General features: G+C 47.1%; 2 protein-coding genes and 1 long non-coding RNA gene across 9 annotated transcripts; 1 reads left to right on the top strand and 2 right to left on the bottom strand.

The window, feature by feature from the left end:
* Positions 1-8,108: 8,108 nt before the first annotated feature.
* On the top strand, positions 8,109-476,533 carry STS (steroid sulfatase). Of its 3 annotated transcripts, XM_080795178.1 has the most exons (11): positions 8,109-8,378; positions 76,851-76,991; positions 79,722-79,843; positions 79,932-80,054; positions 81,939-82,362; positions 92,353-92,489; positions 116,913-117,050; positions 133,646-133,805; positions 139,342-139,463; positions 232,756-232,865; positions 404,581-404,649. In XM_080795178.1, the coding sequence occupies exons 2-10, from the start codon at positions 76,855-76,857 to the stop codon at positions 232,827-232,829; spliced, it is 1,437 nt and encodes a 478-aa protein (XP_080651304.1). In that variant the 5' UTR covers positions 8,109-8,378; positions 76,851-76,854; the 3' UTR covers positions 232,830-232,865; positions 404,581-404,649. The 3 variants fall into 3 exon arrangements, with proteins under 3 accessions (XP_080651304.1, XP_080651303.1, XP_080651302.1); XM_080795177.1 differs by lacking the exons at positions 232,756-232,865; positions 404,581-404,649 and adding an exon at positions 476,255-476,533; XM_080795176.1 differs by lacking the exons at positions 232,756-232,865; positions 404,581-404,649 and adding an exon at positions 150,004-153,409.
* Positions 476,534-571,533: 95,000 nt separating this feature from the next.
* On the bottom strand, positions 571,534-599,005 carry PNPLA4 (patatin like domain 4, phospholipase and triacylglycerol lipase). Of its 5 annotated transcripts, none has more exons than XM_080831156.1 (10): positions 598,897-598,941; positions 597,546-597,730; positions 596,596-596,764; positions 595,918-596,035; positions 593,826-593,920; positions 593,523-593,658; positions 582,402-582,467; positions 573,453-573,605; positions 572,313-572,732; positions 571,853-572,018 (listed from the first exon to the last, which is right to left on the bottom strand). In XM_080831156.1, exons 4-9 carry the CDS (start codon positions 595,951-595,953, stop codon positions 572,601-572,603), a joined length of 618 nt encoding a protein of 205 aa, XP_080687282.1. In that variant the 5' UTR covers positions 595,954-596,035; positions 596,596-596,764; positions 597,546-597,730; positions 598,897-598,941; the 3' UTR covers positions 571,853-572,018; positions 572,313-572,600. The 5 variants fall into 5 exon arrangements, with proteins under 5 accessions (XP_080687279.1, XP_080687282.1, XP_080687283.1 ...); XM_080831157.1 differs by having other exon boundaries at positions 598,847-598,928; XM_080831153.1 differs by lacking the exons at positions 595,918-596,035; positions 596,596-596,764 and having other exon boundaries at positions 571,534-572,018; positions 598,897-598,935.
* On the bottom strand, positions 589,801-592,846 carry LOC308359884. The gene is made up of 3 exons (XR_013968481.1): positions 592,037-592,846; positions 591,353-591,919; positions 589,801-590,756 (listed from the first exon to the last, which is right to left on the bottom strand). It is a non-coding gene; the product is annotated as an uncharacterized lncRNA (long non-coding RNA).
* Positions 599,006-1,036,678: the final 437,673 nt, after the last annotated feature.

Here is a 1,036,678-nt window from a genome sequence, read left to right on the forward strand (position 1 = left end):
TTCCTGGACCCCTGCAGCAGCTGGTGGCCAGGGCTGGGTCTCTAAGGGATGTGTGCAGGCAAGCCCTGAGGGACGCTCAAGGTCGCTGGTGGCAGAAGTAGTTAGGCTTTGTGGGTAGTTTGGAGAGCCTACTGGGCTCTGCCAACGGCAAGGGCTGCTTGCTTGCACGGGTCAACATTCCCTTAGCAGGAGAACCTGCAGGGGGGCGGCTTCAGACATAATGGTGGCGAGGCAGAGGGCGCGCATAAAGAATGTGTATCTTTTCATATATGCGCGACATGTATATAGATACATTATTACATCTCATACTGGGGCTTTAGATTCATATTCTTTATGGACATGCAAGTACACCTCAAGTAAAAAGATGGTGGCTCATTGCCAACCTGAAAACAACGGGGGTTCAGAGATCCTATAGGCTGGTGAGCACTGAAAGGTGCTTGGAGAATGTTGCCCGAAAGCGTCACACTTTTCCCCCGTCGCTTGCCCTCTGCATCTGTTTCACGTGGACGTTGCTCTCTGTCCTTTGTCATGTCCAGTTAACAGGAAGTCAGCTGTTCTGAGCTCTGCGAGCCATTCCAGCAAAGTAATGGAACCCTAGAGGGGGTGGTGGGAACCTCCCATCTGTAGTAGCTCGGTCGGGAGCACAGGTGACAAGGTGAACTTGCGGTTGGCATCTGGTGGTGGGAGGAGCTGACTTGTAGACCGAGCCTGGCACCTGGGGACTTTGACACAGCTTCAGGTACAAGGGTCAGGACTGACTGGAATTGCAGGACACTCGGGCCGGTGTAGGAACGTTGCTTCGTGCTGTGGGAAAATCCGCACCTACGAACTGGTGTCAGAGTCATGCTCCCGAATGCTTTACCTCCACATCCCATCCCACTGGGGATGAGAGCTCTGCCCTGTGAGTTTTTGCAGGGAGAGGGGCATTCAGTCCATTATACAGGGTAACTTTGTCTTTCGCCATGGAGTTATTTTCAGGTTCCATAACACACACCCTTAGTTCCTTCCCTCCTGCGTGCAGTGACCAGGTCATCCTAGCATGCCTGGGACCGAACCAGTTTCACTCTGAAAGCCTTCCGTCCCCAGGAACCCTTCAGCCACAGACTCAAGAGGACACTCGGCCGGCCTTCCCTTGGCTGCCCCAGTGTGAGGTACAGGAAGGTTATGGGTTAGGATTGAGCCCACAGTCTCAGCAAGGGAGCAAAGTGGTGATAGGGTTCATCTGTCCTGGACTTTAAAGCAAGGGGAGGGTGTGGTTGCGGACTGATGAGTGATGTGCATGTCACTGTCAGTGATCATGCAGACATGCCTTTGTGGACTGGAAGGGCAGGTTATGCTACAGACCTCCATACCTCAGTGTCCACATGGGTCAGCCTTCCCTCCGACGTGGGCATACACATGACGCCTCGCCGTGGAACAGCATACCGTTCACGGAGACTGTAGACGACGCTATGGGCCTCGGCATGTGGGTCGAGATAGAAAAAGCAAGTGCAGAAATCACCCACCCGCACACCTCTAGTCCAGGGTCTTCCCTCCACGCTGTTGATCATTTGGGCAGGAAAATGGACGTGGATTGAATTTGTTTCCCAAAATTCATATATTGGAAGCTCCAACCCCCAGAACCTGAGAACGTGGCTGCATTTGGAGATGGGATCTTTAAAGAGGTAACGAAATGAATAATGAGGAGTGGGCCCCGATCCAGTCCAATGGGTGTCCTTGTAAAAACAGATTAGGACACAGACTCACACAGGGGACAACCATGTGATGACATAGGGAAGAGATGGTCTTTGTATGCCCAAGAGAGAGGAGGCCTTAGGAGAAACCAGTTCTACCCACACCTGGATCTTGAACTTCTAGCCGGTGGTAATTTGTTATGGCGGCCGTAGCAGACTAACACAATAATGCTGTGTGGTGGGGGCCATCCGGGGCACTGTGGGATGTTTAACAGTATCCCTAGTCTCTACCTGGTAGAGGCCAGTAGCACTTCCTATGATGGGAGTATGTATGTATGTGTCTATCTAGCCATCCACTCACCCATCCATCCATCTATCCACCCACCCGTCCACCCATCTATCCATCCACACATCCATCCACCCGTCCACACATCCATCCACCCGCCCACCCATCTATCCATCCACACATCCATCCGTCCGTCCATCCATCCACCCATCTACTGGTCCATCCGTCCACCCGTGCATCCACACATCCGTCCATCTGTCCATCCATCCATCTCTCCATCTGTCCATCCACACATCCATCCATCCATCCACCCATGCATCCATGCATCCATGCATCCACCACTGCTCGGGACCGTGTGGCCATCCATGGTTGTAGAACAGTGTCCTGCCCCTGAGTATTCTCCTGAGTGACCCCAGGTGAGCAAGATCACTGGAACTTGCTGAGGCCATGCAGCTCCACGGCGAACTGGAGTCTGTTTCTCTAGCTGCAAGTGTGCTGTGCCATGTTGCATGGCCTGCCTTTCCCCGTCTTTGCCTTCGCGTCTGGACCTACAGGTCCCAGGTGGTATGCATGCGTGCTGAGGGGGCAGGGGGGACCTATGCTCTCTGTGACTGGGTACTCCACCGGGACTGGGTCTGCTCCAGCCCTGGGTGCTTTTGAGGCCTTGACCCCTCACTCCACCCTAAGGAGATGGTGTCTGCACTGTGTTCAGGCTCATGATGGGTCTGCACCTGGGACTTCCCCTGAGGACACTGGGCATCTGAACGGACCCTGAAGTTATCACTAAGCGCAGATTCATGTTGCTTCCGTTTCTTCCCACCTGTAGCTGGTCTGGGAGGAAGGAACTTGATGGCCCTTGGCTTGGGAGGCCTTGGAAGTATTCCCCGCTCGCTCGTCATTTCCCCGCAAGCTCAGACAGCCCTGGAAAGGAGGCTGGAGGTACATAAACTGCTGAACTTGCTGCTCACGGCGTTTTCCCTCTGGGACGTGGTTGGTGTTTTGTGGAGAGGGTCGTTATTCTTGATCTTTGCTATCAGAGTACAGTCTCGAGGACCGGCCTCTGGAGAAGCCACGTTCAGTGCTCACCGTGATAGACAACACGAGTCCACGGGGCAACATCATGGGAGCTCTTGCCAGACACACAGAACGTCAGACCCCACGCGGACCCACCGAAGCAACCGGGTGCCTAGGTGGCCTGGGCCCGTGATCCCCGCCTGGGCCGTGCTGGGTACTCGTTCCGTTGGGATATGGGAGCGTATGAAAACCTCTGCTGGTGATCCTTGTTATGCAAAAGGGTGGGAAAGAACTTTGGCCTTACCCGTATGTATGATTTGCATAGACACTGGTGGGTGATCTCCACGGGGGGTGGTCATGTGTCCCGATCTGCTTTCCCCATAACTTGGGGGAGATACACAGGGGCGGGGGTGGCGTCCATGCCCTCGACTGTTTCGTTTGATTTCAGGTTAATGCAACGTGCATTTTAGGATTAAGTGTATTCACCAGTTATTTATTTTATTTTTAAACCAACCCTCACAAGATGGATAAAGGGCTGAAGGAAACGTCAGTGATAAAAGCGTGATCCAGATTCAAGGGAACGACACGGAAAGGTTACTTCTGGCTTGCGCTTTATAGCACGCCCCAGTGAGGAAGAACGCACACAGCGTTGACATCTGAGTAGATAGCGGCCGTCTGTAATTGCACGAATGGAGGGAGGAGGGACACTCGAAAACTGGGGGATTGAGGTGCACTGTGTAGACTTGTCTCTCTCCCCTTCGGATCCTTTGGTGACCGGACGTGACCACGGACGCCTGACGGAGGTCCCTGAGGTTCACGGTGCCCCTGCTGGTAGAGGCCTGTTTACCACCGGGATACGTGGCACGCAGCTAGGTCTCCTGCCCTCCGTCTCCCCGTCCCAGCCTCCCTCTCATTTTCATTCTTTCCCTCATGATATTGGGGGTCTGGCTAAGTCCTCTGGCGGAGTGCCCTCCCTGTGGGACCTGTTAGGGGTAGCTGTGTCTGCGGTGGACGTCTCGAATCTCCTCCCCGTGGGCACAGTCGGAGCCCAGCCTCAGCCCACGGAGCACACACCTTGCCCAGCTCTGCTCTGATGGGACCGCGGGCTTGTCGGAAGGGCTCAATGCCACGTGGCAGTTTAGGCACGACGCGGGGAGCCACGCTCGGTTCTTGGAAATGTTGATGCAGGACACGTGTGGAGAGTCCGCAGGCAAGAGTGATGTGGTGTTTGTGGTTCAGGTTGCCTTTCCGCTGCATCAGGACTCCAGGAAAAGCCGCCAGCGCTCCAATGAGTAGGACACGCTCCCTGCTTTATCAACCATGTCAACAACCTCGCTGGGGAGGCAGCGTAATTATTCTTACGTATAAATGAGCTAATGGAGCTTGAGAGAGGTTAACTGCCTCGCCTCGGGCCACACACCTCACAAGCAGCATGCCCAGTTTGGTCTTGATTCCTCGAAAGGAACCGACAAGCAAAACTGTCTGTTTTTATAGTTTTCTATATACTTTTTTAATTTTTTTAACGATTTTATTTATTTGTTAAAGAGACAGAGAGCATGAGCAGGGGGAGTGAGAGAGGGGGAAGCAGGATCCCCACTGAGCAATCGAAACTATAAGCCTAATACATAACTAATGTGAAAATCAGATACATTTATTTGTACAAAAAAATAGAGAAAAAAATATTGTGGAGACCACCAGCAAAAAAAAAAAAAAAACAAGAATGGGGCACTTGGGTGGCTCAGTGGGTTAAGCCTCTGCCTTCGGCTCAGGTCATGATCTCAGGGTCCTGGGATCGAACCCTGCATCGGGCTCTTTGCTCACAGGGAGCCTGCTTCCCCCTCTCTCTCTGCCTGCCTCTCTGCCTGCTTGTGATCTCTCTCTCTGTCCAATAAATAAATAACATATTTTTTAAAATTAAAAAAAGAAACTTGAGAAAATACATGTAAAATTTAAATATATTTATCTTCCGTATACACACACTTATGTCATTTATTCTGTGTGAATGATGTCTGTGTCTTTGGTTTTCAAAAACCCGTGAATAGGTGTCACTACTCATTTCGGCAGTGATTACCATGTACACATGTACACGTGCCTCATGTGTGTAAATAGATGTGTTGGTGCCCTTAAGAACGCTCAGAGGGAAGTTTTCCCTGTATATTGCGTGTGGGTGTGTGTATGTGTAATTACACAGATCCGAGAATTGTGTCATAGTTTGCATGATTGGGTGGACCAAAGACGTGCCATAAATGTGTCTGGTTCTTCTGTGGACAGATGTCCATTGGATATGTCCGTCGGCAGCCACTGTATTTAATGTGCAAGGGATAACATCCGAGAAGCCTGTATTTCTAGTCCGTTCCCCAGGGCCCTTTCAACTACTGGCCGGGAGTCTTAGATGCAGTCAGTTCCTGTGAGACCTTCCTCCCGGGGTGGACCACAGGGCCATTTAAGGGAAGGTGATACACCCGGAGTTCGCTATGGGTTTGATGATACAGCTTCACACCCCAGAATGCGTTATATTAAAAATCGGATCGTCGTTCACGCACAGTGCTCGTGAGCCGTGAAAAGGGCATGGTGATCAAAAACCATACGTGACTGAAAGCCCCTACCTGGAAACCACTTGGAAATTTCCATCTTTTTTTCTTTCTTTGTTTGGTGCCTGTCCGTGTTAACGTACTAATTGCGGGGTGGGGGGCTTTCCCCACGTGGGTTTCTTTGCTGCCCAAGAAGATTCGTTGTGATCACCAGGAAAGGTCTTGAGATGAGATGGTTGAGCATTTCTAGGGTTTATGAGCATGGTGGGTGGTTTGCTGGAGAAGAGCCAGGCACCTCCTGGATGTACAAGGAGGCACACGGCAGCTAGAGTGCTGGGTTGCTGTGGATCATGGAGCCCGGCCCCACGCCCTCTCCTCCCCACACGGCAAAGACGAGAACCTTCTGTGAGCGCCACGTAGCTGGTCCGGTTGCCTGATTTGCATGGAGATGTTTCTTCCTTGATTCAAGGCCCTAATGACCAAGCCTGGGTCTTCACGTTCGGTCTTGGAGAATGAGTCTTTGCTTGCTGATCCCTGAATGACTGCCTCGCACCCTAGTTCTGGGGGAGTCGAGGATTTTCCGGCAGCATTCTCACCGTCGGGCTCTTCCTCTGTAGAGTCCGGAGTGAGAAGGCGTACCCAGTTTTGGCTTGAGGGTTCCCTTGTGATGCCGCTGATGGTCAGTCCCATTCGAGGGCTGTCAGACACCAGCTAGGTTCAGCACTGAACAACTTCCTTAAGTACCTACGTGAATTAATAAAACAAACCCTCTTTTCATGACCCCAAAGGAGAGTGGTTTACATAGTTCCATCGAGTGAAATATTTTCGCTTCCATACACTAAAATCTTCCAACAATGAGGACCTACTGAAATGCAAGGCATCATGCCCTGGCCTGTGGTCCCTAATCCATACGTTTCCCTGGAACACAGTGTCCTCCCTTCCCCGCAGAGGAGCGGGCTGCTGCTCGCAGAGCGTGAGTGCTTTTCCGAGGTCCCACAGCGAGCCAGTACCAGACTCAGAGCTGGATTCCTATCTGTCTGCCTCCAAGTCCTCCTTCCTCTTTCTAAGATTAATCATTTTGGGGGGATATTTATCATCCTAAGATGCTAAGTTGAAAGCATTGGGAGAGGGGCAAAGAAATAAAGGGGGAGGGGGATCTTTGATGTAGGTAGCCTGGATCCCTGTGGGTTCGGCGGCCCTGTAGCAGGATGCAGGAGACGGGAGGGGTTTGTGAAGGGTTTCTTTGCACTGCGTCCTGCCCACACCTCGAGAGTGCTGAGCTCCTGTCTGTACCCTGGCCCAGAGAGGAGGGTGCGGTGAGACTCCTTACAAAGATCTGATTGTGCATCTCTGGGCACCAGGGGCTGGCGCCTGATGAGACTGGGCTGGGCCATGAAGGAGAAAACCAGAAGCTCCTCTCCCCATGCAACCCTCCCGGGACTACCAAAACGATGCTTTTGCTGGTGGGGGACACACCCGGGAATTCAAGCGGTTTGAGAATAACCCTAGACGTTGCATTCCGACTTAATAGTGATCAGAGGCTGGAAGCATCCTGGGACATGCTAGAATTTGGACCACGAACTTATAAACCTTCTCTCCAACAGATAGGTTTTATAGCGATCCCAGAAGACCACGGGTCACCTTGTGATGATGCCTCCGTCCTCCTCCTTGAGGATAAAATATTTCTTTAGGTTTTGATGCACAAGCATCTGGGGTTAAAGTGAAAAATATGAAATACGTTGGCCCCACTATGTTATATATTAATTATCTGAGTGCCTACCAGCCGCCAGAGGCACACAAAATCATTAAAAATGAGAAATGTTTTATTTATAGATGTAGACTAAAGAAAAGGAAGACGCAGTGTGGTTTTACCTTTGTTTCTTTTTTCCTAAATGAAACACAATGGACCACATAAGGGGAAATAGGAAAAGAGAAAAATCTGGGAAGTTCGCGTTTTCCCCCCCAGGGCTGTGATTCCCAGCCCGGGCGGGCGTAGGAGCAGAGACTCCCTGCGCGTGTCCTCACAGTGGATGGCGGGCGTGCCTGCCTGCGGGCCGCCCACGGAGCTGCGCCGTGTCCTTGCTCACCGCCTAACCCCCGGTGTTGACAAGAAAGAATTCCTCGGGGCCCTGGGTGCTGTGTAGGTAGGCGTTAAGTCACCTAACAGACAGGCTGGGAGGGCTCGCGGGCCACAGGCTAGCCCCAGGGCATTCAAAAACCGTCCCTGCGCTGTGGGCCTCGTCCCCAGGCCTCAGGGCTAGAATACAGCACGTCAGCACACGTCCGCCCCTCAACCCCCTTCCCACTGGGAGAGTCCCGCCCTCCATCTGCACCAACACCTGCTCTGCTTTCTGTGCACACTGACGTGGACATTTCAGCATGCACAGCGAATGCTCAGTGCATGTCCAGTGTTTGTAGTTTTTTTGTGTGTTTTGTTTTTTTTTTTTTAATTTTTCCCCACCCCACTGAGCACACTGACAGGTGAGCAAAGGTCGCAGTGAAGCCCTGGAATCTGACACCCGTCTCGCGAGGACGGATAGCGACCTTGTGATTACCGTGCTCAGTTCAGGAAGTGCATGTTCCCTCTGATTTAGAAGTCAACCATGCAGGGCGTGAGGAAGGACCAAGGGGACGCATCCAATCACTTAAATAACTTTTTTATGATGGATTCGTCAATCAGCCCGTGATGACTCCGTGGCCGAGGAGGGACTGTGGGAGCTTGCTGGGCCGTCTCATCATTATTCACGCCCCGGGAGCTTTGGGCTGGGTGCTGTCCAGCATGCTTCCTTGAAAAGCTGTGTGAGATCCCTGGAGGGAGGGTATCCTGTCTGAGTCTCCTGGCGAACACCCTGGCGGAAAGCCCCGTAGGAACTGGTGAGTTGGGTTAAGTTTTTGTCGTTGCTACTCTGATGTTGAGATAAGTGTTCAGCCGCCGGCGACCGGGGAATAGTCAGTCTGGTGTTCCTGGTTCAAACGAAATCCCAGAGTTTCTTTTGCTGCCTCGTTCTGCAACACTGGAACAGCTTGCGGGGAGAGAGTTAATTCAAGAAGTTTTATCGAGCTACGTCTTAGCTGCGGGAGACAGCATTTTCAGGCATCTTCTGGGGGAATAATGAAACTGTGGACCTTGCTACCTGTTGCGTGACATTTAAAAACAAACAAGCAAACAAACGAAACCCTGTAGAACCACCTAGAAGAAATTACTCTGTTTTCATTGGTTCCTTTGCCCTGAAACAGGGAGGTCTTTTTCGGGGGAAGAAAGCGATTGCCAGTCTTTCTTTCATTCTGGATTAAAGTGGTAGTTGGAAAACACACGCTGCATGCAAAGAACAAGGGAGAGCCCAGAGGCAAGAAACCCAAGAGGAAATGAGCAAATACAGAGATGCGTTTTGTGCTATAGTTTACTTAGAAGGGAAATTGAATTAACTTTGTGTATCGAAATACGAGGAGCAGTGCTTCCCAGTTAGACAGAATGAACACACAAGTTTCTGCATCAAGCGTACGCCAGGAAATGGTGCTATTATCCTAAGCTACCGACTCATGCTTTTCCTAAGGAGTAAATTTGAGACAGAATTTCTGGCAGTTCTCTTTTCTTAACTTTTTGAAATTTTCTTGAGATATCTGGGGATGCCTGGGTGGCTCGGTCGGTTAAGCGTCTGCCTTCAGTTTAGGCCCTGATCCCAGGATCCTGGGATCGGGTCTCTCCTCGGGCTCCCTGCCACGGGGTGGGGAGGGGGGGCATGAAGTCTGCTTCTCCCTCTCCCTCTGCTGCACTCGCTCGCTCTCCACCAAATGAAGAAATAAAACCTTGAACAAAATAACTTTTTTGGAAATATTTATTTTTCACTTTAAGCGTACAGATCCAAGATCTGTCAGGAACCCCTGAACCAGAACACGCGTGATCCTCCCAGTTGGCAGATATGTGGCTCGGCCGGCCACGCTGGGGTTGCTCCCTGTAGTGTTGGACACTGGGTTGGGCTGTGGAGGCTGTCTTCCCAAAGGGGCAGGGTTAAGCCAGGACTGTTCCCCGGCTCAGAAATGGACCACTCTTTGTTCTGAAAATGTGTATCGCTTCCAGGAGATAAGCATCCGGGAGACTGTGACCTTTGTCATGCGTGGCATACATAATGTAGCAATCATGAGCCTGCCAAATGGGTGGTTGGCTGGTTGGTTGGTTTTGCAAAGAGAGATGCTAAGGCATGTGAATAATCCCTCCCACACGAACCCTCGGTGCTATCTATCGTGCTATCTCGCTATCCTTCAAGTGAACGATCCTAGTTAATTAAGATGTCAAGTGCTTGCTTGCTTCTTATCTGGGTATCCACATTTTTTCTTTTAAGATTTATTTATTTGAGAGGGAGAGAGGGAGAAGGTGGGGAGGAACAGAAGGCTAGAGTCTCCAGCAGACTCCCTGGTGTGCACGGAGCCCGACCCCGGACTCCATCCCATGACCTGAGCCGAAACCGAGAGTGGGATGTTCAGCCGACGGTGCCCCTGGACGTCCATCTTTCACCTGTGCATGGATTCCCTCCTCTGAGCTGACCCTTGAGGACCGAGTTGGAGGGATGATAAAAAGAATTGTGTTTGGGGATGATGTCGCTAAAAACGGTGAAACTCCAGCGGAGCGATGATCCTGTTTTATGGTCGTTTACGATAGGCGCTCTGTGTCTCAGCCGATACGTGAGGGTACCTGACAGGTCGTCCCCATGAATTGGGGTCTGCCGTGCCATTAATATTGGCCAACTGCGAAACTGCCCCGTTTTCATTTATAACGAGATTATAACCTAACAGCTGATGATGTCGCGATCCAGGAATGTAAGGGCTTTCCGTGCATGCCGAAAACAAAACAAAACGAAGATACAAGGGCTCCTTCCATTTGCACTTAAAACCGAGCAGTGAATGTCAGGCGTTCCTTAAAGGGCTGATTAAAGTAAACATTCAAAGTTTGCAGGTACACGTGCAAAGACTGTGTTCTCCAGACCACTCTCCAGGTTGACTATTTTGTTTGTATCTTGTCCTCTCATTTAAATTCCTGCCTTCTTTGGAAATGAACCCTGTAAAACTTGGTCGCTGAGTCAACAAGCCCTTACCTAGCACCCTTGGGAGTCAGGTAATGAACGATTCTGCGGTGACGAAACACAAGACCCGTCTTCCCTCCAGGCAGACACTCCGTGAAAATAGTGCAGGTGCCAATGTCAATAATAATTAAGTGTTTACGATGAGGAGGAGGAGGAGGTACAGGGCAGAGGCTCACACCAGGCAAATTCACTGTAGCGCCTTTGACTTTCCACTCATAGGAAGCACGGAAGTGAGACGGAGGGGGTCGGGGGTTCCTCGGAGCGGTTCCAGGACCGGGGGAGGTCTCACCCGGAGACGGACGCAGCCTTGGGATGTCCTCGGTGACAAGTGATTTGTCTGCCCCAGCACTGGAAGCTTCGTTGCTGTAGGGACCGACCTGAGTTTGCGGGATGTGGACACTTTACCCAGTAGATGCCCCAGCACACAGCCGCCTGCACAACTGTCTGCAGACGTTCCAAGTGTTGCCTGGGGAGGAGAAGCCGCTCCCCCGGGTAGAGTCGCCGAGTTGGCGTGGAGATCAGCCTCGTCACCTCTTCTCAGCTGTTTGCCAGGCTTCCAGGAAGCTCGTTGGTGGTGCTGGAGGTTGTCGCAGCTGGTCTGACCTGGGTCACTCTTGGGCACGGGTTTCCTGTGTCCCTGATTGCCCCCCCATCGCAAGGGAAGTACAAGCTTACACAAGGTCAGGTGGCTTAGCCCGCATCCTTTGCAGCATGGACAGGCTTCCTCGCTGTCTGGCGTCTTGACTCTTTTCCTTTTTTTTTAATTCCTTTTTTTTTTTTAAAGATTTTATTTATTGATTTGAGAGAGACACAGCATACGAGTTGGGGAGGGGCAGAGGGAGGAGCAGACTCCACGCTGAACCGGGAGGCCGATGCGGGGCTTGATCCCAGGACCCCAGGACCATGACCTGTACTAAAGTCAGACGCTTAACCCACTGAGCCACCCAGGCACCCCAAGACTCCTTTCCAAGTGCTCCCTTCTGCATTAGAGATCTGCAGCTCTTTGTTCATAACCAACAGGAACAAAGGAAAAAAAAGGATTGGAAAACACAATTTTTGGGGTGGCTTATTTTGGGCAGTTCTGCATCAGCAGTATATAAAGCGATAAAGCTGAACACTGTTTATTCATCCCACGGAATGCAAACAGTCATTCTGTTTTGCTGCAGAACTATTCCTCTGAGTGATGACAGGCTGCAGTGCATAACTTTGTCCTGGGGTGTTTACAGGGCGCATGACTGACCCGCCGTGGTGTTCTTCCGTTCATGTGTGTCTGTGTGGTACGTACCGAGACAGTCCTTCGGCGATGTGTACGTCATTACATTGTGTGCCTCACACTTAATGTGTCATTTTATCAATTATAGGTCAGTAAAACCGGCATAGATATCTGACAGTCAATAAAACTGGAATAGAGTTGTACAGATGTGTCCAAGTTTTACTGACTTATAATTGACCTCCAATATCTCATCAGCTTAGAAAATATGTGTATATCTGTATATATATATGTCTCATCAGTTTAGAAATATGTATATTTATATATAATGATTTGATATAAATATATGTGTGTATGTATGCATATACATATACGTATATGTATATGTATATATATGTATATATACATGTGCATGTATATATACATATATACACATATACATATATGTATACATATACATATATGTATATACATATATGTATATGTGTATATATGTATATATACATGCACATGTATATGTATACATATATACACACACACACATATATACACTTGATTTGATACATATCATGAGGACTTGATACATATTGCAAAGTGATCACCACGGGAAGTATCCTTAACATCTGCCACCTCAAGAAGTTGTAAGTATCTGTTTCTTGGAATGGTTAAGAGATATATAATACAATGAGTACAGTTGTATAGAAAACAGCCGTGCTCCTTAGGAGTGTCAAAGACTGTCCTGGGGGCAGCTCAGTTTTGCAGCCGTCTCTGCATGGTTTTCATAAATTGATTTAAAAAATTTTTTAAATTACCTCCTAAAAGAACAACAAAAAAATTTTTTTTGAATTCTGAAACACAGTTGGCCCCCAAAGTTTGCATTTCGAGACTGTGGGGCTGGGTTTGTCATCGTAAGCAGGGAACGGTTCGTTTTGAGCTTGCGCTGACTTTGAACCGTCTAACGATGGTCGTACCAGGTGGTTTTTTCTTTTTTTCCCCATTTAGAGCATCCCTTCAGGCGTGCTGTCTACTACTTCAAACCTCATGATTTTTTGTAAACTCTGCAGGCTTTCTGATAAGGTGGGAATAGTCAGAAACCTATATTCAGCTGGAAAAGTGGGGCCGACCTTCTGTGTCCTTTGGTCGGCATGCCCAATGAGAAGCAGCTTCTGACCCTTCTCCCCAAGCCGCATACCTAGGAGCAAAGACTGCTTACTCAGACCTAGCGAGGATCCTCATGGCCCCACCTGGGATCCCAAGGCTGGCAGACTCCCTCAGCAGTGTGTCTTGACTTTTGAAAGGCCAGACGTTTGATTCTGTTAAGCACAAATCCCAAGTCCGTTTTCAGTTAGTGAGGAAGTCGGTGCAGTTTGGTGAGCCCGTGGACGTCTAGATCAGGCTTTCTCAGGCTGGGCACCGTCCATATTTGGGCTGGACAATTCTGTGTTATGGGTGGGTTTTGCACGTTGTGGGATGTTCAGCTGCAACCTTGGACTCTGTCCAGGAGATGCCAATAGCACCCTCTCAATTGGGTGAGGGTGTCTCTAGACATGTCTGTACTGGCTGATGAGCCCTCTTTTACAGGTGTGAAAAACAGACCCATTTATTTATTTGAAAGAGAAAGAGAAAGAGAGTGAGCGTGAAAGAGAGAGCAGAAGACGGGGGGAGAGGCCAAGGGAGAAGGAGAAGCAGGCTCCTCGCTGAGCAGGAAGCCCGATGTGTGACCTGATCCCAGGACCCTGGGATCATGACCTGAGCTGAAGGGAGACACTTCACCCACTGAGAACCCAGGAGTCCCCATGTTCTATAGATGCGTCAGGGTCGTCAAGAGACTTTCTGCCCCCACCGTTTTGTCACACACCACACGCAGGACTCATCCATGGGGTGTCAGAAGCCATCTGCTTCCTGGACGTCCTGGGCCGTATCAAATAATTCCCATGTCACGAGGCCGACTCACGACAGACAGCACCATGCAGTGGATTGCTGGGCCTTCGGGTTGCAAATTAGTCCAAGTGACAAGTTCAGTCATCCAGGAGGTTATAATAGCAGGTGTCTAGAGCTGGGTGCGTGACTCAGGAGGCCTTAGGTTGCAAGTTACAAACTCATGGCCGCCCCACTCATAAATAAACTTCAGCTTTGGTATCTCTTTTTAATGTTTTGTTTTTTAATTGGGGTGAAATTCACATAGCATACAAATAGCCGTTGTAAGGACGTAGTTCAGAGGCATTTACTTCATTCCAGTTCTAGAACTTTCTACGACATTCCCCCAAACCCCCATTCCCTCTGCCCGCAGGGCTTGCTAACCACAGACGTCTGTATATTTGCTTATCAAGGACATTTCCTGTAAACGAAGTCCTACACTGTGTGGTCTTTTGTGACTGCCTTTTCCCCCACCGCATCGCATTTTTGGGGTTCATCCATACGGTGACAGGTCTCAGGACTTCATTCAACTTTATGGCAGAATTCTCTTCTATTTTATGGATAGAAAGGGATTTTCTAGTTCCATGTGCGGGAAGGTCACAGAATCAGAGGAAAAGCTGCGAGATTCCGGGCTGGATTTTGTAAGACTGATTGACGTGAGCCGTAGCTGCCGTTTCTGGCTGCCGATGGAGGCTGACCACTGGATCTGAGCACAGTTGGTATTGCACCCTGGTTAAATTCTGTCGTGTTATCACTATTTTGTGTATGTTTGGACATGAATTACTGTCGTGGTTAATTTCCATTGCTGCCCAGCAAATTCCCACAAATGTCATGGCTCGCAATACTGCCCCCCGATTATGTCACAGTATCCGCTGTAGGTGAGGTGTGTGGACGTGGCTTACTTCGGTCCTCTGCTCAGGGTCTTACAAGGCTGCATCAAAGCTTTGCCTGGGATTGCGTTGGCTGGACCTTGGGATCGTCCTCCAAGCCCCTCACTCAGGGCGTTGGCCAATCTAGTTCCTTGTGATTATAGGACTGAAGCCCTTAGCTCCCAGGGACGGTTGGTCCCTGTGGGCATTTCATACCATGAGAGTTTCATTAAGGCCTGCCGGAAAAGGTCTCTTTTTTTTTGGAATCTGCTTTCAGCAACTCGTCTGATTAGGCCAGCCCCACCCACGATAAAGTCCCTTTTGGTTAGCATAGAGTCAGCCAGTCAGGGGCCTCCATCACACAGGCAACATCCCCTTGCTTTTGTCATATCCTGTGTTAGGAGGACATCACGGGTCCCCTCACTGTCAAGAGGAGAAGGTCTCACAAAGGTGTGGGTACCAGGGGCCGAAAGCAGAGGCTATCTTAGAATTCTGTCCTCAACGGGGAAGGGGGGTGGCGTGGAGCTGGAGGCCTAAATAACATGTAGAAAAACGTGTGTTCCAGGAACCAAATGAGCTAGTTACCAGCACACATTTGGAGTCGTCTGTGCCAAGGTTGTCAGTACTGGTGGTCATTAGCTCATGTTAACACCATTTATTTTCATTTGCTGATAATGAAAGGATGGGGGGCCTGATACATGGTGGGTTCTTCCACGGTGTAAGGCCAGCATCTGTTCTTGCCCATCCCAGAGCTGTCCCCATCCTGCTCAGGAGACATGCCTGGGGACTGGCGGGCCCTCTGGAAAGGTGCAGTGATCAGGTAGCACCCTTCTGTGGGGCAGGCTTGATGAGGTTTCCGGGGACTCCCCCTGGCTCTCCCTTCGTGCAGGGGACCCCCCCCCCCCAGCATCCGGCCTGCACCGCCCTGGTTAGCCCGGGAGCTTATGTACCATCTCACGGGGCCATGTACTAGGACGGACTTTCTCACTGATTAGGAATTCTTATGTGAACACCCCCTACCCCGGTGTCACCCCTCCATCGGTCCTTGTCCTGAATGTCCACTGCAACATAGGCTCATGTCCCTCAGCCAGGGAGGGGGAGGGGGTCTCCCAACCCCACCTGCTGTAGCCTAGAACCCTACCTCCACTCACACTAGGGGTTCAGCCCTTGTGCACGTCTCAATTTGAGGATGTAAATTCATGAGATCAGTATTGGTAGCAGAAGGCAGGGTGGGTATGGTTTTTCTTTCTTCTTTTTTTTTTTAATTTTTTAAAAAATTTATTTGACAGACAGAGATCACAAGCAGGCAGAGAGAGAGGAAGGGAATCAGGCTCATCACTGAGCAGAGAGCCCCACGCGGGGCTCGATCCCAGAACCCTGGGATCATGACCTGAGCCGAAGGCAGAGGCTTTAACCCACTGAGCCACCCAGGCGCCCCTGGTTTTACTTTTAAATAAGCTTCAGCTTCAATACATCTTCAAGGGTTTTTTTTATTGGGGTGAAATTCACATAACGTACAATTAACCATGGTAAATAGTGGAACTCAGGGACATTTCGTGTATTCAGTCGCTGCCTATCTGGTTCTGGTACTTTGTAAGTCATTCCCCCAAACCCCATCCCCGCTCCCCTCGGCCCTTGGTGACCACAGGTGTCGCTTCCGTCTCTGTGCGTTTGGAAATTCTGGACATTCGGCAGAAACCGAGTCACCTGCTATGTGAGCTTTTGTGACTGGCTTCTCCGGGAGCATGCACCTTGTGTTCGAGGTGCATCTGTGCTGGAGCGTATGATATTTTGTTGCACTTGATGGCTGAATCATAGTCTTGTCTGGATACATTGTATTAAGTCTCTGCACTGATCTGTGCACAGACCGTTGGATGGTTTGCAGCTTTTGGCTGCTGTGCATAGTGCTGTTTGCACGTGGGTGTGCAGATGCCCTTTTCTGATCCCACTTTCAGTGGCCAGAGGTGTCCACTCGGAAGCAGAATCGGCGGGTCCCATGGTGGGTCTGCGTGCCTCTGAGCTATCCCCGTGCCGGTGGCCACCGCAGCTTTTCGTAGCTGTTCCGTGTCAGGTCCTCCTCTCAGAGAACCTCATCTGTTGTGCTGAGCAGCCCCAGGAGGCAGAATTACAGTGTCTCCTGTCTGAACTTGTGTTGAGGAGGCTTGTGTTCCGCTGTGAACGGGCCACTGGCAAACCCTCAGCATTTATTACGAGCACTGCTAGGACTTGTTTCTGTCTGCCCTGCGGCTTATTAGAGGGCAGGAGCCAAGGCGTCATGAATGGGACTGGGAGTTCCAGGAAACGGGCACGGATGGGCAGGACCGCACGCTTCCTAGCTCGTGAAGGGACGCAGCAGCCTCGCGCAGGCCCGGGGGTCCAGGTGGGCCATCCAGACCCATGCCACGGCGGCCACCGTTGGGACCACCTTCGGGTAGCTCCCTTCCCAGGCTTAAAAATCCATGAGGGCCGTGCCCAGTCCCGCGGCGGGCTGGCCTTCCGGGACGGTGCTGCGTTTCCATGATGGTGAGTAGGAAAGTCGAATCAGCCATGGGACCAGGAGCCAACAGGGTCCAGCCGCGACCCACTGCCCTCCTGCCAGTTCTCCAAGCTGGGTCACCTTTCTTCGGATGTCACACCCCTCCCCCCGCGGTGTGTCACCCCCGCCTTTGGGGACAGAACCAGTGCACCGTCGCCGTAAGAATATTCAAGCTCCCCGTTCCTCGGGGCCGTTAGGTTTCGGCTCACTGTCCTCATTGACATCCCACTCTGACGCCCGTCTCCTCGCCTTGATACAGCTGCATCCAGCTGACAAATGAGGATATGAGGGATTTTATTAGACATAATAGCCGAGAAGTGGCTGAGTGACTAATTACAAATTATCCTCAGCAAATAGTGCTCCTGGCCACTGCCCAGCCAGTAATTAGGCCATGAAACAGCTCCCGGTACAGTGCGGTATGCGGCACGTCCACGGGAACCTAATTATAAATCTGATGGGATCCACTGTGGGCATCAATACTGGTGACTCCTGGGGCCTTCTGTAAAGAAGTACACAAAGTCCCCACGGTCCCAGCTGCCCTCGACCGTACCTGCCATGCAGGGTTTTCCAGCGGAGACGCTAGTCCTGCGATACTCATTTAAGTCGTGCGTTTCACATTTGCATCTTTTAGACCGAGTGAACCTTGTGTGTAAAATAACACGTGCAGTGTAATTATTTCGACTTGGTTCAAGGGCTGACGGAAGGTGGGGGGTGAACGTAATTTTGATCTGTGATCACTGAATGTTAAGGATACTTGGAATCACATTGTGATCCCTTGCGGTGTGGCCAACCGTTATTAGCTATATTCGTAGAATTAGGATCCCCCCCCCTTTTTTTTAAACAGGCCTGTAGCGTCCTCGTGCAGGGATCCTCCCCCGAGAGGGTTTTCCCTACGGCACACGCTTTGTCATGTGCTCACAGGCACCATCATCTCACACGGGCAGCACATCTCGTTTCTGGCAGGGATCCGTACCGCTGCCTGTTCCCGGCGTGTTACAAGAACAGAGGTCCTGGACTGGGATTTCTCTCGGGGTGGTTGGAAGCCGAAGCTGACGGGTCATTGCAGCACTCGTAAAAAGCGTGTTCAGAAACAGAGCTCTCTGTCCCTTTTCCGTGCATGATATAGGAAGAATCAAACTTAAGTAAATTCAACCGGGAAGAATGGACACTTCCGACAGCCTTTTGATAATAAAAATGCGCGTTGATTAAAAAACTTCTACCATGACCAGGTTATCATCTGGAAGATGTTCTTCTTTCTTTGGCCATCTCCCTAAAACCCGTGACTTTGGGGTGGCTGGGGTATGGACATTGGGGAAGGTATGTGCCATGGTGAGTGCTGTAAAGTGTGTGAGCCTGACGATTCACGGACCTGTACCCCTGGGGCTAATCATACATTATATGTTAATAAAAATAATTAAAAATTTAAAAAAACATGACTTTGGGCTTTCCACAAACTGTGAGAGCATTGGGTGCCCGTCTTTGGAAGAGGGGTGATGAACAGCACCCGCCTGCCCCCAGATGTCTGTACTCCCTTTCTTTTTTTCTTTTTTTTTCTTTTTAATTTTTTTATTTTAATAAACATATAATGTATTTTTATCCCCAGGGGTACAGGTCTGTGAATCGCCAGGTTTACACATTTCACAACACTCATCATAGCACATACCCTCCCCAATGTCCATTTCCCCACCACCCTCTCCCGTCCCCCCTCCCCCCGGCAACCCTCAGTCTGTTTTTTGAGATTGACTCTTTTATGGTTTGTCTCCCTCCCAATGCCATCTTTTCATTTTTTCTTTTCCTACCTCCCCCCAACCCCCCCACATTGCATCTCCACTTCCTCATATCAAAGAGATCATATGACAGTTGTCTTTCTCCAATTGACTTATTTCGCTAAGCATGATACCCTCTAGTTCCATCCACATCGTCGCAAATGGCAAGATGTCATGTCTTTTGATGGCTGCATAGTATTCCATTGTGTATATATACCACTTCTTCTTTATCCATTCATCTGTTGATGGACATCTAGGCTCTTTCCACAGTTTGGCTATTGTGGACATTGCTGCTATAAACATTCGGGTGCACATGCCCCTTCGAAGCACCACGTTTGTATCTTTAGGATATATACCCAGGAGTGCAATTGCTGGGTCATAGGGTAGCTCTAGTTTCAGTTTTTTGAGGAACCTCCACACTGTTTTCCAGAGTGGTTGCACCAGCTTGCATTCCCACCAGCAGTGTAGGAGGGTTCCCCTCTCTCCGCATCCTCGCCAGCATCTGTCATTTCTTGACTTGTTAATTTTAGCCATTCTGGCTGGTGTGAGGTGGTATCTCATGGTGGTTTTGATTTGTATTTCCCTGATGCTGAGTGATGTGGAGCACTTTTTCATGTGTCTTTTGCCCATCTGGATGTCTTCTTTGCAGAAATGTCTGTTCATGTCCTCTGCCCATTTCTTGACTGGATTATTTGTTCTTTGGGTATTGAGTTTGCTAAGCTCTTTATAGATTTTGGATACTAGCCCTTTATCTGATATGTCGTTTGCAAATATCTTCTCCCATTCTGTCAGTTGTCTTTTGGTTTTGTTAACTGTTTCCTTTGCTGTGCAAAAGCTTTTGACCTTGATGAAATCCCAATAGTTCATTTTTGCCCTTGCTTCTGTTGCCTTTGGCGATGTTCCTAGGAAGAAGTTGCTGCGGTTGAGGTCAAAGAGGTTGCTGCCTGCGTTCTCCTCAAGGATTTTGATAGATTCCTGTCTCACATTGAGGTCCTTCATCCATTTTGAGTCTATTTTCGTATGTGGTGTAAGGAAATAGTCCAATTTCATTTTTCTGCATGTGGCTGTCCAATTTTCCCAGCACCATTTGTTGAAGAGACTGTCTTTTTTCCATTGGACATTCCTTCCCGCTTTGTCGAAGAGTAGTTGACCATAGAGTTGAGGGTCTATTTCTGGGCTCTCTATTCTGTTCCATTGGTCTATATGTCTGTTTTTGTGCTAGTACCATACTGTCTTGATGATGACAGCTTTGTAATAGAGCTTGAAGTCTGGAATTGTGATGCCACCGACTTTGGCTTTCTTTTTTAATATTCCTTTCCCTATTCGAGGTCTTTTCTGGTTCCATATAAATTTTAGGATTATTTGTTCTATTTCTTTGAAAAAAATGGATGGGATTTTGATAGGGATTGCATTAAAAGCGTAGATGGCTTTAGGTAGAATAGACATTTTCACAATATTTGTTCTTCCAATCCATGAGCATGGAACATTTTTCCATTTCTTTGTGTCTTCCTCAGTTTCTTTCATGAGTACTTTATAGTTTTCTGAGTATAGATTCTTTGCCTCTTTGGTTAGATTTATTCCTAGGTATCCTACGGTTTTGGGTGCGATTGTAAATGGGACTGACTCCTCAATTTCTCTTTCTTCTGTCTTGTTGTTAGTGTAAAGAAATGCGACTGATTTCTGTGCATTGACTTTATATCCTGACACTTTACTGAATTCCTGTATAAGTTCTAGCAGTTTTGGAGTGGAGCCTTTTGGGTTTTCCACATATAGTATCATATCATCTGCAAAGAGTGATAGTTTGACTTCTTCTATGCCATTTTGGATGCCTTTAATTTCTTTTTGTTGTCTGATTGCTGAAGCTAGGTCTTCTAGTACTGTGTTGAACAGCAGTGGTGATAACGACATCCCTGCCGTGTTCCTGACCTTAGGGGAAAAGCTTTCAGTTTTTCTCCATTGAGAATCATATTTGCGGTGTGTTTTTCATAGATGGCTTTGATAATATTGAGGTATGTGCCTTCTGTCCCTACACTTTGAAGAGTTTTAATCAGGAAGGGATGCTGCACTTTGTCAAACGCTTTTTCAGCATCTATTGAGAGTATCATATGGTTCTTACTCTTTCTTTTATTAATGTATTGTATCACATTGATGGATTTGCAGATGTTGAACCAACCTTGCAGCCCGGGAATAAATCCCACTTGGTCGTGGTGAATAATCCTTTTAATGTACTGTTGGATCCTATTGGCCAGTATTTTGGTGAGAATTTTCGCATCTGTGTTCATCAAGGATATTGGTCTGTAATTCTCTTTTTTGGTGGGATCCTTGTCTGGTTTTGGGATCAAGGTGATGCTGGCCTCATAGAATGAGTTTGGAAGTTTTCCTTCCATTTCTATTTTTTGGAACAGTTTCAGGAGAATAGGAATTAATTCTTCTTTAAATGTTTGGTAGAATTCCCCTAGGAAGCCATCTGGTCCTGGGCTTTTGTTTGTTTGGAGATTTTTGATGACTGTTTCAATCTCCTTACTGGTTATGGGTCTGTTCAGGTTTTCTATTTCTTCCTGGTTCAGTTGTGGTAGTTTATATGTCTCTAGAAATGTATCCATTTCTTCCAGGTTGTCAAATTTGTTGGCGTAGAGTTGCTCATAGTATGTTCTTATAATTGTTTGTATTTCTTTGGTGTTGGTTGTGATCTCTCCTCTTTCATTCATGATTTTATTTATTTGCATCCTTTCTCTTTTCTTTTTGATAAGTCTGGCCAGGGGCTTATCAATCTTATTAATTCTTTCAAAGAACCAGCTCCTAGTTTTGTTGATTTGTTCTATTGTTTTTTTAGTTTCTATTTCATTGATTTCTGCTCTGATCTTTATGATTTCTCTTCTCCTGCTGGGTTTAGGCTTTCTTTGTTGTTCTCTCTCCAGCTCCTTTAGGTGTAGGGTTAGGTTGTGTATTTGAGACCTTTCTTGTTTCTTGAGAAAGGCTTGCACCGCTATATATTTTCCTCTCAGGACTGCCTTTGTTGTGTCCCACAGATTTTGAACTGTTGTGTTTTCATTATCATTTGTTTCCATGAATTTTTTCAATTCTTCTTTAATTTCCTGGTTGACCCATTCATTTTTTAGAAGGATGCTGTTTAGTCTCCATGTATTTGCGTTCTTTCCAAATTTCCTCTTGTGATTGAGTTCGAGCTTCAGAGCATTGTGGTCTGAAAATATGCAGGGAATGATCTCAATCTTTTGGTACCGATTGAGACCTGATTTATGACCCAGGATGTGGTCTATTCTGGAGAATGTTCCATGTGCACTAGAGAAGAATGTATATTCTGTTGCTTTGGGATGGAATGTTCTGAATAGATCTGTGATGTCCATCTGGTCCAGTGTGTCATTTAAGGCCTTTATTTCCTTGTTGATCTTTTGCTTAGATGATCTGTCCGTTTCAGTGAGGGGAGTGTTAAAGTCCCCTGCTATTATTGTATTACTGTCGATGTATTTCTTTGATTTTGTTATTAGTTGGTTTATATAGTTGGCTGCTCCCATGTTAGGGGCATAGATATTTAAGATTGTTAGATGTTCTTGTTGGACAGACCCTTTGAGTATGATATAGTGTCCTTCCTCATCTCTTATTAGAGTCTTTGGCTTAAAATCTAATTGATCTGATATAAGGATTGCCACCCCAGCTTTCTTCTGATGTCCATTAGCATGGTACATTGTTTCCCACCCCCTCACTTTAAATCTGGAGGTGTCTTTGGGTCTAAAATGAGTTTCTTTTAGGCAGCATATTGATGGGTTTTGTTTTTTTATCCATTCTGATACCCTGTGTCTTTTGGTTGGGGCATTTAGCCCATTAACATTCAGAGTAACTATTGAGAGTTATTTATTGAGAGTTATTTATTGAGAGGAATTTAGTGCCATTGTATTGCCCGTAAGGTGACGGTTACTGTATATTGTCTCTGTTCCTTTCCGATCTACTACTTTTAGGGTCTCTCTTTGCTTAGAGGACCCCTTTCAATATTTCCTGTAGAGCTGGTTTGGTGTTTGCAAATTCTTTCAGCTTTTGTTTGTCCCGGAAGCTCTTTATCTCTCCTTCTATTTTCAATGATAGCCTAGCCGGATATAGTATTCTTGGCTGCATGTTTTTCTCGTTTAGTGCTCTGAATATATCATGCCAGTTCTTTCTGGCCTGCCAGGTCTCTGTGGATAGGTCCACTGCCAATCTAATGTTTTTACCCTTGTATGTTACAGACTTCTTTTCCCGGGCTGCTTTCATGATTTTCTCTTTGTCGCTAAGACTTGTAAATATTACTATCAGGTGACGAGGTGTGGACCTATTTTTATTGATTTTGAGGGGCGTTCTTAGCATCTCCTGGATTTTGATGTTTGTTCCCTTTGCCATATTAGGGAAATTCTCTCCAATAATTGTCTCCAATATACCTTCTGCTCCCCTCTCTCTTTCTTCTTCTTCTGGAATCCCAATTATTCTAATGTTGTGTCGTCTTATGGTGTCACTTATCTCTCGAATTCTCCCCTCGTGGTCCAGTATTTGTTTGTCTCTCTTTTGCTCAGCTTCTTTATTCTCTGTCATTTGGTCTTCTATGTCACTAATTCTTTCTTCTGCCTCATTTATCCTGGCAGTGAGAGCTTCCATTTTTGATTGCACCTCATTAATAGCTTTTTTGATTTCAACTTGGTTAGATTTTAGTTCTTTTATTTCTCCAGAAAGGGCTTTTATCTCTCCGGAGAGGGTTTCTCTAATATCTTCTATGCCTTTTTCGAGCCTGGCTAGAACCTTGAGAATCGTCATTCTGAACTCTAGATCTGTCATGTTACCAATGTCCGTATTGATTAGGTCTCCAGCCTTCGGTACGGCCTCTTGTTCTTTTTTTTGAGGTGAGTTTTTCCACCTTGTCATTTTGTCCAGATAAGATTTCCTTTCTCCTCCTCTGGAATTCCGCTGTTCTTGGTGACTGAAGTTGGTCTTGGCTGGGTTTCTTGTTGATCTTCTGGGGGAGGGGCCTGTTGTAGTGATTCTCAAGTGTCTTTGCCGCAGGCGGAATTGCACTGCCCTTGCCAGGGGCCGGGCTAAGTCATCCGCTCGGGTTCGCTTTTGGGAGCTTTTGTTCCCTGAGCGCTTTCCGTAGAGTCCGGAGGACGGGAATGAAGATGGCGGCCGCCCAGTCTCGGGAGGAGCCGAGAGTTTGGGGTTCCGCTCCTCAGTGTGCCCTTAGAGAAAAGAGCCCAACCTCCCCGCCTCCCTGGCTTGCGGTCACGCCTTAAGGAAAGCAGTCAGTTGCTGGAGCCTGGAGAAAAGCGCCCGGTCGCTTTCGTCTCCGTGGCCTCTGGCCGCACTCCGAGCCCACCCAGCCTGCGACCGGCACAAGGTAACCCCGGGCTGAGCGCTCAGTCCTCGGCTCTGTCGCTGTAGCCGGCTTCCCCGCTCCAATACCTGCGAGCTCCGCGGCCCTCAGACACCCCCGGTCCTTCCGTGACCCCGCGGGACCTGGGGTTATGCTGACCCCGCCTGGGTTTCCCCCCGGTTTAGCTCCTGGAGCGATGTCTCCCAGTGGAGCCGACTTTTAAAGGTCCCGATTTTGTTCTCCGCCGCTTGCCGGGTGCCGGCCCCTCCCCCCGGGGTCTATCTTCCCGTCGCTTTGGATTCACTTCTCCGCAGGTCCTACCTTTCCCAAAGTGATTAATTTTCTGTTTCTAGAATTGTTGCTCTTCTTCTCTTCGATTTCCCGTTGGATTTGTAGGTGTTCACAATGGTTAGATAAGCTGTCTAGCTGATCTCCTGCTACCCGATGTCGTCTCAGCTGCTACTTCTCCGCCATCTTGACTCCTCCCTCTGTAGTCCCTTTAAACAGCCATGCCCTCGCCGTCCATGGATGCTCAGAGTTAGAATGCCTCCCAGAAGCCGCACACTTTGCTGAACGTGGGCCTGAGCCACTTGCCTGGAGCATTGCCTCCTTTCTCGGTCCTGTCATTTACTCTGTGCGTCATACACTTTGCTTTTCTGTTTCTGTCCTCACCTTGATGACTCCTCTGCTGAGGCCTTGGCCTCTCCCAGCCATGTTGGTTCTCTGGCCGAGCTGTGGTGCCTGCAGGAGACCCTGGTGGAGCTCTTTCCAAACGGATGCGTCTCCCAGCTTCTTCCTCTCCTCCTGGTGTCCTAGGAAGCTGCCCGCTCAGCTTGTAGGTCCACTGGGCAGAGCCTTTGCACCTTCACCTCCTCACCGTGAAGAGCAAATTAGACTGTGTGTGTGGGAGCATCCGTTGTAAGAGGTAGGCGAAGCTAGTAGGGCAACAATGTCCAAATTCTCATTGCAAGAGTAGGTCTCCTAAAGCAGGTGAGACGCAGGGCTGTAGACCTCCAGAGACATCGAGACAATGTGCACTCGTGTCTGCACATTCACACGTCGCAGAAAGAGAGTAAGAATCGGACAAAATCCAACTCTTATGCCGTTCACCGGGCCCATGAGGACGACCGCTCGTCTAAATGGATGTATTTGTTTCAACAAATGCACTCTGTCTTCTTACTTTTCTTTTAGTTGGTGAAATGGGTGCCTACAGGGTGGTGGCACGTTTTCCATAGCATTTTAATTCACCCACTCGTACGATTCAGTGGTTTTTACCAGATTACCAAGTCACGTGAGCTCCCGTGGTCGGTTTAAGAACATGGTCACCACCCCAGAGAGACGCTCAGTGCCCTCTTCCCCAGCCCATTACCATCCCCTGCCTGAGCAGCTGTTCTCGGAGGCACATTTTTCTAGCTTTCCTCCGATTCCTTGGAACCCACGGCACAGGAATGTTGCCCTCGGGATGTTGAAACTCACCCACTTACATCGCTCTATGGCATGACCCTATGATCATTGTCCGAGAAAGACCCAGAACTCAGTCACTCAGGCGTGAGCACGTGAAAGGTCTGCGTGCCGCGTGTCCCTGTGCCCCTGCTCGGAATGTGTGCCTCTCGTCAGCCTGCACGTGAAATCGCATAACCTCTCTTTTGCCGCTCTTCCGGGTTTCTCCTTCTCTCCCTGGTTATTTCCCAAGGAAATGCGTCTGGCTTTCTTTCCTGCGCTCGGGCCCTTTAGACTGATTATCCCTCAAGCTAGCCAACGCACCCATCAATGAGACCTCTGTGACTTGTACAACTCCGACTGTTGTCGTCTTAACAGATGCACGATTTTTTCAAAATGCACAGTTAATAATAAGGGTGGGGGAAAGGCACTGGCTGTAGGCAAACAGCACCGTTGTAAATAAAACCCGAGACTTTCAATCTTGACATGGGATCATGCTGGAGGATTTTCAAGAACAAAAATGCAGGATGATGTGATTGGGGACAGTAGACCAGCAGGTCTGATCTAGACAATGAGTAATGGGTTCTTGCCGACGCATCACAAAATCGGCAGAGAAGCCTGATCTGTTGGTGACCTGGGACTTCAGCGAGTGGACGTCCGCTGGGAGTCCTGCCCAGTGAAAAGCTGAATATGTGGTAAACTCTTTTCTTTCTGGAAACTTCATGCTGCAGATAAAATATTGCTCTGAAATTGGCCGTGGTAAACAAGGAGGAATCGGTCAGCGAGGGGCAAGCGATGCTATCCTCGGCAAGACCATTCTCTTTTAAAATCTGTAATCGTCAATGACCCACGTACTTTGTCCGGCCGGTGCCCTGGGGCTTAGAGTCCTTTAGAGAAAAATACAGATGTTTTCTCCTGGCCGGGGACTCTGAAACACAATGACTCAAGTGTTAGGAAGTACTCAAACAGGATTGTCTGCCATTAAAATCACAAAACCATAAAGGGTCCAGCATGAGGAGTTAAAGAAAGCAGGATGCAGGATGGCCACAAACCCAGACTTTGAAAGGCAATGCAAGTGAGGTCAGGGAAGACGGAGACAATCATGAAATGAATGGCTTCCCTTCCCCATAGAGGGTCAGGAAGATCAAAACCCTGAACACACTGGTCGAAATACTCCCTTGGTGGTCTGCGGTCTACCTTGATTGAATTTCCACGCCCTTGGACAGAACAGCACTCCCACTGCATCAGTCCTATGGGAAGCCTGGGTGTTTGCCATGTTTAGGTCAGAAATCCTAAAATCAAGGTGTTGGCCCCTTCTCTGGGGGAGATGCTGTTTCCTGGTCTTTTCCAGCTTCTAGAAGCCACCTGCATTCGTAGCTCGAAACCCCTTCCTCATTTCCTCTAGCCTGTTATTTCCTTCCTCATGTCCCCTTCTCTGACTCTGCTCCAACTACCTCTCTTTTCATAAAGACTCCAGTGATGACGCTGGCCTGAGATCATCCAGGACCATCTCCCCATCTCGAACTCCTTACCTTTATCACACCTGCAAAGTCCCTCTTGCTATGTAAGATGACATTCACCTATTCATAGGGAAGAAGGTGTGGCCATCATTGGGTTTCACTGATGGAGGTTGTAAAAATAGACCTTGGGGCACCAGGGTGGCTCGATCAGTTAAACGTCTGACTCTTGATTTCGGCTCCGGTCATAATCTCAGAGGCATGAGATCGAGCCCTGAGTCAGGCTCTGTGCTCAGTGGGGAGTCTGCTTGAGGTTCTCTCTCTCCCCATGCCCCCTAGCGGGTGTGCATGCACACACACTCTCTCGCAAATAAATAAATAAAAATTAGACTAGACCTTGATTAGTTTTCCGTGGGTCTATCACTTAGCTATTTACGCGTTCAGGAGTCCATTAACAACCAACTCTCGTTGCTTGCTAAAAGGAAATTATTGTGTAAGAAATACCTGTGTGTCCACGGACAGGTAGTGCAAAAGTTCACTTTTCCTGCCGTCTCTTCCTGCATTGATCTTAGACAAAAGAGACATTTTTCTCGGGTCAGTGTTCTTGACCCCATTCAGGGACATCTAGGGGTGCAAAGAGAGATAAAGGTTTACTGTAAATGGATTCATTCTAACAATGCAAAAACCTTTCAAATGAGAATGTTCATCATCATGGGACGTTATCAAAAAAAATTTTTTTTTAGCTACTAGAGCATCAGTGCTAAAAAGAACTAACTCTATTCAGTGACCTTGTCTTTGGGTGTTTGTTTTATGATTTTTAATGGAGCTGAATTTGGGGGAGGGAGAGATACTTTGTTGGAGGTCCAATGAGGGGAGTTTCAGTGCGGGCCACTTTTCCTAAACTGCATGGTCCCGGCAGGTGCAGCTGGGGCATCACATGGCTGGGACACCACCTGGCTGGGGCATCACCTGGCTGGGGCGTCTGGGTCTATTGGTTTTCCCCTCACCGCTATTGCCTCTGATCACATTCCTTTCTGTCAAAACTTTGTCCCTTCTTTTCCTTTCCTGACAAACTTCTCACGAGTTAGCTCCTCCTAGCCATTGACCTCTGCTTTCCTCCCTATATGCTGGATCTCCGTGGATGGCACGGGCATCCCAACCTGGAGTCTCTGGTTTCTAAACCCAACAGGGGATGAAGCAGGAGAAGTCAGTGCTCCTACTGGATAAAATCAGTTCTTCATGAACATAAGGTAGCAGAGGAGTCACCCTCTGCTGTCATGAATGGCCAGGGCACCGTGGGGGAAGCAGGTGGTGTAGGGTGGGTAATAGAGCCGTGGGGTCGTGCTGGACTTTGAGCTTCTCTACCTGCAACATTGAGCAGGACCCACCCTGCGTGGGTCTCCAGACTCAGTGCCCTGAGTTTGGATCTGGTCGTAAATGCAGCTGTTAATCTAATGAATGGTGCTGCGCTTTTACGGGGTGGGGGTGCGAATCAGGTATTAGGTCATTTATAAAAGTCTCCACCTGAGAGAGCTGGCATGTGCCATAAATTCACCCCCAGCCACCCAAGATTGATAATTTTACACTGAAAGCGAGTAATTACGAATCTGCCTCTAAATCACTTTTTAAAACCCACACTCGAAAGTTGACAAACTGTCCTCATAAGTCAGACACCACTCACCGGCCCAGTACCCGTGAGCAAAGCCCAAAGCTGCTGTTTTCCATGGGTGGCGTGACTGTCAATGTCCTGATTTCCCCATGCCCGTAGAGAGGGGGTTGTATAACGTCCACCGACGAAACCCTTCCTGTTTGAGTCCTCAGGGCGAGCATGTCTACCCAAGAAAAAGGGACTGTATTCCATGGTAAAAGGCACCAACGTGCTGTGTAGCATGTATGTGTTCAGGGTCCTACCCATAGTAATTCAGTAGAGTATCATGTTTGACATAGAATGTTAACACTATGGACACCAGTCTGCCAACTGTTGGTTCCCTGGGGTGAAACGGAACCCTGTTTGTTGACACTGTCCTCATGAAAATGCCCGTGAATAGGGTGAGGTCAGGCCAAGAAAGGGTCAGGGTGAGAGTGTCAGACACTGTTTCAGGAAGCCATCTGGGAAGGTAACTGTCCCCGAGGGGTCAGCCTGAGCAGTTGTACAGTGCAGCCTGATGAAGGACAGGCATCTGCAAAGACCTGCTGCTGTGCTCCCATGCGGGTCCCTAACCGGTGGCCCATCGGCCACGGCCACACAGCTGACCACGGTCAGCAGACTCCCAGCAGAACATGACCTCACACCAACATCGTGACGTTTCGGCTGTCACGGCTGAGATGAAGTTTGTCCTAGGAGTTGATGCCAGAGAGGTGGCCTCCTAAGAGACAATTGTATTTAATTTTGTTACTGTTTTTTAAGGATCTACTCAACTGTGGATCACATTTCCTCCATTTATATGTCACAGGAAAGAATGAGTGTTGTTACATCCTTCTTTTCAGTTACGAATCGTCCTTTCTAACAGAAGGGAAGGGTATACAGAGGATCATAGGTTCAGTCTTTGTGAATGCTGTGCCATATTGGCTTTCTCTCTCTGGCCGTAAAGTCGATGACTGTCTGACCCTGCCCTCCATGAGGCAGGTACTCAACCGTGCATCCCACCGTCGGCACCAGACACCTTCTGGAGCTAACCATGAGGAAGCCAGGGGAACTAGCACACCTGTGCATACAGTCGGTGTCGCTCAGTATTCATCATGTGCCCCCCAGTGCCTAGGACCAGGCGTCCCCTCCCTGGCCCCACCATGGGGTGGCTCTTCCTCACCGTGGGCTAACTCCATCCAGGCGTCTGGGATAGCTTTTGGGCCAGTGCACCTGACTGGACTCCGAAATGGATTCTGGGGTGAGTTCTGACCTTTGACGTCTCAGGTCCTGTTACCAGGCAGCAGGGGAGATGGTCTTTCCATAAACACCACATGTACTCGGAGGGATGGGTGCGCTGTTGGGTAGGAAAGTGGTTTGAACCAACATGAATGCCTGCGGACTATGTGGGCTCGCTGGGGTGGGCTGGGGGGAGCTGGTTTGAGAAACAGTGCAAATGAGGCCAGGAGACATGGGACACTCTATAGGCACGAGAAAAACAGGTATGTGCCGGGTCTGCTACAGCTTCCCTTCCCATCTGCTGACTCCTTGGTCTAGGAGGGGGAACTAGGGACACCCATGTATCTTTTTCTTCTGTTTTTTTTTTTTTTTCCTTTCTTTTTTTCGTTATTCCAGTACAGTTAAGCTACAGTGTTCTGTTAGTTTCAGGTGTCCAGTCTAGAGAGTCAGTGATACTCTGTACTACTCAGGGCTCTTCCCAACAAGGGCATCTTGTCATCCCCTTCACCAGTTTCCCCCATGCCCCCAACCACCTGCCCTCTGGTGACCATCGGTGTGTTTTCTAGAGCTCACGGTCTGTTTCTCAGTCCACCATAGGTGTGCATGCCCATACGCTTGCACACACACACACCACATCTTCTTTATCTGTTCATCTCCCAGTGGATAGTTGGGTTACTTCTAGGATTTGGCTGTTGAAAGCAATGCTACAGTAAACATTGGGCTGCATGTATCTTTTCAAATTAGTGCTCTGGTGTTCTTTGGGTGAATACCCAGTAGTAGAATTCCTGGATCCTATGGCAGTTCTACTTTTAATTTTTTGAGGAACTTCATACTGTTTTCCACAGTGGCTGTGTCAGTTTGCATTCCCAACAACAGTGCAGGAGGCTTCCTTTCTCCCCACATCCTCACCAACACTTTTTGTTGCTTGTGTTGTGGATCTTAGCCATTCTGACAGGTGTGGGGTGGAAACTCATTGTGGTTTTGATGTGCATTTCCCTGATGATGAGTGATGTGGAGCCTCTTTCCATGTGTCTGTTGGCCATCCCTTTGGAGAAATGTCTGTTCATGTCTTCCGCCCATTTTTTTAAGTTGGATTATTTGTTTCTTTGTATTGAGTTGGATAGGTTCTTTATATATTTTGGATACTGACCATTTATTGGATATGTCATTTGTAAATATGTTCTCACTTTCAGGAGGTTGTCTCTTTATTTTGTGGATGGTTTCCTTTGCTGAAAAGAAGCGTTTTATTTTGATTTCACACATTTTATTTTGATGAATTTGTTGAGACTTGTCTTGTGGCCTGAGAAGCGATCTCTTCTGGAGAAAAGTTCTGTATGCGCATCAAAAGAATGTGTGTTCTGCTATTTTAGGATGAAATGTTCTGAATATATCTGTTAGATGTGTGGGGTCCAATGTGTCATTCAAAGCCACCATTTCCTTCTTGATTTTCAATTTGGATGATCTATCCATTGATGTAAGTGGGGCCTTAAAGCTCCCTATTCTTTTTTTAAGTAGTTTATTTGAGAGAGAGAGAGAGAGAGAGATCAACAGAGAGAGAACATAAGCAGGGGGAGCGGCAGGCAGAGGGAAAGGGAGGAAGCAGGCTCCCCATTAAGCAGGGAGCCAGATGCGGGGCTCGATCCCAGAATCCTGGCACCATGACCTGAGCCGAAGGCAGATGCTTAACCAGTGGAGCCCCCCAGGGACCCCAAAGTTCCATATTCTTACTGTATTATTATTACTTTTTTCCTTTATATTTGTTATTGGCCGGTTTAATATATTTGGGTTCTCCCATGTTGGACACGTAAATATTTAGAATTAGTATATCCTTTTTCTGGATTATTCCCTTTACGCTTATACACGGTCTTTCTTTGCCCCTTGAGGCAGCCTTTGTTTTACACTGTCTTTTGTCTGATGTACATACTGCCACCCCAGCTGTCTTTGCACCGCCATTTGCGTGATAAATGCTTTTCCATCCCGTCCTGCTCAGTCTGCAGCTGTCTGTGGCTTAGCTCTGAAATGAGTCTCTTGTAGGCAGCGTACAGATGGGTCTTGCTTCTTTATCCATCCCGTCCCCCTGGGCCTTTTGATCGGAGCATTTAGCGCATTCACATTCAAAGTAATTCTTGGTAGGTGTGTACCGATTGCCGTCTTGTTGCTTGTGTTATAGTGGTCCTGGTTCTTCTTTGTTTCCATCCTTCTCTTGTTTTCTCTTAGGGCTTGCTAGCTTTCTTGAGTCATGTGCGTACGTCCCTCGCTCTTTATTCTTTTTGCCGATCCTTTTCTGGTTTTCGATTTGTGGTTACTGTTAGGTTTACATACACTGTGTTATACATATGGCAGTCTACATGGCATTTATGGCCCCTTGAGTTTATACCCATTCTTTTTTTTTTTTTTAAGATTTTATTTATTCATTTGACAGAGAGAGATCACAAGTAGGCAGAGAGAGAGAGAGAGGAGGAAGCAAGCCCCCCGCTGAGCAGAGAGCCCGATGTGGGGTTCGATCCCAGGACCCTGGGATCATGACCTGAGCCGAAGGCAGTGGCTTTAACCCACCGATCCACCCAGGTGCCCCCTGTGTGTGGATTATTAAGATGTTCTCCTTTTCAGCACTTGGAATGTATCATGCCAGTCTCTTCTGGCCTGCAGAGTTCCTGCTGAGAAATCCACTGCTAGCTTTATGGGTTTCTCCGTGTAGGTATCTGTTGTCTCTTGCAGCTTTTAGAATGCTCTGTTTATCACTATTTTTGCCCTTTTAATGACTGTGTATGTTTGCGTGGACATCCTTGGGTTGATTTTGTTGGGTGATCTCTGTGCCTCCTGGACCTGGATTTATAGTTGTTTAAAAGTTTACAGCTATTGCATCTTCAAATACATTCTCTGTCCCCTTCTCTCTGTCTTCTCCTTCGGGGGTCCCTATAATGCCAATGTTGGAGTCACTGAGTTCCCCTAGTTTGTTTTCATTTTTTATTATTATTTTTCTCCCACTCGCTCAGCTTGATTGCTTTCCATCACTCCAGCGAGCAGCTTACTGATTCATCCCTTTGCTTCCTCTAGTCCACTATTTATTTCCTCTAGTGTATTTCTAACTTCGGTTCTTGAGTTCTTCATCTCTGATTGGTTCCTGTTTTCTGTCTCATTGTTGAGGGTCCTACCAAGATCCTCTACTCTTGTCTCAAGCCCAGGGGGTATGTTTATGACCATTACTTTAAATTCTCTAGCACGCATATTGCTTATCTCCGTTTTGTTTAGCTTTCTTGCTCAGATTTTTCTCCTCTTTCTTTTCTCCTCTTTCTTCAATGGGGACATATTCCTCTGTCTCCTCAGTTTGTCTAGCTCTCTGTCTTTTTCTGGGTGTTAGGAAACTCAGCTATCTTTCCTGCCTTGGAAGGAGTGGCCTTATGTAGAAGAGGTCCTGTAGTGCCCTGCGGTGGAGTGTCCCCTGTTCCCCGGAACCCGGTGCTTCAGGGTTGTCTCCTGCGTGTGTTGTGTGCACCCTCCTGTGGGGGCTGAGCTGTTTGCCATGAGTAGGTCAGACCAGGCATTTTCCAGAGATGCAGTAGCACCACACTTGGGGGCACTTGCCCCGTGTTGTCTGCTGAGAAGCTTTGGTGGTGTGTGGGGCCTGCATTCAGACCACATGTGTGCTCCTTGCCCACTGCCGACACCCCTCCATTCCTAAAGAAGAAAGCTGCTTCTCGTGGGTTGAGGAGTGATCCCTCCAAACTCCGTTATTCCTGGAACTTCAGCATATGACATTCTTTGGAAATAGAGTCATTGCAGATGTAAAGAGATAATAGTAAAGTTAAGATGAGGTCATAGTGCAGTGAGAAAGGCTCCGAGCCAGCAGGGCTGGTGTCCTTATAATGAGACTACTGGACAGACACGTAGGGAGGAGGGTGATATGCAGACACATAGAGGGAAGTCCTCGTGACAGTGGAGACAGAGGTTAGAGTTCTGCATCTCCAGGGCAAGGCATACCAGGGATTGCTGACAATTGTACGTATGCTTTGTATCTTAGTCCTTTTTTTTTTTCATAGTCTTTATACAAGTTGATACTTAAAAGAAATCCTGTCTCACAGCTCCTCATATCCAAATCTGTGTTAAACGTATGGTTACCCTAAGACTATTCATAGGTCCCCAGGAGGAATCTCCAGATCTCATTGTACAACTAATTTAAGACATAAATCCAGCAGACATTTTGTGAAACCCACTCTGTGGCTGTGCACAACCTTCAGAACATTGTAAGTACACAGATGTGGCCTCCACCGGGAAAATCGTTTACTCAGTTTACGGAGAGGAAGTGTGACTCGCACCCAGTGCTGAGACTCAGAGGTCCAAAATCACTCACCCAAGACCATCCAAATCATTACTCGGTTAGTAAGTCATAGGACTGGGATTACAGATGACAGAACATGCTAATTGCGAGAGTAGTAGACTTTTGCTAAGGGAGATAGTCCTTCATGTAGCACATGGATAAGAATCGTTGATTCCAGTACTTTTTTTTTTTTTTTTTTTAAGAAATAACAAATTACCAACTGGCCCTATCAAGATTATAATTAAATAAATAAAGACAGTAACAACTGTCCCATCCAGAGCATGCCCAAAGGTGGCCTGAGTAAAGCTAAGGCAACACAAGTCAGTGTGTCTGGCTAATTTGAAACCATCCCCACAGCACAAGAGACAATTGTGTGGTTAAATTCTCTTCCCCCATTGGGTCACCATTATTATGTTCAGCTGAGTTTGTTTTGTGTCATCAATCTGTAAAACTCAGCTCTATTTTGGGCATAAAAGCTACTTTATAGTTTGACTCGAGTACTAAAAATCCTAGAATTTTGGATTATGGATCCAAAATCAACCCAGCCTGGGATGCCTGGGTGGCTCAGTCAAGAAGCATCTGCCTTTGGCTCAGGTTGTGATGTCGGGGTCCTGGGACTGAGCCCCACATCGAGCTCTCTACTCACAGGGGGAGTCTCCTTCTACTTCTCATGCTCCCTTTGTGCTCTCCGCCTCCTCTCTCTCAAATAAATAAACTCTTAAAAAAAAAAGAGATAAACCCAGCCTGCCAGCAACATGACTCAGTGTCTGCTACGTGAAGTGGGAAATACAGCATAACTTTCCTTGTGTTCTCATTGTACGCTGCCATTGAAAAATTCGCTTGTGCAGGAGAGGGGCTTCTGTGAATTAGGGATGCGTCTGTCTCACTCGGTTGTGTACGTCCAGATGTTTCTCATGTATAGACTGACAGCTTGATAACTCGCTCTGATTAAACTCCCAGCCTTCCCACAGTCCCGGGTAACACAAGCTCTCAGCGGATGCTGAATATCAATGTGCTTTAAAGTTCCTTATCTGGAAACCTGAGAGCCAGATGTATGTGGGGAATTCAGAGTCATGCTTATGTTAGAAGGATGATGCATGCCTTGGGCATGTCTCACAGAACATCGTCAGCAAGTGAGGGCAGCCCCCCCCCGTAAGCAAACACATGAATAGTCCCGCAGAAGAACGGATGACTGTCCCTCCAGGCGGGGTGTTTGAAGACAACAAGTGGTGTAATTGTTCACTGAAAGTATATTTATATAGTCCTCTAGTAATAATAAATGAAATTGAATGCTGATAAACCCTCAATACCCTAGAAACTCATGTTTCTAGGAAAAACATCGGATACAGCCAAGTCGAGATAGATACAATTCCAGGATGTATCCCTGTAATATATGTTCATGATCTCTGGATGCTTGATTAGTTTTCGAAAAGTGGGTACTTCAGGGCTCCCATAGGGCTGTCATTATGTCGTAGTTGGCCATGTGATCATGACTTGGGGACAGGGTTCTCCAGAGACAAATGACCATTTGTGGAAAAGGCAAGCCTCTAAAAGACATCTTTCATTGTCATCTGTCTTGTCCGACCACCATCATCTCTGGTTCCTGAGACCAACAATCAACAGGTCCCATTTTTACCATGTCTCAGTTAGGGGTTGGCAGCGTGTTCCGTATAGGGCCACATGGTCAATGTCGTTGGCTGTGAGGGTCGGATGTGATAGCAGTGGAGAAGTGGTCATTGGCGGTACATAAAGGCGTAGATGTGATTGTGTTCCCGTAACACCTTATCTGCAGAAATAGACGGTGGGCTGTTTGGCCCACAGATCCTACGTTGCCAAACCATGTTCTATGGGATTTTTTTTTTTTAAGATTTTATTTAATGGGATTTTTTTTTCCATTCTTACTCAGAACACATGATCATTAACACCACTGTTATCCTTGTGCTTATTAGTGTACCAAACATACAGTTGAAGAACATGTTTATTGCCTCTTCCTAGAATGCAAAATTCCTCAGTCCAAAGGCCATATCATAGATTTCACACTAAAGAGTAGGTAAGTACCTAGAGCACTACATTTCACAAGAAATATATGAGCGGGAACACGGGAATCTCTACTATTTCATGGCTTACTCCTAGCCCAGCTTGTTTGTTATTGATGTGCTGGCTCTTGGATTACTCAGAAAATATTCTCGGGGAAGCCTTGCTCTGAATGATGTTGAATCAGTAAATTGAGTTCACACTACAGTCATCTGGACTGTTGGTTTTTCTAATCAATGACTGCTCTGTCTTGCCTTTCCCTGAGGCATTGACACACCGGGGGGCCATGAAGCTGGGCTTGAAGACCTGTCTCCCTAGGGTTTGCCTAGGATTATAGCTCAGTGGGACGATGGGGCTGTTTCACCCATGTGTACCGTGTACATGTATTCAAGATTAAAGCTCTTATCAGGTCCTGCCTTATGTCCGGTCCCAGGAAATGGATTCTGGGACAAGGGGGTTTTGGTGGTGCTGGTGGGTGTTCTTAGGATCCACACTCATAAGGAAGATGAGGCAGAGGGAGAAGTTGGGTGGTCATGCCCTTGCAACAAAGATGTCAGGCTGCGTCAGAGGGAGCTCGTGTGACCCTCAGAGTTGTCTTACTTTGAAGCAAGGAGGGACACCTTTGGGACCCAGCCGTGGTTACCTTGAGAGTGGGAGGTGGCATCACCTTGGGAAAGGCAACTGTCTCTGGCTGAGAGCAGTTTCCAAAGACACACTTAGCTGAGAGCTGTCGGTTACTGACACAAGCAGCAGCTGACGGGAAGGTGACCTCTGTCCTCACTTGACGTCAGGACACGTGCTGTGGCATCCACGTAAGCTTTGCACGTAAGTGGGGCGGTCAGCTCACCCACATTTGCCCGGGGCTGTCTCAGTTTGAACACTGGGACCCCTCCGTCCCGGACAAACTGGGAGGGTTGGTCATCCTGCGGCAAACCAGTCAGCCAGATTTCAACTACCTGCCTTTCCTTCTCTTTACCGTCGTCTCATACCACCTCCGTCCGAGGCACAGCCCAAGCAGACTTCCCTGATGACCACACTTCTCGGCTACTGCCAGGGACGGGTGCTTCCTCTCTGTCCTCTCACCGCCACTCACGGGGTGTCTTGAGCGCTTCTTGACATTTTCCCAGTAAAGTCGGATGTCGTGACAAAGCACCGTGGTGCCAGCCACTAGCCGAGGCTGGCACGTTAACCGCCTGATACATCCACGCACTTTACGTTGGGTTTTGCTGCCAAGTACAACTAGGGCTTACAAACATTTTCTGATTTCCAGGACGGGGTAACGAAGCATGCTTGTGGTTGGCGAGTTCACCACCTCATCGGTGTATGGGTTCCTGATAATAAAGCAGACGTAACCTGTTGGTCTCCAGTGTTCTTGTTCTGTGACTGTAACTTGGACTATAAATCGGGCCTGAAGGGACTTATTTTCACGTCACTCACCATAATAATAGTGGAGCCATCATGGATGTGTACACTGCTGCTGTGTGTGGTTGTTGGAACAAACCGATCACGACCCCTAGCTACCCTTCCTGCTTCTTTTTCCACCTTAGGGGTTATGGGACCTGTACTCTAGGGCATCGCTTCTACACCGCGGTGCTGATGACATGTGACACCAACTCCTTTCTGGCGGAAGGCTGGGCGGATGGTTGTCTGTGCTGGGGTCTGTGTTGTGCAGGCCAGGCGATGGTTCTCTCTGCTGGGGGCTGTCTCCTCCAGGCCAGGTGGATGGTTGTTTGTGCGGGGTGGGGGGGGGGGCTGTCTTGCCCGGGCTGCACAGATGGTTCTCTGTGCTGGGGGGCTGTATTGCATGGGCCGGGTGGATGGTTGTCTGTGCTGGGGGGCTGTCTCCTGCAGGACAGGCGGGTGGTTCTCTGTGCTGGGGGGCTGTCCCGTGTAGGCCGGGTGGGTGGTTGTCTGTGCTGGGGGACTGTCTTGCATGGGCCAGGTGGATGGTTCTGTGCTGGAGGCCGTCTCATGCAGACTGGGTGGATGGTTTGTCTGTGCTGAGGGTCTGTCCCGTGTAGGCCAGGTGGATGGTTGTCTCTGCTGTGGGGCTGTCTTGCCCAGGCTGGGCAGATGGTTCTCTGTGCTGGGGGGCTGTATTGCATGGGCCAGGCGGACGGTTGTCTGTGCTGGGGGACTATCTCATGCAGACTGGGTGGATGGTTCTCTGTGCTCAGGGACTGCCCCGTGTAGGCCGAGTGGCTGGTTCTCTGTGCTGGGGGGCTGTCTTGGGCTGTGTATGATATTTTAGAGCACGTTTCATTTCTGTCCACCAGAAGCCAGTACGCATGCAGCCATGAGAACTAAAAATGTCTCTAGACATTGCCTGATGACCCCTGTTGGGAGGCATCACCACGGGGTGAGAACAACGCCTCTACTGTTTTGAAAAACGTCCTTTGAGCCTGGACCTTTGGGTTTTCCCGTGCTGATGTCCTCCCGCAAGTAGGGCTCCTGCAGAAATACCGTGGAGGTAGGCATTGTGACAGTCTCCTTCGACCTGTTTCTTCGTCTTCCTCAGTCACCAGAGGTCGTGAGCACAAAGCATCCGATACGGGTCAAAGCGTTTCCATGCTGATGCCTTGAAATCTATTTTCTGTAAATAAGAGAAAGCAGAATGATGGTTTGGATCTCAGCTGCCTCCCGAGGGGGAGTCATGCCATTGTTCCAAGCCACGTCCGTGTGATCGTCGTCTCGCCCGGTAACGTCATGGCGAGCGGTCGGAAGACACGACCGTGCCTGGTGGTTCTGTCGTCCGGGCAGTGGGGGGTCAAGGCATCCCATTTCCAGCAGAGTCCAACGTGAAATGCCACGCCGGAAGATTGATGACAGTTCCAAATGCCATCTCTGGGGGGTGGGGGGTGGGAAATAACGTTTCCGGGACACTGACTGAACCTAAGAAATTGTTGCTGGAAGCTTAACTTCCATAAAGCAAGCTCCGTACTGAGGAAAACCTACAGAAGAGTCATTTAGCCCCAGTGTGGTATTTGCGTGTGAATGTGGCTTCGCACGTGGGAGAACACTTTGTATCTTAATGCGAGAACGATAAATCTGTAGGCTAATTGTTTCAAGACATATGCTAGCTTTGTGTAAATGTCAACAACTAAAAATATGTGTACATTCTTTTTTTTTTTTTTTAAAGATTTTATTTGTCAGAGAGAGAGAAACCGAGAGAGCGTGTGGCGGGGGGAACGGCAGACAGAGATGCGGGCTTCCCGCTGCGCAAGGAGCCTGAACTGGGGATCCATCCGGGGATAATGGGATCATAACGTAGGACCTGGGATCCTGACCTGAGCCGAAGGCAGACGCTTCACCACATGAGCCCCCCCAGGCGTCCCTATCTATATTCATGGGAAGATTCAAGGCCGTCCTCATGTGTAGGACTCTGTAGGGGAGGTTGAAAGACTTGGCGGGGACAGTATGTTCAGTTTTGCAGCCCCACGGTCTCTAGGGCAGCTACGGAACTCTGACCGTGTCGCACGGACGGCGCCACAGATGATACGGGGGCCGACGGATATGGCTGTGTTCTCGCACACTTTCTTTGGGGACCCCGGACTCCCCGTCTCATATACCCTTCACGCACCACAAAATAGTCGTTTCCCAACCGTTTGAACATGGGAGAAACGTTCTTCCTAGGCTCCAGAAACACAGAGGGGACAATCCTACAAGTCAGCGTTTGCAAGCCCAGTTGTACTCAGAAGATATTGATTAGAGCTTGCTGTGGCCGACACATGGCGCCTTCCCTCTTGATCCTTTGAGCCCGTGGGGAGAACAGATCCCACGTGAGAAACCGCCCGAAGAGATGACCGCACAGAGTGATAAGTCCGTCCAGGGGAAACGACGTGTGAGGATGGCTAGTCATGGAGGGGTGGATCTGCTTGGTGCTGGTACCCAGGCGGGCTTCTCTGAGGCGGCGGCTGGTCTGCAGAGACCTGTAGGGAAGCAGGGGTTAGGCAGCGAGCGGAAAGCAGAGACATGCGGGAGGAGAGATCCTGGAGGCGAGAACGAGCTTGCGGCGTTGGATTTCAGCCTGGGCCCGTGCAGCGTCTCTCTCCGTCCTTCGAACAAATTGTCATTGTTGACACGGTGCGCACTTCCCGTGACCGCTGTCTGAGTACTTGGGGAGCGTTCACATGGTGTTGTGCAGGATCGGACATTATAGGGACAAGATGTGTGGGGGTCCACCCGTCCCCCGAAAGGTCGTGTTTGCCAAGGGGGAGCATCCTGTAGGAAGGTCACCTCCCCCTGATGTAGGTGAGCGACGGGGGACAGGGCAGCTCCTTCCGACATTAAGATGTCAAGGTCGGCACTGTCAGAGACTCAGACCACGTTCCTGTCCCCGGTGCCAACAGGCTCAGAGGAAGAAGCCCGGAGATGCTTTCTGAGAACATATGGGTTCCCACTGGCAGGGGAGGCTCCCAAAGATGGAACCATGTCGTGGGGTCAGAGATACACTGCCTGGGACGTGGATCCCAGCTCTCCCCCGGCTGGCACTTGTCCTCAGGAGGAGGATGAAGTTCCCAGTGTCCACACCGCCTCTTGCAAAATGGGGCACAGAGGACAGGTTCTAGGGTGACTGAAACGTGAAGAGTGACATTGTTGGGGGGACGGAGAGGCTGATGAGCGGGACGCTCCTGGCACCCCCGGTGATAGGCACTGCAGGGAGGTGACGAGCAGGGCGATTTCAGGGTCTCCAGACCCCAATCTTGGTCCTTGCCTAACCCTTGCTGGCGGCAGGGGGGCAGTTCTCCATCACGGTGCTCTTGCCCTCGGGGATGCGACTCGGGCATGTCTGCAGGCATTTTTGGGCTCATGATTTTGAAGGAGCTTTGCTGCTGGTGGGCAGAGGTTCGGGGAGCTGCTGGGGACCCCACAGAGCCCAGCCCCACCACAGAGACCCTCTCAGCCCCGACCCTCCGCCGTGGCAGCTGCAGAAACCCTACTTGCTAACTTAATCTTTTCTTTCTTCCCGCAATATATTCAGTGTTTTTTTCCGTTCAGCGATCGGCGTTAGAATGAGAATTAAAGAGAACAAAAAGAGAAAGACCTTTTAGGATTTTTTTTTTTTTCCTATTAAATGGAAACCCCACAGCAGAGGCTTTTCCTACCACAGGAAACAGCCACGGAGTCTTAAAGCCTTGGGTTGTGTTCATTCTTAATGGTGAGCCGCTGAACTGATTCATTTTTCTATTGTGATTTCTGTAATTTGTTCCTTAAAAGGCTCATTGGTTCCTTTTCTCTGTTTCAGAAACAAACTTTTCGGGGGTTTTAAAGGATAATTTATTTTCTAAACGTATCGTTCACGCAGGAGCTCGCCCTGCGTTCTGACACAGCTTTTGCAGCCGTAAGCACCTGCTAAGTAGACTTTTATTTTTATTCCCCTAGAAAACAACTGGACCTTTTGCAGCAAAATACTTTGAATCTTTGTGTGTGTGTGTGTGTTTGTGTGTGTGTGTGAGATTTTAGTCTAGAGGGGACAGTGACGTTCTCCGGACCGAGCTAGAGGAGCTCGGGAAAAAATGGACAGACTCAGTAGCTAATTAAAAGTATGCAGCTGAAAAGGCTCATGATTAATTCATGATAAACTAATACACACTCATTATTCTTCCTTAATGTTCTGATGGGAAGTGGGAATGTTTCGGTGGGGACTACGGTATGTGTGCCTAAATGCGTCATAACAATATCCATTATATCTCACCGACCTAAAGCTATCCTCGAGGGGCATGTTAATGTACTTCACAGTTTAAAATTCAGGGTTCGGAATGCAGCGTCTTAAACTTTTCCCCTCTCCTTGAGTGGACTGGCGATCACCAAGAAAATATTTGGATCTTATCTCTGGTATTTCTCTCTTTTTTCTCCTCCCGAGAAAGGCTTCGTGAAATTAAAGTTTTCTTATGAACTCCCCCGAAAAATTTCCTTTTTATGAGACATCATGTTGTTTGACGAGACCTTGCCAGCAGTGTCTTGATGTGCTCTGCTTACCTATATACTAGGAGAGTAATTTTTTAATCCTTTGGTGACAGTGAAAAGGTGTTTCAAGGGGACTGTCAGTCCTTCGTAAGGATATTTTTGGGGTAGCAAGTACCCATGGCAATACACACATTCGGGGGTCAAGATCATGCCAACCAGGGAAATTATGGTCAGCGTGTTGTGTGTCTCTGAGAAAGCAAGGTTCGTGATCAGATACGGCGCGAGAGAAAATGAATCAGTCTATCTAAATATCGATCTAAATAATAATAATCAGAAGCAACCAATCAATGTAACAAATCAATCAATCAAATGGAAATTGTTCCGGTGACCGACTGATCGTCAACCGTAGGGCCCTGTGGTGTCATGTGCATCCCGATCACAGACAGCAAAAACAGAAAATCCGCTGCAGAATGTCCCGCCGGGAACCTTGCCCTGGGCTCTGATCACAAGGAAAGGAGCTGACGGACCCAAAATGTAGCCCGTTGTCACAGATAGTTGACCTGGATTCTTCCAAAATAGTCAGTGTCGTGGGACGCCAAGGCAGGTCAGGGACTGTTCTGGATTTGGAAACAGGAGGGAACAGAGCAGCGGTGCCTGAATGTGGAAAGGGTCCCAGATGGGGACGGGGTGGAGGGGGGGACCAGGAGACACAGTTACGTGGAGGCTGTGTCGAAGCCGAGTGCGCTGATTCGGCGTTTGCGTGCACGGCCGGTGTGACGGCCTCGTGCTTATGGACGAAACATCCTCATCCGGGGAGAGTCACACCCGGCTCTTCAGAGGGTGACGGTGATGGTTTCTGCAGAAACATCTCTGATGAAACGTCATGACGCACAAGCAGAAGTCCATTTTCCATGCTTTCTTCCGATGCAGAGAAAAGGTGTGCGTGGACGTGCGTGTGTGCGTATGGGCGTGTGTACCTGGGGAGAGACAGCCAGCGAGCACGCAGTGCAAAGTGCAAGCAGTGAGTAAGCCTGCAGGAAGGAGTCAAAGAACAAGCCATCCGTCAGCCTAAGTGAAGGAGGATATGGGAGTTCATTGTTCTTTTCAGCTATTTGGTGAGTTTGGAAGTTTTGCAAAGATAAGTGTTGGGGAAAATACTTATGGAGCGTCCCTGTCCTTCTGCTGTCTGAGGAGCTGTTTGGGTCCCATCGGTGGTGGTGGTCGGAATTTTGCATAGGACCCGCGTGCAAGAGGCGTGTGTCGCGCGCCTTCCTCCATCTGCCTCGGGGATGCCCGAGTCTGCCACGACGCTCAGCATATCCTGGTCCCGTCTGTGATGGGCGGGTCCTCATGCCGTGTGGTTGTGGGCTGTGCTTGGCAAAAGCTCCTCCCGGGGACTCTGAAGATGGGGAACCCTGTGTCTTTGTTAGGTGATGCTCACGGAAAACCGTGGGGGCCATCATCCCTTCCGTGTGGCCTCTCTGTGTGGTACCCAGTGCTTCGTGGGTCCTCGTCCAGCGGCGCAGGCACGACGAGTCTTTGTTAACTGTTGGGCCACTTGCAGACGTGCGCGACGCCTTCTGCCTTCTCCCCGACAGGGTGCGCGGCAGAACTCAGTCCCGGCAGGGTACCATCGCGCGAACAGAGTCGGGCCACGGAGGAACGGCGGTGTGGCCTGAACCGGCCATTCCGCCATTGCCTGTGCGTGGTTTGCCGAGGCAGGCTGGGCTCCGGGGCCCTGGGCCTGTGGGTGTTTGCTTCGGAGCAGAAATACCAGAGCCCGTCTTGCTTCTTCCGGACCAGCAGCATCTGGCTTCAGAATTTGGAGCAGCAATTTTGTTGTCCATTTCTGTAAATGCGTGTCACACCACCTAAGGAATAAAGCATTCCACTGAAGAAGGCATCTGCACACACACTCGCGTCAAACACTTAGTTTGACCTTGACATCCATTCGAGGGGACACGTGGAGGATGCTGGGCCCCATAGGTCGTGCTCGGCACACTGTTCCCATTGGAAGCGTGAGGGAGCTCCACGGGGCGCCTCCTCACGCCTGGGGACGGGGGTTCACGTTGGTCCCGCCGTCTTCTAGCGCAGCAGCTCTGAGTTTTGTGTCCGTTGGACTTTGTTCTGAGCGAAAGATGCTGCGAGTGAGCTCAGTGGCAGCTCCCGGTTTGCCTGCCTGCCCTGTTCTGTGACTGAGGACCACCGGGGGTGACAGAGGTTTGATGAGTGAGATCAAGACGTGGGTCTGTCTCTGGTCCAAGCTCGGTGAGCAGCATGGCCGTCCAGCCATGGGGACCGAGAGCAAGAGCAGAGACACATGCCTTATGCTGGAAGACGGTGCGTTCAGAACGTAGAGATCTCTCGTGCACAAAGATCTGCCACCGCCGGCATTGCTTTCCAGGTGTCCATCCACACATCTCCCACCAGCCAGGCGCTGGGACCCCGGGGTGTCCCCCACCAGCCAACTTCTCCTGGTTTGAGACCTCCACCTGGCTGAGGCGCCCTCCCCCCTCTGCAGACACTCCTGCCCCGTGTGGGGTGTTATTCAGTCTCACACGGGATCGTGGGTCCCGTCCTGATGCTTGGAATCACCTCTGTCTGCAGACCCGTTGCACGCTATGGGGGCAGGAAACACAGTGTTCCCTGCACGGTTCCACCAATCCAGAGAACCTTGTAGCGGTGGAGTCTGTGAGTGTTGAACACATGAATGGGAAAGGATGCTTCCGATGGTCATAGTAACGGTAAATTTTGTTCCTTCGATTTTTAGTCAAGTAAGGTTACTTGCCAAAAAGGGGAGGGGGGGATAAGGTTTCTGATAGAATTTGGCCTGTCACGTACACCCGTGTAGAGAATGGTCTTTAACTGTAGGTGCCTTGAGCCGTGCCTTTGTCCAGTAGGATGGGGCGGGCACTTGTCAGGGGTGATCTCCCCTTAACCTGTGGGGGCTCGTCCCAGGAGCCAACGCGTCTGGGTCCCAGAGGAAGCAACACGTTAAAGTCGGGTCCCTGGATTTCCTGCCAAGGTCCCCCGCACGGGCTTTCGTCCTGTAGCTGACGACACCGGAGAAGAAAGGCAGTCCCTCTGTAGACAGTGTGGGGTATGGGGTGCTCTGTGGATTAGGATTATTTTTCCCTTCCAAAATCTTCTTTTAAGCATCTCATTTTAAGAGTGAGCTCTGTCCAAAGACCGTCAACTAGCCTGTGGTTCCGGGTATGAAATATGAGATGGTTTGGGCTCAGGAAGAAATCCGTACCACACCTTCACGTTCGTCGTCATCTCTCCGGAGAAAATGTCAGAAGACGCTCGTGAGATGCCTGTAGTCAGATTGTTTTTATAACGTGGGCACAGCCTTCTAATTTTAAAACAATAATTGCTTGATGAGCACTGGTTAGCATAATGCTATTGCAACTGTACTGCAGAGACATTTTACGTCTCTTTATTAAATCTGGGCTCTGCCCCTGTGTGTGCCCCGTCTGTATTTTATGAAAATCAACTCTGAATTTGACGACAGGATGGACATTTACCATCGACTATCATGTTTTCCTAATATCCTTCTGTAACTTAAGACGTGCGTTCTGTCTCTGAATTCTACATTGTTTTAAATTTTTAAAAACATTTTTACTTATTTATTTGAGTGACAGAGAGAGCAGGAGCCGGGGCGGGGGGGTGGGTTAGAGGAAGAGGAGGAAGCAGGCTTCCTGCTGAGCAGGGAGCCCGACATGGGGACTCGATCCCAGGACCCTGGGATCCTGACCTGAGCCAAAGCCACACCCTCGACCCACTGATGGATGGGGAATCAGGGAACGTTAGTTATCTGTGTGGTGTGTGTATTTTAAGATCTTACACTCGGGGTGGGGGTTGATCAAGTGCTCGGCTCATGTGTATTTGCAATAGTGGCTCAGAGGTCGTTTCCTCGATTACTTGACGGTGTTCTCTGCTTTGAAAAATAAACGTGAGACTCATCCTTCTGAGGGACATGGACTCCAGAATGCCTTTGCCTCCAAAGAACATTTCTCTTTGCGAAAACTGGGAAATGGCCTCACCACATCCGTAGCTATTGAAGATGTTACCAGGGCAGTGCAGAGAGGAGTGTGTTAAGTGCATTTAATAATGCTGAACAGCGGGGCGCCTGGGTGGTTCAGTGGGTTAAGCCTCTGCCTTCAGCTCAGGTCATGATCTCAGGGTCCTGGGATCGAGCCACATGTTGGGCTCTTTGCTCGGTGGGGAGCCTGCTTCCTCCTCTCTCTGTGCCTGCCTCTCTGCCTGCTTGTGATCTCTGTCTGTCAAATAAATAAATAAATAATATTTTTTAAAAATGCTGAACATCATACCAATAGCTACAGGTACTTGTGATTTTCTATTCAGATTTAGTTCATGTTTCAAATATCAGAGAACTTTGTGAACTTCTATTCCCCCCCCCCATAATACTAGTCTTTACTTGATTTGAAATATTATTGTAGGTCATCTTCATGAGGAATGTCAAAAACTGAATTAATCCCCACAGTCTTGTTTTCTTGTGAATCACGTGACCGTAGTATTTAAGGGACATTTTTTGTGGTCCGTGTTCTTTCATGGCGTTGAAAACCGTGCAGGAGGTATGAGGTCATTCCCTTGGGAGAACTCTTTGTCAGACTTGCAGGAAATGTTGAGGTTGTGTATGGGAACTCTAGACTCTTTTTTTTTTTTTTTTAAAGATTCAGTTTATTTATTTGACAGACAGAGATCACAAGTAGGCAGAGAGGCAGGCAGAGAGAGAGGGGGAAGCAGGCTCCCCGCTGAGCAGAGAGCCGGATGTGGGACTCGATCCCAGGACCCTGAGATCATGACCTGAGTCGAAGGCAGAGGCTTAACCCACTGAGCCACCCAGGCGCCCTGGAACTCTAGACTCTTGTATCTCGAATCGTCTTGTGATGTATGTGACGGGGACGAAGGCACGTTTCAGCTTTCCCTGCTTCGTCGATGGGATGGACACCGTCACACTGTCATTTCTAGTGACAGGCCGTAGCCTAGAAAGGCAGTGACATGAGCTCCGTTCTTTCTCTTCCTCTGTTTGGATGGTTGTTGGGCTCAATGTGGAACATGATGGGATAAGACGGGAAAAAAAAGATGGGGAGAGGCAGGAGAGAGGGACAGTCTGGTTGTTTTTTATCTGGGGACGGGAACGAGTCTCCTGCAGTGAAGGTACATGCGTAGTGCCATGGTCGGTGTGTTTTCCGTGTGCCGCGTCTGGCGGTGGGAGCTACCATGGGTCTGCCCCAAGCACATAAGTCCTCGCGGGCTTTGCAGCCCATCACATGCACCCGTCCACAGCTCAGCACCTCTTGGACGGTGAAACGTTCAGAGTGAGCAGCACAGATGCTCTTTTAAGAATGTTTCCAATGTGAGAACCCAAACCGATTTTGTGTTTTCCTTACCCTCTCTCTCTCTCTCTCTCTCTCTCACACATGTCCAGGGATGTTTCGGGGCAGAGCGAAGGTGCAGGGAAGTTACTGCTCTAACCACAGTCGGTAGGCGTCAGCCCTTTCTCGTACCGGTGAGGGTGCCGCTTTGCCCCCCGGCCTGCGTTCCACCTGTGCTGCGGGACGACGTTCTTCCGTCCCCTCCATCCGTGCCACTCTTCAATGCGTTCTTCTCGGTGGCCGTCTCCCCGCAAGTTGCTGGTCTTTCATGGCTTCTCTGTGTGTTTGGGGAGATCCCGCTGCTGGAGGGGCCACCCTGGAGGCTTGTCACCCTGATCTTGGGACACACTGATTTAGATGTTTCCCTTCCCGCTGTTGGGGCTGCTGAGCCTGGACCCACCCACGATATAATACGAGAACAGAGTTTTCAGGCATGAACAGGAGCCATCCCCAGACTCAGGGCTAGTGGTGCTGCGGGCAAGGACGGACCCCCACCGTCATGACCACCGGTGTCGCCTTCGTAACGCCCCCCGTTCACGTCCGCGGTGCCCCCACCCCAGTCTGAAACACTGTCTGTGCCTTTGAGCTCTTTCCCTCTTGTCTTCACACGCTTTGGTGGTGGTTTTCTTTTTTTCCAGCTAAACATACTGAAAGAATTGCGGCAAAGGAAGCGTGTTAACATCTGGGGAAGGCTGCAGAGATCCCAAGTCAAGGCTTTAGTCGGATGGTCTGAGATCTGTAGCTGCTTGGGACGTTGCGCTGTTGTAATCAGCTTTCTTCCACGAGGGAAGAACTCCGGAGATGAGAAATCGGCGTTAATTCAATTCTCTCACGATGAGATTTATTAAGCATTTACCATGTGCTTGTGCTAAGAGAATAAGCACTTAAAAAGATTTCTCTGAAAAGAAAATGCTTTTTTTTTTTTTTATGATTACATGACAGGGAGCAGCTGCATAGCATTTGACGGGCTATCATGATTTAAAAATCAGTGCTCATCACGCTGAAGTCGTCTCAATTAGGATCTCTTCAGGCCAACGGGAAGCCTGGGTTCATTGTCTTTTTAGTCCCATGAGTGCAAATCATCATATTGGAGGAGTTTTGTAAATTTAATTGTGACATTGTATCCCTTGGCACAAAGGAAGTATGATTAAGTTGTACTCTGCAGGCCTTTTTCTGCCTATAAAAATAAGTAGAGTATTTGATAAAAGCAAGAATTTATTTGAAAACCATGTTGAAAAAAACCTCTGGTCGACTCACGCCTTCAAAAGTGGTTTTAAATGAAGTTCTGTATTCCTTCTTTCCAATTACATGCACGTATCTCTACACACAGGTACAGCTCTAACATACACATCCATGTAGGAATGTGAATGCCGTCTTAATATCAGGTTCTGTCTTTTCGACCCCAAAATTACACCATGAACCTCTTCCGCATGACAAAAATATTCTTCAAAACTCAGGAACTTATAGGCTGAGGTGCCTGGGTGGCTCAATAGGTTAAAGCCTCTGCCTTCGGCTCAGGTCATGATCTCAGGGTCCTGGGATCGAGCCCCGCATCGGGCTCTCTGCTCAGCGGGGAGCCTGCTTCCTACTCTCTCTCGGCCCGCCTCTCTGCCTACTTGCGATCTCTGTCAAATAAATAAATAAAATCTTTTTAAAAAAAAATAAGAATTTACAGGCTGCATAATATTTTATGATGTAATTGACTTACGTTCCGCGATGTCTGTAGCTTTGCGGATTTCTACTGTTGGTAAGAATGTGTTGGTAAGTGACATGTGTGCATCCCTCCATATTTTCCTGACATGAATTCCTGGAAACTTAAACGCCGGTTCAAAGACTGTGAAAGTCTTCACATGCCAGATTGTCAGTTGTGCTCCCAAAAGTCTGTCTGACTTTGATTTGCACAGTCGATTAGAATGAGTCCGCATGACCTCCCCCCCTTTGCAAGAGACGGTGTTAGCACAACGTAGTATTAACCACATCGGTAGGTCACAAGCAGCATTTTCCTTGTGTGTTCATTTTAATTTCCGATTCCTAACAGCACTGGGTATTTTTCACATTTCTGTTTGTTTATCATTGGAGGACGTTGCTGGTTCCTGTCTTCCCTCCCACCCTCCCTCCCTCCTGCTTTTTTCTTGGCCACGTGCTTATCATAATGACCTGTTTCCTTTGAACCACTCTGTGGCTGCCGGCGGTGTTTTCCGCTCTGGGTTCTTCTCGAGGGCAGTTTCTGGGGCCTCTTGTTGCAGATAACAGGATTGGGCTCGGACGTGTCGGGTGCTCAGACCTCACGGGAAGAGAAAACAGAAAGACCGTATCTGGGGTCACATTCCCATAAAACCTAGCCTTGATCAAGTTTGGGATTCTGCAGGCTCGCCCAGTGAAGACGGGGGAATTCTGTGTGCTCTGGGACGTGGCTTCCGTCCGGGGGAATCAACGTTGACACTAAAGCGTGATCGCTGCCTCAGCACCAGCCTCCCAAGTTCACGGTCAGAGAGAGAAGGAACGGGGATTTAATTATGGCAATTCTTATTAATCATGTTTTGCTGTTCCCCCCAAGACAAAGGTGACATTTCTCTACACTTCGTGTTTGGGGATGTCAGTGAAGACTGGGTGACACCCAGAAAGGCAGGCAACGGGGCGTGAACGCTCTGTCCCCACGCCAAGGGGCAGGCTCTTTGGAAGCAGAGGCAAGAGGACAGTGCTGGGTGTGTGCACGGGCTCTGTTCCTGGGTCCCCGTGGTTGGCTGGTGTACGACGCCAGCTTGGAAATCATTTTCTCTTTGAATTTGGGGACTGTTGTCATCTGACACGATTCAGCATGGCTGTTGAAACGCCAAAGCCCCCGGGAGTCTCTGTGTGGCTGTCCCGCATCTCCCGTTTGCGTGCACGTGCGACCTTTCCTTTGCCCACCATGGCCTAAGGCTTGATAACGGGCTTTTCCTCCGGGTCTGTTTTTAGTCGTGGTTTTGGACACGTGCTCGTCCGTGCAACATGGACCTTCACTTCCTTTAACATCTGTCACTCTGTCTTCTGTGACTGCTTTGGGAATTTATCCCCGCACGTGCTCTCTCTTTTCTCCGCTGGTTGGACCTCTCTTTAGGATATCCAGGTTTCATGTCTTCTCCCCTGTTATCAATCACCTTGATGTTTTGTTCCATCTTCCTTTGAGAGACCCTCAATTTCCTCTTCCCAGCTGACTTATTGCATCTGTCGTGCGCTGCATTTCCAAAACTTGTGTTATGTTCTCTAAATGTGCTTTTTTGCAAGGCATCTTTTATGTATCTACTTACTGATTGATGGATTGGACTGGTTGATGATTTTAAGATTTTGTTTTTTCTTCTTTTTTTTTCTTCCTTTTGCCTCTGACCCTCATGTTGGAGACTCCTTGCAACGGTCTTCTGGTCCTTTGCCTGTGTTTATAGAGAACAGGGAGGTTCTGCATTCTGCAAAGCCAGGGGTAAGCTCTGTGCAAACGGGGATGTTTACGTAGTTCTTGCTTGCCCGAGAGCTGCCTTGGCATCCGGGACCTGCAGCTCTCCAAAGCTGTTGTCCGGGAAAGCCCAGTATCCCGGAACCAGGATTGGCAGGAGGAGGTCCCTGGCCCTGTGGGACAGGGTGCCCCACCCCATTCCGGTATCACGGGCGCCTCCCAGGGCCCTTGGCTTTGCAGGCCTCCTGATTCCTTACTCAGAGACCCTCCAGGGTCTGCTTGCCAAGCTCCAAGAACGGTGCCCGAGTCTTCTTTCCACCTGCCTTTGTCCGACTGACTTGGGAGATGCTAACATTTCCTTAGTGCAGTTTTAAGTGGTGTGTAGAGGATACTGTTGGTGATGCATGTGCCGTTTTACCCTTAAAACTCTCCGCTGCTGGTGCCCCATCTATAGAGTAGCAGTTTTTGTCGCGGCCTCGACAGTAAGGGACTGGACCTCAGGATGGCTGGGAAGTTTCCTGAGAGCCACACAGGTGACACATTGAGGCTGACGTTGGCTCCCAACTTCACACGTCGCTCATTTTCACGTGCGGTGTCTGTCAGAGCCGTACGACACGGCTGATATGCATTTCTGACCTACACGATGGGCACTTCAAAGGTTTCGTCCTCGTACTTTGATAAAACGATCTTGTCCCCTTTATTAAGAATAGAGCCGGGGAGACCCAGTCGGTGAAGCTTCCAACGATTGAATTCGCTTTAGGTCATGATCTCAGGGGTGTGGGATTGAGCCCCACGGCCGGCACATGTCTCCCTCTGCCCCTTCCACACGCCCACGCTCTCTCCCTCTCTTAAAAAAAGATCTTGTCCCAGCTATCAGTCATTGAAGCTTTTCCATAGTAATAATACTAATAAGCGTCAAAGAAAAGGCACGGGTGCCTCCGTGTTGGGTAAAATATTCTATATTCTAAGTGGAAGAAAGTGCTAACCCCAGTTATGCTGAAAAATTGTGTTGGGACCTGACTTCTTATTTGACAGATCACCGAGACCCCGTGGCTATCAGAGAAAATAATGTATGCATTTACGTTTGGCAAGCAAATGGATATCTTTTTCCTGTAATCCATTTTGAGAGCTTACAGATTTTATTAAAAATCACACCTGTCCCCTCCCGTAAAGTAAACACATTTTTAAGAGGCTGATTGATTTTCCTGCATTGCTCAGGACTTAACGTTAACATTGAGGAAACGACTAGCGTCCTGGTCTCAACTAGCGTCCTGGTCTCGTCTCCCCCGTGGCACTCCACTCGCGAGCTGCGCTGGCGTCGTCTTGGAGCATTTCCACGATGTGTGGAAACCACAGGGATTAGGGCTGTTCTCAGAAGGGGAGGGATGCACAATGTTGGTCATCTTTCCGATTTTATCAGCAAAGTCTCTCCTTGTATTTTCAGGCAGGGGAAGGACGGAGTTTTTACCACGTCCCCTATTGCTTGAATTCATAAATACTAATTTCGAAATGTTAATTTCTCTAAACGATGTGTGAAAAAGAGCGTGTGGCTGGTGGTGAAAACCCAAACCCTAATTTAAGGGTTCCCCACGTAGCTCCGATGTAGCGCTTGGCAGAAAAACTTAGAGCGGGATCTCTTTCAACGTTCCCAGTTGGAGCTTTTGCCGAAGCAGGACCCGGATGTACAAGGGAACTTGCCCGTAACAGAAGAATTATTCTCTTAACTGGGCACGGGTCCGGGCTTACACGTACCTGTCAAAAACCTTGACCTTGGCCCAAATCAGTACATGACAGCTATTCCCAGAGTCCTGTCCTGGGAGCTGAGCTGATTGGGGGAGCATGACGGGGATGGTGTCGTGGCCTCTTGAAGTTGGTAGGACAACGGGAAACACAGCCGTGAGGTTGGATGGTGTTGCAGGTGGCACAGAGCTGGAGGTCCCCCCTCGTGTGTGAAGTGGCTGGTGGCTTTAGAAGCCGTTGTGCAGGGAGCGCGTGTGCCGCTGTGCTGACAGGAGAGTGTAAGTGTGCGAAACAGGACGTGGTCCCTGAGTGATTTCTTTCCAGGACGTGAGCAGTTCACTGTGTCTCTCCGTGATGTCCTGGGTTTTCCGGATTTTTTTTTTCCCATGCCTTTGTATTTTATTTTTTAAGGGTTTTTGTTTGTTTCCATGTCGTGATAAAAGGAGGGCATGTTTGGGACACCCAGGTGGTGTACTGGGTGACTCACCTTCCTGCTGGTTTTAGCTCAGGTCTTGGTCTCAAGGTCCTGGGATCGACCTCTGGGCTCAGGACAGAGGCTGCTTGAGATATTCCCCCTCCCGCCTTCTGCTAGTGCATGCTCGCTCTCTCTCTCAAATAAGTAAGTCTTTGTTCTTTCTAAAGGACATGTTTACTGTTAAAAAAAAAATAAAGTCAGAAAAGCCTTAAAAACACACACACACACACACACACACACACACACCATAACCCATCACCCACAGGAAACACTGTAATTGGGTGTGTATGTGTGTCCTTCCCGAATTTTTTTGGGATCCTATGTAGAAATGACAATGACTATGTGTTCCATTGTATAGTTTCCATCTTTAAAATTGTATTTGAAAACAATTAGAGATTCAGAGATTGATACAAAACAGGAGCGCAGGGACGTGTCTTGGGTAAGGGACGGTCGTTTTCGACAGACCTACTTCCTATACTTCTAGACCTAGAAATTCCTGAATGATGAGAATACTCGCTGTCGCCCGCCGTGTCCTCCCTCACGTCCTTTCTTTCTTTCCTCGTGTCCTCCCTCCCCTCCCTGCTTCCGCGGACTCTTCCCTTGTCTTCCGTGTTAACTTTCTAGGGCCAGTCTCAGAAATAGCGGCAAAGGTGCTCAGACAGCAGACGGCAGAGGTTAATTATGACCCAACCCCTCGGTGGTCAGAAGTCCACAGTGGGGTTCAGCAGGCTGGAGTCAGGGTGTCCACACGGCCAGTCCCTCCGGGAGCTTCTAGGGCAGGATCCGTTTCTGTGCTGTGTGCGGCATCGAGAGACACCGGCACGGCTTGGCTCCTGGCCCCTCTCTGTCCTCACGGCCGGTGCAACGACCGTCGCCCGGCGTCTCCCCACCTGCTTTTAGAAGGACCTCTGTGATGATGTTGGGTCCACCTGCATAAGCCCGGATTCTTTGCTCATCTCAGGGTCTTTAACTTAAACACCACGGCAGAGTCCCTTTTGCTCTGAGGGTTAGGACGTGGCCATCTCTGGGGGGCTGGTGCTCGTGCCCGCCCCACTTCCCTGTGTTCCTTCCGCTCTGAGGCTGGTCCACGCGGCCGTGTATCCTGGGCCTTGATGGCATGCCCGGGGCCGGGCTCAGCCCGGCGGGTGTGTTTGTAGCATGGTGGCTCCGTGCAGATGACCCCTACTTGTGGCGGCTCGACTTGGGTCCTTTCCACTTTTCGTGTTACGAGGCTGCGAAAGCAGCCAGTGGAAACTCTCCTCGGGAGTGCGCCTTTGGATCTTTTCCCGGACGAGAGGCAGGCAGCCCTGGGCGGGTGGCGATGCCGGGCAGAGGCCGCTCCCAGCCAGTCCCACCGTCGCGGGGGGCCGAGCACCCGCACACTGACAGCCATTCCGGCCCCAGACGGCCATCTGTTTGTCACTTTCCGCATTCAGGAGATGACATAGTCAACCCTGTATTTTAGAAAAAGGCTATGTTAGATGATCCTGCCCAGCCGCAGGCTTACGGAAGCATCAGAACACGCTGACGGCAGGCTCGGCTGCGCGGGGAGGCTCAGTACAGTACGTGCCTGCAGTGGGTTTTTGACTTTCCGGTATTTTCCACCTACGGTGGGTTTTTGGGGACGAGTACACCACCAGAGCTGCACGATGGCCTGTCCGTATTTGGAGACAGTCTGCAGAAAAAGAATTGGATGCAAAGACAAAGGGCACAGATTTTTTTTTTCATAAGTGGGTTACGTCTATGCATTTATAACCGAAATACCCCTAGTCCGAGATCTGCGTAATTTGCATAGGAGCGCGTGTGTGTTAACGTTGATACTGTATTTGTGGCTCTGTTTGGTGATAACGAGTCGCTGCAAACACCACTCTTGTATTATCTCCCGGTCTCCGTGGGTCACAAGTCCGTGCGTGGGATACATTGAGCCTCTGCTCAGGCTGCCACATCCAGGTGTCAGCCAGACCCTCTTCTCCCCTGAGGCTCAGGATCCTTGTCTACGTTCAGGGGCAGGTGGCAGGATTCAGCTCCTTGCTGTTGGGGTGTGAGGTCCCTATTTCCTTGCTGCCTGTAGGTCCTGGGCCACCTTCGCCTCCTAGAGGTGACCCGTGATTCCTAGGCAGGGCTGGCCTCCAGAGGCACCTCGTGTCCGAGCTCTTGATTGCTTCTTCAAGGCTTCCCAGAGGGCTCCGGACCTTTCAAGGGATCCCCTGATTGGGTCAGGCCCACCCAAGGCCACATCCCTTTTGAATGAACTGATAGTCAAAAGATGAGTCATCTCGTTACAGGAATGACCTCCATTGTATTCAGAGGTCCTGTCCTCCCCTCAGGGGCATGGGATTAGACAGAGCGTGCACACCAGGGTAGCGGGAATATTGCTGGCCATCGTGAGGTCCTGCCTGACACTCCCCAGTTTTTCTGGGCTCTATCGTTTGAACCTCATCCCTCTACAGAACGCGGTGCTCCATGCACACGGCCCTCTGTCTCTTTTTTACATCCGTAGTGTAGTCTTATGTCCTGAGCTGCCCTCATTTGCTGAGATTGCCAGTACGCCCCGAGGTGGCTGCTGGCGGGGTGCAGGGAGAAGGCTGGGCTGCTCGTGGACTCTGCGAATGCCGCCTTCCTTGCTTTGCTTCCTTTCCTCCCCTTCCCCTTCCCTCCCTCCTTCCTCTGTCCCCTGCTTCCTTCCTTCTTTCTTCCTTTCAGGGCTGCAGCAGCCCCTCCCTGCCCGACATGGGTGGGAGGCACGTCTCCAGCTGTTAAAGCCAGGTGGGGTTGGAATCCAAACCCTCGCCCTGTCCTTTTATGACTCCTTTCCTCTGGGGCCTCCCCGACGCCGATGCATGCAGCAAACACTCACCTGTGCGTTCCTGTCTCTGTCCGCCCATCCTGGGACCCGACGGAACCTGTCAGGACCGCGCAAGCAAAGAAACGCCGCGTGGGCTGTGGTCAAGGGGAGCCCACAGGATCGCTGACTTCCTGGAAGATTTCGGTGGAGAAGGGCATGGAGAGCAGGAGGTCTCAAGCTAGACTTTATCTCACGGAGACTTTGCTGTTCATGGCGGGGAGTTAATGTCCCGCGTCCATTGGACTCTGTGCCTTCCTGCGCTCAAAGTGAGTTGTTTTAAATAGGTAATTCTTCCAGGGAAGGTAACCCCTCTGAGATCAGCAGAATGCGTCCTTACGTCCGCACACGTGAACCACAGCTCTGCCCTTCTGATGCAGGTGATCAGGACGGCACTAAACGGGTTTCTTGCTAACAAGTGCAGTGTTTTAATGAATGTGCATGATATAGTTGTCATCAGCATTAAATGTAATGCTTGCGATTTAAGTATCCACACTCCTCCTTGCTGTTGGAAGTGCCGCAGCCTAAAGCGGTTTGTAATCCACACACAGGTTTGCTACTGTTTCTATTTTCCTTCTAAAAATTGCCTCCATCACTGACTGTGGAAAAGGAACCATATACCCAGCCATCCTCCCAGGCCAGGGCCTTCCTTACTTTATTAAATCCCACTGGAATTTTTGCTTCTCCCAACCCATGCCTGACTATCTGCTGCAAAGATTGTTGCCTGCTTTGTTTGGAGGACTGCGTGGGCTCTTTGGGAACTTACCGTTCCGAGGATTTATCTGTAATCCTGTATCACAGAAGATCCCATGGGGGAGGACTGAGAGAGCTGCTGACCCAACAGTCTGGGCTCACGTACCGTTCCACAGGATCACGACGAGATGGGACCTGAATTCTGGAATATTCCATATCTTTTAGCAGACAATTATTTTTTTTTCTTTTTTAAAAATTTTTATTAAGTTTTTAATTTAATTCCAAATAGGTACTTGTTTTTGTGCATTTCCGATGGGGGGTGTAGGAGCAGAAATATTTCCCCTTCTTCCCTTCCTAGGAAGTGTCATTATCGCTGTAAGACCGATAAACAGAGAAAAATTTAATTTCATACGTACAGAGACGTGCGGGGCTCCAACATAGGCCGTTTAAGCGTATGTCCCATCCTGAGCTCGGGAGAAAGGGGTTAGCTCACCGAGCCCCCCAAGACTCCCCCCAGTCAGCCCAGACTCCGTGCTTCTCTCTGATGATAGCTGTGTTCCTGGACCAGCCCCTCTGTCTAAGTTCTCCCAGGCAGGCAAGAGGGACGTAATGGCTCTTCCTGAATCTTTTGGGCTTTGAATGTCTTCAGCTCACAACAATACACGTGCCAAAGTGGCCCATTTGGGGAAGGCTCGTGCTGAACCCCTTCAGGGGAAATGGTGAGAATAAAAATAATTATTTTGCATCCAAGTGCTGAGTTGCTTAAGAGTGATTTTATTTTTATCAAAAACATCCTTTCAACATTTTGCATCCCTGAAAAGCCCAAAGAAATGTATATACACATATATACATATGCATACATATACATACAGACACATACATATATACATACCTATACACATATATTCACATACATATGTATGCACATATATACATATATACACACATACATACACATACATATATATACGTATACATACACATGCACAGATATGCATATGCAAATGCATGCACACATACACAATACACACGTGTGTGCACGTGCACACATATGCATACATGAATGCACACATATAACATGCACATGTGCCCATATATACACGCATGCGTATCTACATGAGTGTGCATATGCACATGCACACATGTGCATGCACACACCAGCACACATATATATGCATGCATGTATACATGGATGCACATGCATGCATACACTCATGTGCTTACACGCATGCATGCACATGCACACACATGTGTACATATACATGCATGCACACACATTTGCAGATATATGTGCACACATGCACATATATACGTGTGCGTGCACATACACACATACATGTGTACACATACATGTATGTACATACGTGTGTGTGTGTGTGTGTGTATTAGGCAGCCTCACTTTGGAACTTGGTAGGGTCATTTCCTGCAGCCTAGGGATTTTCTCTGTACTTTACTGCAAATTCTCCTTTGCATTCTTTGCGGAGGGGACCCATGCCAGACCTTCAGCCAAACAGATCACCTTCTGCAGAGGTCTTACATCACAAGTGGGTGTGTTTGGAGGTGGGTGACCAAGAATGTACAGAGCCCCCACCCACTCCCCTGTGGTCATTTGCCCTCCAAATAAGACTTTGTCACATGTTATTGTCTGCAGACCAGGGAGCTGGGAGGAGTCATTTTTGGTGGCTGAATGCAGACCGTCGCCTGGACCGACCTTGTCTTGCAGTCCTGGCTTCTGTCCTGATTGGTGGTGTGACCCCCGCCTATCCCCTAGCCTTGTCTTTCTGCTTTAAGGAAGGCGAGTGGTGACTGGGCGTCCATGGTGAGGACTGGGTGTGGGCCCACCCTGTCACTCATTTGCACTGGGGGCATTTTTGAGAGTGGAAAGGAGGTGTTAATAATGAGGATAGTGAGCACGGCACTTAGCCTGAGGTGGTGTCTGAAACACGCCCACGCTCCTGCAGGGTGCTGGCCCTACTCTCAGCTCCTCCTTGTCTGTACCACCGTCCTTGATGTACCTGGTATACAGCTGGCGCAATGTAAACGCTATTGACATCCTTTCCACCTGAGCACGGTAACATGTTCAAGTCACATTGTTTCTGATGGTTTGCAGAGGATGCCCAGGGCAACACTGAAAACTCAAGCAGATTTAACTCCGTCTTTCCTTTCTTCTCAGCCCCCCAAGTGTTGCATGAACTCACATGGCCTTATGCTCTCCAGATGCTCACTAGGGTTGAGGTTTTCATCCAAGCCCTTCTTCCTCCCGTAAAGGTCTGCAAAGGAAGGGCTGCGTTCTGGACTGGGGTCTCTGCCCCCATCGAGGGCCCTTGTAGGCTCTGGTGACCACTCTGTCCGCTTTGGGCATCAGGATGGTACCAGCCTTTGGGGCCAGCACTGTCCCGCTTGGCTTCCCTTGTCCTACCCACACCCCTGCCAACCTTTTAGTGAATTCTTCCGTAGTTTTCTTATTTTGCATGAGTCTTTCCTTTCCTGCTGGGATGTCTGACTGCTTCTGGGTTCCTCCTGGTGCCCCCAGGAAGACGGCAGCTCATCCGTAGACCTCAAAGGCCATCCTTGGTAGCTCCAGACAGAGCAAATGCTGCTCCTTGGAAAGGGTACCAGCTCTGCCCGGGCAAGACCCCCACCCCCGCCCCCCAAGACAACCTGGTCTCCGTGGCGACAGATTGACACACACATGGAGAGCCGGGAAGGAGAGACTTTTATCCAGAGGCGTTCTTTCAAGGGGGAAAACTTATTTGTCATGAGGTCTGCACAGTTTCAAAGCTTAGGCAAAAAGGATTTTACTAGTGTAAGGGGAAGTAGACAAAGCAGGGGGAAGCAGGGCCAGCAGGGGGGCCCAATAGGATAATGGCTCCGAGGCAGGTTTCCCCTGGGGCCAGCCTGTCCCCAGGAGGAGCCATCTGATGGCTCGAGCTGAGAGTGGGCTGACGTGCAAAGCCCCCGGGGCAAGTCAGAAGCTGAACCAAAGTCTGACCAGTGTTTTCTTTGATTGATGAATGGGGACAGGCCATTCTGTGAAGCGTTTGAGACAAAGAAGGGGGATTCGGAGAGTCTGTGTCTGGCTTTGTCCGGGGTTGTCTGGGGGGCATCCAGAAATCCTGTCTGAGTCATTCGAGGAAAGGAGATTCTTTGCACTCAGCCTTGTTCCAAAACAGCGCGAGTGGGCGTATTTCTTTACCGTCCGTGTCTTCCAGGATCCCAGGGCTTGGGTGAAACCGAACGTTGTTCGTGAACCGAACGACCTTTTCTTCTATCCGCTGCACTTGAGTTCCAAGGCAGGAAGTGTCGCCGGGGTGCTTGCGTGTGTCCCTGTCCCAGGACCTGCTTGCCAAGCTCTTGCAGCCGAGCCGGACTGTGCTTGAGGTCGCATTGGTACGGGATGTCAGGACTTGGCTGGGGAGGCCGTGTCTCCAAGGAGAACATTCCCGGTGCTCATTCATCTCCCAGTGATGCAAGAAGCAACGGAGGAGGGGACGTGAGTGGCGGTGCCGTCTCCTCGGCCAGCAGCCGCATCCCCCGACGGCGAGAAGCCTTGCCATAAACACGTCTTGCCGTGGGCGTGCTTGTGGCTTTCTACCTTGAAGCCCATGGCACCTACGTGCGTCTGGGGTGCTCTCCTGAGACGTCCTGTCCCACACCGGTGTTTGAAATCTGTTGTTGCTTGGCGATTTCCATTGGTTATAATGATTTTCTGGGATGCTTAGCAGGGGGAGGCTTAGAAGGGGTTATACATGGGGCTAATTAGTGAGATGCAAATCGCTTTTATGGCCGTTTCCAAACATTTAAATGACCCGTAATTAAATCATGTTGCGAAATTATTTCTTAATTATCATCTTCGCACTGAGTTTATTTCATCGAGAGATCTCACGCGCCGTGTAACGGGCCGAGCACGGAGCATCACAGACGGACGCCTTGCAGAGAACCACGCGAGCGCGCGTCTGCTTGGGTTTCCTCTCTCAACGGGTCGGCTTTCATGTTCCTCTTCCCACTTGCATGGATCTTTGATGCTGAGTTTGCGCATGGGCCGACAGCATCTGCGGGCCGGGAAGGATGACAGCCGTCACTTTGTTGAAATTGCCCGCTTCTCCACCAGGGCGTCCCTCCCACGATGGCCCCGGCAGATGGGGTTTCCAGTCTCTGCCCGGTTGTGGCTGGGGGAAGGCCAGGTGACAGGCTGATCGGTTCGTGATCTGGCAGCTCCTGAGATGGTGTTCCTGGTTTTGGACACGGTCCTGGCTCGGAGACAGCGGCGAAGTCCTTTCTGTCTTTTGCAAACGGCTGCTCAAGCCAATGTAAATTAAACACCTTTCATGCCCTCTGTGTACTGCGTGAAAGGTGACCGATTCCTGAGCAGTCACGTGTGCAGAACGGGGAGCGCTGTCTGTGCCCTCGGGTGTCTTAACTGCCCGCACCTCTGCCAGTCTCAGCTTGGGGACGTCTGTCTCTCCGTCTTTGAGAGCGGTGATACCAACTGAACGATGCTATTTCAGCTGTGGTCCAACATGGGCAGAGTTGGCTGGAACGTCTCTTCTTTGTCTCAGAAACAGGTTTAGCCCTTAGGGACCCAGTCAGTGGGTCAGTCACGGAGCTCACGCTCATGTTTTCATCCTCCAGCACCTTCATCACGCGACTCGCGGTGCGCTCACACCTTCTTGACACCGGCATCCTCCCACCATCGATGATACTTGTTAGACTTACTGGCATCCTTCTGAGACTGTGCTGTCTTCCCAGACACACACTGTCCTCCCCGTGTTGGATGCACGTTCTCGGAGTACGATCACGCTGATCGTTGGTATCTGTCACTAGGAGAGCAGACCCGTGCGGGCCATCATCACATACCTTCCCACTGGCTGTGCCTGTTGTATGAGCCAGCACTCTCCTGGAGGTCCCCTTCTGCCAGCCTGCAGAGCCGTAGGGACCACAGCATGGGACGTCCAGATCCCTGGCTTGCAGGACTCTTTGGTCTGCCATGGATGCCAGCACGACTGATGAGGTCTGGTGCCATGACCTCCCAGGAGCAGAGACCTGCCTTGGTCCCAGGCAGCCCAGGACAGTGCCAGACTTCAGTCCCTAGTACGGCCAGCACGCTGTGTGACTACACTGGGCGTCCTGTGTCTGCGTTTGGACAGGCACCATGTGAGAAAACAAGGAAATGGCATTATTTGCTCATGAAGCAGAATTGGGTTCTGTTGTCACGTATAATGGTGTTGCTGTTTGAACTTGGATACTCTCGGTTTTCTGTGGTTACAGCCGTTTATCTGCAAGTGATAATTAGCTTTCAGTGTGAGGAAACTCAGCCTGTAAAGATGTTGGCCAAGGGCATGTCTGACTTTAAAGAAGTTTGGACGCGAGAAGCTGCAGTTTGGACACTGCTGGTGGGACCGACCGCAGACGTCGTAAATCCTTGGGGGACACGCGGCCTCGGCGGAAGATGTGGTATCTTGAGTCTTACTGAACACGACGTTTATCCCAGAGGCACTTACCATCGTTAAGTGGCGGCACTATGTAGGGTTTCATGGTGTTGCTTGTCTGAGAGCAGAGATCTCTACCCTAAATCCAGGCCTGCAGGACAGGTTCTGTGAACGCCCGTCTTCCTGTCCCCCTCTGACTGTCTGTCTCAGCTTTTTATTCCGAAGATCGGATCTTCTTCTATAGTTATATCAAAACTGGTTTTCAGCTGAAGGCAATTTTGAACGGCTTCCACTTAATCTTATTAAAGGCTTGACAAAGTCTACAGACGTTTCTGCAGAAGTTACCACCAGTGGAAGAGAGTAGACACGCTTGAATTGTTTTAAAAATTCTTTAACATACTTGTCATTATTACGGATGTTTTAGATGTGGCGTCTGATCATTTTATATATATTTTTTAAGATTTTATTTATTTATTTGACAGAGAGATAGGGAGAGAGAGAGCGAGCGCACACATGAGCAGGGGCAGAGCAGGGAGCCTGACGTGGCACTCGATCCCAGGATCCTGGGATCATGACCTGAGCTGAAGGCAGTGCTTAACCCACGGAGCCACCCGGGTGTCCCAGTGTCTGATCATTTTAATATTTGTCTGTCTTGTGCTACTTCCCATGGTGGATATGTACCTAACGTAGCTATGTGTACTTCCATATACTTGTATACGTGTCTGTGTCCACATATAGGTTTTTTCCTAACGACAGACATCGAGTCTAAGTGACTAAGTGGACACGTAAGTTCAGTATTCGCCCCCAGACAACATCAGAGGCCTTTGTCCATCCGGCCCCTTGTGTGAGCGGCTCTGTCGGTCCCCTGCTGTTTCCTAAGCTCGAATTAGGTGCAGCTCCCCGTGGCTTCCAGTACCCTATGGGGAGATCCACACTCTCCCCTCCACAGAGCTTGGGGTCTGACACCAGGGAGGCTTGGAGGACTCTGCTCTGTGCTACAGCCCACTGGCTGCGTGGGTTCCCTTCTGCTCCCCGTTCCCTCCACCAGCAATGAAAGCAGACAGGGTCTCCTGTGTAGGAAGTTCCATCCCATCCTGGTTTAGTGCATGTGCCTCTCGGTGCATGCCCCGCTTTCAGATCGGTTTTTAAAACACTGGGTTTTAATGAAGAACGTGAGACGCTGTAGCTGGTGTGCGAGGCCATCGGGCAGTTCCTCACCAAGGTAAACAGACTCTCTGTACCACGCGGCCATCCCACTCCTGGGACTATACCCCCAAAGAACCGGAAGCAGATGTTCAACAAACCTGCACACGAACGTTCATGGCAACTCTGGTCCGAAAGACACCCATAAACCAGAAGCACCGCGAACGTCCATCCACAGACGGATGACCGAGCAATATGGCGGCCCCTTGTGCCAGAATAGTCTCCATCCACGGGAAGGAACTCAGCTCTCATACCTGCTACCGTGTGGACGGACCTTGAAAGTGTTGTGTGCGAGGAAAGAAGCCAGACACATGTGGCCGCACTGTACATGAGTCCGTGTCTGTACGCTGTCCAGAAGAGGCACATCCTTGGAGAAAGCAGATTAGTGGTTGCCAAGGGCGACCAGGAGGGAGAGGTGGGGAATGGGAGTGTGCTGGGTGCAGGCTTTGCTTTGGGGCCGCCGAGATCTTCTGGAAGCAGGTGTGGGTGGTGGTTAGACCACACTGCGAACGTTCTCACGATGACTGAATTGGACACTTTACAGTGGTTTAAATGGTGGCATGGATGTCATGTGAATCACACCATCTGCCCCCTATGCACATAGTTACATGGAAAAGAAAAATGGTCCGCATTCTGCTTGGAGATCCTGAAGGCAATATCCATATGTTTATAGTCACTACAAAAACTAGGAGTGATGGTGTGAGAACATGTGTGTTGGGGTGGGGACGCCCCCCTCCATCGTCCCTGCAAAGATGGCCGGGCTGATGATCGTTTTTCTAAGATGCGTCTCACGGAGGAGTTGAGTAGGTTGCTGAAGGCTGAGGTCCCCAAGGGCAGCTGCCTGGCTATGACCTTAGCGGGAATGGCCTAGTTGTTCTGAGCCGTCTTTGTCTTGTTCCCTAATCTGGTTGTGACAGTGGTCATGCCTGGCGCCGCTCCCTAGTAGCTAAGATCATGTTCTTCTTTTTCATCTCGAGTCATTGCCCAGGGGATTGTTCCTCACCCCGGTAAAGACAGCTTTAGAGGGTGCCTGGGTGGCTCCGTGGGTTAAGCCTCGCTTTTGGCTCAGGTCATGATCCCAGGGTCCTGGGATCGAGCCCCACATCGGGCTCTCTGCTCAGCAGGGAGCCTGCTTCCCTTCCTCTCTCTGCCTGCCTCTCTGCCTGCTTGTGATCTCTCTCTGTCAAATAAATAAAATCTTTAAAAAAAAAAAAGAAAAAAACAGCTTTAGTACCTCTGAACAAACAGCCCCGGAGGCTTTCTGACATTACAGCCCCGATAAAGAAATCAACTGCAAGGCTCTGTCTTCTCTCCTTTTAAATTTGCCGACCGTTCTCTCCGATTGCCTGTGACGTAGCTTGGCTCCTTCACAGTGAATGTCAGAAATCACAAGTGTTAGAAAGCTGGAGTCGGGGTGCTCACGGGGGATCCTGGCCAGGGGGTCTAAGAACATGCATATAATTCTTGACGTGCGTCGACCCAGGCTTTGTGTCTTCCTGGGAGGCCTCCAGGAAACCTCTGTGTCCAGCAGGGACCTCCTTAAGCAGAGTTATGTTTTCATATCTGCTCCAGCACCAAACTCTGAAGAATTCTAACAGCCTAGACTGGGATCTGTGCAGAGCTCTGTCCTGCATAGACCACACAGGCAGCCTCACTTTGTCCCATGAAGCCTCCTCTGTCAGGTTGTGGATCCCACCCCATCCCCAAAGCCCTGCTCCTCATAATAATATCCCTTTGGAAGCAGGTTGGCCTCTAGTTCCAGCACACGTCTCTTGCTTACAGGGCTCTGACGCTCCTGACAACCACTGTTTGCAGAGCGTTTACTCTTCTGAGCATAGGATGTGCAGGGCTGATGGCCCTGTTCCGTGCGGGTCATTTGCATTTGTGAAAGAGCTCCTCTGGAAAGCGCGACTGCATCTCAACTCGCACGTTGTCCTTTAACGTGGAGAAAAATGCAATTCACCCTTAACAAAGCCCCTTATTTATTTTATTTTATTTATTTTCAGTGTTCCAGAATTCATTGTTTATGCACCACACCCAAGGCTCCATGCAAAACGTGCCGTCCTTAATACCCTTAATACCCACTACCAGGCTCTCCCCACCTCCTACCCTCTCCCCTCCAAAACCCTCAGTTTGTTTCTCAGACTCCACGGTCTCTCATGGTTCATCTCCCCTTCTGATTTACCCCAACTCCCTTCTCTTCTCCATCTCCCCATGTCCTCCGTGTTATTCCTTATGCTCCACAAGTAAGTGAAACCATATGATAATTGACTCTCTCTGCTTGACTTATTGCACTCAGCATAATCTCCCCTAGTCCCATCCATGTTGATACAAAAGTTGGGTATTCATCCTTTCTGATGATGGCATCATAATCCATAGTGTATATGGACCACATCTTCCTTATCCCTTCGTCCGTTGAAGGGCGTCTTGGTTCTTTCCACAGTTTGGCAAATGTGGCCATTGCTGCTATGAACATTGGGGTACAGATGGCCCTTCTTTTCACTCCATCTGTATCTTTGGGGTAAATACCCAGTCGTGCAATTGCAGGGTCATAGGGAAGCTCTATTTTTAATTTCCTGAGGAATCTCCACACTGTTCTCCAAAGTGGCTGCACCAACTTGCATTCCCACCAACAGTGTAAGAGGGTTCCCCTTTCTCCACATCCTCTCCAACACACGTTGTTTCCTATCTTGCTAATTTTGGCCCATTCTAACTGGTGTAAGGTGGTATCTCAATGTGGTTTTGATTTGAATCTCCCTGATGGCTAGTGATGATGAACATGTTTTCATGTGTCTGGTAGCCATTTGTATGTCTTCACTGGAGAAGTGTCTGTTCATGTCTTCTGCCCATTTTTTAACCTCATTATCTGTTTTTTGGGTGTTGAGTTTGGGGAGCTCTTTATCTTAAAGGCAATCCACTCCTTACAAAATATACTTTCCACAAAATGATACTGTATCAGAGCTCCGTGGCATTAAGTATTTTCTGGGGACCGTGATATTGTAAGTGAATATTTGCTTATGATAACTAGGAGTTATGATTTACACAGTGGGGGAACTGATAATCCTCTTTTGTCTTAAAAGCAAGCTGTTAGATGTGAACATCTAGCTACAAGACAGTCAGCCATCTAGAATGAAAATAATGAATCAGGAGCCATAAAAATTTATCCTGTACCCTCTGGGATAACGTTGAAGTATTAACTTTTACAAGACACTGACATTTGTAGACATTTCAGTGTCCTACTAGAAGGTGATACACACCTGTATTTGGGTTGTACATAAATGTCTTACATGCAGGGGCATGGATAGCAACATACATGTTGTTAGCATGTGCATGACAAAGTTATTTCACAATATGTACCTCTTCACAAATCGTAGTCCTGCAAAGAGCTGCGAAGAATTCCATAACCGGGGTCAGAAGTCCAGGAGTGCAGTCATTGCTGGTTAGCTGTTTTCTATACTTTGTCTTTTAGAATTACGTAATTGCAGTCAACAGATGAATGACTGTGGGGACGCCTGGGTGGCTCAGTCAGTTCAGCGTTTGCCTTCAGTTCAGGTCATGATCTCAAGGTCCTGAGATCAAGACCCGCATCAGGCTCCCTGCTTCTCCCTCTCCCTCTGCTGCTCCCACTGCTTGTATGCTCTTGCTCTCTGTCAAGTAAAAAATAAAATCTTTTTAAAAAATGAGTGAGTGAAGAAAATGTGGTCCATCCACACAGTGGAATATTATTCAGCCTTAAAAAGGAAGGAGGTACTGACTCCCGCTACCACATGGATGAACGTTACGACATGAAGCCACACACAGGACACATCCTGTATGATTGCACTCCCATGAGGTACTTGGAGTAGTGAGGTGCAGGGAGACCGAGAGGGGCAGGATGGGCCCCAGGGGCTGGGAGAGGGGACATGGGGAGTCAATGCTTCGTGGGGACAGAGATTCAGTTTTGCAATGTTACAAGCATTCTGGAGATGGACAGTGGTGGTGGTTGGCCAACAGCTGTGAACAGAGTTAATACCACTGAGCTGTACAGTGAGAAATGGTTAAGTGGGTGAGTTTTATTTTGATCTTTACCACAATTAAAACTCATTTAAAAATTGCATAATCGGTCATAAAATACTCAAACAACGCAGCCATGTATAAAGTAAAATAGAATGCTCCTTGCAGCTACAATTTGACCCTTGGTGGTACCTCATCGCTAGGCCCCTCTTGTCAGTTTTCTGTGAACGGATTTGGGGTCCAAGAGTACTGAACTAGCAGCTGTTCATTCCATCAGTCACTTGTCACACGTCCTTGAGCTGGTGATATCACTGGTCAGGTTGACTCTCCGCATCTGTATCATGGGAGTCATCCCAGAGCCTGCCATGCCAGTTGCTGGACGTAGAGGGTGGTCCCCGGTTGCTGGACGTGGGGGGTGGTCCCCAGTTGCTGGACGTACAGGGTGGTCTCTGGTTGTTGGACGTGGAGGGCGGTCTCCGGATATAGAGGGTCGTCTCTGTGACAAGGGTACCCGGAAGCTAATGATCTGATACAGACTGAAAGGTGGGTGTTGTCACTGTGGCTTTGCCGATGGGTTCCTGTCTACGCGCCCATGTCTCCTTCTGATGCCTCTCGCTCTTGGTGTTGCTTTCCCCACTGGCGTGGACTTGGTACTTCCCAGTTGCTCTGAACTCCAGGGTACAGAGGGGCTCCCCTTCAGTGGGCTTGCCCGGTTGGGTCTGGAGGAGACCACAGGACCATCACCACGTTTCCTGAGGAACTCCCCACCTCCTGGGCTGGGCTGGGAGGGGTCCGATCTCATGACCAGCTCAGTCTCGTCGGTGTCATAGAGCACCTGCCTCTTAGCATTTCTCCGTGTCAGCCGGAACACTCAGCCTTGCCAAGGAACCAAATACAGTTGAGGCAGCCGGAGGTTGACCTGCACAATGAGGGGAAACGCTTTTCCGAAACTCAGACATCATGGGGTGTCATAGGCTCCTCAGACTCTGATTTTTACAATTTTCATGGAATATTTTGCTTTGTGCGGATGCTTTCAGAGGTTTACCCCTGTCCTCTCAAATCGGAAGACAATATGGAGTCAGTTCCAGGCAGACTTAGGGAAAAACCATCAGGTTTGGGGAACATAAATATTACAGGCACTTAGACGTGGTAGGAGCGCCGGTGTTGTCCAGCCGTAGACACCCATGTGCAAAGATCGAGCTCCTCGGTTGCATGTCGGACGGTGAGGAACGTCACCAGCAATTTGGGAAGCGTCGTGGCTGGGCTCCCTGTCTGCCTCCCTCTTCTTGGTGTCCTGGACCATCCGCCATACCAGCAAAGGAGGCACCGAAGTCAGCAGGAGCCAGGCTGGTTTCCCCGTGTCCGAACTGAGTGTCTCCCCGAGCTGTCTGAAGATTTCCGTTGTAAACAAAGAGGTTAAGACCTAATTTTTCAAAGAGCTTTCATAATTAATGCTCTGACACCCACATAATGAGCCTAGTTGTAGCATGTGTAGTTGAGTGTGTGGACATGTGCAAAGCCCCGAGCGCCGTCCCCTGTGGCAGAGTCCATAAAAACAGCGATTTGTTGAATTAGTAAAACGTGAATGTTTATTTTAGAAGAACTGCAAGCAATGTCTTGTTTTTTATTAAAGTACACTTGGCACACAACGTTGCATTAGAAAAATCACAAGCAGTTTAAAGGGCTATTTAAATCTATAGAAACACCTACCTGTTTTAACACATATTCAGATAGGTTTTTGTCGCCCTGATGTCAGACGGGTTTTATGGTTTTAATACAGGACATCTGTTTAGATAACCCTTTGTTAACCAATTTCATTAGTCAAGAAATTTATTACATATAGTTTAAATGGAATAAAATTGCCTTTGTTCTAAAAAAAATATGGCTTGTAATGTAGGGTTTTCCCTATTTTCAATCTGCTTTTTTCCCCATTGAGCAAAGAGACCAGGAACATTTTTGTTGCCATGGTGAAGTTTCTGTTATGTAAGCGTCATGTTAATTTTTCTTTAATGAACAAATTTAATGTAATTACATCTCCAGTTACGAAAATGTTCTTTTGTCTCTCTGCCTCTTAATGGCTCTGTTTTAGGAATACCTACTTCCTCCCGAAAGCGTTTTCACGCTTTTTTGCCAAATTAAGATTGTTCAGAAAAATAATTTAATTTTTGAGGGAGGGAAATTATGCTGTTTTTCGGAAGTTAATGTGCCATACTCATGTTTTGAAGTGGAGCATTTTCATTTATATTTTAAGTACTTTTTATCAACTAACTGTGTTTTAATAGTTTGAAACATCTTTATAAATGCCCGTGCTTGTGGGGAAAAAATAAGTTCTGGTTACTTCAGACAGGAGTAGTTTATATGCAGAGAGATTCTGAATGGCTATTAACAGACTGACATTTTCTAGCATTTTTCACTGGGGCAGGTGATCCTTGTCAGCCAAGGTCCAGCTGTATGTACCGCAGGCACATTTTGCAGGTACAGTTAATGACAGAATGTCACATTGAGGTGACCAAACCCAACCATTCTGTAATTCACAAATTAATACTCTTAGGTACTAATAATTATTAAAGGGCTTTGATCCTATGGAGTTTAATTCTAATTTAAGAAACAGAAAAGGTCCTACACCTGAACTAAGCCTCTCAGGAAAATGCACCGAACACTGGAATGGATTTTTCCAGTAACGGATCCGTATTGTGGCAACGTCTCAGCACGAAGCAGATGTCCTCTTAGGCTCCAGACATTTTGTGTCTTCATTGTTCTCGCAAAGCTGATGGCCACCATGTCTTTCCGGAGAGCAAAGCTGACGTCTCATCGACCACTCTCTCTCCCTCTGACGCCTCCTATCCGGATAATTACCTGCGTGTATGAATTGCATCTCAGATAAGTCCCGTTGTTCTGTCCCACCTGCGCCCAGCTGGTCTGGGTAGCAGCATCTCTGTGGCATCGTGGCCCGCCGGGCCCACATTCCGTCCCAAGTCTGCCCGCTCCATCCGTCACGGAGCGGCAGAATGATGGGGCATGCACGTCACCCCCAGATTAAATTCCGCGGTGTCTGCCCGTCGTGTCCTGGGTGGACTGACAGTGCTGTGGTCCGTTTCTGAGCCTCCCTGAGGTTCTCTCCAGCTCACAGTGAGAGTCTTGCACGGAGGAAACACAGACCCGAGCAATGGCGTGCGGCCGTAGGAACGCTGTGTGTTCAGACATTCCGGGGGGCAGCACGGGAACAAGAAGGTGGAGGGAACCCCGTCACCTGAGTGGTTCTCTGCGTGGTGGCTGTTCTGTTTTCCCTCTGTACCTTCAGAATAAAAGTAAAAATGCAACAATACAGCGTTGATTTGAAAAAAAAAAAAAATGAATTTTGATTTTCGTGTCCAGTAAAAGCCGGGTGGGCCAAAGGAAATTTCGAAAGAGCTGGATTGGGGGTAGAACTTTAAGACTCCCACGGAGCCTGGATTTTGCTTCGTTTAATCTCTGTCAACCTTATCCCTCTGGGCTGCTGTGGGTCCATTTTTCATTCCCAGTATTTTCAACTTTTGGTCGTAAAACAGAAATTCATTCTTCACATGGTTGGTGAGCTGAGCCGTGTGTCTTTAAATTACTTACATAAATTCTGACTGCTCATTGCTAATGAAGCCTGTTCTTAAAACAAGCGCAGCATGGCCTTTGAGCCCCTACCATGGAAAGTCTTTGCAGGTCCTCATTAATGCAATGGAATTTCCCATCCAAAGCTCTCGGACTTTGTATTAGTTTCTGCTTCTGTGGAACAGGTGAGTGTAAAAGTCAGCAGTTCAAAGCAACGTGTGTTTTTTTTATTTCAGAGTGTCTGTGGGTCAGAAATCCGACACAATGTAGCTGGTGCATTGGGATCGAGGTGCCATCCAGGGCAGTGGTCTCATCTGAAGGTTCCGTTCCCAAGCTCACTCCAGTGGTTGTGGGCAGGATTCTGTTCCTTGTAGGTGGTCAGTGTGGAGACCTCATGTCCTTGCGTGTTGGTTGCAAGCCTACCTCAGTTCCTCCCCCAATGTCGTGGGGGAGGGGGGGTCTCTCCGACATAGAGTCTCACTTCATTGGAATCCAGCCAGAACAGGAGGCTCCTAGCCAGATGGAGGTCGTGATGTAACCACAATGTCAGGTGCTATCTATTTTCTACATTCAGAACCAGGTTGTGAGTTTCTGCCACATCCGAGGGGACAGGATTGTACAGATGAGGATACCTGAAGGGGGTCACCGGGGCCAGGTATTTGGCTGCCACAGTTTGCTTGAAACTCTGTTGCTGTCCTTATTATAGTCTACACAGAGTTATAATAGCACCGTGATGACTACCACTGACAGCCGCTGGCCCACAGTGATGAGCCCCTTATGCGTTCATAGTGCTAAGTGTATACTTTTATCTTCTCCATCATATGCACAAGGTATAGTTAGGATTATCCCCATTTCACACAAGAAAGTACCAACAGAGAGGCTGAATCATGGCCCCGGGTTTCTCCGCCACTGGGCAGAGGGCCAGGATTGAAATGTCACATCACCTGCCAAAACCACGTTTGTCACTCCAGTGCTTACTGGGGTGGGTGCTGTGATCCTGTGGATTCCCTCCTTTGGCCAGCCAGGTGCATGTGGGGTCATTCTGTGACACGTGCAATCCTGAAACCATCCCGAGGCTGTCACATACGTTATCCAGTTTTTGCCCTGTAAGTGGGTTGAATTGGAACGGATTTGGTTGAGCTGTCAGTGACTTTCTCGTCCTCCATACAGGGGCTGTTTGTCTCGCACTGGATCATTTTGGAGACTTTTTCTTCTCTTTCTTTTTCTTCTCCTTGCAGGGAGGCGGGGGAATGTCCTTCTTCCCCCACCCCCAGCTTTATTGAGGTCTAAGGGACAAATAAACTTGTGTACATCTGTAATGGAAACGTGATGATTTCATATCCATATAGATTGTGAAACGATGACCACAAATCAGTTCATTAACATAGTCCTCGACTCACGTATTAGTCACCATTTTGTGGTGTGTGGTGAGAATGTTTACAATCTACTGTCAAAGGGCGTAGCAAGTGTAGAGCCCAGAATCATTAACTGTAGCCACCGTGCTGTCCACCCGGGTCCACGGGATGTGGTCATCGTATAACAGAACACGTGTCCCCTCGGACCAACTTGCAGTGTCTCTGCCCCTAGCAACCGTTCCGCTCAGTTTCTGGGAGTTCAGCTTCTTTTCCTTTTTCAAGATTGTCCATTTCCTTTCATACTGCGTTTGTCTCTCTGCGTCTGGCGTAGTATCTTCCTGGTTCGTCACTGTTGTCGCAAATGGCAGCATTTTCTTCTTTTCACGACTGAGTAACGTTCCATCGTCTGTACAGAGACCACGTCTTCTTCATCCATCTGCTGGCCGATGCCCGGCTCGTTCCCGAGCCTTGGCCGCTGCGAACAGTGCAGAGAACACGGGAGTGCGGGGATCTCCGAGATCGGGGTTGTGTGGAAACCCTTTGTTTCCACCATGGGGGCTGACTCCCCAGGGCAGAGACAGGATCGCAGCGGACGGTGGGTGAGCCCGAGGCACAGGCAGCTTGTGCTTTGTGCGTAAGACCTCGTGGCTGGTGGCCTGAGCCGGACAAGACCCCTGACTCATAATTCTCCACACTCCGCCTCCCGATAAGCGGGGAGGCAAAGCCTGGTGAGATTGGAGGGCAGCGTTAGGGATAAGCCTGTGACTTCAGTCAGGGCCACGGGTCCCGGCTTTGCTTGCCTTTAGAGGAGGGGAGGGCTGGAGAGCAGAGTTCGATTTTTCAAGAAGGGAGGATGCTTGAGAGGGAGACAGATGCCGGAGGGGGGAGTGGAGGTAGGTGCGGACAGAGAGGAAGGTGTCGTTCCAGGTCAGCAACATGTCAGGGGGCTAAGGACCCTGTCATTTGGGTTCCTAGAGGCAGCTGGTGGATGAGTGTTGGGAGACGGGTCTCCCTGGTGAGCAGGGAAGCTGGTGCCCTGCACACACCGCAGAGACCGACAGGAGGCCGGTGAAGCCGGGGCAGGAAGCGCCGTCAGGGCCCGACCTCCTCTTTGAAGGCCTTCCCAGGATGGCTGCGCACCTGCGCGGGACTCGAAAGCTGCCGTGAGCGGTGGGGGCCTGTCCCGGCCGACGGGCGTCGTGGGTGAGCGTTGAAGATATGCCTGTGGGTGCAGAAGAGGACTTCGCGGTGACTCGGGTGGGCGGCCGTCGCCAAATCCTCCCGTAGACGCCAGGCTGCTTGCGTGGGCGAGCAGAGGGGGTGGGGGGGCAGGTACAGGACGCAGGCGGGAACCCGGCGGCTCTCGCTGGTGGCCGTTCTGCGCGCGGGGAGCAGGTGAGCATTCTCCGGTGAGCAGCAGGCCCCAGAGCAAGGACTTCTCCCATCTCCGGCCTCGGTCCTGCCCAGGCTGGCCAGCCCTGTGAGTATCAGCACTAAGCTAGGAACCAGTCCTCATTGATTTGCAGGATAAACCATTCATAGTCGTGCCGTACAGGTAAAACGATCGGGGGACGCGCGCCTGCTCCCGGGACTTGTCCGCGTAGGTCACTCGGTGCAGTACTAGCCAAAGTACGTACAGGGCCAGTGCCCACTTGCAAGGCTGTGGTGTCCAAGTAGGAATTTGTATTTCTTTATGCTGTGTATGAAGTGACACGTGAAAAGACAGAGGTGAAGCCGCGACCCCAGGCTTGTGACTGTCACCTTCTTGGGGCGGAAACTCCCCCCGTTGCGTGCTTACGGGGACAGGACATTAGGGACCTGGTCCTTTAGGTGCTGCTGGTATCGGTTAGAGATTTGTAAGGCGTCCAGTCCATGCAGGGACCCCAGCCATGCCCACCGACCACGTCCCGTGGGCATCCCTAATGGGCGTCTTCCGTCATCCTCAAGCTGTCCTGTGTGGCGGTCCTCATGGTGACCAACGGATGCTCATCTTCAAATCCTTCTCTTACCCATACAACCTTCCAGCCGTCTGAAACACACTGTCCCATCCTCGTTAATCTCCTGTGCAGGAGAGTTGGAACGAGGCATGTTAATTCAGCAGAGAGAGAGAGCGTCCACGCTTGGTCTCACACAGCTTCCCTGGATCCCCGTTTCCCCAACCACTGCCCTCGTGGGGCCCACGGCGTGGTCAGGGACAAGAGCATCTTTCCCGCCTTCTATACACACAAGTGGTCAGTGGTTTTTGCACATTTGCTCAGAAGTGGTACGACCGCATTTGCTCGGTCGCAGAGACCGCTTGGCGTCCGAGAGTATGTTCTGAGAGGAGGGCGTACGGACAACACGGCAGTGGGACGCAGCCGGGGACTGTGGTGTTGTGTCCCACACACCTCCCTGCTGCCCTCATGGGGCAGGGGGCCCAGCTCCTCCCCGGCCAGGGAGCCCGGTAAACAGCATCCCCACTAAACCCCTGCCTCACCTCTGGCTCGGAACGGACAGGGGCACCAGCTTGGGGCTGAGCACCACTGGGACGGACGGGGACAGAGTGCGGAGGGAGGCAGTGGATGACATGGGAAGCCGACGTCCTCCCACAGAGCAGAGACTCTGATTCCGAGGAGGACATGCTTCTGGGTCCCACTGGAAGGTTGAACAGGGACCCTGACCGCCACCCGCTGTCCACGAAGATGGCAGAGCAGGACGGGGTCAGCAGAAGACAGGAGGGGAGCCCTCCCTGCCTGGGGACGGACAAGCCAGCAGGAAGAATGAGCTTAGCATCCGGAGACCCAGGGAACAGAAGCTCCAGGTGGTTCTGAAGGGGGCGTCGGGAACGAGAGCGGAGACCAGAGGACTGTCTGCACGTGTGTGTGGAAGAGACTGGATTTCTAGGTGTCTGTCCGAAGGCTGCCGAGGTGGCAGGGCCCCGGGGTCACGGAGAAAGTGCCTCAGGAGACTCTGAGCTCTGGGCGCCAGATGCGGCTGGGGCCCAGGGAAACGAGGGGTCGGGATGAGGGGGGAGCACCCATGTCCATGTCGTGGAGGGAGGGCAGCCGGCTCCTCCCATCACCGCAGGCCCGGAGTGCGGCCAGCCAGAGACACCCGCCCCCAGGCAGGAGAAGGGGGTGCTCCGCGGGGACACAGGCCAGGGCAGGAGGCTGCGGGGTCCTGACCGTTCATCCTCTGCACAGACACGCAGGCGTTTGATGCACTTCGTACAGCACTCTGTACTGTAGGACTGAGCGCTGAGTGCACACGCAGCACACAGTACACCGGCTGCATGTTCTCGGGGAGCAGGTTTCCCCCGATACCGTAACCAACGATGACTGCTCGGAGGCCTTAAACCCCACTGATCCACACATCCCAACGTTCTGGACATAGGAAGTCTGCAGGGAGGCTTCTGGGGTTGACATGAGCGTGTCCGCCGGGTCGTTCTGGACGCTGTCGAGGGGAATCGGCTTCCTTGTCTTCAGCGGCTTCTAGGAGCCCCTGCAGTCCTGGGCTCCTGGCTCCCCATCATGCCAGCTTGTCCCTCACTTTGCTCATCGTGGATCCTCCCTTGACTCCTGTGGCCGCCCGGCGCCCCACCGCTTCCCATCTGTGAGGACATTAACGAGCGCGTTGGGCCCAGCTGGACCGTCCCGGCTCACCTCCCTGTCGCAAGATCTGGACTGCCATCCGCAGAGTCCCCTTCTCCGAGAAGGTCACGTGCTGGCTGTTTGCAGGGGTTAGGGTGTGGGTGTCACCCGGTGCGAGCGTGTGCCGTGATGACCATGTGGGTTCCCTACGTTGGGGGCGTTTGCTGTGGCCGATGACCCAGCTCCCGCAGCTGCTGCCTCGGCCATTGCAACTTGTGTGCCTTGAGTTTGCAACTATTTACCCCAGTTTCCTTAAAAAAAAGAAAAAGAAAAGGCTCATTTTACAAAGGAACTGATTTTGGAACACCTGTGGGTCCACAGCTCAAATAGAGAGCTTTTACCTAAGCATGGAGCTGGCCTTCCGGGAAGACATGACCCGTGATTGTGTTTGCATTTTTCCAAAGAGAGCGTATGTTTTGGTGTTGGGTAGAAATGAGATGTCAATGGTTGCCCATCCTTGGAGAAGAAAGAGGTCATTGGTTGCCCATCCTTGGAGAAATGAGAGGTCATTGGTTGCCGTCCTTGGAGAAATGAGAGGTCATTGGTTGCCGTCCTTGGAGAAATGAGAGGTCATTGGTTGCCGTCCTTGGAGAAATGAGAGGTCATTGGTTGTTGTCCTTGGAGAAATGAGAGGTCATTGCTGTCCTTGGAGAAAGAAGTACTTGTTTTGGAAACAAGGAGATGAAGTTCTTTGCCCCGAGATGTGTCAGCATGTCTTTGGGGCACATGCTGTCTGGGGCGGACGGGTGGGAGGAAGGTCCCAGGAAAGGAGATGGTGGGCCGCCCGCGGGCATCCTTCACTTCCCTCTGTCCGCTTGTCCTTTGCAGAAACATGAGGGCCCCTGTGCTGCTGATCCTGCTCCTGTGGAAGGCCCACAGCCACGCGGCCTCAAGGCCCAACTTCGTCCTGCTGATGGCCGACGACCTTGGCATCGGAGACCCCGGCTGCTATGGGAACAAGACGCTCAGGTGCGCTGACGGGGTTGCTGCCTGGACAGGGGGCCGTGCTCGCCGGCAGTGGCCACGAGGGATGTGAGCTCACGTGCACAGAGCGCAGAACGCCCACACGGGTCAGAGCCCTTCAAGGCACACATGTAGATACATCCCGGTGGTGACGTTCACGGGTGACTTTACATAGATACACACCGACAGTGGCGTTAGGAAGACGGGTGGGACTCGAGCTCTTTGCACTAGGGAAGCCCATAGGGACTGCTAGAAAGACCTTCACAAGGAGTCTTTCTTACTCAGCCACGCTGTGCAGCTTTTCAGCCGTCCTCCTTTGGTTCGTCCCATTGCTTTAGATGTTTTAGGTAAGACTCTCTGTTGGGTACTCGCTTCGCTGCAGTGGGCACCCCCCACGGCCCCCGTCCCTGCTCGCCAGCTCCAACTCTTGTTTTCACAATTACCAGCCACCCTGGCTTGGGACAGGTGGCCCGGGGATGCATGCCAGGTTGGAAGACTGCACAACTTCTCAAGCAGGAGGGGTCATTGTGGTGGGGGGAGAAGCACGACGGGACCCAGACTCAGGGACAGAGGGGGGCTTTCTGTGTCTCAGCCGCCTGTGTCACACCACATTCACGTCACACATCACGGAAGGGCCCCTTGATTTAAAAAGGAAAGTCGGTCCTTGTCTCAGAGGATATTGGCATCAACACTTGCATTTTCTCTTTATAGTCATGAGGAAACGGTGACCTAAATGGCTTCTGAGCCTCATGTTACCAACAATCAGTACAAACTGAATGACACAAGGTCGGGGAAGAGGAGATCATTAGCTTTTACTAGAATTTTCTTGTAAGATCTGTGAATCATAATAATAATAGCATGATGCCGGGGGACGGATGCACCGGAGAGTGCCGCGGATGCTGGTGGCCTCACGCTGGTGGCCTCACGCTGGCTCATCTTGTTTTCAACCCGGCGAGGCAGCTTAGAAGACTGTTGCATTGCATTGTGTCAGATCAAACAGAAAGCGGGCATCAGTGGTCCTTTTGAGGAGGACACGGCATGCAGATGTGGGTCTGTTCCGTGCTGAAGCTTTGCGTCAGACGCTGCTTGTCGTGTTCGGAATGTGCACTCACCTGCAGCATTTGTTGGAGCTTGAAACACACGGACGAGGAGAGATTCCAATGGACTTTTTACGTTTTCCTCCCCACTTGGGACCTCGTGTTGTAAAACGTGTAGGTCTTACTTTTGGACACTTCTTATGCCTCCGTTGCTACTAATTTGTTTGTTTCTGAGCAGAGTCATAATCATTTCTTAAATTTTGTTTATGATTTTCTCACTTTATTTTTTATTTTATTATTATTTAAAATTAATTAACGTATAGGATATTAATAGTTTCAAGGGTAGAATTTAGGAACTCATCAGTTGCGTACAATAGAGCGCTCATTATATCACGTACACTCCATAATGCCCGTCACCTAGTTACCCCATCCCCCCTCCCACCACCCTTCAACACCTGCACTTTGTTTTTCCTACAGTTAAGAGCCGTTTATGGTTTATCCCCTCTCTGATTTCATCTTATTTTGTTTTTCCTTCCCTTCCCCAGTGCACGTCTGTTTTGTTTCTTAAATTCCACCTTGCAATATTACTCAAGCCATCAAAAAGAATGAAATGTTGCCATTTACAATGACATCAATGGAACTAGAAAGTATTATGCTAAGTGAAATCAGTCAGAGAAAGATAAATATGAATTTTAATATCATGTGTATTCCTCAATATCACTGAGATAATAGATAACCTTTCCAACTTAGGTGTTTTAATCAAAAAATTACAGTCAAGTTTTAATGTTCCATTTCTACCAGATCTCAAAAGAAAAAAAAAAAAAGCATATACAATCACAGTGAAGAACTTATGCCCCAGTGTACCCCACATCTGTCTTGTTCTATAACAGATTCCAGTTCCTTACGAATTTTATTTTTTGTTTTACATGTAATCAGCTCATACCCCAAAGTAGTCAGATGTTTCTGTGGGCCAGTCTAGGCATGAGAAGGTTTGTGTCAGATACACAGATTCAGTCTTCTGTGCCTTCTAAATCTCGTGACGGAAGGCAGAAGCACAGGGGGGATGTGGGTTGTTAAATGCATACGCTGAATTCATGGATGGGAGAACAGGTGGACGTGAGCAGTACGGGGAGATGACCTTCACCTTCCAGCCGTGTATCAGCAAGGGCTAGTCTGTGTGGGCCTTGGAGCGGGAGGCTGTGGGCCACGATGAACAGGATGTGTACTCCCGCCTCTGTGCATCTGTGTCAGAGGGAGCAGTTAGCCGTGCTGTCCCTTTATAATGAGGAGCTGCTGTGATAGGATCTGTGTCCTACATATGGACCGGGCCCCCTCATGGGACAAGGTTGGCCGTAGGAGGCCCACGAGAATCCCGTCTCTGCCAGGATCTAAAGGATGGAAGGTAGCCAGGTTGGCATAGAGGCAGCGGCCACGTTCCCAGGGGAGGATGTGAGCTTAGAGCTCAGCACAGCCCCGGAACGGGAAGAGGTTCATTTCTGAATGCCTAGCAGGAGTGGAATGACACCCTGACAGGATCAGCCAGTCCATTCCCAGAGCAGAGGCACCAGGGTGACTTGTGCTGGTTCACCCTTCCTTCTGCGAGTTTCCCTAGATGATTGGGAGGTGCCCCATGATAAAAAGCACAGTGCAAACTGCATGTTTCAAGGTCGTCATGAATGACATGAGTCTTCTGTTTCAGGACGCCCAATATCGATCGGTTGGCTGAAGGAGGGGTGAAGCTCACTCACCACCTGGCAGCTTCACCCCTGTGCACACCAAGCAGGGCAGCCTTCATGACAGGCCGGTACCCCATCCGATCAGGTAACCCCCAGGCTCTCTAGCCATGGCTGTGGTCCTCCCGGGGGCATCCCTGACCTCCTCCTTCAATGGATCGTGTCTCCTGCTTCAGGAATGGCGTCTGAGTCCCTCATGGGGGTGTTTATCTTCTCGGCCTCTTCTGGAGGACTTCCCACCAGTGAGATGACCTTTGCCAAGCTTCTCAAGAATCAAGGCTATTCGACAGCTCTGATAGGTATGGGCAGCTGAGGAGCGGGAGTCGAGGGCCTGGGCAGGGTGAGTGGGAGAGGGCATGATAACTGCCTTCGGAAGGATGACACCACTGATAACAGTTTGCACAACTTCACGTAGGGAAGAAGTGATTTCAATTCTAAATCAAAATACAGCACACCTCTCCAGGCTATTTGAGAGTAAAGATATGTGTTTGTGTGAGTGTGTGTGTGTGTGTGTATGGATGGTTACATAGATGATAGATAATGATAGATGGGTAGATGGGTGGACTGGTGGATGTATGGATAAATAGATAACATCGGTGATGGAGGAATGGATAGATCAGTAGATGAAATAGATGATGGATGGATCGTGGGTGGATGGATGGATGGATAGATGGATGATGGATGGTTGGATAATAAATGGATGGAGGGATGGATGGAGGGATGATGGTTAAACGGATGAATGGGTGCATGGATGATGAATGAATGAATGGATGATAGATGGATGAATAGATGATGGGTGGATGGATAGATGGATGGATACATGGTGAATGGATGCATGGATGGTTGGATGGTTGGATGGATGGATGGATGATGGGTGGATGGGTGGATGGATGGATGATGAATGGATGGTTGGATGGATGGTTGGATGGATGATGGATGGTTGGATGGATGGTTGGATGGATGGACGATGGATGGATGGATGGATGGATGATGGATGGATGGATGGATGGACAATGGATGGATGATGATTGGATGGATGATGGATGGATGATGGATGGAGGGATGATGGTTAAACTCATGGATGGGTGCATGGATGATGGATGGGTGCATGGATGATGGATGGATGCATGCGTGATGGATGGACACATGATGAATGGATGATGGATCCTGATGAATGGTTGGATGGATGTTGGGTGAATGGATGGGTGGGTGGATGGTGGTTGGATGGATGGATATTGAATGGATGAATGGATGAATAATGAGTGGATGGATGGATGATGGATACCTGGAGAGGTGATGGGTGGATGGTTGGATGGTAGATGGATGGATGGGTGATGGGTAGTTGGATAAATGGTTGGATGGATAGATGAGACACAGAGATGAGACAGATGATAGCTGATAGATTGATTAATATATAATTATGCATGCCATATCTCATACATCATACAAAACTACATGCACACAATGCTATTGAACAGTTTATTTTATATATTAATACTAAAATTGTACCAGACTTTGTTTCAGTTGACATTCTCATTGCATTTATTCAATTGATAGGAATGATCCATTCTCCCTTTTTACTTGATAAACATAGGTCCTAAATGAATCCTAAAATCTCTCAAAGAAGCACAATGACCATGCTCTTTCCTCTCCTCTTGTCATAAAACCATCATGTGTTTCTTTTGTGAGGCACTCACAAATTTAGTGCTATAATCAACATTTTATAAGAATTGTACATAGATGTTTAAAATAATTGCTGAGTTATGAGTGTGATTCTGTTATGCTTCAGGGGTCGTGTTTTGGGAAAGTATTCATTTTCCCTTTTAATTTTCAAGGGGCAAATCCAAGTTGGTTCTACAACTTTAATTGTAAGGAAATATCTTTAAAAAACACTTGTGTTTTTCTATGTATTTTTGTCACCTGCCTATTAAATATGTCAGATGTTCGTCTTTTGTTTTATTTTGTTATTTTCAGCACAGAATTGGTTGTTGTTTTCTGGTCAAGTGAGTCAATGCCCTGTTGTTTGTGGAGAAGGAACGAAAACACTGTGGGGTTCTACAGAACAGGAGTTGGGCTAGTCCGTGTACAGAGCGATCCCACTTTCCCTTGTGTGGGAACCAGAAGCTGATACTCACGTGGGGGTGTTTGTGGCGTCTGAACTTATCATCCATTTGTCTTCTCAGGCAAGTGGCACCTTGGGACAAACTGTCACAACAAGACAGATTTTTGTCACCATCCCTTGAGCCACGGCTTTGACTATTTCCACGGGATCCCCGTGACCAACCTGCGAGACTGCAAGCCGGGGGAAGGCAGCGTCTTCACCGGGGGCATCCGGGTGGTGGTCTTCATCCCCCTGCAGATCATTGCCATCACACTCCTCACCCTGGCGGTGCTCAGGTTCCTGGGGCTGGTCCACGTGCCCGTCGGGGTCTTTGTCTGCCTCCTCTGCCTCGCCGCCGTGATCCTCGGCTTTCTGGTGTGCTTCCTGCATTACTTCCGGCCCCTGAACTGCTTCCTGATGAGGAACCACGAGATCACCCAGCAGCCCTTATCCTACGACAACCTCATGCAGAGGCTGACGGACGACGCAGCCCAGTTCATGCGACGGTGGGTATCGCCTTTCCTCCGGATGCTGCCTGTTGCCGCACGGTGCTTGGTGATCTCCGTGGTGGCTGGAGACCCGGGGTGGCTTCCCCTGCGTGCCGTGGAGATGGCAGCCGGGCTCTCGGGGGGAGGGGTGTGCCCCGTGGGATGGCACGTGCAAGGAAGCGCGATGCCGTGGGCTCTCACGGAAGTGGCTCTGCCATGCGTCCCTCATGTCCTCTGCTTCTGAAACCATGCAAAAAATGTCTCCCGGCCGACCCACGCTCATCACTCTTGGAGCATGCATTGTCTAAGGATCAGTGTTGTCCTTGAGACAGAAACGATGTATGAAAGTCTGAAAGAGTCTGTGCAAATTTCTGAGCAGCGCAGCTGTGTGAGAGGCCTGGCCGGGACCAGTGATCTCGTTTGGGTGTGTAACGACCCCCTGAGTGCACAGAGTCGAGGGTTGCAGTCGGCTAAAGGAGTAACCCTCCACGGAGGGGGGCGGTGTCCATCCTGAGTAGAGACTATGTCAGGAGCACCTGCTATTGAAGGCAGACCAAACCGTGGTGTTCCGCTTGGAATGCTGGTGTGTGTGGTCACTTGGCACATGCATGCTGAGACCATGTGTGGCTCGGGCCCCCAACGCGGGTCCTAGCTAAAGTGGCAGGAGGAAGGATGTGATGTGGTTCTGGATTGGAGGAGGAGGATTTTAATCTGGCGGTCACGCTCCTGGCCTCTCTGGTCATGACGGGCACGTGGAGGTAGCGTTGAGTTAGCGGTGCCTTCGTGACCCTGAGTAACCGTTGGCCTGCACAGCCAGAGTAGGGAGTGCCCGGGCTTTGTGTTAGCAGAATCCAGAGGCGGTGACAACCTGCAGATCGCCAGTCTCACGTCCCGCCATTCCTACTGCGGAGTGCTCGGGCAAGGCTGCACACTCCCTGAGCGCGTCTGAACCCCGTGTCTCCTAGGACGCTCGGAGAAGTAGCTAGGGCATAGTGGGTTTTTGCCACCAAAGCCACAACCGTCATTATGCCTATTAATTTTTCTACAAGGAGATGCTGAGTTGTGATCAGAGGCAAGTCTTAGAAGTTTATGAGGTACACGATTTATATCATCACCTAGTCTGGCGTACGTAGAGTGTTCCTAGAAACAAGGTTCTCTTCGTTTCTTTCTAGTACAGGGGTCACTTCTGAAACTTTCCATCTTACTGGGCTGCGTGTTCATTTTTAAAAACCCTCTGGCTGTGACAGTAAATGGTGTCATCGCTCAGCAGCGGGGCACGGTCTGTGTGGATGACAAGGCTCTCAGTTCGTGGGTTGACTCACTGGGTTTTATGAGCACGCGAACAGCCATTCCCAGGTAGGACGGCGCCCGATGGGATTGTACTGCTGTCCGTCGAAGCTCGAAACCCAGCGGTGTGCTGTGCACCAAACTGGCTGAGCCGAACGCTGGCCGGTCCGCCTGCCCATACCAGCGAGCTTGCAGAAACGTACGGGAGGACGTGACCAGGAGAGCACCCCGGCCAGAATCACAGAATCACAGAATCACAGGGGTCAGGAATCGTCCTCGGCGTCCTGAGAACTCCCTTCTCCCCAGCAAGTGGCCTTTGGACAGGAACAGTGGAGTCTGTGGACAGTTGAGGAGATTACAAGGCCCCGTACCGGATCCCTTGGTACGTGACTTTGGGAGGGGACTCAAGCCATTGGACCGCGAGGGGGTTGACGCTGATCCTGACGCTATGGCCTTTCTGCCGTTTTGTGGCAGAAGTAGGGATTGAAGACGTAGCATCACCCCGTGGGGAGTCGTCATCGTCGAATTACTGTAGGAGAGTTACTCTTCCCAGCACACGGGTCCAGAGGGAATGCCGGTTGCCCGTGCTGCGTGGGGCCTGCGACGTCAGCGTTGCTGGGTATGCCGCACGTGTGAACCGCGATGCCGTGCGGGGAGCGTGGCTTCTCTGCGTCCCCTGAGGATGCCAAGATCAAAAGCGTCTGGATTAAACCATCCTTGCCCCCCGCCATGTGACGTGCGATATCTTGACTCGGTCCGTGGTATAGCCAGGCACCTTGAGAATCTGCTACTGTAGCACCAAAGAAACATAGCCGAATCTGCAAAAAAATATGATTTTGAGGATGGGAAGGTGCATTTGTCAGCGTGGCCTCACTGGCCGGCATATCGTGAGTGACGTAAGGAGGTCTTTACCACGTTCATGTGGGAAGTGGGTTCAGACTTAGCAGCAGAAGGATAATGACCAAAAACAGAGACAGTGTTTGTGACGTCCATTCAGACACGTCTGAGTTCAGAACTTCACGGTGCAAAGTACCTTCTATCAGTGCATTCACAGAAGAGACTGAGGTGGCCCAGTTCCCATGAAACTCATACGTCGAAAATAGCAAGGAAGATGATTTACACCCTTATTTCTCAAATTTACGTGCTTCCTGTAAGCCTTCTCTCTGGACTGGTTTACCCTGCCGATGCTCACTGGAGGTATGGACCGGTGGACGGCAGGGGCGGGAGGCAAAGAGGCCTCGTTGGGCTGCGATGCTCTCAGATGAGGCCCCCCTTGCCAGGTTTGCTACAAATGTGCCCCCGGATTCAAGGGCACACGTCCGTACAACGGTGCACTCCACGGTGCCCCTAATTCCTAAATTAGGAATTTAGTCTTAGGGATAAAATGCATCCTGGGGACAGGCTTCTGTTGGGAAGCCAGATAATTAGGTCTCCACACCATATGTTAAAAGCCACAGAGTCATGCAAAAGACAGGTCATCCTTAATGCAATTTAATTAGCAAGAAGTCCATGTTGCTCTTTCAAGCAGAAATGAGCTGTGGGTTTCTTAGGGATTCCCAACCCTCTCTCTGTGTCCTACAGCCATCCGGCTTGCCCCCTGGGCCGTCGGTTTCTTCCGGGCTCTGTAACTCACAGCCAGCGTGGGGGCACTGTGCCAAGCGCGGCTTAGCTTGGGGCACGTTCAAGTGTGAATGACCTTCATGGAGTGATGTCTGTGACCCACCGGGTCCTGGGGATACACACATCACCCAGGACACATTTCACACACATCACCTCCTTCTTGCTACAAAGCATCCATGCGGCATGGGAAAAAGAAATGGCTTCTTGTGGGGGACTTTGAGTCTGCACACTTCGGAGCGGAGGGCCAGAGCCGTGTGGGTAATAGTAGAGATTGGATCCAGAAACCACAGTAAATTGCCTACGAAGGCCGTCCTCTCTGTCGGAGCGGGCCCTGTGGATCCCTTTGAGGTGCCTTGGACTCTGCCAGCTTACCTCCTCCTTACAAGAGGAGGAGGAAGCAGACCAGGGAATGGTACAGATGGAAACAGAAGACTCCGGGTCTGGTGCCCCCGAAGTAGAACACATCCCGGTAATTCTTACGGGACCTCTGATGTCCCGTCCCCTCATTGCCATGGAGATGGAGAGGTGTTTGCTGACTCTGAAAAGAATTCACAGGCTGCCTAGTAACAGGTGAACTCAGTGAGTTAATTTTATTCACCACGTAGTTTTCCCTTCGTGTAAGTCAAGGCCACGTTTAAAAAGGTTGATGCCCGTGGGTAGAAGGAGACCCCCGTTTCTCGTCGTCTTCGACAGAGCAGGTGAACTTTGGTCACTCTCGGTGCGGAGAGCCGGCGATGTCGGCCCCTTTCCTCTGTAAATACATCGAAAACGGTGCTCCGTGGGTAGGAAAAACATTTACGTTGAAAGAAACTGCTCTCTCTTTCTCTGCAAACCACACATGTGCAGGCTGAAGAGGGTGTTTTGAAGGATGATGGTGTTATACGCACCCTCGAGATTTGTACGGTTTACGGTCTCCAGTCACTGGGTTCGTAAATTCTATGAACTTTACCGCGAGGGTTCGGATGCCCAGGCCGCCACGTTCAATGCGTACTGAACAAATTCAGGGTGTATTTTGTATGTATACAGCATGTTCTCCGCTAGTGCATGGGTATTCTAAGAGGCTGTCATTAGAAGTGAGATAAACGCTAGTAATTTCTGGTTACGCTTAGGATGGGGCATCTGAGAAAAAACCCACCCTCTAGAAAAGAGGTAGACTTCTGTTTCTAATCTCTGCCTTCCCAGAGTGGTGAGATCTCGTTTCTGCGCCGTTAATAAACCCTGATCCCTGACTGGTGCTGAAAGGGAGGTGACACGCTGTGGGAATGATGGAAAGCATGGGGCGCGGGGGGACGTCACGTGGCCGTGGAGAGACGATGTCCTCACGGGAGGGTCGTGGGGAACAGCTCTGTCTGCCGTGTCCGGTGCTCTGGAGCTGTATAGGAGACCGAGACTTCCTGCAAGCGCAGCTGGTGTCCTCGTAAAGCCCTAAAACGTGGGACTGCTGATAAATGTGCCATTAGAAGGCCTGACCTTTTATCCGGTTCTGCTGCCGTCGATACTGGGCACAGTTGGAAGCCTGAAATGCACTTACAGGGTGGCCTTTGACATCTCCAGCCAGACCGTGGTGTAAGTGGCCATAATGCACGGCTGTGATTTGGCCCAGAGCATGTTGCAAAGAAAGGGATCGTGGGATGACTTTATTCGTTTCAGTAAGAGTTTAAGCCAGAAAGGAATAGCGGGGATATTGATCTTTAATTCACGGCGACAGTCGTGCATCAGATCAGAATTAAGGGCCGTGTACAGGGACACACACACACACACACACACACACACGTTCACTGGTGGAAAGGTTAGGTAATTGAAGAACGGTCTTGCTCGGTAAGGCTAGATGCCCCTGGATGGGCCTCTGCCATGCACGGGTCACCGGGACACAGGTTCCGGAGCGAAGGGGACCTGTGGCTCTTTGAAGGTGCTCCCGTCCCAGACAGAGCATTCTGCAAGCCACCTTCCCTTGTGGAGGGAGACTTGTTTTCGTGATTCCACGTCCAGATCTGTGTCACCTCTGACAGAGTGGGACGTGGATAAAGCGCTGTCACAGCCCCGTTCTCCATCAAACACACAGATCCCTTTTACGCCCTGGGATCATGACCTAAACTGGAAATCAGGAAGCATGAGCAGTGCATGTGGAGTTCATAGGTCCACGGCAGGTCCAGGCTGCTGAGGGAATGAGGGATGGGTGGTATCGGTCCCGGGGCTCCTGGGAATGGGACGTGGCTCAGCTAATGTCTGAGTCGGAACAGTTATTCCGAGCAGGACAGATTTACTCCTACAGGGTGAATACACTCTCCTTTTCCTTTCCCCTTTGAGGGTCCGTCTAAGGAGGCTCTCTGCACCTTTTAAGATGCTCTTCTAGCGACGGCCTAGACACATGATTGATTTTCCAAAGGCACTTTGGAAAATGCATCTCCTCTCTCAAATCTCATTTCCTATTACAACAATCCTAATTGTTTCTGAGGAAGGGGCATCACAGGTGGTGATGGACGGGGTCAGAGCCTGGCATCCTCACTGGCCAAAAAGCCCTTGAATCTAACGAGAGACCTCAGAGTCACACGAGGCTGCGTCCGCGGAATCCTTGCACAGAGAGCCCCGTGTGAAGCCCCGCCCAGCCGATGGGGCCAGTGTGCACACGCTGAAGGGACGTGAGCAAAGACCGAAATCAGGCCGCTTTTTAAACTCTGCTTGGACGGATTGGCTTTTAGAACGGGGCGTCCATCTCATCTCTTTTTGGGGGGAGGAAAGGTGCATTCCCTACTTTTCTTGTCTTTTTTTATTTTTTGAGATGTCTCTCCATGTTCCTGTGGTCCCAGCAGTAACATGTGCAACGCTAAAAAGTTAAAGGACAAAAGTATGTCAAGTAGAAAGTTGCAATTGTTGCTGTTAAAATGGCAACAGTTGAAATCGTTGTGTTCACGACGCCACACCAAGGACTTGCCTTCCGCGACCCAAGACATAGCAGAGCCTGTGTGTTCGTGGGGTGTCTTTCGGAAAGGTTTTACACCTGTATGGACTTTCATTTTATTTTAGTTTTTATTTTTTTATTTTTTATTTATTTTTTTTATTTTAGTTTTTAAAGATTTATATATTTATTTTAGACAGAGAGAGTGCGAGTGGGGGGAGGGACAGAGGCAGACAGACTCCCCACAGAGCATGCCGCCCGACGGGGGGCTCGGTCTTGTGACCCTGAGGTCACATCCTGAGCTGAAACCAAGAGTCAGACGCTCAACTCACGGAGCCACCCAGGTGCCCCCGTGGGATTTTAGTTTGAAGATTATTTTGATGTCGGGGCCCCTGGCTGGTTCAGTTCGTAAAGCACGTGAGTCTCGGCCTTGGGGTTGTGCATTTGAGTGCCACGTTGAGTTCAAAGATGACCTAAAATCTTTAAAAAATATATTCTGATTGGGGCTCCTGGGTGGCTCAGTCTGTTAAACGTCGGCTTTCGCTCACGTCATGATCCTGGGGTCCTGGGTTCGAGTCCTACGTCAAGCGCCTTGCTCAACAGGGAGTCTGGTTCTCCCTCGCCCTCTGCCTGCTTATGCTCTCTGCCGGCTTATGCTCTCTGTCTCTAATAAGTAAATCAATGAAATCCTTAAAAAATACTCTGATTTTTTGAATGAGTAGTTTAGGGGCTCTGTGTTACAGAACTCGGGGTTGTAGCTGCCCTGGTGAGTATCGAGGACAGGTGTCTACTGTTGTCCTCTCTGTGGGTGTGCACGGGGATGGGTCTGACACCGACGTGTTGGTGAAAACCATTCACGGGTGCTGACCCCCTGGAATCGTCCTTTCTCTGGGAGCAAGTTCTGAGCTCAAGCTGCATTCCGGCGGCAGGACCCAGCAGAGCTGAGCTCTGGAGTTTTAGTGTCTCGGACCATGTCAGCCATACAGGAACAAAGCAATCTTGCATGTACACGTCCGTGTGATGTTCCCGGCATCTGCCGCTTTGTGCCTCCTGTAATCACTGGCATCACCAGCCTCCAAGGGCTCCCACACCAAACCCACAGACATGCCCATTTGCATTCCCGCTACTCCTAGCACCGGTCAAGTTGGGATCTTGGTGGCATGATAAGGGTCCAGTCCTCGGATGAGGAATATTCTGTTCAAGATCTTCGTGGCAGACAGGAAAAAAAATTAACGGCTTCAGTATCCACTTGTGTGCGTTTTCACTCTGCGTTTATGGGACGTGTGTCTTCTGACTCCGGGATTGAAATGATTGCAGGTTTCCCGGAAGGCGCAGACCTGCCTGCTGTATTTTTCACAAATAGAGCGAAGCACGGGGCAGGAGAAGGTTCGGTCTTTTCCCACAGTGTGCAAGATGGTGGCAGTCAACTTCCCAAAGTGCCGTGTGCTGAATCGCTCCGGCAGACAGCTCAGGACTTCGGCTGTTTGCGAGAACTCTCCCGCCCCCGACTCCGTGGAGTGTCGTGTGTTTTCAGGGGGCAGGGAAGCGAGACCCAGACCGCCCCCACCAGCCTGACCCGCTCTCTGTGCCGGGAACGATACTGCTCAGCGAGAATTCGCTCGCCGGAGAGCAGGCTGCCAGTCCCAGCCCAGGGCGTGTGCAAGGCCACCGCGGGTTCGTGGGCGTGTGGCCCGTTCCTGTGCACCGAGGACCGGACCTCTGTTCCTGCCCGGTCCATCCTTGCAGTGCAGAGCTCTGCACGCTGCTGTGTGTCTCTGCATTTTCCAGGCTTGTTGGTGCTTCTAAAACCTCCTCACGGCGCGCGGACACCCAGGACCTGGGCTGGGGTTGGCAGGATCTAGGTGCTCAGTGAAACACGGCTCTGTCGAGAGATGACAACACAGAATCTTCTAGAAATATTGCACAGTGTGGTGATGAGCGCGGGGACGGCCTTCTCCCCTTCCGCCGAGGGTCCGCAGACATTGCAGGACAGGAGTCCCGCTCCGGGGCTCGGCTTGAACTCCCTGCTGCCCTGACGGCTCTCGAGCACCCGGGCCGTGGACGCTGATTATATCAGGCTGCCTGGTTGGCCTGTTGGGACAACGGCATCGTCCCGTCTCTTCCTTCTGGGCTCACATTTCAGAATGCCCTGGCTTAGGATCCTGCCAGGGAGGCCGATGGCGGGCTCTTCCTTCTACATCTTTTACGTATTTATTATTTTCTCGGAAGCTCTCGGGCACGCGATGCCTCCCCATCCTCAGCCCGGTCTCTGCCGCATCCCATGATCACCTGCTCTGATCACACACGAGCGCGGAAGGTTGACTTTTTAAGTGCCCGATCTGTTTTCCTTTAAATGTACAAAGAAGCAGGAGAGCAGAGGAGGGCAACATGGTACCTGTACGTCATGTACCTGTCCATGTAGGGAGAGTGTCACGGTGTGTTTATTTGGGGGACTGTAAGCCGGGTTTTAGGGCCATCATCTGACTCTTGAAAAGGAGCCACAGTGCATCCGGGTGTGGGGAAACCTCCCCCAGGATGACTCGGACGGGTGGCCCCTGGGACAGAGGTCAGAGCCCTGTCACGGCTTTGTATCCCTTCTCCCAGGGTCCTGGAGGGCATCTGCTCTTAGAGGCAGCCAGAGCAACGCGTTGGTAGACATCCTCGCGTGCCGACCGTAAGCACAGACGGCAGCTGGCGTGGGTCCATCTGAACGCAAAGGCATCTTCTTCCCTTTCTGACAAGTAATGGGCAGGAGTCCTGGTAGACCAGATGTCTCGGGTCTGGATTCTCGCGCAAATCCCACTTGATGGGGAGAGGTGCTGTAGACCCCATACGAGGTTTCTGCCTGTTTGCTGGTTGGCTTTTGATGATTTTGGAATGGGGGGAGGTTGGTCTTTTTTACTTAGTTGTAGAATAATAACCATGTCGCTTCCCGGCACGTTCTTGTGGAAAGGGAACATGACAGAATTCAGCAGCAGCCCTGCCGCTCTGAAGAGCCACGCAGATGGTTCACTGTAACGTGCCCAAGTTGGTCGTGAGCCAGCAGGGACCCGGCTCCCTCAGAGGTTGAGTTTCAGGCTGATGATCTGTTTCAAAAGGCAACGGGAATCTCTGTGCAAGGAGCCACCTTCCCTGTAAAGGGTGATGAGCAGCCGCTCTGAGGACGGCCCCGTAAGGCGTTATGGGAATGGGACGAACCCAAGTGGTGTGCTCGTGGACGCCCCCGTAGAAAGGGTGTTCTGCCGCCTGTCGAGTCCATCGTTCACTCAGTCTCTGCCCAGCAGCCAAGAGAAGAGCACTTGGACCACAGCCCCATTGAGACAGAAAGGCGTTTCTAGCACTTTCCTGGACAAAGTTGAACTCTGAACCGGTTCCATGACACCAAAGGGCCTCCTCAAAGTGCATTGGTCAGAGATCAATGTGAGGCAAGGAGGAGGTGTTGGGACTTCCTGACCCCTCTCAGCAGACCCGAGTGAAAACCCCCAGATCTTCCCACACTCCCCAGGCTCCTTACTGTTGTCACAAGGCCCCCCTGTTGGCAGTGACTTACAGCTCTCTCCCAGCTGTGTGTTCTCGCCCGTTAGAACACGGGCTGTTTTGATACACTCTGAACGAGGAAATGCTTTTGCAATAACTTGACACTCTTTATCGCTTGGGATGAGGTCAAAGAACGTTCCCGGTAACTTGCAAAACGTCAGTGTGGACGGTGGGGCCTTTATTCGAGGAGACTAGTTGGGTAGTAGAAGGTGGGCAATATGGCGGGACAGTTGACTTGGCATTAGATGGGGAGACAGGTGTTGCCGTAAGAAGTCAAGAAATGGGTGTGTACCAGGCAGTCGCTTGTGTGCGTGTGTACATATCCCAAAGAGAATTTGCTTTTGAAGACCCTCGAGTTCTTGTTCATCAATGTATAGAGAAGGAAGAATAGAATTTGAGGGCAAAGCAGGCCATTCCCACGACATTCCTTCCAGAGCCGTGTCCGTGGGGAACGTGTTGAGAACGTAGCCGGTGAGCCTGCTGGCCCGGACAGGGCGACCATGACTCTTCTCTGTGCACACGTCCATTCTCCAGAGGACACGTGCAGTGTTGGACCTCACCTCGTGGTGCTGTCTGACTTTTCAGACGGCCTCACGTCGTGCTAGTTTGATGGCGGTAGGAACGGAGGCCCACGTGCTCACGATGCTCTGCACTCTCTCCTCTCGCAGGAACGCCGGGACGCCGTTCCTCCTGGTCTTGTCGTACCTGCACGTGCACACGGCCCTCTTCTCCTCCAAGGACTTCGCCGGCAAAAGCAAACACGGCGCTTACGGCGACGCTGTCGAGGAAATGGACTGGAGCGTTGGTATGTGTGTGTTTGTCTTCCGTGTGTGCTCACGGCGTCTCTGAGTCCTCCTCCTTCTCCCTCGCGTCCTGGGAAGGGCCACCTCGGTGCCCCATGCCTGTATAGACAGCAGATGGGTTTTTGGATTTTTTGAGAAAGGTAATGAAACGGTAAGTCAGAAAGGTCGATGGAGTGTAAACGGCGTCTTCAGCCCCAAGGGCGTGGCTGCGGTAGGCAGAGGCTCATTGCCAGGGGAAGACGGGGTCTGGGGACTGACAAGTGCAGGCGACTGGAGAAAAGGAGCCAACGCGGTGTTCGCTTTCCTGTCGTGGAACCTGTTAGCAAGGAAATGGGCACAACGCTGTGTCTTCTGCAGTGACATTAGGTAAGTGGTAGGTTTGGGGACGCAGAAGACCACAGGTGCGCACGGCCAGGGCACGCCGCTGTGGGGTCTCCTGGCGATGCCCTTCTGTCTGTAGCCACGGCCCCTGTGTTTCCTTCATCCAGGGCTGGTGTCCTGTGGCCGCCCCCGTGAGGACCGTTACACGGTCTTGTCCTATGTGTCCCTTCTCCTCCTTCCTAAGAAAATTACTCTCTTCTCGAAAAATGTGCCATTGTGTTTCCAGAGGTGCTGGGAACACTTATTTTTTTTTTAAAAAAAAGTGTCCTCTCCATGTCCATGAGATCACCGTGACCCTGCCGTCTTGGCTATTCTCTGGCAGACCCGAGCGATGTCAGGTGTGTTCTGTAGCGTGAAGGGGAAGCCAGGGGTCTGAACCCGTCACTCAGTGCCTGTCTTTGCCGGTGACGCTGTCCCTTGTGTAGATGTTGCGCAATCCCTGTGGACCAAAGGGGACACCATTGTCCAAATGTCACCAGCCCACAGGTTGCTTACGATTTTCATGTTTGTTTTCCTTTCCTCTTTTTTTTTTTCTTTTCTCATTCTTCCTTTTTCTTTGTGCACCAAATTGATAGTTTTTAGCTCTTTCATCGACGTGATTTGGAAATAACCTGACCATTGCCGAGGAGCATTTTTTTTTTCTTTTGGTTGGTTTTAAGCTGCAAATTGAACGTGATGCTGGCTGCCTACGGGGACGATGAGAAGAACAAGTTTCGGTTTGTTTCGTTTTGTTAAATCTCAAAAGGAGTGCTGTCTTAAGACACAAGGGGACAGGACCCTCGTGCTCCCTCCAGCTGCCCATGCACAGTGTCCGTGAATCCGAGAGAGGTCGTAAGGAGTTAGGCGTCCAGTCTGTCGTCTTTACGTGAAGAATTCAGATGAGGGAAGCCCTTGGCTTCTTTCTTCTCTGAGGGTCTGTGATTCTGTAGAACGGAGAGGAGGGTCCCTGTGACGAATGCTGGGGCTCACGAAAGCACCACATTGTCCTTGTCAAGACTGACAGGACAGATGCCTGTACTGGGGCTGTCCCGGACACCAGGACGAGCCTGCCTCTCTTCGTTTCTCCTGCTTGAAATGTTGCCTGTGAATCCCTTTACGTGTTCCACACCTTCGCGCTGTGACTCGGCAAAACATTTCACCTCCTTGATGACTGTTGTATTTTAAGGGCCGGGTTTCTTGGACGACTCCGTTTGTGGGGTAACACGCAGGCTCGTGCTGGTACCATCCGGCGGACTGATGAGTTTTTAGTTCATTATCTTGCCACAGGTGCGTGCCCTGACTCATGAGCAACTCTGACGTTCAGTGTTTTCCCCCTCCGGGTCCCCTCTAGAATGAAACAGATCATGTTTTTCAGTGTTTGAGGGCTGCATTAGAACCCGATGTCCCATTTGTAGATGATTCTGTGCTTTTCTTTTTGCCAAAAATTGCAGTCCTCCCCGTAAGCAGTGACGTCCACCCGTTGGGAGGTTTCTCCTGTTTTCCCAGTCCAGCGCATCTGAGCGTTTCAAGGGACATCCCTTCTTTCCAAGAAAAGCCTTTCCTTATGAGGCTGAGGGGACTGCGGCGTTCTGAATAATTACAAAATAAAACGAAATGGGGATATTTGCTTTAAAATGACGCCTCCTGCAAGAGAGGCCCGTGAGAGAGGAGTGGGTAGCGGCAGAGGGCGCGTCTCTGCCTTTTGGAGCATTTTCTTTCAAAACTGTTGGACGCGACCTCATTCGGTGGAACCCAGCTTTCTGCACAGCCGGGTTCCCTGTGCCGGGAAAGGCATCGTCGTGACAGAAACGTTCGTTACTTAGTTGTGCTCCTTCCATGGCCATTCCCACGCCACGTCCTTGTGTTCATTGCCTTATTCTTAGCTGAGGGATGGCACCGTCTTGGGTAGCTATGGTGAGTGGGTAGATCTGCAGCGAGGCCCGCAGAGGGGTCCTGCACCGACCCCACGTGGGGGGCTCACATCCTGGATCTAGACTCCCTCTAAGGACCCCGACGGGTGGTGGGCCTTCGTTCATAATCCGTGGAAAGGGATGAATGCGTGTCCTGGTGAAAATGCCAACGTGCTGCTTGAGAGTTTGGGGAGGGGATGGACAGGCATATGGGGCCAGTGCACACAGTCCAGCCTGTCATTTTGGGAGGATACCCTCACACTCGTATCCTGGGGGCAGTTGGGGCACCTTCACGAAGTGTAATTTTCAATCCCAAGTAATTCTGAAGATGTAGAGCTTTGGGGAGGAATAAGCCACATCAGTGTGTTGAGACAGGCAGCCGGTATCTTGAGGGCGTGCTATCTTAGCTGTTCTCCGTCCCCCCGAAATGGAGTGATTCTTTCTTGGGATCTGTGAAGTCGAGCGGGGCAGAGGGAGCAGGCAGAGGGACGGAGGTGGTTGCCACCGCTGGTTTCTTCTCTGTGCCTCGTACGGTTCCAGACGACCCCTCCGGTCTGTCGGGCGGAATCTGCATGCATTGAGCATTCAGTCGGAGCCCCGTGCTGTTCCTAGAGCCACGGGAAGGCATCATCAATCGGCACTTGCTCAGGATTCCACTAGCCCGTTCTGGATCCTACAAAGGGAGATGCCGCTCGAGCACAAGGAGGTGAATGACGATATAAATCTCAGGCTTCAGGTCGGTCCTTTCAACTAAGAGAAAGGTCCCTGCCACTTCAAGGGTTGGGATCCCGTGGCTGACGTGGGTTTTTTTTTTTTCTTTCAAACCAAAACCATAAGCTGTTTTTTCTTCAGCAGAAGCACTACCAGCCTTGCTGTTGGCATGCAGAGGTCTTGAGGACCGAGGTCTCCGTTGCCCAGTATCTGTGATGTGGTACCCGCTGGTGCCTGTGTCTGATGCTCTGATCCTCCCTTTCTCCCTGCCTTTCCCTCCGTGGGGCTGGACGGGGCCACCTTCTCTGGGCGCAGGGACGGGACACACAGCCAACCAGAAGGAAAAAATAGCAGATGCGTTCATGCAAGACAAGCTAGGGGTCATGCGACAGCGCGAGCTCCTCTTTTCCATGCCCGACGTAGAGCTGAGCACATAGCACGTGGTATCCGTGGCCACACATCGAATCCATCTTGAGGAATGGAGAATAAATTGGAAGGTGTCATTTAGCAGGTCAGGATAGTCCCAAGTACCTCAAGGAAGGCAAGCACGTGGGGAGACTTGGGTGTTGGTCAGAGCCCCTCAAACCTATGGCATAATTCTAACCGGGGTTTGGCTTAGTGGGCGTGAGTCTAGTGGAGTCTCCCTTTAAACATGGACTCTTTCTAGGACCGTTGTGAGACCCTGTGGATAATCCCTCACTTAGTAGGTCCATGTGCCTGGGCCAAACTGCTCTGGTTGGGTTCCTGTAGAAGACATTTGCTTCTGGAATGCTGCAGACCACGAGCATAGCAGGGGCCCCCCAAAATCATATTTAAGGGTGAAATCAGGACAGTCAGGTGCCTGATACGTGCAAGGTCCTGTCCAAGGTGCTGACATTGCCAGGAAAGCGTGGCTTTTACCTGTGTGCATGAAGGTCCACCTGTGGGAGTGGATAAGAGTGCTTTGAAAAGATACTGAAAACACTTGAGTAAGTCACGACTCAAGGTTTCTTTCCGTTGACATCCAAGGTAAAAGTTGAGAGATGAACTTCTCTGTGTCTGCTTCTCGTCAGCTAGCATCCCAAGGTCTAAAAACGCAATGGTAACATACGTATTGTGGTTCTTTTCTTCTCTGAGGAATGTAATCTGGGCCACCATACTGGATATTTCCTTTGGGATTCAAGACATCGGTTTTCTATCTCGAGTTTTTAAACGCTCGTTCTCTTGATAAACGGGGCCTCCCTCTAAAGCGTGGAAATAACGTCTCTGCTTCTGATGCATACTGAAAATGGGAGGCCGGGTCGACCGTTCAGAGGAAGGGCAAAATAGAAATAATCCCCAAAGGGAAAACAAGAGAAGTAGAAGACCAAGAAGAGTAGGAGTGGGGTTATCAGAATTCAGGGGTAAAGCATACTTCAAAAGACAGTCAACTCCAACTAGGAAGAGGTGAAAAGACGTAAATAGGTTTAGCTACTAGGAATGTTAGGGTCGTAGGACGTACCTGAGCGTGCGATATTTGAAGAGCTCAGGGTCAATGGGGGTGGGGTACTGCTTTGAGAAGCACAGAGGGACGTGGTTAGGGGCATAACTCACTGGACTCTGTCTGGTCTGTGTTCTGCTTGGAAGGAGACCAGGAGTCAGGTGTTGGCTCAGGATGGGCAATTGGGTAATTTTCAGTCTGGTGTTGAGGCAGCAGATGGGTCCTTGAATAGACTGTAGACTGCAGTGTTGCCAGAGAGTATCATAAAAGACAATTCAGCCTTGGAGTTTGGGGCATTAGGGAATGACCCACGTGTCAGGCCATGGCAGGGCAATGAGGAGAATGGGGGGCTAGTGGCTTGGGAGGTGATGGGTTGCGCCTCCAAACATGATGTGTTGGAAACCTGGGAGGAGGTAAAAGTGTTTAGATGGTAGAGGTGGATCCGTTTCAGGTATGCACAGGTGTGGGGGGATGCTGACAAGAAGTCAGGCTTCTAGTGTCAAGCACATCAAGGGACTGGAGAGCCGGGGCATCCAGCTGGCTCCTTCCTTGTGAGTGCACGCACATAAAAGACACCAGGCTCTGCTCCCCAGCGACTGGAATAGCAGATTAGCTTCGTTCACTTTCAGAGTGGAGGTTGATGTCTGCACAAGACACGGGATGAGTAATGGCGTGCTTTAGAGGGAGCAAGTAGAGCCATTATGGACCACACATTCATTAACTGAGCTTCCAGTTTTATCAAATGCTCAGTGGAGACCTGAAAATTATTTCAAGGGTTGGTCACTGGCCAAAGTTCCAGGTTTTCAGTAGGTTTCTGGGAGGGAGGGAGGTGGTCTGTGCACACTAAAGCATGCTGGCTTCCGGCTCTGTACAGCACAGCCCCATCTGTCAGCTCTGTGGCATGGAGGCGGTATAAAGACTGAAATGCTCAGAACGCGTGACTCGTTGTCACCTTGTAGCTGTGGTGCACATCACAATGGACTGTGCTCGGGCCAGTCCCTACTCTGACGTAGTGGGAAGCAGAACATTGGAGCCTTTTGTAATAAAACTCATAAGCTTCTCATGTGGAACAAGTATATCCTCCAGTCTTCTGCAACCAAGGTTGGATGTGTTGTGAGTTCTTAAACGTGTTTTTCACTTGCATTGTGTTTAAAAGTGTGCTCTGTAGAGTTTAAATAAAAATAAATAAATGAACCCAGGATGCCCTGGCTCCAGACTAGACAGAATGATGGAGAAGATCAGGAAGCCCAGAAAGAGAATCTCATGTAAATGTAAAGTTGACCTTTCAAGGCAGACAGCTAAGAATAGATGATAATGTTAATTGCCATAGGTTGATTACACTTTGGAAGACATCATAATTACCTTGATGGTGCCTGGTACTTTAGTAAGTATATTGCATGCACTGAAAAGAGATGGTGCTTGTGATGATGATGATGGTGGTGGTGCTGGTGCTGGTGCTGGTGGTGGTGGTGGTGAAGGTGATGATTATTTTGAAGAGGAGGATGAGCTGATGGTGATGGTAGTGGTGATGAAGATAATGGGGATGGGGATGATGATAGTGGTGATGATAATGATGGTTGTGATGGTGATGGAGATGATAATGATGGTGGTGATGATGATGATAGTGAAGATGACAGTGATGTTGGTGATGCTGGTGATGTTGATAGTGAAGAAGGTGATGGTTGTGATAGTGATGGTGATGATAATGAAGAAGATGAGGATGATAGTCATGATGATGGTGGTGGTTAATGGTGATGAAGGTGATGATTTTGAAGAGGAGGACGGTGACAGTGATGATGGTGGTGATGGCGATGAAGAGAATGATTTTTAAGATGAGGATGATGGTGATAATGAAGATGATGCTGCTGATGGTGGTGATGGTGGTGATAGTGATGGTGATGAAGATGGTAATGATGACGGTGATGGTAGTGATGTTGATTTTGTAAAAGATGATGGTGATGGTGGTGATAGTGATGGTGCTGATGGTGATGATGATAGTGGTGGTGGTGATGATAACGGTAATGCTGCTGCTGCTGATGGTGCTAATGATGGTAATGATGATAGTGAAGAAGATGATGGTGATGATAGTGATGGTGGTGATGGTAATGGTGGTGGTGATGGTGATGATGATGATGGTGATGGTGACGATGGTGATGGTGATGGCGTTAATGATGGTGGTGGTGATAATGATGGTGGTGATGGTGATGATAGTAAAGAAGATGATGATGATGGTGATGATGATAATGATGGTGACAGTGCTGCTGCTGATGGTACTGATGATGGTAATGATGATAGTGAAGAAGATGATGGTGATGATAATGATGGTGGTGATGATAATGGTGGTGGTGATGGCGATGATGATGGTGATGGTGATTATGGTGATGACAATAATAGTTGTGATTTTAATGATGGTGGTGATGGTGATGGTGATAATGGTGGTGATGATAATGATGGTGATGGTGCTGCTGCTGATGGTGCTGATGATGGTAATGATGATAGTGAAGAAGATGATGGTGATGATAATGATGGTGGTGATGGCGATGATGATGATGGTGATGGTGATTATGGTGATGACAATAATAGTTGTGATTTTAATGATGGTGGTGATGGTGATGGTGATAATGGTGGTGATGATAATGATGGTGATGGTGCTGCTGCTGATGGTGCTGATGATGGTAATGATGATAGCAAAGAAGGTGATGGTGATGGTGGTGATAGTGTTGATGCTTATGGTGATGATGGTGATGACAGTGATGGTATGATGATAGTAGTGATGGTGCTGAAGGTGATGATAATGAAGAAGGTGATGGTGATGGAGATAATGGTGGTGGTGAAGAAAATGAAGACGAATGAAGAATGATGACGATGAGGATGATGATGAAAATAACAAAGATGAAGAGAAGAGGAAAAAAGTGATGCTGGTCCAGACAAAGAAGGCAGTTTCTCAGGGAGCTATAGTTTCGGCAACTAGAGTAACTTACCCAAGATCACGGAGGTGGCATATGACACCTGGTCTGCTGTCAATCTGGCTTTGTGTTGTGCTGCTCTCTCCCACTCATCTAACTGAACTCCCCATGCAGATTGAGTTTGGAAAAGTGACCCATGAAAGAATACAAGAACATCATTACTACTGGGCTTTATTGATCCAGGATATGCTAGAGCCAGCTCTTTCTAAGTTTAAAAGCAAAAAAATAGTGAAGGGCAATGTTGATAGACTCATATAAATTTTAAAATTTCCTGATGTCAAAAAAGGTAACTCAAAATACTGGTAACACATCAGTTTAAAAGCACGTGTAGTAGCTACTAAAGAGAAAATCCCTGAGGTATAGAAGGAGTGTGTACAAAGGGATGGATTAAAAGATAAATACTAGGAAAGGGAGTTGGTTGTGTCAACATCGTGTGTCAGATCCCTACACACTTGGTAGCACTGAGCATTACGATTTCTGAAATAATAATAATCATGACAATAATCACCCCCCCCCAAAAAAACTTCACTAATACGATGAATGACACAGGAAACCTGTTAAAATTACGTATGCCATCTTATATGGCTTCTTAAAGAAAGGAGACATTTCTCTTGGCTTTTTTAAAAACTGAACAAATAAAAAGTCTGTTGTCATTTATGCGGCGAGTCAGCACATTTTCTTACGCCCCTAGTCCCGGGATGCACTGGTGAAGCGCCAAGGCCGTCCAATGTTCTCCAAGTTGCCGCTGCTAACTGTAGCGCTCAGTTTACTTACAAAGTGTATTCTAACGATTCAGCCAGCATTGGCTTTTTCTGAATCCCAAGGCTTCTCTGACACAATTATTAAAACTCAACTCAAGCAACAAATTGGATTTTATTTTCACACTGGTGCTTCTCTTCATTGAAAATTCCCTTTTGGAATTTTTCAGCAGACTTTAATTTGCTTGGGGGCGTGTGCGTGTGCGTGTGCGTGTGTGTGTGTGTACCTGGGGTCCTCTGACCTCATGTGTCTCTTCAGGTGCATCTTAAATAGCACACTTTTTTGGCAGAGTTTGTTAAATTTGTTTAATTCAGTAACTTCCGTGGGATGCTAATTCCCCAAAGTGGAGATTGATTTTTTAAAAAAGGCAAGAAAACAAGGAACTCTACTAGCTTATCCCAGACTATCAAAGCGTGTGTATAGCCTTGGAGCGGTACATCAGCTCTGAATCAGATAAAAGACAACCTCCGGTCTTGTCGCCGTAAGTCCTTCTCACCAAGATAATCATGACCTAGAGCCTGCCGACTGACAGTCTCTTCCCGGGCACTTCTGACGGGCCCTGTGTTACAGTACCTCTGCCTAGTGGACAGAATTTTTACTCCAGCAGATCTGAAATTGCTCCTGGAGAGCACTGTTTACCTGAATGCAGGATACCTAATGAGGTTGTGAAAACTTTAGGAAGACATCTAGGAAGTGAGGATAACGCATGCATTGTAAAGGGATGTCTAATACGGACCCACCTAGGTGTAATTTTCTCTCCACGGTCGCCAAACCGAGTGAATCAAGAGACAGTGTAAAGAAATCACATGCTTGATTTGCAAAGGTTTGCTCTAAGCTTCGGGGCGTGTGCAAAAGAATTCAGGAAATGTGCCACGGAGGTAGGTCAGAACACTTAATGTGCATTTTTAAAATGCAGAACTTCCTGAACGTCATCTATGGGATGTTGTTCCTAGAATATAACTTTATTTAAGTGCATACACCTTCCAGATATGAAGAAAAAATAAATGAATTTAGTGTACATGAAAACAAAGTCAGCTATGCCAGGATTTTCTATGATTGTCACTTTCTGAGATGTGTTTGAGGACTCCCTTGTGAGTGATGGTTTGCAGAACACGGCCGGCGTGGGATGGCCCCGGCCGACGTGGAATCTTGCTGCCCTCTGTGCTTCGGTGTGGGGACAGTTTTCTGTCCATGCAGGGGCTGTCCTGTGGCAGGACGAGCCAACAGCTGAGTCCTGGGTGCACAGACCTCAGGAGAACAGCTTGGAGGTACCCGTCCATCAGCATCTCGTTTTTGCAACATGTCTTTGCCATCAGTATTTTTTTTTTTCTAATTCGAATGTTGTCCTCATTGTAGTTGTTTTTCTGATTGCCAAAGTAGTCAGACACGAGCGAAACCAAAGAACACAGACCCAAGTGACGTTACGGACCTGCCTTCCCCGTGATGGGCAGCCTCACTGACGATCTCAGACACAGATGCTACTGCTTCTGTGTTGCCAATATTATATAATAAATTAAGACATGGTCCTATTATTAAATGTTTTATGCAAACTCTCCGCAGAGGTTTTTGCCATTTTCCTTTTCTACACAAGTAAATACTGGGCTGTTTTTCAACTTCAGCATTTCGATTTCCACATCATGTTTCTTCAACTTCAGGTTACTGAAGCTTTCCTCTAGGAGGGACAGCAGAGCTGCTACCCAGTTTTTGTTTTTCTGTTTCAGGCAGCACCGTGGTGACGATTCTCTTCTCTTCTGTTTATCTCTGTGAATTTGTGGAACATTCCTGAAAGACATGTTTCCCAGAATTAAAAGTGCTGAATCAAAGGGTCTTAGAAAACTGAATTTTAGTAGGTATCGTCTGCAACATCCTGTCTTTTTTAACCTTTACAGGGGGACACCCATTGATGATGTGTGTGAATACTAATTTTCTCATAATATCAACAGCTCTAGATATTATGATTTGGAAAAGATGTTTACTTTTCTATTTCTCAGGTGAAAACTGCAATTTCACCATTTCAGCTTTCCTCCCAGTTACACCTTTCATTGAAACTATCCATTTTCATGCCGTTATGTTTTTCCTTCTAAGAATTCCATTCTCATATCCCTTCAGTGCTTTTTATTGTGTTGTCTATCATTTTTGTTATTGATGTCTATGGGCTCTTTACATATGAAGGACATTAATAATTTACTTGTCGTATGTTACAAATTTTTTTCCTGTTTTTTTGTCTTTTCATTTTATTTGTAGACTCTTTTTCTGGTGAATTTCTGTGGTCAGATTTGAGTCCCTCTCCTCTGTGACTTTGGGGATTGTTGTTGGGCTTTAAAAAGGCGTTTTCTACCTACAAAGTTATGTATCTTTTCCCTTGTGTTTCCTCCAGATATGTGTATGGTCTCTTGCTTTACAGGGAGGTATGTAAAGTATGGACCATTTGTCAAATGGTCCATTTGTGTGACCATTTGCTCGTTGTTATAGCTGTTGGTCTCAGGTGGTCAGCGCTCCTGGCTAGCGTGGTTGTTGAGGAAGATGGGTCGTGCTGTCCCAGTGCTGCGCTTTGCCTCTGGGCAGCTGATGTCAGGTCAGGCTCTTCCTGCAAGGTGTGTGCAGAGTTCACACTAATGAGGCCCCCAAGGCCGCTGTCAGCCTGGTAGGTGTCGACCCGTGGTCACATCCCAAGGTGAGCAGCACAAGGTGGTTCGTGAGGGAAGGTCTGCTCTGTGAGTGGGCGGTGCTGACGGTTCATCCCTGTGTCATCACCAGTGGATTTGGTGCTAAAGTCCATGAGACCATGCAGGGGGGTCTTTTGCACCCCTCCCCCCTCCACCTGCTCCTGGCTCCTGGCTAGGGGCACAGAACCTTAAGATCCCATAGGGGAGCGGCTGTCCCCAAATGCCCCCAGCAGGACATTGCTGCTCTGCTCCCTACCGTCTTCCCAGGCAGCAAGGAGGGAACGCGCAGCTGATGCCATGGGGCATTTGACCTCACTGGTGATCCCACCCGCGTCCCAGAGCTCCGGGTGTGCTCCCGGGACCCTGCGCTGCTCCCCCTTGATGGCCTCTACTTGTAGTTCATCTATTTAGCTTTTCACTTTCAAAGAGAGTTAGCGAGAGGGGGGAGGCAGAAACTAGCGTGTGTCTATCTCGTTTCCAGGATATTCAATGACCAGTGTTAAAGCCCCATTGATTTTTGCGTTCAGCACGGGAAGAGAACAATTAGGGATCATTAGAAGACATTTCTAGCTTGTTAACGAACATATGATTTAATGAAAAGCAAGCAATTCGTGAGCTCGGTTCTTTCTTCCACCTCATAAGACGATTGGCCAAAGGCCGTTAGGGATGTGGACTGTTCCTGGCTGTGTTAAGTGGGTGGCCCAGGGTCATGTGTTCACGTCTCCCTCTGGCTCTCCCGGTTTCCTCCATCATTCGGAATGTCCCATAGCCACACCGCTACCACCTGCCCCCTGCCGTAACGACACCGATGCTCCGGATAATAAGCATCCCTGTCCTCACTCGGGACCATCTTCTCTCTCCGGGCATCAGGCATCCATACTAGTCTTCATTCGGCCTCCTGAGGATGGGCCCTCACTCGTCCATTTGGCCGATATGGAAAGCAAGGCGTGTGGGAGGGAAGGGGCGTGCCCCAGCAGGCTCAAGGAGCAAGTGTAGAATTCAGGCCCAAGACCATGCGTTTGTGTCCACGATGGTATCGAGTGGGACACATGGCCTCGTGACACGTGACTTGGCCATGTTTTGGCGGCAGCCGTGCTAGGGAGGGGTGCAGATTTGGGGCCTGAAGCTTGAGGTTCTGCTGCACCCCCGGGGAGCCCCTGGGTGAAAGCCGGGGCAGATTATCATTCTCACTGTGCCTCTTTCCTCGTCTGTAAAATGAGATTATACCATTGCTTGTGTTGCTGGATGTCTTGAACTGGACTCGGGTTGTATGAAGACCTCTGCACAGTTTGCTATTATGATGATGACGATGATGGCTGCACACACCTCCCATCAACTCCCTGCTGTCTTTCTGTGCCTCCCTCGTGCCGGTTCTCTCAGTAAACTCCCTAATGCTCGTTTGCTGGAGGCAGAAGGCACGTGGCCATAGATGTCCCAGGGCACAGTTTCATGGGCTGGAGTCTTGTGACCTGTCTGCCCGTGAGACAATGGAATGACCGCCACCTTTCCATGTCTCTGTCCTCTGAGATCACTGAGCATGACCGTGTGCCTACAGTCTGTACGAGGGGCATCTCCAAGGAGTCCCGTGGAACCGGAATTCAGGTTTGCTTAGAGCCTGGGGGTTGCTCACTGTCTGCGTTCTGAGCTGGTTGCTGGGCTCAGCCACTGGACCCGCCTCTCTCAACACGGCGCCGGAGCTCCGGGCTGGAGACGGTGATGGCTCAGGACTCTTGTTTCCTTAGGAACAAGGCATTTGGGGAGGACAGTTTCTTTATGGCAAGACTGTGTACATTATTTTATTTGCTCCCAAGCAGTAGGGGAAAAAGTAGCACGTTTCCATAAATGACTCCTTCTCGATCCAAAATAGATCTTCTCCACCGGGCACCACCAACGCCATCGATGCAGAGAGTTCCAGTGGGGACAGAGGTGTGTCGTTTCTGGACTTACATGGGTGCTTGCAAATTGCACACCCGATGTCATTCTTTTCACATCTCCAACCATAGGCGCACCCATTGGCTTCTGACATTTATCAGTCCCTGATGTTGTAGAACAAGTCCTCAGTGACATTCAGCTGCAGAATCACCTTGAGCCCGTTGCCGGGGCAAACCGTAGCTTCTGCACATGTGCACATCTCCGGTTAATGGAAGTGCTTATCGAAGGAACGCTGTTGTCATAATGTTGTTTCATGCCGAAGTAAGACAATACTCGGGAGAGAACAAATATGACAAAATTACCGCATTTTAAGGATTTTAACTTTAATCATTGACAGGTAGAATTGCCCGTCAGATACCTTTGTCGGCGCTGCTGTGTGTTGCCAAGTCGCATCAGTAACAACCATCGTGTAAATGCATTTATGCGTCTGAATTTTAGCGAGTAAACCTGCCGTACTTTAGGCAGAAGACAACCTACAGTCAGTAAGTTTCTTGGACCATCTCTGAAGCCTCGAGGACTGACTTTGAGGAAAAAAACCCATTTCGCCTTGTTGACACAGCTTGACATTTGGGTTTTGTTTTCTGCTGTCTTGCAGCTAAGCAGAGGGGAGGCCGCGAAGTCAAAGTACATTGTGATTTATTTTGACATGGAAGGAATTAACAGTATTCACACGTAGGGCGGGTGCCTCGGTCTCTGAAATGCTTCGTTTTATGCGTGCGGGTCTCTCTGGGCGGGCATCCCAGCTGGGGGCCGCTTCCGCACAAATCCAGCGCCAGCGGATAGGAGCGGGTGCTGGTCAAGTGCCATTGGCCCGGGATGCTTGCCGTCCATGAGGCTGGGGAAGGAGAAAGGGAATCCTTGACCAGAACAGTGTGAAGGACTCAGGACAGCCACAGTGTTGGCGAGGACAGGCAGGATCCGCTCCAGACGGTGTGCAGTCCCCTGCCTCTGTGTTTGCAGGAGCTTTAATATCCTGCCGAGTTCCTCCCGGCCCGTCTCACCAGGAGTCAAGAGATGCCCCAGCTGGTGTGCCTCCACAGGTGACCTCTGCCTGCTTCGTCCACGGCTTCGTTTTTCCTGACCTCGCTTTGGAGTCCGTGCCCGTGCCACGGCGGCTCGCCGCAGAAAGGCTATTTCCTTATTCTCCCACTGAAACTATCTATTTTATGTGGAGGAGGGCTCTTCTTACCTTGCTGGTAATCGGGTCTAGATGGCCTTGGAAATGCACGCCGTAGGCCAGGGCCATCTCCTCCCAGGCTCAGTGTATGAAATGCCGTTGGCCTGCTGTTTGGTTTCCTTTCTGCTCTGAGAGCAGCCGTGGGAGAGATCACAGAGCTTGCCCTTATTTTAGGGGGAAGGATGACATCCGGGTATGTGACTATCAGCTCTGCAGATCCCATGGGCTCTCTGGAGGTCAGCTCTGCAAACCTCGTTGGGCCTCTGGTGGTCAGCTCTGCAGATCCCATTGGCTTTCTGGAAGTCAGTTCTGCAAATCTCACTGGACCTCTAGAGGTCAGCTCTGCAAATCTCGTTGGCTCCCTGTCCCCGTCTGCTCAGCAGGATCCGGCATCTGTGCACGTGGGTGACCTCCTGGCATTTGAACGTGGAGCTCCTCATGCCCACTGGACATGAGTTCCTCAAACATGTTATCAGGCTTTGTGCTCAGCACTTTCTAAAGAGTGAGGGATATAACTCCTATCAGAGAGCCAAATGGGGAGTAGTGTGTGGTTAAAGACAAAGACACATTAGGCCACCAGGGACGTACAGGTGGAGATCTTAAAGTCAGTTTCTGTCTGTTCCTCCATGACCGTCTGACCCATTTGCACTCCCGTCAGACATGCTGCATCATCGTCGTCGTTGGTCCCACACTGTGCCCTCAACTGCGTTCATTTTCATTGCTTTGTTCTTACAGATTCATCGTTATCTTCACCAGGGCATGCTTTTCTCCATTAACCGATTCTTGGTGGTGTGTGTGCTGCGTGTAAGCACCTCTGGAAAGCTGCACGTAAAGCACAGTATCAGAAAAACCCAGTATCAGTGACAAGGCAGCAAGAATAAAGGAAACGTGTACGGTGCACATCTTCCTTTCTCTCTCGTTCCTGTGTGGGTTTCCAGTAAAACTGCATTTTGTAGCAAAGTAGTCCATTTTGTGCAAAAAGCGGTTTTTGCAACCTTAGCCCGGGGGTGTAAAAACTACAGTGTAGGGGATGGAGGAACGTGGGGGAGGTCACCCGGGCAGGACCAAGGCACGTGTGGCAATCCCAGCAAACATTCCGCTATAATATTTAGTTGGAAATGCATTGTCTTGAATATTGATTCTGGTTCTCTACATTAATTTAGCTCATAAATCATTAACCTCTGGATTTGATAAACTCTCTAGGAACGTTACCGTTTTTACAAAGCCCGAAGCTTAATTTCACGTTCCCGGGCTTGGACGGATATTATTTTACCTTGAATTTACATCTCGAATTAAAATGAATCGATTTTAATGCTGTTGGATAAATCCTTTCCATAAACCAAATAACATCATAAATTATCCAGGAAATCAAGTCCCAATTAATTCGAACGGGATTAATAAAACATGGGGGCGCATTTTGATAATACGGACGTGAGCCGCCACCCCCCCCCCCCCGTGCGCGGAGGAGGAACGTTGGCTGACCAACAGCTGCTAACCTGTGGGATCGTTTGGTGACACTCCGGTAACTCACTGAAGTGTTGCGTGTGGGTTCATGAGTTTGCGGGGAGGCGTTTTTCTCATGTGTCGTTTATAGGCGAGAAAGTGAGGTTTTGAGAGGGGAAGTAGCCCGTGTGTGATCGTCCGCCCGCAGACACGCCGCCCCTCGTCCTCGGAGCTGGAGGGGAATCTGGACTGTTGCAATAGCTCAGGCGGGAGACTGCTCCTGTCCAGCTGCGCGCCGTCTACACACACCCGTGTGAGGGTTCATTTCCAGCTCCTGGATTTTAAGACTCCGCCAAGCCCCACGTTTGCGTGTTTGCCTCGTATACCGTAAAGACACCTGCCTTCAAAACTGGACTCCAGATACAGAAAACAGGAAGACGTCCGGGTGGGTCGTGCAGGACAGCAGTGTTTGGGGTACTGTTTCCTGCCCCTTCAGTTAACCGTTTTAGCACGTTTAATTTGCTCGTTACTGTTTCCAGGCATGGAAGAAGAGGCATTAGGACCTGGGATGGTGAGTTGGAGCGGTGTTTGGGTAACATTGAGCTGCCTACCACTGTGTATATTTGAAAGGTGAGGCCAGAATTAGGGGTCTCGGGGAGATCGGAGTACCTGTTGCTTTTAAGTCAGGACCCAGCTAGGGCCGATCCGGAGATCAGACACCATGGCCCCTGCAGCTATCTTTCACCTGCTTGAATTCATGGCATTAATCGGACTCTCTGAGGTCGTGTCTTTAGAACACGGTCCACAGTGCCCCGTAAGCTCAGGTAGTCAACAAATGCCACCTCTTTTTCTTCTTACTTCCCACACGTGGGAGACATCTTTGCCTGAAATGTGCATATTATGCCTCGAAACCACTGTGACCCTCAGTTTACCAGGGTGCGCTGTCTCCCGAACTCTGGGGTGACGTGTGGGCTTGACGGGGAGATCTCCAGCTCTCGGAAACAGTTCATGGAGGAGAAAAAAGTCTGATGAAAATGCGAACTTGAATTCACACCGTCTCTGAATATCACGGTGGCTACTGTGGCTTCTGTTTGAGATGGCCCGCTCTGGACCTCACGCCCTCCTGCCCAGTCTGTCTGCCCAGAGCCTCGGCAGGAACGGCTGAACTCTCCCCGGGAGCCTGAGCACACAGAAGGAACCCTGCAGGTCACATCGATGAGGGGGGAAACCAGGAGGGGAGCTTGGTGAGGTGTGAGCCCGCGTGCCTGGGAGGCCTAGAATCCGAGTTATATGCTGGATGTCTGTGACAGCAAACAGAATTTCTGACTGTGTGCCTGTAGCTTTAGAGATGGTAGAACCCAATGCCAAGAAACCAACAAACAAACAAAATGCAACAGCAACAAAAACCCCGCTGGTAAAATAAAAGTGAGTGTGGGTGGTGTCCTTGAGCATCAGCAATGACGATTCGACCCTGCACGCCACGATGCAGCCTGGAGAAAACCCAGGGCGGGCTCAGCCGGTGGCTGTTCAGAAGGGCAGAGCACTGCCCCCAAAGGCCCCAAACCTGAGTTTCTAGCAGACAGGGACGTGCAGGAAGTACAGTGGCCTGGTGGGTTCATGAGTGGGCAGGGCATTTGCTCTCTCTGAGCACTGCCTTTGCAGACGGTCCCACGGCCGCGGTGAGAGCCCCCGCTGCCGAGGTCCGCCGTGCCGCTGTGATGTTTAGGACACTAGGGCAGCAGTGACCGAAAGCTCGTACTCGGAGTGGCTTCCTCTGAGTTGCAGACACGCCAGCTTTGGGCTTCCTCCCACACCCGTGTGTGATTGCCCTGAACAGACGCGGGGACACTGTTCTGCGTGCCTTTGCCTCGTGGACGCAGGAGAACCCCGGTGAGCTCACGGGGGATGAGAACGGGCTGAATAATAATTCAGATTATTTCCAGCAAATGCAATGCCCCGGGGGAGGGGGGGGGCACCGCGGAAAGAAACAGAGGTTACTGTTAACCCAAGAAGATAGCGGAGTCGAGCCGTGAAACAGCCCAGATGGCGAGAGCAGGTGCAGGTGCCGGGGATAAATCACACATTACGGCTGTGATGAGGGCACAGACAGGCTTAATGGAGGAAATCACAACATTATCATAACAACCAGGTATGGCGCGAAATAAGGATGCATTTCCCGGAAAAGGGGAGCCCACACAGGAACTGACTGGAGGGAGACGTTCCGGCAAAAGTGAGCCGAGGGCCATCTGTAGGAGAGCCACCTCCGAATCCTGGGCTTTTCCATTTGGTAACTCCCCTAAAAATCCCGAGTCTACGTTACTATGTTTCCTTCCTGGGTGTAAAGTTAGGTGTGAAATGGAAACTGTATCCAAATCTCATGAGGGTTGCAGTTCTTGAAATCCGTAAACTGTCAACCATCTCCTTTTATTATACATCGGTGTTTCTTAAACATTTAATCACACGTACGCTTTCTTCCGAAAGTATGGCCCTTGCAGACAGACAGGGGTCCTGTAGGAGCGTTTCAGAAGTTCTGCAGGCCCCGGATGGACTGAATCCGAGTCTTCGTGTTAGCGTGGTTCCCAGGGCGGTCAGTCGGCCCATTAAAATCGGAAGAACACCAGTGTGTGATGGGAATGTGCCAGGGAACCTACGTTCTAAATACAAGGTCTCCATCGTGAGTCTTCATCACCCAGAAGAAGGAAAAACAAAATACCTACATGAATGCCTAAAGCAGCCGGATGGATGCCTTGGTGTCACGTTGGCTTACGTCCCCGCAGGGGTGTCTTCTAAACATGTTCTGAGTGAAATTTTCATGTCCCTTTGGGAGACGGGAAAGTCCGCGAGATAACTGAAGGGTGATGCCCTCGTTCATGGGTACGGTGAGTCTGATGGAACGGAAATCAAACAAGATGTGGCATTGGGTGCTTTTTACGATATTTTGCTTGCTCCTCCCTAAAAATACCCTCCGATGACAGAGGAGAAGCCATAACAAAGGACATCAGCTCTCCCCCCCCACAGCACGAAAGCCAGCCCATCGTATCCGTATCTCTGCGGACTTAAGGAGGGGAGATAAATAATCCCATCTCAGGAATTTCATTTTTGCTCATATACTTTTTTTTTTTTTTTTTTAATGTGTAAGCGTTTGAACTTGGTTTTATGCTATAGATAACTCCTAGGCCGGGATCTCTTGAGCTCCACATCATAGAGAAGATGAGGACCAACGTTTTGGAAATCTTGACCATTTGTTCTGGAAGAAGTACTAAGTCAAGTTGACCTGCGTTCAGTGGACACTGCTTCCCACTGGAGAGAGAGTAAATGTGTTTGCGCTTTGACAGATGTGTCCTGATCCATGGGACGTTGGCTCTGCTTCTAATCCCACATGAGCTAACAAACAGTTGCCTTTCTAGGGCCACTGACAGTCAGATTTCTCTGTGCAGGTCGGTAATAGGTTTGGGAGAGCATGAGGACACAGGTTAAAGTTAGCTTTCTAGGGGCGCCTGGGTGGCTCAGTGGGTTAAAGCCTCTGCCTTCGGCTCAGGTCATGATCCCAGGGTCCTGGGATCGAGCCCCGCATATCGGGCTCTCTGCTTGGCAGGGAGCCTGCTTCCCTTCCTCTCTCTCTGCCTGCCTCTCTGCCTCCTTGTGATCTCTGTCTGTAAAAAATAAATAAATAAAATTAAAAAAAAAAAAAAAGTTAGCTTTCTAGAACCACGCCAAGCATGGCACACGCTACAGAGCGTCCGGGCCACCCTGACGGACTGTCATTCGCGACCCTTGTTTATTTATCTTCAGCTTCTAACCCCCCTGGGATCATTTCAGTCCCACCATTAACCTGTTAATCAGATAAAACACTTCCTAAAATAGTTTTAGGGGCCCTTTTTAGGGTTTCCTCGTGTTCCCTGGGGTCATGTAGAGTAGGTGGAAATTTTCTTAATTACTCATGTTGTCTGGCTGCTTGAGACATTTTTTTTTTTTTTTCCCCGTAATGAGAACGGTGCTTCCGAAAAGGTAAATAGTTACCTCACAGCATTTTGGTCCAATATTTTGTCTGGGCTGACCTGCCTTGTAGGAGAAAAGACAAAGACAGAGCAGCTGTCAAGCTTGAACACTTGAACACAAGTGTTCAAGGAGGCAAGCCTGTTTTTTGACTCCATTGTAAGAACAAGGGTGACTTGAGCAATCGTAGTGTGACCAGTCTTGGTCTGTGTGGTTTGAAATTCCCCTCTTTTCTGCCTCCTGGCAACACTTTCACTATTGCGCATCGTCCTCTCTGACTTAGAAGTAGAGAACCCCACTGAGCCCGCCGGGGATGGACGAGTCAAACCAGGTCTGTCTTACTGGGAGCCAGGAGGCAGAGCCTGAGCCCTTAGCTCCATGTGAAAGCCTCTCTCTTGGGCACGACGTAGAACCGGCGTGTGCGTGGGGAAACCTTCTCTGTCCTGCATGGAGGGTCATGGTCGCATTCTGCTGAGTTTAACACTTGTTTGTGGAATGAATAAACAGAATGAAGAACTCTGTTGAATTTAGGGTCCCCCTGGAAGCCACATTCACACCCGGAGAAGGAAGGAGCCGCGTGTGTACGATTCCAAGTTGTGTCCTTCTGGTTTGCAAAACTCGGGTCTGAAGTTCTTGCTTTTTGATAAGCTGGCTCGTGTTGTGCCCAGTTAAATAGCCAAGTGTTCCCGAAATGGCTTAGTTTCTGTATGTGTTTCGTTCAGGGAACAATGTGAGAAAGGTTTGGAAATAACACATTTCATTTATAAGCTATCCTGCAGCCCACCGTCGGTAATTCGAAACTATCATCCTGTATGAATTGGTATCATTATACCTTGAGAACCTTGCTGAAAAATAATATTTGTGGACCTCTGACTTGCAGCACGGTGCTCTGAAAGCAAGAATAATACACCAGCATTTAGTTCTCACGGGAGATTTCCGTTCAGCATTTTTAGAAGAGAAATATGTTAGACCGTTACGGGATCAATCTTATGAAAACTTAAACAGTTAATGGGCTCCGGGTTTTACAAATGAGATTCTGGCATAAGACCTAAACTGCATGGGATCCAGAGTGCGTCTTTTGGGGAAGAGAGAACTCAAAGGAAATCAGAAATCTGACAGTTTCTGTACACATTTGGCCAAATAGTCCCTTGTTTGTGGATGCGTGATGGCCTCAGCTAGATTCCCTTGTATTCATCCCAGCCCAGCTGTACCAGGGCAGTTTTGATGTAAAAGAGGAAGTCATCCCTCTAGGCGATGGATGAGAAAATTTGATGGGCACAGAGTGAATATCTTATCATGGTTATTGGGAGTACTGGGGTTTGGAGGAAATCCCAGGGGGGCGGGCATGTTGGGATGGGGAAGGATATAAAATGTATTTCATAGAAGGAGTCTCGGTCGGAAGTGCAACCGTACGTTCATCTGGAGATGGAAAGAGCCTGCCGGGGAAATGGGAAACAGGGGTTGCAGCTGGCTCGAACCAAGAAAACCGGGCTCCCGGAGTCTCTGAGGGCTCGGACACTCGGCCAGGCCCCCGCCCTCAGCCCACAGCCCTGCTGCCCAGCTGCTTCCTGACTCGGGTTGCGTACGCAGATGAGGGAGTCTTGGATGGACACGTTGCATCTGAAAAGGCACTTTTTCAGAAAGTAGCTGGCAATTTTTTGAGCGGTTTTCAGTTTACAGGAACATTGAGTCCTAGGTCCCGTGTTCCTCTTATCCCTTTCTTTTGCACAGGTTCCCTTAGAATATCGTGAATCGGTCTGGTGCATTGGGTGCCCTCCAGCCAACGCGGATGCTTATTGTCGACCAAACGTCACACTTTATAGTAGGGTTCGCTGTTGGAGTCCTGCATTCTGTGGGTTTGGGCTGAGGAATAATGACATGTACCCATCATTATGGTACCTGATGCAGTTGTCTCATTGTCCTAGGGAATCCCCTGTGCTGTGGATTCACCACTCGGCCCCTCCCCCGCCTGAGGCAGTGGCAACCCCCGATCTCTTTCCTGTCTCTGCCATTTTGTCATTTCCAGAACGTCATGTAGTTGGAATCATACAGTATTTACCTTTTCGGATGGGCTTCTTTCCCTAGACAATAGGCTTTTCGAGTTCCTCCGTGTCTTTTCGTTGCTAGATGCCTCATGCGTTTTTAGCGGCATAACATGCCATTGTCTGGTGGACTGTGGTTCATTGAGTCTCCTCCTAAAGGACGTCTTGGTTGTTCCCAAGATTTTGACAGTAATACGTAAAACTGCTGTAAATATGTGTGTGCACGTTTGGTGTCCATACAGAGTATCCTGGATGGCACATTTAAAAAAAAAAAATCATGCTAAGTTTCTTGTAAATCTATGGAAAGTGAATTCTGTTTGAAATGGAGGTGCGTGGTGGCACACCTTTTGCAAACTAATGATTACAACACAAGGGAAAATCTTCAGTAAAATCTAAATAATCTAGTAAAGTAAAATATTCAGTCCTTTGCTAACTGATAAGTCTGTGTTATTTGACTTTGAAATTACTGTATGAGTCAAAAGGGGCATTTTTCCTTCAAAGTGTTAAGCGGGGTTATATTGTCTAAGTTCTCCCTGCATCAACTCATTGAACTAATTACCATATTCAGAACGATATAATGATATATAATGATAATTCCGCTGAGATTAGTGTTAGCGTCAGATGTCCCCAAGCATGCAGGTGATTTGCTTTTCTGTACTAACATCACAGTCAGCGTCTGCCTGATCCTGATTTATCCTGGGACACAAATCCAAAACAGCCCTCATGCATCTTATTCCTTGGTTCCGAGTGTGACATTTATGTATGTGGTGTGGCTTCTTGGGATGTTTATTATATGAGTTAAAAAATTGAAGATTGAACATACCGTCGCCTGTGGCATTTGCAATCAAATAGCAAAAATATGTTTTGTAACAGATGACTCGGTTTTGCTTTGGCTTCGGGAATCATCTGCACCACCTCCATGGAAAGCTGACTGTGCAGCCCCTGCTCCCCATTTCTGGACCACATAGGTGAAGGGGCAACGCCAAAGCAGAGTGCCCGTCCCCACTGGGGCATGACCTGTGTGCCGGGCCGGATGTGCTCATATTCACTTATTATTCCTGGTGCAAGGGATTCCTGCCGTCCTTACAAAATTTCAAGGGCTGTGGTGAGCCTGCAGTCATGAGATGTGTCCCCTGCCCTAAATCTGGTTCCCAGATCTAGACTAATGATGCCACACTGACAGCAACAGGCTATGAAAAGTTTTATTGTGCACAATGAGGCTTTCTTGGAGGGGAGCAAGGTTGCTCCCCGGCTGGTCTGAAAATAGCTTGAGGGGGATGACGAAGGAGAATGATTGACCTTTCATGGTGGGAAGGGGCTCAGGTTGGGTGGAGCACTCCAGCCGGGGCTGGCACAGCTCGAATGTCCCCACAGCACTGCAGGGGGCAGCACCCAAGCTTTCTTCTTGGACTGGCCGGGCTTAAGAGCTCTTCCTGTCAAAAGTAGAGTCAGACCCTAATACCTCAATCAGAGTCAAAGTACATGCATAAACTTACAGAATTAAGCTGACCGCGTAGGAGTGTATGGATCTGTGTGCAGATCACAAATTAGGTTCCTCTACTTTGACCGTCCTTTACTTCTGATCTGACTGCTGACCACAGCTTCCTAATCGGACCGTCCATATTTTAGCCCCTTCTGTCTCCAAGCAGCTTCTGTTTTTTGTTTTTTTTTTTTTCTTACGGAAAATATAGACATAAACAGAAGTAGGTAGAAAAGTACAGTAAACTTGCACGCATCCCTAATGTGCACTGAACAGCCGTGACTCATGCCCACCCTTGTTTAATCAATACCCTACCCTCCGTTCCCCTCGTCCTGTGCTCATTTGAAGAAGACAAACATCTGCCCTTCCCACTTTGTCCAGGAGCATTTCAGTAGGCATCTCAAACTTCCCCCCTTATGGAATCTCATCGAGTCCATCCACGTAGGTATGTGAGGTTTGCGGGTCTGGCCTTTGGAAGCAGTTTGAACCCTTATCCCGGCTTTTCAACTTCCTAACTTAGTGTGAGCTTCAGCAGGTCACAGTCCTTACAGAGCCCTGTAGTTCCCATCAGGGAAGCAGAGCCTACAGCGTTTACTCATAGGATTTCTGGTGCTCTGAGTAAGAGAGTGTGTCATAAAGGTGTTTGAGAGCAGAGAGCGCTCAGTACATGGTCCCTGTTACTCTTACTGGTTTGGTCGGAAGTGTGGTTCTGTTGAAGCCTTGCTGTGTGGGCGGGGTAGTATGGGATCTCAGGTGTGGGGAAGAAGATGAGGACAAGAAAAAGGAAAGTGTAAGGAGAACTGGTACTCAGAACGGATAGTTCTACTGTATCTACGAGTATCTACTGTAAGTATTAAAATAGGGTGTTCATCGTACAATATTTATAGACATCTTCGTTCATATAAGAACATTGGGGCGCCTGTGGCAGAACTGGTTAAGTGTCTGACTCTTGGTTTCGGCTCAGGTCGTGATCTCAGGGGTGAGATGGGGCCGAGCGTCAAGCTCTGTGCTTCCCTTGGAGTCCACTTGGGATTCTCTCTCTCCCTCTGCCCCCTCCCTGACCCCCACTTTCTCTCACTCTCTCTCAAAAATAAATAAGTACATCTTTTTAAAGTAGAAGAAGAAGAAAAACATTGATGGTTTGGTGTTTTGCACGGAATATAAGAAATTGGTATGTTTCTTTATGTCTTCAGGACCATCGCACCTTCCTCTCAGCAGGGCATGATCTCAGGGCCTGATGCTTCCCGAATGCTTTCTCGTGTCTCTGTACAGAACCACTGCATGATGCCTACAGTTTCAAATGATGGTTATAGGTGACTCTTGTTCAGTGACTAGACCTTCTGAGAACCCTGCCACAGGTGTGCCTTCTGATTGCATTGCGTCCCCTGTGGGGATGAGTGTGGGACCGCTGCAGTGTACGGGAGAATTCCCTTCCCATCTTCAGAGGAGCGGATGAGAGCAAGTGATCTCCTTTTCTTTTGTAAAAATGAAACTGTGTAAAAATTGAACATTTCTCTCCTTTAGGGCAGATCTTGAATGTCCTAGAGGAGTTGAAACTGGCTAATAACACCCTCGTCTACTTCACCTCGGATCAAGGAGCCCACGTGGAGGAGGTGAGCACCAAGGGAGAAGTCCACGGAGGCAGTAACGGCATCTATAAAGGTAAGGAATCTGGGAAGGCGGGAAACGCCAACGTCGGTCAGCTCTGGCCTCGCAGCTCACATGTTGGGCACCTTTGCTTGGACCTTTGGGCTTTGACGTTGTCCCACTGCTGCTTTCCGATATATGGACTTTACTGCATTGCAGGCACTGGGCAGGAAAGTGACCAGGTCCCGTTTCTGTTATGGTCCCCACGGAGATGAAAATCACACTTTGTAGGTCCAGACATTAGAATGAGGGCATTTTCACTTGGGATAAATGCAGCCTCTCTACTGAATAGCTGGTTAAAACAATGAGCTCGTGTATTAGTTTCCTGTTGCTGCTATAACAAAATAACACAGACTTCTGGCTTAACACAGTTTATTAAAGTTACTGTTCTGGAGGTCCAAAGTCTGAGATGGGTCTCACTGGTCTAAACTCAGGGTGACAGCAGGGCCGTGTCTTTCTGCAGGCTCTGGGGAAGCGCCCATTGTCGTGTCTCCTCCAGCTTCTGGAAGCCACCTGCGTTCTTTGGCTAATGACCGCTTCTTGCATCTTTAAAGCCACCAATGCAAAAATCTCCAGACCTCCCTCCCTCTCCCTCTGACCTCTGATGCCATAAGGCCATCTCCTTCAGTCACTCACTGTGACATATGGCTCCTGAAGGACTGCTGCGTTTCTCTTTGCCCCACCCAGATCGTGCAGCTGATTTTCCCATTTCAGGACTCTCATCACCTCCCCAGACTCCCTTTTGTTGTGGACGGTCGCATTGGCACTGGTTCTGGGGAATGAGAATGTGCCCCTCTTTGGGAGATGATGATTCTCCCTACCTTGGTGTGCAGGAGCGTTTTGGGCTCATGCCTCGTTCCTGACACAGGCTCAGATAAGCCACCGCCATGACCAGTCACACTAGTCACTGGGGATATGAGCTAATCCAGAGTAGACCCAACCCAGCTGCTGACCCCCAGGTGGCTTGTAGCATGCACACATGTCCCAGTGAATTCAAGACATACCTGTCTCGTTAAGATAAAATGCGACCCCTTTCACAGATTTAGAGGAGAGGCCCAAAGGGGCATATCCTTGCTAACGGTTAGGACACTCGCCTGAATCTGTGGTGGGTGTGGGTTTTTGCTCCGTGGAACAGGATGAGTGGAGGTGGCCATGGTGAACCGTCGTGTCCCACTGGGCAGGGGCCACCTCCATAAGATGACATGGGAAAGCAGGTGACTAAAATTTCCCTCGTGTAAGGTGAAACATTCTCTCATATGGGTGTATCGGAGATTCCCAGGGATGCTGGGAATCTGAGTTTACGTCCAAAGATATGAAAGGATAATAAGTAGGATGCTTGGGTCCATTAATTGGTTTAGAAATATTGATTTGGCTGTGCATCTGGCCCTGGGCCTGAGGCATAAATAAATATAAAACATGGTCTGTGCCCTGAAGGAACTCGGGGTTTGCTCCTGGTTGGCTGGGTGCGTGGCGGGAAGCCTAGAGCATGGAATTTAGGGAGGGCGTCAGTATTTATAGGCACAAGAAATAGTGGTGTGTCTGGCAAGGGGAGCCTCGGGAGGCCCCGGGACCCTGGAAATGTTTGCCAAGTTGGCTGGGCTGGAGGGAGTTAGCCATAGAGCGTGCTTCCTCTCTTGTTCTGCTTCTAGCTCTGCCAGCGCTCACGCTCTCTAGTCCTGAGTGTGCAAAGAAGCCCACGGCTCGGTCTGCCCCGTGAAGGAGCTGGAGAAGGCTGCCTCCCAGCACAGCGAGGCAGAGAATTGGGAAGGGGAGTGTGTCATCTGTCCCAAACGTGCTGGTCAGCATGACCCTCAGAGGATGTGCACGCCCTCTCCTTTGCCTGCCACTGTTGACTCACCAGGGCCCGGCCCCCAAATGCAGTTGGACGCGGGTCAGCTGGAGGGACCGCTGTGTTTCATCTGCCCAGGATTGACTGGCCCCGGTAGCCCCGCTTTCAGCCTGCCCTCTCCTGCCCCCGCCATTCATCATGTCATTTTAGTGTAGGGAGAATTGGAAACTTATACTCCCATATATTAAGATTAGGTGTATGGCCGGACTTGGGCGAGGTTGTGGCCTGTGTGCACAGAGTTGTTTGTACCTTATTTTAGAGATGGCAGCCTCTCTAAAGGTGGACTTACAGGTTGTATCTCGAGCTCACGTCCAGCCTTTCATTCATTCTTCCCCCGAAGGACATTCCAAAGTAGGTTAGCAGCTGCCGATGAGACACAGTAACAGAAGTGGATACAAAGTAATACAAAGTCACATATATGAGGGGTGGGAGCCTCCATTCACAAAGACGAGCCGAGGGCCAGTGGCGGATGGGTCTTGAGTATTTGACTTTGATGGTTGACTCCTGTGAAGACATCGGTGGGGTCGGTCGGAAAGAGAATGTCAAGGGTCCCGAAGGACGGTCGCAAACCAAGGTCATCGCAGAGCCCGAACAGCATGTCAGGAGCCTCTCCCCGATTTTCTTTTTTTGGAAGAAACATATTGGGCGTGTGAGCAGTGTTGCGCTCTTTTACTTGAGTGCTGGAAATACCTCCAGTGGGTGACACTGTATTAATATCTCTGTGGCTAAGCATTATCCCTTTGTCACATTGAGTTGGAATCAGGCTCACAGTGCAACATTGTTAAAATATGCTGCCCTGAAAGGAAGCCGTGGTTTCCTTCTAGCGGTAGGAGATGACAGGAGACTCTGGTGGATGTCACGTCTCGTTTTGTAGAGCTGGAAAGCCCAGCACCTTCGGACACAGAGGAATCACGCTGTTGAAACTCGCTGATCAAAAGAGCATCTTTTTCTGAACGGTTAATGATTTTTTGTCTTAATCCAAACCTCTCAGGAAGATCGTTAGTGTGTGAGCAAGTGCTTCTACCATTTTACCCAGGCACATCTACGTCCCTGATGAAGTCTGCGGGTGAACTGGATAGAATAGGGACAGTTAGAGCATCCTTCTCTAGAATTCAACACCGTCTTCCTTTTAATCATAGGGACAGGAGATCCCTGCGGTCGTCTTCATTTTAAAGAAAAGATAATATTATACAGGTGAGGGAATAGTGACACCATTAATGCTTTCTCTTATGGTTTTTTAAAGGAAATGTGTCTGCAGCCAGCATGAATCTCCTGCTTGGATTTAGAGAAGGGTAAACTGAGTTGGTCAAAGGCTGTGACGTCGAAGGAAATTGAGAGAGAGTAGGGTCCACGGTGGGTTTTAAATACGACGCGACTGAAATCGTAGCAGTCTTGGCAATGTCTTCGTCCTAACAGCTCCCCATACACTGCGTTCTGAGAGCCTCCTAAATCAGTTTTCCTCCGGCGGTCCACCTGTTCTCAATGATTGGGTCGGCCACATACACCTAGCCCACCAAGTAACAATCCACTTCCCGCCTAAGAATTCAGGAAGCATGGGCCCCGTTACTGTTTCTAGCTAATCCGACAGGGTTCCCATACTGAGCTGTTAGGATTTTTGCCAAGAGCAAGATAAATAAATGAACAGCAAAATGCCAGAACGTTTACATTGGCCTGTGACCAACGTATAGCGGTTAAATGTAAGGATTCCAGCAGGGCTGTTAAAATATTAAAAATGTGCACACTGCTAATTTGAGGGTGGGGATTAGGAATCAGGGCTTTGAAAGAACAGAGGATTTATAATCTCTGTGCAAACCTGAACTGTCTCTGGGGTGCAGAGGTCGTGGCTCTCCTGTTTGTGAACCTGCACCCTGGGAAGGGGTTGGGTCTGTGGTGAAGCGGTCCTCACAAGGCTGTCTTCCTTCTGAACCCTCACCGGGACCAGGGCTCAAGGCAGTTGTCTTGAACCATAAACAGTGGTTCTCTTGTGGAAGGAGCCGCTGGCCCCAGTCTATGTCAGCTGGTGTCTAAGTCAACGTCTGAAGCTCTTAGAGCCCTTCTTGTAGTGACAGGCGTCAGCAAACTCTTGGAACCCAGGCCTCGCTCTTCCTCCTCCATTGACCTGCCTCTCCAAGGTGGAGACCTCTGGAGCTCTGTCCTGAGTCCCCTCACGTCCTTACCGACACACTCACACTCTATGATCGCATCCAAAGGCATGACCTCAAGTGGCATTTGGAGTGCTGGTAAGCCCCACAGCCAGCCTTGACCCTGGCTGGGAGCCCCAAACTCCGCCATCCGGCTGCCCCCATGACGTGGGCTTATGGGTGGGTGCTCGGTAGACACATCCAATGAGCAAATGTGCTCTAGAGATCTTCTTTCCCAAGACCACATATCTCATGGGCTAACCCCTCTCGTTGATTTGGACCTGTCTTCACTCAGTGATCCAGCCCCCAAAGCTGGGTTCTTGGAGCTCCCAAAGCCTCTTTCTGTGACCTGCTCTGTACCTCCTGTTCCAACAGCATGTCCTATAAACTTAGTCTCCTAAGCATACCTGGCATCGACCCCGTTGTCTCACCGCCAACCATTACAGCCTCCTACAGGCCAGCAGCACCCCCAGGTCATTGGCCCAGTGGGTTTCCAGATGGTCTTCCTCGTTCTTCGTTGTTGTCGATCCACCCTCCCCCCAGACACTGGCTGAACTATAGTACACGTGCGGTCACTGTACTGTGTTGCGTCTCCTAGGGCGGCCACAAAGTGGATGGCTTCCAAGCAGCGACTGATTCTCTCTCTCTCTTCCGGACGCCAGAAGTCCTAAATCAGGGGTCAGCAGGACCAGGCTCCTTCGGAGGCCTTTACTGGAGGATCTCTCCTTGCCTTCGGGTGGTCACTGGCAGTCTTTGGCGTTCCTTTGCCTGTAGACACATCACTCCAATCTCTGCCTTCTCTGTCTTGTTGAGGCTTTTCTTCCTTTCTTAAAACACTCTATCCCCATGCACAGAGTAAAGTGTGAAGTCCACATCTTGGTGATGCACAGGACTAACATGACCCAGATCTCCTTTATCTTCCTCGTGACTTTCTGGTTTCTCCTGGGGTCCCCCAAGATTTTAATCTTGTTTCCACCTTAGGGCCATTCCACTGGCAGTTCCTTCTGCGGGAAGCTCATCTCTTGGTCTTTACGTGGATTGGGTCGTTCATCCCCATGATGCCTCTGTGAGACCCCTCTGGGTCCCTCCACCAGAACTCAGCATACCTCCTTATGATACTCGATTGTGTGTCTGGTGTGCTGTTTATGATTTATGTGCTCGTGATCTGTCTCCCTCCTTATAATGTAGGTCCCATGGGAGCGGAGATCTGGGGAGCTTTATTCACCTGTCTGTGTCTTTGCTGCATTAACCGCCTCGTAGGTGTTCTGTAGACACTTGCTGAACGAAGAGTGGAAATGTCCCAGATTTCTCCTCCTTCGACTCCTGGTACCAGACCTGAGTATCTCCCCGCCTTTCCCCTAAAATACCCTCCTTTCCCAGGAACCAGAATAACTTCCCTAAGATTTCCTTACAGTCAAGTTTAGAGTTTTCTGCCTCTTTTTCAGAGCAGAGAGCTCCCTGTGGTGTCAGGAAGAGGACAGTTAGACGAGCTCTGGCTTCATTTCCATTCCTCTCTCCAATCAAGGTCACCCTGAAGGAGGCTCTCCCCCGCCTCCCTTTTACTCTGCCTAAAGGCAAGGAATAAATGTCAATGGAACGGATAAATTAACTCTGTGGACGGCCTCTGTGGAAGCTTGGGGGTGCTGGAAATTCTATTTTCCTGAGCTGTTCACAAACGTAGACTTTCCCCACACGCAGGAGAAGATTTTCCGAATTCCCTGACACGGGCGTCTGAGGCCCTGCCACTCTTGGCCTGTCTCCTTGACCTTAAGTGCAGATTCCAACAACCAGCTGGGCTCCCGTCGGTACCGCTTACGAGCTGCTTCTTACACTCCCTGAATTTGGCGTGTCGTGCCCTCATGCAGCAACACAACTTTCAGAAACCAGTTGCTGCTTTTGTTGGAGAACCAAAAAAAAAAAGGTCAACACCAAGAGGGTCTGGGAGTTTATTAGAAGGTGGTTATGTAACGTGCAGGTTCTGACTTCAGATTCGGACAGATATTTTCATCAGCTTCCCCAGAGTAGGCAAAGCGGCCCCCGTCTTGCTGGTGTGGGTGTTTATCGGGCCGGGAGGCGTCTGCAGCCTTTTCGCCTTTGAAAGAGGATCGCACGCGGTCTTCAATTCCGAGTGCACTCGGTCGGTTCCAGTCCGGTAACAAGCACTCATTTATTGAGTACAGTACGCCAGGCACGGGGCTCGCTTCTAGGGCATGAAGGGCAAGGAGACAGGTCGCTGAGCTCTCGTAGCTCACGTGCTAATGTTGAGATGCACACCACAGAGATAATTTCAGAGTAAAAGACTGCGAAGGAGTCTGTCAGGAACCGGCAGTTAGAGGTAGTCAGCCCAACTTGGACTTCCGAGACTCTCTCAGGGAGGAGATGACCTTCTGCAGGCTGGTGTGTTTAACTGTTGGCGAGGAGAGGAAAAGTGAGGAATTCACTCTAGCCGGGAGGGAGATGCTTACGATTAGCCCAAGAGCAGCTACGTGTTGCTAGAGGTGGAAAAGTAAACCAGAAGTGTCGGGTGATGTGGCCCATGAGGTCCCCCCACGTCCAGGTTATTATGTCCGGTAGGAATGTGTTAGAAATAACCATTGCCATTCGGGTAGTAAAAATTGCATGAGAAAAATATCACCCAAATCCAGTATAAGGCAAGGGTAGAGGCATGCGAATAAGGGTAAACTGAGGAATGACTGTGTGTTGGTCCCTCATCTTTAGACCTGGAGGAATAGGGCTGTTGTTGTTAGAGGACTATCATGAAGAAATTTGGTGAGGATGAACAACTCTGTGCCTGTAAAGTGCTGGCAGATGCACTCAGTACATGCAACGGGTTACTCTCATCCACGAAGGCACAGTATCTGTGACAGCATCAGTGTCATTTACACACTTCTGTAGCCGCAGGAACTACAACAGTGCCTCATGGTTTCAGAAGTAACTTCTGACTGAGTACATAACTGGGAAAAAACACCTGAGCTTGGTTTCGAAGGACACATATTTTGAGTACATGAAGACGGGTCTGGAAGACCTTGGTAACCCCGTGCTGCTGTGGTTGATTGGAGAGAAGGGAAGACATCCACGATGTGTCCTGTGTTTTCGGCTTGACTGGTTGTGTAGACGGATGGAGGTTCTCTTGATGAATTAAGACTCACGGGCAGAGAGCTGTAGTTGGTGGGCAGGTGGGGAGGTGTATGAGATTGTTTGGTGCAAGAAGAGAGTCAAGGAGCATGCCCTGAGGAACTCTTACCTAAAGGGTGAGGTGGACAATGATGATATCATAAAGGCAATGTTGACAGAGTGATTTGGGATATAAGAAGAAAACGAGGAGAAGATGAGATTCAGGGAAAAGCATGAATGGTGTACGGTGCTAAAAAGGCCGATAAGATGAGGACACATGTCCATTGCATTCATTACTACCTGGTGCTCACAAGTATATTTTTAGTGGAGAGGTGGGGGGCAGAAGCCAGATGGATGGAAGGGTGGGGTGAGGGGGAAAATTCCTCACATTCTTTTGAGAAATTCGTCTGCACATGGTGGCCGGCTGTTGTAAGCAGGACTTGGTCATGGGAAAGGTTGGAGCATGTGTGATGATCCGGGGTAAACTTTCATAGAGAGCTAACACAAGGCATCACTGAGAAGGTCAACTTGCTAAGAAGATCGAGATTTATGGAAAACAGATACATTTTTCATTGCCGGCTGGTGTCTTACTGAGGAGATGTCACCTCGTGTCAGAGTTTATGTGAGAGGTGGAGTTTGGGCAAGGATATGATGGGCAACGGAGCACTGCATGATCAGAGCCGATAATCAGAGACATAGATGGGACAAGGTTAGCGAGCACCCTGAGCATTGTAGTGCCATGTGGAATGATTGGGACTGTCTGCCTAAGCAGAGAAGAGACCTTCTCTGAGATATGGTCATGGTATAAAAACCAAGGTCTGGGCAGGTGGAGTTGAGGAATTTCGTGGTAATGAGCTCGTTTTCCTGGATGACGTGTGGTGTGAGGTTCTCTTCTGAGTGTGGTAAAACTCTGGAGGAGAGCACGTTTGGAATGCAGTTGATGAGGGAAGTCAAAAGTCCTAGCAACATTAACGGAGAAACAGAAGGTTGGAAATGAGAATTTCTTACCACCCTCGTCTACAGGAGAGTCTTTTTTTTCCCCTCAGTCATACTGTTCAGTGATTCATCCATTATTTCATTCATTCAAGATATAGATTGGCCACTATAATTTGGAAAGGATGATGTTGAGGACATCTGTTGATTAAGCGCTGAATTAGACAGTTTGTTTTCAAGCGCTCATGGTCCTCCTGGGATGATGAGACGTGCACAAAATTGATCATCATGGTTGTCAGGCGTCCCATCAACAAGCAACTGGAAATACCACAAGGAGATGGACAGTAGGAAAATGTCACCTGCAGTGGTGGTCGTAGGAGGCTTAATTCGGTAGAAGGGGCATCATGTTGTCCGGGCTTTCAAGGATGTGTAGAATCATTTGGGGGTTGGGAGAAATCCGGGAAAGCAGACATTCAGACATGGAACTTTCTAGAAGGCGAGACAGGTTGAGCTGTTTCCTGGGGCACTAACATGAGACTTAGCTGAACCAAGGTGTGATGTTGGCAGAGACGGATCAGCCCCGGGATGTGGTTCACTTTACATTTTCGGCCAAGATATGTGCTTTAGTTTTCTTCTCGCGGGAGAAACAAAGAAGGTGTTCGGTTGAGTGAGTGAAAAAATGCATTGTTCGTAGAAGCCTCTTTGACGTTTCCCCTCACAACTGTAGGATTTAACATGGCGGAATAAGGTTGGTTGATGCACTCAGTGGACTGCACAACCTAAATCCAGGGCTTATCCGACTGTGCCGTTAGAGGTCCACCAATGGAACCCGAAGCCTGATTTTGTGAATAAAGTTTTTGAAACACAACCACACTCATTCCTTGATGTGAGGTCTCAAGATAGGACACAAGAAGTGAGTGTTGGGAAACGAGTTACGTAGCACTTGAGAGACGTTGACCAACACCGACACAGATGACTTAGCAGTGTGATGTCGTGTTCCTGAAGGAATTCCTCTTAACTTCTCAAACTGTGTCAGTTCATTTTAAGGGTGTTTTCCAGTGTTTTACTCCTCCTTTGAGCACAGACATCTGGACACTGTTTGGTCTTTATTTTGCCCTCAGCATAGGTTGATAGAACCCAGATCATTATTCTATCATCTCTCCCGTTTGGAATGGATTAATGAAGGAGAGAGTAAAGTATAGCCTCTTGGGTGAGAAAGTGTTGAATGCAGACGACACCCTTCCTACACGTCCCTGTGGCTCACGTCCATGCAGAGAAGCCATGTTGTGCAGACAGGGAGATGCCCAACAGGAGAAAAATGGCCACAAGAGTATTGCCTAAAACTCGACGCCCAGATCCAGCATAAGAAGGAGTGGCATATGCTCTCACCACTGAATGTGATTTGACCTGACAGGTGGCAGCATTAGAAAGGACAGAAATCGAAGGCTGGTTCGGAAGCAGCTGTTCCTCACAAGTCTCGTAGGAGATGTAGAGTTTTCTCTGCACTTGCCTGGAGAGACTGACGGGCTCAGCCTTCCTACCTCTGTGACTTCCCGTCATGGCACAGTGCCATCTAGATGTGAGACGTGTGACTTTGACAATTATTTGACAATTCCTTGGTCAAATTTAAATTTAGAACTTGCTTCTTTTCTCTGCTCACACATTTTGAGGGGGAAAAAAAAAAATCCAGATTTCGTACCGTGTTGGTCTTTTTTTGTCCTATAAGCGGCTTCCAACTTTCCTGCGCTGAGTTCTCCCTCACAGCCCAAATCAAGCCTCTGTTGAGTCAGGGCCGGCATCCTGAGGGAGCCCCCCTGTGCTGTTGACTCCCAATCAGAAGGGTCTGTGAGCTGTCCTTGGGAACGTGGAGTTTCCGGGGGGTGAGATCCTTGTCTGTACAGCGTTGCGTTCCCTGTGGGATTCTGAGAATCAGGAAAAGCTAGGGTTGGGAGCCCCAATTCTGGAGCTGTAGCCGGTGCTATCGCTTGCTTGTCCCATCACCTTGGGCAGAGATTGTGAGATGGGGGACCTGTGTAGCCGAGGGCAGTGGGGAGGGATGAGTTAACATCTGCAAGGAGCTTCAATCGTTCCTGGAACCTGGGGCACTCCATCATTACTCCTGGTCGTTGTAACTCATTGCTTCATAAGTAATGGCGCTCAGCGTTGGAGCTCCTGTGAGCAGTTACTGGGAGGGGAGCAGTGTGTGCTGTCCTTTTTAAGCCCGATGGGTGCCTTTGGCACATGGCCCTTCTCAGGGAACACGGCAGGAGGAATGCGTCTCCGAGTTACACCATCTGACAAGTAAGGATATTTGCTCATGAACACATGCCTGGAAATGTGTGATCATACTTTATCAAACATGTTGTTCCCTGGGGAGACTGCGCACGGATGTGTTTATCATCTGCTAAGAAATTTTTAAGTATTTTCTTTTTTTACCGTTCCTGTTGTAAAAAACACTCCTTTTACAGCTTTAGAAAGTTGGGCGAGATTCTGTTTATTGATCTATTTCTCTAGTTTCTGAATATAAATTCGGAACTGTAAGATGTGAGACTTAGGGGTTCATATTCTCCCGACAGTGTACTAGCTCATCCCGAGTAGGAGGGTGGGTCTTCCGAAAAGTAGCTGGGAATGACACTGTCCCTGGTCCTGCCATCCCGTACGTGCAGGGGCTCAGGGGGTGACTGGGTTGGGGGATGTACCCCACAGGCTCCCAAGGAAATCTTGTGCCTTCCTCGAGGGTGCTTTGAGCATCGTACCTGAGCACAGGTAAGCCCCTTCCCTGCACCCACATGGAGCTCTTGCTGCCGGGGTGGGGGTGGGGGGCGTTTGTGGCTTGGAACGCTCTAGGGCATCTTGAATCTCTGGTAGGGTGTGATCTCTCAAGGTCTTTGGTGGAGTGTTGTTTTGTTGACAAAGCAGTTCTATGTCTCAGAGACTTTAATGCCATCACCTGGAGGTCTAAGAGCTCAGCAAAGCTCCTAGAGCAGAAAGGATCCTTGATGTTTGAGTTCTGATAGATACGTGCCTTCGATGAGCCTGTGGATTTCTATGGCAGTGTCTGCATTTTGCGTGTGTGTGTGTGTGTGCGCGCGCGCGTGCACCTAGAAAGGAGGAAAGGCCTTTGTAGAAATGGTAACAGAGATGCAAAAACTATGGTGAGATTGAGTCTCATTTACTAAAGAAAAGCAAGTATTTCCATTGCTGATTTTTTTCAGCCTTTCTAAAGTATAAGCAATAAAAATTATACACATTTAAGATACACAATTTGATGTTGGAGTGTATGTACACATTATGAAATGACCACCACAGTCACGTTACTTAATTTAACAAATACTTCACAAGTTACCATTTTTGTCTCCTTTTTTGTTGTTGTTGTTGTGCTGAGAACACTTGAGACCTATGTTCTCAGCTCATGTCACATAGACAGTGACACAGTGTAGCGTGTTTAACTGCAGTCATCTTGTTATACATTAGGTCCTGGAACTGATTCATCTTGCGTAACTGAAACTTTGTATCCTTTGACCAGTACCTCCCCCCCCAGTTTCCCAGCCCCCTGCTGGTGGCAGCCACCAGTCTACTCTCTGCTCCCCATTGCTTACCTATGTGACATCACGCAGTATTCATCGTTCTGTGTCTGGTGTATTTTACTGAGTGTGAAGCTGTCCAGGTTCACCCGTGTTGTTTCCAATAGTAGGACCTCCTTCTTTCTATGCCCGGAATTGGACTGTGTGTGTATATGTCATGTCACATTTTCTTTATGCATTCGTCCGTTGATGGACATATATTTCCATATCTTTGTGGTTGTGACAAAAGATAAGTGTCGGTGAGGATGTGGAGAAAAGGGGACCCTCGTGCACTCTTGATGGGAAAATGCAAAATGGTGCAGCCACTCCGGGAAACAGGGTAGAGGTTCCTCAGGAGATTAAAAACAGAACTTTCATTTGGTCCCACAGTCCCAGTTCTGGGTACATGTCCGAAGGGAATGAAGTCAGAATCTTGAAGACATGTGTGTGCCCCATGTTCATGGCACTTCTATTCTAAGACAGGGGAGCTCTAGCCAAGACAGGGGAAGTTTGGCCCATCTCAGTCCCGCTCACATGTGGATTTGCCGCTGCTGTCCCTTGAACGTCACCTGGGGAGCCCCGGGAGATTGTCCTTGGACACTGACTTTTTCCTTACGGAAGATGCATCTGTTGGCTGTTGAGAAGATAAAAGAACGTGCTCAGTGTCCCTGTTGTTTTTTAAGCCTTCGGTTTGGAGTTGTCTTTCTGCGTTTCTAAATCCAGCCCACCTGTGGTCCTCTTCCAGCCGTACACAGGCGAGCCAGCCCCGACTATCTCCTGCAGCAGAGATGAGGTGGGATTGGGGCATTGTGCAAATGCACAGACTCCAGTGTTGAACCAAGCTGGATTTGTATGTGTGCTCTGGCTCACCAGATCACTGACCTTCAGTATGTAACTTGGCTCAGCCCCCTCAGGTGTAGGGATGGGTAGCCCCCATCTAGATCTAGAAATTGGACAGTGATGGGAGCACCACCCTGCGGGGTAGGTGTAATGATTTAATGAGATGAGATGCATATTATAGGCCATCAGATTTTGCTTCTATAGATGGGAAGACATAGTAGTGCCCTTGTGAGGTAGATGTAAGGATTTAGTGAATGAAATGCATATCCTAGTACATATCCCATAGTATGTGATCAGTTAAATGTGAGTCATTAGAAACAGTACATATGGGGCACCCGGGTGGCTCAGACAGTTAAGCAAATGACTTTGGCTCAGGTCTTGAAATCAAGACCCGCATTAGAGTCTCAGCTCAGCCCAGAGTCTGCTTGTCCCTTTCCCTGTGCCCCTCTCCACCGCTTGCCCTCTCTCCCTCAAATAAATAGTAAAATCTTTTTAAAAATGAAACAACACTGCATATAAAGCCCTGTGAAGTAATTCATATTGTTTTGCCTAAGGTGATGTAGAGGATGCCAAGTACTTAGTCAACTTGGGGAACACAAAAACACCATCTCTATTTAGGATAGATTTTACTTTGGAATCAGTATAGATTAGCAGAATTACAGAGATCTTAAAGGCAGCTACTGCTTTCCCTGCTCCCAGCTTCCTGCAGTATTAACTCTCTGCATAACCACGATTAATTATCAAGAGACTAACTTTGGAACATCGCCTTTAACTGAGCTACACATTTCCCACTAATGCACTCTTTCATTTCAGGATCCCATCTGCAACACCACCTTGTACTCGGATGATACATTCTTAAAGGATTCTTTTTCATTATTGTGGTATTTTGGTCTACTTTCTGATTTATTTATTTTATTTTAGGTTAACCAGTGGGACAATAAATATAAACATCTTTATGTTATATAGCAAACTTCCTTAGTGGTTCATAAATTTAGAGTGAGGTTCCATGAACTCAGTCTAGTAGAAGGATGGTCATTGGTATATTCTATCAGCTTGATCCCGCAGAATGATACACATCTGAAAATTATATGAGGTTCATCTAGAAGGACACTTGTGTGCATCTAGAAGGGTGGACTTGTGCATATTCATCCCATAGAAGAATAAACACATGAAAGTACTCTGAACTTGATCCCACAGGTGGATAAACAAATGAAAATCCTATGAGGTTCATCTAGAAGGATAGCAGGTGAATATTCTGTGAGTTTGAACTTGAAGAAGACTAAGTGTATGAGTTTGATCTAGTGAATCGATTTTTTTTTTAAATTCCATGAGCTTAATCTAGTAGAATAACAGGTGAAAATTTGATGAGGTTCATCTGGTAAAAGGAAAGCATGTATATATCCTGTGAGTTAAATCTTACAGAAGGATAAACATGAAAAATCTATGAGTTTGATCCAGTAGGACAAGCAGGTGAAAATATTATGAGGTTCATCTAGTAGAAAGATTTGCATGTGCATAATCTTTGATTGATCTCCAAGAATAAACAGATGGTAGTCTTTGAGCTTGAGCTAGTAGATGAATAAGGAAGTTTAAATCCTGTGAGCTTGATCGAGTAGGAGGACACATAGATGAAAGTCTGTGAGTCTGATCGGGTAGAGGGATAAGCAAGTTTAAATCCTGTGACCTTGACCTAGTAGGAGGACACATAGATGAAAGTCTGTGACCTTGATCTGGTAGAGGGATAAGCAAGTTTAAATCCTGTGAGCTTGATCTAGTAGGAGGACACATAGATGAAAGTCTGTGAGCCTGATCCAGTAGAGGGATAAGGAAATTTAAGTCCTGTGAGCTTGATCTAGTGGAGGAATAAGCAAGTTTAAATCCTGTGAGCTTGATCTAGTAGGAGGACACATAGATGAAAGTCTGTGAGTCTGGTCTGGTAGAGGGATAAGCAGGTTTAAATTCTCTGAGTTTGGATAAGCAGGTGAAAATCCCATTATCTCGATCTGGTGGAAGGGTAAACAGATGCACCTTGTGCATTTGATCGAGCAGACGGATAAGCAGGTGAGATGCCCTGAGCCTGATCTTCTAGACGAATAAGCAGGTGAAAGTTCTGTGTGCTCGATCTCACAGACGGATAATCAGACTAAGTCCCAGGTTGGGATTCCTCTTGTAGGTCACTCAGGTATGGACAGCTTGACTAAATTATGCCAAAGTCGTTGAACTTCCCTATTCTTTGATATGATACCTGTGATGCGAGCGTGACCGTATTTGTCAGATAATTACCTGAAGATCCTGTTGAAAAGATTGAGTGCGAGCCTTTTGACTTCTCGTGGAGACCGTTATAGGAACTGCACACTATAATATGACTTAGTGTGTGAATTTTCCCTGACGTCTATACGTACAAAACATTCAATGCCTGACGTTTAAAGATCTCTTAAGAGGAGTTCAGGCTACTGTCGTAGACTACAGTTCATTCTGCGATGGTCAGAATTCAGGGTCGTGGTCATGAAAGGGCAGCATGACGAAGGGAAGCTTAGCTTCAGGACCCCTTGAACCTCTGTCTCTGGTAATCCGTTTGTTAAGTTTGAAGGGCATTTGCAGCCTTCCTTAACCATGCATCGTTTTCATGCATTCATTCCCTGCCGCACATCTGCGTTCTCCTTCAGCTTCCTCCATTTCCCCCTTTATTTCATTCTTCTAAGGTCTGAAAAGGTATTTTCAAACAGCTGAATGTCCGTTTTCTCCCTTCTGTCCGGCCTGACATCCAATGGTTATTAGGCCCGGGCTGTTCAGCTGTGCTCAGCGCGTTTTGAAGCTGTGGGGAACGACTTGGGGGGAAACCAGGCATCTGCTTTCACATCTGTCTGTGTGCTTCCTGCATGGCCTGGGGGATCCGGCCCCGGGCTCTCCGAGCTCCTTGCCAGCCAGCCGCTGCCCATGTCCCTCCAGGCGCATTCTCCGCCGGCCTCGGAGAGCGGAGAGCGTCTTCTCTGCAGAGCCCCTCCCCGCGGAGCCTAGCGTGCCGTGCCGTCCTGCCCCCTCACCGCTGCCGTGCTCTGCCTGCTCATAGTCAAGTGATCTCGAAGGGACAGAGCTCGTTTCCTCGAGGAAACAGTAAGCTGTCCTGCTTGTAAAGTACAAGCGTTGGTGGAAACGGCCATCTCAGGGGCTCTTCCGCTGTCCGGGCGCTGCACTTGGCGCTTGGGATAATCTCACGAAATGCTCAGCCGACTGTGCTGGGGTGTGAGGCGCGGACCCGGAGCCGCAGAGCTGGCGTTTTCGTTTGCTACGGCCGCCCTGACAAGTTACCGCAGCATCGGTCCCTCAGAACAGCACCGGTTGATTATTTTATCGTTCTGCAGTCCAGGGGTCCAAACTGGGTCCGCCCGTGCGAAAATCAAGGTGTTGGCACAGCTGTGTGCCTTTGGGAAGGCTCCCGGGGAAACTGTGTTTCCAGGCCTTTTCCAGCATCTAGAGGCATCTGTATTCCTTGGCGCGGGGCCCCATCTTCCATCTTGAGGCCCAGCCGCGAAGCCTCAGCCACCCTCTCTCTCTGCCTTGATTCTGAGTCTCTGCTTCCCTTACAAGGACCCCTGTGATCACACTGGACCCACTCAGATAACCCAGGGTCACACCCAGATTATCCTGGGGTTAGGGAACCCATGTAAGATATGCTGCGTACCTGCCTCCCTCCTTCCTGCACAAGGACCCCTGTGATCACAGTGGACCCCCTCAGATAACCCAGGATCCTAAGCCCTTTGGCTATCCCCCGGTTTTGAGGATGAAGACATGACATTTTGGGGTGCCATTGCTTTGCCCATGACCACTGGCAAAAAGTAGAAATGGAATTTTAACTGGGTGACTCCGTAGTCATCGACCGGAGTCCTTTCTTGCTTGGGGAATTGAGTTTCCCGGATGACAGCTGTAGCTCGTGGTCACCGGGCACAGCGGGCATGTGCCATGCACAGTGGGGAACACGTCGTATTTTTTTCCACCACTGTGAGTGCTGTCCTGCTTGCAAAATTGTCGATGAATCCACGTCATTAGAGCACTTTGTTCTTCCAGATCGCCGCTCCATGGTGAACCTGTGAGAGCCTTACTGAAATGAGCCTTAAACCAGGCTTTGAAAAGACAAACATCTCCCTGTTGCCTCTGTGTTTGGTCTTCCAGGGGGAAAAGCAAACAACTGGGAAGGCGGTATCCGCATCCCGGGCATTCTGCGCTGGCCGGGGGTGATACAGGCTGGGCTGGAGATCGACGAGCCAACGAGCAACATGGATGTGTTTCCTACGGTGGCCAAGCTCGCCGGATCGCCGCTGCCCGAGGACAGGTACTGTGCCTCACACGCACTTGGTGCTGGGATCGGCCAGCGGGGTCTGGTTTGTCTGCGTGACGCCGCGGCTGTCCGCGGCCGGACTTGTCATCCACGTCCAGTTCGGGGACTGAGGGGTGGGGCCCCTGATGCGGAAACGCCATCCGTCCCGTTATCTGAGGAGGAAATCGGCGGCAAGGTGTGGTGTGCGTGCATGCTCTGTGGCTCTCGTGAGCCTTCGGCTTTCAACGTCCCACCGATCCTGGGTCTCCTGCCTGTCACAGGGCAGCTGGGCAGCCGCCTCGTTGACCCACCGTGCCTGGCTCCCCGACCTCTGCTTGGGGTCGCTCTCAGCTGCTGTTTCCTGCGGCAGCGAGGAAGGCAGCCGGTGCCCCCGTGAACGGCCCTCCCTCCCAGCGCGTCTTCACTTAGCAAGTTCTCAATGAAACGTCTTTCTCTTACATTTAAATACAACTTCCTATGACACGGCCGATGGTTTCTTCTTAAGTGTTATTGCCAGTCCGAAGGGTTTTCAGTGAGGCCTGCTGATTAATTGTTTTCATTAGTTCGGCGGCAGCCCGCGCGGATGTCACGCAGGCGGGCGGCAGAGCTCGATTCAGCCCAGCGGCCGGTGGAACGGAGAGCACACGGGAAACCCGAGAGGCAAGGCAGCCCCGTCTGAGCTCAGTGCCTGCAGAGGCTGCTCCTGTCCCATCGCTTCCAAACTTGTTTTATCGTTTATGGTTTGCAACTTTGTTGCTTAGGTGTATCTCGCCCCCCAAGCTTGCACACATGCATGTGCACACACGCAGACACGTGCACACACACACACACACACATACACACACACGCCAGAGCCGAGGCAGCATTGGACAGCTCAGCCCTGAGCCAACGTTGTGGTCTCATCGCCCGCGTACATCTTCCGTGATTGGCGAACCCAAAGACGTTTTGTTTATGTGGGTTCTGTCTGGCAACACTTACCATAGGAGCCTTCAAACCTGAAAACGTTCTGAACACACAAGAGCCCCCACCTGCGGACCACGATGATGTACTCTCCCGCCGTGAATGCAGGAAGACGGTGCTGTGCGCTCCTGCATGGGCCGTAGCTCAGACAGAGAGCATTTGGTCTTCCTGGGAAAACAGTGCTGGCCTTGTGGGCCCCTTTGAAGGGTCTTGGGGGTCCCCATGGGTCTCTGGGCCACAGTCTGAGGGCATCTGGTGCCGTGCCTGAGAGCAGGGACCGTGCTTGGGTTCCGATCTTGGCTTTCGCGCTGGGTCCGCATTTCACATCGTGGGCCTGTGTTCCTCGTCCGGAACGTGGCTTCCGTAAGGGCGCCGACCCTGCAGGCTCCGTGGGAGGACTGACAGCACGAGAACACGTAAGCAGGTGAACCTTGCGGGGTTCCAGCCACGCTGAGCGGGGACGAGTACGTGGCTGCAGTTCTGTCTTCTTCCACAGTCAGAGCTCATCCGCAATCCTAGAGTCCTGACGGGAGAGGCCTGGGCGGCATTGTGGTCTGGTGAGCCTACGTCTTCGCTGCCTCAAGGACAGACGGAAAATGTGGCCGCAGGAAGCCATGAAACGTGTTGTTCTATGTAAAGCCGGACATCTCACGCCCTGTCTCATCTGCCCTTGTTTCTGCGCTTGGAGTAGAACTTTGTCTTTCCTTAAGCAGCACACACTGTTCGGGTCATTTCATTATTGACCTATTCCTCTCAGTGTTCCTTAAAATCAGCAGTGCCTCTGCCTTCCCAGATTCTGTAAATGAGTTTTTGTGCTGTTCCCAGATTGAGAGGGGAGGGAAGGGTCAGAGGCAAAGAGGAAAATCCGCGGAGGAGAATCCTGGCTCACGCCTCCTGCGCACGGCCGTTGGACGGTCACGGAGGTCAGTCCGGTTTCCTTCGGTGTGCCCACGGAAGAAGGGAGTGGCCTCTGTCCCCGGCACGCCCGAAATAGTTCACGTGGGAGCCGCGACATTGGTAAGAACCCCGTGCGCAATGGCAAAGATGGTTTTCATGGATCTCACTGACGCGTGCAGACCCAGCTCAGGGCAGCGATGCTGGCTCTGGAGGGAGCTGACGGGCCCCAGAGAAGGCCACGTCCTCCTGGAGACGGCGCAGAGAAGGACTCGGAACTCCGTCTCCACATCCTTCGTGGAAATAGAATCAGTCACACGGTATCTGATGTAAATCACGTTACCAACCAGGTCCAGAAAATATCGCCACGTATCTGGGACACCGGGAACGTCCAACGTGGCGATTCTCATCCGGGAGGCTCTGTCTCCCAGGGGCCGTGGACCCTGCCCTGGAGATAGTTTTGATGGTCTTGACTCAGTGTCACTGGTCTCCAAAGGCCAGGGATGGCCCCAAACATCCTACAAGGCTCAAGACGGCTTCCCACGACAAAGAGTAATACAGCCAATATGGTAGTAGTGCTGGGGGTTCCCAGATGCCGCTCTCAGGTTCCCCGTTGCTCTTTTACGGAAAATGTCGTTATAATGCATAAACGTCGTCATTTTCAAGCAGGGCATCGGGACAGTATCCCCATATATATTCCCATCGGTACATGATTTTCGAGCATGTACTCTTTACAAGACAGCCTCCCCTCTCCCCTGCCCCGAGAACGAGGGGTGAGGCCGGCTTCCCTGATTTCTTGTGGGAGCCGTGTTAAATGGACACTTCTTGGGAGAATAAGCTCACTTCGAGGCTCGGACCCAAGCCGTGCGACGAGGCCTTAAGGACGTGCCCTCGCATCTTTCTGTGTGTTTTGTGGGCACGGGAGGATGTCCGTTCCAAAGTCCCCTCGCCTGCAGGCACGGCCTTCTCATTCTCCAGAAGCGTTTCGAGTCTGGCGGGTGGGCCTCCTGACCCATCAGAGCCCGGGGGGAGAGGAGAGGCTGTTCTACGCAGCACTGCGACTCCGGTCAGGAGAGCAGGAACTGGGGGATGCGCATGGGAGACCTTCGCTGTTCAGAGTCTCGGCGCTACCGTGAGAATAATTCTCTCTGGCCAGAGGTGGTTCCGCTGCGTGGGGAGGAAGGGGGTTGCTGACATCCTTGAGAACCACCTTTTACAGAAAGCGAAACACTTACGTCTCCTCTCCCGTCAAGAAAATAAAATTAAAATGTGATTTTTTTTTTCCAAGTTAAGAAATCAGTGCTTGAATGCTTGGTACCACTTTTCTTCGATGAAGACAGGAAAATGACTTCATTTTCCTGTTTAATTTCGCGGCCCAGTCGCTAGGGACTGCAGAAGAGTATGTGGTCGGAGTCCGGCAAATAAAATGAGTTCCCCCGCGTTTTGGGGAGTAAAAGTTGGGACTCGTCCTGTACACACCATCACGTACGAGCAACCTTGCGTGGTGTTTGACTTAGGCAGCGAGTTTCAGGATTACAAAGGGAAGTGTTTTTTATGTTATAACCTTCTGGTTACTTGGGGTTTCCCCTTGTTTGTGAAAGATTCACGTGTCTTCCCCTCAAAGTGCTTTCTTCACTATTCCCTTCTACGTTGAAGAAATCACTTTATTTTGAATATCGCGCAGGTCCCTCATGAACTTTGTGACCCAAATTAACCTCTTGGCCAGTCCCTCCTGCCAAGTCGTCTCTTTTCTGTCGCCCCACCTGCAAAGCTTTCCTTTGTCGTATGATGCGCAAATCCGAGAGCCGTCCGAGCAGAGGTGAGGACATCCGGACAGACGGTTCCCTGGTTCAGAGCTAAGAGAGAAGCCAGGGAGAAATGAGTCTTACTGGAGCCCCAGGAACGTCCCCCAAACGCGCTCTTGGCTGTGACGGGAAGGTCGTCCCCGTGGTACTGAAGCTGACCGGAGGTTCTGAAACGCACGGGGCTTGGACACGGATGCTTGACCTCGTGACCGTCGTGGTGGGACAGGAGCCTGCGGGGAACATTCCTACCTCACGCTCCCCAGGAAACAGCCCGTCCGAGGACCAGGCGTGTCACAGCATCGAGCGGACGCTGTGGAGGCGTCCGTGCCGTTTCATAGCGGGGCTCCGTGTGCACGCGCGCTGTGAGAACTTGAACGTATCGGCAGAAAAGGCCAGTCAAGGGGACTCTGGAGAGGACACGGCGATGCTTCGTGTCCCGTTGAGAGAGCCTCGGACCCGGTCCCCCAGGTTGTGTCGTTATAGGAACATTTCCGTACGGGCAGTGTCAGCGGTCGTGTGACTCACGGCTCGCTGTGGCTCTCCCACGCGGCTTAAAACAATCCCCAGGGTTCTGACGGCCCAGACGCCTCTTAAAAGTTGTGCGCGTGCAGTGTCCCTTTCCATTTTTTTATGGCAAAAACGAGCCCTGTTTTGACAGGCCGTATTTCTGTCGCTCTCGTCCACGGTGGCTTTCCGTGGCCGTGTGATTTATGGCCCACTTCTAGGGAGGAGCACGTTCGGTGTAGGATATTAAAAAAAATTTTAAAAATGAGCTGTAGGTCTACATCCAAAGAACAAGGAAACAGAGGTAGAGACCGTGTCCAGGAGATGAAGAAGATACTCCGTCCTGAGTGGTCCTGGAAAGGGTCTCCATGTGAGGTGGTGGTCCCAGGAGGGGGGTGGGGGTTGCCGTCCTCTGTCCCCTCCTCTGGGTCCCTTTTCACCACCCAGGGTTCTCCCCTTCAGACACTTAACACTGGCTCACTCTTGTGCACGTATTCAGACTTGCGTATTCGCACGGATGGACGGTTTCTCGAAAGGGATTTGAAAGGGCCAAAGCGCAATGACTGCCATTTGGGGACAGAAAGAACGTTTCAGAGAGCAAGCCGGTTCTCAACACAAGCGTGTCTCTGCCTTGCTTCCGTCTCCTCCTCTCACGGCGAACGGGAGCGCGGGCTTGGGAAGGGGGCCAAGGGGGCCTTTTGTTCTTATTTTTAACTCGCGATAATAGAATATTTTCAGTCCGTGGGCTGTTGCGGAGCTCGTGATTAATAACGAGGGTTGGGGCCAGAGAAGTGCTACCCAACGGGGCTGGGATTATAGGACGGGGGTTTTAGGGACTCCAGAATATTTCAACCTCACACAACGCTAACCCCAATGGTATAACCCAGTCCGCCTTCCAGTTTCTAAATTCCTCACAATAAGGGGTGACGGGCGATGGCGTGTTTTTAATCAGAGGAAGAAAACCGTCAGGGGAACCCAGCTGTTTCCAAGTTGCTCTCTGTGCCTCGTTTCAATGATGGGGCCTGGTGCTGTCAATGACTTCCATTGGTCTAGTGGCTGGTAACGTGTGTTTCGCTCAAGGCCGGTCTCAATCCCAAGACCTCGGGCAAGTCGTGTACGCTTTCTGGTTGACGTTTCCTCAAGTCCTCGCCATGGGATGACCGTGGTCCCAGCTCATGGTGCAGGATTAAAGGAGTTTTTACGAGACCGGAATTGGCCCCTTGGGGTTGCATATGGCGCCTGAGAGGGGTCAGTGGGTGCTCTTTGTGCTAACGAGGAGACTCTCTCACGCCCTCGTGTCTGGGAAGGACCACTCAAAGGTTGGGACGATTGAGCCCAAGAACGATGTGGCCGTTTCCCAGCTGATGCCTCCGTGGTTTGTCCCGCAGGATCATCGACGGACGGGACCTGATGCCGCTGCTTCTGGGGCAGACCCAACACTCCGATCACGAGTTTCTCTTCCATTACTGCAACTTCTACTTAAACGCTGTGCGCTGGCGCCCTCGGAACAGTGAGTAAAACACGCCTTTCCGTGCTTCTGAGACGTCCGCCATCGGTGCCGTGCAGGGAGATGAGATGGCGAGAGCTCTTTGCCCTGGAGAGGCCAGGGGACGCCTCCGTGGGTCACGGTGCTTTGCCTGGAGCTCCCCCTCCTGTCTTTTCTTCCTTCTGGTCCCGCCACTCTCCCGGCGCGATGTCAGCAGACCCTGGCTCTGACTTGGGAGCGGCTGTTCCTCCCCGGCTGAGGAGGGCTCACGTTGCCGCCGGGCCTGGCGGCCCCCGTCCTTCATGGTCCGCTGGCGGGGCACGTGACTTGTGTGTGTGTGCGTTGTCTGCTTGGAAGGACTCCCCTTCTCCTGCATTCCGGGGAATGCTCAACAGCTTTGCAGCGCCCGCCCCCCAGTGCCCGCTAGAGCACAGCCCTGTGCCCGCTGTCGAGCGCTTTGTGCCCTCCCGGAGCTTTGTGCTGTCGTGCAGAATGGCCCGGAGATGTGCGTGCGGCTCTCTCCCCGAAGCCTCCGCCGTGCCGGGGCAGGGGCCGGATTCAGACGTTGCACGCTCAGTCCAGGTGCCTGCGTGTCCTCGTACGTCCCCCACTGGGTGTCCTGTGCACCGTGCGCTCGGCCCGAATCGGCACGGAGTCCGGGTTTCCGCTCCCGCCTTCGGAGTTGTGTTGGTCACGGGCGTGAAAGGACAGATGCAGCCGGGCGGTCGTCCTCGCTGTAGGGATAGGGTTTCGGTTGTTTTTTTTTTCTTTTCCGGGTCTTTAAACTTAGAATCTCGGTGCTTCTCAGATCGCCACGAGGCGCGGATGCGTGTGCAAAACGGTTTCTCCCTGCCACGCGCCCCGCCGGTCTGCCGCGGGCTGGTTTCAGGAGCGGCCCGGCCACTCGGGTGAAAGTGGAAAATTTCAGCCCTCGCGTTCGCCGCAGATACCCGAGCAGGCTGGCGAGTTTCTGCCTGAAACTCGGGCGGCTTCCGTGCCCTGTTCCCCAGCAGAGAAATAGGACAGAAGCGTGAGTTCAGGGTTCCAGGCCAGGAGCGTTCTGTTCACTGATCTCGCCAGCGTGTCTGTAATCCCAGACGTCCGCAGGGATGCGCTCTCTAGTTCAGATGGATGGAAACGGTCCGCGTAGCCGTCGAGGGCCGGGGACGGGTCCTCCTTCCCAGTTGTGTTTATAGGGAGCCTTGAAGCACAGAAGGAGGTTTCTGGGACTCCTGGCTGGTGAAAGAAACGTGGTAGCCTGTTCTGAACCTCACAAAACCTCATTTCCCTAAAGCTGGCACCCCCCTGCCTCCCATCGCCCCGCGTTCGGAGGAATCGGAAGGCATATATGGGTTCAGGGGATGCAGATGTGCTCGCTGTGGAGGAGGACAGACAGACAGAGACAGAAAGTAGGAGTCTGCGAGAAAAACGAGACCCAGATTCCGACAGGCAGCAGGGATCCAACATGCTTCTCGGACACGGCCCAGTGACATTTCCTCCCCTTGTGTAACCCTTGATCGTCTGCTGCAGGAAAGGAGACGGGGCGGTGTTCTGGGGCTGGAGGCGTCCCTGCCGCGAAGGGGTCTCAACGCACGGTGCGTGTCTCTGCCCCTCTGTGACTCGCCTTTGACGTTGTATCTGAAACTTGGCAACGGTGGTTGTCTACAGTCACCACGGTCACTGGCTTTGGGGCTGTCTACCCAGTACGTTGCCGATTTATTTATTCTATAAATGTTGTTAGCACCTACTATGGGGTGCCCTCCGTGCTAGGACGAGTGTCCGTCAGTGAACAAAACTGACCAGATACCGCGCCTTCAGTGGTTGCTCAAGGCCTGGACCATGACGCTCGGCCAGTGGGGTCAAGGGCTGTGCATGCAGAGGTGCATGGGGGAGGTGTGACTCTCATCCGCACGGACTTACCCGTCCACAGTATGGGTTGGCCTGGTCGGCTGAGACCATCTCCGAGCTACTTGGGGAAGAGATTGCCGGGGACCGTCGTACTCTGTGCTGGGACACTGTCCCTGATTCTTAAAGAGAAGACAGTGGCCGCCTGAGCTCGCAATACTTCATTAGACAAAAAAATGGGGGTGGGAGGAGGAAAGAAAAGAAACGGCGCCTGGGGTCTCCATCAGTGAACGGTCTGCTTTGGCTCAGGTCGTGATCTCAGGGTCCTGGGGTCGAGTCTCCCTCATGCTCGTGGTCTCTTTCCTGTTTTCTCTGTCATATAAATAAATAAAATCTTCAAAAGAAAAAGAAAACAGAAATTTAAGATCAGGGCTGAGTGGCCGGTGGGAGCCAGCCCCCGCTCGGTCGAGGATCTTTCCCGCGTGCCGTTCAACCGTCGCTGACTTCACGTCAGTCCACGTCGGGCATGTGTGCTGCACGAGACTCAGCGGAGACAGCAAATGCAGGCTTTGCGCCGCTCTCGGAGAGGACTGGCTCACAGGCAGGTCGCCGCTTGCGGGACATTAGACCTGACCGTGCGTGCTGTTAAGGTCCCATTACCATTTGTCCTGATTAGTTAGAGGCCAGACTGTTCCAGACGCATTAAGTACTTATTTTCCAAACACTCTGAGCTACCATTCTGTTTCCACCCGTTTGAAACACGAATCCCTTTTAACTGCTATATACAGTGTCTTCTCTATAATTTAATAATTCCATAATTATCATAACGTTATAATTTAGTTGTCTCAGCAAGTTGAATGACATAATTTAATCATGAACTGGTATCATTTCGCCCATTACAGTGGGAAAGAACGCACGAGTGCATTATTATAACATGCCTAAGTTTTCGTGCTTTAAAATGGGGGATTTTGAGTAAAAATGGACCGTTGGATGTGCGTTAAAAGTCTTGGCTTTAGGTTTGGGCATATGGATCAGTGCTATTAAAAATTCGGTGTAATGACAGCTTGGTTTTATGGATAAAATTGATCTTAGAAAGCAGGTACCTACTGGGCTCTGGGATTTTGTTACCGAATTTCAAGCTTGTGAATGCAGCGTATGAAATAAATGCTCACGTGAACGTGGGAGAGCCCCCAGCCCAGCCAGTCACGCGGAAATCCACAGGATGTGGTTATCCCGATGCTGAACCCAGAGGGCCTCACAAATGTGGCTATGTTTTCAGGACCTTTTTTTCTGTGATTTAAAAAAAAAAAAAAGCATCTGTAAAATAATCAGAACGAAAACACTGTCGGATAATAGAATTCCTTGTCAAGAAGTGTGTTCATACCCAACTCTTTAAAAGGTGCCTTCTTTCCAAGATACGGGATAAGGAAGGTTTATTTTTCCTCAATAATATAATCTTGTTTATTATTAGAATTTGGGTAATGAATATGCAGGTTTCGTTAACTCCTCTCTGTTTCCCATGCCTCTGCACGACATAAGTAAGTTTTATAATCCAAACAGCACGACAGTGGTTAAGGAAAGAAAAGTGCTTGCTTTGTGGACCATCTCAATGTTCCACAGTTAACAAGTTAGTTTTGCCTCTAAACTACACCCAAGAAAACAGAGAATATCCACTAACGGCTGCTTATGCCTTCATGGCTTCATGGTTCCCCGGGGCTGTGGTTGGCTTTCGTCTCGGTTACTCATCCCGCAGGAAGCCCTTCCCCGTCTGATCGTCGGACATAGATCTAAAGGGTTAGGACACGGAGGGCCGAGGCTGTGGGGCAGAGGCTGCGGCATTTTGCTGCTAGGACCTGCTACGGATGTGCCCATCCTGTAGCTGACCTTGAGAAGGACAGCTCTTGCCCTCCGCCGGGACTCGCGTGGCTGGGGATAGACGGCCACCCCTGGAGGGATGCGCGTGAGCCTCGGGCTTTCCATCCAGTGTGTGGATCACGCATCCCGCGAGCTGTGCCTCTGCCGGCGCTCCCGCACGTGTGGTGGTACGTGTCCCCCGAGTCCAGTAGGAGGGACAGCACGCGTGCACTCAGCTGTGGTCGCACGGGCCCGACGGTGCCCCACGACACAGCGGCATCCGTTTTGGCAACTGGGGGCAGCCACTGATGTTTGAGGATGCAGGAGGCTCCCCGGAAATAACGAGACTTGAATTTCACTTATTTTATCTCATTAGCGCTCAGACTCCCAGGAACGGGCTGCCCTTCCCGGCTGTTCATTTCCTTTAATGGGGAAAAAAACCTCATAAATGGACTTTTCGTGTGCCTCCATGGAATCCGGCAAACGTATGTTTTCATATAGCCTCTGTGTTCTCCTCTGTTAGACGCTGCTAGACAGTTTTTAAAGTAGGCATCCAGGGGCGTCTGGCTGGCTCAGTCAGTGGCGCGGGCGACTCGTGATCTCGGGGTCGTGAGTTCAAGCCCCACGTAGGGTGTACCTATGACTTAAAAATAAAGGCTTTAAAAAAGGCATCTTCTTTTCTATTAAAGATTTCATATGCCTGAGCTAAGATTTCATTAGTATCATGGATGAAAAAAGGGTCAGCTGTGACGTTCGTTAATTTGTGCCGATGTGGGGGCGCCTGGCTGGCTCCGTCAGTAGAGCCCACGACTCTGGACCAACAGCGTTGTGAGTTCAAGCCCCACGTCGGGTATAGAGATTTTCTTGAAAATAAAATCGTGGGGGTGCCTGGGTAGCTCAGTCATTTGGCATCGGCCTTTGGCTCAGGTCACGATCTGAGTCAGGGTCCTGGGATCGAGCCCCACATCGGGCTCCTGCTTGGCCGGAAGCCTGCTTCTCCTTTCCTCTCCCCCTGCTTGTGTTTCCTCTCTCACTGTCTCTCTGTCAAATAAATAAATAAATACTTAAAATAAAATAAAATCTTTAAAAAAGTAATGGTCACAATACAAATTTCCCTTTTATAGAGACAGAATAAATCAAAATTAGATTTTCTTTCTTAGAGAGCAGAAAGGACAGTGTTTTGAATGTGCCAACACCTTCTTCAATCCAAGCAGGGAATGCGGCGTGTCCTCATCTTATCCTGTACACTGGGTTCTACCGTTTTATTGATGGTCTACACTGGTTTGCACGTCTCCTCTCTGTGACCTCGACACGGGGCCTATCGCCGTGCTCTCAGGATGCCTGCGGACGTTAGGGCTGCCTCCTGGTTTGCTGCCGTGTGGTCTGGGACCTGCCGTTTGCTACGGGGACTGTGTAGAGCCAAGCACGGCACGTCCTATTTAACAAGTCTTTGGGTCTTTGTTGACTCTGCATCTTTGATGCAAAACTGTGTTTGTTGTAGGCAGTAACGTGCTCTGTTCTCCACTCATCGTTCATTCTTGAAACTGGTCACCTTTTCCTCCTGTGGCCGTTGTCTGTGTTTTGAAAACAAACTTGCTAACCATAGTTCTTCTAGGTCTTTGCATCTGTCTATCAGACACACTCCTGCATGCTTCCTGTCCCATACGTCTTCTACTCCCTAGAGTTTAAAGAGGTTTTGACGACATTCGTGTCACGTTCATCTATAGCAGGAAAACACAGAGGAACAGCAGCGTCCCTCGCGGGGGGCCCTCCTTTGTCCATCTCACGAGTGACGCGTACAGGAACATGGTCTATGCAGTCTCGGGTCGCACACTCCAGGCTCCCCTACATCATCTGGAAGGTGCAGCAGGTCCTGTGTGCGGGGAGTGATGGTAGTGTCCACCGAGGGGCAGCGGGTTCGAGAATGAGTGGGAACGATGAGAGGGAAAGATACAGGTCAGTTTTCTCCCAAGGAGGTCACGCAGACTGTCTCAAGTACAAGCCACAGGCCAGCAGGTATTCACCCGTGCACACCTATCTTCTTCAAAGGAGGTCTGGTGATGGAGCCTTCCTGGGTATCCGTGTGCCCATGCTAGCTGGGAAAGGCTCTAAGGACAGATAAGAGTGTCTCCCACAGGGGTTCCTCTCATTTGTAGCTGGGGAGACACACGTGAGCAAGCCACGTAGTCGGCCTCCGGTAACTGAGTCGATGGCAAAGTGGGATCCACGGCCACACCGTCTGCTTTCAGAGTCCGTCCCCCGCGAATGGGAACGTCTTTACCCGCGACAGTGAGCCTCTGATGCAGAGTTGGAGAGTGGGTTCTCCGTGCTATCCGGCCGCCTCCACATCGGCGGGTGTGGACTGTTTCCGGGCCTCACCCGTGCTGTCCTACTCTGGTCTTCCCTCGATGGCTCCGTGGCGGACCCCACCCTGCCAGCTGCCCCCGTGTCTGCCCCTCATGCCCCTCCACGGACAGCCTTTCCCAAAGGCACTGGTGGCTTGTGTTGGCCATGCCCGTGCCTCAGGACTGCCCATTGTTCAATGTCAAGAGACTCAAGACAGACGTGTCCAAAGTGTCTGACGTCCTCGTTCCCAAATTTGCCGTTAGCGGGACGCTCCCGGGGGAGGCAGCAGAATGCACTGGGCTTCCTGTGTGCCCACGCCGTCTCTCGCGGTGGCAGCCGGCTTCTTCCCTCGGTCCGTCCTGCCCCGGTCATCGTGGCATCTGTTGGCTTACCCGACAAGTGCTGAGGGCCGAGCACGGTGCGAGGTGCCGGGCAGACGACAGATGGGGAGATGCCGTTGCCCGTTCAGAGAGCGAGGAACATGGTGAGACAAATGGAGTGAGTCCACGACAGCGGATGTGTCGTGAGCACGGGTAAGCGGGACAGACACACCGACCACGTCCGCTGCGCTTCGGGCCGGCCCGCGGAGTGGGCGCGCTGGGACAGTCAGGAACGGTGGGGGATTTGCACACACAGAGGCAAAGAGCAGCAGGCAAGGCACTTAGCATGCAGCGGGCACCCGCCCTGTGTTGGGGTTCACGCTTCTACTCCCACTGACGTGTCGTTTCACAGCGGAGGGCTAGTCAGAGGGAGCGTTTTGGGTTCTGACAATCAGCCATCGGTCGGGGGAGCTGGGATTGCTGGAAATCCTGCCTGCGTTTGAAGCAGATGCTCTTAGCTCGAGCCCTGAGCTGCGTCCTCGTTCATGCTACGGTTCTCACGCGGGGTCGCAGCCAGGAAGCAGGCTCACCTGTGATGCATTCGCTCGGGGCTGTACCGTTCAGGGTCTGGGCTACGGCAGATGGGACAGGTGGGAGTGAGCCTGGGGATCAAGAGGACGAGGGGTGGGTCCACAGTGAGTGCGCACTGAGAAGATGCTGGTACCCCCAGGCGGCGTCCGGTGTCTGTCTGGGTCTAAGAAGGGAACGGGGGCATCCGTGTAGCGTGGCTGGCCGAGGACAGGGGAGCAGACAGCGTGCTGCTGGAGGCATATCCCGGAAGCAGCGAGGTCCCCATGGGCTGGAGGCTGGGGGTGAGTTTGCAGACATCAGTAGATGTCCACGTTCCGGTGGGGGGGGCACGCCTGCGGTCCCGTGGGCGTGAGTCCCCCGTGGTGTGAAAACACAGTGTTTCTGAAGCGGTTCTTGAAGGACTTGAAGGTGGCGGTGTAGCACGAAACCCTGCCAGACCGAAAACCCGCAACGTCTCTGTGTGCCTTATGTGACCGACACAAGGGATCCTCCAAGCGTCCCACGTCCGTTTTCCCAGCACTAGCGCCTGGACGGCGTTCCGCACGGGAAGTCTGGGTCTCAGTGATAAAAGCCATTGTTCCGAAGCCATTGACATCTAATTGTCTCTACTCGTGAGGAACTTTTAGCGGGCAGGAGTGTCTTAAGACGTGTGACGGGGACGGGATTTAAGAGCAGAGGGAATCCACTGGGTCTCTCGCTTAGACAGATGCTTGATGTTCCCCGTTCACTCATGCGTGGTCGTTACTGCACACCTGGCTCTGTGTATCGAGGGGTTTTCACCCTCAAGGCGGTGTCACAGGGCAGGGACTGTTACCATCCACACCTTATGGGAGGGGAGAGTGCGCTCCCCAGGGAACCGCGTCTGAACCCAGAACAGGGCAGTCTCCCCAGGGTGCCGGTCGCTGCTACGGACCAACAGGGACCCTAATGTCAGTGACGTGCACTTTGAGAGGTGGGTTGGCGTCCGTTATGCACAACAGTATCTTCTGAAGGAAGCTGAGCGAGGTGCCGCTCAGTTCCCCTCCGTTCGGCTGTAAAATGGAACAGAGGCTTCCCTGGGTCGTTGCAGCTCTGTTCTCAACGAGTTGGACATCCCGTTGGGGTCCGAATATTTATCTGTTGCAAAGGCGAGCACAGTCTTCTTTCAGAGTATAGTGGAATGCTAACAATAGAAAAAAAAATGTATTTTTTCTTAAAAATCCCAATATTTTCCTAGTATATAGAGAAATAGAAGAAGAAATACATTATCAACGTAATTTGGGGAGATAGGACAAAATATAGCTATTGGTAATGTAAAGGGACACCAGAGCCTACCTACTTTATCACATGCCTCGGATGTCGTGGTTCCCTTGGAAACGAGAGCTCTGAAAATGTTGATTCCCAGGTTCCCGGGGAAGGAGGAATGGAACGGGGTCCATGTCCCGTGAGCCTGCAGGCCGTAAAGTATATTTCCATCGCTCCAAGTGGACCAAGTCCAAAATGGCCCAAAGAAATGGCAGAGAGAATAAGCCAAGTTTTTGTGAAAATGTTTAAAATTCACATGAGACAACAAAAACGTGCGTATCCCACAGAGCATGCCAAGGCAGCCGAGAGTCAGAAAAACGGGTGCTCCGTTGTGCACGTGTCCGGGCTGCACAGCGATTCTCCCGCGGCTCCCGGGTGCGGATGTCCGGATTCCCTGCCCAGCCTGTACGTCAGGGCTGTGGCGCACGCGCCGGCAAGCTGTGTGCGTGGCTTTCAAAGGCGAGTGGGAAGTACCGGCCCTCGAAATGAATTTGTTCCGGGAGCCTGCTTTCTTCGGGGCTTTTAAACACTCGGAGGCTTGACTCGAATGTCAGGCTGGGAACACCACCGTCCGGATGGGCAGCGATGGGAGCAGGGGCCAAAGGGGCTTCCCGCAGGCTTCTGTCTGTGGCAGGCTTGGCCCTTGCTGGCCCCGACCAGGGATGGGCTCTCCGTGGCTGCGGCGTCTGTCGCCGGGAAGAGTTCTAAGGGAAGTCGGTCGTACTTGGGAGGACACGGGGTAAGGAGGAGTTCATGGAGAGAAGGTTAAGGAAAGCCACGTGGGTTTTAAAAGTCTGCTGGAGAGGGTAGCCGTGCTCGAGGCGTTGTGTCTGCAGGCAGGTGTGCGGAGCGCCTGGGAGGGGATGCAGGTGTGAAGTCCAGCCTCTCCCAGCATCCACGAGGCCGAGCCTGCGGGCACCCGGAGACGGATTCCCCGGAACGTGTTCATACGTGGCGCAGGCACACGGCACGTCCTGCGCTTCCCGCGTGTCCCGGCTGTCCCCCCAGACCACGGAGAGGCTCACGTGCCCTTGCCTGAGTGTATCCAAGAGCAGGGCTTGCTGGGGGACGAAGCAGACACCCACAACAGTTGTGTTAAGTGCATCCCTCGGTTTATTTCCGACTGGCAATGTCTGTTCGCCGAGCAGGCACCCTAATATATGCAGAGGATGGAAATGCGTTAGCAGGTGCGTCTGGGATGCCGCACCGTGGGAACGTCTTTGGGGGAGTTCGGAAAAGCCCTGCGAGGAAGATGCAGAGGGGGCAGTCTCGTTTGGCACCTGCTTGCACGGGTTAGGGGCTGCTCATTCTGTCGCTGTCGGCCACGTCCTCCACACGCAGGAAGCGGTTTGCAGAGCCCTGTGCGAGGCTGTTTCCTGAGCACTCAGGTCCTCCCAAAGTCCTAACATTCTGCAGGCAACATTTCCTTTTTCCTCCCCGTTGGCGGTCCGTCCCGTCCTCACTGGGAAGCTCACTGAATCCTTGAGTGGCTACTTCCAGGCTTTGTCATGGGACATTTTACTTTCCTGAGGTCTTAGCGTGTGTAAGATTGTGTGTGAGTTCCCACATGTGCGTGTGTCTGCGTGTGCGTGTGTCTGTCCGCGTGTGCGTGTCTGTCCGTGTGTGCGTGTGTCTGTCCGCGTGTGCATGTGTCTGTCCGCGTGTGCGTGCGCTTCTCGCTTCTCTCGTGCACGCCAGCCGCGAGTCTCCCTCTTCCGGAAGGTCCGCTCCGTTTTCCACAGAAGCAGAGGCCGCAGGCTGAGAAGGTCAGAGAGCGGGAGGAGGTCGAGCTGCGAACGTATCGTCTGTTTGTCCGTGTGTGTGCGTCGGTCGAGTGTCTGGTCTGCAGTCCCACGCTGTAAAGTCTGCGACCCCAAAATGCCGATGCTGGCTGAGCTCCCCGTGCAAACACTGCATACGCTTTGTCCTCTCTTGCCTGCACAGCGTCGCGTAGGACCTTGGGGGTCGGGGAAGAGGAGGAGGAGGGAGAGACAGAGGGGAGGACAAAGAGAGAGAAGGGTCTTCTCCACGAGAAGACGACGCCTTGGTGAGCGCGCGTGAGTGTGCCTCGTAGAAGCTGTCGTTCGGCCGCGGCTACCACCCGCCCGTCCTTGGTGCTTACGGCTTACCGCTTGCTCCTGCGTGGTTTTTCCGAGCTGTGGCCCTTCTTCTGAGCGGGCAGGACGAGCCGTCCATCCGTCCGTCGCTCTGCTAACTGAGGCTTTGCTCTCCGGGAGGAGGCCCGCGGCCGGCTTCCTTCCCCTCTGCGGGGACGCTCAGGACGCCGTCCGCACCGCGCCAACCTGTGTCCTTGTGCCCCGCAGGCACGTCCGTCTGGAAGGTCTTCTTCTTCACGCCCAAGTTCAGCCCCGAGGGCGCCAACGGCTGCTTCTCCACGCACGTGTGTTTCTGCCACGGGCACTTTGTGACCCCGCACCACCCGCCGCTGCTCTTCGACCTGTCCAGGGACCCCCGGGAGAGAAACCCGCTGTCGCCGGCGACGGAGCCGCGCTTCCAGGAGATCGTCGACGCCGTGCGACGGGCCGCCGAGCGCCACGCCGAGAGCCTGCAGGAGGTCCCCAACCAGCTGTCCCTGGGCAACGTCATGTGGAAGCCGTGGCTGCAGATGTGCTGCTCGGCCTCCGGCCTGTCCTGCCAGTGTGACCGGGAGACGGCGGCCCAGAGGGCGAGCCGCTAGGTGCCCGTCGGGGGACCCGACAGAGGCCCGGCGCCCGCCCCGCCTCCTGCCTTGTGCACGCACACGGGGGTGGCCCAGCGGAGAGCCGGCCCTGTCGGGACCTCACACCGGGAACCTCTCTCCATCTCACCGCCCAACGGCTCCCTCGAGAGACCCCTCGTTACCCCCGGGGGGCATCAAAGTCTATGGTACATGCAGGGATCCATGCCAGAGCTCGGGCTTCCGTGGCCACGATTCTGAGGCCTGTAAGCGTGGGCAGGTGACGCATGTAGGATGGGGCACAAGGAATCACATGGACGCCTCTGCAGGTGCAGGACCCATGGCGTGAGGGGCCATGATCCCTCGATGCCGTGAGGGGCGTGGGCCGCCGTGCTTCCCCTGGCCTGCTGCTATAAAGGGGCATCGCATTTAAAAAGCCGCTACAAACTCTTAATATATGGAACTTAGAATGACTAAGGGGCCCTCTTCTTTACCAGTAATAGATGCCGTGACTTGCAGATGGGTTTGGAAGGCCGTTACCATCAGTGTTACGTAGAGCACATATTAGAAACTATTTGTGATTCATGTAGCTACAGACACACAGTTTATGTCTTTCCTCCGGAAGTCAGAGGTATTTAAACTATAAAACTAGAAGCTTCACGCTATGTAGATACACGTGAAACAGGCTCACAGACACACTTTCTTCGTGCAGCACACTCTTTTTGGTGAAATCCTTCGGGAACCATAATCCCCAAACAGTCTGTCCTGAGCGGATTTCCGTTGCGTAACTTGTAGTATTATATCTGGGTTTTACTGTTCCTTTGGCAAATGGACTGTGTCAGATAAAGGCTACCTCGGGGACACGGTCGCACGAGGAATCCCTCCCGGTGCGGTGTGGAATTACTGGCCTGGACAGTGGACTGTTGGGCGGGGAGAACTCGTAAGCACTTCGTGGCCCACGCACAACATCGGGATACCTTTAGTTCTTGCAGAATTTGCTGGTGAGACCACAGTAGCTCGTCTCAGTATGTTTGACGCCGGTATGGTGTGGTTAGAAACACGTGTGCCTTCCGTCTTCAGTGAGATGTACAGTTTTGTTCTAATCCCGCTTCTTCTGACATCGGCAGTTGCGGGACAGGGCATCGGCTGGCCACGGGTGAGGTGCGTGGGCACGGCTCCGTGGGCGGAAAGTCCCAAGTCTGCACCCCATGCCCCCACGGAGGAGAGGACGCACCAGAGTACAGGACGCTCCTGGCCCTCGATCAGACACCAGAGCTCCTCCAACAGGATCACACGGGCCTTTCCGGTCCGTGGAGAGGAGCTGCCGTTCCCATGCCTGTCCCGTTCCTCTCTGTAGTGCACATGTCTGAGCATCCCCTCTGGCCCGGTGTTTGCTCTGTTCCGGGAGACGGCAGACAGCTGGCAACCTGCACCCCCGCCCCCGTGGCCGTGTGGACACTGTGTGCTCTCAGGCACCCTCTGACCACGGGCCGCACGTCTCTCTACCTGTGCCCCACCCCAGGAGAACTTCCAAGGTCCGACAGTATTCCTGCAGTCCCTCTTGAGGTCCGTGATTTCACATTTCACACCTTTCTTGGCTTTCTCTTACCATCGACAAGGGATGTCATTTGCCTCCCCTCCCCGGGAAGGGTTGAAACTTGGCGAGCGCACAGGTGTCTTGGTTTTCATGGGGATTTCTAACTCCAGAAATTGCCGGGAATCTGTCCTCTTGCTTGGCTGGTGTTACTATGCCAAAACAATTTAAAACCACTGTTATAAACTTGTGTTTTACGCTGATCGTGTTTATTTAAAGTTTAGCGCACTCAAGGCGAGTGGCCTTCTAGACAGCACTTCCGGGGGTGAGGCTGTGTGTTCAGGATTGAGTGAGAGGAAGCACTTTTATAGATTATGTGAATACGTACGTATGTAAAGACTTGTCCCGTCTTTATAATGTGAGCAGCCAATGAAGGACACATATACCTCTAGAAATAAAATCAGCTTTAAAGTATTTGCCTCAAGGGACGCCCGGGTGACTCCATGGGCTCATAATCTGCCTTCAGCTTAGGTCGTGATCCCAGGGTCCTGGGTTCAAGCCTCACGTCGGGGACCCTGCTCAACGGAGAGCCTGCTTCTCCCTCTGCCCGCCGCTCTCCCCACTTCTGTGCTGTGTCCTTCTCTCAAACAAGTAAATAAAAATCTTAAAAAAAATTTTGTCTCAAAGTAACGTAGTTGACTGTTATGAATCGGTATTGGAAAATCAGGTATATTCGTGATAAGTGTAATTCTTAAGCTTCAGCCCACTTGCCCTGTGGAAGTTTGGCTTGGGATGCGCAGAAGGAAATTGGAATTCTTTTTTCGGCAGATGCCTAGTAAACCTCTTTTATGACCTAGTTTGTGTTGTTTTTACAAGGTTGTATGAGCTGCTTGTTCTCAACGCATCTCACGGGTATTACCGCTTGAGGTGTGTGTCCCAGCCTTACTGGGTTTGGGAGCTTTATGTGAATTCTTTTCAAAGAAATTCTATCGGGGCGCCTGGGTGGCTCAGTCAGTGTAGCATCTGCCTTCAGCTCAAGTCATGATCCCAGGGTCCTTGGATCGAGCCCCACATCGGACTCCCTGCTCGCCGGGAAGCCTGCTTCTCCCTCTCCCACTCCCCCTGCTTGTGCTCCCTCTCTTGCTGTGTCTCTCTGTGTCAAATAAATAAAATCTTTAAAAAATAAAAAATAAAAATAAAAGAAAGCCTCTCTATGTGTCGCATGTCACAGATCTGCCGTGCTAAGCAAACAGGGACGTATGGACAGGCCTCATTTCCCAAGGCCCGTAACCCTGCCTGAAAAGCTGAGTCGCAGGTAGCGGCGACGACGGCGGCAGTGGCGGTGAGCTTCCAAGAAAGGAAACACGTCGGAGTTCTTCTCCCGCGGAGAGCCGGGAGAAGGTGCAGGGAAAGGTCTTGGTCCGTGTCTGGGAGATGCTCTCTGTAATGACACCCCTGCTTAAGGTTTCTGAAAACCTCGTTGCAGGGTCCATGCGAACTTAAAATAAAATTTTCCTTGACAACGAAACGGGCTTTGCCTTCTCGCGTGACTGATGCCGTGAGTACGCGGCGGGTTCACTGTGTGGAGCGACGGGGCGGGCTGCAGGGTCCCGTTGGACCAGTCCTGATCCCTAAGCCACAGGGAGGGGGGCATAGTGCAGAGCTGGGCAAGAAACAGACCAGCCCCTCCCCTCTGATCAGGCGGGCGCACCGCCTCGGACCTTTTCGGGGCACGTGGGAAGTTCCCTAATTCCTTTTAAAATCAGAAGGGAGAGGGTGGACCTTGAGGATTGACGATCTCGCGCACTTGTGTGCCGACACAGTCGGAAGAAAGGAATCTGAGTGTGTTTCCACATGTTTTAGGTTCACACACAACGTGTCATTATCTTAAAACAGATGTACTGTGTTTTCCCTCCGCGGGCACGTTAGAGTCTCGAGGGGGCCCACGTGGGGGACACGCCTCTTGTGCTCATGGGACATTGGCAGCGGGGAAGTCCACAGACTCGAAGGGGCGGAACGGAGAGCGTTGACCTGGCTGGTTGGGTGCCGGGACGGGATGCCCTCGGAACACCGAAGCCGCGTCAGAATAAAGCACGGTAGCGGGAAGTAGGACGGGCAAGCAGAGCGGGCACAGGGGGCTCAGGTGGGCTCCCCTGTGACCCAGCACTTCTGCACAAATGCCAACGCGGGTCCTGGGGAGAGACCAGTGTGGATGATGTGTAGGGACTTGTAGATGCTCCCCGCTGGCTTCAAGCCTCATTACACGCTCGTTAGCCCTCAAACAATGTGCTATGTGATGTCAATGCTGGCTCCCTCCAGGACACCTCCAGTGGGCCCGAGTGGGGGACTCTAGGGTCCTGGCCATCCTTGGGAATCCTTGGGGTCCCCATACCACAAATTTCCGTGCTGCTAACGCCAGCTCCAGCAAACATCGCTGAATACCGTGGGAGCTCGGTTTACTGGGCTCCCAATAAAACAATCGTCGTAACGTGCCCATATTTAACAACAGCATCAAATATTATGTTAAGGGAGCCCTTTCAATTAAGGAGATGCCAGCCCTCCTTCTTAGGGTAGTTACCAGCGCCTTGAACGTCACACACGTGCTCACACAAAGGAAACATTGTTCTCCTAGCGATGTATCCGTAACCTAAGAATAGAACAGCATCTTGGAGACCCTCAGATGTTTGCCCTACAAAGGTTCTACAACTCGTGCGGGTCATATGTTCTGAACGGGTTTGCAGGGTAGCCCTGTTTAGTTTACGCAGCAGATACACCCCGTCCTCCCAGAGGCAGACGGCACGATGCCGAGGTTGGCCTAACCCGGCATGCAACCCGTCACTTTCGCACCAAAGTCTGGGATATAAAATCGGCCTCACGGATCACGTGAGACTCTCAGGTTACAAACCCTATCGTCTACGGTGGTGTTTTTCTAAAGACAAAATCTCCAGTGGCTGCATTTTTACAACTACGCGCTTTGAGTTGACTATGAAAAGGCGTGTTGTCAGAATTGAACTCATTGTGCGAGATGACGCACGTAAAATGCCGTATTTACAAAGACAGGGCCTGTTCCCGTCGTTGTCATTACCTCTGAGACAGAAACGTCCTCCTGGAGCGAAGGCACAGTTTTGTGTCGGTGGGTACGAGGCAGGGACGTATTTCCATCTTCCCTTATTGTCAGGTTGACACCCTGAGACGCTCAGGCCTGGCCGGAAAGTTCCCGTGCACGACCTCTTCCCTTGAGGCCACTGAACACAGAACATCCAGGTAAGGAGTCCTCGAAGACCTAAGGAAGGAGGGTGCCGCGGTGGGGTTACAGGGGCCTGGACCCCTGAGCCTTGTCACCACCCGGGGCAGCCAGGGAGAGCTGCCTGGTTCCCGACGGCCCGTCAGCTGACCAAGATCCAGTCTTTTCTCTCGGGAGCCGCTGAGATTTGGAAGTCGATGGTATCACAGCAGGTTGACTGGTAACCTTGGTACACCGATCTCTTTGGGTGGCAAACGATGTGTCTGACGTACTGGTGCTTTGCTTTTCGTAGGCGCTCCGTGCATTAATTCCTGGGTGACCGTGTTCTTTTATATTTTAGGTTTAATTGTTGTCCCAGCACTGAAGCTGGGATCTGGTGGTTTGGTCTTTAAGGGTGCAGTGTGACTGTTAACTTAAGACACCAGGCTTTGCAGCAGACCTCCAGAATTCATCTTTTTACCCGGTGCTTTGCAGCCCCCCGTCTTTCTTTGTGCCCAGATCCTCTCCACCAGCCTGCTGCTGCCGCTGCTTCTCTAAGGTGCACGCTTGTAGGTCCCTCCCGCCAAGGAAAGGCTGCAGTGTTTGTCCTTCTGTCGCTGACGTGATTCGTGTCACCTAACGTCATTAAGGTTCATCTGCATTGTTGCATTTTGGGGGATTCCCTTCGTTTTTAAGATTGAGGGGCCGGAAACATTATTTAAAAAAAAAAAAAAAGCCACGAGGGTTGAGAAAGACAGAGAGAAAAGAGAACCTTCATGCTTTGGGGAAATGCAAAATGGTACAGCCGCTGTGGAAAACGATATAATAATATAATATATAATATAATATATTATATATTATATATATAATTACCACAGATATATAATTACCATATATAATAATATATATAATATATTATGTTATATATTATATATTATATATTATTATATATTATTTATATATAATATATATTATATATTATTATATATTATTTTATTATATTATTTATATTTCTATTTTATTTATTTATATTTATATTTATATTTTATATTTATATTTATATATTTATATTATATTACATATATTATTATATATGTTATATATTATATATTATATTATTATATAGTAATATATATTATAATATATATTATTACCATAGATATATAATTACCATATATAATAATATAATATATATTATTATATATGGTAATTATATATCTATGGTAATAATATAATATATATATTATATATAATATAATATATATAATATAATATATCTATTACCATATATAATAATATAATATATAATTATATATGGTAATTATATATCTATGGTAATTCTATTTTTAATTTTTAATATTTAAATTTTAATATTTAATTTTTAATTTTAATATAGATCCAGCAATCCCACTTCTGGGTGTGTATCCGAAAGAATTGCAATCCATCAGGGTACCTGGGTGGCTCCGTCACTGAAGCGTCTGCCTTCGACTCAGGTCATGATCCCAGGGTCCTGGGATCGAGTCCTGTGTCGGGCTCCCTGCTCAGCGGGGAGCCTGCTTCTCCCTCTGCCCCTCCCCCGGCTCGTGTTCTTTTTCTGTAAAACAAATACCTATAAATCTTTTTAAAAAACAAAAACAAGATATTCTTTACAATCCCTGTAGACTTTATAACGTCTGAAATCCTTAAACGCATACTTCCTGGGCATATATAAAGCAGTATGGTGACTGTATGCTTTAGTTCTTTTTTTTTTTTTTTAATCAGATTTTAGCTTCAGAAAAAGATCAAAAGGCAAATGTAACGTCTTCAAGCCAACTTGTTTCCGCAGGCTTTGAAATGATACCACGTAACTCCCGGTTAATATTTACAATTAATTCACGCGATCCCTGCTTCTTTTGCTTTTCTTTAAAAGTCAGGGTGGAACGGGTTCAGTCACTGTCATGCATCAGGACGTTGTACGGCAAGATCTGAGAGTCGTAGCCTCGCAGGTCGAAGGCAGCAAGCACTGTGTGAGGAGGTTGGGAGAAGTCAGGGTTTCAGATCATTCAGGAGAGGATACGTGTGGCATTTCGTCAGACGAGGGCAATGGGCTGGGTCAGGAACTGCCGAGAGAGAGACGCATCCGACCGGCCATCTGTTAGCGCTTGTCTCGGGGACACCTGTTTCCAGCCGTCGTGTCTGGAGCGGAGATCAAGCGAGTTTCTGGAGCACCTCGCACAGCCCTACGGGCGAGGCAGGAGCTGGTCCCAGGAGCTGCCCCATTGGGAGAGGCTGGGATAGGGGCTCGTGCTCAGTTAGCTCCGTGCATCCCCGGCGTGGCTCCCGAGTACCTCTGTGCATTGATCGACTTAATCTTCACTGTGTCTGTCCGATAGATGTTATGATGGTTTTGTTACAGAGGAGGAAAGAGGTGAGGGAATGGGACATAAGTAGGTTGCTTTAGGCTTAGATTTATGGAGTGATCTCTTGGTTAAGAAAATAAGTAAAATGGGGCACCTGGCTGGCTCGGTCCATAGATCAGGGAGCCTTGATCTCAGATTCATAAGTCTGAGCCCCATGTTGTCTGAGAGATTACTAAAAAATAAAATCCTTAATCGTTTGTTGTTTGTTTTCTAAGTAGGCTCCATGCCCACCGTGGACCCCAGGGCGGGATTCAAACTCACAACCCTGAGATAAAGATCTGAGCTGAGCTAAGAGTCAGATGCTCGAACGAATGACCCACCCAGGCGCCCCAAAAAATAAAATCTTGACAAATAATAAGTGAACGGATAGATTTTCAGGATCTCCATATATGACCGCCCGTGCTGTGCACCACGCAACTCCAGGGGCCACATTAATACACTGCTGTGGGAACACCACTTCTTAAATTTGTTCAGTGCACAACCCATACCACCGTACGCAGTATTGGTTAGGTTGTGACGTTGTATAATTAGGTGGACAGAGAAGCCAATGACAGCACTCCTTTCATTGGTTTGCCTGGCCAGGATTGTGTGTGAGTTAAAGCCATGTGTTGAATCCACGAGCTCACATCGAGATTTGAGATTTTTCCAGATTGAAAGAAAACACCAAGGGTGCCAATCATGAAAATATGGTTCAGATGAATCCTTGATGTGCTGCGTTCAAAGAAAAAGGCGCTTGGTTTTGTGTTTGTGTGTTTACCATTATGCACGTCTCATCCTTGGATTGGGCACAGATGTCCAGGTGGCTCCAGGGTCCAGACCCCTGGAGAGCTGGAGAGCCATGAGGAGAAATGTCCTCAACGCATCAGTTTTCAGTATAAAAATGCCCCTCCCCGCCACGTTCTCAAAATCCCAGGTAGAGGCTCCTTCCCCTGGAGGCGTCAGAGAGCAGGTGACACCACACAGAGCCCCAGATGACCCTTGGTGACCACACAGGGTGACCACAAGATACTCCTTTGTGTCCGGAGTGAGTGAGATCTGCATGTTGTCATGACAGAACGAGAACATTCCACTCATCTTGGAGACATCCCCTTATCACCCCGTTCCTGCAAAGGAATAGTCACGAAATGGGGCAGAATACTTCATTGGTATTTGTGCAAAGCAGTCCCACGGCATTTTGGACACTGGAGTCATTGAGGCTTAATCAGGCTTCCAGAAAGGTGTTTTACGTAGTTGGAGGAGGGGAACGGCGAGGATGGCTTTGGGCCAGTGTAAAACGAAACAAAGAAGCAAACAGAAGTGGGTGTTTAGGTTGACTGTATCTTCAGAAATAGACACATCTGGGACACCCGGGTGGCTCAGTCAGTTAGGTGTCTGCCTTCGGCTCAGGTCGTGATCCCAGGGTCCTGGGATCGAGTTCCGCGTCAGGCTCTCTGCTCGGAGGGGAGCCTGCTTCCTCCTCTCTATCTGTGCCTGCCTCTCTGCCTATTTGGGATCTCTGTCTGTCAAATAAATAAATAAAATCTTAAAAAAAAAAAGAAAGAAAAGAAATAGACACATCTGCTAATCTTTCCAGAGTGGGAATTAGGGAGGTAAATATCCTTTTGCACATCTTGCATCAGGCGGAGACGCGGTACCCATTCTGCAAGCTCCGTTCTCTTGCTTTCACAACAACAAACCCTACATTTTCATGCCATTTTAAGTGTTGAAAATGTTCATCCCTGTTTAATTGTATGTTAAAATTTGGGGACAATGTATTTAAAAGGGTAATAAGAACACTAATGTTTATTTGCGTCCTGCTATTAGCTTTTCAAAGCAAGCAAACCATCTTTCGACCTTTTATCATTTGAATTAAGTTTGCCCTTTTTTTTTTTCCACCCCAGTAATGTTTGGTGAATTCTGGTGCTAAAAAAAAAAAAAATTATACAGTGTCATTATCTTCCACGGCAATTTAAAGGGCGTCTTGCGTTAGGGAAATATTGTAAACCACATTGTGTAATTTCTGTCCCCGCAAGGCAGTGTGAAAGGCTCTCCAGGACTATAAATGGTTCTTCTCGCAGAGAGTTGTTTATATTCTACAAGGATGAGGATATTCAACAGCGAGGCCACGAGCGGTGTGTTGACAGTGGCAGAAGCCGGGGTGGGAGCTGCACAGGGACCGGTGTGCGGGACGGAAGCCGCGTCATCCCCACTTCTGTTTGTGGCCACGTTCTCTTCCAGGATGATAAGCCAGAGGTTGGGGGTCCGACGGGCCGTCGGTCGTGGTGTGGCAATTACCCAGTACGACTCCCGTCTGCCGTGATCTTCGATAATGCACAGGAAAGGGCTTGATTAATGCTTCTGTCCAAAGCACTGTTTAGCTGCGGGGCAGGCAGAAAAGCCAGAACCCAGGAGCTTCACCCCTCGCTGTCTTGAGTGTCAAAACCATGCTGGCCTCGGGTGTCAGCTCATCACTTACCGTGCTTCCAAAAGACATATTTCTCTGCAGAAAGATGGTCTCTTGGCTTCTCTCCTTCCCACAAGTTTTCTTGAAATACAAGAAATCCCTCTCGACGGAGGCAGGCATTCATTCTAGGAGATGACAGCATTCTTGGATTATCTTTTGATGAGATCTGGCCGTGAGCGGTGTCCCTAACAGCTAGGTGGCATGGTGCCCTTTCTAGAAATTAATGGCAGTGACAAAACTATTTTTACCGCAGCATGGGCAGCTACGTAAACGCTCACTCTGTGGATACTGTAGATAATTAGCAGCAGCCACCCATTCTGAGACATTCTGCGGTGGGAAGGGGTGAGCCCCGTCCTCTTCTGCCTCTTCTGTACTTCTCCGGACTAACGCCCTTCACTGACCTCCTCATTTCTCCTTTTTGCAACATGAGCGCAGAGAGCAGCACACCACGGAAGGAAAAAGATTCGACCCAGCCAGTGAATCATACCCCTAAATCCCTAATTTTGAGGATTTCAAACATAAAACAGTTCAGTCTCTGTCGTATGAGTAGTTCTAGGGCCCGAGAAGGCAGGATGGTGAAGACGGCGGTCGCCAAAGTGTGAGGCACTGTTGTGATGAAACACGATTATTGCATAGAACACATTTTAATTATCCTCCGAAGAGACCATTACCCAATTAGAAAATGTTTTCAGCAACACCCTAGTAAGACCCATTTTGATATCTCTTTCCTACTGTTTTAATTGTAGTTTCTAAGCAAGAAATGGAACCTGAAATAGTAGTTTAAACCCTTTCCTATTTGTTCGATGAGTATTTTCCTCTGCCACGAAGTAGGGATTTGCCAATGGAGAGAGTTAATCATGTTGCCCTAGATTTTCTTTTATGTTGGCAGAGAAAGAGAGAGCTCTTTCCAGCATGAAACTCCGTTCTCTGACTACTCCGTGGTTCGTTTTCGCTCCCAGTACCCTAGGGGGTCACAAAAGCAACACATCTTCATCAAATGCTAAAATATGACGGGACCTTCCCGGGCAGGCCCTGTGCATTTTGCATTTCTATATTACGTGTGGTATTAAGAAAGAGCATCTATGTATAAATTTGCGTGGGACTGCATTGTGTTTCTGCTGCAAGGACCGTGCTTTCCATCCACCGTGGAAGCCTCAGAAATTTGGAACAAAAGCTTAGAGTACAGTGATGTCATCAGTTTCATGAGAGAGGCACAGATGAAAATTTAAATTTTAAAATCCGCTCTCCTCTCTACTCTTCCAAATGGGGAGAAAGGATGGAAAGAGCCCGTTGCAGTTGCTAAGTATCATTAAAAACAAAACGAAACAACGTAGGGTGGGAGATGTCAAACACACACAAAAGTGGAGAGGGTGATTTGGAACCCTCCATGACCTCGTCCCCAAGCTTCAAAAACCATCACCGCCATGTCCGTCTTCAAACACAACTGTGTTGCCGTATTTTAAACTTGTGCGTTATCCTCCATGAGCAGAACATAAACATTGAAATGTTTTGTAGCACCACTCGCCATGAAAATATTTTGTCTCCAGAGTGTATCTGTTTTCATATCCCTCCTCCAGATGATCCAGTGATGTCTGCATTGGAAATTTTTTTTTTATAATTTAACTTAATTTATTCATTTGACAGAGGGAGAGATCACAAGTAGGCGGAGAGGCAGGCAGAGAGAGAGGAGGAAGCAGGCTCCCCACGGAGCAGAGAGCCCGATGTGGGGCTCGATCCCAGGACCCTGAGACCATGACCTGAGCCGAAGGCAGAGGCTTAACCCACTGAGCCACCCAGGTGCCCTGCATTGGAAAAATTCTTAATAGGTCAGGGTGCTAACATGATCTTTCAAAGGACACGATTTCGGACTATCTCCCTATCTGGGGTACCCAGAAGGGGCAGGTCACTTGAGAGACCCATCCCAGCTCAGCTGCATTCAGTCTCATCCAGATTACCCAATAAAAACGGCTCCAACAAGTACTATTTCCTTGGGAATCCTAATGATCTGAATTTATGTGTCCAACACATTTACTTAATTTCTCATTAACCTAAACATCTCCCCTAAATGACTGTCCTTTAGAGGACAATTTCTTGTTTTCCTCGAGGCTCCTTTGAAATAAACTGAACATCTCATGACATAATCCTCAAACAGCAGATTCCAGACATTATCTGGGTTCCAAATCCCCAGGGTTATTTTGGAGTATTTGGAAAGTTACATTTTTAGCAATAAAAAAAAAATCAAAATGCAGGGACACCTGGGTGGCTCAGTTGGTTGGGCAGCTGCCTTCGGCTCAGGTCATGATCCCAGCGTCCTGGGATCGAGTCCCACATCGGGCTCCTTGCCCCGTAGGGAGCCTGCTTCTCCCTCTGCCACTCTGTCTGCCTATGCTCGCTCGCGCTCTCTCTCTCTCTGACAAATAAATAAATAAAATCTTTAAAAAAAAAAAAAAATCAAAATGCAAACTTGGCTACCTCTAGGAATAAAAGTACCAGAGCCACAATACAAAACAAACCAAAAAATTATTACTATTGGGGCACCCGGGTGACTCAGTGGGTTGAAGCCTCTGCCTTAGGCTCAGGTCATGGTCTCAGGGTCCTGGGATCGAGCCCCACATCAGGCTCTCTGCTCGGCGGGGAGCCTGCTTCCTCCTCTCTCTGCCTGCCTCTCTGCCTACTTGTGATCTCTGTCAAATAAACAAATAAAATCTTTTTAGAAAATTATTATTATTTTTGTGGATAACACAGACCTAAGACAGTTGTGATGCGTGTTTGAATATAATAAGAGGAAAAGGGCCCTGGACTAATTAAAATCATTCCTAACAATATATAACATAGTTAACTTTCCGTTATTTGAGAGATCACGCCACTTAGGGTTTGGCAATGAGAATTAAACTTTAGTCATAGAATTAAAACCTTAAAACTAGGTGTTCAGCAATGTGTTTGTGTTTTCAGTACCCCATCAATCACATGGATTGGTTAATTATTTTCTTATTGTGTGAGCTGTTCTTGCATTTTGGGGATTAAAGACATGAAACAGTTATCCTAAGGCCTGATGTTTTGAAGATGTAGATTTTTCCAAGCGCAAGATGAAATCCATCTGAGCTAATGGGCTGGTGTCAGGTCCAGAATTAAGTGAGTCACAAAACTGCGAGAAAAATCACAGAAGGACTCAAGTTTGTATAGATTGTAAATGCATGAACCGTGCTGTTTGGTGACTTAAAAAAGTAAAATTTCTTAGGCATTGATGATGCAGTTAGTTTGTGTAAACATTTACATGATTTGACGATGGGGCATTTGGCGAGGCTGGTTCAGAACACACCTGTAGTTGCACGGGTTTATTTTTGGTCTCTTGTCCGTGTCTTGGTTTGGGGGCTATTTGGTAACGATCTCTGGTCTTCAGCCCTAGGGTCTAGGGTCTCATTCCGTAGAAGTCCATGTAGTGGAAAACCATAGTTGCAGACCTTCAGAGAAGTCCATCACTGTGACCCAGGCTGTGGCTTGGAAAGTGTCATGTGTTAGTTAGCTCCTTCCACGGTGATGCTGTGTAACAAGCAACCTCAACTCAGCGGCATGGAAATAAGCATTTGTTCTTATGCTTATTGGTGTACAACTTCTCTGGTGTGGCTCTGCTCTGTGTATTGCATTCGGGACCCAGGGGCAGAGGACAGAAGCCCCCCAACGGGCAAGAAGAGACACCTGCTGCTCTTCAGATCTATGCCTATAAATGCCATTTCTGTCCACATTTCTGTGGCCAAAGCATGTGGCATGCAAGTCTGTCCCTCCCATAGATGTTGAGGGGACATCTATGTTAGATAGTTTTCATTCCTGTGTAATGCTTACCGCAAAGCTAGCAGCATAAGATAATGCCCATTTAATGTCCCATAGTTCCGTGAGGCACAGTCCAGTTCAACCAAGCTGGGTTCTCACCAGGCCGAAATCAGGATGTCAGCTGGGACTCACTGCGGTCCTCACCTGGGGCTTGAGAGCCTCTCCCAAGCTCAACGGTTATTCACAGAATGACTCTCCTTCTTACACTCCCTGCCTAGGTTCCTCCATGGTTAAACCGACAACAGTGGGTGAAGTCCTTCTCTGCCATTTCTCTCTCTTTTAGCCACTCAGTGGATTGGGAACACTCATATTGAGAACAGTCTGCCTGGCTCAGTCTACAGAGTCGGATGCTAATCTCATCCAGGAACACCCTCCTAGACACACCAGAACACGATGATTCGCTCAATATCTTGGCACCCCCTAGCCCAGTCAAGGTGACACAGAATAAAATTAACCATCACGGAGCATGGCAAGTTCATGAGCATTGTTGAAACACGGAGCGGAGGTGGGGCTGGAAAAAAGCAGGGACCCTGTGTGGAAAATCTCCTTGGAGATCTTGGCCTGTATTCTAAAAATGTCAGGGCCCCACTGGAGGAGTTGAAGCAGGGGAGAGGGCTGACCACATCTGAAAGATCATTGTTAGTACATTGCATGGAGGAACAGAGGAATTTGTTGGGGGGTAAGGCCTCACTATGTATATGACCACATCTGTCATCTAGACAAGAGAGGATGGTGGGTTGGCCATGGGTGTACCGTTGTAGGATGTAGACAACGGACACCTTCAAGAGTTCTTCCGAAGGTGAAGTGGATGGGAGTTGGTGGTTGACCAGACATAGAAGTCGTAGCAAAAGAAAGGATATTCCCTAGTAGGGGACCCAGGACGGTTGTAAAGATCTTACGTGAACTCTGGAACAGGGATTCCCAATTGTAGTCTATAGATTACCAGAGTGTCTGTCTGTGCATTCATTCTCTGTAGAAAATTTTATCTTGCATCATCATTTTACCCACAGACCAAAAACAAAAGTATCTAAATCTTCTGGGTGAGGTGGGCAGCTGCCTTATGATGGAGCACTGCCATGTTGTTCTAGAGTTTCCACTGGAATTTCCATGGACAGTTACATTAGTGTCCTATAGGGTCCTCGTTATGTCACAGTAAGGTTGGTCTTAGTTCAATAGCTTGGTCTTAGTTCAGCAGCAAAGTTTTGAGGGAACAGAAGTTAATACCAGAACTACAAAGACAGCAAATCCAGAAAATCTGTACGTCAGAACTCAACGTCAGCAGTAGGAAAGATTCTCTCTTGCAGCGAGTAATGCCCCATACACCGATACTATATTAGAAGATACTAGCTCTCAGGACATGGCAGTAAGCTGTAGAGTGTGTCTTGGAGGCTACATGACAAGGGGCAGGGCAGCTAGGAAGGAGGCAGATAGTGGATCTCTGAGTGGAAATATTGCTGCCCACTGTTGGTGTGTGTGATACAAGGGACAGGTCCTAGAAGAAAACCTCTCTGCTCTTTCCAGCACATGCAACACTGCTGGGAAATCAGAGCTGCCTTAGCAGTCCCACAGCCCCTCCAAGGGTGCGTGATTGGTGGAACCAGGTCACTGGCTCTGTCTCTTCAGGTCTGTGCTCACATGTGGCCTGATCAGAGAACCCTGCCCTGACTCAGATGCATTCCCTCTTCACTGGGGCTTCTTTGCCTTCATAGGACTGACCAGCACCTGGTTGGTCACGGTGGCTTGCCACCCCTCCTGTCCCTAGCGGTTGTGCCAGCTCCATGTGACCAAGGACTTCCTGTTATGGTCACTGCCGATCCCCAGTGCCAAGCTCAGCGTGGAGCCTGGAAGTCATCAGTGAGGCTATGTAATAAATAGTGCCTAGTTGATAGAAAACAAATCTGTGAATGAACAAAACAGAAGAGTGAGACTGGGAAAATGAATATGCGTAGAAAGTAGCTGGGGACCCCCCCCCATAACTATGTCCAGGGTCTAAAGGAGGGCTTCTGTGAGAAGGAGGGTGCGGCATGTTTTATGGGCATGGAACTGAAGGTTGTAGAGAATGGGTATGAGCTCTCCTTCCCCATCTCATACAGGGGTTGGTGAAGTCCTCGATAGGGTCTCTCTTCTTTCCCAGAGATTATCGCAGAGACCATGGTTCACAGTTATGGGGACTGGGGTTCCTGGGCTACAGTGGGAAGCTCTGGGGAAGCAGATAGCTGAGGGCTGCGTGGAAAGAGTAAGATGAACAAGAGACATGAAGAAACACCCCCAGGAGGAAAGGATAACCCCTTTCTTAGTGTGGCTGATCTTTTGAAGGACCCCAGGTCCCCATGGCTTCCCTTGCCCACTCTGGAGGAAGCAGGCAGAGCAGATGGGGAGCCGTTGAGTTCCAGGACAGACTGAGGACAACCTGAGCCCCTGGGGCATGGTGTCAGGGAGCAGGAAGAGAGGGGGCCGGGAGGGCGTGGGTTCAGAGAAGAGAGACGGGTACCCAAAATGAACTTTGTTTTTTTCACCACTCACCGGAGTCGTGATTGCTGCACGTGGGGTCGGGATCAAGGGCTGTGATGAGTGCAGATAGTAATTACAATCAAAGGCTTGGCACCCGTAGCAGAGACCTGCATTAAATGTGACTTACACAGGGGCGCCTGGGTGGCTCAGTGGGTTAAAGCCTCTGCCTTCGGCTCAGGTCATGATCCCAGGGTCCTGGGATCGAGCCCCACATCGGGCTCTCTGCTCTGTGGAGAGCCTGCTTCCTCCTCTCTCTCCCTGCCTGCCTCTCTTGCCTACTTGTAATCTGTCTGTCAAATAAATAAATAAAATCTTTAAAAAAAAATGTGACTTACACAATTCTGAGCTTTATTTCTCTACCCCATAAAATGCACGCTAGCATTTGGCTGCCTGTTTGTTCAGACTTTGTCAGGGGGTTCATGGTCCTTCCGTCTTGTTCTTTTGTCGCCCTTCGGGTGCTGCTTTCCGAGACAGTACACTGTCATGTGATATTACAGTCCCCGGGGAAGGCAGAAAGGGGGAAGTGTACCTGTTCTGTCTAGGACTTTCTTGTAGAAGTTGGACAGTGTCCGACTCTTAGCTCTCATTGGCTAGAACAGAGTCATGTGACCAGGCCGAGGCACAGAGGAGTCTGGGAAATGTAGTCTTTTGCAGAAAGCCAGGTGCTCCGATGTTTCCGTAGTTGTGAAATGCGTGTAGGATGGGTATGGACGCCAACAGCCGCCCCAACCGCCCTTCAGGATGACGCACAGCCCGCGTGTCATCAGTCTTGCCTACATCAAGTCATTTTATTCTCATGCCGTATCCGTGAAGGAGGGAGCGTTTTTCTCAGTTTCCGAGTGAGGAAGAGGAGTTTCCCCGGAGGGAGGTGGTTTTCAGTGAGTCGGGAAAGCAGCAAAGGGATAGGAGGCAGAAGGTGGGACAGGAGCTGGGGAAGGAAGGGTGACGTGGTGCCCGACATTCTAGCGATTGCAAACCCATTAATGTGCTTGTGCTTGTGTGTGTGTGTGTGTGTCTGCATGCCTGCGTGTGTGAGTCTGCACTTGTGTGTGTGTGGGGGGGGATTTCCTGTGTCTGTGTGCATGCCTGTGGATTTGTGTGTCTGCACTTGTGTGTCTGTGTGTGCCGGCCTGCGTGTGTGTGCGTGAAATTCCTGTGCGTGTGTGCATTCCTGAGTGTGTTTGTGTGTCTGAGTTCCTATGTGTGTGCATACCTGTGTGTGTGTAATTCCCGTGCATGTGTGCATGCCTGCGTGTTTTTGTGTATCTGCAGTCGTGTGTGTGTGTGTATGCCTGTGTGTGTGTGTGGGTCTGAATTCCTGTGCATGTGTGCATGTCTTTGTGTGTTTGTCTGGGTCTGAATTCCTGTGCATATGTGCATGTCTGTGTGTGTTTGTGTGTGGAAGTCCTATGTGTGTGTGCATGCCTACGTGTGTATGTGGCTCTGAATTCCTGTGTGTGTGCATGCCTGCGTGTGTGGGTCTGCACTCGTGTGTGTGTGCATGTCTGCGTGGGTTTGTGTGTGGAAGTCCTATGTGTGTGTGCATGCCTACGTGTGTGGGTCTGCATTCGTGTGCATGTGTACATGTGTCCGTGTGTGAGTCTGCGTGCGTCTGCGTTCACCATGAGGGCTGGAAGAGAGCTGTGGGTGAAGAGGCAGCCTTTTGAGGCTTAAGGGAGGGACTGAGGTGTGTCTGAGACACGCAGCGGCAGCAGGTGCGTCTGCTCTGCGTTCTTGGCACCTTCAGAGCCCACCTTGGTCAGGCAGCCAAAGGCCGAGGGACATAAAGTTTCCAGGTTTAGTACTTGTGGCAAGTCCGTGTCCGTGCCACGGTCTAGACAAGAGCCTCCAGGTGTGCGACTGGAGGGGCGTGAACACCGGTCTCTGTGCCGCTTTCTCTAAAACGCACACATGCTTCCTCCTGTCTCCGAGTTGTGCTTTGGGGCTTGGAATCTCGGTCCCGCAGGCAGAGTGTCATTTTCTCAAGAGGCTCCTGCCCCCCCCAGGATGAAGGAGGAAATGACCCCGGTGGGGGGCTGCTCTGTGCAGAGCCCTCCGTCTCCTACCACCCCCGCTGCCTCTCTCCCACCCACTTCCCTGCACGCTGCGTGTCTTTGCAGGAGCCTGAAATGTCCCGTCGCAGGCAGATTTGAATCACATTAGGATTGTAAATGAATTCGAGTCGTCGCAGATGCAGTAAACCGGCTGCTGTGTTCGGGTAGGACATCTATGCCGAACTCTGTATCTCGGAGGAGAGACGGCCGCTGCCCCTTTCTCCTTATGGACTCGGAGGTGGCGGAGGAAGCACTCCACAGGCAAACACGGCGGTGGTACAGAGAGTGACGGGGCTGTGAGTCCCCGGCCTGGCAGCCCGTGCTCGGTGTGTTTCTAGGGGATGAGCCTACCTTGCGCTCTCTCTGGAGCGAGCTCTGCCCAGAGCACCTGCTCGGAGGCCGTGCCTACCTCTGGACTAGGTAACCCCCTCTCGGCTCAGCTCGCGGTCCCCTAGACGTTCACACAAGCAGCGGGGAGCAGCGGCAGAGTACATCCAGGGCCGGTAAGAAATGGATGATCTTGTGTCGTCGCTGCAGGTGAGGACAGCAGTGGGGACAGATTTCTCACCAGGAATTTGGATCGGTAACCAGAGAGTCAGGCACCCGCCTGCGGGACCTGCAGCCAAGACACCAACGATGAGTCTCCTTCTCCTTTCGGGGAGACACTGGGAGCCACCTGCTGGCAGGAGTCCTGGAGAGAAGCCGGGGAAACGGGGGGGAGGGGGGTCATAGGTGGAGAGATGAGAACAGACGGGTGGAGAAGCAGGAAAGCGTGTGAGATATAGAGTGAGCAAAAGATGTGTTTTCTGCAAAAATGTGGCTCTAAGTTCAGATCCCCTGGGGGCTGGCTCTCCTTGGTGTCCTTTCTCTGTTTCCTGACCTTTCTGTGGATTCTTAGTATAGTATTCGGTGCCTTGTGAACCAGAGCTCTCTCAAGAGAACACCTAATAATTCTGTAAAAGTGCAGACCCCCCTTTAAATCAAAATTAGGTAATAATTATTGCAATATTGACACTCCTGCCCGGGTTCCAGGCAATATTCTAAAACCTTTATGCACATCGACTCTGTTATTTCTGCAGGAACACTGGTGAGCTGTTTTGTCCCCATTTTGCAGATGGGGACGCTGAGACCTGGAGAGGGCAGCCCCTTGCCACAGGCGTGCATGTGAGGACGGATCAGGGGTGCAGTGTGACCCAAGTGTTACGCACGCCCTTGGCATCTGCATTAGCCGCCAGGCCGAGCAGCTCATGAGAATGGGTTCCATTGCACATGAAGCAGAAAGAAATGTGGGTTTTATTTTACTTTTTAAACAGTTACATATTTAGAGAGAGAGCCTGCCTATAGCGGGAGGGGGAAGGGCAGAGGGAGAGACGGTCCAGCAGACTCCCCGCTGAGCGCCATCCCCATCCCCCGACCCCGAGACCATGACGGGAGCTGAGACCCAGAGTCCGAGGTCCAGCGACGGAGCCGCGCCAGCGCCGCAGGAAATGTGGGTTTGGTACGGGGCATGTTTCATGTGTTGCTCGGAGGAGCCTGCCTTGCCCTGGGGCAGCCCTTGGAGGACCGTTCCTTGGAGATGCGCATGGACGCTGAGCCAGGGCTTCCCGGCGAGCCGGCCGGTGACCGCTGGTGCGTGGTCATCACGCAGACGGCGGCCCGAGAGGAAAAAGGAAGAAAAAGACGGGAGGGAGCTACACGTGAACACCCAGCACGGCGTCAGGAGGTGCGTAGGTGACGAGCTGGGAAGCTGGTCCGTCACCTGACTCTGCGGAGTCCAGCCGAACCGTCCGTCGGGTGGTCCCGGGGACAGAATCCGCACCGGGATTGTTGCGCGATGCTTCTCCAGGCGTCCTGCTCCCCGGGGCAAGCTCGCCCTCTCCGTTGTCTCACGCAGGTGCAGACCAAGAACTAGGGCTTGTGAGCCACCAGACCCGCCCCTCGAAGCCCTCGGTGGCTGGCTGTGTGCCCAGGCACGGGCTCCCTCCCCTGCGGGGTGGGTGCGCAGACCGCTGTCACTGCGGGCAGCTGTGGCGTGCGTGATGGACACACAGACTCGCATTCATGCTGGCGCGGTCGCACTCCGCAAAACGTATGGCTGCCCCTGGTTCCCCAGGACTGCTCGGTGCCCCGGATACCGAGTGGCGTTGGCCGTCCTCTGGTGCACTCGGCGTCCTGTCTGCAGGCTCTGTCCCCTCCCCCGGAGCAGCGGCTGCTGACCTGTGGTCCCAGCTCCAAGTCTGGCCCTGTGCCCCATGCCCCCGCTCTGGACTGCAGAGCTCAGCGTCCTGTGGGAGGTTCATCTGCCGTGCTGCGTCCCGTCCCTGCCACGTCTCCAGGACCCCGAGCCATCCGAGGGTTGTTTCTGGTAACTTCTAGCCGCTCCTGCTTCCTGACAGATTTCCCTGCCCTCAGTCCTGTCTTCAGGACACCCCCCCCCCGTTCACTGACACTGTATCCCACTCTCTCTGGCCACCCCCAGACCTGTTTTTCCCATCGCGTCTTCCTGACTCCAAGCCCCCGCTGCCTTGCTATGCGGGGGACGGATTTTCCTGGTGCTCTCGCCCCTCTCCATGTAGACTCCCTCCTGCCTGTCCCTCCTTCCTCTCAAAAGTGACTTCTGACCCCCTCAAAACTACAGCCTATGTTATGAAGTCCTCCCCACACACTTGGAATTCAGCTCACCCCCACACAGAGTGGATGAACCTCCCCTTTCCCCAGTCATGCTTTAAAAAACCCCGCGTAGCCCCACTCCTTCTCTGGCACAACCGCATTCCCAGCTTCCGACTCAGGCCCCCTCGACATACTGAAGTCACCTTCTCCTCCTTGGCAACTCTTTGTTTAATTTTATCGAGTTCTGTTGATTCCACTCGAGAAGCTTGTGTGAACTTTCACATCCATATTGATTCCAAGGGCCACTCTCTGGCTTTGGGGTCTTGTCATCTCTCATCCGGATGATCTCTGGTTGATCGTCTTCCGTGCTGTGGCTCCTGGTCCATCGTCATCTGCTCTGCAGGAAAATGCTGCACCTGTCTCCCTTGACGCTCCGTCCCTAACCTTACCGTCCTGTCCGTGTTTGCTCTTGTCTTCATGTTACCGTGTTCAAGGCTCGTCACATGCCTCTCTGTTTCCTTTTGCCGCTCACGGCGCTGTCTCCGGGCTCATGCGAGCAGACCATACACCTTGCAGTGACTTCTGTCCATTCTGCCCTTGGATGTCCGCTTTGGGGTTCTCTGGCTGCCGTAGGACAATCATCACCGACTTAGCAGCGTAAGACATCCCGCATGCATCATCTCGCAGGTGGGTGGGCCAGAAGTTGTTTGGGGGAGGGTGGCCGGCTGACTTGTCGGCTCTTGGTCTCAGAAGGTGGTGAGTGGCTGGAGATGTTGAGTGATGCTGGAGACTTTTGGGGAGACTCAGAATGCTCAGAGACTCACGCAGATGCTCCGCAGAATTCAGTTCCGTGCAGGTTCAAACGTGTTCATGTTGTGCTTGAGAATGTCCTCTTAGTGCCTTATCTTCCTTTATGTCATATTTTGTTGCACGAACTTACCAGCGTGTCGTTATACGTTGCATGAGCTCAGAAAATGCACCACGATCCCCTTGACAATCCTGTGGGGCATCCAACACACCGGGGTGTGTTTGTCAAAGAAAATGAGTGTGTTTAGAATAGCTTGCTGAATATTCATGAAATAGTTGACATGTGCGAGACCCCGTGACCCCCAGATCATGAGCCATTTGAAGGCATCGACGGATACGAAGGTAGATGCTGGGGCGCCTGAGTCGGTTACGCATCGGACTCTTGATCTCGGCTCAGATCACGATCTCAGGGTTGTGAGGTTGAGCCCCACGTTGGGTTCTCTGCTCAGCGGGGTCTCCTTGAGATGATCTTTCCGTCTCCCTCTCCCCTTCCTCTGCTTGTGTTTTCTCTTTCTCTGTCAAATAAAACAAATCTACAAAAACTTGTTTTTAATTAAACAAGTTTACGAAGGTGAATGTACGATAGGTAAATCTTCCTTGGGGCTCCTCACATCAAGACACATTCTGGCTTATATGGAAAGAGAAATATGCCCCACACTTGGTTTTATTTTGGGCTCTTTTTTTTTTTTTTTTTAAAGATTTTATTTATTTATTTGACAGAGAGAGAAAGAGCACAAGCAAGGGGAGGAGAGGACAGAGAAACAGGCCGTGCACTGAGCCCGGAACCTGATGTGGGACATGATCTTCGAAAACATAACCTGAGCTGAAAGCAGACGGTTTACCTGACTGAACCACCCAGGCGCCCCTGTGCCCCGCACTCGTTCTATCAGTTGTGTGTTGCTGCGTAAGCAGGTATCACACACTCAGGGCTTAGAACAACACAGGTTCATGATCTCACACTCACTGTGGATCAGACATGAAGGCAGACCTGAAGTGGGTCCACGGCTCTGGCTCTCATGTGACTGCTGTGCGTGTGTCAGCCCAGGCTGAGGTCTCATCTGAAGGACTGACTGGGGAAGGCTTCCTCTATGAGCCCATGTGGTTGCTGGCAGAGTTCGTACCTTCCCAGCTGTGCGCTGGAGACCTGTCTCTGTCCCTTCCCACATGGGCAGTTTCACCCGGGCATCTCACTTCTTAGAAGAGTTCCAGCCAAGAAGGCAAGAGAGACCCAAAGCACGGTGAAGTTCTAATCTTTTGTAAGCTGATGAGGGAAGTGATGTCCCATGTGTTTGCTCGAAGCGGATTTCTAGGTCAGCGCCCATACCAGGGTCAGCGGTAACACGAGGGCGGGGATTTTCCCGAGGCAGGATCATTGCGGGTCAGCGAGGGGTATGCCTGCTACATCGGTCTTTCCAGAGACAGGGACGTTGGACCATGGGAAGTCACTCAGGGGGTTGAAGAGCAGGTGCACTGGGAGGACAGAACCAGAGCGGGTGTTGGTAGACCCTGGTGATGGGCATGTGGAGGCAACTGACTTGGTAGAGGGAGAGATGATGAATGGAAGACTAAGACTAGAGTTCCTGGTTTTGAAATAAATAGGGTGTCTAGCAGTTAACGACTGTGCCTGCCCACTAGCAAGCCTGGGGCAGCTGCACGGAGCACCACGTTGTGCGTTGGAAGCAGGATGGGTCTAGGATAACCCTCCTCGAATGTTCTGGTCTCAGAACCCCATCTCAGTGTTAAATGTTACTGAGGACCCCACAGGGAGACATATATGGGTGACAGCTATGGCTGTGTGCTTGACGACAAGTGAAAACAAAGGTACTTAAAAATATTTACACATTCATGTAAAAGTAACAATCACAAACTATTTCGTGTGAGCATTAAATATTTATAAAGATAACTATATTTTCAGGGTGCCTGGGTGGCTCAGTCTGGAAAGCGTCTGCCTTCAGCCCAGGTCATGATCTCAGGGTCCTGGGATGGAGCCCTGCTTGCGCTCTCTCTCTTTCTTTTTGTCGTATAAATAAATAAACTCTTAAGAAAGAGGTTTTTTTATAAAATAAATAATTTTATAAAATAATTGTATATAAATCTAATAATTCTATATATAATTATAAAAGACATGTTCTAAGATAAAATAAAATGGTGAACTCTGTCGCATTACATTCTTCTGCACTTTTGCCAATCTTTTTTCTGTCCTGACTTTACCAACGGACAGCTGGATTGTCATCACTGCTAACGCACTCAGTCTGTTGAAATGTTTTGTGTTGGTTGGTGTGTCCTCAGGAAATCTGGCTTCCCACACTGATGTGGCTGGAAAAAACAGGATAATTAATAGCTGTGGATATCTTTCTCTACTACTACAGCAAAACTCAACACCAGTAGCTTCTTAGAGGTTAAAAAGTGTCCTATGGACCTCTATCCACACACATTTTCTTCTCTATAACATTAAAATTCATTGTTATATCTTGCACTTAAAGTGCATATTTTATGCATGCACAATTTTGTAACATTACGCATTAGTTCTTTCACAAAATGGCAATTTGCTTAGTTATATAGACCTTCTAAATATGCACACATCTCATTATACAACATGGGAACCTCACATATATTAGCCAGTTTAAAAAAAAAAAAAAGAAACAGTTTTTTAGGAACGAATTTGGGAGTATGGGGAGACCATCAAGTGTATGGTGGCAGAGACAAGATTTCTAAACTACTGATTTTTCCTGAAATCTTGAATTTGGTTATTGGCAGCAAAGATTTGTCAGTTGTTCTCCATCAAGTGACAGACGTGCTTTGTTCATTTTTGAGAAAACGTCTGCCAGCTAGCCGAGTCTGAAGTACCACCATCATTTGCCAGGCATCGTATCACATAAAAATGGTCGCGGCGGGGTCACGTCACAAACTCACACAGTGGCATCTCTTCTTCCTCTCCCGTGGAGACAACCATCAAATGTCCTCATGCAGGAGAACAACGCTATGTGTATAGCCCCCATTTTATCATGCAGGATATCTTTTTTAAAGATTTTATTTATTTGACAGAGAGAGAGGAGAGAGAGAGAGAGTATGTGTGAGCAGCAGAGGGAGAGGGAGAAGCAGGCTTCCTGCTGTGCAGGGAGCCCAAGCTGGGACCTGATCCCAGGACCCTGGGATCATGACCTGCGCCGAAGGCAGATGCTTCACTGACTGGGCCTCGCAGATCCCCTATCATGCAGAATCTTAAAAAGATACGTATTCGAGAGATATTTCAGAAGATGACTATTGTTACAGCTTGGGTCACGACATTCTTATGTGACAGTGGCATTCTTGCTCTCAAGAGCATGGTGGCGATGATGTTAGCACTCTTTGGGACCACTGCCTCGATCAGGCATAACGTGACCACAGCTCCACGTACCCCCGCTTTTGCTCCCTGAGTGCAACGGTTTGCACACTGCAAACAGCCCACAGCATTTCTGTATTATTAGGAAGACGGACGTGTTCCCAGGGACCCTGTAAAAATGTCTCCCAGCCTCCCAGGGGACCAAGGTTCACACTCTGAAAGCCGCTCACTTAGGATCTAGCAGGCGGTATCCTTGGGTGAGGCTATGGGAGGTCACAGAAGCTTTACGGACAGCTCAGGCTCGCTCTGTCCTCCGGTCTGCGGCTCAGCCCCCGCTGGGCACTGCCTCTTCTGTCGTCGCATTGCTGGTCACCAAAACAAAGCAGAGCTTCTCAGCCGAGAAAGAAGCTCATTACTGGCTGTTTTGACCGTAGGCCCGGCCGGGTCTTTGAGCCTCCTGGGTTCTCGTTGTAGTGGTCGTTCATTAATTTAATCGTCGAGCATTCCCTTGGAGCTGTTACTCGTTGACTTGTACCGTCACTCGTGGGTGGACTGTTCCCTCGTCTACTTGGGTTTGCACATGTCTGTCTGGCTGGATTCAGTAAGTCTCTGCAGATACTTTGCCTGGTTCATCTCCTACACTACCCTTTGAACTGTGGACCCCTTCAGAGATCATTGTTCAATAAAGAGAAGAGAAATGGACACCGTCTCATCATACCATAAAGAAAAGGAAGATATAGTTCAGCTTATCTACCCCGCGGAGAATGCAGCTGTCCTTGTTTTTGTGATAACAAAAGAGCGGCTTCGAAAGAGAAACACACTGAAATGAGCTTTTAATTCTGTGCTGCTTAAAGTGCACCTTGAACAGCTCCCAGAAACCCACACCAAAGACAGCACCAGCCGTTACACATAAAGCCAAGCTCGAGAGAAAGAAATATGAGTTGAAATGAATATTGATTGGACAACACCTTGCCCTTAAAAGCAAGCGATTTTTAATTGGCCTTTTAACAGTCAAGCTAGCACGAGGGAATGATCTTAAAATTCAGTTGTGTCTCTCCATGTTCTCGCCCCCGTGGCATTCGCATTGTAAGGCGTTGCGTGCTGCGGGGAGATTAGTATAAGCTCCTGATGAAGGACTGTGTGCTACCCCCGGTGTTTCCACCGTACGTCGGACTCCCGGCGTGCAACCCACGGTGTCTTTTAGTCACAAAGCCGGGACCTGGTTGTCTTGTTCTGAGCATGGCGGCGTTGGGGGAACGGCAGTCACGGGAGTGACGGGTCATGGGGGAGAGTCCCTTGGCATCTCTCTGAGTCTCGGCTCTCTTTTCTGCGAAATGGGCGTAAAGATGGGAACCGTTCCGTCCCGGTGTCACAGTCGGGAATCATAACACGTGCAACGAGCGTGATGTGTTTTGATAAAGCCCATGGTGCATGCTCACATAATGGTTTTTCCAATCCTCTGCTCTCTGAGAAATGGGTTTTTAAAAATATTCAAAAATATTCAAATAAAAATATCCAAATAAAATATTCCAAAATATCTTTAAAATATTTAAAAATATGCTCCCCCGTGACTCATGTCCTGTAAGACACACTCACAAGGGAATTTCTCTTACCGCGAATGATGCAAAGCGACCCCATCTCTCTGCCACCCCTGCCTGTATCTGGACCTCATTGGCTCACATGCCGTGCGTTTCCATCCATCACATGGGCTTCAGGTTCTTGCAAAAAGTTTTCCTGGGAAAAGGTTCTGTGTGTCTGCTTTTATTTTGCCAACCTTCTGTGGCAGACGGGCTTGGAGTCCTCGGAAAAACGGTTCCTCTGTACCATTCATGACAGATCTCAAGCTCCAAGATACGTGGGCCACGATCGGGTGACCTGTTGGGAATGTGTCTTGACTCTTCATTGCCAAGGTCGGTCTCCGAAACATCAGGCCTTGCTTCGTGCACCTCACTCGAGACAAGATAAAAGACTTGGCAGGAAGACAGCTTTCGTTGGTTTCTGTAATTCTGATGCATTATTAATTTTCTCAACCAAAAAAAAAAATGTGCATGTCAAGATTGATTACAGTCCTTCTTGGGTACGTCGTTTAAGGATTGTTCCAACATGACTTCTCCCCAGTACGACGGATGGTGGGAAGGAATGATTCAGTGTCTGGTAGTTCTGCTAATAGTTACGCATGAGTATCGCATCTAATGATCTCTGACGGGCTGCCTGGTGACTTTATGTCTACACCGGCATTTACACTTGCTTTTCCTAATTGAAATTAATTGGAATAAATATGTGTCAAATAGTGAAACTCAGTAACCTAATTTTCATGGAATGATTGAGCTCTTTTTCGTCCTCATGAGCCTGAGTATATTTTCTCTTCGTACAGAGGTCTCCTTTGATGTGCCTTTTAATGACGGTGCGTTTTTCATATGCTAAGTTCTCAAATTTCTCAGAAGTAGGGTAGGGTAGCCTCCTGGATCTCTGTTGCAAATGAGAAGAGAGGTGGTCATTTCACTTGTGTCACAAAAGTAGCTCAGGCAGTGAAAAATCCAATCCGTCCAACTAATGGGCAGAATATCGCTATTGCATCAAGTAATTATTCCAGAGATGCTAAGTAAATATATCTGAAATGCACAAGCGTGTTAGATTAGAATTTTATGACCTTGGCATCCGGCACTGATACGGACAGAGCTGTCGACGGGGTCAGGATGTTTCGAGTAGTCACTGGGCATAAAAGATTGATTCGCAGGCAAGGCTGTGTCACGGTATCATTGCAAAATCTGTAATTGGCAATGACTTTCAAAATAGCCCATAGGTTCCCTAAGTAGTGCATATTACTCATGTCATATGAGTTTCCCCGGCAGAAGTGGGGATACATTCCCCGGGATAGGGTCAGATTGCACGTCTGTGCCGGGGACCCGTAGTGAAACCAATATGTTTGCCACCAAAAGAAGTCCCGTTGCTTAATTAATCCCGAGAATATCGTGGGCATCTCGGTCGTCGTATCTTAATGGCGTGAGTTATCATCATTGCTGTCTGCCGTATCCCGTGGTCCTTTACATGGGTCGTGTCGTGTGTGGATACACACGCGGTTGATGGAGAGGAAGGCCGTGGTTTTCTAAAGTCATCCTGGTTTACGGGTGGGCACGCGGGCACAGGCGGGGTGTCGCTCGGGGCCAACCCTGCAGACACAGCCGGGCATCCTGGGAGGACTGGCCTGTCCCTGAATAGGTCAGACTTCTTGGCTGCCGGGGGTCAAAAGCAGGCCCCTGTCTTTGCAGCCTCTGAACCATCACCCGTGGGTACTGCCAGACTTAAGGCTGTGGGGACTGAGCATCCGTATAAGATTGGCACAGGAATTTGCCTTGAGAACAGCTTATGGGAAATCCCCAGGAACAGGGCAGGCAGAGGAGTGAATCCTTGCCAGCGCACTGGGTTGGCGTTACAATTCTTTGTTTCTGGCTCTGCAGTCAGTCCCGTTGGGTCTATCACAAAAGAACCGTCAGAAGCTACAGGAAAGCTTGCTACAGTCACCAGACCCTCGGGGCCAGGAGCAAAACGTGTTGGAGTACTTTCCACTGCACTTCCCCGGCAGTGGGATGGGGAGTAACTGTCATTGTCTTTTTTTGTGGCCTCATCTTCTGGTCAAAACTTCCACGTGCGCCGGTGCTGGGGGCAGGAGAGATATCTCAGATGCTCAGCTGGTGATTCTGGGCAGCACACGGAATTCTGCTTTTATGTTTTAGGTCAATATTCAGAATCAGGGCGCCTGGGTGGCTCCGTGACTTAAGCCTCTGCCTTCAGCTCAGGTCGTGGTCTCAGGATCCTGGGATCGAGCCCCACATCGGGCTCTCTGCTCAGCAGGGAGCCTGTTTCCCTCTCTGTCTCTCTGCCTGCCTCTCTGCCCACGTGTGATCTCTGTCTGTCAAATAAATAAGAAAAATCTTTAAAAGAATATTCAGAAGGAGACTCCCGACCAGGTCGGCTACCTCTTCCACCCATCTCAAAACCAGTCTCCCATCCTTGTCTCAAGCTGGTTCCCAGGGGGCTTCCAAAAGCTTCTGGGAGGTGGGAGAGGGGCGGGAGGGCATCCTTTCTCCCTTCCTCCCTTGCTTCCTGCTCCACTCATCTACCTGCAGTGGGCATAGCCCAGGGTCAGGCCTCTGGATGATAGAGCTGGGCTCCCAGTGGCGCCGTGCACCTGCTCCCGGGGGCCCCCTCCGTGGCCGGCTCTATGCCTCCCAGGATTCTGTCCCATATTTCCTTTTGTCCCTGGTGTGGGGCATCGCCCTCTGCAGTCCTATAAGACGGAGTCCTGTTCTCCTACATCTGGAAGAGACGTCACGTCTGCTCTCTTCCAGGTGGGAGGGACTGAACCCCACCTGAGCTGTGTGGGGACACTTGGAGAGCCAGAGCGCCCAGGCTCTGGGCAGGTTTGTCTGGAACTGTTCCTGGCGCTCTGCTCTGCCTTCCGCCGGCCTTAGACTCCTGCCTTCACCCTTCTCAGGGTCTGAAGCTTGCGCGGCTCAGCTCGCCCACTTCTCAACTCTCGGGCTTCGCTTCTACCTGTCTCCCCCTCAGCTCCCCCTGCCGTCTGCTGAGAACCGTCTTTACTTGTTAACCTGTGCACCTGTCCATGAACAAAATGCCAGCTTCGTCTTTCCACGTCTTTTGCTCTTGGTCTGTCACGAAAAGCCTTTTGAACGTGGAATGTTTTCTCCTTAAGCGTGCATTTCGGACAGCGTAGATGTGGGTACGTGTTAAGTTTGAAACACATGTGCCGTGCCACCCAAGGTTGAGCGAGGCCTGCTTTGTCCTAGGCACGGGGGCCTCCTCCTGAAGGGACCCACTGTGCCGTTTCCCCGGGTGCGGTGGGCACGGCTTCGGGAGCGGCGGGGAAGGAAAGCTATTTTGGTTTAATGCTCTAAATAGACTATTAGCTTTATGCATTAATATATGTGTATTTTCTATGCAATCACGGATTCCCTGCCTCCAGCTAGTTATTGAAATAAGGCAGTTTTGCATATTTATAGTTAGGATAAGTAGCAATTTTCAACTCTAATATTCTAAAGGGGCGAGTGATTGCAGAGGGTGAGTGGAAGAGGAAGACGGGCGGTTGTCACGTTCTTCCTCAAAGACAATGCACGAGGGTCTTTAGAGCTCGGGGCGGACTCTGGTCCTCGGGCGGATTCCCAGGGAAACGGCACAGTGGGTCACTTCAGAAGGAGGCCTCAGAAGCAGGGGATGCACACGGATGTAGGGAGCATAGAGGACGTGACATCGCAGTCTCGTCGTAGGGCGCCCCTCCACCCCCAGAACCGCCAGGACCCTAGGATGGGCGCCCACGGACCCGCTCACCGTGGCTCAGAGGAGCCCTCGCTCCCACGTGGGGCTTGGAGAAGGTCCCTGGAGAGTCCCATCGATTCACAGGCTGCCGCTCGGGGAGCACGGAGGGTTCGCCTCCCTCGCTGGTCTGTGTTCAAAGCTGGAGAGTTTCCCCAAGGCGAATAGGAAATAGACCTGCCCAAGGGGTGGGGTGACAGGCGTGTGCGGAAGAACTTTACGTGAGTGGACACGCCCAGTTCCTGCCCATAGAATTGGTTTTTTGCTCAGAGGCAGGAAAAAAAAAAAATGTGTGTATCCGAGTAGAACCTGGGACTTAGCATTTCCAAGGTATAACCCACCGGGTGGGTAAAAAGAAAGATTTACAGAGCACGCTTGCGGGGCCCTGGCTGGCTCGGACGGTAGAGCAGGGCGACTCTGGATCGTGGTGACTGTGGGTCGTGGGGTGGGGAGTTCAAGCCCCACGTTGGGTGTAGAGACTGTTTAAGGATAAAATCTTAAAAAAGACAAAGAATAACAGAGAGAGATAAACAGGGAAGGAGACGGAAGGAAGGGAGGAAGAGACCATCTGGAAGAGGTATTTTTTATAAAACCACGGAAAACAAATGCATTCCGCTGGTACGTGCCCAGGCTTCCGCTTGTCCTCCAACACGGTCCTGACACCAAAGCTCTGCTTTGCCTAGAAGAAGACTCGATAGTTTGGTTTGTGCGTTGTTTGCCGTACCTGGAGGTTTCCCCCCTTCCCCCAGAAGCCCAGGAAAGACTGCCGGCCCCGCTGGAAACGCCCCGTGCCAGAGCCCTCGCCCGGCAGAGCCCTGGCTCGGCGGACTCTGGGTCCCTCTGATGCCGGCAGCCTCTCACGGCTTCCTGGAGGCGGCTTGTGTTCCGGCCCGCTCTGCGGCACTGTCCGTCGGGGCCCGCGGAGGCCGCTCTGTGCCGCAGACTTCATGGGCCCCCCTGCCTTCTAGAAAGGACAGATGCTCTCACTGAGTCGTCTTCGTACATGGTCATCTGTGCACGTGCTCGCGGAGCCCTTCCCCGTGGCGTCCTGGCCCGGCGCAGCACCGGGGTCCTCTCCCGGGGCGTTGCAGGGCGAGCCCGGGGCTGCGGGCATGGGCGTCCACGGGCCGTTCCGCGGAAGCCCTACCCTGCACGGCGGGAGCTGCATCACGTGCCTCAGAATCAGGTTCGTACGGAGATGCTGGACCAGGGTACGCTCTGGGGAGTCATGGTGTGAGCCAAGTGAAACTTGCATCTTTACGGGGCAAAAACAGTGGAATACGGGCCGTTCACACGCTCTGAGGTTGTACACTTTGGCCTTGACTGCATGGCTTCCTGGTGGAGTCCGCACATCAGGGATGCTGGAGAGATGTGGCAGAGCAGGAAGAAGGAGAAGCCGTTGGCCAAGGTCATCTTTGTGGACCTTCTAGACCGACATGCTTGGAGCGTCAAAGGTTCAGGCACGAGCGAGGCAGGGTCATGCCATGAAGATCCCAGCACAGGACCTGAGCCCCTCCGTCCACGCTCCTAGGTAGCCTGACATCATCTCTTTGCTTTGTGCCCAGCCCCAGTGCCTCGTCCACGGCCATCACCCCTGCCTCTCCTCCTGGCTTGTCAAGTACCCGGCCAGCTCTCGCACTAATTTCCGGATCGAACTCTCTTCGCCGGGTTAAGCAGAGCAGTCCGTGTGCTCTTACGTGGACGGGACACAAGCGTTCAGGACTGTGGTTGGAGGGAGCTCCTCCCAACCCTCCCGCCTGTGGGGAGAGCAGACGCATAGTATTGAGGGTCCCAGGGCATCCCCCCGTCATCCCAGAGTGGGCCTGTCTGCGTGTCCGGCCAGTGGGGCGAGCGCAGACGTGACCCAGGCAGAGGCTGCAGGAAGCTTCAGCGTCCTTCCGTTTCATTTGTCCTCGTCCCGCGTCCGCCGGGATGAGGATGCGCCCAGGCCGGCCCACGGGTGCAGGCGGACGGGGCGGGAGCTGCACCAGCCCAGGTTTACCCCCGTCCTCCCGCGTGGGGTCCCTGGGCCCTTCCAGCATCCAGCCGACGGCTGATGGGAGAGCCCGCGCAGGGGACGGGCCTGCCTCCAGTCCAGATGCGTGGACAACACGTGGGTTCTCTTAGTCGGAGGGTCCATATGCAGCAGACTCGCGGCTAGCACGAACCTCACGTCCTGGGCCCATCGCTGGACGATGGGACCGCATCGATGTCCCCACGTGAGCTCGCTGGACCCTCTCCAGAGCCATCTTGTCCTCCCTCGAGAACGCAAGCTGTCTTCTCAAGCCGGACCCAGACCTCCTTCCGACAGTCTCTTGGCTGCTCTCAACAGCGTTTTGGATCAAGACCCTGCATTTTCAGGGCCCCTTGTCCACTCTCTGGAGTGTTTCTTCAACTTCTGTCCAATTGTGGGGTAGACAAGTGGCCTCCACTGGTCTTGTCTGGAAGCTCCCGGCCTTTCTTCACACTCTTGTGTGATGCTCCTGGACGCCCACCACCTGGCTCGGAGCCCACAGCCAGTAAATCCTTCCAGCGATTGTCCCTGCATTTTCCAGCTCCCCTCCTGACATGCGAGGTCTCTCATATACTACCTGGAACGCAGCGAGTGTGAAATTAAAATTTTATTTACTCTCGTCCCCCGAGGATAAGACGTAATCAATGCCCTGTGGACGACTGTGTCAGCTCACTTCCAGACTTGTGGACTGAGCCTGGGTCGTGCCCATGGAGTTTGTTGTGCTGAAGCATGAAAGGGATGCCACCTCGTTCATTCTGCAGTGTTTCTCCATCGTTTACATCCGTGGGCCCGCGCGGGGATTGTCTCCCCAGTGGTTGCGTCCTGAGCAGGTCTTAGAGGACGCATGGGAGCCGGCCAGAGAGAGATGGTGGGAGGGCAAAAGCATAGCGATGCCTCCGGGGATCTGTGGACAAAGGAAGTTGGAGAGGGCCCCGAGAGAGTAGGGACATCCGAGATGTTGGCTTCTCATTTTCATAGAGACATGTAGTAGGCAATTTACACTCCCATGACATAGAGGTCACATCATCATCTTCGATGGGACCTACCAGTCTCAGAATTTATAGCAGTGATTCTAATGGGGTGAGTCTGCCTCGGGTGGGATGTTTGTACCATGTGTAGGCACGGTGAGAAGACGGTATTTTGTTACTTTGGTCCTCACAAAGCAAGGCCCCCGTTCATCCAGTAACTTTCTTCTGGGGTTGGAGTTTCTGCTGATGATGCTTAGGAAGGGGGACAGTAGGCTGACTGACCGTGCGGTCATGCTGGTCTGCATGGGAGTCGTACTTGGGCCGCATTGGTGTTCTCTTGTACGTGTTTTGTTCAAGAGGATCGCCTCCGAGCTGCAGCGTGGCTGGGACAGACCTCCCCAGTGTGCAGGGGATGCTGACTCCAGCTCGAGCACCCACGAGAAGATAGGCTGATGTCACCGCCTGCTCTAACTACAGAAGTCCCTCCAACCCCGCACCCTCCTTTCCCAAGACGATCTTCTCCAGAAACACGGCACCCTGCCTCAATAGGTCCAACATGGTATTTCTTCAGGAAAAAAAGGGTCCAGCGTCCCACCCATCTGGGGAATGCTGTTTCTTCTAAATAGGTTTCTTTACTGGCTTTTTCTAGGGTGTTTTTATTTTGGAAATTGTGAAAAATTCAAGCAGGGTGTGTATTACGAATCATTTCGGAAACATACTTCACTAAGGAACTCGTCTTCCGTGCTCACTGTTAATTCCGTGTTTCTTTCTCCTGTCATCCCATTTCTTCCTTTGTGCATGGCTTCCTTCCATTCTCAAACAAGACCAACCTGAGTAGTGATCTCATGTGTTCTCTTTACTCCTTCTCAAGAAAAATTCATCACACCCGTCCTTGTAAATATCTCAGTTGCAGACCCAGGCATGCTGTATTGATGTCTTTTGTCCATATCTCTGTCTCTTTCAGTAGAGACATTTTCTTAATCACTTTCTGGGCTGGAAAGGGACATTATTCTAATTCAGCTTACCATCCTCTGTATCCTGCCTCTCCTCATTGGATGTCTTGTACCAGCTCATGCTAGTGTTTCTGAAAGTGGGATGTGGGATGTAATAGCCCTGGTTCCACACATGTTATGAGTCTGGGCTGCCGTCACCATGGCCAGGAGAGTGAAAGCTGTAGGCACGACGCTTAGAATGAACACAGGGGCAGAAACAGAAGAGCAGCCTACACCCGTGGCCATCTGCGGCCCTTCGGAGGTTTCCAGGCTAGGCTAGGGTGGGGCGCAGATTCAAATCACAGCTCCCCGCCCTGTCATTCCTGGGCATGCAAGCCCCAAGACGAGCAGGTGTTTGGGACATACCCAGCATGTCCCTTTAGATCCGAGATACAGGATTCACTCTGCTTCCCAAGCACGGGTGAGTTCGGCCCACGCGAGGGAGCACCTGTCTTCTCCCTTTAAGACCTTGTTCTCGTGATGACAGTGGCAGAGAATTATTTCCATTGTGTGGTGAACCCGGCGGGAAGGGATTCGAAGGCATTTCCTAGCAAGAGCGATAGTTGATCTCAAACAAAATCAGTCAAACGATCTTATGTTGAGCTGGATTTCTCTTGAGCATGAGTCTAGTATGGCATAGAGAGTGGCAAGGCTCACAGGTGTCCGAGGGCCTCCTTCTCTCTGCCGATGGGCCTTCAGAGGTGGGACGTACAGTGAGGTGGTACAAGTAAGCATTCTGTCTTACAGGGGTCCTCTGTCCCTTTTTCCTAATCTCCTTACAGTCCTCTTTAATCTTGGGTAATCTCAAACCCCCACCCACCCGTGTGTAAAGACAACTCATGAAAAACAAGAGCTTTCGACTTTTGGTCACTGCTTTTTGAAGTCCAGCCAGTAGAAATCTACATTTTCCAGCATCTACAGAGAGACTGGGGTGGTAGGGAGAGGGAGAAGCAGAGTGAGAAAGCACATTGTCATTGTGTTCATCAGGTTCAAGCATTACCGGCTTGTTTCCACGTTGGGAATTCAGAGCCTTTCTGAAATGAAATAAGAAAGCACTGTGTTGGGATGCCTGGGTGGCTCAGTCTAACTTCAGCTTAGGTCATGATCCCAGCGTCCCACATCTGAACTCCCTGCTGAGAGGACACTCTGCTTCTCCCTCTCACTCTCCCTCTGCGTTCTCCTTCTCTGTCTCAAATAAATAAATAAAATCTTAAAAAAAGAAAAAAAAAGAATGCACTATATTGAGAAAACCCACAGAACATCTGTGTGAGCATGTTGATTAAGGTCTACGAGAAGGAGGATTGCTTGTTGTGAATAGGGGTTGTGCCTTTTGCTAACATGAAATCATGAGATGATGAAACAAGAAGAGGGTAGAAAAGGGAATGAAATCATGGTTGGAATAATAGATCAAGGAATCCGTTTCTCTATAGTTTATGTGTCTCGAGTATCATTTCTTTGCATTTCATCCTTCTATTATCTCAGGCATGCAGAGTCGATGAAGTCTATTAGAGATACTTATTAAAGGGCTGTGTTCTAATCAATGTAAAATTCATTTTCTGTTTAAAATAGAAAAGCGATTTTTTTTTTCAAGGACCTCTCCTAAGAGTCTGGCACAAAACAACACCCTTTACAAGTACAGTAAACGTGCTGCAAGCCAACCAGGGATTTGTTTGCTCACATCTTCCCAAAGGTTTCAGATAGGCCATTCAAACATAAATGCAATTCTCAGTGGGACTTCAACGGCCTAAAAGCTTGAGAAACAAAATGCATACAAGTGCCACTAAGAGAAAAAATATGTTTCTTACGGTGGAGAAAAAATATGCGAGAGCACACACACAGTTCGTACTAAGAACACACACACACACACACACACACACACACACACAGTTTGTACGCAGAAGGCATATTGGCCTCGCTCTGCCATTATCTCAGAGTATCACAAAAATAAATGAATTCTGCACATTCCTTGCCACCATGGAAGTTACAGCTTGCTAGTAGGAGAAGTGGACATGGCTCTCAGAAGATCACTCTTCTCACACAGCCCTGATAACCTGACCATGATATATGCTGTTCCCAATGAGGAGCTCTGCACGCAGCAATTTACGTAGACCATGTGAAGTTTTCCTAATGGCGTAAATTATTGTTTTCCATATTTGTCACATTAGAATATTTTTCAAACTAGTTTCTAGAGATGGTCTCCCAAATGAAGCCTAGAAGGCTCTATGCTGGGAGCCTGTTTTTTAAAATTATTTTAAAGATTTTTATTTATTTGTTTGAGGGAGAAAAAGTGACCAGGAATGGGGGAGCCCAACAAAGGGATCCATCCCAAAACCCTCGAGGTCATGACCTGAGCTGAAGTCAGGTGCTTAACAGACTGAGCCACCCAGGTGCCCCTATCATTTTTTTTTTTTTTTAAGTGAGCCTCACACCCAGCATGGAGCCCAATGTGGGGCTTGAACTCATGGCCCTGAGATCAAGATCTGAGCCAAGATTAAGAGTCAGATGCATAACTGACCGAGCCACCCAGGCACCCCATGGTAATCAGTTTTATAAGACTACTAAGCAATGAATCCACTTACTTATTTGCTGATTTCTGAGTACCTAAAAGAGTGCCTGATGCATAATAAGGCTTAATACCCATGTGTTGAGTAAGTGAATGAATGAGCAACTCCTGTGTAAGAAGGTGTTGGTGGGTTATGGGGTAAAAAGCTAACTGAAATAGGGATGCGGCTCTCATTTCTGATATGGGGAATCTGCCTTCCTTGTAAATGTCAGCAACTGAAGATAGATGTCGTATGTGAAAAGGGAGTTCTTGAACAAAAATAGAACTTGCAAGTGCATAGCCAGAAAGGATTAGTGGGAGAGAGGACATTTTTATTTGATCGACACATGGGGTCAAGAAGCCAAGAGTCACAAAAGGGAAAGAGAATGGATTTCAGTGTGGATAACAGTTGTCTGGGAACCCCCCAAAAGAAAACCTAGAGGCACAAGATCAGGCTTTGGGGAGAAGTCACACTCTTTATGCGCACAAAGGAAGCATCCCCTCAGAATCCAGTCGAGGAAATCTTTGAACATTGCCATTAGAATGATGAGTACGCTAGATAGAATAATGACCCCCTCTCCCGACCCCAAAGATATCTATGCCCTAAGCCCTGAAGCCCGAGAATATGGGAGCTTGCATGGCAAAGGGGGATTTTGCAGCTGGGATTCAGTTAAGAACCTCCTGTTGGGCGGGGGAGGGTTATCTTGGATTATGCAGGTGGGGTCCATGTAATCACAGCTGTCCTTACAAGAGGGAGACAAGGGGTTGGAGTCAGAGAAGGAGCTATGCCCACAGGAGCTGAGGTCAGAGTGACGTGACTATCCTCCGAGGAAGGTGGACGGCCTCTAGCAGCTGGAGAAAGACATTCTCTTCTGGAGCTGCTAGAAAATATGCTGTCCTGTATGCACCTGATTTTGTCCCTTTCACACTATTTCAGACTTAGGGCTTCAAGAGCAGTGAGATACTCCATTTGTGCGATTTGAAGCACTTGATGGTTACAGATGCAGTGAGCTAATAAGTTCTGGGACCCACCAGCCTTTCTCCCCGTCGTGTCCTCGCTCAGCCTAGAGCAACCACCTCAGGAGCTCTTCTGCATTCAACGCCGTGTCCTGATTGACACGGCCATAGGTGTGAGCCGTGTTTCTGATGGCACGCGGCAGGCCGACCCTTGGAAGTGAATCCACGCTTGATCATTTGCGTCCTGTTGCTATAGGGCCCGGACAAAATGGGACAAATGCTTCTTTTCTACGAGAAGGGCAAAGCCATCAGCTCACATATTCCAAGAAAGATGTGCTGTTTCTCATCTTGATTCCAGGAACACAGATGGGCACATTATTTTTTTTTCCAGAAGTGTGTGTGTGTGTGTCAGAAAATCATTTCAGTGAGCCTTCAAAATATTTGGGAGGAAACGGTCTAAAATGCATAGTTATTTACATCGATTCTGTTAACCTCTGGCATAGGCTCATTTCTTCTTTCCTATTTTCCCAGAGCAAGTTGTGAATTGTTTGCCCAAAAATAGGAAAGACATTCACACATAGGACAGCATCTGTTTTCTTGTCCGTGATGAAAAATGATGCTTAGATCATCACCAATAATTGTGACATTCTCCGAGTGGGATTAAAACCTACCATCACACATATAACCTTCAAGGATTTACCAGAAAGTGTGGAGTACGTACTGCAATTTGTTGTTTAATGACATCTACACAGTTAGGTTCTTTGGTTGACTCCGGAAAGTATCACAGACTCTTTTTTTTTTTTTTTAATCTTAATTTTATCTTATTTTTTTTCAGTGTAGCAAGATTCATTGTTTATGCACCACACCCAGTGCTCCCTGCGATACGTCCCCTCCTTAATACCCACCACCACAAATTCTTTGGATTTCTACGAAACTAGAGAAATCCAACTGCACTGCAAATTTCCTGGAATGGGTGAACATTTCCCCCCCCCCCCCCGCCTTCAACCCTGTGTGAACCCATATAGACACAGAGATGTATTTGAGTTGGTTCTTGATTTGCAACAAGGACCTCTATTAGAACACAAAGTGTGGGCACACCGATCCCGTCCAGCCTCCATGATCATGGGGCAGCAGTCCAACCCCGAAATTCAGACAGTCCTATCTCTCAGTCACCTGAAAGCCCACCAGGGAGGAGTGAGTTCTGATCTAAGAGAATTCCAACTTCCCGGGTTGCCTGGGTGCCTCAGTCAGTTAAGCACCTGCCTTTGACTCAAGACGTTCTCGGGGTCCTGGGATCGAGCCCTGCCTTAGGCTTCTTGCTCAGCAGTGAGTCTGCTTCCCCCTCTCCTCCCCGCTCCTGTTCTCTTTTGCTATGTCTGTCACTGTGTGTATCGGTCTCTCTCAAATAAATAAAATAAAAAGCAAAACAAACAAACAAACAAAAAGAATTCCAATTTTCCAAACCCACAGAGAAATGTGCATGGCTATGTGATTAGGAATAAATCCTAAATGTTCTGTTATTCTGCTTGTTGTAATTGTCTACAAAGACAGTTGAGGTGGGAAACAAGTACCTATCTAGAAAACATCACTTTAAGTCTGCACCTGTTGTAACTAGTTTGCCTGGTTTTCAGTTGTTCAGAGGTTCTCCCAGTTAGATTTAGATGACCAGATTTGAAGACCCAAGCCCAGCATTGTTAGAAGAACTTTCGGATAGTCATACGAAAATGTATATTTTATTATAGAATGTCTTAGTCCATTTGGGCCGCTGTCACAAAATGCCAGAGTCTGGGAGGCTTATAAAAAACAGACATTGATTTCTCACAGTTCTTGAGGCTGGAAGTCCAAGTTCTTGATGCTGGAAGTCCAAGTTCTCGAGACTGAAAGTCCAAGTTCTCGAGGGTGGAAGTCCAAGTTCTTGAGGCTGAAAGAGTAAGATCTCGAGACTGAAAGTCCAAGTTCTCGAGGCTGAAAGTCCAAATTCCCGAGGCTGCAAGTCCAAGATCTCGAGGCTGGAAGTCCAAGTTCTCGAGGCTGGAAGTCTAAGATCTCGAGACTGAAAGTCCAAGTTCTTGAGGCTGGAAGTCCAAGTTCTCAAGGCTAGAAGTCCAAGTTCTCGAGGCTAGCAGTGCAAGGATCCAAAATCAAGCACCGATAGATATAGACATGGTGTCTGGAGAATTCCCGCCTGATTCGTAGGAGGCTCTCTTATCATGTTGACACACAGTAGAAGGGGTGTGGAGCTCTTTTGGGATCTCCTTTATAAGGACACTAATCCCATTCATGGGGACTCCACCCTCATGACCTGATCACCTTCCAGTGACCCCACTTCCAGATACCTTCCCACCGGTGGTCAGAATTACAACATATGAACTTGGGAGAGAACAAACATTTGAACTCTAGCAAACAATTGCAGCAGGACAAAGTAGGGAAAAATACAAGACCTTCAAATATGCACCAGAGCTCCAACTTGAAAGGGAAGGTGTCAAGAAGACATGTTCTTTCAGGGCGTGGCAAACCCTTCCAGAGGGTCCCGGATGGTTGACGCTGTGGTACCAAAGACAAGAGTGACTCCAGGCCTTGGTGAGTGCTTGTGTTGGAGAAGACCTTGCTATGGGTGCCAAGAACTCAAGGGCGAGAGTGTGCCCACAAAGTCCATGTGATGAAATGTCGTGTTGTAGGAAAATCCAGCAAAAAATAAAGTCTTGGGGTGCCGTGTTCCAGTATGAAGATTGAACTGGTGTGTCTGTGGGTGTGTGGCTGCCTCTGGGCCACAGTGCTTGCCGTGATGCTCATGGTTGAACCGAGAGTTCTGACGTATGGTGGGGAGTAGTCTCCCAGCACGGAGGGGAGCTACAGGTTGTCCTGTGGGTGCTGTCTGGTGTCAGTGGTGAGGTCTCCTCACTGCGGTGCATGGTCATTTTGCTTCTCCAGAGATGCCCTAAATCCTCTCCTTCTTCTTGCTTGCTGCCCTGGGAGGTTAAGCTGTGTGGACCGTATCTGGGGATTCTGTGTCTCGGGCTTGAGGATGGTCTGACTGATGGTGAATGCTGGTGGGAAAGCAGAGTGAGCGAGAGGGATGGAGGACAGGGGCACCTCTTCCTGCGTCTGTTAACACCCCGTGGTCACACACACGCTACAGACGATGGGTGCTTGGATCAAAAAAATGCGTCTGTGAATGTCAGCTTCAGGATAAAATGTACCGCGCTCAAAGGGTTTGGAATATAAAAGCACTGCTGAAGGTTAAGGTCTGGTCGTAGGCTCGTTTTACCAAGCTAGGTTGCACGGTGATCCATTTAAGTTCACGCTCTGCAGGTGTGGGTTTTGAACTCAGACACTGTCCACAAGTGCTAACATTAAATGCACAGTAAGCACATATTAGCAGGCCTGGTGCTGTGTGTATAAGTGTGAGTATTTTTAGCATATATCCCTTTTTTATTTGCATAGATTTGTCACACTTAATTTTACCCACAATTGCAATTTGTGCTGGTAATTTCTGAGTCTGCCCACATTGACCTAGAAAATTCACTATTATTATTACTATTATTATTATTATTATTATTATTATTTTGATTTGGTACTTTGGGTTAGTAAACCTCTGGAAATTGTACCTTTAAAGTTTTATGCATATGGAATAAGGAAAGGGGTTCTTTAATCTCTCCTGGCAACTGTAGGGAAATTCTGCTACATGAGTTCCCTGGTTTTCAAAGACCCTTTCAACCAAAGTCTCTCTGTCCATCATGTAGGATTATAACTGCTTCTAGCCCTTCTGGTTAAGATAAAAGTTCTCTTCTTAATATTTCATAATAACCCTCGCTGCTAGACTTCAGTGGGCGTGCCGCAAAGATTGGCCCGTTATTTTAGGGTGGGGCATGGGGTGAGAGAGGTGTTGCTTTCTGAATTTCAATCATTCGAATCAGAACTCAGTCCAGGCCTGCCCTCTGAAATGCCTCAGGTTGGTCCAAATAAAGCCGGACTTTGAAGGGAACTCAAATCGAAACCTCTAACCCTTGGCCGTGGGAGTGCGTCTGAAGAAATGGATCTCCCAGGGCATCTGTAGAACATGCTAGTTTATCTCGAATTTGCCCTGACCTAAACCCAGGGCCCTCTACCAGTATATGCATGTCCTGAAAGTCGGGGGCATTCCAAATCCAGGGGCAGCCCTGGGGCAAATCTCTTCTGGCTGCAGGAACTGAATTGGCAGATGTAAGTGGGATTCAGGAACCCTGGCCATGCAGCCCAGGCTTGCCACATCTCACAGCGGTTTACGTGATCTTTCCAGTGTATACTAAGGCTGCTCGGAGAATGAGAAATACCTTAGGGATTTTTAGCTTTCAGGGTCTTCAGTTGTATTTAAAAATACTGGTTTCCAAATTAAACATTCACCTTTAGTTTTATAGGAGAGTTTATCAGAAAATGTTAAATGTGGGGGACCTGGGTGGCGCAGTTGGTTAAGCGTCTGCCTTCAGCTCAGGTCATGATCCCAGTGTCTTGGGGTTGAGCCCCATATTGGACTCCTTGCTCTGTGGAGAGCCCGCTTCTCCCTCTCCCTCTGCCTGCTCCTTCCCCTGCTTGTGCGCTCTCTCTCTCTCTCTCTCTGTCAAATAAATAATTAAATAAATAAAATCTTTAAAAAAAACAAAATGGCAAATGCAGAAGACTTCGGATGCATGAAGTCTGTGTGGGTGACCAGCTGCTTGGTTAGCTCTTCATGAGGCGTATGGATAAATTCCACCCAAGTCCATGCTATTGATGGTTCTCTCCTTCCCTTCAACAGGGAAATTATGAGCAAAGTGTCAGTAACCAAGGCCCCCAAACTGTTCTAGGTTGAGGGTCATAGCCAGTGCTTTAGAAGAAGAGCGGGGTCTGCAAACTTTCTGTTGTCATTCACGTAGCATGGACGTTTCTATGGTTAATGAAGCTATCTGTCATTCTAGCGTGAGTTTTAGCCTCTGAACTTGAGTACACATGAATGCCTTGTCCTATGACTAGTCAAGGGAGGGTTGACTTTGGGGCGTCTGATTTCTAAAGAGCAGGTGTTTGTAAAGGGATTGTGGCAGTGGGTAGTGTGTCAGTTATCTGTTGCTGTGTAACAAATAGCACCAACTTAGCGGCTTCGATCAACACCCATTGATTATCTCCCACATTCCATGTGTTGGGAATCTGGGAACTTCTCTGAGTCCTCTGCTCAGAAGGCTGTGGGTCAGGATATCTGCTGACCTACGTTCTCATCTGGAGGCTCAATGGAGGGAGAATCTCATTTTGAGCTCCCTTAGCATGTTGGGGGAAATTCTTTCCTTGTGTTTGTGACATTCGTGGCAACATGTTCCTTCAAAGCCAGCAAGAGTGGCTGGAGGAGGGGGTTTTCGCAGCTTCGTCTGGAGGTCTTCTTTTAACAGACTCCCCTGATTAGGTCAGGCCCACCCAAGATAATCTCCCCTTTGATGACCCCAAAGTCAATCAATGAGGTATACTTCAATTGTATCTGTGAAACCACTTCACTCCCATGGCCTCTGCCATGCTGAGAAGAAAGCCAGAAGGAAATCCAGAGCCTACGGGAAATATTAGACAATGGACAGGACAGCCCCCACAGCAAAGAAATAATTGGTTTAAAATGTCAGTAATGCCAATGTCAACAGAAGTTGGGACACCCTGTACTGCATTTTGACAATAAACTGTTCCTCAAGCATTGCTTTTAGAGGGGCAAAAAAAAAAAAAAAAAAAGAAAAAAAGAAAAAGAAAAGAAAAAAGAAAAAGAAAACACATGCCCCTTTGCTCTCATGGAGTTATGTTTTGGACGTAAATATTCACTGCTGTTGGCCTAGCATTTAATCCAGTTCATTTCTATGATTCGTGCCTCTCACTTCTTTTCAAGTCTTTACGATTTTCCCTGGGGGTGTTTTGCTGTAACAAATTTGTTTGTTATTTCTCTGTGTCCTGCTGTGTCTTCTACAGCTCTGGGATCCTTCAAAGGGGTGCGATATACAATAAATAACAATAATGATGATGTGTGTAGTACTTATCCCCAGCAATTTCAGGGGCATCAGGAAAGCAGACACAGAGAAGCAAGTGACAAAGGAGTGACTTTGCATCTTGGCGTTTTGTCTATAAATAAGCACAGACCAGCTCTTGTCTGTGGTGAAGTATCCATAGGTTTTTTTTTTTCCCCCTGCATAAGCATGCATTTGCCGTTGTATGCATTTTACCCTTGCATACATTCAATTTGTCTTCATTTTGCAGTTTATTCTGTTAATTAGAAAGGGTTATAAGATTAATAACTAGTCACTGCTAATACATCCAGTGGACTTCAGGTATAGTTCGATAAGGGTTCCCCATCCTCCTCCCCCCCACACAAAGAGACATACATGGTCAGTCCATGAGCATCGCATCAGGCGTTTGATCAAATGCACTGTGGAAAAAGTGCTCAAGTCTCCAGTGGTCTTTTAATGACTTCTAAAATTATCCAGACTTCAAAAATGGAGTTATGTCCCATGTGTGTTTTAAGTTGACTACCCTGTGAGAGTCGAGACATCATTAACTGAGATGTTAGAAACCCCGCGAGCCGATTCTAGGTGAACATCTATAACGACAGCATTAGTACTAACGGGAAAAACGTCAGAAGTTTATATTTGATTCAGGTTCACAATGGCCTGAGGATTTCACATAGAAACACAGACACCCGTGAATTTTCACAGGCAGATCATGCAGATTTTCCCCCATAATAGTGAAAAACTGATTTAAGATTGTGTATTAGGTGGAAACCTGGAGCCAAGCCCATTTCTACTGACTTTGGGTTTGTTTGCCTTTGTATGATAAACCATGCTAGGTTTTGGTGGTGGTGGTAGGGGAGATAATACTTACAAAATACCGTGGGGTCTGGGGAGAGCGTATTCAACCAGTTAGTACGGAGGGAAGTAGTTGCGTATGCAGAGGTGTGAAGACGCTGCTCTGACTTGTGCACGGCCGTCTCCTCACGTGACCTCACACGGTCGAGACAGGGAGGGAAAGTGGGAGAGGAGGCATTGGAGTCTCTTCTCATGGGGGCATTAATCCCTTCACGGGCACCCCCTCTCATGAACGCCTCTGACACGCATTGCCCCCCAAAGCCCACCCCCCGCCGCCTTGGCAGATGCCATCATGTTGGGGGTTATGGCTTCAACGTGTGAGTTTTGGGGGGGACAGAGTTCTGTCTGCTGCCATGCGTCTGGTTACCGATTGGGACGCAACGACTGCACAGTCTGGAATTTCAGGAAACAGGGCTAGCAGACGTGCTCAGAGCTAGCGGCCAGATTTCAGGATTTTTCTGGGTGATGTTTAGGGATGTCTGATTTGCCTCTCAGGGTTATCTGGCTGCACGTCATCCCCAGTCACATGCTATGTCTCTCCACCCCACGGTAACCTCTTCACTACTGGACTATTAAAAATTTGGGGGGTGCCTGGGTGGCTGTGTAGGTTGAATGCCTAGCACTTGATCTCATCTCTGGTCTTGATCTCAGGGTTGTGAGTCCGAGCGCTACGTTGGGCTGTGAGCTCGGTGTGGAACCTACTTAGAAAAAAAAATTGTGTTACCATAAGACACTCTTAATCTCACAAAACAAACCGAGGGTTGCCGGGGGGAGGGGGGGAGGGAGAGGGGGGTGGGGTTATGGACATCGGGGAGGGTATGTGCTATGGTGAGTGCTGTGAAGTGTGTAAACCTGGCAATTCACAGACCTGTACCCCTGGGGCTAATAATACATTATATGTTAATAAAAAATCAAAAATAAAAAAAATTTTTGTTTGAAGGACCCCATGTTTTAATGGAAAGGGTACAACTTTTTGAAAGGTGGGTATGTGGCTGCCGGTAACTTTCTGAACACTGGTATAGAGCCAGGACCGTTTTCACAGAGGAAATACCACAGTGATTTTAGAAATAGTATTTAAGGGGCGCCTGGGTGGCTCAGTGGGTTAAAGCCTCTGCTTTCGGCTCAGGTCATGATCCCAGGGTCCTGGGATCGAGCCCCATATCAGGCTTTCTGCTCAGCGGGGAGCCTGCTTTCCTTCCTCTCTCTGCCTGCCTCTCTGCCTACTTGTGAGCTCTGTCTGTCAAATCAATAAATAAAATCTTTAAAAAAAAAAAAAAAAGAAATAGCATTTTACCATTCTGACATTTTAAAAGTTTCCATTTAATAGATGATAAAACCCCTTAATTGAATGTTTCCTTTTAAAATTTTAATCCTTTTATTTAAACACCTTTGTCTCCACTTTTTGAAAAATTATTTATTTTTGTTACAATTCTAGTATAATTAACACACAGTGTTATCGTAGATGCAGGTGTCCAATATAGGGATTCAACACTAGGATACAACACCCTGGGCTCATGACAAGTGCCCTCCTCACCCCCATCACCTGTTTCATCCAACCCCCACCCCTGCTCTGGTGACGATCAGTTTGTCCTCTGTCGTTAAGAGTCTGTTTCATGTCTTTTGCTCATTTTCCATTGTATTGTTAGGTCTTGAATATGTATGTTCTTTCTGTTTTTAAAGGTTTAATTTTTGAGAAATGTCTACACCCAATGCAGGGCTGAACTCCCAGCCCTGAGATCCAGAGTCGCGTGCCCTCTAAGTCAGCCGCGTGCCTCTGCTATGTAAGTTCTTTATACCTTTGGGGGCACCTGGGGGGCTCAGTTGTAAGCTCAGGTCATTCCCAGGGTCCTGGGATGCAGCCCTGTGTCGGGCTCCCTTTCTCCCTCTCCCTCTGCTCCTTCTGCTGGTCCTCTCTCGTTCTGTCTCAAATAAATAAAATCTTAAAAAAGAAAAAAAAAGTTCTTTATATATTTTTAGATAGTAGTCCCTTATCAGCTATGTCCTCTGCAAATATCTTCTCCCATTTGATGGGCTGTCTTTTTGTTTTGTTGACAGTCTCCCTCCCCGTGCGAGAGCTTTTTATCTTGATGAAGTCCCAATAGTATAATTTTCCTTTTGTTTCCCTCGCCTCCAGAGACACATCTAGAAGGATGTTGCTACAGCTGATGTCAAAGAGATTAGTGCATATGTTTTCTTCAAGGAGTTTTATGGTTGCGGGTCTCACGCTTCGCTCTTTGATCTATTTTGAGTTTATTTTTGTGTGTAGTTTAAGAAAGTGGACCCGTTTCATTCATTTTCGTGTAGCTGTCCGGTTTCCCCAAAACCGTTTGTTGAAGTTGAAGAGACTGTCTTTCCCCATTGTATCTTCTTGCCTGCCTTGTCATAGATTAATTGACCGTGAAAACCTGGGTTTATTTCTGGATTCTGGATTCTGTCTCATTGATCTTTGTGTCTATTATTTGTGCCATTACTATGGTGTTTTGATTAGCACGGCTTCGTAGTCTGTCTTGGAATCAGGGATTGTGAGACCTCCAGTTTTGTTCTAACTGAATGTTACTTTTTTCTGATTATTTCAGACTTTAGAAGTCAGGGTAACATTTAGAAACCAGGAATTTTTCTATCATCTCTTTATTAATTATTAATAAAGTCAATTAAAATTAATCAATTAGAATTAAAATGAATGGGCCATTGGTTTAGCAAAACCAAACCAAAGTTTTTCATGGTCTCGTTATTATGGACAGGCATTGGATAGGATTCATTGGTGAGGTCATCTTCAATGACTAGAAAATACTACTGAGTTGTTGGTACTAAAATTGGGGAACTCAGATTTTAGTTGAGGAAAAAAATGACAGAATAAGGGGCCCCTGGCTGGCTCAGTCATTAGAACATGTAACTCTTGATCTCAGAGTCATGAGTTCGAGTCCTGCTTTGGGGATACAGTTTAGTTTAAAAAAAATTTAAAAATTGGCAGGATAATACAAAACATAGGAACTGTCATGAAAACAAGGCAAGTAGATAAATGGTATCTAATAGTTCTGGATTTTAAATGGGGATTTTTTGTACATGCATGACCATTCCCCCCAGTGGTGTGACTCTGAGAAAGTCTCCTCCTAACTTTACTGTTTATAGGATAGTGACGATGATAATACCCATCCACGGCCAAGAAATGTTGGGATTGGGTATCCAATGAAAAACAAACAAACAAAACAACAACAAAACCAAACAAACAAACAAAAAACTCTCGGAGAAGTAAAAACCATAGAAATGAACAAAACGGAACAGTAACCAATTATAAAGTAAGAGTCAAGCAGAATTTCAATTTTATCGCACATCTTCTCATCCAGACGGGACAAAAATGACTGCCAGTTACTTTGGTTGTTAGATCTTTATGAAATATTCGTTAACGACGTGGCAGATTTCAAAATTAGGCTAGGAAATGATCACTGTTGGAAGACAGACGATATCATCATACAAGCACAGCTCTCGTGACTTGGAGACAATTTCGTTATAAAGTAGGAATCAAAGTAATTCCCTCCCTCTCCACCCCGATACACAAGGCAGGTCTATAAGTTTTGAAATAGAAGGGCTTTATCAAAATTCTGTTGCAGTTCCAATTCTGTGTATTACTCATAGTAAATCCTGAAAAATACGGTACGTTTTCCGGGATGTTGATGCAGTAGGGACTGTGATCTTGACTTGTATGTAAACCCTATCCTGGAACCAAATTATTATTTCTACTTTCATTTTTAGGAGTTTAAAGATCTTTGGGGGAAGAATACTAGTAGGTTGCTAGAAATACACTGGATTTGTCAGCCTAGATTTTTATTTTATTTTGGTTTTTTGGAGGTGTTTATTTATTTGAGAGAGAGAGAGCCCAAGCAGGGAGCGGAAGGAGAGGCAGAAGCGGACTCCACGCTGAACAGGGAGCCTGACACATGGGGCTTGAACCCTGGACCCTGAGATCATGACCTGAGCTGAAAACAGACACTTAACTAGCGGACTGAGCCTCCCAGGTGCCCCCTTGTCAGCCTAGATATTTAGAGAAACCTAGTAGCTTGAAACAATACACATTTATCATGTCACAGTTTTTGTGGGTCAGGAATCTGTGCATGGCTTTGCCGGGCCCTGACGCTTGGGATCTGTTACGAGACTCCAGTGAGAGGGATGACGTGGGCTGCGCTCCCAGCCCAGGGTTTGCCGCGGGAAGACCTGCTCTCAGGCTCACCCAGCGGTTATTGGCAGGATCCTGTCTGTTATGAGCTGCTGGCGGGAAGTCAGTCCAGTTCCTCACCATGGGAGCCGCCAACAAGGAGCTGGGTTTCTCCTTGACTAGTAGGAAGCAGGGGTCATCGTGGAAGTCTACGCTCTACAGATGTCTGCCCCCTAACCCACTAAATCCCGGGGTGAAACAATTAAGAACAACGAGATGAGAGACTTGGCCAGTTCACAAGACTTGGCACTGATCGAGAAGGCACGGACTGGAATGGAGCCCTTGTCCTTCTCAGTGTGTCCGAGACCCCCTGACAGTTTTCCTCCTTTTCAACTATGTGGGTCCAGCCAGCACGGCCCGATTCCGGCTACAAAGCAGAAATTCATCCTTGGACTTGTCTCCTCTGGCTTCCAACATCATGGTCACGACATGTAGAGGAAAGCACCCGGGCTGCCCCCACGCTCACGTAGGGTCTCATTTGCTGTCGGTGGAGACAGCCTATGTGCCTCCACGACTTCCAAGCCCAGGGACAGCCGGGATGTGAGAATTTTCCTTTAAAATATGCTTCTGCGTCAGTTTTACCAACAATAGACTGTCAGTGCCTGGAGCAATAACCTTGACATCTGAGCCACCGATCTGCAAACCTGTTCAGCTACATGGGTTCGGGGTAGTCTGAAATTACCACGCTTTCCGCTCTTTCTCTCTCTTTCTTTTTCCTGACACTAGAACACCCTTTCTATGATTGCTTTTAAAATCAAATAGTTGGAGCGTCCTGTGTTTTGAGGATATGCCCTACTTGCTTTTCTCTAAGAGGAATATGATCCCCGTGCTTTAAAGATGATTGTTTTCGGGAGAATGACAAGTCCCCGGGTGACCCGTGCGCGGAGTTTTGACGTGGCCATCTCCCCAGTCCTGCCGTTGTTTCATTTGGGAATTTCACATAGTTTCACTTTTTACCCCATTTCTCTTGAAGGGCGCTCTAGAGATTGGTGGCTGCTATGTCAACTGTACTCAGCTTAAAAAACTAACAGAAATAAAGTCGTCTTCTCTATACACACAGAAAGATGGCTGTGGCGTTATGACGAAGTTTTACTGTCCGTTAACAGTATTTGTTGTTTTTCTTCCCGACCTGTTGCGTGACCGGCTCCCTCCCACCCCGCCCTCCAGCCTTTGGCATATCCCACCGAGTCGACACATTATCATGTCTAGCAAAGATCCGTACTAAGTACCGGGTCTGGGCTAAGACCAGACGCTAAGACAAATCCGATCTGCATTATCCCTCAACGAGCTTACAGCCGAGAGAGGGTCTGATGAGAAAACTGACAGATGAAATGCAATTCCAGAGGTTGTGGGAAATGGGAGCTCGTTGCTGTAGGGGTGCGTTGCGTTCGGTAGACAGAAGGGCCAGAATTCTTCCTGGCAGAGGCAACAACACTGTGCTGCAAACCGTTGTGAGATGTTTAAGGGATTCCCTGTTATTTGTTATCTGACGAGCAGATAGCAGACATGTGATGGGACACGGGCGTCTTAGGAGATACCCCTGAGACCCTCAGGAAGATATTTCCTCCATGGGATGAAGGAGGTGACGACACAATGAGAGGACTGTTGGTCAAACCTCAGTGATATGGGAAGCACGGAGAGGAGGGCAGAACGCCAAAGACACGGCGGCTCAGACGGCATTCCTGGGACCACCTGAACGCGCATTGGTGGAGACCATCTGCAGGCAGCACTGGGCGGACGCGAGAACCCAGAGTCCCCAGCATCTCAGAGACGACCTTGCTCTCTCGTTCAACCTTGTGTTCCAAAGCATTGGGTCCTTCTCAACAAACCGTATCTTTTATTTCACATCATTGGATTCAAGTAGTCCAAGAACACCAAACCCAACAAAGGGTAAACCAGGGGTAAAGGGAATAGATCTCCTCCACCCTCAACGTGCTGAAGACTGCACGTGGCTTTGGCGCTGAGCGTGAGGTGGTCAAGTCTCATGTTTCATTTCCCTGAAACCTGGGGTGCATTGTGGGTCCAGCCAAATTGTCCGCGTCACCCCAGTGCGCAAATAATAAGACACGCGCCCAGGAATGTTTATCGTTAACGGTGTTTAAGTAACGACATGAAAAAAAGATACATCTGCATGGTTTAAGAAAAAAAGATTTTATTTATTTGAGAAAGCAAGAAAGAACATGAGTGGGAGAGCAGCACAGGGAGAGGGGGAAGCAGAGTCCCCACGGAGCAGGGAGCCCGATGCAGGGCTCAATCCCAGGACCCTGAGATCATGACCTGAGCCGAAGGCAGACGCTTAACTGACTGAACCACCCAGGCAGCTCCCATAGTTTTCTTTAAAAATTTGTGTTTAAGGGTAACATGGGAATCAGGCAGTACTTGACCCCAATCAGTTCACACATGACCCACATTCAACCCTATGTTCCAAAGAATTGGGTCCTTCTCCACAAAACGTTATGTTTCACTTCGCATCATTTGACTCAAGTAGTCCAATAAAGTTACTAATTTCCTGTTGAAATGCAAATGCTGGCAACAAAACCATAGTCCCTGGGGGGCGGTTTGCAGAACAATGTTCGTGTTTTACACCAGCACCTTGAGTCCCAGGGTAGAGCCCCGTTGGTTATGATGCGTTATCATGTGTGACACGCTGCTGGCGGTGTAGGCTAAAATTTTCTTTCCGTCTGTCTTTCTCTCTGTTTCCCCCCCTTTTTTTTTTCTTTTTTTCGATCTGTTGAGGGAGATTGGCCCCTAAGTATTCTTTCTCATGCCGTTTGTTGGAATGAAGATTACGTTAGCATCATAAAATGATTTATTGAACCTTCCCTTCTCTGTTCTCCATAAGAGTCAGAATAAAATTTGAATTACTTGTTCTTTGAGAGCTTCATAACCGTCACTGATGAAGCTGTGCGAGCCTGGCATTTTCGTTCTGGGAGTATTTGACTAGGAATTTAATTTTCTTAAGGCATATATGACTGGAGGCTTTGTATTTATTCTCTTGGTTTTTAAATGACATCTTTTGGGGGATTTATTGCCTGAATATTTTTCCTCATCTCTTTAGTGACGTAAGATCTTAAGGTACCCCCATTTTCCTTTGCAATATTGGTTATTTCTACCTCTGTCTCTCCCTGCCCGTTGAATGATCAGACTTGCTAATTTGCTCATTTGATTGGACCTTTTGAAGAACCCATTTTCATTCTCATCCATGTGCCCTATTCCGTATTTGCTTTCTATTTAATTAAATTCAGCTCTTCTCTTTTATGTTTCCTTCTTTCTGCCTGCTTCCTGATTATTTACCAATTTTTAACATTTTAGGATGGTGATGACTTTGTGAATGTTCAGTCTGTCTTCTTGGCTAATGCACACTGTTTCCAGGAACACTGCTCTAGGTGCACCCAAAAGATTTGAAATGTAATTTTCAGATCATTTATTTAAAAACATTTTTCAATTTCCATTATGCTTTCTGCATTTACTGGTGGATAATGCAGCCTTTAAAAAACATTTCGCAATACCTGGGGATGTCACAGTTAACTGCATAGTATGTGTTTTCAGCCTTTGGAAACACACTGAGACTTGTTTTCTGGTGCAACAGAGCAGTAATTTACATGGACCTTTTCTGTATGCTTGCAGAGAACTCATACTTTTTAATTTTTAAAACATACATATGTCGATTAAGTGTGCTAATTGAAACGTTTTGTTTTATTTTATTTTTTAAGATTTTATTTATTGCACAGACAGAGATCACAAGTAGGTAGATAGGCAGGCAGAGAGAGAGGGGGAAGCAGGCTCCCCGCTGAGCAGAGAGCCCGACACGGGGCTCGATCCCAGGACCCTGGGATCATGACCCGAGCTGAAGGCAGAGGCTTAACCCACTGAGCCACGCAGGTGCCCCAAAACATTTTATTTTTTTAAAAGATTTTATTAATTTATTTGTCAGAAAGACAGAGCAAAAACAGAGGAAGCATCAGGCAGAGGGAAAAGCAGTAGCAAGGAGCATGATGTGGGATTCGATCCCAGGACTCCAGGACCATGACCTAAGCCAAAGGCAGATGCCTAACTGACTGAGCCACCCAGGGCCCCTAATTGCAACATTTTAATCTCTTTGTTTACTAATGTTTGTCTGCTGGCTTTAGCAGTTACTGTAAAAAATATGTTTAATCCCCCCCATGATAAATACAGATTTGTTCACAACTCCTTTTAGTTCTTTCGGTCTTTCCATTATATATTTTAAGGCTTTGTTACATTCTTTCTCACCGTGTATTTTGTTTCTCTAGTAGTGATTCCTTCACAGAATACATTCTGTCTGGTAAGAGGCCTCTGTTTTTTGTTTATTTGGTTTTTACAAGATTTATATTCTTCCATTTGTTTGCTTCAATGTCTTTTTATATTTTTGTTTCAGTATTTTGTTTTGTTTCAGTTATAAACATACCAGGATGCATTTATTCATTCACCTGTTGATGGACTTTTGGGCTGTTTTCTCTTTTGGGCTTTGGGCTTTTTTGCATCAAGCTGCTATGAACATTCTTGTACATGTCTTTGTGTGGACATGTCCCTTCATTCCTTCTGCGTAAATATCCAGGAGTAGGCTGGCTAGGTCATGTTTAACTTTATAAGAAGTGGCCACAGCGTTCCCCAACAGGATCATTTCATACCGATCAGTGTATCATGGTCACAGAAGAGAAATATTTTGATTTCCAACACCACAAAGTCATCTTACAGGAAGGGAGATAGAGAGCTGATGCCAGTAGAACATCCTTACCCCGTTCCTGATGGACAAGCCCTGGGCCGGAGGACCTACAGGACACCCAGCTCAGCTTTGTCCTCGTGAGCTCCGAGCATGGGAAGAACAGGGACATCGGGCTGAGTCGTCATCAGCCTGCAGTAGGCAGCGCACCCTAGTTGATGATGCTCAGAGGCTTGGCGAGGTCGCAAAGACATCTCTTGAATGAAGAAGGGAAGCATCTTAATGAGTCGTGCACCTGTAGATGAATCCAACGTTCCTACCATCACAGGCGTCCGTAACTATGTCCGGTTACTGACCTTAGCGCTCAGGGTCTACCTTGGGAGACGTGAGGGAAGGATCCGTTCCGTAGTTAACTTTGACCTGTCAAATTCATTCCCTTCTTACGCCCTTCCTTCCTTCGTTAGTAATATTTACACCCAACCTGGGACTCACATCCCTGAGATCAAGACACAAGCCCCACTCACGGAGCCAGCAGAACTCCCCAATTACCATATCCTTTTGGTCCATTATGTGACCTGTCTGTAAAAAACATGCCTTTCCATTTTAACGGCTGGTGTCCAAGAGGGTTTAAAAAAGTTTGAATGTTCTTAAACACATACATGTTTTTAATGAATAGATTTTCGTTGGGGGCACTTGGGCAGCTCAGTCAGTGAAGCGTCTGCCCTTGGCTCAGGTCATGATCCCGGGGTCCTGGGATCGAGTCCCACATCGGGCTCCCTGCTCAGCGGGGAGCCTGCTTCTCCCGCTCCCTCTGCCCCTTCCCTGTGCTCGTGGTCACTCTCTCTCTGTCTTTCTGTCTCTCTCAAATAAATAAAAATTTTTTTTAAAAAAGGTTTTATTTTAAGAATCATTTCATATTTGTAGAAAAAATGAGCAGGAAGTATAGAGTCCAATAAACATCATTTCACTAAGGACACCCGGAAGAAGCTATTCATTAAGTCAAGTCTAGAAATGATGCTGGAAAAAAAAAAAAAAGAAAGAAATGATGCTGCAAGGAAACATACCTGGAAAGAAAATCCCATCATCACAAAATCCTATTTTTGTTTTTAGTGTTCGAAGTCAGTGTGGCAGATTCAGCGAGAAGGGTGTACTTTTGGTTACACACAGCAAAATTTCAGACATAAAGCACCCTCATCTTTGAGAAGGTTACCGGAAATGGAGGAATTTATGATCTAGGGACGGGGCTTATGATGTTTGCGAAACTGATTTCATGGTGGAACAGGATTAGATTTCTCAGGCCCTTAATTTCAGGAGAGTGAACACCATTCACTTTGAAGGTTACCCATGACTGAACTATGGCTCGATCATGGAGCACCGGAAACAGTTGGGAGAATTTTTATGTTTGCGCTGGAGAAGAAACCAAGAGGGCCTCGTGTTTAATCTGCATTCCTTTTTTCATATCCTGTTAGGCGGATGCATGACCAGTATTTCCATACACCTGTTTTTCTGCCCGTACTAATAATTTGTCTTCTGACTTTTACTATTTCCTGAAATTTGTAATATATATATATAAATTTAGGTATAATAATATAGTGTGAGTTTTTATATTTTATGGTCTTATGCAACTCAAGTATCTTTTGCATCGAAAAATTATTCTTCTGGTTCCTGGATGTTGCGTTCCCTTTCACGGGGGAGAAAGATACATCTTTTTCGTAATGGTTCTCAGGTACCTCTGCTCCCCACCAGAGGGGCATATAGCAGTGTCTGGACGCCGTTTTGGTGGCGCTGAGTGGGAAGGGGTTGTTCCTGGCGTTCAGTGGGTAGAGTCCCGAGATGGTGCCGCATCCCGTAATGGGAGCAGAGCCGGCCCCACGGAGCATCAGGCCGCCTCGCCCGCCAACAGTGCTGGCGTTGGGAAACCTGCTGTAGGGCTGGCGCTTTCGGGCTCTTCCCGCGTCCCACCTGACTACTAAAGACAAACGATTGTCCGCGTGGCAAGTCTCTATCAACGGCTCTCCGACCTACTATTCCGAAGAGCTGGGTTGAGATGTTAAAGAGGAATAATGGGGTTCACTCATGAAGAGCCGAGTCATGCACCAAGCCAACGTGTGCCAACGCGGAAGAAGAAGAAGCCACTGTGTTTGGCAGGATAACTCAGCAAAGCCTGTCGGTACATAAGGAGTATCTGTCTTCGAAAATTAAAGAAGGATTATGGCTTGGAAAAAAATAAATGAGGTCATGATACGGTTGTGTTTCAAACCCTTCAAAGGTCTACTCTCATTAACTTGTCATTTTCCGTGCCCAAATCTCAACGAGGTTCCTCTTACCATTCTGAGACGACGCCTTTTTTTTTTTTCTGTTTTGCCATTGCTCCGAATGTGAGGCTCTATTTGTATCCCCGTCTTGAAATTCTTAGTGATTTTGGAGAAGGGCCCCTGCTTTTCTCTTTCTCACGACCTCATGTGCGCTGGGGAGAGCTCAGCCTTCGGTCTGCGGACTTCACCGACACTCCAGACGCTGTAAAGCTATGGCGTCGCATGTTTGCATGTGACTTTTACGCTCTCTGTTCTCTTTTAATGCATCTCTGGGACTTTCTCTCAATTCCCCGTTTACCCTACCATGAAACAGAGGTGTCCCCAGTTAGGGGCCCTCATTTCAGTTGTACAGATGATAGATGGTTACGTGAGCTGCACCTATCTCACAGTATAACCAAGAAACGGTATTTTTAAAATAGATTTGGGTGTGGTGTGCCTATCAGTAGTTAGTGAGTTTTGAGATGCACACATATTTTTTTAAACTCCTGAATCTTTTATGTAACTTTCATAGCTAATCTGCTCTTTCCTTAGAATTTCTTTTTCCGGGAACTCATTCCTTATACTATGCTTAGATACTTTTGTATATAAAATTAATTTGCTCTCCCCCCTAATGTTTCAATTTTGATGAAGAGTATCCCTTCGCCTACCCTCACCCCAAATATCCAAGTCAGAACCCCACAGCCACCCTGACTCATGCCTGTGTTCCTTTCTCAGACACCACAGTTGACAGAATCCCCTATAAAAATCGCTTTCATCTCCCCCTGTTGTCTGTAGTCGTTGCCAGGGTCTGAGTTGGGGTTCATGCCTTACAACCAGGTTTCTCTCTTGACATTCTCTATTGCTGCCTTGGGCTGGTACTTGGGCTGGGTTTTCACTTGCTGGTCTTCCGAGAAGAGACATTTTTCCCTGTACTAATTCCTTTTTCTGTGTGCTCATTCCTCCTCATCTTCAAAGACCCCCCCCCCAGACTTTTGGGGGAGCAGTGGCTTGTACGCTCTCCTGGGCTGATTTCCGGCGTCTCATGTGTCCCCGTGCTTTCTGGAGTTTATCGTCCCTGCCACATACTTGAGCTTGTATTGCAATTCTCTTCGTGGGACTGTTGTATGGAGAGGCCAGTGTGATTCAGTCATGCAAAGGCAATCTCTTGTTCAGCCCGGAAACTTCCTAAGTGTTGTGTGCTACAGAGCTGGGGCGGGGGTGGGGGGGGGTAGCATGTTTACAGGAATACTGTCTTGGTCTCTCTTGAATGTCTTTGCAGCCTGCTACCATAATCACCCCCCAATTCTTTTCATTCAGAACTGAGCTCTTTCTATTTGAAAACCAATAGAAAATCCTCTTTGTCTACATAAACATTGACAGAGAGTAGAAGGATTAAGAACCTTCCTTCCACCGAAAATGCACGAGAATCATCCAATCTACCTTAAAAATACCACTAGAGATTACCCTACTGTGGTAGGTCCTTTAGAAAATACCATTCTTTACCGATGAATATGCTTCCCCAGACGGAAGACGATCGAGAAGCTGTCACATTAATAATAAGTAATATATTTTCATTATTTACATCTAAATCCTTGAGTTTCAAATTAACAACACTTGAAGGAGACCTGTTCACACAAATGAAATTTGAATTGTAGATCAGGTGACACTTTGGAAGGGTTAGGTCACATCACAGCTTTTCAACACCGCCGAGATGTAATTTATGTAGTGTCATTGCAAAGAGAGAAGTCTAATGGCTTTTTAATTATTCTCAACTTCAAAGAATAAATGGGAGGGAGACCCGTTGCGAGACAAAGGCAGGAGATATTGGAAGCTGAGTAGAGATAATTATGCAGCAATGCCCTAGTAAAAGTATCCTAGGACAGGGGAGTGGAGAACGCTTTTCTGCCCATGAACCTGGAGAGTAAAACCCAGGCACACCCTTTGTTCACATCCCTACTGTCATGCCTCGCTCTCCAAGGTGGGTGGCCACGGCGAGTCATGGAGCATTGGTGGAAAGCTCTGGTTACTGTTTTAGGGAAGCGTGTTGGGCTGTGGGTTACAAAGAAAGAGCAGAGGCGTTTGTTGTGTTCATTTCTAGAACTCAGAGATAGAGTGACTTTGGTACAGTAGCTTCAGAAAAACCCACCAAGAACGTTGTCCAGAATAAAATGTTGTGAACACTGTGTGATAAGAGAAACCCGTTTTTAAGCTTCGGTCTCTTTGGGTCCATTGTGGGAAGAGAATTTTGGCTCCATGCAGCTAAGTGGGAACTGATGGCCTTTCATTCTGAAAGTGGATGTTGAGTTTTTCGTTATAAAATATGAAGCCTGCATGAGCGCTCATTCCCTTAGAGAACATGGAACTTGTGTGTTCACACAGCAAATACGTGCTCTTTCTTAATCATAATGTTTACCATTTATTGAATCTTTGTAGCATGCCAGGGACTAGAGATCTACTCCCAAGGGGGCTTCTTGGAGGAGCCAGTTTTGTTCCAGTGAATGTAAGGATGAAAAGACGGATGAAGGGACAGAGAGACAGATTAGAGAAGCAATAAAAACTAAGGAAAACAAAGATGTTGGTGCCATTCTGATGAACGCAGGGCAGGGGAACAGTCCGTACCCTCTCCTCCAGCAGTCCTAGTAAAAATTTTACAAGGAAGATCTTGAGAAAATCCAGGTGTGCGTGTGTTTTTGTTAAATAAAATGACATAAACCAAGACATCAAGTGTTAGGTTGATAGGAGAGAAAACGAGTTCCGCCAGCCACAGTGTGATAAAGTTTATTGTTTTGGTGAAGTCTTTCTTACGGCTCCTGGGTTCCTACTCAAGTGTAAAGATTCTCCCCTCAACACTAGCTTAGAGTGAAGTTCCATGCGTCTTTGCAGAGCCTTCCTGAACTATCTGAAAATATCGATTTTGTGACGAGAGGTATTAAGAGTTACTCTCTGCAAACTTCAGCTTCCTATCAGTGGTGTGGGGGAAGGTGTGCAGTTCCTCAGGTTTTAGAACTTTGAGTTATAGGCTCAAGGGAGTGGTGAACAATGCATATGGAAATAAATGTCTCTAGCGAAGGGGGACACAGCAACAGGTTTAGTTAGCGGGTTCTTCTGCCAACGTGCAGTAGCTCTTTTATGGAGAACTCTTCCAACACTTCAGAAATGTGTCTAGTTCTGTGTGTTCATAGTTTCAGTCCCAGTTCGTGAGCAGCAGTTTCTTCTAGTTCAAAAGTTTAACGTCAGACGCTTAATATCCCATTGGTAAGCCACCGAGCGGGACTCGTGGACTTCAACGGTAGTGAAGGAAACTGCCCAAACTGGAAAATGTCCACATCAGTGTGGCCGTCAAGGGACACATGAAACCCACCTTGAAAACCAGCGTTCATAGATGCTGTGTACAGAGACACCACATGTAGATGCTGTGTTCACTGCTTCCCAACATGTTCCATGGTGAGAACATGGAAACCACGCGTGGGATAAGGTTGGAAATATTTGTTTTACGGTATTTCTTGACTTCATGTGCCTTTGATCTTTTTCTGCTTGGACACCATTACGTTCCCTCATCCCTTGCATTTTTTTTTTTTTTTGGGCAATTCCTCCCACCTCCTTTCTAAGCAACACACACCTGCCACATGAACGTGGTGAGTGATACAGAATTGGGGGAGACCCCAGGAAGGCTACCATTTAGTGAAAGAAGCAGACATGTACAAAATCTACCAACCCCACCATTGTTGGGCAGATGCCAAGAGAAGCCATAAAAAGAAGTGAAAATGCAAGAAGCCTTAGCAACTTTAAGTGTAAAGCTCATTCAGTGGGCCATGAAGTGAATCATCCCTAAACTCAATGAGAACAAAGTAAGACCCTTCCGTATTGTAACGCGCCAGGGCCAGTTGTAAACTGCATGTCGTCATAGCCACAGCACAATCTGAAAATGGGCCAATGGCATCAGTTTGCAGAATACAAGAAATAGTGAGTGTGATACATTTGCAGGCCATCGGCATTGTGGGAAAATCTCTGAAGGATCCAAGAGGATGTTTCCCTCGTGCAACAAAACTTGAAAATTGACACTACACATCATTTGTTCCCTACCAAACTTCTCCTGTCATTGAAAGTTCAGAATTTGAATTTTCCATGATTTTCCAACAAGAATTCCAAGATATTAACGAATGAATACAGCAGAAGGGGAAATATTCCGTCTTCCCTCATTCCCTCTCCCTGTCACCACCGCCATTTTGTTTCTCTAGACTTAAAACCTCATCAGTATGTGCAATGTCTCACATAACTAGGACTTTGGAGTATATGGCTCTCTTCTGTACAACCACACGTGTTCCCATTACTGAGTTTTTTCCCCAAATTCCCTCTGCCCTTCATTTATTCAAAATCTAGCTACACTTTAAGGCACAAAGGTGATCATTTCTTGGCCATCCTTGTCTACTGTAATTTCTCTCACGTATGCTAAGGGAATACTTCCTCTTTTCATGAGTGTTTTTGGCAATTATACTCTAAGATTGTAAGATGGCTCTGTGTCTTCTTTATTTTTTTATTATCATAATGCTCAATAAAATGTATAATGTGGACTGAATTATAATAGTTCCCCACCATGTGGCACAGGGCTGCTTGGAAAGCGTAGAATAACAATGAAATCTGTCCATTTATTTATTCATTTTTGTCCTTTCATAGTTGCTTTCTATATTTGGAAATCACATGATAATTATATGTTTTAACAATAGAATTGCAGTATGCATCTTACATTAAAAGTGACATTTGTTAATAGTTGTAAGAATGTGTATCGCTGTGGGGCCAGGGTGGGTCAGTCAGTTAAGTGCCCTACTCTTGATCTCAGCTCGGGGCTTTATCTCAGGGTCATGAGTTCAAGCCCTGTGTTGGGCTCTATGCCTACCACGTTCGCTAAAAAAAAAAAAAAAAAAAAAGGAATGCGCATCATTTAAGGAATTTAAGATTTGAAATCATTCTAATTTCTAAAAGTTGAAAAAGTGTGAATCATCTGAAAATCCTGATCACCTAAAGGATACTGCCAGGAAACAATCTATAAAAATAATTTTAGACACTTGCAATTAAATTCCATTTTTTAAATGTACAAGGAACATGGTGCCCGTTGAGTGATATACTGTTTATCACCATAAACAACTTAAGTGTAAGATTCATGTTCTCCTATAGATGTAACAGACTGGAAGATATATTGCCGAGATTAAAATTCGGTCTCTTCCCTGCCTTACAAACATGAAGAAGAAATCAAACTCCATTGCACCTTGAGCATTTAATAACAAATAGCAATAACAGATACTTATTTTAACCAGGCGGTAATCCATCTGTGAACACGAGTATGGACACTGATAACAATATGAATTATGGAAACAAAAGAAAACAAGACCACAGAGAGATGCATCATTTGGCATGATTTATGTACACTGGCTGTTCCTATAAGGTAGACAGATACTCAGACCTCACAACGCATATCTAGGAGAAGAGCACGCGTGAGACGTTCTCCAGACGTGCATGATTATCCAGTCTCCAGACGTGTTTGATTATCCAGCAAGAGTAAGTATGCTATCTGTGGTGTTGGAAGAACCTTCAGGAAGGATCATTTCTAGGTGGTGTTTGTGATGGACAGTAAATCAGTGTGGGAGAATTGAGGATAAGATTGACTGAAAGGGTCAGGGATGGCAAGGATACGCACATCTCAAGGAGGTAAGAGATAAGATTTCAAAACCCACAGAGAGAGAGGAGGCCTCTACGTGTTTGTTCATTATATTTTTGGCCTGAAAAACTTTCTTCCAACAGTCTGAAGGTGAGGGAGGAAATTTCCAGACCTCAGGCATAAGGCTTCTTTCTTTAGCTCTGGCTTGATATCAGTTGGGGATTATGTTGGATTTGGATTCAGTCAGGGATGGGCGTGAGTCTCTTCATTTCAGCAAGCCCCAAGGTCGTGGTCATGGTGGTGGTCTGCAGAGCATGAAGACATTGTCGTATAAGAGAAACCCATCACTGAGAAACCGATCACTCCAACTTGGAATGAGTGAATGGAGCCAGGAGTGGTTGGTGTTCTCGGCCACCATGTTTATTGATACCAGTATGGCATAAAGATGTGCTCATTTTCTGTATTTTCTGGGACAAGAAAAGGGTTGACATGCATGCTGTCACGCCATGTTACGGGTGTGATACTGAGAAATGTATAAGCAGAGGGAGAAACCCAGAAGGGGCAAAAATGGTGAAAAGTGGTGCCATTATAGGTACTTAGAAAATCAGAGGACAGAGGAGTTCGGGAGATGTTGTGTTTGCGGAACAATGTTGATGCTCCTATAGAGATGTTTAGTGGCTGTGCTGGGCAGAATTCTGGCCCCCGTGACGTCTGACTGCTGGCATAACTCCCATAGTTACGTTACATGGCAAAAGGACTCTACTGATACAATTAAGGTTACTCATCCGCTGACTTTATGTGGGGAGATAATGCTGGCTTATCAGGGTGGGAGTGGCATAACATGAACTGGTGAAAGCCGGGAATTTTGCTGACTTGGAGAGGAACAGATGTGGCAGAAGGAGGAGTCCTGGGGAGCTGAAGCCGGAGAAGGACGTCATGCAGGAAGGTGAGACCGCAGTGCTCGAATCCCAGGCAGCGGGGAAGCCGGCCACCAGAATGCACCTAGAAGTGACTGTTGCTTGGAGTCTCCGGTGAGAGGTCCTAGTGGCTCGCGTGTTGGTTTTGGCCTGTGAGACCGGGAGCAGAAGAACCCACTGAGCCCAGCCGGACTTATGAACCACACAACTGGGAGAGGAGGGAGGTGGGAGGAATTGCAAATTGCAATTCCTCCCACTGCTGACTTGGGTCTCGTTTGTTACAGCAGCAACAGAATACTCATACACCAGAGGTATACGATTTCGTGATAAAGGGGGAGTTATCTGCACAGTTTAACAAAACACTGCAGAGACAGAAGGTCAAGGGGAGAGTATGAAGGATGGAGGGGCTGTGAAAACGGCCGTGTTTCCAGACAGCCTGCAGTAGTTCCTCCCCGCCTGTGCCATCTTCACACACGCCCGTCATACTCTCTGTTGCCTCTGTGTGGATGGAAAGGGCGGGGGCTCTGCCTTCAGTCCAGTTTTCTTCTCAGAAATTCCCTTCTGGGCAAGGCTTTCCTGAAATACAGACAACGGCAGTCGAGGACGGCCGTCTGTGTGAAGTGCCAATCCCAGATTCGTCGATTGTCTGTTTCCTTGGCCAGGAGATGGACGATATGAGTCCGTGAGGCCAAGAGTTTATCTTCTCTTCCCAATGGCTGGAACCACGCTTGGCACATGCCAGGCCGCAGACCTATTTATTGTATAATGAGTGAATATATATTGTACGTGAATGAAGTAAACATAAACGTTTAAATCTACCACGAGGCACGTGTAACGATGAGTCTACAAGCTCAGGAGGGCAGAGGCTAGAAGATCTAATAAGATCATTGTCCCCATTTCCATCTGTCCGAACTCATTCCCGAACACGGACCGTTAAAGGGAATGTAGTAGCTTACTTTTTCCTTGAATGTATGGTTTTTGTTTTGTTTTGTTTCCCTCTCGTATCTGCACAGCCATCTACGGGGCACTCACAGCCCCCTGCCATTACATACATCGAAAACCTGCAAAATGAGGCTGTGAATTTATGCATGTGGGGGCATCTGTGCTGCCCACTGTAAATTTGTAATTCATCACCCCGGAACACCGCCTTGCACACCCGGCACCAGAAGGCGCAGCAGAAGATGTTGGCCTTTTGGATGGAAGGATTTGAGGTACCTCTAGGATTCATGTAGCTGATCGAACTGCCATCGTCTGCTCACCTTGTCACAGTCCATGCAAAGTGGCTGTGTGTGAATGTGAGCATTTTCATCTCAACATACTAACATTTAGAGTGACATCCTTTGCTAGTAAAAAAAAAAAAAAATCCTTTGCTAGTTTTCTCTTTTTTGTTTTTCTTTGGTAACAATGCTAAGATTAATCGTGTCAGGAAAGGAATATCATTGCTGTTATAATTTGAAAAGTTCTGGAAACATTTGTTGCTGCCCTTTGGAAAGACGATTATACGACATTGAGCAAAGATGGCCAAGGCCATTTATTCTTTGGAAATGGATCCTGTCATCCGTGTCCAGTGGGTCTCCATTTTCCCCTGGAGGGATCTTGTCTATGTGTGTATCCCGTAACAATAATTTCCAGCCGCCCTAGTAGCCAGTCGGCACGTCACTGGGCAGGACAAGCATCCTGTGGGGATGGGGTTTTCCATGTGAAACAAAGCAGGTTGCATGAGCTCTCTAGGTCAGTCGTGAAGGGCAAATACCGGGAAAAGAGAAGGAACCAAAACTGGAGATGGGAAAGGGTAGGGGACTAACATATCAGCATGCTTCTAGAGTCTTCTCCTCTCTCTCCTCACTTTCCTGGGGTCGTCCAATGTGCTTTTCATAAGGTAAATATCAGTAAATCCGCAGTGCCTCCAAGAGACTGGAAACAGACATGATTGGTCTCAACTTCTGCTGGTGTCTCCCTTATAAATTCGCTATTGTCACACCAGAGCCTGAGGTCCCCCCACCCCCCGGTCCAAACACAGACATGGTTAGAGTCGTGTACTTCATAAAGTCTATTTCAGACACATTTATGCCATTCCACAATTATTAATATGTAGAAGGGTCTAAAACAGACCATATTCAGTCATGGCACTTTTGTGTGTTCATAATCACATAATCCCAGTGCACGGCGAGTGCACTGAAGTAATTCAGACAAACACACAGATGTTCTTCCAGAAAATGGCCTGGAGAGCTGCCGGGGAGTTGGGTTTTGCTTTGCGCCGTGGTTGAAGCATGCTCAGTCCTCCTTGCCCTTGTGGTACGCCCCGTACGCTTCTCCATCCGGTCCTCCTGTGTGGCTGGACACAGGGAGGAACGTCCCTGTGTTGCAGGCTCTGCACAATGTGGCGGCACTAGCAGTGACGGGTGTCACCGGGTTGAGTCTGGGTTGAGGCAGCTGCCCTGACTTGCGTCTCCGGGGCTCCGTTCCCTGCTGCCCGAAAGCCTGACAGCTCGTGTGGATGCGGTGGCACCGTAAGATGGCGAGGCCTCCGTTGGCCAGTCTGTGAGTGCCAAGGATAAGTAGAATGTCTCCGCTCATCGCACTGGGGTTGAAGAGTGGGCAAGGCATCCAGCTTTGTGTTCTATCCCGGAGAGACTTGAGAGTGGTTGGGTGCGGTCCTAGAACCTGGCTTATTCCCGCTAAAAGTCTCCGGGGCGGGTAAGTAGCGAGAGCAGACCGTACTCACTTCTGCTTGGTGTCGACGACGAGTTTGCATTCAGCATTTACATGACATTCAGAGGGGATAAGTGACCGCTGCAAAAGCTCTGGCTGGTCCTGCAGATTACAATCCAGTAGAACGCCGATCTGGAAACATCTTCTTCCTGGGAGGTTATTATCATTAGTTCTGAAGTGGCTGGACCCTGGCCAGCGTACTCTGCAGCTCTGACAAACTCCATTAAGTCAGAAACCCTGAGAGGGTAGCTTCGAGGTCCTTGGGGTGGCACACGGTTCCTGGTTTGGCCTGAGCGGTAGAGAGCTGTAGTAAAAACATCTTGAGGATTCACAAATACTCCTAATATCACTAGCAATTAATAAGAAATGGCACTCAGAACTGCCTATCCAGAGTCAACAGACAGAAAAGTCCTCCTTGTGGAGTGGAGCTATTTCGACATGTTCAATTGCAATGACATGAAACTCGGCGGTCATTTCAGTGTTAGGTGGTCGAGGACCCAACCATGGGTCCTCATGGCCATGGGGAAAAATTAGAAGGTAGGCTTGACAGAAAGAGGGAGGAGCTGCTCTTAGTAGAGCATATGAATTTATGCAGAACGTTTCCTCCAAATCTTCCTTTTATCCCTATGGGAAGAGAGAAACCTTCCACTTTTATATTTATAAATACAATTATAAATGCGGCCCATTTTCTTATCAATTATAAGAAACTCGGCTGACAAAACCTGAAAACAAACAGAGTAGAATCACACCCAGGCTGCAGAGTTTGGGGCGGATAAAACCCTTTTCCACAAACATCCAAAGATCAACAGAGGAAGCGTTGCCACGGGTTTTGCTGCTACGTGGGTGTAGGCTGCAGATTTTGCAATCCATTTCTGTGTAAATTTTCCTTTGGTGATAATCAAATCTATTAACAACATTTGTTTTGCAGTAAAATGCTGTACCGATCTAATGGAATTAAAATAATAATAATTAAAAGGGAACACAGGACAAAGGGGGCGTACAGTGAGTCAGAATTATTCATCGTGGATGACGAACCTGCCTTTCTTGTTCCAGAAATCCGATTTCGTATAAAGAGAAGTCATCAACGTCTTTGAATAGAAATAATGCTGATGAAATGCTTGAGTCATTTGTGTCAGATTTAGGGAAAAAAAAAAGTTTAGCTGATTCAAAACTTTCATTGATGAAAATTAAGTGATTGCACAGCATCAGAAAGAGTAGTAAGTTTATGGGCTTACAGAAGACAAAGATGACGATGCCGGAAGATTTTCTCTTTTCTATCTCCCTCCCCTGATTGTGTTCCCCATTGTCTGTGTCCTCAACAGCCCTGGGGTCCCCAAATGCCCCATTTCCATGTCCCGCTTGCTTCTACTCTGCTCTCTTGCCTTTTCTAGGTCTCCTCCTGCTCTCTGGTACAATTAGGATGATATTAGAGCGAGATTAGAAGTCATGGGTCTAACGAATGGTCTGCTGATTCCGGGGCAATGAGGCGTCTCCCTGGTGGAACGGGCCGGTCTTCAAGGCTCTGAGGTCTAACAGGGGTTGTGGCTGGTGTCCAGGAACCTGGATCCGCCTGTGTCCTCCCTGCCGGGAAGTGGTTCTTGGTGGTGACACGATCATGGAAGGTCTCTTCCTTGATAGTGCTTTGAGGAATGTCTCCGTTGACTTGGGCGCTGCTCTGTGGAGCCCTGAAGGTAGCGAGATGACCGAGGAGATTAGAGGTTGGAGGAGAACAGGGACAGGACGTGGATACCGAGGCTATGAGCAAGACTAAAGATCCTATTTGGTAGCACATTGCTTTCCTATTCCAGTGCGTGATGGCAGGGGTCACCTGTGCCGAGTCACGGGAGGGCCCTGGCATGGGGTAGGCGGGGTCCATGCAAACAGAGGCACCAGGGGGTCCTGAAGCCATCTTCTGTGTCACCCATGGAGCCTTGCCTGTGCCTCGATGTCATTGTCAAGAGCTTTACTTAGCCAATGTGGGCAGAACGCGGGACTCATTCTGACACCGAGTTCTTTCCGAAGGCCTTCCTCCTCCGTCTTGCTGAGTTTGCTCAAAATACCGTTGCCTCATGCAGCACCTTTTTTCTTCGTGTGTTGACTGAGACGGTCTCTCTTTTCAGCATCCCGCCAGCCGGTCTTCATTGAGCCTTCATAAAGAGCGGAAACCCGTGTGGTGTGGGAGACGCGGCGGTCAAGGGTATTTTGCGGGCCGTGGCTGGGTCTGGGGTCTGAAGTGACTTCGGTGGTTTCTGGTTAGGACAGCGGGGCAGGGCTGTCTTCTGAAGTAGCACGCTTGCGGGCAGAAGAGCTCCCGGTGCTGGCTGGAGTCCTTGCCCACAGACCCGACCCTGACCCTAGAAGCTCTGTTTCAACACACGGCAGGCCTCGCTGAACGGCCCGGGGTGTCCATATACGTGCAATCAGGCCAGTTTGGCTCTGCCCGCAGGAACCCGCTCGGAGCCCTCGCCTGGTCGGTGCCGGGCCAACAAAGCCAGCCTGGTGAGAGCTGACTGGGAAGTTCACGATATCATTGTGCAGATCTGCCTGCTCTTGATAGAGACGCCGACTGTGGGCTGTTGCAGCTGGAGTGCGCGTTTGGATACTGGAGAGTGAATTCTCTCTCCTTACCTCTGCTCCTGGGATTTCTCCTAAACCCTTTCAAGCTAATTGCTTTGCTTGTACTATAATCTGGCATCAGAGAATCACTCAAGGACAAATAACTTATGCACTGCCATATAATCGAAACCATTTTCAGTCTTTTGCGAAGCTATTACGAAGAATTCCGTCTCAGTCTATTTTTGTGTATTGCTCCGACGCGCTGTTCTAAGTGCCTCCCTGTGCCCTCCGCGGGAGGGGGGTGTCCATTTGCAAGAGCCAGGAGCTGGCATACCTGGGGTGTAGGTGAGAGGGGGAACAGAAGGTGCACCTCAGAGATGGTTCCATTAGTGCCCAGAGTGGCGCAGAAGCAGTCAGAAAGGAGGGTTGGAGACGGGATGGGTGGCCAGGCCCTTCCTGTGTGTTATGGCCGAATCGTGTGCCCCCAAATCTGTGCATTGAAGGTCCAGCCCCCAAGACCTCAGAATTTGCAGACAAGGGTCTTAAGAGAGGTAACCAGGAGAAAACGAGGTCCTGTGTGTGGTGTCCTCCTGAGAGAAGGATATTTGCCTGTAGATGTTCACACACTGATGGAAACAAACGTGGGTCAGAAAATGAAATCCTGTTTTTAAGGTCATTAGTGTGTGTGGTACTTGGTTATGGCAGACAGAGCAGACAAAAGCACGCGGGAGGGACACTGGGAGAGAGTGTGTGTGTGTGTGTGTGTACGCACACACAGGTGTCGGGCTGTAGCTGTCTTTCAAAGATAAAGCCAGAGGTCGTCTGGGTGGCTCAGTTGGTTGAACATCCGCCTCCCGTTCTGTTTCTGGTCCCAGAGTCCCAGGATCGAGGCCCACGTCATGCTCCCTGCTCGGCAGAGTGTCTGCTTCTCCCTCTGCCCCTCACCCTGTTCATGCTCTCTCTTTTTGTCTCAAATCAATAAATAAAATCTTAAAGAAAGAAAAAAAGAGATAAATCCAGAGACCTAACTCAGTTCTGCCCCCTAGAGCCATGAGGATACGCACTTCGAGGTGACCCCACGACGATCATGTCTGGCCTGCGAATGGGCAGAATAATAGCCTCCCGGAGAGTCCCACGACCCGATCCCCGGAAACTGCGAAGGGCATATGTTCCTGGCAAAAGGGGACTTTGCAGATCCGAGTAAAGTCATAGATCCTGAAATAGATGATTCTGGATTATGGGAACGGGCCCCATTTGATCCCTTGACCTGTTCAAAGTCACAGAGCGGGGCAGGGGCGCCCATCAGATGCAGCAGAAGCAGAGGAAGTACGCGGCCGGGTGAGAAGGATTACGTGCATCCTTGCTGGGTCTGAGGCGTAGCTGACTCCACGCAGGGATGGTAGAGGTCAGTCCAGGAGCAAAGGACAGCCCACGGCCCACGGCTGGCAGCTGGAAAGACAACAGGGCCCTCCGTGCCCTACAACATCAAGGGGCTGGACTCCGCCAAGCACCCGGATGCATTTGAAAATGGATTCTTCCCAGGGCTTGCGGATAACACCCAGCCCACGGGACACCCTGACTTCAGCCTCAGGAGACCCTTGACAGAGAACGTCAAAGAGCCAGCTGCACTCCAGAAATGCAGAACGCTGAGCTAACACATGGGAACTGCTAGACCCTGATCCACCTCTGATGACTTGTTACAGCAGCAATAGGAAACTAATACAGGTGTGTCTCGCCATAATCCTGGCGGGCCTCCTATTGGCCTCAGGTGAGTCTGCCCCTTATTACACAGAACGTGGTCTGTGGACCAGCAGCCAAGTATCACCTGGGAAGTTCTTAGAAATGAAGAACTTTGGGTGCACCTGGGAGGCTCAGTCGTTGAAGCGTCTGCCTTCAGCTCAGGTCATGATCCCAGAGTCCTGGGATCATGTCCCACGTCAGGCTTCCAGCTCAGCCGGGAGTCTACTTCTCCTTCTGACCGTCTCCCCTCTTGTGCTCTCACTCTCTCACTGTCTTTCTCAAAAAAATAAATAAAATCTGAAACAAAGAAAGAAAGAAGGAAGGAAGGGACGGAGGAATGTCAGATGGACTTTGGGCTACATGCAGACATGCTGGTTCAAAACCTGAGTTTGGACAGGATGCCCAGGTCATTTCGTGCATACGCCAATGCTGCCTGCCCCCATTCAGAGATCCGATGAAAACGAGGAACTTATTTCTTTTTTAGCAACATGAGGAGAGGTTTCCAAAAGTTACTTCGATAAAACAAATCTCTTAGCGACACCACTAAGGAAGCCGTCGTCTGTGCAACCTTTCTTCATCTCCCTGTTTGAAGCCTTGTAAATACACGTAATTCTCGTGGTCTGTTTCACTCCTGGCGCATCTTGTGTTCATGCGACGTTGACAGGAGCGTTCCTGGGAACAGAACCGACTTCAGCCCGGATCTTGGCATTTTCAGCTGCAAAGTCGGTTTTGTGCGTGAACACTAATCCGGGCAGGACAGGACAGCAGCGGCTGCGGAGGGCTTACGCCAAGATCAGAAGTTGGAGGGTATTAGACGTTTATAAAACCACCGTAATATCCCCCCTTTCATCACGAGCACCTTGGGGCTCCCTCAGTTGTCTCTCTGTCTACCTCCTGCCGGCTGCCGGAGTGTATTATCCTCTGAACCCAGCCACTCCTCCTTCACTCACTTGTCAACTCTTTAAACCCGGAGTGATCATTTCTGTTTGACAGTTGGTCTGGGGAGGCCGCGGGCATGCTCATAATCAACCTGTCTTCCCTCCCCTCAGGGTTATGTCGTCTTTACATCAGGCTCCATCAGGCTCTGCCTCCCAGATCCTTGATCTCAGCCCGTGTCTGTCCTACACGAGACGCTCTCAGCCCAGATTTCTGCACTCCGCACTGTTGTTTTCTCTGCAAACTGCCGCACTTGCCAAGCACTTTCCCTACGCACCGGTCTTTCAAGCATCCTGATTGTCAAACATGAAGCTAACAGGCTACTTTGATCTGGCTTTTTAAGAGATAACGTATCCCTAATTACGCTTTCCCAGAGGCGAACTCAGGTAGATGTCAGACTGAAAACAAACGGAATGTAGCTCGATATGTAAGTCTAATGACTAATACAGGTAAATTGGGGATTAATTTGTTGAACAGAAACTCCCTCTAATGCATCGAGAGGGTGTTCATCGGATATGAAATTATGATTTCAAATGTTGTAAGCTGCCTGCTGACTTTCTTAAAAAATCTTCACATTTGTAAGAAATAAAAACCAAGTGTTATTACGCTCCTACTGAGATGAAGAGGACAGTCTTGTTGTGGTTAAGATTATGCTCTGGGTGTGACGGTTTAAGCACATGTACAAATAACGAAGATGCAGCTTGTGGGAAGCTGTACTGCATGCATTCAGGAAACTCTGAAACTAAAATGTGGGCTTCAGAGCTCAGGGCGGGAGGTGTAGTCCCCGGGGAAATTTAAGTCCCGCCACAATCCAAAGTAAAGATACTGATAACTGACGTGTTCGTCGAAACACCACATGCACAGAGTGAAAATGTCACGTAGGGCATTGGAGAAGGTAGTTGTGACATAAAGAGAGAAAAGACTAATATACTTCATAAATAAAGAACATCTTTCAGTCAGTACCGGATTTGCAGAAAACATAATCAAAGAGACGGGCTGAATAGGCACTTTGAGACAACGCCATGTAAATAAGCAAGATGCATATGGAAAGTTTCCCAGTTTTGATAATCAATCAGGAGAATGCCAATTGAATGCGTAGGATGGTACCGCGGGACAACCTCTAGAAGTTGCCAGAACGGAAAAGACAGACAATATCAAGTAGGGGTGAAGATGGGGAGCGACTGGAACTCTTCTGGGTGCGTACCCTGGTCGGTCTATAAACCCCACAGCATGTGCAAAGCAAGGATGTGTGCCCACCATGCGGCTCAACAGGTCCGGTCTTGGAAATCCACACATTTCTTCCCCATCCACACGGAAAAGAACTTTTTTTTTTTGTAGCACTATTTGTGATTACTTTACACAGGGAACTACTCAAACAGTCATGCGCAATAACCTGAGTAGGAAGATACCAAAGAAGTCTTGACAAAGGAAGTGTCCTTTGAGCTCGGTATGAAAGAATAAGTTGACTTTTATCCCGGATTTAGTCCCAGATTACTTCTGCTCATTTTACACCATGCATATGATTTTTGTTCCGTGTATGTCTTAACACCCTGAACTCACTTCTCTGTGCTTCTGGTTATTTGTCCGTGTGTTTCCCAGGCCTGACCCAGGGCCCTGCATGCATCAGTGCATGTCTCCTAGGGAAGAAAAAAAAATCAGATAAAACAACTTTTCATATAGTGGAAGCATTGCCTGCTATTTTTTTTTTCCTTTCAGGTTTATTCAAAGGGTCATTTGCAAACTTTAAAAGGAGATTTAATTACAAGAGAGACTATCTGCTATGTGATGTCTCTGTCACTTACGTTGGCTAATTGGGTTTGGCTGCTGAGACGGAGAAGTGGATTCTGAAGAATGGGAATTGAAACTCTCTCATCTCTCATGTTCAAAGGCATGCCTAACTGGTGGCAAGAGGCACCCCAGATAGCTAAGTCCTTGGCCGTCCTCCTTGACCTTTATTTACTTCTTCTGAGAGACACACTCTTCAGTGGAGGACCCTCATGTCTGAAAATTCGTGTTCTTCACAGTCTGCTAAGAAATCCAGCTCTCTAAAGAGGAGGGGATGATTCAGATCACTGGTTCTTAAATAATAATACTGTCATAATAAAGATCCTTAAGCTGTCTCCTCCAGAGATGTGGAATTCATAACCCCAACATAAAAATGCCATTAAAAAAAAAAAAGAATCCTTGCAAAGAATACTCATGTTTAATTTGAGGCATAAAAATGCCATTTTTGGGAGAAATCCTTGTGTCAAATCTTTGTGTTCAATCTCCGGGTAAAACAACAACAACAAAAAAATGATGATTTACGTCTTGTAACAGCTGAGTCCTCTTCCCCAGACTTTTGGTCTGTCCACTCATCTTCTCCCCTGATACGGTCAGGAGGGGTTGTGACCCACCCCACCCTTCAGGAGGTCACATGCAGGGAAAGACCCTTTGTTAGTCTCATGATCTGTTCTGCATGGAAAGCAGGCACAGGCTCAACCTGGAGCCCAGGTAGGGAAGTGAAGCCTGAATTCTTGCTGTTTCTGGAATTCTTGGTTTGGCTCATTATCCAAGGCAAATACATGAATTCTAATGATCTGGTTACTTAACATGCATAAATAAGATACTATACTAAGGGGTCTGCCTCCATTTTTCACGTTTGTCTGCTGACGGCTTTCAAGTAGATCACCCCCTCCCTCACTGTCCTACATGCAAGCACAATGATAAGAATGCCTAGGCATACCCTCGTTTGGCCAGGGTGGGAGGTTTAAGCCGTGCAAGCCCCAGCCTGTGCTCAGGAACCCTCAGACCATCTCCATGCCCTAACCACCATGAAAGCTTAGCTGTGTCTTTCCATGCTTTTTAGAGTGGTTTTGGAGCAGTTGGAGAGCCTGCCCTATTCTCCCCCAGAAAGCTTCATTATGTGAGTAGTAAATCTTTTCAGATATATTTGATGCTTGTGCTGTTATGGATCTTGACCTCTAAACCAAACTGTGAGTGGAAGGGGGTCTAACCCACCACTGTGGAAGGACTCGAACAGATGCTAAATCTTAGCCCTGAGCAATACTGTGGAAGAGGGTATATAAGAGGCCAATATATTCAGTAGAACAACCAGAGCTCCACTCCTTTGAGCCAAAAATGTACTCACCATCAATATTTGAATAACTTGCTTCTTCTAGACTTTCCAAAAGTGATATATTTTATTTACTGCTCTTTCCTTGCATGCCATCTACATAGGATTGGGGGCTTGAAGTGGTTCTCTCCCCTATGAATTGCCGTAGTGTTTTGCGTGTCACTTTCTTGAACAATTGATTACGGTCTCCCTTCGAGTATAGTTATGTTGGCATGCTACGTTGCTTTGGGCAGTGGGGGTATCTGCTTATTATGAAGCAGTGTCTTACACAATCTATGCTCAGTGAACATGTGAATGAGGACATCTTGAACCCCAAGAGCAAAGGTGTGATGGAAGCCAATGCTATTCAATTTGCACCGAGCATTTATGAGGACACATTGAAGCATTTATAGATCCATCTTCAGCCACCATAGCAAAGATGTAAGAAGCAAATGCTGTTCATTTTCCACCAAGCCTTTATAAGTATACATTTAAGAGGGTCAGACAGGCTTTTCTTGCTGTACCACTGTCTCATCAGCCCAGTGTACAAGATCAGATGTTTTCTTGTTCACTAATATGGGACAAAAGAGAGAATGAGCCTTGAATATGACATAACCACGTGTCTTATGGAAATACAATACTAGTTTCTTATTTGTGGAACCGTTAATAGGTGCTGCCCATTTTTCTGGCCCCATTGCATGCAGTAATTCAGGTGATCATTTCGGCAACACTGTAAAGTATATATCATTTTTAACCCCATTGATGAGGTCTGCAAAACTGAGGACCAGTGAAGCTAAGGGTTTATCAAGGTTATATGATGGTAAGATGGGATGCCAGGCACATGAACCTAGGGGTTCTCCTTGTAGACTGCATGTACTCTCTTAGCATGTGCATTTTGTTAGACTCTACACTCCTTTCTAATGTTCTGAGCTCCCGGAATCCACAGCCTCATGGAGTTGGCTTGTCTTGTGTGTGGGAAGTTTGCCCTTAACCAACAACACAGCAGAGGAGACGTGGTTCCACTTCTGTGATGATGTAACATAAGGTTGTAACTTCTGTATCTCTTGGAGTCTCTCTTGTTTGCTGGCTTTGAAGAGGGAAGCCACCATGTTGCATATGCCCAGATGGCAGAGAACTTAGGGCTGTGTTCAGCCAACAGGAAACTGACACTCTTAGTCCTGTTTATGAGGACCAAATTCTGCCAACAGCCGTATGAACTTGGAAGTGGAGCCTTCCTCACCTGAACTTCAGATGAGACCACTGCCCTGGCCAACACCTCCGGTAAAGCCTTGTGAGGGGCCTGCCTTAGAAGACCCAGTCAAACCACTCCTGGACTCCTGACCCACAGTAACCACAACATAATAACTGCTGGTTGGAGCCCCTGAGCTTAGAGTAATTTGTTGCACAGATGTGGATAATGCAAGAGGGTTAGTACATTTGGAAGACACAATGATCCACTCTCAAAGCCTTTTATCACTGACAACTTCATTGTCGATCAGCTTTCTCTTTTTTTCCCCTCCCTCTCATCTCTGAGAGCAGTACTTTCTTTTTATTTATTTATCTGTATAAAGATTTTATTTATTTATTTATTTATTTGACACAGAGAGAGAGAGCACAAGCAGGGTGAGCAGGGAGCCCGATGCAGGACTCGATCCCAGGACCCCAAGATGATGACCTGAGCTGAAGTCAGATGCTTAACCGACTGAGCCACCTGGGCACCCCAGAGCAGTACCTTCTAAATGATCCTGGTCATAAGAATCACCTGGGAGTGCTTTTGAAACATGCACAATTTCTACCCTTTAGGACTGAGTTAATTCGTTTAGGCATCTGGAGTTTCAGCAAGGTGCTTGTGTATTTTTGTGCACAGACAGAGTCGCGAAGCATTGTTCTAGATTCTGGTGGCCAATCTTGACTTTAGTTATATTCTGGACTCCTGTGGAGTTGGGGCACCTTTTCTGCAGTGAAGCCTTGGGGCTGGTTTTTGTTTTTGTTTTTGTTTTTATAGATGTTACCCAGGTCATTTTAATGTGCAGCCAGAGTCGAAAACTGCTGACTTAGAGCAAACTCAACCTCAGTAACTGGCCAAGACTCTATTAAGTAACCACACTAGCTTTCCAGGCGGGAAGGCATGTAGAGACAACTCAGGTTCAAGCAAATCTGTACTTTCCTATAAGACCGACTCCCTCAAAGCAAGATGGTCCATTCATCCTTTAAATCTACTTGTTAAAGTGACTGATTCTGAACTATCCCATAATGTAAGCACAACTGTCTGCTAGTAAGATGTTTTTGAATATCAAATTGAAAAAACAAAAAGCTGGCAATGAGAAGCCACCTGGCTGACTCTATCATAGAGCACGTGATCTTCTGAGCCCCAAGCTGGGTATGGAGATGACTTAAAAAAACAGAAGCTGTCCAGGAAGATAAGGGCAGAATTTTCTTTATAACATCTAGGTTCTTCTAGAAATGTAGGTGGGATATTTAAAGAGTACAGATTCACACAGAGTCGGCTACGTAATTTGTAGAGTCCAGGAGAAACTGAAAATGTGAGGTCCCATATTCAAAGAGTAGGAAAAGCATCCTGTCAAGGGAACAAGGTGTAAAGCTGTTTCCTTTCTTCCATACTCTGTCTCTTGCCTTGCCGTGGTGTTTTGCGTTTGCTCTTTAATGTTGTTCTAAGTAAAGGAAAATTAAATTTTTAAAAATTATTAGCTTGGGTATTACCATTCATCTTTCTGTCGGTCAATGCCAGTTTTAAATGCAAATATAAGAGCACATAACTTACGTATGGAACCACTAGAATGACCCAATTTATATTTCATAGCTAGTCCGTGCATATGTATTTTGTTCTCACCAGAACAGGGGAGACTCTGCCCAAAACGAAATCAGCTATTTTTATCTTGTGTCTTCCTCTGTGCATGTTCTACCAACACTGTCCACCCCTGGTTTACTGAAGTGGAGGACGGACAGACTAGGACAGGAATTCTGGGCTGACCTAGCTTTGCCTTTCCTTCTGTGTTCATCAGTGTCAGCCCGAGTGACTGGGAGGTACCACAAGCAAGGCTACGATGAATTCCATTGTTGTTGTATTTCCCTAGTATATCATTGCCTTCCCTCCTGTTTGCATTTGAAGTGTGTTGGGGTTCAAATGGAAGGCACGGCCTCTCTGAGCTCTTAGCGTTCCCATGTATTCCTTTATGGATGTGACATGCTCTCTTTGTCCCAACTTTGAGCCTCACAGATCCCCCACACATTGCAAGTCCCCTAGGACTCATGATCTTAGGATACTGCATGTGCTATACATGAACAGAGCAGCATGCAACAGAGAACACACGTCTTGCGTGCCTATCTTCTTCTCATACACATGCTCCATTCTCCCATTGCATTTCCCTTACAAGACACAAGTACAAAGAAAATATTATCAGGAGTTTCAATGATGACACCAGAGCATTAAACCAGGCACGGGGTCCTGTGTGACTGACAACACAGGTCCTGTGCCATAAATACGGCCAGCCCCGAAGTTCTCTGTAACTACAGTGAGAACCAGAAAACAAAGGAACGAAATGGAGCCAATGGTCGGCATTGACATCAAGAAGCAGACATGGCTTCTGTTGGCTTTGAGGAGATGGTTTTCTCCATCCTTCTTATGGATTTTCAGTAAGCCGGAGGCCACGTGTGGGCCTCTGACCCTACCTGTCAGCATGGCTTCCCCGGTCACAATGACAAAGTGCAGCTTGAATCAGAAGATTATTTGTGACGAAGTAGGAAGTGTTTTATATGACAGATGGAGACTAGGGGAAAGAAGCGGGCTCTTCTCCGATTTTCCATCTCCGGTGACAGCTCTCAGGATCCGAATTTGGAGGGTAAGGTGTTGGGTAGAGCATGGCATAAATGGCGGGCTCATGAGATCCTAAGAGGAGCCATGTGTTTTGATTTGTCTCACTTGCTCCTTTCGTCAAATAGTTCTGAAATCAATTCCAAAATCGGCATCCGTGGAGCCTGATACCCTTAATAGTGTCGGGGCCACATTGGAGGGTGTGTATCTGTTGACATCTTCTCAGAGATTTGGAGAAGGGGCAGACGCAAACTCCACTCATCTCCCTTACACCCCACTCCCCCTTCAGTCCTCCCGGGGGTGACCCACATGCCGAGCCAAAGAATGCACTGGGTTTTGGGGTTTTTTTAAACACCATTTGATTTTTGGTTGGCGTACTTAAAATATTTTTTCTCCCTTGTCCAGTTGGGTTTCCAAAGACAGTGTCAGCACTGAGCGTGAGTGCATTCATTTTGGAAAATGTGGGGGCATTTGGGTCAGTTAGAGAAGACTTCTGAGGGAGGCACGAAACCCCTTGGAAGCTTCCCCTTGGAGGTTCATGTTGACCGACCAGGTGCTATAAGAACAAACACAAAATAAAAAAATAAGAGGCTTAATTCTCCCTGATTAAAATAAGGGATGAGATGTTCTCTTCTTTTTCATTGGCTTAAAATATTTACTTTTGACAAGTTGTTAAGATTTTTTTTTTCTTTCTTCGAAATATATGTCTCTGCCAAAGACACGGGACGACCGCTGACTCCGTCGTTAGAGTAGAACTTGTCCCAGGACTTCGAGCCCTCCATTCGCCCTTAAGTGTTTCATTTGAAACAATGATTGCATTTGTGTCAGGCCTGGATTGTTTCTCACTCAGCTTTCCTGAGCATGACAGCAAGGACGCTCCTAGAATTCTCTACGCGGCTGTGAGAGCCGGCGAGGTCCCTCCGGCTGAACGTGCTCTTGGAGAACCGTGGTGATCTGCTCTCAGAGGCTCAGCGAAGTGTGCAGGAACGTACGTGTGTGCGCCTTTATTGCGTTCATGGGTTTGGGTGTCTGGCAGATCCGACTCTCCCAGGTGTTAAAGCAAGAGGATGCCTGGGAGGTGAGCCTGTGTTCACCTCCGGAAAAAGACACAATCAGCCATCATCCTTTTCCTTCCGACCTGCTCACCCGAAGACTTATTGTATCTTAATGAGATTAATTTCTTAATATCCCCTTGTACAATGCACCCTTCTGGGGGCCCTAAGACGCTACTTAGCTGAAACCATCCATGGCCCGTTTCTTCTGCGAGGCCCCGCTTGGCAGGAGCTGGTGGGGCCCGCCCAGTCTAGACGTACAGCGGGAGGCTTTGAGGCTGCTGGGAGTGGGTGAGGTGTGAGGACACCGCAGTAATTATCACATTAACTCACGTCACTTGATTCAAAGACTTTCAACCTTTGAACTGCTGGATGTACGCTTCAGAACTTGTCCTCTCTGAGTCCTGATGCTTACGTAGAGTAAATTTGGTGAGGAGCGCACTCATTGTGAGGTTATCATTTGAAAGAGCAGTTGACAGTCGTGCAAACTAGGACGCTTTTCACACATTAACCTTCTTTGATTGCCTGCCTTTAAGAAGCCAGGCCAACGGATCCCATTAGCGATTCCATTGTTATTTTGCACCGCTAATAATTAGATTCAGCTCATTAACGTGGGTCCCTTAGACTTTTTTTTTTCTTTTTTTTAGGCCATGAATTCTGCATTCATTGATGCACAGGAAAGAAAATGTAAACCTGAACTACTCTCAGACAAGGCCCCAGGTTTAATTTTCTTTCCTGACTTCATTTGTTGGGGATGAGAAATTTCTCCTCCCACCTCTCAGGTTCATTATGTGGGCGTGTGAGAAAGAGCGTCCGTGTTCGTTGAAGCAAGCCCTGGCTATGCGAGAGTTAAAATAACGAAAGAAAACTGAACAGGAGAAAAGGCACAGTGTTTATTAATTTCTGTGTGCATAGAAAGGTAAGAAAGCACAGAGGATTATATACCTTTTAAACAAAGATTACATACCTTTTGAGCTTCAAGGGCTGATAAATTGTGTGAAAGGGGCTAGGAAATGAGTGGGGGCTACTAGGGCATGGTATTTTAGTAAAGTTCTTTTGTGCAAAATCACTGTGGTGTCCACTCCCCTCTGTGCTGATAAGAAATGTTACTTAGCCTGGGTGGCTAAGTCGTTAAGTGTCTGCCTTCGGCTCAGGTCATGATCTCAGGGTCCTGGGATCGAGCCCCACATTGGGCTCTCTGCTCAGCGGGGAGCCTGCTTCTCTCTCTCCCACTCCCCCTGCTTCTGTTCCTTCCCTTGCTGTGTCTCTCTCTGTCAAATAAATAAATGAAATCTTTAAAAAAGAAAGAAAGAAATGCTACTCTCCTGGATGGACAGGTGTCTGAATGTCTATGTACACACCCTGCTCTTAGCCAAACTCTGGGTGGCAGATAACTCTTCCCTAATTTGTCAACTCTCAGTTGCCTGTAGCTCAAAATGATCGTTATGCCAAAGCGGTGTATTTTGGGATACCAAATTCTGATCCCCTTCCCATTTTGTCTGTGTAGTTGGAAGTTGTTCATTGTGTTTTTATTCTTATAATATGAATATGTAGGTTTTTAAAGTTTAATCTGAATCAGGGTTTTTCCCGTGAGGATCTCAAGCTGATCCCACTCCATGTAAGACCATCTTTCGCCCACTTGAACTGCACAGTTTTGCCCTAAACGTCACACTTTTGCCCTAAATCAAGTGTGGGGGGATGACTGGGTGACTCAGTCAGTTAAACGTCTGCCTTGGGCTCAGGTCATGATCCTGGGGTCCTGGGATCAAGCCCCACGCCGGCTCTGTGCTCACTGGGGAGTGTGCTTCTCCTTCTCCCACTGCTACTCTCTCTGTGTCAAATAGATAAATAAAATCTTAAAAATAAAATAAAATAAAATAAAAAGAGAAAGGATTGTTCATTTAAAAGAAATAAATACATCAAGTGTAGGTCATTTTAGGACTCTCTGTTCAACTCTGTTCTTAAGTCATGACCAGACTGTTAATGACTGGGTTAATATTGAGAGACCGTAGATCACATGGACAATGTCCAGATCAAATACGAAAATAGAACTTGGGCCAGCCCACAGCCCAAACCCCTGTCCCTGCAGCAGGTGGCCTGGAATGCTCAGGACCTGGTCACTATTACTATTCTACCAGTTGCCCCAATTTTTCCCCTTCTTTGCAACTCAGAACCAACCTGAGAAAGACCACCATGCCCCCCAAACCAATCCCCTAAGATGTCCTGCTTCTACCTAGCATGTCTCCGGCATCCTCACAGACTGAAGAGTTTTGATTTATTTAAAAGAGTTCTCGGGGCACCTGGGTGGCTCAGTGGGTTAAAGCCTCTGCCTTCAGCTCAGGTCATGATCCCAGGGTTGTGGGATCGAGCCCCACATTGGGCTCTCTGCTCAGCAGGGAGCCTGCTTCCTCCTCTCTCTCTCTGCCTGCGTCTCTGCCTGCTTGTGATCTCTCTCTCTCTCTCTCTGTCAAATAAATAAATAAAATCTTTAAAAGAGGTCTCATTTAGATGGAGAGATATCTTTGTTTATTTCCACAATTCTGAGTCCTCAGATGTGGTCGTATATGTCTTCCAACTTTGCTTTTCCTCAAGAATGACTTGGCTGTGCTAGGTCCTTTGAATTTCTTTCTTCTTTTTTTTTTTAAATTTTATTGATTTATTTGATAGAAAGAGAGCACAAGTAAGCAAAGCAGCAGGCAGAGAGAGAGGGAGAAGCAGGCTTCCCGCCGAGCAGGGATCCTAATGTGGGGCTCGATCCCAGGACCCTAAAGGCAGATGCTTAACTGACTGAGCGACCCAGGTGCTCTGGTCCTTTGAATTTCTATATAAATTTTAGAACCAGCTTCTCACTTTCTATGAAAGGCTGCTTGTTTTTGTTTTGTTTTTGTTTTTGTTTTGACCAGGATTCAATTAAATTGAGAAACCCTTTTGGGGACAGGACAAAGCTTGGTAACCCTGAGTCTTCCCATCAATGCTAGAGTTTCAAACAGTTTTGACAACCAAAGCTTTAGACTGTGTCTTCAACACATAGACCCTTCAGGGACAGGCCCATGGTGGCCAGTGACTGGAAGATAGCTTCAGTGCTAGCACTCGTTCTTGCTAGCTCACCTAAGGGACTTGTCTTTCCTGTTACCTGATTGTCAGTCACCAGCACCAGATCTGCTTAAGAAAAAAAAAGAAGTTTACATTTTATCTGTTATTTTACATTATCTGTCATTTTCTAGTTTCTATACTGGATGGGGTTGCTGCAGCATCCAGTTGGCTGTAAAGCTGGAAATGGAGCTTCTCCGGTTTAAAAAAATGTACTTTAAATAATGTTCCTAAGTTTCCTAGTCAGTTAGGTAACAGTATACCATGTAGTTAATGGATTTTTCCCCCCTATTATTTCTTCTTCTTCTTTTTTTTTTTTTGGTTAATACTAGAGCTTTAAATGCAAAGAACTAGTTGTATTCCAAGCTACGGAAATATATTAATAAAACTGAAAAAAATTAGTAACCAGAATTTTCTTCTCAGAGGAAGTTTGCTTGGATTTAAATTTACTGATGTATATAATGAAAAGAAAATCATTTTTTCTTACTTGTATAACTAGACGTAAGCAGAAAAGATTTCATAAAATTTTTCACGTAGAGGGCTATGCATCTCTAACAAATTAAAATTTATAGAACCCACTGACTTTAAAATTACATTGCAAATACATAGAGATACACATAAGTTATTTTTAATTTAATGTTTTGCAAAAATTTAGCAGCGGCATTCTTTATAGACAAAGATATCTTTATAGCTCACTGATTCTCTCTCTGTGTTCCAGTAATAGGGGTGATTAATCCGATAGCTCAGAACATTACCTCTTCAATGAGTAATATCGCTGTTATAAATCGTATTTTCATATTTTTATTTCCCATTCACTAACTCTTCAAATATCTCTGGCTTAGAATAAGTTCTTTCTCTGTGTTTCTTACACAGCTTCTCTGTTAACCGTTGGCCATGGTTGGTAAGACCAAAAACTGTTGGAGAAGTCTATTTCGCCTGTGTTGACATTGTTAGTAAGGTGTACGGTCAAGCTTTTATGTTATTGTGTTTCCTTCCTTCTTCCTTCCTTCCTTCCTCTTCCCCTCCCTTGCTTCCATCATCAGAACATGATGGGTACCTCTAAATTCATCGTGGTTCTGGTACCATGTTGAGTAGCCTAAGGTTCCCACCCAACTTTGTCAAGGCTGGTTCATTCTGCTTCATTTCATGGGTAAAACCTACATTGAAATCTTGTTTGGCTGTCGTGACTTCTGCGTAATTGGCTGTAAATTGTTCTTTTTTTTTTTTTTTAAGATTTTATTTATTTATTTGACAGAGATCATAAGCAGGCAGAGAGAGAAAGGAGGAAGCAGGCTCCCCGCCATGCAGAGCTCAATCCCAGGACCCTGAGATCATGACCTGAGCCGAAGGCAGAGGCTTAACCCGGTGAGCCACCCAGGTGCTCTGGCTGTAAATTGTTCTTGTTCTATGCATGCACAGTGGGCATACAGAAATCTTTCCTATGTCATGTGTCAAGGAGACTCACATACCTCAACGAGTATAAACATAGGGGTACATTCATGCACAGGAACATGGTGGGTCTTGGAACAAATATCTGTGTGACAGATGTCATGTCGAGTATCATGGATTTCAAGTTCTCACAGAAATAATTTTCTTCCTCCTATTTCGAGGAAGGAAGGGATGCGTCTTGATGCCTGGTGTGTCCTTGCATTGGTGACTGTAGATCTTGCAATGTCTCCTGTCTTTCCCTTACTCCCTGCCCCCACCCGGTCCCCAAGGGAAGTGGAATGCCTTGTCTGAGTTGTCAGAGGCATGCTTCCACCAGCTACATCACTGTCCCTTTCTTCTGGGAGTCAGCAGCCCATGGGACAGTCCAGCTGTCCACATCCATCCCATCTGCTATTCCATATTGGGAGCACTAAGGGAGCCGTCTTAAGGGAAGTCCAGTTCCACCCAGTGCTGGCTGGAACCAAACGCACGAGTGTGATTTTGGGGTCAGCACTAAGGTTGCTCCAGAAGAAAGCAACCTTCTCCAATCTCTGTTGTATTGATGTCGGTAACGTGGCCAGATTTTTCTCCATGAATCATTTTTTTCCTAATTACTTTAGCGCTTCGATGGGGCAGAGGGATGCTATGAATTGGTCTTCTTCACTTTCAAAGAGGTGCTCTGGATTTATGACCTTTCCTTAGAATCTTCTAGTGAGCACACTAGAAGCAGAACAACAGTGAGATTTTGGTCCACAAAACAATATAGCTGTGTATGCATATGACCTGTATTGTGCATGGGGACTGGGTATACGGGTGTTGTGATAAATGGTATCCAACTAAATGATTATTGATGCTGGGGCCAGACACAAAGCTCTCATTTATGTCACATCTGGAATGTTCTTTTTTCTTCCATGTAATATCATTACCGTGCCTTGGAGGCTGTGTTCTTTGTTTTCATTTTCCTCCATTTTTCTGCATGAGTCCCATCTTAAAAGTTCAGTAAGCCTTAGAATTAAGAGTAAATGATATTGATACCATTTAGGAGTGACATAAATCATTGTGTGTGTCAGTCAGAATGTCGGTCATCTAAATAGGACATGACACTCGAATTATGTGCGCATAGAGGGTCATAGGCCAGTAGCTCAGGATGGAATCACAATTTCTTTAATAGGTTCTTTAATAATGTGATTATGCATAAACTATAATCTGCAGCTCTGTTCTGTTTTGGTTGAAGAAAGTTTTTGGAACTGTTGAAAATCAGGCAAGTGTGAGTTCAAAAATATCAACTTGTTGTAACTCGGGGATATTTACTACCAGATAAATAATTCCATGACTGTAGATGAGATTCATAGAAATTAAACATTACAGGATTTGAATTCTCTTAATACCTGAGACTTAACTGACCTTCCTATTACAATTCCTGGAAATAATTTGCAAAGACTTTCTTACAGAGCAGGAAGTTAATTGCTTCTTCTCTTTTGAGAACCGCTATTCTGCATATTTCTTTCTATGTATGTTCTTCAAGTTGTATCTACTTTAATAGAAACCTGATAGGACTTCTGCTCCTTGAAATGACCTTGTGAATCCAAACACAAAACAAAAACTGTCACACGATCCTCTCCACACTCCATATCACGTATATGAAAATAAGTCCCAGAACTCGAGTTCTAAGTGAAACCCTTATGTGAGGCTCTCACGTCCACACTAATGGTGCGACGCAGAGCTCGCAAGGATTCGGAAGAAAATGCTGCCTTTGGTTTCATTGGGATTGCATTTTTAATTTTAGCATCAGAGTCAAATTTCTAGTCATGTCCACCTTAAAGGGACCAAAAGTGAATGTTTATCTACTTAGAACACATTTAACTGGACAGAAGTGGCACAAAATGTGGGGTTGGTGGACAGTCATTGCCCATCCACGGCATAGTTAGTTTAGATATGTATCATTTGCCTTGAGAAAATAATGTGGCTTTCTTATTTTCACTAAATAAGTCATGTCTGGCATGAAATTATACATAATGACTGCTGTATGTTGGATAGCTTATCTCAGAGAATTATTGGTAACCTTATGTCAATTTTCTGTCATGTATCCGTGTATCAATCCATCCATCTATCCATCTATCCACACATCCATCCAATCATCCATACATCTATCTGTCCATCCACACATCCATCCACCCATCCGTCCGTCCATCCATCCATCCATTCACACATCCACCCATCCGTCCATCCACACATCCATCCATCCATCCATCCATCCATCCATCCATCCATCCATCCACACATCCATCCATCCACCCACACCACACATCCATCCGTCCACCCATCCATCCATCTGTTCATCCATCCATCCATCTATCCACATATCCAGCCAGCCAGCCAGCCATTCATTCATCCGTGAATGTCTATCATCTTTAAAAATAGAAATTTACAGACAGAGTTGACAGATTCTTTGTACACTTTCCCCATTCATTCCCATCCTGCCTCCCCCCCCCCAAAAAAAACTGGATCCTCAATTTGACATATATTTTTTGTTATTTGTCTTTAAAATGTTGCTGTGGGTAACATCTCTTCAGAAATAATGTGTTGACTTGTTTTGCAGGGTTTAAAGCTTTACATAAATGGTATCATATTGGGCACATCCTTCTAGTATTTATGATCTGTGCTCCCCCATTTGTGTTAGAGATTTTTGGATGTTGGCGCACCTCTGGTTGATTCATTTGATCTGCTAGACAATTCTTTTCATTGCTTGACTATCCAACATAGGACTCTGCTTCTCTATTGATGGAAAGTTTAGTTGTTTCCAGTTTTCTGCTGTTCTAGGAAATGCCTCAAGAAAGCTGTCCATGTGTGTTGTTTTGAACACAGATATGAGTGGTTCTTCAAAATATGTGATTAGGAATGGACTTGCTGGCCCCAAGGGCAGGTACGTCTTTGTATTGTGTTATCGTGCAGAGTTTGAACCAACTTCTAACAGTTGGCTTTGGTAGACTTTTTAATACTGGTTGATCTTGCGAAATAACAGCTCATTGGTGTCGTAGTTACATTACTGTGGTTAGTGGTGCGCTCAAATATCTTTTCGTTTATTTATTAGCCATTTAAATACCCTTTTCTGAGAATTTCCTGTTTATATTCTTTGCCTGTTTTTCTTCTTTGGTTTTTGTTTTTTATTGAACCTTACAAATATATAGATATATGTATGTATTATCGGTACAAAAATCTTATATATATTTATATAATACGCATCCTAAAACATATCATATATATTTATGTAATATGCATCCTAATTATATATTATAGACATAAAACTTTCCTCAGTTTTTATGCCCCCAAAAAAATCAGCTGTGTTTTATGTGTTTTGTTTATTGGTCCTTAAAGTTAAGGCTACAGAATTTATTGTATAATTTTGAGCTTATCAGCATATCAGTCATTACCTTCTTGATTTGTATTCTTTGTACCAGTTAAGAGAACTTTTACTACTCAAAGTCATAACCGCATTTTAATATATTTTCTTGTCGAAGTTTTCAAGTGTTTTTTCCTCACATTCAGGTACAGTGGATTACGTTTCCGTTCAAAGTGGCACTCCATCACAACCATCTGGCTTGTGAAGTGTTTAATACCTATCCACTGAGATAATTAGTATGCAAGATGTGTCCTCAGAGTTGAAGACAGGAAAATAAAACGTACATAACAGGCTCCGGCTTAATCGCTAATAAAAATTAAGATCATCGGTGTAACTCCAAAGTATCATTAACAGCCTGAACGGGGGCCCGTATCGGTGTGAAACAAAGTCACTTTTCTCTCATTCCAGCAGAAAGGACCGTGTCATCATAGGCCTCGTTTCCCAGGTTCATTCTGAGTGGCCGAGGTGGTTCCGACCCGGACCGTGGGACTCGCCTTCTCGTGGCTGTTGTGGACGCCGACATGTTGTCTTGTAAATTATTCTGTATCATTCTGAATCAATTTAGCAGCGTCTGATCGATGCCGGGTAAATAGATAAACATTGTATTTTGGAGCCGGTTCAGACTGTATCGATCTGAGAGCCGAGGTGGGCGTAGTAATCTCAGTCAGTGCGTGGAATCAGAAAGAAATGTCCTGTGCTCAAGGAACCCTTTCGTTACTCCGGGTGTCAGACCATTCTTAGGATGCCTTGTGGGAGACCCACATCATCCCAAACTTGAGATAGCCTGTAGCCAGTTGGGGGGATCAGAGAGAACGCAAAAGACTGCAGACCTAGTTTTCCCGTGCATGCGTGTTTTCTTAATTCTCTTACAGCCCAAGTTCAGTGCGTTGCCTCGAGACACTTGTGGAAGGTCGTGGTCCCCGGCTAGGTGAGCACGGGCCCGTAGTAGTCAGGGGTGAAGAAACGTTCCTGATGACGGGCACGGTGCCCACAATAGCCCGAGACTCTGGTCAGACGCCCCCACAGCAGACCCTGTGCTAGGATTCTTGGGGTCCACAGAGGGAAGGCCGGCCAAGCGGTGAGAACACAGGGCAGGAAAGAAGAGAAGTCCCCAAAGAGGGTGATTTCGGCAAAATCCCAGCCTCAGCCTGATTTCTGGAGGACCCTGGGCTGTCAACAGTGCCTTACAGGTTTTGTCTTTGTTTTGCCTGAAGGTCTGGGAGCTGGGCAGTCCTGTTTATCCCCAATGCAAGTGCTGGCTACAGTTTGGGCTGTGGGGGTGGATATGATGGAGATGCAAAGCGAGGCGAGGCGAGTCCCTCTCTGTTCCATCAGCCTAAACACTGTCGGTCCCCTGACGCAGGTGCTGGAGGAAAACACCCCCAGAGTAAGTGCTGGGCACAGGGAACTGGCAGAAGGATGTGCTGGGAACGCGGCCAAATCACAACAACATGGGCGAGAGGAGACATTCGGTATTTATTCAATCGAAAATCTGCCTGTAGAGTTTGCAGTAATTCAGTCTGTGGCCAGTTGAAGACTTCATGGGGGAAAAAAAAAGGAGAAAGGAGGAAAGGAAGGAAGGCGGGAGGCTGAGAGGGAAGGAAAGAAAGCCATCCATCTCCAATATTTCTTGCCTGGAAAACACTATTACTGTTGATGGTTTTTTCAGCAATCATCCTTGAAGAAGATTGCCTAATCACAAAATGTCCTTTTACCAACAGATTCCGTCAGCCGTGCGGGGCTGATCGAAGCTGGAGTTTGCAGGAGGGAAATTGGTTGATCAGAATAGACAGAGGGGACTTAATTGGGGGGAAATTATCGAGGAGATTTATGGAGTGGCAGAAATGGTTATAACTTGGGAAGCAGCCAGAAAACACTGAATCGGAGAGATTATAATGTAATCGATGAACAGGTTGCCTGAGAATGAAACAGCATTCGATGACACGTGGTGCAAATGCAGTTGATGAGGGGGCAGGAGGCCGGCTGAGGACAAAGCAAAAGCTGGCACCTTGCACCCCCTGGCCACCCACTCCCCTGGGTAATATGTGTGACATTCCTCAGGCACCCCTGACTGCCCTAAAAGAAAAACAAATAGTTAACTTGCAGAGATCACAACCCTGCAAGACAGGAGTCTCCCTTGGTTTACCAATGTCCTAGAGATCGACAAACAAAGAAGTTACCTTATCAATAGCACAATTTCCAGAGGCAAATAACTCAGTTCCTCAAGCCCTAAACAAAGTTAAATTTCTTCTAAACCCAAATCTCACTAACAAGGACACTTGATAGGAGAGATGTGAAACTTTATCTCTGGATCTCCAAGATAGTGTCAAGAATCATTCCCAAGCATATGGCCCACTGATATACATCTAAAGGGTCTCACGAGAAGATTTTTACTACTGGTAATAAATAACCTTTCTCCCAACAATAGCTAGCCCCTCAAAGTCCTGGAGACCTTGCTTCCAAAATTCCTTAGAGACTAACATCATCCCCTTTGTTCTCACCTACCCAACTCCTGTGTATATAACCAGCCACTCCTCACATCCCCGGAGTAGCAGCTCTTCCTGCCCACCGGTCCTGTCCCCGTGCTTTCATAAACCACCGTTTTGCACCAAAGATGTCTCAAGAATTCTTTCTTGGTCATCGGCTCCGGACCTCACCCCACTGAACCTCACCTAGGTTCTCGAAATTATATGGTGAGACAGATGGACAGGAAACACAGCCAACTGTAAACAGCGGTTTACCTCTGACTACTAAAATGATAGAAGAGTTTTGTTTTATTCTTTGTACGTATCTGTATTTTCTGTGTTTTAACAATAAACATGTTTTAACAATAAACATGCAAGAGTATGTTCTATAATAGACAACACAATTTTTTCAGGGTTTTTAACCTGAATTTCAATACAGTTAAAATGCACTGTCATATTAGTCTCACATGCAAGGAAACAAATTTTCTTTGGGCAAAGATACAGACTTGCAAAAGGTCTCAGAGAACCCGTCTCCCCAGTCAGGAGTTGGTGGGTGTGGGTCTTGGACACAGATCCACATTTAATGAGCATTTTTCAGCATTGGGATAATTTTACATATGCTCCATAAGCATGAAATGGTATGTGATTTATAATGAGAAATATATGTATTTGGTCTTTGTCAAGGCTTCTGGCCCAGAGCTCCTAAAACCCTCGGCATTTCCTGTAAGGAGAGCCGCAGAGGTGCCTTTTGTGATGATAATGAGAAGACTTTTGGAATGCCTCTGAGGAAGGGGATGCTTGCCGGAGAAACAGCCAGGAGGAAAAGGATAGAACTTTCAGGCTCACTTCCGAGGAGGGGAGAGGGGCTGGAGGTTGGGTCCGTTGCCTCTGGCCAATGAATTAATCAGTCCCGCTTGGTCGCGAACCCTCCGTAAGGCCTGGGTCGGAGAGTTTGGGTTGGTGAGCACACGGAGATTTGGGGAGACAGGAGCGCCCGGAGAGACCAGGAAAGCACCGTGCCCTTTCCGCCACACCCGGTCCTCCGCGTCTGTCCCAGCGGGCTGTTCCTGACTGACATCCTTTCCTGATAAGCCGGAGATCTAGTAAGTAACGTGTTTCTCTTGAGTTCTGTGAGCTGCTCCAGCAGATGAAGGAAACCCAAGGTAGTGGACGGCGGTGGGGGGAGGGCGGGGTGGGGGGGGACCTTCGCTCAGAAGCACAGGGAAGAGTGTGGACTTGAATTGTCCTCTGGGGTCTGAGTGTGTGTTTGTGGGTGGGGTTGGGGGGAGCGCAGTCTTGTAGGACGGAGCACTTACCCTCGGAATCTGACCCTCCCTCCCGGCAGAGCGAGTTGAACTGGGCTGGTGTGCGAGAGTTGGCTTGGCGTGTGGGCAGGAAAACTCCACAAAGAATAGATCATACAGTAATTAAATGATCTTCGTGACCATCTCCGTTCCAAATGGTGGGTCTTCATTCAAAAGTGAGTAAGGGGAGGTTTTAAATAGACATTTGGTAGTGGGGCATAAGTTCACAAGTGCCTACATTAGGTCACATGGGTTTGCCTCCTGTGCTTAAGACAGGGTTAATAACAATATTTTCTAGAACAGTCATCCCCGAATTTCCTTCTGTTCAAGGCTGGCTCTGGTGAGATAAAATTGGGAGTCCCCCAGCAAATGGCTATGTATATTGGAAAATGCTGTCGATCAGATTTTTTTTTTTTTTTTTTTTTGGTACCGCAGGACTTTTCAGAGCCTTTACCGAGTGGTTGCTCTTTGTGAATGTTCAGGAGCTTTTCGGGGGGGATACTGTTTGGCAGGACATTTTTGGTTGCAACAGTAGGGGAGTATAGTGTGTTGTTGACAACCCAGGGGTATCCTCGAGATGCTTCTGAATATTGTGCCCTGTCCAGGATGGCCCCCGGAGGCAATTAGCGATCTAGGGGCAAATTCCAGGAGAGCCGCGGTTGAGAAATCCTGGTATGCGGAGGCAGAGGGTTTGCAGAAGCTCTGGGTTTGTCTGACACTCTGAATGTATATCGTGGTGTGGAGGCATTTCATTGAACTCTGGGACTCTGAGAAGCGAAGCCAAGGAGGGATGGGCAGTGAGGTGGGGCCCCAAGGCCTGGCAGTCCAGGAGTGTCTGGGTGTTAGTGACGAATCTCCATGAGACAGGTGTGCTGGAGAGTGGAAACACCTTGTGAGATAGCATTAGACAGCTGCCTGGGATCAGGCATTTCTACGAACATGTGGTCAACCAGGCCAAGTGGTCCCAGCGTCAGTCTGTTGGGTCGGGCTACAAGACTCCTGGTGAACAGATGTGCTCCAGGTAGAGAAGGTGCCCAGCAAAAGCCCTCACCCTGTTCGTATGGGCTGTCAGAGAGAAGCACCGTTCTGCGTGATTCATATCCAGAAGTTGTTTTCAGGTCAGGGACACGAGGGTCAAATTTAGGAGACAGGATCTGGATGGTATGATCTGCCCCGAGGGAAGACAGTGGGGGTTTTGAAGACTGAAGAAAGGGATGTTCAGGTTTATTGGGTATTTTTTCCCCTGGTGCTCGGTGACTGAAATACAAAAGGAGCGTGTGGTGAGAAGAGGACATGCACTGGGGACAGAGCAAAGTAGCATGGGGATCCAGTGACCGTGTTGTACACCAAGATGGGAAGCCCGTTCTCCCCGCTCCCTCCTGCTCGGGGTGGCCGTGCACCGCAAAGCCGAGACACCAGGTGTGCTCTGCCCTATGGGCCGTTCCGGGGGCGGCCGTGGCCAGGCTTCCATCGGCTGTGGGTGCGGCATACCGCCAGCACGGTGCTGGCTGGAGGGGTTTGAGTTTGCATGAGGTCAGTCGGCTTGAATTTCTAGCTCAGCTGAGAAATAACTCCGATGGCAAGAGTGAACCAGCAAATTGAATTAAATCAGATGTGGACAAATGGAAGAATTAACGGCAGAGAAATAAAAGCTGAGAAGTTAGAGGGCTTTGGAAAATCTTGTAGGGCTTGAGAAAGTTATAGGGCTTTAGAAAATGTGCAAATTGCTAAGAGAGAGTAGCTTGTTCTCTGGCAGAGAGGCTCGAGTAATGTGCAATGTGGGTCGTAATCATTATAATGGCGGCCGTATATGAATAATGAGAATTGTTAATAGGAAGTCTCTGCGTGCACTTCTCTTGTCGTATGGCCCACATCGTCTGGTCTGTCCTTCCTGTCATCCTGTGTGTATTAACTGGACACCTGCTGTGTTCTGGGTGCGGTGCTTGAATTTGGGAGCATATACATGAATGAAGCCCACTCTCTACCCTCCAGAGTTCACGGTGCAGAGTGACAGACAGACGTGTGCCGAGAGGCAGCATAATGTCATTTTGTCATGCTGGATCCTGCCTTGATGGCTGGAGATGTGACGGTTTTCAATGACACTGGGGGAGTGGATTGTGGGCTCTGGAGGGGTTTATGTGACAGTAGGACATTGATATAAATATCCTCTTCAAAGGAAACCAAGAACGCCCGTCCTCTCTGCACTGTAGTTTCCGATACGGAGCAAGGCCATCTTTGAGAGCGATCTAACTTGCTGGCAACCGCCGTTCATCCGGATCAAGCAGTCCCCTGGCTCAGAGTGCAAATCCCCTTGTCTTCCAAAGGGAACCCACAAAGCAATGGTGGGTCTCGTGACCCCTGGGTGGTCCCTGGGGTGTCCCACAGCCCTCCAGATCTTTTCGTGGCTTAGTTATCCTTCTCTACATGCGAGCAAGGTGTGCTCACCGTCGCATCTCCCCCAACTGGAGCGTGAAGAAATAAACCAGCTGAAAAGAGTTTTCAGAGTCAAAAAGTCAGTGCCACTGCGGTAAACAGCTTAACTAAATCGCAAGATTTCAGGCTTCTGTGTCGGATTCCTGAGGTGTGTTATCTCTCAGCACACACAGTGCTGGAATTTGCTAATTATTGATTTCACGCTAAACAGGAAAAAAAAATGAAGTGGTGTTTTCTATGAATGCGGTGTTTTCAGAAAACCCATAGCCCATTGTGTTGCATTTACAGGGAAGTGATTGACTTTCTATATCCAGTGGGATTCAGGGACAGGTCAAAGGTTAGGTCAAGTGCACAAGGGAGAAGAGGTAAGTTTCTGTCACTTTTTTGTACCCCCAAGGCACGAGGTCGGGAAGATGGTGGGAATGTTGTTCGGGATAGATTGGGGAGAATAACGCATCCTGAGATGGTGCCTATGATCGGGAAAACGAAGGGAGCCTGTGTTCATGGAACTAATCCATTTGAATAGTTTGGTAAACCGACATCAGCTTGATTCAGAAATCATATGGCAACCAAAGCCACTTCTTGATATATTTGTCAGTAATTCCAGCTTCTAGGGTATGTGGACCCCGACTAAAATATTTCTTGCGACATCTGGTATCTGACATATTGGATTTTCTTTCTCAAATGCAAAAATCTCTCAACTTAAAAAAAAAAACAAGTTAAAAATTATTTTGGGGGAAATTCTTTTAAAACCTTTGGTTCATAGCTAAACGCTACACGGATTTTTTTTTTTCAAATTTTGATGGCATTTATAAAAGTCACATTTAATTCACTGATCTGCAAATAATTTACTTCATAGCTTTTTGGGTTCTACCTAACATACTCTGGGGTTGAACCCTAGGGCAGGGCTGTGGAGATAACGTGCTCATGCCTCCATTTCGGGGCTGATAATTCTGTACTCCGCTCCACGTTTCTCCCCCATGACCTGCCTTGCTTGATGGGTCCTCCCCCCTTGGAGAACCGCCTGACCCCCTGGGCAAGATTACTGTGTTTGAAGGAGTTTGGGAAGCAGTGCTCCCTTTCTGTCTCCTTCTGGTAGGCACACACAACTGGAGGGTCTCGAGCACCTTGGTTCGGGGGGAAGGCTTGGCCATCTTCAAGTCTAGGGGCATCTGTGAGGACCCTCACTGGTCTTCCTTCAGCCTCTACTAGAACCTGGGGGGTTTGTTCTACTGACTGACGCTGTAGGAGTATTGGAACAAAGCTTACGTATTTGCTGGGGCATTTTTTGAAGGATTGTGATGCGCTTCCTCCTTTTCTATCCCAAAAGAACAAAGCTTATCCTCGTTCAGTGAATCAGCAGTCCGTTAAAATAAGGAATTGCATGAAACGATGTATGCATCCTTCAGACCGTATGAAGAGATCAATATGTATGGGTTTCCAACTCCCACGGTGGGAAAATGATTGAAGTTTTTAAGTTCTACGTTTTGTGGAGCATCTCATGAGCTACGGTCTTCACGTTATATATTTACGTATGTGTGTCTATATTTACCGAACTTAGAGGCTGGGTAGTTTGCCCCATGGAGGTCAGCATGCTGGCAAATTCGCTGAAACATTTTACAGAAGAAATGGGCTCTGTGTTGATTGGTTTCACCAGATGATTACATCAAGGTCACTCAAGAGAACTTTATGTGACAATAAAACTAATAAGTTCTGATTTGGGTATTCTCTTCTTGTGTGGACTTCTTTTAAGTTAGGAGTTGTAGAAGAGAAGGATTTTGGGAACGAAGACCTCCCCAACCTTTAATTAATATTCTCTTGATTTGAAGTTGTTGTTATGCCTCGTACGTTTGTGGCAGGTATGAATTTAGAAGGAGACAAGCCCAGTTTTGCTCTGTTACCATGTATCTGGTTCGACTCCAAACTTGTCTGATCAAGTTTCCCAGACAGCAAGTTTCACAAATGCTGAACACACACTATTTGATATTATAGGGGAAAACTCCTGTCCTGTCCGTCTGTTCACCGACAGAAAAGACAGGAAAAAATCACTTTAAAGTGAGGATTGAGGGAGATGCTTCCAAAGCACAGTGCAGAAAAATACCCAGGCTTGTGCATTCTATAGTTTACATAACCTGCTTCGAGTCCCAGCCCTGAGGTTATAGACCCACGGAATGAAACAGACCAAAATGCACAAATAGTCCCGAGACAGAAGAATCATTTCTTCGCAGCTCTCCTTCGGCGTGATGCTTGGGCTCACTGAAGACAGGTTCCCCGGGCTGGATGCAAGCCAGGCGTGGGAGCACAAGTCAGGGATGCTGATGGTTCCTGGTCATTTCATCGAGGTCAGACTGACCCGCTGACTGAACGGAGAGTCCCATCACTGAATGGTGATAAATTATCAGATACCTGTAATTCCAGGGACCCGTAGGAATCTGGCTCCACCAGAGTTTCCAGAAGTGATAGATACTTCATAGCTCCAAACCCTCCTGATAATTATCAGTGGAGCCATCACCCGATCCTGGCATTACAAAATGTCACTCCCGGTTTTTGCTGTAATCACGGGGCTGCTCTAATAGATACAAAATTGGAATTTGCTTCTCCTCCTCTGTAAGGCTAGATCAAAGAGATGGTGTCTGTCTATTATCTGTCTCTGTCTAGGGTCCTTTTAAGGACGTCCTGGTATTTTGTTGCGTGCATTGTACTATAATCCATTTCACCAACCCTACAGATGAATAAATACTTAGAGTGTTTCTAAACTTTTTTTAAACAAAAATGGGAAAAGTATGTGTGTACATGTGTTTGCACATTTGCCTCGTGATCTTCCCGGGATAAATTTCTCAGGTGGAATTGGAGAGTAGATAAGACACGTGTATTTAAGATTTTGATAATGTATTTCTATACATCTGTTGACATTATTTACTGATATTGGGTAGCACTAAATATTTTCATCTTTGTCAATCTACCTGTTGAAACAAAGACATTTTTTCGTCCAGATGTAAGAGGTAACTACTTTTTTTAAAACTCAACTCTTTTCTTTTTAAGAAAGATAAAGACTAAAAAATATATATATTTTTTCTTCCTTTGCTACAGCTGGACTTTTTTCTTTTTTTCTCATATTCTAACGATTTCTGCTGATCTTGTAGTTTGCTTTTATCATCGTGAAACTAAGTTTTTTGTTAGGTCTTATTTGAAAAGAAGGGTCCATAGGTAAGGAAAGCTGAATGATTTTAAGATCTGTACGACTATTTATTTGTCAGAAAACTGACTTCTGAGCTTAGGAAACTGAGCAAAAAAAATTTTTTTAGATTTTTTATTAATATATAATGTATTATTAGCCCCAGGGGTACAGGTCTGTGAATCACCAGAGCAAAGTTTTTAATATAGCTCAAAAGTAGAGGCATTTGTAGTCATTATCCTCTATTAAGGTCCTAATTTTTATGAGAAGATACACAAATTGGGGTGACTTAAGCATTTATCATTTTCCTAACGAAAGCTATTTCCTCTGTGTTAGTCATTCGCTTTTAATCAAGCATGTGTATGAGAAAAGAATAAATCCAGCTAAATCATTTTTTGAAAGCAAATTATTGAATTATTAGTATGAAATTTAAAAAAAAACCCTCAAAGCACTATAAACCAAAATGGAATTAATAGATGTTTAAATTTTGACATATATGTTTGTGTCCTTTCTCTTTTCTTTTTGATAAGTCTGGCCAGGGGTTTGTCAATCTTATTAATTCTGTCAAAGAACCAGCTCCTAGTTTTGTTGATTTGTTCTATTGTTTTTTAGTTTCTATTTCATTGATTTCTGCTCTGATCTTTATGATTTGTCTTCTCCTGCTGGGTTTAGGCTTTCTTTGTTGTTCTTTCTCCAGCTCCTTTAGGTGTAGGATTAGGTTGTATATTTGAGACCTTTCTTGTTTCTTGAGAAAGGCTTGCACCGCTATATATTTTCCTCTCAGGACTGCCTTTGCTGTGTCCCACAGATTTTGAACCGTTGTGTTTTCATTATCATTTGTTTCCATGAATTTTTTCAATTCTTCTTTAATTTCCTGGTTGACCCATTCATTTTTTAGAAGGATGCTGTTTAGTCTCCATGTATTTGCGTTCTTTCCAAATTTCCTCTTGTGATTGAGTTCTAGCTTCAGAGCATTGTGGTATGCAAGTATGCAGGGAATGATCCCAATCTTTTGATACCAGTTGAGACCTGATTTATGACCCAGGATGTGGTCTATTCTGGAGAATGTTCCATGTGCACTAGAGAAGAATGTGTATTCTGTTGCTTTGGGATGGAATGTTCTGAATAGATCTGTGATGTCCATCTGGTCCAGTGTGTCATTTAAGGCCTTTATTTCCTTGTTGATCTTTTGCTTAGATGATCTGTCCATTTCAGTGAGGGGAGTGTTAAAGTCCCCTGCTATTATTGTATTACTGTCGATGTATTTCTTTGATTTTGTTATTATTTGGTTTATATAGTTGGCTGCTCCCATGTTAGGGGCATAGATATGTAAGATTGTTAGGTCTTCTTGTTGGACAGACCCTTTGAGTATGGTATAGTGTCCTTCCTCATCTCTTATTATAGTCTTTGACTTAAAATCTAATTGATCTGATATAAGGATTGCCACCCCAGCTTTCTTCTGATGTCTATTAGCATGGTACATTGTTTTCCACCCCCTCACTTTAAATCTGGAGGTGTCTTCGGGTCTAAATGAGTTTCTTGTAGGCAGCATATTGATGGGTTTTATTTTTTTTTTATCCATTCTGATACCCTGTGTCTTTTGATTGGGGCATTTAGCCCATTAACATTCAGGGTAACTATTGAGAGCTATGAATTTATTGCCATTGTATTGCCTGTAAGGTGACTGTTACTGTATATTGTCTCTGTTTCTTTCTAATCTACTACTTTTAGGGTCTCTCTTTGCTTAGAGGACCCCTTTCAATATTTCCTGTAGAACTGGTTTGGTGTTTGCAAATTCTTTCAGCTTTTGTTTGTCCTGGAAGCTCTTTATCTCTCCTTCTATTTTCAATGATAGCCTAGCTGGATATCGTATTCTTGGCTGCATGTTTTCCTCGTTTAGTGCTCTGAATATCTCATGCCAGTTCTTTCTGGCCTGCCAGGTCTCTGTGGATAGGTCTGCTGCCAATCTAATGTTTTTACCCTTGTATGTTACAGACTTCTTTTCCCGGGCTGCTTTCAGGATTTTCTCTTTGTCGCTAAGACTTGTAAATTTTACTATCAGGTGACGAGGTGTGGACCATTTTTATTGATTTTGAAGGGCGTTCTTAGCATCTCCTGGATTTTGATGTTTGTTCCCTTTGCCATATTAGGAAAATTCTCTCCAATAATTGTCTCCAATATTCCTTCTGCTCCCCTCTCTCTTTCTTCTTCTTCTGGAATCCCAATTCTAATGTTGTGTCGTCTTATGGTGTCTCTTATCTCTCAAATTCTCTCCTCGTGGTCCAGTAGTTGTTTGTCTCTCTTTTGCTCAGCTTCTTTATTCTCTGTCATTTGGTCTTCTATGTCACTAATTCTTTCTTCTGCCTCATTTATCCTGGCAGTGAGAGCTTCCATTTTTGATTGCACCTCATGAATAGCTTTTTTGATTTCAACTTGGTTAGATTTTAGTTCTTTTATTTCTCCAGAAAGGGCTTTTATCTCTCCGGAGAGGGTTTCTCTAATATCTTCTATGCCTTTTTCGAGCCCGGCTAGAACCTTGAGAATCGTCATTCTGAACTCTAGATCTGTCATGTTACCAATGTCCGTATTGATTAGGTCTCCAGCCTTCGGTACGGCCTCTTGTTCTTTTTTTTGTGGTGAGTTTTTCCACCTTGTCATTTTGTCCAGATAAGATTTGCTTTCTCCTCCTCTAGATTTCCGCTGTTCTTGGTGAGCGAAGTTGGTCTCGGCTGGGTTTCTTGTTGATCTTCTAGGGGAGGGGCCTGTTGTAGTGATTTTCAAGTGTCTTTGCCGCAGGCGGAATTGCACCGCCCTTGCCAGGGGCCGGGCTAAGTCATCCGCTCGGGTTCGCTTTCGGGAGCTTTTGTTCCCTGAGCGCTTTCCGTAGAGTTCCGGAGGACGGGAATGAAGATGGCGGCCTCCCAATCTCTCGGCCCGGAGGAGCCGAGAGCTTGGGGTTCGGCTCCTCAGTGCGCTCTCAGAGCAAAGCGCCCACCACCCCGCCTCCCTGGCCTGCGGTCGCGCCTTGAGGAAAGCAGTCAATTGCTGGAACCTGGAGAAAAGCGCCGGGTCGCTTTTGTCTCCGTGGCCTCCGGCCGCGCTCCGAGCCCACCCAGCCTGCGACTGGCACCAGGTAATCCCGGGCTGAGCGCTCACTCCTCGGCTTTGTCGCTGTAGCCGGCTTCCCCGCTCTAATACCTGCGAGCTCTGTGGCCCTCAGACACCCCCGGTCCTTCTGTGACCCCGCGGGACCTGGGGTTACGCTGACCCCGCCTGGGTTTCCCCCTGGTTTAGCCTCCGGAGCGATGTCCCTCCGTGGAGCCGACTTTTAAAAGTCCCGATTTTGTGCTCCCGTCGCTCCGCCGCTTGCCGGGTGCCGGCCCCTCCCCCCGCGGTCTGTCTTCCCGTCGCTTTGGATTCACTTCTCCGCAGGTCCTACCTTTCCGAAAGTGATCGATTTTCTGTTTCTAGAATTGTTGCTCTTCTTCTCTTTGATTTCCCGTTGGATTTGTAGGTGTTCACAATGGTTAGATAAGCTGTCTAGCTGATCTCCTGCTACCCGATGTCGTCTCAGCTGCTACTTCTCCGCCATCTTGACTCCTCCCCGACATATATGTTAAAAAGAAGAAGTTTTCTAGCCATGAGGGGGAGAAATGGAATTTTACCTGGAACTTCCGTAGTGCTCTGCGTATGTGGTGGGGTCAAAACATATTTAAGTAATGCTCTTTTGGGCCCGCCTGGGTGGCTCACACCGCTACGTGTCTGACTCTTGGTTTCAGCTCAGGTCATGATCTCAGGGTTGTGAGTTCAAGCTCTGTGCTGGGCTCCATGCTAGGTGTGGGGCCTGCTCAAACAATAACATAGAATGCCTTTTTTTTTTTTTTTTTCCTTATTTAACCTGAATGAGTTTTTTGGAAAGATGCGTCTGAATGGCAGCATCACTGGGATTTGTTGGGTGTCATTAATCCACATGCGGGGTACTCTCTGGGGACCCTAGCAGCTGTGAGAGCTGGCATGCAAATGCACGTTCACCCCAGGTGAACTAAGGAGGAGAAATCTGTAATGGAGCCTGAAGGGGGACAGAAATTATCCAGGTGCAGCCCGTGTCCTAGGAAGGAAACCCCGTAAAGTAGTGAGGTCTTCCCACAGGCCACCCCCTGCGGTGGGGGTTAGAGGCAAGAAAAGATAGATGTCGTCCGTCTTGGTTCTGGTGCTATGACCCTTTCCTTTGTTCCAATTACACTTACCTAAAACCATTGCCATCTTTCCATCATTCACTGGTCTCACTTTAGCCAAAACAATTCTGGAAACCCCGTCCTGGAAAAGGAAGGAAATCAGGGGTTCGCAGAGTTTCGTGATCAGCAAGTTTTGACCTTTTTTTTTTCCCTGATGATATGAATATCTTATCGGAGGCACTTTTGTTTGCAAACAACAGAACACCTTGTAGGCGCTGAATGAGATAAACAAACGGAATTTATTACAGGGTTAGAACAACATCCTTTAGAACCCCCTGGGTGGATGGGTTTTATTTTATTGTATTCTTGAGGAATAAAGGTGTGCACAGCAGAAATATTGGAAAACAGGCGTTGGTTCTTTCCCTCTTCTGCGTGGTCTTGTAAGAAAGAGTCATAATTCGTTGAAAACCTCGGTGTTGGCTCTCATGTGCCCCTCCAGATGGCTGACTCTCAAACCGTTTGTGCTCTTGGACTTTGGAGCTGTGTTGGACTTCTTTCTTGTTCAAGACAGAGTTGGAACTGACCAACCCCCACATCTCCCAAAATAGGTTTCGCCTTGATTTACAGTTCAGTCCCTTTGCTCCGTATGACTGCATGCTACCTTACCCCCCTTTTGAGCCAGCTCTAACATGTGTCTGGGGTTCTTGTTGATTAATGAGCAAAATAAAATCTTTAATGTGTTCATTTTTCATCTGTATAAGAGTCAAGCTTCACCTTTTTTTGGAAAATTATCTCTCTTCTTTTGCTTTTCCTGATTCTGCACACACCCAAGAACGTGGCTGTTTCATCCCATGCTGATTTTGCATGATTTCGGTTCAAAGGGACAATGTTTCTAAATCTCAGGTACAAATTCCTGATAGAGAACAATGTGTCTGCATATGTTCAGCTGACATCATTGTACTCTTGGGTGGTTAGATGAGTTGAGAGGGTGAGACCTCCCACTGCCCACATGTTTAATGGGCCCAGGATTTAGGATGTTGGGGAGGAAGTTCCCAGGAGAAAGAGGGAGTCTGTGCGTGTGTGTGTGTGTGTGTGTGCGTGTGCATTGTGCACTCTTGGTCCTTGGAATGGTTCTTGGCCAGAGCAGATAGGCAAAGTTGACTCCTGCAGGTGTCATGGCTGTAAAAGTAATCTGACATGCCTTACAGAATCGGGGATTCTTCCGTGGGAAGGGGCAGAGGACCTTAAACCGGAATGAGCAATTTCCATGCCTTCATCTCACAAAACTTCATTGAATTATGTCTGTTATGCAAAGCCCTTGTGAGGGGCTCTGGTGTAGATCAAGGGGTTGCAAAACAGACATAGGACTCAGGGTAATTCAAATTAGTGTGTGATAAGTACTATTAAGAATGACAGATAGAGGTTGTTGGGAGTCTGGAAGATGTTACCATGACATCCTGGTGGAGGGAATTAAATATGGCCTTCTGCTATCCTAGCAGGCCGTGTAGACCCTGAAATAAGAGACCAGATTGGAACTGGTCCTTTGTGGTGTAGGGCCGTGGTGGGGTTGGGAGGGGAAGAGGTAGAAAGATACCAGGTGTTCTGCCATAGAAATTTTGGCATATCCTAGAGCCCATTCTTCTGGGCTGTCTGCTCCCAGCACCGTTCATTGTCTTTTAGTTACTTTGCGTCTTTGCGTTGTAGCTAACTGATGGGTCTGCACACTCTGTACACTCAGGTAGACTTTTGTCCGACCAGCAAGAAAAAAAAAAAGCCAGTTTGCCACCATATGCAATTCGGGTGTATTATTGACTTGGCCTTTCCACAAACTAACATCGTCTTTTTGGCTCCCTATTGCAAGAGTAGAATAAAATCTTTAGGACATACTCATTTTCCATCTGTATCATGGGCATGATTTTGTCTTCTCCTGCAAATGCGTCTTTGAAAAGTCCACCTGCTGGATTCTTGTTTTGTTGTGGTTTGTCTTCCTCTAGTAAGCTCCCAGGCTGATCTCTCCTATTTCGAGAAACTATTGCTTAATCGACGACATATTTTTTTTTAAAAATCTGAGCTCCTACCTGTAGAAGGAAGGATCTGATTGGGCCCATTTGGGCCACAATGTTTATCCCAGTTCTGATCTGTTGGCAGGACACAGGCTCGTTTCATTGTGTGAGTTATGGAGCTTGAAGACAAAGTTCATTATATGAGTTTTCTGTCTCAGCTAGCAGTGCGACTCTTAATGATGGAGGCACCTCAACCTAGTCATCTCTTGGTTAACCACCGTGTCTGCAAGATCTGATGTATTTCATAATGCAGGTGGGATTCTCTAAAACAGGAGCACAATAAAGGCAAAACAAAACTCAATTTACAAAAAGCTAGGAATTCTTTTAATTTATGACAGTAAGAGTTTTCCAAGGGAGGTTCAAACCTATGAATCTGGTATCTAAAATATTTTAAAGTAGAGGTAAAAATTTTAGGAGAAAGCTATCTGGGACTTTTTAGGTCTCCAGTCAGTGTTTAAACGGTGGGAATTTTTTTGCTTGGAGTTTGGTACAATGGAAATTCTTTCCCATTTCTCCCAGCTGCTGTATCATCTTGGCACGACAAAACCATTTATTGTTTACTTATTCTCTAGCAGTTGTGGAATTGAGGCAAGAGTGTAAAAACCTTTCTGCCCAACGTCTGAGACAATTTGATTGCCCTGTTCATACAGAGGCAATGTCACACTGAACGTGGATCCTGAGGGCATAGAAGATTAGAAAGTACCCTGGCAAAAGAAGGGCTTCTAGCAATATTTGAGTTCTTCATTGGTGAGTCGGGACACAGCCTACTGAACTCTCGGGTACGTGGGACGTTATCACGAAAATTTGGTAAGATCAACTGACAGAAACAAAGACAATGGATTTTGAATTTAAATAATTCTTAATCCACAGCTCCATGGTGTAGGAATAAAGATCGAGAACAGGCCAGAGTCAGAGATAATCCCCAAAACGTGATCCGTGGCTGGGGACTCACTGGCCTGGGAGTTGGAAGAGAAGCTGAAAGCGTCATCTTCGAACTGTGGAAGGTGTTTATTCCAAAGTGGTTATCGGCGATTGTGACATATATGTGTTCTCCGCATCTCCATTCAGTGAAAGACATGGACGTGGAAATGGGAAGGGTTTGTGAAAATTGAGAAGACGTATTTCAGAATTTTTGATTTCACAGGATCCATGCTGTGTTCCATCATGTTATTTTTATGTAAGTGCATGTCCTCTTGAAATGCGTATTTTTTAGTACGAGGTCAGTGTCCATGTAAAAGGAGGAAACAATGAAGCAAACCAGGGGAGACTTTGTTGTGTCTTCTCGTTCTTTTCTTTTGGATGGTGAAACCATTAAGAAGATTACTAGGGTCTTAAACGACCGTAAACATACCACAGATGCATTCTGTATGTTGAATTAATTGAAGATACGTTGGGGACTGAGTCTCGTAAAAGTGGCAGCTGGAGATTAAAACAAATGCAATGGAAATAAATTTGATTTTACTGCCCTCTTGCAACCTCATATATATATGGGTTTGTGGAGTCTGTTCAATATTTATGTATTCATGATTTGATCCATAGGTCATACCTTCTTTCAAAGATGGGAGCTCCACTCTTCATATGTTGGGAGCATACGCTTATTCCCAGATTTTATGTCCCGTTCTTTGGGAGTCACCTTTTCTGAGCTAGCAAATGCTGGTACGTGTCAACATCGAATGCTTTGGAATATTTTAATTTTACCATTATTTTAAACTTAACAGAGAAGTTGGGAAACTAGTACACAAAATGTTGTGTACATTTCATGTCATATCATCTGTTGTAGGCATCTGCCTCCATTTTATCTGTCTCTTCTCTCCTGAGGCTTTGAGAGTACGTTACAGGCTCTTTTACCCCTAAATATTTCAGTGTATGTTTCTTATAAAGCACAAAGATATCCTCTTACCGAAGTAGGTACGGTGGTCACAGTCAAGAAGTTTGACCTTCATGCAATGCTATTATCTAATGTACTTCTGTATTCATATTTTGTTGATGTCCCCAGGGTTGCGTCTATGTCTCGGAGCAACGCACGACTGGGCATTACATTTAGTTTTACTTTTATCGGGAAGAGTTCCTTAGCTACTTGTTTCCCAAGCAGCCCTCGCTGGCATTGGGTGCCCAGCACTGAAGGGAGTGACGGAGTAGATTTCGCAGTCCGCTGGCAGCATTAGGTGCCGTAGGATACGTAGTTATAGGGTCAACCTGAAGACGAACAAAGAGGCAGTCGTCTGGGTCCTCAGAGGGGGCCTCAAGGTTGGTAATATGTTGAATAAGAAGACCCCCTCTTGCAAGGGAGGTCTTCAACCAGGAGGTCCAAGACTAGGTTTTGTTAATTCATCTCCTGGCTGTATGCCTGCGCCTCAAATGCTCGTGGCTATGGTGTTGGCTCCCATAGTTTTCATATTGTAATGACTCTAAAATTGGCCATGTCCTCTTTGACCCTCTTACGGAAATAAAAGAACTTCCTCCTAAGGCCAGTAGAATCTGTAGGGGAGAGCTGAGGAGGAATTCCCAGCAGTGCCCCTCCTAGGTAAGTGAATTAATTCAGCAGTTGTGGGACGCTGCTCTAGTCGACTGGTTACCTGGAAAGCCAGTCGTCTGTCTAGAAAACAGTGGATAAAGTAGAGAGGGGCCAGAATGATGTGGTAGACATTAGCAGGGACCTGTTTATGAGGAGCCCTGGGTGTCCTGGTGAGGAGCGAAATTTAGTAGAAGTTGAAGGAGAATGCTTATGAAGTAAGGTCCACGTGCATCTGTCCCCCTGTCTGCATTTTTTATGTATTTATCTCCCGTGTTTCTATTTTGTTCACAAAAGTGTGGAAGAAACAGACGATGGAATAAAGAGAAACATGCTCAGACAAGGGAATTACTAGGTTATGATTCAACTCGAAAACCAACATAAAAATTCATAGTGGAATATATCAGTTTTGGTAACATCAAGGACAAAAGAGGCCAAGGAGACAAGATGATTGAGTGCGGGGGTTTTAATCTTCGCCTTGATGAAGGGAAGCCAGATAACAACTCAACTTGGAAATTTCCATGTTCCTTTCCGCTCTGCAAACAGGTAACCGGAGGGGTTGGCCTTAGGAAAGGCAGAATGTTTGGAGAAGGGAGGGGCTCGGGCGTGAGGAGGTGAGTCCCAGCAGGGCTGGGAGTTTGCAGCAAAGACGGGCAGGTGAGAGCTGACTACCGTGATCCTGGCAAGTTCAATGTGTCTCGGGTTTCAAGGTCGGGGCAGAGAAGCTTCGTGTCGACCGCAACCAGTCTGTTTCTGGTTTGTTTCAAATTGTGTGTTCCATTTCTCTTACTTCCGCAACACAATTACCACAGACCTAGCAGCACCAAACGACCATTGTATTATCTCAGATTTCTGTCGATCAGGCGTCTGGGTGGGCTAGGCTGGAAGGTCTGCTTAGGGTCTCACAGATCGGAACTCAAGGTGTTAATGGGGCTGGGGTCCTTACTGCAGGCTCTGGGGGAGGGGATTTGCTCCTGATGCCACTCAGATGACGGGTCTGAAGGTGACAGCAGACCTGAGGTCCCTGGGTCGTTGCTGGCTTTCAGCCAGGGGTCATTATCCGCTTCTAAAGGCCCCCCACACTACTTGCCTTATGCCCTTTTCCTTTCGAAAGCCGGCAATGCCATTACCAAATCCTTCTTATACTTTGAATTTCTCTGATTTCCTCTCTGTCTCTGCTTTTAAGGGCTTATGTGATTAATATGGAAACTTCCTGGATTCCTACCAGGATGCCTACAGTGATAATCTTCTCATTTTGGGGTCAGCTAATCAGAAACCTTAATTATCTATCTGCCAAGTGCCTTTTGGTGTATTCACAGCCTCTGGGATGATGGTGTGGAAACGTCTTAGGAGTCAGGGTCCTGGCTACGGATTTCGGTCCCCGTGTTGCCTGATTGACTGCAGTCCTGCGCCTCTGCTCTCCAGGGTCTTCCGAACTGAAACGAGGAAGACGGCGCCCGTGTGTCACGGGGATGTTGAGGCATGCGACATCAGTTGTATGGCAGACAGAACAGTGCTGGGCGTGTGGTTAGTGCCCGCTTGGTGTCAGTTTTCGTTTTGTAGAGGACACGTGAGTGCAGCCAGGATCCGATTCTAGAGAGGGATTGCAGGTAAGACAGGAGCGAGGCTCCAACACTGAGATCACTGCTTGGCCTGAAGGTCAGACTGGCTCATGGAAACCAAAGCCAGTTCCTCCTGTGTGTGTGTTGGGGCCGGGGGGGGGGTGGGGGTTGAGTTTCGTTGATAACCAAACACATGAGCATATGCGATTATTTCAGGTACGTTTGAGTGTGAATGAAGGAATTATACGGGAGATCCAGGGAGAAGACGGTACTTAAAACGTCTGCCGCTCTTCCCATGTCCCCCCGTGAGAGACACAGAACCCGGTCTGATGACGGAAGCGATGGAGAGAGTGTTTGGCCCTCGTGTTTCTGGAGGGACCACACGGGCGATGCAGACTTTTCCTAGAGTCACCTCGGCATGAGAAAGCCGTGTGACAGCCACACCTGGGCTCTGGCTTTCCATGCAGAAACTGACTCTCTAGGTATTTCCGAGATTACAAAGAACCGTGCATCCCACTGATGGAAGGTTCTGAGATCTGCTAGGAAACTAGGAGACCGGAGGGAAAAGGAGTTCTCCTCTGTGTGCCACAGACTTTAGAAACTCACTGTGCAGTAATCCAGACTGTTAATTCACTCTGCCTGACTTTTAGCAGATATCTGCATAATTTACATAATTTTATGATTTTAGTGGCACTTCTGTTTTCTTCTCACTTACAAAAAATCTCTTCTTCATTTTGTCAGGGGAAGTTCTTCCTCGAGGATATATGAATCTTTTAAAACGGTCCAGAGATTCATTGAATGTCCTTAGAACAAGGAAGACGAATGACTTGCCTATTTTTTTTTTTTTCTTTTTTTGGTGCAGAATATCAGCTCTTCTTGTTCCAATCCAGAAAGGAGAGCAGTAGCGGGTGGGGCGTCTGCGGGAGAAGGAGGTCAGCGAAGGCCACTGCAGAACATTTCTTAAGCTTCAGAGAGGATTTAAAGTTTTCTGCAGTGTAGAACCACCAAACATAAAGTAAAAAGAAGACATTTTTATTAGATTTTCTTCTTCGTTTCCGTGACTCCCATTAGCATAGTGCTGCGAACAAGATACCGGTTCTGTGTACAGAGAATAATGGAAGGTAAACCTCTTTCAGCTACTTAGAGAAATTGTCAGACCTAACTCCTGGAGGAAGATAGCGGAACAAGTCTAACTTCACGCTGAAATGCAAACAAATATCGAAATATAAGTTGAAATGTATAACGGTCTGTCATATATGGGTATTACAATGTTGTAATCCATTGATATATGCATACATTATAATATGTATATATGCATATGCACATATATGCATTATTTATATACATAATATATCATGCAATATTTACACTTATGTTCTAAATTATAATGTTATACACAATGTTATGCATTATATAAATGCACAATATTATACATTTTATAAATACACAATGTTATACATTGTATAATTGTTATAGGACATTGTGTATATGCAACAATGCTTTTTATTGTAGGGTGATGTTGTATATATGTTGTATAATAGGTTCTATTTTTTAAAAGATTTTATTTATTTATTTGAGCCTAGAGAGTTAGAGAGACAGAGAGCATGAAGGAGAGGCACAAGCAGGCTCCCCACTGAGCAGGGAGCCCCATGCAGGACTGGATCCCAGGACCTTGGGATCATGACCTGAGCCGAAGGTAGATGCTTAACCGGCCACCAAAGTGCCCCATCTTTTTTTTTTCTTTTTTTAAAGATTTTTTTTTCTTCAGTGTAACAGTATTCATTGTTTTTTCACCACACCCAGTGCTCCATGCAATCTGTGCCCTCCCTAATACCCACCACCTGGTTCCCCCAACTTCCCACCCCCCGCCCCTTCAAAACCCTCAGGTTGTTTTTCAGAGTCCATAGTCTCTCATGGTTCACCTCCCCCTCCGATTTCCCCCAACTCCCTTCTCCTCTCCATCTCCCCATGTCCTCCATGTTATTCGTTATGCTCCACAAATAAGTGAAACCATATGATCATTGACTCTCTCTGCTTGACTTATTTCACTCAGCATAATCTCTTCCAGTCCCGTCCATGTTCCTACAAAAGTTGGGTATTCATTCTTTCTGTTGGAGGCATAATACTCCATAGTGTATATGGACCACGTCTTCCTTATCCATTCGTCCGTTGAAGGGCATCTTGGTTCTTTCCGCAGTCTGGCGACCGTGGCCATTGCTGCTATGAACATTGGGGCACAGATGGCCCTTCTTTTCACTGCATCTGTATCTTTGGGGTAAATACCCAGTCGTGCAATTGCAGGGTCATAGGGAAGCTCTATTTTTAATTCCTTAAGGAATCTCCACGTGTTCTCCAAAGTGGCTGCACCAACTTGCATTCCCACCAACAGTGTAAGAGGGCTCCCCTTTCTGCACATCCTCCCCAACACACGTTGTTTCCTGTCTTGCTAATTTTGGCCGTTCTATCTGGTGTAAGGTGGTATCTCAATGTGGTTTTAATTTGAATCTCCCTGATGGCTAGTGATGAACATTTTTTCATGTGTCTGATAGCCATTTGTATGTCTTCATTGGAGAAGTGTCTGTTCATATCTTCTGCCCATTTTTTGATATGATTATCTGTTTTGTGTGTGTTGAGTTTGAGGCGTTCTTTATAGATCCTGGATATCAACCTTTTTTCTATACTATCATTTGCAAATATCTTCTCCCATTCCGTGGGTTGCCTCTTTGTTTTGTTGACTGTTTCTTTTGCTGTGCAGAAGCTTGAGATCTTGTTGAAGTCCCAAAAGTTCATTTTCGCTTTTGTTTCCTTTGCCTTCGGAGACATATCTTGAAAGAAGTTGCTGTGGCTGATATCGAAGAGGTTACTGCCTATGTTCTCCTCTAGGATTCTGATGGATTCCTGTCTCACGTTGAGGTCTTTTATCCATTTCGAGTTTATCTTTGTGTACGGTGTAAGAGAATGGTCAAGTTTCATTCTTCTACGTATAACTGTCCAGTTTTCCCAGCACCATTTATTGAAGAGACTGTCTTTTTTCCACTGGATATTTTTTCCTGTTTTGCCGAAGATTATTTGACCTGAGAGTTGAGGGTCCCTATCTGGGCTCTCTACTCTGTTCCACTGGTCCATGTGTCTGTTTTTATGCCAGTACCATGCTGTCTTGGTGATCACAGCTTTGTAGTAAAGCTTGACATCAGGTAACGTGATGCCGCCAGTTTTATTTTTGTTTTTCAACATTTCCTTAGCGATTCGGGGTCTCTTCTGATTCCATACAAATTTTAGGATTATTTGCTCCAGCTCTTTGAAAAATACCGGTGGAATTTTGATTGGAATGGCATTAAAAGTATAGATTGGTCTAGGCAGTATAGACATTTTGACAATGTTTATTCTTCCAATCCAAGAGCATGGAATGGTGTTCCATCTTTTTGTGTCTTCTTCAATTTCGTTCATGAGTGTTCTGTAGTTCCTCGAGTACAGATCCTTTACCTCTTTGGTTAGGTTTATTCCCAGGTATCTTATGGTTCTTGGTGCTATAGTAAATGGAATCGATTCTCTAATTTGCCTTTCTGTATTTTCATTGTTAGTGTCTAAGAAAGCCACTGATTTCTGGACATTGACTTTGTATCCTGCCACGTTACTGAATTGCTGTATGAGTTCTAGTAGTTTGGGGGTGGAGTCTTTTGGGTTTTCCATATAAAGAACTATGTCATCTGCAAAGAGAGAGAGTTTGACTTCTTCATTGCCAATTTGGATACCTTTTATTTCTCTTTGTTGTCTGATTGCTGTTGCTAGGACTTCTAATACTGTGTTGAACAAGAGTGGTGAGAGTGGGCATCCTTGTGGTTTTCCTGACCTCAACAGGAAGGCTGCGAGCTTTTTCCGATTGAGGATGATATTTGCTGTGGGTCTTTCATAGATAGACTCTATGAAGTTCAGGAATGTTCCCTCCATCCCTATACTTTGAAGCGTTTTATTCAGGAATGGATGCTCATTTTGTCAAATGCTTTTTCTGCATCAATTGAGAGGACCATGTGGTTCTTCTCTCTTCTCTTATTGATTTGTTCTATCACATTGATTGATTTGCGAATGTTGAACCATCCTTGTAACCCAGGGATGAATCCCACCTGGTCATGGTGGATAATCTTTTTATGTGCTGTTGGATCCTGTTTGCTAGGATCTTGTTGAGAATCTTAGCATCCATATTCATCAGTGATATTGGTCTGAAATTCTCCTTTTTGGTGGGGTCTTTGCCTGGTTTGGGGATCAGGGTAATGCTGACTTCCTAAAAAGAGTCTGGAAGTTTTCCTTCTGCTTCAATTTTTGAAACAGCTTCAGGAGAATAGGTGTTATTTCTTCTTTGAAAGTTTGATAGAATTTCCCAGGGAAATTCTATCCTTCAGGTCCTGGGCTCTTGTTTTTTGGGATCTTGTTTTTTGATCACTGCTTCAATCTCATTGCTAGATATTGGTCTATTCAGGTTGTCAGTTTCTTCCTGGTTCAGTTTTGGGAGTTTATAGTTTTCCAGGAATGCATCCATTTCATCTAGGTTGCTTAGCTTATTGGCATATAACTGTTGATAATAACTCCTGATGATTGTTTCTACTTCCTTGGTGTTAGTTGTGATCTCTCCCTTTTCATTCACAATTTTATTAATTTGGGCTTTCTGTCTTTTCTTTTGGATTAGTGTGGCCAATGGTTTATCGATCTTATTGATTCTTTCAAAAAACCAGCTTCTGGTTTCATTGATAGGTTCTACTGTATCTCTGGTTTCTACCTCATTGATCTCTGCTCTAATCTTGATTATTTCCCTTCTTATGTGTGGAGTTGGTTTGATTTGTTGTTGATTCTCCAGTTCTTCAAGGTGTAGAGACAGCTGGTGTATTCTGGATTTTTCAATTTTTTTGAGGGAGGCTTGGATGGCTATGTATTTCCCCCTTAGGACCACATTTGCTGTATCCCATAGGTTTTGGAGTGAAGTGTCTTCATTCTCATTGGTTTCCATGAATTGTTTCAGTTCTTCTTTGATCTCTTGGTTGATCCAAGCATTCTTAAGCAAGGTGGTCTTTAGCTTCCAGATGTTTGAGTTCCTTCCGAACTTTTCCTTGTGGTTGAGCTCCAGTTTCAAAGCATTGTGATCTGAGAATATGTAGGGAATAATCTCAGTTTTTTGGTGTCGGTTGAGCCCTGATTTGTGACCCAGTGTGTGGTCTATTCTGGAGAAGATTCCATGTGTACTTAAGAAGAATGAGTATTCTGTTGTTTTAGGGTGGAATGTTCTGTATATATCTATGAGGTCCATCTGGTCCAATGTGTCATTCAGTGCTCTTGTTTCTTTATTGATTTTCTTCTTGGATGTTCTGTCTTATTACTGAGAGTGACATGTTAAGATCTCCTACTATTAATGTATTCATATCAATATGACTCTTTATCTTGATTAATAGTTTTCCTATGTAATTGGCTGCTCCCATATTGGGGGCATAGATATTTACAACTGTTAGATCATCTTGGTGGATAGTCCCTTTAAGAGTGATGTAGTGTCCTTCTGTATCTCTGACTACCATCTTTAGTTTAAAATCTAATTTATCTGATATGAGAATCGCTACCCCAGCCTTCTTTTGAGGCCCATTGGCGTGAAAGATGCTTCTCCATCCCTTCACTTTCATTCTGGGAGTATCTGTAGTTTCAAAATGGGTCTCTTGTAGACAACACATGGATGGGTCCTGTCGTTTTATCCAATCTGCAACCCTGTGTCGTTTTATGGGCACATTTAGGCCATTCACATTGAAAGTGATTATTGATAGATACGTTTTTATTGACATCGTGTTACCTTTGAAGTCTTTTTTTCCGTAGATTGTCTCCATATTTCCGTTCAATGATATTTTTAGGATTTTTCCTCTTTTATAGAACCCCCCTTAATATTTCCTTCACTGTCAGCTTGGTGGTTTCATAGTCTTTTAAGCCTTGCCGGTCTTGGAAACTCTTTATCTCTCCATCCATTTTGAATGTCAGTCTTGCTGGATAAAGTATTCTTGGCTGCATGTTCTTCTCATTTAGTGCCCTGAATATATCTTGCCAGCCCTTTTTGGCTTTCCAGGTCTCTGTGGACAGGTCTGATGTTATTCTGATGGGTTTTCCTCTGTACGTAAGGAGCATCTTTGTCCTAGCGGCTTTCAAGAGGGTTTGCCTACAATTATAATTCTTCATTCTTACTATTAGGTGTCTCGAGGACTTTTGAGAATCTATAATCTTGGGGGGAAACCGTTCTGCCTCTAGTACGTGAACGCTGATTCCATTCTCGAGATTGGGAAAATTTTCATGGAGAACTTGTTCCACTATATCTTCTAGACTTCTTTCTTTCTCCTCCCCTTCAGGGATTCCAATAATTCTGATGTTGGAACATTTCATGGCATCATTTATTTCCCTGATTCTGTTTTCGTGGCTTCTAAGCTGTTTTTTCCAGACTTCCTCCTGATCCTTTCTCTCTATCTGTTTGTCCTCCAGATCACTAATTCTATCTTCTGTCTCAGTTAACCTAGCTTTTAGAGAATTTAGATTAGATTGGAACTCATTGAGAGCGTTGTGAACCTCATCCCTGGTGGCCTTCAGCTCTGCCCTAACATTGTGAACATCATCCCTGGTGGCTTTCAGTTCTGCCCTAATCAATTCCGTTTGGTCATCCTTGGCTTTCTCCAACCTAGCTATTGCCTGGACAAGTGTTAGCCTGAATTCCCTTTCCAACATATTGTCTATGGCGATAGCCATTAGCTCTGTTGCAGAAGGCCCATCCTCTGAATTTTTCTTCTGTTGGGCATTCCTCCTCCTCGTCATTTTGGTGAGAGATGACTGGACAGATGTAGCTGAATGTATCGACCGGGGTGCAGTCAAGGTGCACCCTGGAACGCTTCTGAGTAATCAGGAGTCCCCACCCAAACGAGAGAAAAAAGAAAAGAAAAAGAAAAAAAAGAGAGAGAGAGAGACAGGAAAAAAAGGGAAGATAAAAGAGAAGGCTCAGCCCAAATGGGCCCCAAGGTAAGATTTATGAAGTATACAAACAAAAACAGACAAAGAAAAAGACTGATAAAAGTATATGCCGAGAAAAAAAAAATGTATATATATGTATATATAAAAGCAAAAAAAGGAAGAACCTCGTCAAAAAGAACCCCAAGTATAAGATTTATATACTATCAGGACAAACAGAAATACACAGAGACACTGGCGGAAGAAAAAGATGGGAGCGTGGTTATAGATTCTCAGTGTGGCGGAGGAAGGTTATTTTGATTCTTCCTGGATGTATCTTGATATCTTTGTTAGAGGACTCAACTTTCCTAAGATAAAGGGGGATTAAAAATGTGTTTACCTATAGGGGTAGCATTGATTGGAGAAAGGGGATTACCTTGAAGTTTAACTCTATATGAATATTAGAAAATAAAAATTAAAAAAGAATAAACTAGACTAAACTAAACTAAAATTTTTTAAAAATTTTAAAAAAGTGCAAAAGAAAAACACTGGTATATGTATCAAAAAGTTCAGGTTAAAAGGTTATTGTAGAATTTGATGTACTGGACATCTCACTGTGATGGTAAATAGAGTTTCTTTTTTTTTTAGGATTTTTTTTTATTTATTTATTTGACAGACAGAGATCACAACTCGGCAGAAAGGCAGGCAGAGAGAGAGAGGAAGGGAAGCAGGCACCCTGCTGAGCAGAGAGCCCGATGCGGGGCTCAATCCCAGGACCCTGGGACCGGTAAATAGGTTAAAAAATTATCTATATATAAAAAAAATGAACCAGAATAGTGGGAATGAATTAAAAGTAAAAGTTGTATCTATGAAGTAGTGGTGGTTATTCTCTTTTCTTTTCTTTTTTTTCCCCCCCTGGTTGGTTTTCTGGGGGAGGGGCCTGCCACTTGGGTTTTCAGTCAATGATGTTCCCTGAGTTAAGTCCTCCCGTCCCCCTCAAGGGGGTGGGCTCTGAGGAAACCGGTTTTTCAGGCTTTTGTTCTCTGGAAGTTTTTATGTTTGTTCATTTGTTTTCTCGCGCCTTGACGGCTTTTGATGGTTTTTGGAGGTTTAGAGGAAAGGGAACTACACCCCGACCTCCCTCTCATAGAGAAGCCTCAGTCTGCTCCCCTGCGGGTGCTGTAGCTCCTGGGCCGCTGGCAGAGCAGGTTCTGAGTCGCGGTCCCTGGGGACGCAGGATTTCCTGCTTGTATGCAAAACCACAGCAGCGGCGGCTGTCTGGGCAGCTCCAGACTGCCAGAGAGGTTCCAAGCAGCGATCGCACCCTGAGATTTTCCCACTGGCCCGGGCTGAGAGTGCCTGGTCTTTCTGGGTCCGAGAGCACCGGGCTTTGCGCACCTCTCCCAGGGGAGGGTGGGGGGCGCGCGCGTCTCAGGCTCTGATAGCCCAGTGCGGTGTTCTGCCAGCTGGCGAGTCTCCCTGCCCCTCACGGGAGCCAGACCCCACGTGTTCTCGGGAGTGCTGGCAGCTCAGGGACCAAGACCTGGTTTCTCTGCCGCACACTCTCTGGCTCAGCGCCAGGGGTGGCTGTCCTGGGTCCGGATACTTAAGCCTCTGTCCCTACCGCCCCGATTCCCATAATTCCCCCACCGTGATCCTTTGCTCTTTTTGAGTGCTTTCAACCAGACTCCAAGTTAATGCTGGTCCCCAGACGCAGGGCACTCTCTTATTGGGGTATTATTTTCCAATCGGTCGCCTCTGGTGGCTCCCTCCCCCTTTTCTTTATCTTCTGATATCAGTCCGACGTTCCCACTCCACTTTACCTGCCCAATGGCATCTTCTGTCCCTATAGAGATCCAGACGTGTATAATTCTGACCTCAGGCTGATTTCATGGGTGATTGGAGTTCTTTGGTAGGTAATCCGCTCACTTTAGAGTACAGGTTGAAACGGCGCCTCCTCCTACTTCCCCGCCCTCTTGTCTCCGATGTTTTAAATTTTTAAGTAATTCCTACATCCAACATGGGGCTAGAACTCGCAGCGTTGGGATCAAAGGTCACATGCTCCACTGACCGAACCAGCCAGGTGCCCCGTTAGACAATGCTTTTTCTGTCTCTGCCTGTGTGTGTACATACACATATATGATTTGGGTATATCTATCTAGTGTGACCAAAAGCAACACATTTTCCAATTTTTGTCAATAAGCCAGGGTCTAGATGGATCCCTATTTATGTACCCAGGATTGTAAATTTGTAACTATGTTTCCAAAGAATGGACTGTTGGGGAAATTCATTTTTCCTTGTTTTGGGCTGTCTCAGGATTCTGAGTTGAGGGCAAAGAGAAGAGTTATCGACTGTTCCCTGAATACAGATGAAGTATCAGGCCTTGTGTGTGCATGGGCATAGGCACCGACACACAGTTTATGCACTGGACGTGTCACCTCCGTAAGAAGAGTCTTAACAAGGGTCAGCTTCATTCTCTGTCCCGACTGCGTTCTAGCAATCTGCTTGTTCTGCAGGGTGCGCCTCCCTGGCAACACCCCAGGGTCACCCTGGGTGGACAATACTCTGGCAGAGGGACAGGCAGCCTGTGTGTGGTCCTGACAAGGCATCTTGGGGAGGGGGTGGTGGGCTGGCTGCGGGGCTCTCTGGGATTTGTGCTCTGGCGCAGGACCCCGGCTCGTCCTGTTTCTGTCTCTGTAGAGAATCTGGGGATGTGGCATCACCCCTTGCTCTGGGTGCCAGCTTCTAGGGATGGCCATAGGTCTGCTGGTCCTTCTTGGGGAGAAGGAGGGAGGGTCTGGCCCCTGGAACATCACGCTCCAGAAAAGAGGGAGCCTGACCACGTCGTCCCACAGATCATCCATTTGTCTCTGCACATGGACTTTCCTCATGATAGGAGAGAGGGTGAATATCTGGGATGGGTTCCCTTGAACAATAGTCCTCATTCAAAACGGTAATGACCTCCCAGTTGTCTGCCCAAGAGCTAACGCCTAGCCTGGCTTCCCCGTGCACGGTAACGTGCGCTAACCTGGAAGAGTTGTGTTCATTTGCGTTGGTATCCATTAGCTACTGGTCCCGAAGAGAATCATCTTGATTCAAGAAATAGAGGCCGTGGTGCTTCTGATTATCCATGTGACATTTACCTTCCCTTTCCGACCTCAGTGTGGGTCCGTGCGGGGCACTGTGACCGGGACCAGCAATGATGAGCCGTGCTTGGCTCTCTCCCACGAGTTCTGCTCCTTCTCGCATTTCCTTGGGTATTATGCCTTGTTTACCCCTAATATGCCAAATTCTTTCTTTTTCTTCCTGCTGTCGTTCTAGCTGACCGGCAGGCGGTCATCTCTCATTTCCTTTGTCATCTCCTCTGAGACGAGGAAGTCAGAATTTGCTATACTAGAAGTAACGTTCTCTTCTTTCTTCCTCCTTCCTGTCCTCCTGCTTTTTCATCTCCTCCCAATTACTCTTATTATTTTAAATTTTCATCCCAGCATTTACTTTTCACTCTTTTATCCCCCAGACTAAAGCCGTCCTCTGAAAACACAGCAGATAAGATACGTTGGGCTGGCGGCGGTACCCTTCCACGCCGGATCACCACCATGGCCCTACTTGTCTCTTAAGGTTTTATCTCCATGACTTTGTGCACGATTAAGTGCATAAATGCTGTTGCTTCCATGTGTCTTCGACATCTGTCTGTAAGGCAAACTCCTTAAGGACATGCAGTTTCTGTCCATGGTGCAGATGTACAAGCGAAAATCTGTTTTTCATTGCATGCATGCTCATGAAACATCACCAAGGAAAATGCAGCCCAAGGTGGCAGCCAGATGTTTGTGGCTTATTCCTCATCTTAAGGTTAAGGGAGAAAGGGATGTGGGCTTCTCGTGAGGGAGGCAAGTTATGGGAAGGGAAAAGGGGAGACTTCTAGGGTAAATAGAGCCTGTCTTGTTAGGCAGATAAGTCTCTCAGGTAGTTAAGAATTATCTCCAGGGCTGATTCTCTTTTTGGTGAAAGACATCTTTACAAATGGAAATGTCCTTTTACAAAAGGGGAAAGTTATGTACTCTCCTTTGAGGTGGTTAGAGGGAGGTAAAGAGGTTTCCCCGAGTCTGCTGGTTCTAAATTGCTGTGGCTGAAAACAGTGTCTGTGACAAAGAGGTATATTGTGGGGTGCGTACTCTGGGACCCTACAACTCAGATTATTGTAGGGGCTTGTAAGTAGCGGTTAGGAATTACGTGATGGGACATGCAGAATATATGCAGAGTCGTATAGGGTTCATTCCTTCAACCTACATTTGTGGAGCCCCAATGACACGAGCCTAACTTTGTAGATGCACAGGACACTGTACATTCTGCACATGGAGGTCAAAATCCATCCCAGACCTAATATCTCTCTGTGTTTATGGAGGATGGTCTTATTCACAGAGGGAGATGGTAATCACAAATTACCGTTTTTGTGTGTGCAGCTCTGCCCTGACCCGAGGTTCACGGGTGCATAGCACGCAGTGTCGGGTTCTCGTTGGTTAGCTTTCCATTACCGAGTCTCTGGGGGTTGCCTGGGACGGATACCGGGCACAACCGAGCTTCACCAGAACAGGGTAGGTGTGATCCCAGGGCCAGAACACTCAGCCTCTATTCCTCTGATAGGTGCTGACGTACCCTTCTGTGCCCGGCATTCGTGGGCTCTTGGTTAGTCTGTCCCCTGGAGAGATGACTCGTCCACTTCGTTGGGAAGAGTGGGCCGCTCCAAGCAATGCTCATGGATACTTAGTGATTCCAGTGAAAGAGGAAGGGACTCCCACTGCAGGGGAAGGAGAAAAAATTTCCTTCTACCCTCTTGAGTTCTTGGCTGAGACCCTGGGACTAAGGTTAACAAGAGAAAAAACAGAAACATAGTAACCTACATTTCCCTGTATGCGGGGGACCAGGGAAAATGAGTAACTCCCTCAGGTGGCCTTTGTCACCCACGTAACCATCTTCAGCTAAAGGTGAAACAAAGAGGGGTGTGTGTGTGTTTGGGGGTGTTATGGGTGGGGTGGGGGAAGGGGATGATAAACAAGTGTCTTCATGCAGATTGAAGGTGGTGTCTTTTCCATTGGAAAGATTCTTTTCTTTCCTTGGTGCTGAGTTGAACACACCTTTACCCATGGAGACACCTTTATAAATGCGAATTTTCCTTTCCAAAAAGTAACTTCTCCTGTGTTTTCGGAGCTTCTCCTTCATCTGCTGTTGCTCAAAATAATCAGCTCAAAAAATTCCTTATGCCAAAGAGGCCTATTTTGGGGCACTATCTTCTGCTTTCCTTCATCAGTTTGAGGATTACACAAAACTCTAAAGGGCACTGAGCACACCTGCTGAGGTGACGTGTCCCCCCCCGGGACAGATGAGCATATGTGATGAGTGAGACACCAGGGTTGGCCAGGTCCAGCTCCTAGGAGCATCATCATGGCGGGGAGATGGGGAGGACACCTGTGCTAAGGGTCCCTCCAGAGCTCGTGGGAGACGGGTGGGTAGCTGTGCCTGAGTCCTGCAAGGACTCACAGGCTCTCATGGAAGACAGGCAGATGGTCTACACCTGATGGCCTCCCCTGAACAATGTCGATCAGAGGGAGGGTCATTCCTCAGTGGGGAGAAGACAGAGCAGTGCACCAGCCATGTGCCCCTTCCCTTCTCTCACCCAGAGTCCGTATGTCATCACAGCTCATGGCACTGGGCTCTGGAGTCCTCATGCCCATGCCACACACCTGTTCTCAGTACCTCCAGGTCCAGAAGGCACCTTTGACCCACGCAAAGAGGTACCTATGACAGACTCTGTCACCGTGCCTTGATGAAGAAGAGACCATCCTCGTCCAGTGACTTGAATCAGGGTCTCACATGAGCCGCTGTTCCGCTAATATTCAGGCATTAACCCACCCTGTACCCCTGGTCCCTGAGGCGTTCTGCAGCTCTTAGGGTCACTCTTGCGAGGTGTCTGCCTCCGAAATGCCCCATGCTCTGGACTTTGCTGATCTCTCATGAGAAAATGCAGGTCAGGGAAGTTGCCTGTCCTAACAGAGGTGAAGACGGACAGGACGACGTCGAGCTTTCTGCTGTTTCTCTTGGTGTAACCCAACCCATGGCCCCCATGCCTCCCTGTCCTTTTTCTCACAGTCTGGGTTCAACGTCTCCTCCCCGTGCTGGTCACTGCTGTAAAGACATGATCTGATACCTTCAGTTCTTGAAAGCTCATCCCCTTGTCTGCCTGGAACGTGCTTCTTTTCAGTTTCGAGGGAGGTTTCTGTGGGGCTAATGGACGAGAGTGATGTCCCCATAATGTTGCGTCTTACGCCGTTTCGTTAGTGACCTGTTGGCATATTTTCCGTTAGCCTTTCGCCATCCCCGAGCGGGCTCTCAACCCATAGATTAGTGAGGAGAGAAGCTGCTTCGGCGGGCCAGGCCCGCCTTTCCCTTCACGCTCCGGTGCCTCGTTTCCTCACTGTAAAACGAGCGTCGTGAACCCTGACAACCTCAGAGATGTCGTGGGACGCAAGAGGCAATCATCTTATTTACTCGTACTGCAAGTGAAGTCGCTCTTGGAGTCGAGGACACAGAGAGATGCTGAGGCAGGAGGTGTCCGGCTTCGTGGATTTTCACGCCGTGAACTGACGAGGGTCACCGCCGCCAAGACGAGGAAGCAGAACGTTGCTTGCTCAGAAGCCCCATCTGTGCTGGCTCGGGGTGACCGCGGGCCCCGAGACACGGCGCTGAGCCCACACGTGTCCTGCCTGTTTTCTTTCCTTCCTGTTAAAGTGGTCTCCTGTGCGATGCGCTCTCAGCCGGTCTGTGCCCGGTGACCTCCACTCCGTGCGGTGGTTCAGAGACCCGTGCGTGGTGAATACAGCTGCAAATCACCCATTTTTATTGTGCAGAAGGACTTCATTGAAATCCCTTGCATAGTCCTGTGAATGTTTTGTCTCTCCCCTTAAGTTTTTTGGCAGAACATATCCTAAGAATTTGTTTTTGAGAGAAGCAGCGCGTGTGCCACAGACATTGAGAGACCTTGATTACTGAGGGAAGCTCTCGTCATCTCCAGCGGTTGGGATGTAAAATCCTGGTGCCGGGACGCCTGGCGGGCTCAGTCGGGAGCGCATGGGACTCTTGATCTCGGGGTTGTGAGTTCAAGCTGCACTTTGGGCATAAAGCATACTTTAAAGAAAACAAGAAACAAACAAACAAAAAACCACTAGTGCAAACACATGTTCCTTCAGAACTTTGAAGTCCTGGCTTTATTCCTTAAAGTCCCTAAGGATGTGATAAGACATGTGTTTTTTTTTGTTTTGTTTTGTTTTTAAGATTTTATTTATTCATTACAGAGCACAAACTGGTGGGGTGGTGCAGAGGCAGAGGGAGAAGCAGACACCCCACTGAGCAGGGAGCCTGACGCGGGACTCGATCCCAGGATGTTGGGATCATGACCTGAGCTGAAGGCAGACGCTTCACCGACAGAGCCGCCCAGACGCCCTGAGACATGTGTTTTTTAGAAATAACATCAGCCACCTCCTTCTCTTGATGTTTTTAGCATTTTTGCTTATCGTCCTGTGGTTCCGGGCATTCACCAGAATGCAGTGCGGTGTGGCTGTTGTCTCATTAGGCTGCCTTAATGGTGGTGCGTCTGAAGGTACAGTCATTTCTCCTACAACTGATTAAGTTATTCCATAATTTAATTTATTGCCTCTCCCTGCTCTGGGTGTCCCACGTGCTGAACATGGTCTAAGTTTATACTTTTACCTCCTTGTTCTTCCCTCTAAACCTCTTCCATTTCCTTGACGTCTCTCTGTATTTTTTGCTCTACGTTCTGGAAGATTTGCTCCGCTTTTCCGTGTGGATCATAAATTTATTCTTAAGCCGTCTTCATTCTGTTCTGAGATTTTCCATGGACGTTATTTCTAGAACGATCATTCCCTGCGCCATCCTTTTGGTAACACAGTGTCATTTGCCTCATTGAACACCCTCTCGAGGGTCCCTGAAGATACTAATTAGATTTCAAGAGGATTTTCTTTCTTGTGTTCTACCTGCTTCGTATATTTTTACTTGTTCTCTGACATCCTGGTGGTGACTTAGTGTTTGTTTTTCCGCCAGCTGGTTGTCCCTGTTGTGGTTTGTAGTAGTGGACACAAGACTGAGTGCGTTGGTGGAGGTAGTGGGAGTGCATGCTTCCTGACCAGACGGCTCTGTTCCTAACAGACTTTCTTCACAGACATGGAGGTGACAGGTCCTGTCCCCAGATGGATTTTTCTGAGAGTATATGTGGGGTTCACACAGGCACTCTTAGGATCTCCGTGAACTCAAAACAGAGGGTGTGTTGATCCTGCAAAATGAAGACCTGAACTTTTCATCCCTTGGCACATCTTCCTTTCATCTCATGGTCTGCCTCCAAGAATCATCTCAGATTTCCTTGGTTTTTGTCTTTCCTCTTTCTCTCTTTGCATCCAGAGCTATACGAAGGGCTGTTCCGTGAAAATCTATCCCTCTTTAGAAAGCAAGCGTGAGGCCTTTGGCTTGGCAGAGAGTCTGCGGCGGACCCATAAGCACACTGGGGTGAGCGGCTATCTGGTAGACCGCACAGCACACTGTCTACAGGTCTCACACTCACACCAGTGTCGGAGCTTCCATTATCCTTTTTATGCTCATACCGTCTCATTTCCATCTCAAAATGCTCTGGAGGTACCCTCTCTTCTTTCTGACCCTACCACAGAGTTGGCATTAATCTTTTATAACTGTAGCATCCCAGAAAGGGAGGAAGGTAGGCTAATGTGTGCCTTCAATCACTGTATTGGACTGGAAATCCCATCCCCAGGTAATTAGTTGACGTCCAGACTGGCCACACAGATGGCCTATAGCTTCTTAAAATTCCCCTTATAAATGTTTACCCTAAACGAGATGATCAGAGCTAATTTTTTAATGCCAGATTTACAGAGCATGTTTTGTGATTTTTACATTTCCTGTTTGGTCAAACATGTTTGTCTTTGTTGGCCCCCAAACACATTTGACCACGTTGGAAGATGGCCGAGCTGCTCAATGCTTTCTTTGTCTATCGACATTTGACCTGCATCCAGTCCATTTTGAATTCTGTTTTAAAATAGATTCTTTGACCTACCATGAGCATCTTTGACCAAGATGACGCTTTCAACTATTTCACGAATCTTTCTCTATCACTACTTGTTCTCTTTCTCCTCTCCGCCTCCTTTTTTTTTTCTTCCCCTTTTCTGTTTTACCAGCCCAACGATGCCCACGGGGTATGCGTCATTGTTATTAGCAGCAGATCGACCTTGTCTGTATCACGAGGCCCAAGTGTTATGTTCAGGCAGATTCTCTTTCCACTAATGAAGGAGCAGTAAACATCACTTCATTTGCAAGTTCTTACACTTCCTCGCACTTAACGAAGAACATGGCTTTGTCATGTGGAGCTATTTCTCGCAGTTGGATTTCCTAGTTTTTGAAGGAAACTTTGCAGTCGATAAAAGGGCAGGCATTTGCAGGATAAGGTGGTTTTCCTGGTACATTTATGAGGTGGCGTGAAGCTGGCAGCAAAATCATCTTTATAGGAATGCTTGAAAACCGTATCTCATTTTATGTAAATGGCCACTTAGAGCATTTCACCGAAAATAACAAAATATAGACGATATTGAAACTATGGTGGTTTCTTAGAAGAGGGACTAGTTCCATAAGAGAAATATTTTATTAACTGTCCCATCACTGATGAGTAATAATCTAACCTAGGATGTCAACGCTTGATGATTTACTCACCAGTGGTTTTCAACAACCTAAAGTAGGTTTTGCCAATAGTTGGTGCTAGCAGAAAAGGCATTTCACCCAAATTATGACTTTTCTTGAATTAGTTTGGTATACCTCATCTAGCAAAGAATAGAACCAGTCTACGTAGTACGGAAATAGGAACCTAATTTGGATCAGAAGTTAATGGGAAAGGAGCTCGCCTCAATCTAAATTCAGCTGTGAATAGAGCAGAGTTGGTGTTCAGAGCCCACGGAACAGTAATACTAAAATATTTGACGCCATGTGGTGGGGAGTAAAGCTCCACACCGAAACTTGGTGGAGAAGAGATTCCAAACCTATTCTCTTGTCTAGTGGTTTTAATTATGGTGCCTCCTCTACCTACTCATAGTTTATTAAAAGACACACAAGTCGTAAGTGAACCTAGATTTCTCCTACAATTTGAATTCTCACGTAGAGTCTTCCGTTCCTCATTAGAACCTCAGGCGAGGCACAATGTCTTCAGCGTCTCTCCTCATCTGTAAAATTAAGGCATTCAACATTCCAAGTGAATTTTTTTTTCTCCTTAAACTCTGAATTGAGGAAAACTTGGCTGATAGAAACACATTTCCATGGCTAGCCCCAGGGGAGTCAACGCACCACGTTTAGGATGTGTTTCAGGGTGAATCTGGTGGCAGATATATGGGACTGGTTTCGCTGTTCTAAGTGGCTCCATAAGTAATTAAAAAATCTTGTTTTAACATTTGAAATCAGTCATTCCCTATTATCCCAGTACACAGTCCACTTCTTGGTCCATGGTCTTAGTTAACCTTTCTGGAATTTTATGTTATGTCATATTTTTAAACCTTACTGTTTAAAGGAGATTTATCCCGCTGCAAATCAAGTTGCTCAGTGACTCGGTATCTCTTACCCTGTGTTCATTTGAAACTTCCTGTCTCAGGAAATCTTTCCGTGGAAACCCATGTACAAATACTGATGAGTATCCAATTTTCAGAAACTAGAGTTGCGTGGGAGAAAATGAAACAGTGCCTGTAGTTTCCTATTAATCTACATGTAAGTTGTCCTTATAACAATGTAACAAGTAGGTGCAGTGTATTCACTGAGGGAGATCTATGGGTCGCGTATTAAAACAGTGCTTCCCGTGCATTCTCAAGAGCGACTCGAAATAGTTGAGCATTTTAACGGGACGAGGCAAGCAGGGACTCAAAGTGTATTTCCATCAACCATGTACTCATTGAAGCAGACGACCTACAACATAGTCCTAGACGAGATGTCAAGATTCACGAAGTCACCTAGGCCAATAGGATGGGCATTGATTCCAGTGGTATTCATGGTGATGGCCATTTTGTTCTTGTTGTTGTTGGCAAGCCCACTGTGTTGGAGAGCCTTGACCAAAACTGTTACTGAATCCTTCTGGCCACCGTGCCCGGTGAATCTGAACCACACACATTTTACAAATGAGACCATGGATGCTCACGAGGCGGGAGGCGTTTGCCGGAGGGCTGGCAAGGGCAGCAGTTCACCCAAGACCTCCCGCACATCATCTGTGGCCATTTACATGACACATCCCTTGTCAGGGAGATGTGGTTTAGCGAATGTAAGTTGTGAATATGGACCCCACATACCCTCGAACGTTTACGGAAGGATTTCTAAATTTGAGCAAATGTTGCCGACTTATGTTACCCATGCGGATACCTCTCCTTTTTGGTGAAACACTCATTTAGCTGATCGTTCTCAATCTCTTTTCCATGTTCCTGGTAGACATTCATGCAACCTTCATTCCTTTGTCATTCCATAAACGTGAAAATCAATCCCTCCCAGGAGCTCTGTCTTTTTGCAGTGCAACTGAAACAAAGACTTCTATTAAAAACAGATTTTTCTCTGATGGCTGGCCTCCCATTCTCTGCTACAAGGGTGCACTTTGAGCACATTTAGTTGATATTAGTGTCTGAGTTCTCCAGTCACATGCCACGTTGTTTCTGCTGTGAGGTTAGCTGTGCCTCTCGAGTGTGAAGTGTTAGCTGTAGTCCTCAGAGCTCACGAAACACGACACCGATCATGGGTGCCCTTCCACTGCCAGCTTGTAACTCGGTTGAAATTATTTTCTTGAAACTCTGTGTTGCTTGTTTTCGAGAATTTTGGCAGACGTGAATTTTGAAAGTGAACACATGCTTGACTCGGAAACATTTATATTTTGGAGAAGGTACGTTTGTTGAGTGGTGGACATCAAGCGAGAGCACGGAAGGTTCTTCTCGCCGCGTTACGGAACCCATTGCCGCTTTTCAGTACCTTCACGACCGGGAGCGCTCTGAGAGATCCTGGCTCGCGATATCGTACAGGAACGAGTGCATGGAGATTTATTTTAAAGGGAGGTAGGGTCGCTGCTAATTTGGGCTGTAAGATGTGGCAGAGTTCCAGAGGAGCAGACGGAGGGGAAGAAGCCAGTGCGTTTGCTGGGCTGGAAGCCAGGGCTCAGAGTCATTGTACTTGTAGATGAAATAATAATTATTTGGGATCGTTGGCTAATCAGCAAAACCTTGGAAGTGGCTGCTGACAAGCACTACTGAGATAATTAAGGTGAAACACTGAATTTGCATGCATTTCCACTCTGATCATTGTTTGCAAGAGTCCCTCTCTAGAAACAGACTTCACTTCTTTCAAAATGCACACGAAATCCGAGGAAGGGGAAGAGGAAACTGTGGCACAGCAGTAATGCTTCAAACAAAGATCACAGTATCCCCTCTCAGGGGGACAGTTATCTGGAGATGCTGTTCTCTTCATTTGTAAGGCAGGCTCACCTCCGCTTTTGCAAATTATGAGATATAACTAATGCATATTTTGCTTTTTGACATCGTCAGTCAACACTGAAGCTGGGCGCTTTGCAGACACATTTGCTATGCCTGTCATGATGTGTTGTTATTGATCGTAGAGTACGTCCTACTCTCTGTGCATGTGTGGAGTGACCTGTTCTAACGGTTAATGAAGAGTTGGGCATTGCCATTTTATTTCGGGAGTGAAAGCGCTTACGGGACGTGAACACAGTGCCAGATCGAATCTTTATGTACGGCCAGGACTCCAGCTTCAACATACTTCACGTGTGGCTCTCAAATTTATTTATTTTTTAATGAGTTTTTTTTTAAAAAAGATTTTATTTATTTATTTCAGAGAGAGAGAAGCATGAGCTGGGGGGAGAGCGAGAATCAGTCTCCCCATGGAGCAGGGAGCCTGATGCAGGGCTCAGTCCCAGGACCCTGGGATCACGACCTGAGTTGAAGGTAGATGCTTAACCAACTGAGCCACCCAGACACCCAAGGATTTCAAATTTTTTTTTTAAAGATTTTATTTATTTATTTGACAGACAGAGATCACAAGTAGGCAGAGAGGCAGGCAGAGAGAGAGGGGGGAGCAGGCTCCCCGCTAAGCAGAGAGCCCGATGCAGGGCTCAATCCCAGGACCCTGGGATCATGACCTGAGCCGAAGGCAGAGGCTTTAACGCACTGAGCCACCCAGGCGCCCCGGATTTCAAATTTAAAGTAAAGCTTAATTGCAGAAAGGGCGCCTCTGGGAACACCGTGCATGAAGATACTTGAGAGATCCTGTTGTGATCTGTGCCCTGAGCATGGACCACTTGGTCCAGACCATGACATTGATCGGTTGCGTGGCCTTGGACAAATCAATCTGCTGTTCTGTTCTTCAGTTTCCTTCTTTAGAAAATTAATGAGTGAGCCCCCCCAAGGATTGCTGGGATCTCTTCCAGGGCCTACAAGCCTTGAGAAATCATGTCAGTAACTTACAGTTATTATGATTGTTATGAAATTCTGTGGGTTTGGGTTCACAAATGATTTGGAACTTGTAGTTTCTTTAAATTCTGTTTTGTTCATGTAAGTACATATTTTGCGACTAATGAGAACTGGACATTTTTTTAAGTGGTGGGGCTTTGCAGATGAACGGGAGAGACTGAATGTCCAGATGGACAGTGCACAGACCCTCTATGGCCATAGTACTCAGACCTGCCTGTCATCTCTTCAGCAATCACGTCTAGAGTCCAGATTTCACCCTTTTCGGCAGTCATGCTAGAGTGGTCTGCCTCTCTTCCCGTTCAGGACCAACTAGAGAAGGTGACACCTGCTCCCAAGCTGAGCCCTAGGTCGCTCGTGTGTTTCCAGCTCCCCAGGCCAATAGCCTGCAGTCATGGCACAGCTGAAGCCTGTCTTGGAGTGTGTGTCAGGCCTAAGTGATGGTGGCTGTCTCCCTTGCTATACCAGCCTCTATTTGCTTGCTTTTGAGGGAGGGGAGGGGGTCTCTGTTTATCTCCACCAGCATGAGATGGCTTCTAAGACAGCCGGGCGCCATGGTGCACGCTGACTGTATTCCCATCCTTTTCGGTCACACGTTGACTTGTGTTTTGCTCGTAGATGTTTCTTTCTCTTTGATGAAAGTCAAGACTAACCAGTACTCCCTTCTCAAAGAGTACAAGAGTGACGTTTTTTTGTTGTTTGTTTGCTTTTTATTAATAATTGAGAGCTAATTTCCCAGTGAGCCCAGTGCTGCTGTTTTTCCTCTCCCAGGTCTGAAACTTGAGTCAACGCGGCAGAGCGTCAACGCGGGTGCCCAGCACCGGGAGTTGGAGGGAAGAGGGAGACATGGGCGGTCGGTCATTTTAAGAGTTGATTTTGTGAGGAGACAAACCCCGAGAGTGATCTGTGATGGCAGAGGAGATTCGAGCCATTGGAAGGCAATTTATCCGACGGTTCTGGAGAAAGGATGAGAGTCAGGGAACGTGGGTACGGCGGCACGGACGTTTTCTGAGCAGCGTGCCACATCTAAGTGCAGCCGATGGAAGACAACGGGTCCTTAACCGTAGGAGCTCTTTGTGTGGGGTTATTTGATCTGGGTTTTTATCCTGCTGCATTCTGTGATCCTAGGCACAGACCTCTGAAGGCTTTCTCTGTATAATATGGTTTTCCTAGCTACGGGCATCCGTGAGAAGACGAAAAGAAGATACAGGAACTGTGAAGCCTCTGGTGTTGTCGGTTCTAAGAGACGCCCTGTGGTCTCTCCAGGAATTTTGCGGGAGCAGGACGTGGGTGCTTTGAAGAAACAAGGCATTGTGCAGCTTAATTCTGAGGCCATTTAAGCAAAGAGACTCGAGGATGAGTTGCGAGTTTGATCCCTTGGAAAGGAAGAGACAGACAATGTTTCTGAAAATAAATGTGTTTGAACATAAAACAGAGAAATTGCACGAAAGCAATCTTCTGTGTTTGATGGCAATTTCCATTTCTGTTTCAACTGCTTTTTCAGACAAAATTACAGTGTAGCTGGCTTTCCCATTCAACCAGTCTCTGGATAGAAAGTCACCCCAAATCTTTGGCTATTGACTTTGAAACACTGCTTACCGAAAAGGTACCTCTGAGACACACTAACCGTGTGTTTCTTCATAAAAAGAAATCCCAGTAGGACATGAGGTCCGTACCCGTGTAACGAAAACCATCTTAGCATTTCACAGGAGAAGTAGGAGGACAGTGCTCAACCTCTCACGAAAGCTCATTGGGACATTTTCGGTAAAATTTGTTGGGAAACAAGGATTTGAAGTTGAGGGCATTTTAGCTACTGATTCCCACATCCTGTCGGGCGGAGGGTGACCCCTGGGGTGTTAACTTCCCGGCAGGAACCCCAGAGGTGTTCAGAGCAGGGAGATCACGGAGCTGCCTAGCGATGTTGGTGGGTTGTGGAGCTGTCTAGTACCGTGGTGCTGAAATGAGGAGCGACGGGAAGACACAACGTCCGTCCCCGTGAGCGACACGGCCCATTGGGTTCATGCGGTCCGTGAGGTGCATATATCGTGTGTTCGAGAAAGTCATGAAAAAGGGCATTAAGGGACAGTACACTCATAAGGGAATTGCGTACCGGGGTTGTCCGTTAGGATGCCTGGCGGTAAAAACCAAGACATGAGATCAGAACGTTGAGTCTGTGGTGGGCCTGGATTTCAGAGTCCCAATATAGACAAAGAGGCATCAATTAAGGGAATTTTCCTGTACTACGAGAGAACAAGCATTATACTAATTGTCGGCACTAAGAATTAGCCACAACTGTGTCACTCTTGTGCTGGGTAATTTTTGGCATTCCAGGCAGATAAAAGGGCAGAACAGAATTCAACGAGTCAAAAAAGAAGGCTGCTCTGTTGGTGGGGGCTCTCGTTAGGGCAGACTCAACTGTTGGAGAGGAAGACGAGCCTTAATGAGAACCTTGAAAGTAATGAGTTTTAAAACCCAGATGCGAAGTGAATTTATTTCAATGGGGTTAGATAATTCCATAAGTGACTTCGTGAGAGAGAGACAAAAAAAGGTGCTGGTTTTTAGTTATTCACTGATAAAAAATTCATGTACCCCACTTACTTCCTGGATCAAAGGCATTTTCTACTCACTCAGCCCTTTGGTCTTTCCCAGGACGGCAGGATCGAGAACCCCTGGCCAGGACACTTTTCCAGTCCTTTTGGTACCATGGACATTTTCACGTTCTGTTCACTGGAGTGATCGTTCTATTGAAATTGTCATTAATTAAGCATATGGGGTGAAAAGTCCAAGTCAGCTGTAACGCCGAGGCTACAAAATCATTAGTCAGTGTCTCTCCGGGGGGGATTACACGTTGACCAAGGTATGTCGTCCTGAAGGCATTTCCACCAAGAAACCCAGAAGTGGGAACAACACATTGCAATGCCTGTCCATACCATAGCTCAGAAGAAAATCCAACTTTTGAGAGGATAGTCCTTGTGATGGAAGATTATGCTTGTATCCTCGCTGTTTGTATTACACGTTACAAGATTTGTCTGTTAGCGGACTGCGGCTTAATTTGCCTTTTACGTGAAATCACTTATTTAGTTCATATGTCGCTGTCAGTTTAACGCCGTACGTATCTTAAATTCTCTTTGTTCACTTGTGTAGTGTTTTGCCTCTTTTCTGTTATTTACTGACGTAGCCTACTCCCCAAATTACACGGACCATTAAAGAGGAAAGCACCGCCTGGAGCATAGCCCGCGTTCATGAGCGCTTCGACTTCTCCAAGGGTCCGTTAAGTGTTGGATCACCGTCAAGTGTCAACACCGCAGTGCAGGAAGGCATTCTGGCTCTCAATGTTCACTTCTTTGTCACGAAATTGTCATTCGCAGCATGTCAGTCGGAGGGTCGGCCCTTCTGGACCCGGTATCTGTGCTTTTCCAGTATTCTCAACAAGGGTCCATGGTAGCCTCACGGGGCTGTTTAATGATGGTTGGTCTCCGCAGCTCTCTGTTGGCTTGCCAACTCTGTGTGGGCGTCAACCATAGGGGCTTCAATCTTGTGTCTTCTTGTCCATCTGTCTCCCCTAAGCTCCCATGCACACATCCACATATCGACCGCGTCTCTCGGCTGGTCGAAGACACCCGGGAACCACTGGATGATGTCACTGACGCACAGTGTGGCCCTCCCTCCGGACGTTGGTCTGTTGTCTGGTGGAAGAGGAGGAGACAGTAACGTGTCCAGTCAGGTGTATAACTTTGCCTTATCTCTTGTTCAGTCTGGACGGGCAGTGGAAAGATGCAGAGAAGAGGAGGTATCTGTAACGTAACTCCTTAGCTGGAAGGTAGATGCCTTGTCATTGTGTTATAGGGTATAGACTGTGTTTTTCATCTTGAATCTCCTGTTGCCCTTATCAGAACGCTCGCTTTGGAAGAAATGCCAAACGCCCTTGAACATACCAAGCTAATAATGTGTAGACCCCAGACGGTGTGGCCCACGTAGATGATCAGGGTCGATACACAATTTCCCCCAAAAGGACCAGACTTGGAAATTAGCCAGTTATGTAACTCTGTCCCCAGCCATATACCCCAGAGCCAATTTCCGTCAAGGGACTCTTAGACCCTCCAGAGTTTATCCATGATGTCAAGCTAAGAATCCCTACATAAGGGCTATCAGACTGATGTGTGACGGGACTTCCTCAAACATCCCTTTCCCCTGAATTCTGATATTGCAATCAAGCCTCTGGCTCAGGACTTGATGACACCGAGTCTTTCTTTTCACTAATCCCTTCTAATGGGAGCCTTGACTTTGCATTTGCATTGTGCATTCCTTGATGGCGTGCCATGCCATGGATTGGGAGGGCCTGGCAGATCCCTGGATGTGTGGCAGTTTTTCAATAAACAGTTGTCGACCCATAGCCCTTAGGGTGTGAATTATGAGTTCTAGCAAAAGGCAAGGTTCCATTTGCATAATTATGAGCTGAAGACTGGCAGGGAAAATGAGGTGCTGAACGACTTGACACTTGCTTTGGCTGCTACTTCTGCTTAAAGTAGAGTCCGCATTAAGTACGTTGAGTCTTCCAAGTTGAAATTTCCAGAAGCCAAAGGATACGCGTTGTCGTGTAAGGAGTTACAAGGAGAACGTCCTTACACACTCAGGAAGGCTGCAGACTTCCAGCATAGTCCGTTAAGAATGATTTTCCGTTAACGATGCTCAGAAAACATTCTAGGGACATTGGACTTTGGAATAAACATCAGTGTGATAGCCCTTATGTAGGGATTCTTAGCTTGACATCATGGATAAAGTCTGGAGGGTCTAAGAGTCCTTTGGTAGAACATCAGGTTCTACCTAGGTACATGAGCTGTGCATTTAAAATTCTCGAAGGAATTTGTTTCTTTGGAAGGGAGGACCCATCGCTATTCCGATGAGATCCTTTTTCCCGAGTGGGTTCTACAGGTAGAGAATGCCGCCATAGCTTGGCTGGCAGAAGGGGCCCCCCAAAGCACGTGTGGTTTCACGCCTGTTGGGATAGGGAGGTAGGAAATGTTCTTTTGAGGACATTTGCCACTAGCAAAAATCTGCACTGTCCACGTTGTTCATTGGCTGCTCTGACCTGTTCTCTCACAAAAAGGTGATGATGCAAGTTATTATTAGCTTTGCATTTGTTCTCTTTTCCGAACCTCTTCTGCGTTGCCTTCTGGATTCCTGTAAGAACTCTGTTCTAAGAGTTCTCCGGGCACCACCAACCTCCCCGCAGACATCTAGTGATGGATTGGCATGAACCCTGCCTCTCTTCATTCTGTGCTTTTCCTGAGCCCAACTTAATTCAGTTGCTGCAGGCAAGCAATTTTTCTACCTCGTACCTCCTCTAGATCAATCATTTTGTTATAATTCATGACTCGACGATTCATGAGAGCTTAGCACCGTTCACTCTGGGGATTGGAAGATGATTACGCATTGCAACAGGTTTGCAACTCACTCTGTGACTTTTTCCAAGATTCTTCCTGGCCTGAAGGGTTTGTTCCACGTTTTGCAAATACTGATGCTTCATACATGGGAGGAGACCGGGCATAGCTCAAGATAGCTTTCCACACCTCAGTCGTGGACCTTTAAAAGTGTGTCCAATCAAGAACGATTATCTGATAATAATTAAAAAGAAAAAAAAACATGCTTTATAAATATTGGTGGGAACCAATGACCCCTAAGATACTAAACTGTGGTTTCTTGAAGTCTGATCTGATCTGTGTTTTCCAAGCACGTAGCTAGACAAGAGTAGGTTTTTGGTTTTTGGTTTTGTTTTTTGTTTTGTTTTGTTTTGTTTGTTTTTCCAGCAGATCGTAGAATCCAGTCCTTTACAAAGCCAGGCATTACAGAGATTTTCAAGAGAATAATAAAAAAAAAAAAAGGCGCTCATCTCATTTTTTGGGTCTTGTGTTCAGTGGGTCGCTTTTCTTGTGGGATGTCATTTCCACTTGAAAGAATGACTACTAGGTACACTTCGGACTGGATAATTTGGAAGATGTTGTTTTTGAAAGCGACGACAGTGAAACGGTCACTCCGAAAACAACAAGTGACAGTGATCTTTGACAGCTCCCCGCGGCTTAAAGGCCGTTCTGAGGATGCCAGTAGTAATTTTAACAATTGAGGTTTTTAGTACTTTTTCGTAGTACAATGTCCAAATATTTAGAGGATCTGCAAAACATACAGAAGCATTATTTTGTACATGAATAATGCATCGTGTTACGGAATCATGCATGGCTGAAATATCCTTTTGAAATGCAGGTTATACCTGTGGATTTCATTATAGCAGCATATGAAACTTTTATGGTTACTGAGTATAGATTCCAAATTTCAGTTAATTATTAAGAAACTACTCTTAATAGAATGTGGATATAACATCAAGGAAGAATGTCCATAGTTATCTGGAGAAGCTATTAAAATACTCCTGTTTTCCAAGCACGTAGCTAGACAAGAGTGGGTTTTTGTTTTTTGTTTTTGTTTTGTTTGTTTTTCCAGCAGATCGTAGAATCCAGTCCCTTACAAAGCCAGGCATTACAGAGATTTTCAAGAGTATAAAAACAATGACACCCTTCTACATTTTCATTTTACAAAGTATGCTAATTTCCTACAAATCTGTTATTGATGTTCTCACATAGCATTACCAAGTAAATATTCTCGAACTGTCTCCGTTTTAATTTCCACGGTGGAAACCAATAAAGGGATTCACTCTCTCGGAATCCTCAGCGGTGTCTAAGAGTGAAGGGATGCTCAGAACATTAGTTTGAGAATTGTCACTGAGAGGTATTCTTGAAACATAGATTTTTATGAAAATCCGCTGGTGGGGGGGTGGGTTGACCCCATGGACCGAAAATTCTAATTCTGGGCCGTGGTCCTTGCTCCTGGATCATCCCTGAGTTCAGGGGGGCCAGTGTGATAAACGCTGCAGATAAAATCAGAATCACATACCGTACCCCACGTTTGTTACAATCTCAAAGGAAGCAACAATTTGTTTTCTACCCGTCTGGGTTTTTCGATCGACTGGTGGAAGTAGGTATGGTTTTGTTTTGGGAACCTGTACATGACTGATCACTCCCTGCTCATGTGTGGGGCTTGGTCGCTGAGTCATGTGTTCAATGGGAGATACCAGTCTTTTGTGTTACCTCCTATGTGTTCTGTGGGTTTGCAGTCCTGTGGCTTGGGTGGATGCTCAGAAATGCCATTTCAATTAAAGAAAACACAGGATACAGTTTAAAAGATGTAATTTCTTTATAATTCCTATGTTATTGGTCTTTAACGTGAAACTGTAAAAACTGAGGAGTGACCTTGTACAGACAATCTGTTCCATCTTCTAGAGAAAGACTATAAAATAATGGTGAACTGTGATATGGCGAGAAGTTGGTGACATGACTTACATAGAATTCCGGAGGAAAGGTTTATAATGATGGATCTTTGATAAACAAAAACACATCCTGGAAAAAAAAAAATCCACCAATATTCAGTTTGATTTAAAAAATGTTGAGCTGTGGCACGGCTATGACAAAAAGATGTCTATTATATGGTTTTCTCCTTTTTTCAAGAATTTCAAACCTACGATCAGAGAGCTGGACAGAGTCACGCACAGTTGGAAGTGTCCTATAAAATGTTGATTATAAATAGCATGGTCTTCTGGAAATAAGGATAAAGGGTACTACACAGAGAGCAGTTAATAGTAGAATAGTAGTTAATAGTAGAAACAATATTGTTACAATAGTAGTAACAATAGCAGTGAATAGTAGCAACAGTATAAGAGGTAAACATTGGGAGTCATAACACCTTAAGATATTTGGTGACCAAACAGAATAGCACAAGTAACATCATTTCAGCCGTGATTTGGGGGATTTTAGGTCTGAATGGGGGAAGGAGGTGAGTCAAGTTGGCATCGTAATTTTTTTATTTATTTTTTTAAAGATTTTATTTATTTATTTGACAGACAGAGATCACAAGTAGGCAGAGAGGCAGGCGGCGGGGGGGGGGGGGTGGGGGGTGGGGAAGCAGGCTCCCTAGTGAGCAGCAGAGTCCGATGTGGGCCTCGATCCCAGTACCCTGGGATCATGACCTGAGCCGAAGGCAGAGGCTTTAACCCACTGAGCCACCCAGACGCCCCGGCATTGTAATTTTTTTGAAGGATTTATTTATTTTAGAGAGAGAAGGGAGGTAGGGGAAGAGGGCAGAGGGAGAGAGAGAAATCCTCAAGCAGATCACCCTCTGAGCACAGAGCCTGACGCGGGGCTTGATCCCACGACCTTGAGATCATGACCTTCGCCAGAACCAAGAGTCGGGCACTCAACAGACTGAGCCACCCAGCTGCCCCAGCTTGTAATTTTTTTTTTTTTTTAAAGACAACAGTTGGCATTGAACCAAAAGCCATCTTGGCGACATCTCTGTAGAGACAGACGCAAAAGCTGCGGACATCTTGGGTCTTGGAGTGGACCGTGGAGGTGTATTTTAGTGATCTTTAAAGCTGATCTTTAAAGGGTAGGAATCATCCAGTGTTCCCTGAACCCATATGTTCCATACCATTTGGACCATCACCCATTGGAAGCAAGCAAAGCCGTTACTGTCTGGTTGCTTTTTGCAGACTGATCAGGAAATACATTTGCAGGTAGATGTTAACCTGGGTGGGGTGGATGGATGTGAATGTGCCAAAGTGTTCTCAAAATGTACCTCATGAGAGGCATTATGTGTTTATGGAGATCTCCTCATGGGAACCATTGACATAGCCCCTTTGACACATTTTACCATGGAAAAGTACTTCATTCAATAGCCCAGAGTGGGGAATGCTGGTAAGAGCCACAAAACAATTGTATCGAGTTTTAACCTGGAGGAATTTAATGGAATACCGTTCCTCATGAGGAGGCTTCCTACAAAGGCTGGAAAATCCACCGTTGTTGGGTTCACTGGTGAATTTCAGAGTCTGAACAGAAGTCTCTCCCGGGCCACCACGGTCCGACTCTCTGCAGATGTTTTTAGGGGCCGAGCTCACCCCATGGAGGTGCCGCAAAGATGAGTTTGCTGGCTCAGGGCGTGCAGGATTTCCTAGCGTTCTGTCATAGTATCTAGACGTGGGATTCCACACCGGACCCTCATAGCGCCAAATTCACGGCATAGTTTTGTGGTAATGGTGTGCTGGTGTTTACATAATCTCTTTGTATGTATCCTGAGGGTCTTGGGACAGAAAACATGCTTTGTGGAAATAACGATTCCCTTTTTACTCGTTAACTGTGAGAAATCTCTCCCCAGCTGTTGGATTTGGTATATATCCAGATAATAATAATGTCTCTAGTAAGAAGTGATTTAATTGATGGGAAATACAGCCTTTCATCATTGAAAAAGTCAAGATGGAACCAAATGAATCTCCCCAAATTTTCTTTGAACTGTCCAAAGTAGCCCAGACCTTCCAGACTATTTCTTAAGAGTGGGGATAGGTCAGCCCTGTGGGCACCGCCTGGGGTGTCTTGTTAGAAACAGAAATCGTCAGGATCCCCAACGGTCTCACTGGCTGGAATACATTTGAGGCAGGTATGAGGCCCCGAGGAATCTTTCATTTAAGAAGGTTTCCAGGTGATCCTTAACGCAAGCTTGAGTTTGAGAAGCTCCCGTTTAAAATACTGGAGACCGCAGTGTAGGGGAGGAAACGTCATTGTCTCTCTGCCTACCGCTCGGACGTCTTGGCTCACACCGGGTCACGAAAGGCAGATTAACAAGAGGAAAACAAAAAAGTGTATTAACATGCACACCTCCTACACACACACACACACACACACACACACACACGGGAGATAGGCAGGGAACATGAGTTCCCCCAGGTGACAGAGTTTTAGCTCTACAGCGTCTCCAACAAAGAACAGGGTACTGGGGGGAAATGGCAAAGGGAAACCAGGTAGGGCGTCACCGGGTGGGGAAAAAGGCTGGCCAGCGGAATTTGTCCTGTAGACGCCCCTGGTGCCTTCTCCAGGCCAGTGGGGTCTGAAGTCCTCCACAGGGAGTCACCTTTGTCCTTCCAGGGGAAGGGGGGGAGGGGGAGAGACACCTTTGCAAATTCATGTCTGGCTTTGAGGCAAATAGGGGATCATCGGCAGCTTTTTTTTGGTTGCATATATGCTATCTTCCAATAGAAAGTATGCCAATTGTCAGTTCATTTAATACATGAGTATAATCCCATTAATTAAAAGATGGGATGGTGAAATTTAAAAGGAAATAGAGTAAAAAAAAATAAAAGGAAATAGAGTAATTTTCTTTATGAATACAGGTGAAACATCTGCATGAAATGTTGGCAGGTGTTACACAGGTACAGCTACAGAGAATGATGTAATCAACTAAAGTTTCATAAGTGAACAAAGTTTCAACTTCAGGAATTATATCAATAATTAAGGACAGTAAAAATGGGAAGTAAGTCGTATCTATGTGATGACGTCTGTGGATGTCCCGTAGACATTGGATAAATGCAGCAGCCCTCACCAACAAAAAATCTAGGGGCGCCCGGGTGGCTCGGTCAAGGAAGCGTCCCACTCTGGATCTCCGCTCGGGTCTTGAGGTGGTGAGTTCGAGCCCCACATTGTGCTTCATGCTGGGCGTGAGCCTACTTAAACAAAAAGGCAAAAAAATGTGAGTGAAACAGATAGAGAAAGAAATTGCTTATAAATAATAAATATTATTGACCCAAAACAACAGTCAAGTCTGATAGTGACTCTGGAAGATGTCGGTTCTGTTTGGGTGCAAGATGGTGACCTCAGTTTTCATCATTCTTATTAAACTCTTTTTGTTTACTTTAGATAATGAAACATGAAAGTAGATGATAAAAAAATCCTTTTATTATTCTTTTTTTACAAAGATGTTATTTATTTGTCAGAGAGCACAAGCAGGGGGAGCAGTAGACAAAGGGAGAAGCAGGCTTCCTGCTGAGCAGGGAGCCCCATGTGAGACTTGATCCCAGGACCCTGGGACCCTGACCTGAGTCACAGGCAGACACTTAACCAACTGAGCCACCCAGGCATCTCTGATAAAATTTTTCATATGAGAATAAGAGACAAAATTACTTTGATCTTCAGCCTACTTGAAGAGAAGTAAAGACAAAATGAAATTAAGTCCTTATTAACAGGCTAAAATAACATCAATACAAGTTAAATACACAAATCAATATTTTTGCTTCTCTGCAACAGTCATAATTTCACAGAAAATAGTGCAGAAAATTAGCAACTCCTAATAATGCTGAAAATGATCACTTCACAGAAATAAACCGAGTAAGAAAGATTGAGAACGTATACGCAGAAATCTGTGAAATCCCAAGTACAAAATATAAAGCCCGAGCATTTGTAGAGATAGTCCATTGTCCTGGATTTGAATATTTAATTTTATAAAAAGCACAAATATGCAAACTGAAGGCATCCCAGTAAAATCCCAACGAGTGGGAGGAGTGGAGGAAGAGGATTAAATATTCTTCATAATAATGAGAAAAGGACAGTGTTTGCGCAGTGATGTCTGTGTGTACTTTACCAGAAACCAAAACTTTCCATAAACTTCCTGTTAAAGTAGAACAGATCTTAATTATTATTAAAGCAGATACTATGGAATATTTTTATTCATTAAAATAGATACTGTTTTAACACGACCGCAGCTGAAAAAGTGGACAGATTTATTAAACAAGATAGTAACGATAGATGTATGAGTATCTGAATTCATATACGTATGCCAGTGTTAACTATGTAACGAATAATACAGATTAAATATAATACAGATTAAATACATAGGGCATCGAGCCAACAGTGCAATTCTGTAGGGAAAACACAAGATTAATTTATTTGGTAACTGATTCTGTCATCATTGGTCTCTATTTGGAATAAGTTAAAAAAAAAACCACCCTACATTCAACCATATTTATAAGCAAATTGCACATGAGCTTAGTAATTAATGAAACATAGATACTGTTAGAAGAACATTGAGCAGACAAGTGTATCCTGGAGTTAACCTCATTACTGGACTTTCTGTTATACGAGCAAATACATTTGCATTATTTTTAAGTAATTTTGGGGCCCTCCACTGTACATGTGTCTATTGCTACATTAGACTGGAGGAAACATGTACCAAACGTAATGCCTGCGTTCCAGAGTCAACGAGCTTAAATTATGTCTGAAGAGGCAACCCTTTATTCTTATAAAATCGCAGGTGTACACATTTCAGAATAAGAAGGACAGACAGGACTTGGAGGTCAGCTGATACACACAACCTCAGGAAAAGACCACTGGGCGTCTCTAGCCCTCTGAGAAGGTGTGGGCCATGCGATTTGTGCCTTTAGCATGAAGTTTCCGGAATATCCCCCACGGGGTTAAGCAGTGACTGGTTGCGTGGACGCGTGTATTGGGTATTTGGGCAGAGCAGAAGTTCTAGGTGCAGAATTCCATCGTCCAGAGGATCCGGTTCTAAGGCTCACGTTCATTTAAAAGCAGTCGATTTTAGCGCATCTGGAGCACCGTTCAAACCGAGACAGACACAGGGAAGGGATCAAGGACACTTTGCCTTGTAGGGTTCATGGCGAAGGACCGTGCTTTCTTGCTGCAGACCCTTAGAACGCCGGTTTTCAGGGTTTGAACACGAGGCAGCACGACTGTCCTGTTGGGGTCAGGGCAGGAGAAGAGGAAACACGGGGTTGGCTCCCGCTGGGGGTCAAGGCAGTTCGCACATCTCAGCAGAGGAAAAAACTGAGGAGCTGTGGTCGGGGTTGACCTGAGGTCTGGAGGTCGCAGAGGGTGAGCTCCAAGGGTGAGCAGTGGAGCTTTGTAAGATTTTCCCTACACCCTGAATAGGAAGGGGAAAGGAGAGAGGGAGCTCCTGACCTGACTCGGGGTCTAGGGAAAATGGTTGGGGACAGAGTTAGGTAACGGGAGAATTACTAAGTCTGTTGGGACACTGCGTCGTGTGTGGGGAGTTCTGCGTGGCTGTACAGTGCTGGATCCCTTCCCATCTGGCTCTACCCCATGGCGACGTCCCTGCGGACACTGCGGTTGTGCACCCGCAAGATCCCGTCCGCTCGGTCTCTACCCCCGGACGACGTCCCCGCGGACACCGCGGCTGTGCACCTGCGCCATCCCGTCCGCTCCGTCTCTATCCCCGGACCCCGGACGACGTCCCCGCGGACACCGCGGCTGTGCACCTGCGCGGTCCCGTCCGCTCGGTCTCTACCCCCGGACCCCGGACGACGTCCCCGCGGACACCGCGGCTGTGCACCTGCGCGGTCCCGTCCGCTCCGTCTCTACCCCCGGACCCCGGACGACGTCCCCGAGGACACCGCGGCTGTGCACCTGCGCGGTCCCGTCCGCTCCGTCTCTACCCCCGGACCCCGGACGACGTCCCCGCGGACACCGCGGCTGTGCACCTGCGCGATCCCGTCCGCTCCGTCTCTACCCCCGGACCCCGGACGACGTCCCCGCGGACACCGCGGCTGTGCACCTGCGCGGTCCCGTCCGCTCCGTCTCTACCCCCGGACCCCGGACGACGTCCCCGCGGACACCGCGGCTGTGCACCTGCGCGATCCCGTCCGCTCCGTCTCTACCCCCGGACCCCGGACGACGTCCCCGCGGACACCGCGGCTGTGCACCTGCGCGATCCCGTCCGCTCCGTCTCTACCCCCGGACCCCGGACGACGTCCCCGCGGACACCGCGGCTGTGCACCTGCGCGATCCCGTCCGCTCCGTCTCTACCCCCGGACCCCGGACGACGTCCCCGCGGACACCGCGGCTGTGCACCTGCGCCGTCCCGTCCGCTCCGTCTCTACCCCCGGACCCCGGACGACGTCCCCGCGGACACCGCGGCTGTGCACCTGCGCGGTCCCGTCCGCTCGGTCTCTACCCCCGGACCCCGGACGACGTCCCCGCGGACAGCGCGGCTGTGCACCTGCGCGGTCCCGTCCGCTCGGTCTCTACCCCCGGACCCCGGACGACGTCCCCGCGGACACCGCGGCTGTGCACCTGCGCGGTCCCGTCCGCTCGGTCTCTACCCCCGGACCCTGGACGACGTCCCCGCGGACAGCGCGGCTGTGCACCTGCGCGGTCCCGTCCGCTCGGTCTCTACCCCCGGACCCTGGACGACGTCCCCGCGGACACCGCGGCTGTGCACCTGCGCGGTCCCGTCCGCTCGGTCTCTACCCCCGGACCCCGGACGACGTCCCCGCGGACACCGCGGCTGTGCACCTGCGCGGTCCCGTCCGCTCGGTCTCTACCCCCAGACCCTGGACGACGTTCCCGCGGACACCGCGGCTGTGCACCTGCGCCATCCCGTCCGCTCGGTCTCTACCCCCGGACGACGTCCCCGCGGACAGCGCGGCTGTGCACCTGCGCGGTCCCGTCCGCTCGGTCTCTACCCCCGGACCCTGGACGACGTCCCCGCGGACACCGCGGCTGTGCACCTGCGCGGTCCCGTCCGCTCGGTCTCTACCCCCGGACCCTGGACGACGTCCCCGCGGACAGCGCGGCTGTGCACCTGCGCGGTCCCGTCCGCTCGGTCTCTACCCCCGGACCCTGGACGACGTCCCCGCGGACACCGCGGCTGTGCACCTGCGCGGTCCCGTCCGCTCGGTCTCTACCCCCGGACCCCGGACGACGTCCCCGCGGACACCGCGGCTGTGCACCTGCGCGGTCCCGTCCGCTCGGTCTCTACCCCCAGACCCTGGACGACGTTCCCGCGGACACCGCGGCTGTGCACCTGCGCCATCCCGTCCGCTCGGTCTCTACCCCCGGACGACGTCCCCGCGGACAGCGCGGCTGTGCACCTGCGCGGTCCCGTCCGCTCCGTCTCTACCCCCAGACCCTGGACGACGTTCCCGCGGACACCGCGGCTGTGCACCTGCGCGGTCCCGTCCGCTCGGTCTCTATCCCCGGACGACGTCCCCGCGGACACCGCGGCTGTGCACCTGCGCCGTCCCGTCCGCTCGGTCTCTACCCCCGGACGACGTCCCCGCGGACACCGCGGCTGTGCACCTGCGCCATCCCGTCCGCTCCGTCTCTACCCCCGGACCCCAGACCACGTCCCCGCAGACACCGCGGCTGTGCACCTGCGCGGTCCCGTCCGCTCGGTCTCTACCCCCGGACGACGTCCCCGCGGACACCGCGGCTGTGCACCTGCGCCATCCCGTCCGCTCCGTCTCTACCCCCGGACCCCAGACCACGTCCCCGCAGACACCGCGGCTGTGCACCTGCGCGATCCCGTCCGCTCGGTCTCTACCCCCGGACCCCAGACCACGTCCCCGCAGACACCGCGGCTGTGCACCTGCGCGGTCCCGTCCGCTCGGTCTCTACCCCCGGACGACGTCCCCGCGGACACCGCGGCTGTGCACCTGCGCCATCCCGTCCGCTCCGTCTCTACCCCCGGACCCCAGACCACGTCCCCGCAGACACCGCGGCTGTGCACCTGCGCGATCCCGTCCGCTCGGTCTCTACCCCCGGACCCCAGACCACGTCCCCGCAGACACCGCGGCTGTGCACCTGCGCGGTCCCGTCCGCTCGGTCTCTACCCCCGGACGACGTCCCCGCGGACACCGCGGCTGTGCACCTGCGCCATCCCGTCCGCTCCGTCTCTACCCCCGGACCCCAGACCACGTCCCCGCAGACACCGCGGCTGTGCACCTGCGCGATCCCGTCCGCTCGGTCTCTACCCCCGGACCCCAGACCACGTCCCCGCAGACACCGCGGCTGTGCACCTGCGCCATCCCGTCCGCTCCGTCTCTACCCCCGGACCCCAGACCACGTCCCCGCAGACACCGCGGCTGTGCACCTGCGCGATCCCGTCCGCTCGGTCTCTACCCCCGGACGACGTCCCCGCGGACACCGCGGCTGTGCACCTGCGCGGTCCCGTCCGCTCGGTCTCTACCCCCGGACCCCGGACGACGTCCCCGCGGACAGCGCGGCTGTGCACCTGCGCGGTCCCGTCCGCTCGGTCTCTACCCCCGGACCCCGGACGACGTCCCCGCGGACACCGCGGCTGTGCACCTGCGCGGTCCCGTCCGCTCGGTCTCTACCCCCGGACCCTGGACGACGTCCCCGCGGACACCGCGGCTGTGCACCTGCGCGGTCCCGTCCGCTCGGTCTCTACCCCCGGACCCCGGACGACGTCCCCGCGGACACCGCGGCTGTGCACCTGCGCGGTCCCGTCCGCTCGGTCTCTACCCCCAGACCCTGGACGACGTTCCCGCGGACACCGCGGCTGTGCACCTGCGCCATCCCGTCCGCTCGGTCTCTACCCCCGGACGACGTCCCCGCGGACAGCGCGGCTGTGCACCTGCGCGGTCCCGTCCGCTCCGTCTCTACCCCCAGACCCTGGACGACGTTCCCGCGGACACCGCGGCTGTGCACCTGCGCGGTCCCGTCCGCTCGGTCTCTATCCCCGGACGACGTCCCCGCGGACACCGCGGCTGTGCACCTGCGCCGTCCCGTCCGCTCGGTCTCTACCCCCGGACGACGTCCCCGCGGACACCGCGGCTGTGCACCTGCGCCATCCCGTCCGCTCCGTCTCTACCCCCGGACCCCAGACCACGTCCCCGCAGACACCGCGGCTGTGCACCTGCGCGGTCCCGTCCGCTCGGTCTCTACCCCCGGACGACGTCCCCGCGGACACCGCGGCTGTGCACCTGCGCCATCCCGTCCGCTCCGTCTCTACCCCCGGACCCCAGACCACGTCCCCGCAGACACCGCGGCTGTGCACCTGCGCGATCCCGTCCGCTCGGTCTCTACCCCCGGACCCCAGACCACGTCCCCGCAGACACCGCGGCTGTGCACCTGCGCGGTCCCGTCCGCTCGGTCTCTACCCCCGGACGACGTCCCCGCGGACACCGCGGCTGTGCACCTGCGCCATCCCGTCCGCTCCGTCTCTACCCCCGGACCCCAGACCACGTCCCCGCAGACACCGCGGCTGTGCACCTGCGCGATCCCGTCCGCTCGGTCTCTACCCCCGGACCCCAGACCACGTCCCCGCAGACACCGCGGCTGTGCACCTGCGCGGTCCCGTCCGCTCGGTCTCTACCCCCGGACGACGTCCCCGCGGACACCGCGGCTGTGCACCTGCGCCATCCCGTCCGCTCCGTCTCTATCCCCGGACCCCAGACCACGTCCCCGCAGACACCGCGGCTGTGCACCTGCGCGATCCCGTCCGCTCGGTCTCTACCCCCGGACCCCAGACCACGTCCCCGCAGACACCGCGGCTGTGCACCTGCGCCATCCCGTCCGCTCCGTCTCTACCCCCGGACCCCAGACCACGTCCCCGCAGACACCGCGGCTGTGCACCTGCGCGATCCCGTCCGCTCGGTCTCTACCCCCGGACGACGTCCCCGCGGACACCGCGGCTGCGGACCTGCGCGGTCCCGTCTCCCAACCGGCTGTTCTCTGCCGCAGGGAGGGTGACTGCGTGTTTCCTTGGCTGCGGCGGGTGTAGATGTTGGAAAGTCCCGGGAGTCTCCGCTGCCGGCTCTTCTCCGCCTCCTGTGGGGTTTACTCCGGAGGTGTCCCTCTGCGTCCTCCGTACCGGTGTCCCCGCTGGTCCCGCATCCGAGTCCGCGATCCGTTCCCTCGACCGATGCCGCGGGCACCAGCCCCGCGGAGCCGGTGTTTCCTCTGCGGTGACTCGGCCATCCACTGGTTTTCCTGGAGCGAGGGTGGATCGTGTCATCGGGGATCGATTGTTTCCCCTGGCCCCGCTCGAGTCCCCGAGTGTGTGCTCGACTGACTCGGTGATCTGCTGCGCTTCCTGGCGTGGCACTCGGCACTCGGCACTCAACGGTGCTCCCTGGCGCCGCGCTGTGCTCCGGCCTTCCCTGCGGGACGCATCCCTCCTGCGCGGTCGTCACACTGTTCCCTCGTCATGCCGGGGCCGCTCCTTGTTGCCTCTGGGATGAGGGGTCTGTCCCTCGGCACCGGTTCTGCCTGGACGGACGCCGTCCCTCCGCCCCATGCCGGGTCGTCCTCTCTGTTCCCGGGAATGACGCTGTCCCTGGGCGTGCGGGGTGGACGGAAGCTCGGCGTGTCCTCCCAGCGCTGCTTCTGGGAAGGACGCGCTGCTTTTTTGTCCTCCCTCCTGGGAGTGTTTTCGTGTTATCTGCTCATTCAAGGGAATGGATCTGTTATCAACTCTGTTGCCTGGAGGGACTCGGTCATCGACTATTCCTCCCAGGCTGATTTATTCAACCACTGTTTTCGTGCGCCTGCTCGGTCATCGACTCTGTCTCCTGCGCCGGTTCGGTCATCGACTCTGTGTCCTGCGCTTGCTGGGTCGTTGACTTTGTCTCCTGCACCTGCTCGGTGATCGACTATGTCTCCTGCACCGGCTCGGTCATCGACTCTGTCTCCTGTGCCTGCTCGGTCATTGACTTTGTCTCCTGCTCTGGCTCGGTTATCAACTCTGTCTCCTGCGCCAGCTCGGTCATCAGCTTTTCCCTCACAAATGACTTGGTCCTCTCCTGTGTTTGCTGGACACACTGGTCATCAGCCGTCTCCCCCAGGCTAATCAATTACGTCATTCTCTATTTCTCCAGCTCTGACTCAGTTATGCGCTGTGTCCCATGGGCCGGCGCAGTCATAGACTGATAACTGATTCCGTGAACCAGCTCGGTCATCGACTCTTTTCCCTTGACGTGCTCCTCCGCTCTTTCTCCCGGAGCAGCTCAGTCTTCATTGATCTGCCGTCTCCCCTGGGATGACGACATCATCACTCTTTTTCCTGGACTCGGTCATCGGCTGTGTCCCCTGGGCTGACTCGGTCATCGACTGTGTCCCCTGGAACGATTGGTCATCGACTCCTTTCCCTGGCTGAATCAGTCATTGATTGTGTCCCCTGGGTTGGCTTAGAGTCATAAACCGCTTTCCCTGCAGTGGGTCGGTGGCTCTTGCCCATGACTTACGGAGTCATTTGGTCACTTGTTTCCCAGACTCCGGGGTCGCTCCCTGCCGTGTCTTCATCCGTTGCCCCTCGCAGCGTCCTCTCTTGGCTGAGATTTACTTCCGGCCGTTTTCAGATCTTCTCCCTCGACTGTTGCAGTCACTCACGGTTTCCCCTGGAATAATTTGGTCATCGACCTTTTCCCTTTGGCTGATTTCGTTCTCAGCCCTGAAATAAATGGGTCATCGACTCTTTTCCCTGGAGTGACTCGGTCATTGACTGGTTTCCCTGGAGTGACTCGGTCATCGACTGGTTTCCCTGGAGTGACTCGGTCATCGACTGATTACCCTGCACTGACTCGGTCATCGACTGATTTGCCTGGAATGACTCGGTCATCGGCTGCTTTCCCTACATGAACTCGGTCATTGACTGGTTTCCCTGGAACGACTCGGTCATCGACTGTTTCTCCTAGAACGACTCGGTTCTCTATTCTTTTTCCTGGAGGTCTCTAAGTCCTTCCTTGAGTCTCTGATTCCGTGAACGGTTGTGTCCTTGGCTGTTTCCCGTGGAGCGACTCCTTCACTCGCACTTTCCCTGACGTAGCCCCTGGCTGTCGTCTGTAGAATAACCTGATCATCCCTTTTCCAGCCTCAGGCGATCGCTCCCTGCCTGCCGTGACGTCATCATGTCTCTCGGGACCGATTTGCTCACACTCTAGGTTTCCTTTTCTTGGCTGTTTTACTCATTTTACCGCACGCTTTGCCGTCAGCTGAGTCATCAGCTCTCCTTCCCGCTCCGACGCACACTCCCCTGCGTGCTCTGGGACCCTCAGTTGTTGGTTTGTGCGGGAATGACTCGGTCACTGATTGTTTTTCCTGAAATGATCCGGTCCTTGATTAATTTTCCTGAATGAGTCAGTCATCCGCTGGTTTTCCTAGAATGAGTTGCTCATGAACTCCTCCCGGAAGGCTTTGGTCATCCACTGCGTTTCCTAAAATGACTCGGTTATCGGGCCTGGAATGGCTTCATCATAGGGTGTTCTTCCTACAATGAAACAGTGATCAACTGGTTTTCCTGAAAAGACTCTGTCATTGACTGGTTTTCCTGAATGACTCTGTCATTGACTATTTTTCCTAGAATGAATTGGTCATCCACTGTTTCTCCTAGATGAGTTGGTCATTGACTATTTTTACCTGGAATGATTCTGTCATTGACTATTTTTTCCTGGAATGACTCTGTCATTGACTGTTTTTCCTGGAGTGACTCTGTCATTGACTATTTTTCCTAGAATGAATTGGTCATTGACTGTTTTTCCTAGATGAGTTGGTCCTTGACTATTTTTCCTGGAATGACTCTGTCATTGACTGTTTTTCCTAGAGTGAATTGGTCATTGACTGTTTTTCCTAGATGAGTTGGTCCTTGACTATCTTTCCTGGAATGACTCTGTCATTGACTATTTTTCCTAGAATGAATTGGTCATTGACTGTTTTTCCTAGATGAGTTGGTCATTGAGTATTTTTCCTGGAGTGACTCTGTCATTGACTATTTTTCCTAGAATGAATTGGTCATTGACTGTTTTTCCTAGATGAGTTGGTCCTTGACTATTTTTCCTAGAATGAATTGGTCATCCACTGTTTTTCCTAGATGAGTTGGTCATTGACTCTTTTTACCTGGAATGACTCTGTCATTGACTGTTTTTTCCTGGAATGACTCTGTCATTGACTATTTTTCCGGGAGTGACTCTGTCATTGACTATTTTTCCTAGAATGAATTGGTCATTGACTGTTTTTCCTAGATGAGTTGGTCCTTGACTATTTTTCCTGGAATGACTCTGTCATTGACTATTTTTCCTAGAATGAATTGGTCATTGACTGTTTTTCCTAGATGAGTTGATCATTGACTATCTTTCCTGGAATGACTCTGTCATTGACTATTTTTCCTAGAATGAATTGGTCATCGACTGTTTTTCCTAGATGAGTTGGTCCTTGACTATTTTTCCTGGAATGATTCTGTCATTGACTATTTTTCCTAGAATGACTCTGTCATTGAGTAGTTTACCTAGAATGACTCGCTTATTGACTGCTTTTCCTGATTGACTCTGTCATCCAGTTCTATTTCCTGGAATGACTCTGTCATTGACTATTTTTCCTAGAATGAGTAGGTCATCCACTATTTTCCGTGGATTGGCTGGGTCATCGACTGCTTTTCCTGGAGTGACTCTATCATTGATTGGTTTTCCTGGAAGGACTCAGTTAGGCATTGTGGGTTGTGGCATGACTCTGTCATCCACTATGTATGCTGTGGTCACTACGTCCTTTACTGCGTTTTCTGGGATGAGTCAGTGTGTGTCCTGGGCTGCCCCTTTCATGCACCGGATGTACTGGTTTGACTTTGTCATCCACTGTCCTGGATTGACTCTGTCATCCACTCTGTGTCCTGCATTGAGTGGATCATCCGCTGTGTGTCCTGTGTTGACTCGGTCATCCACTGTGTGTCCTGGATTGACTCTGTCATCCACTCCATATCCTGTATTGACTCGGTCATCCACTGTGTGTCCTGCATTGACTCCAGCATCCACTGATTTTTCTGGACCGACTCTGACATCGACTGCTTTTCCTGGCCTGAGGAAGGCGGCGTCTCACTGTTTGGGTTGCAGGTGCTGAAGGCCTGTTTCCTGGGGACTGAGCGTGAGCATCCATCGTCCTGGGTGGACACACGTGCACACGCACACACGCACACACACCTTTCCACCTGTACTGCGGTCTGCACCACCGAGGACCCCATGAAGGGCTCTCGCAAGGCGAGACTGGTGCAGACGCTGCGAGTCCCCTGGCTTGCTCAGTGCACAACGCTGTCGGCTGTACATGCGGTTCAGCTCGTGCAGACCCTCGGGTTTCGGGCCCCTTCTCTGTCCGCTGAGGAAGGAACGGCGCCTGCAGGTGTGTGGACACAGGCTCTCAGGGGATCGTCGTGCAGGTGCCTGCCTTGTGCACTAGGGCAAGGGTGTGTCATCAAATAGGGGCACCGTGAGGCTCAGCGGTTTAAGCCTCGCACTACGGGTTTCGGGTGAGGTCGGGATCCCGCGTGTGGTGGAGGCATCCAGCCCCGCATCGGGCTTCACGCTCAGCGCGGGTCTGCGTGACTCCCTGCCTCAGCCGCTGCGCCTCCCGCTGGGAAACAGCTCCATGGGTAAAAACAACATAAAACACGCCCAAAATCCTTCATCACCCAGTGCTTTGGTCCCACGCAAACTTCCACGTTTACTCATCTAAGTCTCGACAGTCGTTTATGATTGTTTCTCTATTGAGATCACAAGAATTCTAGAAACTAAGTGATAAAGTGGAGATAATATTAATTCTAGAAATTAAGTCACTGAAGGACACACCTTTATGATTTTAAATCTTCCTGTATGAGTGTGTTTGTCCATTTCTTCAGTTTACTTTTCAGAGACCTGTAAAGTTGTTCATTTATTGGTTTCTCCTTGCACATCTCTTTTTTAAGATTATTTATGGGTTTTTTTTTTAAGATTTTATTTATTTATTTGACAGACAGAGATCACACGTAGGCAGAGAGAGAGGAGGAAGCAGGTTCCCCGCTGAGCAGAGAGCCCGACGTGGGGCTCGATCCCAGGACCCTGAGATCATGACCTGAGCTGAAGGCAGAGGCTTTAACCCACTGAGCCACCCAGGCGCCCCTTTTAAGGTTATTCTTAACTATATTAATCTTCCTTGGGTTTTTTCGTGCATAGAGTTAACTCCTACATCAAATTTGGGATAAATTGATTACTTCTGTATGTTACTTCTTAGACCGCATTGACTGGATTGTTCTATAGTTTAACTTACTGGGATCATTGGTTCTCTGTTTTCCAGCTATCATTTGCAAAACAACTGGGATTTCTTTCTTTCTTTTTTTTTTTTTTTTCCTAATCCTTATGCCTCTAATTGGCTTATTCCTTTCTCTGTGCATGAGCAAACGCCTCTGACATGATGGTGAATATCTGTACAGATGTTTCGGGTCCTTACATGTTTTGGGGTGAATCCTTCTTGGTCATGGCACGTTTTTCAACACAGTCGTAGATTGTTTCACGATATTTTATTTACTATTTAAACAGGAGTGTTTGTAACTGATAGGAGTCTGACACTTTTTCATTAGAAACTGACACACATTTTGAGTTAGAATGTGGACTCTTTCATTACAAATTTCAGTATTGGAAAATAACATAGCTTTCACTTGTGTGTAAAGTTGACATATTAACGTAAAAATCTTTTATTGCTCTTATAAATGTTTTCAATTACATCTCGGTATTGTGGGCTGACAACGATTATCCTTTTAAAAGTATATAAGTAAACACTTCAACAACTGAAAAATGTACATTATTATGTTTTCTTCCTTGAGTAAGTATTTATATTTCATCTGGGCCAAAAATGTTATCCTCAACATGAGGTTTTTCTGAAAATATTGATCGTATCAGTATCCTTCTCTAGGACCACATTTGTGCATAGACTGGAAGGTGACTTTTATTCCTGATTCCTAAAACAGTAGTTATTTGAATTTTAGCCCCTTTTCTCAGTTACTATATTTCTATTACAATGTATCAAAACATAAATATGTACCATGTTTTATAACATGCATTTTTATGAGGGATATGTGGGAATGATAAAATAATACATCAGCATAAATAGGTTCCCATATTCTCCCAGCCCGTCATCGCACTTTGAACTAATCATTTAGGCGCCAAACAATGCCATCACTCCTAGAATAAATGCTAACACCCCAGCCAGTCATTAGACCCAAAGCGTTGACCAGCGTCCTTTAATCTGGGGTAATCACTACCCAATGTGAGCAAACCACACTCGGGAGGGGTATGGTTATCAATTCTTTTGTGAAAGCCTGGTTGACAGGACTCCCACACTTGCTTCAATCCTATCTGACATTCAACTCGTAGACTTGTGTTTTTTACCTGATTACATTATAGTTGGGTTTTACTATCATGGATAACTATACATATAACTAAACTAACTGTAACAGATAACTAAACTATGTATCTATCTATATATATATAGAAACTATATATAGAAACTATATGTTATATATAACATATAACGAAACTATTACAAAAATGTAGATTATTAGAATGAACTTTACAAGGTACTACATGTTTTATTTGTGTGTGTATGTGTGTGTGGCTATGATACTGATCAAAGATTAGAGTGTAAAGCTGAAATAATGGAAACGTTCTAGATAGTCATTGTTATTGTTATAGAAAAGAGTTTATAAGGCAAATATGATCAACAGAGACAAAGGACACCGTATAACGCAAAACAAGATATTCAACAAGAAAATTCTCAAAAATCTAAACTTGTATGCAATGAACAATTTTACTAAAAACAAGGAAATTGGGGCCCCTGGGTGGCTCAGTCCATGAGGTGTCTGCCTTGGGCTCGGGTCATGATCTCCAGGTCCTGGGATCAAGCCCAGCATCAGGCTTCCTGGTCAGCGGGAAACCTGCTTCTCTCTGTCCCTTTGCCCCTCTCCATCATTCATTCTCTCTCTCTCAAATAAATAAAACTTTAAAAAAAATACAATAAAATCAAAGCTACAGGGGGATAATGACAGTGCTACAGTAACTAATAGAACAAGAAAAAGTCAAAAAATGGAAAAAAAGAGCACAGGATATTAAAGCAAAATATATCAATCATTTAAACAGCACAGTTAACAGTTGATAAAATAGGTACATAGTAAAACTTTGCCCCATTGATGGGAGAGTAGATATAATATTCAAATAAGAAACATGGGCAGAAGGATCCACATGCCATGACGTGTGTCGATGCAGTAAGTGTATGCCATCATCCTCTTCTCTGAACGTGATGAAATTAAATTTGAAATCAAGTTAAAATATAACTGGAATCCCATATTGTTCACAATTAAAATGTAATTCTTTTTAAAAATTTATCTTGGGGCACCTGGTGGCTCAGTGGGTTGGGTGCTTGCCTTGGCTCAGATCATGATTCCAGGGTCCTGGGATCGAGGCCCTGGTTGGGCTCTCTGCTCGGTGGGAGCCTACTTCTCCTTCTCCCTGCCACTCCCCTGGTTTATACTCTCTTTCTCTCTCTGTCAAATAAATAAAATCTTTAAAAAATTAAAGTCTTTAAAAAGATAAATAAAAAGATTTATCATGTTTATTTGAGTGAGTGAGTACGAGTTGGGGGAGGGACAGAGAAGAGCGAAATCTCAGACCTTGCACTGAACGTGGAAATGGGCTTGATACTTGGTGTCACGACCCCAAGATCATGACCTGAGCCAACACCAAGAGTCACATGCTTAGCTGGCCGTGCCACCCAGGTATCCCTAAAATGTAATTCCAAATATTAATACTTTAGGAAAGAAAGGTTACGTGAAAATGAGAAAATAGGACTAAACGAATGTGTTCTGTATGAAAATCCATGAAATACTACTAATGTGAGATCAAAGGGAAATTAATAGCCCAAATTATTTATAGAGGGGACAGGGTAGAGAAGTTGAAAGATAATGAAGTAGTATTCCAGTGTAAGAATACAGAAAATGAAAAAACAAGAAAAGATGACAAAAGGACATTGGGGCACGAATCTCTTATGCATACTCTACACAACGGTGTCTTCTGTTCTATGTCATTGTAGGAACTAAGCGGATGGTAGACAGTAAACCTAGAACCCAAGGCACTTTGTGTCTTTAATCTGTGTACCATGAATTACTCATCCGTCGTTGGCTGAGTCCAAAACAGTTTGGAAAACAGGATGGAGGTTCTGTTTTTCCTTAAATTCTCAATTCCTCAAAGTTTCCTTACTTCCCACCCATGATTTTAGGTGCCCAGAAGCTTGGTCCAGGCAGCAGGACATTTGCTGGGTGGCAGTGTGTTTAGCTTGTAAATATAGCTGGGGACACCAGATGGCCCAGCCTTGCACATATTTCGGCAAAGCTAGAACAAGAAGCAAGTCATGCTGTCTTTCATGCAGTGACGGCGTGGGCGAGTGTCAACGGAATGATCCTCTGTGCATGGACACACGCAGGAGATGAAGACAGAGTTGGTGGCTGAACTGTCACACCACTGTGTGCCCTAGCTGGGTCATCCCAAACAGCCCATGTCTCCAGCCTACGAAGGGGCCATCCTCAATGACTGAGGAGTCGGTGTGAAGGTCAATGTGTGTAGGTGACGTCAGAGCAGACCCCGTAGTGGGCTGGAGAGGCTCCGTGGCATGGGATCTGCTGATGAGAAGTCTGTGCCCTCTCAGCGGCGAGCTCTTAGCGGTTCCTATCATGGGACACTTTGGAAAGCCATGTGGCAAGAACGAAGGAAGCCTGTGATCGCTGGCAGCCCTACTCCTGGTGCAGAGGAACTTTCCTGTGGGTACAGATGAAGACATTAGGGTAGTTCATCCCAGATAGGGTGTAGGGTGGGTCATTTCGAACAGCTAACTACTCGAGAGATCAAAGTGAAAGGAAGGAAATTACACACTGTAATGAAATGAAGCAGGAGCTCTCCGTGGGCAGAGACAGACCGGGGAACCCGAACTGAGCAGTAAATTTGACAAAAATCTCTGGAACCAGGAACCACCACCAGCATAAATGTGTGTTTTCTATGTGCTCATAATTTCTATCATTGCAAAGACTTGTAGGGTGTATCGAAAGGGGACTGCACATCCCAGTCATAGATCAGGGGAAGACGACATCATTGCAGGCCAGAGCTCATTTTCCAGATCAGCTCAGAATCGTGGTCATATTTAATCAACTAAAAAATGGCGGAATACATTATTAAACCTGGTAGAAGCCGTGGGATATTCCACATAATGTGTTTACTAAGCTGGAAGAGGGGAAGAGACTCCTGAAAATCAAATGTGCAACTTCCCTTACTATATATTTTTCCGGTGAGGAAATCTCGATAGCTTAGAATTTGGATATTACACATGATTCATGAGATTTTGTGTGTTTTTTTTTTTTTTGTCTCATCTATAATATGTGACTCTATATTTTTCTCATCCTGAGAATCATGCCCAGAAAGTCAATCTGTTGTTTTATATTCCTTTCAGCTGCCAAGAAAAAAAAAATTCACTTTTACCTTCTGTTAAAATTCTGTAGAATTTTCACACACAGTGGATTTTTTTTTTTTTAAGTTCCTCCCAATTCAATAGTTCCTACGAAAATGATGTATTCATTAACCAGGATGACAGAGAACAGAAATGTTGTTGATGGTTTTCAATTAACATGGTTTTTAATTTTATATCCTGGGTTTCTCAATGTTTGTTTTCAAAGATTTTATTTCTAAAGAATGTCTTCTCCCGACGTAGGGCTTGAACTCACAGTTCCAAGATCAAGAGTGGTAAATTCCAGTGAGTGAGCCAGCAGGGTGCCCCCTGGGTCTCTCAGTTTGAAAGTAAATGGAAATATTGAAAGATCATACCCTAATATTGCAGTAGACACTTTGGTAACAGTTTATTTTCAAACCAGGGTAAGTTGGCTATGAATGTGTTTAAATGCACAAAGCGCTTGAAAACTAATGGTAGCATCAAGGTCTACGTATATGAAAATATATCATGATTATGCCCTGTAGATGATAAAAATAAGACATGATCGTGTAAGAGGAGTGACTTTAGTAATCCCACTAAGAGCGGGGGAGATCCATTTGTACATATACGGAGAGAAAACATGAAATCTAGGACTTATGACCCACATGATCTTGGTCTGCTTTGGGGCCGACAACTTGTGAAATTTCAATGTTGGCAACGTTGACAAAAACATTGATGACACGCGGGGCAACCGAGCTCTGTTACATGTTCGTTGCCCCAATTTTGTCAATTATGAAATGTTAAAATAGTTTGTAAGACGACTAGCATCTGCTTCATCAACAGGATTATTCTCAGACGAAAGTTTTCCCATCTGGGTGTGTACAGTACGTCCTCCGCAGACATCCGGGCATAAAGCCCACTTTCGTGAGTAGTACTTCAAGTGCCTACTCCAGGCAGATCCTTGTAAAAATCATTCTTTAGATTTTAATGTCACAGATTTTGATTTAAACTCTATAAATGTTTTTGGGACTGTGGAATGGTAGATGATAGAAGCCACTCAAGCTTTTTAGAGGACACCCAATCAAACTCATTTGATGATAATTTGCCAAACATTTACTCTGATAATGAAATAATTATATTCATTAAAGCTACTGTTCATTCCACATACATATATGTAACACTCTGATGGGCCAGGCACTTATACTGGGTGATAAAAATAAGCATAGTAGGAAAAATATATACACCTTCACTTGCCTTCTCTATGTGGATGTGCGTTTGCTCAGAGCTGGAGTAACGTGCACTTCACTTGTGCCAGGTCCTGTGGATGTAAAGACCAAGATGACAAAGGTGAGGAGAAAACCAGTCAGCAACTTGCTCTCTGGAAGAAGATAGTCTGTTGGGATAGGTTGGTTGGACAGTTCCTCCAGCAGAGGAAATTGCATGTGCAAAGGCCCTGGGCAGGAAATTCCAGACCCAGGCGAGGCAGCAGTATTATGGATTTCTGTGTCTATCCTAGAACTTAGAAGTTACTAGAGGCTCTTAGGTGAGAATTGGACTTACATCAGACTTTCTAACTGAGGACAGGCTAGGATGGTTTTGAGGGACAGTCAAAGACCAGCCAACTTGGTGGTTCTCATAAGTCTGTAGAACTAGGAGGTGCAGAGCACACGTGTAAACTTATACCCTTGAGGACTGCAGCAGCACCCTTTAATGCACTTAAATGAGGTCTTTTCTGATCAAGGAATCTTGCTTTGGGTTGAACCACAAAAACCAGTGGTGACAACGGAAACCATTGTCCTTTGCTTGGTGTTAATTTCTGAGGCACTATTCAGTCCCTTTTTCAAGATAATTTGCTCTGTCTGCAGCTCCAAACCAGCCCAGAGCTAACCTACCCGTGTTATCAGGGTATCTATAATTTAGCCTGTAACAGAGAGGTACAACGGGAGGCATGGGGTCTGCACACCAGTGTCCGTAAATCTCTGTGGAGCTAGAATATCGACCTGTTCTCCCCATTAAATATGAGTCATGGGCTAAATTGTATGGTGCTCGCAAGGACAGTACTGATGTACATAAATAAGAAAGCAATACTTCTGAGACATTCATAGAACCCTGGCATCTGTACATTGACACAGAAAAAATGTCTGTTTAGGGGTGTCTGAGTGGCCCCGTCTTCAGCATCCAACTCTTGGTTTGAATCAGGTCATGATCTCAGGGTCATGGGATAGAGCCCCACATCGGGCTCCGTGCTCAGTGCAGAGTCCGAGATTTTCTCTCCTACTCCCCCTTCTCCTCCTGTGTGTGTGCGTGCTCTCTGTCTCAAATAAAGAAATAAATCTTTTTTTTTTTTTTAAAGAATATCAATCTAAAAGCACAGATGTGTTTTTAAAAAGAATTCTAATAATTAGGGAAAAGATTTCATACAGTCTTCTCCTGTTGGGTGGGTAGAAGTAATGATTGATTTGCAACTAGAATTTGATTCTCTTTGCAGACCTTTATGGAATGTTACGGTTTTTGCTTGTTAGGAATTTGAAGACTCTTTGAATGTTGATTTTCTTTCTTGTTTGTCTTGGCTTCTGATATAGCCACAGGCATAAGGAATGTCGGGTACGTAGATTGACTTATTGTATTATTATCGTTGCTGCTTGTTGGTGGCAGAACCCTTGGTTAGCTCATGTAATTGGACCGCATGCCAGTGCCTAAGTCGCAGACCTAGTTCTACTGATGTGCACATGTTGCTTTAATAATGCACGGAGGGGACGAATGTAGACACACAGACCTGCATTTGGTTCTGTCTGTCATTCACAAGTTGACTAATTTATTGAACATCTCGCTAGGTTAAGTTTCCTGATCTGTAAAAAGGTGAAAATAGTACCAGCCATACTAGGGAGTTGTTCTAAGGGAGAAAGAGCTGAGAAATGTAAAAAGCCTAGCTCGTTATAAGTACACCCTACATGGTAGAGTTGTTACTGACCTCTCTGCACGCAGAGAAATGGCACAACTAAGTTATTGCTTATGATCTTACAATATGCACACGATTTTCCAGTATAATGCCTGAAAAGAGGCATTCATAGGTTTATCCACCACGACAATCTCAGTTTGATTGGAGGTGGTATTTTGAGTGATCCATCCTTCAGAAATATTAAATTTCTTAAATAATGAGATAGAGAGATACTCTTGGGTGTCTGTTTTCCATCCAAGTGAATCAGTCGAAGGTGCTGGATTCAAGAGGAGAATTGGCCATGGTCTTCGAAGGGAGGGACTCTACGTACCAACTGGGATATCCCAAACTCCTTCCTAGCACCATGCCTGGCTGGTGGAGGGAATCGCTAAATGCCACACCCTCCCCTTCTCTTCCCTTCTTTTCGTGCATCCTCCTCCGTGATTATAAGTACCCCAAAGGAGAGGCAGCAAGAGGCCACAAAGACCCTGCTTTTCCTTGGGTGTTTCCGTATGGTAATGGCAGTGTTCATCCAATGCAATGAATAGCATTCTTTAAAAAACAAACAAACAAACAAACAGGTGTTGATAACCCATATTAACACTGAAGTTCTGAAAAGAAACACAAGCCGTCTATAAAGACTCGAGAGAACAAAAATGGCCCAACTTCTTCTCTAGACGGATCAAAGTAAACAGAGAAGGTCTGCGTTTTCCATCCCACGGGGACAGATTTTTCCTGCAAGCACTGAAGACGTCAGCCCTGATGGTCCTGGTGAATAGCGTGCTGTATTCCGCAGCGTGTGTGGTCAGTTAAAGTGAACAGACGAAGGGCATTGGGTGGCTCCATTGGTTAGACGTCCACCTCTTGATTTCGGCTCAGGTCATGATCTTGGGGTTGTGGGGCTGAGCCCGACATTAGGCTCCATGTTGATATGGAGTCTGCTTGGGGTTCACTCCCTCTACCCTTCCCCCACTCTCACACACACACACACACACACACACACACACACACTCTCTCTCTCTCTCAAATCAATAAAAAATCTTTTTTAAAACAGTGAACACGTGATGGAGGTTGCAAAAGAATGTTCTGAAGGTCTAGGTTGTCATTGAAGGGTGAAGGTTCAAGGTAGGAGAGGAACCCATTCGTCTAGAATACCTTTGTTTCTTTGGCTAGGGGACCACATATTTATTTTTATTTGGTTCATTTTTAGATTTTTCTTTAGCTACAATGTCTGTAGCCACCTCGTCCCTCCTCAACAGCTGGAGGAACATGCCTGGACCCATGCCTATGATAATGACCAAAGGGTGTTGTGGGAGGTGGAAAAAGTTAGGGACCTGAGGAACAGAAATGGTAGCTCAGAATAGGTTCAGAGGTAGAATTGTCCAGAGCAGGGAAGGTGATGGAGAGTTTGACTGCCTTAAAAGACAAGCTGACCCTTTCAAATGAAAACCGACCTGTGGGTTTATACGAGATTGGGCATGTTCAGGGTGGTATGGCTGTAGACGACCTATGGGTTTAGATAGAACTTTTGTCTTCCCAGTAAAATAAGGAAAGCAAAGAAAAGGGATTGACCCCACAGACTCTGCACCATGTGAAGGTCAGTCTCTGTCTGTCTGTGATCACCCTGGGTCTCACACAGATCCTGACATCTGATCGCTACTCAATAAATACTTTTGAAACCATGAGCACATTCATCTGGTGGAGATACCAGGTTGAGCCAGCAGTGAGTGGGTAGTGGAGGGAAGTTAGTGGTGGGGTCTATGGGTACCCGTTACACACGTGATCATTGTACAGACGTTCTCTGTGTTTCTAATGCTCGTTCTACGCTTACTGACATTATCTTTGTATCTTAATCTCTTTACTTGGAATACTTCACATCGCCTTCTCAGAGGGTTGTGGAGCTGCTGTCCCATCCTGTGGCCATAACTCGGAGAAGACAACTGAACCCACTAGTATCCTCCCTAGGATAATACATCCAAGAGAGAACTCACCTTCTCTCTTGGAGAACACTAGCTTTGTGTGTGTTTGTCTGTTTGTTTTCTTAAATCTTGACGTTAGAGTGAATCCATGCAAAGAAATGGAAACAAATCAGCCATGAGTGCCCGTGAAAATAATTTGCAACAACGTGAAGGGACGGTGGGTGTTTTGTTTAGTTGTTCTTGGATCTGTAGGCCAAGCCCCAGATTCTGGTGCAAAGAACAACGTTTTCAAACTTTTCAACATTCTGCTGGGTTCAAGGGGGTGTGTCTTGAGAGGAGCTATCTCCAGTGCAGATGAGAAAATCGGGGAAGATCTTCTAGTCCTGACTTTAGAAAATCTAGATTAACATAATCACACTGGATTCGTCTGTGTATGTTATGATATGTAACCCTATGATCCATAATTCCTGCCACGAAAAGCCCTACACAGACCTATAATTTCTCACTCATTACTTTGCTAGCTGCTGGAGTATTCCACAAAGGGGTGAAAAATGGAAAGAAATCCAGTCAAAGTAGGAAAGCTCTGGGACGTAGCAAGAATGACAATGTTGGGTCATGGTGGGCTCTCATGATCACCTCCTTCCACTGGTCTCATGGTCCAGTCCTTTGGGAAAGGCACAGCATGGCGAATATGGCCAAACAGACTGAGCCTTGATCAGTGGGAGCAAAGAAATGGTGTGTTTGTTTAGGCAAAGAATGATAAGAAGCAGAGTGAGGCTCTCAGAGCCCCTAGGAGTGCTGGCGTTGCACGCACCCCTGTAAGGCTTAGACATAATCAAGGAGACTCTTGTCCCCCTCACAAATATGTCTTATTTCTTACTAGCAGTGCATGAAATTGATCCGTCCTGCAACCCACTGTCAATACTTCCAATAAAATAGATATCTCCCATCATGTTGAATGACAAGTGGAAGCTAGTCTTAAAAAATGATTTCAGAGGACAATGACTTCGTTTCCAAACAGCTTGCAAATGTTCTCATAACACGAGTGGGACAATGAATTATTCACCCGCTGGAATTCCCCGGGGCATTATGCATTGTGTGGAGTAATTCTTTTAGGAGAGCTATGAGTGAAGTCTTTGAACAAGGAAAAACAAGGTTCCCTGATAAATTCTGGCCAGTCCCACCTGCCCTCCGGATGCCGCCCAAACAAAACGTATCATTTCTGATGGCCAACTCATGGGGGCCGGCCGATAGCTGTGTCTTTTGTGAGATCGTCATTTCCCGCCAAGACCTTGAAGGAAGACTTATCCTTACAGAACCAAAGGCGTCTAGCGTTGGCACAACCGTTTATTTAAAATTTAAATGCATTAGTGATTTACGCATCCTAACGCCTAATATGGCATGCTGTTCACAACAACTCTCATAATTTGGTTGCCTGTTGAGAAATTTGACACAGTCATTTTGAAAAAAAAAAAAAATAGTACCTCGTCTTCTACTGTGGATATGTCTTCTGATTTTTGTCGCGAGTCCAATCTCCCCTAAAAAAAAAAAAAAAGCATAAAAATGAAATTAGACATTTGTTGAATGTGGGAGATAATTTTCACAGACGGAAATGGTGTGAATGAGATGCAAGCAGATGGTAAGACTGTATGGCTGCCTGCCCGCTCTGTCGATGGGACAGAAGTCGTGTCAAGGTGAATGGAGTAGTGAAAATAGGAATGTCCCCATCCTCCTTCTGCCAGAAAAGCCAACTGACTCCTCCGACTCTTGTCTTCATCAGCTTGAAGGGAAAGTTCCCGAGGGATGAGTTTACACTTTGTAATGATGTTGAAATTCAAAACAAAACAAATAAAACCTACTCCTTCTTCTCTGTTCTCCAGTATTAGAGAGGGACACCAAGATGAATATTTTCTCTTTGAGTGGACATCTAGAAAGCAGATCCTGAAGTGGAGGAGAGCAATATTGTCCCCTCGGGGGACATTTGGCAATCCTTGGAGACCTTTATGGTCGCTCCAAGTTGCAGGGGGAGGCGCAGAGTGTGACTCGCATCTCCTGGTCAGAGGTCGGGGACGCTGCTGGGTACCCTAACCGAGCACAGGTCGTAGCTCCACTCCCCCCTAGCACAGCACAAAGATTCGGCCCAGAGGTACTCTGGTTTGGAGAACGGAGAGGAAGAGGTCTTGCTTCAGAACCTTCAGGGTCACAAACCAGGTGCCTACCGCTTCCTGCCACTGGACACTAAGTGCTAGGTGTAGGGACATAACTGGCGCTGGAGACTGAGGTCGGTGCCCCCTTTAGCCGAGAAATGCTGAAGAAATAAACATCCTAAGCCCCACGGAGCCACGGTATTCTAGAGCATGTCGGGAAGGTGCCAGGTTTCATAACTGATTCCTAGCAAATGCGTGCTTTATCTGTATACGGAAACAAGGAAGTTGCTTCCTTTATGTCGGGGAAAAAAAAGTAGTTTATATAACCAAAACGAATAGTTCTCTTTAAAAAAAAAATTAGCTCTCTATTGTTCTTAATGACAGAAGCTGCCTCTGCGTTTTCTCTTTCTTCTCATTCCTTTGTCTCTCTCTCTGCGGTACGATGGCTGTGGTCACCCCCATTTAGTTTATTTATGTGAGCAACGCAAATAACTTTAATTCCTCTCTGTCTTGTAACGTCGTCTGAGTTTCCGAGGATCGCTTAATTGCCCGAGTAGCAATTAAGATTTTAGCTATCAATCTGGCAGTTTTTCTCTCAAGGGCAAATACCAAAACCTAAATTCCCAAACGTCCCTGTGACATGTAATTTATCCCAGAAACATTCCAATAGGGATCATCAGTCATGATTATCCCAGCCAGTCGCTTCTCTTTGGAGGTTCCCAAAGGGAAAACACGCCATTGTTTGTCTTTAAATCTACCACCGGCAAGTTAGTGGCCATGAGAGGTGGGTTGTTACTCTGTCATATTAACACAGGTGCCATTTGTGGTTGCTCACAACCCTGGATGCATCGTCTCGTCTCTTCATTTCTTGCATCCCCATTGTAAATTCCGACCCCGTGCCGTAGACGTTGATAAGCAAACGATACAAAGGAAACCCACTTGTACCCTCTCCCACGACTGAGGTGCAGACTTGGCTTTCTGTGGACCACCATGGTGGCTGGTGAAAGCTATTTCCCAATGACACCATGGAGTTCCTCCTGCATCTGGCTGCTCCTTTGTTGTTGTTCTAGGAGTTTCTGTTGGAAATACATCTAGGGGTCTACTTTTATGTCCCTTCCAGAGTCTATGCTATGTGGCTCTCCCACAACATTCTTTTTCCTTCTATTTCCTCAAGTCGATTGTGTTACCGGAAAGTACGTGTCTTGACCCAACTAGAGCTAGAACAATCTGTACGGTAGCAACGATAGAAAAACAAAGGCCTACTGAATGCTTATGAAGATGGTGATAACCCGAGTCTTCCCTCTTGTATGTTAACCTTCCTCTTTGGGCTCTGGGAGTGTCCGTTATAGGAGTCAAACTGTTTCGTGGTTGGAAGTACCTTATAGGTTTGAGCCTGGCTGCGTGTACTGCCTAGTACCCTACAGACCCCATGAGATGCTCCTCCAGGGCCCAGAGTATATGCCAGTAGTATAGATGAAGACACTTTCTACTCCGTGATTCTCTCTTTGCATTACCTACCTGCAGAATGCATAGTTCACAGATAGAGGTGTGTGTGTACGAGACACTGACTGGTTGCTTTTTACCCCATACATATTCATAATGAGTAGTTTACTGAACGGGATGGGGATTTTGTTTTTTAACATTAACAGATTAATATTTCAGCATCTAAGGAGATATTTTCTAAAACCTTCATTTTTACATTTTAGTTTTTAAAAATATTTTATGTATGTATTTTCGAGAGGCAGAGAGCGAGAGAGAAGCAGAGGGAGAGGGACAAGCAGATTCCCCGCAGAGCATAGAGCCTGATGTGGGGCTCAATCCTACAACCCTGTGATCATGACCTGAGCCAAAATCAAGGCTTGAACGATCAACCAACTGAGCCACCCAGGCGCCCCTAAAATCTTCATAGTTAAAGGAACATTTACTATTTCCTACTTGCATTACTTGCCTCTTTCGTCAACAAAGTAAGAGTTTGGTCAATATATTTTACTCTGGTCCTTATCCTGCTTGTTGGCCTTATATGGAATCACCAACCAAGAGCCCAGCATTGCTTTCCAAAGACCTAGAGGAAATAGTTCCTTGAAGGAATTGAGAGTCACACAGAAGGAAACCAAGAGGCCAGTGAGAAACGCGTTGCTGAGGATTTGCAAGTCAGATGTACATGAAGATCGTGGAATTTTGATGCCCTCTTTAGCTACATAAGGCTTCCTTGCTTCTACATCTTCTTTGATTTGAAAAGGTTTTTTGGTTTTTGATCAGGGTATGAAGTTGGCTCCCCTGAGTGGTGCTCCCATGTGGTAAGTGAAAACATCAATGCCTGGAGAGGATACCCAGATGAGTTGTGTCCCTGGGAGACACTGCTGCCAGGACTTGATGAGGATGGTTTCCTTTGAGCTGGGAGCATGGGGTGTCTGGGCAGAGGCACAGAGGAATAACTAAATGCTTTGTCCAGAGAGATTACAGTCAAGACGGAGTGGTTGACAAAACACCACCGGTCCCACATTTCACAGAAATACACGCAGGGTCCTCGTGAGAATGTTGCTACTCGTGTTAAAAGTGATTCTGATAAAATTACTCTGACACTGCATACTTTGAATCGATATTTTTATACCTTATGCAAAACTATGAAAATGTGGAAGAAAGCAGAAACGCAATTATCGTTCGCTGTCAGGGGAGAAGAATCATTCATTGCCTTTGGGATTTATTTAAATCTCGTCAGTCACACGGTACCTCACAGTCGATAAGCCTTTTTTAAAATGAGTATTGTGGGGAGCCTGGCTGACTCAGTCAGTAGAGCATGCAACTCTTGATCTCAGGGTTGTGCGTTTGAGCCCCAAGTTCGTTGTAGAGATCAAAATTTTTAAAAAATTTTAAAAACTAAAATGAGTATTTCATTTGGTGTTCATAACCTATTGTGAAGAAACATGGGGTAGACATTGCTTCAACCAGACCGAGACCACTGGAAACCAGCTCTCCTTCTTACCAGCGATCCTGTGATCCCACTTTTGCACGTTTATAAGATGATCCCGCATTACAGAGTGAGATGGGACAGCTAGGGATTGTGGGATTGTGGAATTGCGGGATTGTGGAATCCCAGAACGGGAGTCTTTGTTCAGGAGACAATTAAGAGGATAAACTTACTTCTCAACTCTTCCTCTAGTACTTACTCTCCCCAAAAATCTCTTTAGAATAAAGCCTACAGAGAAAAGGAATTGAGCCATGCCTGTCTGGTAGACAAGGTGCCCACATGTTCATCTCTCCCCTCCGCTTGCTGGCTTCTGTGTATTGTGTCGACCCTCGAGGCAGAGTTCAGAAATCACTGTCTTAAAAGTAGATTCCATGGGTCCTTGGGAGTGTCTAAAAAAGGCTGTATTTTGTTTCATTAATTTTAAAGATGTATTTATTTTTTTTAAAGAGAGAAAGAGGGAGAGACAGAACTTACATGGGAGGGGTAAAGGTAGAAGGAGGGACATCTCAAGCGGACTCCATATCGAGCCTACAGCCTGAAGAGGGACTCGACCCCACGACCCTGAGATCATGACCTGAGCTGAAACTAAGAATCAGACACTGAACCGACGGTGCCACCCAGGTGCCCCAAGGCTGTATTTTAATAAGTCCCCTCCTGTTTCTGGAATTTAAAGACATGAATTCAAGTCCATGAGAAAAGAGTCATTTGCCCCAAAACCCACCATGAAGGATGGAGAGCATGAACATTCAGAAATGATTTGCCCATTGGAAATTCACTTCTGGGCTGAACTGGAGCATCTGTTTAAGTTGTCACACACTCCTGCTTAGTCTCCGTGAGATCCACACCTTCTCTTTGTTGTGCCTCGTATCTTCCTATACTTCTGCATGGACAGTTTCGTAGAAGGTTACTCAGGAGTGTCCAAGCTCGTTAATGGCGTGAGATGAACCAACTGAGAAAACGTGAGTGCATGATGACTTACCACCGAGACGACCGGTATTTCTTCTTCCCTCATTTTCCTCCGTTACACCTTTGCAACAGACCATCTGCTTGGGCTTTTGCAGTCTACTACTCTACCCCCGAGCTCCACCCTTGTGTTTGGATTTTTGTAATCGAATGTCAAATTGTGTGTGAGCCTCACCAAGGTTTTTCAGCTGAGGTGTCATCCAGGGAAGGAGGGATGGAGTCATCCGTCATCCCCCTGAGAAAATGCATTATAGTTGTTTTATGGGATTCTAGACTTTCTCACCACATACAGAGGTAGAAGCTGACGCCATAGTGGTGTCCTGGATTCATGAAGGATGGGGAGGGATCATCCATTTCAGACCGTTTCACGCCATCAAAATGTCATGAGAAGTTTTACTTGGACATCACATTTCTTGAATGTGTTTCGGGTTGAATGGGGTGAGATCCAATATGTTTTTGAATGGCTTTGTTCCAAGCACATGGATCTTCATCTTGCCTTTTTCCTCTCCCTTCTGTGCATTCACAAGAAAGCCACAATTTTTATGGGATGACAAGTCAGGTTACAAAATCAGTGAGAAAAAGTAAGGAGGTAGAGAAGGACAAAGGTTGACTGGTTCTCAAATCAAACATTATGCTCCAAACCTGTGAAGGATCTCCTTTGGAAGATTTTTGCAAGGGTAAACTATTTTGATTCCCTTTAAGGAGGCACGTGGTACAACCTCACAGTGGTGTCATGTCTTAAAAAAGAATTTTTGCACACCCCTTCCCTCCTTGAAATCAGGTCACAGTGGAGTGCCTAATATAATTCTATTTCTGGGCTCTGTCCACAGCAGGCAAGAACATTAAATGTTGTTGGATTATTTTCCGAGAAAATGTTTATTGCCTGCTCCCTGCTCTATACTCTTAAATTCTTCAGAAATACCAAAACACCAGTAAATTTAAACAGTTTGTGATCTCATGAGGCAACGCATGGTAGCCTTTTTCAGATAAGGCTGGAGATAGGCTCTGTAAGGGAAGCAATCTGGGGAAAAGAATACATTTTCTGTTTACTTTGAACTGTGAACTTAATGTTTATATAGCCATTGAAATGAAAAAAAAAAAAAGTCAGGGATATTAGGCTTAAACATTTGCCTAATGTGTTGACACGGTTCTGAGTTGCCTACATTTAAGTGGCTATCCCAAGTTCAGTCCTGTCCCATTAAATTAATATGTGGTCATGCTAAATTAAATTAAATTATGCATAATCCTGTAAGCATACCCAGTTGGGTTCCTTTCCCTCAGTACTCTGGGCTACCCTCTATGGTGTATTTGCACGAGTTTTCATTTCCAGACTCAATATGTCTCCTGTTTGGTATTTTCTGGCTGCCATGCTCACCTTGGATCACGTTCTCCAGAGCGACGATCCTTCTGGCTTCAGAACTGTCTTGAGTCTGGTTAAAAGAGAACAGTGAGCAGAGGGAGGCACGGATCTAGAGCTCCATCCAGTGACAATGATCTCAGATGTTGAAACGTTGCTTTTTATAGTCCTGGAAGTAAAACGGAACCAATCATGAGACCTCATGGCCTTTTCAGTCCTGTTTCGGATTAAGAAGTGTAGTGCAAAAGCAGACGACTTAGATCTCCAGTTTTCTTTGGTAGTTGTTTTCGTTACATGGCATTGTTTTCCCCCAAAAAGGGCTTCTGTGGGACTTTATTCAAATTAGAGCTGACCTGTAAACAATATGGGTTTGAACTGGGTGGTTCTGCCTACATGCAGATGGTTTTTGATAAGTACTGTTCAGAGCTGTGAATTTAGTTTCTCTTCCTTATGATTTTCTTAGGCACCTTTTCTTTTCTCTAGCTTACTTTATTGTGAGAATATAGTATATAGTACAGATAATTTAGATCCTATGTATCAGTAGGCTGCTGATGTTATCAGGAAGGCTTCTTCTGGTCAACAGTAGACTATTAGTAGTTGAGGTTTGAGGGAGGCAGAAGTTAAACATGGATTGTCAGCTGGGGGCGGGATCGGTGCCCCCATGTTATTCAAGAGTCAAGCTTAACCTTAGTTCCTCTGCAATCATAGTGCATGTGCTTGGCGAAATGCAAACGCTCTATCAGATTCCATTTTCATTCACTGAGACTCAGGATTCTGAAGGCAGGATGAATCACAGGACTCTGAAGGCAGGGCTTACCCAAACAACGATGCTGTGCAAGGAGAAAGACTCCAGCTCCCCCCCAGTCCTGCTGATGTCCTCTCCCCTGTTTTCAGAGTTCCTCTGCGGGATTGAGTGTGAACCAAACGATAACGTTGTCCACGTCAGTCCATCACAGCATCGCACTTTATCTTTCATTTATTAGTTAGAAGTGAGGGTGTAACTTACCTGTCCATCATCTTGGAGGCGGGACTAAACATACAGTTGTTTTTCTTAAAATCAGTTTCTCATCAGTGGAGAATTTTATTAATGAGATTCTTCATAGGAATGTCATCATTCTCCCTCCAGTATGACATAGATCCATTGATTGAATAAGGAGAGCAATTACGTATTTTTAAAGACTTTCTGGGGTGGGGATTTTATGACACACGGTTGGTGACCTGGGTTTCATGGTCTTCCCCCTGGATAAAACTGACCTGAATTTGCGGATGTGGAGAAGAGACAACGAGAGAGGTGTGTTTGTTGATGCCATGCGATGCAGTGGGGTGTGGAACGGTAGGAATCTGAGCCTGTGGTCCAAGGTGTCTCAGAAACACACCAGGGCAAGAACCCATAACCTGTGGGTCTGCAGCACTAAACATCGTCTTTGGCATTTGCAAGTTGGTTGGTACACACTCCTTAATGAAACTGAATGGAACTCAAGTGCACTGGGTTGAAATGAGGTTGGTTTGTGTGCAGATTCTTTATGAAATACTGAGAGGAACTAAGAAGGACATTGAGCATCACAGACACACTGTCACATGTTTAAGATAGCAGGTGTATGTGGACTTAGGGTCTTTGGTAACTGCCAGCCACATGTGGGTAATTCCATTTAAATTCATGTAAATGTGAGTCCCACCACTGCACTAAACCATTTTTCAAATGCTCAGTAGCTTTGTGTGGTTAGTAGGCTCCCATCATCTCAGAATAATGTTCTGTGGGACAAAGCTGATGTCGACTTAAAATCCTAGGAACATTTCTCTGTTCCAACTGGCTTCTAAGCGAAGGAGCCACAAATTCAATTTGAGTCCTGCTCTCTTTGCTTAATTTTTAATTTAATACTTAAAAAATATGCAGCGGTTCAAACATGCAGAAAATAAAGCAGCAAAAATCTCACCCTCTGTTTTTGGCTGCTCCCGCATGCCGGCCACCAGCAAGATGGATGTACAGTGGGACTGCCTCAGGCACTGTGCCGTGAAAACACACCACACCCACTTTCTGCATAGAGTGCTTTGTTTTAAAGGTTGTTATCTAGAAGACTAAAAGGAAACAAAGGGGGTGTAATAAAAAATAACAAGTAAGAAAAGTTTGTTAAAACCTAAGTGCATTCATCTTAAGGGCAAATCCTGTCTCTTTATCCTGCTTTGTTTTCCTCTGGGGCTTTTATCACATTCTCATAGACTATATAACCTGTGTGTTCATTATGTTTATTGGCAGTCTTTCCTTACCAGAAGTCGGCTCCTTGAAGGCAAGGGTTTTGTCTGCTTTTGCTCACTGTTGTATATTCAATACTATGGACACATGTGGGGACTCAATAAATATTTGTCAAGTGAAGGGATAGAACAATCCCGCTGGTTTATCCTTGTTTTTATTTGGCTTATACATGGTAGTTTGCTTGGCAGGAATTCCTTTTAACTCTATTACTCTGCTTCCTTGTTATTTCTAAGGATGGGACTCTATCTGGTCTCAGATCTTGGTCAACAATGAGTCCACAAGAATAGGGCACACATTTCCCCAGGGGGAAGGTGGGGGTGTCTGTGTGTAGGTGCGGAGAGATGGACCAAATTACAAGAGTGCAGGATGAGGGAAGGGGTCATAGGTGTATGTAGTTTGAAAATGCATATTTAATAAAATGAAAGATTTTCATACTGAAAGACCTCTATTTTTGCTATTATAAGAAGCAAGAAGTGAAGCTGGCAGAAATCTAGCCTGAGTGAAATTCAGGAAAGATGGAACACCTCTCCTCAATAATGTGCTTCTGGGCATCTTATTCTCGATTTATATGCCAGATGGGAGCTTTCCATGAAGATCAAAGGGATACCCTGACACACTCAAGAGAGTGATTCTAAACTCCTTCCACCTAATTGAGAGACTGAAATGCACAATGGTCTTTGCACGACATTATGGGATGTTGATATTTTAATCCCATGAAAAGGTATTTAAGAAAAATTTCATCATCAGAAAATATGACCATGTTCTCTATGCAGTGTCAAACCTCAGCCACAGACACAATTATCTTTAATAGGGTGGTTCTGAATTTTTCCCGAGACTGGTTATTTGCTTCAGTTAGAGTGGCTTGTCTTTTATGAGCAGACATCCAGTAGCAGACTCTTGAGACTTGAGAAAAGATTTTGGAAGAAAAACTTTAAACTGACAATTTTTAACCATTGACTTGGGCATCCCTTCCTCCTATGAACTGGGAAAAGACATTGCCTTTGATGGCAGCTGCACGTTCTGTACCTTCAGTTTACGGACTGAGTTCCTGGGAGCAAATGTGTGTGCCGTGGAGATGCAATTAGCACAGAGTGCCATCTGTTAATGGGGATCTGTCCTCGTGTCTCATTGTCTCACATGGCTGTTGCTGAATTCAGTCTAGTTCACTGAGTACCTATATTTTGAACTTCTGTGATATGCAGGTTATATCCTAACAGTGCCAGGGCTATAAGAAAATGAGTGCACAATGCTTACTTTTCTAATGTGGAAGAAGAAAATAGTGAGCCAGAAAATAAACTCATCTTAGTGGGCTCCCTGCGCTTTGAAAGCATGGTCTCCTTAGGGACAGTCTCAGTTAAAAATAGTGAAGCGTGACTTGATTTGAGCATCCCAGAGTCCCGTGACAATGACCCAGTCTTGCCAATCTCCAGTGATGTTTGCTTATTGTGCTGAACATTCTCCACTTCCAATTTCCTTCCATTCATTCCCCTCCAGCCTCTGGGCTCTGGACGGTTGGAGTGGACTGCATGAACCCGTGCTTTAGTCCTTACTTACTATTAGTTGGACTATTGGGGAATATTGGATAATTGGCAGGACATTCAAAGAGGTGAACGTGAAGTCACTGGTGCTCCTCTCTGCTGTTTCTCTGGGAGAGTTCACCAGCTTGCCAAGGAGGCTGTTTCCTTATCTTCCATAGGTCAAGTTCCCACATGTCTGTGAGTAGTTCTTGAGTAAATCTTAATGACCTTGTCTGAATATGCCATCTTTTGCTGGATGCCATCTTGAGTTTATAATACCATGGACAGCGTCAAAAATTGTATAAATACCATGGACAGCATCAAAAAATTATAAATACCATAGACAGTGTCAAAAATTTATAAATACCATGGACAGCGTCGAGAATTTTATAAGTAGCATGGACAGCATCAAAAATTTTATAAGTGCCGTGGACAGCATCAAAAATTGTACGAGAGCTCTGTTGCTTTCTTTCCCTTTTCCCTCCCTCCTTTCCTCCCTCCTTTCTACCCTCCTTCCTTCCCTTTGTAATTTTAGAATAAATAGTGAAAAGAGGACAATAGAGAATGTATGGTATCTGAGTTCCTTCAGTATACCAACAATATATCCACAGGTAAAGGATTTATCAGACACACGGTGTTCTCTTAGTAAACAGTTTAAATTCCAACCTCCCCCAAACACATGATAATCAAATCGTTCCAGTCATTTGCACATTTGCAAAAAGCGAGATGTAGGTTTAATCCATCTAGACTGAAAAATGTTTTCTTTTGTTTCAATTCAAGTAGCGGGTTTTGGGGGGGGGTGGTTAAGAAAGCGCGCAGTCCAATGATTACATAAATGGAAAAACAGCAGGAATGTAACTTCTCTCCTGACTGCTCTGTGAAACCGTGTATTGTAAGTCTTATTTCCCACCGACTTGTGAATTGTGTTTATTCCCATGCCTAAACTCACCACATCAGGCTTAAATTAAAAATAGTTCCAATCCTCCGACTCTTGATAGAATTTGAACGTCAAGGTTGGCTTAGGCTTTCTTTTACTAAGAAAAACGTTTATGCCGCTGGAGTCATTGTACTTTGTGGCATTGTCAGTTCCAGAAAGGCCATCTGTAGCATCTTAGGATTGTGTGAATACTGGCGTTTGCAGGAGATGGGATCAGCCAAGTCTACTCCATGCGTGAGAGCTGAGTAACCAAGCGTAGGCTGGCATAAGGGTTTTATGTCTGGAGACCAGACGAGGGGAGATCATTCTCTTTTATTTAATGTTGTATATTAAGTGAAGCCTACTGTGCTCCCCTCCCTGATCACACTTTTCTCCTCTCCCTCCCTGCAGATATTTGTACCGTCCTCAACTGTTTATTGCCCTTATACCTGTTTCTATGTGCTCTGAAAATGATACATTGTTCTATTTTTTAAAACATTTTTTAAAAGATTTTATTTATTTATTTTACAGACAGAGATCACAAGTAGGCAGAGAGACAGGCAGAGAGAGAGGAGGAAACAGACTTCCCGCTGAGCAGGGAGCCCGATGCGGGACTTGATTCCAGGACCCTGGGATCCTGACCTGAGCCGAAGGCAGAGGCTTTAACCCACTGAGCCACCCAGGCACCCCAATACATTGTTTTATACATGTAAAGTATTTGTAAACATAGAGTTCTGCCATATATCTTTCTGCAAGGAAGACTTGGAGTTTTCTCTTTGAGGCAGTGGGGAGTCACTATAGAAATTTCAGCAGGAAAAGTGACTTGTTAACCCGTGAAGTGTGTGAGCCTCACAGAATGATGAGATGGTGGAGAGCAGGGGAGGTTGAGGAATTCTCTCCATCTCATGCTTTAGGAGAATGAGGACAGGTCTAGACGTTTTGCTGGGCGTTGGGGGAAGGACATGCTGGAGAAGGGCCAAGGGGAAGCCATCTGAGATTCGACCCCATACGTGTCTTCAGGTGCCCTGCTGGCTTGGATTCTGAATTTGAGCCAGTGGGTCCCATCCCTCTGCCTGTGTCTGGGTTACCTCATGAGACCTACTCTGGGTTGGGGGGAGCGTGGAGGGGACCTTCTGCATCCTTGAAGCCAGGTATGTCCATCAAAGGGCCTGAAGCAGGAGGTGTCCTCTGCTGTCTTACAACTTTCAGATGCTGGAGCTGGTCTGTGTTAGGAAGTCTACCAGATGAGCTGGGATCATCTGTGAGGCGTTCTGTTTTCTGTATACTCTAGCGAGGCCCTTCTCCTCTTGCCAGTGGAATTCATGTTCTCTGGGTTTTGCAGTCTCCCGTGAAGGAGCTGATGTTTTTGCCTTGTGGGTTCCTGCGTCAGAGTTCATGATAAGCAAAGCTCTACAAGGTCAACGGGACGAACTTGTCATGTCAGAACTTAGGCGGTTATGATCCCCAGCTCAGAAATTCTGACACCGAGTGCAGCTCTGACAACACCATCATGAAAGATCTCTGTGACATATATGAGGATGGAGGGATCTTTAAAAATGCATGTAGTTACATAAACGAGAGGGCATCTTGACAGTGACCTACCATGTGGTTGGCAGGTGAATGAGAATTGCTTTATGCAGTGATATGTCCACTCACCAGAAAGGTGGTAAGTAGAGAAAGTAAGGGACAGGAGAGTTTATATGGAATGCTGCTCCTTTTTCTTCAAGGAAGGGGAAGAATAATTTATTTTCATATTTGAATATAGAAGAATTAAAAGGCTCTGGAAGGGGTGGTAGCCAGAAATGGAGGAGAGGTCTAAGGAGGCAGGAGACTATTCATTATAAGCCTTTTTATATAATTTTTGTTTTGAACCATATAGTTTAACCATATAGTTACCTGTTACAATCCTTTTAAACAAATAAGATCTACTTGACTTAACATTGTATCGATGTTCATTTCTCTTAGTTGATAATTACGCCATGGTTATGTAAAATGTTAGCAATAGAGAGTGTGGGGTGAGGCCAAAAAGGAAACTGTATTATTTGGGGGAACTTTTAGTATAACCATTTGAAATGAGACTTTTTATTTTAAGCAGATACGCAAACAGCTGATAAGCACATGAAAATGTGTTGGACTTCATTAGTTATCTGAGAAATCCAAATTAAAAGTGCAATGAGGGGCACTTGGTGGGGGCGGGGGGAGGAGTTCCATCAGAGAAGTGTCTGACTCTTGATTTCAGTTCAGGTCATGATCGTGGGGTCGTGAGATTGAGCCCAGTGTTGGGGTCCATGATCATCAAGGAATCTGCTTGAGATTCTCTGTCTCTCCCTCTCCCTCTGCCCTTCTCCATGCTCACTGGCTTGGTGGTGCAGTCTCTGTCTTTGTCTATCTCAAATAAATGAATAAATAGATAAAACCTTTAAAAAGTAAATACAAGTGCAATGAGACACCATTTGCATAGCAAATAGAATGGCTAAAATTAAAAAAAAAAAAAGTGACAGTAGAAATTGCATAGGAGAGAATGAATCTCTTATGTCCAAGAACTTTGGAGGCATGTTGGCTGGTTCTTGGAAAATGAAATATGCATCTACACTTTGACTCAGAAGTTCCAACTTTCAGTATTTATCCATGAAAAGTAATTATGCAAGAGTGATGGTATCAGCTTTATGTACAAATGCCCCAACCTGGAAGTAACCAGAATGCACAACAGGAGAATGGATAAACAGTTCCTCGTGCCCACAGGGTGCATATTGTTTTCTGTAGACTCATGCCGTGCTGTGCCGCTTAGCGGTCGAAAGGATAACGCTATTGATCCAGACAACAGTATAGATGAAGCTCACAGATATGATGATGAATGAAAGTCAGCTGAAACTCAAGAATCCATACTGTGTGGTTCCATTTCTAAGAGTCACTGTGGTAAGCAAAACTAGGCAGGCAAAACGATGGGGGCAAAAATGGTAGAACAGGGTTTGCTGGAGAATTGGCTAGGAAGAGACGAGAACTCTCTGAAGAGATGAAAATGTTCTGTATGGTGTTAGCATTTTGGATTACAGGGTGTATCCAATCATCCAAAGAGTCTCGATCATTTTGGTGTATGCATATTTTATCTCAGTAAAGGTCTGTAAAAATAGTAACCACGTGGGAGTTGTGAATGTGGAGAGAGATCGATGGCACAGAATGGCAGAATATTGATAGTTTTTGGAAGTGGGGCGGTAGATTACTGGGATTTCATTATACCATCACATTAATTTTTTCTGTGTTTGATATTTTCTACGGTAAAAAGTTTAAAGTAATTTTAGAAAGACACAAAAAGAAATACAAGGTTTGCTTTAAAGGTAAGCAGTCCTTTGGAGCAATGGCTGGGATTTTTTTTTTTTTTTTTCTTGCTAAGACAGGAGTTCTTAGTATATTTTATGCTAAAAGGATTCATGGAGCATCACAAATGTTTGAACTTTAGCTGTCCCTTGCAGAGGGGCAGAGGGAGCTACAGAGGGAAGGAAGGGGGGTTAATATTGGCACCCAGGGGTCATGATTAGAATTAGGTTTTCAGCAATATTGTATGTTTTTCATTGTTTTCTCTCCTAAGTAGGAGATTCTAAATTCATGATTACAGGCTTCTAGATAGTTGTGTTTAAGCGCCATCTGTCTCTTATTTAAAGTATTTGTAGTGGCTTAAAAAGAAAAATCACAGTTAATTAAGGGGCTGTGTTCTAAAGGACAACCCTACTATGTGGAGAACAGAGATACACAGTGACATTCTCTTTGTCAAAGTTTCCATGCTCATACTGTCATACGTTAATTTGTATTATTTTGTGCATGTAACCCCTTAGCTAGTAATCACCAATGAATTAGCAAAGCAGAGGAACCACGGCAGTGTATCCCCACTCCCAGCTCCGTTAATGAGCGTTTCCAGTGATTCTGCAAGTAGGCAGAAGCAAATTGCTGAGGAAAAAACAACCTGACATACCCGTAACCTTCTCATATTCTCCTTTCATTAACATTGTGCTATGATTTTAAAGACCATCTCTCTTTACATACCAGCAATTTAGTGGGGAAAATCAATTCTGGGTTTAGGACAACTTCCCACCTCCTGGCTCAGCCACCTTCTGAGTCGTACTGATTATCTTTGAGCGTGTGATAACCAAACTAAGAACTGTCGGCAGCCTTTACAGAGGTGATAACTTAGCGCATAATTATATGCTGCTTTGAGCGGTTCTGTAAAAGTTTTCCTTGTTTGTGCAAATTATAATCTGTTGGGGGAAAAAAAAGGAATGATATTGTGAGCTTCTTTGGTGTTCTCTGTGTGAAATATCATTATGATCGAGATGGTTCTGAGGGAGACTTTGTAATAATTATCTCAGTAGTTGGGATAACGGACTGATGTGAGAGTCGGGGTTATGGACGTGTTAGGAGCTCTGTGACCTGCGGTAGGTCACGCCTTCTCTGGGCATCAGGTTTTGGCATCAGCAGCAGCAAGGACAGCACTCATCTCTCTGCAGGACTGGTAAAAGAATTATCCTGGACAGAGCCTGGGAGAGCTCCAAGGAGCTCCTGCCTATATGGATTTTGCTTCTCTTCATGCCCTATTATGTTCTTCCCCTTATGTTCCTTTCCTTTTCTTTTCTTTTTTATCCCCCAAAGTGTTTATTTACTATTTGTTGAGTTCCTTTCTTTCATTCAAAATAAGCTTCTGTTTCCTTGTTGCCCTGAGAAGAAACATTTCCTTACTTTGCTTTGCGTGGGACAGTCTCTCAGAACTTAAATCTCGACTCCATAATCCCTAAACCCACACTCCTTTTGACCTGGTAGGTGTTGCTGGGTGTTCAGTGGTGTCAGAAAAACAACTGGACGTAGGAGTTTTGCTTGGATTGGCTGAGTCGGGTGCTGCTGGAAAGTCCCGGGAAGCACGAATGAGACTTAGGACAGTGGGCAAAAAATAATAATGGTGATGATGATGAAGAACTCAGAGCAAAATGTGAAATACTAGAATGTTCAGGAAGAAAACACATAGAAAAATGGTAAGATGAGTATCAGAAGTCAATGTCTCAGCATCTCGCAATAGGTTTCTTGGAGAATTTCGCTGGTTCGTTACCTAAATAAAATGCAAATTGAAATTTTTCTTACCTTTAGGCAAGGAATGAAAGGCACTCAAAGTGTGATAAGCTTATTTGTGTGGCGAGATTAACCAATAACAAGAAATACCGCTTTCTGTTCCTTGGTGTTGAGTTCTGACACCGTCCAGCAGGCTCAACGCTGTAACCCACTTCCTATGTCGCAAGCTAGGAAAACCTCCAGTCCACCCAGTGAGGCCCACTGTGGTTGCTAATTAGCACTGCTGAGTTTCTGAGTTTAGAGAGAATCTGTTGTGCAACTTTACTACTCTTGGATGCTGAAAGTATGAATGATTGGTTCATCAGCATTGCTGTGATGGTTGATATCTTTTGTCCATTTGAAGGGACCATGAGGTGCCTACGTATTTGGTCAAACGCTATTCTGGGTGTTTCTGCAAGGGTGCTTGTGCATGAGATTAACGTTTAAATGGATTTTCTGAGTAAAGCAGAAGCCTTTCCATATTTTGGAGGGCCTCATCTAATCAGTCGAAGGCCTACTAGATCAGAAGGCTGACCTTCCCTCGTGTGAGAGAGAATCGTCTGGTTGAAACTAGGATGGTCAGCTAGCTTCTGGCCTTTGTATATGATGTGGGAAATTGGCTGTGCAGAGTTTGCATTGCCCAGTCTCCATAATCTTGTGAGCTAATTCCCTATAATAAATATTATATTGAATATATCTATTAAACCATATATAGTGTGATATAATGTGTATTACCTATATTTAATATAATATATTCCCTATAATAAGTATGTGCATATGTGTATGTATATGTATATATTATACGTGTATATTGTATACATATATATACATATATACATATGATATATATACATATATAATTATGTGTGTATATAATACATACACATATGTACGCACACATATATATGCACACACATTTTTTCTTCTGATTCTATTTCCTGTGGTTCCTTCTGGAAATACCCTCTCTACTTATACAGACCTCATAAAAATGGGTTTAAATCCTTCCTCAATGCCCCCAGGTCACAGGCTGGTCGTAAAGCATTTGATTAGTATGGATTATTCTTGCAGACTGAGTTTGGAATGGGATGGTAGAATTCAGGCATTCGGTTTAGGAACAAAGAACATTTCATTAATTATCTTCATTTTGCGCTTCTCTGTACTTCTAGTAAGCCAGCCAACCTAAACTCGTACCCAACTTTCACGGGGGTGGTATTACCAGATAAGGTTCTTTTATGATAGCGCTGGTTTGTGTGAAGAAGGATTATTCTGTTGAGGACATGGGGCGGGCGAGGAAACTCACGGGAGGCAGGGTCCGAGACACATGGGCATTTGAGAAGCCGGTGAGCGCTTTCTAGTGTAAGAAGGTACACTTCCATAAGGACAACAACTGAAGTCTCTGTGTTAGTTTTTCTCCGTGTAATGAGAGCCCCCTTCAGGGCCATGAGAAGTGCACAGCTTGACAAACTGCAGGAGAGAGAGACACAAGAGCTTCTCTGTTAGGGGTCAGTGGGCTTCCTTGGCAAGGGGCTAGACAGTAAACGTTTCGACGTTGCTGACCGGTCTGTGCTGTGGACAGCCGGCTCTGCCATTCCGGTGCCAAAGTCAGCACGGGCGATGCGTAGCCAAAACACATGGCCGTGCTGCAGGAAAACGATATCTGTGGACCCTAATGCTGGAATTTCACATACTCTCCACATGTCGTAATACAGTCTTGGTATTCTGGGAGAACTATTTAAGAATGTAAGAACCATTCTTAGCATGCAGGCTGCACAAAATCAGGCAGCAGGCTGGATCTGGCCTTTGCGGCACAGTGTGCCCAACACCTGTCCTCTCTCTCTCTATCCATATATATATATCGTGAGTATATGTATGTTTTATATATATACATACATACATATGATATCTAAATACATGGGTATGTAAATACAGAACTTTATATTGATATATTCTATTGTTACATATCTATATATACTGTATATGTACATACATATATATACTGTGTATATATATCCTGTGGCTAAATATACCATATTTATATCTATATAGAGATAGTAGAATATATGTACTATGTAGTAGGGTAGTAAACAGTACATATAGCATATACAGTATAGTATATAGAGGGCAGTATATATAGTATAGAATATACAGCATAATATATACAACATAGTATAGTATATATAGTACATATAGTATACTACGTAGTATCATATAGACAGTAGTATATATAGTATATGTAGTATATGTATATAGTGTACAATGTATAGTATATAAAGCGTAGTATATATAGTATATGCAGTATATGTATATAGTGTACAACATAGTATAGTATATAGAGCATAATATATAATACATATAGTATATGTATATAGTGTACAACATAGTATCATATATATAGTGTACTATAGTACAGTGTATAGTATATAGTATATATAGTACATGTAGTATATGTGTATAGTGTACAACATAGTATAGTATACCGAGTGTAGTATATATAGTATATATATATATATATAGTATACAACATAGTATAGTATATTGATTGTAGTATATATAGTATATGTGTATAGTGTACAACATAGTATAGTATATCGAGTATAGTATATATAGTATATGTATATAGTGTCTAACATAGTATAGTATGTTGACTGTAGTATATAAAGTATATGTATATAGTATACAACTTGGTATAGTATATCAAGCGTAGTATATATAGTACATGTAGTATATGTATATAGTGTACAACATAGTATAGTATATAGAGTGTAGCATATATAGTATACATAGTATATGTATATATTATACAACATAGTATAATATATATTATATATAGTATATATAGTATATGTATATAACATACACAGTAGTATGCTACATATAGTATATATATTATATTTATCTACAGGATGTATCCTATAGATCTATATCCTGTAGATATGTATATGTGCTGTGTCTATGCTATATATTTATGTCCTGTATGTATTCTATGGATATATACACACAGTATTTTTATATTTACAAGGTATTCTATGTTATTCTATATTCTATATGATTAATGTTGCATATTTGAAAAATTCTATTAATATACTATTAACATATATATTCTATTTCCATATATATATTTAAATAAAGGCCTAGTTATGTCATTCTGAGAGCTCTCTGAAAAGCACCAGCGCACGTCAGCTGTTGTGTAAAACATTGGTGTTCCAGCCGGATCTCCTTAGGAGAAATGTTATGAGGATATTTGTGTGTGTGTATATGTGCGTGCATTTGTGTTTGTTGTGTGGGGGGTGCTTTTTGCTTACTCTGGGGTGGTCCTGGAGTTGATGTGGATCTCAGGGTTGTCATTACTACAGGGGGGTCTAATTCAGGTATGCAAACTGCTTCTTTTAAAAAAATATTTCATTTATTTATTTGACACAGAGAGAGAGGGAACACAAGCAGGGGGCGTGGGAGAGGGAGAAGCAGACACCCCACTGAGCAGGGAGCCCGATGTGGGGGTCCATCCCAGGACCCTGAGAACATGACCTGAGCCGAAGGCAGACACTTCACTAACTGAACCACCCAGGTGTCCCTGCAAACCGCTTCGTAAAAGGCCTGCCAGTGAATGTTTCATGGGTCAGACCATTTCTGTTGCAAACACCCTTCTCTGCTGGGGTAGCGTTCAAAAGCAGCCAGAGATGCTATGGACAATCTGAAAGTTAGTGACTGTGACTCAGTTCTAGCCAACATGAAGGTCCCTAGGCAGGGACAGAGATCTGGCCCTTGGACTCTAGTCTAGCTGCTCTTAAGCTACCTTCAGTTAGGGAAATCGATGCATGCTGCTTCCTAGAAGTAGGCCATCTCAGGACGCTTGGGATGCTTTCTTCTTTAGTCCAAGAAGTTGATCTTATCTACTTTTTATAACTACAAAACGTGGGGCATAAGGAAGGCTAGTTACCTGTGGCAGTTCTGTCAGTGAATCCTTTCTTGGGTCCATTCTTCCATAAAAGGAATCATGTGCTTCCAGACATTTATGGGTTTTCATGAACACCCGTTGCTGACTTGGAGGCCACTTATGGAGAAGAACTCCCTACCGTTATATTATTTGGTATTTGTTTGATATGGAGGTGTTGTGCTTGGGAACAGTTCCTAACTTGGGTACCAGATAGGCCTGGACCCTACGAGGGAGGGTCTCAGGCCACGGGACAAGAAGGTTCTTGGCTTTGTGTGAGAAAGAATTCAACAGCAAGCCATTGAGAGAAAGGGACACTGATTTATAGTATCCAAGTAAAAGAAAGGAGCTACTTGGTAGACAGAGGACTGTTCTCTCCTTCCAGGTAACAGAGACAACCTACCCCCTTCCTTGCTTCTGTTGAAGGGTTTATAAGATTTTTCTCGAATTAGCTAACCATATAGGGAGAGGCCTGTTCTACAGCACTGGGTTTCATGTGTCGTATGGGTGGTTCGTTTCCTAGGGTCACAGGGTTGTGGAATTACCCTTGGGAGCAATTTTCAGTGTCGGGAGTATGTGTCCTATACACCGGAGGGTGTGGGGTCTTGTGTGCCGTGAGTCGGATCTTGTGATTGTTTTTAGAACCTGCTGACTTTTAGGTTAAGGGGATGCCTAACATCGAAATGGCTTTCCGTGGCTCAGCTTGTCACCTGCGCCTCCCTTCCCTCCTGCCTTAACTTGGAGGTCACCTTATGGAGAGGAATGCCCTCCAGTGAACTCATTAGTGTGTGGTTGATATGTAGGCTTTATGCTCATGACTTGTGAAGACCACGGTTCATTTAAAGCACTGTCTCCCTCCTTAAATTTCCAACGTAAGCAAAGGTTTGAAGTGCGTTTAAAAACCACGACAAATGTAGCATCCCTCACGGGGAGCCTTCCTGTCTTTTTTCATTATTTCTCATGTGAAGTGTGCGAGGCAACGTAGCTTAGAGAGATACAGCGAATTCGGGTTGCAGAAGACAGAACGGTCATTCATGCAAATGTCCAGAAATGTATCTGAAGTCGCTGTAGAGGGGGCCTGACGTCCTTGAACGGGCTAAGGGCAATTCCCGAACCAGGCAACCTTCGCTTAAGTGATCTTTCTTCCATAACTCGGTAGTTTCTGTAGGAAGACTTGAATCATTGTGAATCCATGTTAAGGTTTGCTGTAAATGCTCTGCTGCGTGACATGGTGTCAGAATTACGTCCGTCACTCCCGTATTTCAAGAAAGTGACACTTTCAGAAGTCACACAGCAGTGAACCAATCCGTAACCTGTATCTTGAGCTGCCGGGGTTGATTTTTCGTGTGAAATGTGGCTCGTATTGGTTGATGGGAGAATAGGATGTTTCCTTTTTCCAAACGGTGTGAGGTTTGACATTCTTGATGGGCGACGGATTGTTCAAATGGCCTGTTGAAATGTTTAGTTTAAAATCTTAAAATGAGTGAATGATTTGGGGTACGTAGTAATGATTTTACATTTCTGGTATATCGCCAGGTGACCTAAAGGTCTTATTCACTGAATGTGTCAAATATTTATTTGGTTACTTAATTTCTATCTTCCTACTGGATAAATCGTAATTGGACACCAAGATTTGGTAACTGCCGTGTATGCTAGCAAGTTTTCAGTAAATATTTGTGGAATGAATTAAGAATGAATATCATATTAGACGGATCATATTAGATGGCTACATTAAGCTTTGTCTTATCCTTGTAAAGTAATCCGTAAATATATGTTTTAGGGATTTAAATAGAAACTCTTTGAATTCATATTCTTTTATTTTTAAAGAGCTCCTCCAGGGGATTATACTGCCTAAAAAAAAAAAAAAAATCTGTGCTTATTTTAGCTACACTAGCTTCGGGATCTATAAGTCAAAATTATATCAGCTCTGTGTTCTGGTCTTTGGTGCACAGTGTGGGATCATACCAAAGGTATTGAAAGCACTAGGTTTCCGTTTTTCACTACTTCATGAAACCTTAGGTTTGTTTTGGGAGTTCTGTGTATGCTGGTGAGTTTTCAGTCTGAGAACATGAGTGGAGTCCTTCAGGGAGAGCATACAGAACAGAAAGGAACCAAGTGTAAAGTCTTGGTTTAAAAAAAAATTATATATATATATATATACACACACACACACACACACACATATACACACACACATAAACATATACATATATATACACACATACACCCACACACATTCTATATATATTTAGAACATATATATAGAATACATATGGAATATATATAGAAGATATATATATATTCTCTCTCTCTATATATATATATGCTAAATGCTGGTGTGGTGTGGGGAGTTAGAAAATGTAACCAGGACCTAGTCCTACTAAGTCAACGAAAGCCACATACACCTAGCAAATTCTATTTCCTGACATTTTAAAATGGCCACTAATGTAAGAGATCATTTCCGTAATCTGTAATATCAAGGGTAGAGTATTTATTGTTTCTTTCTTTATTTGAGAGAGTGTGAGTGCATGAGCCGGGGGTGGGCAGAGGGAGAGGGAGAAGCAGACTCCTCATTGAGCAGAGAGCGTGATATAGAACTTGATTCCAGGACCCCGAGATTATGACCCGAGCCAAAGGCAGATGCTCAACTGACTGAGCCACCCAGGCGCCCAACGTTAGAGTAATTTAATTACGATTTTACAAGATTTCTTCATTTTGAACAATATGGAAACAACTTCAGTGTTTGTAATATATCTCAATATGCATCAGAAGTCTAATATCTTAACCTACCAGAATGGATAAAGTTAAAATAGAAAGGAAATGCCAAATGTTGGTAAGCATAGAAATAATTTTCATCCATAGTTAGTGGGGATGTAAATTGTTGTAACGATGGTTGGGTAGTATCCATTTACACTGAAAACTCGCCTAGTCTATGAGATAGGATTTTTTTTTTTTAAAGATTTTATGTATTTATTTGACAGAGATCACAAGTAGGCAGAGAGGCAGGCAGAGAGAGAGAGGAGGAAGCAGGCTCCCCGCAGAGCAGAGAGCCCGATGCGGGGCTCGATCCCACAACCCTGGGATCATGACCTGAGCTGAAGGCAGAGGCTTTAACCCACTGAGCCACCCAGGCGCCCCTGAGATGGGATTTTTACCCCTCGGTATGTCGCTGTGAGCAGTGAGTACCTACCCCTCGCCCCTAAAAAGATACAGATAAGAATATTTACAGGAACTCTGTTCATCATTGGCCCAGACTGGATAGAACCCAACTATGATCATTAAGATAATATAATCACACTATATTCTTAAAGGGGAGCGTTACCTCACAATAAAAAGTGAATGAATGGTTCATGTAAGAATATGGGTCGATGTCACAGACATAATATAGAATAAAAGGTGTTAGACACAAAAGACTACATGTTGTAGGATTCTGATGCTGGGAACTTTTTGAGAACATGTGCACTGTGTTTTTTTGTTGTTGTTTTGTTTTGTTTTTAACGTACACTGCTTGATAGGAATCAAAATAGTAGTTAACCGTGAGGAAATGTTGGTTGGAAAGGAAATTAAGGGAGCCTTCAGGTGGGGTGGGAAAAGTTCTCTATCTTAATCTTAGATTTGGTTTACAGGAACATGTTTGTATAGGAAAAATCATCAAGCTGTGCTCTGTGACCTTTAAGCTATAGAAGTAATATGCACTTAATACTTACATATTTTAGAATCATTATTTTACATTGAGGTTTTCCTCTGAATACAGTCTTTCCTTCTTCATTTCCAAGCTGGGAATCTTCACCATCCCAACTTTGCACATTTTATCAGTATCTCAAGAGGAAGCGTTTGAGTAAAACATGTAGATTTTATAGAAAAGAAGAGAAGAAATCTCCCACTACCGTCTTTGGTTCGTACCGATGTAAGTCAGTTACTTCTGTATGATTGAAAGCGATGCACGATGTTTGCTTCCCTGAGCTCTCATTCCGTTTCCTGCCAGCTGGTCCAAGAGCAGAGCAGTAATGCGGTTTACTCCTCAGTGTTTGTAAAGAGCAGTTCATATCCATTCCTGCTGCTCCTGTCGTATCTTTTCCTTTATCGGTTTTTTCCAATGTAAGAGCTAATACAATCATGTAAGATCGGGGGCGGTTAGAGGATTTCCCTGGAGTTTTCTTTTCCTAATGAATACACTCCTTCACTGTAATGGGTTGACCTTTGAACACTAATGTAAATCTTACGGCTGGTTATTTTATTAATTGCTAGGACCTCGCTCACTGGGGTTGTTAATTCACCCTCAGCAAGGACCACCTGCAATTAATCTGTTTCTAATTCTCGACACCATGGCTGGCAATTATTGATTCCCTTTTTTAAAAAAACCAATTAGATATTTTAGTCTTCTACAAACTGACACAAAACTGCAGGTCCCTTAAATGATTGGAGTGGCAGGAGAAAAGAGCCCTTCGCAACATCCCAGCGTGGTATACAAAGCTGAAATGTATTTGCATACAGTAGTCGGTTTAACTCTTTCAATGGAAACATCCTTTGTAAGGGACTAGTGGATCCAAATATCCCATTCCAGGAGCACAGGAATGCATATAGGCTGGTGACTGACAAGGACAATTCAGACCTGCCTTGTACCTTATAAATCAGAGCTGACAGGTACAAACTCAGCCCTGACTGACCATGTCCATCACGGTGGCGTGGAGGACCAGGGGACAGCAGAGGAGGAGGCCAGGCATCATTCCACAACAGCTACTTACATTCTAAACCACGCTCTGAAACAAAATGGTACACGCTCATGGGCCAAGCCTACTGAGATAGGATAATTTGTCTCCCGGTTGGGGGATGCATCTATTTCATGCTTTCCTTTCCTCCGTTCACTGCGTTCCCAATATTGGAACTTGGAGTGTTGGAATATTCCAGGAATATTGGAATATTCCAACAATATCAGAATTTGGATATTGACTCCCAAATTATACCCCCCACCCTGAAGTCCAGACTCATAAATCCAACCTTTATTCAGGGACCCTGAAAGAAAGTAACCTCCAGTAGGGCAGGAGCTGACAAGCGTGACGCACAGGAACGGGGATGGAAAGGTGGTGGTGTCAGGATTCACACGGAAGGGTTTCGAGCCATCAGACTCTTCTTCCGTCGCTGCGTACTTTCTGCTAACCCTTTAGTTCATCTCTCAGACGTCCTGTGGCTCCATGTTGACATCCTGACCGGTTTTCTCCTGGAGCTCTTTACCCTTTGGTATCCTGCTACATCTCTTGTCTCCTTTTACTCGCATTGGCTCTTCTAGGGACATCAAAGTAAAGACTCTGCCAACTTGCCAAGATCCCTCCTACTGGAATATCCCAACAGGAATCTGTATTAGTCCTTTTCCCATCTTGGCCCTCGTGTCCAAGAACTTGTTCCTTGATGTTGGCAGATGAATGGTTTCCCTCTGAGTATATCTTCTCTCTTACCTGAAGATTGAGGGGGAATTATCTTGAGGAAAAGTAACTTCACTCTTCAACTTCTTTCCCCCTAAGATGAAAAATATATTCCAATTAGCTTAATATGCCAATTAATTTTTTTATGTTTACTAAAGTCCATGTAATTAAAATATTAAGCATTAGCATTTATATTACTTTATTATTTTTAAATACCGACTTGTTTGGCATTACTTAAGGGATATATGGTTTATTTTTAATTTCTGTTTACTCTAGGGTTCACTCTACTGGAATTTTTCCTACCACCGTCCAACAAAACTAACCTTCTCAGGATCACCAGTTATCTTCCTCTTAGTAAATCTCACCTTTCTTTTAATCTGACAATCTTTAATCCTCATTTTATCTGCTGTATTAACATTATTTGAATCAACTGAGTAATCCTTTTACTTGATAAAATGCTCCTTTACATAGTTCAAGAAGGCACACTTTGCTGATTTTCTTCCTACATCTGGGCCCGTTGTCTGTAATCTCAAGTGTATCCCCTTGTCTCCCCGTTCTACATTTGGAAGGTGCCCCAGTGTTCATTCCCCAGACATTTTCTTCCATGTCTATATTCATCGCCTTGATAATCTTACCTGATGTCAGATTTAAATGTCACCTCAATGATATTGACTCCCAAGTCATAACCCTGTCCCCCAATTTTCTATGCTTCTTTCCTCAAAGCTCCCAACGCAACCTTCTTTGGAGACCCGTCTTTTGAGGACCTCGGTCAGGCTTTTAGAAACACAGGACCCACAAATGTGCAAATGTTAGGAGACATGTTCTTTTTTTCCGGACGGTTTCAAGGATCTAAGTCCTTTGCATTTTCATATAAATCTTGGAATCAGCTTGGTAATTCCTAAAAAAAGAAAAAAAAAAAAAACCTCCTTGTGGTTTATACTTGGAATAACATTGAGTTTACGGACCATTCTGGGGACAAATGACATGTCATCAATAATGGAATCTTACAGTCTGTGAAAGTGGTCAGTATCCTTATTAATTGATGTCTTTGTCTTTGTTCCTTTCTCTCGGCAATGATTGGTGATTTTCAGTGTAAAGATTATGGACAACTTTTTTTTTTTTTTAAATTCATACCTAAGTGATTTTTGTAGATGATCAGAGACTAAATGGCGATGATAGATTTTAAATGTCATTTTCCAGTTGCTTTCTACCAACCTGTAAACACTATTCTTACTAATATAGAAACAAAAATGGCTTGTATAGCAGCTTTAGATCCCCCAAATCTTGCCAACTGAAGGGTGATAGGGGAAAGTATGTAATTCATGCCATAAGAGGTTTGTGAAAAATTAGAAAGGTGCAAATAGTATCAGATGAATTTTCATCTAGTTTCACATTCCTAGGGTCATATCATGGTGAAATCAATGGGATGCACATGACGGGAAATACAATTTGTTTTTTAGCACAAACGCAGCTCTGTTATTTATGCTAATCATGAACACGAGGAATGAGGTTAAATGGAGTCTCCAGGTAATCTCAAATCTGATTTTAATCAATGGTCTCAAACACTTTCCATCTCCAAACACGCATACACATCATTATCAAGTAACCGGATTCACTAGATTCAATTTGGCCGCTTTCATTCCCATTTCTGTCTGGCTAGGCGTCTTGTCCATAATTAATGAAACGGCCCCGAAGGAGGCAGACGTGAGAATGACAGCTGAGATTAGGTACTAATGGATGAGCAGGCATGAAAGGCGCGTGGGGTTTCGGCATGGTTGGGGTACAGGCAGGAGCAAGCTGAGATTTAAGTAAAATTATGGCGGCTGGAAGGAGACGCTGAGAAAATTTGGAAACATTCAGCAATCATTTTATACTTGTGTCACCGTAGTAAAACAGCTTCACTGAGACAAGCAGTCACTTAGCATACAAATTATAACCGTTTTCTGGATGGGGTCGCCCTTCACGTCCCTGTGCCTCTGTTTTCTTTCCTCCATCCTTCAACCTGAAGCCACAGTCCCAGCTTTCACCCGTTTACACCAGGGTCTCGCCAGGGCCCAGGCGGGGCTCCGTTCCTTCAGAACCGTCTGGGTCAAACAGGAGATATTGGAGAAGTCTGCAGAGCCTCTCCATTGTGTCTCAGAACGCAGACCTTTCACGGTGCAAGGGAAGGGCTCCCAGAGCCATTTAAATTGTTCACTTTTTATGATGGCTTTCCCTTGGGGTGCCTGGGTGGCTCGGTCGGTCGGGCATCTGCCTTCAGCTCAGATCATGATCCCAGGGTCCTGGGATCGAGTTCTGCATCGGGCTTCCTGCCCTGTGGAAGTAGATCTCAGCGGGCTAGTCAGGCACAGGACCATGCTTGGACCCACATATGTGGATGGCACCTCTGCGTCTGTTGTGACCATTGGACCACCAGTTTCTTTTATAAACTTCCCCATTGCAAGGTTGGACAAACACGATGAAAATATCACGTACACGGTGAAGCCGTGATTTAAAAAAACTTGAGGCGTATGGAGATGCACTCGGGAGGTTAGTTCAGTTGTTACTTTCTAAGCACCGATACGGAGTTCATAGGATGCACGGTTTGGGAAGTATCAAGGAATCCGGTTTTATAAATTCCCTGAAGCTGATTATCAGGTTGGTTGTCAGTCTCACACACTTGTAAATGGACCCAGTGATAGGGGATGGACTCTGCAATGATGGCATAGACTAAATGCGGTGTTGTACAACTGGGGGTGTATGGAATTAGTAAAAACAGAGCAGCAGGTAAGTATGCTCATGGAAACGGACAACATAGTGTAATCTGACCTTCCGTCGGGCCAGGCGCTACTTGGCTACTTGGCTGTGTCATGTTTTATGCACATTTGTACTCGTTCGCCAGTCCAAAGAGCCAAGACAGGCTCTCTCTCCACTCAGTGACGGTGAGAGAATGAAAATGAGAGAGTGGTGACATCTGAATCAATCTCAGAAACGGCGAACATGCAACACACAGGAAGGAGCAGTTGTAGCAGGTGCGTAAGGACGACGGTCCTTTTTCTTAGGTGCTTGTTGAGGGTTATTAGGGCTCGGGATTTGACGAAACAGGGCTTGTGAGGGCTGTGTATGTGAGACAGAATGTGAGAACAAGAGAATGGATTGGGCTTGCAGAATAAATTACTGAACCCCTTCACCTTCTCCTTCTCAACAACGTAAAATGCTAATTGGTGCCTCGGACAGGAATGCAAAAATTTCGTCTTCCTCACTGGGAGTAAATGTGACCACATCCACAGGAAACCACCTGTATCCGTTACAGTGTAACCATATCCAGTAACAAACCCCCACAGCCAGAGTGATACAGTTACTCCCTGGACACATGACTGAAGGTTTGTATCCAAAACAGAAGGAATTGTTACAAGCCGATGTAGAAGAAAAATCACCTAGTCTAAAGTGGGGAGAGGGTACAGAGGTTTGTGGGAAAGAATGAGCCTAATTAGTATCAAAAGAAAAAGTAAATTAAAATAACAATATGCTGTCCTATTCCTGAAAGCACAAAAGAAGGGAGGCAAGTAACACTCCACCCTCACAGAATTGGTTTTGTGTAGGAACATATGGTAAAGAAAAGAGGAAAAGAGGCTGCAGGGGGTGCCCTTTGTATCTTTCACATTCTGTTGTCTTAGGCAAATCTTTCATCTAAGCAGAAAAAAAATAAAGGAGGGATTGAGAGAGAGAGGGGCGGTGGGAAGCGGAGGGAGGGAACAAGAAAATGGGAAAGACCTTCTCCGGTAATTATAAAGATGCTCTTAATTTACGTACTTTGCACTTTATCTTCTGCTTTTCCATACATGAAAAGAATTTGCAGAATAAGATCTTTGTGAAGCTTATTTCCTATAGAACAGGCCGATAGGTATATTCACTGGATATCCTGTAATTTGAACTGGCCCTGAAAGGATGATTTTTTTTTTTTTTCTCTAAACAGCCGTGGAAATGACTGTGTTCAAGGGTAGTTGCATATTTTCATAAAAGTTCACATTAACCTATCTATAGACAGAAATAAGGTCTGTGATATTCTGGGAAGCTTTCCCTTTCTCATGGAGCTCTGTAATACAGCATTGCAAATCTCACCATGCAAAAATGTTCAAAATGAGCTAGAAAATCTTCCTTCACTAAACTCCCCACCATTCTCTGCAGCAGGGTGTCTGGACAAAATACGTTCTCTTCCTTGGGCCATCATTATTGGCAAGGAAAAGCTCTGAATGATTGGAATTATGTTTATCCACAGGCTGTGTCCAAGACACCCACCTCACCTTCAGTATTTTTTGGTGTCCAGGCTAATAACAGAAATTGCAGGAAATACTGGGAAAGCTTAACAATGCTCTGGGAGGGCAGTGAGGAGTTTGGAGGGTCTGCGAATGACGCTTCCGAGGGCAATGAGAGAACGTATGGGGGCAGGTGGAATATTTTTAAAAAATGGTCTCCGTGAACAGCTTGGAAACTCTCCACCATTATGAGTAGAAACATACCCAAAGAGGGAAACATGCAAAGATTATGCCCTAGTTAGTCTGTTTTGAAACATCCGAGTGCAGTGTGGTACCACTTTTTATAGGCATGTTTTTAATTATTATCCACCTGGGGAGCCAAAACCAATTCCCCTAAATAAGAGAATAAATAGTATTGTTTTAAGAAAAGCTGTTTAATCTATTGTGGAAATAAGGGTCGGTGAAAGGAATTCATTGGTCCCACCTTACAATGATTTCATGTTTCATTAGGTGACCCAGAGGCATTCTTGCACTCACGGTCTTCTCTACCACTCGCACAACAAAGCTATTTTTCCGGAACGCTGCCCTGCGGGCCGGCCACGCTTTGGCGACCGCTTATGTTTATTTATGAGTCTTGCTTGGGTAAAGATTTGTGAAGTCGGCCCGGGAGTTCTCCAATGTGTGTTTACTCTTCCTCCGGCTTGGGCGTAACCAGTAGCGGCCACAAGATCGCTAGTTCCAGAATGAATGATGCATCCAGATAACCAGGCAGAATGCCGCCTCGACGTGTCCCATTCAGCGGTAGTGACGGAAAGAGGGAAACTGGGAAGATTTGAGTTCCACCGAATCCACCAGATTAAATTAGCAGCACGGAGACGCAAGTTCTTGGAACAGTCCTTGCAAAGGAAGAGTAATGATTAGGGAGAAAAGGAGTATTATCTCTCCTGGATAGAGTATGGCTTAGGCAAAGCTACTATTCTTTGCCACTGAGGACGGTGTCTGCTTTCTTGCTTAGGTTAAGAACTGTATCGGTTATGGTCCCCTAAAACAACGGGGTATTCACATATAATTCTCTTTGCATACAAATATACATGTCTGGGAGACAGATTTATTTTAAGGAATTGGTTCATGCAGTTGTGCCTCACAAGTCTATGCCCTAGGGTAGTCTGGAAGGCTGAAAACGCTGGTAAAGATGACATAGTGATTTGAGTCTGAATTCTCTCTTTAGATAATGGCAGGCCCTCAGGCTGAAAATTCAGACAGGGAGTCTTGGGTCTGAGTGTATAGGGCACACCTGTAGGCTGGGAAGTCAGGAAGGATTTTGACGTTCCAGTCAGAGGCAGCAAAATTTTCCCCCTCCAGAAAATCTATTTTCACCGTTATTGCCTTCAACTGATTGGGTAAGGCCCCCCATAGTAAAGAGGGTAATTCAGCCGACGGGAGATGTTGACACATCTTCTTGGCAACATCTCCTAGGCTAATGTTTGACCCGTTAGGCACCGTTGTGTAGCCAAATTGGCAACAGTGTAGGCATCCCAAGATTCCAGGCCGTCTTACAAAGAAGCATTTCCAAAAAGGAGGTGCCTGAACAGGAGCCAAACCAGTTCTCCTTGAACAGTGCACAGCACAGACTTCCGTTCAATGACTGTTCCGCTGGAATGTGTACTCTTGTAGCTCCCTTGCAGGCTTGACTCTGAACACAAGCGATCTTCAACGTCCATAGCGGCCAACATTTGTCAAGTGCGGGAGATATCACATACCACTAGATGGATATTGGAGACTCTTGTCGGAGTGATTCTCTGATCGTGATAATTTTAAAAAGCTATTCTAAGTTCTGTAAGGACAGGAATTAGTGATTTGGTCATCTTTTCATGAGAGGGCAAGTGTCTAGAACAGCACTAAGTAGTGAGAGCTGTGGAGCCTTTTTGAATGACTCAGTGAATGAGCAGCACTTGAACAAAGGTAAGAAGACTCATCGGGGGAGGAGAGCCACTTACGCTTCTTCCTTTAGAGGCTGCAGTCGGGAGGTCTTTGTGGACCGGAGAAGTGGCTGCTGTTCAACGTCCAGGGATGGGTCCGTGTATGACAAGGGAAGGTGACTCCTCTGCCAGTCATTGGTGGGTGAAACAGTCCTTCCGTTCAAGCTCTCCATCGTTCCCCCCAGTTCATGGTTTCTCTGCTCTGTTTTGTTCCCCATTTTGGCTGTTCTCAAAGGCCTGTTTTGTTTTGTTTTGTTTTTTTAAGATTTTATTTATTTGTCAGAGAGAGCACAAGCAGGGAGAGCAGTGGGTAGACAGAGTGGGAGAGGCAGACTCTCCACTGAGCAGGGAGCCCGATGTGGGACTCTATTCTAGGACTCTGGGATCATGACCTGAGGTGATGGAGACACTTGACTGACTGAGCCACCCAGGCGTCCCCAAAGGTCTGCTTTTTTGTCATGCATCTGAATCAATGTCAGGAGGCCCAGCCCACACGACCCATGTAGCGTAACTGAGGGAGTAGGTCGCTCTTTCTCAACATTGAAGGTTGTCCTTTGGATTTCAATCATAAACCAAAGCTGGGCACTTCCGTATTCTGCCGGCAAGCAATTACGTCCTTCCGGGGTGCTGGGCCTATAATGCACATTGAGGAAGCCCCATAAAGGGATTTAAGAGGGTGTCTGGTCTGGTTATGGAGCACTTGTCTCTCGTTCAAACCCACCATTGTGATGTTGGTGCTGCCGCTCGGCAAATACCTTTCTCCTTTGTCGGCTGGCTCCCTGTTGGGTGACACCAGTTTGGTGCCCAGTAGGAGATGTTGGGAGGCAGAGAGAGGAGGGGAAGGAGTCACTTTTTTTGTTCATTTGCTTTCCCTCACCCCACTATGATACTTGACCTGGATACTTCCGCGTTCCATGTTTCCTAATTACACTTAGCATGGCTTTCGTTGGGCTACTTTCCCAGCCCCAGGATCCTTGGTCCACCTCCCGTTGGGGACCCTGAAAGCAGTCCAATAAGATCTTCCCAGGCTCACGTCCTAGAGAAGGTTAGGTTAGGCAGGATAGTGTTTATATTTTGTGTTGTGACATTTACGTGTCAGGATAAAGCCACCTCGGGTTTCATATAGTGTCCTCCAGGTTCATCCTTTTTATAGCGTGGGTCAGAATGTCCTTCCTTTTTAAGGCTGAGTGATAATTCCGTGCTGTGGATTATACACCCACCTGTCGATAGGCAGTTGGGTCGCTTATGCATCTCAGCTATCATGAAGAACACCGCTATAAAGGTAGGCGTGCGTGGATCTATTCAAGACAGTGCTTGTAGTTGTATCCAGAAGGGACCTTGCGGGATCACTCTGGTGAGGCTCTTTTTAATTTTTTTGGAATTTTCCATATTGTTTCCCAGAGTAACTACACCATTTTCCATCTCCGCTAACACGACGCAAGGGTCCCAATTTTTCCACCTCCTTGCCAACACTTGTTATTTTTGTTAATCGCCTGGACAGTAGCCATCCTGATGGTTATGAAGTGATAATCTCGCCGTGGTTTCGATTTGCATTTCCTTCGTGATTACGGACGCTGAGTATCTTCTCCTATGATTGTTGGCATCTCTGGAGAGATAGATATTTAAGTTCTTTGCTCGTTTTTTAATTGGGTTATTTAGTTTTCTTGTTGCTGTCGAGTTGTGTGAGTTTTTTGTGTCTTTTGGTATCAGCCCCGTATCAGAGGGATGATTTGCAAATGTCTTCTTCCATTCCATAGGTACCCTTTTCAATCTGTTGATGGTGTCCTTTGATGGACTGAAGTTTTAAGCTTTGGTGTTTCAGTTTAATCTGTTTTTAAGTTTGTTGCTTGTGAGAAAGTATTTTTAAGAAATTAGAAATCATTTCAAAATGCGACTATTGAGCTAAGTTGAATAAAGGCAACAGGTTGGCCTCACTGACTTCACTGTGTGATAGGGTTTGGTCTTGGTCCTGATGGGTGGTGTCTTCTAACTACAGATGGTCCAGTATCAGAAGATACCCTATAAATTTAGTTCTTCTGCTCTTTCATTTGAAACAAGCACAGAATTTTTTAAAAAAGATTTTGAGAGAGAGAGACAGCACAAGCAGGAGGAACAGGAGAGCGGAGAAGCAGACTCCCCACTGAGCAAGGGGCCCGATGGGGGGGTCTCAATCCAAAGACCCTGAGATCATGATCTGAATTGAAGGCAGACACTTAACCAGCTGAGCCACCCAGGCATCCCCAGACACAAAACTTTAATACCTGGTTCAGCTCAGACAAAGTTACACGGTCAAATTTGCTGTAACACCAAATGTAGGAAAGAAACTCCACACGTACGTGCTAAACTTCTGCTTTATAATCCACAGTTCCAATTTGAGATAAAACTAATTTTACCCTGAGTAAAATTCTTACAATAAACAAGAAAACTAAATCAGCCATCCCTCACGCTCAATCAAATAGCAGAGATGATTAAGGTAATGATTTTTAAACTGAATGTCACTCTATCATAGTGTATAACCATGCCAAAAGATCCATTTGGCAGGGGCCCAAATGAAATACGCAATAAAGGCAGAAATGATCATTCAAAAGATCTAAACGAAATGCTCAAGTGTCATTTAGGCAAGTGGCTTTGGAGGCACTGGTAGAATGCAAATGACCGTTCCTGCCACCGTGCCTTAAGCCTGGGCTTGTTGGAGATGTGTCTGGTGTCACCTCTGGGAAACGCTGTTTGTATGGTCCAGTGGGGTCCTTTGAACTTGCATATACAAGGGTGCTGGGTGTTGGGTGTATCGTCTTCTTCTCTGGGTAATGGGAATAATGAGGTGTCCCTATAGGAGGATCCCAGACACCCCTAAAATGTCTGTATCACATTGTGTTTCCCGTCTCATTTCCCTCTGCGGGCGGCCTCGGAATTACATGCCGTCGTGGCCGGAGCCTGTGACCTGGGCCGTGGTGGGGGTGGGGCTGCCGCAGCTCCGGGCTCTCACACTGCTCTCCTGGGGTCTAATGCTTGCCTGCTTGTTCGCCCTTTGTCGTTCCCCGTGCAGTCATCGAGCTTGCCTGCTGAGAGGCTGGTTTTCGAGATGACCTCATTGTTCCTTCTCTTAGAAGTCTACATAACTTATTTTTTAAAAATCCAGTTTTTAGCTGTTGGGTAAAATGACTCCTATGCTATTTTTTTCTAATGGATTTCCTAGCCCTTTGTAATAATTAGGGGATACAAGGCCCCCATCTATGTATAGGAGACCCTGAAAGGTGTCTAGCTGAAGCTTCGTACACTGCTTGCTCAGGTCCCTTCCCCCTGGTCTGTCAATTCTGTGGGATCTACATCTCTTTTGTCCCTGTGGCCCTGGCGATTTTGTCACTCCGTTTGCCATAAGGTGCTACTGCTGTACCGGTAGAAACTGTAGAAGAATCCATTTCTGAGAAGAGAGGCCCGTAAGTCTTTGTTGGAAGGACGTCATTGTGATGTCAGTGCCTTTGGGAGCCTTCCTGACCTTTTGGGTCCTTTAGAACAGCCCACAGTGTTATCTTTACTGATGAGGATGGTTCTGCCTTTACTGGCCTTCTGGAGTTCCCCAGTCTCCGTCCCACAAATTAGTTTCCTTTTTCCTTAAACTTTGTCCGGGGTATCTGCACGCCAGAAAGCTTACACGCGTGATGACTAATGGAAACCAAGTGGGGCGGTGGGAGGTCATCATCCTGACAGTCCGCTGAATTTTAAGTAATTATCAATTCCCTTAATGTTCAGGTACTGATTGTACGATAGGGATGAGACCCTAAACTAAACGTGGTAGACAATGTGACGTCTGGCAGGAAACGTAGTTCCTTTTAGATTTGTAACCCAGTAGGAGAAATGAGAGAAATACAGAAATGACCATAAAATAAAACATGAAAAAACAGAGTGAGTCATTCAAGTCAGTGCGGGTGCGGGTTAGGTGAAGGAGAGGTAGTGAGTGGTAAGATAAGAGAGAACTCTCCATTCATGGGCTCATTTTTGACTCATTCATTCAGTATATCCAATATGCCACATCCATCGTTCATCATCAGAGACCTAGAAAAGAATGGCCAAATACTTTCTGTAAATGACTGCTTTCCCCTAAAAAGATCAAAACACAGATCTGTCTTACAATCGTTACTGACTACGGCAGCATGATTTCTAAACGGCACGGAACCCCAGCGTGGTCCTGCCGATGCTGTTAGGTGACTACTGTGAAATATTTGGGAGGAGTTCTTCCTTACGATGACGTGGGGTTAGAGAAGGCATGATGAAACTAAGTCTGGAGTGTTTCATCAAAATGTTTATATACCGTCTTAGAGAAAAAGCAACCTTCCTGCAATGTTATTTTTTTTAGTAATAATAAGATAGACGCAGATCTCTCTTCACCTAAGTCCTTGAGAGTCATAGTGCCCCAGAGTGAGTGCTGGCAACCTTTCCCTGCAAAGCACCAGACAGTAAATAATTTAGGCTACATAAGCCATGCGGTTTTTGTTGCAACTAATGTGTTTTAATGTGCAGCATTGAAAACAGCCATGGGAAATGCGTCAGTGAACGGGTAAGGTCTCTTTCAGTGATGCTTTATTCCTTAAGGCAGGGAGGGACAAGATTTGGCCCCAAGATCACTCTGCAGGAACCTCTCCTTTGAAATTAGGAGTGCATTGCTTTATTCTATCCAATTGTAAGAGATTTTAAAGCAACAAAAATGCAAGTGTTATGAGAAGACTCGATACCTAGTCCTCGGAGATGCATGTATGTCTGATTTCTCCAACGGGAATTGTACGTTTCTGTAAGGTCCACATGACACGTTCACGATCTTTGTGTACGTTCCAGCAATAGGACCCAGTCCCTTCGACCAGGTGAGCGTGGTTGAAGGGGTCGTATCCTCCTCTGAGACTTCTTCAGGACAAAGGCACCTGTTCCCTCATCTTTCCAGTGTTCTGTCGACAGACGTCCCTTGAGTCTCTCTTCTGAATTACCCTCAGCTAAAGAGAGCTCCTGTCCCGTAGCTGTGCCTCACTCCCCGGGCAGCCTGCATTCAGTAAATGGTCCTGGCCTGGGTCGAAGCATTGATTCACCACCTCATTTCATGGGTGGGTCATCTTGAGGGGTCGGCCCTGTCCCAGAGGTCTCTCCACCGAATCAGCTGAGGCTTTTCGTGAAAGTTTTTGTTTTGTTTTGTTTTGTTTTGTTTTGTTTTTTGCATTAGCTCTTCCCACTGTGGGTCCTGTGCCCTTAATCTACAGGACAGGACCTTAAGGAAGGGGACATCTCTATAGGCATTGTGGTGGGACAGGAGATTGGGGGGAGGGGCCAGAAAGTGACCTAAAGGAGGAAGCCAGGGGCAGGAGGTGACCTAACAGAAGAACGGTCCAGGTGCTGATATGAAGGAGGGAGAGACGGGACAGAAAGTGACATAAAGGGAGGAGAGAAAGTGGCCATGCATTGACATAGGACAAGTTTGGGGACATGGAGGAAAGGATGGGATCAGGGAACAAAATTAAGATACGCTTTGTTTTAGGGTTAATGATAATGGTGTAAAGGGATCCGCTTTGCACAGTTACAAAACATTTTATTGGAAAAGTGTGTATGTATTTCTTTAGATGTAAAGGTCAAAAATTATATTCATATGTATATATACAATCTTTGACCATGAGAGTTAATGTCCCTTAGCCGTTATTATTAGCAGATGCAAAGGAAGTCAGCAGGGATTTGCTACAATTTGAACAGTAAATCCTGAAGTGTAGCTAATTACATAGTTGCATAAAAAAATATCCATTGGTGTAAGAAGGTAGCCGTTATCTGCTGTAGGAGTGTACCCGCTTGCGATACGTGCACTGTGAATTTGACATGCCGTGCAGAAATACAGAAATGCCCCAAAAGTAACTTCTAGCACATCAAATTCCCAGCTGTGTTTGTTGGCCTTCCATTTTTCTTTTCTTTTTTTTTTAAGTTTTTTTTTTTTAATATTTTGGCAATGAGTGTCCTTCCTTGACCATGTAAACCGTAACACTAAATATTTAATACACATCTGTTCGTTGATTAAACAGAAATTCAGTCATGATCCAGACTCTAGCATTTAATTCAAGACACGTCTTTGAATTTCCAGTTGTGCCAAAGGCCATTTTTACTACTCCTGCCAGGATGTGGTAAGGAATACTTAGAATTGATTTCTAGAAGTTCACTGCTCTTTTGAGAAATCGTGTTTCTGAACATTCAGGCATAACATGTATTAATTTTTAATCAGTTGAGTACAGTCTTTGCTATTTGGAAACAGGATTGTTTCCAAAGACTAAGTGCCCTTTTCCAATTGAAAGAGTTCCTAGAAAAGCTGAAAGTGTTGGTCTTGCAATAACGAGAAGGAACGTTGCTTGCTTTGGACAGCAATCCTCTAGAAAGCCAGACTTGTGGGGAACTTGGTTTTAAAAGGAACTGTGTTTAATCTGCAAGCATCCAAGCATTTCCTCAGGGACTCTCTCGTGATTTACATCCGTGCTCCGGTAGCAGAATGTCTCCTGACCCCCCCGTAACTGCCCACCACTAGTGGGTCTATTTCATGCCCGGAGGAGATTTGAAAAGTGAGGTCATTTTAAGAATTTCAGTGTAGGGTTCCATCCTGTCTAAATTTAGTGGTTTACCAAGGCTTCTCCCTGTCACTCAGGATCTATGATGGGCTTCTCTCCATGGGCAGTTCCATTAAAACAGCACTTTGGCTGATACAGAATGAATCTCACAGCAACGGTACTCTGCAGCCCACCTGGAGAAGCAATGCGGGGGCGGTTTGCAAAGCTACCGAGCCAGCAAGCGTGTGGGTGCAATGGCTTGTTGTAAAGGCTCAAAACCCATATATATTCCGGTTGTAAGTCATTCATTTTAGGTCAATCACTTTTAGCTTCTTTAATTTTTTAGGCATCATTTTAGCTCCCGTAATAGAACTGTCATGTGTGAATTTTTCTGGTACTTATTTGAAGGGTTTTTTTTTTTTTCCCCTCTGTATTTGCCGCCAGCCTCTGGTTTTCTAGGTTATGATTTCTGCACATCGGGCCGTTGTTATCGGCTCTGTTTTGTTAACTTATCTTTTCTGTTTGCCTTAAATTGCCCTCTTCGCAGTTATAAGGGAAAGGGCATCGTGGTAACCTGGGATTTGGTGAACAAGTCCGTGTTCATCCCAGGTCTTTCTTTTATGAGTTTATAAACTTCAGTGCTATCCCCTGTCAGCCTCGGTGTTTGTGGACGGAATCCTGCTAATCCTTTCAGGCTGTCTGGACTTTCAATCTCTGTTCCCTTTTCTGGACCTTTCCCTACTCTGTTATGACTTTATTGAAATGCAGTGACCTGAACAGTGTGCATTACTATTCTTACCGCCATGGGTTTTATTTAGATTCTAACTATCATCATCATCATCACTATTATTATTTAATTCATGGTGTCCGTGGTTTCCGTAAGAGGAACGGGGGCATCTGTATCTTAGGCAGCAGAAGGGAAGAAACTATGGGGGATATTTATGGAAAAGTTTTGGGAGTCAGGCTCAGAGGTGACACCCTTCACCTGTGCTCACACACCATTGGCTAGAATATTGTCAAACAAAAGCACTTAAACATTTATTTATGTGCAATATATAAATTTGTGGGGAGCTTTCTCAGGGCATTTAATATTTCGGCGGTGTTTTACTACGTTCCTATACACAGATCTGCTGAAAATGTGGGGAGGGTGGTGACCTTTCAAACATGGAAATAAGGCTGTGCTGTGCATGGGATCTGAGGGCCAGTACAATCTGAGGCTTCCCACAAGGGCAGACTTTGCTTTCCTAGGGAAGAGATCTGAAACTCTACATGTATGTTCCTGGCATCAGCTGGCATTTGATTAAATACACCGAGCGGAAGAGAAGAGCCTTTGTTCATCTGTATAGCCCTCCCCGGTAGCCCATACTTTCTGGATTCGTAACCACTAAGACCAGTGAATGAGACTGTCATGCAAGGGCGTCGCCTTCTTGCTAGAAGTCCAGTGACCTGAGTGAGGAGGCTTGGGCGGAAGGGAGTCCTGTGTTCCCAGCACTCATGCAGGGGGTCCGTCTTCAACTCACAGTGTCCAGGAGTTTCCTAAAGGGTCATCACTCTATCCCGCTCAGCAGAAAGGGGGAGAGAACCATGGAGGAAATTCACGGGAGGTTTTTATGAGCCATGGTAAGGATGGGGGGAACGTTGCTCATAAAACATAGGCTAGAACATCACCAATCAGCGGCTTTAACTCAAAGAGAACCTGAAGAACATGTGGTTTGACCCGGTGCCGAGGAGGAAGAAATGGGTGGGGTGACTAGGTGACAGTCCCCATAACCCCTTCATTGTCCCACTTTGATTTTTGCCTTTTTTGCATGTAGCCTGTGTTTCGAATGAGTAGAAAACTCCACGTGTGGAGGAACTTCCACACACGAAGGGTGATAAGTGCTAAAATTTGGTGCTTGGAGACACAGGGAGGGACGCGGAAGCAAACACCACATCTCCCTCGTGCCCAGGGTCAGAGGCTGCGTTTGTCAAGCCGATAGAGAGGAAGGCTAGAAGTCCAAAGGCATCGCAACGTGAAATACAAAGCTTTGGAAGAGGGGAAGGCAAAATGGAGTTCCCAGAGCAGGAGACTGGGAAGGATCCCACATTCCCCTGACTTTGGGGGGAGGGGGGAGGTTTTCGATATGGCCAAAGTGAAAAAGCTAGTCAAGAGTTGGAAGAATCCATAGAACGTCCAGTTCTGGTTCCAATTCTGGTTTATTTCTTTAAATTGTATTACAAGTTAAATTTTCTCTGAAAGTTATGATAGACACATAAGTCTGTGTTGTAAAATCACTATGTATCTGTCTTTGTGACTCCTGCCCTGGGTTTCAAGTGTCCTCCCGAGGCAGAAAGACACCAGCTGGTCTACTTAGATCTCTAGTTCCTGTTTTCTACCTCTGGTTGGACAGCTTGACCTTGAGATGCCATTGACACCTCCATATTTTCTTTTGGAATAAGTACAAATGGCAATATTTAAAGAACCATTAATATATGCCCAGTGTGGTCCCAAAGGCTTTTCGTGGATTAACAGAAAATCTTAAAAATCTCCATCGATGAGAAAATAGTATTATTCCCGTTTTGTAGAAACGAAACGAAGCGTTACAGGTTAAATAACTTTGTCTACGTCATACAGGCAGCAAGGGTTGGAGCTGGAACCCCAGGCTCAAGCCGTATTTTTATTTTATTTTTATTTTTATGGTATGGGCGTGGTCCTTCTTAATCCCCTTTGCAAGTTTAGCTTTGAACAACTTTATTTTCCATTCTTCCTGTATTTTATTTTATTAAGAAATGTCTGAAACAGCATATGTCATGATACTGTCCCCACGGTCAAGGTAATAGACATTTCCATCACCTCGAATGTCTTCTTCGAATGTGTTTCCTTGTTTTGTTTTTGGTTTGGTTTGTTCATTGTGCTAAGAGCACTTAACATGGGTTTTTCCCTTTTCACCAATGTGTAAGTGCCCAAGACTGAAGTCTTCACTGTAGGTGCCGTGTCGTGCAAGAGATCTCTAGGATTTATTCACTCCTCTTGCTCAAGGGAAAGTGTGTGCCCGTGGACTAAGATCTCCCCATTTGTACCTTCTCTCCGTTCCTGGCAGCCACCCTCCTATTCCGATTCTATGAGTTTAGCTTCCTCGGATTCTTCATGTACGTGGAATTACGGCGTTTTCGTCCTTTTGTGTCTGCTTTGTTTTATTCTCTGTGGTGTCTGTCAGGTTCAGCCGTGTCATTGCAAATGGCGGGACGCCCTTCTTCTTAAGGACTGACTGATGCTGCGTTGTATGACTATACCGCAGGATCCCTAGTTTGAAACTCACATTTGTCTTGATCTGTGTTATCAGTGACGATCTGCAGATCTCTTAGGCAGGGGGAGGGAGGGATGGTGAAAATGTTCGAAGACCACATGCCTAAACAATGTGTACCATCAAGTCTTCATTACCATCCTAAGAGTCATTTCATTAAGCGTTGATTGTGGTTCTCTGCCATTTTTTTTTTAATCCTGGATTTTTGTTGTTTCTTCACCTTTTGTTTCCTGCTTTTTACTTCATTGTGCAAGTGTTGTCTTTTTTTTTTCCCCACGATTGTTTGAAAATGATACCAATGAAAACAGAGTTAGAGATTTAGTTCTAAAACAGTCTCACTGCCCTTTGCCCCTTAGCAATAATTAGCACAATTTTTAGCTTTTAGCATCATTTCACCTCCCTCTGTGGATCAGGGTAAAAATGAATTGATTTCTGTTTTTTTAACATCAACACTACTGGAACTTTATCAGTTACAAAGTAGTATTTTACATACTATAACATTGTTACATTATTTTCTTTTTGTAGGTTTAGTTATGAATCTTGGTTATACTATAGTTACACTTAATCACCATGATTACTGTTTCAAGACCAGCAAAGAGTTTCACAGTTTCATTGCTCATTGACAGATTGATTATATACAGAACTTCTCCTGATGAGTTTTTGTGAATTTGATTGCTTTGTCTGCTTGCTGGAGTTCTGGAAGATTTTTTTTAAAGAATAGCACGCATTTGATAACACATTTGAGGTTGTCGTACGGTAGAATGTTTTCCATCGGCTCTCTGTCCAATCTGTGAGTTACGATTGTAAATTCCCAAGTCTCTTCTCTGCTTGGAGCTTGTACTTTGGAAGACAATTTTAGAGTTTGCTTCATATTTTCTTTGGGGTAATCTGGTTTCTTAAACAGGTCAGGCACCGAAGACTTGCAGAGTTTATCCCAGTTTTGAATGCAGGCACTTTCTTAAGATGTATTCAGTGTGGGGTTCCTTGTATCAATTCAGAGTCCCCTGTGGTGTGGAGGTGACTGTGTTTTCGAGTATGACACTGTATTGTAAGGGACTCCACCGCTATGTCCAGTTTCCTTCCTCCTTTTCTAACTCTGGACCCCAATCTGTGAAAACAATTCAATTCAACAAGCTTCCCTGCAGACAAGAGTGTCCGCGGGACGTGGGAGTGGCCAGTAAAAGACGTAGCTTCGGCTCCCTTTTTTTCTTTATCTTTTCTTCCTCCTTGGAGACCCGGTGTGCCAGCCACAGGCTCAGCCAGCAACCGTCGGCTGACCAAGCACAGAACAACTAGGAGGAACTAAACCCACAAGGAACCTTGAGTAATAGGGACATTTCTTATGTTGTTCCCACAATGCCTACAGTGTTTCCTGAGATCAATCTGCCCATAACTCTGTAAGTTACCCTGCAGAGATTTCTGTAACCTGCAGCCCGACGCAATCCTCGTGGGCACTTGACGAGCCTCTCCATTTGGAGTTAGGGTCAAATACTCGCTCTCTATCTACTGCTATGGGTAGGGAAACAATTACAGTGAAATTCAGCTCTGCACGTTTAAAGACAATGTTCAAAGGTCCTGATAGAACATGTTCATTGCAATTTGTAAGAACCCACCCATAAAGATCTTTTGCAACACATCCGATTAAACGTCCCTGCAACACTGTGCTCACCCACGGTGCTTTCCTTTCCAAATTCAGTCGTCATTCAGACGATTGCACCACATTTCCAAAAACTGGCAAGGATCTGACCAAGAAATTCAGAAAAAGGGAAGCGCCCATGGCTGGCACCCAGGGAAAACGGTCAGTTCTAGTCAAGACGAAGGAAATGAGAAAAATAAAAGATGCTGTTTAGACCTGATATGCTGGCACTGTTTGAAAGTTGGGTAATAATCAGTGTTGATGACGGGGCAGGTGAGGACTGACGTGGGCTAGACGCTCTGCTCATCAAGCCCTCCCTGTTCCAAGGATCATCATCAGGACCATGTCATGGCCGAGGGCAAGAACTGACTTCACTACACACCTGGGAATCCATCAGAAAGTCACACAGGAGTCGCTGGTTTTGCTCGTTATCAACAAAACCACTTGTAATGGGAATGGGATACAATGTGTGCTTATGTGATCATTATTAAAAGCGAGTAAATGGAAACCGTGATTTGTTTTTCATGTTATTAAAAATAATAGCTGTTAGCAAGGTGTTAAAATTAGTATCGAACCCAACAGCTGCTCAGCTCATTTTTGAGAATGATTTTTATATACCACAGACAAAGTACCTTCATTTAGCAATAAACAAAATTCTGTAGAACGTAAGCATTTAAGCTGTGCGACAGATGGCCACTCGTCATTTCTTGATGCATTTTGTAATGGAAATTTTACCGAGAAAAACGCTAATAATAATGCTGTTAATATAGTGCCTTTTCCCTGGGAGCTCCAAACACTTGACAAACATTACATAATTAATGCTTAAATATTATGCAAACATCCACAGGACGTGGGAAAGAAGGGGCCTCATTCTGTGTTTGCAGACAGGCTGCGTCTTCACATGCAGACGCACCGTGCTTAAAGAGAACAGGTACAGAAGTGGTTTTCAATTGCTTCTGAACCTTGGCGTCACCCCCAGGTAGTTCTAATGGGAAGGACGTCGCAGTCCTCATGCGCGCACACTCCACCGTAACTGATAAAGTCCTTGACAGAACTTGCTGCTTTTTCCACTCCAGACCGTATATGGTTTGGGTTTCCGAACCATTGCCGAGTTTCCAAACCATGACGTCCAAGAGTTAGGATAGTCGGGCGCCTGGGTGGCTCAGTGGGTTAAGCCTCTGCCTTCGGCTCAGGTCATGATCTCGGGGTCCTGGGATCGAGTCCCGCATCGGGCTCTCTGCTTGGCAGGGAGCCTGCTTCCTCCTCTCTCTCTGCCTGCTTCTCTGCCTACCTGTGATCTCTATCAAATAAATAAATAAAATCTAAAAAAAAAAAAAAAAAAAAAAAAGAGTTAGGATAGTCTTGCGAGTCAGGGGTTATGACTTATGTCGTCACTTTTGTGGTTTTTTATTGTTGATTGTAGCTCGAACATTGGCTTTGGATGGATAATGTAGACCAAATTACCTCCTTGGCCAAAGGCTGGACCCAGAAGTACATAGGATCGGTTCATCCTTGATTGTAGGAGAAGCATGGCTCCCCACCATGGGTTCCTCGCAGTAAAAACTCTGACGTGAGCCTGCAGTGTATTGACGTGTGGTTTTATGAGTGTCCCTTTGTGTAAGGATTAAGAGATAAAGAAAAAGATGCTTATTAACTGGGAAAGTCCATTTTCTCTGATAAACCCTTTAATGGCTTTCATGAATGTGGAAGACTGGGATGAAGCTATAGGAACCTGAAAATTTTCCAATCAATCAGTATATAATTGATGCTGCCATGACTGGAGGAAATTAATAGGTGGGGCAACGTTATTTCTACGTCTTGCTTTTGGAAACGCTATGGAGACATAGACAGCCATCAGGCCAGGACACTTTGCATTAGGGTTAGGGTCCCTAAAGAGAGTCAAACCAGCGTTTCATAGCAAAAGGTATCTTCGAACCGATGCCCTTGACTATGTTCCGCCTTTGTAAGAGCAATTTTAAAAATCTCTTTGTTTCATCTTGTGCACAGTTTTCTGGAGGCTGGTAGGAGTGGCTGCATGGTCCCTTATGTGATTCTGCACTGGACCCAGCGATGGTTACCACTTGAAAGAATGATCGTACCTGTAACACACGTCCAAGTGTGCGTCTCCCCGGCTTATAATAGTGTTGTACTTTAGTACAACTTTTAGTGCCAGTGGACTCCCACAAAGTGTGTGTGGGGGTGTGTGTGTGTGTGTGCGCGAGTTCTTGCAACTGCAAAGCTGCTACAACTGAGCATCACTAATGATGTAAATCACACACTTTTTATGACTAATTTGCCACAGAACCACTTACTGCCCTTGAAATCAAATGCTGTCCTAGGAATTCTTGTCATGAATATGGCCCCCATATCACTCTCCTTCGCTACATTTCTATAAACACCCTCCAGCATCGTTTCAATGTTTTAACAGAACTGTATCTTGTGCTTTTTCTTCCTTCGTGCCCCAGTCTCTTTCTCTGGGTTCTTGCCATCCTCTGTTCACACTAGTATGCTGTTGACTCTCCTGGCTCGTCCTGCATGCCCTTGGGCAAGGAAAACGTTATTTTTAGAGCAAGATTTAAGTGGAATTTCGAAAAAACAATATACAATAATTGAACTGTGTTTGGCATCAATTCATCGGTGTGATAAAATGAAATTGAAGATATATTTTATTTAAAGACAATTCGGTGTTACAGCTCTTTGGGGAGTTTGCATGGCTGTGTTCTAATAGCATTAGCGATGCAGTGCTGTTACTGCCAATGTACTCGTTTAACTTTGGCCAATCCCCGAGTGCTCTGTGGGTTCAAAGCTTCACTGATGTCCCAGCACCTTAAGGAACCCCAACTCAGAACCCATCTCATGAGGCAGCATTAATTAACAGGAGAGTTCCAGGATGTGGGAAGCGCTGGGTTCCTAATTCTGGCCGTGCCCCCCATTATCTTTATGACCTTGGACCAGATCATTTCACTTCTCCAGTCGACAGTGTCTGCGTTTGAAAAGGGAGTCAATGAGGTCCATTCTCCGGGTTTTTATGCGGAGTGATAAAGGATTTCTGCAAGATGGCTGTGTTTGTCACACACATGAGGGGCTTGATAAATGCTGCCTCTCTGTCTGTACTCCAGCATGCAGGCTCACTGACTTGATGTGCGAGAGAAATTTGAGACAACAGCACCTTGTGCCCTGGACTTGGATGAAACCACAGGCAATTAGAGTTCAGATGGCCATGCGAGCATTCAGGAGTGATGGATGCCCGTGTCTGAAGGGCGGCTTGATTTCACCTGAAAAAGCAAGTTGCACAAGCCATGCAAAGTGTCTGCAGTTTCCGAATAGAGGAATGTGAGCTAATGGAAAAACAGATACTGGTCTCTGGCTACGGTTCCGACCAGAACTCCTAAATCCTTTATAAGCCCCTGGGTGATCAGAGCATCTTGTGGTACAGTGAGATGACTTGATGGGCTCATGGTTGGGGGCTGGTCACCACAAAGACCAAGCCACAGTTGGAAGTTTGGAAATATCCACGTCAAACCCCAACCTCCAGGAAGGGGGGAAAGGCTGGCAATGGAATTAGGAGGGATTGTGATGAAGCCGCCATACAAATTTGTGTACTATAGGGGAGCTTGTAGTCTGGAGAATAGTTGGAGGTTCCAGAATTGAGTTGACTTGTAGGGTGTCCGGCTGGTGCCGCAGACTTGCTTGGAGTGGGAAGGCCCCTCCAACCCCTGGTCTCAGAAGTGCTCTGAGCGAGGCACCAGTGTGAGAGCAAAGCAGAAATACTTAGGTGTTCTAAACAGAGAACGGGATAAACATGAAACTATGTGGAGAAGTAGATTAATGGTCCTTAACAATGAGCTATTTCATTGTTCCCGGTCTAGGGCCATTTCTTCTTCTTCTTTTTTTTTTTTTTAAACAGCTTTTATTGAGGTGTAATTTATATACCGTAGAACTCACATGTTTAATGTTTTTTTAATAATTTATGCAGTTATGTGAGTATCCCCACAATCCAGCTGGAGAAAATTCCCATCACCCGAGGAAAGATCACTTGTGCCCACGCGTATTTGATCCCTGGTGCAAGTCCTAGATCCCAGCCACCACCAACCTGTTTTCTGTGTCTACACAGTCACCTATTCTGGGTTTTTTTGGTCCTTTTTTTTTTTTTTTTTTTAAGATTTATTTATTTAATTGAGAAAGAGAGAGAGCATGAGGCAGGGAGGGGAAGAGGGAAGACACTTTAGCAGACTCTGCCCTCAACGTGGAGCCTGGTGTGGGGCTTGATCTCATGACCCTGAGATCCCAACCCGAGCTGAAACCCAGAGTCGGACGCTTAACTGACTGCACCACGCAGGTGTCTCACCTGTTCTGGGCTTTTAACATCCGTGGGATGATATCCGACAGAGGAGCTTTTGTCTGGCTTTTTTCGTGTGGCAACATGTTTTTGAGGTTAATCTTTGTTGCTAAATTGCATTGCTTCCCCGTTTTAGTCTTCTTTACTGATAGGGTAACATTAGGCCAGTTACGATGAAACAGTATGTGAAGGGCTGTAGGAAGGAGGTCCTGGTGGGGCCAATCTCTGGCTACTTTGTTGTAGATGGAGTACAACACACGTAAAACGTCACTGTACTGCATGTTGCTGCGATCCAGACCTTAGTAACCAGTGTTTTCGTTGTCGTGATTGTCCTATTCTTAAGAAACTATTGCTTTTAATTCGGTTACCACCATGGTCCTTATCTGTGTAATGCATCTGGTGGGGGGGGCAATGTCTTATTTTTCATCATTTATGGGAACTTCTATAAATTCATTTAGGGTGATTTTAATGACATTTGTTTCATTCACTTCTGGAGCCTCAAATTGTCTCCTAGCGCCAAGAAGTGTTCAATGAGTGCTTGTTGGAAAAGAAGGAAAGAGGGGATGAGTGGCTTCCCGGCACCAGTAAACGGTGGAATCCAGTAAATACTTCTTGAATAAAATTAATAGAGTTCCAATAATTAAAACACTACGTAACTATAACCAAGGGTTTAATGACTTAAAGGCATGAGATTTTAATATTTTCCAGGCTGTGATCTAGCAAGGTACTTGTTTCCACTCAACTGTTGTCTCGTGTAGGTGCCAGGATCTTAGGCAAAATTTGGAAGTTGTTGGTAGTAGTTGTTAAGGAGTGAGAAGCAGACAAAAACTCTTAAGTGGAGCTCAGCGTGCTTATTGTGGCAGACAGAGATGCTGAATCTTGGAGCAAGGAGGGTTTATGGAGACTTCAGCAGCTCTGATGGTGTTTTAACTAACGCGACTTTGAGAAGGCCCTTCAAACCGCCTACAGCTAGCCCTCAGGGATTAGACCTACCGCTTTGTGGGTTGTGACACTCATCACCCTTGGAAGTCACCATGCACAGGCAGACAGGTCCCCGAGACAGGCCCATTGTGTAGGAGAGCGGCAGCCAAGCTGGGGGAGAAATACTGAGACACCAGCTCCCAGGGGCAGAAGAACATTTCTACAGAAGCCTGCAAGGCTGACAAATCCTGGGGCCTGGTTAGCCGTCTTGGAAAGTAACACTAATAAAAGGGTTCGCCTTTTGATGTCTAGAAGATACATTTAATAGTGAGGGGAGGAAAAACGTCTTCAAAAATCAACATTTTTCAAATTAATTTTGTGTTGTTTCTGTAAAGATGTCTGTGATTTGGTGAGCCCTCCGGTGTGGGTTTAATTTTGTTTGCTTTTGATGTATGACCGCAGAAAGGTGTTTTTCCTGAAAAGCCATCAAAATATAATTAAAAAGTCGGCAGACGCGATGTCTCATCGCTAGCTTTGTTTATTTTTTTAATAAAAAAGAAAACCCCAGTTGGGCTCTGTGTGGAGTACAATGACCATAAACCAAGGAAGAGAATTCAAACAGTTGGAAAATAGTGCACAGGGTTTTCCTTGGAAACAAAGGTGACTGTCACAGTGCAGAAGGCACATTGAGATATTCCCCACCCAGATGTGTCTCTTCTTCCAAAGATTTTTTTTTTAAAGATTTTATTTACTTATTTGAGAGAGAGAGAGCGAGAGAGAACGAGAGCATGAGTGGAGTCAGTGGCAGAGGGAGAGGAGAAGCAGGTTCCCCACTGAGCAGGGATCCCAACGCAGGACTTGATCCCGGGACCGTGGGATCGTGGCCGGAGCTGAAGGCAGACGCTTAAACGACTGAACCACCCAGGCATCCCTGAACTGAGTTATATTTAAATCATGTTTACAGTGATAGGACTTTCAGGAGGTCTGTACGGGTATATATTTGCATATAATAATATGCATATAATTATTTTTACATGGAAATCTCATGCATGTGAGGTAGCGTGTATATTTTTAGTGTTTGCTCACACTGGACTATTTGCAGTTGCTACACTTGTTTTCTTCTTTCGCGACTGACTCTGCCTCCTCTGCAAAGAGGGGAGTGGTGCTATGGAGGGCAGCATTGCAAGCATCTTTCTTTGCACGTAATCAACAAGATGCATTTTGGTTAGAACTGTACTCGCAGGGAGTCACCCAAAGATTCCCGGGCATCGGGAATTCTGATTTTTTGCTCTGCGCCGATGCCGATGAAAATGCACCTTGCTGGGGATGGGCGAGGGTCATTCCAAAAATCCAATCAAGGCCATCAGTGTGAGGGAATCTGGTTGTTTCGCTGTGTCATCCCTTCTCAGCCTTGGCCCAGGAACACACCAGTTGAGTCGCTTCTAAAGCGTGCTACACTGATCACCCCTCCCCTGCACATTCTAGGGCTTCAGTGAGGCGGGAGCCGTCTGAATCCTCCCGGGGACAACTTCAGGTGCGAGGGGGGTGGGGGCACTCTTGTTTTATGGGAGCCTTTCATTTTAGCATCCCGACTCCCCTTACCCTCTAACCTCCTCTTAGTTCTATACTGAGGTCCGCCAGCTCCCTCTTATGTCCAGAGGCCATTTCTGAGTGTGCTGTACTACGTGTCATTCTCTCTGCTCCGATCCTCCTGAGACCCATCAGTGTGGGGCTCGGCAGTCCACGCTTGAGGCTTTCGGGTGATTCTAATGCAGGTTCAAGCTTGAGAATCACAACTCTTGGGGGCACAAAGAATGATGAGGGTGTGTCTTGAGGAGAGGCGCCTGCTCTGGGTGAGCTCACTTGCAAAGGAAGCAGTGCAGTGAGGCCGTCAGGAGTGTTCCGTGGGAGGTGGCGTTTGAGATCCTTCTGTTAGCCTTGCAGAAGTCTCAGGGACTGCTCATCCCCTACCAAGGCCCATTTTCACACACCGGGCCCGTCACGACTCCACATCTGGACATCGGGTCTCCTCTGTGCCATTACTCTCCATTCTGGTCTTGATTTTCAGCAGACCTGCCTTGTTGCTGCAGAAGATGCAACCTTTATAGGGTTTCCTACGGGGCCTCCTGGCCTGCGCAGAATCCATGAAATGGACCGTTAGCCACTTGTCCCTTTCTCCTTCCAAGGCTTCCCGTTTGGTGAAAGCAACCGCCCCACCCTGCAGCCCGCTCGTTTATTGTGTCCTCGTCCCAGCTCAGGGCAGTAGCCCCTGGATCTCCAAAGTCTTGTCTTCCCCCTGTGGGCTGATTTCAGTGTTCCGCAGAAGGAAGACAAGGAAACGTGGCGCCATGCAATGGTGGTTTGGACGTGGCTAAGTAGGAAGACTGAGATCTTCCGGAGAAGTCCACCGGGTGGAGAAAGGGAGGTAGAGTTATCGTTCACTATGCGATCTGCCCTACTGGGTATGAACAGTCTTGTACGGGGCGGCCTTCCAGCCAACCACTGGGAATACCCACACCTGGGTGTCTGGAACTTCATGATTTCACATCTGAGAGAGGGAGATGAGCTACGTTAACGGATTCCAAACGCCGTAGCTCCCTTTAGAGTGGACAAGATGGCGGCCCCACTGGGGGGCCAGCCCTCGTCCCACCTTTGAAGCCCAGAGCCACTGTAGACAGCGGGTGCCTGGGTGTGTGCAGGGAGGAAGTGTCTCGGGGCACAGAGGCAGGCATACGCCAGGAGAACTCAAAGAGTCCATAAATAACTTCCAATATAGGGGTTTCGGGTGGGCAGCCGTCTCTGTGTTCTTTAGAACTCTGTGCATTAGGGAAGCAACATTGTTTTTTGAGTTTATCGTGTTTTTCCTCTTCCATATTTCATCACTGAAAAGCAAAACCAAAAACCAGAAACCAAAAACCAAAAATGTTTTCTCGCTGAACCTTGTCAACAATTCATATTAACGTCATGTTGATCTAAAAAGAGAAAAAAAAATGAGTAGTGCTAAAAAGCTCGGATCTGGTTCTGTGAATTCTTAGTTTAGTTTTGTTTTGTTGTCTTTTGTTTTTGTTTTCCTGGGGAGGGCAGTCAAGAAACATTAGTTCAGGAGTTGTCTAATTTCTGTGCCCTCTAATAAACCCTAAAGCAATTAGGAAAGTTTCCATTTCCTGCAACAATCAGTGGCCCATTAATTTTTAATCTCGTTTTTTACAATTTCCAAGAGCAGTCGTTTTGCATACTCAAGGTCTTAGGATTTACCCTACCTCTCCCCTCTCTCAAAAGTCAGGCTCTTGTTCTCTTAGACCCGGATCGTCACTGAAAGTTAATGAGGGAACAGAGGAAGGAAGGGACGGCTGTGCAAACAAGTGTGGAAGGACCCCATCCAGGTGCAGACCTGTCTGGTTTTCCTGCGTCTGTTACCTGACTACATCTGACCTCAACTTGTCACCTCGTAGCACGGCGGCTACTGTGAATGAGAAGATACTCAGGCGCACAGATAATCCGCTCCCGTCCGACTCTTGTCTTTAGACGGCTCTTGTTAGTTTTCAAACCCTCTGCTTGCCCCCAGCATGTCCCTGCTCAGCTCACAGGGCAGCCCTGACTCTGAAGGGGGGTTCACCTTCCCTGTGGCACCTGGGATGGCGAGAGGGTTTCCCCGAGCCTGATACACCTCCCTTTCTCAGCTCCGATCCCATTTACCTTCTTATGGCTTCTCTCTCCTTCGTCTCTCCCTCCTTCCCTCTCATTCTTTCTGGGTGTCTTTCTAGCTTCTCTCTTTTTTTAAATTAAATTCCTCTCTTTTTCATTAAGTTAATAGATCTCCATCGTAGACCGTAAGCTTCCTGAGGACAGGGTCTAAGCGGAGTTTGCGCAACATTGTATCTCCTCTCCGTATCTGTTGAAACAATGAATGAACGTAGAAAATGAATCAAGACGTGAGTACCGGACACGCTATGTGACAAGCCAACAGCCAAAATGCTGGTAACTCTCCTTGACCACACTGCGCATTTTCTCGAGGTTGTGTTTGGTCCTTGGTCTTGGACATCTGTCAGGGGTGCGTCGTTACAGAATCTGCTTTCGTGGGCCTGGGTGACTGTGGCATCCGTCCGCACGCAGCGATATCTGCCTTGCTCGGGAATTTGTCTTGCTGCCGAGAGGCTACGTGGTGGCCCAGCGGGAGAAGTTTCCTCCAACAGCTTTCCTCTGTGTCCAGACCTGGCTTACTCCCCATTTCCTTTGCAGCAGGCAAAGGTGGACAGTGCAGGTGGTTTCAACCGTTCACGTGGCATCCAGCATGGGGAGCTCCTGTCTCAGCAGCTGGTATTGGCTTCCGTCATGTGCGCCAAAACACACAATTCAGCTGCGGGGAGGTCAGTGCCTCAATTGGGAGAGTGAAGTTGTGTCTGGGGTCTCTGGGATACAGTATCCCCTGACCTTCGACTCCAGGGTGTATGTGGAAGGAGTTCAGGACAGCGGCGATTGTCTTCGGAAAACGTCAGGACAGCTGTTGTTTCTTCCCGATTTAAGCCATTTGTCCTTTTTCTGTGACTTAGGGTAAAAGATGTTGGATCATTCAGTTATTAAAGTTGGTCTTGTTCTGTCCTTTGTCAAATCAGTTCTTTTTTTAGGGGCGCCTGGGTGGCTCAGTGGGTTAAAGCCTCTGCCTTCAGTTCATGTCATGATCCCGGGGTCCTGGGATCGAGCCCCGCATCGGGCTCTCTGCTCAGCGGGAAGCCTGCTTCCCCTCTCTCTCTCTGTCTGCCTCTCTGCCTACTTGTGATCTCTGTCTGTCAAATAAATAAAACCTTTTTTTAAAAAAAAAATAGCAATTGGGGCATCTGGGTGGCTCAGTGGGTTAAGCATCTGCCTTTGGCTCAGGTCATGTTGTCAGGGTCCTGGGATCGAGTCCCGCATCCGGCTCCTTGCTCAGTGGGGAGTCGTCTTCCCCCTCTGCCTCTCCCTCTGCTTCTGCTCTTTCTCTCAAATAAATAAATACAACCTTTTTGAAAAATTAGCAATTATTTACACATGACACCTAGAGGATGTTCATCTAAAACAAGCCATGAGCATTTCCTTTGTAATTAGCATCTTAAGGGTCTTGGCAGTTAAGGAATTGAGGGTCTCTCTCTACCTCTGTTCCGTGGATTTTATGTGATTATTAGACTTTCAGCCTCTTCACGGGAATATTACCTGGCTGTGGAAACATGGGTGTGTTAGTTTGAATTCCTTCATCCCTATTCTGTGCCTGAGACCGGGTTCTAGGTGTGAGGGGACCCGCAGTGAGGCACAGACATGAAAACCTGCCTTCTTGGAGATCGGATTCACAGGATTTTAATTGCATGGAAATTTTTTTTTTTTCCATTTTTGACTTCAGCTTCTTTCCAACCGTCCATTTGAGAGTCTCACATTATTAGTATTTCCTTTTAACTCCCCTAAGTTTTCCCTCGATTGACTTCTAACATCCAGACCTGACTGACGGTTTACTTCTCAAGTTCTGCTCCGACAGGGGTCTCCGAAGGCGTCGATGAGAAAGCACCCAGGTTCCAAAGAAGACGTATGGGGATTGGCTGTCATTATCCTCCTACTGATCTGTCCTCTATGATCTGCTTTTTCCTCCATTATCTTGCTTTGATTCTGGAATCAAATGGAAATGTCTTTGATGTCATTAAATAAAAAGGCAGTAAGGAACCACATCCCCCCCCCCCCCATAAAGAATATCTTCTGTTTTAATGAAAGAACATTTTTATGAAGTCATTACCTCAGTTGGCCGAGTCGCTCGGAGTCCCTGCTTCAAAAGTCCACCTTTGCGGGAATCCGACACCGGATGTGTTTTGCAATCTTTTCTCCGACCTTGAAGGTGTGTCCCCAGGTCCGTGTTGAACCACCAGGCACCTGGCTTTTCTTTTTGATTACTGAACTTTCTAGGAATCTGTGCCACTTTCATCGCCTCATGCTCACCAAGGACAAAAGAAAATATCGTTTCCGTTATGTTCTGGGTCTAATTAGAAACGAAATGTCAATAGAAAGCTTTTTTTCGTGTAACTCATCATGTGCAAAAGTCTGTTTCCAGGAAGTTTCTGGTGCAATTATAAGATACAAAATTTTGTACATAGATTCAGAGTATGAGGAAGAGAAGTCCGGCCAAATTCATCTCCCTTTTACAAATTCTCCGGTGGTGTTCTCCAGTTATAGAGAAAGCATCATCTAATTTTTTTTTTTTTTTTTTTTTGCATGATCCAATTTTAAACCGTTTTCTATACTTGGGGCACCTGGCTGGTTTAGCTGGTGTAGCCTGCGACTCGGGATCTTGGGGTCATAAGTTCAAGCCCTACGCTGGGTGTAGACACTACTAAAAAAAATAAACTTTAAAAAATAAATAGCTTTTTCTACCAAAATTAAAGACAGTGTTAATGATATGTGTATCTGTGTATAAACATATTTATTCCACCCCCACCAACCACCACATGCACAGTTATAGAAAGGTATAATTAAACGTGAGGATATAGGGCTCCTGGATGGCTCAGTCAGTTAAGCATCTGCCTTTGGCTCAGGTCATGATCCCAGGGTCCTGGGATCAAGCCCTGCATCGGGCTCCCTGCTCGGCGGAAAGCCTGCTTCTCAGTCTCACGCTCCCTCTGCTTGTGTTCCCTCTCTCACTGTCCAATAAATTTAAAAAATCTTAAAAAAAAAAAAGGAGTATATATATATATATGTATATGGATTTGGAAAACATTATCAATGACAAAATGGATAATGTCTCGCTTTGAAGCCCTTCCAAGGTAGATTTTAATTGAAACAACATAACTGTCTAAACACATCTCAGGGAGATTGTGTCCTTGCGTGATTTCATATGGCATTTTAGCAATTTCTGCTAATGAGGTTCGTATTTTGCAAAAAAGCTTTTACACTATCCATGGCTTACCCAATCTGTAGGAAATGTTTTATTCTCAAATGTAATTTTCCATATTTTTTCCCTTGATGTTGACTTTGTACATATATATATACTGAACATTTGTATATAGTATGTATATGGCATATATATAATGTGTATCGGTGTGTAATAATGTGTTGTAACCATCTGTAGATACAGATTATGTTTACATTATATAATGTATTTAATAGTATATATAAAAACTAATATGTATCTACAGACATAGTAACTAATTATAGCCATATAGCTATCTATGTCTCTATGTAAAATCTTCCAATCTGTCTTTTTCACGAAGTCTCCATTGAAATGGCCGGTGACGATGGAAACACTGTTCCTTTTGATGTCAGCTAAAATAGCTCTTCTTCGACAACCTGGGAAAGAAAACTAGCCTCCAGGTCCCACACACAGCAAAGATTTGCATAATCAAAGAAAGCAGAAAATCCTGAGAAACAGCCCGTGGTTGGCGAAATATTCAGCACTTGATAGATTATAGAAGGAAGCACATTCCGGCTCACAGACTTATTAGAAATTGCAAGAAACGGTGTGCAAAACTTGTCTAGCCCTATTAATCCACTCGCCTTGGAAGAAGAGATGCTAAATAATCCCCCCCACCCCTTGTTTTTCAAATCTTGGCAAGGAAAGCGATTTTTTTAAATTTTGAGAAATCGAGTGAAATTTTATTTTTTAAACGTGTTGATAAAAGAATGTTTTCTGTCCTCAGATGCATCTCAGGATAATGAGTTAGAGTTCATTTTAAAACATCATTTAGGGGGCGCCTGGGTGGCTCAGCGGGTTAAAGCCTCTGCCTTCAGCTCGGGTCATGATCTCAGGGTGCTGGGATCGAGCCCCACATCAGGCTCTCTGCTCCGCACGGAGCTTGCTTCCTCCTCTCTCTCTCTGCCTCTCTGCCTACTTGTGATCTCTGTCTGTCAAATAAATAAATAAAATCTTTAAAATATATAAATAAAATACCATTTAGGATTGCAAGCACAACGTTTTCCGTGATTATCACTCAAGTGCATTTTTTTAAAGCACTGCTTGTGAATTCTTTGTGCTGTACACAAACACTACATTTTACGTACTATAGTCATTGGAAATGACTTCATCTCTCTCTCATGTTTTCTTTCATTCTTTCCTGCCTTTCCTTGACGAATATTTACTTAATAAATTACCATGTACCGTCATGTATTCTTATGGCTGAAGTGAGTGGGTTAGTCAAGCCACAAAATATATCTTTATAAAATATTACGCTTTTCTCCCTTTCTATGCCAGTATCGCGCTTTGCCTAATTTCATTTAAGCAACCATTTTAAACAAGGCTGGGTTTCTAATTTAAGACTGAACCTGGAGGGGTCAAGGGAAACAGAAGCAAATGACCCCACAGGCTCCCCGTCCCATCACTGTGTAACGAACACGAGGAAAGTCCTTCCTGACGATGCCTGGGGACACAGAAACAGTTGCAATTGTGTTTTGTGCACTCGGTTTACGGGGTCTGAAAACGCATTTTCTAAATGGTTATTCACGATACGGTTTAGCACATTTACCCTAGAGAGGGCAGGTGAAGGGAGGACATGCTCACTTGCATTCAGTAATTTGTCGAGCTGGGTTGGGATGGGGGCCGACTTGGGTTAATTTGACTGCCTCTGTACTATAACCATCCGGAGGGGGAGACGTGGTCTGCCTGTGGTTCGCGAACCTTCCCCCGTGGCAGAAGTTTCGGTGCTAGGTTTGCAACACTCTGGAGGTCCGTCTCTGCTCAGCCCTTCAGGGTAGACAGGGGAGCAGGGAGATTTTCCTTCCTTCTTGCCGGCTGTTGGGCTGCTGAAGGCTTTCCTGGTGGAGGGAGTCCCCTCACTAGGGCCCAACTGATCGTCTCTGTGCCTGATCTCAGTGGAAACCTCAGACAGGGACAAGGCTATAGCCAGGGCCCACCCAGGAAAAGCGTGACCCGTTCTGGAATTTAGACTCCAGGGCGCTCAGAGTTCGGCGATGTCGTAGCTTGCAACTGATACTATGATTCAGTGGCTACCGATTCCCCTAATGAGGGCATCACCGTCCCCCGCCCCCTCCCCGTGCTGTTGGTAGACACCCATCTCGCACTCGCTCGTTAGAGCCCCTGCTCCCTTCCGGTGAGACCCTCCCTGTGCTCCCATCAAATAGAAAGGAACAATTCCGCAGCCCACAGAGGCGAAGAAAGTTTCTGAAGCTACCAGAGCTGCCCAGTGGCAAAGCCAGGAATGACCCTGAGACCTTACAACTCCCTGTCCTTTGTCCTCACTGCTGAACGAATTGTTTATTTTCAACGGGCTGCCGTGCTAGACAAATGCGATTGTTAGGAAATAAGTTAATGTCCAGGAGTGCAGCATCCGTGAAGGGAACGGGCAAAGCTGTAGCAGCCAGACTGTGGCATGAACGGAAATGCTGCATGGAGTTTGGCGAGGGTTGGACAAGAGTGCTCATTCGTTAGGTAATGAGTGCATCGGATAGGGGAGCGTCTCCGTAAACTGGAAACCAAAGCCTTGAGGTCCTCAGCTCTGTAAGCAAGTCTGGGTCTCGGTGGGGTTCAGCTACTAGCCAGTGCAGAACTCAGACCTGGCCTACAGCAGGCAACCTTACGCTGGATGCATTTTCCAAAAAAAAAAACAAAAAAAAACGAAAAACAAAAAACAAAAAAAAAACCCAAAAAACAAAAAAACAAGGTACACTTTGCACAGATACCTATGGGAGTCGTGAAGGACGTCAATCTTCGTTTGTTTGAGAATGTGAACACAAAGTAGTTCTGGTATTATGAATGTCACCGTCCTTTAGTTCAACGGGGAGACCCACCCAGAATGGCTGGAGGGGTGGGGGGGGGTGCATTGATGCCGGAGAAATCCAGGCTCTGGACGGGAGGTCTTGCATTTTCTAACCAACGTGAATGTGAACCCACAAAGCCTTTTCTTAGTGCGTGTTTTGGGGGAGAAACACATGCAGACGTTTGCAGGTTTGGAGATTTCAACAAAAACAAAATAAAAAGCCAAACACGGGGGATCTAGTTCGGTGCACAGAGCATAGAGAGTAACCTATTTTTTTTTTTTTTTTTAAACCTAAGTCAAGGAAGCTAAACGGTCCAGAACCCAAACAAGGCAAAACTTGTGTTTTACCCCAACACCAGAACCCGAGGTGGAGATTTCAGTTCTGTCATGCGGGTGCTTGTGACAAGGGTGGCTCGTGTGTTGACAGAGAGCAGGGAGGGGGTGTTCTCACCGCACGCGTCGCCGTGTGTAGTCAGAGCCTTAGTCCCCAGCGCCCAAATCCGAGCCTGAGATTTCCTGGGGAATTCGTGCTCTTCCGTTCTTCCGACACCGACCCGCAGGACCCAAAGAACCTCCCAGGTGTTTCGCAGCCGTGTGTTTTCGGGAAACAGAACATCTAGAAGGGAGGGATTCGGGTCTCGGATATGATGAACTGTATCCCCAAGTGCATCGTGACGATCTGATACTCTGGACCGTCGTGGCGTCCCCGGTCCCCTCCTTGCATGCGAGCTCAGCTCACCTTCCCTCGCGCTCGGGGTCCTGGGCTCTGCTGGCCCAGAGCGACGCCCTCCTTCCCCGAGGGGCACAGAGGAGACACGAAACCTTAAAAAGCAGATTTTCACCCAACACCCGGGAGGAGCCTTGAGCTTAAGCAAATGTCACCCACAAACCACCCCAGTGCTTCCTTCCTTGTGTTCCCAACTTCCTTTCTGCTTTTGATTTGGGGGTTTGAGGTGTTTGTTTCCTTTTTCCTTTTTTGGGTGGTATATAGACTTTGTTTTCTAGAAAGACAGCAGCCAGCATAGCGTTCCCGCGGAACACCCCAAGCTGGACTTTGATGATGATGGACTCTTCCATTGTCCTGTCGGGAAACGAAAACGGCGAAAGGCCCTGATCGTGTTCTCCACCAGGATGGAAGGCCTGACGGGCTTGGCTGTGAAATGATCCCCCCAAGGGGTATTTGCTTGGTCCCAAACTTACCGCTAGGTTTGACATTTTTATTATTAGGGTCTCCCGGGGGTGTCTTTCCCTCCTTCTGAGGCGCCCTAGTATCAGGTTTTCCGTGTACAGACCTTTTATCACCCGGTAGCAATTTCTTAGTAATTGATACATCACATTATTGTCGTTAAAACCAGTGTGTTTTCACGGCAAGTGTTACTACGTTTTGCAACAGCAAGGCTTCCCGGACCCAAAGTCACCAGAGACCAAACAAAAGAGCAAATAAATGGCCCAGGGTGGGGAAGGAAAACCGCCTTTCGGAGGAGCAGCCCTGGGCACCGAAACCTTTTCCAACTGTGGTCTCGAGCTTCAGCCGCCGGGACACGGAGCATCACTGTGCTGTTCTGAGCGCGGCCGGCTTTTAGCATTCGGTGTCCTTTGTAGCACTCAGAGCCGGCGAGCTCATGTCGGAGAAGAATTCCGGCTCTGCCGTGCCAGTGTACCCGAATTCTCCGTGCACATGTTGGACTCCGTACGTGGGACTCCCTGGGTAAGAAGAAGGCTGTGGCAGGCCAGGGTGGGGATGGGGGGCGATCACCCAAACGGGGACCTTTTCCCCTCCAGTTCTGAACCCCGACAATTCTTCCAAAATGAAAGAGATCGTGGAGACTTATGATCACGCAGCCGGTGGAACGGGAGGTGATTCTAGGGGAAACGAGCATGTCCCTGTTCAGGTCTTCTTTCCTCTTAGAAACAGCATTACTGCGTCCGCTGCAGAATGTGTCTTGAGGCCAGCTCTGTGCTCGTGCTGTGTCCTCGCTTGTGTCTTCCTAATCTCCTTTCGTTGTGGTTATTTAAGCCCGTGATTCATATATCATCACTTATCATTAGGCAGTTATCTTGTCAGGAGGCAGTTGGGATGGATGGAGACGCCGTGTTTGGTGTCCTACAGGAGCCCATGGCTGATAGCCCTAGAGACGAGTAACGCCTTGAACACAGAATGAGAGTTATCTACAGCCCTCATCAAGATTCAAGACCAAGGTTCAGCCAACTCTCTCTGCAAAGGACCCGATAGTAAATATTTCAGGGTTTGCTGGCTAGGAAGCCTCACGTTCTGCTTTGGTGGCTGGGGGAGGCAGCGACAGACAGTGCGGAGATGCAGGAGCGTGGCTGAGTTCAAAGGAGCTCGGAGGGAGCTGGGAGGGAGCTCGGATCCCGCGATGGGGGGTCGTGGCCCCAGGTGGTAGCTGGCCGTGCAGACCCCTGTCGGAGCTCTGGAATAGAACAGAAATGTTTCTTCACCTTCACGTGCAGAGCATCCGTGGTGGCTGGTTTGCGTCTGAGAATGTGTCCGGAACCTTGAATGCTTTGGGCGAGGGTCCTTGGAGTGATTCCCAGGAATTCTAGACAACGGTGGTCAGTGACTTGGCGTGCACTCGCCTCCGAGAATTACATCTCCACAGAGCACCGCAGGGCGGGTGTGGAGGTGGTGGGGACGACTGCCACTGCACAGACTGATGCACTTGAGGCAGAGCTGTACTAAGCAGGGTTCTCAGAATCTCACAGGGAAGATGTTTGCATATGGCAGCCGATGAGTACGGTTTCAACCAACACGGTCCATGTTGTGCAGGGAACGCAATGCGGAAAGGGACTCCAGGCGGTGGCTTTGACCTTCCCATCGACCCTGTCCTTTGGAGCTGATTATACGGCTAAGTCGGTGGTGTTTATCCTTATGTTGGTATACACGCACACGTATGTGTCTGTATGTATATAGCTATATGCATATATGACATGACATGTCTACAAATAGTATTCTATGGTCATTCTCAGGTGTCCTAACGACTCAACTTTATTTATCATCAGAGTGATTAAAATTGCTTGGGGTATTAAATAGCACGGAGTCTGGAAATAGAAAAAGCTATTGGCTATTTTATCTGAAATATCGTTGGTTTGAACCAATTCGAGGAGATCCACTGGGGGTCCGCAGATCAGCATTTGCAGCGACTCAGATTTAATATTTAGGGAAAAGTCCTTTATTGCCACTCATATCAAGACGTGTTGCATATACTCTTTTGTAACACAATTCTTTTTTTTTTTTTTAATTTTTATTGGGTTATGTTAGTCTCTATACAATCCACTGTTAGTTTTTGATGTAGGGTTCCAAGGTTCTGATGTTACTGAAAATTTAAGGTTTTACCTTTATGTTTTTTAAGTTGAGTTGTGTAATTAAATATATTTTTTGAAGTCTAGTTGATATAGAGTGTGACACTAGTTACAAGTGAATAACACAGTCATTTCAACAGATTTTCATACATCGTGGTTATGAGTTTTCATTGTTTTGCCCGTCCATTTGTTGACTGTGAATTATTTAAATGACTTAGAGGAATTATTTGAGAGTGTCCTGGGGGGCTCAGTCGGTTGAGCATCTGTCTTTGGCTCAGGTCATGATCCCGCAGTCCTGGGATCGAGCCCCACATTGGGCTCCCTGCTCAGTGGGGGTCTGCTTCTCCCTCTCTTCTCTTCTCTGTCTCTCTCAAAAAAATAAAATGTTTAAGAAAAAAATAAAGAAATTATCTGACATTCAGGGTAACATACTTTGGCTCTCATAATCAAAACCATAATGGTTTATTTTATATCGAGCTCAAAAAGAATGTGTTGACTGCTGTGTGCATTACATCAAAGAGGGAAAAAATGCTGCTAAAATTTAGAAATGATCAAGTAGGGGGCACACCACCAGGATGCCTCCGTCGGTTACCTGGCGACTCTTGATTTCAGCTCCAGTCGTGGTCTCTGGGTCATGAGTTCGAGCCCTGCATTGCGCTTTCTGCGGCTTAGGGAACCTGCTTGAGAGTCTATCTTTGTCTCCCCCTCTGCCCTTACCCCCTCAAGCTTAAGCATGCACTCCTGTTTAAAAAAAAAAAAAGGGATCGAGCAGGGTAACAGAATTTCTGCAGCAATCCAAGAGTGTTTGGCCTTTGCGTTATGTTTTCAAAGGTTATAGAAGTGTTTGTTGGCTTTTATCTTTTCTGTCCTATTTTGCCATTGTTGGGATCATCCCATTTGTACGTTGTGATGGAAACTGATGTGTATTTCTTCAGAACACAAAGAGCTGCGATTGTCCATTGTCTGGGGCATTGCGCTTGGAAAGGGGGCCCAGAGGAATGGGACAGCTTTGGTTCCAGGAGTGGATTAGTGCTTGCTTTCCGTCCTGTGCAGCAGTATGTATACCAAAGTCTGAACACATCCCTCATCCCTGAAGACAAAGATTATTTTCAGCTGTGAGTGGCTTAACAGCATCATCCAGTCCTGCCTGGCCTACAGGCTAATCTGGATGGCAAAACAAACTGCATACAATCTGAATACAATGAAAACAATCACATCAGGTTGAGAGCATTTCCTCTGGAGCGGTGTCCTTCACGAAACCACCCTGTCCCGCGCAGGGCAGGGCAATCTTCGCCGCCATTCCTCTAGTGTCTGCTGAATGAGTCTAATCGGAAGCATCTGAAATCATGGCCCCAAATTTGGAGGTTCCAAAGATTGGAGGGGGGTACGTAGTGCCTTTCTCACAAAGTCGGGGAAGCTAGAAAATGAGTCTAATTAGCTCTAAAGCCCAAAGTGTTTGTTTTGTCTTATTCCGTAATAGTCTGGGCTCGCATCTCTCCCATCCCGCCCCCAACAGCTGTGAGCAGAGATAAAAGGGGAGATCATGGGAGGCTTTTCTTTTCCTCCAGGAGAAAGGAGGTAGAGTGCCCCCGGAGCACACTGTGTGCATATGAAAAGGAAGAATTTGGATAGTACACGGGGTTTGCATGTTTCTTTCTCCACCCCAGTCCCCTGTAGACACCTGTCACCTGCCTCGGATTGTGCTCGTGCCTCAGCACGCCCTTGTGCTCCCCACGACCACGATCTGGAGGGAGAGACAGCTTCTCATCACAGAATCTAGTACACAGCTATTTATTTTTATTTTTATTTTTAAAATTTTTAGACCATCCTTACACCGAACGTAGGGCTTGAACTCACAGCCCTGAGATTGAGAGTTGCATGCTCCTCCCAACCAGCCAGCCAGGCACCCCCACTGCTTCTTTTGAAATAGAATTTGTTAGAAATAGTCTTGAGGGTGGCCATGGGGGTCATGGGGTGCTTTAGCCGCTCAGGGGTCCCTGATACTTTTGTAAGAGATGAAGGAGGTCAGGAGTCACACACACGAAATAACCAAAGAAAGATGTTTGGGGCTGAAGGAGGAGTGTTTCTTACTAAAGAATGGTAAGCAAAAAAGTTTGTAATGTTCTGACATAGCCAAAGAAGGCAATCAGAATGGGTCGTTTTGGCGTAAAGATTATTTGGAGCTAAAAGGAATTAAATATCAGCCATGGAATGAATCCATTGCCTTTCTCCCCAAATACAGGACATATGTTACTGTTTGCCAAGGTAACAGAGCTTCTCTTGTAAAAGTGTCTCTTTCTCTGATATCAAGGAGAAAACATCTCTTCATCACTAGAGTGGACTCTTAACTCCTGGCAGAGGGTACCAACTTGCATCTGCATAACGAACCTTACTAACCAAATCCTTTTCTAGCATTAATTTCCATCACATATTTCTTTTCCACAGTTAGCCACCCCCAGAAGCCCAAATTCTCCCTCCTTCTGTTGTCTAGTCTCCTCTCAACAATTAATCCCTCCTTTGTTAAAATGTTATATAGGCTTCTGGGTCTAACTGGCTCTTGGAGGTTTTAATTTCTTTTCTGTGAATCCCACCCCTTGCATGTAAAATCCTTATCACCAACAGAATCTATAGACCTGTACTTCTACATACCTTTACCCTATGGGATTCTCACCTTTACTTCTGTTAATCTGTTTAATTGTTAGTTTAATTTGCATGTTCCAATCACTGAACCTAAAAGTGTAAAGCAAAAGTTTTTACTCTCCTAGAGCACACAAGGAGTCTACACATTCTCCTGAAGGGGATTGTGGAGGAAGGAGGCTGAACTTACTGTCTTGGGCTGTAATGGGTCTCGCTGTGTTGAAGGGTATGGTCACCTCCAACACACTTGTAGAGACGAGGCTAGACCTCCTGGCAAAGGCGCCAGGTGCAGACATGATGCTCACCCAGAGTTCCCAGAACCAGCTGAGGCAAATTCAGGCTGAGGCAGCCAGAAAGGGCTACGAGACCTGGGTGGGGGTGGAGTGACCAGCTCTCCAGGTGTCCGTGGAGAATGCAGCAGGACAGCTAGTGACCGGGTGGATTTTCTGGGTGCGTTGCGGATGAGACCGTGGGAGCCAGAGGAGTCTGTGTCCAAACCATTTCACTACTTTGTACCGTGTTCAATTAGGAAAATATGCACACACAACCCCCCACATTTCCTGGATAACCATACAGTGGTGAGGTACAGGGAATGACCATTGGGAACCATGAGTGTCTGAGGATACTCTCCTAACACATTCTAAAGCAGGTGCGATTAACGGGTAATGTTCCTCTCTAAACACAGGGGTGTGTGTATATACATACAACGTAATGTAACGTTAGGACAGAATAAAAAGTGCATACTTTTTTTTTTTCTTTGCGTCCCAGCCAGGTGGAGGGTAAAAACACATTTGAAGAAAACTTCGTTTTTTTTTCTGCTAGGAGGAGAGGAATTTCTGGGTATCCCGTGTGCCCTGGACAGGGTGTCCACAGACCGGCGGCATCGGCATGCCCAGGAAGGCCGTTCCTAGGGCAGAATCTCACGGCCCACTCCGTCCTTGGGAACTACACCTGCGTTCTGTCCCGCGATGCTTGCATGATTCCTGTGCTCTGTAGAATGTAGGAAGAGCTGCTCTATGTGATGATCAATGATCCTGTGTAGAAAGAATGAATAAATGAGTGTATCTATGAATAAAATATCAAATTGTGGAGCAATTAAGAACTAGTTCCAGCCATGTGGTTCTCTACACTTGTCTCGAATTCTGAACACAGAGTCATGTTTGCTGGCTTTACGCCAGGCTTGCTGTCCCCCACCAGGCTTCCTTCCAAACCGGACCACTTAGCTGGTGGTCATGGAGCTGGGTTTCTTCCCTGAGCCTCCTTGTCTCTTGGACAGATGAAGGTGTCCCCAGGTCACTGTCTGCATTTTACACTGCCGGTCCGTACAGAACCTAGTCCTTAGAATGTGAGAGTGGACGTCTGTGACACGTGCCTTGTGTTCTCTTATCATACCTGCCTATGCCCAGAAGTAAAGGCGGGGGGCTCTTTGCCATGCTATTCTCTGTGTTACATTGTATTTGATGTCTCTGTGCTACATTGTATTTGATGATTACAACATCGTCAGGTTCATACCCTCATTTGTTAGATGGCACTCAGCAGGCTGTTTGTTGAATGCTTTGTATTACTTTGATTTCCCTATGGCTTCTGGAGGTCCATTGGTTTTGTTCTTAACATCTTGCTGTAATAATTTTTTTTTTTTTAATATGGAAGCTATTTTATGAGTTGCGCACATGAGAAAAAGTATCAGAGTCTCAAACTTAAAAATGCTTCTGTTTATATTTTTCTTTGGATATATATAAAATATATATATTTTCTTTGAATATATTGTCATAAAGTATTATGAAGTATTACATTACATTAGTACTACGTAAAGTAGTACCTTAGTTTGAGGGCTATGACAGTGATTTGATGTGTGTCTATATTGCCAAAGGATCATTGCGCTAAATCTAGTTTACGTCCATCATTCTTTTTCTTGGGATTATACCTTCTTTTAAGTTTTCCTTTTAATTCTAGAGAGTGAGCATTCAGTGTTATGTTAGTTTCAAGGGTGTGGTCTACTGAGTGCTTGCACACTTCCCGACATCCCCCAGGGCTCACCCTGACAAGTGCCCACCCAACCCACCACCTACGTGCCTCAACCTCTACCCACTCACCCCAGGTAAGCATTAGTTTCTTCCTAGAGGTAAGGGTCTGTTTCTTGGTTTGCCTCTCTCTCTCTCCTTTTTCTCCTTTGGCGTGTGTGTTTTCTTTATTACGTTCCACGTATGCGTGAAATCATGTATTTCTCTGACTGACTTATTTCACTTGGCATTGTAATCTCTAGCCTCATACCATGTCCTTGAAGATGGCAAGATTTCATTCTTTTTTATGTCTGAATAATATTCATCTATATCTAGATCTGGGTTTGTATCTATCAGTCTCACATCTTTATGCATTCATCCGTCCCTGGACACGTGGCCGCTTCTGTATCTTCGCTTTGTAAATACTGCTGCAGTGAACTTCAAGGTGCGTGTATCTCTTTGAATTACTGTTTCTGTATTTTGGGCGTAAATCCCCAGTAGTATGACTGCCGAATCATAGTGTACTTCTACTGGAAACTTCTACAGGACTCTCCACACTGTTCTCCCTGAGTGGCCACACCAGTTTGCATGCCCACCAGTGGCATAAGAGGGTCCCCCTTTCTGCCCATACCAGCACCTGCTGTTTCTTGGGTCATGGATTGTAGCCGTTCTGACAGGTGGGAGGGGACACTGGATAGCGGTTTTGATTTGTATTTCCCTGATGGTGAGTGATGCTACGTGCTATTGACCCATTTTTCACGTGTCTATTGGCCATTTGTTGATTTTCTTCGGAAAAAAGGTCTGTTTATGTCTTCTGCCCCCATTTTTTGATTGTGTAATTTGTTTTTGGGGTGTTAAGTTGTATCAGTTCCTTATATAGTTTGGATATAAACCCCTCGTCAAATATGGCATTTTTAAAAAGATTTTATTCATTTATTTGACAGAGATCACACGTAGACAGAGGGGCAGGCAGAGAGAGAGGGAAGCAGGCTCCCTCTCAAGCAGAGAACCCGATGTGGGACTTGATCCCAGGACCCTGACATCATGACCTGAGCCGAAGGCAGAGGCTTTAACCCACTGAGCCACCCAGGCACCCAGATACGGCATTTTCAAATCCCTTCTCCCATTCGGTAGGCTGCCTTGTACTTTGGTTGATGGCTCCTTTAGCTGTGCAGAAGCTTTTCGTTTTGATGTAGTCCCAGAAGATGATTTTTGCTTTCATTTCCCTTGCCTTAGGAAACAAATCTAGAAATAAGTTGCTATGTCCGAGGTCACAGAGGTTATTACCTGTGTTCTCTTCTAAGATTTTCGGGGTTTCCTTGTGGTTTCTCACGTTTCAGTCTTGTATCCATTTTGAGTTTGTTTTTGTGTATGGTGTTAAAGAGTGGTCTTAATTTCATTCTTCTGCATGTTGCTGTCCAGTTTTCCAATTTCTTTCTTAAGTTTTATTCGTTTTCAGTTGTGATTATAATTTTTAAGATTTATTCCCTTAGCAACTTGCAAAATAAGCAATACAGTATGACTAACTGTCATCACTGTGATGCATATTGTAGCCTTGGGACTTATTTCCTAACGGATAGTCTGCCTTTTCACCCCCTTCACCCACTATAGCTACCGCTACTTCCCGTCTCCGACAAATCCGTGTATTGAAGTTCACTGTTTCACGTTGTTTGGCTTTTCGCGGTTTTTATTGGTTTTGTTTGGTTTCAAATGCCACATATAAGAGAGTTAGTATCTTTGGCGTTCTGTTTCTGACTTATCTCACTTTGTATAATTCCTTCAAGATGCACGTGTGTTGTCATGATTACGATTATGTTATGATTTCATCCATAATTGTTGCTCTTGAACTATTACTGCGATGCCGTAGATAACGTCACGAAGATGTTCTGAACTGTAGGGCTTCCTAGTCACAGAACCCTAACTGATTTCTCTCCATACGGAGTTGTAGGTCTTAGAACAGTGACTAGTGTATAGGGAGCTGAATGTCGGTGTGGGCTTCTGCTCTCATGCCTGCAAGCATTCATTCATTGGTGGATTTAATAAGCATTTGTTGTGTAACCGTTACGCTGTCTTTGAGATTGTCGTGTTGTATGGGAAGGACAGTCTTATGGATGGCGGGTGATGGGGTGGCTATAGCGTCGGCCGTCAGGCATGCCTTGGGAGTTTAATGGGGAGGGCTGGGATGTCCACCTGTGTGAAGGGGCATCCTCGCGGAACAGGGTCCGTGTACGACGCACCTGAGATGATCAGTTGGATTGTCCTTATCCTCTCCCTCTGTAGTGTTCATGGAGTTTTAAAACAGAAGCGAGGTTCAGTGGGGGTGGAGTCCAGAGCCGATGACCAAGAAAGAATTCTTGAGATGTGTTTGGTGCAAAGTGGTGGTTTATTAAAGCGCGGGGACAGGACCCGTGGGCAGGACGAGCTGCTGCTGCAGCGGGGTCATGAGGAGTGGCCCGTTCTATACGTGCAGGTTGGAACGGGGTTGGGGATAGCCTGTGTGTCTAAGGAATTTTGGAAACAAGGTTTCCAGGACCTTGAGGGGGTAGCTGTTGTTGGGAGAAGGTCTACTAAAACCTGAGTCATGAGACCCTTTCGATGTCTATCAGTGGGCCGTATGCTTGGGGCTGATGGCCAGCACGTATCTTGGATGGTTTAGAGATGAAGGAAGTTTCCAAATGAGTTTTTATATGTTAACGTAGACTTGCAGGATCCTGGTTGGGGGTGGGGGCCGGTCAGGTTAGGACTGCCTTTTGCCCTTAGCGGACTGTTAAGGGGGAGGCAGTGGAGTCCCCAGAGGAAGGTCACTCTGACCGTTTGAGGGACTCGTCAGGGGGCTCTAAATAATACGGAAATTTAATAACTTTTCTTCTGCCTCTGTTTCTGACGTCATTCTCATGGCAAACACTCCATCGGATTTTTTTTGGGGGGGGGGTGCAACAACTCAAGTGAATCAGCAAAGGGAAAGAGCTCCTGAATCCCAGTGTCCTGGAGAAGGGGCTGGTCAAATTCCTTGGTCAGCAGGGGCATTGTGTGCTATTTAAATGTATGCGTTCTTTGTCCTTTTGATCCCTACACTGTATGTAGTGCTGGAAATGCCTTTTTCTCAGATCTTGTTCTAAATAAGACAGGGATCTTCCTTGACCCGTGTTTGGAAAAGAGTTTATGCTTCCTTTCCTGTACCTCCAAGCAACGATGTTGTTTTTCTGTCTTCTTTTATCGATCTAGCTATATCCTCTGCCTTTTTTCTCTCTCTATCTCTCTATTTTTTGGTACAGAAAACAAACTTCAGACAGAACAAGACAACGTGGCAGGACAAGGAAAGCATCATCCAGTTCTAGGGCAGTAGTGCAAATGCCTTCCGATGGACAAGATCTGTTTCTTAAGTAGAGACCGCGAGGCCGTGCACGGCAGTCGCGGCGTCTGGGCGTGGGGCCCCGCTCTGAGGGCAGGTCCGGTCTGTGTCTGCAGCGCTGCCCGAAGGTTGGTTCAGATGCTAAAAACATGCTCCTTTATTCTTCCTCGTCCCCATCCCCTCTTTCTTTGTAAATGTTTGGGTTGTTTTTTTTTGTAACGAGGAACACAATTCAGTGTGGAGACAGCGGCTGTGGAGGCCGCCCTATGAATCCGCTAAACGGAGCGGTCTCCTCGGGCTTAGCTGCGAGGTGGCTCCGGCCCTTGGCGGACAACGGTGCTGCCGGTGGGGAGCGCGGAGATGAACGTGTGCCGGTCTACACCTCCATCATTTTGAAGTCTCAAGAAGCAGGCTCCTGACCTTTTCAAGTAAAGCCAACCCATCCATCCGCCAAACCAACCAACGTCCAAACACCCGAGTGGCCCCCCGCTGTCTTCTGTAGGGAACGAACCATTAAGAATTCTGTTCTCTTCCACCAACACCCCAAGGTATTTGGTTTTGTTTCCTCTCAAGTCACAGGAACGAACCTTTGCAGATATCAGCTGCAGAGTATTCACGCCGGAAAAAACTTCCGAAATCATTTTACTCAGGCTCCTCTGTTTGCGGAAAGCTCGATGTCATTAAAATAAATGTCGCAGTCCGTGTTGTTTCTTGAGATAAATTGTACCCAAAGCGACGCTGGGGGTGCGGCCAGCTTCACCCCTCAGGGCCTGTGGCACCTTCCCTTGAATCTGCGGTTTTGAAGTGTTGCCCACCGGCATCTCTTTCTAGAGGGGCTTCTTCGGTCCGCGTGAGAAGCTTGTCTGTGGCTCGGGACCCGAGGTTCATCTGCAGACTTAATGGTGTGAGTTGGGGATGGACTTTGATCCCCGTGTTCAGTGCGCGAGCCGGGCTCGTGGACGGGGAGCTGACATTTCATGGGTACCGTTTCTGCGTCTTTCTCAAGTGTCGCTGTCCTGTTTCCTGGGCACGGTTAGCGTTAGTGAACCTCGCTTATAGGTTCAGGACGTCGCTTGGAGCCTGGGCACTTGGGACATTTGGCGCTGGGTTTTTTTTTTTGTGGCGGGGGCGGGTGGGGACTGGTCTCTACATGGGTACAGCCTTCCGGGGGCAGCTGCCTTTTCAAGACGACCAGACGTAGCGAGGTCATACTTGAAGAGTCTGACAGTTTGCTGCAAAAATCCTTCCCTTTCGGGGCATCCGGCTGGCTCAGTCAGTCGATCAGGGGACTCTTGATCTCAGGGTTGTGAGTTCGAGCCCCACGTTGGGTGTAGAGATTATGTAAAAATCAAATCTTTCAAGAAAAAAGAGTATCCTCGCTTTTTAAAGGGATTTAATCAGTCTTGGGCTGTTGCCGGCGTCCTCTGCGGGTTATGGGATCCGGGGCATCAGCTGTGGCTGGTCTTGGCAGTACCTCCGAGCTGTACTAACCTTACCGGCTTGCGTCGTAGCTTGACGTAGACCCCCTCCTTGACGGGAGGGACCCCAACTTGCTCTCTACGTCGTCTCTCTCTCACACACATGCACACACACCGCCCAAGATACCCAGGGATCTTCTGGGTTTTCTCTTGCAATGGAAGGACGTTAACTAGGTAAACTTACCACAGTGAGATCTCAGTGATAAAGCATTACTAATTCCAGTGAATTTGAATAGTACTTCGAGGCAATTCTTAACCAAGGTCCGGTTAATTCAAGCGAACAGGTGGTGAGACCCACGGTCTCTTGCGCTCGGAACGCGCCCATCAGCGGTGCCTGGAGTTAGCCGTGGTTAGAGGTGCTGCGGTGTGGGGGCGTTCCGGAGCAGGGCAGCGTGTCTGGAAGCAAATAAAGGGGAGCTCTTGGTCCCCCCAAGCCCAAGGAAGACACTAAGTGAAAAAGTCCTGGAGGAGGAAACATGAGCCAGTGTTTTGAATATAATGAAGTGTCAGTATTTTAAGTACCAAACAGTCCCTTTTAAGTACTTTTTGAGTACTTAAGTTTAAGTACTAAAACAGAGCAGGAAAACCTGCTGCTTGTACTTGCTACAGTGGCTATGTGCATGACACTTTAAGCAGCTGGCTGTCTTGTATAGGTTACTGCTACATTGTTTCTCCTCTGGTTCAATGCAGCAACATCTATGTGTTTCCCCTTTGAAAGGCGTTGGGTCCATTTTGAATTTGCATTTTCATCCCCTAATTGTGTGATGTGCGCCTTTTTGTTTGTTTGTTTGTTTGTTTTTTAAGAAACAGAAGAAAGCAAGGTTTATACATTCAAATTACACACCAATGACGTGATCGCTCAGGAATTATGCATTTTTTTATAGAAGCGGTTCACTCTTGTGTCTCGTATAATTTGATACTGCCTGTGTCTCTTCTCGTTGCACAAAAACAAATGTTATTCTACATCCTGTTTGGGAAGTATCCTGTCTACTCCTCTCTCCCTTACTGAAAAGATGCCAAAGACCTTAGCTCCTTCTCAGTTAATGCAAATGTCCTAGCTCAGGCAACTTGACCAGAATAGTGCCTCCAAGCAGATGGTTCCTTCCCACAGAACACATGTGTCATCAGAGGCAGGATCCAAGCACAGAAAAGGAGCATCTGAGTCATGCACAGTTTGGGGATGGCTTTGTGGTGCACGTATGTCCCCACACGTGTGTATATGCAGGCACATTCATGGGCACATCTATGTGCACACACACACACACATCCATGTATAAGGTACACACACTGCTTTTTTTCTCTCTCCCCTTAAAGGATTCTCTTGAACATATAGGGGAGGGGGAAAAAATCTTTTTTTTTTTCCCTTCTACCTGCTACATTCAATGGCTAGAGCCCTGAATCAGACACCTAAAAGACAGGTTAACAAGGTAGGGAGCCTTTTTCATTCATTTGCATTCACAAAGACAAAGCTGACACTAGGAGTCATCCAGACAAAAGGTGATACACCATTTTAAGGCTAAAAAGGCAAAAGAGTTTCGGGCTTTGGTGGGGGAGGCAGGTTTGGGGAAGGGGGAGAAGCAGTATCTAGCAAATAGTTGAATAGAGTGTCTTTCAGGAGAAAATAATTGTGGGCTGGACTAGCTCTCCACCTGGTTTGGAAACATCTTTACAAATGGAAATTTCCTTAATAGGTGTCAATTTCCATTACAAAAGGGGAAATTGACCTGGGGCCTGCAGAGGCTGATGGAAGTAAAAGCTTCTCTTGTGTTTCCTGGGTCTCAATTGTCCTTAGCCCCAAATAATCCCACAGCCCAAGAGGCATATATATGGGGTGGCTTGTTCTGGTATCCTGAGGACATAAGGAAAAAGATATTTTCAGGTATACCACGATCTTCCCAGGATAACACAGTACAGAATACAAACTCTGCTTTCCAGTTTTACACATTTTGGGGGGGCAGTCCTGAAAGGGTAGGCCAGGAGGGGATCAGATGTGGACAGAAATGGCTAGAACAGAAACAATCAGGAATGGATCTCACGAAGCTTGGTGGTGAAGAAAGGCTGTGTTGTCCTGCCGAACGTTGAGCAAACACAGACAGAAGGATTGGGTTTGTTCTGTAATTACGGTGAGAGCTATGTGGACCTTTGAAGGCCCTCCTCTGGTTGAGCACAGCACTTAGAAACGAGACAACAGCTCCTTGGGGGAGCGGCAAGTACTCCTGAAGCCATGTCTTTGATTTTGCAAGGACTTTGTATTTTTCGGAAACTTTTGCTCTCTTTTGGTTTACCTTTCAGGATTTACATTCAGTTGCAAGGTGCACTCCTACCCCCCAGCTGCATTTGCTGACATCTGAATTTTCCCATTGGTCTCCCTCTGCTAAGCTTTGAAACAGAGTTGCAGCAGGTGGACATTGAGACAGGGGGTGGGGGTGGGGGTCATTGAATGTTGGAAATTTTAGAATGCAGCAACAGGTGCAGGCCAGGGTGCATGGTTAGAACAACGTTTCCAAGGGGCATATCAGCTGCCGTGTAGGTCCCGGTCCGCTGCTGTCAGCCTCAAGGGGTCTTCAGAACCTTGGGGGATTTTAAGGCATTTAGGACCTAATCCAAGGTCATTTAGGACATGACTCCCCGGCTTGGAAGTTGTATCGCACCAGAGTTTTGGAGTACGGAAGTCAGAGACAAATAGCTCTGGGCTCACAGTTGGGCTCCGTCCTGTGTTATCTGTGTATGAGAAAAACCACGTCGTGCAGTCTGGTAGAGGGACAAATGACACGACGTCCTAGTTTATCTCCATGCTAAGGAGATCCCGTGTTTGCTGTTGTCATTACTGTTTGGGTTAATAATGTCCCTTTCTGTGGTCCGTGAGGATGGTGTGGATGGTTAATGACCTCAAAAGATAAGCCCTCCACGGGCTGGCGGGGAATTCCGCCAACAGCAGACTGTGAGGACACGGAACTGATGTGGGAAACAGAGGCAGAAGAAGATCATGAAAATTCCTTACCTACCGACAAGCCCTTGAAACAGACAGAGTGGCTCTCCCCTGGGGACTTAACTGCCCTCACCTTGAGGTTTTGCTAAGGACAATCCTAGCCTGACCGACCCCCTACCCCGACAGGTCTGACCAGGATCCTGTAAGTCTCCTTGAACAATTCCTTCGGGAAACTTTATCTCTAAACCTCCAAGATAGTGTCGAGAATCATTCCCAAGCATATGGCCCACTGATATACATCTAAAGGGTCTCACGAGAAGATTTTTACTACTGGTAATAAATAACCTTTCTCCCAACAATAGCTAGCCCCTCAAGGTCCTGGAGACCTTGTTTCCAAAAGTCCTTAGAGACTTACGCCATCCCAAATCCCTTTTGTCCTTACCTACCGCCAAGTCCACCCCTATTCTGCTTTTAAAAACTCTGACTGTAATCTGGTTCGGGGTCTAAGTCCCTACTGGGCTGCGTTGGGTATACTTGGGCCCAAGCTTAAGCTTGTCAAATAAACCTTCGTGTGATTACATCGGTGTTGGCTCCTTGGTGGTCTCTCGGACACGGAAACTTGGGCATAACAAGAACCATGATGCGGGTGCTGGCATTATGGTAAATAAAGCTTCTAGTTAGCAGCAGGCTGATTTTGCAAGGTCGGTGGGCCCAAGACTTTTAAGGTGCATCAAGCTGTCCCCATACCTGGTCCAGATTTTTAATGTCTCTTTGCTTAGAAGCAGGAGAATTGGAGGGTTTTGTTTTTTGCTTTTTTTTTTTTCCCCCTATAATGGTTCGATTGCTGAATGTGAGGTGCCATGTGCAATATGGACCAAGGAGGGATTTTGTTTCTTTTGTTTTGGGTCAAGTCAGAGAGGAGCCTGGGATTTCCAGGGCGCTGGTCAGGTTGTTTGGTGGAGGATGGATTAAAACATTAGGATTTCAAACATGTTAGTTTAGCATAATGCTAATCCTAGATCCTACCTTCTGGTCAGAGGCATACTCTCCGATTACAAGCAGGGGGTCTCTTTGTTATTGAAACGCAGGAGTCAGGAGAGATAAAAGTGATGTCTTACTCCTTTTCGTTGTGGTTAAGGAGAAAATGGAAAGAAAAGGAGGAAAATGATCTACAACAAGTTAAGAGGAATTAAATGAAAAAAGAAAAAAATAGTACAAGTGGATGTTTAAGAGAAAATTGAAGAAAACACAGTTGAATGGGGATTTTCTATTAGACCTTACGTAAGTGGGAGGGATGCCAGGATGGTGTAAATTCCCAAGAGGGCAGTTGGGTGACTGAGAAGTCTTTAGCCAGGAAGCACGTAAGGGAACTGGGGAAGATGAGTAAACTGGTGGCCAGGCAGATCCCAGGGAACCTACCAGGACAACGAGAGCAGTTTAATATAAACTAGTATTTACTTATGGGATTTGCTTCCGACCTACCTGGACGATGAGAACCCTTCAAGGGTAACCACTGCCCGTGGGGGACAGTTTGGAACGTAGCAGGACCTCTGAAACTCCCTGGGATTACCCTGATAGCACCGGGATGGACTGGAACCTTCCCAAGGCACCTGAGGCCCTCCAGCATGCATGGGTACCCGTAAGAACTGCTTGGATCTACCAGGGCAGCCAGAGCCTGTTGGGGATTGCCTGGTGCCCAAGGGATCACTTGGAATCTGCCAGGACAGCCAGAGCCTATTGGGGATTGCCTGGTGCCCAAGGGATCACTTGGATCTACCAGGACAACCAGAGCCTGTTGGGGATTGCCTGGTGCCCAAGGGATGGATCATTTGGAATCTGCCAGGGAAATGGTAAACCACATGTCGTCAATGCTACGTCTAAACCTGACAATGCTGGGATCTGCCGAAGATGCCAGTGCTCTTTGCCCGACGCTGTGTGTGTACCTCTCCTAGGGACTGCGGTTGGTAAAGGAATTGTTCCGGAAGGAAGGTGAAGACTGTGGTCCCAGGTGCCATGGCTACCAAGTGTGTCTAGGACATTAGTGACAGCTTGAGTGAGTTCATCCTGTCTTGGGCCCCAAGCCAACGTTCTAGGGGTGCCTGGGTGGCTCAGTTGTTAAGTGGCTGCCTTCGGCTCGGGTCATGATCCTATGGTCCTGGAATCGAGTCCTGCATCGGACTCCCTGTTCAGCGGTAAGGCTGCTCCTCCCCCTCCTACTCCCCCTGCTTATGCTCCCTCTCTCACTGTCTCTCTGTCCAATAAATAAATAAAATCTTTAAAAAAACACAAAAGAGTTGGATGCAAACCAGCCTTCTGCAGTAGCTGCTTCCCAAATGTGCTAGAACTTACCAGTATCCCAGAACGTTCCCTATGGCCAACGGAATGCATTCTGGAAAGCACAAAACCAGATAACCTACATTAACACCAAACCAAAATACCAGACATAGTTTCACTGAAATCTAGGTTAATTGGTTCCATCTTGTTATTGGTTTATTTATTTGAGAGATTTACTGAATTTTGAAGATTTTATTCATTATTTGAGAGAATGAGGGAGAGCATGCACAAGCAGGGGAAAGCGTAGGACCAGAGAGAAGCAGCCTCCTCACTCAGCAGGTTCAGTTCCAACACCCCAGGATCATGACCTGAGCCCCCTGAACGAAACGAAGGCAACTGAGCCACCAGGGGCCCCGAATGGTCGTGCATCCAAGGTTCCAGGTGCACATGCCCATCGTAAAGTAGTCCTTCTTAAAACGGGGGACTCCGTGCCTTCATCCAGCTGGCTCAACGAAGAGAGTGTGAATCATACAGACACATGCCCACGATCACCTCTTGCTCTCAGTGCAACGATTAGGTCAATGTTCAGCTCCCTGTGCTGCGTTCCCTCGAAACATAGGTGAGGACCTTGCCAAGGTCTCTCTTGTGTTCCTTGTCCTAGAGACTGTCACACTGGGGGACCCCTCCATTCAGCAGAGATGATGATGATGATGATGATGATGATGATGATGATGATGATGATGATTTTTTGTAGCATCAGGGACAAGGGGGAGTAATTGTTACATCGAAGGAGTAATTGTTGCAGAATTGTCCATTCGTAGGACCTTCCTATTCTGACTGGATCCAACTTTGGAGTAGATGGTTTTAAGAGAAACATTCTTAATGTTATAAAGAAATGACCACCTTGGGGCTCCTGGGTGGCTCAGTGGGTTAAAGCCTCTGCTTTCAGCTCAGGTCATGATCTCAGGGTCCTGGGATTGAGCCCCACATCGGGCTCTCTGCTCAGCAGGGAGCCTGCTTCCTCCTCTCTCTCTACCTGCCTCTCTGCCTACTTGTGATCTCTCTCTGTCAAATAGATAAATAAAATCTTAAAAAAGAAAAAAAAAAAAAGAAAGAAATGACCGCTTTGAAGGCACTGCAGAGATTTGAGTCCGAATGCGTTCATTTCCAGAACGTGGACTCATCTACCCACGATCATTTCATACTTAGCGTTCGATTTTGTGGGCGCCGAAGGAACATTAACTTCTTGTGTCTGTGGTCTGCCACAGGTTTGTTAAATGTCTAGAGGGAATGAAAAAGGACTTTGGGTCACAAATGGCATGAGTGTTCTCTCTCTGTCTCTCTCATTGGGCAGTGTGGGGCCAGATGGCACCTATTTAATGTATTCGGATCTACAGCATCCCCCATTTTGTCTGGTAAACAGAAAAGAGAAAGATTATGAGGATACAGTTTGTGAGTTTCTGACAAACAGCCTGATACAGTGTATACTTTGCCAGGTCTGTCAGATTGAAATGCTTTTGCAAGTGGAACTCGCTATATTTGATGTGTGCTTTGTTGAAAAATGGACCGAATTTCTTTGAAATATGATTTCCGTGTTTTGAACATGTTATGCGTGCATGCACTACATTCTCACACAAAATGCCTTCCCATGGAGACACTACGGGCAAAAGATCGGGCCCGCGCGTGTGGCCCTCTCTGTCTGTCCTGCTGAGTCCATAGTCCCACGGAGACATCTTATTGTGAATGTTGCTGTCATTTTTTAAGGAAACTCTTTTACAGTGCTGTTTTTGTAATTAATACTCTTCCTTTTTTAGATTGCATGTAAGAAACCATTATCTCCCTGTCTTTTTTAATGCAGTTACAAGATTCCTGGCCTCAACAATTAAACTTTCTTCTTTTATGTCCTTTATTTTGATCCATTTCTTAACATATTACCAGGAGTAAGAGTGTAAACAGGGGGGGGGTGCTGGGTGGCACAGATGGTTAAGCATCTGACTCTTGATTTTGGCTAAGGTCATGATCTTAGGTTCTATGGGATAGAGTCCCATGTCAGGTCTGTGGTCAGAGTGGAGTCTGCTTGTCCTTCACACCCCCCTTCTGTCCCTCCCTCCTCACCCCCTCAAGCATGCTCTATCTAAAAAAAAAATAAATAAAAAGTCTTTTTTTTTTTTTTTTTTAATGTGTGAGGTATGGAGGCAGGTTGCCTGGTTTTTGATGATAGTTCTGCACGTATTACATGTATGATCCTAGGCAAGCCACATGGCATCTATGTTCATCTGTTTCTGCTGCTGTAAGATGGGATTAATCCAAGGACCTCTTTTGTGGTTATAGTGAGGATTTCAGGAATATTTGTGAAGCGCATAGAATGTCTCATGGGCTGTAATAACACTACAAGCATGCTTGTTTGTATGATTATTGTGTAATGCACTTTTCTGATATTTGCTCTTGCCAGCGTAGGCAATCTTGACACGGATCCTCTCTTCCAACACACTGTGATCAGACCCTTTTGAGTCCCACCAAGTACAGTGCTTGGGCATGTCCCCCGGGAGCCCAGCATTGGCATACATCATTTCGTTTGGCCGGGATCCCTTGTTCTCCATATCTCATCGCCCTTCCATGTCCCTGTCATTCCCCAGGGGCTGGTGATCACCCTGGTCTGCTTTCCGTGAGAATCGAGTCCGGTCGTTTTATCAAAGCATTTCCCTGCCTCATCAATGATTTTCTCCCCATTCCTACATGTTTATGAATGGGTGAATCGGTCAAGAACGTGAGAGAGAGAGGAGAGATGGGCAGCTATGATCCAGCCTTCACGCAGAAGGACATCGTGTCGTATGCAGGCACATAGATGAAGGCCAAGGGCATGATGCTGTGGGTAGCAAGCCAGACAGAGAAAGACAAGTGCGGCATGATACCCCTTCTGTGTGCAATCTTTAAAAAAAATAAGTTGAAAAAAATGTTAAACTCGTAGGCACTGACAGTAGAATGACGGTTGCCAGGGGCTGGGGTCGGGCGGTGGGAAGCAGGGAAATGGAGAATGAGGTCTGAGGATGTCATGGTTAGCGTGGTGACGGCAGTGGATGGAACTTTTGCGTCACTGAAGTTCGATACCAGAGTCGGTCTTCCGTGTTCTCGTGCACACAGAGTGTAAATCCGTTCGTGATGGATGCAGGGGAATCCTTTCGAAAAGTATATGGTAGCCAATCATCACGTTGTAAGCTTTAAACATCTCGCGATTTTATTTGTCACATGTGCCTCCGTGAGGCTGAAAAAATACATCTGGGTCGTATCGACTGCGTCTCCTCGAGCATTTTATTTCTCACCGTAAACAGTCCTTTTTTTTTTTTATTTTTTTTGGCGTCAACAAAGAAGAGTCACTTATGTTCAGCATTGATTTTCAACTTGAGAAAGAGAGCAAAATTACAGCCTCACTTCGGGGACAATCAAAGAAAAAGACAAGCGCACCGCTCCCAGATGACACGTGCTCTCTTTACCAAGCTGTGTATTTCAGAAGCACAGGTGTTGCAGGCAGTGTCGTGGAGGGCTGGATGCGAGAAACCGTTTTATTAAATTTATTTACTTACCTGTTTCCTCGAGGGCAGCCTGGAGAATGCGTCTTTGTAGGCTCAGTCTCTGCACTTAATATATAATAAATGATTCTTTTTTTTTTTTTTTAACTCAACATACTCATGAGCATCTTCTGCCTTGAGAACGTGTTGGGAGTTTAGCTTCTATCATCTAGGTTGAGAGTCTCTCGAAATTAAGTGCTGAGCGTTGACATGCAGAAGGGACTCCGTCCTTTGCTTCCAAATGACTCAGGGGCTGACGGGAATCCCAGGCAAGGAGAAGAGCCCAGGCCGTGTCCATACACGTGGACTGGAGGTGGCAGGTGCCACCTTCCCGCTTTCTGTTCATCAGATGGGGGGTCGGGTCATGAGGAAGAGAGGAGTCAGTGATGAAGCCGTGGTCTTCCCCCAGTCTGTGTGAAACAGTGATGCTTTCGGTCCAGCTGGAGAGCAGGGAGGGGTCACCTTGCGTAGCCCGCGTGATGGGCATGAACGCGACCTGTAGGCATACGTTCAAGCATGACTCCCAGGTACAGGGGAGCTTCTGGGGAAGTTGGCCGTTCCTCCGCGTGTCGGTTGCAGAAGCTGGTCCGCGAGAGAGCAGAACGACGTAAAGCTGCATCCTTAGGGAGCCATCGGGAGGCTTCATGGGAGGAGGTTGATGCGAGGGGGGACCAGGCAGGACCCTGAAAAACACTGAGACGTTAGGGAGGAGTGGGACAACAGAGCAACAGAACGCAGCAGAGAACTTTACCGTAGACAGGGGACCAAAATAGGTCTCTCTTTTTAAATTAGTTTATTATGCTGTAACTTGCATCGGGTAAAATTAACCCTTTTAAGTGGTCAACGTGGTCGGTTTTGGGACATGGATGGGTGTCTGCAGTTGCGCAACACCACTCCATCAAGACATAGGACAGTTCCATGAGCGCTCCTGCCCCTCCCCCAACCCCACCCCCCAATGTCCCTGCAGACATCCCCAACGCACCCGTTGCATGAATCTGTAGGTCACTTCTCCAGTACTCGTGTCTCTGTGTCCATCCTCCAATGGAAGGACATGTGGGCTGTGTCTGGGCTTTTGACGGTTGGGTCACAAAACTGTCATCAGTGGCCCATGCTGAAGGGGTTTTACTGTACGGGTTGAGATGAGACCAGAGTGAGGTAGGGTGAGCGGTGGATGGACAGTAGTGGGAAGGACATGCTTGTTAAAGACTCCCACGTTATGAAATCTGTCTGTGAAATGACAGATAGGCAGAGACGCGTAGTTCCGGTGATAAATACAGGGACGTGTGGATTCTGTTATTTTCATGGCAGGAAAAGTAAAGATATTGGAGCAAACGGATACTTTAAGGGCACATACAAAGGTTATTTATTTTGTTTGCTGGGTGTTTTTGTTTTGTTTGCTGTTACCTCGTACATACGCACCCGAAAGATCAATGTCGTAATCAGAAAAATAATTGTCCAGAAAGAGCCGGGCTCCTGTTCAAAATAAGTCAGGAACATCTTTCTCAAAGCATTGGGTACTTTGTATCCTGAATAACAACAAAAGTAAATAAAATGGTATCAAAACCACTAGGAAATGAAACACATTGGAAGTACTAATTTTCTTTTTTTTTATTTGTTTGGAAGTACTAATTTTAAATGTTTGCAAAGATGAGTGTAGGATATTATTGAAAATTAAATAATGATTTTTTAAAAATGATTTTTATTTATTTATTTGAGAAAGAGAGAGAGAGAGACCGATGGAGAGGGAGAAGCAGACTCTCTGCTGAGCCCGGAGCCAAATGCGGGGCTCGATCCTAGGATCCTGAGAGCATGACCTGAACTGAAGGCAGATGCTTAACCTCCTGAGCCCCGCAGGTGCCCCTACATAATGAAATCTTGATGGGCAAGGATGTAGGGAAGGATTTGGAAGACTAGAGTCTGGGAGAATGAGTTGATCAGCATGTCCTCGATGGAGGGGATGTCTGGCTGCCTGGGCCAGAAGGAGAGCTTGGCCTGAATGGAAATTGTTTCCAGCTCTCTGTTTTCCCGTGTGGCTGATTGCTTTCTGCCATGTCCGTGTACTTTGTATTCTGTTGCTGAGACTCGCTGGTATAAAACATTAATCTCTGGAATAAAATTTATATGAACCAGCACAACTTCTACATTATACGGGCATCATTCCCCCAGCGATCAGTGGCGTACGAGCTAATTCATGATGCGGAACCGGCGTGTATCAGCAGAAAGAATGATGTTCAAGGTACAGGCGAGAAAAGTTCAGAGTGACGTTGCAAATAATTCGGGATCAGATAGATGTTGTTCTGATTAATTCTTTAACTCTGAAATCTTAATTGGGAAAGTTTGAGGTCAATACTGATTTTACGAACGGATTGTGTTCAATTATGTAGAGATTGTCACGTTTACCTCCCGCACGGTTCATAGGCAGCATTTTCCACCGCTGAAATCGTTATGTACCATCTTTCTGAATTTTCAGTGTGTAGCTCATCATTGCCTGGATACATACATGTTGGAGAACTCTTAATGGGATGAGTGTAGCCCTTAATGGGATGAGTATAGCCCTTAATGGGATGGACAGATAATTTCATAGGATCCTCTCTAAATGAGACTTTCCATTGGTTCTATGGTTTGCCACCTATCTTCAAGAATAAACCTACATTATCCTTGCCAGCTTGTAGGCAGAGCCAGGCAGCCAGGTTCACAATACAACACACCAGTCTCAAGCCGTGACCCCAGACTGCCTTGGCTGCAGAACCAAGGGCTGTGACCGGGGTCGGGTTACTCATAGATGTGGCGATGGGTTGTCCGTTCCCATCCTGGCCTCGGTCATTTCCCTGCTCCCTCTTCAGGATTAAGTCTGGCATGCTATTTCGTAATGATGCATTCATGCATGGACATTGTCAGTGAAAGACGGACGTGGGGAGCGAAGGATTGTATCCCCGTCATCTTTGAATCGAGGCTGTGGTCCGTGCCTGGCCGCTGGAAGGTGATGCACTTTGTGCCTATTAGGTGAGTTTACAAACGGGAGAAGAGGGATCCGAATGTTGTCCAGTTCATGTGAACTCATTTAGACGGAGTGCGTGTGTTCACGGTCACCACGGCTGAGCACTGTTGTGTTATGGTTGGGGGCACAGTGCTACAGACCGGGGCTGTTCAGAGAAGAGGCAAAGCCACCCACCTGGTGCGCACACTGACACCCGCGGGTGAGATGAGACAGCGTAGCCTGTATGAGAAATAGACGCAGTCGCCGGTTATGACTGCAGGGGTGTCTAGCGCTGGGACTTTGGGCAGGGCTCATTGTCTTCTCCTCGACATTTTGTCCTAGCAATGGGACCATCCCTGTCGCCTGGGAGCTGGTTAGAAACGCCCACTGTCTGTCTGCACCGCAGATCGGCGAAAACACAATGTGCCGGTTACCTGTATCCCAGGCGATGGGTGCGCATTCTGTTCTGAGAAACATGTCTAGACTGTCTCCACTTGAGTCCTTCATTGGTAAGACAGAGGAAAATCACGGACCTATGAAGACGTGAAGGTTATAGAATTGCATGAAATGCTTAAAACCTCGTGGTAGTATAGAAACAAAAGCTCTTAAGAACGGAAATAACAGTAAAATGTTGCAGTAAATGGGGTTTGTGTTGGTTTGAACAGAACCCCACGGGAGAGCGAGGCCCTCTTTCTCCTCTGTCTTTCAGGATATACCCATCAAGCTCTGCGCCTGTGTTCATCTTTGGTCGTGGCACTGGTTGTCGATTTGAGGGTTTTTCACCCAGGGGATGCCTGGCAAGGTCTGCACATGTTTTTGGTTTACATGATTGGGTGGGAAAGACCTTAACTGACACTACGAAGGGGTAGTAGCCGGGAACGCTGCTCAGATAAACATCCTATAACACACAGGATATTTATCTACAACGGAGAATGAGCCAGTCCCAGATGCGAGGAGTGCCGAGCACGAGAAACACAGAACTGCTTATAATCTAGAAACATTGCTTTGTAGATAAGACATATTTGCAAGCAAAGGTCTTCGAGGAGGGACCCAAATAAATTATTGTAATTTGCAAATGTCCTCCATCATCAACCGTGGATAGCGTCAGGTGGGTTCCTTTGTAATGGGAATAGAGAAATAAGTCAGACCTGCCTTGAAATAAATTTCTCCCCACATCCAAGTACATGGTGTTCTGTTAGTTGTCTCAGCAACAAGGTTAACGCGGTTGATTTCTTGCACGCTAGGAAATTCTGGTAAAACCAGGGGATTGAATATTACGGCATTTCATGTTGCACGTGTAAGACAGTGTGACGTAAACCACTGGGGATTACAAATCGAGCACTGAGGCCGCATTGAAACAGGGATTTATTCCTTTAAGCACAGAATAGTGCTAATGATAAAGAAATGTCCAACTTGTATGTGGTCGGACTATCAAGTGGAGAATTACTTCACTTACAACAAATGGTCACATTAGTTCTCTGTAATAAAACACAGTCTGGGTCATAAAAACGCACGTCAGACGAAAAATTTGCCTTAATTTATGACCTTAATTTTGTGTCCAAATTTCCTCTGCTATTCTTTTTTATTAATTTTATGTTTTTTTATGGTTTATTTATAAGCGGAGTGCTGTCCCCAGATGGATGAAGCTGTTTACTAGTAAATCAGTAAACTGTACACATGGCCTGAAAATAGAGAATTTGGTCGTGATAAATCAAAAACGGAGAAAGGTAGGTCTCCCATGAGAGCGTGGTAGGTTACATCAGCGAATCCAAACCGGGCGCCCGTGAATCAGGAATGTTTGCTGGTTTATGAGCCTTGCAGAGCATAGACTCTGGTTTTTCTTGCTCAGCACATCTCTGTCATAATAAATAGGTAATTGGTTTTGTCCTATTATATTCTTTCTCTGTTACTGTTGGCAATAATCACATATAAATCTATAGGCTTATGGTTTCCTTTATTATATATTTTTCATTAGTTTAAGTCATCGTCCCGTTCTTCGTTGAAGAGCTCGAGCAGAAATAATCCCCACACTCCCGCTGAGCACAAGTGATGTTTGTGTTTTGTACTCACATCTCCTTCTTCTGTTTTTGGTCTCTGTTGTTTCACTAGTCCTGGTAATATACTTACCATCTAAAAAGACGTGATTTTTCCTGCCACAAATGACTCTCTGGAATAAAGTCCCGCTATGGAGCACTTTATTGATTTAGAAGATTGTATTTATTGATTTGACAGAGAGAGGAGAAACAGCCAGAGAGGGAACACAAGCAGGGGGGAGTGGGAGAGGGAGAAGCAGGCTCCCTACCGGGCAGGGACCCTGACGTGGGGCTCGATCCCAGGACCCTGAGATCATGACCTGAGGCAAAGGCAGATGCTTAATGACTGAGCCACCCGGGCGTCCCAATACGGAGCCCTTTAAAGGGACATGTACGAGTAGCCTTAGCATCATACAATGATCCTTAAAGAGATGAAAAATGGTCTCGGGAGAGAATTTGAAGAATGTTTGTGTAAAGTAACATTTCCACCACATGGCACATGCAACCCATCACAGGGGAAACGAAATGTGTCTTAACATAAAGGTGAAAGGGAAGAACGCAATTTCCGGTACGAATACATAGCATTGTGCAAAAGTTCAAGATATTTCTATATCAATGTCCCCCCGACCTTTGTAGCTTTATAATCTTGGTAATCCTCAAATTACTGGGTGATTGTGTTTATTACGCTCTGTCTGTTTGTCCTGTTTGTCTCTCTGCTCATGACAGTCTCTAATAAAGCATTCAGAACATGTCTCTTTTCCTGGGAGTTGCCTCTGAACATGCATGATTGAGACTGCTGCATGTCGAAGTGACTTTTGAGCCGGATACCCTTTCTGCAGCGCTCTTGCGAAGCTACGGCTTCTTGTTTGCCTGCTGTGGGCTTTCTGTGTTCGTGTTTGAGGTGTTGAGGGTGCTTGGGTACAAGAGGGGAAACGTGATCCTGCTGTGACAGCACAGGAGGGAGCCCAGTGGGATGAGTCCTTTCCTCCCCTGCACGGGGGTCTCGGTGAGTGGAGGACACCCTGCCCATACCTGGGCGTCCCTTACAGGGTTCCGATTGCTTTCGTATGTAGCCCGTTCCACCAAGGAAAGAAGCCCTGTGAATCCCAGTATTGAGAGTCTTGACCAGGTGGTGAAGGAGACAAGAGAGGAACGCGGCATGTCACCTGCAGGCCTCACCTGCTATATCTCCCGTCTCGTTCTGTCCTCTATGGTGACACTTCTGAAGTCAATGCCTTACTTCTTTGTCCTTCTCTCTGACGTGGCAGGTCACGCGGGCTGTGCTAGTTCAATGACCCCATGACTTCCTCTGTGGTTGGAGATCAGCAGGGGGCCCAAACACACCCAGAGAGGGTAGAGCCATCCGCGAGACAGCCAAGAGACAGGGCTCTAAGTTGTCTCCTCCCTAAGAGGAATGATGAAGGCTTTTTTTTGTACATGAAAGTCAACATGCAAGGTAGGGGCGGATTTTGAAAATGTGTGTATGAAGACAGGTTTGTTTGTTTTTTTTTTCTGGATAATAAGAGACAAGGAATTTAACTTAATTTAATCTAATTCAAACTAATTTAATTTACTTTAATTTTAACATAATCTTTACACCCACTGTGGGTCTCGAATATACAATCCCAATATCAGGAGTTGCATGCTGTACTGACAGAGCCAGTCAGGTGCCCCAGAGACCAGGGATTTCAGATGAGTTTTTGGGTGGGATCCCATGCCTGTTTACCTGTCCTACCCCTGATGATATGATCCTGGATTTTTTGGGGTGGAGAGGGTTGCATTGGCATCCTGAAGGGGTGAACGTGTCCTGTAAATTAGACCAGTTGGATCATGTCTTTTGGGAATTTGGGTGTTAAACGGCGCAGGAAAAGGGCCTCAGCTGATTCATCCCAGGAATGGCTCAAATGAAACACTGGGACCGTCAGTCCCTGCTGCGTGCATCCTGGAGATGTCTTTGTCCTTGTTGGAAACTGGCCTCAAATCTCTCCAACCTACTAGTTATTCCCATAGGAATAGGATATTCCAATAGGAGTTGTGTTCGTCACTGCACAGTTTAAAGTAAAAATCAGAACATCTCTATCACATATGTGCTCCCGTCAAAGGACTCACAGCAGTGGAATCCAGAGTGATTTCTTCAGTACGGAAGCGTTGCATGTCATATGGGAAAACCAATTCGTATTCTCGTGTTCAGGTCACCGGCAGTGGACCTGATTGATAAGTATGAGTTTTGTCTTGGGAGATTTCACCTGATGCCATTGCATTTCACAAGCATCCCTCACCCCGCAAATGTTGGGAAGCCCAGGCCCTCTAGAGCTGCTCTCCCTGTCCCCCACTGAACCATTAGGAGACACACATGGGGAGAGAGGAGCCTGGTGAATGTTAGGTCTTGGACGTCACCCCCTATTACGAGGGCTAGATACCAGCCTTTTGGGAATGTGTTCCCACTGGCCCTGGGAAATGCCACGTCCCCCCCCCACCTCCCACCCCCAGTCAGGTCTTCTTCTACGATGAACGACCAGGGCAATGCCCAAGGAGGGCGCATTTGTTTCTAGGAAACCGAACGTTACCAAGTTAAGGTCTTCTCGACGGAATCATTGTGCAATGATAGTAAAATAAAGAGCTGAAAATGTCCACGTGAAACGTGCCTTTGACGGCTGATAATTGGATATTCATGAGTTGATTACGGAGATACATGGGCCGCAGAAGGGTTCTTTCTGTTGCGTCGCAGAACCCTAGAACGTCTATTCTGTGATGAAGCAAGTGTCCACTTTACAAAACTAGTGTAGGCTTGCGTTTGTCATCTCTTTCCGTTTGTAGTTGTTTGGGGTTCCCTCTAACATTTCGTCAGAGTTTTGCCTCATGGAAACTAATGTCTCCTCGTTCAGTGTTGTTTAACTAAAGTTTCTGTGACTCCTCTGACTTATGAATCTGTTTCCTTGTGTTTCCTCAAATGGGCATAACGTTCTTGATTAATATGTAGGGTATCTATTTTCTTTAGGGTTAAGACTCCTCAAATTTTAATGTTTTGTGAGTCACCTGGGGGTCTCCTAATATCCCAGACACTCCCATCGGGAGTTCCACAAATTTTTTTCTCTTAAAACTTTTTCAGACATTTAAAAATAAAAAAAATTAAAATTCTCAGATCATGAACTGTGTGAAAACGGGCGTGGAGACGATTTGGAGACCTGGGGACATGGTCTGCTGGACTGTGTTTCATGTCAGCACTGGGTGTTAGATGGAGCTATTTGCAAGAAAGCGAACAGGCCTGTCTGAATGAGGAGCCCTGTTTTCTGATTTTTCTCCAGATGTTGTAGTGTGTTGCGAGTTCTCTGAAAGACCCACAGAAGGAAAGGATTTCATGTATATTTTTACAAATATTATCCTCCTCATGTGTCCTGGGAGAGTAGACACCAAGGCCATATTCGTATTTCTAAATGTTTATTTTTTTTTTTTTAAGATTTTATTTATTTATTTTACAGATCACAAGTAGGCAGAGAGGCAGGTGGAGAGAGAAGGGAGACAGCAGGCTCCCTGGGGAGCAGAGAGCCCGATGCGGGGCTCGATCGCAGGACGCCGGGATCATAACCCGAGCCGAAGGCAGTGGCTTTAACCCACTGAGCCACCCAGGCGCCCCTAAATGTTTATTTTAACTTCTAGATGTCATGTTTAATGCAGAGATCAACCATCTGTTGAATTATTGTGTATTTTTTTTATGATGCTGCAGATCAGTGAGACATACAAAATACATGGACCAAGATTTATAGAAATTAGTCATTGTCTCAACATGATTTCATTGGTGTTTTAGGAGCTGACTGTAATTCCTGGCTGTATTTCCATATGTCCATACTGTTACAGCTAAGGACAGAATCAAACCTTTACATAAATTGTTCTGGAAAAGCTTTGAGCCTCAGGGGGTGCACTTGGCTTGGGGAATTTGGGAGGTTCTATTGTGATGTCATGTTCAGACAATCGACCGCCATGAGATGTAGCTTATAGTCAGGGCTGGTTGATAACTTCCAAGACCGCATAATATCCTAGCTTTCCTGGGGTAATGTATGTCGGAAGGCTCAGGGAAGGGTGTCCTAATCCTGGAGGAGGAAAAACTCTGTGGTGGTTCTAATCCCAGCATCCAGCACTCGACATGCCACATCCTCAAATCTAAGATGGTACTGATTAAAAGTGAGCCTTTATATACCACCGAGAAATTGTTTTAAAAGGTCACTTTATCACAGTCCATCCATTTTAAGACACATGCCAATTTTAAGTGTGGTCCTTAGAATCAGTGAAATATGGTATTAAAATGCCAGGTGATACTTAGCTGAGAATTATCTAATTTCAACTTCGTATGAGGTGATGATCCGGGTGATACTGATTATCGCACACAAACCATTTTTACTTTTCAGTGCTTTTGTCCCTTTCTTCTAGTTGTACTAATACGGTTGTTTCTGGGGAGTAAATAGCCATGAGACGCGTTGACTATCGTATTGGACCTCACACAGTTACTGCATCAGCTGCCAAAACACAGGTGCACATATGTCCTGAATGCTGAAAGATCACAGAGTGTGTGTCTGAATGGCAGTGTGCTCCCCCCACCCATGCAGGACGGGGGACCCGGAGCTCCTGTGTCTTATGGAAGCATCATCTTCCCCACCAACGTTCCAAGCTTTCAGTGCTGGGGGCTTCAAGTTGGTAGAAGTCGAAAGAGCTTGGGAGGTTTTCATACTGAGGCTCAACGCGTTGGCTTCCATGCCTCCATCGGGCCCTTGGTCACATGACAGCCAGCAAGGCGAGCGGTCCGTTGAGAGGCGGCAAGGCGAACTTGGGATTCGGTCTTGCCTTTCGCTAACAAAAAGAGAAAGGTGCTTCCTCCTCCAACTGGAATCCTTGAGGTTTCTTTCCTCTCCGCCTTAACTCACACGCTTTCAGTCCACTCTTTGCAAATTCTATCCCAATGGGAAAAAAGTCATGGTCCTGATGCCTGTTTGGAGGTGTTTCCGGAAGATGTGCACACACGTTTCTGCATTCCATCCACACTTTAGGTTAAAACCCCACCATTGTGAGAGAAACAGTCAAGCTGTAAGTAGCCAGCACTGGGAGAAAATTGGCTCATTTTAACAACTTACTTGTAGAATAGATGAGACTGCCAAAAATTCTGGAGGGCTTTTGCCTTCTCTTGTCCCCGTGGTGCTTTCTGAATACATTTTATGTTTCTGATCCTGGGATGTGAATAAAAGCCCATCATTGCCAACAGGTGGGGAACCAGCCAGGCACACGGGCGGGAGCGGTTCTCCCTGCTTTACTTGGTGATTGAAATGTCCCACTGAGAGGCTCGGAAGCCTCAGCCGTCCCGACAGCTTGGAATTGTGCTAATTGCATTCAGCCTTTTGCTTGATTTTTCAAAAAGTAATGAATCAATTATGCAGCTGTCTTTGTAGGGCTCTGCATCGCAGAAATTATGTCTCTTGGCATGGACAAGGGCATTAATGCAACAATGAAGGTTGATGCAAATGTTGATCTTGTATGTAGAAAACCCTAAGAATTCCATGCAAAAAGTGTTAGAACTAATAACTGAATTCAGCAAAGCCGCAAGATGCAGGTCCAAATCCAGGCCCAAAAATCACAGGCTTTCTATACACTAACAATGAACTCTCTGAAAGGGAAGTTAGGAAAACAGTCCCATTTAAAGCAGCATTAAAAAGGGTAAAATACTTAGGAATAAACCAAAGAGATGAAAGCTTGTTCACGTCCAACTGGAAAACATTGTTGAAAGAAATTAAAGAAGACAGAAATAAAGGCAAAGTCATCCTGCGCCCATGGAGTAGAAGACAGTATTGTTAAAACGTTCACACAACGCAAAACAGTCTACAGATCCAGTGCAATTGCGATCCCAGTTCCACTGTACAAGTAGGATGACAGGGGTGCCCGGATGGCTCAGTGGGTGAAGCATCTGACTTTCGGTTTCAGTTCAGGTCATGATCTCAGGGTTGTGAGATCAAGCCCCATGTCCAGCTCTGTGCTTGGTGTGGAGCCTGCTTATGATTCTCTCTTTCCCTCGCCGTCCATCCCACTCCCACCACTTACATGATTGATCTCTCTCTCCGCTCCCTTGAAAGAAAGAAAGAAAGAAAGAAAGAAGACAAGAGTAGGACAATAAAACATAAAATTAATATGGACTCACAAGGGACCTCAAATAGCGAAAACATTCTTGATGAAGAACAAATCTGGAAGCCTCACACTTCCTGATTTCAAGACGTATTACAAAGCTACTGTAATCCTAACAGTGTGGTCCTTGCTTAAAGATAGACACTTAGGACAATGGAACAGAATTGAGAACCCAGAAATAATCTGTTGCGGATGGTCAGGTCATTTTCAACAGGGGTGCCAAGACCACACAATAGGAAAATGGACAGTCTCTTTTTAACAAAGTGTGTTGCAAAAACTGAATATCCCTATGGAAAAGATTGAGGTTGAAACTGTACCTTAAACCATATGCAAAAGTTAACTCAAACTGGATTAAAAACGTAAACCTAAGACTTAAAACTATAAAATTCTTAGAAGGAAATGTAGGGGACAAGCTTCATTATGTTGCATTTGACAATGATTTCTTAGCTGTGGTATCAGAAGCAGAGGGATTAAAAGTAAAAACAGAATAAGTGAGACTACATCAAACTTGAAATCTGCACAGCAAAGGAAACAACAAAATGAAATGGCAACCTAGAAAATGGGGGAAATATTTGTAAATTATACATTCAATAAAGGGTTAATGGGCAGAATATATAGGGCTCCTACAACTCTACATTACAAATAAAACCCAAGGGGCTCCTGGGTGGCTCGGGCGGTCAAGTGTCCACCTCTTGATCTCAGCTCAGGTCTTGATCTCAGGGTTGTGCGTTCAAGCCCTTTGTTGGGCTCCACACTGGGCCTAGGGCCTACTTCAAACAAACGAACAAAACCACACCAAGAACCTAATTGGAAAAAAAAAAAGGTCAAAAACCTGAATACCCATTTCTGCAAAGAAGATATACAAGTGTCCAATAATCATATGAAAGGTTCCACATGACTACTCATTAGACAAATGCAAACCATAACTCCAATGAAATATCATTGCACGTCCATCATGGTGTTCAGTATTAAACAGACTCACCGAAAAACCCTTCAAGTGTTGGTGAGGGTGTAGAGATAATGTGAGCCCTTTGATCATATCATCACATGACCCAGAAGTCCACTTCTAAATGTATCTAGAAAAATCTGAACCAGGATGTCAATGAGACATTTGGGTATCTGTGTGTATGACAGCATTGTTCATAATATCCAAGATGTAGAATTCCAAATACTCGTCAGTGGATGAATAGAGTGTTCTTCGGTCTTAATAAAAAGAAGGAAATCTTATTTCATGCTTCCAAATGCATGGACCTGGATGACATTATTTGAAGGGAATTAAGCCAATCACAAGAGACACATGCTACATGAATCCACCTATATGAGGTATCTAAATTAGTCCCATTCGTCAACACAGAAAGTCGAGTTGTGGTTGCAAGGGGAGGGGGGGACATGTCCAATGGCAGTAGAGTTTCCATTTTGCAAGGTGAGAAAGTTCTAGAGATCTGTTGCGCAACAGTGAATATAGTTCACATATATATGGCGCCATCCCTTTAAAAATGTGTAGCAAATAACACAAAATGCTAAATGATAACATTGAAGTCTTCACACTCTGTTTATTTCGAAATACTTTTTGAGTCATGTCTACAACGATTCCACACGTCTTTCAAACCAGGTTTTGTTATTTAATTATGGTGGGAATCAGGTCATTGGGGGTATGTTATTGAAGTCTTCAAGGCATTTCTGAAGTCTGTAATTCTTTCTGGAGAGCAAGATTGCTAGTTTCTACCTGAAAATTTGTGATTCTGGGCACTGTACCACTTACTTGTCTTGAAAGGCTTCCAACAATGCAAATTTTTTGCAATTTTATTGAAAGTACAATAAATACACCCATTGGAAGTTTTACTTTTGACTTGTGTATGATATGTCTTTATGCAAATATATAAATAATTTTGAGAAGAATAGTTTTTCTGCACCTACTGAGCATGACCAGAAAGTAAAAACAGTATTTCTTATGTTAGTTGTGAGGGGGACGTATTAGGACATATCATTTGCTTTAGTTTGGGTTCCTCCATGAGTACACATGGTGATTCATGTTCAGAGGAAGTGGGTTGTTTGAAATCTAAGGTTCGGTGAGTGGGAAAATGAGACAGGGCAGGGAAGGTTGTATTTATTTGAGAGAGAGAAAGAGAGCATAAGCACAGGGAGGGGAAGAGGAAAAGGAAGGGGTGGAGGCAGAGGGAGAAGCAGACTCCTCGTGGAGTAGGGATCCCTTCCCGGGGATCAATCCCAGGCCCCCAAATCATGGCCTGAGCCTAAGGCAGATGCTTAACTGAACTAAGCCACCCAAGTGCCCCTGGAAAACGTTTGTTTTAATAATACACCGCTCTTAACCCAGTATACCTGAAATACTATTTCATCATGTAATCAATATAAAATTAATGAGGTCCATCATGTACATTTCTTATATTAAGTCTTCAGGGTTGGTGTGCATTTGGTACAAAAGCATGTCTTGGTTCAGATGCTGCACATTTCAAGTGCTCAGTCAAGTTGTGCTCAGTAGCTACCCTGAGCAGGAAACACGGGGTTCTGTACAGGCTTCTGAGAGAATGCAGAGGGAACGTGTAACATGCTGGAAATTTCCACATGTTTTCATTATAAACGTGAAGGAAATACAAGGTAACAAAGACATATTTTAGTAAATAACATAAATTATTATCACATATCATCCTAAGGTTTTTTCATGGTGGAATGCTAATTTTTACTCACCTGAATATTAAATTTGAATTTTACCCCTCCTCTGCAGTTAAGAATTTCCGAGGAACGTTCTAAAAGTCTTCTCAACTTGCTTTGGATCTTTTCCAAGGAAGCCAGTAATTGGGGCTTGAACTTTGCTGTCAAAGGTTTTGAGTTGATTCAACAGGTTTTCAGGTTAATTCAAATGTGTCAGAATATATCCCGCATCTCCCTCTTTTCCTAGGTTAAATGATATCTGAGACTTAGGGGAGATTAAAATCTGACATTATCAGGCTTTTTAAACTATATTCAATGTGAGGCATGTGTCTGGATGGTAGTTTTTTTTGTTTTTTGTTTGTTTTTATCATGATCTGTGATTCACCCATGAATATCTTCATTTACTAAGACATTAAAGGAATTCTTGTAATGAATCATTCTTCCTTTTGGAAATTATCTAAGACGTGGGTTTGCCGGTTCATGTATATTTTCCTAATGAGCACAAGGCATTTTGATTTTTAAAGACCTTTAATTGATCTCTGACATCACATTATCTAGAATATCTTATTGCTATAGGTGGAATTTGATGGGGAAAAAGAGAAGTCGCCCTCAAGACCTTGAACGTACTCACCTCACAGTGATATTCCCAATTAATATGATGGGGAAATTTGATGGGGAATTTGATGGGGAAAAAGAGAAGTCGCCCTCAAGACCTTGAATGTACTCACCTCACAGTGATATTCCCAATGAATATGAAGAGACTTGGCATTGAATTTGCTCCACACTGCCTCCCAGGTAGTGAGTAGGGACTCACACTCCACCCATGTATGCATACGAGGGGAAAAAATAAAAGAATCATGGTCCTATTATAGAGCCCATTGTACCCATTTATTTGGCTCTTTCCCCCTTACCGTTAAAATAGTGGGAAACTGTAAATGTACCTACACAGAGCTGAGCCGTCCATACTGTCCTGCGGTAGTGCTAATAATGCATGTCCTCTCCACGTGCACATGCGAGCCTGCACGCAGCAGATCCTGGGGTACTCTGCAAAGAACGCAGCACCTGACTACATGCCTGGATAGGAACTCTAACTGGCATCGTCCATTACAGTTTACGAAGTGTTTTACCATACCTATGGGTGAGCATAATGTATCTTTCTCTCTAACGAACCTGCTTTTGCAAATATCTTGTCCACTGTCCTATGCTGTGCTAGAGAGCGTAACTCCTTCTGCAGTCGAGGGAACATGTCCACCACTGAATCCCCACACACTCTCTGAGGTGGTATCTGAGATAAGGAATGTCTTCCCTGGATCCTGGAGAAAAGCTATGGGGACGTCTCTTGGCTGAGGACTCGAAGTTCCACTGAAAGTACGTAACTTGTCCAAGTTCACCTTGCATATAAATGGTCAACCAGGGAGTTAAAGTTTTATTTCTATCTCCCAATATGGCCATGTGGATGGTACTGAGGTACACCAGTGAATTGTGACATACAGTCCATAAGAAGTCATCATCCCAGACATCCCTGATGAAACCCTAAGTTGGAAGATGGACTTGGAAAACAGGACTTTCCTTGAAGGGATGATGTCGTAGGATGACTGCCTGGGATGGGGGTCATAGGATGGTTATGTTTCCAATGTCCTTTTAGGATTGAGTCTGGACCTGCTATCATTGTAGCTTCTGGTTCATGGAATTGTTCAACAAAAGTTCCAGTTGAAATCTAGAGAGGTAAGAGTGACCGGAAATCATACCCCTATGAACGCACCATGAAGTGTCTCACGCTGGTGCATCAATGCTCGATGGTACTAATGGCTCTGATGAGCTCTGCGTTAGCATGCCCGTGATCGGACTACCTAACCATGGGCCATTTTCCAGTATCTGTCACCACGTAAAGCCCTGTACTGTTTGATTCATCACCATAATCAGATAACAAAAGTCGGACGACCCAAAACGTCTGGGAGTTACCAACCAAAGAGGAGCTAAACATTCTTTTAAAAGGGCTGCTTGGGGGACCACATGTCTATACTGTTGCCCGTCCTGCCCAGAAGCGAGGTAACCTCTTCCCAGAAATTGAATTGAAATCGTCCTGCCACATCGAGGGATAGCAATGGACAGCTTAAGGCACTGTGTCATGTCAACTGTTTAATCTGCCACATATTTCCAGTCAGATGTAGTATTTTAATCTGGCAGTCACAGGCACTGCTAAGAGGGTCTCAAAAGTCTAATAATTGTAAACCTGGATTATGTAGTAATTCACAGCATGGAATATCCAGGTCCAATGTTACACACAAGAGGGAACACTGACAGATCTCTTAATTCAGTTCTGAACACCAAGTGACCTCCCAATTTGCAGAAAATGCAGTATTTATGGGAAGGGTGGATTGCAGATTGGATAACTCTACTGTCGGCCTGTTTAGCAGGGGTACCCATAGTCCATAGAGTAGCAGTAACCTGGTGCTGGAATGAAGTTAAGTGGTAAAATGATAGGAAGGGTTTGGTCTCCATGCCTGAAGTCTGAGATGTTACAAAGATGGTTCGTGAATGAATTTCCTGGGCTTCGGATCTGCAGTTAAGCAGGAGGTCCTAAAAAGCGTGGATTTAGGAGTTGGCCAGGCCTGCAGCTGAATGCCCTTCTCAGTCTTGGTTGGGGCTGGGGAGTGCGTAGGAATGGGTTGCTGTGTTGTAGGTATATGCACCTTCCAGATTCTTGGTGATGCCAAATTAACGTTGGCCATCCCTCAGTGGTGCACACTTCCATCTGAATGTTTGAGAGTTTTCTTTCCCCTCTATCCTTGACACTATGTTCCTCACTGGTATTATAAGGATCTTTGTACATCACAGGGTTGTTGGTGACAGATGGAAAGAGGAAAATGGATCCATCTCGCTATGTTGTAGAATGTGATTCATAGCTGCTGTTCAATACTATTGGGGCACTTTCTGATTATTTCATGTGTTTTTGTGGCACATTGCAGACCCCTTGGAAAACCCCTTTTTTCAACCCATTGAGATTCTGTTATTTCCAAATGAAAATGTTAGTTTTGATTTGTACCCAAGTCTCATTCTTATTATCCATGATCTGTCTAGAACTTAGTAATGCCATTTAATGGCTCTCCTTTGAAATGAAAGACGAGTGGTCTGAATTTATATGAGTACATTTCACTCTCTTAGGATATTACATCCTATAAGAATTTGTCTGTAATAAATGTTTCCTTATAAGGAAAAAAATGACATTAATAAAAAACATTACAATGAACTATTCCATGCATAGGATTTCATGCCATGAATATGTCAAACGACAATTAATTCTTTGAATGGTCATTTTTTTGGTGGTATGGATTTAATGCATGTGTGTCCTACCACCCTCAAGGTTCATAAGCTAACATGTGACTCCCCAATGTGATGATGGTGTTCAGAAATGGGGAATTTGGGACGTTTCACCTAACCATCCTGGAGTGAAGTCGTGGGGTTGGATAAAAACACTTTTAAAGAGAGGAAGAGAGAGGGGATCACTCTGTCCATTGGTCTCTTTTCCATCGTGTGCGGACACAGCATGAAGGCAGTCACCTACTACCCAAAACGACATCTCTCACCAGAACTTGCTTGGTGTTGAAGGCCCTCCACCTGTGGAATTTGTTATAGCAGCCTGCACAAACTAAGATCGCTTTCAGCTTTGATCTGTTTTCTTTATGTTGTGCTGTTAGGAATAATGCTGCACTCTGCCTTGTCTACTTCAGGTTGGAGATCGTATCTGCTAGTCCATGCCCACCCTTCTCTGAGAGCATTTTGGTGATTCATGGCCCTTTTTACACTTTCAGATACATTTTAAAAGATTTCCTCGTGGGACGCCTGGGTGGCTCAGTTGGTTAAGCAGCTGCCTTCGGCTCGGGTCATGATCCCAGGGTCCTGGGATCGAGTCCCATATCGGGCTCCTTGCTCAGCAGGGAGCCTGCTTCTCCCTCTGCCTCTGCCTGCCTCTCTGTCTGCCTGTGCTCACTCTCTCCGACAAATAAATAAATAAAATCTTTAAAAAAAAAAAAAAAAAAAAAAAAAAGATTTCCTCGCATTCTATACAATTCTCCTTTCTTTTTCTTGCCCCTCAGTCCTTTTTGTACCTGAGATCCTCCTGGGAGCATTTTTTCCCTTTCCCCTAAGTACTTGCTTTAGGGATTTCTTTAGTGGGCCTGTCTTGATGGTAAATTGTCACAGTTTTTGTGATCTAAAATCTATTCCTACCTTGTCCTTGAGAAGATTGTTCTGTTGGGAGTGCAATTATGGGTTGTAGTTATTTTCTGGTGATGTGACGAGTGGTTTTCACTCTCCTCTGACTGCCTTTGATCCTACAGAGAAGTTGACTGTCAGTGTGTAGGAAACACCTCGTTAGCGAGTGTGTGTGTGTGTGTGTGTGTGTACACAAGAGCCTGTTTCAATCTCCTTTTTGACATTGGTGTTTGTGGCATCCGCCATTTTCATTACTATCTCCATGTGTGGATTCCTTGTCTTTTTTCCTGCGTGAGTTTTGTTTGTCATCACTCAATCTGATAAACCGTGGTGCATTCTATCTGTGGGAAATGCCTGTCCTCAACCTGATGGTCCCAATTCTCCGCCCGCTCCTCCCGGAACTCCGTTTCCTGATAGCAGTGTTTCCCATGCAGTTTTGTCCTCATTTCATTGTCTGCATTCCTTTCCATACTATCGTATCTCTCTTCAGTTTGATGGTTTAATTTTTATGTCTGTGTCCTCTGCTCCTTGGATGTGGCCACCCACAGATTGTAATTTGCATTGGTTGGGAGGTCAAGACGTCCTGTGATGGTGCAGACAGCTGGATTTCATATCCTAGTTCTGATACATATTAGCTGTGTGACTTTAGGGCAATTACTATCCACCCCATAAGCCTGTTGAAAGGATTACATGAGTCAATGTGTTACAGTTCTTATATCTGTTTCTTGCATGTTGTAAACCATATCTTATTTTGGGCATTGCTTCCAGTTTCAAACATATATGCACATTTATATAATTTTGAAGCTTCTTCCAAATCCTTTAGGGTTTTTTTTCCCCCCTAATTTAATACTTCTTTCTCCTTACTCATGCGTAGAAACATTTCTTTTTGTTTAGTGATATTGTTTGTTGTTTATTACTTTGTGTTGGGTTGTTCCAATATCTAAAGTATCTAGAGTGTCCGATTCTGTCATTTGCTCATTTTCTCAACTCTTGTGCATACTCCCGGTCCCTGCTTGGATTCTGTGGCTTCTGACTGACTAGTGTTTGCTGGAATTTTGCATAGGATAAGTCTTTGTGGACTGTGACTTCAATCAGCCTCTTTTTTTTTTTTTTTAAGATTTTATTTTTTTTATTTGACAGACAGAGATCACAAGTAGACAGAGAGGCAGGCAGGGGCCGGGGGGAAGCAGGGTCCCTGCTGAGCAGAGAGCCTGATGCAGGGCTCAATCCCAGAACCCTGGGATCATGACCTGAGCCGAAGGCAGAGGCTTTAACCCACTGAGCCACCCAGGCGCCCCTCAATCAGCCTCTTTATGGAGGATATGTGTTTACACTCATCAGGGTCTTCAATGTATTAACAATCTAAACCCACATCAGATCATATTTCTGAGCTTGAAGTTTTTTAGCTATACAATTGGTGTCAGTTCATACCAGAAACCTATAGGGATTTTAGGGATGACACCCCCCCCACCTCAAATGCATCCAGGCCTATCTCAAAAACATAAACATTTTGTTTTCCCTTGATTCTGATTTTTTGTTGTTTTGACTCATTGCTCACCTTTTCACTGAGATAGATGCACTTCAAGTGTCTGGCCTTATCTTTGTCTTGTCAGGACCTAAGACATTTTCTCCATTACTTGTGCAAACACTAAAATCGAGGTGCTTCCTTGCTGGGATGCACAGATAACATAATGGCAGGGACAAGGATTAGCACTAGTTTACTTCTCTTGATTTTCTTTTCCTTCTATTTTATTTTATTTCGCTTTTCAGAATTAATCTTTTGTATAAACTCATGTGCTTTTAAGAGATGCATTCGAGTATTTTATCCTGGCATTCCTGGGTGCTTTATAATAAGAGAGAGTTTCAAAATATGTAGTCTACCACGTTGCTAAAATTGGAGCATCTTGTAATTGAGTAGAAACCCATTAAAGTATTTCTTGAATTTTTATTGAGTTTCCCATTTTTCTGTTCTACCAGTTCTCCATCATGAGGCACCTGTTCTGATTCTTCTCCCCAATTTTGTTCTTGTTGGCTGCTGGTCCCTTTGGATGGATGACTGCTTTTCTCTCGAGGCTCACTGGGCTTCTGCGGTGTGTTCTTGAAGGATCTGCTCCTGGTAGATTCAGGAAACGGTGGAATAATCAGGATTATTGTAGATGATGTTTTACAGGCTAGATAATTTCTCCACAGGTGAAAGTCTGCTCTCCATGGGGTGGATTATAGCATGGTTTTCATTGTTCAATGAGCTTGCACATCACCTGGTACTGTCAAAATGCAACTATGATTCAGTTGATCTGGAGTAGACCCTAAGAGTCGGTATTTCTGGAAAGGTCCCAGTAGTTCTAATCTTCTTGGACCAGGCAGCACACTTTGCATAGCAAGGGGTTAGCAGAGAAGGATGAAGTCTTAGGGAAGTTAACTCTCGGGAAAGACCCTGTTCCATGCTAATGGAATGGCAATCAGGAGTGACCTCCACCAGTAGGCAGGATAAGCAGTATAGTACAATGAAAAGGGTGAAGACATTGAAGTTAGGCAGGCCTAGACTGAGGAGGTATTACAATTAGCAATGGGTATGCTTCCTGTATTCCTTAACAAAGGGGCAAATTCTATTTCTTTATCTTGTCAAGTTATGCCTAGCCCTGTGAGTTATGTTAGCTGATAAAATGTTGACCAGATGCATCTGTCTTCTGTCTGTCTGTCTGTCTCTCCATTTGGAATCACTTTCTTGCCACCCCATAATTTGTGATGAGCTCCTAGATGACTTGCATGTGTGTACATGTACAGAGGGGACATGATCCAAGCAGGTGGGCCAGGTAGCTTCTGGGAGGACTTGAAGTATTGCCTCAGCTTTCCATAGGGAAGAATTAGATGTTTGTTGGTTGCACTCCTGAGATTTAGGGATTTCTTACTACCACAGCACAGTCCAACCCGTGATGAGTCACACACCCCAAACCAGTAAAACTGAAGCTTCACTTGGAAGGGTTGGAGATATTAACCAGATTAATCAACTGAGCTCAATCCTTCTTTTGGGGAGTGGAGATAGTGATCTTAATTGGATTGTTACCAGGACGAGTGTATTGGCACAGGTGTGTAAATACATAAAAGATAGATAACAAGATAAAAAAATATATAGTAATTACTTTTAAATTGCTGTTTTTGTGGAAATAGAATTCTAGGACATGTGTCAACAAACCACAACCTATCAGGTCAAATCTGGCCCTTTCCTTGTGTAGATACAAAAATGTTAATGAAATACAGACTCTCCCATTCATTTATAAATCATCTATGACTGCTTTTTCATGACACCATCAGGGGTCCATAGTTCAGAGGTCCTATTACCCACTAAGTCAAAAATATGTACTTTCTTACCTTTTACAGACCGTCTTTGGTGACTCCTATTGTAGACCTATATCCTAGGTTAACATGGGATGGCACAGGCATTATGTGTGAATTTCTTGCCAAATGGATATCTCAATTCTTTCTGGTTGGGACAAAGGTGGAACATGTGATGTCTGTCAAACAGAATTGGATGCAGAACCATGAGGCCAGGACACCAGAGTTTTAACAACACCAGGTCACCTATTGGGTTAGACCTGATAGGCTATTTATGTAAAATGGGATCTATTCACTGTGTCTTCGATATGTGAAGTACGACACATGGGTTTTAATATCGTGATGAAAAAAAGTCCCTTCTTACTTAGATGAAGTAAAGAAGCAAAGAAGCAAAGAAGCAAAATCAAGAAATGACAGCACACTTTATGCCTCCAGGTGGCAAATTTCTTTAGAATAGTTATTTTGAAAGCCACTATTCTATTGTTTTCTGACTGTAAAAGATAAGGGCTCTTTAAAAGAGCAACTAGCAGGATATAACAGTGAGAAGAGCAGCAGAGAGTTCTTGAAAGATCTGTAACAAAAATATGTCACAATTTTAGCATTGTGAAAGCAAGGAGCAGTAATTGAAAACTACAAAATTAATGGCAGAGGACATGCCTTTGGGCATCTCTCTCACACGGGCGGCTGCGCTTCCTGCTGAATCAGCTAAGTCCTTTGCAGTCTCACAGCTTATGACCAAAGAAATAATGATATGTGATGCCAAATCTAATGGAGGATAAAATACAGATGCAAGGGGGAGATGGCAGAAGGGGGTAGGTTCTTCCCAGCTTTGTAGATTGGATTTGTGTCTACAACGTGAATCCTGGCGGTTAGCCACTTGGTGGGAACAATGCCAACCAACATAGGGAGATATGATTTTCTTTTCTTTCTTTCTTTCCTCCTTTTTCTCCTTATTTTCTTTTTTGGGGGGGGGCGTGGAGGGGGGAGAATTGCACATGCTATTGCATATGGAGTTCTTTTTGGGCTGTGAATGTAAATGGCCTTCCCATCCCTTATCAAGGAATGAGCAAGTGTGAAGGCTAGGCTGGTCATATGCTCCATTAGGACACCAAATCCTGTTTAAATTAAACGATGAGACTGGATTGGCGTTTACCTGAGCAACAGTATGGACATAGGAGAGAAATTATTATCTCTTGGGCTGCCCTATCCGTTTTTCATTTTGGCCCTGAATTTTTGGTTATTCCTTAAATTGCATGGACCAACACCAATTTTTTCCAATCACTTTTCTTTTGCTTTTTTGTTAGTTGTGAGTAGTTTTATTGTGTACAACCAATGATCCCTATCCGACACCCATAGGTATCATATTTTTCGCTTTTATTCTTGTTTCTTCAATTCTGTGGTCTGTAGGGCCAAAGTTTACACAAACCTAGCCACTATTAGAGGCTGAATTGCATCCCCCCAAATTCATACGGTGAAGTCTTAACCCCCAGAGCCTCAGTGCATGACTGTATTTGGAGACAGGATCTTTATCAAGGTAATTACAGTAAAATGAGTTGGGTTGAGTGAGGCCCTAATCCAATAGGACTGGTGTGTTTATAGGAAGATGAGGTTACAACTCAGAAAAACACGGACAGAAGATGATATGAAGACCGTATCTTCATATCACCAATCATATCCTATCAAGGGGAAAGATGGCATCTACTTATCTGAGGATACAGGCCTCAGGAGAAAACAACCCTATCAACACTTCATTTCTGAATTTTCAACTCATCCATGAGAATGTAGATTTCTGTTGGATAAACCATTTAGTTAGTGGCATTTTGTTATGGCATCCCTAGAATTGTCTTTATCTAGTATAGAAGCACTTACATTAGTGGTATTGGGATTGAATTAGAAGTGTTTCAAAGGATCTACTGCTGTCATGTTTATGTAGTGGTCCTACCCCTACTATTGTTGATGTTCCTGTGTAGTTCCAGCTTATGTTGGAAATGAGCGTCCCAGTGGGTATCTTGCTAGTGCAGTGCACTAGGGTTCACAGCTATTAGTAATTCTATGGTGAAATCAGTGTAATTCTCAGTGTGACTTCTCTGCGAATTCCTTGTTCCTTTCCCTTAATTAACAAAACCTGGCAAATTCTCTGGAAAATAGTGTATTTTATCCTGGCTTCACTGGAAAACAGAGCCAGGAGAAAGGATGATGTTTCGATGTTTTATTTTGAAGGTGCATCCCAGAGCAGGGAAGGTGAGGGAATTGAAGATGAGGGCATTGCAGCATGATGTGCTAATGCACAAGCTTCTGCTCCCAATAAATCATGAGTCTGTGTAGATATCATCTTGCATCTTGTTAGAGGTAATAAGAAGACTTGAAACAGGTGTCCTCGCTCAGCCTGGTGAATAGTCTACAGCCAGGCAGAAGAGAACACCCAAGGAAAGATTGCACTGTAAGGGAAACATGGGGAGGAATTTATTTGTTGAGTTTCCATCTTCTGTCTTCCATTGGTGAACATGTACCCCATGGTAGAGAATTCACTTTATCATCTAGCCACGAAGAGGCAAACACTGGGAGATATCTACTTGGTTCCATTCTCACATAGAATTCTTTAGATGTTGCTATTAAGGGAGTAGAACAAAAAATTGATAAGCCAAGAGACCACCGGGGTCACAAGAACTTGGAGAGATGTACAAGATCTGAGAGGTAAATAGCAGAACTCATTTGAACATCACTTATATTTTAGTAGTTAGTGTGATCAATTAAAGCAGCAGGCTGCACACTTTCTACAAAACATTTTTAAACTAAAAACCTAAAAACCAACGTTCTACGCCTGGTTCTAGAAATGCTCCTCATCCTTTCTGACCACACATTCTGTTGTTCAGAACCTCACCACAGATCACATGGCTGCACCTAATGGTAGGATTCGTGTCGTGACTTGGATGGAAAAGCCAACAGAGTTGGAGGTCATATCACTATCCTTCTGGAATGGCAGTGTCCCTCGGATAGTCTCTGTGCTGTATGCACTACATAATACAAGTAGTAGAATAATGATATTTTTGGTTGGAGGTACAATGGCATCCCTGGGTAATAATATTCTTTCATATTTATAGAACGCTGTCCAGTTCATGCTACCCTCTATAAGAAGAGCACTAATGCCATTGGAGAGGCTTTAGAGAAGATTACTAAAGAAGATTAAAGGGATAAATTATAGGAAGATAATCAAAGGTACTGGAGCTGATTAGCCCAAGACTAAAAAATGACAAAAAAGAGAGATTTTCAGCTCGGGATCATGTAAGCAACAAAATTTAACTTTTCCTTTTCCAAATCCAATGAAAGTGGCCAACATAGGAAAGCACCACTGGAAAGTAGTGATTGGTCCATCTCACATAGAAAAATAGCATAATGAAGAATGAAATTTCCATCCAGCTGCAGTTGGCTTGGGAAGGGAAGCTTCACCCTCCAGATAGTCTTACATTGCATAGTACAAAAGATGTTGGTTGTAATCCAGTTGAGTTTGAGAGTATAACACAGGTGAAGAGAAAATGCCCATCTGATGGCATTTTATGAGGGGGGCAAAGCGACAGACTCTGGAGAGCATGACTTTTGCTCTAAGGTGCATGCTTAGTGTATCATATTAAGAGGCTGGCAAAGTTTTTGAGATGGGGTCTTGCCGCTCTAGCTCTTTGGAAAGCGGTGGTGTCTGTTACATGGGATGCTCCCCATTCCCTCCAACTACCAATATACACACCACAAACAAAAATGTTGTTCATCAGAACGGGTATCTCAGTCTATACCAATCCCTCCTTGCTCTGCAGGGGGCATGCCTTTGGCCATAGAGAAAAGTGAAACTGTAGAAAACCTGACTTAATACTTGCCCCCTTTTATATGGAAACCAAACTACTTAACCAGGTTGGCAAATAATGTGGGCCATTGCATGTCAACATCCCAAATAGAAAAAAAAGATGAAACTTACGTTGCCTTCAGTAGTGGTGCACAAACATAACAGTGACTGTGCAGGCATTTTAATATCTGCAAGAAATATCCTCAAGGGCATTGTCATTAGGATTTGAGAGATTATGAAACAAGAGCAATTGTGGGAAGATGGCAACCATAGATCAAGAAATGAGAGATTAAATGGAAATGGTGTCTGAATATTTAAAATTACAATTAGAACAGGGACGTGTATGTTGGATGTGTAAAAGGGTTGAATTGGAAGGTGAAATCTCCAAGTTACCCTATAATTCAGATTATCAAAAAATAAACAAGTGCAGTTGGTGAGAGAGAGATGTGTTGTACACAGTATCCAGAAACTCAACGTAACAGGAAAAAAACAGAGATGCAGTAAGGAATAATAGAACCAAAGGTGACTAATTAGGAGACCTTTAGTTTTCATAGGTAGGTGGGCAAAATGAAAGGTACCAATGTATCCCAGTGATTTTCGTTGTTAATATGTGCATTAAAGAAAAGGATCCTGGATATAAGCTCTTTGGCAGGGTAAAAAGGTCAACAGAATATGGTACAGAGGAAGAAACTAATCAGACTTCTTTTCACAGTAAATTCCAGAACATAATATAGTAATAGATAGGATTGTAAGAATAAATGGATATGACATTAAATTTCAATCCTCATTTTAAGGTACTCATTTATAAGGGTAATAAAAACATATTCTTTTTTTTTTTTTTTAAAGATTTTATTTATTTATTTGACAGACAGAGATCACAAGTAGGCAGAGAGGCAGGCAGAGAGAGAGGGAGAAGCAGGCTCCCCGCCGAGCAGAGAGCCCGATGCGGGGCCCGATCCCAGGACCCTGGGATCATGACCTGAGCCAAAGGCAGAGGCTTCAACCCATTGAGCCACTCAGGCGCCCCTAAAAACGTATTCTTAAAGTTTAGCAGTCACATTTTTTTTGTTGTGAAAACTACTTCAGGAAATTCTGTAACTGTTATATTTTCATGATTGATCAAACCACTCATTTATCAAGGCTTTTTCTTGACTCCGGTAGTGAGATTATGGTGATGAATTGCCAATAGATCCATAGGAATCAAAACACAGAAAAATAATGATGGGCAAACGAGGGCTTAATATTTTTGGAAGCTAAAAATTGTGCATAAATCATAATAATCTTTGGGGTGTCTGGTTGGCTGAATCCGTTGAGCGACCAAATCTTGATTTCCACCAGAGTCATGATCTCAGGGCCATGGGTTTGAGCTGCACTGGCCTCCCCACTCAGCAGGGAGTCTGCTGGAGATTCTCTCTCTCCCTCTCCTTCTGCTCCTCCCCGTTTTCATGCACTCACGTTTTCTCTTTCTCTTTCTAAAATAAATCAGTCTTAAAGATAACACAGATCCTCCTTGACTTATGGTGGGACTGTGTCCTGATAAAACTCATCATGAACTGAGAATATTCTAAATCAAAAATGCATTGAGTACATCTAACCTCCTGAACATCATAGTTTAGGCCAGCCTACCTTGAATGTGCTCTGAACACTTACATCAGCCTACGGTTGGGCGGAATGGTCCCACACAAAGCCTATGTTATAATGACATGTTGAATGGCTCATTGAATTTATTGAACACTATACTGGCTGTGACAAATAGAATGACTATCTGGGGACGAAAACTTGTCAGTGTATCAGTTGTTGACCCTCATGATCATATGGCGACTGGCATCGCAGGCCCCCCTCCCAGGATCACAAGAGAGGATTGTCCCACATGTTATTGACCTGGGGAAAGATCCAAATTCAAAGTTCCAAGTATAATTTTTACTGAATGCATATTGGCTTTTTCCAATCCTTTTTTTCCTCTTTGTGTTTCTTTCCGTATAGTTTCTATTGTTATACCTCAGCTTTACTAATCTTTTCTTCTGCAGTGTCTAATCTGCTGTTAACCTGCGCTGGTGTACTATCTCAGACATTATCCTTTTCATCTCTAATTCTTTTCTTTCATCAAGAATTCAACTTTTTTTCCATGTTGGGTCATTTTTAATCGTCAGTGTAACCAACTTCCAACTTACTTTTTGAACGTACGGAATACAGCCATAGTCACTGTTTTAATGTCTTTTTCTCTTGTTATGGGTTCTCTTCTATTGATTGATTTTTCCATCATTTTCCTCCTCTTTTCTTCTCTCTGGCAATTTTCTTCTGTTCTTCCTTATGCATAAATATGAGCAAGAGATAAAACTGTGAGTTGGAAGCTATGTTCTTTATTATCCATGCCATTTTGTCTTATTTATCGATATTGAAACAATTATCCCCATAATATATATAATTGCTAGAAAATGTATAATGCTGAAATATACATTGTCCTTTCAGGAAATACCCATTCCTGTCCCCACTACCCATACAACACCCCAGAAAGCAGTTAGAATTTAATTCTGTGCATGACCATTTCTTTGAGAAGGAGCTGTTTACTTATGCATAAAATACTGGCCCCTTCCATTCATTTGTAACTCCCCCTTGGATATAAGTCAATATTTTTCCCATTTGACATCTTCAGAGCTTTATTTTATTCACAAAAATCACTAAAATCAAGAGTCATACTTGAAACTGATAAAATTCAACTCACGACCATAAACTCTAAAAGCAAATTTATTTTGATCTTAGAACATGTGTACATTGTAATTATGGATTATTAGAATGTAACACGCTGGATGGTATATTTTTAAAGTATGAACCCAGTTTTATCAATACTATTTATATTACTTTATATTCTGTAATGGGAAAAGTGCATTTAGGAACTGTCTTTCCAGTTTGGCAACGATTAGTTCACTTTATTTTGGTAAACTCAATGAAAATATTATTTTTTCCAATGACAATATTATACTCTAAGTTAATGTTTGAACATTTGAAAATAAGTTGTTCTGCTGGGGTTTTATTCATTCTCTTCTGTTATCTGGCATTTTACAATGTTTTCTTTCTCTGGGATCTTTCAGAAATTGTGAGGGGCGTTTTATGGGGAGAGTATGAGGCCCTGGCTTTTCTTTTCCCAGAAATAACTACCCAGTCTTTTCTTTGTAGCCTTGGTCGTGCCCCCATGTTGTGCTGACCTCCTGTGGCTTACTTATTCTTGACGTTGATTATTATGCGTTAGGATCACCAGCCATCTTTCCATGTCAGTCTCTAATTCCATAATCATTTTCTCCAACCCCTTCCTCTTGTGAACTAACAATTTAGATGCACATGGTATCTCGCTTGCATTTCACCTTGGTTTGAACTTACAGTGCATTTTCTTTTTACCCATACTTCTCACCAGGGAACTCAGCCATCAAATCTCCTGTTATTTTTGGCTTAGGTACTTTGACTTCTGCTCTTTACCATCGCTTTTTTTTTTTTTTATGTTTTATATATTGTTCTTACAACTAAATGATGCCCCCAGCTTTCCTGATCACCACCTCTATATGCTCCCTACCTATAACCACACTCAAATCTGCCCCTCTAGAATTGTGTGAACCATGCATTCACTTAGGGGATTTTTCCACTGTCCTGCTTTCAACCCTCATGAAGACTAAGCTGCTGTTGTCTCCTGTTCAGTCTTATCTCCGTAGACCAATTTTCAGTTCCAAGGGCTCCATATGCAGACACATAGCTGCGCTTTGGTGGTGGAAATGTAAAGTGTAATGCGTGTAGCCCTTAGAATCTGGGTGTCAAAATTCAAGACAGGTTTCTATGTAAATCCAAGCAGACTTCTGCCATAACACTTTCTTCGCTTGTAAATTCCCCAAAAATTTGGAATAGAGATTCCATTATCTTTTCCTTACTACTTGTCTGAAGTGCTGATAAAAATAGTGTCATTACATGCAGGAAAGTAAGCTGTTATTACTACCAGATGGCTCCCCATGATTTGCTCTCAATTCACACCAATTTTCTTCCAATTTATCGCCAGCCCTCAACCCCCCACCCCATCTTCTTGTCTTTACACACCATTACTTATCTATAGAACAGTCTTACAAGTTCCACTGTTAATCCCGAATGGTAAACTGAACAGAAACATGCCTTTTCAAAACTTTTCTTCTAGTGCCATTTTGTGAGAGTCATTTTTCAACAGTGTATTTCCCCACCTCTTTTAATGTTGGCATCTAAACATTTTTATGTGCTAAATGCTGGCAAAGGATTTTATTATCAGTTATATTTGCATATAGCTGTTGTGTATCTATGTCTACAACCTCTTTCTATAGAAATATTGGACCAGCATATTCAACTTCTGTTGATTAAAAAAAAATGTACATTATATACTGAAACCTGTAAAACCACTCCTCCAGGTCTGATCAAAAAACCAAATTGGATCTATTTTCTTTTTTTTTTTTTAAAGATTTTATTTATTTGACAGATCACAAGTAGGCAGAGATGCAGGCAGAGAGAGAGGAGGAAGCAGGCTCCCCGCAGAGCAGAGAGCCTGATGCGGGGCTCGATTCGAGGACCCTGGGATCATGACCTGAGCCGACGGCAGAGGCTTTAACCCACTGAGCCACCCAGGCGCCCCTGGATCTATTTTCTATCAAAAAGTGTGAATCCATTTTTCATTTTGGATAAACATGTTGATGTTATGAGGGAACAGTCTTTGTCTTGAGTGCCGTTTGAGTGATGAGCCACTTTGTCCTCAAGGTGAAGGGAAATGGCGCCATGAGAAATGTGGAGTAAAAGTGAGCTGACGAGGTCTGTCCAGGGAGTGATCAGGTTACTGATGCCATTTTTATATTCTGCATGGCGCTTGGGGAGTTACGTGGGACTGTCCAAGATCTGTGCTCCAAAAGACCTAAATTTCCACTGATTGCATTTGGATGCCCCATGGACCATTCAAGCTGACTCTTCCCCTAAGTTAAAGTTCCTAGAAACCTTCTCGTCACCTTGACATCAAAGATGACAGCTCACACATTACCTTGACTAGGTGACCGAGTCAAATTCATAGTAGGGATCAAGGTCATTACCAGTGAGAAGTTAGGATGCTGGCTTGTACTCAGTGATGTGATGTGAGCAGAAAGGTGGTCTTCACCTCTGTGGTCTTTAACCCCTGTCTAGTCATGAGGGGAAAAAGAAAATCATACAAACTCGTAATAGGAAACACACTACAAATTCCTGCCGAGTACATCTCAAAACTGTCAAGGTGATGAAAGAGAAGAGGCATTTGACAAACTCTAAGAGGCCAGAGGAAATTAAGGTGACATGCAAACTTAATTTAGTGCAGGATCCTGGAACAGAAAAATATCATGAGTGAAATCCAACTCATTAGTTACCACGGATATGCAATGGCAGTGCTTTTCGTTGTGATACATGTATCATAGTGATGTAAGATGCTAACATTAGCAGAAATGGGGGAAACACATGTGCTAGAATTTTCTGCAGTCTCTTTCCAGCATTCCTGTAAATCTGAGTTTGTTGTAAAACAAAAAAGATCATTGAAAAAGCAAACCTTGATTTTCACCTTGGGCATCTCCCTACGTTTTGCAGGTCATAGCATCCCGTCCTCCTGGAAGATGTTTCTCTCGCTCCATCCTCAAATCGTGACCAGTTGAGTTTCCACGCATGCCTTGTGACATTTGTTGTCAAGCTTTAGTGCCATTTAAAGCTCCATGAGTCCAAGAGAGTTGGCTTTTTGCTTTTTTTTTTAATTTGGTAACTGGCTCAAGGGATGCACTCTCTTTTTCTTCATCACCGATGTCCATCATTTATATTGGGTTCATTCATGATGTTGAGTATTCTGTGAATTTGGACAAATGTCTAATGACTTGTATCTACCATTACAGTATGGTACAGGATAAATTCACTGCTCTCAAAATTCTCTGTGCCCCAACGATTTATCTCTCTGTCTTACCCGCCAGCCTCCTGACAGCCATTGATCTCTATGCAATCTCCATAGGTTTTCTTTTTCCAGAATGTCCTGTGTTTGGAATCAGACAGTGTGTCAGCTCTGCAGATGGGTTTCTTTTACAGAGTCGTACGCGTGTAAGGTGCCTACGTGTCTTTTCATGGTTTGGTGCCTTGTTTCCTCTTAGAACTAAAAATATCTCATTGTCTGAATTTATTGCTGCCTATTTACCCATTCACCCACTGAAGGATATCGTGGTTGCTTCCAAATTTTGGTAATGATGAATAAAGCTGTTATACACATCCACGTGCAGGTTTTTGTGAGGATTTAAGTTTTCATTTCCTTTGGGTTCGTGCCAAGGTGTGGGATTCGTGTGTAAGGTAGGAGCATGCTTTAGCTTGGTAAGCAACAGCCCAGTGGTCTTCCAAAGGGTCGCTACCATTTTGTATCCTATCTGCTGTTGAATATACTTTCAAATCAGGACCTTGAATGGCAGCTGGCACAGAGGATACTAATAAGTGTTTGTTCAATACCGAAGGACCAGAATCACCTGGACTGTGCATTTAAAGTGTGTGTGTCTCAGCCCAGTCCCTGGAGACTCGAATGCAGTCGGTCTGGAATGGGTCCCAGGAATCTGCCGGCGTAATCAGTGCCCGGGGAATGCTCATGTGCACGGGCTGAAACCCACGCTTTGAGGCACTGCTTTATGAGCTCGTTCTGGCAGCCTTCCCTCTGCTGCCCCGTCGCAGAAGATGGTTTGCCCGCTCCTGAAAAACGGCCCTTCCTAGTGTACCCTATTACTGTATCACTGTGTTCTGAGATGGCTGCTGGCTTATCTTTCAAATAAAGCAGGCTGCTCTGATGGAAGGTGGAACTCTGGCTCACTTCAAAAAATATTTACTGGAATGAAAATCAATGAGCATATATGCAAATTCTGACGGTAGGATTTGGGGTAAAGACGGCAAGATTGGAAGGGATATATTTTTCATACATAATATAGACACATGAATCTTATTCATGTCTTATTTGACTGTGCTTTCCTGCAACAAAATTCATGACTTTGTGCAGATAAAGGCCTTAGGAATAGTAAATAGTAAAATACGGCATTCTCTTATATAACTATATGTAATGCACATGATGAAAATCAGGAATGTAACCCTGATCCAGTACTATTCTCTATCTAGAGACCTAGTTAGATGCTGCCAGTTATAAGAATAATATTCAAGGGGTGCCTGGATGGCTCAGTGGGTTCAAGCCTCTGCTTTCGGCTCAGGTCATGGTCTCAGGGTCCTGGGATCGAGCCCCGCATCAGGCTGTCTGCTCAGCAGGGAGTCTGTTTCCCTTCCTCTCTCTCTGCGTGCCTTTCTGCCTACTTGTGATCTCTCTCTCTGTCAAATAAATAAATAAAATCTTTAAAAAAAAAAAAAAAGAATGTCCAATATTACCCTTCAGTTTCTCTTTTCTTTTAGTTTTTTTTCTTTTTAATCTAGAATAACTCTGAGTTTTTCCTGTTATGTCATGACATTGACACTTCTGAACAGTGCAGGTCAACTATTTTATGGAATGACTTCATTTTGAGTGTGTCATGATGGGCTGATTAGGTTCTGGTTATGCAATTTAAAAAAAAAAAAAAAGGACTGGATTTTACAGGCAACGTGCTTTTTTCCCTTGGCTTAAGGTACGTCGTTGAACGGAAGATGGATAGCGTAAATGTGTTGGGAAGCTTTCAAGATGAAATTCTGATTTTCTGTAAGGGGAATGATTTTACTGAGGAATAAAAAAATTATGTAGGATAGGAATCTTTCTTCATTTTATCTGTATCCCAGACTGAGAGCATAGAGTGTGATATATCACTGAAGTATATCTTTTGTCTTCTTACCTGCCCTTACCTGTCTTCTTATCTTCTTATCTGCCCCCCCTTTGCCCTTTTCCCACGCCATCCATTTGTTGGAGAAAACATTTCTATTTCTAGTAGAATATCTACATTCTAGAATTTGAAGAATGCTTATTACTGTTGTCTTTTAAAATGGAATTCCTCTCAAGAAAATAAACGGTGCATGAGTAATAGAGATATCAAATCCTGGGCGAAATTCTGAACAGGTCCTTAAGCACTTGTCTTTTAAGCTTTTAGCAAAATATAACAGGCATTTGCAAAATTCACTCGGGACACATTTTGCAAAGTTCTGTTCATTTCTTTTTCTTAATCCCAGACTGATGGTCCCAGAAAATCCCTTAGTCATGGTTTATCTGGATTGGCATAAGCATCCTGTTTGTTTGTAATGATCGCATCCGCTTTCTTGAGTGCTTTCATATATGAAGGGCGTTATAGACACCATTTGGATCTCCTGATCCTGCAGATCAGAACGTGGGCGCTAGGCAAACTTACATTCAGTTCTCATCCTGCCTCTTTTTTCTTGAGTGTATGCATAAACTCCTTGTGTCCGAGCTTCCTTATTTATAAAATAATGATAATTATTAGACTTGCTTCAGACAGTACTTGTGAGGGTTAAATATTACAAAAATTAAGCATAGGTCAACATCTTCACATAGCATGTAGCATGTTGCCTAGCTTGTAGCATGTAGCCTAGCATGTAGTAAATCTTCAGTAATTTGTATTAGTTATCACTACCCCATTGCACAGATGATAAGAAGATCAGAGAAGCCCCATCTCCGGAATAAAGTCTCCCAGCTCCAGGGTCCAATGCCAAGGTCATTTCCATAATACCACATTGCCTTGTTGTGGACAATTGAAAAGAAAGTGCTTTGGAAAATAGTTGATTACACAGATTTGTTTCCAGTTGGCTAACCGCAGAGGTTCTAAGATGAAATCCATCAATGCCGAGAGTAGGGTGTGTGCTCTGTATGGGCGCTACTGGATCCTTACCACCATTTGAGATTTGTGAAAAGCAACTTGGCTGAAATTAGGGTCATTTTCCATACACACAATTGAAAGAAACTACTCAAGATAATGCTAGAGAGGAATTAAGGTTTTAAAAATACAAATGGGTGTAATTAAATACTTAAGTTTCAGTTATGAGATTCAGTAATTTATACATGCACATTTGTGACTTATTCCCATAAAAACAAAGCTTAACAAATACTGGCTAGATTACTTTCAGATTTTGAACTTGCTATGAAATATAATAGGAGATTTTTGTGCAACACTACCAGACCCCTTTCTGCCCTTCTGATTCTTTGGGACAGAGTAGGAGGCATTATGGATTCTGCCTATGCTACAGGTCCCAAGCACAAGGATTTGATGAGAGTGGTGGGCACTGGAGGCGTCCATGTCTATGGTCATGGTCTAGCACTGAGGAATAAAAAGCCACCTTGAACTATGTCCTATGATGCTACCTGCTGGGGATCAACCAGAAAATATGGTTCCATTATGCTCTGTTGAGATCTGCCTGAATTGGGGCTTGATGGTGCCAGTCCAGCCTCATGAACTGAATAATTATATGCAGCCTGCTGAGGGGAAGACCAGCAGACTACAGCATCATCATGGCCAGTCAGTGAAGGCACATCGGAGGGCTTCTCTCTTTCCCCTCCAGACTCAATGTCAGAAGAACTTGTATTGTACCTGGAAGTTACCCAACTCTTTGTGCGGGCATTGGATAACAAGGCTGTTGCAACAAATGAAAGTGATAGTGGGAGGGGATTAGACGAGATGATGTTATAGGACTAAACTTCTAGGATGGGCTCAGTCATGTCCCAGAAGGTCCACATGCTGTACCCTGATTCCTAGTATTTGAGAGTATGGCTATATTTAGGGATAGGGTTTTTAAAGAGGTGATTAAGGTAGAATGAGATTATTCGTGTAAGCCCTATTCCAGTGTTACTGTGTCTTTATAAGACGAGATAAGGACACAGGGAGAAGGTGGCCATCTACGGACCAAGGAGAGAGACCTGAAGAGGAACCAGTCCTGGCCATGCCTGGATCCCAGACATTTATCTGCTAGGTTAAATGAGGATACATTTCTTCTGTCTGAGCTGTCCAGTCTGCGGTACCTCTAGATAATAGCTATTTCCCTGCCGGGACAGGACGTGCTTCACAATCGTGCCACCCCCTTAGTCCCTAACACAATGGCTGACTCATAAATATTTCTCATATGAGGTGCCATACTACCATGATGAGAAGTTTCCCACGGAGTAGGTTTCTATCCTGGTCCTATGGGAGGAACAGCGTGCCAACTGGTGATCCTCCGATAGGTGCTGTGTTTCCTCGTCAGCCTCTGCAGGGGTTACATTCTGACTCTCGGCTGTCACATTCCATGAGCTATTTCAGGACAGTAATGGCGGCCCCAAGTTCATGGTGAAGTAACACACCTCCCGCAAAAGGACGGAGGAGGTGGACTCCGTAGTAGCTATTCTCTGGTGTGTCGGCTCTCAGAGGGAGACAGGAAATCGTAGTGGGATTACGAAGATTGCTTTATGGTGGTGGCCCTGTAATTACCCTCGTAGAACAACCCCCTCCCGTCTTTTGGTTCTACCCGAAAGATCCCAAGTACTTGAACTGAATGCTCACGGCTGAGCTCCGTCTTCCATCAAAGCCAATTGAAAATGCCATTTCGTTTGCTCCTTTTTGCAGAAAAGCCCTGCTGTCAAGATAGCTCTAATGCCTCTGCCCTCCTTGTGCTGGGAATCACTGCGGATGAAAAGCTACAATTATATCCATACGAGCGTAGAATGGGGGGTAAGGGTAAAGAAGGATGGAGACAGAAATACCTACTTTCAAATGCTTTCTTTGGGATAATCACCTTACTTATCTTTGAGATGACTGTGAAGAAAGTCAGGTTGGGAAAGTAGGCAAGTTCCTATTTATCCGGCAGACCTCAAATTCAGAAAATCCTGGAAAAGCATTCTTAGTAAGAAAGAATTCCATCAATATCTATGTCTCTTCTTTTTAAATTCCAGGGACTAAATTTATTAATTTTACATTTTCGTCAATTTGCATCTAGACTTGTCTCTTTCTAGGCAGAGAGCTACTGTGAAAAACAAACAAAAAAAGAAATGATGGCTTTGGAGGAGTGATTTGTTTGCTTTTGAATATTTTCTCACATAATGCTATGCTTCATCTTGTACATTACTTAGGAATCAACTAACGTGCCCGTCTACACACATATATCCCCTTATTATTTATTTAAAAATCTGTCTGGCATTAATGGAAAAGATAAGGTATAAGGGAAAACAAGATAAAACCTTGTTTTCAATCATAGGAAGGCTGTAATTCAATTTGCTGTTTTAAGTATTTTGAGAGGATGTCATACTCTGTGTCAATATATTGCAATTAAATTCTGTTTCAGTGACACTATAATTCATTTATACTGTGAAATCCCTGATGTTTCATTAATTGATGAATCCTGTATTCATTTGAAATGTACATGAATTACTTTTATTTATATTTGAAGTGCTACTGACTGAGTTTGTGTTTTCATTTCCTTAAGTGGAAATCTATCATTTTATTACAAGAACAAAAAGTTATGGGTTTGCAGTGATAATTGAACGTAGTGGTGAATCACTTAGACTTTACACTGTCCATAGCTGGGGTAGATTAAAGATGGTCACAGATTTTGTGCCGTTCTCCTCCTCAAATGATGGAGTCCATTTCCCAACCCCATGGGGAATATGAATTCGGACTGGCTTCATGGTTTGTTGTCATCGATAGCATGCAACAGAATGATTAATTTTGCAAACCTGGACTTCTAGAACTCCAACAGGCTTGCACTTCTGCTCTTTTTGAATACTGTTGCTGTGAACGAGCCCATGCTAGCCTCCTGGAAGAAGTCAGGTCAGATAGGCAGAGGGCTCAGACAACTTTGCTGTCCCAGATGAGGCCCCAGAAAGTTGACGGATCCCAGAGATGCCACAAGTGATTAACATGAGCCATCTCTGTTGAGCCCTGTCCAAATTAACAACCCACAGTAATGGGAGAACATAGATAATTGCTTTTTTAAGCCATGAAATCTTGAGTCGGTCACTATGTAGCAAGAGGTAACTGAGGCAGTAAATATAATCAGAAAGTTCATCACAAAATGTATCTATATAAAGGCTGGTAAAAGATAGTGACACTGAATTCAGACTTCAGCTAATGTAGAAATCGCTCTTATATCCTAATTGCCCTGTTCTTTGCAGAGGAAGGTAAGTTAGAAACTTCTTTCATCATCAACAGTTTGGCCAGATAAACACATGTTTTCTTGATGCCAAATTGCAAGAGGGACTTGTCTTGTGAGCAGTTTATATGTAGCAACTGTGTTGAGGAGAATATAATAATTATTTTTTGTCTCATATTAAAAAAGGCAATTAATGAATAGATAAAAGGAATTAGTCTAGTGTGAACATGGTGAATATTTCTGGAGACATATGTTGACCAATTTTCCAACTTAGAAAATCTATTTTTATTTATTTATTTATTTATTTATTTATTTATTTGACAGACAGAGATCACAAGTAGGTAGAGAGGCAGGCAGAGAGATGGGGGAAGCAGGCTCCCTGCTGAGCAGAGAGACCCACGTGGGACTCGATCTCAAGACCCTGAGATCACGACCTGAGCCGAAGGCAGAGGCTTAACCCACTGAGCCACCCAGGTGCCCCCCAACTTAGAAAATCTAAAGAACACATCAGATTCACATGGCCCATCAACCAACTTTCACAACCCGTCTCTAATTCCAATTGTGCTTTACGTTCGCAGTTATAATCTAAATTCAACTTTGCACAGTGTGTCCAATGATGCCTTTAATGGGATTGTTCTTGAGGGCAGTCGAGCTCATGGTCTAGTATTGAATGAAGGCTCCTTAGTTCCATAGCTCTCGGAATAGGATGTGCTTCCAGATTTGTCCAACATCCAACAGAAATCCAGATTTCTCTCACTAAATTATAGCTTTCAGCCGTGCATGCAATTATTCGTTTGAGAGTTCTTATTTATGTTACTTGAAGCAGAAAGAGAGTATTTTGACTTAGTAAATGCCATGTGTTTGTTGTTGTTGGCTAGTTGGTTCAAATGTGAAAGTGTTGGTCTGTTGGTTGTTGTCCATTGGTTGGTTCAAACATAAAAGGCTCCGTTGGTTGTTTGAAATGTAAAAGCGTAACTTCAAGTTACACTTTAAGTTCTGGTTTTAGGCATCATGGTCTCATCAGGCAATTGCTGGAGCGAATTTGATGTCAAGTGCACCCCACGCAGCATATAACACTTGTTGAATGAAACAATGAATACCATTTTTCATAAAGATGTCTTTGTACTGTCTACAATACCGTCGTTGAGCTCTTCTTTCTACTTGGAATTTTCCATCAAATTCCAGTGTTCCTTAAGGTGTAGAGATTGGCCTCATGCTCTCATTCCTTGCCCCGTCCTGTAGGCTACTCTCCATGATGTGACTCTGTAACTACTGTCAGCATTGGTTCACCTCTGTTGAATTGAACTGGGTGAGTTCACCTCTGTTCTTGAGTTCACCTCTGTTACTTGGTTTTGCCAGTGGATGTCAACACTGTGCCATGACAGAGGTTGAAAATATCCTTGTGCTCTCCTGCTCATCTGCTACACCCTGAGAGCACCCCACAGATAGATAGAACTGGTTGGGGCCACTATCTCCGCCGATAGCCAGGCTACTGCAGGCTACGGGAGTGACATCAACAGACAGCCCCAAAACTGCTCACCTGAACCCAGTCTAAGTGTCCAACTGACAGCCTCAGGAATGAAATGACTGCATTTTACTTGAAGCCACTGAGGAGAGGGATGTCTAGTGTATGACGTTATGGTGGTACTAGACACCCGATCTTTTCTCACGTTTGCCCTTGTTCCGTTGACAACACATTGAAACCACCCCACTAGAACAGGATAGAGAAGAAAATCAAAAAGGCTCTTCCTTTCCCCCTGGTGTGTTGTCATGCAATCCAACCATTGTCTAGTTAATCAACTTAAGTTATTATACGTTAGTTATAGAACATCCTCTGCCCCATCTTATATTAACATGTTAACAATTGTAAACATGATGTCCCTATGGGAGAGACAGAGTTCAGTTGTGTTTCAGACCACATGAGATTAACAGCTAAGATTAACACCAAGATGAAAAGTGGGTTGCCAGGTTATCACTTTTGAGGCATGCTCGTATGAAGTCATCCTGGCGCCTTCTGGATGAAGTCAACCTATAAAGCAAGAAAGTCTTTAAAAAAAAAAAAAACAAAACCCTTCAAGTACTCCTAATAAAATTGGGTGAATAATCAAAACCATCATGGAATCCGTGGTTTTGGCAGATAAGGTCTTCACAAATCTCTGAGCGTCAGCTTTCTCCTAAAAACATGAGGTTGTTAATATTATTTCCGTAAGAGTGTTGCTTAGAGAATAAATCTGGAGGTACATTTAGAATTCTTAGCAGACCACCTGGATAACATTTAACTGTTCAATCAATTATCCTTATTATTATTAAGGCTGTTTGCTGCTCATAGAGGCCTGAAAATTTGGGAACAGCACTTTATTGAGAATCCAATTAGTGTAGAATTCTGATACGCTCTGCAGAGAAGTCAGGAATCACAGTGTTTGTGATACAGAGAGCTGGCTCTTTTTGAAAATGGTGCAGATGATTTTTTTTTTTTTCTTTTTGTCCTAACAGACTCATGCCCAAGGGATTAGAGGAAGCAGGACAAGGATTTAGGTGTCTTGTTTGAAACAAGATGGGAAAATATGGGGGAAAGAGATGATCCAGAGTAACCTTCAGTTACGATGATTAATCATACGAATTACAACACGCCAGACAACATTGCTAATGTTCCCGTATCATTAGTGAATTTTGGAGTTACACAAAGAATTTCAGAACTTTGAAATTACCGAGTTTTGGTATATTTTAAAGAACAATTCCAATGATAAAAATAATTATACGTTAGGAGAAAAGCTGACACTTACAGACAGGTGAGAAGAAGAAACAAATAGGAATCTCTCTTTTTCAGAGCATAAATGTTTTGGTGTATTGTCTCCCAATCTTTCTTGACATTTAAAGGAGAACCATAAGCTAAATTCAGAATTCCTTCATGGAAACTAGTTTTGCTTTTGTTTTTTTAAAGAAAACAGGTGTTACTTCATACTCTCTGATACAGGAAGCTAAACTGTGAATTCTGAGATTCCAGAGACAACATTCCATTAAAATATCAAACCTCTCGTATGTACCCTTGGAATTGAATCCTTGTTCTACTGAAAGGTGAGAGGAAACTGTAAGCAGGTGTCTAACATAAAATTATACTAGAAGGCCCTATATTAGTAGGTTGGAAATATGCTGATGAAATAAAGTGTCTTGAATAAAAATAGAAATGTATTTTCTGGTATCTCTACCCCCCGCAAAAATGCCCAGCTCTGAAATCTGCTTTAGTTTTAAGTTTATGGGTGCTCTAACTTAAGGAAGGGAAATTTTTTTTAAAATTTTTCTTTATTTATTTGAGAGACAGAGATCACAGGTAGGCAGAGAGGCAGGCAGAGAGAGAGGGAGAAGCAGGCTCCCTGCGGAGCAGGGAGCCTGATGTGGGGCTTGATCCCAGGACCCTGAGACCATGACCTGAGCCCAAGGCAGAGGCTTAACCCACTGAGCCACCCAGGTGCCCCAAAGAAGGGAAATTTTAAAATGATCTCACAGTGCTTCATATCAGCACAGTCCATGAATCACTGTGGTAGAAACATACTTGATTTCCTGATACCAATTTTAATCAGGTGCATAAGAGTTTCCTGTTAGCCTCCTAGTGACACCCAGAGTCCTGGTAGATTATCAGTCCAAAAGGGGGTTGGATGCAATGAGGTCTGATGGTAGCTAGAAGGTTGTTGGAAAGCTATGTGGGTAATTGCCCTTTTAGGATGTAACTTTGGCTCTGCATCCTGGATTGAAGTGAATCTCTTGATTCACTTGAAAAATGACATCTTTCCCTGGACTCATATACCCTGGGTTATGCCAGACATTCCTGGGCTGATCGACAACCAGCTCTGTGTGTGCGTATGTGCTTACATGACTCTGGACTTGGCCGTACTCAGCCCAAGACAGGGAAACCTTTGAGCAGATAAAGGAAATTGCTAGCGACCCACTTCTGTGACTCTGGACCTAAGCCATATTAAGAAAAGAACAGCATATTTATCATCTCTACCACCTGTGCCTTGCAGAGGCTGCAAAATGAGCAGAATCTTGCAATTCATGTGCCAAGCACATGAATTTCTCTTTTGATTCTCTGTAGAGTTGATTTCTAAAGATGCAGTAGAAGAGAGCAGAGTCATGAATCAGTGCCTGGCAGATCCATAAGTCTTATCATGGAGGAATGACGGGGAGCCTGCCGGAGAATGTAGGAATTCCCCCTTCAAATGATTGCTTTAACTCAGATTTACAAACAGATCTTAAAAATACAGAGGAGGAGGTCCCAAATCACTACCTTTCAAAATTAAACATCAGAAAACTAACTCATCATCACATGTTCTTTCCTAGAAAAGACCTCCTTTTTGCCACGTATTAATTAAGCACTTACTTGAGTCATTATGTCTTTGCTCTCAGCATGTCATGATTTTGGCACTTCCTAATTGCTGCCCACCCACTACATTGAAATTTCACCTTTTTTTTTTTTTTTTAACTTCAGTCAGCCAGATGACTGATCTTCTCTACAAATATATACAAGCATTAAAACTATGAGTTGATAGCAGCGGTTTAATGGGAATTCTCACACCACATACTAGTGTTTCCCTGAGGAACCCCACGTTTTATTTCCAGATTGTGCTGTTTGCATAGTGCAGATAGATGAGTGAAAAGGACCTGTGACCACTTCCCTGCCCACACATTACTTTTTGTCCATAGCTGACTCCTCTATTTTGTTGTTTTGTTGCTATGGTTGTGCTCACCCTAAAGGAAAGATTTTAGTGGGAAAGGGAAGTCTGGGTCTGGGCTTTGAAAACGTTTGTGAAAGAAGAAGGTAGTAGGTGTGTTCATTGCAGCATAAGCTTCATAGGGTGTCAATGACCTGGCATCAGCCCTTTATAGATATGAATCTCCCCACTTACTCACGTTCCAACAACCCCTTTTGAGGTTTTCAGTGCCCTCCTTGCCCCCACAATTTAAAGGCAATTACATGGGGGAATGTCTGGGATACTTCCATGCATCAGGTGAGGTGGACACAGAGTGGTATTTACAGAGCATTGGAACAGGTGCAGATAGACGTGAACTGAAACCAAGAGTCGGATGCTGAAGTGATTTGAGCCGCCAGGCATCCTTAGAAAAGACAGCATCTTGATGTTGAAGTAATTGAAAGTCGCAAGTTGGAAGAAATGACTGTAGGTTGTTGGTTTCCACAGGGCGGGTCCAGATCTCAGAGGCATAACTTAGTAGGAGGCAGAGAGGATAATAATAGACATCCAAATATGCTAGGTGTAAGAATTCTAAGTATGCTACGTCTTATTAATATTATGACGTATATTGAGTTTTTCAAAAATATAAGTGTTTCCTCATAACAGTAATTTCATTGCCTTTCGTGTTGTCTGCCCCTTAAGATACGTTCAGTGAGTACTGTTACTGTTATTCTTGATGTTGTTGTTGTTACTTTATTATTAATTCAGAGTTTTCCTAGGTATTAATAAAGTCTTGGCAGACACAGATCATATGTCACTTGCTGACTTTGTTATTGTCAACACTATTGTCATTCCCGACATGGTCGACACTCCATTAATCCCTGTTCATTAGTAAACAAAAGCAACACAATGAAAGCAATATACCCTTTTTGGGTCCGATGGTTGAATAAATATAAAAAGACACTGGAAACCGTGCAGAGAAAGCAGGATATAATTATATTAGGAACCCCTGTGAAACAGTCACTAATATTGAGCAATACATTTAATCCCCGCAGAGTTTTTTGTAAATCGAAGGAGGCCCGTTGGCGGATTTCACTGTGTATTGAAAAATGGAGACGTTCACAAAGATGTCAGCTAGGTCCCTCACGAGGGGCCCAGGTGCTTCTATTTAGATGTGTCGGACACCATGAAACACCCCGATGACTTTTAGAAGAACAGTATTGGAGCTAAAGATGTGTCATTTTAATCTAACAGGAAATGCAACTTGTTTCCTTTAATAAAAATGTGTGTGACCTAAGAAGATTTCCTTACATAACTAGATACCAAAGAGCAATGATTATTTGATAGACAAGTATTTGGGTGAATTAGTTTATAGTCTCCAGTGGATATGAGTCTGCTAGTTCATATGCTAATCTAGGTATGAGTAAGAACGTCTGCAGACTTCACAGGGCATGAATGAACTCGTTGACAGGCTCCACTGGGTATGGGGCAGCTAGTCTGTAGAATATAGTGGATATCGGTAGCTAGTCTACAGACTCCACTGGGTATGAATAAACTAGTCTATAGGCTTTACTAGGTTTAAGTAAACTAGTCTGTAGATTCCACTGGATATGGGTGAAGTAGTCTATAGACGTCCTTGGATATGGATAAGCTAGTCTACAGAGTCAATGAGTATTGATTGGTGAAGTATTCTATGGACTTCACTAGGTATGAGTAAACTAGTCTGTAAACTACACTGGGTATGGGAAAGCTAATCTGTAGTCTTACCTGGGTGAGGTAGTCTATAGACGTCCTTGGATATGGATAAGCTAGTCTACAGAGTCAATGAGTATTGGTAAACTCTTCTATGGACTTCACTAGGTATGAATAAACTAGTCTATAGACTACACTGGGTATGGGAAAGCTAATGTCTAGACTTCCTTGGGTGTGGATTAAGGTGGTCTATAGACACCACTGGATATGCATAAGGTAGTCTGTAGAATTTGCTCTGTATACATAAGCTGGTCTGTAGGCTTAACTGAATCGTCGGCAAGGTGGTCTGCATTGTGCTTTGAGAATGGGTAAGCTAGTCTTTAGTCTTCACTCCATACAAGCAAACTAGTCTGCAGACACCGATGGATTTGGGTAAGCTATTCTACAGACTGAATTGGATTACGGATAAGCTAATCTTTAGGTCCATTAAGAATGGGTCATCTAGTCTATAGACGTCACTAGATATGGGTCAGCTAGTCTACGGACTCCATTAGGTACGGATAAGCTAGTTCATAGATCTCCCTGGGTGCTATGTGTATGGTAGCCTGTGGACTTCTTTCATAGAAACAGGACCGTTTATATGGGGAGCAGATGAACAAGTGAACATGACGACGTGTCTGGGGGGCCCAGTACTCTTGGGAACAAAAACTTGGATAAAATATCAGCAGTATTTTCCACTGAGTACAGGCTTCCTATATGTTTTCCATGTGTTCTCACAATCACCTAGTACAAAATTAAGCAAAATAGATCAGTCTTGTAACTAGTGCTTGCTCATGGTTAAGGAGCGACGTCCTGATGTTGCTTCTGGTTGCAAGTAACAGTAATAACAGAGAAGATGGTGATATTATTAAATCATTATGAGAAGTCCTTTGGTTGATGGAGTCTCACATAAATCTCTCTGAGTGTGTGATGGGTTAGAGAATGGTTCTTAGAGCTCAGAATGCTTGATAATGTTGAGGGTTTAGAAATACCTAAACAGTTTGGGATAATCATTTAGAGAATTCTACATAGACATATTCCTATTAGCAGTATGTCAAAGGTTTTAATAGACAACAAGGGCAAACTTAAATACTCAGCTACTTCTTTTACATAGGTATTCTATGTTATTTAGTTCTTTAACCATCTGTAATAATTTGACTAATGCATTTCTAATACTGATAATTATAACTAGATAGCAAGTAATGAATTAGATGTTTAAAAGTCACATATTCTAAAATTGTAATTGTGTGAGTCATAACAAAAAATTATAATAGGTTAGAATTAGTCCTTCACGATAACATGTCAGTGATTCTTTAGATCGTGGATTTTTTTTTTTTTTGGCAATTTTTGCTTCTCTGTAGCTAATTGTTTTCTCTGACAAACTGACGGAAAGAATATTAGCAGAATAAATGCAAAGAAACTGTTTTTCGATCGTTGTCAGGGTCTAAGGAAAAGTCAGGAAAATCTGAGTGTTTATTTTTCTTTTTTCACAAATGATTCCTAGTAATGAAGTGTGTTCCTTGGCTAAGCCTTGTTGAAATGACAAGTTATTTACACCTCTGTTTTGTTTTATTTTATTTTTTTAAAAGATTTTATTTATTTGACAGAGATCACAAGTAGGCAGAGAGGCAGGCTGAGACAGAGGAGAAAACAGGGTCCCTACTGAGCAGAGAGCCTGGTTCAGAGCTTGATCCCAGGACCCTGGGATCATGACCTGAGCCGAAGGCAGAGGCTTTAACCCACTGAGCCACCCAGGTGGCCCTACACCTCTGTTTTAGATGGGTGTCATATGGCATTTTAGATTCTCCAGTTTGTACGTTTGGGACTCTCTAATTGTGTAAGCAACAAGGCTGCACAGTTCATAACAGTACGCAGGGATAATTCAGATGGAAGAGTGTATAATGCACCTGAAAAGGGATTTGTTTTATGTAACACTGCGTCCTGGACTCTTTAGTAAACAGAAATGATTATTCTATTACCTGCTCCAGAAAGATGGAAGTTGTTTAAAACACAGAATACCTATTACATGTTGGAATTAAGGATCTTTTATGGCATTAAAATATTTCAGGGATGGAGAGAGTCCAAATCACTGGACTCATTTCACGGCTTCACTGAGCCCTGACAGATCAATTTAATATGTGAACATCATTAACGTCAACGTTTCTCGTGCACTTTAAGGCCGCCACCGTATAACACAGGGACAAAGTCCCGATTCAGACTTGGAAAGATAGTTAAGAAAGACCGTTAAGATTTAGGAGAAGGAGAAATTACAGTGGTTAGCGAAGTAGTATGAAATATTCTAGAACATTCTCCATTTAGGCTACCAGATACTAATTATGGAGTGTCGTTGACTACAAATGTGCCGGGCAGGTTTCGGTTATTGTTCCAGAGCTCATGTGTGTGTTCTTTATCCAGTATGGATACAGAACCTACAGAGGCACAGCTCATTTTTACCCCAACTACCTTTCCACCATCTTGTTTTTTATGAAAAACAGTTGTTTTTCAGTTGTTAACAGCCAACATGGAAATCTACTGGACATGGACATAGGCTGACCCTTCCTTTTAGGCACTTAGTCCTAAAGAGAGTCCTTTTCTCTCTTTTCCATGTGTAATAGGAACATAACTTAGGGCTATTTAGAACTTTATATGCCTTCTCAAGTCCAAAGACAGAAGGCATTCATTTTATGCCAATTACCGTAAATTCTGCCATAAAGTTTTTAAAAAAAAATAACCATTTTTATCTCTAATATTTTCTACGGCAAAGAGTATGTTTTTTGAATCGTATTAGCAAAATAAATAAATAAATAAATAAATCGTATTACAGGGGGTGTCTGGGGGGCTCAGTCACTGAAGCGTTGCCTTGGGCTCGGGTCATGATCCCAGAGTCCTGGGATCCAGCCCCATGTAGGATTTCCGGTTCAGTAGGGAGCCCGCTTCCCCTCCCCCTTCACTCCCCTCCCCTAACCCCTGCTCATGTCTCTGTTGTTATCTCGGTCTCTCTCAAATAAATAAAGAACACCTTTAAAAAAATAAAAATAAGAATAAATCAGATTACAGGTCTTTGATTCTGTAATCAAGTCATAAAAAGAACGCACCCACCAAAGATTGACTTTAGACACTTTGAATTGTGTCTGTTGAAAAAAAAAAAAGTAAGATAGAAATTTGAAATACTTTTAACTTCATCTCATTGGTGTTTTAAATGGAAATATGATATTTAGAAAAGGAGATTAAAATATGAAAACCTTATAACTTGTCTCTGAAATATGTGAAATAAGGTATGAATGACTCGTCGTTGGAAAGGTGATTTCTCCTTGACTTCATTTTGCCTGGATTTTCTCATTCTCAGATACATAGTTTGTGATGACAGTCTTTAGACATTCTTGTACACAATACATTTTAAGATCCCTATCACAGAATAATTATTATTTTGTGTTTAAATACCCCTATTTGGGGGCATGTTCATTACAGAGCCAATTTTCTTAGATCCTGCCCATGTAATAATGCAGTTAATGACAATTTTCTTCTCTCCTGGAATGATGAGACCAATTTTGAGAATTTTTCCTCTTGGTGCTTCCATTTTTGCCTAACTTAAAAATGAGATGTCAATAATCAGTTATTGAGTTTTTTTAGTACTATGGGTGACCCTCTTGCTTTCAGCCGATCTTAGGGGAGAATGACAATCCAAGAGCTTCTCCACGAATAAGCCATAGCGATCGGGTAAATCCATACCACAGCTCTGTCCCTGCGTCTCCGAGTCTTAGTTACGAGTTCATGTCTGAATCTTCTTCTGCCAATATTCAGGCATTAGTGGGATCGGAAGGAAACTACGAGGGAGTCAGAGGGTAATTCCACACTTCAGGGAAGTGAATAAATAGCCCTTCTCCTTCTCCATTAATTCCAGCAAGTTCAGTTAGGATTTGAGAGGGTCAAAAGTCCTAAAATGATATGATATTTAAATCTAATCATATAAAAAGATTCTGAAAGAACTGTAGAAGGTACTTTTTGCATAATATGTAGACCTTACTTTTTCCGTCATACTTTTTCCGTAATATTTTAAGTAACGGTGGATTTGGTTATTTGATTAAGTTCAATTAAGCTGACTCATTGTTGCATCGGGAATGAAAACGTGTTCATTCACTCTCTGGACTCAGGGATGAGTATCTGAACCATTCACCTTATGCTGTGCCTGCTTGGGAAGCCTAGATGTAGACGATTTAATAGAAACTTATCCATTAGAACTGAAGGTGTGCACTCTTACTAAACTGACAGCCTTATGCATTCAGAGCAGTTTACATAAAAAAGATGCATGCTCCGAATAAAGAGTGTTACTGTTCATTGTGTTGGCTTTTCCTTTATTTCCTTGTTTTTGTTTTTACGTAGGCAGTTCATCTTAAAGTGTGAAAGAAAAGTTCTCATTCTCTGGGAGGCTTGCATTTGCGTGATTTTTGAAAAAGGAACCATTGTCTTCCGGAAATGCGTCGGATTAAATTCAGCCTTTTCATTGATTAGATTGCCAGCGATTTTCTTTATTTTCTGTAGCTCTCTTCTAAGAGCGGGTTAAGGCACGTCCGAAACCCACTGAAATCCTGTTAGAGCTGGTAGGGCTAACCGTGCGCTTAGGGTTTCTATGGTCAAATTGCTTTGTTTCTTTGAAATGCACACACGGCACGTTGGGCTGTGTTCTTCCTCAGAAACCTTGAAGTAAGGAGTTCTGAAACTTGAAGCCGGCGGTTCCCCCAACCACATCCTCTTGTGCTAAGTCAAGAGGTCAGGTGCCTCAAAGAAAAACCTGGGCTTTCAAGTATGATACTCTGTCAGATCATGAGCATTATTTAGTAATGACTGAGGCGTGAGCAGTCAGGCGAATGGCTCAAATCTTTCATCAAGAACCTTAGAAGACATTTGATTGTAAGAAGTTCTAGAGACGCACAGAAGGGATTCATAAAATGTCCCTCGCGTTTGTCTTATATGTGATTTTAACATTCTAGACTCCGTTTTGAGGACAAAGGATTTTTAAAAGCCACCACTTTTATCTAAAATATTTTTAAAGCCAACTTTAAAAAAAAAAAAGGAAAGATCCTTTCAATCAAATATACTATACTTAGCTAATTTGTATCGTCATGTAGAGACTATCATTGCCGGGTCTAAATTTTAGAATATTGATGCCAACATTGAAAGCAATGAGTATTTGCAGATTGAAAAGAGAGGTTTGCATTTAAGAAATTCACCTTATCTTTTTTTTTCCTCCCTTTCCTTCCCCAAGTGCTAATAAAAGTTGAGATAAAGTTTTAGAATACAGTTTTTTCTTTTCCTATTGCTACCATTAGCATATTTTGTAGCCGTGGTATTTCAAACTATTTTTGAGATTTTTATTATGCCTATGGGGGTAGGCAGGAAAAAATAACTTAATGTGATTTTTTTCTGTTTCTTTTTTGAAAACTTCAACAGGTGGCTTGTCAAAGAAATGCTTCGTTGTAATAAAATTTTACTATGGTACATTATTAGCGGATGATGGTGTGAGATGTTCATTTCTGTCACAGTCAGGGAAACCATTTGCTTGCTGTGCTCTCAATTTAACTTAAATCTTATGATTTCATGTTTTGAACAAACACCTACTTAATTTCTGGTGCTCACTCCCTCCCACCGACAGCCCGATTTCTGGTGGCTGCGATGATTAATGCATACGGTGTTGGACAGAGGGATGTATTAAGTCAAACCTTAAAATCACTTAGAGTGGGGCAGCATTTCCCCATACATTAAAAAAAAAATCCATAAATATAAATAATCTCATAGAGCCAGATACTTGTTTTTTTTTTTTTTTTAATTTATTTATTTGACAGAGAGAGAGAGAGATCACAAGTAGGCAGAGAGGCAGGCAGAGAGAGAGAGGAGGAAGCAGGCTCCCTGCCAAGCAGAGAGCCCGATGCAGGTCTGGATCCCAGGACCCTGATATCATGACCTGAGCCGAAGGAAGAGGCTTAACCCACTGAGCCACCCAGGTGCCCCGATACTTGGGTTTTTTAATCACAACCACAGAGGTTCTCCGCATTCTTTTGGCGTATACAGAACAAGAATCAGTCCTTTGGGGAAGACATAGATGTTGACTTATTACTCAACTCTTGACAAAAGAGGAATTGGAGTATAGAGTGACCAGTGGATACCTGAGATGCTCCTGAATCCTGCAAAGTCTTTGGGTATTTCTTTCAGGGACACGTCTGGGTGCCTTGGTGGCAAACACACATTCTGCACAAATGTAATTTTTGGAGCACACGGGTGTACTCATGAGGGAAAGACAACGGTTGTTGATTCTGACAAGTCCAGCACCGTTGCATCTGATGGTAGAACATCCGTGCAGGGCGGTGAAGCCTGTTGGGTGCATCAGACACATTGTAGATATTCCCCTCAGCCAAATGGCTCCAGTCAAATGTGACTCATCTCTGTTCTCTGTCCCATTTCTGTGCCCACATAATGCTTGTGTCCACACTGAGGGCATGGCTTGGCATCCTTGCTAGGGTCTCGCCACTTGGCTTCCCTTCCCGAATCCTCCTTGTACCTACAGGGCATTGCTTGTGGCTAACTGCAGCCATCACTTCTTCATAAGGCCGACAAGGCGTGGGCTCCTGTCACTTGATCTCTCCTACCGCGTGTTCATCCATATTGGCTGTTACCTCTTATCTAATCAGTCTGCTCTTGGTGTCTGTGATTTCCCCCGAGTCAGTCTCCATGCACTGGGGAACCAGACCATGAGCATAGCCACACCCTCAGAAGAACCCCACGCCAGCATGCTCCCTTCTGCCCTCCCTGCCACACATCCTCTCTGCGTGGACTCCACCTGCAAACCAATATTTGGAGCTCTGCGACCGCAAGGATGCACCTGCCTGCCTGGAAGTGAGCCCACATGCTAATGTCTCCTTGCACACCTAATTTAGTCCCAACATCCTGTGCTCATCTTTAAGCAGATGACCCTAAAGAGAGCATATCCTCACTCTAATGCACCAGAGCCAACTCTACAGAGCTGGGAAATTCAAAGTTTAAAAGGCTTATGTCTGGCATTTCAATAAAGGACACCTATTTAGTCCTACACAGATAATGGTTGATGAATCAAAGCTTGAAAGTCCTTTGAAGACTATGGGAAGCGAACAGTTTTATTTAAAAGGATCCGTTTAAGAGAAATATGGCCAAAATAGACAATGTCCAAAATATACATGCACCCACACATATTCATTTTATTCATGTGACATAAACATGTATTATAAAATGAAGCAATAAATAATTAGGTAAAAATGAATAGGAATTAACCTCTAAAGTCACAGAGGTCCAAAACATGCGTCTAGGAGTAGCGTCTGTATTGTTAACATCGAAAAAATACACGGTGTGATCATGTATGGAGTGATTAAATTTATAGAGTTTTCCATGATCCATTTATTAGAATGCCTTATCACATGATTGTGCTGAGAAGTCTTGGAGAGCATGGCGGGGCATGGGGGACGGGGTTGGGGAGGGGGCGAGATCACTGCTTGGCATTATTGGGTGGTTGGCGAAAGCCCAGGAGCCAGTCCATGTCTAGGGTTCCTTCGTTTCCTCCAAAAATCTCTCCCTGCTTTACTGAACCTCATGAGGTTATAATTCTGGTCTGGCTCACTCAAGGTGTCCACCCATCCTTACATGCCTGTTCTATGCTGGTGGAGTACCTAAACATAGACACACTACTCAAATGACGTCAGGGTGTCAGGCCATTCCCAAACCTTGTAGGACATCCCAGTTAGCTCCAGATTATTTGAAAAGTCCCCACTACAAGGCTTAACGGCTGAGAGAAGGTAGCCAGATCGCTGAGGAGAATCACAAATCCAAATGTAGGGACGAGGTCCAGGGTCCTCTTTGGGAACTGGCTGCGGTTTAAGCCATCCGGTTGTGTCAGTGACCTCCTCCATCCATACTGGCTGTTACCTCTCATCTAATCAGTCTGCACCAGCAGTACGTTGGCTGAAAGTCAGGTTTCCACTCAAAATGTGCATTCGAATGAGTCTGGGCAGGCACGTCCTGGAAAAGTTGGAGGGATATCCCCAGTGCCATGAGACAGCAGGAGATAGTTCAGGACCCGGGGCTTTGGGTTCAGACTCCAATTTCAATACTGGCCTTGGGTCTTCCTGCAAAGAAAATTCATGTCCACTTTCTCTCTCTACCAATTCTATCTTAACTAAAGTGTGTTTCTGTGAAGATGAAATATGCACGAAATGTAAAAAAAGAAAATCACAGCATCTACTCAATAAATATTAGTTCCTCACAAATCCCTATCACAGATTTGGGGACGTTAGGTGAGACCCTCAACTCTCTTTTCAATACAAAAAAAAAAAAAAAAGAAAAGAAAAGAAAAAGAAAAAAAGAAACATAGTATATAATTTATTTCTTTTTTTCTTTAGTATTTTCTCACCTCATTCAGGTTAACAGGGTACTTCCCTATGTAAACATTTGCTGTACGTTTTCAGCCACATGAAACGGAATTCTCTTTCCATAAGTAAGCTTCTTTAGGCACATCGCTTTGTATGTTATAGAAAACACTTCTCCTTAGGTCCCAAATAGGAAGGGATGAAATTTGGAAATGCTGCAAAGACGATTCCAAATCTCAGCTAACCTCTTGCCCCAGCTGCAACCACTCAGTTAGCCTTTAATGCAACTAGAGACCAAAAATAGTTGCTTCAACCTCGGTGTTGAAGGGTGTGAGGTTCTGGTCACTATGAAATCCCTCCAAAGGCAGTAACAGTAAGCCAGGATTACTGGAAAGCTCAGAACACTAGTAAGGCTTCATTCCAAAGTGTTTCACAAAAGACCACAATTTGTGTTTTCCTAAGTGGAGCTAGCAGCCCCAGATTTCACTTGGCAATGCCCAAAGTGAGTGTTCCGTGTCACCTTTTTTTCCTCTTATCTTGGATTAGCTTGCCCTAATATACCATAGCCTGGCCCTGCACCTGCCCAGGCAGTCACTAAGCCTTACCGGCCTCCTGCCTTCCATGATGTAGGCAGCCACCTTGATCAACTGGCAACCATTAGCTCCAGATTGGTGTCCCAGGGTCCACCTCCGTTGTTAAATACTTCTGAAATAGTCTACATATGAAACCTCCTTCTCCAAAGGAGGTGATCCAATGTTGGTATTTCTTCCTGAGTAGTTATGTGCAAACTAATCAGAAATCAGTTTTTTTTTTAATTTTTTTTTTAAAGATTTTGTTTATTTATTTGACAGACAGAGATCACAAGTAGGCAGAGAGGCAGGCAGAGAGAGAGGAGGAAGCAGGCTCCCCACTGAGCAGAGAGCCCGACACGGGGCTCGATTCCAGGACCCTGAGATCATGACCTGAGCCAAAGGCAGAGGCTTTAACCCACCGAGCCACCCAGGCGCCCCTAGAATCCAGTTTTAAAACTAGCCACCGTCTGACTTGAGAAGCTTCATGAGACGTCATGAGAGGTCATGAGGCTTCATATGATGTCATGAGGCTTCATAAGGTTCCAAAACATCAGTATCATTCATTGTTAATACTGCCTTTTCCAGAACTTTTGGATATGTGGGTCCAAGTGAAATTTGATCTTTCGGATCCTGAGAAACATACACAAGATCTCTCCCATGTGCCTTCGGAGGATAGTGCACGGCCAGAACTTTTTCTTTTGCCGTAAGGAGCATTGCCGATCCACCATCAGTCAGGAGAGAAGAATTTGCAGCTGTCCGTGTGCCATAGGGCTTGATGAATGCAGTTTTGAGTTTGGCCATCTGCTCCAGAGAGGAAAGAGAAATGCCATCATCATTGTGAACTCTATCTTTTCCTGGTACTTTGAAGGATGGAACATCACACAGGAGTCCTGTGCCTTCTTGGCCAAGCTGTGTAAGGGCAAGGTGTACTCATCCCAGTCCACATGGGAAAGAGCAAAGCCAGTGGTCATTCCATCTGCACAGTGACCCATTTTCTCACCGGTGGAGAACTTGGCCACGGCAGGGAGCTCTAACGATAGCAAATTTAGTCTGAAGCTAGAGACTAAGGATGCTTGCTGACCCAAAGTCTCGGCCTCATGAAGATCAAGCATCATGGTCCTTATTTTCATTGAATGACAAATACAGCCACCAGACATTCACTGTCATGACAACACCACCCTGCCCAGAAGTTATCAAACCAACACGTGTAGTCTTGGGCTTGGTGGGCAGAGCTGTAGGTCATGGTGATGGCGTGAGCACGCGTCTCATCAGAGAAGCCAGCTCTGTAGGCAGCCTCTCTAGCCACATCAGTAGGACCAAAGATGATACAATCGACAACTTCCTTTGGGATGTTGGTCCAGTGCCACAAACCAGAAAGTTCTTCTCTGGCCAAACCATGCATGGTCTTTGTACAAAGTGCCTGACTGCACAAGTGGACCGTGCACGCCAATCCATCACCACCGTACTCCTTTGGTTGAGTTTGGGTGAAATTTTCTTTGATTTGGTCTGGGCAGCTGGGGCAGCTCTTGCTTGGAGGAAATGCACAGAGAAGTCTTGTAGAAATTCAGAGGGCCCATTGTGATGTCCTGGGAAGATTTTAAGACATACTGGGAGTAACTATAATTTCATTTTTTAGGCTGAAAAAAAAAAATAGGGATCGTATGAAAAACATTTCATATGTAGACTATTTTAGAAGTATTTAAATATGGTCTTTTGGAGTCTGAGTCTCTGTAATGACCCAAACTTCTGAATATTTAGCAATTCGGACTGGCTACTGGTTGATCAATTCAACAATTGGGAACTATAGTGATTCTGTTCACGATACCGTCTACTCTTGAACTACTCCTTTTCTTCTTCCTTTTCCATCTTTTTATCTTATAATAAGGCGGCAAAATAAAACGGATGCATTTTCATGTGTATAGAGCAAACTCAACCTAAACTTAAAAGCCTGTTTATGTAAAAAAATCTGACTCGTGAACCTCTGCGTTTTAAGTCCATCCTGCAAGTTCTGTGTGTGTGTGTGTGCACGTGAATGCGTGTGCACACCTATGTGTATACACATACTCATCAAAAGTTGATGGTCAAAGAAAAAGTTGATTGTCATTGGGTAAGTTAATTTAATTTAATTTTTTAACTTAGGGAGAGCTATGAGTTAACTGTTGGCATCAGCACCGAAAGCTCTTTGATTAATGTCATTAACTGCAGTGTTATATAAAACTTCCTGATAACTCCTGTCTTCCAATCTTTTGATTTTTTTGCTTCTGGAGTCCTGGGTAACAAATATGCTTTCTTTTCATTTGTTCGATTCATATATCTGGTTTCTGTGTTTCAGTAAAAATGCCAACTGAGGGTTGTTGTTTTTTTTTTCCTTCTGTGAAGAATTTTTGCAGCACTCCAAAGGAAATACAGAAAATACAAGATAAGCTACTGCATGAGATAAAATTCATAAAAAAGCCCTTCCTGAGTGGTTCTCAAGAAGCATCCCCTGCAACTTTGTGCAGAGCGCTGAGTTTATCTCTTTGATTCAGTGGTACAAGGCAGCCTCTACTTTCATCCTGCCGATGCGGGGTAGTTTACTTTTCAAGTAGGTCATAAAACACCCTGTTTATAAAGCACTTAGGTGCACTGCACAATGCAAAGAATAACATGTTAAAACACATGGAAGCCTTTCCTGAGGAATTTGAGATTTAAAAGCATCACCGCACAATGGATCTTTCTCCAAGATCGGCCTTGAAGGATTCATGTTTTCAATGAAAGGACAGTTTCGAAAGCAAGCCCTCCGAAATTTGCCAAAACAGGCAGACGTCTCCTCTCCCGTCCTATTGTATTTGATAAGAGAACTAAATACAGCGCTGGCTTCTTCTAGTCTGTGTCACAGTTAGAAAAAGCCAATTTGCTCAGTTAACGTGTTTCCACATATATTAGCCAATTATCCATCAGTGCCGTATTTTGATGTTAGTTTTGTGCCAGTAAACAGCGGGTGTACTAAGTATGATTTGGAGTAAAGCTCCCCAAGGGTCTCTCAACTTTGCAGGTGTTGACTGGATAATGGGGCTGGATAATGCTTTCTCCGGGGCTGTCCTGTACTCTGCAAAGTGTTGAGCAGCATCTCTAACCTCGCGATTTTCCACGCGTGTAACCTAGCATCCCTTTTCTGCATTGTAATAACAAAAAAATGTGTCCCGATACTGCCAGTGGCCCACTAGGGAAGAGAATTGTCCTTGTAGGGAAGCTATGGAATTCTCAGCCTCAGGGTGTTGGAGTTAGTACGGTGAGTGCTGTAAAGTGTGTAAGTCTGATGATTCACAGACCTGTACCCCTAAGGCAAATGATACACTATATGTTAATAAAAATAATTTTTTAAAAAAAAATTAGCATGTTCAACCACTCTTGGTGATTCTACTGTGCTGCCAAGTTGGAGAACGGGTGGTCTCTTCCTTTGTGGCTCAAGGTCTGATCCCCCAATGAGGAGCATCACCTGGGAGGTTGTTAGAAATGCGGATTAGCCGGATCTGCCTTTCCCCTGGACCCCCAGGGCATCTCCATGCATGTCCTTCAAGGAAACGTCCTCTCTGAGAATTCTGTCACTTCCAAGTCCTGCTTGTGTCAGCAGTTTGCACAGGGAGGGGGAGACGTGTGCTGCAGTGTTGGACGTCGGGCAGGAGCCGTCGGAAGGTGGAGAGTGAATCGAATTCTCTCTGGAGAGACTGAAGAGATTGTGTTAGTTCTTACTGGAGAACAGGAGAGGTGCTGCCCAGAGCAGACAGATGATGAAGGAGCGCCTCCTGCTCTCGTCCTGCACATCGTCCTCCTCTTTCTTCTTTTCTTTGCCTTTGAGCCCTGCTTTATAGATTTTCCTTTGCCTCCGGCTGTGGTTGAACGATGTATCAGCAGATCTCCAGTTAGCTTGAGCAGGCTTTGCTCCTTGCAGCCGGTTACACTGACACCAAAAAAAAGTGATGCTCCATTTTACATTAATAAATTTGGAGTGTGGGGATATAGAATAATGGGGATCTGTGCCACTACATTTATAAAGAAAGTTCTGTCATCACACAGTGTTGGTTCAAAGCTTCTGAAAGTACACTTGATAATAGCCTTTTAAGTGGCTTATAAATGAATACCTATGTCATTGTTTAATATTGTTTTTACGTATATATGTGTGTGTGTGTGTGTGTGTGTGTATATATATATGCTTTTTTGTTAATTATTTCTATAAACATAGACTGTATTATTTGCCCCAGGGGTACAAGTATGTGAATCGTTGTCAGGCTTACACACTTCACAGCACTCACCGTAGCACAGACCCTCCTCAATGTCCATCACCCAGCCACCCCATTCCTCTCCCCCTGCCCCCGGCAACCCTCAGTTTGTTTCCTGAGATTAAGTCTCTTATGGTTTGTCTCCCTCCCGATCCCATCTTGTTTCATTTTTTCCTTCCCTACCCCCTAAGCCCCCACCCTGCCTCTCAATTTCCTCATATCAGGGAGATCATATGATAATTGTCTTTCTCTGATCAACTTATTTCACCCAGCATAATACCTTCTACTTCCATCCATGTCGTTGCAAATGGCAAGATTTCATTTCTTTTGATGGCTGCATAGTATTCCTTTGTGTATATATACGACATTGTCTTTATCCATTCATCTGTTGATGGACATCTCAGTTCTTTCCATAGTTTGGCTATTGTGGATGTTGCTGCTAGAAACATTCCGGTGCACGTGCCCCTTCGGATCACTACATTTAAATCTTTAAGGTAAATACCCAGTAGTTGTGCATGCTTTTATATACATATAAATATATGTTTGGAAATAACCCAAAAGAATGAAAAGGGGGATTAAAAACAATTCTATGTTAGTGGATAGATGAGTGAGAAACTTTTTTGTAAACTGATAGACCTAACTCACAGACATTAAAATGATAATCTCTGTGTTTATATGAGAACATTCAAAATATTTGTGTCAGTTAAATGACAAAGACAAAACCCAAATTTTATTCATGGCAAGACTACAGCTGTAAAACGTGTGCCTGCGTAAGGAGGAAATGTGAGTGAAATGCAAAGAATAAGCTTAATTGTTTAAAAATCGAGATTGTGCACATTTTTCTTTGTTTTCATAAAGTGAGACAGTGAGTGAAAATGTGCCTGTGTTTCTAGCATCCAGGAGACCATAAATACTGTGTAATTTTTACAAAAAGCTTGGGCGACACAAATTTAGTTGTTTTCTTAATTAATCACTTAATGGATACCCATTGTCATGTCTGTTGCTTCCGTTATATGTCAGCAGCAAATTCCCACGTGAGAAGATAATGATAAGGTCAACATCTCCCTTTTACAGACTTTCAGTTTCAGTGTTTTACCATGTACATAAGCATTCATATTTGACCTGTATTTATTAATATGTTAAGTGTCAAGGCATACTTAATGAACCTCAGCTTATAAAGATGATTTAATGAAAGTGATAGAAGCATACTCACAGATACCTGAACTGCTGTTTAAAATTTTGGCTTGATTGGACACACACAAAGACAAAATCATTTTTTAAGAAGCCCTAATTGAAAAGTATATCTGCATAACCGAGTTTTCATTAATTTAGACTGCTATGTTTTGTGGTCCCTTCGAAATGTGTTCCTGGGAAGATGGTGGCACCACACTGGTGTTCAGTGTCTACCTCCTGTAATATTGCATTCAGGTTCCTCAAGCTCAGGATTCCTCTCCTGGAACTTAACCCACAGCCCCTGTAGGCTTCCGTCCCAGCACATCCGCTTCACCCCGAAGGACCTCGGGGCAGGCAGAACTGATGAAAATATGGTGGTGTTCCTGCTCCTGTTGTGCTGTGAGTAATAATGTTTCCTTCTTCTCTGACCCGGGATCTCTAGTCTTCTGCCAACACTCATGAAACTGTGGCAGGTGGCCTGTTGACTTGCAGGTAGGGAATCATCTCCACTCCTTCAGGTCTTGATGTGTGCAGGTGTCAACATCTTTAAATACTCAGAATGAGGTGCTTGTATGGCACTTGGGAATAAACATTCTCAGTATTTAAAAGCTCCACTTTGTCCCGTAGTGTCTGGGTTCTCTTTGCAGATACTTTCAAATCCACTTGATTCATGTTGTTTCATGCTACTTGCATCTTTTAAGGATTTTAAAAAAGATTTTATTTGTAAGTAATCTCTGCAGCCGACATGGGGCTCAAAATCACAACCCCAAGATAGAGTCATGCTGTAGTGACTGAGCTAGCCAGGCGCCCCTATATTACTTCCTTTTCTTAATTCTAATCATCCATGGTCAGCTGTTTGGTTCAGTAAAAAAAAATTTGCCTATGAGTGTGTGTGGGTATATATATATACATACAAATCAACATTTATATTGTGGTTTTTTGCAAAGCCCAAGGATTTTTAAAAAATTTTCTTCTTGATACTAATTAAAATTATCTTAATCTTAGCAGTGGCACATTAGCCCAAAGGAAGGGTACATTTAAAAGTGCGAGTGCTTCCATAGAACAACTATAACAAAATCTCTTATTAAATCTCTTTATGTAATTTTTAACATGTATCCAAATTTGAAAAGCTTTGGACTGACTTTGCAAAAGGAGATGCCTCGTCTTGCCTCACTTTTGTGCTTCCCAAACCTAAAGACCCATATGGATCACTTGGGAATCTTGTTAGGTTTTAGGATGACATTGGCTCAGTCTGGAGAGGGGGCCGGTACTCTGCTTTAATACCAGGTCCACAGTGGAAATCATTGCTCCTGCTTCAAGTTGAAACGTTGAAATCAACGTCATCGTGACGATTCTCATCCAAGATTGTGAAAAACAAAACAGTATAAAGCAAAATTTAACTCAATGTTCCAATATTTCACTATGGAGATGTAGAACATATTCTTAAAGACTTTCTCAATAAGAGCAATGAATGAAAACCAGGGACTAAGACAAAGAGAAAAATGGCTCTGCCAGGAAGGGAGCAAACCGTCTCTCTCTATCCAATGCACTGAGTTTTGCTGCGTAAATCAATGTCTCCTACAGAAAAAAGCTCAAGGAATTAGAAAGTTGTAATCAGCTGGAGGCTCCCTGCCTTGCCTTAGCATTTATGTCCCTGAAAGGGGCCATTTGTCTGGGAAATAGTCTCTTTGTGTGGCATGATGTTCATTAGGACCGCACTGTCTCTTCCCTCATATTTCTTGAGTGCCCTGTCCTGGAGAGACAAACATTGAAGTGAACTGTTCCATAACACTCTTACCATGTGGGCCGTTACAGGTGGTCTTAATATGGTTTTAAAAGCAGAATAATTGAAACACAGGAACAGTAGGAGGTCTAGAAATTCTTCTCTGTTCATTTTTTTTTTTCCCTAAACAGTGAGTCAAGTTCCAAAGGCAAGGAAAAACGCAGATGGCAATATGGTATAGCTGAAATCTTATTCACACGTGCGCACGTGCGAGCGCACACACACAAACACACACACACACACAGGATAGAGCAATGAATCCATAAGTGTAATTTCAAGTATGGGTATGGCCTGAATTCATACCCTGAAAACACAGGGTATGAGTAATAAACTAAATGTATTAACACAGACACGTGCATCCCTGTGTCTTCATTGATGGGATGTGACTCTTGCTTGGAATATAACAGTGACAGCCAGTGTGTTGTTCAGAGATGGGTAGACATGCCACAGAAGGTACGTGTCAGACTGTACGTTCAGAAGGCCTAAAATTTATAGAAAACTGTGAACCTGACGTATAGAGTGCAATATAAGCCTTTAGGATCGAAATAATAAGACAAATGTGTAATCTGGTGTGATAGGAGCTTATGGCAATGGTCAATGTCTAGTGAGTTCATATGGAACATCTTTGCTTTGCTTTTTTACACTCCACTCCCCTCCCCTCCCCTCCCCTATCTTCCCCCCCCTTTCCCTTTCCTTCCTTTTTTTCTATTCTTTCCTCTCTACAACCTACATGGGGCTCAAACTCTCGACCCCGAGATGAAGAGTCTCATGGTTTTTTAACTGATCCAGCCAGCTGCCCCCAGAAAATGTTTTTTAAACAAAAACTCACAAGTGACGTTCATCATCATCATGAGCAACAGAAGGCTACTTTCTGTGATGAATAGAGCGTAAGAGAGTCTTACTTGCTGAGATTTTAACAAAGCAAATGGAAATGAAATAATATTTCTATGTTTGGATGCGTGTATGAGCATACAAGTTTGTATGTTTGCAAATATGCATGCACCACGTGTGTGTGTATTTGCAATCATATAGGCACACATGTCTTTATGCATATCTATACATACATTTTTTTCTTCACACGTGTAATTTTTGCATTTCCAAAAAACCTTGTGAAATACTTCCTTTATGGAGCTGACGGAGTGGGGACTCTGAGAGCTTGAATAAATTGTAACGTGTCAATGAGCTAGAAAGAGACAGAGCTGGAAATTAACCCACTATATATTTTTTTAATGTATTAAGCAGGGGCGCCTGGGTGGCTCAGTGAGTTAAGTGTCTGCCTTCGGCTCAGGTCATGGTCTCAGGTTCCGGGGATAGAGCCTTGCCTCTGGCTCCCTGCTCAATAGGGAGTCTGCTTCTCTCCCTCCCTCTGCTGCCACTCCCCCTGCTTGTCTCTCTCTCTCTCCCCGTCAAATAAATAATAAAAAATGTACTGAGTGAATTTACCAATGTGCTTCCACTTCCTGATTTGACCCAGATGGGTTCCTGCACCACAGATGGTATACGCTATGAAATCACAGACCAAAGGGGCCTATAGTGTGGAAAGATAGAAAAAGAAAGGAATCCTTTCCCATGCCTCTTTGTCCCTAAAGAGGAGTTGCCTCTTGTCCAGGATGGAATTTGTGATGAGCTCATCTCTAACCCTACAGGCAGTGCTGAGTTAGGTGTGACTGTTCTCAGGTCATCTGCGAGGAAACAGCCCTTGAGATGGTAAGCTGTCCGCTGATCAAACAGCTAGCAGGTGGCAGAGCCCCTGCCCTCGCGGTATCTACAGGGCCCGATGGGCCTGTGGGGTGCCCTCGCCTTCCTCTGTGGTTTGAGTTTCGTCATCCCTGCACATCCTGTCATGTAGAGAACACGCCCGTCCCCATCACCCAGTGGCCCTGCCCCAGCCATCGGTTTCTTGCTCATCTCCATTCCCCGTCGCCAGCTCTGCACACAGTTTCAGACATGTGTTTCTCTGTGGGCAGCGACCAGTTCTCATTCCCCTTAGTTGCCCTAACAGACTGGCAGGAATGCAGCTACTCTGGGACCCTGCATTCACCCAGCGAGAATGGGGGATCCAGAGCCTCAGTTAAAATCAGAGCGAGAGGGCTGGCCTCAGCATCCTCATGTCTCTGGCAGGTTGCAGCGTTTCAACTGATCAGATGCCGTTCCGTGGACAGGTCCTGTGGCCTGAGCCACAGACCTCAGTGTGGGGCCTCTGTGTCACAGCCTCGTCAAGGATCCCCTGCTTCCTATCGGGCAACTTTGTCTTTCATTTTCGTTCTTATCACCTCGCAATATTGGGCTCCCATGGCTAGTCTATGATTCTGTTTGTGACCTTTCTGTGAGTCTAGACGAAACATCCCTGCCCTGCAGCCCCTGCATTGAGATGCTCCAGCGGGTCTGACGATAAGACTCCCAGGGGCCTGAAAATGGGTAAATCATCCATTCCCAAGCCTGGTCGTCCGTGAAGTAATCTGAGCTCAACTAACCCTATACTGAACGCCTCTTTGAGTGTCGTCGTGGGAAAGGGTTCCTGTGCAGGTTCGAGGAATGGTGTGGAGTATCACGTGACCGCCCCAGCGGCTCCGTGTTGCTATCGTGTGTCGTTGTTAAATAGCTGTTAAACAGTAAATAAAAGAGTGGAGAAGGCAGGAGATGAAATTGGCTTGAAACTCAGGGAGTGTTCCTCGACTGGGTGACACGCTCTGCGTTCTTGCTAAAGGAAGTGTGACGAACTAGGACAGTGTTTTTGTTTCCATTGATCTGGTTCTCAGGTCTCTTGACTAATACATTTCAACAGCAACGTCTGGCCAAATCAGGCTTCTTCAGTGGTGACGTGAGAATTTCTGCCCCCGTCTTCGTTCCTTTGCGCTGCCGTAATGGATACTGTGGACTTGGTGGTTCATACGCAGGAATCCATTTCTCGTATTTTGGAGGCTGGAACTCCAAGATCAGGCACTGGCAGACTCGGTGTCTTGTAAGAGCGTGTTTCTTGGTCCAGAGATGGTCATCTTCTCGCTATTGCCTCACGTTGCAGAAGGGGTGAGGGAGCCCTCTGGGGTGTGTTTAATAACAGCACTGAACCCATTCTGAGGGCACTATCCTCGTGACCTAATCACCTGCCAATGGCCCTGCTTCCAAATACCATCCCATTGGGGAATGAATGTGGGAGGTGAATTTTGGAGGGTCACTAACATTCAGCCTGTAGCAGTTCCTAAGGCTGAGCTGGGTGCGTGGCGCCATCTTGACTGAGGATATGACATACACATGGGGAATGAACTGGGAAGCCTACCTCTTTTTCCTGGTAGACTGTAAGCAGGAGTGTGCAGTGATTAGAAACCAGGATCCTCATTTCCCTCAACTGTTTTAGGACGGAGCTGTATACACATTGAGATCATATGAGAATGCTCTGGTGTACTAGATCCTGTCTCCATAGTGTCTGCTGGGGCCATGACCGAGCCATCAGAGAAAGCCGATTCTCACAATGGCTTGTAGTCTCACTTGGTTACAGACACGTCATCTGAAGGCCCTGTCTCTGTAGGTTGGGGTGTGGCCTGTGGCTTATGCGAGCTTTTGTGTGATGTGTAGGGAATGAATGTTATGCAAGTGTAATGAAGAGATAGGAGGTGCTGAGAGGGCTAGAGGGTCAACAGAGGCTGGCAAGAGGGAGGGAAGTCTTTCACGTACATCTTGTAAACCAGAGACCTATGGCACATGCTCCCAACAAGATAGACTCCCCTCATATATAACGGAGTCCAAGAGCCAGACCACACAGTTTGCTTCTGCTGCAGAGAAGAGTGAGCATTCAAGGAACCCATGTGGATCTAAGCCTTCCTTCTCCTGAGCACCATGAGGTCATGATAGTTTGCCTAACGTCATGGATGTCATTGTGGTGAGAAGCAAAACTTGGGGCAGTGGGGATGAACACTGAGGCTTGACCCAAAAGTCCAAGCCGTATAAGAGATGGAAAGGAAGACACCTTCATGCTCTGGTTTGATGGTTGGAAAAGTGTGATCAGCTCCCTCTCTTAATCAGGTAGTGAGGATTAGATCTACTTTTCGACCAATCAAGAAGTCATACAATTCCTTTGCAGCTCTGAGTACAGAATGAGAACATTTTCCCATGGAGTAGAGAGAGTGGGATGTAGGTTTCTAATCTCATTCTCTGATACTGTGCCACTGTGTAAACTGTGGATCAAGAAATCGCCTTTGCAGTAAAGCCCACAAAGTAACCTTGGCGTTTAGGGCATTTTCGTGCACAGGTTGGAGAGAATTCAGAGTTTAATCCTATCCTCCGTTTCTGGGGGCAGAAGAAGGGCGACCCTTTGGATGCGTACACGAAGAATTCTCTGTAGGCTGGGAGTGAGTGGGAAGGGCTGCCTTGCTAAGTTTACCTCGTACACCTCTATCCTTTCAGCTGGCTCTGGGCACTGCGGTTCCCAGGCAGTCTTTATGACAGACGCACTGCGGTGCTGACTATCAGAGTGAACACTTAGGGTGGTATTATTAAAAACATATTTTTGCTGGAGAGTTTACCAGAATGAAGCATCTCGTTCCTGTTGGACTTGGAAGGGAGCTGGCTCGTTTACAACGTCACAATTAGAAAACTCTGGGAACACAGTCATTTATCGGTGCCCGTCAGTGGTGCTCACACCCCGATTTCTTTCCTAGGGGGTGTTTTAAAAATGCATGGCTTGTAGACTAAAATAATCTCTTCAAAGACTGCTGCAAGTAGGTACCTTAAACAGACAATGATTTCAGAGCTGTTTTTTATTCCCCTAATGGTTGAATCGCTAAGGGACTCTGTCGTCCTCCACACCGTAGTCACAAACAGAAGCCTTTTATTTGCCCAGATCTGTGCCCGGGAAACCTTCTGTTTGACCACGGCCCATTTTGAGAGGGAGGGTCCTAAGGGCCTTGGGCAATTTTAAGTTTGAATAATTATAGACCAACAAAGGGTGGATGCAGATACCTTAATCTGATTTTTCATTCATCAAAACCCAATTCTTTGGAGGAAATGCGGGTCAAGTTCACCAACTCAATTTACAAAATTGCTCCGCAACATCTCACTAAGCTAGAACTTGCCCATGGGAAACTTGGAAAATTTGGAAGAAGGAGGCAGACGTTTGCTCTTAACGGAACACGATTTTATGTGGACAGTGAGGTTGTTTCAAGCATATGCACACATGCGCTTTTTAAATCCGAAGGGAACCCAATAAATGGTCCTGGCGGAGCAGCCCACATCTTAGAATATTGGGGGACTTCCTGATGGATTAGATCCAAGAAACATTTTCCTTTCCCAGAGAAACGTTACCGTGTATTTTCTTGTAAATTTTTTTTTTAATTTACTTATTGGACAGAGAGAGATCACAAGTAGCCAGAGAGGCAGGTAGAGAGAGAGGAGGAAGCAGGCTGCCCGCTGAGCAGAGAGCCCGATATGGGGCTCGATCCCAGGACCCTGAGATCATGACCAGAGCTGAAGGCAGAGGCTTAACCCACTGAGCCACCCAGGCGCCCCTCTTGTAAAAGTTTCTTACAGGCTTCCTTTTCATGTTCTTCATCTGTCAGTAATGAAGTTTATTTTAGATATGAGAGGAAAAGTCCATGTTCTTTATTTTTTTTTCTGTTGGTCACCAATGATCTCATCACACTGATTGACGAGTCCCTCTGTTCGTGCACAATCTTTGGTGCTACCTCTATATTATATTGAGTTTCCATACATGGATTTGTGTATTTCCAGACTAACTGTTCCTTTCTTTTTCAATGGTGAACTGTCCATTTTTGAGCCAACAATTATCATCGACTATTGAACGTATTAAGGCTACCTTAACATGTTTTTCTATAAACTTCTACCAGGTTTAACTTTACTAGGTGCCATAGATTTTTATTTTTAAGGCTTTATTTATTTATTTGACTCAGACAGAGAGAGAGTACCGACAGCGGGAGCCATAGGCAGAGGGAGAAGCAGACTCCCCGTTGAGCCGGGAGCCTGACTTGGGTCTCAATACCATGATCCTGGGATCAGGACCTGAGCCCAAGGCAGATGCTTAACCGACTAAGCCACCCAGCCGCCCCTACATACCATAGATTTTATGATTAACCATAATTTAAAAAAAATATTCATTCTAAGTCATTTCTCGTCTCTTTAAATGTCATATGACGTATATGGTGATCGTACGGTAGCCCAACTTGAACAGCTCTCGCGTCTGTTCAGTACTTGGCCCGTGGATTATTTTCGTTTTTCCACAAGGGAATTATTTCATCCACAAGCCATGGTCTTCGTTCTTCTTTCTTATCCTTATCCTTTTGGCTAATGCCAAAATAATGCATTGTTTTATTGTATACTAGGTGGCCTTCTGTGCAGAATACAACAGAAATGATTCTGTCTTACACTTGTTAGGAACTCTACGTTTGTAGTACTTCATTAGGGAAGATGTTTACTTTTCCTATGTCACTGATGGTCTGTATCATGAATGAGTGTTGAATTAAATGTTTAATAAATTTGCTCTAGGGAAACATGACTTTTTCGGCTTTTTTTTTCTTAAGAAACATCATATCTGGGCTGCCTGGGTGGCTCAGTTGGTTAAGCGACTGCCTTCTGCTCATGTCATGATCCCGGGTTCCTGGGATCGAACCCCTGTCAAGCACCCTTCTTAGCAGGAGTCTGCTTCTCCTTCTCCTTCTGACCCTCCCTCTACTCATGCTCTTTGCTCTCCCTCTCTCTGTCAAATGAATAAAAAAAAAAATCTTTAAAAATAAAATATCAGGGGCGCCTGGGTGGCCCAGTGGGTTGAGCCCCTGCTTTCAGCTCAGGTCATGATCTCACGGCCCCGGGATCGAGCCCCGCATCGGGCTCTCTGCTCGGCACGGAGCCTGCTTCCCCCTCTCTCTCTGCCTGCCTCTCTGCCTGCTTGTGATCTATCAAATTAATTAATTAATTAATTAAAAAATATCGTATGTATACTTGTAATCAATAATCAGTTAGGTGTATAATATTATAAGTTCATTCCAGTCCTTGTGAAGACTAAAAATTAGCCTGTTTTTACAAAGATACTGTTGAATAGATAAAAAAACAATTTGGCAATTCATCCTTAAGAATTATGGTGTTGTTGATAATTATCAGGACATATTATTGATAATTGGCTACTGAATTATGGGATATAATGTTTCCACGTTATAGTTCTTAATATGGACATGGATTCGGTCATATGGTAGCATTGAGATCATGCCACACATATTAATTGACTTATCCAATATCTTGCATGTTGTGGATAAATATCGATGGGTAGAACCACAAAATTTCAAGAACAATGTGTCTTGTATAAATTAGCTATTGTATCATGTCGATGCAGTGTTCATACAAACAAACGACGTGCCTTTCCCGGCGTGCACCTGTTCCATAAAGGCAATGAGTGGCCCAAGATGTTGTTGACGAGGGAGGCGCTGGACGTGGCACAGAGCAGAACGGTCTCGCTGGACTGAATCAAGTGGCTTAGTCCACAGGGAGCCATGGGATAAATCAGCTTGACCTTCAAGTCTGTGTTTCAAATGTCGCTTCTGATTGAGACTGCTTCCGCGTTTCTACTTTACCTGGAGCCGCTAGCCTGTGTTTGTTCTCTGGAATTTCCAGTCCTGCTGTAGTTTGCCTCAGTGCCGTGGGTACAGTCTTCCTGTGAGACGCCCCTCAAGGTGACTTTCAGAAAAGCCTGCCCGCACGTTCAGATGAGATGGTTAGGCATCGCTTCCCGGCACGTCCACTGCGTCCCAGTCGTACAAAGACCTTCTGATCTCCAGGATGAGAAGGTGACCTGCCGGGAGGCTTCCGGTCATCCCGTTCGGAAATCCCCTGTCAGTAGATGGTCCCCGTGTCTCATCGGGGCCCCCGCTCAAGACATAGATTTACTTTTTTAAGAAAAAAAATACCTCTGTGTTTTGTTCAGCTCACAAAGAGCCGAGTCTTCTCCGCAATGACGTGACGACTTTGAATGAAGTCCCGTCTGGGCAGCGTCCTTCTTTATGGTAACGACCCAGAGGACCGTCTCTTCATTTATAAGAGCTGATTGTTTGCTCGCAAGGACTGAGTTCGTGTTCTTTCCAATTTGTTTCCTCTTGTGATGAGGAGTTCAGGTTTGCCACTCAGGTAGGAGTCATGTACCCAGGCTTCTCATGCCTTTTTGCATCTGGAGAGATGCCTCCCGGTGTATATTTAAGGGAATACTGTAAGTGGCTATTCCCTTGGGACAGACAAATTTCCATCTATTTTGTGCAAAAAGAGGCCAAAATACAGATTCTGGGAACTCCTGTTCCTTTGTTGACTTAGGGCCCTTGTTTCACAATAAAATAATGTATTCAAGAGAAACATTGAGTTGAAACGAAATTCTCAGGGATTTCCCGAGGTTCTGATTTGAAATGTTTCCAAAGAACCGTTGTGTTGTGAGATCCTTTAGATCATTAAAGAGAAAACGTCAGCTCCTGGTGACCGCGCTGACCTCTCCTCACTCCTTATTTCCAAGGACTTTTTAAAAATGAATTCTTGCCGTTTCATAAATTTTACATCCTGCTGTCCTGCATTGAAAGTAACTGCAGCCTGGAAGGGAGACCCTCTTTCATGGAACAAATATTTTGTACAGTCCGTTAGATTGGGGGGGGCGGGGAGCTAATACATTACATGCTGGTAATTTCCCTCCAGCGTTTTCCTAAGGAGAAACAAGCCATTTTAGGTTTATGTCCTAAGAGCCTGAAATATGAAGAAATGAGATTTACGTTGGTTTGGTGCTACTCTCTGGTTGGCCAGGATCCCAAGCTTTGGAAGTATTTGTATGGGCATAGTTTCCTTCTAACCGAAGACCTATTTCACGAAGCTTGCTGGCGGTATTTTTTCTAACACTATAGTCTCATAGCACTGGTGGGAGAAAGACACTTAAGAAATCACTCTCAGAGCTGAGAAGGAAATTGAGCCAATGTTTCTTCTCCTCTGTTATGACCACTGTGCCTAGAGCTCAGGGCCAAATTTGTCTATGATTTCAGATTCTTGAGCTTGCTTTTTTTGAGTGTAAGTATTCACTCTTCCTTTAACTCTTTGGCTTTTGCCTTCTTAGTCAATTCTTAGTGGTTTGGGATTTCCTTAATCGAAATCATTTATTAAGGAGCGTTTTCAAAGATTTGTATTATAAAATATTAAACAGATCACCTTCTAGTGTTACAGTAAAAGAAGATCAGTTTACAGTTTTTGAAACTTAATGTAATCTTCCTGTATTCAAGAGTGCTAGACCAGACACCAGCCAGTGTTTTGTGTTTGGGACCAGAAAACAGATTCTTTCGGTTTTGGGGACCTGGGGTTCCCCCTTGCCACTCGTGGTTGTTGTAAAGCGGGATGAGCCACAGAGAACACGTGACCAAGCAGGCAAGGCTATTTCAATAAAACTTGATGTAGAAACACTAACCTTTGCATTTCGTGTAATTTTCACACACCGTGAGATCATGTGCTTCTTTTCACTTGTTCCCCGATGACGGAAACCTGCAGCCTCCCGTCTTAGCTTGTGGGGTGTACAATAACACGCCATGGACAGTGGGTCGATTTCCCAGCCCCGTTCTGCGTCTCACAGCCGGGACTGAAGTTGGTGACATGGCCCGTTGTGGATTGTATCTTGTACCTACATCGGAAAGGGGATCCTACCCAGGAGGTAACTGGTAGGGGTGCCCATTCTGTGTCCTCCCCACTCCCTACCTAGAAGGGGGACCTGACAGTCCTGCACACAGCACTCCCAAGTTCCTCATGCATCTGGACATATCCCAGAGACACACTGTCATTGTCCCATGGATTTAGGTTGATAGGACACTTTCTTTTGTCTCCTTGAAGGACAGTACCTGGGAGTCATTTATACTATTATTCAAGAACATGTTTGCAAAAGAAGAATCGCATATGACATAACACAGATAGACCCTTTTTACTAATTAAGAATCCCTGAACTGGTACGCAGAAACACCAAAGGGCAGCTTGGTGATTTATTTCATTGATGGTTTTTTTTTCCCCCCCATAAAACAAAGAAATCATTTAGGTTTACTTAATGATAAGCCCATTCTGCCTTTTAAAAAGAAATGTATGACCTTTCCGTGAACACATTTCTCTGGCCTGTTTTTCTGGAAATTTTCAACAGTCTTGTGATAAACGTTGATTTCCAGCAGACCCAGTGTGATAATGTCCCCCACATAACCTTCACTCTGTCATTGCAAGAAAAGTGCTGTCTCCTCCTAGCACTGCCATGGGATCCTTCTCAAATACCACCCAAGACTTCCTGATGACAATTTCAACAGAATGTTCTCATTTCTCATCATATATGGTAGAATAACACAGTCAGGCCCATGATGCAACACTATGGCTATGGATATTGTCACCCTAAGTCCTGGTGAGTAAGGCTGGTGCAAGGTTTTCAGATCATTGGCTCTGAACATCAGATTCATGATTTAAAGATTGCCCACCAGCCCCACTTATCTACCTAATGAGCAGGAATTGATTACCAGTTGTATGCTAGATTTCGTGCCTGGCTCTAGGGAAACAAATGTTTCTGCTGTTCTCTTACACATTAATAATTAACGTGGAAATGCATTCTTCATTTATCTGGATTCCATCTTTTAAAAGCGTTGGGTTAGCTCCTGAGTACAGTTTAGCGTTAGGCCACAATTGTGTAAATCAACAGCCATCTAGACCTGCCCTTTGCAGACACCACAGTGAACACTTGGATGTAATCGTCAAGGTTTCTGAAACTCTCCAAATGATAGGTTCCGCACTGCTTAAGCAAAATGCATTTTAAAGTTCCATTTTGCCATACGTACTCAAATTATGAAATATGGTAACTGCACACACTTTCAATTAACTTACCACTTAACGTGTGAATATAAGATGAAGTAAATGGAAGCTAATTATTTCAATATGTATTTTTCAGCGTGACTGTAACTCTGGCATTTATACCCAGGTAACAGACCATTAAATACCCAAACATGACTCCTGCATACATTGAAACGTTAAAATTAACTCACGCGAGCTCGCTTTAAACACTGATGGCATCATCTGCAAATGACTGTAATCGAACCGCATAAATATTGATGAACTTCTCAAGTTTGGAGTTGCTACTGCTGAGTTTTGTTGCGTTCCTTTTGCATTGCTAAAATGGAGATTCTTCTCTGGATCTTGGGACGTGCTATTATTAATGTGGCCCAGATAGGTCCCATGCAATAATGTACACGCTAAGAAAAAACAGGAGCGTGAATAGAATGATGGTATATGCCGTTAGCGCAGTCTGTCTCTTAAGTGCTGAAAAGTCTGTCTTTTGGCAGAACCTGCAGACATAGCCGGAGACGATTATTTCGTGCTTGGACACTCTCCGCGATCAGGATGCACTTTTGGTCGTATTAGAAATTAAAACAGCAGTCTGCTTACTTCTCCATGTCCGTGCCCGTGGGATAAAATGTTTGATGACGCGTGCATTCGGCGTATAGATGTCTTCGGAAGCCGGAGAGCTAACACTCAGGCATTGCCGTAGCGGGCTTCTCTGTTTGCTTTGTCTCTAGAGGTGGGAGCATGCCAGATGGGTGTCGACTTTGTTCTGCACCTTTGGGACGGTTTCTGTGTTTTGCCATTTTTCTAAGCAGAGTTACCTACTAAGGGGCAGGGAAGGTGTAACTGAACTCTTTTTTTTTTTCTTTTTTTGTGACAAAAGGGTCAAGATATTCTTTTTCTTTTTTTTTTTTAATTACTCCAATCTACTTGGAGTTAGTGACATTTTATTCTATATCAGGTATTGTTAGTACTTTTTTTAAGTGGACACGCCATGGGCACCCATTGGTGTATATAGACGTGCACGGAGCCCTAAAGTACTTCTCACTCCTGTCTCCTCCCTTTGTGCTGTGTAGCAGTTCCGCGTTGTACGCAGACTCACATGTAAATTAAACATCACAATCTCACGTTGAACGAATTCGGCCAAAGGGAAGACACGGTTCAGTCGGTCGCCAGTGTGGCACCAGATCCCACCCAGACATCTGACACAGACTCACCCACTGGTAAGGATGTTACCCACCAAAGCATGCAACAGAATTAAGTCCCACCGTTGCATGTAAAGTGGTTCGCCCTGGGGGAAGGACTGTTGTACCTGACAGCCTGTGGATAGGAGGCTCTCCCTTTAGAGAACACAGGCCCAATCAGAACAGGCTCCAGGAGGAGCCCTGTGTCCACGAACATGCTGGTTGGGCAGGATACCATTTGATTGGGGAAGGCGTGCTGACAGTTTTGGAAAAAGTCTTGGCTAGGTTTCTGGGGTGGGATATTGAAAACACCAGACCTCCCGCTGATCTTTGTGGAACTCCCGCTGCACCATGGGGCATGAATGTGGAGTTAAACTCGCTGGTGTGACCCATCCCATATTCACACCATCCCCACAGGTCACCTAGCAGGTGTTGTCTGACCCCAGGAAGGAGCACGCTGATAGCACTGGGCGGCTTATTTGATCGTGACCCTCAACCAGCCAGGGCTGGAGTTGGGATGAAATGTGCCAGCTTCAAGGCATTTCGGTGGCTCTGAGGGTTAAACATCTGCCTCTTAATTCTAGCTCAGGTCATGTTCTCAGGGTCGTGAGATTGAACCCCGGGTTGGGCTTTGTGATTGGCATGGACCATGGAGCCTGCTTAAGATTCTCCCTCTCCCTCTCCCTCTCCCTCTGCCCTATCCCACCCCCTTGCTCATGTGCACGTGCTCTATCTTAGGGAAAAAAAAAAGTCCTGGCTTCTTGGCCCCTTCATTGGGCAACGTTGAGACCTGTTCTACCGTCTCTTGGAGGATTGGGCCCCTGTTCTCTAAATGGATACTCACTTGTTAACACCACACTTGAAGGATCCTCAGGTTGTTGTCCACTCACCTGGTGAGCAGACACACAATTCGACACAATAAGTAGAATTTTGGTCCCGAATTTTATGAGATTCGATTTAAGCTTCTGCATTATCATTTAACAACCCCCCCCCCCAATCCAAAACACACACACCGTACCCACTGCTTTGCTCCGGCGATCAGCCGTCGTGTTATCTACTGTCTGGTTGTGGGTATCTGTTGGTGAAATAGTACACTGCACATTTCTGGTTGAAACATTAATTGTATCATGTTCTGATTCTGTGGGCCAAGGAAGAGAGATCGATGATTTTCTATCTGGCTTCAAAGGTACGACGTTGGACTGCAGTTCCGAAAAGTTGACTGTGCTTATTTAGTTCATCAAGAAAACACTCAAATCCTCTGTGATTCTGCCTCCCTGAGCCAATTCAGCTCTTGGCAGGCTTTGGGGGGAAATGGTCCGAAAGCTCTTGGCATCTACAATTCAGCTGCCAGCATCAAGGGAAGGATGCTGCCCATTGTTCTAACCCTGAACTAAGGGATCTCTTCAGCCAACATTCAGGATTTCCCTGGGAGCTTTAGCTAAAGGTCTTAATAAAATGAGATGTAAGAAATATTTTAAAAGTCAATAGCAATAGTAACGTTAAAAAAAAATTTAATGTCTTGAACATTTGAAAACACAAGGGACAGTCTGCCGCTCAGAGTCAATTTCCTGCAGAGCATAGCAGGAGACCTGTGTGACTATGACATGACCCCAGATGTAGACTGATAAAACCATCTTCTGGGTGTGGGTAATTAGGGAACACCCTGCTTGCTGCCGTCAAAGCCATCAGGAAAGGGATGATGCACACGAATCAGATCACTGAGCTACAAAGTCTGGGTTTTAACATCACACTGAAGTTTCCTTAATTAAGAAAAATCTTCCATGATATCTTAATTGTTTCTTTGTTTCTAGTTTTCACTTGTAAAGTCCCTAGTACACTAGAGTTAATGCATAGATATTTTTGAATGAAAGAAGGCATTGTGCGTGTGTGTATATGTGTGTGTGTGTCTTTCATTCCACTTTGTATCTTTTTACTAATCCCCGATTACTGTATTGCACATACACTTTCTTTCACTTGGTCTTAGTGATTAAACAGAAAATACCTTCTCCCCGTGTTGCTAAGAGAAACACAACTAAAGTAATAAGAACCAAACAATCGACACAGGGAACGTGCATTTTTTGCTTTGTTGAAGAGGAGTATTTAAGTGGGCATTGCCGTTTGCAGACTTACATATGAAATTCACAGTGTGGAAACTGATAGATTTCCTTCAACAATTCCAATACTGTCTCACCTGCCAGATTTCCTCCCTTGTGATATAAATAAACACATTTGGAAATAGGACTCAGTATCCCAAGATGATTCCTACTTCGAGACTTGAAACTGAACTTTTAGTTACTAGCATGAAGTTAACAGGTAATGAGTGTAAATGTTTGTGAGTGGAAAAAAAAAAAGTCTTATTATGGATACCGAGTACTGTTGTGGACAGATGTTAGATGATCATACAAGGAAAAATTGGGATTTACACTGATGTTGTTCGTGTCCTTACCAACCTTTGACTGGAACTTTGCCCTTTTCCATCAAGAATTTCTCACATTTCCTATTCTCTACACCTTGCATGGGTGCTTTAATTTCTGTGATTAAGTATCCAGGACACGTCATTAAAACATTCTTCTCTAGGGGAAGTCCCATGACACAACACTCAGAGCATAAAGTGATTAACCTGTACAGACCTTCGTTATCTTTCTAGTGTACTTGACCAGGAGATGGTTGACCTAAAGCTAATCTTATCTATTATTTATCATTCTTTGGTTGTCACGAGATTGCCTCATTCCCAGGCCTCAAGTGTCATGGTAATAATTGTTTGTTTCTTCTGCTAATTCTTTTTCTATCCTAAGGTCTTCTTCTAACAATCAATTTTACATAAAAGAAATGATAACTTAAGTGATTTTTAAAATGAGAAATTGGGTCTCTTCTGATGCCTTTTATGACCAAGAATCTTTGGTTAATGCTTAATAACTTTTACTGTCAAGACATTCTCTTTCATCTCATACCTAACCTTCCTTTGTTGGCGCTTAAAGCCATTTATTTGTGCTCTGTGAAGATTAAGGAGAGTTGGCCAGAATTCTCTCCAGAGTAACCCTTCTTTTGCTTGATGACAGTTACCGAGTCAGGCTTCCGGGGAAATGTCTCCAACCTTCTTTGCTTTCCCTCAAGCCTGAGTTCACTGCTGCTCCCATAGGTTGTGCTAGACCCATGCGGTGATGTTACAGAAGTAGAGGGTGAGCTGCCTGTGAAGACGTCCTCGTCCAGCTTCCTTCCCTGTCTCTGCAAAGGGTGCTTCAGAGACGTTGGCCCACCTGGTCAAGCCCAGATTATATGAGTGCTTGCTCTGTTGGTTGTAGTCCTGGGCCAGTTCGGGTTGGACATTCATCAGATTAATGAAGAGACTGAAATTTGGGGTTGAGATGCAGAGGCAGGCACTTCTGGTCCCTGGGATGTGTTTGTGGCTGCTCTCTCTGGAAGATGTCCATCTTCAGGGAAGGATCTGCAGTTGTCCTTATCCATGGGCTTTGGGCTGGTCTTCCAACTATTTTCATCAGTCAGTGAGAAACTTAATCCTTATTCAAATTCCCATTTAGGGCTTCAGGTAGCAAAGATCGATGTCTGCTTCTTGAAATCCCAAGTATCTTAGAGGTGCCCAGGTGGCGTAGTCAGTTGAGCATCTGACTCTTGGTTTCAGCTCAGGTCTGATCTCAGGGTCCTGACGGTCACACTCAGTGGTGGGTCTGCTTGGGTTTCTTTCTCCCTTTCCCTCGATCCCTCTCCCTGCTCTTTATCTCTCTCAAATAATTAAATTAGTTTAAAAAATTATCCTAATACATGTTTCAGTGATCCACCTCTCAAAGAAAAAATAGTTCAGCCCAGGGTTCTTATGGAGAGAGTAGGTGAGCACGTGGTATAGCTCTCTTTACCCTGGAGGAAAGGATGGTGTTACCCAGATCACCACTGTTGAGGAACCCTCAGAGGTGGCACGAATGACACTAGATTACTTGTTTACGTCTCGATCTCCCGTTTTTGCTGAGGTGTTTGCAGGAAAGGATAGGGATTTATGCATGGTTTTATGGGTCCCCAGAAGATATTCCCTGAATAAAAGCTTTCACAAGTTTCAATGCATGAGTCCTGCCCTTTGCAATGGAAAGGGAATTCCAGGCACGTTGACCGAAACCCCATAACCAAAAGAAGGAATAGTCTGGTGTCCGCAGAAAAATATTTACAGTGGAGATCGAGCAGCTCTTGAGAGCCTACCATAAGGAATGCGGTATGCTAGATGGTCTTTGGACATTGCGACATTGGTATTGAGAAGAAAACTACAAGTACAACAAAAACAGATAAGCCTTCTGGACATGGTTGTATGCAGAGGGGAGAGGGAAAGGTTAGGTCAAGAATGATGGTGGGGAAGTGGCTGTGGTCTTTATACTCCTCTCCTACTGCTTCTCTCCCTTCCTGCTTTATCATTATTGTTGCTTTAGTGCTCCTCCCAGGCTACCTTGACATAATTTGTCCTTCTTTATCCAGTTATGTTTTGTGTCTCTGCATCCCGCTTGACGAGGTCCAGGATCATGTCTGTGTTGTTCCCTCTTGCATCCACAGGCCCAGAACGGTGCCCAGCACATGGTGGGACCTCAGAGTTCTTGGTGAATGTGTTATGTTGATGGTTCCAGTGCAGAACAAGTAAGGATTCTGTCCGGATGCATTCTTCCTCATGACTTTGGAAAGGAAGGAGTGAGACTTGGGTCATGGATGAAGTCACTGAGCTGGCACAATAGCATGTCAGTCTCTGTAATTTCTTGTACTCCTTCAGCAGCTTCAGCAAATCCCCCCTGTTCTCTCGTCGGAGAACACGGTTGACCACCTAGGGAAAAATGAGAGAAAAACTCCTACAGTACCACTGCCCTGACCACTCTAGTACCATTGCCCCATCCACTCTAGTACCGTTGCCCCATCCGCCCAACTCCCTTGGGAAAAAACAAAAGAGATTCACCTTTACGGCCACTGCAAAGACCTAGAGAAACCAACTGGTTCCCTCCAGTGCTCAGGACATTTCCCCATCTGCCTTGGCGTATCTGATCACCTGTCACACAAGGACTTCTGTTTGGGGAAGTTTAGGTAATTTTTTTTTCATTTGCATTGAAAATAATAATCTTCAATTTAAAAATGTCACCATGAGACAACACCATTTTGCACCTGTTGTCATTAATTTGTAATTGGATCCATTGTAAATAATAAAAGGACACCTGCTGCTTTGAACACCAGCAGAAAATGGAGATACAAAGAAGGTCCACGTTCAGAGCTGGGGACAGGAGCCATCTCCAAGGGTGGGGGGGAGAATGTTCCAAAGCTCTAAGGTCATGAAGTGATTGCTTGTGGATGCATGGAACTGTGTACTCATCCGAGATGTCCGCTCCATTAACATTTGTTAGATGGACATGCATGTAGGTCTTACCATCTCAGATTGTGGGTGAAGGTATAGCTCTTTTTTATGAAAACTGATTCCTCCTGGAAACTTTATTCCCCAACTTCATCCCAAGGGATGGTTACTTGTAGTGTCTTTATTCTTCAAAGCCATGATGTTTAGGACTCACCTCACCTCGGTCACACAAAGGTCCCAATTCCTAAGTTTTTGCTGATGAAGGTAAAACTCAGAAGAATGAGTCGGAATTGCTATCAAGAGTGACAGATATTTGGGGCACCTGGGTGGCTCAGTGGGTTAAAGCCTCTGCCTTCGGCTCGGGTCATGATCCCAGGGTCCTGGGATCGAGCCCCATGTCAGGCTCTCAGCTCAGCGGGGAGCCTGCTTCCTCCTCTCTCTCTGCCTGCCTCTCTGCCTACTTGTGATCTCTGTCTGTCAAATAAATAAATAAAATCTTAAAAAAAAAAAAAAAAGAGTGACAGATATTTAAAAAATAAAGTTATTCAACTGAACATTTCTACTCAGGCAAAATGCATTCCCTATAAAGAAAACAGAAAAGAGTAGGTGAATATAAAAAGTATTTTAGAAACGGATCAAGAGGATATCATGTTAGCTGATCCTACATTAGTCATGATGTCACAGTACATGTAAATCAAATCCTTATCCTGCACACATGGCTTCAACTGATGCCACAAGGATGTGCCAATTATTTCTAATTAAAACTGGAGAAAAAATTTAAAATTTATTTCTGCGTTTTGCATGGCTAAGGGTTATGTAGGAAGAGCGCGTGGATGCAAGTGTGAAGAACAATCAGGTCTGCCTCTGGGGAAGGAAATGTAGGGGATACTGAGTGACGAATGCACCTGAACCCACTGGGGGTTAGTGAGTATTTTGCAAGGAAGGCCAAGCTGCCTAGAGGCTGAGAGTGTCATGTGTGCAGTTGCAGACCTGTGTTCAAATCACGCCTGGGCTCCACTGGGGGATGTTGAATGAGTATTGTCGCATATTGTTAAGCTGCAGTCGCTTCACTGAATGAGCCACCCAGGTGCCTGAGTCATCTCATTTTTAAAATGTATATTTAAAAGGCATTCAGGGGCACCTGGGTAATGCAATCAGTTAAGTGTCCAACTCTTGGTTGCAGCTCAGGTCGTGGTCTCAGGGTCTGGTCTTGAGATCAGTCTCCTCACTGGGCAACACACTATGCATGGAAACTACTTCAGATTCTCACTCTGCCTCTGTTTCTGTCCTCCACCCTCTAAATGGATGAATGAGTAAGAATGCCGTTCCCTTATAGGACATGTGTTGAATGTAATCATGAATGCGAACCCCTCAGTAGCGTGGTGGACACACCCCAATGCAAGAGATTGAACTCTAATGCCAGTAGGTGCGACTCCAGACTGCAGAACTGAGGGAGGTTTTGGTGACCCAGAAACTGAACACTCCTGAGACGTCTGGGGGGCTCTGTTGGTGACACGTCTGTGTTCAGCTCGGATCATGATGTCAGGGTCCTGGGATCGAGCTCCACATCAGGTTCCTTGCTTGGCCAGGAACCTGCTTCTCCCTCTCCCGGCTTGTGCTCTCTCTGACAAGCAAATAAAATCTTAAAAGAAAAGAAGAGAAAAGAAAGGACGATGAATACTCCTTTCGAGGGAGAAGCTAACCATCAGCTCCAATCTCTGACCTCAGGACACAGACATCCAGGTAGTGCCACATCTTTAAATGACCTTCCAAGTGGCGTTGGGTGGCTCAGTGGGTTAAAGCCTCTGCCTTCGGCTCAGGTCATGGTCTCAGGGTCCTGGGATCCAGCCCCGAATCGGGCTCTCTGCTCAGCAGGGAGCCTGCTTCCCCCCTCTCTGCCTACTTGTGATCTCTGTCCGTCAAATAAAGAGAATCTTTTAAAAAAATAAAGTTCTATTTAAAAAAAAAATAAATGAATGAATGACTTTCCAATAGCAGCTATAGTAAATTTGGGCTGTTAGTGTGATTTTTTTTTTTAATGCTTGCAAGTGATTTTTTTTTTTTCCTTGCAAACCTCGTGCTCAGCAAGTGAACATATCTAAGGGCTGTGAATATCTATCCGACCACCAGCTCAGGACCTCTGTTACAACGTATTTTCTCTGAGATTCATTGTTATTCTGCCAGCTTATACGATGATGATGGATATCGTGATGGTTATTTTGCTGTTCTTTTGGTAGCAAAGATCTCTCTCTTGAGATACGGAAACTGTTAGAGAGAAAACAATACATACTGTCATGGAAAATCAGTTGATATGCGCAAGTAGATACAATTAAATTTAAGATATCAGTGTTTTATAAAAGGTGCTGGGACAGGAATGTATTTTCTTTCCATTTTCTTTTTTTTTTTTTTTAAGATTTTGTTTATTTATTTGAGAGAGAGACAGAGACAGCAACAGAGATAATGAGAGAGAGCATGAGGGAGGGGAGGGAGAAGCAGGCTCCCCGCTGACCAGGGAGACCAACTGGGGCTTGATCCCAGCAACCTGGGACCGTGACCTGAGCGGAAGGCAGCCGCCCAACAGATTGAACCACCCAGGTTCTTTCCATTTTAAACACAGTTCTGGTGTGTGCTCTCTGAAGAGCTTTGCTTCACGGTATTCCCATCCGAAATGGAATTCAGAGCGACGTGGGTCATGCCCCAAGGGAGCTTGCTGTGTCTTATTATTCACGAATGTCATCATCATCATCATCGCATGTAATCAGACAGCTAACCTGCTTGTGTACGTCAGGTCTGAAAACCCGCTTTAAGTATTGCACATTTCCTCAAGGTTAATGAACTTGACACCAAGTATGCAAATTAGCAGTTGTTAGGCATTTGAAGACCTGAACAGAGATGTTACATCCAACGGGGGCTTGCTTCTGTAAGGGACTTAAAGCTTCTGCTGGTGTATCAGTACGGCCGTGCTCATGTGTCTTCTATAACATATGGTGCTCTTGTGAAAAAGTCTAAGTTACTAATTATGTAGCTTTTGCATCGTGGGTAACACTTCTACATTTTTTTTTGTTGTTTTTTTTTTAAGGCATGCAATCCTTTATTCTATTTTATTTTTCATTTCATTTCATTTCATTGTTTTATTTTATTTTATTTTATTACTTAATTTTCTTTTAGGGAGGCTCTGCCCTGCATTGGGGTGCCCAGTGTAGGAGCTTGATATCACAACCCTGAGATGAAGACCTGAGCTGAGATCAAGAGTCTCACACCTACCAGACAGGGCCACCCAGGTGCCCCAAAGCGTGCGAACCTTATACTCAATCTATAAGGCCGGTGGTACTTGGTGTTCGTTTTACCACAGAGGAAACCGAAATATGTAGAACGTAAGGAATTCAGAGGAAGGAAGTGGGCGAATTAGAATTTCAACCCAAGGAGTCAAGAGTTTTAGGGTCAATGCCCTTAACCATCTTCATAAATTGGTTTTCTTTTCATTCTTTTTTTTTTTTTTTAAGATTCTATTTATTTATTTAACAGAGATTACAAGTAGGCAGAGAGGCAGGCAGAGATGGGGGGAGGAAGCGGACTCTCCGCCGAGCAGAGAGCCCGATGCGGGACTGGATCCCAGGACCCTGAGATCATGACCTGAGCCGAAGGCAGAGGCTTTAACCCACTGAGCCACCCAGACGCCCCCGTAAATTGGTTTTCTAGAGCTTTTCCACTGGTGTGTCGCCGACTCTTCAAACACAATAGCGGAAGTTGCAAGGTACAGATGGATATGGAAAGCACAGTGTAGCTTACATACATTGACATGCACGTTCCACGTCTTGGCAGATACTCGGTACACTCTTAACCGTAGGCTTTGTCTTCCACATCTCTCCACTTTTACTTCTGATTTTTACTTCCTTTTTTCCTGGTAGGAGGATTTCTTTACCATGGCTGTTCAGTTTTCCATGGTATCCTTCTCTTTCCATGTCTACTTGGTTTTGTTTGTTTAGAAACTCATGATTTTAGATCCGGACAGCCCATATGAATTCCTAATTTTAAGTGTAAGGAAAAATTCTCCTACGTTATGACTTTTTTCTCTTGTGTTGTCCATTATTTTCACTGCAGTAGGAACTGTGGGCTCCAGATATGAGGCTCAGCCTTATTCCTGTGGATGGCACAGGCCCTGTAAGTGGAAAGTACTCCCTTTTTCCTTGCTTGGAAGAAGTGATGCCTTGAACCCTACTTGGGCTAAACTGTGTGTAACTCAGGTGGCTATGGAAAGCCAGAAAGACTTTCCTTTTCTTATGTCAGGCTCTGAGTCAGGGAGACACCATGGTGACCCTCCTGTGTTTATGCACTAGGTGTCTTCTGAGCTTCTGTGGACATGAGAATGTCCAGGATCTATCCAGACTGGCAGATGGCCCCCTGTGTGGTTCCTTGGGGCTCCAGCACAGAATGGAGACTGTGCCAAAGAATCAGAGAAGTCAATCTCATGCCCTTGTACCCAACATTCAAGGGTGGATTCTCTGTCTTCTAATGCACTTGCTACTTGCTTTTGCAGGGAAGCACAGATGCTAAAGCCCCAGCACCTACCGTGCACATTCTCTCCACGGAAACCTCAGAGAAGACCACGCTCTAAGACCACACACCCTCCATACTTTTCCAACATGCTCCTTGAGCATGGTGTTATTACAGTGGTAGAGCTGGGAAAGGCGGTGGTCAGTGCCTTCCTTCTCTAACCCTAGGCAAACACTTTCATGTGGCTACGTTGTTGAAATCATATTCCCAGAAATTAGTATCACATCTCCCGTATTTGTGGATCGATCACATGGTGGTCATTTCCAGCACATGAGCACTCCCATTCTGCACACAGGAGGTTGGTTTTGCTTCGGATGGATCCGTATAAATGTGAGCAGTGCCTCAAAGGACGTAGGATTTTATACATTTGGATATGTGTTTCCAAATGGGTTTCTTAATGAGTTGTACTGATTTACAGGACCACCAATACCATCCAGTTCCTGGAACCTTTAATCTTACCTGTTATAGCATATGATTTCGTTGATTTAGAAAAAAAAAAAAAAAGATAAAAAGAATTAGAGCTGAGGACTTTTCCTCTCTTACTTTGTAAAATCGCCCCTAGTTTCTCATAAAGTTTGATGGATCCTTATAATAAAAAAGTTTAAAGGACAGAAAATGCATGAACAACTCTCTTCAGCCAAAGATGTTCCTTTTGATCCCTCATTTGCTTCCCGATCTTTAAAGACTTTGCATCCCGTGGGCTTCTCCAGGTTCTGTTTTTTCCTGCAGATTTCTGGATTCCTTAGGGTTTGATCATCCCTCCCACTACAGAGCCCCGCAGCAGTTGGTTTTTCCCAGGAACTGGCCCTTTCCCCAGTACCTCTCAGAAGCCCACCATTGCTCCAAGTCGTGATGCTTTCTTTGGCGAAGAGTGACCCCATTTTGATTTTTTGCAGTTTCGTAATGAATTAGGAGAATGATATTTTGCTGTAGGAGGTTTGCAGGAGCAGCCGAGGTTATGGCTGAAAGGCTTTAATGCAGCCTCGAATCCATGGGATGAATTTCTGACACTGAATTTGAGCCCCCACATGAACAGTGATGGTCATGGTGTTGAGCGGGAACAGTGATCTGATTGACGGTGTTTGTGGGCGTCATGGTGTTGAGCAGGGAACCCTAACCCGGTGATCCTTGCTGACCGGTAAACGTGTGTTCCCTTTGGAAACATTGAGCCACCTCTGTTTCTGATTTAAATTATACCTGTAGTTATTGTAGTCCCCAGGCCACTGCGTTTCAGTGTCAGTCTTGTTTCTGAGAGTCCTGGTGGCACGAGGTGGCACCCGTTCTCCATATGAATGTGTTGGTCCGGTGTATGTGCGTTAAGACTCTGCTGTCAGATCCCCAGACTTCTGGAGCATCGTTTTTCTTTGCTCTGTGGCATTTCTTCTCTGGCGTGCTTTTCCTGAAATATTGTGTGCCTGTGTTGTTCACAGTGGCTCCACTTACCCCAACTCATACAAGAAAAACGAGGTCGACATGGAGAGACTAACCAAATTACGGAATGGTTCTACAGGGGTCCTCCGGAACCTATTAGGCAAGACAGGTTCCCTCTTTGCGAGAACGTCCCGATTTGACGTAGCTGCTCCAAGAAATCTTGAGCTCTTGGTCTTACTCCTGTAGGACTGCCGTTGGTCTGGAACACGGATACAAATATTTGTCAGCGCGTCCCGTCACATTTCCCCACAGGGTTTACGACACCCAAAGTCTCACTAGACGATGTAGACTTTACTTGCGCAGCCCCAGATGGCTTACCAAGAGCCGCCGTCTTCCGCGCCAGTTCTCCAAACGGGCATAGAAACCATATTTGTGATATTTTCAATCCTAAAGCAAGCCAAGTAGACGACTGTGGCCAGTCGTCTCCCCAGGCTGAGTAATGTGGTCCACGCGTCTCCGTTGGGGGGCACGCATGGGGAGGTTTTCAGAAGCGTGCGTTTTACTGTCTGCTGTCTACACTCTAAGGGAAAGGGCAAGTAAACAGTTTACCTGAAATGCTGTTTGTATTCTGGCCTGACAGAACTCCCAAGAGGCAGCTTTGAGGTAGAGCTGTAGATGTTGGGCAAAGCAGGTCCTCGGTGTTTCAGAAATCACGGCAGGACATGAGGCTCTTGGTCGTGCAGCTCTCCCAAATGCCAGGAGGGAGGTATTTGGAGAGGATGAAATCTCATGCTTTGGTTTCAACTCGTCTACCCGTACCATGGTTTCTCAACCTGACCCTGTTCAACCTGACCCCTGTTGCAGGGGGTCAGTTATTCTTGGTAGGGCAGGGAGGGGTATGATAATGTGTTCCAAATGTCCTCGTTGTCCCCCCTGACTGAGTACCACAGCTTCCAGAATCATGTCACAAGCGGACTCCTTGGGAATTTACTTATTTTCTTCTTAGCTGTCTACAGCTTTGGTATCCAATATGGTAGCCATCAGCCTTTTCTACCCATTGAAATTAATTACAGTTAATTCCAGTCATATGAAACTACCTGTTGCTCTCTTACAAAAGATTACTTCATTACAGCGAGTTATATAGGACTGCGCTGCTCTAGACCTAACGTTCTCTGCGGGAGATCTCTCATCCGAGAGGAAAACAGAGATGCTTGGGGGGGATCAAACCTTACTCTTGGTATGTATCAAGCACAGAGATACACAGAGGACCTAAGCATGTAAAAAGTCAAGGCGTACACAGCACAGATGGGGTGTGAAAATTATTATGTAATTTGGGTGGGATTATAGAAAACGAAGTTTGAAAAGCCTAATTTTTTTAGGAAGAATGTAGGCACCACCCCCAACAAATGTGGAGAGACACCGATGTAAAAAAGTACTTGTTTCTCTTTTTTAAGCCATTATTTGGACTTGGAAGGGCTAGATTTGAGAATGCAGAATAGCAGGTTTAAGATAACTCTATGGTGAAGACCGTCTTCTTATTCATTCCTATATTTATAAAGGCTTTTAAATGATTTAAGGTAGCTGAATGTGAGATTTTCATTGAAACGCAAGTGACGATTTCAGTGACATTTTGCAGAAGAATAGTTTGTGTCACAGTCTCCCCTAAGTGCACCGACATTATGCAAAGGGGCTCTGTTTGAAAACATTAGATGTGTTTTGCATTATAACTCTGATTTACTATGTTAACATCTTACATTTAATAATAAGAAAAGAATGTTCTAAAGAAAATAGTGCTTTGATGATAATTAATGCATTCAATTTAAACAAAAAAGAAAGCCCCTGGCTCTCTCAATAGAAAGGTTATTGTAATAGGCATGCATAATTATTTGCTCACCTGAACTTGACACCTGAAACCCTTGGTGGGTTTGGGGAAACTGTTAGTTACTGGGTTTAAGGGAAGACTGAGCGGTGCTGTTTGCTTTCAGAGCGGCAAGCTCATATTCTGGCCGGATCAACCACAGACCCATGACTTTATATTATCCGTTTGGATGTGCCCACCCAGGAATTTACACCCGGAGCAGTCGACACAACGTTGTTGGGTCATTTACAGTCTTGGTCAGTGGCATCATTTTTAAAAATAAACCTCCTTGCTTTTTATGTTCCCCAATATCGATAAGTGTGATTTGTGTCTAAGATTCTTCTCTAACTATTTTCCATGAGATGCATCTCTGGTAGGAGTTTTACTTTATTCTTATTCTTATTATTAATCATTATTTTAAAAGTTTGTAGGGGCACCTGGATGGCTCAGTTGGTTAAGCATCTGCCTTCAGCTCAGGTCATGATCTTGGGGTCCTGGGATCAAGTCCCACATTGGACTCTCTGCTCAGCAGGGAGTCTGCTTCTCTCTCTCCCTCTGTGCTCTCTCTCTCTCTCTCTCTTCCACAAGTAAATGAACAAAATCCTTTAAAAAAAAAAAAAGTTTTAAGTAAGCTCTGTTCCCAACCTGGGGCTTGAACTCACAACCCCAAAATGAAGCATCTTTTGCTTTGCCCACTGAGCCAGCCCGGTGCCTGTCTGCCAGGAGTTTGAGAACATCCGTGCTTTCTGGAGCTCTGCCCTGTGGATTGTTGCTAAGACAACTTCTCTGAATTTTGTCTGTGTCTTCTCAGCTACATTGTCCTCCTCTACTTCTATAGCCGACAGTGGTCCTCCGGGCACAGAGTTATGGCAATCGTCCGAGTCACCTAACATTTTCTTCTGTCCACGATCACATTTCTGTCCTGGCCGTTGTGCAGTATCTAAGGTCATTGTTTCATACATTTTGTCCAATTTTCTGGTTGTTTATCGTTTATTCCTTTTTTGATCTAAGGGAGAAATCAAGGCTCTCCTCATATATTGTGATGTAAAGATGTAGTCAGTATCACTATGGATATGTCCGAATGCCATCGCAGTTTCCCCGTTTTACCTAAGATAGCCACCGCAGTGGCTCCTGGAGTTTCTCTCTGTTCCTTTCCTTCTTATAGAATTTCAGAATATGGAACAAAACATCCTTCTGAACCCATTGGTGTACTTGTTTATTGGAAGTATTGTCCTTAGGGCACTGTGTCTGCACGCAGTATGTGCCCTTGAAATATGGTAATCATCTAGCTGAAATGACCTTATCCCGCAAGTTTGTGAACTGATCATTTCACAATTAAATTTGTAAATTTTACCCCATTTTTTTTTTTTTTTTAGAATACCAGCTCTTGAAGGACTTTTCTAGGTATCATTTTGAGAAGGGGATGATTTCATATTGTTCATAGATAAAAACAACAAGAAACTGAAAGTTCATCTGAATAAGGTTTACTCCTCGGAAAATATTTCTCAGGTTATAGTATTATCATTGCAAGAACCCCGAAGGTAGATAGATAGAGAGCCAGTGGGCTATCAGCAAATACTCTGGGGGCGCCTGGGTGGCTCTGCCCATTGAGCATCTGTCTTTGGCTCAGATCATGTTCTCAGGATCCTGGGATCGAGCCCCACGTTGGGCTCCCTGCTCAGTGAGGAGTCTGCTTCTCCCTCTCCCTATACATCTCCCCCTGCTCTCTCTCACTTTCTCTCTCTCCGTGTCTGTCCAATAAATAAACACAGTCTTATTTTTTAAACAAATGCTCTGTATGGTTTTCCGTACACGCCGAGGACCATACAGCGCTCTCACACAGGTCACAAAGATCTGCTTTAAACATTTCACCTCTTCTGGACCATCCTAAGTCAATCCTCGGTGGCCTGGAAGAGATAACAAGACACAGGCATTCCTGACGTGCCATCTAGAAAAGTGAATGAAAGCTTCTGCGTGTGTAATTGCTGGCGGGCAGTGTTCTTACTTTGTGTCTCCTCTGTTTGCTTAGTCACTGGGTCGAACCATATTGCTGTTGTCCTCAAAGCCATCCGAGTGCTCCGTCTCCCCGTGTGGCATCTTAGAGCAGTACCTGAGCTTTTCTCCTTCTGATCAAGGCTCGTGACATTTGTCCTTATTTTTATTCAGGAACCGTAGTCCGACATCGTCAAGCAGTGGGTGATCCCGAAGCGATAGACGGAGTGCGCTCTCCGTCAAGATTCGATCCCACACGGAACGGAAGCACATCCTTCAGTGACTTTTTAAACCTGCTTGAAGTTCGGGGCCATGAAACGTGTTTATTTTTGATGCAGTTCACAATAAGAAAGCCTACAGAAAATGAAAAGATTACCACGGCTGTTTTTCAAATCCTGAAACTTTAGATTACCCAATAAATTGTAGATTCAAGGAAAAGCTCGAAAAACAGGTAAAAAAAAAAAAACACGTCCTTCGTCTAGAATCGGCTTTTGGGACACCTGCCTCCGAAAACAGTGTGGGTGTAATTGTCACTTCTGTTGCATGCACATGCTGCCGGTGTAGACAGATTCCTCTTTTCAAATGCGTGGACGTCTTTCCGAGACAGACGCGTCGCAGCAGAAAGAAAGGGGCGTGTAAAAGTCGCGGTCTGGCGATTTGGACATGGGAGGGTTCCAGCTAAATGTCACTGGGGCCCGTTAGACCGAGGGTCACGGAGAGCCCTCTCCTTACTCCTCCTGGAGATCCCCCTGTATTTCAGCATGAAGCTGGCGTCAGATTGCTCTTTCGGGATTAGGGGGAAGAAAAGTCTGCAGTCACAGGCTAAGGTCTGGAGAATGCGAACGGGCCACAAAGGCTCAGACACCATTGATTAGGAGATCCCAGGGATCTGATACCCAAAACATGTAGGCTCCAACGGAGAACGATGGCTACCTTTTCCGGGAATTGCCCTGTGCGTTGACAATAACCATACTGTGCTGTCGCCTTTCACAAAGCTGAGACCCAACCGCTCCCTCCATTGAGAAGGTTGGTTTTTCAGCCCCGTAAGCAGCTGAACCCCGAGTCATCGTGCCTACGGGCATGTCTTGTTATCAGAACTGGCCCAGAACAGGAACTTTCCATCCTTGATGGTCCCGTCCTTCTTTAGTCTAAGAGCATTGAGAAAATCAGGCTGAGACAATATTCTAAGATGGTGAAGATTATGGGAACAAGATGATTTCCTAACTTCACACCTGGCCATAACTAGAATCACGCAGCTGCTTGTCCAACCAACATGACAATAATGTAATTATTTCCCAGAGTTAACGTGCGTTGTTTGAGGAAGTAGCAGGGCTTCCTCAAAATAAGGTTGATGGTTAGGCGCTTTGATCGGAAGGAAAGAGAGCATAGGGTAACCTGTGAAAATCTCTTTAAGGACTGAGAAGCATTCGTCTTAAGCTAGTAAGATCGACAGGCTCTGTTCTCTGCAGAGGACATCTGTTAATGTAGGGAGACATTTGTGGCTGTGATCCTGGAGAAGGCTGCTTCTGGTATCTGGTGGATCGTGTCCAGGGATCAGACTAAACATTCACACAAGACACAGCACAGCCTGATTGACCCCGAGGGCTATCCCACTGTCAAAATGTCAATAATGCCAAGATTGGGTAAAACACTGCATGAGGCAATTCAGTGGCAAGATAATGAGAGTAGAAATTACTTTCAGTTCCCTTCTAGCAGATCAGTACTTTCTAATTTCCTGCATTTGCCAAGGTGTAGAATTCACCAACGTTCCCCTCTCGAAAATCATGGCTTGTAATTGGAGGCGTCCACTTGAGCGAAATCTGGAGAAAAAAAGTGAGTTTATTGACGTATTCCCAATATTGAGTCCAGATGCTTCCCACACTCATTCCATCCTTACCGTCATTTATTAATGGAGGTGAGTTTTACAATCTGTTACTTCTCTGTTCCAAATTTCTTGAAAGGCCTCTTTCTCTAAGAGAATCTTACATATATTTTCAGTCCTTGGCACCATGGGTTAAAAAGTATCCCACTGATTTCCACTTCCAAGGTGACTTTTTGTTACATTCACTTGTTTTCTTCTGAACATGCAGTAGCTTGTGCTGTGTGTTCCTCAGGAAAATACTGGATTCTTCTCCATGGGTCCAAATGACATACAAGTCTGTGTCTTCTTTGGAAATCCATGAAGGTTCAAACCTCTTCCTGCCCCTGATCTCCCCAACATTGTGTTTCCTAGTGTAGGTAATTCTCATGTCTTGTTTTTCCCCTTGGACCATGAACCTATTACCCATTACATTGCTCCTGAGTTAGATTTTAGGTATCTTCTTCCGCTTTCTTTCTAACTTTGGGTTTCTGCCATGGGCGAGTCATGGCGCCTTGAGAAAAGGAGACCCGTGTGGCAATCCTCTACACGTCCCACAGGAATTCGTTCAACATCAGATGTAGTAAGAGTGTTCATCAAGGCTCACTTGGCGGGCGGGTGACGGGTTGTCGTTGGCCAGTGCTTTACTCTATGATATATATTACATGACACAGGTGTACATGTGAGGTAGATCATGTATGTTTAGACCATATGTATAGGGTATATGCACATGTATAAGATATGTGTATGCCGCATGTCTTTACAAATACACGTTATGTGTGTTTATGTGTCCATATTTTTATATATATATATATATATGTATGATCTATATGTGTATACAGTAGATCTGTGTCATACATACAGATGTGTATGTGTATGACATATATGTGTGTTCCTGATATATACATATTTGAAGCCAGGAATCACAATACAACTTATGGGAGGAGGAACCCTCGCACCTGTAAGCTCTCAGACCAGGCACTTTAGTTCATGACCCCGGCCTGGGTTAAGGGCCTCATGACATTTCCCTTCTCTTCCGTCTTCATTTCTACTGCCCTTTTCTCTGTGCGGCTGTCTCTGCTTCTCCATTCCTGCGGCTCACACGTGTCTGCCCAGACTCTACCCGTGTCACGGTGCCTCTGGCCAAGCGACTGGCGTCCTGCGTGAGCTAACTTCCTGGGTGTTGCCTCCGTCTGTTGACTTGGCGTTTGTAGCAGCAGCAACAATGAATGCAGGCTGGTGGGTGGTAAAAGAGAATATTGAAGAGACACTGAACATCTTGCATGATCACCAGGAAAAGTGGAGAAATGTGGTTAGACTGTGGGTGGGAATAATGGGAGTCCTTGGGAGGTGGGTCCTGCAGTTGGGGGTACTGACGGGGTCTGAGAAGGACACCACTGTCTTCAGCACAGGGCACGGATGATGTAGCTTCGCCTCCATCCAAGAAGCATGGACACATGGTCCACTGGCCCCCAGAACCTGCATCTTGTGGCCGCCACTTCCACGGCCAGCAGGATTTTTCTCTGACATTCCTGATTTGGGGTCACTGTTGACAAACTCAACATCCTCATGATCACATAATCAAACCCTATCTGAGAGGTGGAGGTAAGAACCACAAGTTCTTTTGTTTTCTATGGTCAGAGGTAGACTCTCTCAGCATGACAGCATGCATGGCATAGGTATCCCAATAAAGGAAGTGGGTTTTGTGCCGAGTGATTCCGTTTGGCCCATCCAGATAATCCTGGATAATCTCACTATATCCAGACCAGCTGGTTACTAACCTCCATTCCATGTGCAACTTTCATTTCCCTCTGCCAGGTAATGTAACAAACTCACGGTTTTTGCAATTTGGATGTGGACGTCTTTGAGGCCGTTGTTCTACCGACCACAGTGACTTGACTTACCAATGACATTTTGGCTAAACGAAATGGTATTTGATGTAAGGAGACTTGGATTTGAGTAAGAAAAATGGTCTCGCGTGCTGACTTTGGTATTTATTAGGTATGATCCAGATTAAGAGGCTCAAACCACCTCCTCCAGTGTTGTTTTGCTAATCTTTCGCTAAGTCGTGTCTGCCAATGGAATCTTGTGTGATGGTCCTGCATGATGTAGGAGCCAGATCAATCTTGCTTTGAATCAAGACTGTGCCTCTTCCTAGTTAAAGTTAGTAAGTTCTTGGATCTATCAATCTCCATTTTCTCATCTCTGTAATGGGTACAACGTCTTAGGACAGTTGTGAGAAGTGAGTGAGGCCGTTGAAGTAGAGAGTCCAAGTGTCACACTTGGTTCACAGCAAATTAATACCAGAAAATACTGATGTATATTTAGACCGTGGTCTATCAAATGTTGCACTCTGGGCCTTTGAGCCTGGCTAATTATTTTCGTGCGTAGAGAGGGCTTCCCTATGTGTTGTACGATTAGCAGCATACCTGCATCTTCCCATTAGGCCTGTAGCCTCCTCCTCTCAGCCCAATGTTGTCGGTGGGGTAGATTGCGACCCACTTCTGAAAATTGCTTCTCCAGACAAATAACGTGTCAGATAACCATATGTTTTTTACAATGTTTAATTGTGAGTTATACATTCAACTCACATATAAAACACTAAGTGCTCATACATCTGCATGCTGTCCTACAAGTAGATGATGTATAATATGGGCAACCTACTCCAGGCATGGAGAGAAACGAGTAAATGAGACTTTTTTTTTTTTTTAACTTTGTGCTTGGCAGATAAATATCTGATTTATTCAAGACCAAGGAGCCCACACTTAACATCCCATTTAGTTGGGGATACACTCTTCCTTTTTTAACTTATGTACATTCATTTTGAGGCAATTACCACAACATTCTTATCAGTTTAACTTAATCAACTGTGTACATTCCTATTTTGTTAGAATACAAATCCAAAATAACAAGTGAATGGGGAAAGCTTATCTTTTTCACTAAAACCTATTACTTTTGCTCTTATAAAGGAGCCTCAAGCTGTGCTTGCCTAAATGCAAGCCGTGTAGGAAAGCCAAGGCATGCTCAATGTTTTAATTATAGGCTTCTTGGGGAGTGGGGTGACAATGACCCCTACCTTTCCACCTTGACCTTAAGGAATATGCAAATGAGGCACTCCAACAGGTGAGAAAGGGACAGCATAGGGAGCTCCTCCATTAAATTTCACAAAATTATATGGATTATTGATTAGGTTCACCAAATGAAACAGTTCAAAAAGATCACCCTCCAGTGGACTTACCAAATGGGAAACTTCTGCCAACCATGAGATGGACATTGAAATGATGACTTTGCTGATTGTCCATTATACACTGATCACGAAAGTCTTTCCCCGTAACCTGGGATCCAGTGGATTAAACGGCAGAAATGAGAATGCAGACCCCACTCAACTTCATGACACAATTCTCAGAGTTAAGAAATGGCCATTTTTGCCTAGATGATGTCCAGACATTGGCTGGGAGGCTGGGACACATCACACGTTAGAGTTGGGTGGTTTTTAATTACAGAATGATGGAGAGCTTCCAGAAAATACTAGACCAGGGCCATAGGGCAATGTGAAATGGGTGATGCTGAGCAGGGACCTTCAAGGATGTCCAACCAAAAAGACATAAGGTGACCCAACAGGTGAGTGAGGGCACTGAAGGTCACGTGGTAAACGATCACAAGCCAAGAAAGCTTCCCAACTGGTAAGGTTCTCAATCACCATGTCATAATCCAGGAGATTTATACTCTCTCTAGGGAATGTGATTAGGTGCATCCCAGAAAGAGGTCATGTTCTTGGAGAAAGGAGTGTGGATCCTGGAAAGGTTACCAATGGTGGACATAAGCCCAGCCAGGTGTGAAGAACCAAGTGGGAGAATAAGCATACCCTCTCTCTAGGGAATGTGATTAGGTGCATCCCAGAAAGAGGTCATGTTCTTGGAGAAAGGAGTGTGGATCCTGGAAAGGTTACCAATGGTGGACATAAGCCCAGCCAGGTGTGAAGAACCAAGTGGGAGAATAAGCATACCCTGGGTTTAGGAATAAAAGGCCTGGTTTTGAGCCTTGGAGCGTAAGATCCAAGCTAGAGTATATCCAGAATTCAAGGAAACTCATTTCCTCCACAAGATGGTGTTTGGCAGACTGCCAGAATTTTGTCTTGGGAGTTGAGTGAGCATCAAAGTCACAGTACAGACAGCATGAAGTGGACTTGCATTTGGATCCCAACCCAGAGACTTGAGGATCAGTCTGCTACAAACGCACGGCTGCAAATGGTTCAGCATTTAACAGACGAAGGAAATGTCACTTTCCCACCCAATCCCTACATGGATTTATTTTCTAAAACAGACGTAGCCTTGGGTAAGTATTTTTAGTATTTTTAGTATTATCTAGACTTGAGATAAAGGATCCTCTGCATAGGAATATAAAAATAGAGAAATCCATATCAGCGTGGGATTTTTTTTTTGTCAGTTAAATTATTAGTATTATTCTCATCTCTCAAATAGGAAAGTCAAAAACCGTAAATAGGCCAGAGCCACTGAACCACAAAATGCGTTCTGAATGAAAATAACCTTTATTATCTTGCCAGTGCAAAGTGAAAATAATTAGTATAGGGGTGTTTGTCAGGTATCATCTATAAGGGGTCTTCAGACTGGCCTAATAATAACAGTATTGAAAATTAGAAATGAAGAAGTTCAGATGATAGTCAACAGAGGAGGAGAGCAGTGAAGAATCCATTAGCTTGGAACAAAGGAAGATAAGTGCACGTTGTCTCTAATGCATTTATGTGGTAGGCTAACCCTTCATTTCGTCCACTGAAGATGATTTCCCGGGCAACATCTCCAAGTTTCTAACTAGCAGCTATGGCCATCAAAGAAGAAACAAGCATTCTCCAAATCTCCAGCTTCTCCTAGTGGATAAGTCACAGTGAGGGCTACTAGCAGCCAACAGGAAGTCAAAAGGCAATGCAGAGTAGAGAGGCAGCTTCTGGTGGGGTGCGGGTGGTTTGGGGGTTAGAATGGAATCAGGTCAGTTTTATCATCACTTGACCCTTGGCAATGTTTGGGTTAGCAGGTTCTTGGAGGAAGAAGGCAGTGATGGAAGGAGATTTAGTCTGTGTGGATCATTCTTACTCACTGGCAGGGAGTGTACTCACTGGTGTCATTTCTGAAAGTCAAGACTTGGTCAAGTTTTGCAGAAAGGCAGCTTTTTTAAACCTAAGTAGATGAACATCAAGGTGACAGTCTTCTTCAGCACTGGGAAAACAAGCAGGACTAAAGTCAAGTGCAGAGAGGCTGTCAAGATCACCCCAAGGTCACACCTTCCTTCTGTCAACCCAGTCTGAGTCAGAGATGTGCATCCTTCCTGAGGCCATGGACCTGTAGTGTCTCAGTAATTGCTTTGGGATACTTCCAAGTAATAAAAGGACTGAACAGTTTGGGCCCACTCAACTTAAGAAGAATGTACTAGGGGCACCTGGCTGGCTCAGTCAGTAGAGCATGTGACTCTTGATCTTGGGGTCATGAATTCAAGCCCCATGTTGGATGTAGAGATTACTTACTCACATACATACATAAAGAATGTATATACTAACATTGTACCAATTGTACCATTGGTACAGTTGCACCAAAAAAAAGTATATATATGAAAGTGTTAACATTGTACCAATTGTAACATTGGTACCATTGTACCAAAAAAAAGTATATATATGAAAGTGTTAAAAAAGCACATGTTTACTTTCTTCTTAAATGACCACATCTGTTGAGAAATGGTTATGCCTGTGTATCACTGTAAAACTTCACAAACTTTGGAATCAGCTTGAACTCACCCAATGTGTTCCATGTGGATTTCTCACACAGCCCCAGACTCAGCTTTGCAGGAAGGTAGCATGATTTAATGTTGCAGATCAGAACACCTGCCAGCAAATTGTTTGCTGCCCTCTGACAGAAGTCAAGTGTTTCTGTGTTTCCCTCAAAAATTTAAAATATCTTCCATGCCTCTGTAGGTCATCCAGCCTCAATACATAAACCAGTGGGTGTGGCCACATTCTAATAAAATCTTATTTGTAAATTTGCTCACATTCTGGTAAAATAGGCAGGGGGTGTGATTGATTTGGCACATAGGTCATAGTCTGCCCACCTTTGAGCAAACATTTTCTGTCCTGTGTTGTACATGACATACCAAAGACAGACATGACCATGAGTCCTCATTGTTTCATTTAATTCCTGTAAAAATCCATGTGTTACAATGTCAGCATTCTATAGGAAGGATTTGAGTTTAGAGATGGACTTGCCAAAGGTTGAATGGTTAGCCATGCCATGCCATGTGGGTAATACTTGGGTTCAAACCAATTCCAACAAATTGGCAAAGCCCTAGGTCTTTCCAGTCTACCATATTGAAATGGAGACTGGACCCAACTTCCAGTCATTTGCTCTTAACTTTCTCCAATACAATAGCTTCCCTGGGATACATTCATGATTGAGACAGAGCTAGTCATTTTCCCTTACCTTTCCAGGCATCTTCCAGCTATGAAAAGGTCACAGATGTGAAAGATTCTGGAAAAGCAAGGAATATTGAAGCTATAAGTTTCTTCTTCTCAAGAATGGGATCTTCATTCCCTTTTTCTTACCCACATGGGTTTTTGCACGCAGCTATCCATGCTCAACACGTTTTGCAAACTATTTTGTCAAAGGGTCGTTCAATGTTGTTATTATTCACATCTCGATGTCTCTTCTTCCTCCACAGGCTGAAGTTTATTGATTCCTTGTCATTTCTAAATTCTTCATGTTTTGACTACCACAAATTCTTCTCTAGGGCCCATTTACTCCTCTGATCATAGTTTGGCTTACGGGGACTAAGTAAGCTATCTTCTTTTGGTTAGACAAAACAATTTTCTATTTCAGAAAATATTCCATTTCTTTAGTCTGTTCTCAGAATACTTTTTTTTTTCTTAATTGCTGAGAGTCCTAACAGCATACATCTGAGAGGAAATACCACAGATTTCCAATTCCATAATAAGAATGTAAAAAAATAAAAATTCACACATAAATCCAATTAACATTTTTGTTTGTGACTTAACTAAAAGTTTGGGGAGATTACTTCAATACTTGTTTTTTATAATACTGTTCATAATATATAAAATGAATATAGTTTTAAGCATAAACAAGATGTGATTAGGGAGGTTTTCATTCTAATTGTTTAATATTTTGTTTGCAAATGCCTTCATTTCTCAATTTAATAGCAACTGTTGATTCACTTCCTTGCCCCATTCTTTTAGAACTTCTATGTGTATATAAGGAAGCAAATGTTAGTGTATAGTGGCAGTGATAGAATCATTTGGAGCTTCTCTCAAAAGAAAAGAAGAATAAAAATGAGAAGGAGGAAGGACAGAAGAAGAAAAAAAAGATGTCTGTGGGAAATCAAAGAAAATAGGAAAAAGGGAAAGACAATGGTCAATAAATAGCCATGTTGATTTTGTCTGATTCCCATTGCCCTCCATTTGTTACAAATGCGAGATTTCTTGAACATGGTATAGATACTGGCCAGTGTCAGTGTTCACTGCTGAATTAAAATCTTCCCTTGGTTAGATTTCCGATGCACAAGGAATGCCAAGCAACCCAGTGTTGGGTATAATAGCCGAGGGGTGATGGAGGGCTCTGGACACCATCAGTCTTTAGCAGCTGTACCACTGCCCCTTTTGAAGACTGAACTTGTGTAAATCAAAGGCTACTCAGAAATGAAACACCCTTTGAACGTATAGCTTTGTGTGGGCATCGAAAAGCGTTCAATAGGGAAATGTACCTTGATGCTGATGCCACCCATGGTTATTATAATTTGGATCACAGAAATCCAAAAAAAAAAAAAAAAGAAAGAAAGAAAAGAAAACAACCAAAAAAGAAGTTTTCATTCACTTCACTCCCTTGAGATTGTACCAATAATAGAATAGGTTAATATGAGTGATAAATCACAAAATGTGTTTGTGGTTTTGGAGAAAGTTAGTAAATGGCAGTCTGGGAGATAGATATTATATCTTCATAAATGAACATGATTCATCAGCCTTTCTGGAACCTTGAGGGATGGAAAAAATGGAAGATACACACTCATACATCATGCAGAAGTGTGATCAGTTGGACATGTATATTCATTCCACACGTGTACACAATGTGTACTGTGTGTTAAGCAGAATTAGGAAAGAGTCAGAGAGGGTAGTAAATACAAAAGGAACATTATTGAGATCTTCTTAGGAAAATGGGGGGTTGGATGTGTGAAAATTTCTAAACATACAGAATGAATGAGGATCTGGTATCATAAAGCCCACTGCTGAATAAGAAAGCCGCATGCATTATTCCTTGTCAACACCGTTCCTCCCTATATGTGTGCTTCTCGCCCTAAGACTTTGGAGTTTTTTCCACTAGAGGCAAAGTACGTTTTCCCATCCCATTGTTGTACTTGGTCATGTAACTTGTCTTGATCGATGGCGCGCAAAGGAGGCTTATAGTGTGTTTGTTCTGATGAGGAGTGCCCGTTTCAACTTTTGCCATAGCCACAAGATGAAGGTGGCCCAGCTTATTGGTCTCTCCAAAGACTGTGTGAAATGTAAGAGTCCTGCCCAGGAAAGTACAGCTGAGACCCAGTGTCCACCAGATGACCCATACACGTGTGTGAGAGAAGAAACAATTATTCTCTTAAATCACTCAGGGTTGGGAATTTTGTTACACAGCAATTGCTGACTCATAACACCCGTGTGTGCATCATCTAGTTTTCACTAATGCCAGCCCTTGTGACATTTTGTATTTGACTTTTAAATTACTTTTTCAAAGTAAATTGTAGATAATCATTGCATTTTATTCCAAAAATAGCTTTTAGGGGCATCTGGTTGGCTCAGTCGGTGTCTCTTAATCTCAGCATTGTGATTTCAATCCCCCCATTGGGTCCAGAGGTTACCTAAAAGTAAAATCTTCAAAAAACAAAACAACAAAGCAAAATATCATTTAAAAAAATGAGAGTATCTCCCACCAAAATCACAATACTATTTTCATACCTAACAGTGAAGTAGTTTCCTGAAGATCCTCTAGCCTTATTTAAATTTCCCCAGTTGCCTCCACCAAGATCAAATCAAAGTTGTTTCTTGAAGGCTATGTTCATTACCCCAACCTCGCCATTTTTCAATGATTCTGAGTTGGCGTTTGAGAAACAAACCAGTTCGCTAGTGCGCTTTGGATTTGTCTGGTTGTTTTCGTGTGTGTTAACTTGTGCTCTCGCCTACATTTCCTAATTATGGGTAATTCTACAGGCTTTAGATGTAGCATGAGCATTTGTCATGACGCCTTCCTAAGCAGTGTTGTTTAATTATATCTGGTGGCCCACCGTGCTTGATGGTCTGCCACAAAGAGTCTACGAGCTACACTAAATAAGTGTGTGGGAGCCTAGTCCCTCTATTTTACACTGACATTGCCCCCTGCCATAACCACTAATTTTGTAGGGTGGCATTTTGGCGCCTAGTTCCCAGGTACCTTACTTTCATAATAAATGAACTTTTAGATTTTAGAATACTTTTAAATTTTCAGGAAAAAAGACAAATAGGGCACCAGCGTTCCCCTCTATGCCATATCCTGTTTCCCATTTTATCCCATATTATGGGATATCCCATGATATTATTCATTTCATCTCCTATGAGGTGGTACATTTCTCACAATCAGTGAACCAAATATCGATATGTTTCCATAACTGACGTCCATATACTATTCAGACTTCCTTAGATTTTCCTTAAGGTCCTCCTTGTGTTCCAGGATCCTATCCAAATCCTACATTGTATTTAGTTGTCACGTCTTCTTAGACTCCTTTTGGGGCTGACAGGTTTTCAGCCTTTCCTTCCTGTTGATGGCCTTGACAGCTTGCAGGACTGCTGGCCAGTATTTGGCGAAAGTGTGTCAACTTGAATTTGACTGACATATTTCTCAAGATTGGACTGGGGTGATGGGTTTTAGGGAGGCGGACCTCAGGGGTGGAGTGCTCTTTTCATCACATCGTATCACAGGTGCATATATGACTTAGTGTTGCAGATGTTGACCCCTGATCACGTGTCCGAGTTATTATTTGCCAAGTTCCTCCACTCTAAACTTACCTGGTTTTTTTTCTCTTTTCCTTATCTCCTCCCATTGGACTTTTTAGAAGGAAGTCACTCTGAAGGAGAGAATTACTCTCTACCTTCTTACAGTTGGAGCACAACATAAATTATTTGCAATTCTTACACATGAGTTTTGTTGGTACCCTTACCTATTTATCAAATATTTCATTTATATCATCACAGACTCATGGATATTTATTGAATAATTTGGGTTAGTAATCCAACACTACTTTATTCAGTTTGGCCATTAATCCCATTAAACTTTTACATAATAGTTCTACCAATCACAGATCTTTACATGGTATATGTGTGTTAGACACTTACAAAATATTTGTTTTAACTCTGTCATTTCTTGTTCACGTATACCGTGTACCTGTTCACAAGGAGGCATCCTGTTTCCTTACCTAGGGCAACCTGGTTCCCTGAAATAAAATTCCTAGAGTGGCAGGCAGCATCTGAAATGCAGCCCTTTGGTCACTAATTTGCAGAGGAAGTAGTTGGTGTAGTGGTGTGCAAATATCACATTCTAGTTATTTTTTTAAGTTGAATTCATTAACTGGTTATGACGCGGAAGTCATACACATTGTTTCGTTTACCCCTCACAAGGGCCATATGGAAAAATCGAGTGGGTGGGGGGGTTCAGTTAATTTTGTGGATTCCAGCACAATCGTAACCCCCTCTTTTTATTTCTTAATCTTCTCCCGAGGCTGACGAAGGATACACATCAGCATCCTTGCTTGGGTGTTCTCCAAGGTCTAATGTTTTTCTTCCTTTTGTCATAAATCCCCCGCACTTTCTAAGCATTATGCACCACCTAGATCTGCCTCTGCTTACATCTTCAAATATCTGTAGAGCCTTGAATGTTTTTTTTTTTTTTTTAAGATTTTATTTATTTAACAAATAGAGATCACAAGCAGGCAGAGAGGAGAAAGCAGGCTCTCCACGGAGCAGAGAGCCCGATGCGGGGCTCGATCCCAGGACCCTGGGATCACGACCTGAGCCGAAGGCAGAGGCCCTAACCCACTGAGCCACCCAGGTGCCCCAAGCCTTGAATGTTTTATCACATAAAATTATTATTCTCTGGTGTCTTCCCTTCCAGCTTTTATCAATTTAAAGTGAGCGAATGCCATACCTCCTGTCTGTCCTCATCACTTCTCGTCGGCGTCTCTACTTCCCAACACAGAGACTCTGTAATTGGTGCAGAACTGGGAGTGTTCCTTGCTTCCGCAGAAGCTGGTTTTGTCTGCTTTGTGGGTGTTTCTCCCCGCTTCTACAGCTGTAGATACACAGCACAGGCACATAGGAAAATGCACACCGCCCCGGACTCTGTGCTCCCAAGTCTGCATGCTTGTCCCACATTTCGTTATAAAAGAGAAGGAGCGTGATATGGGCTTGAAATAGTTCGAGCTGTCGCCACGACAGAGCTGCTGTGGGTGCCCGTGGGGGGCGGCGGGAAGGCCTCCGAGAGCTACAACATAGGAGTCTGTTGTCACGCAACAGCCATGCCCCTGAGTCAGGGCCTGGGATCTGACCGGCGCTGTGACTCGGGCAGCATCCCGTCCGGCAAGCGGAGGGCAGCTCCGCACAGACAGACACAATGACAGGTTCGTCAAGGTTGAGCGGGAACAGGAGGAAAGGCCGGCCACGGCAAAGAAGCCACTGTTGCAGGCACGGTCGCCCTCCCAAGGGGAGCCAGATGGGCTTATCGGGGAAATTCTTCACATTGGCGAGGAGGGTTCCCGTGTTCAGTGGTTCAGGATTCCGCGTCGGGGGCCCTGCGGATGCCGTCCCAGTGGGCATCAGGTCTAGGTTTCCTGACTGGGGGCCTTTGCCTGCGCGATGCCCATTTGGGTCAGTGGTTTTCTTTTTTAACCGTGTTGGCCCGGTTCCTCGATGTGGGAGAAAAGGGACCAGGACGGCCCTGCTGGTTCTGACTCCCGCCCTCCACCCGGCAGACCCGGGTCCCCGAAATTGGCTTCTCCTGGAGCTTCACCCACCTCCTGGGATATTTTGCAGCCTTTTGAAAACACGTACATTCAAAGCCTGGGATGGAAAACAAATGGTCTCACACAGCTACAAAGAATTACCAGTCGCTCCCTCCCTCTTACCTAAGAGTCTCCTGAAGAGAGAAACATTAACATAGTATTGAGACCTTTCCAGACTGCAAAGGGGACGGTATTTCACAGCAGTGACTTGCACTGAGGAGAAGGACTTCACTGGGCTCAAATTAGGCGTTCTGAATCAGATCTTAAAATAGGACGAATTTATTTACATGTGGCTTTTGAATTAAAAGATGGTTAAAAAACCTCAAACCAAATGACTAATTTATTGACTCATACAAATGAATAAATGTTGTGCATGAGAAGTTTATCGACGCCCATGTATTTCTTATTTTTATATCTTTCTTGTTTTTATTTTTTAATTTTTATTTATTTTTATCTAAATATACATAATATGGATTTATAGCTAAATATATATAATATGGATTTTACACGTGTAAAGAATATTTGTACAAAATATTCCTATAGATACAAAATATTCCTATAGATACAAAATATTCCTATAGATACTATTAGCTAATATTTTATAAAATGTGTATTAAGTATATGCATGTTTTATGTGTAAGAGACATTTTCAATATATTGTGTACATTTCTTGATTTTTCCATATTTTTGTAGTTTCTTGTGTCCTCTCTCCTCGTCTTTGAAATGATAGAGAAAACTCTTGTTTGCAGAAGGGTCAGTAGGACCCCCGGGGGCGTACCATAATGTGGACTTAATGCCCAGCGCAGACAGATGTTGAAGTTACCTACAGCCTTGCTACATCCAAGTGTGGTCTAGCAGCATCCGTGTTTCTGAGCCTGTTGGAAATACAGGCTCCTGGGCTGGACCGAGACTTACTGAATCACAGGGCGCAGTTAAACAGTATCTTCCGTTGATACACATGCACGTTCACAACTTAGAACAAGTTTAGCCCATGGTTTCTCTGTCTTGGCGAACTTGCAAAATATCCAGATGTCTGTCTGCAGGAGGAGAGTATGTCCTGGGGATCTCGTGTCCAGCTTGGTGACTGTAGTTAGCAAGGCTGTATTGTACACGTGTACACTTTGCTTGCTAAGGATAGTTCTTGATTGTTCTTATCAAAGCAAAAAAAAAAAATTTGCTCTGTGATCATGGTGATGGCTATGCTTAATAGAATGATTGTGGTAAACACTTCAGTGTAGACATATGTCAAAACGTTTTGTGTTCCTTAAATAGATACTCTTTTTATTTGTCAGTAATACCTCAATAGAGTTGGGGATAAAAAGACTGATGCTTGACCTTTGGTTGAAGATACTCTGAATTACTTATCTAGGGGAGTGTTCTGGGTATAGGTGTTTGTTTATGCTGTCCAGGGGATTAGTCTAATCTGAAGTCAAATCTTAGAACTTCTGAGCTAGACCTTTGTGTTCATGCCTCTTCCTCTTTGTTTATCATAGTATGATCTATGCCCCATCTACCTGTGAATCAACTGAGAGGTCTGTAGACATTTGAAATCTTGGACCCTCGAATATTAAACCTGAGTAGCATGGCCCTGAGACTCATTTAACCCACCTCATAAGTCTTTGGGTTAGGGTTATGTCCATTTCTATCTAGCGGGTCTCAGACTTGATGTCCTGACTCGGACCTTCTCTGTTTCGGACTTTAATCCTTGCTTCTTGAGCTCGATTTCTTTGCACTTTCAAAGGTAAGCATTTCTTACTTCATAAGAACGAAGTGAGCCCTGTGTTTCCTTAGTAGGTTCTTTGCTTTAGGATATTTTTAACAAATGGTTGAGCTCCAAAGTTCATTGGATTATCCTAGCCGCACAGCAGGCGAGATCTCAATTACCAGACAAAACGGTCGGTCAGACATATTTCTGGAATTCGGGATGCTTGAAGAACTTGAATCAGTACAACCTTCTTCCCCTGTGATGTTAAGACAATAGATTAACATCCTAGCCAGCTAACTGCCATTGGTGTAGAAGAAAGTCCATGATAAAGGGCCACATCAACTAGTCCTTGCTTGGCTACTTGTACTTTACGTGTCATACACTATTTCTGCTGTAAAAATATAGTAAAATGTGATTTTCTGATTCAAAAATGGTGGACCCCATAAAATTTTAGCTTGTTTCCCAACGGCTGATGGATTAGATAGAGAATAAGGTTGGTTTAATCTATTAATGATCAAATGTGGCCCTTGGGTTTTTCCCAGGGATTGATTCCATCCTGAGTGCCTTGGGTTTATGTGGTAATGGGTTATTCCATTTAATGGAAAAAGGGAGAATCAGACAACACAACTGTCTAGGTTAGGATCTCTTCTGCTTCTTTCCTTTCTTCCAAATTTCTGCCCATCACTCATTCCAGTTGGCCATTTAACTTACTTACTGGGATGCAGAGGGAATGTGCTCTTGGTTACCATGGATTTTTTTCTTACTGCCAATTTCATAGGATAAGGAAGTCCCCTTACATACACAGTACACCCTGAAGTTTATACTCCAATGAAGATGAATTTATGACCTCTCAGTTGCTGCCATTTTCAATCAGAAACACTACACAGTATTGGAAACTGGCCTGATGGTTTAGAAACCCAGGTTCTCTGCAAACTGCCTTCATCACCACTGGATCTTGAACTCAAGGAAGTCACCTGACCTGTTGCTGACACTGTCCATCCTACTTCTTCCAAGAACTGGGTCTTACAGTCTATGAGAAGACTGTTCACCCCGGGTACATATGTGGATCTTCTTAGACACTCTCCTATTTCCCAGTATTAAGATGGCACAGAAAACGATCTGCATATAAATATATATTTGAAAATGTGAGCCACCATTCTGTGGCAGCTGATCTAATAAGACTGCTGTTCGTGTAATATCATTTAATATCGATAAAACAATAGATGGGTGTGTGTATTTTTTAGAAATGGGGGAGAAAATGTAGTTGCAAAATTAAATATTCACTAACAGGATTGATCTCCCTGAAGCAGAATCACAGCTAGCCTGATCCTATGCCTAAAATTAAAAAAAAAACTTGTGTGACGCATTATGAATATTTGGGTAAAATCACTTTCTGGCATCATTTTAACATACGATGTTTTCATTGGAAGCATTTAAAAAATGTGAAATTCTTCACAACTGTCACTGGACATTATATAATGGTCCTCACTCTGTATAATACTAGTGCGGGAGGCTAAAGCTGGGTCAGAGATGACAAGGGAGCTGGTATTAAGTAGCTTTCTAAGGAATGATTGTCAACCAATACCCTGGAGGTTCAGGAGAGGTAACATGCTGTTTCCCATTATAATGAGAATACGGATTTTTTGGTCAAGTGCAAAATACCCATTCCCAGCTCATCTTCACTGAGAACTTGTTCATTCTAATTTCCTGATCTAGATATTTTATGGTGTGTTCACAACAGACCTGGGGGACTTCCCCCCTGGTTTCCACAGTGATTCCATAGACCTCGAGTCTGAATTCCCTTTTATAATAATCAGTCCTTTTTCAGGGAATCCTACAGGGGAGTTCTGAGAACAGTGTGAAACTTCCTCTTGAATAATTTGACAAAATGACATTCATAAAAAATAGATGAATCAAGAACAATGTTGTTGAGCAAGGAGGACTCTTGTTTGTTTCTTTTGCGTGGAGATTCTCGGGACTGTAATATCCGGGGGTTCCTTCATTTGTAGAATGTACTTGTGGAGTTGTTTATTCAACCTCCATGTGATCCAAGCATTCCCTAAGGCCATCTTGATTTTACCATGTACTCTATCCAAATACAAAATAACGCAGTATGGGTGGGTACTATAGAGAGCAAAGGAGGGTTTTCTTACTTTGAACCAATATTTCAAGCTCCAGCGCATTTTGTTTTTATCTGAATTATTTGGTTTGTCAAATTTATGCACCGGAGAATTTACTCGATGAACATGAAACCTTTCTCTCGAACATTTACTGTTTGCTGAGTAGATGTTCCCCATAGCAAGGAAGCCAACTTCATGGCAATGATATGAGTATCTGTCCTGTGGTGGCTGGTTTATTTCACGTAGCCTGGTGTCGTCAAGGTTCATCCGTGTTGTGCCATTTGTCAGAATTTCCTTCCTTCTTATAGCTGAATAAAATTCTCTAAGGATCTCCCAGGACTGTTAACAGTAAAAGCACATGCTGAAGTCAGTGCTTTACAATGAAGGGGCGTCCTCAGGGCTCCCCCGCATCAGCTGCCCTCCATGTAACACACCTCTGGAGCCCACCTGGTCATCCCCGTCCATGCCACTTCTCTCTACTCTCGCACTGTTTTTGCCCAAGTCAAATCCTATCAACTAACACTCTCTTCTGATTTATTTGGCCATTTCTTTTGATCCCTTTTGCCCTGTCATGGACCATGGGTAACTAAATCCCTGGAACTCTGCACAGGCTACTCTGTTACTCATGTTCTGTCTGTTCCGTCTATTACTCATGTTCCGTCTGCCATACTTGGTACAGAGTACTGCAATGTGATTTCTCCTGTCTATACGTGAGTCTGGGACACTGCCCCAGAGGTCCTGAAGCATGATTGCAGATTTGGAGGATATTAAGTCAAGAGGTACAAAATAATCTATTGGGGGTGCCTGGGTGGCTCAGTGGGTTAAGCCTCTGCCTTTGGCTCGGGTCATGGTCTCAGGGTCCTGGGATTGAGCCCCGCATTGGGCTCTCTGCTCAGTGGGGAGCCTGCTTCCCCCCCACCCCGCCTGCCTCTCTGACTACTTGTGATCACTCTCTGTCTGTCCAATAAATTAAAAAAATCTTAAAAAAGTAATCTGTTGGAATTAACCAACAAGAACTTAACTCTGCATCTACTTTGTTGGTGTCTTATGTGTACTTTTTATCCTTCCCTATAATGACTGAACGAATGGATCCTAAGAAAGTATAGTCCTTTCCCCTCAACTTTTGGTGTGTTTTATACGTACACACAGTGATATCTGCCCCCAATGAAATGGAAAGTCTGAGAAGAGCACAAAATGGCGGCAGACGTAATTTGAGATTTGTGAGGCACACTCTTTGTTTTCTCGTTGGGGAAGGAAGAGAGCAGAGTGCTGAAACGGCGGCCCGTGTTCCTGTGATGACCGGGATTAAATCCCGTGTGCACATTCCAGCGACCGTTTCCTTAGTGTCTGCTTCTCGCCCGCGTGTGCATGTTTGCAAGTCTGTTGAACGTGGGACTCACTTGGTGGGCACCACAGTGTCTTATTTACAGAAATACAATCCGTGCACAAAAACTTACTAAAAAGGAATTCCAGGGGCACCTGGGTGGCTCAGTCTGTTAAGGGTCTGACTCTTGACTTTGGCTCTAGTCGTGATCTTACGGTTGTGACATCACACCTCACATGGGGCTCTGTGCTGGGTGTGGATCCTACTTAAGATTCTGTCAAGGTCTTCTGTCCCTACCTGCCCCTCTCTAATTAAAAAAAAAAAAAAAAATCCATTCTTTGTGTCTCTCCACAAATATTAAGAAGCATCCAATTACTGGAATATTTTTATTTTCTGAATTCTGTCCCATTCAATATGATGGAAACTTTTTTCCAGCAATCTTCTCCCAAACCATCTTTTTTTTTTTTTTTAACTTTTCCATACTATTTGAATGCTATTCTCTTCTCCCAGCCCACAAATCTACTGAGTCAGAAGAGAAGGACACATTTTTATTACAATCACGCAGGGCTTTTTTTTTTTTTTTTTTTTTTTTTTTTTTTTGGCAGTTTGACTTGGTTTAGGTCCCTGTAGTATAGCATATAGCTTAAAATCTCATTGCCTAGCAAACCATCAGAAGCAAGATAAGAAGAGATGAGCTAGATTAAACGAATGAACAGATTTCTTAAAGATGAGCCTGAAGACTGTCCATGAATGGACCAACACATCAGTAGGAACCGTCTTGGTTTTCCGGGTCTTTAGTCCTGATATGAGTTGCAATTTGTCATGTGCAAGGACCTGAGGCAAGTTCAAGAGTTTTCACAAGATCTGTAGCTTAGAGGGATCACAGATGTCTTAGTGAATTGAATGAGGACTTAAATAGCTTTTCCTTCTAGCTGGAATCACTACCAGGTCACAAGGTCCAGCAGGAAAGGGTCAAAGACATACTTGAAAACAAGTACAAGATGGCCTGAAACCCAGGAGGAGAACCTTGTGGTTCATTGAGAAGTGTCTTTCATCCACCAGGACCTCACGGACAGAAAAACAGGGGTCCCACAGTGGTGCTGGGCGGAGGTTGTCCTGGGGCTGCAGAGACGAGGGGAACAAGCCTCGGACAGACACAGGAAGCGGTGCCACATTCAGTTCACCTCAGAAAAGAAAGGTTATACCTTCGTGGAGAGTCAGAGCAAAGGCATCCAGCGGCTAGAGGCTCACAAACATCGCTGACCAAAGTATGTTTTATCTCAGTGTCCATTGGAGTTAGGATCAGAAACAGGAACTGTGTTATTCTGTAAACATTTCTTTTTATTTCTAGCTCCCTGTGGAGAATTTCATGTTTACCGTTAGCTGTCTGATAAAAGCTCTGCTTGAACATTTCTGAACTCGTCTCCTATCAACTCATCGGAAGGATACCAACTCATGCAAGAGGTTCCAGCAGACTGGAACTGAGTCTAGCTTTCCAAGATGAATGCTGATGGGGTGACTGTCCCAGCCTTCCTGTAGGTGGCCCGCGGAGAACTTTAAAAAGAAAACAGGCTGTGGGTCTGTGGCACAAGATACAAATAGCATCATATGTCTTATTATGTAATAAGTTGAAGATGGACATTGATGGCAAAGAGAGTTGCATAAGATTTCAGGCTTCATTCCTGAACATGCATATCTGGAATGAAGGAGGTAGGGACCAGGTTGTGGCCCTGCAGGCCGGGACACACCTGTGGGCTTGGAGTCAATCATGTGGATGAGGACCTAGATACACTTGCACGCACTCGAGAGACGTTCCCTCCATTGGGCATTGGAGTATCTGCCTATCTGTGGTGACATGGAAGGCTCTGAGAATCTTGGTGTTGAGAACAAAATGAGTGCAGGAAGTGTGAGTCCACAAGAAAGACCCCTCCATGGCCCACTTGGTAGAGAATTGTACAACCTGAAGAGCTGAGTCATACTTGAAGAGAAGCAAAGGTCCTAGTCAAGTTCCTTGACTGGGGAAAAGTTGCTTTGTCTCATCAGTTGCAAGGGGAGTAACGACACTTACCTTTGATGGGATTTTACCATCATGAAGGTCAGAGGACCTGCCAAGGAAATTCTGTTTGATCCTTGGACTGGTTTTCTTACAGCAGAATTGAGTGAGGTTTCTCAGTACATAGTGTCTTCTCTTTATCTCCTTCAAAAAATGACCCAGGGAGGGTTTAAGAGTAGAAACTCTGGCCTCATACTTATGATGGATCCTTGCATTGTGGTCCATCCAGGGTAGCCCCGAGGATAGATGAAAAGGAGTTCCAGAATCCTACAAACCCTGGTGGAAAATGCCTGCCTAGATTTCTAGTGATGGGGCCCCCTGCCTCTCACATTGATAGGAGTACTCTAGCCCTGAATCCTGAAATGGAAGGATTTTGCAAGTCCTCATCAGAGCATTTTCTCTGCTTGCATGGTCAGGGAGAGTTAAGGAAAGGTGCCTCGGTAGCAGTATTAGGACAGAAAACCTTGTCCCTTGTCTCCCAGACAATGGTTTTGGTCAATGCACCATCTCCTCCCCTGCAGATAGGAGCAAATTAGCTCCCCACAAGTACACGCCGTGGGAAACTGACTTGAGGGTCAACAGTACGCTTGTGTTGACTCAAGGAGTTGTCATGCTGCGGAAAGGGTCGGTGCTAGTTTCCTTCCCTTGACATATTTATTAATTTAGGCCGCGGAGAAAATAGGACGCCTTCTGGAATTGAGATATGAATTTTTGTATGTTGGCAAGAAAAGTGAAATTAAGCCAAGACATTAAGATGTTAGATTGGGACGTTAAATTAATGTTACCTGCCCCTTAGCACAGGCAAATAATGCAAGGTGGGAGAATAATCAAATACCCATATGTCATTTTTGCTTTTTATTGGGACTTTTTTTTATGGCTGGTTTATAGTGGTTACATTTTAAGTTTTAAGTAAAGATAGCCGAGCTCCCCTATCCAAATGAACATTTCCTTTCAACATAGTCAACTTGTAAAGTCACCTACTTATTCCAGTCGTGTTTAAAATATTTTTTATGGGGTGTCTACGTGGCCACATTCGTCAAACCTTTATCTGGCATTCTCTAGCAGTGATGTGTCTGTCTTCTGCCTCAGTCCAAAGTACTGCCAGACACGGATTCAGTGTCTGTTGATGTATGTGTACTCTCTGATAGGAACCCAGTCCTTCCATTGTTGTTGTGATCAACCCATATGTAAAAGAGTGTTCTGTGTTTTCAACCGATAGGAAGATGGGCAGAGGATGTCTGCTGACCTGTCCATTGTACACACTCCCCTCTGTATTTGATGCAAAGAAGAGGAAAAGGAGAGCCTTTAGAACCAAGGTCAAGTCAGAGAGACCGATGGAGGGATCCTGGGTTTTCTTTGACACAGTGATGCCACTGGGTCCCACATCATTAGGAGCTTCTGGGTCACAGCCAGGTTGAAAGAGAGCCTACCTTGATGGTGTTCAAGCAGGATGGAAAGATAGGTGAATCCTGAGGAACTCTTGAAAGCCATAAGCATGCCATCGTTCTTTCCATTCGCCGGTGACTTATCCTTCAGGGGTCACTCGGATGACAGATGGCTGACCAAGGAGAAACCAAAAAACATCCTGAGTCTCTGCGTTCACGTATAGATTCCCCTGGTGGGAAGAACCGTACAAGGCAGTGGTGATCTATAATAGATAACCGGGAAAATGAAACTATAAGAAAATCCACAGAAAACGTTCAGTCTGGACTGCTTAATTTTTTAAATGAAAGTTTACGGGTTTGGTATCCTGCAGCTAAATTCATTTCTGTATGTTCATTTACGCTAATTTACTTAGGTCACAAATGGCAACACGCATATGGTAGTATATTCAAAGGTACTGAGGGGCACATAGGGAAATGTGACCCTCCATTCTGTATCTTTTTCCTCTGCCCCCCTCAGGTTTCATCCCCAGGTACAACCATATTGCTGGCATTGTGGAAATTTACCTTGGCCTCATCTTACCCTGTTCACATCAAATCAGGACAAAATAAGCACACCCCTGCAGACAGGAAGGCAGTCAGCAAGTTCCTGCATCCCTTTCTGCTGTTCACCAATGAGAAGCATAAATGCCGGGGTCGGGGGGCTGTGGTGAGGAACTTGGAGATGAATACAGATAAAAAGCCAGGAAGCCCCGTACATCCCGTCATCCCGGGCTGCAGAATGCCCGCAGGGTGTCACTGTGGGCCATGTGCAGTCATCCATCTGATCTCCCAGAGCAAGCGCAAAACCAATTTTTTAAGGTCACATGAAATATTAATAAGGCGGTGCATATGTTCATTTAGCTGCAGAATGTGATGACCCGCATCATTGTTGGTGCTACAGTGGCCCTCGTCTGCGGTGCTGCAAAGGGGCTGTCGCCACAACAGACGATTTAGGAGATGTACGTGAGCTTGTTAGGAGAGAGGAAGAATGAGGGAGAAGGTGTCTGGTATCCGAGATTCATCTCAGAAACGTACAGAGGGCGGATGCTGGGCCCCTGTGGGTTGAGGACTGCGAAGAAAGAGCAGGTCATTGACAACGGTGTTTGTGTTTGGATGTGAAGCAGAAAGGCATAGCTAGAGCACTTGTGTGATCACAGGAGTGATTTTTTTTTTTTAAATAAGAGAGTTGAACATCAGCCTTACCTCTTCCTCCCGTCAACCTATTGCTGGATCAGGGTGAGTTTTCCAAAGAGTCACACATGGCCACCTCATCTTCAGTAGATACCCCACCTCCTACAGACAGGGACACCCCTTCCCTTGCCATGTTCTGGGTCAGGGATGACTGAGGAAGGGGTAATGATTGATCATAGCTGGTGTTCCCTGAGTACAACCCGTTCTAGCCCATTTGTGCACATCATGCCATGTCATCGTCACAAAAACCCAGCTCAGTGTTATGAGCTCTACAGCAAGGGGCAATACAGTGAGGAAACCAAGGTTTAGAGAGAGTAGCCAGTTTTCTGAAGGCCACCAGCTGATCGGGGGCCAGGCTGTTATCAGAGCAGCAGACCCCCGCATCCGCCATGCTGTTCCCTCACCCCTGTCTCCCACTCACAACGATAATCAAGTAGTGGGTGAACGCGTGCAGAGATCTTTGATCATCTAGACCAAACGTCTGGCCGTAAAGCCCATGAATGTAGCACTTGGGTCTAAGTGTGGTCCTAGGTCTCTGCATTTCCCTCTCATTGCCGTATTTCCTGGTAAATACAACGAACGGCTCTGAAGAGTCCGGGTTTAGCCAGTGTGCAAACAGACCGCAAGGGACGCACACTTATCCAGTGTGTGCCCACTGAGAAGGCTCAACACAAAGGGATCTGTTCTCTTTAGTGTGAGAGGCAGGAGTGTACCTCACCAAGGGAGGGATTGCTCAGTGCGATGACGGACTTTCATGTGTCAGCACAGAATCTTGCTGAGACTGTAGTGTCCATGTTGGTGTGGAGGTTTTGCAGCCATGAGTAGTTTCCATTATCAGCTGTCTACAAGGAGATCAGCCTGGATGATATGGGTGGACCTCCTTCCCCTCCATTGCAAACCATACATGACAAAAAGTGAGGGTCCTCAAGTAAGAGATTCAACTTCAAGACTGTCATTTAGAAACCCCAAGTTTCCAGCCTCCTGGCCTGCCCTACTAATTTCAGCTCTTGAGATCATACAAGGCTGTAGGCCAATCTCAATATATGTGGGGTCGCTGGTCTGTAGATAGATAGACTTCAAGAACCCATACGTGTGTCTGTCTCTCTACCTTCTACCTACCTGTCATCTTTTGACCTAACACCTATCAATCAATCGGTCCATCAGTAGATCTCTCCTCTGTTTGTCTATCATCCACCTATCCTGTTGATTTTCTCCGGAAAACCCTGACTCTATCCATGAGTGTGAGGTGACAGAGGAGAATCAGGGGGAGCTCCTGGATAAAACTCTTATTTCCACAACTTTCTTTTCAGCTGACTGTGGCTTGATGACTCCTGTCTGGGGCGTCTAGCTGGACAGGTTCTTGGAGTTGATTCTTTGATTTCCACGTGCACTTCTCTTTCTTTCAGGATTGTCCATCTTCACCATCAAATATTTCTTGTCCCCTCCTGCTCTCTTTGCTTTCTTCTCGAAATTTCGTCAGTCATTCTACTTTTTTTTTTTTTTTTTGAGTTTATTTATTTAAGTCATCTCTGCACCCAGCATGGGGCTCGAGTTTCCCAACTCTGAGATCCCGACTCTCGTGCTTTTCTGACAAATGCAGCCAGGTGCCCTGGTAATTCTACATGCTTTTTTTTTTTTTTTTTTTTTTTTTTTTTTTTTTTAAGATTTTATTTATTCATTTGATAGGCAGAGATCACAAGTAAGCAGAGAGGCAGGCAGAGAGAGAGGGGGAAGCAGGCTCCCCGCTAAGCAGAGAGCCCGATGCGGGACTCGATCCCAGGACCCTGAGATCATGACCTGAGCTGAAGGCAGAGGCTTTAACCCACTGAGCCACCCAGGCGCCCCTCTACATGCTTTTAATTGCATCTGCAGACTTGGGCAGTGTGCCATCCCTCCGAAAATCACTATGCGCACATTGCTTTAGTGTATCAGTCAAGAAGCATGGTTTCCTGTGATCCCCAGAGGGGAATGCTTGCTTTGGCTCTAAAGGACTCAGGTGACCATCACGTCCAGTGCTGTTAATTACTTACGCATTTCATATGCGAATTTTGCTTTTATGTCTGTCCGTCTGGTACCTCCCGGCTACCCAGCCAGGCAGGAATGCTAAATGACTTGCCTTATTTACCAGAGCAATACTTAATCATTATTTTATTACCAATGTCTTTATAAATTTCATCTGTGGCTTTGGATTACAAACCCAGCTGTTAAGTCAGAAAGTTAATGTTTACAGAGGTAGCATAGCTCTATTATTTTATCAAAGGTCACTCAATAAAATTCCATAGATGTTTGGTGCCAGATGAATCTCTTTCCAGAAACGTGGCTCTTACAATTTATGATCTGAAAGCAAAAACAACAATTTTAATCTCTTCAAATGTCTTGTGTTATTTTCACATGCTGTTCCATAGCTAAGGAAATCATTACCTTTTTCCTGTCCAGTTAGTGTGTGCACTTTCAAGTATTAATGGAAGAAATAGATCCCCAGGAGACAAAGAATGTGCATTAAAAAAAAGATGTGTGGGGGCACCTGGGTGGCTCAGTGGGTTAAGCCTCTGCCTGCAACTCGTGTTATGGTCTCAGGGTCCTGGGATCAAGCCCCGCATCGGGCTCTCTGCTCAGCAGGGAGCCTGCTTCCCTCTCTCTCTCTGCCTGCCTCTCTGCCTGCTTGTGATCTCTCTCTCTCCGTGTGAAATAAATAAATAAAATTTAAAAATAAATAATAAATAAAAAGATGTGTGAGTATTTAATGATAAAGGTGGAAGATATATTACAAAATAAAGTATGAAATGTTGTTTCCTAGAGTGCCCCTTTTCTTTTAAAATATACTTTGGAAATTATTTTTCTTGGTTCCCTGTGCTGCTTAAATTTTCTCTGATGTCTTTGCAATGATATTGCTCTGCAGATAGCTGAATTATGTCTGATCTACAGATCACATGAGCAGGTAGCCATAGCAACGGACAGGGCAGGTAATGGTTCTGATTTTATATAGATTCATGAGCCCTTAAAATTAGACCTTTTCCATTTTAATGATAAAATATAGGTAACATTTCTACCCTTAAGAAGTACGTATATTTCGTGTTTTTACCCTTTACAACGGTACGTACGAGTGATTGGTTTACAATTAAATCAAGAGTAAGATCCGGTGAGTCAAATGTAGATTCTATTTTGAAAATGTCACGGGGATAAAATGTTCATCAAAATAGAAGATCTGTAAACCTCACGCGTTCACATTAGTGGATACAGTCGTTCTAAATGATATTACAATTTGATGGTCTGTGCTGGTTTACTACTTTAAACATTTGAACGATGTCGGAAAGAGAGCTTTGCTTTCGCGACGATAACGTTTTGCCGGGCGATGTCTAAATCTCATGAATTCTCAATTAGACCAGCAATAATGAGATCTTATCTTTGGAGGGGAATGTCTTAATTAGTGAGTGCAGCTTCATCTGGTGTGTGGAATCAGCATTGCGTCCGATGGCCTCTTCCTACAGCTCCCTGCACTGTTTGACGTGCAAGGAGCTCTCCAGGATGACACAGTAGCACTGTGAGACGCTGATGTAAACTTCTGAGGGTAAATAGTTTGGGGCACGTTTTCCGAGGTAGTGTTTAAAGCAAAAATAGTCACATTAATAAAGCACTCCCACTGCGACTGACCCGTTCTCCTCCTTAAAAGTTGCCAACTAAGATAAGAGATAATATTTAAATTTTATTTATTATTTTAAAGATTCATATGTATTTATTTGGCAGAGAGAGAGAGAGCACCTACAAGCAGAGGGAGCGGGAGAGGGAGAAGCAGACTCTCTGTTGAGCAGGGAGCCTGGCGTGGGACTCGATCCCAGGACCCTGATTGTAACCTGAGCCGAAAGCAGACGCTTAACCCACCGAGCCACCAGGTGCCCCCGAATCATGCATTATTCTTACGAATCAATATTCACAGCAGAACCTGTAATTTGTTTTACAGAGGACAAGCAGTTGCTCTCAAAACACTACTTATTGTAGGATTCCAACCATGCGATATGCTGGAAATTGCAAAACAATGTAGATGGTAAAAATACCAGCGTGTGTCAGGGACGGGGAGGGGGTAGAAACAGAGCATAGAGGGATGGCTGGGGGGCTCATTTGGTTGGGCGTCTGCCTTCAGCTCAGGTCACAATCCCAGGGTCCTGGGGTCGAGTCCCACATTGGACTCCTTGCTCGGCAGGGAGCCTGCTTCTCTCTCGGCCTCTGCCTGCCACTCTGCCTGCTTGTGCTCTCTTTCTCTCTGGGACAAATAAATAGACAAATAAAATCTTAAAAAAAATAGGATCTTTAAAAAAAAAACAAACTCAACTTGAATTGTCCTTGCTTCCTTTTTCTGCATATTGCCTGGACGCTCCTTAGTTCCTGTGTCCCTGGGTCTCGTCGGTACGAATCTCCGTGTTTGGACTCCTCCATAGGTCTTGACGTCTTTCCCCTGTTGCCACTTAGAATCTCATCCCTGCTCAAGAGAACACCATGCTGGTCACAGCTGCCCTGTGCCAAGGTCTGTGGTCTGTGTGCGTTTCTTCCCCTTACAGCCCTTTGCGCAAGTTCTCTGCACGCTGTTGGCAGGAAGGCTGGCTCTTAAGAAGGGTACCACGGGTTGGGTTTGCTTGTTGCCTGTGTTCTCTGCACCGGCCGTGTCCCTGTGTTCTTTGAAAATGGCAAGTGTATCTCACTGTCACCCGCATGGTGAGGGCGGTAACTCCATCATCCCCATTTTCCAGATGTTGGACCTGAGCATTGTTGGCCGTAGGTGACCGAGCACTGTGTCGCCACTGGAGTTCTATCATTTTGTTAGAGCTCGTGTCTGAGGGTCCTTCTAGCTTCAGACGTTGGTATCTCAGTGTTCCCATGCACAGAAAGGAAAAGGAATCTCACCTCATGAATCCACGAATGGCTTTTCTTGGGTGAAGAAAAGCCGGTCTCGTGTCCATAGAGAACTTAAACATTGACGGAGCCAAGACGTTCTGTGAAAAACTGGAGTAACGGCAGAGAAGAGGCCTGGCCTGTCTCGTGGTTCCCTTCCGCTCGTTGGGACCCAAGTTTTGCAGCCACAGAGGCATCGTGTGGTGTCACAACAGCCTTTTCCCCATGAAGGCATCCCTGGGTCTTATTGGCACGTCCGCTGATGTCATACACCAGGGGCCGTTTCTGAGACGAGAGGTGTTGGCCGCCCCGTCCAACCAGCAGCGGAACTTAAAATACACTATTGCCGGATTCTGATTTACTTGGTCTGGGGAGACACTGGGATTGTTGAAAGTTATTCTCGTGGGCCGTCCCGGTGCAGAGCTTCCTGCTTAGGACTCGGCACCGAGTCAGGTGATCAGAGCCTTCTGGGTGGTTTCTTGGGAGGTCGCAGTGGGTAGGGATGGGTGAGGGGACCGAGGGCATGTCCCGAGCTGGAGAAGCAGGCATTTACGGACACCTGAGTCTCGTAAGGTCGCTCCAGGCAGTGATGGACGAGAGAAACTTTTATTTTTTTTTATTAGGTTTTTAATTTTAATTCCAGTAAGAGAGAAACTTCTAAAAAATAGAGAATACACTTTCTTCCAGCATTTTATCTTATGTATTTCTTGAGGGTGAGGGGATTTCGGGGAAGAGGGAAAAAGAATCTTAAGCAGGCTCCACACCCCACGCGAGCCCAACGCGGGGCTCTATCTCGGGACCCTGAGATCATGACTTAATCGACCTTAAGCGAGCGAACCCCCAGGATCCTCACCCGGAAGCCTTTTATCCTTTGGCTCTCCATCCGCCAACCCTCGTGGTAGGGGACGCGTGGTAAGGCAAGGCTGCCGTTTACGTCCAGCCGTGCAGGGTTGCCGAGCCGGGCGATGGCTTCTGTTTTGTGCGACATGCGGCGCCTGTCACGGGTCGGCATCAGTAATCATGCTCCGAGGTACGGAGGGAGTCCCGGTGCTTAAATTTTACATTAACACTTGACAAAAGACCCTTTCGTCAGCAGTCACCAGCCAGCTAGTGCTCATCACCGTTCAACTGGTTCCAAATTATGGACCTGACGCCTCTCCTTCGGTAGAACTGTTGGGATGTGTGCAAGGTTCAAACACGATGCTTCCCTTCCGCCTGTGCACTGTTCCAGTCAATTCAAATGCGTTGTTTCCCTTTAGTTTGTAAAGTGTAGCAACTGGTCGATAAGTTTCCATTGTCACCTACTTATTCCCCGGGCTTTGTAGCCGGTCCGCGATGCCCTCTCTCTACAGGAAATGAGCATTTCTTTTCCAGTCTTCAATAAATAGCCCGTGTGATTGTCTACCCTCCTCTCCTACCCGTTCTCCTCGTGCAACGAAAATCGCGTGCCGAAGTGTATTTCAAAAAGTATACGGTTAGATTTATTTTAAAATCCCGTCTGCTTTCAGAGACAAAGCTTTAGACTCTACGTATAGTTGAGGGAGGGTTGAAATGCAACATCAATTTTTTTTTTCCCTCTTGGCTTTTATGCTTCAAATCTAAAAGTCATTCATTTTTAATTTTCATCCTGAAAGCGTTTTCTTTCCCATTTACACGGTGCCCAAGCATCTCAGGGAATTTTAAGCAATGGGGAGAAAAAGTTTTTTGTTTCCCTTTTTATTCTTTTAATAACAGAGAGTTGAAACTGTCTGGTTGAAGAAAGGCTCGGGGAGCCGTCGCGTCACGGACCTTGCCCACAGCTCTGTGTGGTATGTATTATTGAGTGTATCCTACGTGGAAAATGCATTCTGTGCTTGCGGTTTCGAAACTGATTTTCAAAAGGATGCTTTGAGTCGGCGTTGGGTTTCTCAGGAGTCACGTTGGCAGCACCCACAGCCGCAGGTCTCCCTCTCGCAGTTTCCTCCCGGTGCACAGAGCTCCCCGGTCTCTCGGTCCTGCTGATCCCACTGGATGCCCAGCGACGGAGAAGGAGGACAGGGAGTGGGTTGGAGAACACACTGTTGAGTAGAAAGGAGGCCATGGCCGTGCGCCAAGCAAAATAAGGAACTAGCTAACTTGCTTTTGGCATGTCCTCATGTCTCCCCGCTTTTTTTTTTTTTTTGTTTAAAGATTTTATTTATTTATTTGACAGACAGAGATCACAAGTAGGCAGAGAGGCAGGCAGAGAGAGAGGAGGTAGCAGGCTCCCTGCAGAGCAGAGAGCCCGATGCGGGGCTGGATCCCAGGACCCTGGGATCATGACCTGAGCCGAAGGCAGAGGCTTTAACCCACTGAGCCACCCAGGCGCCCCTCTCCCCTCTTTTGCTCCTTCCCCAGCTGTCCTCCTGGCTCCTGACTCTGGGTCCAGGATGCTGCACCACGTGTTGTCCTCTGTTCTGCCTCTGAGATCCTTGCCTGAGTTCCTGCGTCTGGTGCAGGTTCCTCCCACAGACTCCCTCTCCCCCAGGTCCCTCCCCGTCCCGTGTCCCATGATAATGCTGCCATCAGGGTAAGCGCTCACAAAATCAGATCACTGAAATAATTCGTGTAAACAAGCCTAGCTTCAATCCTCGGTTACAATAAATGCATGTAACATAAGAATTGACTTAATTTTTAGTGTCATTTCAGACTATTCTCTTGCCATTTGCAAACCTTTTTTCTTTCAAGAGTTGTTTACAAGGTCATTCCCCCCCATATTGTTGGCTGCTTTGTTCCCAACTTTATGGCCCAGCCTCCTTGTTGGAATTAATCTGTCCTGACTAAGTACTGCCCTGGCTTGGCTTGGCTTTTCTTTCTTTCTTTCTTTCTTCCTTCCTTCCTTCCTTCCTTCCTTTCTTTCTTTCTTTTTCTCTTTCTTTCTTTCTTTCTTTCCTTCCTTCCTTCCTTTCCTCTTCCATTGTGCATTTCATTCTGCCTGATAGAGTTGTTTGTAGTTCCTGATTTCTATAAGCTCCTTGAGGGCAGAGGAAACTTTGCCCACGAGCTTGCCATTTTCCGACAATTCTGATAGAAGCAGCGACTCCCTTCTTTACACAGAGATTTCTACTGGAAAACCCGCAACATTCACCCCCTGTACCTCTATCCTTTGCTGGCCCAGCCTGCCGTAGAGGACATGCCCAGGTATAGATATCTGAATTAAAAGTATGTTGATGTTGTTCATTGGTGTGTGTTGGCTTTTTTTTTTTTTTAATGCACAGTTTCTTAATTGAACACTTGCTGCTTAATGAAACTGTTACATTTGTGAAGTCATTTTCATCCTTCTGGTGAAATATCAAAAAAGGTCTGCTTAAAACCTAGGCTTATCTAAACGTTCTATTTAGGGCCACTACATGATGTAAATAGAAAGCAGAATGAGAGCTTGCTGTTGCAAATTCGAGAGTTTTATTCTTTACAGCAACTCGAATAGTTACATTTTTCTAAATCAGCTGACTGATTTACCCTATTTTCTTATTTTTCACTTGTTACCTGAGTCATACTGAGCTATTTTTAACTCTAAGTTTATGCCAAAGCCCTGAAATTGGGTAAGAAAAGCGTCATATTCACGGTGTCTGTTTCCCCAGAGTAGCGGGAAACTTTTGCTTGTAGAAGTTTAATTTGCAAGGCACAATTTATAACACTATAAAGAGACGTTTCTCTTGAAACCAAGGGCCCTATCATTTCTTTTCTCCTTCGACATCTGCAGAGTGAGAGTAAATATTTCTTAATTTAGAGGAAGGTAAGGCTATTTTTCAAGCGAGTCCCTTAAATTAATCCACAAGGGTAGGCGTCCTGTCCTCCATCACACGTCTGCCTTCAATTTCGTACCTACCCAGATGAGCCAGGCCCAGAAATAGCTTCAGATTTAAATGGGCGATATTGTCTCATCTGGAAAAGAGGAGTCTCGTCGGCGATGTCCATGTAGCCGTGTTTTATACCCTGGATTTGCGGCGGCTTTGTTTTTTTCACAGGGCTCCTTTATTTGGTGTTTAATTAATGGAGAGGTTTCGCCGTGCCCTTGAGAAGCTTTTCATTTATCGAGGAGGCTGGAATGACTTGCTAATAATGAGCTCATGCTGTATTTTGGGCTACCTATCCATCTGTTTTCTGTCTACATCATTATTTATCTCTAGCCAGTCTCATGGCAGAAGCTTCGAAGGTGGTAACCTGTATTAGGCAATGGTCTTCCGTATTCATTGTCCCTTTTCTTGTCCTCCGTTGGAAGACACCGGACTCTGGCAACATGAAGGTTAAGAGGCCAAGGGATGGTTCTAGATGAGACATGGGATTCTAGTCCTATCAAAATAGGCAGGATGCAGAATAGTCCGGTTAGATTTAGCTGCTGGTAGGTGCCCAAGTGGGATACACACGTAGTGATCACAGACCCACGTGGCCAACCCATCCTGCCTGACTCTGGTGCATTTCGGCGGACTGTTAGGTACAGAGGTCCTGTCTTCTGGGCTTCCCACCCCGGGGGACTGTTCTGGAAGCTGGAAGACAGACAGCGGGAGGTCAGCATGGTGGGCTCTGGGTCCATGCGCGTTGCTTCCACAGAACACCAGAGCCGGGATGACTCCTGAACTGGCAGGAACACATTCTTCACTATTCTAGAAGCCAGGAAGTCCCAGATCAACGAGCTGGGCAGATTAGGTGCCTGTCTGGTGAGGAAGTCCTGGTTCCTGGATTTCCAGTTTTCTCGCGGCGTCCTCAAGCAGCAAGAGGGAAGGGGGACGTCCCCGTGTCTGTTTTGTAGGGGTGGAGCCCCATGACTGCTTCAGCTCCCAATGGCTGTACCCCCACGTAACGTCACATTAGGAGTTAGGAGGTTTTATTAAGTTTTTATGATTTATTTGTTTTTAAGTAAGCTCCACACCCAATGTGAGGCTCAGACTCATGATCCCAGATCAAGAGTCAGCAGGATTTACCCACTGAGCCAGCCAGGTGCGCCGGGAGTGAGGATTTCATGTTCGACTTCTGGGGGGACACAAACATTTGGCAATGGCGGTTGAGGTCTGGGGTGTGCGCCCTTCCCGGTTTGTAGACTGCAGCCTTCTCGCTGTGTCCGCCCGTGGTGGAGAGTAGCAGCTCTGAGGTCTCCTCCTGTTCTCTCAGGGTCCTCGTCCCTTCAGAGGGCCCCGTCCTTGTGACCTCAGCTAAACTTAGTCAGATGCCGTGGGTCCATCTCCATTTAAGACCATGGTGGAAGTCAGGATGGGAACATATGAATTTGGAGGGCGCACAGTTGACTGTGTAGCTCCTCTGGTTTTATTATGTTTTTTAGAGATTTTATTTATTTGTTAGAGAGAGTTCAAAAGCAGAGGAGCCTCAGAGGGAGAGGGAGAAGCAGGCTCCCCGCTGAGCAAGGAGCCCGATGTGGGACTTGATCCGAGGACCCTGAAACCATGACCTGAGCCAAGGGCAGACGTTTAACCGACTGAGCCACCCAGGCGCCCTGCACCTCTGACTGTAGATGAATTTTTTTTTTTTATAGATGAAATTTTAAGCTTACACTTTGAGGAATGTTTTTGGCTTCTAACATGTAGGGCTGAGGGATAAAACATCAGAAGTAAAAACCAGAAGTGATCGCTAACGTCCCAAATGAGGAAATAAGTTTTCAGGGGAACAGAAACACCCAAACAGTGAGGGACCAGCGCTGTTGGACTCTTGGTCCGGAGCAGGGAGATGTTAGGGGAAATTAGGGACGGTCCCGCCGTGCGTCTTTGAACTACAATTCCTGGAACAGGAATATCGGTGCCGAATATTTCCACTCTCCATCCTTTTGGGACTTCGCCCACCTTCTCCGTTAATATTTCAGTAAGCTTTGTCCCAGTGCCTATTTATTTGACTCTGACCTAGGAAGACTTTGAGAAATTAAACAAAAGACGTTGTAGGAAAAATTTATCATCCAATACTCACGGCTGTTTTCTGCTTTCGAAGTAATTATTGACGCAACCACAATGAAAGGGGGATTTTCCTACAATAATAAAAATCTTTCCCTTCCTGGGAGGGAAATCTTTTGGGTCCTTTTTAAATTTTATTTTATTTTCTTATTTATATTTTTAGAGCTCCCTGCTGTTTGGAGACAAGGGGAATCTAGCTCCCAGCGGGCCTTGAATATGCAGTCAAGTGAGACGTGGAGAAAAACACAGCAAAGCCCTTCTTTTTATATTCAAAAGGTTTCCAAAGGTCAGTGTTGATATAGATATTTTGTTTTATAACACACGCCGGTATGTCTGGGAGCGGTTTCTGTCCGTGACCTCCTCTTCCAGCGTCAGGGACGTCTCCGTCTCCCGGCAGCAGCACGGAAACCGGTAAGGGTCCTCATCCCATCGGGAGGGCCGCATCACCATGACCTCATCTAAACCCAGTCTGATGTCATGCAGCACGCCTGCACACGCCGGTCCAAGAGGCCGCCGTTACAATGTGCGGAGCGGAACGGCGGCCTCTTGGACCGGCTCCGCACATTGTAACGGCGGTCACCCAGGTGCGGCTTTCTCCCTTCTGGTTCCTCGTCTGGTGGCTCTTTGACTGAGGATCCCAGCTTTAGGCTAAAAATTGAACTGCGTACTCTATTACGGAAATAAATTTTGTTTGAAGATTTTATTTATTTATTTGACAGAGAGATCACAAGTAGGCAGCAAGGCAGACAGACGGGGCAGGGGTGGGGGAAGCAGGCATCCCACTGAGCAGAAAGCCTGATGCAGGGCTCGATCCCAGGACCCTGAGATCATGACCCGAGCCGAAGGCAGAGGCTTAACCCACTGAGACACCCAGGTGCCCCAGAAATAAAATATTTTTAAATACATTCTTCGATTTTTTTTTTCCAAGAATATATGACAGACGTTCAGCTAATAAAAATACTCCTTGACCCCGGAAAGGCTATTGAGAAGGTCTCAAAAAGGTTGAAGTCGGTTCAGTTCTCCAATCAGGAGACTCTGAAAGAGGTTCATTCCTTATTTGCCCGCTCACCCTCTTTGCAAACATAGGGATAGGGTCATTGAATGAGTGCAGTCACCCGAGGTTGCAAGGATGCAGATCATTAAGACACACAGACACACAGACACACACACACACACACACACACACACACACACACACACACACACGGGCATGTCTTAGGGAAATCAATGCCTACCTTGCATGTTGAGGGTTTCCTCCCGGTGCTGCTCTAGCTGAATAGTCCAGCGACATGTGATCATGACACTCAAGGGGAAATGCGCAGCGTAACGTGATGGTGCGTGAACTCTGCCTTTCAGACATGCCGGTTAGCCTGTGCTGTCCTCAGCACCTGGACGGAACAGTAGCACACATCCCCCTGCACAAAATACCACTCCGTCGAAATGACTCCTGGGGGCGGACGCTTGGATGGTTTGGAGCCAGGGAAGCTGTGCGATGTGCGACCGAGAAAGACGGATGTGGAACCCATGCACAGGGGTTGGGGTTCATACGGAAAAGCAACAGCCCAACAGTTAGGATGTCGGTTCCCTGGCAATCCCCCCACATGATCTGTCAGTCCAGACGCATTTGATCTTGGAGCTGAAGAAATGCCGATGAACTTGGGCTTAGTCAGGAGTGGTGTACCTTGGAGGAGTGACATGGATAGTCCCTAATCCTCTTATCTCCCCTGGTCCTTCACAGATACGTCGCTGCCCTTCTGTGCCTTCCTTTGGGGCACCATATACAGTCAATGCAATTATGAAGGAGCAAAAACATGAACCATTCTGTGGCGTATTCAAACGCATGACAAGAAGGACGCTGCCCGCAGTGTCTCCATCGTGCTTGGCAGTCCGCAGCGGGGCTCATTTCTGGGACCAACGAGAGGCTGACATTCCCACCAGCTCAAGGTCGTGGGAGGAGGTGAGAATGTGACCCTCACCCCTTCCATTCCGGGAGGGTACATTGCCCTCTAGAAAGCACACCTGCGGGAAAGCGTATCACATATCCAGCAGAACAAACACCTGAGCTGGTCCCCAGATTCCTGAGGCTCTCACGCCCTTAACCTTCTCCGCCAGCTATGGCCAGCACCGTGTCTAACCACAACAGCATCCATGTCCATATGAGACACACCTGGTTTTCTTGTGGTCCCAGTTGTAACCTTGGGAATCCACTCAACGTCTGGGCTCAGCCTCTTCCTTGGTCCAAATGATGTGTCGGTGTCCACGTTTCAGGGCGAACGTTCAAGCGTCGGCCGTGGACATACACACGTAAAGACCTAAGCAGAACGCCAGGCTTTGAGAGTCGGACCTAATCAGGAGTGCCTTTTCTGGGTGGATGGCTCTCCCATGGGGACATGGCCCTCTTGATCAAGGCTTCTGCAACAGGTCCAATGGAAGTCAAAGCCGCCAGCTCCGAGATGCTCTAGAACAAGAACTAGGTTTGCAGACCATATGGTGGTGGCCCTTGGCTCTGTCTGACTGCACAAAGGAACTGGGAAACCTAGCTGTTTTAAACCAAGCGGAAACACACTTTACTGTGACATCGCAAAGCTCTGCCACTCCCATAAGCACCAAATGCTCAACGTTGGGAATTGCCCACAGGTAGGCAATTAGTGGTGTCTCATCCCTTCATCCCCAAAGCTTTCCTTTAAAGGAAAATCCTCCAGCACGGGAATTCTACCTCTGGAGGAGGGAAAAACACCCAAAGGCAGAACGTATGAAGCCTGAATGTGCAGACATACTACAGATGACGGTGGGTGGTTCCCTGCTTAGCCGAGCTGGAGCTTCTGTCCCTGGGCGTGTTCACGGTGTCTCATGTTGGCCTTAGCGGCTTGTTTTGGTTCAAAGTCTTAATTAAAAGTACCAGAGGAATAGAATATGGTTCTGAGCACGTCCTATGCCCTATGGCAGGGGAACTTGAAAAGAAAGTGTCCAGTTTTACTGCCTCCTTTCTAGCCTGTCCCGATGAGATGATCTTGCACTTATATCCATGACCAGGTGCGATCACAATGGCCTCATTATTAGCATTTGTGGCCCACATGCCTCCGTGGGGGTGACAGGCACCAGCCTGCTAATTTCCTGAAAGAAAGCAAGAAGAGACTTTCCTGTTGGAAGTGGGTCACAGGTGGTCCGACTTACTGCGCTTGTGAAACCCTGTGGTCTCCAGATTTCAGACCATCTGATGACGTCTGCTGAGCGCTGTGGAATGTGGATCCTGTTTAGTGGATGCACGATTCATTCTCTTATCTTGTTGAGCAGAACTCAGACCTTTCTGGGAGTTTCTGAGCCCGGAGGGAAAGACTGGGGCCATGGAGCAGACGCTATTTTCAAGATCCCAGAAGACTTTAAGGTTCTCCTGTGTGCTTGGTGTACAACGTTGAGTGTGTCGCTTTATCCCCAAGCTAACATTCTGAATTGTTGCAGTTGGAATGTTCCTTTCTGACCGCTGAGCTTATTGTCAACTGCCCAACCCACTTTAAGCCTTTGCAAGTGCCTGACAACCACATTCCATAGGCATCTGTCTTTCTTTTCTTGATGAAGATTTTATGTGTCAGAGAGGGAGAGAGCATAAGCAGGGGGAGCGGCAGAGGGAGAGAGAGAAGCAAGCTCCCTGCCCAGCAGGGATTGACATGGGGCTCGATCCCAGGACCCTGAGATCATGACCTGAGCCAAAGGCAGACTAACTGACACAGGTGTCCCTCCATAGGCATTCCTGTCACCCCATTTGCGGATGGAAGAATGGAGAGGCCGCTTGTGATGTTTGTTCCTTGGATGGTCATAGGCACAACTGTCTTCCCAAACTGGGGCTCCAAACGCTTCCTCCCTTCCCAATGCCCCGTGAAAACATTTCAACAGTTAAGCACCGTAATGGGTGTAAAGTCTAGAGAGGTCACAAAATGGGAGTTGCTACCAGTCTCCCTGAAATAGTGTCATTCCGTTGACTTGCTGCCTAGAGTCTGTGTCCCGCCTGGTTCATCCCTTTGACTAGGGCACTTGCATGGTCCTTAAATTCTGTTGAAGTAATTCCAGCGCCGTCTCTTGGAGTGATGAGCAAAATCTTATTATTCCCCCATGAGCCTCCATCAGTCACCATCCTTCCCCTCAAGCAAGCCTCACGTCTAATCATTCCCTATCTCGCACCTTGTGAACGCTCGGAAGAAGTGCTACCTTGGGAATATTGACCCAGTGGCAAATATCGATGGAATGCTTAGCTTTCGGAAGAAACACACAGGTTCTGAGAGGTACGGGATTTCTGGGCGCTTTGCCTGGGTAAGATCCTGTTCGAACTCAACCCTCTGCCTTCTGTCTCTCAGCATGGGCTAATCTCGTCTAAGAATCAAACCTATTTCAAGGCTGAGACAAATATAGTCCTTCAAAATGTTTTTCTAATTCCGTATGGGTTATCTATAGACGTGGAAATGGTTCACAGCGAGGAACCGCTTTTCAGAGAAACACGGGTAAGATACAGAAATCTCTGGGTTTACCTGCCCCTTACCTTTGAAAAGGGTGAGGCTTTCAGACAGAAGTTTCATCTGGAGATGTTCGAGAGCTTCCTCATACATACCCAGCTTCCTACGGAATTGGGATTCGTTTATAATTAGAATATTTGGGGTGACTTTATTCTTCCATATTGCAAAGACACAAAAGCAGTCATGGAGTATAAAAAGAGAACAGGACACGATGAGACCTGACCAAACAACAAAACAACAACAAAAAACCCAGAAACCCAAAACTCAATGAGCAAATTTAAATTTTCCTTGACATTATTAAAGAATGGAACAGACGCACACACAAAAATCAATTTCCTGGCACGTACACGTGTGGGACACTTTCCCAGATGGCGGAAAACTAGGGAAAATAGATTTAAATGGAAAGAGATTAAAATTACAAATGACAAAGAAACGCATCAACCCATAATTAGTGTTCTTGACGGTGACTTGAAAGCCCACGGAGCAGAAATAATTGTCAGGGTTTGGGACAAAAGAAAACCTCGCCCTAGTGAGGAGACAATAGCATTCCGGTTTGAATGGGTTCACTAGGGGTTCGGGCAAAGTTAATCGAAATGGAACCGAACCAAGACATGCCGTGCCATCGTGATTTCAGTAACGGTGCCATAACGTCCGAGGTAACCTGGCAGACAAAGCAGGGGACACAGGGCGTGAGCAACACTGGGCTTATCTCAAGCTGATCCGCGAAACCAGGTGCTAAAAGAGCAAGTGACATTTACAAAATGTCAAGGGGTTCTTATTTCTGAGACGCGCGTTCAACCTAAGATTCTCCTCACCTGGGATGGCAAGAGAAAGGTATTCTCGGGGGTTGACTAATGATTGACTGAAGACCACTTAACTCACTTCAGGGGACTCCCAGGAAATGGTAGAAGACTCTAAAAGGCATGTCCCCATGGAGTGGGGTTGAGCTAGGTCAGTGGTGCTCAGGTGGAGGGTGACTGTCCCCCCAGCAGATACTTGGGAATGCCTGGAGACCTTTTGGGTTGGCATGAGCCAGAGAAGGATCTGGAAGTTGGCTTTGGTGTCTAGTAGAAGCTACAGATGCTAATGAAACTCGAGGGGGAGGGTGTGGGTTTCCACCACAGAGCGTGTGATGAAAGTCCTGAAGGTGTGTGATGGTTCATTTTATGCATCAACTTGATTGGGCCACAGGGTGCCTAGATATTTGGTTAGATATGATTTCTGGGTGTGTCTGTGAAGGTGTTCCCAGATGAGGTTAGCATTGGAATTGGTTGACTGAGGAAAGCAGACGGCCCTCCCCAGGGTGGCCGGGCATCCTCCAATCTGTTGAGGGCATGAACAGAACAAAAATCTGGAGGAAAGGAAAAAGCACTCTTTCTGCCTGACCACGTGGGTTGGCCGTCGGTCGTCTCTCATCCTTGGACTGGCACTTGACTCCACCAGCTCCCCGGCTGTCTGGTCTTCAGACTCGGGCTGGAACTAACCGTCAACGTTCCTGCCTCTCCAGCTTGCAGATGGCAGATCGTGGGACTTGTCAGGCTCCATATTCACAGGGGCCGCGCATCTGCAGACATAGGTGGTCTGGTTGGTGACTGAAGGAAACAGCCGAGTGAGAACTTCTCAGCTGGCTTTAGGAGGCCCTCACTGCACACACATGCAAAACCACGTTTCATTCACAAGTAAGGGAGGCCAAGAACCCTACCCAAAAAGCTATGCAAAAAGGGACAACTAATGAGTCATACAACCTAACAGTCAGTGACTAGTTTAGGAAAACCTTCATCTGGAACATTTTAGTTGTCGCTGTGTTTTGTGCCGAGCACCGCATACACCAACTTTGGTAGCAACTCTGCACAATTGCCCTATTGTCAAGTTGTACGTTTGTGTCTCCTGATGAAAGAATTCCGTAGGCATTATCCTTAGGGTCCACAGACCCAACCGTTGGGGGCAGTTCTTCTCCTGAAACTCTTCCCCAGGATGATCTGTCGTCTTCTCTACACCAGCCATGGGTTGAAACGGAAATGGTATCAGGAACCCCTCAGAGATTGTATCAAAAGAACGATGTCCCTTGAAGGTAAATAACAGTTTCCAGATTAAATGGTTAGCCAACTGCTAATTTTAATGAGCAGTGATTTAAGTTCACCAGTTGACATAGCGTAATCTCCTACAGTTCCTTCTGTTTCTTTCCTTTTAGGGTTGAATAATAACCCCTCGTACGCATATGTTTTCTTTCTCCATTTATCTCTTGATGGACACTTGGGTTGCTTCCATCTCTTGGCTACTGTGAGTAGTTCAGCGATGAATATAGGGGTGCACATATTTCTTGAAGATCCTGATTTCTATTATTTTCGATATGTACCTCGACATGGGTTTGCTGGGCACTACAGTAGCTCTATTTTTAATTTTTTGAGACTCTCCGGTACTGTTTTCCATAGCGCACCACCATTTTGCCTCCCCAACGTTCCCCATGCAGTCTACAGAGGTTCCGGTTGTCTCCTCATCCTCCCCAACGGTTGTTACCTTCTGTGTCTCTTGTGGTGCTGTTGCCAAGCTAACAGGTGTGAGGTGATATGTCACTGTCGTTCTAATCTGCGTTTCCGTGATGATAATTTTTGGTATTGAACGTCTTCTCCCATACTGGTTTGGACCATTTATATGTGTTCATCGGGGAAATGTCTTTGTTTTTTGTTTGTTTGTTTGTTTTGTTTTGTTTTTTTAAGATTTTATTTATTGGACAGATGGAGATCACAAGTAGGCAGAGAGGCAGGCAGAGAGAGAGAGAGAGAGGAGGAAGCAGGCTCCCTGCTGAGCTGAGAGCCCGATGCTGGACTCGATCCCAGGACCCTGGGATCATGACCTGAGCCAAAGGCAGAGGCTTAACCCACTGAGACACCCAGGCGCCCGGAAATGTCTTTGCAAGAGAAGAAAGCCAGTTACAGAAGAAAGAAGCCAGGACAAAAAAGTACATGAGTCTCCTTAAATCGTGCAGAATATTGCATGATTCTACTTACATAATCGGACTCATAGGAGCAGAGAATACAATGGTGGTTGCCAGGAGCTGGGTGGAGGGGGAAATGGAGAGTTTTCCTTTATTGAGTATAAAATTTCAGTTATAAAAGATGATTAAGGTCTAGAGACCAGCTGTGCAACATAATGCCTGCAGTTCACGGTATGTTGTAAGGGCAGACTTGAAATTCTGTTAAGACAGTAAATACCGCGCAAGGTGTTCTTGCCACGGAACAAACAAAAAACCAATACGGGGACCACAAGGATATTTGAGGAAGTGTCGGAGATGTCCATTGTCCCTACTGTGCTGCTCTGATCCCTGGATGTGTGCGTATGTCCAATCTCATCAGAGAGCACACGTTAAAAAAGTACCATTTTCCGCATGTCAGCTAGACCTCAATAAAACTGAAGAAATAAATAAAAAATAAAAGTCCGCCTACTGAAAACATTTACAGTATCAAAAGTAGAATTAGGCAGAAAAAAAAAAGTTAAATTCAAGGCTAAGAAGATACCAAATAATTTATTTGAGAATCCATAAAAGGAAACTTGTGGGTTTTTTTTTTTCATTTCTGAAAGCAATACTATATCAAGAACAATGGAGAAAAGTACTTTAATAAAGGAAGCTTGCCTGTTTTAAAAGTCACAAGTCGGTAATGGAAAATTTTTCCATTTAAAAATTGTTAATCTGTATTAAGGAAGTCCTGCCAAAAAAGAACTGGGAACCTTTCGTGAATTTATAGGCACCGTTTGCCAACCCGGTCCAATTTTTCCTCTTGTAGAAACCGCTTCATTAATTTAATGTGCAAGAAATAAATATTTGATGTGCAATTAGTTGGAGATTATTATGGCCATCATGGAGCCTTTCCAAGTAAACAGCTGCTCTAGCAGTTTCAATGCATGAAAAGCAAAGTGCAGAATGCAAAATAGAATGACGCACCAGCTCTCCAGAGGAAAGAAAGTTAAAATATTCAATTAGTGAGTCAGGTGGTGGCTCATTTAGAAGTTTGGTGACGGTTTATCAAAGCAGAACGACGAAAGCACAGACACACGTTCGGCCGAATATCCGTCCACCTGAATGGCCGTGGCCATGCTTACGTGCAGATGTGAGGCATTTTTGCCCGAAAAGAACATATTATGGAAGTAGATTTTCATTCGTTCTAGCAATTCTTTGCAGGTGATCCATTTTATGTATTTATGGATGTATCAGTGTGTATTGATTGAATTTGATTATTGTAGATTAGCATGTAGACACATCTGTACGTGCCTATTTCTAGATCCAGGAAGGAATGTTCTGGAAACTTTCTGGAAATTTCAACGCTGGCTGCGTTGTTTTAATTTCAAGGAAACCTTTGCTACTTCACGGCCCCGGCTGAGCCTCTGGGAAGGAGCTCATTGAGGTACTTAATCTCCCCGTGAGTTTTACAAAATTGTACCTTCCTTTTGAGAGAGACCATAAGATTTGGAGTTTGCTGCCGTCCTCCGCTACTGCGCCGGGAACCACCGGAGGGGAGACATTGTGACAAATAGCTCAGTACCTCCAAATCCTGGTATAGATCCTGACACAGCGGCTCCATGGTGTTTGCTGAAGGGCAGCCTGAAGCTGTTGGCACGGCACAAGGAGGTAAACGTCAACGGGTGAGCCTTAGGAGCGCCACCGACAACCGTTTGCAGGACAATAAACAGGAGAGGACTTTTATTAGGAGGGGAGCAGGAGGAAGCGCTCTCTTTTCCGTTCTGTCCCTCTCGGGGAGCCAGCAGCGGAAGCGCAGAAGGGGGTTCCTGGAACTGGTACAATTTTGGCTCGTGAGGACAGATTTGACCGTCAAAGTCGTCGGGACGCAGTGCTTACGAGGCCCACTGTTCTCGGATCGTCTTCTAGAACCCAGACGTGGGGCCCATTTATTACTGTCACGCTCTGTTCCATTTGGAGGTTAAATTCTGCAGTGCCCTGCGTTTTCTCCTTATTCTACTCTGAAACACCCACTGCTCAAGGGAGGTCAGATTCTGGTTTTTTTTTGGTTTTTTGTTTTTTGTTTTTTTTTTTATATTTTACTTGGAGAGCAAGCACAGGCAGGCAGAGAGGCACAGGCAGAGGCGGACGCAGGCTCCCCGCCAAGCAGGGAGCCCGATGCGGGCCTCAATCCCAGGACCCTGAGATCGTGACCGGAGCTGAAGGCAGACGCTTCACCGACGGACCCACCCAGGCGCCCCAATTCTGTTATTTTTTGTCTTAGCCCCTGCTGCCTGCATGGACGACACACACACACAAACCACAAACACTACAGACGCGAAGACGTAGAAGCAACCGTGTCCCACCACGGTCTCCCGCGGGAAGGAATGTCTGGTTATCTGTCGAGGCACAGCGTCCCTGAGAGGGTCTGTGATGTCAGTAGGGCAGAGGGGATATTCCTTGCTGTCTCCCACGCCTAGGTACCCCAGTAGCGCAGCTTCTCCCTAGGATTCGGCTCTCACGTGGGGACCCAGCCACCGTGCCCTGGGGAAGCCAGGCGGCCACACGGACAGGTAACACGTGCGTGTCTGCCCGCAGTCCCGCTGAGGTCCCAACCCGCCCTCCCCAGACGGGAGAGAGTCCCAGTTCTGATGACAGCCTCCAGCCATCCTCTAGCAAGCCAGCTGTCCCCGCATGGAACAGAGACAAGCAGTACCCCCGAGACCGGCGCCAACTGCAGATTTGTGAAAAATAAAAAAGAAATGGTTGCCGTAGATGTCAGCCCTGAGTATCGGAGCCTGGTCGGGGAGCAAAACAAAAGTGACAGACACATGCGCCAGACTTGGGGCCACTTCATAAAGGGGTTTTTAGGTAATAAGGTTCAACAGCTATGGAAATGCTGGCAGGGTTCCTACCCATATCCCTGTCCCCCTGCCTGGTGCAGAGGGAGAGGAGATAACGTGACAACAGCCTTGCCGGAAAGCAGGAGTCAGCTCATTCCTGCTGGCCAGGGCCTTCCCTTGTGAGAGAGAAAATGGGGACAGAGACCTAAATTAGTGTCATACGGTAGGACACAGGCGTGGCCTGCATGCTATTCAGACTTGACCTGTGCGTCGAGAACCGCCGTGGGCCCGAACGTTGCCCTGTCCGCGTCCTCAGCGAGGAGCCGGATCGCGTGACCGGGGAGCTTGTATGCGTGGAGGTGTAGACTGGTAGCCCGCCTGCACGGGAGCGAGGCCGCTCTCGAGGAAGACGTGAAGACCGCACAGGCCGGGGGAGCAGCGGAGGTGAGCTGGGACCTTAGCGCGGAGTCTGGGATTTCTCTGATGGAACGGCATTTAGTGTGGGCCTGTGCCGAAAGGTGGCTGGCTTTGCCAGCGCTCAGGGGACCAGGGAGGGGACAAAGGAGACGGTGGAGGCCCCCTTTGAGAAAGACAGAATGCAAGGAGTGAGACAAAGCAGTGCAAGGAATATTTTTTGGAGAAAGGGCCAAGCTACAACTGGGGTCCTGTAGGACGGGGCAAGCCACAGGGGGGTGTCTCAGGCCGCAGGAAGGTGCTAGAACTGTGTTGTTCTGCCTGCCGCGGGAAGCTGCTGTATGGTATTAAGCAGAAAAGTCTAATAATTATTAATCTGTGGTGTTGACAAGTCACGTCCACTGTCCTGTGGCAGCCGGACCAGAATAGACCCAGGGAGACCTGTGGGGAGGCTGCTGCCCGTCCTCGTGACCCATGCATTCTGCGTGTGCAAACTCCTGCCCTTGCTGCCGTCTCTTTGCAGCTCTACAATCCGCACATGCCGGACTTGGAGGATCATTCAGGGCCATGCACAGGGTGGTGAAAAATTCATGCACGTGTCCGATTGCCCCGTTTTCCACATTTCTGTGCCCTGAGTTTGTGATGTTGCTGTTGAAAATGACCCGCGAGCCAAGGGCTCACGTGCTGTCTGGTGTGCGTAAGAGCAAGACGCCGGTGATGGGTCTTACGGAGAAAATCACGAGGGACGTCTGCGTCTCGTAGGCGTGACTTGTCGGCCTTGCCTCCCACGCGAGTGACCAAAGAATCGGTTCAAATGTGCTGTCTTTCAGAGCAACACATTTCAAACAAGGTTACGTATTGATCGGTGGGTAGAAATGCGGTGAGCAAAGGCTCCCAGAAGCCTAGTTGGATATTCCGACCCCCGGGCATGGTTCGGTGTTCGCTAATTCCGTGTTGCTGGCTCCGTGGCAGACGTCACCGCTGCCTACTGAGAATCGACTGGTGTCACTAGGTCCACGGAGCTTGTGGGGATTGAGAGGGACGCGGGTGTCCGGGTAAGAAATGTATTAATTGCGGGTGCCTGGGTGGCTCAGTGGGTTAAGCGTCTGCCGTTGGCTCAGATCATGATCCCGGGGTCCTGGGATCGAGCCCCGAGCCGGGCTCTCTGCTCCGCAAGGAGCCTGCTTCTCTTCCTCTCTGCCTCTCTCCCTGCTCATTCTCTCTCTCAAATAAATAAAATCTTTAAGAAAAGAAATTTATCGATTGATCCCATATATGCATGTATTAATCTGGGAACTGTGACCCCACAGGGAATAGGAAGTTCGGCTCAGCAAACTGACAAGCCGGTTAGGGTCATGGCCTCCAGTATTTTGAAGGGATATATTTTTTGTATGTATCAAGGACCTCAACCCTTATCCACAGCAACAAGTTTATGAACTCAAAGGAATCACGGGTACGTGTAACAAAATCCGCCCTCCGAGTTAAGAAAAAATACCGTAGCTAAGGTAATAAATGTTTTTCTCTTTGTAAAACGAGAACGTCAGAATGAGGCGCTGACGGGGGAGCAGAGCCCGACCTTGCGGACGTTAACGTGCTTTATGCGATCAATCGCATGAGAAAACCCAGATAAGGGAAACCAGTAACTTGACAAATAATACCCTCCCTCGCCACCCGCCCTCCTTCCTTCTCTCCTTCCCTCCGCGGTTTTATTTTTCAGGATTCAGTGAACCCTCGTGTGGCTTAACAGACTGCCCCAGAATCTAGGGATACTGGAGGACTTACACTCTCTTGGGGGGAGAGGCCAAAAATTATCAAGGAAAAATATATTTCACAAGGTTATTGCTTTACATGGAATAAAATGCCATAAAGAAAATACAGTTCCGTGGTACGGGGTAGGAGTGGGCGTGGGTCGGTTCATAGGAGACGGTGAAGAAAGCAACGGCAGAATAATGCTATTTATGGCTCGAGAGATAAAAATGGAAATTATCGTTCTCTACTACACGGTGCGTTTCTGGACACGTTCTCTTGCTATGCATGCGGTGTGATGGGAGACCTTCGTTACGAACCACGGCATCTCTGGGTGGCGGGAGACACGGGGCTTCACCCGCGGCCAGACTTGGTGGTGTTCTGGGTGGCGTGCGCAGGCCCTCTGCGTCAGAACCACCGGGAGACCTTATGGAAAAGGCTGGTTCCAGAGGTCCTGAAACATGACGGTTCCGGACTCGTCGTGGCCAATGGCATGGTGGGATCATTTCGCACCTTAATGCTTGAGAAAGTCCAGGTGTCTGGTCTAAGGTCGTTTGCTTATAGGGACAGCGGACATATCCTTGTGGTCGTGAGTCACAGTGTACCTTGTCTCTTCATGGGAGAACATTCTCGGCTTTTCTACACACTCCCACGTGCTTGTCGTTCTGGGGGGACTCAGACACGTCAAGGGTAGAGCGTACGGCCAGAAATCCCAGCCGCATTGAAGTTCTGCTCCTGGACAGACAGGCTCTGTCCTCCCCAGAGTCACGGCAGAGCAGAGGATGGGAGGGAAGGTAAATGCAAAACCAGCTCCACGGGGGTCTTGACCAGAGACTTCGGGGCTCAGAGGGGACCTAGATCCGAATCTGTGCCAAGACCGTTCCCGGTATCTCCGTGAAAATAAACTGGTGGCCTCCTCGCAAGCACGGTTTAGGGACCGCACTGCCTTCTCCATCCCCCACGGAGGCATCTCTTGCCGAGCCGGGGAAGAGAAATCCACAACCCCAGTCTGCTTTTGCCACAGTTCCAGGTGATCTCCAAAAAGGCTTATTTCATTATTTGGTTCCAAAACGCTTTAAAAAAAAAAAAATTAGGAGTATTTTCTGTAGTCCCCATTGGCATCAGCCATAAAAGGTTTCAATCTGGCTTTCCTTACGCAATCAGCCCTCCTTCTCCTACCTTCAGCGCCGTGTTCGAGCACGAAACCGTGCCGAGATCCAAAAACTGTTCATCGCTCAAGTGGTGGCTCAGGAGCGGCAAGTGGCTTACAGTGAGCGAGACGTACAGGAACTTGTCGCAGAAATTTATATATATATATGTGTGTATTTTTTTTTCTTTACCATTGATGACCATCAGACCTAGTCATACTACACGCATAGTGTTCGATTAAAATGTGCGTATTAAGTGTTTAATATACTTGTTGCTTTGGATAAAGGTTGAGTTTCTTCTTCTTGTTCTTCCTTCCTTTTTTTTTTCTTTCCTTCCTAACCCATGGAAACATCGGTGCCTCAGAAAACCACCTGGGAATACAGCTGCCGTGTTGTCCGTCTAGGGAGGACACTACAGCACCCTCTGTCCTGCTGTGTCTCTCTGCTCCAGACTCCCAACCAGTGATAATCTAGGCGGCTTCGTCGTGTACTGTCCAATAAGCCTGCCCAAGCATTGCTCTAATTATAAACATAATTATTATATTTATAATATAATACATCAATTACTTATGTATAGATATTTTATATATATTCTACATATATAATGTGCAAAGTCTAATCTGTCCATTGACTTATATTCTGATTGTTTATTTTATTTTTTTTTAAGATTTTTATTTATTTATTTATCTGACAGAGATCACAAGTAGGCAGAGAGGCAGGCAGAGCGAGAGAGAGAGAGAGAGAGAGGAGGAAGCAGGCTCCCCAGTGAGCAGAGAGCCCGATGTGGGGCTCGATCCCAGGACCCTGAGATCATCACCTGAGCCGAAGGCAGAGGCTTTAACCCACTGAGCCACCCAGGCGCCCTAGTGATCGCTTTTTTTTTTTTTTAATTTTATTTATTTATTTGAGAGAGAGACAGAGTGAGAGAGCATGACAGGGGAGGTCAGACGGAGAAGCAGACGCCCTGCGGAGCTGGGAGCCCAATGTGGGACTTGATACCCAGACTCTGGGATCATGACCCGAGCTGAAGGCAGTTGCCACCCAGGCGCCCCCTCCGATTGCTTATTATTAAAGCAATTTGCTTATTATTTGCTTATTATTAAAACAATTGCCCTGTGACCTGAGGCAAGGTATCGAGCCAAATTTCATTAATTCATGTCAGCGTTTATTGTGAAAATCACTATATTTAATATACCTATACTGAATATTTACTAAATTGTAAAAAAAACATATTTAAATGTATGTGCTCTAAATGTATGTAAAAGCCCTCTCTATAGAGTATATTAATGATTTGCATGCACCTGCTCGTAGGTGTATAAGTGTACATACTTATAAACCGGACACACATATGCAAACACCTATATGTACACTTATAGGACACACACATGCAAACACCTATATGCACACATATATATGTATATACAGAATTTTTAAAATCCTATTTGATTTTATAAAACCCACACTCCAGCAGCAAGCTCTGACCAGTAGTTGTATGGGCTCTAAAGGATGAAATTCATTTATTCTCTAGACATAATTAGCTAAAATACTCAGCACATGGCAGTCACAGAATTTAGTTTCCCGTTATTTTATACATCAGTTCCCTTCTATACAGCCAACATTCCACCAGAGAATGTCTCATACTGCTGTGGGTTACTATTGAGTTTTCTAAACCCAGTGAAATTTAATCAAATAATATTTTACAAACAAGAGAATTCATTTCTATTAACTATTTATCTGTTTGTACAGTCCGTGGCTCATCATAAATCAAATAAAACGTGATACCCTAGAGCAGAGAAGGACACGTAATACACCCATCCCAACACGAAGTTTATTACCTGCCTTTCCCTCCAGAGGAGTACAGGGAGTGAATTAATGAAATCTGCTTTTATTACTGATTCATTGCATTTGAAATCAAGAAGCTGGTTCGGATATTCAAGAATTTAAATTGGATGGAGACGGGGAATTCCAAAGTGCGTTGTAGGGAAGGGACAGGGGAAGACGAAGAGGGAGGCTTCTGACAGGGGTCGATTTCCAACGCGGGAGGCGGTGGTGGGTGCCTGGGCCAAGGGGCGAGGGGGTGGTTTGTACCCAAAGCATTAAAAACCCTCGGCCTGATCCTTTTAGCATGACGTCCAGTCGTGTCAACTGCTAAATGCAGACTTGCCCATGGAAGGATCCCGTGATGGCTTCAACCCCTACGGAAACCCACCAAGCTGGGACAGCAGTCGAGACCCTTCCAGAAGCTGGGCATACACCATCCAGCTTGTGTCCCTTTCTCCCCTGTGATACTTGTCGGCTAGGAAGGGCAGGCATGGACAAAGTCATGACCGTTTCTTATTGAAGCTTTGTTGTGTGCGCGGAGAGAAGGTTGACGGAGGCCTGGAGGGTCTACAGCGTCATGTGCGTTGTTTGCATTTCCTCCAGGTTTCTTGTTACTGCTGAGTGCAGTGTCATTCTTTCCTCTCAACAGTCCGCGCTGGGAGGAGTTGATGACACTGATTTGAAGGTTTTCAAGAACACATGTGAAACAGGGTGGTCCCTTCTGAGAAATGCCGGGTTGGACAAAGCCTTTGGTATCAGGTCTGGGGCTCTGTGATGCTTTGAACGTGCTGCTGGACAAGAACCTTGCTCCCCATATACATACAGAAAAGACAAGCGCTGGGTGATTTCATATCTATCTCCCGGTGAGCAGAAGCCCAACAAAGCCCTCCCAGCTCCCGGCCGAGCAGCCTCCCCTGTTCCAAATTGACCCACTCTCTTGCTTTCTCTTCTTGTTTGGAAGTTATGTGTTTCTAGGGGCGCCTGTGTGGTTCAGTCGGTGAAACGTCCATTCTGGTTTGGGCTCAGGTCACGATCTCAGGGGCGTGAGGTGGAGCCCTGCATTGGGCTCTGTGCTCAGTGTGGAGTCTGCCTGAGAACCGTTCCCTTTCTCGCCCCTCTGCCCCTCCGTCCGCCCTGTGCGTGTTCTCTCACTCTGAAATAAATAAACTCTATGAAAAAAAAAATGATGCACATCTCCAAATTTAGGCAAGAATGGGCTTGGTCAACCACAAACGCCAACCAGTGCCCCAGATGGTAATGCCCTGACGATCGTCTACACACTGGGCACGCTGAGGGTTTAACATGTCTTCACGTACCTCTACTCATTTAAACACCCGCACTGTTCTCTGCGGCTGGTCCCAGGTTCATTTCCTGACAAGAAAACTGAAAGGCTGAGGGAGGTTTCCCCAGAATGTCCGAGTTGTCTTTGTTCTAACCACGTCCAGGGTTTTCTCTGGTTTTCACTAACTGTGGAACGATGGCGGCCACATCCCCAAACGTCCACGGCAAACTCAGTCCTGGGAGGTACCTGCTTCCAGATCTCAGAAGTTCACATGCCACATTGGAAATGAACTCACGTTCTTCAACGGTCCGACCTGCAAAATGCTAGTGACCGAAATACCTAAGCCACGGAGTGCTATGAGAACTGGGTGAGTTAACACCCGTGACCTTCCTATGAGAGGGTTTGGCGTACGTCCGCCATTATTACTGTTGTTGATACCATATTAGTACGGTGGACATGAAAGTATGCATTGTCTTTGGCGCAGCCGAGGTCTTTCCAATCGGTAATAAAGAGGGTTTGTTGGCTCCCACACACAGAGTCTCATAGACACTGTCCTTCGTGCACCGAGAGTGCTATGTCCTGCTTGCCAGGGACACCGGCCTGCTGCCGACACCATAGAGGAAGCAGGAGGTGCTCTGACCACCATCAGGACTGGCTGTTCAGTACAGCCCTTCAGCAGTGCCGTCCTGGGCACTTGCCCTTGCTTGGCCAGAGCAGCGGCCTCACAGTAACCGCTGACCTCACAGAGGAAGCAGGCCCAGCAGGGGTGACGTAACAACAGAGCAGCTCCAGGACGTCCGCTCCCATGATGCAGCCCTGCGCCTTCCCCATGCACCTGCCCCTCAAAAGCACCAAGGACTGATTCATGCCTTCACTCAATGAACCCCAACTGAATGCCTCTTGGTTGCAGAGCCACAGCAGGTGGCAGAAAGAGAAGAGTGAGGAGGAGCCATCCAGCTTCTGGAGCTGACGTTCGCATGGTTGGGGACAGGAGCTACACAGAGAGGAAGACAAATGACACGGTTGAAATGAGGGACAGCGTATACAAGGAACACATCACATCACACCATGAGAGGAAGTACATCAGACTAGAGCAGCTGCTCTAGTCCAGAATGCAAGAGCGATGGGCCGGACGGTAACGAGGGGGCGGGTGCGGCCACGGCCACTGCTGGATGGGACCCCCCGAGCTGGAGAACGTAATGCTGGGAGGTTACCAAGCATGAAGCTTGTGTGTATCTGAACCGTGGGGAGAAGGGAGGAGGGCCGAGCGCTGTCCGGGGTGCTGAGACCCAGATTGCGAGGTTGGGGAGAGGTCCATGGTGTGGACACCACAGTGAACACAAGGAAAGGAAAGACGTAGGAGAGGGAGGGTCACAGAGGCAGAGACATGTGGGGTCAGGGAGCTGAGCACCGTAGGAGAAGGTGGGTCTTGTCCACATCGGAACAGAGAGACATTGGAGGGTCAGGAGCAGTCCCCTGGACGAAGCGGATGGATAGGATCGCCCCACTGCTGAGTGAGAGGTGGGCTGCATTGGGTGTGGAGGGGCAAAGCAGGATGGCAGAGGCTCTCTCACTCCTAACGCATTTACGGGATGGACATCTGGAACGCTTGGTCTGGCACGGGATGTAGGATGTTAGGTTGTGGACGGAAATGCTCTTCCCATAGAAGTATGAAATACAGTCGTCCTAGCTGAACACCTTATAAAGCCCCACCTTCACCCCGCTGCCAGCATCAAGGTGACCCATTCCCATGTGAGTCAGGACCGCCCCACAGAAGGTCGGACCATCAGTGCCCTAAGCCTCACGATCGTTATTGAGGAGGACAAGCAGGGAGCTGTGTAAAGGGGAAACGTAGCCTGGGGATGTTTCACAGCACACTTGGCGAAAAATTGCCTCTTCGTTTAAATATTTAAACATGATTTAATGGATGAGTAGAACTGAAAGTTCATATCCAATCATTTCATGGGCGGGGCAAAATAAGGTTGTTTTCCCCTTCTTTGATTCTTTGTCAAGCCCTTGGCGCACTCAAGTACTGTAAAACGATTTCCTGTTGCCTCCTCTGGGCTCTGGGGGCATAGAGCTATCGCCATTTTGCTTTTTTTTTTTTCTTTTCGTAATTGGTTCTTCCCTGAAGGCCGTTTGCTGGCGTTTGTAGAGTTTGGTCTATTATAGCGCGTAAGATGGGCTAAGGACGTCTCCGTATCATTGTTCTCGAAGGTGATGCTGTGTGGGCTCCAGTGTCCAACCCAAAATGGTCCATAGGGTATGCATCATTTCCACTTTGATTTTTTTCAATGTATCTAAAAGGGACAAGGACGTATTGTTGTGCTGCTGAAAAATGCAAAACTCCCCCCCCCCCCCGCAAAATGATGCTAAGGAGGAGAATGCCCTGTGTGTTGCATTCAGAGAAGGGACGTTTATGGGCAAACAACATGAAGCCTGTGGCTCTGTCAGAGAATGTGAGATTGGGCAAGGGCAGCCTGGAAGGGAGGCAAGAAAGGCCTCCTGCCGTCGTATGCAGTTGTCAGGAATGAATCACCCACTAACTCTTCATATGGATCCTCTCCGTGGGGGATATAAAAATAGAAGGAGACTTTCAGAATCCACTCCATCATTCTTTCTCCCTGGCAAACTGCTTCATCAAGGACCAGAGACAGAAAACTCTGAAGACGGTGGCGAGATCAAGATCTGTTGTTGCAAAGGAAATCTTCCTGCATGGAAATGTCTGGAGAGTGAAAATAAAAAAAAAAAAAAAAAGAAAGGCAAAGTCCCTCCCTTGAGATTGTTGATGCTTGACCTAAGCCAGTGAGACATCTTTCTGAGTCAACAAGGTCTGTTGGGATGTTACAGACACAGACTTTCTGGACCTTCCAGAATGTGCTAATTGAGAGACTGTAGCATGTTACATGTTCTCTAGAGAACATATGACAGAGATTCCCATTTGAGTTCAGCTTTTGCAATTTGGGGAATGAATTATTATTCATCTCCTCCACTGTCAGTCATCAAAGCCCACACAATAAGACATTCCCTGAATTTTAGTTTGGCGGATGTGACAGCGAGTGTAAGAGGAGGGAGAAATAGGGTTTCTACAAATAAATGTCTGTGTTTTCTTTTACGAGCCAAGGATAATATTAGACCCAGACGTCTCTCTTGGGCGTATCTCTCAACAAATGTCGACCTAAATTCCCAACCCGAGTTTCTCAAGCTACTGAATATGGGTGCATAGGAGCACTGCATTCCCGAGTTTTCTGATCGATTGCATCCTGATTCATCTTTATGTTTTTATTCTGTATTTTGTCTTCATTGAGGAGCCGACTCCTGACCATACGGTTGTCAGCAGATCCAGACTTCAGATGAATGAACAGGCTTATCGTTCCTTGACACTGTGTATGCCTCATTTTCCTGAGAGTCTCAATTTTCTTGAGGTGTCTAGAAATATTTTTCTCAGTTATGTTGTAGACAATTCTAAGACGAGGCAGGCTAACGGTTCAAGGCATCCTTGAGCATCCTGCCGTGGTCTGTATTTTCTAGATGGTTCATCAAAAGGGAGACATCTCCATAATTCATTATCACATAAGTCAATGACCCAATATACCATATATATTATATATGAAGAAAAACGGAACAAAAGTAAAAACATTGTAAGTGCAAATTCGATCTCCCGAACCATTTGGGATGGTGGAAGTTGATTGTTAAAGGATTCGCTTGCTTAATGAGTTGGAAGGGATAAATGTTCCTCCACCCTTCATAGATGACTCAGGAATCGCTTGGAGCCATCAGAACTGCCAGGCTTTGGACACCTCATCTTCCCAATTGTCAACAAACCCTGCCAGTTTCTCATGCACTAAATGCCCCTCTTCATCATAGACCATTATCCTGATTGCTGCCGTCTATACTGGGTTGAGAAGGTCAGAGTTCTTCAAGCTGGTTTTTATTTTTGAGCGTAGATATTACTGTGAACAGATCACGCAAACCTGTCTGAACACATATTTGGACTTAAGCTACGTAATATATCTGATGAGGTGCGATTCATTATTCAGTCTTGGTCGTGACAACAATGATAATGTTACTATCTTGTGGTTTTCTCACTTTTGGCAGGTCGTCATGAAGCTACGAACGTCCCTTCTACATGCGCACATCGGGGGCTCTGGCTAACGAGCACGTGGGAGCCCCGTCAACCACAGAAGAGTCTTCAGCACAATGTTGGACAATGAAAGAGATCCAAGCGCCCAGGATAAAAGAGGTAAGACCGTCATGGCGCTGGTGTAATATGAAATTATTATGCAGCTGTTAAGAATTACGTTTCCAATACGTGGGTTCATGGGTGAAGTTCAAAAATAGAATATTAACTCCGAAATGCAGCCCATAACACTAGATAGAATTATATTTTGAAAGATAGAAACATATGTATCTACATGACCTATGTGTACACCTCTTTACGCTCCCTTATGCACTTACCGGAGATCACACTTAACAGAGAGATAAGAGGGGGTGGATGGGAAGGGGAGGATGGAAGGAAACATATTCAGAATCTGGAGAGAGAGGAACAAATCCCTATCTCAGGTAAAGACATCATACCTTACTTTTTCCGTTCTTCCTTGCCTTTGAGCATTTATAAAATAAAATTAAATAGTATCCCAACTTGTTATTTTGTAAAACTCAAAAGTATATGAGCGTGATGAACGTGCAGATTGTGTGAGAAGCGTGACCTATAGGGATGCACGCCTGCTTAGGAAGAAGGAGCTCTGTCCTAGGTGGGACCCGGCGATACTGTGCGGGTTTTCGGAGAGAGGCAGCCCCGGAGACTTCTGGGCATCAGACGTGAGGGGCAGCCTTTGCTCTTGGTAACGGAGGGCAGGATAAGGCACGGGTCTCAAAATTGAGATCAGGGATCCGAGGCTTCCTCTCAGGCAAGGCCGTGAGCCCGCGTGTGAATGCTGCCTCCCCAGCAGGTTGCCCCTAACTGGCGTGGAGGCATGCAAGTGAGACCACGTCACTTAGCCGTGGAGCGATACCAGCCTCCCTCAGCTGAGTCCAGGACGTCGGGTGTATCAGAAGCAAGCGAGCCTTGCTTTCCAATGGTGACGATTCTCCGTGATGTTCTGCTCCCCTGGTCTCCCCCAGAAGCTCCTCTTGAGCGGTTGGGGAGGGAGAGGCGCAATCTTCACATTGGACGTGTACAAAGGAAATACAGATTGTTCCATCTGTAGCTGAAATGCACGTCCCAGGAGCTCCTCTATTACACAACTGATGCTGTGAAACACAACATGCTCGTTCCGACGTAGCCACGCAGCAGGAAAATTGGATGATCTAGACTGACTTCCGCCAAGGCCTAAGAGCCAAGCCGGCGCCGTCCCGCCCTCCCTGTGCTGACAAATGTCCGAGTTGCCCTATGTTGTTCGTGTGAGACGCTCACCTGGGAAACCGCAGTGAACAAAACACCCGCGTGTCACACAAACAGCAGCCATCGTGTATCAGCAACCGATGTCAAAACAGTTAAAGATGCTGGTTGTGAGATTTACGGAACGATGTTGCCGTCGATCTGTGCCCATCAGCTCCAGAAAGCAAAGATACTCATTTCGTAACTTCGAGCTCTCCTGGGACAAGCTATCAGGTTTTCCTGACTTCTCTTGATAAAGATTTTTTTTTATCTTCATATGTGATAGTTTTTTTTTTCAATTTTTCATGATAAAGATTTTTTCTATTTTTTTTGAACAGCTGAGATGCTTTCCTTGCATACACACACGTCTATTAGAATTTTGCATATATTTTATTGTTCTTATTTTGATTGCTATTATGTTAAATCTGGGAAACTTTGTGAAAACTATTTAAAATTATTTGGCTACTGTCCCTACGTTTTAATCCTCCTTTCCCATTAATTTCTGTTGTAAATACATTTCTTTATCTGTGATGCCAGCACGCACCTGGTCACTTTCTCTCGTTGTCCTCACTCTCTCTTCTGTCCTCCTTATAAATGGTGGGCTCTCCCAAGACCCCATCCTTGACCTCCATGTTTTTTCCAGCTGCTCTGTGTCCCCAGGCAAGGTATCAAGAAGACCCCCCAGTTCTTGTCTGCAGCGCTGACCTCATCCCTAAAATCCTACGTGCAACTACCGCCTTGTTATCTACCCTCGGGTGCCCATAAGCCAGCTCACAGCAAACATAAAGCTGTTGATTCTGTATTGCACACAAACACGTACTCTATTCCCAGCTTCTCCAACCCAGTAAACAGCAGGCGACTCAGACTTACACACTGGATTCCCATCTTTCTGTCCCGCCACACCCACTAACAGAGCACATCAATAAGGCTGTCCAGTCCATTTTAAAATTATAGTGCAGGGGCGCCTGGCTGGCTCAGTCTGGATAGCTTGTCACTCTTGATCTTGTGGTTGTAAGTCTGAGCCTCTCGTTGCATATAGAGATTATTTAATAATAAAATATCTTAGGGGCGCCTGGGTGGCTTAGTCGGTTAAGCGGCTGCTGTTGGCTCAGGTCCTGATCCCAGGTCCTGGGAGTGAGTCCTGCGTCAGGCTGCTTGTACAGCAAGAAGCCTGCTTCTCCCTCTAGCTCTGCCTGCTGCTCCCCCTGCTTGAGCTCTCTCTCTGCCAAACAAATAACCAAAATCTTAACAAAGTAATAAAATCTTTTAAAAATTAATTAATTACTTCACCTGTCCAATTTCCTTCATTCCCAGCACGGACACCTTACCCCAGCTGCCACCGTCTTTCATTGTTGCTCTTGTAAGAGCTGCCTAAGGCTCTCCCAAGACCCACTCGTCCTCTTGGGCAACCAGTAATTATTAACAAATAGTCCTCATCATTGGTTTAAGTTATCAAGTCCTCCCACCCAGCGCTTCCAATCATACTAACACGGAAGGATAACTCATAGCTTAGCCTAAAATGCCTTCCGTGACTTGCCTTTACCTCCGTCTGCAGGCTCATCCCCCATCTCTCGCCCCCCCAACCATGGTGTTCCGCCACTGGCTGATGGTTTTCAGCTTCTCAGGCACAAGGCACACAAAAAAATGTCATAAAGTTGTCTTTAGCAGTAAAGGAGTTAATATGCATCGAGTACGTAGAGCCATATTCACATGGGCACTCCATAAATGTACTTTTGCACAAAGCATTCGATGAATATTAGCAGCTAATATTAAGTATCCTATTATCCAGGATATGAACTAACTTGTCTTAAATCACATGTAATAATGAGGCAATATTTCTGCCATGTGCTGACTGTCTTCAATTTCTAAGTCATCACTGCTGCCTCCAAAGTGAAGCAGGTCAGGTGGCCTTTTATTTTCTAAAGCTTGTAGCTCAAAAATACTGCAGAGTGGGGCCCCTGGGGGGCTATGTCTGTTAAGCGTCTGCCTTCAGGTCCGGTCATGGTCCCAGGGTCCTGCGATCAAAGCCCTGGTCAGGCTCCCTCTCCTTCTCCACTCTCTGCCTACTCCTGCTCTCTCTCTCTCTCTTTCTCCTGCATGCACCCTCTCCCTAATAAATAAATAAAAAAAATTTTTTAAAGCCATAAAAAAGAGAAATTAAAAAAAAAATACTGCCAAGCAGCAATATAACCGTTGTTGCCCATGTCAGCGAACACACATACCTGTTTACGCTCGTATTTATCTGGGAGTGGCAATGTTGGGTCACACGGTAAGCATGTCTTCAACTGTGTGGATACTATCAGATGGCTTCCCAGAGTTCCTTGTTCCAAATTACATGCATATGCTGTTTTTTTAGGTCCAGTCGAATGCTTTTCAAATTAGCTATGTTGATAAATAATTCTTCCAGAATACAGTCCATGCGACAAAATGTATCCGTATTAGCTCAAAAGAGTATTCTAATTCCAAAGAAATGGATCGGCATAAAAATTATCTAGGAATTGCAAATTACATATCATTCTGTATTTGTATTGTATGTGTCATTATTTGGATATCTCATTATTTTAACTGCAACCTACTACCGCAGTTGGCATAGTCACAGCAAACAGTATTCTGTATTTTAGGAATAAATTAAATATATCATCTAAGTGTTCGTCCTCACATTCTGCCTTCACGTGCATTAAAGGATCAAAGTTTCCATTAATGTTCACAGGGATTTTGAATCCACATAAATATATCATTAGGCTGAAACTGAGTATCTTTAAGATAGATTCACCAGCAGTCTGGAATGTTTAAATGATGACTAATGTGCATTTCTACTTTTAATTTATCACACGCAGTTCATATACGCTGAAATATCCATGTCGCCTGACCGACTGTAAGGTTTCGGGACCACTGAACTCGGAGCTGCTAATCTGTAATTGTTTTATCGGGATTTTATGGTTGTGAATCCGTACTTCAGGATTGGGTCCCTACATAAAGAAATTATTTTCCAGTTTCTTAAAGTCGACGAATACGTTTATTTAGTGAGAGAAGTGACCATTATGAAAACAATTTTGAGTAATAATATGCTGAGTTTGACAAAGAGTTTCAGATTGTAGTAAAAAAGTGGAACTTACGGGGCACCTGGGTGGCTCAGTGGGGTAAGCTTCTGCCTTCGGCTCAGGTCATGATCCCCGGGTCCTGGGATCGAGCCCCGAGTCGGGCTCCCTACTCTGCGGGGAGCCTGCTTCTCTATCTCCCACTCCCCTTGCTTGTACTCTCTCTCTGTCTGTCAAATAAATAAATAAAATCTCAAAAAAATAAAAATTGAATAGTGCCATTCTGTTGGACTTTCCTCTGCTTACCAAAATGAAGATCCTTACAGCTGGCCCTCTGTGGTTGGGTGGCTGTTTTACATAAATTTTGTGACTTTGTTCCTTTCGTGATGCTTCTTCCTACTCTACAATGTATTTTTAAAAATGTTTTATTTATTTATTTGACAGAGAGAGACATACAGAGGGAACACAGCAGGGGGAGTGGGAGAGGGAGAAGCAGGCTCCCCGAGGAGCAGAGAGCCCGATGTGGGGCTGGATCCCAGGACCCTGGGACCATGACCTGAGCTAAAGGCAGATGCTTAGCGACCAAGCCTCCCAGGTGCCCCTAGTCTACAATGTATTTAATCTGAGCTGTATGCACTGTATGGCATGGTTCATTCCTTGGCCCAGCTAATGTGCAGATCTGGTCGCGTTTTCACTTGGCAATTCTTACTCACTGTTTAACCAGGTTCTAATGACACAAACCACCAACTTTTAGCAAAATGCCTTCTCTTCCCATCTTTTCCAACTGCTTTTTATTGGTTTCCTCTTTTGTTTGTATCATTTCTTGCGTGTCGTTCCGTTGGGGCTCACTGATATACACAGATGAAGAAATAACTCCTACAAAGATACAAATCTCGTACAGGCTTAATATTGGGGGAATGAGCTAATGTAGCGTCATCTGCTGGAATTTGTGCTTTTCTTTGCCCGTATGGATTTTGGAGTAGGTGGAAAATACAGTCCATGTGGAGCATGCACCGACCCTAAGGTTGGTCTACACTTCTTCCTGTTTCTATCCTAATCCACCACAATCCCAAACCCACTGTCTTCATCGAGAATCCCGTGCACAGAGTGCCTTATACACAACAGGCTTTTATTTCTCATGGTTCTATGGCTGGAAGTCCAAGATTAAAGTGTGATCCGGTGTCTGGTGATACCTAACTTCCTGGTTTGTAGTCTTCATGACTCCTCTCTGGGTTCCCTTTGTAAGGTCAGTCATCCCATTCATGAGGGCTGCACTCTCATCCCCTACTCACCGGCCAGAGACCCGTCCTTCCAATCACCATCCCATTGGGGCTGAGTTCTAACTTGAATTTTGCGGGGACAGAAACATATAGTTAACACCAAATTTGGAAACATAAAACGTGACTGCGAAGGGAACAGAACACCATGGCTGTATTTATTTCTCTATAAGAATGTCATTTCTTAGATGGATATAAACAATGACATTTTATAAAGATTTGATATAAAACAGCTATTCCTAAAAGAGCTATGAGTCACGGTATTGAGTCCTTAAGGTCCCATTTTTATATAAACAAAACTCGAGAACCCTAACACTGTGTTATTTGTATTGATATCTTGACTTCGGTGGAAGGGAGGGCGGGAGACGTAGCTGGAGCTTCGGAGTCTGGCAAATATGAACTCAGAACCAAGCTCTACAGGGGACTTGAAGCTTTACGTCTCTGAGCTGTCATTCCATTCTCTGGAGGACAGAGATAATACCTTCAAAAAAAAATCTGTGAAGTGCTTACAGTGTTAGACAAACGATCTTTCAAAATGGTTGTGCCAATTTACCATCTTGTAGTGCCATGCGAGAATTCCACTGACTTCTCTCCGTCTTGGCCCATGACCAACCACCTGCTAAGCTCTTAGCATCTGGAACAGAGACATTAATGGCCATGTGGTAGAAGCTTTGGGTACCCAGGTGGGACGGTGTGTGGCTGCTGAGATGCTGCTGAGAAGGTGGGGGCACCCAATTCCCAGAGAACCCAACGGTCGTGTTTTAACATTGGTCTTCACCCTAAGAGGTGAGGATCTTTCAACGTCTTCTCCCCTTTGGCCATCTGATCTGTCTTCGCTCCCACGTCCCTCGCTTCCTGTCCGGATTGGCACTTGTCTACTGTTTCAAATCATCTTCCCCAAAATGGAACGTCCTTTTTTTTCCTCTCTCTCTCTACACCCTACTTTAATCTAGTCCATTGCAAATTCCTGGTTCATCCCAGATGTGACTTTCTCCAGGAAGCTTGACTTAACACCTGTCATTGACTTGGGGGGCGTTCTGAGTAAAATCACATGTCCCTAAGTGGAGACACCCATCCCTGCAATGGGCCTGCATTTTGCTCTCCATCCCTCACCAAATATTCTGTCATTGTCTTTGCTTAATTCCTGCCCTCCAACACCTTTCCCCTTCCGAGGCTCCTCTCCCACCAGCCTTGGAGGGTCCCTTGACGAACCCACGTGATTTGAGGATCCATGGATCGTGCCTTACAGAAACAAGCCCCCAAATCCTGATTGAGTGACAAAACATGGTGAGATACATAAAATATATCTGGTATAAAATACATTTTCCGTGCCTCTAGTGAACTGTGTTCACAACTTCGCCTGCATTGTTTCTTACACTGTTGCTTAGAATTGGCTTCCTTTCTCTTACTGTTTCTTTTTTAGTGAGTTTCCTCATTTCCCCAGAGACTTATTTAATCATAGATTTTGCGGCGTTTAATTAATTTCTATTGAGTATGGTCTCAGCATATGTCAGACTTAGAGGCAGGGTCTACTGATCTCCATCAGCCACTTCCTGGCACATACTGAGTTATCTACCCGCAGAGCAGGACACGTACAGCCTCGTTAATCTCGCCTCAGCTATCCCAGAGTCCCGCTCCTCCCAGATCTCCGTGGGAAACGTATTGAGTACCCAGTTTCATATATTATTTAGAGAACCCTATTGATTTCTACAACTTTTCCTGGGTCAGAAGTCGGGTGATTCACTGCCCCCACGTTCCGTTTGACTGCGGGAAGAGAAACCATCGACCAGAATACGAGTTCTCCGTGCACGAGACCGTTGCAGTGGGTTTTATTTGCTTTCCGCAAAGAAGAGCTCTGTGTAGGTACAACCAACCCCGTGCACCGTGGACACCGCTTGGGGAAGACACTTTTCGCAGATAGGGTAACAGCGAAAACGGCAGAAGCGATCACAGTGAAAAAGCTTTCCCCAAATCAGAGATTATCCCATCACAGCTCCTGTTTTTAATACCATTTCTGTATTACACAAGTGCCCGTTCCTTACTAAGAAGTCTACAGTCGACTTCCGTTACGCTTTTCTTGTGCAGGTCCTAGAATACCGACCTCGGCTCATCCGACATCCCGAAGTTAGCCGAACAACCAAATCATGGCTCCCTCTCTGTATTTCCTGATGTTTGAGAATTTCAACATAAGGATACAGTTAAGAGTTTAGAAAGAACCTGAATGCCAACATCTTAACACCCTTGGAGAAAAGACAGGGCTCTGAGGCAGTCCCACGGTCCATTCCTGCTTTGGCCGGGGACATGGAGGAGAAGAAAGAAAGTGGTCAGCTCTGTTCGGTCTCTGCAACGCTGTCTCCTAGCAGGAGGGGTGCCGTGCTGCCTCCTGGTAGAGGGGTCCGTATCTGTGATCCGCTTCAGCAGAGCACGGCTGGCGTACATGGTATTCTTTGTGGATTTAGGGACGTGGCTCCCCAGAAACTACTACAAGATCTACGTAACTATCTGACCACAACAGGAGAAGTTTTGGAGACAGTGTTCTTTCTACAGACTGTTCCCACCAGCAGTGCTTCGAGACTTGGAACGTTAAGCAAGGACCAGAGAGCGTCCTCATGAAGGAACAGAGAACTAGAACAGCGTGGACGACCCCAGACTTTGTTTTCCGGTGTTGAATTATTAGTGAAGTTTGATCCTGGGTAGGATTTGAGAATCTCGTGGGATAACCCAGTGTGGCTGATCTCTATGCTGATTTTAATTTTCTTCCCTGTTGCCTATAAACATATACATGTCACATTTTAACATTTTATATCGAATCTTCACTTAGTTCCGTCATATTTGTAAAGAGGAAGGGAAGCTGTTTCATGGTGTATTATATGGCTTGACTCTGAATAATAGATATAAAGCCTTAATAATATAAAACTAATAAGCCTTTTGATTTAGCCAAAAATTGTGATTGTTAGAGGGGGTTACGGAGTAGACGTGTTGGGGTAGAAATGTAAGAGACAGAAATCTGTAAGTAACAGGTTGTTAATCTCTAAAACTAAGAAATAAGAAGAGCACATCTTTGCTTTAAAAGAAAAAAAAGGAGGTTAATTCTCAAAGAAACAGCTAAAGTAATTAAAAATGCATACCTCTCGAGTTCCAGAGACAGAGTGAGATAAAGCACTATCGGTTTTAATTATAGTACAAGCAAGGTAATTTTGTTTTATACACACACACGTGCCTTTAGTACATCTTTAAATTAAACACTTACAAAATAAAAAGGTTGACGTAGCCCTGCTTTCCACAAACACCCTCGGTTTCCAGCTCCCGGCGTTTCTGTCCCAAGCGTCCATACTGCACGCGTATGCAGCCGTCCACTGATCAGAATCATCATTTTGGGGCCGTCTGATGGTGAAGCCGACTCGTCACTGACTCTTTGTGAAGCAGACTCAAAACGGAGATTTTTTCTATTACTGCTAAAGAAATGCGTGTTTTGTCCTGTGTCAATGTAATAGTTTAATTTGCATCATCTTAAAATATTTTGTCCCTTCTACATTTTGGTGCCATCGGGCCAAGCTGTGTCCCTTCATTCTAGCTGACATCCTTCTTTGGGGGACAAAGTCCGTCTGAATCTGGCCGTACTCCTCCTCACTTTTCACCTGTTCCGGCCCACCCCACTGTCTCCCACTGTGGGTGATGTTGAAGCTGTCCCCAAGCTCAGAATGCATTTCTTAAGTTTTTAATTCTTTAGGACTTTCTAAAACCAGCACTCCATTCACAGAAATCTGTGAATGTGAATGTCATCCCTCGTCTGCCCACAGGGCTACGTCTCCGTTCTCTCTGCCGTGCCCTTGGGAATTAATGCTCAACCACATACATGGTTTCCTGTCTGAACTGAGATCCTCCAAGGTAGGGAATTCATCTTGATCGTTTGATTATAGGGTGAAGAAGTCAATGGACAAATGACTAGCCTTCTCGTGGTGTAAGGGGACAAGGATCATTCTTTCTCTCCTACACGCAAACTCTGCCCAAAACATACAGACACAAACCTACAATGACACAAACCATTGTTCACAGACTGCTTTTATGAACACAGAAATGAATTAGTTCCCTTTTCAATTCTCAAAGCATCCCATTTTATATGAAAACATAATGGTGTTTTAATAAGATGGTTGTCATAGTGGAAGTAATTGTGTCTATCAGCAGAGTACGCTCGGTCCTGTAATGGAAATGAAACCAAATACCGCAGGACGCGCCTGTGTTCGCTCAGACTGAACTTCCCGAAGTACTTTTCGTGAGATCTCATCGATGTGTGACTATTTATCTGTCTTTGCCGTATAATTACACATTATGCAGATGAGGCAGCCGTGATAGAAATCGTTTCTGAACGTTGCAGAGAAATTACGTGCAAGGTCTCGGAGCTGATTGGGAGCTATTGTTACTGTTCTTCTGGTCTGTAATGTGCAGAAGGGAACGCTGAGCATTTAGTTTTTGCTAAACAAAGTCGACATGTTGACATGGAGGTCGGTGTCTGTCCCCCGCTTAGCATCTGAAGCTGGATTGTTACCTTCTGTGTGTCCTTTGTTTCTTCACGTTCATGCAAACGGATGCCTCGCTGACCCAGCGTGCTGGGTTTCCACTTATTTTTACATACTCAGCATCCCGTACCTGCTTGCATATGGGTAATTATTATTATTATTATTATTTTTACGGAGTCAATGTAGGGAAAAGAAACACCGTCTCTGATGGTGAAGAGAACGCGGACAGACCAACGTGTTGCCTGTGATCCATCAGGACCGGGAAGAACACAAAAGGATTTTTCTTCTTCCCACAGTTTTATAGGTTTCAGTATTTCTAAAGGCCAAAATGTCTTCAAAGAGATATCTGTACACCTCGTGGCCCGCAGACCTGCTGCCCTCTGCCCGTCACCTGGGAGCCTCTGAGAAATGCAAAACCTGGGTCCTGCCCCCAGAGCTTCTGAATCTGACTTTGCATTTTGACAGTTTCCCCCGGTGTTTCATGTGCACGTTCACGTTTGGGAGGCACGAGTCTAAAAGATTTTGCCTCGAGATCTGGCAAAACATTTGTCTCCCCACCCCAGCCCCAACTTATTTTTATTTATTTTTTTAAAGTAGGCTCCGTGCCCTGCTTGGGACCCAGGACAAAACCGGGGCTTGAACTCAGGACAAAACCGGAGCTGAGACCAAGAGTCAGATGCTTAACCGACTGAGCCACCAGGCACCCCCTCCCCATTTTAAAAATATACTTGATAGTGCTAATAATGCTTTTTGCTTTCTCAATATAAATTAAAATCATGAGAAATGTCGGGGCACCTGGTGGCTCAGTTATGTGTCCAAGTCTTCATTTCAGCTCGGCATTACCTCAGGGTCATGAGAGCGAGCCCCACCTCGGAATACACACTCTGCGGAGAGTCGATCTTGTTCCTCCCCAGTGCGCGCTCTCTGTCTCAAAAATGTAAGTAAGTCTTTAAAAAATATTGAAAAGGACTTGCTGAAAAACATGCCTGCCGATTTCATTAGGTGCGGCAGAGGGTCCTGTCTCAGACAGCCTGGGACGTCGTGAGGAAGGAAGCCGTGCGGCTCTCGGAGGGAGATCGTTGTGAGGAGACGTGGGCATTGCCCGGGCCTGTGGGCAGGGTTATGGCGGAGAGGTGAACCTGTGAAGAAGACCAGGACAGTTGAGTACCCAAGAGGAACCGACCAAGGAGCTTGGAAACCAACCGCTGTGGAGGGACGGAACAAGAGAGCGAGGTGTGCACAGGAGGAAAGTTTTCCAAGGCGGAGACCGTGAGGACTGTGTCCAATGACACGCTGAGTCCAGGGTGGGGGGATGGGTGCGGAAGGCGGGGAGATGGATGGACGTGTTGAGTCACTCTACTGTGTACCTGGAAAGATCATAACACTGTACGGTAACTGGAAATTAAAATTTTTATATGATGTAGTCAGTCCACATGGTTGAGGAATGGGCTTGGCATTACGTGCCACATGGCGGTCACTGGTGACCTCGAGAAATGTACGATAGAGATCCGAAGACGACATCATCAACCAGGTTTTCTCCAGGGTGTTTTACCCTCGGGAGAGAGAAGGGGGACATTCCCAATCTTTCGAGAAGACTGTTTTTTCTGTTCCGTTTGGTGGGCGCGAGGTTCGATGGCAGAGTGATCGCCTGCTGCTGGTTGGACGGGTCTAGTCCCGTGCGACCACCCCATGATGACAGAGGAGGGAGGGCGGGCTGCGGAAGGCTCAGAGACGTCCACGCTGCCAGGCCAGTGGCGGGGCGCCGCGGTGGACTGAGCTCACGGAGGGACGGCTGGACTGTGGGCATGACGGCGGGCCGGTGCGTAGACTTGAAGGCAGAGCCAGTGGAATGTCTCTGCTGGTGGCTTCCTACTTGCCCAGTGAAAGAGGGAGGTCCTGAACCACAAGCAAGGATGGGCAGAGGGTCCCGGACATCGGACGCATGCCGACATGCAGCTGGCAGAAGTAGGATCCTCTCAGAACCCTGCCGGCGAGAGTGTGGTCTGCGGACCCGCGGCCTCGCCACGACCTGCAGTTTATTGGCTTACCACCGACCTCTCCTGCACTTAACGAGTTAGAAGCCACAGGGTCTCTTGTGGGGTTTTTTTCTTCTTTAAAGATTTTATGTATTTACTTGAGAGAGAGAAAGAGAAGGACCAGGCGTGGTGGGAGGTGGGGAGACGGAGAGAAAGTCTCAAGCAGGCTTCATGCCCAGCACGGAGCCCAACATGGGGCCTGAGCTCACGACCCTGAGATCGTGCTCTGAGCCGAAATCAAGAATCGGATGCTTCACCCCCCTGTGCCACCCAGGTGCCCTGATCAGTCGTTGATTTCTAAGCCACGTGTTGTCAGCTTTGCACACTGGATCCAACTGGGAAGATTTTAAAAATCTGGATGCCTAGGCCGCGCACGAGACGAATTCCGTCAGGATACAGACCTCAGCATTCTTTGAGACCCCCACCCCCCGGGGTTCTAGTGGGAAATCCATTTTCCGGAGCGTGTTCTGGGTCTGGAAGTACATGGATGGACTCCGGAAAGCCCCCGGAGGTCCGTGGCCGTCCTGTACTTGAGGAGCCCGTTCTGCCAGGTTGCAAGTTTTTCTCCAGGTCTCGTCTGTGGCACAAGCGCAGGTGTCGAATGCACCATGAGGCGCATGTAAGGAGGACTGGGGTTTTGCCAAGCGATGAGAACGGGAGCTGAGTTCCGCGGACCCTCCGGCCTTCCCTCTCCTGCTCTCTCCCTCTCGCTAACTACGGCAGCTGCACGCATAGCTCTCCTGCATTTTCGCTTTCTGCACAGGATTTAAAAGAATGTCTTTGCGAGCGGAATGTGCCGATGTGTCCTATGCTTTCCCGGCCCCGTGGTCTTGACCTATTTGCTTCAGAACCATGAGAGCGTGTGATAATACAGTGCAGTCCCCTCCTCTCTGTGTGTGCAAGTGAATGATATTATTTTGTTGTTTCAACTTCAAGAGACTCATCGGTAAATCTATGTGACCCCAGAATCTTTTTTTTTTTAAGATTTTATTTATTTATTTGACAGGCAGAGATCACAAGCAGGCAGAGAGGCGGGCAGAGAGAGAGGAGGAAGCAGGCTCCCTGCTGAGCAGAGAGCCCGATGTGGGGCTCGATCCCAGGACCCTGAGATCATGACCTGAACCGAAGGCAGAGGCTTTAACCCACTGAGCCACCCAGGCACCCCACTGACCCCAGAATCTTGACTATCATTTCCTGATTTTTGTTTTTCTTTTTTGCTTTTTCACTTCTTTTATTGATTTTCACAGATTTCCATGTTCCTCTTGCGGGCTTGATTTAATTTGGGTAACTTATATTTTCCAGGGATTATTCCCAACTTCTCTGCAATTTTCTAGTGTATCTGCACAGATTCGCACAAGGCATTGCCTTACCAATCCTTAATTTATTTTCTGTGTCTCTTACCTATTCTGTTTCTCATGTCCAGTTTTATTGATTTCCTGCATCCGCCTTTTCTTTTTTTTTTCTTCTGACTCCTGCTTTTTCACCATCTTTTAGAGTTTTGTCTCTTTTACTAATTAAATCAAAGACTAATTTTTGGGGAGCTTATTGGTATTCACTGTTTTCTTTTTATGAAATTATATGCATGTGTATATATACATACATATATTAGACAAACATACCTCTAGTGGAGAAATTAGACTGCCCATGTAGGAAAGGGGAGGGAGGAACAGCCCTCGGAGAGAAGGCCCCTGGGACGTTGGACGGCTGTCTGCAGAGGTGTGTCATGGGCTTTTGTGAGCAGACGCCCGCTGCCTACGTCAACGTCAGCTGGTGTCGCCGTATCGTCCTAATCTCGTGCTCTGTTTTAATGCTTCTTGCCAGTTTGACAGTCACCAAGTTGGAAATGCAGTCATGGAGCCCGGAATTCAAATGTTCCCAGCTTCTCACTTTGTACCTACAAGGACATTTCTGTGCCACCGTGCAAGCCTTCCTCCTCTGGAACCTTCTGAGGGAGGCAGAGACGGTCACACCTGCCCCAGGTGATTGTGAACGTGAGGGGTTTCCGCCGCATTAAATATACACCAGGTCAGTGCCTGTTGTGGAAGCATCCCTTGTTCCACGTTCGCTGGTTTCAGGGTTTGTTTTATGATTGTAAACAAATTATGTCTGAATCTCCCAATTCGCATCTTGTATGGTGATCTAACCGTGTGTACATTTTCCAGAAGTGCGACCGATAGATAAAAGGACCGGAGAGGTTTTAGGTAAATAACCCTCCGGAAAATTCAGTCGTTGACGGTGACAAACTATGCTTCACCATCGTATAATACGGCATTTTCAGAGATGAAAAATTGGGTTGGTTTAATATGACTTCATTTGAATACAGTGGGGTTAAACAGTATATGCACGAAAAGTGAGTCCCTATAGCCCTTTTCAACCCAGATTCTTTGAGAGAATGAGGCCCTAAAGGTCATAATTTTTTATTTTTAATTTTATTTTTAAGTAATCTCTGCACCCAACCTGGGGCTCACACCAACAACCCCAAAATCAAGAGTCATACGCTCTATAGACGGAGCCAGCCGGGGACCCCAGGAATGACTTTTCTTCTGTGCGTCCGTTTCCGTACTAGATTTAAGACAATGGTCACTAAAATCACTGTTTGTATTCTGTGGTTCAGATCAACAGCCCTCACTGAGAAGGAGTTAACAGGAAAAATGAATTCAAAATTCAAATTTTCATTCAAAAATGAATGCAAATTCGTGTACTGTGCTTAAGTGGAATTTTCCTTAGAACGGATTTTGGGAAATTTCATAAACTGGGTATGTTCCAAAGTTATCAATTGCCTTCAAAGAATTGGTTTTTAATACTGTGTCATTAGATGAATTAAATTGCAAAAAATTGGCTATTTAGTAAATAGACCTGGGGCCATATTGTTTGATATGTAGCAGTTAGTTCAATCTTATTAATTATTCATTTTCCCTGTATATTTTTGCCTTGTAATCTGTCAAAAGCAGAAAAAAAAACCAGATTATGCCTTCGACTGTCCTCTTTCTGTTAGTTTGCCCATTATTTTTTTTCTTTTGTAGAGTCACATTTTTCTGAACTCATTAGTTGCCATTTTCATCTATATTTGGTTTGCGGTGGTGTTTTAAGGGTTGTTCACTTTCCTTTTCCCTTTTGTAACTAATTAAGTTGAACAACTCATGAATGTATAGTTGGTTTTGCTCGTTAGCTCACTGCGGGAAACTTTGATGAGCATGAACTTGCCTCTAAGTACACCTTTGACCAATGCCCGTACATTTCAGTAATCTGCTGTTTGTGGTCACCACCACCACCAATGGCCACTGTCCTGCCACTCTGTCTTGTCCCTGTCACCTTATGCTTCTAAATGAGATGAATGAATGAACGTAGTTGACATTTTGTCTTCTTTAACCCAACTTGTCCAATGTATGTATTTCAAAATATTTAATTACTGATGCGTTGTTGAGTAAGACAGAAAACTGAGGGAGGAGGCAATATAGAAGCCAGTAAGCTTGGGAATAAAAACGTCGTTCATCATTAGAACAGTGTGGCATGAGCAGAAGAAGAGACAAACGGGCGAATGGAACAGATCGGGCAACTGAGAAATAGACCCACACAGAGTCAAGTGATCTTTGACAGAGGAACAAAGGAAATACAATGGAGAAGAGATCAGCTTTTCACCAAGTGGTACTGGAACAACCAGACCTCCACTTGCAACGAATTAACCCTAGGGATGTTCGGCGGGCTCAGTCAGAGAGCTTAAGACTCTTGATCTCAGGGTTGTGGGTTCGAGCCCCATGTTGCATGTAGAAATTACTTAAAAATCACGAAGTTGTGCCAGGATGACTCATTCTGTTAAGTGTCTGACTCTTGATTTTGGCTCAGTCATGATCTCATGGGTCATGATATTGAGCCCCAAGTTGGGCTCTGTGCTCAGCTGAGAGTTTGCTTGAGGCTCTCCCTCTCCTTCTGCCCTTACCTGCAGTCCCTTTCTAAAATAACTAAGTAATCTTTAAAAAAAAAAAAATCTAGAATATAGACCTTATACCCTTTATTTTTTTAAGATTTTATTTTTAAGTAATTTCCACACTTAACATGGGGCTCAAACTCACAAATCCTAGATCAAGAGTTGTATGCTCTACCATCCGAGCCAGATGGGCATTCCACTCCTTACGTCCTTTAAAAAAATTACTCAACTCCATCATAGATGTAAAATGCAAAACCATAAACATCTAGAGGATAATACAGCAGAAAATCTAGATGATCTGGGGTTTGGCAATGACATTTAATTACAATAGCAATCCATGAAAGAAATAACTGATGGCCAACATTGCATTAAAATGAAAAAGTTCTGCTCTACGAAAGATACCATCCTAGCAAAGGTATGACAGGCCACAGGCTACAAGAAATATTTGCAGAAGACACATCTGTCGAGGGACTGTTGTTATCCAAATGTAGTCTTAACACTCAACTGTCTCAAAGAAGTCTTAACACTCAACAGTAAGACAATAAACAACTCAATTTAAAAATAGGCAAAATAAGCAGCCACGTCAGCATATAAAGATATACAAATGGCAAATTCATGGATAAAGAGAAGCGCCACATCATATGTTACTAGGGAATTGCTCTAGAATTGCAAACGTGAATAACAATCAACTGCACAAACGTTGGAATGGTGAAAATGCAAAATGTTTACAACACTAATTGCTGGTGAGGATGTGGGAAAACAGTGCCTCTCATACACTGCTTGTACCCTGATGTCAAGCACAGACTCTTGGGTACTAATGGTGGGTTGATGTTCGTTTGTGGATTTTAACGCCTTGTGTGAGATGTTGATCGTGATAGTGCGCAAATGGCGGCAGGAGGTGTATGGACAGTCTCATCTCTGCTCAGCTTTACTGTGAACCTAAAATTGTTCTAAAAAATAGAAGCTATTTTATTTTAAGATTTTATTTATTTATTTGAGAGAGAGAGCGAGCAGGAGGAGGGGACAGAGGGAGAGGGAGAAGCAGACTCCCCAGTGGGATGGGAGCCCAATGCTGGGCTTGATCTCAAGACCCTGGGATCATGACCTGAGCCAAAAGGCAGATGCTTAACCAACTGAGCCACCCAGATGCCCAGAACCTTCTTCTTCTTCTTTTTTTTTTTTTTTAAAGATATTTCACATGTTTTGAAGAAAACACCTGATGTTACTATGATAGGGAGATGTGGAGGGGGCAAATTTTGATGGGTTATGGGTGTTCTCTCTGAGAGAGTTTAAATTCCTTTCTCGGGTGAAGGAGGCTGTCTAGTCCCAGGCTTTGCTGCTGCTGTTCAGGTGAGAAGAATATCGTTATTACCATGTTGTTGGCAAATTGTGTGTGTTCCAAACAATATTTTCAGAACTGTTTTTCTTCAAGCTAATATAATTTTCTTTATTACCTAACATATGATCCTTCTGGTGAATCAAAACAGAAAGAGTGTTCTCTACTTCTAGGACTCAAGGTTTCATTTATATCTATTAGCCAACATTATTGATCACACTGTGCTGTTCTCTACATTTTCATTAATTTATTTCTATTCACTTCTTCTCTCAAAGACTGGGAAAGTTTGTCAAAGTTTCCCCAAACAATTTAGTATTTTTGCGTTTTAAAACACATTTTGTAATGTGTAAAACACGTTTCAAATACATTTGGAAGCTTTGTCACTCACCTCATAAATATTCATGAGGATAATAGCTCCATTGACATTTTATCTTAATTGATGAGTGCTTTCAAATTTTGTCCTTGACATATTTCACCAAATCAAACTTTGTTCAGTCTTAGAGTTGCCTTTAAAAAAAAAAAACAAAACTTTTTATTTTGTGCAGATGCATTGGTTAAAGACTTGGAACATTAATTTTCTATATACATTTCTAAAAAAAAAGATGAACAGAATTACTTAAAATCAACTTCAGATTATGAGAAATAGGGAAACGTACTTCTCAATAACCTTTCCTAGGCTGATTAAAACAAGCACAACCACCAAAACACTAAATGAAGTCATCATTCGATATGTGCTGATTTTGAAAGGAAGTGGGTGCGACAGTCCAGCCCACATTTTAAAATGAGAAAGAGGAAAAAAAAATGAGAAAGAGAGAGAACTAAATAGTGGAACGCATCACTGGACATATTTATGTGGTTGAAACATTGGTAGTTAATTTTTATTCAGTGTGTTTCCGAGTGTCTCGTCAAATCATGGTTTTCAGGGGGCGCCTGGCTGGCTCGTTGGGTAGAACATGCAACTCTTGATCTTGGGGTCATGAGTTCAAGCCCCACGTTGGGTGTAGAGCTTACTTCAAATTATGGTTTTCATGTTACCATGCCATGGGCTTCAGCTTAGAGACCTTGTGCCATGACATGCCTTGTCTTGTATTTATGGATTTCACTTGGCAAATTAATAAGTGTTAATAGTTATAGGCTTAAAGGTTTAAAAATAAATGCATGAGATTTCGATGTTTTCACATTTTGGATGTTCCTGCAGTAGGCATAAAGAAGATTCCATTTAACAACATTATCGTTGGAAATATGTATCAGAATTAGATATACATATACACAACAAGAGCATAGCTTTAAAACGGAATGATGTGGTTTTCAGAGTATAATCTAAATTTTATGCCTTAAATCTCAATCTCATTGGCTCTGTGTGCTTCAGTTTCAGATGTGTGACACAACAGGAAGTACATGATCGCTCCACCGGGCAGAATAATGCCCCTTCCCACAAAGATGTCTGTGTCGTCCTTCCCAAAATTGTGACCACTTCACCTGAAAAGTTGAAGGAGAATTCAAGCTGCAGACACAATGAAGCCCGCTAATGTGCAGACCTTAAGATAGGAGGATTATCCTGAACTTGGTCCAAGTGGGCGCACATATTCGTAATTAATGTGTAAGTGGGAAGCAGAGTCAGTTTTTGAGGGAGGTGACATCGGATTGGGGGAACCCAATGGGTCATGGTTGGCTTTGAAGAGGTGAGGGTCCACAACCCAATGAATGTGAGCAACCTTCCTAAGTTGTAAAAGACAGGAAACCGTGTTCTGCTCTGGAGCCTCCAGATAGGACTACAGCCTTGCTGATATCTGTGAAGCCGCTTGTGGATTTGCAAAAACCAGAACTCTACAAAGATCTGTGAATTTACAGTGTTTCCATCATTTATTAATTCGCACTTTCTTGATTCATTCCCTTACAATTCAAATATTCGCCTAAAAGCAAAAAGTCCTTGTTTGTCTAGAATGATAAACCTTCTGTCTGCAGAGCAGCACAGTGATGGTTGGTTGGCCAAGTCAAAAATGGTCCACCGGGAGGGGGATCGCCACGTGTATAATTCCACTTCCTTCACACCCGCCATGCTGAACTCAGAGAGTCCATGTTTTAAAAGGGGACCCTATTTCATTTTTGCAATTTCAAGGATTTAGAACTTCGTTGGAAACAGTGTGAGGTCTGCCCATTCTTTATTGCCATGTCATGGTTGGCTCTCATCCATGCCATTGCTAGATTGAAACAGAAGGAGAAGAGCTTAATTAGTGCACTTTTTATTTTATTATTTCCCTTCAGTTAGTCGTAACAAAGTGAGGCACACACCTGAAGGTAGCAGAAATCCTTCTTGGCGATGATGTCCTACAGCCATATTGAATTTCCTCATTTAATCAATAATTTCATTATTTTATGGGGTGCTCTGTACAGCTCCCCTTTATGTATATACATAACTAGTTTTGTTATTTTATAATATCTGTTCCTGTCCAAACTATTTATATAATTTTAAAATACTAAAAATGTCCATGTTTCATTCCTATCATCATGCTGTCTTGATTATATCCTGGAAGATCGCTGTTGAGATCTGAAATTTTGACCTGTGACCACCACAAATCTATCGGTGTTTTCCATGTTATGTTACAGGAAACGCCTGTGTTGCTGGCCATGCTGCTGAGCTTCCAAAGCATGTTGTGTTCAGGTGGTCAGAGTCCTGGTTTTTCCTCCACTTCTGCTTCAGCTCATGGCTCTGATACACAACAGTGCAGCTGTATGGGCTACACCGGGAAAGTGAAAATCAAGGAGATTCTACAGGTATATTTTCCTCACCACTTACTGCTAATTCCCACCTCAATGCAATGCAAGGAAATGCACAGATAATGTCGTGTCTCCACTTGTGACATGGAAGAATTGTTTTTGGTGTTTTTTAAGGAGAAAAAAGTGCTTTTAGGTTCTTTGGCTTTTGTAAGAATCTTTCCACCTAAGTAAAGTTTACTCTCACTTTGAGTCCTAGAAATGTTCTGTATATTTATCCTGAGTGATTCTAACTAGTTTATGGGCAGTTTCATGTTCCTCCCAAAGTGGTATTTGAAGATGATTCCTTTTTTACCAGAATGTAAGCATGCTTTCCCTTGGTGACAATCCCTTGTACCTCCTGCGTACCCATGCATCTCTTTATTCTTACTTATTTTTTTTAACTTTTTAAAACAAACAAAGGCTTCAGAGTTTTGCAAGCCCACAAAAACCCCCTCTGTTACAAATCCTCTTGTATTTAAGGAATTTTAAACCTCGTTTCCAGTTCTGTTAATCCCCTACCCTTCTTACCTTGAGATAAATATCTAATTCCTGCAGTAGAGGAGAAGCTGGTTAGCATTTTGGCCCTCAGATGTCCAGGTGGCATTTTCCGTTGAAAACATCTGCAAAGGATTTTGGGGAGCAGGGAAAAAGGAAACCAGGTCTGGTCTGGTAGGTGTTCCTGCTTCGAAGAGGCAGCTGTACACCTTGTTTTTACAGGAGAGGTGACAAGTATGTGTTGAGCTGCCATCGTCCCCCATGTCTATAATCTTCATAACAACGTCAGAATGAGTCCCATATTCATTGGTTGGACCCATTCTGGTTTAGGAGATGAAGGGACTTGCAAGAAGCTGAGAGTAGAGGAGAATTCTGTTTTGTCTGTGCACCAAGTCCAGGCTCCCGTGACTGTTTTCTCCCGTATTCTCTGCCACAGAACAGGCACGGTTCTCCAGGCAACTCACGTCCCTGGGCTGTGCAGGAGTGCGTAGATACACCGCTGAAACATTGCTCTCTGTCCAGGAAAGCCAGAGAGGATGGGGTTAAGTGGATAAAAATAGAAGACTCATTTTAGAAATCTAGGTTTAAAAGAGGACTAGAAGCCAGGCAAGATGATATTTCATTATGATACAAGATGGATTCCTCAAACGCTTAAATGTCATTAAAGATACCAAAAGGGGGGTGCCTGGGTGGCTCAGTGGGTTAAAGCCTCTGCCTTCGGCTCAGGTCATGGTCCCAGGGTCCTGGGATCGAGCCCCACATCGGGCTCTCTGCTTAGCAGGGATCCTGCTTCCTTTCCTCTCTCTCTGCCTGCCTCTCTGCCTACTGGTGATCTCTGTCTCATGAATAAATAAAATCTTTATTATTATTATTATATTTATTTATTTATTTATTTGACAGACAGAGATCACACAGAGGCAGTTTGGGAAGACAAAGATGATGTAACGGAGCTGCTACAGGTGGCCAGACTGCAGAAGGTGGGGCAAGGGACGGAGAACAGGGAGGTTCGTCATAGTCAGGCTGTCCTTCAAGAAGAGCCTCTGAAGGATGGTGACGTTGTCCACAGCGCTGATTCCATCAGCTACGGAATAAAATTGGATTCAATTCCATTGCCATCAGATCCTGGATATTTCGTATTTTTAATTCTGTTTTGCGGAGAGTAAGGAATCTGGAATTCATGTTCGGCAGGACCGTCAAGAAAGTAACATTTCTCTTGATCTGCCTGATCTGATAATTGTCTCATTATGAGCCTGGCATCTTCCGAAACGTCCTCCTCCTTTCAAAAGCACAAACAATCATTAGATTTCTCCCTCAGATGCATATTTTTCCTAAAAAATACAGTGTTTTAGCATGGGTCGATTTCAGCCAGATGACGGTGCTGGTCAGTGCTATGAGGTTGTGAAATTTCCATTCTTTCCTTAAGAAGACATTTTGAGAAACGAAATTGGATTATTGTATATACCAAAGAAAAAAGTGTTGAAAGGTAAACTCTGTTTCTTCTTAGAAACAAATACTAATTTTTAATCTTAAAAATGCTATTGGAATTCCAAGGCGGTAAAAACATCTTTCGTATGAGTATCAGTGAGAGCACTGTGTCTGCACCTCAGACCTGCCGACATTTGTGTCTGGATCCTTCCCTGTGGTGGCGTCCTCTGCTTCAAAGGACATATTTTTTATCATCTGAAATCTTCCTACTCTCATATCCCAGAAAATGTAAGCTCTGTGAGAACAGGGATTTTGTCCATTTCTCCTTAGCATACTCAGAGCCCCGCGTTTTAATAAATGCTTCTTGAATAAATGAAATATAATAAAAATAAATCTGCTCATGCTTTATTGAGTGGATAAAAGAAGATGTGATTTCATTAATAATATATTTAAATCTATTTGAGTTCTTAAGCTTTCTGTTAAATGGAATTTTACTGACCTTGGATTAGTGAATTTTACAAGTAATATAAATCTTCTGCCCTTTCCCATTTTCCTCTCTGTTAATTGGGTTAGAAACTCAACGAACAGGCATTGTGTGCAAGGTTGTAGAGAGATAAATAAAAAATATATTAGATATAGTGATTGCTTTGTAATTGATAAGTGGAAAAACCACAAAAGGTGAGGACACCTTGTTGATTGAAACGGAAAAGGGCATTCATATCATTTAACTGGTTGCTTGGCTTTGATTAGTTTCCAGCAGGATGTTCTCGGGTCCGGCAGTGTGTTCAGACTTGAGGAAGGAACTGATGGCGGCCGAGCCGTAGACTTCAAGAGGAATTGAAGCCACCAGAGCAACTTCACGACAGACGCTGGAGTGTCAGGAACGAAGCAGGTGAAGGACGTGCTGTCATTCTAGGGGCCACACAGGCTGGGCGGAGGTGAGTGCTAGGCTCTGTCTGCAGCTCCGCAGACACAAGACTCAAAGGCCAGAAGCCAAAATGTCAGCAGTATCCAAAACCTATTGTTTATTCACGAAACTGGGGGCGACAGGCCTGGCCGATCTGGAAGCAGCAGGCAACCCGGGGAAGCCAAAAAAGTAGGAGCCGCTGCTGGGGATTCTGAAGAGCAGATATGGGGAACTTGCCCATCGCTGGGTTGTGGGCACTGGGGTGGGTATTGAGCCCTCTCGGGGGCCAGAGTTACACCTGCCAGTAGACCTGAGGGCTGACGGTCCTGTTGCCGTGGGTTGTCAGGGCTGATGACTGTGTGTTCCCAGACTCCCGGATCTCGGGAGATGGCGGGGCATGCTTACTTCCTCTGAGGACATCACCAACTGAGCTTGTCGTGGGGCCATCGAGTCAGAGATGCATGGATCCACGGTGGCCACTAGGCACCCCCTCCAGCCCCCACATGCTGGGCCACTGCCTCCCTTCCATCTCCCTGTGGGTATCAGAGACACGTGTCTTCTGCTGACGCTGGGGACTCAAGGGTATCAGGGTTGTGCTATTCTGGAAGGGAGGAGGGAGTGAAGGGAAGGAGGGAGAGGGAGGAAGCAAGACAGGAAGAATGCAAAGAAGGAAAAGATGAAAGGTGCGGGGGGGAAGAGTCGGGATGAACACAAAGTAGAAGGAAGGACAAAGGGAAGGAGAGGGAGGAAGAAGGAAAGAACATATGCAGAGTTTTGGAAAAGTCTTAGATCTTTCGTGGGTCTCGTGCTCCAATTAAAAGCATAGATTGCACAGTGGAAAATCCAACCTGTGTGCTCACTTGTGTCTTGGAATTCTTCTGCGGGTTCGATAATGTGGTGAGTGTCGACAGCCCTTCCTCAGACGGAATCCCCTGGAGCAGGGCCGTGCTTCCCCGGCCTGCGGCCTTGAGTGCGCCGGTCCCCGGAACAGGCCACGCTCGGTGAGCTCCAGCTCTCACGGAGTGCCACTTCGTAAGAGTGATTTCCAGTCGGAGTGCACGGTGAGGGAAGCTTTCCACAGATGTGAGTTACTGTCCTTCTTTGACTATTAAGATATTCAGGTGCATTTTGTGAACGGCTCTTCCCGGCCTATCCCCTCAGGACAAAACTTTCTGCCGCTGTATTTTGCGGCTCAACAGCCCAACGGAGAGCTTCCCCTTGCTCTATCGATTTAACTCTGCCTCTTCCCTGCAGCCCCCACTTTAAACCGGCCTCTTTCCCCTGATCTCCTCGGGTGCTGGAGCCCGTGGCCCAGCTGCTGCCGGCTGCACTGAGAGATCGTCCCACCCCAGAACTTAAAAGGAGGTCCCGGGCCCCTTCCTTCCCAGGTTCCCTCCCTCCCAGAATGCTTTGTCCCAGGACCCTTCCAGTCCCTTGCCTGTGAGTTGTGGGCCTGAGGCCGGATGTGGGAGAATCGGATACACCCTGTCTCCTTACCCTCCATCTCTAGCACGGCTTTGGGTCTGGTCTTCTCCTCCCGAGCACCTGCCACCAGACCTTTGGAATCTCCCACCCCCACCCCTGCTCCACCAGGGCAGCAAACCCAGATTCTGACCCGGGTCCCACAGCTCCCAGCTGGGCTATTTTTAAACACCATGTCTCCAGTTCCCGCACTGAGTTCATGCCAGAGCAGACCCGTCTGGTCTAGACCATGCTTCTGCAAGGTCATGTTGTTCACCATTTTCTTCCTCTTGGCCCCTCCTCGGGGCCAAAGCTGCGTTCTCTGTGGCGCTGAGGCTGGAGTGGTTTCGTTCTGGTTTGCACTGAAGGGAGGCTCCCAGTTGAAGGTGGGAGCACGTCGTGCGGCACTCCAGCCCGTGGACGGCTGCCCCCTGTGCAGAGCAAGGGCTCCACCCAAGTCCAAGCCCAAGTGTGAGCTATGAGCCACTCCTCTTGGAGCCAGAGATGCTGGAAAGGTCCAGCGTCCCCCTGATCTCTCTGGCTTTTGGCTCCTCCCAGAGACCAGCGGTCTGCAATTCTGTAGTCTTTGCAGCTCTTCAGCTCTTGGAACAAGTCTTTGAAAGCTTGATGCTCATTAATTCATAATTAGGGCCACTAATATTTACAATAAATTTCTAAAGAGTATCTAATAACTCACTTGAGCAGAAAGAGTATTCCTAAAATATGCATTCCAAAAAAGGTATGAAATAATAATGACAAATTTGTGGATGCTTAAAAAGAGAGAGAGAGAGAGAGAGAGAGAGAGAGAGAGTCATTAAAAGGTCATTTCATCCAGGTTTTGAAGAATTATTTTAAGTCAGAGTGGAGACATCCGAGGGACCCGAGTAGCATTAATGGTAGAGGAAACGCCATGATTGGCCTTTTCTCCGCCATTCCTTGAATCCCGACCCCTGTCCTGCCTTCCCAGAATTATAATTCTCTCTCATTCTGCTTACTTCAGTCTTTCTGGTTCTCGTGTAGGGACTTGTGGTTTCTGTTCATGAACTGAGGTGAGGCTGCCTTCCTGCTTTCACAGAGATCCTCCGTGTCTCAGACCGCTGAAGTGGTCCATGCACACGGCTCATGTGGGCCAACACAGCTCTCTCTCCAGAATGGGCTGCACTGTCATCTCGCGCCACTTGCCGTCCTGCGTTTAGACACGCTTCTGATGGGTGAAGGTCCCGCGAGCATGGCCCCTGCTTCCAGATATCTGTGCACACGCTCTTTGTTCTCCCAGAGTGATCTTCCCCGTCTTTCCCAGCTGTGCTACTCTACGAAGGCTTCCGTTAACCACCCTCCCAATGCACGACGCCTTCCCCAGTCTCGTTTCCCGGACCTTCACACAAAACGTTCCCGTTGTTCCTGGCTGGCTCGGTCGGAGGAGCCTGGAATTCTTGATCTTGTGGTAGTGAGTTTGAGCTCCAAGTAGAGATTACTTCAATCAAAACTTAAAAAAAAATAAAATCTTTCAGGGGCGCTCACGTAGCTCAGTTGGGTAAGCATCTGATTCTTGGTTTTGGCTGAGCTCATGATCTCAGGGTTGTGGGACTGAGCCCTGCATCGGCTCCTCACTTAGCCGGGAGTCTGCTTGGAAGAGTCTCTCCTCTGCCCCGCCACCCCCCTCCTCGCTCCCATGCTCCCCCCTCCCACAATAAATCAATCTTTAAAAACAAGTCTTCCAGTCTACTCTACATGTCAACACGTGAGGACTCCTGTCAGTGTCGTAGTCATGCTGGGTCCTGGAGCTCTGTGTCACCATTTGCGTACCCCGTTCTCCTCCCACCATATGGTGCACGCTGCATATACGACATAGAGTAACCCATCCTTAATCTTAGTTTTTTTTTTCTTTTTAATCATTCTAGTATATAGGATTAATGCACGTATGTCTTTTGTAGCAATGAGGAGACTTGTGATCCAAATGAATGTCACCCTCACCAGGGTGAACTAGTCATCGACCTCATTAAGAGGCCACCAAACCAGATGCTGAAGAATCACAGAAAAGGCAATTAGGGATAAAAGAGAAGCCCGAACAGAGGTGCGCTTTTACAGTAGGCCTCGGGAGAGGGACCCTAAGCTTAGGGAAAGTAAATCCAGGTGTTAGAACAGTCTTCCTCTCTGTTAGAAAGAAGAATTCTCAGACCCAAATAAGAGGAACCCAGAACGTGTGTTTCAGCACAGAATCAGCACGGGCAGAGCTAAGCAAATTGGCCAAAATTTTCAAAAAAATTGAAAGTGCCGGCTGAAAGTTTCAAAAAAAAAAAAAAAAAGTCTACATTTGGTGGCTATCCACTTAAAGCATCCACAGAACTCTGTTCTTCTGGGGTGGTCGTGGGAACTCACACACAATGCTTAACATTTGCAAGTCATAAACTCTGAGACGCAAGGAACATCTGGTTCCAGAAAAAAGAAAAAAATTATATCCCTCCCATCAAGCTTCATTCACCAAAATGATGCTCACTTTTAAGCATTAACTTAAAGCTGCAGGGAAGGAAAATCTTGAAACAGATTTCATGAGCACGAGACGGCAGCCAGTAACCCATTGTAGAATCCCCCTAACTTTGACGTTAGTGTCATTAACGTGCTCTGAAGGCAAGAAGCTGGTTTGTTTTAATGAAAAGTTGTACGTATCTGGGACTTCCGTGATATTTACTTGTCACTGCGGTCCCTCTAACCATTTTCACAGAAGGTCTTCAGTCTTGCCTCTGAAAAGCACGTAGTTGGTTCGATGTTGTTCCTGGGGATACGTTGCTGTGTTGTCTTTCCGCAGTGAACGGTGAAGGAGCGAGTGCTTAACGGAATGCTACACGCACGTCTCTTGTTGCTGTTTCTTCCTTTTCAGATCCTACCTACCTTTACAGTGAGATTTAAATGAGGAGGGAAGGGTATTTACTGTCTTCCTGGCTGTAGCATTGCTTCCTAAATCCGTTCGTCATATTCTCTGGGTGTGGTTAATTTTAGAAGGACCCTAAGCAAATATCAAATTGTTAGGTTCATTGTAATGTTGATTAACACTTAAGCATGTATCGATTGTGTTTGTGTGTGTTGATCTGACATACAGACCTCGCGCTCATTCGGAATTACGTTTTAGGACTGGGCAGAAGGCGCAGCAAAGTTTTGTGAGGTGCTCCGTAAGAAACATCCGCTTCCGTGAAAATTTAATGCGCTTACCAAATGTTTATCCTCAAATTTTATAAAAACTTGGGAAATTTGAGATGATCCCTTTTTCCTTGTCATATAAAAATTATTCCTTACTCTCCGTTTTAGAAATCACAACTCAATTAGAAATATTAATTCAAACATCACATTGGTCTTAGAATTTTTGTTTATTTAGACACAGTTTGTGAAGCAATGCACAGACTTCCCTCCAGCTGGACACCATTTGGTGTGAGCAAAGAAATTCAATAAAGTAGAATTTCACAAATCCCATTAATCATGTACAAGCACAGCAAGTATTTGGCTCACATAGTCTGAGGAGCACGGATTTTAGTCCATATGTATCTCCTATTCTCTTAATTACTCGAGCTCAGACAGAAGAACTCATGTGCAGATCTGCAGAAAGACCCGTATCACCAAACCGTTCCATGTCAGGTGTCTTTGAGAATGACGTCTGAAGAAACTTCTCACTCCCCAACACCGCCCCCTGTGCAAACCGTCGAGGCCAGCTTTGGAAACATCGGGGCTGGCAGAGCATATTCTAAACAGACTTACCAAGCTGGATGGGTCACAAATCATGGGCCTCTTGACATCTCTCTTGAAAGAAAAGAAAACCGGACGTGGCCTTCATGCCTGAATTTGGAAGTAGGAGTTGAGGGAAAGCCTTGTTTCAAGGCCGAGAAAGGTTCCTGGGGAAGCAATGGCAAACGAGGCAATCTGCCTGGAGATGCCCTTTGGGGACCCTTGTCTCTTGGATAGATGTAAATGAAGGAATAAGAAAGAAATACTGCAAGTCTCCCCCCACTACCCCTCCCATCTAAACCACGTAGAAGAGCTTTACCCCTCACTGGACATACAAAGAAGGCTAGCAAGACGCGACCTTGCCACTGCCACCATCGTATCCACCAGTACTAAGAAGGAAAGGAACATATTAACAAGGAATTCAAACAGTGAAAACAGCATAAGGCAAGATTTTTCTGAATATGGACAAAATTGATCTTTACTGGGGTAAAATCAACCCAAATGAAGAGTGTTATGATCTCTAGGTTAAAACAAGGCCTGCTTCCCATTTGTTTATTTTTGTCTATGGGGTCAGTGACATTTGAAAAGACTGATACTATCCATTGTGGGTGATGGTGGGGAGAAAAACATTCCAAAATCTGTTGAGAAAGCTTATTTTGTTACAACCTTTTTTGGAGGTCAGTTGGCCCAGGAGCTTTTGAATGTTAACTGTGTTCCCTTTAGCAATTGTACCTGTAGGAGTTTTTCGTGATGTAAATATGTGTGTTGTGCAACGATTCATGCATAAAGATTGAAAGCTAAGTGACCACGTGTAGGAAATGGTTAGTTGAGTTTCAGGGTCCTAAGACAAGGCAATTTAAAAGTAATGAGTGAATTCAGGGGAATGATTTCTGTAATATGCTACTGGATACTGAAAAGAACAAAAGAAAGTTGCAGAAGAATATATACTGTGTAGAAACTATGAACCAAATCTATTCCTTATCTCAAAAAACGTATTTCTGCGCGTGTGTCCCACAAAAAACAAATATATACCAAAAATATAACAAGTAATGTTCCTAATAGAGGGATATGAGGAATGAATTGAAGACTTATTTTTTAAATGTAGAGAACGTTCCCATTTTGAGTTAAAACATGCACAACCTTAAAATAAATAAAAACATACAGACAGCTTTCAACTAAGATTAGCCACCATTTGCAAACTTTCGAAAAACCCTCAGAATTTGTGCAGTAGGAGGTAGCTGGGCGTTTGGCTGCAGCTCATTGACCACTTATGGCTTGATAGCACAAGAATTCTTTCTGTATATTCTATTAAAAAAATACATATAGGGACGCCTGCGTGGCTCAATCAGTTGGGCGTCTGACAGTTGGTTTAGGCTTGTGGTCTCTGGGTCATAGGATCGAGCCCTGAGACAGGCTCTATGCTGTGTGCTTGGGATTCTCTTCCTATCCCTGTGTTCCTCTCCTTGCTTTTGTTGTGTCTTTTTGTCTCCCTCTGCACCTCCCCCTGCTTGCATTCTCTCTCTCTGTCAGATAAATAAGTAAAATCTTAAAAAAAAAAACAAACTAAAATATATACATATACATATATATACATACTAAGTCTTCTGAGTCATATTGATGAGGTAGACCCCACACCCCGAAGCTAACATGTCACATCTTGGCCATCACATATCTCCCTCTTCAAAATAACCACAAGGGTTATTCAGCCCCAGTGCTTGGCGTGTAGAAGGCATCTATAAACCTAAGTGACGTTTTCCCCTACAAAATTTCAGGAATGTAAACTTCTGTGAATATTGCTACCGATTCTCTCATGTTGTCAAAGTTGAAAGAATAAGAAAAACCGGCTAAACACGAACAGCTTTAAATAAGAGTACTCATCAGGGGTATGAAGACAGGGGCGCCTGGGTGGCTCAGTTGGTCAAGCATCTAACTCTTGGTTTCCACTCAGGTCATGACCTCAAGGTGGATGTGGTCAGGCTTCACGCTCAGTGTGGAATCTGGTTGAGATTCTCTCCCTGTTCCTGTGCCCTCCTCCTGCTTGTGACCACACTCTCTCTCTCTCAACTAAAATAAACAAAATCTTTTAAAAAAAGAGTATGAAGATAGGTCTTTTACAGAAATGCGTCAGAATCAAAATACATTAGCAAGCACAGGACTAAGGATAATATAAATGTTAACAGCTATGAATAGTATTTCACTACTTTGCATGGGTTCTGCCTTGTATCTGATTTTCTGTATTTTGTTATTTGCTGTAAACAAAAGTTTGTTTCCCTTTTTCTTGGCTGTTTTCTCCCATAAATAACATTCTACTGATAGTTGTGGATTATTCGGGAAGACCAATATAATGGCAACTAAAATAAGTAGGTAAGGAGTATTTTTCTTTATTCTAAACATTCCATCTGTCTGACTATATTTATAGTATGTAAAACACCTGTTTTTATTTCCAAGGGACCAATCTGGTTCTAAAGTCGCAGCTGGTGATAGTCTGTGAGGGTGTTTAGACACTATTTCTTGAGCAAGGCAGATGGCTATCAAAAGCAACTTCATAGTTTTATTTTTTTATCACCATCCCCAGATTTGGACAAACTCATGTGGACAGAATTGACAGGAGTTGAGCTTGAAAAGTGCAGGGCATGTGGTCTGCTGGTATGCACAAGGGATCGCCATAAGCATGGGAGAGTCGAAGGGACCAAACACGGAGAATGTTTGTGTCATAGAAATAATGCTAAGAGAAGTCAGTACCCAGGACTAAATGCAGATGAGCAAGATTCGTTGTCGTTTCCAAGACAACATTGACCTCAACTGTCAGATTCGCTGCCCTTGATGACCAGGTCCCTTTCAGAACCAGCGGTGGTCGAGAACGGCCCCTCTCTATATACCAGTCTGCGTAATGAAGGCAGAAAGGGCACGGTATGAATATGTTTATGATGACCTGTACTAAGAAGGTGAGATGTTCAGATCAAGTGCCATTGGGGCAAAAATCCCCAATAAAATCAACCAAGTGTTGGAAGCAATGACTTGGGCAATTCCTTCTGTAGAGGACTAAAGATAAGATTAAAAGTAGGACCACTCCAGTTGAGGAATCGACTCAAGGAAAATCAACTGGGAACGCACAAAAATTTCCATGACCTAGTCCAGCTGATAAACCAGATCGCTCAACCATGGGCAGCCATCTGAATACTCTTTATCTTTAGGGTTAGAAATATGAAAATATTCAATGTATATACAGTTGCTAAAATCGATGAAATGCAAGAAACACAATTCTAATAATGAATAAGAGAATAAAAATATAAATAATAAAGAAATGCCCATTGTATTTAACTTATTAGTACTTTTGATCTGATTATCCTGAGTGAATCTGTCTGATTTTCAACATGTTCAATATTACATGCACTTCTTGTGTCTGCTCTACAGGACGGTAAACCGTTTAAGAAAGACACATCCGACTGTGATTTGAATTAAATGATTAGAAAATGTCATTAGTTGTGTAGTCAATGTTTAAATGTCTATAGAAACCTAATCGTTTTGTTTAATAACTTTTTGCTTTATTGGTTCCGTGAATAAAATATGGGTCTTTCGAAGAATGCCACAGAAATAAATTGGGTATCAAAGTAAAGATAGTGGTATTCTTCACGCACATAAACTTTCAGATATGAGGAAACTATCAACATTTAAAAGGGCAGATGCATCGGTATCTCACCTTGTTCATAGCTAGTAGAAATGGAGATTGAATTTAAGTTCTAGAAATAACTGCTGGAAAGGAGAGGTAAAACTAAGGAAAGAATTCCATCTGGAATATGGTAAATAAGCTCCTAAAAATATGAGCGCTATAATCACTATTTGAAAATATGTGATTTTAGAATATTTAAATCAAGTAATAGGAAGCAGAGAAGACCACTCCATGGAAATATTTGTTGGGTATTCATTGAATAATTCTTTCTTTTTTTTTCCAAATAATTCCTATGCCCCTCATGGGGCTCATACTCATGACCCCAAGATGAAGAGTTGCATGCTGTAGCCACTGAGCCAGCCGGGTGCCCATGGAATTAATTCTTAATAGAGGTGTCCACCATTGAAGGGGAAGGATGTGACAGATCTCAACAGTTAAATGCATAAGAGGAAAGAACTGAAAGTCAAAGGATAACAGGTAAAATTGAAGACTGTCTGTAGTTAACCCTGTGGAAACCACTTGAGGACGAAGAGTATAACAGAGGGCCGCTCATGACTGCAGGGTGGGAGGGGTGAGACTGGGAGTTCCGTGAAAGCCTTGTCAAGTTTGAAGGCATTTCTGAGACCACCCAGTGGAGGCATTCAGTAGGCACTTGGATAGATGGATCTGGGGGTCAGATGATGGGCATCTGGGCCATGGCTAGGTCTTAGGCACCCTTGTCTGATGGGGCTGCACGTGAAGGCTCACTAACCACTGGGAAGGAGTGGGAAAAGGTGGGAGCTTGCAAGGTTTTGTGACATGGCCCCACCTGAGATGTGTGCAGAAGAAGATGCTGACACAGGGCTCTTTGAAAACAGGTGAAAGGCTACAAGGTCAATGCACAAATCCTCTCATAAGAGGGGAGAGACATTCTCTTCATTTGAGCATGGAGGAAGGAAAGGAAGGTGGGCGTGAGTGCAAGAAGATGTGCTGCATTGGTTTTGAGAAGCTAGTGGGATTCCCACTGGAGGCACTTGATTTTCATGGCGTGGCAGATGAAGTTCCTGGCTGATTCTGAGAAGAACAGGGGAGGGGTGATAGTTGAGCACAAGAGACAAGGAACAAAACTTTGATCACAGTAGGGAAGCCAAAGAGTGAATTTACTTGCAAACATTTGGCATTGACGCCTTTCAAGCCTTAGAATTAATGTAATCGAACTCGAAAACAGATTTTTGCAAAGTTTGGGTATAGAAAAAAATAACACAGAAACTTATGCAAAGTCTTAAAGTTTAAATTATTGAGTGAACTGCTGAAGTCATTCTACCACTGGAGGGAGAAAGACAAATATCATTACCCACCATTAAATAAGTTACTACAGAACCTCCCATCCCTTATTAACAGACTCGTCAAATGGTAATGGAATTTGGATGTTTGTTTTCTGTGAATGAAAAAGGTAAAGTGATTTTCTCTAATGAGCTTAGAACCTTGCTCGCCAACACTACAGTCCTAGGTACAGAAGGTTTTATGGAATTTTGCATCAAAAGGAAAATAGCTTGTAATTGTAGCATTCCCCTGTTTCTCTCCCAGACACTAGCGCCTTACTTCTTCCAACCCATTGTCCTACTCACTGAAAACAACAGCAGCTCTGACAGTAGGGTTTTTCTCTGTTCCCACCCTAGGAGCCTTCACTCCATAAAATTCCACTTTTTGCCACTTTCCCACCATCCGGATCCTTAGTCTCTGTTTCCAAGTGTCTGCTGTTTAATCGTGCTAGAAAGCCACGGAAGCCGCAGAGTGAAGGCTGAATTGTAGAATAAATGATCCAAGCTGGCTTGGCAGACCCACGTTTTCTTCATAGCTGTTCTAAACTTGAATGGTCTGCCTTTTGTTCTGAGATGATAGCCAACACCCTGTTTGCTTTTCTGGATTGCTCAGAAATGTTTTGCATAGCCAGCGAGTCTCCTAAAGATCCTGCTTTTCGGAGAGTTCCTCCTCTGTTTTCCACCAGTGCTTTTGAGCTGGTTTCCACCACCTTCCATTGGATCCCCTCTCTGCTGTCTTCCTTTTCCCCGGGCACTGGATTCCCTCACTTGGTGACAAATGTGCCTTCCTCTTCCTTCCCTGTCTCCCAACTGTCCCCAACCAAAAGTAGCATCTATCCACACATCTGACTTCCATGTTTACGGTCTTCTCTCCATCCCTTTAATATCAAACATCTTGGGGGAAAATCTGTCTATAAAATATAACAATATTGTCTGTGCCATCTGCCATTACTGCCCCTCCCCACCCCAGAACAGTCTCTTCTTCCCATCACTATGGAAACAACCATCTGACCAGTGTTCCTCAAAGCTCAATGAATCACTTAGTAATATAGTTTAAAATGCAGATTCTATTTATGAGGTTGAGCCTGAAGCCTGAGCTTCTGCATTTCTAACAAGTTCCCAAATGATGCCCCAGTCTTGGTTGAAGGACCACAGTTTGAAATCCAGGAACCTGAAGGAACATCACTCCAAGATTTATTCATGTCTTTGCAAGCTGTCACTTGAGAACTAAAGACTAGACTCTCATCTACATCATTTCAACTACTTTAACTGTCCAACTCAATATTTGTTTCTTGAGGACATCTGTCCGCAAGACTGGTTCTCAGTGGATCGACAGTCCTGTGGTGTCATGTTCAATGGCTTTGCCATCCATATCTTACAGGTCTTCTCTGCTGAACTCAACACAGGGCACCACTCAGGCGATTAAACTGTACGACTCTAGCTCCCTTGGAGGAAGAGCTTCTTTTAATAAGATTACTGTGCAAACATCAATTTTATTGAAAGCCAGTGATAAAAATATTTCCCTACTTCTCCCTTCCCTTTGGGCTCCAGGACTGAACTGACAGAATATCCAACTCCAAGCCCACAGGAGGGCAGCGATGGTGCATGACCCACTGGGACCCAGTGAAATTTTTCTCTTGGACTTTCTGTTAGGCCTATTAAAAAAAAAAAAATCCCTGCCTATGCCCTGTGACCACTTACACGGTAAAATAATGGGTTTTGCTCAGAGAGCAGCCACTTTATTCACCATCTGGAGAGAACCTGTTCTAAAGCTAGATCATACCTGGAGATGTGATTTGAGCAGCTACACACAGATGTGCCTGATATACCCTGGATTGTACAGCCAAAGGTACCAGTCCGTGCCCTATAACATGGCAACTATCTTTCTTGTCTTTCTTTCTTTCTTTCTTTCTTTCTTTCTTTCTTTCTTTCTCTTTCTTTCTTTCTTTCTTTCTTTCTTTCTTTCTTTCTTTCTTTCTTATTTTAAGATTTTATTTATTTACTTGACAGACAGAGATCACAAGTAGGCAGAGAGGCAGGCAGAGAGAGGAAGGGAAGCAGGCTCCCCGCTGAACAGAGAGCCCGATGCGGGGCTCGATCCCAGGACCCTGAGATCATGACCTGAGCCGAAGGCAGAGGCTTTAACCCATTGAGCCACCTAGGTGCCCCTCTTTCTTATATTTCTCTTTGAATTAAGGTCTTTTGAATTGGGTTTCCTTCACATGCAACAACAGCTTTCAACAATTAACTGCCCTAAAAATGACCTTTATTTCGCTTCCCTTAAATAAAAAACATCTCTAATGCCTCCTTGGAAAAGTGGACAAAAGACATTAAAGAAAAAAATGAAGAAGCTTAAGGTCACAAAATTACTTAACCTTTCTTGGCTGTCATGGAGCGTTCCTTCTGCCAGTTGAACTTGGACATGCATTGGTCACATTTTGAAAACATAAACATTGCGGGTGTGAAAGAAATGTGCAACATTTGTCGCTTAGTAGGAGGAGACTAGACATCACCCAGAATTTGAGGTTCCTATTGTGAAACATTATATTGTACGATCCCATAAGTAGGTAAATCTGAGTGATCGTGTTTCTTTCCCAATTAAAAATTCTTAAAAAAATTTTATCTGTTTATTTATTGGAGAGAAAGAGCATCAGGGCAGAGAGGGAGGGGCAGAGGGAGAGGGACAAGCAGACTCTCCACTGAACATGGAGCCTGGCAGCTGGGCTCCTTGTCTCCAAGAGATCACCACCTGAGACAAAAATCAGGCTTCACCGACTGAGCCACCCTTGCACGTTTTTTAGGGGATGGGCATTGTTTTGTTATTGTCAATGCACTGTTCCAACTCTTAAGTTCTGGTAGAATAAAAGCACCATTTTCATATATTTCTGTCAACTTTTTCATGAATACTTCTTGCAGTATTTTTTAGTTGATCATCTTGTTTTTCGAGGCATGGAGTCCTTCACTCCTTAACTGTTGAGGATTTTGGTGTCCTGGACCCATCTCCAAAGGAAAATGGTTTTGCTCTGTTTTTCCACCGTAAATAGAAATGTCATTTTCTGGCATAAGGAATTCAAACAGTTGCAGAAATGACAGATTCCAGAGCAGAGGGAGAGGAAGTAGAAGACAAGCCTAGAGAATCTTGTTCCAGAAAGCAAGGAATTACTCAATGGACGAGGAGGATCTGACAAGGGATGGTGACGGGAATCGGCCAAACTAGGTTCCCGCTGAGCAAACAGGCCACTCTGGGCATCAGAATAAATCATGACAGTAGCCGATTATAATCCTTTGAATGAAACAGGAAACCAGGAGTCCACATGGAGATAAACTGACAGCTTGACAAAGCAGGAGATATTTATAGGCTTTTGAAAATGCTTCCCCACACACAGATATGTGTTGATTATAAAGGGGGATAGAATAACTTTATGGGGGAAAAGCCTGGAGAACATTCCTTTCACCAAGGTCAAGTCTCATGCCATCTGCTAAGATGCCATGAGAAAGAGGCAGCATTACATCTGTGATTTCCTTGTCGATCATGAGGATACATGAGATAAACCGAAACTGAGGGAAATCCTTTAAAATCACTCAGGGGACAAATCGTGACTCCCCAAAGTCCTGTCCATCCAGAACCCCAGAATGTGACCTCAGTTGGAAATAGGTCTTTGCAGATATGATTCATTAAGAAGGTCAAGATGAGGTCATCCTGGATTTAGGGTGGTCCCTGGATGCACAGACGGGCATCCTTATGAGAACGTAAACAGACACAGACACATGCACAGGGATGAGACCCACGGGAAGAGAAGCAGATGTTGGAACGATGCTGCCATAGCCAGGAAATGCCAACGATGGCCAGCGGCCCCCAGAAGTTGGGAGAGAGTCATGGAGCAGAGTTTTCTTCAAGCGTCCCGGAGCGACCAACCTGGCCAACCCCTTGATTTTTGGATTCTGGCCTCCTGAGTCTGGAAAGAATAAGTTTCTGTTGTTTTCAGCCAACCAGTTTGTGCTCCTAGTGATGGCCATCCCAGGAAACAAATGGAGAAAAGGACCCACCACCTTCCAACCTCCCACCGATACTGCCAATGCCATGTGGTTGAAGAAAGACTGCATAACGTGGCCCGAACGGAAGGAAACTGAAGAGACATGGTCCAGACCGAGGAGACCCAAAGAGGCTCCCTCACCCCTTACGCCTTGTGACAACACAGCGAGAACATGGCTGTCTGCGAACCTGCACGCTGGTGGCTCAGTACTTTCATCTTGGACTCCAGCCTCCAGAAGCGTGAAGAGTACTTTCCCGTCGTCTGTATGGCACCCAGTGCCTGCAGTTTTGTTCTAGCCGCCCAATGGACTAGCACAGCTTGATACGGACAATAATACTGATTCTGTTCAGCCAGTGGAAGGAGCAATCAGGAACGGCCAAGGCAAGCGCATCCCCTCCCTCTTCAGGAGGGATCATCTCTGCTAACGGCCTTGGATTTGAAACCGCCACCGGCTGTGTCTGCTTCGGGCTGGTCAGTGCGCCTTCGTCTCCCAGCTCCAGAGCCTTGCCAGGAACTAGGGTTTGGGGGCACTGGGAACGGTGCCCATTGCCAATGTCTCCCCCATGTGAGTAAACCCAGGGAGTGATCACTCTCTGGGCAAATATGCCCCTTCCTCAGGCAACTTCTGCATTTGAACAGGTGTTATCCCTCTGCCTCTCTACTAGCATTGCTGCCCCCCACCCAGGTGAGTGGCAGGTTGGGGGAGATGGCAGAGCTCCGATCTTGGCTAGCGGTGGACACCAGTATGGCTGCGTGGTCAGCAGTGGACACCAGTATGTCTCTGTGATCTCTACTTGCTTTGAGACCAAAGCAAAGGCAGCAACCCTGCCCTCCCCCTCCATTTCTTACATCTCCAGTTCCTTGTTGATCACATGAGCGGCATGAAGGCAGGAGCCCACACGTGTGTCCTATAGAACCGTTGTATGGCTCAGTCCCAGTCTTTGGAGATAGAGCATGTCATCTGACCGCCACTCTTCAGGATGGGGTCACGTGCATGTCTAAATGCATGAGGCTTCTCAGCCTGCGGACCATAGCCCTTGAGCCGGGGGCGGGGAGGTTGGTGGCGGGGAGCGGGGCACAGCTGCCGAATCCTAGGGCAAAGCTGAGGGCCCCATCCGGAGAGGGCTACCTTCCTGCACTGGCTGGACCTTTGTGCCTTTCCACATGGGGACGGTACACCGATGCGTTCTTTCTTTGGTCTGCCCACAGAAATGAACTGGGCGGTGTACTAGCTCGAAGGACATTTGTAAACATGGCGGAGAAATGGAAACTTCACGGGAAGTCAGTGAAAGAACTCACTAAGTGCGTGCTTCGCGTCTGCCCTGTTGAGAGGCACACGCGCAGTGCTTCCGGTCCTGCCTGCCTACACAGGTACGTGTAGGGATGCTGGTCCACGTTCGTGGTGGCCTCAGTTCCGGGTGACGCTGGATGTGCAGTTATGTAAGGAGGGCAGGAATGTCCATTCGGACATCCTGTCTACGGTGCGGAAAAGACTGAGTCCTCTCTTTGCCTCTCTGTAACGCAGGCACGTGCCTGAGAAATTACACTGCAGGGACCTATGTCAGGAGTGCGTCAAGACACGGATTAGCCCTGAGCAAGCCAAGGTTTCAGCTGTGTCCCCAGAGGCAAAAGTGAGGGCAGAGCTGAGTGATTACATGGTGAATTCAGCCCAACTGAACTGTCGATCTGCAAATAATAATAATAATCGTGATTAATAATAATTACTAGTGATTATCAGTAATTGCTACTGATCATTAGTAATTATTATCGCTGTTGTTTAAAAACGGGTCCACTTCTGGTGGCCCGCAGAGGCTGCTTTTCCTCCTGCTTTGGGTTATGTGGATAATTAACGGCCACTTTCAGTTTTATTTTGCCAGAGTGCAGATACAGCTTAGGCAAGAAAAACCTCAAAACCGTGAACCTCCTTAATTATTGGTTCCTCCGCTATAAAATTAATAGACTGGATCCAAAAACTTTCTGGGACTCATATTTACAAATATCAAGAGGGAAAGGGAGTCTATGTATCTGTTTTAACCATCGGGAAAAAAAAATGAAAAGCAGAAAAACTGTAATCTGCTGCTGGTAAGGGCCCTGGTCTATTCAGCCTCCTAGTTCAACGCCCAGAGCCGAACGGCTGTTCTCTGTGAGCTGCTGGTGTGCTCACAATACATCCGATATTGAGAAACTAGAATGGAACAGAGGTTGTATTTTTGTATGTTTGTTTGTTTGAATACACTGCTTGCTCCGTCAGAGCATTATTTAACTTCAAAACCAAATCTAGTCTCTCTAATTGCCAATGGAAACAGGGGGTTACCATAGTGACAAAGTAAAGAGGGTTCCTGAGAAGAAGAATCGAAACCCTAATGAAATTTTAAATGACAGATTCAAAGGCATTAGGAAACTGCCCCGACCGGGGACTGGGAACTTACCAGGCTGACAATCTCAGTAATTACCCAGCAAACCTATCAGGATCTGGGTCTGTTGGGAGACCCTATGCTGCCCCTCTTCCCTCAAGGGAGAACACGGCTGCCCTGCAGGCCCACCTGTCCGTGAGCTAACCACGGTTTTCCGGGGGAGTAGTGTCCACCAGGACGGTCAGAGACGTAAGCAGTGCGGACAGTCGCTTCGATGTCTAACATGCTAACATTTGTTTGTGCTCACGGGGGCACCCATAAAAATGTGTTGAAATATCCTACAAATAGGAGAGTCACATAAAATGATAAAAAGGGGGGAAATCTAGTGGACAGACAGATGTGGAACTAAACTGAAGATGTTCATGTCACGTCTGAAAGAACGTGTTAAGATTCAGCTACCTGTTTTCTAGAGGAGCAGGAAATATACACCCCAAGGAGGATCACTACCCAGGCCTGAGTCTCTGCATAACTCATAAGGAAAGAGGCAATCGGTGGTGGTTATGTGCTAAAAATTGTGTATTTGGAGCTTTTAGGAGCCATAAAACTGATTTAAAGGATGGTTTCAAATGTTAAAAGAGAAATGCATAACAATTAAACACAGGCAATGAAACCGGTTTGTTTCTAACTGCCTCTTAGTAATTAAGAGTTTATGCTTGGCAAAGCCCCACAAACACAGATTTAAGACTTGAGACGGTGTCCAGGAATTAGTATAAACCCACATCCAAGTCCTCACAGTGATAGGATTGCTACTTAGAAAATGAAAGAGCTAAATCAGTGTAATATGACTTAAAATAAGAGACGCACGATTATTTCCGATTGAATTCTTCTTTACTGGGCTACTGGGTGGACCTGGTTCTTCATATGTAGAGGTGTATCTTCTAGGTTCCTAGAATAGATTTACCCACTACCTAGACTGATGGGTAAACATCTGATGGTACATGGCCTGGCCGGAGACACAGAGAGGAAGCAAGACATCAGCTGTAAGAGACAGAGATAGAGATACGGGTAAAGAGACAGAGGTATTAAGGAGAGCTGAGGGTTTACAAGAAGGAACCATGAAAGCAGACTGATAATCACCTTAGCGGCGATGTGGGGGGCGGGCTGGGGTTTAAAAAGAGAAAGGTGGGCAGGGAATGCACGTCTGCTGAAGAGTAAGGGAGACCCCCCTGGTGTCTGAATCTGCTGCGCGTCCGGGCTGCCATGTCGCATTGTCTGTAGGAAGAATGGTCGCCCTCCAGTTTCAACATCCCATGGTTCACCCAAATTGCTTACCCTCTAAATTTTCCAAAGGATCTGACTGCTCTCTGGAAAGGACTCCTCACGACCCGTGCACGTCCTTCTGAATGATGCTGCCTAATAAAATACCTCTCGTTTCCTGGCACAGAAAAAATAATCAGAAATATCACAAAAACTAGGAACAGAGAATCCCGATAGGTTTTTGTTTTTGTTTTTGTTTTTTTAAATGATTTCATTAGAAACCTCCATCAACAACGATGTGGACAAAAATTAAAAAAAAAAACAAGTATGAAGTCTTCTGTGCATTATAAAGTCGTAAGCATTCTATTCAAACCAGTTTTCTTTGAGGAGAAACTTAATGGCGTCATCAAAGCCAAGTTGATACAGTGATTCCATTTTCCTCTTGCTTGGTGGGAAAAGGGCTTGGTTAAGCCTCACCAGGTTTGCCACAGACAGCTAGAAGAGAACAGATTGAAGGTAGAAGACATTACAGTACAGGTTAACAGCACCGACGATTTCTTACCGTAGATACAAATTGTGGCTTTACAAAATCAGTTGGAGAAAATGGAACCTTAAAGGTCTAACCTAAGCCCTAGACGAGCTGAGGGTTTCTCAGCCTCGGCAGTGAGGACGTTTGGGGCCAGACACTCGGCTGTTGTGCGGGCTGCGTGCTGACTCGTAGCGCTCACCCCTACGTACTGGATGCTAGCAGCACCCCCAGAGGGGACAACCACCCCCCGTCCCCTACCCGTAACATCGCCTCCTGTTCACGACCACCGGGAGTGGAGAAAAGGGAGCCCATATTTTACCTAAGTTATTCAGTTGAGCCCCAAAGCCTTTGCCCCGTATTTTGCCATACTTAACAATCATTTTTAAACAAATGATCTGATTTAAAATTGCACTGAAAATCTGTCGTATGTTCTCTGTCCTGAAGAAGTGAAGAAAAAGAGAACTTCTCCCAGACTTACCAATACACAGTAAAAGACTTGCGCACTCACAGTGCGTAGGTTCCCCAGGCCCAAGTGTACGCATGACCTGTGTTGTCAAGTAGTAAGAAACTGTATGGCCGAGAAGATGCCGTTTGCATATAAAATTATCAATGAGCTTCCAAAGTTTCGGAAGCGTGTGGTAGTTTTTAGGCAATTATCTGCAAATGTAACGGAGCCTCCGGCTCACCATTATGTCCTGATTGGCGAGATTAACGTAGAGATCCAGCTGTCCTTTATCCTGCGGGGAGATGTCCAGGCGACCGCTGAAGGGTGAGATGGTCACCGTCCGGCCTACAGGAAGGATGGGCAGGCTGTTCGTGAGGCCTCCATCCACCCACTTCTGTGGAAAGAAAGAGCCCTTGTCAACACACGTCAACGGCACGCCTCCTACGAAGATGAGCACAGACTTTCCAACAGGGCTCTCTCCTCATAGAATCCATGCCCTGGAAATGCTCTTCAATTACTACCAATCATCACCCATCAGATGGGTGATTTCTGTACAAGTCTTTGCATACATAACATATCATTTACCTACATAATGAGAACCTCACAGAATCGGGAAGCCTCTCCAACTGCTTATTTATTTTTTAAGAGATTTTATTTATTCATGAGAGACAGAGAGAAAGATGGAAGTAGAGGCAGTGGGTGAGGCCGAGTCCCCAGTGACCAAGGAGCCCGATGTGGGATTTGATCCCAGGACCCAGGGATCAGGACCTGAGCCGAAGGCAGACTGAGCCCCCCAGGCACCCCCTGTCTAGTTGTTCGAAAGCTTTAACTGGATTATTGTACATAAGAAGTACCTAAATGTTTATAACAGTGCATACACAAGAGGCCATGTAATAACTTGGGGCTCATCATTAGGTCAAAGTGAAAAGCCACCTTCACAGTTGATACCGCGTAGACCATCCACCATCATAGGACATTCTGTGTTTATTACAAGCAGTAGAAACTGGCATTTCCTGTCGCAAACTTAAAAGTAAGCTGAGCAACCAGAAATCCTTCTATGTCTAAAGTGGCACCTGTCTTCAAGACATGAGGTTTTAAAGCCAGAAAGCATGGGAAGTACTACATTTAGAACAAAACAAAACAAAATAAAAAATATTTGCTATTGAGCTCCAAAGAGGTTCTGTGTTTTCAGACCCCAATCCAAAGGAGACAGATGGACAGAGCAGGTAAAAAAACCTTCCAGAAGCTCCTGGATAACTATGTTAGGAAAAAGGACAAAGAAACAGAAATCCTTACGCTACCCATTTCAAAGCAAGTGAATGGATAGTATTGACAACATCAGCTCTAACAACAGACACGCAGACACACACACAACAGAAGTACCAATTCTCCAAGTTGTATCTATGATGGAAATAACCTTCAGGTGACAGGGAAAAAACACAGTGTGATAATGGTTGAGAACCCCTCGCAAAAGAACCTTTAGTGGAGAATTCTGCGATGCTGTTTCCCCTGAGCATTTGGAATGCGATGTAGGAAAACCCAAGGTGTTCTGTTCAGCACAAAGGCAGAGCGAGGAGAGAGAAACGAGCTAATACAAAATGCCCTGACCTTGGTTAAAACATACATTTGTTTTGTTCTAAGGTGTCTGTGTGTGTGTGTGTCTGTCTTGTCTGTCTTACTCCTTTTTATTGGTAAAGCTAGTGACGGAATGATCAGTCCCTGCACTGTTCACAATGGCTTTGCTCAGCCACTAACTCCCCCCGCTGCCCCGCCAAAGGGAATAAAAGTAGGTACATGAAAAGTGAAAGCGTGTTGAAAATTTGAGGGGCATGCATTTTGGTGTCGGAGAAAACAGAAGTAGAGTGGATTATCACACACCAACTTGCATAACTTGCATATTGTCGTTCTTTCTAAAAGAACATAACAGACATCACCATGTAATTACATTCTATGTATTATATAGACACATTCAAGTGTGTGTGTGTGTGTGTGTGTGTATGTTCAACACACCCATGTTCCCATGTGTTTGCGTCTACATAGGCTTATAAACACAGTTTAAAATAAGGGGAATTTGCAGTGAGAAGCCCCCCAAATTCTGCTTCCATGCCTCCTGGTCCCAGAGCTCCCGTTTGTTTTTCTGATTGCTTTAGGCATGGATACGGATTTCTGGCATATGTTAATCCCTAGAGAGGGGGAGGAAAAAAAAAAAAAAAACCTTCCAAAATTATCGTTCATATTCTCAATAGACTATATCACCAATGATGTAAGTCTGGGTAGTTTTCATCAAGCAAAATTAGAAATATGTACCGTGTGTCGTAGGAGCTCATCTGACTCGCTCAACTTAAAGGAAGGAAGGGCAGTCTGGCTCATCACAGTGCAGAAGGCTCTCATTTACCACAGGGCTAATGACTGCTGTCTCCGGGAACTGTAAATTTGTTCTCTGAATTTTCTTCACTCTCGTTAGCTTATTCTGATTGGATAAATGATGGTGGAAAACATATAGCTTATCAAATGTCTTGATTAAATTTGCAGCATTACCAGCTCCGCTAGAACCATACTCTGTAGCAGCTCAGATTCTCCAAGAGCTCTGGACTGGGTTCCTGATTTACACTCTCAGGAGCTGTCTCATTCCCAAAACCACGCATTCCTGCAGGCATGCGGATTCTAGCAACATCTCTAGAAACAACAGTTGCAGCAGAAAACGTTCCTCACCCCCAAATTAAAAGTGGGGATCTTCTACATCTAGTGTGCTCTAGTTTACAAGCCTGCATTTAAATGCTGCCGTCCATGAATTCTCGGGCGGTTTGCTACGGGTTTCTGCAAGTCATCTCATCCTTCCCACCTTGTGGGCAGCATTCTGTAAGGTGGGAACTACCGTCGTGGGCTTCTGTGATTCCGGAATCTTCTTCGGGGAGAGAAGCAAACCGTGCTGGCGCTTCCCGTGATGGTCTGGTACCACTTCTAAAGGCACAGGGGTAACCGTCCCAGTCAAACAGGCCAGGTTATGACGTGTCAGGACGTGCCCAGTTTTGCCTTCCCCACGGATGTGCTCGGGAACTGATGAGGAACATGCCCCGAGATTCATGAATTCAGACAATTCTTGGTCCATAACTAAAGGGGAAAACCTAAGGAGGTAACCTCTATCCCTAGGGCCTGTGAATCCATTCTGCAAGGACTTCAGGACATCTGATGTGGACACCAAGATACGGATGTTCGTGAGCAAGACAGAAGGCAGGGCTGAACGGTCTTCAGCGGTTTTGTTCCGAAAGCAAGTGACTGCAGAATTCTTTGTCAGGAGAACGAACGCGATGTCAAAAGCTAGAATTATTGTAAGTACCACGGCACAGGGCGTCACGGTTTATGAAACCACCCCCCGGTATGACTTAGTTCATCTTCGAGAATGCGGGCCGATGGCTAGGTCATGCTAGTGTCATCAGTTTTCTCGTTTTACAGGAGAGGAAACCGAGGCTTGCAGGGTTCATCACGCTAGGTTGCAGGTTGGCAAACTGCGGCCCACCACCTGCTTTTGTAAATAAAGTTTTATTGGCATATAGACGTGCCCTCTAGTTTACGTTTTGCTGTTGCTGCTTTCCCACGGCAACAGCAAAGCTGAGTGGCTGCGTCAGCGAAGCCTGCACGCCCCACCATGCCGCACGTATCTCCTGGCAGGTGCTTTCCGGAAATTTTGTGCCCCGCCCTCCTGCGGAGTAGGCACGCAGAAGGTGTGCGGCCGGTCTCCTCACTTGCACTCTTCCTTCTCCCACACTATAAAACAGCCACGAGATCAGAACCGTTTCCTGCGGGGGCGGGGGGCATGGTTGGGGCAGCAACTAAGTCCTGACGAATCGCTCGGCATTTGCAGGCCCGTCTTATCTTGTATGATATAGAGGAAAAATAGTTATGTCCAACAGAACATTCTCGGTTCTTGAGTCTCAGAATGGAGGCAGGGAGGAGCGACACAAAGACAAGGAGATGCCCGCTCTCCACGACATAGGTCAGAATCTCCCATCTGAAGTGAAGAAACACGAGTGGGAAGGGGAGATAGACGAACTTTCCTTAGAATAGGGAGACAGCTGAAAATAAATAAGAAATTTAGGAAGAGGCTGAACAACCCTGCTACTATCTTACTAAAGATTATTGGAATATTGTCTTAATTTTGGAACTTCTCATTTGTTTTTTTAAATGGTGATACTCAGTTTTGAGAAACCATAGAGTGTTATATCCAAAATATTCCCTGGAAGTAATAATATGTCTTTTCAAAAAGACCATCTGAAAAATTTTAGAATGTTGCTGAAAAATACGGTCTTCTCTTTCAGATGAACTGGGAATTGATGAGCGGATTTCCATCCAGCCAAAACCGGCTGGTGACCAGGCCTTTGAGGGGACTGAGCCACTTATCCGGTTGAAACGTCTAAATCATGAAGAAATAGAAACCTAAGGTCTGTCGTAACAATTTTATACAAACACATCGTGACATAGACTATTCCACAGCTCTCTCTCCCAGAAATATGTCAATAGTGAAGAGTTAATAATTCATAATCCGTGCAAAATGCTCAATAGACCAGAAGAAGTCATTGTTTTCTCTATGTAACAGTCAAAATATTACGTGAATTCTATTTCAGACAACAAACAAATGAACAACAAAAACCCCAGAATTCTGAAGCTTTTCTTGAGATGTGCATCTGTCAGCTCTAGAGATGCTCTTATTCTGTTATTCTGACATTTTAGTCACTTGCCAATCATAGTGCTATCTCTTAGAAACAAAACAACTTGTTAGTCGAGAGCTCCTCTTGAAAATGCTCATTTTTGTTCCAAACTGATGGCAAGAACCTGTGAAAACGTGGCCTGATAGTATGCATGTCCAGAGGCCATACGTACGGATGGAAAGGTCATTAGTAAAAAAATACAAGTCTGACCTTCAAAGTGTTTGCATTCTCATTCATGTAGTCAGCTGTGAATGACTACCTACCATAAAGAAGGTTTTAAAAATGCTCTTAAAAGATGAAGCCAGGAAAAGCTATGAGAACTTTTTTTTTTTTTTTTAAGATTTTATTTATTTGAGAGAAAGAGCGTGCGCGCACAAACCAGGAGAGTGGCAGGCAGAGCCAGAAGCAGACTCCCTGCGGAGTAGGGACCCTGAACTGGGGCTTGATCCCAGGACCCTGAACTGGGGCTTGATCCTGGGACCCTGAACTGGGGCTCGATCCCGGGACCCTGAACTGGGGCTCGATCCCGGGACCCTGAACTGGGGCTCGATTCCAGGACCCTGGGATCATGGCCTGAGCCAAAGACAGATGCTTAACCGACTGAGCCACCCAGGTGTTCCTATGAGGAGTTATTTTTTAAAAAATTAGATTAAAGGGGGGCACCTGGGTGGCTCAGTGGGTTAAAGCCTCTGCCTTCAGCTTGGGTCATGATCCCAGAGTCCTGGGATCGAGCCCCGTGTCGGGTTCTCTGCTCAGCGGGGAGCCTGCTTCCCCCTCTCTCTCTGCCTGCCTCTCTGCCTACTTGTGATCTCTATCTGTCAAATAAATAAATGAAAATCTAAAAAAAAAAATTAGATTAAAGGAAATAGAGGTCATTCTACTTCAAACAGCTGGTAGACAGGTTAGGAAGGAAATACACTGTTTGTCACGTTAATCCTCAGTGTTACAAAAGTATGACACTTTTAAGTGATTAATAATTGATTTTAAAAATAAAAACATTAGGTCCACAAATATATATTAATAAAATCCAGTATGTGCAATACATAGTTTCTACCAGATGTGGAACAAGGAGGTCTGTGCATTGCTTGGGGCCGGCAGGTGCGGAGTCTGCGTGTGGCTCTTCTTGGTCTCCACCACACGGGCACTGCTCTGTGTCCCCCGACTCGACGGCCCCAGCGCAAGCTGCCCTCCGTTTCCACTGCTTCCGAGAAGCCACCACAGCAAACACCCCAGTCAAGACCCAAGTTCACGAAAACTTTAAAACCTAGAACTCGAGAGATGTTTTCAGCATGATGGAAATTTTTCTGTAATTTAAATCCTAGGGAAAGCTCACACCCACAGCAGGACACTGCGTTTAAAGCACATGTCCCATTTCCCTGAAAACGGAACAGTTCTGGAAAATAACTTGGCCTAGAAACCGTCTAACACCGTGGGAGGCTATCAGGCTGATGGAGAGTCCGAGATGAGCACAGAGCGAGCCTGCCCTGTTGTTTGGGGTGTGCGTCAATGGACAAGGTCTCTGAGGGCACTGTCCATCCTTGGCTACATGCCGTCTCCTCTTGGTGGACATCAGTAAACCACCAAGGAAAACCAAACGCTTTCAGAAGGCATCAAAATGAAGTAGTTATCATGTGTCTACTATGCACAGACACGGGTCATCAGCGAGACCTTGTCCTCCTGCCCAAGGTCGGGGGCCTTGGCGCTGGTCTCCATCCTTCTCCCAGCCTGGGGGCTGCATTCCCTGCTGCTGAGCTGTGGCTGGGCTTCCACAGTCATGTCCAAGTGCTCGTCACATAATGGGAAACGCAGCTGAGAACAGCTGACCCTTTTAACCATGGCTAGTCATCAGGTCACAAACCGAAGAAGCAGGAACGGGGATGGAGGGAGATAAGCCGAGGGAGATGAAGGAACACACTACACAAACTGGGGCAAGAGGCACGGATGGCAGAGACCCAATGGCTGGGCATCATCCTGGGAAGGCTGCCCCCTTAGTAGCTAGGCGGCCTCGGGGAAGTAACTGAACATCTCTGCATCTGCATATCCTCATCTTTAGATACCAGGGAGTAATCCCTTCTGTTGCCGCTGACAGCAACCAATCACAGCACAAGTTTTATTTCCTCTCCTGGGAAAAAGAAAATGCACGGTGGCATGGTATGGGTGGCCTCCCCAAATCATTTAGGGTCTTTCTAGCTCACTCTGGGGCCATCTCCAGGCTGTGATGTCTCCGACCTCATGATCCACAACAGCTGCAATGGTTCCAGTCATCACATCAACATTCCAGGCAGCAGGAAGTAAACAAAGTTGGGTCCCTCTGTAATTCAGCTTATCTGTCTGGTCAGCACTTAGATGTGTAGCCACAACTGCTGATAAGGGAAGCTGGGAAATGTGGCCTTTTCAGCACACTCGTCCACGTCCGGCAAACAGCCTGACTCCATTGCAAGGAAGGGAAGAAACGTTGAGAGTGCAAAAAAAGTAGAAGCCTCTCCCACCTGCAGCTGCTTCATGATAACTCTTACCAATACTTCAACAGGAAAGTGTATAGCATCGTCTTAGAGCTCACTGGGCTCTGGGACTCGGCTCTGTTGTCACCTAGACTCTGTCCTCCCTTTCTGAAGTTCCCACCTCGTTATCGTCACATGCTGTATGGACATCCTCCCTGCCCAGTCACCACCTCTTAGTCACTGATCACACTGGCGGTTCTCATGATTGGACTCCCGCACCCCCTTTTCATAATACATAATCTCTAAAACAGCTTACCATTGCTTCCCCGGTAGCCACTTCTATCATTGTTATAAATTTAAGCTCTGAAGTAAAAGGATGACATTTCACATCATTACAAAATTAATGTTCCTCAGATAGAGTTGATTTTGATAGTATCTGTGTTTGAAATTTACAGCCAAAAATAAGTATGAATTTTTACTCCTAGAGTAAGAGAGAAAAGGTTCTTAGCTTACTTTAAATAAACTAATTATGTAATGTACAATACCTTCCAAATAAAATTTTAGATGACACCATAGCTTTCGGTCCTTGGGAACTGAATCTCCTGCTTTCATGTGCTGACGTTTAAATCATTTTATGTTGCTCTTAAAAAAACGTGTATTTTGTTTCTAACCAGTCACAGAGAGGGCTTTAGCCTTCTGTACATACCGTACGCGTACCGCTAATCAACAGAGATTAAGTCGGAGTAACAGTCACGCTTAGGCTCTGCCTCTTAGTACCTGCGTGGCCTTCCCAGTTACTTAACCTGTCTGTCCCTCGCTCTCCTCACCCGTCCCTTTAGACAGCCATCCTGGGGCAGACCAACTGGGGCCCAGGACTGTACAGGGAGCAAAGCACTGGAAAGGCCAGGAGAGCGCCAAGAAAGAAAACCATGAGGACTCGCGAGATTCGAACTCACACAGGTTCCCAGTCACGCGAGGTGAGAGATTCGTACAAGCGCCTTCCTTCTGTGCAGCTACTGTGCTGGGCTGTCAGAGTGAGTGAATGTACGAAGGAATGAATGACGGATATCAAACATTTTTCACGTACCCACTTGAGATTAAATACATACTATGTACATCATGAAACAAATAAAACGCGTGGCCTTTTATTCTTCCACAAGTATGTGCCTGATCTTGGGTGTTAAATTGGTAACTGTATTTGAGGGCGCCCGGGGGTCTCAGTCAGTAAAGCCTGTGCCTTCGGCTCAGGTCATGATCTCAGGGTGCTGGGACGGAGCCCCGCATCGGGCTCCCTGCTCAGCGGGGAGCCTGCTTCTCCCTCTGCCCCTGCCCCCGACTCCTGTTTGTGCGCGCGCTCTCTCTCCTTCTGTCCTTCTCTCTGAAATCAATAACTGAAATCTTTTTAAACAATGAAAAGAAACCCCCTCCCGGTAGCGCTGACCGGGAGCAGAGGGCAGCGGGCTGAGCTGGTGGGTGCTCACCTCTCACCTCCCCTCCCCGGACCCGCCTCCGGCCGTCCGCGGCAGCCCCACGCGAGGACAGCTCTCCTGCGGCGCAGACCGTCCGACCAGCACCTGGGTGAGTGACGGGCCTGGCAGCGGAGGGGCGCGCTCCCCAGTGTGGGGCTCCTGCGTGGCGGACAGAGGGACCAGGGCTCCAGCTTTGGGCGGGCGGGGAGGGGGTGTGGGGCCCTGATGCCTTTCCCCACCTGACACCGTACTTCTGCTAACAGAAGGAGCTCTGAATAGGACTTGATTTTTTTTTTTTTGAAGTCTTTTAGTCTTTTTTTTAAAACAAGGCATGAAGTTTTTAATCAGATGAAAAAAGAAGCACCCCAATCGTTCTGAATCTCGACATCTTGACAATAAGGTGCCAATGCCTTGTCCTTGATTATCTTTTTTTCTGTTGCAAACAAAAGTATTTAAGAAAAAAAAATCATAAAAGGTGATCTGGAACCACCAGAATAATGATAAAACTGGATCCCTCGAAGGAAACCTGTTCCTACAAGAGTCACAGGTCGTTCATCGGTTACGAGAACGTTACCTGCCCCCTGTACTGCACCGGTTTCAGTCCCGCGTAAATGGGCACGAAGCTGCTAGCCAACAGCACCTACGGGAACAAAATGAAGAAACAGCTCATAAACGTGGGCATTCGCATGCGTTCGACAGATTTGATATACTGACTATAAAATGTGGAATTTTTCAAAAAATTACGTCATACTGTAAGACATGACGTGAGTTCCATGTATCTCCAGTGCACACGGGACACTGAACCAGAAGACAGCACTTGCCGTATCTGAGACGACCTTGGAGGGACACGTACAGTCCAATGTTCTGCGGCTCCCCGCGCTTCACGTGAGGAAGATGGGGATTTTAATTACAGACAACCGAGTCCCTCCCACCGTGAACCCCGGGTAAGGCTCCGTTCTTGAGTACGTCCTCATGAGCGAGTCACAGCGCTCGAGCACAGACTAAAAATCCTTCTAACATCGCACCCATGTGGTGCCGGCTGGCTCAGTCCGTACAGCCTGACTCTTCGTCTTGGGCTTATGAGTTTGGGGCCCACACTGGCAGCAGAGTTTACTTTAAAAAAAAAAAAAAAACCAAGAAAGTCAGGGGCACTCGTATTTTTCAGAGGAGCGGACTGCTCTGGTTTTCACATGGGAGACCGGCCTGCAGCGTGGGGGTGTTCTAATTTGTCCCAGGATGTTGCTAAGGGGAGGAAGACATTTCGCGTGCTAGCAACACGGCCCGGAGCCATAATGAGGCAGCGGCAGGTACGGACCCAATTATCCTTTATGTTCCTCTGGGAAAGTCAGAAAAGGTTGCCATTTAAAATATTACCATTTCTTCCAATGGCAGAAGCTGGGCACTGGGAACCTTTGGCATGTACGTGTTGTATTTTCCAGCAGAGTTTCCAGATCAGTACTGTTCTGTTTGGTAGACAGAAGACACGGAACATTTCAGCTATAATCTTCCAGCTAGTAAGCGAAGATGCTCTGGCTTGTCATTGTGAAGGATTTCATGAGATTTGGGGGCGGGGCGTAGAGTATTCAGAAACGGATTATGGCCCCAAAACTGATTTGTCAATCAAGTATGTAGAATTGTTTAGAACTCAGAGGCCATTTCCCCCAAAGAAACGATATTAGAGATGTGTTTTCTGAGGTTAACTCCCAAAGGTCAATTTATTCTGAACGGCGAGTAAATAAGAGATCTGAAGCAACGTGCCCTTTCTATAGGAAATGTCCTCTGGGTTGTCGCCCGCCACAGCGGAAACCCACTCAGGTCTCCATCCTGTCCTGCAAGATGGCCCAGGATTTCCTAGCTATGCAACGGCTCCTGTGGGCTCCTCGCTGCCCAAAGCTGCCGAAGGGAAAGGCTGTGTGTCTCCTGCACGGTCAGTCAGTCCTTTCCAGGGCCGATCCTGGACAGATGCCTGCCGTCGTCTCCCCTTCCCCTCTGGGGCTTCCCCGCCAGTCTGACCCGCGGGAGAAACGAGGATTCTCCCATGTTGTTGGGGGCACGTCGAGGACAGACAGAGAGGGCCTCACAGCACTGGGCTCCTGCCGGGGGGCCCAAAAGCACGTAGGGCGTCAGATTTGTGTGGTCGCAAATTCACTGGTCCCCTAGCGCAATGCAAAGACTCCAGCGGGAATGGGGGGGAGGGAATGACATGTGTCGCGCATCTCTGTAGCCCCAGGCTGCTGCTTGGTGCCGAAGAGCTACCTAGTTTGTGCAGAAAGAAAAGCCAGGTGTTAAGGACTGCAGGATGTGGAAGGCAGGGCATCAAACCAAAGCACAAGGGCAACTTGCGTGAGATGTGTGCACGGTCTACAGAGAAGAGTGAGTGTAGACAGGCCCGTCGTCAGGCGTTCCTCTCGGCACGAGTGGCTTGACAGGACGGCGGCTGGGATGCAGGGCGCACCCAGCGTACAAAGCAGCAAAGCAGGAGAGGGTGCGCTCTCTGGATGGGCGGGACAGTGCCTCCCAAGCCCGCGGGGGACGACAGGACGGAGACCACCCTCCTGAGTCCCAAAGCATCAGCAGTTGCGTGCTTTTCAGAGAAAGGCAGTTCAGCGTACGGGCCCTGCGCTTGCCCTGACTAAATCTGGCTCCGTCGGCAATCGGCTACTCCTTTCGAAAAACAATTACAGACCCTAGGTATGTTTTGCGGGCACACTGTGGCCACTTAATGACGTTATTTGGCAAAACGCCCCATCGCACTGTGGCAATAACGGACACAGTTTGTGGATAGCACGCGTACTGGGAAATTGCACTACTTAATGCTCTTTAAAGAACCGAAGGCGCTCTGTAAACGTAAAGATTTATTTCATTATGCTGCATAATTATATCTGCCCTGCAAACAAACAAACAAAAAAATCACTACCATTAGAATCAGAATTATGTGTATTTTCCGCCCCCGTGTCAGAGTATAATGTGAAGTTCACAAGTTAATGCTTGGAACTCTTTTGCGGTGTTTGTTGAAAAATACTATTCAATTACTTTCCTACAGATAAGAACAGGACGCGTCCTCCTCGCTGATAGAAGAGCTCACCCAATGGGAAAGTGCCTACCGCTCCTCTAAATCAATGTATTTATTCTGCCATCCCTCACTTTCCTTTATATACACTGCTGGTTTGTAGGTCAAACTACGTTTGGTGGGAAAATTAGCTTCCACAGTGAAGAGCGACGTGGCTTTTCTTATTCGTGTGCGGTCCGCTTCCGGCCATTTTACGGCAAGCAAAGAGGATTTTCTAGGGAAAGAGACAAGTGCTCATATTCTCAGGCGGGAGGCGTAAACGTGTCGTTCTGCTGTGCCTTACCGCGTTGTTTTTCCGGGGAGCGTTTTCTCAGTCTCAGTCCATGGAGAGCAGAGGTTCTCAGCAGGGGGAGGGAATGTGTTCGTTTAGCGATGTCTGGAGACAGTACTGTATGTCACAATTGTGCGTGTGTGTGAGTTGGAGGGGGGTGGGTCCTACTGGCGTCTAGGGGGGAAAGCCCACAGATCCTTCTACACATGCTGTAGTGCACAGGACGCCCACCACAGAGAAGCCGAGGACCCCATATCAGGAGTGCCGTAGCTAACAACACTGAGGCAGAAATTGGACTCTTGCCATTCATGGTGCGTCCCACGGCCCAGCACCTTCAGCGATGCAGGTAGGTTCAAACAGTGATTTGCTTGGTCTCTTTCTTACTAAATACACAATGATGAAAATAAGTCAGTAACTTCCCGCAGCAACTGTGTAAACATTGCCAAGTGCATATGCAATCCACGTTCTGACGAGCTCTTTTCATTTTACATTTTATAGAAAAGGGGTGTTTAGAAAATTATGTGGCCTGGCTTCCTCAGAAAATAAATTCCCAGCAAGTTCCGTTTATGCCTGAAGTTTGCTGTGGAGTTTAATGAGGATCGGGCTGTTTATTCAGAACCTGCTGGCGTAGTTGAAATTCAAAGACAGATTCAAATTTATCTTCCGCAGTCTTCTCAAGATGAGGACCATCTTCAATTCAGGCCTTACTTCACCTTCAGAAGGCTCGATGGGAGAAGATCTTGCTATCAGAGCATTCTCTCTATGTGTGCAGAAATCTAGAACATCCTAGCAATGGAGACAGAGTTGTTCTTCTCGAGGGGGACACGGTTCTGCACGAAAGCCTTTGTGGGAATGTAGACCAATGAGCATTCACTGGGGTCAAAAGACCAGCTCAGACCACTCATGTCCATCAGCTTGAAACCTGAGGAATTCAGTGACTGATACTAATTCAGACAAGTGGCCAGCACCACCGCTCCACGGCGTGGTTAGTTTCAAAATCACTTCTGCTCAGCTGTGCAAGGGACTTATGAGTTTCTTATAAACAAAGGATTTACCTCCCTAATCACACTTGGCTGAAGGCTAATATTAAAATGTGCTTGGATTTCCTGATCGCATCTTTCCTTGTGAAGAAAAATAGTGCAGACATCAGGGGATAATGTGTAAAGGGGCTTGCAAGGAAAGGACTTGCCAGAGACCCATGGCACACAGGAGAAGAGTCAGAAGAGCCAGGGTGCCTGAGCCTGGGTACCCAAGGGCCCTGAGGAAGCACTTCTGTGGATGGGATCTCCGCATCAGACTGTGGGATAGGTGGCACAGCGTGGATTCCAACTTACAAAGAAACCAAGGGATGGAGAAGCTGTGCCAACGATCCCCAAGAGACCAAGGGACAAAGTTCTGGCAACGATCTGCAAGACATCAAGAGACGAAGACGTTGTGCCAATGATCCCAATCACACTCCACCCAACACAAGGGCTAAGCTCTTCCATTACCAAAGCATCATTGCCTTCGCAAAATGGGGGTCTCAATTTGGTACTCATCTGTTGAAAACAACCAACCCACAGCCATAAATGATCAGTGGACTTCATCCTCCAAGGGAACACTATTTTCAGCTGCCCCTCCATTCACCCCTCTCCTCCGAAAAAAGTGTGGCAACCAAAATGAATCTCTCTGGTTGAGGAGAACAAAAAGTGAGGCATTTGCAGGAGGGGGGGCTCTTGGGGCTCTGGTCTAACTGTATAAAGGGATCCTGCCTCCGGGGGGCATCTCCTCCTTGTATGGTAGCACAGATCACATGTGTCTCCCTTTCTTGGCTCAGTCACTACAGGGGAGCAGGGGTGGACTTGACAGAAGTAAATTCTGGACAAAATCATACACGGAAACCACATGTCTGCCTCCTTTTAGTGGGAGAGAACGGGGCGGAAACACCACCACCACCAGCCCTGAGGACCGCAGTCTTATCCAGGCTGCTCTAACAAAATACTATAAACCGTGGGACTTATAAACGACCTCACAGTTCCGGGGACTGCAGAGCCCAAGAACCCGGCCTCAGCAGGTCTGGTGTCTGGGGAGAGCCCACTTCCCGTCTTCTCACTGTGTCCTCTTGTGGCCGAAGGGGCAAGAGCGCTCTTTGGGGTCACCTTATAAGGTAAGGGCACCCTTCCCGTTCATGAGCGTTCTGCCCTCATAACCTAGTCACCTCCCAAAGGCCCCACCTGCTCATACCATCTCGTGGGGGTTAGGTTCAACCCACATTTTGGTGACAGAAACATTCAAAACATAGCATTCCGCTCCTGGCTCCCCCTAATTCATGTTCTTCTTATGTGCAAAATCCATTCAGTCCCTCCCAACAGCCCAAAAAAAGTCTTCATTTGTTCTAGCAGCAACTCAAAGTTTAAAGTTCCAAGTGTCCCCGAAATGTCATCTCAGTGCACCCCGGCGAGCCTCGAGGTACCCTCCGTGCGGAGGCAATCTGCTCTCCCGCTGTGAGCCTGTGAGATCCCGGTGTTCTGTGCTTCTAAAATAAGCGGTGAGAAGGCACAGGATAGACATTCCTGTTCCAAAAGGGAGAACTCGGGAAGCAGAAGGAGGTGACACGTTCAGAGCAGGTCTGAAGTGCACGGGGGCAAATGCCGTGACCTTAAGACTTGGCGATAATCCTCCTTGGTGTGCCGTGCGGCCCTGCCGGCCCACGGCGGCGGGTCCTGCCCCGGACGCTCTGCTGGGTGGGGGAGGCGCCCCACCTCTGAGTGTCCTGCCAGAAGCTCCCGAGAGCTTTCCTCGTGTCTGGGGTCTCCACTCCCATGGCTCCGAGCGGAGGAGGGTTGTCCGGTGAGAGGAGAGCGTGTGTGTACGGTCGTCCTTGTACTCCGGGATGCTCCAGGGAGGGGCAGCCCTGAGGACGTCCGCAGTGGCTCACGGGTCGTACTTCCATCGTCTTGGACAGTCGCTGTGGCTTCTCCCTGGATGGTGGGCAACCTCCTCATCACTGGCTGTGGGCCACACCTTCCAGCTCCGTTCTGAAGACGCGCTCCCTGTTCAGGAAGGACAGGCTGAGACCCATCCAAATCTTTCCGCTCGACCTTGCTTTTGATACGTGATTCCAGCTCTATGGCCTTTCTCTCTTCTTGGATTTCATACAAGCAGGCAAGAGACACCAGGCAGCATCTTCAACACTCTGCTTAGAGCGCGGCCTCGTCGAAGACCCATTTTTATCTCTTGCAGGTTGCATCTTCCAGAAAACACTGGAATCCCCCACAGGAGGGAGGGCCTTTACTCCAGTGTCCGGGACCACATCCTCGTTTCTGTTTCTGTCGGAGACCTCATGACAATGGTTTCACCACCCACAGTCCTGCTGCCTTTCTGCTGGTGGGCCGTTCGGGACTCCCCGAGAAGACGAGGCTGTCTCTCCAGCTCACACCTGTCTTGTGCAAGTCCTCCGCACAAGCGCCTCTCAACGTCCCCTCACGGTAACGTGGGCTCTTTCCAGCACGTGCCTCTCCCAGCCTCTGCCCGTTACCCGCTTCACAGCGCCCCCACGTCTCAGTACCACTTTTCTTAGTCCATCTGGGATGCTGCAGCAGAACACCGCAGACGCGTGGCTTCTAAACAACAGAAACTGATCCTTCACGTCGCTAGAGGCTGGGACGTCCAAGGTCACGGTGCCAGCACATTCCGCGCCTGCTGAGAGCCTGCTTCTCGCCGTGTCCTCCCAAGGCAGAAAGACGAAGCTAGCTGTCAGGGGTCCCTTTTATCAGATCACTAATCCCACCTCACAGGAGCTGACCTTCAAGATCTCTTCCTCTCCCACAGGCCCACCTCCTGATCCTATCCCATCCGGCATTCATTCAGAATTCACTATATGAACTTGGGGGGGGGGGAGCCGCTAAGACATTCAGACCATGGCACTGAGTTTAATCACTGTGCACGCGAGGTTCAGAATACTACGGAAATTCAATCCTCAAGAAAGGGAATGTTTGGGAGCCCCTCGGCGGCTCAGTCGGTGAAGCGTCTGCCTTCGGCTCAGGTCATGATCCCAGGGTCCTGGGATGGAGCCCCATGTCCGGCTCCCTGCTCACTGGGGAGCCTGCTTTTCCGTGTCCTCCCCCCTCATATTCTCTCTTGCTATCTCTGTCTCTCTCTTAAATAAATAAAATCTTAAAAAAAAAAAAAGGGAAAGAGAATCTTTGGACCACATAATTGGTCAACGGAAGTTCTTAGAGAATTTTCAACTATCATTGCAGATATCAGAGGAAAGACTAATCTTTTATGCCACTATAAGCAAAGTTGATACAATTTAAGTAGGAGTCCTCACATAAGAGCACATTTATAAAAGAAATCCAGTGGTAAAGCGATGCAAAATCCTATGTCAAAAGGTGGTAAAACTAGGTAATGATCCCTTTCCCGAGATACTGCAGATGGAGGTCAGCACACCCGTCATGAACACAGAGCATAAGGAAGCAGGAGGAGAACAACTTGTGCAAGGAAGGCTGACTCCCGCTCCACAGAAAGCAGGCTGCGACACGTGACATCTCATGACCGGCTCACACCGGCATGCGGGCTAGTCACGTGTGTGGCTTAGGACCTGACTTGTTTACTATTTGCTGAATACGGGCTGAAACCAACAGCCAGAAACACACTTTTACTTGCTTTATTTAAGGTTCTCCCTGGTAATACAGGTTGAGTTATTACGTCCATTTCACAGCTGGAGAAACTGAGGCTTGAACATCATTAGCGCTGGAGGGCACTGTCAGGAAATGAGACACCCAGATACGATACTGAGAGACGCACATAAAACATGCAGTAGTGCAGGAGAGCACACACACGCACACACACAGGACTGGGCATACATGCACATATCCACATGCACACACACGCTTTAACATACAGAGACACCCTGTTTGGAATTAAGCGAGGCAGTCACCCGGTGGGTAATAAAGAGCCCAGCATTTAGAAAAAAATAAAAACACTAGTTAGAAAGGGAATAAACGAGTTAATGATAAAATGGTAGAAAATGCAACGCGGTGGTTGAAATCCCTAGTACTCAGTACTTCCAGACTCCTTCACCAGCGGCCAACTGACACCTGACATCCTCTACCTCCGGTTTTCGTCTTAGTCTCTCGGCCTGTGTCGGCGTTTGTCCCTCTCACCTCCAGAATTTCCGAACACTGGGCCTTCCCAAGGCTGTGTGCTGAGGGCCAGGTGTGCAAAGCTGCCAGGAGACCCAAGTGTGCACCGTGGCGCTGCTTCCCCGCGTGGCTCCGGGGAGGGAGGGAGCGGAAGGGCCGGCAGGCGGCTTGCTCCTGTCCCTCCCCGCTGCCCGGGGCGGTCAGAACGGCCAGCCTGCCGCGTGGCTCCTCCCTGGGCAATCCGCCGCCGCCGCCTCCTCGTTACTCAGAGCACAGAAGCTCACGATGTCCCCGCCGCGAAGGAGTCTGCTCGCTTTCCTCTCCATGCCTTCTCTTCCCCCTCAGTCCCCACCCGGTCTTACTGTTGAACTAACTGCTTCTTAGTATTCCAGGGATGGGTTTCCAACATTTCCTAGCCACTGTCTGCCATCAAGGATCCATCCATCCTTCCAATTTGCAGTTCTGAAAAAGGTTAGAGCATTCCGCTCAATGTTTAAAATGCTTCTTGTATAACCTAGGATAAATGTTAATTATTCAATTATTCTCCTTACAAGATATTACACATTTGTGTCAACCATTTCTCTTCTGTTCAGTGAACTCAAGTAATTACACCAATTCTCTGAATAGTTATTATCCAAAACAAAGGAAATTGAAAAAAAAAATCATGTTTACTTACTGCAGTAGTTTGCTATTGCTGCTGTAACAAATTACTACAAACTTAGAGGCTCAAAATAACAAACACAAATCTCTTACTACGTAGTGTAGAGATCAGAATGTCTCGTGCAGCGACAACCCACATATCGGTAGGCCTGCATTCCCTCTGGGAGGCTGTAGGAGACAATGCTTCCTGCTCGTTCGGCCTCTACCAGCTGGGGCACTAAAGTTCCCTTTGCTTTGCTGGCCATCAGAGGGGAGCAGCCCACAGCGCCCACTACCTCTGTGCTCTACCAGCGTGACAGCTGGGAACTGCAAACGTGCATGGCATCCAGGGACAATCTACATTTTCAAGGACTTATGGATTTATGTGCACCCACCCAGATAATCCAGGGTCAACTCACCATTTCAGGATCTTTACCTCGATCATACCTACAAAATGCTTTTTGCCGTGGGAGGTGGCATGTCCACGGGTGCTGGAGATTAGGGAGTGGACATCTTTGGAGGCCACGATTCAGCCAAGTACATTGTCATATCAAAGGAACTGAGAGGGGGATAATATACCCAGCATGGGATGTCATCAAGCAGAGCGCTGGACATCTGGCCGGTGGTCCCAGCTGGGCCACTGACCGGCTCAGTCATTTTGTAAAGATCACTCAACATGTAGGATCCAGATGCTTTCTTCTTTTTCTTTCTTTCTTATCTTTTTAGAAGTAGGTTGCACCCCCATTGCAGATCCCAGTGTGGGGCCTGAACTCACAGTTCTGACATCAAGACCTGAGCCATGATCAAGAGTTGGATGCTCTGGCTCCTGGATGGCTTAGTTGGTTAAGCGATTGCCTTCGGCTCAGGTCATGGTCTCAGGGTCCTGGGATCGAGCCCCGCATCGGGCTTCCTGCTCAGCGGGGAGCCTGCTTCTCCCTGTCTCTGCTCATGCTCTCTGCGGTCTCTCTCAGATAAAAAAATAAAATCTTAAAAAAACAAAAAAAAAAGAGTTGGACACTCCACCCACCAAGCCACCCAGGCGCCCCTTTGTTTGTTCCCCATGAGGCCACTGTCACAGATGCCAGCTCAGTTCATCTACCTACCCATTCCCATTGTCAGGCTCGGGGACTGTCGCAGCGGACAAAACAGAGCAACCCCTGCCCGCTGGGAGCTTACACTCGCGCGAGGAGAGACTGGCGATCAACACTGAGTAAGTAAGGGAGTAAATGACACAGCACATGAACGGTGATGGTAAGTTAGGAGGGTTATGGGAACCCCAGGGGCTCTGCTACGGTCGAGAGAGAAGCCAAGGACGGAGGCAATGAGCAGGTAACAACTGGACGGAATGCCTCCTGCTTTCCGACGCGGCCACCGCAGCCCTGCCGGCGGGCCCGCCCGCAAGAGGCCTCCCAGTGCACTGACAGCTCCCCGTATCTGTGCGGACACTGGCAGGTGGCGACAACCCAGGCGTGGACTGAGCAGCTCCTCCCTGTACAGCTTGCAAGTCTCCACCGGATTACAGCAAAATGTCTTTTTTCTAAGATGGAGAGACTGTTAATTTCTAAATGCAAGAGTGGCATAGTCAGCACACCAAGTAAAAATATTCTTATCTATTAAGTCACAAAGTAATTTTACTTGTCAGTTCAACATTTCATGAGGTATTTCAAATTATATCATTCACACAGTAGAACTCCAACAGTTAGACTCGATAGTAAAAATCAATGCGTTTATCATGTAATTCGGACAGAAGTTTCACCACTTACCCTCAATCCATCGCCCACCGCTGTGTCCAAACATGCATTCTTCACATTATGTGAAGCTGGCCGTGATTACCACCAAAGGGAAAACAGAGAAAAAACGGCCCGGCTTTTGTAAGAAAAGTGCACTCTTTCCAATTTACAAATATTTGATGTATTACCTTAGCAAGCACACTGTTATTTGCAACTCCAGCCAAAGTATTTCCCAGAGATAATAAATTCGCAACTGAGCAACTTTCAAATGTGTCTGGGTAGAAAAAGCATGAAAACAAAATGGGAGGATGAAATGGAACGTTAGATGGGGAAGTCAAGAGACCCAGGGTCCAGAATGCCTTCCCACAGCCGGTCCGTATGACCTTGGGGCTCATCACGTAAAATCTCTCCACCCGTTTCCTCTCTTTAAAAGAAGAAAGCAATGAAAGGGCAGGAGTCACACCTGCCCTACCTGATGTCCAGAAGGCCTGCGCAGGACTGAGTAAGACCGCACAGGAACGAAGTCTTCCGGGAACGGGGAGATACCGGCGACGTCACGCAAGGCACTCAGGAGCACTGTGCTCCCCAGCTGCACGGGTGACCCGCCTCGTGGGCTCGTGGGCGTGCTGGCAATCACGGGGAAAGCAGGGACCCAGTACGGGAGGTCTCTGGGGCCTCCGAGGTGGCCTCCGAGGGATACCGGTTAAGCCACTCATCACACACATCACTGACTGAGCCCTCATCGTGCCCCAGGCATGATAAGAAACCTTGGATATAAAGAACATGGTGATGCCCATGGCCTGGGGGAAGGAATTCAGTCCTTGCCAAATCCCTCAAACGTGAGATGCGGCTGTCTTACCTTAATGAGGTCCTCCCTGGAGGGAAAGTTGGACACCAGGTAATTTTCTCTGGTTTTGGTGTTGGTGATAGATACGTGCAGGCGGCTGTGAGCCAGCTCATGAGCGTTGGGAGGGAGAATCAACTCTATTCCACTTCTAAAGAAGAAAAAGTGGCCTGCGTTATTCACCTTGAATTATTGAACGCCTTATAAATATTTTAGAAGGGAGAACGCTGCCCCGAGCATGCCACAGTTTACACAGAGCGTCCTCAGCCGTCTGTCTGCACGCGCTTTGAGGGAAATGTTCTATATTCATGTGTATACCTCAGTCGGGCCATGAAATCGTAGCCGGGTGTCAGTGCCCCAAAAGACTGCCTTCGGATTTCTTCGGCAAACTCGTAGGTAAATTCATTACATTCCTGAAAAAGAAAACAAATAGGTGAACTTAAGATTTGTAGAGAAAGAGAAAATTCCATCTTTTTCCAGAATTCTCTGGCCATTGCACAAGGCACCTGGACCCCACATCTTATAAACCCAACACTCAGCCTTCGGTGCCCGTTTCTTTCACGGGTACGTGAGTCCCCACCAGACCCGTCCTCACCCCACTATTCTTACTCCCCCGGCAAGCTATATGGCTCCCAAATCCAGTTTTTTTTTCCCCCTTTTCTTTTTAAACCACCTCCAAGGGCTTTGCCCACATCTGGGAAATCCTTGAGGGCTCAATTCTGATTCTCGTTTAGCACATTTCTTCAGCACAACTGCCCTCCTCTCCCATCCCAATTCTGTGACCTCTGACACAGTCTGATTGCAAGAGTTCTGATTACTAAGGACGATAGCAATGACCAAGAGAGGAGTCGTCATGACACGGTCTGTCTTTGGAGAATGGTCTTGGGCATTGGGAGCCTCTGAGTGGTGAGGAGGGCGGGCGTGTACTGTGCTAGCATTCCCTGATGAAGATTCTGGAAGCTCATGCTCTCGGAACCCTGCAAGGTGGATATAATACCCCACTTGAGAAGTCAGAAGACAAAGGCCTGGAAAGATTAAACATCTTTCCCAATCGCTCATCAAAACTCGTCCAGAGTCAGGGTCTGAATCCAGGTCTCTCTTTCCGTTATTAATTCACGCACGATACAACCTGTACCAGGTCCTAGGCACTGGGATTCGGGTGCAATGAAGGACCAAGAGGCCCTGCCCTCGTGAGACCAAGGACCGCCTCAGTGCGTAGATCCCAGAACATTAAGAGAGCGCCGTGAAAGTGCAATAAGCAAAATCAAGGCCCCCTCCCCCAAAGATGGCTACATTCTAGTCTCTGGATTCTGTGAGGGTTTCCTTACAGGACCAAAGGGATTTTGCAGAAGTGAATAAGTTAAAGATTTTGAGATGGGGAGGTTATCCTGGCTTAACTAGGCGAGTCCGGTGTCATCGCAAGGATCCCTGTAAGTGAAAGAGGGAGGCTCGAGTGTCACAGTCGGAGACCGAGACTGGAAGATGCTGCGCTTAAGGCTTAAAGATGGAAGGAAGGGCCATGGGCACAGGCATGCAGGCTGTCTGCAGAAACCGTAAAGGGCAAAGAAACAGATTCTCCTCCAGGGCCCCCAGAGGGAGCACTGCCTGGCTGAGAATTTGGTTTTAGCCCCGTGAGACCCTTCCAGAACTATGACCTCCAGAAATCGAAGACGATAATTGTGTGTTGTTTTAAGCCACTGAGTTTGTGGTCATTTAGTGTAAGGAGCAACAGAGATATTACACAGGGGGCGTCAACCAAGGCTTGCCTCCAGGGAGACACTAGGGTAAGATCTAACATGTGAGGAGGAGCTGGACAGGAGATGGGGGCAGATGAGGAAGACTGGCAGGGACAACTGGGAGCACAAGCCAGCAAGGGCCACTGGCCTGAAAGCCATCATCAGCGAGCCAATGGAGAACCAAGTCACGGGGGCTCGAAGGAGGCAGCCCAAGAAGTCTGGATCCTGTCCGAAGTCCAAACAGAGCCCTGTGGGTGGCAGGGGAGGGGAGGGGGAGTAAGACAGCCAGATTTGTGTTTGTGAGGTGGTGGTTTCTGGTCGTGAGTGGCCACAGGGCTGCTGCCGGGAAGCTGCCCCCAAGATGCGTGCTTCTTCTACCAGGCCAGACTGCCCTGCCCACTTAACCTACTTTCTTGTATTAATTTTACTTACACACATACACACACACAATCCCCTGACCGCACTGGAAACTGATTAAGCAACGGACTTACTCATCTTTGTGCTCTCCACTATATCTCACACGGTGCCTTGCAAATTATGGGCTGAGAAAAGGCTTGCAGCTCTGAGCTGTTCCATACGGATGTCTAAATTTGCCTGCCACCTAAAATACATCCGGCATCAGGTGCTCCTCTTAATTATACATGCATAAACTCGGAACTAGATTAATTACTCACGTATTTGTCACAACACCGCAAAGCTCGAGGAACCATCCGCAAGAGCTGAGCTAACACGGATGTGAGTAAGTAGAAAACAGTTTGCTAAAAAACTCAAAGCCATGGTGTATTTCAAATGCTAAAAACAAAAGAAATAAAATAACCTTAAGTCAAGGGGCTGAAAATTTATTTTGACAAAGGAGAAATGAGGACGGTCCAGGTAAAGACACAGAAGCATTTCATACCTTCCACTGTGAGCACCCTGTACGTCCTGCTCCTTTATGGACCCAATAGCCCACCCACGCTCACCCACACAGTTAGACAATACAGTAGGGTGTCGGATTCACTGAAAAAAGACACAAGAACAGGTAATCTGGCTTGAAATATGACATCTAGTCTCAGATCCAGAGGAACCGTCTGTGTCTGAACACCAGAGTTTCAGTTAAGTGGCTACATTATGGCAGTATTTCTGAGTCACGTTACTTGTAAATCACACTTAATACAGGTCTAAATCTGAAGATTCAAACCCAAATCTGTTCAGTTGCAAAGCTGAGGATTTGCCCCACGTCCAGGAAAGATGGCACTGAGGAGGAGAAAACAATCCCTTCGGTGTCCCTGGCCTCAAGAGTTCTGGAAAGGAACTAGCTTGCAAATCCAGATCATACGTTTCTGCTGGCTTGGGGGGGGTGGTGTTCACACCTTACGTCTACGTTCACTGCCTTCAGGTTCTCATTCTGTGCGATCCGTACGGCACCGCATCCGTTCTCTGGTTTCCAAGAACGCAACCGTGCAGAGCCAGGAAGCAAACGTAAGTGGGTTCTCGTATGACTGGCTTCCAATCGAGTTTTTCCTACATAAGCAGCTCATCCTAGGTGAGGAGAACGAGAGTCTGGATGTTTAAAGTTTTGTAGTTTTGACATTTTAAATGTGACTTAAATTTATTCTCGGGCACGAACGTGTTCGTTATTGAGTTGTTGTTCAAAGCCACTAGAGTGTGTAAGTAACGAGTGAATAGGATATTCGGCAGCTATAGAAGACGACAGTTCTCCCAGTCAGCAATGCAGGACTGCTGTCGAGAAGCAGAAAGCATTTTTACAACATAGATGGCATTCAGTGTAATACCTAATGAAGGTTAATTTTCATTACTTCTGGATAGATTGCTTGGAATTCACAGTTTTTTAACCGTGAGAATGAAAAATAAAATCTCTACATCATTCTGATTGATAGAAATTCTTGGTCCACATTTTCATTTAGACATCTGTTTGTAAATGGGAGGGAACAAAGCGTTATCGGCCCTGTGTTCCAAGACTTGAGAACAGGGCTGGTGTTCTCATGATCAGATAAAGAAGAAATATCCTTTGCTTGAAAGAAACAGAGAGCTGGGACCTTAACACTAAATAGACACCCAAGGGCGGGAGGGGTGGTGGGAAGGCATTTTATTTCCTTGTCTCACTGTGATCCGAAATAATCTTTCCCAAATCCAGAACACAGGTGCATAATGATTAAATTTTGATAGAAAACTCTTAACCTTTTGTGTTAGCCAGGCAAAGGATTATTTTTCTGCAGTTCACTTGGTGGAGGTAGCCTTCCTGTCGGTGATGGGTGTTAGTTTGCTGGAGAGGAACGCAGCCCGGTTACAAGTTCATTACCTCTATTTTTTCTGGTGCGGTCAGCAGGACGGTAGCCACCAAGGATCCCGCAGAAGCCCCTGCAAAGGCCTTGACATCCTTCAGGAGCCTCTGGCCGTGTCTACAAAGTGCAGATGCTGCCCCCAAGTGGTAAATGCCCAGGAAACCGCATGCTGCAAAGGACAAGTTGATGTGCTTCATTCTAGCTGCAAAAAATAAAAATAAAAATAAATAAATAAATAAAAATCCCCAAAACAAAACAAAACAAAAAAACAAAAGGCTGTTAGTCGGTACAGTTTATTGCACATGCTATGTTGTCTCATGCCTCACCGTTCCAAGATATTGTTTTAATACAAATTTTCTGTGGTCAACACAGTATGGTCCATGAAAATCTCATTCAATATCAACATTTTCAAGAAAACTTTTTTTTTAACCCTCTCATCTTGGCCTAATACAGCTGTATTAATTATAAAAAAGGGACGTGCCGTATGTCTTCGTCACATAGACTGTGCAAATCTGCTATTTGATGTACCCGGCAAGAAACAGATCACTACGCTACAAGTGGCAAGGCCTCTGGTCTTTTTTTGTTGTTGTTGATCTTTTTTGAACTTCTTGGCGTCTGCTAGTCTTGGGAAGGTCGATTCGCTACACAGTAGCGAGTTCCAAACAAAGGACACGCGAGCTCTCGGCGAGCGCATCACTGCGTCTCCACAGCCCCTGCCTCCCTGGCCCCACCCTCGCGGTGCAGGGACCCGTGTAGACACTGAAGGACCCCAAACGCCAACCCAAAGGAACACACGACCGTGATGCCCACGAAGCCGGGCAGGGACGGGCTCGCCCAGGTTCTCGAGACAGACAGAGGTCACGGCCGGCAAGGGCACTTGAAGGCCCCGAGGCTGGGTATTCGCGGCACTCGCCCCCTCGTGATCAGCTAAACGATGCAAGTGTTTTCCCGGAGGCTCCGTGGGCCCGAGGGGAACAGGTGCAGGGCACCGCGCAGCCGCAGAGCGGCTCACCGGGAGGCCCCCCGGGGTCTCCTCCCGCCCCCTCCCCACCCCTCCCCCACGCCGGGGCGTTCAGCCTGGACCTCGAGTCTAGGGGCCTAAGACCTCTGTTGGGCTCGGGAGCGGGCTCCGCCCGGGCAGCCGAGCCCCGGTTTGGGTTTCGTTTGGGCAGCGTGGGCTGGAGTGGGGGCGCCCCGCGTCCAGGCCGCAGGCTCGCGCAGGCCCAGCATCACTGTGGGGGCCTGGGGACCTGGGGGGGGGGCGGGGGTCGCCGCCGCACCAGCCCCGGGGGCTGCAGAACGGCTCCGACCCGCCCACCTCGGGGAGAGACCTCTGCAGACCAGGGCCCGCCCAGCGCTCCGCCCTACCAAGGCAGCTCTGAGGCACCTCCATGTTGAGCGGCCCCCTAACCCGGAAGGCGGGGCCGCGCCGTCACTCAACAAGGCTCCGCCAATCAGAGCTGCCCCACGCTCGCGGAGGGCCTGCCCAGGAAGGTCTCGCGGAAAAGGGTCGGGGCGGGCCTAGCGGCGCGGCCCTGCGACGTCATCAAGCCGCCGCCCACCGTATTTAAGCCACCGGGCTCAACATGGCGGCGCCCACTCGGACGCTTGACCCCGGTGTCTCGCGGCGCGGGTAAGCAGCACCAGGGTCGTCTCGAGTCCTGCTATCTTGGATACGCGGCGATGCGCTTTCGTGCGCCCGCGCGTCTTAGCGGCACCTGCGGGCGGGCCCAACCCTTGCGAGTTGGCTCGCCCCGGACGACCCTCGTTCCGGCGCCCCGGAAGCGCTTGTCCCCGCGGGCGTCTGTGCCCCGGAAGTGGTTCTCCTCTTGTTTTCCTCACTCTGGGGGCGGTCCAGCTGGCCCTGAGGGCGGTGTCCACGTGTCAGGACGCGGGCGGACGGCCTCCTGGCGTTTTCAGCGCCTCTGGCTGGGTTTTACCTAAGCGTTTCGGGAGAGCTCGCCCTTGGGCTTGGGGCGCGTCCGCCCTGGGCTCGTGAGGCTGGGTGACCCCCGGGCAGCTTGCCTGACCTCTCTGAGTTTCTCGGGGGACATGTCTGCCCCGTGGGATGCGGGCATCGGCGCTGGTGCTCAGTCCTCGAGCTCGAGGCGCACAGCAGGCCTGCAGCCCACGGCCTGTCTCGTCGGGCTCCGGAGAGACTCAGGACAGCTTGACACGGTGGCCCGGCCCGCCGACCTGCCCCGTCGGCCACCTGCGCTGTCCGGTCCTAATACGCGCGCCCGGAGGAGCCGCAGACTCCTGCTTGGAGGTTGCCCGGGGCCCGCGGCTGCAGGACAGGCTTCCTCTGCGGATGCGGAGCAGAAACAGCCGTGCGCCCGGGGCCTGCCTGCAAAGGGCCAGATGAGGGCAGGCCCCGCACAGCCTGTACGAGGGGCTTGGGTCCCCCTGTTTGGGACGCCGGGACCGGGGCTCGGGCCCACCGTACGTGAGGACTCAGGGAGACCTTGTGCCCTCCGCTGAGACCCTTGATGCTGGCGACCCCGTAATGCCTCAGCAACGCATAACTCCTGGGCCAGTTCTTGACCCCCCTGAGAGTGGAGGGGAGGCAGGGGCAAGTGTCCTTGGGGGAAATGCAGAAGGACAAGCGCTTGGTTCTGGCCCTCCGGGGCAGACTGTGGTCCTGGCCTGAGACCATCCTCCAGGAAACTTCCCAGGAAGGACAAATCTGAGGTGTCCTAGCCGAGCTCCTGATGCAGAACCTGCATGTCAGCAGAGCCCCCCTCGGCTGGCCATGCTTGTAAAGTCTGGGAAGGCCCCTGTCTAGCGGGTGGGGTGCTCGGGCTCACGAAGATGGGGTGACATCGGAAGTTTAGGGAGAGACAGCCCGCCCAGCCAGACGCTGGCGGGGACATAGCCCGGCAGCTCTGTCTTGCAGCTGGACGCTGCCACCAGGCGGATTCCCGAGATGAAACAGTTGTCATGGGGCAGCCTGGATGAACACGGGACTACCAGAGCCTTGGTGGAAAGAGAAGAGCAGATCTCCCGCTATGAGCAAAACTGCCGGTGAGTCACATTCGACTACATCTGAGTGTCACGGGACAAGTGTTCCCAAAGTTCCAAAAATTAATTCTTACCGTGTTAAACTTTCTCTTAAAAATTAGTCGCCTTTTCCCTCCCGTTTTGTCCCCTGATCATATTCACGTGCAGCTAATTAACACGCTCAGCTCTCTAAGGTTAGGAAGGTTTTCCAATGCATTCACATTTCGTTTTTGCAATTTAAGGGCCAGCCATAACATGTGCTGTGTCGTCAATAAATACATTTTGCGTGTTGGATTTAACTAAATTACTCTTCTGAATATACAGTAATTTAATTGCCCTTTAAGACCTCTTTTCTTTTTTAACTTGCTGGTTTTTGCATCTCGGTTTTCTTTAGTAGTTTAGTTTTGAACTGGTTTATTTAGCCATTTATCACACGTTTCTTAAGCATTCATTGTATCACCAACGCGCTGCTGGTCCGGGGCTTACAAAGTTGGGGGGAATTCAGTTCTTCCTCATCAGGGATGCAGACTCTGGGGGGCAGGGAGTCAGTTGATTGATCATTACAGAGACCTGATCCCGTGCGGGTCCTGGGCACACAGGTGCTGTGGATGGGACCGCTGAGCTAGGGAGTAGAAAACTCTTAACTCGGAGAGACACCTGGAGAGAAAACAGACTGAACCTGACTCTCCTTTCCCTGTGCCCGGCGTCGTCCCACAAGATTTTATCGTGTGTTGCACAAAGAGGGACAAGGGTACAGAAGAAGGGGTATTTGCCACACTTCGGCCCCCAGGACAGGACCGTCTCTCAGCTTTCCTGAGTCTAATCTCTTCTTCCAATCTGCTCTGCTCCTGGTGTTATTTTCCAATGTTACCACCTTAACACACACTAATACCTCTGTGGGGGGCATTCACTGCAACACCCTTGTCCTCCCTCCTTTTCGGGGAGTCCTCACCCGTCACCTCCTCCTCGAATCTTGGGTGCTGATCCTGATTTCAAGGGGATGCGGCCACACTGTTGGAGTGTACAGCAGTGCCCTTTTCGGGGGGGAAGCAGGGGCATCATATAGTAACAGTTCGTGTTGGCCTGCACTTTGTGCCTACCTGAAGCATTCTCTTGTTTTAAAAGCACCGTGGAATTCAGAGAGAGGCGAGTTTGCAGTCTTGGAGAACTTCCCTGCTAAACGTAGGGAGACAGGCCGTGTCCCTTCCTATGGGTCGCTGTCTCTAAAGAAGGACACACAGTCACCAGTGAATGCCACCACCCACAGGTGGCAAGCCCCCAAGTGAAAGCAGCCTAGGGGGAGTTAGGGCTGGGAAACAGAGAAGCAGGGGGAAGGTGTGACGGCGTTTCTTAAGCCTGGGGCTGCAGCTATCATTGTCCCAGAGTCACTCCCCAGTGGCTCCCACCCTTTTCTGTTTGCTTTCTGAAGGTAAGAACCGTGTTTCTAAATCTTGCAAGACAGTTCTCACTAAGAGATGTACTTCTACTGCATCTGACCATTTTCTCTCTCTAGCAATTTGCTAGAAGAACCGGTTACTCAAAGGAACACTAAGTGAAACACACACACGCACACACGAGCAATAGGGAGGGGCAGAGGGTGGGGAGAAGCGGACTTCCCACGGAGCAGGGAGCCTGTCCTGGGGCCAGATCCTGGGATGTCAGGATCTTGACCTGAGCAGAAGGCAGATGCTTAACCAACTGAGCCACCCAAGCGCCCCTAAGTGAATCCTTTCTAAATGGGAAAATATTTTTTCAAGATATACATGAATTATGTGTTTTATATATTTCTGTTACATATGTGTATATGCATACATAACAAAGGACTTCCGTAACATCTGAAGACATTTCCAAGTGGACTGGTTGGATGCATCTAGGAGGATACAGTCATCTATAGGTCTTTACATGGCATAGAAATTGAATGCCAAGTCGTTTCTATGAAACAGACATCTTTAAAATTTGACATTGATTTATAAGCTCGTTTTATTTCTAACTGTTTAAGCTTCGTTCTGATTTAACACACTCCCAATATGCTACGCGTTTGCATTGGACAGCAGAGACGGTGAAGATGCTCCGAGTGTTTCCACTGTCATATAGGAACGAATTACGGCACTTGTGGGTGATGTTGTACATAAGCATAAGATAGAGCATTTTTAAAAATTTGCGTTCTTAATATATTTTATGGGAAAGAGGTGTAGGTCTTTGATAACGCACGTGGTGGGGTTGGGCTACCAAATGCATTACAGCGTCCTAAATATCTCAGAAAGCACAATAGAAGAAAATCCGTGTCCTCTGATCTGTATGCTGTGTTGCCCAACAGCTGTACCCCGTGACCTGGCCACACGCGTGGTCCACGGCTTGTACAGGTAGATGGAAATTGTCCTTCTTGCTATCCTTACGTGAGGTTCTCACAGCGGAAGAGATCATTAGGGAGATAATGTAAATGTCAGGTAAGTTAAATTGTGGAGTGGTAAACAGAATGTCGGTTTTGGTGCCTTCAGCTTTATTAAATTTACCCAAATACTCTCTTTTAATGTGGAGGACTGTATTTAAACATCGCTGCTGCTTTTATCCGAAGAAACACCCTAATTGCTAAAACATCCAATTACCTAATCACCTCATTTCAAGGAGACAAAATAAAAGATTTTAGTCTGTTTCCTATTTGCAAAACGCCTTCCTTTCCTGAGCACCGGCTTCTATTTACTGGGATCTCGTTATTAATAACGATTTCACCATTGACCTTCCTCGACCTGCCAGTCCTTCACACACGTTGTCTTGTATAACTTTTGCAATGAGGACAAAAGGAAAAAATACACGCAATAGGTGAAAATTTGGAATTCAAACAATTTTCCCACATCCACACAGATGCACAGATTATGCGCCCAGGCCCCCCTCATCCCCAGGCACGCCCTGTGCAAAGACTCGGCTCTCCTGCACGGTTTCGGCAGTGAATTAATACAGTATTGAGGTCTCGTTCTGTGCTGACTTGTGCTGTGCGCCACCATAGGCTTCGGAACCTCGAACCGGTTCTTTCTCTGGTCAGAATTTGTAATCCCTGTTCATTCATAGATATATATGATTTTACTGAAAAATGGTAGAAGTCCTTAGTTCTTATGACCTATAAATTTGTTCATTTACTTAAAGCATTTAGAGAACTTGTTCATAGCTGGGAAAGAAAAAAATACAAGCAACCCAGAAATTAATGAGAGCTCGCCTTTCTGCACTTATCCATCTCACCAGTAACTCATTTTGATGACGACTTTTCCTGGAAGCTGCGCCGTAGAGTAGGTTATTGTAAAAAGAGGCTAATTTCCTGTAGGAGCAATGTCGTAAAAGGCCATCATGTCACTGACCAAGGCCTTAACTCCAAAGAAACTATTTAGCCAATCACTTATCTTTATGCCTTTGCTCACTCTGTAAACTGTGTTTGGTGTCTCATACATGACAAGGACTGGACTAGGCATTAGGGGAAAAAAAATCCTGAAGATAAACTTCTTGCCTTCAGCTCACTGTGTTTTCTTACTGGAACGTCCTTGCACATTTTTCTGTTCGGTGCAGTCCTACTTACTCTTCAAGGCTGAGAGCAGGCTCTGCTGTCTCATTATATCCTTTTGGGTGGTGTTCAGCCACCTTCTGTCAGTATTTGCATTACCTTCCTCTCTGTTGGTGCATGAAGCATTGCCATAGCATCTATGACTTCTTATTTTGGCAGACTTGTGTTGCCTTCACACTCTGTGCTCAGTTCATTTGGAGCAGGGACTGTCTTGTACTTCCTGGTTTTTGCCAGGTTCTCGTAGAGAACTTAAGACTTGTAAATATTTGTAACTGTGGGGGCATCTTTAGTTGGCATGTTTCAGATATCTAACTGGATTAAGCAGGAAGTGAATTGCTAGTTGAAATAATCTCAAAGTTTAGACGTCGGGCGAACCGCAGGTATGGCTGGATCAAGCACTTGGGTTTCATTTAGTTTTGTTCTGCAGGTTGGGCATCTCCAAGAGGTCACTGGCTCCACATTCTCTTCGCCTGTCACTGTCTACCTCCCAGACTTAGGAACCAAGACTCCTGCTAGTTCTGTTTTTATCACAGGACTATCCCTGAATGAGTCATTTATTGGGGCACCTGGGTGGCTCAGTCAGTGAAGCGTCTGCCTTTGGCTCAGGTCATGATCCTGGAGTCTTGGGATCGAGTCCCACGTCAGGCTTCCTGCTCAGCAGGGAGTCTGCTTCTCCCTCTCCCTCTGTGCATGCATGTGCTCTCTCTCTGTCAAGTAAATAAATAAAATCTTAAATAAATAAATAAATCAACATATTTGCTATAGTATGCAGTAAGTATTTGTTGAATTTAAACACAAGGAAAAATGCAGGTATAATCTCTCTATGAAACAGGAAAAATGTATTTACTCCTTAGGTCTATAAAACTGTACAATACATAATCATCGGATGAGTATTCCTCCAAAGAAAGAACACTGTTGTGGTGGTTGATGCCTTGAGAAGTTAGTTGCAATGTCCGTTCTGTTCAGTATAGTATGTATAGTAAGTAGTAGTTGGCATAAATGTTGTTTAGCCTTCAATTAGCAGTAGTATTGTTTGGCCTTTGCTTTTGAATTGCCTGGGATATTTGGTGTGTTGCTCATTAAATCCGTGCAAATGGATGGAAATGTTTCACTGTGATAAATTTCCGATAGGAAGGTGTGGTACACTTGAAGCTGTAGCAAGCATCTTATCTTAGACCTAGGGTCAAAGAAACAGATGCTGGCAAATGTTTGTTTTTGACACAGTGACAATAATGGCAATGCCGTTCTACCAAAAACATTTTACAGAATAGAACGTGCTCCCAAATGTCTTTTCATCTCTAATTTTAAACCATTTTGAAAAAAAGTGTGGTCACCATTTAGTAAGTGTCCACTATTCTATCTCTTATTTTCTTTTAGAACTGTAAAGAAGTGTATAATTGACGCAAATTCTTAAAAACAATCTTTTTTTTTTCCCCTAAGATTCATTTATTAGAGTGCACGCACACACATGAGCAGTGGGGGGAAAGGCAGGGGAGGGGGAGAGGCAGGCTCCCCGCTGAGCAGGGACCCTGAAAGTGGGGCTCTATCCCAGGACCCTAGGAGCATGACCTGGGCTGAAGGCAGACGCTTCACCGGCTGAGCCACCCCGGCACCCCTCAAGAGCATTCGCTACAGTATCTTCACTGAATTTCTAAGGTAAAAATGACATCCCCAGCTACACAGATGGGTTCCCTATTTGAAACACTACAGAATGAACAGTGACGGTGGATCAGAAGTCTGCGATTGGAAAGGACCCAGCCTGACATGTCACAGACCGCCGTAATTTCAAGATCTGCGATGGCTTGAACTTTCAGGACACAGGCTGCAGAGTAGGAACTAATGAAATGTGACGGTAGTACATGGTAGCATTTGTTGAATTATACGGCCTGGTGCGGTTTTGCCCGAGGGGAGAACAATTCCCGAGTTCGGATGAACCGTCCTAGATCCTTATAGGTGCATATATTTAAAATAATGAAAACATAGAATTCATTCTCTGGATAGAGAAGCTGGCAAGTTCAAAGCCATTCCAACCACATCCATTGCCTAGGGAAGCCTACCTCCAGGTGTAGTCCCGCCTAATAGTAGCTTCTCGTTTGTAGATTTCTCGTGGACGGCCGCTAGCTCTACTGAGGTTGTCATTATAAGCACCAGGCTTTCTTTCCAGTGTGTTATTCTCGCTCACTCTCTTCGCCTTGGGGTGCACGATCCCACTGTTAACATAGTTTTGGAGTGCCATATTAAGAAAGTTAGCTTTTCATACATTGTATAGGCCTTGGACTAGCCATAGATTCACATTTCACTTAAAAAGCGAAGGTAGAGGCGCCTGGGGGGGGGGGTGGCTCAGTCGGTTAAGCATCTGTCTTTGGCTTGGGTCATGATCCCTGGGTCCTGGGATGGAGTCCCGCATCGGGCTCCCTGTTCAGCGGAAAGTCTGCTTCTCTGTCTGACCCTTTTTCCTCTCATGGTCTCTCTCTCAAATAAATTAACAAAACCTTTTAAGAAAAATAGTAATAACTAATAATAAGCAGTTTACAGTTACTGAGCGTGTAGCGTGTACCAGGGTCTTTGTTAATCATACATGCGTCATCTCAGTCTTGACAATAGATGCTCAGGATGACGTTAAGAAAGTGTCCTCACCGACATGCTAAGACAGTTTTCCCAGATGATCTGGACAATGGGGAGTAAAGGAAAGAAACCCAGGTTCATCAGAGCTCAGAACTGTACTCATTGTATCGCCGGAACCTAATAAACAAAGGTTTTTGTTTTGTTTTGTTTCTTTTTTAAGTGATCTCTGCCGCCAGTGTGGGGCTCATTCTCACAAACCCAAGACCAAGAGTTGCACGCCGCACCGACTCCGCCAGCCACGCGCCCCCACGAAGGCTGGGTTTCGTGTATAGTCTGTGGAAAGGCTGTCCGCACTCTCTTAGACTTTCCATGTCCCCATGGTGATTCGTTGGCTGCCGTCAAAGAGTTGAGGCAACTTCTGGTCCTTGATTTTGTTCAAGGAGCTCAGTTCAGATGATAGTCGCGCTTATGCACAGCAGATTCTGAGAAATGTTTGCCCTTAGTTAATGAGTGACTTCCACAAAAGTGGCTGTGTATTCTCCAAGATGATGTGCATAATCCCACAGAAACTGATTCCACATGGAGCCGACCTGCGTGGGAAAACAGGCCACCTGGACGCGGGTTGTGTTCTGTGACTCTTTCCCGGCTGCCCCCTGCTGGCGGGTCCCATAGAGCAGGACCCTCCACTCACGACAGAAGGATGTCAACGCCCAATGCCCGGCTCCAGGGAGGTCTCAATTTCATGTGGCCTCCGTCCAGTCGGAAATGGCAGAGTATCCCCCTCCCTCCCCGTATGGCGCCATGCCCCGGTCACCTCCGCAGCAGTGAGAAAGGGTGCACAACATTTCCTGCTCTCATCTACTTGCTGCTTCAAAAGGGCTTGTTGCTTGGGCTTCGCAGGACTGAAAGGTCCATGTAAGAGTAGATGCGTGAACACTGGAAAGCAGATAAGTTAGGTGAAGGGCGGTCCTTTGGTTCTCGTCCGCCCTGGCTTTCCTCACCTGTACTCTGCACGGCTCTTACTGATTTCAAACGTAGACGAACTAGATTCTCTCCTGAAATGGAATTATGTCAGATGGTTAGAGATACTTGTTTAGACTGTTTTTAATGTTTGATTGTATTTAAAAGGCTCGTTGCGGTGCCAGTTAAGGCACAAGTTAATATTAAGTCCACATTATGAATTCACCTTTTTTTTTTTTTTTTTTTTTTTAAGTAAAGAAGGTTAAATTTAAAAAAGAAGCATAAGGTGGGGCTCCGGGATGGCTCGGTCAGTTACGCAGTCCGACTCTTCATTTCAGCTCAGGTCGTGATCTCAGGGTCCTGGGATTGAGAGCTGCGTCGGTCTCGGTGTTCAGTAGGGAATGTGCTTCAGGTGTCTCTCTGTCCCTTTCTCTTGCCCCTCCCCAGCTCCTGTGCACACATGTGCGCACTCTCTCTCAAATAAGTCTTTAAAAAAAAAAAAAAGATAGGCATAAGGTGAATGCTGTATTAGGTATAGTTATTCATTAGCTTTCGTAATTAAAGCTAATGTGAAAATAACATCTAGGTCATGAAAATAAGCCATTAAGCTATGCGTGTGGATACAGGAATGCACTCAAATGGGCATAATTACTTCACAAAACAAGTGTCCGTTGTTTTTATTCCTGTTGTTAGAATTTAGCTTTTTAAGAAATAAAATTTATTCTTGTTTCCAAGGAAGCACACGTTCCTTGTAGAAGATCTAGAGAATACCAATGCAGATTTAGGGAAATATTGATTATGCTTGTAATATTTCCATGTGTGGTTATGTATCACACACCTGTCTAGGTAAGTGTAGTATATAATTTACTTTCTATCTCAAATTTTCTATCTCAAATTTTAATACAAAGCATTATACAAAAGGTCATAAATATGAGATAGCCAGATAACTGACAATAACTTGATTATCTAGTGAATGGGCTGATACTATTAAATATATGTAAGACTCCTTTTTGCTTGTTGGCTTTCAGACATCTTATCTGTAACGCAGCCCGGTGAGTATCATTTTCACACATGGTAATGCCCACTAGTGAATGAGACCAGAACAAAGATTAGATTTGATATTAATGTTTGTTTACCTACTAGGCTTTGTTTCCCCCTCGGTGACCTCTCCCCACCGATTTTAATAACCAAGCTGTTTCAAGTTTAGTCTTCATGAATTTATAAATTCTGATACACCACGGGCCTTAGTGCTAGAAGTTTAAATGGCGAAGACAAGGATGTCTACGGTGTTAATGGAGCAGGTTTTTAAAAACCCATCTGTTAGAGCTCGTCCTTTCCAGGACGTGTTTTGGTGAACATGGCTGCGTAAGAGGTTATGACTCTTCTCTACAGTCTGGGACTCCAGTTCCGTGAATGCACTGATTCAGCAACACTGGGTGCTGTGTGTGTTGGCATTTTCACAGGCCCTGTGGATGTAATAATGGATGAGACACGTAGGCTGCCGTGTCATGAGGGAGAGCGGTGACAGCTAGCCCTTGTGAGACAGGAGTTCAATCTGTGAAGGGAAGGCGGCACAGGGTGGTAGGGGCTCCCGTCCCACCCAGTCGCTGGAGTCCGGTGGCTTGGAAAAGCCACGGGACTTGTACACTGAATACTGGCGGTGGAACCCCAGCGTGTGGGTGGGGCGCTGAGAGAGAAAACAGTGTTCCAAGAGATGAATGAAGAAGCAGACATGAGCCGCGGTCGTCTTCCCTTACCCCAGACATTAAAGAGATTCGCAAAATGACGGCACACTTCGCATCACATTTTGTGTTGGGGAAAATACATTTTTCATAAAAATATATGAGATCTATAGACGTATATGTAAAAAGAAAGTGCATGAATCATGATGGCTATAGTTAAAGCCAAGAATGCCTGCTGCTGCAGGAGACCGTTAGAGTCACACTGACCTTGGAAAAGCCCCAGGATTTGGAAGAGGGTATGGCGTGCAGTAGGTACTCTGTGAATGCTTCCTGATAATTGACTGACAAAATGATGGTTGTGCAACTGCGAAATCCTCGTTGAGGTCTAACCCCAGATAGGTCCAAGCCTCGGACAGCTCCCTAATTCATTATCTCACTTCCAGGAGTGCCCGAGTCATCGGAACGAGAGAGTCCAGGCGGCCGAGGCAAGCGGAACCAGCCTCCGCTACTTGGAGTGAGTACTACTTGGATTGTAAACTTGGGATACGTTGGTTTACATCAGATTCGTTTGACTTAAAATCACCCAGTTGGCACATGCATGGATACATTTACCTACGTACACACGCTTACAGACTAAAAGTTTAATTGACGTGGCTTGAGGTAAGTCAGCCTGTGTTTTTCCTGCTTTGTGCTGACTGGTTCCAAGCCAGGCTCTGCCCCTTGTAACTGTGTGACCTTGGGAAGGCTACTTGACCTCTCTGTTCCCCAGTTCCTGATCTTGACATTATGGGTGATGATTACACCCCCATTGCAGAACGTGTATGAAGCTCTGAGAGGTAGTACATGTAAAGAGCGTAGAATACTGTTTGTCACATAGAACTGTATGAATATTGTACTATCATTATCCTCAACTAGAACATGTTAACATTAAGAACATGTAACTTACCACATCCAGGTGTCTGTGCAATAGTTCTCAGTGTATACCCGGTTAAGTTTATACTTGAAATTTTGAATGTTTCTGGGGGCACCTGGTGGTCTCAGTTGGAAGAACATGCGACTCTTGATCTTGGGGTCATGAGTTTGAGACCCACATTGGGTGCAGAGATTGCTCAAATAAATACACTTTAAAAAATTTTTAAAATGGGCGCGCCTGGGTGGCTCAGTGGGTTAAAGCCTCTGCCTTCGGCTCAGGTTATGATCCCAGGGTCCTGGGATCGAGCCCCACATCGGGCTCTCTGCTTAGCGGGGAGCCTGCTTCCTCCTCTCTCTCTCTCTCTCTGCCTGCCTCTCTGCCTGCTTGTGATCTCTGTCTGTCAAATAAATAAATAAAATCTTTAAAAAAAATTTTTTTTAAATGTTTTTGAAGCCAAATCAGTCGATATATGCAAAGAGCAGAGAATACTGTGTTGTAGTAATCGTCTGTTGTTACTGTTTTTAACCGTGATAATATTAGAAACATTGAGATTACTAGATCAAACTAATACTTCATTTTACCGTCTGTCATGAAGGTTTTGGTTATTTTCGATGTTTTAAATATGTTGAAAGGCATGAACTACGAAAATGAGGAATGAAATTAAGTGGAGAAAATGGAAATGGAGTCATTAGAATACCTTTTCTGTCTTCAGATGAAAAATATATCCTCAAGGAACCCAGTTCCTTGGAACTGAATACATTTTAAAATCGAATTCATTTTTCTTGCAATTTATGGATCTGGAATTATTAAAATGTTCGTATCTTTGAGCTAATGTGGCATAACAAATTTAATTTGCAAAACAAAGACGACATGACTAGAACATGATCCATAATCACTTTTTTCCCTTCAGCTTCTCACTGTAGGCACTCTGTTAGAAAGATAGACAAGTCAAGCGTGTTTTATAACTTCATAGAACTTTCCAAATAAACACGCTCTTAGAAAATCATCAAGGAGTAGAATTTTGGAACAAAGCAATTCCTCAGAATTTATCTCTCATAGTGTTTCTCAGTTGTGTAGGGCACAGCCCTGCGGCCCTCGGCAGGGGTGTTTGGAATGTATGGGGGTGCTGTGGGCTCGGTGTACCTGGGTACGTGTCAGGAGGTGGGGGAGTCGGGGGAGGACTGGGTGGAGAGGACAGGCTGTTCGGAAGCGTGCTACAGAGCCATCCGCAGTCCTGGGGCAGCCATGGCCACACACTCATACCGATGACCGAGCACGAGCCTTGGCTGGAGCTTCCCCGAGAAGAGCGGGCCCTCGCTTCCCACGCGGCAGCAAGTCTGGAGGGGCTGCGTTTGGAGACAGCCGGCCCAGCGCCTTCCTTGCACGGGTGGTCTCTGAGTTCCTTCTGCAAGGCGGACTGGATCGGAGCAGCACGGCTCCAAGGCTGCTGGTCACCGGGGTGTCTGAACCCAGCTTAGCACCTGCCCGCGGTCTGATCGTCCTGTGTCCGATGATGACCGAGTTCAGCGTTGGTACGCTTCTGGGGTGTCTCGTTTCACGGTGTCATCTTTGAAGGTCATTCACGTGTCACGCTGGTGTTTTGGCAGAGCCTGTGGGAAGGGGGTAGAGTTGGTAATGAATCTCGTCTCTCGGAAGGGCCATTTACTCTGCTGGTAGCGGGAATGGTGATGAGTGCTGGTAGTGGTAGTCATTGTAGTAGTGAAAGGAGCGGAGGGAGTGAGAGGAGAATTAAGGTAGCAGGACTAATAACGTTCATATTGATCGGCCACAGGACTAGGGACTGCTGTGTAAACGCTCGCGTACTGCTTACAGCGACACGGCAAGGAACGGTTCGGTATGATTCGCGTATTGGCGGTAACATACAGCGCAGTGCAGTAACTTGTCCCAGCTCGTCAAGCTCGTGAGTGGTAAGTGGAATTCAGACCTGTCAGACCGATCCCTTCCACCTGCTCCCATCGTCTACCCTTAGAATCGGGACGTGAGCTCGGTTATCCCGTGTGCTTGTTATGTCATCTAATCACAGCTGATCTTTACGCCTGGACTTCCCCATGCACAGAACGTCTGTAATAATCATCACCGTCTGACTTTGTCGCGGGGTAATGTGAGGGAGAAGAAAAAGATGGTGTTGACAGCATGTTTTGTAAACTGCAAACCCTTCATCAGTGAATGCTGGATCTTACCTTGCTGGTGTAAACCGTTCTGTGTTCTAGAAATGAGAGTAGCACGTGGTTCTAAAACGTTGACCGCAGCAAGTGCCGTAGATTCATTCTCAGGAATTATCCCAGATCTTAGGAGCTGGAGATCCTCCGGTTCACAGGCTCTCAGCCCTGCTGCATATTTGTGTGACTGTTGCCCAAGATTCCGTTCATTTTCGGAAACTGGATTTAATTCGCCTGCTGTAGGACTTAGGCATCTAAGTATACGTGCTTGCGTCCGTATTTGTACTGGTGAGCACGTGTGTGTGTGTCCAGGTGTGTGTGTTCTCCCAAGGCGCTGCTGATGTGTAGCCAGGGGGCAAACATGGCTGGCTTGAACAGCAAGCTTCCTTCTGATGTGTGGGGCAACCGTATGTTTACAAGGGACAGCCCCCCTTGGTGCATGTTGCCCACTGTCCCCTCTGGTAGCCACCCCTTTTGCTCTCAAGTGTCTTTGAGATGGTAAATTGTATGTATCATATAAATCACGTCCCCTCCTGATCAGGAACCGAGGCGCAAGGAGGCTGTTTTCCTTCTCAAAGGAATTGAATATGGGAGTGCTGTAGAGTTACGTTTCTTCAGATTCTCAAGCTGGGAGCATTTCTTGATTTTTCTATGATGATAAGAACTGTTTAAAGTAGAAATAGGCTTTGTTTCCATGTAAACCAACAAAATTTGGCAGTACTGGGGCGCCTGGGTGGCTCGGTGGGTTAAGCCTCTGCCTTCGTCTCGGGTCGTGGTCTCAGGGTCCTGGGATCGAGCCCCGCGTCGGGCTCTCTGCTCAGCAGGGAGCCTGCTTCCCCCTCTCTCTCTGCCTGCTTGTGATCTCTGTCTGTCAAATAAAATCTTTAAAAAAAAAAAAAAATTGCAGTACTAAGGTCTCCCATCCCACCAGATTCATTTATATAGGAAACAACTGATCATCATTTATAATTTCTGAAAGCACTTTCTTGTGAATACTGCCCTTTGTTATTTCAAAAATTGAACTGAGAAAACAAATCAACGGTTTTATCAACTGTCCCAGTACTAGTTTTCTGAACATCCCACACGGCCTTGCCGCATATGACATGCCTAATGACAATGTTTATGAAACCTCGAACCCAGAGAAAATTTGACTCTGACCGAAAGATCTTACCTGTCATTTCTCTGACGGGCTGTGATGCAGTCATCTTAGTTGTGTCTTTCTCAGCTGATGTCAGACTTGGTTTTGACATCAAGGTCAGGACTACCCAGAGTAGCCATGCCTCAGAATAGCTACAATACTTTCCAGCCAATAGCCTGGCTTTTCAAGGGCACTCGGGATGTCTGCATTCAGTACACATACTAGTCCGTGCCTGTGGGCATCTCGTGATGGTAATAGTAATAGTATCGTCTCATCATCGGGCACATTGTTGCAGGATGGCCCAGTCGGCCGTGCAGGTCTCGGGATATAACACGTCGCGGTTGACGCCCATCAGACTGAAACCAAATGGTAGAAGTTCCTGTCACCCGGCATTAATGACTTGATCTGCCTGTGGAACCCGGGGCTTGTAGGACACCCTCAAGATTCCATACAGTGCAGCCTGCGAGACGGCCGTGTTCACAGCTTTGTCAGCGAATGATCACGGAGGGAGGTCAGAGGTTGATTTAATTTTTTTCAATTCCAGTGTAGGTAACGTACAGTGTCATGTTAGTTTCAGGTGTATAATACACTGATTCAGCAGTTCTCTGCATGACTCAGTGCTCATCAGGATAAGTGTCCTCTTCACCCCATCACCTGTTTCCCCATCCCCCATCTCCCATCCTCCCTACACTTGAGTCTGTTCCTTGGTGAGCCTCTTTTTCCCCCGTGTTCCTTTCTTTCTTAAATTCCACCTATGAGTGAAATCATACGGTGTTTGTCTCTCTCTGACTTAGTTTGCTTGGAATAATATCTCCAGCTCCATTCACACTGTTGCAAATGGCGAGATTTCGTTCTCATAACTACCTAATTTAAGAAAGAAAGGTCATGGGGCGCCTGGGTGGCTCAGTGGGTTAAGCCGCTGCCTTTGGCTCAGGTCATGATCTCAGGGTCCTGGGATCGAGTCCCGCATCGGGCTCTCTGCTCGGCAGGGAGCCTGCTTCCCTCTCTCTCTGCCTGCCTCTCTGTCTACTTGTAATCTCTGTCTGTCAAATAAATAGATAAAAGCTTTAAAAAAAAAAAAAGAAAGAAAGGTCAGGAGTGCCTGGGTGGCTCAGTGGGTTAAGCCTATGCCTTTGGCTCAGGTCATGATCTCAGGGTCCTAGGATCGAGTCCCCCATCGGGCTCTCTGCTCAGCAGGGAGCTTGCTTCCCCCCCTCTCTCTGCCTGCCTCTCTGCCTACTGGTGATGTCTCTCTGTCAAGTAAATAAATAGAATCTTAAAAAAAAAAAAAAAGTTTAGCAAATTTCCTCAGACATTTCCTGAGGAAAGGGGATGATTAAAAGAGTTGTTTAATCCAAGCGTCTTTGTCATTCTTCCAAGATATGCGGGGTGTCCGTTTTCTGCATCCTTAGGGCACCGTGCACACATCCTTTCTCAGGATCCGAGCCGCAGTGTCCTGTAATTACTACTTTGCAAGTCCTTCTCGGGTCTAGAGCAGAAACCATGTCCTCCTTAGCTTTGCATTCCCAGCACTTAGCACAGATATCAGCCCATACTGGATATGTAAAAAATCTCGAGTGAATTAATAAGTTACCAGGAAATGCAGAGGAGCTTGAGTATCCGATCAAGAAGTGCGTCCTTGGGCGCCTGGTGGCTCAGTTGGTTAAGCCACTGCCTTGGGCTTAGGTCGAGATCCCAGAGTCCTGGGATCGAGTCCTGCATCGGGCTCCCAGCTCTGCGGGGAGTCTGCTTCTCCCTCCGACCTCCCCTCTCATGCTCTCTCTCTCTCTCTCAAATAAATAAATAAAATCTTAAAAAAAAAAAAGTGTGTTCTTGAAGAGAACACATAGTCAGGGAGCTATGATATTTAGGCTGACATGAAAATATACACTGAAGCATCACGGAGACGCCACATTTCCTACGAAGAGAGCACTTAAGCTCATTCAGGATTCCGAGAGAGTCGAGCACCTTACTCCTTACTCTCGGAGCTTGAGGGAGTGAGGGAGGTTGGAAGAGCTTATCAAAATCTAATTTTGCTCAAATTAATCAATATGTTTTAATGACCCTCCCGTGAACGCTGAAACAGTTGTGGTCATCAGAGTGCATCTCGACTTAATCCGATCAGTGGGGAGTCTCTTTCAGTGTGGAAACAGCCAGAGCTTCATGGATACACTTTCTAGAACGATGGGATTGTGAGCTCAACCAAGGATGACCCGACGCAAAGAGTTTAAGTAGTCGTAGATCTGCATGAAAATGACAGCGTGCATGCCCAGTGACAGTGAATGGCTAATGCCACTGTCACCTGCTAAGAAGGGCTCTACTGCCACAGCCCTTTCCAAAGAGGCAGTTCCGTGGTCACCTCCAGAGCCTAAGAACTCTGCACCTGCCGGAGGCTGTGAGACGTTCCTCTTGCCCTCGGTCCACGGAGGTATCCATTCCTGAGCCCGCGCGTGACCTACGTGATGAAGACTGAGGGTCGGACTCGGGCCCTGAGCGGGAAGGTGCTGTCTGTAATACCAGGCCCTTCCTGATCTCCCCACGTGTGATCAGAGGAGTATAACCCCCCTGGCCGAGTTCAGCTGTGCCCATCCATAAAGCGCCAGGCGGCCCCCAGATGGCGGCTTCGCTTACTGATCGCAAGCCAGGGCCGTGTCTCTGTTGGCGTGTGGTGCAGGCTGATGAAGCTACGCAGTCGTCCTGGGGCTGGGGAGGGTCTAGAACCGCCCAGCCTCTGTGCGCTACCGTCTGTGATGCTTACAGACTGCTTTGGGGTTGTTTCTCCGAGGATGAATCGATCCCTTCCATCTTGATATCATCTGTGCGTCACTGAGGTCTTTTGCTCTGTGTTTTTACCTGTGGGCAAGATGAATGGGAGTCTTCCTTTTGGATCTCAAGCCGGCACGTGACGCGGGAAGCAGCCGGCCCCCGGGAACCCCACCCGCGCCAAGCGCTCTGGCCCCCGGGCCGTCAGCGGAGTGTGTAACCACTCGGGGTTGGGGACCGCGCTGCTCTCCGGAAGCAGGTTTTAGAGAAAAGTTTCTCCGACGTTAGACACGTGACTGAGCCACCTGGTGTTTCTTCCAAGATCTTTTCTTTGCCTTTTGGCTTAAAGAAGGGGAATTGATATCTACGGTTGTTCACCATCCCCTTTCAAGGAAATATTGCAGAAAATCCACTTCTCAGTTTCCCAATGGCAGGTAACTGTTTCGTGTGACTGGAATAATTTTTCTGGTTTTTGAAAAACGGTCATGACTTTAAAATGGAATGTACGCCACGGGGCGCCTGGGTGGCTCAGTGGCTTAAGGCTCAGGTCATGATCCCGGGGTTCTGGGATCGAGCCCTTCATCGGGCTCTCTGCTTGGCAGGGAGCCTGCTTCCCTCTCTCTCTGCCTACTTGTGATATCTCTCTCTCTCTGTGTCAAATAAATAAAAATCTTTAAAATAAAATAAAATGTAATATACACCAGTACTATTTGTTTCTAATTTTTTTAAAGTAAGCTCTATGCCCGACGTGAGCCTTGAACTCACGACCCCAAGATCAGGAGTGCCGTGCCCCCCCAACTGAGCCAGCAGGGGCCCCTTAGAGCAGTGTGATTTTCTTTTCTTTTCTTTTTTTTTTTTAATTTACTTGACAGACAGAGATCCCAAGCAGACAGAGAGGCAGGCAGAGAGAGAGAGGAGAAAGCAGTCTCCCCGCTGAGCAGAGAGCCTGATGTGGGGCTCAATCCCAGGACCCTGGGATCATGACCTGAGCCGAAGGCAGAGGCTTTAACCCACTGAGCCACCCAGGTGCCCCAGCTGTGTGATTTTTTAACAGGAATACATCACCCATGAGCTGCATTAGTGAAATAGTTGTCTAATTGTCTAATATATTTTATCTGTATACTGTTCCACTGTTTCTTTTTTTGTTCCATTTCTATATTTCATAGTATTTAATCTACAAAAAATGATGTGTTTTAGAAGTAGATGGCTCTGCCATTGTCTACGTCTAGTTTAGCAAACAAAGATTTAATATTTTCTTTTTTCTTTTCTTTTATATTCACATTTTTAAAATTAACATATAATGTATTATTAGTTCCAGGGGTACAGGTCTGTAAATTGTCAGGCTTACACAATTCACAGCAGTCACCACAGCACATACCCTCCCCGGTGTCCATCAGCCAAACACCCTCTCCCTATCTCCATCCCCTGGCAACCCTCACTTTCTCTTTGTTTTTTAAGAGAGAGAAAGACTGTGCCTAGGCATGAATGGGGGTGGGGAGGGGAGGGGTGTGGAGGGTGTAGCAGACACCATGCTGAGTGCGGAGCCAGACAGAGGCTCGCCATGACCCAGAGATCATGACTCCAGCCAGAATCAAGAGTCAGACACCCAACTGCCTGAGCCACCCCGGTGCCCCCAACGAAGCATTTTTGAGGTGATTTTGGAAAAAGTCACATTTTCGTGGTGGAGTTAGACTTCCCAGGAGTAAAGCTTTTCTCAGTAGGCTCTGCAGTGTAATCGCCACGACACAACCCGTTCTGCGTTTCACAATGATGAGGTAATCAGTAGATTAAGCTGATTTTGAGAGCTGTCACTTTTAGAGCCGCTGGAATGGTATTAATGGTGCGCATACCTTCCTGCGCCAGAGGACTTACTAGAATCACTTTTTTAAATGGTTCAGTAGGGTCTGTCATGAAGGAAGACCTGAGGATTCTCAGCCTTTTGATAAGATTCTAGGAGAGATGGGACTTTGTCCTCCTAGATAACTGTTTTCTCAAATAATCGTGAATGTTGTCTTGGATTTCATAGACCCGGGTGCTCTGCTAAGGCCAGGATTTCGGAGAGAGCCGGATCCCATTTGGGTTAGCACGTGCTGACTCACTTGGGCTCTTGGTCTGTCCTCGTCCAAACCGTCAAGACAGTATCCCGTCCCAGCCTCTTCAGATCGTGCTTCCCACACTCCCTGCAGGTGGGCGTCTCCTCCGAGGTGGTGTCTGACTTTCTTGATGCCTTTCTCTGGCCAGAAGGTCCCCCTGCTCGGAAGTCCCTTCCGACTCAGCGCTGTAGGGAGGACAGAATTATGCGACGGCAGGCACAGCTGCTGATCTTGCATGTCTGCACAGACACTGCCGTGACCCTGCAAGGACTCTCCACCCGTTGAAACTGGTCGAGTACAGACGGCAACAAGCACACGGAAAGATGCGCTGCATCTCTGTCCTCTGGGAAACGCGGATTAGAACCATGACGAGGTGGCACTACACAACGGTGAGAAATGGGGACGTCCAAAACACTGAAAACACCAAATGCAGAGGGGGAGAAGGAGCATCTGGGACCGTCGCACACACGGAGGGTGGGAGAGTGAGAGGGTGCGGCCGCGCTGGAAGAAGGTGCGGACTTCCCATGGAACTCAGCATCGTCCGCCCGCGTGATCTAGCATTGTGCTCCTTGGTGTCTACCCAGAAGAGCTGAGAACTCCGTCTGCATGGAAACCTGCATACAGGCGTGCGTAGTAGCTTCATTCATAGCCGCGAAAGCCTGGAGGCCGTCAGGACACCCTTTGGGAGGTGCTGAGTAAGTGAACCGTGGCCCGTCCAGGCAGTGGAACTTACTCAGCACCGGAAAGAGGTGAGCTCTCGGGCCGTGGGAAGACAGAGGAAACTTGCAGTCCATGATTACTAAGGGAGGAAAGTGTGCCTCAAGACGCTCCCTACTGTAGGGTTCCAGCTCTGTGACCTGCTGGGACAGAGACAGTCAACAGATCCGTGGCTGCCTGGAGCAGGGGGTCACGGAAGTAAATAGGCCGTACCACGTCGGATGTTCAGGGCGGCGAAAAGTCTGCGTAGGATACTGTAGTGGTGGGTACGTGTCAGTAGATGTTTGTCCAAAACCCATAGACCTGCAGCACCAACCGCGAACAAGAAAACCTGTGGACTTTGGACGAGTAGGGTGTGTCACTGCAGGGTCATCAGTTTGTAACATACTCCTGTTGCTAGTGGGAGAGGTGATGCCTTTGTGGGGGGACCGCTGTCCGGGACGTCCCTGGGCCTTCCTCCCGGTTTTGCTGTGACCCTAAGGCTAAAACCGCTCTAAGAAATAAAGTCTTAACAAAAACAACGACGCGTCGAGCACCTGTGGGGCTCCGTCGTTTGTGCCTCCGACTCTTGATTTCAGCTCAGGTCATGGTCTCAGGGTCGTGACATAGGAGCCCCCGCGCCGTCGGCTCTGCGCTGCGTCGGGGTCCACTTCTCTCATGCTCCCTCTCCTTCTGCCTCTCCACCTGCTTGCACGCTCTCTCTGAAATAAATTCCTTTTAAAAAATTAAAAACGAAAAGTGATCCAATTTTGGTGTAATCGATCAATTATTATAAGAGATTAGAGCCTCAGTTTATTCAGTTCGAACGCAGTTTAACCTGCTGACTGGTGTAGAATTTAAAATACCCTGTGTTCTCTCTCTGGGTTCAGTACCTGGTGTCTTTGCAGAACTTCTGCTTCTGCCCTTACTTGGGTTATTTTATGCATCCGTCTATGTATCCTAAACCCTGCACTGGGCTTCCTGCCTGTGCCTTTGGGCAAGTGACATCCGTTGCCTTCCCCTTGTGTTGCTTTAAACAGTATGAGCCGCCGTTTGTACGTGCTGGCATGGCTCACTTACCTGCTCGGGTGGTGGGCCCTGCCGGGCATCTCTCACATGAATTTGCACTCCAGAAAGTATTGCAAACCATATTTCCTTCTCTTCGTCTGAACGGTTGGCGTTTTCATAATTTTAGGAACAGTTTACTGAGTGCCACTGTGAGCCAGGCCTACCAGTAAAGTCTAGAGGTCGTCGTTTATCTTCCCGACCCCACGGACAAGAGCTGGGCAGGTCTTTTATCCCTGTTTTGAAAATCATTAGCTGACGTTTCCTGCACTAACTTTTCCGAGGTTATGCAGGGACAGCACTGGCAGCACCAGAAGCAAAGAGCAGGATCATCCTACAGCCCGTCCTCCGCGTCGGCGCTGCGTCCTGGTGGAGCGCTCCGCTGTCCGGCGGGTCTGGCTCGGCGCAGTCAGCGTTGGCCCCCGGCCCCGTCTCCAGCGCGGCCTGCGCTTCTGTCCCACTGCTTCCCGCTGCTGCTCCGCGGGCTCCTGCTTCTCTGCACTCCGTGTTTGCACGTGGGGCCTCCTGGGTGTCACGCCCGTCTGCCCCTCCTCGGCCTCCCCCACCCTGCAGCACCCGCTTGAGAGGCACCTGCCGTATCACCTTCCTCTGATGTCCCGGACAAGCTCTGTTAGGTACCCCCGGGCTTGGAGTCCAGGTTGCTTTCTGCGGGGAGTCTCTCTGTTTCACTGTGAGTTCCTTCAGCACTCGGCAGGCTTCTTTGGACGCAGGTCTCTGTGTGTCTCTGTATCCCCTAGATCGGCAGTGCTGAGACTTGACCGTGATGCCTAAGTATGTGCTCGAGTTACCCCAGTTCACGTTCCCTGCACGTCCGCAGCTGCGCAGCTGTGTTTGGCGTGCCGCCAGGCCGTGTGCGGAGGAGCAGCCTCTCCGCACGCCTCTTCGCCGTCCCCGGCCTGGAGGAGCAGCCCTCTCCTGCCTCTTCTCCGCTCCCTCAGCACGAGCAGCAAAGCAGCGCGTTCCTTCTGCAGGAGCTTGTGGGCGTCTCGTGCGCAGTGTGTCCTCAGCGCTCTCGCTGCTCCAGTTATCTTTGTCTAGGAACCTCGTCCACCGTCGGAGTCTGCGTGTGTCCCGCTTTTCCGTCAGTGTCTGCGCGGGTGCTCGTCTCTGCCGGGGCTTCCTGGAGGAGGTTTCTTGGGGGAGCTTGTGCTCTGCGAATGGCTTCACGGCCAGGGCTATGAGACCTTCCTGTGTTCGGTATATGTATGTCTACGTGCATGTACACACACACGCACACGTATATACTGTACACACACATGTATATACTGTACACACATATGTACTCACACCATACATGTACACACTGAGGTGTAAGAACCCTGAGATCTGAAGCACGTGTCTCACCTCTCAGTGACGTCTTGACCGCTGAGGGCGGTGTGGCCTGTGTGGCTCTGCCGGCGAGCTGCAGCCGTCCCGGACTCAGCTCCTGGAGCCATCCTAGATCTGGCAGCATCTCTCTGTCAGTGCTGACCCGGGGCGCTTGGCTGGCGTAGTCCAAATAGCCGTGCTGTTCTCGATGTCAGCGTCAGGCGTTCAGGCCCCCCAGGGGATGTAGTCATGACTTGAATAAATAAAAATTTGAAAAATTTTTAAGAAATGAAAATAAATGTGGACTTCTGATCTTCCGATGAAAAGGTAAAAATAAATAACAATTTAAAATTAAGTCAAAGGAACGAAAGATAATAATGATAGTGGGGTAGCTGTTGGTGGGCTCTTACACGAACGGCTTCCTTTTCAGACTCCCCAGGACCATGTTTTTCCTCCCGGCACCCGCCCCTGTGCCAAGTGTCCCTCAACTTATAATCTCCCTTTTCAAGCATCGCATGTTTTCTTGCGCTGCTCTGCCGTTGCACTTGCGGATCCGTTCACGGAGCACGGCCTCCTCCCTCCGTTGTCGCGTCTGTCTGGAATCTCCGGACTGCTACTTTGGGCCTACCAAACTCTCCGTTCCTTTGGGTTGGCACCTGTACTTGTGCCGTCCCCTGTTAAGGAAGAGATGATGTTTCTACTTCCCGTCTTTTTTTTTTTTTTTTTTTTTTTTAAAGTAGGCTCCGTGCACAGCGTGGGGCTTGAACTCCTAACTCTGAGGCGGAGAGGTGTGTGCTCTGTCACTGAGCCAGCCGGGCACCCCTCCTTCTTGCCTTCTCGATCTTCCGTGACAGCCTCAGTCCCCTGGGTCATCCCTGTTTATGTGCATGAACGTATTTAGATCATTGTTTATTTACGTACAGATTTTGGACTTCTCTCCTGTGCCTCCTTGTCCCCTAATTCCGTGCAGCGCGTCTCGTACCTCCCTGCCAGGAAATGCTTGCCGAACGGGCCTTCCCGCCGCAGACTGACTTCTGAGACGCTCACTCATTCAGCCTTGAGCTGCCTTCTGATGGAGAAGAGGTGACTTTCTTTCATGAACCATAACCACGTACATCCATGTCAATAATTTTTATCTCAGGAGTTGAATTACTTATTTAAAAAAAAAACTCCCCATTTTTACAAGCTTGCAAAACTTGTGGAAGTGGATTCGTGACTTTGACCCAAAGTATGAGAGAGCTGGTGATTTTCTTCCAGTGTGCGTCTGTGGAGTTTCGTTCCAGTGGGCTTCCGTGGTTTTTGTAAAAAGCAGGTATTTCGGAATGCTGTGCAGGGGTCTGGTCTGCGGAGTTCCTGAGAGCCTCGGCTGTGGAGGTTCGCGCTCCTGGGCCCGACCGTGACGTCTCCGTTTTGCCTTCCACCGTATGGTGACCAGCGAACATCCCTTATTTGTAAGAAAGAGACAGTATTTCACGTCATGATGTTACAAGAGACAACCTGAAGATGGTTTATAGGCGGGAGGTAGTATAAAAGCCCAAGAATTTCCCAACATACAAACTTGAGCTGTTCATTGCTCCTCTCTTATTTTATATGGATTTCCTCTTCTTCCCCCGTCTCCTCCCCTCCTCTCCCTGTTCCTTCTCCTCCCTTTCTTTTCCGAGTGCTGCCGTCTGGCGAGCTGTGCTCACCCGCATAGGAGGTTCCGGCCTGACAGCTCATGAAGATGTTTCTTACAGTAGATGTTCCTTACAGTAGTGAACGCTAGGGATTTTGTTCGAATCCTTTTTTCTCTAGAAAGGAGAAATCAGAGAGAACCCTTGTGGGACGCTCTGCCACTCAGAAAACGTCCCTGCTGCCTTCGCACAGTGCTTCACCTGACCCTGTTGACGGCCCTTGGGCAGATGTGATGTGCTTCACCCACAGGGAGGCCTGTAGTCCGGGGACCACCCTACCCCTGTTGCACCGAAGCCTGTGCGAGACTCCATGTGTGCCCTGGATACACCGATAAGGCGGGACTTGGGGAACAGTTTCAGGCAGCTGGTCAAAACGGGAACCCCGAAACGGTCTTCTTGGATGGACGTTTGCTCCCCAGATCTGTACATGGCATTTGTACCGGTATGTGTCCCAGCAAGATTCCTGGGTCTGAGTCACGTATCTGCTGCCTCATCCTGTGGCACTTGGAAAACTTAGCAGTTTATGCGGATCATTACACATTCTTCACGGGGACCGTATCACTGAAACCAGCGCACGAATTCTCACTGTCGCCTTTCTAACATCACCGTTTGTCACTGACGTTTTCCTAGGAAACATTCTTGTGTCTACATAAAGTACTATCATTTAGTTTCCTTCAGGATCCTGATGTCTGTACAAGGAGAAGCTGTTTTCTGGGGAGCCTGGTTTCTTTTTCACCTCGCTGCGGCTTTGTCACTTACGCACCGTTCCGTTCTGTGAGGACGTTGCTTGGCCACATGGCCCACTTTCTTCTCCCCGCACTTTGCTTTCCCTCTTTGTGTAATTTCTCGGCGGCAGATAGGCGGCCTGCATTTCCACGGGCGTCCTGTTCTCACTCAGGGACACGTCAGCAGCCACGATGCACGTTGCCCTGAGCAGAGTCATCAGGGGCCCGTTTTCAGTGTGCTCTGTGCACCGGGTGCGTGATCATCCATATGGGGATTCTGTGCAGTGTCCCACACTGCAAACAGTACTTGGCCCCTCAACACTGCTTTCCAGGATGTTCCCCAAGTGTTTCTGGAGACCTCGGAAAAACAATCATGCACAGCATCTAGTTTTACTTTTGTTCTTAAGATTTTCTTGTCTATTTCATAGCACACATGTCCTCAAGACTCAGTTTCTTGTTGTTTGGTCTTTCTTATTTTTTTTTTAAGATTTTATTTATTTGTCAGAGAGAGAGAGAGAGAGCGAGGGAGCACTGGCAGATGGAGGCAGAGGGAAAAGCAGGCTCCCTGCTGAGCAAGGAGCCCGATGTGGGACTCGATCCTGGATGCTGGGATCATGACCTGAGCCGAAGGCAGCTGCTTAACCAACTGAGCCACCCAGGCGTCCCTGTTCGGTCTTTCTTAACATGTGTTAAAAATAAAATTGATGAACTTTTGTAGATGTTTGGATGGAGAATAAAGCCGTTCGTTTAGCAGAGATAGTGCAAAACAGGTGCGTTGGACATATCGATAGTTGCCTGCAAAGGGTCCGGGTTCTAAACTTCATCAGTTCACTGATGACATTTTCTTTCCCTCTAGTTTCCAGCGGCTTTTCTTTCCAGCTAATCCTTTTCTTAGAGTGCTAGGTAAAGTACACCCCTTTGAAAAATTATTTGCTCCTTAGCAAGGAGGTGGGAGATACCCACATGGGTTTATGTGTGTACATATAAACACACCCACACAGACATATGCCACACACACTTACATGTGTATATATATACACACACGTAATACATATATGCTGTACCTGTGTGTAGGATAGTTTATCAGTCATGTATAGAGTGTATATTTGTTGGTAGTATATGCATCATGTATAAACTACATATAAGTAGTATGCATTATATTTATACGTGTATGCGTATCATATATACACACGTATAACACGTCTGTTATACTTGTGTGTGTCTGTATAGTATGTGTGTATATATGCCATATAGATAGTATGTACTTATTACTAGCATGTTTCACATATGTACTACATGCATGTTCTATACATACACACACACACCTCTATATGCATGTAATACATGACTGTTATACCTATGTGTATGTGATAGTGTGTGTGTACATCATATATAGTCTATATTATTAGTAGCATGTGTATCTCATATATATACTACGTGTATGTTCTATATATACATACACATACCTCTGTACACATGTAATACATGTCTGTTATACCTGTATGTATATGTGATAGTATGTGTGTATATGTGTCATATATAGTCTATATTTATTAGCATAGGCATCACATGCATATATATACTACATATGTGTTATATATATGCATATACATACTTCTATACACAGGCAATATGTATGTGTTACACCTGTGTGTGTGTGTGTGTGTGTATGATATTGTATGTATATATTTATCGATAATCTGTATTAGTAGCATGTGAACTATATATATATACTATGAATATAGTCTATATACATATACATAGCTCTGCACACGGGTAATACATGTCTGTTATACCTGTGTGTATGTGATAGTGTGTGTATATATGTCATATATAGTCTATATTAGTAGCACGTATAGCTCATATATATGTTACATGTATGTGTGTATACATACACATACCTCTGTACGCATGTAATACACGTCTGTTATATCTCTGTGTGTATGTGATAGTGTGTATATATGTCATATATGGTCTATATAGTAGCACGTGTATCTGAAATATATGCTACATGTATGTTCTGTGTATATATACACATACCTCTATACACATGTAATACACGTCTGTTATACCTGTGTGTGTGTATGTGATAGTGTGTCTGTATATATGTCATATATGGTCTATATTAGCAGCATGTGTGTCTCATATATATACTACGTGTATGTCCTATATATACATACGTGTACCTCTGTACACATGTATTGCATGTGTGTTTTACCTGTGTGTCTGTGTGTGATAGTATATATACGTGTGCACGTGCTACTAATAAATGTACACTCTATATATGACATAATATACACACACTATCACATACACACAGGTATAACAGGCATGTAATACACTTGCATATAGGTAAGTATATACGCACTACACATATGAACTATATATACATACTTGTGCCTGTGTAGACACAGAACATGTTATCTATTCTTCCTATGTGTGAGTATATCTGCGATAGTGTGTGTGCTTGTATGTCATATATATAGTATTTATCAGTATGGTGTGTATCATATTAATGCTACATGCATGTGCTCTACATTTGTATACACGTATACATACACATGCGTGTATATGAAATTTGAGTGTAATAGTAATGCATCGTTACCCTGCAGCTTAACTAATGACGTTGACAGGAGGTATGCTAGAGCTGGGGAGGAACTGAAGGGCGGAAGGCCAGAGAAGCCCTGTCCTCACACAGATGTCCAGTCCGTTGTAGGCGAGGGCAGAGGAGATACTGGCGGTGGGGCCATGTGTCATAAGGGCTTCCTGACAGCGTCAGTGATGGAAGATGGCCGTGGAGGATTAGGGAAATCCATAAAGGTTCGGGCAAGAGAAAGTAGAAATTGAGTCCATCTGAGAGATGTAGTGAAGTGCTCATAGTAAGAGTCTTCATGGGTCATTGTCAAAACCAGGCAACCTGGCCTTTGGGCTCGTGCCCCGTGTGCGATAAGGAACTGAGCTGGAAAGCAGAAGTGAAAGCAGAACTCAACGGGAAAGTTCAATGGTCAATGGGCCCGTAGCTCAGCAATGTCTAAACTTTCTTGCCGTCCAAAAAATATGTATTCACTGAGGAAAATCACACTTCAAAATGCACATAATAAGAAAGAAAATAAGTAACATACACATAATTAGCAAGAGTCACATTGAAGTTTTGTTTTGCTGTTAATTGAGGTGAGCTGGCGTTTCTTTTGGACATCGACGGACGGGTGCTGTTACAGACTCAGGGCTGCTCGTTGATCTGCAGGATGTGAGATGAAATGAGACCCGTGGTTCTAACAACGTCAGGTGAAGTGTTTGGACTGTGCCTGTGGGCCGTGGGACTGCAGGTAACAGGTGTGAGGAAGGTGGGAACTAGGAGAGCTGGACTGCCGGAATGTTACTTACTGTGGAATGCCAAGGAGTCTATGAATGCACACGTAGCTCAGGTATTGGCGGGTGGTTTCGGGCTGGGTGTTGCTTAGAGCACCCGCAGCAGAAAGATTTGAGTGCTCTCAAGGTGCAGGATGGACGTCACGTGGCATTTGATGAGAGCTGGTGGGTGAAGAGGGACCGGTTCTGGGAGAGGTGTCATTCGGTGCCCCAGAGACCGCAGCTCGTGGAACCTGACATTATTTTCATGGAGTTGGCTAAGAGGCGGTTACGGATCTCGGGGTTTGGTATCCAGGTGAAAGGGGGAAAATGGAAACATACTGGGCCAGATTGAGGAACTGAGTCCATTTTGAAAATGGCTTCAAGGAGAGCAGCCCGGAGCCGAGCTTTCTTCTGTTCATATGCGGACCACTGCGCATTTCTGCATCTTCTCTGTGGTCGAAGAAGGGTAGGGCACCTGTCAAAGTAATGATCTGATGAATGCATGAAATCTCTGTTTTCGTGAATCTTTTGTCATCTTTCTTGGGTCCGAGGTTCTTCGTGCAGGGTTCAGAAGTCCGTCGTGGGGATTTCAGTTCCCCAATGGAAGGTGCTGTTATGCTCCAGTTCAGGGAAGAAGGGCTCCCTGAAAGCTTGCACTGATTGATTGATTGATTGATTTTATTTGAGAGTGAGAGAGAGCGAGAGAGACCACAAGCAGGGGGTGGGGTGGTGGGAGAGGAAGAAGCACGGAGCCTGACCCCAGACCTCGTGAGCGCGGCTGAAGGCAGACGCTTGACCGACGGTGCCACCCAGGCGCCCCCGCCAAAAGCTTTTATGGGAGCAAGCCAGGAGAGGACCAGAGGAGCAGACCCGTGTGTTTAGATTCATGCAGGTGCTTTCCTCCTGATGCTCAGAAGGCACACTTGCCAGTAACAGGTGGCTGGCAGGAGGGGGTGCTACAAGGGAAGTCCCTGAGTCGTATTCAGCACAGGTGTGCACAGGCATCTGACCACGGGCTGCAAGTTCCCTTGCATTAGGACACGTCAGAGTCTCCCAACACCAAGCATGATGCTAGAATGAAGCTGAAAAGAAGTGCCTTCAATTGAATCCTTTCTGTGTAGACTCTGGCTGTAGCATTGACACAGGGCTCCAAGGTAATCTCTCTCTCTCTTTTTTTTTAAGATTTTATTTATTTATTTGACAGACAGAGATCACAAGTAGGTAGAGAGGCAGGCAGGGGGCAGGGAAGCAGGATCCCTGCTGAACAGAGAGCCCGATGCGACGCTCGATCCCAGGACCCTGGGATCATGACCTGAGCTGAAGGCAGAGGCTTAACCCACTGAGCCACCCGGGCGCCCCCCAAGGTAACCTCTTAATGCGGCACACGATGGTCTCCTGACAGCCCCCCTCAACTCTTTCCCCCTTGCACCGTGTGTCTGCTTATTTAGGCACATATGAAACCAGCCCAGGTTTCTGAAGACCCAGTAGATCTCAAGGATGGGAAAACGGGAGACTGATGGCAGAGATAATCAAGTACAAAATCATTACATCAAAACTTTGTACTTTCAGCATTTGAATATAGGTGGACCAGCCATTATGTGTCATAGTTAATTCAAATAAACATTTTATGAGCCTGAAAATTATAAGACCGTTTTTACAACGACAGAGATAATTTGGTCTCATCTATGTTCCACAAGAGAAATTCTGTCATTGAAAGTGCTGTATGGGGCGCTGGGGGGGCTCAGTCGTTAAGCATCTGCCTTTGGCTCAGGTCACGATCCTGGGGTCCCGGGATCGAGTCCCGCATCGGGCTCCCTGCTCGGCAAGTAGTCTGCTTCTGCCTCTCCCCATGGGTTATGCTTCCTCCCTCCCTTCCTCCCTCTGTCAAATAAATTTAAAAAAAAATTTTTTTTTTAAAGCAAATACTCTATGAAAGGGCCTAAGATTGTTGTTAGAAGACTTTGGGTTCTGGGTTGACCAGTTAACTCTTCGTTGTCTGCACGGTTCCCCCTCACCAGGACCTTCCGCCCAGTCGACCGTCTGAGGAACTCGTGCTAAGAGCCCCTTCTCCATTGGTGTCTTCAAGAGCCTCGCAGATAGCTAATGTGTGGGAAAGAATGTCGTGAGCCTCCGAGTTCAGTGCAAATTTAGAGATGTCATTAAAGTATATAGTCCTTGCTTTAAGTAGCAATATATATACGTTTTTTCTTGTAGAACTTTATTCATAAGGAATTAAGTACTCCTGGAATAGTAATTCTAACTCCTCGAGTAGTAAAACGAAGGGCAATTTCTTTTTCCTGCTATATATGCCATTTGATAGCAAGACAATAATGTTTAAGGCTTTCATAGGTTTAATGGATAATGGAGATTAGAAATCTCTTTCTTTTTTAAATGATCGAATTTGTCCTTGAATAAAAAGGCATTGTCGTCAAATTAGTATTCACTTGGCTTGTTTTATCCCAACTTTGTGAGCTGTTTCCTCAAAAATCATTGACTATTTGCCACCTCTTTTAAAATTCAGAAAATGATATTTAGGGAAGCGTTCCATTTTAGAAAGATAAAAGGTAGGCAGCATCGCAGGGGTACTTATGCTGTGCAGAGTATGTAGAAAATATGTCATAGGGGTTTTAGTGGGGCTCAGAATGACAACCCAGTTTCTGGGGACGCTTGGTAAAATAGACCTGTGCACTCTTCACCCACCTCGATTTCACTCGTATGGGATGATTTATTCGGACACCTACCTAGGGATAGCAGGGACGGGACACGGAGTCTCAAACTGCCGTGACGGTTGCAACAAGGAGATGCATTTCTGGTGGGCTGTCCTGCAGGAGGAAGGAGCGGGTGGGGTTGGCTGGGAGGGAAGGACTGAGACCTTTAAGACCGAGTCCTGTAGGGGATGATGTCCCCACCCCCGCCCCCCACCCCCATGTCATCCTCCTAGTGGAGGGAGGAAGCGTTTCAGCAACTTGGCGGGAATGTTGGAAATGCAAACGTGTTGCCGGTGAGCCCACCACCCTGCTTGACACTGGATGGCTTTTGGAGTTAGAATTCGGCAGACGATGAAACAGCTGTTTGTGGGAAGAGCCGGAGAGCCTCTCTTCTGGAGGTGAGCGAGTCAGTCTGCAGGTGGCGGGCGCGACTGCAGTAGCTTTTCTTCTGCCTCACAGGACAGGGATGTGTCTGAGGTTGCATTTCCCGTGATGCCAAATAATAATTTCCCTTAGTATAAAAGCCCTTTGCGGTTAAGGCTTTTGACTTCTCCATGAAATTGTCCTGAATGATGTGTCTTTTTTTTTCTTTTCGTGGAAACAGAGTGGGTTCTTGGAAGACCCAAGGGAGTATGAATGTGTGTTGCTCCCCGTCTGTCCACCCCCGTCTGTATTTTACGAGAGGCTGGGGAGAGGAGGAGAGGGGAGTCACGCCGTCACTGCTTGTCTCCTCGGCAGCCCCGCTCCTCCACTCTGCATCACGTCTCTGTTCTTACATACATCAAAAGTGTCAGTTACTTGAGGATAGTTTGTCCTGTCTCAAACCTTAACGACAAATACGTCCGCGGAGAGAGTCCGTTACCTGCCGTGTGAAGCGCCAGGTTGTTGGGCAACCGTAAACCAACGTGTCATCTTTGACCAAAAAACTGGAAGGAAAAATGAATGAGCAGTATAGCCTGGCTGAGAGTGTTGTTCCTGAACCCGTCGGGATTCTCAAAGGGTTTTCGGGGAAGGGTGGATAAGGAGAGCGTGTGGCGTTGCCGTGCGATGCTCAGGGTTGTGGTGGGAGAATCTGAAGCCCTGAGGGAGGCCTGGGTCTGCTTAGGCCTCCCGCTCATCCTCACGCTGCACACACAGACTTTGTCTCTGGCACTGTCGGAAGCGTTGAGGACATCCCGGGCCACCTCTGAGCTGGCTCTTCCTGGAAGGGATTCCTTCGAGTTTCTGTCTGACTCCACGATTCCCCGCTTGAGTCGGGTTTTGGCACAACTTTCCTGAAGCCTCTGGTGCCGGGATTAAACTCAGGGCCGTCACGTTTGCCCTCCAGGGAGTCACTGGCAAACACCCACTCTTGGTTCGTTTTCAGATGTGTCGCCTGGCTGGTGGCCAGGCGTGTCGATCAGCCAGAAAGCGTGTCTCCTGCAAATCCCAGCTGAAGTCCATTTGTTGGAACAAGGCTGAGCTGCCAGTTTCAGAAGAGAAAGTGGGTGTCACTCAGGAATCCCATCTAATTGTGCAGAATTTATGTGTTCTGTGTTTTTGTTTCTCCTGAGGGTTGAACTGTAAAGGGCAGCTAACGAGGGAGAACCCATGTAAGATGCCTTACGGGGTCAGGCGGATGGCAGACGTGCCGTACGGGGTCCTTCCCCTACTCTCGGGCGTCTCTCCCTGTCCTTCGCCAGGAAGGGAGTCACGTGGTAGAGGTGGGTCACCTGTCCAAGCTTCTGCCAAGGTGACGAGTGCAAAACGGTGCATGTGTTTGTGTGTGCGCGTGCGCGCACGTGTGTATGAAGGTACAGGAGGGTAGTAAGCTTAGAACGCGCGGTGGCCTGCTTCCTAGCCGCCAGGCTGAAGCCGCAGAGGATGGTCGTCCACTCTGAGAACCACACGTGGTTCGCTAGGTGAAGGGTAACTCACTGCATGGAGATCTGATGGCCCACGTGTGCCCCAAACAGTTTTATGAAATACCGAAACGGGAGTGCCTGGGTGGCTTCGTGGGTAGAACGTGCAACTCTCAATCCCCAGGTGAAGAATTTGAGCCCCATGTTGGTATAGAGCTTACTTTAAAAATAAACAGAAAATAAATAATTTTAAAAATTAAAAGAAAGCAAGCAAGAACCGCCTTGGGAACAGCTCTGGTACGTGACGGGCACACGTGGCAGCTGGGGAGACGCACTGAACATTTCCATGTGTCCACGGCCGGCCGTCCGCAGGCCTGGCCCTGACCTCTGCTGTCGTGCTGCTTTACGCTCCCTCCCCCTGCACGTCGTCTCCTGGAGATGTCGACCCTTCGTGTATTTACTTGAGTTGTTTCCACTTGGTAATTAGTAAATGACATGAAGAGGTTTAAGAAGGACACACCAGGGTTTAGAAGCTGGGTCTTCTGCGCTTCCTATGCCCTGTGCTATTTCTCGATCCATAATCCTTTGATTTTGGAATTCGCAGCAAATTAGCTGTCGTTCCTGGGTGCGTGATAAAAAGCTAAAAGGAGCGGAGGCAGAGTTCAACGGGCTGCTCTTCATTTCCGAAAAGGGCGGAAAGTATAAATTGAATGATTCCATCATCATTAACCCGCCGGCTGGAGGACGTGGCTAGATCTGTATACAAGGCTTCCTCAGAGCAAACTGGGTTATCTGCCCGTGACTGGAATTACTTGTCAGGCTCGTCCTAGCAACCTGTGGTTTGGAGATTTTGCCCGGTGATCACCAAGAGAGATGCCAGGCCCGATTGAATAGAGTGAAATCGTCTGGAAATTAGTAAGACCATGTCAGGGCTGCCCCGGGAAGCCTCACGCGGAGTCTGATTCCAGAGCTTTGTGACACAGGTGGCGTGAAGGACACCTATAGGCGGGGCGCGTGCTGCCGCGGCGGGTTTCCATGGACATCACCAGGGGCGACTCTCGTACCCGCCGCGTGATTGCTTAAGCAGAGACGGTTCGTGGACAGAAAAATAGCAGACATAAATTTCTCACTGATGCTTTCTGCATGGCTTTGTGTGACTCTCTTGCTTAAAACACAAGGTACTGGGGTGTTGTGAGTGAGCCAGTGCGGAATCACGGAGAGGAGAGCTGAAGGAAGCCTGCAGACGGCACGGTGCGCTCACGTGAGATCAGGAGCCCGGGACACTGTTGAGAGAAGTGTCAGCATTTTCTCATCACGCGGATTGTGCCCAGTGACGAAGGACACAAGCTCTGTCGGGCTGGGACTGCCCTTTCCGTCTTCCTACCCTTACCTCCTGGCAGCCAGCTGACATCGCAAGCGCGCTTCACACACGGCCACCGCTCAAGAAGTTGGATTTAGTATTTAAGAATCAGAGGCAGGGGCGCCTGGCTGGCCTAGTCAGTGAAGCGTCTAACTCTTGATCTCCGCTCAGGTCTTGATCTCAGGGTGGTGAGTTCAGGCTCCACACTGGGAGCTCCATACACTTAAAAAAAAAAAAAAAAAGAATCAGAAGGAATAAGGTCACCGACTCTGAAAGGAGAAGATTTGAGGTGTCATCCTCTTCACACTCCTTACTCAACAAAGTACCACGGACGGGAGGAGACTTCTCTTTTTCCTCTGCCCTTTTAAGTTGTTGACCAGGACTAGGTCACAAAAGACACATTAGCCGGGGAAAGTACTCAAGTCGAATAGAAGTTGGCGTGCCATGGAGGCCTTGGTAAGGAAAGGAGGACCGGAAGAAAGATTGCGCCTGAGAGTGTTTGTGCTAGATTTGATGCAGGGTGCGAGGCTGTGGAACACTGAGATCTCCCGGGGGAAATTCTGCAAGACCCGGGATGTTCAGATCCCCTTGTGTCTCCTTCTGTTCAGAGGTGGGGACACTCTTTTTCTCTGAGTCTGGGGAGGTCACCTCTCCCAGGAGAGTTTTCTGACCTGCTGCAGGCGAAGCTCAGAGAGGCCTTTCTGTACTTCTGGAATTCCTGCTGCTGGAAATATTCAGTTAATAGAGGTGCACGTCCTGACCCCCATCCGGGGAAACCTAAGCAGATCAGGTTCCGATCAGGTCAGGTCAGGAACGGGACTAGACTCCGTTCTTCCCCGCGATACAATACCGTTCCCTTGACGCAGTGCAGTACCGTTCCCCTGTCGGACACTATTTACTTTCTGTGACTTATTTGGGTTGTAATCTGTGTTCAGTTAGAAATATCAGATCTTGGGTATTTGCCTGGAGCCTGGGTGGCTCTGTCGGTTGAGTGTCTGCCTTCAGCTCAGGTCATGATCCCAGGGTCCTGGGATTGAGCCAGAATCAGGCTCCCTGCTGGGCGAGGAGCTGCTTCTCCTCCTCCCTCTGCCTGCTGGTTCCCTGCTTATGCTCGCTCTGCACGTGCGCTCTCTTTCTCTGACAAACAAACAAAATCTCTCTCTCTCTCTTTTTTTTAAGATTTTATGTATTTATTTGAGAGAGAGAGGAGGTCAGAGGGAAAAACAGACTTCCCATGGAGCTGGGAGCCCAATGTGGGAGTTGATCCCAAGACCCCGGGACCACAATCCGAACCGAAGGCAGTTGCTTAACCAACTGAGCCACCCAGGGACCCCAAACAACAAAAAAAAATCTTAAAAAAAAAAATCTTCTAGTTAAATATTTCATAAGAAAAAATATCTCTTTAAATCCTGTTTTTCTGTTAAGACACTCCAAATGTTTCTCAAGAGTATGCATTGTTTGTTGTTCGGTTGGTTGGTTTTTAGATTTATTTATTTATTAGAGCTCAGGGAGGGGCAGCGGGAGAGCGGGAGAGAGAGACTCCCTGCCGAGCACAGAGCTTAACACGAGGCCCTCGCCAGGATCCTGAGATCACGGCCTGAGCCAAAGTCAAGAGTCAAGAGTCGGCCGCTTAACCGACTGAGCCACCAGGTGCCCCAGGATTTTGCGTTTCTATCAAGGAATTCTGCGGAGGCACATTGTATCCATTAATGCATTATCGTAGCTCAACAGTTGTATACATTAAGGTAAACTCTACTCACGAAGGTTTCCTGTCTTATTTGGTCACATGACGGTGGCGACTACTTAAGGACTTATTAATTCGGGTGACATTTCTGATTCGGAAATGCACATTTCCGATAGTGAGTTCTTGTGGCTTTGTTGGTTGTGTCGTGTTGTGGTGCTGGCGGAGGTTTACCGAGACAAACAAGACTGTTACAGACACAACGAGTCACACAGCACCTCGGTGGGGAACCGTGACACATAAACTGTGTGGGGAAAATGAATCAAGAAGACACGGTGTAGAATGCCCAGATTGCTCCTCTCCTGAGGTCTGTGGTCATTGCCCTTCTTACTTGTTTCTTTGCTTTCACGAGACAGAGTATAATTCAGGTGACTTTGTTCTCTTGGTTGCTGTCCCTCACATCGTGCCTGTCGGAAATGAGGGCGGAGCATCTTGGCGGCAAGACGGCCCGAGTGCCTTTAGTCACATGTTGACAGAATGGACTTTGATTCGTGGCAGTGCGGGTTCGTCTCCTCCAGAGCCTGTCTGACTGTGATCATTTACCTTTGGAGCATCCCTGTGTCTCCCCCAGCCCCATGTCCTGCTGTCTCCTAATACGGGCTCAGAGAGTAACTGCCTGGGCACCCCCGTTTTGAGGCTTTTGCTCACCATATTTTCTGTCCCCTTCCCTCCCATCTCTACTCACCAACGTCCTGCTCATCCCTAAAAGTCTCATTCCCGCCCCTCAGTTATCCCCATCTCTGTTCTCCTTCCTCACATCCCTTCGTGTCTCTGTGCTGCGCATCACTCCCTACCCTCCTCGGGGTCGTTGGTATTTCTACGGAAGGTGATATTTTCTGAAAAACACTCCTGTGCTCTTGCTCGCCCTTGGGCATAGCTTTTTCCCCCAGGGAGCTGGAATCATCCATTATCTAAAATGCCGATAAGGATTTCTAAAGCAGGAAAGGGAAGCAGAAATGATGAGGTCCTTGTTCCCCTCCCCCCAAAGCTGCTGCTTTTGGAGAACCTCACGTGAGGGGCCAGTCCTGAAAGTCAGGCTTTATCAGGGAGGAGGGGGATTTACAGCCGGCTTTATTATGAAAAGGGACGCGGTGGCCTGAATGTCAAGTGTCCCTTGAGTCCTAGAATAGAGAGAGCCAGGCTACCTGTTCGCTGGGAGCCGCAGGGCGATGCTATAGCGCTCGGAGAGTCAGCATTGTCCGCTCCGCGCCTCTGCTGGCCCGGCCTCGCGGTCCAAAAGCCCCGTCCACTGTGCTTAACCCGAGGAGCGTGGCTGAGTTCCAAACAGTGTCTTTTAAGCCACTCCATCTGAATGGAAATCACTTTCACGTGTCACTAAATCTTCTTTTGACTTTTTTCACCCATTAAAGTCAATGTCCACAATTCCAAATTCTTATCTATCGGGCTGTACACACCCAGGACAGAGGCTCGATTTCATCTCCCTGGGGCTGTGGCATGCAGACCTCCAACTTAAAGGAAAAGTACCCCCCCCCCCAACACTCTAGGTGGGTCTGGGAGGCAAGAAGGGAATAAGATGTTTACACGGCACAGTAGCAGATCTCGATGGTCGTTTGCAGTTACCTGCAGTGGGAAAGGCCAACAGGGAGATTGAGGGGAAGGAAAGCCAGGCGCAAAGGGGCATTTTCCCTGCTTGCAGCTTGAAAATCTGGGGCACAACGGCTTTAGAAAGGGTGCAGCGCTAGCAGGGGGTCAGGGATGCTGGGGGGGCGGTGCAGATTGTTGGTGAGGGGGACGGCTGGGCCTCCCTCAGGGAACCTGCCCCTGTGTGCACGGGGAAACCCAGTGCGTTATCGGGACTCCTAACAGGAGTTGGGGGCGTCGCAGAAAGTGAGTCAGTAGTTGTGGCAAGGGGCCCAGTGACCTCCAAGCAGAGGCACTGGAGTGGACAGTAGGGGACATCCGTGGCACGAAGAAAAGAAAACGGTCCCCACGGGAGTTGACCTCCAGCCGAAGGAATATAGTTCGTGCATTTTTCCTCCTAAACTGTCTTACTGCCAACATTCGTATTTATTTCCTCTCAAAACGGGGAGTCTTTGGAGAACACAGGCACACAGAGAAGGGCCACCACGTAAGGTCACAGGGAGAAGCTGGCATGGGTGTGCCAAGGAGACAGCCCAGCTCTGTTTACACTGTGATCTCAGACTTCCAGAATGCTGCGGAAATGAGTGTCTGTAGTTGAAGCCCCCGGTCAGCGGGGCTGTGTTGTAGAAGCCCTAGAAACAAGTACAGAGGCACTGGTGGTGGTGGTGGTGGTGGTGGTGGTGGTGGTGGTGGTGGTGGTGATGGTGGTGCAGGTCCCAGGAGATGTGGATGATGAACACAGATGTTCTACTACCCCATTCTGGCTGGGTATCCTTCAGCTCATGACCTGCCTGTATTGCAATGGACAAACCACTGGTGACTGTTGAAGCTCCCGGAACAGTAGGCCTCAGTACGGCTCATTTGGGGAGTATGTTGATGTCCGAGTGTCACTTGGGGATGGCCAGCTGGCTGGTCCCTGTAGGCCTCATAGGGCACAACCGACTCCAGTGAGTTCTACAAGTCCAAGGTTTCATCCCTCGCTTTCAAGGGTCAGAAATGGATTCAGGTAGAACCCAGCAGGGGAGGGTCTCCTCTAGGTTTGATGACAGTCAAGATGAGTGATGAGGTGCTCGGTCTGGTCCGACCGTGGTCCTCTCGTCTGCCTCTTCTTGAAAGGGCCTTTGAACGTCATGATTGTCAACGTGGTATGCTGGCTTTGTTCAACATTTGGAGGACCGTGGGCATTCTGGTGCTTTCCCAGCCCCGGCGAGGTGCTCTTTCTGCCAGGAACACGGCTACGCACGCACGTCAGTCCCTTTCCGTTAGCGTTAGCCGGGTGCTTGCTGTGCTGGCTGGTGTTAGGGAGACAAACAGCCCGGATTACTTGAACAACTGAAGGCCATCGAGCACAGTGCCGGATGAGTTATGCTGCTGTTGCTGCTGATTCCTTTTTTTTTTTTTTTCTTAATGCGGAAGGAATACTGCAAATACTTGGAAAGTAGCTGTTGTTAAAAAGAAAGCTATAGCAAGACAGGAAACAACAAGTGTTGGAGAGGATGTGGAGAAAGGGGAACCCTCTTACACTGTTGGTGGGAATGCAAGTTGGTGCAGCCACTTTGGAGAACAGTGTGGAGATTCCTCAAGACCCTGCAATGGCACGACTGGGGATTTACCCCAAAGATACAGATGCAGTGAAAAGAAGGGCCATCTGTACCCCAATGTTTATAGCAGCAATGGCCACGGTCTCCAAACGGTGGAAAGAACCAAGATGCCCTTCAACGGACAAATGGATAAGGAAGATGTGGTCCATATGCACTATGGAGTATTATGCCTTCATCAGAAAGGATGAATACCCAACTTTCGTGGCAACATGGATGGGACTGGAGGAGATTATGCTGAGTGAAATAAGTCAAGCAGAGAGAGTCAAGTATCATATGGTTTCACTTATTTGTGGAGCATAACAAATAATATAGAGGACAAGGGTAGATGGAGAGGAGAAGGGAGTTGAGGGAAATTGGAAGGGGAGGTGAACCATGAGAGACTATGGACTCTGAAAAACAACCTGAGGGTTTTAAAGGGGCGGGGGGTGGAAGGTTGGGGGAACCAGGTAGTGGGTATTGGGGAGGGCACGTATTGCATGGAGCACTGGGTGTGGTGAAAAAAAAATGAATACTGTTACGCTGAAAATAAATAAAAAATAAAAAATAAAAAAAAGAAAAGAAACAGTAAAAAAAAAAAAAAAAAGAAAGAAAGAAAGCAAGAAAGCTATATGCCCGGAATGGCTTCCCTCTGGCCACATCTCCAAACTGGGGCTTAATGCTTAACCTAATTGCAGTTTGAACCTCCAGCAGAAGTGGAAGTCTTCCCAGCGGTGAGGGATTTTCTGATAAGCACCGCGGAGGCAGTCTGTCACATCTCCTCTTCGTCCCCAAAGGAAGATGCGGTCACCCACGTGCTGAGACCCCTTGCCCTTCCCCTGCGGGGAGATGACCCTGCCCGGAGCAATTCTTCTTCTGTTCTTTGGCTGGTCACTTTCTTGCCCCACGTTCCTTCCTGTAAAAACATTCCATCTTGAACAAATCCTGGGCGCTCTCCTCTCCTGGCTACAAGGGGGGCTGCCCCCGTCGTGCCTCCCCTCATGACGCCAGCTGGATCTTCGCGTCTGCTCCGCGGGACCTGTGTTCCTTCATGGTGTCAGAGGCAGTTGGTGAGAAGTAGCTGACGAGGACGCTGTACCCCGGGTGCAGAAATTCACTCGTGGGGACAGTGCGTGCCTGGAGCGCGTGTTCAGCTCAGTGTGCAGAAGTCGAAGCTGCGATACAGATGTGAATAGGAACAGATCACCGGCATTTGTTTGACTGAGCCGCGTCTGTATGCACTAGTGGGACGGACGTTTCCGGCGCCGCGTGTGTCTTACACGATGGAATGAAAACATTTTGCAGCCCGAGCGAGGGACGTGGCGGCACGGAAACCAGCTTCTCCGTCGCCCAGGCTTCGGTGGCGGCCCGGCGGAGCTCGCGGACAGCTCGTTGCCTCGTAGTGGCCGGAGGGCCTGCCGGGCGCCACAGCACAGGCCGAAAACACCGAGCTCTTGTGGGGACGCTGTGAGAGTCGGGGTGAGCAAGTGCCTTGCTCGAAAGAGAACCTCACTCTTGCAGCTTGACGCAGACGAAAGCCGGCGGCTAGGACGGGTCTGTCCTTTCCTTTTCCTGAGTCACTTTCAGCCCGTGCAGGACCCAGCAGGACTTCTGCCTCGAAGACCCTTCCTTCCTGTCCGTGCAGCCCGCCCCCGCGCGATCCTTTCACGGCTCGGAAGCAGAAAGGCCCCTGTATAGTGGGCAGCAGCCGGAGGAAGGACTCCGCTCTGCCTTGTGCCTTCCTTCCTCAGGCCCTTAGTGCTACGTCCTCGAGGCGCTGGCCCCGGGGCCCAGGCACCTGTGTGGTCACTCTTGGGATTTATAATGCAGACTCTTGAGGGGGAATAAGTCAGGGAAATGGAATTGCGGAAGGAGCGCCGATGCGGACCGGGGGAGAAGAGTGGCCAGGCTCTTGGCGAGAAGAGAAGGGGAGAAGCACACCCACCCTCCAGGGCGCCGGGACCAAAGGGTCCACGCGGGTCAACTCCCCTGTCACGGCGGAAACACGGTTTCCTCCACCTGCAGAGGTGGCCCGTGAGAATGTCCATGCCGACCCTTTCACAAGGATGCCGTGGGGCACTGTGACTAGTCCCACGCCGCACGCATAGCAGGTCGCCGAGTCTTCCCATCAGGTGAGCAGTGGCCTGCACAGGGCAACGGTGGGAGCGGAGAGTGCGAACGGAGTGACTTGGATTCCGCTTACGGCTGTGTTGCCGATCAGCTGTAGGAGACACTTGCGCAGGCTGCGCTCATGACGGGCTCTGGAGCACAGCGCCCACGGTAAGAAGGAAAGGCCGAGGAGCGGGGCTGCCACCAACAGTCCCGTCTCTCCAAGCACGTCTGTGGGAGACGCCACCGCAGAGGAGGCAGGTGAACCCACGTAAGAAAGGATCGCCGTCCGCCTGCCCCTTGTTGCCCCGGAGCGTCCCCTCTTTCTGCATGAAGAAGCCGCCTCCCGAGAGGGAGAAAGTGTCTCTTCGGCCTTTCGGGTCGAGACGCCCCTACAGACCCCGTAGGAAAATCCTGCTCTGGGGTGGCTGAGCTTTTCCGGGTGACCGAGCCCTCTGCGGGGATCTTTAGGACGAGCTGTAAGTCCAGAATCGGGGGAGAAAGGCAAAAAGAAATCAAAAAGGAGAAATGTCAAGAAAGAAACCTACAGAGAGATTTGGGGGAGCACTTACTCATACTTCCCTCAGTCTCTCCTACTTGTAGCCACCCCCTCCTGCCGCCGCTGTTTGCCATCAACAGCTCTGGAGCATCCCATCTTCTTCTTTGGGAAGAAGATAGTCCGCACTTGGCCGCGTTCCCTCTCTCAAGGTGGTTACTTGGGGGCCAACATGAAGCCTTTTTTTTTTTTTTTTTTTTTTTTTTCCTTTCCAGCATCACAGAATTCATTGTTTTTGCACCACACCCTGTACTCCATGCAATACGTGCCCTCCCCAATACCCACCACCTGGCTCCCCCAACCTCCCACCCCCCGCCCCTTCAAAACCCTCAGGTTGTTTTTCCGAGTCCATAGTCTCTCAGGATTCACCTCCCCTTCCAATTTCCCTCAACTCCCTTCTCCTCTCCATCTCCCCATGACCTCCATGTTGTTTGTTATGCTCCACAAGTAAGTGAAACCATATGATAATTGACTCTCTCTGCTTGACTTATTTCACTCAGCATAATCTCCTCCAGTCCCGTCCATGTTGATACAAAAGTTGTAGCAAACACTACAAAGTGTTCATCCTTTCTGATGGAGGCATCATACTCCATAGTGTATATGGACCACATCTTCCTTATCTGTTTGTCCGTTGAAGGGCATCTTGGTTCTTTCCACAGTTTGGCGACCATGGCCATTGCTGCTATGAACATTGGGGTACAGATGGCCCTTCTTTTCACTACATCTGTATCCTTGGGGTAAATACCCAGTAGTGCAGTTGCAGGGTCATAGGGAAGCTCTATTTTTAATTTCTTGAGGAATCTCCACACTGTTCTCCAAAGTGGCTGCACCAACTTGCATTCCCACCAACAGTGAAAGAGGGTTCCCCTTTCTCCGCATCCTCTCCAACACATGTTGTTTCCTGACTTGCTAATTTTGGCCATTCTAACTGGTGTAAGGTGGTATCTCAATGTGGTTTTGATTTGAATCTCCCTGATGGCTAGTGATGATGAACATTTTTTCATGTGTCTGATAGCCATTTGTATGTCTTCATTGGAGAAGTGTCTGTTCATATCTTCTGCTCATTTTTTAATATGATTGTTTTGTATGTGTTGAGTTTGAGGAGTTCTTTATAGATCCTGGATATCAACCTTTTGTCTGTACTGTCATTTGCAAATATCTTCTCCCATTCCGTGGGTTGCCTCTTTGTTTTGATGACTGTTTCTTTTGCTGTGCAGAAGCTTTGGATCTTGATGAAGTCCCCAACGTTCATTTTTGCTTTTGTTTCCTTTGCCTTTGGAGACATATCTTGAAAGAAGTTGCTGTGGCTGATATCAAAGAGCTTACTGCCTATGTTCTGCTCGAGGACTCTGATGGATTCCTGTCTCACGTTGAGTCTTTTATCCGTTTCGAGTTTATCTTTGTGTACGGTGTAAGAGAATGGTCGAGTTTCATTCTTCTACGTATGGCTGTCCAGTTTTCCCAGCACCATTTATTGAAGAGACTGTCTTTTTTCCACTGGATATTTTTTCCTGTTTTGTCGAAGATTATTTGACCATAGACTTGAGGGTCCATATCTGGGCTCTCTACTCTGTTCCACTGGTCTGTGTGTCTGTTTTTATGCCCGTACCATGCTGTCTTGGTGATCACAGCTTTGTAGTAAAGCTTGACATCAGGTAACGTGATGCCGCCGGTTTTATTTTTGTTTTTCAACATTTCCTTAGCGATTTGGGGTCTCTTCTGATTCCATACAAATTTTAGGATTACTTGCTCCAGCTCCTTGAAAAATACCGGTAGAATTTTGATCGGAATGGCATTGTAAGTATAGATTGCTCTAGGCAGTATAGACATTTTAACAATGTTTATTCTTCTGATCCAAGAGCATGGGACGGTCTTCCATCTTTTTGTGTCTTTTTCAGTTTCTTTCATGAGTGTTCTATAGTTCTTCGAGTACAGATCCTTTACCTATTTGGTTAGGTTTATTCCCAGGTATCTTATGGTTCTTGGTGCTATAATAAATGGAATCGATTCTTTAATTTCCCTTTCTGTGTTTTCATTGTTAGTGTCTAAGAAAGCCACTGATTTCTGGACATTGACTTTGTATCCTGCCACGTTACTGAACTGCCGTATGAGTTCTAGTAGTTTGGGGGTGGAGTCTTTTGGGTTTTCCATATAAAGTATCATGTCATCCAACATGCAGAAGTCTTTACGTGACAGGTGACTGAGAAAGAACGATAGAGACCGCATCTCCCCGCCACCTGGCTTAGCCAGCTGAAGCCTGAGATGCAAGGTCCACGTAGCCCTGAACGTCTGGCACAGCCGGTGGGCTCCTGGGGAGCCAGAAGACCGCAACAGCATGTACAGCAGCACTGGCCCAGTCATTCCGTGGGCTTTGTTCCGGCTCAGCTCAAGCTGGATGTCCATCAGCACAAGGCATGCTGGGTTGGCTGGTCTTAAGTAGGGGAGCTCCTGCCCCGATCACATTCTTGTGTCGAGAGTCATGGTAAACTGTGTTGTGGACACCCTACGGTAATGGCTTCTGCATGCTCATGGTGCACGTGAGATCTTGCGTGTGAGGTGGGGGTGGGTGCCAAGTGTTTCCTGTCTTTGTGCATCGCCATGATACATCTGACCTTCAAGGCTGCCTTGTGCCGGACCCAGGAGGGCCACCAGATCATCTCAGATAAGAAGGGCTGCTTGGATTTTAACCTTATTTGGCTAATTAGAGTTGCTATCGTTGTTACCATATTCCATTTTTCTTTTAGTAGATGATTTTAATGGTTTTTAGTTTATTCTACTCTCTTGCCAAGTACTTCTCTTTAAGAGATGAAACATTGAAGCCATTGGATACTCTGTATATAATCTTGAGGGGATAAAACACAACACAGTACTAATAATTCTAATTCAAGAATATTTTCTTTACGTGAAAGAGGATTTGAATCTGCACATTGAAAAGACACCCTCTGTAGCTACGAAAACTATCCTAGGTAAAACCGAGATACATAGTTTAACAAAATTATCAGACTTCTTCCCTCCCTCCCACCCACCCTACCACTTTCCCTCCCTCCCTTCTTTCCGTCCGTCCATCCATCCTTCGTTCCTTTCCTTCCTTCGTTAAGATTTTTAAGGAATCTCTACACCCAGCATGGGCCTCAAGCTCATGACCTTGAGATCAGGAGTTGCATGTGCTATCCTCTGAGCCAGCCAGATACCCACAATTTACCAGGCTTTAAAGAAACTGAATATCATCCCCAAGACTGCCTCCAGAAAGGACTAGAGCTGTCTTTCATTTTAGGGCCCTAAGATCTTTTTGGACTTCTGATTCCCAGAACTATGAGATAAACTTTTTTTTTTTTTTTTTTGAAGATTTTAATTATTTATTTGACAGAGGCACAGCGAGAGAGGGAACACAGGCAGGGGGAGTGGCAGGAGAGGGAGAAGCAGGCTTTCTGCTGAGCAGGGAGCCCAATGTGGGACTGGATCCCAGGATCCTGGGATCATGACCTGAGCTGAAGGCAGACGCTCGAGGACAGAGCCACCCAGGTGCCACTAAATTTGTCGGTTAGCTTAGCAGCAGTAGGAAACCAGTAGAGTGTCCATTTTATTTTCAGTTGCTCTATTTTTGCAGAAGGATTTATGGAGACTTAAGAACAGTGCTGCTGTCGGAGTGCCTGGCTGGCTCAGTGAGTAGGGTATGTGACTCTTAATCTCGGGGTCATGAATTCAGGCCCCACAATGGGCATCAAGCCTACCTAAAAAGTAAAAAACCCTATAGCTTTTATCTTGTCTTTGAGATACCATTTTTTAAGTGATGATTTATTCTAATTTTAGGGCACAAGACTCAATTGAATACAGATTATTAAATAATATATTCCTCCCCAAAACCATGATTGGAAGCAATATTTTATAGGTAAGAAGACAGGATCCGTGATACTGCCTTTTAAATAGAAATACATGTTTTTAAAGAAAACATGCCGGGCTCGCTTGTCGTGTATGGAAAGGGAAGAGGAAATGCGTGTTGGTTTTCACTCCCTCTTAGCAACTCACATGCTGTGGCGACTGAAATCATTCCTGGGCGCCTTCCCCGTAGGTAGCACGTTTGTGCTTCTCTGAAGCTGTTCTAGAGACAGTGAAGCCTTAACCCCTCAAAACATCTGTGTGTCACCCAGAAGCAGTGTGCCACACTGCCCTCAGGCTCTGGGGACTGCTGTGTACGTAGCACTCACTGCTTAGAAGCTATATCGAGATGACTAATCATGAGAACTTTTGGGAAATGTTCTTCCAAACAAAGGGAACGTGAATGGTCAGTGGGTGATGTGACAAATAGCCCCATTATAGCGACTTGGGATAATTAAGGATCTAAAATTGTGGCATACACTTCATAGATGCCCTGTTCCCTTCTAAGGTCTTCTTAACCTCTTCTGTTAAGTTCAAGCCCTTTTGCTTGAGAACTAAGCAAAAATCCCCAGCCCTGTAGCCCACCTCCTGATTTGCCCGCACAGGACACTGTCCACCGTACCCTCTCAAAGTTCTGGTGCCCGAGAGAATTTAAATGAAAGCGTGGTCTGCTGTCACTGACCTTCATTTGTGACTCTGGCTGCCAGCTGTGGTTGACAGTGACCCGTCACGGACCGTCAGAGTCCCCTGGAACTTGGAGCTCTCTTGTACAACATGGGTCACCTTTCTTATTACGACCGCAGCCTCTGAGCAAAGAAGAACTCGAGGCATGATACTTTAGGGATGTGGAGTCTAGATTCCAGCGTCATTCCTGCAGTCAAGTGAGATGCAGCTTTGGGACTTGTGTACGGATTAACCCGCTCTGTAAGCAAGCGTCGGCAAACCGGTCAGCGGCGAGCCGTCGGCAACTACTGAAGCGGTTTTGTTGAGAGCCGCGTTCACAATACCCTGGGACGTTAGTGGGAAGCATTCTCTCTCTCTCTCTCTGTCCCTTCTTTTTAAAATACTCTGTCTACTTTTGCAGAGATCTCTAAACCCTTCCAAATGTTATTTCATGAATCCTCGTTCCACCCATCCAAGAAGCAGACGTGTAAAAGCAAGTTATTTCAATAGAAGTTGGAGAATAAAGGTCCAGACACGCTGTATTTTTAGGCACACAGGTGCCTGAATACAATGTGGATATTATTAGATTTTATACCCATACACAGGGGGGGAACCCTAAAGGCAAACACTTTATTTTATGAGAAAGGTGTAACTTGTGAGAATCAGTTTGGTCAGTAAACATAGAAAAGTTTAGGACAAAGAAGCTATTTGTAGAAAATCACAGCAATAAGTAGAAGGTGAATAACATTAATCTCATTTTTTGAAAAAGTAAGTATGTAGCTTTGGGCAGAAGTTTCCCCCTCCCAGCTGATGCCTTGCGTCAGACGTGACTGTAGAATACTGCATTCACGCGACGGCTGACACTGTGGTTCCCCCCGGAGCTCCAGGCCAGCAGTGAGTGGTAGAACCGGCGTCATCACCAGCTCCTTTGAGCCCCAATCCAGTGCATATTCTCTTTTACAAATTCTCAAACTTGCAAAATCTCTAGGGAGGTCATGACTACCTGAAAACTGTATGTGCGTCTCCATAATTACATTTTTTTTTCAGGGGAAGCATCTCAGTATTTCAAATTTCTCAAAAGGTCTTTTTTCTTTTTAAGACTTTATTTATTTATTTGACAGACAGAGATCTCAAGTAGGCAGAGAGGCAGGCAGAGAGAGAGGTGGGGAAACTGGCTCCCTGCTGAGCAGAGAGCCCGATGCGGGGCTCGATCCCAGGACCCTGGGATCATGACCTGAGCCGAAGGCAGAGGCTTAACCCACTGAGCCACCCAGGCGCCCCCCATTGCTTCTATTTAAAAAATATGCCTCTCACTCCCACAGAACAGACCTTCAAAAAAACATTTAAAAAAATAGAGAATAAATAAAAATTCAGAATGCACACACACACACACACACACACACACACAATGGCATACTGATTTGTTAGGACGGCCCTGGAGACAGTGATGGTGAAAGGTGATACTGGTTCTTCAGTTACATACAAATAATACACAGATTGTATAGCATTTCCAGGAGCCAAATAATAGATAACAGTGTTCCGATAAAACTCACTGATAACATTCATGTGTAACAGCAGTCTCTCAGTATAAAAAGGGGTCTCTGAGCCTGCGGACTTAGAGATGTGTCGTTGTGCTGGGTGCCTAGAAGCCGCACTGCCGGGAACCGGGGCTCCGAGTCAGCCTGTACAAAGCGTGCCCCCTGGTGTTGGGCGGCGCGCAAGTGCAGGCTTCTTGCCGTGGTCCTGATTCTGTGAGCAAAAACGGAAAAACGGTGTCAGGGCGGGAGTGTAGGTAGGGATGGATGAGCTCAGGGAGAAGCTGCTGAACACTGACCACATTTCAGGCAGAAACTGGACGAGACACAGGGTGAAAGGAGGAGATGATGACCCGAAAATGAGCAGTCGGGCTGCCTGCAAGGCTGGGGTGCTCTTTTCGGGTGGGTAGAGCGCATGTTCCCTCACAGGCTGAACGTACAGCCAGTCTCCAAAGAGAACCTGGGTTCTGAACCCAAGGGGGAGACGAGGCAGGTCCCCACTCTGCATCGCCCCCACCCATCCATGGGGGGACTGTGCACTGTGTGTGCAGCTCTCAACTTTGCAAGGTCAGAGTGGCCCGTCGCCAGGGCAGGACACCTTTGCCGGGGGACCAGAAAGAATCCAGTGAAACCATACGCTACTTCTGCTGCCGGGGCCCGTCCCACTCCCTGCTTGCATTAGGCACAGAAAGGAGGGGTCATCATTTTTTACCTTTTTCATCGGAAGAGGTAGGCACACGGGTGACGGGGGCAGAGAGGAAGAGGTGTATCACCCAAGGGGTCTGCTTTTAGCACAATGGGGTGCCATGGCCATGCGTGTGGAGAAGCTTGGTGTCTGGCCTCAGACCCTGCGAGCACGAGGGCTCCTATCCCTGCCGCAGGGAAGCCACCAAGCGGGCAGAGCTGATACCGGAGGTGCAATGAGCTGTCGCTCCGGACGCTGTCGTTGGCGCTCTTGACCTTTCTGTCCATAATTCCCCCAGGAGGAGAGGTGGGGTCCTGCAAGACGTGGGGTCCTTGAACAGAGAGGAGGAAAAGGGAGGACTGTGGCGGGTGCGTGACGTGCCACCCAGAGCCCCTTTCGGAAGGTGTGGCGGCCTGCCTGGTGGCGTGTGGGCGGGAGGCAGCTCCTTCACGGTTGCCGTAGCTGCACTGTCCTCACCAGGGGGACCAACACGTGACGCGTGCTTGCGGGAGGGACAGAAAGCGCAATGGACAGCGCTGAGAGGCGCGCGCGCCGTCACCTCCTGTGGGCTTGGCCAGAGCTTGGCCGCGGTGGCACTGGGGTCCAGCGAGCGCTCCTTCCACCCAATCCTCTTTCCAGGGCCCCCGTGCAGGACCCGTGTCAGTATCGAGCCCCAGACAACCCAAGCTGCGGCACACGTGTTGTCTGAACAGCATTTCTTTAAAGAAGATTTTGGACGATTATCTACTTTTCCGTCGTCTGTCTGTTTTCACCACTTGGCTACATTCTGAGAACTTGACGACGGTTCCTCTGTTTGTCTGATGCACGTAAGTGAATTCTGAGAACTAAGTCCAGTGACTCAGTACACTAGATTTCTGGAATCGTTCTATCTAAAGTAAGGAGAGTGGAGGCCTAGTTCCTTGATTACATGTCATTTTAAGGCAAGAACCTATATGCAGAAATGTACCTTGCTAGATTTTAACTCTCCGACTGTGGGATTCACTTCCCCCCCGGGTGAACCGCAGTTTGTGATGCGTTTTGTTTATCGCGTTCTGGGTGAATCTGTTATATATAGTGGACAGACAGCTTCCCTTTCTGCACATTTTTGTCACGTGGGTTAATATTGTGTTCCAGAAAAGAAACAGACGGTTTATTTGTGCATGTTGCTGTCAGCTGAATCAGTGCAACATAATATCCCTTGATCTGCAGCTCCCTGGGAGACTTCTCACCGGCTGCTCTCCCGAGCAAGGAAATCTCACTGCGGACCCTTAGAGCTTAGGGAAAAGCCTTTCCTGTGCAAGGGACGCCGCTCGTTGTTCCTGCAGGGGGCGCTGTCCCACAAGGAAAAAAGACCTGTCCGTGGTGCTTGCTTTTTCCCTGCCCTCCCCTTACACCTTTGCTCTTGGGCTCCCGGTCGTACCGTCTGCAGAATGTGTTTTCCCATCCTGTGACAGCAGCCGCACTTGTGGCCGTATCGGCCAGCTCCGGAACCTGGTCTTTTATTCTAAAATGTATGTAGATAGAGTTTGAACTTCTCTGCACATCGGATTCTTATCTTTAGCATGTTTTTATTCTACGTCCCCAAACAGTAAAATCATGTCGTAGCTCCCCGCGGCTCATTTAACCAGCCGCCGCCGCCTCCTGAGTTTTACGAAGCCGGGAAGCCTGCGGGTTGGTTGAGTCGTCCCGAACGTAGCCGAATTGTCCGTCTGTAGGCAAAGAACCGGGGACCGAGGCGCAAAGACACGTGGCGGTCATCGGTGGTCTGGACAGAAGGACACCAGCGCTCTGTCGACAAGCCTTACGACCTTCCTTGGGATCAGCTGGAGGAGGAACCGCCTTGGCAGACGGTTCCTGCGTCCTACCTCGCAGGATCCGGGAGCTGAGGTCCTGTGCCTGAAACCTTTGGAGTCCGTCCCTCTGGAAGGACTGAAGCTGCAGTGCCGCTGCCAATTTGAGTTTCCGCTGGCGCTGAGAAAGAAGGAGTCTCCAGGGTTGGCATTCAAACGCAAATTGGAGCTTGCGGCCCGCCACAGCCACTCTGGGGAAGGAGCTCTCAGAATCCCGAGGCTTCAGTGACGGGGGGCGAGGGGGCAACCTTCCCTTTCTTGACTCTTCTCAGCCCTTCCTCAGTATCTCGCTCCCTCTGTCTGTGCAGGTGTGTGTCACGCCCAGGCACATGCCCAGCAGAGCGGCCCAGGAATCACGCAGCTGGTGGCTTTGTGTTTCTGTGCGCCGTTAGCATGGTGTCCACCCAAGACCCACATAACCTGCCACGGTCCTGCCTCACCCCCTTGACCCTGCCGAGCACCCGAGCTGCCGCTGGGAGGCTGGCTTGTGTCTGCATGTCGCCCGGCAGGAATTTCCGACTGGAAGCTTCACTCGAGTGCTCCGTGGTCGAAGGCTCTCTTCGCGTGTTACTACTTCTCCTGATCCTGTTCGGAAACAATCTGATGATGCGGACTCCGAATGTCCATACAGACCAGGCCCTCCCGAGCCTCGTGGAGACCAGTCCTCCCAGGGGCGCTGCTGACGTGGTTTCCGCTCGGCCGCGCCCCCAGCGTGTGTGCGGCACCACTGATGAACGGTGCGGCAGAGGCTGCAGCTCGATGATTTGAGGCACGTATCTGTCATGAGAGGGTCCCATGGGCTAACACAGCCAGCACCTCCCGTTTTTACCTTCTTGTGCGTGTCCGAGACCATTTCGGGTCCCCTGTGCTAGCACATTTCAGTCACACAGCTCGGCGTCACCGAAAGTAGTGCCCATGCCGTAGGTCAGCTCAGGTCTCCTTCGTCCTGTAAAGCTTGTGCCTTTTGCACCCCGCCATCCCCTTCCCCCCGCTCACAGCCCCTCACCAGCCACCGTCCTGCAGTCTGTTTCGAGGAGTCTGACTTTCTTTTTTTCTTAGAGTCCACATAAAAGTGAGACTGGGCTGTTTGTCTGTCTCTCTCTGGCTTACTTCACTCAGTGTCATGGTCTTCACGTCCATCCGTGTCTTCAGAAGGGGAGGACTCCCGTGTCTGTTAAGGCTGGGGGAGGTAAGGCTGGGGGAGGCTTCTGTCTCGGCCTGGTTGATGTCTGTCTCACTCTGTCTCGGCCTGGTTGAGTCTTGGGCAGCTGAGGTATCACGAGGATTGCGTCTGTTCCGGGCCGTAGTTGGCTGCTTGTCTACCTGCTCGGCCCGTGCTCTTCTGAGTAGCACATCTTGCCTCCAGTGTTAAAGAGGTTCATTTTTTTCCCCACCAGGTAACTCTCTCTAGAACAATTTAAGGAGAATTTTTAAAAATCCCTATTTACAAATGCGGCGGAAGAGTGTGGTGAGGATAACACAGCTCGCGTTCTGGACTGAAACTCCCTCCTGGGAAGCGACTGTGCAGACACTGATGTGCCGGTGCGCTCTGTACGCAGTGGGTTCTAGAACGCGTGCAGGGGGCTCAGGGGAGGATCCAGCTTGCACGTGCTGGGGAGCCGAAGGCCCCCCGTGCCGGGCACGCTCGCTGCTGGGGAGTTCGTCCTGCAGCTCCTGTTGGCGCTGGAGCGAAACTTCTGAGGAAATCCCTTTAGAATTCCTCTGGCAGTAGTAGCTCTGTTTTATTTTGTTTCTCTAAGATTTCATTTGTTTAGTTGAGAGAGAGAAGGAGAAGCGGGGAGAGGCAGAGGGAAAGGGAGAAGCAGACTCTTCGCTCAGTCGGGAAATGTGTACATGCGAGAAGTCCACTAATTTATGGAACATGCGTACTCTGTCTCATTAAGCAAAGAAAGTCAGGCTCGTCTTCGGATCTTAATGCATCAGTAGTCACAACCATGTGGATGTGCTGCGATGGTGCAGACTGTGATAACCTAGCGGGCAGTTAGGTGTATTTTAGGGATTTCACTAAGAAATGATGGGTTTGCATAGAATAGAAACGTCCAGTGCTCTGCTTGTGTCCGTGTCATGTGGGATGCTCACACAGTTGCTATGAAATGCTGCCCGATATGAAATCTAGAGAAATTCTGGGAGTTTGTATTGCTTCTTGTTAAATGCCCAGCTTGCTTTCAAAGTACACGCTACATCTATTTCCTTTCTTTATTTTTTATTTTTTAAGATTTTACTTATTTATGAGAGGGAAAGAGAGTGCAGAGGAGAAGGGCTGAGGGAAGAGGAAAAGCAGAGACCCCACTGAGCAGGGAGCCCGATACAGGACTCGGGACTGGATCCCAAGATCCTGGGATCACGACCGGCGGCCGAAGGCAGGTGCTTATCTGACTGAGCCACCCGGGGGCCCCATCCCCTTTCTTGACCACTTCCTTGGAGAACCACAAAGTGGCTTTCACCGAGAAGCGGAAGAGTTTGAAGTAAGAGCCACCGTGGGGCGCTTCAATTCAGACTGAGCCCGAAGCATATGGAGCATGTGGGGGGGAGGGAGCCCGTGTTGTGTTGGGAGGAAACAGGATCTCACACATGGAGGCCCTTACGTGATTATTTTCCTCCAGGACAGGGAGCAGAGCAAGCCATACAGAGGAGCAGAGCAGGAGGTCAGAGCTAGTGAAAGAGTCTGGGAAGGCCCTCGTCCAGGCACGGTCTCTGGGCACGTAACACGCAGGGAGCAGAACTTTGCACGGGGCCCAGCTGCTTTCTCTGGGTGGCACAGGGACCAACAGGCTTCGTCCCTCTCTCCTCTGTGGGGGGCCCATGCACACTCTGCTGCTCAGGACAAGAGAGGCTGCAAGTACCCAAGTGGTTCCCAAGTGCCGGGTCCCAGCAGCTGTCAACGGCCCATGCCCCGTACCGACCCCCGAGCAGCCCCTTCGAGGTGACAGCTTCGTGCAGGTGCTCCCCGGGTGTAACACTCGCATTTTGAAGGAGCTGAGACCTATACTTGGTGCCAGCTCAGGAAGCAGCCACGATTAGGGTCTAGAAGGGAAGAATTCCGTCTGAGTTTTTAGAGATGGCAAATACCAATTCCTCTTTTGATATTGACAGATACACCTCTACTGTCTAGGATGCAGAGTGCAGCTCGCTCGTTGGTCACATAAACATCACCTTTACTTTTGAAATCCGTGTGGCGTTTTAAGACAGACGGAACAAACGTGGAACGTTTCCAATTAAATTTCACATACCTCTTCAACTTGTTTTCTGCAAAATTCATCAAATGGGGGTGCATTCAGAGTAAGAACTTTCCAAGTGTTTCTTTAGGAAAACAGGAAGCCACAGTTTGGAAAATGATAGAAGCAGCCTTAGTTTCCAGAAGACAGTTTCCTAACCCATATCTATTTTTTTCATATTTACGTACAGATTCTCACAATCAGTGACACTTAATTTAGAGAATCTGTCTCCTAAGGCATTTCGTCATGTTTCCAGCTCTTCTTCTCATGAGAAGATACAGGTCGAAGTGAGCCATGGGTCTCAGCTTGAGCACCGTTACCGTTTGGCTGGGTCACGGTCTGGTGCTGTCCTGGGCGTTGGAGGAGGTCCGGCAGCAGCCCTGGCCTCCGCCCACAAGATTCGTGTTCCGGACATTGCGCACGCCCCTCCTGGGGGGACCGAAGGCTGCCCGGAGCTCCGCCTGCTTGAGAGCCGCTGCAGCCCATGGTGGGATTCTCATGTAGTTTAAAAGACTCAACCAATCCGAAATTGTGGCCATAATCATAGATTACCATTGAGATTTCTATTTGCGTAGAATTTTCAACATTTACATGATTAGATGTATTGAATTTTAAGTAAAAATTTCAAGAGAAAAAGGTGTTGGGGAACGAGTCGTTCAGCCAGGATCTCCCGAGCCCGCCCTCGGGTAGGTTGGGAAGGAAGCCTGGGCGAGCGCAGGTGCCGAGGGTGGAAAGCTCAGGGGGTTCTGTTGAGCTCCTGGCCCGCGATGCAAGTGTTCGTTTCACTGCGGCTTTTCAAATACCGTGACTCATATTTCTTGGCAAAGCCAGCATTTATGTTGGAGACATTTGCTTGGCTCTCAAGGTAACTGTTACTCAGGTGTTTGCTCAGGAGAGGACGAAAACATTTGGGAAATGCTTTTCAAGTTAGTTGTCACCTAATGAGTTCTCAATTTCCTTCAAGAAGAAGTATCTGGGGTTGTGTGAGTGTTAAAATGGTTCAGGAATGAAAGACATAGCAAAGAAGTCAGAATAGCTCATTGTTCCTTGGACATGGCGACTCTTGGCAGAGGGTTAAGAGTTTGAAAAAAGAGAAACCTGAAGATAAAACTGGAGGAAAACCACGAGCAGATAGCAGACTAATGGAAGTAGAAACGGAAGGAGCTTTGAGGGAACAAGGAATAGCATTTTATTCTGAGTCTCCCTTTTGCCACACTTCCGTCCTCAGGCCTATCTTATCCTCAGAACCTGGCATGGAAAGTTAGTAGATACCAGTACAATGCAGGCCGTTGGCTGTGAATATAAGTTTCGGCTACACTAGATTTATGACCAAAGGACAACACGTCCTACTGGCAGGAACAAAATCATTTCAATAATGAGATTCCACAGGATGTCTTGGATAAGGGGGAAAGAGATGATTCAGCCATTGATATCAATCACGACACTCAGCTGGGAGTGATGGCCTGAAACCCACGTGTGGGACACGAGTGTTGGCCGCGCCAGTGGACTCGGAAGACGGAGGGACGGGTTCTGAGCGACACCCAGTAGGAGGGGCTTGTGCTGGTGGGTGCATTTTCATTTGCGCTGCCGCGTGGTTTCTCCCGTGATACAGGCAAGGCCTCTGCCGTGGCACAGCTCATCACAACAAAGACTGTGAGAGACATACCTCGTCTAGAGTGCAGAGAGGTGGGGGAAATCGGAATGGTTTTATTTTATGAGTATTTCACGTTTCTAATGCAGTTGGCTCCAAACCAGCTGTCAGCTCCTCTCCCACGCACAGCAGCTCAGCCTCCGTTCTTAGGGTCTGACAGAAGAAACTCACGCCGCAGCCAGGCTGGGAGTCCAGGAGATTTTCTGAGCTCTGTTCGGAGAGCCAACAAATAACATTTCCACTTCTGGAAGCTTTCCTTTTATGACCTGGAGGGACAGGACCATAGTTAGTCATTTTTGTTCACAGCGCAAACTTGGTGACCTGCTTTTAGCCCCTTCCTCTGCGACGGTCATCTGCCCACCCCACCTCCTCTCCGCTGTGCCACTTGGAGCCCCTCTTGTTCTCCGGATGCCTCGGACCGCGGGCTCTTCCGTCCTCTCATCGGATTGCACCGGACGGCCCGTTCCAGGTCTCTGCATCGTGGCCTCCTTATGGTCCTGGGGTTGCTAAGTGCCCTCAACTGAGGTGTCCACAGTCTTTCCCTGGTCAGCTGCCGTTCCTCAGCTCCTCTCCCTCTGACCACGTGAGAGACACAGCTGCATATGGGGGAGATGCAGGAGAGAGAGGAGGTGATGTGAAGCCCTCTTCTGTCACTGTGGGAAAAGTAGTAGTGATGGGATGGTTGGATCAGGTGATATCTGACACCCTGATGCTCCCCGTGGGCACGAACCGATCTCTGATGTCAGCTCAGTAAGTTCGTTGTTTCTAATTGGGTAACCGCTGCTCCTCACTTTAGCTACAGGCAGCACTGCTGGGTTGCAGATGGTGTATGGACAGCCATAGGCTTGAACTAGGTATTCTGACGCTGTCAGCGGATGTAGCTGACTTGCTTTTCACTGGGCAATAAAACATGATTCTAGAGACACAGAGAGAAGGCTTTTCTTCACCTCTTTCCCCCCTTTAATCTCTTGGTGAAGCTGCCTCCTCTGTGGCACTTGAAAAACTTTTTTTTTGTTTTACAGCCCTTGTCAGTGCCTTGTTTTTTTCAGATGTATTATGATATGCCTAGGGAAGGGTACCCAGCGAAGCCGGCTGTGGCCATGAATAGAAGACATTGCTTGTGTTGTTTCTTAGGCACCGCCAGCTGACACTCAGAGGGACTCTCATTTCTTGCAGCCTGAGGAGTGCAGACACTCAGATGGGTAATAATCAGACTGGCTTCTCATGAACACCAGCGTACGTGATCCTTTTACCTGCATTCCTCTATTTGCTGAGGCTTTTTGCAGTGCCTTATGCATGGAGAGTGCTCACGAAATATTTACTGAAATGAGTGCAACTGAGATGAATTTGCTTATTGTAAAGCTCCTGGTGTAGCCAAAACTCGGGGTGGGACAGAAGGGGCAGCGTCTGTCATCAGGCAGATACGTATTTCTAATAAAGTTTGAACTCTTGAGGAGTTGGTCTGCATTCCAAGCCTTCTATTAGGACTCATTCATAGTCTGAGAGAAGTTGAGAAGTCTTGTCAGCACCCCATCATTGAGGGCACAGATGAATTCTTTCCGCCCTGAAAGGTGATACGTGGCCACAGCATTAAGACACAGCTGGCACTGTCCGGAGCATTTGAAGCCCAGGGTTGCAGCTATCTAATATGGCTCTGGTGCCATCGGGATTTAATTACGCTGTGTCCAGTCCTGGCTACACTGTCACCCAAGCCACTAAGGGAACAGTAGCTTGTTTCTTGGATGAATGAAAATGACTTCATTCACAGTAATAGCCAAGTGCTCTATGCAAGTAGGACACACGTATCTAATGCTTGAAGTTAAATTTAACTTTTCTAATATGATGGCATATTCTGGCAATTCTGATATCTAGATATATCAATTAATGTATTATAGCATTTACGATTTTCTAAAAACATCTTTGTTACTGCTATCATTTCACATTATTATCTTAAAAGATTTTATTTATTTATTTGCGAGAGAGAGAGAGAGAGAGAGAGAGAAAGAGAGCAGAACCCCGGGATCATGACCCGAACGGAAGGCAGACGCTTAACCAGCTGAGCCACCCAAGTGTCCCTCATTTCACATTAAAACAAATAAAAATATATGAGCTTAACGTTTTATATTTTGTTCTTAAGTTTTCCTCAGTTCAATTCCCTTTAATTCTTTGTATGAAAATCTTTACAACTTACTTCACTTTAACTTGGTTAATAAAAATATCCATTTTCCTTGCTTAAGAAATGTCAGTATGTGTGTTACTGAGAATATTTCACCTGCAAATAAATATTAACCTGCACAAAAGTAAACACAGGTGTAGATGAAGGACGTACAGAGCAGGGAAGAGCTGAGAATATGAGCAAGCTGTGTTTCAAATGGTACAAAGAAACAGAAAAGAAATAGCAAACTTCGGGAAAGGGAAAATAAAGCTTTTAGAAGAAAATGGATGGGGCACCTGGGTGGCTCAGTGGATTAAACCACTGCCTTCAGCTCGGGTCATGATCTCAGGGTCCTGGGATCAAGCCCCGCATAGGGCTTGATCTGTCTCTCTCTCTCTGTCAAATAAATAAAATCTTTACAAAAAAGTAGCAAACTTCTGCAATAGTACTCCAAGGCGACGCTAAGAGCGTGCACTGCGCAAGGATGGAGAAGTGGTGGTTTTCAGTGGGATGTCATCCCTCCTTCCCAGGGTATTTTGGAATTCAGAGGAGGGCCTGTTTCAGTTGTCACAGGTACAGAGGTGATCCCACAGACACTGTTGCGCATGCTTGTGTTCTGCTCAAGACAGAAGCACCCGTGTCACACACCTTTTTTCAGTGACCCTGGGAGAAAGTTGTGTATGATTCTCGGGAACTAAAAACCGACGTATGATACATAGAAACCCAAGGCATTCTCTTCCTGTTTTGTTTTGTTTTTTTTCTTAAGATTTTATTTTTAAGTAATCTCTATAGCCAGTGTGGGGTTCGAACCCACAACCCTGAGACCAAGAGTTGCACGCTCTACCAACGAAGCCAGCAGGCGCCCCTGTGGTTTTAATATACGCTGAGTATTCTAGGACTGCAACCGGCAGGTAGAATGAAGAGATATTTTGCTGTGTTTCATTGAGAATATCATAAAGAACTGTTCACGGCTTGAGAAAATCGCATTACTTGACAGCGCTCCTCGCTGAGTTGTGGGTAGACTCCTGCATTAGGGTTCAGGCGACGTTTCTGTATTTATGTTACATTTACAACTATGCACAGACACACTTCCCTGTTTTCAGAATTTCAGAATTTACAACAAGTATCATTATTATCCAGGTGAACTATGTTGTCTTTCTTCTGAGGTTCTTTATCAATGAGCGCAAGTGGGGACATCTGGGTGGCTCAGTCGGTGAAGCCTTTGCCTTTGGCTCAGGTCATGATCCTGGGGTCCTGGGATTGAGTCCTGCATCGGGCTCCCTGCTCAGTGGGGGAGCCTGCTTCTCCGTCTCCGTCTGCCTGCCGCTCCCCCTGCTTGTGCTGGCTCTCTCTGTCAAATATATAAATAAAATCTAAAACAAAACAAGACAAAAACAAACACACGGGGGCAGGTGTGTGCAGCCTTACCCTGCCTTCTGTTATCCTCGTGCCCAGTCATCTCCGTATTTAAAAAGATGATTTATTAGGAATTATGTTTCCTTTATTTCTGCTGTATATGGCAGTGGCCTTTGTTGTCTGTAATGTTTGTGATACTCGATGCAGACAGACTATGCTACCTGTGGATTTCATTTGGGGAGAGGTTGAAAGGGCCTGATGGAGTCTTACAGTACAGGGGGGCATGCGTGGTCAAGAGGAAAGCAGTGCTGTAAGGGTATTCGGGATTTGGGAGGAAGTATAGGATGTGGGAAAGGCAAACACCTTTTGTGGAGGTCTAGGAGCAGCAGTGACATTTAGGCTTAAAAAAGTCCACATGTGAGTATGGAGAGGAGCCCACGGTTATTAAGGTCAGGCAGATTCTGGGAAAGCCGAGGACCGCAGTCCCTCTGAGATGGGCTGTTTGCAAGATGTTGAACATGAATTTAAATGTCTAAAGGGGGGTTTTCTACCCCCGAGTAGAAGTCACCCTGTTAGTGACCAAGCTGTGTCCTATGGAACAAAGAAGACTTTGAAGGAAAATGTATAAGCACTGACCTAGGTAAAGACAGTTGGCTCAAAAATTTAAGAATGGAATTTTTCTTCTATTTTATTTTCTCAGTGTTCCAGAATTCATTGTTTAGGCACCACACCCAGTGCTCCATGCAATCCGTGCCCTCCTTAATACCCACCACCAGGCTCACCCAACTCCCCACCCTCTGCCTTCCAAAACCCTCAGTTTGTTCAGGTTGTAAGAAATAAGATTGGTAATGTTGCAGAATGTGCTGATTTTTGAAAGATTAAGACAACCTTTGTAAGCTTCTAAAATGCTTCTGATGTATTTTTATATTTTTACAGTTATGAATGTGTATATGTATAATTGTGCATATAATTTTAATAGAAAAACAGATTTACACGTTTAAAATGCATTCACCTAGGAGTGCCTGGTTGGCTCAGTCAGAAGATTGTGTGACTTGATCTTGAGGTTCTGAGTTCGAGCCCCACATTGGATGTAGAGGTGACTTAAAAACATAAAATCTTCAAACAGCAAATAAATACATAAAAGTCATTGGCCTCGAGATCAAATACTTATTTTTTTTTCTTGAAGTTTCATAGTTTTCATTGAATTCTGTAACATGAGATTAAAATTAGTTTGATTTGATGCAAAACTCTAAATCTTTGTCATTTACCAAAATTGCTAACTAGTTGGCCTGGTACTCTTTATTGCATGTTTAAGTTTCTGTTTTAATTCCACTATAGTTAACATACAGTGTAATATTAGGTGAACCACACAGGCATGCGATAACTCTGTATTTACTCAGTATTCAACAAGGTAAGTGTACTCCTAATCCCCATCACCTAATTCAGCCATCCTCCCACCCACTTTCCCTCTGGTCACCATCGTTAGTTAGTTTGCTATAGTTAAGAGTCTGGGTCTGGGTTTGTCTCTCTCTCTTTCGTTTTGCTCATTTGTTTTGTTTCTTCAGTTCCCCGTAAAAGTGAAATCATACGGTGTCGTCTTTCTCCGACTGACTGACTTCACTTAGCCTCACACTCTTTGACTCTGTGCGTGTTATTGCAAATGGCAAGATTTCATTCTCTTCCGTAGCTGAATAATACTCCATTGTGTGGATGTAAATACCACCTCTGGGGTGCCTGGGGGGCTCAGTCAGTGAAGTGTCTGCCTTCGGCTCAGGTCTTGGTCCCAGGCCCCTAGGATTGAGCCCCGCATAGGACTCTCTGCTCTGTGGGGAGCCTGCTTCTCCCCCTCCTCTGCCCCTCCCCCAACTCACCCTCTCTTTCTTTCATTCTCACTCTATCTCAAATAAATAAAATCTTTAAAAAAATACCACATCTTATTTATCCGTTATCAGTCGGTGCACACTAGGGCTGCTTCCGTGTCCTGGCTGTTGTGAATAATGTGGCGGTAAACACAGAGGTGCGTGTACCCCTTTGAATTAGTGCCCTTGGATTCTTTCAGTAAATACCCAGTAGTGTGATTGCTGGGTCGGAGGGTGGCTCCATATTTAATTCTCGAGGAACCTGCACACTGTTTTCCACAGCGGCTGCGTCAGCTTGCATTCCCACCAACAGTGCACGAGGGTTCCTCTTTGTCCACATTCTTGCCAACACTTGCTGTTTCTTGCGTTGTTGATTTTAGCCCTTCTGACAGGTGAGGGGACATGTCATCGTAGTTTTGATTTGCATTCCCCTGCTGGTAAAGTGATGATGAACATCTTTCTGTGTGTCTGTTGGTCATCTGGATGTCTTCTTTGGAAAAATGGCTCTTCATGTCTCCTGCCCATTTTTTGGGTGTTGACTTATATAAGGTCTTCATATATTTTGGATACAAACCCTTTACTAGATATGTCATTTGCACTGGTCTTCTGTCATTCTGTAGGTTGCCTTTTAGTTTTGTTGATGGTTTCTTTCACTGTCCACGAGATTTTTTAAGAATATTTTATTTATTTGAGAGAGAGAGAGCACACACGCACAAGCAGGGGGAGGGGCCGAGGGAGAAGCAGACTCCCCACTGACCAGGGAGCCCAGCACGGAGCTCAGTCCCAGGGCCCTGAGATCAGGACCCTCGTGGAACACAGATGCTTAACTGCCTGAGCCACCCAGGCGCCCCATGTGCAGAAGATTTTTATTTGTAGTTCCAATGGCTTCTTTTTGTTTCTGTTTCCCTTGTCTCAGGAGACATATCTGGAAAATTGATGCTACAGCTGATGTGAGAGAAATTACTGTGTATGTTCCCTTCTGGGATTTTTATGGTTTCAGATCTCACATTTAGGTCCTAGTCCACTTTGAGTCTGTCTTTGTGTGTGGTGTAAGGAAGTGGTCCAGGGTCATTCTTCTGCATGTGGCTGTCCAGTTTCCCCAACACCATTTGTTGAAGAGATTGTCTTTTTCCCATTGTACGTTGCTTCCTGCTTGGTTGAAGATTAATTGTATAATTATGGGTTCACTTTTGGCTTTTCTTGTCTAGTCCATTGATCAAAGTGTCTATTTCTGTGACAGTACCATACCCTCTTGATTATTGCAGCTTTGTAACGTAGTTTGAATTCTGGGATTGTGATGCCTCCAGCTTTGTTGTTCAAGGTCGCTTGGGCTATTTGGGGTCTTTAGTGGTTCCATACAAATGTTAGAAGTGTTTGTTTCAGTTCTGTGGAAAACGCTGGTGGTATTTTGATAAGGATTGTATTAAATGCTTAGATTTCTTCGGGGTAGCATAAGACATTTTATCAGTACTTTTTTCTTTCAATCTGTGAGCGTGAAATGTCTACCCATCCTTTGGTTTCTTTCATCGGTTTTATAGTTTTTAGGAGACAAGTCTTTCACTTCTTTGGTTAGGATGCTTCCTAGGTATCGTTACTATTTTGGGTGCAGTTGTAAATGGGATTGTTTTCTTTTTTGAAAGATTTTATGCATTTATTTTACAGAGATCACAAGTAGGCAGAGAGGCCGGCAGAGGAGGGAGGGGAAGCAGGCTCCCTGCTGAGCAGAGAGCCCGATGTGGGGCTCGATCCCAGAATCCTGGGGTCATGACCTGAGCCGAAGGCAGAGGCTTTAACCCACTGAGCCACCCAGGCGCCCCTGCGATTGTTTTCTTAATGTCTCTTCTGCTGCTTCATTATTGATGTATGGAAATACAACAGGTTTCTCTGCATGGATTTTGTATCCTGCAACTTTACAGAATTCCCGTATCAGTTCTAGCAACTTTTGAGGTGAAGTTTTTTGGGTTTTCTACATAGACTGTCGTGTTGTCTGCAAATAGTAAATGTTTGACTTCTTTCTTGCTGATTTGGATCCCTTTTATTTCTTTGTGTTGTCCGATCACTGGGGCCAAGACCTCCAGTATTGTGTTGAACAGCAGTGGCGAGAGTGCACGTCCCTGTCTTATTTCTGACCATGGAGGAAACGCTTTCCGTTTTTCCTCATTTAGGATTATATTAGCTGTGGGTTTTTCATAGATCACTTTTATTATGTTGAGGTATGTCCCCTCTAAACCTACTTTGTTGAGGGTTTTTATCATGAATGGATGTTGGACTTTGTCAAGTGCTTTTTTTCTGCGTCTGTTGAAACGATCATAAAGTTCTGATCCTTTCTCTTATTGATGTGATGTATCATGTGCATTGATTTGTGACTATTGAGCCGCCGTTGTTGCTCTTTGTTTCTCTCCTGACTACAGCAGTCCTGGGTTAGAAGCCACTGCCCCCCACAGAGTGATGTTTTGACACATATTGCCAGTTCCAGCTCAGGAACACTATAGTAACTAAAGTCCTAATAATACATCATAAATGGGATTCTTCCCTGATCTCTCTCGCACACTGATTATTTCCAGTTTTAAAAAATGCTTTATTGAATTTAATAGATGAGACGTATTTCATTATCTTGATTAATAATATTGAGGTTGAATGATTTTTAAGTAGATATTGGTGGAGAAACACCTCTGGTGTCTGTTGTTATAAGGATACACATCCCACCGTGGGGGCCCACACTCACGACCTCATCGAATGTAATTCTTTCCCAAAGGCTCTGCCTCCCACATCCAGGAGGCTGAGGGCTCGAGATTCCACCTAGGAATCTGGGGGCACATAAACATTCCATCCGTAACAGCATCCTATCCTTACAAACATTGCCGTTATTTTCTCAAAATTTAATGAACAATTTTGCTTTCTCCATGTTTTTGTTAAAATGCAAAGAAAAAATTTAAAATTGGCATATAGTCAAAAATCTTAAGTTGTTTTCTGGCTTTGCTTGTATGTTTGTAAGGATCATTGTATATTGCAGTGTTATATAGATATTTCTGGTGTGTTCATCTAGTTGTCAAAAGTTTTTTATATTTGATTTTGTAACCATTTCAAGAGAAATTTGTTGTGTCTGTGAGCTGAAAATCTTTTTACAAGAAACGGCATTGAATCATGTGTGTTCTTTAGCTCGTTATCTCAAATGGAACGCTTTACTTGGATCGTCCTATAACAGGGTTATTCCTCAATCGATCCTGTTAATAATATTGATATTGGAACTGTTCAAGTGAATTGACAGAATATATTATTCCAGTTATCAAATCTTTATAATTCCCTTAATATATGATGGTGACAGTCCTACGTTACATATATTTTTGTAAAAAATTTCATGGGTATTGGGGTCCCTGGCTGGCTCCGTCAGTAGAGCATGCAACTCTTGATGTCAGGGTTGTGAGTTTGAGCCCCATGTTGGGTGGAGAGATTATATAGAAAAATGAAATCTTGAAAAAAAAATTGCATGGGTATTTTCAAGCATATCTTTTCCCAGTAATTTTTTGTTACAATTTATAGTTCTTGCTACATGTTCATCACCTTCTTGAGATTCTTCATGGCTGAGGAAGTAGAGTTGACTCTGAACTACAGGTCATAGAGTGGGTCAGCAGGATGCTTTGATTTAAGTAGGACTCATATACAGGAATAGCCACAACGGAGTTAAGACTGGCCGGCTAATGCTCCCACATTCCAGCCTCTAAGCATAAAGCAGCATTGGACTAAATTAGTTAATTCCTGTTTTTACACACCACTTCCTAAGCGACGGGGGCAGTAAGTCGTTGGTCACCTTCATGAAGTAGATATCGTATCTTCAGGTGGAGACACCATGAAGAAGAAAACATTTCCATTAAACAGAGACACTTGTGGCTGGCCGTCAGACTCTGAGGCAGTCTGATAGTCTACTACAACAGTCTGTTGTCATCGTCTCAATTCCATAGGTTAATAATTCATACCACAGTGTCATGAATCAGATGTGGACCTTGTGATTACATCCACAGAGGCTGACCTTATCCTCCATGGGGATGAACGGTTACTTTAGCCTGGTAGGACGCTACCACGTAAGATGGAAACTTATGTTGTATGAATGGAATATATTTCTTCTATCTAACACATAGTAGTGTAATGTTTATGGTTATTTGTAATAAACATATTTTTAAACTCCCTTTAAAATTAGTACACAGACATATGTAGAGTATATCTTTTTAAAATGGGCCAGATTATGAGTTGACCCATGACAGCCACAAACCTTGAGTTGGCTTGAGGTGAGACTGCTTCCTCACCTCCCTCCTTCTCCTTGGGAGTGGTGCAGAAGTTGCCTGTCTCCAGAACAGAGTGGTCGCATAGTTTGCAGTGGTCATGTGAGGCTCTCTTCTTCTCAGAAGTGTCTCGGTGGGACGTTTGAGAGTGGACGGATCGCGTCTCCAGCCTGACTGCATTCTCTGACGGGCCTGTGACTTCGGTGCGTCTCTTTCTCAGCCTTGTTTCTGTGTCTGGATGAGCGGCGGCAGTAGCTACGTCACTCTGCTGGTGGCACAGTCTCCAGCACTCGTAGGCGTCCAGCGCATAGTAACTGCTGAGCTGCAGTCCTCTCGGACCTTCCCTCCGGCCATTCACCTTCTGCGTGTGTCTTGCAAGTTCTGTCCTGCTCACGGGAATCCCAGATGTGCAGGTTTTTGTTTTTGTTTTTGTTTTTTTACGTCATCTGCGCTCAACACGGGACTCCAGCTCACGATCCCGAGGTCAGCAGTCACGTGCTCTACCGCCCGAGCCAGCCAGCCGCCCCGGATGTGCAGTTGGCTCAAGTCCGTGTCCTTGGACGACGCGTCTCTGTACCACGGCATGTCCGCTGCTCTTAGCGCTTCAGGAAACTTGTGGAACTTTCACAACTGGAAAAATTGTGTTTCACCACTGTGCAAATCTGCATCACTCTGTTGACACATGGTAGACTGTGGGGCTCTGGCCTCTTTTGCACCCAGACCCCCACATCACATTGCTAATTACTGTAGGCGCCCTAGAAAATTGATTTTCAATTACGATAAAAATGTGATTTTTGAAAATAATACCCCAAATAATATCCTTTCAGAAGACTTCTGCAGTATTCTGATTCTATAAAATCATTTCCTCGCCCTCTCAAGTCACTTTGAATCTACTTCTGATGCAGTCACTGTGTGGGTATCGTGGTCGAACCCAACCATACAAAGGTCCGTCCTTTCAGAGGGGGTGGTTTGCATCAGAAGGTGGGTCAGTGGTTCTTAGCTTCTGCGTGACTGACGTTCAGAGCTGGGTAACTCTTTGCCGTGGAGCTGTCCACACCTAAGCACCCTAAGATGCTGAGCAGCCTGCCTGGCCTCCACCCACGTGATGCCAGTAGCACCCAGTGCCCCGCTGTGACGACCCAACATGTCTCCAGACATTGCCTCATGTCCCCTGGGGGACAATCAGCCCTGATGGAGAACCATGGAGCTGGATTAATGTCCTGCTCATCCCAAGGCTGGTCACTCATCCCTTAGCGTGGACAACTTGGCATATTGTAGCAGAACAACACAGAGAAGCTAGAGATAGACTGGTCATGCCCACGTGGCTTTCCCTGCTCCCTGGAGAATCCTTGCCAGTGTTGCGGCAAGGACACTCTCGGGCCTGTTTGCATCCCACCCGGGTAGGCACTCAGAGTTCAGGTGCCTCGGGATTTTGTGGTCAAAGCGAGGTGTGCAGCAATCATCGACATTAAACTATTTGGATTTGAATAGGGTGTGTTTCATATACACACGTCAATTTAAAAAATCAGCTTAGGAGGAATGAATAAACAGCGGGAAAAGACAGTGTCTTCAACAGTGTTGGGAAACGGGACAGGCACATACGGAGGAATGAAACTGGACCCGTTTTCTTTCAGCGCATACAGACAGACTCAAAATGGATTAAAGACCTTAATGGGAGACCCGAGACCATACAAACCCTAGAAGAAAGCATAGACAGTCATCTCTGACATCAGCCACAACAGCATTTTCCTAGATAATGTCTCCTGAGGCGAGGGAAATAAAAGCAAAAATAAACTGTTGGGAGTTCATAAAAATAAGAAACTTCTCTGCACAGCGAAGGAAACAACCAGTAAAACTAAAAGGCACCCCACAGAACGGGAGAAGATATTTGCAAATGATCTATCCAATAAAGGATTAGTCTCCAAAATGTGGGAAGAACGTATACACTTCAGCTTCCCCCAAAAAGAAACAATTCAGTTAAAAATGGGCAGAAGGCATGAACAGACTTAAAAAAAGAAAAAGGCATTTCTTAGATTTTAACCAGTAGTTTTCTAGTTGGTCTAAGAGAGGTGGAATGGTGATCACAGCACTGACTTTGAAGCGTCATCTGGATGGTATAAGAGGAATCATTCTCCTGGGGTCCTTTTGGTTCTTGGTATTCAGACAACTTAGAACTGTTCCTCATAACAAAATCACTAAAATTTACCTAGAAAACATGAAACATTTTACCTTTGAGCTTTGGTGTGTTTCTTTAAAAAAGGGGCAGGAAAAAGAAGAGAAAAGAAAGAAGAAATTAAAAAAAACTCATCAGAGGTGAAATGGGTGAGAGGCATTACGATACACTTATGGGGGGGGGCGCCTGGATGGCTCAGTTGTTAAGTGGTTGGGCGTCTGCCTTCGGCTCGGGTTGTGATCTCAGGGTCCTGGGATGGAGCCTTGGGTTGGTTCCCTGCTCATTGGGAGGTCCCTTTGCCCCTTAAGCCACCAGCACCCTCCCCACTGTGGAAAACAGTACGGAGGTTCCTCAGAAAGTTAAAAATTGAACTATGCTGTGATCAGTGATTTCAGTACTGGGCATTTACCCAAAGAATACAAAAACACTAATTTGAAGGGATACATGGGTCCCCATGTTTGTAGCAGCATTATTTATAATAGCCGAGTTAATGGTAGCAGCTGAAGTGTCCATCAGTTGATGAATGGATAAAGCAGCAGCGGGGTGTGTGTGTGTGTGTATGTGTGTGTGTGTGTGTGTGTAGAATGGAATAATACTCAGCCATAAAAATGAATGAAATCTTGCCCTTTGCAGTGAGATGGCTGGAGCTAGAGAGTATGATGCTAAACAAAATAAGTCTGTCGGAGAAAGACAAGACCGTATGATTTTACTGATGGGGCATTTAAGAAACACAAGCAGATGAACAAAGGGGAAAAAGGAGAGAGAAAACAAGAAACAGACTCCTAACAACGGAGAAGGCACTGATGGTGCCCAGAGGGCAGGTATGGGGAGGGGGACGTAGGTGATGGGGATTCAGAATACACTTATCATCATGAAATAAATATAGTTAGAAAATCTGCTTCATCGAGTAAAACAGCCGAGCTGTGAAAACTAATTTTAAGGACGATAATTGCATCTGCAACGTAGCGATCTATTCTTAGCTTTTTAAAAATTAAACTAAAAAAAGCGTACTTTTTCCTCTAAGACAATATATCCTTATTCATACTCTTTAACACATCCAGTGTTTCTGAATAGTAAGCATTTCTATTCTGCAGAAGTAAAGGTTTTCTGGTTCCTTTTTAAAGTTTATTTATGTTTTTAGTCCTCTCTATACCGGACGTGGGGCTCGAACTCAGGACTGGCGGTCGAGGGTCACGTGCTCTTCCAAGTGAACCAGCCAGGGCCACTTCCAATTTCCCTTTCCAAAGACATTTAATCCACATGTGATACTTGTTAATTTTTACTTGGCGGTCATCGTAGACTACGGCATCGTTGCGCGTTAGCGCGGCCACTTTGTCTTCTGTCCGCCGCTTGGACCCAGGTACTGACGCACGGCTCTGTCGGTTTCTGCAGGGCCGGCAGCGTCCCGCGTCCGTCTTTGCCAGCACTGCTCGTCCTGCTCTCACGGCGAGAGGGTTCTGTACGGTCACCCGGAGCCTTGCGCGTGCCTGTTCCTGTGCCGTCCTTTCCTCTGCAGCAGCCCCTCGGCCGGGCTCTGCCTTGCCGGCCCGGCCGGTTTGGGGGCTTATGTGTGAGGTTATGTGCACTTCGTCCTGCGTGTCCTCGTGACTGTGCTTGGGTCGTGGGGCTCACAGGACTGTCGCGGAGGGGACTGTGCCCTCCTTGCAGCCCTCTGCGGGTACTTTGTCTGCTGGCTGGAGACCATCGGGCTCGCTCGGTGCAGCCGCCGCCTCGCCGGTGTCCGCGTTGTCGTCGGGGTGGTCCTGTGGGGAGGCACGTGCAGGCCGAGGCCGGGTTCTGCCCCTCAGCGGACCGCCAGCTCCTGGCTTGCTCGGGCCTCGCCATCCCGACCCCGTCGTTCCCCCCGCGGGCCCCGCCGACAGCTTCTGTTCGTCGTCAGGGCAGTGCGGAACCAGGAACCAGTCACGGCACTTGACAGCCACGCGCCCATTCCTCTGTCTCCCCCAGAAGCGCTTCTGCAGCCCCGAGGGGACGCGTCTCGGCCTTCCTCGCTCCCTCCCCGTCGGCCTGGACCGCCCGCCGGCTTTCCCGTGCGGATGCGCACGTCTCACCCCTGCCCGCCCCGCGCCGCGGCACGTGCAAGGCTGAGGGGCTCGTGGGATCCACGGACCGGACCCCGATGCGACTCGCTGCGGGGTGGGGAGGGCTGTCTGCGGTAGCGGCTCTCCAGCGGGCACGACAGCGGACGCACGCGTGCACAGAGCAGAGTCACCGGATACCGTCACTTCGTCCTGGCTGGTTTGCCTCGAGACGCAATTTCCCGGCCACGCAGATACCAGTCAGTCAGGGGCTCCGCATGGCACGTGGGTCCCCCGTCGCGGGGGTCCGGGTCGGACACGCACCCGCGCGGTTCCTCCCAGCGCAGCGCCGTGCATGCCCACAGGTGAGCGTTGCAGAAGCAGGCAGCGGGTATTGCCGTGAGATCATTTCACACGTTACCGTTTTTTCGTGTCTCCTGAAGCCTTTCAAAAGCTGATTTTCTGCATTGATTACGTACTGTGCTTTCAAGGTTGTCATTGTTCCAGACTTAATCCGACCTTCCCAGTCTCACGGTGGATGGTCTCTTCTCTGACACTTACCGTTACCCCAGATGCATGCTGGAGGAAGTACGGTCAAGTTCAAAACTTACTTTGGGTCTCTGCGCCGGAAGCTGGAGGCCTGAGCCTGATGATTAACCCCTTAAGTAGTGGAACTGGCCGCTGCGTACAGCAGTACATTAGCTGCGGGAGGTTTAGGGCCGTGTTTGGGATGTGTGTGATGCCGTTGGTAAGTGTCCTAGGACTGTTTTCTCCCCCCTTTGAACAATGCTTTTCAAAATCCGTTCATGCTGCCTTTACAAGTCACACCGATGCTTTGTTTATAGATGTATGACTCCAGAAATGCAGTTTAGGACTTTTTTTGTTACCTAAACGGACATTATCTCTTTCTTGTTTCTGCTTAACGGCAGAGACATTGTATGTTTCGGGGCAGTGTTTTACCCACAGTGTGGGCTGGGCTGTTTTCCAAAATATTTGTATCATTGTTGCTGACTGTAGGAACTCAGGAATCTTTAAGAAAAACAGAGATACCTGAATTGAAGGAAACAGAAGTTGGTTAGAAATAGATTCACATTTAGATCCTAGCACGGTTGTTAAAACCCGAGGGTTTGTGCTGATTTATAGAGCACCCCATTAAGAAATGGCTGTTTCCTGTTTTCTGGATTCCTGCAGTGCACCAAGAAATAATTTCTAATCTCTTCCCAGGCGGGGGAGATCCTCACCTAGACTATAAGCTTCAGCTAGTTTGTCTCCTGTTCTTGTTGCCATGAGTTGGTCTAGAAGATGTCGATACCCGATGCCTTGTGTTTGTGCACGTAGTTTTACGTTTTATTAACTGTGCCGTAGCATCTCCTCTGATTCTCCAAACAGCCACAGTGTGTTACAGTTTTAAACATGAGTAAAATACAGTGCAGACGGGTGAAGTCACACAGTCAGCCAGTGGCCGAGTCGGCCCTCGAACTCCTGTTCTCCCGTGCCAAGGGCCGAGCACTTTCCTTACAGCGCACCTGCTGGGTCCCGGAATGTTGCCTGACTCACGGGGTACTGGTAGGAACTATTGTTTTTAAGTGAATGCCAGTATGTGCTTAGAAGCCAGGAACACTGCACTTTTCTATTGTGTTAATAATAGTCGTTTTTGTTTATGACATAGACAGGTTAGACATGACGTATTTTACACCGTGACAGAGTTAAATCCCAAAACTGTTGCTAACAAGATTGTGCCAACTGGAAATTCTCTAAGCTTCCTTAGTGCACATTTTTCTTATTTTTGGAAAAGCAATCTGGGGGAGGGAATTTGAATATTGTGTCAGATCATTTTCTCGTGTAAGTGTCTAGGGTTTTAAATTTAACTGCTCAGGATGAGGCTTTAATTCAAACGGTTTTTGTAAAGTGATTAAAAGGCAATACAGTTTTTAATTGGGTCTGTAAATCTTGTTCTTATTTGCAATAACTAAAATACTTAAAAATATCACTTGGCTGTGGAACAGTTGTTCTTAGTAAATCAGAAGTCATTGTGTATCTACAGCTCCCAGGGTTCACAGTGTGAAGTTGCTGGTCTGTCTTACTGGACAAATTATTCAGATAATACTGCAACTTTCTTGGGAACACCGTTCATGTATTTTGGGTCATTCTGTTCAGTTGACTTTGTATTTAAAGTGCAGCGTGTTTACTTAGCTCTTCCTAAATGATTTGTTTATGGAAGAGCACATGTACGCCTCCTGCCTCCTCGTCTGAGTCAACGATGATTCCGAGTTTTGTGACCGTTACGCACGGAGACCTCTCTTGAGCGCTGCTTGAGGCTCTCGGTACGTGCGGGTGTGCTGCATGGGGTCTCTGACCTCCGGGGGGTGCAAAGAATGGAGAGGTCCCTTCTGCACGGTCCTTCAGAGATGGTGCTTAGAGAAGATTCCCAGCAGAGGCATTTGAACTCTCTCCTAGCAGGCAGTGTTTCAGCTGGGTACAGATACGGCAGGCAGCAAGGAAAGATCAGGTCGTGTGCAGGGAGAGACAGGGGACTTATGACACGCCTGGCAACATCCAGCAGGGTTTCCAGATTGGGAGCTAACACAACAGGAGCACAGAGCCAAGCAAGATGATGGTGTGTGTTCAGGAAAGCATGTGGGAGCCTGTTTGCCAATGGCAGGGGAGGTTTTAGGAAAAGGGGAGACAGATGTCTGAGAATGGTTAGGAGAAGAGGGGGAGAAGGCTGTCACGTGGGGGAAGGTAATGATTTTCATTTAGGGAATTACTCATTGTGGGGCACGGCGGGACCTGTCTTCGGATAAGCCTGGCGGCTGGGGAATACGCGGGTTGTGCAGGGCTCGCACACTTGCGGTGTCGGAGCTGCGTTGGCATCGTGGAGCCTTATCCGTGGGGATTAGGAAGCTACCAGGGAGCGTGCTGGGGTATTAGGGCAGTATTGGAAGAGCGCACCGGTGATATCCCTGCTGTTGCCTCGCTTCTAGATGCTCACCTCTGCCACCAGGCGAGGTAGACTGGGTTGGGTCACGCTCTCCGCCCATTCTGGCCCTCCTTAGAATGGTTTCTCTTAACACCACTGAAGCCGTCATGGCTGACCTTGCACACATGGTTCCTGGTCCGCTCGACTCACAGCACTCATCATCTGTCGAACATCTTTGGTGGATCATCTACCACGTTGTCTATTTTTCCCTTTAAAGAAATTTTAGGGGCGCCTGGGTGGCTCAGTTGGTGAACCATCTGCCTTCGGTTCAGGTCACGATCCCGGGGTCCCGAATCGAGCTCAGCATGGGGCTCCCTGCTCAGTGCAGAGTCTGCTTCTCCCTCTCCTCCTGCTCATATGTGTCCTCGCTCACTCACTCACTCTCTCAAATCAATAAATAAAATCTTTTTTAAAATAAGTTTCAATTCTAGTGTAGTTAATACAGTGTTATATTAGTTTCAGGCGTACAGTACAGCGATTCAGCACTTCTGTCTGTTAGTCAGTGCCCATCACGATAAGCACGCTCTGTCTCTTTCGTCTACTTCACCCACCCCCCACCGCCTCCCCTCTGGTCACCACCACTTTGTTCTCTGCGTTAGAATCTCTTTCATAGTTTGTCTCTTTCTCCCCACTTTGTTTTGTTTCTTAAATTCCGCTATGAGTGTGATCATGTGGTATTTGTCTTTCTTTGGCTTATTTCACTTAGTTTTATATCCTCCATTTCCATCCACGTTGTTGCAAATGGCCGGATTTCATGTTTTTCTTACGGCTGAGTCATATTCTGTTGTGTGTGTGTGTATGTGCGTGTGTAGATATGTATATACACACGCACATGTACATACACCACATCTTCATCGATTCCTCAGTTGGTGAATGTTTCAGCTGCTAATGTAGTCTGGGTATTGCCGATAATGGTGCAGTAAACGTAGGGGTATATATGCCCCTTTGTTAATGGTTTCCTATTCTTTGTGCAAATACCCAGCAGTGCGATCCCTGGATTATAGCATAGTTCAATTTTTCACTTTCTGAGGACCCTCCACACTGTTCTCCAGAGTGGCTGCACCGGTTTGCATTCCCACCATCAGTGCACGAGGGTTCCCCTTTCTCCGCATCCTCGCCAGCACTTGCTGTTTCTTGTGTTGTTGATTTTAGCCCTTCTGACAGGTATGAGGGGACATCTCATTGTAGGTCTGATTTGCATTTCCCTGATGGTAGGTGATAGTGAGTCTGTTTTCATGTGTCTGTTGACCATCTGTATGTCTTCTTTGGAGGAATATCTGTTCATGTCTTGTGCCCATTTTTGACTGGATTATTTATTTTTTGGTGTTCAGTTGTATCAGTTCTTTATATATTTTGGATACTAACCCTTCATTGGATATGTCCTCTGCAAATATCTGCTTCCATTTAGTAGGTCATCTTTCAGTTTTGTTGGTTTTTTCCTTTGCTGTGCAGAAACCTTTTATTTTGATGGAGTCAACAATAGTTTTTATGTTTGCTTTTGTTTCTCTTGCCTCTGAAGACGTATCTAGAAAGATGTTTCTGCAGCTGATGTCAGAGAAATGTCTGCCTGTGCTCTCTTGTAGGATTTTTATGTCCCAGATCTCGCATTTAGATCCATAATCCATTTTGAGTTTATTTCTGTGTGTGGTGTAAGAAAGTGGCCCAGCTTCATTCTTCTGCGTGTGGCTGTCTAGTTACCCCAACACCATTTGTTGAAGATATTGTTCTTTTCCTCCTGCCTTGGGGAAGATTAATTGACCATAGAGTTGTGGGTTTATCTCTGAGCTTTCTATCCTGTTCCATTGATCTATGTGTCTGTTTTTGGGTCAGTACCATACTGTTTTGATTACTGTAGGTTTGTAATATCACTTGAAGTCTGAAACGATGATACTTCCAGTTGTGTTTTCCTTTTTCAAGATTGCTTTGGCTACTTTCGGGGTCTTTAGTGGTTCCATACACATTTTAGGATTGTTTGTTCTAGTTCTTTGAAAAATGCTGATGGTGTTTTGTTGGGGATTGCGTGGCATGTGTAGGTTGTTCTGAGTAATATGGACATATTAACAATGTCTGTTCTTCCATTCTATGAGCATGGGGCGTCTTTCCATTTTTCCATTTCTTTGTATCATCTTCAGTTTATTTCACCGATATTTTATAGTTTTCAGAATACGAATCTTTTACCTCTTGGGTTAATTAAAGATAAATCCATCTTTATTCAGAACTTCATCATCACAAAGCTGAAAGTCTGACGAAAAATGCAGAGACCTTTAATAATATCGGAAGGATTCTATAGTTGTTCCAAAGGTCAATGACTTGTAACCTGGAGTCTAGAATGTGTTCATTGCTGCCCAGACATTTGTTAGATTTTTGCTTCAGAAAACTTTTTCTTTGTTCAGTTAACATTTTGAAACCTGTTTAGTACAGGAAGATGAGTGTGTGACCACTGGGTTTGGAGAAAGTAAATTTTTAACGACCTCACTAATGTTGAGTTAAACTCAAGCTAATAATTTTTTTGTCATAAAAAAAAGTAAGTTTAGGGGCGCCTGGGTGGCTCTGTTGGTGAAGCCTCTGCCTTTGGCTCAGGTCATGATCCCGGGCTCCTGCTCAGCACAGAGTCTGGTTCTCCCTCTCCCTCTGCCTCTTTCTTCAGCTTTGCTTGTGCTCTCATTCTCTCTCTGTCTCCCAAATGAATAAAATCTTTTTAAAAAGTTAAGTGAGTTTAAAAGTAATTTGCAAGTAAAATGCAGAATCATATGTCAAGTCCCAACAGCAAATGAAGAGCACGAACTAAAAAAAGAACTTGCTGGCCAGTGGCAAAGCCCGAACTATACCCAGTCAGGTCGTTCATAGATTGATCCGTCCGTCCATCTGTCTTTGACCTATCTATCTTTAATGAGTTAAAATGTTCCGCTGAAGAGCACATACGATTACAACAGAGCGCCAGGACTTGTGTTACATTTTGAAAATAGACCAGACCTTCTGTTTTTAGGTCAGTTGTTCTAAAGGTAGCCCGTCAGAGGAGTCCTGGGGCTCATGCAGCTGCCCTCAGGACCGGGTTCAGACCCACCACACCATCCCACAGAGAGGCATTCACGGTGTCTTCTTCAAATCTGAGGTCTGCAAGGGTTAATCCTCTCGCTTGCTTCCACGTGGACCTGCCCAATGGTGGTAGCTGGAAAAGGCATAAAATGAGCCTTTTTTGTGTCCTCCCCAAATGCTTTCAGTACTCGGCAGAGCACCTGAGAGGCATCTGGCCCAGAGAAGCGGGGGGCCCCTGAGTACCCGTTGGAATGATGTGTTAACAGTCCGTAGCTGACAAGTCAGAGACCCACATAAAGACCAGGCCTGAGGTTTCATTGCAAGCCAGACACGTGATGGGAGAAAATGAGGTGTTTGGCGTTTGGGAGAGACTGGTACAGCTCTCTCCTCAGGCGTGCAGTGAGAGAAGCTTGCTTTTTGTTACGTGGAGATGGATGGCTCGGCAGCTGGCTGGAGAGGGGAAGCATGGGATGGTGAGCTTTCGGGGAAGGGAGCCGGCCGGCAGCTGCAGAAAAATGATAGGGAGAGCAAAGATACTTTAGTGTTGGGAGTGCGTCATGGCTTCAGTAAAATGATCGAAGTCCGTGGCATTGACAGCTCGTTAATTTTGCAGGTGTGCATGTTCACTGAGAATTATCTTTTTAAGACTAAAAGCATATGTCTGTATTTCTTAGGAGTGTTGAGAAGACATGCACGCCTCCCTGTGTGTCCCAAATACAATAGCAAACCCTCATATGCTCATTCAGTAAGTCAGTACATTTTAGAAAATTAGGTTTCCAGAGTAAAGTTTTCACGGATTTGTAAAAATTTCTTGTCTAACACTGTCAGAGCTCAGACTGGTGGTTACGAGTATTTCCCAGTTCTCATAGGTATTTGCAGGGGTGTCTGTGGTGAGCTGGTGAACTCGTTCAGATCATGACTTTGGGAGCTCACCTGTGACGGCTCTCCAGTGTAATTCCTAGAAAATATTTTATGAATTTTTATATGGAAAATTCAATTAACATTTCCATTAATTTTCTACATCTACCAGCCTTTCTTTGCTCAGAATGATTATTGGTTCCACGGTAAAGCCAAGTCATGGGAATGGAAAGGACAGAGTAGGGAAAGTAATCAGTAATACTGGGACAACGTGTGGTGACAGATGGTGACCACAGTTAGCGTGGTGAGCACAGAGGAAGGTATGAGATGGTAGAATCAGTACATTGTACTTGGAACTAATCGAACATTGTGTACTGTACTCCAATAAAATCAAATTAAAAAAAAATTTAAAACCTACTCTAAAAGATTTCAGATATGAGGCTGGCATAAAGGAGGGGAGACTCCAAGAAGGGTTGGGAGAAGGGCGCATTATTAAATCCAGTCTTGAAGACAAGTGCTTAGAAGGCTGTGGATGATTTTGGTGTGCAAATGCAGGGTGTTTGCCAAAGTCGTCTGTGCCCTAGAGAGACACTCTGTTAATGCCTTGGACTGTCATCCTATAATCCTTGGGGCATAAAGAACAGTTCATGTCAAGGCCACAATGCTGCTGTCCGTTTACTAGATTATGACCTCGTCCTCTGCCATTTCTTGGATGGCTGCCCGGCTGTCTCGAGTAGTGGCCATGTGGCTTCATGCTCTCCAGTGCCATCAGGTGGGAAGATCTTCAAGGAACGATCACAGGGAAAATACAGAAGTTTTTCAGATTGCGTGAACGTTCCATTAGGTACTTTTCAGATAAATTAATCTTAGAATATTCTAGACTTCCAAGGCTGACCTTGACATTGTGAAATTAAAAATTATGATGTGTTTAATAGGGTGCCTTTTAGTTAGGTGTTGAGTATTGCATTTAGTCATGAACCTTGGAATTTTTATGGTCGTTGTTGCAGTAGGAAATTTCAAGGGAATCAGTTTATGATCTGTGTTTCACTGCTTACTCATAGCTTGGCTTCTGAGTCTGTAATGTCCCCTTACCTTTAACTCTCTGAATTAAGCTGAAATATTTTCAAAACCTTCTTTGTGTTCTAATTGTTTTTGGCTTCAGTAGATTAGGGCAGAGCCAAGTAGAATACAAGAGTGGGTCTTAAATAAAAATCAGAAAATACTGGACTCGCCAAATGCTTTCCCCCCTCATTTACTTGGGAAACACTCTTGTATTTTGCCAGGCTGTGAAACAAAATCCTATTGTCCTCTACTACCTCTCTTTTTCATCAGCTGATTAAGTGCTGCACGTGGTTCCCGTGCGTGGGAGGCGGGGGAGAGGGCGGGGGAGATGTGTCCATGGGACAGCGGTCAGCTTCTGCAGCGTCTGCACCTGCGGAGAGCTATGGAGGCAGGGTCCGCTTCGTCACTAGGGAAGGCCTGGATCCACGTGGGGTCCCTGAAGCCGTGGTCAGTGTCTTGTACAGACTGAAGTGGGAGGCTGAGCAGAGCAGGGGAGCAGAGCAGCCTCCCTAAAAGTTTAGGTTTAATGTTTGGGGGTTTGCGTCACGCAGGAATAAAGATCCGACAATGTTTTGTTTGCAAAGGACTTAGTGTTTGGAATCCAACCGTCTACTGGGTTCATAGATGATATTACGGAAAACCCTATACAGACCTTCACTGAAGAATGACGAAGTCACTGCCTTCGGAGAGGACCGCTGGCATCTCTGAAGGCATTTCACGTCCCTGCTCCTTTCAGAACGAAAGAGGTCTCTGGAACGTCTCTGCCTTGGTTCCGGCGCTGCCCTTCCCGGCAACGCTGAGCAGCTCTGAGTTTCCCAGACGAAGCCACTCGTGCTGTTGGAGGCTTGCCTCTGTCCCGCAGGCTCCAGCTGTGGGTCCCGCTCCCCTGCCCTCTGTCCAGCGTGGGGCTTGCGGTCCTGTCACCGTTAGATTCACCCCCGGGAACGTCTGTCCAGCCTGCGGCCCGCGTCCATTTGCTCAGGTCCGGGAACAGCACCCGTGGGGCGGTGTGAGGAGGTGGGGTGGGTGGGAGCCGTTCTGTGTTATGTTTCCTTGTGTTCGTTGTTCTGCTAATGAACTCGGGATTGCATTAGCTTTTGAGACAGTAATTATGCTGTTGATTTATAATGAACTTATGGGTGAAGTGACTTTTTTAAGTAGTTTTATATACTACTCCCTCATATCTAATATTTCTGGATTTGTTTTTTTAATTATAACTGTGGGATGTTATTATAACCATTATTTTAAAATAATAATCTGTGAGTAAAATAATGCTTAGGAGAACCGAATCAAAACTATAATAAACTTGTTACAGTGTTACAGGATTGGGGGTTGACTTCTTTATTCCTCGTATTACTGTTTCTGTGTTTCCCCCTCCTCCTCCTTCAAGATTTTATTTATTTACTTGACAGAGAGCGCAAGAGAGCACCAGCACAGTGAGCATTAAAAGGAGAGGGGGATCCAGGCACCCCGCCAGCAGGGATCCTGACGCCAGGCTGGATCCCAGGAGACTGGGATCATGACTTGAGTCGGAGGCCGGCACTAACCATCTGAGCCCCAAGGTGCCCCATATTTCTGGGTTTATCTTAACACTGATATAATATTTGTACCCCTGCATTAAAAATAAACCATGTTGGTCTTTAGAGCTCATGCTAAACTGTTGAGATGGGATTCTCTCTTCTGACCCATTGACTGTTGTGTCTAAGTCTTTCCCTTGGAGCGTCGTTTTTGTCATTCAGGCAACTATCGGAAAGGCCCAGTGGAGCGGAGGACCCAGGGCCTGCTACGTGCACCTGCTCACAGACCGACACTGGCGGAAGGTGGGCCTGCCTGCCCGCCGTCCTTGCTGCAGACCGTTCAGTACCCGTCAGAAGAAGTCAGCACTCTTCTAGAGCCGTGAGTTCCAGGACGGATCCTGCTCAGGGACAGAGTTTGCATAAGCATAAAATGATGACTCTAAACCCCAGTTATTTCCTAACATGTGTCAGCTAAAAAGCTAATGAAACAATTTCAGCCCAACTCATGTGAGGGGAAAAAAAATCGCAGACCTCAGCAAGGTTGTGAGCACCCTCCCCCTTGGGGGTCCTCGTTCAGATCCGTTTCCAGATGTCGTGAGGTCCAGGACTTGTTTCTTCTCTGGATCCCAGAGAAATTTCTGGGAAGTTCTTTGGTGTTAGGGGGTGAATAGGTTCTTAAATTTCTGGAAAGTTCTGTGAGTTGGGCGTGTGAGTCTTGTGCTAGTACATTTTTTTTTTTTAATCTGGAAAGTTTTGACGTGCTAAGGAAGTGAAAGTGGGATTTCTAGACCCTGGGTGGTGAGCCCTTTTTCTTTTGTCTTCGCTTTTAAGTTTTGAGCACATTTTCTTATTCCCCTCACAGTATGAGAGCACATGTGGTACCTCTCACACACTTAAAAACCAGCCTTCCTCTTCCTGCCCTTCCTTCTATGTGTGTGTGTGTGTGTGTGTGTGTTTTGTTCCCTTCTGGCCTGCCTTCTGTTTCGGTGCCCCTACTTCATAATTGATGTTCTTGGACACGTCCTGGGATTAGTGTAAGTGACCATCCCTGGAGCATTGAGCCTGGGGTGCTTGCAGGAATCATAAGAGATCGGGAGGTCTGGACCCCGAGGACAGGATGGTATGTGCAGGTCAATAGCGTCTCTGGAAACTGGTGTGAACCAGCGGGCGAAGTCGCGTGTTGGCCGTGAGGGCGTCCGCGGCCCCGTGTGCGCGTCGCCGTGTGGCACGCCCGGCCCCAGCTCAGCCTCACGCGCTGGCGTCTGCGTCCCTGCGGGCCCCCTCTGAAGCCCGCGGTGTCCCGACACGTGGATCGCTCCCTCCAGAGCCGCAGACGCACACGCGTTTGTAGCCAGAGACAGATGCGGCAGGTGAGCAGAGCCGAAGGGTTTGTCCCCACCCATGGCTCGTTGGCAGCCCGTGCTGCTGTCGCCGCACGTCACCACCGCGCGCACGGCTCCCTGGGAGAGTGGGGACCGCGTGGCAGGACGTTCACCGAGTGCGTGTGAACCGCACGGTCTGGGCTGTCCTGCACTGCCCGTTCCCGTCACCGGAGTCCTTCCTCTGCAGACTCGCGAGCAGGTGGCTTCAGTGCATGCTCGAGAGTCACACTCCCGTGTCCTCGCCCGCGGCCGAACACGCACGACCGCGCCGAGCGCAGGAGCGGAGCGGGCCGGGGACAGACTGGCTGCTGCCGCCGTCCTGGAGGGAGGCGCCTGGGCCTCCGCCGTCGCTTCACGTCGGGACGTCGACACGCGGCCGGGGCTTGTCAGAGGCATCGGCAGGCAGCCTGCTGACTACACGATGTGAGCTGACCTGAGGGATCTGGGGTGAAATGATACGAAAAAAAGATGCGGGTTTTTCACACGGGCGCGTCTGCGGTTCGCGCCGGAAGCATCGGGTCCGCGAATGCAGCTGCGGCCCCGGGGGCCCCGGGTGTGTGTAACGGAGAGCGGCCCCCGTCGCACACACCTGCACGGTCACACTCCATAAAAGGTGTTTCTGAGGTTTAAGGATCTTGAAAAGCATTACTGTTCATTTATATGAACACAGCGAGAGAGATTGTGCCAGAAAACGTTTCGAGTGGCGAGTTCAGCGCACGATGGATGTTGGTTTTGGCGGGAGCTGTGGTAGGTCATCACAAGTGTCCCAGTGTCCTCTGTGGGTGGCCCCTTTCTTTGCTGTGGCATCAACTGAAGGACACGGAAGTCTCCTCTTGAAAATTGGTTTTGGTTTTGGGTGAGGACGAAGTGTGTTAATTAGCACAATAGCACTCAAGCAGCCGTCGACGTGAACCGTGCCCGTCACGTGCCCGCGACCTTTCCTGGGGGTTCCTGACCACCAAGTCTCCCTTTCTGACCGTCGTGCGTGGCGCGGCTGCCTGCACTGCCCGGAGCTTTGCTTGCACCGGCGACAGCACGTACGCGTATGCTGACGTCTTCCTCGGTTTAGAATACGACAGGGAGGAAATAATTCAGTCCATGAAATTATGGGAGTTTGGGTCCCTGAAGGGAGACGTTCGTGGGAGGACTGTTGTGCCGGGGGCCACGCAAGCGGAACAAAGCGATACTGTCCCCGGCTTCTGAGCCAAACGGGGCAGGGTCTGCGAGTTTGGTCTGTCGCTGGGGAAGCGCGTGGGTAACACGAGAAACCTAGCACTGCCTCCGAAGGCGTGAAGTGGATTCCGTTCTTCAGGGAGGCAGATGATGCCGACGGCGTGGGAGGTCCGTGCAGGCCTCCGCCATTCACGCAACAGGGGCTAGAGCTCCCTCCCGCCGCTCTCCTCTTCCTGAGCCTCCGCTCAGAAACGGTGTTGGTTCAGGGTCCGGAGGCCAGGGACTGGGTTCTCATCCAGACACACTGGCGTCACGTCTTTAAGATGACATCTCGAAAAATATCCCCATGGTGCAGTCATGGGAACACGTAAATACAAGTACCGTGTCTTTCTCTTTCTGGTAAGCAAATGAGTCGCCCCAGAAAGCGTACTCATACGTGAGCTCGTTGGAAGATGCAGTTTAAAAATCGCAAACACAAAGCAAGTGTCTCGGACCGTCCTGGCTGCCTCAGCATCATCCCGGGAGAATGAGTGAAGCGTCCCATAGGCATGAATGTTATCGAAAACAGAAACCTTTTAATACATGTGCATTTTTAATTCCTATTCCTTCATTTCTGTAAGAAAAAAAACCCATAAAATGTATTTCCCATCCGTTTGCCCTGCAGCAGAACCCGGAGGCTTTAATTCTCGTGCCCAACGACCCGGCGTCACCGCCGTGAACCTTTTGTGTGTTTACTCCTGTAACACAGACGCCGTCCTCCCGGCAGACCAGGCTGCACTGGACCCTTTGCCTTGACATTCGGGAGCCTCCGGATGCCTTGTTTGTTGACTTACTGCTCTTATTTTTATCGTTTTCCCACTTCCAGTGGCACTTTCGTTCTAGCAACGGCTGTGTTTTTGCAGCCGATGGAAGCTATAAGCCCATGTGACGTACCAACATTTTTTCTTTCGCTGTTTATTGGAAATGCGGAACTGGGAGCCCTATAATTTACTGGGCAACCTCATCACACCCCTTCTTGGAAGTAAGTCCCCAGGGAGGCAGAGACAAAGTATAGGACCTTCGAGAATCCCACAGAAGACTCGTATGCCCAACACAGAAAAAGTATGGCGTCCTGTGTTCTTCAGGCTGTGAGCACCAAGAGGAAGGATACGTCTGAGCCTGAAGGTGGGGGTTGTGCATAAGAACAGGGATGGATTTTTCCAGGAAATGTCCTGGGTGGACCCATGTCTATTCCCAAGGCTTCTGTGCCACGCTGCGGTATGTAGCAGACGGAAGTAGTCATAGCTAGAAAAAATGTCATCTTCACTCATATAAAGTTTGGAGGAAGCCATACGGGATAATATGTGGCCTCACAGAGACCCAGGCTTCTTCCCGCTCTGCACCCCATTATGCCTCATAGAGTAAGGTGGCTGCTGGAGCGTAGCCATCACAGCAAGTAGGATGCCTCACTCCTCGTGTAAAGCTACGATCCGGAAGTAGAACTTTGACCAGAACTTAACCACACGCCACATTCGTTTGCAAGGGAAACAAGGAAATACTGTGTCTTTGAAATTTGATGGGCATCTAGAGGTTCTGTTACTAAAATTTGGGGGGAAAATTAAATATACATCAGATTAAGGATTATGTCTTTGAATCTGTGGCCTTGAAAAGACCTTGTAATAATTGTTCCCGGAAGTCTTGGCTCCACTTGGAATTTCCCAGGTTAAATGTGATTTTGTAAAAGCACACTTTGAAAGAAATAATTGCATTTCTAATATTTTTAAATGCTATTTCGTGCAGGAACAAAATGAATTAGAGGCACATAAGTGGCCAGTTTTAGAACAGTTTCAAAAAATGAACATTTATGTTTATGGCTAAATAGTAGATTGGGAAAAAGGAAGTTGTCTCAGGGAATTGTTTGGAAGTTGAAGAGTGGATTGAGGAACCATTGGCAGCCATGGGAATTTACCTGCGGGTTTCAACATTTGCATGAAGCTTTGGAAATGATGCTTGTTGATTGAGTACAGAAAAGGGAATCTGGAGAAAACATTCCACAGTATGTTCTGAATTTCTGTATTTTTTTTTAAGTGAATGAGCTCCAAGGCCACTAATGAAGAGGTTGGGCCATCAGTAACCTTCCTGTCTCCCTCCCCGTGTCCTTCACTTCTGCAAACTACAGTACGTCCTTGGAGAGAAAGGCTTCTTGGTGGCTGAGATCTTTGTGAGTCTGTCTGGTGTTTCATCTTCTGAAGTTGGCGGTGGGGGTCGTTATTTTATTTTGCTTTCTGTAGGAAGTCAGCAGTCCACATGCTGGACGGGATGTCTTGTATCAAACGCCATGAATGTTGTTTTCCTGTCTTCCCTGAATATTGAGGTGTGGCTGTCAGGAACATTGACAAAGGATATCCACGTGGAAAGTCACTACTCAGACTGTGTCAGTTACTGGGAAATACGTAGAGAAGAGGCATAGAATCATGGGACACCAAATTTGAGTTCACTAACAGGGAGGACTGATGTCTGATGTCATCCCGAAGAGCATAGTATTTTAATCTCCCAGGTTCAATGTGTAGACTCCATATTTATTTTTAAGTCTGGTAAACAGACCTAGAGTTTATACATAGTGTGTGTATCCTGGAGAGAGTTTGTGATTTCGGATCTGCGTACCTGCTCTGAAAATGGCTTTTGGATCTTAGCCCCCTACGCACTCGGTGGACGGTGAACATGTGAGTCTCGGACACATGTGGACACGAGCAGAGATCGAGTAGGACGCATCATGAACGCAGGGCAGGGCCTTTGTTGATCAGAGTTGGAAGAAAGCCTTCCATTTTGAAAGGAGAAAGATTTTTTTGATCTGAAGAGAAGCCAGAGTATTGAATGCCTTACATTTTAAGAACAAAGCAAACTATGGCTCACATGTTCCCAACTGGGAACTCTTCCTGAGAGCAGAACAGAAATTTTCCTGTTTCTCTTTGGAATTCATCTTTGTAATGCATAGCACACCTGTACTCCGTAACATTCGTTAAAGCCCACTGGAGCGCTAGGGAGTTGTGTGTCTGCTAAATTAGTTGGAAGGGTGAGGAGTCATAGCTAATTAATTAATTACTACCCAGTTAATTAATCCAGGATTAATTAGGAACTCTGCATTTTTGTTTTTACTTTACATTGATAGTTGTGAATAATAACACCTCTCAGCCAAGAGAACCTGGTGATTTTAATACATATCTTTCTTCCTTTTTTACGTTATTATCCTGTACAGGGTTTTGTTTTTTTTTCCTCAATCATCTATTTTAATTTCAAAGCATTACTCCAAAGATGTTGAATAAACAGAAAATGTAAGGGTGGGTTAATGTAAACAGGCATATAAACGCCACCTGTGCTGAACATGTTACTATTTTCTCTCATTTCCTCTCCCTTCCATTCATCCTCCTTTCCTTCCTCTGTTCCTCCACTAGTTCGGGGCGAGCTGAAGACGTTATTCCAGTTTGTAAACGTTTCGGCATGCGCTTCTAAGAGGGACCTAAAACACGTACACAAATCGCGGTCACCGCTACTACAGTTGCTAATTGCAATGTCTCTTCTAACTTTGATATTCATGTTTTCCCAACTGCCCACCAGTTGCCAATTTGGCATTTGAGGGTTCCACATCCCGGAGAGCTTTAATCAGAAGTGTAACATTACTTGGAAGGGATCAGTATTTAGGATGCAGTTGGGATTACTCAAGCTGTCCGGGGTCTGTGGCGTATCATCGTTCTGTGTCCTTTCAACCTAGGTTGGTGGTATTCACAGACAGAGACAAGAGTGTTTCTTATTGGGGGTGTGTGTGTGTGTGTGTGTGTCTGTGTGCGCGTGTGTGTGTGTGTGCGTGTCGACCTGAGAGTCTAGTGCACGAACACTATACTTCAGATGCGTGACCCGATTCTTTCCTCTGTTTGCTTTCTCCTGCTGAGACCACGAGTCGGCTGCATGCCGAGCAGCCACCGACCGAGGCTTGACCCCAGGCTGCTGCCCCGGGGAGCCTGTCACCGCCGCTCGACACGTACCGCCGCGGCAGAGGCTGCTGGGGGCCGGCTGTGGGGGAGCCGGGCTTCCTCACGGCGTGCTGGGGCACCAGCGCTCCTCTCTTGGCGGCCCTTATCGCCGAGGGGTCGGTAAACAGGGCAGATTCCACAGGGTGAGCGGGACAGATTCAAGGCTCCATTCAGAGATGACCGATGACACTCACCTTCCAGGAGCTGCCCTGGGAAGGACGACAGGAGGGTTACATGCCCGGCTCGCAGCCCCGCAAGGGTGTCTTTCATCCTCCCCCCCCCCCCCCACCGCGCCCCCTCTGTTGCGCCCCGCACTGCCGGCCTGCTGAGAGGCGGCCGTGGAGCATCAGAGCAGGGAGCCCCAGGCCCTCCGTCCTCTCCTGCCTTGCCAGGGGGACTTTCCTCCCGGCCTTCGATCGCTCGGTACCTCCTTCCCCTTCGGAAGCTGCGTGGAGGAGAGGAAAGCGCTTGTGGCGCGGCCCCGGGAAGGAGCGGCTCCGCCACCCACACGCGGCTCGAGGGGACCCGTGCGGACCGCGGGCCCTGCTCCGGGCTGATGGCCGCGGGCCCGGGTCCCTGAGCACGGCTAGAGCCAGCGCCGGCACGGGCTGTGTCCGCAGGAGGAGAACACAGTGCAGGGTGGAGTGCAATGACGAAGGTTCACCCCCCGACAGAAACACCCAGAATACTGAAGCCTCAGTGTCTGATAATGACACGTATTGGCGAATCCGGCAATTTGCTCCCACTGTGTGGCCTACGTTTGCCATTTCTGGGGTGAGTCTAAGAGAGATGCGTCATTTGAGGGCTGTCACGGATGATGGAAATCATCGGATTCTGAACGCCTCGATGCTGGAGAACCAACACAGTTTGAACCCTGAGCTCTGCAGCGGAGGAACGACGTTGAGGCTGAGCCTCAGGACGACCCCGGTCGCGTCTAGGAAGCTGGTGTGTGTTCACCTGCTTTCTGCTTCTGACTGTGACATGTCCGAATGGCGGAGGCTACGGTGTGTCAGAAGTACAGCTTCATCGATCAGTAGCGACGCTCAGCTGTCTTCCAGCGGCAGAATAGGCAGCATGCCCGCTGTAGCAGCAGCAGAGAAGGCGCAGGGCTCTAGCTGTTTCTTGTTCTCACCCAGCGACAGCCTGGTGCGCAGGTAGCCCGGGACCGTGTGCCCACGGACAGCTTGGGGACTTAGATCCTGCGGCCTTCCTGCACGATGGCTCCCAGACTTCCAAGCCTAGGGCTAAGGTGTCCGTGGAAAGAGAGACTCGAGGACAAAAGCACACCCCTGGGGGTCTGGCCTCTGCCCCCACCCTCCCCCCAGCTACCTCTGCTTGTGAGGGGATCTGGAATGGTGAGCATTTTCACTGTGCGCTACCGTCCTCAGCATCGCGGGTCTGATAAGGAAGAGGGAGACAGCTGCACATTGGGTAGGCAAGTACTTTGGTGGGGAGCGCCTCAGGGATGCAGTTACGGGGTCGTTCGTAACCCAAGCAGACTGCCCTGTGACCGGAGAACTTCGCATGGGACTGTGCAGTACGTGCATAGTGTCTGGACGCAGGGAGACTTTCAAGGGCAGGTGTTAGGGGGACGAACATGGTAGAAACTCGCTCGAGAGCGAAGATCAACTTTACAGCAAAGGACAGCATTTACGGCAAACGAAGCAACCTCCCTATAATGAAAGTGAAGGGTGTGTGATGTAACAGGGAGGAACCGCTATCTGGACCGGAGGGAACACCAAGGAGACGTGGGGAAGTGAGTGACAGACTCGACAGGCTGGCAGGGCGTGGGTTTCACGTGGGAGGACAGGAAGCGTGTGCTCTGGGGAGCTTTTTGTGGGCGGACGGGGTGCAGACGCAGCACGTCGGCCAAGGAGACGACCGGCCACTTACATACAGGAAGGAGTAGATTGAAAGGATGCTCTAGAGAGCCCTGCACAAAGCTTTGGGTCAGTAGATAGGAATCAGACTTGCACTAAGAAGGAAAACGAAAGAGAACCAGCAGAGACAGCCACTCATTCTGTGTTCTGGCAACGTGGGAGAGTTGTGATGTGACCAGAAAGACCGTTGGAAAGAAGGAACAGAGTGTGGAGAGAAGCCTCGTGCCACTCAAGCCGATAGGTGCCCGAGCCTGCGGGAGCAGGTCTGGGTGAGGGAGGGCCTGCAGGCTCCTGGGAGGGATTTAAGGGCCTGGGAGTTGGAAGGGAAGAAGAGAGGGGATGAACACGGAGAGCGAGAGAGAGCACCGGGACACAGCTTGGACACTGTCCACACGAAGGACCGGGTTGCCGGCAGTGTGGGGACAGTCCGAGGCTCGCGGTGAGGGGGTAGGACGCGCACCAGGAGAGGGAGCCGCGCTGTGGGAGTGGTCGCTGGGAGCGCTCCGTGGGGACCGGGAGCTTCAGTATGACGGGCAGGGACAGGCCACTGGACCTCTGCACAGGAGGCGACTCCTAACATCAGGGAGTCGGTGTCAGTCGATGAGACGTAGGAATCCGTGCCAGGGCATTCGGAGAGCGGAGCTGGGGACAGAGGCAGGACGCACTGAACAAACGCACAGAAAAGTTGCATCACGGCCTGAAGAAGCAGTGAGCTGTGGCTTCTCCCCTGAGGTGCGGGTGTTGTGCCCATGTGAGAAGACACACCAGAAACAGTCTGTGTAGACTTGTAGAGAAAGAGCCTGGGGCTGTGTTTTCCAACCATGTGGCCGGGGTCATCCGTACTGACCTCGGCCAGTCCTCTGGAATGCGCTGTTCTCGGCACGGTCCTTTCCCAGCGGCGGGAAACGTATCATGTTCTGCAGAAGTACGTTTTTGCTTTAAGGGACAGGATCCCGCTGCTGGCGACTTTCAAGGTGTTCCCTGTGCACACAACTCAGTCCTCAGCCCGGATACCTGCATGGACTAGGGAAATGGCATCATTTAAAAAATGTATGGGATTTGGGAATGTATGTAGACGGGAGACAAAATCACTCCAAGCTTGCAGGGCTCTCCTCCCCTTCCCCCAGTGGTATGTGTGACGATTACAGTGCAGTCGTTTTCCTACTGCAAGGTGCAGTCCTCGGTAGAGATTGTCTAATCCTGTGGAGCCGACGCAGGACTGGGCGAGCTGTGAGGGCTTCTGGAGCAGAAGCCTGGGCAGGAGGGTGTGTTTCTGTGACGCAGAGAACAAAGCCAGCACTTCATCGTTTGCAGAAGCTTTGTAAACGGGGAAGGTGGACCCAAGCATGAGCTAAGTTCATGCTCTCAGATATTTTTAGCTCCCGAGTACGTATCTCATGCCTCAACAACACCGGTGAAGTGGAAAAGAATGACTGAATCAGTCACTTCTCTCATTAAATTGGGGTCACTTCCCACCTTTGGCTTATTTTTGCTACCAAGGCAATCTTCATGCTGACTGTGCAAATAGCATATGTGTGTTACAGATCCGTAACACATAAACTTTACTGCCAACTTGTTTCAAGCCTAGGTGGGAACATAAGATGAACACAAGTCTGGACGAAAAACTGTTCTTAAAACCATGAGCGGAGCTGAAAGTGAACAAGTGTCAGCTAAAGAGGCTCCAGAATTTAGCGGAAAAACAATCAGTCACACGAAGACTCATGCCTCAGTTTTTGCTTTACCCTTAAAGGAATATAAAACGCAGGATTTCATTTATCTGGGCTCCATGGCCTTCTCATCCATATAAAAAATAAGCTTAAGGGTAGCCTGGGTGGCTCAGTCAGTGAAGCGTCTGCCTTCGGCCCAGGTCATGATCCCGGCGTCCTGGAATGGAGCCCCGCGTCGGGCTCCCTGCTCAGTGGGGCGTCTGCTTCTCCCTCTGCGTCTGTCCCCCCACTCTGCCTCGCTCTCCCACTCATGCTCTGTCTCTCAAATAAAGTCCTTAGAAAGAATAAGCTTGAAATGATGATCCACAAAATCACTTCTGGTGCTAAAGTTGCGTGACGTCCTGCGTTTGATGAATATGGTATCTTCCCTGGCTTTCTGGGGAGAGGAGAATGGGTGGTATTGAGAAGACTGATCCAAGTGTAGCCTTGATCTCCGTGGAGCGAGGTGATCATGGAGACAAGTCCGAAACCTTTTCAGTTCCCTCTAGTCACCTGTGTACAACCGGCTGGACACAGAACCTTCCAGAATCGAAGTCATGCCCCCTTCCAGCAGGCGTCGCAAGCTGTGAGCATAGGTTCTCTTGGGCCGGGAAACAGTTTTGGTTTAGAAACAAATGTAAATACTCAGGTTGGATATCTCTCTAAACGTTTAATTCATCCACAATTCGTATTTATTGACTACCCCTTCTGCCCCCAAAGATTGTGTTATTGGATCCTATACTGTTATAAAAGGCACTGGTCCACTAGGAAGGCAAGTTTCTATAAATCCAGAAGAAGGGCGAGTGACATGGTGAGCTCACCAACAGACATGGAGAGAAAAACTATCCTGTCCCTGGGTCATGAGACGTTGACGTGAGCTTTGATCACTCAAAGGGAAGGGGAGCCTGGCAGGCACCTCTCTGTGGCTGCCCGTGGTCGTACACACCCCAGCAGCAGCTGTCTGTCGGACCCGCCTGGCGTGGACTTTCTCTTAGCCATCTCAGCAGTTAGGCCTAGGACTCTGAAGTAGGTCTTAGGTGTGCGCACAGTGAGATGGACAGCTGTGTCAAGAGTGTACGCGTGCGTGTCTGCACACAGCTTGTGCACAGCAGAAGCACGCCGTGACTTTCTGCAAGTTCTGATTTTGGGACCGGCTCCAGGCAAGCCCTTATGTGCACATGTGCACGAAAGGGATATGAAGTGTCTGGTTGGCAGTTCTGGGCAGCGGGGAACTTGCCGTGTCGTGTTCCCGATGAATTTCAAGGAGGTGATTCCCGGATTGGGAGGAGCCTCGCGGTGCGGTCCAGACATCCGTCTGTTCTCGCCCATCCTTGCCTGGCCCTGCTTCTGCGACTCGCCCTGACGCCCCACAGCCCGCCCCACTGTCCGTGGTGGAGGTGGCTTTGCCCAAAGTTTTCTCAGGCGCTCACCTTTGTGTGCCAAGATAGGCGTGTTCTTTGGCTCCTCTCCCAGATTTTTCAGGGACTCAGCAGTGGTTCTGTATATGCGTGAGGCGGTCCCCGAGTACAGTCAGAATGAAGACCGTGCCCTCTCTTTGGAGTTTGTGTGGTCTGCGTGCCTCGCTCTCATCGATCAGCTGCAGCTGCTGTGTGGTCCTGCCCAGGAGCCGTGCGTGTGGGGAGATGTGTGCTGGGAGCATTTGCAGTGAGCTCTGTACCTCTTGTCGGTTCCCACCGCTGGGGAAAGCTGCTGCTTGGCCACTGGGCAACTCTCTACACTTACTGCTGTCCTTATCCTCCCAGTACCCAGAGACTGGTGCTCTCTGGGTGCAGATGTGGTCCTTCGGGGTCACATAAGACGATGTGTCCCAGCAAGTTACCTGTCCAGCATCACTGGAGAAGGTAGAAAGGAGAGTAATCACGTGGCGCCTAATGTACGTTTCAGAAACAAGTCTGCTTTTTTCTTTCCATGGTAGAAAACAGGTTTCAAAGCGTGCCGACGTATGTATAGTTTCTGATGAGCTCTGGACCTTCATTCTTTAGGATGCGTGACATTAAAAGCCCGATAATCCCCACATACTGCGAACTGAAAAGTTGCTTATTCTAAATAAATCTAAAATGTCATTCTACAGCCTATTAAAATTTTGGACCAAGGCTCTTTCTCTATAGTCCACATAAAGATCCTTTCTATTCCTGAATAACCTTGAATTTTGAGAGCATCTGACATCAACTTTATAAGGAGTGAGGTCTTTGCCAAAAAAGTTGTATGTAATATACACGCATATAGGGTACATGTCATATGTTGACATGTGTATGTTTCACGGTTCCTTTTCTAGTCGTGTGATCTGACTTTAACTCCTATGAGCTTCACTCACTGCATCTCTGAACAAGGGAAAAGCCGACGATACGCAGAGGCTTTGAGACTCAGCAAAATTCGAGAGATGTTCATTGGTTTTATTCTTGTCTGTTGATCTGCGTATGTATGCGTGGCATTTCTGAATATGCAGTATGTCGAGAAGCCACACGCACCGTCAGTGACAGGGACACAGCCACATGTTAACATCGGCTGGATGGCCACATAGGGGTTCAGCGTGCTGTAATGAATATGAACTTGAATCAGAGCTCGCAGCAGAGGTTACTAAATACTGCCCCTGTTATCAAAGAATTACAGTACACCTTTCCCGAATGTGTGAGTCCAGAGTCGGTCCAGACTTTGTCATTGTTTTCCCTGGGTTTTCTTTACATTAATGTGTTTCTTTGTTCACCCAGACAGTCGGGAAACCAAAGTGGGGAGAGGCCAGAGGAAAGAGCGAGGTGAAAAGACGGTATCACAGTGTTTTCCTGAGAAAAGGCAGGGCCTAATCCCACCTGTCGACATGAGTGAAATCACTGTGGTTTCAGAAGGCTTTTTCTCAGTACATGGCCGCTTTGTTTTCTGTGTGAGCTGTGTCTCATGTTTGTAGCGCAGGGAGCTGTGCTTTTCCTCGCGCGCCTGATACTCCTGCTGGTCGTACAGGTGTCCGAGGGAGCCGCAGAACCTTATGCGTTCCTGTCTCCAGAGGGCCCGAGGTTTCTCCTCGAGGCTGCCTTCGGGAGGTGGGCGCTTCGTCCGTCTTTATGCCCTGGCTCTGAGTGAAGGCCTTCCAGGCAGCTGCTGCGTGCGGCAAGAGGGAGGACGCCTTTTCTTCCGCTGGGGAGCAAAGAGCAAAGGCAGACAGAGGGCTCGGAGGGTGGTGGAGGCTTGTGACAAGGCACTGGAAGGCGGAGGGCGCCTGCTTCTGTTTAATGAGCTGCTGCCCCATTTCCAGCTGGCCTTGTGGGAGCCCAAGCCCTAATCACAGCCTCTTGGGTCGGGTGTAAAAGGGACGGGACACTCCCACGTAGCTTATCACTCAGGCCGGTTTGATCGGTGCAGTCATCCTGCGTTCTCAGGGGAGCGTGCGAGGCCCAGCACGGGCGAACGAGAGGACAGCGAGCGGAGCTGGCCTTACCGGGCACAGGTGCGGGACTACCTTCATGGGAGGGCACGAAAAAAAGAAAAGATCGCTCTGGTCTGGCATTGTCTTGGTGGAATGTGTTGTGCTCCAGAAAGTACCATGGGACTATAAATAGTGACCCATTGCAGTGCGGTAATTTTCTCCTGTTCCTGGAAAAGCCTCTGAGGAAATGGGAAACCTGTGTCTTTCTTGCCTTTCCGCTGGACCTGCAGTGGGCAGGCGAGTGCTTCTGGGCCAAAGCTGGGCCACCACCACCTGTTTTGTGAACCACGTTTTGTGGGAAGACAGCCGTGGCCGCTTGAGGACAAGTCCGTGGCTGTGCTTGTCACCCAACGGCAGAGTTGAGTTCTTGGGATACTCGTTGGCCCAGAGTATAGCCGAGAATATTGGGTATGTGGTTCTCTGCAGAAAAGTTCGCGTAGCACCTGGAGACCCTCGTCGTACTCCGGCTTCTGCTTTCACCCACTCTTCTCGCCAGTTTGACCTTGGCGGCACCTCACCTGGTGCGTCTTCACCGGAATGTCTTTTACTAGACACCGTGGCCGTACGGTACTTGAAGCGTGGCCGCCCAAGCCAGAGGACTGAGTTTTGGATTTTATTTTTAATGAGTTTAAATGTAAATAGTTACATATGGCGATTGGCTCCTCGGTTGGGCGCGTGAGCGGGTGCCACGCCTGCTTCGTGCCCGAGGAGCCGGGCGGGCCGGCGGAGTCTGCTCCCGTGCGGTGGTGTGTTGAGAAGCGTGACAGACGCTGTCTTCCTTCCTTTCTTTTTTTTAAGATTTCATTTATTTAAGACAAAGACCACAAGAGACAGAGCATGAGCAAGCAAACGCCCCACTGCGCGGAGCCCGATGCAGGGCTCGATCCCCGAGACCTTGACCTGAGCCAAAGTTGGATCCTCAACCCCCGGAGCCCCCCAGGTGCCCCTTTCTTACCTTTCTCGTGAAAAGATCAAGCGTTGAGCTGTTTCATTACTTTGTCCACTCACTTAGTAGTTCCCGCTCTCTGTTATTACCGTCCTTCTACTTTGTTGCCTCATTTCCCAGGCTGTGTTTGCTTAACTGCTTGGTTTCAGTTCTTGACACGAGAACCTTGAGCAGTCGTTTTCCTAATATACGCCTTTTAGGTTCACGTTTTCTGTGTCCTTGTCTTTGATCGTATCCATTAGACTGGCGTGCAGTTCTTGTCTTGTTTGGGATTGACCGGTCTTTCTGATTCAGAAAATTTGTATCTTTCATCAAACTCTAGGGAAAAAAAAATGGGCTTGTGTTGCATTGAATATCTGTGGGACCTCGTCCCTCAGTCAGCGATATCTAAACAGTGTATCTCCTTTTCCATGCTTCTTTACATCTCGCAGCCCCTGGTGGTTCACTTCTGTACATCGGTGTTACACTGGCCTTCTCTTCAGCGCTCTCAGTCTGTTTGTAATCCTGCCATTGATGTCTGAAACGTCAACATCCTGTTTGTTTTTTCTTCCATTTTTAAAGCTCCCCTTGGTATTTTCCTCAAAAATCTGCCTGGCTGTTTTTATCATGTTCCTTACATATTTGTTGATCCCTTCTATTTTTTAAAAAATGTGTTTAACATATACTTATTTCGTATTCTGCTTTGATCGTCTCCGCGTCTGATATCTTTGGGGGTTAAATCCTCCTGTTTGATTCCAGTGAGCATCACACATGGTGGGTGGAAGTCATACGTTTTATGATTTCTTGTTATGCTTCTTTTTTCACCTGAAACTACGTCTGTGGGATTTTTATGAGGCTTGTGTGGGGGGCACCTCCCGCCAGGAGAATTTACCTTTGCTGCTGATGCCTTGGAACATTTCAGAGCGGAAGGCTTCTGTCAACGGAATGTCTTCTTGGTGCTTCTCTGGCCACTCGGGGAGTTTCCTGGCCATTCCTGCCTGAGGTCAGCTTGTTTGTTTTTAATACCTGAAGTCTCAAGGCTCTGTGTTTTGGTGGTTTGTGTATCTGTTTGGGATTTTTCTGGAGGGCGTGTTTTTATTGTAACCCTTATTGTTGACCTCCGTGCAGAGCCAGAGAGCAGCTCCTCTGTCGCTTAGGAAGCAGCCGCATGTAGGCGGTGGGCGTGCCGGGGGACACGATGCTCCCTGTCCTGGATGAGACTCAGTTCCTTTCTCCTGCAGTGTAAGAAGACAGATGTGTGAGGACGTTGTGCTGATCTCAAGGACGCCCAAAGTCTGCCCTCTCCAGCACCCCCCGGCAGCCACACACGCTTTTGTCATCACCTGGAACGTGTCAGCGCGGCAGGTGTGGTTTGCTGAAGGCATGTGTCGGTGACGTAAGCAATTTGTTCCAACTGCATGAGCCCCTGTGTCCTGGATAAGTGGCTCGTGGTGAAATTGTTCCTAAGTTTCCCAGTATCTGGAAAGCACGGAATAGGGCATGAGTGGTTTCCTGGGGGGGGGGGCAGATATATTTCATCAAAGTGAGAAATCTGTTGGTGAACGGTATCTGCTTGATGGAAGGATCAGATGTGCAGACAGAAAAACTTGTGTTCCTTTTAGAGACCTGCTTTTGAGCACGGCCCAGCATCCAGACTACTGTAAAATGCTGGTCCTGTGTGTCTGGGACGTGTTCAAAACCCACCACCCTGACCGTTTTCCTCTAGTCAAATGGCATTGGGTTTGCCAACCCAAAGATGAGTTTGCTTCTCTGTACAAAAGCAAGTTGTCTTAAATGTTAATTTGGGGCACTGAAAATTTTTCATCGCTCTCAAGCTTAGAGAGGTATCACATAATTATCTTTCTGTTTGCATACTTCAAGCCAGGAAATGGATGGATGGATGACATTTTACAAAACAGCCTACATGTCTGGGGAGATTTTTTTTTCCTATTAAGCTCTAAATTCAAGTCACAAAATTAATGTACCTGGTCTTGGGAAATTTGCCAGAGTACAAATGCAGCACATACGTGAATTGATCAATGTCTGTTTCCATCTTTTTGGTTTTTTTTTTTGCATTTTTGATGAAAGCTAATTTAGAGACCATAGACTAATCAGATGATGTTAGGTGTCTGTGTTGTTTCTTTCTCTGCTTGTCCTGAACTCTTGCTGACTGGTGGACGGACACACTGAGCAAGGGGGGGTGGGAGCTCACCCGTCGGATCCTTTGCATCAGAGTTCCCAGCTTTAATACCAACAGTCACTACATTCAACAAGGCCCCCAAGTGTTTCTCACCATCAGGCAAGTCACTGAAACACTATTTTAGGGAATTCACTCCCTATTAACCACACAACCCATTTAGAAAATGACCTCAGTGCTTGTGGAAATAATTTTTTTCCCATTAAACACCAAAGTCAAGTTCCTAGCTAAATGCATTTGGCCTTTGAAAATTTGCAAATTCTCAAAGAATATGAATTCATAAACAATCTTTTCATCTGTATATATAATGTTGAAACTTGTGTTTTTTGTTGGTTCTCTCTCACTTTTTTTTTTTTTTTAAAGATTGATTTATTTCAGAAGGAGAAAGAGACTGTGTGTGAGTGGAGGCAGGGGAGAGGGAGGAGGGGGTAGCCGACTCCCCGCTGAGCGCAGAGCCCTGTTTGGGGCTCCGTCAATGGCCCCTGAGATCACGACCTCAGCCAAAACCCAGAGTCAGACACAACCGACTGAGCCATCCAGGCACCCCTCAGTCACCTGTTTTTAAGCTCTTACCCACGTGGGACAAAAAAAGCACCTTCCTAATTAAAATCTTGTTTTCCTCATAAAACACGTTATTTACTGGCTTCCAGATCTCTGTGTACTTGCTGTTTCTGAGACAGAGACATCTGGGTACACACAGGGAGGAAGTAACAGCTCAGGTCTGAGGCTCTCTGTGTTCTTCGGCTCGCTGTCCCCCGAGTCACTGGCCGGATGAGTGACCAGGGGCAACGCGTGCAAGCTCTCGGGGTCTCACTTCCCTCTTCCTTGAGGTGAAGGGTGTGATCCGTCGGCTCGCCATGGGGTGCCACTCAGTGAGGTGATTTACGTAAACGCGCTCATGCTGTTCAGCCTTCAAGAGATGATTCCGTCTCTTGCTGTGATGGTGACCGCTGCTCTGGTTTTCATGTTGGTGATCGTCACTGTTATCATTAGAAGACGTGGCAGGTGTCTGTGGCGATGGCAGGATGGGGGTCGTGTGTGCAGGTCCATACAGCTCCACACTGCGTAGCTGAGACTTTTGCACAGAGTCTGGGAGGAGACAGCAGAGAGACGAGTTTATGACACTGGGGCCCTTGAAACACCTTCTTTCTCCCCAGTGGGAACATCGTGTTCTAACCCAGTTCTGTATGTGTCAGTTCCTAACAGTGATCGAGTAATTCATAAACGTTGTTAACCTGTTTTACTAAGTTTTTGTTTGAAGCATAGATAAAAATGTAATGACACGAAAACATGGAAAATGGAGTAACTGAGTGGCTCAGTGGATTAAAGCCTCTGCCTTCAGTTCAGGTCATGGTCTCAGGGTCCTGGGATCGAGCCCCGCATCGGGCTCTCTGCTCAGCCGGGAGCCTGCTTCCCCCTCTCTCTCTGCCTGCCTCCCTTCCTACTTGTGATCTCTGTCTGTCAAATAAATAAATAAAATCTTAAAAAAAAAACCATGGAAAATGAATAGGTGTATTCTTAAAGTGGTTATGTGTGCTAAGATTCTACCTAAAAATGCATGAGAAAAGACCACAGTCCTGATTCTGGGTGGACCAGATAGTATGACAACAAAATAACTAAACGTTTTTTGTTTTTTTTTTTTTTTATGCCAAAGGTAAAAATAAATAGATAAAGTGTCAAAGGTAAATAAGTGGCAAAAAATAGTTTGATACACGCATGTAAAAATGAAATACAAACACATCGGTACTCTTTTTTTGGACAAAAATTAGAATATTTAAGTGAACTCAAAAAGATTTATATGGGGAAGTTCACTGCTTAGTTTTTCATTTTTTGGGAGGGAAAACTCAAACATCTATCGATAGATAATGGTAAGTGTGGACTAGACCTGTAACATGGGATACAATAAGTATAACATTTAAAAGTAATTCACTATACATGTGAAAAGGTATCAGTCAATAGCATAATAAAAACCAAGTTATAGGAGAAGATTAAGTCTGTATCATTCATGGTCACTAAAGATGCACAGAGCACTGTACTCAGGAGGAAATTCTCCCCCCCCCTTTTTTAAAGATTTTATTTATTTATTTGACGGACAGAGATCACAAGTAGGCAGAGAGAGAGGGGGAGGCAGGCTCCCTGCTGAGCAGAGAGCCCAACACGGGGCTCGATCCCAGGACGCTAAGAGCATATCCTGAGCCGAAGGCAGAGGCTTAACCCTCTGAGCCACCCAGGAGCCCCACCTTATTTTTTTTTATAGATGTATTTATTTGTTTGTTTGTTTCTTTGTCTGTCTGTCTGTCTGAGAGCATGAGCAGCAGACAGAGCGAGAAATAGACTCCCTGCTGAGCGGGGAGCCCGATGCGGGACTCCATCCCAGGACTCCGGGATCATGACCTGAGCTACCCAGGCGTCCCTAGAACTTCCCTTAGAAGAAGAGTCTACCTATGCGTCCCATTCTTTTTTTTTTTTTTTCCTTAAGACTTTATTAATTTATTTGAAAGAGATGTCAACTTGGGAGGGAGAGAGGGAGGAGGAGAAGCAGACTCCCCACTGAGCACGGGGCTCAGTGCAGAGCTCTGTCCCAGGACCCTGAGATCATGACCCGAGCTGAAGTCAAATGCTTAACCCGGGCACCCATATGCATCAGATTCGTGGTGGTAGTTCCAAGGAGCAAGAGGAGAGGGAAGGGGATAAAATGTGGTCATGGGTGACTTCATCTTTTTTTTTTTTTTTAAAGATTTCATTTATTTATTTGAATATTTTATTTTATTTATTTATTTATTTATTTTGGCCCTAACCCACCGAGCCACCCAGGCGCCCCATGGGTGACTTCATCTTAATGTGAAATGTTTCATGCTCTCTCTAAATGCCTGAGCCAGACCAAAAATGACCTCTGTTGTTAATTCTGGGTGACGTAGGTATGGTATGTAGGTAGGTAGGTATGGTAAGGTGTTGGCCTCTGTTTGATGTCCTTTGTAGGTCATGGTGCGCCATGATTCGGGTGCGGGCAGAAAACAGTGGGGCATCTGGGAATAGAACGTTCCATCCCTGTCCATCGTATTCCTTCACGATTTTCAGGGAGAGGTAGGCAGTATTATTCCCGTATAAAACATCTCTCCTCCCAGCGACTCATCGCGGTACGACTTGAATTAGTGAGAAAGGAGGAGCGAAACGTTAACAAAGTGAGTATAATGAAAAATTAAAGCAGAAGAAGCATCTTTTAAATTCCCTCTGTTTTGAGACACTGTGTATTGTCATATGATGATGACATTGTTTCCTGGATAATTCTCTGGTTTCCATAATCATCTATTAATTAGGTAGGATGATCACTGTCCATATGTAGTCTGCAAAACAAACTACATTCTTGTGTTCACTTATACTTCCAGTATTTTTTTTAAGTTTTCGTTTTATTTTTTATTTTTTTAATTTTTTTTTTAAAGATTTTATTTATTTATTTGACAGAGAGAGAGATCACAAGGAGGCAGAGAGGCCAGCAGAGAGAGAGGGGGAAGCAGGCTCCCTGCTGAGCAGAGAGCCCGATGTGGGGGCTCGATCCCAGGACCCTGAGATCATGACCTGAGCTGAAGGCAGAGGCTTTAACCCACTGAGCCACCCAGGTGCCCCTTAAGTTTTCGTTTTAATTCCAGTTAGTTAACATACAGTGTCGTAGTAGTTTTATACATACAATGTAGTGATTCAGCACTTCATACGTCCCTCGCTCCTCATCATGACGAGTGTCCGCCTTCATCCCTGTCGCCTGTTTCACCTGTCCCCCTTTCCCTCCGGTGACCATCAGTGTGTTCTCTGGAGGTAAGGGTCAGCTTCTTGGTTTGCCTCCCTCCTCTCTTTCCCCTTTGCTCATTCGTTTCTTAAATTCCACACGTGAGTGAAATCATGTGGTATTGACCTTACCCTCGCTAGCTCCGTCTTGCAGTTGGCAAGATCTCATTCTTACTTTTATGGCTGAGTAGTTGTCCATTGTGTGTATCCCAGACTTTCTTCATCTGGTCATGAGTTGGTAGACATTTGGGCTGTTTCTGTAAATTGGCCATTGTACGTGCATTGGGATGCACGTATCCCTTTGAGCATTTTTGTACTCTTTGGGTAAATACCCAGTAGCATGATTGCTGAATTGTAGGGTAGTATTTCTTTTTTTTTTTTTCTTTTTTTCTTTTTTTCAATTTGAGAGTAGTCCTTTATTAACTGGCCCGATTACAAAAATAATCATGGTAGATACCTTAGTTCATTTTTCAAATAAGCCTATTGATCTGGTCTTCCCAGTTGCCAGCATCTCCACCTTCCACAAAATGGGTGGTCTTTTTCTTCACTCCCCCTCGTGGAGAAGACAATTTGAAGGGCCATAAAAAGTTCTTTGCCTCTTTGAAACGCTTTCCAACAGTATAGATCTCATGAATCAGATCCTCCACACAGATGATGTCGTATTTACCAAGAGATCGGGCAATCAATGTGGTATCTGTCAGGGCAGTTCGCTTCTTGTTGATTTTGCCATAACCATGCTTGTAGATCCGTTCATTCACTGACTACAGGTTTGGGTACCCCCATGCTATGTATGGTTCCACAATCCTTAATCCTTCTCGTGGCTGGCGTGGCGTCGTCTGAAAGAACTGTCGCGTCCCAGCGGTCACCCGCGCCTGTGTCCAGAGGCGCCTCCGCTGCCGAGGTCTGGACGGGTTCGGTCAGTTCGCCGTCTCTTCCCGGCCAGGCTGCTTCTCCCGTCTCCGTGCTGGGGCCTTTCGGTCGCTGCAGAGGAAGCGCATGAGCGTGGCCGTTCGGCTGGGAGGGCCGGCCGCCGGCTGCAGGCCGCTCCCCGCACTCGGGCTCGGGGTCACTCGTCACTCCCCATTATTCGCCGCACGAGGTCCGCGCGGAGGGAATCTGGCAGCTGGGATCCAGGCTCCTGGTCCGCCGGCCTCCAGGTGGGGTTCGACGCCCCAGCACTCCCCGAGCACTCAGGCACGTAAAGGCAGAGCTTTCTCTCGCGGAGGAGAGAAGCAAAAGGCAGAGGATGTAAGAAGGTGGGACATGCCGGGACTAAAGAGATGTGAGATGTAGGGAGGTGTCGGCTGCACGGCACGCACTTGGACACCGGGACACATGAAGGGCCTAGTAGCTGAGAGAGACCCCAGCCGGCAGCCAGAGAGACGATGGGGGCCTGCACCCCACGTCCGCGTGCCGAGTGTCCTCCCAAGAGGCGGCGTGAACTTGAAGGTGATTCTCTCCCAGGGTCTCCAGGAGGAGCCTGGAGTCTGTGCGGCCTCAGTGACTGTGTTCAGGTACAAGTCCTGAGGCTTACCTGTTCCAGCATCACCGGCATAGGGAAGCAGTCCTGATAGAGCCCCGTAGGCTTCCCTTCCCAGCCAGCACGAAATGCACAGTCCACGCTGGGATCCTGGAACTGCGCAGTCCACGCTGGGATCCTGGAAATGGGCAGTCCACACTGGGATCCTGGAATTGCGCAGTCCACACTGGGATCCTGGAATTGCACAGTCCGCACTGGGATCCAGCCCTGTCGCCTCTCCCATCTCCGCTCCCCTGTGTGGCTGCCGTTAGGAGGCAGAGCCAGCCACGCTCTCCTCTGCGGGTGCGCCTTCCTGGTTCCTGCCGGCTCCCCTCCCTAAAACGCTTTCCCTCCAGACACCTGCCTGGCTTCCTCCTTTATCCCGACTCTCAGACATCCTTCTTTTCTCTGTCAAAGTCACGCCGTTCTTTGTATTAGCAGCTACACTTTATTAAACATACGTAAAAACTACAACACGTTCCTCTCCGTAACCTGGCAGAGTTTTTCCCCCAGCGGCCCTTACCGCCTGCTCTACCATGTTTGTCTTGACGGGTCGTTGGGCCTGTCCAGGCTGGAGTGTGCGCTCTGTGACAACAGGCTTCCTCTGGGCCGTTTGTTGTCATCTTCCCCGCATCCGAGTCTGTGCCTGTCCTTAGCACATTCTTAGTCCCTGCGAGCTTGAACGAGCGAATGGCTTTATTCTTTCCATAACTCTCAGTCATTAGAGACTTGGTTTGAAAGAGAGAATCTTTCAGGAGAGAATAGAAACTTCTGTTGTATGAAAAAGAGCAAAGGGAGAGGGACACCGTGAACCCAGGATAATGGAATGATGGGGTGGGCGGCACCCGGAGCTCAGGTGGTCCTCAGTGTGCACACAAGGGCAGGGAGGCCAGCAAGGGGATGTGCCCTCCCGAGCCCAGATCAGTCCAGTACAGCCCGGCCAGCCCTGGAGCAGCCTTCAGACCGTCCAGACTATAAACCTGCCTCCAAGAGGCGGAAGAAAAAGATCCCTTTGAGCGACTGGGAGTCACATCCCTCAGCGCCTGCATGTGGACCCGTCACCGTGCCCGACACTCATCATTCTCTCTTTAAATATATTTATCTAAGACAGTGTAAATGCAGAGAGTAGAACAGACTGCCAGTTTGTGTTACGTTTTTTATGACTGGTGAAATAGCTTTGGTTTTAGCAATGAACCTAGCATTTATTTATAGCTAAGTTTGAACGGGCAAAAATATATTCATGTTTTCACAGCGTAGCATGGAAGGAATACGTATAAATAAATGTTACAAATAAAAAATTAACAACAATAGGAGGGAGGATTTATTTAGGATTGCAGAAAAAAAGGGACAAAATATTGGATAAACAATGACCAAATGACTACATCAGCCCAAATGGTATTTCATGAGGTAAGTTTTAAGTGTAGGTGAAGCAAACAAAGATGATTTAAAGTTTAATCATAAAAGGGTATAGGGAGATTAAGCGAGCTACCATGTCGACCAAGTCAGCCTCACTTATTGTCGCACTGGATGACATATTTCCATCGCTGGCCCGCTGTGGGTGATTTATTCGGATAAGTCATACTTTGCGTGTCTGGCCAATGCATTGCCTCCGACTCAGACATAACACTCCCTAACTCCGGCCCTGTGGTTCCGATGTATCACAAGCTTCGTCTAAAACCATACTTGGTTACGAGCAAATAAAATCCTCACATGTCATATTTAACCGGGGTTTCAACGAGAGATGGTTTTCAGTACCTTCCCTGTTTGTGGAAATGTCAGACAGATACACCAGCGGCCCTCCAGCAGCGGGTGCTTGGCCGGATCAAAGCTCGCTCTCCCGCGAGTTAAAAGGACAGGCATGTCCCAGCACCACTCCCTTTGAGCAGCCCGTGTCCACTTGAACCTGCCTCTTCTCCGTCTCTCTCCCTAGGTCTCTGGGACTCAAATGGCTACGTGGCTGGTCAGTGCCTCCTTCCTCTCTTTCAGGTTTGAACCTGGTTTTGCCGTTTGCTCATTCTGAGAAGCTCACTGATGTCGGCTCTCCTGTCTGCCATACCTTACGCATTACTTACTTACTTACTTACTGGGTCTCTTCCAAAGCTGATAGTGTCTGCTTCTACTTTTCACTCTCCTGCTCACAGTCAGAGCTTGTCTCCAGAGCGGTCCTGTTAACTTTCTGGCCGTTGTCTCTGCCTCCCTTCTGTCCCCGTGCTGATCCATCCCAAATAAAGCCCAAAGAGTTTGCAGAACTGTCTTTTACTTGCCTCCCCCAACCCTGGGAGTTGATTCCAGATTTCAGCTTGACATGGAGCGTCCCTTTTCTCTCATTCACACCCCCCCACAACAGGTCTGAACCCCACGTAAATCTGTCCAGTTTCTAGGCACAGAGGGCACGTATCCACGTCGATGACGTTCATCCGGCTGTGCAGCATTTCTGAGTGCACCTTTGACTGACTGACCGCATCATCGTAATCTGCCCTGCACCTTACCCCATGGTGTGTGTCTGTCTGCCTCACAAATGGCTACACACTGCAGTGTGTGTGTCCTTACACACGGGCACTGTGTCATCTGCCCAGTACTGAACAGAATGCCTGGCCCATAGTAACTGCTCAATAAAACATTGATTTTCTCTTGATCTGGTAGGTACAGTTCATTCCCCCCAAAGTGCAGCGTATCCCTGATCATTTTCTCCATAATGAAATGCCCTGTCTGATGTTACCAAGGCTTTAACTAGTGACCCATTTGAGTGGGGAGAACCTACCCTAGAAAACCGCTTTATGCTAAACTCTTCATCGGATAATGGATTGTGTATTCTCTCTTAGATGGGTTAGTTGCGCTTTAGTTTGGCTCCTTACTAAGTAAATTCAGTGCGTTACCCCGAAAATGTTGGACGCTGAGACTGGGTGATGCTGAGAAATTTGGGGTCTGGAGCGCTTTCAGGAACCCCTAAGTGGCATCACGTAGGTGGGTTCCTGGGTCAGAAGAGCCATGAGGGAACCGAGCATTTTGCACCATTGCTTACTGCTCTGAACCCAGGGCCTCCCAGGAGAGGCATATCTAAAACTGCCAGGGGTCTCAGCACAGGTTTGAATACACAGCGGGACTGACCGGCTCCTCATAGTCACCAGCGGTGTTTGAGCTGTTCTGCTTTGGGGTCAGTATCATTACAGCTCATTGCGTCTTATTAATGGGCGTTGGGGGGGGGCTTGTGTTACCTTCAGATTCTCCTCTGGAGATGACAAGCTACTTCTTACTGTGGCCAACTTGGAGTTGGAGAGAGAGCACTTTTTGATGGGGTCTTAGAGGTGTAAGCTGTGTAGGAGCTGAGAAGAGAAGGGTCCATGAAGAATTAATTCTGTTTCTGAATGAAAGAAAAATCCGTGCAATCAATTATGACCCATTAAGAGGTACAGTAACCTGGGGACATGAGTACCTTCTTTCTTCTTACCTCATGTCTGCCGAGTCTCTTAGCCAGTGCGTTTGTATATGGTGGTGAATCAATCATTGAATAAAGCTTTGGAAAAGATTGATACTGTATGAAAACAGTCTCATCGTTACATTTATATACCTGAAATAGGATATAAGGTTTATATTGTATTCTCCTTGATGAATGCCATTATAAAAGTTCAGTAATCCAGTGGCATACAATCAGTCATTACCTACTGTGCCAGAGAAATTAAAAGTACAGACATCCGCGGTGATGGACAGGTCAGCTGCACTGAAATCCTAGGTCTGTGACCGTGGTCATAAAGAGCGCATTGCTGGATTCGAGGACGGCCTTTTACTTCGCCTCCTTCCTCGTTGTCACACTGGCACTTTTAGTTTAGGAAAAAGTATCAAATTTCCCTTCCTACGGAGAGTTATTCTGTGTGTCTCTTTCTGTGTGTATGTACACGTGTGCGTACTTTGTATTTTGGGGGTTCGCATATCTATATTCCCCTTTCTAAAAGTGGGGGGAAACCTATAAAAAGTCTTGACTCTTTCTTGATTGTTTCAGCAGAGTCCGTATGTTTCCCCGGCCACGGCTCTTAATACCGATTTCTTCCCGGGAGTGTTCATCGTTCCCTTCCCGTTTCACGAGCCCGGCATCAACGCTGCTCATTTTGGTATTTCTTTGGATGTACGGACTGCATGTTACAGAAAGCATGATCAAATTACACGGGTGTTGGAATGAGCTAACGAGAGAGAAACAGAAGCAAACTTCCAGAACAACAACTTTCCCCTCCCCTCCAAAAGCTAGTAGTTGCAACTATGGCTCACTCACAGGACAGACGATTTATTAGGGTGAAGCACGACTGGGGGTTGCTCCTCTTCGCGTGCAGACATTTCGCGGGAAGGGACTGTGTTCATGTCAGTGTAGCCGTGCGGATTCTGGTGTTTCAAGTTCACAGCATCCAGCTGTGACAAATGCACGGAAAGTTCTTACTGGGAATGGCTCTCCGCGGGCAGACGCTCCATGTGTGGGTACGGTTGTGATTCAGTCGTGATGAGAAACGTGAAGTGACGTGTAAGTGTTAGCCACGGGAGGACACGTTGGCTGCAGTATTATGTATGAAAAGGAGAGCGCGGTGGTTTAGGTGTCTTAGCTGTGACTCAGAATTAAGATCCATTCCTCCTCTGGCTCTTTTTCCAGTGTCTTGCCCAGGACAAGCATGGATTTTTACCAGCTCGAGTCCACCACACCTTTCCCCTCTCACCTCCTCGTACCATTACCGCGTCTCTTTGCCCCTCCAGCGGCTCTTATCTTCATGGAGGCCTCTTTCTTCTGTCCTGAGCGTGCATCCCCAAACCCGGTTCCCATTCTTCTCGTTCTGCCGGGACCTCTGCTTCTCTCGTGGTTCTTGCTTGGTACCAGATGCTTACAGAGTGCAGGTGCACGTGCGATGTCCACGGCGACCGCGGGTTTCAGAACAGCCTCCTGGGGTGGCTGGGAGAGTGACGCCTCCCCCTGAGCGCCACGTCCTACTTCCTGGAGTCTGGGAGTCTGTTACTTGACATGGCAGAGGGGACTGACCTTGGAGATGGTTTCTGCTCCGTTGACCACAAAACAGGATCCAGCGTGATGACGAGGATCCTGAAAAGGAGAAGAGGGAGATGGGTGCAGTGAGGGGGATGCACTGTGACAGGCCGGACCTGTCACTGCTGGCTCTGAAGACGGCGGGAGGGGCTGTGAGCCAAGGGATGCAGGTGTCTCCCCCCTTGAGCCTCCACAAAGAACGCACACTTGCCGACGTCTGGATGTTAGCCCCGTGAGACGCGGTGGAGGTCTTTCCCCTTCAGACCGTAAGGCACGGTTTGGGTTGGTTGAAGCCACTGGGTTTATGGTCATGTGTTGCAGCAGCCGTGGGAAACCAGCCCAGCAGTCCGCTTTCGGGGGGACACATGCGTCGGGCTGCGTTGCAGGCATCCAGCTGAATTCTCTTTCCCTAGCGGAAGGCACGGATGGCGTGGTACCGGTGCCACTGTACCAGGACCTACCTGCCTTCACCCAGGGTGCTGTTCTCCGGGCAGCCGCTGGCACACTGAGGGCCGCCTGGCACTACCAGGGCCTGCGTCTGCGTCCTTTACCGAAGTGCCTGCTTCTCAGTGACAGGGGCAGCCTTCGTTGCGGGACCCTATGACATCTGCAGCCGCTCCCGCTGCACAGTCCCCGCTGCAACTGTCCCTTCCTCACAATGAGCGCTTTGTATTGTCTTGTATTGTGTTTCATGTTGCATGGCTCTTCTTTATTAACATAGGATGTATTATTTGTTTCAGGGATACAGGTCTGTGAATCATCAGTCTTACACTTCACAGCACTCACCGTAGCACATTTCCGGGTTCTCTATTCTGTTCCATCGATCTGTGTGTCTGTGTTTGTGCCAGTACCATCCTGTCTTGATGATGACAGCTTTGTAACAGAGCTTGAAGTCTGGAATGGTGATGCTGCCAACTTCGGTCTTCTTTTTCAACATTCCTCTGGCTATTTGGGGTCTTTTCTGGTTCCATATAAATTTTGGGATTATTTGTTCCATTTCTATGAAAAAATGGATGGTATTTTGATAGGGATTGCATTAAATGAGTACATTGATTTAGGTAGCATAGACATTTTCACAATATTTGTTCTTCCAGTCCAGGAGCATGGAACATTTTTCCATTTCTTTGTGTCTTCCTCAACTTCTTTCTTGAATACTTTATAGTTTTCTGAGTACAGATTCTTTGCCTCTTTGGTTAGGTTTATTCCTAGGTATCTTATGGTTTGGGGTACAATTATAAATGGAATTGACTCCTAATTTCTCTTTCTTCTGTCTTGCTGTTGCTGTATAGAAATGCAACTGATTTCTGTGCATTGATTTGATATCCTGACACTTTACTGAGTTCCTGTATGAGTTCTAGCAGTTGTGGAGTGGAGCCTTTTGGGTTTTCCACATAAAGTATCATATCATCTGCAAAGAGTGAGAATTTGACCACTTCTTTGCCGATTTGGATGCCTTTAATTTCTTTTTGTTGTCTGATTGCTGAGGCTAGGACTTTTAGTACTATGTTGAATAACAGTGGTGATAGTGGACAGCTCTGCCGTGTTCCTGACCTTAGGGGAAAAGCTCTCAGTTTTTCCCCATTGAGAATGATATTCACTGTGGGTTTTCACAGATGGCTTTGGTGATATTGAGGAATGTGCCCTCTAACCCTACACTGTGAAGAATTTTATTTTTTTTATTTTTATTTTTAAAAATATTTTTATGTATTTATTTGACAGACAGAGATCGCAAGCAGGCTGAGAAGCAGGCAGAGAGAGAGGGGGAAGCAGGCTCCCCGTTGAGCAGAGAGCCCAATGCGGGGCTCGATCCCAGGACTCTGAGATCATGACCTGAGCTGAAGGCAGAGGCTTAACCCACTGAGCCACCAGGCGCCCCCTGTGAAGAGTTTTGATCAAGAAAGGATGCTGTACTTTGTCAAATGCTTTTTCTGCATCTATTGAGAGTATCATATGGTTCTTGTCCTTTCTTTGGTTACTACAGTGTATGACATTGATTTGCAGATGTTGAACCAACCTTGTAGCTTGGGAATAAATCCCATTTGATCGTAGTGAATAACCCTTTTAATGTACTGTTGGATCCTATTGATAAGTATTTTGGCGAGAATTTTTGCGTCCATGTTCATCAGGGATAGTGATCTGTTATTCCCCTTGTTGATGGGGTCTTTGTCTGGTTTGGGGATCAAGGTGATGGTGGCCTCATAAGACGAGTTTGGAAGTTTTCCTTCCATTTCTATTTTTTGGAAGAGTTTCAGGAGAATAGGTATTAATTCTTTTTTAAAGGTTTCGTAGAATTCCCCTGGGAAGCTGTCCCAGAGCTCTTTTTTTGGGAGATTTTTGATGCCTGCTTCAATTTCCTTGCTGCTTATGGATCTGTTCAGGTTTTCTATTTCTTCCTGGTTCAGTTGTGATAGTTTATAGGTCTCTAGGAATGCAGCATTTCTTCCAGATTGTCAAATTTGCAGGCATATCGTTGTTCATAATATGTTCATATAATTGTATTTCTTTGTGTTGGATGTGATCTCTCCCCTTTCATTCATGATTTTATTTATTTTGGTCCTTTCTCTTTTCTTTTGGATAAGTCTGGCCAGCGGTTTATCAATGTTGTTAATTCTTTCAAAGAACCAGCTCTGCATTGATCTGTTCTACTGTTCTTTTGGTTTCTATTTCATTGATTTCTGCTCTGATCTTCATTATTCCTCTTCTCCTGCTGGGTTTAGGCTTACTTTGTTGTTCTTTCTCCAGCTTCTTTAGGTGTAGGGTTCGGTTGTGTATTTGAGACCTTTCTTGTTTCTTGAGAAACTCTCGTATTGCTGTATACTTTCCTCTCAGGACCGCCTTTGCTGTATCCCAAAGATTTCTTACAGTCAAAAGGAATGATGGTTAACACCATGTGCAGTATTATTATTGCAAGAGATTGTTGAGCTACAACCTGTTCTGTGTGTTACAGTTCCGTTCTCATTGGGCTCCCTTACAGGTTTCCTTGAGTATTTTTGTCACAGTAAGCCGCATGCTTGGAACTACTGGCATACCTTTCCCCTAGCATTAGGGGTGATGGATCATAAAACCGTACCTGTGTATTTATATACAGAGATGGGATACAATTATTGGCTACAACTACACATGTTTTATGATCCAAATTTCTAAATCTGAGAAGAACCAAGTGCTTGAATAAACTTAAGTCAAATATTGGCCCTTTCAAATAAAATTTTTAAAATAAAATGTTCATTGCTAGGAAGGGTGAGTGATACATAGTCTGATGTTGGTCTTGTTATACTTTCAGCTGTCTCGATGGTTAGATGCATGGATGGATAGATAGAGCCAGCATATTCATTGCTATAAGCTATAAGTGAAAGATAGATGTCATATAGTTTTTATACATGCTAAATGAATCTTTCATTTTTACACATAAGATTTAATTTGGAAACAATATGTTCAGGCCAAAACTGTCTTCTGTATTTTAGTTTTCAACATTTCCATAACTTGTATCTATTTTATTTCCAAGCATGGAAAGCATCAGATTTGCAAATGAATTTTATTTGATGGCAGCCAAATTAACCCAAATGCAAAGTAGTCATCTGTCTTTTAGAATAGGCTCTAACCCTTTGGACTTGAGGCTTGGGAACAACAAATGAAGAACGCAGGGAGCCCTGCAGGAGAGGGAACATTTTCTATCCTGGATGCCCGGGTGTATCATTAGAAACACCTCAGGGACTGTTCATTTATTTGCATGAACAGCTTCTCCCTGTGCCTCAAGAACTGAGAAACACCCGCTTTAGGAGAAATATCAGCTTCTCCGGTGCTGTCAGCTCTGTGAGCACAGACATGCTCCTTCTTTCCTCAGCAGCTTAAGGAAGGATTTGTGAACAGACGTGCTCATGACCCCCATACCAGCCTCGTACTTACAACGTCTGATTTGAAGATCGTGATAGATTCTTCTTTTTATGTGCCTGTTCTAGGAGGAGCTCATGTCTTTGCTTTCAGAATCTAAACTGTGGCATTCACGTTTATTTAATGACTACAGGTCTTATAGCAATGTATTTGAAAATTAAAATATTAAAAATAAAAATCTAACTGCAGTGTGGTTCTATGTCACCTCCCTATCAGGATGATTTAAGGATGATTTAAGGAAATAAAAGGAAGATGAATAAAGACAAAGTGTCAGGCACAGAGAGGAAAGAGAAACGATCCCGTTTCTTGTTCGCTTCAGCAAACAGCTCTTCCTTCCGCACGCACAGCTCACTTTTAAGAACATAATTGTATCGAAAGGAGAACAATTCTTTAGGTTTCAGGTCATAAGTCTCTAACAAAACCCTCACTTAGAAGTGGCTTTCCGGATGAGAATTCTCTCTAATTGCCTAGTTTGAAAGGGCAGCTAATGAAAACATCTTAGTAATTTTTAGAGCAAGTTGAAAAAAGTGAATGAAGACCCAGTCATCTTCCTAATTGAATGGTTCCTACCCTTCCTGTGTCTCTAGGCCATTCAGCCTTTGTCGGTTGGAAGTTTGCTTCCATTTTTGTTTTCCAAAGAGCTTCAGTTCCCTCCACACACAAGGAGCCCTTGCTGGTGATCAGTGGAGCATGTCCCCATGGGAGTGACCTTTCATGTGGAGAGGACTGAAAAAGCAATGCATCGTCCAAAGGTGACTTGGCCTAGACTGACGTTCCAGTGCCACAGAGCAGGGATGATGGCCCTTGGTTATGAATGAAACTCAGGATGGAAAAGGACCATCACCTCCAGTTCCCACAAGCTTGGGGCTTTTCTGTGAGCACAGGGTTCCTTTGGGTCTCCTCCGTACACCGGTGAGCACATCTGGATGTATGATTGCTTCTCATTCCTCCATGCCCACTTGAAAGAAGACTGATGGATATAAACAGTATTATTCCCAGTGTCTAGGCCAATCGGGGACTGAGTTTCGGTGCTGTATGAGCCCCTGCTCTAGGGACAAATCATCCATTTGGTCGAATGAACTATGAAAAGCCAAGATTTTCCTTCTGTGAATGTGCTGGTATGTCAAAGAAGCAAATTAATATCTCCGAAGACAGCATTCTGTATCCAGGCTGCATGGATTCAGGTCTCCATGTATTGGAAGAAAGATGAGACACTATGGTCATTCTCAACACACATTTAAAGCCAAGCGTGCCCTGGTATGCTCTTGGTGTTCCTTGTAGAAGGTTCTTATGATTCAGGTCAGGAGTGGGAAGTTCATGAGCTACAACCTTCGGGTCCATTTTCTCCAACTCCACAGCATTGGCACTGAGTTCCTCTTCCCAAAAGGAAACCGAAAGTTTAGTCATTCCCCACAGTAAGTCACAGGATGTCGGTGTGGGGCATGAGTGAAAGGGGAGTGGGGATGGGGGACAAAATGGGAAACCGTGGATTCCCAGAAAACAAGGTGCAGGTGAGGTACGCCGCGGCCCCCGAGTCCCCAGATGGCTGGAGCGCTCAGGTTAGTCCGTGCTGGGGTCTGTCCTGTGGTGGCAGATTGCTGGACGCAGCGTGAATTGTAGCACTGGAATATAATTAGCAGGATGAGACAAATGATGGAATTCACCGGAATGAGAGAATGGCATCTGTTAAGATCACTCTTGGCAAGGTTCCCAGCTTTTCATTACTTAAGAAAAATACTGATGTGGGAGTCATTTTGTGAAGAGAGAGAATTTGGAGACACTCTTAGTGATGGCTGTGAGCTGCAGGGCCTTCCCATACCTCGGAGACTGTCCCGTGAGGGCGTCTTTGGACATGAATGTACAAGGTACAGCTTTACTTTTCTTAGGTACGAAGTTTGCTACTAGCCCTTAAATCCCTTATCACGTGGGGGTACAGCTCCGCCAGGGAGTAAGTTAAAAGGAGGAAAAAAACTGGCAAAAGTTATGTTTTACAGTAACATATACACCCAGGACAGAGTGCAGGCAGGATTTAGGGGCAACTAAGAAGGTTCAAGTTTTCAGAATGGGGTCGATGTGTGCTCGTCTGCCTGTGCCCACTCGAGGCAGTTTAAGTTCCCGTTCTCCCCACTCAAGGCCCAGACTCTTTGAGTTTTTTCTTCTTAATAAAGATCCTAAACAGGATTGCCAGAAAAAATGCAGGATACCCGGTTAAATCTGAATTTTAGATAAACGTGTTTTAATTAACACCTGCTGCATGCATCGTCTAACAATTAGCCGTTGTTGATCTGAATCTTTAAATTTATTTTTTTAAATTTTATTTATTTATTTCACAGAGAGAGAGAGATCACAACTAGGCAGAGCAGCAGGCAGAGATGGGGGGAAGCAGGCTCCCCGCTGAGCAGAGAGCCCGATGCGGGGCTCGATCCCAGGACCCTGAGATCCTGACCCGAGCCGAACGCAGAGGTTTAACCCACTGAGCCACTCAGACGCCCCATGTTGACCTGGATCTTAAGTTTACTGTGATATCCTATATTTTTATTTGACAAATCTGGCAACCCCAGCAGTGTTGCATGTTTTTGTGTATGTGAAGGTACTTGGTCAATAAAAACAAAACGAATTGACTTGATAGCACAGCATAGCAACGGCTCAGCATGTGGGAAAACATAGGCACCGGTTTGAGGGAAAAAAGTCATATAAGTTTGGGAAATAGCATATATTACGATTCATTCTGGAAATTCAAAATTCACAATAGTATATTTGAGTGTTTAAGAATTTCTAAACTTAAAAAAAGATTGTTTATAGTCACAAAATTGCATAATCTTACTTTCCAGAGAACCGGATTTATTGCCTTCATTTGGAGGAGGGAGTGAGAGGTCATTCCTCTGTGTGTGTGTGCACATGTGCATGTGTGCGTGCGTGTGTGCACATGTTCATGTGTGTGCGTGTGTGTGCATGCACACACGTGCCTGCTCATTCCTCTGTGTGACATGCCGCTCTGAAATACAGGACATAGGAATCAATATGAATTCTGTGATTATGGTTTCACTGCTTTATTCCAACACAACATTGAAAAATATCTCATGCTTTTCACTGGTGTTTTACCATGTCTGTCCTGAAGTCTTGGCATTCAGGGTTGAAAGGGGAGGACACGTTCTCATCTGCATTTTGAGTCATTCTCAGGACTCCTGAGACCTACTGAGTATTAAACGTGTCCCGAAGATTATGTGTACAGTCTCCAGTGGGAATATCTGCTACGGGAACATGTTGAACATCCAGAGTCCTTCTAGGTGACGACGAGGTGTCAACCTGGGAAGGCTCAACGCTGCCATTCTCTTCGTCTCTCACCCCCCTTCCTTTTTCCTCTTGCCGCCTCCCTGCTTCCTTCTCTTTCCCTACCTCCCTCCTTCTCTCTTCCCGTCCCCTCCCCCCCCCCCCCGCCCCCAGCCAGCCCTTCTCAGTCTCCCTTGTCTCTCCTTCCCTCCCTTCCTCTCTCCCGCTCAGCCCTGTGCAGTGGAAGGACACCCTGGCTAGACAAGAGACAAGAGACTGCAGTTTCCCTTCCTGGAGGGCCTTCGACTCTCCTGCTTCTTCCTTTCCCTTCACCACTCCCCCTCCCCCCACTCAGGCTTTTCTTTACAGCCCAGTGCGAGGGTGGGACTAAAAAGTCTCAAGATTATCAGTTTTCTGTGTGTTGAGTTTGAGGAGTTCTTTATAGATCCTGGATATCAACCTTTTGTCTGTACTGTCATTTGCAAATATCTTCTCCCATTCCGTGGGTGGCCTCTTTGTTTTGTTGACTGTTTCCTTTGCTGTGCAGAAGCTTTGGATCTTGAGGAAGTCCCCAAAGTTCATTTTCACTTTTGTTTCCTTTGCCTCTGGAGACATATCTCGAAAGAAGTTGCTGAGGCTGATATCAAAGAGGTTACTGCCTATGTTCTCCTCGAGGATTCTGATGGATTCCTGTCTCACGTTGAGGTCTTTTATCCATTTCGAGTTGATCTTTGTGAACGGTGTAAGAGAATGGTCGAGTTTCCTTCTTCTACATATAGCTGTCCAGTTTTCCCAGCACCATTTATTGAAGAGACTGTCTTTTTTCCACTGGATATTTTTTCCTGTTTTGTCGAAGATTATTTGACCATAGAGTTGAGGGTCCATATCTGGGCTCTCTACTCTGTTCCACTGGTCTTTTTGTCTGTTTTTGTGCCACTACCATGCTGTCTTGGTGATCACAGCTTTGTAGTAAAGCTTGACATCAGGTAACGTGATGCCGCCAGTTTTATTTTTGTTTTTCAACATTTCCTTAGTGATTCGAGGTCTCTTTTGATTCCATACAAATTTTAGGATTATTTGCTGCAGCTCTTTGAAAAATACCGGTGGAATTTTGATTGGAATGGCATTGAAAGCATAGATTGCTCTAGGCAGTATAGACATTTTAACAATGTTTATTCTTCTGATCCAAGAGCATGGAATGGTCTTCCATCTTTTTGTGTCTTCTTCAGTTTCTTTTAGGAGTGTTCTGTAGTTCCTCGAGTACAGATCCTTTACCTCTTTGGTTAGGTTTATTCCCAGGTATCTTATGGTTCTTGGTGCTATGGTAAATGGAATCGATTCTCTAATTTCCCTTTATGTGTTTTCATTTTTAGTGTCTAAGAAAGCCACTGATTTCTGTACATTGACTTTGTATCCTGCCACATTACTGAATTGCTGTATGAGTTGTAGTAGTTTGGAGGTGGAGTCTTTCGGGTTTTCCATATAAAGAATCATGTCATCTGGAAGAGAGAGTTTAACGTCCTCATTGCCAATTTGAATACCTTTTATTTCTCTCTGTTGTCTGATTGCTGTTGCTAGGACTTCTAATACTGTGTTGAACAAGAGTGGTGAGAGTGGGCATCCTTGTCGTGTTCCTGATCTCAGCGGGAAGGCTGCGAGCTTTTTCCCATTGAGGATGATATTTGCTGTGGGTCTTTCATAGATAGATTTTATGAAGTTCAAGAATGTTCCCTCTATCCCTATACTTTGAAGCGTTTCAATTAGGAACGGATGCTGGATTTTATCAAAAAATGGGCAGAAGATATGAACAGACACTTCTCCAATGAAGACATACAAATGGCTATCAGACGCATGAAAAAATGTTCATCATCACTAGCCATCAGGGAGATTCAAATTAAAACCACATTGAGATACCATCTTACACCAGTTAGAATGGCCAAAATTAGCGAGTCAGGAAACAACGTGTGTTGGAGAGGATGTGGAGAAAGGGGAACCCTCTTACACTGTTGGTGGGAATGCAAACTGGTGCAGCCACTTTGGAGAACAGTGTGGAGATTCCTCAAGAAATTAAAAATAGAGCTTCCCTATGACCCTGCAATTGCACGACTGCGTATTTACCCCAAAGATACAGATGTAGTGAAAAGAAGGGCCATCTGTACCCCAATGTTCATAGCAGCAATGGCCACGGTCGCCAAACTGTGGAAAGAACCAAGATGCCCTTCAATGGATGAATGGATAAGGAAGATGTGGTCCATGTACACTATGGAGTATTATGCCTCCATCAGAAAGGACGAATACCCAACTTTTGTATCAACATGGACGGGACTGGAAGAGATTATGCTGAGTGAAATAAGTCAAGCAGAGAGAGTCAAGTATCATATGGTTTCACTTATTTGTGGAGCATAAGGAATAACATGGAGGACATGGGGAGATGGAGAGGAGAAGGGAGTTGAGGGAAATTGGAAGGGGAGGTGAACCATGAGAGACTATGGACTCTGAAAAACAATCATCTGAGGTTTTTGAAGGGGCGGGGGGTGGGAGGTTGGGTGAGCCTGGTGGTGTGTTTGTGGAGGGCATGTATTGCATGGAGCACTGGGTGTGGTACAAAAACAATGAATACTGTTATGCTGAAAGGAAAAAAAATAAAGAATTAAAAAAAAAGTCTCAAGAAGGTAATGATGCCCCAATATGTTCTCACAGACATGAGAGTAGATAAATCATTGGAAGTCAGTCCAGTTCATTTCCAGGTGTACTGTTGGGTTTCTGGTTTTGTTTTGTTTTGTTTTTTCCTTCTCTGGTACTTTTTGGAAGTTTGTAGTGTAGCTCTTGATAAATTTGGGAGGTTTTCACTTCTAGGGGTGGGGGAGAAGCATTGATCATTAGACTGTTGAATAGGGTCATTGAAGGGTACGCCTTCATTCTCCTCTCTTTGCCTGGAAGGAAGGAGTGGATATTTGAAAGGTGTAAAGAATAATTTCTGGGTTTAATGCAATTCTTGTGAAACTCAACATGTCCCAAACTATATCCATTCTATCCTCCATCTACCCTCCTTTTTCTGTTCCTGATCTCAGCTGGGGAGCCACTCTATCTTAGACATCAAAGACAGAAGCCTGAGAATCACATGCCTTTTACAAAGGCACTGCTATGTGGCCAGATTTGTATACAAAGTGATATATTTAGAAAGTATAAATATTTCTGGAATATTTGTGAAATATTTGGCTTATTTGTGGAAACATGAATTTGCTTAAAGACAGGATTTTTCCTTTTGCTCTGAGCTATAGTATTTAAAAATACAGTAACCTCCTCCTTATGGTAGCAGTTGGGTGTATCGTTTGTTTAAAGTAATGTCTTGGCCCAGCAGGGAGCTTGAAGTCAAGACTTGGAGATCAGGAGGCACGTGCGGTACCATCTGAGCCCGTCAGGCTCTCCACATGGGTGTGTTGTTAAATAGTCCACTTACCTATGCGAAAACGGACCAAAAACGTAAGATCGTACTTCCCGCACAGTTCGGGTATAGCGTTACATAACCTGCGTATAAATTAACTGGAAACCGTGTTTCAGCCATTTATGGGCAACAGCCTCCACAGAGTGACATTTTTAATTAGTTCACATTCATGCTGCGGATAATGAAATTCACCGTTTCATGGCCTTGGCTCTTGCCTGATGTTTGGGTTGGAAAGTAGATCGGAACGCAGCCTTGAGAGATATGCAGGATCCGACCACCCGTCCGTTGGGTGATTCTGAGAGCGGCGGCTCCTCTAACAGAAAGAACCGGTAAACAACTGAGAGTAACACCTGACTCTCAGTTCATGGGCTCAGTTGTCCTGGTGAAGCAACTAGAATGGGGACTTGGAATTTCGATCAGAGTGGGGGACGAGGTATTCTGCCGCTCAGATGGGAGCTCCCAGAATGGGGACAGGAGGTGGTGTTTCTCCAAGGGCTGGAAGGTTGAAAGGCGACATCTGGAGTATATCAGTCCTGTGTGCGCTCCGTGCCTCACATTAAATCCTGCTCGTGGAGAGGACTCCGGACCGTGCTCGGGGAGATGACTAAATTGCCTGAGTTAGCATGACCCCCCCAAAGCCTGTGCCCCTTCCCTCGGCAAGCCGGACGCGAAGACTATAGAGGCGTTGCAAGAACCCATAGGACTCATATTAATTTTATAAGTGTTGAAAATACTGGGTTTTGGTGTGTCTTGTCTAGAGAAGGTTGACCACTAAGATCATATGCACAACAGCAGTCCCCATTCAGACCCGATTTTTTCTTCTCCAAGGTTATCAGAGGTCGTCATCTAGCCATGCCAGAGCCAGGACAGGAAGAACCATTCTTGTTTGGTTCTTTCTTCCCCGTCAGCACCCCCCACCCCAGCGTACTCGCATCAGTCACCCTGTGTTGTCCCACAGCTTTTTCTCAGGATTTTTTCTCCCTGTCTCTTCTCCCATTCCCTGAGATAAAGTTACAGCCCGATAACCTTGCGGGAGCCCCGGGCTTCTTGTCGCCTAGCGCACACGCAGATAGACAGCAGCCGCAGCTTCTAGAGTACGGGCCAGGTCACGTCCTGGGATCTCCAGTTCAAGAGCCCTGACGGCCTCCCTTTGAGCCTCCCACATAGCCTCACACAGCAGGTGCCAACCACGCCCCTCTGCAGTGCCTGCTTCCGTTTGCCCCACCTGTCTGTCCCTGTGCCCTCCCTGGAAATCCAGGGCTTTGGAGGAGGTGTCTCGTTTGCCGTTACATCATCTGCCCTGCGCACAGCGCTTGGCGTGACAAACGTGCCCAGTGAATGTTGAACAGATACGGGAGTTACCAGCCACTTGGCCGTCGAACGGAGAGCGGTGCACCTTCAGTGTTCCCGGCATCAGTGCTCAGAGTGACACATGAGCGGGGAGCAGGTGGCCGGCTCCCAGCGGGGGGGGCGTCCGACAGCGCCGGCCGGTCTATCTGGCGTAAGGGACTGCGAATAAGTGGGTTTGCAGCCACACTCCCCAGCGGCTGACTGGACAATCAGCCCTGTCCACAGCGTGGGGATGACTTACCACCAACTGACCCAAGTTGTCTGTGGCTGTACACCAGGGACATGGACAAAACAGCATTTCTTGAGACAGAGAAGATCTGGCAGGGGTCACCCATGCGAATGGATGGGCCACGGTAATTTGGAATTTATCTTCTGCGAGAGCCTCCAAGGGCTGATTCTGGCCGGCGCCCAGTTCTTACTGAGACCAGGGCCCGAGTGACTGTCGGCAGCGCTCCCGTATTGCCTCTGAGCAGAGTGCGTGCGGTCTGTGGTCCGTGTACAGGACCATCTGAGGTCCGTTCGGCCTCCGTTGTGTTGGGATGAATTCACCTCGTTGGACTTTTCGAGGTTTCTTCTCTTTGATTACTAAACCATCACTGAGTGGATGGCAAGTTTCGGCCAATAGTGAATTTTATGGCCAAAATAGGTGGCAGGAGCAAGAGTCGGTAGAGAGTGGAGACATTTTCATGCTGTTGAGTCATGACTGATGAGACGATGGGCCAGTCAGCACGCTGGAGCGCTGTATGTGCAGCCGTGTGGAATTCCGTAGACCTGGGCATGTGTAGGTGGGCACAGAAATACTTGTACCGGAGTTGGGTTTCCATTTCTTTCCTCTTGCGGGTTTCTGTGAGCTGCCCTCAGCTTGACTGATGCTCGCCCCATGTGCCGTAGAGAGATAAGGAGCTTCAGCCTGATCCACTAGCAAACTAAAACCATGCGTTGCCCATGTGGTGGCTCCTTTGTAGTCGCTGTTTTTCTGGATGTATGATCGTCTAAGAATAGAAGTCTAGACTGCGTCCTGCTGCTCCTACAGTCACTGCTTTGAGGGAAAAGATAGACGATCTCCAGTGAATGATGTAGATCCGTATGTGTGGCGGTGGGTGGTCTAGTAATTAAAAGTCATGAACGCCGCACCATTTGGGAATTCATTAGACAAAACAGTATGTGGATGAAACCTTGTCGTGCCTAATTGCCACAGCTGTTTGATCAATGTGAGGAAACTCTTCCAACTTTCAGAAAATGTGAAAAGAATTACATCTCTGGAAATCTCGGGGTCTGGTTGATTCTCACCTTTCTGAAGCTCATTAAATCCGTCTACTTCTGGGGCACCTGGATGGCTCAGGCCGCTAAGGGTCCCACTCTTGATCCTGGCTTGGGTCTTGATCTCAGAGTTGCGAGTCTGAGCTGCACATTGGGCTCCAGGCGGGTGTGCAGCCTACTTTAAACGGAATAAATCCCTCTGCTTCTCAGATGGAGTGAGAACAGCGTAGGCAAACATGAGAATATGGCAGCAGATTGTCTGAAAAGAACTGTGTTCACATCATTTTTTTTCATATCACCATACATTTTTTAATTTGTTTTGAGTGTTGAAGCATGTTTTGGCAGAAAAGCAACTGCAGGTTAAGTAGTAAGTAATGAATCCCCATGGAAGTCTCCATCCAAGGGCCACCATCTTGAGTGACCAAATGGGTGTTGCCTTCTTTGTATTCATGGCTAAGATACCAAACTGGCTACACTCAGAATTGAGAGAGTGCTATGAACAAATGAAAGAAAAGAGGGCGATCACAGAAATCAAAGTTGGGGTCAGATAGTTAAAACTCAAGAAACATGCATATATTAAGAACTTAATCTTTGAACACCACAGTTTTTTAAGCCTCTCTGTCTTAGTTAATAGGAACCTATGTTTACTGTGTAACTTCATATGGCTAATCCGCCATTGATAAAGCACGGAAGCGATTTTTATGTGTTGTAGCAGTTTTGAAAAGATCGAGGTAAACATGTTAATGGTATGGAGTGCATTAGCATTTGGTACAGACAGGACATAGTAGGTTTATTTCCACATGACTGACAACATGTCCTCTGCATGTGGGCGTCTGCCTTGTTGGCGGAGCTGAGGTCCTGGTCTCTGCAGCTGTCCTTTCCCCTCAGGTCAGTTAATCCTGTGTGTTAAGTGTCACTGCCTTCTATCTTTAGACCACCAAGTCCTTGTGGTTTTGTGCCAATGATGTAATAAACAGGTTCTATCTTATCCCTCTCTTGTGACATGCCACCTGCCTTTTCTGGTTCTAGTGATTTGTCATCTGTGACATCACTGTCCTCCCCAGAACGCTAAACTCCCCAAACTTGGAAGTCTGTGACCTTGCCTTGAGGGTGAGCAGCTCTGGTCAGCCTCTTGCAGGTGTCCGTGCTGATGGTAAGGGCTTGAAGGTAGCCGGAAAGGAAGGAGCAGTGGAGCCTCATGAAAGGTGCGCTTGTATAGCTCCCTTACCTTTGGGATGAATCTGGTTCCTTGGCAGTGATCTTAGAGGCAACCTTCAGTAGTGGTGCCGGTGCTGCTGGGGGCAGGGATTCAGAGCCGAATGCTTTGGGGCCCAGAGCTGGGTGGTGCCTCTTGTCCGCCCCGTCGCCGCATCTCCTCCTCCGGTTCGCTCTGGTGCGTGGATGGCTGAGTCTCGGTCCCTCTCACCGAGTCACATTACTTGGTGCAGTACCATGAGTTCCTCTGGCACTTCAGGTACTTAGCACACCGTGACCCTTAACCTCTATGAGTTTATAGAACTTCAAGTATTATTCCCTTTTTACGTAAGAAAAAAAGACTCAGAAGTTTAATTAAAATTGTAGCATAAGGGGCACCTGAGTGGCTTAGCTGGTTAAGTGACTGCCTTCGGCTCAGGCCATGGCCCTGAAGTTCCGGGATCGAGTCCCACATCGGGCTCCCTGCTTCAGCAGGGAGTCTGCTTCTCCCTCGGACCATCCCCCTCTTGTGCGCGCTCTCTCTCTCTCTCTCTCTCATTCTCTCCCTGTCAAATAAATAAATTTAAAGAAATCTTTAAAACTGTGGCATAAGATGCACAACCAGGGAGTGGCGGAGTCTGAACGTGCCCTCGTGACCGATCCTTTCCAGAGCCTCAGTCTGTAACCTCGAGGCCAGTCCACCGTCCCTTCTGCATTACTTCTGTTGACTTTCTTTGTGCATCTGGTTGATGCTCACCCGCGGGTCCATCTTGTGTTGAGTCAGGCTTCCAGGTGTCCAGGGATTTGAGCAACTCACCTTCTCCAAGTGGGCAAGTTTAAATTTCTAGTCATGACCAGTCTGCTGTTAACCTGTCCCACTGCTGACAGTCACACCGTGCCTGGCTAGGTCCTGAGCGAGAACGCAGTGATCTCTGTGTCAGTGCCCCGTGGGGAACAGGGTTCGAAAGTGTGTTTTAATCTAGACTTTCTCTGAAATAGGCCTTTGGTGGCTCCTTCAAGATAAGAGCATGTGGTTGTCATTTTCCAGCTCCGCCATATTCCTGTCACATATGGGGAAGAACCTAGTAAGCATTTTTCTTGTTTCCTCTAAATTACTCCTAAAGACTCAAGCACATTGGCAGCTTCTCACCAGTTTCATAAGGGTTCCAGCCACGGCAATCATTCTTCTACTGTCAATACCTCATGGCCATGCAAGTCATATTATTACTGAAGGTAGCAGTTTCAGTGGACAGTAAAACACGCCTGCAGATAATAAGCAACATTGTATATTGTCTTGGGGATGTGTTTATTATATCAGGAAACCCAATAGTCTGTTTGTAAGTGGTAGGTTGAATTCAGAACACATTTGCGCATATAAACAATGTTATAAATTCTAGAAATATTCCCAGAATAGCCCATAAAAAACTACTAAATCCATATGTAGCTGGATTAATGGTGTGGGAAGAGTCCATTTCATGCAGTCCCAGTAGCTGAACCATGTGTTCTAACCATGAACACGATTTCGAGTAAATGCTGCCTGTACTATAACTGAGAAATGTTACACTTTAAAACTCTGGATACGGTGCTCCTCTAGAATGTGTTGAATTGTCCCATCCCATATTAGGGTTCTGTGAATGTGTTGTGCTCAGCCCCCGCATTTGGAGATGCGGAAGGAAACTTGCTCACCCCTTGAAAACCGGCTCTCTTAATTTCATCTCTTCGTCTAAGCGCTTGGCGTTTGTTCTCATACTGAAGTAAAAATAGGCTCATCTGACAGTGAAAAGGTGATCAGCTACAGTATTTTCATCTCTTACAAGGAGTAGAACCATCTTTTCTCCTTTTCTGAATGAGCAATTTAAGACTTTTGGTGAATAAGGGCTGTTGTGACTTAATGCTGTCACGGGAGCACATCTGTTGTAGCATGGCCGAAGTGTACTAGGAACGTGATATATCAAATGCTGATTTGCGTAAGTTTGGAGAATGATTTTGCTGCACTCTGACCTCAGGAGATATTAAAATGCAAACTAGGCAGTTTGATTGCATTTCCTAAATTAATGCTTCTCCCACCCTGTAGAAAAAAAAAAGCCCATGTTACTTTTAAGAACATTTAAATTGCATTGCCAGTAGTCATTTCAAGTTTGTATTACAATATGGTGAGAGCAAGTGAATATTCAAATGATGTAAATTTTATTTCATCTCGCATCTCTGTACCACGCAGTGCCTTGAGGTAGCCCTTTCCCACCGAAATGGTCTTGCAGTTACTGTGAGCGCAGCTATGGGGCTGATCAACAGCCAGGGAACCTTATGAATTATTTCTGCAGCTGTTAAGTTTGTTTTTTTTTTTTTTTAACATCAGCATCTTCTTTGCCTATATTGAACCAGTAACTAGATATGAGATTCAGCAAGACCAAAAAAAAAAAAAAAGTGCTCCAGAAGAGCTGTTGAGTAGGGAATATACCGTGGTCGAACTGAGTAATATAGTGTATGAAGAATACTGTGTGTTGTCAGGTGTCTCCATGTCCGCAGTGAGAAGAACACACACACACACACACACACACACACAGCTTGGCATCATCCACAGTCGTATATGACGACAGCCAGCTCACCCCTGCTTTTCAGCCTCAGAGAATATACAATGCTAGGTCTGCAGACATGCACAACAAAGTCTTCCAAGTAAAAAAAGCAGCGGTGATCACCTGTGTTGAATATGCAAATTAAATGTTTTCATTTTTCTTTTGAAATACGAAGGAGTATGTATGCGTGGAGTCTTGGTTTAAGGATTTTTCTTTTTATTAAATGTGCATGTTGATTTTTCATCATGAGAAATACTGTCTTTAATGTGATTTTTGGATCAAGAAGTTTAATCAAAATGAACAGGGATAACCAAGGCAGCAGTGACCTTTGTATGAAGGGTTGGTCAAGTCTGATCAGTGCCTCCTGATGAATGAATTTCCCACCTTAAAAAAATGGAGCTAACGATACTTGACATACCTTTCATTTTGAGGGTGGTAGGGGATGAAATGACACAGCGTTTGCAAATGCACTTTGAAAACAGAAGCTGAAAAATAAGTAAAATACATATTTTACAGTTCTGTTTTTGTGGGCCTGCAGCCAAATGAGGACCGTTGAGTTTAGGTGCACACATGGAAAAATCAGGACAAACAAGACAAAAAATTACTCCTTGAGCCCAGCATTATTAACACAGTATGAGGAGCTCTAAGCTGTGGAGGTGAATAGAAAAATAAAAAAGTATAGAAACCCAACAAATCAATACATAAATAAGAATTTAAAAAACTGAGAGCAGTGACGCACTGGTAAGATGGCAGGGGTTAATTATTAGTTGAAGACAGTAATTGCTCCAGGAACTGAGAGGGGAAGTTGGCCGAGGATGAGAAACTTAGCAAAGGCTCTCTATGAAGACGAAATCTGACTTGAGTCTTGAGGGATGAATGCAGTCTGTGAATTCAGACCAGGGTGGACGGACATCTTCCCAAGGGGAACTACTCAGCAAAGGCAGACTGACATGTGCAAGACCCGAGCAGACCAACACAGACTGGTAGGTGCACCTTCACGTACTGGACATTTGTCGGGAATGTTCGGTCCCTGAGAAGCTACTTGGCACCAACCAATGGGGATCTTTCCTCTACAAACTTTATGTAATTTAATGCCCCACAGACTATCTTCATTTACGCTTCACAGATTTGGACATTGAGGGAAAGGATAACAAATATGTTCAGTGGTGCACGGTTAATTGGGCTTTGGGGGCAGATCAGCCTCTCTCCAAATCAACAACGATTCTGCAATACTGCTGTACTTGCGCGGCTTCCTCATGGTCACGCAGCTGGTCAAATCCAAGTGTAGACTTAGAAGCTGGTCTGCCTCCCATCCTGCCGCCTCTTGTAGACCGTCCCCTGTGTAGAGATTTCTCTGGCTAAGTACTTTCACGTTTCTCGTCTCATTTTATGAAATAAAACTCCTTCCAGGGAGTTTGCTCAGATCAATATTCATAGAGAGACATGGAGAGAAAGCATCTCCCCACATCACAGTTGCTAAGCGCTAGCTCCTGGCGGAGTTTTGTATTTTAACCAGGTCTTCTGACCCCGAATCCCTTGCTCATTCTGTGGTATTGATTTATTTTGAAATGAATGATCTTATGTTGCCTTATTTGGAAAGTTAATTTGTATACACTGTCTTTGATAAAATCAAGAGAGTATCAGATACAGTGGAGAAATGCATGCGGGTAGGCCAAAGTGACCTTGAGGGTAGCAATTGAGATATTCCACAGTAGAATGTAGGGTCCAGACAAACATACGGAACAGACTCTTAAGTGGGAGAGGAATGCTGGCAACACTACACATCTAGAGAGGGATTGACATTGGACTCAGCATTTCTCAGCCTGTGACAGGCATAATTCACAGTTACATCGCACCGGAAGGTGGTTATTCCAGTTTCCAAAAAAACGTTTGATTTTTTCCAAACTGCTAGCATATTCTGTTTACCTGTAAAAAATTATTTAAAAAAAAAGATGATTTTAGAAAGTGTGAGCAGGTGGTGTGGAGCAGAGCAGAGGGAGAGAGCATTCTGTGTGCTGAGTGTGCAACCTGACGCAGGGCTCTGTCTCAGAACCCTGGGATCATGACCTGAGCCCAAACCAGGGCATTGGTTGCCCTACTGCCTGCACCACCCACACATCCCCCATGTAAAAAATCCTATAACACATCATCTTATGATTTGGGTGGAGTGAGTAAAAACTTTGTTATTTAAGAACTAGCAGAAGGGGCACCTGGGTGGCTCAGTAGGTGAACCTTCTGCCTTCGGCTCAGGTCATGATCTCAGGGTCCTGGGATCGAGCCCCATGTCGGGCTCCCTGCTCAATGGAGAGTCAGCTGCTCCCTCTCCCTCTCCTCCTTCCCCTACTCATGTTTGCTAGCTCTCTCAGATAAATAAATAAAGTCTTTAAAAAAAAAAAAAAAAAGAACTGTGCATAAAATCCTGCTTTTCCCATCTATGTCTTCTAGGGATTTTTTTTTTCTTTTTCTTTTTTTTTTTTTTTGGCTTCACATTTCTTCTGACGATGATTTGTGTCTCTGCATGAATCTCAAACTCATCTTTGGAACCCATGCTACCTGAAAATTGTAGTCATATCTGAGATCTTAGGATATTGCAAAACAGGTCCCAAATTCACAACTTCATCTACTATATTTTTTTTCATTTTTTGGAGTTAGTGTTTTCCCCATCATTCTGTACCTTGTCAGCATCTACTAGAACCAAATTAAAATTTATTCAGATTGTTGATTCTTCATAAAAATAAATAAATTAATTAAATCTGATCTGAAGCTCTGAGGGAAGGATGTATGTCAATACACTGAACAGATGGGTTTGAATTTCTCAATGATCCTAAAGTGCAAATGTTTAATTCCTCCCTCATCTTCCAGGCTGCCTAAATCTCTATAAACCCTTAAGAGAAGAGGCGCACATTACATGTTGTGAGGGAGATTGACAGTAGTGTTCCGGGTTCAGTGTCAGGATTTCCCTTGCATTTTCAAAGGCTTTCTGAATAACAGCGTCATTATTGGATCCAAATGTAATTTCCCTTCAAGGTCAACAGTTAGGAACATTTTTATCTACTGTTCTTTCTGAATTAGGGGGAGTGTCCTACAGTATTTCCTTTTGAGTTTCCTTATGTTTAAGACTTTATTATTATTGTTCGTAGTCAGATGCTTTCAGAGTGACCATAAGATTGGAATAGTATTCATTAAAACATTGACTGAAAAACATAACCGATAAATAGAGTTTAATTTCTTTCACAGCTATCACGCTGACTTAATCTTGGATTTTAAGTTAAGTCTTAATTTGAGATGACATAAACATGTTATTCACTAAAGCTCAGTGTCTACTTTTACAATAATTTATGACAGTAAGCAGTGTTCTAGGATATGCTAATGCTGTTTTTTGTACAAGGATTTTTTCTGCATTAATGCTTATTCTAAACTGACAGAAAGTCCATGTTTTTATCAGTGGGATGAAGATGATGTGTGACTTCCCAGTGCAGCAAAAGCTTGAAAGAGAAAAACTCAAAGTAGATAATACTCTTGTTAAGGACAAGAAAGAAAATTTACTGTTAAAATTCTGGGGAAAAAAAACTAAATCTCATTTGCAAAAAGACTATCAAATCTTTATCCTTTAAGATTGCTTATTATAGAAAAAATGCTCTGGAAATTCACTGTTCATTGACACCAAATTATTCTTGAGTTTCTCTTCCACTTTATGTCAGGGATGATGTTGAAAGGAAATTAGATTGTTTGTATGCTTTCACCTTACAGAGTTTAGGCATAATCCAAATGAGAAAAATAAACATATATGTACCATATCAAGCTAATTTTCATACACATGATACTATATGTTGAAACATTTAAGAAATCTATACCATTTCCAATTAAAGTCTCATGCTTTAAACCTTGAAGCTGCAATGTTTCGACATCTGAAACTCTTACAGGAGTGTCAAAACTATTCTTCATTTTCTTACATTTTTATTATCATATTGTGTCCTTCATTTGTACCAGGGATTAGCAGGTGGCACCTGTTTGCGTTTTTATAAATAAAGTTTTATTGGAACATAGCCAAGGTCATTTACTTACGTATCGTCTGTACGCGTTTTTTGCTGCAGTGACAGAGTTGAATAGCTGCCCACGTGGCCTGCAAAGAAAAACATGCTAATATCTCTCCTTTCCTGAAGATACTTGCAAATCCCTAGTATGTATCAGTTTATGTCATCTTTACGGGACACACAGGAAATGTATAAGAGCAGTATAGCTGATTTATTACGTTCAGGATTGCAGTAATGGGGGTGCTGTCCCTTTGTGTTGAGCTCTGCCGAGGAAGGTACAAAAATCTATTCAGGACTGGCTGTGAGAAGCCTAAACGTTAAACACTGATACATAATATATATTAAAGTTTATTTCACAGTTTTTTGAATCAGTGCAGTGCTTTAGTGTATAATGCTAACACTGTTTTTAAAATCATTTTATAGCAATTAAGATTTTTATTTTATATAGCATTGCCAACCAAAAAACTCTTATATTAAAGCTAGCGTGTTAAAGGTAGAAGGGATCACAGACAAAACTTCATCCTTTCTTTCAGGAGAGGAAAACATGTTGGAGAAATTGTTATTATTTTCTCACAGTGTGATTAAATAGCGACTGAATTTAAATCCTGCGGCAGCTGCTGTGTCCACTTCTTTGCCTCTGAACCCAAGTGAACATATTCCAGGAAGAAGATGAAAATAGTTCTGTCCTGTTCCAGCTGTCTTCGAATCCAGTCTGAGAGTCTACAGACACATTTTTTATATTTGGGTGATTTTCTACTATATTGTTTCTGCTTATTTTTTGGTCTTCATTTTGATGATAATCTAAAATTGAATGAAGTATGCCCAGCATCATCAAGATGGGTAACTTCCTACAAGGCTCGCTGTGAGGTCTCAGTACCCTTGTTTTTGCAATTCTCTGGGTCCTTCCCTTATTTCAACTAGTGAGAAAAAAAGAGGTGGGCCACATCCGTAAAGGATGTGTTAATTCCAAAGAAAACCAAAGGATTTCAGCACGGGTTGTTGGATACACTTTGCGGCTCACGTGGGTGGTAAAGAGGGGGCGCTGTAGCTGAGCTCAGCACCCCGTGGTTTTGTACGCCAGGTCCACACACCTGCACGTGGGAGCTGGCCCCACGGTTCTGTTCTAAGCAAGCAACACGGCAGCTTCCATCACACTACACTGACAGGAATCTGGGTTTTATTGGTCTTGTGGTTTTGTTTGCTTTTAACTTATGAATTCAGTTTGCTTCTACTGCTGTATCACGCTGCAGATCACGGAGGGCGTCCTCAGTTCACATTGGCATCTAGTTATGCAACATAGAGATGCTAATTTAAGGCAACGCTGGGGATCAAGGAGTTGATTTTTTCATGGATACGTTTTTCTTTGCTAAGGCTACCAGCTTTAGGTTCACAGCAGAAGTGAGGGTAAAATGCAGAGATTTCCCATCCACCACCACCACCACCCCCCCCCCCCCCCCCCGCACATACGCCAGCCGGCCCCACGACCAGCATCCTCCAGCAGACGGGGACATCTGTTGCAACGGACGAAGCTCCGGTGACACGTCCTTGTCATCCGGAGTCCGTCATTTGCTTTGCAGCTCGCCCTTGATGCCCCGTGTTTGGTGGGTTTCCGCAAATGCAGGGTGACACGATTCCGTCATTGTAGTGTCAGACACAGTGTTCTCCTTGTCCCGAAAACCCTCTGCACGCCGCCTGTTCATCCTTCCTTCCCCGACCCCTGCAGCCGCGGATCGTTCGCTGTCTCCACGGCTCTGCTCTTTCCCGCGTGCCGTGCAGTTACAGCTGTAGCGTACGTAGCCTTTTCAGACTGGCTTCTCTCCGCGAGTGATACACAGTTCTGCTTCCTTCAGGCTTTTCCTGGCTTTTCATCACTGCACGTTTCTTTTTACCCCGAATTATATCCCACTGTGCCAGAGGACCCCAGCTTGTCCTGCATTCATTCACTCAAGACTTCGTGGTTGTGCGAGTTATGGCGGTTTGTGTGTGTGTGTGTGTGTGTGTATTAAAACCTTCTTTTAATTGTGGTAACATGTCGATAACCCTGAAACTTGCCGTCTTACCTATTGTTAAGTGTACGTTCAAGGGCATTAACTACATTCCCACTGTGAGCAACCCCCAGCACCATCCATCCGCACAGCGTTTCCACCCTGCGAAACTGAAACCGTGTCCCCGTGAATTACGAAGTCCTCTTTCTCTCCTCCCAGGAGCCCCCGACAGCCACCATCTACTTTCCATCTTTGTGAGTTCAGCCACTCCTGGTGCCCCACAGGGGGCTGTCACACAGCGTCTGTCCTTCTGTGCCTGGCTCGTGTCGCTTAGCGTAGCTGTCCTTGTGCAGGGCTCCAGTGCTGCCTGTGAGTTCCGATTTCACATCCGCGCGGCAGACGCCGACGGCCTTTGTTGTGTCAGCCTTCTCCCAGGCCGAGCACCTGACTCTCAGGGGCTGGGAAACTCTACTCCGGCCGCCAGGGGTGGGTGGGCTCCGTTGTGCTGAGCGCGGTGGTTAGAAATCCCTACCGCCAGGGGCTGTGGTGCTGACAGAGCACTGAGCGCCGCGGCGGACATCCTTTCCGGGACGTGTCGGGCACCCCGCCCCCTGCTCCACAAATGATAACAGTGGCCGCCGTGCGGGCAGCAGTGGTCCGCAGGTCCTAGAAGAGAGGACACGTGTGGGTTCGTGCCGCCGGCACAGATGCACATGCTCTCTTTGGAGCAGTGCAGTTCCCGCGCACAGTGCATCGAGGTCGTTCCTTGCTGACCCACATAAGCGTAGTCCCTCACTGGACTGGCCCACTCCCTTCGTCTTTCATCGCCTTCACACAGTCCAAGGGAACAACCGAATGCCAGGGCAGCTGTACGTACCGACGAGGGCCAGGTTCCGCGTCCTCAGGACGGGTCTTACCTAAGCTGTGGTTGCATCAGTAAACCTCCATTAAGATGGGAGCATCAAAAGTCATCTTTGTCATGATTTCTTCTGCTATAAAGTGGTCTCTTTCTAAACACTATGTGTTGCTCTGAATATTAAGAAGACCACCATGTACTTCCCAATGATTTACATAGGACATGTTGGAATTATTTGGAATTATTTCTGATCTTTTTTCTCCTTGAAGTCTCTTAGCGAACTTCTCACCAAGCCCCAAAGAGTCTTCCTGGTTGGGGTTTCTTGTTATGATCACTGTTCATTCTCATTAGTCCTACCCTGATTTTTTTGCTGGAACTTGGCAGTAGCCCACATCTTGCTCTACTGACCTCCTCCAGCCCTAACCTACCAGTGGTCGATCTCCCCAGGTGTGACTCGGCTCAACACTGCTGTTGGTCCCATGTTGTAATAGGTAGTATTTAAATGCCTTTGTCGGGGACCCATAAAATGGGGCCACTGTAAGCATTCTTGTTACCGGTGCCAAGGAATGACTTCTGTGGTCTTCTTAACTCCAGCTTACCCATATCCAAAGCTGTCCTCTCAGGCAAATTCATTGTCTCCTGATTCTTTAGTAGGACCTCAAGGTTCTGTGTGAAGCAGCCCTTTCTTGTCGTTCTCAGCTCATGAGAACCTTTCCCTTGTACCGTACCCACCAACCCACCACCGTCTTTTGTATAAAAACACAGTGGGCCCTTCGACTGTTAAAACTGTTTGCAGGTGGCATTCCTGCTTACCTAGAAATGCTTCCCTCTGTCCCTTCACATGGCTTTTGGCTACTGTCTTTTTATCCTTTAGTTCCCAAATGAAGTGTCCTTTCGTGAGAGGACTTGGGGACCCTTTTTAAGTCAGCTCTTTTTTTCTTTTTTAAAAGAAAGAGAGAGAGGGATGGTGGGGGGAAGGGCGGGAGAAGATCTTAAGCAGGCCCCACGCCCCAGCACGGAGCCTGACGCTGTTCTCTGTCTCAGAACCTTGAGATCGTGACCTGAGTTGAAGTAAAGAGTCGGACGCTTGGGGCACCTGGGCGGCTCAGTTGGTTAAGTGTCTGCCTTCGGCTCATGTCATGATTGCAGGGTCCTGGGACTGGACCCCACGCTGGGCTCCCTGCTCAATGGAGAGCCTGCCTCTCCCTGTCCCTCTGCTTGCTGCTTCTGCTGCTTGGGCCTGCTCGCTCGCTCGCTCGCTCTCTGTCATATAAATAAATAAATAAAATCCTTAAAAAAACAACAACAGAGTCAGATGCTTAACCGATTAAGCCATCCAGGGGCCCCTTAAATCCGCTCCTTCTGTCTCTCCTCATGGCATTGCCAGTTTTACGTGCTTGGCCGTTCGCTTCCTAGCCGGTAATTATTCTGTGTGCTGTCGTGTTCTTTCTTCCTCCAGGGGCCACGCTCTCTGTATGTCCGGTCTCCACCGCAGTTGCCAGCGTGGGATCGGCGCTGGGTACGTACATGGGGAATGAATTAAGGAATAACTGAGTGGTTTTGCTCTCTCCAGTTTCCCTCTATGGAAAAACAAGTCTCTTCACATAACGTAAAAACTCTCTTCATCCCTCAAGCCTGCTGCTTCCCCCCCGTAGCCTTCAGGCAGCTCGGATCCGGACGAGGCCTCCTCTCTTGGCCATGCTGACCTTCCTGGCAGTGCTTTGGGGACCAGCAGGTGCCACGTGCTGGACTTCTCTGTTTTTATAAATACGTTCTGAGAGCCTGGTAGGAGGGGTCTCTTCAGGCTGGTTGTTTCTCTTCCCATGGCGTGGCCCAAGAGCTTTAACGCACTAATTGTTGAATAAAGGTACTAAAATGGGTTAATTGAGGCAGTTGAAGCACACGTGTGGGGACAGCTCACAGCTTCCTCTTCCCGGCCAGCTGTCTCTCCAACAGGACGGGGTAACAGGAGGAGAGAACTCACTTGTCCTTCCGAGGGATCTTGGTTTTACTAAGGCTGCGGAAGGCTTACCTTGGGGATCCTTTTGAGCTGATGGCAAGAATGGCGGGAGCCTTCTGGGGCTCTTCCCACTGACAGGAAGGGGCAAAGAGGACGAGACCCTGTGGAAATTAACAGGTCTTTTCGTAAAGACGCTATCTTTCAGTTTGGGGACTGTTTGTTCCCTTAGCGCCTTTCCTGACTGGGACTGTATCAAGGGGAAAGGTCCGTAGCTGGAAGAGAGAGGAAGCGTATCACAGGGATCAAAGAGACAGGGTCCGGGGTCCAGGCTGTAAAGGTCTATCTGGCTCCCAAGGATCATCCAAGCAAGACCCCGGGGGGAGCGGGAGACCCTCACGCTCCTCCCGTGACTCTTCATGCAATTCTGGGTGTCCCGGATTTTAGCCAGCCAGAAAGAAGAGGGAGAGAGTTCAGCATAAGCACCCATAAGGACCTGGAGTTTCCGTGCAGTCATTCTGGGTGCCCCCCTGCGGGCAAGTAGATGCAGACCATACCTGTACCCAGAGACCAGGAATAAAGGATGCACTGACTCTAACCACAGAACAAACAAAAAAAGAAAAAAAAAATTAGGGAAATATGGGAGAAGTCACCCGAAGTCCAGTGTCCAGGCACGAACACAGATGCACCTCACTGAACTTCCACTCGTGGAAATACTTGGACTTCGTTCTAGAAGACAGTCCCAGTCCCGTGCAGTGAGAGCATCCAGCTGCAGACACCCAGTCCTCAGAGAGACCCGGTTCTCCTCCTCACGGCTGTGGGAGGCTCCTGATCACTCGCTTGTTAATTACCAAATGACGAGCTGACTTCCGTGCCCTCTCACGCGTAAAACGTCAGCGCAGGAACAAGGTAGATACGGGCAGCGCCGTGCGGAAGGAAGAACGCGGAGCAGACACGGGGCACTCGAGAAGTCTCACTGTGGTTTCACCAAACAGAAATTCCTCGAAAACATAGCAGTTTTCCAACGGATTTACTCCCCAGTAGGTTCACATGCTTGTTGTTTTTCCAAAGCTCTTTTCTAGAGGAAGGTTTCAAGTCGGCCTCATAAGGCCTCTGAGAAGGAATCAATAAAGGAAAAAAAGTTTAACAAAACTTTCTCAACTTAATCTAGCTACCACGTGGTCACCTAATAAATTGGGTGACATCGTGAAGCACATCATTGCCTTTAGGCCTCATTTCTAAAATTTGCCTCAAATGTTTAAGATGGTCTCTGAGGGAAGCTTCCAGCAACATTTGTAATCCCTGCTGGTGAACAGACACAATTTTCTTTCTCTTAATAACCTCAATGTCTGACCTCCCTATTTCCTTACATCCTCTGCTTGCAAATTGGCCAATTATGGCCCCCGTTAATCTTCTTTCTCTGTAATGCCTTCATAAAAGCAGTTAGAGACCGTGAATGTAAGAACCTTCTGTCTTTTCCGTTCACATCCTGCAAAAATTACATACTCTACCTCTTAACTTATCATAGGTGACAGATTTACCAACTATTTTCAAGGTTTGTCCAAGGTCCTCAGCTTTCGACCCTACTAGATGAGTTTCTGGGCTGCCCCGTTACCCAAACAATAAGCCTGGGCCTTGTTGGTTATTGTTATCCAGCACTGCACCTGGCCCAGTTTTCATACTGGGTAGCGGTCCTGACTTCTCATAGGATAACATGCTGCATGCTTACTGAACACTATGAAATACCGGCATTGTAAAGAAACTTATTGTAGAATCCTGGACCCGTCGTTGGAAAGAGTTGGAAAAATCTTGCTGATCCCATCAAAAGTTGTTGACCTTTAGCAAGTGGTTGGATCCATTTATATTTGAAATGTTTTTTTTCCAGGGCCGCTTTCAAAGCTTGTTGAAAGAAGCCAGTGTTTGTGGCCAAAGAATCAGAGGCCAGAAGTAGAGCAGAAAGGGAGTGGGAGGCGTACGAGTGAGTTTCAAATGGGCAGCACAAGCTACCCAAAAAACCCGGAACAGGATGGCCGGCGTGTAATGGTCGTGCTCTCAGGAGTGCTTTGGTTGATGGATAAAGGCCAGACACAGTTTGCTTGGTAGCACGGAGCATTTCCACGAAGTCTCGATGTAGAAGTGTCCCGTTCCTGATGAACCGTACTGAGATGCTCGGATTGCTTTGGGGAAGGTGGATCATAATTCTCTTAATGATTGTGAGAAGAACAGCCCCGCCTGAGTTTCAGGTGGGTTAAATCTCTCCCCTGGAGATGCTGCAGAATAGTTTTCACTTACTTAATTGAAACCGAAGGTAGCCATGGACATGGGATTTCCAGTGTGAATTTCAAGTAATATTCAAGATGAGTCATACGAGGAATTTATCATCATCGTATTACTTTGTGGTAACTGACATTATCCAGAAACGCAAATATTTTCTAAATGAAAAATGCATCAGTTTTTCCAAGAACAAATATTTATTTGTACTATAAGGAAAGGGTACTGCTTTTCTTTGTTTTAAATTCTAGGATGGGGAGGATATATTTTTTTTCTTTCTCGCGTCTGAAGTTCCGAATAATTGCCCACCGTATTTATTTCAGAGGTCCTCGTGCCGGCTCTGCTGTCAGGTTGGCTAGTGTTCTTTCTTGCGTGTTCCTGACTGACTCTGTGATGTCAGCTTATGCGTTGTTTAGTTCATTTTGGACACAGTCTTATAACAATGGGAGCACAAGCTTATTTTGAACTGTGCTTTTTGATTTTGGAAATTCTCCATGCTGTCTTGATATTTCAGGGTGGATTTTAATAACTTGCCTGCGTCAGCAGTAAAACGGAGAATCCCTTTGTGAGTGCGTAGAGTACTTCCAGGCAGAGAGGACACAGTGGTACGGGAATCGAGTTTCCCTTCTACTCTTCGCACGTACTTCGCAAGAACATCTATTAGCAGAAGACTGCTGGTCTCTCTCTGCTTCTCAGTCCCTCCTCCCATAGGGGAAAGGAATTATGTATCCCCTGTGAGTTTGGGAGAAGGAATTGGGGGTCCATAGCTCTTCTTCTTCACTCCTAGGAGGCAGCCCACCCAGTGAGATCATATGTTCTCGTCTGTTCCTCTCTAATCTCAATCCCATCACCTATGAGGGCCCCTGGGATCAGTTAGCACTGCTGTTTGCTGAGTGGAAGAAATGAAGTCTTCTAGGGTGTGGTTTTAGCCTATTGTTGATAAACATCAAATACTTCTTCTCTTCTAATGTAGCATTTATCGATAATAAAAGTGTTATTTAGCTATGTGTCTGCCTACTTTTCAGGGGGAAAAAAGAAGAAGAAGAAGTAGAATCATTTGAGAAAGCCCAAATACTAACCTCGGGCCCTTTCTTGGACCTTGAGAAAGAGACATCAGTTGTCATTTCGGACCTATGTCGACTGGAAGTTACTGAACCTGCAAGGGGGGTGGTGATTTGGGCTCAAGGATTCTGGCCTGGGGATTACCAAGTGGCTTTGCTAGAAAATCTGAATTTCTTAACCCACTGAGCCACCCAGGCGCCCCTGGAAAATTTGAATTTCTTGAGACACGTCAAAATGTTCCCTTTGGTGAATCAGTCCACCTCTGGGCATGTTAACAATAGAGAAGAAAATCTTTTCGTAGTAATAGGTTACCTTAGGTAAAAACCAGCCTCCAGAAGGATGCCAGCTAAGCGAGCTTGTGTGGGACTCAGCACGGGGCCCTGGGACCCATGCACACGGGTTGACGGAGACTCGCACAGGCCCTGGACGCAAAGACCTTCGCAGCCGCTGGGCTGCTTGAGGACGTGGAAGGCATCTGCTGGAGGAAAGGACTTGATTCCAGGAAAATACACTGTTTCCATGTTCATGTTCAGCACTTTCAGATATTATGGGGCTAGATATTGGCAATCGTTTGCCTTTTGTTTCTTAACAAGGTGTTTTATAGTCCGCGTTCCATGGTTGCGTGCCAGGCCTTTAACTTGCACCTGAGTTCCATGCCTGCGCGGGGCAGGGCGCCGGAGCGTGCTGACTCCGGCGTTAGACATCGTGCACAGCAGGCTGACCGTGGCAGGAGGGCAATGGCCGCATCCAGTTCTGTTGCGTTGCAGGTTTTCTTAACTGCCGTCACCGGAGGAGAGGACGGCAAGCAAATCTCTGGGACCCTGTATGGGGCTGTTAAGAGTCTCTTAGCAACATGTGGCCAAAGTTGGCTTTGGGTGTGAATATCGTGGAAGCTCATAGAATGGCCCTCGGTGTTGGAACTCAGTGGGATATGATTTAAGATCCTGGGGTTGTGTCAGAACTAGGAACATGTCTAGCACGTTTGTTTCATATATGTATGCTGGAAAATTGGGAGACATTTCCCCAGACTAGCTTCTCTCCATTTCAGACCTTGTTTCTCTTGTCCATCAGACATACCCGCAGTGCTGGGACCCACTGATCATGGCCCCGGAGAGAGAGGGCTGCTGGTCTGGCACCACTGGGTCACATCACTGAGAGAATCAGTGCGGTGGGCAGTGAGAGATTGTCCTGGGAGCCATCGCTGTGCTGGGAGGTTCCAGGAGGCAGAGTGTTGCCCCCCCCAGAGATGTCCCTGTCCTGATGCCCAGAGTCCGTACATGTGTTATCCTCCATGCCGGAAGACTGCAGATGTGATTAAGTTAAGGACCTCAAGACGGGAGGTGATCCTGGATGATTCAGGAGGTCCCGGTGCCATCGTGTGGGTCCTATCTGATAGGAACGGCAATATGGGAGAGCAGTTAGGAGTAAAGACGACAGAAGTGATAACTGAATGCAGAAACAGTATCTCACTTTTGCAAATGTTACTTCAACAACGGTCGGTGTGAACTGAACACAGTAAGGGGGCCACGGCCAGGGCTAGGATAAGCGCTCAAGACCAGGGGCAGTCCTGCCTTTATTTAAGATTTTGCTATTTTGTTCAAAGTTTAATCCCTCCTTACTCCCCACAAGCAGACATTCTAGTGTGTGTGTCTGCATCACGGTGTCGCAGGCCCACGTCCCTCCTAGGGCGATTGGACGTCTAGTCGGGGAGATTAACCACGACGAAATCCAGTTTCTGCGTTTCTAACCTGTTTCTTTCAGTTCAACTTTTATCAGACCCGTGTTCTGTATTTTTATTTCCAACTGCCTGTCTTCTGTCTCTCTCAACCGTTTCCAAATTCGGGTGAGAAAAAGTTGATGTTAACTTAGTAGGTCCTCAGGACGCCCATCTGGCTCAGTTAGAAGAGCGTGCGACTCTTCATCGGGCGGTCCCGAGTTTGAGCCCCACGGTAGCCCCACATCAGGTGTAGAGATGGCTTAAATAAAAATTTTTTTAGAAAGCTCTAATTTAGCAGGTTCCCTGAGTCCCCAATATTGGATGGTTAATAAATCTTTGCTGAATAAAAATAAACTTAGGTGTATTTTACCTCCACATCTGTTTTTTGGTGAGTATAATAACAGCACTTATCTGTGGTATCTCTCTTTTTAAGAAATAGAAATTCTTTTTATACATCCCATTGTGTGTGTGTGTGTTGGTGGCAGGAAGAAGCCAGACTGGGTGTATTAAGGGCTTTTAGCCTGCATTGTATTTGGTTTGATTTGAATTTGATCTGTGTTAGGTTCTGGATGGAAAATAAAATCCAAGTTTGACAAAGAAAGAAATCCAAAAGCATTATGGAAACGGCGTAGTCTCAAACTCATGCTGCGTTTGGATGGAGACTCACAGGCGGCGCTGATTCCAGCAGACAGGTCCCCACTGACTGGTTGGGTTTTCGATTCCACTCGATTTTCCAGCCTTGGAACTCGTTGTCTGTCAGGCAGCCTGTGTGTGAGTCGCTCAGGCTGTCAGACATGTCGAAACCCAGAAATCCTTCGCCGCTGCCTCGTTCCGTCAGCGTCGTGAATCTGTTTCCCAGGTGTCAAGGTCAGTCGTTTCGGCCTGACACTGTGGGTCACACTGGGACCCAGGCCCAGCAGGTGTTCCTGAAGAGCCTTCTCCTCCGTGTCGTGCACGTCCTCCTCCGTGAGGCCTTCCCTGGCTCTGCCTGCAGCCTTGCCCGGCGTTAAACAGCTACTGTAAATGCCCTCTCAATGTCCGCTGTGCGGATGCCTTTCCGTCAGACTCTGGCACACACACGGTACGCTAACCCTAACTCCCAGCACACATCTTATCGCAGTCTTATATTCATACGTTCTGATTCTTATATCCATATACTTATGCATTCTTGTCCGAGAGCGCCAGCTCACGTCCCTCCGCCGCACCCTTACCCTCCACACGAAGCCGGGACGCACACTCGGAGGGCGCAGGGGCATCCAATTCTGAAGGGAAACCGCAGTGAATCTGGTGGTGTGTAGACTCTATTATGTCTTTAGAAATTCCCCAAATCATTTCCTCACCCTTGATGAAATTCCCTGAGACAGGCATGACAGACGAGGGAGAATTAAATGCACCCCAGGGGCCCCAGTTTCCCCGGGAATTTTGCACTAAGCCGTGTTTGCACTTGCAAACGTGGAAACATCCTGTGAGCTTTCCTGATGGACCCTTGTCCCCTCCCGGTGAATATGTCCCTTTCCGAAGCGGAACCTAGCACATGCCCCAAGGATCTCCAAGAATGATTTCGAGTCAGACCCATTCTCCTAGAAATGACAGCCAGAACTTACTGATGAGGCAGAGATGGAATTCGGCGTTGGCGACAGACGGGTGTTTCCTGCCGTGCGTGGAGCTCTGCTGCTTCGGGTTGGATGCGACTCTGGACCCACGCTTCTCTGAGTCACCCGTTACTGTACTTACTTCACTCTTCCTCCTCTTCTGCAGGCCTCTGCCGGACACAGAACCCCTAGTTTTCGTTTACGGACGCTTTTCTCTACGTGCCTCGGATACAGAGGAATGTGTGTGGCCACGATGGTGATGTGGGGATGGAAGGATGGACGCCTCTCCAGATCACCGTCGCCCTGAGGAATAAAGCAAACGGAATGAAATGCCAGCACGTGATGTGGGGCATTCCAGAGGTGCCCCCGATCTTGATTAATTTCAAAACGTTTTATTATTTTTAAAGAGTTATTTATTTCAGAGAGAGAGAAAGAGAGTAGGAGGAGACACAGAGGGAGAGGCGGACAAGCACACTCCCAGCTAAGCAGGGAGCCCGACATGGGGTTCATGACCTAAACCAAAATCCAGAGTCACATGCTTACCCGACTGAGCCACCTGGGCACCTCTTGAAACTCTTACTAAACGGTGTCTGCAAGCACAACTTTAGAACAAGAGAAAGAAGAATTTGCTAGATTCTGTATTGTGGTACCCAGAATTTCAAGTCCTGCCTCGACATCGTGAAGCCCCACGGGACCCCCAAGTTCTGTGAGTCCCCTGCTGACCAGAAGGGTCCCTCATGCTTCGAGAAAGGCTCCCTGCCCAGATAGACCAGCTGCATCTCCGTGGTGCTCGACGAAAGGGGCTGCACCTCCCTGCCCACCTGCACACTTACTCACCTGAGACACACTCGCACCCTCCCATGTGAAGGGAGCGCATCTCCCCACGTTCTTACTAGCGAGCCGGCCTCCAGGCTCCCTCGGGTGCACTCTGCTCCCGAGGGCACTGTCAGCGTGGGCCCGCCTGCCATGCCCTCCTCGCCGAGATCGTGAGCGTGTGTGCCTCCAAGAGGGCCGCGGGCCTCCGGTGTTTGGTGTGGCTGTTCGGCCTCCACGCACCGTTCAGCCGGAGGGTCCCTCCTTCTCCTTCTCCGGGAGCTTAGCTGTGAGGCCATCAGCACAGCCTCCTGTCCGGGGAGTCATATGTCGCATCGCGGAGCCCGTTTGTGGACCCTTGCTTTCAGGCACACGTGCCAGCTTCCCACCAGCACGTCGGCGCCAGGCTCCTGCGGATTCTGGCCCCGGAGCACGAGACCCCTGACCAAACAAGAAACGCTTCCTGTCGTCAGAGGTCGCGGCCGATGCGGGACCTGCGACACACCCTCGAGTTCGACTCTGCAAGTTATTAGAGAAGTGAATTTATAATCCCGCTGAACGCAGAGGGAGAACTAATTAATTCTGACCGTGGGAAGGGATTTCAGGCCGGCTTAATGGAAGAGAGACTGTTGGAGCTCGGCCTTGAAGGAGAAGTGGATGTTGGCAGAGGACAGCGAAGGCCGTTCCAGGGAGAGGCAAGGCTCGGCCGAAGCGGCAGGCGGGGTCTCTGGAAGGAAGGGGGGCGAGCGTGCCATCAGGCCGTGGATCGTGAGGTTGGAGCAGCGACCGCAGTCCACGGGGGACAACTGTGGAGGCAGTGAGGCGGCAGTCAGGCCTTACTCTGCGGGAAGTGGGGAGGCGCGGGGCGTGTCGGCTCGAGGGGCTGAATGCTCTGAGGTCCGCTTTGAGCGCATGTGTCCCATGGCCCTGGGGCGGGGGTGCGTGCGTCTGAGCCTGCGGAAGTGCTCCCCGTGAGTGCGCTTGAGAACACGCCTGACCTGTCCTCACAAGTCCTTGTCTGTGTCCATCTGTACGTACCTAACTTGCCACTTGCAGGTGGCAAGCATTTATGTTCTACATCTTTCCAAATTCATCATCTCAGAGCAAAATTGGCTGGAGCCAATGCCTACTTTGCCAGTTACAGTTTGTTGTTGTTGTTGTTTTGCCCCAAAATAAATGTTTGGTTGTTCAAATATTAGGATTGGTTTAGGAAAAAAAATGTTATCTCAGATGACTTCTGAGAATTACAACTTAATGTCACGTGAAAAATAGACAAGGTTTTCCATCCACCTGTTGGTTTCCTGACTGAATCCTTGGTCAGTGTTTTGCTTCTTGTCCGTTGCCCAGAGGTTTTGTGTTTTAGTGTGATACAGAGCGAGGGAGGTGTGATGAGACCGGGGCACTGATGAATGATTTCCTGCTACCGCAAGGAAGGGTCAGAGTGGCAGGTATCTCTGTGTTGTGCGTTTCAGCAAGAGGAGAGCAGACTCCACCGGTATGGAAACAAGATTCCATTTCCAGTTGGATGCAGAGCCTCAGTCTCCTGCTTGTGCTTCGTAGATGTCGTGTTAAGAACCAGTCGGATCCGCAAACGCCTTCTGCGTCACTGCGGAAAAGTCTCACCTTCTAGTTGCATTGTCACAAGTGGTGTGTGGACCAGGTTCATCCATGGTGTCCGTGTAAGAACGTCCGTGTGAAGAGAACTGTGCAAGTCTAGAGAGGGGGATGCGCGATCCCAATTCTCTGTTCTTCCCCCAAACCCATACATGTTTAACCGATTGCATACAGTCAAAGTTGTAGTGATTAAGGAAATGATAAACAACGAAAGAACAGACAGGGACAAAGCAGTTCTTCCTGGAACAGTTGTTTGTGAAGTACACGAGAACAGAGTCCTTTTTGTATCAGGAGCCTCTCTGTCCAGTGGGGACCTCGGTGCCCTTCCAAGTGTCTGATCCCTGCGGAACCGTCCAGTCCTGCAGGACCGCCATCACTCATGTGGTTTTCTGAACAGGAGCTTCTAGCCTGGTCCACGTCTCAGTATTTACACGGGAAGGGTGAACTCGACCTAAGCAGACCATGCTGGAGAAAACATCAGTACAACCTGACGCAGAAAGGTTTTGGAACCCTTTTTCTCACTTTTGAACTAATTAGAAGGGTGAGATGTGGCACACATCAAGGATCGTGCGTAAGGTGATTCAAATACATTCCTCCAAAGACTCTGGGAGTAACATGACGTGTCTGTCGCCGAAGCAGCAGGTGGGCGAGGAGATGTTCTGAGGACGTGGCAGAAGCTACAATGCACATTATTATGCCAGAGAAGCTTGGTGCTTTTCAAATCCTAAAGCTGCAATCTTACTTTCTGTCTCAGCAGAATCCTTGCATGCGGACAGGTGTACATTTGAGAGGTGTAACAAGGCTGTAGCGCAACCTTTACCGGTGCGGCTGGGTGGGCCCGGAAGATGCTTTTGCTTCATGCCAGAACGGAGAGGCGTATTTGTTTATATTCCTTTGATTCCTTGAGCTCTTTTTTTCTGAAAATTCCAAGGTGCTCTTGAGAGATGCTGCCAGTAATGAGCACACCATGTCTCTGCAAGTAGCAGGCAGTCAAGGAGAAGGACGAGGAGATGAGAAAGGAGACAGCTTGAGCCTGACAGCGAGTTGGGTCAGATGATGCCACAAACTTGCCTGGCTGGTGCTGTGGTTAGGAAGCGGGACATGGGAGAGGCGGGCCCTGGCTGTCCAGTGAGACCCAGAGGTGACAGGTGCAGAACACCCAACATTTGATTGTCTGGATTCCAGGAAACGCACCGTCTCCAAGGACGGATGATAGCATTCACGATATAAGTGATTTCCACGTACTGAAACTTGCTCTAGATGCTCGGGAATGCTAAATGTTCTAGAAACTCCATCCTGGTTTGTTTTTTTTTTTTTTCTTTAAGCGACTTAGGACTTTGAATCTGCTTTTGCATTTTGTCGCCTCCCTTCCCACCAGTCTGGAGCCCAGTGCCCGCCCGCTGTGCTCTCGCCTGCTTCTTTCTCACGTGTCTCTCGTCCAGTGGGGCCAAAATGCATGTGCAGAGCTCCGTCCTCCTGCATGCTGCCTCTGTGTGCCCCTTGACCGCAGCCTGTGTTCATTCCTACCATCTCCTGTCCTCTCATCGTGCGTGTGCTCCGCAGGTGGGATGAACATTGCCCTTCCTGAGGAATGCTTCTCCCATCAACGGGGTCCCTCTGTCTTCGTTCTGTCCGTCAAAATGTGTGTTACAGTCCCAGTAGCTTTCCTTCCTTTACGCTCCCCGTCTTCCAAGGCCGATGCCCTTTCCACACTCTTGATCCCAAGCCTTCTCCACTCTGGGATCCTCTCCTGCCAGGGGCAGCTTTGTTCCCCACCCCGTGGCCAGGGGAACTCTTCTCTTGAAGCCAAGGGACCACAGCGACTGAGAATTCTCCGAGGAGGCTGTGAGCAGGCCTTGGCATCCTCCTCCTCGCGTTCTCAAGATCCTGATTTCTGTTGGAAACTGGGGATGCTAACGTGGAGCCGTGGACGGAATTCCCCCACCACCCCCATTGGTGCGGGGGAGCCCTACCCCCTCCCGCGAGAACATTTGGACGGGGGCCTTTGGGGAGTAATTAGGTTGGATGAGATCACAGAGCGGGAGCCTAATGCTGGGGTTAGTGGCTTCATAAACAGAGAAAGACAGATCACAGAACCGGCCAGCACGTGACCTTGGACTGTACACCCTCCAGACCCGTGAGACAGAGAGGTGTGTTGTTTAAGCCACTCAGTGGATAATATTTTGTTCTCGCAGCCTGATCGCCCTGATACAGGCACCCAGAGCCTCCGACCCCCGTCTCTTCCCTGGCAGCGCAGGTCACAATGGCATACCACAGTGCCCAGAGAAGTGCTTACTGTTTCCAGTTCCCGTATCTGAGTCCAGAACCTCAAAATGTTCTCAGTCTTTCCTCCTTTTGAGAAAACTGCAAAGACCAAGTAGGTATGTTCTCAAATTGTTTATGGCCCAAGGAGGGGAATGGGAGAGGTGGTTGATATGGTAGGGGTCCGGAATCCCACACTGGAGGTTGACCAAGTGATGTTTAGTATGGGAAAGTTCTTTTTTTATTTTTATTTTTGTTTGTAGTTCATAGATTTTTTCCAAAGTTGTAAGTAAAGTAAACATGAGACGAACGGGGTCCCTGGTACATAGGGACTATTGGTGTAGGCTAAAGCAAAACAATTTTTGCTTGAATATTGTCCACATTTTCCAGTTCTGATTTAAAGTTGGTATAAACATGTAGGATTCTGTATTGAGCTCTTTAGTTCTGTGATTCACAAAGAATGCTTCCAGCCTGGTGCTGCGGGGAGATGGAGGCTTTCTGTGGAAATAACTCGTTTGGAAAAATGAAATTGGCTTTGCATTTTAAAAGCATAAATACCTTAATTATTTGGCTCTCTGGCTGATTGCAAGTTGCAAGCAGGGGATTGTGGTGTCTTTGCCTAGTGTATTTTAAAGTTCATTTTAATACCCGTTGACAGTGTGATCAGAGAAGATCTGGCTTTCTCCAAGCAGAACGGTGCTTTATTTCTAATTCATTTCAGTCCACTCCCGGCAATTAAGCCTGGCAGAGAGGTGGGGCCGGGCCCCCCCGTGACTGTGGGAACAGGAGAGCCCACGGGATGTAAAATGCAACGCGTCCGGCCTGTGTTTCAGGCTCCCACACTACAGTCACATTCGTACTCATAAACAGTCATGATCTCCTAGACAACTCGTATTTCTCCTTGTAAGTGATGGACAGAATGATAAATCTGTCAAGACATAAATCCGTACATCTCCCTATTGCTTTTAGAACAGGAACCCTGACTCCTAACGTCTGTTGGATTTCATGAATTGGAATTGTTTCTAAAAAACCAAAACAATCTCTTTGACTTTTCTTTCAGTTGAATGTAGTTTTTGAAAGCTTGTCTCAACCATGGATAGGTTAAGAAAATATTTCTTAAAATTAAGGAGGGGATTCTTAACGGTAAACCGAACGCAAGAGATTGAAAAGCGTTTTTGAGAGCTCGAGTATCATCGCTGAAGGGCTTCGTCAGCAGCGTTCGGACGAACTTTCCTTGAGTGAAAGGGCCTGAGAAACGCCGGCAACCTGTTCTGGGTGCCGCGTGACTCATGCCGGGGGAACGCAGGAGATTTCTGACTCAAGTCAACCGAGCTCCAAGGGCATTTGGAGTCAAACGGAATTCACCGATGAGTAGAAAACATCAAACAGAACCTACTTTAATGATAGTAGATTAGAAGTAAAGTTCCATTCTGCTTGGAAAGAGCTAGATCTTCTTTGATCCCACTTTCAACTGGTATTAAAATTCATCTTAAAAAACACTAGGCAAAGACACCACAACCCCCTTTTTGCATAGTGTACTATTAATCTACTGTAATCCGGCAATCGTCGTAATTTGCTTCACTTTGCATGATGGCGTTGTCTATGGCAACACAGTGTCCCCAGAAAAACAGGGGACAGGGGTCCCCTGCCTTCGAAGCCCTGTCGTTTGTGGCTGCCCCTGCTGCCAATGGATGCACTTGGGGAGAAGAGCCAGGTGCGGGCCCCTTTCTCCCTTCTCCACACCTTTTCACCCTCGAGACCCGCCTTCGGGTGGAGGGTGCGGCCCAGGGGCAGGGGAGCAGTAGAGTCAGAGCGCTGGACGCAGAAGGAGAGGGGCAGACAGGGGCTGGGGGCACCAAGCTTCCCGGCGGACGGAACGCCCACGATCGCAGGGAGGGTCTGGAAGCACGATGAGTCGGCGGGCACAGCCCAGAGCGCAAGGGCGCTGTGGGGAGGCACTGGGCGGAGGGTGCTGGGAAGCAGGAGGTTCCTGGTCTGCCTGGAGAGGAGGAGAGAGGCCTGTGGGGACGCACGTGAGACAGAGAAGGCAAGAGATGGGAGACGGGAGTTGGGGCCTCGCTCTCTCTACGTACACAGACTGAGAGTCCCCGGTCTGCCGTTCCCTGCGTGGGGTTGCGGGCCGACTCGCCTAGCCACACTGGCTTCCCCTGTCCTCACGGGCACGGGAATCCCACGAACGACCTCGTAAAAAATAACTCCATTCATCCCTGTGCGAGGCCGGAGGCCTTCTGCAGAGCGAGGGCTCAGGTTTGGAGGGCAGAGGCCGCTGTCCGGGTGAGAATCCTCCGCCTGCCCCCAGGACGCCGTGTCTTCGTTTCCCTGCGCTGGAGGTCACACGTCACCCGGGCTAATGATCGCCGTTACCCTGTGGCACCTTAATAAATCACGCATGTAAAATATTCAGCGTGATGACTCGCTTTCTAAATTTGTAATGTGTGTCGTCGGTCATTCGAGTAAAGACGATTTCTGAACGGCCATACGGAGATGACCAGTAAAGGCTGTGGGGTCCTGAGGGTCCTCATTTTACTCCCCTGTCGACATCCCTACGGAATTTATAAAGAAGACTCGGGCGGTGAGGAGGGGCTACAGGTTTCAACCAATGGAAAATGGGCAGTGGGTGTAACAGAAAACGGCCGTAGACACTCCGTGTTTCATTGTAGAAAGCGCCGCTGGTGTTTATTTCGGGAACCGGTGTGGGGACTGGGAACGCGGTCCGTTCATCTAGGAAGTGTGACGTGTGTGCCCCGTGCCGGGATCCGTGCTAGAAACGTGGGAGCAGCAGGACCCTGTGCTGCCTGCGGGGGCGGGCTCTGAACTGTCAGGGGTGACGAAGCATCGGGCGCGGGACGGCGACACTCAACGCAGAGCCCCGCGCTGGGGTCCCCAGGGGCGCCCGGGCGCGATCTGCGCCTCCTGCTTGTGCTCAGCCCCTCGCTCCTGCCCTGAAGTGGAGCCGCTGGGAAGGAGGGTTGCGGGGACGATCCGGCAGCCTCTCTCGCGGTTTCTCTCCGGTCAGCGCGCACCCCCTCCTTTCACCGAATTTCGCACCGGGACTTCGGGAGCCCCACGATTCTTCCCTGCAGAAGCAGCACTGTTGTCGCGGGGCTGCAGCACTGTTCTGGGGGTGGCTAGCAGCATCCGGCTCTCCGCCCTGGGAGCCAGTAGGGCTCTTCCAGCCGGGACGGCCACAAGTGTCCTTGGCTGTTGCCCTGTGGCTTCTGGGGGGCAGGATCACCCCTAGGTGAGAAGCCCAGGTGTAATGACATGGTCAGGGTCCAGGGAGCTGTGCATGTCCTCGCCTGTGAGTTACTCCTGTCCTCCGAAACGTGGGGCAGGGACGGGAGCTGTGGTGTGGGGCGTAGGGAGGACCCGTGGGGAGCAGGCAAGTGTCCTCCCAGGCTTTCCCCCTCTCTCCTGCTCTCGTCTTGGGTTTTCATCTCTCTTCCCGCATGAGGGGCGTGCATGAGGCCCCTGGGGGCAGGTCTCCATGGTATCGCTCGTAGCCAGGTGGCACCCCTCCCTGTTCCAGCCTCGTAGATAAGACAGTGGAGCACACAGTAAGGGCAAGGTCCGCTTCTGTCCCCGGACAGCTGTGAGCTGGTCTTCTCTGATGCAGCCCAGCGGGACCGTTGGCTTTGCTGTACGCGTTACTGCAGGTGAGACGGGTAAACGTGCTATTTTGCTGCGGATGCTTTCAAGTCCCACCAGCGGGGGCGGCTTAAAGAAAAGAGCTTCACTGTCTCGTAGTTCTTGAGGCTGGAAGTCCGTGATCAAGGTGTGGGCAGGGTTGGTTGCTTTCTTCCGAGGGCAGGGAGAAGGATCTGCTCCGTGGTCCTCACCTAGCTCCTGCTTTTCTGGCCGTCTTTGGCCTCGAGAAGCATCAGTCCGTTCCCCTCCTTGTAAGGACACCAGTTTAGGGGACGAAAGCCCACCCTAATGACTGCATTCAGCTCGATGACTTCTGTAATGACCCGGTCTCACGGAAGGTCACATTCTCAGGGAATGGGGGCTAGGACCCCTGCTATGAACTTTGGGGGTGCACAGTTCCGCCCAGAGCAGTAACTAATAGGGAAAGCCCGTTCACTGACATAATGATAAAAAGGAATTGGATAGGCCAAAAGAGAAATGAGAACGTCAGTCCATGTCATGTCTCATAATGGAACGTCCTTGTGTAGACGTGATGAATCGGAAACTGGTGGCAGAAATGTATTCTTCGGTGACAGAGAGGTCATTCCTCAACGAAATAAAAACAGGTGGTTCTCGGTTCTCACAGTCGAGGACTGGACGTGGGTTCCACACTTCTGGATCTGACTGTAAAAGCTGTAGGAAGGTGTTTACGTGAACGGAACTCCCATCTCTTCTTAAATCCCGCCTACCATCTCATTAAGTGACATCAAATGCCCAGTGAAAACTTGAGGCGTCGTTAATTCATTCATTAAAATCACAGAGGCCTTTCTGGCACGTGCCCCGGCCTATCCCTGTGCCATATAGGGGCCCGGCGTATGAGGTTTCTATTGCTGGTGTAGACAGTTACTACCGACTTAGTGGCTCAAGCCCATTCCGATGCATTATCTTACTGTTCTGGGCGTCCCAGTTCCTCAAAGGTGATACGTGGCTCAGAGTCACAGGGTTAGCAGAACTGTTCCTTCTGGACACTCTGGGGCAGGATCTGTTTCCTTGTCTCCTGCTTCCAGATGCCGCACTCATTCCTGGTCCTGTGGCTCCTTCCTTCTCCTCCAGAGCTGGCCGCGTTGCCCCCTCCAGTCTCTCTCTCTGACCCGCTCCTCCTCCGTCACTGAGAGACACTAGAGATTACGTTGGCCCGAAGGGATGACGCGGGATACTCTCCCTTCTCGAAACCCCTAACCTAATCACATAGCAAAGTGCCTTTTGCCCCGCAATGTGATGGATTCACAGGATCTGGGGATTGGGACAGGGACATCTTGGGGAGCGGGGGCTTATCCTGCCGACCCAACTCAGGGAAGGACAAAGAAAGGCAGTTTGAGAGTGGACGAAGGGATGGGCCCTGGAGGATGGGAGATTCTGGCCTTGAGAACAGCCCCCGGCTGGCGCTCCTACACCTCTTCTAGCAATGCTGGGACCTCTTCTTCCCCCGGAGGCCACTTATCGAGGGTGCTGGTGAAGGTGGCGAGAAGACAGCAGATGCTCTGTGACCCTGACGTCCTGGAGGGGCTGGCGAGGCCCTTGTGCAGCGGCCTCTTATCGACGTGGGGCGGGATGGCCAGTCCCCCGAGCCAGAGGGCCATGCTGTGGGGCCAAAGTCCACAGAGAAGCTGGGAGCTTGGGGAGTTTGCCTGGCACAAAGTGCAGAGCTGAGCGGAGAACATCTCCGTGGTTCGGTTTACAACCCCATCAAACGTGGCGCAGTTTAGGGGCGCCTGGGGGGCTCAGTCAGTTAAGCATCTGGTCGGGTCTTGGATCCAGGGAGTCCTGGAATCGAGCCCCACGTGGGGGCTTCTCTGTCTCCGTCTGTCCCTCCCCCCTCTTGTGCGCACTCTTCTCTCTCTTAAAGAAATAAATAAAATCTTAAAAAAAAAAAAAAAGGAACAGTTTAAAGTAGAGATTGTGACTGAACTAAAATGAAAGAAACAGAACATGATACAGAATCCATGTAATAAATCGGTCTGGGGAGGAGGAAAGAAACAGTGATGTTGACCGTCTCCAGTAGGGAAAGCCTGTAGTCACCGTGTGGTCTGGCTACCAGCTCCGGGGAGAGGCCAGGCACCATTGTCCCTCTAGCTGTCCGAGGGTCGTATTAATTTAGACAGAAATGACAAAGTTCGGTGATTTCTTTCTGCTACTTTCAGTAGCTTTCTGCTACTTTCAGTATAGCTTCAGGGCTATACATTCAAACATAGGGATAAATTCAATTAAAAGAGAAGTATCTCACAATTACTAAATTCAGTTGTCTATATAGGAGTCCCCCCCACACACACTTGCAGGGACAATTACATGCAGTTCGATGTCAAAAGGAGGCAAGCCAAGAAGTTAAAAGAAACCTATAGTTCTTCATGTGTCTGAAATAATTTCAAAGGGCATTTTTTTCCTAATATTCAAACAGCAAAATTATGTTGGCTTGTTACTTCTACGTGTTTTTCTATAACCTTAAGAGTTATAATGAAAACCATTCTTGAGTTTTATGTCAGCGCGTATCCGTGTTGTTCGTTTCTTGGTCTTCACCAAGGTGGAATTTCATGCAAAACATGCCCCTCGTTTCTGTTCTAATTACACCAGTCTAGGAAGGGGGAGATTTCTTAATTTCTCCCCAAGGTCGGTTTTTATAGATAACGTTTAATCCTAATGGGAAACCGTGCTCTGTAGAAGGGGTTAATTAAACTTGGTACGTTGGCTGTATACTGATGAGGGCGTCTCTGGTGAGTAGAACCGAAGTCCAGTCGCTCGAGGAAAGGAGGAGCAGCCTTTGGTTCCCCTAGTTGGGAGAGGCAGAGGCAGAGGGGGCTGCCACATTCCAGGGGGGTCTCCATTCTTCACCTCTGCCCTCCCCGCTGACTTCCTATGTCCATGCACTTGTTTACGTGGTGAGGCAGTTACTGACTCCTGAATGCGTCTCCATGCACTTCTCCCTTGGGAAGTCATCAGCAAACCATCCCCAAACCCTAGGTCTCTCCACTCATCGTTTTAGTGCCCCACAAACCAGAATTACTGAATGTAATCTATCAGCCTTGAGCACGGAAATGGCATTTACTTAACTAGCTATTTTTTTGGAACTTCATTATTGGAAAGAAAAGAAAATCAAAATATTGCAGATCAATACAACAATGAAATGCTTAACATTCTGTCAGTGCCCAAGCAGATATTAAAACTCAGCTGGATCTGTCAGAGCAGTAATTATGTAGCAAGAGACAGAGATCATGTGTAAATATTTTGCCCGTATCCGTAAAGGAAACATGATTCTCATGTTTGCTTAATAAAAATTGTTTCCAATTTAACAGAACAAAACCATCTCCATGTCTTTTCACAGAGAAGAAAGTAAATCAAGTTTTTTTTATTTTTAATTAGGTTAAAAATAAGGTGAAACTTTTTCAAGATAGCCAAAACATGATTTTTATAAAATCGGCAAATCATCAAGATGCATTTTTTTTTTAAAACGATGCATATTTTCATCTCAGACTCCTTTAGAATTTAAGACTTCTAACTAATACTGCAGAATTTTTTGTAGTTATAATTTTAGTTTTGGAATTAGGAAGTTAATTTTGGGCATTCCAATGGTTATCACTAGGGGTACCTGGGTGGCTCAGTGGGTTAAGCCTCTGCCTTCTGCTCAGGTTGTGATCTCAGGGTCCTGGGATTGAGCCCCGCATTGGGCTCTCTGCTCAGCAGGAAGCCTGATTCCTCTTCTCTTTCTGCCTGTCTCTGTGCCTACTTGTGATCTCTGCCCGTCAAATAAATAAATAAAATCTTTTAAAAAAAATGGTTATCACTAATTGCATTTTGTCCTTATGTTAGAAAATTATAAGCGTGTTTGCCTCTATGTTTTCCCCTATCTGTTATTTAAGCGGGTAAATGATAAAACACCTCGGTTGGTTGTATGTGTTTTAGCTGTAATCCTGATAACAAAGCATTCCAGAATGCTCAGGGAGTGCAGAGTTATTGGTGATGCATATTCGTGTTCCCGGACAGAGAGAGAGTACATATACTCATAGTTAATGCAGCAGACTCAACTTATCTGCGTCTTGTCAGTGGAACATGTCATAAGGCTGCTCTCAGTAGTACGTTCTTGGATCCCGTCATGTCCCCGTGATATCAGAGGGGTCTTTTTGCTCGGTACCTTATAGTTAAAAATGCTACGCCTGAGAGTCTGGTGTAAGGACGAGATCTGTTCGTCGCCTGTGTTTCCAGCTGGCGTCAGGCGCCTCGTGACTCATTGTCCATCCCACTCTCTTTATATTCTCTCTGGGTTGGGGAGTTCAGAAGCTTACTAGGGTCCCATTTGATCCTATCTGATCTGTGCACATGAAGCAAATCAGGTTTGGCAAACAGAAGCCAGGTCAGCACAAATGCAGGGTCAGCGGTCAGTCCCAAGGCTTCGGCACGAAGGCGAGGTCATTCAGACCAGGTATCTGGGGTGATGCTACTTGTGTGAATTCTAGATCCTCCTCGGCCCTTCCCCGCAAGGAGCTCTGGTCTTTTACCTGCGTGTGTGAACGCTGCGAAAAGAGAACATATCACATCCTAGCGTTTGTAGACACGACCTCTGAGCTGATTCTAAGCTCTGGGTTTGAAAATGCCGATAATTCCATCCATCCGAGTGGAGGATTCTGGCAGTTGGATAAACATAGCATTTGGCGGCAGTGAGCTCACGTATCTGCAAACCCACCCTGTCGCCATTCTCCCGAGACCTGAGTGCCCAGTTGGAACAGACATAGTCAGCGCGTGGGAGAAGCCCCACACGGGGCTTCGTGACGCCTGGAGTGCGGATTATCATGATAGGAAGACATCGAGTGGAAGCCTATCGAGCTGGCTTCCCTGTGAAAATACTGAAACAAAATTAAGGTTGCATTCTTGGGGAGAAAGGCAGAGATTAGTGCCTCCACCAAAACTCAGAAGTTTCAGGTGCAGTGTTTTCAGTCACAGCCGCATTGCACTGCTTGTTTGAGCTGTGCCTGTGTGGTGGATGCCTGGGACTTGAAGAATGATAGAGACTCACAATCACAGAGAGACGCCGGTTCCGTCTTTGGATCTCATTTGTCTTACTGGAACACAGAACAAGCAGCCTGGCCCAGATCATCAGTGAGCGAGTCAGTTAATGCCCGCTTTTAAATCTCTCTTTATTCTCCCAGATGCCTTTTCCACATCAGCCTAACCAAGTCTGAGCAGACCTGTGGGCCTCGAGTCACACCGTGCATGGTTCCCACTTTGTATGTGGTCTTGTTAACTACGTGCCGGCCGATGGAACACGAGTGATGGTGCCGTGAACAACTTCTGCCTTCCCTCCTTGCAGAAGGAAGACGGTGCCTTCGGTTCGTGTTTCCTTCCTGTGGGCTTAACAGGGTTGGCAAGTGCAGCGGCTGACCTTAACTTAGGGATGTCAAGTCACATGTTGGGATGGCAAAGCTGTCCTTGCGGCCCTCGGCCACGCGTCCATCTCAGGGCTGCTGCACACGAGGGAAGCAAACATCTGTCCTGCGTGAACGATTGCATTTACAGACTCTGCGTGACCACAGTTCAGTGTGATCTCCACTTAAATTCACTACTCCACAGTCAGCCTGGGACGCGTCTTCAATCCCAGAAGCCTAGGTCTGCTTGGCCACTTTGACACCCTGTGTCAAAGTGTGCTAGGGTTTCTCTTACCGTGCCACACCGTCGCAGTGCAGACTCAAGGCACACTGCCTCACCTCCACAATGGACAACTCAGATACACACACACACTCACACACACACACACACACGTAGGTGGCACAAAATCCACTGACTATGTACATACCCTAAGATCAAAATGTTCTTCAGAAATAAAGACGGGTAGTGTTCCAGTGCAGAAGCTCGACAAACCCAGTGGGAAAGGGTTGACATGGACCACATTAAGTCACGCTGACAGCACGTAACCTTGTTGTGATGTGACGAGAAACGTACTTGACCTCTGTGATCTTCCTCTCAAGTACTCATAACCCCAGCTGAAGCATGAGAAAAAACATGAGAAAAAAACAGAATTGAGAGATGTTGTACAAATTACCTGACTAGCATTCCTCAAAGCTGTCAAGGTCATCCAAAACAAGGAAAGTCTGGGAAACCATCACGGTCTAGTACACGAGACCGAGAAGACATGACCGTAAACATAATGGGACGTCCCGGCTGGGATCTTGGAGCAATAAACCAACACTGGGGAAAAAACAGGAAAATCAAAGTGCGGGCTTTCATCACTGATCACGTATCAGGATCAGTTCATTGGCTGTTACAAATGTAGCCGACGACCAGGAGGTGCGAACAGTGGGGGAACTGGGTGTGGGTATATACGAACACTAGTATTCCTGCAGCTTCTCTGTAAATCTAAAGCTGGCTGAGCTTCACTAAATGTTTCAAAGGCCCTTCCACATTTTTCCCTCCTGGTCTGAAGTGATTTCTTTCCGTTGAAGGGGGACGTTCGGTGGAAGGTGAGAAAGTGAGGGTCGCTACGCGGAGATCCCTCCCTGTAGCACAGAGCAGTATGGGAAGTAGCCGGAAGGTGAAGGAGAGGCTTTGTGTATCTGTAGAATGTGCGTGTTTGAAGGTGGGTAGAAAGGAAGCAGGGCAAGGGAGGACAAAAGTCGGGCAGGAGAGTAGATGAGAGGTAGAATGCCTGTCCCGGGACGTCAGGAGTCAGTGGGGCCTGGAACTCAGGGACACAATACGAAGAATGTGTTTGCAGTTGCCGTAGGACATAAGGAAGAAAAGACTGTCCTTTCCCCAGGCACGAAAATGTGAAAATGTCCGTTTACACTAAGAAGTTCCAATCCGAGGCCTCCTGTTTTTACCCTTTGCAGAAAAGTACACACCTTGGCTGGGAATGCGGGAAACAGTCGTGGGGTCAAAGGTTTGCGGGTGGGGGAAGCGTCTGTCCAAAGATTCAGGAAAGTGGGAGAAATGTAAGACGTCTCCAAGACCCCAGAACCAAAGACTAAATACCACAAGGCTTTTGAGTCTCTGTCTGTTGTATCTTTCTCTCTGGTTGTTGGTTTAGTTTGCTATGTTGGTCACTTCCACTGCTCAGGAAAGGTGGGGAGCAGGGCTTCTGCGCCCGCATTCCTGGATTCACCAGGGAGGTGGGAGTGCGGTTCACGGAGGCAGAGAACTGGCCCCCCAGGCTGGACGAAGGGCCCTGGGCCAGGCTCCCTCATTCCAGTCTTTGATGGATTTGAAAGCATGTCTGCTGGCTCCTCTGTAAAATGAAGACAGTACGCATCCCCGAGAATTGTGGTAATTAAACACATGACAGACACAGGACGCATAAGCAAGCCAGCATTTGACATGTGGATCTGTTCAGAGTTGGAATTTTGGTGGGAGGATATGTGCAAAACGGGACTGGCGCTGTTAGACACACTGGCTTAGATACCTCAAGAAGGAATAGGAGCTACCTGGTAGGGCGAGGACGAGCGGTAAAGGGGTTATGGGACTGGAGATGGAAGGTGTCGTGTGACCGCATGAGGGAGAGGGGTGGGAGCGTTAGTGCCCAGAGAGAGAGGACTCTTCAATATGAAGGCGTTGGAGACAAAGCCATCCCAAAGGATGACCAGGATTGGAGGAAAGATAGGGCATGTTTGGAGAAGTCAGTATTTGGGGACATCCCGGGATGGCTGGTCAAAGCCACAAGCCGTAATGGCGTACTGCTTCTGCAAAGACAAAGTGAAACATGAAGGGAAGATACAAAAAGAAGAACGGTGTGGACATGACAACAAGGGGCACGGACGGATGAGCACAGGGGAAGTTAGGCAAAGGGGAGGGTCAGCAGCTGGTAGGCAGAGAGGGGAAATCACCCCACTGAGGTGTTGGAACTATAATCGATACAGCATTCCCAGAATTTAGCAGTGTTTAAAAGGAATGAAATTGGCCTGCTGTAGCACCATAGCACAGTAAATTAAGTAAATTACTTTTTTTTGAACTGGTTTGGTTCCAGATTGCCATCAAAGTGAAATGCAGATCTGCATATTCCTCCTAGGTAGACTGTATGACACGGCATTAGATTCGCTTTGGCTGACGAGTAACGTGAACAGTAATTGTGGGTTTTGGGAAATCGGTGTATTGCATGTGAAGGTCCGTGTCCTCATTATACGTTGGATGCTTGATGATGCCTTCGAGGAGCATCGTAATTCCAAGGGTCTTCGCGTTCATGTGCACTGCGTCTCCCCTTGCGGGAGGTGCCAGTCGTCAGGAAAAGGGTACCTTTTATGGGGACGCGATGGAGTTGCTAAAGCTAAGTGATTGTAACTGAATTGGGGTTCTTTCTCTTGTAATTTTTCTGACACCATTTTGCATGGAGAATGTGATAAGATCCGAATCCTTCATTGACGGATGGCTTCAGCGTTCCCATGGGATATGACACGTTGAATCTCTCATTTTGTTCTAAGTTATTTCTTTTGGCTGTGAATTTGACCTCATAAGTACTATTTTTTGTTCCTTTTCTTCTTTTTAAAGATAATAACCAAATGTGATTCTCTCCGATGGGACATTTCTGTCAAGAGTTTTGAAGGGTCCTAATGCAGCTACTCTGGGTGGCTCTGGAATTCAAAGTATTTTGACTAGATGTGACATTCCAGAAAGACCGTTGATATTGCCACAGTTTGCAAAGCTGTTACCTAATGTAACTGATTCAGGATCATGTCTTTAAAAACTGAACTCCTTACTGATAATGCAACAGGTAATGTCCGTAAGACTGACACTGAAAATCCTTTTCCGAATAATGAAATCTAATCACAGAAAATAGAACCACCACTTAACTTTATTGCTAGGCTTAGTTTATTTTTTAAGGTCACTTTAGCTTTACTGAATTGTTGTAAAATTGGAAGCAAATGGCACCTGTAATTTGTGGAAAGCCTCCGTTTTAAAAGTGCGTGGGAAGTTGCTTTCTTCCATTTCGGTGTTGCTGGCGAACAGAACAGAGGACCCTGAGTCGTCGGAAAGTTCTAGTCTACCAGCGTCTTAGAAGCAAGACGACTGACAAGTTGACCTCTGGGTTTTGTTTGTTTGTTTTTTGTTTTTTGTTTTTTTTTTTGCATCATGTGATTCTAGAATGTCTGTGAAAACAGCCCAGGACCTGAGACTGCAGTCATGGCTGGAGATCTGGGCTTGCCGTCATCTGCCCCTGTTGACTTTGGGTCTATTCCAGGACGAGACATTCAGCCTCTGGGATAGTGTACGTTCCTCATAGGTCTAGTGAGGAATGTGGCTGATCGTTATCTACACTGCAGAGCTGCTGAGAACCATTTGTGATGGATCATGCTAAGATTAAAGGTGCACCTGAAGCTGCTAATTTAGCAACATGTTTCAAGCGCATGATGGCCTCATGATTCAGGCAGCAGGAATGGATGTAGCCATGGAGAATGCTGTGTTTGTCTTCACGTACGGGTTCTCAGAGTGTGGTCTTCGGACCCACAACGTCAGCGTTCCTTGGGAACCGGTTAGAAATGCAAATTGTTAGGGCCACCTGAATGGCTCAGATCATTAAGTGTCTGCCTTCGGCTCAGGTCATGATCTCCAGGTCCTGGGATCGAGCCCCACGTCAGGCTCCCAGCTTAATGGGGGGTCTGCTTCTCCCTCTGCCTTCCTCTCCCCCTGCTTGTGCTCTCTCTGTCTCTCTCTCTTTTAAATGAATAAATAAAATCTTAAAAAAAAAAAAAAAAGAAATGCAAATTGTTAGGCCCCCCTCCCAGACCTCCTGAGTCAGAGCCTCTGCTGATGGGTCTGGCACAACGTGCACTGACAGACGTCCAGGGATTCTGAGTCCAGTTCAGGAGTGAGACCCACAGCTCTAAACCAGAGGTCAGAGGTTTGCTGTCCAGGGCCGCATAGTACAGAGGATTGGCTTTGTGGGCGGAGGGTTTCCGTCTCAGCCACACAGCTCTGCTGCTCTGGCCTGAAAGTGCCCACAAACAGTGCAGGAGGGAGTGGATGAGGATGTGTTGCAATAAAACTTTATTAAAAGAGGTGGGTGGGTCTGCTCAGTGGGCTGTCATTGCAGACCTTATTTAAAACTTCTCTTACTGGGGCACCTGGCTGGCTCAGTCAGTTGAACGTTTGACTCTTGATACGGTGTCAGGACATGATCCTCACGGTTGTGGGATCCCGTCCTGCACTGGGCTCTGGGCTCAGCGGGGAGTCCGTCTCCTCTCCCGCTGCCCTGCTCCCTGCTCATTCTCTCTTTCTTAAAAATAAATTTAAAAAATAAATCTTGAAAACTTCTCATTAATTTTAGATCATTTGGGCTTGTTTTCTGTGAGTTGAAGACATTTATCCACACATGTTTTTTTAAAAGATTGGTTTTTATGCAGAATGTTTATTCCTGAGTACAAAGTGAAAACATGATTTTGCATGATTTAAATTCATAAGGCTTTTATGTGTAAACAGAAAAAGAGATACTTGGGATAAAATTAATTTAGGGAAGATAAGTATTCCCTTTAAAGTATTAATAGTATATTTGGATTCATTACAAATACATAATGAACAAAATCTTGCCTTAGATCTTATTACTTATTTTGGACCATTTGTCATATGTCATAATCCTTGCGAGAGTTTTAACGTCTCCTCTCAGCATGGGAGGACTTCATAAACATCAGTGCCTTTGCCCCACAGCTAATAAGTGAACGCCGTCGACCGTCTGAGCAATCACACGTTGGAAGCTATGTCAGCAAAAACGGCTCACTGTCAGCAGTGTTCCTGATCACATAGATGCTTGGAATCCAGCAATTTGGAGTTAGAGAATGTATCAGTCAAAGATTAATTCATGATAAAACATCACGAGATTCGTTTTCTAATAGTTTCATGTCGCAGCCCTAGGTTTCAATACATGTCATTTCTGATTTATGGCTAAGGGTATCCTGGTAGATCATTTCTTTCGGCTGCTTGTTTAGCACAATGCTTTGACGTGCTGCCGGAGCAGATGTCATGTTCCGTCGAGGGGAGTGTGCTTATTTCCAAGCCCCGTCAGCTGTCACAGAGGCCCAGGAAGCAGGATCTCAGTGACTCACGGTGGTTTCACCTTGTGCTTTGAGAGGTTTCTGCGACAGCGCTCGCTTTTGCCGGCATGGCAAGCTGGTCCCGTCCTCTGTCCCCACTCGTTCCCCTGTGTGTTGTGATGCCATGTGGCCGATCAGCGAAATCAGGGTCTCTGTCTCTGACTTGGCTCAGCATCATATTCTCCAGACCCGCCCGAGTTGTCAGAAGTGGCAAGACTTCATTCTTTTTCTATGAGCAATATTCCGTCGTTTATATCGAGACACCTTTATTCATCGATGGATGGACACTTGGGCGGCCTCCGTAGTTTGGCTGTTGTAAATAATGCTGCTGTAAACATAGGGGTGCGTGTAAGTTTTGAATTAGGGTTTTCATATTCTTTGGATAAATATCCAGCAGTGCAATAGCCGGGTCGTAGGGCAGCTCTATTTTCAACTTTTTGAGGACCTTCCATACTCCAGAGTGGCCGCACCAGCTTGCATCCCCACCAACAGTGCCAGAGGGTTTCTTTTTCTCTGCGTCCTCACCAACGCTCCTTGTTTCTTCTGTTTTGGATTTTAGCCCTTTGACAGATGTGAGGTGATGTCTGCTAATTTGTTTTTCCCTGTGGACGAGTGATGTTGATCCTCTTTTCATGTATCTGTTGGCCATCTATCTATAGGTCTTCTTTGGAGAAATGTCCGCTCATGTCTTCTGCCCACTATTAATTGGGCTATTTGATTTTTTTGGTGTTGAGCTGTATAAATTTTTTGCGTGTTTTGGATACTCCCTCTTTATCGGGTATGTCATCTGCAAATATCTTCTCCCATTCGGTCGATTAACTTTTCTTGATTATTAATGTTGCTGTGCAGAAGCTTTTTATTTTGATGTAGTTGCAGTGGTTTATTTTTGCTTTTGATTCCCTCGTCTCAGGAGACATATCGAGACGTATCTAGCAAAATGTTGTCGTGGCTGATGTTGGAGAAGTTACTGCTTGTGCTCTGCTCTAGGATTTTTATGCGTACAGGTCTCACATTTAGGTCTTTCATCCATTTCGAGTCCATTTTTGTGTGTGGTGTAAAAAAGCGGTCCACTGTCATTCTTGGGCACGTGTCCGTGCAGTTTGTCCAACAGCACTTGCTCAGCAGACCCATGGTTTCCCAGTGGATAGTCTTTCCTGCTTTCTCAGAGATTACTCATTCGTTCATAGAGCTGTGGGACTATTTCTGGGCTCCCTGTTCCTCTCTGTTGGTCTACGTGTCTGTTCTTCTGCCAGTACCGTACTGTTTTGATCACTATGGCTTGTACTGTATCTCAAAATCTGGGATCTTGGGGTATTGTGTTCCCTTTTCTTCTTCAAGATTGCTTTCACTATTTTTCTTTTTAAAGATTTTATTTATTTATTTGACAGAGATCACAAGTAGGCAGAGAGGCAGGCAGGAGAGAGAGGAGGAAGCAGGCTCCCCGCTGAGCAGAGAGCCCGACGTGGGGCTCGATCCCAGGATCCCGGGATCATGACTTGAGCCGAAGGCAGAGGCTTTAACCCACTGAGCCACCCAGGCGCCCCTGCTTTCACTATTTGAGGTCTCTTTTGAACTATACAGGTTTTAGAATTGTCTGTTTTAGTTCTGCGAAAAATGCTGTTGGCAGTGAACGTGTAGATTGCTTTGGGTAGTCTGGACATTTTAACAATATTTGTTCTTCCAACCCAGGGGCATGGAATCTTTTTCCATTTGTTTCTGTCAGAGTCAATATCGTTCACCAGTTTTTTATGGTTTTCAGAGTACAGGTCTTTTATTCCTTAGTTAAGTTTATTCTTAAGTATTTTATTACTTTTGCTGTAGTTGTAAATGGGATTGTTTTTAAGGGCAACTACATGATTTATTGATAATAGAAAATTGTTTCCTATTCTCCTCTACATTTACAGAACCCAGGATTATTATGAAATGTATTTTGGATAGTTTATGGCACTGACACACTCTTTTGCTAAGAAGAGAACCACTATAAATATTTGCTGAGATACTGAGTGAATGAATGCATGAATCAATTGATCAATCAGGGAAGCAGGGACTGAATATAGGAGAAGTTCTTATTTTGAGGAACATTAATTGAAATGGGCTTTAACAAAGCAGCTCCATGTAACTACTCCAAAATCATGATAGATGATTGCCCCATGTCCATATGTGAATACGTGTATATATTTATTTATGCTGGATATATATATATTTTTTTTTCTCTTGGTCAGTATATCCATTTTATGCTGTGTCCTTTTGTTTTTAAACGAAATTACTATAAAACTGTGTTTGATTCTAATGAAGTTTCCAGAGGCACTAAAAACAAACAAAAAGTATATTAGTTTCATTCCCGTTGCATCCAGAATTTGAAAACTATTACTTTTGGATCATAGAACCATGTTTTTATATTTTTTTCTGAATTGGATTATGTTATACATGTTTTTAATATGCACTTTTTACTTCTTGCCAGTTTTTTTTATGATATTATAATTGATTTTAATTTAGAGATTGTATAACCCATAGAGAGCTTAGTTATTTGTCCAGCGTTCCTGTAACAGACACGGCGAGGGCCTCGTCGGGGTGAGGCAGAGTGTGATGCCCCGAGAAGAGAAAGCGTGTAAGACAGAACGGGACGGGGAGAAAGTCAGCAGCCCTTGCAGGGCGAGGCGGTGGGAGGAGTGCCGCGAGGAACCCACGCCCGGCAGTCTCTGGGGGCACATGCCTGGCGTCCTACCCCCCAGCAGACTCTGTCGGGGGAGGAGTTCCTTTAGCGGCTAACATCCCAGGGGAGGACGTGTGCTCAGACACCGTGGGGCTTCCAGCCACAGGAGGTGTAGCAGGGGCCTCAAGCAATTCACATATTGCAAAAAACTTCTTTTTAAAAATTTCAGCTCTTGTATGTCTCACATACAGTGTTATATTCGTATAAGTTATTGCCAGTAACTGTTGCGCATTTCTGAGGTCCGTTCAAACTCACGCAAGCCCTGAGGAGCATTACGTGGCGGGATCTGTCACCGCTGAACGCGTGTTGATTGGGGAGTGACGGTTGACCCCGCCGTTTCGTTTGTGGGAATTTCTGCCGGTGCGTCGTTTTCCATACACAAGTAGCTGGTTGCTCTCTGCATCCTACAAAGCAGGTTCAACTCTCAAATTCCCCGAGCCTACCACAGACCGGTGTCGGCCAATTTTTCACCTTAGAAATGTCAGTTAAACAGGCATGTGACCACTTTAAATAGCAGAATTGGGTCTATTTGTGTAAAAGTAAGAGATTGTGAAACTCCTAAAGCCAGTGGCTAAGGGAAATGCCCCACAGGGAGACACCAAGGAATCTGTGCAATTATCGTAACAGCCTCACGTTACGGACAGAGTCCGCGTGACAGAGACGTGTGTAGAACACGGACATGACTCTACCGAGTGCCCAGACCGTCACGCACCTGCTGGCTGACCTTGTCCTTAGAAAACCAGCGACGGTTTGGCCTGGAAAGGCTCCAGGTGACCCAGGGAGAGGGAGGCCGTGGTTGAAACATAACCAAACTTCATTCTAATCAATGCAAGGAAAGATCATCTCTCTTATATTCAAAAATAACAAGTCATTTTATAAATTTAAACACATGTCGTTCTCACAGACTTTTTTTTTTAGTTTACTACAAAGGATCTGATGCACTTGATTAGGAAAAATCTAAATATTTATTGTGATGGAAATAAAAATAAGAGAAAAGTGAATTGTGGATATAAGTAACATATTTAACATTATATAAATTATGAAATAAGCATCATAAAAATGATTTTTTTCAGTGTAAAGGAAAAGTGCCCTTCTTTCTGGTTTTTTTGTATGTTTATTACTTACAGGATACTTTGTGCTCCAAATGCGTGTGGTCCCCCCACACTGAGCACTTCTGTGACAGCACGTGGGGGTCCCACACTCTTACTCCGGAGATAGGGTCACATCGCACAGGGTCAGGATGCAGTCCCACAAGACTGCACCCTCCCACCCTCCCCAGGCTGATCTGACATCCACACTGTCACCCGTGTCTGACCACCTGACGCCCACACTGTCGCCTGTGTCCCACCACCGGTCTGTAAATCAGAGATTCCTCCTCTTCAGCTGTGATTAATTTGCTGGAGCCGCTCACAGAACTCAGGAAGACATTTCACGTACTGGACCCTAGTTTATCGTAACGGGATACAACCCAGGAACAGTCTGGTGCGAGGGCCAAGTAGAGGGAGGGGTGTGGGAAGGGGCTGGGAGCCTCCCGGCCATGCTGGCAGCAACGATGATCGCCAGCCCCCGGGATCCTCGCACCGTCCTCTGGGATGCTTACGGCGGGGCCTTAGCAGTGGGCAAGATTCACCGACTCCTCCGCCCTCAGAGCCCGGCGTCCGCAGCTCCTCTCCCTTGCCCAGAGCCGGGCGTGCGGCTGACACTTCCCACGCGCCCCGCAGCAGGTCTGTTCTCCTGGCAACCGGCTCCCGCCTCAGGGGCTTTCCTGGAGTCGCGCCTGCACTTGGCCTCAGGTGTGGTTGAAGGCGGCTTGTGAGGAACGACAGACGCTCCCACTTCACCTTTGTGGCTCTGCAGCTGTTTCAGGAACTCGGAAGACAATTAGGTTCCATAACAGAAGATGCCTCTTTGCTGTTACAGAGGCAAGGGCAGGCGTGTCGGGAGCGGCGAGCGGGAGCCAGGACAGAGATCAAGTGCACGTCTGCACTGTAGATCCCAGCGTCCCAGCCGCAAAGCAGCTGTGTTTCTTACGTTCCTTAGGACGACGGGATGGGATGCGGGTCCGCTCGTGCCTGGTCTGTCTCTGGCCCTTTAATCCCCCTCCTACTTCCCCTCTCTCCCAGTAGCTGGTGCTTGTTTCCCCGCAGTGTGCGCTGCAGGTGCGTGGCCTGTGATGAAGCGGCAGACGGCTCAGAAGGCTCACTCCCGACCTGGGTCTGCGAGAACGTGGCACGACGCAGTAAACAGAAATTGGAAAGTGGGAGCTCTTTTCACTTCTTAGCAAATGCTTCACATTCCTGAACTCCAAGTGCGCCTCAGAACCCCCCGACACAGCTCAGGGTTGAGAAGGAGCGGTCAGCGTGGTGACAGGCACGACCTCTCAGGAGCTGATCCGAGTAGACCAGGCCTTGTGCGTGGAACACAGCAGTGTAGCCACGGCACGGACTGCCCGAGCCCTGGCTCCAGGGGGCCCAGACAGACCAGGCCCAGCCACTCGCTGCTCGACACAGTCCAGAGGCAGCAAGACAGTGGGGTTCAAACAAGAAATTCATGTTGGTGAGGCCAACACCGGGAAGACAGAGCACTAACATCTAGGACCGTGTCCAGAGTGCGGAAAATACCTCCAGGCTTGTAGAAGGAGAATGTGGGACAGAGGAGAATGCGGGACAGAGGTCGGTGGGTGCGAGCAGGTGCGCAGGAAAGGTCGGGTCGATCGTTGTCTTGGGGTCAGTCCTGGGGTCTGGCTAGCTCAGAGCAGTCCTTACGGCTTGAGGGGGTAGTTTTGTTGGCATCAGGGAATGCTTGCTCTCCGGGTCTTTTGCCTCATTTAACAGATCAGCTGGAAGGAACCTCATTAATTAGGAGGTTTGAGGTCAGCGTGCAGGTCACCGGAGACGTCTTTCAGAGAGGCCGACGGCCGCCGCTGTTGCTCACATCCGTGCGGTCTGACGTCTTGGAGCACCGTGGAGGGGTCGTTCGCACTTGTGTTTTCTGTGGCCCCCTGTCTGCACTGCTTGTCGTCCACGGGGAGACAGCTCGGACGCTTGGAAAACCCGGAGCATCTCCGTCTTCCGTACCGTGAGCACCCTGTGCTGTAGGGCGGCGGCGAAACGGGGCAGGGAGACAGCACGGGGAAGTAGGGCGGGGGCCGTGCGGCCTACTCAGTTTTCCGAGCAGAAACCGAAGAAGCACATACGTGGACCTCAAATCCACAAAACTGTTCTAGAAGAAAATGATTGTTTCTGTGAATGTGTTTGTTGACTGGCCTCTTGAGCCATCAAAAATCCCCAAGGACAGTTCAGAAACCAAAGCTGGCAAGGTCATCAAAGGCCATTTTTTCAGACCCTGAAGACCACCTGACCTCTTTCTGGGAACTTTGGTTCACTTTGAGTGTTAACATGCCCAGATAAGTTAAAGAATGAAGGCGGTAGACGTGTTTGAATGTCCTTTGTGCAGGCACCCGGAGAACCCGCATTTCAGCTACGTCTCCTGGAGAATAATACTGAAATGAAAAGACAAGAAATTAATGAAGTGATTAATTCCAGAGAATTAGGGGGACCAGGGAAATGATTCTTCCAGAGTCCCCCTAATTTTACCCCGCTGCTGGAGAGTCTGTCTCCTGGGTACGGGCTAGCGTGTGTGCTAATGGTCACCATACCTACTGGGTAAAACCACACCTCAGACCTGAGCTAACGGGGCATGTAGATACGTATCCATGTGTGACGTAATCCTTGTAACACATGGGGACGCGGGTATTATTTACACCACGTTTTTAAAGTTTGTTTTTTTTTTTAAAGACCCTATTTACGTATTTAGGAGAGAGAGTGAATGAGACAGAGAGAGAGAGAGACAGCATGAGCCAGGGTAGGAGCAGAAGAAGAGGGAGGAACAGCCTCCCCATTGAGCAGGGAGCCCGACTTGCAGCTCGATGCAAGGACCCTAAGATCGCGACCTGAGCTGAAGGCACGTGCTTAACCAACGGAGCCACCCACATGCCAAATTTTTAAAGTTTTTAATTTAAATTCGAGTATAGTTAACCTACAGTGTTACATTAGTTTCAGGTGTACAATACAGTGTTTCAGCAATTCTGTATGTTACCCATGGCTCATCATAAGTCTGTTATTTTTACTATATTTTACATAAAAAAATAATCCCCCGTTTCGCATAAAGACAGTAGAATTTCAGGGACTTAGGGAACTTCTCAACTGTAAGAAAAGATTGTAATCGGATTCAAACTTTTTCTGAACCACCACGATCTACCTTCCTAAGTTTACGAAAGTAAAGAGATCGATCAAGAAAAATGACAAGAACTGCAGCCCTGGCCAGGGATAGAGAAGCAATTAATGTATGAATAAAGTCACTCACCATGAAGTTTCTCTACTTATTATGCAGCATGCTGCTTAATGTATGAATAAGGTCTACCTGCACGATTGGTTCACCCAGTGAATAATTCATTGGCGGAAAAAAAAAGGGGGCTGGGACAGAGTGAGTTATAGTCTCGAATGATTAGAAGGATTAGATTAGGAGGATCATTGTAAACGGGTGTTTAAGAACTCTGTTCAGAGTTCTGTTGACGGGGGCACCATGCATCGACCCACAAACCATACCACGTTAGCGTCCTCAATATTTCACTTTAAGAACATAGTTTTCATGCACATATGTGAAAATACAAAGTCATTCATGAACACATCACCCATTTCAACTTTATGGATTTTATTCAGTAAGTACGTAGATGTATTGACAGGTAAATTTATGACTTTGGTACAAAGAACAGAGAACACCCAGAAATGTATGCAGCATTGAAAGTCTTTGGCCACTGGGTGTCATGGTTTTCCCCTGTAATGGTTAACCCTTCCCTAATACTTGAAGGGTTCCTGTGTTTCTGCAGCACGAATATTCAGTGTTAATGTAAGTCACACCCTAAATGGAAAGTTTTGTCAAACCGTGCACAGCTCCTCTTCTTACAGATGACTGTGCTGTGTGTGAAACACATTACCGGTAGCATTGTCTACCTGAACGTTGCGGGTGAGGGTTGAACTGCAGGAGTTGACCTGGTGAGGAATGGTGTGATGGTGTCGGCCGTCCTTCAGCCTTACTGTCCGCGGCCCAGATCTGAGGAGTGTGTGCGGGGCGTGTGTGCGTGTGTTTGGGTCCGGTTGTTGAAAATCTCCTGGCTGCACAGAGTCGCCACACTACCAAGATGTGCTGACTGGTAGGTGGGGTTCTTGTGTTCTGGCGTCTAATGGCTCTTGCCCTCTGCCTCGTGTGTGTGTCTGTGAGGGCAGGTGTGTTACAAACCCTACAACCGAGCAGAAGCAGGCAGCCTCGTGAATATGGTCCACCTGCCCAGGAGGATGGGAGCAGTGCGTTCTGTGACTGTCTCAGGTGTTAGCTCCATAACACAAGTGCTGTCCAGCATGTGGGAAAGTCCGTTCAAGACAGAAAAGCTGGGAGACTGACCAGGCAGTATTTAAGCCCCATAATGGGCTGCGTGCAGGAAAATGTTGGAAAAGAGGAACGGGTCCGTGATCTGTCTTATCTCACTATCTTGTTTTTGTCGCCGCTATTCAAAACAAAACGTGGAATGTCTCCAAGTTACACTTCCGTGTGTAACACTGCATCGTTCGTATTTTATTTTTATTTTATTTATATTTATTTTTTATTTTTTTATTTTATTTTATTGTTTTATTTTTCAGTGATCTCTGTACCCAGCGAGGGGCTCGAACTCACACGCCCGAGACCAAGCGTCGTGCGCTCTCCCAGCTGAGCCAGCCAGGGGCCCCCTGCTTGCCTGAATCTTTAAATGGTCATTTCCACGTACTCTGATTCTCACATGTCCACTGGTGTTGAACAAATGGCTTGTTGGTAGTCACGCCGATCTCTTTGTCAGGAAGGGGCTTGACAGCAGTGTCATGATTCTCTCTCAAGAATGACTGAGAAAGGTGCGGCGCTGGGCCTTAGCAGAATGCTTGCGTTCCTGGAAGGCCAGCGTTCATTTGAATGAGGGCATTTTTTTTCTCTCCGTATTGTGAAAACATAGTGAATGCCCACTTCTCTCAAATCCACACTCAGTTTTGGGTGTGGGAATGGTGACGCAGGAGGTATCAGCACTAACAGGATGGAAAGGTGGTGGTGTTCCTGGTTACAGTGCCCCATAGGAAAAAATTGTAAACAAGATAGAAACCAAGAAAAATGAAAAACTACGCATTAAGCAAACATTTTTGGTGCGCTTACCGTACGGATGAAAGTAAACTTTCCCCTCAACAGAACAACTCTCCTTGAGGAATCTGCAGGCTTGTGGAGAGTCAGATAATGAACCAATAGTCACGGAAGATAAGTCTAAGAATGCGACACATTCTCTGGGAAGGCCCGTCTGGTTCAGGGGTACAGAACCGTGTCCCTGACGCAGTGATGTGTGCTCATCACGCCTGGGGGAGCAGGGCAGGGGGCGAGGTGGTGTGAGTTGTTCAGGGGACACTCGAGACAGGCGAGGCTCTGGGATGGTTGGGGAACCGACGGACTGTTTCCGCAGGTGGACTGGTAGGGTGGGAGAGGCATTGGTGTTCCAAAGGGGAAGGCACAGCCCAGATGAATGTGCAGAGAACAGGGAGGAGGAAGGATCCCGCAGGGCTTTCTAGGATGTCCTGCGAGTCGTAGCCGTTCCTGAGGAGTAAGGGGGAAGAGCGACAGAGCGGTTAGACCAGGCACTGGAACCAGCCGGCAGGTGATGGTTAGACGTTAGACGTCAGGTGACGGTGGTGTCTGGCAGGTGGTTCCCCGTTAAAACTGACCAGGTGAATAGGTGGTGATTTGCTGGAGAGAAGCGGTTGGCGAGGGGAGTCCAAGGACGTAGCCCAGGCTTCTGGTGTGCGTTGCTGGCGAGCACGGATCGGCTAGCAGAAGCGGTGCGGTCTACAGAGAAGGCTTTGCATTCTCCCTGGAAATGGTGGACGAGAGTCATCTTTGAAACGTGGCGGAGATAAACACGGAGTGGACATCGTGTGACTGGTCTGAATCTCGAAAGGGAATACCAGCAAGGGACGGCGTCGTAGTTAATTTTCCGTGTCAGCTCGGCCGGGCTGCGGTGCGGGGGTACGGAGTCCGTCGGTCCGGTCCACCTCGGCAGAGCTCACCAGCGAGGCAGGCGGGCGTGCAGCCCGGCCCAGACCCATTGATAGCGCGGCCCTTAGCCTTACCTGTCCCGACTTTCGGCTGCATCTCCTCTTGTCCCCTCTCCAGATAGCATTACTACGCGATGTGTCACATAGGATTGGTCTTCAGCCCGTGTTCCTGGAGGGCGCAGCTTGTGTGTATGCCACGAGCCGTCGGCCCCCCTGCGGCCTGGAAGGCAGCTGTGCCCCTTCGTGTCCTCTGTAGGAATTCCCGCCCCACCAGCACAATGGGGACATCCGCTGGGGACGGACAGTGTGTCATTGCACCGGTCATTATAAATGTGTGCAGGGGCTCCCTGCTGAGCAGTAACCGAACGATTTCTATGGATGTGTCCTACATTTCTTTACTACGCAATGAACCATACGTAAAGGCCTGCAGAGTGGCTCTCTTCTCCCAGGTCATGTGGCTCCACAGGGGCCATTGTGACATTGCTCAAGCAGACCGTGCTCGTGTCTGTTCCCAGGGTCTGTGTGTGCCCAGAGATAAATCTCGGGATAAACAAATTCCTTCGTTCCTTTGCAAGAGTGTCTCAGGTTGAAGGGCGAGAAATCTCCCCGGCCCAGTAGGAAGGACGCTTACCAGCGGGCATCACAGTTGTGAGTCACGGCGACTTCTCTCGCACTCCTATGAAAATCACAGGTGCGGAGTTCTTTGGATCACAGGCAGATCAATCATTGTCATCGCCATCTAGTACAGCTTATTGAAATACGTGTCCTGATGCAACCAGCAGGCACCCCGGGCGAGTCTGAACAAGTGCGATATCCCTGAGGTTTTCAGGTGCCGAGTGGGAGCTCCCGTGCCTGTGCTCCCCCTGCCCCACGGCGTCTGTCTCGTACCTATCTCGGGCTCCCCAGAATTGTATCCTGCGGCGCTGTGCCTGCTCCGGGATTCCTGCCTGGGCGGACCTTCGCTCCGCGCCCTCCCCAGCTGAAACCCAGCATCTGCAACAGCTGAGACGGGCCCAGTCTTCCTGCAAAGCGACAGCCTAGGTGCATGTGTCAGGAAGGACGATACCCCTGCCCCCAGTCCTCCCCCAGCCCCCAGCAAGAGCTCTGCCTGGCCTGTGTGGGCCATGCAACGGGGCTCCGCTACCCTCACAGAAGACCGAGCGCGGCGGGCATTCGGCGCGGTGGGAGAATCAGAGCAGAAAACCAGGGGAGAGGCTCAAAGACAGCGGGCGGCTGGAGCGCACAAGGGCGACGACAGTCAGAACAGTAGAAAGCAAGGACTGCGGTGTAAGCGGGAGAGAGCGAGGGTCATGGGCTCCACAGAGAAGGGACATGGACAACAGACAGAGAAAGCAAAAGACGTGTGTCATGCATGCCCGTCGTGTGTGCATGCATGTGCGTCGAGAGACAGATGCCGTGAGAGGAGCAGACACAGGAGGGGAGGGTGTTGTCAGCCGTACACCGCAGCAGTCTGCATTCCAACAAGCAAGGCTTTGCTGCGAGACGCTAAAAAGAGGACGGTCCTACATAACATACTGTCCGTTGTATCGGGATAGAATGACATCCAATAATAAAGTCGTAATACCGCGGTTATTGTCGTGGTCCCTTTTGTGTCCGTCTTCTGGAGTATTGTGCTGTGGAAATTGTAAGAGAACGTTAAGTGAACATTTCGGAGGAGTGCGATGCGGCATCTGTGTTTTAATACTTGTACTTAACTCTGTGCAGACCAAGTAAGTTTCTAAGAAATTACCTTGGTGGTTACATTAAATCTAACTGCAAATGTATTGCTTGGATGCCTCACACGGGTCAGGCGTGGAAAGATGCTGAAGGAAATTGGCCCTGGAAGGCAGGTCTGCTAATCGCTGAAATGCACGGAGAATATGATGCATGTTCTAAAGTGAAAGGATTTAGTGATTCAGGGGTTCCCACATGGGGGAGACTCTGCCCGACTCCCGGGAAACAGCTAAACACCTGTGAGGAGTGAAAAGCAGAGAGGGATCGTGTCGGAAGCAACGTTTCTATTGCTTGAGCAGGACAAGGATACAGGGATTCAAAAGTGGGGAAAAAATAGGGAAAAGGTCTCCTTTGGCCGGACGAGCCCCGGGCCAGTGCACGCGGAGGACAGAAGACTCAGGATGGAGGCACACGGCTTGGAAGCACCTGCAAGGGCTCGTGTGCCAGCTGGAGGGCGGGTGGGCATTGAGGGCTCAGGGGAAGAACGGGATGGTTTGCAGCTGAAGAAGGACGTTGCGTGGCTCTGGAAGAGAAGTGGGATTCGCGCGCTGCGGGCAGGAATTGCTGCTGATCTTCCAGACGATCGTCCGAGACCCCCGCACAGAGCAGAAACACATGCACCGAGAATGAGCCTCAGATACGCTGATCTTCTGCGTAGTCGTGTGTTCACTGGCACTTTCTGTGGTGACTGAGACCTTCCTGGCTGTGTCATCCAGTGTGATAACCGCCAGCTACATGCGACTGTTGACCACGAACACGTGGCTCAAATGGTTGAGAAACTTAATTTTTTAACCTATTTTTAAATCAATCCTATGGTTTTTATTTTTATTTTTTTTTAAGAAATTTTTTTTAAATTTTATTTATTTATTTGTCTCAGAGAGAGAGAGCGAGCGCGCACAGGCAGACAGAGTGGCAGAGGGACAAGCAGGCTCCCTGCAGAGCAAGGAGCCCGATGTGGGACTCGATCCCAGGACGCTGGGATCATGACCTGAGCCGAAGGCAGCGGCTCAACCAACTGAGCCACCCAGGCGTCCCTATGGTTTTTATTTTTAAATTTTTTTCTTTATTTTTTAATTGAAGTGTCATTGGCATATAGGGTCATATGACTTTCAGGTGTACAGTATAGTGATTCAGGAATCACGTACGTTTCTCCATGCTCACCGAGGTAAGCATACTCGGGTCCCCTGGGTGTCTTAGTTGGTTAAGGGTCTGACTCCTGGGTTTGGCTCAGGTCACAAGCTTAGGGTCATGAGATCAAACATCATGTGGGGCTCCGACCTCAGCAAGGAATGTGCTAGAGTTTCTCCCTCTGCTCCTCGCTGCACTTTCTCTCTCTCTCAGATAAGTAAATAAATCTTTAAAAGGAAAAAAAAAAAGATAAGCATACCCTTTTAATTTTATTGCATGTAAATATGAATGTAATCACCCTATGTAGCTACTGTCTACCGTATCAGACAGCCTAGCTATGTAAGAATATAGCCTGGAAACAAAAAAACTTGTGAAACATGGTAAATAATATAAGATTCTGTTCTGTTGAGGTCAGGAAGTTTCTCCTGTTCCCAGGAGAAGTCCATTTTCAGGAAATGCCTGTCTTCTTATGGAACTTGGAGTTCACTACAGTGTGAAGGACACCCTTCGGGTGTGATGGACCAGCGGTCTGTGGCCTACTTGAATTTAGCAATCCGCGGTTTCTGTTTTTCTACCTGTTACAGTCACCTGACCAATTTTAATGGAACATTTTCGTGTAGTGTTTATCACACACCCTCAGCCTTTTAACATGCTCTCCTTGGTGGCAGCTGGTTTTTGAGGGTGGATTTCTTCTACTGGCGGAGAGAAACGTAGCTCTCCGGAAAGTCATTTCATGCTCCGAGATTCGTGCTGCTGTAATTGATTTAGGTGTTGGGCGGAACAGTCCAGGTAGGAAATGTGTGCACACAGGAAGGTCATCACTCTGAGAGGGAAAACGTGTGCTGGAAGACCATAGGCGAGAACAAAATAACAGGGAGGGGCTCTTAGAATTAGGGAAATCCGGTCAAACCAAGGGGTTCCGACCGGCACATGAAGACTTTCACGACTGTGCCCATGGAAACGGACTGACCTGTTACTGATGATCTTTGAGGTGGGGTCCCACTTCTTTAAAGTTAACGTGGTCACTCATCAATCGGGAGACACACTTGGGACCCCAGTCCTATTCTGTGTGGACCTTTGGGCATCGCCATGTTGCCCACCATCTAGAGAGAACAGGGTTGAACAAAATAACTGTGTTAATTAGAAGAAAGTGCTTCAGTGCTATTCTAGAAGAAAGCAGGAACTCCTGTTCTCAGCACGATCTCCCAAGAAGGACACAGGGGCGGAAGGAAGGAAGGAAAAAAGGAGAAAAGGAAAGAAGAAAAGAAGGAAAAGACAGGAGGGAGGGAGGAACTCTCAGTTTGGGGATGAAAACCCAAAAGTGTCTAATGACAGTATGAGACACTTAGGAATTGGGTTAGCACACGATGGGAAAACTAGTTATTAATTTACATCCTCTACATCTCCAAGTGGAAAATAAAAAATTATGCTGTGTCGATGACCTAACAGTGAGAATGTTTATCAAAATTTCTTGATCTATCAGTACAAATGATGAGGTCTCCATGCAGAGAACACCCCATCCCATGGCCAGTTCAGTTCAGCCCTCGGGGGTCTGAAATTCTGGTCTGCAGGGTTTACACATGGGAGGGTTTTCGAGCCAGTAAAAGCAGATGGGGGCACAAGTTGGGAATTTGACTCTGGGTTCACCCCTGGGCTTCCGTGGCTTATGTGATCGCTCCTTCTCACGCAGGGCAGCATAGTAAGAGTGAAGAGGGACGCTCGTTAAGAGTATTTTCAAATTTCCACTCCTTCGGTCTTGGTGTCTTGTAGTTCTCAGAAAAAGATGCTTTTTCTTGGGAAAATGTCTTAACGCGTTGACTTTTGTTGATGAAACTCTGAGAGCAAGTCATTCCTTGCCTGTGTGGTCGAGCCAGAGTGGGCAGAACATTGCAGGACAACCGCTCTCAGTTGAGCACAGACCCGTTTCTCAGAACACCTCAGGAAGTCCCTTACCCCCATTAGCCTGAATGCTGGCACGGTATTCCTGAGCCCATCGATTTCAGTGGCAGGAGAGCCAGCTTCCTTGCTTGTCATAGACCGTTGTGCCAATCAGGTGTACTCTGGAACATCCCGCCACTGTCGCCCTTCCCAGAGATGAAAACCTTTGGCCCACACGGGTCCTTATTCAAATGTGACTTGTGCCTGAGGCCGGACATGTGTTCACCTCCCCCGAAGTCCCAGACGGAGCACAGCGCGGGGAGATAGATTAGAACACAGAGAAGGAATGGGGGAGGATGAGGACAGCAGAGAAGGCAGGGATGAGCGGACATAGATCCTCGTGGAATGACTTTCTTGAGTGACACATCTACCTGACTCCTTATTTTTCTTCCGTAGTCAAAATACTGTTTTCCATATAAAATGTAATTGTGGTAATAAAGTTACTTTTGTGATATAATTTGCTAAATCTCTTAAAAGAACGCATAGATCTAAAAGCAGTGTTGGTTGGTATGGGAGTCATGTGTGGGCAGCCTGCCTAAAAAATGAGAGTGGACAAGGGGTACCGTCAGACATGGAGTGAGCATGCTGCTGTCTTTGGGGATCCCGTGTTGAAACACACGCTAACATGATGCTTAAAATGTGGTGTTTCCTTAAGGACATTTTGGAAAGAATACTTTTTAACACATACGCGTTGCCATCATGTAGGATATTTTCACTGATTTTTGAATCACTTATTACTGTAAAACCTTTACTATTTCTGTTTTATTAAAATGTGTTATTGTGATTCTACAGAAGTGCCTGGTGACCACAATAACTTGGAATTAAGAATTTTTACTTCTTTAAGGAGCCTGCTACCCATCTTCCCCTGAAATCTTAGAGAACTGTCGCTAATTCATAAGGAAATTCAATACCTCCGCCGTTAGTTACTCATATGGTTATTAACATGTGTACCAAAACAACCTCAATATTTTCTTAAGCAACCCTGGATAGTAACATAATTGTTCTATCTGGATAGAGGATTATATCAACACATTGTTATAAATGGATCATTTTCTAGAAAGAAAAAGAACAGGGATGAATTTCACTGCCCTTACTCTCTAATCCCTGGAGACCAAAATTGGTTTACTCCAGACTCTTGAAATCAAGTGAAAAGGTCTACTCATGTGCTTATAGAGTTATTTGTTCTAGATTTAATCTTACAGCTACTTAGGGAGAAAATTGAACTTGAAGGTAAAATGTCTCTAGATGTATTTTCAAATCTTGCTCAAAGCATGATTATTGTGTTCATGTTTAGTTATCTTGAGAAAAACATTTAAATGCTTACTTCATGTTCCCTGAAAATTCCTCGTGTATTTTTCTGAGATGACTATCCAGGGAGAGGAGAAACATCTCTGTCCCGCAATGAGAAATTTAGGAATAGACAGTGGGATAGTTGAAGTTGCTTCTTCAGACATCAGTGTATGATTTGTAAGTCCTGAAATACTAGTTAACCTGTCGGCTGTCTACGTTATGATGTGTGTTGTAGGCGTGACTTCGTAGAGCCACAGGTGTCATAAATAGGGACACGTGATAAGTGACTGAGGAAACATAACCAGGGTCATGAAGAGCAATGAATGTGGAGCCATGAGAGAAGGTCATACAAATTCCTGTGAGGTTCTAGAAGACAGAGTTCAGGTGGTCATCCGGGAGTGTTTCAAAGGAGTTGAAAGGCACAGTCGTGTCACCAGCTTATAAAAATCCATTTGTAATACGCAGTCCGTATTATTTTCCTGTTGAGCTGAATCGTCAGACATCTCTTCCTTTGCATATTCCTGGGCAGAGTCGATAAAGTATTGATAAAACACATTTCATGGTCTTAAGGACACTGTGCGTGGGAACGGAGAGGCAATATGCACATTAGAAAAGAAATGGTAGCACGAGTTGCCTGCCCTGCTTGCCAGATCAGGTGTGCCCTGAGGATCATGAAATTCAGAGCCCCGAGGCACTGCTTGGAGACAGATAACTGAGTCTTTCCAGGACCTGTAGGGGAGAGGAGATCTGAAAGAGCCGGTGCAAGCAGAGGGGTAAGGAAATCAAGGTCTGGGGGTGGGGAGAACTTATTAACATGTGTCCCCAGCTTTGTTGAGATGTAGTTGACATAGAGCGTTGTGTAAGTTCAAGGTGTACGATGCCCCGGATCGCACGCACTGACATGTTGCTGTACGATAACCACTTAGCATCAGCGAACGCCACCCTGTCCCCTAATTCCATTTCTGCGTTGTGCTAAAAATATTAGACGTAACTCTCCTAGCAACTTTCAAGTACAATGAAGAAGTGTTTACTGTCTTCACAAGGCCACGTGTTGCAGGGGATGGGGCAGAAGAGACCGATGCCACGTCTTCCTGTGAGTGGTCCCCGTGCTAAGTCAACCAGGATTCTACCAAAGGAGGCTTTCGACCCTGGCTCTCCTCTGAGAAAGGACTTCTAAATAAATCGAGGTGGATCGTGAGGGTGGGGATGGCCTTTGGAGTGGCATTCTGTATACTCTTGGATTAATGGTCTTTTGCGTATTAATTCGCTTTGGCACCCTATGAAAAGGGCCCTACACTCTTCCCCTTGCAAGAATCATCTTAAATGGGTGATTTCTCCAGAGCTTCCAGACAGTGCAGGGGCTGTGGGGAGCGCAATTAAGAAACACAATTTAATTTTTAAAAAACACATTTGAAATAGATTTTCGGATGAAGACGCCACTTACTCCGATTACCAATAAAAAGAGAGTATTGGGACTTGAGAAACGTTGGAACCAGATAGTTGATCATTGGACCCATTGAGTAACAGTGGAACTCTGGTGTGTGGAGCCACTTTCTGCGACAGGGAGTGCATTTGTGCTGCGCGTTAGAATGGCAAGAATGGGAGTGCCTGTGGGGCTCAGTCATTAAGCGTCTGCCTCCGGCCTAGGTCGTGATCCCGGGGTCCTGGGATCGAGCCCCGCATCGGGCTCCCTATTCGGCGGGAGGCCTCCTGCTTTCTCCCTCTCCCACTCCCCGTGCTTGTGTTCCCTCTCTCGCTGTCTCTTTCTCTGTCAAGTGAATACATAAAATCTTTAAAAATAATAATAAATAGAATAAAATAAAATGGCAAGAACGGACATGTGGCTGGTTGCAGGCACACGTGATACCCGTGGTGAAACACGGCCCTTGTGTACAGAGTGTGGTACAGCGATGTCGGTGCCGTACTCGGGAGTGGGTCTGCTGTGCTCCCAGTTCTCTGCTGTGTTTAGGATGCGTGTTCCAACCATTTTTTCTCAGGTATTTATCTCTCCTGGCTGTTCAGATGCTAGGACACAGCTTGAGGTCAGTCAGGTGAGGCTCCGGCGCTGGTGCATTGCGTAGAGCGATGCAGTCGGAGCACGGATCAGCCCCGGCCCGCCCGTCGTTCCCCATCCCCCCAAGGGAAAAAGTCATTTCACGCCGCTCCTTCTACAGGTATTTCCAAAATATGAACTTTGTGTGACCTTGGCACTTAGATAATTGGAACCATTATGTAAGTGAGAACATATTGTAAAAACATACAGAAGACAAGCCAGTCATAACTTCTGCGAGGGCCAGCTGTTTCATCAGACCAGCATTTTCTCATTATTTCCTACAGTAAATAAATATCGAAGCCAAGAATTAGCACCTTCTTTACAATTCGTAGAATGGCCCACTCCGCCAGCTCGTAAGTCTACAGTAAGGAGTCAAGTTGAAAACTCAACATCATGAGTTTCACTGAAAAGGCAGAAACTTTAAGCGTGCCTTTAAGTAAAAAAATAATAATATGATTATGATGTATCTCACATTGATCGTGGCTCTGCCGTTCTTCACATGGAGACCACGTATCTGTGACCAGATCCCTGTTCTCTCTGGGTCTGTCCCCGACGTGGGAGCTGTGCCGTTCAGTGCAGGCACTAGAGCAGGGGAAGGCTGTGGGTCTCCCGGGGATGCCAGAGGGGTCTGAGTCCCAGCATAGACACGCTGTGGGTGCTGTGGGCGCCGTGGGCGCTGTGGGCGAAGGTGCAGTCCAGCCGCCCAGCACTTGCGTGTGGGGTCACGGGCTGTTTGAGCCGCCACCCTGAAGCTCACTGTTTTTACCCGCGGAAACACTAGCGTGTTCCTGTCGGGGTCCGACCCCCAATCCGTTGCCGGCTCTTAGCTGCAGGGACTCGTGCCCAGCTTTGGGGGAGGACCGAGGATTTAGCGTGGGTTTGTGGTCGGTGGTCAGGAGAGCCCAGTAGCCTGCAGTACAAGGTCGGTGTTCATTTCAGGGGCAGCAGCTGCACTGCCTCGGAGGAGGCGGCACAGAACACAGGTGTTCCGTCCAGCGAGCCGTAAAGACGGACGTGCCTGGAGAAAAGGACTTTCAGACCGTGCTGTCTTCCTCTTCAGTGAACCGCGGCTTTGCTGCTTGTGGTTTTTCCACAGGATGAGACTCTCCTGCAAATATCATCTGTGTTACCCTGACACTGGTATAGGAATGCTTCCTTTCCGGGCGAATCTCCTCTATTCCACTGGGAAGCTTTCTCTGAAGACGTGAGATAGTGCTGGAAACAGTACGTGGAAATTTTCTCTTGTTCCTCTAAATCATCCTTGACGGATAGAATTTCAGTAGAAGCCAAAGTCGGAGGTAGCTCTGTAACGGTAAAATTTCTGGTAGCCACACCGAGACGGTAAGAAGACGGTAGAGAAATGGACTTCGCATTATCGTGCGTGTAGCACGGTGTGTCCACGCTATGGGGAGTGCTGCGTGCGGTCATTACACAAAACACGAGCACACACTTGACTCCTTGCTGCATCCGTGCTCTTCGAGGTCACAGCGTATTTTCTGTTGGCAGAACAGTCCGCAGGTGCCACCCTTCCCAGGGCCTGTGGTGAGCGGCGACCGTGTTGGGCAGGTGGCTCCAATGACCGTTGGTGCGGGGAGGCAGCGTGGACGCTGGCCTTCTCCGTGGCCTCCGCATGACCCCACCCCACGGTTAGTAGAACTGATTGTGAAACGCCCTCTTGGGATGTTGTGCCGTTGACTTAATGCTCTTACAGAAGGGCAAAGCCCCCGCAGCTTCCCCGCGCGAGACCTCCACCCTGAATTCCTTCAGCGGCATCGGGCATTTCTCGGAGCCCTGCGGGGAGTGCCAGACCGCAGGGTGTCCACTGAGCGTGTCCGCGGGCACGGAGACGTCCGCCGCCGAGACACGTGCTGTGGGTCGGGATGCGTTGACTTTCAGGAAGCTGATTCGGCATGCACTCTGCTAGTCTTGTAAGGACTAACCAAGCTGAAACTTTTTTTTAAAGATGTGTATATTTATTTTTTACCCAGCATAGCAGCGGGAGGGAGGGAGACGGAGAGAGAGGGAGAATCTGAAGCAGACCACGCCGAGGGCAAAGCCCAACACACGGCTCGATCATGACCTTGAGATCATGACCTGAACTGAAACCGAGAGTCAGACACTTAACTGACGGCGCCACCCAGGCGCCCCAAGATGAGTCTTTGATGCGGACGTCTGCTCAACTCCCATGGAAACAGTTGGCAGGGACCTAATGATATTATTTAACCCATTCTCCTCTTCTTACAGTTGAAGAAACTGAGCTTTATGCAATGTACCCAAGTCACCTAGGACTTTGAAAAATATTTTTAAGTAAAACACGATCTTCCCATCCTTAGAGATACTGTTAAAAGATGGATTTTAGGGGTGCCTGGGGGGCTCAGAGGGTTAAGCCTCTGCCTTCGGCTCGGATCATGATCTCAGAGTCCCGGGGTCGAGTCCCGCATCAGGCTCCCTGCTCAGCGGAGACTCTGCTTCTCCCTCTGCCTCTGCCCTCTGTCTCTCATGAATAAGTAAATGAAATCTTTTAAAAATATATATTGATATATTATTACTTGAAGTCCAAACTTGTTCCAGATTTCTTTACTTTTTACCGAATGTCTTTTTCTGTTCCAGGATACCTCACTAGATTTAGGTGCCGTGACTTTTTATAGTCCTCTAGACTAGGACAGTTTTTCAGACGTCCCTTATTTTGGATGTCCTTGTCTGTCTCGAGGGGGTACTGCTCAGGTGTTTTGTAGAATGTCACTCCGTACTGCCCTGTAGAGCAGAGGTTGGCAGACTTTTTCTGTAAAAGGCCACAGAGTATTTCCAGCTTTGCGAACATTACACGGTTTCTAGTGCGGTCCCTGAGCTCTGCTGCTGTGTGAAGGCCAGCGGCCTGGACAGTACGCAGATAAACAGGCAAGGCGCTGTGTTCTCATAAGACCGTATTGACAGAAATAAGCAGGGGGCTGAATAGGTCCGTGAACTGTTTGCCAAGCCCCGATACAGAGGCAAGAATGCTACCCGAGATCCAGTCTTTCTGGTTCTATATAGGGAAAGAAGGGAAGAAAAACAAAAACAAAAGATTGGAAAAGAAATTGAAAGAGAAAAGAGTCAACTCCAGGCAAAGAAAGCCTTGAACCTTGTAGTTCAAGAACAAGTGGGAGCGAGGAGGAGGAGAACCTTCCTGAGGGCTGTATTACAGGAGCCCCCTCTGCTCTGTCGGCTGTTCCTCTAAGACAGCTTTCCCGTGAGACAGAACTCTAAGTTGTCCACAGTGATGCCCGGCAAAGTCACCCTGAGGGCAGGGGCGCTTAGCTCGTTACACACGACTCTCCCTTCCCGGAAGCCCTGTTTGGTAATTTGTAAATGCTTTTGCAAATTAAGTAAATGCCTTGCCTGCTCAGTGCATGCCTAGTTTTTTTTTTTCTTTTTCTTTTTTAATCAAAACCAGGACTTAAATATTTCTCTAGGTTTTCCAGGCTTCTTAACATTGGTGATATTATTATTAGCACTGTCCACAGTGACACCAACCAAGTCCTTTAAAGACTGAGTCGATCAGGTACTTGAGATCAAATGCACAGATGTATAAAAATGCTTTTTAATTTTTTTTATAAAAATAAAGCTGTAAGCTAAATTTGAGTTCTCATTTTGCCAGGTGGCAGACAATTAGGCTGTAGGAAAATTCTAGGTAAGCTCAATCACTTAGACTCGTTAAATCATTTCCTGCTTTCTTTCTCCTCTTCAGCGAAGTGACATCTGAAATCCTAGGCTATTTATAGTCATTGCACTAGAGCGGAGGCATCACTTCTGGTCATTGGCTTGTCCCTTTGTTGTCCTCAGTTCCCAGCCATTGGTTGGCCCCATGCTGAAATGCAGTAGGATATTCTGTCCCTCTGACACAGGCGATATCTGAGTGCTCGTACCAGCTCTGTCAGGTCTTAAGTGACATCCACATCATTTTGGGGAAGTGAAATTTTGGCCATGGTTATCTTGTCTCTCAGAGGCTGTGGGAGACATGGTGAACCGTCTGACCTTGTCTTTGCCTGTATCTGCCACTTCTTCTCCGGTGCTCCTAGAGCTCTGGGTGACCTACAGATCCTTGCTCCTGGCCCCCAGGATGAGAACATGCGTTCCGTCTGCCCTAGGATTCCTGAGTTCGTTTGGGGGTTCTGTCGTCTGCCCCCGCCCTTTGCCTTGGTGTCAGGGAATCAGGAGGCAACAGCCTCTCTTGTGACCCGAGTGGGCATCTCATGTTCTCTCTCGCTGCAGCTCCGTTTCTAATGTGGCATGGAGTCCGTGTCTCCTCTTGTATGGTGAGAAAAAAGAAAAAGGATCCCAGAGGAAGAGAAGGATGAAAAGAATTGACCCTAATTTGGGGGTTATTGACCTAATTTTTTTTAAATATATTTATTTAGGAATGCAAGTATAAGTATGCACATTCCTGTATAAATGGGAATCGGCCTCATTTTTCCTACATATTTTTCTCATACGTCTGCCTTAGTGCCGAAGCAACGCTGAGTCTGGTTTGGACTCTGGGTACAAAGCTACCGTCTGTCATTTGGGCAACAGCAGCCTCCTACCAACCGGCCCCAAACTGAGCAAGACTGGGCGGTTCAGTGTCGTGGGCAGAGGGCATCCTGGGCTCAAGGAGAAGAATACAGACCTGCTGCATTTTGCATGATTCACCTTTCACCATATCCACTACCGGACGAGACCTCGGGGAGAGAAAACCAGAAGTCCGGGACGCGCTCCTTTCTCCGTGGAGCTGAGGAGAGCCCCCACTCTGTGCCCTCTGGAGCAGACTGCTACATGCACCATCCTTGCCACCAGTAGTAGTTAAATCCACTTCATAATGTATTTCGTGACGGTGGAGAAATCTGATCAGAGGGCGATGCTGCATGCGTCAGGTCGAGCATTCTGACACAGAGACAAGGGAGTGCTCTGTGAGGCCTGACCCCAGCCCGCTCCTCCCCGCACGTCTTCTCCATGACCACACGAGGTCATTACACTCCCGACGGCCTCTGGCTCCTCCTCTGATCTGTTCTTCGTAGCAGTTATTCCCCCTCGACATACTGACATACTGTAGACATTTTTTGTCTCTTCATGCTAAAACCGGTTCTTAGTAAGAACAAGCTGATTGGTTTTGATCGCTGGCAGCTCACCAGGGTAATGTGGAGGGCTCAGTAAATATTTGCTGGGTGAACGAGTTGAATTGCTCTTATGCATTCATTTTTCTGGAATGATTTTTTGAAAATATAGAAGCCACGATGCACAGCAGACATCCAGTAAGTAGTTCCCGAGCTATGTGTGGTATGTCGTTATCATAACTTTATGAGTGTGCTGTGCCAGGTGGAGAAAATGGGAGGATATTTCTGGGGATAGCCGTGATTTTTCATGTGTGTGGGTATGGGCCATTCATGGGTGTGAGCAGGAAAGGAGGCAATGATTACGATACCCTCTGACTTTTTCTAGGACAGTGTTCGTGTCCGTGGTGCTCGTTAGAGCTGACCTTCACCGAGAGCTTCTGGAGGAATGCTCTGTGTCACATACCTCGGTGCCGAGCAGCTCACACATGGTTGAGGGTTCAGTTGTCAAAACAAGCCCATGAGGCAGGACCTGCTGTTGACTCCTGGGACTTGGGAAGGCGAAAGAACTGAGTCAGAGACCCAGGGAGGATACATGATGGGCAGAAGTTCTGAGAACCACCTTGTCCTAGTACCTGTTTTCTAGAATCAAGAACTATTTCTTGGATCTGGCATGGAGTCTGGATACAGAAAATGTTCTGTGGAGTCTTGGAGTGGGCACGTGAGCCCTAGGCTGGTGGCTTTATGTTTTGTAGTGATGTCAGAGGGAGGGTTGTCAGGGGAGCATAGGTTTTGGGGAGCTTTGAAAATAAATGGAAAAGATTCTGAAAGTCTCAGAGGTAGAACGCAAAGGACAGAATAGATTGGGGCCACTCCGAAAAGGCCAAGGCAGATCCCCTAAATCCCTATAGGAAATATGCCACTCCGAGGAGCTGTACACACATACGCTGCCGGCTTCCCTCGGGTAGAACAGGAATCCTGCTCCTAATTGTGGGGGAAAAAAAAAATCACAATCTCAGAATGATGACTCTATTGGGGGGTTTGTTTTCTTCTGTTTTTTTGTTTTGTTTTGTTTTGTTTTTTGGTTCTTATGTGAGGGCACGGCTAAGCGTTTCATCTTTAAATCACCCCAGAGCACTTTGCAGCCGATCCGTGTACTCCTTTCCCCCGAGGATGCCGTTACTGGGTTTGGTTTGGTGGGCGGCGTTTGCGTCTTGTGTTTCAAGCTCTTCTTCCTTTTCCAAGCGTCCCCGATCTTAGCCACACGGTGCATGGTTTCAGCTCCAGTCCCATTAATCAGGCTCTTGCCAACTTTTCACAGCTTGGGAAGAATTTTTACTCAAAACATTCAAAACCAGCATTTCACGGAATTCAGCTGCGGTTAACAATGGGCAGCCTTGTTGGTGGGGACGACATTCAAAGTTAATGGGCTTGAAGGAGCATTTTGGTGCCTGTTGGAAGGCCCGGGAGCTGGAGCCCGGGCTGCTCAGTTATCAGCAGCCGAGTGTGGAATTAGGATGCTCGGGGCTGGCACGACCGCCTTAGAGACCAGTCCGCCGGCTCCGCAATGTTCTCAGGCCCTGGGATCGGGGAGAAGTCAGTGCTTCTCCAGACGCGCTATTGTGAGCGCTCCCATCGGAGGCAGGGACCCGCCGCGAGAGCAGCGCTGGGGACTGTGCCGTCCGTGCTTTGTGCTGCCCTCAAATCGAGGTCACAGTGGCCTGATTTCTCCCCTGCCGTAGAACAAAGCCCTCTAATAAATTTATTAAGTCTCCGTTATTTGCAATTCATGTGCTCTTTGCAAGTCAGGAGTGGGTTATGGGATGATGCCTTCTTTGCACAAAAGAACGGAGGCGGGAGGGGGAATGTAGACCGCAAGGGAGGAGGGGAAGCCCTGCGAAACCATCTTAGACGCGCGTCAGGTAGGTTTCTCTGCACACCGCACAGGACACCCTCTTTGCGTCCGTGCTTCACAAAACTGCTTTTTTGATGTTTCTGATTGTTCGCTGCAGAACTGTAGGTGATGCCCTGCGCCACGCCGTGCCCGTGACGTTTTCCCAGCAACCTACTGGTTAAGGCATCACTTACGTTTTCTACCATACAAACATACCATTTTCTGCATTCTGTGGATGGAATTTTTAAAAAAATCAGTAAACTATTTCTTTGCAGTTTTAGGTTTACTGAAAACTGCAGCAGAAAGTACAGAGTTCCCCTATCATCTGCTTTCCTCTCCGGCCAGTGTCGTCTCTGGCTAACATCTTACATTATAGTGCTGTCCGTTTGTTAAAATCGATGAACCAACATTAATTCCTCTTTGTTAACTAAAATCCCCAGCTTACATAAGGGCTCACTTTTCGAGTTGTTCGGTTTTATGGGTTTTACCAAACAGATAATGTCATGTACCTACTATCACAGTAACATACAGAAAAGTTTCAATGCCCCAGGTCCCCTGTAAGCCACCCAGCCATCCCTTCCGACCTTCCCCTGATCCCAGGCAACCACTGCTCTTTTTCCCGTCTGTATAGTTTTTTTTTTTTTTTTTTTTTTAGTTTTTAAATCTTGAACATTTTACCATCCAAGTATCTTCCTTTCTCAAAACTGAACTTATTTTCCTGAAAGTGACCAGCACCAAGAGATTGCAAGTACGGTGTAAGTTCCAGTCGTGTATTTGGTTGTCATATGTAACATGTTTTTTAAAAACCCATCAAGGATTAATGGATTCATTTGTTTTTGGTGTGGTTTCAGAGACGGGGAAGGAGCGTGCATGAGCACAGCGGGGAGAGGGAGAGAGAGAGTCAAAGCAGGCTCCGCATCCAGAGCAGAGCCCGACATGGGGCTGGGTCTCAGTGCCCCGGGGGGACCGTGACCCAAGCCGAGCTCAAGAGTGGGACGTGCACTGCCTGGGCCAGCCAGGCGCTCGTGGAGTCGTTAGTTTATTGAGGAATAACACAATCATTAAACAGCCCTAGACAGTGATGGGAAAAAATTACCCAAGTATACCAGAAAGAAAACCTAAGCTCTGGGTTGTGATTTCCATGTAAAAAAAGATACGTGGAAGGACTTGGGTGACACGCGGCACGTTGGGAATGAGGTCAGCCCTGTTCCTGCGTCTGTCCTGGGCCAGGTGCTCCGTAGTCTGTTCCCAGTGAGTGGTGCCGTCGGGCAGGGATCTAGCCCCACTCTGTGCCCGCTCTCACCCATCTGCCCGCACCTCTGCCCCACACGTGCTGTCCTCGTCTCCCAGTCCCGTTCTTCCTACACCCCGAGCGGCCACCAGACCCGCCGGCTCTGCTCCCTGTGTGCCTGGAAGTCCCGCCCCAGGCCACGTTCCCTTCCAAACACTGGCAGCAGCGGGCTGCCTTGCTCCCGCCCTGCTCCCCCAGCCGGTCCCTCCCCGCCGGGCTTCCTTCTGCCTCGTCCTTCAGCATCGGCACTCCCTAGGGGGCCCTGCTGTGCTTGTCGGGACTTGGCGTGGGGGGGACCTTAAGACACAGGTTTTATTACTGTTCAGGTAGGGCCAGGCCGCTAGGTCTGGAGTAAGGTCTAGAATAAGGAATGAACCTAAAGCAGAGACGGTGACGAAGAAAGATGTGCTGTAAATACAGACACGTAAGCATACTTTCCTGCGATCCCGTGCGCGCACACACGCATACGATCTGTGTCTCACAAGGGAGGACATCTATATGGAATAAAACCCATATATAGACGCTACGTGGATGTGAAAAAAGAAAGGAAAATAAAGTGGTGGAGTCTTTGCTTGTCCGTGTATTAGCGTTTTCTTCTGAGCTTTTCAGCGATGCATTTCCAGTGTTTAAAAGCTTGGATTGAGTTTAACTTACGTTTTAGATCCCGTTCCTTCGTTTTTACGGAAACAGTATCAGCCGTAACAGATGTTTACAAAGGTAGCGAGCAGCAGACCTGAAGTGTATGACGCGTGCCTTGAACCTCCGTGTGTACCCTGGACGCGGCCCCGGGGTTCAGCGCGGCCTGTGTGGGGTATTGCCGTGAGGCCCCAAGCAAGGCAGGCTAATCTGGAGGCGGAGACGTGGAAATGCAGCAGCTGAGATTCCATCCTTGTAAGACATGTGACGTTTGCATGACATCTGAGATGAGACTTTTGCACGACATCTGTGATGAGATACTTTTCAGCAGCCGTAAACGTGTCCACAGTTGTCTTTTCTGGGGAGGGTAGCAGAAGAGGAGCTTCTGCGGGTCCAAGAAAGCTCAGCTCTACTGGACAGGAAGACTGACATGGCCAGCGTCGCCTTGACCTTCGTTCTGTTACATGGCAGGGCTCCTGTCACGCGGGGCTGACCTGCCGTCCCTAGGGTAGGAAGTGTCCCTCATTCCACAAGGAGAAGAATGAGGTCATGACATCGGTGAGACCCGACCTGTCCACGCTGCTGATCTGCTGGAGAGGCCGAGTGAAGGTCAGATGCAGAGAGAGAGACACACACAGCCTCCCGGCAGCTCCGCCGGCTACGCGGGGTCAGACCGTCTGTCGCTTGAGCCAACGCACAGCCGCGAGTCCCTGAGAGCGCCCGGGGCCTGCCTTGCGTGTCCGAGGCTCCGCAGCTCCCCGTGCGCTCCCCACACTGCCGCGAGCGCAGGTCGGGAAGAAAGGCACAGAGACGCACCACACTTGCCTTAACCGGTCAGCGACCCTCGTGACCGTGAACGTGAGTAAGATCGCTGTGGACCTAGAAACGCACTCGTGTCAGAGTAGCGTCAGACGATGAATTGTCTGCCGGAGACGCACTGGAAACAATTTGGTCCAAGCTTTTTTACTGAAGAGGGATGCAGTGTGTGTATTCGGGAGGAAAAGCTAGTATGAAAAGGGGTAGAGAGAAACGTAGATAAAACCTAAAAGCCTGCAGGCTAGGGAGCGTGTCAGCGAGTGTAAATCAGGCCGGAATGGGCTCTTTATTTACTGAAGGAGGCTCCGTGCCCCGCTCGGAGCCCAGGCACGGGGCGGAAACTCACAACCCGGGATCAGGACCTACGCGGAGATGGAGGCCGCACGCCCGAGTGACGGAGCCGCCCAGGCGCCCCGAGCGGTGAATGTGTTCAGCCTCACGAGTAAAACCCATTAGAGATCAGGACAAGGAGGAGGGGAGGCTCCTCCACACACTGCTCAGACCTCAGAGATCACGTGAACAGAATTTGCAGAGTTCGTGGAAGAACCAAGGGAAATAGTTACCAGGGTGTAACGTAGATGTCTGTTTAGCGAGTAAGTACGTGTCCGCAGCCACCGTTAGGCGGACCTGCCTTCCGTTTCAGCGCCCACAGAACATTTGCAAAATCTGGCTTTACGTTTGACCGCAAAGAACATCCTCCCCAAATCAAAGAGGACAATAAAAGACACCACATTTCATGACTTAGGGAACCAAAAATTAGAACCTAATAAAGAAAAAGGAATAAAATCTGAACTGGTGTGTTCTTCGAGAAACGGCACGATTTAAATAGCAAGTGTGGAAGAGGACATGTACAGTGTAATGACGGGTTCCTTACAAAACAGTGCTACCAGGCAGGCCATAAATCGAAACGCATTAGAGATGGGCCGTGGTTCGCAAACATTGAACAGCGGGTTCCCCACGTGTGTATCCGGCCCGAGTATTGTTTGTGTATCTGCTTATCTGAGCAAGGAAGACAGAAATAACACAATGAACGTGTACATCACAACCTGCGCATCGGTAACGGAGAAATGTCTTTGCTGAATCGGGTAGCTCCTAGTCCTTGGGTCCTGGAAGAGATTTCCTGTGTGTGCGTATGAGTGTGTATGCATGTGTGTGTGTCTCTGTTCCATTCACAACGTAAGACCTTTGGATTCGACGCTCTTTCATAATTAATCTGCACTATTACCGTTTTCTGTACCATTTTCTTACGTCCAAAGAAAATACCCCAAGCCGTCCTTTTCAGTCCTGGTGTGTAGCCCTGGCTGCCTTCTGTGGTACAAATCCTCCCACCGCGGCCAGTTCCCAGCTACCGGCGTGGTCACCGCGCACGGAAACGGGGAGAGATCTGCGGGAGCCGGCGCTATTGAACGTCGCTGCCGTAGACGTACATGAGCTCAAGCAGACACGCTGTGTCATGAAAGAATAAGACGATGAGAGAATTGTAGCTTTAGATAGATATTACTATGGTTTTAATAGACTTTTGTTTTATAGAATGTGATATTTTTTTTGGTTTTGTATCATGCAATGGAAGTACTTTTCCATGACGTCATTTCTGCTGGTGGCAGCGTTGAGCAGCTGCTCCCGGACTCCTGAAAAGGAGCGAGTCACTGTGCGCCGCCTCCGACCCATGACAGGCAGGCAGCCCGGTTCAAAATGTTCTCAGAAGAAAGTTCACAGTATCTAATGTTTTCATTTCAAACCCGATAAAATAAAGTGTGAACCTTACAATAATGGAACTGGACAACCCTAAAAATAGGAGAAAGGAGACATTAATAGAGCTAACAGCAAAGAGGAGTTGGAAGGTAGGAAAATGGGTGAGATTTATTACTAAGCACCAGCGGACTCTCGGAGCACACTGGCAGCGTGTACAGCTTCAACCTGTGAGTACCGTCGTCGTTTCCGTCGTCCCCGGCGCTCTTGAGAGAGAACGTCCCGGACGTGGGGAACAGAACACGTGCAGCCAGAACAGGACGCCGGGGAGTGCTGGTGGGGGACGATGGGGACGGGTTCGGACGACTCTGAAGCCTTATCTGCATTCCCCTGTTCTAGAACTCAGGTCCCTTTAAGTGGCAAGTATTTTGGCCTACTTTTACGAGCGTGGAGGTTATGAAGTTTCCCTGTGGTCCCGGTATTTGATTTGGCTCCGTACGGCTTCATCGGGCCCATGCTGGGAGCGTGTCACCAGAGAGCACGTCCTGCATCTAGTTCCAGAGACGTGGGAGGGACTGTCTGCCAGCGGCAGGACTGCTTTAGACCACTCTGGCTTGCGCAGCACCTGTACATGAGCGGAGCGGAGTATTCTAAGGGATCCCCTCTTGGCTGACACTCATTTAGGTGCAGAGGGAAGAGGAAGAGCAGGTGGACCCGAGGGACAGTGTCACTTTCCGTCCCCGTGCCGGGCGCTCTCCTGATCCGGGGCTGAACGTGGGGTGCACGTGGCTGGCAGAGGACATGGGTGTGATGCCGGCTTGCTGGCAGCTGGGCGCCCGCTCCAGACCCATGTGCGTAGGGACTCAGAGCAGAGTCCGGTCTCGACGCGGCTGTGAGACGGTGGACCGGACATGTCCCCTGCAGCACCCTGCGTCCTGCAGAGGGCTCTGTGTTTCTTTCCTTCTTCTCGTCCTTAGGTTGGGGAGCTCGCTTCTCCCTGTCTCATTCCACGCTGAGGTGACCGTGTTAGCTTTAGGGACGGTCTCATGTCGGTTCCTGTGAGGCTCTCGGTGCAACGACGGGTAAGGCTAGGATCAGGAGAAGGTTGCAGACGGAGCCAAGGTTTACATTTGCTGCCTCCGAACTGGCCGTGTGGTCTAGAAACACCCCTGACAGTTACTCGTGGGGCTTCATTTCTTAAGGCAGGGTGCACACCGCACACCTACCGAGAAAATACTGTGTATACTGGTCTCAGCGAAGAAAGGAGAGAGGAAAGAAAGAGAGGGTATGCGGGAGAAAGAATAAAGTGTAGTGGAAAATTACGAACGGAAAATGGGCATGTAGAGGGAAAATGGTAGAATGTTGGTGAGGATGACCTTTTTCTTCCTGGGATTTTAGGAGACACTGTGAGAGTCGTGGTCTCCATTGAGGAAAGATATCAAAGAGGCCCCAACTCTCTCTACCTATGAAGTGACAGATGAAGGTTATTACATAGGAAATCTTAGCCCAGGATATAAAGACAGCGAAATTTCTATGCTATTAAACTTTAAAGGAACAATTAATCCCCGGGGTACTAAAACTGACCAAGACCATAAAAAGGAAGGCATACATGTATTAGATATTATAAAGGTAGATTAACAGTGATATTAAAATCTGAGCGAGATCAGAAAATAAGACAGTTATATGCGTATATATCTGTCATCTCAATTACAATAAATATTAATGCAAACTCTTTAAGTGGGCATTTAAACTAGCCATATATTAAGAAGTAATACCCCACCATGAAGTAGTATCTATTTTAGGAATTGTGGAGTGTTTCAATATGAGGAAATCTATTAATGTAATTCATGACATTATTAAGTTAAATGAAAGAAATAAGTTTCCTGTTTCAGTAAATCACAAGTAATTTCATACAACCCAATAGTTATTTCAGATTAAAGGTCTAAGCAGAATAGAAATGAGAGTAATAAAAGTAAATTCAGCCAAATATGCTTTGAGGCTGAGATATCCCATTGGAGTCAATAAGAAAGAAGAAAAGAGAAACAAACAAAAAATAGATTGAATACCTAAATCTGATACCTGAAGCCATATAGATCCTGGAAGAGAGCACAGGCGGTAATTCCTCTGACATAAGCTGTAGCGACATTTTTCTAGGTATGTCTCCTGAGGTAAGGCAGACCAAAGCAAAAATAAATTCCTGGGACTTCATCTAAATAAAAAGCTTCTGCACCGTGAAGAAAACCAACAACAAAACTGAAAAGCATCCTACGGAGTGGGAGAGGATCTTTACAAATGACATATCAGATAAAGGGTTAGTATTCAGAATATCTAGAGAACTTATAAAACCCAACGCCCAAAACACAAATATCCAGTTTAAAAAATGCACAGAAGATGTGAACAGACAGTTCTCCAAAGAAGACCTACAGGTGGCCATCAGACACCTGAAAAGATGCTTAACATCTTTGATCACCAGGGAAACACAGATCAAAACCACGACGATCTATTACCTCACACCTGTCAGGGTGGCTGAAGTCAACGACACCTGAGACGACAGGGGTTGGCGAGGGTGCGGAGAACGGGGACCCCTCCTACACTGTGAGTGGAAAGGCAAGCGGGTGCAGCCACTCTGGAAAACAGTGTGGACGTTTCTCAGAACGTTAAAATTAGGGTGGCTTGGGTGGCTTAGTCAGTAGAGTGTGTGACTCTTGGTTTTGGCCTAGATAGTAATCTCATGGGTTGTGAGATTGAGCCCTGTGTCAGACTCGGCACTCGGGCGGGGGGGAGGGCCAGGGTCTGCTTAGAGGTTCTCTCCTTCTGCCCCTCCCCCGACTCATGCTTATGTGTGCTGTCTCTCTCAAATAAATAAATCCTTAAAAAAAAAAAGTTAAAAATAGAACTATCAGGTGTCTTAGTCCATTAAGCGTCTGCCTTCAGCTCAGATCATGATCTCTGGGTCCTAGGATGGAGTCCCTCATCGGGCTCCCTGCCCAGCGGGGAGCCTGCTTCTCCCTCTGCCTCTACCCTTTCCCCTGCTTGTGCTCTCTCTCTCTCAAAAATAAATAGTATCTTTAAAAAATAGGACTACCGTATAACCCAGCAATTGTGCTACTAGGTATCTAGTCAAAAAATAGAAAAATACTTAAACCAGAGGGATACATGCATCCCGATGTTCATAGCATCATTTGTTACGATAGCAAGATGCGGAAGCAGACCGAGTGTCCATCGATGGAGGGATGGATAAAGATGTGGTACGGGGCGCCGGGCGGGCTCATTTGGAGGAGCTTGTGACTCTTAATCTTGGATCTTGAGTTTGAGCCCCATTTTGAGTGTAGAGATTACTTAAATAAACTACAAAAAAATTAATAAAAGGTGGAGTTTATATACACAATGGCATATTACTTAGTCATAAAAAAAGAATGAAATCTTGCCACTTGCAACGACGTGGATGGAACAAGAGGGTGTTATGCTACGTGAAACAAGTCAGAGAAAGACAAAAACCATATGATTTCACTCATATTTGAAATTAAAGAAACAAAACAAATGAGTAAAGGGCGGAAAAAGAGAGGCAAATCAAGAGGTGGACTCTTAACTCCAGGGAACAGACTGAGGGTTACTGGACGGGAGGTGGGTGTGGGGATAGGTTACGTAGGTGACGGGGATTAAGGAGGACCCTTGTTGTGATGAGCATTCAGTGTTGTAAGGAGTTGTTCCATCACTATGTTGTATAAATGAAACTTATACTATACTTTATGCTAACTAACAGGAATTTAAATAAAAACAAAAAAAGAAAGAAGGGTGCCGGTCATTTTTCTTATTAACGTCAGTGTGGAAGGACTAGCCAACACAATTATTTAAAATTTTGGAAATCAAAATAAACACCAAAGATGGGAAAGTCGAAAGAATTATTAATAATAATAAACTAACAGAAAACATAAAGATGCTAAATACAGTAGCCTTTTAGAAAACAAACATATACATGTAGTTTCCTGTAGTTAAATCGCATTGAATTTATAACAGAGTTTAATATTTCATATGTAATAGCACAGGTTCTTATAAATAATCAAGAACTCAAGGAACATTGTTCCCATACCTTTTTCCTTAGGAAACTACTTAGGAAACAGTCTTTAGTCTTAGGAAACAGCAGAAGTTACTAGAGGCATCACCTTAAGAATACTGTTGACCACTAATTATAGGTACCTTATAAGACGAAGACAAAATACAGGTTAAAGTGGAAAGAATTAGTACAGTTGCCTGTACTCTGACACCATGGGTACAGTATCATGATTGAAAATGACACATAATTGCAAATAACACGTGTAAATCATTGAAGTGTTTTTAGCAATGATAATTGGTCTTGGTACCGTTGCGTTGGTGCTGTTGGGTTTGCAACGTGTGGATAATGTGCATGAATAATTGTAAGATGTTTTAATTCTGTCCTCCCGTGTTCCCGAGCATGAAGATTTTCCATGTAGAACAAAGATGCGATAGGGAAGAGATTTTAAAACCTCACACTCCTGAATGTGCATTGGAAATACGGAGTTTCATATATATTTCTCACAACTCTGTTGAAGATTCGTAGAAACAAGGACCGAGTCAGTGGCAGTGGTATTCCTAGGAGCTAGATTTTGGTTTTGGTATACTGTTTCCTATTTTCAGAAGCTTGAGTTCCTTGGAGAAATGACTGCTTCTTGCCCTGGGGCAGGGGAGACGGAAGATAAAACCAGAACATGAGCACAGATCTGAGCAACAACGTTGTCAGAGCCCGGTAGGGTTCTGTCCGAAGGCCTCCGCGGCCAACCTGACGGAACTCGACACCGGCCAGAGCTGAAACAGAGCTTCACTGAGCATGACGCTGGTAATGGATTGGAACCCGTCAAATACACTGAAATCCATGAATTTATGAAGACGCTTAAAAATAAAACCGGTTGGTCACGTTGTGGAGACGAGAGGTAGTCAGTTTATTACATGAAAATCTAACATGCATCTCACGTTTTCTGTGTAAGCAACAGAATGTTCGCTGAGAATTGTAGTTACTACAGTTAAATAAATGAATAAATGATTAAATTAGAATATCACCATTTTTTGCCCTCAGTGAATTAATGGGTATAGGCACTGAACACTGTGCTGATACCGTTGGAAAAAAAAAAAAAAAAAGAGCAAAAGCCAGAAAATATTTACATCCTGTTGAAATATTTAGTGCCAGCAGTGGTCTCGTCAAACGGATCCAGTCTGGTTTGGATCAAGCCCCCGAACTGAGCTGATGACAATCGCGGAATGCAGAGACCACAACAACCTGTTTAACGAGAACATCTATAGGCAGTGAGTCGTACTCAGACGGCGGGAAACACTATGATCCATACTGCCCCGGTTTTGCAACAGATAAACGGTTGTGGAAAAGAGGGATAGAATTAGCCAGGCCCGAATCTGGAAACACACAAACCAAACACTGACCAGCGGACTCCCCAATGCCCGCAGCGTTCAGACAAAGGAGAGGATTTATGACCAGCTCGCTCTGAAGCCTGACATGTCCAGGTGTCTGCAAAGTTTCGCTTGGCACCTCTCCGTGCACGTGGCTTCTCTTTCCTCTCTCCCTGGAATCTCTATAAGGAGAGAGGTGGGGGACTCTGAACCTGTTCATCAGGATAGATGAAGAATTCGGCCCAAGATGGAGTGCAGGAAATCTTCCACGGAAAGGAACGGCTTTCTGAGGATCCCCACGCCATCGGAGACGTGAGAAGACCAGTAGAGTACCGGGTATGATGAGAAAACGGAACAGGCACAAACGGTCTTCCTTTTCTTTCCCCGGCTTTTCTAAATATGAGGAACATAGGGAAGACGTAGGGTAAAGAGAAATCAAACAGTTCAAAATGTGCTGTGTGAGCCGGGCCGCCCGGAGAGCCCACGGGGCGTGTCCTTCACCATCTTCCAAGACCGAAAGCTGGTGCCAGCTTCCAGCTCTCGCTCGTCCCTTCAGTTTCCGCACGGCACGTGGAAATGGTTCGAGTGGTCCATTGAGCTTGGTCAGCCGGAGAACCAAGCAGACTCTGTAAGGGAAGGAAAAAGCCTGCAGGGTTTGAAGCTGAATTCAGAGGAGAACCAGATGCCTGAGAGAAGCATCTTCCGGGAGTAAATCCATCCCCTCCAGAAAAGTCCGAAGAGCCAAGGTCTTTTACCCAAAGAATGGCATGTCCCATATCCCCCAAAGAGTACAAACTAACTCTTCTCCAATCCAGGGCCTCCAGACAAGTTGGTATTTAAGTCACGTTCCTTAGCAGAAACAAGGGAAATGGTGTGAAGTGTGGGTTTGTGCCGTATCAGTAAAAGTGACATCTCTGCGGAGGGCCACACCTTGTAGGTGTGGTCAAGAGGGAATCTGAAACGAAGGATCTGTGAAAATGTAGGAAGCTGCTCTGGGATGCTGGAAAAGATTGTGAGTGCGCAGGGCCTTTCACAGATACCAGGAACATTGTTGTTTCTGGCAATTTTGGAAGACAGAAAATGTCTCTAATGGGTTATTGCACTGAGACAGAGACAGCTTCATTGAGATTGTTGCCCATGTCCTTGGGTCCCTCCTGGCCGCATATTTAAGGCACTACAGTAAGACCAACAGATGCAGAGAAGTTAAAATTCTGGGGACAAGTTCAAATCCAGCACTCTGGGAAAAAAAAAAAAAAAAAAAAAAACAACGAAAAACTACTGGTTGAGCCCGGCTGCCTCCCACAATCATGACAGAGAATACAGTCATTGTTCTACTAAAATACCAAGTATTACGATCGACTGTAACATGGCAGGGACAGAGCACTACTTTCGGGGGCGGTAGTCACAGCCAGATCACATAACACGGACGGCAGACCTCCCAGCATCTGCTCCTGGCTAGCTTTGCAGATGCTGTTGCCTCTGTGAGCTGCTCCCTTCTTCGGGCAGGGCAAGCCTGCTTATCGGTAGTGTGCTGAAGCCTACCCTCACCTCCCCAGAGACCGGTGACTTCCCTCTGTGCTCTGCCACCCTCTTGTCATCCATGTAACCAGGTAGACAGGTAGGGAGGCAGACAGACAGGCAGATGGCAGAGGTGCATGGATAGTAGATCCAACGAGACGCAGTGATCTGCAGGTCGGTCTGGCACGCTCGCTCTTGTGTAAAGCCTCGGTATCCCCACCGCATAGGTACTTGGAACAGCTTTTGTGATGGACTGGATAAACTCTGTTTCCAGACTTGTTTAGAACTTTATGGGGGTTTCGTGAAGGAGAAACACAAAAGCTACATGGTAGAAATCTCTCCGTATCAAATGCATGTTGTACTGTACTAAATATTCCATCCGTCCAACTTTTATATTTGATTATTGAAATCAGTTAGTTTTGAACATCCCTCTTAGTTGTTTCTGGAAGAAATGCTGGAATGTGGGAACCATACATTTTCTTAACATCTTCTGAAGCCGGTGTGCTGACTGCTGGTCTGTTCTTCTTTTCCTGTGTCTGGCCAGCTACAACTGATTGCTTAAGAAAAATCAAAGTTAAGCCTTATAACATGGAGATATTTCAGTAACAAATCGCAAGAAATGACAGAAGGGACACACTAAACATCACCTGCTTGCCTCTGGCTCCTTTGCATTTGCAAAAGTAAAAGTCGGGGATTCGGGGTGCCTGGCTGCCTCAGTCAGTAGAGCATGTGACTCTTGACTTCGGGGTTAGAAGTTTGAGCCCCACGTTGGGCATGGACATTACTTAATTTTAAAAAAATATCCAACGTTTTCCATCATTTAAAAACAAACAGAAATAGGGGTGCCTGGCCGGCTGAGCTGTTGGAGCATGCAGTTCTTGATCTAGGATCATGAGTTCAAGCCTGTGTTGGGCAGGAACCCTACAAAAAACAATCAATGTGGTGGACAGTTATCAGCCTCTTAAATAACTATACTTGAGTAGGTGTATATTAATTACGCAGCTCGTAGTTCTGCCTCAGTAAAATTTCATCAGCATGTTGGGTCCTTCTGTATTTAATGGATCTCCAGAAAAGAAGACTTTTATTCCCCAAGAAAGATTCAAAATATAAATCAGGCAAGAGGCCCCTGGGTGGGACGCCTGGGTGGCTCAGTTGGTTAAGCGGCTGCCTTCGGCTCGGGTCACGATCCCGGCGTCCTGGGATTGAGTTCCGCGTCCGGCTCCTTGCTCGGCGGGGAGCCTGCTTCTCCCTCTGCCTCTGCCTGCCACTCTGTCTGCCTGTGCTCGCTCGGTCTCTCTCCCTCTCTCTCACTCTGACAAATAAATAAATAAAATATTTAAAAAAAAAGAGGCCCCTGGGTGGTTCAGTGGGTTAAAGCCTCTGCCTTCGGCTCAGGTCATGATCTTAGGGTCCTGGGATCGAGCCCCGCATCGGGCTCTCTGCTCAACGGGGAGCCTGCTTCCTCCTGTCTCTCTGCCTGTCTCTCTGCCTGCTTGTGATCTCTGTCAAATAAATAAAATCTTTAAAAAATATAAATCGGGCAAAAACACTGATCCGTGGCCTCCCAGGACCTCGGGATATATGAGCATTGGAAGGGAAGTTGGACATTTTCTAGATTAAATTCACGGCGCTGTTTGGTGCTTCCTATGAAATCCCTGTTACACGGGCCCCCAGCTGTGTTTGAACAGCTTCCGGAATGAGGATGTTCCAAGTCCTAGAAAACTATCATTCTGAGTGGCTAAAAAGATAGAGCTGTCTACAAAGATATGGATGATTGTCATTTGAGAAAGAGTATCTTGCCTTACAGTTTTCAGGCACAAATACATCAGGAAATAAATTATGTGAACTTCGTGTAAATTCGTGTAATTTTTTTTTCAAATTAAATTATTTGAAGTTCATAATGACCGCAGCCAGAGGGTCAGTATTCATCCAACACCAGTAGTGGAATTTTCCTGATATTTGGAAACGTTCAAGAGACCATTCAAGCAGTGAAATGATTGATGACTTAGAGAGTGAATTCTTTGTGGATCAGTCAGCTGAAAACCACACCAAGAAAGCAGAGTCCGAAGATGGAAGCTAAGAGAAGTGAATGTTAGAGCAAAGATAAAAAGTCACCAAGCCCTTCAGTTACAAAGACAATGGCTGTGGGCTTCAAACTGTTGCATAAAGATACTCATGTAGAGGCTTTTAGGGATATAGGAAGGATTTCAAAGTCTTAAAACAGAAATACCTTAAGCATGTTGTCGTCTGAAAGCCTGAAAAGAGGCGAAATCTTTACAGGAGCTTTTTCACTTAAAAAAAATTCTAAAACTGTATAGGTCTCTGTCCCCGCTGTTAATACACACTTTTCCTAGCTCAGGTAGGGATATACCATGTACTCAGGGAATATTTGGTTAAAGAAAGAGTAAAAATGGGGATTTTCCTGATGGCACGCTGAATATGGGTAAAGGAAGAGAATATAATAAATAATTAAACGGAATTAAAGAGGTTGACCATGGTGATCATTTTACATTTTTGGAAGTGGTGGTCTTTGTTGGAATATTCTACATATGGTGGATCAGAGTTCCTAGGAGGGCAAGTTGCAGGACAGACTTAGAATTAAGGGTGTCTGCTGTCACAGTCGTCTTTGCCGCAGTTTGCTGCTACAAAACCATAATGTCTGCTTGGTTTCCAAGTATTATTGGAGACACTTAAAAATCGTACTGCGTTCTTCAAAGTGTTTATGTAAAACTTATATAAGTTATCGTGTTATAAATTCATTTCTTGGCCTCTGAGTTATTTCCTGTTATTTTAGTTTTCAGACAAGATGAAATTCGATCACTTAGAAAGAAATTTACAGCTAGGCCTCTGCACAAACCCCAGATTCCGGAATCACTCTTCTTCTTGGCTTCTGTGGAAAAATACGTGAAGTTCCGTCTTTCGTGTGTGTCCAGAAGTGCGATCGGGATATTAGGGTTGCTTTGACCCGTCTGTGGAAGCTCCTGGTGTTAGATGGGAGGCACGGGTGCCATGTAGACCGCACTGTTTGCACCATAACAAGCCAGGTTGGAAGACGGCACTTAACACTCGCGCAAGACAGAAAAGAGCAGAGCTCATCCAGTGGGAGATACTCGTAGAAGCTGTGATTTTGGCATCATGCAACTGCAACACAGCCTGTTGACTATAGCCAACTTTCAGAGCATTTGAATATGTAAGTTCGGGCAAAGATAGAGGGTTCAAGATAGCCGAGAAGGTTTGAAAAAATTCATCCTGGATGACTGCACCGCATCATGCATCACTTTGAGGGGCATCATTTGCTTGTGTTGTTAAATCAGGCAAGGTGTTGAAGGAAGTTGAAGTTTCTGTCCTTATTTTTGGGTTCCAGCCCCCAAACTAGAAACTGTCCCAATACCCATGAATAGAAAAATACACTGTGTTATGTTGATGGACCTAGGCCATGGATAATTACAGCAAACACCTTACAGCATGCATCCCACGCGGGAATTTCGTCGGTGTGACAATAAGCCCGTGAGAACGTGAAGTCCTGCCTTTCACGTGTCAGTGAGACGGCAGGAATCGTCGGAGCCAGTAAACTCCGAGGGCTTGTGTGGGTAAACCGAGAGCGGTGTCCTTGAGTTGTGGGTGAGCTGTTGGAAATGGAGTGTTAGGGGACCGGGGAGACAGGCAGCAAGGTGCAAGGGTCTCTCCAGCCCTGTGATCCTTCCGACCTTTCGGCCAGCGGCACCTGCGCATCACGCTCTGCGTCCCCCGCCCCCAACATAGACCAGTCCCCAGCATGAAGCGCGGGGAGCCCCAACTCTTCTGTGTGTGCCTGCGAGCTCAGGAGTGTCATAGGCAGTCCTGTCCGAGGGAACCTATGACATTAAGACACCAGTATTTGGATGCAAATGTAGCCCTCACAGTCACCTGTTTAACCTGCTGTGTCTGTCACAGCCCCGCCAACCTAGCCAGGACCTCCTAGCAAACCACCGAGGGACACGTAAAGGATCCGTAGCTGTTTGCAACGTCGGTGTTCGTCGGTGTTTCGGGTTGTCTCACTCCCCGTTGCAGAACTACTGACGTGCACTGCCAGGCCAATGACTTTGCTTCTTGTTTTGCATTTTTCTTCCTAGGCTGTATGCATTTGTGGACGATGCCCACTGAAGACGAGTGAAGAGATGATCTCCAAAACCATCTTTCTTCAGGTAAGGAAACTTACATACGGAGAGCTGGCGGCAACCGTGCCAAGACGCTGGGCTGTTGTTTCCGGAGGAAGGAGGCTCAGACGTTCTCCAGCTCGGCCACTGCAAAGGGCCACGGCTGTATCAATGTCCTTATGTTTTTCCTTTGCTCTAAAGCTGCAGGCTTAATGGGTCTGCTTTGTGATACAAATTACACTCTTTAAAGATGTTCATTAAGTTCAGGTTACACCCAACTCACACTAGTATTTTATCAGTGTCAAAAGCTATAGACTATTTAAATTTAAAAGCATCAGAATTCTAACCTGCTTAAAACACAGGAATTTTTAAATGGTTTTTAAGTGTTGTCTTAAAGTTAGGTTTTCTCTGTGAGAAGTTACGTTCTTCCTAAGGTGTTTTAGTGTGCTTTCTGCTTTAACACTTTATCAGCGTCGTTTTCCATAATTCCAAATGTGTTTCAGGATTATAATGGTTGTCTTTTGATCGAGATACTGAACCTTGTCTACTAATCTCTGTTGTGGCCATTCCACAATTTTTACTGCCCTGCGTATTTCCCAGCACATAACCTTGGTTCGTTAAAACAGTTTCCTTTGGTAAAGATTTGGGAAGGAGGTTATTGGGTTGAATATTTCGAGAATATTTCAAGCAGAGGCCTTTGGGTGATTTCTCTCCCATCCTCGTACAGTCGTGGGACCTCGGCAAGTACCGAGATGTTGGAACTGCAGATTTCTTGTTAGGAGATGAGCGTAGATACACATTTCCGAGAGGAATCTGGTTGGGATGGTTAACTAATTTTCTCTGGTTTTGTCCTTCTTAAATGAATCAAATAGTTAATTGTGTTATAGGGAAAAAGTAACGGGTAAAGAGACTGTGCGTCGCATGAATTGACTAAAGCACCAGATGATATTGTAATGAATGTTTATCAGACTTTGGTGGCCACGAGAATCCCGAGCCGACATACGGTTTCTGTAAGCATGTGAACATAGAATATTGGATCCTAGACACTGAGAACCCAGAAAAAGAGGCAAGTCCGGGACATCTGAGGAAAGATTTGGGATTCTCCCTGGCATTTGAAGAGAGCTGGAGACCCCGTAATGCTGGGGGGCAGGGGGGACACTGTACTGCCTGCATTCTTGGGTTTTGAGAGGGACCACGGCTGTTTCCAGAGCCATGGCGCTCTGTGTAGCGAACCACTCTCAGGAGTAACAGACCAGTAGACGATGCTGATGTCCTGCGTGGGGCTGTACTGTCTTTGAACTCAGAGCCACCATTCCTTGTGATTTTCTAATGTTTTATTTTTTTAGGGCAACTTTAGGTTTGTAACAAAATTGGGAGGGAGGTGCAGAGGTTTCTCGTGTGGCTCCTGCTCCCTCACATGGGGACGGCCTTCCCCAGGATCAGCGTCCTTTCCCAGAATGGCACACTTTTTACCGAAGGTGTGCCTATGTTGACGCATCGCGGTCACCCAGCACCCACAGCTTCCCAGAGGGCTCACCGTGGGGGCGGTACGTACGTGCAGCAGTTTGGGACAAACGTAGAATGACGTGTGCACCGTGATCGTGTCTCACACACTAGCTTCACGGCCCCCCGTGAGATCCTCTGTGCGCTGTCCATGTCCTGCACTCCCGAACCTAATGCTTTTGAAAAAACACTGTTTTTCATTAAAAGTCACACATGATGATGTAAAACAGAGAGTAGAATCGAAAATCATCTGTGCCCTTGACGTTTTTAGAGTCTGTTAACACTTTCTGCTCTCTTTTATACACGCACTGGCTTTGGGAACACGGGCTCCCGTTTTCCCATGGTGTGGTCACAGCCCTGCCTGCGTCTCAGAGCGGCGTGAGGATGGCTTTCACATTAACCGCTAGCGAGTCCAATACTGCCTTATGCGCAGAAAATAAAACGGTAGGCATTGTAATTGGTTTTCTTTGTGGTGGTTTCTCTTGATTTATTTTCCCGTGGGAATGTGAGGAAAATATGTTTGTGTGTTTAGAGATGCATAGAGAGGGCAAGGTCACACACAAGTACGCACCGATTTCACTTTTAAAAGTGTAATTTGTAATCCTTTCCATGGTCCACTGAGACCGTTCTAATATATTTTAATGTATCTAATGCAATGTGCCCTTTTCATAGTCATTTGGTTTTGAAAAGATACAGACTTTAGTACTTTGTAGAAATGTGAAGCAGAAAACTGAAGTCAGCCGTCAAATGAATAATTACACATCCTCCTTTCTCCTTAAATCTGTAAAAATACACAAATGTTTATGGTGTTAACTTGCAATAAGAAAAAAAAAATTCTCCCTCAAGATGCTGGTGAACACAGTCATTTTTCTTCCTCAGCAGTGCCTTTTGGGTGGATACATATTACTGTCATCCTTTAACAGAATTAAATACAAATCGGAAACTAAGTGAAGAGAAATAGAATGCCACAGAAGTTGCAAGGGAAGATTTATAACTCAGATATTGTGAACAGTGTTGCTAAACCTTGGGATCTCTGTGTCCGTCAGTCTACCTTTGCACAGTGCAGAACGGTGGGTCTCAGACATCTGAGATTAATAGAATTAAGATTGGTAAATTTCAGAGGCACTGACTCTGGAAATCCTCAGGTAAGATCATGTGACCGGGATGTATTACCATTACATCTGTCACTCACTTAAAGATGGTTAAGTAAGTTCTACAAAATAATTTTTTACTAATACATCGCAATGTGAAGGAGGGAGGAGGAAATGGAAAAATAAGCAAGAAAGACTCCTTTGATCTTTTCAGGTAATATGGAATGCTTGCTTTAATTGTGTTATAATGAAGCTAATAAGATTGGGACCCAGAGCTAATCGGGTGTTTGAAAATCCGCATAATCTGGAACTATGCCAGTGATGAGAGAGAGGGAAAGTCACCCAGTTAAATCAGCAGCATACACTAGAACGTCTATACAGTGTCTAAAAAAGCAGTGCAAAGGGTCGTTTTACGTGGAGCACCGTGTTCTAAAATCCAGTTAAGTCTTTGGAGGAAATACAGACTAAAACTGGGAAAAAAATGGGACTGAACCATGTTTTGACAAGGTCTTCTATTTGGAAATCAACTTTCCTGATTTGTGGTGCTTGTTTTACTATATTGATTAAAGAGAATGGCCAATTGATTTGGAAAATGAGTTCAAACGGGATACAGTTCCATGAGTTTTTAACTGAATGAGATATTTTTAAAACCATTTTAGTGCCATTCAGCCTTAACCACATTAATGAGTGTGTCTCATTTCAGCTTCACGGTGTTCTTAGGGAGACCCAACCTTATAGTTTGTAAATAGGCCCGACATGGCTGTTAGGTGATGGCGGGTCAGTTGCAAGGACAGGCTTTAGAGCTGGATTTAGTGAGTCTATGACACTCACGGAGCACGTGGCACGTTAAAGGCAGGACATCGCAGGTTAGGGGCAGCCTTCGCCGGAAGACGTAAGAAGGCAAACGTCATTCCAGGCTTCTAGGGACGAAGGCTCTCGGCCAGCAGATCTTTACATTCGTTAGACAAGGTATCACGTGGGTACGGAGTCGGTAACCTTGTTGCTTCATTTTTTTTTGTTTTTGTTTTTGTTTTTTTCTCTCCTCTGTCCTGTTGCACAGTAAGGCCAACAAGAGACTTGTTTGTAAAAATGCTGGTTTGGGTTCTAACTCTGCAGTGACAGGGTAGGAAGCTGGTGGGAAATGCCTCTGTTCTTTCCCAGCTCATTTTTTAAAGTTGGTTTGAATGTGCGTCTGGAGCAGAGAGTAGAGCCTGGATCATACACGGGGTGGGGTCCGCGAGAGCTGCTGGGGCCGAAGGTAGAAATCAACTGTCACCTTGCAATACGTTTCAGAGATACCTTGGCGTGTTGCCGTGTAATGTCCGAATGCACTCGGAATGCGTTCTAGATGAGCGTTTTCCCTGAGGAACGACCCACATGATAGTCCGGAGGAAAATGTCTCAGGCTCCCCCACTTTAAATTAATAAAAGGTGGCCATGGGATCGTAGAACGCCCAGGACTCGCTTGAACTCAGCACGTCAACTGCTTGATTTTTGTTTCTTGTGAAGTGGCCAGTATGCGGTTTGGAGCTGCAGCGATGGGAAATTTCAGTGTGAAGAAACCATCCTTCTGCTGTGTAACAGTCCAGGAATGTATAAATACTCAAGAGCCAAAAACAGTTCAATAATGTGTCTGAAAACCAATACCGAAAGGGGCATCTCATCTCTGTCGCCTTCAGCTGGTTAACGAGTGTACCCGGTGATGCTGGAGGTCCGGCAATGGTAACGTGCAGAACCCACCGGGAGGGCAGCTGTGAGTGGACCATGGACAGGCGATCCTGAAGGGACAGATACCCAAAGCCTGCAGCCACGTTAGCCCCGGACCCGGGAGATACTGGTCCTCACATAGGGAGAGACACCCTCTGTGAGCAGCCCTAGAAATGGTAGGTATGCAGCCAGTTATTAATTCGTGTGTGTATTTGCAGATGTTGGAAAGATAAAACAAATGAAAACCTTTCCCTGGATCCTACGATGTGGTTTCTTCCTTCTGATATTAAATCGGTGCATTTTGGTGGGTTCCTGCAAATGCTGGGAGTGCCGCGGGCAGCGCGCCCGCCCTTGGCTGAGCTCCCCCTCCCGCTGTGGCCTCCTGAAGGGCGCGCATCTCAGAAGACGCCGCTCTCTTGGGCTTCTCGAGGGTGCGCCAGCGTCCCCCACGACAGGGTGGTGGGAGTGAGCGTCCCGCACAGGTGCCTCTCTCGTCTTCAGTACGCACTCGACTCTGGTCCCCAGTACGCACTCGACTCTGGTCCCCACTCCCGTCTGACCCACGATCGCCCTGACGGCCCGTCCTGGCTGCCAGCAGCGGCGTCTTTGCGGGCGTGTCTCGTGGTCGGGGCCTGGGGGAAGCAGCGCGTGCGTTCTGAAGCGTAGACGCGCTTCCTTACGGTTCTCGTCCTGTTAGGACTTTGGTGGCATCCGCCCCATTTTTCTTTCATTTCGTCCTTGCTGCTGTTTTTTCTGAAAGGCCCATCGACGTTCAGTCCTGCTTTGGGATATTCGCTTCCAGGAGGACATCTCGGATGCCTCTTGCTGGCTGCTCGCTTACGAGATTGTTCCCTGCCTCCCTCCCTGCCTCCCTGCCTCCTTCCTCCCGTCTCTTCCTTCCTCTCTTCCCTCTTTTCTTTCTCCCGTCCACTCTCCCTTCCATTCCTCCCTCCTGGGTGACTTCATCCATTTCTTGAAACCGAGACGTTCTCTTTTCTATATTTTCCTGAACCATGTCTCCCACTTGTGTCATCCGGGAGACCGGGCAGCACGTAGGTTTCGGAAGCCCGAATGCGTGTATGCGGTCCTGCTTCAGACTCGATTACTCGTTGGACTGGGTCCGTTCCACCGTTCCTAAGAACTCGCAGGTGTTACTCTTGGTTATATAACGACACTCACATGTGAAATGTCTCAAGCCAATCTTAATCTCATTCACTTGTACGTAATCCGGGCTGTTCAGTGGCTCTGCTCTGAGGTTTATCTCGTTCTTCACCTTCTGAAGTTTCACAGGGATGCGGGTTCTCATTCATTCATCCCACCTTTGACCTAAAACCATGCGTTTCTGACTTTATAGTTTTAAAAATAATTTGTTCCCTTTGTTTGCTTTGTCTGTAAGCTGTGGTGCTGTGATCTAGGCTCTTGACGCCGCGTAAATCACTTACATCTCAAATCGTATGTGTTTATCTTTTAGCTGAACGTTTTAGGAGTTTCCTTACGTTGTCCTCCAGCCTTCCAATGGATTATTTCCATCCTTGTATGTTTAATTTGCAAGTATTCTTTCTGGCTTTCCCATGACTTCATACAAATCTTTTCATATAAATCTAATTTTTGTTAATGGTTGCAAAATGATTTGAGTGCTATTGAGGGCAAGGTCAGTGTGTGTGTGTGTGTGTGTGTGTGTGTGTGTGAGAGAGACATTCTCCTCCCTAAAACATCTGTTTTCTTTGAGATCAGTTTTATCTTTAATGTACAGGGTTTTTTGCTTTTTGTTTTTTTACCTTACCTTCTACCTAACTTCTTTTTTTTAAATTTTATTTTATTTCTGTTCAGTGTTCCAGGATTCATTGTTTATGCACCACACCCAGTGCTCCATGCAATCCTTGCCCTCCTTAATACCCACCACCAAGCTCGCCCACCCCTCTCCCCTCCAAAACCCTCAGTTTGTTTCTGAGTCCACAATCCCTCATGGTTCGTCTCCCTCCGATTTCCCCCAACTCCCTTCTTACTCATGACTTGGGGTTTTCAGGAGTTGGGGTTGATTGTACGAAGTGGTTGGTGGGAGTTCCTCCTCGTCTGGTTTTGTAACATTCCATTTTCCCATTACTTTTCCCGAGTGAGCGTGAAAGCCACCCAGTATCCAGTCCAGGCGAGCTTTGTGGACTTGCAAGGGTTCGTAGGGTGGAGCTTTTCAGGGTTGGTTTCATATCACAGAGCTCCTGAATGGTAGACTAAGGATACTCTCTACCGCGGGACACCAGAACTCAGCCTGATTAGTCATTTTCTGCAGGCGCGCTTTCAGCTTAGAAAGGCAGGAGCCCTTTCGTGTTCTGGAAGCTGGGTGCACAGAGCGTCCTTCCAGAAACCTGTAGGAATCTGTGGTTCAGAGCTGACCACCTTCTACGTTTCCTGCCGATCATCTGTTCCTCCTGGGGGCTGTTGTTCTTCCTCCGTGGGCACCTCAGAGGGACGGAGGACCTCTCCTTGGTCTCCACCCACCATGTGGAACCAGAAGATCCCAAGAGTTTCTTTGTCCATCGCGGAGCTTACAGAACCGTGAGTCCGTGACCACACCCCCGTACATGTGGTGCGGTTTGATGATTCAGACCTGAGACACGCAGATCGGTTTGCACAATAAAGCCGCATTCTGTGAACTTTGTTTTTCTTCTCCCATGAAGTGAAGGGATTGGACAAATCTTCTGTAACATTTCTTCCGTACTAATGTTCCTTATCCTGCCACCGTAACATAGTATAAGGAAACATTTAAAACACTTAAAAAAATATGCCCTTTCTGAAATTTGATTCACAAACAAAAACACACCGTTTCTAATGGTAACCTTTTCATATGAAATGTTTCCATTTTATATGACATTTACACTAATCATTTATAACTTGACCTTATTTTATTGGAAATAAGTTTCATAAATAAAAAGAGAACCTTCTGAAAGCACAGAATATAAACACTTTTTGTATGGATTTTAACAAAAATATTTTTTACGTTCTAAATATGAATGCACATCTCAAATGCTTTTCCAGCAGTTTTATTTTAAATCTCAGTTGTTTCGTTTTCACTTTTTCCTGGAATGATGGAAATGGAAGTTGGGAGTCTCCCTGATGAACTTAAGGCTGCAGAATGAAGCATTCTCTCTCTGCAGATGAAAGCAAAGAAAATGCCTTCAGAGTAGGGACTCTTAGATTTTGGAATTGGTTTCCATCTTGCACTCGTCCGATTTAGGTTACACCGGAGCCCTACCATTTGCCTCAATTAGATTGGAAGTGAAGGAGCAGAGGATGCCCAGAGCAAAGATCCGCACATTTTTGGAAGTTTGAGCAGAACAGCAGAGGCTGCATCCGCTGGCGTTGTGACCCGGGACCCATAAGCCGCCTGGAGTCGCTCCTAGAAACAGGCCTCATCTGTGACAGAACCGTGGAGACTTCATTTGGGAGCTCCGTGCCTGGTGGAAGCAAGGTGTTTTATGTTTCCTTTTATCTCGCTGCTTGGAAGCAGCCGCCCTTCGCGTGTGGTATCTCTGTGCCCCTGGACTCCAGTCTGCCTTTCCTCTTTTCCTTTGATCCTGTCTTTGAAATATCAACGAACAGAGAACAACCACCACAACAAAAACCGCGATCATTTGGTACGTGATGCCCTGTCCCGTGGCGTGTTTTACATTTAGATGCGTTTCGTGGACGTACTTGGAGGAGACCCTGACATCCGTAGGTGCTCCGGAGACTCGTCCTGTTGGGGCCTCTGCACAACCAAGTGCTCGGAGGGACGCAAGGATAAGTACTATCTAGATTTTGCCTTTTACAAGCTTAGAAGGGCTACAAGGTGTGCTAGTTCGTGAGGCCTAGACTTCCCAGGGCCACGTTCTTGCGCCGTGGAAACCGGAAGTGGAAAAGACACTCGTACTCCGTGAGAGGTGTGCATGTGCTAGGTCACACCTGAACGCCGTGTGAAGAACGATCTCGGCGTGTGTTTCCGCTACCTCCCTGAGCGCACAGGCGCAACTTAGAACGTGCTGGAAGAAGAGAAACGCGTCCGTTCGCATGGGGCAAGCAGTGTGTGATGTGAAGAGAGGAAGCTCCTGGTAGGACATGGGGCCTCGCTTCATGGCGGGATGTTGGGCAAGGACCACTCTGAGCTGTCCCCACGTGTGGCCGCTCTGTCTTCAAAGCCAGCCACCATGCCCTGATGCCTTCTCCTGCTGGGACGTCGGTGGCTTCCCTGCCGCTGAGCACATGCCCTGCTTGTGCAGGACCACTGTGACAGGACTGGATATCCACTGCGATGACGTCCCTTTTACTTAACTCAAAACCCAATGGTCAGTCGTCCTACTTCCATCTTTCTGGATGGGTTGTGAACACATACATTTGCGGTCCGGGCACCCGAGCAGGACTGTCACGGTCCGGCCGTGTCTCAGCGCCGCCCGCCACGGCCTCTGCAGGAGTGACTCTACTGCGGGAGCCGTGGGCACCTGTGCCGCGCTCTCCTTCACTCCACTGTGCCATTTGTTGCCTTTTACACATGCAGTCCGGAAACGAAGGCAAAGGAAACGCACAGGTGAGGAGATAAAGAGCTGTAATCAGAAAAAAGTGGTATCCTAAAATAGTGCTCTCTTTGAAAAGTGTGGGATAAGCACATATGCTGTGAGTTGGCAGAGAATGGGGCTTGTCGGGGGCTGGGAGGATGCTCAGAGGTGAAGGCGTCTGTCACCACTTGGCACGTGCCCGCGAAAATGTCAGGCCACGTCGGCCGCGAGGCTACAAACCGGGTTGCAGGAATGTGATTAAAGTAGAGAATTATAAATGTAGAAGATGTCAGAACAGGCCAGATCGACTACCTGAAAATTACCACCGCTTATTTTACGGCTGCAGTATTAACCAAAAAAAAAAAAAAAAAAAAAGGCAGTCATTTGAAATTTATAACAGTTGCAGATATGAAATTCTGACTCTCTGGGTGTGTGTGGCAGTTACAGTCTTCTGTCTCCGAGAGGTGGACGGAAGGAAACTCATAGCCTTCGCCTCCACCTGTCTCTGTCCGTGCGGACTGGGCGACAGTCTGCATCGTGTCTTTCCATCTGTGGCCGCTCACGTTGAGGAATTACCCAAGTGAATTCCCCGATGGGGAATCAGCCTGGCTCTGAATTTAGGAAAGCACAAGGAGTAGAGTCAGAAACGGGACTCATATTGAACGGAAATAGAATTTCTAATGGGACTCATTCTTTCCGATTTTTTTTTTTTTTTTTTTTTACTTTAACGCTATAATATCACATTGTAATGGTGACTTGTGACATCGGAGCCGATGCTAGAAAGACCATTGTCCGACGAGGCAGCCGGTAGGGCTCCGCGGTGACATCCAGACACATCAGAAAGCACACGTTCTTGGTTCATAATTTGCTTTTATTGTCTTCCCCACCTTTCTCTCCACATGTTCCGCCGTCTCTTTTAAAGAAAAACTCTTTATCATTTCATTGTTTAGATTTTCTAGGTGTTTGACAATGCTCATAGAATCTTCAGCCTTGGTCACACGTTTCTATGAAACCTCTGAGAGTTCTTCTACAGATCACCATGGTTGTATTTATTTTCAACGTATTCCCTCTGGGGCTCCGTCTTTCACGGCAGGTCTGGCTTTTACGACCACTGCTTATCGTCGTTGCAGAAGTGCTGCCGCTCTACGACTCGCGTGTCTCAGATCTGCTCAAGGTCTTAAAAATTACAGTTATGATGTTAATAATAGACCTTTCTGTAACTACAGAACTATTGTTTATGTTTTTAAGCTTAGCTCACTGGAAACCTGTATAGAGACTGAGACACTTGGGGCGCCTGGGTGGCTCAGCGGGTTAAGGCCTCTGCCTTCGGCTCAGGTCATGATCCCAGGCTCCTGGCACCGAGACAGTAAAAAGTCATGTGAATGTGAAAGACACTGTTGAGAAGTATGAATTTTCTTATATGGGAGACAAATGTCACAAATGTATGCAATGGAGTTAAGTTGTTTTTTTAAACTGAGATGTAGTTTCAGAGTCTACTCTCTTTAATATGGGAATGTGTACAATTAATAGAATTATATCACATTTTAAATTCAAATCACATTGTGCTTGTCTCCAATCTTTGTTTAGGCATTAGGTATGTAATTGAATTTGAAGAGGTAAATTATTTAAATATAGATATTTTGTAATGTCTAAGTAATTCAAAGATGATGGCATAAAAGTAGCATTTGGTAGATATTGTAAACACAATACCATATGACATTTCTTAGTTGTTGTGAGTTTGGATTTGGAATAAGATCACAATATGAAAGTTGAAGCATTTCCCATTGTGTGTTTCACATTTTGTTCTTGGCCCAAGGGAAAATCACTTTGGAATGTAGTCCCTGTTTTACTTGTGGGAATGGGAAAGATGTGTGGAGGGTTATTTGCCTACATTTTCCCAAAGGAAACTTTAAAACCTTAAATGTAGCCTCTAGCTAGTGGTCGTCTTAGTTTTCTAGAACTAAAACATGGATAAATTGTGGACCCAAGAAGTCTATCTCCATGCCCAGAGAGAAGCTGGGTCAGAGCTTTGGAATGCCCTGAAATTCATGCTTGGCTGCCTCTGGTTGGTAGAAAAAAAGCAGAGGAGTGAGAACGAAGAGGGCAGCGTGGAATGACTAATCAGTGGTCAAATACTGTTCCAGAAATGATTTACCCCAAAGAAAATTAAATCTCTTCCTTTCCACATGTCTTAGACCTGCAAAGTCCCATGCACCAGTTCCCAATTCCAGAGACAATTTCTTTTTTCTTAAAGTGAAGTGAAATGTGTCTTGGTAGAGATGAGGCTCAATTATGCCTTTCCTGGGTGAGAGTGGCCCATAGTAGGTGAGCTCAGGACACACAGGACAGGCAGTATTTGGAAATGGGAGATGTGGGCGAGTGTGGCCATCCTGGTGATGATCAGCACCACAGGAGACTGGACAGAGCCCAGGTTTGGTTTATGTCCTGAAAACATGGCCACAGCTAAGACCTAAACGGGGAGACTGGGGCGCATTCACACGTTTGCAACCAAACAGCTCTACCGTGTACGTAGGAAAGCAGGGCCTTAGAAATTCTTGGGCACGGTCACAGTTTCACACCCACAAGTCAATTATAATGAGTCATAAGACACCATTTTCGCGGTTTGAAAATCACTTTGACTCTCGGTGATTGTAGATTCACCGACCCATTTGTGTTTCGGTCTCTCAGGTTGGTCTTAATATTTTCCTTGTTTGTTTGTTTGCGCTTAATATCTTCAGAGCGTCACCCTCAGGAGTGAACCACTGGGTAGGATGTTTATCTCAAGAAAGATGTTTCAGGTTCTTAGAATTACTGGCATGCATTGTGAGAGAGAGAACAATATCTTCATTTTTTAATTCTTTTTAAAGATTTTATTTATTTGACAGAGAGAGACACAGTGAGAGAGGGAACACAGCAGAGGGAGTGTGAGAGGGAGAAGCAGGCTTCCTGCCCCGATGCAGGGCTCGAACCTGGGACCCCAGGATCATGACCTGAGCTGAAGGCAGATGCTTAACAATTGAGCCACCCAGGCACCCCGAGAACAATATCTTTAAATAAGAAGTGTTTAAAATACAATCTTCGAAAGACACTTTATAACCTGAATGTTTGGTAGTATCAAATTACAATTACAGTATCATTGTTTATGGCTTTAAAACTAAGCTGAGGGGGTGCCTGGGTGGCTCAGCCAGTCAAGCATCCGACTCTAGATTGCAGTTCGGGTCTTGATCTCAGGGTTGTGAGTTCAAGGCCCACATTGGGCTCTGTGCTGGGCGTGGAGCCTACTTCTGAAAAAGATGATAGATAGATAGATAGATAGATAGATAAATGGATAGATAATGATAGATAAAATTAAACTGAGGATAAATCACATCGGCTCCCCTCTCAGTTCCTGGATGTGGGCCTGGGCCTGTACGTTCCCTGTACAACTCTGACAAAAGCAGGGCATGTTTTCTGCTCGTTTTTCCATTTTATTTCATCTCGTACATGACCCACCCCATGACCAGGAGTCCTCTCTACGTGTTAGGATTCCATCAGTAATAAGTCAGTGTTCCCCACTGTTGTTTCAAAACCACTACTGTATTTTTCCACAAAATGAACTGTTTCATCATTTGTCTCTGTCATTTTGGCAGGAGCGGGGGCTGACGAGCGCGCCTCGTGTATCAAATGTATGCAAGCTCCGTTTCCGAACAGACCACTGCCACTTTGCCAAGACTTTATGTTTCTCCTGACGCATCTCTCATACCTTATATGTTGCCCGTTGTACCAGGGGTCTGTTGCTGTGTGGCAAATTGCCACAAAACATCACGGTGTTTAAAACAGCACCCATCGGGCTCCCTGGGGGGCTCAGCAGGTTAAGTGCCCGACTCGATTTCGGCTGAGGTCATGATCTCAGGATCTTGAGATGGAGCCTCAGGTCCTCAAGCCTCAGACTTTGGCCTCCACACTGAGCAGGGAATCTGCTTAAGAGTCTCTCTCCCTCTCCCTCCCCCACCCCCATCAAATAAATCTTTTAAAAAATTTTTAAAAACCCCCACTCATGTATGACTGAGTGGTCCTTGGCTCTGGGGTTTCTCCTGTCTGCGAGGGCTGGAGTCTCCGGCCGTGAGTGCCGAGACTTGATGCAAGCGCAGGTGATTGTCCGCAGGCTTCACGTCCTCACCACGTGTTGGGCAGCGAGCGTCAGTTCTTTGCCAGACGGCGGCTGAATGCTGCCCCCGTTCCTTGCCCTGTCGGCCTCTCGAACATGGCGCCTTGCTTTACTGAAGTCTGCAGGCCTAGAACATAGCGCAGAGTGTGTGCTCGGAAGCTGGAGGCCGCAGTGTTGGGTAGCCTTGTCGGAGAAGTGGCCTTCACCCTGTTCCGGTTGCCAGTCAAGCCCACGCAGAAGAAGGGGATGATACGGAGGCCTGAACGCCGGAGGTGAGAGTCACGAGGGGGCTGTCTCGCCGGCTGGTTTACCACACTTGGGTTACAGCCTCTGACGTTGCGTGATACAGCTGACGGCGCACACCTCCCTCGTGGAAGCTCCTTCCTAAAGTAGGCTGGTCATAACTCATACGTGCCCTCCCCCCAAAAGGAAACGCTCGTTCTCCGTGTGCCTGGAATGAGGCTGTCTCTGCTCCGTTAGGGTCTCCTGGCCCCGTGCTCCTCACAGTGTAGGCTGTGTATGCCCCGGAGCTCATTAAGATGCAGATTCTCGGGCTGCACCCCGACACGAAATCCGTATTTCAGCCAGTTGCCCGGGGGACGTGTGAGCACACGGAAGTGTGAGACCAAGTCCCACGCTTTTCACCCTGGCTGCGCGCGGGACTCACCCTACACGTTTTCAGAGCGCAGGCGTCCAGGTCACAGCTTGCAGAGATTTGCAACTTAGCAGCCTAGGGCACGGCCTGGGCAGGTTCCTCACATGCTTCTAGGGTATCGTTACGTAGCTGGGACAGATTAAGTAATGTATTCCAGTGTGCTCTGGAAGAATCACTGGCGGAAAGGAAAATGCCACACAGTTTTGCATGTATAATTTTTCCTTTGTTTTAATGTAAAATGAAGTTATGTTAAAAAGTTTTTTTTTGTTCAACTCAAAGATGGCTTATGCCAATCTGGTGTAATTTTAGTGCTTAATCTTGATCACAAATGAATGAAGACAAACATTTCCTGAAATTCCTGATAATTTGCCTATTACTTAAAGATTAAAATCTGAAGTGACACTATTGACCACTTGGAGAAGGTGCGCTTTCAGTTTTTATTGTTGATATTACAGTAAGCGCAGAGAACCACCACGGTGCATACGAGTTACATTCCATCAGTTATAAGTTGGTTTGTAGTTGTCCGAGGGGCACTTAAATTCAAGTCTGAAAGTTCGTTGTGAAGGGGAGAATTTGCCATCAGTTGATACGTGACTTGTGATGTGATAGATGCTCATAGTCAGTGAGAAACTTGTCCTGAACACCTACTCTGCCCATTCACTCTGCTTGAGGGTTCAAAATAAAGAAAAACATGTGTGAGAAATAGGGCCACGCATACGGAACCTGCAGTTACTTTGGAGAAACAGATATGACCTTTATCACTGACCTCCATGTGTAGTTGAGCGCTGTGAGAAAACGTTACACAGCATCATGTGTAATGATGGGTTATCGTGGGATAGCGTAAGGATCCCCATCGTGGATGGGGAGAACTGTCCGAAGCATTAACATCTAACTGGGGCCGTGGAGAATAAGTGGTGTGTCCCTGGTGGCATGTGTGTGGTGGGGGGAGTGAGACGGAAGAGTTAATGCATTGTTGGCTTTTTGGAGTAGAAAGGGGCTGGGATGGGAAGGATTCCTGACCAGTGAGAGTGGAGGAAAAAGACGACGGGCAGACCAGAAATGGCCTTTTGGCCTCTGCAGGAGTTTGGACTCTTTGTAAGAGTAATGATGAGTTAAACAAAAGGCCCAGAGGCAAACACCAAGGAAGAAATGAATAAGGCATGGTCTCCCTCTTGGAAAACCTCGGATACAGGGGCAGAAAAATCATATAAATATGATCCTCTAAAGGGACACGATGGATACTCCAGGGGACCTCTAGGAAAGGATGTGCACACTGGTATGAACACCCCCATGTTTCTTGCACAATTAGTTACAATGGCCAAGATAGGGAAGCAACCCAAGTGTCCGCCCACTGGTGGCTGGACAAAGAAGAGGTTGTGTATATGTATAGAATGGGATATTACTCGGCCATCGAAAGGCATGAAATCTTGCCATTTGCAATGACATGGCTGGACCTACAGGGTGTTATGCTAAGTGAAATAAGACAGAGAAACACAAATGCTATAGGATTTCACTTATATGTGGAACCCAGAAAACCAACCAAATGAACAAGCAAACAAAAAGCAAAAACAGACCCATAAATGCAAAGAACAGACTGATGATTGCCAGATGGGAGGGTGTTGCGGGTAAGGGTGAAGGGGTGACAGGTACGGACTTCAGGCGTGGAATGAACACGTCTCAGGGATACAAGATCAGCACAGGGAACGGGGTGATGGCGTGGTCTGGTGGCAGATGAGAGATAGCTACACTTGTGAATACAGCACCACATATCACGTTGTCAGCCCACTCTGTCGTATGCCTGAAACTAACAGACCATTGTGTGTCCACTGCACTTCCATTAAAAAGGGGGGCCCATAGATCTTCCCTATGACCCTGCAATTGCACTGCTGGGTATTTACCCCAAAGATACAGATGTAGTGAAAAGAAGGGCCATCTGTACCCCAATGTTTATAGCAGCAATGGCCACGGTCGCCAAACTGTGGAAAGAACCAAGATGCCCTTCAGCGGACGAATGGATAAGGAAGATGTGGTCCATATACACTATGGAGTATTATGCCTCCATCAGAAAGGACGAATACCCAACTTTTGTAGCAACATGGACGGGACTGGAAGAGATTATGCTGAGTGACATAAGTCAAACAGAGAAAGTCAAGTATCATATGGTTTCACTTATTGGTGGAGCATAACAAATAATATAGAGGACAAGGGTAGATGGAGAGGAGAAGGGAGTTGAGGGAAACTGGAAGGGGAGGTGAACCATGAGAGACTATGGACTCTGAAAAACAACCTGAGGGTTTTGAAGGGGCGGGGTGGGAGGGTGGGGGAACCAGGTGGTGGGTATTAGGGAGGGCACAGATTGCATGGAGCACTGGGTGTGGTGAAAAAACAATGAATACTGTTACGCTGAAAATAAATAAAAAATTTAATTTAAAAAAAAGGGGGGGGCCCATTGACAAAGAAAGTTGTCAGCAGATGCCTCAAGGGTGGTTGGACTGCAGTGGGCTGCCAGAAAACCTCACTACCTTTTTTTTTTTTTTTTTTAAATATATAATCAGTAAGGCAGTGAGACCTAGTGAAATGCCGGGAGAAATTTGAAGCCCTCAGAATCTCTTATCTTGAGAGACAGAACTCTCTCTTTCATGGATCTGTGTGTCAGCTTACAGTGTAACGTTTATGAATTTCGGCCTGATTATTACTACTGTAACTTTAAAGTTAGGGTTTCCCCTGTCTTGTATTTTAATATTGTTTTGCTTTCTTCTACCCCTAAAATTTTCTTTTAAGTTTGGAAACAAAACAAATGGTGACATCCACAAGAGAGCCCTTCCTAAAGGTAAGAGTGCTCAGCACGGCTGCATTTTCACATAGAGACTCGGGAGGACGGACGGCCGTGTCCGTAAGGAGGCATTTCTTCACACACGCTCCCTGTCACTTCCATATATCGTGGACCGAATAATTCAGTTGGAACACAGTAGTCACACCTGGACTCAGCACAAGTGGTCACAGGAAGTATTTGCGCCGTGGCTAGGGCATGAATCTGCGAGTCTCCTCGTGGAAAGAGGCTGTCTGTTATGTCTTGGTCCTTATCCCAAATTCCTGGGCACACAGCAGCCTCTCTGCAAACACTTGTCAATCACATTAGGCTCCAGCCATGGGAACACAGAAATAAAACTCATCCAACTCACTGGAGACTCCTTGGAAACCCAAGGAACCACATCAAAATCCGAGCACAACCGAAGACTAAAAGAGTGGCTCAGAACGATCCTGCTCGAATCGTATGAACTTTAAGGAAATCTCAGATATACTTTTCATTGACAAAGCACCCTGGGAGAAATAATGTTTGCGCCTTTTAGTCTTTAGCTAAAGGACTATTTCTTGATTGCTGCCTTCCTCGCTCACGTTGGCCCAGTGTAACCAAGGAAATGGCCAGGAATAAGACCAAACGTAGACTTGTACACTTTTGAAATTAATGAAACTGTTCATATCAGTCTTTATTATTAATCTACGGTTTCCATATGATAAATATTACTTGGAATTGGAATTATTCATACGTGTTTCTCTTAATATCTTCATACGGATTCTTTTTCTTTCAAGGCCGTGCATGCAAATACTGTTGCTTGACTGATTAAAAGGAGATAGTCTGTCTTTTTAAATCTCTGGGGAGGAGGAGAAAAAAAGTATTAAATTTAAAATCCTTAGTAATATTTGCTCGGTCATAAATTCCAGAATATACAGCTTTTGTTTATGAAAGGAGAAATAGCCAAGCGTAGTTGTCTAACACTATCCTTGTCCGTCTTGAGTATATGATGAAAATGATTTATTAGAAAAAAAAGAGGATGGGGGCACCTGGGTGGCTCAGTTGGTAAAGCCTCGGCCTTCGGCTCAGGTCATCATCTTGGGGTCCTGGGATCGAGCCCCACGTCGGGCTCTCTGCTCAGCGGGGAGTCTGCTTCCCCCTCTCCTTCTGCGTTCATGCTCTCTTGCTGTCATGCTATCTCTCAAGTAAATAATTAAAATCCTATTTTAAAAATATATATAAGGAGGCTAGAGTATGAATAGATGAATAGTTTAAAAATTATGCCAGGAAGGCCTTAAAACAGAACTACCACCAGCCCCCCACATTACGGTCCTATAGAGGCTCTTTGAAAATGCAGATTCCCAGGACATAACCCTGGGTGTTCTGATGTAGAAAGTCCAAGATGGAGCCTAAGAATCTGTATTTTTTATTTAATTCCAGTTAGCTGACATACAGTGTAGTATTAGTTTCAGGTGTACAAGGTGGCAGTTCAACACTTCTCCCCTGGAGCTCGGCACAAGTGCTGTCCTTGCTTCCCATCACGGTCTCCCCCATCTCCCCCCACCTCGCCCCAGCTGACCCTCAGTGTACTCTCTAGAGTTAAGGGTTTGTTTCTTTGTTTGTCTGTCCCTCTTTGTTTGTTTCTTAAATTCCACATTAGCAGAATCTTATGCTCTTCCTAACAGTCTATATTTTAAGAAAAAACACACTCCTGCTCTCACGAGACTTCGGTGCACTGACAAAGTTAGGAGCCACCAGGGTAATTCCAAATTCCCCTTTTACAGATGAGGAGCATGAAAGCATTCAGGGACCGTGCCTCGTTCACTGTTAATTTCTGATGTTTGTCCCAAGACACAAAGGCAGGACTCAGGAACCTAGTGTTTCTAGTAGTTGCCACAAAGATGAATGAGTGCACAGCTGTTGAGTTCTGAGCCTAACGTTACACGAGTGCTGCGAAGGATTTTTTGGCTCAGACACCTCCCTGTCCCCTTGGCACATTCTGCTTCACAGTGCATGAAACACGCATGTGCACAAAAACGTATAATTAGATAAATATGAAATAAGGGCAAACTGCCGTGGGACGTGAGGACGAGGAACGTTTTGACTGGGACGGGAGTCAGATGAGTCTTAAGAGAAAAGATGCATTCATCTGAGTCTTGAAGCAGAAGGAAGGTGTCCAGAATAGGAAGATGGGAAAGGCGACATCTGAACGTGGACAGAGCACAGGATCGGGAAACTTCCCCCCGTGCTCAGGAAAGTATGAATTCTAGCATGTGGCAGCAGGACCTGAGACAAGCAAAGAAAGACTGTTGGATGAGATGTGCTTAAACAATTAGGTTACGGCGATTAGAAGTGAAAGTTGAAAGGCAAACGCCAACCTATAGGGTCAGGGAGGTAGCAAAACGGGGAGCTGGTGAAGTAGACAATGAGATTGGGAATTTGGGGGCCCGTGGTCCATGGAGGATTGCATGGCCCATCCGAAGCTAATCAAAAGCTAAATCATACTTTATTTTTTTTTTAAGATTTCATTTATTTATTTGACAGACAGATCACAAGTAGGCAGAGAGGCAGGCAGAGAGAGAGGGGGAAGCAGGCTCCCCGCTGAGCAGAGAGTCCGATGCGGGGCTCGATCCCAGGACCTGGGACCATGACCTGAGCTGAAGGCAGAGGCTTAACCCTGAGACACCCAGGCACCCCTCATACTTCATCATGGCTTGGTGGCCAGAAAGCAGGCCTGTGGGGCAGGTGGAGGTCCCCCTCCCCCGACCACAGATGCCACTTGCAGCTTCTGAAAGCTGGGCTCAGGACCAGAGCTCGTCCCCGTTCTGTATGCTCTTCCCAGGCAGTGTCCTCCATGCCCCAGGCTTCAGCTGCTGTCCACATGTGGAGGTCTGCCACGTGCTTTCTCCTTTCCTCCTGTGTCCCTCACATCTCCTTGGGTATCTCTGCGGCACCTGGCACTTGAACGTGACCGAGTGAACCAGTACTTGACCTTGATGAAGTCCTTGACTATCTCCCCCACTTCCTGCTGGTCACCTTGCATCTCTCTGCTAGTCCTGCCAGGTTTACCCTGTAAATAGCTCTCACGCCCACCTGCTACCCCATGTCCGTGAGTGTGTCACTCATTGCCATCAAGCGTTTCCTGGGAGGAGCTTCCTCTGGACACCACCGAGCAGTCCTTTCTCAGTCCCGCAGAAACCATGATCGGTGCAGAGGCCCCACCTCTCTCCCCTGTCGGCTGGAAAAGTCCATCTTGCACACCGCCTCTACACACTTGCAGAGGCTCTCACTCCCAGTGACCGCTCCAAGCTCACTGGGTACGACGTTCTGGTCTTTCGCTCAGCGTGACAACAACGTAGATTTTATTTTTTTCAGTTTCTTGAGCACACTCTGCTTCCTCTGTCTAAACCCCTTTGTGCAGAAACACTGTTCCTAGCCCTGAAATCACCTTCTCCAAGGCTGCTTGTCTGTGCATTCATGAGATGTCCGTGCTAGGGTCAGGTTCCATAAAGGACTTTCTGAGCTCCTAGATTCAGCCATGAGGCTGCCCGCTTTTTGTCAACACTATTCAGTTTCCTGTGTGCTATTTAACAAAGTCCATAAACTGCTTTAAATTTTATTATTATTTTCCTTAACGTTTGTTCTCATTATTATTAACCCATGGTTCTATGAATTGTGTTTATAGGCAGAGGTGTTATTGGAAGGAATTAGCGAATACTTAGTGTGTTGGAGGATGGTAAATATTAAGCTAAAGAGGAAAGTTTGTGTTTTGTTCTGGAAGTAAAGTTTCTGCATGGGTTTCGTTTTCTTCACTTTTTAACAGGGTAGATGATGGTATGACGGTACCTTTAGGAAGAGATAGTGACTCTCGGTGACGGTCCTGCAGAGGACGTGTAGCAGAGGCCGGCGGGTGTTGAGAAAGCGTAAACAATCCGTGCTGAGACAGAAGCACAGCAAGGCCTGGGGGACGGGGGCGGTGCAGACCCCAGTGACTGGGGAGGACTTGATGGGCTTGGGATTCGTGGGGTGAGGAAAAACGTGAAATATGAGTCAAATGGCTTTCCGGTTTCTAGGCTGGATACGTAGAAAAGCTGTCGCACCCTCACCCCATTTAGGAAAGTCGTAAGTAACCCCAGGACTGGTAATTCCCATTTTCGGTCAAAACCAGAGCTGAAGAGCCAGATGCCACCATATAGCTCGTGAGTGCCGTCAGCCGCATCTCACGGATACTCCAGAGTCGTCGAAACGAGGACCTCATCAGCTTGTCACAAATCGTATTAGCGCGTCGTACAAGTGTAAGGGGAGTGGCTTCACCAAAAGCAGACTGCGTAGAGATTTGTAGCAGGGAGACATTTTCTTCGTCGTGTGCATTTTTATATTTGTAAAGTGATAGGCGCAGTCTTCAGGCAGTTTTCAGTCTTGAAATATCTTCAGGTATTTTCTGTTTTCGTATCTGTGTGAACCAAGCAGATAGTTGTAGTGGACTTGATCTTAGAGCTTAAATTACCTGGCTTACTTGAAGGGAGTTTTAGGGTATCTGTGCATGATTTCCCTTTTAGGATACCACATGAACTTGACACATTTTGGTTTTGCAGATGCGATGCTTTCAGGCACTAAGGATACAAAAACTGGATGGGACGCCGGGGTTGCTCAGTCAATTGAGCGCCCGACTCTTGGTTTCGGCTCAGGTCATGATGTCAGGGTGGTGAGATCGAGCCCTGAGTCAGGCCCAGCACTCAGTGCAGACTGTGCTTGGGGTTCTCCGTCTTCCTCTGCCCAGCCCCTGCTCTATTCCTCTCTCTTCTCTCTCTAGAAGTGAATTGAATAATTAAAAAAAAAAAAGAATACAGGACTGGAGAATTTTATTAATCCAATTAACTACTAAATAACTAGAGAAGATAGCAAGGACGGGCAGCCTGTGTAAGCAGTGAGATGTCACACTGCATTGTCCGTGTTTGTGCGTCTAGAGTTTCCCCCTGTGGTGTCCGCTGTGGTAGCCACTAGCCACCTGGGACCAACCTTGCATTATTCAAGATTAAGTAAAATTTAAAAATCAGTTCCTCGGGGGTACTAGCTGCCTTTCAGAATGAGATCCCATCTTGGAAAGTGCAGTGATCAAATATTGCCATCACTGTAGAGATTTCCGTTGGACAACCCTGGAAGGGTTCTTCCCTGGGCTATTCCGGTAGCCGGTGTGTTTGGAACCAGTAGTATTAAAAGGAGCAATCGATTTCTTCCTGTCACGTCAACTTCCGCAACCAAGGAGTTCTTTTAAGGACACTTTGCCTTCCCCTTTGATTGCATCGTGTGAACTGGAGGATACTGTCTTGTTGCTACAGTGCGGCTGCGCACCAGCGGAGTGAAGGGTCTGTTTCCCAGCGCTCAGAGCTGTGCCGGGCTCCTCTAGGAGGCAGGGCCGCTGACAGTGAGAATGCCAGCCCTGCCCTCTCCCCAGCTTTTCCACCATCAGGGCCAGTGTGGTTGAAACCTTCTTTCCAAGGTGCATTGCACTGCGTTTTAAGGGACCAGCGTTCTTGGGTCCCTGTGATGTCAGAGGCAGAGCCGCAGGAAAGGAGAGGACGGGTGAGTCGATCTTACTGGTTCCCAGAGGGCACTGTGTATGCAGTTACTTTCCGTACTGGTTTTAACTCATGTATTCAGTTGGGCTTACGGGGCTTACCTCACCCTCAAACAGTTAGTGGTAACCTGCAGAAACATTTACAACGGCCTCGGAAAATAATGTAATTGGAGTAAGGGAAAGTGAGGTTAGGAGGAGCTCAGTGCTTGCTGTGACGGAAGCCGTACTGTTGAATGCTGCTTCTAAAGGCAGGAACCGGGGGTGACCCGAGGAGCTCAGGTAGCCCCCGTGTCCTTCAAGCACTTCTCCATGACTATGACAGTCCCCAACCTGGCTTAGAGGAGAACTGGGTGACTGTGACAGTCCCCAGCCTGGTTCAAGGAGAACTGGGTGACCGTGACAGTCCCCAACCTGGTTCAAGGATACCTGGGTGACCATGACAGTCCCCAGCCTGGTTAGAGGGGAACTGGGCGACTCTGACAGTTCCTGGCCTGGTTTGAGGAGAACTGGGTGACTGTGACAGTCCCCAGCCTGAGTAGAGGGGAACTGGGTGACTGTGACAGTCCCCGGCCTGGTTCGGGGATACCTGGGCGACCGTGACAGTCCCCAGCTTGGTTCAAGGAGAACTGGGTAACTGTGACAGTCCCCAGACTGGTTTGAGGAGAACTGGGTGACTGAGACCGTCCCCATCCTGGTTCGAGGAGAACTAGGTGACTGTGACAGTCCCCAGCGTGGTTCGAGAATACCTGGGCGACTGAGACAGTCCCCAGCCTGGTTCGAGGATACCTGGGCGGCACAAAGAGGCTGTGAGCTGCTGCGCAGGTAGGAGTTTGGAGTGTCGCACGTTCACGATGAAAGGCGGGTCTGGGTGACTTCCCTGACTGACACAGAGGGCCAAGACGTCACGTTATTAAAGAAAGTCTGTGAGCCTGAAGACAAAAACATACGATTTTAAGTGGGTGTCCGTGGGCAGCCCAGCAGAGAGCCGACTGAAGGACCGTCTTCCTCAGTATTCGTATGGAGGAGACGGTCCATGGCAATGGAATGATTTTATAATTTATGTCCCAGTTAGCTGTGCTTTTATGGTAAAGCCACATCTACCTTTACAGTGACGTACCTGAGCCTACCTGTGTAATACTTGTTTTCCTGTCGTGAAGAATCGCTTTCTCCGGTAGTGACTTGTGAAACAGCTGAAATGAAACGTGCAGTGTATGGCGAGGGTCAGAGCACGGTTAGCCTCCCACTAGGGGTTTCTGACCTACACTTGACCTTGTTAGCACAGTGTTGTAAGGGACTTTGTCCCGGGAGCAAACAGGGGATGTCCTCGCATGGTGCTGTTACCTGATCTCCTCCTCTGACTTTTATCTCTCAGACTTTCCATGTCCTATACATACCAGCCTCGTCTCCTCTTTCAAACAAAGCAGTCGCTTTGATAATTTGGGTCAAATTTTATTTTTCCTGTTAACTAGGTAATTACCTTCTTCTCTGCTGTAAGTAGGCAGCCGAGTGTCGACACTCAGCTCTAGAACTAATAGGTTGCAGACAACCTACCTACTTGAAGGCCTCCCCTTTCTCTCCAGAGACCATCAGCGTGAACGTAAGCGAGAGACTGCCGGGAGGTAAATTAAAAACAGGAACTCATTTTCTGTTTTGCAAAATCCAAGATGACAGCGGGGGGCCCATGAAGTTACATTTACATTAAAATACAACTTTTCTCCTTCACAAGATTACATGTAACTCACTAGCTAAAGTTGTAAAACCACATGATTCAAAACTTCAAGCATATAACTTTCTAAACATGCAAATTGAAAGTAAGGCTTTCTTCTCAGGAAAGGAGACCGTTGGATACAATATATGTCTGCAAATGGGCCGTAAGTGTAATAGAAAGTCCTACATCACTTCCACATCCAGGAATATGGCTTTAAAGGGCATCCAGGATAAAACAGTTGACTCCGAAAGAAGTACTCCACATACGAGAGTTACAGAATGTCATTTCGGGGATCAAGAGTGAGTCATGGGTATGGTTTTTCCAGCTATAGTGATGTTTTCCGAGAGGCAGCGATATTTTAAAAGGGCAATTGTGGTTTAATGCATAGCACTATCTTTCTTCCACTTTGCAAGAAATAGCTGTTTCTGTTGAAGGCAAGTTGTGTGGTTTGGGACTAATTTCTTTATCAGTGTTGGGCACACATAACTGACCTTTGTCAGTCATTTGAGAACCTGAAGTCGTAATTTAAATAAGTTTTTAAGATACTGGGTGAAACCAGGCACTTTGTAAATGCAATTACAAATCCCTAAAATTAGACAAAAGTTAAACCAGAAGCGTATATTTTTCTAACCTGTAAGGTCTGGTTTGCAAAGTAATCATAATAAATTTTATATGTCTAAGTAACACACTTTATTCTGTACTACAGACAACTCTCAGTAAATTTCAGTCAAAAGGCTTTCGTACGTATTGTACTTTATGACACTTTATCTGAGATCTCTCCGTACGGATTTTACCAAAATCACAGTAATCATAGGAGTTGAAATAATTTTCACTTCCATTTTGTACCACATCGGGAGCTGCTGTTTATGTCGAACTTTTGGGCCTTGGTTTTGTCTGGAAAATGAGCTGCTTGCACTAAAGGGTCTCTAAAGTCCTTTGCCTTTTAAAATTTCTACAATTCTAAATAACAGGCAGGATTCACTGCTTAAAACGGTTGCCATTAGGACTTAATAAAATTGACAGTAATTTCTCCATTTATTAGGTGCAGAAACACTACATTCAAGTGAACCTTTCCAAACTCCAGTGGGGGCAGAGAGAAGTACTCACAGATGCATCTGGACACAGTGGCTTATGAAACTGTTAGTTCTGTCCGAGTGTCTTCACTGACCTGGACGCACAGGCAGAGGAAAGGGACAAGGTGGATTGCTTTTTACAAGACTTACAAATCAGTTGGGGCCAAGTGTTGAGAGGCTTTGAATATTGACTTAAGGAGTTTTTCGATCCTGGCCGATTCCCGAACTTTGCAAGAACCGTATCACGGTTCGTACGATGGGATACGATGCAGAGCCCTGCGCTTGAGGAAGAGGATCTCCGTAGAATTGTTTAGACTTACTTGGGGCAGAGGATGATTGCGGTGGCCCTGATGGAGATGTGGAGGCAGGCAGATCCGAGTCAGAGGGGAAGTCTGCCCAGGCTCCGTTTTGTTGACCTCTTCCTGGTGACCCTACTCTCATTTTCTGGGATGGCTTTTTTCCCCTTCTACTTCTTTGGCTCTTCCATCTCAATTTTCTTTTCAAGATGTACTTCCTTACGAACTCCTCTAAATTGTGCTTTCTGCAGAGTGGTGTTCTCAGCTACACTTTTACTCTTAAGACTGAGAAACATTCCGTATTTTTCCAGTAATGGAAACTTTCTCCCAAAACCTCACAGTTCCCAGTAGCACATAGATACCACTGATTGGAAAAGTCCCAAATATCTAGCTCTGTCATGAAACCCTCTAACTTACTCATCCTTATAACCCAGAAATCGTTACCCTTTTCCTCTGGTTTTACCAAGAGTCCCTTGAATTAAAGATTCTCAGAATCAGTTTATTATTTCCTTCAAATCTGCACATTCTGTCTTCCCCCTTACATTTAATAAATTGATGTTTAATCACATTCTAAGTCCTAAGAGTCTGTCTGCTTATTATATCTCCAAGCTACCTCTGCATTGCACTGTCAGTTTTTAAATTTTGATTATTGTAACACACTCCAAATTATGTCTTTCTATATGTTTCAACTCTTCCCACACCAAATCATCCTCCAGACAACTATTGGCGTGAGCAGTAAAAAGAAATCTGTTACATAAATCCCTTTGTTCCATTCTTTCAGTGATTCCTTATTAACTTTAAGATAAAATACTACTACTTTAACATAGTTGGAAAATATCTTTTATTTTGTTTTTAAAGGAATTTTTAAAAAAGATTTTATATTATTTATTTGACGAGAGATAGCAAGAGAGGGAACACAGCAGGGGGAGTGGGAGAGGGAAAAGCAGGCTTCCTGCTGAGCAGGAACCCCGATGCAGGGCTTGATCCTGGGACCCTGGAATCATGACCTGAGCTGAAGGCAGACACTTAACGACTGAGCCACCAAGGCACCCCGGAAAAGAACTTTTATAATCCTGTCCCTGACAGCCTATGAATTTCCACCTATCCCACTCTGCCCTCCATAGCTGGGTGTTCTGGGTTTTGTTTTGTTTTGTTTTTGTTTTTTTTGTTTTTACAATTTATCTATTCATTTTAGAGCAAGAGAGAGAGCATACCTGCACAGGGAGGGGCCGAGGGAGAGAGAACCCTTAAAAGACTCCACACTGAGCACAGAGCCAATGTGGGGCTCAGTCTCATGAGCCTGAAATCATGACTCTGAGATCATGACCTGAGCCCAAACCAGGAGTCAGCCTCCTAACTGACAGTGTAACCCAGGGGCCCCTCTGGTCATTTCTAAGGACCTGCAGTCTCCCTCTCTACCTATCTATGCTCATCCTTAAATCTCTCCTTAAATCTAACCTCCCTGGCTAGCTTTCTTGGGTATACACACTGGTTCCATGCTTGCACCACTATTGCCCTACACATGTCTCCTCCATACGTCGACACTGGTGTTTATAATTGTGTGTTTGCTTGCATTTACCTCTTCTTTTCTCTTACCCCCTAAAGTTCTTTTCTATGTAGAGTGCGCACTGATACAAATCCCCTTGTTGGATCTCACTTAATGCCTGTGGATGAATAAACAGATAAATAAGGAGAAGTCCAGAGAGCAGGTAGTGGATCCCACACAAGTGCTGTTAGGGAGGATGGGGAGCGAGATGGGAGCACGGAGACAGAGTCACAGCTGGCTCCTTAGACCTCGAAAGAGAGCATCAGAGAAATGCAAGCTTGCATTTCTTTGGGGCTAGGGGGTGTTTAGTGGTGCTCATAGTCAAGGCACACTCCAGGAAGAGGAGTATGTGTGGACAGATGCATAGGAATTCTCTCCTCAGTAGAATGCAGTATGGTCATTGGGGGCACAGCCTGATGGGGATGGAGGCAGTTGAGAAAGGAGGCAGTTGGGAAAGAGAAGTCTGGAAGGAAAATCTGAGACTTAGGAGAGGAAGCCACTGGCCTGGAGATGGAGTTGTAGCCATGGAGGTGGGTGATACTGCCAAGAGTTTAGAGAGAAGGATGATGACTGGTAATAAACCTGAATCAGTGTCAACATTAAGGGGCAGGTGGGAGTGGAAGAGAGAAGTTCCAGCTGGAAAGATTGAGAAAGTGCAATCATAGAGAATGACAGAAGGCAGGGAAACTAGAGAAAAACAGAAATCAAAGAGAAGTGTAGTCTATGGTCCAATGCTGCCAAACTGATCAGGTTTAGCATTGTTAGGTTAAAAAAAAAATCATCTTGTAAAGCAAACTCCAAAAACAGTTTCAGCTTTACAGTAGAGGAGGACTTTGTCTTGCAGAAAGCTAAAAGTGTTGAAAAGGGGAAAGCACAGCTTTGCTGATGTTAGAAGGTTATTTCACAATTTTATTATTTTCCTGAAAGGGTAGAAGAACAGGTGCAAAAATTGAAGAAAAGGAATTGAAGTGGAGTTCCTTCAATGCAGAGAAGTTGAGCTTATCTTTAAATCTGTGGGAAGTTAGCAATGGGAAGTCCTTGGTGTAGACCGAGCATGAAGGAGGGAAGTCAGATTGTAAAGGAGCAGATGTCCAAAGAAGACTTGAAGGGCCATGAGCTGAGGGGAGGAGGGAGGTGTTGTGTTGGTGTGCAGAAGGATTGTGAACTTTGCTGAGGTATGAGAAGGGATTGAAACAACAGAGGGAACTTTGGTGGTGCAAAGGGTTAAGAGTGAGCGGTATCGTTACATGATATTAAAACACAAAATTCAATGTAGAAAAATCCATCTGTTATGAGTGAGGGATCTGTGCAAGAAACAGTGGTCTCAGGCATAAAAATAGAATTCGTTTTGTGCACAAACCTGAGTATCAGTGAATTAGCATTCTGTTATTGATTCATTATTCAGTGATACAAAAATTGTTCATTATTATGCTATAAAACAAGATTTATTTTTTTATTATTTTTTTAAATTTTTTTATTTTAATAAACATATAATGTATTTTTATCCCCAGGGGTACAGGTCTGTGAATCGTCAGGTTTACACATTTCACAGCACTCATCATAGCACATACCCTCCCCAATGTCCATTTCCCCACCACCCTCTCCCGTCCCCCCTCCCCCCATAACCCTCAGTCTGTTTCTTGAGATTGAGTCTTTTATGGTTTGTCTCCCTCCCAATCCCATTTTTTCATTTTTAAAACAAGATTTAAAACATCAAATCCGAAGCAGCAAAACAACAAACTCAGCTGAAGGTTTAGTCTGGTCATACAGGTATGTGCTGGCCAAAAATTTCTTCATTATTAATTTATTCTACTTGGTATGGTAAGAGCAAGCTATAGTAGGGGAAATTGGCACAATTTCTGTAACAAGGTGTTCAAACCGTACTGCATTTTTGGGAAAAGAACCAGATAAGATGATTTTACTTTGGTGTTAAAAATGTGTCATATTCTGAGGCATTCAGTCAACTTGTAACAACATACTTTGATTCATAGTTGCTAATCTGCAGAAGTCATCGTGAGTTAGGACGGTAATGAGGTTCAACCTCTCATCAGGAAGGAAATCAGTAATGTCCGACATCACGTAAACCTACCGTGGACAAGCAGCAATTAATAAGGCACAGCCTGGCGCACTGTCAGGTAGAGGAGGCCTCACTGCACCGGCATTCTGAAGAGAAATAATAAATATTCATCGAAGTGTGCAGTTTTCTGTTTGAAAGACGCAACTTCACAGCCTTGTAACATACATCAGTGAAACCTATTTTTGTAAGACATCAGAGCACAGTAAGTAAGGTGCTTACTGATTCTAAGCAGGAAGCTACTGATTTCTACTGAAAAAATAGTTAAAACACATGGAGTAATTGTATTTGTATAAAATATTCCTTTATAGTAACATCATTTCTAAAATTACATTTGTGGGTTTATATTATGGATTGACATGTTGACATGTTCATGCTTTCTCTCATGAACAATGAGACATATAGTTCACTTTCCGAAATTATCAAGTCAAATTAGAGAATCCCCCAAATTTAGAAATCCACATATTAAAGGTATCATAATTCAGTATTTGCATTTCATAGGCTAAGAAACTGAATCCAATTGAAATAAAGGCACGAGTGTGATAATTTGACAAGCAAGATGAAAACAGACTCGTTTCCATGATCCTGTCTCTAGTTTTAAAGGATGGTAGGTTATTGGTACTTAAAATGCCGTGTATTTATTCATTCTTAAATTCACTGAAGCACTGTTTTTGTATTTTCTTCTCTCTGTAACCATGATGTCAGGTTCACATTATATCATGGGTTGTTAGAAATGTGTTTCAATATTATCTTGAGTATTTCAAATTAGGTGGATAAAATCCCCTTATTAAAATCTGCCTCATTAAATTTTGTAGGAAAGGGACAGTCAGTAACACTTATGAGCACTTGCTGTGTGCCTTTTAATCGTATCCTGTAAATTATGCAATTAAATATTATGTCCCACTTTTATGTATCAGAAGACCAAGTCTCAAAGAAGGTAACTTATTTACGCAAGTTTCTAGTCAAGAAAAGAGGAATCTTGGATTAAAAATCAGAGCTATCTGGGGTGCCTGGCGGGCACAATTGGTTGAGCAAACAATTCTTGATTTCAGCTCAGGTTATGATCTCAGGGTGATGAGACTGAGCCCCACACCAGGCTCCATACTCAATGCAGAGTCTGCTGGAATTTTTCTCACCCTCTCCCTCTGCCCTTCCCCTGCACTCATGTACTCTCTCTCTCTTAAATAAGTAAGTCTTTTTAAAAAACAGAACTATCTGATTTTATAGTCAATCTTCCCGCTATACTCTTTTGTTTATTAAATTTTAGCTCTCTTCTTTTAATTTAATTTTTTTTTCAGTGTTCCGGAATTCACTGTTTATGCACCACACCCAGTGCTCCATGCAATCTGTGCCCTCCTTAATACCCACCACCAGGCTCACCCAACCTCCCCACCCCCTCACCTCCAAAACCCTCAGTTTGTTTCTCAGAGTCCACAGTCTCTCATGGTTTGTCTTAAATTTTAGCTCTCTAAAGATATTAAGATTTTAGAACAGGTCAGGTAGAATAAAAGTGAAGATAATCATTAACTCCAGGCTTTATTAAGGTAAACTTGTAAGTTAAGTCCCATAAAATAACCAGTAAAAGTATATGAATGAGATACAAAGAAATGAGATACAAAGAAAGACCAGAAGGCAAGAAAAACAGAAGTGGGGGAAACAAAGAGAAGTCACATACAGTTAGTGTGGTATTAGGCCCAAGCTGGTATGGTTTATCAGAATAATATGTTCATCTAAACAAAGGAATGAAAAGCACTGGAAATAGTAATTATGCCAGTAAATGTATGATTTTTTTATTGTCTAAATATCTTTATAATACAGTCAATTGTTTTACCTAAGTTAATAAGACTATCTTATGAGGTTTTAACCCCTGTAAAAGTAAAACGCACAAAAACAGCTTGAATTCCAGGATGAGGAATAAAATAGTAAACTATTTTAAAGTTTTTATACTAAATGTGAAGAGGCATAATAGCATTGAAGGTAGAGAATAATAAGTTAATGATCCATAGTACGAATCTGGCAACAACCCTCAGGTAAAAAAAAGTTATAGCTAATGCTCTAAAAAGAGGAGAAAATGGAATCCAAAAACAATTAAGCCAAAAGAAAGAAGCTAAAGAGGAAGAGGGCACAAGGAATAGGCAGATAGACAACAAGTAGCATGATGGGACCCTTATACTTCAACCTATCAGTTATCACATTAAACATAAATGGTCACTTCAGTTATCACATTAAACATAAATGGTTTACTGGGTTGAAGGTATTTGTCAAACTTCTCTGAATGTGGCACTTGAGATGAGTGAATTTCATTGTTCATAAGGCATGATTCAGTTTACAAAAATGGTACCACAAGAGAAAAAAAAACAAGTCACGGCTGAGAAGAAATATTTGCAAAACGTATTGCCAACGGAAGAAATTTTCTTCAAAACGGGTAAATAACATCTACATGTCAAGAAGGAACATTCATACAAGCCAAAGGGAAAATAGGAAAATAGAAAATGTTTCATAGAAGAAATACAAATTGCCAACAAAAATAAGGAAAGATGTTCATTTGCATTATTAATAGGGGAAATGCAAATTAAAGCTATGCTGAAATACTGATTGGCTAAAATCTAAATGTCTCATAAGTATGAGAGGACATAGAAGGATGACACACCATTGTTGAGGGAAATATGTTAATAATTGCATTCTGGCCCCTCATATTTTTCCATTCTCACCTCCCAAGACTGACTTCACACACACTCGGTTTGGATTGCTTTCTGTGCCTCCTGTGTACCCCCTTATTACTCCCCTGGACTAGTTGGAGTATGTCCCTCTGCCCACATCCCAAAACCATTCTGTTCAAATGCCAGCCATCCTTCCAGATTCGGACCCAACACTCTTTCGTGTTTGTCTGGGGGGTGGTTCCAGCCTTGCTTTGGAGATCAGACTTTCCGGCTCTCACGATCAGGTGAACTATGTCCTTACGATTTCTCTCTCTCTCTCTCTCTGTCTCTCTGCCTCTCCATATATATACATACATTCTGTTGATCCTGTATCTCTTTCTGACTGATTTATTATGAGTCAGTCGTGTTTTTCTTGTGCTTCTCTCGTGCCACGCCATGTCTTCTAAATCCATTCTTGTTCTTGCCTCCCCTCCACCCATCATTACCTCTCAGTCAGACACTAGAGACCAAATCAGTGTCCTTTCTTAACAGGATGCTCCTGTTAAGCTCCCGTGTGAACTATCAAAGCACCATGCACCTGCCACGGCAGGGAATTCATCAGAGTTGTAACTTCCTATGTGTTAGCCTGGTTTTATGAAGATATTTGCCCCAGTGTATTGTAAGGACCACAGACACATGATCCATGTCTGTTTTTAGGACAGGACCTGCCATGTTATAGGTGCTATTTGTCTTTACAAATTGTGTGTGTGCATGCTTGCACATGTGTGTGTAGTACAGGAATGAACGCTTTTTGTCATATGTGTTTCAATTTCTTTATTAGACGTTACTCTTTCGAGTTCAGTATTCATATCTGATTCATCTCTCCGTTGCGAGGAATAGGGTCTTTCTACAGTGTCTTTGAAGTATTATCAGTAAATGGACATCGTAATTATAAAGAAGCTATTATGTGCTAGATACTATCCTAAGGATAGGTTTTCAATGAATGCTTAGATGAAACCATGGATTAATTACTCTCCTTGATGTAAGATTAAGTCCTGAGATTGAGAATAATGTCACATTACTCTGTAGAGATGACTGAATAATTCATGAAAGGCAGTTGAAATGGGGAACGGGTATGGTTGGTGGCCTTCAATCAATTCAACATTTTGAGAGTTTAAGGATATTTTATACATGCCCACAGCAACCTTAATGTTCCCAAATTATCTGTCCCAACACATGGAGGAAGAGTCGTCTTTCAAGAAGGAAATGTCACCCAACAGGGATGGTTCTGTTAAAAAGTAAGACCAGATGAGGACGGGACAATGTCCTTTAGGTTTAGTGAAGGAGGAGAGACCAGTGAGCTCAGGAACACCTGCACTGGTCTTCCTGACCACAGCAGGTGCAGGGGGTGCTGCATGTGTGAGCCGTGCTCCGGAGGGACCTGGGCTGCCACACAGATATACCTGTGAGCCTGGAGAACACTCTGTGTGGTTTTGCAGGTGGTGTAATCCCCCCGCAGCCACAAAGAGTTTCATGTCCCTGTGCATAGGGTGGCGGGGATTCGGAAGTTCTGGCTGGTGTATCGCCTTGTGCTCCTGCCAGGAATAAAAGCCATTTCAGACATGCATTGGAGGAAAGATCTGGAGGCTGAAACTGGAGAATCCATAATCTCTCATAAAATAATCTTGGGAGGGGCACCTGGGTGACTCAGTGGGTTAAAGCCTCTGCCTTCGGCTCGGGTCATGATCTCAGGGTCCTGAGATCGAGCCCCAAATCGGGCTCTCTGCTCAACAGGGAGCCTGCTTCCCTTCCTCTCTCTCTGCCTGCCTCTCTGCCTACTTGTGATCTCCGTCTGTCCAATAAATAAAATATTTAAAAAAAAATAATCTTGGGACATTTGCACAAATGTGAAGAAATATTTTGAAAGGCCGTGTAAAAGTTTTGCTGTTTCCTGTTCTGAGTTGAATGTTTTGTTGGCCCAAAATAGCCAACCTGCAAGATGAATCAGCCTTCTTGGTGTTAAGGAGACACCAATATTTAAAGCATGGTTCAGAATGTTTGCACAGCATGCACAGGTGAATTTATGAGACTAGAACCAAAAGCAGATGAACCTTGGAAACCTTATGAAATCTCCTTTTATAAATGAAAGAGAGGGAGGGGTTCCTGGGTGGCTCAGTCAGTTAAGCATCCTTCAGCTCAGGTCCTGATCCCAGGATTCTGAGATCGAGCCCCGCATCAGGCTCCCTGCTCGGCGGAAAGTCTGTGTCTCCCTCTGTCTCTGCTCCTCCCCCGATCATGGTCTATCTCTCTAATGCTCTCCCTCTCAAGTAAATAAATAAAATCTTAAAGAAAAAAAAAGATGATCTCAGAACAGCACTGTCATGAAGAAATTGAGTAGATGAGCAGTTAACCCAGCTAGAAAGAACCTGCCAGCAGAATTTGTATAATACATTAGGCAGCTCATTATCACAACCTAAAACTGAATGATGGAACATTTCAGTGTTTGCCGCTTAAACAACGACAGATGAAAATTTTAGGAAAATCATAATAAGAAGACTCTATTTTGGTCATTTTTCACTGTTTTACTTCATGATAATTTCCATAGGTCTTATTTTTTGCCTATAAATGTATACAAAATTCAATTCAAATGATTTTAAACATTTGTAAATCTGCCCATTTCCATTCTTTGTTCCACACTCTATATTGTCGAAGTATCATTTTCATCGGAAAGCTAGTACTTAAACTTTTAAAAAGGCAGACCTTGTGAAGGTAATGAGCATGATACCAAATGAGAAGAGCCAGATTTGATTTTCTTACACAGTTTTTTATCATTTTCACTTTCTATCTAACTTATCCACAAGTGTTCTTGAGTGTCAGATTGGGTAAACTTGTATTTCCTGGATAATACACTTTAAGGCCTGTCATGGATGAAATATTGCTGATAACAGAAATAATCCAGACATTTAGGATGATAAAATGAAGATGTTTTTGAAGGTGTTACGATAAAAATTGTGTAGAAGCAGTGGCATTCTGATATTTGGGGTTACATAATAAGTTTGGTGTCAGTTCCATTTTTGGAAGATTAAACGTTGGAGGCACTTCAAAGTGATCCGTAGTAGTTCTCCCTTCAGGTTGTGTTAAACGGACCTGACAAAGCAAAGAGCTGTCGGGTCTGCTTGGGCTCTGATTGTTAAAACTCCTGGCTTAAATCAGGAGACGTCCTTTATACGTCATTCCAGTAAGTACAAATTCAAACCACTCCATAAATGCCTAAAGGAAAAGAGAAAAAACTTTTAACTTTTACCCCAAGCGATAATTTTATTATTCAGTCCCTCCAATCCACCCACCAGAGAAGTTTATCCTAATAGAATGAGTCAAGGAAAGTTGAACACTAATACCGTCAGAATGTTGATAAATATTTCATAAAAGTATTCAATTTTAGAATTAAAAAATTCATCAAAAGCTCAAATATTTCTTTTTAAAATATGTTTTTTGTTGTGATATAGCATTGTGCTTATTTCTATGAGTTGAAGAAGAAAATTGATAGGGTGTTGTGTCGTCATAGAAAGTAATATCAAATACATGAAAAACAATGCAAGAAAAGAAAGTAAAGTTTAAAATGATTCATATTTAACATAGATGCTATCTAATATGTATAAAACGTATCATATGCCTTGTAACAGATACAATCTTAAGTATGACATTATAATGGGCTGTATTTCCCTACTTATGTGCAATGTGATATATAATATTGCAATATGATTATATATTTTTCATTTCAGAACAAAAATTGAATGGTGCAAAAATAATGGGAAAATAATATACCTGTTCTCATAAGTGGCTATGGAATTTTGAAAAAGTGTATTTCAGATTAGGCCCACAGAAATTCTAATGATTGAGATCAGCAGTGAGCTCACACTTTGAGATTACTGGGTGCCCAGGAAGGAAAGCCACAGTGGTGGGAGTTCACAGAGAGATTTCTTATAGATCATACAACCTTTAGATATCAAATATAGAATGGATGGGTAGAAGATGGTTAGAGAAATAAGAAAAACGGTTCACATAAATATGAATGGAACTAGAGATTCTTAGGCCTAAGAACAAACATTTGAATACTAAGAAAACAGCTCCTCTAAATTGAACTGTGATTCCTGAAATTTAGAAAAGCTCAGTTGACAAGATGTATAGCAGACTTGACCCAAGCGAAAAGAAAACTAGGGAAACTGGAAAAGGTAATGCATTAGTCAGGGTTCTCCCTAGAAACAGAACCAACAGGCGATTGAAAATGAAGAGAAGGAGATGTGTTATGAGGGACTGGCTCCTGCGGTTCTAGGGGCCGAGTCCTCTGATGTGCCCTGTGCAAGCTGGAGGCCCAGGAGAGGTGATGAGTGGTTCCAAACCCAGAGGCTTGAGAGGGAGGAGATGGAAAGTCTCTGGTTGAACAGAGAGCACATCTATCCCTCCCCCGCTACCCTGTTTTTGTACTGGTGCTCCCAGTGGATGGATAGTGCCCGCCCACACTGGAGAAAATGGACCTGCTCAGCGGGAAGCCTGGTTCTCTCTCTCCCACTCTCCCTGCTCGTGCTCCCTCTCTCGCTGTTCCTCTTTGCCAAATAAATAAATATTTTTTAAAAAGGAGAGAGCGAGGTAACAGAACGTACTCAGCTGGTAACTAAAAATTAAAAACAAAACAGAAAAACACCAAACCTGACAATATGAAGTGTTGTGAAAGATCCAGAGAAAGTGGACCTCTTGTATTTTGCTAGTAGGAGTATGCAATGATACAATTTGGGCAATTACTTGACAGTCTATCAGTATTTGCTCACTAAACAGTCTGGCCATTCCGCTCCTGGGCGGGTACCCTAAAGAAATGAATGCCGTCCTCCACAGAACGGGTTGATGAGAATCTAGGGAGAAGCCTCTGGTTCCGAAACAGAAACAAGCGAAGCAGCCATTACCTGCAGATGGGGAGCTGTCCTGCCTGCATACAGCAGCGTGGTGCTTACAGACCAAGCGGAACCGAGCACGAGCGACGCACGGGACAGCGAAGAGGACGCCGACTGTCGAGCTCTGAAGGAACCCAGATGCCGCCGCAGACCACACGCTGTGTGATAAACTCCCACAGCACGTTCTATGCAAACTTGTGGATACGCGGCTCAGACCGCCGGGGACCGCAGAGAGGGGAATGCTGACCGCGTGGGGCCACCAGAGGTTCACATTCTCTGCATCTTGATCTGGTTCACAGTTCCTGGAGCGCGTTTCTCCCCGAGGAGTTACTGACCATCACACTCACGATTTGTGCGTTCCGCTGCTTGTGAACGGTGCTTCACCAAAAACGCGCACGTGCAAAAAACTATCAAATGAGATGGAGAGGAGGAAAACACATGTATCGGTGATCAGTCTCCATGGGAATACAGGGCAGCGTCCAGTCCAGAGACAGGGCACTCAGGGGAGGTTAACGTACTAAGCCCGTCCCTGCTCCTCGGGTCCAAAAGTCACGTCTAACACTAGGCGGGGAAGAAAGGTGAGGAAGCCAGGCGTGCGCCAGCTTCCGGGAGGCCGGCATAAAGCAAGAAAGCCTTGCCAGAAGCAGCCGACGCAGAATCACACTCACGACGTTCTGGAAGCCGAGGAAATACACCGACGAAATAAGCACCGGTTCGTCATCAAATTGCGTTCTGTAAGCAGTCAGTTCCCTGGAAAACGCCGGGAACAGTGAAAGAAACACAAGGCTACATAAGGCCAGGTCCAGTGTTAATAAAAAGATCATCTCTGGGGTGTATCTTTGCACAGAACTTGTTCTGGGGTTGGGGGGTGGATTAAAATGTCTGAAAACCGCTCACGTAAATAGAACGATCTCAGGTAAAAATGCAACCGAACCATTTCCCCAACAACCATAAATACGAGCCTAACTACGGTTGGGACCTTTAAATCAAACCCAGTCTGTTGAGCGGCTCAGAGTTGTTTGCTGGTTGCAGTGGTCCCCGGACAGCCTCTGGAAGCCGCTGCGGCGCACCCCGTGGTGGCGGTTGCCCGTCCTGCCTTCCCGAACTGCCGTAGCGAGCTACTCCGAGGATTTGTGTGTCTTTTTCTACAAAACAGAGGAAGAAAGAGAACACGCAGTAAGGGGAGAGAATGTGCCCTGCAGTATGGCCGGGGTAGGAGTCTTCTGGTTCCCAGGGCACGCGTGTGATGGGCTTGCCGGGGGATGGCCGTGTTGGAGAACAGAGGAACCTCGTGCCTCGGAGTTAGACGAATGCTCCCTGCGTAGGATGACAAGCATCTTCACTCCGTTCCCGTGGAGGTCATGTCACGCGCAGACACGCCCCCGTGAAACATTCCTTCCTGCGGGCCTGGACCATTCCGGTAGCACAGGCTCACCTGCGGAAGGAGTCTGGGAGCCGCCAGGTTCCGAGTCCTGATCCCTTCACGCACACCGTGTCTGGACAAACCGTCTCGGTAGCCACACCTGCATTTCCAAACTCGAAGGTCCTTCCAGGAGGAAGGCATTCCTAGGTTTGGTCGGTCCTTAAACCTCCCCATTCCTGACGTATTTCAGGAGAGTGAGAATGAGGAACAGCGGAAAGGTTCGACCTCTCAGAACCTTCCCTTTGCGTGCCCCGAATACCGAGCACCCCTCAGTCTCGTGTCTACAAACAAGGGCTTCTGGAATGCAGCCTGCCTGCCGGGATGACTGCTCACAGAGTATCTGAGAACTTGCACCTGCGAACGAGTACGTTCCTTGGACACGTGGATTCCAAAAACGTGATCACGGCTCCAAGCACTCTTGAAACCTTTTTCGTTTATTTTTTTAATTGGTATCAGAACCACCTGAGGAGTCCTCTGCTGGGAAAGAAGAGCTGATCGTCATTGGAAAGATTTGTTCCAGAGACTGCTGGAAGAATTCCGCAGGCAGCTTGTCAGATGAGAGAACTATTATTCTCTGTGTTCTGCAAATGAAGAAAAAGACACTCTAAGTGGTGAACAGTCAAATTGAAATATTTCAGTTTCATCTTTTCTGTTAACAAAATATCATCAAACACAATGGCTTTATGTACAAATCTATCTTGCTGTGAAGTTCGCTAGAGCTCTCTTGTACCAGGTTTGCCTGAAAAGATTAAGACTTCCACCGTTGTGATGGTCAAACAACTATGTCCCGTAGATTTCGGTAATAAGAATATTTCAGTATAATTGTATTTTTGATAACCAGGTATAATCTATTCAAAAATTAATTCCTGCCCTAAGCTTTATGAAATTATGCTTTATGAAAGCATAAAATGAGTGAAGATAAAGTTAAAACACTCTTCCTAGAGATTCTGGATGATGTGGAGGGAATTTTCTTTCTTATCTAAAAAATTCACTTCCGTTAAGGTTTGCATCTTAAGAATTTAAAGAAATCATTGTCATAGTTTCATGGGAACCTCAGGTGGGTGAATTTAAAAATGATCGGGAAAGGGGTGCCTGGTTGGTTCAGTCGGTGAAGCGTCTGCCTTCGGCTCAGGTCATGATCCCAGGGTCCCAGGATCGAGCCCCCGCCTTGGGCTCCCTGCTCAGCGGGGAGCCTGCTTCTCCCTCTGCCTGCCGCTCCTCCTGCTCATGCTCTTGCTTTCTGGCAAATAAATAAAATCTTTAAAATTTTTTTAAAAATCAAAATGATCAGGAAACACCCACAAGAAATCTGGCCATTTCCTCGTGGGATAGCCTTTTTTGGTCAGTGGTGGGGCAGGGAAGCATCTTTTGGAATGCTCTTACTGGTCATTCAAAGGTCTCCTAGCACGGGACACTATTTACTTGACACAGCGGGCAGCGGTAGCAGTGACTGCACACCTGACTCGCACACCCTAGGGAACGGCTGAAATGACTCAGCCTTCAGGGAATGTTCAGAAGAGATGGTAGGAAGGAGGAACTCTTGCAAAGAAGCAAACATCCCAGTCTCAGGAACTAGTGCTTTTCTTAATGCTAAACTTACCTTGGGTTTTCAGTGCTGTGCGAGACAATCTCTTTAATCATGAGATAATAAATCATGGTTTTATGTGATGAAAATGATCCACTGATAATACCAGCCACTCGTCATGGAAACCCCACTTGCCCTGCGTACTGAACGCCCCTCGTCTAAACGTGGGATTCAGCCGGGACTGGGGCTCTCTCAGAACTCATGTTTCGTTTCCTCTTCAGAGCCGCTGTGGGTTGGTTTGGACCGGGTGACGCAGATCCCAGGTGATGAAGCTGGACTTGACCTCCTGTCTTCGTGGCACTGCCGTTGGAGGGCTTCCTCTCTTCATGAAGGGACTGGCCGTCAGTTCATACCAGGGGGGAATCAGGGATAAAGGAGAGACTCGGGGATGTGGCGCTGAAGGTGCTGGGGAGGGGCCCTGACGGGGGCCAGGCGTGCTGGGTTTCCCGTCGTGAGGGCCTTCATCAATAATTCCAGTTGTCCTTGGTTCCTCAGGTTTCCGTCTACAAAAACACGTTTTCCCCATCTTCCACCCAGTGTAGAAGGGGGCAGTGGATCCCTCGGACCCTTCTCATTCCTTAGTAGGACGCACAGTCAGACCCAAGACACAGAACCTGGTCTTTGCCCGTTAATAGCTCCCTCGGAAGCAGGACTGCCTCCCTGTCCCGTCACGTTCCGACGTCTCTCGCTGGGTTTCCGAAGGCATCGTATTTCGTAGGTTAAAACGACTTGCGAATTCCCCAAAGGGCAGGGAAAACTGAACCCAGAAAAGTACAGGATAAGAATATGTTCCACAGGAAAACTCCTTTCCCGATAATTGCGACTGTTTATTGTCCTCTGGGAAGTACCTTTTAGTTTAAAAATCAATTTTTAAACTGTTGCTGGTTCTGTGGTGTGAGGGGGTTGGAAAGGTTGCTTCCCGCGTGAAGCTTGCATCATTCGACCGTTACTGCATCGAGGACTCAGAAATCCGAACTGAATGTGCACGCCGGTAATCTTCTTTCTCCTCACCAAGTGTCTGCTCTGGAAATCTTTACTGTCATCGTATTTTTCCTAGTTGTGTTGTCTTCTGAGGAAGTTTTAATACCAGCAAATACCATTCAGATCATTAACATAATTCCAAAAATAGTAACATTGACAGTCTCGTTTGTGATGGCACCGTGGGGAGGTAATGAGTCAACAAAAGAAAAAAGGTTTCAATTGACTTGACACCATATGGAATGAGAGAGTCAACCTAATTTTGTATTAGTTTTCTTCATGAAATTCCAACTTCGCAGTGCTTTTGAGACATTATTTTGTGTTCCATTTTAAGTTATACTTCATTTCAGAGACCTTTAACGTTAAATAGAAGCCGTATTATCCTGTTTCCTCTTTTATTATATAACGGTTTTCTGTAAGAAATACTTACAAAGATAGGAAGTCCCTTCTTTTATGTACATTCCAAAAAAGGGACATGGGATAATATATTTTACAGCTCCTTCAAAGAGGTTAAGGGAAAGTCACAAATATTAAGAAAATAAGTTTTATCTTTGGGGAACCTGGGTGACGCGGTCCTTTAAGCATTTGCCTTTGGCTCAGGTCACGATCCCAGGGTCCTGAGATTAAGTCCCAGATCAGGCTCCCTGCTCCGTGGGGAGCCTGCTTCTTTCTCCCTTTCCTACTTCCCTTGCTTGTGTTTCCTCTTTTGCTGTCTCTCCCTCTGTCAAATGAATAAATAAAATCTTAAAAAAAGAGTAAATTTTATTTTTGGATCAGTTGATATGCGAACATTTGTTCATATTTTTTAATTATTTCACCTAGTGCTAGTTTGCATTTGTAAAAGAGGATTTCTTTTTAAATCATACTGATGAGAGAAGATAAGTTTCATCTGGCCTCTTTGTGCTAAGGACAGTGGCGCTTGACCCTTAAAGAAAGCAGAAGTTGTTGTTCTGATCCCCTGTAGAGCTGAAAATCTACAGATAACTTTTGACTCTGAAAGCTTTCCTAATAGCCTGCTGTGGATGGGAATCTGACCCATAACATTAACAGTAGATTATTACATTGTTTTTTTAAAGATTTTATTTAACCGAGAGAGACACGCGAAAGAAGGAACACAAGCAGGGGGAGAGGGAGAGGGAGAAGCAGGGTTCCCCCCAAGCAGGGAGCCCCAGTGTGGGGCTCGAACCCAGGACTCTGGGATCATGACCTGAACGGAGGCAGATGCTTAATGACTGAGCCACCCAGGCGCCCCAGATTATTACATTTGTTAATGATATATGTATATTATATGATGCATTCTTACAATAAAGTAAGCTAAAAACAGTATGATTAAGAAAATCATAAGGTAGAAGAAATATATTTATAGTACTGTCTAATATTTATCAAAAAAACCACACTAGTGCTCTAAAATGACAACATTTTGAATTATCAGGGAACCTAAACCCCAACAAAATCTGTGATTTTATTGTGGACATTTTGCATTTTAATAGAATTTTCGTAGTCTGTCTTGACTCTAGAAATACTAGGTATTTCAAAATAAGTCAAGTCTCACTTTTGCCCAACAATTTTCTTGACCTGAAAATATAGTAAGACTTTAAAGACACACCCTACAAAAGGGGAATCCTAGTAATTTTTAACAGGCTTTCATTTATTTCCCAAAGAAAGAGAAAACATATACTTTGTGATAATCTGTTCCTTCCAGCAAGAAATACAAATTAAATGAAATACAAACATTTATATGGCAAAACTAAATGTGTGTATGCCATGTTTGGGGGGGGGGGTGTGTGTTACATATATTTTTGATAACAGGGTTATGACTTTGGTAAGTGCCTCAGAACTCTCCCAAAACAACTAAAGAACAATATTGTTTGATTTCACGGTTCGTGCATCTGCTTTAGTCCATACAGAAACCTGCACGTGAGTATTATTATCAGCTTTATGTATAATTGCCAAAATTGGGAAACAACTGAGATGTCCCTCGGTAGCTGAATGGATGAACTGATACATTCAGACAATGAAATGTTATTTAGCGTTAGAGGAGATGAGCTATCAAGCCGTGAACACCTCGGGAGAAAACTTCAGTGACTATTATAGGTGAAGAAAGGCAGTGTAAAAAGCCTGCCTTCTGTATGTCTCCAGCTCTGTGTTGTGTAGGAGACGATGGACGGGATCAGTTGTGGCCCGGCCGCGCGGGCAGGGGAAGACGGACAGGCCGCACACAGAGGATCGTCAGGGTCATGACACCGTCCCGTATGATGCCGTCATGCTGGCTGCGTGGCATTCTACCCTTGTCCAAACCCACAGAGTGTGCAGCGGCAGGAGAGCATCTCAGGGTCCCTGTGGACTTTGGGGATGATGATGCGTTCGTGAAGGTGTGACGGCACATCATGAAGGTGCTTTGCGGGGCGTGTTGCTACCGGGACAGGCTACACGTGAGTGGGTGGGGGGGACTTTGGTTGCCCGTCTCGTCTAGCCCAGGCACGCAATCTGCTTGAGAAATGATCTGTTACTGAGTCCTGGGATATACAGTTCATAGATGTTCCTTCCTGCCAACGCACAGTGCCATCCTGTCACTTCCCAGTCCTGAGTGAGCTTTTGTAAAAGCTGTTTTGTGTCCTGTCATGTCAGTTACTCATTCATCGGTCTCTCCATCCATTCACCGTCCCTCCCTCCCTCTATCCATTCAGGAAGAGCTGACTTGGACGCTGCGCTTCTCGATCCTTGATGAATGCAAAAATGAAAATGAGGTACTGCCTGCCTTAAGAAGGGTTTGTTCCGAGAGGAGATCTATCACGTTCAAGTAAATAAATTGTCACTTTTCTATGGTGTGATACCATATCTGACCAGAAGTAGACCCTCGGTGGTTCAGTCATTTACATCATAGTAAGTATCCACAAGTGCTGTAGACATTGAAGAAGACTTCTGCGCAGTGTCTGCTTTCTCCGTGGCTGTTGGGTGGTTCATCCGTGCCACGCATTCTCAGCAGGACCAGTATCACCGACGGGGTACGAGTTTGTTTTTGTGCGTAAAAACAACAACAACAACAAAAAAACCCTCACACTCTTTTATATATGAATTCCAGGTGTACACAGTATACATAAATAAATATACAGAATATCGGAGGGGTTAAAATTTCACTGGGAACGGCAAGTAGTGAAAAGAATGCCTAGCAAGGATCCTTAGGAAAGTGATAATGAAAAGAAATTTAAGAAGCAGCAATTTGTGCCCTCTACCTAGAATGAAATGGCCCCATCAAAATGATCTACGTTGAATCAGCCAGGGGGGACCACCGTGATTCTTCCGGATACCATTGTCTTCGGTGATTTTCTTTGCTTAATAGAATCGACAATTGAGCCCTACACTGATTTGGATAATTAATAGTGTTCTCATGAGTTTAATCCTCCTCAAAACATCACTGACTTGCCTCAAAGACAAGATCATGGGAGGAAATTCAGACACTGTACAACCGCAGGACAGGAAGCGGAAGAGGTTTTATGGCTTCGTGCACGTGATCATTTCGTGGCCCGTTTTGAGATGATAACCTGTAGTTTTACTGAGTTCCTTCGAGGCTAGGCATGTACCTGACGACGTTGGCCGTGTTATTTGGAAGCACCCAACTTCCAAATCTAAGAGCTCCATTGCAGCTGAAGGAAAAAATTCCTTGTTACAACCATTATGCTTCAACAACATGGTCTGTTTGAAGTTTGACATACTTGAATGAATTCCATCTTTATTTGTTGACTTCGTTCCTTAAGTGTGTGGGCTGTACTGTATCTAAAGTCTCCATGGTCCCGTTCTAGTATTATCCCACTTCTCTTGCATACAGCTCACTCGGTAGATTTTGGTTGGGTTGACTATGCAAAGCCCATTAGCCGCAGCTCCCATCTAGCCGCGTTATTAACTCCATGCTTGGAATAAAATTATTTATTTTCCCGTAACTAATGCTGTCTTTAATCAGGTCCGTCTTGACACCGATACATGATTTGAGACCTTGCGGGAGTCTGGTGTCTTCAGCAGGTGCCATCACTCATACTGCACTGACTGGACACACTGTCCGGGGCAGGGCTCAGCTCCCATCTCGGACTGTCCTAGACCAGTTAGCCTGTGGCTCCACAGCTTCTAACCTTGTGCAGCAGCGGGGCTGGTGGTCCCAGAGCCGGAGCTGATACCAAATAATTTCTGTGACAGTAAACAAGATGTATCCATAGCTATACTGAGTAATTTCTGTGAGATGAAAGGAGACATACCCACATCTTTTTGAAAACCTTATAGATGAGATACAGTTTTTTCCACTTGTCAATACATGTGCAGTATCTTTGCAGGAAGCCAAGGGGTAATTTAGTTTGAGTCCTCATTTTACAGTTGAGGGAGCGGCGATCTAAGATGTTTTACAGCGTGCTATAGGAGAGAACATTTAGGAGGAAATACACGGACGTAGGCTGAGCGCAGGAGTTTCAGAGCAGTGGGACTGCTCCACGCGATACTGCATTTTCTTTTCCGTTTTTCATTACTTTCTAAAATTCCGGTATGATTAACATGCAGTGTCCTCTTCGTGTCAGGTGTGTAGTGTAGTGATTGGGCAGTTCTCCACGTGACTCGCTGCTCATCACGATAAGTACCCTCTTAATGTCTGGCACCTGCGTCGCCCTGTCCCCCACCCCCCTCCCGACTGGTACCACCACTTTGTTCCCTATAGCGAAGAGTCTGATTTTACGTGTATTCTTTTTTATGTTTATTACTATGTTAGGTCTCTGTTTTGTGTTTATTTCTCATTCATGTTTATTATTATGTTTATTTCCTCCGAGTGTGTGTTGTTTCTTAAATGCCACGTGGGTGAAATCATACGATATTTATATTTGTGTGACTTCGGTCACTTAGCGTGATACTCTCTGGGCCCATCCATGTCATTGCAGATGGTGAGAGTCCTTTCTTCTGTAGGGCTGCGTAGTAATATTCCACCGCGCGCGTGTGTGTGTGTGTCTGTGTGTGCCCCCTCTGCTCTGCCCATTCACAGTCGGTGCACACTCAGGCCGTTTCTGTATCGTCGCTAGTATAGACAGTGCTGCTATAAACATAGGGGTGCATGTGTCTTTTCAAATCAGTGTTTTTGTATTCTTTGGGTTAATATAATACCCAGTACTGCAATGGCTGGATGATAGCATGGCTCTATTTTTATTTTTTGGAGGAACCTCCATACTGTTTTCCACGGTGGCTGCACCAGTTTGGTTTCCCACCAGCAGTGCACGAGGGTTCCTTTTTCTCCACATTCTTGCCAACACGTCTTGTTTTTACTTTAGCCATTCTGACAGGTGTGAGGTAATATCTCATGCGGTTTTGATTTGCATTTCCCTGATGACGAGCGATACTGACTCCTTTTCATGTGTGTGTTGGCCATCTGTATATCTTCTTTGCAGAAATATCTGTTCAGGTCTTTTACCATTTTTTTCTTTTTTCTTTTTTTAAAAGTAATTATTTTCATTAACATATAATGTATTATTTGCCCCAGGGGTACAGGTCTGTGAATCGTCAGGCTGACACTCTCTTTTACCTATTTTTAACTGAATTACTTGGGACTTTCTTGTGTGTTCAGTTATATAAGTTCTTTGGATGTTTTGGATACTGTTTATCAGATATGTCATTTGCAAACATCTCCTATGCTGTGAGTTATCTTTTAGTTCTGTTGATCATTTCCTTTGCTGTGCAGAAGCTTTTTATTTTCATGCAGTCCCAGTAGTTTATTTTTGCTTTTGTCTCCCTTGCCTCAGGAGATGTATCTCAAAAAATGTTGCAGCAGCTGATGTCAGAGAAATTACTGCCTGGGCTCTCTTGTAGAATTTTTATTGTTTCAGGTTTCACATTATTTTTGTGCATGGTGTCAGAAAGTAGCCCAGGTTCCTTCTTCTTTTTTTTTTTTTACCTGTCCAATATTCCCAACACCGTTTCTTGAAAGGACTTCTTTACATATCAAGGCTGACTTTGTTGTATATGAATTGACCACGTAATTGTGGGTTACTTTCTGGACATTCCATTCTGTTCTGTTGATCTGTGTATCTACTTTTGTATCGTACTGTTTTGGATTGTTACTGCTTTGTAGTATATCTTGAAATCGTGGATTATTGTACCTCTAGTTTTGTTCTTGTTTTTCAAGATGGCCTTGGCTATTCAGGAATTGCATTAAATCTGTAGATTGCTTTGGGTAGTATGGGCATTTTAATATTTGTTCTTCTAATCCATGAGCATGGAATGTCTTTCCATTGGTGCCATCTTCAAGTTCTTTCATCAGTATTGTAAAGTTTTTAGAGTAGAAGCCTTTCATCTGCTTGGTTAAATTTACTCTTAGGTATTTTTTTATTTTTGGTGTAATTGTAAATGATAATATTTTCTTCATTTCTCTTTCTACTACTTCATTGGTGGTGTGTAGAAATGGAAGAAAGATTCTGTATATGGATTTTGTATCCTACAACATTATGAATTCATTTATCAATTCTTACAGTTTTTTGGTGGAGTCTTTAGGACTCTCTATACGGAGTATCGTGTCATCTGCAAATAGTGAAATTTTTACTTCTTCCTTACCAATTTGGATGTCTTTTATGTATTTTTCTTATCTGATTGCTGTGGCTAGGACTTAAGTTCTCTGCTGAATAAAAGTGGTAGGACATCCTTGTCCTGTTCCTGATCTTTGGGGACAAGCCCAGTTTTTAACTGTTGAGGACGATGTTAGCTGTGGGCTTTTCATATATGGCCTTTAATGTGTTGAGGTGTGTTCTCTCTAAACCAATTTTGTTGAAGGTCTTTATCATGAACAGATGTTGCACTTGGTGGAATACTTTTTGCGAATCTATTGAAATGATTATATGATTTGTATCCTTTCTCTTGTTTATGTGATGTATCACGTTTATTGATTTGGAAATATTAAATCACCCTTGCATGACAAGAGTAAATCCCACTTGATTGTGGTGAATGATATTTTTGAATCTATGTTGCATGCAGTTTGCTAGTATTTTGTTAAGAATTTCTGCAGGTCTCTCTTTTTTTTTTTTTTTTAATTTTTTATTTCTTTTCAGCATAACAGTATTCATTGTTTTTGCACCACACCCAGTGCTCCATGCAATCCGTGCCCTCCCTAATGCCCACCACCTGGTTCCCCCAACCTCCCACCCCCTGCCCTTTCAAAACCCTCAGGTTGTTTTTCCGAGTCCATAGTCTGTCATGGTTCACCTCCCCTTCCAATTTCCCTCAACTCCCTTCTCCTCTCCATCTCCCCGTGTCCTCTGTGTTATTTGTTATGCAGCTCTCTCTCTCTCTCTTTTTTTGTAATGCCTTTTTCTGGCTTTGGTATCATGGTCATGCAGGCCACATAGAATGAATTTGGAAGTTTTACTTCCTCTTCTATTCTTTGGAATAGTTTGAGAAGAACAAGTATCAACTCTTCTTTAAGTATTTGGTAGAATTTACCTGTAAAGCCATGTCGGCCTGGAGTCTTATTTGTTGGGAGTTTTTAATTTCTTTTTTTTTTTTTTAAGATTTTATTTATTTGAGAGAGAGAGCATGAGCAAGAGAGCAGAAGCAGGGGGAGCAGCAGAGGGAAAGGGAGAAGCAGACTCCCCAGTGACCAGGGAGCCCAGTGCGGGGCTTGATCCAGTGACCCGGGATCATGACCCGAGCTGAAGGCAGCTGCTTAACCAACGGAGCCACCCACGTGCCCCTGGGAGTTCTTAATATTATTGCTCCTAATTGGCCTGTTCAAATTTTCTATTTTTTCCTGATTCAATTTTGGTAGCTTATATGTTTTTAGGAATTTTTCCATTTCTTTCAGGTTGTCCAGTTTGTTGGCGTGTAATTTTTCATAATATTCTCTGATAATCCTGTGTATTTCTGTGGTGGGGGTTGTTAATTCTCCTCTTTCATTTCAGATTTTATTTGAGTTCTCTCTCTCTCTCTGTTTGATGGGTTTGGTAAAGGTTATCAATTTTGTTTCTCTTGTCAAAGAACCAGCTCCTGGTTCCTTTGATCTGTTCTATTGGATTTTCTGTGTTGTTTGTTTATTTATGTATTTATTAGTTTCTATTTCATTTATTTTTGCTCTAATCTGTTTTATTTACTTCTTTCTACTGGTTTTGGGCGAGGGGTGGTTCATCTTTTTCTGGCTCCTTTAGATGTAAGCTTAGGTTGTTTGTGTGAAGTTGTTCTTCTTGAAGTAGGCTTGTGTTGCTCTAAAACTCCCTCTTAGAACAGTTTTGCTCTATCCCATAGATTTTGGCCAGTGTTTTCGTTTTCATTTGTCTTCATTTGATTTTTTAATGTCATCTTTGATTTCTTTGTTGACCCATTCGTGTTTAGTGGTGTATTACTAAACTGCATGTATTTGTGTTCTTTCCAGATTCTTTTCTTGGGGCTTATTTCTAATAACATAGGGTTGTGGTTGGAGAAGATTGATGCTATGACTTCGCTCTTTCTGAATTTGTTGAGGCTTGCTTTGTGGCCTCACATTAGGTTTGTATATGACATCTTATTTATATAGCAGTCTGTATGAAGTTGGTGGTCACTTAAGTTTGTACCCATTCTGAAAGCACTAAATTTTTACTCTCTTCCTTCCCACATTATAGGCATATGGTATGAAACCTTATATCCTTTATTTTCTGAATCCCTTGACTGATTTTTTTTTTTTAAAGATATACTTGATTTTACTGCTTTTGTGATTCCTTCTTTTCTTATTCCTGCTTATGGTCTTTCATTTCCACTCAGAGAATCCATCCTCTTTAACATTCCTTGTGAGTCTGGTTTTGTGGTGGTGAATTCCTTTAACTTACATTTGCCTGGAAAACTCTCTCTCCTTCTATTTTGAATGAAAGCTTTGCTGGATAGAGTATTCTTGGCTGTAGGTTTTTTTCCTTCAGCACTTTGAATATATCATGCCAATTTCTTCTGGCCTGCCAAGTTTCTTCTGAAAAATCAGCTAATAGCCTTATGGGTTTTCCTAATATGTAACTCTCTTCTCTTGGTGCTTTTAAAATTCTCTCTTTGTCACTACCTATTGCCATTTTAATTACTGTGCATCTTGGTGTGGTCCTCCTAGGGGTTGACTTTGTTGGGGGCTTTCTGCACCTCCTGGATCTGGATTTCTGTTTCCTTCCCCACACTAGGGAAGTTTTTAGCTGTTATTTCTTTAAATAAATTCTCTGCATGCTCTTCTCTCTTTTCTCTTTCCGGGATTCCTATAATACAGATGTTTTTAGGCTTGATGGTGTCACTGAGTTCCCAAAGTCTATTTTCATTTTTTGTAATTCTTATTTAGTTCTCCGGTTGTGTTCATTGCTTTCCATTATTCTATCTTCTGGGTCACTGATTCATTCCTCTGCTTTCTCAAGTCTACTAGTCATTCCCTCTACTGTATTTTTAATCTATTGATTTCTTCATTTCTGATTATTACTTATATTTTCTATTTCTTTGTTGAGAGTCCTACTGAGATCCTTCACTCTCTTCTCAAGTCCAGTGAGTATCTTTATGACCATTATTTCAAATTCTTCATCAGGCATATTGCTTATCTCTGTTTCCTTTAGCTCCCTTGCTGTGATTTTGTCCTGTTCTTTCTTTTGGGATATTTCCTTCTAGGTCCTCATTTTCTCTATCTTTGTGTGTCTTTTCTACATATTAGGAAAGTCAGCTGCATCTCCTGCTCTGAAAAGTAGTAGCCTGCTGAAGAAGCGTTCCTGTAGTGCCCTTGCTGGTTAGTGTCCCCTGTTTACCAGAGTCGGGCACGTCAGGGGTGTCCCCTAGGTATCTTGCATGAGCCCCACTATTGTTGTTGATCTGTGTTTGCCTTCAGTCCAGTCATCTCCAGTGGCTGTCTTGGCTGTTATGGGCAGGTTTTGGTCCCCGTGTTGTTAGTGGACCAGTGTGGGGCTGCCTCGGTCTTGAGTTGGGTCAGGTCAGGTGTTTGCCACAGCTGTGGTAGCACCAAACGGCAGGGCGCTGTCCCTGCGTTGTCCCCTGAGAAGCTTTCATTGGTGGGAGGGTCAAGCAGTCAGACCAGAAGTCTGCCCTCGGTCCACGGTCATTGCTGCAGAGGGCTGGCGTGTGCGGTGATCTTTCTCTCTCCCCAGGCAGGAGTCACTTTGGAGTGGTGCTGCCCCTTTTTGTGGCTGCTTGCACACTGCCGTTATTTTGGCGCTGCTTTTGAGAACTCGGGTGTGCTGGGGGAGGGACCTGGAGTGGCTTTGGAGGGATTTCTGCTGCGGACGGTCTTGATGGGGCGGGTGCACAGGAGAGCCTCGTGCAGGGGCACGCTGTTAGCAAGCGAGGTGGACAGTGTTTGTGCCGGTTCCCGCTGGCGTTGGTGTCCATAGGCTGCAGGTGGTACCCGCCAGTTCTTCTGCTCTTGAAGACGTCTGCTGAAGATCCCTGCTCCTCCAGCACATGCTCTGAGGTGAGGGAATGAATCTCCCTCCAGGACACCCCGGGCATTTTTCAAAGTGCTGCTTCGGTGCTGTGTGTCAGCAGCGTGGTTTGGTACGCTGTCTCTTTAAGGATGGGGCCTCAGTTTCCCAGGCCCCCAGCTCTCCACAAAGACAAAGACAAGACAAAGATGGAGACCTCTGTTTGTCAAGTTCTGGGTGTTAAGCGCCACTGATGATAAAAACTTGGAGTGTTAATCCCCTCTGCTTTTCAAAGCCAGTTGTTATGGGAATTCATCTTCCCCAGCGGGTCCTTGAGCCTGGAGTGCCTGGTGTGGGGTCTGTTCCTCTCCTGCTCTCCTTTCTCTTTTCTCCCTGTTCGTGGAGTCCCTCCCTCCTGCAGTCAGTCCTGCTGCTTGCTTTGGTTCCAGACCATGTTTCTACCGTTCCTACCATTTTCTGTGCTGCGGCTTGGCTGGGAGAGGCTACAGAGGGTGTGTGGTAGCAGTGTTGGGGTCATTCTCTGGGTTATTTACACTGATGGGGTGTCATCTAGATGTAACTGTGGGATGAAGTGTGCCTAGGAGCCTCCCAGTCCCCCGTCTTCCCCGGAATGTTCTTCCTCCACCTGAATGGTGGATGCGCGTCATTACACGTGTGTCAGAGCGCACGTGATGCCCAACACCGGGAGCGAGCCCTGGTGAAGCCCGTGGACTCGGGGTGATGCTGCTGTGTCAGTGAAAGGTCATTGACAGTAAGCTGTCGATGGTACAAGTCACCACTCAGGTGGAGGGTGTGACAAAGAGGGCTGTGGGGGTGTGGGGGCTGGACGTACATGAGAACTCTGAGTGCCCGGTGCCGAGTTTTGTAGTGAATTTAATACAGCTCCAAAAGATGAGTTCTGTTTTTAAAAAAGGAAGAGTCCTTATTACGATTCATAGTCCTTTGCCATCATTAACATCTACTAAAATTTAATTAACTGATTCAGTCTCTTTGGGTCTTTTTAAATACATCTGGAGGGGGGCGCCTGGGTGGTTCAGTCGGTGAAGCATGTGCCTTAAGCTCCAGTCATGGTCCCGGAGTCCTGGGATCAAATCCCTGCTGAGCAGGGAGCCTACTTTTCCCTCCCTCTACTGCTCCCCTGGTTCATTCTCAGGCTCGTGCGCTTGCTCGCTCTCTCTCTCGTTGTCTCCCTCTCTCAAATAAATAAATAAAATCTGTAATAAATACATACACACACATACAGCTGGAGGGGTTGGGTATCGTGTGACCGTTGCTACACTTCTTAACTTCTCTGCCTCGAGCTTCACATCCATATAACGGGAAGCTAGCATGAAGTGTGACACAGAGGTGGTCAATGGTACACATAAATTCATTTTAAATGCATATGGGGGCCGTTATTGAATAAGCGAAAGGAGTTTCAGTTAATGACCTTTTGAATTAAATGTTTGATTGTAAGATACCCATTGCTAAGTTTCCTATCGTCACAATTTATACTTCCTCCTACAAAACGTCTAATATCTAACATTTTTATTCTAATGCATACTAGTGTTTTAAAATAATATTACTTGACATTTAATAGTGCAGTTGCAACATATTTCATTTAATTTCTTAACATGACATTATCACTCCCTGCAGAATGAAAAATATTTCACTAAGTGTCCTCCCTTCGCCTTACGGTGTGTCCGTGTGTGTTGAATCATGAGCTGTGTGTCTGGTTCTTTCTAACACGAGCGATAACAGCGCGGTGGCACATGAGTGATGGGGGGGCAGAGTCGAGGGCAGAGTCAGGAAGATACGGTGTAAACGCCTTGACGGCCCCGAGTGCATCCCGACTTTACTGCTCTTTCCTGGATCCCTTCTTCCCTAAGAGGGGATCGTCGGGAACTCATGAGAACCGTACCCCTTCATTCCAAAGTGTTACAAACAAATGATCCCCGACCTGCTGTGCCCCTGCTCTCCCTCGCAGCCCCCGAAGTGGTGTCGCACCAGAGCAGGCGGAAGCAGGGTGAGCACCGGGAGGGACTCCTCCGATGCACTGTAAACTACAAAGAAGGAATCATTGTCACGTCCCTCCTTCACCGGGACGGCATAAAGGAAGACTTGGGCCAAGGTATGGGAAGGAGGAGAACTCAGAAGCCGGCGGGGGCAGGGGGGGTGGTCGCCTCCCTTTCCTGCAACTGGGAACCGCCGTGTGCTGTGCGTGGCAGCCCTCTGCCCAAAGAACAGAATCATGGACTTTCTAGCACTGTGTAAAACCTGCGATTCGTGAATTCCTTGTCTCTCCGGGCAGGCAGTCTGGAACGCCATGGAGCCGTAGTCCGAGAGGAGACGAGACTTGGACAGGAATGGTCAGGGACGTGCAGCATCACTGCCTGTATCATGGGGGAAGGGTCCGTGCAGCTCGGGTGCAGCCAGCCCCCGGCAGGTGGCCGCGCAGGGACCCGGACCCTCCCCTCGAGCCTCCAGAGGAGCACGGCCCTGCCCACAGCTGCCTTGAGCCCATGAGGCCTGTGTCGGCCGGCCCTGACCTTCAGGACTGTGAAGGTGACATGTTTGGGGCTTTTGGGCCACTACATTTGTGGTCATTAGTTACAGCTGGGATAGAAAATGGACACGTGTCACTCGTTAGTTCAAAAAACATGTGGAGCGTTGGACACGGGATGTGGTTCCTACCTACCCTTTTACTTACGGGGCAGAAATGCTGTGGGATACAGAAGGTTGAGTGTCCTAAGTTTGGACAGTGGGAAAAGACGGGACAGAGGAAGAGTATTTTTCATTCAGACCATCAGATAGCTGCCAGGAGGAGGAGAACAGAATGAAGTTGTCCGTTGCCTCTCGCGTCCCACCGCGGCAGAGGCTCGGCCATCCAGGAGATGCTGGCCGCGCACTGGTGATGTCCGCGGAGCCCACGGCGAGTCTCCGGCAAGTCCTGTCTCCGGCAGTGTGGGCCGCCGGGTGCCCCATCTCTCCGCCCGCGCCCAGCTTCCGAGCCCACGCACCCGCGTCTCCCCAGCCGAGGCCCTTCTGCGGCTGCTGGACGCCTGCCAGGTCCATGCACGTGCCGGGGAGGGCGGTCCTACCAGGCCCTGCTCCGGCGCTAGACAAATCGTCCTGGTCCCTCGCAGACCAACACCGTGACCATCCACAGTCCTCCTCTGTCTTAGGTCGCTGCTCTGCCCCATGCGTGTGATCACCTCCGGGGAACAACCTGCCTTCACATCTTTATTCCAAGAAGCGCTTTAGAGGGAGAAAAGCCCGAATAAGACAGTGGCCGTGTGTTTTCTAATCCGTGGAGAATGGAGAAGCCGTGTTCCAACGGGTGGACGCTAATGACGCTGAATCATATGTCCCGTACAGCCCCGAGTCGCGCCTGGGATACCGGAGGGCCTCATTCCCTTGTTTCTTTTGGTGCCTGCAAAGCATGTTACAAAGGTGAACACACACAAGCCCGCTAGGTGCTGTGCGGGAGGCAAGTGTGTGCCCGGGGACCGCGTTCTGTGGGAGTCCTTCGATGGTACCTGAACACAGACACTTCTGTCCCTGAAAGTAGCGCCTGAGGGCAGCCCGTCCCCGGGGCGTTTCAGCAGTGCCCACAGGGCCCGCCGACCCATTTAAGGAAACATCAGCCGAAATGCCCAGAGCCCATTGATGGACTGAATGATCTAGAAACCAAAATTAAGGTATAACTTTAATAAGCTGTTACAGGCAGAGAGCGTGATGGATCTATGGGCTCTGAACATGAATTTCAACCATCTAGAGCCCCCAAAGTGAAGCCGTTTTCGACATTTTTTGCTATAAGGCAGAATTACTTACTCGTCTCTTGCAAGACAATTGCCTGCCCCTCAAATCCTTGCGCATTGACAGGCAAGAGCTTCCGACAGCAACACTGTGATTTGTTTTTGAATTTCAGTGCAGAGCAGATGTTCAGATTTTATGATAAATGCATATAAATATACAAGCTAATTTTGTATCGTGCCAGTCTTTTGAAAATACAGATGACACAGTACCAGGACTCTCGCTTTTACTGATTTTATCCCTTCCACACATTTTTTGTGAAGGCTCGACCAATGTATCCACGACCTGGCATCGTTTGGACACAGAACCTTACTAAGAACTGAAACCTAATTTTATTTTATTTTTTTGTTTCCCATAGATTTTATTTTTATTTTTTAAATTTTAAATGCGGCATCGCTGGCATACCGTATGCTACCGGGTTCAGGCATACAGCACAGTCATTTAACAGTTTTCTGTATGACTCAGTGGTCATCCCAGCTGCCCTCCTTCATCCCCATCACCTCCTGCCCCCATTTCCACCCCCAGCTCCCCTCTGCCGACCATCACTGTGTTTTCCGTAGTTAAGAGTCTGTTTCTTGGTTCATCTTTTTAAAATTTGTTCATGTGCTTTGTTTCTTAACATTCCACATCCGAGTGACATCCCACGGTGTTGGTCTTTCTGCGACTGACTTATTTTGCTGGGCTCCTAATAACACATTTAGAACTTTGGGAAAGTGTGAGTAATCTTCCTGTATTCTGACAGCACCGAACTTGTGTCGGTCCCGCCTGCTCTTGGTGGAGCCTCGTAGAAACGTGGTATGTTTCCATTTCTGTTGGAATACTAAATTTCAAGACCGACCAGTGATCTTTATGCGTCCTTTCCTTGTCTTAAAGATGACATGACCAACGTGTTACCAGTGTCAGAACACGGCGTAGGTTATCCCTGATGAGCTCACTGTATTTATGACGCAGATCAATTATACTGAACATTTCTGTCCGTTTTAAGGACCAGAAAAGCATATATTTCACCTAGTTTTCTTGCTGCGGATGGCCATGGCTTAGCACTAATAGCCCAGGAACTCTTCCCCAAATGCCCCTGACCTTTGCCCTCTGCAGGGGGAGCCAGGCATCTCCTTCTGCGAATGACGCTCGTGAAGAAGTGCTCCTCAGCCTGCAGTCCTCACGCGAGCGCTGCTGTCGAGAGAAACCCAGAAGTGTCCATTCCGGTACCTGCTGCAACCGCCCTTCTGTGGGCAGCCGCCCGGGCTCTGACCTTACCTGGGAGCTGTGCTGCCGCTGTGGGCAGCAGCTCCTCGCAGGGGTCGTTCCCTCTGCCCGACAGCGTCTCCCGCCCGGGGCACGCTGCTCCTCCTGTGTTCTACCTCGGCCCTTCTCAGCCTGTGCTTGGAAGGACCCCGGGGAGACCTCCGGGCATGCGCACTAGTCCAGAAGTGATGAGCGCACGGGACGGCCTGATGTCCGTCGTGTCCTTCCTCGATGTCCCCTCTCGCTCCCTCCCGCTCTTCTCCCTCCTTCTCGCTCTCTCTAGAGAATCCGTGGCATAATCTGTCATCTCATCTATCCTGTCTGTCCTCTGCAAGCAAAATGGTAGAGACACAAACCTCTGCGGAGTCATTTTCAAGGACTGCTGGTGTACTAAAGGCAATTTTATACGAGTGAGTAAAAAACGGATGACTTCTCATCGATTCTTCTTTTAGCTCTTAAAGTTCGTTAAAGGCCGAGTGTTAACAGATGAAATATTTATGCCCCCCACCCCAGATTCATGTGTTGAGACTTAACCCCCAGTACGGTGGTGTTTGGAGCTGGAGTCTTTGGGAGGTGATCAGGTCATAAGGGAGAAGCCCCCATGAATGGATTCGTGCCTTTCTAAAAGAGGCCCCAGCGGGCTTGCTTGTCCTCCTGCCGTTGAGGACATACAAGGTGGCCCGCGCCCGGACCCAACCGTGGTGGTATCCTTAGCTCAGACTTCCGGCGTTCGGAACCAGAGTGGAAGAAGGGCCCGTTGCTCTATGAGCCTCCCAGCCCGTGGCGTTCTCCTACGGCAGCCTGACCGGAGACACTAGATTTCTCTGTATTTCAGGAAAGATGACATGTGCTTTGTAATTCGGAGATCGGAGTGGCTTGAGCAGCAGAAGGTGAATGACAGAAGTTTGAGTCCAGATGTAATAAATACCAATTGTTTAAAGGAACAGGGTGAGAAAAGCGTCACGGGACAAGGTACTGTGTCTGCCCCACCTCTTACTGCAAAGGCGAGCCGTGAACACCTCTTCTGTGCTCCAAACACAGTCCTGTGTTATTTTCATAATATTGTCATTTCATAAAAATAGCGCTGCAGCTTATTTTGCTGCTTGTACTTTCACAAACTGATACACACGAGATAACTTTTTAAGTTTGATTTTTTTCTTGGGACGACGAGCTGCGTGCTTTGTACCTCTACGCGGACTGTCAGCCAAGGGCGAGTCACATGAGGTCATGCTTGGCATCTCTCTATATGCGATGTTATGTCTATAAGCTCCTCAGAGAATAACATCCTGTTCCATATGACGAGCTTACGGTCCCGTCTTAAGACATCGCTACAGCTTTGTCACTTCTGGTTACCAGTGATTGGACGGGGAGCCGCGGTACGTGACATCACGGACAGAAACTCCGGCCTCACGACTCGTGAGCGAGACGTAAGGTGGAGACTTCAGGTTTGGAGCTCGTTCCAGCATCCAAGCCGTGTCTTCAAACCGTGGATTGCGCCAAGCTGGGGTCCCTTGGAGGTGGGTTCTCTGGGGCCCTCTTCACCTTAGAAGGTCATAAGCAGCTGTGGGTCATAATACTCGTTCCCTATCAATGTGGACAAACACTAAGAAGGGAAAGTGCTAGAGGCTGTTACAGTTTCAGCAGAAACAAGAGTTTGCATTTATGTGTAAGTTACTTACTTGACAATAGAGTGCAAGACTGGGCGCCTGCATCATGAGTCTGAACTCTTTCCGTACGTATGGACACTAGGCAACTTCTCTGTGTCAAGGGATCCTGCTGGGACTTGTTCCTGTGCAGGAAGAGCTCATTCTTTTATGTCAGTCATCAGTCTCATTTCCAGTAAACTTGCATTTGTACTCCTGTGTCTTATTTTCTTAAGAAAGAACCACTTCAAACATTAATTTGACTTGAAAATTTAGCTCAAAATCGTTTTCCTTTTGGAAGAATCACTACTTTCAGTTTGCTAGAGATTGCAAAGAAACAAAGCTCTCTTTTGTTTGTCAAGAGGGAATCATTTTAAAGACAAGAGAACAGTGGTATTTGCTCAGTCGAGAGGGTGGTGGAGCTTGTAGATAGAAGTCCTTACCCTGGAGACTTTCCCTCCCCACCTCACCTGTACACCTGCCATCAGGCCTGTATTTGGAAAATGTTCACACAGGTTTGTCTGTGAACAGGTTTTATCTACGCGTATAAAATAAATACACTGTTATTGGCAACGGCCTGGTAATGGCTCAGAACTTTTCAACACAGAGTGTGATGCTCATGCAGGAATTAGATTTACATCTCAATACTGAGATGTGTTCTGCCCAACAGAATATATCACAGGCCTTGTCTACTGGCTACTAATGTGGGTGTGTAGTGCTGATTCATATGCTTGCTTTATTACCATCAGGAGAGGATAAGAGGACTGCGGGTTGGCTGGCCGGCACAAAGCGGGGGGTAGAGCAAAATCCCCGTCCCTGTCGTCCTCATCAGAGCAAGAGAAACTGAGACAGCTCGTGAGTTAGCTGTATCCTTGTGTTCATAAAGATCCAGTCTCGTACTGGCCTCCATGAAAAATACACTTGGTAGTTGTCTGATCTTAGCTAAGAAGGTTGCTGATTTTTTTTCTGTAATTCTGTAATTCTGAACTATCTTTAGGACTCTGCCTGAAGTCATTTTACATTTGGTATTTCAGTGCATTTGTTTGGGATTTAAATTCTGTGGGTTAATATAGAATTCAAAACTTCTCACTCAAAGACGTATTAGTAAAGTAAAATAGCATGAAATCAGTTGTTTTTAAAATCTATCTATCTAGGGGCACCTGGTGGCTCGGTGGGTTAAAGCCTGTGCCTTCGGCTCAGGTCATGATCTCAGGGTTCTGGGATTGAGCCCTGCACCGGGCTCTCTGCTCAGCGGGGAGCCTGCTTCCCGTCCCCCCCCTCCCGCCCCCGCCTGCCTCTCTGCCTACTTGTGATCTTTCTCTCTCTGTGAAATAAATAAAAAATCTTAATAAAAATTTTTTTGGAAAAATCTATTTATAGATAGGTATATCTATAGATAGATATCTCTCTATATATCTATATGTATACCCTCTCTTCCTCTGTCTCTGAGCTATTGGTTTACACCTGTGTCTATATGCATGTGTCTCTGCACAAAGCAGCACTTTAAACCAGACAATGTGTCACTCACATCTAAACAATTTCAAATGACTTTATTACAGGCAAAACTGAATTCTCTTATTTTCAACAGAGATCTCGGTAAGACTCGGTCCAGTGGCCTGAACTTGCACATCACCTTGCCTCCGGGATCTAAGAATAACCACACCACACCGTGACAGCCCCGCTGCGTGTCTGCTCTCTTCTCTGCATGTTCTTTCTTGTGCATAACTCAGACTTCCCAGTGGAAGAGAGAAGGACAGCTCTGTCCCCTGCCTGAGCCTTTCCGGCACTTGCCATCATGGCCGGGGGACTCTCTGCCATGCTGGCGTCGTGTGAGAAGTCATGTGTGTACCTGTTTCTTGTGTCCAGCAGGTCCTCCCCCCTCCCCCCACCTTTCTTGCCATGGCTCCTATCACCTTCACCCAAGGAAGCCAAGAACAAGATGGACATTGCAAACACGAGAGCACTCCTGAGACACGTTTGTCAACTTGTTTCCTGTATCTGGGATCTGACTCCATTTTCTTCTTGTCACGACCACACCCAGCTCAAGGTCACCTGACCTTGTTGGAAGCGCCTTTGAACCCCATTACTCACTGTCCCCTCAGTCCATAACGTTTCCTGTGTTAACAAGTGACTCTTTCCTTCCTTACGTGGTAGCAAGTCACGGCCGGGCAAACATGTCAGTTGGACTCATACGCTGTATCTGTGTCTACCATCCTTTTGGTTCTGTGTCACAGACTGAATGATGTGGTTGGTTGGATCATCACGCGGCATGCGACACACGTGGCTAGAGCACTGAACATTAATATGGTCTTGACCTCTTATACGGAACTTTTCTCACCATGAAATAAAGTCCAAATATATCATAACCTGATTTCACAGAACTGTCCTATTTTATCTTCAACGAACCACACGATGTTGTGTCAAATAAACTAATAGCCCAAAAAAGTTACGTGCTATACTATAGGTTTCATTTTCTTTTTCCTTAAAAAAAAAAAAGTTATGAATATGTGTTGCTGGCAGGACTCGCTCATAGATTAGTGGATTCAGACTTATTAGCAAACTGCCACAGGGGAGTGTTTCAAGGGGCAGACAGAACCATCTCCATAAAATATGTGTTTTCCTTCTCAGATGAAATCCCACAGACATTTTTGAGTCTTCCTGACTACGCATGGGCCTTTCTGTTAAAATTCCAGTACGCGTGATGGGTTTCTTAAGCACAGGGCCAGAAGCGGATCGTGGAGAGGACGTTTTGGCTCATTGAGACAAGGATTTTTTCACTTTCATCGTAAATCCTGAAGCATTGGTATAAAGTGGCATATTGGGTAAAACCCCATTGGACGGACACATAAAAACAGAGCTGGTCGTGTGCAATCGCAGGGGCGGCTCATTGTCCTCACGTAGAGGGCTGTATGGGTGGGATCCTCTGGGTGTTTTATAAAATGGCACCCACTCTTGGCTTGGCCCTCACCCCTCTGGGTGTTCCTGGAGACAACGTGGTGCAGCCCCGTGGAAACCACTGACTCCAGACCCACGTGTTCATTTTACCCAAGGTGCAAGTAAGTGAGTTATTTGGGGCAGGCATTCTCAAAAAATCTTGCTGTATACACACATTAAGCAAGATACGATACAATGTACACACAGATATAAATATATCCCTGATATGAGAATCTCATGGGGTGTTGGTTAGGAAACAATGTTTCTGAAGTCTTCTTGGAAAGTGGTAATGAAGAAACAAAGGCTCTTGGTGTGACACATGAAGCTTGATTGCACAGAAAGGAAAGGATGGTGAGAAAACCCCGTTTGGAGACGTTGGCCTCATGGAGACACCAGAGAGAAGAAGTGCCTCGTGGGTCTCCTAGAACGGAGAGAATGAGTGAATTGAGCACTTGTGAACTAACAGCTCTGTTTGCCTTTAACGTCTCCTGCAACATGGTTCGTCTTAGAGACCTTGTCCTTACCCTTAAACACACCTTGACCCATTCTGTTGCTTTCCAGACATTTCTGGTTCTGAGAAAATGTCTCCTTTTTTATCACCAAGTCTCATTTGCTGGCCTGAAAGAAGCCTCATCCACTTTCGCCTTTGGAACCGATATTGCGCTTCTGTTCCTCACGCCGTCTTTAGCGCAAGGATGGGCAGAAGAGAAGTGTGCATGGTTGATTCCCCCGTCCCGCCTCCTTTTCCCGCTTTGCCTCTTACCGATTCAGAGCAGGAGCGACAAGGACTTAAGGAATGTGCAGATACAGCTTCACCCAAGCAGGCTTGCAGTTTCAGGGTTCTCTTTTCTCATGTTGACGGTGGTCAGAGCTGACGTCATAGCAGCTGGTTTCTTGTTTGTCTTTTAAAGATTTTATTTGGTTATTGGTTATTTGGAAGAGAGAGAGAGAGCATGTGCATGAGCACGGGGAGGCCAGAGGGAGAGGGAGAAGCAGGCTGAGTGCCCAGTGTAGAGCCCGATGTGGGGCTCGATCCCAGGACTCCGAGACCGTGACCCGAGCCACAGGCAGACGCTGGACCCACTGAGCCAGCCGGGCGCCCCTAGAGCAGATGTTGGAGCAGGGAATGCTGGTCTGCTCCAGAGTGGCCAGCGGGAGTTCTTGGAGGGACCCGTGGGGTCCTCAGCGCTGCCCAGCTGCCCTGTTCCCAGCAAGGCTGGCGTCCCGTTGACCTCTCACGCTCCTTCAGCGGGGGCTCCCCTGACAGGCGCCTACCGCTGGGCGCTCCGGGTTTGTACCAGCTGAGCGTATGGCCGTCAAGACAGAGCACACACTGGTGCCCTTTCTCACTGTCCTTGTAACCTAAGGAAAGGCCCGTTCATCTCACCCAGTGGAAGGGATGTGCGCAACTCCCACCAGGCAGTCTGTCCTTGCTGTCGCCATCCAGAGATGCTCTGGCCCTCAGGATTTTCCGGTTCGTCAGCCGGCACCCCTCCCCGTGTTTGTGTAGACCCTCCCACTCCCAGCAACAGCGGTGAGGCTCCCAAGGCCTTTCAACACACGCGGCCGCGCGCACGGGGCAGGAGAAGAACTCAAGTTCTGCACGTCAGCAGGCACGCAGCTAAGCCGCAGCGTGCCTGTCATCCCTCGGCCCCTAGATTTTTTGAGTCACCGTCATAGAGGCTGAAATACCAGAAGCACTGTCCTCCCTACCTAGTGCCACAAGCCATCCCTTAGGGGGGTAATCCGTTACAAGCACACGTTCACTGCGGTCACCAAATTCCCTTGAATTCCCAATTTTCTTTTTTTAATGGGTGAGAGGTGGGTGAGTGGGAGGAAGTCGCGGGGCTGCCGTCTTTATTATAAGGAATGAAGGAATGTGTTCCTCTCGTGAATGTGTCCTTCCCGACTGCCACACTCAGCCCCACTGGGCTTGCCGATACAGAGACGTTGGCCTGTTGGCAAGGACTGTTTTTCATGGCAAGGTTTGGGTGAAGGCATTTAACTACAGTAACGGAAATATTTTTTCACTCTCATTTAGGCCAACTGACTTCACTCTGAATTTTAAAATCCAGTGTTTTAAAGCCTTCCTTACGCCACCTGGAAGCATTTGACTTCTTGGACATACTAAATTCTAAAGGAGTGTAATAAAATTCAACTACACCCTAACTAAGTCAATTTAAATCATTTAACATATCAGCTGCGTCTTTTTCAAGGGAAGGAAAAATGTTCTGTTTGTCACACACCGTGCGTTAGGGTTCCGCGGGACGTAGCCAGGAAGCAGAAGCAGAACTGCCGCTACGAGGCATAAAGCCGGTCACGAGCTTCAGCGTGTCTGGTCTTAGAACCCTGGTGCTACCCCTTCTCCTTCTGGCCAGCGTCTCCTTAACAAGCCGGCCCCTCTCACCTCCTCCAGCACGTCTTCCAGGCCGGCCGCCTCGCCTGTCCCCAGCCTCGGCTCTCCCAGGACTGTGAACGCAGCTGTCCTGGACAGGTCCTGTCCCTTCAGGGCCCCCAGAGGCCCACGGTTTGCACAACAGCCTTTAAACTTGTGCACAGAGGATCCTCCCAAGTACGGCTCTGGCCTCTTCCAGAAACTACTGCGGTCCGGGGGCGGCGGACCCGCTCGGAGAGGTTGGCGCAGCCCGAGGCTCCAGTCCCAGCAAGGACACCCGAGCGGCAGACTCGAGGCGCGTCATCAGGGAGATCTTTGCAGAGAGCTTTCCTCGGGGTCCCCAAACCCCACCACAGGATGGGATCTCTGTCTTCGTGGTCGTCCGGTCCCAGATGTGCCGCCTGGATTCTGTTTTCCCTTTATACCCTTCGGTGTTGTGTTTTGTTGTGTTGCATTTCTGCATCTGACACTCGTTCCTGACTTTGCGGGTCATGCGGCATGGGCCAACTTTCTTCTGTACAGAGTACTGTTTATTTTCAAAGAAAGCAGTGTGTTGTTATTATTATTATTATTATTATTATTATAACATGTTGGTGGCTGGAAAGTTTCCAGAGGAAAAAATGGGTTGACTTTGGTTCACTGCTCAGATCTCCCTGCTGCAGGACAAGAGAGGTGAGTTCTAGAGTGTAGCTACATGCAGGTAGCGCGCCTTCACGCGGGGCTTCTGCCACACGTACGGCTCCCTACAGCGGACCTGCTACCCGTGCGCGGGGGTGGTTCTCCGAGACGGGAGTTCTCTGCGGAACCAGCCTTCTCTTGTTCTCACTCGCGGACTAGGGGTACGCTCCATGCATTAATACCAAATGTGGCATTATCTGTTCCCTTGTCCTGGAGGACAAATCACTCTTCTTCGTCTCTTGATCTCTTAGTTGCAACAACAGCTTACTCTGAACTGCTTCATGAGCTCCTTCCCGTCGAAACGGACCACAACCCTTTATCCCAGGGGCTCCGTTCTTGACAGAATGCTTTTTTAGCGTGTCGAAAAGCTGATCTTTCCTGATGGAGACCTGTGTTCGCTGAGGGAGCCTCTGCGTCTCCCCGCAGAAGGTCTGCTGGGACAAGAGGAGACCTAGGAAGATGACTTGCATGGGTTCCTTTTTCTCGACTCTTTCTTTCTTTCTTTCTTTTTTTTTTTTTTACAGATTGTATTTTATTTATTTGACAGAGATAGACATTGAGAAAGGAAACACAAGCAGGGGGAGTGGGAGAGGGAGAAGCAGGCATCCCGCTGAGCAGGGAGCCCGATGCGGGGTTCCCAGGACCCAAGGCAGACGCTTAAGGACTGAGCCACCCTGGCGCCCCTCGGTTATTTATTTCATAGCAAACTCTATGTGTCTGCTATTTCCAGAACTAGACAAAGACCACCAAAAAGTGTAATTTTCAGGAGATATAATTGTGACAGGTGGTCAAAAGGGAAACATTTTCTTTAGTGAAAAAGACCTTTCGCTTCCAACTAAAAAGTGATTCTCCTTTTTCTGATGGAAAGAAAAACGGGGGAGAAAAAAGGAGCCTAGACAGAGCAGCCAAACTGCTGTCACCCAGCTCAGCCGTGGAGAATGCCTCCCAGGACAGCGAGGGAGGTCCACACGGCAACCGGCTCTGGGCAGCTCGCAACAGAAGGGAGCCCTTGGCGGGCCCTGAATGCGGTCTCTTCACAGTTCTCGTAAATCACACCCAATCTGCCCGCGCTTGGGCATGGGAGAGGCCGCGCTCAAACAGGCCTGCGCGAGAGCGTGTTTTCAGCGAGGGAGTCCCTGCACCGTGAGCACATTCTCCAGGGTAAACGTTGAAGTAGACAGCACCTGCCTCCCGTCGTCGTCCCGTGGGCAGCGCTCTGCGAATTTGGGGAGTGCGCTTCCAGGGGGGCTCTGTAAAGACGCCCGTTTCCATTGGAAGGAAAGGAGTCTTACACACATCTTGGTTCTTTACCTAAAATGAACACATGTAATGCTAAGTGTGGGTTTTTTTTTTTTTTTCCTTACATTTTCCTGTTTTTTAGGTCATCTGGCGTGAAGCGAGTTCTGTGCCCCCAGTCTTTGGAAAGTCTCACGGGCTGGGCGCCTCCTCTCCGCTGCCCACAATACTGTTTTGTGTCCCCATCCCGGCCGAGGGGCCTGGCACGCAAACAGCCCAGGCCATTCCTCGCCGGAGAGAGTCCACACTTGGGAGACCGAAGCCAGGACAGACGCCTCCGTCCCCGACGGCTTGGTCAGCCACACTCGGGTGAGTGCAGACACAGAGAAGTGGGGCTCGGACACACGTTCCCGCCCGGCACATCCGCCCTCGCTCACGTAGCCGCGTCTCCGTTCCAAGTCCTTCGTCCCAGTGGGCACTTCGTAGCACGACGCTTGTCTCGTCCAGCTGGAGTGCCTCCAGCGGGACAGAGACGGCGTCCCCGGCCCAGGGGGTCCTGTTGGCTCCCCCGGGGCGGGGCCGCTGCCAAGCTTGACAGAGTCCCTCACACGGAGTCCCCGAGTCCCCGCCAGGAGCCGCGGCCTGCCGTGTCCTTGCAGAGGGAGCTCTAGCCGTCTGCATTCTCCCGGCCAGGCATCCTGAATAAGTCCTGTGTCCCCGGCCTGGCAGCCCTTCACAGGGCTCTGAGGCCGTTTGAATAGCGGTTCTGGAGAAGTGTCCCCTTCCCTGGCCGTGAGGATGAAGCTCAGGCCAGCACACGTCACTGCCCATGGGCGGGGGGGGGGGGACAGAAACGGCGCCCGCGAGGGGGGTGCGGCTGGAGATGCGCCGGGTGGGGGGCAGCTGCGTTCAGTCCCGGAGGCGAGAGGCGGCTTCGGGACGTGCACCGAAGGTGTGCCAGAGGCAGGTCACCTTCAGGGCGTCCCCGCTGAAGCGCATTCGCACGGGGGAGGCAACAAAGAGCCCCATGTGTCACCCTAGCCGTGCCGCTGGGGGGCCGTGCCCAGAGCGGCTGGTCTGGGAGCCGCTGCTCACCGTGCCGTGCTGACCCATCGCGGGATCCACGTCCTGCCAACGCCTGCCATGAATTTCGTGCGTGCAGAATCCAAGTCCTATGAGTACCTGCCACATATTTTGTGCGAGTTTCTTTCTCATGTCCTCTCTGGTGATTAGTATAATTTCCACGTCTCAGTGTTCCCATGTTCCAACCATGCAGTCACCCTGATTCCCCTGAAATTGTACGTTACTGTTTAACATCAGAGATTAGGCTCACGGGGGCTCTGCCCCAACGATGTTGTCAGGATCCCGTTCACCGAAGGACAGCAGCCGTCGTCATCCAACTTGACAGTAAACCTTCCCCTGCATTTGGGATCCCACGCGCATAACGCTTTCCTGCAAAAAATTACCGGGAAAGGTAGTGCCTGTCTGTCCTGCGGGTCTAACGTATTAAACCAAATGGCAATTGGGAAATTCCCAGCTGGACCTCCGTTTAGGAAATCTGACGGAGAAAGTAAGTGTTTGACTGATGCAGGAGGACACTGACGAGTGACGTCTCTTGCTGTGTTTTCTTTTCTCTGAAGGAACACCCACTGAAAGGTACCGAACCATGGTTTACTGTTTGTTAAATTGTCTGCGTGAGGGATCGAAAATAATTGTCATTCGGAGAGCAGCTCTCATGCTGTGGGCTGGGTCTAGTTCTGTCTGTCTGGGTCCAGTCAACAATTCCACCGTACAAGGTCAAGTTCTTGCCACAGTGGGCCCTCGCTGGTTCCAAAACCGGGGCAGGGGTCAGTCTGCTGTTCGTGTCAAGGGTCAGGGAGCCCATAGTGTGGGCTTTCTGAGTCCTGCGGTCTCCGCCGTCCTAGCAGGTGAGCCTGTGGAAGTAGGTGCTGTGTGAAACGAAACTTCGGGGTGCCTGTGTGCCAGTAAACCTTTACTTACACAGCTCGAGGGGGACCCATGTCAAAGTCCCTTTCCCGACGTGATCGCGTGATTTCTGTGTAATAGAGAACACTTGTATTTCTGCCCCCCGATCTGGGCACAGTTCCCGTCTTTGTAGCTTGCTGCCCGGGACAAGGGCTCTGCTTCCTCCCATACTGTTCCTCACAAGTTCCATAACGGAAAACCACCTTGACGCGTCTCTGCCGTCACCGTGCTGCGTGACAAGGTCGGTCTTGTGTCAGACGTGCGTTATCTTGTTCAAAAGAGCCTGTTGAGCAGGACGGCGTGGTGGTTTTATTGGAGGAAGGAGGCCTTCGGGTATGATCCCTGGAGAGATCAGAGAGTGAGGCCCCAGGAATATGGGTGTTGATGGCAAAGTCAGGGAGAGGGAGTCAGACCCAGAAATCACAGCCGTGAGAAGTGGCTGCCACTGGGAGCCAAGTCCTGCGAGGACAGGAGGAGAGATGTTGCATGCCTGCAGGCCTCGGGAAGGAGGAACGAGGGTCGCTCCTGTCCGCAGTTTCGGTGCTCGGAAGCGGTCCCTCTGCAGCCCTCTCTCACGGGAACACACGCAGTTGTGTAAAGTCACGTCATTCAGCGAGGGATTTCAGTTAGCCGCGTTCCCACGTACACATTGCACATTTGAGGTTTAAGCTTTTGCAGCAAGATGACCTTCCCCGCCAAGAACCGTGCAGTGAGTGACGGGGTTCCAGGTGACACTGTGCTCTGTCCCAGCGGTCCCCCTGCTCCGGTGCAGGGGAGCCTGCCTTCCGGTTGAGGGGGCCTGATGCTGCCAGTGCCCGATACTCACGTCGATCCGATGAGGGCTGCTCATCAGGAAACCCAGTCCAGTCGCCCTCCGTGTGCAGACGCGGGGCAGCTTCAACGGCCCCTTCATGTTCCTTCCCTGGTCCTTCCTCATGCGTTTCAGATAACGCAGCTCCTTCTCTCAGCTTACTGCTTTCAGCGTCTGCGTCGATCGGCTGAGAAGCCAGTGTTGTGGGTAGCACACGATCTTTCCCAAGTTCGGCTAAGCGGTGCTCATGCTGTCGTTGTTCCGTGAGTACCTGGGAAGTGCAGGGTGCGGCTTGGCCGTGTCGCTGCGCCGCCCACTCAGTCCTCGGTGCGAGCCCAGGACGGGCCCCGTAGCGCGTTGTCGTACGAACAAGGGCGGCCGACGGCTCAGGGTCGCTGATGTGAATCGCGGATTTGGGCCGGACCAGTTGGACTTTGGGGCGTCAGAGCTGTATCGGTTGATCTAGATCACAGCCCCTAGAGGATTCTGCGTCCCGCTCTCGGCACAGATGCAGGGAGGGGCAGAGAGCGAGAGGAGCGGCGTGCGTGGCTGCGTCTGGTCCGCAGGCCACGTGCGGATGAAATCCGACTTGGCCAAACTCACGTGGGACGCCGTGGGCCTGCAGAAGCCACAGCAAATCCTGCTCACGGCTTGTCGATGAGCGCTAGGCCTTGGGCCTGCGGTAGAGGAGGAGGAGTGCAGACGGCGTGAGCCTCAGTCCGCGGAAGTAGCTTCCCTGATTAAAGGTATTTCCGTTATCAGTGAGGCAGACTTCTCGGTTGGTCTTCCAGATATGAGGGGAGCTCGAGGTGAGGGGGAAAAAAAAACGCAGATAATATGCAGATTAACATCCCTTTCGACTCTCTGAGACAATAGTAGGCATGTGCTCGGCACGCACAATGACAGGAAGGAGTACGACAAGCAGAAGGTTCGTTCTGCGTACACGGCAGTCCTCAGTGGGATGGTTCACGTGAACGCAAATGCAGCCGAAGTGATCACCACTCCATGCACTGTGTTTAAGGCGAAGAGGAAACACGAAGAGATACATATTCACAGAGAAACCGTCTTAAGAAATGATTTTGAAGGGCCTCTGGGGAGCTCAGTGGGTTAAGCGTCTGCCTTCGGCTCAGTTCATGATCCCAGGGTCCTGGGATGGAGCCCCACGTCGGGCTCTCTGCTCAGCGGGAAGTCTGCTTCTCCCTCTCCCTGTGCTACTCCCCCTGCTTGTGCTCTCTCGCTCTCTGAAATAAATAAGTAAAATCTAAAAAACAAAACAAAACAAAAAGACACCCCAAAAAGGAATGGTTTTGAGCCAAGCCTGAAATAAAGTTGGCCTGAGGAGATGGGATTTAAGATGGCAGAACCGTGCCTCCATCACCCGGGGTGTATTTCTAACACTGGGTGCTTGGCTGTAGCTCAGTACATGTGTGGCACAGAACACCGGGCAACCCACAGCAAGCAGGAGAAGTTCCTCAATAAGGCCAGCGCGTGAAAGATAGGCTGTGCCGCAGACATCCCCGTGTGCCGGATCTTGCTTGCCAAGCCTCAGCCGCTGCAGAGTCGTGAAGCAGAGCGCGGCACCGTCATCCTCACCGACTAACGCGGCTGCTTTATGAACAGTGCGGAGGACGCGACAGAGAAAAAGGCGAGACACCTGCGGGGCCGGCAGGACAGAAAAGAGACAGCCACTGGGGCTCTGTGTGTGGGGGGGTAAGAGCACGCACAGCGGCCTCCACTGTAAAATCCCGAACTCGTATGTCCGTGTTCTGGCCTAACTCGTAGGACTCGGTGACCGACTGCGTTTGGAGTGTGATGACGTGGTGGGCGCCGGAAGGATGTGCACGTCCGTGATGCCGGCCAGACATCATGAGACGACCAGAGTGTTGTCGGCTTCCCTTACCTGACCCCGCCGGGGAGCCGAGGAGGGTGGTGTGTGTGCTGCGGGGACCGGCCGCGATGCAGGGTGTGATGCGTGTGGGACAGCTGTCGGGTGTCCAGGTGGAGGTCCGTGCTCATAGATTGAAATACCGATCTGGCAGGGACAGGGAAGATCCAAATAAACCCGAAGGCAGGCCCGTGGGGGAAGGAGGAAAGCCATGTGTGGGCATGTCCGTACGTTGTGCGGCAGGATGCAGAGAACAGCGGCACAGCCTCCGCGTGTCCAGGCTGCGGACGGGGCACAGAGCAGGAGCCCTCGAGAGAGGAAGGTTAAGGAAGGGTGCGGCGAAAACCCCCTTTGCCATCCCCCAGGGCCCAAGTGCCACATATTCTAGTGGGTTACTCATATTCCAGCTGTTAAGGGCAAACACTTACTTCTTCCGGTAGGAGATACACTTCTGCTGCCGTCACCCGTCTTTCCATAAGCTCTCCCGCTCATGTGGCTTTCCTTGACCCTGAAAACCCACAGACGCTTGTTTGTTTCTCTGACGAGGGTCTCATGACTATAAATCAAACGCGTTGGGTTTTCAGACTCTTGGGTCTGCTGTGTTCAAAGATTCCACCACATAGTCAACGGGATTCCGTCTGCTCTGCGCTCTGTTTGTGTGGGTTAAATCCCAAGCTGCTCTGACTTCCTGTGCGTGAAAGAAAGACACGATCCGGGAGAGACGGGGACACCAGTGATTCTTACCTCTGCAGGTGATTCATTCAGAAATAATTCCTGAGACCTGCTGCCAGCCAGACTTTGCATGAGGCGGAAGGGACACGCCATGCTGACCAGGACAGTCACGGTTTCTGCCCACACGGACATCACTGTGTCTGGTTAGCTTCTTGGGAATCCCAGGAATCACACGCACAGCGGTGTAATTCTCGACAGCAGGATCCACAGCAGGGATTTTAGTACAAGTAGCTTCTTTGACAGGTGACCTAGGTGAGTGGTGAAAGCTTAGTCACCCGACACTCACCTTCCCACCTGAGGTTGCTTTCTTGTCTCCGCTTGCACGTGGTAAACAAGTGTGTTTTCTGCAGCGTGGGGCGGCAGGCTTTGGAGGTTTGTACCTGATGTCAGTAGCTTCACTGTTGAAAGTGACCCCGCGGTGCCGTGCTGGCATGCTGTGGAAAGACTGGTAGGAGAAAGGAGATGTGAGCCCCCGAGGGGGCGAGTTGTTGGATGAGCGAGCACACGAAGAACTGAGGCCAGTCCCACTGGAGAACTGGGAGCGTGTACAACAGACGTGTCCCCGTCCGGCCGGGCGAGGCGGGAATCAGCCCAGAGGGTCTGGCAGCACATGGTGGCCTGGGTGCGAAGGACGCGTGCACATCCATGAGGCGTGACGTCAGCGCGTGAGCGCTGGGGTCTGATGGGCCTGGCTTCCAGCAGAGCGCTGCCTTGTCCGGCTTGTGATGTGGGCAGAGCCCCGCCGGGCCCTCTGCCCGATCTCCCTCATCCGTCACTCGGAGCCGGAAGGAAGAAATGAACGTATGCGTTCACGGACCGGGGTGGGCTCCTTGCCCGGCACACGTTTCCTTTCTTCGTTAACAGGATCACACCGGACTGCCTCCCTCTCGCACGGTCGTACCATTTCCCCATTTTCTGGCACATCTTTTGCAAACGTTTTTCTCTTTCCCTTACCACTCCTGTCCTCTAACTTAGGAAGAGGGGCCCCGCGTGTGTTCCCGTAGGGCGGTCAGAGAACACAGAGGGAGACATGTCACAGAAGCGGTGCAGCGCACAGTGCTGGAACCGCAGACTTGTGGATACACTTACGTGCCGCCCGCCCGGCTGTGGACAGCCAGGTACGGTGACTTGGAACAGACCCAGGTCGTGTGCGTCACCGTGGAACTGCTCAGCGCCAGCACCGTGGATCCCTCCAGCTCGTTCCCTGCGGACGTGCGCGGTGGGCAAATTCCGTATCGTGTGACTCACACTTGGCCCAGCTGAGATCAGATGAGGCCAGGCTCCGCCATCCCGTGGCAGCTTCCCTGCCGTGGTCGGTGCCTTCACATCTGGCCGCGTCAGCACCGGGTTCCTGCGCTTCTGCGCTCTGCTGCCGTGATTCTGCCGTGGGAGGCGCCCCGGGATGCAGGGCTGAGGAGCTGGGTGGCGTTTCTGAGCACGAGCGGGTGACTGGGCTCCCTCGGCCTCACTCGGCCGTCACGGTGCTGTTGGCTGTGCGGTCTACGTTCCTGCACCAACAGTACGTCGTGAGTGAGGTGTCCGCCAACAGGAAGACGCATAAGACAAGGCTCTGTATTGACCGGCTGATGAAAATGCGGTGGCCTGGGGCCCACAGAGAGTGGACACGCTGTTTCCCCGTGCAAGCTGCTATTTGGGATTTGCAACTCTGCGTTCACAGACAGCGTATGGAACACCGTGACCGTGAATCATGAGAGTTGACTGCGTGTGTATCCTAAATCCAGACAGGAAGAAAACTGAGAAACAAAACAAAACTTACAAGAATTAGTTAGGTTAATTAGGCTCTGTTAGGTAGGGGTTGCAGGTCAGCAAAGAAGGGAAAGGAATGTCTTTATCAACGTGCGTAGCCGTGGAAGTGGCCGTTACAAGTCATTCTCTGTACGGATGTCCATCGCGGCGGGAATTTAGACAGATAACTTACTGTAATTATTGAGTTAACTAAATTGCAGCATTGTGGGACGAAAGAGGGGATGACACAAGAAAGCTGGAAAAGCTAGAAGCTAATAACGTATATGTCAAGATGATAAATCAACAAATAGCCCTATGCCCATGTTTAGAGTTAGTGGGACAGAATCATAGATCAATTTAAAATATTGATTTTTAATCGTATTTGATCCTTGGAGTGGCGTACATAATGGGAGGTATAGGGCAAGGGGATTTTTTTTTTTTTTTAAATCATGAGCAGGCCTGTTTTACTAACTGATTGTTTTTTTAGACCTAGATTAAAGACCATTAATTTCTTCCATCTGTCCAAAGGCGTATATAAACAAATCATTTAATTCTAGGCTTAGCCCAACTGAAGAGTTCCTTTCTGAGATACACGAATCTCTGAGAAGGGCTGATAATCCTGTGTCTCTGCAGTCCACATGGCTGTACCTGTAGCCACTTAAGGAATTAAAACATTTGTCAAAATTACACATTTTCCGACCTAATGCACGAGGCATCATTTCCGTGGTGCAGTTCCCATTGTTTCATTTTTTTTTTTTTTTTAAAGATTTCATTCATTTATTCGACAGACAGAGATCAGAAATAGGCAGAGAAGCAGGCAGAGAGAGAGAGGAGGAAGCAGGCTCTCTGCTGAGCAGAGAGCCCCATGTGGGGCTCGATCACAGGACCCTGGGATCATGACCTGAGCTGAAGGCAGAGGCCTTAACCCACTGAGCCACCCAGGCGCCCCCCATTGTTTCATTTTATCCTGGAAGTGTAACGTGTTTCACTCCCGCAGTCGGTCGGTTTTCATGATATCGGTCTCGCGTTATCTTTCTGTCGTTACTGGCTGTACAGAGCACAAGTGCTGTGCACACTTGGAGAAGAGTGTGCTTGCGGAAAGCTAGCCACCATTAGAGCACGCCTCTCCGGCGTGCACCGTGCACCCGTTTTGAGAGTCACAGCTCACAGACAAACCTCTTTTGTTTCACAGTTAATGTCTTAAATGAAGCATCGCCCAGAGGTGATTTTGAATTATTAATAGTGTGTTGGTTATGAAAACACATTTCATGAAAGAAAGCCATTTTTTTATAACATCAGCAAGTCTTAAAACACCTCGCAATTTATCCTTCCGACCAAATCCCAAGGACGATGAGAAAGTCTCTAAGGGGGAAACTGTTTTTAACAAACGTGGCAAAGTAAAAATTCTTTTGTTTGGGATTTCGTTAAATTTTGCATCATGATCCTTTCCCCTGCTCATCACACAACTTCTTTTTCTCATCCCACAGTGGATCTTGGTGTTTGGGTTCTGCCTTGGGATCCGGGGACACTCGGGCGTCATCTGTAACGGTAGCGCCTCACGACATACACACGACTACCGCACCTCGGCCTCGGCCTCGAAGGAGAAAAATGATTGTATCCACACTCAGAACACTCTTTCCTTCTTTATAGACTAGGTTATCGTTCCAGCCGATACTTTTGAATCATTTCTGAGGGGACTGAATCACTTCGCATCTCTGGATTTGGGGATTACGTCCACAGATTTTAACAGTGTCGCCCATTCTCCCCGTTTTCCATGACTGTGTGTCGGCAGCATGTAACATGTTGAATCCTTGCTGTTAAAATTTTAGCTGTGACTTCAGGTGGAATGTTAACCAGGTTTTGGAACTGTCCGTGCCTGCACCATAAATTTGCCATTTTCATGTTAATCACTGTTATCCTAATGCATATGGTAAATGGCACGTGATTTTTTTCACTTTAGATGCCTGTGATGTAGTATCTCCACCTGCTTGCTACTTACTGTCTGACGATATTTCTGTCTTCTCCGCTGATCACAGTCTCTAGAAAGTTCGAGTCCTCCTTCTGGTCCTACTGCGGAGAGAGAGAGACACCCCTACAAAGGGAGATGCCTCTAGTACATGTAAATTTCTCTTACAAAAGGACAGCAGCGTCTGCTGGGTTTTCAGAGCTCCTGTGTGTGCTGTTTCTTAACAATAACCAGCCTCGAGGTCATCCTTACACCCCACAGGCATAGCACAGAGAGTCGTCGTCTGTTCCCCTCCCACCATTTGAGACCAAGGAAACCAGTGCTTGAAACTTTTACTTATAGAGAAAGATGACTGCAGAGAAATCAGGAAACCGGCCCTCGGTATGCCGTGAATTATTGTTAACCTTCGGCTGCTTGCTGTTTTCATAATAGAAGCTACCTGTCTTTTAGCAAACGCTTTAAAACACGTATTCAACATCAATGATCCTCTTAAATATTTTTAATCCGTAAGTCAGAGGAGTATCTGAAATATTGATTGTTTTTTAAGTCTTAATGATGAAATTTATTGAAAGAGTTTTCTGTAAGAATGGACGCCTCTAAGAACAATGTGGGTTTAAATGCAGACTTAGATGCGGACTTACATGCACACGTACGTGCAGGACACTCCAGCTTCGTTTCTTCTGTTTTTTTACCTGCCTCGAAAAAGTAATAATGAAAAATGAATTAAACACAGTGGGTTCCATGGAGCATAATGTAATGCTAGACAAGTTGTATGTTTGGGGAATTTCAATATAAAGGAGATATTTAGGCAGAATCATTGGATGGTAAAACGCTTTGGCTCTGATAAAGCAAAAGTAGCCGATGCGCCATCGTGATAGAAGACAAGGCAAAGTTCTGTCAAAGACCGTGAATTTTTGTACGGAACTTCTTCGGTGGCACATTTCAGGTCGTCTCAGGTAGAAAGTAAGAGTGTTCCTTTGAGAAATCAATGATGTCCGTCTGGGTAGAGTGATAGGCAACTTAAAAAAAAAACTAAATTGTCTTCCCTTAAACATGAAGCTATTCCGAAAAACTCAGAAGCTATCTCGTACAACTGATTTCCTTCTGAAATCTCTGTGAATTATTGTCAAGATCAAAAACCAATAGGACTCCTGTCTCCTTTACATAAGAGAAGAGGTTCACCCTTAGTGGCGTTTGCCTTTAAAAGAAGTAGAATATCAAGAACAAAAGAGAAATGCAAATTAGCCTCCTTTCCAAATAGTTTCTAAAGTTTCTTTGCAATCCCTTTGAGTACTAGTTTCTAGCTCTGTTTTATTAGAGGGGCACAATAGCAGCTTTTTTTTTTTTTCCTTTCTTACTGAAAATACTTCCAGAACACCTTTCTTTTTATTACCATGTCAAAAGTCTTTTAAGTGTGTGTGTGTGTGTGTGTGTGTGTGTGTTTAGTGAAAAAAGTTTAAGGAGCAAAAACTCAAAAATAAAATAAAATAAAATATAGAAAAATAGCTAATGTATGTCACAGCAATAAATGCACATGAGATAAGTTTCTCCACGTGTCCGAAACAAATGCTCCCGGCAGTAGACACACGCATACACACACACATGCACACACAGTATGGAAGATTCCGGAGAGCAGACACAGCACCTGCTACCATGTCTTCACAAACAGTGAAATGACAAATCAATAACAAAACAGAAAGTTTTAAAAATTCCTGAAAAATGAAAAGTAAAAGGAAGTCAAACCAATTAACTGCTGAGTAAAAGAGGAAATAAAAACTCAAAATATATAGAAAATAGCACATTTTACTTTCGGTGGTTGAAACATGCTCAGAAGAAATTCATAACTTTCAATAATTAGCAAATAGGAAAAGAAATATGTGAAGAAATTCAACTAAAGTTAGTTGAAAATAAAACTAATGCTTTCCTTTGATTTTTTTTTTGTTTGGTTTTTGTTTTTGTTTTGTTTTACATCCTTTTATTGGTACTAAGTCTTCAAAATCTGGTGTGTGTGTGTATAAATATAGAAAGCACAACATAGCTCGATGTGAACAGTAAATTTTCATCAAAAATGCTTGATCTGTATTTAGAGTTCATAAATTTTGCCGTTGGAAAAGTAGATTCACACACTTTAAATGTGAATTTGTTATTCCTTTGATTTTGCTGTGAACCTTAAACTAAAATACTTCTGAGTTAAAAGAAAGAAAAGACAACAAATGAAGAAAAATGAAAATAATATTAGGAAACAGACAAATGATAAATAAACCCCAGAGTTGTCTCCTTGGGAAAATAAGTAACATGAAGTCCGTAGATAATATGATGTAAAAGTTTTTGAAAGTACAAATCCGAAATTTGAAATAAAATTAAGGTAATAACAGGAAAAATTAAATATTTAAGAAGGGATTATGTTAAGCCTATTTTCTGGAACCATTTGAAAACTTCATAATAAAACAAAACAGATAATTTTCTAAATAACAAGGTACATGTGCAGAACTATATCGATAAAAATTTGTGACACGGACAGTGATGGGCACGTATTTCTGAGGAGTTTTCTGGGCATCTCAGAGCGTCCTCTCGTTTTTCAGTTAAATGGGTGAGAACACATACAGGTAACCCGTGACGGTGTGTCTGTGTTGGGACGTGTGGACGCGGCGCTGCTTGTCAGTAGGACAGAGACGTGGGGCAGGGAAGCCTCTCAGACTCAGACCCCGTGCCAGGTGCTGGAGCGTCTGTCGTGCGATGGCAGAAGCCAAGAGCCCTCGTCCAGGGGCTCACAGCCTCATGTTGGAGGAGGAGCGTCCAGTCCACACGCGCACACACACACACACACACACACACACAGCTGCACTGCAAGGAAGAAAAAGTACGGCGCCCTCATGGCTGGTGAAGCGATCTGGGCCAACGTATGAGCAGCGTTTCCCCGAGACTTACTGTCCGGGAAGCAGCACCTGGATGGGAGGGACCGTGTGCCTGGAAAGCCCTTGACAGGAAGGAACACAGATTGATGGAAGGATAAAGAGGTTCGTGGAGGGTGTGACGCCCACCCCTGCCCTGTCCGTGCAGCGCCCCGGCGTCCTAAACAATTATCGGCGTTAGTTTCTTGATGCAAACGTGAAGAAATTCGACTCCGTCTCCCTCTCCGAACAGGACGATCGCGCACCGGCGTGTGGTCTGCACGCAAAGGATTGCCTCGGGTCCTTCTCCGTTTATCCCGCGATCCCCACTAACGGCCCAGGCCCCCGTGCTTGCGGTCTCCGGCCGTAGGACTGCATGTGGCCAACGCCGACCACGGCTAGCGTGGAAAGCGGCGTCATGTGTTTCCCCGGCCTCTGCCGAACTTTAGGGCGGCAGTTCTTGTCTGACGGCAACTTCCCATTGTGGACTCGGGTGTGAGCTTTGTCCCCTTCCGCCCGCGAGGACGAACGCTGAGCTCGCCACCGTCTGTCAGCCGTCCACCGAGGACACGGCCGTCAGGTGGGAACATAAACTGCGCTCACCCATCGAGCTGGACGCTAAGCTTGTGGCTGAGAAACGCCTTTGGTGGCTTCTAAGCCCGTGCCGGCTGTTCAGAAATAGCGGAGGACCCGAAGCGTGGTGGGTGGCTCCCCTTCGCGGGCCAGCGGGGTTTTGCCCGAGCCGGGCGCACCGCGGCCCTGCGTGACTGCACGGCAGCGGCCCAGCGCGGTCCACATCTCAGTCCGGTGTGGAAGCGGGACCGTGTCCGGCCCACACTCCTGTTGAGGCTTTGAGTCACGAATCTGAACTCCTCCGCTTCTTTGAGTTCGGTGGAAGCCAGCCTGCGACGAGGGGTCTGTGCTGTGTTTCCCTCCGCGGCTGTCCCTCCGGCGTACGCGGGCCCGGGTGTCGCTCTGGTCCGTCCTGCAGGCCGTGGCGCTCAAGCCCGCGCCATCACGATCACTGCGTGCCCCGAGTCTCTTACTTCCTCGATAGTCGACATCACCCCTGGCTCTTGGTGCTCATTTCCACGCCTCCGTCCTCACGCAGACTTTCCCAACTCAGCCGCGAGCGCCCCGAGTCCAGAATAAATACTTGCCAGCATGTGTACCCGGAGTAACTGAGACAGAAGCGTCTTTTGGAACCGACGGATGCTTCACAGGCAGCTCTTGACTCAGTAACGTCCATTTCCACCAAACGGAGGAACTTTATCATCCAAAAATCATGACTTGGGAGCCTCCGTGAAATGGTCTTATGAGATAGGAATCTGTTAATACTCACTGTGAAGCCCAGGCTGGGACGTCATGGGATTTGGCAATGTTCAGTTTTGAGAAGGGCGGCCCCCTTGCCTGAGCTTTATTTGGGACAAAGGGTGCAGGTCAGTGGGAAGCAGTGCTTTCTTCGGGATTGTTTCTCCCTGTGACAAACCTGTGCAGGAGCCAAATTCCCCAAAACGCAAGCAAATGTCAGTTGAAATTCATACGCAGTCCACCATCATGAATCTGCTTTCCAAAATAAATAACATGGGATTAAAATGATTGATATTCTGAATCGTTGGCCATCGCCTCTAAATGTTTATATTCAGTAATATATACAGCCTACAAAAGCTGTTAATAATATGAGAAACTGGGTGATGTGTCATCTTCCAATGATCCGTGAGCGCTAGAAGCATTTCAAGAGCAGCTGAAATGTTGGCTCCAGACTGAAGCTTTCATTCCCCACCATCTCTGTGATGTTAGGAAAAATTCCAACACTGGAAGGAAAGGAGAAAGAAAAGTAGGCAGTGAACTATCATGTACGTATTTCCCATCCCTCCCATATTAGCAGGCACCTGATACCATCTTCAGTATTTGTAGGTCATAGCATGAAGCAGACAGAGCCAGAAAGACTTGTAGTCCTGTCTTAGCTCTCCGTCCACCAGCTGATAGACTTCAGGGTGGGTAGTTCTGAGCCCCTGGACCTCGAGTTCCTCATCTGCACAAGGAGACGTGGGGTTTAAGGGAAACGTAATGCATCACGCCTTGAACAAAGTACGGACGTGGCGCAACTATCTTCTATTTCGACTGAACTCTCTTGACTCCTATAAAATACGTAGTAAATTATTTCTCTTCCTGTTGCCCTTTGATTTATGATTCCTAATCCAGCTGTCTTTTCTCAGGGTAGTTGAGGCGACAGATAAGTCCCAAGATGATGTAGACATCTAGAACGTGTAGGCAAGACCTCCACATCAAGGTAGAGAGGAGCAGTAGTTACAGAGAAATGTCCAGGACATGTAAGTTACTGCAGGGCCGCCGGAAAGTTAACCGCGAGTTTCTGGGAGCCACGGCAAGGAGAGAAACAATGAGTTGAAAGTGCTGGTTTTCAGTGATGCGTCTCCAATCGGGGTCTCAGCGGTGTGTATGGCACATACTTCATGGAAGCTAGGCAGAGATGATCTGGTCCATGGTGGTGTTTCCAAACGCAGCATGGTGTTGACGTCTTTGGGTTCGTATCCTGAAGCTCTTGATGCCGTAGGAGTTGACTGTGAGCTCAGCTTCTTGGAAGCGGATCCTCTGCTCAGTCTTCGGTTACTTTTCTGTTGTGCGGAAGGGCTCCTGCCTGGGCTCACGGGAGCCCGATCTACCCTAGGCAGTCATGAGTAGCAAGCGGAGAGGAGTGAGCTCCCCTGATGCCGCCCCCAGGGGTTAGGTAACCCTCAGTGGGATGATTCTGAGTGTTCCGGACAGTCTTCAGTTGGAGGAAACTATCCGGAGGGTAAGAGCGTTTTGTAGCTCTGCTTCCTTTTGTGTCGGACCTTCTCGTTTCCTCAGCAGTACCTCCCAGGAGGCCTTTCCAAGTAAACGGTCTGCTCTTATGTCCTGGACACGGGGTCTCCTTTGGGGAGTCCCAGACGAAGACAGATGTCCGTTAAAGCCAAAGCATGGTGATGAATTACAGCTCTGCGAAGGCTTTTCTCTGGGAAAAAGATAGGAGCCATGTAACGTGCACGGTATCTGGGTAGTGACCCACCCAGTTGCGTGAATGAAATTTAAATACTCTCGAGTAATGAACAGACCGCGTGCACTACCTCCTTGCGTAAAGTTATGTAGGAAGCTAGCCAAGTTTAATTTCTGATGCACACTTGGAATTCAGACATTTTACGTTACCTGTCTGTACCACGGAATGATTCTTCAGCGCTCGGACTGTGGTGAGACCCCAGTGATACGGGTAGAGTACTCGGCCCTGGTCTGGAACAACTAGGAGCTCAGCCGACTGTCCCTTTGCCCTGTTTGTTTTGTTTTTTGTTTTTCCTTTTTAAAGATTGATTGATTGATTTGACGGGGGGTGGGCAAAAGCACGGGGAGCGGCAGGCAGAGGGAGAAGCAGGCTCCCCGCTGAGGAGGGAGCCTGATGCAGGATTCGGTCCCAGGACCCCTGGCATCATGACCTGAGCCGAAGGCAGATGCTTAACGTCTGAGCCACCCAGGCGCCCCCATTGCCCTGTGTTTTCAAGGGGCATCATTCATGTCATCTCAGTATCGGGATAGTAAGTGCCGTGATGATAATTTATGGTGAAATTTAAAGATCCTAAAGTAAATTCTCAACCTTCTCGATGGGTGCCCAGCATTCCCACAGACAGACTTCAGTTTGTCGTGAAGTCGTCTTGAGTTGGGTCAGGGTTCCTTGAAGACGAGCGGAGGAAACCTGCTGACGGTGCAGAGTAGAAATTCCAGCGTCTGCCCATGACCTGGCACATGTGGTTTCGCCCTTAGGCTCCTTACAACATCCAGTGCTGAGCACAACCCAACAGCCCCTCGACGTTGAATCTTTCCTCTCACCATGAATCAATTGTGTCGATTTCTGAGCTTCACACACTCATAGCTCTTGAAATCAGCGGTTGAATTCATCAGCGTTTCTCGTATTTTGTCAGTTTCCTCTGACCACAGTGCACGCCTCAAACTTGTGTGTTAAATGACTGTTTTGCAAAATCTAGATGCTCATCAGACTCGAACTTGAGTGACTCATAAGAGCCCATAGTGTTTGGTTTCATCATGTCCGTTGGGTGACCCAGGCCCCACATCTCTCCTGAATCCCGCATGTAATTCTGAAATGTACCCTGGCCTGAAAAAGATCTTCCCATTTGAATTTCCGGTGCCTCCGTCAAGAATCAGTTTTCACTTACACAGTTACACTGCTTTATGAACGAGAAAACACTCCGAAAATGTTGTATGAAATCTCCATTGGGATCATGGGATTGAGAAGGCTTTCCTTTCCCTAACTCCCTCCTGATCGCACCCAGTTAACACAGAATTCAGCCAGATCAGTTCCGCATCAGGAGCCCCTGGCCGTTCAGTACCCCTTCGTGGCGTGTTCCACCCTATTTGAAGATGTCTCCTCAGCTCCAGCGTGGCCCGGGGCGTGGAGGGGCACACACGGCGTCCCGTCGTGCGTGCGCATTGCAGGTGCGGGTCTGCGTTTCACGACACAGGACGTGATCCGTGCCGGGAGGGGTCGCGGAAGGAAAACAACCGGTCGTGGAGTTCAGGAAGGGCGGTGTGGGCCTGAGACGTGTGGAAAGCTCTACCAGACCCCTTGGTCTTTGACGAGAGATGTGGGTTGACTGAATGAGTGGTCCGGCGTCAGGCGGAGCCTGAGTGAAAATCTGGAGCGAGTGAGAAAGGACCTGGTGCGGGGGTACCACACGGTTGTGCAGGTCATGGGGAGCAGAGCTCACTCGGTCGCTTGACTGGACACTTTGTAGGTTGGTCCGAGTGGAAGGACTCAGACCGGAGCACGTGGGTGTGGGGTCCAATTTACAAAGAGGCTGCGCCGCTGGGATTCCTGAGCGCCTCAGCTGTGGTGGGGGGTCGTGTCCTCTCAGCCCCCGGTGGAAAGAGGCCCTCGGCGTCAGCTCCCTGACTGATCGTTTGAAATCTGATTCAGTAGCGCATGTAATACTGTTGTGCTTTGTGGCCAAAAACAATAAATAAATAAAAATGCAGTAAGAACATGCGGTAAGATGCGTAAAGGTAGTAAAACTAGCAGAGAAGGGTGATGAGCAAAGACTGGCAAGTCAGGGAAACGTTATTGCCAAGAGACATTGTCGAGCTGGAATTCACCTCAAAGACCATGGAATGCACTCTGTGGCCTCGTGAACGAGGCAGATGATGCTACAGATGAACCTCATTTACGTTGTAACTTCCCGAATGTCGACACCCCACTCAGAGATCGACGCGATGAGATCCCCAGTAGGGCACCAATTGGCCATCGAAGGAATTTTGTTCATCCCTCAGCCCACATGATCGAAACCCCTTCCCAAAGATCGGGAACATGATCACGTTATTTTACAAGAGGAGAGTGTCTAGGGAAAGGTACACGCGTGTCTTTTTCCTGAAGATTTTTTTGTTTAAATAGTATTCATATAATGACATTGTCAGAAATGGGTATGCAAATGTGGTTTTTAAAAAATTTCCTTAGTTTTTTTTAAATTAACATAGAATGTATTATTTGCCCAGGGGTACGGATCTGTGATTCATCAGGCTTAGACAATTCACAGCACTCACCATAGCACATGCCCTCCCCTATATCCATCACCCAGCCCCCTATCCCCATCCCCCTCCCCCCAGCAACCCTCAGTTTGTTTCCTGAAATTAAGAGTCTCTTATGGTTTGTCTCCCTCTCTGGTTTCGTCTTGTTTCATTTTTCCCTCCTTTCCCTATGATCCTATGTCTTGTTTCTCAGATTCCTCCTATCGATGAGATCATCTGATAATTATCTTTCTCTGATTGACTTATTTCGCTCAGCATAATACTCTCTAGTTCCATCCACATTGTTGCAAATGGCAAGATTTCATTTCTTTTGATGGCTGCATAGTATTCCATTGTATATATGAACCACATCTTCTTTATCCCTTCATCTGTGGATGGACATCTAGGTTCTTTCCATAGTTTGGCTATTGTGGACGTTGCTGCTATGAACATTCGGGTGCACGTGCCCCTTCGGATCAGTACATTTGTATCTTTGGGGTAAATACCCAGTAGTACGATTGCTGGGTCATAGGGTAGCTCTATTTTCAACTTTTTGAGGAACCACCAAATGTGTTTCATTTTTAAATCAGGGAGAAACATAGCATTTTGGAATGGTCGTAAACATAACCGTTTTCATCAAGTACTTAGTATGTGCCTGATCCTAACAACACTATCAGGGGAATGCCAGTTTTTGTGTCCCCAACCATACCAGTAAGGAGACTGAGGCCTCAGAGAGGAACTGCCAACTTCAGGTTACCCCGCCAAGCGCGCGGAGCTGGAAGTTGAAAGCAGGGGATCTCTCTTCCACACACCCGCAACAGGAAAGGCCTTCTCGGGTTCAGTAATCCACCGAAAATGAACACATTTGCACGACGGTGCGTAATGACCCCTCACCCTCTTGCGCTGCGAGGTTTGCGGACCATGTGTCTGTTTCTGCTCAGGAGGTGAGAGGTGTTTCCGTTTTAAATCGTTCCAAAACACTCTCTTTGTTACAGCTAAGGTACTTGACTCCGGAATCTCGTACTGAATCTCGTACTGCTTTCCCTGGACGTCAGGCCGCGTGTTTCTATAGCGATGGTCTCCATACCTTTACCCATGACAAGGGTGACTTTTTTTTTTTTTTTTTTTTTTTTGACACAGAGAGAGAGATCACAAGTAGGCAGAGAGGCAGGCAGAGAGAGGGGGGAAGCAGGCTCCCCGCTGAGCAGAGAGTCTGATGTGGGGCTCGATCCCAGGACCTTGAGATCATGACCTGAGCCGAAGGCAGAGGCTTAACCCACCGAGCCACCCAGGCGCCCCAGGGGTGACTTTTTAAAAGGCACGGGTTAATTCTGCTCTTTCCCGGGACCCGGTGAACGTGGGGTTGTTTCCCTACATAAACTTGGGATGGATGTGGGAGTCGGGGGATGTCTTCCTGCGGATTTCTACCACATTATTCTCGTTGGTCATCTCAGAGGGTAAAGAAACATCGTGTCTGAAATGTCTTCCCTTCCTGAGTGGCTCCAGGTCTCCCTTTGCTTTCCTTTGCCAACTGGACAGCCAGTGGTGTGTTTGGGTTGAGTTGTCTTTTTGGAAGGACGCTTTCAAGACAGGGTGACATTCTGCTTTCATGAAAACACCGTAAGGGGACAGGATTTTCTGGACCCAATCACTGTAATTATAAGACACCATTTCACAAAACAACAGTGTTTCTCTGTGTCATTGTTTGTGTTTGCTTGTCTGGGGCTGATGAAGTATGGAATTCATGGCGGGATTATTCTCTGTATCTTATCACTGTTTTTCCTGGCCCTATGAATAATATCCTTTTAGCCTCCTAACAGGCTAGGGTAGGAAGTTTGATGGCTTTTTTTGTTTCTTAAAAAAATGATAAAAATATTAATCCCATATTGACTTTTTCTCAGCCCACTGCACCCCCAGCAAAAAAAAGAAAAAATGCATCCTCCATTAAGAGAATATTTATTCACTTGATGAAATATTTTAGCCTTCCTTGTGATTCGGGGTGTTGAAGAGAGTACCCCAACACGTGACGCTTTTAAGCTCTATGTTCTGCTTTATGCAAACCTCATTTAGAAGCGCTTTGGCAACATTCAGATTCTCCACATCCGGTTGTTTCCAGAAATGATGAACTTGGAAGTTTTCCTCATTTCCCCACTCCCATGTATATAGCTGATGCTTTAGGCGGAGCAGAATCACAAAGTAATTCAGAGACAGGAGGCGGAATGGTTTTTTTGAGCTTCGGTTTAAAATGGAGAAAGAAATTTCTCAGAATAAGAAAGCCCATTCATGCTGTCTGCGTCATAAAGTCCCAGCTGTTGTATTTGGTTGGTTGGTGGCATGTAGTTTGCAGGCTTGGGGGTGTGCGATGTACACGCGTTAATGGTTAAACCCTTAACCTCTGTTCCCCAGGGGGTGTGCGTCACTTCAAAAACGGAGTTGCTATGCTGGAGATGGGATCTTAAGAAATGTCTACTCTTAGGGGCACCTGGGTGGCTCAGTCGGCTAAGCATCTGCCTTCGGCTCAGGTCATGATCCCAGGGTCCTGGGATCAAGCCCTGCATCGGGCTCCCTGCTCAGCGGGAAGCCTGCTTCTCCCTCTGCCTCTCTGTCCTCTTCATGCTCTCTCTCTCTCGAATATATAAAATCTCTGAAATAAATAAACAAGGGCTCCTGGTGGTTCAGACGGTTAAGCGTCTGCCTTCAGCTCAGGTCATGATCTCAGGGTCCTGGGATGGAGCCCCACATCGGGCTCTCTGCTCAGCGGGGAACCTGCTTCCTCCTCTCCCTCTGTCTCTGCCTGTCCTGCTTGCGCTTTGTCTCTCTCTCTCAAATGGATAAAGAAAAGCTTTTTAAAAGTAAACAAGTGGAATACAAATATAAAACAATATTTTTGAGGTCTCTAGTCGTGTTTGCTGTGAATTTATAATTGATGACCATGTTAAACGTGGACATGCATAAAATGTGCATTACATTTATTCCACAGGGATGTACCCATTCGGTCACAGGGAGGAATATTTTCAATTCTGGGACACAAACACAACCACAACATTCATGTTTTCTTGTGGTGAGAAAAAGGTGGTTTGGGCAGGTGGTCAGGAGACTTGGGAACCGGTGTGGCACGGAAGGAAGCAGAGTTTGCAGGAAGCCAGCAGCGGTGAGGACGGGAAGCCGGGACAGCACGCGACGGGTGCCGGAACGGGAGAATGTAGAGCTCTTCCTTAGGAGCGGACAGTCAGCCCTCCATGTGGGGGAGAGAATACCCTCCAGGTCCCCACCTGGGCCTCTCTCTTCCCTCAAGGAATCTGGAGACAGTTTTGATGGGAAACACGCAATTTTGTGCATGGGTCACAAGTAAAAGGCTAATTAGAAGGCAATACCAAGCAAGTAAACCTTCGTTTCCTGCTTTTAAAAAAATTATACAGTCTCGTACTGGTTTGAATATCACCGAAAATTCACGTTTCCCTGGCCCCAGGAATGATCTCATGTGGGAAAATGTAATGACGCTGATGTAATGAAGGTAGTACAGGGCCGTGGTGGGTGACCCTGGCCCCCAACACAGCGGCTGCTGTGCTTACAAGCAGGGGGAACCACGGGCGCACACGGAGAATGCCGTGGGACCTGCGGGGCACCCATCGGAGGAGGTTCTACAAGCTGGGAAGCGTGACGGGCTCCCAGCCGCCACAGGAACCCAGAAGACGCGAGGAAGGACCCTCTGCTGGAGCTTCCAGAGGGAGCCCGGTCCTGCCGACGTGTTGATCTCGGACTCGTGGCCTCCAGAGACAAGAGAGGGGACATCCGTGTTCCTGTAAGCCCCCGGGCTGTGGTAGTGTGTTCCAGCACCCGCGGGAAAGGAATTTGAATACAAGCCCCGTTCCCGCCCTATGTCTCCCAGGGGAACAGGTCATTGCAGAAGCCTGGGGCCAGGAGGCTCATGTCACCCCCCATGGGCCCTGTCTTCCTCGCTTGCGTGAAGTGTGAGGCACTGTTCCTCAATTAACATGCCGCATCCAGGCGTTGTCGGGATGACGAGTGGCTCTCATCTAGAAGTCTCTGCAGTGTGATCCCATTTGATAAGCTCTCCCCGGGAGCCCACGGCCTCCTGATCCAAGGAGCTGACCGAGTGAACAAAGCTCATACGACTTGGCTGGTGTTTTTTGTTGGTTTGTTTTTGACGACTTGCTCTGTATTCTTGAACAAACTCCACGTTGTTTTGTTTTGTTTTTACCAAGATGACATATATCCGAACGCGGAACTTTTTAGGCAATACACAGTGTCAAGATGGCTGGGACACCTCTCGCTGGTGACGAGTGGATGTGGGTCGGAATTTTGGAAAACCAGGTTCTCGACCCAGCCTGTGAAGGTTAAGAAAGGAGCATAGTGCCGTGGCCATCCGTGTTTCCGTCTCAGCCACGGGGACAAGACAGACCCCGGAGAGCTGTTCCTAGAGATTCTTGGAAGGGACAACTGTCAGCCCCCTGCTGCGGGCCTGGGGCCTCATGTGCATTTGGCCCCTGCGGGCATCCCAGTGCATCTCCTCCCCAGCACTGATGGGAACTCGTTTACTGTAAATGTGCTTAAGGAAGTCTGCAGTGTGATATGTATGACCGAGAGACAGACGTCCGCTTTCGAGGGAGGCCGGGAGAAATTTCCACCAACCCCTGCTTTAAGCAGCAGGCGTTTGCCGTCTCGTGGTTCCGGAGGCTGGACGTCCAAAATGCAGGCGTCCGTCGGGGCAGGTTCTGTCCAGAGGCTCTACAGAAAGCCTTTCTCGTAGCTTCTGAGGGTAGCCTGCCGTGTCTGTCATGTCCCGTCCTGCGGACACAGCCGTCCTATCTCCGCCTCCGGCAGCCACGGCCGTCTTCCCGCTGTCTCTCTGTCGTGTGTGTGTTCTTACGAGGAGATCCGTCACGGAGCTGAGGGGCACCTCATTCAGTGTGAGCTGATTGGGTGTTTCTGATCCCACCTGCAGAACCCCGTTTCCAAATAAGGTCCTGTTCTGAGGTTCCAGGTGGACACGGGTTGGGGGCGGGGGTGACTGTTCGGCCCAGCATGACAGCCGTGGACCCCGGCGGAAGGAGAGGGGCTGCCTGACGCTGGGAGTTGTAGGTGCCGTCTGGCAGGTGTGTGTCTTTGGCTGGTGAATATAGTGTTTGCTGTCGCTTCGTTCGCTCGCGGCTGAGGTCTTGGTTTTATTAAAGGAAACCCCTGAACGTCCGCAGGCCTGTTGCTGCCGCAGCCCTCCGACCAGCGTATTGTTTAGTACACTGATGTCGTCCTTTTTGTTAGAGAAGCCGTCTCCGAGGGGGTGGGCGCAAGCAGTGTTGTCTCTCTGCAGCCGGAGCTGCGGTCTGGCAGCCACAGGACGACATCCCTGTTCTCCCGATCACGTTGACGCCCGGGTGCGGAGTCCGCCTCATGGGCTGCCCAGAGTCAGCGTCTCTTTGCATCGGCGGCGTTCCTTGTCCTGCTGCCTGTCCCCTCTCTGCAACTGCTGTAGCCCGCTGGGCCCCTGCTCAGACCCCAGGGGCCTGGCTGTTTGCTGTGGGTGCCACGTTCTCCCGTGGAACCCGCGCACCTAAGCCTAAGTCTGGAGCGCCCCTGGCTGCTGCCTGGGAGCATGAGCCTGGGGCCCTCCTGGGCCGGGAGCCCCCTGCCGTGGGGGGGACACAGGCAGAGATCCTCCGAGAAGGAGCACGTGAGCTCATGCAGTACACAGTGCACGGCTGACTGTCGCGGTGGGACGGTCGTAAGAGCACACGTGCGATGAGCATTGGGATCCCCTGAGCGTGAGCGTGTTGGGGCGGTTTGTGTTCTTGCTGCTGCGTGTGGTGCACACGCACACGCACACGCACACGTTTGCATCTATACGTGGGTGCGCGTGTCATCCGTGTTTTTAACCCGCCGCACTGGCAGATTGTATTAACCGCTCTAGGACGGCAGGCTCAACCAGCAAAACTCAACAGGGACAGATTATCCCACCAAAGCTCCGCGCCGGTCGTAGTCACACGCACAGGGAGACGCATGTTCCAGATGAGGCCACGTGGCAAAATGGTGTCTGCGTCTCTGCTCGGGAGCACGGCCGGATGAGCCAAAGTGCAGGGAGGGGACTCTCGTCTTTCAGTCCCACGGGCTGCCAGCGCTCCTCGCAGCACTTCCCCGCCCCCACCCTTCATTTCTGTGCCCTGCTCCCTGCCTGCTCTTCCCCCCCCCACACCCCCCCCTCCAGCGGTCCCGGCCTCTGCTCCTCCCCCGAGGCAGACACACACACGGGTTTTCTCCTGTGCATTCTCCGGCCTGCCGTTGGGCCGTCTGCATACGCCACGGACCTCATTATGTACTTAGCCCACCCTAGCCCCCCACGGGATGTGAGCTTCAGCGTGCCTGCCTGTTGCAACGTGTTCCTGGAAGGCAGTGTGGAAAGAGCACGTGCCGTGAGCAGGAGGCTCAGTGACACTGATGCACTGACCACACGTGTCCATCCGGCCCCCAGAGCAGGAGGCCAGAGTCCCCTCACTGCTGCTCTCTCTGCCGCGCTCAGTGACGTGGATGCACTGACCACACGTGTCCATCCAGTCCCCGGAGCAGGAGGCCAGAGTCCCCTCGCCGCTGCTCTCTCTGCCGCACTCAGTGACGTGGATGCACTGACCACACGTGTCCATCCAGTCCCCGGAGCGGGAGGCCAGAGTCCCCTCGCCACTGCTCTCTCTGCCGCGCTCAGTGACGTGGATGCACTGATCGCACGTGTCCATCCAGTCCCCGGAGCAGGAGGCCACAGTCCCCTCACCGCTGCTTTCTCTGCCGCGCTCCTGTCCCTCTCTGAAGCTCAGTGCTGTGTCAGGGTCAGGTTCTGACCCCCCCCCGTGACCCATGTGGTCTTGCCTCCGCGTCTGCTACTTTTTTTCCCCACGAGGGAAACCACACCACCGTCTTCTCCCTTGTGCCCATGAATGCCTGCAGACCCGCATGAAGGGCCTTTCCTCCTGCCCGTACCACTGATCCCTCACTTCTCTACTGAGCTCCTCCGTCCCCCCAGAGCCCGTCGTAAGGCTGGGCGGGGACGAGAAAGCTCACTGACCGCCCGCCTGCTTGCCGTCCCTTGCTCTCTGCCGCTCGCCTGTCCACCTACAGCGCATGGCGCTGTCTTCCCGGGTCTGTTCCGTGGAAGGCTTCTTGAGAGCCGTGTTCCTGGCCGCCGCCGTCACCGAGCAGGATGTGGAACGGCGTACACAGAGCCGTGCGTGCGTGCCTGTGCGTGTGTGCTTGCGTGCGTATTCTAGAAGGATTTGTCTCGTACCTTCGGCGTGCACGTGGGGCTCGGGGGTCAATATGGAACCCTACAGACGAGGGTCCGATGGCTAGGTGAGTGCTTGTGGAGTGAATCAGGCAGGCAGCCTACAAGTGCAGCTCGCCATCTGGTCCCTCTGCTCGACCCTCACATCCCAAGATGTTGAGTGCAAGGGACAGCTTTCACATTGCGCTGCTCTGTCGTGTGGACCGAGTGAGCGAGAGCGTCGGGACGGCTGTGTGTCAACCCATATCCCAGCTGAAAACACTCCTCATGACTCAGCGCACTGAATGGAGCGATGGGACCCCTCCTCCTGTTCATTCCAGGGCCGTGCACATGCCCCATGCGACCCCTGCTCCTGTCCATTCGAAGACAGCTCCTGTGCCCCCTCCTCACTGGTCTCCCACTATTGTCTCCACTCCTCAACCCATTGTCCGCTCGCCAGGCAGACCTGCTAGACACACAAGGCACATCTGATCGCTGCAGTCCTGAGAAGTCGTCTGAGACGTTCTGGAGTTTCTTGGGTGAATCTCAGCCTCCCTCACGGTCTCTAAGCTTTCGAGACCTGGGCCTCGGGTTCTCTGGGCTCTTGCTCTCTGGCATCACGTTGCATCAGGCTTCCCTTTCCGAACCGTACGTCGTCTGTACGGGAGAGTTTCACTGAATCGCCGCTTCCTGCCTGCGCATTGCGCTCAGCGTCTGGGACAAGCCTTCCGTGCGTCCTGGGTGAGCAGGAAGCAATTAGTCTCCCCTGGGACGCACACCATACTCCCGTACATGGCCGTAGCTAACTGCCACCGTATGACTTGGTTCTTGACAGCGCTTTTCATAATCGGAAGTAGAAGTTAATTGGTTGCTGATTGGTTATGGCCTCTCGGTCCATGTGTCTTGTTCCTGTGTTGTAGCTCTAGCACGGTGCCGCATCCACAGCAGGGGCTCAGTAAACATGTCTGCAGAGAGGACAAGTGGTGCATCCTGGCGTATGACACACACCAAGTCGTGGTCTCCTCCGGGCTGGCGTGTGTCTCTTCCAACGCACACACACGTGCCGTGATGGCGTAACATCCTCCTGTGGAAGTCCCGATTGCGTGGGCTCTCCGTGTTCCGGTACTCACTGGTGCTCGTTTACACCGAGGGAATCCGCTTCGTCCCACACCAGCTTCAGCGGGTTCACTTGGCGTTGGAGGACTGCGTTTCTTTCCACTGCAGTTTTCAGAAGCTCCGTAGAGCACACACATGCATTTTCATCAATTTTGCCAAGAAGTCGGTGGATTTGCCGATTCTCTACCTGCTTTTCATGTTCAAGCTCCATTATTTTTTTTTAAAGGTTTTATTTATTTATTTGACAGAGAGAGATCACAAGTAGTCAGAGAGGTAGGTAGAGAGAGGAGGAAGCAGGCTCCCTGCTGAGCAGAGAGCCCGATGTAGGGCTCGATCCCAGGACCCTGAGACCATGACCTGAGCTGAAGGCAGAGGCTTTAACCCACTGAGCCACCCAGGCACCCCAAGCTCCATTATTTTTGATACTTTTGAGAAGCGAAGGTACTGATATCACGTGCCTTTTGACACTTGAGTTCATTGGACGCTTCTCTCTTCTTCTTTGCCGCTTTTTGAAGTTTAGGGAATGTGTTTTCACATGTTTGGGGTTTTGGCCCCAGTCATTCTGTTCGTTTTCAGTTTGCTTCGTTTTCTGTTTGTCCCGACGGTGTACGTTGGCTTTCTGCCCCGTCTTCATCTACTTTCTCCCTGCATCTGAGCTTTAACCTAAAAAAGGCCTGCTGACAATACCGGATGCGGACGTTCTTTGCATTAATAAAAGGAAAAATAACGACCCTGAAAGGTGGCCGTGGAAGGATCGGTCATGACAGGCCTTTGGGACTAAGGACTGTAATCAACCCAGTAGGTACTGCTAAGATCCGGGACTATTTTAATCTTATTTAGGATACAGTAGATAAAACGCCGTCTTCAGTGTACATTTAAATATTGCCTGGTTCGTCTCTCAAACCCAATATAATTATTTGTTTCTCAGGTTGACTGCTGTGAGACTAGACGAGCTTCATATGAACCTGACATGGAATGGAGGCCAAGTTATTTTTACTCGAGTCCTAACTAAGAGTATGTGATGAGCACGCATGCATGACGGAGATAAATAGAGCATTATAATAAGGAATAAGCAAACAGACCTACCACGGCGAAGGGACTGCATTGCTATAAAATACAGCCTACTTAGCACTGTAATTTACTCTTCTAACCTACTTTGTTTCGTAAAAAAGGGAAGTGTGAACAAGATAAGACAGGCAGAATAATGGGGGAAGAGATGAGTGGAAAATTTTGGGAAGAACCTAGACATTTAGAGTTTTTAAGAAAATCTCAAAAGTCATCTACTGCAGCCTTTTTTTCTAGCTATGATGATGAGATATAAACGATTTGCTCTAACTCATGTATAATAATTATATTCAAACGGTTGACAAGTTGGCCTGTTGATAAAGATGGCACTGCGTCTGCTCACGATGCTGTGTGGCATGGTCCGCGTAACTTCCGCGGGGATGGGAGGGCCCACCATCTGCAGTGTACACCAGCAAAACGTGTCCGCACGAAGCAGGGTTCTCATCCTGAGACGGAAGCCCCAGCCAGGCCACCGGGCCATGGGGCATGCATGGTGACCGGCCAGAGCACGCTGAACAGGTATTAAGAGGACTGTGGTGTCAGGAATAGTCCAAGACAAGCGCTCAGGCCCGATGAGCCAGTCATCTGGCCTAGAGTAAAAGGTGGTGGTCCGGGAAAGGGTCAGCATGGGGTTCCCTGTAGCCACAGAGTGACCTCCTCCGCGTGCTGGGTTGGGTCCTCCAGTCCCTTGAGTCGGAAGTCTAGATTAGTGCGAGACCCCAGGACAGCTGGACACGGAGGTGACGCAAACATCTCTAATGGGAGGAGGGAAGAATGTGGGACCCAGGCAAGGCCAGAAGGATTTTTGCTATCATCATCATCATCATCATCATCATCATTATTATTAATGATTATTATATGTGTCTCTCTAAGGAACATGACGCCGTCATTTATAAAAGGAGCAGAACTGATTTTAACTTAATGTACGCAATCGTTTCCTGTGTATCGGTTCTTAAAGCAGTTGATCGTCTCGTGAACTAGTAAAGCTATTATGAACTTCCACGAAACACTCCCACGAGCACAATCTCACAGCGTGAAGATGCCATCTTAAGGGGCTCGTAGAGGCTTCTAGTCTGTCCGTATATTTCCGCACGCTCCAAGGACGCCTGGTGAGCCAGCGTGCGTGCCCACTTAGACAGTCCACGTGTAAACAAGGCTGCTGTGAGAGGCGCAGAGGCCCTAACACCTCCTTCACCACAGCCCGAGTGACCCCTGGAATAAATAATGATGATTTCCAGGCATCTGGAGGGGGCCAGTGGACTCATTCGCCACTAAGAGATCATTGAAGTCTAAAATCATTTGTCCCCAATTCCAGTCACGTGAAACATTACGGAGATACAGCATCTGGGTGTTTGGAACAGCTTCTCAGTAGCCCAGACGACTCTGAAGTCTGGAGCCTGTATGTATCCGCACATCTAGGGTGACGGAATTTCACGCTGAGTCAGGGGACAGGAGGAGGTGTCTTATGAAAGGGGCCCATGACTTTGAGAATTGTTCTTGAAAACCAGCAATCGCTTATGGAATGTCTCATTCTAGTAAGAAATGGGCTGTAGTGAATGTCACGGTGTAGCCGATGATCCTAACACTTTGCGTGAAGCAGTAGACGCATCTTACGTTGATGTGGGTATGTATTTTTATATATCAGTGTTGCTAGGAATACACAGTCGTAGTCTGTGCACCTGGAATTTGCAAGTGATGCGGCCGTGTGGTTCAGGCTGGAAGTCTCTGGGGACCGTGAATCTGAGTCATCGGTCAAGGCTGTAGTCTCTGACGGCTCTGGAAGACGGTGCTCAGCTTCTGTGGCTGATGGCCTGGCCCCCGGTTTCTCATTGCGTGGGTTTCCCTGCTCGAATATCCTCCCAGCGTGGCAGCCAGCGTCCTCCCAAGTGAGAGATCCAGCAGAATGTGGAAGGGAGACCACAGTACTCTCCACCCAAGGCTGGATGGTCGCATGTCGTCTTGCTAACGCAAGCCAGCCCTACCCGGCAAGTCAGGGGACGCTGCAGGGACACGGACACCAAGCCGGAGGGATCGCTGGGGGCCTTCTTGGAAGCTGGCTGCCATACTGTCTTAGGACCAGACGGGAAAGAATTGCAGCCAATTTTCAGGTCCTTGCTGTGAGTTTGGGAACGAGTGAAGTACTGCACTTTGAGGGACGACGAAGCCTCTGTCACTTCTATGGCCTTACAGGTAAAGCACCTCGGCCACAGAAGCAGAGGGCAGATAAAACCACGTGCAGAATAACGTGACTTCAGACGGTGATAGGTGGGATGCGGCTGTCCACATCACCTCTAACTCACAAGTGGTTTTCAAGTATGAAGGGCGGGCTTGCTTAGTGCACCTGACCTTTTAGAGATAAGTTACGGTGCACGTAAAGAGGCCTCATGTTTCCTGTCATTGAGAGATTGCAAGAGGGTTAAACCAGTGTTGTCCGATATACTGACAGTCACACAGACAAGCCGCTTACATAACTACGTTTTCTAGAAGAAACAGGCGAAAGTAATTTGAACAGCACGGCTCACTGCCCCAGTTCATCTAAGATATTATGATTTCAGCCCATAGTCAGTAAGGAAGTATCAGTTTTACGGCTCTGGAACCCAGTGTGTATTTCGCGCTCAGTGCACAGGCCCGTCGGTGAGCCACACTGAACGAGTGGGAGCTGAGGCTGAATGTGGAAGAAAACCCCAGTGATCTCTGTCGTCACGGCAGACCTGACCAAGAGGCTCAGGTCAGCCAAGTCACTGAGGACATCTGTGTCCCGCTGCTCTGCCTCTTCCGGTGTGATGGAAACCGTAGGCACTAACGGCTGGCGGCTCAGTCCACCGGGCTCTATACCAGCACCTCTGAGCGGCCCCACATCCGCCATAACTGCCCATCAGCCGTGGGGAGGATGAGGGTCTCACGTAGCTCATGGCCGGGGATGCTGTTTGACACCCTTCTGTCTCTGTGTCCTGCATCGGGGAACCTGCCCGTCCTGGGACGGGCCACTGTGGTTAGTATCGCAGGGTCTGTGGGTGGTCTGAGGCCCTTCAGGGTTACTGTAGCCTCCCAGACCATATTATGTGTTAAGAGGTGGGACTCAGTTGCCCAAAGAAAAATCAGAGCCCTGTTAGCAAGCCTTGAAGGTGGCTCGAGAGCAAAGCAGGGGCACGTATGAACACACGTCCATGGTCCGCGTGGCCCATTGGGGTGTACGGGCAGATGTCTGGGTTCCATCCCTTGATGTGCTCAGCAGGAAAGACGAGGCAGACGGAGGACCACCAGAGCTCCGGATCCATGGCTAGGATCACCTACACAATTCTTGGGGGGTTCATACAACGATTGTCGCTGAGAAGATCCGTGCCCCACTTGTCATTCACTCGTATCGTGCCAGTGGCCGCCGTCAGTCTCTACAGACAAAAGTCGCATCTTTAGTTTGCAGAGTGATAGAACATGCAGTTGAAAATACGCACATCTTGTGCGGTAAGGACGTAACTTTACGTGGAATGTGTTTTCAGTAACTCAAGCATTACTCGAGACTTTGGTGTTAACTTTGAAATGCTTCCTAGAGCCTTAAAACTGTTTCTTCCTTAAAGACACATTTCAAAGGTCTGTTGTTTCCCGATGTTTGACTGAATGGATCTTCCTAGGGAGTATTAAGTGAATATGACTGGATTTATTGGATCTTACAAAATGGCTTGAGCAAAAAGTTCCAGTTTTGCAAGAGGCTCAATCAAGTAAAAGGGATTCCTTAAAACAAACAAAAGAATGAATCAGCTCCTACTCCCTGTTACACTATAATCGAACTGGGTTAAAAAGTATGTATCCATAGGGACAAAGACAAGATGGTTTCTTTTTTTTTTTTTTTAAGGAAAAATGTGTTAGGGTGGAAAGACTGTAGATGGTATTTTTTTTTTCTTCAGAAGTCTTATGTTGATATTATAAAAGCACGTGTGCGAGTTTTAAAAGAAAATGTGTTTGTTAAATCCGTGACTCACAACGTATGTTGGGAGCTTCCCCAAAGTTTGAGAACAAGGAGGGGAGAGAGTCACACACAAGCAGAGAGAGGAGAGAGACTGTTTTCTGTCACTCTGAGTCTGTCGCCATAGATCCTGTGTCGTCTTCCAGAATGTTCTTAGGAAAGCAGAGTAAACGTATCCAAAGACGCGTGCGGTAAGGAGCCGCAGAAAAGTCCGCAGTCTGGGAAACTGGGCGTCTTCTGATACGGAGGGGATAGTCTGCCGTACGCGTACACATTGGTCACTTGTTTGAGCTCGACACTGAGAGCCGGTGTATGTGCAGCGTCCTTCCTCTCCTCGGTATCTTCTACATTATCCCCAAAACCACTTTTCTCAAACTAAGAGCGAGGGACGGAGACGAGAAGGGAGATTTTCTATTTCAGCGACAGGAGTGGTTCTCTCCTGCTCGCGCTCAACCGAAACTTTCCCAAGCAGAACCAAAATAGCTCCCACAGGATTTCAGACGATGAGAATCAAGCCCAGATGGCCCGGACGGAATATGGTAACTTTGATGCTTTTACTATGGTCCACTGAGATGACAGATTTACATTCTTCTGGTTCTATTTATAATTAGTCTTTTTGAGACGTCCGTCTGCTCCCCAAGTGTCTTTCCCTCTGCCCTGCCTGGGCATGAAGTCCCCCCCACCCCAACCCGAGTCATTCCCTGGACAAAGGAATGGAGGGTTTGAAGGCCCTTGTTCAATGGTAAGTATGTCTGTAGAGCAGGTGAGACCGTAACCCAATGTGCCCTGTACTGGCAGGTTTCTGGGGGGCCCAGAGGAGGCGAGAGTGGTGTTTCGTGTGTGTGCACGGACTTGGACAGAAAGGAAGTACAGGTCCTCTCCATGCCACGAAGTCCCCGTTTGCTTGTTCCGCAACAACAGCTCACAGACGTGTCTTCTCCCTTCTCTGTCTACACTCATAGGTCCCCCCATCTGTTGGGAGCAGGCCTCTGTCGTGATGAAGCCCGGTCAGGCCACAGGGTCTTTGCCTTCTGCTCAAGTCAAAAGGCCTGTGTCTGGCCTTTCTGAGTTTCCGGGCATATTCTCACATCATCTTCTTTGGATAAAGGCAGCCTTTTCATCCTTTTTTTTTTTTTTTTTTTTTTAATAAGTCTTTCTGAAATCTGTGCTGTTCTTCCTCGGTGCGTAAGTCTTGGCCCTCCGGATGCAGACGCCGTGTTCACATTCCGCTACCGATGGTCAGAGGGCCTGACGGGAGGAGAACCTTCCCGTTCTTCCGCAGCTGATGAACGGAGAGCTGTAAGACCAGACGCCTTCACTGACTTTTCTTCTGATAACTTCAGCGAACGAGATCTTCTGTGGGCTCTGGGCAGTGTGCGCCAGTACCTGACAGGGAGAAAATCCCCGGGAATGAAGATGACTTCATGTCGGTTAACATGTGGCGTCTTCTAGAGATTGGTGTCTTGTAAATATCTCCCTGTTGAAAGGTGGTCATTGCAAAAAAAGAGAGAAAGGGGTAAGCGGGATAATAGCTGGTTTGCATCCACATCGCACACATGTAGGGAAATACCCATCATCAGGATTTTCCAAACCATTCTAATTAGCCCGGACCAGCTCACACAGGATTCCAAACACTGATTAAAGAATGTTTCCATGTTACCACCAACCCTCCCTTGATTGGCTTAAGCACAACACAACGTAGCTAACACGGGTCTCATCAAAGCCTTTTTTCCCAGGCGTATGATGGTATTTCTGTAATGGTGCCTCTGAGATACATTTACGTACCATAAAATTTGCTTTGAAATGTACCTTCTGGTATTTTGCAGAGTTGTGCAACCTGTATCATACTCTAATTTCAGAATATTTTCATCACCCGTAAACCAACCGGTAGCTTTTAGCGCTCACCCCGTCGTCCGTCCTCCAGGACCCTGGCCACCCCTCGTGTACTCTCTGTCTCTATGCATTTGCCTGTTCTGGACAGTTTATGCAAATTGGGTTACACGATATGTGGTTTTTGGTGACAGGCTTCTTTCATTTGGCGTGTTTTTGCATTTCATTCATATTTGAGGAAGTACCAGCTGCATTGCTCTTTACTGCTGGATAGAGGTTTCGTCGGTCATTTCTCCATCGCCCCTCAGCCCACTGTGCGCCCGCTGTGAGCCCTGGAATCCCTTTGAGCAGCTGTCCGTGGCACGTGAGCGCCGTGGTAAGTTATCTCAGTAGGGGCACTGGAGGGATGCAGCCAGGAGAAGGGGGCTGCAGCTCCCCGCGCAGGTGCATGGGCGAGAGGGGAGGTGGGGATGTGAGGACGTCACGGGGAGCCTCCCCACCCGTGGGACGCTGACCCTGAACAACCTTGACACCTGGGCCCAGCGATAAGCTGACCCCACCCAGCCCGCTCAACTCCGAAACCCGAGTCTTCACCCAGGGTCACACCGCGGGCAGTTATCCTTCCGCGAGCTCCCGTGTGGCCTTGCCGGCTGGGTGCTGATCACCTGCGCCCCCACCTGCATTCTGGGGGCGGCCTGCACCGTGCCCAGCAGCTGCAGACCAACTCCGGCCTGATCAAAGCAGCACACGTGTTCACGCGCTGGTCACAGAGCCGTGTGCTCCCTCCAAGAAGTTCTAAACCCTTTCCCGGTCCACCTTTGCTTGGGCGCTCTCCCCGAGGCCGGGAACACCATGTAGAGTGTCCGTGCGTCTGCTCGTGCCTCATCCGTTCTAGCTGAGAATTTGTTGCGTTGAACTTGCCCTGTCCGACCTACTGCATGCTTCCCGCGTCCTGATGGACCCAGACTGCTAGAGGGCTGCACTGAATGGGCATAGCAAGCACTGTTTATCCAGCGTTCAGTGGCTGGCCTCCTTGCGTTGTTTCCTTCTGCTGGGCTTTTGGGAAAGTGTGGCTGTGAACGTTGGTGTGCACGTCTTTGTGTGGACACGTGCCTTCATTTCTCGTGGGGAGACCCTCAGGAGCTGAACTGCTGGGCACGTGGGATGTCGCACTCTTTAAGACGCTGTGCACAGTGCCACCCGGTATTTACCTCCCAGCAGCAGATGCGGGCTCTGGTTTCTCCGCACCCCCACCTACGCGTGTTACCGTCTTTTCGGATGGTCCCGTTCTAGTCTATCTTACTGAATGTTCCAAGTACTGAAGGCGAAAATGAAGATGGACGGAAAGCCTCAGAGCTGTGTGCACCGTTGAGAAGCGAGGGCTAAGCCTTGTCTGTCATTTTGTTCATGTCCTTACCCGGCGTTGAAGGGGGCAGTTCCCTCTCAGCTGCGCTGATGACCGTGCTCCCGTGGGGGGCTTGGCGGCAGGCATTACGAGCACAAACCCTCGCTTTCCTGGGGACCCCAGGCGGCGGCAGACTTTGTTTCCAGAAAGACTTCATATAAACTCCAGTAACCTAATGTGAAGACAAGTTTGAGCCAAGTGACAATTTGACTTTGTGTCTTTTCATACAAGAGTCCATTCTTTTTGTGTGGGAGGAGCTTTAAAACTAACTCATCTGTCGGTCCAGAAACAACATTGAATCGCTAATTTCTAGGCGGCGCGTTTGGGCCCAGGACCACTTCAAGGAATGGAGGAATCCTCTGTGTCCGTTTGGAATTCAGGGAATCTCTCCCGGGCGGTGGTACAGGTTTCCTGTTTTTCCTCCAGGGTGGTTGAAATTCAGGCAGTTCGGTGAAGTTCAAATTCTGCTGGAAGGCCTCTGGCTCTCTATGCGCAACTGAACACTTTGAACCCCCACCCACTCTCTTGGCTCGCACGGCCAACCAACCTCGTCCGCCTGGAGAGACTTAAATGGTTTCAACAAGACTCAGATGAGAGGGGAAAAGTAAGAAAAATGTTTTGATCACATTGGATTTTGCTGAGATGCTCAGATCACAAGCCCCCTCCTCGCCCTCCTGTGTGAGATGACACTCAGTACAGTATGTACCGATGAGTCGGCCATGATGGGGTCGTCAGGGTTGTAGATTAAAAAAAAAAAAAAACACACAAAAAACAAAAGACACATACATTGAAAGCTGTTCGCTTTTTTTTTGAATTTTTAAAAAAATTTTTTGATGAGAACATGCATCAGGGTGGGGGAGGGGCAGACGGAGGAGGAGAGAGAATGTGAAGCCGAGTCCACGCCGACCGCAGACCCAAATGTGACGTGGGGCCCGACCTTACAGCCCCGAGTTCATGGTCCGAGCCAAAGTCAAGAGTCAGACCCGTCACTGACGGAGCCGCCCAGGCGCCCCAACTCTTCCTTTCAATCCTGCCTTGATTTGTAGCCTGTCCCAGGGCCAGACGCCAAGTCCGCATATGGAGACAGAAAACTTCGTGGTGGTGGGCACGGCTTCCGTGAGTTTGCTTCTGGTGGTGGACTGTGCCGGATCTAAAGAAGAGCAGAGAACGGAACCCGTGCTGTGGCCCTCTGGGCTTCCGTATGTCCGAAAGCCAATAAAACTGAAGATCATTGGCAACATGATGATTCTTAGTAAGCGCAGAGCGGGTTATGGTGACGCTACATTTATTTCTGTAATTTTGGGTACAGTTGACATGCAAAGTTACATCAGTTCCAGGTGTACACGGTAGTGATTTGACAAGTGTGTACGTGCACGCCGTGCTCCCCAAACGTGCAGGCCCCGGCTGTCCGCATACGGCAATCTGGCGACACCGTTGGCTGTGGTCCCGGTGCCGGGCCGTTGGCTCCCGTGTCCTGTTCATTCCATAACTGCGAGCCTGGTCCTCCCACCCACCGGCACCCGTTTTGCCCCCTACCCGCCCTGGCAGCCCTCAGTTTGTTCTTGGGATTTACAAGTCTCCTTCTGCTTTTCCTAACTCTGCATTTATACACAGAACTGTCAGATCGCAAGAAATAGTGTCATTTTATGTCACTAACTTGTCACCTCAACAGTATGTCATGTGAATATGATCCTTTTCAATGTCCTGTTTATTTGATACAGTCTTAGAAATGTGGAAATAGTAAAATGTAACATGTGGGTTTCGGAGCGCCTGGGGGGCTCAGGCAGGCGAGTGTCTGACTCGATCTCAGCTCACGAATCGCTCTCAGGTCATGGGTTCACGCCCTGTGTTGGGCTCCAGACTAGGACGGAGCCTCCGTAAAATTAACAACAACAACGACAACAACCGCCTCAATAAAATGTGGGTTTTAGCGGAAATACGGTGCTGATTTGAAAATAGCGCTATCTATTCTGAGTAATTATGAACATTCACATCATTTACTGTAAAGGCTGTGTAGGTCTTTGTTTTTCAGGTATCCGTTATTTTTTGCAGTATTTGCCTACTTCTTAGGTGTCGCCTCAGTAAAATTACAGTCTTTGGTGTTCCGTGGCGAGTCTTTACATTGAACATCGCAGGGGTTTAGACAGAAGATCCACACCGTGTGAATATAGGACTTTGATGTTGTAACACCGAAACAAGTCACTTTTGGTGTCTACTGGTTAGTCCAGTGTGTTTATATTTTAAGTGGTGATGTTTTAAAACGGTGTGATTGCCACATGTTTCTGTATGTCGTTGAGGCAGAAGCAGTCTTTGGGAAGGTGGTAAAGTAATGGCCTTGGGGACCCGGGGCCCGTCGTTCAGAGACAGACGCCCACTCTGGCAGGAGTACCGGAAAGCGAGCTTTTCCCCCTTACCTGGTTTTCCAGATCTCGGTTGTGAGGTCACATCACCAGCGCATCTTTAGAAAACCAAAACATGAAAGAAAGTTGTGTTTTGCATGTTTTGTCGTCTGATGCAAGCAGCCTTATTATTTTAGGAGAAAGATTTAGATCAGTAGCTCCCAAGTCAAAGGAAACAGGAGTGTGGTTAGGAAGGCCCATTTCTGGAAAAGAGCGTTGCACGTACCTTAAGTGTATTCTGTATTTGGCCTTAGGATTCCGTATCTAGGAATCTGGCCTATCGCGCAATTAAACAACAATGTAGACCAAGATTTAAATGCAAAGATGTTCTCTACGTAAAGATTTGTAATTAAAAAAAAAGATAAATCAAGTAAAATATCTCACATCATACAGCTCTATTGTTTGTATAAAACTTACGCAGTTCTGTGAATTTTTCAGTACTGGGGGAATAAAACGTCACAGTGATGCACCCAAAGTTCATCTCAGACCCAGTCCACGGCAGTGTGCGGGGGACGTCCTTCCAGACTTGGCTCAACCCGGGCACACGAGGGTCGGCAGCAAGACAGAGATACAGATAGAAAATGAATGAATGCATTTTTCTTAAATTGAGATATAGAAAAGGATACTGAAATGATACCCAAAGGATTGCTGATTTCAAATATTGGATGTTAAAATGTGTAGGAACACAGTAGGACCTGAATGCTTAAAGGTGAGACGGGTCACAACCGCATGGGCGCACACGTGAGATTGCTCGTGGTTTCACGTTCCCAGTTAGAAAAAGAGCAACCCCAACTGGGGAGATTGGCTGTCCGTCGGCCAGAGAGAGGAGGGTCCAAGTGTGGGGCTGGCTGTCCGTCGGCCAAAGAGAGGACAGTCCAAGAGGAAGAGAGGAACCAGCCTCGGGCTTCTCCTGTGTACCAGTTTATGCATCAAACAAACAGGAACAAAACCTGATTCTGATTTATGTAATCCTAAAATTGAGATCAGTAACATAATTCCGACCATTCTTCTTCATTGAGGAGTTCGGTATCTATTCATAACTGATCTATCATGGAAATATTTGGTGAGTACAATCTTCTCTAACTTGTATCCTCCAATAAAAGTTTTGGAAATTTATACTTCTAAATTGTTTGAAATAAGAATAAAAGAAATAAGATAGAGTGAGGATCTTATTCCAAGGGTAGCTCTCATTAAAAGTTTTCCAAACAAGTGGGATACACAGAAGAAAATTTGAAGTCAGCACAGGTAACTAGTTCTCCTTCCATTTTTTTGGTAATGAAACTGAACAAGAAAAGCCTGAACCAGTACATTTGTCTTGAGATAACATTAATAACTGTATAAAATAGAAAATTTCATCCCAACTCCTCCTCCAGAAATCATATTCTAAACATATCTTGTGCGGCCGAATACTCACAGACCAGTGCTCTCTCTTGGTTCTATTGGAGCCATCACTGTTCACCTCTGTAGCACAGGGTACTACATCACACTCCCTCCCTCAGTTTCCCTGCATAGTTGTGTAAAACAGATCTAGGGCTCATTTTAATGACAGAAAAGACCCATAAGCCTTCCCTGTGATTGGATGCTCTGTGCTTCTGCCCCAAGGAAAAGAAACAAAAGAAAACAAGACCATGGGGCATCACCGTTTGGTATATTCTGGTTCTAACCATGTGTAGGGATCCCAGAGATTACCTGTTTTTCCTTTACATTGCGCAAGACACCAAGTCAAAGACCTCAGGTTTAACCTAGAGGTAGAAACTAGGGAGACAGAGGAACGATAAGAGAAAAAGACGGTGGAGGTGAGAGATGACAGAGAGAGAGAGATGAGAGAGGCACGTCAGCCCTCCTTTGCAGATCCCACCTCAGCTCAGCGTGGACACACCAGCCCTGCTGCCCAGCCTCGTTCCCAGCCTTGCTCCCACCTTGAACCTGCCCCCGTTGCTTTAAGTGCAGTCTGTTGAATCTATTCCCTCTAAACACTGCCTTTCGAAGCCTCGAGTTACTGGGTTATGCCGAAGACAGCAGAAGGGGCAGGGCATCCCGCCCCCGAGACCGGTCGAGGAGCACACTGCCCGGTGGCGGTGTTTACGGCGACGGCCACGCTGTATAACCCCGTGCAGTGCAGTGTGGGAGCCACTGCCATCCCTCGGCCGCTGAGCCGCTGGAGTGTGGCCGGTCTGACAGAACTGGACTTCACGTTCTGTTCCAGCGGAATTAGTTTGAGTACAAGCTGCCGCTTGCGGGTGGTGAGTGGCCGTGAGACTGCACAGGGCAGCTCCAGGAAATGCTGACGTGCTCCATGGCTAAGTCCCTTTGAAGGTCTCTTTGTCTTCTAGGAGAAGATGTTCTGGATCTTCAAGAGGATAATTATTAGACGATGGAGGATCTTGTACTAGCAGCGTGTGCACATATACACACACTTTGCAGGATCAACACTTCTCAAATCTAACGCAACCTAAATTCAGGGAGGGAAATGCTTCCCAGCTGGAGAGTAACCTTCCTGCCTCCCAGAAAGTATATCACTTCCCTTAACTCTCCCTTTTTTCGGGCCACGGCCCCTGTTCCTCTCCACGCTTGAGAAACCCGCCCCTCCCGGTGCATTTACCAACAATGGGGCCATGAACCCAACAATCCCAGGTTACACTCAGTAAAACTTGGCATTCGTTCAGCACTTGCGGCTGGCCAGATTACAGTGGACCCTTGAATCATGCGGGGTTAGGAACGCTGACCACCCCTCGCAGTGCAGAGTCTTCACGTAACTGTTGATTCCCCACAAACTTAGTCATTAAGAGCTCACTGTTGACCAGAGCCTGACCAGTGAGGTAGGCAGCGTATGAACCCGTACTTTGTTTGCTACGTGTGTAAAGTACTGTATCCTTGCAATAGAGTAAACGAGAGAAAAGAAAGGAGATTAAGGGGTGCCTGGGTGGCTTAGTCGATCGGCCGTTGCTGGGGCCGTAGAGACGCGGGAGCGCGGAACGAACAAACACGGACGGAGAAGCAGTCACATGCCCGGTGTGCCCGGCCTCCCGCGGGACACCTGACCGCCCTCCCCTAACTGAAGAGGAGGGCCTGGCTTAGGGGGGCAGGGCGAGGACGTGTTCCTTCCCTTGCTCACGGGGAAAAGTAACCTTGTCTCGCATGGGCGTTTTGGGGACGTAGGAAAGTTAGCGGGTTGGGCTCAGGTGTGAGCCTGCCGACTTCGTATAGAAATCAGGAAACGTGCGAGAGGCCCGGCCGCAGATCCTACCCTGTATGGACGAGGCGGAAAGTCTGTGCCGCCGTTGCAGCGAGATGCTGACTTGTGTACAAGCAGAGCTTCAGTCCCTGTCGCGGGCTCACGATCCGTGTCAGCGTGCCGGGGATCGGTCGTCTGCACCGTCACTCTCCCGGGAGCGTCGGCAAAGCACGTGTAATGCTTCTGGGACCTCGGCGATGGGCCAGGACAAATTAGATGCGAACCCGAGTGAGAATAGGAGACTGTAAAGTAACGTGACATACCCAAAATCTTAAAAAAAAAGTATTGGTAATTACCCAACAACAAGACTTTTTTTTCTTCTTTTTCCAAAGATGGAGATTTTTGTTTTGTGTTGTTTTCCTCTTTCATTGAAGGGAGGGTTTTGCAGCCTCGGATGTCCCGTGTGGTGTGGTGTTTGCGGCAGCACCCACGCCATGCAGGGGGCGGGTGTGGTGAACCTCGAGGGAGTGTTGCCGGCAGCTCTGATGAGGTCTCATGGACGGCAGCGACTACACAGAAGGAGGATGCTTCATGTTCTTTCCGTTTTTTTAATGCAAGAATCGGAATCCACAAAGTTCAGTATCGTCTGGCTAAAACAGAGTTGTTTAACCCATTTTTCCGTGCATGTTGTCATTTGACGTCATGGATCTGTAGCTATTTTTGCTTGGTTGGTGGGTTTTTCGTTTTCTCCTTTCGTGGAAGGATCTACAGAGGGGCACTAAAGCCATCCCATGGTCACAGGTGACCTTTGACATTTCTGTTAAATTGATGTGGGTGGGGTGTCGTCTGGAGTGTGGTGGAAAGATCTGATGGGTCTCCAGGGGACGGAGAGCCCATCGAGTCGGGACCGTTCCTCCCACAGCAGAAGCAGTCGTGACGCAGGAGGGTGGGAGGAAGTTCCCAGAATAATTCACCTGGGCAGAAACACCCCCGCATTCTTCTTCTCCAATCAGTTTTGTGTTGAAATCGCTTAAACCAAGTGGCCACATACTTCCAGGGAAAAAATATACTGAGAAAACGGCAAATCCGTTCATCCGTTTTGAAACCAGAAATGAAATAATTCCAATGTAATTATTTTGATCTGATAACTTTGTAAACTATAAATGCTTGAAATGTTCCTGTCGTCACACGTGCAGTGCCCTTGGGCGTTTGCCCATTCTTTGTGCGCACAGCTCTTTAAATAGCCTTATGCCCTCCTAGAATTGCAAAATATTGTCACTCCCATGACCTCAAAAAAAAAAAAAGTTTGAAATTCTCCTGTGACAGAAGTTAAAGAAAACGTGCAAAATCTATTTCCTTATTGTTGTTGTTGTTGAATTTAATTCCAATATAGATAGCACAGACTGTTTTATGAGTTTCCGGTGTACAAGGTCGTGATTCAACATTATGTGCATTACTCAGGCCTCGTCACAGCAACTACTCTGCTGATTCCCCTTCGCCCAGTCCCCTAGGCCCCCCCCAACTTGCCCTCTGGGCACCATCAGTGCGTTCTCTGTAGTTACGAGTCTGTTTCTGGGGTTCGTCTCTTTTTTTCTTTGTTGCTTTGTTTTGTTTCTTAAATTCCACATAGGAATGAAATCGTGTATGAGTCTTTCTCGGACTGATTTCCCTTATCATTCTGCTCTCCAGGTCCGTCCGGGTGGCTGCAAATGGCAAGGTTTTATTCTTTTTTATGGCTGAGTGATACTCCATTGTGGGTGTGCATACACACACACACACCACATTTTCTTTATCCATTCATCCCTTGATGGATACTTGGGCTGACTCAGTATCCTGGGTATTGTAAATTATGCTGTGATACACATACACGTGCAGATCTCTTTTCAAATTAGTGTTTCACACTCTTTGGATAAATACCCAGTAGTGGAATGACTAGATTCCAGGGTAGTTCTCTTGTTAACTTTTTGAGGAACCTCCACACTCTTCCCCACAGCGGCTGCGTCAGTCTGCATTCCCACCAACAGTGCAAGAGGGTTCCTTTTTCTCCACACCCTCGGCAACGCTTGTTTTTTCCTTGTGTTTTTGATATCAGTTGTTCTAGCACGTGTGAGGTGAGATCTCATTATGGTTTCGATGTGCATTTCCTTGGTGAGGAGTGATGTCGAGCAGCTTTTCATGTCTCTTGGCTGTCTGTACGTCTTCGGAGAAATGTCTGTTCATGTCCTCTGCCCATTTTTTAAATTATTTGGTGGGGTGGAGAATTGTGTGTTGAGTTGTGCAGTTCTTTCTATATTTTGGACTAACCCTTTATCAGATAGGTCATTTGCAAGAATTTTCTCCCATCCAATAAGTTGTGCTTTATTTGTTTTGTTTTGTTTTAGTTTTGTTGATTGTTTCCTTCTGTGTGCAGAGGGGTTTTTCTCCTGATGTGGTCCCAATAGTTTAGTTTTGCTTTTCTTTCTCTTGCCTCAGGAGACACATGTAGAAAAATGTTGCTACGACCAATATCACAGAAATTACTGCCTGTGCTCCCTTGCAGGATTTTGATGGTTTCGGGTCTCACACTGAGGTCTTTCATCCGTTTTGAGTCTAGTTCTGTGTGTGCTGTACGAATGGGCCAATGTCACTGTTCTGCATGGGGCTGCCCAGTTTTCCCAACACCATTTGTTGAAGAGCCTGTCTCATTCCCACTGGATATTCTACATCCTCTGTTGAAGGTTAATTGACTGTCTAATCACGGGTTTATTGCTGGGCTCTCTGTTCTGTACCATGGGTCTGTTTTTGTGCCCATAGCGTCCTGTTTTGGTAACTACAGCTTTGCAGTGTACCTTGAAGTCAGGGATGGGGACGCGTCCAGTTTTGTTCTCCTTTTTCAAGATTGCTTTGGCTGTTGGAGGTCTTTTGTGGTTCTATACAATTTTAGGATTATCAAAACAATGTTTTTTTCAAAAACAAACAAGATACGTTTTTTTCTCAAAAAATTTTTGGTGAAAATTCAGTGTCTGGCTCCTTCTCAGCGAATATAGAACAGCAGAAAGAAATATCTGGGCAGGGAGAGGAGCGAGGGAAATACTCTGCAGAGAGGGACATAGGAGACCTGGTGGAGGCGCCTTCTTCACCTTCAGGTCAGTCTTTGCGATTGTTAATAATAGTTCTGAGGACCAGGCGCGAGGAGAGGGGGCCGTTGAGCAATGCGAGAACCAGGGCCAGGCGTGCTTGCTACTGAGCACGGGCTTGGGTCACAAGGTGATTGTGGAAATGCTGCGTCCACCTTCCGGGGCATGAGTGGGTGGCAGGTGTCGATCTGTTCTCAGCAGACCCGTCTCAGACGATATGTAACACACCGCGTGATGGCCCAACTTCCTGCAGTGGTGTTCTTGGCTCAGGGCTTATCATGTTGGTGGCCTGTGGGTTCCTTCCCGTGGAGGTTTCGTAGAGATCTCTCCCATGTATCCGTTCGTGGCACAGACCCCCGTGGACAGCCTCTATGGGCATGGCACTGTTCTCCGTGCCCCCCCCCACCATCATCATTACTAGTTGATGCCGTCCAAGGGAGAAGCAGGCAAATGGAGACGCAGTGTCCCTGATTGGGGGAGGGTCGAGCTATAACCGTACAGGAGGCTGGTTGGAGAGTGAGGAAGGTGGGCAGTTGGAGACGGAGGAATTCCAAGTTGTCCGGGAACAGGACACAGGAGGAGGGGCCCGGAATGGAGGGGTTCGCGGCAGAGAAAGAGAACCAGCAGGATGGGGAGCGAGGGCTGGACCAGGTGGGACCCCGTGCGCCCCTTTTCAGGACTGCGGCTTTCCTGGAAGGTTTGGAGCAGAGAAGGAGTGGGAGCTGACTTCCGTTTGAACACTTTGCTCTGACTTCGGCGGCAGGATGGGCTGAATGAGGCAACGGTGATGGAACCATGAGCAGAGGGCTGTCTCAGGGCAGGTGGACGGTACGGGTGGCCCCAGGCCACCGCACCAGGAAAGCTTTCTAGGGGCACAGGAATTGCAGTAAAGGCCACAGGAATAAGAGCCCTGGATTAGGTTGAAAGCAGCAGATCAGGCGTCCCTAAGCGTATCGCAGACATTAAGACGGAAGAAGTAACGGTTCCTAGTGATGTGTATTTTAGCCGTATCTTCTCTTATACAAAAAACTCTCACGGACCTGTGCAATTTAAGGTCAAACTAGATCGCTTTATATACACTTTAAGTACAAACTATACAGTTGTTCAGCTATTAATGGTGCGAGTCACGTGTCCACAAATGTCCCACGTTCCATCGTTTGAATTCATTGAATCCTTCATGTAAACTCGTATACCAGGGCACCTGGGCGGCTTAGTCAGCTAAGCGTCCGAGTCTTGATTTCAGTTCAGGTCATGATCTGAGGGCCGTGATCTTCTGCCCGCACCGGGCTCGGCTTTAACCTCCTTCTCCATCTGACCTCTGCTCGTGCGCGCTCGCTCTCTCAGGAAACAAAGTCTTCTGCCTTATCTGAGTGGCTTTTTCTACTTGTAGACTAAACTTTATTTCTCTTCTGCATTAGGGGTCACTGGAGGTTAAGGTGCGGGTAGGCAGCTGGGAGAGGTGACACCGTAGAGCAGACACCACCTCCGAGAGAAGCCACCTTCCCAGCCGGGCCGTGCCAAGAAGAGCATCGTGGGGCCGAAGGGGGCGTAGACGCGTTGCCCCACGCAGAGCAGAGGGAGGACGCACTCCCCGTCCTCACCTCCCCGCGTGCTTTGCCCTCGTTTACAGGGACCTCTTTTCACATCGAAACCATACCCTTGAGCACTGCCGGAATGCCCCATTGTGCTTCTGGCCCCAGTGCTTTCGGTCAGAACGGGGACGGCAAGGCCGACCTTTTCCAGAAGGGGTCGGGGAGGAAAAAAGAATTGTCACCTTGAAGCGGAAAGAAGGCGACTGTAGGTCTGTTCACGAATGGGGCAGCTGCAGAGGGGGAAAGCCTGGGCTTCCCGGCCTGGGCTGTGAAGGCTGCTGGCTGGCCGTGCATCCGTGGGCGGGACACTTAACCCCGCGACAGCTCCGTTCTCCCGTGTCCGACGCAAGCAGTGTGAGTATCCGTGTCCCAGGCTTTCTGCGGGGCCGCAGCGCAGTGACCCAGCATCGCGCGTGGCATAGATCCTGGGTGCCCTCCCTGGTTTCTGACGCGGCAGATCTTGTCTTTTCTTCATCCGTTTTGTGAGTTCTTCAGGGCAGCCTTCCAGAAAGAGAAAGTCGTGCAGGCTGTCTGGTATTGCTGTTATTGGAGGACCACATACGTGTCACGACTTCCACCTCAGGATCAGTCAAGTCAGCATTACATTTAGAAACACACTGTCGGGGCGCCTGCGTGGCTCAGTGGGTTAAAGCCTCTGCCTTTGGCTCAGGTCATGATCTCAGGGTCCTGGGATCGAGCCCCGCATCAGGGTCTCTGCTCAGCGGGGAGCCTGCTTCTCCCTCTCTCTCTCTGCCTACTTCTGATCTCTGTTTGTCAAGTGGATAAATGAAATCTTAAAAAAAAAAAAAATAGAAACACACTGTCTCTTTTATAGAAAAGGAAATTTAGGTATGAATTAAAAATACAGAAATCTCACTGCGTATCTCTGAAAACATTGTATTGCCATGGAAGCTCTTTTTTTTTTTTTCCAGCCCTAGAGAGAGAGAAGGCATGAGCAGGTTTGGGGGCGGTTGGGAGACAGAAGGAGAGAGAATCCCAGGCAGGCTCCACACTCAACGCAGAGCCCACCACGGGGCAGGGCCGGACCCGTGATCACGAGCTAACTTCCGTTGAGAGTCAACCGCTTACCCAACTGAGCCCCCCAGTGCCTCACGCAGGGTCCTTTCTTAACGACCTACATTTCCAAGGTACATGGAGAACAGCACTTCTTAAACTTTGTCACACACTTGTCTCAAGCCGCGGGTCTTGAACGGACCCCGCCCAGGTGCCCGCACACGCGCCTTGCGGCCGTAGGTTGGGGTGGGCACCAGGATTCCGGCGGCCGTGAAAGGTCCCTTGATGATGCTGGCGCTCGTCCAGGGACCACAGTTTGGGAATCACTGATCTAAGAAACGATCGTACCCCCGTCATGGCAGTGTTGATGTTTGTACTTGCTGAAAGCTACTTTCATTAAGCATATATTGTTCATGTTTATCGTTCCAATTTTAGAATATGTGCTGTAGAAGCGAGCACAATACTGTTCGTGTTTAAGCCGCACTTTCTCATGAGTCCCATTTTCGGCACTGTCTGAAGTGTGCAAGGAAGAAAGGGACAGGATGAAAGCGGAGTTGGGGACATGAGAAAGAACAATGCACCTGACACCCCACGTCCGCCCAGCGCCACCCCAGGCGTCAGTCTTCCGGGGAACGCACTTGGACATCCGTCGCACCCTGAAATCCCAAGACGTGGGGAGCCCTCTGAATTCTGAACTCTCCGTCTTGTGCGGAAGTGGACACGTGTGTTTGGACAGCCAGGGTTTATCCCTCTCGGCCAACGTCGTGAAGAGGTGACCAAGCGCCGTTCCTGTGGAGGTGCTATGTAAAGGGAAGGGGAAACCCCGGTGCCTGTTGAAGTACTTGACGTTCCTTATGGAACAGAGCTCGAACGGTCCTCGAGCTATGAGCCAGCGTGAGAGACTCGTAAACACGTGGGCTCCGCATTAACGATGCTTCTTGGTGACTCTGTTTACTTAGGATCCGTGACAGGGGCAGAAAGGTCACCCAGCTCGCCAACGGTTTAGAAACAGGAAGAAACCACAGAGGACCCAGATAACCTGAGGCCAGGGACATTTGTGTCCCGCGTACGTCCTCTTCCCCCTTTCACATCCAGGAGCCACGTGGGGACACATTGTTAGGAAATCATATTCATTTAAACTGCATCGCAACCAAATTTTTTTTCCTATTTGCAAGCATCTTCTGCTTAATGCAGCCATTCTAACTCTCCAGGACTGGACAGCTGTCAGTCCGCCCGGACTCATGAGCCTGGGGACTCGGGGTGTACGGCAGTCTTCGAGGGAGCTGCCCCGTGGCCCTCGGTGCGCCTGAATTTCAGCTTCGTGTGTGTCCGAGACCTGCTTTCCTCTGGTGCCCTTGGCTTTCCCGGCCCCCTTGGGTTAACAGCTCATTGTACTAACGATGGGTTTTGGTGAATGGGTACATATGTGCCGGTGGTTTATTTCAAAAGAGCCGAAAAGAGGTATTCTGAGAAGTTACAGGCTGATAGAACTCTGTCCGTTGTAATCCTAGTAGAAAGTGCTCTCTGACCCTTTTTGTCAGATTGAGAGGAAAAAAATATTTTTTTCCTTCGATGTTTTCATGCGATAACTAAAATTTTCTCCCGGAATTCTAACCAGTTTGGGGTCTCAGCTCCTCCAGGAATGGTTTTCTTCACTGAAGTCATGTGAATCTCTTTTCTCATTCTGTGCTCCATTTTTCCTTCGCACAACCGTTGGTTCTGGTTTTCAGTATCCGCACAGGACCCTAAACTCGCTCAGTACCCGCACGTCACAAATCGTACGTGTCCTGAGGAAGTACTCTCCATTCTCCTTGCTTACTAATCCGCAGTCGTTAACGTGGGGTAGAAGAACCGTGTCCGTAACGTATCCCAGATTAACAACAAAGCCGAAAACGTTGCAGCACGTTGTGCGTAAGTTCAAAGTCGGCAAAGAGGCAGAATTGAAACGTGACGACTCTTCCCATCTCTGCATCCCTTTGGCTCTCCTGCCTCCCCCCAAAAACATGTGCCGTTTTGAGATTCTTTCCGCCTGAAACGTTTTGTCCATTTTCTTTTTGTCTCTGGGCTCAGCCGTTCCTCGTGTGCGATGGCCGGAAATCCCACCTTTTACCGACGCGTCCTCGGCTTGGCCCGTGGGGCGGCTGTGGCTTCCAGCGCTCCCACAGTCCAGCCGGCACAGCGATGCGCCTGGACGCGACGCGCCGAGAGACGGACTGAACGCAGGGAAAGGCCGTGTGCCGAGTGCTTACACGCTCTCATTTCTGACTGCTAGTTTTAAGTGACCCATTTATAGAAATAGGGACCTCCACTGGGGTCTCAGGACTGTGTCTGTAGTACAGGAAGGAGAAATGTTCTATTGTCTATAATTTTCTGTGAAAAAGTCAATCACTGTGTATCTCAGGAACGGTTAATTCACATCCAAAGGACTCTCATCAGCCAAGCTCATGACCCCGGTCGGGGGTCGGTGGCCGCAGGAGGCCCCCATGGGGAGGCCACAGTGCAGACCTGGTTACTTACACCTACGTGTTGTGACTAAACATTATTTAAAATCATAGCTATTACTCTGTTAAAGACCGTTGGCCGTAGCAGAAACACAGCAAGAGCACGATGGTGTCGGTTAGGACAGCCGGGGCAGGCCCGCCGGGCCGGGCGCGGGGGAACAGCCAGCCCCCCCCCGCAGCCCGCAGGCCGCAGCTCCGTGCTTGGGTCGGAACAGCCCTTGTTTCTGGGACCTCTGCTCCGTGGTGCGCTCCTACCCCGACGGTCCCGGTGTCTGGCTGGAGGGGAGTCTTGGTGGCAAAGCATGGCTTTGAGTCCCGAGCTGCTAGCACAGTCCGCCTGGCGGATTCTGTGTGCTCAGCTGACACCGGTGCTTGTAACATGCTATGTGGGGAGTTTCGAGGCAGGAGACCACACTTCTTTGTCCCTCTGAGCACAAGAGGCTGGGAACTGCTCCACAACCAAATACCCAAGGTCAGCTGTTCAGGGGGAAAGGGTCTGAAATACAGAATTTAGTGCAAGGTGCATACTTATTCTGAAGGTTATACATGTTGATACTCGTGCTTCATAAGTAAGTAAGCTATTGTATGCAAATCAAGTGTGTAGTGACTGCATTCTCCTCTCTCTCTCTCTCTCTCTCTATCTCTCTCTCTTTGTTCTAAATATGGGCAGATTCTGGACATCTAACTTCATGACTTCAGAGAAATCCTCCAACCTCTGGTTTCTGTCCACCCGTACCATGACTATGCTGGAGACAGATACTTTCCATTCTCTCTTTTGAACATGTACTTTCAATCCTCAATCCGAAAATAGCATCAGGCTGTTATACGCTAGGAGGCAACTCCTATTAATAAAAACCCACATCTCTGGGATTCAGTCTATTTTAAATAGACTTTCAAGCATAATTGAATATTTTAACACGCCGTCACATACTTGCGATATGCATTTATCGATGTGGGAATAAGTTTAGAAAGAAATGTACTCATTTTAGGAGTAGGTCCAACCAACGAGGATCACAATGCTCCTGCCATTTCAACGTGGCAGTTTGAGATAATAGTGTCCTCATCTAAGCAAGTCATTCAAAATAACCTCCTTTCCATGTTGCTTTTGTGTCCTGCTTTGGAAAATTTTGAATAGAACACAAGATCCACCAAACTGTTTCCCATTTTTCTAAAAATAAAAGATGTTCATGGGAATAGTTGAAAGTTAATGAGTTGACTTTCCGCAAGCAAAGGACATGTGAAGGTTTTCTTGGTTATGCAGATGGCGAAATAGGGTCCTGGTATCTCAAGGGCCAAGACTCATGTCCTCACAATCCATCTTTATCGAGGTCCAGGCTTCTGGTGGGAACATAGCCCAGAGACACCTGAACTCAGGCTGCCCAGTTTGGAGCCGATGATATGGGCCAAAAGAATAACCCTCTTCACAAGGAAGACAGGGTGCTATCCGCTAAAGCAATTAATTCTGGAAAATAAAATGGAATTCCTCTGAAGGATGCTGCGGACAAATGTGGACGTCCACAAGCGACTCTCCACTCTTTTTTTTTTTTAATTTATTTTAATTTATTTATTTTTTGGTTAGCACAGAATGTATTATTTGCCCCAGGGGTACAGGTCTGTGAATCGTCAGGCTTACACACTTTGCAGCAAAGCGAGTCTGCACTTGGAACCGCGAACCGGTGAGGAGAGCAACCCCGTAGTGACATCGGGAGTTTGTTTCCTGGCTCTGCATCTTTAGAGTCACGGAAGCGGTCTAAACGGACCATGAGGTGTGGCCGGTGTTGGAAACTCTTACCTTGCGGAATCCCAGCAAACATCTCAAGTCCTCACCTTCCTTACCTCGTGTGATCCCATACGTGCTCGATCATTATATTGTAATTCTGTGGGCACCGAGAATAGACTTAATCTGTTTGCTTAAAGCAGAGGTTCCCAGCTGGGGGTGACCTAAGGCCCCTCCCAGGGCATAACGTTTGGAGACGTTTTGCCCCAAGGGACCGGAGGTTCTGCTGGTGTCCAGTGGGCGGAGACCGGAGATACGGCTACGTGTCCTCAAACGCCTGGGGCAGCCCCACAAGGAGGAGGTTTCCAGCACCAACTGTCCAAGGATGAGAAACCCGAGGCCAGAGGTAGGCTGGGTTTTCGTCTCTTGAGGCTTTGGGTTTTCACTGACGAGGGACCATTTCCCTGGAGACTTGACCCCCAGCCTTCCGGAAAAGAGGCCCGTGTGGGTCCAGACCCGACAGCTCTTCCGCTCGGCCGGAGCAAGAGATGCCCCGCGCGGCCCCAGAGCGCGTGTCTGACGTCCTGCCAACTCGGCCCCAGACGTCTGCTCCGGGGAGCCACCCGAGTGCAGTCCCTTTCTCCCCGGGACCGCCTGACCGGACACAGTGGCGCGGCTGTGTTTTCACTCCACTCTTGTTTCGAAGCACTGGCCACTTGTAAAGTCCTTCCCAGAGACGGGAAACGACGTTGGCGCATAGACTTGCACCTGGATCTCGGGGGCCTGCACGGTGTTCTCAGAGAGACACAGGACTGCGGGCGACACGAGGTTCCTTGGTGGAGCAGATCCGAGGAGTTCTCGTTCTGATGCGGATGGTGAGCAGTAGTTCCGCAGAGTCAAGGATGCTGGGAACGAGGGCGGAAAGGGAGCTTGTCTGCCTGCTGCAGGCGCCGCCTGTGTTCTCGGATGAGCTCGTGGCACAGTGTGTTACTACCTGCTGCTGTGGGCGCGTCACCACCGAGTCCTGGGGATTGCTGAACCTCACAGGCCACCCAACAACACGCCTAAGGATTTGAGCTTTAAATCTCGCATATATTTTCAGATGATTAACATGACAGGGGGAACTCCTACTCCTTTTGGCACGTGCCCTGTGAAATCCGTCATCCCGAACTGGGGAAGCAGGTGGGATATGTTGGGATGACGCAGCGTGTACCGAACTTCCAGCCCATGGGAGCGGTGATAATAAACTTGAGTTCTTATGAGCCGCAAAGGGGCCGTCATTGTCCCTGAGCCTCGGCTGGCCACACTCCGAACGGATCCCTGCCTCCAAGGCTTGTCGTGAGCGTCCCGTGAGGTGGTGCGCGGAGAGCTTGGCGTGGGACTGGCTCTCTGTACGCGCTAGTTCCTTGCCTCTGTCTGCCATTACCTTTAATTCCGTGTCCCTTATGAGGGGGAAGGCTGATGCTCATAACAATGTAGCAGTAAAATTCTGTTCCAGAGTTTTAAATCCAGGCTCAGGCGGCTGGTTCCGGCTTCTCTTCCCGTGCAGGGTTTGCGGCAGACCTAGCCAGAGGACGGCGGGTGCGTGCCAGGCTGACCAAGTGCCGCTCCTGGGGGCTCCTGGGCCTGACGTGGCTTCCAGCGGTCCTCCCCACCGTGGCACGTCCGGGCCCCTCCTAGATGAGCTCACGGTGGTGGTCGCAGCAGGACCTCCCTGACACAGTGGTCTCAAGGGGTCACCCTGGCTTTCATCTCTGACCCCCAGAGCTGCTCCTCCCGCCCCCCACATCCACGTCCCCACCGCTCAGACCCTCTGATGAGCACTGACCCGCCCCTTTGCTGATCTCCAGCCCTCGGCGGCACGTCCCAGCAGCCGCCGGCCTCCTCTCATGGGGTGTCGACTCGGGTAAAGACAGAGCATGGAGGGGCTGGATTTACGGGGCGGGGCCGCAGGCTGGACAAACAAGGGGTGTGAAGTTGGAATTCGTAGAGACATTTGAGGAACTGAACAACGCTTTTTAGAACTTAGAGTTATGGCAGAATTTGTCTCTTCGCCTTGGTTCGGGGAATCAGGTCCTTGCTGCTTGAATAGACTCATTGATTTCTATCTATCACTTCCTAACGGGCGTAGAATACAGATAGTCGTTCCCGACAGAAAGAAGACTAGAGATGTGAGGTCACATTTAAACAGAAATCAAGAAATTGCCTGTTGTTTTGTCTCCAACAATAACAGATGGATAACTATTGAATTCTTGTATGCCGTGACCCCGGGCACAGTCCATAAATACTGTTCTCCTGACAGCTTGCATATTTCTTACCATTGAAATAACAATTACAAATCTGCCCCGTGAGCTCCCCTTTCACGGGGAACATATTTCCTCTTTAGCAACACATGACGGTATTTGGCCGGCAAATGGGGATGATATATTGACGCTGATGTCATGGTCTGGAAGCTGGATCCAGACACAATGTATAAAGTAATTGTGTCTATCCGTGAGTGGAGGGAGAGCGTTGTTAGCCGTTACTTATTAGTATTACGTTTAGGACCGTTGAAGTCGTCCAGGTTCTCCGGATTTTGCGGGCGTCTTCACCCGCGCAGAGATCAAGCTGTGCACTCGTTCAGTGTAGGCACCAGCTCTCCATCACGTTCACAGTCTTTCCCATCCGCTGGCGGCTCTCAGCGGGAGTCGGGGGCTCTCCTCCGAGGACGCACCCTTCCCGCCGTCCAGGCTTCCGTGCGAGCGAACGGGGACCCTGCCCTGCGGCCCAGCTGGAGAAGCAGTTGTTCACAGCCGTCCGTGGCAGGTGGGCTGGGCCCGCCTGCAGCCCCGCTGAACCGGCTGTGACCAGCGGTCGCACGGGCCACCCCGAGGCAGGTCCCGTGGGGTGGGCGCTGTTGCCCGTCGAGGCAGCGCTGGACGCTTGTTGGCCGCGTGTCTTCGGGAGCCGCACACGGAAAGCTGTACCAAGTCCTGGAAAGTTGTTGTATTCACCGAAAACACAAGCCTCGACCTGCACAGAGCCGGGAAAGGGAAAGGAGCAAGTGAGCAAAGCAGGTTGTTCCGTGAATTAGTTTGAGCCTGGTACCGTGTACCGAGAGACACGCTGTGAAGCCTCCTCCCGTACACATGCTCACATCTCCCTATGCACGTATGTACATACGCATCTATGCATGCATGCATGTGTCTCCATATGTATACACACATACCACAGCACCGCTATGCGTGCAGGTGTGTATCTAGCTACACGTCTTCGTACCGTATCTCCACAGATGCCACATGCATACACACAGCAGGACTGTCCGTACTCGGTGGGACGGCCCCACAGGCCTGCTCCGTCAGCCTGGGTCTCTCTCCGGACTCCGGCACGTGGAAGGCTCTCGCCATGTTGTGACAGTGAGTTGGTCTATGTCGCAGATCCTCGGATCAAAAGACAACTCTGCAGCTGAGGTCTCCGTGCCTGCAGCCTGGGCCTTGAATGTGCACTGGCTGCCCTAGGAGACGGGGGGCCACCGCGGCGTTTTGAGAAGGGAGAAGTCGACATAGAACAGTACGTAAAAGGAACGTGAAATGAGGATTAGAAATAATGGGTCACTGAGGAGCGGAGTCTGTTGGTTTAACAAATGTCCGCAGACTCCTGACCCCTTCCCGTCCAGAAGGTGGGGAGTGAAGGATGGTGTCTGTGAGCTGGCCGGGCTGAGCCTGGCCGAGCACTGGGGACATCGTCGAGAAACGGCGTGCAGTCGAATCTTCAGTGCTTTGCTTCTGAGGCTCGGTTACATGAGTCCGTGCATTGCTGCTGGGGTCTCTGGGACGGGGGCTCCTGGAGCTCTGAGTCGTCATGTGAGGGGTCTGGTACGCAGACGGCACCGTGCGGAGAAAACACGTGCAGAGACGAGAGCAGGACAGGGAGCTGGTGAGGCGTCCCGGCTGTGCTAGCCGCGCTGCTTGAGCCATCCCGACCGCACCCACACCGACAGGGGACGGACCCGTGGGTGGTCTGGCCCCGGCCTCTGTGGGACAGCAACTGCAGGACCGCACCCCTGGGGACAACAGCCTACCTAACCAGATCATCCTGGCCAGCGACCGTCTGAGCCCAAAAGCTCTTCTGGTCCGAAGCCAGTGTTTGGGAGACACTGTGTGTTGTTCTACAACAAGGGATAACCAGATCAGCTATGCTCTTTGCCGGGAAAGTTTGGCCAAAGTTCCGCTCTGCCTGTATCAGTGGACTGATGAATTCATGTCTGAGACGTAACTTTCAGATTTGAGTAATTTGGAAGAGTTCCTAAAGCAGAAAATGTTATCGTGCTGCTGTAATACTGGGTGTCGTCTGCCCTCCTTTTCTGTGTAGACTCAGTTTGGTTTAATTCATGCCTCAGAATGGAATTTTTCAAAGACACTTTTTAAGAGTTCTCAGAAACACCACGTTGGCACCGATGCTCTTGAAAGGTCCCCAGATGTGCTCCTCTAGTCATCTGCTCACCCTGAGGGGCTCCCTGGTCCCGGGCCTCACTGACATTGGTCCCAAAGAGAAGTGATGTCCCCGAGAGCCTGTGTCCCCCCACCGAGGGCTGAGGGACAGCAGAGGCCCTGGGAGAACCTGATGTGGTGTGGAGGCCACCAGGTCTGCTGTGGAGAGCCGAGCAGGCTTCGGCTCCGCCGTTCCGTTCCCGGCATCGTGAAAGGACGTCTGGGGGGAGGAAGCGAGCACTCCCCAGGGCAGGCTTCCCACCCCGCTGCCAGCGTCCCTGCTTTCCCCGGCTGCCGCCCTGTCGGGAGAGCGGGACAGAGCAGCACGTGCTGCCCAAGGGCGTTCTTCAGGGCTGGGGACGGGACGTGGCCGACTGCGCTAATTAACGACAGCTTCTCTCCCGAGCTGGGCGCTCCCGAGCTGGGCTCGATGCTGTCATTTCCCCACGCTGCTGGTGGCAACCCAGGCTGTCACTTCTTCCCTCCTGCGGTGCCTCTTCCTCCTCCTCCTCCTCCGTCTCCTTCTTCTAATGCTTCTACTTCAACCAGAGTTTTTGCACGGAGACTGAATTCCAGACATTGAAAAACACCGTCAGGAACTTAGTAGGGACATCAAGAGTTCATCTCGGTGTTTATTCCTCAAACGGAGCTTTGCCTTGAAGTCGTCACATTCAATTAAATGGCATCTCCGTTATTTCTGGTGCAGGGAGGGTGAACGCCATGCAGAGGACTTCACGGAGAGGCCAGACTTGCCCTCACTTCATTTTGTCAGGATAGAGAGCATTCGTCAGGGGGGAAAAATGAATAAAGCTATCAAAGTTATGAAAAATACAGCAGGAAAAAATTAAAGGATTATACTTTAAAGCCTCAGGACCTAGAATATTATTCCTTATAAAACATCCCTGGCATTATTTCCTGGAATGCTCACTTTTTTTTTTTGTTTTTTTTTTAACGGCTCAGTGAGTAACACCACAAACCTCCAGCCGCCGTCAGCTGCAGAGACAACGTGCCGGTATGTCTCCTCAGTCAGGTCTCCCGGAGCCGCTAGCTTTATTAGCATGAGGCGTCGGCTCAGAACGATGAGTCCTAAATAAAGGTGTCATTTAAAATCAGTAAAATACTGACTCCTCTCCACAACACGTGTACGCCTCCTGCAGCTCAGTGAAACGGGTAAAGGCTCCCCCATGGAGCTGCAACAGAGCTCAACCGTCAAACAGAAGTTCCTACGAGAAGCAGGGGGCCATGCCGGGGTGTGCGCTCCCCACCCAATCTCCCTCCGAAAAGATGCTCTTGCAGAACGACAAATGCCATGGACCGTGCCACTGAAGGTACCATTTGGGCAAACCACCCTGGGCTTTTGAGTGACGCAGACTCGTCATATCCAGTCCAGGTCGGGCTGGGGGGCTGTCAGTGCCGTAGGCCGTGAACTTTGTCCTTAATCTGCTTCAGAGACGGACAGCCAAGGCACTGGGTTTTGGGGTGTGCAGGGCATTTCCACAGACACAGCCCTCGCCAAGGCCAGGTGCCTTGTCCTGTCCTAGCCTCTCCTCCGTGAGGAGCTTGGATCACCTGGTGAGGCGGCATTACTCCAGGTCCAAGAGGGAGCCAGAGAGATGCGGGACGGAGGGTTGAACAAAACGGACATCCTCTCCCTGGTCAAAATTCTGACTCTGAGGGGGAAAACAACACAAAGCAAAACCAACAAACCAACCACTTCTTGCAAATATCAGGTCTTCACTGTGCAGCGTGGTGTGTACGGTTAGTCCCCAAATAAGAAAAGTGCTCTTTTGTGTTCAACGTGCCTCAGGAAATTTGGTGATGGGCGCTTCTGTGTCCTGGGAAGTAAACGCCGTTAATTACCAATGGTGTATTTCGTTTGTCTTTACTCTGGTGGAGAGCAAGCTAGAGCATGCTGGAAGGGAACCGAGGTTCTGGTAACTTCCTGATGGATATCGATAGGGCTAAGGCGGACGATGTTTTCACGTTGAGAGCTTGTAATGCTTTGACCTATCTTTGATTTTCTTTCATTGAAAGAGCCTGTTCATTCGTTTGCTTTGCAGCTTTGATTCCTTCCAGAAAAGACAACTTTCACAAACCCCTCTGAATTTCTGGTATCTGTCGATAGCAGGGCATCAGACTTTCCTTTTACATTTTGTGGAACCGCGTGCGTGGCATCCCCGCCTGTGCGATGCCATCGAAGGGAAGAGTCGATCCAGGTGTGGGTGGAGGGACGGACACAGTTACATCGAAACGTTCTCGTCTTGTTGCTTAACCTCTTGTTTGTTTTGTGTGCCCTTTTATGTGTTTCTATTTTTAACTCCAGCGACTTAACAGATGGTGTTGTATCACTTTCAGGTGTACAAGAGAGCGATTCAACACCTTCATGCGACACCTGGGGCTCATCCCAGAAAATGGCCTCCTTCCTCCCTGTCACCCGTTTCCCCCATCCTCCACCCACCTCCCCGTGGCTCGCGTCACTGTGTTCTCTAGAGTTAGGAATCTGTTTCTCGCTTTCTCTCTTGAATTTTTTCCCTTTGCTCATTTGTTTTGTTTCTTAAATTCCACATATGAGTGAGATCATGTGGTGTTTGTCTTTCTCTGACCGACTTACTGATCTCAGCGTGATACTCTCCGGCTCTATCCACATCATCGCAAATGCCAAGATTTCCTTCCTGTTTCTTGTTTAGGGCTGAGTACTACTCCATTGTGTAGAAAGACGCCCTCCCGTTTATCCATCCGTCTCTCGACCAGCACAGCTGCTTCCGTCGTTGGGCTGCTGTACATAATGCTGCCGTAGACACGGGCTGCGTGTGTCTCTGTGACTTTGTGTTGCTGATGGTACATGTTGAGGGACATCTTTTTATGTCCCGTTAGCCCGAGTGCTTCACTCTTAAGGAAGGAAGAAAAGGCCCACAGATTTACTTTACGTCTCAAAATTCCTTACGTGTTTTAACTCTCGAACAACTCTGTCCTGGATTGAAAGGAAGGGACACGGGTATACCAGCTAGGAGCACAAACTATGGGGTGACACTGTATTCACGTCTTATCCACCCAGCAACCACAAGGAAGTTTCTTAACCTCTCTGTGCCTCGATTTCCTTATTTGTAACGTGGGGAAGATGGCAGTAGCCGCACGCAAGGCATTGTTGTGAGAGCACCTGAAACGAGAGGTTGACGGGACAGTTGATGTTATATAGTATGTGATGGGGACGTGTCAGCTACTCCTATTATCGTAGATGAAGAAGACGGTATTTTAAGATGTTAATGAGAATCCCCAACTTCACAATAGCAGATTCGTGGTTAAAACGCGGGTCTGGTTCCACAGTCTTCTCCTAAAGAAGGCTTTGCTGACAGGGGTTTGGGTCTAATGCTCTGAAGTCTTGTTCCAGCTTTCTGGAGCTCAGACTCCAAGAACCAGGCCATGTTCCTCTTGGATCTAATTTCCTTCTTTGTGGATCATAGGGGCCTCTTAATGGAATTTCAGAGTTTTTCCAAGGTAGGGCAAAAATCAAACAATGTATAAGCAGTTATTAGGGCTGAAAAGGGTTCTGTGGTATGATTTCCTGGTTTCGAGAAAAGATTCCTCATTATATACATGCAAATACGAGATGGAAACATTCAGCATTTAGGTCCTTCAGACAAGGAAAGGAGACATCCGTGGGCATCCTTGGGGGTGGTTTCTAAAAGATAGCCAATATACTTTGGTTTTTTCCTTCCTCATATTTTATTTTTTCAGGGACTTACGCTTCTGGATTGATTTGGGTATTCTGCTTATGTGCGTGTTTTGCTGGTGTTTTTCATGTAAGCTGTGGGTAACAAGAGCAGACATCTAGATATCTAGAAAGGGCTTGAAGAGAAGCAGACTTGTAAACAAATAGTGTAGGGCCAACATCCAACTTTCCGAGCAGGTACGAAACAGAAACCAAACCCCAAATTCTGTGTGTCCAACTTGATATATTCCTGGCAGGCATGGCCTTGTCTGTGAGAAATCCGATGTGAATCATTTTTGGACATTAAGGAGCTTTTAAAGGAAAATATTTGATGAGTTGACAAAGGAATGAACAATAGCCATGCGATTCAAATTTCCTGAGAGTTCTCTAGAGTTGGAAGTGAGAGGAATTTTGACTTTGGCACAACACATCTCAGAGTCGGCCGGACCAAACATATTTCTAACGGAACTTGCACTCTTACTTGAGCCTAACACATGCTGGTTTCCCCCCCACCCCCCCCTCCCACACACACACAAGCCTTAAAACCCTAGCGTGTTTCATCCACAAATTCTAGTTCTTTACATCCCAAGGGAAAATGTGAATTTGGGCTCCTATGAAATAAGTGCGAGTTTTTAAGTCAAGATGAGTGGTCTGTACTTTACAGAATGTAGTATCTTCTCGATGGCGCTGACCCAGCCTGCCTCCCGGGGTCCACCTTCCTGTCCACGCCTCTCCCTCCTCGGACTGCGTTTGGTCTGTGCCCCCCACGGAAGTGATGAGCTCCCGCCGCCGTGTTCTGTGTCACAGAACGGCTCATTCCCATACAGCAGCCCTGTTCCAGATCAGTGGCCAAAGTCTCGGATCCCTACTCTTCATGTTAAACATCGGTGGCTACGTGCAGACAAGAAAGGCAAAGATAAAACACCTCTTTCGAAAAAGGGTTTTTTCCTACCCCCCCCCCAAAAATAGAGTGATTTGTCAGCCTTATCCTTGCGTAGAGACAGTGTGGAAAAGTTCGGTGTTTGAAACTCTATTCTCTTACATGTTTTGTGTCTGCTTTAAAAATGTTAGGGAGCACTGCCTCTTACAACCTATCTGGTGCTTTTTGATCCTTTCTGTTTATGAAGCTGGAGAAATATGAAGACACATACGCACCAAGAATATTTCATCAGGAGAAACGATCAAGAATCAGGTCATAGGCTTCCGTCTAGAAATAAGTGCCTCGGTATCTGCTAATTGCCCTGTTCACAACAACCTTCCAGAGAAGTATGTTACTCGCTCGCACTTTGGCAAACAGAGCCCAAAACTCCTACTATAGCTCAGAATCCTCAAGATCGTATTTCCTGCTGGGCAGTGGAATGAAAAGTAGCATTTTTACCTAAATGTCTACTTTGTGGAGATGAATGTATCCATTGTCTTCTGGACTTCAAATCCATGGGACAGTTCTTAGGTACCTTGGAAGTCAGCCTAATTCTTGCTGCCATTTCCAGTGTGGCCACTGGAAAAGTGTCCGTGGTCCTGTAGACACGGTTATGATATGTGACATCCGGTGACGTCCACCAGTCCTGGTTTCCAGGAAGTGTGCGTGCACCGAACACGTCAAGGACGCATCACGAATGATAGCGTCTGTCACTTCACACCCAGTGGCCTCACCGTAGCTCCTAGTTTCTGGGAGCTCGTTGGCGAGTATAGGCTGCCTCTGTCTTTTCTCTGATTTGCTAGAACATTCTCTTGACGCTATTCATTAATGAAACCCATGTTTTTCACTTTTGCTGTGGCAAATTACGTTCAGCCAACTTGCTTATCATAAAACTGGTAATAAAGAAAATCTCATTTGTTTAAAACAGTAAAAAGTTATATACATTTTAGGGGGTGGCAGGAAGAATTAAACCCAGAAGTAAGTCTCCTTTTTACAAGGACACTAAATTTTAAGTGCCTGCTCTATTTGCTTACTAGGTGAATGACTGAAACCCTCTCCTGCTGGATTTCATTATCCTTTAGGATAGGAGAAGATTTGCGGTCTCCCCATGATACCGGATTTTCAGCACTAATAATATTCTTCCCAGCAGGTGAAAACTACTCGATCTTACATATTGGGGACATTATTTTCATCATCAAGTAGAAAGCTTTCCTCCCATCAGTATAAGATATGGATCCTAGGTAATAAGTGTTGGCATCATTTTTATACCAAGGTCACCATGAAGATTTTTAACCTTATTACCCGGCTGGAAATGAAACCCACCAGTGCACTAATATGGTAATAAATTATGTCGCTCTTTGCAACACTCTTGTACTTTGTCCATTTTTTTAAAAGATTTTATTTATTTATTTGAGAGAGAGAGAGAGAGATCACAAATAGGCAGAGAGGCAGGCAGAGAGAGAGGGGGAAGCAGGCTCCCCGCTGAGCAGAGAGTCCGATGCGGGGCTCGATCCCAGGATCCTGGGATCATGACCTGAGCCAAAGTCAGAGGCTTAACCCACTGAGCCACCCAGGCGTCCCTACTTTGTCCGTTTTGGACCACGGAGACAAACTTTGTAATGTCACTGTTCTGAACATCTGTTGGTCTCAAGGGAGCGAGTTATTCCTGAAAACACAGAAAAGGGCTGTGAAGGTAAATTTCTTTTCAGTTGGCGTGCTTAAGACATATCTTTAACAAAAAGTTTTTCCGACCGGCAGCACACAGTTGGAATATATGTTTGCTCTCCTTCACCGGTCTTTTACCTCATGGGAAATGCTTTTCTGCTGTTTCCTGGACACGTGGCTTATTCACAAACACCTGGGAGGTTCTGTGTGTTTCTCTGTCCACTGCACTTTTCTTCTTCAGCTGGACAAGAGACCAGAGCAAGGCGTCCTAGAACCTGTTTCAGCTGGGGGCACGGGCCGTGGAAAAGTAGACCCACCCGGCTGAGGTGGCTTCGACCCTTCTGTTCTCACGTCCCCCTGTGGCCCCAGGGGCTTCAGGTAACTTAGGACGCTCTCCTCCGAACCGTGGAGATGCCGATGTCTCCCCGTCAGGCAAGGACTCTGCAGTGCGGCCGCCCCGCGTGGGTCGGACGGTGTGTTGGAGCCCCTTCGACGTGCACTACGATTCTGGCTTCTCTCGCTGAGGAGAAATGCACACCCTCGGCCGTGTCATCATGAAGGCCTCGGTCCCATATCTGGGAAAGAAGGAACGATGGTAGATTGAAGACGGTCCTTTGCTAGCCCACGCCTTGCAGCAACGCGAGCTCGGTGCAGTTCTGTGTCATAAAGCAATAGCATGGTGGGACATCTTTCAAAAAGTCGTTTATTGTGGCTTCAGTGCATTCTTGGCACAAAACTTTGTCAGTCAATTTAATTATATTCGCATCAGCCGTGGTAAGGTGTTGGGTGACACACGCTTTCCAGGCACTGATGTTCTGTGGAAAGCTGTTTGGAACAGAACCCCTGTAGCATGTCCCGTGTTTCCAGCCTCCACCCCCCAACACTGCGTGGCTGCGGTGTCCGCGGCAAGACCCGTTTCAGGAATGAAAAGTTCGGTTGATAGAGTCGTGGCTTCTTTAACCTGATCGTGCGAAAGAGATTGCTTCCAGCCCTCTGTTTTGTGCACAGCGTCACTCTGGACCACACAAGCGACGGGAAGTTAATTTTCATTGTTCTTTGTCCTGTTCGGACAGAAGGCAGGAGGCCAGGGAAGGAAGGCAGCTCAAATACGCACGAGCTGGACTCGCCCACAAATGAAGGCGGGAAACCTGGGCGCGGGGGGCTGTGGTGAGGCCCGCCACGTGACGTGGCCCAGGCAAAGGACACCGCATCTCCGTGGCTTCCGGGAGCGTCTCCGAGATCATGGCTTCTGTTCAGAACGCTCAGTCCCCCAGGTGAAAATCAGGAGGTTGACGTGTGATGGCGAGCTCGCCGTCAACCAGAGTCAACACAGAACTAGGAAAACAAACTGGGGTAAATATTCGTGGTATCTTCTTGCCTCTCTTTTTCTAAAATGTCCCTTTTATGGTTAAGAAAAATGACATGCAACTTACTATTTTTTTAAACTCATGGAGTTTTGGCCGATTTAAGAGGATTTCTTTTAAAAGAAATATTTTGTTGACCTTTTTTTTTTTTTTTTTTGGTTGAGATACACCGCACGTGCGACATCATTCACTGCTGTAAAGTACACAGTGTAGGGCTTTCTTGTCTGTTAACAAAGCTGCGCAGTCCTCACCGCCATGTAACTCCAGAACATCTCCGTCAGCCCAGAAAGAACCCGCCACCTTGAGCCGTGACCCCTGCCCCACCGCGGCACCACGAGGCAGCCCCCAATCTCCTTCCCGTCTCTGTGGGTTGGTCGAGTGTAGACACCGCATATAAGCGGGATCAGGCAACCTGGGGCCTTCCGTGCCTGGCTCTTCGAGAAAAGCACGTCCGTGTCTAAAACCAGATAAGAAGGTCCTATTAGAAAACTCGGAGCAAAGGCAAGGAATAAAATTTCTGCCAGCAGGTTTGAGAGGCGACTTCCTTCGTGCTTTCAGGGCGGTGAATGTTCAGCGTGACTTTCTCATGTCCACTCCCTGCCAGTCTCCCCCAGGATCTCGTTATTTTTGTAATGAAGGAAAGAATAGGACAGCAGTGAGTAAAGCTGCTTGTGAGCAGAATGGAGCTGAAGGAGGAATCCGGACATACGGATTGTTTAAGGTCAGATTGTGTAAATCCAGTCACAGGAGAGCCCGAGCTGAAAAGAGCTGGAAACATCGTGGTTGACGTCAACGGAGGGCACGTCGTGTAGCGTATACGTGACCCTTGATGTGTGCTCTCATGCGACCCGAGGCACACGGACCGAGGGGACAGAATGCAGAGGCAGCGAACGGAACCGCACAGACAGAGGCAATGGAGCCGTGTCGTCCGGGCCGGAACAATTACCCGTCACTACACAGATCACTCGAAAAGACTCGAAAAGACCTAGACCCAGACTGTCAAGGAAGGGATGGCCGTCCAGACTGTCTGAGAATGAAGCGTTGGTCTCAGTGTAAGGCACAACGCTGGAAAACTTGTAAGAAGTAACGTAGGGGGAGAACGTCAGGGACTGTGGGTTTGCGGATGAAGTTTTAGATGTGACCTCAGAGGCCTGGTCTGTGAAAGCAGCAGGTTGGTGAGTGGGACTTTGGGAAACTTGGAACCCGTCGATGAAAGACACTTTTTAAAGAATGAAACTAGGAGACACAGACTGAAAGAAAATATTTGCAAAACACGTATCTGATAAAGAAATTACGTCCGGGGTACCTGGGTGGCTCAGTCGGTTAAGTGCCTGTCTTCGGCTCAGGTTGTGATCTCCAGGTCCTGGGACTGAGCTCTGCTCGGTGGAGACTCTGCTTCTCCCTCTGCCTCTGCTGCTCCCCCTGCTTGTGCTCTCTCTGTCTCTGTCAAATAAATAAACAAAATCTTTAAAAAACAAGAACAAAAAAGAAATGACGTCCAACATGTACAAAGAAGTTTAAAAACTCAACAGAAACAGCACAACTCCTCAGTGAGGAATTGGCCAAAAAACCTGAACAGACTCTTTACCGAAAAAAGATACACAGATGACAAATGAGTACGAGAAAGGATGTGCAGCACCTTTATCGTAGGGAACAAAAATTAAATGAGTTGTCTTCCATACTGCTGGAATAGCTCAATAAAAACGCGACAACTCTGGTTGCCGGAGAAGACGCACAGTGGCATGAGCTTCTGCACAGTGTGGCAGGAATACAGATACATTTCAGGTACAGTTTAGTGTTTTCTAACAAAGTTGCACATCGGGCGACTGTACAGCCTAGGAACCACGCTCCTAAATATTTACACAACCAATTTTAAAAACACGTGCACACAAAAACCTGCCCGTAAATGTTTATAGCTGCGATAGTCATAACCACCAAAGTGAGTGCAAGTGACCGAGATGCCCTTGAGTATGTGAATGCTAAGCCAACGTCGGTCCGTCAGGACTGTGCAACGTCGTTCGGTGCTTCAAAAACACAGACCGAGCCGCCAAGCCACAAAAAAACATGGATGGATCTGAGATGTATGTTGCCAGGCGAGAAAGCCCGTGTTGAAAGGATGCATCCTGCGTTACTCCCATTTATGGGGTGTTCTGGGAAAGGGAACATTGCAGACACGGTACAGCATCAGTGCACTGCAGGGGTGGACCGACGGGTAAAGCACGGATCCTGTAAGTCATGGGGGTATGTGCCACTGCGCATTTGACTCAACCCATAGAACAGAAAAGCACAGAGTGCACTTGGCTATCTGCAACGTTTCCGAAGTCGTGGGACATTGGGAAGGTTCAGGATAGAAAACTGAGAACGACAAACCCTGAGTGTGTTACAAGTTTGAGAAACCAGCAGACCTCGGGGAAGGGACCAGAGGTGCTCACCTCGGTCACTTTGGAAAGGAGGAGAGGTTCCGAGGCTCAAGGCAAAGGAAATGGCACTCTCTTGGGTGCGGACAGTTCTCTCTCCGCGGATACAGGGGAAGGTTGTGATACCGCGTTATGCGTATCATAGAGTAGGTGGCCGCTGTGGCGGGAGCCCGTTTCTGTCTGTCGCAGTGGACGGTGCAGGCCACCGAGCAAGAGGGCAGAAGAGCCCACGCCAGGGTGGTCGGAGACAGCCACGTACGCTCCTGTACGGCGGAGCGCAGACACGCGTGTTTCCACGTTCGCATGTTTCTAGACGTCTCTGTGGGGGCTAGCGCGGTTCAGAAGAGTCCCTGGAAATCTCTAATCCGTCTGAACTAATCCACGACGACAGGAGTCCAGAGAGGGTGGTCTCTGGTGCCGTGAGTATCGGGACAAGAGCCGCGCTCGGCCGCGTGAAGGAGCCGTTCTGTGCGGTCACCCACGTCACGCGGTCCCGGGCACACATGTGTACCGCTCGCAGCGCCGCGCACCGAACACGGGTGCGCGTTCCCGGGAGTGAGATGAGGCCGCGGCGTTTCCGGAGCCAGATAAACCGTTTCAGGTTGCGGGAGGGTGTCTGGCTTCGTGGCGTCGGGACCCCCCCCCGACCCCCGAGAGCAGACGTGACTGAGGCCAGCGCGGACCGGGCAGATGCCCGTCGGGCTCGCGCACCCTGCGCTGTTGAGGAGATGAGGCGAGACGGAGCCAAATCGTCACTGCCCCTGCCCGCCCCAGCCCTCTGGAGGCCACCTCGGGTGGTGGTTATTCTGAGAGCCGCCTCGCTTTGCCGGCCACCGTTGCGTTAACCCTTCGTGTGCTTTGTCTTCGCTGCCCCTGCCGGGCGTGGGGCTCCGTGTGCGTCCAGTCTGCGCCGCGGGGGGACGGTGCGTTCCCTGCTGCCGCCCAGCCGTGGCCGCGGGCGGGCCACGGCTGCAAACACGCCCGCGCCCCCCTCGTTTCCACACAACTAAATCAGCAAACGTCCCTCTTCACTTAGAACGTTCCTCACCCGCAGAGCAGCCTTCGGGTCCGGCACAAGCTTCGTCACCTGGAAGCCAGCGTGTAGCACGCGTGCCTGGGAGGACGGGCCGGGGGCTCGTGGCCCGCCCGCCCCTGCTTCACCGGCAGCGCGACCGTGTGCCGCGGCCGACTCCGCTCTCGCGGGGACCCTGGGGCTCGGCGCGCACCCCGGGGGCTGCTCCGGGCCTCAGTCCCGAACTGATGCGTCCTCGCGAGAAAACGCTGACTTGCTGAAGGTCCTCACTTCCTGAATGGAGGGTGGTTCTTCGGGAAAAACCTCTCGTGTCCTCCCTGCATTCCCGAAACGCGGACCCCTCGGCCAGGGCCCGAGGCAGTGGACGGAAGTCGGGGGACTGAGCACCCGAGTCTGAGACCCACGTAAACACCTAGAAGGCACGACTGGAGCGTGGACCTCGTGACAGTCAGCCTCGCGTGGTGACCAGACAGTGCGGCCTTCTCCCGTGTGGCGCGGGGGCCGGAGGGCGTGGCAGCCGGAGTCAGCGGACCCGGGGCTGGGGGCCCCGGAAGTGTCAGAGGGTCACTCTTGTTGTCCTGTACTAACGTGGGTCGTGGCCCTCACTTTAAAACCGCTGTGCTGGCCACAGAGCGTTGGAACGAGACATTTTTTATGACTACATGCGGTGCTACAGCATGCAAAGTTCAGATTTTAATACAATTCCCTTCGTGTTGAGCCAAGCGTGGTCTCTAAAGGTGGAGTTCGAGTTTATTATTTTTGAGGGATGGGAGTCCCTTCTCACTAGCCGGCCTTCGGAGAACGATGCAGAAGGAGGCACTGATGGGTTTTCCAAGATGCCATCTGTCGCCTGCCCCTGTTTTAGGAGACCTAGAAGACGAATGTCTAAGAGAAACCACGAACTGGCACTTGGTTATTATTTCTGCCTGTTACCTGTCAAATCTGTACTCGGAATCTCACATTGATTGAGAACAGAAGCGACTGTTAGGAATGCTTGCAGCGACCTAGCCGACCCGCCGGCGGGTTCGGACGAAACTCAAACATTACACAGACGCTTGATAGGGCAAGGTGATGTGTATCCTAGGAGAGGGATTTTAAAATCATATTCTAGCGTCAACATCCTGACACTTTTCACTCTGGAATAGTGACCAGGGTCCACCTCCCCGTCTCTGGCCTCAACGTCGCCCACCCATTTCACAGTAGACACCCGAACAGCTTCTCGCATTCTGCTGTGCCCAGTCACGATTGGGCAGTCCTCGTGATTCTGTAAACCACTTTTATTTTTTAGAACAAGTTTAGGCTTTTCATAAAACTGGAAGGAAGATACGGAGGTTTCCCACACACCGCCGTACCCCCACACATCCACACCTGCCACCGTGGTCAACACCAGTCACCAGAGTGAGGCATTTTCTTGTGGAGGATGAACCCATGTTGACACGTCATCACCGCCAGGAGTCCACGGTTGACCGTAGGGTTCACATGAGGTGGTGTACGTTCTGTGGGTTTGGACAAACGTGGGATGACGTATGGGCATTCATCATACTGTCCAATCCTGCAGAGTATTTCCACTGCCCTAAAACCGTCTGTGTTCTGCTCATGTCTGTCTCCCCTTCAACTCCTACAACGACTTGGCTTTTTTCTTTCCATCGCCATAGTTTTGCCTTCTCCAGAGCGTCATACACTTGGAGTCCTACAGGATGCATATCGCCTTTTCAGACTGGTTTCTTGCGCTTAGTAATAGTATTTAAATTTCCTCCGTGTCCCTGTTGATCTTTGAAAACCATGGATCAGATTCCGTGAGCCCCTTCAATTTTAAATTACTTACTGACTCCCACTGAAAACTTACTAGTATGTCCTTAGCATCTTCCAGCATGTTTTCTGGGCAAGCTTGTCCTGTTAGAAAGACCCTAATGCCATTGGCCACCACACTGTGCCCTACATCACATAGATGTGGGATTTACGAAAATTAGTTGGGCTTCACCATTTGTAAGATTCTAACCCAAACGCTAAGAGCTTGTTTTTATAAGTACAATTTATTATGCAATGTTCCGTGTATCCAAAAAACATATGGGTTACATAGGTATAAGTTATGAGCCATAAGAATAAAAGAAACCCCTACGAACCCTCCAAACACCTATGAAACTAGATTTATCTCTGTATTCCTTTTCTCTCATATCATCTTTTCTCTTCCTAGCAACAGACACTGTAGTGAGTTTTAGTGGTTTTTATTATCTCGGTTTTTTTTAATAGGGTTTTATTATATGTACATTTGTCCCTGATTAGATTTTGTTTTGTGGGCTTTCCAAATCACTTTCATATATTGGTACTGGTGTCACTGAGGTTATTTCATGTATAATGAGATCCATTTATTTTTGAGTTCATGAGTATGTACTGGTAACCACCGTAATGAGATGGGAGCATATTTCTATCACCCCAAAATGTTATTTCCTCCTCCTTTAGGAATAATAGCCAACATTCCCCTCTTACCTCCCAGAGACCATTGACTGAAAATTCTCATTCTCATTAATCATTGGAAAAAGCAAATTTAAAGCCCAGTGAGATATCAGTACCCACCGACCAAAATGATTACAATTGAAGAGTGACCATGGCAGGCACTGGTGAAGATTTAGAACAGCTAGTCCCCTCGCGTGACAGGTGGACACAAGAATTGTCACAACCACTTTGAAAAACAACGTGGCATTTTCTTAAAAAGCCATGCTACCTGTCGTGCTACCCGGCCACGCCATCCAGAGTCATCTCATGATTTCCCTGAGAGATGGTAACATACAGGTCCGCACAAAGATGCATACGCAAATGTCATGGCAGCGTGGTCACGCTAGACCCAAACCAGAAGTGACAGGGGGAACTGACGTGTAATAACACCTAAACAGATCAAGTTTGTTTGTGCTTTATAAAAAGAAAACAAAACAAAAAACCAATACCCAATCGATGCGGTGTGCAGTGACTTACTTGTTTCCTTTAGTACCAAGTTTCTCAGGTATTGTACGGTTGCTGTGGTGGACCGTAGCTCATGTATTCTGCTCATTGTGTAACATTTCACAGTGTAAACTGGTAACATTTGGCCGGCGGGTCATAGTTGACCCACTCTTGCCGGGAGCTATGATCTCAGGACCCCAGATTTAGGACACCTGGATAATATCTGCTTCTCCAGCAAGGAACAATAGACTGTAGTCTGTGAGCCAAATCCGGCCCACCCCTTGTTTTACCAAATAAAGTTTTATTGAGACACAGCCATGGTCATTGCTCTGTGCATTGTTTCGGTTGTTTTCGTGCTAGAATGACAGAGCCGAGTGGCTGCTCTTCCAGCCCTAAACTAGTATCTAGCGCTTTGCAGGAAAATTCTGCAGAAAAAACGCTGGACCAGGGTATGAATAAAGATTTTAACCTAAAATCTGGGGTGAACAAATGTAAAGAAAGACATCCTTCAGGATGTTAGGTAAGGATAGCGAAGGAAAAACAACTGACTGAAATTATCCCAAACTGGATCTATTAAAATTGTCCAGGACTGAGCCTAATGCCTACCCCAAGGCACATTGTACAGCACCTAAAATAATTGGAATGCTTCACTCTGTAGGGCCCAGATGCCCGTGGCTTGGGGATATCCATACCATGTATGGGCCAGGCAGTAGTCTTGGCATCAGTCACAGCTTGGAATGGCTTTGTTCATCGGTCTGGGGTTCCCCAAAGTGTGGATGAGGTTAGGAGAGCCCACGTGGACCCTCACCCATCGTAAGATTGGAATCCAAGAGGAGTCTGTGTCTTAGGGTTCTGGTGCAAAGACACATCCTCTGACCATGATGGGGGCCTCTTTCAACAGCTAAGTTTATCTGCAGAGAATTAACCTGCCCAGACCCTGTTTATATTCCCATTTTTTTCTTTACCCTAGCCGGACACAACCTTTCATTCATACCAGGGAATGTTTCCACGTTCCGGGGCCGTCTTCCCGAAATGGGCAAAGATCCACATTTGTGGCGGTGGAGGAGGGATTTTCTTTCAACTCAGCAAACAGGCCCCTTTCATTTCCTCAAACCTTTTAAAGAACCTCTTAGTCAAAGTTATCCTTAAAACACCCCTTTTTCTGGCTTAGTAACAAAACCACCTTCTACTTGGTCTCTTTCTGTTGCTCTAAGAGAGGCCCCGTTCTCTAGGAAACTAAGCCGGTGGCTTCTTGCCAGGAAAATCCCCAAATGAGGAACACCATCCCCTAAGGTGTTCTCAAAATCGCAAACCCATGCTTCTGTGTGTCCTGGGAAATATTTAAAAGGAGTGTCCTTCCCCTCAAAAATCTTTCCCTAAACAGAACTCGAAGACGTAGCCTCCGAAACAAATATTACTTTGGCAAAAAGAAGAAAAAAAAAAAGTTTCCAGGTTCTTGTTTTCAAACCGTCTCATTCTCAGCCTGCCAGGCCTACAGTGGACAAAAATGTGTGTCTTGATTTAACTTTATCTGTACCCGGTGATTCTCATCTGCCCGGCGGCGTGATCTGCAGAGCCTCATGGGCAGGCAGAGCCTCGCTCTTGAAGCCGCTGCCTGTGTTTGCTGAGCTGAAAGGGAACGGAGATGAGGAGGCCGAAGTAGTCCAGCCCTGTGCCAAGAAGACACCTAAGAATGTGTCCCAGTGTGTCGAGCCTCCTGATAACATAGAGTGGGGGCAGCACCGCCCTGCCCGTAAGCTGAGAGCGTGAGGCCCGCCCCACAGAAAAATGTGTCCGTTGCTTGCTGGCTGGCTCTGGGGTCACAGTGAGCAAAATGCTGGCGGTTAGGGACGTTCTCAAATGATGGGTCACAGCTTGGTGCGTTCTCATTGAGCACCTTCTCCAAGTTCCAGAGGTCCTGCCGGGGAAACTAAGCGTCCCTGTTTTCTGTTTGGATGGGCCTCCCTAGGTGGGCACCGCGGCAGCTGGGCTCCCATCGTCTGACAGAAACACCGGTGTACCTGTGAGGCAGGGACGAAATATATCCGTCCCCAAGGGCAAACACCGGACATGGAAGAAAGGACACTTCTGTCCTGTGTCCGGAGCCTCAGTGTAAGGATCACCTACCCCGCGGCTCCGACCGCAACTGGCGTGGCCTTCTCCTTGTGTGTGCAGAGAAGTTTCTGGAGTGCTCGTGTCGCGGCTGGGCGAAAGGCAAATCCAGAATGGTCTTTCCCCTCCTGTAACGCTGTGCTATGGGATGTCCGAGCCGTTATTTCTCTAGAGGGCCTCACCGTGGGAGGCTGGGAACTTGAGGTCACAGGGGGATGTCATTACGTAGCGGGTTCAGGAGTCAAGGACACGTAGAATTTAAGATCATTTGCATCCAGTATATGTGCTGTCCCTAAAGATTATCATTGATTCTGTCCGTGTTTTTTTTTTTTTTTTCCCTCCGTCAGAGGAGTTGTTCTTAGAAATTTAGACTCCTTGATCCACATAGTTCCACGGAAACCGTGAAAACATAGCCCTGGCTTCTGTCATTGCTGTTTTAGCTTTAATAATTATCTTATGCTCGGGGTAAGGATTCTTGCAAATAGAGTATTTCGTGATAGTCTTTCGTATTAAGAGGGCGGCAGGTGAATTGTCCCTGCCCCCCGTCCCGATGGCCCTCACGCCGGGGCGCGGACACCGCCGCTCGCTTCGCCGGCCCTCAGCGCAGCGGACTGACCCAGGGTCGGGTGCCGGGTGGGAAGGGACCGACTCGGCCAAAATCTCGTGGCTCCGTCAGAACGCCATTTGAGCTCAGGCTGGCCGGGAAGTGGTGAGCACGGCCGTCTGGAACAAAAAACAAGCCGAGAAGTATTGTTACTGTGGGTCACTCTGTGCCGCCTCCGCTGTTCAACCCCAGGGAGCAGGTGGCGCTCTATGCCGGCCCCCCAGGGTGCGGCTGGGCCTGTGCGTCTCCCCTCTCCTCGGGAGACGAAGCTTTCCAGAGCCCCTGTCTGTCGCCGGGAGATCTCTAACCTGTCAGTGTTAGAGGAAGTCGTCACTTACTTCCCGCAAATGTCCCCCCACCTCTTACGTGCAATTTATTACAACTTAACAACTATCCAAACGTAGGGGGTGTTTCTTCTGTGTGAGTCTGTCCTCGCTCTCGCACATCCGGGAAATTTCCTGCCGGCAGGGCAGATCGAATCCCGTGTATGTGTTTCTTTGCGCCGGAGAATGCGTCTCACACTCTGGATGGAATCTGAAATGGTCTCCTTAAAACTTTTCGCATAATAGAGCTTGTCCCTGTCATAATCTGGGGCTTTGAAACCAAATGAAGCCAATTGTGAGGAGTCTCCCCCCCCACCTTCTGAACGTTTGTCCTCAGTTATCGACACTTTTCTGTACCCGCATATGCGTGTTTCGCAGTCCAAAACCAGACCGTGGCCAAGTTTCTTTAAAAAGCGATAGTGTGGGTCACAGTGAATGACAGCTGAGAAATCGGGGCAGGTGACTCCAAATGGCAGTGACTGCCTACACCTCCTCAGGGAATCCTGCTCAGCACAGAACCGACGACTGGCTACGTGAAAAGGATTTCAGAATCCAAAAATACTCATGTCCACCTCCGGAGGGATACATGCTGGGGACAGAGAGGCATTGGGTCCCTGAGAGTTTGGGGAAATTCTGACACGGGGAATGTCGAGACAGTTAAAGGGAGTGGTCAGTGAACCAGGGCCACAGATTTAGGGACGAAGGATAGAATGGCGTCGCACGGCACACAGCACACAGCTGGCCACATGGGGTACCAGGAAGCATGCATGAGGGGGGTGGCCGTCAGTCCCCTGGGGGGTGGGGGGCTTGGGCCGCAGTCCTGCAAGGTGTTACGTTGGGGGCAGTGGTGACAGGGACTTGAGATCTCTGTGCATCCTTCCGTGCACTTGCATGTGCTATAAAAAATGCGGTGAGAAGAGCTGTGTGCAGGGATGCAGGAAGAGAGCTGGAAGACGCCTGGCCTTAACATTGTCCACAGAGAGCAGGCAGGTGGGGCAGGTGGCTGTGACCTCTAGGGTCCCAAGAAGGAGCAGCAGAGGGCTGAAGGAGGGCTGAGCAGGGTGGTGTGTTACTGAAGAGTGAGCCCAAATAACCAGGATGCGATGATGACCATTAAAAGGAGTGTCTCCGGGGTGTCCCCCGCCGACACAAACACAGACCCGCCGTGTTGCGTCTGGACGGAATGGAGACCGCCAGCAGCTGCCCTAGCTGGTTGCACTGACTTGCACGTGGAATCCTGAGGCTCCCGGGTGGCTTTCTTGCACAACAGTGAAAGCCGAAATCGGGCTTGTGAGCCGATCAAAAGTAACGGTGACGGTTGTCTTTGCAGCGTCTGGAGAAACCCGCTGTTGGGTCGAGATGCTAATCAAGTTTGACGTTAAACTGTGAAAATCAGCGGGGTGGGGTGCAGAGGCAGTCGCGATGGCCCTGCTGACCTAGTGATGTTCAGGGACGCCTCCTAGCCTGGCCACGGGGCTTTGCTTCCGCTCTGGGGCATCTGGGATCTTCGATTTCATTTTCCTCTCCAGGCGGTGTGAGGGTGCTGGAGGGCTCCCGCACCGGCTCCCCTCTGTGTTTGTACGGAAAGGCCCCAAGAAGGCGGGCACCTGCTCTTTCAAAGGCGGCGGCCGAGACCTGATCCGCTGCAGTGACCCACCAAGTCCAGTGTGTCCCCTGAGTGTGTTGAGTGAATGTTCGGTGACTCACTAGAAACATCATTCCTTCCCCGCAGACGGGCCGTGCCTACTTACGGCTTCAGGATGGCTCAGCTCACGTGTCCAGTACGAGGACCTGAGCAGCAAGCAGGGCTGTTACAGGAGTTGTTATAGTATTTATTATTACATTGTTATAAGTTTGTTATAAGTATAAAAATGGGCCTTACATTCATTTTATACAGAATTTTTATTCGTTTTCACAGCACTTCAGAGAAATGTACGAGCCAACCTGCCGAGAAACTCTAATAAAAGACTTTAAACTCGGTGAAAATATAAGTAAATAAATAATTACAAATACTGTAAATAATTAGGAGTGCAATGGAAATTTCCATTTAAAGATGTTGACTTCTGTCATGTTTGGGTTTTTCATTTTTTGGTTTTTTTTTCAGGAGTAGAATTGAGTGATTCATCACTTCCATGCACACCCAGTGCTCATCCCAAGTGCCCTCCTTAGTGCCCAACACCCATCACAACAATGATACCACTTAATACCCAGCACCCCTCCACGCACCTCCCCTCTGGTCACCGTCACTGTGTTCTCTAGAGTTAAGAATGCATTTGATGGCCTCCCTCTCTTGTTTTTCCCCTGTGTTCATCGGTTTTGTGTCTTAAATTCCAGATAGGAGTGAAATCATAGGATATTTATCTTTCTCTGACTTACTTAGCTTAGGATTGTACTATCTAGTCCCATCCCTGCTGTTGCCAATGGCAGATTTCACATTTCTGATGGCTGAGACGTGTTCCGGCGTGTACACACACATCTTCTTTATCCATTCATCAGTCGATGGACATTTGTGCTCTTTCCATAGTTTGGCTATTGTTGAGAGTGCTGCTAAAAATATCAGGGTGCATGAGTCCCTTCAAATTAGTATTTTTTAATCATTTGGGCAAATGCCTAGTAGTGCATTTCCTAGATTATAGGATCATTTTTAACTTTTTGAGGAACCCCCATACTGTTTCCAGAGTGGCTGCACCAGCTTGCATTCCCACCAACAGTGTAGGAGGGCCCCCCTTTGTCTGTAGCCTCGCCAACATCCGTCATTTCCTGTGTTGTTAATTTTAGGCATACTCGCAGGTGTGAGGTGGTGTCTCATTGTGGTTTTGATTTTAATTTCCCTGATGATGAGTGATGTGGAGCATCTTTTTACATGTCTGTTGGGTAACCGGATGTCTTCTTTGGAGAAATGCCTGTTCATGTCTTCTGCCCATTTTTTTATCTGGATTATTTGTTTTTTGGGTGTTGACTTGTATAAGTTCTTTATATATTTTGGAGACTAACCCTTTATCAGATATGTCATTTGCAAATATCTACCCCATTCTGAAGGCTGCTTTGTAGTTTTGGTTATTTCCTTCACTGTGCAGAAGCTTTTTATCTTGATGAAGTCCCAGTGGTTTATTTTTGCTTTTGTCTCCCTTGCCTCAGGAGACATTGCTAGTAAAAAGTTGCTACAGCCGATGTCAGACAGGTTGCTGCCTGTGTTCTGTTGTAGGATTTTGATGGGTTCCTGTCTCATATTAGGTCTTTCATCCATTCTGAGCTTATTTTTGTGTATAAAAGTATAAGAGAATGGTCCAGTTTCCTTCTTCTGCATGTGGCTGTCCAGTCTTCCCAACGTTTGTTGACGAGACTCCTTTCCATTAGATCTTCTCTCTTACTTTGTCGAACTTCTTTCAGGTTTTAAAAGGAATGATTGGGTGGTGCCTGGCTGACTCAGTTGTTAGAGCATGCGACTCTTGACCTCAAGTTTGGGTTCAAGCCCCACGTTGGGTGTAGAGATTATGGTAACAAGAAAACACAACAACAACAACAAAACAAACCTGCATTAAAATTTTGGGGGAAAAAATGAATGATCAGATGCATTTCCAAATTAGTGATTTCTCAGTATTTTTAAATGCATTTATAAAGTTCAGTAAATGAAACCTTACCTTGTGAAGATCTAATGGGGTATTAAGTCATCAACCGATAAGCATCGTGATGTTAGACTATTCTAGAAAAAGGAAATGTGTGTTAAACGTTCTTTCAAAAGTTCAGAGCTTGAAGCATGCGATGACTTGCACGGTGACAGGTGAAGTGGAGGCGTATTTCCACACGAGGACAGTTGCCGGTGTGGGAAAGGGCACGTGTAGTTTGGGCACCGACACGGACGGCAATCTGAAAAGCATTTGGCCCTCAAGAAAGTCATGAGCGCAGCAGTGGTGGCTTCTGACCCTGCCCTTGGCTGCGCCCGGCCGAGGATCAAGCAGGGCTCTTCTGAGGAGTTTCTGTTTGTAAAGCTTGTTATGAATTCTTGTATTTGAACTCACAAGGTCACTGGCATATTTCTTCTCAGTAGGAGATTCCTGCTGTGTGGAACGGTGTGCCCCAAGCAGGCCCCCGCGTCCTTCGGGGCCACCTCCCCCACGTCCCCCAACCTCCCCTCCTCCAGCTGCTGTCTGGTGTTTGGCTGCTGGCTCTCTGCTTCCCAGTGTGAGCAGGCGGCACGCCCCCTGGCAACCAGGAACCATAGTCGGGACCCCGTTACCCCGCCGTCTCCCCAAAGCCTGCCTGGCACTCTCCGTGTGTTGGGTATTCCCCAGCCACCATGCTTCACAGATACATGTCGTAGGATGGGAGGGAAGTTGGGTGCATCTTCAGTGTCTTTGAATGTCTGCATGGACAGCGTGTTATCCCCAACACCATCTTTGTGAGGGCCGGGGTCTTGTTTTGGGGATCTAACGGAATGATCTCATTGGAAGGCGCCCGAGTGAGGGGAGAAGCTGGAAATTCAAAGCCTCGGACTAAAGGCGGGTACGATGGAGTGGTTTGTTCTCAGTCCGAGAACAGCGCGACGGCAGGGCCAGGATCGGGTCTCTCCCAGGACCCCTGGTTCCGATGCAGGAGAAGCTGGGTGCCTCTACTTATGTGGGCACAAAGGTCCCAGGAGGAAGGTTGGGGAGGGGCTCCCAAGCAGTGAGCAGTGCAGGGGCCCACGCCACCCTGCGGGGACCAGGAACAGCAGATAATGACTGGCACTGTCGAGTGCCTACTGTATACCAAATACCGCACACACACGTGCCACGGAGAGAAATGGGAAAAACCCTGCAGAGTTCAGATCCGGACCCTGTTCCTTCAAGGCCATTGGTTTATGAACCGACCAGTAAGGGGGAAGGACTCGGAACTGGTCACCGCAAGGCAGTGGGCTGCGCTCAGCGTCATGACGGAAGGATCCCCAAGGCCTGAGCCATCACGGGGGAGGTCACGACGGACGGCCACAGGAGTGTGGAGTAACGGTGGGTCCGGGCAGAGCCCGGGACAGGGAGATGCGCAGAGTTCAGGGTCAGGGCTGAAGGACTGTGACCTCTGACCTTTGCTTTCCAAGGACCCTCTCCTTCCCCCGTAGAGGACAACACCCGTCGCGCTCTCTTCCTTTCCGAAGGCCTTGATTTCACTGGCGTGGGTGTTTCAAGGTTGGAAAGATCACCTGAAGTGTTAAAAGTGCCGTGTTGCCTCTCACACCGCTTCCTGCTGACTCTAAATGCTCCGCCAAGGGCAAGACTCGGACTAATTACGAGCGCGCGGTGAGCCGGCTTTCCAGAATGATCAGGAAGGGGCGTCTCTCCCTCTTCAGCCGCGCAAAGCAGCAACACAGAGGCTCCGTGTGTGACCGAGGAGGCCACGCTTGGGTCCTTTGTCACAGCACTGAGGAGGTCAGGCCCTCCTGGTTTGCCCAAGCCCCCTGCTGTGCCTTTCGCCCTAGCATACGTCCGTGCGTGGGGCCACGCTTTCTCCCGACGCGAGCCAAGCACAGAGCGCGGCTTTGAAGGTTCCAGCCGTTGCTTTCTGCAGAGACCGTGAGCGTGCATTTACGGTTCACATCTTTTTTTTCTCACTTACCCTTGAAAACAGGTGGACGCCCGATTGTTTGTAGGTGACGCTTTGCAACAGCTCCTCCTCCAGCCTTAATGGTGGTTCTGAATTCAGTCTAATTTTTAGCATTTTATTTCAATAAGTCTGCTCCCAGAAGTTCCTTTCATTTGTTTTTTTAATGATTTTATTTGAGAGGGAAAGTGGGGGAGCACAAACAGGTGCGGGTGGGTCCCAGAGAGGGGCAGAGGCAGGCTCCCGCTCGACACAGGGCTCCGTCCCGGGACCCAGGATCACCACCTGAGCCTTAACGAGGCGCTTCACCGACCGAGCCCCCAAGGTGCCCCTGGATGTCCTCTTGGAGTAATGGGCCATTTTCCTGCTGCTGCTTTAACAGCTCCCTCGGACTGTGGTTGCAAACAACACACAGTTAGGATCCTGGAGCTCGTGCAGCCGAGCTGGGCTAACAGGGAGATGCTGCCTTCCCTCCAGAGGCTGGGGCAGGGTTGAGGTCTTGTTTCTTCAGCTTCTAGAGGCTCCTGCATGCCTGCGTGCCGTGGGTTATGGGTCCGCTCCCGACACTCGCCTGCGGTCCTGCTGTCACGCGGCCTTGTCCGATTCCTACCCTCCTGCCTCCCTCTTGCGAGGAGCCCCGTGACGGCATCGGCTGCCTGGGGGAGCCAGGACGCTCTCCTCGTCTCAGGGTCCTTTACGGGATCACACCCGCAGTCTGTTTTCCACAGAAGGTGACAAAGTGACAGGCCCTGGGGATTAGGACGTGGAGGTTTTGGGAGGCTGTTCTGCCTGCCTCGACTCTGTGGGTGTGTGTGCACGTATGCACGTGTGTGTATTTATTACGTATATAATACATACATATGTGTGTGTATAGTAGATACGATAACCATGCGTGACTTTCATATGTGAGAAAACAGTGGACAGGTTTGGAATCGTACCAGTGCGTGCATATTAGCGAGCTCCGGCTGCTGTAACAAAATAGCACAGACCTCGTGGCCTGAAGAACAAACTGACTTCCGCACGGGTCTGGGTGCTAGAAGGTCCGAGGTGGAGGTCGGCCGTGGTCTGCCGTGGGAGCGCTCTCCTTCTGGCTGGCCACTGGCCGCTTCTCAGAAGGTCCCGACTCAGGCACGGAGGGACCGCGGTCTCTTATTGTTTTTCCTAGCGTGGCGCCAGCCCTGTCCGATGAGAGCCGATCCATGGGACCCCACTGACCCTGCACTGCCTCCCCACGGGCCCTCGTTCGTCATGCAGTCTCCCTGGGGATTCGGGCTTCCGCGTAGGAATCTGGGGATAGAGCACCATCTCTGTCCACTTAGACCAGTGGGGGCAGAAATAACTTATGCAGAAAGCTTGCAAACCACAGATTCTGAAACTGCAAAGCTATGGCTTCAGTACACAGAATCAGAACAGCTCTCCAAGCGAGGCGTCCAAAGGCTACGTCTACCCGAATTCTGCCCCACCAGTGGCTGTCTGGATGTCACCCAGCTGCATAGTCTGCACGTGTTTTGTTGTGGAATATGGCAACCGTGACACTGCCCTCCCTTCTCTTAACGGGTCGTTTCTGGGACAAAGACAGACAGCTCTCTCTTATCAAGAACTCTGAGCTGCTTTCTGAGGGTCCCTGTTTTTTTCCAAATGGTTTCCGGAAAATGCTTGCCCACTTTGGAGACAATGTGCTTGAGGGCTTGAGGCAGCAGAAACATTGGTGTTTTTCGTGCTCCGCTCTTCTGTAAAGGGAAGGGAAGGAAAGGAGAAATAGCCACTTGGTGCAGAGAAACGGCTTTTCCTTACAGAGAGATCCAGGACAGCTCTGGGCAGGTGCCCTCCATGGCGGAATTTAATGGCTCATCAGTAGGAGAAGAAAACAGACTCCAGTTCAGAGCTAACGGATAGAAATTTAGGCTTCTTGGGTTGACTATTACAAGTACTTGGGCACCAAAATGCTCTTACTTCTTACTGTGCTTAAACTCAGCAGATCATGGTATTTTGGTAAATCTTATCCTATCATCATAATAAAAAATAATTACAAACCCAATGTACAGGATTGTCTGAATTTGGTGCTAATGTCCAGAAACAACATAGGGAATGCAGACAGCCCCCTGGCCGGCACTGCCACTCACCCAGAGGCAGCTTTTGAAAAAGCTGGAACACAGTGTTAGATAGATAACCAGTTTCTTGAAGGATGGCCTTTGCAATTCGAAACTTATGTGCGTTAATGTCACAGAATATATTTGATTAAACGTTGGCCGTGCGAACCGTCCTCTGGACCGTTTCACTGTGAGCGATGCTTTCAGAAACGTGGATGCACATTGTCTTACAAAATCCAGATGAGAAAGGAATCTTGAAATGTCACTGCAGACTTTGTGAGGAGGGAGCACGATATCCTGTGACGGGGAGCAAGTGTGAGCTCGGTTTCTTTATTGTCTACTATTCCGGTAGCGTGGCCTTTCCAGTGTGTGTCGAAACACACGGCTTTGAATCAGCTTTGTCGGAGTAACCTTACACTTTCAGCAGGCTGCCATGCTAGCGGGCATTTTGCTCTACAAGTAACGTCTTGCAAACACGATGAAACCCAGAGTCTCCCTAAGTCTCTTGAACCTAAACAGGGTCGCTCATAGGCTATGTCAGCGACCGCAGGGAAAATCTTGGACCTGTAATGGAAACACTGGTTCCTTCCCCCAAAGAATTCGATAGAAGAAGCTTACAAGAGAATCAGGTTATGCTGTACATAATTTTGTGGTGGTGATACCCAGCCTTGATGTATTGCCTCTTTTCCAACATCTCACTTATTCTCATTGCTTGAAACACCTTACACAGGCCCCACTAATTTCAGGAGCATAATATAAAGGGAGACTTACTAGTTGCAGTGATGTGCCGGTGAATTGCCTACCACACTACTCTAAGGAAAAGGAAATGGTGAGTCTCACTAGTTACACCGTCCAGTAAGCTTCTGGGACACACTATTCGTTTCAAGTGAAATATAGTTCTTCTAGAAAGAACCTGGTGTACTGACATTCTGCCGCATTTTAGGGGAGAAAATCACTGAGATCGGCATCTACCGGGTTTTCAGTAACGCGGCACTGTAGTTCAGATCTCTTCTAGACATCACCGAGCAGTAACACTTTATGGCCTGGTAGGGTAGGTATTGTCTTGTCAAGTACAGATACATTTTACCCTCGGACGTACACTGGCCCACGGAACACCTTGCTTTCTGCGTTTGCCAGCCGTAATGCAGGGATCAGCTTACAAGATACCGTCTGCATATCGTCAAATACTGCGGTGGGAGGTTATTGAAAGACCCAGTCGTTGGTTTGGTTAAAACAAGGAAACCCTCAGAGATGATAGTAAGAAATCATATGGTGGCCTCAAGTAAAAGACTTGGTTTCCCCTCCGTGTCCTTGGAAGTTAGCGACACCCGGCACCGTCCTCCCTGTGGCACGTGGAGGCCAGTGAGTGCCGCCGTCTGTGGTAGTGGTGATGTTTCCACAGATGGACGCTGAAGCCCAGACTCCCCGACAGGCGTCCAGTAAACCACCATCTCGCTCAGCTCAGCCGCGTGCTCTCCTCACCGTTTCGTGACCAACCCGAGCGTCCTTCTGCCCAGAGCCCTCTCTGCAGACACCTGCCTGACTTGGCCCTTAATGTCCCCAATCTGGGACCAAGTGTCCCTTTATCAGAAGGGACTGACCGCACTCTGTGACACAGACCGCCCTCTTCTCTCCTAAGCTTCCTGTCCCTATGCAGTCCCTAATTTCTCTCTGCATCCCCCTAAAATTCCTAGTATTTCAGAGTGTGCTTGCTGTCGGGGTAGGGGGGACAGGGTCTTTAAAGGGGTAAATTAAAACGAGGCCATGAGGGTAGAATGCATCCCACACAAATAACGTCCTTCTAAGAAGTGATCGGGACACACAGAAAGACACGAGAAATGTGTGCCCACCGAGACAGGCCCTTTGGGGGCACAGAAGACTTGCCCCCCCCGAACATAACGGGGTAATGAATGAGGCAGGACACTGGGCCGCCGACTGGCCGCGTGTTATGCCACCTGACTCTCAGGATAACTGCTGAGAGTGATCATGGCCCATTTTATACGAGGAGCCAGGTTGAGATCTGCCCACGTTCCCAGAAACGATGAGTGGCCAAGCCAGGAAGGGGGCGAGCTTTAACTGCAATCTGCCACCTTCGATCTTGGCTGCGGTGCCCTGTGGCCTCTTGATAGGATCTGAGGGAAGACAGAATCGACCATCGAAGGGCTTGGCCCCCGGGAGACGTGCGATGGAGTCCCGGCTCTGCTTCCTGGAGCGTACGGACCTGTCGTCCCCGCGTCTGACGTGCCTGCACGTGGCGAGCCCTCCAGTACTATTTGTTGCTGTTAATCTGAAATTATTTGTATTCATCTATCCCGAGAGGGCCATTCTCAGCCACATGGTTGGATCTAGAGAGCGGAACGCTACGTGAAGTCAATGACACAGAGACGAATACTGTACGGTTTCACTGCGGTGTGCAATTTAGGGAACAAAACAAATGAGCGAAGGAAGCAGAAGTTGGGGGGGGAGGAAATCGAGAAACAGACGCTTCCCTGCAGAGAGTGAAGTGGTGGGCGCCAGAGCTGAAGTGGGGGGGTAGGGGTGGGGGAAGCCGGGGATGGGGATTAAGAGCGCACTTACCGGGGCGCCCGGGCGGCTCAGTGGGTTAAAGCCTCTGCCTTCGGCTCAGGTCATGATCCCAGGGTCCTGGGATCGAGCCCCACACCGGGCTCTCTGCTCAGCAGGGAGCCTGCTTCTCCCTCTCTCTCTGCCTGCCTCTCTGCCTACTTGTGATCTCTGTCTGTCCAATAAATAAATAAAATCTTAAAAAAAAAAAAAAAGCGCACTTACCACGACGAGCCACTGAATAACATATAGAGTTCTTGACTCACTATATTGGACCCCCGAGACCTATACGACGCAGTGGGTTAACAGTACTGGAAAGAAAAAGCTTAATTAAAAAAAATCCTCAGATGCTCTCTCTCGGTGGCAAGAGCCTTATAGAATATCCTGAAAATCCCGCAGACCCCGAAACTCCGGGCCAACAGGAAGTTTCCAGGGATGCGATTGCATTCTCCATCATCACCTACGTGCTTTAAAAATCCGTGGAATTTGAACCACTTTCACGTCTGAGCCTTGTGATCCACCGTGAAGTTTTCCATGCATGTCTTTATGGGCCCAAGAGTGAAGGGAAGGCATAGAATGTGAATATTTTTGAAAGTGATTACTGCTATTATGAATTTATTCCAGTCAAAATTGCCCGTCGTTGCAAATTCAGCACAGGATGTCACATACATTACCCAAGGGCCATTTTCTTTCCAGGGATGACTTTAAGATGTATTTGAAATGAAATGAGGGCTGTGAATGGTCAGGTAGAATATAATTCTTTTGGGTAACATTTCTTTTGAAATACCAATATATAATATGATCAGGGCAATCATTTTTATAAAAAGAAATAGTTTCATTTTATGCATCCACTCATTTCAGCGACTGTAATAACTCCTAATAGCCTCAGAGCCCCCTTTTTCCCAATAAACTGAAGAAAATGTATTTCCTTTCCATCATTTTGTTGTAATGCACAGTATTTGAAAATGAAAATGTATATGTGCGTGGGAATCTGGGAAATAAGAACCAGAAATCAATGTTTTGTCCCCTTTCTCTAAAAAATGCCTTTACAAACATTTTTTTGTTGTTCAAATGGAACATTTCGCCACGTAGTAGGTGGCAAAGAGATTTTCACAAAGTTATCAAAAAGATTATCAAAATTATCAAGAGATTTTCAAAGTTACCAAAAAGATTATCAAAATTATATATCAAAATTATATATCAAAATATATCAAGAGATTTTCAAAGTTATCAAAAAGATTATAGAAACTATCAAAAGAGATTTTCAAAGTTATCATGTTTGAGGCATAACCTCCGTCAACGTGCAAATCTGTGTGAGATTCAGTGGCATTTTCCGTATGAATATATCTATGTTCCTGTCACCCTGGTTGACCTATCAGTATCCCCAGGGCCCCAGAAGACTCCACGGTGCCCGTTTTCCAGGAGGATCAGCTTCCCACCCAGATCGCCATCGTACCCACACGCACGGACGGACCAGCCTGGCGTTCGTGTCCTGCAGATAACTGTCATGCAGCACACGTCTGTCTCTGGCTCTCGTGCGCTCGGCGTCATGTCTGTGTCAGCCATCCACGTTGCTCCTGCAGCGCTAGTTCACTCTGCTCTCATCAGTGCTCGGCGCCGTTCCTCGTAAAAGCGTACCGCAGCGGGTCTTACCCATTGCATGTTGGCCACCGGTTGGGTTGTTGCAGTAAAGGCGCGGGGAACGCTCCGCTGCCTTCGTTGGGACACGTGCATGCGGCGGTCGTAGCTGCACACCCGGGACGGAAGCTGCTGCCTGGGGTCCACTCCATGTTGGCTTTCGTTGACACGACCACACGGTTCCCCCAGAGCGCTTGTGCTGGTCCACGCTCCGCCAGCCCCATGCATGGTTTCCATCCTTCGCAGCCGTGGGGACACTTGAAGGGGTCCAACTTCTTGTTGAAATGTCACCCACTCTCTGGCCTGTGGTGTGCGTTCTGGCTTTCATTTGGATTTTCCTGCTGAGTCGTGATGTGCAGGAATTTTCCATACGCTTATTGATCATTCACAAATCCTCATTTAGAAAGTGTCTGTTCTGGGTCTTCTGAAAATGCTTAATTCAGTTGTGTTTTTTTGTGGTTTGTGGAAGTAGTAGCTTATGTGCTATGGATATTGAGTTTTGGCATTTTTTTTTTGAATTTTCTTTTGAGACTATGATGTGCTACTTTTCTGTGTTATTGTCTAACTTTTCTATTGATCTCTGCTGATGAGCGGAAGTTCTGAATTTTCATGAAAACTGGTTTACCATTTTTTTTCTTTTATGCCTACTGATTTGTGTGTCCTAGTTATAAATTGTCACCTACCTCAAGTTTGTAAACATTCTCCTGGTTTTTGCTGTAATTGCACTATTCACACTTTGCAGATGGTCTTTGATCTGTTTTATATCAAATTATTTGATGTAAAGATACCGATTTCTTTCTTAAAATATCGATGTCCAGTGGAACCAACTGACTTAGTTGGCAGTGCTTTCCTGCAGGGATCTGACGTGGCGCCTTCTCGTAAGGGAGCTGACTGTGTAAATGGGTCATCATGCAGAGTCTATACTGTGGTTCACACATCTTTTTGTCTAGTCTTGTGCGACTTTTTTTCTTGTTTTGTGGCTTCTACAAATGTGCGACTGTCTTAATCATGGCAGCTTCATTGTACGTCTTGATATCTGGTAACATAAGCCCTTCACGTTTGATCTCCAGGAGGACCTAGGCCCTCGACTTTCCGTGTAAATGTTAGAACTCAGCTTCTCAATTGCCACAAAAAACCCCGTGAAATCTGGATCGGGATTACACTGGACCTGTAACTCAAGCTGGGGGGAATGGGTACCTTAAAAATATTGAGTCCTCCCATCTATACTCATGATATCTGTCTCTACTTGGGTCTTCTTTAAATTCTTTCAGCATTTTTAGGTTGTTTCCTATGTAAAAGTTTTCATATAATTAGATTTATTTCTCGGTGTTTGGTACTTTGATGTTGCTCTAAATTATGTCTGTTTACGTATTTATTTGTCCGTTTCAAGTTCACTGTGGTCTGTAGCATCTTCAGGTTCTTAAATCACGAAATAGCGGCTTGGACGTGCCCTTGGTTCACGCTGATTGTGCTCGCAGAACCTCTCTCCGCATCTGCTTCGTTTGTACCCGTTCCCGAGGAAATGTGTAGATCACAGCTTGGTCCCGAGTAAACTATCTTGTGGACCCTGAAGCGAATACAGTCAAGTGCTTCTTTGAAATCACGCAATCCTTTCCCAAGTCAGGGGCGCCTGGGGGGCTCAGTCTGTTAACCCATCTGCCTGCGGCTCAGGTCGTGATCTGAGGGTCGTGGGATCGAGCCCCGCATCGGGCTCCCTGCTCAGCGGGGAGTCTGCTTCTCCCTCTTCCTCTGTCTGTCCTCCCCGTTTCTCAAATAAGTAAATAAAATCTTAAAAAAAAAAAAAACAAACTTTTCCGAGTCATATAATTTATGTTTGTCTTTGTGTCACGTAGACTTCTCATGGGAAGACGTCCTTTCCCCTAAGTGTCTCCTGACACTGTGGGGTCCATCCTCGTATCCCTAGTAGTATGCAGCACAGTCTTGGGCTCACGGGTAATACTTAATAAATATGTGTTGACTTAAATTTAATTTTAATAAATGAAAATAGGAAACCATAATGTGCTATGCTTTTTTGTTTGAGTTCTGTCAGCTCTGGAATCCTTAAAAAAAAAAATCTTTTGACGTGTTAAGATGACAAATAGGCAAAACTTCATCCTGGGCTGCTTGAGTATCATTAAAGAATTCCGAACCTTCCGCTTTTTAAAAGCATATAATTTATGTGCATTATAAAACCCCCCTTTGTTTTCACAAGTCAACGTTGTTAATGCAGTCTGTCAAAGTGCATTCTCGAGAAATTGCTTTGATGAACTTGCCAGCCCCGTCACTTTCTTCTAAGGGGAAGAGAAGAAAGAGAAAAAAGAAAAAAATCTTCTGCAGCAGCAAAAAAGAAAGTAAACAGAACAGGTCTAGACTTTGCGGCGTATTTCTACATCCCAGGTTGCAAATAATGTGGCGGAACATTGTCCTGAGCCAGGAGTCTACCTCAAAATTTGCAATTCAAAAGGTCTTTGTTCCCCACGGACTCCTCATTAACAGGTCCTCAGTCTGCACAGACTGGAGGGCATCGTAACCTTGTAACCGTCCAGCTAGGAAGGTGGTCCTTGGCCTGCCCAGCCTGAGCCCCGGCACCGGGAGGTGATGTGCAGACGTCTCCCCCGCACACCTGCACCCCGAGAGCTCACCCGTTAAGACTTCAAGCACTGGTTCTCGGTGACCTATGAAATGACTCACACCCACACCCACACTTACAGACAATGACTTGTACCTGACCTTGGTGCTCAGCAACTCTAGAATGCCCTTCCCTTCCTTCCCGTCAGTCCAGTCTCTCCGCAAAACACAGTCAGGGGAGGAGGGAGGTTCTCTCTGTGGGATTTCCGTATTTCAGTTGATTCCTAACTGGTGTCTGCTTGGGCAGAAAGAGGAAAAAGAGGTTTATGAAAGGAGCTACCACCGTCCTAGGTAACACAGTGTCAAATAAAGAAAAGTCATCAGTGACCGTGTCATTGTGAGGACACATACGGTCACCACGATGTTCTTCATCCCTGGATGTCCGGGTGGGCCTGACCTGTTTTGTTCACCGCCTTTCAGCTGCGTGAAACGGACCCTTCCAGTAAAGCACCTGTCAGAATGCCCTTGCTCTGGGCCTGAAACACATTCCTCAGGATTTCTTCCAAAAACTTAGGAGGTTGCAAAAGACCGATGCCCTCAATTTGGTTTGTGTCCAAAGGAAACAGGGTGGGGAAAGGCTAGCAACCCGGGTCACGGGCCGGTGGATGGAACACGAGGCCACGGCCTTTTCGGGTGGTCCGGGAAACCCCACAGGTGACAGCACACAGGCACGTCCCTCCCGTGCTGATGCTCGGATGGCTCCTGGATTGTCTTTCTACGCCCTCGGTCTCTCCAGAAGAAAGCCACACCCTTGCGCTGGCGATGCTAGACTTCGCAGGGTGCTGGGGGAGAAGTGAAGAGCAGACAAAGAGGGTCTGACTTTCAGGACTTAGTTCGGTCAAGCCTTGGGGTATTCGGTCACCTGCTCGCGCTTCTCCCCGTGCGGGGACTGTCGGTGAGCCTGGTTGCATCTCTGGAGCTCATCCTCTCTTGCCACGTACTCCACATGATCACCCCCTCCCCCCACCCCCGCACCCACACCCGCTGACTCCTTCCCACGGAGCACGGCAGCGTCCTCTTTGAATCCGGGTGACCCCTACCACGGTGGCGCCAGGCTCACGTCAGGGCAGAAGGACACTTCCCGGCGCTTCGCCCTTTCCCGAAAGCAGTTCTGGGACTGTTTCCTAGGAACCCCTTCTCTGGAGGTGGCGAGGCCCAGGAGATAAGATTCGCTGTGACACGAGTCGGTTGTTGAATCAAGGCGATGGGATGTGCGTGTCTTTTTCAGAAGGATGACGCTTTTTCTCCATATGATTATAAAAGCCGTGATGATGAAAGATGTTCAGTTACCGGTGTTTCGTGGTGTTAGTCCAACTGTGTGTGTCCCCGTGCAAACCGTCATTTCCACACGTGAAGACTTGAGATGTGCGCAGGGTGAGGGTCTGGGCTGCGCTTATGCGGTGGTTAAAGACTGCGGGACCCGCACCTTTGCTCTTTGGGAAGCCGGCAGAGGCCACGCCAAAATCTCTAAGGGCACGAGCCCCGCCTGTGTTGTTCAGCATCGTATCTGTAGAATCCTGTGTGGGGAATGAGCTTTTTCTCTTAAGTATCTGGTGGATGCTCAATGAGCCAAGGGGCCAGCGTGAATCAGTAGAGAGCCAGTTCTGGTGTTGGGAGGAAACCCGTCCGTCGGGACCAGACGCAGAGGCCCCCCATGGCCCGCTGTAGCGGGAGGCATGCCTTCCGGGGAGGGAGGGGCTCCCTGTCCCCCACGGACCTTGAGACATGCGGGTCTAAGGGCAACGAGACATGAGAATCAGGAGAAGGAATTTGACGGGGTTGAGCGTCAGAGGGGATTCCTTCCCCCTTACGGCTCCATGGACGATTCAGTTCTGGGGACAGAACTCTCACGGATGTTCTCGGAGGTGACGCGAGCTATTCCCGACGGTCCGTTGGCTTCCCGTGACTGTTCTGATGAACGAAGATAGCGGGGCCAGTGTTGTCACGTGTCCAAACTAGTTCAGTCTTCAGAAAACCGAGGCTTAGACACTCTGTGCTCCTTGTCCCATGACCCGGAGCCCCCCACAGACTGACTAAAATCTGTCTGTTCTTGGGTCCTGTCCAGCTTGTCACTGAAAACCTCTTTGGTCATCGGAGGCTCATTGTCCTTACTTGGACGCAGGCCCCTGAAGGACAGGAGCCATGGCTTGTTCTTTTTTTTCTTAAAGAATTTATGTATTATTTAAGAGGGAGAGACAGAGAGGGAGAGAGAATGAGCAGGGGAGGAGGGTCAGACAGAGGGGGAAGCAGGCTCCCCGTTGAGCAGAGAGCCCGATGCAGGACTCGATCCCGGGACCCTGAGATCGTGACCTGAGCCGAAGGCAACACTTAACCGACTGAGCGCCCAGGACCCCCGTGGTTTATTCTTTGGGGTTCACAACACCGAACGTAGCTAGAGCTTGTCCTAGGACATAGTCCTATCCACGTGTTTCGTTTTCCTTGTTCAGGTTCTGTAGCTCGCCCTGGGCCCCACCCCAAGCACATGAAGCCACGGGAGACGTCCTGCAGCTCTCTCTGTGTCTCAGCACGGCCGCCGTGGATGGGAGGTCCCTGTCCCTCGTTTGCGGACAGCTGCACGTGATACTAGGGCACAGCCTGACTCCGACTCGACCCCTCGTCGGGATGGTTCTGGGGCGTCTCAGTTCTCAGCGGCGTGTTACGGTCTCGCGAGCTGTCCGGCCCTGGTATGAGCTTGGGCAGCGCCCATCTTGTCCGACATCAGGCCAAGTGGAGCTAATATTTACCTTCTTCAAGTTATGCCCCTTACCTGCCGCACATGCTTACCTGTCACCGGTATTTGCAACAGGCTTGAAGTGCCTGGGATTCCTGTGCAAACTGCAAGTGTAGGAAAGGCTGGTAGGAGGAGGGTGAACTCGAGGGCTGCGCCCCTGGGCAGCATGGGGACATTTCAGAGGCACAGCGAGGAGGAGCCCCTGGCTCAGGTGGTCTGTAAGCTTCTCTGCGTTCCCTTTGACATCCGTTTGCTGGGAATCGGGTTCCATAACGAGGCTCAAATTTCAGGAGGTCTCAGGTTCTGTAATTAAAGGAATTGAATGAGATTATCTTTTCTTCTTAAGATTTTATTTATTTATTTGAGAGAGATCACAAGTAGGCAGAGATGCAGGCAGAGAGAGAGGGGGAAGCAGGCTCCCCGCAGAGCAGAGAGCCCAATGGGGGGCTCGATCCCAGGACCCCAGGATCATGACCTGAGCCAAAGGCAGAGGCTTAACCCACTGAGCCACCCAGATGCCTCTGAGATTATCTGAGATTATAGTGCTCCCAGTTTATAGAGTCATGATTCATCTGTGAACAGGGAAAAACCCTAAGCCTTATCTGCTTTGGAATAGAAAACATTCTTTCTTATCTCAGAGAAACAAGTCCCCTTCTAAACCCCGTGGTTTCAGGAAATAAGCTGAATTTTTCTCTTTTCACAGAATATTTGACAATATGTGACCTTAGCAAATGCAGTGTGGCCAATATTTGACTCTGCTATGTCCCTAAAACCTATGGATACATTATTGGAATTATTCTGGTTAAAAAGCTTCTTTTTCCAGCACTGAGATGTAAGCGGTGCTCTCGTGTGGAGTAAACACAGGCTCACAAATGTTATCTTCTCTTGCGTATTCTGCCGCCTCATACAGTGATTCATGTGAGATTAAGTGTGGGTTTGAGTAAATATTCATCATAAACAATATATTATTTTGTAGATTTTTATCAAATGCCCCACATTGTTTTAGTTACTCGTAAACAGTAAACACTTATGTTTTCGTCCCACGGAAAGATTTCCTTGTTAGACTCTGGCAAGTGTCAGAGCATTCCAAGAGACCGTGGACACCATGATTGCATTCGAATATGGTTTTATTTGTTACCGTAAAATAGTACAATCAAGGGGCACCTGGCTGCGTCCATTGGAAGACCGAGACACTGTTGATCTCAGGGTCGTGAATGCCAACCCCACACTGGATATAGACATTGCAAACAAAACAAAACAAAACAAAACACATAAACTTAAAAATAAAATAAAATATTACAATCAAGAGTCAAGTATACAAAAAACAAGATTTGGGCAGTAGTTGTATTCTTATACATATAACATCAGACACCAAATGTGTAAGTGGATTGTATGCAAATATATATGACTTTCTTTATGTACACATTATATAGTATGTAATATTACATATTTATTATATATGTGTGTGTGTGTGTGTGTGTGTGTGTGTATGCGGTATATGATGTCATCTATTATTTTATTTCAGGGAACCAGCAAAACAGATACAACAGAAGAGCGAAGACTCTCAGAAGGCAAGATGGTTATTGTAAGAAGCCAGCTCTGTCTTTGTCTCGGCCACCTCGCTGAAGGATCGGGAGGCCGACGTTTCTGACGGACATGAGTACATCTGCAAAGGTCATACTCTCTGTGATTGTGCTCTCTTACTGCAGGCTTAGTTCTTGGATTCTCAGCCACATCCCTCACACTGGACGCAAGGAAACGTTTGACAGAGTGTGGGTGACCCTGTGATAGCCTCTCCCGGAGTGTGAGGTAACGAGGAATAGAAACCGGGTTCTCACGGTTGCAGACCAGTGTTGGGACTTCATTAAAACCCAGAGAAAGGAGCTTTCTAACAGTAATCATAAAAATGCTGACCTTTCAACGTGAATATCCAAAAAAGTAAATGCACGTTTCGAAGGCTTGAATCAGTGCAGTCCCTAGAACGGCTAAAATGGCCATTGACCATGGAAAGCTGATGGTTCCAGTGCTTTTAAACACTGGGGCTAAATTGCCACTTGACATTTTAAATTATTGTTCAGGAAGGTCATTGCAAAGAATTGCCTGGTGATTTGTTTGTGTTCTGTTGGGTTTTTGTTTTTGGATGGTCATTTCGCCTTAACATTAGAGAATGCGGTCAGCGAGAAACACTTTTTTTGATACAACAGTTTGATGAATGACTGAGAGAGGAATGAGTCATCTTCTCTCTGTTTCCCTTTTCTCGCTCAGCCCCACAATGTGGTGCGTGTCGGGAGGTTATTGGTCCTAGTCTGCCTCTGTCTCTGCTCGGGGCCATTCTGAATGATGATCGTGTGCTACTGCCTTAGTCTGTTAGGGCAGCTCCCACAGAACTCTGCAGACTGGGGGGGCTTATAAACAACAGACATTTCTTTCCCACAGGCTGGAGGCCAAATGTCCCAGATCATGACACCGGCATAATCTGGTGAAGGCCAGCTCCCTGGGTCAAGGACAGCCGTCTTCTCCTGGTGTCCTTGCACGGAAGAAGGTACGAGGGAGCTCTCTGGGGTCTCCTTGAGAAGGGTGCTAATCCCATTGACTAGGGTGCAACCCCCGACATAGGCATCTCCCAGAGGACCTCGTCTCTAACACTAGGGCTTACAGTTTCAACACATGAATGGGGACAGGGCAGGTGGCAGTAACACTTAGAGATGGGGTTTTGAAAAACCAATCCTATGAGTTATCCCGTTACTGTTCTGGCTGGTGTAGACACACTGTGAGACATACAGCATGGAGCGTTGATGTAAACACGACAGGAGTAGTGAGCCTCGGTCTGCGTTACATGAATCATCCCCGCAGGTACAGACCAGGAGAGTTCCAAGGCCAGGATGAAGTCGGTGATCTCAGATAAAGGAGATTGGTTCGATCCCTTTTGGTGTTTCAGATGATAACGAACACAGGAAGGCATTCGTCCAGAAAAAGTGTTATGAACACCCATTCCTGAGAAGCAAACTGTTGAGGGTTATTGGCTTCTTAAAATAACAGATACAAAGGTAGTCATAGAGAAAGGGATTTAAAAACTGTGTGGTTGATTGCCTAGGAAAATGCCGCTTAACGTTTTTTCCTCAGCATGAAAACGTAACAGCTGTTGTCAACCATGAGTATTCATTAACTCACCATTCACCTGGCTGTTTTACCATGAGTATTTGTCAAGCAGTTACTATGTACCAAGGAGCAAGCATTGGGGAGAAGAGAGTGAGCAAAACCAAAAATCCAAACAAATGTCCCATTTTCTGCATCATGGAATGTATAACCTCTTGGTCAATCAAAAGTTAAGCAAATGATCTTTAAAATGTGAATTATGTATCCATTACGTGACAAGATGGGGTAATTTGGGGGGCATGCTTTTGGGAATCAATGAATCATGTTCTGTGGGAGTAACGTTGATTGGAGATCAGACAGAGTCAAATGAAGATTTCTATGTCAAGACAAAGTCACCTAAGGCAGTTCCTCAAACACTCTTGATCCCAGGAAATGGAGCCCTGTGGTGCTGTGCTTAGTCACCTCGGGGACTAAGATCTCAGTACCCATCATATCACATTTTCTCTGCTGATTGACTTAAGAAAAACTTTAAGGTGGTTTAATAATTTGCAGCATCTTTGACTTACATTGGGGGATTTCATTCAGCTTTCTTCTGTATGGATGTCATTTATATATGTGTGTTTGTCATTTGACTGAAGTAAATTACTATTTAATCAAACTCAACCCAAAAATAGCTCTCATTTTATGTTATTTAAATCTATCTTGTTAAAATAGCACCAGAAAACGTGTACGACGCAAGAACATCACAATTCCGTATGACTCTGACCTCTCAAAACACATTTTAGAAAAAATGCTGAGAAATGTGTCATAGCTGTGTTTTTTTGCCCCCTGACAAGAACAAAGACAGATATATCTAGAGATTTATTAGCAAAACATGCTTTGGTGGCAAAATTATCAGGCGTCTAACCCTTGGGATTTACAGAAAGCAAAACAAAACAGGAAAAAAATCTTCTTGGTTAACCCTATCATTCACGAGATAAAGCATTTGAGAAAACAAAGTACAGCACTAGAGATTTCGGCACTAGTTCACATATCGGATGTCTAGGGGACTTTAGGGAAAGGAGTTACAGGTCTACATCAGAAATAAAAACAAATTTGAATGATAAAAACTAACATTCCTAAAAACAAAATTTTAAATTCTCTGTTTGATCCATATAGCCTTATAAATGGTAAGCTTAGTGGAATTTGAAAAGTAAAAAACAAAGGACTGATATGTTAATCTGCCGCATGCTTTTCAGCTACAAGGAACTGTTTAAGACTAGAGAATGAAGAGGAAGCAAGGTCCTAATTTTCTTGGTTCTGGAGTGACATTTTCAGTGTATGTAATTATTTTTCGCTCCGGTGGAAGTTTACTGTCAGCTCACGTTAAAGTGATCATGCGATGGACTGGGCAAGACCAGGGAGGCAAGCATCTCATTGGTATTTCTTCTTAGCAACATTGTGTCTGTGTCCAAATGCGCTGTAATAATGTCAAAAGCACAGTAGCTATAGGTGACTGTGTGAGTGGCAACTGTGTATCTAGAGTACTTTTCTAGGAAGCCAGTTGATTTCCCCTCAAACAGAAATAAAGGCAAGTCCCGTGAGGGACCAAAGCAGGGGCACAGTTGACTTCTGTGTCGTCTGTCCTGAGCAGCTTCCCATCCTGTCCAGCTCCGGCCCAGGGGAGAACTCAGGCCCGGCTGAGGCCGGAGCCAGTCCTGCTTGTGGCTCCTGGTGTTGTGGAAGCCCAGCCCTGCCCACACTTGAGATTTGGAATGTGTCTTGCTGCAGGGACCGTAAGGGTCTGCAGTGATCCATCCAGCACACTCCTGTCCCAGGACGCAGAGGGCCATCAGCACCGCTGCTGTGAATGGGCCTTCTGCTCGGAACCCGTCAGCAATGGGATGGCACGCAGCCCTGCCTCGCTCCGGTCTCTGGGCCGTCCAGCTCTCCTGGCCTTCCCCAGTCAGGTCCTTCGTTGTGAACTGTTCCCTCGGGATCATCTCTTTAAGAACCTGTGAGCCCTCGAGTTTTCATGGCAGGAAGTCCCAGACACTTCCTTACATGGGTCTGAGGGGGTTGGAAGAATGAGCACGTTGGGTGACCGGGTCTCTTGGAGTCACAGTGTCTTTGTCGGCGCAACTTCCAGAACGTTGGCTCTGGGAAGGGCCGTGTGGCCACAGTTCCTGGAGCCCCGGCATCTGTGGGAACAGTTTCTAGCACAGCCCTCCCAGGCAGGGAGAGGCAGCGCTGGCAGAGCCGTGTAGGCTGTTGGCGGCGGCGCCCTGATCGTCTGCCAGACGCGCGGATGGCGTATGTTGAAAACTTCATGGACTCGGTGTTGACACAGATTAAGGTCTAATTTTGCTTCATTTTATGTTATCAAATCTCAAGTTGTGTCAGCACAGTCCTTCTATAACTTCGCACGGGGTGAGTTATAACACAAAAATGTGTTGAAAACCCTCCAGTGGACCTCCCACGTAGATGGCTACGTTTGTGGCAGGTTTCCCTGTGGCTCCCTCTCGATCACGCGTCTTAACTGATGTTGCGGGCTCGCGTCTCCCTAACTGGGCTCCACTGCGAGCAGAGACGAATCACATCCAGGAGGCCATTCTACCCAGTGGTTCTTGTTGGGAAAATGAGCATTTGAAACACTGAGGGTACAAGTTACAGTTGGCGGTGAGACCCTCCTGCAGTACCAGCTGCTGCGTCTCAGACACTAGCGCAGTACAGACAGCTCCGGACTGGCATATCGCTGGGAGCTGGATGTGGTGTCTGATCCCTCGTTTTCCGGGAGAGGAAATATCCTTCTCTTCCACTGGAAGAGCCCCTGGGGAGTGAGTCAGCTGTGGGTAAGGAGGAACGCACCACGCCAAGATTCTGATCTGAACGGCGTGATTTCTAGAGCGCTGGCGCTTGCCGACGCAGTCACGTCTCGTACCATTTGTGATGCCCTCCCAAAGGGCACGGAGAAGGATAGAAACCAAGCAGAGAAAACCCGCTTTTATCACTTTGGTCTATTCAGTGTCAGTGTTTAGTGTCTGTAATTGGCCCCTGAGAGAAAACAGGTCCGTCTGTGGGTGAGCCAGGGTAGGGCATGAGGCTGTTTGCCCGGGAACAGGGAGGACGGGTGTTGTCTGCACCCTGCCCTCGGAAAGCTTGCAGGACGCTGTAGAAGAGACACTCAGGGTGTCCTCGTTGTAGTGGAGTCCATGCGTGCACATCTGCTTACTTGCTTGCGTTTCGCTGTGACCCCCAGAGCGACACCTGCAGTGTCCTCATAGTCGTGTGCGGGCACGGCGAGCCCTGAACGTTTCTCATCGACAGACACCCACACTCCCAGCCCAGTGGGAACCAGTCTGGGCTTTGCCTTCCTCTTTCTGCTCTTGTACTGTCAGTGGGTGTCCTTTGTGCGGTCCGACGTTGTTCTCGGCTTTGTGTCTTTGGTTGGTGACTCCGGAGTTTACAGGGACCTGAGCCCCGTGCTGACGTGCTGCCTGGCCTTCCCGCGTGTAGGGCGGCTGTGAAACAAAAAAAAAAAAAAAAAAAAGGGAAAAAAAAGAGATCAAGAAAGAAACAGGCTCTTAGCTATAGAGAAGAAACTGGTGGTTGCCACTGGAGAGTTGGTGGGGGATGGGAAAACAGGTGATGGGATGAAAAGAACATTTACGATGACAAGCACTGAATAAGATGTGAATTGTTGGATCACTGTATTGTGCACCTGAGACTAATACAACACTGTATACGTTAACTCTACTGTAATTAAAAACATATCTATGTTAAAAAGTCTGTTCTAAACTAGATTGCACAACTGTGTAATACACAATATACCTTTCAGAATTTCCCTATATTCATGAGTAGCCCTATAATTAAGAGTGATTGATTACATCTTTGCCGTTTTGTTGCTAATATATTTTCATATATTAATAATAGTTTTTATGAACCTTATTAGGTCATTCCATTTTTGTATAAGCCAATTTTACATAGATTATCATTTAGGAAATGATATTAAATAAAATGATGTCAGTTTTTTAAAAAGGTATTGATTTGGGGGATCATAGAAATGTCTTAGAATATCAAAGAAATCAGGGCAGGTTGGTCGCAGAATCTGGACTGGACACATTTGTGATTATCATTCACTATGCCTCATCCATTAGGCTTGTTTCCCACAATTACATAATTTTTTGATTTAACACAGCCGCATCTTTGACATTGCCGAGTTGAGCCACGAGTGGTTAGCTTACTTATAATATTTGAGATCTCCAGCAGTTTCAATCCTTCTTGAAGCAGAAAACCAGTGATAGGGCAGTAAAATGTGAGCAAGAGGCGTTAATGAAAGAGGGGAAAGACAAAAGGGCAATGAAACACAGGGAGAGCTGGCTCAAGATTCGGGACTTTACCAAAGGCTTGAGTCTCACTCTTGGAGTAAAGAGAATCATAGAAATGGATGCCTAATGTGGAGTACAAAGGACAGAGGAACTCCACGAGCTAATTTGCTGACACTGGAACGTAAGTACCTGGGTTTGTAAATGAATGGTGCAAGGGCTGGTGTGCTCTTGAACCACACCTACACAGCGGTGTATCATCATCTTGGTATTTTCAACTGCAGCCACAATCACCTTTTGTTAGTGCAACACAAAACCAATGATCTGTTCAGGATATAGCTAAGACATCCTTCTCCAAATGGGACATATTTAACAGATGAAACCGAGTCGAGTAGCCGTCGTATATGGGTGTTGTGAAACCGTCTCCGTTGAGTCTGTCAGTGCTGCAGTGATTTCGTAAGAGGCAGGTCATCTTCTGTGACCAGGTGCTTTGGTTTCCTAATTTCTGAAATGAGTGCATCGCATCCGCAGGAGATTTCAATGGATTTCTGCGTACAGATGTTTTTTGGCGCGTCACCCATGCCGATTACTTGGGGTTGATCCAGCTTTGTCTCCGTCAATGCCTGGCGGGATGATCACAGCTTCACCCGGGTGATTTCTGTTCGTATAAATGAAGTGCAAAGGAAATTGAATCCATTTGGACTCTGTAGATGGTTTGAGCAGGTGTACCGCTTCGGGGATAGGCTTGGGTCTTCCTGCTGCGGATTGCACAAGGCTCAGAGGTGACACGTCGAGAGCAAGATCGTGCACGCCTGGCAAACCGCAGCAGCTTGTGGTGGGGACGGGGGGTGGGGGAAGACCACGTTCTCCGTGAATTTACGGACGGCAAACGTAACTGCATATGCATCTGTTTTCTCTTATTGAAAACATGTGAAAGCTGTTGCTAGAAAGGAAACTCCAGCTCTCTAGTTCCTGAAAGTGAGCCACTGCAGGAAGCTCGAGGGGACCTGGGACACGTCAGGCACGTACAAAGTCAGCAGGAGACTGCACTGATGTTGCCCTTGGGACCCACACCAGAGGGACACTTCAGTGGGTCCTGAGCTCCTGAGCGTGAACTGCCACGAGAACCAACACGTCCAAATTCGAGTGGGAGCTGTACGGAAAATACATGACCTGAGCGAGAAGGATTCCGAGTGTTTCAGGCTTGCCCATCCGGAAAGTTCTCTCTTAACGAAAAATCACAGGATAAATCAAATTTTACCAATTGGAAGTTATATGCTAAGTAGCAGTGATTTGTATGGCACAGTTCATGTTGACAGGAGGACTTAGTTGGGATTTAAAACCAGTCCTGGAGTTTCCAGTATCCCAGGTGTACCCACACTTTGAAACCTGCACTGCCCAATACGACTGGCAGCTACTGCTGATGAAGAATAAAAATGGTTCAACTCATCCCCTCATTGATGAACGCTGCGGAACCATGATGCAGTTTTTTGAGAACAGTTTTGAGAACTTTCTATGAGTTGGGCACTTTGCCTGGCACTTGAAATTCAAAGATGCATAGAATATTATCCTTTCTCTCAAAAGCTGTGATTTGCTATATTAGACTGTTTCTAAGTTTCTTTTTATGCCATCACTTTATTTGTTGTTTTTAGAATGTTTCTAAGTTCTAGTTCATTATTGTCCACACTTACTTCTTAACTCTGATTTTCTCCTTAGCTGGTCATCCCATATAAGAAATACTGGTACTAAATTATCCTTCCACTTCTCCATTTTCCTGCAAAGGACTGAATTGGGATGCTGGAGATTTTAGTTCATTGTCAGAACTGGAACCTACTTGGAGCCTCTGTAAATCCATTTTGTTTTTCTGGGCATTAGTCTCCTCATCTAAAATAAGGGGCTTGACTATATTAAAAAAGCTTTAATAATCAAGACAGTATGCTAGTGGCACAAAAACAGATACATAGATCAATGGAACAGGATAGAGAATCCAGAAATGGACCCTCAACTCTACGGTCCATTAATCTTCCACAAAACAGGGGGGAAAAATCAAATGGAAAAAGGATAGTCTCTTCAATAAATGGTGCTGGGAAAATTGGACAGCCACATGCAGAAAAATGAAGCCACCATTTTCTTACACCATGCACAAAGATAAACTCAAAATGGAAGAAAGACCTAAATGTCAGGCAGGAATCCATCAAAATCCTAGAGGACAACACAGGCAACAATCTCTTTGACCTTGGCTGCAGCAAGTTCTTGTACACCTGTTTCTGAAAGCAAGGGGAACAAAGGCAAAAATGAACTCTTGGGATTTCATCAAGATCAAAAGCTTTTGCACAACAAAGGAAACAGTCAACAAAACTAAAAGGCAACCTACAGAATGGGAGAAGATATTTTCAAATGACATATCAGATAAAGTGCTAGTATTCAAACCCTATAAAGAACTTACCAAACTCAACACCCCAAAACCAAATAATCCAGTCAAGAAATGGGCAGAAGACATGAACAGACATTTCTCCAAAGAAGCCATCCAGATGGCCAAACAGACACATGAAAAAGTGCTCCACATCACTCACCATTAGGGACGTACAAATCAAAACCACAATGAGATCCCACCTCACACCAGTTAGAATGGCTAAAATTAATAAGACGGTAAACAATAAGTGTTGGAGAGGATATGGAGAAAGGGGAACCCTCTTCCACTGTTGGTGGGAATGGAAGCTGGTGCAGCCACTTTGGAAAACAGCACGGAGGTTCCTTAAGACATTAAAAATAGAGGTACCCTATGACCCAGCAACTGCACTATGAGGCAGTTACCCCAAAGATACAGAGGTAGTGAAAAGAAGGGGCACATGCACCCCAATGTTCATTGCAGCAATGGCCACAACAGCTAAATTGTGGAAAGATGCAAGATGTCCATTGACAGATGAATGGATAAAGTTGAGGTGTGTGTGCACACACACACACAGTGGAATATTCCTCAGCCATCAGAAAGGATGAATACTTATCACTTAACATCAGCATGGTTGGAACTGGAGGGTATGATGCTGAGCCAAATAAGTCCACCAGAGAAACAGAATGATCCTACGGTTTCACTCATATGTGGACTGTAAGAAACAGGGTAGAGGACCATAGAGGAAGGGAGGGAAAACTGAATGGGAAGTCATCGGAGAGGGAGAAAAACCATGACAGATTCTTAACTCCAGGAAACAAACTAAGGGTTGCTGAAAGGGAGGTGGGTGGGGGGATGGGGTAATTGGGTGATGGGCATTAGGAGGGCATGCGATGTAATGAGCACCGGATGTTACATGCAACGGATAAATTACTGAACATTACATCTAACACTAATGATACTATATGTTTACAAATGGAATTTAAATTTAAAAAAATAAAAATAAAATAAGGGGCTTGAGCAACAGAATCTCTCTGGTGCCATCTAGTTCTAACCTTCTAGGATTCTGTCATTCTAGGTGGGCTCCGAACACTAAGGCTTTATCCCTGTAGTTCCGCTGTGTTGACTAGGGATAGTATGATTAATGTGCACCCAAGCTTTTAGTACAAGATGGCTCGTGAGGACATGTAAAGCTCTGTCTCTTGATATTAAAAACTCATTTTTGATAGATACTGCTTCCCACTCTTTTCCCCTAATGGAATAGTCCCCAGATAACTTAAGACATCTGTTTTCAGAATTCCACACCCACCTATATAGAATGTGTTTTTAAAAATGTTTATTTAAAGGACTATGTCTTCATTCTTTTTTTTTTTTTTAAGATTTTATTTATTTATTTGACAAAGAGAGTGAGATCGCAAGTAGGCAGAGAGGCAGGCAGAGAGAGGGGGGGAGGCAGGCTCCCTGCTAAGCAGAGAGCCCGATGTGGAGCTCGATCCCAGAACCCTGGGATCATGACCTGAGCCGAAGGCAGAGACTTAACCCACTGAGCCACCCAGGTGCCCCTATGTCTTCATTCTTGAAGAAAATTCTAAGGCAAGATTCTCAAGACATTTTGGATCACCTCAGCCACACTGCAGTAATGATGTAATGTAAACTCAGCATCCTGCTCTCCACTGCCCAAGTCCAACTCATTCTTAATTTCCTATACACACACTGTATATGTTTTATATTTTATGGGCTTTACATGTATTACGTCGGAGGAAAATGATGTCATGCCTGACTGTGATCAGTCTTCTTACCCTTAAGTAACAGTGTTTTACAAAATGTCTAGCATAGAGCAGCAAATACATTAATTTCATCTTCAAAAAGACAACTACATAGAAGACAGTGGGTTCTGTTTGTTAAAACCTGTCACACAAACTGAGAATTAGATGTAGTTTAAAAAATATATGATTTCACTTATATGTGGCACCTGAAAGATTCAAATTCATAGAAGCAGAGAATGGAATGGCTGCTGGAATCGGCACAGAAGGGGTGATGGGGAGTTGTTGCTCAGTGGGAATAACTGTTATATTACCTGCGGAAGTCCCGAAGATCCACTCTACAGCACAGACCCTACAGTTAACAATACCATATTGTATCCTCAAAATCTGCTCAAAGCATATATCTGAAGTATTCATACCATACCAAAGTAATGTAATGATGATGACAATGGTAAAGAATGTGGGAGGACACTTAGGGAGGTGATGGACACACTTATGTCCTTGATAGTGGTAATGTTTTCACAGATGTTTGTTTACTCCCAAACTCACTGACGTGCACATATTAAACCTGTACCACTTTCTGTATCAACCATCTTGAGAGAGTGTGTTTTAAAATGTATGGGGAAACAGACAGTCTCACTACTGAAAGGGGAAGGAAAGGAAGGAAGGAAGGAGAGAGAGAAAGAAAGAGAGAGAGAGGCAGGGAGAGAGGGAGGCAAGGCTTTCAGTTTGTTCAAGTCGCAAAACTTTTGAGAAATTCAGAATGTCCGCTGCCTGAGCGCGTCCAATGGATATTAACTGAAACTTGGCAAGCTCTCAGAGATAGTTGTCTAGTCTTCACGGATTGGAACACTCCTCGTACAGCAATTCCACATTTGGAAATGTATTCTAAGGATATGAAACATAAAAAGCTATCATCATGTCAAAATGAACACATATCAACAAAATCCAAAAATCTGTGAAGGTCTTAGTCAAAATAGTAAATATTTGCCAAAGAAGAAAAATCTCTAGCAGCAGAAAAGTGTGTAAGTAAAAACCTCAGACAGTCTATTATGCAATTATTAAAATGTTTGTCATGGACACGGTAACAGAAACTGAAAATATAAAGAAGGGTTCTGATCGATATGGAACAAATACACAGAAGAAAAATTAGTAGATACGGAAGGCTGTTTACAGTAACCGTCAACAGCTAGCTGACCAGCTTTTCAAAATTGCTTATAAGTAATATGCATTAATTTTATCACATAGCACCATTAAATTCATTTCATGTAGAAACAGGCTGTATATCAAACCACGTCTGCCTTTCCAGCACTGCTTTAGACGTTTTGTGTGGCCAGGAGTTTGTTGTGACGTTGGCCCTCAGCCCTCGTTCATAACACACACGGGGGTCCAGGCCGACCTTTAGCTTTCTACCCGATTTGTTTCTCTCACTCACTTTTTAAAGGAGATCAGTGAATCGTTCTCCACAGGCCAGCGTGACAAACCAAAAGCCAACCAGAAGATGACGGGAGAATTCATCTAACAAGGTTTTCTCTAGTTGCTTGGAAACCAACCCTCAGCCGGACGGAGTCCGGTCACTTCACCCAGCGGACGGATCAGTCCTTGAACTTGCGAAGGGTGTGGTTGCACCGCGGGGTGAATTCAAGCAAGCTTTGTCCATTCCTCCCTTCGGTGTTGGTGATGGAGCCGTGTCGCTGAGTGTGCTGCTACCGCAGGACGACCGAGTCTCAAACTGTAATCTGTCCCCATGACTGGTGTCAAGACGAGGACGGCATAAAGCCCGCATATCAGAGAACAGACGGGAAATGGGGTGTCTCTTCTTTACTGCCCCGAAGGAAGGGGAGGGGAAACTGTGTCACTGAGGACTGACCCCTGCCTAGGCTCAATCTACTTTAAGGCACATTAGCGAGTACTTTGGTTCTCGCTTTCAGAATCGCGTTTCTTCAGAATATTTTGAGGGGCACCGGTCTCACGTTTTATGGAGCTAAACGGGACTTTGTTGAGTTACGGCGCGTGCATACTAATGAAGACTAAGACTGACCATCGTACAGCATGACATTTGTGTTCTAGCGTGAGACCTGAACGTTACTGCCACATTATGCTGTTTGGGTTTCCCAGGGACACGGTGACATTGGTCTCTCTCTTCCACAGTTTTACAGATCAGAGAGGGCACGCTGGAGGTTTTTACAGTTTCATGTTCTTCACAGAAACACAGAGGACACCATATGGCTTGCATTTTCTTAGGAATTCGCATGTTCAATTACTCCGAACTACAGAGCGTAGAGCCCAGTTGGCCTTTGTACCCCTGTCACCCCCATTCATCCGTGTGCCCTACAATAAACTGTGCAGAGCCTGGCACACATAATTTGGGGACGTGTTTATACACAGATTGAAATCGTGCTGGTATTAGACGTACGTGTTTTCTCTGCTCCTTGCTTTTAAACCGCTTTCTCTGAGCAATGACGCCGTATCACCGAGTTGCCTGTTCTCAGTAGCTCTTCATGCCAACATAGATTTCTTTACCCAGAGCTGCCGTGTCACCGTTTTACAACGTTGATTATTATACTTTTACAAAACAGTGTTAAAAGAATTTCTGTATGTTTGCCTTGTGTGATTGTGGTTAAGATTTCTGGAAAGCAGCCATGGAGTCATTCAGTCCCAGGGATGCACATTTACAATGAATACTGTCCTGACGTGCCCTCCGTGAATGCCATGTCACTTTGCACTCCCACGAATGGTACGTAAGATGCCCGTGTCCCCACCATTTCCAATATTGTCCAATAGCTGCGTATGCTGATTTTCTTCAAGCTGGATTATATGGTGTCTCCCGTGTTAATGCAATTTTAGAAATATTTTATTTATTTGAGAGAGAGAGATCATGTAACTCTTAAGGAGTGGGAATGGCAGAGAGAGAAGCAGACTCCCCGCTGAGCAGGGAGCCCAACATGGAACTCGATCCCGGGGCCCCAGGATCGTGACCTGTGCTGAAGGCAGACACTTACCGAATGAGCCACCCAGGAGCCCTCAGTTTCATTCTTTCGCATGTTGCTGGCCAGTTTTCCCAGCACTAGTTGTTGAAAGGATCTTTCCCATTATATATTCTGCCTCCTTTGTTGTAGATTAATTGGCTGTACAATTGTGGGTCTATTCCTGGGCTCTCTACTCTGTTCCATTGATCTTTGTGTCCGTTTTTGTGCCAGGACCATACTGTTTGGATTACTCTTGCTTTGTCATATGAAGAGAAGACATTTAATCTACATTTATGTTATAATAAATTTCAGTCGTTCTTAAGGAGAATCTCTTCTCATTTAAATTATAATTTTTATGTGATTATATATAATATACAATAAATTGCTGAAATGGATGAAAATAAAAGCAACAATGAATGGGGCTTGAGAAATACTGAAAAGAAATGTAACGTGATCATCATAAGGCAATGAGATGATGGTTAGGAATTGATACAAACATCCAAATGTAGATTCTGGAATATTTCCCAAAGATGAATGAGGAATGAAGATATGACAAAGGTTGCATCTCCATCAGCGAGACGGGTCACAATGACCCACCAATGGCGTGGACATAGCTGGCTGTTTTGAAAACACTGTCTTAGCTCACCATGGACATACCCTCCAGATAGTGTATCTTCACGACAGCATCATGTCTAGGTGGAGGAAACGATTTATATATAGAAATACAAGAAATACTAGTAACAGCAATATTAACAGTTCAAATGAGTAGAGGTTATCATAACATTTTAAAAAATTGCCCAATGACTAAAACAACAGATATTTTTAAAAAAATAAGTAAAAACAAACCAGTGATACCAGGGTTTGGAAAACTACATGACACGTGTGCCACTTCTAACCTGAAATGAATCTTACTTGCCTATTCTAAGAATGGTGTTTACCTGTTTAAACGGTTGTTAAAAGAGAAAGAGGGAGAAAGGAAAGAAGAAAAGACATAAGATAAGGAAGGACAAAAGGAAGAAAAACAGGGAAGAAATGAGAGAGATCCGAGAATCGGCAACAGAAAATGTACGTGGCCATGAATCCTAAAATGTTCAGTGTCTGGCCCTTTATGGCAGAGGCTGTATCCCCTAGTTTTCACTGTACACCAAATAAAAATAAAAATGTCAAAAACACTATGAACAATAAGAGTGAAATGAACATTTTAGGGAGAGAGGGCACTGAAATACAGATGTCAAAAACTTAGCCTCTTTCCTACGAGAATAAACAACCCAAACAAAACTAAACTCGTTCAGCTGCAGTGTTACCTGCTGGGAATCTCTGAGAAGGTTTTCATTTTTCGTGTAAAGTAATTGTCACTTTTTTCTAAGTGTAATTTTATTTTTACTTAGGATTTACTGTATTTTATCTTATAAGAAAAAAAATGTACAGATCATCAAGAACCACGACGTGGTGACTTACAAATCCGTTTGGTGGAACTGGGAGAAAGGTCTGAGGGTTATGGGAGGTGCAGACCACGAGGTCTGTGGAAATGTATAAGTGCTTAGAGGTTTGGTGTCTTGGAAGCGGCCAGGGGAGGGACACCCGTGACGTCACCAGGATCGCGAGATGGCCTGAGAAGTAAGAGGAGTCCTTCTTCGCTCTCGTCCTCTTTGGAGGGGCCTCAGTGTGGAAGGGATGACAGAAGTGATGGCTCACGGGTAGAACGAGAACGGACAGATGCCAGGGGTGAGGGCCGTGCCGGAGATCACCCTAAGGGAAGGTGCCGTCCCGCTTACTGAGACGGATGACCAGGGAGCTTGCAGTGTTCCTCAAAACAGCCATTCGTTCATCCGTGCGTTCCTATCTGCGGGGCACTTGCCGAACAACAACACGGGTTCTGTCCGCAGGTGGCCAGACACAGCAGGAGTCCGGTTTGCATGTCCCTCAAAGCGCACCGCATCTCGTCCCGTAGCCGTCCCCTTGCTCCTCAGTCCCAGGCCGCTGGACCCGTCCGTCACGTCTTGACCGAGCCGAGGGCACATCCTCGGACCGTGTACTGGGTGGCAGGGGGCCAAGCACCTAGACGAATTTAGTTTAAAGAACAGCAATACTCCGTTATGTTTCTGATTAAGTGCCTTTCCCTTTTCGGACCGTGTGTACAGCTTTGCATTCCCAACCTGCGAAAACCCTCAGTTACGTCCCGCCTTGCTTTCTGCATGGGAGCACTGCGTTGTGCTGTTCCGGGTGTCTGGTCACGATTAACGCACACATCTTGGCTATGATGCACAGGCAGCCGTCAACATAGGCATGACGTCACCCAGGAATAAGTAGATTACATCCTGCGTCAAGGGGCAGATCATTTAATTTCATGGGTTAACGGATCCTTTGTATTTAACTTAATTTATAGAATTAGCTTCTGGAGCATAGGGACGTGGTCTGAACGAGAACACCGGTGAGACAGATCTGTCAGTGCTTATGAAATTGGGCTGCATCCTTCCATCTGGTGTGGGTGGTGCAAGGCTAACCTTTCCGTGTGGTGATGGACCCGTTCATTTGACATTGATTTTTAAAGCACAGGCTTTCGTTTAGGAAATAAAGATACCAGCACTCTGGCTGGCGTATCGACAAGCCCGGCCACCAAGGGGACCGTGTGACCTAGGTCACAGCAGCTGCTTGAGGTCCGCAGGGCAATTAGGTCAAGCCCTGTTTTAATTAACCTGAAATCACTTGAGCATCACTCCTGATTGTTAGTCATTGCTGTCCTTTTAAATGGACTCATGGGCTGGCCTGCTTCCCCAAGGTTCATCGTAATTATGTCGTTGTTATATCTCTATTATATCTCAGAGATGCAGGTTTCCTCCTTTAAAATTAAATGTCTCTAAGATCGCAGGTTTCTGTGTATACACACACACGCACGCACACACACACACACACACACAAATTGATGGTTTTCTGGAAAATTTTGTGTCCTCGTTGACGAGTAAAGTCCTGCAGACCTAGCAGAGCAAGGCACGCTACCCATCGTGGTTCAGAAAGATGATTTTAGGGGCTCCTGGGTGGCTCGATCGGTGAAGCGTCTGCCTTCAGCTCAGGTCATGGTCCCAGGTTCCTGATATCGAGCCCTGCATTGGGCTCCCTGCTCAGCGGGAATCCTGCTTCTCTGTCTCCTCGCTGCTCGTGTTTTCTATCACTATCTCTATCTCAAATAAATAAATAAATAAAAATCTTTAAAAAAAAACAACAACCCTGAAAGACGATTTTAGTGGAAATCCTCTGTAAAATAACAGAGCCGTGTTCATACGTGTTATTAGCAGAACACCTCGAGTTTTGCCGAAAGATATCTTCTGAGATCTTCGCAAAATCCCAAAGATGTGAATACCACTAGCATGTGACCCGAACCCCGAAAGGCAGTGACGGTTCTGTCCGTTTCTTTGGTCAGAATCGGGGCAGTAGAGATTGAGTAATGAAACATGCTCCTAAGGAAAACCGCGTTTACAAGGTTGAGGGCCAAAAAAACAGGCACACCCGGCCGAGGAAGGAGTCCTGCGGTTCTGTCCGCTTCCCCGGGGGGCCGCGGACCAGACCGACCCAGGATGGGAACTTGCCACCGAGCAGTTTTCTCTCGACGTGACAGAGAAATGTTGCTCTGGGAAGCCCCCGGAACTTGTCACATATGGGCGGTTTCACTCACGGGCTGACGTCTTGCTGTCCTCGTTCGTTTTACGAGCATTTGATTTCGCTGTGGGTCGTGCAGACTCGCAGTCGGGTGTCGAGGACAGCCAGGCTGGGGCGCGGACGCGGGCTGTCCCCGGCCTCTGCTGAGCACATGCACGCACACCCTCGCGGCCTGTCTGGCCGCCTCCATTCTTCGCGGGTTCGATGTGAGCCCCACGCCCTACAGTGGTGGGGGCGTGTTTGCCGGTGGCAGAAGGAAGCAGGGCTGCCCGTTTGCTGGTGTATGTCGGCAGAGCGTGCTTCCCCCACATGAGGCTGTACTTCCAGTTTAAGGACAGCCCAAGTCCGCGGCTCAGAGGGTTAACCTTGTACTGAAAGGAATAAAATACGTTCTCTCCGAAACAGACCCCATTTCTGAAAATCCGGAAGTACGTCTTGGTCGCGTTCGTTACCCCAAGAACTTTGATGGGTGTAAATCCTGATCGAATAGTGTTTTGCTGCCCTGTGACTCATACGCAAGTTATATACTAAGTGTTTCTGCGATATTTATATCCTGTCTTCCCTTCACCGTATTTAAAATATTAAAGGGAAATGTTAACCTTTTAAATACGAGCCAATTACCATTTAATAGTCCGTCACGTCTCCTCCCTGCCCACTTCAAAGACTGAAATCTCTGTATGTTTTAAGACCTTCATTTCCTCACTCAACTGTTAAAAATTAAGTTTTTTTTCTTTAAACGATCTGAGTTTTTGCCTCAGTCTTCCACCTTGTTGTTCATAGACCATTGGATGTGAAAAACACACAAATTTCAATGACAATGAAAATCAGAGCCCTCTGCATCTGATGCTTCTTGGCGACGGATGGGTTCCGACGAGGCGTTTGCACGAGTGTGGTCACCGCGAGCCCGCTCAGAATCCGGACAGTGGCGATCGCGGGCCTCGTTCGTCGGACGAGAGGTCGTGTGACAGCTCCGCTGACTTCGCCATGACTTTCCGTGCCGAGTGGGACAGAACCCCCCCACCCAAGCCAACAATGTGAATTTAGGCAAGAGCTGCCATCTTGTTGTGGACACGTCTGTATCGTGCAACACAATGACACACACGCCTTGAGGATTTATACTGAGTGAAGCCGGGAAAAGCATGAGGCAGAAACCGGGAAAGCCCATCGAAGTAGACCGAACAGGGAACAGAGCTGATCTTTGAAATCATGAAACAGGTCATCTAATCGTGAAGCATGAATGGTCATGTTCGCACTAAAATACGCTTGGATTCTGCCTTCAAGGAGTCCAATATCTAGGTCACGGTGTAAAGAAAGCGGACTTTGGCACGTGCTCAAAATACGGGACATGTTCTGTGTTTGATTTTGAGTAACAAACTTGGAAATGTTTCTGGTCGTTTTCATGACTTGTGGAGCTATTGCCAAGAAATACACCAATGGAATTCTGGGAGACGCGGACCTTTCACGGGACCAAGATTTCTGTTGAGTATCACGGTTGCTTCTGGAAAGTCCCGAGGCGGCAGGACGGTGTGGAATGGGTGTGAGCCACGGAGGAGCACGGGGAACGCGCACCCCACAGGGGAACTCATCAGGCGGCCCACGGGCATGGACACACACCTTTCGGGTTCAGGCTCTATCATGAATTTACTTTAGAAAGCATATTTTTGTAGCCAGCATGACATGTCTTATAAGAACAAACGTTTGTACATTAAGGGCTGTTCCTTGCTTCTAGTAAAAGAGCTGTGTGCGAGCTGTTCCCATCTCTTTCCCGAGACGAGAAGCAGCTGCGGGTGTTTCTTCCTAAAACTTCAAGACCGGGATCTCATGTGGATGGGAGGGAAACGAACGTGTGTCCGTTGGACCTCCTGGGATGTCGTGCCGTAGAGTCCTGTCCCGTGAGGTCACTCACAGCAGGGAAAATGAGCACGTGGAGGGTGGGACTCGCCGGGGAGAGTGTCCTTTTGAGACAGGAAGCAAAGAGAAGCCTCATGAGTATATGCAGTGCCAAACAGCAGTCTGGGCTGTACCATGCAGGAGAAGTCCAAGGGAACATGAGGACAGATGTCTGCAAGGTTCCTGTGCAGGGAGAGCTTGTTCCCTGGCTCAGACAGGAAGGAGGACGTTCTGGAGGAATCGAGGCCGAGCCTGGTCTGCCGTGTGCCTTCGGAGTTCCTGCCACACCACCCCTGCTGTTTACCAAACCCCTATCAATGCGTCCGAGCTGCTCCCTTGCTCTGGGAACCAAGGCCTTCGTTTTCCCGGGACGGATTTTCGGAGAAGGAAGATGTACCTGTATATTGTGCATCGGGCGCCTGTTTGAGACTGTGCACTGGGGAGTCCCTTCCAGCTTTGCAGTCCCAAGTGCTTCAGCCTTGTCTTAATTAAACCCACACTCGTCTTGATTGGGTGCAAGAAATACGATATTGTGCGCAGAGGCTATAAACACGAGCTGTCCATGAATGGGCCATTCGTTTCCCTTAGCAAGTACGTTTTGAGTGTCTGTGATGGACTCAGTTTAGCACCAGACAGGACTCCTGTTGTTAAAATGCAAGAAATCCTGGAGCACAGACGAGCAGTGGCCAGAGAAAGGCCAGACTCCTGAGTGGAAGGCAGGAGATGTGTCTGGGACAGAGGGACGCAAGCCCTCCACGGTGTTCTGGGTACAGCTATGGCTTCGTCTCCCGGTTGTCCGAGTTGGGGGTCTCCGGAGAGCCAGAGGCAGGGGAGACTGTCTGCAGAACCGTCCTGAGGAGTCGGTTCACGAGATTGCCATGTGCGTGCAGGAACCGAGGGGCTGGTGGTGTCAAGTGCAGTGTGAGGGGGAGGGGGTGAAATGCAACCTGCAGGGGCTGAACCCACCTGGTCCCTCGGGAGACCCACGAGGACTGTGCTGATGGGAAACGTGAGCCCTCGGAGGGCGGCTGCGGGCGGACTGGCCTCGTTCCCAAGAGGCACTGTCTTGGTAACTTCTCTCTAAGTCCAAGGCTGTTCTACAGTGAAACATTCCTGGCTTGGTCGGTTTGCTTTAACCTGGGAGGGATCATGAGTGGCGAAAGGGGATCGAGATAACGGGGGAGGGTGGGACTTAGAGTGGTGGCGGCAGGACGGCCACCCACGGTTGGGGTTGACGTGATTAAGGACCGCCGTGGTTCGGAGGTGATGGAGGAGAAACGTGGTTTTCAGGGCCAAAGGGGCGAGAAAATGTGAGCGGGGAAGCAGTTTGTGTCTGGACGTGGCTGGCTGGTGTCGTAAGCCGGGGCAGACGCGGGGAGGGGTCCGAGCTGGGACCCTCCATGGCAGCTCCTCCAGCCGGCCTGAGGCCCTGAGAAGAGGGAGCTGGAACGGACCAGCACCGGGGGTCGGGGCGGGCAGGCGTGTCGGGCACCCCAGAGCAGCATGCCCAGGAGGGGCAGGGGCCCTGCAGGCCGCCCGCTGACGGAGCCGGCTCGCCACTGGCCGGACAGACATCACAGGGAATGAGAGCAGTGTAGACGCCGACTGCAGGGAGACAGTACCGTCTCCACCTTCCAGGAGAGTAAAGGAGGCTTAAGGGAAGGAGAAACGGACACGGCTGTGTTGTGCTCCAAGAGGCATGGGCGGGAGGCTCGACCAGACAGGGGATCGGCGTGCGGTGGGGTTTCCTGACCTCCTCGCTGCCGGCCGCGGGCCTCAGGGGCCTCTGACGAGGGGCGTCCTGCGTGCTGCGGGCTGGGGGGCGGCCTCCCGTCTCTGCCACCCCGTGCGGCCGGAGCTCTCCCAGCTCCCAGCCGCCGCAACCCACACCGGCTCTGGCCCTCGCTGCCCAGGAACTCACCTGCACTTTGTGGGCCGAGGCAGGAAAGGGAACACAAGCAAGGAAGAGGGGGACATCTGTGTTGTTTCTGCTCCGTACAAGCCTCAGCTCCGCCCGCGAGCATCCGTGCCCTTAGACACTCCCCGCCCCCCACCGTGGTATCCGCTGGGTGAATTTTGCAGGCCGGAAGCGCGGGCATTGTGTGTGTCCCGTCAACCGAGCTGAAGTCCACATGTACTAATTCCCTCGCAACGTGGGAAGAATTATCCTGGTTTGCAGGCCCCGGTCCCAGGCTGAGCCGGGCCACACACGGAGCCGCAGATGCCCAGAGCACTGCTTGTGTGCGCCTCCCGTGAGGTGGCCGTCTTTGTGGAACGGGGCCGCCGTTTACCGCAGACGGGAGGGAACAGAGTCGGGCTGGCTGCTCGGGTCTTACAGCCAGCAGCGCCAGGAAGCGGGTTCCAGACCAACCACTGCCCTCACGCGTCGTTCCTTGCTTGCTGGCGTGCCTACGCGCTCGGTCCGTACGGGGCCCCTTCCTCGCTCCCGCTTACTGGAAACACACAACGGCCCACAATCCGGACGCAGCCGAGGCTGCTGTGCCCAGCAAGGCATCCAGGGCAAAAGCATTGTAAACACATGCTCGTGGTGTCTGGGAGCTTTCAGAGCACCGGGCACTCCTTCTTAGTTAATACTCTTGCTCCAGAATTCTCGACTTGGGCCCTGATCGTGCCCACCCGGTGTGGTGTGATGAGGACAGTTCACTGTCATGGGCTCTTCCCCCAAACCCGTACGCCCAGGCTGATGCTCGTAAAATCAGCCAAACCCACACTGAGGGGCATTCTGCAAAGTACCCGACCAGCGCAGCTCGGTATTGTCAGGGTCGCAAGAAACGAGCAAACACAAAACGCCGTACAGTGTGGCGCTAATGAGACGTGGGGATGACCGCATGGGGGCCCCTCCTAGCATCCGGGACGGGAAGAGGGCGTTGTCCCCGGAGAACGGAAGAAACCCAAGCCCAGTGTGGAGTGCAGCTAATACTACTGCGGCTGTGTTCATGTCTTCATTGTGACAAACGTCCTATGGTCGTTGAAGGTGTGGCCATGTCCGAGGCACACAGGGGCTCTCTCCGCTCCTTCCGACTTCGCGAACATCCAGAGTGATTCACAAACACGAGGTGTATTTAAAGACAGCTGCGTCCTTAAAAGACTTTGGACGAGTAGACGTGTTCAATTCCAAACGCATTACCGGGGCAGCCGTGCCATGGCTAGTCCTGAATCTGACTTGCGCGTGGGAGGCCCAGAAGGTGCCCTCCTGGCGGGAGGCGTTAGGAGGGAAGGCGAACAGCTGAGCGGGAGAGCGATGGGAGCCCGCCACGGCGCACGTGTCGTTCCGTGCTCCGCGCACGGCGGCCCGCGTCAGAAGTCGGCGCTGTCGCACGGGAACAAGCCTACGGGTACAGGAGCTCCGCCGCTCGCCCCGGGTCACACCACTGCCGGCAGCAGACGTGACTTTCATTCTCTGTCTGTCCACATAAAAGCCCGCATTTCCGCTCAGTGCACGTCTGGTGCCAAAATGTAGGACACAGGAGAAGAGACGGAGAGGATCAGGAGAACGTCTACACATTCCCAGGATAGAAATAGCCGTGTGGACGGGCATGAAATGGGGAGAAGATACACAGTTGGGCACGGCGGAGAAGCCCGTGCGATGCTCCCTGTAGGGGAGCTGGGGACAGCCCTGGGCGAGCAGCGACACCGAGGAGAAGGAGAGGCGCGAACTGCAGAAACAGGCTCCTTGGAGGTGGGGTTCACCCCACGCGAGCTGTGCAAATGTGTGAAAATTAACATCTCTCGCCTCACGTTCCTCTCAGGTCACGGACAGGGCTAAGAGGGCCAGCCTCCCACCACTCCGGGATTCCTCCAAATGGTCTCGTGAGGGGCATGTAGGATGCATTTCCCCTGCAAGGAATCTCCGATGCGCCAGGAGCCCGCACATCCGTGAGTCATTCTGTGAGGAACTGTGCAGGCGAAGAGAGACGGTGCTCGCGTCACCGGGAAGGAATCCGACGGTGCCTCATGCCCCGCGCACGCCCTGTCACCTGAGTCCTGCACGGGGCTTGTTGCGGACGTACGTCAGCTCCGGAGGGACCGTGTGGGGGACCTGTGTCCTCGGGGAGCACGGCGTCGACCGCCGTCCTCGCACGATGTCCCGGGGTGAAGTAACCGCGCCTCCTTCGAGGTGAAAGGTAGCAGCTGTTTCGGGACGGGTTTCGCTGCCAGCCCTCTTCCCGCACCTCCGCGGGAGGCTCCGAACACGGCGAGGCTTTTATAAGTTACTTAAACAGCGTGTTGCGTTCCGGAAAGAGCATTCCATTCCATTCCTTTCTACACCTATTGGGAAGTTGAGAGTCTGCTCTGGGAAAGCTCTCCTTGGAAACAGCCGGTGGCCCTGGCAGTTACATACCCACAAAGCTATCTGGGCTCAGCTCACACCTCATCACGCTGGGGACTTCGGGTCTGGAAGCGATGACGAGTCTAGCAGGTTCCAACACGGCGCTCAAGTGTTCTGTGTGGGCCGTAAGGCAGGGTCCGAGCCCGGGCATTTCTCCCAGGGGATGAGGGAGCCATATGGAAAACAGGTCCGGATCAAACGTGTCTGCGATGTCCTTTTTGGCTTCATAAAGCTGACTGGGTTCATAACAAAGCGGAAAGTTGGAGAAGGAAGGAATCGTAGGAAGGGAAGGAGGAGGAAGAACAGATGTTGAAAATATAACTTTAGGTCTTAAGAAGAAAAAGAAAATTTATAATAATAATGATAGTGCTTGGGTGGAAAACCTCAGTATGTATCTTAGTTCTGTCACTTTCTGGTGGGCTAGTTTTTATTCGTGTTTGTTAGAAATGCTTTCCGATCATAAAGTATTTTCAAAAAATTTTATTTATTTGAGACAGAGTGCAAGCTTCGGGTGGGGAGGGATCTAGGAAGAGGGAGGCAGAAAGCGAAGCAGACTCCCCTCTGAGCACAGAGCCGCAAGCGGGGCTCGATCGCACGACCCTGAGATCATCACCTGAGCCGAAATCACGGGTCAGAGGCTCAGGTGGCTATGCCACCCAGGGCCCCATAAGATATTTTTTTAAACACACAAAAAAGCATAGAGAATGTGATAATGAACAGTTTTGCACCTCGCATAACTTACTCTGCCTTATTTGGTTCAGAATTTGTTTTTCCTAACGATTAGAATCATCGGCCACTTACACTGCTCCTCATCCTCTTTCTCTCCTGCCCATCCCAGACGTAGTTATTAATCCTTACTTGGTTTTTATTATCCTCATACAAAGTCGTGTACTTCTATTATGCACTCATGTGCATCTGTAAACAATGTGTGGCCACGTTATGTGAACGGCATTGTTTTTTCTATATTCTTTTATACTCATTTTTGCACACAAAATTATGTGTGGAACACACACACACACATACACACACACAGACATTAGACTGGTGAAAAGAACAGAGCCACCCCCTTGATTTTGGGTGTGCTCTGGTCTCTTCAAAGAAACTACCTCCCAAAAGAAAGAAAAACTCATATATCTATCTATGTAGATAGATATATGGAAGATATATATATATGGAATAGATATATATATATATCTGGAATATATATATATGGAACAGATATATATCTTCCATATAACTACTTATCTATATCTTATATATATTTATATCTTATATCTTATATCTATATATATCTTAAATCTATATCTATATCTTATATGTATCATATATATATATATCTTCCATCTATCTATCTATATCTATCTATCTATTTATCTATCTATATATATGGATAAACACCATGAAGGGATAGAGTATGATTGTAAAGATGAAAATTTTTAAAAATTTTTAAAAATTTTAAAAAGATTGTAAAAAAAGGAATTGATAAGATAAGTTGTTTGGAAAAAGGGAAAAAATAAAAAGAGGAGAGAATGTGGTCAGGCTGGAGACTAGGACAAAGGCCTATGATAGGTTTAGGGTATATTTTGATCTATTAGAAGAAATTGTATCCCAAATTTTTAAAGGAAATAAGAAATGTATATGTATACAAAAAATAAGGTTAAATACAATGAAGGGATAAAATAGGACTATAACAATGAAAATTTAAGATTTTTTTAAAAAGATAGTGTTCAGATAAAATAGTTAAAAACAAACTAAAAGAGGGAAAAGTTAAAAAAATAGAATAATAACAAAGTAAGATTTATAAAGGTTAATTTTGCGGGACCAAAGGATCCTGGGGGAAAAAGCCACGAATTCTGTGCGTTGCTTTGCCCTCCTGTGGAGTTCCGCTGTTCTCCTTGATGGGGGAGCTTGGTCTTGGCTGGATATTCTTAGTGATCTCCTGGGGGACGGGCCTGTTGTAGTGATTCTCAAGTGTCTTTGCTGGAGGCGGAATTGCACCGCCCTTGCCAGGGGCCCGGCTAAGTCACCTGCCCAGGTTCGCGCTCGGAGCTTTTGTTCCCTGAGCGCTTTCCGTAGAGTCCGGAGGACGGGAATGAAGATGGCGGCCACCCAGTCTCCACCCGGAGGAGCCGAGAGCTCGGGGCCCCACTCCTCAGTGTGTCCTCGGAGAAAAGCGCTCAGTCACTCCCATCTCCCTGGCCTCTGGCCACGCTCTGAGCTCCCCCGGCCTGTGACCGAACATCTCTGTCTCTGGCGCACAGTTCCGCCTGGAGTCTCCAAACCCAGTGGGTTCCTGCCATGATGTCCCGGGCCGCTCCCCCTGGGGGAGGGAGGTGAGTGTCCCCGGATCTGCCCCTGTGGGGTCCCTGCCGGAAGAGCAGTGGCCTGACTGTGCCACAGATCACGGTTTAAGGTAACCCCGGGCTGAGAGCTCACTCCTCGGCTCGGACTCTGCTGCCGGCTTCCCTGCTCCGATCCCTGCGAGCTCTGCCTCACTCAGACACCCCCGATCCTTCTGTGACCCCGCGGGACCCGAGACCACGCTGTCCCCGCGAGGGCTCCATCCCCACTTACCTTCTGGAGCGACGTCCCTCACTGGAGCAGACGTCTACAAGTTCGGATTTTGTGCTCCGTGGCTCCGCCGCTTGCCGGGACCCGGCCCCTCCGCCCGCGGTCTGTCTCCCCATGGCTTTGGATTCACGTCTCCGCACATTTACCTTCTGGAAAGGGGTCGCTTTTCTGTTCCTAGAATCACTGCTCTTCTTCTCTTCGATCTCCTGTTGGGTGTGTCGGTGTTCGCAATGGTTTGATGACTGTCCCACAGATCTCCTGCGACCTGATGTTGTCTCGGTCGGCTACTGCTCCGCCATCTTGCTTCCTCCGTAAAGGTGTCTTTTGATAAGTAGAAGGTTTTTTTTTTTTTTAATTTGAAAAGCTAATTTATTAACATTTCCTTCATACTGAATGTACGCTGTGTCATGAGAAGTCTTTGGCTGCCTCAGGATCATACGTTTGCTTTTCTCTTTTTCTAGAAGCTGTTTATGGCTTATGGTTTCAGATTTTATGGGTTGGTCCTAGATGCCATTTGCTGTTCTTCCATTTTGATATCTACGTGTTCCATGACCATCTTTGTGAATTTGTTGTTTTGACTGGCAGGAAGCCAGGTTCAGATCCTGCCTTGGTCCCACTTTCCGTAGGTGGCATGGGCCACTGGTCCCACTTTCCATAGGTGGCATGGGCCACTGGTCCCACTTTCCGTAGGTGGCATGGGCCACGTGCATCTTCAAAGCTTGTGCAGGCTGTGTGAGTGCATCAGCTACCTGCCACCTGCGAGTGGCTTAGGCCGTGGGAGGTGCTCGACTTCTTTGTGTCCGTGCCATGTGGTGCACTGTTGAGGAGGGAGACCGAGGCTTCACACACACACACACACACACACACACGCACCACTCGAGCACGTGCACACACACACACACACACACCCTGGTGTGCACACACTGGGGATGACGCGGGGAGAGAGGAAAGGTCCTGACTGGTCCACAGGCAGCAGGGGCTCCTTTTCCTCTCTGTGGGCAGAAGAAGCGGGCTGGGTCTCTTCTGGGGGTTTTAGCTGCCACTCCAGAGGCACCAGAGAGAGAGAAACAGGGATTCCGTGCACACTCCCCAGCACACAAGGCCCTTTCCCCACTGTAGGGGCAAAAACCGGGCAGTTTCTTCTGCAGACATGTTGTCTGCATTTCGTGCCCCATTTTGGAACCCACGCAGCCCTCTGGTTGAAGCCGGAGAACCAAGAAGGAAAAACTAGGAAACTCGGTCCTGTTACGGGACTTGTTCGTGTCTGGATTTCAGTCCCCGTGTGTCTGTTGTTCACTTTTTAGGGCTCCCCCATGATTGTTTTGTTTTAACTATGCTCACTGGAAGAAGGTTTTCATTATCCTATTCTGTCTTGCCCCCATTACTATACTTCGAAGTGTCTCCTCTTTCCCCCACAAGATTACTTTAACATCATTCCTTCTCACCATAGATAAATACAGGCTTTCCCATCTCTGTTGTGACCCACTGAGCAACGCGTGTGTCTTCCTCGGACCCTGTGGTCCTGATTTTTACTCGGACTTACTCGAGCTCCAGGACAACTATCAAAAGAAAGTAATGGCAGGACTTCATAGTTGCTGGTGTTTGTCAGGGTGGTCTTGCCTATTCTGGGTCCTTTGCAACCCCTTTAAATTTCAAGCATTTCTTGTCAACAGAGCTTGCTGGAAACAGAATTAGAATTGCATTCCATCGGTAGATAATAATGCCTGGAATTGTGATCATAAGAAATGACGTCTTCCAATCCATGAGCATGATTCATGTCTTCATTTATCTACGTCTACTTTAGTTTCTCTCAACAATGTTGTACTGTTTCCAGGTAGAGGTTTTGCTCAGATTTTGTTAGATTTATCCCTGATCTTCTGTGTTGTATGATGTTATTGTAGATGGCATTTTAGAACGTAAAATTCCATTTCTTTGTTACTACTATGTAAACACAGAACTAATGCATTCTTATTAATCTCTTAATTCTATTCCCATGTGACATTCACCAGTTAGGTGAGTTAGGATTAATAGTTGTTTGTATATTGTAGAGTTTTCTACACCCAAAATTATGATCTGCAGTGATAGACCCTTCCCGCTACCTTCTTAATACCGCCACTTTATATAATGCAATTTACAGTTGACCTATGAACAAAACTGGGGTTTGGGTGCCAACCCCCTGCACAGTCAAAAATCTGCCTATAATGTCTAATTCCCCAAAAAGTTAACTAGTAATGGCCTACTGTTGACGGGAAGACTTACCGATAACAACAGTCGATATCACATATTTTGTATGTCGTGTGTCTTACGTAGTCTCTTCTTACAATAAAGGATGCTCGGGAAAAGAAGATGCGATTAAGAAAATTCACAAGGAAGAGACAACGCCTGACAGTACTGTAGCGTACTGGCTGAAAAAGAACATTCACGTGTAAGTGAACCCTCCCAGTTCAAACCCCGTGTGGTTCCAGGATAAAGTAATCACTGTGTTGTTGCTCTGGGACCTTCAGTACAACAGAGAGTAAAATGAGAAGAAATCCGCTTTTTTTTTTAACTGCATTTTAGTGGGAAGCGTTTCATCTTTCACTGTCAGACTCCCACAGTCGTAACTGGTGCTTGAATTTTGTCACAAGCCCTTTCTACGTCTCCATTTACCATATTGCTCTCTTACATTAACAGAATTACATTCTTTGGTTTGTACATGTTAATGCAGCCTTGCATGCATGGAATGAAGCTCCTTTGGCCGTAACGCATTAACTTTTCGTCCATAATGATTGCTGAATGTTATTTTGTTAAGGATTGTTGTATTTATGTTTTACTTCTCTTACTAGTCTTACTCGTTCTTGGTGTCAGGCTTAGCCTTTATTCAGTCATACATACTGTGCCTTCTGTTTTTTTCTGGAGCTTGTATAGTTTTCCTATTAATTCTTCCTTCAGCGTTGCCTAGAATTCATCAGCTGAGCTATTGGACCTCCAATTTTCTTTGGAGAGGAAGGTTTTAGTTATAAATTCAAAGTCAGGCCTATTCTGATTCTTTTTTTCCTGCGTATGTATGTGTGCTCTAGGAATGTATGGGGTTTTTTAATGTCAACTTTGTCCAAGTGTTTAATTTTCTTGGCATGAAGTTTTTCGTGGCACCTCCTAACTGCACATGGTGATGCCCCCTCTTTCCTCAGGAGCACCAGCAGTCACTCTGTACACCCCTTCTTCCTCTGCTGCCCCCCACCACACGGGGTCAGGTTGACCGTTGTTCTGGACCTCTTTCCATGTACCGTATCGGGGTTTGGCTAACATCCGTTATTACTTCTTCCCTTTCTATTTCAGTGCTTTCAATACACTCTTTGATATTTCTTGTTGCTTTTTTTTTTTTTTTTACTTAATTTGGGATGAGTTTCTAGTTTTATTTCTAGCTTAAGAGGGTGCTCAATGTGTCAGATTTGAAACTTGCATTTCTAAGAAAAGCCTTGAGAGCCATAAATTTTCCAGTACGTGGTGTTTTCCTTATTGTTGAGTTTTTCCTGTTTTCTCACTGCTGTTGTCATGTCTTTCCTGTCTTATAAACACGCTGCTTAATTTCCAAATACATTTATTGGATTTTTATATATACTTATTTATATTTATATATCTATTGGGATTTCCTAGATAGCTTTGTTCCTTATTTCTAATGGTCTTCTAATTGCTGAATATGTCTGTATATTTTCAGTCCTTTTAAATCGAGGTGTTTTATGACCCTGCAGATATCTTGTGTGAGTAATTATTCCACGTGTCCCTCTAAAAGAACACATACTGTGCCGCACTTGGGAGGATGGTCCTACAAACAGCAGTTAGGTCACGTCCCTGAGAGCGTTAGAAGCTCTGTGTCCTTCGCGACTTATGTTTTGTCTAAATTCCCTAACAATTCTGGAGAGAATGAGTTTGTCGGTTGTATATTTTTTCCCTTTGTTACGTTCTGACCTGTTCTTGTGAGTGTCATATCTGCCGGCACTGTAGTTGCCACTCATTCAAACCGAACTGTGCCTTTTGTTTGGGACACACTGTCATTTTATCTTTATCCTGGAAAGTGCGCTGTCTCCCTGGGATTGTCTAGACTTTGCTGGTTTTACGGATCCTGCTTATTACTGGATGTTACATTTGATTGGACGACTCTGGTCTTTCTTCATTTCTCTAAGGTTCCGTAAAGCTATTTTTTTCTTAAAATGTTTGTTTCTTCTGGAACTTTAATTAAACGTATGTAGTAGCTTCTCAATGCATTCTCCAAACTGTTTAACTTCTCTCATGTTTCTTTCTCTTTCTCTGTCTGTGCTGACTTTGAATAAATTTGTACACATGGCCTTCCCAGCTACAAACTCTCTTTTTAGATTTTGAAGTCTGCTGTTTATCCTATCCCATCAAGGTTTTTTTTTTCCATTTTGGAGAATATTTTTTCAGCCTTCAGTGTTTTCTTTTTTTTTTTTTCCTCCAATCTTCAGTGTTTTCAATTATCTCTTCAAATCCATTTTTTATCTATAGTTGGCTTTTAAAATTTCTCCTTATTACTATTTAACTTTCATTTACTCTTTTGGGGGATCCAGAATAGTTACTAAGCCCGTGACATGGTTAGTAGGCCTTCTTTTGAGTTACTTGGTGCTGTGTCTACCCTATCAGGGGCCCTAAGCCTCGGCTTTACAGTAAGCTAGAGCCGCCAGGCTGGACACAGAAACTTCCTGTCCCGAGTCCTCAGTTTTGTGGACGTGAACCTGGCTCCAGTCCCCCGGCCCCGGCTGGGGACATGCAGTCCTTGCTCGGTCAGGGCAGACAGACTCCCAGCAAACCTCGACCCCCACTGGCAGACACTCCAGCTTTATCCAGTGATAATGAAGTCTGTTGATCTCTGTCTACACGGCTGCCTGTTTGAAACAGAGGGGGTCCTCATCCTGAGCTGTCTTAATTGGAAATCAACATTGTGTTTCGTTTTCTTTTTTGTTTTGTTTTGCTTCCGGGAAAAGGCTTTCATGCGCCACTAGAAAGGAGCTGTGGCTGAGGTCCTAGGCCTTAGAGACGGTGGTCTTGCTCAAGCTGGGGGTTGCTCACCAGCAGATCCGCGGTGCCCCTCCCTGTAGAAGAGGGTGGAACGCTTCCATTCCTTCTCCTCTCACTCCGCTCGGCTCACCCTCCCCGGGGGACGCACAGACTGGGCTCCTCTACGGCAGCAGGAGGCACAGACGGACGTTCCCGTCCTGCCACCTTGTCCGAGTACTGGCTGAGCCGTAGCCCCCCAGCTGGGAGGGTTCTAGTGCCGCTCGTCTGCGCTTCTTGGGGTCCGACCGGCACCCTCCAGGCGCTCGTCTTTAGCGAGAGCCGAGGGCCGCCCCCGAGCCCCGGCTGCTCCTGCACGGTGCTCTGCAGCCCGGCCTTTTCCCGGCCACGGGCGCGGACCGAACTGCAGCTCAGGGAGCCCCGCACGAGCGCGGCTGATCCTCCGGTGAGAACAGTAACAGAAGGAGCAGGCGTCCCGGAGACCCCGGCTCGGTGCGTCCACTGGGGATTTGTTCGAGTTCTCACTGAAGCCGTGTGCCAGAGGGGAGTGAGAAGGGGGTTCCCTGGCCAGAATGACAACGTTAGGGTTAAATGCTTACAGCGAAGAGTCCAGAACCTCATTATGGGAACCTGGACAACGCAGGATACTTCTCTAGGCCTCAGAGACCGTTTCTGTGTAAATCATCACATCGAGATCTTTGAGCTTCTCCTAGGGGCCAGGAGCTACGAGCTCTGCCTATAGATTGTGCGGAAGCCTCGGTGCCCTCCAGGCAGGCAGCCACGCCGCTCGTCTCCGCACCGACTGCGCGGCACAGCGCCCAGATCACGTCAGTTCTGAGCCTGGCCGAGGGCCAGCTCATCGCATTATGGTGCGGGCGATGGGCCGTTGGCTCTGCCGAAACGCGACTTCGCCCCGAGCAGGAAGTAGCCGTCACGGAGGCCCTGGCCCGGAGCATGCCCCCAAGAGTCAGTTCACCAGCTGTGCCGGCTATCCGCTGACGGAAGGGTTCAGTGGAAAACCTTGAACTTTTGGGAGGCAGTATTTTCTTTTCAAACAGAACGTTGTGATTACATCAAGGGTCATGGTGTGGCCTAGGCCCGGCTGGGGCTGTGTTCCAGCTCACGCCAGTGCAGTCCAGGACCCTGCCTGAGGAAGGGGGAGGCATTTATGTCTCCTGTGTTACTGAGAGCGTGACGCGTGGGACAGAAGGTGGGGAGACAGGGCCGAGCGGGAGTCATCATGCTACTTGCCTACAGCGAGGGATGGAGTGCAGTGGAATGGCATGCTGGTTAGCGGGAGAAGCAGCTCTTCCTCTGGCCACGGCCATCTCTACCAGCAGTGCCCCGAACCCAGGACTCAAGTACCAGCACCTGCGGGCGTCTGCCACCTGCTCACAGCTCCAGTACGACTACTGAATGAAGACATTGATTCAGTGCCTTGTGCAGTTTAAATGACTCTATCTGAGAGGTAGACTTTCCATCATGATGATAACTTTAGTCTGACTGTCATTTTTCATCGACAGAAGGTTCCACTGGAGTACACGCACCACTGTTAACAGCCACGTTTCTGCAGCCAGCACTCACGTCAGCGACCACACGAAAGGGAAGAGAGGACAGAACCTTCCGTGTGTGCTGACAGCACTGCTGCCTCTGCCCGACCAGAGCAAATCTGGGTTGTTCAGTTATCCACCGAGGCCGCGTAACAGAGCAAACGTGTGGGAAGAAAGCCTGCACTTGTTTGTAACACTGACAACCTTTACGATAATCAGAGAGGAGAGCAAACGGCATTCCCCCTGCCAAAAAATTATATGGGGTTCCGCGGCAACCACAAAATGCAAGAAAACCTGATAAACGTCCCGTCTTTTCAAAACTACGTTATTTCTCTACTTTAATAAGAAAGGGTCAGGAAACAGCCTTCCCCCTGTGTTTGAGCGGTCTTGTCTTCCAAGGTTATTGGGAGGACAAAACTGAAACCATGAAGCAGGTCCGTGCCATCGTCTCCAGGTGGCATGAAGACATTCAGACACAACCCGGTTTCCTTTCTTTGGACCCTTGGAAACGGTCCCCTACTGTTCTTTTTCCCTTTGTCTTTTTCTTTCTCCCATTTTGCTCACTTGCCTCCTCTGAACGTCAGCACACTGCAGGACCCCCATCAGCGCTGTCTTAGGAGCTTTCCCAGTCGTTGCCAGCATGGGGTTCCATCACGGGTCCCCAGCGAGGAGCATGAAAACCAGAGCTGTCTCTGGTTGTCCCAGCTGTAGGTCTTGTGTCAAAGGAAATGCTTACTCGGGCCAGACGACAAGGACATGTCCCTCTGTCTTCTGGCATTATAGCCTCCTACCCTGCGTTGCTTGGGGAGTTTGCTTGTCTTCAGCTGTTGTCATCAGCTAAATCAAGCCTTTTACCTTGAGTCTCTTGAACTAACATCATCATGATGGTTGTAACCAGTGGCCTCAACAACACAGACGTGGGCTTGTAATCTGAGGGTCTGAGTGCAGGAAGCACGTGTGTCCGCTCCCCTTCTGACCTTTCTCACTCCTTTCTGAGGTCCCCCACTCTACCATCTTCACCTCAGCAACCCTCCCAGCTTTCAAAACCCATCACTCTTACGGATGGAATGTGTGTCCCTCCAGATTTCATATGTTGAAGCCCTGCCCCACAGGGTGTTGGATTTTGGAGGTGAGGCCTCTGGGAGGGAACAAGAGTTAGATGGAGTCTAGATGGAGATGGAGTCGTGAGGTTGGGGCCTGTGATAGCCTCAGTGAGCTTACAAGACAGACACCAGAGAGTACGCACACACAAAGAGGCCATGTGAACACCTAGCAAGATGGCGGCCACCTGCAACCCAAGAGAAGAGACCTCAGAATAAAACCCACCTGCTGGCACCTTCATGTTGGACTTCGCAACCTCACAACTGTGAAAAAATAAACGTTGCCTATGCCATTTTGTTATGGCAGCTGTAGCTGACTCATACTAACTACTTCGCTGTAGCTACTCATTACTAATATTGCACCATAGTTTAGGTCATGTCCACAACAGGGAGTGGTAACCTCTTTTCTGAATTTACTATCTTACTGCTGTTGGCATAACCTGCTTCCAGATATAATCACACATGCACATGGGTGTTTACCCCTATAGATAATAAGCTGTTGAGGTCAGGGACCGTATCTCATCTTAGCATCTACCGCTGCGTCCTATGTACAGTACGTGATCTATAAAGTGTATGTGCGGAAATACACCGTTAACAGCGAGTGGGGTTTTTGGGTGGAGGTTTCATCACTTACTGTAATATTTCAGTTTTGACGATATTCACTTGAAATCCAAGGGAGACACAGAGTGAGGGATATGACATCTCAGGGCAAACGTGAGAAAAGAATGACCAAGGGATCCATTTAAACAACAGTCTGTGATTAGAGTAATGGAATCGTTCCAATATGTTTATCCACGCAAAAGCCTGGCCTCCCTCCCTTTGACTTACGTTTTATGCGTGGTTTCCTCTGCACCCTTGCCCCCACAGTTTCAGACTTGGGTCTTCTCTCATTTTCCATTGAATTCGATCCTTTGAAGCCTTGTTGAAGCTCACCTCCTGGAAGAAAACTTTTGAGCTCATGTTGCATGCAAGAGAGATTTTTCCCTCTTCTCAGTTAAAGTAGACAGTAGTAAATGAGGCTCCCATATGTCCCGTGTTGTTTCTGAGCGTCTCATGGTTGGTTGTAAATTAAGATCAGTGACTGAGCTTTCTTCTTTCCTTAGAATCTCCGTCGAACTGAGAACTGAGCCTTGCGCACAGTTTAGGGTCAATATTTTGCTATTGATTTCTCATTTGTTAACTTAATTTTAGGATAATTTGTTTCCTGGTTTTAGTCATATATCCTCTCCAGAATGTTCATTAAAGTATTTTGAGGCGTTCTTGGCAGATTGGATACCAGAAGTGACAGAAGATCCATCCGCATTGTCCTAAGTATTAAATCTTTGATGTGCCATAGACGTCTTTGCAGGTTCTCAGATGGAAAAGTGAGGGCCCTGGATCTGGTCGTGTGCCATGCTGTTGGTTTTTCTGACCTTCATCCCCCTTATACTGGCATCTGCCCTGACCTCTTGCCTGCACACCACTTGAACTCTGTGTCTAGAAATTTCCAGCGTGTACACCGGCACTGGTGTGGATGGTATCCTCTGTGAGTCAGCTCAAGGCCAGGGGGAAAAGAGCTCTTGTCTTCCTCTATCTGGGGCACCTCAGTGAGTCACTGATGCAAAGAGAGCGGGATTTGCCTGATTGGTGGGTGCGGTGGAAATCAGGGCCCACCCCCAAGCTGGGTGGGCTATCTAGTGGGCGGGGGCGTGGGGTGTGCACCGTGGGGGAAAGAGGAGGCAAGCATCGTGATGACCACGGCGCTGAAGTTACTTAGCGCATAATGCATAATGTTTAATTTGGCATTTTTGAGAAGCCAGTTACCGAATTTAAAAAAGTAACAGTTCGTCCATTGGAAACTCTTGAATGAAGTCAGCGCGCACCTTTCATCTCCCTAGAAATGTTCAGAAGATTACGATAGTCGATCTCGTTTGGGCTTATTATTTGGGTTAGAATTTTAAGTATTATTTAAGATAAAGTAAAAGTTCTTGTTTATATGTACAAATTAAAATTTCATTTTGTGGAATCCCATTTAACTGAACCATTAAATTATTAGATATGCCTCTTTATAATAAAAAAAATCTTATAATGGCGATGAAAGTAATTATAATGCATCTTTAACACCTTCAAATACTAGTGTACAACCTTCCAGTAATGTAAGAAGCTCACAAAGGTGCACTTATCCACCCTGTCTGGTCCTATTTTCTTTTAAGATTTTATTTTTACTTGACAGAGAGAGAGAGAGAGAGCGAGCACACAAGCAGGGGGAGCGGCAGGCAGAGGGAGAAACAGGCTTTCTGCTTAGCAAGGAGCCCGGTGCTGGACTCGATCCCAGGACCCAGGGATCATGCCCTGAGCCGAAGGCAGACGCTTAACCAACTAAGCCACCCTGCTGTCCCTATTTTTGCTTTATTTAAATGGGTAAACAACTAATTTGCTCAAAGCAGCTGATTTTTTTTTAGCTTTCTATGCACACACTCTTAAAAATAGCATTAATAGGGGCGCCTGGGTGGCTCAGTGGGTTAAAGCCTCTGCCTTCAGCTCAGGTCATGATCCCAGGATCCTGGGATCGAGCCCCGCATCGGGCTCTCTGCTCAGTGGGGAGCCTGCTTCCCTTCCTCTCTCTGCCTGCCTCTCTGCCTGCTTGTGATCTGTCAAATAAATAAAATCTTTAAAAAAAAAATAGCATTCATGGAGTGTGTGTCATAGGTTTGTATTGCCAATATTGGCAGTGAAGGGTTTCACATTTTAATGGCAACTTTAATGCGTGACATTTATTTAAAGTCACAAATGAATTCCATACTAAACAGAAAGTCTTTGTCTTGGTTTTATTTGTCTTGCGTTGTCATAGTAAAATCCCCCCTATTATCAAAGGTAAAAGATAAATTTACAAATGGCAATTTGTAAATTATGAAACATTAAATCTTCAAAGACACGGGATGAAAAATCAAACTACGAACAGTAGAGGCTGGTTGACTGTGAAGCCACATGACGAATCCTGGGCACACAGCAATCATGTATTTCTCCTAGGGAAAAAAGCGAGTTGAAAAACACCCGTACCACGTCCAGTACCAGTCACTGTGCCTGCCTGCCTGCAAATGCGTTCCTTGGAATGCAGAATGGAACGTGGTTTCGTTCCAGATTGACTTTGTAATGTGCTTAAGAGCAGGTGCTAAGGAGGGTGCTGGTGAGTAACCAGTTATAAGTTATATGGGCTGCAGCAAGCAGTGCCACGGGCCGGAACCAGGGGCTCCCCAATGCCTGAGCCCAAGGCGGCCTCCCTGCTGATCCAGGGTGGGACCGAGCCTGGCTGCTGTGTCCTCTCTCAGGGCGGCTAGCCACCGCCAGCCTCTCTACGGCTTTAGAATTCCCGCAAGACCGTGCGACACCCAGCTGCGCCTTAACGGAATTCAACCAGCAATGCATGAAATTAATGAAAGTGAGAGCAAAGGACGATGAGCTGAATTCTGGAAAAGTTCCCCTTTGTGAGCAGCTGGTATGACGTCAGTGATGATATGATGTGGGCTGATATGACGTGAATGATGATGGGCCAGTACCAAAAGGACCAGGAAGGCAGAAAGGCACGTGGAGTTTGCTGGAACCGTTCACTCTTGATTGAGTAACGCCGACGGAGCATCCAAGGTGTGGCAGACAAGGACGGGTGCTGTGGGTTAGCAGAGTGCGGACCACACGCTCCCCGGCAGGTGATTCAGGAAGCAGACACGAGGGGGTCCGGTCACTGACGTGCGGTTCTCTGCAGCCTTTTCTAAACGTCTTTGCAGGTGACACATTAGAGTCCTCATCTCCTGGATGAAGGTCGGGTTCACGATAACACAGTGAATCTCATTCCGTCATTTTAAGAGAATTGATGTGCGGATGCTGCAATTACGTGTGAACTGTCTTCATTATCCTAAACTGGAAGTCGTGCCTGTGATTTTTCAGGAGAGGTTATAACTCACAGTGTCTAGGCTTGGTGATGAAGGGACATCTCCGGCATGTAATTATGTAAAAAAGTGACAAGAAAAAGGAACACAGACATTTTATTCTCAGAACCATGTCCTTCAACTTACATGTCTGAAAGCAACATCATCATTTCAAACAAAAAACAAACGTTTGCAGAACGTAAATTTCACGCCATCCTGATAATAACTGTTCAGAAGTATTTACTCATTTCTCTATGATTGTTTGTCTGTCCTGCTCTACGTTAGTTTATTTTTGATCTATTCGTGTTATAGTCCACAAAAATAAGCTTTCTTCAGAGACACTATTCACAATGATTTCTCCTGCGTAGTGTAACGCTAATTCTAGAACGTTAACGTGGAGATCGGTGGAGGCCAGCACTTCTCGAACTTGGATGCGCCCAAAAAGTACCTGGGATCTTGTCACGATGCAGGTGCTGATTCAGCAAGACTGGGTGGGGGCCTGGGAACTTGCACTTCCCGCCATCTCCCAGTGATGTTCACACACTGGTCCTTGGGCCACCCTTGGGGCAAGTAATCTAAACCGTGTCTGATCCATTTTGCTTACACCATCTCAGAACTGGTCCTGGTGACTTTCCCTGGGACACTCAGTCACACGACCCTTTGCACCACGGATGAGGCCACCGTCAGGAGATGCACGAGTCCCATTTCTTACACAAATTTGTCATGAAAGGATTTCTTGATTGGATACATCATGGGCAACTTGGAACGATCTGCCGTGCGTCGTCATGACCTTTGTGTCTGCCATTACAGAATCATCTATCGGAGATTAACGTTGTTCCTGGAAATGCATTGGGATGTTTTGTTATTTGTTTTGTGTACTGATTGTTAAATGCTAATCAGGGAAGAAGACGGGCGCAAATTATTCTCCTCCAATGAAATTCAGACACAGTGATCATAGTGAGTGACCTCCATGGCAGACTTATTTTTCCTAACAATTATCACAATAGCAATCCTGGTACTACCTATGACTTACTGAACGCGCGCTGTGTGTATTTGCTGCGTAATGACATCAGATCCTACCCGCGACCTTAAAAGTGCGGTATTATTTGATCCCTGTTTTTGTTGCAAGGAAGCTAATTTTTGAGAGGTCAGTTCATTTCTTCTTTATGTCACTGATAGCGAGTTAAAAGCGGATACAGAGATTCAGGGACGTACAGGTTCTTTTTGTCTCTGTACGTGGCTACAGCCTAGCCCCCCACCCTGCGTCGCACCGACCCCAAGGCCGGCTCTCCCTGAAGGTGAATGGGCCAGTGCATTTCTCTGTCTTTTGAACTCCTTTGTCTCAGAAGGGTCTTCATTTCCGGGAGGTCACCTGCGCTTTTCAGCTGAATATTTCGGGGCCTCTCAGGCCCTCACACGTCTTGGGATCCAAAGGTCCCCTGGATATGTGGATATGACTCAGATGAATGCCTCTGTCCCTCTTCGTTATTGTCCACCCTTTGGAGGAACGGATTGCCTCTTGGAAGAGGTTCAGGCGTGGGAAGGACACGTAAACCTGTCTTGATGTTTCGCCTGTTTCTTGATACGAGGCAGCCATGCGCCCCGACCAGCAGCCTGGCATTGTGGCTTCTCATCATGGGCCCCTTTCTCTCGGGATCATGTGAGCACGGTGCTTTTGGACAGTGATTTTCCAGAAAGTAATCAAGCAGCCAAGACACATAATTTTCTTCTCCACATGCCGCTCGCTGTCAGGGTTGAAGCAGGAAGGTGTCCTTACTGGAAATACTTGGATTTCTGTAAGTTCGTGTGAGTCAAAAAGAGAAGGGATTTGTCTGAGACGAAATTGTCACGGAAGTTTTCTAGAAGTCCTGAACGAGTCTCTTGAAACACTTTGGAAGTGTGACTACAACAAATCAAAGTTTTCTTTTGTTGGTTTGGGTTTTGATTTCCATCTTCTTTCATTGTGATTTTCTTATCTGCATATCTGCAGAGAATCACCCAAATCTAATGAATCTTTTTTTTTTTCCTGTCTTTTTGAATTCCTGCTGAAGGAACGTTTCAATTTTTAAAAAACTGAAGGGTTCTCCAGACATTCTTATAATCCCAAGCTAGGTAAACTGATATAATTTATACTGATAGTGTAAACATTGACCTCCTTTTTTACCACAAAGGCAATTTTCTTTTCTTTTTTTCTTTTTCTTTTTCTTTTCTTTTTTTTTTTTTTTTTGCCAAAGTTACAACTGATAGAAAACAGATATTTGGCTCAAATGAAAAAGAAAATGCTATGCATACCTGAATTCACGTTGATGCGTTTGCCAAAAGTGTAGCAGGAAGCAACGGGGACAGGAGGCACGGTCTCTACCCTGGCTTGTCCTGGGGGGACGTGGTATCGTGTGACTTGTAACACGGCCCGGACGCCCTCGTGAGCTATCGCGCAGATGTCTGATGGAGCAAACAGACCCCGAGACCGCCCACCGCTCATGAAATCTCCGCACAAGCCGTTGCCCCTCGCTCGAGATTTATAGCTGCAGGATCCCCAGACGGCCAGACAACCCCGTCGTCCCGGGACTTGTGTAAGACGACGCCAAGTCAGCCTTCTTGGTTGCAGGCACCAAGGGCTGCCGGGCTTGCAGCGTTGAAAGCGTTTGCGTTTGCATGTGGGGGAAGGACGGAAAATCACGTACTGGTCCCTGTTGTCCAGTGTCCCCTCGGGAACCACATTTTCGGGGTTATGTAGTGATGTGTCTGTCCTCCTGGATAATTTCCTTAAGAATAAAACAACCTCAGCACTTCTGTTTCACCCAACGGTATACAGTTAAGTGAAGAATTCAGTATGCGGGGTTTGCATACTTGCATTATGCATGCAAGACGTGACAGACTTTATCTTAATCTGGAAAGAGCCAGGATGCAAATAACATCATGGGTCGTGTCTCAAGTTTCCAAGGAGCATAATGCAGAATAGGCAGGGGTGTCACCACAGGTCTTTGTGGGAAACCAGAGTACTGTTAAGTCCAGACCCAGGGCACCTGGGTGGGTCTGTCGGTGAAGCCTCTGCCTTCGGCTCGGGTCATGATCCCAGGGTCCTGGGATCCAGCCCCGCATCGGGCTTTCTGCTCAGCGGGGAGCCTGCTTCTCCCTCTGCCCCTTCCCCGTGCTCAAGCTCTCGCTCTCTCTTGCTCTCTGACTCTCAAATAAATAAAATCCTTTAAAAAAACACACACAAAACCCCGATTCAGTGGGAATTTAGCATCTCTGAATTTGTTCTAATATTCATCCTCAGTGGCTTAGATTTTGGGGATAATGAATTTACTTGAAGAGCACACAGCACGAATGTGGTAAGGCCTCCGTGAACAAGTGAGTTTCCTAACTAAGACAAGAAATTATGTCACCACCTGCTACTTTTAACATCCGGCCCTCGTTTACAGAAGGGAGTGTGGGCTTGAAGCAGTGATCAGGGAGTCGGACGGGCTGCGAAGATAAAGGGGCTGCGGGGTGTCATCCTTTCCGCAAGACTGACGCGTGGGCGGCCGTCCGTTTCCAAGGCTGGTTGGAGCGGGTCATGACGGAGGTGACCTTCCCACGAGAGGAGCCACCGTGTCACCTGCATACGCACGCTCCACAGTGGGCTGAGTGTTTGCTAGGGGCAGGCTTGGAAAGCCAGGTGCGTCCTGGAGACCCCCAGTAACTTGCCGGTGGGAGGAAGCCCCATTTCCTCCTTCGTGGTCACCGAAATGGCGCTTGTAGCACGTGTGAACTAGGTCGCCCTGCGGCGTCCCCGGGGCCTGCCGTTTCCGTGAGGGCGGCCGTGGAGCACATCGGGGAGGCTCGGATGGGGTGTCAAACGCCGAGGAAGAACATGGCCTAGCGCTGTAGCTGGAACCCCCTTGGCCACACGCTTCCGGCTGGGCTCCCGTCGAAGGGTCCGGGCTTCGTGGCGCCAGGCCCTCTGTGCAGGGGAGAAGGAGAAACCGTCCCGGGCAAAGCTTCAGATACAGAGTGGTTTGCCGCTGAATACTTTGACGTCTGTTCTTCTCAAGGAATGGGTAGAGCTACTTACCATATCTTTAAAAGTGTAATTAACGTGCAATGTCAGAGGAGCTTTAGGTGTTCAGTGTAGTGAGTCCCCAGTTCTGTGCATCCCTCAGGGCTCGTCATAAGCTCACGCCTTCATCCCCATCACCGGTTTCCCCCCACGCCCCCACCGCCCCTCTGGTAGACATCGGTGTGTTTTCTCGTGACGACTCTGTTTTTTCATTTGTCTCCTTTTCTGTTTGTTTCATTTCTTTTGCTTGTTAAATTCCACATGTGAGTGAAATCATGTCGTATTTGCGTTTCTGTGGCTGACTTATTTCACTGAGCACGATACCCTCTAGACCCATCCACGTCCTTGCACATGGCAAGAGTACATCCTTTCTTCTGCCCGAGTAATATTCCTTTGTGTGTAACTACCACGTGCCTAGTTTATCCATCTGTCTGTGAATGGACACGTACTTATTATATCCTTACGACCCATTCACAAAAACAAATAATGGACTTAGTCACTATTTGTAATATTCAACTAATTCTCTCCCTCAAGTCCTCCCATACACCAGGGAACTAAAAGATCCATTTTCTACATAGATAATTGACACCAAATACTTCTAGACTAAATTCCTCAAATATATACTGTTTCTGAAAAATTACTGATGGCCTTGAACTCCATGAACAGTTTGAGCAAATTGTATACATATAACTAAACTTGGATTCTGTCACAGGAAGCTGTTTGGATGAATCCTTTTTTGCGCATTTCACTTAATAATGTTACTTCTGAGAATATTTTACATAAAATTGGAAAGCCGTGGCATGAAGCTTACAACCACATTGTATTATAGTTCACCATCCATAAATAAACACATTGTAAAATGTATTATTAAATTCAAATCTAAAAAAGCATGATCGTTTCCAGCTTTCACAGTCGGCGTGAGGCTTTGCACAAATTTTGCAGTCAGTGTTAAGGAGCATCCCAGATGTGACGCGGGCTCAAGTAGTGTACTCTCCAACAGCACGAGATGTCTGAATATTAGTAGGCGTGTTTCTGGTTAAACACGTTAAGTTTCACTGCACTCCACGTTACGAGGCATTCTGCTTAAAGAGACTATAAACGGGTGTTGTTCAAGTTTACTGTAAGCGCTCGTTCTTTCGTTTCTGCTTTCCTGGAACCTGGCTCATGTGCCTCCAATCCTAGGACAGGGCAAACCCGTCAGGAAGCAAGACCCACCGCAAAACTCAGTTCATCTCAGAATTGAGTCAGAACGCACGGGCTTGCAGGTTACCCAGAGATGTATAATTATTTAGATTGTTTGAAAATGTTATTACTGAGGGCATTTGGCATACGATTGGATTTATTTTTAATTCTGATTTTCATCCCTATTGATCTTTTTGTCATGTTTTATTTTGATGTATTTTCAAGCATACGAAAAATGTCTTAGTATGAAATCGACTCAATGCTGTGACCCAATTCAGGACATTCTCTTTGCGGAGTATGTTCCCTCTACACCTGCTTTGTTGAGGCTTTTCATCATGAATGCACGTGCTACTTTGTCAGCGCGTTTTCTGCATCTGTTGAAATAATCGTTATGGTTTCTATCCTTTCTCTTGTCCATATGATTTGTGATTGATTTGGGAATATTGAACCACCCTTACAACCCAGAAATAAATCCCACTAGATCGTGGTGAACGATTAAAAAAAAAAAAAGTATTGTTGGATTTGGTTTGCTGATTTTTTTTGAGGATTTTTGCATCTATGTTCATCAGCGATATTGATCTGTAGTTCTTTTTTGTAGTGTTTTTCTCTGATTTTGGTATCAGGACAATGCTGGCCTCATAGATTGAATTTGGAAGCTTTCTTCCCTCTTCTATTTTTTGGAATAGCTTGAGAAGAATAGATATTAACTCTTCTTTAAATGTTTGGTAAAATTCACCTGTGAAGCTGTCTGGTCCTGGACTTTTGTTGAGAGTTTTTAAATGACTGGTTCAATTCATTGCTGGCCATTGATCTGTTCAGATTTTTTGTTTCTTTGTTTCAGCTTTGGGAAGTTATGTTTCTAGGAATTTATCCATTTCTTCTAGGCTGACCAATTTGATGGCGTATAATTGTTCATAATATTCTCTGATAATCCTTTGTATTTCTGTGGTGTTGGTTGTCATTTCTTCTCCTTCTGATCTCATTTCAGTTCTTTCTTTCTCGCTCCCTCTCCCTCTCTTCCTCTCTCTCTCTTTTGATGTATCTGGCTAAAAACTTAACACCTTTGTTGATTTCTGAAACAATCAATCAAACCAGCTCCCAGTTTCATCGATCTGTTCTAGTATGCTTTTACTTCCTGTTTCATTTATTCCTGCTCTAATCTTCAATATTTCCTTCCTTCCAATGGTTTGGGATTTTGTTCATTCTTTTTCTAGCTCCTGGAGGTATAAGGCTACGTTATTTATCTCCTATTTTTCTTTCTTCTTAAGATAGGCCTGTATTGTTATAAATTTCCCTCTTAGAACAGCTTTGGCTGCATCCCAAAGGTTTTAGGTCATTGTGTTTCATTTTCATTTGTCTTTTCGATTTTGTGGTTGGCCCATTCATTGCTTAGTAGCCCGTTATTTAACCTCCATGCATTGCTGTTCTTTCCAGATTTTTCCTTGTGGTTGATTTGTCACTCCATAGTGTTATGGTCAGTAAAGATGCATGGTATGACTTGAGTCATTTTTAATCTGTTGAGGCTTGTTTGGGGATGTAATATGTGATTTATTTGGCAAATGCTCCACGTGCAGCCAATAGGAATCTTGTCTTCTGCTGTCTTAGGATGGAGTGTTCTGAATATACTTGTTCAATCCATCTGGCCCAGTGTCATTCAGAGCCACTGTTCCTTGTTGATTATCTGTTTTGGATGACCTGTCCGTTAATGTAGTGAGGTGTTAACGTCCCCTACTACTATTGTATTACTATCGATGATGACCTTTTTGTTTATTAACTCCTTTTATGTAGTTGTACGCTCCCACACGGGTGCATAAGTATTTACAATTGTTAGATCTTGTGGGATTGTTCGCATGAATGCTTTTGTAGTGTCCTTCTCTGTCTCTTGTTACAGTCTTTGTTTTAGATCCATTTTGTCCATTACAAGTAGTGCTACCCAGCTTTCATTTCACTTCCATTGTATGATAAAGGCTTTCCCATCCCCTCACTTGCAATCTGCAGGTGTCTTTAGGTGTGAATGAGTCGTAGGCAGCATATAGATGGGTCTTGCTTTTTTTTATCCATTCTGTTACCATATGTCCTTGGATTGGGGCATTTAGTCCATGTACATTCAAAGTAATTTTAGCAGGTGTGTACTTCCTGCCTTTTATTACTTATTTTATGGTTGTTTTCGCAGTTCTTCTGTGATCATTTCTTCTCTGGCTGTTTTCTCTCATGGTTTGCTGGCTTTCTTTAGTGATAAACATGGGTTCATCTCTCTTTTTCCCCCCCTCTCTCTCACTCTCTTTTGCATGTCTGTGAGTGGTTTTTGGTTTGTGGTTACAAATAGGTTTGTGTAGAATATCTAACACACATAGCAGTGTGTATTAAACTGATAGTCGCTTAAGTTTAAAACCATTCTAAAAGCACTAAATTTTTACTCCTCTCCCCCCACATTTTAGGTATATGGAATCATACAATTTTATTTTGTGAATCCTTTGGCTGATTTTTATATATACTTAATTTTATTGCCTTTGTGCTTCCTACTTTTCTTAATCGTGCTTACGGTCTTCTTTTTCCACTGAGAAAGTCCCCTTTAATATTTCTCGTAAGGCTGGTTTAGTGGTGATGAATTCCTTTAGTTTTTGTTTGTCTGGGAAAGTCTTTCTCTCTCCTTCTATTTTGAATAATAGCCTTGCCAGATACAGTATTCTTGGCTCGGGGTTTTCTTTCAGCGTTTCAGTTATATCATGCCAATTCCTTCTGGCCTGCAACGTTTTGCTGACAAAAACAGCATCTAACCTTGTGGGGTTTCTCTCGTATGTGACTGTTTTCTTTTTCTTGGTGCTTCTAGCATTCTCTCTTTATCACTGCTTCTTGCGATTTTAGTCACTGTGGATCTTGGTGTCGATTTTATTGATTTTGTTGGAGACTCTCTGTGCCTCTTGAATCTGATTTCTTTTTCTTCCCAGATGCAGGAAGTTGTCAGCTGTCATTTCTTTAAATACATTTTCTCTTCTTCCATTTACATACTCACAGGCTTCTTTCTCTTAAATCCATTCTCCCTGTTTTCTGTCTTTGTCTCCTTCTTCTGGGATCCCAGTAACAAATTTACTACAGTTGATGATGTCACCAATGTCCTTTAATCTGTTTTCATTTACTATTGTAAATAGTAACTGCTCAGTTCGACTGCTTCTTATCACTCTGTCCTCCTGGTCGCTGAGCCATTTCTCTGCTACCTCTACTGTTTATTCCATCCAGTGATTTTGTAAAAAAAATTTCAGTTGTTGGGGTCTTCATCTGGGATTGTTCTTTTTGAGATCTTCTGTCTCTTTGTTAAGGGTCCCCCTGAGGTCCTGCACCATCCACTCTGTGTCCTCATTTCGTGTGGCTCTGGTCTGGTGCCGTGCGTTAGGAAAGTCCGCTACATCTGCCGCTCTTGAAGAAAAGATCCTGTAGAGCCCTGCAGGGCAGCGTCCCCTGGTGACGAGAACCTGGTGCTTCACGGTGATGGTGTGTGTGTGGCATGCGCCCTGCCGCTGGGTTGAGCGTCATGTGCTTCTGTCCTGTCCTCTGCAGTGGCTCCCTTGGCTGTTTGTGCACAGGGTTTGGTCGCCGTGTTGTTAGTGGGACAGCCTGGGGCTGCCTTGGGTTTGAGTTGGGGTTTTGTCTGTTCTTTTTCCAACTCCTGGAGGTAGAGCAGGCATCGGCCAGAGCGGCCTCAGCACTCCACGCTAGAGCACACTCCCTGCTTGTCCCCTGAGGGGCTTTCATTGGCGGGCAGAGACGGCAGTCACACCAGGTTTCTGCAGTCACACCAGGTTTCTGCCTTCAGCCCAAGCCCGCAGCCACGGTCAGACTGCTGTGTGTGGTCATCGTCCCCTCCCCCCAGGGCAAGAGGCACTTTGGAGCAGGGCTGGCCCATCTCAGGGCTGTGTGCACAAGGCCCTCCTCGCGGCATCACTTTGGGTGTGTTTGAGGGGTCCGTGCCCCGCAGGGCGCTGGTCGTTTGGGACTAGCCATTAGCGAGCCAGGGGCAGAGTGTTCACACCGCGCGGGTTCCAGCAGCTGCCCATGTATCTAGCAGGAAGTGGTGCCCACCAGCACTTATTTCTGGGAGATCTCTCCCACAGATCCCTGTCCTTCCAGCTCTGAGATGAGTCAATGAACCTCCTTTCTGGGTACCCCACGCCTTTTCTGCCCCCTTCTGCCCCTGTATGCACCAGGCATTTCTGCCCCTGTGCTGGATCTCGGGGGGTTGTGTGTTCTACTCTCTCTTTAAGGGCAGGGACGCTCAGTGTGCTCTTTTCCTTTGGCTCTCCCAGAGCTGAGCCCACTAATTTTTTTTTTAAGATTTTATTTATTTTTATGAGAGAGTGAGAGAGAGCATGAGCAGGGGAGGGGCAGGAGAGGGAGAAGCAGGCTCCCTGGCGAGCAGAGAGCCCAGTGTGGGCCTCAATCCCAGGCCCCTGGCATCATGACTCGAGCCACAGGCAGGTGCTTATCCGACTGAGGCCCCCAGGTGCCCTGTGCCCACTGGTTTTGAAAGCCCCATGTGTGACATCCCACTGATGGGAAGAACTGGCAAAACTAAGCCCCTCTGGTTTTCGATGCCAAATGCTCGAGGAACTTTTTTCCCAGTCAGATGCCTGGGGTGCCCAAGGTGAGGTCTGCTCCTCTCCCTCCTCCCTGCTTGCAGTGTCCTGCTCTCCGGGACCGCCCTGCAGGCGTACTTGGATCCAGAACCCGTCTCCACCCTTCCTACTCGCTTCGATGTGGCTTCTGCTGTACATTTAACTGTGGAGAGTCTCTTCTGCCGGCCTCCAGGTCATTTTCTGGGTGATTCACGTCGATGTGGGTGTTTTCTCGGTGTATCTGAGGGACAGGTTGGGCCGAGGGTCCTTCTACTCCACTGTCTTCTTTGGACGTTCTCAAGAGCACCTGTTATCTCTTAGCAGCCCTTCCTTCGCTAATTTCTCGAGTTGGCATTTGGTCTGTATTACGAGCAGAGACCCTTCCTGAAATCGCCGACACTGTGCTTTGTTTTGACTTGAAGAACTGTAAAGGGCGTCTCCTCCGTCTTCGTACAGCAGCCCTGACGTCTCTGAAGGGAGCGGCCTTGCTCTCTTAGATCTGCCATTCTCGGCGAAACAGTCCCCTTTCCCACCTCTGGTTTCAAAGGCGCGGCTTCCCTATTGATTTGCTCCGCTCAGCCCGGTCTGTGCAGTCTGTGTTACCAAAGGTGCCAATTCCACTCAATTCTTACGACTACCTGGACCACCGTGGTTGAGAAAAGAAAGGAGATCGCGCTCAGGCCCTTTGAAGGAGGGACGCTGTTGGTCGTTGCGGTCTGTCGGATCCCAGGGAAGACGATCGCATCTCTTTCCCATCCTATATCATGAACCGTGACGATGCTTACGTATGATATTTAGGTGTGGCCTAACCTTGGGAGCATCCTTGACATTCTACATGAAATGAAATTACTCTTCTAATATGCCAATTTCTAAAAGTCGTTAAATTTTATCTCGTTGTTAGCGTAGAACAAATTGGCCGTCGATGAAAATGTCAGAGCTTTATATTTCCCCGTAACAGGGTTTTGGGATCATGGCTTAGTATATAATGTATCTGTGGCTGGGAGGCTTGGAAAACCTCCCGACCGGGCAAAATGGGAATGAACATAATGAGGGGAGGCCAGGGAAATAAATGTCCACCTTCTCTTCGGCTTCAGCAGCATGACCAGGCGGCACTGCGAAATGGGTGAGAATTGAATTTGCTTTCATTCGTGTGGGAATTATTTTGAGTGTGTTCAAACATAGGGCAATATGTCAGGATTTTCAAGGGGAAAGCTGTGCTTACGTGTTTAATCTTTAGCTTATGCTTACCTAGCAGGAGACGTGGAACAATTCTGCTGTGCTAACATTTGTCATGAAAGTGTGCTGTCCTGAAACACGTGCTTATTTTTCCTTCTACGTGCTTCTCCGGCCTGTCCTGTGAATGAAGGCAGTTTTGGGGGGGAACATAGCAAACTGTAACACTGTAAACACTTAAGCTCACGGGAACCATCTTTCAGGGGCAAATTCTCTGATTCAGGAAATGCTTGCTCGAGGTGTGACAGGTGCTCGGAGGCCTTTGAAAATGTTTCAGAAAACATAAGAAGCTGGAGCCACAGCAGCCCCGTGGTCCGAGATGGTGACGGTTGGAAGCGAAAGCCGGCTACAAGGCAGAAAACCAAGGTGGACATTGCTGAGGGGGGAAAAAGAACAGCCCCGGTTTCCATAGATCGAACCAGTCGCTCATTTCAGCACCTTCTAAGTCATTCCGATCCCATACAGCATTTGACTCAAGAGAACGTCTTCGTCCTCGTCCCAAGAACCCTGTCTTCCTAAAGATGGGAAATGAACCTTTTCACAGTTGGCCACGGATTTCTAACTAAAAATATTCACGATGATTTTAGAAAAATCGTAAGAACTCCAATACTCCTTCTAGAATATAGAAAAGCCTCTAAGATCGTTTGCCCAGGCTGCGTGCCTTCTGCCGTGATGTGACTTCTACCCGAAACAATGAACACTGGCCTCGTCTCGGTGGCCCTCCCGCCGCGTGGAGGAGGCGTGGGCCATCGGAACTCTTCCCACGACTTCGTGCGATTCCGACAGAGGTGGACGGACGGCGGCAGGCGGCAGCACCAAAAAGAAGAGGAGTTTGTGTCGGCACAGGAGGGTCCGTCCACGTAACAGACACGGGAGCAGCAGCGCACCAAGGAACAGCGTTCCTCGGAGGGCTCGTCGGGCCGTTCGGACCCCGAGGGATGGCGAGACCGGCTCAGCGTCCAAGTGACCTTACGGTTCTGCTTCACACCAGAGGCAGTGGCTGCCGCCGCCCTTTCCCACCCGGAGAAAAGTGGACACTCAGCCCCGCTCTCGCAGGTGCCCGCGGGTTCTACACGCGCGGCTCACGAGCTGTAGTGGTTCCCCTCGGTGTTCGCGAGAAGCTCCGTGTTCACTTAGACGGCGCGGGGCAGCGGCCAGACCACGAGCAGAGACAGCGGTCCATCTTCCCACTGTGCACGTGTCGTGGGGTTAGGTGTAGCCCCTCTCGGAAGGAGCTAGAGGGTGAGGAGCTCCAGCAGCCCAGGGCAGCTGAGTGGGGGCTACCCGAGCATTACCTGAGTGGATGCTACGGCTCAGTGGGTGCTACCTGAGCATTAAGACGAAGCATTTCGCAATTCGATGTTTTTTATGGGGTTTTCATGCCTTATCCCAATCCCCGTTTCCTGAAGGCGATTCTGAAGACACAGTTAATGAAGGCTTTTATACTAGGCAGACCTGACATGTACTATCAGAGACGGGGCCCTGTGCAGTGAATTAAGGACACTCATTCATTAGGACAGGTCTGCACGTGTGGATATTTATGTGGACGTATTTCAAGTAAATTCTTCACGTGGCTTGTCGTCGACTTACAGATCTAACCTTGATGTTAGATATCCTCCTCCTTCTGACTCGGGAAAACCCATACATGATTGATAAGGCTGGCCTCACCTTCAGAGTTAGCTCATGAAGTCTTGCTAACAGGGAAAAAAATCATAGTTTTATCCATTTTTTATTTCCTATCTTCAGAGACAACCAACTAAGGATGTTGTTACTGTTTTGTTTTTTTTTTTAATTTTTTTTATTTTTTTAATTCTTAAGAGGAGGGGGAGGAGCAGAGAGAGAGGGAGGAGAGGGGACCGTGAGTAGACTCCATGCCCAGCACAGAGCTGAAGCAGGGCTCGGTCTCATGACCCCGGGATCATGACCTGAGCTGAACTCGAGTCAGATGCTTAACTGACTGAGCCATGCAGGCGCCCAGGTGTTTTTAATATTTAGATATTAAATATTTACCTTATATTCTCATTATATATTGACTCTCCCTCTATTAAAACCCATTTTTCTGTAATCACTTCTGCCTTCCTTATTAAGTTAAGAGCTCTTTGGTGATTGGGGACATGAAAAATATTTCTGTTGGATTAAGTCCCTTTAAACATCAAATCCCCCCCACACATGATTTTAGCCTCATGGAAATGCTACATAATAGGCTTTATCATTTCCATTTGGTTAATGAGACACAGACTCAGAAAGACCACGTCACCAGCTCAAGATCGTACCACAAATGCGTCGTTACTTTCCAGCTCAAAACCGATTCTGCCGAGAATCACAGAGGAGACGTCCCCACTGCTGCCGCAGGTCATGTATGTTCATCTTTGTCTCCTCAGGAACTCACCTGTGTTCCATCCGTAATTAAGGCCATTTCGACCAGTATTTAGGGAATATCTAGTGAGTTTGCAGCGTGTGGAAGGGTAGGACCCCACGGTTTGTATTTACTTGCTCCTGATGGATCTGGTGGAGGAGTTTTTATGAAGTTTCTCTTTCAGAGATGGTATAGTGACGCACCAGTTACCGGTGCTGGGTAACAAATTGTCCCCAGCTGTACTGGCAGACTCGGCGGTGCCTGCCTCGCCATTTCTGTGGGTCGGGAATCCTGGCATGGCTTCTCTGGCTGGCGCTCTCTCGTGAGGCCGCACTCGCCTTGCCCATTGGGCCGAATGGATCTTTCTCGGGGCTGCTGGCAGAAGGGCGGGGCTCAGCTTCTCATGTGCCCTTGGGCTGAAGATCTCAGTGCTTTGTCGGTGGTTGGCAGGAAGCCGTCCTTAGTCCCTGGGCGTGTGGGTGTCTCCGTAGGGCCGTCACAAATTACATCACTGAGACAAGTGAGAACAACCAGACAGAGAGGGTCTGTGACAATGGAAGTCAGTCTCTTTGAGTAACCATCTCCAAGGTGTTAACACCCGTCAGGGCTATTCCTCCGGAGCGAGGAGTCCCGTCTCACCCACGCTCAGCAGGAGGGGTGACACAGCATGAAGGTGAGGACGCAGGGTCCCCGGTGGTCATCTCAGAAGGCTGCTTGCAACAGTGAATGTGAGATGGGAGGGCTTGGAACAGGACAATCACAACGGACCATATAGGAAAGACGGGAGTGAATTTTTTCACACTGTAATTCCATCTGACACCCCGTTGGCAACAGGAAAGGTTGCGTCTCAGGTGCAGTTACATAAATACCTTCAAATAATACACAGGCATGTTCCTTGCAAGGTCTTTTGTTTTGAACATTGACTATAAACCTGGGCATTATGCAAATTAAGTTGGCACTTTGTGTGCCGGCCTGTCACTGTTGAGAGGTCAGCCGTGTGAGAGGGCTGGCATTACGTCCTGACCTGCACCTCTGAGAGCTTTAAATAAATGTGACAGAAACGTGTGTGTGTGTGTGCGTAGAATATAATATGAAAAAATAAGCCACCTAGTTTTATATTTTAACACGGCACAATTCAGACTTTATGTTCAACTATGTGAAAAGTCACTTTTCATGAGTGACAAAGAATAGTAGACTAGAAAGTTTAAAAATATGTTCCCCTGAGGTTTTCCCTAAGATCAGCCTAGAAACCACACGCTAATGGTGACAGAATCAAGGCTTATAAGGTCCGTTTTAAAATATTCTGACTTTGAGTCACGTTACAAAGACAAGAGCCTCATTATCTTTTACCGTTGGTGCTTCTGAACCGCTCACGTATGTATTACTTTTCTATACATTATTAAATTTCATTTTAAATGGAAAGCGTTAATATTTTAGCTCCATGCTTTAAACGGTGTCAATACGAATGTTGTGATTCTACCTTTTAAAGGACACCCTGTCAAGTTCAGTTTGAATCTTTTTAACTTTTATTTCCGTGCGGTTGGGAAAGAATAGTTTGGGGGCATGGAGGGATCATCCTGAAACTCAGATAATGACAAGCTAGCCTCTGTCTAACTTCAGCATGTCTTTGAAGGTGCCTCCCTACTGTGTGAGAGACGCATGACGGTCCAGACACAGGTGCCACACGGAGCCGGGGAGGCTGGGCTCCAGCAAGGCGCCTGTTTCCACCTCCTGTCTGTCCCTCTGAACAAACCAGTATTGGTTTTGCAGTATTGCAGTATTGGTTTTGGGAGTAGAATCCAATGGTTCACTTTGGTACAGCACGCACTGCCCATCGCATGTGCCTTCCTAATGCCCATCCCCCTGTCTAGCCCGTCCACCACCCACCTCCCTGCATCACCCCTCAGGGTCTTCTCTGTCTTTAAGAGTCTTTAATGGTGTGTGCAAGGAAGAAGTGTTCTGGCATCCACATGAATGCAGGGAGAGCACCAGCAACTTGACAAGGCTGCCTCCTCTTGACGAGCGTGTGAACTAGGGTTTCCCAGCTGTAAACACAGAAAGACCCCCCATTTACTTCAAACAACGAAAACAGATGCGAGTGTGAAGAGCCTGCAGAATGCCCATCAGGAGGCCGCCGTGCTGTGGAGGTATTCAGCTGGGATGGCCCCTGGAGAGCCCCTGGAAGGACTGCACCCAAGTCCAGCCAGAACTGCGGAGAAGAGAAGGAGTTAAATGTCATTCTGACCAGCCACATCCTCGTTGCTCTCCTGGCCCTCCAGAGTTACTGGATTTCACTACTTTTGTTTCTGGTCGCTCTGTTCCATTCTCCCTTGTCTCCAACACAATGGCTTTCTCCTTTACCAAGATTTCCAAACGATGGGTCGGGGATTTGTGTATAAGGAACTGCCGAGTTCTCTCTCTCTCTCTCTGCACCTGCTCGGTCAGGGCTGTGGCTGAAGAAGTGTTCCTCATGGGGGGACTTGGAGGTGCGCTAACACCCACAGTTTGGACCAAGTAATGGTTTTGTTTGAGCTACTTCTTTAAGGCAAGTGTTACTTATGCAGCCAAGCCCTGGTTATGTCATTTGTTACGGAGCTAGCACCACAAAAACGCTAAGCAAAAAGAGAGAGAGAGAGAGAGAGGGAAGAAAGAAGTAAATCATCCAGAACCTGGCCATCGACAACAGCAAACACTTAAAAGCTCATGGTCCCATAAAAAAAAAAAAGCATGTAACATTATCAGGCTGCCTCAGCATTTAAAGACAGATCGTTGATTTTGTCTCCCTAATGAAAAACTGATTTGGAAACTGTTCCGTTGGATAAGCAAAATACTTTAAGTATCTTAAACACCCGCCTGATCCTAAAGAGTAAGGTGAATTGATAATTTTGACTAATTCTCACGGAATCAAGTAAATCCAGTGAGTAACTCTGTCATAGCACTGAGTTGGACATACGGGTGAACTCATGACCTCTGAGCCATTCTTGATTAAGAACTTTCTGGAAACTGTGTATACCTACACTGGATGACCAAATTAGCCTGAAAGGGCTTTGATGATTTCATGTAGAGATGCTCTTGTTACCCTTTCAAACACCGCTGGAGGAAGACCGGAGAGTATAATGTGGGTTTCGTCTCCGTTCGTATCTCCTTCCTTTCTAAGCATCTGATCTCCAAGAACACGTCATGCATCAGTGGACGTAGGGTCTGTGCGAGTAGATGCAGAGGAGATGGCGGGATAACGTCCCCACCCTCTCGTAAACCGTCTCTGGCTTATCACAGCAGGACCTAAACTGTTACTTGACAACTGTAGAAAGGATGATGATTCAGGAACCCCCCAATTTGCCATCTGTTGGCGTGGGCCGGAGTTATGGACCACTGACGGCTGTCCGCCCACTGGAGCATCGTCTAGTTAAAAGTGACTGCAAGACTGTAATTCAGTAGCACATTTCACATGGACAGGCTTTGTTTTAGTCCGGCTTTTTCTCAAACCGGCAACTGTACGTTGACCAGGACTAAGCATACCCAATACTACGGGGTACGCCAGACTTTTAATGCTGGGCTTTTTCCTCAAAACAGACGTTGCTCAAGTGCTGACTTGGATTGTCCCAACTTGGTTTTCTGTTGTTGTTCAGGGAGAAGATACTGAACTGAAAGAGACTCAACTTCTAGCCAACTCCTCTTGAAGCGGGGGACACCTAACCCCTGCCGCCTGTAGCTTGGAGAAGCCATGATCAGACAAAAAGTGACCCCATTTGCAGCTGCGTACATAACAGACGGGGCCAAGCCGTTTTGCTCATAGCATGCCAAGCTCCATGTGCCATCACTTCAGTAAGACAATAGGTTACAATCTGAATTAGAAGAGAGATCCTAAATTCTGTAATATGTGTATTACCCGCCAAAGAATGTTACCAAAACATGCCAAATCCTTCTGTCCTGGTCATATTAAGTATTGGAATTAGCTGCCCCTAGACATGAGTATAGCAAAAAAGAAAACTTATTTCCCACCCTGGGGGGTGTGTGTGTGTGTTTGTGTGTGTGTGTGTGTCCTCGTTACAGGAGCTGATGTTGAGAAAGAGACTGGAATGTGAGCAATTGATGTGGGATGTGGTCTTGAGAAACATCCGGGGAAGTAGGGTGAGGGAAGCAGCCAAAAAAGGGTGTGATTTTCCAGCAGGTTCGGAGTGGGCAAGTGCAGCATAATTCCCCTGAGGGTGTCTGGGAGGCAGTGATGAACACAGGCTTGGGAGCTCTCCCTCCCACGAGAACAGGGCTGATGCTCTTGGCCATCAGTGCCATCAGCCCTTGGGCGGGGCCCGTGTGGGAGGCATTAATCCCCTGGCCCTTCCGGCACGCCGTGTGCTCAGCTGAAGCAGGCGCTGGTCGCCGGAGAGGCCCCAGCCAAGGACACACAGGTGCTGGGAGCCGAGACCCTGGAAAACAGACCAGAGCAGGGTGGCTGGAAATCATGCGGGCTTAGAGAATATGGGCAGGATATCTGTTTATCTCCCTGTTTATATCTGTATTTATGTCCGTGTGTCTGGATCTATGTCATGTACTTCAGGAGGTCTCTATACACTCTATCCCTGTCCGTAGCCGTATCGGTATGTGCAGTTGTACCTACTTCTGTGTGTTTATATCTCTAGATACATGTGTATATGCTTATAGTTATCTACATACTGACTGTGACTCTGTGAAACGAAAATCCCTATCATGTCTAGACCATCCAGACTTTACAAAACACCTGGATAAACAGAGTTACGTATCAACAATACAAAATGAGCCCCCAAACCTAATAGTTTGTAAGTTGATAGATTTCTGGGTGAACTGAACAACGATTTATAAAAAGTAATGTGTGAAACAATACCCAGACCAATGGGAAAATCACACCAGAGCTGTCAGTCATCTAGCAACTAACGAAGTTAATTCCGTATGTCAAAGCCTATGACAGACTTATTTACATCCACCTAAGCTTTCTTTGTTCTAGAATGTGGACTCTGGGAAATAAACGGAGGGTTTGGGTTGGTGGAGCCTGGTGGTGGGTAATAAGGAGGACACGGATTGCATGCAGCACTGGGTGTGGTGCATAAACAATGAATCTTGGAACACTGAAAAAAAAAATTAAAAAAATTTTTAAAAATCTTCAGAAAAAAACAAAAATAAAATAAAATAAAATAAAATGGAAAAGACTGAATATAAATGAATTACATCTTTAATATAAGAAAATAGATAAGATATAATTTAAAAAAGGAAAATAAGGGGCCCCTGGTGACTCAGTTGGTTAAGCATCCAACTCTTGATTTTGGCTCAAGTCATGATCCCAGCTTCATGAGATCAAGCCCCACATCAGGCTCTGCTCTGAGCATGGAACCTGCTTATGATTCTCTCTCTCTTGCCCTCCCACTGCTCCCCCAGTCCCTGCTTATGCACACACGCGCTCTCTCTCTGGGAGAGAAGATAAAAAGGGAAAGTAAGACTACTGGTTTCTTGGATAAGGAGAAAAATCAACTCTTCTTAGATCCATAAGAGAAGAGAAGACACAGGACAAAGCTGCCCCCATGACTGGAGATACGGACAAGCAAACCCAGGCAGTCCTGTCTAACCAGAGCAGAAATGCAAAGAACCCGTGTCACAGTAGGAAAACCTGAGCTGTAACTGATGGAGACTCAGTGTAAACAACTCTGTGTGAACAAGTCGGAGAGCTAAAATTCCCGGGGGACTGGGGGATCCTAAACTTCTGTGACTTTTGCCTCTAGGAGCATGACTAGGTTCTCACGGTAGATAGTGGAGGAAAATTCCCTCCTGATTCCAGTAGAAGGGGAGAGGGAGTTCAGCATCATGAGTCAGATATAATTGATGTCTATGAGCTACTCTGTCCAAAAAACAGCAGAACACACATTCTTCTTAAGCTCACATGGAGTGTTCCCCAAGAGAGACAACATTCTGGGCCATAAAACATACCATTACAAATTATTTTAAAAAGTACAAACCATACCGTGTCCTCTCTCAGACCACAATAGAATTAAACTAGAAATCAATAATAAAAAAATTCCTGGAAAATTTCAAAGTACATGGACATTAAACAGCACATATGTAAATAACACAGTTGGCCAAAGAAATTACAAAATATTTTGAACTCAATAAAAATGAAAACACAACTTACCAAACATGCGGGAGGCAGTGCAGACAGTGCTTAGAGGAAAACGTATAGCAATGGGTGCATATATTAGGAAAGAAGAAAGATTGAAAATCAATCTTAGTTTATCAGTTTCATATTAGGAAACTAGAAAAAGAAGAGCAGATTATGTCCAATGTGAGCAGAAAAAAAAAAAAAAACTGGAGAAGAAATCAATGAAATTGAAAATGAGATCAGTAGAGAAAATCACTGCAACTAAAATGTGTTCTTCAAAAATATCAATAAAAGCAGTAAGCTTCTAGCCAGGCTAAGGAAAACAGAGATGGGATACAAACTAATGATGTCAGAAGGGGGCATCACTACAGATCCCATGAACATTGAAAGGCTAATGAAAGAACACTATGAACACTCCTGTGCTCACAGATGTGAGAACCTACATGAAATAGAACAATTCTTTGAAAGACACAATCTGCCAAAACTCACACAGGAAGAAAGAGATGGTCTGAATAAGCCTACAGCTGTTCAAGATGTTGAATAAATAAATAAACAACCTTCCAAAACAGAAAACACCAGGCCCAGATGGGTTCATTGGTGAATTCTACCAAACATTTAATGAAGGAATGATACCAGCTCCCTACAATCTCTTTCAGAGGATAGAAGTGGAAGAAATACTTCCTAACTCATTCTGAGGCCCACATTACCCTAATATCACAACCAGGCAAAGGCATTAAAAGAAAACTACAGATGAATATCTCTCATGAACATAGATGCAAAAATCCGTAAGAACATACTAGGAAATCAAATCCAAAAAAGCATGAAGAGAATTGTATACTGTGACCCGTTGGACTCATCCCGGCACTGAGTCCAGTGCTGTTTCCGCATTCTGAAATCCAGCCCATCAGCAGGCTAAAAAAGAAGAATCACATAATCATACCCGCAGACACAGAGACACCATTCCAGAAAACCCAACACTCTTTCCTAGTAAGAGTACGGTAGGAATAGGGTACGGTACGGTACCTCAGTACTGTAGAAATAGGGGAAAGCCTCCTCAACTTGAAGAATGTTTACAAAAGAGCGTTTGCTTTTACAAAAAAGCAAAATAAAAGAATAAAGATCAAAATAGCTCAAATGATAAATCTATCTAAACATTTTCTTGAAATTAACTGCATATAGTTAAAACTGTATATACATTTACAGTGATGTATGTATCTAGATCATAACTGTATGTATGTTTATAGTGATACATATTTATAATGACTGATGTAAAATCAATTTATAAATGACTATATATTATGTAATTATTGTGATTGATATAAATACATATGTATTTCTAGAAAGATGGAGTAGGGAGAATAAGAGGAAACAAAAGATGAGATTACGGATAAAAATAACAAAGCGATCACAGACACTAAAGGGATTAAAAGAATGAAAAGAGCGTATTTGCTGCACTGCTATTGAGAATTCGGAATGGAGTGGTTGATTTCCTGCAAAAAATCCAACCCTGCTTTCCAAAGAGGCAGAAAACTGAATGTACAGATCATTCAGGAAGGTGTTGAAAAGCTAATTTCAAGAGATGCCAGGTTACAAAATGAAATGCCTCAGGCTCAGATGTGATAATATACATTGGGCTTTACAGCTGAGGTTTATTTGGGCTTTAAGGTACAAATCATTTCTATGAAAGAAAACCTTATCTAGGTTACAGAAAAAAAGCTGGAAAACTGCCCACTTTCATGATGTTAGCATAATTTTAGTGCTGAAACTTGCTAAGGTACAGAATAATTGGCAAAATATAGAATAATTGTATATGATTATCATATATAACTAGATGCAGAAATTCTAAATTGGTTTTTAGTCAGTAGACTCTAACATGGTCAAGGTGGCTGATAGTTTTAATCCACGATGCACAATGATTGAAGATATTTTATTCTGACCCATTGAAGGAGAAAACTACCTGTTTATATTCATGGTGGCTGGTGATGGAAAGGCATTTGGTACATTCGGCAGCTACTCCTAAAAGGGTCTAAGAACTAGAGCAAAATGAGGTAATCATGAAATGGCCTGGTTACCAGCAATTATCATGACAAGGAACCAATGAACTTTTTTAAAAAAGATTTTATGTATTCATTTGAGAGAGCATGAGTAGGGGGGAGAGGGAAAAGCAGACTCCCCGCTGAGCAGGGAGACCCATGTGGGACTCGATCCCAGGACCTTGGAAATCATGACCTGAGCCAAAGGCAGATGCTTAACCATCTGAGCCACCCCAGCGCCCCCCCCCCCTTGTTGAACTATCTGTATTAGAATGAAGGAAGATTCAGAGATACACACCATCCCCACTCATATTTAACATTGATTTAGAAGTTGTCACTAAGGCATAAAGACTGAAGAAATTAAATAATCATTGCACATGTATTTTTTAAAGTTACAGAATGCTTAGTGTACAGATGCTTATGCTACATATCTAAAAAAATTAAACTTTATAAAGAATTCACAAGATAAACTAGTAATGTAAACAGTGCAAGTCATATATAACAACTTTCTCCCTATTCTAACCGTATCCAGTAGGAAATTCCAAAAAATATGTTCATTTCTTAATAGCAGAAACTACAGAATGATGAAGAAAAACCCACTGTAATATATATTATATACAAATATATATTTTTCTTTTTTAGTCACTATACATTTATTTTATAATATATAGTGTTTATATAGTACAGTCTAGCGCTTCTATAGAACTACACTTCTATAGATTCTGTATTAACTTATGAACACTTAGGTGTAAAATATAAGTTCGGGAGCTTTGTTTCATGTTGGACGAAAGAGCCACGTCCTTAATAAATACTCCTCAGTGAGAGGATGGGGAAAATGATGCTTCGGAATCAATGTCTGAACTTGATACAGTTCCAGATAGCGTATTTTTTCCCGTGCCTGGGCTCTCTCCCACGTCCAGTCCTCTGCGAATGTCGCCAGAAAACACCGGCGTTCGATGCACGGGAGCTCTGCTCCCCTCCCTGCCCAGAGCCGTGGCATCTTCCTATCACCGAAGGGACGGGGAGGAGGGTCACGACTGACGAGGCCAGAGGGCTCGCGGCCCTGAGAACACTCAGGTTGTCTGCTTTCCCCCAGATGAGCTCCCCATTCCGATCTAAGACGCTTGAGGGCAGTTAGGGGAAGCACGGGGTGTCGAGAGCCCCGTGGCACCCCGCCACGTAACTCGAAGGGGGCCACCCTGGCAAGCTCCAGAAGGCAGCAGTAAGATGCTCTCCGTGGGCTCGCCGCCGTCCCTCGCTCCCGGTTGGCGCTGTGTGGCCACAGGCCTGGCGCTTGGCGGCCCGTCTTTCCGTTCCTCCTGCAGGTGGTGGAATAAAGCGGAACGTGGTGTCGTAAGGGACGGGGAACCCGGCTGTGGTGTCCTCGGAGTTCTTTTGAACGTGGTGGACCGTGACTTCCTCTTCGCTCCCTGTCTCTGTCCCGAGGAGGATTTGCACTGTGGGCCTTGGTGTCTGTCTCTGTTCATGTTTAGGCGGTGCCGGTTTAAACACCGACGCGGGTGTCCCGTTTACAGTTAGGGCGGCGTGAGTGGCTTTTTGAGGGAGAGGTTGACTGGGATACAAATGAATGAGTTGACGTTGGGCACAAGATAGTGTGTTTCAGGAAAACCTGATCAACGTTTCCCTATGAAGCTCCGTACTCGGTCCTCCACATTCTCACCTGCGAAGTTTCTCTCAGTTCTTTATGCTGTGATACATCTCCATGGGGCAGTGCTAAGCCCTTTGTACTGGCAACAACTGCCAATCACATCCTTGCTGTATTCTGTGTTTTCAGTGCACAAAAGGGTTTTCATTAAAATGCTGCTCTGGATTTTGTATATCAGCCAAGCCAGATATTTCCAATGCATTCTTGTACATATATTTTTAAAAATGCACAAACATTGAAAGTTCTGATCGATCACTTTGATACTCTAATTTGAATTAATATGAAATAATTTTTAAACCACTATTTTAATTTATTTCATTTATTTTTTTTTTAAATTTGGTTTCAGGATAGTTAATACATGGTATTATTTTCAGGCATATGATGTAGAGATTCCACACTTCTCCACATTACCCGGTGCTCATTGCGACAACTGTAGTGTTCACCCCGACCTCCCGTCTCACCCGTCCCCCCTGCACCTGCCCTCTGGAAACCGTTGGTTTGTTCTCTATAGTTAAGGGGCTGTTTCTGGGTTTGTCTCTTTTTCCTTTCTTCATTTGCTCTTAAATTACACATAGGGATGAAATCACAGTCTCCGAATAACTTATTTCACTTAGTATTATGCCCTCTAGTTCCATCCATGTCGTTGTAAATGACAGGGTTTCCTTCTGTTTTGTGGCTGAGGAATATTCCATTATATGTATAAAATATTCCATTTTATATACGTATATCACATCATACCATATATATATGATGATGTCATATGTATATATGATATCATAGGTGTGTATATATATGATGACATCATAGCTATTTGTGTACACACATACACACACATGTATGTTTATGTATATGGGATATCACATCTTTTTTTCTCCTCCCTTCAAATGACGGTTGAATATATTTGCTTGATCCATAATGGTCCTGGCAAAAATTAGTTACTGACACTGAGACAACTAATGAAATACGAATTTTAAAAATCCGTGACACCTTGAGGGCTGGTTGGCTGGTTTAGTTAAAAGACTGTGCTACTCTTGATCTCGGGGTTGTGAGTTTGAACCCCATGTTGTGTGTAGAGATTAGTTAAATAAATAAACTTTAACAAAACCTTAATAGAAGTTAGTGTTTACACAAATGAAAAAGAAACCTTCACTATTGCCGGCAAATACAAAATGAATGCAGTATGATTGGCAGCGAGAAGCCTTTTTATATGTTTAGATTTGACAGCGGACCATATGTTCAGTCACTGTACTATCTTCTGTCCAATTAAAAAAAGTTGTATGCTGATTTCTTTTTTTTTTTAAAGATTTTATTTATTTATTTGACAGAGAGAGAGAGCATGAGACGGGAGAAGGTCAGAGGGAGAAGCAGACCCCCCTGCTGAGCAGGGAGCCTGATGCGGGACTCGATCCTGGGACTCCAGGATCATGACCTGAGCTGAAGGCAGTTGCTTAACCGACTGAGCCACCCACGCACCCAGTATGCTGATTTCTGTAACAAAGGTAAGGAGAAAGTCAAGGCCTGGAGGTGACAGGACCAAACCCAGGGCCTCATGCTTGCAAAGCCTATACTCTACCCCTCAGCCATACCCCCTCCTGTACCCCCTCTCCCTTCACTGTTCACCAGTCAGCAGGCACCGGGGCTGCTCCGTATCTTGGTGATGATAGATACTGCTGCAGTCAGCATGGTGTGTGTAGCTTTCCAAATTAGTGGTTTTGTATTCTTTAGGTAAATACCCAGGAGTGCGATTGCTGGGTCATAGGGTAGCTCTGTTTTCAACTTTTTGAGGAACCTCCATGCTGTTTTCTAGAGTGGCCACACCAGCTTGCATTCCCACCAACAGTGTAGGAGGGTTCCCCTCTCTCCGCATCCTCGCCAGCATCTGTCATTTCCTGACTTGTTAATTTTAGCCATGCTGACCGGTGTGAGTTGGGATCGCATTGTGGTTTTGATCTGTATTTCCCTGATGTCGAGTCATGTTGAGCACTTTTTCATGTGTCTGTTGGCCATCTGGATGTCTTCTTTGGAGAAATGCCTGTTCATGTCTTCTGCCCATTTTTTAATTGGGTAATTTGGGTGTTTTGGGTGTTGTGTTGTATAACCTCTTTATACATTTTGAATCCTAACTTTTTTGGGGTACGTCATTTGCACTTCCCCATTCAGTAGGCTGCCTGTTCCTTTGGTTGATGGTTTCCTTTACTGCGCAGGAACTTTGTACTTTGATCTGGTCCCAGTAGTTTATTTTTGCTTTTGTCTCCCTTGCCTCAGGAGACGTAGCTAGAAGAACGCAGCTCCGGCTGATATCAGAGAAATTACTGCCTGTGCTCCCTTCCAGGATTTTTACAGTTTCAGACCTTACGTTTAAGTCTTTAACCCATTTTGAGTCCATCGTTGCATGGGGTTGAAGGAAGTGGTCCACTTCCGTGCTTTTGACGTTGCTGTTCTGTTTACCCAACACCATTTGTTGAGGGGACTGACGGTTTCCCAAGGAATATCCTCGTCTCCTTTGTTGTAGACTAACTGACCGCAGAATCAGGGGTTGATTTCTGGGCTCTCTATTCTACATGTCCGTGTTTGTGCCCGTACCGTACCGTTTTGATGACTGCAGCTTTGGAGAGTATCTTGGGCTTGTGGTACGTTCCGTTCTGTTCTTGTTTCTCAGGATTGCTCTGTCTCTCCAGGGTCTTTGTGGTTCCATACAGATTTGAGGATTGTCTGTTCTACTTCTGTGGGAAATGCTGTCGGCATTAGGGATTGCATTCAAACCGTAGGTTTCTTTGGGTAGCACAGACATTGTGGCATCATTTGTTCCTCTGGTCCATGAGCATGGGATGTCTTTGCATGTGCTGGTGACATCTTCAGTCTCGTCAGTGTTCTGTGGTTCTCAGAGTACACGTCTTCCACCTCCTGGTTAAGGTTTTTCTGGGGTATTTTATTGAAAAACGGCTTTTAGGCCTGCCACAGGCCCAGGAAGCCCAGCTGGGCATCCCGTCCTTCCCGTAGCCACAGAGAACGTGTCGGTGCTCGCTCCCACGAGGGGGATTGGATCTGTAATGACAAAAACATCATGGTTCTCTGCTGGATGCTTAAACACAGCCTAAAGCACTTGCTGAAGAAAAATCTTCGATACAGTGTTTTAAAGGGATGCAGGTGAAATGACAACAAAACTGCCCGAAATGCCAGTTGTCTGGCAGGTTTCAGGTGACATGGCCCGAAACGTGAGTCAGTGCTGCCTCACTGTGCAGCCGCGTCGTGGGTCATGGTGACTGCTGGTCGGTAGGGGAGGCTGGGGGAGTCTACTGGCGTTCTCTCTGTGCTCGTGTCGCCAACAGCCAAAGAACAGATGGATGTTAGAAATGTTAGAGATGCCGTGGCACCTCAACATAGTGTTTGTCTTACCTGAAATTTCCCTTAAATTTAATCCAAAAGATTCATATATATATTATATTATATTCTTAAATGTTATCATATAAGAATCTTAGGTATCTTACCATTTATAGTTAAATACTAATAAATTCCCCCATAATGCAAAATTTAACACCTCATTTGTTGTTTAGATGTTACGCATCTAAAATCCTAGATATGGTTTCAAGTAAATGATCTGTATTACTTCCCGCCAAGAATCACATTTATGATTCTGTTACTTAACAAGAAATTAAATCACCGCCCTTGCAGTCTGTGCTTACACTCTTCACAGACAGGACATGGTGAGAGATCTCCGCGTGACTGATCATTGCTTCGTGGTGCTATCTCAGAAGGAAACCACACGATGCGGGTCGTAGACGTGTAGAGTCTGAGAACGCTCGGCCGATGCCAGCCTGTTGCGGACGACATCTCGCCTAGATTCCCGTCCGCTGGCTAAGCAGCCGGATACCTCAGAAGGCTGCGTGGACTCAGAGCATCTATGCGTTAACGAGTTTCACGTTGACAGACATAACAGACCGAAATTGTATGCTTGCCGAATCCAGGGTTGGAGAGACACTTAGGAAAGACCTCTCCCTCCCCCAGCCTGTAGCCAGCGTTTGCTTTCGCCCGCTTGTGTTTCTGTGTGATTGATGCATGGCTTGGGGTTGGCCAGGGGTTTCCAAATGAAATTCCCCGAGGTCCTCAAGGGCACTTGTCAGAACGTCAGGAGCCTTCCGTCGACGGAGCACTTTGATGTTATCTGGATCTTTCGGTGCCCTAGGTCCCTATTTGGGGAAGGTGAAATAAGATTCATTGGACTGCAACAGTTTGCTTAAAATCGAGCTCTTGCGATCCGCCGGCTGCCTTCCAAGCAGGGCTCGTGGTCCCTCTCAGATGACACCCCTCCGGGCACGTCTCCGGGCAAGTCTCGTCTGTTCGCACACGCCTGCCCTCCCCGCGCCAGCCGGTGCGAGCTGCGGAACTCGGCCACGGGAGCCCCCGAGAGCCGAGCGGTAGAAGGACCGTGGGTTGTGTGCACGGGATGGGCAAGGGTGCTGTTGTGCGTCCTTAGCTAACGTCTGTAGGGGAAGAGGCCCCCGTTAGCATCCTCACAGGAAAGCTAGCGAGGAGCAGCGGTGTTCGTAAGTGCTCTCCGTTCACTTGGCGCATAATTCCGGTCTTTCTGGTTTGTTGCAGAGCTTGTGTCTCTCTCCATGTTGCTTCAGAAGGGAACGAGTGTATTGAACAGCACGGCTCTCGCAGGCACGGGCTGGCTGGGGTGTATTTCTACTGCACACAAGTCGCTCTGCCTGTAACGGGCGTGTCCAGAGGACTCCGGAACGTGTCCTTGCGTTTACAGTGAGAATGAAGAACCTCAGAGTCCTTCAGCCAAGCAAGGTATCAGGACGGTTTGTGGCGCTTGTTTCTTGTGTTAAACACCATGAATTCATGACAACATGAATTACTATATGGCACCCAGAGGGCACGGGGACAAATGTGCTGCTAATGCAGGACGGACGTGTTTTTCCAGAAACCAGTGCTTTACTCCTCTTCCTCTTCATCTCATGTTCATCAAAACAACCTGCCAGAAAATTCAGTTTAAAAAAAGACTGTGTGTGTGAGCAGCTCAGTATTGACAGATACATCTGCGAGGTTATTAACAAGGAAAGACTGGGAAGGTCGCCGCCGACCTTTGTCAAAAGAGTCCTTGAGCCAGTGTAGTGTCTTAAAAGACGACCATACAGATATATTTGTATACAGATCGACAGGTGGAGGGGTACAGATCTATAGAGAGGCAGAGATCTATAGATACGTACGCATACAAGAGATGAAGAGGGAGATACCGTATATTTCTAACAAGAACTACAGGAAGACATAACCTCTTTGGTTAGGTTTATTCCGAGGTATCTTATGGTTTTTGGTGCTATAGTAAATGGAATCGATTCTCTAATTTGCCTTTCTGTATTTTCATCATTAGTGTATAAGAAAGCAACTGATTTCTGAACCTTGACTTTGTATCCTGCTACATTACTGAATTGCTGTATGAGTTCTAGTAGTTTGGGGGTGGAGTCTTTCGGGTTTTCCATATAAAGAATCATGTCATCTGTGAAGAGAGAGAGTTTGACTTCTTCCTTGCCAATTTGGATACCTTTTATTTCATAAATCAAACTTTCTCACTCACTCCAAGCCCTCCTTAGCTTTCCTGTAGTCTGTCTCCTGAACTTGAACAGTACGTCAGACACATCCTGGGTCCACCTTCACAGGAGCACGGTCTTCGTTCTCAGTCTTTATCGCTTCCTCGGCTTTTCCCGGGCCGCGGGGGCCATCGGAGTTCCCTCAAATCTTGCTTGACTCCTGAGGTACCAGAAGAGACCGTGGGAACAGCCAAACAACAGGGCAGTGGTCTCTCTCATTCTTAGTTCTTCATGGGTCTCCTCAAGAGTCCTAAGAAATATTTCTCCCTAGTGGGGCTCCCCTAACAGTTCAGGATAGAAGGAGGAGGAGGAGAAAAAGATGACCAAGGGAACAGCTTTCTGCACAGAACAGAGCTTCTTGCTGCTGTATAGCGTGTTCGAATATCAGAAGGAGGACACACCTCAGACCTCAGTGCCCACCAGCACCAAGCTCAGCACAAACGAGTTCCCATTCCCTGGGGCAGATGCTGATGGTGGCCACCATCTTGGAGGTTGGAATCCCACTATGGCTTATGTAAGAATTCAGGCCATTCTCTTTTTTATCTCCTCATGAATCCTTAATTCATTTCACATTTATTCATGCATTAACTAAACATTTCTTAAATACTTGTTTCCTTGCATGAGTGGCTGGAGGATGGTGCCGTGAGGCAGGCCCGCCCTAGAGGACTCTCTCGTCCATATACTGCAGTTGCTAAGAACGGTGGAGAGGAAAATGCTCCTAAAATGTATTTCCTTTCTTGGCCCCCCAAGAAGTGTCCCTCCATCCACAATTTCATTCCCTTCTGGAAGTAGTGACACAGGCAGCCCTAGTCTGGCTGGACCCCAGCGGTTGTTGGCACATCTGATGGTCTTTCACTAAATGACCCATTTGGGTGAAGAAAGTATGAGAACTTACATTGATATGTACCTGAGTCATTAAGAGAGTGATTAGATGTATTGATTGGTGACAGTTGGCTGGGTGTTGGCTCCTCTCGTGACAGATGGGACGTGTCCTGGGCTTGGAATGCAGGATGTCCTGAGGGCCGGTTGGAGTTTGCACAGCATGGAGGAGCCCGGAGCGGGCTGTTCTAGCATGCCAGTTTCCAGCATGACGTGATGTATGCACCATTAAGTCGATTTGCCGATTGTTTCCCGTAGGTTGAACTAATCTGGCCCACACAGATCAGCATGTAGGTTAAAAACTGTCCTGTAAAGAAATTGTGGACTGAAAATATTTACGCATAAGTCATGTCCGGGACAGCCAGATGAGACCACAGCTGTCGCTTCTCCTGTTTGGTCCTAGTAGAAACTTCTCACTTGGAGGCCGTGGGAGGAGGTCCCTGCAGGGACCGTCTAATGAGATCAGACAAGCGGATTTGAACTCATCAAGAGCATTATGGGAAGTGTGAATTTGCACGCACTGTTGTGAGCTACGAGCCTTCCCCACGTGTGCACCATGCAATGGAATCATCACCCATTGTAGTACTAAACGATCTTCATGAGGAAGATGTGGATTTTAGAGACAGTATTTCTTTTAATGAGAATAACAGTGATATGATACATCATTTATACATAAAAATACATGGAAACACTTTTATAATTTATATAATAATAATTTAATTTAATGTCATAAAATAACTATGTTAACCTCGTCCTTCTACTTCCGTGTTGGTTTTACAAAGAAGTCGTATATGAATACAGTCATGAATACCTATCATCTAGAGTCATAAATCACAACAAACTGGGGAGGCAAGCTTCTAGAAATCTCTACACGTAGGAATAAGTGAACAACAAGTGTTCAGAGCCCGTGCTGGGGGAGTCTGTGCGAGGCAAACACCCCGGTGTTTCTGGTGATGTCATCTCTGACAGTCCCTCTTTGTAGAGCGACTGCCAGACGGTTCAGAGGAGCCTCCCTCGTGCTCTTCGTAAAGTATAGGAAGCATTTCCTAACATCCTGCTCCGAGATTTTCTGAATTCGTCAAAAGAACTGTCCCTCATGAGGTCCCGTCTGTTTCAGAGACAAGGGGTGCCCCATCGCAGACGGGGAAGCGAGTCTACACTTAGAGTGGTGTTCGCTTTTTATGAAAATAGGCCTTAGCTGTTGACGGAGAGTCAGCCGCATCCATCCTGCCTCCTTGCACACCGGGAAGGGGCTGAATGAATGAACAGGCCTTTGTAGAGAGCGAGGCCTCCGACTTTCTGATACTTATTTAAATATTCCAACAACAACAACAACAGCAACAGCCATAGTGGGGGCACCTGGGTGATGTGGTCAGTTAAGCATCTGGCTTCGGCTCTGGTCATGTTCCCAGGGTTCTGGGATCGGGCCCCATGTCAGGCCGCCTGCTCACTGGGGAGCCTGCTTCTCCCTCTCCCTCTCCCCTCCCCCTGCTTGTGTTCTCTCTCTCTCTCTACCAAACAAATACATAAAATCTTCAAAAAACAATAACAACATAGGAACTCCCTTTGTCTGAGAGCTCCTCTCCGCTCAGGCGACAAACCCCGCCCAAATGCTCAGTCCCGTTGCATCACTCACTCCTCCAACGCCCATAGCCGCCCCTGAATGGGACCTGCACCGCCATCCCCGTCCCCGGCACTTGGAATGCACTGGTCTTTTTCTCCATCTGAGTATAGCTGGCACACACTGTTACACTCGCTTCAGGTGAACAACTTAATGATGTGACAGGTTTATACGTTGTGCTATGGTCGTCGCAGTAGACCTGCCGTGTGTCCCATTACGTCCCTGTTACAGAGCCATTTCTGGACTCCTTACGCCCAGCTTCTTATGCTTGTGACCTACTCATGTCATAGCTGGAGGCCTGTAACCCCCTCTCCCTTCGCTGAGGGAGTCACCCCTCCCCACCCCCGTAACCACCTGTTCTCTGTCATTACAGTTCTGATTCTGCTTTTTGCGGGTTTTATAGCTTCCATAGTGAGTGAAATTGTATGGAATTTGTCTTTCTCGGTCTAACTTGTGTCACTTAGCGTAATGCCCGCTATGTCCCTCGGTGTAGTCTCAAATGGCACAATCTCATCCTTTCTTGTGGCCGTGTAGTATTCCGTTGTGTGTCTACACACCGCTTTTTCCTTACCAATCCTCTACAGCTGGTGTTTCACTTGCTTCCCTGTCTTGGCTGTTGTGTAAATAATTCTGCAGTGAACACAGGGGGCACGTGGCTTTTCAAATTGCAGCTTTGGTTTTCCCTGGGTAAATATCCAGTAGTGGGATTACGGGATCACATGGCATTTCCATCTTTAGTTTTTTCAGGAACCTCCATCCTGTTTTCCACACTGGCTGGGGCAGTCTGCATTCCCACCAACAGTACAGGAGTGTTCGTTTGTCTCCACATCCTGGCCCACACTCGTTTCTCGTGTTGTTTGTTTTAGCCATTCCGACAAGTGTGAGCACGGGTGGTTTTTCGTTTCCCTGGTGATGAGTGACGTTGAACATCTTTCTGTGTGTCTGATGGCCATCCTGATGTCTCCTCTGGAAAACGTTGGGTCGTGTCTTCTGCCCATTTTTAATGGGATGATTTGTGCTTTGGTGTTAAGTTCTCTATATATTTTGGATAGTAAGCCTTTATCAGACACATCATTTGCAAAGATCTTGTCCCACTCCGAAGTTGTCTTTTAGTTTTCTGATCATGGCTTCCTTTGCTGTGCAGAAGCTTTTCATTTTGCTGTAGTTCCAAGAGTTTATTTTAGCTTTTGGTTTCCTCCCCTCAAGAGACGTATAACTAGAAAAATGTAGCTCCGGCTGATATCAGAGAAATTACTGCCTGTGCTGCGTAGCACTAGCTTGCTTTCTTTCTTTTTTAAAGATTTTATTTATTTATTTATTTGACGGAGATCACAAGTAGGTGGAGAGGCAGTCAGAGAGAGAGGAGGAAGCAGGCTCCCTTCCGAGCAGAGAGCCCGATGCGGGGCTCGATCCCAGGACCCTGGGATCATGACCTGAGCCGAAGGCAGAGGCTTGAACCCACGGAGCCCCCCAGGCGCCCCTGGACTAGCTTTCCATGTGGTTTTGTCATCATCGATACCTTCCGTCAGTGTTTCATGATTTTCAAAATAGAGTCCTTTCACCTGCTTCATTAAGTTTATTCCTATGTATTTTTAAATTTTGGGTGTGATTGTGCGTGGGATGTTTTCTTAGTTTCTCTTTCTGGTACGTCTTTATTTTGTATCCCGTGACCCGACTGAATCATTCATCGGTTCTAGTAACGTGTGGTGGAGTCTTTCAGGTTCTCTGTGTCGAGTGTCCTGTCCTCTGCAGATAGTGGAGGTTTTGCTGCCTCCTCACCAGTGCAAGGGAAGAACTTACTTTTGCTTCTTTCTGTGGCCTCATTGCTGCGGCTGGGACCTTCCGTACTGTGTCGAGTAAAAGGGCTTAGACATCCTTGTCTTGTTCCTGATTTTAGGGGAGAAGGTGTTAGGTTTTCACCGTTGAGGATGACGTCAGCTGTGAGTTATGACCTTACTATGGAGAGGCATGTTTCCTCTCAACATCCTTCGCTGACGGTTTTTATCATAAATGGATGTTGTAGCCAAATGGTTTTCCTGCATGTATGGGAAGGATCGTATGATTGTTATCCTTTCTGTCACTGGTGTGATGTATCTTGTTGATTGATTGGGAAATACCAACCACCCTCGCCTCCCAGAAATAACTCCCACTTGATGGTGGTGAATGGTTTTTTCAATGTCTTCTTGAATTCAGTTTGCTAATATTTTGTTGAGGAATTTTGCACTTATGTTTTTCAGAGATTATTGGCCTTTTTTTTTTTTTTTTGAGATTATTGGCCTTTGTTTCTCTTTTTTTGGTAGTGTTTTTATCTGGTTTTATCATCAGGGTAATGCTGGCCACAGAGAATGAATTTGGAAGCTTTCTTTCCTCTTCTGTTTGTCCGAATAGTTTGAAAAGAGTAGACTCTTCTTTAAATATGTGGTAGATTCACCTGCGAAGTCGTCTGGTGCAGGACCTGCTTGTTGGGCGTTTTCGATGACTGATTCAGCCTCCTTGCTGGTCATTGTTCTCTTCATCTCCTGTTTCTTCTTGAATCACTGTGGGGAGTTATGTCTTTCTAAGGATTTATCCATTTCTTTTAGGTTGTCCAGCCTGTTCGCAGTTATACGTGGCAGTGCTGACGTGGAGGGGGGAATGGGATGTCACAGGAGGCTGTGGCGTGACTGTACCAACCTCTGAAATAAATTGCACATACTCTGGAATCTGGTTTAAATGTCCATCCCAGAAATGCCTGCATGTGTACCTGCAGAACATGGGCAAGGAGAGATAGATGCATATTCATATTTAAATATGTTTAAATAAATTCTTAACTTACAAGGACATTTATCTTAGAATATACAGTTTAATAGTAACATACACACAGACCCAAACTGCTGGGCGGGGATCTGCATATGACAGATCTACGTACAAGGACACATACACGATCGAGAACACAGTGACACGTTGGGGGGCCATCAACCCTCAGACGCCATCCCGAGGAACACGGTCATACAATTTATGCTTTTCCGAGGGTGACGTTCTCACTACAAAGCACGGCGGCATTTATCTGCACGGATGTGGAAAGGGCAATAAGACATTCATAGGCGAGAAGGCAGGTTGGAGAAAATGCACGTGGCGTGATTGAGTTTTCACGCAAACAGAAGAGACTTCCTCGGGGAGGCATTGCGGGAGCTTGCAGGCGCGCGGAAACCGGCCGTCAGGAGCAGCGCGCAGCCGCCGAGGGGGTTAGGGAGCCGTGGGAAGTCCGCATGTTGAGATTGTGCTGGTCTCCTATGTCTGCTATGAGATGGTCTCACCTGAGGGCATCTTTGCCAACTGACAGGCGGGTCGGTGGCCTCCCAGACTCGCCTGCATCCAAATCCCTGGAACCTGTGAATGTGACCTTCCCTGGCAAGGAGGATGACGGTTGCCGGTAGGAGTGAGCTTGCTCCTTGGCTGACTTGAGAATAGGACCTTATCCCGGGTCATTAGGATGCGCCCGGGCGGAACCGACAGGCAGATGGGAAGACAGGAGTCCCGTGCTGGGGGATCCCTCGGTGCCCCCCGGCCGGCCCGGGCGCAGACGGAGGCGCACAGCAAGCGGCAGGCGGCCCCAGGCCGGGAGACGACCCGGCGAGAGAGCGCGTTCCCCGGGGCGGGCCTCCCCTCCTCAGGCTTTCCGGGCGCACGGAGTCAAGGACACAGGCTGCCTTCGCATAGAGCTGACGGCATAGCAAGCAGCGAAGGTTTTGCCGCAGGGAGAGAGCAGGGAGCGGGGCGGGGAGAGAGAGAAGTCCCTCCGGCTGCGCTCGTCCTTTCCATGCGCTGCGCGGGCAGGTCCGGAAGACGCGGGGCGGTGCCCCCCGGTGCTGCGCGAGCCGCGAGTTAGCAGGGCGTGATGCAGCCTTCAGTGATGACGTGTGGCCGGTAAAGGTGACGTGCACACTTCCGCTTTCTCATAAAAACGTGTCACTTGGGGAATGATGCCTGGATGAGTCACGTGCTGAATTCTCAGACGCACCCTGGGTGGCCCCCAAACACCGTTGTCTGCCTTCCCAGCTGGGCTCCTGCTTCGGACTGAACTCCTGTGAGTTTGTCACCCGATCTCCCACTTACATCCCCCCACCCCCGCGTAAGGGGCTCATCCCTGAGCTGGGCCGCCGGCACGGGCATCGCTACGCTGACAGAGCTTTATCTGTGGATGCGGATAAACTCTCTGTCTTTATGCCCGACCTGACCGGAAGGCCCCCTCCCAGCTGCAAAGCCCAGCCTTTGCCTCTGTGACAAAAGATTTCTTGTCTTTGGAATCTGGGTAGACGTCCAGACATCTGCCTCCGGCCAAGTCCTCAAGGTTCGGGGGACGTGGGGGAAGCAGATAACAACACTGACGATATCAGCCCAACAAACAGCGACCTTCGCGAGTGATTCCTCACGGCGGTCAAGCATTTACGCAAAAGATGCAGCTTTCAGGACTTGTCAGGGACTTCACGGACAGCGCCGTGCATCTCCCAAAACACACACTGCAGGTTCTGGGCTGAGCTTCGGTCGAGCAGAGGGCAGGCTGCTGGAAGCTGACCTCACCCTCCCCGGCGGGGAGCTTCCCAGAGCTGCTGGGCCGCTGGCAGGACGCAGACTCTGTTCTCCGTGACGCCCCGCGGAGCTTTCCGCTCCCGTTCACAGGTGCTAAGTTGTCGTCAGCTGGAGAGATGTTTTGGCTTCAGGCCTCCCTTGAGGGAGCTGGCGCTGGCCCCAGTGGTAATGCAGAACGTGGGAATGCTCAGCAGGAAAGGTCCCGGCATGCTTTTCTGTGCACCGTGGACAGGTGCTCACACCTGCACTTGGGCTGCACTTGGGGCCTGCCTGTCCGTGCCTCTCCTGGCACATGAACAGGATCTAACCCAGGCTTCGGCTCGGTAGCTCTTCTGGGAGCCAGTGCGAGGGTGCCATGGGACAGGCGGATACACGGTGCCAGCCAGGCGTCACAGCCTGCTGGCGTCTCCTTCCCGGCCCGAGCCAGAGTCACGCCTGCCGTTTTGCACGAAGGAAGCGTTGTCAGGGAACTTGGCAATAAAGAAGGCGTGGAAATGCTTTGCTTCTCTGGACCTGCAAACGACTATCTTTGGGAACAGCGTTCCAGTAAATACTCCCATTATGAAATGTTCAGTCATTGCATGCAATACATTTGGGAAAGAATTGTAATTATCTTCATGTGGACCAACGATAGTATGGGGTATTCAGTCTAGTCATCAGTCAGGAAACCTCTTGTAAGTTTAGGAAGGTCATTGCTTAACATTGACATTCGTCATTTCACTTTGTTCATCCAGTGACCCCTGCTTTTCTACACAAATGCGTTTTAAAAAATTGGGAAACATTCGCCCACGCGAAATCCTCCCCAAAATGCATCTTCCCTTTGCAATCTTGATTTGACCCAGCGGATACTGAGTGCCCGGTGACATCCAGCCTGCAAAGGGGCTGCTTTTTCGTTCGCATCTTAAGCCGTCTCGCTTAGACGTCCAAATTTACCATCTGACTGGCCTTCTGAGAGGAAGTAGTGACAAGGGGGGGACCCTGCAAATTTGGCCAACCCCAGCATGGCGAGCCATTGCACACAGAACAGATGACTACGTAAATACAGTGCTTTTCTTCAAGTCTCGACCAAGTCCTTAAAAGTATGCCTCCCGAAGTTTCCCAGATGTGCTCCGAAACTAAAAAGTACGAATAACGTCCCGCGTAAAATAACAAAACAGTTAAGGTTTCTGTCGCGTCGGAACGAGGGAGGGAGGAGAGAAAAAAGGGAAAGATTTCGTACGAGACCCAAAGTGTCCCATATCGTGGTCATACGCATGCCGGTCGGCAGACCCTAGTCACGTTTCGGGCACAGCTGGGCTGCGGGCACATGGCAGAAGTGTTCCGTTGTACGCGGAGAGTTTGGATAACCCTGTAAGGCAGTGGCAGTCCCTCCGGTTGTGATTAGCGTCAGGTCAGGAGCTGGCAGAACATTCTCCCATCACGTCTGATGGAATCCGTCAGGTGTAACTGCACAAACGAAACAGTAGGGACAGACACATTTGTAGCGATGTCCATCTGCACATAAAGAAATGTACTTTGTATCACATACGCTCGGAACACATGTCCCACGTAGATACCTAGCGTTCGGCAGGCAAGCGTACACAGAGCATCGTGTGCTCACAGGCTACAGTAGCCCCTTGCTGTAAAATTTCGGCTCCAGCGGAGTTAACATGCAGTGTCCCCTTAGTGTCCGGTGTGTCATGCAGTGATCGACCACTGTACCTGTTACTCAGTGCTCGTCTTGGTAAGTGTCTGTTCGTCCCCATCCCTGTGTTTCCCCACCACCTTCCCGCTAGAAACCCCCACTTTGTTCTCTAGAGTCAAGAGTCTGGTTTTAGTTTGTCTGTTTCCTTGTTCATTTGTTCTGTTTTTCAGACTGCACCTGTGTGGAACTTTGTGGTATTTGTCTTTCTCTGACTTTCTCTTCCTAGCGTCGTACCCTCTAGATCCATCCATGTCTTTGCAAATGGCGTGATTTCGTTTGTTGTTATGGTGAATAATGTTCCACTGTATATAAACTTCCCATCTTCTTTCTCCGTGCATCTTACCCGTGCACACGGGGCTTGTTCCCATCAATGGCTGCTGTTGGTAATGCTCCATTAAACACGGAGGCGCATCTGCCTTTTTAATTACAGTTTCTGTATTCTTTCGGTGCATGCCCATTAGTGCAGTGGCTGCATCAGATGGTAGTTCCATTTTCAGGTTTTTTTGGGAGGAGCCACCATACTGTTCTCTGCAGCAGCTGTGCCAGCTTGCACGCCCACCAGCAGTACACGAGGTCCCCTTTTCCTGCACGCTCGCCGACACCTGCTGTTCCCCACGTTGTTGGTTTCAGCCACTCTGACAAGTGTGAGGTCGTATCTCTTCATGGTTTGATTTGCAGTGCCCTGATGCCAAGTGACATTGAGCATCTTTCCCTGTGTCTGTCTGCCGGCTGGATGTTTTCTTTGAGAAGTGTCTGTTCTTGTCTTCTGTGCATTTTTAATTGGAGAATTTGCGGGGGGGGGGGTTCAATGTTCGGTTAGATATTATTTATATATTTTGGATCCTAACCCTTTATCCAGTATGTCATTTGAGAGCATTTTCTCCCATCCCGTGGGTTGCCTTCTAGTTTTGTTGGTGGTTTCCTTTGCTCTGTAGAAGCTTTTTATTTTGATGATATCCCAGTGGTTTATTTTTGCTTTTGTTTCCTTCACCTCAGGACACCTGCCTAGAAAAATGTCGCGACTGCCAATGGCAGAGAGATGACGGCCTGTGCTCTGTTCTAGGATTTTTATGATTCCAGGGCTTGCATACAGATCCTTAACCCACTCTGAGTGTATCTCATGTCTGGTGTAAGATCGTGGTCCAGGTTCATTGTTTTGCATGTGGCCAGGCAGTTTTCCCAGCACCACTGGTTGAAGAGACTTTTTTCCCATTGCACGTTCTTGCCTCCTTTGTTGAAGGTGATGAGTATACAGTTGTGGGTTTATTTCTGGGCTCTCCGTTCTGTTCTCCTTATCTGTGTGTGTCTCTGTGCCAGTATCACATTGTTTCGGTGACTACAGCTTTGTAGTCTATCTTGAAATCTGGGATTGTGATACCTCCAGTTTTGTTCTTCCTTTTCAAGATATCTTTCGCTATTCAGGATCTTTTGTTGGTTTCGTAAAAACCATAGGATTGTTCTAACTCTGAAAAATGCTGTTGGTATTTTGATAGGGATTGCATTAAATCTGCAGATTGCTTTGGATAGTGTGGCTATTTTTACAGTATTTGTTCTTACAATCCATGAACATGGAATATCTTTCCATTTGTCTGTGCTCTCTTCAATTTCTTTCATCAGAGTTTTGTACTTTGCAGAGTACAGACCGTTCTCTGTTGCTTCAGTTTATTCCTAGGTGTTTTACATTTTTGGTGCACTCATAAATGGGACTGTTCTCTTAATTTCTCTTTCTGCTATTTCATTATTAATGCACAGACCTGAAAAGGATTTCTGTATATTGACTTTGTACCCTACGATCTTACTGAATTCTTTTATTAGTTCTAGTAGCTTTTTGGAGAATTCTTTATGGTTCTCTTGATACAGCATCATGTCATCTGCAGGTGGTGAATGTTTGACTTCTTCCTCGGGCGCCTGGGGGGCTCCATCGGTTAAGTGTCTGACTCTTGATTTTGGCTGAGGTCATCATCTCACGGTCATGAGGTCAAGCCCCAAACTGGGCTCTGTGTTTAGTGGAGAGTCGGCTTGAGACTTTCTCCCTATCTGCCCCTCCCACTGGGCTCTCCCTCTCTCTGTTTGTCTCTCTCTCTCTCAAATAAATAGATATTTTCTTTTTTTTAAAAGATTTTATTTATTTATTTGACAGAGAGAGATCACAAGTAGACAGAGAGGCAGGCAGAGAGAGGGCGGGGGGAAGCAGGCTCCCTGCTGAGCAGAGAGCCCAATGTGGGGCTCGATCCCAGGACCCTGAGATCATGACCTGAGCCGAAGGCAGTGGCTTAACCCACTGAGCCACCCAGGTGCCCCAATGAATATTTTCCTAAAAAGTTTTGCTTCTTCCTTACCAATCCAGATACCTTTTATTTCTTTTTCTTTTTTATAAATTTATTATTATGTTCGATTAGCCAACATATAGTACATCGTTGGTTTTTGCTGTAGTGTTCAGCAGTTCATTAGCTGCGTATAACACCCAGTACTTATCACCACAGGTACCCTTCTTAACACCCATCACCTGGTGACCCCATCCCCCACCCTCCCTTCTGGAACCCTCATTCTGGTTCCCAAGAGTCCAGAGTCTCTCGTGGTTTGTCTCCCTCTCTGATTTCTTCCCATTCAGTTTTTCCTCCCATCTCCTGTGGTCCTCTGCACTATCCCTTATGTTCTGCATATGAGTGAAACTGTATGATAATGGTCTTTCTCTGATAGACTTATTTCACTTAACATAATCTCCTCCAGTCCCATCCACATCAGTGCAAATGGTGGGTGTTCATCCTTTCTGATGGCTGAGGAAGATACCATTGTATACATGGACCACATCTTCTTTATCCATTCATCTGTTGAAGGGCATCTTGGTTCCTTCCACAGTTGGGCTATTATTTTTCTTGTCTGATTGCTATGGCTAGGACTTCTAGTACTGTGTTGGATAAAGGTGGTAAGAGTGGGCATTCTTGTATTATTCCTGATCTTAGGGGAGAAGCTCTCTGGTTTTTACCATTGAGTGTAATGTTAGCTGTGGGGTTTTCATAGATGGCCTTTATTATGTTCAGGTACGTTCTCTCTAAACCTGCTTTGTTGAGGGTTTTTGTAGTGATTGGAGGTTGTACTTTGTCAAATGTTTTTTATGCATCTATTGAAATGATCATATGGTTTTTACACTTTATTTTGTTGATGGGATGAATCACATTGATTAATTTGTGAATATCAAACCACCCTAGCATCCCAAGAATAAATCCCACTTAGCCATGGTGAATACATTTTTCAATGTATTGTTGGATTTTGTTGCTAATATTTTGTTGAGGACTTTTGTATCCTATGTTTATGAGAGATACTGGCCTGTGTGTGTGTTTTGGGTTTTTGTTTGTTTATTTTTTGTAGTTATCTTTCTCTGGTTTTGGTATCAGGGTAATGCTGACCTCATAGAATGTATTTAGAAGCTCTCCTTTTTCTATTTTGGAATAGTTTGCAAAGAATAATTATTAACTCTTCTTTCTTACTAGTTTTTATTTTTTCCCATCACCCATTGAGCCATCCCCCCACCTACCTACCCTCTGGCAACCCTCTGTTTGTTCTCTGTTTTTAAGAGTTTCTAGTTATTAACTCTTCTTTAATTGTTTGGTAAAATTCCCCTGTGAAGCCACCTGGTCCTAGATTTCTGTTTACTGGGAGGTTTTTTGTTGTTTGCCTAATTCCAGTTGAGTTAACATACTGTGTACATTACATTCATATTGAGAGTTTTTTGATTACTGATTCGGTTTAATTTCTGGTAGTAAGTGTGTTCAAATTTTCTATTTCTCTCTGAGTCAGTTTTGGAGGTGGATCTGTTCAAAGAACCAGTTCCTGGTTTTATTGGTCTGTTCTGTTGGTTGTTTAGTTTCTATTTTGTTTCTTTCTGCTCTAATCTTTATTGTTTTCTTCCTTCTGCTGGTTTTGGGTTTTCTTTGTTCTTCTTTGTCTAGCTTCTGTGGTCGTGAGGTTGTTTCTTTATGACTTTTCTTGCTTCTTGAAGTACACTTACATTGTTGTCAGCGTCCATCTTGGATTACCCTTTGTTGCATCCCAAAGATTTCAGACCATTTTGTTGGTCTCCATGTATTTTTTTGATTTCCTCTTTGATTTCTCGGTTGATCCACTCATCACTTAGTAACATGTTCCTTGGCCTCCATGTATCTGTGGTCTTCCCAGGTTTTTCCTTGCGTTTGATTTCTGGTTTCATAGTATTGTGGTCAGAAACAATGCATGACATGACTTTAGCTATTTTTAATTTGTTGACACTGGTTTTGTGGCCTAATAATATAATCTGTCCTAGAGAACGTCCCGTGTGTAGTTCAGAAGAATGTGCATTCTGCCGTTTCAGGGTGGAATGTTCTGAGTATACCTGTTGGATCCGTGTGGTCCAGTGTCACTCAATGCTGCTGTTTCTTGTTGAGTTTCTGTGCAGGTGCTCTGTGCATTGATGTCCGTGGGTGTTAACGTCCCCCGCTATTACTGTGTTACTGTCAATTACTTCCTTTGTGTTTGTTATTAGCTGCTTTGTGCATTTGGGCGCTCCCTGTTGGGTGCATCGCTATTTGCAATTATCATATCTTCTTGGCTAGGCCCCTTGATGATCAGGTAGTACCCTTCTTTGTCTCTGGTTACACTCTGTTTTCAGGTCATTTTGTCCAACACAAGTGTTGCTCCCCAGGCTTTCTTATCACTTCTCTTTGCATAATAAATGCTTTTCCAACCCTTCATGTTCAGTCTGCATGTGTCCTTAGGTCTGAAACGTGTGTCTTGTAGGCAGCATGAGATGAGTTTGGTGTTTTGGTTTGCATTTCTCGGGTTTTTAATCCATCCCACCATCCTGTATTGTTTGTCGGGAGCCCATGTGCATGCAAAGTATTCACAGATAGGTATGTATTTATTGCCATTTTGTTGCTCGCTTTATGGTTTTTTATAGTTCTTCTATGTTCCCTTCTTGCTGTCTTCCATCTCAGCTAGTTGGCTTTCTTTAGTGACATACTTGGATTCCTTTCTTTTTACTTTTTGCGTATCTGTTACTGGTTTTTGATGTGGGGTTACCATTAGGTTTCTAGCCAACATCTTATGCCTATACCAGACTACATGACAGAGGGGGTGACTTAAACGTTTGTACCCGTTCTTCAGTCCTGCCCCACCATGGTTTAAGTAGATGATGTCGTGCTTTAAAATTTTATTATTATTTATTTATTTAATTGAGAGAAAGAGAGAAAGAGGAAGAGAGAGTGTGCCAACAGGGGGAGAGAGAGGCCGAGGGAGAGGGAGAGAGAGAATCCTAAGCAGGCTCCACACTCAGCACAGAGCCCAGTACGGGACTCACGACCCCGAGATCACGACCTGAACCAAATCAAGAGTCAGACGCTCAATGGACTGAGCCACCCAGGTGCCCCTGTGGTGCCCCACTTTACGTCCTTTTGTATTGTGACTCCCTTGGCTGATATTTATAGATAAACTTGGTTTACTGGTTTCACGCTGCCGCTTCTCTCACTCTCGCTGACGGCCTTCCCTGCCCATTCCCAGATGCGTCTTGAACATTTCTTACAGGCCTGGTTTAGTTCTGGGAAGGCTGCCTGCCAGCTCTTTTATTCTCGGAGAAGCCTCCCAACCACCCGCGTCCCTCTACCCTGTGCTCCGAGAGTAAGCAAGTCCCTCTCCCGCGTCCCCAGGTGGTTTCTCCAGCTGCCGCCTCCGTGGCGTGCCGCAGCAGTGTTGTGTGCTCTGGGGCCTTCATGGGCACACACTGGCTTGCCTCTTGCCGTTGGGCTCTCCCAGAGCCCAGCCTGCCGAGTTTTAAAGTTCCAGGTTCAAAGCCCCACTGACCGTAAGAACGTGAGAAGTCGAGCCCCTCTGGTTTTCGAAGCCCAGTGTTATGGGGGTTCGTTTAACATATGTGGGTCCACAGTGCTGAGGTGCGTGCTGTCGCCTCTGCTCCTCCCCCTCCTCTGGACCTCGGCATCCCTCCTCTGCGCATACAGCCCTGCTGGTCTCCGGGCCTTGGCGTCCCTCCCCTGCGCAGACAGCTCTACCGGTCAGTTTAGTTCCCGAATGCATCCCCCCCTCCCCCTTTTTTTTTTTTTTTAAAGATTTATTTATTTATTTGACAGAGAGAGATCACAAGTAAGCAGAGAGGCAGGCAAAGAGAGAGAGGGAGGGAAGCAGGCTTCCCGCTGAGCAGAGAGCCCGATGTGGGACTCGATCCCGGGACCCTGAGATCATGACCCGAGCCGAAGGCAGCGGCTTAACCCACTGAGCCACCCAGGCGCCCCACCCCCCCTCCCCTTTTTGATGTGCCCTCTTCTCTACATGTATTTGTGGGGAATGTTGGGGTCATTTTTCGGGTTATTGACACTGATGTGGTGTCAGGGGGTTGAACCTGTGGGACAAGGTGAACGGAGGATCGTCCCATCTGCCGTGCTCTCCATCGTACCTTTTGTCACGTGAGGTTACGGAGGACGGGCTGGCCGGCAGCAGAGGCTCGTGGTTAACCAGAAGGATCGTGGCCTCCCATTCATTTTCAGAGTTTGTCCCCCACAAGCCACCTGATGCTGGGCTGACTTAACCACGCGTGTCTCCGTCTGTGCAGCTCGAAGAGGCTGCCCTCCCCCTTCGCAGGGTTGTACGAATGAATGAACCCGGGCAAACAGCGCACTTAGCCAAGTGCATCCCCGCGGGTCGGCCCCCAGGAGATGTCCGCTCCAGGGTCCACTCTGTAAGCTGCTTCCCCAGTAACTACAGAGAGGGCCTTACGATGGACCCAGCGCGATTCGCAGAGGACCCACGCCACAAAGCCATGAGGTATGGCTTCCATTATTAGTAATGATCCCGATTGCTTTTGATGAGCTGCTGTTTGAGACGAGGGAGGAGACATCTGGGACCAGAAGGTCAGTGAGAATCGGTTTGCGGTGCACGCAGTCTGTGCTGGAAGCCACGGACAGATCGGCTCGAATTGGCTGTCTTTGGCTGCACGGAAATCACGGCAGGCTGCCTGTCTGAAGCCGTTCCACCGGGCCGTAGGAGACGGTCCTTTCCTCCAACACACTAGAGTGTCCAGACTCTCGCTGACTCCCATATGGAGTGTCCCCATATGGACACTCCCCAGCGTGTCCCTCCATAAAGTCCCGGTCATGCCCCAGAGAGGACTGTGCGGGGCATGCGTGCACGTGCTTTATCCCTACATCTGTCTGCACGTGTGCCTTTGCCCGCACGCCCCACGGCCACGTCTGCCCTTCGGGGAGCGGAGCGGATGCCAAGGAAGCTGGGCTCTGCGCCTCAGAGCCTCCTGCTTCCATGGGACGCGTCACGTCCTCAGCTCTGGGAGCGGGAACTTTCTGCCATTGCTTATTCAGGCGTATCTCCGCGCCGTCTGGAAGGAAGGGGGCTCTGCACGCCAGGGACATACTAGAAATCGCTGGGGACGCCGGGAGACAGCTGTGTTGTCCTACGCACTTCGATCTGAAGGGGCCCGAAGACACGGGTCTCCCTCAGCGCTGCCCGGGGGCGGGGGGGGGGGGGTCTGTCATCGGCAGCCTCGTCCTGAGAGCCGCCGACCCCGGGTCTGGCTCATCAGCTGAGGCAACCACTCAAAACCCCCGTCTGCAGGTGTCACCCGAGTGTGAAACGAATCCCTCTCCCACCCTGGGCAGCGCGTGCCGTGGTGGAGAGGAACAAAGTTCGCCTGCGTTTTCGTCCTCCTGCAAATCCGCTTCCGCACGTAGATCCGCCCCCGGATTACTCTAAGTCCGAGAAGTGACTTTCCAAATCGATGGCATTTAATCACACTTAACTGTGGTTTCATCGAATGAGACAGATTTGGGGGGACAGACTTGTCAGGGACGGAGCCTCCTCAGAACACGAGTCACCGGCTGAAATTCGAGACGGTGCTGGACGCGTAATGATGTGGCCGTTTCTCTAACATTTTACTTGCAATCAGAGGGCAGATGGCATTCGGGCTCCGGGAAATGTGCGAAAACACACACTACTTCTTTAAAATTAATTTCTTGAAGTAACGGCGTCTTTGAGATGTTCTGCTTCACGCACGGCGGCCCGGATGCGTGTCATAAGGTCACCTGGAATCCTACACGCACGTCTGCGCGGGGACAGCCAGTGAGATCGGCGCTAGCCCGGGGGCCGGGACTGATGCGCACCGTGGGGCTGCGCCGCTGGGCGGTCGCTTTGGAAGACGCTGTCACCCACCATTGGGAGGACCTGGAAGAAGGTGCAGGGCAGTGATCTCTGCCAGCTCTCACAGCGGCCTGCAAGTCTACAGTTTACTCAAACAGGAAAAAGGTGGGGAGGGGAGGAAAGGACTGCTGCCCCAAAAGGTCGACCACGATGTTCACGGAAGCTTGATGGGACCCGATGGGACACGGTGAGCACTGGAGGGCAGACCTCGCTCTGGGGAGGGCGGGGGTCCCAGCTCTGCAGCGGCTTCCGTGTGTGACGCGACCCGCACCGTTCCCGCCAGCCTGCGCCGGGCTGAAGCCCGTGGTGGGGTCTGAGTCAGACCGTGGCCCCGGGACCACGGAGCAGAAGGACGACCGTGCCCTGGGCTGCGTGCTCGTCCCGCGTCCCCACACCTCCCTGCTTTCGGCTTCTGCCCCTCGCGCCGCAGGTTGCCAACGACGGCTGCCGTTACCGTGCACAGCCGGCGGCGGCCTCTGCGTCCTGTTTTCAGTCTTCGTCCGCCGCGGTGGGTTCCCGACGCGTTGTCTGCACATCGGAGCTTCTCACGCTGAGCATCTACGTCAAGTGTGTCCTCAGCGTCTGCGGACTCCCCGGCGTTCCCACGGAGCCGATGTCCCAACGTGTCAGAGCAAACTCCGCCGTGCCGGGTCCTGCTATCGCTCTGCGTTGTCGCGGGTCGGGCGTGTTCCCCGTGCTGGGCACGGGCCGGGACCCAGACTGCAGGGAGCCCCAGGCCTGCAGCGTCACCCGCAGGTGCCTCTGTTTCCGTGACCCGCTCCGAGAGCGGCGGTGTGTGGAGAAGTGGTGCGCCGTGGTCACGGGACACAGCCGTGCGACAGCGTGTCCGCAGAGGAGACGGTACGGAAACCCTCTGTGGGGTTCGGAGCCTCTGCCGTGGCATCCCACCCGCCGTGCCAGCCTGCGACCCCCCGGCGTGGCTCAGGGAGTGACGAGGGTGGCAGGACTAGAGTGGGAAGCGCGGGGACGGGCCGAACGGAGGAGGGAGCGTGAGGAGGGAGGAGTCGCCGGAGGCCGGGCGGGGACCTGAAGTCTCAGACCAGGGAGCAGACCAGGCTGCAGAGCGACAGCAGCGAGGGCAGGAGGAGTCTGGGTGAGGTCTTGGCCCTGCGGACAGTGGCCCCGGCCGTGGCATGGGCATTCGGGCCTCCATGCTTGCGGCTGGCGTCTCCGATACTCTCTGCTGGGCTCAGGAGGCCCGAGAACCAAACCCTGACACGTCGTGTCCAGGGTCAGGGCCAGTGGAAACCCGCCTCCGGCTGCTCGCTTCCTTGGCGTTGGAGGATGAGAGGGTCCAGCAGCCGCACAGAAGACCTCGGACCACCTGCCACGGGCCGGGCCCAGCGACACGTGCCTGCATTCGTGCTGGGAGGGGAGGTGCTGGTCCTCCACACGTCCGTGGACGCAGCAAACACGGGGCTGCCCTGAACCCCAAAGGCACAGGCCGCGGCCACAGAGCAGAGCTGCGCCGGCCCCACCCGCAGCCCCCGGCAGCCCCCACCCCGTGGTCACTGCACCGCGGCGGCCGGGTCCGGACGTGGGGTGAAGGTGCAGCCCTCCTGCACGTGGCCTTGGGGGTATGGACTTGCCCGCTGGCGCTCATCGTCTCAAGAACCTGGCACCGCCATGGTGCGAACAGGCCCGCGAGCCGATGAGCACAAGGTTTGTGCCCGCCCGTGGCTCCGCTGCTCGCTCACGGCTTCCCATCCCGCTTCCGAAACGCGCCCTCGGCGGCTGGTCTCTGCGCACCGGTGCCGTGGGTGCCGCGGTCTCGCCCGCCGGCCGTCTGTCCCGGACAGGCGGATCCTCCGTGCCCGCGCCGCTCCTCCCACGGCCTCGTGTGCCCGCGGCTGCCACGGGGATGCGTGAGCACGTGCGTGACCCCGCGCGGGGCCTGCTGGCGCCCTCTGACCCCGGCTCGCGGCCCGGCTCCCCACCCCTCACGGTCTCTGTTTATCGCCTTCTGTTCTCCGGTCGCTGCGTCTGGCGGGTCCCGTGTCCGCCTAGTAGGACGGGAACCCCCGCAGTCGGGGGCTTTCCTTCTGCAGGCAGGTGCCCCCCAGAACGGGACCAGGCGCCCGGCGGAACCCGAGACGTGGCTCTTGGAAATGCACAATCACGTGGGGGACCGTGCAGGCGAGAGCAGCTGCCGCTTCCCCGGGGCCACCCCCTGGGAGTCCTCGGGTTTCCGGGGCGCGTCCGGCTCATTCCTCAGCAGACACGGCCGGGCCTGCCGATGCCCCAGCGGGAAAGTGGGAACCCCTGGGGGGCGGGGGGGCGCGGGAGGGGGGGCTCCGTGCGCTAAGCATCCGACGGGTGGTTTCGGCTCAGGGCATGACCTCAGGGTCGTGAGTTCGAGCCCCAGGTCAGGCTGTGCAGGGAG

This window comes from Martes martes, assembly GCF_963455335.1.
Source record: "Martes martes genome assembly, chromosome: X".
NCBI lineage: Eukaryota > Metazoa > Chordata > Mammalia > Carnivora > Mustelidae > Martes > Martes martes.

Excerpts from the sequence above, each read along its gene's own strand:
- PNPLA4 (XM_080831153.1), bottom strand. The coding sequence starts at position 598,921 with ATGGAGGTGCCTCAGAGCTGCCTTG. Across the intron at positions 597,731-598,896 it reads GGTGCCTCAGAGCTGCCTTG|CTAGAATGAAGCACATCAAC; the intron begins GTAGGGCGGAGC and ends TATTTTTTGCAG. Across the intron at positions 572,733-573,452 it reads TCGCCAATCAGGACATAATG|CTGTCTGTGGCAAACCTGGT; the intron begins GTGAGCCGGAGG and ends GTTCTCTTCTAG.
- STS (XM_080795176.1), top strand. The coding sequence starts at position 76,855 with ATGAGGGCCCCTGTGCTGCTGATCCTGCTCCTGTGGAAGGCCCACAGC. Across the intron at positions 76,992-79,721 it reads TATGGGAACAAGACGCTCAG|GACGCCCAATATCGATCGGT; the intron begins GTGCGCTGACGG and ends CTTCTGTTTCAG. Across the intron at positions 92,490-116,912 it reads GGAAATGGACTGGAGCGTTG|GGCAGATCTTGAATGTCCTA; the intron begins GTATGTGTGTGT and ends TCTCTCCTTTAG.